The 1,005,704-nt window shown below is 41.4% G+C and overlaps 4 protein-coding genes, 1 long non-coding RNA gene and 1 pseudogene across 18 annotated transcripts; 4 read left to right on the top strand and 2 right to left on the bottom strand.

Annotated features, from left to right (window-relative positions):
- Positions 1-19,117: 19,117 nt before the first annotated feature.
- On the top strand, positions 19,118-20,497 carry LRRC30 (leucine rich repeat containing 30). Its single transcript, XM_024109954.3, has one exon. It carries the CDS (start codon positions 19,369-19,371, stop codon positions 20,263-20,265), a length of 897 nt encoding a protein of 298 aa, XP_023965722.2. The 5' UTR covers positions 19,118-19,368; the 3' UTR covers positions 20,266-20,497.
- Positions 20,498-113,689: 93,192 nt separating this feature from the next.
- LOC112060280 (uncharacterized) lies at positions 113,690-115,139 on the top strand (annotated as a pseudogene).
- A 39,666-nt stretch (positions 115,140-154,805) lies between these two features.
- Positions 154,806-866,971, top strand: PTPRM (protein tyrosine phosphatase receptor type M). Of its 14 annotated transcripts, XM_042843319.2 has the most exons (35): positions 154,806-155,157; positions 341,826-341,948; positions 415,667-415,938; positions 425,907-425,985; positions 431,313-431,428; positions 461,105-461,279; positions 473,064-473,357; positions 563,472-563,780; positions 568,287-568,396; positions 574,100-574,301; positions 581,002-581,104; positions 607,502-607,775; positions 608,896-608,932; positions 613,899-613,973; positions 638,676-638,808; positions 647,902-647,931; positions 727,252-727,403; positions 730,492-730,566; positions 730,813-730,839; positions 735,298-735,309; positions 736,115-736,302; positions 780,339-780,426; positions 790,426-790,502; positions 793,397-793,433; positions 821,779-821,876; positions 835,733-835,849; positions 840,279-840,433; positions 840,736-840,871; positions 841,628-841,777; positions 846,663-846,836; positions 849,662-849,793; positions 854,471-854,596; positions 856,897-857,060; positions 859,326-859,461; positions 866,081-866,971. In XM_042843319.2, exons 1-35 carry the CDS (start codon positions 155,010-155,012, stop codon positions 866,132-866,134), a joined length of 4,578 nt encoding a protein of 1,525 aa, XP_042699253.2. In that variant the 5' UTR covers positions 154,806-155,009; the 3' UTR covers positions 866,135-866,971. The 14 variants fall into 14 exon arrangements, with proteins under 14 accessions (XP_042699253.2, XP_042699272.2, XP_042699258.2 ...); XM_042843338.2 differs by lacking the exon at positions 613,899-613,973; XM_042843324.2 differs by lacking the exon at positions 647,902-647,931.
- On the bottom strand, positions 682,740-685,029 carry LOC135981685 (uncharacterized). The gene is made up of 2 exons (XM_065585260.1): positions 684,304-685,029; positions 682,740-683,309 (listed from the first exon to the last, which is right to left on the bottom strand). Exons 1-2 carry the CDS (start codon positions 684,878-684,880, stop codon positions 682,834-682,836), a joined length of 1,053 nt encoding a protein of 350 aa, XP_065441332.1. The 5' UTR covers positions 684,881-685,029; the 3' UTR covers positions 682,740-682,833.
- A 53,959-nt stretch (positions 866,972-920,930) lies between the features above and the next one.
- On the bottom strand, positions 920,931-925,320 carry LOC122172478 (uncharacterized). Its single transcript, XR_006172823.2, has 2 exons — positions 924,312-925,320; positions 920,931-921,345 (listed from the first exon to the last, which is right to left on the bottom strand). It is a non-coding gene; the product is annotated as an uncharacterized LOC122172478 (long non-coding RNA).
- On the top strand, positions 925,311-965,469 carry RAB12 (RAB12, member RAS oncogene family). Its single transcript, XM_005282644.4, has 6 exons — positions 925,311-925,639; positions 944,040-944,100; positions 958,252-958,390; positions 958,892-958,981; positions 961,740-961,844; positions 963,355-965,469. Exons 1-6 carry the CDS (start codon positions 925,411-925,413, stop codon positions 963,466-963,468), a joined length of 738 nt encoding a protein of 245 aa, XP_005282701.1. The 5' UTR covers positions 925,311-925,410; the 3' UTR covers positions 963,469-965,469.
- Positions 965,470-1,005,704: the final 40,235 nt, after the last annotated feature.

Here is a 1,005,704-nt window from a genome sequence, read left to right as displayed (position 1 = left end):
ATCCCAAATTATATAGATTCAGAACTGTTTATCAATTGAGTCAGAAACTATTATTAATTACAAAATTTTACTGGGGGGGGGGGGAATTGAGAAGTTGGAATTGCTTAGGTCCTAAATTGTCTCACAAGAAAGACAGCCCTGTCCTTACAATGTTGTCAAAGTAAATATTACACAACTGATGGATGGGTTGATAAGATGGATTTACTCATTCATGAAGATAGTGTTTCCATGTAAACCAGGTTGTTAATTAGAGGCTTGTTCTGCAGAGAAAGATACACAATGGAATCAGTTTGAGGGGATAACTCAAGAGGTGGGTTTTCTACTTGGGGATTTATCAGTGATTCCATCAGGAGATGTCTGCAGTTAGACAAGTGAAAACATTTTCAGGTGTTTGGGAATTATCTCTAAAGGCATGTCAGCTGTTTGTTTACCATGCAGAAATTCCTGTAACCTTAATCTTAGATAAAGTTCCTGAGTGTACACTTCTGATTTGCTCTGCTGCTTCTAGGTGTGGAGGAGCCATAGGTGTCATCCTCAAGGCAGCAATTAAAATTCTTCCCCCTCTAAAAACCACAGCGGTGCTTCCCTTGGGCACTTTTCCTTCCATTGCCATGCACCTGAAATGGTCTAAGCAGGAACATGGGAACTTCAGCTAAGGGCACCATCAACTTGAAAATCACACTTGTGCCTGAACAATTCTGTTCTGACTGTAGTTAAAAAAATATTTTCTCTATTTTTTTAGTTTATTTCCTTTGTGCATCTGAGAGCACTAAATACACAATTAGTTTCACTGTTTCTTCAGCATAGTTAATTAAGTAGTTTTTCTCTTACTTAAAAGACTCAGAAATATCAGTGAGGAGCAGGGAGAAAAGAACTATAAATATTGTTACAGGAACCTAAAAAAAGTAAGAACATACTAATTAAAAATGTCAAGTATCACGGGGTAGCCGTGTTAGTCTGTATCTACAAAAACAACAAGGAGTCTGGTGGCATCTTAAAGACTAACGGATTTATTTGGGCATAAGCTTTCGTGGGTAAAAACCTCACTTCTTCAGATGCATAGAGTGAAAGTTACAGATGCAGGCATTATATACAGATGCAGGTATATAATGCCTGCATCTGTAACTTTCACTCTATGCATCTGAAGAAGTGAGGTTTTTACCCACGAAAGCTTATGCCCAAATAAATCCGTTAGTCTTTAAGGTGCCACCAGACTCCTTGTTGTTTTAATTAAAGATGTTATGTCAGACACTGATTTTTTTTAAATTAGTCACTTCCAAAATGTTCAAGTTGTTGTAATGTCAAGTTTATACAATGGTGCCTAGTAAATACTAATTATATTGTATAGACTTTATAGTGCCTTTCATCCTGAAGAGTTGCAAAATACCATAATGCATATAGCTCAATTAGCTATCCAGAAATGCATCCGCCACTGGGATGAAGCACAGCTAGAAACACAGAAGAGAAAGTAAAGAATAATTATGCTGTAGAGATAGAAGCATACTGGTAGCATGTGACTTAAGAAATTTCCTCATTCTAATTTTTAGCCGCAGTTCAGTTTTCATTTTCTGATCATTGTAGTTAGAACAGCTGTGAAAAGTCTGTTATGGTGTATTATTCTTCTGCTAACATAAAATATTTTATTTAGTTTCACTTTCCAGGTCCTATGTTCTGTTTCTATCCACCCTGGAAATCTTATTAAGCATATAATTTCTGAAGATTTTGGAGTCTCACACTAACAAATTCAAAGAGTGAGTGCATTCTGGGAATTTAATTCTGCAGTTATTTTAAATGTCCACTAGATGGCGCTATTAAACCGTGGCCTTAAAAGAACTCTTCAAAATCTTTTTCAAAATAACACCTGTACCTGTTTTACTGAAATAATCATAACTAGATTATTAACACACAAATTTCAAAATCCACTTACACATAACTGTCTAATTTTGGTACTTTTTGCAGCCTGGGCAATGAAAATCAATGCAGTCAGCTTCATTTTTATTGACAGGACTTTAGAATGTGTCACATTGGCTCAGAACTATCTAGTCCAGTATTCTATACCTCATCTCTGACAGTGGCCAGTTCTAGATGCTTCAGAGGAAGATGAAATCATGTTAATGAAAAAAATTAGGAATTTGCTTGACTGAAGGGGAGTTTTCTCCCTACTGAACAAACATTGTTAGCTGATGTCCTAAGCATGAGGTCTATAACCTTTGTGCATTTTTTATCCAGTCTAATGTAGCTTATCTTCAACAAATGTTCTCAACATGCACATGAATGACTAAAGATTCAGAATTTGGAGCACTAGCTCCACACAGAGTGTCAGTCTTACTCTGAACACTGTTCAGTGGGATTGCATCTTTGTAAGAAACTGTCCCGTGAAGGTGGAAGTAATGCAGATGGGAGGGGAATGTGGATGGATGTTGTAATTAATGTTCAAAACTGACAATTACTATTTATAACATGGTTTCAAATAACATGCTAAAGCTTATGGAGATGCAGTATCTTTTGAAACCAGGTGCTTCCTACCTGCTGGGCTTCATTTCATTAAAAGAAAATAGTGACGGCCTTCTTTCATGTGCCACTTTACACATATCTTCCTGCATTGGTGCTGAAGCAAGAGGTTGGTTATAAAATAAGAATGATTTAAATATAACTATTGTTAAACTGAATACACTACTGTATTCAAAATATGTTTACTGAAAGCTTACTTTCCCAGGGAACTGAATATTTTGTGTCTCAATAAGTTTCCAAATGGAATCATCTTTTGTAAATAGCAAGCTCTCAGCCATAGGGCAGATGACACTGACAAAGTTCAGGCAACAGTTTTGGCCCCCAGTTTTAAGCATCTCTTAAAGAAACTGTAAAAGGGACAATGTAGGCACAGTTCAATTTCTTAGATTGATTCCTCCAGCCAAAATAACAATGAACAAAACAAAACTCAGTGGGGCTTAAGTCACTCAGATGATATTAAAAGCCCTCTCCTTAGTAACAGTCTGACTAAAGGAACTTTTAACTTTCAGATATTTGGGTAGTGTTCGAATTCTCTGAACTGCACGTTCCTAAATTATTTATTACCCGATCCAAACCTTATTTCTTCCCACCATGATAAACACTGAGCCATAGCTCTTCCTGAAAATGCAGATCGTTGACACATTTTTAACACGTAATAATTATTTTGGATACAACATTATTAGTATCATACTTACATCTTGTCATTAGATTATATGACTGCACATATATTTTAGCATATGAAAGTAATTGTTCTTAGACAATGTTTCACTCACTCCTTTATGCTCCTCTGGGGAACCAGTGCTGTAAAACAGAAAGCATTCTGAAAGAAATTGTCAGCTCCAGAATTTCACAAATGCTGATGCTTCTGCTCGGATGGTATCGTTTGCTTTTAAAAATCCTTGAATAAATGAGCATAACACTTTTATGTGATATTTACAATGTCATTTTATTTCCTAGATTTAGTCAAATAGTCAGAAATTTTCAATTAATAAATGAATAGCATAAGTGCATAGACAAAGTGGGTGAGGTAATACCTTTTATTGGTCTATGTAAGCTTCAAAGCTTGTCTCTTTCACCAGCAGAAGTTGGTCCAATAAAAGATATTACCTCACCCACCTTGCCTCTGGGACCAGCATGGCTAACATTGCAGGTGCATAAATGAAATAAGTTTAGCAGTGCATGGAAATCTTCATCCAACAAACACATGTGACTCATAAGCCCCTATCCTTGAGTCTTCCCTGCCACACCAATTCAACTCTAAACTACCAAAAATGTCATTATTGTGTTAAAATAAGAGGAAAGAAGCTACACAAATGTGATTTCTATGTTATCAACAAACATAGAGCAACATCCCCTTCTAGTGTCAGAAGTGTGGAAGTGAAAGCTTATTTTAACAGATACCAATCTGATGACTTAACTGTAAGAGCTTGTGATAAAGTGCTTAGGTTTTTAACTTTGAGATTGTGAATGGTTTTTTGAGATTCAGATCATTGGGCCAATTCAAACCTGGTGTAAACAGATGCAACTTGAAGCATCAAATGTGTGATACCTGTTTACATTGGTTCTGAATTTGTTTTTCAGACCATGAGCCAAGTGGCTGTTAACTCAGGAATCAGAACACAAAATACCTTAATCCAACCATGGAGTCCTCAGCCTACCTAACAGCCAGGGGTTGTATTTTAAAAAAAAAAAAAAAATCTCTGAATTGGTATTTGATACTGGAACAAAGTAGCATATTTTAACTTCAGGATCAAGGAGAAACTTGGCAGTGATTTGAGTTTGCACATTAGACTTTTTCTGCTGGAGATATGCGTTCCCATCCAGTCTCAGACAAACAGGTGAAAATGAATATAGTGGATCTCATCCTAAGGGCAGATTCATGCACTGGTTTAGGGAAAGACAGGCAACTTGAATGTTCCCCTTTCAGGGATTGGTGCAACCCCTTGCTTCATTGTCCCTACTCTACATTGATGCAGAATAGCCAGCATGCATATCTGCCTTGGCTATGCCTCATCTTCTTCCCTCCTGTGGCCCACCTCTGTTTCTGGTCAGCTTTGGAACATCTGAGGAGGTGGCACAGAGAGCTAGAGAGCTTTCCTGAGTCGTTTTATGTGTGCTATGCATTGTCAGCATTGTCTAGGTCAACAACGAAACAGGCCTCTAATCTTTATTTTCCACATCACAGCATTGTGAGTACCTGCTCAAGGTAGTTACATGATTAAAGTAATGGGAATATTGTAGGTTAGGATGAAGGTGATCTGGTTGTGTTGTCTTGTGAACATTGTGCAGTGCTCATCTATATTCATAAGCTAGAACTACAGTCTCTTGCTTTCATGTCGCACTAAGGGCTTGCTTCTGAGAGGCGCCGAGGGCCCCAGCTCCCAGTGAAATTACAGGAATCTAAAGTGCTCAGAACTTTACAAGAATACTTAGCATTGTGCAGAATCAAGCACCCACCAACTAAATAAAACACTTAAAATGTATGTTCAGTGACTGAAGATCTGGAGACATGGCCTCAAGCTAAAAAATGATGGAAAAAGTGAATGATTTTCAGCAATAATGGTAAAGTCACATTAAGTGAAAATCACCTGAATACAAGTGTTCACACCTTGCAAATTAGTTATAGCCAGCCAAATAAATGGTTAAACTTTCCATGCAGCACACATCTCATGTACCTGAAGCACTTCAGAAATATTGTTGTCCATATTCTTTTTCTGTCAAGCTCGCTTTTGGATTCTGGATGCCTTTCTGTGCGAAAGAAACATTGTCACACTAAAAAATGTCTTGTAAACAAGAAACAAATACCTTTCTTTAGTTGTGTTACTGAAAATCCGTAGATGATCACAACTGAAAAGTTTTAAATCCACTTAGGGTTTTTTATGCTTTGCTTATTCTTAAAATTTCTCTATACTTGGACAATGAAAATCAGTTAAATCAGTTTAGCTTTTTATCATTTTGGCCCTACTATACTTATCCTATGTGTCTATCTAGTCCTCCTTTCACCTCTTAAGGAGTTAACAATTTACTGCAGCTTTTTCAAAATACAAACGTTTCATCTTATTGAAATGTTGATTCCAAGCAGTTATTATTGCTCTTGAGTGAGTTTAATTTGCAAGATAGTTCAGGTTACTATAGTTCACATTCACCTTTTTCCCTCTCATTCAGCTATGCAATCTTGTTCAGCACAATCATTCTACCACTCATATAGGAATGGGCATATCCTTTGACTTATCATCATCTGTGATTTTTTCCCTTGACAGGTGGAAAAATGTGAAACCCTATTTTCTTTAATGGTTCCCTCACCATCTGAGGCTAAGGCTTTGTCTACACTGCCAATTGAAGGACAAAACTTTTGTTGTTCACAGGTGCTTAAAAAAGCGCCTCCCTCCCCCTGAAAGACAAAAGTTTTGCTGTGGCAACTGGAAGTATAAACAGCTTGTTGTCTGCAGGAGCAACAACCCGCTCGTAGGGGGTGGAAGCATTTTGTCCACAGAAGTGCCAACAAACAGCGTTTACACTGCCTGACTTTTAGCGACACAGCCATATCGCTAAAAGCTGTGTAGTGTAGACAAAGCCTAAGTCTACTCAACCATTCATTGATTCTGGAAGCAATGGTAAGGCCATTAGTTGTGTCCACTTAAGGATGTTCTTATAAAACCTGACATGCTTATTAATCACAAATTTGGTACACATTCTGCCTCAGTCTTCCTAGGGTCTGCTGTTGCTTCACTTATGTTGTGAAGTCAGATTTTTAATACTTTCAGATCAGTATTTATGTTGTATATTATCACAAACCATGTTTAGTATTTCCGTATTAAAATTTGTGCCCAGGGAAAAGTACTTGGTTCATTTCCATTCTCGGCTCTATGAGCTGTGGGCCTATATAGTTCACTCCAGAGTTAGGTAATGAAAAAATGAAGTTATGCAAGTTCAAGATGATGTGATGAACAGACAGGGTTCACTGTTCCTAACAGTGGCTTGAATATCCTATCTACAATTGTAGGAAGAAATATTACTCCAGCATCATCACACCATTATTTGATGGTTGGGGAAAACAAAATCCTCATAAATATTTTTCTCTTGCCAGTCCATACTGCCATTCTTTTAAAGTGATGCTGCTAAGATTTGTAGGCCTGAAATTAGACCTGACTTAACTCTTAGAATGCTGGTGTTTGCCGGGCTGCTACCTAATGAAATAGGGGCGTTCAGCATTGTGTCAAATTGGCCTGAATAAGGAGTATGTAATGACCCCAAAACTCAGCCCAGGTTCATAGACCAGTTCACCAGAGTTCATGAATGTTGAGCAAATCCAAATCCTGTTTGGAGTGAGACTTCTCCTTTCAGGATTTTGAGGGGGAAAATCAACATCATTCTGTTTATAACTTCTTTTTTTCCAGGGATGATCTGTATTTGTTCAAACCCAGAAACTAAAACTGAAACCCATGAAAGGGTTTCACACAAATCAGCAAAATGTGTACATAGTACACCTGTGAACAGAATCTGCGGTATTTTGCACAAGGAAGGGAGGGAGGAGTCGGCTTCTGTGTAGGGAGCAGGAGAGGTGGATCAGACTTTTGCCATGGCTGGTAAATCTTTCATGACAGATGCACAGGAGCTTCCTCTAACACACAGGCTGGCCCTATTTTATCATTTCTGCTGCAAGTACTTCATGAAGTCCTTCCGAGCCTAGAAAACAAATGGAAAAGAAATCCTCTTATTTTTGTATGAGTGATTCATCCTTGGTTTTCGTGAAGTGACATTCCTGTTCCTTTTAAGCTGCACATTCTTTTTTCTCTTTTGTGTAAAAAAACCAAACAAACCTTGCCTTGTTGTTGGTTGACCTGGTTACAAGTTATTGCTCTTGAGACACCTATTTATTTCCAAGGCTGTTGAATGTACTGTTCCACCTCCGCTAGAATCATTAACTATAACATATCTTCCAAGAGTCCAGTCACTCTAATGAAACTCCATTGACTTATGCCACAGTTAATTATTTGTGCTGTTTTGCTGCAGAACAATTTCATATTTTATTTCCTCTCTTAGGAAACTGCTCATTTAGATGTTCTTTAAAAGAGAGGACCGTTTTGTACAGGCCTTCCTTTTACTGTACTGGTTTAAGATGTGTTTGTTATTTTTCCGTTGATTTTTACTGTTCTTGCAAGTTATTTTTCACATTCTTAGGCCATAGTCTTTCTGCCTCTGTTAGATTCAGAGTGTCCTCACCTCCCCTAACATACATCAAGAGTTAAAAACACACCGCACCTTGCACGATCAGTCTCTGTATAATTTCATGTAAGACCCCAACTCACTTCATGAAATTTCAAATATCAGTGTCATACCACTGACACTTAGATGTATTGCTCTGCTGATTCCTTTAGAACTTCTATTTGCTCATTCAAACCTTTTGAAACCAAGTACTGTAGTCAATGTGTTTTTCTTAAGTTACAGCTCAATAATTTAAAAGTCAAGTTATTAACTGTCAGCATTCAGTCTTCAAAAAATGGCCTTTCATTTGACAGTGTCTCTGATAAACCAGAACTGAATTGGTGGTATGCATTTTAGGGGCTTTTAATTGGATTCTGTTTTGGCATTTATCAGGCATATCAAGGTAAATGCATTGAGTTCCTTTTTATATCTGTAAAATGTGTATAACATATGACTCATTAATCTGGGATTAATGTTCCACAGCAGCTTTGAGTGAATTAACTTCTTGATTCTTTTTGTAATCTTTGTTGTAATGTATTGGAATTGTAGTTGGAACTTCCTAAACCCCTTCACACTGGGTCCAATTGATTTACAGGGCTGACTTCCCAGTTTTGATCATGGCTACGAAAAAATTCTGGGGTTCTCAATTTGAAAAATATGCATTAGTTTTCAGTACAATAGCAGTCAGAGCCAGATGGCTCATTTGATATTTTATTTAATTTAATCAAATACATCACAGCTTCTTTTCAGTCCCTAGAGACATTATGGTGTATGGTAAAATTTTCAAAAGCACTTAAGCAATGTAGGAGCCTAAGCCCCATTTTCAAAAGTGATGTAGGCACTTAGCAGCTTAAGTCCCATTGACTTGCACTAAGGGTATGTCTACACTACGAAATTAGGTCGAATTTATAGAAGCTGATTTTTTAGGAAGCAATTTTATACAGTCGATTGTGTGTGTCACCACTAAGCGCATTAAGTCGGTGGAGTGCGTCCACAGTACCGTGGGTAGCATCGACTTCCGGAGCGTTGCACTGTGGGTAGCTATCCCACAGTTCCCGCAGTCTCCGCCGCCCTTTGGAATTCTGCGTTGAGCTCGCAATGCCTGATGGGGCAAAAACATTGTCGCGGGTGGTTTGAGGTACATGTCATCAGTCGCCCCTCCCTCCGTAAAAGCAACGGCAGACAATTGTTTCATGCCTTTTTTCCGTGCTGGCGCCATATTGCTTTCAGCAGATGGTGCAGTAGGACTGCTAACTGTCGTCATCAAACGACCGCTTCCGCTGCCGCTCTGGTCTCCTGCTCTGGCCACAAACAGAGCAATAAGTCGGAAAAACTGGCATTCCAACCACCGCTTCCACTGCCACTCTGCTCTCCTGCTCTGTTCGCAGACGGTGCAATAGGTCAGAAAAACTGGCATTCCAACCACTGCTTCTGCTGCCACTCTGCTCTCCTGTCTCGATCGATAGCAAATTTCTCCATGTTGGCTGTCATGGGCTCCCACTTCTGCTGCAACTCTGCTTTCCTGCTCTCATGAATCCACCTCACAGGTCCTCTCATCGTTCTCTATAAGTATCTATTCTCGTGGCATCTCTCTCTAAATATCTATTCCATCATCCACCGCTTTCGCTGCAACTCTGCTCTCCTGCAGACGCCATACCACGGCAAGCATGAAGCCCGCACAGATCACAGCGGCAGTTTTCACCATTGTGCGCATTATCCTGCAGTATATGCAGAACCAGAACCTGCAAAAGCAGGCGAGACGACGGTAACGCGGTGACAAGATGATGAGGACATGGACACAGACTTCTCTCAAAGCATGGGCCCTGGCAATGTGGACATCATGGTGGTAACGGGGCAGGTTCATGCCGTGGAACGCCGATTCTGGGCCCGAGAAACAAGCACACACTGATGGGACCTCATAGTGTTGCAGGTCTGGGATGAATCCCAGTGGCTGCAAAACTTTCGCATGCGTAAGGGCACTTTCATGGAACTTTGTGACTTGCTTTCCCCTGCCCTGAAGCACAAGAATACCAAGATGAGAGCAGCCCTCACAGTTCACAAGTGAGTGGCGATAGCCCTCTGGAAGCTTGCAATGCCAGACAGCTACCCATCAGTCAGGAATCAATTTGGAGTGGGTAAATCTACTGTGGGCGCTGCTGTGATGCAAATAGCCAACACAATCACTGAGCTGTTGCTATCAAGGGTAGTGACTCTGGTAAATGTGCAGGCCATAGTGAATGGCTTCGCTGCAATGGGATTCCCTAACTGTGGTGGGGCGATAGACCGAACGCATATCCCTATTTTGGGACTGGAGCACCAAGGCAGCCAGTACATAAACCGAAAGGGGTACTTTACAATGGTGCTGCGAGCACTGGTGGATCACAAGGGACGTTTCACCAACATCAACGAGGGATGGCCGGGAAAGGTACATGACACTCGCATCTTCAGGAACTCTGATCTGTCTGAATGGGTGCAGCAAGGGACTTACTTTCCAGACCAGAAAATAACCATTGGGGATGTTGAAATACCTATAGTTATCCTTGGGGACCCAGCCTACATCTTAATACCATGGCTCATGAAGCCATACACAGGCACCCTGGACAGTAGTCAGGAGCTCTTCAACTATAGGCTGAGCAAGTGCAGAATGGTGGTGGAATGTGCATTTGGATGTTTAAAAGTGTGCTGGCGCAGTTTACTGACTCGGTTTGACCTCAGCAAAACTAATATTCCCATAGTTATTACTGCTTGCTGTGTTCTCCACAATATCTGTGAGAGTAAGGGGGAGACGTTTATGGCGGGGTAGAAGGTTGAGGCAAATTGCCTGGCCGCTGATTACACGCAGCAGACACCAGGGTAGTTAGAAGAGCACAGCAGAGCGCGCTGCGCATCAGAGAAGCTTTGAAAACTAGTTTCATGACTGGCCAGGCTATGGTGTGAAAGTTCTGTTTGTTTCTCCTTGATGAAAACCCACCCCCTTGGTTCACTCTACTTCCCTGTAAAAAACCGCCATCCCCTCCCCCCTTCAATCACTGCTTGCAGAGGCAATAAAGTCATTGTTGTTTCAAATTCATGCATTCTTTATTAATTCATCACACAAATAGGGGGATAACTGCCAAGGTAGCCCGGGTGGGGTGGGGGAGGAGAGGAGGAGGGAAGGACAAGGCCACACTGCACTTCACAACTTATTGAATGCCAGCTTTCTGTTGCTTGGGCAGTCCTCTGGGGTGGAGTGGTTGGGTGCCTGGAGCCCCCTCCCTGCGTTCTTGGGCATCTGGGTGAGGAGGCTATGGAACTTGGGGAGGAGGGCGGTCGGTTACACAGGGGCTGAAGCGGCGGTCTCTGCTCCTGCTGCCTTCCTGCAGCTCAATCATATACCAGAGCATATCAGTTTGATCCTCCAGTAGCCTCAGCATTGCCTCCTCTCACCACGCTGCCACCACCTCTCCTCTTGCTCCAGCCATCTATCCTCTTGCGCGTCCCTCTGTCCTTTGCATTCATTTTGTGCTTTCCTGGACTCTGACATTGTCTGTCTCCATGCATTTTGCTGGGCTCTTTCAGTGCAGGAGGACTCATTGCAAGTGCATTTTTTCGCCTTCTTATCTGTACTAGCCTCTGGGATGGAGATGATGAGGGAGCACTGAAACATTTGCAGCTGCGGTAGGAAAAAAAAGGGAGAGTAGTATTTAAAAAGACACATTTTAGAGTACAAGGTTGCATTTTGCCTCTTATATTGAGGGCCTGCCGGTTTGGTATGAGAGATCACACACGCAGAGCCAGGCAACAGAATTCGGCTTGCAGGCAGCCGAAAGCCACAGTCTTTTGGATTCTTTAAGTCTTCAGGGCAAATTAATCATTAAATATTCTTGCTTTTAAACCATGTATTATATTTACAAAGGTACACTCACCAGAGGTCCCTTCTCCGCATTCAAGGTCCTGGAGCCCGCCTTGGGAAGTTTGGGAGGGTATTGGCTCCAGGGTGATAAACAGTTCCTGGCTGTTGGGGAGAACGGTTTCTCCACTTGCTTGCTGTGTGCTATCTTCAACCTCCTCCTCCTCGTCCCCAAAATCCTCATCCCTGTTGCGTGAGACTCCCCCATTACAGGAGTCCACGAACAGGGGTGGGGTAGTGGTTGTGGTACCCCCTAGAATTGCATGCAGCTCATCATAGAAGCGGCATGTCTGGGGGTCTGACCTGGAGCGGACGTTTGCCTCTTTGGTTTTTTGGTATGCTTTCCTCAGCTCCTTAAGTTTCACATGGCACTGCTGCGGGTCCCTGTTATAGCCTCTGTCCTTCATGCCCTTGGAGATTTTTTTCAAATATTTTGGCATTTCATCTTTTGGAACGGAGTTTGGATAGCATGGATTCGTCTCCCCATACAGCGATCAGATCCAATACCTCCCGTTTGGTCCATGCAGGACTTCTTTTGCGATTCTGGGACTCCATGGTCACCTCTGCTGATGAGATCTGCTTGGTCACCTGTGCTGATCAGCTTGCCACGCTGACCAAACAGGAAATGAATTTCAAAAGTTCCCGGGGCTTTTCTTGTGTACCTGGCCAGTGCATCTGAGTTGAAAGTGCTGTCCAGAGCGGTCACAATGGAGCATTCTGGGACAGCTCCCGGAGGCCAATACCGTCGAATTGTGTCCACACTACCCCAAATTCAACCCGATGATGTCTATTTCAGCGCTAATCCCCTCGTCAGAGAGGAGTACAGAAATCGATTTTAAGCACCCTTTAAGTCGACAAAAATGGCTTCGTCGTGTGAACGGGTGCAGGATTAAATCGATCTAAGGCTGCTAAATTCTACCTAAACTCGTAGTGTAGACCAGAGCTTAGACTACTAAGTGCCTAAGTCACATTAGAAAATGGAACATAGGCTCCTAAGTCATTTAGGCTCCCTTGAAAATGTTTACCCCCAGTCTAGTAAAATGAGCATGGTGCCAGGAGTGTGGCCTTGAGATAGTTTCTTAGCTTTTCCTTGACTTGATTTCCCCATCTAAGCTATGGGAATAATGCTACTTACCTTCCTCACAGCAATTTTGTAAGTTTACTAGTAAATGTTAGTATAACACATTACAATGTTAAGTATTGTTTTTGTGATGCCATGTACCTGTGTGTGAGGTCTATCTCAGAATATCAGCTCCAGCAATGCTATATGCCAAGGAGACCTATATCCCTCAACAGGAGCAGGACTGGCCACTGGTCAAACAGCGTCTAATGTGAGCCAGAATTCAGAGTGCACATAAAAGGCTCAAAATATTTATACTTTGTTCCTCTGAAAAACCTACTGAGTATTATGACAAGAGTTCACCTCCTCCATAATTTGGAGTGGAGACTACTAATGAAGGCAAAGATTTTCAAAAAGTAACTACCTGATCGTGAAGGCTTCAATTTTTGGATTTCCAACTTGAAACTCTTCGAAGGAGTCTAGTTTTCAGAGAGACGGGCTCAGCACTTTCTAAAAATCAGGACTCTTTAAGGTATCCTAAGTTGGGCACCAAAATATCAAGGCCTTTGATACCATTACTTACTTTTTACAATCTTGGTTGAAGATATTCTATGGAGCCTAGGGAGGGCCTCTGCTGGAATTTTTTTTAACCCTGTTATTTGGTGCAGCCTGAAATTCCTTTTCAAAAGTATTATAATAAACAGAGATAAAGCATCTATGGCAGGGATGATGTAGCAACATTCAGAGAATGAGTAACTATACCCACTGCAGGGAATTCACCTCAACATTACCTTCAACTTGGTGGCCGAATTTTAACAATTGTGTCCTGGAAGTTCCACACCTGTAAGTTCTTAAGTACTTTGGAGTAAGATCTTTTAGTCTGGTTTCCCTGTTCCTCTACTGCCTTCATGGTCAACTAAAATTCTATTAGTTCCCATATTTTAACAAGGAAATTGTTCCATCCCTATGGTATCTGTTACATTTTCAAAGCAGATGGGAAAACAAATAGTTCTAATGACATTTACTAATTTTATATATTTATTGATAACAGGCAGGTAATATAGTACTGTTTTTTCACAAATATGGGCATTCAGTAATTATAAATATTATTTCAGATTTCAATAGCTCTTCCACATGATGACCTCAAATCACTTTACTAACAATAATGAATGCATCTTCCCAGTGACCAAGGATGGGCTGTACTAATAGCCCCTCTTTACATGTGAGGAAACTGAGGCATAGACAGATTAAGTTGTTTATCTATGGTCATGCAGGATGGGAATTGAACTCAGATCTCCTGACCTACTGGCAATTTAATATTTTTTTTTTGTTTTACTTTTAAAATGCTATTTCAAATTTAAAAAAATAGAAACAAAACTAGCTGTTATTCCCTGGGATGGAAGAGGCATTGTTGGTACCTTGGTTACCTGGAAGAATAGTGCCTTTGGTGCTATACAGAAACTCATTTGGATTTATTCTGTAGTACATATGTCCTGGATAGTCTGAGCTTAACTTCTGTTATGGCAGTGAAAGACTTGGGTTGTCTACCAAAGCTCTTGTTAAATGAGCCCCTACAAGGGAACTCATTCACCTCCAGTTCCATTCTCCATGTGTCAGGGGAGCAGCCAACTTCCCATGGGATCTTAGTAAAACATTCCAGCAGAGATCCATAGATATACGGGTGATAAAGGATCTCAGCAGCACCACAATTAAAAACAAATTAACAGGAAATCTGAAATTGCCTTCAAAGTTGTTCCTTTTTTTGTGTCACCTCTCATAAATCGCAAATTGCCTTTGAAATGCGACTGGACATTCTGAATAGCTATAATATCGACAAACCACTGTAAAGAAGTCACAGAACTTGTAGGTGGCTGTAATTCCATATTAGGGATCTAAGACTTGAGGATAGCCTTGGCTGTAATAATTGTGTTGTGATTTAAAAAAAAATTATTTAGTGAAATGGAAAACAGGAGTACAGTGAGTCAGTGGTTGCTACTGTGTTTATTATGGACACTTTCCTATTAACAATCATTGCTAGCATAGGCATTCCCATGGTTCAGCATTCCTAGTGGACCTGTAATGAGCAGGCAATGTTTACCTGAAACATTCCATCTGGTAGAGAAAGCAGAACCTGTTTAATCCTGACTTATTGAGATAAGATAATGAAGGAAGGTGAGAGTGGATCTCTAGAAACAGAGGATCTAGAGCAGTGGTTCCCAAACTTGTACAGCCTGTGAACCCTTTTCACTAAAATGTCAAGTCTCGCGAACCCCCTCCTAAAAATGAATATTTCCAGGGATTTTCTCCTTTACCTGAGTATAAATTATAAAAGCAGTGATCTTGGAAATATAAAATGTGTTTTTATGACATGCTTATTACACACTATTTATTATTATTTATGATTACTGTATTTTTATTACATTATGAAAACGGCAACACTTTTCCAAGATCTCACTTTCGTAGCTTGTATCACTTTGAATAAGCCTGTTATAAGGCTCATATGTTTCATCAAGGAGTATCAGATGTGAAACAGCATGAAGATATTTAAGAAGCCAACTCAAAGAGTTCCTCCTACACAAGCATTCAGGTCTTGAGCAGTCCAGGCAAACAACACACGTTACAACAAAGCTTAAACTTGTTCTTCATAATAATTTTAAAAACAATATTAGCTGCCTATTTCATTTTAAAAAGCAAAAAATATCCACCTCCCTTTCCATTTCTTATAAGGAGTCTTGAAGTTTAAATCTCCTCAGTGTGATAGATATGCTTGCTTTGATCTGCTTAGCTCTTGGAAGTCCAGGGGCTCCGGGCTGCTGGCCCCGTGCCGGGGTCCCTAGGGACAGTTCTGTCCGCCATTAGGGAATTTTTTCCCGAGAACCCCCTGTAACATTTCGTGAACCCCCAGGGGTTCATGAACCCCAGTTTGGGAACCACTGATCTAGAGTGTTGGCTGAACACTCATGAGGTGGGAATCCTAGGAACAACTGAGCCTGTGGCAAAGGCTCAAGCGGAACTTCAGGTTATCTTATTAATGTATTTGTAAGGAACTGGGTGAATTTTTGGCTTCACACAGAATGTCGACTTTGCTTCAAAGTAGGCGAGAAAGGCATAAAAAATTTAATATGAAAATACTACAGGGGTGGAGTAGGGTTTTAGCACAAAATGGATAGTATTGAAATTTACTTTAGAACATTGGCCTTTACTCTGTGTTTCAAACTCTCATAGTTTTATCATGTGTCTTTATCATGCTATTTAATGGTTTACTTAAAGCCCTGGCTCCTGCAGACAAGTGATTATGTGAGAATCTAGCTTTCATTTGAAAACTAAGTACGTTTTTAGGTCTAATGATTCCAAGAAAAGCTTGAAAATGCGTCTCAAGTGCATGCTAACAGCTCTGAAACAGAAGGCAAATAAAAAGAACCCAGCATTTATTTTTATTTAAAAACAAGCCTATCCTGTAAGTCAGTCTCAGGATTTTTGGGGAACCTGTCTCACAATTTTTGAGTGTTCAGGGTTAACAATACTGCTTATTTTTATTGGATAAACAAGCATATCCTAGTTACGTACTATGTCACACATTCCCATGATCGGGGATTGTCTTGGTATGCTCTTATTTGCCCATCAGTTACTGAGATCTTTATCAACCTTTTTTTAGCATGTTCTTACATCATAAGGATTCTTAAACCCAGCAAGTTTTGGGACATTTCTTCTTCATGTGTTGATATTTTTGTTTAATCCATAACTCACTATGGGCTAATTCCTGCTACTTTATTTATACACAACTTTCATGGGTGACATTCATCCTTGTGCAGAGGGCTAGCATAAGGCCTGTAGGTCATTTCAAGTGTATTTTAAGAGGTGTAAATAGGTGATAAGTGATATAGACCTAGGGCTGGCCTTCTCAAGAGGGGAGAATTTCACCCCATACGAGTATCCTATGTAAGTAAAAGTATCCTTGCTGTTGATATGGAATAATGCATTAACCAGATAATGGGTGTTGAAGCAAAGAGGGGTTAAATTTGACCAGGTCTTTCTTCTATTAATCCCAGAAGGCAATATGAAATTCCTCAAAATCTTTTGACTAGGACATAATAGTTTCCCTCCAATAGGAGGCGTATACTTACTCCTTTCAAGCACTGACTTAACCATAATGCAGAAGAGGAGAACCAGGATCATGTTTGAACAAAAACATTAACAGGCAGGAGACAATTCTGACTAGAAATTCAGTTGTGGATAATACAGATGTGGCCAGTGTTTTCTTATCCTGATCTCAAGAAAAGAGCTTAATTCAGTTATCTATGAGTTCCCTGTGTCCCTGACAGTGAGAGTGCACTTAATTATCTATGGTTCTGTTGGCGAATACAAGAAAAAAGATCATTATCATTATTATTATTGTGTGCAGTGGTTATATGACATTCAGAAGCAGGAATAGTGCTGGACAATGGAATCTGCTGAGGTGGATTCTTTTTATCCCCGCTGCTGCTGACTGAATGGTAAATAAAGGTTCATCAACATCATGGCAGGAGTTACCGTGGGAATGAAGTAGAACAGGGATTATAATGGGATTGTAACAGGACGGTGAGGTTCTTCTGTTGACCCACTGTGTTAGGTGATGGTGGACCTGTGTGTGCAGCTGCTCACTGAGCCCTGAACGCTTCCTGGGCAGGTAGGTGCCACAGACTGGAGATAAAGGAGAAGGAGTTGGCTCTCTGATCAAAAGAATCTATGGGGTGGAGCAATCTTAGGCCTGTGAGGGATGCTTGGACAGTACTTGTGTTTGGTTTGTATTAGTTTTTTAATGAAGCTAAGCTCCAGGAAGGGATGCGTTTTGATCCCACACTGTCTCTTGATTATTTTGGAGCTGGGTGGAAATGCCACTTGCGTATGCAATTATGAGTTGCTGGTTCAAACTATTTGATTTGGGCCCAATTAGTAGTGAGGGAAAACTATTACTTACCAAATGGTTACCTGTGGATCATGTAGAATTATGGAGAAGTTTCGGTCTAGTGCCAAGTGTACAAGTTTCCATATTACAAAATCACTACCAGGGCACCACAATGTGCATCCTCGTTGGCAGTCTCAGTAGAAAGGAAAATGGCTGAGCAATGAAACTGAACCACTCACTCACCCCTTCTAGGGGGTCCATCCTGTTCAAACTTCAGCACGTTATTGCAACACTAAGGCCAGGTCTACACTAACCCCCTAATTCGAACTAAGGTACGGAACTTCAGCTACGTGAATAACGTAGCTGAAGTTCGAAGTACCTTAGTTTGAACTTACCTTGGTCCACACTCGGCAGGCAGGCTCCCCCGTCGACTCCACGGTACTCCTCTCGCCGAGCTGGAGTACCGCAGTAGACGGCGAGCACTTCCGGGTTCGACTTATCGCGTCCAGACTAGACGCGATAAGTCGAACCCAGAAGTTCGATTGCCAGCCGCCGAACTAGCAGGTAAGTGTAGCCAAGGCCTTAGAGTATGTCTTCACTCCAGGGTTAATCCGGGCTCTTACTTGGATGTTGTCCATAACCCCACTCCGGTCCACACACAGCACCTCTCGCCTGAGTTCAGGGGTGCTTTCAACCTGAGCTACCTGGCATGGCTGGATTAGAGACAGGTTTCACTTTCACTCAGGCTGGTAATCCATCCACACAGGCTAAATCACTCAAGTGTTGATGTCCTCCAATGCTTTCCCACAATGCCTCCTGTGTGCTCAGAAAGACAGACAAGTTCTCACATAATCTTCTGGGAAAGAATCAGAGCGACTCAGCTTACTCAAGCACAAAAGAACCATGGGATATGTCCCCAGAAGTCCTAGTGACACACATGGATGCGTGCAGCACCAGTGACTGCACAGTAACTTGGGTAGGAGTTTGACCCCAGATGTGAGTAGCTGTAATGCACCCAGGCTAACTGTAGTGAAGATATATCCTAAAGGGCAGTTCCACTTCTGTTATGCATTCTGTACCCTTTCTGTGGATAAAGAGAGGACTGTCATCACCATAGAGGGGAAATAGGCCAGTAACTTTCACAAGCACTAAATTCATTTTAGAAAAAAAATAGAAAGGAAAACAAGATGTGAAGATTCTTCACCAGCCCTTCTGTGGAATATAAAATTTGCTACAGGGTTCTAAGCTGTTTAATGAGGCCAGTAGGAGTTAAAATAACTGCTTCTCATCTGAATGAATTTGGTTGAGTTTTTCCCCCCCTTCCCTTCTATGTTTATTTTATTTGGTTGGTTTGTTTGTTTGTTTTTTAAAGTCACTCTTGTTAATTATCCTGCATGCACCAGATATCCAAGAAAGCTGACATAGTAAAGTTATATACAGCATCTCAGTGACCTCTTTGCAATGAAGATAATATCTGTCCAATAAAGCCTCGACAAAATGACAGTGACAGCTGCATTGTGGTATTCAATTTGAATTGAACAGGTCTGTTCAGCTGTGTTGGGAGCAAGTCTTTCATTACAATCTGCAGCACCAAGAAAAACAACTTAAACCCATCCTAAAAAAGTGAAAATTTCCTTCCGCAACTGCAGAAGCTGGTTTTGGTAACCAGAAGCAGGTGATCTTCATAGTCTTCTCCATATCTCTATGGTTTGAGGTTTTTTTTACTGTCTTCAAAAGGCTGCAATCCTCTCTTCACTACTGATTTCAGAAAGGGAGGAAACCTCACTTCTTTCAAAAGCAGCAGCAGTCTGGAGTGTTATGGGAGCTGAACACTCGAAGGACAAGCATCAGAGAAGAATGTTTTTGCTGAGGAAAGGTCAGAGACTTCCTGCATGGGAAGAAGCTCTTATCTCAGGGAAAGATCCAAAGTCACTGCTGAAGCGTGGATTGCGTTATGTCAGTGTGAGCCTCATCATGAAGGGGATGACAAATGTGCCTGATTTTTTGTGGGGCTTGTCAGAGGTGCAGAAATTGAACCTTTCACACAACCAGCTGGTGGTTCTTTCTCCGGCTTTGGGGAAACTAGACAGATTAGCAGTGCTGAACTTGTGTGGCAATCGCCTCAAGTGTCTGCCTAACGAGACCGGGCTACTCAGAAACCTGAAGGTTTTATTTGTCGATATGAATTGCCTGAGTGAAGTGCCAGCAGAGCTCAGTCTGTGCACAAAGCTGGAAGTTTTGAGCCTTTCGCACAATTGCATCTCACAACTCCCTTCAAGCTTCACTGATTTGACAAACCTAAGGAAGCTGAATCTGAGTAACAATCGTTTTGTTCACATCCCCTTATGTGTTTTTGCATTGAGGGGTTTAGATTTCTTGCACTTAGGCTCCAACAGACTTGAAAACATTGCAGAAAGTGTCCAGTACCTGGTAAATTTGCAGATCTTTATTGTAGAAGATAACAATATTCGCACCTTGCCACGGTCTCTCTGCTCCATCACTGCACTTGAGTTACTAAATGTAGCTTACAATTCTATTCAGACCCTTCCACATGATCTCTATCTGCTGCACAGATTGCCAAAAATTGCTTGGAATCCAATGGATAAAGGGCTCCATATTTCACATAACCCATTGTTCAGACCACTGCCAGAGATTGTAGAGGGAGGACTGGATGTGCTCTTCAACTACCTTAAAGAGAAAAAGCAACACAACTAAACTTGCACTGTGTTTGGGATTAATGCTGTCACCAAGACTCAGTCATGTCAGTGCACTTTCTTAATCAGTGGTTTCCATTTCATAACACAGGAGACGATAAAGACTAAAGATGGTTTCAGTAAAGTTTGCTGAAAGCATGTGAAATCTGACTATCTAGTTTAACTGTGCATAGAGTGTATTTTCTAAAACATCCCTCTCTGTAATTTTTTCAGTATTTGTTGTGTCTTTTAGGAAAAACTGGTCAAAATTTTGCTCTTTATTATAAATAAACAAATTAATGCAGGCCATTAGCATTGTAAAGGGTACATTTGTCATCTTTCAGACTGCAGTAATATTAATATAAATGGGATTTTCTGTATGTGGAGTGCATTGCACTTTAATTCGTGTTCATTTCTTCCTACACAGATAAACCACTCCACAAACGTGCACTGCAATCTAAGTGACTTTCAAGGAGGAACATTCAATTTATTCAAAAAAGAGATTTGCTAATATGTCCCAAACTCTATTAACGGTCAGGCATCACATTATTGGTGTGGTTCAACACCATATGGCTATTGGCCAGGATGGGCAGGGATGGTGTCCCTAGTCTCTGTTTGCCAGAAGCTGGGAATGGACGACAGGGGGTGGATCACTTGATTACCTGTTCTGTTCGTTCCCTCTGAAGCACCTGGTGTTGGCCACTGTCAGAAGACAGGATCCTGGGCTAGATGGACCTTTGGTCTGACCCATTATGGCTGTTCTTAAGTTCCACTTTACAGCTATGAGCTAATCACTATAAATTGCAGGTAAAGTTTGAAGGCAATTGGGGGATCTCCCAGTTGTTCAGATCAAATGTCCTCACAGGTAAACAAGTCTCCCACCCTCCCCACCTCCCAACATAAAAACTTTCCCACAAAGGCTCCCAGGGCCCCTACAACAGTATTATCACAGAAACCTGGACCATCAGAACTTCTAGGTGGAATTTCACACATGCTTTCATGAGATATCATCATTCTACCAAATGAAGATTGTTCGAATAAGATGTGACTAATATTACTAGATGAACAACTGCACTTTTCATACTTTCCTACAATTTGAGCCATGAAGTAACTTTATTCAGGAGACAGAATATATTTTAGGTGAACTGAAAGTATTTTTCTATCGGGGAAGCACTATCCATCCAATCATCAGCTTGTGAGAGCCTCAAAACCAACTACTTCTGTAATTTTCAGCATTAGCAGGGAGCATAAAAGTCATGTCTGATGTAGTTCTATATATTGATCTTTTGTAAATGACCTTCATTAAAATTTCATACTCAGTAAGAGCAGGTAATACACAAGAGCTGTTAAAAGTTGTTCAACCTAATTCTCCTCTCAAACCAGTATAAACAGGCTTGGCAGAATTCAATTTTTTTTTTTTATAATTTTGACAGAATATCACTTATTTTTAAGCATTTTTCAATTTTTATCTATTTAAATTTTCAGTTGCAGGAAGTTATGGGGGGCGTCAAACAATAACTTTTTGAATCTGTCATGAAATAATTAAAGCTTTATAACCATTGAAACACAAATTGTCAACATCAGGTTTCAAATCATACAAAGAAAATATCCTTAAACTCTAATACATTCACAATTCTCACTTAGCCTAGCTGTAAATATCTGTTATCAATGGAAATATTTTGTCATTGGTCTGTATGTGTACGGTGCATTGGACATTTACCGATAAAAATCTAATCCTTCCAAGCCTTAATATAAATCTGGAGTAACTCCACTGAGGTCAGTGGAGACACACGGGTAGAAAGCTGGTAAAAATGAGAGAAAAAGCAGGCCTACTGTTTTTTAAAAATTTAATTAAGCAAATACAGAAAAACTTTGAGAGTTTCACTTCTTATGTCAAATCTCACAAATCACTGGTTCTTAAATTTAATTTGTTCTCCATCTTTAGTTGTGGGGGGTAGATCCTGCCCCCCCCAGTGAAGTTAATGGAAAACAACTGACTGCTGTGAATAACCATTTGTTTCACTGGCAGCAGGAACGGCCTAATATCAACAAACAGTTAAATAATTTGTGGATACATGCAATGTACTTTGTAAGTTGTGAAGCCAACAGCTTCAGCTGTTACCCTAGTGCTGAGGTACAAATGCAGTATTGAACATAGATCTAAAGATTCTGCTAATTAAAGGGGTGAGAACTGGTTACCACAATTTTTGATGTTGGTATGGTTTGCATCTCACGTGGTTCTATTAACAGAGGAATTTCAGCGCTATGCTCAGCAATTGCAGTTTTCAAGTGTACAATTAAGGATTAAACCCTATGTTGCTAGAGAAGGGAGAAACCTTTCTAAAAGGCACTTTGGTTTGAGGGGTAATACAAGAAAACGAGCAAACCTGCTGTGTATCAGACAGCAAAATGTAGTCATTACTTGATTTGTTAATGTAAAATAGGGTTGATGAATACGTTTACTGCATACCCAGGCTTTACATTTATTTAGTTTTTTACTCAAGTATCAGAATATATAGTAAGTTCTGCTTTTTATGAACTTTTATTGAGCATAAATTTTTGTTTCACACAGTGATAAGTGAAGCAATACTGCAATTATTAGTAATGAGAGATAAATATAACCCCTGTTTTTATTTCAGGCATGGATTATTATACTTTTAAATGTCCATTTCACAAGCTCTAAATCTTCCACTGCATGTGAGTGTTGATAGCCTTGCATTAGAGGTCTACAGGAAGGTTAAATGCCTGTGACATTAACCACCAGGAAAGCCCCCTTTCCCCCCCACCCCCCTCCTGCCGTGTATCAGTAGGCAAGGATACTATGACACTAATTTATACATGAGATGAGTTGACTGGGATCGCTATTCACAGTAATTTATATGGAAGGTGGAGAGACTGGTCAAGCTGTTTTGTGCCTGAACTACAACTCCCATGAAGCATCACAGTGGCATTTCCAAATAGACATTTTTGGATTTCAACCAAAAGCTTTTAAATTTCAACTGAAAGGTTTTGGATTTGGGTTGAAAAATCTCAGCACTTTCTGTCAATTTTTTTTGTGTTCATCAAAATTTTTCTGAGCAATTCTAGTATATATATGCAAAATCACATGGCCTTATTCATTTTAAATTGTGCTAAGGTTTGAATAGATTGAGTTCAGTTCCAATTATTGTATTGTAAGTAATTTAATGAAAAAACAGTAAACAACAGGCTTTTAGACTTTAAGGCCAGAAGGAACATTGTGATCATCTAATCTGACCTCCTGTATAGCACAGCCCATAAAACCTCACCCACCCACTCACCTAATATGCCCATAACCTGAAGCTAAGTTACTGATGTCCTCAGATCTTGATGTAAAGAATTCACGTTACAGAGAATGCACTATTCACTGTAGTTCAAAGCAGCAAGTGACGTGTGCTCCAGGCTACAGAGAAAGTGAACTTCACTCTCCCTCCCATGATTTCTGCCAATCTGACCTTGGGAAAATTCCTTCCTGACCCCAAATATGGTGATCAGTTAGACCCTGGGCATTTCACGAGACCAGCTGGGAAAGAACTGTCTGTAGTAACTCAGAGCCTTCCCCCTCTGGTGTCCCATCTCCAGCTGTTGGCTAATTAGCTAATAGTTGCAGATGGGCCGTATGCCATGGTAGGCATTCTCATCTTATCATCCCCTCCATAAACTTATCAAGCTCAGTCTTGAAACAAGTTAGGTTCCCCCCCACCACCACTGCTCCCCTTGGAAAGCTGTTCCAAAACTTCGCTCCTCTGATGGTTAGAAACCTTCTTCTAATTTCACGCCTGAACTTATTGAAGGCCAATTTATATCCATTTGATCTTGTGCCAGCATTTCTTCTTAACTAAAATAACTCCTCTCTCTTTCTCTAGTGTTTATTACTCTGATGTATTTACAGAGAGCAATCATATCTCCCCTCAGCCTTAGTTATGTTAGACTAAACATTTCAAGCTCCTTAAGTCTCCCCGTCCTGTTGGTATCCAGGAAGCTCCATCCGCCCACTGCTAAAGGACCTCCCCACAGCCTAAGGGGAGGATCCACAGGTCCACGATACCAAATAATTGCGGGGGACAACCAATGAGATAACAGGAACAGGAGTGAGGTCACAGGGCTAAACGAAGGGAACCTCGTGTAAGGTAAGTTCTTCATTCATCTGATCATTCTAGTAGCCTGTCTCTGCACCTGTTCCAGTCTGAATTAATCTTTCTTAAACATGGGAGACCAGAATTGCACACACAGTATTCCAGATGAGGTCTCACCACTGCCTTATATAATGGTGATAACACTTCCTTGTCTCTACTGGCAATACCTCACCTGATGCATTGTAGGACTGCATTTGCCTTTTTCACAGACTCATCACATTGGCAGCTCATAGTCACCTTGTGTTGACCAATACACCCAGGTCTTTCTCTGACAATCACTTCCAACCGATACATTCTTCACGCAGCGCACAGTCAACTTGTGGAACTCCTTACCTGAGAAGGTTGTGAAGGCTAGGACTATAACAGAGTTTAAAAGAGAACTGGATAAATTCATGGTGGTTAAGTCCATTAATGGCTATTAGCCAGGACGGGTAAGGAATGGTGTCCCTAGCCTCTGTCTGTCAGAGGATGGAGATGGATAGCAGGAGAGAGATCACTTGATCATTGCCTGTTAGGTTCACTCCCTCTGGGGCACCTGGCATTGGCCACTGTCGGTAGACAGGATACTGGGCTAGATGGATCTTTGGTCTGACCCGGTACGGCCTTTCTTATGTTCTTATTCCCAGTTTAAAGAAAAAATTCTTTTGGTTAGTCCCTAAGTGCATGACTTGCACTCCTAAATTTCATCCCATTTCCTTTACTCCAGTTTTCAAATTGTTCAAATCTTCTATTCCTCCTTCCTGTTGGCAATACCTCCCAACTTTGTCATCTGCAAATTTTGTTAGCACACTCTGACATTTTTATTGCCATGCCCTCCCATTCCCACAGCTCAAAGGGGAGGAAGGGGAGGGTCAGGTGATATTGGTTCTGTGTTCCTGGGTTGCCCTGCTGGAGCCAGCTCTAGGGAAATTGCTCCCCCCACCCACCCAGGGGGGCAGGGGTAGAAGCTGGAGGTCACATGATGCCTCTACAGTGGCTGGGGGGGGCTGTGTCCCTATGGAGCCCTGTGCCGGGTCTTTTGCATTGGTCCCTCACCCTGCCTGTGGGAGGAGAGGCTACAGCTGTATTGCAGCTGCTGCAGGAGCACACTGCTTTTTGTGTCCGGCTGCACCCCCCTCCAATTCCAGCTTCTGGTGGGGGGACAGAAAAGGCTTGTGAGGCCTTAGCCAAGGTACAGCCAGCATGCTGGCAGGAGCCGCTCAGCGGGACCCAGGCAGAACACCCATTCCCTTCTGCCACATCCCTTCTCCCCCACCCCCCCGAGGCAAGGCAGCAAGAGTCGGGGCGTAGGTAGTAGGGTGCCTTCTTGCAGGCACAGGAGGGACCCAGCCCTGCCCTAATGGAGTCTGTGATGCTAGCAGACCAGGTGCCAGCTAATGTCCAGGACCCTGGGCCTCACTAAACACAGATAAAAGCATAGCTGCAAACCCATGTGTCACTATTGTTAACATAGATATTAGAGTTACAAGAATGTGGTTAGTGTTTTGAGTTTCAGAAGCTCCCCAGAGCATATGCAACATTTGGACTTGTGGGCACCCTATGGTGCACTGGGCCCACAAGAAGGTAACCAGGATGGCAGCCGGATCTCAGTTGGGCTTCAGGACCGAAGCTGTTCTCGTCCAGAAGAGGCATTCAGTGGGATCAACTCATTGCAATCGGCTAGAAGTTCTGAGGAATGATGGCATACACCTGTCGGATGGAGATGCTGACGTTCAACTGCAGCATGTGAGCAAGTGTTGTGATAACAGACAGTGCGGTTGGGTGAGAAGTGACCAAGCTAGTCACTGGCACCTCCTGTGGTCAGTTTCCAGTGCGGTTAACATGGAATATACATAGACTTTTGTATCTATAAATGCTACATTATATATAAAATCTTTTTGAGCGTGGGATTGTATTCTAGCTCCACGAGGAGGGTTACAGGGTTTCCTCCAAGATCTAAAATCAGTGCAAGGCTTTGGACAATTAAACAGCTCCAGAGAAGTACCACCTTTGGGTGGACAATTATTGGCGTTTGAGCAATCATCCACATTGCCTAGGTCCCTAGAATTTTGTGGACCCTCTACACCCCCTTGGTGTACGCTGGTATCACCTGGTGTTCCGGTAAAACAACAGATCTTAATGAACTAAAAGATGTCTACTAAGAGATGTCCTGCGTCACTGTGGAGATGCCTTGAGTGTTGGAGGTAGAGGTTTTATGAAAAGTTACCATGCTCATGCAGGATTATCTCCAGTGCAATACTTCAGGAATCACGAGCTAATCCTACTGTGAGGATTGAGGAACACCACAGTTAGGCCAAGGTGTTCCTAAATTCCCTAGTATCAGCATTGGCAAAATAACCCTAACTCATATAATAACCCTGGACCTTCGAGTGGGCCTGCCCCTCAACAGGGTTATGCATTTGAATCCGATGTAGGGGCCCGGGACCGTGTTCCTTTCTTTTCAGATACCGCACAGAACAATTCACGCCTGAGGAGACCCATGTCACCACTTCCCAAGTCAAAAATGAGGACTCAGTTGTAATGAGGTTTAAGCAGACACTTGAGGCTCAACGATGGGATATCTGGAAACTCCGAACCCATGTGAATGAGCTAATAATGGAAGGCCATGGCCCGGCACCCTCAAACCATCCAGTGGCCTCCATTAACTCGTTTCCTTCTCTCCGGTGGATAGCCTCCAGAGAGATAGAAGGAAAACCTGTAGATTATTTGTCAAATTACTCGGCATGACACCAATCGGCCCCGAGCGTAGTCATAGCCCCTTTAGGCAGGGATACAAGCGGGAGACCCACAGTATCTGCAGTGGTAGGGGGCTGCCACAGGAATTTTATTATAGATACTGGGGTAGCAATTAGCATTATCCATGTTAAGGCTCTTAGATCCTCTTCTCTGTCATTAGGGTGTACAAAAACACTTGCAACTTTTGCAAGTAATCAGGTTGTTACCACACTTTCTATACCCATTGAAGTACAGATAGGTCACCTAAAAAAGGTTCATACCTTTGCATCAATGAAATTAGCAGACCCAGGAAATTGCCTGTTGGGAACTGATTTCCTATATAAACAGGGATGTGTTCTTGATTTGGGTAACCAATTGTTGTGTCTTACTGTAGAACAGGCAAAGGATGACTCAACAGTAATCATACCTGAGTGTGACATGGTATCTCCAGTGGAGAACTCTAAACCTGAGGGGTATGATTTAAACAAAATAGTGGCTAATCATACAAACCAACCTGAGTTACAGGCATTACTTCACAAGCCTTTGCTAAACACAAACATAATTATGGATGTTTGGCAGTCACTATTGTTATAAAAGGAGATGTATCAGTCCAAAGACAATATCCTTACCCAGAACAGGCAAACCCATATATAGAAAAGACTATCAAGTCTTTACTGACACAGGGAGTATTACGTAGATGTATTTCCACTGCCAATTCCCTTATTTGCTTGTAAAGAAACCAGATGGTTCTTGGCGTCTCACAACTGATTACAGATGCCTGAATCAGGTCACACCCACTTGTGCCCCTACAGCCAAGATGCCAAATTTAATCAAGTCCTTTGATCCAAAGGCTGTGTGGTTTACTGTCCTTGACATCAGTAAAAGCTTTTGGACATTACCATGGGCACGCATTGCACAGTACTGTTTTGCATTTAGTTTCCAGGGAGTCCAATATTCCTGGACATGTTTACCCCAGGGGTATAAAATTCTCCAGCTTTATTCCATGCACAAGTGAGGCGGGTACTGTCGCAATTTTCCAAACCAACTGTTTTATTTCGATGTGTAGATAACCTGTGTTTAGCAACACAGACCAAAAAGGAGCATCTGGAAAAGCTTAACGAGCTCCTACAGATCCTAAAGGAAGCAGATCTAAAGTGCAATCCGGCCAAGGCACAGCTAACAGCCAACCGTATCTCTTTCTTGGGTCTCACACTGACAAAATGGGATAGGACCCAGGCGCAACAGAAAGTAGATGCAATCCAAACATTGCCTTTACCACAGGACCCTTTAAAATCCTTTTTTGGGTTTAACGGGGTACAACTAGGGTGACCAGATGTTCCGATTTTATAGGGACAGTCCCGATTTTGGGTCTTTTTCTTATATAGGCTCCTATTACCCCCCACCCCCATCCCGATTTTTCACATTTGCTGTCTGGTCACCCTAGGTACCACAGGGATTTCATTCTCAATTTTGCTTCCAGTGCAGGTCTCTTGTACCAGCTATTTAAAAAAAAAAAGGGTGTCTGTTGGAAATGGACTGAGAAACACATGGAAGCAGTATCCCAGCTGAAACCGGCCATTGTCAAGGCTCCGGTGTTGATCATTCCAAATCCTGAGATACTCTATAATCTGGAGGTAGTGGTGAGTGTTAATGCGTTAGTGGCTGTGGCATCACAAGAAAGGCAAGGGGAAATCAAACCTGTGGCCTATGCCTCACGTTTAATGTCATCAATTGAACTTAAGTATGACAATTGTGAAAAGTACCTATTGGCAACCAGTTGGGCCATACAACACTTTTCTTTTCTAATTGGCCTCAGCTCGATCATATTACACTCATCGCACACTCCCCTTCAGTTCTTACTGTCCAATAGGGTAAAAGATGGACAAGTCTCAAATGCTTGCCTAACCCACTGGACATTGCTGCTGCAAGAAAAAAATATTGCAGTAAAACCTATTAGGACACCACCTTTGCTACCAACTACCCTACTGTCTCAAGGGGAGCCACATGTGTGTCCCAATCTTGATCAATTGGATCTAAGAGGGGAGGAAAAACAAAAGCTTTTCCAACTGTTGATCCAGGAGACAGATTCTGTTAATTGGTATAGTTTCTTTGTTAACAGTTCTAGTTATTACCATCAAGGTAAACTTCATACCGGATTATAAAGAAATGCAGAAATTGGATAAAAACATAGTGAAAGTGATCCTGGAGCTTTCCAAAACAGAAAGAGAAGGGTCGCTAACAGTAGATCCTTTGTACAAAAGATATGCGCCATTAAAATCTCAGGTGTATGAAGGTCCTTGGATGGCTTTGCAGATTGACTTTGTAGGTCCTTTGCCAAGGACTCAAAGAGGTAACCAATACTTATTAGTGGTCGATCCTTTTTCAAAGTGGGTAGAAGCATTTCCTCTTAAAGCCAATAGCGGAAAAGCCACCGCCAAGGTCCTAGTAGAGCAAGTCTTCTCTTGATGGGGGATCCCTGCAAAGGTAAAATTAGACCAGGGATCACATTTCACTGGACAGTTCTTCAGGGACTATCTTAAATTAATGAAAGTCATGCAGCGACTACACATTCCATACAGACCATAATCATCTGGGATGGTGGAACGAACCAATCGGACTATAAAAGTGATGTTGAGGAAACTGGTTGATGCCAATGAATGTAACTGAACACTCTCATGCCTCTAATTTTAATGGCATTGAGAGCAACACTGGCTGCATCTACTGATAAAACACTCTTTGAAGTGATGACAGGCAATGCAATTACCAGAACATTTAATTTGGCACACCAGTGGCACTCAATTAGAGGAAATAAAAATGGGTACCTACTTGCAAAATCTGCAAAAACATTTACATCAAATCCACAGCCAAATTGGGAAATCCAAAAGAAAAAGGCAAAAGCTTACTTTGACAAAAGCAGAGAGAGAATACTTGGGAAGATAAAACCCAGTAATGTTGTTATTGTATAAATCACCAAAACATGGGCTGTGCACCCAATGGATCAGACTCTTCCGAGTCATCGATAAACTCAGTTCAGCAGTGTATAAGATTAGAATAACTGGAGGCAAGTGTAATAGAGACAAAATCTATCATATTAATCAATTAAAGCTGTATGGATCATCCAGGTCGCAGGAGCAACTTCCTTCTCAGGACTTAAGTGAACAGCATCCGACAAAATCATGACAACTGGAGCCCAGCAAATTGCAACCATGAAATGGGCATTGATATTTCTGATTTGCTACACCCTTATCGTTGCTCTAAGGGTAAGACTGAGCCAAACTCACAACTTTGGGACTGAACTATTACAACCCCATGAAACCAGATGACATGGTTGTGCTCAATTGCCTGAGCACGTGAAACAGGCCATACCAACACAAAAGGAACGGACTATTATACTCAACCCAGGACTTATCAACAGGAAGAGCAATTTACTTTTTATAATATGTATGACATAACCCAACTGTTTAATAAGACCCAAGGTAAAATTAATCAGCTGATCACTTTAACCAATGATCAGCACAGGGATCAACATTTAGGAAAGGAGATTATATGCTCTGTATATGGGGAATACGTCGTAAATGCAATCACTGATGCATTATGATCCTTAAGAATGGGAAAGGTTCCTGACTTAATTAAAAAAGAGCAACTGTTAAGTTGGTACTGTCCCAAGTGTTTTCAAAAGTTGGAAAAGGAATGAGCCACATGTTTGGATTCACGCCAGCATTTGTCAGTGGGTGCGATGAAAGAGATAGGATCTGTGACACCTCACCCCAACCAAGGCGGTTGTTTTTCTTTCTAAAGATTGTATGATGGCACAATCCTTGTATGTCTCATTCACAGTTTGTTACCAGTGTTTTACCCAGACAGGGATGTGTACAGACAATTGGTTGCTGTCCATTTTATAGGTCACCTCGAAGATGACATCTATTGGGAATGCATTAATGCACCTCCCCTGGTGGTCTATCACATTCCAACTCAGACTTGGAAAGTGCCCCAGATGTTGCTCTGAAAAAAGGGCCTCAGTACACCTGTAGGTGTAACGTGTTTGAAACAAACACTGTTCTGTGTGGACTGCAGGGAAAGAAAATACAGAATTCATCATCATCATGCCTGATGAGGCTGACCAAGTGGAAGACTCCAATAGAGAGAGTGACCTATGCTGGAAATAAGCAATTTTGCATGGTTACCAACCAAAAAAGGTACCAATATAGTCCCTTGGAGTGTCCTGTCACAGAACCAAATTTTTGTTTTACTCCAAAACAACCTACTTTGATAGGGAATTAAGCTATTTCCCCATTCCCACTTTTGAAGACATTACTATTATTCAGTCTGACCCAGCCTATCATCTTTATGAAAATGGCATTAAGACTGTCCCCATAAATACTTAACCATCCTATCTGTGTGATGGGGTTCATTGGTGCAAACCACCCCGTCAAAGGGGGATGTGTAGCCATTAGGACTAACCCGCTTGCTTGCATATATATATATATAATCTTTTCTTATAGTTTAAGTATTTGATATATTATAATAGGTTTATAGATTCATATAAAAATAAGTTTGGCTGCAATGCAAAGGGACCTACAGGTCATATCCTGTATGTTAAGCCAAGGCAAAGTTAGCACATCTATATTAAGACTTTTTACCCAGAAAGTAAAGTTGACCTATATTTTGTTACCTAAATAGATAAGTACCCACGCCTACGTCTAAGACCTTTTATCTAGACCAATAGACAATGGAGAATGGCATAGGGGGGTTTTCAATGTTGTATCCACAGACTTAAGAGGTACACCACAAGGAAACATATGTGCGTAGATACATGTCATCAATACGCACATACATACTAGCCTACGGAGTAAGCGTACCCTAACATTTTGTGGGTGAGGAATGAAATGTGGGCATAGGAGGAAGGATTTCCAGCACTTGTGCCCTATAAAAGAGGTGACTCACCTCGCTAGAGTATTCTCACTTACATTCTATTTCTACTCTATCTCTCTCTATCTATTCTATCTATCTACGATGACTACTATTATTAATAGGCTATACTTGTTCTTCTTAAACTTTAAGTTTCAAGGGAACTAGGCTAAGCTTGGCTTCCCTGAGTTTTTATTCTTAGTTTGTTTATTAGGTTTTGATTTTAAGTTTGTTAGTCAAGTAAACCCTAAGTAGCATTAGCTTTTTCTAAGCACTGCATCCCTCACTCAAGAATGGAGAAACCTGACCTGCAAGGCTGGTCCTGTGACTCTTACCGCCAGGTTATCAAGGAAGGGTGTGAGTATATTAACCAAAGCTTTGTAGCATATAATACTATATTATCATATGTATCTTTTGAATAGCAGTAATGCAATTGTAACTGATTATTTTACCATTTACTTACTATTTCATTGATTTTAATAAAAAGTCTTTAAGGCTATATCTGTCTCAGTGTGAGCTTCCTGTCATACCCCCGAGGGTCCTTTGTAAATTCTGTGGGGCCTGATTCAGGACAAGAACTTTTATCTTCTGATCAAACAGACTGGTGAGCCTAAGACCCATACTAATTAATATTAATGATTAATGATTAATTAACTAAATTAAATAAGAATTAAATTGATAAATTACATTGATATTATTAGTGCACCCTAAATCAGGCTACAGGCACATCTCCGTATAATAATCTATTGAATTTTCCATGATGCCAAGGTCTCACATCTGTCACAAGGCAGAAGCAATACGACAAAATGTTTTAGAAAAGACAAGGATCTACCTTTTCATCACTGGGAAGGAGCTAAGCAGGCCAGTTAGAGCCATGAGGCAACAGCATCCAAAAAAACCCCAACTGCTGGCCTGATCTATGTGCTGCACATAGTCTGGGACTTGATCCCACCACCATTAGACACAACTCTGCCTTTGGCTGACTTTCTGCTCTTCAAATAATGGCTCCTAGCCTGCTGGCTAGGCGACCTGTAAGTCTGAGCAGCTTTTCCATTCACACCTGTCACTCGCACATGCTGTACAAAGGCGGTTGCTGGGTATATGTCAGCTGGCTAGCAAGCAAAAAAGTGGTGCTAAAGTGCAGCAAACCAAAATGGGAACCTGATCCTGTAAGCCCCTCATCTGTTGAACTCCCATTGAAGTCCATGGGTATTTAATGCACATGGGGGGCATGGATCAGCGCTCATGTTGTGCTTCCCATCAGTACCCGGGCTGGGCCAGAGAAGCTAATGATCCAACCAGCATACCAAATTCAGTGATGAATCCTGGTCACATGCCACCTGAGGCACGTTGTGCATATGCTAAGAAGAAGAGTGCACCTAAAGGCTCCCAAGATTGGGCTCAAGGCATATACAGCATGTTGTCAGATGCTACCGGTGTGGTGCTCTGCTCTGTTCAATGTTGATATCAATCGGCTGCGTGCGTGTGTTCCCTCTGTGTGCTGCCCCAGCTCTGCGCAGATAGCTGGCACAGCAGATCCCAAGAGAACCCCCAATGACCACAGACTCTAGTAAGGTACAAAGGCACGTCGGCCAGGTTTATTGCCTTTAGAGATACACAGTCTCCAGCTCCCGGGCAAACGAAGTCCAAGGTGCTGCTAAGGTGTGGCTAGCCAGTACATATGTGCTCCCTTGACAATGGACTCAGCTCAGTCAGTGGCAGGACTTTCCACTGGCCCCTAGGCTGGACAAAGATATCCACTCAGGGATGCATTCTTATATACAGATACAAACAAGTTACACATCACTCCTGACGTATTGAGGTGCAACCCCTCTACGTAGCAAGGTACAACCCCATTACGTAATAAGGTGCCGCCTCTCATCTTGTACATGTTGGTTCGAACAAAACAACTCTATCCATCATATTCCCTTTTTGGCCCTGTCATTGGGATGGGTCAGCTTGTTCCTTGTTGTGTGTGGAATGTACAAGTATGCAAATGTTCTGATATCTAGTGTTCAGTACCTTTTAGGTATGTATCTTCTTGCCTCATCGGCCCTTTCCTTGCCAGCTTCTGTGGGCAGGGCCTGTCTCTGGCTCACAGCTTCACTTTGCTTTATGTTAGCAAAGTCTTGACCATTACTTTAGTTCAGGCCTTAGGCCTCATACTGGGCCTCTGATACCAAGGTTTATATCTCAAGGCCTCCTCTTACTACACAGCACATTAAGACATGTTAGGAATTTAATTTACTCTCTCTGGTTGCCTGTTCGTATCAGAATCAAATGGGGCTGGGGATAGTGCTCTCATTAACTATTGGTAGTCTAGTTGCAGTATGGATCTCACTGAGGTTGCATAAGCCTTTGCACTTTGGGGAAGAACAGAAAAGCTTCTATTCACACACCATGGTGAGACTCTGATTTCAGAACCCTTTCAAGACTCAGAAATAGACCTGAACTGGTTATTCACTGTCAGGCCCAAGAGAATAGAATATAAATTAAATCACTGTTTAATATAATAGAGGAAACTAAGGAAGCGCCCTGCTACAAACAGTCTAGCAAATAACATGACCAGAAGGGTAGTTTAATAAATTATAGCAGTAACTTGGTAATTTGCTGTCAAACATATGAAATATTAAACAAGATGTAACAATCCCTCCAGTCACGTAAAAATGATCACATTTGTTAAACTAAAGGTTTCACTGTTAACACAGTGCGATGGTTCAACATGCTGGAAGGCTGCTTCCTAAATCAGTGTCTCCCCTGGTAAAAGAAGGAGGGATCTCAGACATCATGGAAGGAGCTCTTTTGTGTTCTCCCTAGTGGCATTTACATTTTAGCCCTGCAGCAGATTGAGTCACTCTGCTGCCTCACCCATGATACTTCCTAAATTAACGAACACTACATTTAGGGATTCCTGGAAGTCTTATCTCTTGTCTAATATATCATTAGCTCAACATATAATTTCTGACATAGTGTGCACAGCCCTTCTCAGAGAGCAAGTCTCCCACAGGTTAAATATGGCCTCATAGTGTAATTTTGTATCTGCACAGGAATTACAGCTACATACAATAGAAACTATTTACCTCAGGCCCCATAGTTTCTGTGCTTTCATCACCACAGGCTCGTGGTGGAATTGCTGGTCCCTTTTGTCATCATTTCTATTTGATACTATCAAAGAAAACACCCCCACCTTCAGATAAGAAAGCTGTTATTTCAAAGTTAGGATACTTGTTTCTATATCCAAAGCTCTTCTGGCTGTTTCAAACACCTACCTTGTTATTACCTCCAGGCCAGTCGCGCATCTCCATGTCACCGCTCAGCATAGTGACAGGAAGCAAAGCAAAGAGAAGAGCTGCTGATAGAACAGTTCCCATTGGGAAGTAGCTGCTCGTTTATATGCTTTCAAACAGTCATATTTTGGTCAAAGGCATTTTCAACATTGAAAATCAACTACCTTTTCACCTCCTAAGCCTTTTCCACACTAGAAAATTTGACCCATCGCTGATGAAAGACGTGAGCAACTGGTGCAGCTGAACCAGTACTGATGATGGTTGAACCACCACCATAAGTAAGTTGTGCCCAGTTTTATAAATCTTCCTTGAAACTTGGCCTGAGTTCACCCATTGCTCTGCTTCTGAAATAAGAGATCCTGTTAGCAGCAGGATGTCAGGCTAGATTCAGGTAACACCAGCTTCTGATGACTTAATCCCAGGCACAAGGCCACAGCAGCAGAAAGCTGTGTTTAGAAAAAAGCATCCTTCCCTTTCAAGGGGGATTCATGGAGGCCAACACAGACCTTAAGGCGGCAATGCTGGCTGAGGAGGCATAGCCAGAAGATCACCGTAGGGGAAATTGAAATGCCCATTGTGATCCTGGGAGACCCCGCCTACTGTGGCTTATGAAATCATACGCGGGGCAACTTGACAGCAGCAAGGAGCGATTCAACAACAGGATGAGCAAGTGCAATGAGCAAGTGCTTTTGACCGTTTAAAGGCCTGCTGATGCTGCCTCTATGGGAAGCTGGACCTGGCCGATGACAATATTCCTAGGCTTATAGCCGCATGCTGTACCCGCCATAATATTTGTGGAGGGAAGGGTGAAAGCTTCACTCAGGGCTGGACTGCAGAGGCTCCGAGCCTGGAGTCTGAGTTTGAACAGCCAGAGACCAGGACTATTAGAGGGGCACAGCGCAGGGCCATAAGGATCAGGGATGCCTTGAGGCAGTAATTTGAAGTTGCAAGCCACTAATATTTGTTGCAGTGCTTGTAAGGCTAGGAGGTGATTGTGATTGGTGCAGACGATGCAATATGAAGGTTTAACATAATTGTCTGTTGTTTTACAGGGCTGTTTGCTTTCAATTAATAGAATAAATATTGTTTTCAAACCAACACAATTCTTTTATTAAAAAACAACAACTGGAGGAGAGAAACAAACAAACAAACAAACAAAACATCAGCAGTGAGGGGGATGGGGGAAGGGAAAGTCCCAGGAGGAGGTGGGGTCCTGGAATGGCTAAAGATTTGTGTATGTCCAGGAATCATATCCAACCTTCTTCTTTGGATTACAATGCAGCAGGTACTGTACTTCAGCAGAGCCAAACTGCAGAGGGACGGGTGTTGAGTGCAGTGGGTAGTGGGAGTCCACAGTGCTGGACTGTGAGGGGGAAGGAGTTGAATGCTGCAGGTATAGACTGGAGCCAGGAGGTTGATAAGATTGTGTTCATGGTGTCTGGGGGGAGCATGGGAAAGAGTTTTGAGACAGCGGCTGCAGGGGAGGGCGGGCACGGAGCTGCTCTGTTTGCAGAGCTAGTATCGCCTGGAGCGTGTCTGCTTGGTGCTCCATAACATTTAACAGCTGCTCCATTACTTCATTCTGGCGTGCCGTGTGCTCCTTGAGGTCCCTCTTCTCACTGTCCTGCCACTCCTTCAATTCCTGTTTCTCGGCGGTGGAGTGCATCACCATCACATACCATCCTTAGTTCTTCTTGGCCGCTTTCTAATTCTGTGCAGCCATTCAGCCGCTGATAACAAAGAGGGAGGCTGGGCTCCCAAGGTCATCTCTGTGAAGTTTAAATGCAACATTTTACAGAAACAGTATTGTTTGCAACACACACAACACTGATTCAGTGCTTTAAAACACAGCCAATACTCACACACCTGTCACTAACTGGCTGACCCCAGGCAAGCAGACATGAACCACAAGACCCCAAAATGGTGAGTAGCCACAGGGGCAGGGTAAATCACTCTTCCTGGACCCTGCTGTACACTGGGCATGTGGCTCTTGGAGAGAGCCAGCACTGTAGGGGGGCCTGATAATCATTCCTGTCCCCACATTTTCCACAGGAGGTGATCATTATGGAAGATATCTCGCTGCTGAGGGTGAGCAGGGAAGCAAGGGAGGGTCTTCTCCAAGACTGCGCCTTCCGCTCTGGCCCCTATGTAGCTTGCCTTTGTGTAGCAATGGTCCCGTCCCCTCCCCGTGATGGCACAGTGGCATGGGAAATTTACTGTTAATGGGGCAAGAAACAAAGCAGCTCTGCCAAAGAACCTGCAGCAGCAGATTGCCTACTACCTCCATGAGAGTTTCCTGGAGATCTGAGGCAGATTCCTGTGAAGTGAGGGAGTCAATCAACAGCCTGTTCCACCCCTCAGACTAGGCATGAAGTGGGAGACAAGCCTGCTTTCTGCAACCCTCCTGCCCCCAACAACTCGCTTCAGTGATTCCCAGAATCAAATCCACTTACCAGAGGCCTCCTCTCCTGTTTGTGCTTCGCCAGCATCCAACAGCTGAGACTGGGTAGCCTCTTCTGGGTTAGAAAAGAGCTCCTAGCTGCATGTATCTCTGACCTCCAAGTCATCTGCCTCTGGGTCCCCCTCCCATTCCACATCCTTGTCCAAGATTTCCTCCTCCTGGCTTGGTCCACTCTCGACTGGCATGCGAGCCAACGAAGTATCCACATTGGTCTTTGCAGTGGAGATGGGGTCACCACCAAGTATCGCATCCAGCTTTCCATAGAACTGCAGCTCATGGGTGCAGCATTGGAGCGTCAGTTTGCCTCCCACGCCTTGTGGTAGGCGTTGCGCAGCTCCTTCACTTTTACCCTACATGGCAATGTGTCCCGATCATGGCCCCTTTCTGTCATAGATCGTGAAATCTGTCTGTAGGTATCATAATTCCCATGGCTGGAGCACAGCAGGGACTGGACAGTCTCCTCTCCCCAAATGCTGATGAGGTCCAGCAGCTCGGCATTGCTCCAAGCGGGGGATCGCCTGGTGCGTGGAGCAGGCATGGCCACCTGGAAAGTTGTGCTGAGACCACTGCATGCATCACCAAGCAAACAGGAAGGGGACTTACAAAATTCCAGCAGAATTTACGGGGTGGGGATGATGGTTGGTCACCTAAGGGCAGGGCAGTAGAGTTCAAAATCTCAAAGCTCTGAAGATACCCATTACCAACAAAGCCTCCCATTGGAGACTTGTGGGGTTTGAAACATAACAGTCTGTCATCCAAGTAAATAATTGATGTGAAGCCTCAAGATTTGATAGTTACTTCAGTCTAAAGGAGTTAAAGAGACCGAGATATTGTCATATGAAAGACAGTCATTGGAGGTATTTTTGGTACTTCCTGTAAGGCAACATATGCTGAGTCTTCATGTCAGCCCTTGTTATCTAGTTGATATGCATAAAAATGGCTGTGATGCTTCCCGGGGGTACCCAGGGTAGTGAGGCACCTCACTACCATCTGCCCTTAGCATGAGGAAGCTTTCTCTGTGCCTACCGTGAGTCAGCTCCCTGACTCTCCAAGCCACAGGCAACACAAGCACTCCCCTCTCAGCCCATGCAGGCTTTGCTGTCCCTCTGCAAGTAAATAATAGGCACACACCAACCCTTGAGCACTCTGGGCGTTTTTATGCCCTCTGCCAGTTGGCACTGGGTCACAGTGACACCATGAGGTAATGCATTAGTTATTATCACCTGTAGTGACCTTGAGTCAAATCCATTTGGCACCCAGATTAAAAGTGAGTTTGATGGTCTTCTAGTTCCAGATGGCTATTTCTCTACATCACCTAAACTTCAGCAAAACAGACAGCTTCTCCTCCATATGAGGATTCCGGCTATTCAAAACCTCTACTAAAAGAGTCATATACAGAATGTGAGGCCTTTAAAGCAGTCATTGTTTTATCTCTGAGCAACTGGGGCATCATGCCACTGAGAAAATTAAATTAAAGTAAAATAAGTTTATCTTCATCCCAATCCTCTGTGTCATTCACAGCTGTTAATTTAATAGTGTAGCGCTTCTCCTATCTTCCCAATGATCCATCCTGGGGGGCATTGTTTCAGTGTCCCAGACTGTGGAGTTCAAAAACACTAACAGAAGCAATGCCATGGGGCATCCACACTTCACTAATGAGTCCAACAGCAAGAGCAAACAGAGAGGACACACCCAAATGACGGAGCAGACTGCAGATTAATAGAAAACTGAAGAGCTTAATACTCGTAGTGGAAATGTCTCGGGGCTCTTTCAAGTCTACATAATGAATTAGTGCATGTATAACTGTTCATGGCATCAAAAAGAGCAGGGATCGGAGGACATCTAGATAACATCTTCTGGTATCCCTTACAGTGATTTTTAAATAGGGCTGTCCAATTAGTGTGCATAGTTTATCAGGATCTATTGAGTTCAACACCCATTGTAGCCAAAGATGCAAGACTACGCCTACTGGAGGTGTCTTGCATTCTTGGTTACACTCATTGAACCCTGTCCATGCCAGTGGAACTACTTGGGAAGAGGCTCGGGAGCTTGTTTTGACATTATCAAAACCAGCTCATTTTCCTAAGATTCTGATCAAATTCCATTACTGTTTGAAAGTAGGGAGGTGGTTTAAAGTCCAAGGAAATGGGAATTGTTGTTGTTTTAAGCAGTAGGAAAAGACTGTTTGCAAACTTTTTTTTAGCAACAGCTAAATCAGCTGAGAGTCTACACAAAACTAGTGTATCTCATGAGTCTGGACAAGAGGAAAGAGCTCATCAGGGATAACAGGTCATCATACCAAAAGCAATAACATGCTGGAGAAAATTTGGGTATTTAAGCAAATCAAAGGGAGCAAGTCTAGTAGTATTTAGAGCCCATGACTGGGAATCAGGAAGCCTGTGTTCTATTTCTAGCTCTGTCACTGACTCCCTATATGATCTTGGGGAAATCCCTTAAATAGGCAGGGGCTTGAACTGAAACCCAGAATACTACTCCCCTAGAGTTCAAGTCCAAGCCCAAATCAAATGTTGTGGCTTGGGCCAATCTCTATGTCTAACCTCCCCATGCCTTAGTTTCCCATGTAAAGTGATAAAACAGACATTTGAGGAATGATGTGAGACTTAATTAATATTTACAGAGTTTTGAGGGCTGCAGATAAGTATCATATTCATTACTAGTTAGTTTATGTAGTTACAAGACAAAATAAGGTTTTCTATAATTGTTTCAGGACATGTGTGATGGGAATGGATGCCTTACAGGCCCTGAAGGGATTAATGTGGGCCTGAGAAGCCAATTATGTTACCTGGCTGCACCTGGAGAGAGAGCCAGGGTTAACTGAATATGAATAATAGATCATTTAGATCTGTGGTTCTCAACCTGTGGGCTGCTTGTGGCCCAATCAGCACACAGCTGTGGCCCATGTGACATCCTCAGGGCCATACAGATAGTATGTATAGTGTGTGGATGTGACCCACATAACAAATAGTGAGCTGCATATGTGGCCTACAATGGTAAAGAGGTTGAGAACCACTGATTTAGATAATACTTAGTCCTGACATGAGTGCAGGGGACTGGACTAGATGACCTCTTGAGGTCCCTTCGAGTTCTATGAAACCCAGCTGGGCAGGAACAGACTGGTTATTATAAAGAGAATAAGTCTGGTGTGGAAGTGGGCTGTAGAGAAAGGAGTCAGGAGTTGGACTCTGGGAGCAGGAGGTGGTGAGAAGGAAACCCAGGGGGAGAATAAGCCCTGGAATTCTAGCCCTGAAAGAAGGGTCAACTCAGAGAAGTTGTGGGGAAGAAAGTCTGAAACTGTGGGTAGGAAGAGGCAAGGGGAAACAAGAAGAAGAACTAGGACTGTGCGGACCTTGGTTGTTGGTTGTAGGCTCCCTGGGCAGGAACCCAGTATAGAGGAAGGGCCTGGGTTCCCCTACCAGGTGCTGGGAAAGTTGGCATAAAGCCCCATGATGTATGGGGATAAGGACATTCAAAGTCCTGAACCAAGAAGGTGCATAGACTATGGGATCCAGAGTTGAGTCTCAAGACCAGTTGTAATAACCTGGGACTGTTATTTGTGGAACTTTGTTAACCCTGGAAGGGGAAGACTATATAGCAACCTGCCTGGAGGGCTGAGTCCTCACAAGCAGTGGAGAGAGAGAGAGAGTAGCTGATGGAAGAGGTTGCCAGAGGAGGCACTCCTGTGGTAAGTGAACCCCTTTACAACGTGTAACATATATAAGTGCTCAGATACCATGGTGATATAAGCAGTTTTTATGCATTCAAGTAAAATACAGATATAAAATAGCCCCAGCTTTCCACTGTTTCTGAAAACAAAAGCTACCCCCTATTACAAAGTGACAGAGTTATGGAAGTGGAAAGTGGTTGGTCAGCAGTTGTTTGGTTATTTGTGCATTTGCTGGTATGTCTCTCTCTGAGGTGCTAATTTCTGGCTAAATTGTATTTTGTGAGGATTGTGTGTGTGTGTGTTTGTTTTTTTAATACACCTAGGGAAAGTAATTCACTTTCATTAATAGACTATTGTTATTAAAGACACTCTTTAAAAATGATTTCCATATAGATTCAGTGTCTTATAAAACCCCAAACGCCTACAGTAGGTGAGTCCAATATAAATTACCATGCAACTGCCAGTGGCTTGACCCTGCCCTGCAAAACTCAGTGTAATTTATTGCTATAGCATCATGTCAAATTAGCTACTGTAAATGCACCCAAACTGTTATAGCATAGCATTAAAATCTGCCTTGTTCATATAAGTTTGAGCTGCAGATGGTGCTCTTGCTTTAGGAGTCCTAGTTCATACTGTAACAGTCTTTTTTCCTTTGTGGGAAGTTTTTCCTTTTGGGGTTGTTGGTCTTTGTTTTTTCCCCCTTGCCAAGAGTCTACTCCATTTTCTTTAATCAGGTTCGTTTGCAATCCTACTGTGCTGCTTTACTCCTGGAATAGACAAGTCTTCTTTTTTGTGTGTGCATGTGCTTTTCTATGCACTAGGGTGGAGATTCACTAGAGTGTTTGGCTAGTACTACATTGATTCATAGCAGTTGCTTCATGTAGTGAAAACATATTTGCATAATTTATTCTCATTGGTTTCCTTGTATGCCCAATTTAATTAGTTTGTAACATTTCTGTGTTTTTCTTGGATGTTAATAAAATGCTGGGGAAGCTGGGCATGTTTCTCTCTCTCTCTTTTTTTTTTTTTTTTAACCCCACCCCCACTTACAATGCTACCAGACATTTATCTGCTTCCATAACTTTGTTTCAGCACATTTCTTCATTTGGATTTTTTATTTCAGAAGCTCCTGATGTTTATCTCCATTCACTTTACAATTCTTATGCACAATACATTGAAAAAAAGGGCTAAATTTTCTATTCTTTTGTTTCCTTTCTCATGAATCATTTAAAATGCTAAATCAGTTTAAACTTTCCTTGGTGTGTTTTTTAATTGGAGAGATTGGTTTTGTTTTATATTGATCACATGATCTGAGGTGGCTGTGGTGATCCAATACTCCATCCCAAAAGCTGTTGTGATTCCTATTCCCACTAATATCAATGAGTGTTAGGGCACCCAGCAACTGTCAAGATTGAACCCTTAATGAACTAATTGAATAATTGGGATTTTTTGTGTGGATTTTATAACTGAAGGGCCTAATCCAACAAACCCTTACCTGCACAGTCGTTACTCGCATGAGTGTACTTCTTTGCACCCCAACAATGTAATCAGGTCTGTCCCCACCTGGAGCCCCAATGATTTCAAGAAGTATACAGTGAATGAAGCTCTGGCCAAGACTTGTAAAATTAAGCCAGTGGGGTTCTTCATAATTGAAGGGGTTCACCTGTGTGGATCCAGTTGTGGGGACCAGAACCACTGACTGAAGTGGGAGTACTCAAATAATTAAGAGTTTTCAGGATCAGGCCTGAAATGGTAGAGATCTGTGGTGCTCTTTTGGCAAAACGATTCTGTCATTCTGTAAATTCTGTCCTTTTGTCTTTGAGTTAACTGAAATAGAATTTAGAGAGGGACTGGATGATCTAATTTCCCCATCTTCTTGTAAGTGCAGGGTTGTTATCCATAGCACACAAATTGGTACATCTGTTAGACTGAACTATTGTTCTTTTCATATGTTTCCAATTAGTTCAGTCAGCATAGGAATGGTCTCAAATGTGTGTGGTGGGGAAAAGATTACAAAAGACACATGAGGCCAAAAGGTTTATACTGAGTTGAACAAAATTAACACTGCAGGCCAGGTGCTGCAGTCCTGACTCTCTCAAGTAATACTATTGACTTCACTGGGACCTCTCAGATGAGTAAGGGATGGAGAATCAAGCCTGATACCTTTATAGACATGCTCCTTGATCAAAGAGGTGGAAAACAATGCAGTCTTTAATGACATTTGTATATTAATATAAAATGTGTAGTCTCTACTCCTCTAATATGCATGAAATGAGCACATCAATCATGGAAATTAACCAATAACATCTTACGTGAACAAATAATGCAATGAATATATTAAAAAATAGAGATCATGTCAGTTGGCTAGAACTCTACCATAGACATTGGCCTTTATTTGTGAAACAAAAAAACAATATAAATCAGTGCTGTAGCTGTGCTGGTCCCAGAATATTAGTGAGACAAGGTGGATGAGGCAATATTTTTTAGTGGACCAACTTCTGTTGGTCAGGACCTGAAGATGAGCTCTATGTAAGCTCCAAAGCTTGCCTCTTTCCACAGCTGAAGTTGGTCTAATAAAACATATTGCCTCACTCATCTTGTCTGTCTCATTGTTTGCTATAGCTCTTTTGAAAAGTTGGATTCTGATTAACTTCGAAGATAAACTCGTTCTCTGTTCTAGCCACTAAAACATCACTTGATAGGATTTGTATACCTTTCTGACTAAGGTGGCTATTTAAGAAGTTAGTCATGACAACATATGATCTGTCCACATCACCACTCACTTATTTCATCTATAATGCCTATACAAAGGGACTAAAATATTATTTTCAAGCCTCAAGAAGAGTTCTGTAATGTTTGGTTCCAAGAACAGGAAATAGTCTGGCTGGTTCTGATTTAATCTCAGGCAGTTTGCCCATCTCTTGTGGCAGGAAACATTAATATTTCTATACTTCTCAAGCATACTGGATTTTGCGGGATGTTCTGTATTTTTGCTGAATCAGGTTACCTCTTCTACTTAACTACAAAGTCAGACAATGTTCTGCAGAGAGAGACAGACGGAGGCCCACAAATTACCCTGTAGCAGAAGGAAAGGTACACTTGAGTTGAAAGCCAGGCGAGCAAGAGTCTTTAAACCTCCATTCTACAGACTGCTGTTTCTATTTGCTTGCCTTTTGTTGCAGACAAGAGCTTGTACCTGCAACCGAGAAGGCTGTCCAATATTGCTCTTGATTTTACAAATTGCACAAGATTACTTCTGGCAGAGCTGGAAACGGAAACTTAACTGTAAAATTTTTGAAAAGTCATGAAGTGACTTAGAAGTTTAAGTCCCATGGAAAGTCAATGAATCTTTGGGCTCCTAAGTCACTTTGACACTTTTTAAAAATACATTTTCTCCTGTGACTCTTACATTTGACACATTCAATCTGAAAGGCAGTATGGCTGACTGGATAAGATTTGGGTTTCCAATGTATGTGTTTTGGGTATCCTATCTCTAGCTAAAAGACCACCGTGTCCCTGCAGACCTAGGGATAGAACCCAGGTTTCTTGGTATCATGTACCTGTGCAACCTATTGGCAAGTATGTGTCACATCCATTTCAAAGGGTCTGGCTCACAGAGGATAGCAATTACTCCTATAACTGAAATGACTAAAAAAAATTGTGCTAGTGATCTGAAGAACTATGGTTCAAACTGTACTGATGACTTATCAGGGGCAGGGGTTTATGGTTGCATATGATAGAATTTTTGCTTTCTTTTTAAGAAAGTAGTTCAATTCATGCAGTGACAACATCCTTTAAAACAGGTTTTATAATTAAAATCCATTATATCATGTGGAACACCAGTATTTTGTTGCATTGTGCACCATAATTTACATCAGCCATTTGTCTCACATTTTGATTGCTGGTGCTACACATTGGGAGAGCTGTAGGTTGAGGTGTGTAGCTATTTCTATGTGGTAGGGACCTCTTTTTCTTCCATTTCTTAGTTTGAACTGTCACTGGCATATAAGGTGTTTGGAGGATACTCTTACATCATGGGATGCCTCCTAAAGAACAAAACAGTTTAGCAGTTATGATTTGTATACATGTGACTCACTTCAGGGATATGTATAGACTATATAGGATTAGATTCACAAGGGAGAATTAGGTTCCTAAAGCCAACATTTAGGCACAACAGGCATTCATAAACTACCACTCAGCAGCTGCCTAACCCTGTAGGCACCAAGGGACTTCAGACACTTTAGTTTTCACTGTTTGTCCCTGGAGTGGGGCACCTAAATAATAACAGCTGGGAATACACATAGCCAGCTAAGTTCTGACACTGCCCTGCAGTTTAGTGCCTAACTCACACCTAAACCCCAGTGGGATTTACAAATTGGGCATTTCCTCACTTATCTTGTCTACTGGGTCTGATCTGGTAGGTGTGCTGGGAGCATACCTAACTGTGCATAAAGGATCTCAGAGGAGGAGCAGCCTCTCTAGTTATCCAGCAATTAGAGTTCTCAGATGGGATGATGGAGACCCTGGTCACATCGCTGCTCCATATCAGGCAGAATGGTGGTGCTGTTTAAACTCAGGTTTCCCACATGCTACGTAAAAAGGCTAACAATTGGGTTATTTGGGAGGTACCATGTGAGTCCCCCAACCAGTGGGCTCTGGGTATTGTGGAGCAGATTTTTCTCATTTCTCCTATTGAAACTGTTCCATTGTATATAAAGAATTAATATTCGTTGGAACAGGACCTGGACCGGGGTCCCCCACCCAAGTGTCAAAACCACTTAGCTATAAAGTCATTCTCACTCGAAGAAAGAGGTTCAAGTTCCTATTCCACAAAAGGAGACTTTCCCACATCCCAGGCCAGTGCTTTAACCAGTGGATTATTGTGTATAACAGTGGGAAACTCCGCCTCGATATTTTTCCCACACACACAAAATCCCCCACATTTACTTGGTTGAAGGATCCAATTACAGAAGAAAGCTCACAGCTGTGAATTCTGAATGGAGTGCAGTGCCTTTCTCTAGGCCGGACTTAGGTGCCTAACCCCCTTTGAGGAAGGGTTTAGGCTAAATCCCTGTAGATGGCATTTCTGACTGGCTACTGGAGGTGGCTCCCTGTTCAGTGTACAGGTTCCTCTGAATGCCTTGTGTTTAGGCACCTAACTCCCACTATGCCTGGGCACTTAACTCAGGCAGTCTGTCTCCAAGTGGAACAACCCTAAGTCCCTCTTATGAATCTAGACCTATAGTCTTTCACATATAGTTAATTTTTTCATAACCTTCAAGATAGCTTTCCTAAGCAATTTCATGATCATGTTGTCCAGTTCCATCACCATCCTAGCGGATTCCCTGGCCTCCTATTTAATGTTTGTCAGTCTAAAGAGACTCTTTTAGGAACTGTTCCCTCATCATGCTTTTCCTGAGCTGATCCTTTAAATTTGGCAGAACCCAGCAATTGCAGCTCTAAAGTGGCCATTTTGCAATTAGGTGTTGCTTGCTGCCCCTCTCTCATTTCTTGTGTTTTTTCCTTTTATTGCTGAGGAGATGGAACACTCCCAGCACTTTATGGTTAACTCTCTCCCTCTGGGTTGTCCTCTTCTCTTGTTGCTCTTGGTTAAAACTTTCAAAAGCGCTTGAGTTGTTTAGTAGGCCGAGTATTATTGACTTTCTGACTCCTAAATGCCTACCTCACATTTGAAATGCAATTTAGACTTCTAAGTCACAGCTGCTTTTGAAAATTTACCCCTTGTTTTAACTGAGTACCTGCCCCAAGGGGATACAGTCTTAATTTTCCTTGTAAAACATCACACAGCTGTGGCATTGTGTAAGAAATAACTAGTAACCTTCTTAATGTCAGGTTTTGTTCCCTTCAACTCACTTTTACTTTATCTTTATACATGTTGGGTCTGACTTCATTTGTAGTCAGATTACAGTATTAACTGCAAAATGCAGCCTTGATTTGGTCCAAAGCCTAATATTATCTGAACAATTTTGACAGCGAATGGGCTAAACTCATCCCATTGATTTCCATTGTCCTTCTGACTTTGCTGAAACTTTTGCAGCAATATTAGTGGTGACATTCCATTAAGTCCTCTGCTTCTATGTATCTTCCTGCTGTGTATCAGTTTTTTCATTATCGTCTATAAAGGTCATAAATGAAGTTAATAATTATCCTAACAAAACTGGAATGTTTCTCATACACCATGATGTGTAATAGAGCTTGTTTTTCTTTCAGATCATATTTAGAGATGAGCCCACACCAGAATTTTGGTTCTGAACTTCCCCAAACGTTGGACTAGGCTCAAGATCAAAACTTTTCTTTTGGGATGCAATTTTCATGATGGACCAAAGCCATGAATCCTCCCACTCAACTTTGGGGAAGTGGAAGGAAAGTTCAGATTCGAACTTTAAGGCTCAGGCTGCTACCTGTTTATAGTACATGGAAGTAGAAGGCAATGTGCTGCTGGAGGAGCTGTATTTCTACAGGATATAAAACTTGCGCACCTGTGGTCATTAAAGATGCTGGCTCTGTTGGCCTTGTAAATTTCCAACTAGGTATTTACTAGTGCAAACACCATGTACAGGAGCTTGCCAGAATGAAGTTGTTTTATTTAACAACCAGAGTGAAACAAGCTTGCAAATCTGGGCTCGGGCATTCACACAGCATCTACTGGCAGCCCACTTCAGAGCCACATCTCTCCTGGCAAGGCCCCTTGGCCTCCTCATATTACCTTTTGATTTAGGGGCAGGAGTGATTGTGTTCCTACAGTAACAACTTAATACACTCATGTATGCTCCTAAATATTTGTTTGGTATTGATAGACTGTTGCCATGCACACTCCCCAGACATGGTTCAGCATTAGATTGTAATCTTCTATTTAGGCACTGAATAGGCCCACCACAGGCAGTGCCAGTGCAAGCTAGAAGGTACTTTGATTGAAAGGTCAAACACTTAACGAAAGAAGTCCCAGTTAACAAGCTGCAAATGTGTTTCTCAATCTTCACTACAATACATTCTGAGTCCATCTTTATCTACTAGGCAGCGTATTTACTTGCATAGTAAATTGAACTACTTTAACTCCCCAGGGTACACAAAAGTTTAAAGAAATATGGTCTGTGTCACCAAATGCTTGATCTACTAATGCCCTCTGGCTTTGACAATAAATTACCTTAAGTTTGGGCTGCCAAATGCATGCTTCTCTTAGCACAAATAATTGTGTTCAATCAATGTGCTAATTTGCCTGTTTGTATAAGGCGCATTGTTACAAAATATTCTATTAGCTTGTTAGAATTTTCAGAAATGTGCATTAAATCAGGCAATCTTGGGGTAAAAAGATGTGTTCCAAAGGGTTAATAGCTGATTGTACCTGCAATGGGTGTCTGCTCCAAGAGAAGACAGTTCTATATGAAACCTAAATGGCATCTCTGTAATTCACAAAATGTGACTTTTCATTTAAAGTATGTCCTTTCCTCTTATGTACTTCAAAAGATAATTTGACACATCTCTTCCTTAGCAGAGGTCTAAGCCTATCAAAAGAGGCTGAACCTGAATAGTGATAAATTGACTTGTTTTTTTAAATTGCTCCATCACTGGCCATCAGTGGAGTTCTACTTCATTCCTGTGTGAAAGTTTCAATCAATTCTGAAGGTTCATTAAGTCATCCTAACTCATTTTTTAATAATAAAACCAGTTGTACTAACATAATGTGCAAGATAATCCATGTGAGTTAAGATGAGTCCACTGAGTTCATTTTCGTTCTAATTAGAATCTGGAAATACATTTTCCACAATATATTAAATGGGTTAATCTTTCAAATTACCTACTCAGACCATATTAGTTCTATATTATAATTGTGCCTTTCATATAAATATCAATATAAAAAGGATTACTAACTTTAGTCGTTTATCACAAGCACTGATCTGGTACCTGTGGGAGCGATTATATTAAAGCTATTAAGCATATAGGGGGCATAAAGCTGCTTCTATTAAAATCCATGAGTTTTGCCACTAACTTAAATGGAAGCAAGATTGGACCTATGATCTAGGTAGGTAAGAGGCATCCTTATAACTCTAGTGAATATTGAAAGGACACTGTCAGTTGAGGGCCAATTCCTCCCGTCGTTTAACACAGATGCCACTCCCACTGAGGTTTTTTTAAAAATCTCTCACTAATAGAGCTAGGTGAAAATTTTACTTTTTTGTTTAATTCACTGGCAGGTCCAAAAGAATCAATTTGGGGGGGGGGGGGTGTCAAAACAAATCCACTGAATTTTTGGGGCAGTTTTTTGAATTGAGAAAAATCAGGGGTTGGATGAAATAAATCAACCTGAAACAAGTGATAGTGGCTTCCCATTTATGTTTTAGCTTAGTGATTAAGGCACTCACCTGAGATGCAGGAGACGTGGGTTCAATTCCCCCTTCTGCCTGATGTGGAGCGAGGATTTGAATGGGGGTCCCCCACATGGCAGGAGAGTGCCCCAACCATTGGCATAATCTGGTTTGGATCTTTCTCAATCTTTCCTGTTGAAGTTGTTCTGTCGTCTATAAATTACTAAATGGTCACTGGAGAAGGGACTTGAACATGTTTCCTATATTGTAGGTGAGTTATTCTAGTCCCCACTGACTATTAATGGTCACTGGGAATGATTATGTGGCAAGGGCACTCTCTTGTAGTCAGGTTGTTTTGTTATCTTTTGCATTTTCTCTATCTTGGACAATGAAACTTCATTCATATATTCAGTTGCCTTTCAATTTCCTGTTCTCATGCATTAGCATAATGATGCAGTGGTTGGATTTTTGAAGGGGATTTTTTTTTTTCTGAAGACAAACAAAAAAGAACTTTGCCTGTTACCTCTGGGATTAAAAAAGAAAATTAATGGAAGTGTTTATATTGGTTTTAGACTCCATAAAAAAACCTCAATTTGGGGAGTAGTCTGGTTTAAAAATATGCAATGACCAAATGAAGAACAACCCCATATTATAGTTACATTAAAAAAAAAGAAAAGTGCTTGTAGGATGCTTAAGAAAAATCAACATCTTGTACACAAATGCCAACATCTATCCAATGTATACTACATTTGTCATGTGTTTTCTGGTTCTATTCCCGCCCCCCCCTTTTTTTTTTATCCTGCAGGTGTCCCCATGTATGTTGCATTGTAAGCTGATTAATTTCATCCATTTTGGCACAAATCAATTTACAACTCCATTTGTTTTAGTATTGTATTACAAATCTGTTTTTCTGGGTAGGAAGGGATTTTAACTCGTTTTTCTCCTCTTCCCCTCCCCCCCCCCCCCCCCAAAAAGAGCTGCCTACAGCTTTTAAACATATAATCATGCATAGACATGGACTTGCTATTTTTTTTAATCAAATGCCTAAAGCTGTCTAATTTTGCACAAAAATCAATTATTTCCATCTCAACTTTTGTCTTCTCCCTCAAAGGAGTAGGATTTAAAAAGCAAAAAGTATCCTCAGCTGATGTTGTCTTTGTTTTCAGTTCCTTTCTTTCTTCAAAACCATTTACATCTGCAGCTTGTAGCATCTTTATCCCCACCTTTCAGAGACTCTTACTGCTATCTCTGGAGGTTATCCCTGGTTTCACTGTGGGAGAGTTAAAAGGTACAGGAAATCATGTATCATTAGGAACAATACAAACTTTTGTTTACTGAACACTTAAGAAAAGTAAGACTGAGGGGGAGGATGCTCTCAGCCACTCCTCCTGATATCCCAGAAGAACAATGGAACATTATTGAGCATAGACTGTACATGGTGCATTCTAATTACATTGAAAGTACTGCCGAGGCGCATAATTTTTTTGGCATTTTCAGGCCTAGGGTGTAAGTTGTCTATTGCTTTTAGGAACAGCGTTGAGATATTTGGCAAATTGATCAAACCAACAAGATCCAACAAGTTGTGACTGCTGCTTCGGAGAACTGAATATTATCACAAGAGCTGCCTGTTTTATACTGGTGATGTACAGTAGAAACTCAGTTACAAACACCTTGGGAATGGAGGTTGTCTGTAACTCTGAAAAAAGAGGTTTCAGAAAAAGAGGTTATGGACACAGCCACACGAGGAGTTGCAGCTGCAACCGCGGGGGAGGGGGGGTCAGGACTCCATGTGGGTGGGGGGAGTTGGGGCTTCTGACTCTCCAGGTCGGGGGCTCAGGACTTCTGCCCCAAGAGTGCACTGGGGCTCAGCGTGTTAGACCTGGGGGGGAGTTCTGGGGCTCGGGGCTTCAGTACCATGGCTCTGCTCCTAGCTTCTGCCCCATGGGCGGTGCTGGAGCTCAGGGATCCCCAGGTGTGGAGCCAGGGCCCCAGGGCTCAGGGCTTTAGTACTGGGGCTGAAACCAGCACTGCCCTCTTAACTAAAGCCCTGAGCCCCAGCACCTCCCGCAAGGCTGAAACTTGGAACAGAGCCACGGGGCTGAAGCCCTGAGCCCCTATGCTCCCCCCAATCTAAAGACCTGAGTCCTAGTGCTCCTGAGGGTGTCTCATCTCCCCTCGTTCCTCCCCCCCCCGCCCACATCCAGAGCCGTGATTCCTCCCCACCCACCCTAGGGCTGCAGCCCTGAGGCAGTACAGTATTTACTCTGGTGTTTGTATCTTTGAGGGTCTACTGTTTTTGGTTTTGTTTTTAAGAGTAGCAGCAAATCCTACAACCCAGCTGACTACTCTGTGGAATTGTAAAATGGCTATTGTCAGAGCCAGGAGCAGGCTTGCACAGAATTCTTCCCCTGTTCTCACCACAATTGAGTCCCATGGTCATGGCTTTCACAGGGGCAAAAAGGCCAGCCCCAGGGACTGTGAATAACCTGATTTTTTTGTTTTGTTTTAAGTGATGGTCTTCCCATTCTACTCAACACTTTGTCGGTTTTTTGTTTTCAAGGTTGCCTTTGCAATGGAAAGGGGTAGACACTCATTTAGATCGATAACATTCTCCTTTGTTTCTGCAAAATGGGGGAGAGGTACCTAGCCACAAGCTTTGAAGGCACCAAGAAGCCAGCTCTGGCTATTGTTGAGAGTTTTTTTACCCTTGGAAACCATAGCCTTGCTTTATTTAGTTTTACTCTTGAGTTACAAAGAACATTGCCAGTAAGTGCCTGATACCAGTGTGGATGTCGAAAAACTTAGCAAGACTGCTGTAAACATCCTTTTTAAACCATAAAAGGACTGTGCATCATCAGGACAAAGCAGATTCATTTAAAAAATAAAGAAAGGAATGTCACTTCCTTGAAGACCTAATAAAATTAGCCATGTGACACACAAGCAATGTCTAAACAAGAGTCTATTGTTGCAGCTGCTGGGGATACGTGTGTCACTGCTCTGTTTGACTTACATGTGGGACTACAGCAAATTGAAAGGAAAATTGGATCAGGTTATGCCAAGTCAACCAAAGAAATGTATTGTCTCCTTAAATGCACCTTTTCTCTGCCCCACTTTTTTCTGAATAGTATCCAGATCCTTTGTTACACTGTCAGCAATGTCTGTATTATGACTTTTGTAAGCGTCACGGTTCCATTGTGACATTTCATCCCCGTGAGGAACTCAGATGAGATTTAGCTTCATAAAGTTTCCTGCTTGTCTAGAAGGGGAGTTGAGTTGTGTATAACCTCCCCCGCCTGCATTGAAGGGAGCTTTGAAGGTGGACATTAACTTGTGCAGCTTATCATTTTGTTGACATTACCGATATCTTTACCAGTGATTATTTCTGTCCTTAACCTTCTATGGTTCTTCTGCTTAATGTGACTTCTTATACCATTTGTTGCATCATATAATCAATATTGTGCCTTTTTGTGTATTCCCATTATAAAAAATTGTTCAGCATTTATTTTCAGTCCCTTTCTCTAATTGTGTACAGGGAATTGGCAACAGGGGATGGATCATTTGATTGCCTGTTCTGTTCATTCCCTCTGAAGCACCTGGCATTGGCCACTGTTGGAAGACAGGATACTGGGCTAGATGGACCTTTGGTCTGGCCCAGTGTGGCCATTCTTATGTACAGGCTAGAGAATTTTAAACTATGTAATTTCATGAGATTAGTTTAAAAAATGCCATTGTGGTGCAAACCGGGAATTGAGGCTGTCCTATTTGGCTGAGGGAGGTGATGGTATGATGTAAAACAGAATCAGCTCAATAAGGAGGGGTAGAGATATGCAGAGGCTGGAGGGTTAGGATAAGAAGCTTTTGAATGCAATACAGAAAAGGAAACTGCAGACCATTCCTCCCCTGACAGTAAGAACCCAGCTCTTCAAGGTGAGCAGCTCCCAGGATCAAAGTGTGGGGAGAGGTGCAGTCTACATTTTTCAAAAATGACCTGCATGCTTTGACTTTTGGGTGCCCAAATTAGACACCAGAAAATGCTGATCATCCACCTTCTAAACATCAGGTCCCTCTAGGTTGCGCCTAGATGGGGACCCAAAACATGAAGAACCTAAAGCCACAGGATATTTTTGAAAATCTAGGGTGTGCATGCAGTGGCCACAATGAAAATATTTCCCCAGTTTGTACGTTTTAACCTGCTTGAAAGATATTTCCTATGTATATAAACAAGGAATATCAGTGGCAACAGTAAAAACTTTCAAATGATGTAATCTTTTGTCCACTGTGCAAGTGTATAATAGACAACACAGGTAGCAACATCTATAGTTATGGTTGCCCAATACTTTCTATTATGACACTGTTTTCAGTTACTATTAACTTAGCCAAACTTTAACCTTTCAGGCTGAAATTTTCCATGCCATCTACCTGCTTCAGTCTGAATCTTTTTGGAAAGCTTTAGCTAAAACAGTTCAGCTGATTCCAAGAATGAGATCAGAGGAAAATGGTCTTGTCCACTGTAAAACAATTCTTAATTGTGTTGTTTTGAAGCTCTAGCACCTCTTTGATTTGGAGCAAGGGCTTGAAACTTGCCAAGGGGCTCATTTGGTGTAAGGCATGTGCCCTTTACCATCCCTATGGAAATTTGGCCAAGTTATAAGCCTATGAAAAATAGCAATTTGTACATGCTCAGTTTAGCTGCGGAACTAATTGATTCTCTGCCATCTGAAAATGTTTCCAGTACTGAGCATGCTTCAGACAGACTTTCCCTGCAATTGCTGCACCCCATTGACAGAAATATCTGTGGCCCTGGGCACAGGAACTGAGAGCAAGGAGAGGGTCTCCTGTTTTCCTCAGTGTTCACCCTGCTGGCACCCAGGCAGCAGGCAGGAGGCAGAAGCAACCTTGAATGCAGATAGTGTGAGGAATGGAGTGGGGAGGAAAAGTGAGGATAGGAGCCATGTAGGGACAGGATTGGGGGATGAGGAATAGAGGAAAAGTGTTGAGAGGGGCAGGATCCAGGGAAGAGAGAGATGGGAACATGAGCAAATAGCTGTGAAATCCACTGGCAAAGTGTCTCCATCCCCCTTTAGTGTCTGAGTCACAAAAAGGATAACAACCTTCTACTGCTACCAGTTACTCGGTTTGCTGAAGCAGTAGAGAACTGTGCTTCGGAGCTAAAGATCCCAACCCTGCTAATGACACATTGGGGGGGATAGGGGATGGTGATCAGTATGGCTTCACATGGAGGCTGTTTTGTTTTTTGTTGTTTTCAATGTTTGAGGTTTTTAAAAAACTTTTAAAAACTGTTAAAAGAACACTAAGGCTGCAAAGTCAAGCACTCAAGTTAGGAAATGCCAGAATTAAGGTTGCCTGTGTAAACTTAATTTGCCCCCCTTGTGAATATGTATAATGATAGTATGTGATCATGGAATGAAAGATTATCTTTTCCACATGACCCCTGCCTTATTTAGTTTACAGGATGGAGAGTACTCATGGAAGGAATCAGGGTATGTGGTGAAGGAGACTGTTATCTGTGGGAGTCCTGGCTGGTTTGTTGCAGATGTTGAAAGATGTGGAATGAATGAAACAGGGGACTGCAGGAGGGGAGAGGATGGCAGCATGATTGCTGCCCTGACTAACTGGATTCATCGGTCTCATTCTGTCTCTGCCACAGAGTTCCTGTGTGATGCTGGGAAAGTACTTTTCACAGGTGGTCACTAATTGTGTCTTCCTCAATTTCTGGGTGCCCAATTTGAGACACCTGGGCCAGACTTGCAGATGCACCAAGCACTTAGAGGTGCTTTGAACATATACAGTGCTATAAAAATGCAAAGTACTCTGAAAAATTGGAACCTAGGCATCTGAATTTGGGCACCCAAAATTAATGGACACTTGACAGTTTTGTATCTCCATTCTCCAGCTGTAAAATGGGGAGGATAATACCATCTTATCTCACTATGTGTTGTGAATATAAACTCGTATTTGTAAAGAACTAAGATGATACAATGAGAGCAACTTAGAAAAGCCCATGAAGAAATTAATAATTCTGTATTCAATGCACAGTTTGGATGGTGTGTAGTAAATAATGCATGGGGCCACGCATTGAATGATGAGGATAAAAAGATTTGTGAATAGCTATCCATTCAATGAACACCAACAATCCTGTGCACTGAATGAGTCAAGGGTCCTGTGGAAAAAATAGTATATGATCAAGTAACTAAAGACAGTAGCATAATGCAGATGCACGAGGAGGGCTGAAGATTGCACGAACAACTGTAAAATTGGCAAATAACTTTGGAGTGCTTGATTTTTGCAACCTTTGTTTTTATGTAACTTTTTAAATATAACATGTATACAATCAATCCATATTATTACTTCCTTGGTAGATGGGTATGGGGGGTGTATATAATTTTTTTAACACAATGCAAGTATTCATCACATCCACTGAACAGCCATGACCTTTGACTTTCAATGTCAAAAATGTAATAGTCATTCAGTAAGTTTCCAAAACAGAATTTGGAAATTCTGTGCCTTCTCCTAAGTATGACATAATCTCATATTTGTTTCTCCTGCATTTGTCACTGTGCTTTGTCATGACAGTCCTTTTTATATCTGTTTACTTAATATAATTTCAGCCTTCAGAACTCAGTTGAAGTCTGACCACTTTAATTTCATTGTTTTCTCTCTCTAGTGACCTAAATGTCATTAGTTCTTTTGTTGTTTTCTGGATTACATTGCAAGAGGTTAACTTGTAGCCAGACGATTTTCTATCTTCATAGCATCTCCATTCTGTTTCTTTTGTTTCCTCTGAGCATGTCATGAGAATCTTTTATGAAAACTTTTCTTAGCTCCATTAACTTGTGAGTGACAAAGAGGTATGTTGTGAAATATCATTTGTTACTTTAGGAATAATAAGCTCTTCCAGAAACAAATGGAGGTTGATGCTGTGGAAGAAAAAACAATTTAATAATGGTTAGCACTCCAGTTCCTAGACTCTCCATGTCTAAAACCATTCAGAATGGTATATTTAGAAATGCCCAAATGATTGTACTTTGTGGTGTATTGAAAACTGTGTTAAAATTGCAAGCTCCTCAAGTTTCACCCTGATTTTGCAGGCTAGGGGGTTCCATAGGTAAGCAAGTGATCAATCAGTTCTGCAGACAGCCTAGAATAAAACAGCTCTCTGTTTTAGGGGTTCTTGAGCAGTTGTCTCTAGCAAAAACAGATTAGCATTTTCTGTCAAAGAGGAAGGATTATTTTAGTAAACTGGCTTGTTTCTCTTTTGGGTTTGTGTATTCTAAGAAATATAGTATTACATTGACATCTTGTGTTTTTAATGTCTGTGTGTGCACTGTGAACTTAACACAATTCTCCAGAGATGTTGTCTGTTTCTCACTGTCTGCTCCCTAAGTACACATAGCACGGAATCCTTGGCAAAATTTACTAAAATAATCCTTCCTCTTTGACAGAAAATGCTAATCTGTTTTTGATAGAGACAACTACTTTTAAATACCTTTCATTATCTATTGGAGAAAACATGGCCAATATCTTGTAACTCCTAGGGTGGTAGGATTTCATGGTTTATAGACGGCAATGTCCTAGGAGAGCCAAGGGTCAATCCCATCTTTAAAATGACAGTGTTGGAGCTGAGGTAGGAAAGATTTCTTAATAAAAATCAATCCTGTTGAGGAGTGGGAAAGATTGAGGGTGATTTTTCCCAAACTGGGTATCCATTAAGTGCTTTAATATGTTTGTTGTACATATTCTCCTCTCATTTACCCCCATATAATTCCAGAGTAATTCTGATTTCAGTAAAGTTGCATTAAATATACCCCAGTGCAACTGAGGCGGATGTCTCTCTCTCCAGAATAACAACAAGGATTACTCAAATGAAATGATAGACAGAGTGCAATGTTTCTGATTATGCTAATACAAAATTGAGCGAAATCCTTCAATATCACATGTACATGAGCAGCGGAACAAAATTTCTTACATGCATGTCAAACAGCAATTTCTTTCCTTTCTCTTACAGACAGGTTTAAAAGGAAAGATGATGAAACAAAATGACAGCTGAATCTGTAATGTCTGCATTACCCATCATTGCAGCAGTGCCTGTGTACTAGTGATAGGCATATTAGAAATGCCTCGATAGATGAGATGTATATTTGTTTTTATTTACCCAAAAACATGCTTGGTACCTTATAAAAGCAAGCTAAGGATGTAATTTCTGCCCCCAAAGATATCTAATTTATGTCTAGGTACTAGAGTTCTAGAACAGCCTTCTAAGGGGAGTAGTGAGGATGAAAATGGAGGGTGTGGTATGATGAGATTCCCTGCAATGGCATATGGCCTATCCATGACTGCTATTAGTAAATATTTCTAATGGCCCAAAATAGGACACTAGATGGGGATGACTCTGAATTTACTACAGAGAATTCTTTTCTACATGTCAGGCTAGGGGATCTTGCCCACATGCTTAGGGTCTAACTGATCACCATATTTGGAATTGGGAAGGAATTTCCCCCAGGTCAGATTGACAGAGACCCTGGAGTTGTTTTGCTCTTCCTCTGCAGCATGGGACATGGGCCACTTGCTGGTTTGAATTAGAGTAAACAATGGATTCTCTAACTTGAATTCTTTCAATCAAGATTTGAGGACTTCTGTAACTCAGCCTGAGGTTATGGGCCTGCTACTACAGGAGTGGGTGAGTCAGGCTCTGTGGCCTGCTGTGTGCATAGGCGTGCGCACACATTTCATTAAGGTGTGTATCCAGGGAGCCCTGCCCTAGTCCCACCCCCACACTGCCCCCATCCACTCCCTCCTACTTCCCACCCCCTGACTGCCCCCCTCAGAACCCCCAACCCTCCCTGCTCCTTGTCCCCTGACTACCCCGTCCAGAGACACCCCCCCCCCCCAACCCTCCCTGCTCCTTGCTCCCTGTCCCCTGACCCCTATCCACCCTCCGCCCCCCTGACAGACCCCGGGACTCCCATGCCCCATCCAACCCTCCCGCTTTCTGTCCCCTGACTGCCCCCCACCCCTTATCCAACCCCCCGACCCCAGACCCCTTACCATGGGGCTCCTAGCAGCATGTTTGGTTCTGCGCAGAGCCAGACATGCTGCCCCATGGGAGCGGGCAGCCCTGCCCCTCAGAATGCTACGCCTGCAGCAGCATGGCTCCGGATGAGCAGGGAGCGTGTCTGCCTCCCCACGGAGCCAAACACTGCCCCGCGGGAGCACGCAGCCCCAGCCCCCAGAGCGCTGCGCACATGGCGGCATGGCTCCAGGGGAGGGGAGAAGGTCGGGGAGGGGCCGGTGACTTGCTGTGCTTGGCCGGGCGCTCTGGCCCAGAAGCGCGGACCCCGCGGCTTGCCACACCGGGAGAGTGGGGTCATTTTCCCACCTCTGCATTAGGGTATGCCTGGGCACACCCGGCACACTGCGAGCGCACGCCTATGGCTGTGTGCAGGAGGTCAGACCAGGGGTTGGCAACCTATGGCACACGTGACGATTTTTTTTTCAATGGCACGCTGCTGCCTGCCAGGGTCCCGCTCAGCCTGCTGCTGAACCCTGGCAGCAGTCTGAGCCGGACCCCGGCAGGCAGCAGCGTGCCATTAAAAATCCTGCCCGACCCAGCCGCTCTGCTCCACCCCCCGCCTACCGCTCTCTGGCGGGGGAAGGGGCAGAAGCAAGCTTGGTCCTGCCTGCTGCTGCTGTAGGGCAGGCTCCGCCGGCAGCCAAGCTTCCTCCTCCCCCACCTCTTCCCCCAGTGTGCTGCGTCGATGGCCCTTGCGAGGGAGGGGAGAAGAGCAGCCTGAGCGCCCTCGCTGCTCAGACCAGTAAGGAGGCGAAGAAGAGGCAGGGGGAAGAGGGGGTAGGAGCAGGGCGTATCCTTCCAGCCCCCTGCCGTGAGCCACTCAGGGGGCTGGGAGCACCCCCCTGATCCCAGCCTTCTGCCCTGACTCTTGCACCCCCTTGCACCCCAGCCCCCTGTATGCCCCTCACACCCCATGCCCTGACTCCTGCACCCCCTCACATTCCCCCATCCGTCTGCCCTGACTCCTGCACTCCCCACACATACCCAGCCCCCCCAAAACCCCCTGCCCTGACTCTTGCATTCTCACCCCCCACCCTGAGCACCAGGTTGGCAGCGGGCTGAGCGGGGCCAGCGGCTGGGACCCCAGCTGGCAAGGAGCTGGCAGCCAGAACCCCAGACCAGCAGCGGGCTGAGCGGGGCTGGCAGCTCGGACCCTGGCTGGCAGGAGCCAGCGGACGGAACCCCAGACTGGCAGCGGGCTGAGCCGGTCGGCCCGCTGCTGGTCCCAGCCTCGCTCAGCCCACCACCAGTTTGGGGTCCTGGCCCCCAACCCCGCTCAGCCCGCTGCCAGCCTAGGTGAACGGAACCCCAGGCTGTGAGCAGGCTGGCGGCTTAAGATCAGCATTTTAATTTAATTTTTAAATGAAGCTTCTTAAACATTTTGAAAACCTTGTTTACTTTAAATACAACAGTAGTTTAGTTATATTATATATAGACTTAGAGAGAGAGAGCGAGAGACCTTCTAAAAAACATTAAAATGTATTACCGGCACACAAAACCTTAACTTAAAGTGAATAAATGAAGACTCGACACACCACTTCTGAAAGGTTGCCGACCCCTTGACTAGATGATCATGGTGGTCCTTTCTGACCTTAAAGTCTGAGAGGTGAGCAAAACATGTTGAGACCATTCACTCTGGCCTGGCACTTGCCCCTTTTTGTGTTCTCTTCCTACCGACCTTGCCTTGGAATGGTGGAGCCTTACTTGTACCACTTATAACGAATGTATTTTAAGCTTCATGCACAAATGTGTACTAGCAATGGTGTATTTTATATTGGATAGGAGATAGGAAACCCAAATCCACTCACTAGAGTCCTTGCACAGGCAATTAAATGAGCCAGACAAGGCTCTGATCATACCTCTTGCAGCCAGAACCAGGTATTCCTATGCACTTACTGTGTGCAAATATGATGAGACAAAACTAAATCCAGACTCAGCCAGTTAAATCTTAACACAGCCTAATTTTTCTAGGAATAGTGCCACAGGCAAGGCTCATGTGTAGGGCTCAGTGTCTTCCGCGACCTCCATTACAGTTACGGATTCTGTGACTTTCTGCGACCTCCGTGACTTCTGCAGTGGCCGGTGTTGCTGATCCCGGGGACAGCCACGCCAGCTGCTGCTGGAGCGGCTCTGCAGCCATCCGCCCGGGCAGCCCCGCAGCCAGCCGAGCAGCAGTCCCCGGGGCAGCTGGAGCAGCTATTGCTGCCCGATTGGGCCCCCCGGGTAGCCGGCCAGAGCAGCCCCTGGGCACCCTCGCCCCCAAGATTTAGTCACAGGCATTTTTAGAAAAAGTCATGGACAGGTCACAGGGATGTGATTTTGTTTGTTTTTGTTTATTGCCCATTACTATGACTTTTACTAAAAATACCTGTGACTAAATTGTAGACTGAGTCATGTGTTCCAGTAGGAAAAGGATTGACATCGTCTAAAATTCCTAGTGCTTTTTTTACTTGCTCTCTCTAAACTGGTAAGGCTCCTTTAGCTATTCAAAGCCACAGTGGCTTCTGTAAACCCTCCTTCTGATTAGATGAGTTATGCTAATCCAGTCGGGGAACAGAAAATAATACCATGTGACTCTTTTATGACCGATGACAGCTAACAGCTCAAACATGGAGTATCACTCACACCAAAGTGTTCATGATCAATCACATGGAAACATTTATTTTGAGTAATTTAAGGTAATACCTTAATTGGGGAAAACTGCAGATTTTCTGCAAATAGAAAAAGAAGTTAAGTTGATCCTGCAAAGATTTATGCAAGTGCTTAGCTTGATACATTTTGGGTAGTTCATTGGAGTTGGCAGGACTATTCAGGATCTGGGCGTTAATTTATAAATTATTAGCTCATGCTAAATCTTAACCTGTGTTGGTGAGAGAACAAAGACAATCTTCTTCCAAAGCCTGCAGGCTCTCCCCTTAGTAGTTAAACAATTCTCTCCTTTGATTCTCTTAATGGCAGCCCTTGCATTACATCCCAAAACAAATATTGTTTGCAGGCTAAGCAGATCATTTCTCCACCCTCCCCCTGACCCCGACTTTGTGTATGCATACACATAGCTGGCTAGTATGTATGCTACAATCAGTAACACGTGCTGACAGAGTACAGGATAGAAGATTTAGGTGGAAGTGAAGTGAACTCCACAATATGTTCCATTACCTTGGCTGGCTGAATTTCTTCACCAGAGGATGTACTGGCCAACATCTCTGTTCTCCTTCACTGCAGAATTTAGCTCATAATAATCAGTTTTTGTATGTTTTAATACAATATTGACAGTAACATTTCTATACAACCAATGCAAATTAACATACTACACCATTTCTCTGTTTCTCTTCATCAAATTTCTCTATTCTCTTCCTCTACTGTTCTCTTTCCTTCCACGTCTTCTTGCCTCAGTCATATTTTTGTCTCTTATCAGTAAACTTTTCTACAGTATATTAGTGTCTTTAACAATGTCAGGGACTTTTCCCTCTAAGATTCTTTTAATTTCTCCAGAACACATTTCTCTCTTCTTCTTCTTCTTCTCTCCATCTCCATTACACACACCCTCACCCACTTTCTCTTATTTTTCGGTCTGGTTTAGTTAAAACTCCTCTCCTAGGGTAAAGAAGCGGGGGAAAGTTTATCTGTTTCTGAATCTCACCTGTCTTCCATGCTCACTCTCAACCCCCTCACAATCTCACTTTTAATCCTCCTTTCCCACTCTGCCCTGCTGTTCTTCTAATAGGTCCCCATCTTCCTACTCCTTTTGTTCTCAGTTCCTCTTTCTCTCTGCAATCTTCTTCACATCTTTCTCTGACCCTTTCTCTCTCTGCTTCCAGTCCATGACCCGCCCTTTAGATGGGTGGCAAAATCTCCTTGACTAATGGGCTGTACAGTGAGTGCAGATTGAATTTCTGGACCATGACTTTCAAAGAAAGCTGCTCCCTTCTCTAGCGGATAAAGGTGTGCTGTTGCAGGTTTCTGCCATCTATTATACTTTTAATCACACAGCCCGATTTGGAGGTGAGACAGTATCACTTCTATTTCTTGAACTTGCTGTTTTTCATCCTCTCTCGTGGCTCGATCCTGCAGACACTCAAGCTTGTGACTAACTTTCCTCATGAGTAGTCCCACTGAACTTATGTTTGTACGTGTTTACAGGATTTGGTGCTTGGCTACTTCCTCATGAAGACAGAAGATGCTGTTGGTGACAATCAAAGCAAACAGAAGGTCTCTGCTTCATGCAAATGACATGGAAAAGATTACTTTTTAAAGGATAAACACAGACAAATGTAGAACTTACTCCCAGTACACCTCTTACATGGGCACAGTACATGTGTGGTGGTTTTTGTTGTTTTTTTGTTTTGAGAGGTGGGGGGTTGTAAAAAGGTAAAAAACCTGCAATCATTGACAGTGTCCTTTAACTTCTTTACCAAAACTAATAATAAAAAATAGATTAGCGGGGAGGCTCTCAAAGCTCTTGGACACTGAATAATAAATCGAGAACTGGACTGATGTATTCAATCAAATGTTCTCAAACTTTGGGATCTGGATTTGTTGCTTGGGCCCATCTCTATTAATAATAATTTGCACTTGCATTGCATTTTTCAGCCAAGGATCGCAATGTGCTTTACAAACGCAATTCCATTTTACAGGTGGAGAAACTGAGGCAGTTAGAAGCTTCTCTGCATATCAGGTTACATAGCATATCAGAGTCAGATTGGACCCAGGACTCTTTTAAAAAAGACACTTTCATATTATCTAGCAGCCACTCTCAAATCTGTGCTAGCCAGTTCTGGGGGAAAACCCTCGAGATTGAGAACTAAGAGTTTGGCTAGTAGTGTAAATATGCTATTTCTTAGATCAGTTAACATTATTGCTGATTACTTGTATCACAGGAGTCTTTGGCCGGCCCTCTGTATTAAGTGCTGTACAAACACCATGAGCATCTCTACCCTACGGGTTCTCAAACTTTTTTTTCCTGGGACCCTCTCTGAAAATATTTCAGTCAGTGATGACACCCTACCAATACCATGCCACCCTTACTTCGCTGCTGCTGGCAACAGCGCTGCCTTCGGAGCTGGGTGCCCAGCCAGCAGCTGCCACTCTCTAGCTGCCCAGCTCTGAAAGCAGTAACACTGCCAGGCCTGCCGACAGCAATTCCAGGCCCCATGGCACAATTGTCAATGCACCCCCACGCACACATAAGCTGCACCTGTGTAGACGTGGTCCGCCTGACTTTTGGGTGGTGCTGCACCCACACTGGCTGTTGCCAATGCTCTTCCAGCACTGCCAGGGCTTCCACATGCCCGCCTGGTAGGGTTGCCAATTGTCTAATCATGCAAACCCAAATACCTGTGCCCTGCCCCCTGCTCCGCCCCTTCCCTAAGACCACGCCCCTGTCCTGCCCCAACTCCAAGGCCCCGCCTCCTGCTCACTCCATTCCCCCTCCGTCTATCACTTGCTCTGCCACACCTACACTCACTTTCACCAGACTGGGGCAGGGGGTTGGGGTGCAGGAGGAGGTCAGGGGTTGGCACTTATCTCCAGTAGCTCCCGAAAGTGACCGGCACACCCTTCTGGCAGCAGTTCCTAGGCGGGGGGTCCAGGGGGTCTCCACGCACTGCTGTCCGCAGGCACCACTGCCCATAGGCACTGCCCTCACAGCTCCCATTGGCATTGGCGCTTGGGATGAGGGCAGTGTGCAGAGACCTCCCCCCCCCCCCCCCCAGGGGCCAGAGGAATATGCCGGCCACTTCCGGGAGCAGCACGGAGCAAGGGGAGGCAGGAAGCCTGCCTTAACCTTGCTGCACTGCCGGCAGTGGCCAGGGGCCCCCGGGCCCTTTTAAATCGCCCAGGCCCCATGGCAATTGCCCCCTTCTCCCTGCCCCCATCGGCAGGCCTGGCCGCTTTCAGCAGCAGAGAAGTAAGGGTGGCAATACCATACCATGCCACCATTACTTCTGCACTGCTGCCAACAGCAGCGCTGCCTTCAGAGCTGGACACCTGGCCAGCAGCTGCTGTTCTTGTGACACCCTCCCATACACACAATAGTCTTGTGACAACCCCCCCTTTTGGGGGGGTTTGGGGCCCCTGTTTGAGAAACACTATCCTACCCAGAAGTGCTTACAGTCTAAATAAAGGATAGTGGGAGGGGAAATAGGGGAAATAGGCACAGAGATGAACAGACTTGCCCAAGGTCATACATCAGGTCAGTGGCAGAGCTGGGAATAATACCCTAGTCTGCTGACTCCTAGCCCATTGTCCGGTCTAGTAGACCTTGCTGCTTCCTCTAGAAATGCTTTATTTCAAGCACTCGTTTGCTGGTCTCCATGCAACCGACAGGACATAAGTGATTGTTTTTCTTCTCAATGTTCTAGTCCAAAGAATCTCTCAAAATAAAAACAGCTTTCAGTCCTGCGGCTAAGGCTTCTTAAGTAATACACAGCCTTTATACAGAATGACAGCTTCCTGTACGTGCATGCTGCTAAAATGTATGAGTGAAAGATGACTTTGGAGATCCTCAGAAGGAGTAGCTCAAGCAGTTTGTGTCCTTCCACAGACAGAATGAGAAAATTACATAGTCAGGGACAAGGTGAAATCAAAACTGTTTTTTATTTGGCTCTCTCCTCTATTGTTAGGATTATTATCTCTACTGTCTTCAAACCGTAAATCTGGTTCTCCCCTTAGCCATGTCATTACAATGTTGGATTTTTTTGCAGGGGAGGGAGAATCTAATTTGGGCAGAACAAAATGACAGACCAATATAATTGGTTTAAAGGGGAAAGGTTCCTTCCTTTAAATAGTATATTTTTAGGAAAATAATGTATGGGGACAATCAAAAATTTGTGGTGGCTTTCTGGAATAAAAACAAGGGTTTAATTAAATATCTAACCCGGAACATATATTTGTTCCCTGCTTATAACAGTGTAGTTACAGGGTTTATAAAAATATCAAGATGCTGTAAAAAGTTTCAATTCAGGCTGCAATTTTTGTCCTCCCCATTCTGTGTAATTCCAGGAGCAGCAAAAACTGGTACTATGGTATTAAAGGATATTTATACTGAGTGACAAGTTTAAAAACTGTAATTAGAGACATTTGGGTGATAGTATACAGTGAGTCCTACCAGCAATGAAATGACATATGAGCTTATCTTTGCTATTGATGGCAAAACCATATAAAGAGAAAACTTGCAATGTAACTCATTAAGGGGAAGATTTCCAACTTTAGATGTGATACTGAGAGCCACAAACCAAGCTGGCACCTTCATGGTCTGCATTACAGATTTTCTATTTAGCTGGACAACGGGAATCTGCTGTTACAATTATGTCCACAATTACAACAGTCTTGAGTGTGCATTGCATTGTAATGTACTTGTTTACTTTATCCTGTGCCTCTTGCTTATGGCAATAGTATATCAGTATGGCCAGGAGCCCAAGTCTAAGTAAATCGTTGCACCTCATTATTTGGTAGAGCTGTCCTTAAGATAGATGCAGGTGAGAGTCACAGGAATTTAGTTTCCCTTCTGAGATCATTCCACTGTGACTCAGATATCTGTCTCCAAAGAAAATCCCCTTTCAGCAGAGCTCTATAATTCTATAGCAGATATGTCTGTACCTCAATCATTTAGTCTGTTGAGGATACTCAGTCACATTTAGTAGCACAGTCATAAGCTACACAATACAGCAGAACAGACTTTTTCCTCTCTTTGTAGAAGATGAGTTGAGAAAACTAACTGCACATTGCTTATTTTCCTATCCTCTTTCAAAAATATGTGAATCTCTAAACAAAACTGTCTAGTGTTCCTATGATAGGTGCAATCAGCTAGGACTTTGCATCTCTTAGTTCAGTCCAGCAGAAATGTGCCAGCCATGAAATGGCCAGACAATCCTGGAACTTTAAAGGGGAGCTCTTCAAAGGCACAAAAGGGAGTCAGATTCTCCACTCCTATGGAAAATCAATAGGAGCAAGACACCTAATTCCCCTTTATGCCTTTGAACATCTAACAGTTCACTTGTCCTGAAGGCTGAATACCAATAAATACATCACTTTGTGCAAGATACAGTCCTGAAAATTCCACCAGACGTACAGAAAAGGAATGTATGTGGAGGGGACTCTTTCCCTTTGAATAGTGGTCAGCATCTCAAAGCTGGAAAGCCATGAATGTGACTTGATCATTCTGCTGAATTATTTATAAAATAAATTGTGCAACCTTCACTTTGTCTAGTTCAGGTCAGAAAGTAGACCAGACAGGCCATGGGACAGTAGCAGGATGGCTACTGTTCAGACAGTGGAAGTCTACAATGTGGATAGTTGCTAGACACAACTCCAGGCAAAGCAGTGGTTAGCATACCAGTTCCCCGTTAGAAACACTTTGTGAATATAAGGTGGTAAGGGGACCACAAGGTGATTCGGATGCTCTGTTCCTCAGCTATAGATCAGATCACATTGTGAGGCATATACTGTGACTATCTGTCACTAAATGAAATTCCTATTAATATTTTGCTAAAATGTAATAGGAAAGTGCTGTTTTCACATAGCTGTATTCACTCTAAACTGTTACTTAATGTGTCATTAAGTCTGATCAAAAGCAAGTGTACATTAGTTTCCCTAACACAACTTATATTTGACTGAAAGCAACTGGAGTACACCTCCTCCCATCCAGCCATGCCTGTTATCACTACTTTAGGGTATTAATTCACTGCAGTATACTTTAATGTGCTATAACACTTAAATATGGCACTTGGATGTGCAGTAGTATTTTGCTCAATTAACTTATGGTCCCCATCAGTGTGAGCATTTTCAGAAGTAATATCAGGTATGCTATTTTCAAGTTCTTTTATTCTTGCTGATAGGATGCCCTTTTCTCAGATATTAGTAATACCCATTGAATTGTAATAACACCTTTGTAGTCCATACAACACAAACATTATAACTCTGAGATGAGCCCAAGCCCAACCTAGTTTCCTTAGACCTTAGCCCATCCCGTGCTTTGCTGCTCATTGGGCTACCCACATTTGCCGTCCTTGCCTGTCAACTGCCCTTCTCTCCAAATCTTCCCATTTCATACTGAGGTGCTTGATGTTGTTCAGAACTGTTTGTTTCCATGTAATTCGCGGTCTTCCTCTCTTCTTGCCTTTTCTGGTTTCCATTCAAGAGCGGTATTTGGTAAGCGTTCTTTTTCCATTCTTAACACGTGTCTCAGCCATTGATCTCGTCTTTTGTAGATTATTTGAGAGGGTGCCTTGTCCAATAATTTTTCTGACTTCATTCATCTTCCTATCTCTATATGTTGTTCCCAACGTTCTTTTCAGACATTTTGTGGTGAAATGCATCCAGCTTTTGTGTCTCTTTCTTGGTAAATTGCCATGTCTCACTGCTATATGTTGTGATGGCGATAACAATTGCTTTGTACATGTTCAGTTTTGTCTTGAGGGAGATGTTTTTGCATCTTCCAAATGCAGCGTTTGCCTTCCCATTTCTTATTATTATTTCCTCAGAACTGGTACCATCTTGGCTGATGGTACTTCCAAGATATGTAAAATTGTCCAGTTTCTCGTTTTCAATTTTGATTTCTGGCCCAATCCCAAACCCTTGATCAAACATCCTCAAACTCAAGTGTTTGAAATTCAAACCCAGATCCAGATGCCCATTTTGCAAATGACCCCTTTTTCTGTTTTTCATGAACAAAAAAGCCAAATATCCCCAAATTTGGATGTATCAAATCTCATTCAAGTTCAAGCTTTACAACTTGAGACCAGCCTAATATATAAATTATTAGATGAATTTGACTATTTGTGGAAATGAGAAACCAAAGGGACTTGTTTAAAGCCTAGTATGGAGAAAATTGTTCAAGATTACTCAGATAATGATGTCAGTCTTAGGCAGCAAACTCTTGCTATTCCAAACCAGGGCTTTCCTGAGCAGAGACTTAGGTTCCAAAGTATGTGGTGGTTTTGAAATCATCTTGACTTTTATTGGGAAGTATACAGATTCATTTCTAGGATACTGAATTCTTTTGGCATTCCTTTCAACAGCAGTTAGTTGACAATAGCCCCTCTGGTAGGAGCTTGAAATTTAAAGTGGGTTCTGTGTATTCAGAATATCCCAGACCAAATTCTGAACTCACTTACTCCTGATTTGAGTAACACCTCTGAAGTCAGTGGAGCTATGGACTTCACACAAGGGTAACTGACAGAATCTATCCCTCAGTAGATCTAATGAGCAAAATTTGACTCTTAGATCTACACACTGGATCTAAATTTTGATATTCTGCTCTCTCAACACTACTCTTGACACCAGAGCAGAATATCATTGTCAAGATCCACCATGCAGTCTGAAAGGAGATTTCATCTGCAGGGATTTGAAACACAGGGGGGTTCAACTCTGATCTCTCTTGCGTAGCTTTTTTTAATGCGTGTCACTCCATTTACTTCAGTGGAGTTCCTCCTAACTTCTGATCCTAAGAGCAGAATTAGACCCAATAAGTGAAAATATGCGCTCAGTTGTTCAAGCATAACTCTTATTGACACCTATGGGAATTGTACGTGCACATCTGATGGTAGAATTTGGCCCTGGGTTTTGAGATCTTAATATTTACAAAACAGATTAAGTGCATGTCACTGACACAAATATATAGTTTTAATACTGCAGGGTTTTAAAAATTTATGTTCATTCATATATCAATAAAAGTGATATATCAGTAAAAGTGATGGAAGATCTTCCTAGTTACTGTGCTTATTTTCAGAGAACAATGACGACATTCAGAAAACCACTCTCATCTGTGTACCACTTGTACTGACTTTCATCCAGCACCACAAAGGTTTTCAGGATAATATGTTCTTAATTTGCCCCCCTTTCTAGATTTTTCTGATCTGTGGCTGGTATGATCAATCAGTTGTGCACACACTTTTCTGTCACCTGCGCTGTAAAAAAATATTTTCTATGTATTTTTTTTTAAATAAGCTTTAATGTGTAACCAAGTTTGTGCTCTTCATTCTAGATTTCCAAGAAAAAAAGTACATGTAATGAAAGGCCAACACTAATATTAAAGAAAGAAAACAATATGAGAGACATTGTCAGCAAAGTCTTGCTCCCAAGTACGCATGTAGAACTCAGAGGAAACGCTGGGGTTGCATTTGTGTAACTGGGAGCAGAGTTTGGCTTAAGGAATTCATCCCATTACTAAAAAAACTATAGCAATGATCGTACATAGCACAAATGTGGAGTATTGCATGTAGATGTGGAGATGCAAGATAAAAAGTGATAAGCAGTGTGGGGAACATGGGAGAATACCACTGGATGGCTGCCAAGAAGCAGGAGTAAGGGCCAAAAGGGTTGTTGGTGATCCCTCAGCGTTCGAGAACGATTGTCTTCCATAAAATGATAGCCAGTGATAACTGGTGGCTCCTCAGGTGGCTAATGAGATTGATCTGGGATCCACATATCTTGTCCCAATTGGGGAAGACATTTCCCAATGGAAGGGGAAGATCTCAATTGTTGAGTTGGGTTGCGACACGTTCTTTCTTCCTTTCCCATTTACTCTGTTAGATCTTGAAATACTGAGATCCTTGCCACAAAGTCCTTTTTCCATTTTGGTGGGTCAAGGGCTAGGGTTTCCCATGAGTTTGTCAATATTGCACTTCTTCTTGTTGACTGTGAGGGTGTCTTTGAAGCACTTTTTTGGGGGGGGCGGGCGCTCCTCATCCGGTGGCCACGCCTTCGGGAGTCAATTCTCTGGATTTCAAAGAACATGACCAGCCCACCGGATTGGGTAGTGGATGATCATAGCTTCAGTCCTGGAGGTTTTGGCTTGGGACAAAACATTGATGATAGTGTGTCAGTCAATAGGGTAATACACAGCCAAATGCCTCATTAGCATACTGATGATAATACTTAAGCCAATATGTCCTCAGTCATGCCTGTTCTTTGGCCACTCTCCTGTTTTTAACCCTGAACACTTGTGAATAAAGGCATGGGTACACTGGGATCTGGAAATTTACTGCCACTCCTTGTGAAGGAATACGCTCAATATTTAACTTCACTTGTACTTATGTGCACTGAAAAACAACAGCTTTGTACACCATGTAAAGATCTGAGAGGAATCTCAGATTCCTGAGGTCAGATAGTCCTGAACTTATGGCATTAGATGGAAACTTGGGAAATTTGGGTTCTAATATATCCTGTGTCATAGATGTTCTGGGACAAGACACTAAGGGTACCGTTTTCTATTGCTCTGTGCCTTGTGTAGTCATTTACATTAGTGCAAACTGAGTAAGTTCAAGACAATAGTGAATGGGGCCCTAAATCTATCTCTGCTTCAATTCCCCATTCCTCACCTGGGGCTAATACGTCACTGTCTCTAACAGGGATTTAACATTTGTCGTTTAGATTATATAAGTGCCTTGGAAAACATTATATATAAATGAGTTCCAGGGTCAAGGTTCAGGATCTCATTTAACAGTGCCAGTCATAGATTTTTTTTTTAAATAGATCATGCATCTTCACATTTCTCATAACACACTTCATATGTTTTGTTTTGTTCCCCCCCCCCCCCAAGGTTCACTTGAGCTGCCACCGCTCTATTCTTCCCTCTTCTAATTTTGTTCTCTCATGTCAGTTCTTTTTTCCCCTCCTTCACCTCTCCTCCCTTTTATCACCCACTCTTGCCTATGTCACCTTTCACGTCTCTTTTCCATTTTCATGCTTCTCTTCTTCCCATCATGCCATCTATCACTTCTGAAAAGCCTGTCTCATGTCCCTTGGGCTGGCCAGTGAGTTCCACAGCTCCAGGAAGGTGACCTAGCAGCTGTTAAATCTGACCGAAAATCTCCAACCAATGTAAACATGATTGGATTTGTGATGTTTTCTTTTCTTAAGGATTTGGGACTCAAGCCCTTAGCTGTAATGCAGCATATATGTGTATGAAGAGTGCTGAATCTTCAGATAAAGTAATTCAGCAGTGTGCCCAAAAATAGTGTCTTAAACAGTGTAAAGTTATCTGTTTGCTAAAGTACCATAAAAGAGAATAATCCATGGATTCTGTAGCAAGTATAGATTTGAGCTCTCTTGCCTTATTGGAAAAAGGAGGCAGAATAATAGAATTTGTTCTGTCACAGAAGAGTCTCTTGTGCTGCTAATCAATTCTGTGGCCAAATTTGCCATTGTGATCTGAGGCTTTAGCTCTGCCAACTCTTCTAATTATCTCTTTCCTTTCTCCTTTAGTAGCTTTTTCAAAGGATATGAGTTTTCACATTGTCAGATTATGCAGTGCGGTGAATACCACACCACAAATGCTTTACAAACATAATACAGCATAAATGTGTTACAAGTGCAGTCTCTTGCAATGGTAAGTGAAAGGCAAAATATGGATGTTCTTAAGCTTCAGAGTTGTGGTTTCATGATGTAACCCTTTCCTCCCTTTTCCGCACAGGTTATGAGGTAGCAACAGTGCTTAATTTGTAATGAAAGAGATGCCAGGGCTCAAGTAATTAGGTCCCAGGGCTCAAGCAATTTTTTTACATTCATACAGCAAGCCCAGAGATGCTGGGGCTATGAAGTGCCAAGCCTAGAGGTGCCAGGGCTTAGCCCTGGCAAGCCCCAGAACAAATAAAACTCTGGGTAGCAGATTTTGTGCTCTATGATTAGGTTAAGAACAACTAGAACATATGACTGCCATCATCTCTCTTCATATCTTCCACTGACCGGTAGCATAATAATCCAAGACCAGTTAGAATACTCTTACCCATCATGCACTCTGTTATATTTCCCTGAAACAGCACTTTTCAGAGGCTGTACTGCAAACTACAGCCCATGGGCTGTTTTAAGCCAGCCAGCAAGCTCCTGCTGGGGAGTGGGTTCTGGGGCTTGCCCTGCTACGGTGCTCTGTCTGGGGGGCCAGGTTGGGGGCCACACCACACGGCTCCCAGAAGCAGCCTCTTGGCCCCGCTTTGGTGCAGGGTCGAGGCGCCGCTCCACGCGGCTCCTGGAATCCACAGCATAGCCCTGCTCCAGCTCCTATGCGCTCCAATAGCCCCCTCCAGCGTTCCAATGGGAGCTGCAGGGGCAATGCCTGTGGATGGGGGCAGTGTGCAGAGCCGCCTGGCAGCACCTCCATGTAGGAGCCAGAGAAGGGACATGCCACTGCTTCCGGGAGCCGCTTGAGATAAGCACCCCTGAGCCTCTCCCCACCCACCTGCCCTAGCTCTGAGCCCCCTTCTGCCCTCTGAACCCCTCAGTCCCAGCCCAGAGCACCCTCTTACACCCCCAACCTCTTCTCCCCAGCCCCATTCCAGAGCCCGCACCTCCAATCAGGGCCCTCACCCCCTCCCGCATCCCAACCCCAATTTTGTGAGCATTCATGGCCTGCCATACAATTTCTATTCCCCGATGTGGCCCTCAGGCCAAAAAGTTTGCCCAGCCTGCTCTACTAGATATAATGGCAAAGCATCAGCCAGCAAGCATATAACCAAACTCTTCAAAGTTCTGTCCACTGGGAGCAACACTTCCAGGATTAATCAAAATATAGCAGTACCTATGCACTGATGGCAGCTATCTAAGTACCTACTCTATCTGTGGGCCAGCATGTGGTGGTATGATTGACGGCACAATGTCTGCTTTGACTAAAGGGAGATATAATGTATGTCTAGAAACTAAAATATGCTTCAGAGTTCTGTTTTATACATCACTGCAGCACAGCACTTGGGAAACACAGAAGTAACACGCTACAAACCTAAAACAGCACTTTTATTGAGCAAAGAGATGATTCCCAAGAGAATCTGATGATTAGCTGGCTAAGTCAGGACATCTGCAGGATGTAAGAATAATAGAAGGAAGCTGGGGTTTTGGCTACCACGTTTATAATTAGCAATTGTAATGCTCTTAGTGGCATTCTCCTGAAAGAACTTGAATATTCATGTTGAGGCATAGCATTATGTTTCAGTGCTTTTTGTAACTATAGCCACTTGCATAGAGTCAAGCACACACTCATATTAGGAAGTCAAAATGAGTGTTCCAAATGCTTCCTGTTGAAAATTGTAAGGAAAGAGGTTGTTTGTAAGAGGGGGGAGAGAAGCATATCATCCAAGAGCTCACTTCGGCAGTTAGTTTCCTAAGTAATAGTGCTGTTTGTGTCCCATTTCTCACTGTCTATGAAAGGTCATGCATTCATCCATCTCTTGTTGATTGGAATTTCATATGTAGCTACTTTTCAGTCCCCAGTTGAGACTGTAGCTCATACAGGCTTGTATTGGTACCCCACTGAACTATGATCACTTTAAAAAAAATCTCAATGCCTTGTTTAGTTTGCAGGAGAGCAAAAGTGTACAAGATGCACCCCATGTCCCTAACAGCAGCAGAAGGTACATTAAATAGAAAGTACCAGTTGTGCCTCTGCAAAGCAGTGGAAAGGTTGCTTCCCTATCTGCAGCTTTATTGGGCATAAGCTTTTGTGGATAAAAAACCTCACTTCTTCAGATGCATGGAGTGAAAGTTACAGATGCAGGTATTATATAATGACACATGAAGAGAAGGGATTTACCTCACAAGTGGAGAACCAGTGTTGACAGGGCCAATTCGATCAGGGTGGATATAGTCCACTCCCAATAATAGATGAGGAAGTGTCAATTCCAGGAGAGGCAAAGCTGCTTTTGTAATGAGCCAGCCACTCCCAGTCCCTATTCAAGCCCAGATTAATGGTGTTAACTTTGCAAATGAATTTTAGTTCTGCTGTTTCTCTTTGAAGTCTGTTTCTAAAGTTTTTTTGTTCAAGAATAGTTACTTTTAAATCTGTTATAGAATGTCCAGGGAGATTGAAGTGTTCACCTACTGGCTTTGTATGTTACCATTCCTGATGTCCGATTTGTGCCCATTTATTCTTTTACATAGGGACTGTCCAGTTTGGCCAATGCACCTGGCAGAGGGGCATTGCTGGCACATGAAGGCATATATAACATTAGTAGACGTGCAGGTGAATGAGCCCTTGATGGTGTGGCTGATGTGGTTGGGTCCTCTAATGGTGTCGCTAGAGTAGATATGGAGCCAGAGTAGGCAACGAGGTTTGCTACAGGGATTGGTTCCTGGGTTGGTGTTTCTGTGTAGTTGCTGGTGAGTATTTGCTTCAGGTTGGGGGGTTGTCTGTAGGCGAGGACTGGCCTGACTCCCAAGGTGAGTGAGGGATTGTTTTCCAGGATAGGTTGTAGATCGTTGATGATGCACTGGAGAGGTTTTAGCTGGGAGCTGTACGTGATGGCCAGTGGTGTTCTGTTACTTTCCTTGTTGGGCCTGTCCTATAGTAGGTGATTTCTGGGTACCCGTCTCACTCTGTCAATCTGTTTCATTACTTCCCCAGGTGGGTATTATAGTTTTAAGAATGCTTGATAAAGATCTTGTAGGTGTTTGCCCCTGTCTGAGGGATCAGAGCAAATGGGGTTGTATCTTAGGGCTTGGCTGTAGACAATGGATCGTGTGATGTGTCCTGGATGGAAGCTGGAGGCATGTAGGTAAGTATAGTGGTCAGTAGGTTTCCAGTATAGGGTGGTGTTTATGTGACCATCACTTATTTGCACTGTAGTGTCCAGGAAGTGGATTTCTTGTGTGGACTGGTCCAGGCTGAGGTTGATGGTGGGGTGGAAATTGATGAAATCCAGATGGAATTCTTCAAGGTCCTCCTTTCTGTGGGTCCATATGATGAAGATGTCATCAATGTAGCACAAGTAGAGGAGGGGCGCTAGGGGACGAGAGCTGAGGAAGCATTGTTGGGCCCCAGGCAGAAGGTACCACAACATAGTTAACTGCTGCCATTGATGTATTCCTAACAGCTGCAGTTATGGTTGTCCATTGCTCTTATACTATTTATATATGAGAATTCAGGATATCGTGCACTCTACAAGAGGGATTCATTATCCGAGAATGGAAGGGTACCAGGAATCCATACATCAGATATAAGAACATGTGGCCTGACTGTGATGAAGAGGTATCTCATGCAGAACCAGCCCACTTGTTAGTGCCATCTTCAGTGAGTGTTACTGGCATCCATCTCACAGTGCAGCCAGGATGAGACCCATCTCACCAGTTGGCCATACTTCCTATGGCATTGTGAACCTACTGGTCCTGTCTCCTGCACTCAGTCAGCCAGTAGAGGGATCTCCATCTACAGCACTAGCCATATGCTGATACTATCTTTGGTCCTATATTGTCCAGGGAACTGACTATATCACTTGTGGAGACTCTCTTCTTTATCTTTATTTGACATGGAGCACTCTTGATAACCATGCTCATGGAAGTATCCATGCTTCCATTTAACTGCCAATCTGTATTTGTATGTCAGGTTCATCACCATGATGTGAGTGCCTATCATGCCCTGCAGAGCGTGTTTTGGGGAGACTCTAAGGATCAACTTCTTTAATATTGTGAGCATATTTTTGTGTGCATCTTTCTCTCCTGACTACGTGTTTGCTCAAGTCGATGAGAACCCAATATTTTGGTTTCACTTGTTTTTGTCACAGTGAGCATCACCTGCACAAACATCAATTGCAGACTCTCTTTTGGCTGGGCCCTAATGTGAAAGCTGCTCAAGATGGGATCATTAAGCTCACTCTTTTAGCCATATTGTTTCTTAATATGTGTCTATGGATACTTGGTGGCAAGAGAACAAAATACCAAACATATCCTCTGCCACCCTCTGCAAATGGTCTGACTCCTTCTGAAGCTACTGCCAATGATGCCTTGTAAACTAGACAGCCATTGCATTAGCTTTGCTGCTCCTCCCCAACTCACACTCCAGTCTTTGGTCTGGAGCTAATGGGCATCACCATTAGGATGCTCCTTAAGTCCCATCAGTTTGAGGACCAGAAATCTGAAGGTCCACCCTTCTGGGCTGGCCTCTAAGTCTACAGCACTGTGGTTCTTTTTTCATTAGCACACAACATGTCTATTCTAAATCCCTCTGTCTTGCTCCAGTGAGTGCTTTATCATCACACACAAATGTCACAGGGATGGCTTTTCCCCTTGCCATTTGTACAACAGTATATTCTCCAAGATTCAATTAAAATTGAACTTCAAACCATACTGATACAGACCGTCAAACCTACTTTAAGTGAGGCAAGATCTGCATATGCAGAAAGGTTAAGTAAAACCAAGACAACATAATGACAGTTGAGGATGTTCAGCAACTCTGAAAATCAGTCACTTATTTAAGGACCCAGTTCAGCATGTTCAGTTTTATGCATGTGAGTGTTCCCATTGGCTTCAAGGAGATTACTCGCAATTAATTTGCCACATGGGTAGATGCCTTGCTGAACTGAAGATCCTGGTGCCCAACTCTATTTAGTTGCCCAACTTTACGTACCAACATTTTACAAATTTTTGCTTCAATCTTTTGAATGTTGGCTTGAGTTGGGATTATTTTTTTAAAGCAGCAACTTGAAATCTGTAGCTTTACAAATCCACTTTCAAAAGTTTGGAAAGGAGACACGAGTGAAAGGAGGGGGAAAAGGTAATTTTTTTTTAGGAAAAGAAACTGTAGAAAAAGCATTTTCTCCCAGCATATAAAAATCAACAGCTCATACTTGTTCAAATTCTAAACATTTGCAGATAAACATCAGCTTGGTGTTTGTTCAAGATTTACCTTTAATTCTAAAGTAAAAAGGACTTAACATTAAACAATATTTAAATATTGGATTGTGTTCATATATGCAGATCTGCAACAAGTGAAACAGTTTCCATCCTAAATAATGGGATGACACTGGAAGAGAGAGAGAGAGAGAGAGTTCAGAAACAACATGGCCAGATTCTCTATTACATAGAATCTAACAATGTAAACAAATTAGGAAGTTAGATTTTTTTTCATTCAGATGAAATAACATTTGCACAGAAGAAGAAATAATCCAGAATTCTCATGGATGGCAAAAGGCATGTAAAAAATCATTCTTGCCAATAACCCTCGAAGGGGCTAAGCCAAGACTGTTGGGTGTAGCTGGAACAGCAATTACAACTGCTGGAGAGACTCTTCTTTCTCAGACAAATGCTGGCTTGGGGTTGGTGGAAGGAAAAGGAGTGGCATCCTGTCTGTGTGAATTTCCCCAAAAGTAAAGCAGTGATGGCAGAGCCAGGAAAGATGCTTTTCTATGATAGATCCAGTGTTTATTGTTTTGTACAATGTGGTTAGGATTCCTAAACACATCATTCATGCTGAAATGCATTGTCTTACAGAAAATGTTAATACATGGATTTGAGTTGATAAATGTGTTTGCTCATGTGTGGGGGAGATGAAATAATTCCCAGAAGATGCTGTTCCATGTGCAGGAACATAGTTCAGAACTAACTGTTTCTATGTCATTTGTCTCAAAAAGCTGCATAGTACTGTTGTGTGTACCTAAGACAACTTCACTTAAGGAATAAGGATGCATTTCCCAGTTCCAAATAACATAAAGACTACAGCAAATGTGGTGTTAGATTCCTTTCTATCAGTATGAAACAGACAATTGCCTCTTTAAAGTATACTATGCTTACAGGTTTGGTTGCTGCTTACACTCCACTATAGTTCAAGTTTGAGGAGAGAGGAAAAGCAAGGGGAAAAAGTGATGTCAGGACCAGTTTGTTACAAGTAACTCCCAAATATTTGGATACAACCAAACCCTGGTTTGGCAACCCATGGGTAGAGAAGTATCTTGTAAAAACACATACACACTACTTACATATACAGACAAAATCATACCCTCTCTTCACTGGAGCTAGCTAAAACAGGATTTTCAGTTTGCAGGGAAATTTGAAATTTAGGTAGAACTTGCAATTTTTCAACAATTTGTTCAACCAAACTATTTTCATGAAATATTTTCCCCCATATAGTAGCACTTTGACTAATGAGTGAAAGAGTGCATTGTGTAGGTAGGGACCAGGGAGCATAATGGTAGTAGTCTGTGTGGAGAAGCGGAAGATTGCGCTTTGACTCCTGGGTTGCCAGTTTCTTGCTCCTTGAACTTGCATGATCTAGGAGGAAGAGAATGCAAAGGGAAAGACCATTTCACCAGGGGCGGCTCTAGGCACCAGCAAAACAAGCACGTGCTTGGGGCAGCCCATTTGCAGGGGCGGCAGGGATCCAGCATGGCAATTGAGAACCAACAGGGGCCCCTGGGAGCTGTAGTTCCTTGGTTAGCCCCCTGCCTATAGAGCCAGCCCTGGAGCAGGGAAAGAACTACATTTCCCAGCATTCCCTTGGCCACTACCAACAGAAAAGAGGGGGAGGGAGTGAGGAAGCTGAGACCTCATGCTGCAGCCTGCTTTGAATGGAGATCTGCATTGTGAGTAGGGATTCCATGTTTTAACATTCAAAAAATAGGACACTCCATGGGGAGGGAGGGTAGCCCCACCCTGCCCCCGTCCACTCCCTCTGACTGCCCCCCACAGAAACCCCAACCCATCCAACCCCCCTGCTCCCTGTCCCCTGATCACCCCCTCCTGGGACCCCTGCCCCAACTGCCCCCCAGGACCCACCTCCTATCTAAGCCCCACTGGTCCTTGTCCCCTGATTGCCCCGTCCCGGGACCCCACCCCCTATCTAAGCCTCCCTTCTCCTTGTCCCCAACTGCCCCCTCCTGAGACCCCCCCCAACTTCCCCCCTAGGACCCCACCCCCTACCTGTCCCCTGACAAATCCCTGGGATTCCCATGCCTATCCAACTGCTTCCTGTCCCCTGACTGCCCCCCCCCGAACCCCTGACCCATCTTACCCCCCCTTCTCCCTGTCCCTTAACTGCTCCCCCGGAACCCCCTTTCCCTTCTCCAACCCCCCCAGCCCCCTTACCTAGGGTTACAATATTAAAACATTTAAAAAAGAGGACACTCCACGGGGCCCCGGTCCCGCCCCCGGCCCCAACTCCGCCCCTTCCCCGGCCCCGCCCCAACCCCACCCCTTCTCCGCCCCCATTCCAACCCCTTCCCCAAAGTCCCTGCCCCAACTCTGCCCCCTCCTCTGAGCACCCCGCATTCCCCCTCCTCCCTCCCTCTCTGATCTTGGTTGGGGGTTGCTAAGTGCTTCCCTGCTCCCCACTCGCCCTGCAGCCTCTATGCCCTTGCCTGCCCTGCTCCTCCTCACCCTGCAGCCTCTGCACCCCCCCGCCCCTGCAGCCTCTGTGCCCCCTGCTCCCCACTCACCCTGCAGCCTCTGCGCCCCCAGCCTGCCCTGCCCCTGCAGCCTCTGCGCCCCCTCCCGCCCCTGCAGCCTCTGTGCCCCCTGCTCCCCACTCACCCTGCAGCCTCTGCACCCCCTGCCTGCCCTGCTCCTCCTTGCCCTGCAGCCTCTGCACCCCCTGCCCCTGCAGCCTCTGCACCCCCCCACCCCTGCAGCCTCTGTGCCCCCTGCTCCCCACTCGCCCTGCAGCCTCTGCGCCCCCTGCCTGCCCTGCCCCTGCAGCCTCTACACCCCCCCCCCCCCGCCTGCCCTGCTCCCCCCGCTCACCCGGCAGAGGGAGAAATGCCGGCTCCACGTGGAATCAAACACTGCCGCTGCTCTGCGGGGGAGGGGGAGGGACTCTGGCTGCTAGAGGCCCTAGTGGCTGCGAGCGGCTTTCAATCAGGCCAGGCGTCCAATCAGCCGCGCCGCACTCCGCAGGAGGGGAAGGGGGAAATCTCGGACATTTCTACTTGATTAGAAATCTCCCCCCGGACGGCCATTTAACACTGAAAAAGCCGGACATGTCCGGGGAAACCCAGACGGATGGTAACCCTACCTTACCGTACCACTCAGACCAGCGTGTCTGGCTTCGCGCAGCACCAGACACGCTGCTGCATACATGATGCCATGCTCCCCTGCGGCGCAACAGCCCCTCCCCCACGCACCTGCCTTCCAGATTGAACACCTCAAAATTCAGGAGTGCTCAAGCTCAGTTTGGGCGGCTGTTATTTCATTCTCCCAAATCAAATATACTGATCCACTGTAACTTGCTGTAGAAAAAGTAGGATAAAATTGAGCAAGAAATGCTTCCCAGTGGTTATTAGGACTGGAATTGCTATTTTCAACAGCCATTGCCTTTTGTTTGTTTGTTTGTTTGTTTGTTTGTTTGTTTGTTTGTTTAAAAGGAAGACAGTGATATTGCATTGGCAAATTCCCCATAGAAAGAAAGAGTGGAACAAAAGAATAATAAAGGCACCTCAACTTTTCCTCATTTATGTAGGACAGTCTTATAACACTGCTCTACAGCCAAAATGCTTCTGAAATAAATGTAGTCAAACTTTACTAATTCTGGGTCACTGAGAACGAAAATGATGCTTAAAATTGTTGATTGGCTCTAGTTTTCAAGATATACTATTGGGTCAGCATATACGACCCTTGACTTGGGAATGGTGGAGGACAAGTGAGTTATAAAGGGAAGGGATCTCAATTTAAACCAGAAATGCCTAAAATACATCTTTGACTGGATCTATGAATAAATCTATGACTGGGTTTGGACAGTATTTGCTTTTTAGACAAAACAATGAATGATGCAATCTGAAGCTGGTATTGCGTCATACATGATATGAATTGCATCATGTTATTCCTAGAAGTCTTGGATGATGCAATCATAACGAAGCTTACATCACTTTGCTGAACAAATTGCCCTATATCAGCTCTAGAAATCATACAGTGTCGTGCTTTCTTATTTGTCAGTGTTTGATTTTGCAAAGGGACACATTTCTGTTTAGCCAAAGTGAGCAGAGATGCCTCGTACTTGTGTGAACAGTGCAGATAACTTCTGCTATGTTTGTGGTGAAGTGACTTTTGCATCACAAAAGCGCAGTATAACCACTATGGTTAAGAAAGCCTATCACCTTTATTTTGGCTGCAAAATTGGAGATCAAGACAAGAGGTGGGCCTCACACATATGCTGCAACACTTGTGCAACAAATTTTCTCCAGTGGTTGAACAGGAAAAGGAAATCTATGCCTTTTGCAGTGCCAATGATTTGGAGAGAACCAACAGATCATACCAGCAATTGTTACTTCTGCATGGTGCCTCCAGTTGGGAAAGGTGTGTCAAAGAAGAAAAAGTGGACTGTGCATTATCCAAACATTCCATCAGCTATACGCCCAGTACCCCACGAAGAAGGACTGCCGGTTCCTGATGCACCAGAATCATTCTCACTTGAGTCAGACAAGGAAGAGGATGAAACTTCTGGTCCTGAACCATCAATGTCACAGGACCCACATTTTCTCCCATCCTCCTCCTTTGAACCACACCTCATAACACAAGGTGAACTGAATGACCTTGTCAGGGATTTGGAACTACCCAAGAGTAAGGCAGAGCTGTTGGGCTCCAGACTACAGCAGTGGAATCTCCTGGCAGGTGATGTTAGGGTTTCCATGTTCCGTGACCGTCAAAAGGATCTTGTCCCATTCTTCTTCATGGAAGGTGATCTTGTAGCCTGCAACAACATCGATGGTGTGATGGCACCCTCAACATCGTTCACGATCCAGATGAGTGGAGACTGTTCATTGATTCATCGAAGACGAGTCTTAAAGCTGTTTTACTCTTTTACTCTGAAGCAGACAACTTCTCAAAAATTGTAGACCAGTGTAATATGCATCCAGATATCCTCCAATCACACAAGCTGAAAATTGTTCCACTTTACTGCAGTTCTGTAACCATATGGGAACCAATCCTGTCCGTGTTCTGTGCACACCCAAAATTCCTGCTGAATGACCCGCCCTGGGAGCGAGTTACCAGTGACCCAGGGCTGCGGCGGAAGGAGGGTGCAGGGTGGGGGGAGGAGAGCCCAGGGCTGGGGTGGCAGGAGGTGTGTGGGGGGGGCAATGGTGGGGGGGTAGGAGGAGCCCAGGGCTGGGGCGGCAGGAGGGTGTGGGTGGGGGCGTGAGAGCCCAGGGCTGGGGCGGCAGGGGGGTGCGGGTCGGGGGGGGAGAGCCCAGGGCAGGGGGTGCGGGTGGTGGGGGAGAGCCCAGGGTTGGGGCGGCAGGGGGGTGCGGCGAGGAGCCCAGGGCTGGGACGGGGGGCAGCCAAAATTTTTTTTGCTTGGGGCGGCAAAAAACCTAGAGCCGGCCCTGCATTTCACATTGCCCAACAGCAAATTGCCTCTGTTTATCTGGGAGACTATTTCATAGAAAATAATTTACTCAATACATTTACCTATTTTTCTATTTGAAAACTGTCCACAAAAAAATCCCAATTTTTCACTTCTCTTCAATTATTCAGTGAAGAACTTAGTGTGCAAATCATTCACAAGCAGATAATTGTTAATTTTCTATGCGTGGATTTTTAGCTGGTTTGATTGGGAACACCGATCATAGTACATTTCCTTTTCTTGATTGAGCTCAATCATTTGAATCAGGTTTCTGTTATGAATATTCACAATTATGCATCTGAAATTTTCTTTCCACTTAGGGTGACCAAGTAGCAAGTGTGAAAAATCAGGATGGGGGTGGGTGGTAATAGGCGCCTAGATAAGACAAAGCCCCGAATAGTGGGACTGTCCTATACAATCGGGACATCTGGTCACTCTATTTCCACTAATATTCTGCTATACTTGTGTAAAATATGCTGTTTTGACAAATGTTCCTGCCCAATCCTGTGAGACTCTTCATGGATGTGAAAACAAAAGAAATGCAAAGCAAATTTAATTTAAAATCTCAAATGTATATTTATGGAAAAATTTTGCCGTGTTTGCCTAGTTCTGGAGTCCAATACTGTTCCAGGGTTGGAAGAATATTAGCCATGATGTGGTACTTTCAGGGAGTGGTCAAACACAGAACATAGGGAGTGCTCAAGGCTATGTCAGGGCAAAAGCAACATGTATGTTCTGTTGGTCGTGTTACAAAAATAGCTTTCAAAAGTGATGGCATTTCATTTAATATGGATTTTTTTTATTCTAGCTGCTATTCCCTGCATATTTTTTTTACAGAAGTAATTGTGGATTTGTTTCTGCATTTGAATTCTTTTGTATTCATATTGTCTCTAATAGTACGTTTTCCAGAAGAAACATTTTAGAGAACTCTTCTGTTAAATAACTGACAGTGAAGTACACTGGGTAAATATCAAATTCAAACATGGGGGAATCAATACTTTTTCTCCTCTCTGCTCCATATGTGGCTCCATGCCTAACTTATTCCACACTCTTCAAACTTTGCTCTGAATACAGATTTCTTGATCTTCATGGGTTTTTCTATTATGCTTATCACTGTAGTATCTGAGTGCTTCACAAACATTAATAAATATATTCTCAAAAAGTCCGGTGAAGTTAGGGGGATGGAATTATCCCCATTTTACAGATAGGGAGCTGGGGCACAAAGATTAAGGTCAAAAATATTCCCCAATTTTGGATGCTCAATCTGAAATCTAGGACCTGATTTTTTTTCAGAGTACTTGGCTTTATACAGCATTTTGAGTTCAGAGCACAGCTCCCACTGACTTCAGTTGAGGCTGTGAGCGTTCAGCACTTCTGCAAATCAGACTCCACGGTTTCAAATTGGGCACCTGAAAAATGAGGAACACACAATTAGTGACCACATGTGAAAAGAGTTTGGTATACGCAACTCGCCTTGCATCACACAAGAACTCTGTGGCAGGGATAGAATCCAATTCTCCAGGGCAGTATCCAACTGCTTGATTGACTTACTTATTTACTTCCTAGCTCTCCTCATGAACCAGGACCCCCATTGTGCTAGGTGCTGTACAAATACAGAACAAAGAGACAATCTCTCCCCCAAGGAGCTTACAATCGAAGTATAAGACAAAAGATGGATATAGGCGTTTTGAGGAGGAATTTGAAGGAGGATAATGAGATTGCTTTCCACATATTTACAGGGAGAACTGCCCAAGCATGAGGGACAGCCTAGGGGAAAAGCATAAAGGTGCTTGTATGAAAATGTAACATGTCAGACTCTATTGCACATCATGTGCCAATTGGGGGTGCTTGATGGCGAGGTAGTGATAGGGTGGGGATTGACTGTGAAGGGCCTTGAAAGTAATGTAAACAGCTGCTGTCTGATGTGATAGACAGCAGGAGCCAGTAGGAGGCATGCAAAGAGGAGTGACCTAGTCAAAGTGATGGGCTAGGAAAACTCTTTTCAGTGGTTTGCTGAATGGATATTAGCTAGACAAGACTGCATTTGTTAAGGCCAGAGAGAAGAATGTTGAGTAACTGAGTGTAGCAGGGTGGTTCCCCCTCTCCTGCCTGAGGGGTTTAAAACAGCCCTGACAGAGGGCTGGGGCAAAGGGAAAAGCTACTGGGCTGATTGGGGAAGTAGCCACAGCTGGGCCACGTCCCAATCAGGCCCCAGCTGGCCTGTATAAGAAGGCTGGGAGCCAAGAGCTCAAGAGTCTCTCTTTGCACTCAGAGAGAGAGAAGGGCCTGGCTGCAGGGAATGAGAGACAGGGTACCTGAGTGGAGTAGGGCTGAGGAGCTCCAGCCTGTATAGCCCCAGGCTGTGACCTAATAGGAGGCCAAGGGGTATGGGGGGGTTGCAGAGGGCAGCCCATAAGTAGGCCAAGGCAGCAGGTCCAAACCCAACCTTACCTGTGATGAGTGGCCTATACTGCAGTCTGCCCCAGGGAATGGGGGCTAGATGATGACTGGTAGTGGCCTTATTCTGAGGTGAGGTAGGGATAGTAGGTTGGGCTTCCCTCGGGAGGGGAGACCCTAGAACTGAGGGGTGTACTTCCAGGGAGCAGCATCTCAGATAAAAGGGCACTGGGGTCTGGGAGGGATATGAGGGCCAGAGGCCAGGTGGATCACTGGCCTGCAGGGGGTGCTCCAGGACTCTGGAAGAGCTAATTCCCAAGATGACCAGCAGGAGGTGCCACACGGGTGAGTCTGCTCCTCTACACTGAGGCATAAGATAATGAGAGCTTTAGCTGTGTGGATGAGTGGGAGAGGCAGTATCTTGGAAAGGTGATGCAGAAAGAATCAGCAAGATTTAGACATAGCCTGTATGTGAGGACTAGGTCAAGAATGATGCCCAGAGTACAGGCCTGAGCAACAGCCACGATTGTGGTGTTGCCCCCAGGGATTGAAAGAAAAGGTAGTGGGAAGGGTTTTGGAGGGGCAGAAAGTTAGGTGACAACCCTGATTCATCCCAAGATCTGGTCTATCCCATGCACTGAGGGAGGCAGGGGTCCCGTGGGGGGGAAAATACTATGTAATCCTGTAACTAATTATGTATAAGGCTAAGATTTGTCATGGTTATCTTTAGTAAATTTTATGGACAGGTTATGGGCAATAAAGAAAAAGTCACAGAAGCTATGACCTGTCCCCGACTCTTACATAAAATATCCATGATAAAATGGGAAGGGGCTGGGAAGCTGCAGGGTGTCTGGGAGCTCCCAGGCCCCCATCACCCTGGGGACTCAGAGCTCCAGGGCCCCCTGCCCCCACGACTGCGGGCGGCCACGGAGGTCCCCTTGCTGTTGCTGCCATGACCCGGGGGGCCATCGGGGTCCCATGGCAGCTTGGAGCTTGGGGGCCTGCTGCCTCAGACGGCAGGGGTACCTCATAGCTTCCTGCTGCTCTGGGAGGCAGTGGGATCCTGCAACTCCTAGCTGCTGGGGATGAAGTCATGGAGGTCTTTAGAAGTTGTGGATTCCGTGACTTCCGCAACCTCTGTGACAAAATCATAGCCTTAATCATGTATGATGATGCATATGCAAAAGGGACCAACTTGGACACCCTCTGTGAGATGGCATATGCACAGTCTTCTCACACATAGGAGCTGAGGGGAAAAAGCTTCCTCCAAGCTCATTGCTAGAATCTCAATTCTTCAAGTCCTTAAAAAAAAAAAAAAAAAAAAAAAAAAAAAAAAGCTTCTTGTCTCACCTAAACTAATAGCAATCTGTTCTTGTTAGTCTGTCATTCTTCTGCGAGGAGCCTTGCAACCTCTTAATTTTATTCCCCTTTCTCTCACTCCTGAAGAAGTAGCACATCCTCACACCAGGGAATCTGCACAAATCAATTTGTAATGATCCTCTTGTGGGTCATTCTGGCTGCTTTCTTTTGCAGCCTTAAAATTAAGTAATAGCTTGCCTATTATAACTTTAAAGGGAACTGGACAAGGAACTGGATTGGAATGTGATCATCTGAATGGTGTGTGGGCATATTGTGCCTGATTCTGCTCTCACGTCAATGGAAGCAGGATCAGTAAAACCTTAAAATCAAATCCTAGCCCCATTGAAGTAAAAGGCAAAACTCCCATTGTTATCACATGGGATGAAATCCTTTGCCCCACTGAGGACCTTGTCCTGCATGGAAAGGGGGAGTCAATGTCTCTGCAAGCAAATTCCTGGTCCAGTGGAAGGCTTTTTGTGGGACTGAAGATCCATAGATGGGGGGCGGGGGGGGGGGGGGAAAGGGGTGTAAGGGGCAGTGGGAACAAGTGTTCCTGTGGTTAATACATTCATAATAATTCAGGGTTGAAGCCCCTCCCCCTTCACAGGTGGTTTTGGGGCCTGCTGACAGCTGGGGAAGATCTCTTCCCCATCCCCTTCAATAGAGGAGTTTGGAGGAATCTGTGAAATATTGCAAATGTGTCTCTCCTCTGCCTTCCCACCAGTTGATATTTCAGTGGGATGAAACACTGACATATTGAAAGACAAAGGTGCACATTTTGAAAGTCACTTTTCAAGGAGGGTAGAAATCTAAACCTTGCTCCCTTTCCTTGCCATCTTGATGCTTATTCAGAAAAAGTCTGCCTTTTTGGAAGTTTACCTTAATAAATAACTGGTTTCTAATAGACTGAATCATGCAATAGGTCTGTTCTCTAAGCCATGTAGATGGACACTGGCTTCCAAACTGCTGCACTAATATCCATCCAATAAAATGACTAAATTGCTGTAAATTTGGTGTTCTATAAATTGTTATAGAACACAAATGCCTTGACATCAGCTGTTTTAAATTGTCCCCACATGTTTTGTATCAGAAACTGTTATTTTGTGACAAGATTCTGTTCTGTCAATATCCTCTTTGTAAATACATCCTAAAGGTGTGAATAAGCGAGAATTGCCTGGTCCAGGCTTTTGATATCGGCCTGGGCCTGATTGGTCCTGAAGTTCTGGGGAGGAGAGGAAACCTCATAATGTTATCACACCATGATTAGGGGGATGGGAGGAGATTGGATGGATTTTTATCCCCAAAAGGTCAGTGTTAAAGTAACATCACTCATTGTTCTGTTGGACAAGCCCCTCTCTCAGCTCACCCGATCACTGGACAAACAGTAAGGAGGATTCTGAGAGAAGTAACTTAACTGGGTGCACACTAAGAGCAGAGGTTGGCACATGAACCTAAGAGTTCAGTAAGAATAAATGGCAGAAATGAACTAGTCAGGCCTTCCTTGTTCTTTTGCGTGGACTACACAGTGATGAATAGCAGGTAGACCCAACACTTCATTTTAATTTAAACCTTTCACGGGTGAGTTTTGCTTGATGTCAGAACATAACTCCCACTAACACTATTCAGAGTTATGCCTGGGCACCAAATATGCCCCTCACTGTCCACCAGATTGGTTTACTGTAAGAAAACAACATACGCAAGCAAATCTCTCAAATAGGACAGGCTCCTAACAGAGCTATGAATTCTCTTAACATTCAGAAAAACAGCATTAATAACCACCACCATAAACTAAACCTAAAAATTGCAGAAATAATAATAATAAAAAATATTTATAGAGGGAATGCATGAGCTGCACTAGTAAGACCCTTCCTTCAAATCATCAGGTCATGAGTTTTGTGAGCCTGAATAATGGGCACATATCCAAAATAATAAAAACAAAATCACATCACACCGTCACGACCACTGGTTTTCCCCTGGCATTCCTTAAAGGTGAATTGCAGCAAATATACCCATTTTAATATGTTGCAACTACTATGTCTTCTACTATGAAAGGGAGTGAATTTCATAATATTGACTGGAAATCATTCTTTATTTTAAATTAACTTTAAAAAATGGTCATAGCAAATGGACCTGCCACGGTATGTAGACAATAGCATGGTGCTTATTGACATGGCAGATTATTCTTCTGGTGGTGCTAACATTGGTGTCAGTAACATTAGCTGGCTAGCAGTGCCTCCATGGTCTTGACTGGGCAGCAATCATGACCAAGAAAATATAATAGCGTGCTTAGCAGTCAAATCTTTGCTTCCACAGAATCTCAATAATGCACAGTGGATGATTAAAGTCCCCACTTCACCCTTGCTGGTCAATTTGCTCTTTAAGTCTTGTGAATTAGATGCATTGAATACTATGCTTTCGGTTGGGACCTTAAAAGCAGACATAAGGAGCCTGATTCACCACTGATTGCTCCTTGCATAGTCATTTATACTTGTGCAAAGTCAGTGTAAAATATTACTAATCCACATTCTCCACTCCCACCACTGGTACCATCTTATCTCTGCTTTACACAGGTGTAGGACATTCAAGTGGCAAGTAGCTGAGAACCAGGGCCCTGTTCTCTTCTGGGTGGACATTGAAGAATCCATGTCACTTTCTAAAAGTGTAAAAGTTTTTTCACGGGTAGCCTTGGCCAACATTTTCCCTACTTCCCAAAATTGTAGTGAGGTTTACTGTTAATGTTTAAAACACACATTACTGTGATGCCTAGAGGGCCCAGTCAGGATCAAGGCTAGATGTTTTACAAGCATGTTCAGATCAGAGTCACAAAATTTACACTCTAAGGAGATGAAATCTGTGAAGAAGGGGAGAGGAAAGGGAGGGAATGCAGTTAAATCCATACTCCAAACAGTTTGTGTGCATTTATCATTAGTATAATAGACAACCATGTACCAGCTAGCTCAAACGGGACATCATTAACTGGATTCCCTATAGGTGTCATGGTAGAGGTGGCTCTTCAGCTCTCTCAAGGCAAAGAGGGTCTCCCTGATTGCCACCCTTCTGCCACAATGGTCGGAGAAGTTGTCCCTTAATATTTATTGAAGTAAAGGGAGTTTTGCCATGGATTTCATGAGCTTCAAGTCAGCCCCATAGTTTGTAATGTGTGTTGAGATGAAAAGAGCTATAGAAATGTCATTACCATCATTTGTTTTCTAGGATTCTGGAAATCACCCAGCACCATGGGGATCTGGCCCCGGAATAATTATCATTGAACAGGAGGATGCACTTTAGATTTTAAAATATAAATTGCGTTAATTGCCAATAATGTGAGATTTGCTTCCTTTGATAGTAAATTATTTAAAAAATAGTACAGTTTTATTAGCGAACCAGTCCTGAACTTTGGGGTCATTCAGACCAGGATCTGAACTTTGGGGTTTAGGCCTATCACTAAATAACACTAAACAGAAGGTAAAATAACACTATAAACATGAAAGAAATACAAAAACAGCAACATATGGTACATAATGCAATTACAAAGCAGACCCCCACAAATCCCTAGACTACCCCAACAAGAGAGCCCCAACTGACCTTTTAATAACGACACAGTGAAAAACAGGATATTTTGTCTGTGATCCACTTTGAGGACCTCAGGGTTTGTTAGTAAATCATCAAACAGAAAAACTATTACCAACACTTGTACATCTAAATGTAATAGTTTGTCTTGTTTAATGCTTTAAGTTACTATTTGTAACACCATATACAGTTCTAGCTTCATTCCCAAACTCAGACCAGGCAGTGTGGCCAAAAGCAGATGTCTGAAGAAGTTTCTGTTCCAGTGCATTCAAATCATAACCTACCCTCTGCTTTAAGAGTATATAAGAGGTGAATTAGAACAACAGGAATGCTGTCATTAAGGATTTAAGAAGGTAACCAAGAATTACATATTCATTTCCCTTTTTGGTTATTTATTTAGTATCAAGCTGTAAAAATGTCAGATGTAGACAATCCTACATTTGACATTTCTTCACTTTGTTCCCTTGCTGAGGAATCGATCCCAGCAGGGACTTAAACCTGAGCCCTAGATCCCCAAAGTAGTAGTTCTACCTGCTGCGTTAAAGGAGAATCTTGGTTAGCTAATAGCAATGGAAAGTGCTGTCATCTTCTTTCAAACATCAGGCCATAATAAAGAACAGACCATTACACCCCCTCCATTTTCCTCTGCTTCAACAGCAGAATGTTGCACTTTGCTGCAGCTCATGCACTTTATTTGTCCAGGGCTTCATTTGCTATTTTCTTTCTTTGGTTAACATCACAATTTACAAGCAAGTGCTCAGGTACGAAGTGAAAAGGTAAGGAGAGTCTCTGTTCTTTGACACTGGGAGCCATGATCAGCATCCGTATGAGTTGCAAACATAGGCAACGTGTCTCGTTATGAAGAGATACTAATTCTCCCTTAACTAAGGTTGAAGCTAGGATCCATTATGAGCCCAATTTTGAGCCATCTAATATTTTGGCTAAAAACTAAACCGAAGTGCCTGAAACTCCATTTGCAAGATCTCATGTCAAGATTTTTTTTTTTTCTGGAAAATCCAAGGTATTTTGGAGAGCAGGGCCGGCTCCAGGCACCCAAGCACATGCTTGGGGCGGCACCTGGTAAGGGGCGGCGGGGGGAGCGCGGCGCGGCATTCCGCGGGGGGGGGGGGCGCTCCAGCGGCGTGGCGCTGGGGGCGCGGCACTGGAAGGGGGTTCCGGCAGCGCTCGGCGGGGGGCGGGCTCCAGTGGCACGGCGCTCGGCAGGGGGGTTCTGGCACGCGGCGCTCGGTGGGGGTGCGGCACAGGCTCGGCGCTGGAGGGGGGTTCCGGCGGCGCTTGGCAGGGGGCGGGCTCCGGCAGCGCGGCGCTCGGCAGGGGGGACGTCGCGGGGCTCGGCGCGCGGGGGGTGGGCTCCGGCACGCGGTGCGCGGCGGGGGGGCAGCGCTCTGGGGGGGGTTCCGGTGGCGCTCAGCGGGGGGGGCGGCGTGGCGCTCAGCTGGGGGGGGCGGCGCGGCGCTCAGCGGGGAGGCAGTGCTTTTTTTTGCTGCTTGGGGCAGCAAAAAAGCTAGAGCCGGCCCTGTTGGAGAGGAATTAAAAAAGCAAAATCACCTTGCCACTTTGAACATTTACCTTTGTGTATTTGTCTTAACTGCAAATCAGCCTGACCAATTTGTTTCAAGCCTCTTGCCTTGGTAAGGACTGGTATTTCTTGGGATGGGGGGTGCTTCAAGGTAGAATTATTTAGTTCTTAGGTCATCTATGCCAAACTTAGGAGCTTTGCAGAGTTCTCAAAGCCACACATTAACTCTTGGAGCTTAGGCGGCCTAGAATAGCTGAATGCAGGTTTCCTAGTTTTCTGTGATGATGCATGCCTATCTTTGTCTAACCTTACAGTGATGAAATAGCATGTCCAAACAGATATGTACATAGACACATTGTTTTTCTTGCATAACAAGCAGGACACTGAAGGATTTTCAACAGGCAGAGCTGAGCAGAGGGTGGTGTTTCTACCCACCATCACAGACCACACAATTCCCTTGAAGTTTGGTACCCTAAGCTACCACATCTCAAGATCTCCATGGACATGAGCATGCCTTCGGAGGCCCACTGACTTCTAACAACCACCCTCCTGGCCTCTTTCCCCAGGCAGCATGATTTCTTCAGTAGCTAAGCTGCCAATAATTGCTTGCCCGTGCAGCTATGCTGTATCACTTGCAAAAGGCCATTGGATGGAATATCTGCAATATCTTTGTCAATATTACTGGGGCAATAGGAGTCCCAATCCTAAATATGTAAATCTCCAGTGGCCAGAAGGGGACGGGCACAGGCACAGAGATACATGCTGCAGAATGGCACTCATCCATTCCAGTCCCTCCAGCTGGATTCCAACTTCATCATCTCTCCTCTTTGCTCACAGAAGCAGAGAGGAGAATCTGTTCCACAGAGACCTGTGAGAAAGGAGGACAGAATACAGCATTACTTATGAGTGTACTTCTCCCTACCCCAGCACTGGAATTTATGGGTCACTGACCTTGAAATAAGGAATACAATATTTCCCGTATTGTGCCTCTGTTACTGACAGATGTCTCCACTTTTCTTTTCTGTGCTTCCATTAGTCCCATACCTGTGCCAATGGCCCCAGTGGTTTAGAAGCTCTCAGGTTCCCTGACTCTTGGGGGGCGGGTCCAAAAGAGAAAAGATCTGGGTAGCAGCAAAGATGGGTGCAAACTAATGGAGGAGGTGAAGTGGGAGTATGGCCCCTAGTCCTGCTCCTCTGGGTACAGCTGAGTGGTGGCACAGAGGAGTTTTTCCCCACTGCTCTCTACTGGTAGAATGGAGCAGGGGAAGTTTACCCATGTTTTTCTGCTCCTGACCATCACTGCTACCCAGCTATAGGTGATATTTGCCTGTGCTCTGCTCCAGTTGCCACTGCTGCTGTTGCCCAATGATGGAAACTTGAAAAAAAAATTCATGTAAATATCCACTGGTGGCATCTGGAACCAGCTATACAAATCAAGTTCTGCAAGGGGCCACCGTCAGACAGGCTAATGTTGACAGATAGTTGGATTCAATATAAACAACTTGGGCATAGGGTCCAGAAAGTAAACATGTGTGCTCTCCTGCTTCATGTGGGATAATGGGGAGTACTCTTAAAAACTTGAGTGGTTTTTTAACCTGGGAAAATAAGTAGTTAAGGGCTGTGTGAATGCCAGCAGTATTGCCTTCTGCTTCCTTTGACTCACTATAAGACACATCTTGAATAGCAAAATGAAGTTAGTGAGTGTTCTAAGACCATTGTATACTTTTATAAGGGTGATCACTGAAGTTGTGTCCACACTAAGGAGGAAGAATCCCTCATCACTTTGAGTTATGCTTATTTTAGGCCAGGAGGGAGGACTTGTTTTGGGCCTGGGAACTTATCATTGCTGTAGGAGAAACTCAGATCCCTGAATCTCCGCTTGGCAAGTAAATATGTGCAGTTGCTGTGTGTGTATGTGCCCCCCAGACTCATCAGGCTGAGAAGCAGCAGAAGAATGGGGCACAAGTTGTCCACTTATTATCTTGCTCCACCCCACAGTGCAGTGACCCCACTCCAAAAGTCCTCTGTAATGGGAGCCGTGGAGGGGCTTTTGGGGGGTTGGTTTTAGGGGCCACCAGGGCTGGTTATATGGTTATGCATGTACATTCTCATTTCAGTCACACTGGTGTCAATCCAGAGTAAATCCACTGAAGTTACCCTGCATTGTCACCAACGTGACTGAAATGAGAATCTGGCCCTCTGTTAGCTCCTCTTTTGAACCACTTTCTCCACAATTTCTGAGATCCAGCTCATTTTGTTTTAAGAGGTGATTTGTCATTTAAAATAAGCATATATAGTTACTGATTTGGGATCTTAAGCAGTTTTATAACATTTTTTTTAATAACTGTTCAGTTTATCTTTAAGCAAAATCTTAAATTCCTTTTTTGAAAGGATTAGTTTGTTTTATTTCTTTGGGCTGGCTGATTATTTCTGGTGACAGCTGGTTATTAGCATTAAAATAAACTTCAGATATAACATGTATTGTATTCTTTATCAAGCTGTTTAATCTGTACTTTAACAGCTATACACTGGCATCTCTTTAATAAAATTTTTAATGGAAAAAGTAGCATATTAGTCTATATTAACCCTATTAGAAGAAATATGATAAAACTGAAAAACATAGCAGTTGTGTACGTAAAAGCAATTTCATAGCTAAGTGAAGAATAATTACATTCAACTATATTAAAGTTGTGCTATGAGCTAGCTCTTCATATATTCAGTTCTAAATACACGAATACATTTTTGTGGAGTTAGCAGTCTGGATATCATTGGAAATCAAAGGTATTCTCATTTACTTTTCTGTATTTATATGTTTAACTCATCTGCAGACTTGTATCTAATTAAAGCAAAAGCAGTTATGCTGTAAATAAAATTGTCCCCCTACCCATTCCAGTAGTAAAGGCAGAACACGAAAAATATTACACAACAATTGTTTAGAAAATATCTTGCGTGCATTGCTATAAACCTGACTTATTTTCCTTGTATAAAATGAGGACTGATGTTACTTGTCCTTCAGAACACTGGATAAATGTATTAAACTGGACTTCAATGTTCCCCTTTAATAATATTCCTGTTGCTAGGTAACAGACCCCACAAGCCCTATCTTTGGGATTCTATTCATACTCTACCCAAAGCCCCTGCTCTGGCATTCGTGAAATTTTGCTTACATTTTTCATTGTCTTTGCTGCTATTTTCCCCCATTTGTTTTTGCTTACAGAATCCAATTTTGCAAATGAGGTGGTACATATCATGTAACTAACCAGCTGTATAAAATGGAGACTTCTTTTAAATGCACAGCCTTGGTGTATACCCAAAGGTATTGCTGGAATCGCTTTTTCTTTTTTAGTATATGTCTCAGAGTAAGTGTTACTATGCATGTGGTTGCATATGGTTGGTCACCATGTGTTAAGCATTTACATACATTGCTGTATTCCTATGTACAATTGAAGAGTTTTTGCCCCCTTCTCCCGCTTCATTTGACACATCAGGTATTCACTACATTCCATTTATTGCAAGGCTGTGCCTAGTTGACAACTTTTATTACTTTATCTGATGCTAATTTAGATGATTCAACTGTATGTGTGAGATTTATTAGGGAGGGGGAAAAAGGGAACTCTGTGCTCTTGTTTATTAGGATTGTAACTAGATTGCACAGTATCCTGGGGAAAAAAACTAGTAAAACCAAAATGATAATTATACTTTTATAATTATATAGCTATGTCCCTAGCTGAGCTTATCACCTCTCGAATATAGAAAAAGATACTTTAGACTTGAGTGGTTTTTGGTCTGTCTGGTTTTACAAAGCACAAGTAGGTTCCCGCTAAGTCATGAAAGGTGGTAGAAAAGGGTGGATTCAGCATTCTGCTAGAGGAGGTGTTCTTCAATATCCTCCAAGGAAGTTTCTAAGAAACAGGATTGAGATTTTAAAAAAAAAAAAACCTTCTATGCTTACCCTGTTTAACCTTTCACGTATCCCTGATTCATCACAATCTACAGAATGTTACTGGGATGCTTTTCCCTTACAGTATCAGACTTCTGACCTTGCAGTTGCTGTAAGTCAATCACCCTGACATATCCTGATGTACCATGTTATAAATAAAGGCGACTTGCTCATCCACTGTCAGAACTGCCAGTACCATTTGCCCTGATTGTGTAGTTCTTACCTGGGCAAGATTACCACTGCGTTGTGACTGTTTATCACTAATGGCCTGATTCTCTTCACACTGACGATGGTATAAATTGGGACTAATGCCAGTGAAGTCAATGAAGTCACACTAGTACAAAAACAAGTGTGAGTGAAGAACCAGGCCCCTAGCAACAAAAAAATTGTTTGTTTGTTTATTTTATTTATTTATTTTTAATCTGCTGGTGTAACCCTGTTGACCTCAGTGGTATTCTGTCAGCAGAGAATTTGGCCCCCAAGTGTCTGCAGACAGTGGGGAATTATGCCTGAGAGAGAACTACAATATTGGTTTAACTGGCAGAATTCCTGAAGAATTTTCAATCCTAACCTACCCACATTTTACATGATATTATTGGTTTGTTTTTCAGTTCTGCATGTTGGTTCCTTACAATTAAATGTAATATTACATAGTTTATCACAGAGAGGGCATTATTCAGGCCTGTAACAGCTCTTCTTCCCACAAAGAAAATTCCACTGAAAAGATATAGTTTTGAGTCAACATCCCTGATCGCTCTTGCTATGGGAATGTTCCTATTGTTTTGAAAGCAGGATCCTGATTTTTCTATTCCTGGTTACGGGCCTCAGATTAATCATTATTCAGGAGCTGAAAAGCTTGATTTATATCACTAATAAGTATGTACTTGTGTTGCTGCCAATGCGTGCTGTTCAGAATGTACAATGGAGAGGCTGTGAATTGATATACACAAACTGTAGATCATGCTGAGCTCAGAAAGGGGACAACATTGTAAAACAAATCTGTATCCCAGAGTGTGGTGCTGATATGCAAATCCAAGTGACAGTGATAACTGCCCTTTGCACAGTAGAAATTGCCCAGCAAGTTTCCTTCATCCAGTGTTTGATTGACTGGAAAACACAAGCATTTTGTCATAGATCTTGCAAACCAATCAAAGCACCACCTGAAAACCCTGGCTTCAGAAAAGACTAATTGCTCCATTGATATGGTTTGTGTTTGGGTGAGGTTGTTGAGGTAGCAACATATTTATAAGCCAAATTCAAATACAGATTTAGGCAAAGTTTTTGTTTCCCATGGAAGGGCTGATCACCACTTCATCATTGGAATTAGTGTGACTGTCATTCATTAAAATAGGAGTACCTGCTATTTCACTCTGGGCCCAGTGACAAGACTAAATAGCAGCACGGAAAAAAACTGAGATACGCTCCAGCTGTCCCTTGCAGCTCCTCCCGTACTAAATATAACTCTTCAGCAGTTTGTTTGAGTTTTCAGAAAGAATAGAAAATGCCCATAGGGTTAACAAATTTAAGTGGCAATTAAAGAAAAAAAGTGGTCTTGAAAGATGTTTGTTTTCACAACGCAGCACAAAGTACAACATTTGAGAAGATGCTTCTGTGCAGTGAGTTAGTAAAAAATTTTACAGACATAATTCAAGAATCTTTTTTGCTATCCTCTTTCAAACCCTCTGTGTGATGCCTACAAAAAAATTAACAGTTAGGATGCTGGTAAGCTGGGGCCGCTGCCTGCTATTTTGACCAATATAGTCTCATCGTGTCCTTGTACTCATCCCTCTGCCCATCCATCTGTTGTCTCTTGTCTTATAATTAGATAGTAACTGCCCCAAAGAGCTTACAATCTTTTTGTTCTGCATTTGTATAGCCTCTAGCACAATGAGTCTTTGATCCGGGGTAGGGCTCATAAGCACTACAAGAATACAAATAACTTTTATACCCCAAACTCCTGTTGACTTCAGTTGGAGCTTTGGATAAGCATGAAATGCAGGATTTGGCTGCTGGAAATTTAAAATTTCACCTGTTTGTGTTGAGGGTTTCCTAATTTGTAAGGTGAACTTCAAGAAATATAATTGCATTTACCAAAACAAAACTTTACTTTCTGCAGAGCTGACTAGTTTTAAGGTTCCAGGACTGTAAATGTGATTCAAGCGCATTGTGGGTGTGGTGGTGGTGACTCCTCCCAGACCTTACTGAATGAGCAGCTTGGGCCCACGGTGGAGCCACACCGATCACCAGTTCCATCTGCAGGGTGACCCTGTGCCTCCACAGCAGCTCCAACCCCAGGTGTTCCTCTGTTCATGCAAGCTCCACTGCGCAGTCCACCGAACGGACGCTCAGCCCACCGAACTGACGCTCTGTGAATCCATTGCTACCTAAAGGAAAGGTCCAGTATTCTTCATGGTCAAGTCCCCCTGATTACTAGGTTTCTCTACGGCAATTGGGATACATTGCTGAGAAGGAGACAGGCTGGGAGAGGGAGATGTATCCATTCTTTTGCAACGCCATGGGGAATTTTTAGGAAAGTTGATATGGATAGAGGTTGTATCAACTTCCCTGCAGAGTCCCCTGTATGTTACTGCTCCTCCCAGTATAAGGCCCCAGGGCTCTAGAACCAAGGCCTGCAAAGCTAGTAGGCAGCTAGCATCTCCATGCGCTCACCTAGTAGCAACTGTAACTGGCTTGTGCACCCCTGCCCATGACCTGCTGTGGATAGAGACCACGGGAAGTCCCACATCAGAGTCTGACAGACAGAAGCCCTATGGCTCGTGATTGGCACCCTGCTCTACATAAACCTATGGGGTGTTCTAGGAAGTTTCCAGGCAACGATGTGGATTCACTGTAGCTGTCATGACCATTCCTTGCTCCTAAACTCCTGACTTTGACTTTCCTCTTGATTTTGACTTTGCCTTCTGACTCAAACCCTGAATCCTGAGTCAGATGCTGATCCTTAGTATCAACCCTGGCCTGGAGCCTCACTATGCACATCTCCACTATTCCCTGTCTCAGGTTTGCCCCTGCTCTGACCGTTGATCCTGACTGCCTGTGTTGGGATCCTGACACCCAGGGCAGAGTCATCCCAAAAGTGTAGCTCTAATGAAGTCACATTGCATGGGAGTTGAAGGATGGTCAGGGAGTCGCAGACCCTGGGACCTATGTGCAGATGGCCCTGAAATCCCTGGAATTAGGGGGTAAATGCTCCTGATGGGAGAATGTGAAGGAAATTGCAAGAGGAACCATGCAGTCACCCTCCTCCGAAGCCTTTTTCATAGGGGCATGAACTAATGCTGGAATAGTTTGCAGGTGTCTGCACGGACACGCCACCTCTCTCATATTTACTGTAATAAAAGAAATGCCCATTCCCTGTGACTTTACACTTAATTCTGGTGAGACTAGTTTTCACTTTCCAAAATGATTATAACTGGGAGGTTTCTGGTCCTCAACTAAGCCAAAGTGTTTGTCACTGTAAAGGTATTAGGGTCAAATAAGTTCTGCCTTCAGATTTACATGTGCAGTGTCCATTTTTCTTTTCCACGCTGCTTTTCTGGTAGTACAGATTCTGGCAAGCACCCTGCAGCAAAATAAATACAGGTGGGAGCATCAATTAATTCAGCTTGCAGGAGTACTAATTTAGGCAGCATAATTGTTTGGGGGTCTGATGCACAGGAGGGTGGCTTTTCTGCTTTCCGTTCCTCACCTTGCCTCCAAAACTCTGGAAAATCCAAACTCCATTTTGTACCTCTATAGGATCTGTTGCCCTGTCAGGTGGGAGTGATTCAATTAAGCTAGAACTTCTCCTCCTCTGATCCCTCTGGGTTAGGATTCACCCTGTCAAGGAGAATCTTCTATAAACCCTGGACCCGACTCCTGAAAGTTTACTGGCTTGTTCAGTGGACTATTTTTCTTGTCCAGTTGAACACAATTTTGTAAAGCAGAATAATTTTGGTTCTACAATCCTAATTCTCATTTCTTTTGATCTTTACAGTTCCTTCCTATTGTGAGCCAAATAGTAAAGATATTAAAAGCTTTTCATCAGCATTCAGTCATTGGGACCTTTGAATCTTATAGTGATAAAAGAAATCAACACAATATAAAATAGCCTCTTGCTTTTGCCTCTTGGCTGTCTCAGTTGAATAACCTATTACTCAGCAGTAGAAAAGGAACCCCTGGCTTTCATCTTGGCATCGATACTTATGTAAACAGCCCTTAGGACAGATCATTAGTTGAGGGTTTTTTTTTTGTTTTTTTTTTACTATCTTGCTGTTTCACTATCAATTTGTCACTTCATCCAAATTCAAGGGAAGCTGACCAGTCCTGTTTTCACCATAAATTCAAAGCTGATTACCTATTCAGGGTCATCACAAGCTACAGCTCTGAACCTGATGTTTTCCTGGAAGATGGCCTTATTATTTTCTTGGAGGCTCTTTGTCTGTGGTTATTACTTTGGCTGACTTAATAAATAAGAGCCATCTGGAGGCATGGTTGACCGAGTTTGCACCTGCGTCTACATCTGCACTGTCTGGCCAAGTAAGGTGCCTGTTCACTTAAAAGATCCATCTCTGTTTTGAAAAAAGGAAAAGAACAGGAGAGGAAGAACATAAGACTATTATTACCACCTCATTGCAACAGCAGGTGCACCAGATGGTTCACAAAGTAATCAGGGTGAAGTGGGAAGGTCATCGGGTGGTGTGGTCTGTAAATTATCAAATCAAACTTCATCAAAGATGGAGTTCTCTCTCCATTGGCAAATCAATACACATTTAAACTGCACTTCTGATCCATTTCCTTACGTGTAGGAACCTTGCAGCCAGTGAAATCTGGTCAACAGACCACACTTACTAGGCAACCATCTGTCTTAACAGCCAGCCCCAAAGTACCTCCAGGCCTACTGAGTACAGTTATACTCCACATTTATGAGAAGATCATCTCTACTAAGTAACATTTTTTCAGTTCCTTATGTGGTCAGTCAGGACAAATTTCATTGTGGTAAACGGAACAGAGCTTTCTAGCAACCTAGTTATCGAACACCACAACATAAACCCCAGCCTAATTTCCTCCCCAAGCTTGATTCTTCCTACAGTTTCCCTTGGGGTCCTCCCCTGACTAAACTTTGTTAGGTTCGAAAGACACACAATGTCCTGCTGGGAGCCTGCTGGACCTACCTGCCAGCATGCCAATCTGAATGTAAGGTTACAGCATTTCAGCTTCGGATGACTCAACAGAAGAGCACTGAATTCTCACACAGAACACTTGTCTGCCACCCTGTTACAGGCTGACACTACCCAGCTATCATGTGTCCTTTCCCATATCCTGCCTTTTGGGGGGAACTCACCCAAATTAACCATTCTAAACCATTCGATCTTCCACTTACTTCTCCCAAATGCTCACATACCCAGCCCATGCTGACTTTGTCCCACATTTCAATTCCTCCATCACACAAAAGTCCCTGGGTGGCTCTGCATTACCTTAGAGCCTGATTCTTTCCCTTGTGGCAGTAGCAGCTCCAGCAAAGCCCCCTGGGCTCCTAGGTCCTCAAGCATTACTGGAGGGTTTGATAATAGATCCTAGACTCTTGAACACTTTCATCAAGGAGATCAGAAAGAGCCCAACCCTTACTGATTGCAGGTTATGTTCTGGAACATAACTCTTTGCTAGAGTGAATTACTCTGGTAGAGTAATATCACACTCAAAAGTAACAGCCACATGTATGCCTAGAATAGGAAGGAGCTCAATTTCTAACACTATACTCAGAATTATCTGCCCACAATTAGATACAGAGTAAGATGGAGCACCGTCTGCCAACCTGGGCAACTCTTATTTTGTTTTTTGTACAATGCTTAGGAACTACCATGATAGGTGCTTTAGAAAGACTTACTGATAAATGGAGAGAGAAAAGTTTTCATGATGGAAGTTTATGTCTAAGATGGATGAACTATTAGCCTGTTGATATTTAATACAAAACTTCATTATTGAAAATGGTTTCACTGTCAGCTTATCTGCCAAATGATCTCTTGCTACAGTACACACAGGAACACGGTACTTGTAAAAGAGCAGTTATATGGTCTTGAGATTTACCTTGCCAAGTTCATATGCTTTGCACAAGCAGAATGTAATAGCCAGCAAATGTAGCAGAACCCTGTCTGCTATGAGATCCTCTGACTGGTCCAAGCAGAGGTTAGACATCTAAAGGTTTCAGTAGGCTTACCCCTAACTCCATGCTAAAAGATACTTTAAGTGGATTGTAAATGCATTCCTATGCTGTTAGCTTAATTATGAGCCCTGTACATCTAAATAAGGGCTTAAGTCTCATTTCCAACTCCTTGCATCTATTCAAATAACGGCTGATTTTTGCGTAATTATCTAATGCCCTAATTAAAATTTTGAGTAGGCAGTCAGATAACTTATGCCTGCACATCTCCTATGTCCTGGTGGCTATCCACTGGGATGCTTTTCTGCTACACTCTAATTAAGTGGAGCCAATTTTCACCACAAGTACTTCTAAAATTCCCTTGGCAAACTCAACCTAAGCAAAGTCTCCCCCCCACCAAAAAAAGTGGGTAGGGATACAAGATGCTTTGTATCCCATAGTTACTCATTTTGGAGTCTGCACCAACCATCCAACACGAGTCATAAAATGTTAACTTGAGAAAACAATACGTCTTTGAAATGTCTTCATACTCATTTCCTTGTAAAATATGTCTGAGGCAATTCCTTCAGTCTCTGTGAACCAGTTTTTGAATTTTTTTTTTTTTAGCCTTTGTTTGTAGTATTTTCATAGGAACTTGAAAATACAAATTTTCCCTATTGCTTTTGACTAATACCTTTGTAAATACTGAAGTTTTATGGGTTTCTAATGTAGCAGAAGCCAAAATGATTTCCTGTCCACAAGCAGCATTAGTGATATCAGCAGGAGGGGGAGCATAAGCAGCACTGAGAACAGTGTTTTTAGTCATCTATGGCTATTGAGAAGAAAGGGGAATTCATACATTGCAGTTATTAGTCAGTGTAGATAAACCTGTAGTTAAAAGTAAGAAATGGGCCAAACCAATTCAAATTAAAATTGCTTAACTTTTGGCTTTGTTCCCTAAAGTTAACCAAGGCTGACTCTGCACTTCTTTAGTTCTTTTTTGTTTGTGTTTTAAAGATTTGGGGTTCTGCTTGTTCTCCTACCTTAGATATAACAGGAATATCTAATTTTAGCTTCCATGGGTTCCCCCAACAACAAAAAAAACATGGGAGTACTAGAAAACTGGGCTGGGAACTATTTCAGTCCTCCATGGAAGAGGCACGGAATTTGATTTGTAACAAAGAAAGCTTTGGAGGATAGTTCCATCAATGACTTTAGCCAGGATGGGCAGGGATGGTGTCCCTAACCTCTGTTTGCCAGAAGCTGGGAATAGGCGACAGGAGATGGATCACTTGATGATTACCTATTCAAACAATGAGAAGTCCTTGTGGCACTTTGTGGCACCTTGTGCCACAAGGACTCCTCGTTGTTTTTGCTGATATAGACTAACACGGCTACCATCCTGAAACCTGTTTTGTTCATTCCCTCTGGGGCACCTAGCATTGGCCACTGTCGGAAGACAGGATACTGGGCTAGATGGACCTTTGGTCTGACCCAATATGTCCGTTCTTATGATGTTTTCTCACAAATGCTTGTTAGAAGTTTGAGTTAAAAGGAGGCTAGATTCACCCTGGAATGCCTGGCTATAAAAACTGCAATCTGCAAACAAATGGAATGAATAAATTATTAATAATGAAATATATTTCACTTGGCTCTATTTGACAATGTCTCTTCAGAACACATGATTTGACTAATCTATTCAATATTGTTCCTACTTCATTAGGATCAAATCTTCCTACTGATGCTGGGATGGCCTCTATCACTATAGTATCTAAGCACTTTAAACACTCATGAGGTAATGAAGTATTATTTATCTCCATTTTACAGGTGAGGAACTAAGGCATAGCGAGAGTCAGATCCCTGACCTACAAATATTTATGTATTTGCTTAATGTCACTCATGTGAATAGTCTCACTGAATTCAATGAGATTTCTTATATGAATAATGTTAAGCATACAAATGAGCCTTTGAAAGATCAGAAGCAAAGAGACTTGCCTCAGGTCAAAGAGGGAGACTATGGAAGAACCCACTGTGGCCCAGTTTAGTACTTTAACCATAAAACTACCCTTCTTCTCTGACTTCAGTGGGAAGCTTTCCTGAGTATGGACTGCAAAATCAGGTCCTTATAATGTTATCAAGAAAATACACTCATTGAAAAATAAGTCCTTTACTAATAAGTGAAAAATGTAAAAATCATATTTCCTTTTTTCCTGCCCCAGGGCCCTGTTTGCTCTGCATACCTCACCTGAAGATTCTGTACCCTGTATATGTGTGGGACTGGACAAACTTAGCAGTGGGACAGAGCTAATGTCATTGCGAGGCCTGATTGGACCAACAACAGCTCTGCAGGCCAGTGTATGTAATAGAACTGAAACCCAGGTAGCTACTCATCAGCATGGGACCTGGTGAAGCAGTTCTCTCTGGGGTGAAGCAGACTAGTGGAGGATTGCCATCTCTTGACCACCACTGTGTTAATTAGACCTGGGAGTGGGGCTTGTGGTGTGACAAAGCGCTCTAGACCTCAATGAACCAGACAATGATTATTTCAACTGTGGGGCTCACCCAACTCCTGATGAACTGCTTGGGTTTTTTCCCAAATAAAATTATACTTGTGGTTCCATGTTCCCTGAGTGCTCATGAGTAGGGAAGAATCACTGAAAAGGTGACGAAGGAGGTTTTGTTTCAGTTTCCCATAATTTTGTTTTTAAGTACCTGTATTGGACCCTGTCCTTGTTGCTTCCATTGACACTAGTCAGGAGAGTTGTATAAAAATATTTTGAATTTTACCTCCATTTAGATCTTCCTAAATGTTGTTATACTATGTCCATTATTCTCTGTCTCAGTTATGCTGATCGGAACTGCCTAGGTGGGGGGAAAAAAAGTAATGTTAGTCAAAAAAAATATGGTTCTGGTTTATAGAGTAACTATTCATGAAGAAAAAAGCCTTGAAACATTTCCAGAACTGGAGGCACACAATTTATTTTTCCTGCTGGAACCCAGAATAACTACTGCTTTGTGTCATCGTTTTATAATCCTTATGTCAATAAACATAACTGTGGCTAGCAATAAAAATGATACAGGCTCAGTCAGGCAGTGCTACTCTGGTGAAACAAACTTTTAAGTTGGTTAATATTTTTAATCGTGTTACAGAGATGATCTCAAAACCCCAAAATTTATCTGACCCTCTCTTCTCGAACACCGTGTTCAGGCTGGTGGGATTCAGATAAATAGAACCTGGATCTGAACTGTGCCTGGTCTTGGTCTGGAACTTGGAAAACTAAAACTCAACCAATGTGACTTTGCAGAAACTGAGAAGCTGCACTTGTACAGAGATGGGCCAAATGATATTGCAAATTTCAGAGATCTGTTCACATGACAACATAAAACCCAGGAAGTATGTCAGATTTTTCCAGTCTGCACATTGATCACAAACCACTGATGGTCCAAATTGACTTCTAATATTGGGGACACAAGGAGGGTGAGGTAATATCTTTTATTGGACCAGCTTCTGTTGATGAGAGAGACAAGGTCCATTCCCTTTAAACTGCTTCACAAACTTCTGTAATGGTCTGGTCTACAGTATCTATTACACATACACGATACACTGAATTTTTACTTTTCACTAATTATTTTTATGGTTTACTTGTAAGATATGGCAATGGCACTGACTGCTGATTAGTTCCATATTAGTAGTTCACGTTTGGGTTATTAATTTTGGCAAATATCACTTTTTAGTACTGTGTGTGTATTGTTACTGTGGAATGCCAGATAGTGAACAGTTGTTTTGACTTTTGCCCCTACCAACACAAATTTGACTGTTAATAGCATGTGATGGGAATACCAGCTCTTGGGCAATTGACAGGGCACGTGCTTCTGCCTTGTTTTCAATGCTGTGACTAAACTGCCTTATATTTGTAAAAGGTGTTGCGATGTGTAAAGGCTACCAGCTGCTGCTTAAGAAGGGCAATTACTGCTCCTGGAGAATTAGGAAGATAAACATATATGAACCCTCACTGTTTTAAACCTCGGTCATATGGGTTCATGGGAGATGAAATCCAGTTGGAGTTCCTCCCTTTCCACATTGTCTGGATCTGGGAGGGCAGCTGAGGTTAGTCTGTAAGACAGCTCATCAAGACAGGTGGTCTCTACTACATTAACAAGCTCATTAAACCAGCTTCTAAAAATAAAGGGAGTGGGGGCACACGGACAACAAAGTGACCCAGATCCACAGAGGTATTTAGGCTCCTAACTGCTATTTATTTCAATAGAAATTAAGAGTCTAAATACCTTTGTACCTCTGGGCAGTCTCACTGGTCCAGTGGGTCTTCTTGTTTATGAAAATCGGATAAGCAAATCTTGTAATAGGTTCCACTGTTTGTTTTACCACTAATTCTAGTTTGGTGCATGAGACAGAACGATCCTCTGGACAATCATCCTTGGAGTCATAAAAGAAAATAATTTAAGTCCAAAGAAGAGAGTTTTTTTCATCTCAGCTATTTGTACAGTATATATGTTCTTGGACTCTGATGCAGACCCTATCCTTCCACATTATCTTGTATTTTTGATTAGACTAAGTATTACATCTAAAAATGCCTTATACAACACATGGATGTGTCTGGAGACTGTTGGACAGGCAAACTGAAATGGTGCTTTTTAGAGATGTCAGTTAATTGGTGAGGTTTGTGATGATTATTTAGGATCTGGGGTCTAATTAGCTAAAGTGGTGGATAATGGAAGATTACCGGATATGTGAAAGTATATTTAGGTACCTAGTCAGGTGGAAGAGATGGATTGAATATGAGCACTCTCAGGCCCAGATTTTTTTTTTTTTTAATTTAGGGATGTTAAGGACTTGCAGCCACCGATGAAGTGAGTCAGAGTTGTGTGTGTGCTCATCAGCTTTGAAAATCAGGACAAAAGATTCTTTTTTAGGCTGTTATGTTTTTAGCGTGTGTATTAAAATTAAATTAGGAACCAAGCATGTTGCTGTACATGAAATTAGATTTCTGTGACTTTTTGTAACACATGACTCTTTCTGCATTGCTTAAAAATGGATAGGGACTAGACGGCATTCACTAGAAAAATTAATGTGCCTGAAAAAGTTTTTAAAACCAAGTTTCCATTTAGAAAATTAACTTCAGGCAAATAAATGTTAGGTGTAATAATAGAACACCAACTATAGCAAGAATATATCATTAATTTTTAGTAATTATAATGTCTCTCTGGGTTTGATTTGAAAGAACCCTTACGAGACTTAGGAGGTAAGATCCCACGTTTTAGATGAGCATAGTGGAAAGGCACACTTAATTAGCAATGCTATAGTCTGAAGTCTAAGGATTGGTTATCCTTACATTTTGTTTTCTTACATTACTGCAAGAAGGAGGCCATGCATGATTTTAATCACTCATGATGCTATAGGCTAATACAGAGCAATAGAGAATCCCTGCACTTTTTACCCCATATAACATGCAGGTAGGCTAGCAAAGAGAACATAAGAATGGCCATACTGGGTTAGACCCATGGTGCATCTAGGCCAGTATCCTGTCTTCCAACAGTGGTCAGATTAAACTGATGAGTTCTGACTTCTTAGTCACTGTCTGAAATTAGAGACACTATCAATTTAAAATCACACTTCCATCTGAAAAGATTTGTTTTCTGAATCTGAAAGCACTTTGTGTATCAGTTTCACCATTTGCTCTGTATAATGAACCCGTGTCCCCTGTTGTTCGTGTGGATTTTTCACATAGCAACAGGAAGGGGGCGGAATTACAGAAATAGGAAAATTTGATTTCAGAAACACACAAATTTAGCCAGTGGGTTTGGTGATGTCTCTTTAAGAGATAAGGGCTCTTATCAATATCACTTTTTGCTCTGCTGGGCCCGCAGAGCTGACTGGGGGAGCAGCCAGTAAATCAGAAGAGGGGAAAAGGAGAGAACTGCTTAAAGACGTGCATGCATCATACATACAGCCTGGACAAAATGACTGATGCAGTTTTCTTCAAAATCTGTTCCTGAAAGAGCAAACGTTTTCCCAGTTTGATCAGATTCCCCATCTTCAGTTCAGGGTGAGTTTCAAGTTTTACCTGTGCACATTTCCCCCCCCCCCCCCCCCGCCATATGTGCTTTTCTGTTTTCTTTTTTCACTTGCTAGATCATTCTTTGTTTTCTCCTTTTGAACATAACAGTAGTGCATTCAAAGGAAAAAAAGGCAAAAAGAGTGAAGACGCCAATAAAATAAAGTATCAGAGGGGTAGCCGTGTTAGTCTGAATCTGTAAAAAGCAACAGAGGGTCCTGTGGCACCTTTGAGACTAACAGAAGTATTGGGAGCATAAGCTTTCGTGGGTAAGAACCTCACTTCTTCAGATGCAAGGTGCCACAGGACCCTCTGTTGCTTTCAATAAAATAAAGAATACCTCATTGAGATTTTGCTTTCTGTTCTGTAGAACAGTCCTTTTCCTTATGGTGAAAGCTTCAGAATTAAATTGAGGAGGAACACAATCAGTGTGTTACTGAGCAGGCATCCAGATGGAGACAAAACTTAACAACTTCATACATATAAGCTGATTTAGGCCCCTGGTACATGAGCTCTGTCCTTCCCTCTCCCGCACAGTGCATATAACCCTGGCTCTTGTCACACCGACTGTCCCAACAGACAGCTTGACATTCATTTCACAAAATGCCACCCCCAAAACACATTTTCAAAACTTTATTGAGGATTAGAGAGGAAAGCTGAAGACTTAACATTTGAATCAAACTAAATAGCTCTTTACTGGGTTCACCCTGAGCTGTCATTGTCGATGAATCTACTAGAAGAGTCACAATGGGTAATTTGAGGGAACCAGTATGCTGCAGGTTTTATGCTTCTGCAGTGTCTCGCACGCAGTTTAGAACTAATCTAGGGCATCTTTTTTTTTTTTTTTAAATAAATTAATGTTCTGTGGGATGTTCACTCCTTGATCAAGTTTAAGGATGGAGTGATAGTTATGGAGTCCCCGGGTCTACGCATTTAACAGAAACAGTGCCACAGATTTCATCATGTGGCTCTGTTCATGTGCCTTAGTCCTAATATGGAAGGACCTAGGCTAGATGTGTGGAAATAGCTCATCCTTCAGATCCATTTAGACTTTGACAGGAAGCTCTTGGTTGAAACTGTTCTTTGTGAACCGGACGCTTCCACTCAGTGCACATATTCAGTTGAATAATCCACCATTGATAACTTGTTCTCTACTGGTCTGTGCTGAATCTGAGCCACTGACTAAAAAGTGAAGGGTTACATAATCTACTACTAATCCCTATTCTTTTGCATGAATACCTTTGTTAGGAATTCTGTACAAAAGATTTTCAAAACTAGGAAACTGAAGCTTAATTTAGGCTCCTAAACCCATATTTTGGTACCTAAAAGAGTGGCCTGATTTTAAAAATTGCTTAGCACAGGGGAGCCAGTGTGGTCCAGTTGATTGGGCACTGCACTGGGAGTCAGAGGACCTCGATTCTATTTCTAACTTTGGCATGGCCTGATTCTGTGTCTGCCTTGATTTCCCTTTCCACCCTTTGTCTGTCTTGCCTATATTGTAAGTGCTGTGGGTCAGCATTTGTCTCTTACTATGCATTTGTATGGTGCCTAACACCTTGAGGCCTCTAGTTGTTACAGTATTACAAATAATAACTTAATTAGATGCCTAACTGTGGGTGTAAAAACTTAACTTCAGTTCATGATTCAAATTTGGCAGGGAGTGAAGGGTATTACACAAAGCTCTGCCCATCTGAGTTGACAAAATGAGATGCTTGCACTCACAGTAGATTATACAAAATATAATCATGCATGCTACTGTCTCACATGCTTTCATGAGAGTTGAAATAATTTACAATGTTGATATTTGAAAATACTATCTTTGACACCTAACTTCACACCTTTCAGAGCCATAGTTTCAGGCTTTCTGTGGACTCGGATAGATGTTACTGCATTTAGTTCACATTTTCAAGGTTTTCTTTGCAACAGTAACAACTAGAAGACTTTCTTGAAAGTGGAGATTCTGAAGCACAAGGTGGCAGAATGGAAAATGTGTCAGTATCCAATACCTCTGCATACCAGCCCAATTTAATCCCAGGTGGAGTTTCCTATTTTTTGTTAGATATTGGCCAATAGTTTTAAATATTGTTATTTATTAATTAATAAATTATTTGTTCATATTATAACTTATGGATGTAAATATTGCAACTGAGGTAAAATAATCCAAAACACAAACTGATGTGCAAAATCATAATCTACATTCTGGATACCTTTGAGCAATAGTGAGACACATCCTAATAAGAAAAGGGTATGCTCACGCATAGAATTCATGTCACTGGAAACAATATGAAGTTGTGTGTTTATACTCGCATTAACAATTTGTATACTGGATATGTTCAATGTGGAGAGATTAAAGAAGAAGGATGTATTACAGTTTAACAACCAGTGGTCATTAAAATATAGTATTCCTGCAAGGTTTTCCTCACAGAATTCTTGCAATTTGAGAATGAGGGAGAGAGGAAGGAACTTTTTGTATGGTTATAGGCATAAGTCAGTGTTCATAAACATACTGTAGCTATTAAAAGGAAGAAAAGATTAATAGTTCTAAAATGGCAAATTTTAAATGAACTATAATATTAAATATGAATTTATTTCTAAATACAAAAAGGAACCATAGCATTACAAACATTGAGATCTCTTACTACTACAGGTCATCTTGTACTAATAACATTGCTTAGCATTCAAATTCTAGTCAATATTTACTTTCTGTACTTCTAAAAGTACCAGCAAGTGACTGTTTTCTGTGTATATCTCTGGAGATTTATTTTTAACAGCAAACCACATTTCTACAAATAAAGATTACCTAGTTGCTCTTTACATAGACACTCCAAATATGAGCAGTCATGCAATAAGGTGCTATTTTCTTGGTGTAAGTACCATTTAAAAGTAAATTGCCTCTGACGAGACTTCAGTTATGTTTTTCTCCTTGTAAGGTAACCTTCTAATTAAGTGGATGTCCTTTAAAACATGATGGTAAGTGTTACCAGACTGCAAGGCACATCAATAACATGCATCTTAAATTGAAAACATCTGTTAGTCTTTAAACAAAAATAAAAAAAAGCACCCTTCATGGCCATCAGTGCTATCAGGTGCTTGTTTACAGCTAATATCCTTAAGGAAAACTAACTGAAACCTTGACACAATGATGGAAACTAAAATGAAAAACTGACTAGCTGCCTTACTTCATTTCCGTTCTAAGTGGCTGGAGTAGCAGCACTATTCAAAGCATCTTCCTGTGTGATACAGTCAAAATGTAACAATGGTGCATGTGGAAAACATTTAAACAATTTTTTTCTAGTTTAGATTATACATGCCATTCTAAAACAATGTTCAGCTATTTGTTGTTCTTGTTTGGCAGATCTTTTAAAGTAAAGTTCAATAACATGCCTGCATGATAATCAGTGTTTCAGTAGTTACAGAAGTTATATACATCAAAGATTATTTTGGGGGGGAGGGGAAGTTTATGCCCCTAGTTTCATTTTAAACCCAAAGTCATATGAAAGCAAATTCCTCCATTATATTTTTCCTCAGTGTTGAAGGGGAAGCCAGGAGGAGGAAGATTGTCAGTTTAAAACATTGGGAAAGTGTTAATGTCATTCCTTTACTTGTGTAGCAAACATCTGGAACATCAGGACTGTGAGTATTCATTGCAAGAAGATCTCAAACAATTCTGTGAAATGTCTATTATAGGATACTGTATTTGGAGTCTATACTGTAGCTGTTTGAATTCATGAGTGACTGACTCAATTATAGCAATCCTGGTATAGTTAATCATTGAGAGGAGCAAAGTAATTTTGATAATAAAATGGGCTGCGATATATTGCCATGCTAATGTGTAAGGCTATGTCTACACTACTCTTCACTTTCGGAGGTTTGTAGGGTAGGTGTAGCTACACGCTGCAGTGAAAAGCAGGCTGCATCCACAATGGGGATGTGTAGCTGCACATGTCAGTAAAAGGCTCTGGCAAGGGGGAGGCTGAGCCTTTCCTTGCTGCCTCCCTCCTGCCAGAGTCTTTCTCTGAAGCCAGAGTCTTTACGGGCAGCAGGGAAAGGCGCCAGCAGGAGGAAAGCAGTTGGGAAACGACACAGCTAAAAATAGCAGTGACTTGGGAAGGTGTGGCTTGGGCAAGTAGAGAGCTCGGTGGGCTGTGTATTCAGCTACTGTAACTCCCCACTTAACATCCTCTCGCTTAACGTTATTTCAATCTTACATCCCTGCTCAGTTACAAAACATGCTCCATTTAAAGTTGTGCAATGCTTCGCTATAACGTCCTTTCGCTGCCTGCTTTGTCCACAGCTCCCATACGCCCCCCCCCCACAGTGCCTCCCGCCCACAGGCAGACCCCGCAGATCAGCGCCTTCCCCCTCCTCCCCTGCCTCCTGCCCACGGCAATCAGCTGGCTTGCGGCATTCAGGAGGGAGGGAGGAGGAGCGAGGACTCAGCATGCAGGCTCCCCCTCCCTCCCCTGCCTCTCAAACGCCACAAACCAGCTGATTGCCGCGGGCAGGAGGCAGGGGAGGGAGGGGGGAGCCTGCGTGCCGAGTCCTCGTTCCTCCTTCAGGATCAGAGTGAAGTATGGATTTCTGTAGGAGGCTGAATTTTGTTGGTTGTCATGGGATTAGCCATTAATTAGTATCTTTTGTTGTTGTAATTTTATGATGAGGGGTCTAGTGTTTGAATAGGCAGCCCGGCTTTTTTTCTGTAAATCAAAATAAAAAAATAGAAGTAAACAGGAGATCTGTATATACATAGAATCACAAGGTTGGAAGGAACCTCAGGAGGTTATCTAGTCCAACCCTGTGCTCAAAGCAGGACCAATACCCCCTTTTTTATTTGTTTTCCTCCCAAATCCCTAAATGGCCCCCTCAAGGATTGAACTCACAACCCTGGATTTAGCAGGCCAATGCACAAACCGCTGAGCTATTCCTCCCCTCATGAGAGAATAGAATTTGGTTCATATTACACAGACAACAGTTTAAAATATCCATGGTGATTACTAGAATACCTTTGTGTGTCACACTGTAACCTTTCACTCAAAACTGGAAAATGGTATAGTGCTCAAACATAAGGGAGGAAAGAAATCTTCACTTAATGATATACATTGTAAAATATAATTCGATCTGACAAAGCAGCACTGACTTAAGACAGCAGTGTTAGTGAGGATTCTCTTGGGTAATGTCAGAAGATGGTGATTTTGTGGAGTATAAAATGTGATGGAGGTTAAATCCTTCTGGTCTTACTCGTGCAAAATGCCACTCATATCAAATAGGAGGGTTGTATGAGTCAAGGAAGCAGAATTTTGGCTGGAAAAAGTAAGGACTTCCTGCTTCCACTGAACATATATTGACTTCAGCAAGAACTGGATTCGGTTTAAAAAAAAAAGGCACAGCTGGTTAAAAAATAAAGATACAGCAGAAGCAATTTTTGCCTTAAAGATGACACTTCATCAACTCCAACCAAATACTTTATCCCTGTGCTAAGATAAAATGCCAGCTAATCTGTCTAAGCAGCTCTCCTTGGTTTAACCTAAGCCATCTTTGAATATGTAGCATGATTGTTCCAGTTTTGTAAACAATAACAAACCAATACAAAATGCTTCCCACCAGGATATATTTTTCACCTTAACATCACTAAGCAAAATGCTCAAAGCAGTTTTTCCTTTCAGTTTGAGAAATTAAAAAGCTGTTTGCTGTGTTCTTTGGTTCCACACACTCCTTTAGTGTTTTCCTCTGGTTATGCATGCAGCAAGTGCTTTCTGCATTGCCAGCTCTACTTTAGGATGTGTGCAATGAAGCTGCAAGTTCCCCTTGCAATTTGTGACCTTAATACCATTCCTGGCATTGAATACACAGTTCGTAATATAAAGAGAGGGAAGAGTCCTGGAGTGGACGATGTTTGGCCAGAATATCTCAAAGCAGGGGAAGATACTCTCTTCAGACCGTTGGTGCAGCGGTTCACGTCAATAAGATACTCTCTTCAGACCGTTGGGTCAACGGTTCACGTCAAGCGTGTTCCAGATGCATGGAAGAAATTAAAAACAATACTATTGATGAAGAAAGGCGATCCAAAAGAACTGAGCAACTACCATTTGATCACACTCCTCTCACAAGTGTATAAAGTCTTCACCCACATCATACTCAATTGGATTAAGAAGGATCTTGGAATGCAGGAAAGCAGAGAACAAGCTGGTTTCTGCTCAGGGTATTCGACAATTGATCACATCTACTCAGTTCAGCAGCTCATTGAAAAATGCTAGGAATACAAAGTACCATTGTGTATTGCATTTGTTGACTACCAAAAGGCATTCAACTTGGTAGAGATTAACGCTTTACTCAACATGCTCAATGAAATCAGAACTGACCGAGGTACATCAACCTACTGGAAGAAATTAACCACAATTGTTCGACAAAGATAACATTATTCAATGTCCTCTGCATTATTACTATATGCAGAGGAGTCAGACAAGGTGGCACAATCGCACCAAAGCTGTTTGCAGCAGTACTGGAGTCACTGTTCAAGAAATTGAACTGGGAAGAAGGAATCAGAATTGATGGAGAACAGTTAACTCATCTTCTCTTCACTGACAACTGTGTAATACTGGCAAAGGACACAGCAGAACTGGAGAACAAATTGCAGCAACTGCAAACACTTTTGCATGATATCGGGTTGGAATTGAACACGTTGAAGACTAAGTGGATGCAGAATGAGCATTGTGCAGAAGGAATCATCACTGTAAACAGGAAAGAAATTGAGGAGGTCGACAAATATATTAACCTGGGTCAGCAGCTGAGCAGAGACAACTCATTCGAAGGGGAATGCAGTAGGAGGCGAAAGGCGGGGTGAGCAAGTTTCAACCCAATAAAGAGTCTCTAACCAATGATGAGCTGCCCATGAAGAAAAGGAAAGAACTGTTTGACTCTACTGTTCTGCCAGCAATGATATATGGAGCAGAAAGCTGGTCAACGACGAAAGCAGAGGAAGAAAAATTCACTGTTACCCAGAAAGCAAGGGAAAGGCGAATGTGTAAGATATTGCTCCATGATCATATACCAAATGAGGAGCTCAGAAGGTGTATAGAAGTGACCAATGTAATGCAGGCAATGTACGATGCAAAGCAAAGATGGGCCGGTCATGTAGTCCACAGGCAAGACAATAGGTGGACAACCTGCATCCCCAGAGACCACATGCGACCACTGGGCAGACTGAAAATGTGCTGGCCGATCCCATGACAAAACTATTTGGCCAGAAATTGAAAGAATGTGCTCGTAACACGATAGAATGGTATGGCATCGACTTGCGTTCGTGGAGGGACGGACAAGGACAAGCCGGACAAAGGTGAATGCCTTTCCTAAGCACTGGCACTTCAGGCCTGGGAAACTGCAAAAATGGAATTGCTAGATGTTAACCCTCTCATTAGTCTTGACAAAAGCACTGACCTCCACTACTAGCTTCCTTAACATGGTTGTCATCAAACTAGACTCCCCTACCGACTGGCTGAGGTATCTCACCATGGTCACTCCCTTATCTTCCTGCCTGCTTGATTCTTTAACTACAATATACATACCAAATATATACTTCTGTCATAACTATAAAGGGAAGGGTAACAGCTGTCCTGTGTACAGTACTATAAAATCCCTCCTGGCCAGAGACTCCAAAATCCTTTTCCCTGTAAAGGGTTAAGAAGCTCAGGTAACCTGGCTGGCATCTGACCCAAAGGACCAATAAGGGGACAAGATACTTTCAAATCTTGGCGGGGGGAAGGCTTTTGTTTGTGCTCTTTGTTTGGGAGTTTGTTCGCTCTTGGGACTGAGAGGGACCAGACATCAATCCAGGTTCTCCCCATCTTTCTAAACAAGTCTCTCATATTTCAAACTTGTAAGTAAAAAGCCAGGCAAGGCGTCTTAGTTTTACTTTGTTTTCTCAACTTGTAAATGTACCTTTTACTAGAGTGTTTATCTTTGTTGCTATGCTTTGAACCTGAGGCTAGAGGGAGGTCCTCTGAACTCTTTAAGTTTGATTACCCTGTAAAGTTATTTTCCATACTGATTTTACAGAGATGATTTTTACCTTTTTTCTTTAATTAAAAGCCTTCTTTTTAAGAACCTGATTGATTTTTCCTTGTTTTAAGATCCAAGGGGTTTGGATCTTGATTCACCAGGAGTTGGTGGGAGGAAGGAGGGGAATGGTCAATTTCTCCTTGTTTTAGATCCAAGGGGTTTGGATCTGTATTCACCAGGGAATTGGTGAAGGTTTTTCAAGGCTTCCCAGGGAGGGAATGGTGGCAGCGAACCAGGGCTAAGCTGGTAGTTAAGCTTAGAAGTTTTCATGCAGGCCCCTACATTTGTACCCTAAAGTTCAAAGTGGGGATACAGCCTTGACAACTTCTAATCCCCCAGGTCCCGTTGCTGGTTCTGACACATTTCTCTTTACCTATCCTGCCTGCTGTACCTCTTGAGACTCTGTTCTCTATAAAGCATGGGGTTTAGCAGTGGTGGTTAGCATGAACATTCTAAAAAGTTTCTTGCCACCAAAGCTATGCGAAGCTCTTGAGGCATTTTTCTGTTATCACACTAGTCAAAATACTGAAACAGTAGCCTCAAGGAAGGCTTTCCTTATCCTTGCATCAGCCATTATTTCTGCTGATCACTGATATTCCTTCTGAGCCTGGCTTCAATATGCTGGACACTGTTCCTCCTGGCTCGAGCTTGTCCTTTGACTGCCATCTGACCATGGTCCCCCATAGCTTTCAGCTGTGTTCATCCAAATGCTTTTTCTAAAATGTAAAATGCTGGCCTCCAGCCAGCATGTCTCTTACTTGTGCCATGGCCCAGACCTGAACCATTAAAGCTTTAACAAAAGCAGAAGAGCTCTGTCTCAACTGGAATAAAGTGTCAAAGTTTTCCAGAATGGAATGCTGGACCTTTTGGGGGGCAAATCTTAACTTGTACTCTTCACCAGTTGAATATTAACCATTAACATTTAAAACCAGCTATGTTCATGGCAAGGAAGGAAATGGCTTTTGTGAGGAAAAATCTAAACAAACTCTAGGAATAGTGTGTAATTTTTTCTTGTACTTGATTTTATTTTATTAAAGCTACATATTTTTTGCTGAAAGACTAAAGCAAATTATATTGTGTATTTGATGGGGCGGCCTTTCTGCACTTTTTAGTGTTGTTCTGGGAACATGGCATAATGACAGCTGCTTGCACTTCAATGAAAAACACTCCACATGACTTTTAGTTGTAAACCTGTAATCAGCCCCCCCGGCTCCCCAGGGCAGAAGGGGTTGTTGTGAGTTCTTCCGCACGTTTGTAAGACTCCTCTCTATGCAAAGATCTACATGCCCAGTGGAATGTCTGGCTTTTGCAAATGGTGTATACACAGTGGCAAAGTGTTTGCTTTTGAACATCAAAAGCAGAGCCCCCATTTTAACAAACCACTCTGCGATAAAACTGTTATGCTCAGGGGAATCTGCTTCATAAAATCCCGTTGAGAGGGAAGGGGGGTTGAAAGCCAATTATCTACGTGCTTATTACACTGTGAGATTTTGCTTGATATTGCCATGAATTTACGAGTGGAGAAACTCAAATGAGATGGGGTGTGTGAGGTAAATTCTTGCCCTCCCCTTTCCAAATGACATCTTTACTGCAGTATTTTTATATACAGTATTCCTAGCAAGCTTTTACAAGTATAAAGTGCTGCTCAAACATAATGATGATGACTACAATTTCCTGTCTTTGGCTCACAGAAATTGGAGAGTTAAAGGATCTCTGATTGGGTCATTTGCATGCTGGGGATTGGACCAAGGTGGATCCCTACACTATATGGCATATTATTTTTTTTTCCTCCCTGTGCAGTAGTCATCATGAGTTCAGTGTGAATGCATGTACCCATGGGAGCAATAGGAGCGTGTGATGCATAGATTTTTTTTCCTATTGTGGGGGAAGGAAGTACTAGAGGTATCATTGAGAATTCGGGGGGATTCATGGAAGAAAAACTTTTCTGTATGAATATGACATGCATGTTTACAATGTGTGACATAGTAACATGGTCCGACTGGATGAATATGATTTAAGAGTAGGTAGTGAATTTCTCTCTTGACCACGTTGAGGGAGAGAGAGACTGTTTTTATGTTTTTTTTTCCTTTCCTTGCAACGTGCTAAGCTTTGCTACTTAGTTCTCGGAAATGTCTTGTTCAACATACAGTGAACCATAGTTTGTGAACCATTAGTACAGTAAGTTTAATTCATGAAATGTAATTAAATTGGTTAATAATTATTCTTTAAGCTTTAGTTTCATATAGTGTTTGTGTATAAAATTGGACCAGTTCTTTTCTCTTCCAGGTTCTTAGATATTGTCATATTTGATCAACCCTATATTTTATCTCTCTCTCTTGTATGGATTCTGGCACAAGCTTTGGAAGCTGCAGCTCTGTTGGTGGTGAAGTTGATCTGTTGACTCCTGCATAACCCTCAAGATGTTTCAGTGCATCTTAGTTAGCACCTTTGGGTCACAAATGTTGGCATTTCATATGATGTTCAAGGATGATCAACAACAAAATTGAGGAACCTATTCGTTGTGCCAGGTGTCTAACACTGTCAGTGGATGAGGAAGGGAATAAATGTGTGGATAGGTGAAAGAAGGCAGGTAGATGACGAAACAGTTGGTGAGTGGAAAGGAGTAAGTGCAGGAGAACATAAAGAGAAATACAATGGGCAGAGAGAGAGACGAGGCATAGAGCTCACACTGAATAGAAATAAAAAGAGGAAGGCAGAGGATGTGAGAGCAAATTAGGTAGGATACAGAACAGGAAATTGTGAAAATACACTAAATTAAATGTAAAGGTGTTGGGCCTGTAGGGACAGGGAATACATAAATATAGATAAAATGCATAATTGTGTTTGTATTAGGATATAGGTGACCTTCAGAGCTCACTCATGGCTTCTCAGAACCCCTGATGTCAGACCAGTTAACACTCATTTGGTATCTGGGATGTTGTCTCTTGAAAAAATTATTGACGTGGGGTAATTTCACCTGAGACATTTTCAGTGGGAACCAAAATGTTCTAAAGTATAATGTTTATAATATAGCATTCCTGCTCACTGAAATTCCTTAAGAATATTTCTTCCTATGATAACAAGGTAAGAATGCCCTGAGAATTGTTTTTAGCAGCATTTAATTCAGTTCCTGACTAATAAAGATGCAGATGAAATTCCTCACAGTACAATCTAGACTGTTGGACAGCTGTGTCCCCTTAACTCTCCAATTAGGGTGTCTTTAACACTGATTTGCTGTGAGAACAACCACTCCTGGTCTGTTTACACACAGCTTCTAGCATTCAAAATCACTCCCAGATGAATTATATGAGTGCTTCTAGCTAGCCACTCCCGAATTATATTGCAGAGTGACACCAGCAAATTCCCAGTTCCAGACTTGTCCCCAGAAATATGCATCTTGAACTGCCCAGCTCTTAACATTCGTGCAGTACAAGCTCATAAAAGGTCCATCATTCCATTAATAGAAAATGATATGCACAAATCCTGTTATCTCAAATGGAGGTTTCAAACACTTCAGTCCGAACACACACGGTTTAGATAAAACAATAAAACAAGTTTATTAACTATAAAAGATAGATTTAAAGCAATTACAAGTAATGAGGCATAATAGTCAGAATTGGTTACAACGAAATAAAAGGTAAAACACAAATTAATATCTAATTTAACAAACTAAGTGAATTCAAAGCGAAGATTTTTCTCACCATAGGCTTGGAGCAGTCTTACTGGCTGAAAGCGTTCTAGCCAGGACTCCTCCCCTAGTTTAGTGATGCTCATCTTGTATTTCAAATGTTGTTGATACTGTGAGTAGAGATGAGGGGACAGAGGTAATTTGTGTCCACTGTTCTTCCTTCTTATAGCATTTCTCTTCTTGGAGAATCATCTCCAGCTTGGGTAGAGGCAACAGCAAGTCTGTCTGCCAAGATGTAAATTTCTTGCTCACACCCTTCTTCCTGCCAAAGAATGGCCTCTCAACCCAAAAATAGTTCCATTGATTATGTTGATACGTGGCTGAGGTACTGGCTAACCTTTTATCTCTGAGGAACTCATTTGGTCTGCTTTTCTAAACTTGGAGTACGTCTCAGCAATGTTGTACTGTAAATCTTAAACACAGTGTTGCTACACACATTTTACCAGGACAATAATGTTCAGTAGATTGAGTTTTCAAATGATACCTCACAAGGCATACTTTGTACAAAATGTATTACAGTCTTGTAAAAGTGTACATAGGAGTACAATCTGTCACACCAGAAAATTTATATGGCGTGAATTTTGTTTTGAAAAGTGGGTCTTCAAGAGGATTTTGTACTATCTGCAAATTCACAATTAGAATGTGTGATTTGTCAGGGTCAAATAAAAATAATGGAAACAATTAAGATTTCAGTTGTATTGTGGTCACAATACTTCCTTCTGCCAATTTTTTGTTCTATTCACTAATACATCCTTCTGACACTAGTTCCTCTCCACTATAAAACTTTTCTTCTCATTTTCATATTCATACTGTTATACGCTGACTCATTATCTTCCATGACAATACCATGGTCCTAATCTGGTGTGCCTTACATAAAACCTGGCTGCACTAATAGGGATCCTTAACTAGATACTTTAATAACTACAATAGGAGAAGTGTCAAGTACAGTATAAACAGCACAAATTAATAACAGCATCCGTGGTGTTAAGTCTCTTAAGTCTATTTTCCAAGCATTTGATAATCTTTTCCTTACTTGGACAACATGACTCAGGAAAGTCACACCAAAATGCATGATAATGAGTTAGAGAAGGAGGAAGCTAAGGAAACAGCAGATTTAAAAAACAAGGCTGCTTATGAGTGTCATATGTTGAAATAAACAACATTAAAAAAAAAAAACAGAATGTTGTGCTAATCAAAGAAGATAGCAAAATAACTATCATTCAGGGTGTTTCAAACATCTTTTTATAGACACTCTTTTTCTGCAGTGATTCATTGTTTTTTTCCTTTGATTAATAGAAAAATATGTTCAGTGCCTCATGCTTGTGGATGAAGACTAATGCAATTAGATTTATTTAACCACTGAGCACTGAAGAAGCATGTGAACACAAATTTAATGCTCAATTGAAAAGTAAGAAAACATATAGTTAGACCAGAACTAGATCCTGTTCCAAAGAACTTATCACTAACTTTGTATTAAACATTAAGAATAATATCTTTGAGCTAGATTCTGCCATATTGACTCAAAATAAATAATAAATAAAACTGGTTTGTGAATTTTTTGACAACTTTTTTTTTTTTACAAAAAAAAGTGCCAATTCATTAAAACCAAAATTGTTCACAAAACGAGGTCAGTTTTGATTAATTATTCAACTAAAATAAATGTGGGGGGGAAATGTTGAAACATCCTGTTTTTCCATTTTTGAATTGGAAAGTTTCCGTTTTTCAAATCAAAATGACTTTTCATTTTGAGATTTTAGTAAATTTATACTAAAGAGGGTTAAAAACAGATCAGAATATTGTGTTTTCATTTTAAAGTAATCAAAATGATACATTTGGATTGACTGAAAGTGAAATTTTTGGATTTTCAGTTTGTGAAATTTTGAGATTTTTGACTTTTTCCATCCTGAATCAGGACAAAAATTTCGATATGTTGAAAGTCTTCCCAGCTCTAAAAATCTTACTCCAAAAGAAGTCCCACTAAATGCCTTGGAAAACTTGTGAAGTAAGGCACTACTCAGTCTGAATAACTGTGGCAGAATCTGACCAATATTAGCGAAGGTTTTGTAGATGCTATTTTTTGATAACTTAAAGATACGTGGTTTCTAAAAGAACAATTTGATAGGTGTGTCACTGTGAATTTGTGAAAGGTAAATCTTCCCAGACAAATCAGATTATTTTAATGAAATAACTGTAGGCCTAGGTAGAGAGGGAAAACCAATAGACTTAAAGTATCTGGATTTTCACAAAGCTTTAGGAAAATTTACATGTAATGTCTTGTATCATAATCCTTTCAAATAAGGGTCGGATAATAAAATAAAATTGATAAGGAATGTTGAAATCAAAAGCAGTTGAAATTAAAGGACCTTGACATTTTTGAGGAATGGAGTCCAAGAGAATCCTATTGTGCGACCAATAATTTTAATCATTTAGACAATGCTATATATATGATCTTTAAGGGTCTGATCCCATTGAAGATAATGGGACTGTTGCAACTAAATTTAGCTGGGGCCTGATTGTACGTCCAATTTTCAGATGATACTAAGAGAAGAGCAGTGGTGAACTCTGAGGATTGTAGTTGTTTTAGGATGATCTTGATAACATAGGCAAAGCAGAGATGGAATGTGAGATGAAATTTAGTATCTCTGAACACGTAAATGATTCACGTTCTAAATAATCTCAGAGTTAAGCATAATTAAAATGGCAGTTGATTAGCTAATACTGTGGAGGAAAAGGATCTCTGTGTGTTGATAGATCTAGCACTTAACATTATGGTCTGTTATGCAGAAAGAACCCCAAAGAAAGCTAAGAAGTTGGCTTTAGTAATTTATATATGTCCAGCAATCCTGTCTAAAGGCTGTATGAATATAGAGCCAGATCTTCAGCTGATTTATAGCAGTTGAGAAACTGAACCTTACTGTCCAATTCTGATTACCTGTTAGCAAAACTGAAATTATTTTTCTCTTGAGAGGAAGCTATTAAAGTAACATGAATTAAATATTTAAACTAGATATGAACTAAATAAAATTAAGCTTGATACTTGTAGAGGTTTTTGGACAGATCTTAAAAAATCTGAAAGGAATTTAGTTTAAACAAGTTGAGAGGGAACGTATGTAACAAGCTTAGAGTTATGTTGTTTTACAGGTGGTGTGGTAGAACAGACTTGCAGTTCAAGTGCAGGAATCAAGAACTTTTAATATTTTTAAACAAAAGACTCATAGACTTTAAAACCAGAAGGCACCATCGTGACCATCTAGTCTGACCACTTGCACATCACAGAATCTCACCCACCCACTCCTGTAGTAGGCTTATAATCTCAGGCTGAGTCACAGATGTCCTCTAATCTTGACTGAAAGACTTCGAGTTACAGCGAATCCATCATTTACTCTAGTTCAAATCAGCAGGTGACCGATGCCCCGCGCTGCAGAAGAAGACAGAAAACCCCTAGGGTCTCTGTCAATCTGACCTGGGGGGAAATTACTTCCTGACCCCAAATGTAGTGATCAGTCAGAACCTGAGTATGTTCCCACGGTCAGAGACTGGGAAAGAATTCTCTGTAGTAATTCAGAGCCCTCCTGCTCTAATGTTCGTCTTTGGTTATTGGAGATATTTGCTAACAGCAGTCGTGGATGGTGCACAGGTTATTGTAGGCAGCCTCATCATACCATTGTAGTCTCCTGAATCACTTTTTTCTTTCTTAATTATAGGTACTATATTTGTAATTCTCTAGTCATAGGGTATATTCTATACACTATATTCTGTAGTTTACAGATTCATTAAAAATCCTTGCTATTGGGCTTGTAATTTCACGTGCCAGTCCTTTTAATATTCATGGATGGAGATTATCTAGGCCCTCTAGTTTGGTCCCATTAACCTGTTTGAGTTTGGCTTCCACCTCAGATGTAGTAATTTCTATTTCCATATCCTTGCTCCCATTAGCCACCCCACCACTGCTCCCTAGCTCCTCATTGTCCCTATTTAAAATCTGAGGCAAAGTATTCATTTAGGTGTTGGGCTATACCAAGTCTATTTTTAATCTCTGCATTGGAGGACTATGAAATTTCATATATCAATTAGCCATTGAGATCCATCCTGTGAGATGAACATCCTCTGAAATGTTGAGTATCCTTAACTTCCATTAATTTGATTAGGAATTGATGGAGAGTACCAGCACTTGAGTGATCAGACACATATTCAGTTTTGTGCTTTGGACTTGTCAACCAACTACTCTTTCTTGAGGTGTAACGTCTCTGCTCTTTAGAGATTTAGCACCTCGTGAACTGCTTGAGGAAAATGCACTTATAACTTCTTTTCAGTTTTAAGTGATGAGAATTGTGTAGATATGGCATGTCCAGTTCAAATGTTGTGTAAGTTGTATACAAATTTCATTCCCTAGAATGTTAGTACAACAGCTGTTTGCTGGTGGAGCAAAAACTCGATTAAAAATCTACCAATTTTACAGCTTATTACTGGACACAATGAGAAAAAATTAGTTAGCACCCTCTATAGAGCAGCTTATAATGACAAAGTGGTCCTTGGCTGCACAGAAAGAAATAGAGGACAAAAATACTAAAGCAGTCACTTAAAAATATAATAATTTTGCTAAACTACTGATCTTCACACACACACACATATCTGGGGGTAAGCAGCCTTAGCCACCTCTATAAGTACTTCACTAAATTAAAACAAGAATCATGATGCCGAAAAAAAATTGCTAATGTTTATTTTAATTAAAATTAAAATCTTCAGTAGCAAAACAAAAATATAGAAGTACTGAAAATAAACATAGAATGTTTTCTTATATAATTCCAACACATTTTAAAGGTAACTTAAATAATGTTAGTATTACATGAAAAATGACAATACAGTTTAAAAATCTGATTGCATTACAGATTTTTTTAGGTTAATAGGCACACTTAAGGGAACAAGTTCTGTAAAACTCCATTGACTTTATTGGGACCAGGACTTGACCCAGTGGAAGTTTTTGTTGAATAATGAATGAGTAAAGAGCACAATATAAAGCTTTTGATTAACATACGTGGTGCTCATGTGGGAGAATGCTAGTTTGCATAACATAATTTTTAAAAACACTTCAAATATCTGTGCATATTTCATAGACCTGTCTTTGTGTTCATTGTATTTCTTTTATAACAAGCACCATATTGCATGGTGGGACGTTGCCTTATTTTCATTTATTTTGAGATCTCTAAATGTTTGCCTGTTAAATCGTGCATGTATAACATTTGCAGTTCAGTTGAACTCTCTCAAAACATTGCCTCAGTTTATCCCACAAGAATGCTTTGGCAAAAGTCTGAGTAAATGGGTAAGATCTATGCTGTTGCTGAGGTCAACAAACTCCAACTTTAGTCAGACAGCAGCAGGATTGAATTCTGGATATTAGAACTCTCCCCTATAAACTCCGGGTCTCCTGTCCCCCAGATTTTGAATACCGAGGTTATTAGTAGAAGCACCCAGAGGGTCTCTCTGAGAAAACTAGGACCCAAACCATGTTACAGACCAGAATCGATATCATGAATTTCACCTGGAAGTGAAATGGGAATCAGTGTAGTCTTTGGAGAACAGCTCCTCTTAGCTAAAACAGTTTCCCTTTCCTGGAACATGCTCCCTATCCCAGTGCAGCAAATGCTTGACATCTCCTCTTTTTCAAATCCACCCTCAAAACTCACTTATTCTACAAAGCCCATAAATGTAAATAACATGAGTAAAATTATGACCTATCCATTTGTGTATATAATTTAAAGATGACAACAAGAAAAAAGTACTCAAATATGGAAACATTCCCCTGTCCTTCTGTGATTTTTTTTCAGTGTTTTGATTTACCTATTTAGACTGTATGTTCACTGTATTGCTTTATCTGTTTAGGCTGTAAGTTCATTATGCCAAAGACCATGTCGTCTTCTCTGTCTTGAACAGTGTCTAACCTGAAGCCTATGTTAAATGGTGCTGGCTGGAATTTTCAAACAGGCCTAAGGGAATTAGGTTTCCCAACTCCCATTGACTTTCAATGGGAGTTGAGAACTAAATCCCTTAGACTTCCAACTGCTATCATTATTAGTTTGAGGGCTAGCCATGTTCTACAGTAGCTTAATCTGAATAACTTTTGAAGTTAGCCCTATGTAGTTCCCATTGCAGATAACCAAGATGGAGGTCCCAAAGCATGGTTCAATATGGGGTGGCCACATCTTACAAAACTTATCAGAGTAAAAGGAATGTGGGGCTAATAATGCTACCTGATTTTCCAGTGTAAATGGAAAATTTACACTGAAGTAACCTCTGTTTGCAGAGATTGTTACTAGTAAGGTAGATGCACTCCAATCACAGGGGCAAATACACTTGCTATGCTCTTTATGATCTCCCAACCAAATAGCATCACTTCTTATCTAGACAGAGTTTCAGCCAGCTCACTCTTGTCCGTGCTTTTATCTTGTTCAAGTACTGCAACAGCCAAGAAATCTCACCATCTGGTCTGATATGGGGGAGAAGGAGGTGGCGAAGTGGAGGTTATCAGTATACTGCTGGTACTGAAGCCCAAATTGTCTCTGTAGTCCTCTAGTGGCCTTCTCTGTGTTAGTAGACACCTGTAGGATTGCAGGAGAGGAAGGATGAACAATTGTCCAAAAAGGTCTTTGGGAATTTCTTTCAGAATGGAATGAATAGAACCACTGATGCACGACTAAGGAGGATGACTTAAGTCTATAAATGTTAGAAAGGTGTAAACATTACAGAGGAAGATGCCCTAACTATGACAATAGTAGGTGGGGGATAATTTATATTCATTTTCTACGGTATTAATTTTGTATTTAATTTGTATAAATTTTCTAACGTCAGAAAATAAGTCTTTCGGTTGGGACATTCCTAGAAGATTTGAAGGTGGCTTCCTATACCATAGCATTCCTTTAATCATTTTGCGTTTATTTTGTTTCTTAAGACTGGTGTTTGAAAAGAACTAATAATAATTTTCTGTTAGTATCATCTCTGTGGAAAGAATTCTCACAGTTTTTAGTGATCACTGCAATCCTCAGGAGAGACTTGTTGGTTCATTTCCTTTTCCCAATATAACCTCATACTGTCAATATTGCCATGTAGTTCTTTAGGAAAATGTATATACCTATTTATTTTTAATGGAGATCTGATTATCTTATAATTTCCTTACACAGCCCTCAATTGAAGATAAATCTAGTTTAAATTTTTTATTTCTTATAATTTTGTAAATAGTATCAGTACAATATAAGAAAATAGAAAAACATAATTGATATTTTTCTTGCAATTGTGTGAAAGATTTTAATTATTTTAATCAAATTTCTTATGTATTTTAATCTATTTTTCCCATAATTCCCTTATTTTTGTGAAATTAATATCTGATATGCTTTAAATGGTGATCAATTAAAGGGAGATACCTATTTCCTAGAATCTTTATGAGTGCAGCCAATAAACATATTTAATCACTGTTTGCGAAAACCTATATTATTACAAAAATGTGGTTGAGAATAAATTGAGATAAATGGAATAATTGCATTAACTGCAATTGAATTATTTGATGAAATGACAAGTGGGATAGATTTTTGTTAAAAAGCCATTGACCTCCCATAACCAATTACTTTCCTGCTTCAATGTGCTCCTTTATTTTGTATAACAAACAAACATTTTCTTTTATGCTTATATGAGAAAATGATTTGTATTATCACAAACTTTTTGGTAAGGAAACTTTTTTTTTATAACTAAAACATTGCTTTGTCTCTTAGAAAATCTACATTCTGAGAAATAATCCATTAACCTGGCTTTGACACTCATCCAAATATAAACCCAGTGAATGCTTTGAACATAAAGCCTAGCTTTATGTTCATTATGGCATAGTAAGTTTGCGATTGGCTTTCTTGTAAAGCCATAATATTCCATCCTGTTTCAGATGCATTTGACTGAAATATCCTATCCATGATTCATAAAAACGTTTCATTAACTGATTATAGATCTCATCTCTTCCACACGAAAAATGAGAAGTGCACCTCTTCTGACCTAAAACTCCCATTGCACAGATTGAGTGATACTCCAAGTGTTACTATTCCCTGTGCAATTGCTACTGAATCTTAGAGCTACACAACTGAGAAAGGAACATTCCTTTTTAACCAAGAGACAACCATACTTTAAACAGAGGCTTTTTCCTAGTCCTCTTGAAAAACAGAAATGTTGGGATGTTTTTAAATGTACAGATTGCTATAAATGGACTGATTTTCTAGGTAATCGCATTACGGAGCAAACAGATTCACATTAGCAGGGACGCCTGATTATGAACCTCCCATTGGTGAGCAGCTATTCATATGTGTATTCCCACTGAAGTCCTCAATGGGAGTAAAGGGTTCACAGTCTGACACACATTGGACATTATGGGTTAGGCTGGGAGTTGAGACAATCCTGAGCAAAAGGTGCTAGCAGCACCAATCCAGGAGTAGCCCCAGGAGGTATTGTGCTGTAGAGATACTCCTCTGAGTCATAACTCCTTCCATGCTTTCTCTTTCCTCCCTGGGGTAAAGGGTTAGTAATTTGCTGCTGGCCTATAGAAGAGGTAAATTACTAATTACCTAGCATTCAGTGCTGGCTCAGTTACATAGATCTAAGATCTTACTCACTGATGTAAGAGTATAAGCAGGGGGCAGGGGGAGAGGTTCTTACTCCATTGATTTATTTTGCAAAGGCTACTTATTATTTCCAAATTGTTTATGTATATAGATTATGTTTTATAAATTACTCTTATAATTATAATACATAATAAATTCATAATTGTTTTGTGTATTTATTTTGTATACAGTGGTTTCCCAGTTATGATTTAAATCAAATTCTGTTTGACTTCATATTACAAATTGTTATTGTATAAACAGTTGTTTAAATTTTTCAGTTATGAATAAAAATATCAGATGGATCATTTAGCTGTTCCTACTACCTGTAATTCAAATTTACCATACTTTGAAACTGAGTCAGCAATGATACATGAGACAGTCCATTTAAACTCCTGTCCAGTTGCCAGAATTGTCCATTTACTGAGCAGTTAGAAAGCATTCACAACTCACTAAGAGCATTTCTTTATCTTTATCTTGAGATGACATCCCATTAAATAAGACTATTAAGAGGTACTTTTTTCATTATATTGCAAATAAAGTTTGAGGTATACTGCATCTTTTCATTGCTATGACTAAATCCAGAGTAAAGGTAAACATACAAGCTAATATTTGCATCTGAGTTGACTACCTCCTGATTCTGTCTTTCAGCTAGGGAACAGGTACCTTCCCAGTAAGATCAATTTTAGGATACATTAACACTAATCATCTCAATAAAACCATACTCAAAGTCTATAGACAAAGCAATACTTACCAAAAAGGTATTGCATCTTATGAACTTCCAAATTGTGCATTTAAATACTTACAAAGCTATTTGCACACATGTTCCATTTGTAACATTCCTGTTCCATTATGGCTTCATGTTTTCTCCCCCACCCCACCTTACAATCATTTCTCATATGAGAGAAAGGCCAGTTTCTTAATGGGGGGTGGAGGTAATATCTTTGTTGTTTAATCTATAGAGGCCCCTGATTGACGTTCTCACTCTGCTTCCTGACTGCAGGTAGAAGCTCCACTCACACCCTTACATTATATAGCAGCACTCAAGGCCAGCTTGGCTAGGAGCAGCTGCTGGAAAAGGCTACAGTAACTCTAAGAAGACGCTGTGAGGATAGCAAAGATACATGCACCTGTATCTCCTTGACTCAAAGTGGCTTAGAAGAGAATTTTTTATCCATCTGTGCTGGATAAAAGAGGCAGTTTTGGAGTGCAGAGAGTAAAGCCCAGGCAGCACCAACCATAGCTTTCTCCCATTTCTGGAAGTGGGAGTCACAGCCTTAATTTTCTATTGAAATATAGTAGTTAGGGCAACTCTTCTGTCAACGTTCATTGCCTGTTTGTTCTTTCAACTTCTTCCTTTGTGTTGGCCCACTGCAGCCTGATGACCTCCTCGCTTGCTGGAAGCAGATACTTCTGTACTTGCCTCTTGATTGAGAGTGAGAGAATAATTTTCCCTATAGCACCTCTCGTCAGAGATTATAGGGCTTTTTTTCTCTCTGGGATGTCGGCATGAAATTACTCATTCATTTTTCGATTTCTTTCATCATAAAACATAATTTACAGACACACCCTAGATCCTCTGCCTCAACTAGTTCCATCGCTATTAAATTCTGTAATTTCATAATGGTTTATTCCCTACTTCTTACAAATAAAACTAAAGAGGAAAAGGTTTGATTTTTGAAATATTTGAATAATTTTAACATTTGGTTAATTAGAAAAGGGTTTTTTCACTTTAATATTATGCTTTTTAAAAGTGGGGAGGCAGAGATTAATGTGTGTTATGCTTTTAAAAATAACATGTAGAGCTGTGCCTAATTTTGTGTGGCTGGCACATTGGACCTCAATTCTTTTAATTTTCTCTTCTCTTTTCTCTTCTCCAGTACCACATTCTGCAGTAAAGAGAAATGTCTATATTAACATTTGTGAAAGGAAAGTTAGTCATAAAAGACCTAAGAGTTTAGGCACTCAGTTTCCCCTAGGATCAGGCCCCAAATTTACAAACACAGACCCTGATCATTCATTCTTACGAAGATGCTTAACTTTATGTATTGTGAGTAGTCTAATTCATGTGAATATGTATTTGCAGGATTGGGTCCCCATCCTGGCTCTTGAAACTTCCTCCACGCTGGGAAAAATTTGCAGTAATGTGGCCTGCAGAAAACCACCCAGGAAATCATTAAGAGAATAAACTATTTAAACTTCCTTAGGTTTTTCTTTAACATTCTTGAAAGAAACAACTCGGGAAGGGAGGCACTGTTACTTTTTCCTTGTTTGCCTTGTTACCTCTGGGGGGAAAAAAGCTATCAAAATGTTTAAAATTAATGCATAATCATACAAGATGGAAAACCTCTTTTAAAAACAAAGCTGTTAAGGAATCCAATGTAATTCACCCATGAGCAAAGTGAAAGGTATTGACCCCCCTTCCACATGATGTTAAACTGGGGTATATTCCCAGTTATGTTTTGTAATTCTGAGTAACCATTGTAAGCGTAAGTCTGACTGTTGACTAAACTTCATCTATGGATGTCTGGGTAAGACTCCCTTGGAAGTAGGGTGACCAGATAGCAAATGTGAAAAAGGAGGATGGGGTGTACTAGGAGCCTATATAAGAAAAAGACCCAAAAATCGGGACTGTCCCTATAAAATTGGGATATCTGGTCACTCTACTTGGAAGTCAATAGGGAGCTGTATTTATATCCAAAGGCCAAACTTTGTTCTAAGGACAGTTAGTTCTTCAGCATAAGGCACTCTGAGGTTTTAGTGGTTTTAATTTCAAAATGAAGGTGAAGAATATTTGGCCACTGTAGAGATTTGATTGGTGGCTTTAATAGATGCAGATGAGTAACCAGCATAGCATATACTACATAATCATCTATATGCTTTTTGTTTAACACAGGCAAATAAGATGATACAAATGTAGCTACTAATTATTTTTCCAATAACTGAAACAATTAAATTAGTCTGTCTCTTTGGTGGTTAAGATGGATTTTTTCCCCCCAAGGCTATATTAGTTTGCCAGGATGTACATCAAAAGAAGTTCATGAAGTCCAGATACTATATTTATAGACCTTATAAGTGAGGGGGACAGTCACAATACGCATGGCAAAATCTCAAGTAAGCTATGATACCCCTTCCCCTTTCGAAGGGGTAGTGAAGATAAATATACTATCTCAGATCTCACTATGTTGAAAGTGAGATGTAAGTGCCATCTTTTTGCTATTGTTGTCTCACAGTAGCAAACCAAGAATAGATCACTATGGAAAGACAAGGGCTCTGTCTGCAACAGGGAAATTTTAACATTTCTTATAACACCATTGAGAGTAGATGGGCTGATGATTTTTTTAACTGTGTATTATGAAACACTGTTCAGAGCAAATTTAGCTGAAACAATGGTAAAAATGGTAGCAGTGGCCTGCCTATGCTAGGGTTCTTAATGTTGCTAACATAGTTGAGTTGAACTGGTTTTAGCAATGGTGGGAAGTTTTTAAAAAAATTTCCTTAGCATATGCAGGATCACAGATAAGGAAAGTAAAGAGGACAAATAAAAGAAACTGTTTTTTGGGGGTGTTTAAGACCCTGAATTAGTGCCCTCCATAAAGGGGATGGAGATTAGTCTTTCTGAATAACTGTATGTTTATATTATAGGTTAGTGCTCAGAAGATGTGAATTTTAAATCCATGGATGGATAGAGCATGTACGTTGTTTATACAGTATCACTAATTACCTTACCCTAAGTCGACTTAAAGAAAATATCATAAAAATAATACAACAGTGATACAGATATCAAAACAAATAGATCCAAGAATTGTTGATGATGATTGGACTGGAAAACAGGCCTTGAAATTTGAAATCTTATTATCCCTATCACGAGGAGTTGTCCAATGCTGTGAGTCATCTAGAGCAGGGGTCAGCAACTTTTCAAAAGTGGTCACTCTAATTTAAGGTTTCGCGTGCCAGTAATACATTTTAACGTTTTTAGAAGGTCTCTTTCTATAAGTCTATAATATATAACTAAACTATTGCTGTATGTAAAATAAATAAGGTTTTTAAAATGTTTAAGAAGCTTCATTTAAAATCAAATTAAAATGCAAAGCCCCCTGGACCGGTGGCCAGGACCCAGGCAGTGTGAGTGCCACTGAAAATCAGCTTGCGTGCCATCGATTGCCTACCCCTGATCTAGAGCAATCTTTTTAATGTTTCGGACAGTGGTGTTTTTGTCTTTGATAGTGCAGATCTGAAGGAGATAAACTAGTTTGGTTTCAGGTTGGAAAATGTTCAGGATTAGTAAAAGACGCACATCATGGTGGATCCTTCAGAATTTGCTTCTTTCAGAGGCCTTGAATCAAGCAAATGACTCCTCATGAGCAATGCTTTTGGATCAACACAGCTTCTAAAAATAGATGGGGCATCCTCTTTCCAGGGTCTGAGCAGACTGCCTCCATAGCAAGCCAGCTCTTGTCAACTAGGGACTGAGTTAAGACCCAAACTTTGATCCTTTATGACCACCCACAATTGTAATTTAAAATTTTGTAATCCTGACTATTTATTTTAAAAACTTGCACCTAAAAAAATTAATAATAGTACTAACATACTAGGAATGAGATCCTTTACACCACGTAAAAGTGCAAGAGAAGCATAAAGGGGCCCTAAAAGAGCTGGTTGTGGGTTGGGAATGATTGCTTATATACAAGAACTGCGGTAGACAGCTGTAAGGCTGGCCTCCAAGGACCAGCCTGCAAGTCCTGGACGGTAGAGGGGTTGTGTCAGGGACAGGACTGGGGACAAGAAGAGTGGGTTGGGGCAGAGCCACAGCACACAATGCTGCTGAAATTCTGAGTGGTGCTATAGCCTATAGGGTAGCCCTGGGCAGATGCAGTAACACAGACCCCAGGACTTTAGTCAGGATTGGGATGGTTCAAAGTCATCTTAGCCCATGCTCCCACTCACATGCAAGTTCTGTGCTGCACCTCTTAAAGTCAAGCACAGTCTCTCACCCTTGGGCCCCAATCCAGCAAAGTACTTAAACGTGCATAATTTAACGCATGCATATAGTCCCATTGTCCTTTGGAAACTGTACAGAGGCCACCAATTTATTTCACACAGACCACTAAACAAAGAGCAGATGATAGTATCTAAAATTCAGCCTAGACAAAGAGATGAGTCTTACTGCCCTATTATCAGTTCCCTTAACTCTCCAGTCCCCCAGCATCCTGTATGTTTCTCTGGTCCCTTTTTGATTCTCACATACTTTTCAGTATACTACTGTTGTAATATGCTTTAGATCTGATACATAATTTTCATTCTACAAATCAAATTCAATAGGCTGTTTGGCCCACGCGGTTTCAGACTTGTTGGCTATTTACAAAAACTATGCATAATTAAATTGTCTCACTTTAAGCCCCATTTTACATATTCAGCTACTGTTGTCGGGTTCCTTTTCATCCACCACCTTCTTATCCTTTTTTCCTTCCTTCCCTTGTTTGTTTCTCTTTCATTTCCCCTTTTATTTTTTTCTGTTCCCTTTGATCCTGCTTGTCCCCCTTGATCTTCACCCATCTTCTGTTCACATTCTTTTCCATTTCACATCTTCAGGTACAAACAACATATGTTTTCACACACTCTCCTCCTTCAGCATGCTCCCACTTCTTCAGCTGAGTCAAACCTCATTCACATGGTGCCTGGTCCTGTTCTTCAGTACTATTAACACTGAACACTAAACACAGTATCTTAATGAGATAAATTCAAATAGAAACAAAGCATATGGTTGGAAGGAACAGTGTGAAAATGTGGTTATGAAATCATCAGTATGAAAATTAATTTAATTACATTATTCTTATCTTTCTATGATCAAAATGATCATTTGTCTTGAGAATAACTTCCCCTCTGCATATATGACATTCCTGACATATACTTAATACAGAGGTTTGTGTCTCACATATGGAAAATCTTTGATTTGTCATGCAAAACACAGAGAGATTAGCTAAATGAAGTCAGAACAGAACAGCAGAACAGTTACGTGAATAACGTAACTGAAGTCAACGTAGCCTACACTGTGCTGTGTTGACGGGAGATGCTCCCACGCTGACTTACCTTACTCTTCTCGGGGAGGTGGAGTACACAAAGTGACAGGAGAGCTCTTTCCCATCGATTTAGCATGCCTTCACCAGACCCTCTAAATCGATGCTGATTTAGCTCTGTAGTGAAGACGTGCCCTAACAGTGAATGATCCTGCCAGGACCTTGCAGGTCACATCTATATCCATCTGTTTTGCTTACTCTCATATAATATGTATTTGTGCCTGTGTATAATGTGAGTAATGCACACATGAATCTGTGTTTAGTGCTGTTCATAGGTGTTACACACAACTAGCCCTGTAACTCACTCTATGATCACCAGTCTGTTGCAAGTGGACCCAGTCGCTCAGTCCCATGTGCTTCCAAACCAATTGGGTAGAGTCTAGTCACTGTTTCTAGCTCTGGGACTCTAGGAAAAACTCCTGGGCTCCTTGTCTGATGCCCCTCCTCGGGGTACGGGAGGCTGGACAGCGGTGTCCCTAGGCCTCCAGCTCTGTACCATGTGCTCAAATGGGGAAAATACAGGTCCACTAGTCATGATTAACCCTCCCTCCCCTGTGTAGAAACATCATTGTTCCATAGGGGTGGGCCAGTAGGTCAGAATCAAAGTTTATAGGCTTGATGGTTCTTATGCCTCTAGGAAATTAGGTCGGTATAACTGATAAATCCACACCCTCTGAGCAATGCAGTTAAATCAACCTAATCCCTGGTGTAATCTCCTTTTACCTAGCTAACGCCTCTTGGGGAGGTGGATTACCTATGCCTAGGGCCCTACCAAATTCACAGCCATGAAAAATGTGTCATGGACCATGAAATTTGGTCTCCCCCATGAAGTCTGGCTATTATACGGTGTTGGAGTATAGCCACCCTTACTTCTGCACTGCCTTCAGAGTTGGACAGCCAGGGAGCACTGGCTGCTAGCCAGGCACCCAGCCCAGAAGGCAGCACCACCCTTACTTCTGTGCTACTGTTGGCCGCAGCAGCACTGCCTTCAGAGCTGGATGCCCACCCAGCAGCCACCACTCTCCAGCCACACAGCTTTAAAGGCAGTGCCACTGTTAGCAACAGCACAGAAGTAAGGGTGGCATGGTATGGTATTGCCAGCCTTACTTCTCCGCTGTCAGTGGTACTGCCTTCAGAGCTGGGTTCTTGGCCAGCAGTCATCACTCTCCAGCCACCCAGCTCTGAAGGCAGTGCAGAAGTAACGGTGGCAATACCGCAACATCCTATAATAGCCTTGTGCCACACACACACACACACACACCCTGTGACCCTCTTTTGGGTCAGGACTCCCATGGTTTTAAGATTTAACACCGTGGAATTTAAGATTTAAATATCTAAAACTGTGAAATTCAAGACTTTTAAAATGCGATGATTGTGAAATTTACCAAAATGGACCATGAATTTAGTAGGACCCCACCTATGCTGATGGGAGAAGCCCTCCCATCGGTGTGGCTAGTATCTTCACTGAAGTGCTACAGTGGCGCAGCTGCAGCATTTCAAGTGTAGACAAGACTTTCAACAAGATGTCAAACCCCTTTGTCTGGATGGCTGCATAATAGCCTTCCCTTGGGCAAGTCCAAACTAGTCCATTCCCTTCAACACACAGTATAAACAGACTCCATGATTTAATATAGTTATAGCCCCACCCTCTCATAATACTAAAAAAAAATGTTTTCCATGTGCTGTAGAGATCTTTTGTCCTGTCTATGCACTACTTACATCTCTTTCTTAATATTGAAAGTAATTTTCTGCAACCTATTTTATTGGTACATGAGGATGTCCATAAAATTTAATTAAGTATATAAAATAGTTTTATTTAACACAATTTAATACAGTAATCAATATAAAAATGAGTATTGTGCACCCATAACACATGATGGTTCATCTTTATTATGACCCTCACATTTACCTTTAATCCTGAGTGGAGCCAAGAGAATGCCACTGGGGTATTTGCCTATTTCTCTCACCTTATGAATTCCCTAAGTTCTTTATCATATAATATATATATATAATCAGGGTTTTCTGTCCATTATGTCTGTCAGGGTGTTCTCTAATAATTTTTTCAAATGGTCTGAGTTCAAAAGATCTATTAAATGTTAAGGGGGGGCAAGGGGAGGAATTATTTCAAAATTTTTTTAAATTACAGTAGTTTCTAAATTTGCGTTGTTCTGTGTCAGTCACATCTGTTTCATGTCCCCCCCTTCTTTATTCTAGACCTTTGTTTCATTTCCCCCTCTGTCATTCATCCCTCTTTGATTCTGTTTCTGTCCCAATTAGTTCCTGTGTCACACACTCTTGCCCTTGGTTTCTGTGATTCTCTTCCCCTGCTTTATTTCTTTCTCTTTGGTCCTTACTTTTCTCTAGTTTCTCCTTCTTTTCCCCACCCCCACACCAGCTTTGTCAAAAGAAATGAAATCACTGAAAAGAATTAAGAAAAATGAGACAAATTACTCTCAAGGGCATCAAGAGCTGCCCAGAAAAAGTTCTTTCTTTGTAAAAACTAAATTGTTCAATGAATGTGAGGGATGTATTCACTTACATTCATCTGAGATGGATATTACTAATATCGCTGGAGCTCTGCTGTAAGCTTAGAAGGTCTCATGGCGATGTGACCAGAAACGGAATAAAAAGGCACAAGAACATTTAGGTCAAAAAGGCATTTGTAAAGGTTAAAATACAACTTACGTAAGCTTTCAGAGACAAGTCTTGCATTTGGTTTGAAGAAAGTAATTTCTAGTGGGCAAAAATAATCTTATACTATGACATAAGGTACGGGTTCCTTTGGTGACTCTTTCAACCCGCAGAGCAATAGCTTTTTGTTACAAAGCTCAGTGGCAGCCATTATACTGACTATGACAAGTTTGTGACCTAAAATAATATCTGTTCACCGCCTATCTTATCAGTATTTTAAATAGTCACTGACATGGTGTCATATCATACACAAGTTGGGCTAATAAAAAACTATTAATCTATAAAATTTCAATCCTCTTCCCCAACTATTTCCAAATCCCATCTGATAAAAACATAAATAAAATCAAAAATATCCATATATACACCTCTACCTCGATATAACACTGTCCTCGGGAGCCAAAAAATCTTACCGCGTTGTAGGTGAAACCGCGTTATATTGAACTTGCTTTGATCCACCTGAGTGCGCAACCCCCTCCCCACCCCTGCTCCCCCGGAGCGCAGCTTTACTGCGTTATATCCAAATTTGTGTTATATCGGGTCGCGTTATATCGAGGTAGAGGTGTACAATATAGATAATTAACAGGTGTTTTTTGATAAGTTGCTAATAGGACCACACACAAGCAAAATCTGAACTCAGATCTGACCAGATTTAAACAAATCAGATGTTTCCTTTTCATACCCACATAGTATATGCTTAATCATGTTACTATAGCAAGCATTTTAAAACATTGGGCCCCTCACTTTGAAGGACATAACCTATTTGTAAATGCAGAGAGGCAGGAACCAAGATGAAAGGCTAATGCAGACAAGACTCAGATGGGCTCAGGCCTTCAGGGTTAGACAATACAGTGATAAAATGCCAGAGCCATGTCTACATTAGAGCTACAGCCAGCGAAGCTGCATTCTCTATGAATTATGAGTCTGAAAAATCCTAGTGTAGACAAGGGCTTATCCCACTGGGGAAAACTACACATGCAAGCATGAAAAAAGGAAAGTTGTCTGATTTCCCTTCTCAATTTCTTTATAGTTTCTTCACCTCACATATTGTGTCCATTTTTTAAAGCCTTTAAGGAAACTTATCTAAACAAGGAGAAAAGTAGAAGCAGCTAAGTTCTGGTCCAGATTTGACTTTTCTTGAGGTGTTCAGATCAGAGAACTTCTAGTTCAGATTTGCTTCTATTTTGAAATGAAGATTTTTAGTTTACATTATCTGGGATCTGATTATGACCCATGAACATAGGTTGCCTAACACTTGCAATTTTAAAAATCCTTCCAGCTATATTCTGAAGAGCTCTAGTATCTCCATGGCTTGCAGCAGAACCTTGAAATTTGTCAGGGGGATAGTTCTGGGGTCATGGAAGTGACTTTTAAACCGGCAACCTTAATTCAGATGTTTCTTGACTTCTTATAGGTAGCTTGATTTTGAAATTTGAGTAGCATTCTTTTAGTGTCTCTTTTTCTGTAATACAATATATAGTTTATAAATAGACTGGAGTTTATGGTGACAACATATTGCTTTTTGGGTATAGCACCTGCCACTCTCTGGAAATAACATACCCTTAGCTTATGGCTTCAGACAATAGCTGGTCAGTTTTGAACACGAGGCAATAATTTTCCACAGTAACCCTCAACTCTGCTGAACATACCATTAAGGAGAAAACAGAATTGTTTCAGTTGCCACTGAGGTTAATCTCTCTGAGACCTGTAAATGATGGCAGAATTTGGCCCTTTGATTCTAGTTTGCAAAGGCTGAATGTATCTTAATAGATTTTCTTTATGCTGGTTCTGACACATGTGTAACTCTCATTAATGCTGATGTGAGTTATACTTGCTTATCAAGAGGAAGTCAAAAGATCTACCACTCTGTAGCCTTCCTGTGCACAGAATTTCCATTGACTTCAATGGGAGTTCTGCCAATAAATGGCTGCGGGATTAGCCCCAAGTTTGAAAAGCAAAGTAATATTTAATGATTTGCACATCTGCAAAGCCTTCCTGGCTTTTATTTTGTATTTTATTGGTGTTTGGTATTTTATTTAGTAATCACTCTTGTTTCACTGGAGTCGTTATTTCAGACTGAGAGGAATCTATACTAGCATTATGAGTTTTAGGGCATACATTTGTATGTATCATAACTCTTAGTTTATACTTAATAAAATAATTGAACAGTTATTATAAAATCAATTATTAAATAATAGGGTTTTTTTAGTATTGTTAGTACCATAGTGAATGCAGCAGGAGAGTTAATAGCATTCATGACCACAACAAATTGCAAGTTATCGTTTCAAATGGCTTTGACAAATCAGTGAACAACTGAATTCCTACTAGTTTTGTTATTTATAACTGGTTAAAAATTTTCACTGCATGCAAATACTGAGCACATTTCGGTTGTTGTCTTCTCCTGTGTAACACCTCCTTGCTTACTCAGAGCCATACTATTTAAATAAGCTCCCATTGTTGTCAGTGGAATGACTTCCTATAGGGAAATATTTGTGTCCCTTCATTGGACATCTGCTGTTGGTACTAAAGCAATCAAGAGGAAAAAATGACTGCATGAAGCACATTTAACTTTCATGCCTCTTCATCCTCCCGCACAAGTGAACACCAGGCAGTGCTTCAATCAAAAGTATTATGGAAGGATTTTCCCTTCCTACCCTAAAAAAGCAATAATATAGAAAAGGAAGACAAAATGGCATATATGATGATGATTGATTTTACATTCAGACAATTCAGTTCCGAAGAGCTTTACCCATCCTTCACTATTACCATTTTGCTTCCAAAAAACGAAGTACTTCCAAATGCAATGATCTTTTCTTTTCGACAAAACCGCACCTGACACAAATGGCATAATTTGAGAAAACCACAGGGTTTACATCTTTAACCTCTAAATTTATCCCCTCTCAACTTCATAAACCTTTTAAAATAAAATATAAAGTCAGTGCAGGTGGTGGGATTAAGGGTTGTAGTGACACCTGTGCTTCCTGCATTGCCTCTTTCATGGGCTTTGCATCACTGATGTGTCTGCTTGCTCTGAGTTGTTTTAGATTAGATGGTGGCACAGTGCTTTGCAACGGTATGAATTGCTGTTAAAGTAGTACTCATGGAAAAATCAATGTTTTCATGAAAGATAGGAACAAGATATAAAGTGCACTTCCTTTACTGTTCAAATATAACAGCGAGAAACAAAACAAAAAAACCCACCTACTTCAAATTCCCATAGGACCCCATTTAATTACATGTCATACATCCTATGAAATGATTGCATCAAACCAGCTGTAGAAACAGGTCTAACGGTGGTGTTGACAACATGAATGTAACATCTCTGGAGAAGTGTTAATCATGAAAAAATTGAAGTAACTTTCATTCTATTTGCCACAGAGTCAACTTTTTTAAACAAAAGAGAGCGAGAGTTAGGAAGAGAAACAAAGTAGCTGCATATTTTACTTCTTGTGTTCCTTAGAATTCTAATTAACCTGCAAGCTGTACTTTTGGGGGAGGGGGGAGGTGGAGGGGAAACACCATCTTATGCCAGGGCACATAAGCTGATATACAATGCTAGTTTAAAGCCATAGAAAAAAATCTTTAGAAGTAGACAAACCCTAGACAAGTCCATTAGCTGAGTGCTAACTAATTAGACTAAATGTGGCTGCTTAGCTAGCTACTGCCGTTATACATCTTAAATAGAATGAACCTCAGACATAGACATTTTTTTCTCCTGTCTGTGAAAGGAAAGAGTCTGAAAGTGATGGAAACCACTGCAAAGGTAACATCACTGTGTAGCAGGAACACAAAGACATTTGGGAAGGCAGTTTTCTTGCTGCAACTCTGGGTGTTACCAATTAAGGGAAGTGTTCCAGCCATTAGAAAGCTGCAGAGAACTCACCCTTAGATATAGGGATTTTCTTCATGGAGATATAGACTACTGTAGCTATTGCAGAATAATTATGCTAATATAGCTATACCAGTACAACTCCCTGTGTGAGCACTCTGTTCTGGAATAAAAGTGACTCCGTTCCAAAATAATGATTCTGTGTTGGAATTTTGAGAAGTCTGTTTGTCTTGTAGAGCTAATTTCACAAAATTGTATTCTTTTCAGTCTTATTGGATGAGATAATTGGAAGTAGAAACATTGTTAAGCAGTGGCGGTGGCAAACCAAACCATTTGACGGTGGCAAACCAAAGCTCAACTAAGTAGAAACGGTCAGAACAACGTAGAGCTTTGAAGGTGGTGAAAAGAATTTACATTTGTTGTGGATGGAGACCTGAGGAGGAGATGGAAATAGGTGAGTGACATGATCTTATCAATAGGCAAGGTTATGACATTAGGGCCTCTATTTTGTATGGGCAGAAGATGGGCAATGCCTGTGCTTGGGAAGCCAGACAGAATATCAGACTATGGTTCTGTGATATTTTTGAGAATGTAAAGGACAATAGACCAAGATTGGACTCTCAGTCTGTGTCATGATAAAGTAGTTTTAAATAAAAAGTAAAAACCCACAAACCTGTTCAACTTTTGTAGACAGCTAAAGAGGCTAAAGGTCCTGCCTTAAATGTAGGACATCAGAATGAGAGAAAGGATTTGAGTTGGCAGTGGATGCAGCTTCCCTAAAACATATTCAAGCAGGATCTGGTGCAAGGTAAATTTCTTCCATCTTCATTCATGGGAATATATACAGGGGTTGATTGAGGCTACACTAGACCTGGATCAACCAAAAGTTTGCTCTCTAGCTGAGTTAGTCATGAAACTACCAACTGCTGTCTGGTCACACCTCACTCAACCTCACCCATGATCTCTCAAGTCACATCATGACAACCCCTGAGATGATGAGTTGTTCCATGGTGCATTTCCTCTCTGTCATAAGCCAGCAGCAAACAACAGTGCTCTGTACCACCTGCTGCTCACTGACCCACTCCTGTATCTGGGCCCTGTCTTAGGTCTCAGACTGTAAGATGTTGATCTCCTCTGAATATTTCAGCTCTTCTCTCAACTAATTTGTCTCCTCTCACCCAGAAAACTACATATTGGTAACAACCTTTACTCCTAGGTTCCCAATGAGTCAAAGTTAAAGGTTGTTTCTCCTTTTCCTTTTGGAGATTTTTCTTAAAGGGACCTCTATTTTTCACTTCAAGATCCAGACATAGTTTAAGAATAAGTAAAGAAATGACGAGTAGGATTTTTCTAAAACATTCTTAGGGGGTTGGTTTTTCATTAAAAACAAACAATTAAACCCCGATTTGTTCCTATCATCCCCACCCCTCACATACCATCAAGAGGGAGTGAATAGGAAAAGGACTCTTTGGTACAATTATGTCTTTCATTTTGCTTGCACAAATCATCATCGGTACCAAGAAGGCATCCAGTCATGTTGCACATGACAATATTTCAATAGATTTGGCAAAGCTTGCTGTGGTTTGAGCATTGCACAGCCAAGTGAGAGACTTTGGAACAATTCCAATGCCAGCAGGCCCTGGTAGCAATAAGCAGGAAATATGATCAGCCTTTGTGGGTGATGGAACATCTTGCATCACTCTGCAGTGATTCTTTTAGATGAGCGAGGAGGGACCTTGGACTCCAAAAAGTGTTCAGTCTAGCATTCCACATATAGGAAAAAAGACAGGGCCTGAGGATGAAGAAGATTTTTAAGAATCCTTCAAAAAAGAGAGACTTCACTATATTTGATACTACTACTAGTCGTAGGCTTATTCAAAATACTGAGCACTTATTTGAATCATCATCTTCATCATCAAAACACTTCACAAATATGAAGTCATATTCACTGCATCTCTGGATGTATGTAATTTGAGTACAATTCCTCTAGGATAACTGGGATTTTATTTTAAATGAGCTAGGCGAATAACAGATATTTCAGTTTATTGGCAATTCTGAAGAAAACAGCAAAAATGTTTGAACAAAATGTTTCTTTGTTTTTAAATGTTTTTGAATTTTCTTTTAATAAAATTAAAGAAATATTTAAACATCAAAACATTCCATTTAAAAAATGTCAAAACTATTTTTATTTTTTCAAAAAGAAGAACAGGAGGACTTGTGGCACCTTAGAGACTAACAAATTTATTAGAGCATAAGCTTTCGTGGACTACAGCCCACTTCTTCGGATGCATATGCATCCGAAGAAGTGGGCTGTAGTCCACGAAAGCTTATGCTCTAATAAATTTGTTAGTCTCTAAGGTGCCACAAGTCCTCCTGTTCTTCTTTTTGCGGATACAGACTAACACGGCTGCTACTCTGAAACTTTTTATTTTTTCAGTTTTTAAGGCCTTTTTCATAGACTAAAACAATTAAGCAAAACTGACATGAATTTGTGAAACATTATGATGTTGCTTAATCTACATTTTTCGATTAAAAAAGATTTGGCCAAAAATTTTGCCCAGCTCTAATCTTAATCTGGGGTTGGTTAGGATTTTTATCACTGCATCATGGTAACACATGGGATGAAAATCTGTACTATTTAGACCTTTTTTCCATCAAGGTATGTCCGTATATGCAGCTGCTACTAAACATCTAACCGCAAAAAATGAAGTGGGAATATTCTGTTTACCAGTGCTATTCTAGACCCCTGCCTTCCCATTCCTTCATATTTTGCACTGTAGTACCATCTTAAGAATCAACCAATTACTGCCCTTCCATAAAGCAATTGTCACACAAGGTGGGATATGATAGTGAAAAGAAGTCTCTCCTATTTGCCCCACAGTGTGCAGAATAATTTAGGGCTGTATATGTGATGCGATCTGCCATGGATCTAAAAGATCAGGAGACAGTCCTGTAGCTTGCTCTCCTGACCACTTGATCAACATTGTCATGGACCAAAAAAAGGCCGGGGGATGATCCAACATAATGTTTGGGCCTTCCTCCAATATTTGAATAAGAATCTCCAATTTTCTATTTGTGTTGTAACATGAGCAGCAAAGAGTTCCTGCTTCATATCTTTATAGGAAGGGTGACTTCACACTATGATCATGTGGGATGGCCTTGATGTCTTATGGGATTTGTGATATGTTTATTTATTCTTGTGCCAGTGGCACAGAAAGGATAGTTGTATGTGAGTATCCTTAGCACCTTAAAGGAAAACTGCAGTTATTGGGTATAGATAAATACATTCAAGATAAATATTTACAGTATAAGCATGTGTCCCAAACTGAAACCTGAGAATGTCCCCTTCCTGTTAGTATCAAGCACCTGTTTCTATTCCTGCACTGTTGTGAGAAATTGGACCGTAAGTAGTATATACCTCGATAGTATTCATCACCATATATTTTTGACAGGTTTCCATGCCCCGTTTTGGGCTTATGTCCCACTCTCCTTTCCCGTTTCCGTTGGTGTTGAGGTTTGGCACCATCGGCCATTTTTAATTTTATTTGTATTATTTCTGTGTTTGAATAGGGGGTATGTTGCATGCTTGTGCTTTGATACACTTGATTGTTTAGAGAAAAAGATTGAAAGAATAGAGTGAGAGAGCTTAAAGGAAAGGAGGGTTTTTTTAAAAAAAGAAAGCTTTGGTTAGGTTTAGTAAGGAGAGATGATTTTAAAGGCCTAGTTTGGCATGTTATTAAAGACTAGAAAGAGAGAACTTAAAGAAAAATAAAGATTTTTTTTAAAGGGTTAGTTTGAAAGAATAGAGGCAAGTTATTAAAGAAAAGAGAGATTTTTGCTTAGGTTTAGTAAGGAGAGGTGTTTTTAAAGGACTAGTTTGGCATGTTATTAAAGAATAAAAATGTTGAGAAATGTAAAAGGTGTATTAAATATAAGGGTAGGTTAGAAAAGAGCATTTCAAAATATTAAATAAAAGAGAAAAATATAAAGATAGGTAAAAAGAACACACATGGCTAAAAAGGAAATTTTATAAAGCAGAGACTGTTTAGTAAGCATATGGTAAAAATATAAAGGAAGGTAAATAGAAAAGCATTTAAAATATGAAATATAAGGGTAAATTAAGAAAAGAGCATTTAAAAAGAGTTAAATAAAAGGGAAACATATAACAATAAGTTAAAAGAGAGAACATGGCAGGAAAAGGGAAAAGAAAGCCCCTTTGCAGAGGGCAAAGATAGGCAGCACGTGATTGAATCAGAGAGAGAGAGAGAGAGATCTTACCTGTGTGACTGTTCCTGGGGAAAGAGGGAGCTCCCAAGGCTCACAACCCCTCTGCCTAGTTATCTCCGCTTTTGGATCAGACCAATCAGATGCTGTTCTACAACTGCGTCATAGAATACATTTTCCTGAACCAATCCTATAGTCCCAAGATTTGTAAACAAGAGCCATCCCCCTCCCCTCCTCTCACTCGCCCCGTCCCCTTTAACTGCCTTATTCTTATCTAAAAAAAAAAAAAAAAAAAAAAAAAAACAGACCCCAAGCATCTTTCCTGCCATGTAGCACTTTTACACAGGTGCTTTAAAAAGGTTAAAACCATAAACCCTTAGTAGCAAACAGTTTTAAAAAGTTTTTCCCTATGCTTTTGGTGAGGACAATTTGAAGCTGCAGCCAAAGCAGCGTTGTTAGCCCGTGAGTTAGAGATAAAGAAGGCTGTTAGATGTCCAGAATGTAGAGATAAGAAGTTTTTCTTTTTAAACTTTTGAACAAAAGCACGTAAAAGTTATATTAAGTTTTGTAAAGGAATAAAGCTCTATTTTTATAATCACTTGAAAAGACAAGCCTATTTGAAGAAACAGCCTTTTATTATAGTTGTTTTAATAAAAAATTAGCATGCAGAAACACCCCAGGGTTAAAACCACAGACAACCAGTTTATGAAAGTAATTTATAGTAATAAAATTTTTTCACCTATGCTTTTGCTAACATTGGTTATTTTTTAGTGAGGACAATTTGAAGCAGCCTTTTTAAGTTACTGGATTAGAAAAGAAGACCACTTTCAAAGACAAGCCTATCTGAAGAAACATCCCTCCATTCATAGGCGCCGACTACGTGGGTGTTCCGGGTCTGGAGCACCCACAGGGAAAAATTAGTGGGTGCTTTGCACCCAGTGGCAGCCAAGCTCCCCTCCCACCCCACCCCATCTCCTCCTCCACCTCCCCCACCCCCCGAGTGCACTGTGTCCCCACTTCTCCGCCTACCTCCCAGTGCTTCCTGCCTGGCCGCTGCCAAACAGCGTAGCAAGCTCCAGCAGGGAGAGGGAGGAGCAGGAACGTGGCACACTAAGGGGAGGAGGCGGGGAAGAGGCGAGGCCGGGGTGGGGATTTGGGGAAGGAGTCGGAATAGGCGCAAGGAGAGGGCGGAGTTGGGGCAGGGACTTTGGGGAAGGGATTGGAATGGGGGCGAGACAGGGTTGGGAGGTAAATGTTATCTCTGCCTCACAGATGCTGTTTTTGCTAACAGTGGCTTTGCTGCAAAAGAATGCTGCTTCAAATTGTCCTCATTAAAAAATGACCAATGTTAGTCTAAAACATAGGGGGGGAAACTTTTTTATCACTATAAATTACGTTTATAAAGAGTTTGTCCATGCTCTTAACCCTGGGATGGTTTCTGAGTGCTAATTTTTTATTGAAACGCATGTGTAAAAGTGCTAAATGAAGGGATATGTCTTCATACAGGCTTGTGTTTTAAAGTGTTTATTCCTTTACAAGATTTAATATAACTTTCATGTGTATTCGTTTTATCTTTTAAATTTATCTCAAAATTTTTATTCTTTAATAACATGCCAAACTAGACCTTTAAAAACACCTCTTGTTACTAAACTTAACCAAAAATCTTTCTTTTCTTTAATAACTTGCATCTATTCTTTCAAACTAACCCTTTAAAAAGAAAAATCTTTATTTTTCTTTAAGTTCTCTCTTACGAGGGCAGGGGACTGGACTCGATGACCTCTCAAGGTCCCTTCCAGTCCTAGAGTCTATGAATAAATATATTCCTACATTTAAAAATAAAACAAAAAACTTGCATTTAGGATTGCTCAGCTGCATTTCCTGTCAACATAATTAGAATCTAGGAAATCAACAGTTAAGTCAACATTCCCATTCTCCTTAATCTCATCTTGCATTCCTTACCATCCAAGCAACATATTACTGCTACCCCTTTTGAGTTGACTCAAGCAGTTAGCTAAAATTCAGGGTTTTGTGGGTTGTTTCTGTTAGGGGTAGCAACTGATGATGAAATCAGGTATTTCTTTGATGCAATCATGTTTATTTACAAAAAATGTACAAGTCCTGTTTCCCTGAACATATTAGGATTCAAAAAGCAGGAGACATTTTCTTTGCTGACTGTTCCAAGCCCCCTTTTAGCCAATAGCTTTCTCTATTAGCTTTTGCTCATGATCACACTACCAATGATTCTGTGGCCATATCTGGCATTTCCTTGCTGCCAGGGCCAGCTCTGGCTTTTTGGCCTCCCCAAGCAAAAAAAAAAACCAACCAAACAAAAAAAACGGGGCGGCCATCCTGCTTTGTGTGTGTGTGTGTGTTTTAGGTGCCTATGTGATATCATTCTGAATTGTAAGAAGTAAAGCCGTGTTACATTACAACCTTCCAGCAAGAGTATTTTATGTTTGTATCTAACTTTTCCTGTTTGTGGAACAGAAAACTGTTTCAAAAATCTATTCCATAAAAGAGCTTGTTTCTTACATTTATCCTGAAACAAGGGTGTCAGTTATTCTCACCATCTTCAAGGAGCTTTAACCCAACCCCAAGCATTACATTATCAAACACATTTCATAAGAACGGCCATACTGCATCAGACCAATGGTTCATCTAACCCAGTATTCTGTCTTCTGACAGTGGCCAACGCTAGGTGCTTCAGAGGGAATGAACAGAACAGGTAATCATCAAGCCCATTCCCAGCTTCAGGAAACAGAGGTTAGGGACACCATCCCTGCCCATTCTGGCTAATAGCCATTGATGGACCTATCCTCCATTAACTTATCTAGTTCTTTTTTTGAACTCTGTTATAGTCTTCACCTTCACATCCTCAGCCAAAGAGTTCCACAGGTTGACTCGGTATTGTGTGAAGAAATCCTTCCTTCTGTTAGTTTTTAAACCTGCTACTTATTAATTTCATTTGGTGACTCCAGTCCTTGTGTTATGAGAAGGAGTAAATAACACTTCCTTATAGGGTGACCAGATTTCCCAATTTTATAGGGACAGTCCTGATATTTGGGGCTTTTTCTTATATAGGCTCCTATTACCCCCCTACCCTCTGTCCCGATTTTTCATACTTGCTGTCTGGTCACCCTACTTCCTTATTTACTTTCTCCACACCAGTGATGATTTCATAGACCTCTATCATATCTCTCGTTAGTCATCTCTTTTCCAACCTGTAAAGTCCCAGTCTTATTAATCTTTCCTCATATGGAAGCTGTTCTATTCCGCTAATAATTTTTGTTGCCCTTGTCTGTACCTTTTCCAATTCCAATATATCTTTTTTGAGATCGGGTGACCACATCTGCATGCAGTATTCAATATGTGGGCATTCCATGGGTTTATATAGAGGCAATATGATATTTTCTGTCTTAACAACTACCCCTTTCCCAATATTGTTAGCTTTTTTGACTGCGGCTGCACATTGAGTGGATGTTTTCAGAGAACTGTCCACAATGGCTCCAGGATCTCTTTCTCGAGTGCTAACAGCTAATTTAGATCCCATCATTTTATATTTCGGATTATGTTTTACAATGTGCAATGCTTTGGATTTATCAACATTGAATTTCATCTGCCACTTTGTTGCCCTGTCACCCAGTTTTGTGAGATCCCTTTGTAACTCTTTGCAGTCTGCTTTCGACTTAACTATCTTGAGTAGTTTTGTATCATCTGCTAATTTTGCCACCTCACTGTTTACTCCTTTTTCCAGATAATTTATGAATATGTTGAACAGTACTGGTCCCAGCACTGAAGTCCATAACTATTTCAGACCTCAGCTAGACTGAGAGAAATTACCTATAGACATACAAGAAATGGTTTGAAATAAATTAGATGAAATTCAATAAGGACAAATATAAAGTACTTCACTTAGGAAGGAATAATCAATTGCACGAATACAAAATAGGAAATGACTGCATAGGAAGGAGTACGGCAGAAAAAAATCTGGGGGTTATAATGGATCACAAACTAAATGAGTCAACAATGTAATACTGTTGCCAAAAAAAGTGAACATCATTTTGAGATATATTAGCAGGGGTATTGCAAGCAAGATGTGACCTGGTATGCCTGGAGCAACCCTCACTGAAAATGCCAAGGTCAGGGCAGGCTGCAAAAAGGAGAGCAGATATTCCCAAAACTGGTGGCTAACACTGAAGTTAAACTCACCAACCAGTCACAAACTGTGCTTCAGATCCCTCACACTGGTTATCAAGAAGCTGAAAAAAGAAATCTCACAGCCCCCTTTATTGCATTCCAGTTCTCTGGCTCCAAATCAGCACACAGGTCCGGTACAGTGAGAAGTTATTTAAAAACTCTGCTCACATATACAAAATATTCTTCTGACCCCAAAGTGTCAGCCACGTTACCAGGTCAATATTAGTTTGGATGTTACCCAAAATACCGTGCTGCCAGCCAATCCTTTAATGTCTCAAACGAAAGGTTTATTATAAAGAAAGAACGAGAATTGTTAAATGGTAAAGCAGTCAGATACATACAGAGACTTCGAAGTCCATATATCAGGTTCTTAGCAGTATTGGTGAGTTCACAGGCTTGAAAGTCCCTCTGGAACAAATCCAAAGCTTGGATGGGTCATTCAGTCCTTTGTTCATTGCTTCATTTGAACAAAAGTTACTCCAGAAGCAGGAATGAAGACAAAATGGAGAAGATGCAGCTTCCTTTTTATATCCGTTGCCATGTGGCTTGTACTTCCTTTGTCCCAAACACAAGCTTCACAGCACAAGGCATGGAAAAGCCTTAGAGTTCTGTCCATAGGCATGTCCCTACATAACTTGCTGATTCATAAGGTGTATCCCCTGGCTCTTTTCAAGAGGTTCATTGTACAGCTGATGACCCTTCATAGGGCATCAAACAGGCTAGGCAGTGTTGATGCCAATCTGTGTGGGGGTGTCACCCAGCACAAGTTTTGAAATACAGATATATTATACATATCTATAACTCACAATACAAAAGCTAATACAAACATATAAACAAGATTATCATACTTGCAAATCATAACATTTCACTGACACCTTATATGGCATACCTAGCACGATTTACTGCAATTTTATCATACTGGTATTAATAATATAAATGGTCATCCATATTCCATATAGCATCACACAAGACATGAGGTGTAATTCTTCCACTCTACTCAGCACTGATAAGGCCTCAACTAGAGTATTGTGTCCAGTTCTGGGCACCACACTTCGGAAAAGATATGGACAAATTGGAGAAAGTCCAGAGGGGAGCAACAAAAATGATTTCAGGTCTAGAAAACATAATCTACAAGGAAAGATTGAAATAATGGATGTGTTTAGTCTGGAGAAGTGAAGACTGAGGGGAACATAACAATCTTCAAGTATGTAAAAAGCTGTTATAAAGAGGAGGGGGATAAATTGTTCTCCTTAACCACTGAGTTCAGGACAAGAAGTAACAGGCTTAAATTGCAACAAGGGAGATTTAGGTTAGATATTAGGATAAACTTCCTAAGTGTAAGGGTAGTTAAGCACTAGAGCAATCTATCTAGGGAGGTTGTGGAATCTCAGTCACTGGAAGTTTTTAAGAACAGGTTAAACAAACACCTGTCAGGTATGGTTTAGATAATACTTAGCCCTGACTTAGTGCTGGGAAGTGGATTAGATTACCTGTCAAGATCCGTTCCACTCTTACATCACTATGTTTTTATGTGCAGTTAGGTTAATTGTGTGTAATTTGCATATGACTAGGGTGAGGTCAGAGTTAAGATGGTGTATCTGAGTTTGATTTTGGTTGGTCATGTATTGGAACTGAAAGGGAGCAAGGTGGATTGATTTAAATAATTGATTTTAATCATGCAAGCAGGAAACCTTGATGTAAATAACTGATTTGAATCTTGTTTTGCATTTGTACTTTTAAGTTATTTTCCAAAAGACAATTTAGTCTTTTTGGTGGTATAACCATTAGAACATGCTGATTTGCAACCAAATATAGCATTTACACCAAATTTGATACTTCTTTTTGCAAACCAGGAGGATAGGCTGTATCTATACATATTTATTTAAGCAATTATATAGCTTAACATAAATTTATTCAGTTTTTTAGTTTTAACATTTTTATGTTAGAAAATGGTGAATGGTACATTTCTTATTTACTAGATGCTTTTTTAAAAAATCATGATTGGTATCAAGTTGCATTTGGATGAAAACTGGAATGAAAATTAAAAATGTACAAAATTTATTACCAATGGTTTTATTTAACCAATAAAATAATCTTAAATGTCCTGGATACATATTTTTTCTCTTATTAAAACCTATTTTTCATTTAAAATTAACTGATATATTAAACAAATGAAATATTAACTGCAGTTAGTGAAATAACACATTATTTCTGGTCAACATGGGCCAGATTTTCAAAGGTATTTTGGTGCCTAAAGATGAAGATTGGCAATTCTGAAAATATGACTAGGCCCTAACCTGCTTAACTATCTAACTCACATTGAAATCAATGGGAGTTATGTGCCTAGACTGTTACAGGGCTTTTGAAAATCCCACTGACCACCTATCTGCGTTTTTAGTTGCCTAAATACCTTTGAAAATCTGGCCCCATGTCCTTCAGAATTAGTAGATCTCATATTTTCCCACCTGGTTTTAATTTGGTGCTTGGAAGAGAAAAACAAACTTCCATGCTTGTTTCCTCATTGGTTTCTTGAGTTCGAACTAGTCTAAATGAGTGAGTAATTTGATCTTCACCTGTTAGCTAAACTCAACCCCAAAATAATTAAGACAAAATCTTTTCTGCACAACAGAAAATGAAAGTAACTACATTTGGAAAAAAATGTAAACACCAGCATTTGCTCCACTGTATAGAGTGAGAATAATATAATTAATGCAGTATATGACATTGTGACATTTATAAAGGTTGAGTAGACTTCAAAAGATAAGGTTTCTCTCTCGTTCTGTATGTAACTGTATGTAAAAACAGCACCCTTTAACTCATTACAATTTGAGGGGGACTCATTGATGCAGCATATTATTGTTTTTATTTATATAAATGATTTTTAATAAATGTTAGTAAGTTTTACCCTTAGCATAGGTTGTCACAGTTTCCAATTTAATTTAAAAAAACACAATGTACTTAAATGAAATTTTAAAAGTCCAGTTTAAATTTAAAAGATTTTTTATATATCAAAGTCAATTTTTATCCACCCAGACAGGGAGTTTGCTGTAGAAAGGAGGCATATAAGTGTGCTTGAGTATTATGAAATTAAAGTGGTGATGAATGCAAGTTTAGGTCAGTGTAGATGAGAGATTGGATTAACAGGGGATTTCCTGGATTTTAGTGATTTGGTTGATAGCAAATGCATCTTGAGTGAATTTAACTTTAACTTAAAGAACTTCTTTGCGTAGAAATGTCTTGTTGTTTTCAATAGCTACATACACAAATCAAAATACATATGGAAACAAGGCCAACATTTTCAAAAGAAGCCTTTCCTTTGGGGTTTATTATATTAGAGCTGTTTAGCTTTTGGAGCTCAGAACAGACAGGATCTTTTTTGCACAACTCCTAAACTAAGTAGGACAGGTGGGTGAGAAGAACAGTGGTGTCTAGACAAATAGTCCAAATGATAGAAGCTACATGTGCTATTGCCAATTTGCTCAGAACCAGCCAAACATCAAAGTTTTCAGGAATGAACTGTCTTATTTTTTAAAAGCTAGGAAATTCCATACAAATAAGTGAAGAAAACACTCAGAATTCAGTTAAATACTCACATGCCAGGAACTTGATACAATTAATGTTATTCTGCTGCCTTGTGACAGTTTTTCAGTTAACTGCCTCTTCTCCTAAAATCTTAAATGCTACCTAGGGAATGTATTGAACAAGGAATTTTTCAATAACGATATACTGAGCCATTAATTGTGACAATTAAATTAGTCTATGTATAAGAAAATGGGAAAAATGCAAGGTAGCACAACTACACAAACTTGTAGACAAAACTGTATAATATAGTCAATATTACATGAACATGTAACTAAAATATATTGTAACCTGCAATACACAAGGGGACAGAATTAAGGCTTCATCTGCAACCAGGGCCAACCCTGCTAATTTGCATGTAAGTGACAGTGAAATCAAGTCTAAGTGTGAGTAAAATTATACATATATGTTTGCTGGCTAAACCTTTGTGGCATTTTTTTACTTTTTAATGCTTAACCATGGAACCTTAAAGAATCTGTGTGAATTTAAATTTGGCACATTTAAATTTTGTATAAAAATAAAGCTTCTATAAAAACTAGGACCAATAAACATGTTTCCACAATAAAAAAAAAAATTAAAAACATTTGTATTTAATCAAACATCTCCTGTGCAATGTTTGAAACCTAAATAATACATCAGGGAAAGTGAAACTGACTATAAACAAAATAACCAGATTTTCATTGTCAAAGCTGAGAGATATGCAAGAAATAGAGAATGAATACTGACTGGTAAATTGAATTTTAAAAATTATTTCACTTTTAATAGTACCCAATCTTGCAAACACTTAAGCAAGCACATGCTTAATTTTACTCTCATCCGTAGTCACACTGAAGTTAATAGAAGAACAGGAGTACTTGTGGCACCTTAGAGACTAACAAATTTATTAGAGCATAAGCTTTCGTGGACTACAGCCCACTTCTATGAAACTTAGCTCCTAGGGGCAAGAAAGGTCTTTTTGTGCTGTGTTTTGTACAGCATTGCTCATGATGCTGGTCCATGACTAGGGTTCCTAGGTGCGATGGTCATTTAAATATTAATAATAATACCCACTAAAGTAAAGCAGCAGCAGAAATGGTTGTAGGATTAGAGTTTTAGCAGCAGCCTACATTTAAAAAAAATGTTTACAGCCTGGCATTTTAGTACATGAAAACATATTTAAGACGTTTTAATTTCTTTTTGAGAAGGACTCTTTGCTGGCATTCACACTTGCAGTTTTCCTGTTTTTACATAAAAATGAGTGGCCTGGAACCACTTTTTCCTGTGCCAGGATCTCCGTTTTAAAAAAAAACCACTAGTTGTGGTCGCTTTCCCTCCCCCCCCCGGCTTTTGGTGCCTCGGAATAACACCGGGCCAGTGCATGTGGGGAAGGTGGAGACTGGCTCAGCTGTCAAAGGGCCAGAGCTTCAAAGAAACTGCGCAGCACGGCAAGGGAGTGCGGATTAACTACTGTGTGGGATGTGTCCCCGGCTCGTGGTGTGTTACGCTGTATTAATCATTCGCATCTGTCTTCCGCTGGGGCGTTAAGAGGAACGAACCTCTCCGCACTTTTCCCTGGACGGGGCCGCGGCTGCCCTGGCGAGTGGCAGCCGAGGAGCGAGTTAACGAGGGTTTGGGGCCGTGCTGAACCGCGGGCTTCCCAATCCCCCAGCTGAGGAGAACTTTTCAAGCCTTCCTGCGGGCACCCAGGCGCACAGCACCCAACGCGGCTTTGGGGAAGGGGGAACCCCCCCCCCCCCGCGTTTTCCTCTCCCCCCTGCAGCCGCTCAGCTCGCCGCCCAGCCCCGGAGCTGCAGCCCGGGCGGCACTCGCCCTCTAGCGGGGGCCAGGCGGCGACGGCGGCGGTGCTGGCGGCTGGGCGTGACTTCGGCGCTGTCTTTAGCCCGCCTGCCGGGGGCACCGCGAGGCAGAGAGGGAGGCGAGCGAAGCGCTGGGCGCTGAGGCTGGGGCTGCGCAACAGGACGGAGAGCGGCGGGCTGGAGGAGGCGGGGACGGGACTCCTAGGCGAGGGCAGCGGCAGGACTGGGAGGCGGCTCTGCAACCCCCCCTTCCCCCGAAACAGGAAAACAGCGCCCCAGAGCCAGCCCCTCCCCGCCGCCGCACCCCGCCCGACTCCAGCCTGCCCCCGGGAGCCGGATGGGTGGGAGTGGGGCGCCTGCGAGCGCCCAGCGGCTTTGCACCTCGCGGAGCCGCGCGCGGAGCGGGGGAGACATGGGGAAAGTTGGAACTTGCCTGCTGACTTGGGCTGGACTTTTGCTGGCAGCTGGAGCGGAGCCCTTCACAGGTAAGAGGAGCCTCCCCTTGCGACCCCCTTCCCCTCAGCGTCCCGCTAGCTGGGAGGCTGCGGTGGGGAGCTGGTTTGCCCGCGGGGTGTGAGCCTAGGAGCGGTGGTGGACGCGAGCCCAGCCCCGGGAACCAAGAGAGGTGGAGGAGGGGAGCTCAGCGCCGACCGGTCCCGTTAGACCGGCCGCTTCGTGCCCCGGTGGAGAACAGAGAGGGGAAGGCGCTGAGTTGTTTGGAGTCAAGCGGGACGGAGCCCCCGCGGCGCACCGCACCTAGAGGCGGCAGGGGAGCAGAGTCGCGGGCACGCGGGGGGAGGGTTTACATTATTTTATTACTGGGGGATCTTCTTTTCCTTGGAGTCTCTCCAAGTTTCCTGCGGCCCGGACTTACTTGGAGGCGGAGAGGGGTGAGCAGAGTGCAAACGGGCTGTGTCTCTTCCTGGGCACATCCTGGCCGGGCACGAGTGCTACAAGGTGACAAGCAAGGGTGCAGCACGCTGCGCTTAGCGGAATGCTGGCAGCCGGCTGGGGCTGGGGCCGGGCCAGGAGGGAGGCGGGCAGGGCTTGCTTGTGGAGTCGGTTGGAGTTGGAATGGAGAGCCGAGCAGTCGCTGAAAATTTGGGAGAAAGAGAACTTTTGGTTTCCACCAGGCAGGTCTGAGAGCCGCCCCCTACCTCCAGAAAACAACGGATAGACTGGCAATAGCAGCTTCCCAGCCGCGCGGTCCCCCCGCCCTCTCCGATCGCTCTTCTTCCTTCTCTCCCATCAGTTTGTCCCGTCATCAAAGCTGAAGCTTCATTATTAACTCTAAAAATTAGCACTACGTTTAAGTGCGATTGTGCAGTGACAGCGGTTGATCAGTCTAAAAAGCAGGGGACGGCCCCTTTTAAAAACACAGAAGAGTCTTCAGCCTATATTGAAAACCCCAGGAAAGGGGGAAAACTGCGTGTCCTAGACATTCTAGGTTTTTACATACACGGTGCAGCTCCAGAAAATAACTCCTACTGATGCATGCTCTTTTTTTGTTTTTAATTGCAATTTTAGGTTTGCCCTTCAACATCATTGGTCTGTGTTTTTTTCCTCACCCATCCATAACAAAATCCATCATATATTTTAAAATGTGTATTAAAGAAACCTATAATTCTGGGCGGAAAGTTGGGTTGTGAAACAGTTTTGTACATTTATTTAGCACGAATGAGTAATATCAGTTTTCTTTTTTTTCTTTTTTTTTTTTAACTTGAAATTAGTGCAGCTAAGACATCTGGCCTTCACTTCATGCTAAATGTTCTTTCTGGTGGGGAGTAGTACTCTCTGCTTGACTTATTTCTGAGGTTGCTGGGTGGTTCGTATTTTGTATGTTACATGTTGCTTGCATGCAGCCCATAGTACAGCCAAGTTTTGTGCTTAAAGGATTTTTTAAAAATAAACTTATTCTGGTTCAGTGATACATTTCCAGGACACTATATATTCAGGCTGTTTTTTCTCAAATTTCTTTTGAACATTTGCAGATAAGCTGGAGGGTTCATTAGTGGGGGGGGGGAAATGTTCCTGAGGATTGCTTTAGGAGGATATCTCTTCCAGTAATCTTGTTAGGATGAGGCTATCCTCAGCAGTGAGTTATAGAACTGAACTCATGTATATTAGTGCTATAACTCCATTAATGATGGAAATCTAGTGTTCGGACTTCATAGAATCATAAAAGTGTAGGACTGGAAGGGACCTCAAGAGGTCAAGTCCAGCTCCCTGCACTGAGACAGGACCAAGTAAATGTTGACAACAAGTCTCTCTTTATTAAGATAACTCCATAATGTGCTCCATACCTGCATGGGCTTATTACAGTTTGTTTAAAGTTAAACTAGGGCAGCTATCCTTTTGTTGGATTTTTAATTTAGTTGAATGCAAGGATGTGTTAATACTTGCATTAGGGTCAAAATTTAAGTGCTGTTCATCTTGCTTCAGTACAGTCCTGCCTTAGTCTTATTATTGTTGCTCTTGGTTATAGTATTAGTTTACATTACCACATGCTAAGAAGAAGATTGTGATGTGGAACGCAAACTATTCAGAAATGTCTTTATGTTGCTTTAATGTCCTATGTATAGATGAACTGGCTGGGTTTTGGAGTGTTGCATGAAACTTTTTTTTTAAGCTTAATGGGCCAGTGGATATAACTGAACACAGAATTTGGCCTACTCTATATGATTATTTTTTGTGTCTATGTAAAGGTAATGCGTGAATTACCATACACTTACTTAGAACAAAACTGATGATTTTTTCCATTGTGATATACTGCACCATAAAAAGTGTCTGGGCGTTATTTTTGCTCTTTGTATGCCCTGGGAAAAAATGGTTGCTGTTATTTTTGTTAAAAGCTTGATGCATCAGTCCCATTGACGATACATAACAGTACAGTTTGTCTATGAGTTGTGTAGTTGCCTATCTCCTGGCACAAAAGTGAACTATGTGATCACGTTATTAAAAAACCAAAGCAACAATCTTTTAAGCAAAGAATAGCAATGGACTGGAAAAGTAATCTTTGTTAGTTATTCTTTCATCTTTATTTTTGCACTGACTTATTTGTACAGAAGTTTGTTCTTATGTCTTCTTCAGTGTTCATCTTCTTATCTGGGAACTAATCGCCAGGAAAAAGCAAATCTTTTTGTTATTTAAAGTCTTGAAGCTTTCAAGTAATCTTCTGAAATTAGCTTAACAGTTAATAAAAATGGGGTTTTCTGTGGCGGTCTTAATTGATGAATCTGAAATTCTAGGTTCATCAATTCAAGATGGAAATGATCGTAAGAACTAAAACTCAGGAAACAATAATGAAGATATCTGATTTAAAAAGAAAACATTGGTTATTTGGAGCAGTTAAAAACAAACAAACAAACCTAGGATTGTTATTCAAAAGCATGATGTAAATGGTGTATTAGTCCTTACAGTAGTCTTTTTTTTTTTTTTTTTTTTGAGAAGCACTTTAATTTTTAAAATAATTACTTCCCTAAATAATTTAACAGGGTTTTCTTCTTCATTTTAGTTTGACTGTGTATTTAATGGCCCTATAAGAAGATTGTTTTTTCTAGTCTGAGTAATCTACCAAAGAGACGAAAAAAGAAATACTATGAATTCAAATTAGGATTTCATATAAACCACAATAATCCTACCTCTCGGTGTTTACAAACTTTTGTAATTTTAGAAATCAAACTATTTCTGAAAATGATATAGGTCAAACAAAAATATGATGCAAGCTGTAGAGTTACAAAGGATGTTGTAAGCCTAAATGTCACCTTTTATATAAAATGAAAGGTCTAGACATGATGAGCTCTGTCAAATATAAAAATGCTTAACTGAAATTGAAGGTAGAGACATGTAATAGAATTCAAAATCTATGCATTTTTATAAAAGCATCACGTTTCTCATAAACTTAAATACACACATCCTTCTAAAATTGGTGCTTTTTGCTTATAACCCAAGCTTATCCTAGAGAGAGGCCTATTATTAGATTGTACAGGTTTTTTGTTATTGTTGTAGAAATTGACTGTAAAGTTGTATGTCAACTGATTTTTTTACCGATAATTGTTTTTTCACCTCTATCTGATGAGTCTAACTGCAATTTAAAACAACGACCACAAAAAGTCTGTCTGAAAGGTGCGTGTAAGTAGGTCAGGGGTAACTTATTTGGTGCCAGTACTAACACTGGTTATGAGGAAAATAACTTGAAATAAAGTGCCTTATAAAAATTGGAAATTATTGCCTTGCATATCACATTTTCATTTCTTTGGGCAGGGACTACGTAAATAGGAATCTCATTTTTTTTCACAATAAAATCTGCAACAACACACAGTAATCAGCACTTATAAGGCAACAGTTGACTCACTGGGCTTTAAACTTCATAGGGATAGTACTGATGTTTGGTCACTGAAAAGAAGGAAGTTATACTCAGATCCATAGGTGCTCTCTTAGCTGAAATGAAAATTCTGGTACAGTGAAATATGTAGATGTTGATAGAACATTAACCTGATTTAAGTTTGTTTTTTGCTTTCGTAAATCAGGCCAGGCCTACACTTGGAAGGCTTTACTAGTATGCTATACCTGTACAGCGCTTCTGCTTTGGATGCAGCTTACACTGGCAAAATTGCACTTCTGCCAGTATAACTTATTCTAGTCCAGTGCCCGCCTGCCCCTCTTCTCATTCCTTATAGGTGAAATAAGCTATACCAGCAAAAGTGTAGTTCTATCAGTATAACCGTGTCTACACTAGGGGTTTCTGCTAGTTCAGCTATGTCATTCAAAGATCACGTCTCACTACATACACCCTGGCCAACACAGCTATGCCTGCAAAGGTTTGTAGCGTAGACCAGGCCTCAGTTAAACCAAACCAAAGCCATTGCAATCTAAGGTCCTGCTGCTGTTATTTACACATGTGACTCCTGAGTTATCTCATTGATTTCAATGTGGCTACTCATGTGAGTAAAGTTGCAAATGTATGTAAAAATTTGATGGATCAGGCCTTAAGTGCATAATTATTTAAAAAAAAAAATTGAAATCATAAACAACTGATCTTGAGTGATATAAACACATCTTTTGCTTCCCTGTAAACTGAAACAATGCTTGTGATGTTTCATATTAAATAATTATTTAGGTATTAAGCTTTAATGTTTTATGTGAAAGAGGTATTTCTACAAAAATAGTGTTCATATTTTTCTAACCATTATTGCTATTCTGACCTTGTGCGCCTATCATAAGTTAATAATAAAACCATATCAGTCTAATTTTTTTGTGTTACTTATTAAAAATTAAAGCTTTTCTATTAAGTCATTGATTAAGATGGTGGTATTATTATGATAATAAATGGGAGAAAGTATACCTTACAGGATATTACAAGGAGGTTATGACACTGAAAAATTCCTACAATGTCTCTTTAGTCTCACAATTGAATCATCAGAATCCATGGGAAAAAAATTTACAGTTTCTTGAAACAATCTAGCAGGATATAATATTTTTGAAAATAGTATTTTTTTAATGCTCATGGAAGCTGCTGGATTGACAGCAGTAGGGACTGAATCCTCTGTCTACCCACAGAATATGTGCAGGGTGAATTGAGTAAACTTCTTCACACCTCTTCCAAGTCAGGGTCAAATTACATTACTGGGATGTATTGAAGGTAGTTCATTTTCCATGCGTATTCAGTCCTCATCGGGGATAATGGATAAGTGTGCCAACCAGTTGTGATGCGTGCACCTGCCTTGCTCACTAGAAATTGGACTGAGACAATCCGCTCACTTCACATAAACCACTGAGCACGCTTCTGAAGATAACTGGTATGGATTTGATTCCATGGACCTGATCTAAAGCCTATTGAAGTCAGTGGGATCCGGGCCCATAAACCAGTCCTCTAAATCACTTGTAATTTTATATTAATGAATCATTTGAGAGATTTTTTTTTTTTTAAATTTAGGGGCTATTTTCCAAAATACTCATTTGATGTTTTAATAATCTTACCTTGGGTAATGACAAACATCTAGAACTATGAGAGTTCCTAAATGTGACATTAGCACTAAACAGTTTAAAAGATACACCTCTACCCCTGTATAACGAGACCCGATATAACACGAATTCGGATAGAACGTGGTAAAGCAGTGCTCCGGGCGGGTGGGGCTGCGCACTCTGGTGGATCAAAGCAAGTTCGATATAACGCGGTTTCACCTATAACACGGTAAGATTTTTTTGGCTCCCGAGGACAGCGTTATATCGAGATAGAGGTGTGTATATAGCTTTGAAAATTCTATCCATGGTAAGCTATTTGTGTACTGTTATAATAAAATTAAACCTTGATTTTTTTTTTTTTTTCTTTTTGAGTTCACTGATAGTGTAACCTTACCAATGCATATGTTAAGGACAAAACCTTTCTGACAAGTTTGGATTCCTTTTTAAAAATAATTCATGTTAATAATAATAATAATTCAACTGTTTTACTTCTCCCACCCCATTATTTTCAGTTTCCCTCCTCCCTTTTCTGATTTCACCCATGCAAAATTACTGGTGGTTTTTAGTTGTAGTGTTTTGCCTGCTGTGATCTGTTGCTGATCACTAGGTGTAGCTGCATCTCTAAATCCACTTTCTCCAAGCAAAGAAAGATGAAGGATTGTAAACTGGGTTTTCTGAGCTAGCTCGAAGTGTAGAATACAGTGTCTTTGTAACCATATAAAACTCTGATTTGACAGAAATTTGCTAGCACAGGTTTGAGGTTATACAGGTTAGCTGTTGGTTAATTTTGCAAAAAGGCAGCTTTCTTGGAGTATGTTCTAGTGATATTCAGCATTTGTTTCAACAGAAAGCAGAGAATGGGAAATGAATATGCCTGTGTAGTAAATGCAGTGCCTATAATCAGATTACAAAAAAGTGCTAATATTTGCTAGTGGCTTAAATGTAGAAGTAGTAACTGACAAGAATGTCTTACATGTATGCCAGGGAAGTATTGTAAGGTTACATTTTATGCCTCTGGATAGATTCATAAATCCATCTTCAATAACAGTTTAAGTATTTGCTCAAAGTTACTTTTTTTTTTAAAAAGGTTGATGTCCTGACAATTTAATTCTAAATTGATTTTGGAATGGCTGTGGGGTGAATATTGAGTGTTGTATGGGGTTTTAGTCATGTGAGTTCCATTAAGTTTACTAAGCATCACATGGGTAAATCCCTGCCTGTACTGTGCTACAAAAAATGTAGAGAGAAATATCTATATTTTTTCTCCTGTCTATGTAAAGGATTATTTATTGACATTTCTAAGGCTAATAGTAGAGCAAATCCAAAAGAATATTTAAGAGCTTTAAGGAACTTGAGTATCTGTTAGCTGCAGGGAATCGGAAATAGTGTCTGTTACTCTGCAGTGACCCTTTGCAAATTAAGGAGTGATGTCCTGGTTTACGGAGACAAAATAATGGTCATGTTAAAGGGGAGTTCTACAGACAGTAGACTTAGAGTTATGAGGTTGGGGGGTGGAGGGGGGAAATGTGAGATTTCCAGAGCTTTGTTAAGGAATTGATGAGATCCACTGAGGGGGAGGGGAGGGAGTGTATAAAAGATCTCTTATATCAGGGGTAGGCAACCTATGGCATGTGTGCCGAAGGCGGCATGCGAACTGATTTTCAGTGGCACTCACACTGCCCACGTCCTGGACACCAGTCCAGGGGGCTCTGCATTTTAATTTTAAATGAAGCTTCTTAAACATTTTAAAAACCTTATTTACTTTACATAACAACAATAGTTTAGTTATATATTATAGATTTATAGAAAGAAACCTTCTAAAAACGTTAAAATGTATTACTGGCACGCGAAACCTTAAATTAGAGTGAATAAATGAAGACTCAGCACACCACTTCTGAAAGGTTGCCGAACCGTCTTTTATATAAAAGTATTAAATAACAGCTAGAAAACATGCCTTGAAGTGTTTTTATTATTATACTTTTTACATATTTTTATTTTCTTAATTTTGTACAGGCCTTGTCTTTTTCTTAGTATATAAAATAGTCTTGAGGATTAGTCAAAACTTTGTTTTGTAACAGCTTTACATAGTAGCAGTTGGTTGTTTTTTTTGCATGTGGCATTGTGTGATAATGTTAATGATTAATGTGTAGAAAGCCATGAAAACAATGTCCTCCTTAAGAGCCTTATTTTCTGCACACATTTGGACTCTGTTTCTGAACTTGGGTATCCTAATATGCAGCACCACAAGCTGTAGCTACCTGAGGGATTTTTTTCTGCAGTATGCAGCTATTCTTATTATAACTATCCTTTATGACATTCTTTTGTAAGGCAATAGCATGACATGTATTTTTGCTTTCAACTAAGTAATATCTAATTACTTGTTTCATCACCCTAGCCATCTATTTCGGTGTAATTTCTCCTACCAATTGCTTTATCTCTTAATGTACTCCTATATGAAATATAATACATATGGTTATTATTTATGAGCAATTTGTACCATATTTATTAAGAGGGAGACTTCCTACGGGACTTGTGCTTCTAAAGTCTTTAGATGCTTTGGAAAATGTCCCTAAATTACTAATTAATATAATTCTTTCCATTTATTAAAAAAAATGGAGAGAATGGATTTGACTTTAAAGACCTTTTGAAACTTTGTGCTGTAACTATACTTACATAGATTCCTTATTTATAATAACCATTTGCAGTCATGCTGATTTTAGGGTAAAATTCTACCCTTTAAATAAAAATAGGAAAAAGTCGGAGAGTTTCAGCATACTTATGCACCCCAAGAGAATAACGGAATTTATAAAGTATTCTGCCCTGTGATATTTATCATGGATCTGGTCTTGTGTATCAGCCTGTGGTAAATAATGAAGAGGCTAGGTCACTGACTCAGAGCGATCCAGATCGTTTGGTAAACTGAGCGCAAGCAAACAATACACGTTTTAATATGGCTAAATGTTAGGGACAAAGAATGTAGGCCATACTTGCAGGATGGGGGATTTTATCCTGGGAAGCAGTGACTCTGAAAAAGATTTGGGGGTTGTGCTGGATAATCATCTGACCATGAACTCCCAGTGTGATGCTGGGACCAAAAGATGTTATCTTGGGATGCATAAACAGGGGAATCTTGACTGGAGTAGAGAGGATATTTTATCCTATATTTGGCATTGGTGCGATCATTACTGGAATTATTGGTTCTGGTATCCACAATTCAAGAAGGGTATTTATAAATTGGAGAGGGTTCAGAGAAGAGCCACGAGAATGATTAACGGATTAGAAAACATGTCTCACAGTGAGAGACCCAAGGAGCTCAATCTAAATAGCTTAACAAAGAGAAAGTTAAGGGGTGACTTGATTACAGCAAGGATTTGGAGCAATCAAATTTTTGAATTGCTCTCTCTGGCTCCACTCCAGCTCCGGGGAAAAACCTACTGGTCCGTGCTCCAGCTCTGGGCTCTGCTCCAAAGCCCTGGATTACAGTCCATAAGTATCTACATGGGGAACAAATATTTAATAATGGGCACTTCAGTCTAGCAGAGAAAGGTAAAACATGATCCAGTGGATCTGGAAGTTGAAGCTAGACAAATTCAGACTGCACATAAGGTGTGAATTTTTAATGATGAGAGTAATTAACCTTTTACCAAGGATTGTGGTGGATTCTTCTTCACTGACCATTTTTTTTTTTAATCAAGATTGGATGGTTTTCTAAAAAGATGTTCTAGGAATTATTTTGGGGGAAGTTCTAAGGCCTGTGCTATACAGGAGGTCAGACTAGATCAGGGGTCGGCAACGTTCAGCACGCGGCTCGCCAGGGTAAGCACCCTAGCGGGCTGGGCCAGTTTATTTACCTGCTGACGCGGCAGGTTTGGCCGATCGTGGCCCCCACTCGCCGCGGTTCGCCGTCCCGGGCCAATGGGGGCGGTGGGAAGCGGCGCAGGCCGAGGGATGTGCTGGCCGCTGCTTCCCGCTGCCCCCATTGGCCTGGGACGGCGAACCGCAGCCAGTGGGGGCCGCGATCGGCCGAACCTGCCGTGTCAGCAGGTAAATAAACTGGCCCAGCCCGCTAGGGTGCTTACCCTGGCGAGCCGCGTGCCGAACGTTGCCGACCCCTGGACTAGATAATCACAATGGTTCCTTCTGGCCTTAGAATCTGATTGGCTTTGACTGAATAATTAATTTCAATTTCTAATATAATAATATTTCTATACTTTATAAATCATTGTAAGCCATACCCTGGTTTAGAGACCCAGGTCTTCTAGAAACAGTGCCTGGTTCATGTTTTCCCTTAAGTCAATATTTTGCATTTCCCTTGATATAGCTGAAAGCATTTTGGTTTTTTTGGAATTTTTTTGGTGGTGGTTTTACTTGTTTAAGTCATCCATCTGAACATCTAAGTGAGCTGATCCCTATAAATTATTCTACTGTGGTTGGTATTCGTTTGTTATCACAAAATAAACCCACAATCACTAATTTCAGACGATTGTATGAATACATCTTCAAGTTTTGGTGTAAACCATTGTCTTAAGATCAAACCGGCTGTTTTTCAGGATTTACCATATGGAAAAAAGATATTCAATACTGGAGAAAGGCAGAATGCTGGCTGATGATGATTTAAATGCAGAAGTTGATGCCATCTCGTCAAGATACATACTGTCCTCCATCTGCATTAGTACTCCCACTGATGTCAGTGGGAGTTCTTTAAGTGGGCTCAGGGCAGCATGCTACTCTCAGATGCGAGGCTGCTTCAAATTTTAATGAAGTGCAGTTCAGAGCTGATAGCACAATTTGGTGGCAAACTTAAAAAGTATGGAATATTATAAAGGTTGATAGGCCACTTTTTATATCTGGTTGCAATGTCTGTTCCATCCTCTTACCTGCAGTTTTGCTTCATTCCAAAATACAGATTTCAATATTACCCATTTCCTCCTCTCTCCTCTGACACATTAAAAATAAAATAAATTTAAAAAGGCCAGAAGCACAACACTCACCAGCAACTCTACAGTCTGTTTATAGAGTGCTTGCGAAATAGAGAGAAAATATTTGTGCAAGGTTATTTCTTTCACCTTGGACTTGCGGTGTGTGTGTACGTACGTATATGTATAATTTAAATTATGGTTACCTTGATGTTACCATCAAAATAAACACTAAAATGCAGTATCTAAAAGTTTTTTTACTAGAGGTGTGGATTTTTTTGGAAATTTGAAGTGCTGCATGATAAATTATATAATCCCTCTTGTTTTATAGTTTAAGATATAATGTGAAATCCTGGCTCCATAAAGACAATGGAGTTTGGCTATTGGCTTCAGTGGGTCCAGGATTTCTCAGAGTTCTTAAGCAATCCTAGAAATTTTGTACTTATGTATGGGGAAATAGGAAATAGAAGAAGGACAGACTGACTCAGACATATGTAGGAACTAAAATATTCAGTAGATACCCTCTAACATTTGAGAATTACTCTAGTTCTTTTTCCCCTTTGCCTATGTTAAGGCTGCTTCCCCACTCTGAACTTTAAGGTACAAATGTGGGGGCCTGCATGAAAACTTCTAAGCTTAACTACCAGCTTAGCTTTGGTCCGCTGCCACCATTCCCAAAAAGCTAATTCCCTTCTCAAGGCTACCCAGGGAAACTTTTTGCCAATTCCCTGGTGAATACAGATTCAAACCCCTTGGATCTTAAAGCAGGGAGAAATGAACCATTTTCCTTCCTTCTCCCACCAACTCCTGGTGAATACAGTTCCAACCCCCCTGGGATCTTAAAACAAGGAGAAATTAACCATCCCCCCTCCTTCCTTTCACCAACTCCTGGTGAATACAGATTCAACCCCCTTTGATTTAAAAACAAGGAAAAATCAATTAGGTTCTTAAAAAGAAGGCTTTTAATTAAAGAAAAGGGTAAAATTATTTCTGTAAAATCAGTATGGAAAATAACTTTACAGGGTAATTAAACTTAAAGAGCTTAGAGGACCTTCCTCTAGCCTTAGGTTTAAAGTACAGCAAACAGAGATAAACACTCTAGTAAAAGGTACATTTACAAGTTGAGAAAACAAAGGAAAACTAACACGCCTTGCCTGGCTATTTACTTACAAGTTTGAAATAGGAGAGACTTGTTTAGAAAGATGTGGAGAACCTGGATTGATGTCTAGTTCCTCTCAGTTCCAAGAGCAAATGACTCCCAAACAAAAGCCTTCACACCTCTCCCCCCCACAAAATTTGAAAGTATTTTGTCCCCTTATTGGTCCTTTGGCTCAGATGCCAGCCAGGTTACCTGAGCTTCTTAACCCTTTATAGGGAAAAGGATTTTGGAGTTTCTGGCCAGGAGGGATTTTATAGTACTGTACACAGGACAGCTGTTACACCCTTTTCTTTATAGTTATGACACGCCCCCCCAAATCACAGATAGTGTTGGACATCCGGTTCCACACTGGCTGTGATTTCTTCCTGGAGCTCTAGGAGAAAACAGAGTTAATAAGACACATGTACCTTTAGACATACTACTGATTATATAAAAACTAACAATATGTTTTACATTCCAAGAACAATTTTTAACCAGTTGATTTTGGGAAACTTTTCTGGGAGAGTGCATTAGCCACTTTGTTAGAAGCTCCTGAAATGTGTTGTATTTTAAAATCAAAATTTTGGAGAGCTAAACTCCACCAAAGAAGTTTTTTGTTATTTTCCTTGGCGGTATGAAGCCACTGTAGCGCAGCATGGTCTGTTTGTAGTTGGAAACGCCGTCCCCAAACATATGGGCGTAGCTTTTTCAGCGCGTACACAATGGCGAAGCATTCCTTTTCACTGATTGACCAGTGGCTTTTCCTTTTAGAGAGTTTTTTGCTAAAAAAACCTAGGCTTTTGTTTGTGCTCTTTGTTTGGGAGTTGTTCAGAGTGGGGCAGCAGCCTTGACATGGTGGCAGAGGTGGGATTCATTTTTCCCAAAAGCCAGTAAGATTTTTTTTTTCCTTCTAGCTGCTTGGAAAGCAGAGCTCTGAAGGTAGATGCATATCTTATCTCTCCTTGCCTGAAGGCAGAGGTGTTACGTTTTTTTTAACAAGGGCCTTTGTTAAAAGAAGTGTTCAATTTATGAGCAAACAGTTGGTAAAAGGAATTTACAAGCTAAATTGTTTGTTTTCTTTCTACCTCCTCGGGAGTAGCTAGTTAGAAAGTCTCTGTTAACTCAGCAGCAGCCAGAGTTGAGTACATCCCAGTTTCAGTCAACTGCAGAGGGGTGTGACCCAGCACACCCACAAAAAAGAAAACTAGCACGCCTTGCCTGGCTATTTACTTACAAGTTTGAAATAGAAAAGACTTGTTTAAAAAGATGTGGAAAACCTGGATTGATGTCTGGTTCCTCTCAGTTCCAAGAGCGAACGACTCCCAAACAAAGAGCACAAACAAAAGCCTTCCCCCCCCCCCCCCCCCCCCAAAATTTGAAAGTATCTTGTCCCCTTATTGGTCCTTTGGGTCAGATGCCAGCCAGGTTACCAGAGCTTCTTAACCCTTTACAGGGAAAAGGATTTTGGAGTTTCTGGCCAGGAGGGATTTTATAGTACTGTACACAGGACAGCTGTTACACCCTTCCCTTTATAGTTATGACAGCCTACTTACTCTGTTTTTTTTTTCCAGTAGATTTCAGAAAAAAAGGGGCTTTCAGCTGTCCCATTTGAACTGCATTTTCCCTTTGACTTCTCCTTCAGCAGTGGTTACTAAAACACAAGCCAGCCTTTCATTACAGAAGATGGATTTAATGGTATCTTCTAAGGATAACTGTAAGGCAGGAGTAGTCAAATTTTTTGTTGTCAAGGTTCAAATTTCTTCATCAAGGTCCAGACTCCAGAGGAAATAATAATAATTAATAGAAACAATAATGGTAACAATAAGTAAATAGAGTTCAGGGTCCATTCAACAGTAGTTGGTGGTCAGGATTTGGCCTGCAGTCCTCTTATTGACTAATCCTGCTGTAAGGAGTTCTGGTGTTGATGCCCCTTTTTATGTATCTCAAGAATATCCTCTCTGTGGCATGCATTCTTTTCAGCACTGTCCCAGAAGACAAAACACAAGGTTGCTTGCACTTTTAAAACTATTGGTTAGGGAGGTTCCTGCTAATGGTTAACAAGCAGGTCCGCCCCGATGTCTTTTTAAATTAACAAACAAAAAACCTCACAATGAATGAGCAAGTATTTATTTAAAAATGAAAAGTTGAAAACAAGAAGTTTAGTGCCATAAATTGTATGATATGACTACTCTGTTTATGGGGACAGTATAGGACATGGATTGAGGATGGCATACAAGGCCCCTGAGAGGTTTCATTTGTTTTTACTTTCAATACTGTCATTGAGAGTTGCATATGTATACCTAGGGCAATAAAGGCTTTATGTAGATTAGGCCGACGTTTTCAGTTTTGGATTTTGAAGACGTTAGTCCTTGCTTTGATTTACACTACGGTGTCTTTAAGAAAAGGTAAGTCCTTTAAAATAAATATACTGTACATTGAAACATCCTGAAGTCTAGAAGCAGTGGTGGATTAGCCAATTGGGGACCCCTGGAAAAATGGGTGCCTCTGTGCCCCGACCTACTCCACTTGCCTGCCTGGTGCTCCTGCCAGGGAGCGGGGCTGGGGCATGAGGGCTTCCCCTACTGTGCCCGCCCAGTGCTCCTGCCAGGGAACAGGGGAAGCCTCCGCATCCCGACTCCACTCCCCGGCAGGAGTGCCGGGCCGCAGAGGTGGGGCAAACCCTGCACCCTGACCCCATTTCCCTGGCAGGAGTGCTGGCGGAGTGCGGACTGTAGGCGGAAGGGGTGGGGTGGGGCTCCCACTTGGCCCGGACCAGGGCCCCAGAAACCCCTAATCTGCCTCTGTCTAGAAGCCCAGGACTAATAGAAGTGTGATCTGGGTGAGTAAGATATTGGCTTTCCTGCCTGCTAGACAAGGGCAATAGGGGAGACTAGGGCAGACTGTCTTGACATCAGGCACAGCAGTATTTAGTGGGCCAGTCAGAGAGAATAGTGGCTGTTGGGGCTGAGAAGGAGTGGAGCAGAGAATTGAGCTTTCAGGTGTAGGAGAATAAGGGGCTCAGCAGAGCAAGAGAAATCAGCTGCCAGTCAGAAGAGTGAACAGGAGGTGGAAGGGCTGGGCAGAGCAATAGAATTGAAATGCCAGTCAGAGGAGAGGGAGATGTCCTATGCACAAGTAAATGGGGACAGTAGGAGCAGGGACAAATGTGCTGCTGAGTATTCCAGAGGGAGCCTCAATTTCAGTGTGTTTTTCGTTAGTTTACCAATCAGAAGTCTGTGGTGACTGCGGGAGGGGAAAGATTGAGGTTGAGCTTTCAGCTAGTCAGGTAGCTATCCTTGCCAGAAAGTTAGGCAAAAGTTTAATTTGCTATCAAAGCCAAAGTAAGTAGTAAAATAAACTGTCTGATTTCCTGCTGGTGCAAAACAACCGGATTAATTTTTAGGAGGGAAGTGTCCTCTTTCTAATACTTTATTACAGCCTTTCCGTTGAAGACATAGCTACTCACGTTTGTGCAAAAAAAATTACTTTTAACATCAGTCGTCAGTTTGTCCACAAAGTATCATACATGTTGTTGTTACACACAGACTGTTTTAAATACATGTGTATAAAATGCACTGTTGGATGATTTTTAAAATGAAGCATTGAAAAATGTTTGGAACATATCAATTTACCTAAACAAATATGGACTTGAATCCAATGGAGGATATTACTGAAGTCCTGCAAAGGAAACATCAGGAGCATGACAAAGGAGAATATGTGGGTAACTTAAACATAAATGGATTTTCCACAATTACACAAAACATTTAATTTTTCATTAATTTGCAGTAATGTATAGGAAGTAGGAAAAGCTTTCTGGTGAGGGCTGGCCTTTTGTAAGTGGATAGTACAATACCTTTAGAATTGATCCTTTACATGTATGTGAACTCACTGCTGCTAGTGTGGCAGCAGAAAATGTCTTTGTCCACCAGAATCTCATATGACTAGATTGCTCTATGAAATGAAACATCTGGAGAACTTAGTGTCCCATCTTATTTTGTAACTGTGTAAACCAGGGATAGGCAACCTATGGCACGCATGCCAAAGGCGGCACACGAGCTGATTTTTCAGTGGCACTCACACTGCCTGGGTCGGGGAGCTCTGCATTTTAATTTAATTTTAAATGAAGTTTCTTAAACATTTTAAAAACCTTATTTACTTTACATACAACAATAGTTTAGTTATATATTATAGACTTATAGAAAGAGACCTTCTAAAAACAATAAAATGTATTCCTGGCACACGAAACCTTAAATTAGAGTGAATAAATGAAGACTTGGCACACCACTTCTGAAAGGTTGCTGACCCCTGGTGTAAACCGTTTTTAAACATGATTTCAGCTTGAGAGATTTTTTTTTTTTAAATACTCTCCAATTTACAGAACACAGTTTGCCTTAATGGAGTCTGATTTCAAGATTAACACCTATGGAGTGAAATACTCTACAGTTGCTTTCTATAGTATCTTAAGGCTTGTCTGTGCTTGGAAATGTACCAAAATAGTTATTCCATGATAAGTCCACATAGGAATTTATACTGAAATAATTATTCTGGAGTAACTATTTTGGTACATTTCCAAGTGTAGACATGCTCTTAGGAATGAATACAGAAAGTTAAATGTATGACTGTTGGCTGATGGATTCACTAACAGATCTGTGGCTGAACAATGATCCGTGTACATTAAATTTATTCAGGGACGGAAACAGTTACTTTCTTTGATGTAGAAGACTCGTAATCTGGGACAACTGATGGTAATACCTATGGGGTTGGAACAGCTTGAGGTGCTGTGAACTTCAGAGCAGCAGGGCTGGCTCTAGACCAAATGGCACCCCAGGCGATGAGCGCCTTTGACGCCCCCCCCATTTGTTAAACTTTTTAATACCTTATTTTTTAATTATATTTATAGCCCATTTCATGACTTTGATGCATGATTTGCATGCATGATTTATCCCTTTCATATAAGATAAATTTGCACACTAGGATCTGTAAATCTGTATTTATTCATACCATATATAAGCAACTAAAAAAATTGTTCCCTCTAAGCTTATAGAAACTTTTTAATTTCAGGAATAACTGAAATGTAGTAACATCAAGAATTTGAAATGAGCACCAACATTGGGTGGACCAGTATTAAATAGTGTTATAGTAGGTGACAGCCTCAGAATGTTAAGCCTAGTCCCTTAGTTCAAAATTTTGCTTTTCTCGTCTTTGCCCTTATGAACTGAAGCACTGCATCAGAGAGATTCAAAGCGACAAAATAACAAGCAATGTCAGTCTCTCATCGGCCATCATCGATCGAAGATGTTTTAATGAGCCTGAGCTTTGAAAAGCTGAGCTCACCACTCATGACTGTGACCAGCAGTGTGAGCAGAATTCTCAAAACTATCCACACATTAGGAAAAGTGTCCTTCAGCTCTGCATCATGAATGAATTGGAGAACTTGGAATGGAGAGTGTTTCCTGTGTGGCAAAATGTGATGGAGGTTGTCCAATTTGATAAAGAGGTCTTTAACATTGATGTCTGAATATTCCCCATGTGTCAGCCTCCGCTGAAAGTTTGTACAATTGTTCAAGAGTGTTTTCCTGTCTGCTGGCAGCTTTTGAAGGCCATACAATCCCCACCCCAGGTCTTTTTGTGGTGCTTCATTTGTCCAAACGTTTCTTCGGTGGACACTTGAACAGTGTCAATGAGCGTGCAAAAAACCTCCCCCTTGAATTTTTCTTCTGAGTTTCCCATCACCTCATCTCTGCCATTGTAACCAAACTGTCTCTTTTTCCGATGAATACACATTTCCTTGAAGACAGGCTCAACTCTTAAATATTCTGCCATTTCTTTGGCAGCAGTGATAGCATCTTCAACTTTATCCCTGTAGGCCACAATGAAATCAAGGCAGCTTCTCATCAAAATAGTAGCGGTTGTGATGTCCATCAACTGAGTTTGTAATGCCTTGCTTACAACATTTACTTTTAAAGGATATCATGCCAAGCCACAATTGAGACTAGAAATTTGAAGTCCGTGATCTGGTTTGTCAGGCTTTGTACCTCATGTTAGATTTTGGCCTTGGCTTTACTCGACTGCACCAGTTCCATCAGGGTGTTGTAAACCTCAATCACTTGATACCTCACTGCCCTCACACTGGCAATGCGGCTTTCCCAGTGAGTGTTACTTCGCGGCTTCATGGTCAGCTTTGTAACCTTGACCATGAGGTTCTTCCACCTCATAGTTGATGCTGAAAACAGGACATATATACTTTGTAGTACTCCGAAGAGAGATCCTGAATATAAAGAAGATGACGCTGCATCTGACACAACCAGGTTGAGGGAATGGCAGTCATAAGGCACAAAAAAAGCTCTTCAATTCAGCACAAGGATCCTTGCCTGGATGCTATTGTTCATGTTCTCATTGTTGTAGCTTTGGCCTCAGCAGTCCCGAAGCTTTATTTAATTCTTATTCAAAACATTCATAAACAATTCTGTTAGGACTTTTCCAGTAGAGTCATCTGCAGACTGGAAACAGAAAAGTGTTCCTTTACTTGGATACAGCCATCCAAGTCATCAACAAATCCTACTGTAAATGACGTCTTTTCACTATGACTGTCAGGAGTGCAGTCCATTATTACGGCATGGTACTTCATTTTGCCGAGTTGCATCAATATGTTATCAAGCACCTTCCTTGTCATAAGGTTAATCAATTAGTTTTGAATTGTTTTTGCTGCAGTTATGGTCCATAGCTTCTTTGCAAACTACTTGATGTAGGTGTTCCTGCATGACATCATTGTATTTCCCAGGGAGCTCTACCAAACTGAGGAAATTACCATTATGTTCAATGAGCAATTTATCCGAGTCCTGGAAAGCCAAATTATTTTTTGCAAGGAAGAAGTTAATTGAGATCAGATCCTTGAGCATGTTCCTCCAATGTTGGATTTCTACATTAATAATGCGCTGGTTTTCTGCGTTTATGCATTTATTCAGCTTGAACCTGGACTTGACCTCCATCCATTTGGCGGAGGCCATAAAATGGTCAGGTGACTTTTCATGTTGCTTCAGAGCATCAGCTAAATTATGCCAGTAACTGTACCCAGAAAGTGCAAGGAATAATTTGGCATTCTTGTCAAATATTGTGCAACAGTAACAGAATACTTTGAGTTGATTTTGAGTAAATTAGCTAACACCGATTTCAGTTTCTCACCATTCTTGAGCACTCTTTCGCCGTGGGACTTTGAGAAGTGTCACTTCCGCTCATTTACTGGAATTGTCATATTTTTGGTTTTATGGTGTGTTTCTCCCCCCCCCCCCCAGCCCATTCAAAATTGTGTGATCAATATCGGCAGAGTTTAGGATCGCCGGTCATAAAGCTGGATCTGATGTATCGATTTGTGGTGTGCAGTTTTTCTCAGTGCTGTTTCTGTTATCATGCAAGACTAATTCATCTTTTTCCTTTCTCCCCTTTTCATGTAAACCAGATTTTTCTTTGTCATTATTCTCCTTTTCATGTGAGCCATGTTCTTCATCATCACTCTCCTTTATGCCACCAGGAAAACTGGATGATTCTCCATCACTTTCTTCACATTGCCATTCCTTATCTTCAGGTAAATCTCTGCTAATTCCTTTGTAATAGGACTTCCATCATTTACACTTTGCGCCTCAATTTCTTCTGCACTGGGATGATCACTACTGTCTGAATTAACTTCCAGAATTGAACTAAACTGAATAAAGGCCACTTTAATTCTGATTTAAGTGTTCCTCACACCAGGGTTTAATGCAGTTTAACCAGTCCACTTCAAATTCACACCTTTTAATTCAGATTCATTTTCCTGGATGTCTCTGTATAGACAAGCACTGCGTTTTATTTTGAAAAACTTTTTCATTTGTTTCTAAGTCTGAAAAGATGAGGGCATCTACAAACTCCTTCTGGTGCTCACTGAGCTATTTTGGAGGTGTCCGCCATGTCTGCTGCATTACTTGTTAGGTCAGAACACTGAAGGCAATGGCCTAAAACTATTATTTGCTTGTCAATCATTGCCTGGAACACATTGCAGAAACTGAGTCAGTAGTGGATGGAGCCTGAGTTAGGGATGTTAAGGAGATTGACACAGGCATATTTGTTGATACATTGTGTGATGGGTTGGATCACAGAAACCCCTTGTGAACTGCTAGATGATGTGCTGAGACTACCTCTGAGCCCGTTTTCCTTGGCACCTTGAGACTTCAGTACCCTGCCTGGTTGGAGCCAGACATGCTAGCCTGCTACAAACACAGACCCAACTCTGAGGGGGGAGGGATAGCTCAGTGGTTTGGGCATTGGCCTGCTAAACCCAGGGTTGTGAGTTCAGTCCTCAAGGGGGCCACTTAGGGATTTGGGGCAAAATCAGTACTTGGTCCTGCTAGTGAAGGCAGGGGGCTGGACTCAATGACCTTTCAGGGTCCCTTCTAGTTCTATGAGATAGGTGTAGATAGGTACATCCCCCAAAAGCTGCAGGCTTAACTGAAAACAGCTTAAGAAGTGTTCCTGTCTCCAACGCTCAGATGCCAAGCTCCCAATGGGGCCCAAATCCCAAATAAATCCGTTCTACCCTGTATAAATTGTTTGCCCTTTGTAACACTGATAGAGAGAGATGTCCAGCTGTTTGCCCCCTCCCTCCCCCAGGTATTAATACATACTCTGGGTTAATTAATAAGTAAAAAGTGATTTTATTAAGTATAAAAGTAGGATTTAAGTGGTTTCAAGTGATAACAGACAGAACAGAGTGAATTACCAAGCAAAATAAAATAAAACATGCAAGTCTAAACCTAATACAGTAAGAAAATGATTACAGATGAAATCTCACCCTCAGAGATGTTCCAATACGTTTCTTTTACAGACTAGCCTCCTTCTAGTCTGGGTCCAGCAATCACTCAAACTCCTGTGGTTACTGTGCTTTGTTCTGGTTTCTTTCAGGTATCCTTTGGGGGTGGAGAGGTTACCTCTTGAGCCAGCTGAAGACAAAATGGAGGGGTCTCCCAGGGGCTTAAGTAGACTTTCTTTTGTGGGTGGAGACCCTCTCCTCTCTCTCTCTGCAAGCTGGAGTTTTGGAGTCACGTGGGCAAGTCATATGTCCATGCATGACTCAGAACTTTACAGGTGGCAGCCATTGTTCACATGCTTCCTTGAACGCCTCCAGGTAGACTTCTTATGTGGTCTTCCAAGGTTCCATTGTCCATTAAGTGTTTCTTGATTGGCCACTTAACTTGCAAATTCCTTTCTTAAGAAGCTGACCAAATGCCTTACTAAGGCTACTTAAAATCAAACAAGTACACAGCCAATATTCATAACTTCGAATATAAAAATGATACATGCATGCAGTATAATCAGTATATCATAACCTTTGCAGAGATATGTTGCATGGCATATGTAGGTTAAAACATATTCCAGTTATGTCATATATACATTCATAAGCATATTTCCATAAAGCATTATGGAGCTCAGTGTCACACATTATATTTTAAGACGGGTTTAAATTACCATTGTGACTGAAGACTCTTGATGTTTGAGGCTTTTTTAAAAACTAGGAAGTACTCTTCTGGAACTCACAGCAGTAAAATTTAATCCCGGCCCTTATGTCTCTGAATTTGAAGGAGTACAGATTTCTGGATCTTCAGTGGCAAAGCTACAGAAAAATCAGATCTATATACGTTAAGCTGTCATTAAACAAATGGATTCCAGATTCACCAGAAACCCCCATTCTCATGATTTCAATGCTTTGACTCGACATAGTGGTCTAGCAACAAAAGAAAGAATTGACCATTATAGCAATCTACTACAGCACTGTACAGTGGTTTTGTGGGGGGAGGAGCGAGGGTTGCTTCTAAAAGTGTGCTTTAATACTATCTAATCCCCAGCAAATAACATGTACATTTAACATAGCTGTTAGCCAGCAGGCCATCTTTTAAGAATATACTGTGTAAATGCCAAGTTGTGTGCAGCTCAGTGTGTTTCCTATCTCCCCTAGCTCCCATTCCCTCAGTCTGTTCCCTTCTGATCTTCGCCACTGTGCAGCAAGTCATTTGTGCTGCTTCCTCCTTCTCAAGCTTGTTTGAATGTGAGTCAAGGTAGCAATGAAAATAGAAGAGGCAACCCCCTATGCCTTCAGTGCTGGTGCTCTGAGCTACATTTAGCCCCTGGCAAATGGGAGGAACTGCAGGAAGGCTGTAAAGGTGTCACATCCTTCTGAGTGTGAGAGTCCAGTGACTGCAGGAACGCCTGACAGTACCGCCAAGTAAGTGATACTTGGTTACCCTAGTATCCCTAGTGAAAATAATGTTCTATCGAGTAATACCACAGTGATACAGCATGGTTTTTCTACTGTGAACTTAAATCAAAACAAAACAAGCACATGCAAGGATGCAGGTGCAAGACCGTATTCTTATTCTTTATTATTTGTATTCCCCTATAAACTAGGGGCTCTAGTCCTAGACCAGGATCCCGTTGTGCTAGTTTTTTTAATTGCTTGAAAGGAACACAGCCCAAGTGAACACTGAAACCCACCAGCAGGCAGCACTAGTGGAGCACTAGACTATTTACTGTAATGTATGACACAATCTATGGACATTATTGGTGGTGATGCATTTTATTATTATTTTCACTTGAACGTGAAATAAACTGACATACTGACAATTGACTGACGTGCAAACTCAAGATTGGTGGTAGTGGCATTTTTAATGGATACTAAAGCAAGCACAAAACTAAGCACATAAGACTCGAGTGAGAGTCGGACACACTATAAAGAGAATAAAAAAATGAGGAATGCTCACAATAATTCTAAACAAAGCACGTGTAATGCAGAAAATATCTCTGCAACAAAAATCACAGCAACAATACTATTTCATTCTAACAAACTTGTGAGGATGATAACACAGCCTGAAAATTGGGACAGCTACATTTTTTGGACATCCACATTTGGAGTCTTAGCTGCCTGGGAACCAAGTGATCAATATTTTCCACCCTTCTCAATCTGCATTGAAAATTCAGTCAGAATTGATTTCTGAGGACTAAAGTGGTGTTAAGTAATATCTGTCTTTGGTAGAGGTGGCCATTGTGGGCTCTATAAAATGGGATTTTTAATGTAACTTTATTTTTTCACAGAGAGGCTGGTGAAAAATCTAAGGTGGACATACCTACTACTTACTTTTGAAAATGTATAATACATTTTATATACAGACAATTAAAAAATTGTTACATTGTTACTTAGTTTTTATTTATGTATTTATTTTTGCAATATTACAATTGGATTTCTTTTAAGGCTAAAACCTCTTAGGTTACTTTGGTCTGTGTTAGTAGTATGCCTTTTTAAAACTGATTGTTACGTCCGTTAGTAATACATTCCATATTGCTGTTTAATTTGAAAGAGACCTTTTTACAATATGTATTTTGGCCAGTTCAAGCCGTTGCTTTGATAGATGGGCTTGGGAGTTTCCAGTTTCCATGCAGTATAATCCAAACTGTTAATGTTTCCCATCATTTAAATGGTAAGTAGAGTAACAGGAGGAAAATATTGCTTCACAATATTCTTTAATTGTAAAGATATTCATATCTGCTTGTGCAATAGAGGGAGCAATCTATTGCAGCGTTCAAGCTTACGCTCCTTTTTGAGAGCAGAAGATTTCCTCTTAATCCTCATATTGGCTGGTGTTTCTCTGGAATTGTCTTTGCTGGAGTGTTAATGGACTGGTTAATTTGTGAGCTATATTACTAATTGTATTAAGGGTCTAAACCTTATTAAGCCTTTGTGTAGAATTAGATCACAGAGCTTTGGGAAGTTGAATACTGATTGGTCGAAGAATGGTGGAAAAAATTAGCAAGCTTCTTTACTCTAATCAATGTAACAGCTAAGAAGGAACAACCACAACATAGAAACACTGTCTTATTTTCTTAATTGAGTAATTATAATGTAGATCTCGCTCAGTCTTTTTTTTGGGGAGTAGGAATGGGGTTTAAACTGTATGGAAAGGGGTGGGGAAATGAGACTACTATCCCTGAGGCGACACGATGTTAGTGTCAGTCTACACTGAAAAGATGCTATGTAAAAAGTGGCACCTTGTGTGTATTCAAGTTTCACTTTAATGATGAGGAAATTTTACTACCATATTTCCTGTAGAGGTGGCACAGCTCTGAGAGAGCTAACTGAATTCTTTTGTTGGCTCACACATTACTGACAGAATTGTAAATTCCAGTTGCAGGGAGACTTGGAATTATTTTCAAACTGAACCCTGTTACCTGTGCCACCCCACAGAAAGCAAAAGGCTTTTCTGCATTTAATTGAGGGCAAATTTTTGAATACAGAAGTGTTGCACAGATGTCACTTGGGCAGTATTTGACCTGCAGAAGCTTTGGGCTTGTCCACATACACATGCACACACTTTGTGCAACTTTATATATATGATTGTTCACTGCCCTACTGTGTATGCAGTTACATCAGTAGAAAGGTGCTTATACTGGTATCACTTGTACCTGGAAGGGAAATAATGTATATTGGTATATGGCACCTTTATACCAATACAGTAACTCCTCACTTCACGTCATCCTGGTTAACGTTGTTTCGTCGTTATGTCACTGATCTATTAGAGAACATACTAATTTAAAGTTCTGCAATGTTTGCTTATAATGTTGTTTGGCCGTGGGGGCTTGGAACCAGGTTGAACCGGCAGCTCCCCTCCACTCACTCCCGCAGCGCCTCCCGCCCACCGGTGGCCCCATGGGTCAGCATCCCCCAGCACTTTGGAAAGAACAGCAAGAGGAGCAGCTGGACTATCCACCCTCTGACTCTACTGCCTAACCAAGCTTCACAATCATCATTGCTCAGCACAGTATTAAATTGTTTAAAAATTATACTGTATATGTATATATAATGTCTTTTATCTGGCAAAAAAAAGTTCCCTGGAACCTAACCCCTCTCCCTCCCCCCTCCCCATTTACATTAATTCTTATGGGGAAATTGATTTACTTAACATCGTTTCACTTAGTTGCATTTTTCAATAATATAACTACAACGTTAAGCGAGGATTTACCAAATAATTGTGTCCAGTGTTGTACCGATATAACTGCTTTGGTAGATAATCATGCCCCTGTGTGTAGACCAGGCCTATATGAGTGGTGACAATGCATAAACCAGAAAGAACATAGTTTGATTCTCATGTCCCATGTGAGTTTAAAGACCTAGCCGCTAGAAAATACATTTGTACTTGATACGAAAATTATTGTGCAATATGTGGAACCTGAAAATGCAGAACCACATTTAAACCACTGAAGTTTTTCTGAATTACTTTAGTTTGCATGCTAGAGACTTGACTGTATTATATGGGGCGCCTTACCATATGCTGCTTTGAACCTGAAAACAAAATTTTAGAATATTTTTAAAAAGACTGGCCTGTACTTTCTGCATTTTTGAAATAGCATTAATGAAATCTCCATGTGAAAATTCCAAGATCAGGCAGGGCTACTGTGCCACTGATACACGGGTGTAACTTCCATTAACGGTGTGCATGCAGGCAGGGACGGCTCTAGGATTTTTGCCGCCCCAAACAGAAACAATTTTGGCCGCCCTCCCCCCCCCCCCCCCCCTGTTTTTTTCTTACCCCACCCCGGGCCCCGCCTCCCCAGGCTTGAGAGCCTGGGAGGGAGGGGGAGCAGCGGTGTACGAGCGGCAGCAGCGGAGGTGAGCTAGGGCGGCCGGGGCATATTTTTAGGGGCGGCATTCTGGCGCCGGCCATGCCGCCTCTAAAAATGTGCCGCCCCAAGCACCAGCTTGTTTTGCTGGTGCCTAGAGCCGGCCCTGCATGCAGGTTATGCAAGAGGGAGCAATCAGGACTCCTCCTTGCCCCTTTCTACAATGAAAAGGTAAGATGCAGCCTGAACAGTATCAGGCTTTACTAATGTTACAAAAAGATAGGAATAATCTGTAACCTGTTCTCATTTATCTAAAATTATCTCAGTCCCACAAGCATGTAATACTTTTACTGTTGCAAGTTACTGAAATTAATATGTGGTGACATTAAATGAAAATAATAAACAATGTAACTCATGTTAAATGAATTCAACGTCTTCTTAAAGCTTCCTATAGTTATTTTGTTCTCAGTTTAGGAGTGCCTATGGTGAGAAAGGGAAATGAGAAACTGCTTGCATGAAATCATTGGTTGGTTGGTTCACTTTGCCCTTGCATTGGTTCTGTGAACTACAGACAGTACATTTATACAACTGTGGGGATATCAGTGTGTTCTGGGAGCTCTGAACCAAGTATCTTATAGCATCTGGCATAGCCAACTTGAATGAAGACTTCTGAGGAACATCCAAAATGGGTGTCCTAGTGAAGTATTTTGGAAGATGAAGGACTTTGAAATATTGTAAAGTTGCCTAGACTTAGTCACTATTATTTCCTCTGCTCGCATGGACTGCTTGTTGGCCATGACTCTTACTTATGTGAAGTGCCAGTTTTGGATCTGATCATAGTGTGCTAGCTTGTGGGATGATGTAGACTTAGGATCCTGGGGTGTGTGTGAATGCTTGGAGAATATCTGAATGTTTAAGGTTGCCCTTTACTATGTCTGTGTGAGGTATGGCTAGACTGTATAGTGAGAGTCTACCTTAATCTGATCTGTGATCCTCCTGGACAGGTAAACAGAGTAGAGCACATACTTAGTATGAGGAAGTCTATTGCTTAGACCATAAACTAAGCCATTGTTCTAGAGGTGTATATAAAAATAAAACCCTGTGAAGGCATGTTACTGTTTTTAAAAATACCGCTGAGATAACTGAAGAGTTTGAGAATTAATATACCTTCCCCACGTATAGTGAAGCTTTTGTAAGAACATGTTTTTCTGTTTTCTGTCTACCATACAAAGCACCAGAGTATCTTACCCGGAGATCCTGATACCTCATTGTGAGGCAGCTCTGATGGATCACAGAGGCAAGTTCTTAGGCTGACCAGGCAACGCAGATGAAACACATTTTCAGTGACTCGGGGTTATATAAAAGCAGAAAGACTCTTTCCTACCACAAACCTTAAAAAATTACAAAGTCTCTCTTCCTACTAGGATTGTTAGAAATCTTGTTTATCCTTTATTCTTTTGGCTTATGATGTTAAATGTCATTGTTGAACAGTTAAATGTGCCTTTCGAGGCTGCAGATGAGGTACGTGCTTTATAAAGCATGATGATGATGATGTTCCTTGTGGTGTGTGTTTGTTTGTTTTATATATTTGTGAATCAAAGGGAGGAAGACTTTTTCAGGAAATGGGATGAGCAGGTAGAAAGGGGCTACTAAATTTCACCATAGAGAAGCACCAGGGATGAAGGAATCAATTGCTGCTGCTAGTCTCAGAAAAAGCAAATGTGATAGGGGATGCCGTATGCCCGTATTCTGAGGCTGTAGTGGAAGAGGAGGAGGGAAACTGTTCAGTGACATCCATTGTCAATAGTTGCTGCTCTGGGCAAACAATTAAGCAATTTGTTAATTGATTTTAGCTAGCTTTCTGATTTATGTATGCTTGATTATCACATCATTCTTGGATATTGAGAGTGGGGCATGAAACTGCCTGTGGAACAGTAACATTATAAGTTCTTTTGTATTACCTCTCTTCGACATTCGTTAAAGCATTTCAGCTATGATGCATTTTACTCTGTAAATGTGAGACAGATTTGATAATGACTAACCTTGTGCTGAAAATGGGTAACACTTTTCTAGCGCATTTGGATGAGGTTTCTTCGATTCAGAAGGAGAAATACTTTATAAGTTGGACCTATTGAGTTTTTGAAATATCTGATTCATATATGCCCTTTCAAAGGGTGTGGGAGACAGTTCAGGGGATAGTGGATAGGTTGAGGGAGACTAGAGGTTGTGAAGGGCTTAAATCAGTAACTAGAGTGGAAAGTACTTGACTGAGGCTGGCAGAAGGAAGTGTTAGGCTGCTGTTCCTGACTGTCCCTGCTCTATGCAGTGCTGTTATACCTATGTTGGTCACAGGATGTTGGAGTGAGGGTAAATATCTCTTATTGCAGTGGCTCTCAACCTTTCCAGACTACTGTACTCCTTTCAGGAGTCTGATTTGTCTTGCATACCCCAAAATTACCTCACTTAAAAACTACTTGCTTACAAAATCAGACCTAAAAATACAAAAGTGTCACAGCACACTGTTTCCGAAGAATTGCTCACTTTCTAATTTTTACCATATCATTATAAAATAAATCAATTGGAATATAAATATTGTACTTATACTGCTCTGTATACTGAAATGTAAACAAGTCATTGTTTGTAGGAAATTTTAGTTTGTACTGACTTCGCTAGTGCTTTTTGTGTAGCCTGTTGTAAAACTAGGCAAATATCTAGATGAGTTGATGTACCCCCTGGAAGACCTCTGCATACCCCCAGGGGTACGTGTATCCCTGGTTGAGAACCACTGTCTTATTGGACCAACTTCTGTTGGTGAGGAGAGAGAGACAAGCTTTTGAGCTTGTCCCTGTTGGTCTTTCTCATGGTGGCTTGGAATCTATAATGAGCTTGATAAATTGAGCCTGGAATTTCAGGGAAGAGAATGTATAAAACACAGGACTGGGAGCTGGAGATGGGTTCCATTCTCAGCTCTCCCACAGGCTTCCTTTGTGACTTTGGGCAAGCTACTCAAGGCCAGATTTCAAAAAGTGACAGTTTGGTCACCTCAGCTTTTGGCTGCCCCAAAATGGAGGTGCACAAAATTAATGTTTACACTGAAGAAATTGACTTTACCAGATGTATGCTTAAGGCTCCTCATCTGTAAAATAATACATTTTTTTCATAGGGATATTAAGGCATTAATGTTTGTAAAGTGCTTTGAGACCTTTGGTCTGAAGAATACAAAGTATTACTGTCACCATTCACCTCATACTATCTAGTGTTCCATATACTCATAGCTCCTTTTGTGTTTGTTCTCCAGCTACAGACTGCATTCTCTTTCTCCGTATTTACCTTCTACATTTATTCTCTCTGGGCATGTTAGTGCACATCAGCTGGGGTGTAAATTCTAGTGCGCATTAGTGTGTCATACATTAACTGTCCGTGTGAACCCTGCTGGTGTGCACTAAAGGAAAGTGCGCTAGGGAATTTTTAGTGTGTGCCAATAGAGTCCATATGGACAGTTAGTATGTGATACGCTATTGCCTGCTAGAATTTACACCCTAGCTGGTGTGTACTAATGCACTGTGTAGATAACTTCCTCCCCCCCGCCCCGCATCCTTCTCCAGAAGCTTTTGCAGTCCGTCTCCTCTCACCCTGAGTGAGCTGCAGCACTGACCTTTTTATCTCCTGAATATTTTGTCCCTTGATGACTTCTTCCTCAAAATTAAAATATGATGAGTTTCTCTTTTTGCTCCCTTAAAACAGCTCTAGTGGTATGGGAGGGGGTCATCAACAACCTTCTAATTTGGCACTCTGGTCTTCTGTGATGGCAGAAATTCAGAGAAAGGGCACACACAGTTTTATGATAGCTTTGAACTGCTTAAATGTTGCAAGTTTGGAATGCAGCTGTTTAATATAGAGATACGGCTTTACAGCGCTCTATTAAGTGCTAGGTTTGGAAAATCAATAGTAAAATGCTATGTACATATTCCTAAAGTACATCAAATGGCAGACTGTTTCATTCTTGCCTGTAGCAATTGAGAGGAAAGAAGAGGAAAACAAAAATGCAGGCCATTATGGTAATTAAACTCTCCCCGTGCCCCCTCCAAATTATTTTTTTTATTTTTGGAACTGTTTGAATTCAGTTTGGATGCTTGGCAACTATCTGTATTATAGGCTAATGGAAGAAGGCGAGAAGGTAATGGTGGGTCAGTGGTAGATGTTGCACTGTAGAATATCTTTCTATCACAGCCTTTAAATGGAAGTGTCTTTTTGGTATTGCTTGAGGATATCCTGGTAAATTGTTTTATAAAGATCACAACTGATACCCTGATTCATTGGAGGGGACATCCAATTACATAGGGACTCAGAAAAAAGGACATTTTGCCTGTGTAATCTGGTGAGGAAGGTGGAGGAGTAACTCAAGGGTGTACTGCATTCACAGCAGGAAATTTGAGAGACTGCATCCAAGGTAAATTTGTACCCTCATTGAATGTGTCCTGATCACACCTGTCAATTGTAATATTCTAATTACATTGATCAATATTTTTAACTGGATTATTGATGTAGCCTGTAGGGCATACTGGAATAAATAGTTTTGGTTTTCTGAGTAGGTTTTTTTAAAAAAAATCCTTGTTTTTAACTCCATAATCATTTTTGTGCCAACCACAGCTGTGGAACAGTTAATGCAAATATAGTAATCCATGGTTGCAGGAGGCAGTTTCTTCCTTGAGAATGATAGTAATGGTGACAATGGATCTGGGTTTATTGCATAGGGAGTGATCTGACTACAGAGATGGAGTGTCAAGATTTACTGTGTTAATGCAACTTCTGAGCTTGGTAAACGCAGCCCAAGAGAGATTCTATGCTTTGGTTGCCATTTTGCCTCCATCAGAAAACTAGAATTTTGTACCTCCCTGGTGAGAATTTCAATTCATAAAATAATGTGTGGCCACCCAGTAACTCAGTTTTCCATAGACTGAATAAATTGATCATCCCTTCAAACAAATACTATAAAAGTAATTGCCATTCAGTTCCTTATATGGAGGATCCCATGTCTCCAGCCTGATGGCAGTTATCTTGTTACAGTCTGCTGACTCCATGACTCTTCTTAATCCTGTCCCGCACCATTCTCTTCCTTTTCAGAATTGTAGCAGATGTTGATATCCTGGGTTGGCTTGCTGAAGGGCTTATTTGCCAATGTAGCCCAGCATCTCATGGAAAGGGCAGGTGATGTAGACAGCTCTGGAGTCTGGTTCTTCTCTTGGATTTGATCTTGTTCCAGTACTGCTTAGCACTATAGTTAGTGCTCAATTGTACAAACTTCTGTGACACCACATTTTAGGTCTGGTTGCAGACAAAAGTGAGTTCCACCTGTGTTGTTTGAGTTGCTTCAGATCCCAAGCTGAGCTGCCGGATTAGCCAAAGGTCAGTTTGAAGCTTGAGTCAGTTTTTTTTTCCCCCCTCCACTGGAGCAGGTGATGGAGAAAGCAAAGGCTGGGGATAACTGACATTTGAGTTAGGGTATCTCTCAGAAATGGTTGCTGACAACCAGGTGCATACTGTAGCTATAGGAAGCGCTGGATGTTCTATATTAGTAAGGCACTTCCTATTGTCACAGGCAGAATTATCCCATTGGAAGTCTGATGCAGAAGTACAGAGTGCTGAGAAGCCCTGGCCTATATTGCTCACTACAGAATGCAAGGCTCTGAATTATGAGATGAAGTTGGAAGGACTGGCTGAAGCAGAGCTGCTGTAAACCATGAAGCTTCACATCCTTGATAGGGGAAAAACCATTGCAGGCTGTATTGATACAGACAGAACTGAGCTAAAGAATTTTTGTTCCAGGAGTTTTCCCAGAAACCATTATAATTGACACTTGTGAAAGCTGGGGACAATTTGTATGTGGACACACCGCACCATAGAAGCATTGCAAACTAATCGCTTTTCAGATAACATTGTGTTGTAATGACTTTTTGCCTAATGTAGACATACTTAATCATAGAATCATAGAATCATAGGACTGGAAGGGACCTCGAGAGGTCATCGAGTCCAGTCCCCTGCCCGCATGGCAGGACCAAATACTGTCTAGACCATCCCTGATAGACATTTATCTAACCTACTCTTAAATATCTCCAGAGACGGAGATTCCACAACCTCCCTAGGCAATTTATTCCAGTGTTTAACCACCCTGACAGTTAGGAACTTTTTCCTAATGTCCAACCTAGACCTCCCTTGCTGCAGTTTAAACCCATTGTTTCTGGTTCTATCCTTAGAGGCTAAGGTGAACAAGTTCTCTCCCTCCTCCTCATGACACCCTTTTAGATACCTGTAAACTGCTATCATGTCCCCTCTCAGTCTTCTCTTCTCCAAACTAAACAAACCCAGTTCTTTCAGCCTTCCTTCATAGGTCATGTTCTCAAGACCTTTAATCATTCTTGTTGCTCTTCTTTGGACCCTTTCCAATTTCTCCACATCTTTTTTAAAATGCGGCGCCCAGAACTGGACACAATACTCCAGCTGAGGCCTAACCAGAGCAGAGTAGAGCGGAAGAATGACTTCTCGTGTCTTGCTCACAACACACCTGTTAATGCATCCCAGAATCATGTTTGCTTTTTTTGCAACAGCATCACACTGTTGACTCATATTTAGCTTGTGGTCCACTATAACCCCTAGATCCCTTTCTGCCGTACTCCTTCCTAGACAGTCTTTTCCCATTCTGTATGTGTGAAATTGATTTTTCCTTCCTAAGTGGAGCACTTTGCATTTGTCTTTGTTAAACTTCATCCTGTTTAACTCAGACCATTTCTCCAATTTGTCCAGATCATTTTGAATTATGACCCTGTCCTCCAAAGTAGTTGCAATCCCTCCCAGTTTGGTATCATCCGCAAACTTAATAAGCGTACTTTCTATGCCAATATCTAAGTCGTTGATGAAGATATTGAACAGAGCCGGTCCCAAAACAGACCCCTGCGGAACCCCACTCGTTACGCCTTTCCAGCAGGATTGGGAACCATTAACAACAACTCTCTGAGTACGGTTATCCAGCCAGTTATGCACCCACCTTATAGTAGCCCCATCTAATTTGTATTTGCCTAGTTTATCGATAAGAATATCATGCGAGACCGTATCAAATGCCTTACTAAAGTCTAGGTATACCACATCCACCGCTTCACCCTTATCCACAAGGCTCGTTATTCTATCAAAGAAAGCTATCAGATTGGTTTGACATGATTTGTTCTTCACAAATCCATGCTGGCTGTTCCCTATCACCTTACCACCTTCCAAGTGTTTGCAGATGATTTCCTTAATTACTTGCTCCATTATCTTCCCTGGCACAGAAGTTAAACTAACTGGTCTGTAGTTACCTGGGTTGTTTTTATTTCCCTTTTTATAGATGGGCACTATATTTGCCCTTTTCCAGTCTTCTGGAATCTCTCCCGTCTCCCATGACTTTCCAAAGATAATAGCTAGAGGCTCAGATACCTCCTCTATTAGCTCCTTGAGTATTCTAGGATGCATTTCATCAGGCCCGGGTGACTTGCAGGCATCTAACTTTTCTAAGTGATTTTTAACTTGTTCTTTTTTTATTTTATCCGCTAAACCTACCCCGTTCCCATTAGCATTCACTATGTTAGGCATTGCTTCAGACTTCTCGGTGAAGACCGAAACAAAGAAGTCATTAAGCATCTCTGCCATTTCCAAGTTTCCTGTTACTGTTTCTCCCTCTTCACTAAGCAGTGGGCCTACCCTGTCTTTGGTCTTCCTCTTGCTTCTAATGTATTGATAAAAAGTCTTCTTGTTTCCTTTTATTCCCGTAGCTAGTTTGAGCTCATTTTGGGCCTTTGCCTTTCTAATCTTGCCCCTGCATTCCTGTGTTGTTTGCCTATATTCCTCCTTTGTAATCTGTCCTAGTTTCCATTTTTTATATGACTCCTTTTTATTTTTTAGATCGTGCAAGATCTCATGGTTAAGCCAAGGTGGTCTTTTGCCACATTTTCTATCTTTCCTAACCAGCGGAATAGCTTGCTTTTGGGCCCTTAATAGTGTCCCTTTGAAAAACTGCCAACTCTCCTCAGTTGTTTTTCCCCTCAGTCTTGTTAGTCTTTATCCTACATTTAGACCTTGGGATGCTGTGAACTGTGGTCTTGGGAGGGAATAGTTGTAAAATTTAAAAATAAATGGCTGTTATGCTAAATGAATTTTCAAGTGGCATTCCGGAGACAGGCATTCAGAGACCGGAATGTTTGGGGATAGAAGTGATAGTGCAGCAGAGCTGCGCCCTCCACTTGAGGGCTTTGGGCAGGATGGAGAAGAAGCAATGCATCCTGAAGTCTTGTTTATGGTCTTTCACTTACTGTTAATAAAATGAGGATGTTTTAAAAGGTTTCCATAATTAAAATGCAATCCTTGAGTATGGCGTATGTTCAGAATAGTCTAAAAAGCAATTGCCTTTCAAGAAGCTTAAATCATTATTTATAAGCAAATGCTGCAGTGGACTTGGTATTTTGTCTCTCTGGTATTTTGAAGCTGTTTTTCATTCAGAAAGATGTTAAAAATGTTGGATAATGAATAAATGAAAGTAGAACTTGTGGTGAAGCTGATAAGTGTACAAATTGACTGTTTAGTGACTAATTACCAGTGCGGAGATTTTTGTTGCCCTCTTTTTTCTTAATTGGCTGAATATTTATAAATTCAGTTTATTTCTGAGGCAGCAAGCTTTAATGGATTTACAGAAATTTATCATAAAAAGCTTCAGAATTAACATAATAAATAATTATTGCTTCCAGGGTTTTTGTTGCTAAGATAATAAAATGTTAAAAAGCAAACCACTTGAGTAGAAAGTAATTGCACTGACAAGCACCACACAGCTAACATTCACAATAAAGTAAACCTTCCCTCAATGTCAACCTGATTTGCTACCCACATAAATGCTTCCTCACATTATGGAAATGTGCTTTTCCTATCAACAGAAAAGAATAAAACTCCGGGCATCTAATTAATCTTGGCTGACGTTTGATTTCATACCCAGGTTAAAGGCAAAAGGCAGGTGGGTCTGTGTGTCTCCTCCTGCCCTCTCCATGTGCATGACCACAGGCAAATCTCTCCATTAATGTCAAACTGCATCTGCGTGTGTCTCTGTGTTGCTGCCACATGTCAGTCATTAATGCATTAGTGTTACTTGTATTCAATTCATATGCATCAGGTTTTTTTTTTTTTTTGTCTGGCGGGCTTGGTAAATAGGGAACTACAAGCTGCAGTTATACATCACTAGCTTTTCACCTTGACTCTCCCTGTAAAAGAAGAGGGACTCTGCTCCTGAATAAGAGAAGGATTAGAAATTGTAATTTATGGCAAAGAAAACTAAGTTTGTGAGACTAAACAGAGAAGAGCAACAAAACCAATTTAAGTTTTGTCATTTTCATTGACTGTACATTCTTGTGCTGTATCTGCTTGAGAACATTTTAATATTAGGTAATTCTGTATTGCCCACAGTGTTTAACATGATGTTGTTGAAAGGAAGGATTTTATTTTGTGTATATTACAGCATTGGACAACTAGTCAGATATATTAAGGCTATTTTGTCTTATTCTGAAATATCAATTAATAGTCGTTGCCAGAGGAAGGATACCAGACTTTAAGGGCCAGTGGTCCTACCTGGTATGCTAAAATCTCTGCACCTCTGTTGTGAATTACTAGATATTTACTAGATATTTGTGTTATCTTAAAATGACATTCAGGTAGTTAAGTTCCAAATTATAGGCTTTGTTTAAAAAGAAATCCTAATATTAAATGTCATCTTGGTATTTAAAATAAAAAAGCTTCAGTGATGAAGATTTTTCGCATTAAAACATTCCCCTACAGCATTTGCAGCCCAAATGCTACAGTATTCTGCTATTGCTTAAGAAATCTGAAAGTGACCTAGCAACAACAAACAGCTTAGTTCCACTGACCCTTTTTGCATTTCATTCAGTAGAAGAAAGTGGCATCAGTTGTGAAAAGTAACTTAATTCTTTAACATACTTTTATTTGTAATAATCTAATATTACTCTAATATAGGTAAGAAAAGTGTGCGCGTGGGTATGTGTAATCTTCATTTTACTAGTCTGCATATAGACACAATCCTGTTTTGCAAGAGGTGTATAGTCCCCTAAATTTACCATAAAATCAGTGAGAACTGAGGATGTTCAGCATCACATATCGAGCCCTTACTCAATCTGAATACAAATAGTGGATGTATGGGGTTGTCTCTGACAGGATGTCGAGGTGTTGGAAAAGGTATCTGGAGCCAGGCTAGGAACTGGCTTGCCTCGGAGGGGTATAATGAGGAAACCAGGCAGTAGCTGGGAGTATGTGGAGGGAGGCGATGGATTATGACTATATTAGGGAAGATGTGTGTGGGAGAGGGCATCTGAGGAACTTAAAGTCAAGCAGAGGTAGCAGGGGAGAACCATTAAGTAGGAAAAGGAGTCCCTGAAGCTGAGGAGGCATGTTATGGTGGAACTGACCAGTGAGCTGAAGAAGATAGGTGAACTCAAAGGTTAGTTAGCTGAGAGATGGAGCAGTAGGCTTGGTTTGGAGCTGGCATGACAAGAGGGGTGAAGTTCCCTTAAAGAGACTTGAGAGTAAATGGCATAGCTGAAACAGCATAAGATTTTTAAAAAGATTTTTTCTATTTAAAAACAAAATATATGGGAATCACACTCTTCTGAGAGGTGCCAAACTGAATCAGATTCAGTGACTATTACATTCTTCACACATCTGCTGAGATGGCCAATAAGAATGCGAATTGTGGTGTAAATTTTTGTGGAGTAAACATCATTATCCCCTGAGAATTGAGACCACCAGCTCCTTTCAGTGAGGCTATATGCTAACCTTCAGAGGATAGTTTTAGATGTCTCTCGGTTCTTACGTGGTTACCTTCACCATAGTAACTGTTGACCTGAGCTGTGTTTGATCCTTGGATCTACCTAGAATTCAAAGATTCTGTATCTCATTACCAACCTCCAGAACCAACTAGTGCTCACCTGTTTAGTTTCTATTAAATATTTATTCTAGTGTGAACAATTTTTAGTGTTCAGTGTTAGGACAATAAATCCATATCTGGCTTATTGTTTTGATATAAAGTACTATTTTATTGAGAAAACAGATTCCAGCGTATATTAAAGCTAAAAGTAAAAACCTCAAGGATTTGTTTGGATTCTGAGCATCTGTTGTATTCAATATATATAGCAATGAGCTTGTTCTTAATAGCTTTTTCCAGTGCTCATAGAATTATATATAAAAGCCCTAAAGGGTGCCAAAAAGTTAACTTTGAAGTTTATTTTTTCAGTCTAGTTTTGTTTGGCATAAATATGTCTTTACTAAAACCACGTATTATTGTTTGAATAATGAATTGATGACGTGTCTTCTGTAAGAGAATATTCATTGCAGAAAGCAGATTTTAACTTCTACATTTAAAAAAAAAAAAAAAAAACCACTTTGAGCTAAGGCATATTTTTGCTTCTCAAGAGCAAGGATTCTCAGATGTTACTAATAGCAGAGTATGTGCAGAGGACCACTCCAGAAATAATAATTTTTTGGAATACAATCTTTATTGGAGAAAAATACATTTAGAAAGTAAACAAGGAACAAATTACAAAACCCTGAAAAAGAGAAATATGTGCGTGCTCCAGAGGAAAATTGGGGCATGGAGACCATGGACTTCTAATTTATTTTTGCCTCTATTACACAAAGGCAAGGAAAGAAGAGGTTTTTTTGGTCACTGTTTGCTTCTACTTCTACTCTGTGGGAGAGATTTTAAAAAAGAGCATTTATGGCTCTGGACAGGTTTTGTAAACAATGGTATAAATACATTTTCCCCTGTCACGGCTGTTCCAGTCAAACTAGATGTTGTTAAACCATTCCCAAACACTTTTTGTTAAACCATTCCCAAACACTTTTTTTTGTAATGCCATTAAATATTCTTGCTACAATTGGATTCTTCTCACTCCAAGAGCGAGAGAAGCCTAAACCTGCCTCTGTATGTCGAGACGAGATTATTAAAATCCCAGAGGGGCAGGCCTGACTAGACTTTGTTCAGATCCCCGGCACACTGGAGAATTCAGGGATATTAATTAATTTGGGGCTACTCCTTCTTTTGTAAAAGTCTCCTTTCTCATCCACTTCTTTTTGTTACTACTTTTCTTCAGTTCACCAATCTCCTGGCTCACCTTCTGTAGGACATTTGTTTCTCACCTAGAGTGCATCCAGTGATGGCACAGACTATGCACTTCTAGGGGATTAAAATTTACATTTTGAGAACTCTTACTTTTAGAATTACTGTAAAAACATTTTTCTGGTAATCACTGAACAGTGAAAAGGTTATGGGTTATCCCACATTTAACTTAATTACCATGACAGATTTCTAATTAGGAGTTGGCATAGTAGCTGAGATTTCAGGAATGAATACAATAAATTAATACAGCTTCCTTTCTAGAAGCTCAACAGGGTCTGCAAAACAGACATGAGTATCAAAATCTAAGATTGTCTGTCTGTTTTGCTTCTAAAATAATGAATATATTAAAGAAATGTAGTGAGGACACACCTCAAAACTGAGCAGTGCAGGCTAGTTTATTTTCAGAGCTCTTTGAAATATTTTAAATTGGCTCCTCTCCCACCCGCTATCTCATGCTGCATATTTTAAGTGTGTCCAACATTTTTATCTAATAACATATAAAATAGAGATGAAATTATTACATGGCTCTGCAATTTATTATGTGGCTAGAAGTGGCATTGGGGTGGATGGGTGCCTGGTGGCGTGGGTGGGTATGTGAGAAATTTTTATATTTGCTTGACACAGTTTTGTATACTGTCAGTGCAGTGCAAAAGTAGATTGGTTTTGAATATGAATTTTATACTCGGATAAAGACTGGATTTTAAATAATAAAACATAAATTAATTTTAAATACACATAGAACTTTGAAGCAGATAGGGTTGCTACACAAATAAGATAACGCACAATTTTTTATTTCCCTGCATATGTAGATTTAAGCCATCTTGCAGTACATCTTCTCTTCTCCACCCACCCACAGACACATACATTGCCATTACCAAAACTACAATACAACACTTACTGCAACTTTAACGCTGCTTCCTTCAAGATGCCTTTCTCCAAACACCCGGTTATCAAACTATTCTCTTCTAATAGGGTTACCATATTTAACAAATAAAAAAAGAGGACACTCCACGGGGCCCTGGCCCCGCCCATTTCCCACCCCCAGCCCTGCCCTAACTCTGCCCCCTCCTCCCTCCCACTCCCAGCCACGCGAAAAGGGCTGCCCGAGCGCTACCGGCTTCACGGTTTGCCGGGCCGCCCCCAGACCCTGCGCCCCCGGCCGGCGCTTCCCCAGCGCAGCTGGAGCCCGGGAGGGGAAGCGCCCAGCTGGGGGCGCAGGGTCTGGAGGCTGCCCGGCAAACCGTGAAGCTGGTAGCGCTTGGGCTTCGGGCAGCCCCTATGCCTCCAGACCCTGCGCCCCCAGCCGGGCACCTCCCCTCCCGGACTCCGGCGGCACAGGGTCCGGAGGCAGGGGGGTTGCCCAAAGCCCGTAGCGCTCGGCTCTTAAACAGAGCCGAAGAGTCAGGGGAGGAGCAGAGCAGCCGCGGGAGGGGAAGTGCCCGGCCGGCATTTTCCTGGACGTGTTCCACTTTATGGCCATTCCCCCCGGACGGGGGTTTGATTGCCGAAAAGCCGGACATGTCCAAACATCCGTTTTTTCCTGGTAACCCTACTTCTAATGCTATTCTGGTATGTCTCCACAGCAGCTGGGAGAGTGCTTCCAAGCATAGGTAGACAGACAGCCACGAGCTCTGCTCAAGCTAGTATGCTAAATATAGCAGTGTGGCTGCAGTGGTTTAACTGCATCATCCGCACCCCTGAATGACCCAGTTAAACGAACCTAACCCCTGATGTGGACATCTCCATGTCAATGGGAGAGTTCTCCCGTCGACCTTGCTATCACCTCTCGGGGAGATGGGTTACCTGCACTGACAGGAGAAGCCTTCAGTCGGTGTAGGTAGTGTCTTCACTGAAGTGCTACAGTGGCACAGCTGCAGTGTTTTAAGTGTAGACAAGCCCTTAGTGTGGGAAGGGGAATAAGCTAAGAAAATAGTCAACATAGATTGAACGTTCAAAGCAACTTAAGATGGAATTACAAAGTTGGAAACTATAAAGAAATCCTTCAAAAAGTTATACTTTCTTAAAACAAAGGCAAGAGTTAGCTTCTGTCTTCAGTGGACTCTCAGCCCATTTGCTAAGACAGCCTCTTTTTTTAATTTTAATTTTCATTAGAAGTACTGAAGTAATTTTTGTGTTTAAATTTATAAATTACTTTAACTCCCTTGTAGTAGAGAGCCAGATAAATTCTGAACCATTGATTTCTTGATTTGATCATTACATTGTAATATGATTAGTTTAGGGAAATTAGAAGTAAATTAGTGACATTTCTCAAATATATATTTGATATTTGTTTGTTCTTTTAATAAATCCATAAAAGCACACTGAACTGTTTCTTCTCTCAAAACTTCAGAATGGGGAAAAAACCTATTTAGAGATAAAGGTAAACACACTGAGTAGCTCCTGGCCCCGTATCTTAATTATTGGATTAAAATCCTATTACCACAGTGAGCAGTACTGTGAGGAAACAAACATATATTTTTCCCATATTGTCTTCAACGTCTATTATTTTGGGGGGGGGGGAGAAATTGAGTGAAGCAAGAAAGGAAAAGACCTAATCAAAGTCTTGATTAGGAATGAAGAGCAAGTAAAAAAACTTCCACTATACAGTCATCCACTATACAGTTCCCCCCCCCGCCGCCCCCCCCTCCCCCCCCCCCCCGGGAAGACATGGTGACACAGGTATTTTTCATTCTGGCTAGTAGGCTTGGTCCTGAGGCTAGTAAGTGTTAGGCCAATTTTTCAAGCACTGCTCTACACTTCATTTTTAAGAGGACATGTTCTGCTATTTGGTGACAGCTGTGAATATTTTTGTTTTTAATTTAGAATTAGGGAATACCTTACAGAAGTTGGAAAATGGTTTCGCTGCTTTTTAAAAAATCCTTTTAAATTGGGCAAACACTTTTTTTTTTTTTTGGTTTAATGGTTTATTCATGGTTTAATTGAGCATGAAATTAAAATGCATTTCTTTACTTACTTAGTTTGTGTCCTCCATGCTATCAATAAGTGTAACACAGCACTGGGAACAGATTGTTTGTTAGTTGACTCTGTGTGTATATGTATATGTATATGTATATATATATATGTATATATAATTATCTAGGCCCACCATAAACTAGACTGATTGTATCTTTTTTTTTTTTTTTTAAAGGTAAAAAGTTTTAAAGGGGGGGGGGGGGGAGCCTTCAATCCTGTGCTCAGTCAAGTTGATATACATTGTTTACAGGCCAAATAGCAGATTTTTTTTTTCAGGGTAATGTGTCATTTGTGTATTTACCACCTTTCTATTTGATTTCATAGAATCAAAATATATTCTTCACTATAGCTGGTGGGGAAAATGCCACTTCTTGTGGGCAAATGGAAAAAAAAAATCTCATTTTCATCAAAATTTCCTCTTAAAAATAATCTCTTTTTAAAAATGAAAACCTGAAACTAACCTTCCCCCCCCCCCTGAATTTTTAGTAACCTTTTTGGTTTTCAATTAAATCAATATCATCCCAATTTTTGAAAACCAAAATGTTTGCCAAAACTTTAGTGTTCGCCTTTCTTTTAATCAAAAAAGTTCCCAGTTGCCATTTTTAATCTTCATCAAAAGTACTTTACAACATATTTTCCACCAGCCACAATAGTCTATTGTAGTTAACCTGTGAGATCTGAGATGTTATTTAAATTAACTGGCACTTTAATGGCATCAATGAAAGAAAGATGTCAGACTTGTCTTTGAATTATCTGATTTAACTCTTTTTCATAGTTTAGTTATTTTCCTATGGTTTTCATTTCTGATTTAATTTTATTTTGGAATATATAAATAGGATGAAAAGTGGTTTGTATATGGACGGTTATAAAATGTGTACTACTTTCTGCCAAGATAAAAATACAAAATGGAGTAGTGAAATCACCTATTGATATACTTGCCAGTCACAGGTTGTTTCCAGCCTGAAACAAACTGTCAAACTTCAGTCCTGAGTTAAAATTTTAGCAGAATTACATCCCAGCCCCTCAAAAATGTAACATGTAGTAGAAATGTAAAACACCAAAGTGATTTCAGTTAGAATCATAAAAATGTAGGGCTAGAAGTGACCTTGAGGTCATAGTTAATCTCCACCTGATCTGAGGCAAGACCAACCATTGCTAGTCCATCCATGACAGGTGTTTGTCTAACCTGTTCTTAAAAACCTCCAAGGTAGTGATTCTGCAATCTCTGTAGATAACCTGTTCTAGTGCTTAACTGCCTTTACAGTAAGATTTCCTCCCCTCCCCCAATATCATGCCTATATCTCCTTTGCTGCAGTTTAAGCCGATTATTTCGTGTTCTACTCTTGGTGGGCATGGTGAAGAATTGATCATCTTTCTCTTTACGTATTTAAAGAATTACATCTCCCCTCAACCTTCTCTTCTGTGGACAAAAAATGCCCACTGCTTTCAACTTTTCTTCATAGGTCATGTTTTCTAAACCTTTTCTCATTTTTGTTGCTCTTTTTTACACTCTTTCAGTTTGTCCACATCTTTCTTTAAAGAAGGTGACCAAAACTGAACACTGTACTCCAGCTGAGGCTTCGCAAATACTGAGAACAGGTCAACTACCTCCCATGTCTTACGTATGACACTCCTGAATGACACTTGCCTTTCACACAGCTACATCACATGGTTGACTTGTATTCAGTCTGTGATCCACTATAATCTCAAGATCCTTTTTTGGAATACCACTGCCTACCTATTTATTCCCCATTTTGTAGTTGTGCATTTAATTTTTTCCTTCAGAAGTGTAGTACTTTGCACTTGTCTTTATAGAATTTCATTTTGTTGATTTCAGACCAGTTCTCTTAATTATCAGAATAATTTTGAATTCTAATCATGTCCTTTAAAGTGCTTGCAACTCCTCCTAGCTTGGTGTCATTTGCAGATGTTATAAGCATACTTTCCACTCTGTCACACGAGTCCTTAATGAAAATATTGAATAGTACCAGATAGATGCTTGCAGGATCCTACTTTATATGCCTTTCCATTTTGACAGGGAGCCATTGATAACTACTCCTTGAGAACTGCCTTTTAATCAGTTTTGCATAATCTTTATAGTAATTTAATTAATTTAATAGACCATATTTCCCTAGTTGTTTTATGAGAATGTCATGTGGGACTGTCAAAAGCCTTACTAAAGTCTAGATATAGCACATCTTCTCTTTCCTCCCTATCAACTAGGTCGATTACCCTGTTAAAGAAGGAAATTACATTAGTTTGACATGATTTTTTTCCTTGACAAATCCATTTTGGTGATTCCTTCTTATCTGCTAGATTTGAACAAATTGATTAATTGCCCTGTTGTAATTTAAGGAAGACCTATATTATTACTTTGCATATAGTTTGTACAAGGCAAACTCAAGGAAAACTGTTTCACTCTCATGTACAATTGTATAAATCAAAGAAAAAACAACTTTGTGTATATATAGTCAGACTATGGAGGCTGCCGGTAGCCCTTCTTGCATTATGTAGTTTGACATAACAATTAACTACTTTCTTAGGTGGAGTTCATATTTTCATTGTACTGTTAGCTGATAATATTGCTGACACTGAGTGAAACACATTTTTGGGTTTCACATGGATGACTGTATAGTGGAAGTTTTTTTACTTGCTCTTCATTCCTCTGCAACGGCACATTAATCTACAGAATTATAACTGGTGTGTTTGATGTGAGTGTGGTATTGTCCTTTAATGGGTACATTTAGATGAAGTCAATTATTTGCAGGCAGAATTCTGTGTTTTGCAGAGTATCCTCTGTATATTATGAATAAATTACCTTTTCATTTAAAATATTTATTAAATACATTGGTTCTGATGCAGATGCAATGGTACCAAGAGCAAGTAAGACTTATCTTAGAGAACTCCCCTGTGTGTATTTGTACATGTGTGCACATTCTGTCGTTTTCTCATACCTATCTTGGCCTCATTTCCAGCCTTAGAAGAATCTTCATCTGTACATAATTTTTGAGGTACAGATGTGAAATTGATGATGATGATGATGAGTGAGGCAAAAGCATTCATTCGCATGCCACTAACATGTCTGTTCTTTTCTGTTAGTGTGTTTCAACCTCTTATGAATGTGTCCAAAAGATTATTTCCCCTTAAAATTGTTTTAATCTGCTCAGCAAAGAGAACAGGTGAATTTGAATCTCCAGGTTTGCTGCGACTGTGGCTTTGTTATTCACCAGGATAAAGGTAATGCAGCAGTTTCTCCTGAAAACTTTCTCACCTTGTAGTTTGGCCAAAGTGGCCTTCCTTCCTTTGACTCCTGAAATGAGAGAGATGTCAGAAGGGCTTTGATCATGTATCAGAAAGTGATCTTTAAACTAGAAGAGAGACAAGGTGGGTGAGGTGGTATCCTTTTATTGGGCTAACTTCTGTTGGTCAGAGAGACAAGCTTTCGAACGACTCAGAGCTCTTCTTCAGGTCTGGGAAAGGTACTCCCAGCATCAGAGAATACTTTGAATGGTCCCTTACAATGACACTGGGAGTTCCTTTCCCAGACCTGAATAAGTGCTCTGTGTATCTCAAAAGCTCATCTCTCTCACCAACAGAAGTTGGTCCAGCAAATGATAATACCTCACCCACCTTGTCTCTCTAATATCCTGGAACCTACATAGCTACAGCTACAAACAAACTATAAGGTAGTTCATGGGTACCAAGAAGGTATTGAAGACTTCTAAGAGTCTCTGCCTAGTCATAAGGATGCTGTTGGCATACTGCTGACTGTGCGGTGACAACCTCGTGGGCTTAAAAAATGGGAAACCTCGCCCTAAGCCAGTTGTTTACGTGTCCCTGAATGCTTTTTTCCCCACCTGTTACTATGGATTTGATGTGGAGGAGCTATAGACCTCACAGACAGATAATGCATTCTGGGGTCCATCAGGATTTCAGTTTCATTTCATTCTGTCTTCTGGGGTTTGGTGCTTCTGGTGGGGTTAATGCTGTCTGAGATTGTCAAGGCTTCTTCCCCACTCTGAACTTTAGGGTACAGATGTGGGGGCCTGCATGAAAACTTCTAAGCTTAACTACCAGCTTAGATCTGGTCCGCTGCCACTACTCCCAATGTGCTAATTCCCTTCCCTGGGTAGCCTTGAGAGAGACTTCACCAATTCCCTGGTGAATACAGATCCAAACCCCTTGGATCTTAAAACAAGGGAAAATCAATCAGGTTCTTAAAAAGAAGGCTTTGAATTAAAGAAAAAGGTAAATATCATCTCTGTAAAATCAGGATGGAAAATAACTTTACAGGGTAATCAAACTTAAAGAGCCCAGAGGACCCCCCTCTAGCCTTAGGTTCAAAGTTACAGCAAACAGAGGTAAACACCTTAGCAAAAGGTACATTTACAAGTTGAGAAAACAAAGATAAAACTAACACGTCTTGCCTGGCTGTTTACTTACAAGTTTGAAATATGAGAGACTTGTTCAGAAAGATTTGGAGAGCGTGGATTGATGTCTGGTCCCTCTCAGTCCCCAGAGCGAACTCTCCCCAAAACAAAGAGCACAAACAAAAGCCTCCCCCCCCCCCCCAAGATTTTAAAGTATCTTGTCCCCTTATTGGTCCTTTGGGTCAGGTGTCAGCCAGGTTACCTGAGCTTCTTAACCCTTTACAGGTAAAAGGATTTTGGTATCTCTGGCCAGGAAGGATTATAGTGTGGTACACAGGAGGGCTGTTACCCTTCCCTTTATAGTTATGACACGCCCCCCAAATCATAGATAGTGTTGGACAGCTGGTTCCACATTGGCTGTGATTTCTTCCTGGAGCTCTAGGAGAAAACTGAGTTAATAAGACACATGCACCTTTAGACATACTACTGATTATATAAAAACTAACAATACGTCCCACATTCCAAGAACAATTGTTAACCAGTTAACTGTGGGAAACTTTCCCGGGAGAGTGCATCAGTCACTTTGTTAGAAGCTCCTGAAATGTGTTGTATTTCAAAATCAAAATCTTGGAGAGCTAAACTCCACCGAAGAAGTTTTTTGTTATTCCCCTTGGCGGTATGAAGCCACGTTAGTGCAGCATGGTCAGTTAGTGCAGCATGGCCCCATCATCTCGGGCATTGGCACTCTCACTGAAGGACTGTCTGGATATGTGGACTCCCTACTCAGACCCTACGCCACCAGCACTCCCAGCTATCTCCGTGACACCACAGATTTCCTGAGAAAACTACAATGCATTGGTGACCTCCCAGAAAACACCATCCTAGCCACCATGGATGTAGAGGCTCTCTAAACAAACATCCCACATACAGATGGAATTCAAGCTGTCAGGAACAGTATCCCTGATGATGACACAGCACAACTTATTGCTGAGCTCTGTGACTTTATCCTCACGCACAATTATTTCAAATTTGGTGACAATATATACCTCCAGACCAGTGGCACCGCTATGGGCACCCGCATGGCCCCACAATATGCCAACATTTTTATGGCTGACCTGGAACAACGCTTCCTCAGCTCTCGTCCACTCATGCCCCTTCTCTACCTACGCTATATTGATGACATCTTCATCATCTGGACCCATGGGAAGGAGGCCCTGGAAGAATTCCACCATGCTTTCAACAGCTTCCACCCCACCATCAACCTCAGCCTGGACCAATCTACACGGGAGGTCCACTTCCTGGACACCACCGTACAAATAAGCGATGGCCACATTAACACCACCCTATACCGAAAACCCACCGACCGCTACGCCTACCTTCATGCCTCCAGCTTCCACCCCGGTCACACCACACGATCCATCGTCTACAGCCAAGCACTGAGGTACAATCGCATCTGCTCCAACCCCTCAGACAGAGACCAACACCTACAAGATCTTCACCAAGCATTCTCAAAACTACGATACCCACACAAGGAAATAAAGAAACAAATCAACAGAGCCAGACGTGTACCCAGAAGCCTCCTGCTACAAGACAGGCCCAGAAGAGAAACCAACAGAACTCCACTGGCCATCACCTACAGTCCTCAGCTTAAACCTCTCCAACGCATCATCAGTGATCTACAACCCATCCTGGACAATGATCCCTCACTTTCACAGACCTTGGGAGGCAGGCCAGTCCTCGCCCACAGACAACCTGCCAACCTTAAGCATATTCTCACCAGCAACCACGCACTGCACCATAACAACTCTAACTCAGGAACCAACCCATGCAACAAACCTTGATGCCAACTCTGCCCACATATCTACACCAGCAACACCATCACTGGACCTAACCAGATCAGCTACAACATCACCGTCTCATTCACCTGCACGTCCACCAATGTTATATATGCCATCATATGCCAGCAATGCCCCTCTGCTATGTACATTGGCCAAACTGGACAGTCACTACGCAAGAGGATAAATGGACACAAGTCAGATATCAGGAATGGCAATATACAAAAACCTGTAGGAGAACACTTCAACCTCCCTGGCCACACAATAGCAGATGTAAAGGTAGCCATCTTACAGCAAAAAAACTTCAGGACCAGACTCCAAAGAGAAACTGCTGAGCTCCAGTTCATTTGCAAATTTGACACTGTTACCGAAATATCGGGTCCACCTAGCTGAGAGCCAATAACAGCCAGACAGGGATAAGGAAGAGTTGCTTTATTCTGCAGAAGAAAGGAGAGCTTTGCACCTTAGTACAAAAACTCTGTCTTACACACATTTTACAGATCCTTTATAGACATTCAGACAAAGGTTCTTGCAGTGTTAACACTTGATTGGTGGTTGTCAGACCCGTGCTTTTGCTATCTGGTCAGTGAAAACCGGCTTGGGACCAGCTCCAACTACCGTAAGGCCTTGAAGGGAAGACAGTTGAAAAGTTCAGGCTACTGTGTACTTGAAGTGTCTGCTTCCCCCTAATGGCCCTGGTTGACATAAAGGCTGCTCTGTTAAGGGGAGGGGGTCACTAGTAACTTGCACAACACCATCAGATCAGGATTAAACAAAGACTGTGAATGGCTATCCAACTACAGAAACAGTTTCTCCTCCCTTGGTGTTCACACCTCAACTGCTAGCTGAGCACCTCACCCTCCCTGATTGAACTAACCTCGTTATCTCCACACTGATATATACCTGCCTCTGGAGATTTCCATTACTTGCATCTGAAGAAGTGAGGTTCTTACCCACGAAAGCTTATGCTCCCAGTACTTCTGTTAGTCTCAAAGGTGCCACAGAACCCTCTGTTGCTTTTTACAGATTCAGACTAACACGGCTACCCCTCTGATAATGGTCAGTTTGTAGTTGGAAACGCCGTCCCCAAACGTATGGGCGTAGCTTTTCCAGCGCGTACACAATGGCGTAGTATTCCTTTTCACTGATTGACCAATGACTTTCCCTCTCAGACAGTTTCTTGCTGAGAAACACAACAGGATGGAATTCTTGATCCAGTCCTTCCTGCATTAAAACTGCTCCCACACCCCGCTCGGGCGCAACTGTGGTTACTAGGAACGGTTTGTCAAAGTCTGGGGCCCTTAGCACAGGGTCAGACATGAGTGTCGCCTTAAGCTGGTTAAAGGCCTTTTGACACTCATCAGTCCACTGAACTGCATTTGGCTGTTTCTTTCTGGTTAGGTCTGTCAGTGGGGTGGAGATTTGGCAGTAGTGTGGTACAAATCGCCTATAATATCCAGCCAAGCCTAAGAAGGATTGGACCTGTTTCTTTGACTTTGGAACCGGCCACTTTTCCCCTACAGGCCAAAGCATCTACTTAGGGCCTGTAGGGGATTTATAGTTCCTTGACCCACCTGGTGCCCCAGGTAAGTCACTCTGTTTTGGCCTATTTGACACTTTTTAGCCTTAACAGTTAGTCCTGCCTGCCTGATGCGCTCGAAGACTTTTCCCAGGTGCTCCAGGTGTTCTGCCCATGAATCAGAAAAAATGGCCACATCATTGAGGTAGGCAACTGCAGATTCTCCCAATCCTGCTAGGAGACCATCTACAAGTCTTTGGAAGGTGGCGGGTGCATTTCGCAGCCCGAAAGGGAGCACATTAAATGCATACACCCCTGCCTGGGTGATGAAGGCTGACCTTTCCTTGGCGGGTTCATCTAGTGGTACTTGCCAGTATCCCTTGGTTAAGTCTAAGGCAGAGATGAATTGGGCATGTCCCAATTTCTCCAATAGCTCATCTGTGGGTGGCATTGGATAGTTGTCAGGATGAGTTACAGCGTTTAGCTTACGGTAGTCCACGCAAAAGCGTATTTCCCCATCTGGTTTGGGAACTAGAACCACTGGAGATGCCCATGCACTCTTAGAGGGGCGGATTATACCCATCTGTAGCATGTCCTGGATCTCCCTTTTTATAGCAGTTTGGGCATGAGGTGACTCCCGGTAGGGTGGGGTTCTAATTGGGTGAGCATTACCTGTGTCAATGGAGTGGTATGCCCGTTTGGTCCATCCTGGGGTGGCTGAGAACATTGGTGCAAAGCTAGTGCACAGCTCCTTGATCTGCTGCCGCTGCAGACGTCCAAGGGTCGCGGAGAGGTTCACCTCTCCCACGCCACCATTACTTTTTCCTTTGTAGTCAATACCTTCAGGCCACTCCGCATCATCTGTTTCCTGAGCTGTAAACTGGGAAACCTTTAATTCTCTGGAATAAAAGGGCTTAAGAGAATTAACATGGTATACTTTAGGCTTTATGTTGGAGGTGGGGGATGCTATGAGATAGTTAACAGCTCCTACGTGCTCCTGGACCGTGAATGGTCCTTCCCACAACGCTTCCATTTTATGGGCCTGGAGCGCCTTTAAGACCATGACTTGGTTTCCTACTTTGAAGGACCGTTCTCTGTAATGTTTATCATACCAGGCCTTTTGCTCTTGCTGAGCATCCTTTAGGTTTTCTTTAGCAAGGGCTAAAGAGTGTCGGAGGGTGCTTTGTAGGTTGCTTACAAAGTCTAGAATGTTAGTTCCTGGAGAAGGCATAAACCCCTCCCATTGCTGCTTCACTAACTGTAATGGCCCCTTAACCTTGCGGCTATACACAAGTTCAAATGGTGAAAACCCTAAACTTTCCACCAGAAAGAGTCTCCTTGTATAAAAGTCCTTGTTCTACAACAAACTGGGATCGGTTAGAAGAGCTGATAAGCGGTGGGGTGCTCCGTGCCGCCGCCCAAGCTTTCTGAAGGCTGTCATCTGCTTCCTGCCCGGCCTGGAACTGTTCCCTTGATGCTGGAGACATCAGTTCCTCCTTGGACTGTGGACTTGGGCTTGGTCCCTCTGGAAGTGATGCAGGTGCTGGGGCTGTTTCCGTTAACTGTGAACCGCTGTCAGCTGGTGCACTATGTTGTATTTCAGGCTCTGGCTGAGCCTCTTGGGTAGGGTTATCTACTGTTTCTGCCAGTTCAGGCTCACTGGTGCCCTCTGGCGTTGGAGTTGTAGACAGGTTTGCAAATGCTGTACTCAGTGCTGGCAATGGTTCTGGTGCCAGTTGTGTTGCCAGTTCCGGTTCTGGGACTGGCTTTGGCTGGGTCTCTGGGATTGGATCCACTATGGCTGTTGCAGTCGTTGGCAGGGGATCCGGGTTCCACCACCTCTGTCTGGGTCTCTGGTAACACAGATGGGGACCTGGTGGACGGCTCAGGAACAGGGATGGGTGTGAAAGCTTGCTTAGCCTGGCTGCGGGTGACCATTCCCACCCTCTTGGCTAGCTTCACATGGTTGGCCAAGTGTTCCCCCAGCAACATGGGGATGGGATAATTGTCATAGACTGCAAAAGTCCACATTCCTGACCAGCCCTTGTACTGGACATGCAACTTGGCTGTAGGCAAGGTTACAGACTGACACGAAGGGTTGAATTGTCACTGGAACCTCCGGGTTGATGAGTCCACTAGGGATTGGTGGATAGTTGACACTTGTGCCCCAGTGTCCCTCCAAGCGATAACCTTCTTTCCGCCCACTCTCAAGGTTTCCCTTCGCTTCGAGGGTATGAGAGAGGCATCTGGGTCTGGGGATCTTTGGTGTGATTGTGGTGTAATGAACTGTAATCAGTTGGGGTTCTTGGGGCAGTAAGCCTTTATATGTCCCAGTTCATTACATTTAAAACATTGCTCTGCTAAGGTATCACTGGGGCGATGTTGGTTGGTGGAGACTGGTGTGGTGGGTTGAGAAGGCGTCTGGGGTTTCCCTTGGGATGTGGGTGGTGCCTTGGGTTGTCCCCGGTGGTAAGGTTTAGTTTCGGGTTGCCCCTTCTGATATTCGCTCCAACTGCTACTAGTTTTTTTCTTTTCTGCCACCTCAACCCATTTGGCTCCAATCTCCCCCCGCCTCGGTTACAGTTTTCGGCTTCCCATCTAGGATGTACCTTTCTATTTCCTCAGGAACACCCTCTAATAACTGCTCCATTTTTCACTAGGAAGAACAGATCTTCCAGAGATTTAACATTTGCTCCTGATACCCAGGCATCACAATTTTTGTCAATGTGGTAGGCATGTCGGGTAAATGACGACATGTCTGGTTTCCACCTTAGGGCTCTGAACCGCCAACGGGCATGCTTGGGTGTTAGCCCCATTCTGATTCTGGCCTTGTTTTTAAAAAGTTCATAACTGTTCATGTGTTCCTTAGGCATTTCAGCCGCCACCTCTGCTAAGGGTCCACTGAGCTGCGGCCTCAGCTCGACCATGTACTGGTCTGTAGTGATGCTGTACCCAAGGCAGGCACTTTCAAAATTTTCTAAGGCGGCCTCAGTATCATCGCCTGCCTTGTAGGTGGGGAATTTTCTGGGATGGGAAGCGGTACCTGGAGAGGGGTTGTTAGGGTTGGCTGCCTAGCCCTTACCAATTCCAGTTCATGCTTCCTCTCTTTTTCTTTCTGCTCCATCTCTTTTTGTTGTTCCTCCATAGCTCTTTTGTGGGCATCCTCTTTGGCTTTCTCTTCTCTTTCAGTAGCTGCTTTCTCGAATTCTTTTATTTCGAGCAGTCTCTTATGATTTTTTCACTTTCTTCTGCTGCCAGTCTGGCCAGCTCTAGTTTAGTAGCGGTGTCACTGATACTCATTTTCCTGCTTTGTTGGGCTGGGTCACACCCCCTCTGCAGTTCACTGAAACTAGGATGCACTCAGCTCAGTGCTGTTTAGGTAACAGACTTTCTAACTAGCTATCCCCAAGAGGTAAAAAGAAAAAAACAATTCACCTTGTAAATTCCTTTTGCTAGCTGTTTGCTCACTGCTTGAACCCCTCTCTTAACAAAGACCCTTGTTAAAAAAACTTAACACCTCTGCCTTCAGGCAAGGAGAGATCAGATATGCATCTAACTTCAGCTCTGCTTTCTAAGCAGCTAGAAAGGAGAAAAAAAATCTTACTGGCTTTTGGTTTAAAATGATCCCACCGCTCTGCCACCATGTCAAAGCTCCTTCCCTACTCTGAACTTTAGGGTACAGATGTGGGGGCCTGCATGAAAACTTCTAAGCTTAACTACCATCTTAGATCTGGTCTGCTGCCACCACTCCCAATGTGCTAATTCCCTTCCCTGGGTAGCCTTGAGAGACTCTTCACCAATTCCCTGGTGAATGCAGATCCAAACCCCTTGGATCTTAAAACAAGGAAAAATCAATCAGGTTCTTAAAAAGAAGGCTTTGAATTTAAAGAAAAAGGTAAAAATCATCTCTGTAAAATCAGGATGGAAAATAACTTTACAGGGTAATCAAACTTAAAGAACCCAGAGGACCCCCCTCTAGCCTTAGGTTCAAAGTTACAGCAAACAGAGGTAAACACCGTAGCAAAAGGTACATTTACAAGTTGAGAAAACAAAGATAAAACTAACACGTCTTGCCTGGCTGTTTACTTACAAGTTTGAAATATGAGAGACTTGTTCAGAAAGATTTGGAGAGCGTGAATTGATGTCTGGTCCCTCTCAGTCCCCAGAGCGAACTCTCCCCAAAACAAAGAGCAAAAACAAAAGCCTCCCCCCCCCCCAAGATTTTAAAGTATCTTGTCCCCTTATTGGTCCTTTGGGTCAGGTGTCAGCCAGGTTACCTGAGCTTCTTAACCCTTTACAGGTAAAAGGATTTTGGTGTCTCTGGCCAGCAGGGATTATAGGATGGTACACAGGAGGGCTGTTACCCTTCCCTTTATAGTTATGACAGTGATATTGGAGAAAAACTGTTTATTTTCTGTATCCTATAATATATCATCCTTAACATCTCGCTTCATTTGCTGTAGTGGTAGCAGAGCCAGGAACATCCTTAGTATTAGATTTTTGAAAAATATTTACTGTACTTCGTTTTCCTTATGCATTTGTGTGGGATTTGCTGATGCTTTACAGCGTATTTTAATAAGTGTTTCAAACAGATTCAAAGTGCTTATTTCATTTTATTGTGTATTAATTATCTTCCGCTTCACTTTTGCTGTCGTCATTTCCCATGAGGATTTGAATAGCAGTTGTTGAGCTGGTCAGGCCTGCTGGTTGTGGTTTGTCATGTCATAGGTTTCCCCCCACAACAATCTGCATTTGTTGGTTGGAGGATTGGCTGGAATTGGCATATTATGGGATTTGAAGAAATCAAGTTAGTAGAAAATAGTAGAAGTTAGTAGTGATTTATGTTGCCAAAACATCAGTCCTTTGGAGTAAAATGCATAAACATTACAAAGTACAATCATTCTGTATTTTTTCTGTATTAAATTAAACCTTCCAAGAATACCTTTTTCCTTCTTGATATTATGCAGTCCAATGCTGATATCTTAAATTCACGTGAAATTACCTGGAATTAGGTTGTTCACCTCTTAAAGTACCTATCTTTTATTGTACCCATTAATCTGATCTTCAGATGTGTATGGGTAGAAATAATATTTTTTCCCCTATTCAGTTCCTCTGAAGACCTCAGAGTGTTTTGTAAATATTTATTAAGCCATGGCATACACCTGTAAGGTACAATAATTGATCTATTACAGATTCAGAGATGGGGTAACTGAGGCACAGAGAGGCAGTGACTTGCACACTGTTACACAAGAAGTTGTGGCAGAGCCAAGAGCAGCATCCAGGCCTCTTGCCTTCAAATCTAGCACCAAGTCCATCTGGTTTTTGCCATATAAATTTTTTTATGAAGGCTTCCGTATAGTCACTTTTATCTGAGGATCTCCAGCACTTTGGCAAACATGAATTAGTTAAGCCTGTCATCATCCCCTAATATAAATGCATTGTTATATGGTCACAGGTAATTCCTGCTTTATTTCATTGAGTGTGAAGGAAGCACGCATCATAATTGAAATGACTCTGTGATCTGTTCCTTTATAAATGCATTACTGGATGCAAAGGAAAAACAAAACATTTTCTCAAGATGATGATGTGGGGCAAGTAGAATCTCCTTAGGGATCACTGCAAAGATCAGTTTCTAATATTGATAAAAACAGGTTTTAATTATCCTGGCTTTGCTGGTACATTATGTATAGTTTTAAATCTTCATACAAGTTGCTAAAAATAAGTGGCTTTTTTAGGAACAGTTCTTCTAGTAAACCGTGTCACAAGTAGCCACCACTGTGTTTCTTCTAGCAAATTCTAGGTGGTTCTTAATTCAAGTATATTAATAGGCTCTTAATGCTTAAGATAGGTCATTTTTAATTTAGTTAGGTTGTTTATTTCAATTTCTATCTCAAGCTTCAGGTACTTTTTTAACAATAACTGAAAATACACACTACGTAAAAATGCAAATCCAGGATCCAGTCCTCCTGCTTTAACAAAATTTAAACAGGCCAGAATTGTACACATTGAAAATAGTATATTCTCCTGGATAACCGCACCTAAACATTCTCTTTCCCTCTCCCCAAATCCTCACTTAAAACCCAGGGGAGACAGGTATGCAGAGATTTGGGTGCTCATCTGAAAACCCGTGAAACCACTCAAAGGATTCTTTTTTTTTTTTTTTTTAAATGGAGATCTTCTATCTCCTAGAACTGGAAGGGACCTTGAAAGGTCATCAAGTCCAGCCCCCTGCCTTCTCTAGCAGGACCAAGTACTGATTTTGCCCCAGATCCCTAAGTGGCCCCCCTCAAGAATCGAACTCAGAACCCTGGGTTTAGCAGGCCAATGCTCAAACCACTGAGCTATCCCTCCCCGGTGACTTGCATCCCCATTCTGTGAGTTCTCACATGGACATACTTGTTGGACATACGGGATGTATGATTCTTGATAGTTACTGCACTTGTACAGGTGAAGGGCGCCGGTAGCCAGCTGTATATCTCCAAATGGTTTCCTTAGAGGTGGGGAGCAGGGCCTATTTGTGCTTCTGGAATCTTTAGCAAGGATGCAGGACTATTCTCATTCTATCATCTTAAGGGGCCACCCATTCTTTTTCCCTTATGTCTTTCCTCTAGATGAGAGAGAGAGTTTGGGTATTCCACTAGCTCCATTTAGTTTATTCCTTGTCTTGTTTCAGTGCTTCCATTTCCCTTTTCTTCCCTCATCTTGTCTTTGTCCACCTATGCATTCCCTACTTTCCGTCATTCACTGCAGGAGAGGAGGCATGGGGTGGGTGTGTGTGTGTGTGTGTGTGTAGCTGTTTTTCCCGCTGCCACTCTTCCATCTCTGTGGTCCAGTCTTAGTCTCCAGCAGAGGACAATAAAGCTGAGGCAGGGAGAAGGGAATAATGATAATTAATAAATTAGGGCTATGATTTTTGTTATGGAAATTTTTAATACATTTCATGGCAGAGGTGTGGGGTGGAGGGGAAGATGAGTCACTGAAACAGGAGGAGCAGCGGGCCCGGGGGTGGTGGGAATTGGAGAACAAGCTTTCCCTGCAGTGGCAGCTCCTGTTCTGCAGGCCTGGTCCTGGCTTCCTGCTCCGGGTGTTACAATCTGGCAGGCATAGTTAGTCACAGTGCCACTCAGGTTTAGGATATCTGCCCCAACATAAATGAAGATGCAGGTGTGGAGGGTCAAATTTGATTGGCATTGCAATCTAGTTCACATGGTCGCAGTGCCACTCACATTTGGCCCTCTGTCTCCATCTATAGAGTGGTGGATGTGCCAAACCTGAGTGGCATTGTGACCATGTGGGCCAGGTCACAATGACTGGAGCTGGTCCCAGCTCCGCAGGTCAGGAGTCGCAGCTGCAGGGTCATGGACTTTATTTAAATGATTACTGTAAACCCAGTGAACTCCACACCAAAATAGGCAGTAGTGTTATTAAAGCTTGACCATCTTAAAGTTTGTTATATCTTTCATCTTGAAAGTTCAAAAACACTTAACAAACCGTACATTCAGGACTCATTTAGCACTCTACTGAGACACAGTTCCCACTCAGGTGAAATAGGGCAGCTCTTTCTGTATTGCAAAGAGCAATGTTCTGTTTATACTGGTAGCTGTCCAGGTTTGGAGGAATTACAGGTGGAATACTATTACCACGGTTATAAGATAGCCAGGGCACAGGGGCTAACACCTCAACTATAACAAGGAATGTGACTGTAATAACTATGACTATAGACACTCAGAGATCAAAACCACTTTCTGATTGGCTGGCTGGGGCTTTTTGATGATATTGAATTTATGCATAACCAGCAAAGGTGCACAGCTGGGACCTTATCAGTAAAACATATAAAAAAAATCTGTGCCAGTTGAGTTAAATGGGGTTGGGGAGGAACTGTGATAATGGAGTCTGGATCATAATGCAGGCTGTAGAGTTGGTGAGGAGGTACAGAGTAAGGGATTGAAGGAAAACGTGGAAATTTTAAACATTTAAACTCCTTCCCCACAGAGTTCCAGATCTCAGTTTCAGCAGCAGTTTGTAGTCTGCCAACCACTTTTAAGTCACTTTCTAGTGTAAGACCTAAATTGTAAGGTGTTCCAATACTCCAAATTTAGGAAATTTTTATAAAACAAAATGGTGCTGAATGGGTAGCTAGATTTCAGGTTTTGGGGGTATGTTGTGAAACCCTAATGACGAAGACCTATAGAATTCTGTAGCATGGTTAAACACTATAGGAAAACTGTTCATTGTTATTTTCTATAGATTTTTATGGATACTAGTGTACTAAATTTCTGTAGTATCCTATAGTCAATATTTCTATTATACTCTATTGGACTTTATTTTATTGAATAGGGAAACAGTCCAGTTAATCTAAGGTACCTTAATTTTTTTTAAAGTCTTACAAATATATTTGAAATAGCAGGAATTTATAACCATTTCCCTGTTACTTTCCCATTCTTTTTTACTAGAAGTTACTTTTATAGAGGAAGGTTATGTTGCATAAACCCTCTCAAAACATATTTTTATTTATATTTTAGTTGAAATCTGTAATGAATCTTTTAGAAGTATGTTTTTTAAAAAAATGTTCTAGGCAGGTGATCAGATTTTATGGACCTCTGTTGTGTTCTGACAACTTTTTTGTGTGTGCTGGATTAAACTAGAAATGGTATGGGAAGGACAGTGGAATTTTTCTTAGTTTTGTTTTAATTGGACAAGTTGTGTTAAGTTGGCTATAAGAGAGGGTTGTTTTTTTTTACGAGCCTAGTCCAAAGTATTTTCCTCAATATTTTTACTCTCCATGTAGCTAGTGTGAATTACTAATCCAATATAATAATCATTCCTTATTGGCAGAAAGTCCTGACAAAGAGATAACAAGGCTGACATAACTCAATAAGAGTGTTGGTTTTGTACATAGGAAGTGCTTATCCCATACTTACCTGGTGAAGTTCTGGTTTGCTTAAGAGGATTTTTCTATTTGCTGAAAATAGTATATGAAAGCAGATACTTCTTGGTGTTGAGCACATTCTAGAAGTTTAAGATTAAAGTATTTACAGTTGAACTTGATTAAATAATAATGTGTGCAAAAATACATTTTTTTCCTAATATAGCTAAAGAATATTTCTTCCTTCCTTGTTTTGTTCCTTGTCCCACAATATTAGTTAGAACAAACAAACAAAACAAAAAAAAGTTAAAGAATTGTTGGCTTCATGTTGGATTTATTTTCCTACTGAAAAGGCTTGTGAGCAGCTCCCTTTCTACCTTAATAGGGCTAGACTAGGAGATTGCTGAGGTACCCAAAGCTGGAGATGGCTGCTCTTTTATGTAGATAAATCTGATTAAAGTAATAAATATTTCAGGAATGGATTTTGAAGCCATACAACAGGGATTCCATCCCCCCCCTCCATGCATAGTTAGTGAGGTGACCATACAAATCCTGTAATTTGGGTGCAGTTGTATCAGAAGTAACTTCATGGAGTACATTCAGAAGATCACAATGTTTTCTCTATTGCGGGAGGGGGTGGGGGCTATATATTTTATAGTACTGTGGCAGGGAAATGCTCCAGCAGCTGGGAGGCAGAGGCTAACTACACTGCTAAAAATAGTAATATAGATGGGGAGGCGTGGCTTGAGCGACTAGAGATTTAGTAAATAGTGTGTGTTTACTTGTCTAAGTCATGCCTCACTGGCTACACCGCTATTTATATTCATATAAGGGAGCTTCACACATATGTACACGACATGCATATGCCGCTGAAAGAAGCATGCAGTGTAGATGTATCTTAAGTATTAACACCATAAAGTAATTTGTCTTTATTGGGCTTCTATATGAATGTAGATAGGATGATCTATTACTAATCTTATTTTACCTGCATGGAGAAGCACAGCTATTTTGTACACTTACTATCGTCAACCATCAAGTTGTAGGAATAAACCATGTTCTAGATGGAAAAAATGTCTTGAAGCAAGAAGGACAAGTTTGATTGTTTTATTTTTTGGGCAGGTTTTTTTCATTTCTTCTGGACATTTTAAACCTTTTCAATAAAGGAAACTAAATAAAAATTAAGGCTTAGACTGGAAAATGCCAGACATCTCAGAGTTAGTTTCCACTTCACCCCATCATATTTAATATGTGATGCATATGTATTGCAGCACTCACTATACAGTTTACTCTATCTTAAGACCGCTGCAGAAATTTAGCACAACAGCAGCAATATAAAACCTATATTTGGTCCACTACATGAAGTAACACAGAACAGAAAATGACTAATTATTTTTAAGTGTCTTGACTTGAATAAAAAGAATAGCAAGTTTTCAGCCCATGTCTGATCGCTTAAAATAGGAAGGAGAAAATGCAGACCAAATGAATACTGGAGAAACCCAAGGCTCTCAAAGTTGCTTTAAGGTCTGTTGTGTTTTATGCTCAAATTAACAGTAAAATTTCTATTTTAAATTCACTCTAAATAAAAGGCTACACCATGTTACCTATTATTTAAAAGAAATATAACTTGCTTCCCAATAACTATGGAAATGTCTTCAGTTCCCATGTTCATTTTCTTGGCCCTGTTTCGGATTATTAGCCACTTTCTTGTTGGGGAGCATTGTTAAAATGGCAGATTCCACTGAAACTATTCACAGCTATGAAGAATATGGAAGAGTGACAAAAGAATTTTTAAAAACTGTTTTGACAATTTGTGATCTGGGAGAATGAGCATAGGGCTGGAAGTCAGAAGGTCCTTTTAATCCTGGGCTTGCCACTGATTTGCTGTCCACTGTTGGACAATCCAGTACACTTTTCTTCCTCAGTTTCCTGAACTGTTAAATGTGAATAATTACCCAACAATCTCTCACAGAAGTGTTGAGCATGTTGTTAAATGCATGTACTGTGCTTTGAATATGTGCAGTTCTGTATAAATGTTAAATATTAACTGTAGGGTTACCATACGTCCGGATTTCCCCGGACATATCCGGCTTTTTGGTTGTTAAATGGCCGTCCGGGAGGAATTTTTAAATATCTAAATGTCCGGGTTTTTCGATATTTAAAAATCCCTCCCGTCTGGCATATGGACATATGGTAACCCTGCCGGAGCAAGCCTCTGAGCGCCCGTCCCAGGGACTGCAGGGCTTGGAGAGGTTCTTCGTCGAGGAGCCGCTAGGGGTTCTGTTGAGCTCGGCACCACGTTCACAGCTGGGCGCTCCTTGAGCCCGGACCCATCCAGGGCCCCCCAGCCCCAGCCCCGGGCACCCAAGTCCGTAACCTCCCTCCGTGTGGCGCCACTAGCATGGGCGCCCTCGGGCTCCTGGCTTTCTGTTGGCTGGAGCGGAGCCTGCAGGTAAACTTCTCTTGGGACAACTCCCTGCTCAGCCCGCTGGTGCGGGCCGGCTCCGACTCATCCTCCGGCAGCTCCAGCGCTGCCTGCAGCCCTCGGATGCTCTCCAGCGCGGCTGCAGCTCAGGCAGGGCAGCGCGTCAGGGCCAAGCCCTCACAAAGGAGGCTGCCCGGTGAGGGGAGGGGAGGAACAGGGGGTTTCCTCCCCTCTCCTCCCCTCCGGCGACTGCATCGCGCCCGCCAAGGGAGCCTCCCACAGCCACGGCAGGAGGGAGGGAGATTTTGGGAGTGGCGGACCCTGCAGCCCCTAGGGCCAAGTGCAGCTCTCCAGCTGGAGCGGGAGGGGTTGCACCAGTGACTTCAGGCAGGGTCAGGGCTTCCACTCCCTGGTACCCCACACAAGTCAAAAGCAACTCTCCCCTCCCCCCTTCAGTGAAGCAACGGCAGGGGCTAAATTTAAAACTGGATCCTGCCACATCTTGTGCGGTGTGGGACCAACCCTCTGCCACTCTGCTGTCTGGACAGAGAACATGGTGGGGGCAGTTAGGGTGGGGGAGGTTTCAGGAGGGGGCAGTCTGGGAACAAAGAGCAGGAAGGCTTAGATAGGGGGTGGGATCCTGGGGGGCAGTTAGGGGCAGGGGTCCCAGGAGGGGGCAGTCAGGGGACAAGGAGCGGCGGGGGGTTGGGAGTTTTGAGGGGGGCAGTCAGGGGGCGGGAAGTGGGAGGGAGTGGATGGGGGTGGGGTTAGGGCGGGGCTCCCCCCATCCTTTTTTTTGATTGTTGAAATATGGTAACCCTAATTAACTGTCCATTTCTTCGCTCTCCTACATTCCATCCAGCCTACCATTGAAGTTAATGAGGCTGTATGTGTTGCAAGAGAGAGAGGATTTAGCCCTAAGTCTCTAAGGTATCGCTAATCACTACAGTTTCTATTTAATGTGGATATTCTTTCTTTTGTCATCTCAAGTACGACCCTTAAGGTATCACCAGCAGTGTTTTGTCTTCGACACTGCATAAGATTATGGCAACATTTTAAAAGAATAGTTTTTGTAATTCTACCATGAGGCTTCTCTTGTCAATTAAGGTCTGTTGCAACAGAAAGTAATTATCCTTTTTCCCCCCCCAGTCATACTTGTTCTGAACTCTTTCTTCAACATTGCTGAACTTTTTGTTGACAGAAAATGTGGACTAGAAGATAAGTATTCTTACGACATATGCCATTCAGGGAGTGACAGAGTGACTGAATTCTTGAAAAAGCTTAATAATGTACATGTATATGAGTTAACGTGGCAGAAAAGATTTTCACTGATGCTTTCTAAAGCATGTCTAAAGATGCCATCTTCAATCTTCCAGTAGTTGATTTAACATATATATTAGTTGCATAAAAGAGAAGGTTGGAACAACTAGTATTTTTACAGCCATATATGCAGTTTTGTTAGACTTGTTCTTCAGTGATAAGTCAATTTTGTTTGATTTATAAAGTTACTTTTGACAGAAAGAAATGAGGAACGGCTACTTTGGCTCACCTTAATCACCCCCTAGGTCTCTCCCCAACATTACTAAACTTCACTTTTGTGAAATCTCTAATGTGTATTCTACAAAATATAGTTGTTCGCTAACCAGCTCCATAGACCTTATTAGGCTTTTCTATTCTGCAGAGGCAGTAGCTCTGAAATACAGAAACAATTGCATTAAATCCTTGCCTGGCAATTCTGTGTGGGATTGAGTATTGAAATGCAGCAAAGCAAATAATGAAGGCATATGTTTACCTATAATTCTTTTTACCTTGGGAGAAGGATTAAATAGGCACAGTTTGGTTGTTGTCAAATTCTTAACAGTTGCTTTCAAGCATGAAACAGTCCCCGGGCTCTCGGAGGATTTACTTAGCAGTTTGAATAGAGAGGTCTTTACTGCTAATGGAACTGAGATGGCAGGCTTAAGCAATGGGGTGCTTTATAGCCTCTTTAGCCACTTGAGAAGATGTAACATCAAATAGCTGAAATCATCCTGGTCTCCACTGGTGTTTGGGAAGTTGCACAAAGATTGTTGAATAAATAATTCAGAGTTGTAAGAATGTCTGGATGCCAGAGTGTTGCAAGTATCTAAAAGGTTGGCTCACAGAAGAGGTAGTACCAGGGGACATTCTGTAGTTTTTACTTGAGCTTTGCCCGAGGGAACATTTACTGATGATTTAAAAAAATGAAATAAAAAAAAACTCTGTTGGGATTGACTGAGGCTTGTACAGAAGTATTTTGCTGGGAACTTTCACTTTCAAAAATGTTCTTCATTAAAAAGAATATTTTATCTTTTGTGCAGATGGCTGACAATTACTGTATTTTTCAGTTTTTATGTAAAAAGGAAATACTGAATACATAGCATATAAAGTACGGTATATTAGCTATTAAATTCCTGTTCTATATAATGACAAAAGTAGTACGCAAATTGTAATGAGCTCTTTCATAAAACATCCAGTAATGTAGGTAGATAAACTGTGATCAGGTATTCATACCTGATACCATCTGTAAATCCGATTTCTACTTGTTTTAACCTTGCAGTTCCTTATAAATATTTTTGTGCATAGTTGGGGATCACAGTTCTGTAGAAGTTTTAATGCAGGAACTTGCTGGGCAATTAATTTGAGATTACCTTGGCCTCCTACTTTTGAAGATTTGAGAGAAGGTTATATAGTCTCAGATAACCTCATCTTTTTCTCCTGATAACTCCCGTGTTCATACTTTGATCTTATGCCAAGTGTATATTTTAGTTTCTCTGGTTCTACCCTAAAAGCCATCAGGTCTCTGCTACTCCCACAGTATTCTTGCCGCCAAGTTAAAGAAGTATGGACTGGATGAATGGACTGTAAGATGGATAGAAAGCTGGCTAGATTGTCGGGCTCAACAGGTAGTGATCAATGGCTCCATGTCTAGTTGGCAGCTGGTTTCAAGCGGAGTGCCCCAAGGGTCGGTCCTGGGGCCGGTTTTGTTTAATATCTTTATTAATGATCTGGAGGATGGTGTGGACTGCACTCTCAGCAAGTTTGCAGATGACACTAAACTAGGAGGCGTGGTAGATACACTAGAGGGTAGGGATCGGATACAGAGGGACCTAGACAAATTAGAGGATTGGGCCGAAAAAAACCTGATGAGGTTCAACAAGGACAAGTGCAGAGTCCTGCACTTAGGACGGAAGAATCCCATGCACTGCTACAGACTAGGGACCGAATGGCTAGGTAGCAGTTCTGCAGAAAAGGACCTAGGGGTCACAGTGGATGAGAAGCTGGATATGAGTCAACAGTGTGCTCTTGTTGCCAAGAAGGCTAACGGCATTTTGGGCTGTATAAGTAGGGGCATTGCCAGCAGATCGAGGAACGTGATCGTTCCCCTTTATTCGACATTGGTGAGGCCTCATCTGGAATACTGTGTCCAGTTTTGGGCCCCACACTACAAGAAGGATGTGGGAAAAATTGGAAAGAGTCCAGCGGAGGGCAACAAAAATGATTAGGGGTCTGGAGCACATGACTTATGAGGAGAGGCTGAGGGAACTGGGATTGTTTAGTCTCCAGAAGAGAAGAATGAGGGGGGATTTGATTTCAACTACCTGAAGGGGGGTTCCAAAGAGGATGGAGCTCGGCTGTTCTCAGTGGTGGCAGATGACAGAACAAGGAGCAATGGTCTCAAGTTGCAGTGGGGGAGGTCCAGGTTGGATATCAGGAAAAACTATTTCACTAGGAAGGTGGTGAAACACTGGAATGCGTTACCTAGGGAGGTGGTGGAGTCTCCTTCCTTGGAGGTTTTTAAGGCCCGGCTTGACAAAGCCCTGGCTGGGATGATTTAGCTGGGAATTGGTCCTGCTTTGAGCAGGGGGTTGGACTAGATGACCTCTTGAGGTCCCTTCCAACTCTGATATTCTATGATTCTACTGACTGGGGGTATTTCAGTGAGGCGAATGTTTCATAGGTTCACAGATTTTTTTTTTTTAAGGCCCAAAGGGACTGTTATGGTCATCTAGCCTGACCTTCTGCATATGCAAGCCATTGTATCTTGAGAGCTCAGTAGACTCTGCCTCAAGCTCATAACTTCTGTTTGAGCTGTAGCATATACTTAGAAAGGTATTCAATCTTGATTTAAAGACTCCAAGTTATAGAGAATCAATCACATCGTAGGTAAGTTGTTCCATTGGTTAATTATCCTCATTGTTAAAATGTATGCCTTATTTCTAATGTTAATTGGTCTAGATTCTGCTCCCAGTCACTGAAACTCATTATGACTTTTTGCGCTAGATCAAAGGCATCAAACTCACTTCATATGACGGACCTGATCCAATACCCTGCTGCTTGGCATAGGCCAGTGGTCACCAACTGGCCGATCGTGAACGACTGGTATCGATCCTAGAGGAACTCCCAGTCAATCGCGATCTCCAGTGGTGCAGCAGGGCTGCCGTTAAGGCAGGCTCCCTGCCTGTCCTGGGGCCCCACAGTGCTCCCGGAAGTGGCCAGCTGTCCGCACAGCTCCCATTGGCCAGGAGTGGGGAGCTGTGTCTAATGGGAGCTGTTGGGGTGGTGCTTGCAGAGAGGGGCAGTGCACGGAGCCATGTGCTCCCCAACTCCCTCCCCAGGGGCCGCAGGGGCGCACTGGTCCCGTCTGGGAGTGGGGTGGGGCTGGGGTAGGCAGGGAGCCTGTCTTAGCGGCAGCCACGCTACACTGTGGACCGGGAACCACCGTAGGTAAGTGCTGCCCGGCAGGAGGCCGCACCCCAACCCCCAGCCCTGAATCCCCTCCTGGAGCCAGTACTCCAAGCCCCTTCCTGCACCCCGAACCTCCTCCTGTACCCCAAGCCCCAGCCCTTGGTCCCTCTCCCAGAGCTCGCACCCCTCACCCCCTCCTGCACTCAAACCCTCTGCCCCAGGCTTAGCCCAGAGCCTTCTCCAACACTGCAAACCCCTTGGCCCCAGCCTGAACCCCTACCCCAGTCCAGTGAAAGTGAGTGAATGAGGGTGGGGGAGAGTGAGTGACGGAGAGAAGGGGGGATGGAGTGAGCGGGGTGGGGCTTTGGGGAAGGGTCAGGGTAGATCCCGGGTTGCCCTTAAATTCAAAAAGTGATCTTGAGCTGGATGAAACTGTTCTGTTGGCCGTATCTGGCCCACAAGCTGTACGTTTGACACTCCTGTGCCAGTTTAAAAAGCTGTCTATTGTCGGAAATCTCTTCCCCAGCTAGCTACTTGCGGACTGTGCTCAAATCATCTCTTAACCTTTTCTTGGGTAAACTAAATAGATTGAGCTTAGGTCTCTCACTACAAGAGATGTTTTCTAGACCTTGAATCATTCTTATAGCTCTTCTAAGGAAACCTCCCTCTCTTTCTGAAAATAGCAATCTTCAGTGCACAATCTACCTAGCCGAGGGGAGTGTGTGTGTGGGGGGAGGAAGGGATGGAATTTCATTTGAGAATTTGTCTGCCTCTGAACTTCAGGGATGCAGTGTTGACAATCCCAAGTGTTCAAAAATCACGAGTCAGAACCCCCCAAATAATGAGATTCTCTTGATTTATAAGCCATTTAAAATGTTTTTTTCTTTGCCTTCGGGTTTTTGAGCCTTTTGGTTATACTTGGGCTATGTTTTTTCCATTTTTGTTGTCCACAGCCACAAGGGCTAGAAACATAATTTAATTTTTAAGTGACAGTTAAGAGTCTGATTCCAGAAGCTGAGGCATTTAGGGACAACTCCAAATATTGAGCAGGTGAGTGATAAAATCATGAAAGTTGGGAACATTGTATCTGGTATAGGCACTACTCAGATGTCTAACAAAGGCTACATCCAGTGTTTTCTCAGCCCTGGCTTGTTTCACCTAATGTGGAACTTTTGCATGCTAACTTTGACAGAAATTGAAACCCAGTATCAAGTTCTGGCATCCTAGTCTCTCTGCCAGGATTTATCCAATTACTTTTTAGCAAAACTTACCTTCTTGGGAGCTGAAGCTGAGGTAGAATCTATAGTAATTGAAAAAAATTTCTTCCCTCTGAGAAAGGGCAATATTGCCTTAGGGGGGCACCCTGAAGAAAAGGTGAATGGCTGCCTTAAAAGTTGTTGAAATCATTCATTTCTCAAATGTCGAACACTGCATGCACTTTACGCTGCAAGGGCCCTGTCAGAATGGTAGGATAAATTAAAGGCCTCTGTGCGGGAGTGGAAAAATAAAGTCCTTCTTCCAGCGCCTGAGTCTCTAAGAAGTTTCTGCCTTTGTTAGCTTTTTAGTTGCATTCCTATATTTTTGTGCCTAAAACAACCTTCGATTAGCGATCCATTTAGTGGCCTTTCACTGTGGAAGGAATGGCATCTTTGTTCAGGTCAGCAGACCTACTCCTGATATGTTGTTCTATTTACTTGTCTTTTTAAAAATTAGTATCTCTTCAGGGGTATTCTTGACCAAACGTTGAAAGATTTTGCTGAACCTAAGGATTGCCTACTTTCTGTTATCCAAGAAACATTGTTCCATGCATGTGTTCCGGTCACAGGCAACTTTTACAGGCTTTTCTTCTCATTGTAAAGATACAAGGGCACAGTTTTCTAGGTCAACCATTCCTTTTTCTCATCCTTTAGATGAGGCAGAGTCTCTTAAAGCTCACCAAGTATAAAATGGGACAGACTACCTCTCTCTGAATCTTTTGGGAGCCATACAGTTACAGAAAGTCTTACTGCCTGCCAGTATTCCTGTAAAAGGAACAGGGTGAGCTGCTTGTAATGACAATCAGTTTGGAAGGGGACTGGTAAATTCTGGAAAAGAAATCTAGTGATAAAGTGCAGGTAAGTTCTTACGTGCCATACAGTGTTTTGGAATGGAATGCTGTGAGGCTGCCCAGGACCAGTTTGGCCTGAAGTAATTTAGAGCAGCCTCCCATCTTCCCTAAATTTGTCACTTTGTAATGGCCCTCTGGCTGAGGTTCAAGGTGCTGAAGTTCAAGACCACCTCTGCTGCAGAGCAAGGAGTGACACAGAACTACTCTGCTTCAGCCCAGAGTCGTGTACTTCACAAGACTCCTTAAATGGCCAATTGTTGCAGCTCTAAATCCCCCTTTTGCTGCTATAACATTACAAAGGGGCCTATGCATAGATTAGTATTTGGCCTAGTTTCTCGATATAAATGTTAAATCCCTAGTAGAATAGTAATAATTTAAATTGATTGTTACTTCAGTTTATTGCTTTTCCATAATATTATATGTACATTTACATTGAGATTTTCTTAATTATTATAAAAAGCCTGCTTCAGTAACTACCCTCTTTGCAGATTATTTTTTATATACTACAGGGTAATTTTTTTGTTACTTTCTCTGCATTTTTTAGCTGTGCAGTTTCCCAAGTTAATTGACTCACTCACACAAGGCTTGTTGTATTGTAGAGACTAGCAATGTTTCATTCCTAGCTTTACTTCCTTTATAATGTTTTGGATGCTGTGGTGTCTTTCTTCCAGTCTGGGATTGCCTCAAAAAGGAACTATTTGTTAGTAATATGATTATTAGCAGATATTAGGGAAGAGTGTGCATTGTTATTTCATAGTCCCATATCTATAAAACCTGTCATATTTCAGCTCCTCTTCAAGAATGCCTAGGATGCTCCCAAACCTGATTCTTGTGGGTGCCTTAAAGACTTCACAGGATTATCTGTGGAATACAGTTATTAATATAAATGGGGTTTTGTGTAGGCAGAAGTATAAGGCCTATGTAATTATTTTTGCCATATCTGGGCCTTAAAATTAAAGGGAGTGAGGTAGTCTCCTTGTTCTGATGTTGAGTAGCATTCTTTGGTAACATCTTTCATTGTTTGATCTGAAATTTCTACTTTGCTGAGGGTTTTTGAGGTATTTGTGAAGGTATTGGATTTTTTTTTTATAATGTCAGTTCAGTTGGTCACTTAATTGTTTAGAGAAGTATTCTTTGGAATCATCTCATTACAAGCTAAATGCTGAAATGTCACTTCTAAACCTGCGTGCAATATTATAGAGACAAGGTGGTTGAGGCAATAACATTTATTGGACCAACTTCAGATATTACTTCCAAACCTCTCATTCTCTCAAAACTATTGGCTACTGTATAAATGTGGTAGGTAGCTGCATTATGCTGAAGTAGAAATTGTATCTATTTTCACTTATGATAAACCATAGTATGTGTACGTGTTTGTTTGACTTTAATATGTCTTAGTGATGTATCTATTACCTGCCTCTCTAGTTAAATCTGACATAAATGTTTAATTCTGGATAAGTGAATACCAGTTGGATATATCTTGAACTTCCAAAGTTGCCAATTTAGGTCCATTTTTATTTATTTGTGTTGGTTTAACAGTAACCACTCTCTTTTAATTGTCTCTGTATCACTGCATGTTATGTCATGTGTGTTTTATAGCGCTACTATAGAAGTCATGTGTGGACCTTTTGTTTAGGAAAGACAAGGTCCGCTTTCAGATTGCTGCACTGGGCAGCACAGTATGTGGAGGAGGTGAGCAGCCCTGAATAGTGAAAGAATAGGTTAAGGACTATTTAGAAAAGTTGGACATGCACAGGTCCATGGGGCCAGATGCAATGCATCTGGGGATGCTGAGGGAGTTGGCTGATGGGAATGCAGAGCCATTGGCCATTATCTTTGAAAACTTGTGGTGATCGGGGAGAGGTCCCAGACAATTGGAAAAAGGCAAATATAGTGCCCATCTATTAAAAAGGGAAGGGGAATCCAAGGAACTACAGACCGGTCAGCCTCACCTCAGTCCTTGGAAAAATCATGGAGCAGGTCCTCAAGGAATCCATTTTGAAGCACTTGGAGGAGAGGAAGGTGATCAGGAACAGTCAACATGGATTCACCAAGGTCAAGTCATGCCTGACCAACCTGATTGCTTTCTATGATCAGATAACAGGCTCTGTGGATATGGGAAAAGTGGTGAACATTATATACCTTCCCTTTAGCAAGCTTTTGATACGGTCTCCCACAGTATTCTTGCCAGCAAGTTAAAGTATGGATTGGATGAATGGACTCTAAGGTGGATAGAAAGCTGGCTCAACAGGTAGTGATCAATGGCTTGATTTCTAGTTGGCAGCCAGTAAGATGCGGAGTGCCCCAGGGATCGGTCCTGGGGCCGGTTTTGTTCAACCTCTTCATTAATGATCTGGATGATGGGATGGATTGCACCCTCAGCAAGTTTGCGGATGACACTAAGCTAGGGGGAGAGGTAGATACGCTGGAGGGTAGGGATAGGGTCCAGAGTGACCTAGACAAATTGGAGGATTGGGCCAAAAGGAATCTGATGAGGTTCAACAAGAACAAGTGCAGAGTTCTGCACTTAGGATGGAAGAATCCCATGCACTGCTACAGGCTGGGGACCGACTGGCTAAGTGGCAGTTCTGCAGGAAAGGACCTACGGGTTACAGTGGAAGAGAAGCTGTATATGAGTCAGCAGTGTTCCCTTGCTGTCAAGAAGGCTAACAACATATTGGGCTGCATTAGTAGGAGCATTGCCGGCAGATCGAGAGAAGTGATTATTCCCTTCTATTTGGCACTGGTGAGGCCACATCTGGAGTATTGCAGCCAGTTTTGGGCTCCCCACTACATAAAGGATGTGGACAAATTGGGGAGAGTCCAGTGGAGGGCAATGAAAATGATTAGGGGGCTGGAGCATATGATTTATGAGGAGAGGCTGAGGGAACTGGGCTTATTTAGTCTGCAGAGGAGAAGAGTGAGGGAGGGATTTGATAGGGTGGTTCCAAAGAAGATGGAGCTAGGCTGTTCTCAGTGGTGGCGGATGACAGAACAAGGAGCAATGGTCTCAAGTTGCAGTGGGGGAGGTCTAGGTTGGCTATTAGGAAAAACTATTTCACTAGGAGGGTGGTGAAACACTGAAATGGGTTACCTAGGGAGGTGGTGGAATCTCCATCCTTAAAGATTTTTAAGGCCTGGCTTAACAAAGCCCTGGCAGGGATGACTTAGTTGGGGTTGGTCCTGCTTTGAGCAGGGGGTTGGACTAGATGACCTCCTGAGGTCTCTTCCAACCTTAATCTTCTTTGATTCTATCAAGACTGTAATCAGATATTATGAAAACTTGATTTACTGGTTAGTTTTCTGATGTAGCAACCCTCTTCACTCTATGCAGTTACCCTTTAATTATGACAGCAGATTGCTCAAAAAAACTTCTTGGCTTCAAAAAGAAATTGGACTAAGAGTCTAATTTATCCATTAAAGGCCAATTTCCTTCTTTTGTTCCTTTCTTCATTTTCAAGAGCACCTAGTCTGGATTTTAGGATATGGAAATTGTTACATAGATTCATACATTAGGAAATCAGAAGGGACCATTGTGATCATGTAGTCTGACATCCTGCATAACACAGGCCATAGGAGAGTCCACCTTGGTAAGTTTGTTCCAATGGTTAATTACCCTTGCGTTTGAAATTTGCCACTTACTTCTAGTCTGACTTTGTCTAGCTTCAGCTTTCAGTCATGGGATCTTGTTATACCATTTGCTAGATTGAAGAGCCCTCTGTTTGTGTTCACAGTGTAGGTACGTATAGACTATGATCAAGTCATCCCTAATGTTATCCTTTCTAATCTGAACAGATTGAGTTCCTTGAATCTGTCAGTCTAAAATGGGTCTTCCAATCCTTTATTTGTTCTTGTGTGTCTTCTCTGAACCCTCTTCAGCTTATCAATAACCTTCATGAATTTGTGGAGAACAGAACTGATGCTGTATTCTGGAGATGGTCACACTAGTGCCAAATACATAGGGAATAACCTCTCTGTTCTTACTCAAAATTCCCCTGTTTATACATCCAAGGGTTGCATTAGCCCTTTTGGCCAGAGGGTTGCACTGGGAGCTCAGATGATTATCCATCACGATGCCCAAGTCTTTTCAATCACCACTTCCCAGGATTGGTTAATCACCCTTTATGTAAGGCCTACATTCTTTGTTCCTAAGTGTATCACTTTACACTTTGGATGCATTAAAAATGCATATTGTTTGCTTGTGGCCAATTTACCAAGCGACCCAGATTGCTTTGCATTGGTGTCATGTCCTCTTTGATATTTACCACTGTAGTAGCATTGTTACCTTTATCAGCCAATCTTGTAATCTCATTTTTAAAAACCTTGTTAGTTTGACAGGATTTGTTTTCCATAAATCCATGCTGTTATATAAATAATATTCTTTCGTTCTTTATTAATCCAGTGCCATATCAGCCATTCCATTACTTTGCTTGGGATTGATTGTCAGGCTGACAGGCCTATAGTTACCCAGGTCATCCCATTTACCCATGTAAAACATTTGCACACTAGCTTTCTTCCTATCCTCTGGAACTTGTCCCAGTGTTCCAACGCTTATTGAAAATCAACACAGACACTCCATAGGGCGCCTCAGACTGTTCTTTTAAACCTCTTGGATGTATGTTCCAGACCTGCTGATTTAAAAATGTCTAGCTTTAGTAGCTCCTCTTTACCATCTTCTTAAGTTACTATTGGAATGAAAAGTGTATTATCTTCATAATATTAATACATCATCTGGTTTATGTAAGGTAGTTTCAATTTCCTATTAAGATTGAAAATCGAGAAAAAGATGGCAGAGCAGTTGCAGAAACTATAAGATCTGTAAAAACTAACTCGATCTACTTTTATAACTTGGCATAATGCTGTTACTGATGTTTTTGCTTTATTTGCTTCAATAAATTATTCTAATCTCTGGCGGTTAACAATTTTTTGGTCAAATTCATTGGTCAAATTCTGGCTTTATTTCCACCAATGTAAATCTGAAATAATTTCATTAACTTTAGCCAAATTCCTCTGGATCAATACTGCAGCAACGAAGATTAAATACATGGAGGTAAATGAAATTACTCTGGATTTATAGTGGTGTAACTGTATCAGAAATTGTAACTGGAATCTGCCTTAGTCTTATACCCTACTGCCACAAAACAAATTTACTTCTTTATTTGAACACACAGGTCAGGAAATATTACACATAATTAAGGATTATATTGGATGAAGTGTTTTAAAATAAATCTTGAGATGAGAGAGAATTTGAGAGTTAGAATAGGCATTCTATTTTTTCCTAAGTTATCTTTTCATATAAGGGAGATACTGAAGGTGAGATGCTTGCTTTTCAAAATCATGCAGTAGAGTTGTCTGGTCTTTGATATCAAAGCACTCCAGCACTTCATTGTTGTTTGTTTCTTTCACAATGTTTTTAAAATATATTTTTAATATTAAGAATTACATTAATCAATGATAGGGGACATTTTTTTTAAAGCTCTCTGATTTTAGTGGATTCCCATTATTGAGTTAATACCATTATTTAGTTTTAATGCAGATTATTTTTATGCCATGCTTTTTGTCCAAGATCACTTGCCCCAGGTAGTAACTTGAATATGGTCAGCTGGTTAGTTTGTCTTCTCCTATTTTTGTTTTTTGCTTTTGCTTTTAGTTCTAGCTTAAACCAAAAACAGGATTATTGAGTTGACAAAACCTGCTTTTTATGGTTATGGAGGTCCAAAAATCAATAGAGAAGAGAAGAAAACAAAATACACAGCAGCTTATTTGTGTTTCTGTTCAGTAACATTATTTCTTAAGACTTTCCTAAAATAAGACCCTAATTTGTGCATGTAAGGAAAATTTAGAAATGTTGATGGATGTGCATTTTTTAAAAATATGGACAAGAGTTCCGCTTTAGGCAGGAGAGGAAAAGGTCATGTAGCTTTGCTTCATAAATGAGTTATTTGGTGCCAGCAAGCTGGGCAGCAGCTATAATGAAACTCTCTCGGATTAGCCTGAATTGGTTCCCTCTGTTTCAGTACTTCAGGTAATGTTGAGTAAAAAAGAAAAATCGAGTAACTTAAAATGCTATTTAAAAGGTTAGCATTTGCAGACAGCTACTATGCAGAGATATCTGAGATGCCATAGCTTCCCACTTTACTTAGAATAGTAAATAAATGTGGTGGCTGTGTGGCATCAAATGGAAAATTTAGACTTTTTAATGGTGAGCATTGTAAAATGCAGAACTAAAACTCTGAAAGTTGCGAGTCAGACATGTTCCATACCCCAAAGAGATTACAAAGGCCTCTACTTTGCTTCCAGTCTGCCATCGGCATGTCCATTCCAGATCTTTACCTCAGAGAAAGGATGGGAGTAGCTGGAGTATGCAGTTTGAAGAGGCCCCTACTTAAGGGGAATTCTCCTGTTAATCTGGCCTTAACTCCTAAGAGGTGTGAGGACAGATTCTCCAGAATACTGGATTCATTTTGTGCTGTTTATGAAATGCAAAATCATCTTAAACTAGCTGGAGATCCCCACAGAAGAATTCTATCCAGGAGAGGGAATCTCTGCTGGTGTGAAGGTGGCCCAGGGGGTGGGCATGGGAACTGAGAGGGGCAGGATTTAATGCAGCTGAACTCCAGTACACCAAATCTTATGCAGGCATAAACTCCATTATGCCATTGCAGAAGGTAGAGTAAGCCTTCTCCTGCTCTAACTTCAACCAGGATTGGGAGGCTCGGTATCAAGGAGCTACAACTGCCTCTGTGTACAGGCTACTCTCTGCTACTTCTGAGCACAGTTCAGACATAATGGCCACTTTCTCACCTCATCTGTTCTTTCTGTAGGCATTATCTTCTCCACAGACACACAAATATAAACATTTTAAACTGGTTGCCAAATTTTTTAAACTGAAAATTTACTGATTTAATAGCAGGTTCTCTTAATTTTTTCAACCCCTTAGCAAAGTTCTATTTAATTGTATTCCAACCTTCATTCTATCCCTTCACTTTTCTAAGTATTATTATAGCCCAAAACCACCACAGATAATATGGGGCAAATCTTTCTCACTTGAAAGGCTGTGAACATAGTGGAGTGGCTGATGTTCTGCTGAGCAGAGGGTGAGGCAAGGTGTGGGGAGCTTGTGCAGGACTTTTGGTAGACAAGGCAATGCACACAGATGCATAAGAAGATTCCTCCATCTGACCCCTGTGAAACTGCAGTACATACAGCCCAGGGCTCACTCAGTGTTTAGGATCTGAACCGAAAAAAAGAAACCAATCTCTTGCCTCAATAGATGATTCTCAAAGGAGATACCAGTATGCAAAATTTAAAACAGCCAGGGATTGCATTCAATACAACATTTATTCGCCCCCCCCCCCCCCTGGTTACCACAGTCTTGGTTAGGAAATGGTTTAAAATAAAATTACAGTAACATTAGTAAATACTGTTACATCCCAATATTGTTAAAGATACAACTATTTGCAATATTAGTATACTGTGAAATATATACATTCTAGCAGTTTAATTTGTAAATTGTAATTTATAAAAAGGCCAATACGTCAGTGCAAAAATTTAACAAAAAATCCCTACTGAAATCCCTCCCTCCCCCCCAAAAAACAAAAAAACTGCAAACCCTGTCTATAGTTTAGTACTTTTGCCTTTTTATATAAAGACTGGAGATTTGAAATGAATTCATTAACAATTCATCTAAAACAAATTTTGAGCTTCTTCCAATAGCAACTTGGTTGATATCAAATTAGCTAAGATTGCATTTAATATAATTGCATATGATGTTTCTTGTTCATGTATGTAAAACTGTACAGAATATCATATAAAGGTCTGCAAAAAAAATTTATGATGACAGGCCTTATAAAAAATATTTAGCAGTTGCACTGTGGAGTTGATCTGTTTAGATTAGTAGCTGTATAGTGAAGTATGTACTGTATTTTCCCTGTATAATACACTCTCACGTAAACTACTAAAGCAGATTATGTATAATATAATAAAATAAAAATAGCTGTTCCCCAAATATATGTAAATTGCAAGATGTATATTTCCAGCTTTTAGATACTCTAGAATCAACAGCAAGTTCTCTATTTTGTATCACCAGTTTGCCATTTTTCTGCTTCAATATGCTGTTCTAATGCCATTTCTGTTAAGGACGTACTGTAGCATGATGCATCAGAGGCTAATCCCAAGGTTTAAACAAATGATTCTCCATTATCTCTTGCTCTTAGAATGTGCTGCATCAGAAATCTGTTGGATTAATGAAACACTGGTACTGCTAATTGCTGACATAGGAGTATTCGGGGCACTGAGGCAATCAGGAATGGGGAAAAAAAGTTTTCATAGCTGCCATGTGCAGTGTATTTAATCAGTCATGCTAATTTCTAGAGTAAATAGTGCATGTCTCTTGTGAAAGATCTCTTAAAATTGTTCGTTCTCACTTGGTCTCAAATATAATATGCTTGTTCCACATTAATGGTTGTTCAGGTTAACAGATGTACTAAGCAAAAAGATTGAAGCTTAAAGGGGAAAAAGGGCAAAATGTTCTTATGTCCATTTCCTGTTACAGTATATTTAACACAATAAGAGTAATGCCGTGTAACTGATGAGAAGAGTCCTCAGCTGTAAAAAGTAGGGGACCTGATCCTGAAAACTTTGGGAATATTTGCATGAGTAAATTTTCAGGATCTGGCCTTTGGTAACCATTTGTCCAGAGTAAACATCTAAAGTTTTCCTTTGAAATGAAACAGCATTTTTTTGTTTAACCTGCATACTTCTTGAAAGGCACTTGACCTTACCAAGGAGTGTAAATCCATATGAGCAATTTTGGTATTTTACAGGATCTTTTAGGAGAGTTTATATAGGGTTAAAGTGTGTGTGTGTGTGTGTGTACGCATGTACGTATTTATGCTTAATAATTATAGGCCAGGACTTTCAAAACAATGGGTGCTTCCGGAGCGCAGCGCAGTGCCCCAGGGCAGGTAGGGACTAGCCTGCCTTGGCTCCTCAGCACCGCCAACCAGACTTTTAACGGAGCTGCCAGAGTCCCTTTTTGACTGAGTGTTCCGGTCAAACCCAGACACCCGGTCACCCTATTTTCATTCCATACCTAGGACCTTAAGTGTCCTGATTATCAAAAATGTCTCAGAGGCTCTCATTGAATTTATCACGTATGTGCATTTTTTGGGTGTCTAAATATGGATTTAGAAACCTAACTTTAGACACCCATTTTTTTTAAAATCTCAGTCATGATGTGTGTCCACTGTATGCAAAATATATATTACACACCACATAGACGAAGATGAAATACATATGATGAATTGCAAAGCCATGTAATAAACACATTGATCATGTACCTCTCTGACTCTCACTTTACCTCTGCACACTAATTTATCTCATCCAAGACTGTCTTCTGATAATTTCAACTCTGGCCACTTGAAAACTTCTGCCATTTTAAAAAAACAAATTAACATAACCAGAAATATTTTCTCCCCGCCCTCTTTCCCCCCCCATTCCAAACGTGGGATTGTCCCCAAAATTATATTAGGATGGATGAAGTTCAGACCTCCACCAGTATAGTTTTTCTAGACAATAAAGATGCCATGATGTTTTTAACTAAGGATATGTATATGCCCTAAGTGGTCCTGGTATGGATTATGAAAAATCTATCATGATTCTATAGTGCTAGAAGTGGAACTGTAAAACAGATGTGGCATGAGTGCTAAGTGTGATTTTCTTGGGGGGGGGGGTGACGTACGACATGAAATCAGAGTTACAAAAGGGTATATTACTGTCACATAGCCTTGCACAGTTGGATTGATGGTAAATTAAGCATCTGAGTTTACAGGTAGAGGGATAGAAAAAAACAACAGTATCAATGAAGTGTTTAAAGCGCTCTAAAATGTTCCTACAATATTTTTCTGTTATATTACAGGGGAAGCTGGTGGCAACTCCTGTATTTAAGTTGCCGAATACTTTCCATTATAAAAGTTACTTGTAACCTTTTTATTTCTTAAGCTCTAACACCTTTATTGCTTCCCACAGACCTTTGAAATTCTGCCGCCAGAAAGCTCTTGAGGACGATAGGGGTCTTTTCTTTGTCCCATGAAATTTTGTCCAGCTTTTGCTGAGCTATAAACTGTTCTCTTGTGCTATTCAGGAACTTTAAGTACATGGTCACATACTACCTTTCCACGGGACTGTTGCCTCATTTTATACACAGGATAGATGAAAAAAGGTTGCACAGGTAACCTTAAATCTGGCCTTTTAGCTTTTGAATTGCAACCTGACTTTACATCTAAACGGTGTTCTTCTAACGTAGGTTCTTGTTATGTGATATAGAATATTGAATGACACTACAGTGATTTCATTGGCACACATTTTGGATGACTTGCATAACTCATTCTAGACTTCATCAGTTGTGAATAATTTTTGAATACTAAATTAATGATTATAATGGGGCGCCCACTCACTGCTAGTGTGCCTCCCCATGTTTAGGTCTGAGAAAGTAGCCCTCAGCATCAGGTGCTGCCTTCTGCTCTCTGGTAGCTCTTCAATAGTTTCTCTTCTGGTAACTTGGTAGTCTGGCCAGGTCACTGTTTAGTCCATCCCTTCTGGGGTTACCAAGTCCAACAAGACTACTGTCTCCACTCCAGACAGTGTTCAGCCCCAGCTCTGGACTCTGTGCCATTACACTAGTGCCCGTTGTACGAGGTTCTAGCCCAGGAACCCTATAACCAGTAATCCAGGTTTGTTCAGTCCCATCCCTGTTGCTGTTTCCCTGGGCTCTGTCCTACCCTACTTCTCTATCTTCTTGCCTGTTCCTGTACAGGCTTACTCTACTGCCCATGGCTACTTCACTCCCTTGCCAGACTCCTCACTCCAGGGTGGGATCGCTGGGCATACTCTCCCCCTGGACTTCTTCCTTGTCACTCTCTACCTCCCTCCTCTCAGGGAATGACTGAGGTTCCTTCTCTTGCAGCCCCCTTCTGCTTTCAGTGCCCTTCCCCAGCTGGGCTTCGCTCTTAATTTACCCCGACTCTCCCTCTCACAGATGATGCCAGGTGACCTAATTGGTCTCTCAGGCCTTCATTAACCCTATCTGGGCTGGCGTGGGGTGCATACCCCAACTTAATGATGATAAAATCTTTTTCACATTATGTATTCTCTTTGTATAGGATGTATCCACGCACACTATAATACTGTGTGTAGATAGGTAGCCTGTGTGATGGGTGTCTCTCCTCTGTCATTCAGGCAAGTTGCAGCTGAACTGGAGCCAGGACATGCTTAGTCCTTCCTCTCCATCAGGAAGACAGTTTTCTCCCACTTCCTCTCATGCCTCTTGCTTGAGAAGCTGCAGCTTGTGCCCTTTCTGTTGCGTTGTCCTCAGTATCCAGGGCCTTATGGAGCAGAAGACTCCTCTAATATGTTGGGTTTGAGGGGCAGAAATTGCACTACTGGTGTCTCATGCCTGTTGTCTATTGCAGGACTGCATTAGGCAGCATGCCCTGCTACTGCCAGGCCCAGTGGGAATATGAATGGGACCAGAAATGGTGAAATGCTTCAGCCACTTGTGAAGCAGCCGGCAGCACCAGGAATTGGAGTGGCACAGCCCAAGAGGAGAATATCAAGAAGACCCAGTGGATTTAGACTTTGAAGGAGAAATCCTCCTTATGGAGGAAAGAGACACCAAGTGTCTTGGTCCCTCTACCTTCTTGTGGAGAGAGGTCCTCCATCTGGTGCCATAGCATGGATCAGTTTTATGTTTGCTCATTTCCCCCCATCCCCCTCGTTAAGCAATCCCTTCATTTTCATTCCCTTAACACCCATCTTTGTTGACCTCTGCCTTCCCTCACTCATCTCCAGAACAAAAAAAAACTCTTCTCCATCTGCCCCTTGCCAGGGAATCTCCATAGGAGGAAGTATTATACCCAGATTCTGATTGCATTTCCTCTTGCATTTTGCCCTCTTTCTCAGTAGAGCAGATGTCACAAGAGGATAAAGCCAGTCTCTTCTAGCTTTTCTAAAGAGAGGTTCATCAAAGCCTCCAGTTCATTGATATATCTTCAAAATGGGCATGGTAATGGGCTTACCACTCCTGCCCTTCTTATAGAGTTCCTGCTCCCTCTTCTCACACCTCATCCCAGCCATATTCCTGTCGACCTGGGTCTTCAGAAGAAGGGTCATGTGCTGCATCACATTTTGAGATAGGAGCCATCTCTATCCTCCTCAAATCCTCTTCTCGGTGACCATAGTTAGTTTGGTTACCTCTGACGTGCTTTCTCTCAAGAGTTTAGATACCTTGTCTTTCTCTCTTGGGGGGGGGGGGGGTGGCCTGCAGGGGGAAAAGGCCACTGGATGTACCCTTACCCACTGGATTAGAGTATTTATGCAGCACTATTAGTCTTTAGTTGATTTCCCGGGCCCAGAAAACCTTATAGTGCACCAGGAAGGTGCCTTCCCCCCAGGAGGTAGTTTTTTGTGATTGAGCTTCGCTGTGTGATCTTACGGTGCTCAGTTTGCACCTTCTTTAGACGCTGCCAACTAGATAAATCCATGCTGAATTACACACTTTTTGGTTTCTATCACTTTTGTTTAATCTCTTAATATTCTCAGTTTTTTTAAATTTCCCACTCAGGTTATGGTCATTACTAGTCAAGCTCATTTTACATTCTGATGTCAGCATCGTCAAAAAAGAAAACATTTCTAACACATTCTGGATGTCTTTTGTATACCAGTATGTATACTCACCCAGGACATCCCAACTGATGAAACATGCTCAAGCAAAGTGGCTAGCTAGCTATGATTGTAGGGCAGTCTTACTAATTTTTTTTCCAGGTTTGGAAGTCGGATAAAGTGGTCTAGAGCAAAGAATTGGTTTCCTCCTTTCTTGGCTCCAGACAGGTTGCCACCTTTCTGCTAGATCAGAGAAGGGACACATCTTTGTAGATAGTAAGTGTTCCCACTTCATGAAAAATGAATTTATTTTTAGAAACTAACCTAGATACAATTTAAATGTAAAAATAATACTGTTAATGATTAAAACTTGGCACAAAATTTGAAAAAGCTGCAGCTCTTAACTATGGACTGACTATGGTTTAACAAAACCTTTAAAGGTTGACATCAAAACTTACCTGCTTTTAAAATTGTCTTTGGAGACTAGCAGTCTACAGCTAAAACAAATATGTTTATGGGCCAATTTTTTCTTCCTTGTACAATTATCTGAATATACACAAATCCAGATTCTTGAAATTTTAATCACTGGGATCCTGACATAATAATTTTTTTCCACTCCATGTAGAATTGACTAGTGTTATGTCTCTCAAAATCACTGATCAGCCAATCATGTATTTTAATTTAAGCAGTGATTTGAAATTTGGATCAGAATAGCAACAAGAAAATAAAGTAACAGAATAGTTGGGTTACATGGTAAGAGAATAATTTTTATTTCTAAGTTACACCCAGGACAACTTCCTTCTTGAGTTCAGACCTGAGCTGTACTGGCTTGCAATTGACAAATTTCTTTAACTCTTCCGCACAGAATGTTCCAGATGTTAAAGGTGGCACACTCATACAGTTGCCACAGTAATTTAAAGCTTAAATACCTCACAGCTAGTTCAGTTCCTCTATTATGGTTTGATATGGAAAATCTTCCTGAGGGTGATTTTTCATGACCAAAAATGGCTGAAATTCTGTGTCTTCATCAGTAGTAAATTATGTCCAATATTCATATAGTGGTACTGTAATACAAAAGTCTAATTTTGGCAATAAGCACATTTTTCTGAGGTTATATTTATGTTTTTATATCAGAAGAATGTTGCAAAGATGATATTAAAGGAATCTATTATCCACGTTCAGTATTCCACAATAGAAACTTCATGTTGCTTCTTGTGAGTGTTTTTGAAGAGTTCTTCAAAGTGAAACAGATGAAGTGAAAATATCTGCTAACTTAACTCGTCTACGGATGAAAAAGAATAAAGTAACTAATGCAGACACAGAAGCCCCATATGTTGTTTTTCTGATCTGTTGACTTCTTTGTTGTCTTTGCTCTTACAACAAACACCTATACTAAAATATTGCTAACATCTGTTTTTACATGTCTATTTTCCCTATATTTTGCATTGTTCCAATAATGCAATCCCATTTGCTTGTTTCAATATCAATGAGATTTCATTTTTAAATAATCGCTATTGCAGGATTAGAAGATATTGTCTATAGATTAAAAAGTGAATTGATAATTTGTTATGAAAAAAATGATAAAGTACAATTCCATCTTGTGTGACAGTTTTTTAAATGTGCACTCCTGTAGGTTAAAGAAGAACCTACAGGATTGTAACTTCATCAGGAATGTTCTCCATACTAAAACTGATCCTTACATTTTTGTGTAGTGAAATATTTTGTTTTTTAAATATGGAAATTTATGAAATCTCATAAATGTCTGAAAATTAAAATTTGGGAATTAATTGATGTTGTGGAAGCAATTTTCACGCAACTAGAATTCCAGAAGCCCTGCAGGTTGTAGTCCTATTCTGCCAGTGAATAGCAGGCCAAATAACTTCTGACGTTCATAACAAGAGATTTGCTCGAATGCCAAACCCAGTGAGAAATATTCCTGAGTTGGACACAACTCCGTTAGTACATTCTAATCCTATTCTCCCAACACTCCTAAATACCAGTCTTGAGCAGAGAATTCCAGTTGTATGGTGGACTGGTGAAATGCACAGTGGGTATAACAGGATGGTACTACTAGATCTGTATGTCTGAAAGCAGTTTTCTAAAGGTAAAAGGTGAACTGAATGCGCCACTCAAACCCTGATCTATTTTCTACAAAAACTACTATCCATGCAAGCTTGGTTTATGTGACATAACCTCCAAAAATGAGCATTTGCAATCGATTAATGGAGTAAGAAGAATACAGTGGCATAGCCCCAGAAAGTGAAATAACCCTACTTGTCTTTCATAGAAACGTCTACTGCGGGCCTTTTTATCACTTTTCTATCTAAAGTGTAAATCTCATGACTTCTAAAATATTGATGGTACAGTTTTGTTAGATTAAATTTTGGCAAACTAGACAGGAAATAAACACAGTAGTACTGTTAAAAATTGCTGTGTTCTCTTTGGTGCTGCAGCATTTTACAAAAAACTGGGGAGGCGGCAGGATTCAGTAGATCAGCTATTAGAGAGAATCAGTGTGTGCGGGGATGTTTCCTGTTTTAACATTGACTAGTGATTTTGATGTGTGACCTTAGGCAAGTCACTTTCCCTCACTATATGATAGGGGTGATAACTTTACAAATTGATTAATAAGTATTTTGAGACCTACAGGTGAAATGTACCATATATTGTTAAATATATTTTGTGCTGAATACATTATAAGGCTAACAGCAGAAGGAGAGAGAGCAATTTAATAATATAGGCCAGGAGGAAAATATCCCTTGATTAGGATTTAAACAGGGATGAATCGAGAAAGTAAGGTTCTTCCTTATGGCAGGAACCAGTGGAGAATAAAAACTCCTGCCAGCAATGTCAAAGTTGTGGAAAAGGATATTGAGGAGGCCTGTGCACAATGGGTGGTAGAGGAGAGATCAGATCTAAGGGGCAGGTTGAAGCACTACATGAAATATTTTATAGACTAGACCAACTTTGAACTGGATTGTGATGGTAATGGGGAGCCAGTGAAAGTATTTAAAGTTGGTATGAAAAGATCATATTTCCTGATATGAGAAGCAAAAAACCAGTAACCAGCATTCTCCACATGTTGAACTGTCTTGGGCAGGTAACCTAGGAACATAAAATTAGCCATACTGGCTCAGATCAGAAGTACATCTTTTCCAGCATCCTCTCTCTGACAGTAACTAGAAGTGGATGTTTCAGGGGCTAGCATGGGACTCTACAGTAGACAGATGTGGAATAATCTGTCCGCCCTCCCCCCTTCCCCACAGGTTTCATGCTGATCTCTGGTAGTTACTGATTGGCATAAGCCTTGAAGCACAAGGTTTATATCCATTCTAAAGAGTTGCCCTTTTGGTTTTTAAATATCGTTTGGCTACGGAGCAGGTGAATCACAGGCCATGGCTGAGCAAAGCTAGTTGCTCTTCATAGGGAATTTGCCTCAATTTCTGATTTCTGTAGTCCAGGTTCTGAGCCCATTCAGTTCATGAGCTCTTTACTAAATTTGCCAAAAAGGATGCCAGTTAATTTTTTGTGTATGATGTGGAACTGGGCAGAGAATACCAGCTCTCTTATCATAGGTCACCAAACAGCTCATTGGGTGTTAATGACTGTAGGTCATCATTGACCTCTGTCAGGCTAGGCTTCCGATGGCCATTGTGAATGGTAACACACTTCTCAGGCCGTACACCAGCTATAAACAGAATATACAGGCTGTCTCTTGCCACCAGTTGTTACACCTGTCTGCCTAGAAAATTATAACAGTTGTGATTGCTGTAGTCCAAGAAGTGGAGATGATTTGTTTCTGTTGTGTTGCCCTTTATTAGCAGATCCACCACTTGGATGGTTCTGAAAGGTATGTGTCATTCAGGACAATGCTTGTGAAGCAGTTTTGATGGCTGTTCAGTTTCCAAACTCTGAAGAATTGGGGAGAAAAATGGAATAAAGCATCTGATGATGTTTTAGATGTACTAAGTATTTATTTGAAAAAAAGAAACTGCTTATGAAGATAGTCTTTTGCACATCACCCATTTAAAAAAAAAATATTGGAAGCCAGACTCCAAGTGTTTTGGTCCATTTCTGAACATTGCTAATCACTTTAATAAATGCATACAATGTACTGGACTATTTGTCTCAGAATTAGTCTCATTCTGATTTTTAGTGTAATTATTTTATCAGAGAAGATTTATTGCAGTTACTTGCTCTGGGAATAATTAGTGGCACAAACAGAATTATAAGTTCAGTGCATGACTAAGCAGGCAGAGGTTCGTTAATGGAGACAAAATAATTAGAAATTCTCAGGAAAAAGAATTAGAAAATACCTGAAAGAGATGGCCTTATGTAAAGTGTCATTTAAATAAAAACTAGTTGACAGAGCAAAGGTATTGTAATTCAGACTACTTAATTAAAATGGGTGCTTTGCTGCTTTTAGAAACTTTTGTCTCCTTTTCTTTAGTTTATTTTTCTATTCAACAAATAAATTAGATTAACATTCACAAATCTACTTCTGCATTTCTGGTAAACTTTCCATCTAATGTAGTTCTTCTAGTAATTTCAGCTAGAATTAGTATCCAAGCATAGGAAATTGCTCTTTGCAAATAGAGCAGATTTTCAAGGTTCTTTATAATTTTATTAAAACTCCATTATTTACCATTATTCTCTTTTCAGGCTTTCTATCTTTTCAAACCATGCTCTAAGGGGGAAAAATACCTATTTCACTGGGAAACACTTTTATTAGCCTAAATCCCATTGTGAATACTGCCAAAAACATATAGTTTCTTCTTGTTTTTAGTCCTACTCCCAGATCATATCTCCTAGTAAGATTTAGAATAGCTATTGGTAGTGTAGTTTCTAGTTCCAGCTAGACTGGCTGCATCATGATTTGTAACAGCTTTTGCGTGGAACAGGGGCAACCCACTGTTGTTGTTCAGCTGTACTGAGCCACTAAATGTGCATGTGAGTCTTCAAATTTTTAGCTCACTAAAGCTTTTGAATTATTTAAAAATTCAATTGAATTGGTTGAAGACTTCTATGTAGTGTAAATCTTTGAATCTCCAGTCTTTGTTTAATTCTTTAAATTAGTATTGCAGTATTAATGCTTTCATTATTCGGACATTAATCTGCTGATTTCTTGTTGATTTAGTTTTATTAATGGATGCATTCAGTGCCCCCAATTAATGACTCTTACTATTGACTCATTTTTTTGGGAGATGGTAGACAAACCGCTCACTGCTTTTTTAGATTCCTGTGGAGCTTTTCTTTACACTCTCTTGCAAACCTATGCATTTGCTGGTGTTTTATGAAATACAAAAGTCTGCCCATTGCAGAAAAGAATATTATTCCTTTTCAACAGCAAATTAAACTGCACTTTTATTACTGGCACTCATAACCAGGTTGCTTGCGTTTAATGTTTTTTCAGTTTTTTGACCTCTCTGTTCTGCCATTTTGGTATTTATAACTTCATTTAAATGTTTCATTTTTATCTGCCCTTTCTCCTTGACATGCACATTATATGCTGCTCTTGTGAATGTTCTGTTGTTGTTACCACCCCAGTATAGTGATATACTAACGTACTTCTGTGCTTTGTGAGCTGCACTGTTTGGCATTTGATTTACAAGAGAAGTTTAAAATTTTGGGTCTCACCTATAAAGCGCAAAATATTTTTGCACTTGGTTACTTGATAACCACTCCTCTCTTCCTGTGTGTTACTGTAGCAGGGCTTTTCAGTGGAGAATTTCTGAGTCTGCAATGGGTTGGGTTTCCAGAGCCCCAGGTTTGGTGACTTTTATGAAAAGCTGCAAAACACTCTAGTCCTCCCAGGCTTTTCCTAGGGAATGACGGCTTATCTGGGAATAAGTAGATCAGTGGAAAGGGCTGTGCCTTTGGATTGGGAAAATTTTCTTTAGGAGGTCTGTGTTTATATGGTTTGAGGTCTCTTTAATTTTTTATTAAAAATTATATAAACCATATATTAAATGTTTGTAATGCACATAAAATACTGGATAGGCACAACCTGGAATAAAGACTCTAAACAAACAGTAGCACTTGCTTCAAATTCCAGTACAGGAAATATCCAGGTTTCCTAACCTATGGTTCCTGGAGGAACAGAGTTAGTCAATATAGTTCCCTTGCTTTCACTGCCTCCTCCCAAAATTCAGCATCTGATCAGAAGAGGGAGTCTACCTCCACAAAACGGGTAGAATTTAGGGATGCCTCTGTATATGTATCAGTGCATTTACTACTTATACTCTCTCTGGTTTTAATGGGACCAACAAAATCTGTTTAAATTAAATTGAGTGGAACCTCTCTTTTGCCTTTTGAATTCATTGACAGCCATATAATATGCTTCTGCCCCCTTTAAACCATTTGATTAGAAATAATGGAACCACTTCTACAAAGATGACTGATGGGAGGCATATATTATTATTTATTATTTTGTCTATTGTAGAGATACTCAAATTCTTGATCAGAAGTATTTATACAGCATCTGCCTCAATGTGATCCTGAAGATGCAATCCTTGTAATCTAGGAAACTGTGAGGTAAATTTGTGAAGGAAGTTTACAGTCTCCAACATAGGCCTCCTGGTGCACCATCCAATAGACAACTTGCGTATTCCCATTGAATAAACAGGAGCACCTGTCTTATTCCAAACACTGTACACCAACATCCATCACAATGATGGCATAGCTGCCTGCCTCAAATATTTACAAGAGAATAGATAACCCGGAGAGATTCACCCCAAACATATTGCCAAACTCATCCATTTCATCCTCACCATAACCATTTTATATTCGCTGGTCAGTATTGCCTGATATAATGTGTGGCAACGTTGTATGTGAAGTTATAAGATTCCCCTGTATGATGTTATTAACACATGTTCCAAACCCTACAACACTGCCCAAACAGAAGTGGGCAAACAAGTCTGTCCTAAATAAAGGAATGCATAATTGCCTTATTTGCATTTAAGCAATAAACCAAGTAATCAAGCAGGGATGGAAAACAATGAAACTTCAAACAGGTGGGGAAAAAACAGGGAGAATACCTTTCACATAGACTCTTTGTCTTCTGGGACTCAGCTGGAAATGTTTTTCAGGAGGGGGACTGAAACTATAAAAGGGAGGGACAAACCTCCCAAGACACCCTTTTCTCTCCTCCTGCCTATTGCATTCACAGCACCTGAAGAGAGACAGGAAGCAGCCATTGGACTTTGTGCTAGGGGTCCTGACGTAAAGAATTTTGTCAGTAAAACTGCTGAAAGCATATGGTGAGAGAACTTTTTGCTTTGAATCTAAGGTAATTTGTTAGGCACCTGTAAGCATTTTATCTTTTTTTTTTTTTGTAACCACTTCTGACTTTTATGTCTCATTACTTAGAATCTCTCTCTTTGTAGTTGTTAAACTTGTTTTATTATTTCATCTGATCCAGTTTTTTCATGTTGAAGCATTTGGGATCTTCACTTGGGGTAACATATTAATCCCTTAACAGACTCGGTATATTTGTACTGTGCAGGAGAGGGCTTGGCTGTACGGGACATACATTTCTGGGGAGAAAATCTGGGACTGTGAGTGTGTTAGGGTCATGCTGTGGTAATTTTTAAGATTGGTAAGAGCCAAGGTGTGGCTTGCTGGCTGCAGCGTGCACAGACATAGCTGGAAGTGATTTACATGCTGGAGGTGTTTGTGAGCAGTCCAGGTTGGAAACTACAGCAGCAACTCATTGTAAAGGGTGCCCCAAGTTACAGGACAGGGGTGACCCAGCTACTGATTGGTCTGGATTGTACCCTGCTATGTCACAGGGGTGAAAGCATTTCAGTGTGTTAAAATTAAATTGACAGGGTTAATATACCAATTTTATTTCAATATTAAACTTTAATGATTTCTTCTGTTGTATTAACCAGCTATAATTTTATTTATGAGGAGTTCCTGGCTGAGGCTCTCAGGGCTGTACCTAACTTTTAAGAAAGTACAGTAATAACATCATCATGGAATATACTTTAACAATCAGTGGGGTGCTTTCCTAAAATCAGGCTAAGCATTTTAGGCTCTTGCAACCTAATTCTGTGAACACTTACTGCTGGGCATAATGCTAATGCATTTGTGTTTTCAGGATGGAGCCTTTCTTTGTAGCACTCATACTGCTAGAGTCACCAGTTTAATTTATGCAGTTGCCATTTGGCATTTAAAAAGTGTGTGTGTGTGTGTGTTTGTATTTATATTTTCATCACTTATTCATGGTAAGAATGCTCCTTTGGGGCTTTCAGATTGCTGGGCTGAATAGAACACTGGCATTTCTCATTAAGATTTTTTAAAATATAATATCAGAATTAGTGAAACTTATTTGCTTTCAAACCATTGTTTGTTAGTTTAAAAAAAAACTTTTATATGAAAAGAATTTTGCTGCCTAGAGAAAAATGTGGGTATCCACCCTAATACTGCTGAATTTAGAAGGAACCACTGAGGAATTTGCCACTTAAGTCTTTTGTGGCTTTCATCTTCTTGTAAATTATTGTTGTCTTCTAAGATCATTGCAAGTTGACATTATTTTAAGCAGTTTGGATGTGGTCAGTCAAGCACGTGCTACTATGAGAGAGATACTGTTATGATTAGATAAGGCTGAAGCTCAATTACTTTTACATTTGGGATGCCATTTATGCGTGTAGTAATAATCCATTAAATGAAAAACAATTTTAAAATGTGCGTTGAAAGTAAAGCTCTCCGGCTAAGAAAATCGCTCCATCTCTTATGGATGGTGAATCAATAATTTCCTGCCATATAAAAAGTGTTCGACAAAGAAGTTTCCATTTTAGTAGAGTAAATTGAGAGAATCCCTTCTCTGATAGAAATTTTGTGTGATCAGTCTCCAAGCTGCTTTCCCCTTTCTCCCACATTTTTGTTTCATTTAAGGCATGGAGTCAAGAAAGAAAGAAAGAAACTCTGAGAATATCCCCAGTTTCAGATTTTTCACAAAGGAGTATTGAGAGACAATCAGGGAATCCTCTTAAGTCTCTTCATATCTATAGAGGTACTTTTTTCAGAAGGCTGTCCTCAGGTTTGTAATCACACAATTTGTACCCATCTTTTTCTATTCTGTTCTATTGTTTCAGTTTAAGATCTTATATGAGGTGCACTTTGTCTCTTCAGTCTGGAAGTACACACTTTTTTTTTGGTCAGAAGAAAACTTCTATGTTAACAGAGGACCTAATTTAATTGGGACTTCTCCAGGATTTAAGATACTCCATTTCATGAGTACAGGTGGCAGAATCCGGCTCAGAGAAAGGTCAGGTTTACATCCTGTATTAATCAACTCACTCATCTAATATCTCCCACTATACCCCAACTTGTTATTTCATAAAGGAACAGCAAATCAATACTAACATCTAGGAGTTGGGTGTAAAATGTGCATCATTGAGTGTTCAGGCCCAAACTTCCTTACAGGTAGGTGCCTGGGTCACACTTCAGGTCATCCAAGTTTGAGAACATGGTTCTCTGTATAATAAGGAGGTTTTTCAATTAAGTAAACCTCTCTTCCATCGAAGGTGATATGATTTTCAACAGAAGCTTTTTTCCATGCTGGTGAAATGTAGCTTTACTTATAATGAATTTATCTTAATCTGCAGAATCTTAAAATTAAATAAAATAAAATATGTAGAATGGGTAAGGAAACTGAACCTGAACTCCACTGCATGCAGTATCTTTAAGGGAGGCACCAGAAGAAGCAGCGTAGGTCTACCAGGCTTTCCAGGGCTTCCTCAGTAGATTATTTAAAATTCAGTAGCTGCCTCAGAACACTGTGTCTAGGTGTGAATGTAGATAGCACAAAATTCCTGCGTAGAGCTTTATTTTTCTGTGTGGTGACTGCGGAGGAGAAACGTTGGAATAGAAGATTTCATATACAGCATTTGCTGTGGACTTGGAGTAGGTGGGATTCCTCTGTGATATGAGAGAGTGAAATTGTGTGGTCAGTGCTTGTAGGAACCAATCCCTGCACAGCAAAGTAACCCAGCCAATCTCAAAATATGTGATGTAGTGTACAGTAAATGCAATGTAATGTGTAAATGTACATAAAGGGAGAGGTTTATTGTGTAACTTTAGATGTATGGTATGGCCTATACCTACCTGCTGTGCTCGAGTCTGATCAACTCAGCAATAGCCTTGCAGCATGCCAAGTAAAAATGCCTGAATGACTATTCAGTCAAACTGAATTATTGGGAAGCTGAGTGGAAAGAGCTCTTGGAGGGAATCCCAACACATAGCCTATGATTCTTTAGCTGCTTGACTGATATGATCAAATAATAGGGATAAAATTATTTGGGGGGGGGGGAGAGAATAATAAAATAAAATACATAATACATAATACCCCCCCCCCCCATTTTAGAATTTTGAAGCTCCTACACTTGAATATACGTCACAGATCCCTCCACTGATGTACCTGTTTATAGGTAAAACTCATTGACCTTGTCTGTGTATGCCTGGTATATAGGGTGACCAGATGTCCCGATTTTTATAGGGACAGTTCCAATATTTGGGGCTTTGTCTTATATAGGTGCCTACTACCTCCCCCACCCCCCGTCCTGATTTTTCATAGTTACTATCTGGTCACCCTACTGGTATACAAACAGTGCCTTTGGAATATTCCAGAAAGAGAGCCCAAAGAATAAGACAGTACTCCAATAACCATTTTATCTCCTGTGTATTCATTTGGGGGGAAGGAGGGTGGTGGTTCATCCTGCAGAAAAGCATGCAAAAACATGACCTGTCTTGCGAAGTGACCTTATAGGAAAAATTCAATAGACTCATTGGTGACAGTATCAGATTTAAAGTGACTGTCTTTGCCAGGTCACCTGTGCCAACAAACAATTAAGATTCTGGAGCCTATTCAAAAATCCTTTTTAGCTAACAGCCATAATTCTAATAACTGTATACTGGAGGCCTGTTGACTTTTGTTTGGCTGCCTGCTTAAAGCATCTGGTAATTGGATATGAATCCCCACAGCCAGAGCATTCATGTTTGTATTTTCAGCATCTATGTCACCTTCTTTGTTAAAGTGCCAGCATATGTTTGGGCTTCAGTGGGTTGATGCGAGATTGGAAGATCACAAATTTTGCACCCAACTAGCAACAAGCTTTATAGTGCCATCATCTCCAGTCATAAATAAATGAAATGTCAAATGCAACATGAACACAATGAATGATATGTGCATAGACAAATCTTAGGTTATTTTAAGTTAAGATTCCTGTAGCAGCCAGAATTCATCCCACTCATGCATGTGTAGGATAGGATTTTCCAAAGCTACCAGTGTTGGCCTAACTCTGCTTCCACTGAAGTCAATGGGAGTTTTAACATTGACTTCATTGACAGTGGAGTTAAACCAATATTGATTACTTATGAAAATCACAATCTATTTTGTGTTGTTGTATATAGTGGGGACTTCTACACTTTGTGCACGTGTGTGTGCACAGTAAGTGATATTGAGCATAACTTTTAAAAATTCTTGACTCTTCTGTGTTTAAATGAAACAAAGTTTGACATTTTAAAGTATTTCCCCCCTCGATATTTCCAGAATATATAAATTGATTGTACATTATGTGCATTATTTGCATGAGTTGAGTATGTATCCAGTTTTAATGAACTCATAATACAAACTTTAAATCCAGTTGGACCTGTTGAGTTTCACCTGGCTTCACCTCACGTTAAAACCATGAGAAACTGCACATCTACACAATTTCAGTGCAAGACCACATTATTATCCAGAATCCTTTAAAAAGTTAGTGTATGTATTTAGGCAACTCTTTGATAAATCTGGTTTGAGATTTCAGTTTGTAACTGAAGATGAAAGCAGGTTAATTTCTCTTGTGTTGGTTATTATTTCAAACAATTCACAATACTTTATATGCCTTCTCTGGTTTGCATTATATTCACATTATGGCATCTTTGTAGACTTGTACTTCTTGCACTTAAAAAAACAACAACCCAGCTATAAAAAAATGTTTAGAAGCAAACAAACAAAAACCAATAACACCCCATGCTCCAGCTTTAAATCTCTTGATCAAATAGGATGTTAATCCACATCTTAGGGTGTAGGTAGTGGGTTTTGTGTGTGTGCGTGTGCGCGTGCTCCTTTGCTGGGTATAAGATTTCTGAATTTAGAATTCTCTTCAGGGTGTCTTCTATTTGCCATGTGCTCAAACTTCCTCTTCTTCCCACCACCATTTTTTAAAAATAACTCTTCAGCATCACTAGATGTACCTAGCTGAGATAAGATGGTTGAGATACTGAACATGTCAGTGCTTACACGATTTTCAAATGCTAGTACACCACTGGCTTTTTAATTAGCTTTGTCTTGCTTCCCTGTGCTACAGTATCTCTTTGGACCATATAAAGCATACAATCCATTAGTTCTTCTCCAGCGTATAGTCTCTGTCTACAGCCAAGGAGACCTAAACTGACATGACAGCAACTTTACCTTGTTTCAATGTCACTTCTTTTTTTTATCATCTTTAACTATGTCACTGTAAGCTTCTTTTATTCCAGTGCTATGGCCATTTCCCAGGGTGACTGCGAGAATGGTGAAGGCACTCCTGTTTCCATATTCTTTATATTTACATTAGGACTTCCTTTCACTTTCCCAGCCCATATTTTTATTTCATGGGCAGATGGCCATTTGGGCCAACCACCTCTGGTTAGTCTTTCAGCCATCACGAGTAGTTTAAAAGAGAGAAATGGGGCAAACCATACTCAAATATGTACCCCCCTCCCATGCTTTTATCCCTCTAGAAAATGCCTGTTCCATTGTTTATCACTTATAAAAGTGTATAGCCTATATTCTGAAGGCTATAAGTCACATCAGATTTCAATATCTGAATTTCACATTGACAGGAGGCAGATTGCAGTGAAGACCATAAACTGACAGTTTAGGGCAAGCATGCTATTGCCTCAGGCAGTCAATGATGTAGCCCACTCCATCCTTCTGACTTAGGTCATTCATCCCTCCTGAGGTGCCTTGTCCTTTCTGATGATAGATTGAGAAAGACAAGCAGCACATGGGTAGACAAACACCTCACCCGGGCACTTGGTGCCATTTAACAGTTTCCTCCTGCTTTTGACATTTTCATTTCCCTTCTTCACCCCTCTCATCACTAGATGTTTGTATCTTATTTTCTATGCACAGCACTAATGTAAAATGACAGAATACATATACAAGCTCCATTACTCATGTGCTTTATATTCTAACTAAATTACATAGTGAGTCTTACACTAGCTGAGCCATGAAAGCAGCATTTTACAATTTTAATTGTACATTGGCTTCACGTAAGCATCATTCAAAATAAACTGAAATTTGTATAAAACATAGCTGGTCAAAATATATACAGGTGTTCCAATCATTGCTTCCATAGCTCTGTTCTGATCTTAATTACTATCACAATATGCTTTATTTGAACACATACTAATCTTACAAGTTCTCATTCCCTTGTTTATTACATGTAATTACTGTATTTGTATCCAGCTTCAGTGGTACAGTGGGATTTTAATGGAGAGATAAGAAATTGCAACGCAAAACAAATTCCTTGTACGACTTGAGACATGAGTTTCATGAATTTTCAAATGTAACATTCTGTTGTGGATCACACTTGCTTTCTCTGAGGTCTCAGATGTAAACTCATTTCAGTAGTTGCAGGTGTCTTGAAGAGCATATTTTTGCATGCTACTTTTTTTTTTTTTTTTTTTTTTTTTTTTTTTTTAAAGATATGCATCTGTTTACTAACTTTATTTCATTAAAGTGGAACATGCAAAGCAAGGCTCAGGGTTTTTTTTATCAGCCATCTACTATCCATAGACCATAAGAAAGGTGGTGGGCTGGGCCACCAACAAAGTCTAGGGACAGTGCTTTGGTGTGAAGCCGGTACTCATAGTTTTCTTAGGGAGTAGCTGCAGAGTGGGGAAAAAACTGATATAATTATGGTCAGTTTCACTGGTACCTACAGGGTTTGATAAGCAGCAGTAAAACTGGTTAGAGACTTCAGCTTCACTCTGCTGCCACTTGGGAAAGCCTTGAACATCAGCAGACAAACTGGAGGTATATGTTGATTTAAAATCAGAGTGCCTCCATTTATTATTTCACGTATGGAGATTTATCTTTTCATCTTATATATTTATTTTTAAAGGAAAGCTTAAATTCTGTGGAAACTGATGGTTTAGATCAGCACTCTCCAGAGAAGGTTTCCTACTTCACAGTATCAGGAGTTAGCCGTGTTGGTCTGTATCCACAAAAACAACAAGGAGTCTGGTGGCATCTTAAAGACTAACAGATTTATTTGGGCATAAGCTTTCGTGGGTAAAAAACCTTGTGAGGTAACTCCCTTCTCTTCATGTGTTGTCATATAATGCCTGCATCTGTAATTTTCACTCTATGCATCTGAAGAAGTGAGGTTTTTTTACCCACGAAAGCTTATGCCCAAATAAATCTACTTCACAGTGTTGAGGGTGAGTACCTTTTCCCCCGCCCCCTCCATCCCCCCAAGAACTGATCCAGAGACACACGGCTATTGTTGGGAAAGAAAATAATCCTGATCATGGCTCAGAGTATTTGAACCACACTTCACAAAAAATTTCAAATGTCATTAGTAGTTGACCGCTCAGTCTGAATTCTAAGAAAATGGAGGCTTTTGCTCCTGTTTTCTCTCTACCGCTCTTCTCTTCATTTGCTGAAATTCATATTGTGACAAAGTTTAGATTGCTTAATTATCTGCTCCATTATCTTGACTCACAGTAAACATCTGGCCCTCAGGCTGCATGTTAGGCACCCCAGGCTTTTTGGGGAAACTTAATTCAAGCTTCTTTAAAACACTTTAGGAATATGTATGATCACATTTTATAGCAATCAATTTGCAGACATCTAGAAGATAATAAGGTGGTAAGTAACAGTATGGATTTGTCAAGAACAAACCATGTCAAGCCAACCTAATATCTTTCTTTGACAGGCTAACAAGCCTTGTGGATGTGGGGGAAGCGGTAGATGTGGTATATCTTGACTTTATTAAGGCTTTTGTACTATTTTGCATGACCTTGTCCTAAACAAACTAGGGAAATACATCCTAGATGGAGCTCCTATAAGATGGATGCATAACTAGTTGGAAAACCATTCTCAGAAAGTAGTTATCAGTGGTTCACAGTCAAGCTGGAAGGGCATATCGAGTGGGGTCCCCCAGGAATCAGTTCAGGATCCGGTTCTGTTCAGTATCCTCACCAGTGATTTAGATGATGGCATAGAGAGTGCACTTACAAAATGTGTGGCCAATACCAGGCTGGGAGGGGTTTCAAGTGCTTTGGAGGATAGGATTAACATAACAATGGCCATACTGGGTCAGACCAAAGGTCCATCTAGCCCAGTATCCTGTTTTCTGACAGTGGCCAATGCCAGATGCTTCAGAGGGAATGAACAGAACAGGTAATCAAATTCAAAATGATCTGGACAAACTGGATAAATGATCTGAAGTAAATAGGATGAAATGCAATAACGACAAATACAAAGTACTCCATTTAGGAAGGAACAATCAGTTGCGCACACATAAAATGGGAAATGACTGCCAAGGAAGGAGTACTGTGGAAAGGGATTTGGGGGTCATAGTGGATCACAAGTTAAATATCACAAGCACAGATTAGGCCTCAACTGGATTATTGTGTCCAGTTTCTGGGCACCACATTTCAGGAAAGAAGTGGACAAATTGGAAACAGTCCAGAGAAGATCAACAAAAATGATGAAAGGTCTAGAAAACATGACAATGAAGACAGATTGAAAAAAATGTTGTTGTTTTTTAGTCTGGAGAGGAGAAGACTGAGAGGGGACATAAGTTTTCAAGTACATAAGAAGTTGTTATAAGGAAGAGGGAGAAAACCTCTGAAGATAGGACAAGAAGGAAAGGCTTAAATTGCAACAAGGACAGTTCAGGTTGGACATGAGGAAAAACCTCCTAACTATCAGGGTAGTTAAGCACTGGAGCAAACTATGTAGAGAGGTTGTGGAATCTCAGTCACTGGAGGTTTTTAAGAACAGGTTAGACAACCTAAACCAACTGTCAGGTATGGTTTAGATAATATTTAATCCTGCCATGAGTGCAGGGTACAGTACTAGAAGACCTCTGAATGTCCCTTCCAGTCCTAAGATTCTATGATAAAACCCTGATTGTCTTCTCCCTGTGAATGCAAGGTGAAGATGAAGCTGATCAGCTGCAGGTTTCAGTTGCTGGAGAACTCAAGCAGTTTCTGAACATCTTTTCAGGGATGATGTGAGAAAAAGAGAATTTTGTTAATTTATTTGTGTGTGTGTGTATACACATATATACATGTACATAATATAATATGCATGCAAACTATGTGCATCCACAGCCCTCCTGCCAAGTGGGCAGTGTAGCTTTAAGAACATGTATGGCCATTCAGGGTCAGACCAATAGTCAATCTAGCACATCCTGTCTTCTGATAATGGCCAGATGCCAGATGTTTCAGAGGGAATTAATGGAACAGGGCAAATATTGAGAGATCTATCTTGTCACCCGGTTGCAGCTTCTGGCAGTCAGAAGTTAGGGAAACTTGGAGCATGGGGTTGCACCCCTGACCATCTTGGCTAAAAGCCATGGATAGACCTATCTTCCATGAATTTCTTTCTTTTTTGAACCCAGTTATACTTTCGGCCTTCATAACATCCCTTGGCAATGAGTTCCACAGGTTGACTGGGAGTTATGTGATGAAGTACTGCCTTATGTTTGTTATAAACCTTTTGCCTACTAATTCCATTGGATGAACTCTGGTTCTTGTGTTACGCGAAGGGACAAGATGCATGTAGATACAGTCCTATAAATTAGCTCATTTTCAGTGATGCTAAATTAATCATTGAATTAAATAAGAATGTTTTATCAACTTGCAAAAAATGATCAATGAAGTCTTCTTCCTCCATATATACCCCAGGCAGGACCAGATTATGTCAAAGCCTTAAGGAGGTGCTTTGGGATGAGAGGTTAAGAAATATAATCGAGGTTAGTACATCCATTGGGTTGCCAGTCATCTCTTACATTGGTGTGGCTATGTAATCCCTCTGCATACTGACCTGCTTGTGAAAGAGATTGTGAAAGTTTGAGAAATGCTACAGTTAGGTCTGTATTGTATAGTGGTTTAGTGTGCCGGGAGGTTCAGCTGTTATACATGTGGATGATGTGTTCATTTATTTCTAATGCCAAACTCAAGAAATATTAGTTTCTCACTATGATGAAGCTGTTTTTGGTCAGTATGGTATCCATTTTATCTTTTTGTAGAAATGGCTTGTAAGATTAAAATTCAAACATATTCAGAAGATGCTGCTAATGTACTTTTAGTATTTATCTAGAAAAGCTGCTCGTTTAAAGTGTGCGAATGAATGACTTGAATATTTATAAGCATTTCCCTGTGTGTTTTAAAAAGGAGGGATACATAGCAGGATTGCTTCAAGGAAAAAAAAAACTATTTGAAAATTATTTTTTTATAAGAAAACATGTCACTTATACATTTTCCAATTTCTTTGCTATTTGGCTGTCCTACATTATTTAGAACATAAAAGGTATTAATTTTAAAAGACTGATCTCTAGAGAGAGCCAACTATCTTTTCTAATAAACCATTGGCAGTACAGTGTGCCTAGCAGGAGTGTTTGCAGATAATATTTCTGATTTCATTAAAATGATTGCTGAGTTCAGGTAGCATTCATACAGACACATGCACTATTATGTAGACATAAATATCTTGCTTCAAGTTGAAGGATTTAGACTTCATTAACAAGTCAACAGACATGGCTGTTTATACCATGTCTAATACCTTTACTCGTGTTGAATAGCGCCTTACTCTTTTTTAGCATTGTGTTTTATGGAGTAAGGTACTACACCTCTACCTCGATATAACGCTGTCCTTGGGAGCCAAAAAAATCTTACCGCGTTATAGGTGAAACCGTGTTATATTGAACTTGCTTTGATTCACCGGAGTGCGCAGCGCGCAGCCCCTCCCCCCCTTCCCCCCCCGGAGCACTGCTTTACCGTGTTATATCCGAATTCATGTTATATTGGGTTGTGTTTTCTCAAGGTAGAGGTGTACTTGGCGTGGGTAAAGAGATCAGAATCCGGTCCTTAAAGAGTTACAGTTAGCCTAAGAATATTTGTAAGACCTTTTCCTTTGCTTTGTTACTAATACCAGTTTAGAAAATGTTTCTCTTTCCCATCAGTGTTTGACTTTTTCCTGCCTTGAAATTTGTTTCTCTTCCCCACAAATATTTATGAAAATTGAGGCACCTTGTATATATGTCCTGATATTTGTCTACTCTTAGGTACTATAGTCATGCTCATGTGCTGCTCTACAATCCTAGAGCATATGTACACTTTTTTAAATCATTTTTTTCTTTTTAGATTGTGAATGGAAAAAATCCAATAGTTGCTCTGTTTGTTAGATTAATATTATATTTACTGTGTATGGGAAATATTAGCTCTCCTGTGGAAAATGTCTTCAGAAAAGATCCTTGAGGAAAACTCAGTTTTTCTTCCGTTGAGGAGTTCACCCACAATGCATTTGCTTAGTGGTGGGGAAATTTGATGCCATCCTCCACCCTAGAATAAGTAGCAGGTACTAACCCCAATCATCGTGGCTCCATCTAGATATCTGTGGATCTTGGACAATCCACTGGATGCTCTGTGCTGGCACACCAGTATTTCTTTGAAATTCCGTTGTCAGGGCCTCACCTGCATGCAGTTGCCCTGCGACTCTCTTTAAAGGAGGGTGTGGAGGAGGCACTTTCCAAATATTAATGCAGCTTTAGTCCTTCCTAAATGACTCTCTGCCTCAGTTTAGGACTAGTGGGCTCTGGGTTCCCTGTGCTCCTTGGGCTGATGGCAGGTGTCAGCCTTTAGCTTGCTGGCTGCTGGAGTTGTATTGGATTCTTAATGTACATTGTTGCCGCCTAGTGGCTATGTGAATAAATTAATCTACACAACCTATGATTTCTAGGACTTGTAGAATTAAAAGGAATCTGGAACCATTCTCTTTCAAAAAGAAACACACTGCATCAGGGAATAGTGTTGTGTTAAAAGTTGGGCTAGGAATTGGGTAAAAAGGAGAAGATGGGTGTCGAGGAATAGTTACTAAATAAACCCCACAACGGTCACCAGGCCTCCCCATTAAAAATGTACCTTCACGTTACTGAATATAAACAAGTTGGTGGGGCTTGGAAACACTTCTCTTCCTCTAGATATGGAGTCTGGGGGGTTCTCACTGTTGAGATGGGTTTGTGGCTGGTGATTGCTTGGCTTCTCTCTCCACCCAAAGTCTTCTGCAACCAAGCTGTTTCAGCAGTAGCTACCTGGTGCGGACACTCCCAGCTGGGAGATAGAGAAGAATGAGCTGCATGTTGCCTGGGAAGAAGCCCAGCTGGCTCTGTAGAAGACCAGAGTACTGCAGTATTTGTTTACACAATCAGTACAGGGATGGAATTTGCTAACCAGGCCATCTCTTAGATCTGCAGCTGATGAAGACTTTAAGGCAGTCTCCGATTTCAAGCTCTTGCCAGGTTATGAGAGGCATATGCTGTTACTCTCTGCTTCTTTTGCAACCAACACAAGACTAGGTTTTAAAATTATTTCATCTATGTGATGACAGATTGTTCAGGGGTGGTGGAAAATTGGTGTTCCAATGGCAGGCTTAGTACCATCTGTTTCTCTTGTCCAGCATAAGTTGGACTTCAGATGTTACATTTTTCCCTTGCAGTTTCAGATCAAAATTAGGGAAATGTATACATCTTTTCTTGGCTCAGATAATGCGGCTTCCTTCATGCAAAAATGAACCCAATGCATCTTGAAACATCCCTTGCAATGGATGGTGCTGTAACTTCTAAGTTAATACAGAGCCTAGTGTATTGTTGGTACTATGAAACAACAAATAATCATGTTTTGGAGGAGAATCAGGAATTTAGGTTTGATATCAGAATTTTTTGTTCTAGTCTGAGATAATTTACTATTGTAATTTATAAATATTATTTCTGGGTATATATGTTGTATCCAAATCATTCTAATCCTGTAGTGGCCTGCTGTGGGTTCTGCACACCTGGGGGTTGGGGTAGCTTTATGCTCTGTATCCATTGGCTACTCTGAGTTTTATTGGTTTGAGCCATTGTTGGCTGGGAGTTTTCTGGAACACAGTGTTCTCTGGTCTTGCCCCTTCTTGTCTTGACATGTGGCCTATGCTAGGAGGGGCTAATTACCAGCTGAGGATACCCCAGCATGGGGAAATCATCAGATGCCCATTTAGCTGGGAAAAACACAAAAGGAGGGGTCTAAACAAGGAGCAGGATTGATATCTAAATCTGTTATATAGTAGGTTACGGATTTGCACTGGAACACTCTTCCTCATAATGCTCTAGTTGCCAGACTTTTGGTACTAATCTTGATCAATATTTTTCTTGCCCTTCCTTGTCCTCCCCATTACCGTATACAACTTTGGTGTCTTATATCAGATTTGGGTGCATTCATGTTATTGTATGAGAATATACACTTTTTTTATTTAAGGAGAATTTTTATCCTCCTTCAGTTTTCAAGCTTAATCTGCATTGATTTTTTTCAGAATGTATGCTTCAGGATTGGAGGATGCATGCTTTGCCTTTTTTTCAAGAAATGTGGCTTTGAATTAACATGTTTTTCATGTAGTTCATTTGGCACACACAGGGCATAAGGGCCCTGATTCTGCAACTAGTTTGGCATGGGAGGGCCCCTAGAGTCATAATTTCTAACCAATTTAAGCAAATACCAAGGCATGAGGTCCAGCAGCTCCCATTGGCCTGGAGCAGCGAACCGCGGCCAGTGGGAGCAGCGATCGGCCGGACCTGTGGACGCAGCAGGTAAATAAACTGTCCCGGCCCTCCAGGGGCTTTCCCTAAACAAGCGGCATCCCAAGTTTGGGAAACACTGGTTTATAAGATCAGATGTTTATTTGTGCAATCCTTATCTTAGCAAACTGTGACTCTAGTCCATGTCACAATCAGTAGCGGCAAGAGGGAACTTTTAGAGGTAGTAGTCTTCCAAACTTGAAGATTTTTTGGAAAGGAGGATTAACATTCTAATATACCTGGAACTTTTATTTAGGATGAATACCACTCCACACTCTTTCCCAGCAGCAATAATGCTTCCTAACTTTTCAACTTGTTTGCTGTCTTGTTGTTTATAAAATCTGGCTTTTATTACATATTCAATAATTAAGAACAGCAGTACTGTGCTGCTCTGAACAAGACTGTTTTGTTTTCATCTGATTGGTTTGGAATGGTAGGCAGAACCAAGTCTACTTAATATTTAGCTTAGTCAGGGGGCTTCAAAGGTATAAAGTTTCCCTACGTGGAAGTCTATTTCACCGTGAGTGGCAGACGGAGGTTGGGCCTCAAAAGACAAGATGCTTGTCTCAATCAGCCAAAATCCCGGGTAATAACATGTTGAGGATGTTCTACTGGCAAATGGTATTACAGTGAGGGAAGAGATATTTGAGGGAAGAGAGATTTCCCCAGTTTGGACTGGCCTCATCTACTGCCTTCCTTTCTATATCCTGTGTTAGGGAATCAGGCAATGGGTTTCAGAGCCACTTCATCCTGCATGAAGGTGCCTGAATAGCATCTCTTTTAAACAGTGTCTCTAGCACATCCAGGCATGCAATGAACATAACCTTTACTCGTTGTGTTTTTGGATAGTTGCTACAACAATCAACAACTTCAGCCTGAATTTATTGACCTTCTGGGCATGTTGCCAGGCTCATCTGCTCAACTGGACATCTTTGGAGGGCAGAAACTGTTGGAGTGGGATTTTTTGCCTGTTGAGAAAATGAGGAGTGGATGGAGGAAGGAAAAGTGCTGCTGTTTTGATTGGGTTTTGTTTGTAATTTTTTGAGCAGTATTTTAATTTTTATCAAGGACACCTCAGGGCTTTGGATGGGCATTTTCGGCATATGTAGCTTAAATCAAATAATAAACAAACAAAAAAAAAACAAATTGCAGGTATACATTTGTTAATTTGACACAATTTAGAACCATAAATAGAGAATTTATACATGAAAACTTTAAATACAATGTTTCAGAGACACTTGTCCATGTTCTCTGTTTATACAGCAGTTCTCTTATGGTTAAGACTTGTTTACTTATGTTCTAATACTGAATATGGCCTGTTTATAAATATGTATGCTAGGCTTAAAGCAAAATAATGTTTTTATTCCTCTTGTATACATGCATAGTAGCTCTTTCGTTTTGGGTCAAAAGTAGAACTCAAACTGCACTGCAGAAAAAGAGAAAAAAGATGATTTTCTTTTTAGTAATTGCATACAGTAAAATTTTGTAGCAAATGGGGTTTTCAATAGACAAATGGTATTAAATGGTTCTAATGAGTGTGTGCATTCTGGCTGAAAATAGAATTTTGAAACGGATTCAAGTTTCTGTGCTTGAAATGATGCTGTACGTTATCTATGTAAACTAATGCAAAAATTCTCTGCAAAGCACATTTTTGTTTCAGCAGGATTGCTCAAAATAGTTTCAGATTTATGCTATATATCATATTAAATCCACTGTTGGAAAAAAAGATATTGCCTTTACCAGAATTCAGTTTTAATGTACAAAATTACAAAAATGTAATCACTGTAAAGATCAATACATACAGTAGTTAGCCAATAGCTCCCAAACTGTAAAGGAAGTTTGGAGTTTCAGTACTTTCATGAATTATTGAATGGTACCTGGGGAGGCAGACTTAAATAAATTAAAAATATTTGGCCTTTTTTCATAAGCTTTTGTTAACTGAGTGAGACACTCAGTAAACCATCCATAGGCTGGGAAGAAAAGACCGTTTGCATAGAAGTCACTTACCAGGCAAAATGTGCCCCAGAATAATTTGGAGCAATAGTATAATAAATGCATGGACTTTCAGAGCTACATACAAACTGCATGCAAAATGAATAATAAATGTATAATAAATTATTCATAACAGCCCAAAGGTATAATTATTCAGTGAAGTGAAAACTAAGAAAATTAGTTCCTTATTAATATTTGTTTATGGTGATGATTATTTTTATTTATTAATTTTTATGCGAGATTTTAATCCTGAAATCTTTGGGGCCAGTTTCTATAAAGCATATTCATAACTTACATGTATTTTTTCTCCATGTTATTGAATACAAAAACATGAAAGACGTATAAAATATATACTCAACATTTTTGAACAAATTACATATTTTATTTCACTAGCACCCTGTTTAATCTTACGTTTTCAAATAACCACCTCATTTATCTCAAGTGAGTGGAGAATAAAGACTTTCCACATTCTGTCACATGCTGTAATGCATAAGAGAACAGTAGAAAAGCCATAGGTGAAAAGGTTGGTGAAAGTGAGGAACTCCAAGCTGCAGCATATAAAATGTTAGCATAGTATATAGAAAATAAAAAATCCTTTGCATAAAAAGAATGACAAGTAGCACAATATGCCTTTAAGGTCTGAACCTGTAAATACATATGCAGGTGAATAACTGACATGAATAGTCCTATTGAATTACATTAATCACATGTCTAAGTGCTTGGAAGTTGAGCCCTATATCATCCACACACCAAAAATTACATAATTTACTATAGCGATTTCTCTACTGCATGTCAGGATCCAGGGTGAAGGTGGGCGGGACTAGTGGCAGGAGGTTGGTAGGCAGTTCAGAGTCAATATCAGGGTCAGTAGTCGGAGCAGGAGACAGGTTGGAGATCAGTACTGGGTATCAAGGTCTGTGTGGGTATTGTGGGGTTCAAGTCCAAGTCAGAGCTGAGGTCAATGCTGGGTGGTCAGGAACAGAGAATGCACAGTGGTTGTGGCAGCTAGCTAATGATCCGCCTTATTGCCTGGCTACTACTTGGAATACCCATTGGGGTTATATAGGGTGAGGAGCCAAGCAGGTGCCATGAGGCTGCTGCTTGTTGAACTCCTTGAGGTGGGACTTCCTGTAGTCTGTGTTCGCAGTGGGTTGTAGGTAGGGGAGCACAAGCTGGTTACTGCTGGGTGGCAGTAAGAAAGTGTTTGTTTGTTTGCCTGGCAACTCTGCAAGCCAGTGTTGTCACTGGGATGCCAACCTGAAAAGCAGAAATTAATGGTCAACATTCAAGGTTTTGTCTTAACTTTTTTTTAATGAATAAAATGTCAAACACCAGCAAGGCCATTAAACTCAGAGGACGCATTGAACAAGAAAACATTCGACAAATACATTAGAAGCAAGAGGAAGACCAAAAACAGAGTAGGCCTGTTACTCAATGAGGGGGGAAAGGCCATAACAGAAAATGTGGAAATGGCAGAGGTGCTTAATGACTTCTTTGTTTTGGTTTTCACCAAGAAGGTTGGTGTCGATTGGACATCTAACATAATAAATGTGAGTGAAAATGAGGTAGGATCAGAGTCTAAAATAGGGAAAGAACAAGTCAAAAATTACTTAGACAAGTTAGATGTCTTCAAATCACCAGGGCCTGATTAAATGCATCCTAGAATACTCAAGGAGCTGTCTGAGGAGATATCTGAGCCATTAGCAATTATATTTGAAAAGTCATGGAAGATGGGAGACGTTCCAGAAGACTGGAAAAGGGCAAATATAGTGCCAATCTATAAAAAGGGAAATAAGGACAACCTGGGGAATTACAGACCACTTAGCTTAACTTCTGTACCCGGAAAGATAATGGAACAAATAATTAAGAAATCAATTTGTAGAAGATAATGAGGTGATAAGTAACAGTAAGCATGGATTTGTCAAGAACAAACCATGTCAAGCCAACCTAATATCTTTCTTTGACAGGGTAACCAGCCTTGTGGATAGCGGGGAAGTGATAGATGTGGTATATCTTGACTTTAGTAAGGCTTTTGATACTGTTTCACATGACCTTGTCATAAACATACTAGGGAAATACATCCTAGATGGAGCTTCTATAAGATGGGTGCATAACTAGTTGGAAAACCATTCTCAGAAACAACAAGGAGTCTGGTGGCACCTTAAAGACTAACAGATTTATTTGGGCATAAGCTTTCGTGAGTAAAAACCTCACTTCTTCGGATGCATAGAGTGAAAGTTACAGATGCAGGCATTATATACTGACACATGGAGAGCAGGGAGTTACTTCACAAGTGGAGAACCAGTGTTGACAGGGCCAATTCAATCAGGGTGGATGTAGTCCACTCCCAATAATAGATGAGGAGGTGTCAATTCCAGGAATTGGGAGTGGACTACATCCACCCTGATTGAATTGGCCCTGTCAACACTGGTTCTCCACTTGTGAAGTAACTCCCTGCTCTCCATGTGTCAGTATATAATGCCTGCATCTGTAACTTTCACTCTATGCATCCGAAGAAGTGAGGTTTTTACTCACGAAAGCTTATGCCCAAATAAATCTGTTAGTCTTTAAGGTGCCACCAGACTCCTTGTTGTTTTTGTAGATACAGACTAACACGGCTACCCCCTGATACTTGACATTCTCAGAAAGTAGTTATCAGACTGAGAGACGACATAACAGTTTTCAAGTACGTAAAAGGCTCTTATAAGGAGGAGGGAGAAAAATTGTTGTTCTTAACCTCTGAAGATAGGACAAGAAGCAGTGGGCTTAAATTGCAACAAGGGCAGTTTAGGTTGGACATTAGGAAAAACTTCCTAACTGTCAGAGTGGTTAAGCACTGGAATAAATTGCCTTGGGAGGTTGTGAAATCTCCATCATTGGGGATTTTTAAGAGCTGGTTGTACAAACACCTGTCAGGGATGGTCTAGAATTAATACTTAGTCCTGTCTTGAGTGCAGAGGACTGGACTAGATGACCTCTCAAGTAAAATATATATGATTTTTATGAAGTCCTGGATAGGACTGAGTTCTGTTCCCAAGTTATGCTCGAGCAACCTAGCAGACTTCACTGGTTTGAGACTCGCTAAGCCTTACACTACCCAACAAATGGTATAAAGAAATATTTCATCGTCACTGTTCTTTTATTAAACATGACCAGAAAACAAGGCCACCATGTATTAGGAAATAATACTTAAAATTAATTTCAGACACTTGAATCTACAGTTTCCCAGCATGCTTTGTAGTTCTGGCAGTAAGCAGTAAGCATCTTTTGACATTTTCAAGTATGACAGAAAGCTAGAACTTTATTTTAAATAAGTGTCTCTACAAACCGGAGTTTTCCTTTCCTTTGTGTTGTTTTCTTCTATTTGGATATAGCATTCATCTGTATTTCACAAAAAATGTGCCGCATACTGTTCTAGCTGAGAGAAATCAAGTTACATTGATACACATGGTTATGATTTTATATATATAAATAAATAAATAAAATCTCATAACCAATTTTGATTATCCCACTCATTGGTCCTTTTGCAAATCAGGCAACTACTATATTGATTCTAAACAGGAAGGCAAAGTCTCCCTTATGTATGTATGTATGTATGTAATATAAAAATAATTTTCTTCCTTATGCCAATGACTCTACACAAGCCCTCTGAATCCATCCACGGATTGTGGACTAATGCCCATCACTGCACTATCTTTAATTCTGTAAAACCATAAATATACCAGTGCTCTTTGCCCTTTTCCTTTTCCTTCACCTCCGTTAGCTGCCTTCCTCCTCTGGTGGTTCTTCATTTTTTAGGGCACCAGAAAGCAGAAAGATTTAGAAGCTTAGCCTTTAATTATTATATAATGTGTAATAACACAGTTGTTGCTGCCACAGTTGTATGTTCATATTTGAGAATATTGAGTGATTATATATGTCGGGTGGTCAACCTGTGGCTCTGGAGCCACATGCAGCTCTTCAGAAGTTAATATGCGGCTCCTTGTATAGGCACCGACTCCGGGGCTAGAGCTACAGGCGCCAACTTTCCAATGTGCCAGGGGGTGCTCACTGCTCAACCTCTGGCTCTGCCACAGGCCCTGCCCCCACTCGACCCCTTCCCGCCCCTGAGCCTGAGCCTGCCATTCTCTCACTTCCTCCCTCCCCCCCGAGCTTCCTGCACGCCACAAAACAGCTGATCGGGAGGTGTGGGGAGGAAGGAGGAGGCACTGATCGCTGGGGCTGCTGGTGGTCAGGAGGCGCTGGGAGTGGGTGAGGGGTAGCTGATGGGGGGGGGGGGGGGGGGCTGCTGACATATTACTGCGGCTCTTTGGCAATGTACATTGGTAAATTCTGGCTCCTTCTCAGGCTCAGGTTGGCCACCCTGATGTATGTAATTACTCCAGATTGTCATTAACTAAAATATCTATTTAATAAAGATGAATAATTTGATCAGTATCACCCATAGGTATATGTCTGACTTGCCATAAGTCCCTTCTATAAATCAGTTGGATGAAGTTGCTATATCTGTTGGTCAATTATTATTTCAGATGCATTAAAAAAAAATTGTAAAGAATTTCCCTCCCACAAAAATGCTTATTTGAGATTTCAAAAATGTGTCTGAAACAAAGCAACTCATTGAAAAATCTAAATTTTTAATAACAAAAAAACAACGCACCTTACAACAACTTTGATTAACATTTTCAGATGGGATTTTTGATTGGTCGGTATTGGTTGTGTCAGCCAACCTGCAAATGAAAATCACGTAAGAGTGGCAGAGCCAATTTTGAGTCAGATCCTAGGGAAATGACCCTGTGCCCAGCTTTCTGCAGAAATAGCAGAAAGAGGGTAGAAAGATAACAGAGAAGGTTTTGAAATTTTCTGGTCCCTCTCTCAAATGCTGCCTCAGTGCCCAACCTGGAGGTCAGTGAAACTACTTGTTGGAACAGAAATCCCTCACCAAATGTATTAGATGGGGAAGAAGCCTCCTGGTATTTCCCTAACTGCAGAAAACATAAGTTAAGATTGAACAGGGATTGCATGGTGGTAGAAACCCATATGGCTTGGTGGGGGATTTTCTAGGTCACAAAAGCATCCAAGCTCTTTCCAATGTTCCACATAATTAGATTTACTTGTACTTTGTTTATGTTGAAGCTGACTTAGAGTTGGTCTGCTTCTCAATCAACAAGTAACAATAATGGCCATTATGGTCTTATCCTTGAATTTCCTTCCCTTCTGCTGTATAGCAAAAAAATCTGTTATGAAGTTGTATATCTCCCTGTGTGGTTAGTGTAGGATCTGATGTAGATCCCTGTGATGCTTCTGGAGTTGGAAGCAAAGCTTATGGAATTCTGGTCATTTTCATTCCCACACTAGCATTATCTCTCTCTTTGTTCATTTGTATTTGAGTCATAATTAAGAGATTATTAATATGTCAATATTAGAATTATATATATGATTTTCTCAGTGGTATTCTGTCCTTCCCTGTTTTCCCACCACAAACCAAATTGGCTTAGAGGACTCCTGTTGCACTTAAGAATTAAATTTTTAATGCAAAATAATTTCATGTTAGATGTGAAATTTGGGAGCTCATCTGTAGAAGTAGTATCAGAAACTTGGATCCATTAAATACTACTAAATCCTAAATTTTGGGGACTTAAATTATATGAAACTTGTTTGCACAAGTAAATTTGCCAAACTTCATGACAGAATTTTCAGCAACTTCAGCCAGCCCAAAATATCGCCTCTAAGTTGTATAAATACCCCCAAAGATTCACTGTGAGAAATTTGTCATTTATCTTAATATCATGACCTGAGTGCCACCAGCACTAAGAAAGTTGATGAGAGATTTAGATTCTGTGTCCGCAGCTATGGTGACATGGAATACTCCATTCTGAACTCCTTTACTTTTCAAGGAAAACTCCTTGCCTTTCAGAAACAGTACAATAGTACAAGACTCTTTTCTTATCGCTTGACCTTTAGTTGATGTGCTGTCCCCCCCCCCCCCACCGTTTCACCATTTTACAGAATTCTAATTTTTTTGGTGAAAGTTCAGTTTCAGCAGCCTTTTGTGGGCAATGCACACACGCGCGGTTGGATTGTATTTAGCTACATCTCTCCCACTTTCTGTAACTCTAACTTTTGTTTTTGCATTTAACTCTGCAGTGTAATGAAACTTGTTCCCTTGTATTTCTTATATCCGTGTAGATGGACGGCATCCTTGGGAGGTTATGGAGTCAATCTGGCATTTAAAATGACTCCTTAATGCTAGAGACCTATGTATTTTTATTACCAAGGCTGCTTTTTTTTTTTTATTTATTTTTTTGCCAAGAGCGTTGTTAGTCATGCTGACTATTTTGATAGATACACTTAAGAGTTCTATTGTATACCCAATATCAAACAGGCTCAGTGTGTTGAGGATAGTGTTGCATGAATTGTGCTTCTGTCAGTTTTTCTTTGTCTTTTGGCTAAGATCCAGCACCCAGCTCATGGTGGCTGACACCATCAGGTAGTCCAGAGACATCTACACGGAACACATCCTGGGACACTGCCAGTACCAGGTCGAGTAACCAAGACCACTGACCAGGGAAATAACTCACTTCCTTCCCTGACGAACCAAGGGATGCACCCCACCCACGTACTTATTCTCTACACCAATATCGACTTGGACTCTTAATACATTCCATGGGTGGCGTACCCGAGCCCACCTATCCACTGATGCTTTAAAAACTCCCACACCCCAATCTGGATCTATGCTGGTTATGTATGTACCTCGTGAACCTTGTAACCGATACTGGCAATCCCCCATAACCCAAGCCCGACCCCAGTTGTACAGTACCTTCCCTCTTAACTTGTGTAAATTTGATTTCAAACATTAACTTTAATAAATTTAAATCAGTTCAATATCAGATTTTTATTTATTTATTTACTTACTTACTTACTTACCAGGGAACTGTATCCTCTATATTGCAAGGAGGTGGACGCAATGATCTAATGGGTATTTTCCAATAAACTATATTCTGGTCTTCTCTGGCTCCCAAGAACAGTTTTTAAAATATGAAAACCCAAAAATTAGGAAGCCAGGGTATACTGTTCTATGTGGTATATAGCTTCAAGAAGAACTGTATTCTGAATTTCTGCCCTGTTCCAAAGTCCACTGAAACAAATGGGAGTTTTTCCATTGACTTCAGTGGTTTTGGATGAGACTTGCTTTATGATGAAAAAGGGAATCCTCTTACACTTTACATGGAAGTTACATGTGAAATTCAAATAATGTTACACATTTGAGTAGAGGTGAAATTTCTATCTGCATGAATTAGGAATGTTCATTTAAGATCTCTGAATGGAACAGACTCCAAGTTTATATATTTTTTTCATAAAACAGAGCCTTTTAGGAAGAAAACAGACATTACAAAAGTAAAAGGTAAACTAACTGACTGTTTCTGAAGTTTAACTAAATTTGAAAGCAAGTCTTAAATTCTTACTATGTTGCAGTCTGGTATCTTTCATTTGTTGACTTATTTTTCTTTCCCCTTCACTTTAACAAGTGATCACATGCGCACCAGCTAAATGTCTAATAAATCTCCAGGCAAAGCTGGGTTGTCTTGTGTGGGACTGACTTTAAAAATATTTGATGGAACATTGCTTCAGTCTCTGAATACTTGTCAGGTTGGATTTATTACAGCTGCTCCCATTACAAAGATGTGCACTTTGGTCCTAAGGGATCTTTCTCTTTTGGTATATAGTCCTAGCATTGTGGTGTCACAGTCAATCAATTATTCAGTTTGACACTCTCAATCTGGCAGAACATTGTTAAGAGTCACTTTTCACAGTAACTTTACTTTCTTATTTTTTCTTGTATATAGAAATGTTTCTCTCAGTGCAGAGCCCATTTACATTTCAAAGTGGGCGGGTGCCTATTACACTGTAATAATTGGAAATGAAATCTCAAAGGCTTTTTGAAGAATCAGACAGCGTATTTTGAAATAAACGAATAAATCAAATGGCAGGTACACTTTTTAATATGTGTAATATCTAGGTTATGTTTGTGGTATAGTAATACTATGAAAATATTTTAGTTCAACCAGCAGTTCAGTTTTATGTCAGAAATATGAAGTTGGCTTAGTAGAAGAAATAGAAAAATAGTGCCTTTGACCATATTGTCAGATCTTTAAAATGGAAATGGTTGGTAAGCAAAACTATGTTGGAGGTGAGATGAAACTCTCCCCATTAAACTTTTTCTCTGATTCACAGCCTAATTACATGTATACACAAATGGCTAAGTATATACAAAGTCATTGAGAGTTGGGTGAGGGGCGAGGTTGGAAGATCATCTAGAATAAGTTAAGAGTTAAGATCATAAAATAATTGAATTTAGCTTTTGCTTATGAAGATTTCAGCATAAAATTTAGGATGATTCTGTATAAAATTACCACTAGTATGCCATATTGTTTTAGTAATTATGATTGTAAAACTATTTTTTAAGTTTTGTTTTTCTTTCTGTAACCAGTTCCAAAATCTCAGCTCAGACTGATATCAGCAGGAAACAGCAGTTTTAGTCAAATGAGTGGAGTGGGCCCTCAGAGGGGATTTCTCAGTAGCAAGCAGAAGTGATTGTATTCATTGTGTGCAGTTACTTAAGTGACTAATATATACATTAAACATCTCTCTAAAATCTCCTTCCAAAGCACATGCATTCACACACAGTCAATGTAATTCTTTGTATGTAGAAACTATTTGCTCATTTCAGGGTGAAGGCAGTATATGCTGTTTAAATTTAAAGCAACATTATTAAATCAAAAGACGCATGGGAGCTTATTGGTCTTTCGGTTTTTCTACACTGCCTCACAGTTGCAATTACAGAGATCTATAGCATGCGTACCAAAATGCTGCACTGTAACTTCCTCATGTGGACACTGTGGGTTCAAACTAAAAGGTTCCTAGTTCTCATAAATGTAATCTTGTTTAAAGAGGATTGCATTAATGCAAACTAGGAAACATATAGTTTGCACCCGCAGCATTCATACAGGGGAGTTACAGCACAACACTTTGGTGTATGCTGCTATTCCCACCCCCGTAGTCCAAACTCTGTGGGGCTGTGTAGATATAGCCTCTGTCTTGGAAAAAAATAGAAGAGCTAATTTCTTTTCAGGGTATCTACTGCAACATTTCATATCTTAGGAAGTCTCAAAAACAAAACAGAGTCTCGGCATGATTCAGGGTCAAATATGAAGTAAGCACGTTTGTTACTATCAGTAATAAAAAGGATATGATATGAGACAAATGTTACATAAAATAGAGGTCTGTTTTACTTCCCCACCCCCACCACAAAAATTTTTTCTATGCTTTTAGGCTCCAGAGTAAGGTCAAAACAACAGAATCTTTTAGTGTTAGTGATCAGTGATGGTTTTTAAAGTTCTTAAAAGTGGAACCATGCAGGGCTGGTCATTTCCCATTATAGAGTGGACTGACTTAGCACCGTGAGGTCAGTCAAATGTTCTTTCACTAATTTTTTTCTGTTCTCTGCCTTGGGGTAAAAAAAACAAAAGTTGACTTCTTCCCAACCCTTGTCAGGCATATCAGTGCTGACAAGCTTGAAAGCAATTATGATCATGACACACAGCACTGAACCTCCTCTGCTTCATGATCAACTGCGATGCATATTGACCCACTTTCCCTTTGGATGGCAAATCCCTCATTTCTTGCTCGTAGTCAGATAAGTTAAAGGTTTGTTTCAATTAAACAAAAACCTCTCTGCTGAACTACTCGAGTCTCTTCTGGAACCAAGTGATTTTGATTACAAATGAATGAGTGTATTAGTATTTTTTTTTCCTTTAGCATTTATAAAAGCTTCTGTGGGTAACCATCCCAGAAATGAGGAAAACAAAATAAAAACAACAATACAATATCAATAATTATTCATCTCAGCTTTACTGAATATTCATCAGCAAATATAATGATAAACCTAAACCCCTCCAGCCCTCAATATACTTCATCCCAGAATTTCCGGGGAAAAAATGCTGATTTCTACATCATGTACCCTTGGCCAGAGCAACTATGAGGCTGTCAAGAAGCCGCACAGAACCTAGTGTACCTATGCTGCGCACCTGGGTTTCAATGGTGGTTGCACTCCGTCTGTAAGGGGCACTGGTGTATGAGCCACCAGGTCTTACAACTTCTTCCTACAACCTACCCACACTATCTCAGACTTGTATTGATTCAAAGTTAATGTTGTTCTAATACGTTTGCATTTCCTTTTAAATTTAAGGAAATGCATGGTTGAGGCATCTAAATAATCTTAACTGTTCTGTAGTGATGCCATTCAATAACCATATGATTATAATTCTGACATTTTAGTATTTGTAGTCTGAGATTAGGTTAAACTATTTGCTGCCTTAATTTTTTTTTTAATCCTTTTCCCCCTGATAAAGTCACATCAGGGCAGAGTTAGGGTGGTTCTTAGTGCCTTAACTGTGTATTTCCATACCTCAGCATGTTTGGATTTCTTCAAATGTAACAGGTTTCAGAGAGGTAGCCATGTTAGTCTATATCAGCAAAAACAATGAGGAGTTTTCGCCCACGAAAGCTTATGCCCAAATAAATTCGTTAGTCTCTAAAGTGCCACAAGGACTCCTCGTTGCTTTTAGATGTAACATTAGTTTGGATATCGCACACAACCCACTAAATTCCAAACACACCTTGCTGATAGACTTGTTTCTCACCAAGCATTTACCCTTTTTTATTTGCAATACCCAGTCTCTAAGCATCTGCGGACCAATGAAACCGTTGCAGTCAAGTTACATATACCATATATAGCTGCATAAAGCACATTGAACATGTTTTAAAACATCTCCACCTGCTGAACGGATGAGGTTTCTCATATCCTCTATCTGTGATATTTAATGTAGATAAAGTGCTTGGGATAGGAGGGCAAAATTAAGATTGTGTGGGCTATTAAATGCTTGGGTAGGGGAGGTTGTTGTTAGCTTGTTGGTTTGTTCTGTTTTAAAGTATAACCTTAACTTAAAAATTTCTGGTTTCCATATGTTGGTTTATTTTTAAAATAACATTCTATTAAGGTTACTTCTCTTAAAGGGATATTGTAAACTTAAGAATCACACCTCTGGCTGCAAGTATTTTACCTACTATTGTTTAAACATAATGCCTCATTAAAAATAATGCATTAAGACAAGTATAATGGAAAGAGATTAGAGAAAATTTTGTTCAGTTTATTTTGTGCATTTAACAGCACTTTATATGTAGCCAGTCCCACTATTTCCTGTGTATAGTGTTAGGTTTCCCTTTTGTTTGTGTGAGTGCTTGAACACCACATTAGGGCACAGATAAAATCTTTTTTAGAAAAATGATTGTAAAACCACAAAAGCAGGCATTGAAAGTCAGGGAGAAGTACTATTACCTAAACCTACTCTAAACTCATTTTTGTAATTTGCCAAATTTCAAGTTGACAGTGACCTTCTAAATTATTGAGAGATTTACAAGCTGAACTTCATGCAATGAAATTGGGAGCTAGGGGGCATTTTGCTTCAGAGAAACTTTATGATCCCCTACGATGCATAGATGCACTTTTTCAGGTAGAAAGCTCACTTTGCCTAGTTCTAGGACTGTCACCTTTTCTGATATGGTTACATTGTATACTTAGCGACAAGAGGGTCCTGTGGCACCTTTAAGACTAACAGAAGTATTGGGAGCATAAGCTTTCGTGAGTAAGAACCTCACTTCTTCAGATGCAAGAAGTGAGGTTCTTACCCACGAAAGTTTATGCTCCCAATACTTCTGTTAGTCTTAAAGGTGCCACAGGACCCTCTGTTGCTTTTTACAGATTCAGACTAACACGGCTACCCCTCTGATACATTGTATACTTAGTGCATCTCATGTGGTAACAGGAGGCAGTAAAAACAGAAGCTTTGCTGTGCAACTAATCAAGAACTATGTAGGCATATGGTTTTTTTCCTTGCAAAATAATTTTCAAGAATGTTGAAAGACTCCCATTTTTAGGCATGCCCTAATATTCTCAACATAAGTGCTCCACATGTGGCAAGCACACATCAGACATACTAATCAACAGCAGTGTCTGAGGTTTTTTTTACTACTATTAAATATATTCTGGACTGACTCTTTTTACTGCTTACCCTAATAATTAATCTGCGATTAGAATATTTAGAGCATGTTCTCTGCTGGAATGACTCATTAACTTCTTTGGAGTTACACCATCCGAGAATCTGGCCCTTCGTTTTTAACTTTAATAGAGCATGTCATATCAACTTGAAAATCACACAGCTGAACTATGGTATGATGTTGATATTTCTACCGCTGTTTAATTTTCCATTATGATTTTGAATAAAAAGTTACTTACTATGTTTTTGTAAGCTTTACTATTGGTCGTGGTAAAGCTATGCATTCAAGCTCATTCATCTTTCTTCTCAAGTGACCTTAGAGTTTCTGTACCATGTGATCAGGCAGTACAGTGATGAGTAAGGCTACGATTTTGTCAGATATTTTTAGTAAAAGTCAGGGATAGGTTATTGGCAATGACCAAAAATTCACAGAAGTTGTGACCTGTCCCTGACTTTTACTAAAAACATCCCTGACAAATGGGGAGGGAGCTGTAGAGGGTCTCCCACCACTGGTGGGGGGCTGTAAAACTCCAGGGGATCCCTCCCGCCCTGCAGAGCAAGGAGCTGGGTGGGGGCATCTCCCCCAGTGGCTGGGAGCTGCGGGACTGGGTTGCTGCGGGGCCACAACGTCACGGAGGTCGCAGAAAGTCACAGAATCCATGGCTTCCAGCCAGCCTGCAGTTTGCTTCTTTGAGGTTCAGTGTCTGTATTGTATATTCATTTGGATTGGAATGTTCATAACTGGGGCATCTAATTGTTTTCTTCCTCTGCTGCAACACAGTAGCAAGATTGATTTCATTCTGCCAAACCAGAATCCCTGATAGATAAATATCAGATCCGGCCTTGCATATGGCAACAGATGTAATTGTTAAAGGTTAGCCAGGAAGAGGAAATTAAAATTTTCTCAACCGGCCAGGTGACTCCCATGAAATGTGAAATACACAGCATAGATCTATTGGTGTACACAAATCTAAAGATAAAACTGTTCACAGTTAGATACTTCAAATTTAAAATGCCTAAAAATGCGTGCGTGTGTGTGTGTGTGTGTGTGTGTGTGTGTGTATATGTGTTTCTTTTGAGTCCTGGGACTATTGCATTATTTTTAAAATTACTATTTCAAATCATTGAGGGACATTTAGAAGTCCCTGGAGTATTGTTAGCTGTCCCTGCTGATTTCATTTTTTGCGAATGAAGTTAGTGATAAGCCAAGAGGGACAATCACAGAAATTATTTATACAACTTCAAGATTTAAAGTGGCATTTTTCACTAACCAGCAAATGTATTCTAGACAGGCGAAGTTCAGTATACTAGTCCAATTGCTTTCCTGTTTCTTTGTTGTGAAAAGCAGATCAGAAAGCTTGCTTTTTCAACTTGGCAGAATTTTATTTTTATGTTTTATGATTTTGACAGATAATGTCTGTCTAAGCATTTTTTCTGATTTTTATCAATGTATATGTTCAGTTATGCAAAATTATGGTATTTAAGCATTTTAATTTTTTTATCTAGTTAAATTTTCAAAGCTACAGGAAATTATGAACGGGGTCAGACAGTGGGGACATCATACAATAATTATTTAATGATAGTAGATGTTGAGATTCAAAAAGTTAGTTTTATAACAGTTAAAACACAAACTTTAACATAACATGTCAAAATATACAAAGTATCCATCCTTAAACTCCAATAAGTCCTCAAGCAGTATTCTTTCTTTGCCTATTTGTAAATTTGTATGATCATTGAGGGAAGTAATTTTTCATCAGTTTGTGTGTATGGTAAAATTGACATTTACCAGTAAAAATCTAATCCTTCCAAGCTTTTTACACATTTGTAGAAGCAAGCTGAAGTAGATAAGCATTCATACAATGTTCAGGGGTAGGCAACCTATGGCATGCGTGCCAAAGGCGGCACACGAGCTGATTTTCAGTGGCACTCACACTGCCCGGGTCCTGGCCACCGGTCTGGGGGGCTCTGCATTTTAATTTAATTTTAAATGAAGCTTCTTAAACATTTTAAAAACCTTATTTACTTTACAAAGAAGAATAGTTTAGTTATATATTATAGACCTAGAAAGAGACCTTCTAAAAACTTTAAAATGTATTACTGGCAGGTGAAACTTTAAATTAGAGTGAATAAATGAATACTCAGCACACCACTTCTGAAACATTGCTGACCCCTGCTCTAGTCTCTCGTGCTTATGCGTTGTGGGAAATGTTGACATTTTGCCATGTGATTTTACTTGAAAACCTGTACTATTAATTTCATAGATTTCATGGCTAGGCTGATTCAACATTCAAAAATAGCTTATAGTTTAAAGTGCAGATCAGTCCAATGCTTTTAAGAAGATGAGCACAGCAAATGACTAAGATTACCAACCACAGCATTTTGGGCTTGATTTTGATCTGAGAGATCACCTGTGTTGCCCCCAGTGTATGATTTGAGGATCGAGCTGAGCAACTTCTGCTTAAAGTAGCTGTGTCCTCCAAAACAGGTCTAATATACCTGGAAAATGGGAAGGTTCATCTTTGTGCATCAGTGGTGTATTCCTAGTAAAAACAAATGTAGCTGGTGGCACATCTTGTCTCCTCGATTAAATAAAACTAAGGATGTGATTAATTCATTATTTTGGTTTTTGCCATCAGACAGTTAATGACCCTGACATTCCCACACATTCTAAAATAGTAAGTTTTTCTTTGAGTGCTGCTTCGTACATGTGCTCCATGCACCTGAGATGAGAGAATTTACAGGTAGTGTCTGTTGGTAGATGGCTGTGCCTTGGCATTCCATGAGCTCAGCACCGAGAGTATAAGGGAGGTGTGGACCGACCTCCTCACCAGTTCCTTTTTACCATCGCATTGCCTCGGTCTGAATCCTCTGTGTCTAAAGTTGTTTTGCCATTTTATTATCTGTAAATATATAATAAGTAATTCTTAGTGCTTTACTGTTTTAGTGCTTTAATAGTCTTATAGTTTAGAGTCGCTTCCCCTCCACTTCCTGGGACCCTTCCTGGTTACTCTTTAGAAGAACTACTATGCCCAGCATTCCAGGGTTTAAGAACTGTATCTCCTGCCCACACACCACCTTGGTCAGCAATGCCTGAAAGCGCTTGCCTTTACTGCCTTGGCGAGGTTTGTATCTCTGCCAAGCACAGCGTCTGCTGCTCCTTACTCCAAACCCAAGTGGGATGAGAGCTTCACTGAGGAAGTACCTCATGGAGATACCCCAGTTGGATCCATGTCTGGAGGATCCCCCCCTTGTACATTGGCTTGAGTCAACAAGTTGCACCATGCTGAGCATGCACCCCAGAGCTGAGGCCAGAGTTGTTAAGCCCAAGGACCCATTATGCTGGGCCTCTCATAATGGTCACTCTCATAGGCACAAGACTAGGTCCCCTTTCATATTTGCTCCCAGAATAAAGGATCCCTCCCTGACTCCTTCCAAATTGGGTGAGTTCCCATGCACAGGTCCTAAGGACTTAGGCCCTCCCCCGCCTCCTGAATGTGAAGGTGGGGCCTATAGGAGAAAGGATCTGGCAATACTGGCCTTGGTATCAGCTCATAAGCCAAAAGATTGGCACCCACTGGCACTGATCAAGAGTTCCAGATAGGACGACTCTTCTCTGATGGTACTGACTTGGCAACTAGGTGGGGGGTCTGGGTCTGGGTCCCTTCCTTCCCTATCCCCAGCCCAGTTGGGACTAGCAGTTGAGCCTGGTGCAGGGTAGAACCCCAGCCATGGCATCCCCGTCCCTCCCCATGGTGATTTACCTCTCTACCCGCTGCTCTGGGCCCCCGAAATGATGTGCCCGTGCTGCTGGGGAGGGGCATGTAACCTCATTTTTCTGCAGGGAAGCAAAGAAATCTGCAGGGGTACATGAATTCTGCATGTATGGAATGGCACAGAATTCCCCCAGGAGTAATCCTATGAGAAATGCCTGGGCTTATTTCTCAGCTACAAGGAACTCTGTTTTAAGAAGTGTGTATTTCTTTTGTACTGTTAAGAGGGGGAATTGCAAAAATACTGGGGAGAAGAGTTTATGGGGAGCTTGTAGTTACCTTAGGAGGGTACTAGCGACATCGTAGACTATATTCTAATTAATGTTAGCCTTTTGAGAATAATTTAGTAAGTGATCAGCATAGAACTCTCTCTCAAACTGAACATATACTTGTGAGTTTGGGAGTGGGTGACTTCTAAAAATTTGAGTGGGTGGTATTTTCACACATGCTTGTGGGAAGGAGTTTTATAATTTAGTTCAGGATTTGGTTGTGTGCATACTTTGGGAAGGGGGAGTGAATTATTATTTTAAATCGGTGACTGCAAGACTAATGACTATTCCTGGTCTCTATCTCAAGTTCCTATCGAGCCCCCTTTGGTGTAGAATCTGAGCACCTTCCATTCTTAACGTATTTATCCTCACAACACCCTGTGAGGAAGAGAAGTACTGTTATCCCCATTTTACAGAGCCAAGGCAGAGAGAGACTAAGGCCAGGTCAACATTGAAACCTTTTTCCAGCATAGCAGGGTCAGGTAGGAGTATTTATTTATTTATGATGTTTCTATGTTTGCAAAAGCCCTGCTGTAGAAGCAGTTCTTCGAGTGCTTGCTCATGTCGATTCCAAGTAGGTGTGTGTGCGCACCGCGTGCTCAGTCACTGTAAGTTTTTTTGTTTGTTGTTTTGTTTTTGTTTTTTGTTTTCCCCTGGCTCAGGAGCCTTCTGGAGTCTTGCCTTCATGGTGCTGCATATAGGGCCCTGACGACCCACAACCTTTCCAGTTCCTTCTTACTGCCAGTGATGGTCGTTTGCAGCGTTCTTTTCTTTCGTTTCAAACAATCCCCTAGTGGACTTTTAGTTCCTACCTGTAAATAGTTTAAATAATTTAGTTAATAGTTTTTAGTATAGTGTAGTGTTTGAACCCCCCCCTTGTTAGCTGGGGTTCTCTTCCCCATTCCCTTCCCCTTGCTGGGGCATACCTCGATCCAAGGGGTTTAAGCCATATGGGGTTTGCCAAAAGCCAATGCCAAAGGGACTCCTGACTGAAACTGTTGCTGATGGGAGGCAGCCCTGTGGCCGTAGTTGGAGTCGAGCCCTGCGGACCTGGCATCGGGTACTTTGGCATCAGTGAGTAGCAATGGCTTTGATCAGGGAGGTTTCGGCATTGAGGAAGGTCTCTGGAGTCAGAGAACCTCAGCACCGGCACTCCCCAGCACCAAAGACTTGCTTGTGTGCGGAGGCCCAGCAACGCTTGCAGTTGCCAGTGCCTTGCAAAAAACACAGGAAGACAAACAGGGCGCTTGCCCACTTGAATGACTGAGCATGAGCCTGCTAGTGGAGTGCGACCTGTGCTGAGCCACTCCGCCCTATCCGTGCCTAAGGTGGTACCATTGACTCTAGGCCCACAGAGGGGTCTGTCGAGTCTGGTGCCAGTAGAGGAGGGTCAAGTGGAGGACTTAGATCTCCCTCCATGCCGGAGACCTTTGAGGCTGCCAGGGACCTCATAGCTCTAATGGGCCCACACTCTCCTGACCAACGCGAGAGGTCTTCAGTCCTGAAGCCTCCGGCACCACAAAGACCTCCAGTGCTGTTCAGGGGTGACGCAGCACTGCTTGCCCTCACCCCGGCACCAATCCCCAGCATTGTCCGGCAGAGCAACAGCATGGTCTCTGCACTTGGACTACTCAGAAGCGGAGTCCTATGTATCTAGGAGGAGCTGGCACCGAGAGGAACAGCATCCCCAGAGGTCAGAGATGGGATAGTCTTTCCCTCCTGTGCTGTGGCCAGCGCAATGTCAGATGCCAGCGCAGTGGCCATTTTGGATCCCGTGGATGTACCAGCAATCATAGGGATCCTTTTCACGGTGATCCCTCTCAGTTGTCTCAGATGGATGAGCCCCGTCCAGGGCTAGAGAGCTCTCTTGCTGCGCTGAGGCTGGCAATGCAGTCGACCCAAAGACTGGCATGGATACTGATGACTGGGAGCACATTGACCAGGCAGAGACAGTCTGGACAAGGTAATCACACTCTCACTGCGGGTGCTTGATGCTCTTCAATGGTGGCTCTATCTGTGAGTGGTTGTGCAGGGGTCCCCTTCTCCAAACCAAATCCGTCGCAGTGTCTGGTCACTGATGCGTCAGTGATGGGGTGGGAGGACTTGGCCTCTGGTCCCAAGCACAGCTATAGCTTCATATCAATGTCAGGGAACTGAGAGCAGTTCCAAGCTCATTTGGAAGGGAGATGTGTATCAATCCTGACAGACTTTATATAAACAGAGAGAGTGGAGCACACTTCTCTCCCCTATGTCAGGAAGCCCCCAATTTTGGGACTTCTGCATAGCCCAGTCAATACTCCTGGAGGCATCCTACCTGCCTGGATCTCAAAACTAGCTAGCGGATCATTTCAGCAGCTCCTTCCAGCATCAGGAGTGGCCTATTCTCCCGGATGTGGTGAACAACATTTTCCCACGGTGGGGAGTTCCTGTTGCTTTTTGTGATGAACAAGTTGATCTGAGGAAGTGCCTGAATCACAGTCTGGGCTCACTTGCAGACATGTTCCTCCTTCCCTGGAAGGACCACCTGTTCTACGCGTTCCCACCTATTCGGCCCATCCACAAGATTCTTCTCAAGATCCGGAGGGAAGGAGCCTCAGTGATACTGATAGTGCCCATCTGGCCCTGCCAGCACTGGTGCACCATGCTTCTGGAGCTGTTAGTAGACACCTCAATCACCCTACCTTCCATTCTGGACCTGATCACCCAGCACCATGGCCAACTCCAGCATCCCAACCTTGAGTCTCTCCACCTCACGGCTTGGAAGCTGCATGGTTAAACCTGGTAGAGTTGACATGCTCAGAACCTGTTAGGGAGTTCTCCTTGGCACCAGGGCGACCTACCTGGCCAAGTGTAAGAGATTCTCAATCTGGTATTTTCAGTCGTACCTCTCCAATGCAATCATCAGTACCCTTTGGCCTGGTCTACACTACGAGCTTAGGTCGAATTTAACAGCATTAAATCGAATTAACCCTGCACCTGTCCACACAACGAAGCCATTTTTGTCGACATAAAGAGCTCTTAAAATCGATTTCTGTACTCCTCCCTGACGAGGGGAGTAGCGCTGAAATCGACATTGCCAGTTCAAATTAGGGTTAGTGTGGATGCAATTCGACGGTATTGACCTCCGGGAGCTATCCCACAGTGCACCATTGTGACCGCTCTGGACAGCAATCTAAACTCAGATGCACAGGCCAGGTAGACAGGAAAAGCCCTGCAAACTTTTGAATTTCATTTCCTGTTTTCCCCAGTGTGGAGAGCTGATCAGCACAGGTGACCATGCAGTCCCAGAATTGAAAAAGAGCTCCAGCATGGACCGTACGGGAGGTACTGGATCTGATCGCTGTATGGGGAGACGAATCCGTGCTATCAGAACGCCGTTCCAAAAGACGGAATGCCAAAACATTAAAAAAAATCTCCAAGGCCATGATGGACAGACTATAGGCTGAGCAAGTGCAGAATGGTGGTTCACTCTACTTCCCTGTAAGCCAACTGCCCTCCCGTCCCGCCTTTGATCTCTGCTTGCAGAGGCAATAAAGTCAGTGTTTCAAATTCATGCATTCTTTATTACTTCATCACACAAATGGGGGGATAACTGCCAAGGTAGCCCGGGAGGAGGGAAGCAACGGGTGGGGTTGTTGTAGGGGCACCCCCTAGAATGGCATGCAGCTCATCATTTCTGCGGGATGTCTGGGGCTCTGACCCGGAGCGGCCGCTTGCATCTGTGGTTCTTCAGTAGGCTTGCCTGATATTCTAGGCAGCACTGGATCTCTATTAGACAAAACTTAGAGAATGACCTGGGGAGTCATTCCCATTTTTGTCTAGGCGCCCCCGACTGACCTCACGGAGGCCGGCCAGGAGCACCCATGACAGCAGCAGATGGTACAGTATGAGTGGTAACCATCTTTGCCAACTTGCAAAGCAGCAGATAGTATAGTATGACTGGTAACAGTCTTTGATCCTTCTTACACACTCTTTTACAAGGACAAGGTGCAGCTTCAGCCTCACCCAGCATTTATTCCTAAAGTTGTCCCTCAATTTCATGCCAATCAAGACATTTTTCTTCCAGTCTTTTCCCTAAGCCTCACGCTAACAGCTGGGAGCAGAGGCTCCACTCCTTGGATGTTCGGCGGGCATTGGCCTTTTATATCGATCGAATGAATCCATTTGGTAAATTGAACCAGCTGTTTGTCGTAGTAGCAGACAGGAAGAAGGGCCTCCCAGTGTCCTCCCAAAGGATCTCATCATGGATCACGACCTGTATCTGAGCGTGTTATGATTTGGCAAAGATACCTGCCCCATGCTGACGGCACATTCTATCAGAGCACAGGCCTCCTTGGCGGCATTCCTGGCCTGGGTCCCGAGCCAGGAGATCTGTAGGGCAGTGACGTGGTTCTTGATCCACATTTTTACTGCTCATTATGCCATTACCCAGCATGCCAGGGACGATGCAGCGTTTAGCAGAGCGGTGCTTCGATCAGCAAGTGTATGAACTCTGATCCCGCCTCCTAGGTAAGGCTGGGGAGTCACCTGCTTGGAGTTGATATGAGCAAACACTTGAAGAAAAAACGGTTACTTACCTCTCCAAATGCTGTTCTTTGAGATGTGTTTCCCATGTCCATTCCAAGACCTACCCGTCTTCCCCTCTGTCGGAGTATTCGTCAAGAAGGAACTGGAGAGGAGGAGGGTTGGCAGAGGCCTATATGTGGCGCCCTGAAGGCATGACTCCATGGGGCGCCTGAGCTGACCCGACGGGTAATGCTAGGGGGAAAACCTTCTGGTGACTGTGTACGCGGCGCACGCATACCTACTTGGAATGGACATGAGCAATACATTTCAAAGAACAACAGTTATGAGAAGTAGGTAACAGTTTTTTATATGGACGTAAAAGTGGTTTTGCCAATACAGCTTATTTCGTTTGCTGAAATGGTATAAGCCAGTGGTTCCCAAACTTGTTCCGCTGCTCGTGCAGAGAAAGCCCCTGGCGGGCCGGGCCGGTTTGTGTACCTGCCGTGGCCTATGTACTGGCTGCCACTTCCAGCAGCTCCCATTGGCCTGTAGCAGCGAACTGTGGCCACTGGGAGCCGCGATCGGCCGAACCTGCAGACGCAGCAGGTACACAAACCAGCCCGGCCCGCCAGGGGCTTTCCCTGCACAAGCGGCGGAACAAGTTTGGGAACCACTGGTATAAGCTATATCTGCAAAAGCACTTCTTTGCCAATATGAGCTGAGTATACTAGAGAGTTTTGCCTGTATAGCTATACCATCAAAACCTTTTAAGTACAGGCTAGGTCAAAGTGAGTTGCCCAGGATCATGTAGGAAGTCTGTTGTACAGCAGGGAATTGAGCCCTGGTCTCCCAAGTCCCCAGATAACACCCTAACTGCTGGACCATGCTTCCTCACCCTGGTTCTCTAAGTTGTTTGGCAGACCTTGAACCGCTGAGAAATGATGGTGTTTGTATATAAAACAAATATTTTGTTTTATCCCTAAAAACAACACACAGTCTTCCCTAGATTCATAGTCAAAAAGGAATTCTCTGCACACACATCTTTCACCAAACTGTGAGATCTAAATTTAAAATCCAGTACTCAGGGATATCATGTGGATTTGTACGCTCTCCAGAGGATTGTGTTCCATAAAACAATGAAGAGATTACGCTTATCCATGCTTATTCCATCTGTGACAGATGTAATAGTAATAATATTTTTATTAAAGTCACCCAAGTATAATCCAATGCAAATGACTAATACAGTAGAAATAGTCTTCAGTTTATTTTAATATTTCAGAATACCATGTGTGAGAGAACAGAGCTGAATGGAAGTCACTTATAAAAATTAGAGGTTTGTTGAGATAGCAGCACTCGTTTTGGCATGTAGCATGACTTTCACTGAAATAAGACATGTCACAGAGTGATTCATCCGTTGATCCACGTCACAGCCTTGGTGGCATGTCTGCCAAATAGTCAGCTTGCAATATGCCTTTTACTTCATACTACAAAACTTTGCAGTGTTAACTGCAAAAAACTGTACAGTGAAGAGGGAAAAGAAAGGCACAAGATTAATCTCAATTCCCACTGTGTGAGAAATCCTCAGTAGGTGTATTGTTAGCATAGCTGTCTCTACCACCACCTCACCCCCAGTACGCTTACCAGGATAGGAGTCATGTTGGGGTAGGGAGTGTGCCCTAGAGCACAATGTGCTCCAGCTGTCCTTAGTTGGCTGATGGCCCTTGGTATAGTTTAAACAGGTGTAATTTAAAGCTGGTGTAGAACACTTTTCTCCATATTTTGCCAGCTATGCATAACCGAGTGTCTGGCCCATGGTATTTCTTGCTCATACATGTGTTTGGTTAACAGGTTCAACCAAAGATTTTTTTTGTTGGTAATTCTAATGTCAGTCACTATTGGTTTATGCTTGTATATGTTTCAGTCAGTAAAGAACTAGTTTATAATCCCTATTTTGGATTGGAGCTGGTAGAATGAGATGCATGGTGAACAAATGCATGTAATACAAGAGTACTGTATTCTGTGTATTAGTTAAATATAGAGCATCTTAGACAGTAGTATAGGTATTGACATCCCATTATTGTTATGTAAATAATTTATTTAGTGTACCAAATTTCTTCATTGCTTTATAAACATAGTAAGGCACATTTCTTTATCCACAGCAATGTCCAGATAAAATGGCAAGATAAATTGTGTTTATTGTGCTACCTTTACGATTTTAAAGAATACATCTTTTTTTGCCTTATGATTTGCTTTTCTATTTGAGCCTTTTCCTAACAGAATTCAGATTTGAACCATTAATTATTATATTTTTTGTATGTTTTGTAAAATTAGCATGATTAATAAACAGTTTTTTTTCCACTTATGGCTAATATTCTGATCTGAGAATTTGGGTGTCCTATTGTAGGTCCCTTGTAACGAGATTATGAAAATGTATCGAGAATGCGTTAAAATAATCCTATTTCTGTCATTTTGCAACAAAATATTTCTTTTTAAATTAACATGTGTGTCTAACATACATTGAGTTGAGTTTTATGGGTAAGCTATCATCATGTAATAGCATTGTACCAAAAGCTGCTTTTCTTCATAAGCCCTTATATTTAATCCCTTGAACCAGCAAGCAACATGCTGCCCAGGGAATTAACTTCAGATTGAAGATAAAGAAGAGGCCAAAGTTAATGACATCTAGAGAAAGGAACTGAAAGATGTAATATAATTCCAGTAGGAGCATGACAGTTTTGTGAAGCAAATATTGTTTTGCAAAGAACAGCTAGTGTAGAATGAAATGTGGTGTTTACACTCATACAAAACCATATTTTTTTTGGTAAATATGACCTTAACTAATGCTACCATAAACATATTTTGAAATCAAGTTATAGTGGTCATGCTGAGAGTGATATTGGCCAAAATGTTGCTGTTTGCACAAAATTGTTTAAACCTGATGATGCAATCTAAGGCTAATACAAAATAATTACAGTGGAGGGACTTATATTTTCCACTTCATATTGTGAGGGTATTTTTAAAAAATAAACAAAACCAACCCTCCCCCAAACTATAGCCTTCTGCTTTACTAGAGAAGTACAAAATAAATCTAACTTAGGTTTGAAATTTATGGTGTCAGGTACCATATTATAAACACAAGAAAAATGTTAATATAATTGTCCCAAGAAAATATTCTAAATTTTAGTAAGTATTCTGTAAACTATGTGAACCAAAATTTAAAACTGTTGTTTCATTGCTTTTCAATAACATTTGATTAAATATTTTATTTACATACTAATCTCCTTTTGGTTCCTAATAATTGATTTGATGGCTGCAAACCTGCTAATAGATAATGATGATAAATTGTGGCAGAATCTCATATTGTTTTAATTGCTTTAGGAAACCTTTACAATGTTGAGTTTGTCTAGAATAATTTAATTTCAACCTGATTGTTGCTAACACATGTAGCCTTCAAAGATGTTGAAGGACTGGCTAGAATGGCTAGCTCTTACAAAATGGTTCATTTTAGGTTTGCTTTGTCATAATTACAGATTCTGCTCAGATATATTTTTTCCTAACTGTAAATAAAAGAGAACTTATTACATCTCTCTTTTTACATTTATCAAGTGTAGCGGGATGAAAAAAGGTATGTGATTCCACTGCTACCGCCTGAGGAATCCAGAGCTGCTGTATCCTACAACGTGTGCTAACAAAAACTGGATATCTGCCCAAAACAGAGCGTGCTATCTCAGCCTCTTCCTCTTCTTCTGCTCCCTCATCAGTCAGCATCACTTCTCTTATCCAGACTAATCTGTCAGTTTGGTCCCTTCCAAGTCTTCACTACTTTTAGATATTGGGATCCCAGCATCTGGATAAATGGGTATCTCCCATTTTTAATGCTAAAAACCTAAGTTCTTTGGACCAGGGTTGTGGTTTTTTGTTTTGTGTAGTCCTTAGCGTGCTGGGACGCAAACTGCTATTGGGATTCCTTGCTGCTGCTGCTAATACTATTAATCGTACTGTCTTCCCCAAGTGGACATGTATGCAGAATAATAGAATGAAGCCTTTCAGGCCCTCAGCTTTACTTTTACCTATGAGGCGGTCGTTTCAAGTCCAGGTCTTGTGGAAAACTTGTGCAGAGGTGATATGTAGATTGGCCTGCTGGGGGTGGGGAAGGAGAGGGGCTCAGTCATTCTTTCCCTGCGCCTCCCCACTGCATGTTCGGCCGCTCTCCCTGACAGCTGGGCGGGGAGCAGGACAGAGCTGCTTCTGCCTGAGAGAGCCGGGCTGGGAGACAGTTGCCAGGGAGAGCAGCCGAAGGTATGGGTGGGAGGTGCAGGGAGAGAAGATCAAAAAAGCCTCCCCCCCCCCCCTCAGGTAACATGGGGTGAGGAGAGTGCTGTGGTCCCGGGCTGGGCGCACGGTGGGGGGGGGTGTCACTGGGCAGGGGAGACACATGGGACAGTTACATGTCCTCCCCTTTAGCTTGTCCCTCCCGCCTCCCAGTATGGGGAGGCACCTGTCTATGAGCTTGTCTACACTTCCCCGCAGTTTGTACGGGAGGGTTGTGAACAGCAGTGCGCACCGAAGTGCTCCACCGTAACTCCCCCATGTGGATGCTGTAGGTACAAACTTAAAGTTTGGAAACGTGGGACCGTTTACGTTTGTGGCCAAAGCATCCACACGGGAGTTAGTGCAACACTTTGTGCCTGCTGTTCACACCCTTATAGTCTGAATTGTGGGACAGTGTAGATTTGCCCTAAGATTGCCTTTTCAATGCAGAGCTATTGAGGTCAGGAGTAAGACAGCTATTTCTCCACAGTTAGAAGTATTATTATTATTTTATTGTTGCTGAGATGATAGGCAGAAGAGACCTTGGTTCATCTCTTTGTTGTCAGGGTAGAAGTTAAGGATGTGACGGCACTTCTTGACAATAGTAGATGACGACCTTGGTATCCTGGAAACCTGCTTGACTACTCCAGTTCACATATACCAGACTATGTGTGAGCTAAAGCTTTGGTTGATGTGTATTAATTGTGTTTTGCTTGTATGGGTTTTGCATTACTGGTATATGCTGTAAAGCATTGACCAGTAAAGCATTAGGGGATACAGTGAGTTTAAAAAGCACTATGCAAAATCAAATTTTAATTCTAAAAGTGTGCACAAAATCCAGAAGTATAGTAAAACGATTATATAAATACTTAAAAATATTAAAGTAATGCAGCTGTCAAGATAATATTCTAGATAGCAAGGCAAGAAAAGACAGTAGGATCATCCCTAAAATAATTTTTTTGTCCATTCAGCTGTACCTTACAGTACGAGAACTTGACCCTTAAAATACATGTATACCATATTTAAACTAGTAATAAATCCTGCCTGTCTTCCCAATGAAACGAATAAATGAGTACTGTATTTTGGTGGGAACTGTCACTGTCAATGAATGCTGTATACTAAAGTGCCCACATTAGGAACATTGATTTTAATCTACAAAAATGTTTCATACTTTAATCAACACCACCTAAATCTCTTTTGATGATAGATCTGCTACAATATTGAGGATTAGGTAGGACAGTTTATTAAAACACCGAGTAAGTGATCCATTGCGAGCTTTTTCAATCTCAGCCAGTAGACTAGAGCTGGAATAAGTACTACACAAGGGAACAGTTTAATGACAGAATCCTCTTATCTGAGGAATGAGGCAATAAAAATAGTTATTGTCTGGATGCATCTAGTTTAGCCTTGCTGTTAAGTACCATGAATAAGAATCTGCCTTTTTAAAGAATAACTAACTTACTGTTTATTGTGATAGGGCTAAGAGAGTGGGAACTGCTGCTTTTGTTTCTTGTGGGGAAGGTAGCAGGGAATGCCTTTTTGGACATACCAGCAAATCGTTTATCAGACATTAGAGTGGAAAATGCTATGGTTTGTCTTAAAACAAAATTTTAAAAATTCTAAATATATTGGAGTAGACCCCATTGTGCTGAGTGTTGTACAAGCACATATGAAGATATAATTGCTGCCCCTACGAGTTATCCCACAAAAAGCCCACTTGTGAAGTGCTGTATTCCAATAGCACAGAAGTCCCCAAACTGTGGGGCGTGCCCTCCTAGGGTTGTGTGGAAGAACATTGGGAGGGAGGGTGCGGCAGGGCTGCTGCGCCACCTAGCTCTGCTCTGCCTCCAACCTTGGCCCCTGACTGCTGTCCAGCTGCAACTTCTGCTCCTGGCCCCGGCTCTGGCCCCAGCCTTGGCCCCTGCCTCGGCTCTATTCTGGCTCCCGACCCACTCCCAACCTCTGCCCTCTTGCCCCTGTCCACACCCGCCCCCCCGAGCCGTGGCCCTGCTCCCCGACAAGGTTCCGGGGGGGTGTGTGTGTGTCGCAGACAGCGGTAAGGAGGGGCATGACATGAGAAGTTTGGGGACCACTGTAGTAGCAGCATGTTGTTTATACCAGTGCTCCTGGGTCTGTAATAGCTGCCTATTTGTGGTAGAGCTGGGTGAAATTTTTCAGACAAATAGTTTATTCACTGAAAAATGCAGTTTCGGATCAACTGAAACTAAATGTGAATCTGACACAAATTTGCCAAAGAGCTTTGGCCAAAACATTTGGAGAGGGGGCTAGATTCACAAGGGAACTTAAGTGCCATTCATGGAGGAAGAGACGGAATTAAATATTCATTGGAGCAGTGACTTTAACCCAGATGTTCCCACTCCTAGGTATGTCCCCTAACCACCATACTATACAGTTATTCTCTCTCTGTCTTAGTCACTATTTAAGTATTTATACACAGTAGAACAGCTTCAGCTGGAGAGAATGAGAGAGACCCACTCCAGAATATCCTGTAAACCAGCCACTGACCTTTGGAGGTGGGTGACTCAAGTTCCAATTCCTGCTCTGTATTAGACAGACCGAGTGGGGCTTGAATTTGGCTTTCCCACATCATGGGTGAATCCTATCCTGGGTCTCTGTGCCTTAATCCTTTTCTTCTGTACCCATTCCTCACAACACAGAAAAACAGATTAGTAGAATATTCTGGGTTAAAAAAAATCATCTCTAAAACATTCTGCACTTGCATGCTACTAGTAATGACAGCAGTCATAGTACATTCTCTTCTTTCAGCTTTCTTTTAGGGACACAGTTCTTGCCAACACATTCCGTAAGATTAGTAAAATTTGAAGTTTGTGAAACTTCAGGCAATCACTCCATCCACGTCGTCCTGTTTTCATTCTACTGGGGTAGCCAGTTTTTAAGGCATATCTGTTTTACATACACTAGTTAATCTCATAACATTTCTGTTTGAGCCCGAAGACAGGAAGGCTCCCAGCATACAGAAGAGGAGCACGACTGGCACTAGGATCCAGGAGGTGGCGTTCAGCCACAGAGTTAGCGGAGCTGACATGCAGCCTCCTTCAGCTGGGCAGCTCTGTGCTTGCAGAAATGAGGGGGGCAGTTGCATGTACCCCTGTGTACCTCCATGCCCTTGCTTCTGGTGGGACAGTCTCCGTCTCCCCTCCTCCCCCCAAAAAACCCTGCACCTATGGTTGTTCCCCCATGGTTTCCCTTTGCTTCCCTGCCGTTTTCTGCGGAGGGCAGGGTGTTTTCTGCGGGCATGCAGTCCCGCAGAATTCCCACAGAAGTAATACGCGTGTAACCAAATTAACCTGTAGTTGCTAAATCCTTTTCATGTTTTGTAACTCTATATTACCTTTACATTAGGTATGCAATTATACTCAATTGACATTAGATCAAAAGGCAGGTATTTAGCATTTAGGTATGAATTTACTTATTGGAGAATTGTTTGGCTATCACATTGTGTTTACAAGACCTAAGCCTTAGGGCTGAAGCATTCGATCTTCAAAGCAAGTGCCATTGGGACTTTTCACAGACTCAAATATCTATTCTTTGTCAGAGGAAAGCACATGCTAGGATGGGGTTTCTGTGAAGATACCTGTCAGCTTGCTTTCTGTGTGAGAGAGCTATAAATATGGATTCATGAAACTGATCCAACATCTCTGATTTGCTGAATTCTAAATGGGCGGAGTTAGAGCCAATGGAGTAAGATCGACAAAAAAAAGTTTTTGGCGGGACTCTAAGAGACTTTTGGAGAATTTAGCAGACATATCTGTGCTGACAACTGGACTCATTCTGATTCCACAGTAATGTATTTTATCTGCTTTGACCTTTTAATAACTCATTTCTTTTCTTCGTTAATACGTGTATAGTTTAGTTATTAGAGAATTTGGCTACAGTGTTGTTTTTGGTGAGATCCTGAACATCCAGTGCCTGGGGTGAATGACTGGTCTTTTGGGACTGAAAGAACCTGATGTGTGGTGTTTTTGGTTTTAATGACCTGGCATCATAAAATCCAGTTTGCCTAAGTAATAAATAGGGGCTGGAATGCCAAGGGGATTGTCTGTATTCCATGGTAAAACTAGTGTAATGATTCAGGAATAAACTTTATTAATGGCTTGGTATATTCTACCATTAGATTCACCATCAGTTTGGGGGTATCTGCCCTATTTTCTGATAATCTGTCCTGAGTTTGGACATTTGTGGCTGTAAATCACTCCAAGCACCGCAACAGCGTATACTGTGTGCATGTAAAGAGTGCAAAATTGAAGAGGTCGTCGTTGTCATAGCTTATCACTTCCAAACTGCAGCCAAAATCTGGTGGTGGTATTTGAGATAAATAGGTCCTCAGGAGTACAGGATGTTGACAGAGGGCACTGCATCAGGCTATAGTCAAGTGTTTGACTAGGCTCTCCACATTCACAGTTGGCATCATTCCTCAGCTTCCACTCTCACTTGATTTAGAGTAGACCACTGTTTTTGTTTGAGGTCAGTGCATGGAGGGAGTTGTCCTTCAGGAACCAGATTCTCTAAGGGTATGTCTACACTACGAGAGTAGTTCCATTGTACTTAAATCGAATATGTGGAATCGATATTATAAAGTCGAACGTGTGTATCCACACTAAGGACAGTAATTCGACTTTGTGAGTCCACACTAACGGGGCAAGCGTCGACATTGGAAGTGGTGCACTGTGGGCAGCTATCCCACAGTTCCCGCAGTCCCAGCTGCCCATTGGAATTCTGGGTCGAGCCCCCAATGCCTGCTGGGGGAAAAAAATGTGTCGCGGGTGGTTTTGGGTAGCTGTTGTCATCCAACCGTCACTCCCGCTCTCCCTCCCTGAAAGCGCCGGCGGGCAATCAGTTCGCGCACTTTTCTGGTGAGTGACAGCGCAGACGCCACAGCACTGTGAGCATGGAGCCCGCTGCGACCATCGCTGCAGTTACAGCCGTTGTCAACACCTCGCACTTTATCATCCACCTTTTCCAGAGGCAGATGCTGAGAAATCGGGCGAGGAGGCTACGGCAGCGCGGTGAGGACATGAAGTCTGAGACTGGCACAGACCTCTCACAAAGCACGGGACCCCGTGCTGTGAACATCATGGTGGCAATGGGTCATGTTGATGCTGTGGAACGGCGATTCTGGGCCCGGGAAACAAGCACGGACTGGTGGGACCGCATAGTGCTGCAGGTCTGGGATGAATCTCAGTGGCTGTGAAACTTTTGTATGTGGAAGGGAACTTTTCTGGAACTTTGTGAGTTGCTGTCCCCTGCCCTGAAGCGCAAGGACACCCAGATGTGAGCAGCCCTGACTGTCCAGAAGCGAGTGGCCATAGCCCTCTGGAAGCTTGCAACGCCAGACAGCTACCGGTCAGTCGTGAATCACTTTGGCGTCGGCAAATCTACCGTGGGGGTTGCTGTGATGCAAGTAGCCAACGCAATTGTTGAGTGACCCTTGGAAACATCCAGGTCATCATAGATGGCTTCGCCGCGATGGGATTCCCAAACTGCGGTGGGGCTATAGATGGAACTCACATCCCTATCCTGGGACCGGACCACCAGGCCAGCCAGTACATTAACCGAAAGGGCTACTTTTCAATGGTGCTGCAAGCACTGGTGGACCATAGGGGACATTTTACCAACATCAACGTTGGATGGCCAGGCAAGGTTCATGTCGTTCGTGTTTTCAGGAACTCTGGTCTGTTTAGACGACTGCAGGAAGGTATTTACTTCCCGGACCAGAAAATAACTGTTGGGGATGTGGAGATGCCTATAGTGATCCTCGGGGACCCAGCCTACCCGTTAATGCCCTGGCTCATGAAGCCCTATACAGGCACCCTGGACAGTGAAAAAGAACTCTTCAACTGCCGTCTGAGCAAGTGCAGAATGGTGGTGGAGTGTGCTTTTGGACCTCTGAAGGGGAGATGGAGAAGCTTACTGACTCGCTCTGATCTCAGCGAAACCAATATCCCCATTGTTGTTGCAGCTTGCTATGTGCTCCACAATCTCTGTGAGAGCAAAGGGGAGACCTTTATGGCGGGGTGGGAGGTTGAGGCGAATAGCCTGGCTGCTGATTACACCCAGCCAGACAGCCGTGCGATTAGAAGAGCTCAGCGGGACGCGCTGTGCATCCGGGAGGCTTTGAAAGCTAGGTTCCTCAGTGAGCAGGGTAACCTGTGACTATTAGGTTTGTTTAAACAGAAGCTGAACCTGCCCCCGTTTCTTTACCCACTTACTGTTGACTATCCTCTCCAGCTACATACCCCGTTCACTCCGTCCCCCCCTTCCAACACAGGTTTAAAAATAAAATAAATGGAACTTTGTTCATTAACACCATTTTCTTTATTACGGATTTTGCGGTAAAGTGTTGAAACTGGGATGCAGACTGTGGTGGGGAGCGGGCGTAGTGATGGAAAGAACGCTTCTAAACTCGAGGAATGATAGGCTCCTGCTCCTAGAGCGGTCCGCAGTGGTGGACTGGTTGTTTCAATGGAGTCTGCCACCCCTCCTTTTCGGGACTTTGTGTGTGGGGGGCTATTTGACTTTGTGGCGGGGGGAGGACGGTTACAGATCCCCTGCTGCGTGGCTCTGTGATCCAGGATAAGGACCGCTGCATAAGATCTCTATCCGCCCTCCCCTGCCACAAAGTCACATTCCCCCCCCCCCAGAACATGAAAACCACCTCCCAGACTGACCAGGGTGCCTAGTGACTGCAATGTGTGTGTGTCCTTCTGCTGAACCTGCCCCCGTGTCTGTACCCTGGTAAAGGTGACTGTCCTCTCCAATTACCAACCCCCTCCCCCCTTCAAACACACTCTCCCCTAAAAGAACATGATGGAAACAGTAATTAACAGAAATGTATCTTTTATTAGCAACTACACAGTTGGGGGATGAAACTGGGACGGGGGCTTGGGTGAGGTGGGAAGGAAAGGACTTATCCTGCAGGGGTGGAGTGACAGTTTTCACGGCCCCTGCCGCCCCTCCTTCTTGGGACTTTGGGTGAGGGGGGTATGAGAGTTTGTGGCGGGGGAGGGCGGTTAGAGAGACACTGCAGCGGGGCTCTGTCCTCCTGCCTCCGGTCCTGCAGAACATCCACAAGGCGCCGGAGCGTGTCCGTTTGCTCCCTCATTAGTCCAAGCAGCATTTGAGTCGCCTGCTGGTCTTCCTGCCGCCACCTCTCCTCCCGTTCGCTGTGTGTTCGCTGGTATTGCGACATGTTCTCCCTCCACTGGGTCTGCTGGGCTGCATCGGTTCGGGAGCAGCCCATAAGTTCTGAGAACATGTCGTCCTGTATCCTTTACTTTCTCCACCTAATCTGCGCCAGCCTCTGTGCGGGGGATGCCAGGGTAGGTCGGGAGACATTCACAGCTGTGGGATGGGAAAAAGGGAGTGAATTCCTCAGAAAGAGAATTTTTTGTGAACAATGAACATAGTCTTTCTCTGTGAACAAGACCATGCACAGCACCTATCACATGCGCACTCAGGACAAGGTCGAATTTTCGGTCTTCGCATTCAGTGCCTGGGGTCTTGCAGTGGAGATCAGACAAGCGGGGCAGGACAGCGGAATTCGGGTAGCAGGCTGACATGGTGAGCCGTAGACTTTTGGCTGCTTAAAACTTAAATTATAGCAGTGCCCTCCTTTCACGTTCAAAGCAATGCTCCTATCGTTGGCCACTTCCTGCTGCCGGCAATCCGGCAAGCATGAACTCTGCCCCTGTCCCACCCCCTCGCGGCTGTCCCCGGGAAAGATCCCTGTATGCTGCCCCTCTCCCATCTCCACCGCGTGGCTGTAAACTGCCGGTGACAGTTCTGTAAAGGAACAGGCAAGCAGTCCCAATAGTAACATTCGCCTGATTCTAAGCAGGTCACCATGAGCGACATCACTCTGCTGAGAATTTCTGAGACCGAGAAAGAACGCATGCTGCGTGAAAGCCAGCAAAAACCAGGGCCGTATGCCATCATGCTCTGCAAGGCAGTGATCCCAGAGTACTTGATGATAGCCTGGCGAAGAAAAGTTTCCTACCACGGAGGACACAATAAGGCCGCTCTCCCCAGGAACCTCATGCAAAGGCTTTCCAATTAGCTCCAGGAGCGCTTCGTGGAGATGTCCCATGAGGATTTCAGCTCTATCCCCGGACATATAGACCTTCTTTTCCAGTAGCTGCACTGGCAAGGACTAAAAAGTAGAGCGCCTAGGGCAAACAAATCATGAAAAACCCATTGTTAATATTCCTGTTCTGTTTAAAATAAATGTTTATATGTTTAAAACACTTACCGACTGATCCTTCCCCTGATTCAGAGTCCGGGTTAACGCCTGGGGACGGTTGGTAGGGGATCTCTGTGAGGGTGATGAAGAGATCCTGGCTGTCTGGGAAATCAGCGTTGTAAGCGCTGTCGACTGCCTCGTCCTCCTCCTCACCTTCCTCATCTTCCCCAAGCTAACGTCTTCGAGGAAGCGGCCGTCGACAATATCCCATCCTCAGAGTCCACGGTCAGTGGTGGGGTAGTGGTGGCGGCCGCACCTAGAATGGAATGCAGTGCCTCGTAGAAACGGCATGTCTGGGGCTGGGATCCGGAGCATCCGTTTGACTCTTTGGTCTTCTGGTATGCTTGTCTCAGCTCCTTGATTTTCACGCGGCACTGCGTTGCATCCCGGCTGTACCCGCTCTCTGTCATGGCTTTTGAGATCTTCTCGTAGATCTTTGCATTCCGTCTTTTCGATCGCAGCTCCAAAAGCACGGACTCATCGCCCCACACAGCGATCAGATCCAAGACTTTCGGATCGGTCCATGCTTGGGGCCCTCTTTCTATTCTGAGATTGCATGGTCACCTCTGCTGGAGAACTCTGCATCGTTGCCAGTGCTGCTGAGCTCGCCATGATGTCCAAACAGGGAATGAGATTCAAATTGCCCAGACAGGAAAAGGAATTCAAATTTTCCCGGAGCTTTTCCTGTGTGGCTGGTCAGAGCATCCGAGCTCGGACTGCTGTCCAGAGCGTCAACAGAATGGTGCACTGTGGGATAGCTCCCGGAGCTATTAGCGTCGATTTCCATCCACACCTACCCTAATTCGACATGGCCATGTTGAATTTAGCGCTACTCCCCTCGTTGGGGAGGAGTACAGAAATCGAATTTAAGAGACCTCTATGTCGAACTAAATAGCTTCGTTGTGTGGATGGGTGCAGGGTTAATTCGATTTAACGCTGCTAAATTCGACATAACCTCCTAGTGTAGACCAGGCCAAAGATCATTGGCATTTAACTACCATTTTGTTACTCTGTAGACTTCCACAGTGATATTTTGGGCTAAAGGATTTTCAGAGGCAAAGTGGTTTCTGGACTTCAGCATCTGGATTGGTGGGATGTATCCAAGCAGTGGGTGTTGTGGATCACGTGCCTGTTTTTTCATCTCACCTTTTTACTAAAGCATCATGCCTCATTGGTGGTGGTGCAATCCCTGCAAGGCAGTATAGCAACAGTGTAGGAGTCAGTTTCAAAGACACTGTGTGATGATCTTACAAGATCAATTAAGTTCAGTATCAATTTTGTGTGCATGGCTCCAGTGTGACCACACTGGGACACAGTACTCTGCAGCTTAGGACTAGTCTTGTCCTGTGTTATTCTAGTGAGAAGTGTCCCAGTGTGGTCATGCTTCAGACAGTTAAAAAGGTAATAACAAGGCCTTTATGAATTGCAGCAATTTCTATGCCAAATTTTAATTGTTAACCCAACCTTTTTGGTGCCAAAATGTTTTTATTTTAAAAAAAGCTATTAATTTATTCCAGGTCTCTCAACTATCTGCCCTGTATACTGTCTATGGAGGCATGTTGTTAACTTTAATGCTTTTTTAGGAGACATTACACTAACTATTGATGGGGATGGGAGCAATACTGCCTTATAAGCAATGTACATATAGCTGTCATTTAGGTTCCTGGTGTTCTAAACCACTTGTTTCATCTTTGGCCTTGATTGTGCTCCTCCTGAAGTCAATGGCAGAAATGTTTGTTATGGCTGGACCCCTGGGATGTCACCTGGTGTGCTGGGATGACACTTGAGTCAGACTATTCTGCCAGCCTGGGCCCCCTTTTACCTGGCCTTGCTGGGCTAGGCTCCCCTGTCTATTCCAGCCAAGCACACAGGCAGGGCCACACCCGGATGCACAGAGAGACAGAGATCTGCTCTGGGGAAGGCTCAGCTTAAGGGACTTGCCACAGCACCCCTTGGAATGTAATTGAATGAAATTCATCTCTTCCCTTAATGTGGAGGATGGTATGCACAACTTCCCTCCCTTCCACCCCCTAGGTTAGAAATCACATAAACTGGGTTATATTGTAAACTAGAAATTAATTTATTAACTATAACAGGTGTATTTTAAGTAATTAAGGAGGTAGCAGACAGAGCAAGGCAGATTACTAAGAAAATAAAACAGAGCACGCAAACTAAGCTTAATACACTGGTTACATGTAAGTTCTCACCCTAAATGTGGTTCTAATAATCTTCACAGGCCAGATGCACTTCCAGTGTGGGTCCAGTTCTTTTCCCGCAGTTCAGTCTTAGTTGTTTCCAGCAGACACCTTGGGTGGGGTAGCAGTGGAGAACTGAGGACCTGGATTACCTCACTCCCCACCCTTAAATAGGATTTGCAGAAAACAGGGGTCCTTCGTTTCCCAGTTTGAAACACACACCCCCCTCCACCCCTCAAGCTTCTTGTGGAAAAATACAGAATTGAAGATGGGTTCCAGTATCAGGTGACATGGTCACATGCCTCTGTAGGGCCCCTGTAGCCATTCTTCCCAGCTGACCCACACGTTCACAGGAAGACTAAGCTCTTTTTTACAGTCGATTGTGTCTTGCTGATGGGCCATCAGCAATGTAGGGCTTTTTCATTGTTGTACCTGAAGTGTTAGCAGGGGGCGTCACCCAAAGTAACATAGTTGAAATATAGATACATAATCAGTATTCCTAATTTCAGATACAGATATGATACATGCATATAAATAGGATAATCATATTCAGTAAATTATAACCTTTCCAATGATATCTTACAAGTTATCTTGCATAAAGCATATCTTAGTTATGTCATATTCCTACCACAAGCATATTTTCATAAAGAATATGGAGTATAATGTCAAAGTGTTGTTTATTTTTAATGTTTTAAATGAAAAATGGCTTGTGCTGACTGGTAGATTTCTGAAAGTTACTGTTCAATGCTTCAGCTTTTATGTCACTGTTCATAATGAAATTTGATAGTCTAATTAGCATACTTGTGTAATTTATGGCAGAACTCACATAGCTAGGTAATCATCATCATTATTTGATATCTTCACTGAAACAAATTAGCGTTGACAGGAATATTGACACAGCTCCTATCAGTGTTTAAGACAAATATGAAATACTGATGATTTTTTTAATGTAAAATTAGTTCCTGTATACATTCTTTTCCATATCCTGCCATACAACATTATTGATGCATTTAAAATTCCAGTGTCGGCAATAGTCTTATACTGATTTAATCATTTTAATGGTTAACTTTGACATTTAACGTGATCATTTAAATATCCCAGGAGAGTGTTTGATCTTCTTGAACAGATTTATTTTTCAGTCTGGAAACTATGCACATCTTTTAAAATATACTCTTCTAGGTTTGGCTAGCCTAAAATCAAATCAGTGGAGCTCAAGCCTTTTTTAATGAGAACAATTGAACCATTTTTTTCATAAACATCTTTGAATATTTCGTTTAATTGGCTTATAAAATTACTGGTATGTTTATTTGCAAGCCTGATTTTTCCTAAAAGGAATGTTAATACACATCTTTGCTTGTCAAGACTTCTTGGTTTAAGACCAAAACTGCAAAATGACTAAACTTTGCAGTTTTGGTCTTAAACCAAGAAGTCTTTGATTTTTCAAAGCAAGAGATTTATGTTCATATACAATACCACATGAGATTGATAACATTGGTAATTATATGAATTGTTTGTGTTTTATGGTGTCATGATGATAATGTATAGAAATGTGTAGCTTCATCATCGAATGTAAGAATATAAATGCACTGTGTAGCTGTGATTTCTTTTTTCTCATAGAATACTGTATTTCCATATTTATCCTGTTTATGCTAATCATACTGTTGCCATATTTTCATTTTAGCATATTTCTATTCAATGCCTATACATGTGGCCGTTTTAACTCTGAAGTCTTTATGTTCGCAGGTGATCCATAGAATTACAAACAAGGCATTGTAGAGGCAGTATTTCATTACTAAAACTGAGAGGTGTCAGGCATAATTACTTAGACTAACATCTGGAATGATTTATTGTAGGGAAAAATGCCATGACGGTTAGCATATACAAAGCTGTATTATCCATATGTGTAAAGTTTTATAATTATTGCAAGTTAGGTTTGTATTGTAAGAAAAAGGCATAAAATCTAGCAAAGATAGTTTGAGTACACCTGCTGCAATGATCTTCTTTTTTTAGTTGAGCTCCATAGAGTAGTTTCAGAAACAAAGTAGTAAGCATCATCCATCTGTAAAAGTGCTTGTGAAAAAAGGTACAGGTGTACTTGCATTGGGAACTAATTTTCACAAGTTCTCCAAAGACCTACCCTCTACCCTGTTATAACGCGACCCGATATAACACGAATTCGGATATAACGTGGTAAAGCAGCGCTCCAGCGGGGGGGTGCCAGGCTGTGCGCTCCGGCAGATCAAAGCAAATTTGTTATAACGCAGTTTCACCTATAAAGTGGTAAGATTTTTTTTGGCTCCCGAGGACAGAGTTATATCCGGGTAGAGGTGTACCTCTTCCTTTGGCCTTCCTTTATCTACCGGAAAAAAAATAAGCTAGTTTTTACTTTCACAATTTTGGGTGCAATACAACTCAGGACTCTGTTCAGAAGAAAATAGATCTGCTGTCAGTGTGGGGATGGAGAACTTAGTGGTGAGCATTCCACTGAGAAACCACCTCCATTTGTGGAGCCATTTTTTCCCAGCTACATGATTGTTTACTGTACAGAACTGTTTGTAAGTAGTGAGGCCTGTTGCTAATGGGTTCTTTGCCACTAAGGATCTGTTGTCATGATCTAGAAAAATTAATTGACCTTTTTATAAATTCTGGCCTATTCAATGTCACAGTTGTATGTAGTTCCTCACTACCAGCATGTGGGGACAAGGAAATGCCTAGGGATTCAATGTTAGATTGCAACAGTGATCCATCTTTTCTGTTTAATTGACGCAGGGTATGTGAGTATTGTCGCAGAGAAAGAGTGGAATGGTAGCCCATAAACCGTGTTCTATGTGCCTAGAAAGGAAACCCTTTTTCTTTCCTGAATGAGATTTCCAGTCACTGTATCAAAGAATTCTGTGCAATCTGAGTTTCTATTGAGCAAAGGCCTTGCATAGAAGTGTACTTCTTTCCAAAATCTGTCCCCAACACAAAAAATATATATACTGCCCTGTGTTCTATATAAGCAGTCTCTTCTCCCTTTAATGGCAAGGGATTCACATTGGCAACTCCCATTAACAATAATGTGATTATCCTCGTAAATCCTCCACACCCCTAAATGTGTACTTAGCAGCATCTCTTTAAAGCAGTTGGATTAGGTTAATAGGTTATAAGTAAGAGCATTGGAGGGATAAATTGGATATTTTAAATAATGCTGCTGTTTTTCCTCAATATTAGTTAAAAGATTTTTATTTTATCCTGCTTTGTTATTTACATCAATATTGTCACAGGTATTCACTGCCTCTTGTGCTTTTTTAGTTTGGATTCTTGATCTGCAAGATGACAAACTGCCAGTTTTTTTCTTATTATTTAACCAGTATTTGACCTCAGTAAGTACTTGAGGTCATCCTGTCAATCTTCATTTTTTAAGTGTCCGCTCCATTCAGCTATTAATTAATTTATTCTCTTATTAAATTCTATGAGGTTTCTTTTCAAAATTTGCTAGTGACAGAGGACATGGAATGTTATGTCATTCCTTTGGACTCACTCCAGTATGCACAGGGTGATACTGGAATGTATAGAGAGATAAATTTCAGAGTAATATTTGGTCGCATGTGAATTTGCCAAATCAGCTTTCATAAAATTATAGAAAAATTATCTCCATTTTTTATTTGAAGTATCTGAAATATTCATATTGTAATTTAAAATGATGTAGGCTCACTGAGTATAAACGAAACATTTGTACTGAAACCCGTATGTTGTCTTTGAATGTTGCTGTGAGTTAGCAGTTAAATAGTTGTCCCAGCATCCTCCTGTTTTGATCTCTACTGTAAACGCATGTTTGCAGATCTTCCCTTAGCAGGGGTTTAATTATTAAACACAAATATGTCACTGGGATAACTTCATTTATTCCATTATATATGGACGGGCTAGAGCACCACACTGCATTTCACATGGATTCCTCACTTTCACCTATTTCGCTCCCTTAAAATACATAACACTGATCTACAATTTTTGAGAAGTCGTCTGCTTCAGAGATAAAATGTGCTATTTATTATGTATTTTGATGTGCTGAATTCAAATATGACAATTAAAGCAACTGATTGGCTACTGTTTCTAAGATATTGAAGTTTTTACATTTTATGTCTATGTATATTTTGTAGATAGTAGAGTTTTAATCATAAATTGTAAACCTAGGTCTTTTCATGTGCTTATGGTTGCTTTACATGATAATATTTCACCTGTCCTGTTTATGTAACACTTTAAAAATCAGCAAAAGGGTTATATAAATAAAATTGATTATGAAACAAAAGGCAAAAAACTATTATGTACATAGTTTAGTCCTCTTCAGTGTCTACTCGGCGCTTCTTTGCTTGTCTCTTGTATTCATTAAATGGAGCATCTCTTGTCACTGTCCAGCAATAGTCTGCAAGCATTGATGGGCTCCATTTGCCCTGATAGCGTTTCTCCACTGTTGCAATGTCCTGGTGAAATCGCTCTCCGTGCTCATCGCTCACTGCTCCGCAGTTAGGTGGAAAAAAATCTAGATGAGAATGCAAAAAAATGTATCTTTAGTGACATGTTGCAACCAAGGCTTTTGTATGCCTTGAGGAGGTTTTCCACCAACAACCTGTAGTTGTCTGCCTTGTTGTTTCTGAGAAAATTTATTGCTACTAACTGGAAGGCTTTCCATGCCGTCTTTTCCTTGCCACACAGTGCATGGTCAAATGCATCATCTCGAAGAAGTTCACGAATCTGAGGACCAACAAAGACACCTTCCTTTATCTTAGCTTCACTTAACCTTGGAAATTTTCCACGGAGGTACTTGAAAGCTGCTTGTGTTTTGTCAATGGCCTTGACAAAGTTCTTCATCAGACCCAGCTTGATGTGTAAGGGTGGTAACAAAATCTTCCTTGATTCAACAAATGGTGGATGCTGAACACTTTTCCTTCCAGGCTCCAATGACTGTCGGAGTGGCCAATCTTTCTTGATGTAGTGGGAATCTCTTGCACGACTATCCCATTCGCAGAGAAAACAGCAGTACTTTGTGTATCCAGTCCGCAGACCAAGCAAGAGAGCAACAACCTTCAAATTGCCACAAAGCTGCCACTGATGTTGGTCATAGTTTATGCACCTCAAAAGTTGTTTCACGTTGTCATAGGTTTCCTTCATATGGACTGCGTGACCAACTGGAATTGATGGCAAAACATTGCCATTATGCAGTAAAACAGCTTTAAGACTCATCTTCGATGAATCAATGAACAGTCTCCACTCATCTGGATCGTGAATGATGTTGAGGACTGCCATCACACCATCGATGTTGTTGCAGGCTACAAGATCACCTTCCATGAAGAAGAATGGGACAAGATCCTTTTGAGGGTCACGGAACATGGAAACCCTAACATTACCTGCCAGGAGATTCCACTGCTGTAGTCTGGAGCCCAACAGCTCTGCCTTACTCTTGGGTAGTTCCAAATCCCTGACAAGGTCATTCAGTTCACCTTGTGTTATGAGGTTTGGTTCAGAGGAGGAGGATGGGAGAAAATGTGGGTCCTGTGACATCGATGGTTCAGGACCAGAAGTTTCATCCTCTTCCTCTTCCTCGTCTGACTCAAGCGAGAATGATTCTGGTGCATCAGGAACCGGCAGTCCTTCTCCGTGGGGTACTGGGCGTCTAGCTGATGGAATGTTTGGATAATGCACAGTCCACTTTTTCTTCTTTGACATACCTTTCCCAACTGGAGGCACCATGCAGAAGTAACATTTGCTGGTATGATCTGTTGGCTCTCTCCATCATTGGCATTGCAAAAGGCAGAGATTTCCTTTTCCTGTTCAACCACTGGCGAAGATTTGTTGCACAAGTGTTGCAGCATATGTGTGGGGCCCACCTCTTGTCCTGATCTCCAATTTTGCAGCCAAAATAAAGGTGATAGGCTTTCTTAGCCATAGTGGTTATACTGCGTTTTTGTGATGCAAAAGTCACTTCACCACAAACGTAGCAGAAGTTATCTGCACTGTTCACACAAGTAGGAGGCATCTCTGCTCACTTTGGCTAAACAGAAATGTGTCCCTTTGCAAAATCAAACACTGACAAATAAGAGAGCAGGACACTGTATGATTTCTAGAGCTGATATAGGGCAATTTGTTCAGCAGAGTGATGTAAGCTTCGTTATGATTGCATCATCCATGACTTCTAGGAATAACATGATGCAATTCATATCCTGTATGATGCAATACCATCTTCAGATTGCATCATTCATTGTTTTGCCTAAAAAACAAGTACTGTCCAAACCCAGTCCTAGATTTATTCATCGATCCAGTCAAAGATATATTTTAGTCATTTCTGGTTTAAGTTGAGATCCCTTCCCTTTATAACTCACTTATCCCCTGCCATTCCCAAGTCAAGGGTCGTATATACTGACCCAATAGCATATCTTGAAAACTAGAGCCAATCAACAATTTTAAGCATTTTCATTCTCAGTGACCCAGAATTAGTAAAGTTGGGCTACATTTATTTCAGAAGCATTTTGGCTGTAGAGCAGTGTAATGGGACTTTCAGTGGTTTTCCTAAGAAAGCATTTGTATTCAGTAAAGAAACAGAAGAGCCTTGAAAAATCTGCAGTCTTTCCAGTCAAAAGACAAGAGTGCTTTCTAATATATTGAGAAATTCATGTCTATATTGTAATTCCCAAATACACAACTTCATTAAAATGGAATTAAGGTTGTTAATAGGCCATTAATTTAAGACATAGTAGAAAATTGTACTGTTTAAAAAAATTGAATTTCTTGATGTTAAATGACAAAGTCAAGCTTTAAAAAACAGTTTGAAACTGAAGTACTTAAAAATATTCTCCTCTCCTCCCTGCCCCCAACCAAAAAGCTAGAAACTCTGGACATAGACAGACATTAGCTCTGCCTTGTACTCTTGCCTTAGAAGTGGGTAACCCCCCCTACTTTTCACATGAAGTAAATTCTTCCTTGTTGCATGCATAGATCATAACTGTGGTCTGTTTGATGAAATAATCTGTGCTTTCCTGACCTATATGAGATGCAGCATTTCCAGGTTTCTCTTGCAGAGGCTTGTTAGGCATTTCAGGTCTTCATGTGTCTATATTCAGGAAAGTACTGGAAAATTCAGTCTGTGGCCCATATATTCAATGTGTTGTCTGAATAGTTTTGGGAATATGAAAGGGATAGTTATTTTTCCCTCAGTAGAATGGTGGAAAGGAGAAAGGCCTAGGATGGTTGTCATATTCTGGGTTGCATTCCAGACCTGTGAGGCACCCTGCAAGTGTGGTTGCCTCACTATGCTTTGCTGTTGTAGCTCCCAATCTGGGCTGTTCACAAACTTGTGGTGTGTGGCTGTGGCTGTGGCTGTAGCCCTGGTCCAACAGGTCTGAACCCAGGAGCCTGTCAGCAGCACATCAGCCACACTCTGGCTTCCACCTGCCTTGGTTACTACTTGCAAGGTGACCTCAACACACCCCTAGTCTCGAATTTTCCCAAACATAGTGTTCTGCACTGTCCAGCCCTCTTCTTGGCGGTTCATATATTAAAGTTCATTGCTCTTGTATGGAGTCGATATTCAACAGTTTGTTACTTAACTGGAGTTCTCAAACAGTTCAGTTTGAGCACAGCACTGGATTGGTTTAGATTAAAAAATAAAAAGTTCATTAACAAAAGAGGATAGGATTTTAAGTGAATACAGGTATAAGAGATTAAGTTAAAAATGGTTACAAGCAAATAAAAGTGAAAATTTACTAGATTAAGCTTTATTTATGATGGACTTTCTCTCCCATGGTCTTCAGATGGTGACTGACCCTTTCCTTGGTCAGGATCTCTCCCAGAGGCCCAAAGGTGCAGGTGCCTTTGTCTTTCTTAGGTCAAAGAGAGAGAATTTGGGGTTTTATGCCCCTTTCTTTTATAGGTTTTGAAGTGGATTTTTCTGAAGATTACTGCTCAAAGCAAACTTGATTTATACAGTGAGGCAGGTGACATGGAGTCTAGTGATGGAGTCTCCATTGTCTTTCTCCCCACCTGTTTGCTGAAATGCAAGTTTGCTCTGTCTCCTGCCATCTTTCCTCCCCTGCTGTCTTGTTGGCCCTGTTTGCTACTTATGTGTAAAATTCCTTTGTTTAGGTTAGACTTATTTAACAGGCTGTGCCTAGGCAGGGCTGTGGTTTTGAATAGTGCTAATATCATATAGGGTGATTTCATAACTTTACATATAATGTTGTTACATATATTTCACCATGATATTTTTGGCGAGTGAGTTATTAGTTTTCAAATGATACCTTTCAAGGCATATTTTATACAAAGACTATTACAATAGTGTGTAAGGTGTGAATACAGAGGTGCTTTCGGTCACAGTGGTTCATATAGGCAGGTAATATGTGTGTAGTACAACTGGTATGTAGTAAGAAGAGCAGTATACATGAAGGTATGTGGCATTTTCAGTTTGATAATGGTGATCTCTGGTGCAGAGCTGGAAGTAAGGAGTAGTTAAAGATACTGTTGAGATCTCCACAGAATATTTTCAGAAACTCTGATGTCAAGTTTTGTAAACTATTATCTGAATTCCTGCGAGTCCGAGAATTACAGTAGCTATGCAATGAATTCTTGGAAGATGTTTATCAATCACTGGCAGAAAAAATGGGGGTATGGAACTATGGCAGAATCAAAAGGAATTCAGTGAAGACTACAGTCTAATAATTTGACTGGAGCTTCCCCTCTTTCAATCCATGCAGTAGAAAAAGAATAAGAAGAATGAACCCTTGCTTTCAGAGCAGGTGAATCCCCTTTTGCTGAAAGGCTTTCAAGGATAAAAATGCTATTTCATTCCAGATGGGTGAATTCAAGGTAGAGACATAATTGATGGGTTAAAAAAATATTTTTCTAAAAGGAAAAAGTACTCTTACTATAGTGGAACATTCAAGTGGAGGAAAAACAATCTACATTACCAGCCAATCAGGACTGCAGTTGTTCTGAGAGCTGAACGAGCTAATATATTTAGCCAGACCAGAGTGCTTTAAAACTTTGGGAAATCCTCGATGGTAGTTGGGTGGGAAGGAGATAATCATTTATGAATACAATGTAACCTTGATTTTTACAAAGGTTTTGGAGATGAGGTGGAATGAAATATTTATAGTAATATGGGTTTGGATAATTGGAATTCAGTCCTGTAAAGCTCTGTAACTTAGTTTCAGAGTTCCATAAAACACAGGCTCCTGCAGGAGAGGAGTTTCAATCATTGCAATCACAAGGGAAATAACTGACCTTCAGTTAACTCAGGAGTGGAAAATTAGAGCTGAATTTTATGTCAAATAACATACACCATTTATAAATAATCACAGCAGCTGTAAATAATTGGAATGCTCTGTCCCTAAAGCTGTACCTTTGTGGTGGGCAGAAGCGGATTCCAAGCTTTGAAATTCTCCTCTTTTAGAGGTGCACCACAACCTGTTTCCTGGGAATTTTTTTTTATATGGTACAAGACAGATTTAAAAAAATTGGGACCTGTTGCTGGGGTGGTGATGTACTTTTTCCATCAAGAGGTAGAAGCGCAAGAGAATAGGGCAGACTTAATTTTGTCCCCTTGTAAATTTTGTAATCTGTTTTCATGTTTATAGTGTAGTCTCAGATATCACAACCACAGGCATATCTTTCTTAAAATGTAGTACTCAGACTCTGATATTTTTTTCCGAACATTTCATTTTTCTCTGTCTCTTTATTGTCATGGAAAAAAAGATGAGATTATTTCATCTCATTCATGGACAGTCTCCATGGACAAAAATGCAGTCCATAATGTGGCTGTTTAGACTTGAATCTGTATTTTGAAATGATCCAAATCCAACAAGTTTGTTGTCCACAAATTTTCCTAGACAATTAGAAGGCTCAGGTTAAGAAATTTTTATTTTTATTTTTATTATTATCAAAAGTAAAGAAGAATGAAAACAGCTCTCCCAAAAGCTTAAATAAGGCAGTCCAAATACAAATTTATCACTTAAACGTCCAAACAAAATTAAAAAAACAACAACCCTCTTTAATAACCTTCTTGTAATCCTTTAATCCTGTATCTTGGGCTTTGTGTATATTACCAGAGCAACTTTCTTTGATTACAGCTTCATCAAAGAATAGCATTCTGATGTTCTATAGTACATAAGGGACATCAAGGAAGTGGGGGGCTTATATTAATCTTTCTCTTGCTGTCTCTGCTTGGGCTCTTGTAAATGGTGGGGCCTTTTCAAATGTACTAGGAGGCAAGAGAAGGAGGGAGAAAGAACTAAGAATGGATTTTTAGGGGTTTAGTTATGAGAATTTTGGGACTCGCGTATCTTAGCACTTCACCAAAAAGTTCTTTAATGTGGAATAGGATTGAATTCTGGAAAAATGTCTTGTAAATCCAATCCGTTCAGCTGTAGTCTGAGAGAGCTTTTCTCTTGGGTGTGATGGGACATAGTACAGTAATGTTGTTCTCTACCAAGTTATTGGGAATGCAGATAGTTGGAGAAATGAGAACATTTTCAGTGAAATGAAAAAAATTAAGAAATGTTCAGATTTTTTTTTTAACGTGGAAACAGTGCGTTTATCATAGGTACTGGATTTTTGGTATTGAATGCTTGTTTTAAGCGTGATGGAAGCACTAGCTTTGTGACTATAGTAGATTGAGTTCCATTTTCCTCTTAAAGCAGGGATTCCCTCTTTTTGTTTTGTATTGAAAAATACAGCATGTCCTGCCTAAACTTCTAGCACTGACAGATTACAGAATGAATTTTCTAATGATTCACAAGTAGACAATAGAATGAGACCTGAAGGTGAAAGCTCTCTGGGAAGAAGAGTAACTGCCAATCATGATACTCTGGGACCTGTCCAAGAGGAAACACAAGCAGCACTTCATACATAAGTGTTAGTCACTAGTTGGTCTAACAGTGTTGGCATGTATGTCCTGGCAAGATCGTCCATCAGTGCAGCCAGTACAATCTCCATACCATTCTCAAGTCTGAAGCCTGGAAGGGGTCTAAAATGTTGGGTGAGGTGAGGTGTTACTGAAGTTAGTTCAATAGTCCCTTGTGTGGCACTTTCCTTCAAGGGGTTGTTGTCAAGTAATATTAATATCAAGTGGTGGTTTCTTGAGTGCTGCTTGGACTGTCGTGTTTAAAAATGGTCAGTAGTTTTCTCTCTTTGAGAACAACATGAACTATTTACTACAGTGAATGCATCACTGCTCCTGGAGTCCATACTGACTTGAGCTAACAAACAGCTCGAGGAAATGGCTTCATTTCTTTCAGAATCCTAATTTGCATTTCTGGGCTCAGCTCTTTCATATAGGGTGATGGGATTGTCCCCTTCCTCCTTGACTTTGTTTTATTGAAGCTAGAAAGACTCCCTTGAATTGGTTATTCTTTCTTGAGAAGAAGGTTGAAAGCTCCTCCTTATGGGATAGATCTTCTGAAAACAATCCAGGTTGATTAGGTCATTTGCTGACCCTAGCAGTTCTGCAGATAGGGAATTTTTAGAAGCCATAATGGAGGAGAATCCCTCCTTCACAGCTCTGACATACACTTACTCTTTCATAGTATACAATACTCGGAGAATGTCTCACGTTGTCTTCATTCTATTTTCTTTCCTTCTGATTCATCTGTCTTAGGTCACTGTAGGGAGACTGTATGTTTTACCCTTTTGTATTCTCTTCCTCTATCTATCAGTGGTTGTGAACAACAGATAGCTGTAATATTCTACCAACCTGTCAGTGAGGTACTGGTCTCGTGGTTGGACAGCTGTTTTCACCAAAGACTTCTGAAAATCAGCTGGACCCAGGAATTTCAGAGGCCAGACTAGTTTCACTGTGGTTTTACATTCCAAAAGTGAGGGTGTGAATGTCCTTACATCTGTTAAGAAAAAAGTGATAGTAAGACTAGCAGAGGGTATGATTGTGGTAACCCCAACATCTACATGTTGAAGATCTGTCCATTGTGTGTCCAGCTGTGTACACAGTCCATCTGAGACAATCCTATGGCTGCCATTAAGACCATGACACCCTCCATCTACTGGTCTGAGACCTCATCCAAATAGATATTAAATTCATCCAAAGCAATGAGGGGCAATATTCAAAGGCACATATGGTAATTAGGTGCCTGATGCTAGACACCTAGGTTACTGACTGCCATTTGTGCCTTTGGAAATCTTTGTCTCAGTGTTGGAGATTTCAGTATTAGGGCTTGTCTAAAGGTAGCATTAGTGCAGGGCAAGCTGGGGTTGTAAATCTACTGCACGCTCACCTGTCATGCACCGAGTGGCTGTGTGGATGCTGAACCACCTTCCCTGCTCTGTACAGATTTGTGCTGCGCTCCATCAGCTGGAGTGAACTGTGAGAATGAAGGCTTTTGCGAGATGACCAGCCGGGTGCTGGTGATACAAACACGTTGTTCAAGATTAGATAATAGATGGTGCTTGTTTTATTGATTAACCTTACAATAATCAATGGGAGCCTAACTGTTGTTCTTCTGTTGAAGTGTTATATGTGAAGTGGGAGGTTAATGCCAGTTTCTGCATCCTTGTCTGGGGGCTGCTCCCTTCTTGGAGTGTCTTCTCATGCAAATTGTGGTGAGGTCACTGAGGAGTGTCTTCTGTTCCCACTCCTAGAGTGTTGATCTCTTGGTCTGCCATAGCCCAAATACAGGAAAGAGATGTTTAAACTTTTTAATTTTATTTCTCAAGAATCTTTTCAGCAGTTGTACACTCTTAAATTTTATAAACATTTTATTTCCTTTCCTGATCCTTACAGTAACTGAAATGAAACAAAGTTTGGATTCCTAGGCTTTGTTTGATATACCTTTGTGGCCACAACTCATATACAGGATAACCGGCAGTAAGGAAAATGAATGTGCTTCCAACTTCTTCATAATAAATTACCCTATTTTAAAAGACTGAAAACTAATCAAGTTCTTTCTGTGTAATTTACTAGAGATTACAGTTTTAAGAGAATAACATCCTTTGCTAAAAGGCTTTTAACACATTGTTGACATAAAGTGCACTTTCCATCCTTTTGAATTAAAGTTTCAACCTAATGTTACCTTTTCTGGGCTTTTAACCTGTAAACTATTACAGAGACAGTGTAACGAGTATTGAAACTCATCCCGATTATTCAAAATGGGATTAAATTAACTGTGGCACCTCACTTGCCCTTAAGAGGCAGGGAAAAAGTCATGTATTAAATGTCTGTGTATAGCAGAAAGAATTTGTTTCAATTGTAATAAAGCCCACATTATATGGGTTGGTGCTGAGAGTACAGTATGATTAGTTTAGTTCAAGTTAGTTAAAATAACTGAGATATTAGTGCATTTCCATGATAGTCTTTCTAGCTGTAAAATGTTCACTGCTGCTTTTTATATTTTCTGTTCCTTCAAAACTTAATTTTTGAGCAATCTAAGCTTATATTCAGTTTTATTGTCTCTAGTCAGTTGACCTTCTCCGCTCTTAAGTTTCCGTCTCAGGAAGAAAGGATGTAAGGACTCTCTTTTTTAGCATCTTTTGACGCTCGAGTTCAGCCACAGCAGAAGTTAGGTTGCTTAGGTGAACTGATACAAGAAGGGTGAAACCTTGCCCTAAATAACAATTGAGATAAACTTGCTTTGCAAGACCTCAGACCCACGTTATTTCTAAGCTATCACTAAATTTAGCACACTGTTCCAGGGATTCATTTTAGTTGCTTCTTCACCATCTGATTAATTCATTGAGGATACTGGGCCTTCAGTATCAGTGAGTAGGCAGAGTTCAAGTCCACAGTTGGATTTGGGGTGGGAATTAACATAAATGTCACTCAAGAAGCGATGAGATATTCCAGCATTTTCTGAATTTTTTCAAATAGCTGTGAAAAGTAGGGATATGGCATATCCCTCTATCACCTACAATTTAAATACTGGTTCCGGTTACACAAGTGTGGTCAAAGATAGAAATGGTACTGTGGTAGCATGATACTTTAAATAGTTAACTAGATCTGTGGCTACAAAACTTCCACACGCATACATTGCATGAGAAAGTCAGGTGTCAACTGGATTAAATGGAAAGTCTAGAGAGGAGATAATGCCAGATGTTTATCATCAGTCCTCTATTCTTCAAGCAGTCTTGGCAAGTGAAAGAACAGCTTTGGCCAGTAAGCAGTTGCAGCATATAGTCTGGAAAGCATTGTATTACAGGCTTGAACAGCAGCCACTTTTGCTTGTTAGCAATTATTCTCAGTTATTACTGCCGGGAGGGGAAAAAAGTTGTGCTCAGTGTGCTCATTGGGTGGGTAAAGGTTCACAGTAGCAATTTAAGCCCCAGTTTGGTCCTCAAACTACTTTGGTCAGCGGCCCTCAGGATCCATCAATTAAATTAAATTGCATGTTCTTACTAACAAGCTGCTATATGTGCTGCCCCCTTTCCCCCTCAAGCTATTGTTCTTGTAAAGCAAGTGGTGAACTTGACCCTTTAAATCTCATTATAACATATGATGCTCACAAGAGTAGAAGTACCAAATAAGCTTTGTAAGTGTTTTGTGTCCCTTAACTGGATATATTTATCCCCTTTGATAGTGACCTGTAAACCCATTACAGGTGCCAAGGGAACTTTAAAGTCACTATGACCAACATCAGCCCCTCAAGTCTCTGATTCAATGCTGTGCCTAAGCTCCACACTCCAGTTATCAAGTAGCATATCTGTAGGCTGCTCTTTATTTCCTGGATAGCCAGGCTGTCAGTTTTCCCGGTCACTTGTGTCCCAGTTGACAGTTGCTGCCTCTGCAGTGAGATTCCAAAGTAAAACTTTGCTGCTAGCAAGTTTCACTTTGCCAGAGTCACTAGCTCTAAAGCAGCATGGAGGAGAGGAACAGAACCATGTGTTCTCCTGTGCTGTGAGGCAAATTGAGACTCACTAGTAAATTACTAAATTTTACTTTGCAATCCTACTCTGCAGAAAGGCTAGTAGGCTGTAAAGCACCTCCCAGCTGCCAATCAGTTGCCCACATTTCCCCTGGTCCATCTAATGGCTAAGCAGAAAATAGATTTGGGGGACGGGGACACATGCATTTTGGGCTTCTCTGGTTCCCTGCTGTCCAGTGATAGGTCCTTCCCTGCTAAAGTTGGTCAGAGGACAGTGGGAGGCTGAGGGAGTGATAGAAGGTAGCGGTTAGGTGTGGAAGAGGGATGGAAGAGAGAAGTGGGAGAAAAGGCTGCACAGTTTGGGGAAGCAAGAGGAAGAGAAACCAGAAAGCTTGACACTAGAACAGAGTGACTGGTCCAACAATATTTCCAGCTCCTACTGGTGGTGTGGTGCCAAAGTGAGAAGTCAAATGCTGCTCTAAGTAGTGCCCTCCTAACACATGTTTCTTTATTGACACCCCCCCCCCCCCACTCTGGCCATGTTGATCTGTTAAAAAGATTCATTATCAAATGCTATAGTGCAATAAAAACCTGTTACTCATATTTTTCTTCAGAGATTTTTTTTACATAGTTAGTATAGGCATGATTTTGAATGAATTTTAGCTAATCAGAAAAAATGCTGGGGTGTATCTTTTTTTTTTTTTTTTTACTTTAGTTTTTTTCCCCTCCCCCTAAATATCAAGGAAGTAACAATGATGAAATCGGAAACATTTATACCCAGTATAGGCTCAACTACTTAGGGTAAAGTAAAAAATACAGCAATTTTTTGAGATTGTTACACTACGTTCACATGTTGATTGTTCTATATATTGTTGAGGGACCTATTCTGTAACATTTTTGGCCTTCGCCGCCTTTATCATAATTGTGGGATGTCAGAATCCCACGTTTATTCTTTATCATAATTGTGGGATGTCACGTTGTTCTGATGGAGATTGTTTTAGAACAATTGTTGATTGGATGTTTTTCATGAAAACAGGGAGATGCAATGAAATACAGTAATGTACATAATTCATCTATCATAATTTAAGATGTGGAAAAGATGAAGACAAGCTGCCATCCATCGTATCTATTTAACTGCTCTGATGAGTGAATTAAATTGTATTTAACAACTTTTACCTTAACTGAGTTAGAGAATAATATAGAATAAATCACATTGCCTTCATGCACTTATTACTTTCTGTTTATTGATTTACAGTGGAGAAACTTGTTACAAAACATTTCATTTGTGGTAGAGGGGTTTTCAAAAAAAATTAAATTTGTAAGTGTGGAGATAGTTTTATATGTGTAACTTATGAATAACCGGAACAGAATATGGAAATCAGAAGCAGTAGTATTGTAAATGCAAATAAATAACTGAGGGCATCCTAGAAATTTACAAAAGTTACTGTACAAAGATGAGGCTTTTACAGCTGTAAAGACCAGGACAAATTTTACTAGGCATAAGATAGTGAGCTTTATATCACGTGAAGTTCTGCTGTTTTGAGAGTATGTAGGGACCTGAATTCAACTTTTATTTTAAATGAAAAACATTTTAATTAAGGTGTCATTCTCCCCTGAAAGGTGACAGTGTTTTTGTATCCAGCAGATCTGCTTCCATGTGATGCTGACAGAGAGATCTATTCATTTCTTATGGGCAAGAGGGGGGGATGTGGCCACCTGATTGGGTGCGGGGTGGTGCTCTACAGCTTATTTTCTGCAGAGTGGGACTGAAAAATAGAACTTAGTCTCAATTTGTCTTGCATCTTGCGGTTCTCACAGCACAGGAGTACACCTGGTTCTGTCCCTCTCCCCTGTGCTTCCAGTGTCATCAGCTCTAAAGCAATGTGAAACTTGCTAGCACCAAAATTTTGCTTTGGAATCCCACAGGGTAGGCAGCAACTGTAATCTGGGGAAGTAAGTGACAGGGAGAATTGACAGTCTGGCTATGCAGGATATAAAAAACAGTATGAAGGGAGAGACTCCAACTATGCTGCTTGATAACTGGAGTATGGAGCTCAGGCAGAGCACAGTATTCATCTGGGAACAAAGAGTATAGGCCATACTTACAGGATGGGGGACTATCCTCAGAAGCAGTGACGCTGAAAAATATTTTGGGAGTCAGGTGAATAACCAGCTGACTATGAGCTCCAAGTGTGATGCTGTGGCCAAAGAATGAATGTGATCATGAGATGCATAAACAGGGGAAACTCAAGTAGGAGTAGAAAGATTATTTTTAGGGCTGTCAATTAATCGCAGTTAACTCAAAAAAAGTAATTGCTATTTTAAAAATTAATCACGATTAATCACACTGTTAAACAATAGAATACCAATTGCAACGTATTAAATATTTTGGGTGTTTTTCTACATTTTCAAATGTATCAATTCAATTACAACACAGAATACAAGGTGTACAGTGCTCACTTTATATTATTTTTGATTAAAAATATTTGCACTGTAAAAATAAGCAAGAGTATTTTTCGATTCACCTTCTGCAAGTACTGTAGTGCAATCTCTTTATCATGAAAGTGCAACTTACAAATGTAGGTTTTTTTGTGACATAACTGCACTCAAAAACAAAACAATGTAAAACTTTAGAGCCTAAAAGTCCACTCAGTCCTACTTCTTCTTCAGCCAATTTCTAAGAGACAAAGTTTGTTTACCTTTACGGGAGATAATGCTGTCCACTTCTTAATTACAATGTCACCTGAAGGTGAGAATAGGCATTTGCATGGCACTGTTGTAGCTGCCAAGATATTTATGTGCCAGATGCACTGATGATTCATATGTCTATTCATGCTTTGGCCATCATTCTAGAGGACATGCTTCCATGCTGATGATGCTTGTTTAAATAAAAAAGTGTTAAATTTGTGACTGAATTCCTTGGGGAAGAATTGTCTCCTGCTCTGTTTTACCCGCATTCTGCCATATATTTCATGTTTTAGCAGTCTCGGATGATGACCCAGCACATGTTGTTTGTTTTAAGAACGCTTTCAATGCAAAATGCACAGAAGATACCAATGTGAAATTTCTAAAGATAGCTACAGCACTTGACCCAAGATTTAGGAATCCGAAGTGCCTTCCAAAATCCAAGAGGGATGAGGTGTGGCGCATACTTTCAGATGTCTTAAAAGAGCAATACTCTGATGCAGAAACTACAGAACCCAAACCACCAAAAAAGAAAATCAATCTTCTCCTGGTGGCATCTGACTCATGATGATGAAAATGAAAATGTCAGTCTGCTCTGATTTGGATAGTTATCGAGCAGAACCAGTCATCAGCATGGATGTATGTCCTCTGGAATGGTGGTTGAAGCCTGAGGGGACATATGAATCTTTAGGGCATCTGGCATGTAAATCTCTTGTGACACTGGCTACAACAGTGCCATGCAAATGCCTGTTCTCACTTTCAGGTGATGTAAACAAGAAGCTGGCAGCATTATCTTCTACATATATATAAACAAACTTTTTTGTCTGAGTGATTGGCTGAACTGATTGGACTTATAGGTGATAACGTTTTACATTGTTTTATTTTTGAATGCAGATTTTTTGTATATAATTCTATGTTTGTAAGTTCAACTTTCATGATAAAGACATTGCACTACTTTACCTGTATGAGGTGAATTGAAAAATACTATTTTTTGTTTATCATTTTTACAGTGCAAATGTTTTAAATAAAAAATAATATAAAGTGAGCACTGTACAGTTCGTATTCTGTGTTATAATTGAAATCAATATATTAGAAAATGTAGAAATAATATCTAAAATATTTAAAGGTATTCTATTATTGTTTAACAGTATGATTAATTGAGATTAATTTTTTTAATCGTATGATTAATTTTTTTAATCACTTGACAGCCTAGTTATTTTACCTCTTTTTGGCACTGGTGCAACCATTGCTAGAGTACTGTGTCCAATTCTGGTGTCCATAATTCGAGAAGGATGTCAGTAAATTAGAAAGGGTTCAGAGAAGAGCCACAAGAATAACCAAAGGGTTAGAAAACATACCTTCTAATGATAAATTCAAGGAGCTCAATCTATTTAGCTTAACAAAGAGACAATTAGGGGTGACTTGATTACAGTTTGTAAGTACCTACATGGGGAACAAATGTTTAATAACGGGCATGTCAATCTAGCAGAGAAAGCGCTAACATGATCCCGTGGCTAGAAGCTGAAGTTAGACAAATTCAGATGGGAAATAAAACGTAAATTTTTAACAGTGAGAGTAATTAACCATTGGAACACTTTACAAAGGGATTTGCTGTCACTGATGATTTTTAAATCAAGATTGGATGTTTTTCTAAAAGATATGCTCTGGGTATTATTTTGGGAAAGTTCTGTGGCTTCTGTTATATAGAAAATAAGTCTAGATGATCACAGTGGTCCCTTCTGTCCTTATCTGTGACTCTGTACATTGAGAGGATTTCTTATCTTTTCAGTATAGAGCAGTGGTCTCAAACACGTGGGCCACATATGGCCCGTGGAGTTAGTTTCTGTGGCCGCCAAGCTTCCCTCACCCGCTGTTCCCTTTCACCCACAGCATGCCGCGTCCCTGCTTCTCTGCCTACCTCCAGGTGCTTCCTGCCACCAAACAGCTGTTTGGCCCTTGGGCCAATGTACTAGTCCTCATGTGGCCCTAGTGGTGGTTTGAGTTTGAGATCGCTAAAATGGGGCTTAGCTGCTGCCTCCATTTCCCTTTTCTGTGCCTTGGTTTCTGTCTGCTCATACGGGAGTGTAGCTGTCTAGCCAAGCTAAAAATCCTTCCCCTTTCAGTGTAAATAGAGTCCATGAGAGAACAACCCAAGCTAAATAGAGGGACATATATGTCGGGTAGCTATTGACTATTTTTCTAGATTTGTAGAGATCGTCATTAGATCCACATGTCAACAGGCCTTAGATAAGTTAGGGCATCTTCCCTTGTTCAGGCACTGCAGAAGATAGTTGACACTGACAATATTTACTGCAGTTTGTCACCTCTGAATCCCAGGCCTTACCAATATATATTTATTCATGTATATAAATTGCAGACCTCATCATCCACAATGGGATACACTGACAAGGGAGAGTAATACATACTACTGAGAGGATACTACAAGAGAAACCACCCATATTAGCTCTGCTAGACTACAGAGGAAACCTCACATCAGTTACTGGAGTTAGCCCAGCTTGTGGGCTGACACACTGGAATAACATTGCCAACTACAGAGTTAAATCTTAATCCTGTGGCCATGTTAACAGGATGTGAAACACAACAAACATAAGAGCTCCCAGGCTTTCGTCTTTAATGATTGGAATGCAGCCCTATGCTTAGACTTGGAGACCCACCCGTAATGAAGAATTTGAAGGGTCACATATCTATTGGCATGAGTCTATACTTGGCATGTAGGTAAAGTCAGTCAACTGAACACATTGTCTTGAAGGCTAAAGTGTGATCAGACCAGGTTGTGTGGCGAAGCTGGTGACTCAGATGTATAATTTGTTCTTAAATATTAATTCTTGTTAAAAGTTGCTTATACAGAAGTGAAAAAAGAAGGGAAATATGAGAATTTTTGTACTGGATGTTTCAGTCTATCTCTGCAAACCAGTCAGGATGGGATTATGGAGGTCTTTAGGCAGAAGCTCTGCAGTGAAGCAAATGGAAACACAGACAGAATAGCTGTAGGGATAATCCTTTTTTCTGTATTCTGATAAAGTCCCTTGTTTGGTGTTGTAAGGAAGTGACTTTATGATACTTTATCATTGTCTTGGGATAGATCTGCACCTGAAGCCATATTTTAGCTTGTATAAATCGTATAGATCAGCATAATTTTATGGATTTCAGTGGAGCTGTGATGACTTGCACCAGCTGAGGATCTGGCCCTTGAAGTTCTAGGTGGAGCTACATGTTCACCAACCATAATGCGCACAGTTTTTTGTTTCTAAAATGCTGCAGTTGAATTGTGGAATGGATTCATAAGTTATGATACAGTGCTGCAGCGCCTCTTTTATATTTTGGTCACGATGCAGAGCAATCTCTACAAAACATACTAATTACAAGAGTAGAGAATTACAACTTGTGGGTATTTAAGTTCCAGTTTTTCTTGATCCTAACATTATCTCAATAAACTTGAATTAACATAATTTTGTTTCATCTTAACACAATAATACCATCCCCACAGACTTGCATTGACATCGACTTAGGGACTTTATGTTATTGCCCTGTGTCATTAAACTGAGTGCCGAACGAGCATTGCCATAACAACTATATCTGTATGTGAAAAGTGCTTGTGCATTTTCAGTAGATATTCGTGAAACCTTTTCTGGTGTTCTCAAAACATTTTTACAAAACTTCAGGCTCTTTGTATTAAGAACCTGATCCTTCAGTATCTTGAATGCGTTCATCTCTGCTAATGCAGTGGAAGTTGAGTGCTCAGCTCCTTGCAAGATCAAGCCTTGTGTACTTATTTTTTTCCTTTGATAATTTAAATGTGCATTTAGTTACCCTGAAAGGAACTGGATTAAGAACTCTAGAGTGCCATGCAAGCTTTTTGTTCCTCTACCAGCATTTCTCAGACCTAAACCAGAAGCTCCACCATTCCAGGTGAGAAGGTTGTTCAGTCTTCATGCTCATTAAATACTGTGCTTCTCTGCTGAGGCTGAAAATAGTGTGTCTATTTTGGTGGTAATTTTAAAATGTTAAGACTTGTAAAGGAAAATATTTGTAAAGGTCTGCAGGAAGTTTTTTGCCTCTAAAATTAATAATAAGCTTAATGGTCTTAATTTTTTTCAAAAACTGATTTTAACAGAATTTTTTGAAATAGGTTAACTATTACATCTTGAAAACGTATTCCCATTTTACTCTCCCCGGGCTATTGTGACTAACGCCTCTCTTGGTCATCTACCTCTGTCCTTTCACACTCTCTTTCAGTGAGTCATCTTATTCTCCTCTCCCTCTCTTCATAGGGATCCCATCTATACTTCCCTTCTCTTCTCCTTTTACATCCTTTTCCTGAATGATCTCCTCTGCTCCTCCTTCCACAACTTATCTTTATGATGGTGACTCACAAATCCATTTCTCCACTTCTGTCCTGTGTTCCTCAATCCAGTCCAATTTACTGTGGCCAAAATTGAACTCATTATCTTTCTTACCAAATCCTTCCCACTCCCCACCTTTCTTGGTTACTGTTGGATACCCCCATCCACCATGTCAGTAAGGCCTTGTACATAGGGGAAGGGTCAAAGAGTACCCCTATCTCGTTCCATATATCCAAGCTATCTTCAAATGTTGCCCCTTCCTCCTCTGTAACATTAAGATCTGATATTTTCTTTTTGTTCACAAAGCCACAACTCTCATGCAGCCCTTCATTATTTCCCATCGTAATTACTTCTCTGATACCCACTTCACTTCTCCCTAGTCCATTTAGAACTCTGCTGTTAAGGTCGTCTTCCTTGCCTATTGTCCAAACGATGTTACCCCTTCTCAATTTCAGATTCCTCCACTTGTTGCTCACTGCATCAAGTTCAGGCTTCTTCTCCTCTCCTTTTAAGTCCTGTCACAGATTTGTCCCTCCAACTTTGTCTCTTGCTGCATGTCTCTAACTGTCTTTCCCCGCTTCTTCTCGGCCAGTGACATTCGCTTTGTCTACCCACTCTTGGGCCACTTCTCCAAAATTGTCTTTGTGTCTCCTTCCATGCTGTATGGAACGTCCTCCCTCTGCTTATCCTGAAGGACATTCTTTCAAAAATGGAAAAACAAAAATAAAACAAAAATCCCTCCTCAAGACTGACTCATTTGTGATGTGTTGTATTTTATCCAACTGAGTAGGTTGAGGGACACTCCGACATAGTGTTATAACTAGAATTAACAGAGCCCTGGTCATGGTCCAAGACCCCATTGTGCTTGGTGTTGCATAAATAAAGAGCAAAAAGATGGTCCCTACCCCAAAGAACTTGCAATCCAACTGTAAGTCCAGAGACAACAGATGGGATAGTGGAAACAATGGGACAGTATTGGTCAGCACGATAGGCAATGGTCTCAGCACGTTTGCAGCCTGTTGTCAAGTTAATTGTACACATCATGGCAAGGGAGAATTTAAAGGAGAACAAGGAAGTGGGCTTTACACTTCACCCAAACATGAGGTTAGGAATGGCGGCATGAGGAGGTGGAAGTGGTGTTGGGGACAGGTGTGGGACATGGAGAGGTCAGGGATGGATGGAGGGAGGGCTGGGGCTTGGGCAAATGTTACCAGAGATATGAAGGAGGGAGTGAGATATCTGGATTTGTGCTGGTGGGAGATTGAGATGGAGAGGGGAAGAGGGGCAGGTAGAGCTATAAAGGGGTGAGGGTAACAAAGATGGGGGAGAAGGAGGATGGATGCCATGATGCAGATGAGTGTGGTGAGAGCTCATGGGTCAAGGACACACTCTCCCCCCCCCCCCCCCCCAGGTAGCTAGAATGCATTCTTACCCTGCTAGATATGGGCAGTGGTATAGCTGAATGGATTTATTTCTGTAGAAAACAAACCTATATATATATATAAAAACAACCCTTATATGAATTATATAAAATTTGCTTCCATTATATGCCTCCTTTCTACCCTCCATAAGTTTCTTGTTTCTTAAGGCATGTTTACACTAGAAATGTAAGTCAACCTATATTAGATCAATTTACAGCCACTGGAGTAATTACTGTGGTGTTGCACGGCCACACTACCCTCCTTGGGTTGTTAGTACACGTCCTCAGCAGGAGCCATTCCACTGATCTAAGAGGGTTAGTGTAGGGTTACCATACATTCGGTTTTCCCCAGACATGTCCAGCTTTTTGATGATCAAACGCCCGTCCGGGGGAAATTTCTAAAAAGCCGAACATGTCCGGGAAAAATACTCCCTGGCTTACCTTAGAGCGGTTGCCGGGGGCTGCTGTGCTCCCTGACTCCTGGGCTCTGTAAGCTCCGAGCTGCCCGAGCGCTACCGGCTTCGGGTGACCCCCATCGCAAGGGTCCGGGGGCGCAGGGTCCAGAGGCATGGGGGCTGCCCGAAGCCCGAGCGCTACCGGCTTCACGGTTTGCCAGGCAGCCTCCAGACCCTGCGCCCCCAACTGGGCGCTTCCCCTCCCGGGCTCCAGCTGTGCTGGGGAAGCGCCGGCCGGGGGCACAGGGTCTGGGGGCTGCCCGGCAAACCGTGAAGCCGGTAGCGCTCGGGCAGCCCTTTTCGCGTGGCTGGGAGGGAGGAGGGGGAATGCGGGGCGCTCAGGGGAGGGGGTGGAGTTAGGGCGGGGACTTCGGGGGAAGGGGTGGAGTTGGGGCGGGGAAGGGGCGGAGTTGGGGTGGGGCCGGGGGTGGGAAAGGGGCGGGACCAGGGCCCCGTGGAGTGTCCTCTTTTTTTTATTTTTTAAATATGGTAACCCTAGGTTAGTGTGAGGAGCGGAAAGCCTGGTTTCTCAGCTCTGCTGGCAGTTCCCTGCTGGGAGCCCAGCTGCCCCACACGCTCCCGGTGGGCTGTCTTCCACGCTTCCCATTCCCTGCCTTCAAATCAGGGCCTGATAGCTATTGTACATGACACAGAGTCCTGAAGATATCTTAACAAAGAGATTGGTTTGTCCCAGCTAAGATAATGCTGGTCAACTGAGAAAGCTTTTATGTATGCCATGACCAAATACAGCCATTGGGCTCTTCCGTGATGAATAGGGACATTCCTCAGGTCAGCAAGGAAGAGCTGTTTTTGCCATCTATTTGTCTTAATATGTTTATCTTTATATTGGTGATGTAAGATAGAGGATAGGGGATGGTATAAATATAGGTCTTCCTGGCCTCAGGAACAGATCTGTCATTTAAGAGCAGTGAAGGAGCCAGACATGGAATGGAATACTTTTTTTTCCCCAAAAAGTATTTAAATATAGTAAACTTTTTACTTTAAGAAACTAATAGGTATTGGTGCAGTAGCAAGAACCAACTGAAAATGGACCAAAACACACACTTAACAGATTGGAAGGATAAAGAATGTCATGTGCATAAGGAGAGGATAACCAACATTAGCACAAGAAAGTGATTGCTTCACCCTGTTGACACTGTTTTTTATTGCTGTTCGTTTACTTTAGTGCATGTACTAAGGTTAAATAAAAGTAGACCGGAGCAAGTGTTGTTAAACCTCAGGGAGCCCATGAAATATGGCTGTGTCTGTGTTTTTTAAAGGCTCCCATGGCAACCTTGAGCTTTCCTATGAATAGGGCAGCCTACCTTAGACAGGATCCATGATGATGCAGCACATTCACACCTGTGAAGGTCATAGATATGTTTTGCTAAATAGGACTTAAATGTATATAATATTCTGTTAAAGTTTAAAGTACCACTGAGGTAGCATTGGTGGGACTATCAGAACAAATAAAGTGGAAATTGGCAACGTTTCTGTAACTGCTTTTTTTCAGTTTTGTAGAACAGAAACTTAGTATAAATCTTTCCTGAGAAAGTTTGCATGCAGAGAAGTTCCTGTCTGCATAAATGTCTGCTTAGTCAGTTATTTATTTTTGTCAAGACCCATTGTAGTTCTGATGTGCATTGTTTGAAGCTCAGCACATTTATAAAGAAATGTTTCCCAGAATACTGTTAGTTAGTTCTTACCACAGATGAGTTGGTTGCGAATTTTTTTCCACAGAATTAAAAAAAATATATATGACGTGGGGTAGGATCAAGAGGTCACATAATTTTAAGTAACAACAATTGGCAATTGTTGAGATGAGTGGGGGCACTGAATAGGAGTCACCTAGATTGGCATGGAGGGCATTCTCTTCTATATGCCCTCTGCTTTGGAACTTACTCTCCCTGCCAAATCCCAAATGAGTTTCCTTTCCAGGCATTATGCGACACCCTCTTTTTCCTGAGGCATTTTGGGAGTGGGGGGGACTGACAGGTTGGGATGGAATGAATAGTTCTGCTCTGGTGTTCTGGCTGTTGTGTGGGTAGTTTCAGAACTGGTACAATTGCTAGTGAAATACTGTCCAGCTTTCATATGTTGAAAAATTGGAGAGGGTTCAGAAAAGAGCCACAGGAATGATTAAAGGATTGGAAAGCCTGCCTTATAATGATAGACTCCAGGAGCTCAACCTGTTTGGTTTATCAAAGAGAGGGATTAAGATTTTTATCACAGTCTATAAATACTATGTGCTAATTACTTATGCTAAACTATCTGTTTGATCTTATATTTAGCTGTGATACTGAGTGTCTTTCCCAGACCTGAGGAAGAGTTCTTTGTAGCTCAAAAGCTTGTCTCGCTCACCAACAGAAGTTGGTCCAATAAAAGATATTACCTCACTAACCTTGGGTGTCTACCTGGGGAATAGAAATTTGATAGAGGGCTCTGCAATAGACTAGATCTAAGGCACACCTTTAACAGTGAGGGTAATTAACCATGGAACAATTTACAAAGGTTGTGATGGATTCTCCTCTGATGAACATAGAACAGCTATGTAATAATCTAAGAATACTGAGATGTAGTAATTTTATCAACACTGTGTGACCTAGCTGGTGATTTTAAGGTTCTGACTTTCATGTCTGAATGTTTAATTTGATTTAGTAGGGGGTAATTTGAAAAACAAGCAGGAAATGCAATAGCTATCAATCAGTAACCTCCCATTGAACCGGGGGGAGGGGAAGTGGGGGGGCGCGGAAGGGGTGCAAGTACAGGACAATGACATACTCCCAGGCCAAACTGATACTGTTCTGCCAGTGCTGGGAACTGAGAGATCAAACGGTCATAAATAGTTGAAAAGCCCAACACAATAGAAATATGGGGGGAAGGGGCAGGGGATCAAGTGTCAGGAGCTATTTAGGGGGCAGGCTGACAGTGAGAGTTTAAAGAAGATGGGCCTCCTCCCAGAGCCAAGGAATGGTAAGCCTTAGGAAAAGTGAGGCCTGAGTATAGACTAATTTATTATTTCAAGAAGCTTTCTTTGAAATGCTTTTGTTCTAAATAAGTAATACTTTGCTTTAAGAAGGCTGTTTGGTTACCACTGCCATTGCTCCCAGAAGGAACAGAATTACAGGGTCTGAACATAAGTCAGACCTGCTGAGGTAATCACAGTTGATCACAGAGGATTACAGCCCAGGACCCAGGCTAAGAGTGGAAAACCACGTGATTCCACCTCAAGAGTGGTGATGGCTGAAGCCCGAGACCTGAGTAGAGTGCACTCAGAGATCAGGAGGGGTTAGATGTGCAGATAGCCTGTTAACTGTGACATCTCCATCACTTGGCAATTTTTAAATCAAGAGTGGATGTTTTTCTAAAAGAGATGCTCTAGTTCAAACAGCAATTAATTCAGGGAAGTCCTATGGCCTGTGTTATGCAGGAGATTAGACTAGATGACCACAATGGTCCCTTCTTGCCTTAGAATCTATGAATACCTCATAGTTTATTGCATATATATATCGGACTGAAACTTAGTGCACAAATTGTCAGCACAAATTCAGTTTTCTAACCCTCTCCATCTTTTTCCTCCTTCTCAAATAAAGATCAGACAAAACCAAATTGTCATTAAGCTTTTAAAAATTGTAATGGGGAAAAATGCATCTCACTAACTTTAGATACATTTTTTAAAAGAAAAGTTTAAAAAACAATAAACGAATGTTGCCTTTTCTTGTGTAAAGTTGTGGGACGGTTACAGTTAAGTGGGAAAAATCTGTGAGTTAGTATAAATCAGATGGTATAAAACAATGGAACTATGCTCATTTACATCAATTGGCAATATGACCCTAAGGTTTACCAAATAATCTTGTCTAGTGAGTGACATTTAGGAGCCCACATAGGGGGAAAGGTGATGGAGGACATGGCCTTCCAACCCCAATGATGTCATGGGGTCAGTGAGGTCATCCTGCACAACACCTGATTCTTTTTACAAAAGACCAGACCATTAGTGATATTATCCTTGTCACCCCCCGGGTCTTCCCAGTAGTGTGGTATAGTGGTTGCACTCTGTCCTGCCATGTGGGAGAGTCAGTATTTCATTCCTTGGGCTAGCAAAAGTGTCAGTGTTGCGGGGAGGGTGTATTCAGAGTCTCAGGTTCACATGCATCTCCTAGCTGTCCAGGCACTGTAGAAATATCAAGAGTTTCCTAAGTTAATTCTTACATATCTCTCCAGCAGATTAAAGATGAAGTAAAGTATAATTATTACCAGAGATAATGCATAAGAATGAAAAACCAGCAGCAAACTAAATTGAAAAATAGAATGTTATTTATACCTGTAGTGCTGGGGAAGCATGTTGTGCTGACTGATTTAACAAGCAGACTTGGAAATCTGCTTTGGAGCTGCAAGAGACCAGAGGTAGTATTGATGTAGTGAACTAATTACCAGTGTGCTGAAGTTGCCTAGTGGAGTTTTTTTGAGTGTTTCGTTGTTGTGGTATCTCCTGCTGGTTAATTCATTGAGTAGCAGAGGTTGTGGTGGGCGTTTGCTACAGACCACTGGACCAGGAGGATGAGGTAGATGAGGCTTTCTTCGGACAACTAACAGAAGTTTCCAGATCACAGGCCCTGGTTCTCATGGGGGACTTCAATCACCCAGACATCTGCTTGGAGAGCAATACAGCAGTGCACAGACAATCCAGGAAGTTTTTGGAGAGTGTTGGGGACAACTTCCTGGTGCAAATGCTGGAGGAACCAGTTAGAGGCCATGCTCCTCTTGACCTGCAGCTCACAAACAGGGAAGAATTGGTAGAGGAAGTAGAAGTGGGTGGCAACCTGGGCATCAGATGGTGGAGTTCAGGATCCTGACAAAAGGAAGAAAGGAGAGCAGCAGAATACGTACCCTAGAGTTGAGAAAAGCAGACTTTGACTCCCTCAGGGAACCGATGGGCAGGATCCCCTGGGAGGCAAATATGAGGAGGAAAGGAGTCCAGGAGAGCTGGCTGTATTTTAAAGAAGCCTTATTGAGGGTGCAGGAATAAACCATCCTGGTGTGCAGAAAGAATAGCAAATATGGCAGGCGACCAGCTTGGCTTAACAGAGAAATCTTCGGTGAGCTTAAACGCAAAAAGGAAGCTTACAAGAAGTGGAAACTTGGACAGATGACTAGGGAGGAGTATAAAAATATTGCTCAGTCATTCTGGGGTGTAATCAGGAAGGCCAAAGCACAATTGGAGTTGCAGCTAGCAAGGGATGTGAAGGGTAACAAGAAGGGTTTCTACAGGTATGCTAGCAAGAAGAAGGTGGTCAAGGAAAGTGAGGGACCCTTACTGAATAGGGGAGGCAACCTAGTGACAGATGATGTGGAAAAAGCCAAAGTACTCAATGCTTTTTTTGCCTTGGTGTTCACAGACAAGGTAAGCTCCCAGACAGCTGCATTGGGCAGCAAAGTATGGGGAGGAGGTGAGCAGCCCTCAGTAGTGAAAGAACAGGTTAAGGACTATTTTGAAAAGCTGGACATGCACAATTCCATGGGTCTGGATCTAATGCATCCAAGGCAGTGGTGAGCTGGAGCCAGTTTGCACCGGTTCGCAAAGGGGCGGGCGGGTGAGCAAACGCCAGTCCGCAGGCCACATCCGTCCCGCGGGACTGTCCTGCCCGGCCCGCCTGAGCTCCCAGCTGGGGAGGCTCCCCCGGCCCCTCTCCCACTTCCCCCCTTCTCCTCAGAGCCCCAGCATGCCATGCTGCCGGCGCCAGCGCTCTGGGCAGTTCTGCAGCTCCTGCCGCTTTGAGCGGCATGGTAAGGGGGTGGGGCTGCGAGCTCCAGCGGCCGCGTGGCATCCTTACACAGCAGCATGGTAAGGGGGCTGGGCCGGGCTGGGAGGAGGGGCTGGATAAGGGGCAGGGAGTGGTTGGAGGGGGCAGAGGCTCGAGGAGGGGGGGCGATCAGGGGACAGGGAATGGGGTGGGGGGGTTGGGTAGGCGTGGGAGTTCCGGGAGTCTGTCAGGGTGGTGGTGGATGGGGTCGGGGCAGTCAGGGGACAGGGAGCGGGGCTAGTTGGGTAGGGGGTGGGGTCCTGGGGGGCAGTTAGGGTGGGGGGTCTTGGGAGTGGGTGCTCACGGGACAATGAGCGGGGGGGGTTGATGGGTTGCGGGTTCTGTCGGGGGCAGGACGTAGGGCTTGTACTCACCGCGCAGTTCCCTACCGGGTCTTCGGCGGCACTTTGGCGACAGTCTTCAATTGCTCCGGGTGAAGTACCTGCCACCGAAATGCTGCCGAAAACCTGGAGCGAGTTAAGAGCTTCCCCCCCACCCCCTGCCGCCGAACTACCACCGAGGACCTGGAAGGGAACCGGTTCTTAGGATTTTGGGAGCTCATCACTGATCCAAGGGTGCTGAGGGAGTTGGCTGATGTGATTGCACAGCCATTGGCCATTATCTCTGAAAACTCATGGCGATCGGGGGAGGTGCTGGACAATTGGAAAAAGGCAAATATAGTGCCCATTTTTAAAAAAGGGAAGAAGGAGAATCCGGGGAACTACAGACTGATCAGCCTCACCTCACTCTGTGGAAAAATCATGGATTAGGTCCTCAAGGAATCCATTTTGAAGCACTTGGAGGAGAGGAAGGTGATTAGGAACAGTCAGCATGGATTCACCAAGCTGCAAGTCATGCCTGACCAACCTGATTGCCTTCTATGATGAGATAACTGGCTCTGTGGATATGGGAAAAGCGGTGGACATGATATAGCTTGAGTTTAGCAAACCTTTTGATACGGTCTCCCACAGTATTCTTTCCAGCAAGTTAAAAAAGTATGCATTGCATGAATGGACTATAAGGTGAATAGAAAGCTGGCTAGATCATCGGGCTCAATGGCTAGTGATCAATGTCTCGATGTCTAGTTGGCAGCCAGTATCAAGCAGAGTGTCCCAAGGATCGGTCCTGGGGACGGTTTTATTCAACATCTTCATTAATGATCTAGATGATGGGATGGATTGCACCCTCAGCAAGTTTGCAGATGACACTAAGCTGGGTGGAGAGGTAGATACGCTGGAGGATAGGGGTAGGCTCCAGAATGACCTAGACAAAGTGGAGGATTGGGCCAAAAGAAATCTGATGAGGTTCAACAAGGACAAGTGCAGAGTCCTGCACTTAAGACGGAATAATCCCATGCACTGCTACAGGCTGGGGACCGACTGGTTAAGTGGCAGTTCTGCAAAAAAGGACCTAGGGATTACAGTTGATGAGAAGCTGGATATGAGTCAACAGTGTGCCCTTGTTGCCAAGAAGGCTAATGGCATATTGGGCTGCATTAGTAGGAGCATTCCCAGCAGATCAAGGGAAGTGATTATTCCCCTGTATTCGGCACTGGTGAGGCCACATCTGGAGTATTGAGTCCAGGTTTGGGTGCCCCACTACAGAAAGGATGTGGACAAATTGGAGAGAGTCCAATGGAGGGCAATGAAAATGATTAGGGGGCTAGGGCACGTGACTTATGAGGCAAGGCTGAGGGAACTGGGCTTACTTAGTCTGCAGAAGAGAAGAGTGAGGGGGGATTTCATAGCTACCTGAAGGTGGGGTTCCAAAGAGGATGGAGCTACGCTGTTCTCAGTGATGGCAGATGACAGAACAAGGAGCAATGGTCTCAAGTTTCAGTAGGGAGGTCTAGGTTGGATATTAGGAAAAACTATTTCATTAGGAGGGTGGTGAAGCCCTGGAATGGGTTACCTAGGGAGGTGGTGGAATCTCCATCTTCGGAGGTTTTTAAGGTCCGACTTGACAAAACCCTGGCTGGGATGATTTAGTTGGAGTTGGTCCTGCTTTGAGCAGGGGGTTGGGCTAGATGACCTCCTGAGTTCTCTTCCAACCCTAATCTTCTTTTATTCTAAAGCCTCCAGATAGGAGATATTGTTCTCTTTTCAGCCAAGAGGTAAAATGCCGTACTGATAGCTGCTACTAAGGGAAGGTAACTTCATTCTTATAGGCAGTTTGGATACCTAGAGTTGAGGCATAGGGCTGAATAGATTTGGGATGTGTCTATGGGAGCCCTTTAGCATCATGGTCACAGAGTGGAAAGAAACATACTTTTCAATTTAAAAAGCAAAACTAAATATAAAATACCCCTTTCCCCTCCCACCCCCCAAACTAAATTAAGCCCTACAATTGGGTAAAAAAGTTAGAGAGGGAACCTGTAGATTAAAAATTATATCTGTATTATGCATAGTGTATTTCAGCAGGATTTTTGTTTTATTTTTTCGGTGTATAAAATTCTCAGATTGGCACCCGTTCTAATGGGAAAGGGGATGGAGGGCATTATTCAAAATAAAATTCGTAACATACATTGTCACCTGTTCAGATACAATGGGCTGCTTACCTCACTTCAAAAATAGATTAAAATACCCCCCACCTCCAGCAAAAACACTAGTAATAAAGTATAATAAAATAACAAACATAATGGATACCAGTATTTACTGTAAACTTTGTTGATTTAGAAAGTATATTTTATAATATATTCTGTTTAAATTTGGACATAAGAAATATAAAATACATAATGTTTATAATGTATTTTATATTATTTATAAAAGTATTTTAAAACTGTAGCACCCTTACCGTGGAAGGGTTTATTGTTTGTTTTTAATTGTAGGATAATTGAAAACCCTTATACTAACAAAATTAATATTGCTTCTTTACTTAAGACTTGAAATGCATTCTGAAATAGTCTGGATTTCTCATCCCAGATAATATGCTGTTATCTAGCAGGATGCACTGAGTGTTCTTTAACAACTGCAAAACTCATCAAGCAAATGGAAAAGATTACCCGTGAAATCAAGCTTCAAACTTTTATTTTCTCACAATCGATAGGAGAGTAATGCACTTGGATTTATTATGATATCGAGATTGACTATTTAAATCCTTTTTAAAGTTCAAAGCATGAAACAGACTGTGTGTACAAGTGAGCCGCTGTGGAGCTTCTAAGCAGGGGCTTAGAAATTGGGTTAGACTGAAATGCCCCTCCAGTCCCATATGGGTTTAACGGGAAGATTTCAGGCTCAAAAAGACAGGGTTTGGGGAAGCATAAGGCATTGGTTTCAAATTACCTGAGATTGCTTTGTGGATTTTGTCTTCTGGGAGACAAGAAAACAAGATACTCTTTAAAGATGAGCAGCACTATAGAAGGTGATTGAGCATCGAGTACACTTGTGGTTTTTAGCTTGAGGAGTTTAAAGATGAAGATATCTGTTTTAAAAACTGATCTAGCAGATGAAGAGGAATACTGCCAGGTTTCTCATTGAAATACCTTATATATGTATTGTGACAGGGTCAGGCCAGATGGTTACAGGAGAGTGATAGAAGGCAGATATATTAGCCTCAGATTAAGCAGGTTCCTTTCCCCTGGGTAAGGTAACAGGGGCGGTTCCAGAACAATCAGGAACTTGCTGGAACCAGTTAAGCCAGGCAGGCTAATTAGGACACTTGGAGCCAATTAAGAAGCTGCTAGAATCCATTAAGACAGGCAGACTAATCAGGACACCTGGTTTAAAAAGGACCTCACTGCAGTCAGTGAGGGGCGTGTGAGGAGCTGGGAGCAAGAGGTGCGCAAGAAGCTCAGAGTGAGTAGGCGTACTGCTGGAGGACCGAGAAGTACAAGCGTTAGCAGACATCAGGAGGAAGGTCCGGTGGTGAGGACAAAGAAGGTGTTGGGAGGAGGCCATGGGGAAGTAGCCCAGGGAGTTGTAGCTGTTACAGGAGACACTAAAGACAGCTGCAATCCACAGGGCCCTGGGCTGGAACCCAGAGTAGAGGGCGGACCCGAGTTTTCCCCCATCCCCCCAACTCCCTATTTGATATAAGAGGAGTTGATCTGGACTGTAGGTTCCCACCAGAGGGGAAGGTCTCTGGCCTATTCCCTGACCCATTAGGTGGGCCAGCAGAGACTGTGGGGGATTGTTCTCCTTTTCCCCATGCTGAGCTGTGATGAGGTTAGCCGAATGAACGGCAGGTTTGTGCCACTAACAAAAGGAGCCAAACTGAGGACTACCGAAAACCTCTGAGGCGAGTGTCTGAGCAAATCCGCCAGAAAGCGCAGAACCCACCAAGGCAGAGGAGGAACTGTGTCACAGAATATAAAAAGAAAATTCATACAGTGTTTTTGACAACAGCAAAAAAAAAAAAAAAAATGTATTCAGTTCAGAATGTCCTGTGTGCGAATGAAGTGGCTGAAACATCATCTTGGATTTGATAGCATTGCAAGCCCTTAGTTCTTCAGTCTAGTAAAATCAAAACCATAGCGAGAATGTGAGAGTATTCATGATGTAAATGAATACAGATGTTCAGTGGAAAGATGATGTATGTCGTCATAATTACTGAAGGACAAAGTGCCATTGATCTCCACTTGAATATCATGACTGACTACTATATCTGACCAGAGCCTAACATGAAAGTTACCTTTCCTCCTCACTTAGCTTGTAAACAGCACCAAAGAACAGTTGCACCCATATTGTACTTAGAGATGAACGCATTGGTGTGCTCTTCCTAAATAAGCAGGAGATGCAAATTCGACATGATTTTGCCGTTAAGCACAAAATACATACATACACACAGATAAACCCACATTTTGAAAAAAAAAATTCCCTTCACCTTCATTATTTGGTTTATCTTTTCTCATCATTTTGTTTGGACTGTCCTTGCTGTATTCTGATTGTTGGTGCAGCCACACTGTATTACGTAGGTTTCATTTTCTTTTCTTTCATTTGACTTTATACACCTCATTACATTTTGGACGCAGTTACATTCTATACTGTTGGATTTACTTACTTTGTTCTTTTTCAGCTCCTAAGTTTTTGTTTAACTTCGTAATCATCACATGACTGATGGATGGCTGGAGAGAGATCACTTGATCATTGCCTGTTAGGTTCACTCCCTCTGGGGCACCTGGTGTAGGCCACTGTCGGCAGACAGGATACTGGGCTGGATTGACCTTTGGTCTGATCCAGTATGACCATTCTTATGTTCACTTGTACATTGTAAGCCTCTTCTATACGGCTTTAATAGTGGGATTTAATAGTTCTTCTGATCCCAAAGGGCCAGCCACACACCCAGGTGAGTATATAACTCAGATCTTATCCAATAATCACTCTCTTGCCAATCCTTTAGTATCTAAAATCTAAAGGTTTATTTATAAAAGGAAAGAAAAGTGAGAGTTAAAATTGGTTAAAGGAATCAAATACGTACAACAATTGCAAAGTTCTTGGTTCAGGCTTGTAGCTGCTGGCTTAAGTCAAGTCTCTGATTACTTCCAAATCATTGGACGGTCCTCAGTCCCTTGGTTACAAGTCCATAGTCCAGAAGTTTGAGCAGGAAAGAGGCAAAATGGAGGTGTTTCCAGGGCCTTTTATATCTTCTGCCATGTGGAGGGAAATCGATTGTTTCAAACAAAGCCTTCAGCACAGCTAGTGGAAAATTACAGGTAAAAGATGGAGTTTGGAGTCACATGGAAAAGTCACATGTCCATGCATGATTTCACTTAGGACTTGTCTACACTTGCAATTAACAGCACTGCAACTTTCTTGCTCAGGGGTGTGAAAAAACATGCCCCTGAGTGCAGCAAGTTGCAGCACTGTAAAGCACCAGTGTAAACAGTGCCCCAGCACTGGGAGCTATGCCCCTTGTTGAGGTGGTTTTATTTACTCTCCCAGGGCTGCGCCGCAACCACACAAGGCACATTAAAGCGCTGCTGCGGAAGTGCTTTACGTTGCCAGTGTAAACTAGCCCTAAGTCACAGAAGAAGCCATTACCTATACCCCAGACAGAATGTTCATAGGACACTCCATTCAGTGTAGATGGGTGTTGTCCATTGTGAGTTAAGTGTCCTTTTGATGAGCCACTTACCTTGAATAGTTCCTTCACAATGTGATGGCTAAACTCTTTGTTGGTGTTTCCCAGAAGCAAACTCTTTAGAAATACAGGTACATAACTTTATATACAAAAGTGATGCATGCATGCAAATAGCATAATCACATTCACCGAATCATAACCTTTCCATAGACATCGTACATGCCACATTTTGTACAAGATTTGTTGCAATTATATACTGGTGGAATCCCCTTCCTTAGAGGTTTTTAAGGTCAGGCTTGACAAAGCCCTGGCTGGGATGATTTAGTTGGGAATTGGTCCTGCTTTGAGCAGGGAGGTGGACTAGATGACCTCCTGAGGTCCCTTCCAACCCTGATATTCTATGATTCTATAACAGTGGTAGCAACAATGATCTACATAGTCATAGTTTAATCAGATAATGTCACAAACTGCTAAAGTTAGACCTTTTTAAGTCAGCAGGTCCAGATAATTTGCATCCAAGAGGGTTTTTTTTTTGTTTGTTTTTTTTAGGATCTGGCTCAGGAGTTCACTGTACTGTTAATGTTTGTTTTTTCCTGTGTGTCTTGGAACACTAGGGAAGTTCCAGAAGACTGAAAGAAACTTTTGTTTTGCCAATATTTAAAAAGGGCAAATGGGATGACCTGGGTAATTATGAGCCTGTCAGTCTGATACTGATTCTTGATGAGATAGTGGAGTGGCTGATATGTTACTCAATTACTAATAAATTAAAGGAGGATAATAGTAATATCAATCAACGTGCGTTTATGGAAAATAGATCTTCTCAAACTAACTTGATTTTTTTTAATGAGATTACAAGTGTGGTTGATAAAGGTGATAGTGTTGATGTAATATACTTATACTTTGGTAAGGCATTTGATTTGGTAGCACATGACATTTTGTTTAAAAATTGGAAAGACGTTAAATGGATTAAAAGTTGGTTAACTGTTAGATCTTAAAATGTAGTTGTAAACAGGGAATCGTCAGAGCATGTGTGTTTTTATCATTGGGTTCCTGCGGGTATTGGTTCTTGGCCCTAGACTGTTTAACATTTTTATTAATGACCTGGAAGAAAACAAAATAATCACTGATAAAGTTTGAAGATTACACAAAAATTGGGGAAATTGGTAAATAAGGAAGAGGATAGGTTACTGACAGGGCTATCTGGATTACTTGATAAGCTGGACCAACTAAAAATGTGTTTTAATACGTCTAAATGTATACATTTAAGAACAAAGAACGTAGGCCATACATAAAGGAAGGAGTGGGAGGACTGTATCCTGGGAAGCAGTGACTCAAAAAGATTTTGGGGTCATGGTGGATAATGAGATGAGCTCCCAGTTTAATGTTTTGGCCAAAAGGGCTGATGGGATCCTGAGATGCATAAACAGGGGGATCGCAAGTAGGAGTATAGAGGATATTTTACCTGCAACACTGGTGTGACTGCTTCTGGAATACTGTGTCCAGTTCTGGTGTTAACAGTTCAAGAAGGATGTTGATAAATTGGAGAGGGTTCAGAGACGAACCACGAGAATGATTAAAGGCTTTGAAATCATGCCTCGTAGTGATGGACTCTGGAAGCACAATCTATTTATCTTAAAGAAGGTTAAAGGGTGACATGATTACAGTCCATGTGTATCTATGAATTATTTAATATTTTTAATAATGGGCTCTTCAAGCTAGCAGAGAAAGTTGTAACATGATCTAATGGCTAGAAGTTGAAGCTAGACAAATTCAGACTGGAAATAAGGTGTAAATTTTCAATGGTGAGAGCAATTACCCATTGGAGCAACTCACCAAGATCTTAGAGGATTCTCCATCATTTAAAAATTGTCAATCAAGGTTGGCTGTTTTTTTTAAAAAATATCTGCTATAGGAATTATTCTGGGGATGTTCTATGGTGTGTGCTATACACGAGGTTAGACTAGATCATCATCTCTGGCCTTGGAATCTATGAATCCATAAACAAGCAAAACCATGCATGTTTACATGCATGATTTACCAACTTAGCCTAACATTTCTCCAATTGTAATGAACGGGAGAAGAGATCAGCACTAACCGCATCATTTTCCTCACTTTTCCTGTTTGTTTGTTAAAGTGAGATAAGTCATACACAATTGACGGAGTTGGGGAATAGGAAGTAGCATTATCCAGTGGATAGATTTCCAGCTTGGAAATCAGGAAATATGGGTTCTATTCTTGGCACTGCCATTGACTCATTCTGTTATTTTTGTCAAGACACTTAATTTCCCTGCACCTCGACTTTGTACATTTGGGGTAATATTTACCCATCTTCATAAAGCACTTTCAGATCTATTGATGGAGAGCTGTATAAGTGCTAAATATTAGACAACTCAATGATAATTATTATATCAAGACTTCCCCTAAATGAGGGGGATGGATTATGTACTTCTGACAATAGCTTACATCTGCTTTTGTCATATATTACCTCCTGGTATTTGGTGGAGGAAGTTGGGTTTTCCAGGAAGGGAACGAAGGAGCAGGTTTATGGGATGGGATGGTCCCTGATTTAGTGAATGACTGCCTGCACATGGAGGGAATCCTGTTGTATTGAGAACTGCTAGCCTAGAACTACTATGCACATAGTCCCCTAGCAAAGAAAAATAAGTCTTTACATGGGGTTGAAGCTAAAGCATCACTGAAATGCATGTATGTATAAATACAAATAGCAGGTATGTATAGTTCTTGAATTCATGGAGTTATGGATCAAAAAGGTTTTATGTGGAGTTTCATTGTTCTTGGTCACCTTATTGAAACCAGATATTTAGGATCATCTTCTTGATAAAATCCTTTTAAAGGAATCGTATAAGATCAGAATCTTCTGTTGTATTTCTCAAATTGTATAAGGCTCCCCCCCACCCCCCAGTGGCAGAATATCTTTTAACTTGTGAGTTCTATTTTGAAGACATTGCATGATATTCCTCCTCCAGTTATTTGTAGCTTAGTGGTTTTGGTCTAAGCAATTGAAGCAATTTATGTGAAAGAGCTTTTGGTATCTGTGAAACATGGCATTGTCATTTATATGTAACAAACAAGATACAAAGTATAAGGAAGTTTCACTTTGATTTAATCATTTTGTAGAATTTATCAGAACTGAATATTTTTGTAGTTTGGGACAATTCAAAAACATATGTTGATCACTTGCCTCCAGTTTGACCCTCTTATGCATGATTGATTTTTTTTTTTAGTTGCCTATCTGTATGGAGGGGTTTTTGTATCTATTTATCAATTAATTATATTATTTATAAAATTTGAAAGCTCATCTGCACCACCCCTCCACCCCCACCCCAGCATTCTAATTGCATGACGTACCTGAGCATATTAATGTTTTACACAGCTTTCAGTCTTCGGCAATACAGAGGGGATTGGTTCCTGATGGGCTGCTTTGATAGTTATTTCCTTTGTAGTAAAGCATTTGCTAGTATATTTCTACTGTAGGTATCATTTCTGGCAGAAGGTGTGAGGCTTTGATCACCATTTCTTTTCCTTGTTGTTCATTTTGATTATTTCAGTTTGTATGTTCTTTGTTATGTATTTCAGTTTATGTATGTTCTTGCTGTGCTTTGTTTCTTTCCTTGTTTTTATTAGTCTCAATGAGTTTCTTATTTTACATTTGTTGTGTATATTTGATATTTATATTTAAGTTGTTTGGAGATCAATTTGTTTGACAGATTATAACTTACAACTTTTAAAGTAGTATTAGTTGCACTATATAAACAAGTAAAATAATTAAAATGATATAAAAAGGAATAAAGTCCTAAAAGGCTATGATGGCTTTTGTTTTGTACCAATAACTTATCTTTGTTAATATTAACTTGTAATTTTATTAAAAACCTACAAACTTATTTTAATAGCTAACATGATAGCCTTTCATACTATTAATCCATAAAACTCTGAATAGATTCTGCGAATATCTGTGTTTTAATAATTCTTTCAATACTAGGAAAAAACCCTATAAAGTTCTTTATGGATTTGAGGATCCGTCTGTTTACTTTGGTGCATGTTCTGAAAAACCCTTCATGGCTGACTACTTAATGGAGGATAGGTCTATCAATGGCTATTAGCCAAGATGGTCAGGGAACAACTCAGTGCTCTGCCAGAAGCTTGGACTGGATGTCAGATGATGGATCACTCAATAAATTGCCCAGTTCTGTTCATTCCCTCTGAAGCATCTGGCACCAGCCACTGTCAGAAGACCGGATACTGGGCTAGACAGATCATTGGTCTGACCCAGTATGGCCATTCTTGTGGCTGTAATATATAGCTATTACACACACACAAAATTGTCAAAACAACTTAATAATTAAGGCTGAAAAGTCAAGCACTCAAAGTTGGGAAATCCAGAATGAAGGTTGCCTGTATGCAACCTTAATTTGGCATTCTTGTGCATAGGCATTCTGATACATTCTTGAATTATATGATTGCATATTATTTTTCCCCACAATAATTCTGCCTCATTCAGTGCACAGAGCTCACTTGGTGATCAGCCATTCATCATTTCTTTTATCCTCATTGTTCAGTGTGTGGCCCCGTGCCTTATGTACAGCACAGTATTCAAACCATCTCTTGAGAGGGAGGCTATGTCTACATAGCCCTGTATTTCAGACAGCAGGGGTCTGAATTGCTCTAGTGTGCTGAACTGTAACTCCCCCATGTGGATGCTGTGAGCACCAACAAAAGGTAGCTAGTTTGCATTAACATAGTTCTCTTTTTAAACATGGGGTGGGGGAGGGTTACAGCGCAGCATGTAACCATGCACCGCAATTCAAACCCCTTTAGTCTGAACTGTGGGGCTGTGTAGACAAGCCCTAAGTTAATCATTTCATTATGGATTTTTCTGTGGCACTCATCACTACAATATCTGAGTACTTCACTTAATTTATCTTTGCAACACACTTGTGAGGTAAGGGGCGGTGGTATTATTTGACAGATAGCAAGCTGAGACACAAAGATTAAGGTCAAAAATTTCCACTAATTTTGAGTGCTCAATTTGAGACCTGGTTTTTCAGAGTACTTATTATATAGCACTGCATATGTCCAAGGCACAGCTCTCACTGACCTCAGCAGCAGCTGTGAGTGCTCAGCACTTCTGCAAATCGGACTCTAAGGTATCAAGGCACCCAGAAAGAGGAACACACAATTAGTGACCACCTCTGGAAAATTTGGTTTAAGTGACTTGCCTAGCATCCCACAGGAACTCTGTGGCAGAGGGATGAATAGAAACCAGTTTTCCTGAACAGCATACAACTGTCTTAATCATTAAACCATCCTTTTTTCTTCCTGCAATCCCTTACCTCATTCACTGCATGCCTTCCAACTTGTGCAACGAATGAGGAAGGGGGTCCTGCATAGAAATAGCCTCCTTTACGATCTGTTCCATCACCAGAGTAGATTCATCCTTTGATCTGGGTGAGGCAGGAGTCATGTGGAAAAAAATGCATGCACACAAGAGGGCCAAATTAAGAGGCAACCTGGCAGTTTCTAAAGTAAGAGTTCAATTTTTTGCAACCTTAATAACGTTCTTTTAACTAGTTCATGTATAATTCCCTGGTGTGTGTGTTTTTTAAGCAAACAAACTAATTTCATCATGGGGTATCATATTGACACCCACATGGTTCATAAGAGGGGACGGAAACATTCGATTCACCAGACCAACTTCTACCCCTTGAGATTATGGAATAACTGATAGCAGACATAGGTTGTTATCCTGTATGTAGACCAACGCTAGAGAGTGATGAAATACTTCACCAATGGGGTTTACAAATATTTGCTGATAGCAGGGGAATGGAGAAACTCAGGAATTTTAATTTCCTTTTCCAGACACTGGAAAAATATTTGTGCAGTGGGCATAGACTCTTCTGCCTGTTTGCACCAAATCTGACCCCTTCTGCCCTGCTCCAATTCGTTGTGTCACGTCTTGTCTCTTTTCCACTCCTGGTTCTTTGTCCCAATCCCATTCTCCTGGCCTCCCCTAATCCTTAGGTTTCTTGTCCCAGTCTCCTTGCCCAGCCAATCCTAGTCTCCCCCTCTAGATTTCCTCTCAGTCCCAATCTCTCTTCCCCCGTCCCCAATTCCCAGTCTCCATGCCCAGCTAGTTGCTGTTCCCCCTTCCTGGCTTGCCCGTCTCCCATTTCCCTCTCCTCACTGGCTCTCAGGCCTAGTCTCCCTGCCCAGGTTTCTCATCCAATCTTAGTCTTCCCCGAACCCCTTCTTTGGCTCTACCCAGTCTCCACCATTCCTGGCTCTTTGTCCCAGACTCACTAGATTCATTGTTCTAGTCAACTCCATGACCTCCTCCTGAATCTATTCTTTTGTACACTCTGCATTTGAATCAGACAGCTTCTTCTCCCATGCTGCCTGGATGCCAGCATGAGAGTTATTGAGAGCAAAGGCTCCCTATTCTCAGTTTTGGGGCCTAGCCCATCCTGCCCAAGACCGCCATTACAGGGAAAGGCCATTATAGGCAAAGGCCAGCTTCATCCCTGGGCTGGAGCATGGCAGATGCACTGTGGGGAAGGTGCATTCAATCTGGTCAGCACTAGGAGCTGAGAGAGCGTACTCGGTGGTTTGGTAGCATGGCACATGCAAATCCAGTCAGCAGATGTGAGGGGATGAAGTATGCTTAGTGAGGGTGCAGTCTTCACAGATCTTAGTTACTAAAACTCATGAAGTCTGAGCATGTGCAAACTGATTTTTTTTTTTGAAGTCTTATAGTAACTTGTGAAAATCTGCCCAAATTTGTCCAGGGGCTTTATAGTTGGTTGGAACATTGCTGAAATACACCGTTCCTCAGTTGAAATGTTTTGCAGAGACATATTGGTTTTGACAACATTTTGAAAGGGGCGGAGGGGTGGGAGAACAGACAGAAGGGCAACAAATGTTTGGTGAAAATTCTGGGTTGATTTTGAAGTGTCATCAAAACTTTTGACCCTCTTTAATGAAGCATCAAAAATTGGATTCTCCGCTCTACCAGCCACTATGTGAAGCTGCCAAAACCTTTCTACAGCCCCAGAACAAGTCCGTGCCCACACTCTCCCACCCACACACCCCAGTGCAACTCCCTAGCATCTCCCAGCTGTGAAAGTTCTCCTGCACCTCTGAGAACAAAGCTTTCCACATCAACAACTGCATCCCAGGCTGATAAAAACCCTTCCATGCTCCTAGGACAGCTTTTGTCCCCACCCCAGTCCCGCCTTTGTCAAAACCATTCCTGTACTCATGCAATCCTACACGTACACAATGCGAAGAAAGGTGTCCCAATTTTTCATTTGAAAAATCTCTCTGCCCCCATCACCCATATCCACATTATTCACTCACTATTAATCTAGAAGTAATCAGGCTTTTATTTTATGCAACAGATTTCTTTTCAGATTCTATAACCAGTAATTTATATTAGAGTATTGTTAACAACTCTGGACATTAGCCCAATATTGCAAATTGAAGTCTTTGCATATTTTGAAAACCCAAAATAGAAGTGGTTATTTAGTTTGAAAAAGGATTGCTGCACATGCTTGAGACTTCTCTTGCAAAATGTTTAAGGATTTTTTTATATGCGTACTTCATTGCAGACATGTTACAGTTGTATTGACACATTTGAGGCTGTTGCAGTTTGTAGTGACAATTATCTGTGAACTAAGACATCTGGAAAGTCCTTTTAACTTGATAGGCTATAATAGCACTGAAGGAATATATTGTTTTGTCAAAAATCTGCATTCCAAGTAGGTCAGTAAGCCTCATGCCTAAATACAAAAGTCTGTTGAAAATTGCCCATTCACCTAGCCTTAATTAGGACAATCTAAGGGCTATCATTGTCTTTGCAAATTTGACTAATATAAATAATTTTGAATCATGTGAATTTTGTCACCTCATCCCTTTCTCCATATCTTAAATAAATATATTAAACAACAGTCCTTGCACAGAACCTTGGGGCCCTGCACTACTGTTTTGCTATGTTGAAATTGGCCTTTGATTTCTGTCTCTTAGCCAGTTTGTAATCTGTGACAGTACTTTACTTTTCACCCCATTATTGCTTAGTTTCCTAGGGGCCTTAGTTAGTCTAAAATTCCACAATCACAGAATTTGCCACACAGAATCCACCATATGTTGCAGAATGTTCTGCAAAATCTAAGATTTATTTATATATTTAAATGAAAGTTTCTAGTCCATTATGTGTGCAAATAACCCTCTAATCTTAAAAATGTCAAACAAATGTAAAGCACTGAGTGTGGCGTTGTCTTGTCTCCCTAAGTGGGGAATCCTAAACAACAACTGTGAGGTATGATTTGCCCTATTCTCTTCAGTAGAGCTTAATGATGGCACTTTGTCAATATTGTTAGCGGTTTCCCTGCTGTTCAGTTTTAATACATTATTCAATTAATGTTTGGTCCTCTCTGTTGAATGTACTGGTGGATATTGGGACAGAGAGGAATGGGTTGCTGTCAGAAGTTCCTGGGATGGTGTAATGGGGGACACTCGCTTCTTGAGTGCCTCAAGCTGATGCAGGGCTTTTCCTGCTACTGGTGCCCTGGGTAGGTTATCAACCTCATTAGGTAGGTCTTCAGTGCTCATCCCTCCATCTGGGTCTCACAATCAAAAAGCTTCTTAGGTAGCAAAAGTCCAATAACAGTCTGTTTGCCCTTATGAGGGTTTTCAGCCTCAGTTCAGGACCCTTTAAATTCAGGCCTTCACTCAAGCTTCCAAACAAGCCTGGTCCCCTTCTCAGGCTTTACACCATTTAACCAGTGGTCAGTGAGGTACACAGGCCCACCCACTACTCCGGGTTCCAACCCAGGGGCCCTATAGACAGCAGCCACATACTGTTTAATTCAGTTCATTACTGCTACTTCCCTTAGCTTCTTCCCACCTGGCCCCTTTAATCCTGAGCTAAGGAGTAAAGATAAAGTTCTCAGATCCCCTCTCTCTCAGCTTAAGCAAATGCAGCCAAAACCAAACTTTGGTAGTCTCTTGAGCGTCTGTGGCCAGCAACGCACACCATGTTTTGCCCCAATGGCCCTAGGAACTGAACTGCTCAGCCCCTGCAGTGCTTTTTATCTGAGCCTGCTGAGCTCTGATTGGTTGCTTCCATGCAGCCTCTCTAGGCAGGCCTGGAGGACCCAACTTTGCTGCTCCTTTCCTGGTGTGGGGTGTAGTAGGACTGCGGGGACTCCAGCAGGGGCTGCAAAGGCAGTGGGTACCCCATCACAGATAGGATTCCCTTCCTCTCTGCCCCCCTCCCCCCAAAAAAGTCCACTGGCCCTGTGCACCTGTCACTGAGGAAAGAGGAATTGCTTCCCCTCCCCATTACCAAAAGCCACCAATACCTCATGGGTGCTAAAAGCTCAAATTGTTTCCCATGTCTTCTCTTCTGCCAAAAGCCCCAAATATCTTTGAACCAGCTGTTAAACCTTTATCCCCTCCCAACAACTTCTACAGTGTAGATATGTTTCGACAACACAACCATCTGTGCCACATTAAACATTGAAAATTTGAGGACAACAAAATGTAAATTAAAATTAATATCAACTAGGACATAAATAATGCTTTACTTGTATTATTCATGTACATGTTTAATTCAATAAACTCAAAAACTGAATTTACCTGTCTCTGCCACAGAATTTTCTGTGTGCTTTTCATAGAAATGCTGCAGAAACCCAGAGGGCCTTACAGTGAAAATTGGATTTAATTTGCCACAGAGTATTTGGGTTCTTGGTTATGGTGCATTGTGTTAGCCTGCATACGTTTCCCTGGCAAAGCAACTAACATTTAAGGCTGATACTCCTAGCCATAACATGTCCCGTTACCCTTACATTTTGTAGCATATATTTGGATCGAACACCACAAAGAGGTCTGATATCCCTGCGTTATGTAAACACAGCAGGAACAAGGCAAAGTGTCTGGCTCAACTTTGAAAATTTTTTTTTTTTTTTTTTGGGTTGTGTCATATTCCCAACCTGAATGCCTTTTTAACCTTCAGTATTATGTTGATTCCTGCTATACAATAAGCCTAATGTAAAATAAATACCTTGAAAAAGCTTAATTCTTGTTGGAAAAAATGAAGTCAGTAATAGCTTTCATTTTATCTTAACTTTCTGGCTGAATCCAACAATGTATTCAAGATCTGCAATAAATTAGCCATGTAAAAACAGAAACATTTTTCTCAAGAAATAAAGTTATACAGTGGCATAAAGTGAACTGGATGCAACACTACAATTACTGGGGACAATTTTATTCATTCTGAATGCCACAGCTTTTAATATCTACAAGAAACAATAAACCCTTTGTCCATTAAATTTTTCTCAAGAATCCACAAATGTGTATAAAAGCAGTACAAACCAGAGAACCTTAATGAAACAGACCCATCCTATTTTCTTTAAAATATTTCAGTAAGTCTAGAAATAGTACTTTTAAAATATATTTCAGCTTGTAGACTTTTTAATGCCAGGGTAACATGGGAAAAGTGCTTTGCTTGATTAAATTATATAACTTTTAAAATAATGTTTCTGCTGTGCTCAGTCACCAAATGTGATGTGATTAAAGTTAGGATGCATTTTATACACCTTTATCATTTTTGTCAAACTCAGTTAAATAGAACAACAATGATTTTAAGTAAAACATATCAAACATCCTCTAATTTGTTGGTTGCAAGTGTTTTTCTAGAACAGTGGAAGAAACATGAGGCACTAAGGTTGTTTGGGAATACTGATGCATATTTTTCCTTGTTGTCTTGTCTATATCATGTACAATTAATTGAACATCAGTGCAGAAGGAAAGCATTCAGTTTTCATTTTGTGCCGATAGAAACCAAGTATAGTAATAGCATTGTGCCAAAACAGGGAGTAGAAAGATGGAGAGCTTGACTAGTAATGAGTGTAAAGATACTGTTGTCAGCTGTTTTGGCCTATTTATGAACAGCTTCGCCACATTTCTAACTAAATTATATGTGAATATCAGAATTACCTGTGAACAAATAAAAGCCATTCCGACTGTCATGGTTCTTGATTGTCAATACTTTGTTCTCTCAGTCAGTTATGCTCTCCAGCTGTTTCCCAAATATGTTCAGTGTTTTTAGTTCAGCCTATGAAACTTCCCCTGCACCCAATATACATATCTGACACACAGTTTTTTAATCTACAAAACACTTCCTAATAAGTTAATTTTTGTCTAACTCAGTTTATTAATCTATGTCTTAGCCTCTGCATTGGTTTGCAGCTGGTAACATGGGTTAACATCTATGCTATGAGGGATCTTATGTACTTCAGTCAGTTGTCTACTTACCTGACTATTTAAGGCTAGACTGTCTTCCAGTGTGATAATTTGGTCACTATGGCAGGGTAGAATGTAAAAGTTCATATTAAGTCTTCCTCTTACATATAGTCCATGTGTGAAGATTAGATTAATTTAACTTTTAAAAGAGCTAAACATATATAAGGTGATGACTGTTAAGTGTTTGGGTATAAATGCCAAAAATTAAGAGCAGTTATTCGGGGGAACACCTACGGTCGGTAATGGGGGGGGGACGGGACAATAAAAATTCAGACTTCCTGATGTATGACTTTGCACTAATTTAACAAGAGAAATGAGAGAAAACAGTAGAAAATGTATGGTGAGGAATGCTCCTGCATTGGCAGAGAAAGATGGCCTGGATGGACTTGTAGGTCTTTCCCATCTTCTTCGGTTCTGTTTATTTATATTTATGTGAACTTCATAACTGGAGAGAAGGGGAGAAACATCTAATGGCAATATGAATTTCACTAAATCTTCACTTTCACAAGTATTGGACTTTGTAGGAGCTCTGTTTTTATCTTGGGTTTAGGATTTTTCTCTGGATCCCTTTCTGAGGGAGGGGGGGGAGGGATAGCTCAGTGGTTTGAGCATTGGCCTGCTAAACCCAGGGTTGTGAGTTCAATCCTTGAGGGGGCCACTTGGGGATCTGGGGCAAAATAAGTACTTGATCCTGCTAGTGAAGGCAGGGGGCTGGACTTGATGACCTTTCAAGGTCCCTTCCAGTTCTAGGAGATGGGATATCTCCATTAATTTACAATTTACAATTCCCTATAAAAATACATGCATATTTTTCTCTTCAAATAGTCAAGTTTGCTTTGCGCTGTGTCTGAAACTAGGCACCTAGACTAACTTTACTACATCAAGTAATATTTATGCAAACATTGGAGCATATGTCCTGCAAATGACTGCATAATAGTTTAAACCTTCCCACCAAAAATGTTAGATGTCGCTTAGTATGCTTTAAACAAATCTGTTTTACTTCTGAATTTGTTAAACTTGGTAAGAGTGACTTAAATCTGTTGTTGTCAAGGTGAATGATTGTGCTGTAAGTTCTTTAATGAGTTTTTTGGTCCTAGTGGAATATCTAATTGAGACTTGTACTCCTAAAAGTGATACAGAAAGATACAGTGTCCATTGGTGCTAATTTCCTTGGCATACCTAGAGCTAATGAATAAGACTCTTTTACATAGCATGGTTTAGAACAGCGTAGGTTGACCTATGTCTCTGAACTAGGGCATACACAATATGTTAAGTGAGATTCACAATAAAAGGAAAACAGATGGCAGTATTTAGGTGGGGGGAAAAAGAGATGCTTTATTGACTGTTCATTAATGAAAAATTAATTTTATGGTTATAATTCTCACAAAATGTGTCTCATTTCTCAGTTATGAACCAACAGTATGTAATAGGAAGCCAGTAGTGCACCTAGACTCTTCTTGCGGGTTGTGGGAAGACTGTTTTTGCTCATGTTTTGGTTATTTTTTCCATAACTCATTTATTTCCTTCTAAAGTATTTTGGAAACTCTTTAGTCATGGATTGAATTATATTGTAGGAGCAATTTAGGGACTTCTTTTTAAGGTTTTGTATCTATATTTTGTTTGAAGCTCCCTTTTCAGTGAAGCTTGGCAAATTTAGGTCTCTTATCTCTGTACAGGCTGGTCTCAAAATTGAGGGATAGCCCCAAAGTTTAGTTTCATATGAACAAGTGCATCACCTGTTTTAATGTGGACTGAAGTACGCATGACTCAGGCTGTATTTTTTTCCACAAAGTTTCATTTTCGTGGAGTAAAATGGCAGACGTCAGGGGGCAAGATAGCATTTTATAAACAGATTTTAGTGGCCTGAATGGACAGAATTATGTTAAGAATGCTTACACACCTGAGGAAAGAAACAAAGAATTTCCATTTCCTTTTGTGGTTGCTGGACCTTTACTGTGTTCATAATGATGTATTCTCTAGGAGGTTGGGAAGTGAAAGAGTACTATTAACAAAATAAAGCTCTAGCAACTATAAAAGCGATCAGACATTCTAGGTTTTCTCTTTTCTATATGCTTGATATTTTATTTTCCTCTGCTCTGCCTTTAAATGGTATAGTCCCCTGAAACAAGGATCCTGCTCTGATGACTGGACAATTGAGGAGGAAGGGAAGAAAAACACAGAAACAGTACTGTTTCTTTTTGGAGAATTTTCTCCAGAGCCACCAGTATTTTCTTCTCCCCTTGTCCCCTGCTTGCTCTCAAAAGATGTGATCTTCAGGTTCAGGTCTGTGGCTCCAGCCAGTGCTCAGTCCTGAAGGCATGTGCCCTCAGATAGTTTTTGATTTCCATACTTGGAGTTCTCTTCTACTTTTTTTTGTACTGGACAACCAAATAGTAAGTGAAACATTGACTGAAATTCTAAATTTCATGTTTGTCCCCTCTGAGATTAGTTTTCCACAGCAAAAAGTCAGTTTCCTATTTTCTGTGACTCTATCATGACCATGAAATAGTCGTATGATTATTTATTCTAAGAAAAACTCAAATTCAGCTTGGTATCCAAATGATTCGGAAAGGAAATAGAACTCATCTGATATTTGCTTGCTTGATTTAATTTGTACCTGTGCATTTATTTTACAGGAGGTTGTTCCTTTGATGAGCCATTTAGCTCCTGTGGATATAGTCAATCTGATGATGATGATCTTAACTGGGACCAGGTGAACACGCTGTTAAAGCCCTCATCTGATCCATGGATGCCATCAGGTTTGTTTGCAGTTGAAACTCCTTTTCTTTCATTTTAGCTTGTAGCACTGTGTGATAAAGCTAAAGCAAAGTTCTATCTAAATCTTATTGCAATTGTAGTACTTAGCTCTTCAAAATGATTTGGTTAATTGTGCAAAATGAAATTCTATTTTGTTATGTTTAAAACTGTAGGCAAAAAGTTTCAAACTTTGATACCTGTAATTAGGGAAGAGAGAAGGAAACTAGAATGAAGGAATAAAAAATTAATAAATAGTAGTGGAGAGAAATCTTTTAAAAAGGAATATTCAAAGGGGAAAAAATCTTGGAGGGAAAACAAAAATGGTTTTAAGTTTAAAAAAAAAAAGCAAACTGTTTTGAAGAGAAACTCTGGAAAAAAAAACCTAAATAAGGGGCCAGATGCAAAATACTGAACAAAGTTCTGCTTATTATATGTGCTGTATGCACACAATATTTAAAAAGCATTTTGATTTGTGGTATCTCATGAAGGCAATGTGCTGTGGCACAATGGGACCAAATTTCACAGCCACAATCCCTACATTCCAATGCAATATTTATTTTATTCTATTTCCATGAAATACTCTTTTCCTGTATCTCCTACCCCACATGTAAGCATTCAGACCTGTGCCTCAGGGTTGAAAATATTCATGGATATAAAATTCATCACTGATTATTTTCAAGGATGCCCTCCTCTGGGTCCCAACTGTACTCCCTGACTGCCAACTCCTGTGATGTTGGCTGGGTAGCTTGGCCCAGAATCTCCTTTTCCTTTTATATACTGAGACTTCATGTGGTGATTGCTATCCACCTACGAATGCCAAAAATAAAAACATCACGTCCTGAGTGCAGTGGTTTTAACAGTACAGCACTTCCTCTGCATTAATGAACAACACTAGCTATTATATATTACCCTCATAGTATATTAAGAAAATTATTTCTATTTTAAATATACCCAGATGGTTTGATAGCCTTTCAGACTGTTATTTCGTTAATGTCCAGATAATTTAGTGCCATAACGTCTCAGTACTATACCCTAGTGGTTGAAATCCCATTAATAGTCTTCTGTTTATAAGAATAAGAAAGTGCTGTTAAAGTGTTTTTTAAATACTATCAGCCGGTGAGCAGGGGGTTGTTGGATGGAGAGAAGAGAGTAGGAAGGGCTGGGGAAATTTGAGGGGTAGATGTAAGTGATAATGTTAGTTTACTCTGTGATAGAAACGCACGTGGCTGGTTGAGGGAAGGGGGTGAAGCATCCTTAGGAATCTTGCAAAAGCCTGGGATTTTGGATCTACAGCAGTTATATGGACCTTCTTCCTAGAAAACAGGAAGCAGGGAAAGCCAAGGTGCTCTCTGGATATATATCGGTCACTGCCAGTCATGTATTATTATGGACAGAATCAGATCTGGTGTTGACACTTGCACTGAAATGCCTTTCCGCTTTCCATTCAGTTTCCTATGTCTAAAGTAGAACTCTTTAAAACAAATGCTCCTGTTGACTGATTGACTACTGGGATTTGACCTTTGTGTTAGATAGAGTTCATCATACTTGTTTAAGGATATTTTAGAAGATTCCTTATAAAGTTGGTTCTTGTCCACTAGCACTGCCACTTGCTATATAAACTTTCTGGAGCGTTTCATTAATGCGTAGTACAATTTCTCAAACAGGTGCTAATGCAAAGAAATCAATATCTGAACACTTGAATTGCTTGCAGTACAAACCATATATTGTCCTCAGAGTGGTCATGTTGCTAACAGTTCAACGTCTATTTGAGGGTTTCTCCTCAACTCTCCCTTTTTTTCTGTTTGTGTAAGGGAAGAGATTTCAGGAAGTTTCCCCAATTTGGGGGTATTTGGAACACCTCAGACAGGTTTTTGCTCTTCTACAATTTGATGAATGTACTTTTCAAGGTGTTCAGTTTCCAAGGATAAGAATCTAGTTAATGTAGGTAATGTTATTGTTAGAGAAAGGAAAATGACTTGTAATATAATTTATCATATGTCACTTGACTTGATTCTTTGTCCTCCTGCCTTCCTGTCAGAGTGGGAGGTGAAAATCCTTGATGTTTTAACTTTCTGGTTATCTAGTTACATGGATATTTAATTTGGGAATAAATTATATTGAGAGATCAGGGAGCTCTTTTCTCTCCATTCAGAAAGGAAGTGAAATGTTCTTGGAGTTCTGGACAAGAACATGGACAATTGCTCTCTGGAAAGGACATACATACTGATGCTTCGAAAGGTCAAAAACCCCTTTGAGAGCGGAGGAATTCTCATTTGCCAAACAATAAAGGCAACAGATTCAAGGGCAGAGATCCAGTCAAGTAATATCAATTTTTTCTCGTCACTTGGTGTAGAATTTTTTTTCTTTTCTTCTTGTTCAAATCGTTTTCTTGACAATTTTAATTAGTTTTCAGTTAGCCTTGAACAATGAGTTATGCGAAACATTAAAAACAATGGATTTGAAGTAGTTTGTCAGCAGTTTCTGAGCTACATATTTTAGAAAAACTAATTTCTGATGGTAATGAATAGAACTTCTTAGATTAATGGTTTGTGGGGAATTCTTGGCTTTCACAGCAAAAAGCTTTATGCAACAGTATAAAAATACTAGACTAAAACAAGTATGCTCAGTTCAGTAGTCCCTTGGCAACAGCAGAATTAATGTATGTGACTTGGCTAATTTTAGGCAGTATGCTTCAGTGAGTGAGTTGATGTCAAAACATAACATTTCATATTAATTAGGTGGCAGTGGGGGGAAGCACACCATTTAGTTCTTGAATTGGGTATTTGATTTATTTTACTCCACAGAGACTATTAAAGGTTAAGATAGCTCTACTTCAAATAGATAGTTGTTAGCTTTAAGCAGTAAACTATTTAAATAGGACCAAAAATAAGAAGTGTTATATGGCAAAAAAAAAAAGAAAAAGAAAAAGGATTTTTAGAATTCCTAATATTTACCAAGATTCTTTTCAGATTTACAGTGTTTGTTGTAAGATCTTTCTGAACTGTATTAAAAATAAAAGCTGGAATAAAATGTGTTTTTACAACACCTAGCACAATGGGGTTCTAATCTTAATTGGGGCCTTGGCATGCTACTGCACTGCAAACATAAATAATGAATTAATTGTTACTAAAAGAAGTAGGAGCATTCAGTGCCCTGTTTTATTTGGAAACTATCATCAATTTAGTATAGGCCTTAATCTGAAAATGCATAGAACAGACCAAGAAAGGAATGAAATTTGTGCATTTATACACACAATTATATGGCCTGAATATTTATTAAGCCTCCACCATCTGTTTAAAGTGTTAAGAGTCAAGTGTACGAGGAGTCAGCTGGAATAAGCAGATACTTTAGTAACTTATTTCAGAAAAGATGTTATTGTTCACAGGATGAAGATAAATTAATTTAAACTGTAAATTTGACTCCACAATTACATCATCTTATTCCTGCATTTTAAAATGCTATACCAGTGGTGGCCATTCCTTCTCTCTAACCCTCCGTCTCTCTCCTCACCTTCTTACTTTATGAACTTTTATCTTCTATAAATGATATTAGAAAACCAGATTAGATTAATATTCAGTAGTTACGTCCGTGTTATACTAACTGCATAGCCCGACTGAATTCCTGCCCCTTGTTACTTTGACATAATGGCACACATACCTTACTGAAAATTCTACAAACTATTAAATCCTGTTATAACTGCAGGAAAACGTATGAAGATTATAAGAAATTATTTTGGACCAGTGATCAATATCTGACCTCTTACTAGCAGACTGGGTTAGGAGCAGAGTTTTCATTTTAGGTTAGTTGTCCCTTTGCTGGGATTCCTGCTAATATAGTCCCTAGAGATGCCACCTCCTCCCCCCAATGTGTTTGTACTATATAATGAAATAACATTCTTTCTTCTACAGCCTTTCTTCATCCAATTACAATCTGCTCTCTGCCTGATCTCAGGCTCCATTCCCCTTCCCACACCCGTTTACTCCTTTTCTCTCTCTCTCTCTTGCTTATGTTCTGTTTCTGTCTTTCACATTCTAGCAATCCCTTTGTGCTCTCTCCCTCTCCTCGCCACCATGCACACCTTTGCTGATGTCCTGCCAAATTCAACATGGAGCCTCAGTGTTCTGAAGACAGCTGCTTGCTCCAAGCTCATTATCTCTGGAGTTTCCTTGGAGGAGCCCCAGAGTGTATGGCATAATAATAGTTCTAATACTTGGCCACTTTACGGTGCTTTACATTATTGTCAAAGCAGAGTACAGAGATTCTTGAATTATCACATGCCCCTGACATGCATAGGAATGTACGTAATACGTGAGATTTGTAAAGAGCAGCTGGCCCTGCAATTATGAAACCTCACAATGACACTTACTGAGTGGCCAGAAAAGTAGGGAGGGAAGGCAGAACTTGGATCAGGAAGAGAGAAGAGAAGAAGAGGAGAGAGCAATGTAGGCATTAGCTGAATGGATAAAGAATGAGAGAAAGTTAGGATGTAGGCTGGAGTTGGGGGATCTATGTCAATGAGCTGACTGTACTCAGACGGAGGACGGGAAGCGGGATCAGATTCTAGATCAGAGGATTGAGAAGGAATTAGATAGGGATCTGGAGAAGTGGGATGAAAGAGAATATTCAGATGGCTCAGATAAGAATCCAAAGTTGTTCAGGCTCTTCTGAATCAAATAATGTTCCCCTGTTATCAGTTTGCATGCTGTAGATGTGACTCTTGTCACTAATTGTGTTGTAGTGATAAATATACGTATAATTGTAAGTGAGAAATAGAAATATTACCAGTAGTGTGCTTATGTGTTTGGCACTTCCTGCATATAATTTTCACTAATGTTTTGTAATAAAACACTTAATTCAGTTGTGTGTCCTCCTTTATGCTTCACAGTCCTTCCTCAGTTCATTTCCAAAGTGTAGTGGAATAATTTCTCTTGTCTGTGGCTGTGGTTTGATGTCCATAAAAGAATGTCATTGAATTCACAGAGTGACTGACCCCTCATTCTGTTGTGATTTTGGATTGTTCAAGATCAGTTGTAAATCATGCCTTCACAGGCTACCTTTTGGATACTCAAAAGGTGTTTTAAGCTTAACAACCCTCATGCTATTCATGAATGTGGTATTGGTCAAATATTGGGAGAGGAATTTTGTCTGTACCTTGTGAGATGAAAAATATGTGATTTACATAGTTATGTTTTTGGATGTGGTTATATGCTTATTGGCATCATGTGTACATACCACTGCTGAATGCATAACAATACACATACCATTAATTGGCAAATTCACAATGTTTGATGCAAATGATTATTTTAAGTAAGTGGCCTGTTGATATACAGCTAGCTGATATTACATACAATGAGATAATGATTACATTAAGTCTTTAATATTAAGGACCTTTAAGTGGTTGAAGTTACAATTACACAAAAATATTTATTTTTATGTGGGAATGTCATTATCCCTCTCTGGAAGGTGGATAAATGCAATAGAAATCAATTGATTAGTCTACTATTTTAAATCCAAATAGTGTCTAACCATAAAATGGTTATGGTACTTTGCTTTGATTACAAGAACAGTGTTTTAGCATTTAATATATTTTCTCAGTAGGTTTTGTTTTCCTATTTAGCAGCAATGTTCCTGCTTCATTTAAATTTTTGTAGCATAGGATTACATATCACCATATATCACTTATGGTGAGATGTTTCTCCTAAGTAACTTTAAATAGCTATATTTTGAGGTTTGTTTAAATGTTATCCACAGAAAATGTAAATTAACATCAAAAGGTGGGATTTGCATGTGCCACATTCTCTTTGTTAGTTATATTTTATTTTTCATGGAATTTAAGATTTTACAACATTGGAAAATGAAGCATGTTATTCTGCACATGAGTGATACCAATGCAAGCTTCCCTGTAAAGCCTAAAATGGAGTTCCTTTCTAACACCCAGAAAGTAGTTCACTTTATGTATCTAGTCAATCTTTGGAGCCTCTGTTGAGACTGCCAATAAGGGTGCCATTAACAGTGGCTGAATTTGTCATGCGATGACACACATGAGTCAGGAAGTATTGGTTTTTGTGACCCTGTCCAACACCTTCCCATTGTTTCCTCATTTACTTGAGGCTTGTCTACACTATAATTTGTAACCTGCTCCGGCCAGGGACGTTGTCTATCTGTTCTTGGAGGTTTCTAGCATACCTTTGGTCATTGTAGAAATCATTTAATATTAAAAGCAGTCATCCTTATTTTCATGGGGCAGGGGAGGAAACCATTGCAGAGATGACCAAATTTTTATTTTCTGAATAGTCCACTTCCCTTTGCAAGAAACTTTTTTTTTTTTCAAATTGCATGAATTCTGTTGAACTTGTATAATATACTGGTAACTCTAGCCCAGTTCACGGGAAATTGGTATCCTGAATTATTTTCTCTTTTGTAACATTTGCTAAAAATAGCTTCTGACCAGAGCACAGACGAGTTCGTGTTTCACTCTGAATCATAAGGTAATAGATTAGTTCCCTTCATCTTCTTCATCTTCAGGGCCTAGATGTGATGGTGATACGTAGGGCTGTCAAGCGATTAAAAAAATTAATTGTGATTAATCGCATGATTAATCCCACTACTAAACAATAATAAAATATCCAAAAATATTTAATAAAGATTTTATTTTTGGTGTTTTCAAATATTGATTTACATTACAACACAGAATACAAAGTGTAGAATGCTCACTTTATATTTTTGATTACAAGTATTTGCACTGTAAACAAACAAAAGAAAGTGTTTTTCAATTCACCTAATACAAATACTGTAGTGCCATCTCTTTATCATGAAAGTTGAACTTACGAATATAGAATTATGTACAAAAAAACTGCATTCAAAAATAAAACAATGTAAAATTTTAGCGCCTGCAGGTCCACTCAGTTCTACCTCTTGTTCAGCCAGTCGCTCAGACAAACACATTTGTTTACATTTGCAGGAGATAATGCTGCCCACTTCTTGTTTATAATGTCACCTGAAAGTGAGAACAGGTGTTCTCATGGCTGTTGTAGCTGGCGTCGCAAGATACTTGTTCCATATGTGGTAAAGATTCAAATGTCCCTTCATGCTTCAGCCACCATTCCAGGGCATGTGCGACCATGCTGATGATGGGTTCTGCTCGATAACAGTCCAAAGCCGTGTGGACTGACACATGTTCATTTTCATCATCTGAGTCAGATGCCACCAGCAGAAGGTTGATTTTCTTTTTTGGGTTCGGGTTCTGTAGTTTCTGCATTGTAGTGTTGCTCTTTTAAGACTTCTGAAAGCATGCTTCACACCTCGTCCCTCTGAGTTTTTTGGAAGGCACTTCAGATTCTTAAACCTTGGGTCGAGTGCTGTAGCTATCTTTAGAAATCTCACAAATAACTTCTTTGCATTTTGTCAAATCTGCTGGGTCATCATTCAAGACTGCTCTAACATGAAATATATGTCAGAATGCTGATAAAACAGAGCAGGAGACATACAATTCTCCTCTAAGGGGTTCAGTAACAAATTTAATTAACACATTATTTTTTTTAATGAGTGTCATCATCATAGAAGCATGACCTTTGGAATGGTGGCTGAAGCACGAAGGGGCATATGAATGTTTAGCATATCTGGTATGTAAATATCTTGCAATGCTGGCTACAAAAGTGCCATGAGAACACCTGTTCTCACTTTCTGGTGACATTGTAAATAAGAAGCGGGCAGCATTATCTCCCGTAAATGTAAACAAACTTGTCTTAGCGATTGGCTGAACAAGAAGTAGGACTGAGTGGGTTTATAGGCTCTAAAGTTTTACATTGTTTTGTTTTTGAGTGCAGTTATATAACAAAAATAATATATATTTGTAAGTTGCACTTTCACAACAAAGAGATTGCACTACAGTACTTGGATGAGGTGAAGTGAAATATATTATTTTGTTTATCATTTACAGTGGAAATATTTATAATAAAAATAATATATACTTTGATTTCTATTACAATGCAGAATACAATATATGTGAAAATGTCAAAAAACATTCAAAATATCTAATAAATTTCAATTGGTATTCTAGTTGTTTAAAAGTTCAATTAAAACTGCGATTTATTGCGATTAAGTTTTTTAATCGTGATTAATTTTTTTGAGTTAATTGTCGGAGTTAACTGTGATTAATCGACAGCTCTAGTGATAAATGTTACATAAATACATAAGCTAGAGATATTATCCAGCAGATTGAAGCAATGGCGCTGATTCTTCTCTCAATTTAATGAATATAATTTAGGAGTTGCCCCATTGAAATCAATGGAGTTATCCCAGCGTAAATGAGAGGAGCCTCTGGCCCAGTATGTAGTTCTTTTCTCTTTGTCATGTAAGCTAGTTCTCTTTCTGTTGCTCTACTACTAGAGGTTTGTTTCCTACCTAGCGATGAAATTCTCCTCCCCCCCCCAACCCACTTTGGTTATGATGGCTTCTGCAGATTTTCATTCACTTAATGTCCAACTTCCTTTTCCTCCTTGGCTAGGTCAGAGTCCTAACTATCTACTCACAACTCTCATCATAAGGCTTTTATATGTTGTAACCATTCCCAGCAGGTTGGCGCAATATTTTCCTTCTCTAATTCAGGGGATGGTTAGGCACAGAGCATAAGACTCTTTCCGGGATGTGGGAAGGACACTAAAATCTTATGCAGTTGATTCATGGGCAACGATCGCTGGTTTTTCTATAGGTTGCCTAAAAGGCTAGTCATCTTTCAGATCTGGACAGGATTCTGCCACAGATGGCAGTGGTTAGCAAGCAGTTTGTAATAACCTCCTGTCATTAAAGGACAAAGTAGAAACCTAAGAGGGATCCTCAGTGTGGTTCTGATAGGAAGAGTCCTTAATATTTTCAGCCTCTCTCTAAGGTCATGTCTGCACTAGAAGCACTATAATGGGATAGCTACAGCGCCATAGCTAAGCCTGTAGCGTAGATGCAAACTGCAGCTACAGAAGGGTTTTTTCCATTGCTGTAGGAACTGCACTTACCTGAGTTACAGTAGCTAGGCTGACGGAACCATTCGTTCATCAACCTAGCTGCATCTGCTCTAGGGGTTAGGTCAGCGTAGTTACAACCTTTGGGATATAGATTTTTCATAAGCTTGAGCACTGTAGCTATGTTCACATACATTTTAAGTATAGACCAGGCCTAAGATTTTCTTTGTTGCTTTCACCAGGCCCATTGTACGCTCAGCTCTCATTGAAAGGGAGAGGCTGAAAACAGGAAGAGCCTTTGTCATTTGAGGAGAAGAATGAATTCTTTCTTCAAACTCCTTGTTGTTCTCTGACATCTGTGGCAGAATTTTCCTGTTCTGTCCTAAGATGAAATTTGCTAATTTTTCCAGGTGAGGACTCCTCTCAGTTAAGCAGTTGGCAGAATAGCCTAGAGACTATTGCCTCTGAAGAGACTTTGTAGGATTTGTATCTTCTTCCCTATGCCCCAAAAGGACTCTTGTGCTCTGGAGTTCAGTCACAAATTTAATTAACACATTTTTTTTTAAACAAGCCTCATCAGCAGGGATGCATGTCCTCTAGACTGGTGGTTGAAGCATGAAGGGACATAAGAATCCTTAGCACATCTGGCACATAAATATCTTGCGACGCCGGCTACAAGAACGCCATACAAACACCTGTTCTCACTTTCAGGTGACATTGTAAACAAGAAGCGGGCAGCATTATCTCCTGCAAATGTTAAAAAAAACAAACTTTTGTCTGAGTGATTGGCTGAACAAGAAATAGGACTGAGTGGACTTGTACGCTCTAAAGTTTTACATTTTTATTTTTGAATATAGGTTTTTTTGTACATAATTCTACATTTGTAAGTTCAACTTTCATGATAGAGATTTCACTACAGTATTTGTATTAGGTGAATTGAAAAATACTGACCGGTTTCAGAGTAGCAGCCGTGTTAGTCTGTATCCGCAAAAAGAACAGGAGTACTTGTGGCACCTTAGAGACTAAACAAATTTATTAGAGCATAAGCTTCGGATGCATCCGAAGAAGTGGGCTGTAGTCCACGAAAGCTTATGCTCTAATAAATTTGTTTAGTCTCTAAGGTGCCACAAGTACTCCTGTTCTTCTTTTTGAAAAATACTATTTCCTTTGTGTTTTACAGTGCAAATATTTGTAATAAAAATAAATATAAAGTGAGCACTGTACACTTTGTGTTCTGTGTTGTAATTGAAATCAATTATATTTGAAAATGTAGAGAACATCCAAAAATATTTAAAGAAATGGTATTCTATTATAGTTTAACAGCGTGATTAATCGCACAATTAATTTTTTTAATTGCTTGACAGCCCTAGTTTTAATGAGTCTGACTCAAGCTGCGAAAAGCTGCGCTCACCACTCATGACTGACCAGTAGAGGGAAAAGAATCTTCAAAGCTGTCCACACATTAGGAAAAGTGTCCTTCGACTCTGTATCATGAATGAATTGGAGAACTTGGAGAGTGCTTCCTGTGTGACAAAATGTAATGGATGTTGTCCACTTCAACATAGATGTCTTAATAATTCATGTCTGAATGTTTCCCATGTGTCAGCATCTGGTGAAGGTCCATACAATTGTTAGTGTTTTCCTGTCCACCAACAGCTTACTAAGAAACCCCAGGTCTTTCCTTGGTGCTTCATTTGTCTGAATGTTTCTTCGATGGACATTCGAGCAGTGTCAATGAGCGAACAAAAAACTCCCTCTTGAATTTTTCTTCTGAGCTTCCCATCACCTCATCTCTGCCCTTGTAACCAAACTGTCTTTTCTTCCGATGAATACGAGTTTCCTTGAAGACAGGCTCAATTCCTAAGTTTTCTGACATTTCTTTGGCAGCAGTGATGTCATCTTCAAATTTGTCTCTGTAGGCCACTACAAACTCAAGGCAGCTTCTCATCAAAGTAGTGGAGATCGCGATGTCCATTGACTCAGTATGTAATGCCTTTCTTACAACAATTACTTGGAACAGGATAGTGTGCCAAACTACAGTTGAGACCAGAAATTTTAAGTCCGTGATTTGGTTTGCCAGGCTTTGCACATTGTGTCAGGTTCCAGCCTCAGCTTTACTCAACTCTGCCAGTTCCATCAGGGCATCGGAAACCTCAGTCACTTGGTACCTCCCTGGCCTTACACTGTCAATGTGGCTCTCCCAGCGAATGTCACTTAGTGGCTTTATGGACAGATTTATAACATTGTCTATGAGGATCTTCTATCTGATAGATGATGCTGAAAACCGGACGCACATCCTCTGCAGTACTCCGAAGAGAGATGCTGAATCTAAAGATGATGATGCTTCATCTGACATAACCAGGTTGAGGGAATGGCAGCCACAAGACTTGAAGAAAGCTCTTGGATTCAACGTAAGGATCCTTGTCTGGATGCCACTGTTTCTTCCCTTCCTGTTCATGCCATTGTCAAAGCTTTGGCTGCAGCAGTCCTGAAGCTTCATTTTTCTCTCATTCAAAACAACTCTGTTAGGCATTTTCCAGTACTGGAAACTGATAATGTTCCTTTACTTGGATAGAGCCATCCTTGTCAACAAATCTTACTGTAAATGACATATTTTCACTGTGACTAACGTCAGGAGTGCAGTATGTTATCAAGCACCTTTCTTGCCATAAGGTCAATCAATCAATTCGTTTTGAATTGTTTTGCTGCAGTAATGGTTCATCACTTCATGAACTACTCGACGTAGGTGCTCACGCATAACATCATCATATTTCCCAAGGAGCTCTACCAAGCCGAGGAAATTACCATTATGTTCAGTGAGTAATTTATCCGATGAGCCCTGGAAAGCCAAATTATTCTTTGCAAGGAAGAGGGTAATTGCGATCAGACACTCGAGCACGTTCCTCTAATGCTGGGTTTCTACCTTAATGATGCACTGGTTTTCTGCTTCTGAGTCTGGACTCGACTTCCATCCATTTTGGAGTAGGCCATAAATGGGCTGGGTGACTTTTCATGTTGCTTCAGAGTATCAGCTAAGTTATGTCAGTAATTGTACTTGGAAAGTGCAAGCAATGATTTGGCATTCTTGTCAAATATTTTGCAACAAAAACAGAACACTTTTAGTTGAAATAAACTGCCAACTAGTTAATACCGATTCAGTTTCTCACCATTCTCAAGTACTCTTTCGCAGTGTGACTTTGAGAAGTGTCACTTCTGTTCATTTACTGGAAACGTCATATCCTTGATTTTGCCCGGTCTGTTCAAAATTGTGCAATCAATATTGGCAGAGTTTAGGGTCACTAGTCCTAAAGCAGTATCTGATGTATCGATTTGTGGTGTGCAATTTTTCTCACTGCTGTTAGTGTCATCACGTGAGGCTGATGCTTTGTCATTTTTCTCCTTTTCACGTAAACCAGATTTTTCTTGGTCATTACTCTCTCTTTCATGTGAGCTACATTTTTATCATTCCTCTCCTTTATGCCACCAGGAAAACTGGACGATTCTCCATCACTTTCCTCACATTTTCATTCCTTATCTTCAGGTAAATCTCTAATTTCTTAGTAATAGGACTTCCATCATTTTTGCTTTGCACGTTAATTTCTTCTGCACTGGGACGATTGCTACTGCCTAAAGCCCAGTCTGTTATTCTGTTTCAGATATTTTCCCATCAAATTTGCCCCTTGCTGCAATCTAGATTGCAATTGAGCTTTTCGCTTCTAATACTGAGCTCCTGAAGGCTTCTTCAGGGGTGTAACAGGTCCTCTGCCCGCCCCTCTTCCTGGGGCCCACTGGCTGCCCCAATAAAGCACAGAGAGGCTTCTCCTTTTGCAGCACCCCTGGCTTTATTTACAGACTTCTCCCACCACCAGTGATATACTATATACAGTTTGCAGGCCTTACAATCTCCACTTCCACCGAGAGCCTGCCCTCAGCCCGGAGACTGACCTTCCCCTGGCCATCCCCTCTTCCTTCTGGCTGCCAGCCAGCCTTTATAGCCCTTGAACCCTCAGGCCCGCAGGTGCAGCCAGTTCTAAAGGCAAGACACCAGACTTCTCCCCAGTCCCAATCTATTTCCCCTGATTGGGGCTGGCTGAGCAGGGGCTAATTAGGTGCCTCTGCATCAGCACCCTGCTACAAGGGGCATTTTTTTTTCCTACTGGGGCAGACATACATTATTAGGAAGAGCAAAAGTCTGTTCCACGGTCTTAGAAAGTCATCAAACATTATGTGTTAAGCATGGCAAAAGAATATAAAAGAAATACTGTTACTTGTTGTGTAAAGATGAGAGAGATGTATTGAATCCCTATAATTAAATGTCCTTTATTAGTCAGTATTTAAACTCTTCAAGTTGTAAAACACAAGTACATTTTCACAATTGCACAATAAAACAAGGTTCACAGTATCACAGCTGAGCTCTCACTTCACTTCAGTTATTTCTTGTATCTCACTGACTGACTGGCGACGCCCCATCCTTTACATACCCATGAAAGCATGGCTGACAACCTTCTAGGAGGTTTGAGGAAAATGTAGTTCTCAAAGTTTGGAAGATTCCACGAGATTCTAAAAAGGTCGATAACATTCTAGGAGGTTAGTGAAAAATGAATCCACATACAGAATACCTGAAACATGTTATTTCAAACATTCTATTTTCCCTTTTGTCACTAACAACGAAAACAGCGCCCCGAGCCTGGTACCCCTGGTTGCCTGTGTCGTCTGTCCCTAAATTCGGCCCTGGAGCTCACTGAGCAGGAGTCACAGAACCTTGCAAGTTCAGGAGGGAGGAAAAATATCACTGTATTACCTATTTACTAATTATTCTAGTGGGGAAAAAAATCTTAATTAGTTGTAAGGCTTTTCTTTCTTTTTGCCACATTGGTTAGTCCCATTAGATTTTTTTCTCATGGATCCTTCCATTTAGAAATGAAGGAATGGGACAAAGCCCTTCCTAACTAAATCTGGCGGAAACTTGGGATTTTTGGTTTGCAGGAAATTGACATTTTGAAATTTCTCATGAACTGGAAATTCTATTAATTTTTCATTTTGTAGATACTGACACATTTTTTTCTAAAACTAAAATATGCTCCCAGCCACCTTGGCATTTGTTAACTGAAATTGACATGATCTTTGTTAAGAATCATGTCGATTTTAAACACGGGCTTCCAGAATCTGTGACTCTGAGGCAGCTGCACCATGCGGACTGTGCTGGGGTTCTCAGTGCTTCTGGGCTCCCAGGGCTTCCTAGCTGCCCACTCTGTGGCGTTAGAAAGCCTGGTATGGTGGGGCTGCCCCAGAGCCTGGGATCCCCAGTAGCCTACCATGATTCCATCAGAAACATACCTGGTTTCATATCTCTAAGGTGCCACAAGTACTCCTCGTTCTTTTGCTGATACAGACTAACACGGCTACCACTCTGAAACCTGAACCGGAGATGTTTCTGCAAAAATTCCTCACCAGCTCTGTTCCTAACATCTACAAGTTTACTAAAAGAAGTGTGTAACATGACCCCTTCCATTTCCACGGCTCAATCAGTTATTTCCCATTGATCTTTTAAGACAGTTGTTCTAGATAAAGGGCATATAGTCAGTCCTACTCATAGTCAAAATTCAGGTGAACAGAAGATGGCCTCAATCACTCCCCTTTACAAGCATTCAGTATAATTCTCCAGGGAGCCATTTCCTTAGCATATTATTTTAAGGCTTACTGCAGAAATTAAAGAGGGAATTCTTACCTTAGTCATATTTGTGGGAGATTAAAAAGATTTTGTACATCCCTCTTTATAGCATTTAATGTGTTGTTAAGTGTTGATGGTTGACAGTATTTTTGTTGGCATTTGGAGCTGTGGCTTTAGGAAAAGCAGCCAGAAAGTCACTGTCTGTGAGTTGGGGCAGAGGTCATTGGATGCCGCACCATAGATAGGCTTGGTAGAATTCAATTTTTATTTTTCTAGAATTTTGATGGATATCAATGGTTTTTATTTTTGAACTTTTTTTTTTCTATTTTCATCTATTTAAATTTTCACAGTTGCAGGAAATTATGGGTGGTGTCGTACAATGGGAGAGGGGCAAACAATTTTTTTAAGACAGATGTTGATATTCAATAACGTAAAGCTTTATAAATTTTAAAATGAATTTTCAACAGCGCATGTCAAAATATACAAAATATTCTTAAATCAAACTCTAATTTCACAAGCAACATTTTTCTTACTTTGCATATCTGTGAATTTCTATTATCATCATCAATGGAAATACTTTTTAGTGGCTTTGTGTGTGCGATGAAATTAACATTTATCAACACTTACTGATAATCTAATCCTTCCAAGTCTAGTCACAAAGCTATTTAATAAATCTGCCATTCACAGAGTGCTTATTATTTTGGTTGAATTTGATATCACTCTGAAGTACATACAGAAGATTTAAAAAAAAAAATCTCTACTTCCACATTGGCCTTACTCTGCCAAATAATTTATAACGCCTTTAGGAACAATTTCTCTTTTTTTAGTTTTTAACATGTTCTTCCTTTTCTTATCAGTAGGTTTCTCTGTTCCCATTATTTAATTAACATGATTCTTTTTATTTGGTGCACAGTACCCTATATGATACTTTATACTCCGTAAAAATGCACAAAAACCTGTCTGTACAAGGGAAAAATATTGAATTTAAAACTTTTTCTTCACTTACTATTTGTGCATACACAATATTTTTCAATTCAAAGTAATCGGCTCAGCCCAAATCACCACAGTTAAGCAACTATATATATTAACTTTATAATATAAATATCTCACAATATCATCTCTAAGCCTAGACTTCTAAACTTTCAGCTCAGCTCCCAAAGTCTTGATCATTAACGTGGAAGTGTATCACATTGAGTGTTTTCACTGATCTAGCTTAAAGTTCACACAGAAGGGACCTATTTTATCTTGTATTAAATTTAAGTTACCTTGCATCTGAAACCAAGACATTTTCCAAAGTGACAAACTCTGAATTCCACTCTACGTTTGCAGAACTTCTCCAGTCGTGGAATAAGCAATTAAAATGCTTTCATGAATTCCATATGCTGAATTAAAGAGCTTAATACTTTCGTGCTGTGTGTTAAATCAATGTAGTTATTTTCCCTACAAACTGAAATAATGCAGTCTTCATCTAAAAGTCACAACATTTCTAATCAGCTGCATTTCAGTAGCACAATGACAAGAAAATATCGTTTGGACCTCGTGGAAAATGTAATGATGTACACAATCATTTCATTACAGGAAAGCAGGTGCAGGTAATTATCCTAATCATAATGTTGCAATAGTTAATAACGTCAAATATCTAATAATTCCACACATGCAATTCATATCCGTAGTTCTGCTTCATGCATATTATGATACATGGCATGCATTTTTTAAAAACATGAGCAAATATGTATCTATATTAGAACATTGACATTGCAGATGCTCATTATAAGAATCAGGTCAATATACTATATATTTAATTGCTGTATATATGTTTGCATTTTTAACTATTAGAATTTTGAGCCTATTTCTAAATCTTTGTATTATTTTGGTTTTATTTCCCCCTCCTTGATTTTGAGGGAAGAGATCTTTATCTATCAGACTCCTCAGAGTCCTTTATTCTTCTTCGAGGGATAGCTCATGTGTATTCCACAATAGGTGTGTGTGCTCGCCACGTGCACCAGTGCTGGAAGTTTTTCCCCTAGCAGTATCCGTAGGAAAGTGCCCCTAGCAACCCCTGGAGTGGCGCCTCTATGGCGCAGTATAAGGGGCACTACGCACTCCCCCCACCCTCAGTTCCTTCTTGCTGCCAGTGAAGGTGCATTGTTCATTCATAGTTAGTAGTACCTATAGTTGAAGTAGCTTAGATTAGTGTTAGTTTAGTTTACTGCGCCCGGGTTGGGGTGCGCCCCAGGCTTTGTCGTGCGACACTTGCAGGTGGCCGAGGCCAGTGAGTGACCCGCACGCGGACTGTTTACGCTGTCTGGGGGAAACCCATCTCAGCAATCGCTGCAAGATTTGCAGGTCTTTCAAGCCTCGGACCAAGAAGGAAAGGGGACATTCGACTCCGAGCTATTCTGATGGAGTCGACGTTGACGCCCACTCCGGTGAGCCACTCCAAGTCGGCACCGGGTACTGCAGTGTTGGTGCATGGCAACCCTTCGGTGCCTTCCGCCAGTCAGCACCACTCCCCGTCCGCGGGTCACACCAAGAAGGCTAAGAGGAGGTCTTCTCCGCCGAGGCACCGGAGCAAGACCGGGGGAGAGACTAGACCCATGTTGGGTAGTTCTTGGTCCCAGTCTTTCTTCAGGCCTCTGACTCAGGTTGAGCGGAGTAGCCCAGACTATTCGGCGAAGGCTCCCCCGGGTGTCCTCCACGCCAGAGGCCCTGCAAGCGGTCTGGGACATTGCGTCTCTGCCAGTACCAGGGGCACTGCCACCGTTGGCTCCCCGATCCAGAGGCAAGCTACTGCTTGCATCTCTGCAGTTGCCACCTGGTCGGTACTGTTTGCGGTCAAGGGAATGTTCTTGATGCTGTTTGCCACTCAGCGACCGCTCCATGTGCAGTCTGCGCCGGTCCCCGTCTACCCCGACCAGGTTGTCCGGCTGGGTTCTGACTGCCCGAGGTTCCAGGCACCGCTCCGCCTCGAGGGACCGTAGACCTCGCGAGGGGAGCAGGCCCCATCGACACTGAGACAGACGGCACCAGAAGTTCTAGCCTCAGAGAGGCTACTGTGGTCCGACTCAGTATGGGCATTGACGCCGTTCCCGTTCTTCGTTTCGCTCCAGGACCCTGCTGCAGCACCACCATTGCAGATCTGCCCGCTGGAGCCGATCACGGAGCAGCTGCTACCGGTGTTACCACTCCTCCATGTCGGGATCACGGTCTCGTGGTCGGCACTGTTCCCAACGCCACCGCTCCTCCCAGTCCAGGGACAGTGGCAGGTCGTATGCCAGCCTGGCTTCCCTTCATAGTCGTCAGTCAATGGGACAGGCTAGTCAGGCTGAACAACCTGCTCCGCCGGTGCCACAGCAGGTGCAGTGGCACTGGGCTCCTTGGCCGGCACCGTGGTACCAATGGGCCTTGTGGCCCTCGACGCAGCCCCTCATGGGGGCTCGCTCGGTGGCCGGAGCCTCAGAGAGACCATTGGCCTCCCTTTCCCAGCCTCCCAGAAAGGAGTTGGTGGGACATGCATCTTGAGTTTCCCTGCCCAGAGGGCGACCAAGTGGTGGGACCTCCGGTACTGCTGGGTACACAGAGCACTGCACCCGCCTCCTCATCCTCACCGATGAGGCAATTACGGCCCTTCTTCCCTCTGTTCCGCCAGAGGACTCTAAGGCCCACCAGGAACTATTGAAAAGGGTGGCATCAAGCCTCAACCTTCAGGTTGAGGAGGTGGAGGAACCCTCGCACTCCCTCTTCAACATCCTCTCGGCCCCAGCACAGGGCAGGGTGGCCCTCCCACTCCACAAAGGGATGGCAAAAATTTCAAACGCCTTGTGGCAAACCCTGGCTTCCTTGTCCCCCCATCTGTAAGACGGCAGAACGGAAGTACTTTGTGCCCGCCAAGGGGCATGAATACCTGTATACCCACCCTGTCCCCAACGTGTTGGTGGTCGAGTCGGTCAACCACAGGGTCAACCAGCCCCTACTCCGAAAAATAAAGACTCAAGGAGGCTGGACTTATTTGGGGGAAAGGTTTATTTTGTCCTCAAGCTTCCAGTTAAAGGTGGCGAACCATCAGGGGCCAGTATGAGTTCAATCTATGGGGCTCATCGCCCAAGTTCGAGGACTCCCTCCAGAAATGTGTCAGGAAGGAGTTCAAAGCTCTGGTGGAGGAGGGTACAGCGGCTGCCAGGGCAACCTCGCAGGCAGCGTCGGATACCGCGTATGCAGCTGCAAGGTCTGTGGCCTCTGCGGTGTCCATAAGGAGGGCGCCGTGGCTCCTGCTGTCTGGGCTGTCCAGTGAGGTGCAGAACTGCTAGCAGGACCTCCTGTTTGATGGCAAGGCTCTGTTTGCGGAACAGACGGACGTGAAATTGCATGGCCTGAAAGATTCCCGCACAGCTCTTAAGACACCTGGCCTCTACGTCCCGGCTCTGGCCAGGACCAAGTTTAAGTCTCAACAGGCTCCCACTTTAAATATGAGCCCCCTTATAAAAAGACATGGGACTATAAGAAATGCCCGCAGAGGAAGTCCCAGTCTTCCCCCCCAGTCTGGGCCCTCCAAGGGGAAATGTCAGTTTTGACGGGACGCCCGGGGGTGACCTACCAGTTCATACCAGGGATCCACCCGCAATAAAGCTTCCCTTCTCCAACCGGTTGTGTGCTTTTTTTTTTTTTTCTCCCAGAGTGGTCACGGCTGACTTCGGACTGTTGGGTCCTCAACACCATCTCCTGGGGCTACACCCTCCAGCTTACCACTACCCCGCCCAACCACCCTCCGTCCCTCCTGGGGAACCCCTCTCATGAGGCCCCGCTTGAGCAGGAGGTGGGGTGGCTCGTTGGCTTTGGAGCGGTGGAAGTGGTGCAAGTAGAGTTCAAATGCAAGGGGTACTACTCCCGCTATTTCCTTATCCCGAAGGCCAAAGGGGGGCTCAGGCCCATCCTGGGCCTGCGAGGCCTGAACCAGTACATGGTAAAGCTCAAGTTTCGCCTGGTCTCTCTGGCCTCCATCATCCCCTCCCTGGATCCCAGGAACTGGTACTTCCACATTCATATGTTCGAGAGACTCAGGCGCTTCCTCAGTTTCGTGGTTGGGCAGGAGCACTACCAATTTACAGTCCTCCGGTTTGGCCTGTCCACTGCTCCCAGAGTATTCACAAAGTGCATGTCTGTGGTGACGGCCTACCTCAGACATCATGGAGTCCAGATTTTCCCCTATCTGGATGATTGGCTGGTCAAGGGCTGCTCCCGGTTGCAGGTGTGGGATCACGTGGTGTTCCTCCTGTCCACGTGTGCCATCCTGGGCCTGTTGGTGAATGACACCAAGTCCACGTTAGTCCCGGTGCAGTGCATAGAGTTTATCAGGGCAGTCCTGGATATGACTTCACCCAGGGCCTCCCTCCCACCGGACAGATTTGAGACCCTGAAAGGCCTCATCGACACAGTCACAAGGTTCCCCGTGACCATAGCCAGAGCGTGCCTCCAGCTCCTGGGTCACATGTCGGCATGCACATATGTGGTTCTCCACGCCAGACTCGGGATGAGGCCCCTCCAGCTCTGGTTGGCCTCGGTGTTCTCCCAGGCCAGAGACAGGATGGACAAAGTCATCACTGAGACCGAGCTGGTAATTGCCTCCCTACAATGGTGGTCCTTCCCGGGAAACATGCTCCACGGGGTCCCATTCAGGGGCAGGCCCCCATTGCTGGAGCTGGTGTCCGACACATCGGACCTGGGGTGGGGAGACCATGTGGGGTACATTCAGACCCAAGGTCTGTGGTCAGCACAGGATCTTGCTCTTCAGATAAATGTCAAGGAACTCAGGGCAGTCCAGCTGCTGTGCGTGGCCTTCCGCTCACACCTGGAGGGCAGCGTGGTCAGGCTTCTCACAGACAACACGGCCTCGATGTTTTACATCAACAGGCAAGGCGATGCCCGCTCCTCTGCCAGGAAGCCCTCAGGCTGTGGGACTTCTGTATAGCTCACGACATTTGCCTACAGGCCTACCACCTACCGGGCGCCTGGAACTCGCGGGTGGATCGCCTGAACCGAGAATTCTCCTCTCGGCACAAGTGGTCACTACACCCAGAGGTGGCGCACAGGATTTTCCAAGAGTGGGGAACTGTGGACCTGTTCGCGACTTGGCAGAACCGCCGGTAGCCCCGGTCCCACTCTGGGGGGGTTGGGAGTGGGCGCCATTTCCAATGCCTTCCTCCTGTCCTGGTCAGGCCAGCTTCTCTATGCCTTCCCCCCGATCCCGCTGATCAGCAAAGTCCTGGAAAAGATAGAAACGGACAGGGCCCAGGTCCTCCTGATTGCCCGGGGTTGGCCCAGGTAACGTTGGTATGGGACTTTTAAGAGCCTGGCAGTCACCTCGCCGTTGCCGTCCCGCCCGGACCTGCTCTCCCAGGACCAGGGCCCCCTACTCCACCTAGCAGCACTCCACCTCACGGCGTGGCTGCTCAATGGTTAGGAAAGGACGTGCTTGGAAGAGGTTCAGCGCGTCCTCTTGGAAAGCAGGCGACCCTCCACACGTCGAGCCTACTTGGCAAAGTGGTCTCAGTTTTCCCGGTGGGCAGCTGAGCGGGGTGTTTCACCCGTGGCTGCCCCAATTCAGCTCATTTTAGACTACCTCCTTCACCTTAGAGTCCAAGGCCTAGCGCCCTTGTCCGTCAAGGTGTACTTGGCGGCCGTATCGGCCTTCCACCCGCTGGTGCAGGGGCACACGGTATTCTTCCATGCTATGACTGGCCGATTCCTTAAGGGATTGGATCGTCTCTTCCCGTATGTTAGGCCCCCAGTCCCTCAGTGGGACCTGAACTTGGTGCTGGCCCAGTTGACGGGTCCCCCCTTTTGAGCTGCTAGCTATATGCTCCTGGTCGCACCTCTCGTGGAAGGTAGCCTTCCTGGTGGTGATAACGTCAGCTAGACAAGTCCCTGTACACGGTGTTCCATAAGGATAAGGTCCAGCTCCAACCACGTCCTTCGTTACTCCCTAAGGTGGTCTCTGCCTACCACATGGGTCAGGACATCTTCCTGCCGGTCCTCTGTCCCAAGCCCCATGAGTCCAGTGAGGAGCGCCGCCTCATGCTGGATGTGAGACGGGCTCTGGTCTTTTACCTGGAACGGACTAAGTCTTCGCTGCTGTTCATCGCTTGGCCGATCTCCACTCAGCGGCTCTCCAACTGGATCATCTCTTGTATCCGTACCTGTTATGACCTGCCGGGAATCCCTCGGCTGTCAGTTGTGAGGGCACACTCGACTAGGGCGCAAGATTCGTCGGCTGCCTTTTTAGCCCATGTCCCCATTCAGGACATTTGCAGGGTTGTCTGGCAGCTGCTTCCTGGGAGCTGCGGTAAGCACCACTGGGATCCTGCACCTCAAACTCCCTCCCGCACCCGAATCCCCTGCCCCAGCTTGGAGTCCTCTCCTGCACCCAAACTCCCTCCTGGAGCCTGCTCCCTGCATGCCCCCCAACACCCTGTCCCAGCCCTGAGCCCCTGGCCCCACCCCAGAGCCCATACCCCCAGCAAGAGCCCTCCCCCGCCCCCCCACATCTCTGTCCCATCCAGGAGCCCCCTCCTGCACCCCAGAGCCCTCATCCCCTGCCCCCAACCCCCTGATCCATCCCAGAGCCCGCTCCCGCACCCTGAACCCCTCATCTCCAGCCTGCACCCCCAGCCAGAGCCCTCACCTACCTCCCACACCCCAACCCCCGGCCCCATCTCAGTGGAAGTGAGCGAGGGTGGGGCAGGGTGAGTGACTGACTGAGGGAGTGGGGAATGGAGTGAGTGGGGGCAGGACCTTGGGGAAGGGGCGGGGCAGGGGTGTTCAGTTTTGTGCGATTAGAAAGTTGGCAACCATAGTATCAAGCAGACCATGAAAGATCTTTTCCAACATGGATTACTTTTTGAATTTTATTGCCATGAACAACACATTGAAAGCTTACTCAGTCATGTGAGTTTAAAGTTAGGCTCTATCTGCAGATGAAATACTTTGTAGTTAACCTTTTGGTTAATTTACCTTATAAGTTCCAAGAAGAAAGCGTCCAAGAGTTTGTCATCTTTGCTGAAATACAGATAGGCTTTCGGAAAGGTTTATTCTCCATCTGTTCTTTGTTGAAACTGCAGAGCCACTGCTGGCACTAGCGCACTGCCATTTATTTGGGTTTTAAAACTTATAAATGGGACCAACACTGTTTCTTAAGGGAGCACAATATCTCTGAGGCGAGTGCATGGAAAGTACTGTGGTATAATCTTGAGTCAGGCTGAGGCTCCAATTTTATTTTTCTTAAGAAGTCAAAGCGATTGAGATTATGTAACTAGAGGCTACTACTTTCTTTAGACCATTGTGTGTCCTCCCTAATGACTCCTTTAATCATGCAGGTACACATCATCATTATACCAATGTCTTTGAGAGCCAACTATTTTTGAGTGCTACAGTAAGGCTGATTATAATGAAATCTAACGTAGTTAAGAGGGCCAAACGTCATAGTCCTGTATTAGAGAGACGTTTTAGATGAGAGATCCTAAAAATGAGAGCAGAGTTTAATTTTAAAAGGATTATTCATTTTTATCATCTTCAGGCATTTGTCCTCTTCCCTGTTCGCAGTTTACATGCTTTAATGCTTCTTGAGAAGAGATATTATTTGGCAAATATTTCATGCTGTTCTCCATTGTCCACTTAAAAACCTGTGTGCGCTTGTGTGGTCAGGGCACCTTCGCAGTCCGGCTCTTGATTCTGCTGATTATGCTACCCCCAGACTTCAGTCTTTCCATAAACCATTATGTCTGTTATTAGATACCATTTTTCTCTGCCTAAGTGTTACTTCTTTGCAGATTACAGTTTCTTATCTAAAGCTTTGTGTTGATTTTCTGCATTTTAACATATCAATGAAATGGAGTCTAGGTAGTGTGGACTGTCAGATTCCCTGAAGCATTCTGGGAAATCTCTGTTGGCTTTCGATGGCTGCATAAGCTTTGCTCTTGCCATTAAAATTCATCCCTTTGTTTCCCATCATTTAAAGAAAATTTGATGGAACAGTCGATAAGACTAAAAAACTGCATACATTATTATTTATGACTGTATGAATTCCAGCTCTGGAAAACTCGACTAATAATTGGTTGTAACTACATTGATTATTTTGAATATATCTGGCCATAGGCTATTCTGAGCCAGATATTTTGGCCTTACCCTGAAATGAACATGTTCAGCCATTTAAAGAGCCCCTTCAGTTTCACTTTGCTTGCAAATGTATTATTTACATTAGAGATAAACAGTTATGGTTTGTTCTTCAGTACTCAGCACAAAGCTTCACAAGATGTGCTTGCTTCTGTGCCAAGGTCAAATATGTGAACAGTATGTTTTTTAGAAATGGATACACTCTTTGCAATTTGTATTTAATTAAGTGGAAATAACAGTGGATAAGACTGAATTTTGTCCCACGTCTGATATTGATTCTTTGTCTACAATGCTAAAGCTTATCTATAGCATTTTAATTATAGCATAATAATTAAAAGTATAATTACTGTTTTTCTTTGTTCAATGCATTCTTTGTGTGGTATCACAAAAGCATTTTGCTACAGTTAGATATTCTCAATCTTCTAAAAGAGCCAAATCTTGTTTTTGCAAGCAAAATTGCTAAATGAAAGTGAGTCTTAACATATTCTTTTTTCCCCCAGAGGTAGGTAAAGCAATGTGTTGGCGTGAAGTATTGTGGTATCACTTTTTTTTTTTTTTTTTCAAAAAAAGTTCTCTCTTCACAGGAACTAAAGAATAGCATAATATCCATGGAAATATGGAGACTTGTACTTGAACTCTGTCTACCAATATTTTACTGAATTTTTATTAGTACATTATAAAAAATTAGGGCCCAAACCTTAATTGAGCTTACCATCACCAACTGCTATTGACTTCACAGGTCTTGATTATTGCAGAATCAGGCCATTAATTAATAATGCTACAAACCTCAAGTACTATTAAATTTCCTTTTGAGTTTGTTGATGCTACTATGTAAGAATGAACTTTTTTTTAAATAGACCATGGCAAGGTGATACTTCTCTGGTAGACCCAAAAGGTAGAAAATAGATGGTTGTTCTGGGATCGTGCTGGTTGTATTTACAAATCTGAACTGGACTACAGACATGTAAATGTAACTTCGTGGTAGTAAATGAGTTTTATTAAGACTCTTGAAATGTTGCTTTTTTGGGTCTCTCACAGGAATATACTTCTGTTTTCATGTGAGTGACTTTGGGAAAAGGGAACTATTTTTGTTGTCAGTAGTTTTGAAAAGAACTACCCTATGTATGTCATTATTCAGCATGCACTTCTTGTAACTGTGTCTTCTCTCTACCTCTCTGGACAAGAGTATTGTTTGTTTTGTTTTGACACTCTGGCAGAAATCCACACACTAATGTTAGGACACAGGGCAGAAACCAGTCTCTCTTCCGTCCCTCTCTGTCGTTTGCTCTATAGAGTTCAGATTAACTATTCTGTCCTTCCTGCTAATGGTCCTTCCTAAGGTTTCTCTAGTGCACTAGTCCCCAAAATATGGGGTGCGCCCCCTTAAGAGGAAGAGGGGAACATTCAGGGGAGCACATGGCGGGCCTCTGGACCAGCCCCCCTGGAGCGGTGGAGAGGGAGCATCTCCCAGCCCCAGCTCCGCTCCGCCTCCCAGCCCCAACTCCGGCCCGCAGCTGCACTCTGCCCCCTGCTCTCTCCACTCTAGCACCAGGTTTTCCCCCATCCCCAATTCTGCCCCAGCTCTGCCTTCACCCCAAGCTCCTCTGCTCCTCTTTGGCTGTGCAGTAATGGAGGGGGGTGTGGACAGATTCCATCACTGGTAAGGGAGGCATGAAAGGTCAAGTTGGGGCATCACTGCTCTACTGTGTCCTCGTTTCTTAACAGTTGGTTTCCATTTGACAGCTTCATGTGGGAGTCTGCGTGTTGACATCCAGAGTTCTTGCCCCCGATATGTCCAGCACTGCCTTCTGATTCTGAGGGAAACACTCTGGTTGATGATTTCTTTGATCTCTTCTTTGGTAATGAAGTATTTCTAACCACTGCCCAGAATCATTCATAGGCACTCATTTTTGAAGGTGTCTAGTTTTCTGTCTAATGTTTTGGTAGATCTCTAGCTCTCACATCTCAGTTAACACTGAGATTACCTTTGAATTGAATATCTTTGGTTACCAAATGTTCTTGAGCTTAGTAAATGCTGTGGATGCCTTTCCTATCATTGGTGTCACTTCCTTCTTGAGGTCTCCGTTGGCTGCCCAGAGGGATGAACTGTTTTACTTTCTTGATATTTTTGCTGTCTAATGTGATTTTACTGTTTGTCTGGGTTTCAGGGATATTTGTTTTAGTATAACTAATTTTGAGCCCCACTTGGGCCAGCTATTTTTGCCCAGTTGTCAGTCTTTGTAGCTTTTCAGGGGTGTCGCTCACTAGCGCAATATCACCAACGTTTACTCTTGTATGTCTTGCCATCTGCCTATGCTATACCACTGTTTGTGTTTATAATACTTCATTATTCAGTCTATGGCAATGCCAAACAACACCGGAGATAAAATGTAGCCCTGTTTCACACCAAAGTCCATGCTGAACCACTCTGTTGTCTGGTTGTTCACCCTTACAGAGCACTTCAAATTCATGTACATGACCTTGATGATGACAATAACTTTAGCTGGGATTCCTTAGGACTGAAGAATATTCCACAATGTCTGTCTGTTCAGATTGTCAAATGCCTTTTGACAATCAATTAAATTGACGAAGAGGGGAGCTTGCCATTCTATACAGTCTTCTGTGGTAGTCCATAGTGTGAATATCTGATGTATACAGAATCTCTTGGTCCTGAATGCAGCCTGTTCTTCTCTAAACTTTGCATCCATTGCCTCTTTTATCCTGTATAGCGTCACACTGCAGAAGACTTTCCTACAACAGAAAATAATGTAACTCCTGTTCAGTTCTTACAGTTAGTAAGATCAGCCCTTTTGGATATTCTGACAGTGATTTCATGTTTCCACTGATCAGGTGGGATCTCCCAAATTTCATTGACCAGCTCTGTCAATTTCATTACAGTGGTGATATCAAGTACTTTTAGCATTTCTGCTTAATTTGATCATATGTCGCCGCTTCATTATTTTTCAGCTTTTCGACTGCAGCCTGTACTTCTGACATTTCTATTGGACCTATGTTAATGTCAAGTTGATCAGGGTCACGTGTTTAATCAAAAAACTGAAGTGGGGCTGGGTCTATTGAAGACTTTTGACATGCTCTGCCCATCTGTTTTTCTGTGGAACCTCAGTTGTAAGCATTTTTTCATCTTTACGTTTTATTGACCTATGTCCTGTTCTGGAATTTCCACACGGGTTTTAGTTGATAGGAAACCACAGAGCTATTTGCCAATCATAGCAGCAGCTTCAGCTGCTAGGTCTTCAACTTATCTCCATTTATCTTTCCTTGTTTTGCTTTTCACTGCTTTGTTTCTTTTTCTTATATTCCTCCTTTGTATCTTCTGGTAGCTCATTGGGCTTAGAATTCAGGAGTTTTCCTTTCAGTACTTTTCTTTTCCTCTGTGAGATGCCACATCTCGTGGCTTGTCCAATTCTTTCTCTGTGTCTGTTGATATCCAACTGTGACTGCTACACCTTGAATAATGCTTTGTCTTTGAGCACTGCCCATTATTCTTCAGGTGCAGTCTGTCTCACTTTCCTCCATATCTGGCAGTGGCTCAAATCTGTTTCATAGTTCAAGTTGGAATTTCTCACAGAACTCTTTTTTGTTTTCAGTTCTGTAGTGTTGGTTTTCTTTACTTCTTTTTGTTTAAAGTTCTTTCTCAATTTTCATTTCAGTTTAGCAATGCAAAGATTGTGGTCACTGCTACCCTCTGCTGCTAGATACACCTTACAATTTGAATAGATTATCTGAATCTCAGACTTGGGGTATGTCTATACTTATGCGCTGGTTCGGCGGCAGGCAATTGAACTTCTGGGTTCGATTTATCGCGTCTTGTCTGGACGCGATAAATCAAACCCGGAAGTGCTCGCTGTCGACTCCGGTAATCCTGCTCGGTGAGAGGAGTACGCGGAGTCGACGGGGGAGCCTGCCTGCCGCATCTGGACCGCGGTAAGTTCGAACTAAGGTACGTCGACTTCAGCTATGTTATTCATGTAGCTGAAGTTGCGTACCTTAGTTCGAATTGGGGGGTTAGTGTAGACCAAGCCTTGGTCTACACTGGGGGAGAGGGGATCGATCCCAGTTACGCAACTTCAGCTACGTGAATAATGTAGCTGAAGTCAACGTGCTTAAACCTACTCACCGCGGTGTCTTCACTGTGGTGAGTTGACTGCTGCCGCTCCCCCGTTGACTCTGCCTGCGCCTCTCGCAGCGGTGGAGTACAGGAGTCAACGGGAGAGGGCTCGGGGGTCGATTTATCGCATCTAGACTAGACACGATAATTCGACCCTTGCTGGATCGATCACTGCCTGCTGATCTGGTGGGTAGTGTAGACATGCCCTCAGGCTAATGCAGCTGTGGTCAGTTTGATTTTTCATTTTGCTGTTTGATGAATTCTGTGTGAAGGAACAAAAGTTACTTGCAAGAACTAGGTTGGACACCAAACAAAATTCAATGATGTCAATGATTTTGGTTGATGCTTCCCCTTTGCTTTTTTCATTCCTTGGTTAGTTTTTAATCAACGTGGCTTCACTTTCTGATGTGACTTTGTTGGTTTTTGAATTTCTTCATGATGCTCCTGCGCCTTTCCTTTGCTACAGGAATGGGGCTTGCTGCAAATGGCAGACTCGCTCAACAAGGAAACCAGGGGCACAAAAGGCCTGTGCACTGAGTGTAGCTTCTTGCCTTGTTTGCAGCCAGGGGAACTCTATCATGCAGGGTACAGGTTTGACTCCAAAAATCCCCATGTCTTGCTTCAGAGCTTAAGTCAGTCTATTAAATCATATCCTATGTGTGGGACAGATTGTCCCACATTTGCCTACTGCATGGTTCTCACACCTTCCTCTAAAGCGTCTGGTGCTGGATGCTATCAGAAACAGAGTATTAGATTAGGTTATGATCAGGCTCCCCAATCTGTAGCCGCTGTCAGTGGGAGAAAAGAGGCAAGTTGTTCTCAAACACTTCCCAGACTGTGTTCAAAACAGATCTTTTTTTCAGTGTGTAAGGCTTCTTAATTAATCACGTCATGTTGTAAAACACTTTATTGCTCAAGTGTGCAAGAATTATTGTAAATTACAAATCCAGCTTTTTTCCTTAAGTGATGGAAATATTAATGAGATTACAAATAAAACATTCTCGGCACAAATACACAGATGTGGCTTTACTAAATCAGTTCTCCTAACTAAACACAGGCATCAGAATGTCCATACTCGAGACCAAAGGTCCATCTAGCCTAGTATCCTGTCTTCTGATAGTGGCCAATACCAGGTAACCCAGAGGGAATGAACAGAACAGGTAATTATCAAGTGATCCATCCCTTGTCAACCCTAGGTAAGAAAGAGAACTTGAGAAGGAAAAAAGACAAAATAATAGGTTCTCTGATTTATAGTCCAGTGGTAGGTGGATGATGATTATTGTGAGCTTCCAGCCAGGATCTCTTCCTGCGGGTAAGTGGAATCCTTTCTCCATCAGAAGTCATGTTAGAAGTCTGGCTTGAGGATGCATATATTTAAGTTTTTCTACTCTCCTTGTATCAGGAACCAACAAATTTTGCCAGATGAGCAGACAAAGATCAAATTGTAGCCTGGTAAGGATATGTTGGTGAAACATCAGGGTCTGTGGTCAATAGACTTTGTTTACCTTTAGGTTGGAGTAGAAAACAAAGAAAAGGCAAAGGAGTAGAATATAAGGCAAAACATCTAACTAAAATGGTGTTGAGACCTTCAGAGTACTTGAGGTAGTATAATGCATATATTAGTTCCAAGGAAAACTACTAAGCTTTCTCGAACAGCTCTTTTCAGGGTTTTCCTGTTTTTGGTTTTTTTGTTATTTGTTTTTTTTTTATTTTACCCAGATGACAGTGAGCAGTGTCAAAATGTCTGTCTTACTGGTCCTGAAATATAATTTACAAACCGTCTGAAACCTATCAATGGAAGTTCAGTTTTCAGAACAAAGTTCCACAAGGTTCCAGCATGTATTGGATGGTTCTTTTGTAATTCTACAAAAAAATCACATACTAGATAGTAGAATATAGGCTTAAATCTATTTAAATCTCCTGGAGGTAGGCTATGGCAGTGATAATTGAGCTACAATTAATTTTTAACCTAGGGAAGTTAAGAAGAAGATTAAGGATGAGCAGTTGCAGACTTCCTTCTTCATAGTCTCAGCTTTTTTGTGAAACTCTAGCTGTTATGGTTGCTGTGGAGAAGAGACTAAATTAACTTGAAGTTATATGATATGACTTGTTTAAGGAGGAGTTATAGGATAAGTGTGGTTAAGTGCAATTGTGTAATAGGGTATGTTGTGGTATGAAGACCAAATGCACATATGTTTCTAGGTTACCAATGGCCTGTACTCCTGGATAGAAGCTCCACCCAGACTGCTTGTTGGAAAGTTTTGGGGGTATTTAATTTGAAAGTTGTCAGATGGCACCTGTGGAGAGAGTGAGCAGTCACAGGGATGGAGTTATCCTCTGATCAGGAAGGGGAAGCACTGCTGGGCTTTTATAAGATTAGGTTTTCCCTGTGGGGTATGTCTACATTGAAGCTGGGAGGTGTAATTCCAAACTCGCGTAGATGTATACGTGCTCTAGCTGGCACGCTAAAAATAACAATGTGCCTATGGAGGCATGGGTGGTTGTTTGGGCTAGCCACCAGAGTCCAAATCTGTTCAAGATCCTAGGTACATATGAAGGCAGCTAGCTTGAGCTGTGCCTGGGCAACTATGACCATGTTGCTATTTTAGCATGCTAACTTGAGCAGAGCTAGCGAGTAGCTGTCTGTCCAAGCTGGGAATTACACCTCCCAGCTGCATTGTAGACACACCTCAGAGGGAAAACCTAATCTTATAAAAGCCCAGCAGTGCTTCCCCTTCCTGATCACTTGTTCATTTCAGTGGATGTTATCTCTTATGGCAGTTATGATACTTTTAATATCAATATTGCTAACTATTTCACTGCTCATCAAGGCATGTAAAACAGGAGAGAAGGTATCATAATGAAGCTCTACAATAGCATTTCCCACAGGTGGGCTAAGGGGATGTATAAATTGAGATGTATAGGCCTTTAACGACACATGGTGGGTTGTGGTAAGGGGGCATAATTGATTTCATTTTCTTAAAAGGGGACTCAGTTTTCAAAAGTATGGGAAACACTAGGTTAAGGAGAATGTCCTTGGAATGATTCTTCGCGATAGTTTCCACACATTTTCCATCCAATGTATTATACATGTGGTATACAGTTCTACAGCCATTCCATACCGCATTTTGTCACTTCCAAACACATATCATTCTTGCCTTGAAGTACCATATTACATATTATTTCAATGGTAGTTCAAGAACTCCATTGTCTGTCTCTCTCAAAAAGAAGCCTTCTTCTCAAGAACACATTCTCAGGGTGCAACTAGATAAGTCCTAGGTTAGTGAAATTCATGTAATCCATTAGAAGCTACATGACCTTCATGCCATGTGCTCTCTGTCTTCCACAAGTTTGTTTTCTAAAGACAGAAAATAGCTTACCTCCATTTTTTATTTTCAAAGATTGGTTATTTTACTGACAAGAAGCTTCCTAGCAGTAGGCCAATAAAAGTATATCTTTACACCACACTTCCCTGTAGTTGACATCTGTTCGACAGCTAAGGTTGTGCATTTCTTCTTGCCATGTAGAAAACAGCCTCTCTACTTTTAGGGTCAGGCGAAAAAATACAGTCAACTTACTGTCAGTACATTTAACCCTCCACATTAATGGTAGAGTGCATATAAATATCTCCTCTGACATTTTGTAACATATCTGTCAAAGAAATAATAGCAAGCCCCAGTAAACTGTAGGCTGAGAGGATCTGGATTTGTGACTGTGCCATGTCTAAGCTCGCAAAGGGTGGCATAGAAGCTTTTCCTATTCTATATGAACTCTTTTTGACTCTTTTCTCTTTGGTTTTGTAGTGAGACCTGAGGGCCAACAGCACAAATCTCTGGCCACATGTGCCTGTCCATCACATAAGTTCCTTTTGGTTTCCACTTTTACCATCACTGCCATTATCAAATTATCCCCTCCTGACACACCAAACATACACAGTTAGTATTCGGAGGGGATAGTGCAAAATTGGGCTGTGCAGAAAGGAATGATAAGAGGGTTTCTGATGTGTTTGGAGAGAGAAGTTCGGTAAAGGATATCCAGGTAGTCTGGCATCCCAAGAGTAGCAGAATTAAAGTTTTGTGGTCTGGGATGCACAGTAATTATGAGTGGAGGAATAAAGTGTATGTACTATTAGGTGGCTTAACTTACCTTTTCCTTGCTTTTGTGGTTGTGTGTGAGAAATGTTGTGCAACTATTTCATAACTTTAGTATATTAGTAAATCTAGAGGGTCACACTTCATAGCTTCTGTAGGCCAAGCTCACTGCATATACCATGGGCTCCTTGCATCTTTCCATTTTCCCTGCCTCCAAGCTCCAATGTGTCACATTCCCATCCCCCTCTCTTTAGGGTGTCCCCGCAAGTCCCCCAAGCTTCCCCCCTGCCTGAGGTTCTGTCTGCCCCCATTCCCGTCTTTCCCCTAGAGTCTCTGTGTGCTGATCCTTTCAGGCTGTCAACATGTTAAAGTATTTAGAGGATAAGGGTGTTCTGCTGGAAGGTGTTAATGGGTGCCATAAACCAGTTGTGGCTGTGCTAAACAGATGATGGTCTCCATGTGTCCCCCATTTTCCCCACTCTTGGTTTTCTGATTCCCCCCCCCCCCAAAAAAATCTCTAGGGTTCTAGTCTTTGAGGCTTAGAAAATTCCCTGAAATTTTGGAATTTGTCAGACGTAGCATTCAAAAGTTGCAAAGTTGAGTATAAGGCCTTTGCCAGATCAGCCGGCCATTAATATGATTGGGATGGAATTTAAATGCACACAGAGTGGAAAACAGTTTTGAGAGGGAGAAGCTGGCCAGCTAATGTTCACAAAGCTGCTCTTGCTGCAGTCCTGCAAGTGGAATTACACTGGAGAATTGTAAGTTGTTCTGTTTCTGCTGTTCAATCCATCTTTGTTCAAGCTAATGTCCATAAATGAGTGGCATTTACCCTTCCCACATAAAAGTTAAAGTCTGCATAATTGACTTTTTGTAAGGAACTTCAGAAAGGCTGAGAGCAATGACATTCACCACCTACTACTACTAGTATAGCCCAGTTCGTTGGCTCAGAAGTGTCTGCTGTGGCTCTGCGTATCCTTTTAGGGTGCGTAGGGCACTCAATTCTGCATAAACACCGTCCCAGTGTCCCACTCTGGCTTTCCTCTAAGTGCCCCTTTCATGATTACTCCAGATAGGTCTCCCAGCATTGCTGCCCCACCCACTCATCCACCTTACTCTTCTGCACTTCGTTGTGGGGCTTAAATAGTGCCGAGGGCATTGTATGAGGCCAGTGAACCTAGATGAATTTTCATGGTATAAATAAAAATGGACTATGAAAGACTTGAGTCCTGTATCCACTCATTGCTCTTTTAATAAGGAAATAACCTACTCCAGGAGTTCAAATGATTCTTGGCACATCAGTCACAGAATGATCCATTTGGCACATCATTCACAGAATCCATTTAATATCCGCCAGGGAAACTTTTGTGTTAATACACTGGAATTTAATTTGAGACTTATTTTAATACGTTGTGAACATCTACCTGATGATTCATCAAATGCTATGCAAATTCCTCTTCATAAGATTATTTGATGTTGTGTGGCAGTTTTGATAGTCCTGCATAAGAGAACATGCAATTTTTTCCTCATTGGAATTGCATCCTGAAGTGAAAAAGAGTTGTAAGGTTGTATATCGATCTTGCTGTGTAAGGATTTATGCCTTAGCTTTAATGAAAGATATGTAGAGGATACGTTAACTTGAAAATAAAGTCCATTATTTATTTAGCTTTATCTTTAAAATAGCTTGTTCTCTTGCCCAATGCATGTGTATAGTAGAAACATAAACAAGTCACATAAAATAAGGCCATGAACCTTCAACACTTACATAAACAGTATTAATAACTTTACATATGTGAGAAGTCCTACTGAACTCATTAACGTGTGCAGTGTTTGAAGTAGTGGGCTTTTAATCATTTACAAAATACAAATTACTGCCATTCATTTCTTCCAATTAGGATTAATAAATACCTTTTCTCTCCCCACTTCCCTATAATATCCATGTTTTGAGGAAAGTCATGTAAACTCTGTCATCTTGCTTTAGTAAATACCTTTGTAAGCTTTAAAGCCATTAGTATTTTGGGTCTTAATTACTTTTGGACTGATATGATTCCTCTGCCAAATTTAAACATCAGTTTACTGTATTTTGAACAAATTCGACCCACACAGTTGAGACACTAATTCATTGTAGGCCTTGAGACTGATGGGATTTCTTGCATCCGCTTGTATTATTAACTATATCTAGTTTGTTCGTTTTTTTTTTTTTTTTTTTTTTTTTTTTTTTTTTTGAGACGAACAAACAGAAAATAACTAAAGCTGATGGTGACCATGATGATAACTTGGAATTAAACAGTATAAAATATTTGTAAACTTCTCTTTTACACTAGTATCTATAATATTTTGTTTCAATTTTAAATAGGGAATATATCCCTTTTTGCAAGAAACAGTAACTTTAGACTTGAATGTACCAGTATTGTTTTAAAATAAGAATATTATATTATTTTTATTGTTCTGGTTGTCCATCCATTTTTTTCCTACTGATGAACCAATTAGAATGGACACTAATTGAAAGTTCATGTTCCACAGATGCCAGTGTCATCATTTAATTTGTCATGTTGGTCAGCTGGTGTCTGACCTTTCAGTCACACACATCCTGTGGCTTTTTTTTTTTAAATCAGAGATGTAACTAGTTTACTTTGCAAGTTGCCTCAAGATGAGTTTCAGTGATTAAAGTCTGGTTGATGTGCTAGTGGCGTTTGGCAAGTGGGATTTTGAGTTGATTCTTGTTTTGTTTCCTTCTTTCATTTGAAACAGAATTGCATTTTCTCATAATTATAGCGAAGCAAGAATAACTCCTCTTAAACTGGTGCTGAGCAGGGCAGAAAGGCATAACAAAGACATAGAAACACTCTCTTAAAATCTGGATACTGAAATATGATTTCACATGCAAAATAACCATAACTGGCACAATGTGGCATATTGATTGCCCTGTCATATGGTAATGGCCCATCAGATAACAGTAATATACTTAACACTTGTATTGCTTTATTTGTCTGAGGATCTCTAAGGTGCTTTTCAAAAATTAATTATGCCTTACAACAAACAATGAGATTCAGGTGTACTATGCATGTGATGGGCTAACTGAAGTACACAGGTTAAGTGACTTGCTTGAGATCACACAGTGCATCAGTAGCAGAGCATGAAACAGAATGCCAGTTCATGGTTATAAACTCTATAACACTCTGCCTCCCACTCAGTAACAATGATGCTGTCATCCAGTGGCATACTGAGCGTGATTCAGCAGTCCGTACTTAGTGAAAACTCCCATGGACTTAAAAATTGGTCTCAGGGGAAGGATTGCCTGAGGATTAACTGCAGAATTGGGGTAATTATTTACTTGGTGTGAGAAGTATTTTAAAATAGATATTTTGCATTTATTGTTTAGTAATTACTCTCAAGAACTATAATAGAAATGTAACATTTAATCTCGGTGCACAAAAAGCTTAAAGATCATCGGTTTGATTGTAATCACCTATTTATTTCTCACTGGTTTGCCTGTACGGACTCAAGTTTACTCTTGATTTACACTTATGCGAGATCAGAATCAGGCCTGCCTTTCCTTTGAAGAGCTTCTTTAATTGCACTCATGTTGTGTGAAATGGGATTCCTTAAATTGACACTAGAATAGACTGAGCTTCAAGCGAAATCCAGCCTTTCTCTCTGGATATCATTTCCTTTGGGGGTCAGATATAAATCTTAATGTCCTGCTATCACTTGCCAACAACACTTTGCTCAATCAGGATGTATACGTTCTCTTTGAAACTTTAATGAAACAAACAAAACCAAAACCACACTACATATTATCAATACAATGTATTCATTATAAAAATAATCATCTTAAAACAAGTTATGTAAGTAAGGGTTATCTTGTGCCATTTAAAAACAACCCAAACTGAGGGGCAGTTTGGAGCCACACAATGCCAGGAGGAGTTGCTTGCTATCAGAGCCATTTTGTGGGGGTATCTTCATTCCCCCCCTTTGTGACCCACCATTATCATGGGGGAAAGAGGCAGTGCAATGGCTCTGTTGTTCTATGCTCCCCCGAGGGAGCAGGAAGAGAGAAGTCCTGGTACTTTGCAGAGTGCCTGGTCTTCAGTTCTGTTTGACCATAACCCTGGCCCACAAAATATGAGGGGAGGCTCCTTACTCTCATCCTGCACCATTATGGATCTGTGTAAAGCCAAGGCAGAATCTGGCTGTAAGATATGACAATAGAGGTTTTTGTGTGTGTAGTTCAGACAGTTTGCTATACTCCCAACCCCTTGCTTACACAAGGAGAACTTGTTAAAAGGCTAGAGAGTTGCCTCTACTGGAATCTTCTTTTTTTTTTTTTTAAACTCTCTCCTATCTGAATCCAATTGAAGGATTAGGAGCCCAGGAGTCCTAAAAGAACATAAGGGCGCATGGGAGAACAGGACATGACACGCCTTCTTCCCCAACATCTATCTCATCTCCTAACTGAGGTGTTGTGTGTTTGTTTCCCTGTGTCATTTGACTCTGACAAACCATCCTTCTCCTAGTTTTAATTTTTGGATTGTGTGTAAATACTAGAGCTGGGGTGGAGATTTTTCAACCAAATGTTTTTCTGAGGGGGAATGAATGCCATTTTGTCAAAACTGAAATGTTTTGTGGAAACATTTTGATGAAATTTCATTGGGAATGGCATTTCTGCTCAGACTGAGAGAGAGAAAAGGAGTGTGTCTTTCTAGCCTACTGGCTAGGGCACTGGTTTGGGATATGGGTTCTTCCACCCCCACCAATGTAGAATAAAACAAAATTTCAAAACTTCAACATGTTTTGTGAAATGGAATTGTTGTTTTCTAGCCAGCTCTGGTAAACTTAAAGGGTCATAATTTAAAGGATCAAATTTGTCCCCAAATTTAGGTATTGTAAAAATAACCCTTTATATAACCTAAATCCAGTAGAAATGTTTCTATTGTGCTTTTTAAACTCTCAACTAGCTTTTAAAATCTGTTTAAATATTTATATGACATCCCCCGCACCCACACACACACACTCTATGATCTTACTTGAGCTCTTCCATGGTATCCAACCTTAAAAAAAATGACATGCAATGTTTGCAACATCCAGGTCTGCTAGACTTCTACACTCCTTAGGAGGTTTTAAAAAAGAGAAGGTGGGGTCTGTAGGTTGCAAACACTTCAGATTGGTTAAGCTTGGGTTCTATCCAGGCACCAAGATATTACCTTGATGGGAGCCATATCAATATCAAGTGAAATTGACTAGGACGAAAGTGAAAATGACTAGCCTACATGTATCCTCCTAACTGAGATAAATGGAGTGTAATAAACAATCAGCACTAGTCGAGTAGCAAATAAAAAAAATTAGGTTTAGGTGTTGGGAAGGGAAGGTATAAGTGAGGGAATGTGTGGGTTTGCTTTTTCTAGATATGATTTCCAACCTAAATTTCCTTGTAACGGTGAATAGATATCTCAGAATATTAGTTACTTCTGGAGGTGCGTTCTTTTAAAATTGTTAACAAATTGATCATTACCTCTGGGGCACCTGGCATTGGCCACTGTCGGTAGACAGGATACTGGGCTAGATGGACCTTTGGTCTGACCCAGTACAGCCGTTCTTATGTTCTTAAATGTTGTTTGTGTTTCTGAATGAGTGTAACATGGTTGGAGAGAATAAATCCCTTCCCATTCTTTCATTTCCTAATTGTTAGTGATCTATTCATGCTCTTTTGAGAACTCTTAAGCAAGTGTTCTGCCATTTTCACCAAAATCTGACAATACACAGAGATTTGAGCTTTTTCTGATGGATTGAACTGGTGAATTTATCTTTAAAAAGAATTTGCTTTTATCTTCCATGAAATAAAATTGATGCTATAAAGACTGAGAACTGGTGATTTTGTGGATAAATCACTATATTTATATCTTTCAGAAAGTCATTTGAGATTCCAAAGATATGTAATTTGATGGTCATTTGCTAATCCCTAGTAGAAAACAGGTCATCTAAAGGTGTGTTTCATGGGTAGTTGATAGACTGTGTGACGGGATGATCCACTCAGCACTAGGATGGCACCTCCTTCTGGTCACTTGGGGGATTAGCTTGCAAGGTCGACACCCCTTCCCTTGTTTACAAACCATCCTCTGCCTCTGTGTCTGCGGCCCCTCTCTTGCGACATGAGCTGCTGCTGTCTGTTGTGACTCAAACTTGTGGCCAGGTCACTACACATGTTGTCCCCTTCTGGGGTATCAAAGACTTCCTTCAGCAGCCTTCCCGTTCACTGCCACATAGTGCCACTCCCTCAGTGGCTGGCAGGGGAACCCAGACCTGCCCTGTATTCCAGGTTCTGGCTCAGGGATGTTCTAGCCAGAAGTCAAGGTCTTTTTCCCTTCTAGATCTTACTGCCTTTCCCTGATCCTTTCTGGCCTCTCCCCACTCTGGGTTTGCCAGCCCAAACATACCTCCCGTCTCCCTGGAAGTGATTGTAGACTACCTCCCTGCACCCCTTTCCGCTGCCAATTTCCTGCCTTTATAGCCCCAGCCCAGATTGTTCCTCCTCAGTTGGGCTCCCTCACTCAGTCAGGGAATAACTTAGTTCACCTGATTCCTCTCAACTGCGGCCTGTTGGGTTAATTAGCCCCCTTCTTGGTCTTCATTTAACCCTTTCAGGACAAGTGTGGGGATGGACACCCTATCACAGACTGTGTGTAACCGGTTTGAATATTAAAGTAGTAAAAATCCTTTTCCCCTCAGGGGACCATCCCTCCATATTTGATTTCATTGGTGCTCTGCTATTCTATAAAACTGTACACTTGTGTCTTAATCACTTTCAATGGGAGTTTACAGTCTAAGTCCCTGATCCTGCAGTCAGATCTGCCCAGGTGTATGTTTCCATTTGTGCCGTTTCATTGATGTCGGTATGGCTCTCTGCAGTCTCGGGTTCAACCACATGGACCCAGTTCCAAGATTGTGGCCAAAAAGATGAACATTAAACAAAGACGCATACATAAGAGACAGATACAATATAATACAATATAATTTTTCCCAATAATTTTTATGGAAAGTGAGATGACAATGATAGACCTTGGCCAAAAAATTCTGATTTTCCCAAGTGGGTTTGATTTGAATAGTGAAGGGGACAGATAGTGGTGCACTGATATAGGCAATTAATGTCAGGGTTGGAAGAAGACATGAAGGTAGAAGTAGAGGGAAATGAAGGGGGAGTGGTTGAGTCTGGCATAAATGGTGGAGTTAAAGAAGTGAGGTGGAATAGAATATAAACTCCTCGGGACAAGGACCGTCTTTTTATTCTTTCTTTATATGGCACTTAGCACAGTGGGGTCCTGCTTCATGACAAGGGATCCTAGATGCTATGGTAACACAAATTCATAATAATAATAATGTGCTAAGATAAGAATGATGATATAATGGGGAAGATTTGGGAAAGCAAGGGCGAGAATCTTAAACTTCTTTTGGTAAATGTAAAATAAGTGGCAATCTCCATTAGAAATAAATACATTCAGATAATAAAATTGAGTGCGGAGAATGAAATACTTAGAGGTCTGATCCCACAAGCACTCTTTGTCAGGACTTGCAGAGTGTTTATAGGAACTTTCTTTTCCATTTCTGGCTTTGATTTTTGTTTTGAAGGATCTGAAAGTGGTAGTTATATACTGAGATGACACATTACCATAGGTGAAATGTTTACCCAGGACTGTAAAACAGCCAAGACAATGGCCAGCTTTAATCCGACAGCAGTTTTTCAAATCAAGTTTAAAGATTTTTACATCAGTGAAAACTGATCTTATAAATTGTAGTCAATGGTGAGTAAATTTTCATTCCAGACCTTCCTTTCTCTTTGAGATGTGTGACTGACAAGAAAGAGAATTACAGAGAAAATGAACCAGTAAGATTATTCTTCTAGATCTGCCATGCCAACACTGCAAAGGCATCTAGAGTTACTGCACTGACCATTGTTTAGAATGCATTTCAGTATTTTTCCCCTTGACAAAATATAAAGCGAATCCTAATACATTGCTCTCATTCACCAAAAGAGGCTGAAAGTTAAATTTCATATTAACAAAATAACCCCCACAGCTAAAGGAAGTGCAAGGTGTAATTTAAAAAATTGTAATGAGAACTTACCTCCCATTGACATTTTACAGTCATTGTCTTTTCCCTTTCCCAGTATGACCTCTGAATTTTATTACTAAAATACAAGAATAGGTGACTGAGCATTAGCAAAAGATGAGAGGAAGAGGTACATTTATAAGACCAGTCTGGTACTCATTCTCCCTGACCTCTATTACAATAATTGTATCAGCCAGTCCACCCACTGAAGTGATAATGAAGTAGCAGTAATGAGGATTTAATAAAAAGCTTACGTTTTTCTTTCAGCAAATTCGTGTAAAATATTTAAAGCTCAGTGAGTTTTACCTCCTGTATCATGACAAATCTTATCAAAGAAGATGAGCAGGGTGGGGGAAAAAAGACTAATTGCATTTAACTGTTAACTACTCTTTGTAGAGTGAAGGCTGTGTGACTGCTGACTAAATGAACAAACAAGTCTAGGAATACCAAGTTTGAGGTTACCTCCTTACTGGGGAGCATTCTATGAAATAAGCATATTTTCAACTGATTCTAAAATGAGCATCTGTATTTGTATTAAGACCTATCCTGGGAAGTGCAAAGGCAACATATTTATCAGGTGGTATTTGTTTGAGTATCCAGGGTCAATGCAAATTTTACTATCAGAAAAATAAGATTTCTACATGTTTGCTTTTGTAGAAGATCAAACATAAATGGGCATTCTTTACTGTGCTATTCAGAATGCTTAGCATGGCAACATCTATATCCCAGCAAACAGTTTCAGAACACTAGTTTCTGAATAAATATTAACTTATTTTGGTAGTTATATGTAACAGTGTATTTTAAAGCATTTTGCATTTATTCTTAAAAGCCTAGTCTCTGACTTGGGGAATTCCACAGTCAACCAACAGGTTGCAAAGATTGCTGACCTATAAAAGTGTGTATTGGGGGTGTCTCACCCATTGCACTCTCTGGCTTTTCCACTTGTGCTTGACAAGCATAAAGAAGGAATGTAGAATAGGAGGGCTTGGTAAGGATGACAAGAAATGGGGTGGTAGTAGGGAGAGAGGGGAGAGATGGACACACAAGCATCCAGAATTATTACAGGTCCTTGTTTGAGAGGATAGTTATTTTCTAGTACTAGGAAGTGTTTTTGGTTTTTCAAGCTACATTGTGGAATGAAGAAGGGACTGGGAGCCAGGAACTCTTAAAGGGACATAATCAAATGGAAAGCTAGTCAATTAAACAAAAAAAGAAACTGAGGGCTTGTGTTCATGGGAGGTTTAGTCTGCACTGACTTGAGTTAGACAGGTGTGAAAATGCCTGAGTACACATGACACAATTCCTTAGAGTGCACTAACTCTGCATTTATCATGAACTGTGGAGTCCTCTTTTAAAGTTGCATTTGAAGTGAGCTAGTGGAGTGAATGTGAATTGAGCTAGAATTGTTCATGTGCACGCAATGCCGCCATGCACTGTTTTGGCAGTACTCCAACTGCTGTCCCACACTGTTTTGTGAGTGTCCATTATTGACTTGTCCATTTGCCCTCTATCAAATGGCTCCTGTCCCATTTAAAAGCTGGAAAAATGCCAGAATTGGCCAGTTTACTCCTTGATTCCAGTACATCAGCATTACAGTGATATTACTCCAGCCGCCATTATAACATGCTTGGAGCCATGCTGAGACCCTAGCTCTATTTCAGCATCTTTGCAGCAAGCTCTTAGGGCCAGCCACTGCAATAAAGATGTGTTTTGTGGACGTTGCTAGTGATATGTTCTTGAGGGATCGCAACCAGGATGCTGACTAGCGCCAGATAAGGAGCAAACAGTTCAGAAGAACTGACACTGTAACCAGGGATACTAAGAAATAATCTGGCTGTGGAGACATAACCTGTCCATTTTTTGAGAAGCTGGACAGGATTTTATGCAATTACACCTTTACTGAACCTAAGGAGGTTGTGGACTCAGCCTCCCTAAGGACAAGCAGCAAGAGTCTTCACCATGAAGAGTTCCCCCCTGGAATGCTAGGATCTTTTCAGGACTCAGGACCTGGGATTGACTGGGTAGGAAGTGAGGCCAATTCCCAGCCAGAAACCAGAAACCTGCGACTGAGGAGGCAGATTCTATTCAGGAAAACCTTGGACTGCAAGTATCTGTCTTTACAATTTATTATACTATACCGCTGTGCTAGCTGCTGTTGCGGGTGCCTCACTTCTGCTGTCATGTTTGGCTAATGTGAGCTAGGAAACTTTCAATCTCCAGCCCCTGCTACCCACAGCCCACACTGCGCCCCCTTTGTTTACTTGCCCCCCATCCTTGTCCACATTTTCAAAATGGCAGCTAGACTGGCTGGGCAATCAGCTTTAGTCTTATGCCATAGCCCTGATCACTGACTGTTTACAAGCCCATGATATGGAGGGCACATACCCTTTTTCCTCCCCTCATCTGTCCTGCCCAACTTAATGCCCACTCGCAACACATTTGCCTGCTCAAAATAGTGGCTAGCAGAATGGTGCAGCCACACCCTCTAGCCCACCTCCTCTCCCCTTACATGGCATATTCAAATAACGAAAACGGTTGTGAAAATTCCACAGTTGATTGACACAGTGGATATAGGCAAAACATTGGTTAGTATTCTCAGTTTACGTGAAGCAGACATAGACATTGCATGCCCATACAGGCATTAATATTGCAGCTCCCTGCTGGGGTGTGTGTGTATGTGTGCGTATGTATGTATACGTATATGTGTGTGTAATTAATTTTATATATATATATATATATATATAAAATATGCTTTGTATCAGACATTCATAAAGGGAAACAAGTAGGGCTTCAAGAGATTAAAAAAATTAATCACAATTAATTGCACTGATAAACAATAATAGAATATAACTTATTTAAATTTTTTGGATGTTTTCTACATTTTCTTATATATTGATTTCAATTATAACACAGAATACAAAGTTTACAGTGCTCAATTTATATTTTGATTACAAATATTTGCACTATAAAAAACAAAAGAAATAGTATTTTTCAATTCACCTAATACAAGTACTGTAGTGCAGTTGCTTTATCATGAAAGTTGAAGTTACAAATGTAGAATTATGTACTAAAAAACTGCATTCAAAAATAAAACAACATAAGACTTTAAAGACTACAAGTCCACTCGGTCCTACTTCTTATGCAGCCAATTGCTCAGGCAAACAAGTTTCTGCACATTTCCAGGGGAGAATGCTGCCCACTTCTTGTTCAGTGTCACCTGAAAGTGAGAACAAGTGGTTGCATGGCACTGTTATGTAGCTGGCATTGCAAGATATTTACATGCCAGATGTGCTAAAGATTCATATGTGCCTTCATGCTTCAACCACCATTCCAGAGGACATGCGCCCATGCTGATGATGTGTTCTGCTCGATAACAGTCCAAAGCAGTGCGGACCGACGCATGTTCATTTTCATTATCGGAGTCAGATGCCACCAGCAGAAGGTTGATTTTCTTTTATTGGTGGTTCAGGTTCTGTAACTTCTGCATCAGAGTGTTGCTCTTTTAAGACTTCTGAAAGCATACTCCATACCTCATCCATCTCGGATTTTGGAAGGCACTTCAGACTCTTAAACTTTGGGTCGAGTGCTGAAGCTATCTTTAGAAATCCCACATTGGTATCTTCTTTGCGTTTTGTCAGCTCTTCAGTGAAAGTGTTCTTAAAATGAACAACATGTGCTGAGTCATCATCTGAGACCACTATAACATGAAATATATGGCAGAATGTGGGTAAAGTAGAGCCAGAGACATACAATTCTCCCCCAAGGAGTTCAGTCAGAAATTTAATTAATGTATTATTTTTTTTAACGAGCAGCATCAGCATGGAAGCACATCCTCTGGAATAGTGGCCTAAGCATGAAGGGGCATACCAATGTTTAGCATATCTGGCATGTAAATACCTTGCAATGCCAGCTACAAAAGTCCCATGCAAACTCCTGTTCTCACTTTCAGGTGACATTGTAAATAAGAAGTGGGCAGCATTATCTCCCGTAAATGTAAACAAACTTGTTTGTCTTAACGCCTATCCGAATGAGAAGTAGGACTAAGTGGACTTATAGGCTCTAAAGTTTTACACTGTTTTGGGTTTTTTTTTATTGCAGTTATGTAACAAAAAAAAAATCTAATTTGTAATTTGCACTTTCACAATAAAGAGATTGCACTACAGTACTTGTATGAAATGAATTGAAAAATTTTATTTTTACAGAGCAAATATTTGTAATAAAAATAATACAAAGTGAGCACTGTACACTTTGTATTCTGTGTTGTAATTGAAACCAATATATTTGAAAATCTAGAAAAACATCCAAAAATATTTAATATATTCCAACTGGTATTCTATTGATTAACAGTGCGATTAATCGAGATTAATTTTTTAACCACGATTAATTTTGTTTAGTTAATTGCATGAGTTAACTGTGATTAATCAACAGCCCTAAAAACAAGCTTACCTTTAGGGATACTATAGTTGTACAGCTGTTAATGGCTTTTCACAGATGGATATGGTGAGAGAGAGAGAGCAGTTTAAACAATCAGTGCAGGACCCTATATTTCTCTGCACTTTCAGCATGTCTGCAGAGAAGATAAAACCCAATGTAAGACTGAGAAAGTGCTCGATTATTGATCCAGACGTGGAATAGCTGCATGGTAATTGACCATAGCATAGCTCACAATTCCCTTCCATTCCTGCACCGCTTCTGGGGTCCATCTTGGCAAACAACTTCACAGCATCTCTCACTGGTCTGTCCTTAGCTCTATTCAAAAAGGCAATCTGCCTCCTAGTCACATCCTCAGTGTAAAGTCACAGTCAGGACAGCCTAATGGCGATTACTATCCTGCTCATGCCCAGGTGCCTTCTGCTAATCCCTCTTAGCCCCTGTATCTCCAAGGCACATCCAAATTGCAAAGCCAAACTGGGAATGTAATTCCCAAACCCCACTGCCTCCATGGCACAAAAGCAAATCCAAACTGCATACATTACACTTCCAAAACTCCTAATCTAGCCCTCCTCATGTACATACCACTTACCATCTTTGATGTGGTTTCCTCCCCCCTCCCCAAGACTGTGAAGAATGTCAGGGAGGAGAAATCAGAAATGCATGTTAAAAATGCCATCTTAGCCTCTCTGGAATGTGAACGATGAAATGTTAGCAGACTCCCCTCAAAAATTAAAAGCAGTGGAGTGATGGAGGTTGTTTTTAAGTTCAGAGAGGAGAAAAAAAGACAAAGCTAGTCAAAGAGAGCATTGCAGTAGCCAAAGAAGGTGTTGCAGTGGCCAAAGACAGGGACGTGCATAGGTAACAGAAGTAGAACGCTCTTCTGCAGAGCATGCTGCTAGCAGGCATACAGACAATCCAGTGCCCTCAGCCAGGACTCAGCCATCTCCTGCATCGCCTGGACAATATGGAGTACTGGGAACACCAGCGAATGTTCCCTGTTGCACCCCTGCTGCCACCCAAAACTCAGTGCACCGAGAACAGTCACACCTAGGAGCCCAGCATATTTGAGTCATCCCCCAATAACTTCAAGCCCCGATGCTCCACACCAGAAGGCCCAAGAAGAAGCAGAGGCAAGGTGTGCGTACCTGCTTGCAAATTGGAGCTCCCACTCGTTGCTGTTTTCTGCCTTCCACTGCACTGTGTCACTTTAAAGCTGTGTTTTATTGTTGTTTTAATTAAAGGTTTATTTCTGCTTGCTAGATAATAAATTGTTTAGTAATAAAACCCATTAAATTGATTCATAAAGAATTTGCAATGCATTGTATACAAAAAATCTGTGACTTTTGCATAAATCAGATTTTTTACAAAAGTATAAAGGCACAGACAAGATGAAATAAGAAGTTGCCACTTCTACCACCCTGTGAAGGAGCTGAATCAGTTCTGGAGCCTCCACGGAGCCAGGCATAGCTGCTGTCGCTTCATCAGGGTTCCTTCTGCTGACAGTTGCTGCAGTGGTCAGTCTCTTCCTGCAGCTTGGCCCTCCAGCTGGGTCACTTTAAAGTCTCTTTCCTTTGGAATTAGTCAATGAATGGAAAAAGGAGAATTAACACAAATGAATTGTCCCAAAATTGGGTCAAGGTTCTCTTCCGTCAGAGGGTGCTTGTCGGGCTGTGGCCTAAACTAACTTCACAAGTAATAGAGGGGAATGGTTCCCTCTCAAGGTGGCCTGAAAGGAAGGGGCCATGTGACAGCGTTCATCTGGGGGGCTCCTACTTTCATGAGCCCTCTCTCCAGGAGTGTAAGACTGCAGATCTCCATTCCTCCTAGGTCTGCCATTAACTGAGCTGAATTTCTCCCTCTTAAGCGCTTCCCTCCAATTCTCACATCTCTGAGGTGCGATGGGGTGGAGCCACCTGAGTCCATATTAGCTCATTAACCCTTCGTTGTCTGGTATGGGTTTGTATACCCCGTCACACACCCATAAAAGCAACTGCAATGTTCACAAACCATTTATCCACAATGGGATAACAGCTAGAGGTACAGCTGCACATTTTCAGTCCTGAGACTCAAAGTAAGAGCCACAGGCATCCCTGACAATACTGTCCTGGCTGTTCCCATTTTGTAGTGGACACCTCACTGACTGCTCAAACTACTAAGTAGGTCTCTGTAGCCTCCCACCCATTGATACAGCTTTCTTCTTTCTTCTTACAAACTGTGCAAAATACAACATGCAGCTATAATCTTAGGCAAGTTTTTTTTGCTGCAGCTTCTAACGTAGCCATTAATAATCTCCTGAGCATTAGCAAGTTTTATAACCCAGTGCAACATTATCTTTTGCATGGCATCACATGCCTGCATAACAATGGCTTGAACAGTTGATCTTTCTATGGTGAATTGGTTGGACTGATAACATTTGGGGGTGGTCAGTTCCTGATGACAGTAGCAACCCACTTCTCCATATGGATAGGTCAGTACAGGTTGGTAGGCTGTCACTGCAGCTCCAGGGCCGGTTCAGTGCAGAAGTCAAAGTTGCCTTCACCATCCTGAAATTCTCCCGCCACTGCTGATCACCCAGGTCTAGGATCCTCCTGGTTTTCTGAGCCCAGAAACAGCGCTGCACTGTGTGAAGCTGCACCAGGAAGAGCTTGTGTAGTAGCAGCTGCTCGGGGTTGTCCTTGTCCTCCTCCCTCTGCTGCTGCTGGAGGAGCTGCAGACACATTATCTGCTCGGCGGTGCAACAGGTGAAGTCCAAAACTGAAGCTGCTTAGTGCCGGGAGCTCAAATACAGCCCAAGCAGCCTCTGTGTATTTGTGATTATCAGCGTAGCAGCATGGAGTGTTGTTGGGTCTGTGGTGGCTGGCAGCAGTTCAGAAATGGTGCTCGCCTGTCCAGACGGAGAGGAAGCATGGGACAGAGATCTGAACCATGAGATTTTTAGAAATGGACTCCCAAGTCCCAGAATTCCACTGGCTTCTGTGCATCCCACTGTGCACTGTGGGGGGGGGGGAATCCCAGAATGCACACAGCATAAAAGCAAAGAGCATAAGGATACATTCCCAGAATGCCATACGCTTAGTACGCACCAAGCCCCTGCCATGCGTACACAATGAGGTGAATGGAAAGAGGGCACAGCAGTCCCGTGTGCACCCTATTAGTACAGCTTCCTATTGTGTACCAACTAGTGCGTGTCAGCTCGGTGTGAACTAAACCCCCCATGTAGATAAGCCCTGAATATATAGAGAAAACTGTGGATTTTACTGTACTGTCAAAACAAGGAAAACTGGGGAAAACATTTATTTTGTCCTCTGATCCTTACCAATTATAGCAATTTTACCAGTTTAAAAAATAATTTGGACATAAATGTGATCTTAAATTGATGGTGTCCCTTTTAAATTCTAATCCTGCCACTGATTTGATGGTCCTCCTTGTCACTTGTGGTAAAATTTTCAAGCTTGGGTTTCTAAAGTTAGGTTCCTATTTAGGTGGCCTGATTTGCCAAGGTACTAAGTCTTGACAGCTCTCATTAAAGTCAATGGATGCTCAGCAACTCTGATAATCAGCCGCTTAAATGGATATTTAAATGTGGCCTAACTTTAGACTCCCAAGTTTGAAAAGGACAGAGAATGGAAAAAGATAAATAGTGGTGTCTCCCAGGGGTCTGTACTGGGACCAGTCCTATTCAACATATTCACAAATTATCTTGAAAAAGGGGTAAACAGTGAGGTGGCAAAATTTGCAGATGATGCAAAACCACTCAAGATAGTTAAGTCCAAAACAGACTGCGAAGAGTTACAAAGGGACCTCACAAAACTGGGTGACTGAGCAACAAAATGGCAGATGAAATTCAATGTTGATAAATGCAAAGTAGTACACACTGGAAAAGGTAATCCCAGTTATACATATAAAATGATGAGGTCTAATTTAGCTGTTACCATTCAAAAAAGAGATCTTGGTGTCATTGTGGATAGTTCTCTGAAAACATCCACTCAGTGTGCAGCGGCAGTAAAAAAAGCTAACAATGTTGGGAATCGTTAGGAAAGGGATAGATAATAAGATAGAAAATATCATATTGACTCTATATAAATACATAGTATGACCACATCTTGAATGCTGCGTGCAGATCTGGTTGCCCATCTCAAAAAAGATATATTGGAATTGGAAAAGGTACAGAGAAGGACAACAAAAATGATTAGGCATGTGGAACAGCTTCCATATGAGGAGAGATTAATAAGGCTGGGACTTTTCAGCTTGGAAAAGCGATGACTAAGGGGGGATATGATAGGGGTCTATAAAATCATGACTGGTGTGGAGAAAGTAAGTAAGGAAGTGTTGTTTATTCCAAGAACTAGGAGTCACCAAAAGTTAATAGGCAGCAGGTTTGAAACAAACAAAAGGAAGTATTTCTTCACACAACGCACAGTCAATCTGTGGAACTCTTTGCCAGAGGATGTTGTGAAGGCCAAGATTATAACAGGGGTAAAAAAAGAACTGGATAAGTTCATGGAGGATAGATCTATCAATGGCAGTTAACCAGGGTGGGCAGGGATGCAAAACCATGCTCTGAAGTGTCCTTTGCCTATTCCCATAGCAAATAGGCTATGGGGGATGGGATGTATCACTTGATTACCTATTCTGTTCATTCCCTCTGAAGCATCTGGCATTGGCCATTGTAGGAAAACGGCATACTGGGCTAGATGACCATTGGTTTGACCCAGTATGGGTATTCTTATGTTCTTATCTGGTGCAGAAAGGAATTCCCACAGAGTAGGTCAGAAGTTGTGCTAAGTATGTTTTTGCAGCATTTGTTCCTTTTAAAAAGTTACTTTAAGAACTTTGATGCAAAAATTAAAGTTTCTCAGTACAGTAAGATAATAGAATCTTTAAAATTTGATATGTCTTTCCTCTGATTACATTCTCTAAACTATTAAAGCTGGGAAACAATGAATTTGCACATATTCTCAGTATTAAAGTAGCTGTGCCTCGCAGTAACAGAGTGAAAATTACAGGAGACAATTAGAAATTGTCGTGTCATCATATTTTCAATTAATCAAACCAAGCTGTGTATTAGATGCTGACAAAATAAGGAAGCGAGATGAGAGGAGCGATTAAAAACACGTAATGAAGTAGAGACTTTGTTAAAACTCAGTACTTACAGTTCTCGTTTGCCTTAAAAGGAATTTGTTTTCCAGTTTCAAGTTCCTGTTTCTAACACAAGCAGAATAGCAGTCTGTGTGAAACATACTGAGTATTTATTGAATTATGAAAAATAAGTGAGGCTGACCATTATTCACACAGGATTTTCATTTTCCTTTAATATTTGAATGTAGTCTGGTTTATTATGGCAGTATTTTTCAAGTGACAATGTAATATTTTTAAAAAATTTGTCTTGTTCTTCATCAGCATTTTTATACAGCTTATTTTAGATTAGATGAAAAAGGCTTTTAAAATAACAAGGAAAAAACCTACAGTATTTAGGAAGTTCCATTAACATGATTTATATTTACAGAAAATAAATGGAAGTATGATGGAATTATGCTTTAAATATCATAGTTCACTCAAACTTAATAGACTAAATTACAATCAGATGCAGTGAATATGAATCAGTTGGTAAACTACATTTTTAGTTGAATGTAAAAATACAAAACCATTATTTGATCAATCAGTGGTGCATAGAGTGCCTACTATTAAACTATCTTCTATTACTTATGTTTTTTATGGTTACCAGGATACAAGATTAAGTTTAACAGGTCTGCTTGTGCATAGCAATTTGTGTGTCATATTAAACGGATCTGAGATCCAAGTTATTGATTTGAAACAGCTGTTAATAATGAGTGACAAGCAGATGCTATTAAAGAAAATTTGTATTGAAAACTTGCTGCACATACCATTGTTGTGGTCAGCCTTGAACTCTCTGGTGAAATCCATTGCAAGGGGACAAATTACTTGGCCACAAAAAAGGTTTCACACTATTCATCAGCATTTCAACCGCCATTACTTAGAGAAATTGACAGTTTAAACTATAGCTTAAAATTCAAGCACAAGTTGTGGTTTATATTTAATGAAGTTTGGAATTGTCTATTGGTGTTGTCAGACAGCTGTTCAATGACAGGATACCAGTCCATCCATCTTTAAGACCACAGAAGCTACTAAGAAATAGGAAAAATGCAAAGCTGTTTGTTGTTGTTGTTGTCTGGATTTTCCTTGTCTATAGTTATCTGGTGCCCATTTTAGGAAAAAAACATTTAAAGTACATTATAGGCTAGGAAAAGCTATTTAAAACGCTCTTTTTTTCCAGATTTGCCCAAATCCCCAAATATTTCTTTTGAACCTAATACTTTATAACATGTGGGCTAATTAATTATAGAATGGGTGAAATTTTCAAATGTATCTAAGTACCATTTTCACCTACTCTACTTTGAAACAGATCTAGATCAAAGTGCATTGAGGAACTGCCAGTAGGGTGCACATGGGCAGTTAATGTGTAGCCAGTTGGGATGGGGTAGATTCACACCCCCGTTTTCCGTAAATAAATGTTTCTGTAGACAAGCCCTAAGTGTCATTGGAAGTCAATGTGACTTAGGTTCCCGTGTGCTTAAATTGCCTCTGAAAATGGGATTTAGGTTTCTAAGACACTTAAACGCTTTTGAAGATTTTTACCCTTGATCATGATAATATTTAGTTCTGGAAAGATTAAACTAGATGTGGAATTTAATGTTCCTACAACAGCTATGACTTAGGACCTGATTTCGGAAGCATCCCTGTTCAGGAAGGCCTCTTAGGCACATGCTTAATTTTAAGGCCCATTTGTGTTTAAGTCCCATATAAGTCAAATTAAGCATGTGTTTAAGTGCTTTCCTGAATAGCATGTTTCACATAATTAAATTCTTGCTTCAATTAGAGCCTTAGGTCTTGATTCATTTAAAAAAAAAAAGTGTCTTCCCTACTGCTTTGCTGAACAGACTTCTTCAAAAATGAATATACATCTTCAGGGCTCATGAAGTGTGGCAAATGAGTGGATTAATATCTTGCTGAATCATGTCCAGATTAATGTACTAAGTGTGTTTTTTCTCCAGTAAACTAGAACCATATAAATTGATATATTGAATAATATGGTTGAGGAGTTGCATAGAGAATAAACCAATATGTAATCCCATAAGGTAGATATGTCCATATCTTTGTGTAAATGGGTAAAATTATTTAGATTCCTTTAAAAAATATTTGTGTCATTAAGGATGAGTCCAAATGGATTCTCACTGAATTGGGGATTAAAACAAAAGCATAATATGATATGACTCTAAAGTACTTCTGCAGTGGCTGGGAAAAATCTCCCAGAAAGATTTTGGGATGAGAAAACTCATGGCTTATCGGTACTCAGATGGCTTGTGAAAGTCTGGGATGTTGCTACAATGCTGTAAAGTATTATGTGAATAAACATATAGATAAAGTGACAACCTGGACAGTGTATATCATGTATGGTTTAGGAAATGACATCATCTCTGCTAGATAAGAACTTGTAACGTTTCATTGTACTGTAATGATTAAGGTATCTGAAGAAAAAAAGAACAAATAGTTACAGGGGCTCTTTTTTCTGTTTACTTTTTATGGTGATGTTTTCTGTAAATAGATTTTTATAACGTTGAGGAGTGACTTTTCAGATTGCTGCAGAGTCTGGAATAGTTCACCTAACCTTATTTCATAACATAACATCCTCATCTATTAAATTAATTTTTTACTTAACCTTTTTCCATTGCATATTCTAGCCTACATGCTGAACAAACAACTAAATTTATATCTTTTTACTTGCTGTGTCGTCTGGAAGATAGTACAGGAAATTGGGAATCTGAACTCTTGGTGTGTCTCCCCTTCCCCTTGTTGTTTTTCCTCTGCCCCATGAGAATACACACATAGAAGGCACCTTGTGCATGTAGTTCTGCACTTTCTGTTCTATAGAAAGTGGAGCCAGCTGCTTTTGTGATAAAGGCGTCTGTGCATTGGGAAAGATATTTCAGAGTGGTGTGTGTGTGTGTGTGTGTGTGAGTTGTTAACCATGTATCCAGGGGCTACTTAGGCACCTTTTATATTAAAAAAAAAAAAAAAAAAAAAAAAAAAGGCTAGAGTTTTCAAGATGACTTGGAAATTAGCTGATAGAAGCACTGTATCTAATTCTTATGTATAAAAAAGAGAATTAAATAAATATTAGACACACTGAGCACTAATACTCACATCTTGTGTTCTCACATCTCAAATCCCTTAAAGGTTACTAGTTAGGTTTAAAATTTTAATATATATTCTTACTTTGTTACTAACTGTTGAATACAACAATTGAAACAATTATAGAAAAATCTAAATTACTCTCTCTCACTCTTTTGCCATTCACCAAGCTTGGATTAGAATAGATCATTTAACGTTGAAAACATCCTACTAGGCTAAGGCCCCATGAGTTTATACTCCAACTTCTTGGGGCTTCACCTCACAACAAATAATAGACTCGAAACTCACCTTAAACAGGAGTGAAACAGACACTTTTTCAAATCACTTTCTCAATATTGCCAATCCCAAATGTTCAAAAATCATGAATCAGGCTCACCAAAAATCATGAGATTGGCTTTAAACTAGGGGCTTCTGCAGGCACAGTTTGGATGACACCTCTTCACTCCAGTCTCTTTTGAAAATAGCATTTAGGACTATCTACCCAATCACAACGATTTCAGTTAGGGGTGTCAAGTATCAGAGGGGTAGCCGTGTTAGTCTGAATCTGTAAAAAGCAACAGAGGGTTTTGTGGCACCTTTGAGACTAACAGAAGTATTGGGAGCATAAGCTTTCGTGGGTAAGAACCTCACTTCTTCAGATGCAAGATACATCTGAAGAAGTGAGGTTCTTACCCACGAAAGCTTATGCTCCCAATACTTCTGCTAGTTAAGGGTGTGTTTTTTTTTTTTTAACTGAAATAGCTATACCAGTTTAATCGCTAGTGCTGACACAGTTGGTCTAGGTATAAAGGTGCCTTATATCAATACAGCTGACTCCCTTTCCTATACAGGAATAGCTATTCTGGTATAAATCATCTTTATATGGCTATAACTGTGTCCCCACTAGTGCAAAATCTGTTGTATCACTTACAAGGAATGGAGGGAATGGTTTAATGGGATAACATGATTTTAGTCAAACGAACAGTGTGCCATCGCTGGTAAATAGTATCAATGGCCTATGAGGGTCTGGCTGGAGAATCTTGCCTACATGCTCGGGGTTCTACTGATCGCCATATTTGGGGTCGGGAAGGAATTTTCCTCCAGGGAAGAGGCCCTGGAGGTTTTTCGCCTTCCTCTGCAGCATGGGGCAGGGGTCACTAGCTGGAGGATTCTCTGCTACTTGAAGTCTCTAAACCAGGATTTGGGGACTTCAACAGCAGAGTCAAGGGAAAGGGTTGGGACGGCTTTGTGGCCTGCATCATGCGGGAGGTCAGACTAGATGATCATAATGGTCCCTTCTGACCTTAAAGTCTATGAGTAAACTATCCCGCTATAACTGCAGTTGTATGCCTTTTGTGGTAAACAAACCTTAGTTCCTCTTTCCATTGGGGAATAAGATATACTGGTACAAGCACTTTTACACTGGTATAACTGCACCCACACATTAAAAGTCACATTATGTCACACTGAATGTCAGTGTGACATAAGCTCATAAGTCAATTACTTTGGAAAGTTTTATTCAATGAATCTTAATTAGTGTTTGTAAAGTGTTTTTGAATTTTTGGAATTAAAACGCCATAAATTCCAACTGAATATTGAGTTCTATTAAGTAGTATAAAAGTTAACTGGGAAAAATACTTTCACTCAGTACTCTAGAAGAGTAATGCCTTTTAAAAAAAAGACTTTACAGATGAATGTTACTAATTGTAGAACTATGTACATATCTAAACAATATATCTAACATAAACAACATATCTAAACTAAAATAGGGTTACCATACGTCCGTTTTTTCCCAGACATGTCCGGCTTTTCGGCAATCAAACCCCCGTCTGGGGGGAATTGCCAAAAAGCCGAACATGTCCGGGAAAAATACCGGCCGGGCACTTCCTCTCCCGCGGCTGCTCTGCTCCTCCCCTGACTCAGACTTCGGCTCTGTTTAAGAGCCAAGCTGCCCGAGCCAGCACTACCGGCTTCGGGCAGCCCCCGTGCCTCCGGACCCTGCGCCGCTGGAGCAGAGCAGCTGGAGCCGGGGAAGAGAAGTGCCCGGCCGGGGGCGCAGGGTTCGGAGGCATAGGGGCTGCCCGAAGCCCGAGTGCTACCGGCTTCATGGTTTGCCGGGCAGCCTCCAGACCCTGCACCCCCGGCTGGGCGCTTCCCCTCCTGGGCTCCAGCTGCGCTGGGGAAGCACCGGCCGGGGGCACAGGGTCTGGAGGCTGCCCGGCAAACCGTGAAGCCGGTAGCGCTCGGGCAGCCCTTTTCATGTGGCTGGGAGGGAGAAGGGGGAGTTAGGGCGGGGACTTTAGGGAAGGGGCGGGGAAAGGGTGGAGTTGGGCGGGGCCGGGGTGGGAAAGGGGCGGGGCCAGGGCCCGTGGAGTGTCCTTTTTTTTTATTTTTTAAATATGGTAACCCTAACTAAAACAATCTTGTTTGCAGTGGTGTTGTGGCCATGTTGGTCCCAGGATATGAGACACACAAGGTGGGTGAGGTAATAATTATTATTATTATTATTTTTTGGGGGGGCCAACTTCTGTTGATGAAAGAGACCAGATTTTGAGCTACACAAAGCTGCTCTTCAGGTCTGAGAGCTGAAGACCTTCTGGGTAATAAAACCGCCACAGCTGGTCATGTCAGCTGACTCAGGCTCGTGGGGCTTGGGCTGCAGGGCTATAAAATTGCACTGTAGTTGTTAGGGCTCAGGCTGGAGCCCAGGCTTTGGGAGTCTCCCCCTTTGCGGGGTCCAGAGCCTGGGCTCAGAAGGTCAACACTGCAATTATATAGCCCTGTGAGCCCCAGTCAGCTGACACTGGCTAGTGGGGGAAGGATAGCTCAGTGGTTTGAGCCTTGGTCTCCTAAACCCAAGGTTGTGAGTTCAATCCTTCAGGGGGCCACTTAGGGATCTGGGGCAAAATCAGTACTTGGTCCTGCTAATGAAGGCAGGGGGCTGGACTCGATGACCTTTCAAGGTCCCTTCCAGTTCTAGGAGGATAGGATATCCTATTTAGGAGATGGGATATGTCTATTTATAAATAAAAGTGTCAGGTGTTCTAGTACAGTGTAGACATACACTCTGAAACGCAAGAAGAATTCTGTAGCGCAAAACTTTCTCCTTCATCAACAGAACTTGGCCCGATAAAAAATATTACCTCACTTATCTTGTCTTTAAAATAATCTTGACTTTTACATGCTAGTTTGGGGGGCGGGAGGGGAGGCTTAAAAATGAGTATGCTCGATGTATCAGAAAAAAAGTAATTTTGGTTCAAAGAGAAGCGTTAAACATTATATTATAGTCAGAAAACGAACACTGATAAAACCTATTATAAATCTATGGAGCATGTTTTCATTCCACCTTATTTTTTGATAGATGGGGGAGATTTCTTGTGGGTTATCTTTGTTCAAACTCATAAAAAAGGGAGTAAATTACTCCTGTATCAGAATGGCCCCTGAGGCTAATATGATTATAAAGTTACTGATATATCAAACAAGATTTTCAGAAGGCTTTGTATAGTTGTAGGATTTAGTGCCATAGACAGTCATTGTGTTTTGTTCCTATATTACAAGCCAGTGACAAACTGTCAGCTATTGAGTGCTTGTGGAAGTGGAATTCGAAAAATGGATGTCATTTTAATGTGCTATGTGTTGCAAATACTAATCTGAACAATGCCTTATTAGTAGTTTATACACCTGACAGTATTATGATGGCAGTCTGCCATTATCAGTAGTTGGGAAATTGGTAATTAGCCAAGTGACAGTAATCCTTCCATGGATACTATCAGCAAAAAGCATAATGACAGCCTGCTCCTGAATGAATAGTAACTTACTGCTGGGGTAGTCTGAAAACTTGAACAGTATATATAGATAAAATCATTAGTCAAATATTAACCCAGGAACCCTAAGCTGAAACAAAATTGAATTTCTATAAAAGTTGTAAAGCTCACTGTCTTCCTGCCTCAAGAAGCTTTTTGTATTAACCTCTGTGTTTAACAAAGCTTTCAGCCTGTCATTGGGAAGGGAGGGAAATAACAATAGCACTTAACCCCGTTCTTGAAGATGTCCCCTTTTAATAAGGATAACATGCAGCTTCATTCAAGGTGCTTTTGTTATTTCCCCAAAGGTTGTACCATCTTCTGAGAAAGAGAGTTTGCCTTGGGAGCTCACCTGGTACATGTTAAAAGCATTCTGTTTGATTTTCCTCCTGGGTGTATTGTTTAGTAAGTTCCTTGCTTGGATAGGTTCGTTCTTTCTTTCTTTCTTTCTTTTTGTAAAGGCATTGTTATGATGGAACAATGTATATGTGCCGCCACTAGGAGAGAATGTGAGATGATGTAGCCTACGGTATTACCCTTATGCAGCTGGTAGTCAGCTCTACAGTATTTATCCCTGAAACAGGTACTGGAGAGAAAACTGGCTCATGCTATAAAAGCATAATATATGCTGATTAGTAAGGGAAAACCTTGGAAAAGATGGGCAGGAATTGTGCTTGCATTTCTTATTGTGTGCAGTGTATAACCCACACAGGCCCTGAAAGGCTAAATGTGGGCCTGAGATGCCAATCTTGCTACCTAGCTGCACTTGGAGAGTGGGCCAGGCTTAACTTAACTGATGATAAAGCCCAGCTGGGTGGTTAGTATAAAGAAAGGAAGTTGAAAGAAGAAGGGAGTTGTAGGGAGAGAGTCTGCAATCATTCCCTGAGATATAGTGATGAGAGGAGTGAGCCCAGGCAGGGAGAGTTAGCCCTGGGGACTTTGCTTGACTTGTGAAGGCAAGCGGACAAGAGAGATGAAGCAGCTGTTGGGAGTGGAGTGGGAGGGTGGGAGTGGGTGGGGAAGCCCTGATAAAAGGTCTGGATTTGGACATTGGATTGAGTTTGGGATTTTTGTTAGGATATTCCACAGGAGGGCCCTGGGAGTCCTGGCCCAGAAAGAAGAATGAGTTTAGAGAGGACCTGAGAGAGGCTGAGTAAGAGAGAAGCCCAGGGAGGCAGCAGCAAGGATTTGTGAGGAGTAGACTTTGGCTTTGCTGGCTGTAGGATCTCTGGGCTGGAAACTGATGTGTGGGAGGGCCTGAGTTCCCCTACTAGCCTTGGGGGGAAACAGTGTCATGAAGCCCCGCCCCCCATATAAGGGGAAAGGACAGTGGAAGCCCTGGGGCAAAGGGGCAAGGAGCATGGGGCCCAGACTTTTATAAAAGGACACTAGACTTTTATTTATGGGACTCTGTTACCCTGGAAATGGTGCACTAAAATTATGACCTGGCTGAGTCATAGGAAGAGGCGGTCCACCAGAGGACCAGAGAGGCCATTGTTGGGTTGTAAGATGGGGAGAGATCTGCTATGCTACATCTGACCATGAGGAGGCACTCCAGTTGTGAGTTCAGCCCTTCACACTAGTCTTTGCCAAAAAGATTTGCAATTTCCGGATCATGCTGCAGCTGCCCTTCTCCTTGGATTAGGGTTGCCAGGTGTCCCGTTTTTGACCAGAACACCCAATTGAAAAGAGACCCTGGCGAGTCCGGTCAGCAGTGCTGACCGGGCGGTTAAAAGTCCAGTTGGTGCAGGACTGGCAGGCTCCCTACCCGGCTCTGCACGGCTCACAGAAGTGGCCGGCATCTCCCTCTGACTCAGAGGCACAGGAGTGGCCACGGGGCTACTGCAGGCTGCCCCCACCCTGAGGGCCAGCTCTGCAGCTCCCATTGGCCGGGAACAGCGGCCAGTGGGAGCTGTGATAGTGGTGCTTGCGAGCTGGGGCAACACGCAGTCTTGCCTGGCCAGGCCTCCACCTAGGAGCTGGAAGGACATGTCGCCACTTCCGAGGAGCTGCCTGAGGTAAGCACCGCCCAGAGCCCGCACCCTGAAACCCCTCCCATACCCCAGTCTCCTGCCCCAGCCCTGAGCCCCCTCTGGATCTTCAGGTGGCAACTGTAGTTTGAAGGTTTTTAAATCTAACATGGAGCTGGAAGTTGAAGCTTTCAGCTTCTGTGGACCTCACCACAGCAATCCGTGTCTGTGACCGTCCACCCAGATTTCTGTGTGTTCTTCCTGGGACCATCCTTGAAAAGCATTTGGAAGCTTCAGCTTTTCATGGTCTACTCTTGAGCAAATGACAGCAGTGGTTCATAATAGGCGCTTACTTCCAGGTGTAGATCTTGGTGTGGTTATTGTCATAGTTTCAGGGTAACTGCACCTGTATTTCCCCACTGTGAGGGCACCCATTTAAAGTTTCTGGCTCCCTGCTGTCTCCTCTCTTGGGCAGAGACCCATGTGTCTCTCCCTCCTGAACAGGGGTTTTAAGGCTGCACATCTCCCTGCCTACACGGTGATATCTACAGCAAGCCAGTCTGCCTAAAGGCCAGGGCTTGTGCTTTGCTTTCTCTCTCAGGTCCATGGACAGTGTATTACCAGCAGTTACAAGTTACCACACAGCTCTTTCTAAAGAAGCCCATTTATTCTTAAGGTAAAAGCATTACAGAGAAAACATATAACATCAAAACAATAAATGTGCTTATATACATGCTAAAAGTTCACCAGAGATTACCCATCAATCTTATGGTGCCCTATTAGACCAAAGTCTTTCCAATCTTTTTGCAAAGGTTGGGGAGACCCTCCTTTGGACAAAAGATTCTGCCTTTTTTGCTGGATGAGAAAGAAGGACCCATATCAGGTTAAGCTCATCTTTTTATACCCAAAGCCCTTTATTTGTCTTCTAGTCTCTGAGAAACACAGGTTGAACTGGTATATGCAGACAACTTTGGGGGTACTACTCTAGGGTTTTGTAATCTCAATGATTCACTTTAATAACCTCCCACTTTTTAAAGTTTCTGTTGGAGCTGTGGTAACCCTCCCCCGTGGAACAGAACACGATAATTTTAACTATTCATAAATGTAATACTATATGGTCTGCGAAGACTTACCATGTGATTTCAATATCTGTCACAGTATACATCAAGCCCTAAATGGTGTCAAAGCCAGCTATCTTTGAGAAACTGCTTCTCCAATCATATTGGCTGAGGTCTCTTGGATTCTTACTACTGTCTGTTCCTGGAATTGTGCTGTTTAGGACTGTTGGCTAAACAGTATTGACAGGGCTGATATGTCAGGTTCTCGAGGGGTAGTGGGAGGAGGTAGACCAAGTATCTAGAGTACTATGTCCTGTTTTGAATAGGTGGTAACTTTCTTGACCTTTGTGAAATCTCTAATGACATCATCACGTGAACTGCTTGCTATGTGACACTCTTCTGAAGCGGCCTGATATCTGAAGAACAGCGTTGCTGCAGGGGGAAGTTGAAGTCTTTTAGCCAAATGAGAGACCTGCAACCTGCTCTGCAATCTCTCCATTGGTATTTTTAGAATTAAGATTTTTTGATATCTATCTTTCTGCTCCTGTCTCCCTGTGCTAATACTCTGCATTTCCTGCGTCCTGGGTTTCTCCCCTGCCAAGGAGCCTAGAGTGCTGTGCTTCTCTTCCTCTATCGTGACTACACTGAGAAATGTTCAGAATTCTTCTGCCAAAGATGTTAGAGTGCTGTGCACAACCACAGGTAGCAAAATGTACAGTGAGGAAATTTTCATTCTTCTTCCTGTAGGAGAGGTGAATGCACTATAGGCCAGGCTCTGTAATTACTGAGTTGGCTGGATTGGAATGATGTTTTGCAGAGCAGTCTTTTGTGCCCTGTGAGAATCTCTGTATAGATACAGTAATTCCACATAATGCAGCTCTCAAAGGTGCTAGTGTACTGACTAATTTCCTTGTATCCTTAGGAAATGCATATAGGTGTGTTGACTAGATCTTGCATGGCACGTTTATAGATTGCAAAATGCTATATTTTTTCCACTAAGTGTTTCCCTCTCTTCCCCATTGGGAGTGCTGTCTTCAGTTCTAGGAGAGAGAGATTACAGTTAAACTGGAGAAATTGGTACCCTTTGTTATTTGTATAAAATCACTGTGCTGAATTTTGATCATATGCTACATATTTTGGAGGTTCATGCTATATATTTTGGATACCATTTACAAAGAATCAGTTGAGAGTGCTTGCAGCATCACTTGTCGGCGCTTTCTATGCCCCCCAGAATATCTGTTGTCAAAAACCCTGCAGGAAGTGAGAAAATTACCTCTGGGGAAAAAAAGCATATCCATTTAATGAGAAAAATGATCTTACTTGAAAATTTTAAAGTTCATTTAAATGTAGAAATGTTACCGAGTGTATATATTGTTATGCTGGCAGTGTTGTTAGTTGCCAGCAACTGTGCTTTGATGTATTTGCAATTGCAGACCTCTTGAAGCTGATGGGCATGCTAGCCACTTTTCATTAAATGAGGGAGCATTAGATGCTGCTTTTTTTAATGCTGCTTTTTTTTTTTTTTTTTTTTTGCCACCTGAAACAATAGAAGCCTCTGCCCAAAGCACTGGATCATTTGGGAAGGCCTGTGCAAGAACTAACGCAGGTAGATTAAGAGGAGTTCTATATATTCATAGAGTTTCAGGCCAGATGATATCAAGTAGTTTGAACTGTTTTATATTACAGGCCATTAAATTTCACAGTTACCAAAGTATTGAGCCCAATAACTTGCATTTTGGCTAAAGCATATTGTTCAAAAATGCATCCAGTCTTGATCTGAAGACATCGAGATGGAGAAACTATCACGTCCCTGGGTTGGTGGTTCCAATGGTTAACCACCCTCACTGGTAAGAGCGTGCCTTATTTTTAATTTGTCTGGCTTCAACTTCCATCATTTGGTTCTTGTTATGCCTTTCTCTGCTAGTTAAGAGCCCTTTAATTCCCTGCATTTTCTCCCCAGGAAGGTACTTATACAGTGTAATAAAATCACGTCTCCGTGTTCTTTGTGATAAACTAAACAGATTGAACTCTTTAAGTCTCTCACTTTAAGGCATTTTCTCCAGTCCTCAAGTCTTTTCTGCACCCTCTCCCATTATTCAACATCCTTCTTAAAATGTGCAGACCAGAACTGTACAAGGTATTCATCTCACTAATGCTAAGGTAAAATCATCTCCCAACTCCTCTTTGCTACTCACCTGTTTATATTAAAGATCACAGTGTCCTTTTTGGCACATCATTACAGTAGGAGCTCATATTAAATTGCTAAAATTAAAGGCACTATGCTCCTTTTCAGAGCCACTGCTTTCCCCATCCCCCATTCTGTAGGTATGGTCTGCATTCCTTGTTCCTAGATGTATAACTTTGCATTTGGCTGTATGAGAATATATTTTGTTTCAGTGAGTACAGATTACCAAGTGATCCAGTGCTCCATGTGACTGCCATGTCCTCCTCGTTATTTACCATTCTGCCAATCCTTGTGTCATCTGCAAATTTTATCAGCAGTGATTTTATATTCACTTTCCAATCATTGATAAAAATGATGAACAGCTTGGGGACGAGTACCAATCCTTTGCTTAGCCACTGGAAACATCCCTATTTGATAATGATTCCTATTGACGGTTACTTTTTAAGGTCAGTCAGTTAACCAGTTCTTTATCCATGTAGCCTGTGCTTTGCTGATATTATATAGTGCTAATTTTAATCAGAATGGTGTATAGTACCAAGTATGTGACATCTACACATGTAACCTGTATCAATCAAACTTGCAATCTCAAAGAATGAAATCAGGTTTGTTTGTCAAGTCCTATTTTCCATATATAATACTATAATAATAATTAATACTATAATCCATGTATTCATACTAATGCTAAATATTTTCTTAGGGCATCAATCTTTTTGCAATCCTTCAAGATCATAAAAATAAAGCATGATCATGGAATCTCATTCTGCTCCTCAATACTACCCAGATTGAACTCTTGTAGAGAATAAGCCTTCTGATGGCTATTATTGCCAACTCCAAATTAAAAATTCATCTTTCTTTAACGAAACCCAGTAGTGTACTTTGAATTCAGAGTGGCAGTCCTCACAGTTTTCCTGGAATTCATTCCCTAGGTAAATTAGGAAATATTCCTCCTTTTGGTTAAGCATCATAATCCAGACCTCAGGCGCACGGAGAGTCTCCGGGCAGAATAGTCATGCCTCCTGTACTGAGATCTGCTGGATGGCCACGTACCCTCAATACATAAGTTCACCAAGTTCTGCAGTCTTAGTATTACATCTTTTCTTTTGGCAGAAGTCTTCTCCCGCCTTACTGCCCAGAGGAGGATAGAGGTAATGTTTCTATATAATCCACCTTATTTTTGGATGTCTACATTTAAAGGATGATCCTCCTTCTCACCCTGTAGGCACACAGCTGTGAAAATCACATTGTAATGGATCTGTGGCCCTTAACATGAAGAAGAATAGGAAGATATAGACTCATAGAAGGTTAGGGTTGGAAGAGACCTTAGGAGGTCATCTAGTCCAGGACCAACACCAACTAAATCATCCCAGCCAGGGCTTTGTCAAGCCGGGCCTTAAAAACCTCTAAAGATGGAGATTCCACCACCTCCCTAGGTAACCCATTCCAGTGCTTCACCACCCTCCTAGTGAAGTAGTTTTTCCTACTATCCAACCTAGACCTCCCCCACTGTAACTTGAGACCATTGCTCCTTGTTCTGTCATCTGCCACCACTGACAACAGCCTAGCTCCATCCTCTTTGGAACCCCCCTTCACATAGTTCTCCCCCCTCCTCCCCCAACCGCCCCCCACTCTTCTTTTTTGAGGACTAAACAAGCCCAGTTCCCTCAGCCTCTCCTCATAAGTCATGTGTCCCAGCCCCCTGATCATTTTCGTTGCCCTCCGCTGGACTCTCTCCAATTTGTCCACATCCTTTCTGTAGTGGGGGACCCAAAACTGGACACAGTACTCCAGATGTGTCCTCACCAGTGCCGAATAGAGGGGAATAATCCCCTTGCCTCCACCTGTTGGCAATGCTCCTGCTAATGCAGTCTAATATGCCGTTAACCTTCTTGGCAACAAGGGCACACTTCTGACTCATATCCAGCTTTTCATCAACTGTAATCCCCAGGTCCTTTTCTGCAGAACTGCCGCTTAGCCAGTTGGTCCCCAGCCTGTAGCAGTGCATGGGATTCTTCCATCCTAAGTGCAGGACTCTGCACTTGTCCTTGTTGAACCTCATCAGATTTCTTTTGGCCCAATCCTCCAATTTGTCTAGGTCACTTTGGACCCTATTCCCACCCTCCAGCGTATCTCCCTCTCCCCCCAGCTTCATGTCATCTGCGAACTTGCTGAGGGTGCAATCCAGCCCATCATCCAGATCATTAACAAAGATGTTGAACAAAACTGGCCCCAGGACTGACCCCTGCGGTACTCTGCCAACTAGACATTGAGCCGTTGATCCTACCCATTGAGCTTGACAATCTAGCCAGCTTTCTATCCACCTTGTAGTCCATTTATCCAATCCAAACTTTTTTAAGTTGCTGGCAAGAATACCGTGGGAGACTGTATCAAAAGTTTTGCTGAAATCAAAATATATCGTGTCCACTGCTTTCCCCATATCCACAGCGATAGTTCTCATCATAGAAGGCAATCAGGTTGGCCAGGCATGACTTGCCCTTGGTGAATCCATGTTGAAGTTATCTCAATTGGGAGGGAACTTTAGGACAGGGCCATGCTAGCCGTGACTCATAGTTTGTTTCTGCTTCCAAGCTGTAACAGGTTGAAGTACCCATTGTGATGGATCTGTGGACCTTTTTACTTGGAAAAAAGGAAATTTTCAGGTGAACATGAATAAATTTTCCTAGTCCCATTTCAGAAATATAATTCAAGAGCTGGTAGGTAGACAGTCACACTTTACTGTTGGATTTTAACAGTTGCTAGAGGCTATTTACTAGTCAACTTCTCTTTATTCAGGGAAAGTGGAATGAAGAACTTGTAATCTCTCTCAGGCTAGGTCTACACTGGGGGTGGGGGTCGACCTAAGATACGCAACTTCAGCTACATGAATAGCGTAGCCGAAGTCAGCGTATCTTAAGTCAATTTACCTGGCCGTGAGGTCGGTGGCGAGTTAACCGCTGCCGCTCCCCCATCGACTCCGCTTCCGCCTCTCGCCGCGGTGGAGTTCCAGAGTTGACAGCAGAGCGAACGGGGATCGATTTTATCGCATCTATACTAGATGAAATTTGGGAACAAATCAGTTGCTTTGTAAAATGCACTTCTACACAAGTCTAACCCCAAAGCAAAATGTTGAACATATTCTACAGGACACCAGACAGATTATAAAACATCAACCTCCCCAGAACTGCTGAAAACACAACTGCTTAAGTGCCTCACTAAACACATCCTTTGGGACTGCCGTGACAGTCCCATGAGGGCAACCCTCTCCACCTATATATTAAAAGCACTCAATTACTCATTCTGTTTAAAATCTGTCTTCAGTCTGGGTGTGGGGATGATCTGTATTCCATCTCATCTTGCCTTATATGAAACAGTGTTACTGAGACAATGGAAAGAACTGCATCCTCCCCCAGTTTCAAAGAGTGGAGGTTGGATTTCTCATCTCTTGTTAAAATGAAAAAATAAGTCACCTACTCTAGAAGAGCCAACCTGAACTTGTCCTCATGGTCCTGGGAGATGGTGCAAGACATCTTCACATTACAAAAGCCCTACCAGGATCAGACTACATTTTAGGTTTGCATCTCCAGACTTGTGGGTCTCTTCACTTGCTACCATTTTTCCCCATCTCTTTCTTCACTCTAACTTCTTTTCATTTCTCTTCCACTATGATCTTCATATTCTTTTTTCAATTTTTAATTCACACAGAAAGCTACATTTTCTTAATTGCAGATCATTAACCTTAGATTGTGAGCTCTTTGGGGGAGGGACTGTCTCTTTGTTTATACAGTGTCTAGCGTAGTAGGGTCCTGGTGCGTGAGTAAGTCTCATAGGCATTATGATAATAAAAATAACAATACAATACAATGATACTCTAATGTGGTGATACTCTTACTTTTTTGGGGAGGACGGAGAGGCACTACTAGAATTCTGGATCAGTTTGAAACTGTAAATGCTTCCCTCTAAGTTTATCCAGACGCTGTTATTTTCTTTCATAATCAGTCTTTGCACAGACTTTGTCCAAACTGCTTTTTCTATAAATGCTTACAGTGTTTGATTCAGAAGAATTTAAAAAAACCATGGAGGATAAAAGTAATATTACTGTCATAAGACGCACTGAGAATGTAAACAGTCTTCGAAGAGTAAGAAAACCAAACAAAGGCTATTAAGATAAACAGTGAAATTCTTTAAATATGTTGGAGGATTGAAGAAAAGACAGAAACATTGGATTTATTAAGATGGCAGTAAAGTAAGGAATTATTTGTACTTAAATGACTAAAGACACAAATGGTGGTTTCTCATTTGTATTTGATCAACATGTTAATAGTGCATTCATGAGGATAAAATGGAGGAGATTGAGATTACTGAAAGTGGTAAACAGTTACTTGGCTTAAAATCAAGATAAAACAATAGGTAATGATGGATTGCTTCTGTGTGTAGTAGAAGTGTTTCAAGATAAAATAGTTGAACTTTTAATTGTTTACAAAAAGATTTAGTATTTGAAAAACTGAAGGATAGTAGCTTTGGAAGCTGGTGAGAAGATGAGTCTCAGCTTGGTAATTGTTGTTTTAAATAATGTATTATACAAGGTTATAAACTGTAAATTTATTAAATAGAAAAATGGTAACAAAATAGAGGTAGTGGTTAAGAATCAGATGGTGTATAAGTGTTTTACAGTATAACTATGATAGAATAGGTGTATATGATGAATTGTACTAGGACAGATCTTTAGTGGCGATATACCAATTTATACTAATTGAGGATCTGCTGCACGGTATTTCAGTGGAAAATGATGCTCCTGAGTAGAAATAATGTCCAAGCGAAATGTGATTTAAATAACACTGAATTAGTTAATACTTGTATTTCTTGATGTGGAAAGGAGAGGGAGTTTAAACATTGAATAATCGTTTTGATTACACACTGCAAATTTTCTTTTAGATTGATGTTAACTTATGTTGTGTCTTTTGTGTGTGGAAAAACTGACTATTTAAATGGCAGCTAAAACTTCTTTGCTTACTACTACTCTACATTTTTTACCTCTGTTGTGCTGCTGCCAGCACCACATTTATTTAAAAAAGCTCTGTTCTGTTGTAACAAAGATCGTGACTTGAAATGCAGCAGTGAAGAAAGTTGTGATTTAGAACAGTGTTTGTTTTTCCGGAACGCTGTACATTGCACAGAACTGAAAGCCAAACAAAATCTAACCTACCAGCTTCTTGAATCTAACCTTTTCTAAATCCACGTCTCTGACTTTACTTCTCTGCAATGCCACCAGGATGCCAGACATTTTTATTAAAGATAATAATGAATAATTATTATAAGTAAAGCTATGTATTTAATCAAATGAAACCATTTTATTTATGTAATAAGGTAGCTCAGCATGCTTGATTTAATAACATCCTACTCACCAGCCTGATCTAGACACTTCATAACAAAATATTTCTCAGTTGAAGTTCATATATGAAAAAGTGTCTGAAGACCAGATCTGTTTCACTGTTGTGTTTAACACTCTTCTTTTAAATATTGAGAGCCAAAACCATCATTCAATCATGCATGAACAAATGATACCCCAATATTTCACCTACTGCATTACCATTTCAGTAAAATTACTTTTCAAGGGTAGATTTCATGTATTGTCATGTTCCAGAGGGAAAACTGATCACTGTACAGGAGTCATGAAAAACCAACAAAGCAGATTTCTCCATTCTATAGGCATTTTTTTCTTGCATGAAAAATGATGCTGCATTCAGTTTTATTGGATTTGACATTCCAGATATAAAAACTGTCTTTCAACAAGTTGATGCGACACTGTGAGAACTTGCAGAAGTGACTGCAAAATATCTCTTGTGCCATTTCCATCATTTTTGTAGGAGAGTATATTGCTATTCCAGTTGTCAGATTATTTAGTACAAACTAGACCCATTCCCTGTTCTTGGGCCACTCCATCTTTTGGTCATACCTTTTTATGTAAGAAACTCAAGCAGAGCTTCTGTAAATATAATTTATTATTTATTACTTGGAATAGCTGGTGAAATAAAGATTACAGACAGGGTCTTTGCTTCCTTTGGTACTTCTCTCACCTAAAACTTCCATTGATGATGATGAAAGTTACAGGGATGTTTTGTGTCTAGAATAGATGCTTTTGTTTGCTCTTTCTTTAGTTTTTGTTCTCTTTCTTATCTTTCACCTTTTTGGAGGTAATATTTTGATGGTTTTCATATGAAACACTAAACTTTTCAGTGCTGAATGAAGTACCAAGTACTTGCTGAATTACTGCTGAAGCATATGCATGTTTTGAAAACAATTGTTGAACCACTGATTTTATGTTTTGGGTTTTTTTTTAATTCATCCATTATTTAATTTATTTAGACTCTATAGTCAAAATGTTGACGATAGATGAACAAAATACATGGGTGACTCTATGTACACCTAAATAAAAGCAGTCTGATTTTTCACAGATGCTGAGTGCTCCTGCTTTGGCTTCAGTGAGAGTTGTTGGTGTTCAGTTCCTCTGAAAAGCAGGCCACTTTCATTTACATATAGATGTCTAAATATGTATTTAGGTGTCTTGTACTAGAAACACACATTTAAACTTTTTGACTTAATTACCATAATAAACCTCATATTTAAACGTGAGTATTACATCTAAGTAAAAAATTTATTGTAAACCAAGAACTTCTGTAGTTGTTGGCACATTTGCAATGTTTTTCTACTAAAAATGCACATTGAGTATTATATTTTTCCTTTGGGTAACCCAATAAATTTCATATTTTCTTACAGGTGATCTTTTCTTAATAATGCATGTTTCTGTCTGGATGATACTGATGAGCAGTCAAGTTAATTTAATGCAGTGCCGTTCTCATATTGCATCTTCTGTATACTGTACAATATGTGATAAACCTTTCTGTAGAGCTGAAATGCCATCTCTCTTGCAAAGTATGCCATAATTTTTCATTCTTTGTAGCTGAGAAAGTCAAAACTGGTTTGCTTTTGCAGTCAAAACAGTGTGTTTATCCACTAATTTATCTAATTTATCCACATACACAATATTTATATAACCATCTGGCAGAGCAATATTTTAGCAATCAGTGTAACAGATGAGAATAGTAAAAGTTGAGAGAGAGAGAGAGAGAATTTCTACATGACTTACCTTTGAAGATAAGTTGATTAGGTTTTCAAAAGCTTCATAGAAAATATTTTAATGGGTTCAATTTGCATTTGTCTTTCCTGTATATACTTCATCTATGTTTTAAGAAAAATGTATTTAATGCTTTCTGTCCAAACCTTGCCAGTTTAATAGTATGAGATTATTCTCACAGGAGATGCAAGATTTAACTAGATATACTTATTAAGGACCAAACTCGGATGCGTTGTCCATGGTTGTTGTTGCACTGATTTCAATGGAGTTGCTTCTATTTACCCCTGATTTTGAACTTGTCCTATGTCATTTTGCAGCCATCAACGGTGATCTTTTTCATATCAGAGAAGGTGCTGATGAAAAATTAGCACTGTACAATAATGCACATCTTAATAAAGATAAAGACCGGCTAACTGACAGATCTCAAAAAGTAGTTGGCAATTGGGAATCATCAAATAGAGATGTTTCAGGGAGCGGGGTAAGGGGTTGCACCGGGATTGGTACTAGGCCCAGTGTTGTTCAACATTTTCATCAGTGATCTGGAAGCAAATATAAAATCTTTGCTGATAACATTGGTGGATGACGCATAGATCGGCAGAATAGTAAATAATAAGTGATCTGGATTGCTTGGTAAGCTGGGCCCATGCAAATAAAATGCATTTTAATACTGCCAAATGCAAAGTCACATATCTAAGAACAAGGTCGTACCTACAGAATGGGGGATGTTTTCCTGGCTCTGAAAGAAATTTACAGTAATAGTTGACAAGCAACTCGACATACAATCCTATTGTGATGCTGTGGCAAAAAGGGCGAATGTGATTGTTGGATAAATGGGGGAGTGGTGATTAGGAGTAGGGAGATGATTTTACTGCTGTATATAGTATTGGCAAGACAAACGGGAATATTGTGTACGGTTGTGGTCTGCACATTTTATAAAGGATGTTGAAAAATTGGAAAGGGTGAAAAAGACCGAGATGACAATGATTTGAGGTCTGGAGAAAATGCCCTACAGTGTGAGAGCTAGAGTTCAATCTGTTTAGGTTATCAAAAACAACACTGAGAGGTGACTTGATTAGTGTACTTTCCTGGGGAGAAAATATTAAGTACTAAAGGTCTCTTTTATCTAGCAGAGATGTCTCCAGATCAAGACTGGGTGCCTTTCTGGAAGATATGTTTTAGTCAAAAACAAGATATGCTTTAGTGAAACACAAGGTGTTTGGCTCAATACAGGGGGTAACTGAATGAAATGTAATGGCCTGTGTTGTACAGGAGGTCAAACTAGACAATCCTCATGTCCCTAAACTCTTTGAATCTATATAAAAAGTTTGCACTGTGAGTGTATATACTGGTCCTTGAACAGAAAGATGGCTTCACCTTCAAAGTTGTTGGTCATTAATACCTTCAGAGGTGGGAAATCAAATAGTCCCATAAGACCCTTCTGAAGCAGGCTACCTGTCATGGCTCTATTACACCACTTGTATCTCATTTCCTGAAACCATTAGTTTAATCAAAATATTAAAAGGCTGAATTTACTTTACTCTCAGCTACTTCTTGCCTCATGAGTTAAAAAATAATAATTGCCAAATATTTTCTAGATAAGCAGCTAAAACAGCTCATCTAAATGTCATACTATAACTTAATTTAGTTTTCATTGAAGATTCACTTTTCTTATAAAGGGAATCACATCCCTTTTCTAAATGGAACCAATAAGATTTCTTCTGTTTATTGGGAAGTTCCTTATTGCTTGCTTGTTTCCTTTTAACAAGTTGGGTCTCAAAAGTCATTTTCACTATGGGTTGACAGTGTCTCTTTTTTCTTAGTCCACTAATGATTGTCCATGTGTTTCAAGTAATATATAACATCCATTCAAGCTTTGGAAAACTAAGTGATTCTAATGTAGTCATATAAGAGTTTTATGATTCGTAATACTTGAATGTAGAAAACTGTGCCATGTTGTCACAGAAATGCTTGGATGAGCTTTTTAAATGATTTAAGAAAATAAGGATTATTTTTCTGAAACTGCAAATGGTAGAATAATGTGCAGATCCTCCTCAGTTCTTTGTTAACGCACCCCATAAACACTTTAAACATTTGTTTTGCTGGTTAAAAGAAATTATATCCAGATTTTTTTTTATTTAAAAGTCTAATACTTGGAATATACACAAGTATAAATTGAGCTGCATACTGTGTGTCCTGGATTCTGACAGAATGAAAATTAATCACTAGATACTAAGAAAACTCTCTATTTTTAAGCAACAATCTAGCACACAGTTTTCAAATGTAGCCGTTTTGTTTTCGTAATTGACCATTTGTGGGGGAGAGGCGTACTTTTTATTGTAACCCTTCCCTTCAATGTTATCAACATGGAGAAAATGTGTTATCAAAAATTAATAGAGCCTGCCTCTGTAGATGCTTGCCTACTCATAATTCTTTACACATCAGCACTTCAGCCAGTCAGCAAAGAACAGGAGCTGAAATCAAGATACTTGTGCATATTATGTTGTGTTATGCATAAAAAAGCAAAGAAACAAATAAAAAACCCATAATACTAAACAAATCTTGGTACATAAATATAAAAATGGTTGAGTGCTAAACAGTGTCTGGTCACCTGCCTTTGCGCTCAGATGAGGGCAGGAGCCTTCTCCCTTCTGCTCCTTTGTGCAGAAGACAACTGTGTTCCCAGGTATTGTGCTTCCTGAACCGAGGCACTGAAGAAATTTGTATTCCTATAGATAGGGTGTGTGTATGCTACAAGCGCTACAGCAGCACAGTTGCTGCTACATCCGTGAGCGACGTAGCTTGGTTGACCTAAGTTTTTTTCATTACAGACCAGGTCTGACATAGTCAAGGATTGGAACGTTGGTACTGTTCCATTGCACACCAGCTGACGGAAGGAACACATGTTATTAGTCCAGAAGCTAAAATAATCACTGCCCCTCAGTGTACTCCCACAGTGAGTCCAGAGGCATTCTACCTGTGTCCAGAGCAGGCAGATTTCTTCCTGTTACTGTGTCTGACGCAGGGTTCCTCTCCTTCCTTAGCCATTGGCATGCACCCACCCGCCTGCAGCATTGATTATTAAGGCCAGAGGATAGCCTAAAAATACTTCAGATGCCTGGATGTGTACATGAAAGGAATTAAATATAATGAAATCTGTGAGTCACAAAAAACAGATTTTTGATGGAAAAGCATTAGGATTTTTTTCCCTCTGCTGAAACAGAAACAAATAAACAAGCTTCTCCATGAATATTATGGACAGTCAATATTCAGAGTCCTGGGAAATTTAAATTTAAATTAAATTAGAAATGATGGTATGGACCAAATTTTTGCTCACTTTAATCAGGCAAGAAATCCCAATGACTTCCATTCATGTTAATAAAGCAAACAGGCCTTGGCCCAATGTGTAAAAGTATTTACTATTACATGATCATATTATGCAATAATAGTTTACAAGGAATCCATAATACATGATCAGTTCAGATCCTTCATTATCACAGCTTATTATAGTTTTTATCAACTTTGGAGACTGGATTATTTTTGTCTAGGATGAAAATGATTTCAGGATTTTTGCTTCTTTAATAGTTTAACGCAGCTAGAAAACCAGGTTCTTTAATCTTCATATCTATGTAAGATACATGAAAGATCTAGGGTAAAGTTTCCAAGTGTGCTAAGTCCCATTTTCAAAAGATTACTTAAGGAGTCTGTCTCATTGAAATAAATGGAAATTAGGCTCCTAAATTCCTAAAATTGTTTCTAAAGATGTGATTTAGGCTCCTGATTTGCTTAGGCAAAATGAATCCTAGTTTATTTTTGTGAAATTACTCGATCATCCATTTACACCTCATAGTTTCAATGACATTCGTTTTCATGTTTGTGGGGAACATAATGGAACTTAAATTATCTTAAATGGTCTTCTGTCAGAGTGTCCTCTACTCAGATTATTCATTCAATCATATTTGAAGTCCATCCTTGGAACAATAACATAAGTATTGGTAGACAAGCCTCCATGTAGGGTTTAAGTTTTAGTTGTATACAAAAATACGAATTTCTGGAAAATCGTTTTTATCATTCTAATCAAAGAGCTCTACAGCGGTTATAGCTTTTTTTTTATCTATTCATCAGTAAACCGATCCCTTTCTTCCAATTTTTGCTTCAGTGGAATGAGTTTATTACTGATGAAACGAAGAATCTTTCTGCAGGGTGATTAAGATCATGTGAATGCTGTTTAAATCACTTTAGGAGTGCAACCTATATACTTTACTGATCTGTTATTTACTTGTTTGTTTTTTACTTAGAAATTCAAACACAAACCACTTTTTTAAAGCTTAATTAGCATGTCTGATATTTTCCGTTCTACAGTCTTGATAGGCCAGAAGTGTCACCTCGATGAAGGTGAAATTTCATCAGTCACAAAAGTGTGGTGGTTCGAATAGGGGCCTGGGGTTCAGGAGATCTTTGGGCCTGATCATCCCGTCATTTGTGCATGCATAATTCATCTTGACTTCAATGGGAGTCATGTACCCACAAATGATGCAGTGACTGGGACACTGGATTCTATTCCTAACTTCCGTTGACTCATCATGTGGCCTTGGGCAAGTCCTGTAGCCTTTCTGTGCCACTACTTGTCAAATTAGGAAGATAATACTTACCATACTTCTACAATACATACTACACTTGGAAAAGGTTCTTCAGATCCTTGAATGAAAGGCCTTGTATAAATGCTCAGTGCTATTATTAGACATAGAGGAGAATTGTTATTTTCCATATTTAAATAGGGGATGATGGTGGCAGTAAACAGACAAAAACTGTTTCTGAGATTCTGGCTGTTTATTTTGCAGGATCTTTCATGTTGGTGAACACCTCTGGGAGGTTTGCTGAACAAAGAGCTCACCTCCTGCTACCCCACCTAAAAGAAAATGACACGCATTGTATCGATTTCCATTACTATGTTTCAAGCAAGAGTGGGTCCAATCCTGGTTCTCTGAATGTTTATGTGAAGGTCAATAATGGTCCGCTTGGTAACCCCATCTGGAACATGTCTGGAGCAGCTACTGGCACTTGGAACAGAGCAGAACTGGCAATTAGCACCTTTTGGCCTAATTTCTATCAGGTACACTTTATTTGTTGTTAAACATTGTTGTTAAATGTTTCTCATATTGAACGAATTTGTAGCCTAAATTTACAACTTGCTTTCTGTCATCAGCATGACTGAATACAGGCTAAGATGGCCTAATTAGTGAGTAAAATCTAATGTATGTTATGTTGGTCAGTTTGTTTTAATTGATGTTTTCTGCAGTTGATGCTAAATATATATTTGCTTATTTTAATATTTAAGAATGGATGATTTGTCATGGATTTCAATGGCCCAGGATTTTACCCATTACCTGTACATCAGGAATATTAGAATTTAGTAACAGAAGATTTTACAGTGTTAGGCTTGTTTGTTTTGCTTTATATTGATAACACTCAATTGTGGCTCTAGAACCAGATGTGTCCGAGTCCACTGGCCTGAATTGCAATTTCAGTTTGTAATTTCAGTTTTTGAGAGAACTCGATTACAGCAGCATTCTTCTGATTAGAGCCTAAAGATGAAGTAGTAGGAGCTTAATGTGGCCATTTCTTAAGATGCTACCCCTCTGTAGGAAAGTTTACCATGATTCCACAAAAGCACACATGTACTCCCTATACCCTACACGCCAAAAGGATGTGGGGGGGGGGAAGGGGATTTTTGACAAACTTCTAATAAAATATTTCTGTACCATTAGGATGATGCTAAAATGCCATGTTGATAGAGATACAGGCAATCTCAAAAGACATTCATGTGCTCTCCCTATCTATACAATCTGCATCAAATTTCAACTAATATATTTTAGCTAATTAAAGTCCGAGGAATCAAGATACTTCCAAATAGCTTTTTTCACTCCACTGGGACCAGTTGAACAGAAGCCTGTAGCTCAGGCTACCTAGATAACTGCAATCTGGCTTTTCAGGCTTAGTCACAGCCTCAGGGGAAGATCCTCAGCTTTTGCAAATTGATGTAGCTCCAGTGACTTGAACAGTTACTCTGATTTACACCAGCTAAGGATCTATCTCTCTGTTCCCAATTGCTGCACCATCTCCTGTCTCTTTGGTGCATCCTCTCTGTCATAGTCTCCTCGGCTTCTCCATCACAATTACAATCTCCACAGCTGTTTCTGTACTCTTTGGTGTCACGCCTACCTTGGTTCCACTGCTTTTAAAGCTTCCCCTCTAATGAACTCCTTAACCATTCATCTTTTGTCACAAAATCCCTGGGAGTGGGTTTTCACATCCTATCCAGGACTTGGGTGTCTTTTCCAGTGACCCACCAGATGCTGCAGCATTTATTACTCCTCACAAGGCATCAGCCATCTTGTCTCTGCTCCATTTCCTAGAAAGAACAGGGACAAGAAAAACCCATAGCAGAATGTGCAGTGGTCTTGCAACAATAGTGATGGAAGCCCATTACTTGGCATGTATAAAAGATGATGGGACAATGTACAAATAAATAAGTACTGCAGGAAAACATCCTGCATTGGTATAGGGATGGACTAGGTAATGTAACAATAGTTTTGGTTTTTTTGCTTTTATAATCGAAGTGATACCTGCCTACGTGACAGTGCTATACAATTCCAATCCATTAATAGGATACCCACGGCGTATCTACCAACAAATAAATCAAAATTAAGCCATAAATATTAACACAGGCTACATGATAGTGTTTTAAAGGAATAGTATTTGTACAATGCAGATCTCTTAAAAACATTTTTGAGTCTATTTTCCTGATGATTCATGAAAAATGTAGGCAAGTAACTCTCACTAATGTTAACTGAATAAAAGCAAGACTGATTATTGTGGAGTAAATCCAATTCTAGGCAAACACCTTAGTATTTATATGGTATTTAAAGTGGTTTTATCCTGCATATTATTAACATAAACACAGGCAAAGCATTTAAAAGTGTTCCTATAGTTATTCATGTTATTGGCACCTTTTATGTCAGGTTTCCATTTAGAAATGACTCTTTAAAAGTACAGGCTCTGAGCATAGTAATCATTTTCATCCAATATACATTTTCTTTGTACCAGCTAATTACTTGTATAGGTTTTACCCTACATGGCAAACTACTGTACTAGATATATAAATCACTTTGATAACCTGCATCTAACAAAGCTAATTATAGGTTAATTACTTGTCATTTAAACTTAAATTGTTAAATATTCTGATTAAGATATATTTAATTCCTCAATTAATTCTTGTTCAAATTGCTGCTACTTGAAGCCTGCCCCTCACTTAGAGCTGCACCAGTCAGGAAGTATTGGCTGTGTGTTTTCATCAGAGGGCAACAGAATAAAATATCTGGTTTCTTTAAGTATATATGACCTGCTTGCTACCTCTTTAATAGGAGAAAAATCTGTTATTTCATAATTATTTTATGTTGTCAGACCAGTGTGCAGTATTAAAATGTGCTTTAATTTTTTAAGCATAAGTAATTGTACAACTCCATAGATTGTGAGATACAATATCCCCCAGCTGAGTTCAGGTTGGTGAGTTTCTCAGCTAATGTTGCAAATCGTCAGTTAGGCATACTGTTAAGGCTTTGTCTATGCTACAGAGTTTCGTTGACACAAGTTACCTCTACAATCAAAAACGTATACAATTACATTGTTTGTGCATGTTCACAGAACGTTCCTTCTATTGATGGTGTGGCTGATCTGGTTAGGTCCTATGATGGTGTCGCTGGTGTAGATAGCCAGATCAGCCACGCCATCACCGGTTCATTCACTTGCACATCCACCAATGTAATATACGCCATCATATGCCAGCAATGCCCCTCTGCTATGTACATCGGCCAAACTGGACAGTCCCTATGTAAAAGGATAAATAGACACAAATCAGATATTAGGAATGGCAATATACAAAAACCTGTAGGAGAACACTTCAATTTCCCTGGACACACAATAGCAGATTTAAAAGTAGCCATCCCACAGCAAAAAAACTTCAGGACCAGACTTCAAAGAGAAACTGCTGAGCTTCAGTTCATCTGCAAATTTGACACCATCAGCTCAGGATTAAACAAAGACTGTGAATGGCTAGCCAACTACAAAAGCAGTTTCTCCTCCCTTGGTGATCACACCTCAACTGCTAGAAGAGGGCCTCATCTTCCCTGATTGAACTAACCTTGTTATCTCTAGCCTGACTCACTCTTGCTTGCATATTTATACCTGCCTCTGGAAATTTCCACTACATGCATCTGACGAAGTGGGTATTCACCCACGAAAGCTCATGCTCCAATACGTCTGTTAGTCTATAAGGTGCCACAGGACTCTTTGCTGCTAGATCCATCCTATCTCTTCAAAACTGCCTGAAATTGTCATTCACATCATTACCTGAATGTACTGTACTTGGTGCTTGGGAATTTGGGTTAGACCCTGTAAGTTATAGTTTATCAGGAAAGACAAAGAGTGAAGTTTCTTGTACAGTAAATGTCACACTCACGTTCACATGTGGCTTATATGTGGCATCAGTTGGGCTTAATACATTTAAAACTAGAAAGAAATGTTATAACTGACAAAAATTTTAAGCATTGCCCTAAGTTCCAAGGGCTTAAAAAAACAAAAATACACTTGTTAAATTGTGTCGTTTATTACTAGAAATTTTGAAAAAGATGCACCTCTGGCTGGGTCATCCAAGTTTTAAAAATTGCTTTGTTTTAAACTTAGTTACGTGTCCAACAGTAAGCAGACATTTGACCCAAGTCCTATCAGTAAGAGTCTGCCATCAGTTCTGACCTACCCTTAAAATCAGAGTTGCTGGGCAGTTGTCAGAGAAATAGGACAAAATAACCTGCATAAATACAATTCATTTCACTAGCTTTAAATATTATAAGCCCCATTTTCAATGTTTGGCCTGGAAAGACATCCTCCTTTGGATTGCTCAGGTTGGCTGTAGGCACTTAAATGCTACTTTATGTTCAGATTTGGAAGTAGGGTGATATTAGATGGGGAGAGTGATAGTGTAAAATACAGCCAAAGAAGAGAGCTATGGGGAGAGGAGTATAGTATATACATAGGGGAGGGGTGTGGATGTGCTGTAAACAAAGAAACCAATACCTGCCCTGGGATGTAAAGCTAACAGGAATCCTGCAGGATTATTGATTTTTTTTTTCTACTTCTTCTGTAGCCTTACATTAAGTAGACTTCTGAATATACTTTATTTCCTTCTCTTTTTCAAATAGATATTTTTAAATTCTGTGAATTACGAAGTGTTTATAATGAGGTACAGTCCACCTGTCGACTAAAAGTTTTGTAATTTTTTGCAACAACAAAGGCAAGAATTTACTAAGTGAGGTCATGCATTAGAGGTAAAAATTACTTATTCCTTTTGTTCTTTGGAACTGGCAAGTTATCTCCAACAACACATTTTCACTAGTAAGCATTATGATAAGCAAACTCCCTTTCTTTGTTCACATATAGAAGGGGAAGTGGCAGAAATGAAAAGTTAATTTTGCTCTTCACTGAAGCAGGCAGGATCAGGGACGGTGTGATGTTAAACCGCTTCACTATTTCCTGTTTGGCAGGCATCTGAGGAATAGCCTGATGTAAAACATCTCTCAGCCAGACATTCAGCATAGTGTTTCATGAGCAAATGAAATCAGTGTTTTAACCAGTTGTTTCCGAACTGATAAGGCAGCAAAATAATTTCCAAAGAAACAAAGGACTATCCTGTTTAGTGCAGATTGCTGTGCTAGAATGTTGTTTTATTTTGACTAATGTGCCTCATGTATTGTCTTCAGATGTTGTGTCAGCTGTGATGAAATGCAAAGTGGAGAGTCTAGAGTGAAAATGTTTACATTCTTCAGACCAGGCAACTCATCAAGTGGAAAATGATGAAAAAAACTGTACATGGGTTTCACAAGAAATACAGGATGAAGGAGTTATAGTCTTTCATGTTTTTTTTTTAATGAGGGTGATAAAAATTCAGAAATAATTAATAATGGTGTAAAAATACAGCCAAAGAAGGGAGCTAGTAGGGGAGGACAAGTGTAGTAGAAAGCATAGGGGAGGGGTGAGGATGTGCTGCATACAAAGGAAGCAGTTACCTGTCCTGGGATGTAAAATTAAAATTCCCCTACAATTACCATCCTGTTTCCATTCTGCATTCAGATTTTCACTTAAGCATATAAAGCAGCATTTAAGTGTCAGCTGCCAGTAACTGCAAACTTCTTAGATACACAATTTGAATACTGGGCCAAATTCTAATCTCAGTTACACTATTGTAAATATGAAATAACTCCCCAGAAGTCACTGTAAATTTCCACCAGTGTAACTGAGATCAGAATCTGACCTATTGTGTTTAAACCTTGTCATCTAATGAAGGCATTCACCATCAAATGCACATGCATAACTCTGTGGAGTAAGCTATGGCCTTTCAGTAGCTCCTTCACAAAATGACCCCCCAGAACACTTATGTACTTTGATTGGCATAACCCTCGGCACGTGAAACTGGAAACCTCTAAAGGGCTGCTGTTTGACTCCAAGTTACATTATGGTTTGATCATATAACTGTCTTTACACTCTGCTACCTGAAGTGAATAGTTCCTCAGCTCATATGATGGGTATTCTATAGGGAGGCAAATGTTTATACATCTGTTAGCTAACTCACCTATTTACATTTAGAGTCCTGTTTTCATGACAAGAGACATTTAGGACAAACCTGCAAGCATACATGTACTTTTGTTCATGCAGCTACTGTGATTGTCTGCACAAAGAGGGTGTTTTCACACACCGACAGCTACTTATATCCCTTACCAGTTCTTTGATCTACAATAATCTATTTGCAAGTGCGATCACGCTGAGCCTGTGCTTGTAATGTTTTTAAAAATCTGGTCTTTAACTCAAGTATACATGGACAACCAGCATGTTTACTTGTGGAAGTGGAGTATTTATTGTTTAAAACTCAGTGTGACTTGGGATTTATAAACTCAATAATGAGTTTTATACTCTTGTGTACTAGTAGATGTGTATTAGTAATTTTAAAAATGTGTGATCTACGTAGGGTCAAATATCCTGCTGGTGTAAATGGGCAAAAATGGAGCCGTCCTCATTTACACCAGAGAATTTTGGCCCATAATCTTCAACCCTTAATCAGCGTATAAGGGAATACTAGTTACTGATGCACATGCTAATATTATTTTAGAACACTGTGAACAGATGAAAATTATACTGTGAGAGGGATTTGCAGCTTTTTGTAGCACGTGTCATGTCTTTGAATAAAGTGAAAGGCATGTCAGTGATGCCTTTTCGGCTGAGGTATGTCACTGCTGGTTGTGGTATCTCTTTCACTTCACTGACATGCGTATTATGTGTCAAAAAGGACTCAGTCCTGTTTCTATTTAAGATGGCAGCAGTCTGGCCATTGACTTCAATGGGAGCGTGATCTGGTCCAATGTATTTCAACTAGTACTACTATTGATTGAAATCGAACGCCTGTGTGACAATAACTGTAGTTCAACAGAGAGTCCAACACTGCTTTTTTCATTATATACAATGGGACCTTTATGGTATGTTATCTGGGAGTATGGTAGAATATTTTAGATCACTCAGTGCGTCTCTGGTCTGTTATAAATGTCTTGTTTAAACTATCCTAATCTTGCAATTTCTATCTATGAAATTGCTAGAGAGCTTATTTTGTATTTAGAAGCTCACAGCTTTGTTTGTTTATATGCATATTGGAGCAATCAAGAACTTTGCTCCAGCCTTTCATATAGGTTCTGGACTGAAGATTACTGACCATTGTAGTGTTTGGAAAATGTGCCCCTCTTCTTCTTCCCCTCCCCGGAAATGTCAGTGCAAATGAAAACAATTTCAGGTTCAGTGGAAAAAAAAAAACGATTCAGCAATGCCGCTGTGGTGCCTCAGTAGGAGTTGTATTTTGGGTGCCTCTTGCTCCCATTCTGCATTGGCCGCGCTACCTTGTCATACTGTATTTCCCATGATGCATCATAGTCTCTCTGATCACTGAGATACCTCATAGGAGTCCATGGCCAGGATACCTCCTGGGAGATGTAATCTTTCTAGGGAACCCAGCCCATAGTGGAGTACTTGGGGCATGAGACTTACAAACTATGACTCTCATGACGTAGCACAGCAGCTTTTCCAATTACAGATATTTGGGGTTTGGGTTGGTTAGTTTTTCTATGAACAAATTTACTTTTTAATGAAAATCAGACACTTTTAAAAATATATATTTGGTTGAAAAACCAGCTTTGAATGAATAGTCTTGTTGGAATATTTTCCAACAAAAGCCCTATTGATCATTTATTTAAGATGTGTGTATCTGCAGTCTCCTCCAATACTTTCCCAGAGCTCACCTAGAAATCTGCGTATGTTAAAGGGCAAGATTTGGAGTAAGTTCCTCTGCTCTGTTGAAACACAGATACATCATGTCCCCCGCCCCCACCCCAGGCAGTTGGACCAGAGCATAAAGCTCTGAGTTCTGTGCCCGGCTCTGCTGCTGGATGACCTTGGGGAAGTCAGTTCCCCTCTCTATGCCTTCATTGCCCCATCTGTAAAATGAGGATGATAATTACCTCCTTTGCTAAAGCACTTTGAGATCTTTGTATGCAAAGTGAACATAAGAACATAAGGATGGCCATACTGGCTCAGACCAAAGGTCCATCCAGCCCAGTATCCCGTCTATCAACAGGGGCCAATGTCAGGTGTCCCAGAGGGAGTGAACCTAACAGGTAATGACCAAGTGATCTCTCTCCTGCCATCCATCTCCACCCTCTGACAAACAGAGGCTAGGACACCATTCCTTCACCATCCTGGCTAATAGCCATTAATGGACTTAACCTCCATGAATTTATCTAGTTCTCTTTTAAACACTGTTATAGTCCTCCTCAGGCAAGGAGTTCCACAGGTTGACTGTGCGCTGTGTGAAAAAGAACTTCCTTTTCTTTGTTTTAAACCTGCTACCCATTAATTTCATTTGCTGGCCCCTAGTTCTTATATTATGGGAACGAGTAAATAGGTTTTCCTTATTCACTTTCTCCACACCACTCATGATTTTATAGACCTCTATCATATCCCCCCTTAGTCTCCTCTTTTCCATGTGCTATAAAAGAGTTGGATACTACTACTCTTTTGCATTGTTTTCTTCAAAAGATTTCTCAAAGGATAGTTTTGGTGGTGGTGGAACCAATTTTGTGTTTGTAGGACACTGTTTCCTTGAAACTTTAAATGGGCTTGCACTGGATACTGTAGGAAACAGTAGGAGCCTATAGCAACCTGTACAACTCACTTTATCAAATGGAATTGTGTGAGGTATAAGTGAGGGCAGAATTTGGCCTTAGTTTAGAATTGGATATTAAGGGTCACTAGCTGTAACTGAAGAATATTCTTACATATATTTTTTTTTTTAGCAAAAATTGTTTTATGGAGTTTTAAACTGTCAGTCTTTCTCTTTTGGCCATGGTAAGTTTTTGTTGTTGTTTGGACCCACAAGGAGAATTCAGAAAAACATGCTGAGATTTTAGTTTGGACAGAAGGAGACTGGTTCAGTGTCCAGAGGTAGATTTGTTATAAAGATGATGGACCTCTGCCCAATGAGACCCCCATCAAAAAGGGGGAGAAGTAGCAGGAGCACCAAGTGAACAAGACACCAAAGGAGCAGTTACAGAGGTAGGAGAGGGCAGAGCCAAGAAAGCCCAGAGTTGACAGGATTTCAAGAAGAGGAGTATGGTCAACAGTGTCAAAGGAAGCTAGCGGGTCACAAAGGAAGAGGATGGAATAAAAGTCCTTATATTTGTCCAGGAAGAGTTCATTAGGGACCTTGGTGAGAGTTGTTTAGTGGAGTGTAGGGAAAAGAAGCCACATTTGTGGACTGGGGGTCCCAAATGGAATTATATGAGAGGAGTTTAAGGCTGCTATTCATTCAGTTAGTATAGAGATGAAGGGCAGAAAGAAGATGGAGTGAAACTTTTACTGGGAGTTGCGACTAAAGCCGGGTTTTTTAAGATGGGACAAACCAATTCATGTATCTATTGTGAGGACAAAGAATGATGAAGAATACTGTCACCTCAAGATTTTATTTTAAATTCATGATCCTTGATTTTATAGTGTTTAGTCAACAGCAGAAAACCCATTATCTTGTTTTAATATTATACTAGCTCCATATTGTCATTGTGACATATTGCATTCTGTATTGGACTCTTGTCATTTAAACCATTGCAGCAAAGGAACATGGTACACTTGTGTCTTTATGCAACTTCTCCAAGGTCAAATATAGAGTGTACCTGTGAAATGTCTTCCAAACTTTTTTTTGTATGTTTCTTGAGCTCAGTAGAGAAAAACAATTGGGGATAAATTTCCAAAGAAAAGCAGGATTAAAAAATAGCAGGATTTGAGCATGCATCTCCTGTGTTTTACTTTGAAAAAGTACCCATTAATGCCATTGGCATATTTTTTTCCTGTTCCGCATAAACAGACTTGGGTTGTTCAAAGCAAGGGCTGCCAAAGTTTGGAGACGTTTACTTTTGAATGCTCTTAATTCAGCTGACAAGAGCAGTCCATTTATCTTGTGACCTATTTATAGCCATCAAACAAACTGTAGCCAATAGATCTGCTTTACTTAAAGTAGTACAGTAGGTGGAAGATTAAGAGCATGTCTAATGCACTCATGAAAATAGCCATGCATATGTCTGATACAGTTCACTACAGAAATGTGGCTATACCGTGTAATTGTCATGTATTAAATATAAACAGGTTTGCAATATAAAAGGCAGAAAATGAAAAGTTAATCTGACTGCCTTGTAGATCCAATAGCTTTTGGAGTCTCCTTAGTGTGTTGTTTAACCCAGTGGGGAGTAACATTGTGAAAATGCGGTTTATTTTCTAGTCCTAAATTATTTGAAAGATGCATTCTTGGCTTTTTGTTATGAGGTCTCAACATACTATTTAAATACATACTTAGTTGTCTTATTTTACCATAGTAATTTAATGGATGTAAGAGACTTTATTTCCACTGTGTAATTACAGAGTTCTCTCTTCACTTCTCAGGTTATTTTTGAAGTGGTCACTTCAGGTCATCAAGGATACCTGGCTATTGATGAGGTGAAGGTTTTAGGACATCCGTGCAGTAAGTGCATATGTGTAATTTTGTAACCGTCTTTCTAAAATGTATTTGAGACATTATTTCAATATATGTCTAAAGCAAAGGAAACAGGAAATGTCAATAACAATTCCAGTGTTACAAAAATTTGTTGACTATCGAGCAACCATTGTAAGCATTAAGGTGCTGCACATTATAGCTGTAGAGATGATTGCTTAGTCAAGTTTTGTACAGTGCCTAACATGATGGGACTCTTAATCCCTGATTGGGGCCTCTATCTGCTACTCCAGTACAAATAATAATAACGCTGACCCATGCCAACCCCACTCATCAAAGATCACAGATTGAGGCTGCAGGTAAAGTAGCAAAGAACTAAACACGTGTGATTTCCTTTAGACCTTTTCAACCAGAACATTTAACTGGCTATGTGTCTGTTGCTATGTTATGCAACACTACATAATATACTTTCCACAGCACTGTTATTTGGGTCCATAGCTTAAAGTTCTGCGCATTTTTATTTGTTTAAAATGCGTTTCCTATAATATTTTCCACCAGCTTACAGGTTTATAGTCCATACTTTTATGTAAGTGTTTAAAGAAAAGTGGCACTGTAAGAGAAATAAAATGCTTTATATGTAGCAATTTGTCATGGCTTTCAACAAACTGCCCAAGTAAAATAAAATTATTTAGAATTGTTAAAGCTTATTAAATTCAACTAATAAAGATGTATTAATATTTAATCTTCTGAACTGAAGATTGTAACCTATTATTGTGCATAAGGTTGATAGGGTGGGGGACTGCATGTAATTGGCAAATACTATCCCTGCAAGTATTCCTAATGGTTTGTAAACAGGCATTGTGTCATTTAAAATAAACTGTAGTTTATTGTTGAATATTGGAGTGCCTCATAAAAATGGTTTTAGTGTTTAGTGGCAGGAAGACCTAGAAACATCTTGAAATGTGGAGATGGCTATGCAGAATCAGCAGCTCTCTTATTTCTGATTCACTTAGTTGTAATAAACGTAGAAGGTTCTCAAGCCTCTTGTACAGTATTTGTGCTTAAACTGCATTTTGAATTTGTATCTGTAATTCAAATAGGCTAAGTAATATTTTGTCATGTTAATAATTTTGCCTGCAAAATATTTGAGTTTTGATCTGTGCGTTTATAGTGATCAATCCTCAAAGCATGCATGTACTTCTTATTAAAGCAGAGAGCAGAATACATCCCCCCAGTGCCCAATGTACTAGCATAACCAATGAAACTCGTGTTGAAACTTAATTACTTTCATGAAACAATTCTTTAGTAAAGTAATTAATTTAGGCTATGAAGAATTCATTATAAACATCGAAACCATTATGGTGTATACTAGAAAGTTAAAAATACTGTGTTAGAATTGTTAGTGTGTAAATTTTTTGCAAAACAGATAATGCTATTCATACACTATACCAAGTTTTACAATGTTGCTGCCAAAATAAATAAACTCAGAGTAATTATCTTCAAATTTTTAAACAAAAGAAAGGAGAATGATAGAAGTTAGAGGTGGAAATGTAGTTAATAGGTAGTCATGTAGATCATGACCTGATTGCATTTTATGTGGGCAAACAGAGGACAGTCCCAATCAGTAAATATGTATATATTTGATGCTTCAAAGGGAGTAATTTCCCAAAGCTGAGGAAAATTGAGTGAAATGGATTGAGTGGAAAAATGTGCGCAGAAAAATATGAATGAAAATTGGAGTTTTTTAAGGATTTGTATTAGATAGCCAAAAAGCTGTGATTCTCCAATCAATAAGAGGACAGCTTTAGCAAAAAACCCATCCTGGTTCAATGATGAAAGGAAGGCAGCAATTAGAAATTCAAGCAATATATCACAAACCAGAAAAAAGAGGAAATTAAATAGCAATCAATATAAATATAAAGTTATGGTGGGTAGAAAGTTGAGAAGGAAGGCTAAAGACAACAGAGGAAAAAATCCATTTTCTAACAGGGCTATGGAGAAAAAGGAGGAGGTTTTTAAGTACACCTCTACCCTGATATAACGTTACCCGATATAACACGAATTTGGAGATAACGTGGTAAAGCAGTGCTCCGGGGGGGCGGGGCTGCGCACTCCGGCAGATCAAAGCAACTTCGATATAACACGGTTTCACCTATAATGCGGTAAGATTTTTTGGCTCCCGAGGACAGCCTTATATCTGGGTAGAGGTATATATTAGGAATAAATGAAGTCCTAGTAATGGGATAAGCCCATTACTATTTGAGATGATAAAATTGTTAATGGGGCAGAAAAAGGCAGAAGTGTTCAAAAATAGATCTGTTCTGTATTTGGAAAGAAGCAGGATGATGTACTGGTATCACATGAGGACAATAAAATACTTTCCAGTCAATTAGTAACCAAGAAGAATGTTAAACAACAGCTATTAGGGATAAATATTTTAAATCAGCAGGTCCCAGTAACTAGCACCCAAGACTCCTAAACGAGCTGGCTAAGATAATCTCTGGCGACAGCCCTCTGCCCAAAAGAAGCTCTCTCTCTCTCTCCGCTTCTTCCCAGAACCACACTGATCAGTGCTTTTCTGGTCCTGGTTGCCTCTGACACACATGACTCCACCTATCAATCTCCCTATACTTGCAGTCAGTCACAGAGAAACTACCGGCCACTTAGCCTGACATCAATCCTGGTCAAAATAATGGAAAAGCTGGTATAAAATTCCAATAATAAAGAATTAAATGACAGGATAATAATTTCATGCCAGTCAATGTTGTTTTATGGAAAATAACTCTTGTCAAACAAAACTGATTTCATTCTTTGAGGAGATCACAAGTTTGGTTAGAAAAGGTAACTTTGTAGACTTAATACACAGCAAATTCTGCTTATTAGCAATCCTGATACTAGCAACTTCTGGTTAGTGGCAACATTTTGCTGGGAATATTTGCCCAGTGTTAATGGGATTCAGATATTGGCAATGGTAGGCCGCTTACTAACAACTTTTTATGAGACAGGCCCCAGCTGCATGCAGATTTACAAGGCTGCAGGTGGGGAAGGAAGTATTGAGATTTCCCTGGCTGCAACCTCACAAACCTGCCTGTGGTTAAGTATCAGAGGGGTAGCCGTGTTAGTCTGAATCTGTAAAAAGCAACAGAGGGTCCTGTGGCACCTTTGAGACTAACAGAAGTACTGGGAGCATAAGCTTTCGTGGGTATCTGAAGAAGTGAGGTTCTTCAGAAGTACTGGGAGCATAAGCTTTCGTGTCTTGCATCTGAAGAAGTGAGGTTCTTACCCACAAAAGTTTATGCTCCCAGTACTTCTGTTAGTCTCAAAGGTGCCACGGGACCCTCTGTTGCTTTCTGCCTGTGGTTGGTGCTCAGCCTATCCCAGCACTTCTTTCTGAGGCTGCCACCCAGCAGGCCTGCCTGCACACAGGAGATAAGAGGCTGTGGGCAAGGAAGTAGAGAGGAGGAGGGTTGCAGCCTGGATGTCAGAGCTGCACAGTGCCTCTCCCTGCACTCTCCAGCTTGCACCCTGCCATGGAACGGCAATCAGTGAAGGAAGGGCTGGGATGTGTTGAGCCCCAGTTCCCAGAGAGCATGGGGAGAGGTACAGCCCCAAGAGGCCCCCAGGACTCTGCTCCCTGTAGAAAGCCCTGGTTGCAGCCTAGCCTCCCCACTGCTTCTCTGCCTTCAGGCAGGTTTGCTGGGCTGCAGCAGCCAAGAAAGGCATGTCCCAGCGCTTCCTTTCCTGACTGCTTCCTCGTAAACCTGCCTTCTGCTTATTAGCAGTAGCAGAGGCAGTAGCTAGGCTGACAAAAGAATTCTTCGGTCAAACTAGCGCTGTCTACACTGGGGGTAGGTTGGGATAGCTATGTCTCTCGGGCATGGATTTTTCTCACCTCTGAGCAATGCGTAATTACTGTACACCAATGTGAAAATCCTAGTGTAGACTAGGCCTACGTCTTTTCCTTTGAACTCCCTTCTCCACGCCTGACGTTGGCTGCAAGGTAATTGCCCCGTTAGTCCCCTCATTGCTAGTGTGGTGCCTATCTGGTTCTTTATTGAGTCTGGTTTTAAAGGGATGAGGTTCCACCACTTGCTTGTGAGACAAGTACTTGAATCCCGCACCACTGAAGTCAATGGGAATTTTCCCATTGACTAGAATGGGAGCAGGATCAAATCCCTATTATGAAGTCTAATAGCTTTTTCCACAGACCTTTTTCATAGTATTCATCCAAAATTTCTCCCCGTTATTGTATAATCCCTTGTGCTGACATCTAAACAATTGTTCCTCTTGAATTAATATAGATCTTTCTTATATCCCCTGTTATGCTTATGATTACCCAAGTTATGCCTACAAAGTTCTTTTAAAGTTTTTTTTTTTTTTTTTTAAGTCGTCACCTTAATGTTGTTCATCTGGTAGGCCTCTTCAGTTTGTTGAACTATTTCTAGTACTGAGGTGGCTATAACTGAAAGCAGTATTCTAGGCCTAGTTCAGCTACCACAGTAGTCAATGGAAAGATTCCTCTTGATTTCTTTGGGAGCTGGATTGTTTGGAACTATTGTCTTTCTCAGAGAGAATACTATCTCTAATTTCTGATATTTTTTTTCTTCAGTGCAATTGACTTTTTCTAGTAAAAACAAAAAAACAATATACTACGTGTACCAAGTTAGGTGAAATTGAGATAATTCTTCTTTGTATAGATGTCTTACTTACAGACACATTGCTTTTCTGTTATTGGGGGTGTTCTCCCAGCCTAAACTGGAAATAAGTATCAGCATGCAGCAGCTATTGTGTTTTGTTTTCCTCCGATATTCTTCAGAAGAGCTGTCTTTAAAGAATATAGCTCTTCTTGGTGGAAATGTTATGCTAGAACTGTAGCATACCAAACAATCATGCTAAAATGCATTATCTACACACATTGTATCTAGTTAAAAGGAAAAAGTAGTTTCCTTGACAACATAATTTAACTTTTTACTGTTCTTGTCTAGTTGTTAGTAGAAATAGCGAATATGTTTCTGTTCAAAACATCAATTAGATTTCAGTATAATCTTTATTAATATAGAAGTGTTAATACAAGAGGGCCGCTGAGCTAAGATAATTTGCACAGCAGGAACAATAAGATAGCACCCTTCTTTTTTGTTGTATCCCAGATACATGCAAAATGGAACGAAGCTCACTTAACAGTCTATAGTATCTTCTACAATTAGAATCAGATAAAACACTGGCTAGCACTTTTTTTTTTCTCCAATGTAAATTTATTACTGCAACACTTTAAAACTGTATATATTTAATAAACTAGTATGAATCCATCCCAGTCACACTGTGTGTTAATAACTCTATCCTTTTTTCTCGTCCATCAGCCAAAACCCCCCATTTCCTGCGTCTTCAGAGTGTGGAAGTCAATGCTGGACAGTTTGCCACTTTTCAGTGCACTGCCAATGGTAAAACGAATTCAGGTGACCGGCTGTGGTTACAGGTAACTTATTTATTTTCTTTCACAGTACAATGAGATTTTTTTTGAAAGTATGATTGTCATCCCAAGGAGTGGCACAAGAGGAGAAATAATAGCTTAATCTCCTATCTCATCAAGACTAGCCTAATGGATTTGAACCTTTCCATGGTATTTGTTCTTTTGCAGTATCTGATATTTCCTCATACGTCAATTATGAGTGGTGAACATAGCATGAGAAAAACAATGGTAGCTCTGTTACCACTGTGTGGTAATTAAGGGTAAATGCTCACTTTTTCCATAGTGACAGCTGTGCTTTTTGTCAGCAGCTGCTGTGACTGACCTAGCTGTAAGTGGTGGTGATGGTGTGCATCTATTAATCAGAATGCTCTATAGCGCTGCCTATATCCAATAGAGGATGCCCTATGTTAAAACAGAATTGCTTTGCATAGATTCATATATTTTAAGGCCTGAAAGTACCATTATGGTTATTTAGTCTGACCGTCTGCATATCATGGGCCATAGAACCTCATCTCAGTAAACTCCGCATCAGGACCATAACTTCTGTTTGATTTATAGTGTATCTTTTAGAAAGATATCCAATCTTGATTTAAATTGTGGACTTTTTCCTAACTTTGTTTTCAATCCAACCAGCCTTCTCTATTTGTATGTATAAACCTACATCAAACAAAAGTGTTCTACGCTTGATCCCTTTCTCTCCCACTGGGTATTCTGAAGCTAGCTGTCCGCATGATGCCATACCTCCAGAATTTTCCCTTTTCTGCTTCACACATCAGTCTGGATTTGAACCTTCAAGTGGGGAAACACCAAAAATCTAAGTTACCTGAAGTCATAATGGCAACAGTGACACTCTGAGAACTTGAGTGCTAGAGGGAAAAGACTGTGTCTGAGATAATCAGATAAAATTGCAAGATGGGGTAGGGAAAATTAAAGTTATAATCGATGGAGGGGAGAGAGATAAACTTTGTTTTTTTGGGGGGGTTGTCACCAAACAATTTCAGGCCCTTTATGTTGTGTATCTTTAATTTATGAACTGCACCAAGTGTGTAGGGATTTCAGAAACATTTAAAATGTGTGGGATGTGGTAAAAAAGGTAAAACAATCTCCTTGGAAGAGGTTTTACTTGTGAGTAAATAGCTAATCATTCACTATACCCACAAAAAGCCTGATCTGATACCCAGAGAAACCAGTGGAGGGGGCAGCCTTTTCATTGACTTGAGTGGGTGTTGACTCAAGCCCAAAAAGGAGCAAAATCCAAACTAGAGGCAGGGTCCCTTGACACTAATTCTGTGGCAGAAACCCTTTTAATTCTGTGGGAATATGTATCAAGTTAATTGGTTTTGTATTTCTGTCGGAGTGGATCAGAGATTCTGCCTTCTGAACAATACTCATGCTTCTAGGGCTTGAACCCCAGCCCCAAGAGCTATGTGATTACTTCAGAATCTCAGCTTGCATTACACACAAAAAAATAAATCTAACCCTTCTTGTTGTGGTGAGAAGTTTGAAAGGGTTACCCGACTATAACTGATGCAATAATGTCGACCTCCGTCTGCAGACAGGTTTCAGAGTGGTAGCCGTGTTAGTCTGTATCAGCAGAAACAACGAGGCGTCCTTATGGCACCATAGAGACTAACAAATTTATTTGGGCATAAGCTTTCGTGGGCTAGAGAGACTGCAGCAATATCCCTGAGAGCTGTGAACTTCCCCATTGAACAGTACGGAGGTTTAAGTCCAAAATTCCACTGCTCTGGGGGGGACGTCTAGCACGCCTGCACACACACACACATTAGCGTGGCCACCTGGTGACTACATTTTACCATTTAAATGTACAGGCTTCATTAGTTCTTGCCATTGGAGGGAGGTTTCTGCATACTATACTCACCCAACTAGTACGCAGAACCCTCGCTCCAATGGCATGGACTATTGAAGCCTGCACATTTAAATTATAAAATGTAATGAAGGTGTGAAAATATTAGCAGGTGGTCACCTTAATGCATATCCAAACAGAGGACTGTATGTGTAGCAGGAGGAAAGTGTAGCAGGTCCAGCTCCCACAAACAAGCAGATAAACCCCAGCCATTGGGGTGAGTACACAGGGCCTTCCTCCCCAGCCATCCTGCCGAGGACTATGGGGCACTTTTGGGCTTGAAGAAGGGGCCTAATGCTACTACACCTGTCTTCTTGGGGCTACGGTGGGTACAGGGCCATGTAGTGAAGCCACTAGGACATTGTACTTCGGTGTGCTTAGGCCCCAGTTTGCCTCAATCCAGCTCTGTGTACTTTGCAATCTGTACCGGACAGAGCACTGACTGGTACCCACGACTCATTGGCTTGGCCCCTGACTGCCATGTTCTCCCTCTAAGACACATATGTTGTATGAGCTGGGATGGTCCTGATGAACTAGGAGACCTGTTGTTCATGGCTTCGCCTCAGTGAAAGCAGCACAGGAAGAGGAAGCAATAGCCAGGTCTGGCAGGGCAGAAAAAACAAAATATTGGGCACCTGGCTGCAGCAAAATGGCAGATTCTAAGGCCAAAAATGGAATTCTGTGACAGTTGGGCAAAACAGACAAAAACATTCTAACTCTTGTTAGCGAGAATATAGTTTGACAAAAACATTCCCATAGAGCTCTACAATGGGTTGCTATTATCATAGTTGATGCTGATTGTACATTATCTGACAGAACAATTAATTTAATTTAGCTATCTGACTGTAAAATATCCTTCATTGCAACAGTATACTTTTGTTGTAATGCTTATCAGTCCTTAGGTTTGTCCCATGTTCTACGGCTCACACTTTCATATTTTCCTTTAAATACAGTAGAGAGACTTTTTTTTTTTTTTTACCAACATTCAGACTTCAATGGTGAATTAATTACTGCCATTTTCTTTAAGGCCCTGACCTTGTAGAAATGTGTGCACATGCTCAACTTTATGCTGTGAATTTCCTAATTGAGTCAGTGAAACCAGTCAATGGGTGGAATTTTGCCATTGACTTCAGATGGGCTGGGATTTCACCCCATACCTCTGCATAAAGTTGGGCATGTGCAGTCTTTGCAAGATTGGAGCTCAGTTCTTTATTATTTTACTTTGTCATAATCATAATTTCCATTCAGTAAAATAGCATGGACTATTAATTGCACTGTGGTAAATCTAGAGTAACTTTACTGAGTTCAGTAAAGACACTCCTGATTTAAATCAGGTAACAGAGATAAGAATTTGTCTCCATATCCAGGATAAGAAAACATAGTTCTTCTGCCTCTTATTTTTGAATGTCCACTTTTCATTCAAAGTGATGCATGTCATTTAGCCTCAGCGTAATGAAAACTGCAGTTCCTTGCTGTTGACAGATCAGGAATTGTGTAAATTCCAAATGCATTTTTGTATCTGAACTTTACAAAGTTGACAGGAATTTCTGGAACGTTTGGATTAAATTTTTGTGCTTACCTGCGAGCTTCCACCATTGCAGACCTATCTGCTGCTACATATAATAACCATGAGCCAAATGCAGTTCCAGTTCTGGGAGGCTGCTATGTCATCGGATTTTTCAGGTTCCAAATTCTTAAATAGTTAAGTATATTTATCATAGTTCTGTTTTTCTACCACCACAAGGTAGAAGGTCCCAAGTCTGTTACTCAACTGCCACTATTTAACTCATTATTGTGACAAACATTTTTAGATATTTTGAGTTTGAAAGCCAGTATATGAAAGCTGATTCCACTTTTGCCTTGTGGTATAGGAATGCACAAGGTGATTTGCTTAAGTAAGAAGCAGTCCACACCTTTATCCCAAATGTTTTGTATGAGATTTAAATGTAATTTTAATTTAATTAAAGATTATTCTTTTTTCCGACTTAGTTCTGGCCAGAACTGAAAGTACTGCAGTACCACAAGAAAAGCCATAAATTCTGCAAGAGCAGCCTGACTTGACTTGGGCAGTACCAAACATGTAATGAAATAACTTGCTTTCCAGCACTGTGATTTCCCTCCCGTCCCCGAATCAGTAGGCTAGGGTAAGATTCAGACAAACATCTACAGTGAAATCTTGGTCCCATTGAAGTTGATAGGAGTATTGTCATTGACTTCAATAGGGCTGAGATTTCACCCCTATACTTTTCCCTACTTATCCAAAATGTCTTAATGGGGGTCAACATGCATGTGGACACAGGAGATCCAGTGGATATAGTGTATTTAGATTTTCAGAAAGCCTTTGACAAGGTCCCTCACCAAAGGCTCTTAAGCAAAATAAGCAGTCATGGGATAAGAGGGAAGTTTCTCTCGTGGATTGGTAACTGGTTAAAAGATAGGAAACAAAGGATAGGAATAAAAGGTCAGTTTTCAGAATGGAGAGAGGTAAATAGTGATGTCACCCAGGGATCTGTACTGGGCCCAGTCCTATTTAACATATTCATAAGCAATTGGAAAAAGGGGTAAACAGTGAGGTGGCAAAATTTGCAGATGATACAAAACTACTCAAGATAGTTAAGTCCCAGGCAGACTGCGAAGAGCTACAAAAGGATCTCTCAAAACTAGGTGACTGGGCAACAAAATGGCAGATGAAATTTAATGTTGTTAAATGCAAAGTAATGCACATTGGAAAACATAATCTTAACAATACATATACAATGATGGGGTCTAAGTTAGCTGTTACCAGTTAAGAAAGAGATCTTGGAATCGTGGATTGTTCTCTGCTGCTGCACATTGAGAGGATGATTTTAATCAAAAAAGCGAACAGAATGTTGGGAATCATCAAGAAAGGGATAGATAAGACAGAAAATATAATATTGCCTCTATATAAATCCATGGTACGCCCACACCTTGAATACTGTGTGCAGTCGCCCCATCTCAAAAAAGATATATTGGAATTGGAAAAGGTTCAGAAAAGGACAACAAAAATGATTAGGGGTATAGAACGGCTTCCGTATGAGGAGAGATTAATAAGACTGGGACTTTTCAGCTTGGAAAAGAGGTGGCTAAGGGGGGGGGGGAGATGATAGAGGTCTATAAAATCATGAGTGGTATAGAGAAAGTAAATAAGGAAGTGTTATTTACTCCTTCTCATAATACAGGAACAAGGGGCCACCAAATGAAATTAATAGGTAGCAGGTTTAAAACAAACACAAGATAGTATTTTTTCATGCAACGCACTGTCAACCTCTGGAACTCCTTTCTAGAGGGTGTTGTGAAGGCCAATACTATAATGGGGTTCAAAAGGGAGCTAGATAGATTCATGGAAGATAGGTCCATCAATGACTATTAGCCTCTGTTTGCCAGAAGCTGGGATTGGATGCCAGGGCATGGATCACTTTATGATAACCTGTCTGTTCATTCCCTTTGGGGCACCTGCCATTGGCCACTGTCAGAAGACCGGATACTGGGCTTGCTGGACCTTTGGTCTGACCCAATATGGCCGTTCTTAATAATGTTCACTCATTGCTAGGATTCAGAGGTAGGATTCACGAGGGGAAATGATGAGTTGCAATACTCAGCACCTGACTGAGGAATTCCTAACTCTGAATTAGGTGCCCATGCTCCCCATACAATATATGGAGAGAGTTAGGCCCGAAAAATGGGATTTACAAAAGCCAGCGTGCTAGGCAGGGAGATGCTGAAGTTACCCAATAGGAAATGCCAAGGAGAGCCCTAAGCCCTGCCCCTAAAAAGGAGTCCGGTGCCTAAATCTGGACTGGAAGGAGATGCCTATCCGCACTTGGATTCACACCCACGAACCCTCTCCTGGAGTTGGGCACCTAAGCCAGGTCAGTTGTTTTCAAGAAAAATGGAGGAGGAGGGGGTGCTTACTTATAACCTTTAACCCAGTGGTCAGGGCACTCGCACGGGTTGTGTGAGACCTGTCTTCAATTCTTTCTTCTGTCCGTTGTGGAGGGGGGATTTGAACTTGTCTCCTAACTGGTGGGCGATAGGGTGTTCTGGGGTGGGTCTTGCACAGTCTAGTCTATTGAAGCTGTTCCAGTGTGTGTAAATAATTAAATATCCATTGGAGCAGGGTCCAGAACCAGTCTCTCCCATAACTCATTGGAGTGCCCCAACCACAGGGCTGTAGAGTCATTCTAATTCTCTTTTTGGCCCAGTAGCTGTGGATCAGTTCCAACAAAAGAGTTTGAGAGAGAATATCCAGAATATTCCACAGTTCAGTGGTTAAGGGAATTCCCCAGGGTTGGGATAAGACCCAATTCTCTACATCTGGCAGAGGGGAGAATTGAACCCATGGCAGAGCCCTACCCTCTGGGATAAAACAGAGGCAGCACCTCTGAGCATGCCTACCATATCTGGCCAAACAGGAGAGAGAGATTGGGGAAATGTCTTATTTGTGAATCCAGCTGAGGCTTAGATATAAGTTAAGTGTGAACCTGCCGGGTGGTGTCAAGACTGAGGTGGCTGTTTGAACTCTTGGCTGCCAAAGTGTAGACCCCTTGGGGAATTCAGTGGCAGAAACTTAGACTCTAAAGACGTTCAGCACCTACAGGGTTAGGCAGCAGCCAAGCAGGGGTTTTGGCACTTTAGGGTATGTCTACACTGCAATGTAAGCCCAGTGTTAATGGAACATGAGTTAACATGCCCTGGCTTAACCTAGGGATTGCATGTCTACAGTCGTTTGCAGGTTATGAAGTGTTGAACCCTGAGTCCTAACCTGAGGCTTCAGAGTCTGCACTGTATAGTGTGGGCCAAGTCCAGCCACCCATATCCCAGGCTTCCTAAAAGGTGGCCACTCTAGACCTTTGTTCATGGTACAGTGTAGGAAAACTTGACTGTCTAGAGGACAAAGAAAGTTGGCCTGTAGAATTGGGGAATACTTTTGGCGCACTCCCAGAGTATAAGTCCAATGGAGCTGTGTCTACAGTGCAAAGTAATAAGGCTTGAACCCTGGGTCCTCGCTTGACTCAGGCTTGGACTCTCCACTCCTGTAGGATCCTGGGTACGAGCCCTGGGCTAGCAAAATTTGTCTGTAGACAGAAGGGAGGTTAGGCTTGAGCCTGAGTTTGTACCCTGGGTGTATATTACTGTGTAGATGTACCCTATGCCCCCCTTGTGACTTGCTCTGAGTTGTATTTTCCACTGCTCCTGTTCCGGATTAGTATAATTTTGCCCGTCTTAATTGTCTTGGATTCTTTCTTTTTTGGGGGGGTAGAAAGGAGGGCTGAGGGGGTGCAGTGATCTTCTTTCAAAATAGGGATTATATGTATCTTGTTCTCCATGTATTATTTTTGTTTGTTTTCTGAGTCAGTTTGTTCTCCTTGGCTTTGCTCAGTAGTTGCTATCCACTACACTGATTGTCTCCATTTAAAGGTCAGCAAGGCTTTAAAGTACAGTACTCCAGTAAAATTCCTGGGGAACACCAGTTCCCTTTAAAGTACACCTTGTTGATATGGGGTTTTATATTTTAGATGTGAAGGTTAGGAGAAACCTGGTGGTCTAGATGGTGCCAACATTTTTCATTCCATATTAATTACATTGTCTGAAAGATAGGCTGTGGCCATCAGGTGACAAATACCCAATTCACAGATAAGAAATTACTGGTTTTGGCATTATGACTATGTACTGAAAACAGAAAAACAACTAACCAAAACATTTGAAATTGAGAGCCATATCCTCAGCAGGCGTAAGGTGTAGAGAGCTTTGCTGAAGTCCATTGTAAATTGATAACTGAAGTAGTTACTATTCATGCTCTTAATTTTTTATGGGTTATTTGAAAACATTCATAATACGAACATTATAAGAATTGTACAAGTCTTATATCAACTGTTCTGGAGAACTGTCTTGAGATATTTTAAAGCACTTACTTCCACCCACAGTAGAAAAAATGTTTTCTTTAAAATTTCCATTAGGATGTCTCATATGGAGATAGAAATTCACATCACATAATGCCATTCAACCCCACATAAAACCATGCGTGCCTATTATAGCAGTGTGTGGGAAAATGCATATAGAACTCTCGTTAGCTGATATGTGGGTTGCACACCCAATTGTCCCTGCACCATGCTATAAGTTTCCTTGATACAACTCTCACATCACGGATAGTAAATTATCTCCACAGCTTGTGAATTCATATCTATCTCTGTTCGCTGACTATTCAGCGGCTTTCCATAAGACTTTATGGTAATAGGCTGCCACTTGTGTAACAGCATTGATTGTGAAACAGAATAACATACATTGCCTTTTTTTTGTGAAAATGTAGGGCATTGTCGGAAAGCAAATGATGCCCATTTCGTTTTTAAATATTGATGCACCTGCAATTGTAGGGTTAAGTTGAGGCACCATTTACATGTTTTGGGGTTAGCCATTGTTGAATAACATTGGATTTGCTTTCAAAACACTTGTTTCAAAACACTTGCAGTGACCATCACCCGATGTTTCAAAGAAAGGGGGACAAAAAGCAATTCATGTAATCAATTGTGCAATGATTTACATGAAGGAAAAAATACTCATCCTGACCCCTTTAGAAAATCATCATGTAGCCTGAAGCACAAGACTTTACCTGCTGTGAATGCAATTGTGAAGATAAATTATGAGTAACGGAGCCAATATAACCTCAGGTTAAAGTCAAATGAAGGAAATTGTGAATATAATATATTCATGAATATATGGAACCATATCCAAGTTCTAATTGTTTTTCTTCTGTTGTCACCAGCATTTAGTTAAAAAAGTCATTGGCTAGATCATATGCACTATGAATTAAATATCCTCATTAGCTGATGCATTGAACGTAAACACACCACAAAAGTAAATCTGATGACACTAATGAAGGAATGTTTATGATTAGCAGATGTGTCCCATCTGCTTACATTTTCTTTGTCACATCTGTGGCAAACACAGGTTATTGCTAGTATGTGACTAGTTTTTCTTTTGTACTGAAATAATAAACAAAAATGTGATTCTTATGCATTCAATATGAGATTTTTTGTTTTAAACCATTCTTTTTCAAAAGTGCAAACTTCAAGAATTAGCACCAATATTGAGTTAGATATATGTGTGTAAAGCAGTAGGAAAGTCAAAAGAAAGGAGATAGGGTGTTGAAAGGAAGACAACATAAATTTTTTTCTTTTTCCTCTGCTAAGGTATATTTCTAGACTGAGGCAACATTTCACAATGGGGAAGAAATGAAAATGCAAATAGATGACAGTGAATCAAAAAACAAAGTACAAGTAGCCTCGGCAACATCTTTTGAAAAGTCCATATTATTATTATTATTATTTAGTAAATTGCCAGAAGAAATACCAGTCCTTATTGAGGGTGACGGTTGGGAGTGATGGGGGTTGGGGGGAATTTTAGAAAATAGCTAACATTTGATGCAATCTAGCCCTTTCTAAAGGCATCCTTCTGCTTTCCAGAGCTACTTTTGAGATAGAAATGTAAATTTTAACTTGCAAGAATGAATTAGCAGCAAGCACAAAAGGGGCTGGACTTAATCAGAGCCAAATAAATCACTACCCTCTAATCCCACCTTGTAGTCAAACAGTGATAACTCATAGAAATTTAGTGCTGGAAGTGATCTTGAGAGTTCATCTAGTCCAGTGGTTCTCAAACTTTTCCAGTCATGTCCCCCTTACCAGTAACAGAATCTGCCTGTGCCCTGTCCCCGTTACTGCATAGCCAAGGCTCCGTCAACAGTGGGCTGGAGGTGGAGCTGGGGGTAGAACTGGGGATTAGGGGAGGAGCTGGTCTGGGGGCAGAGAGGGAATGAGGGCAGCGCCGAGCAGGGGGCGGAGTGGAGCGGCATCTGGGGGCAGAGCTGGTCTTGGGGGTGGAGAGGGAGTGAGGCGGAGCTTGTCAGGGGACTGAATGGGGTTGGAGGTGGAGCTTGTCTGGGGGCGGAGCGGGGCTGGAAGTGTGGCACTCCCTCCCTGCTCCCCCCCCCCCGTGGGTGTGCCCTCCTGAACATGCATCTGCAGACATGCCAAACCCGCGAAAAAAACATGGAAATTGGACTTGTTTTTGGCTTAATTGGCTTGTGAGTTGCTTGTTGGCTACTTTTTTGCTTGTAGGTTGTTGCTTGTTGGTTTCTGCTCCAAAGAATGGGGGTGCTAGAGCTCTTCAAAGAAAAAGTCACTAGAATGTTTTATCGTGGACATAACTATGTATTTTCCCATCACCTCGTTCTTGGAAATGGCTGAAATCCCACACCCCTCAAAAATAAAATTAAATAAAATCAGTATGAGGCAGACACCTGGCATGGAAAATTCTTATCCTCCTGGCAAATTACTAAATGGTGTGTGTGGGGGGGAATATATATGAATATATCCCGGTGCAGTACACCAGTAGAAGAAGCAGCCACTAGTTAAATTTTCACAAGCATTATGTACCATTCAAGTTCTGTATTTTCAGTCCTACTCAGAACTTTTTGAAACTTTCATCCATATAGTTGAAATTTTCCTGGATCAGTCTGGAGACATCTAAGCAAAACTGGTTCAACCATTTTATGAGTACTAGGTGAGTGGAACAACACCATTTCCCCTATTTATAAATAAATACTTGTGCAACCTCTTTTTGAACAGTTTCGTATTCCAAATGGTTGGCGACTTTGCATAGGAGGTAGTCATAAGTGAGAAGTTCTTTTGAAAATTTAAAAAAAAAATTGTTTTGATCAAATTTGATTTGTGTGCTGCACAGTTCTTTCTTTTCTGCTCATAAAGGGCTTAATCTTACAACGTGCTGAGGACTCTTGCCTTGATCTAGCAAACTTTTCTGGATTGGGATCAGATTGCTTTCAGGATCCAAGCCCAAAATGTGCAGCTAAGGAAGGATATGCAGTGCATTGGGTGTCAGCTAACTTTGCTGCGTCCCTGAAAACATAGTGAATTTGTGTGTGTGGCCAGAGTTTTTGTGTGTGGTCATTGCCTTTGTCGGTGTGCATGGTAAATTTTCATAGGTTCCGTTGACTTCAGTGGAGCCAAGGCGATGCGTGTCCGTTGAGGATTTTGCCCAGAGTATATCCATTGCATGATTTCTGATTTCTTTCTCTTGTCTGTTGTTCAAAAGACATGCAGTGGTTCCACTGTTTTAGGAACCTCTGGAGCCATGTAGAAGTGGGGAAAGCTTGGGCCTAAGTGAATAAAAAAAAAAGAGTGGAAATCTTCAAATTTTCTCTCTTTAAGCCTGATACTTAATGTTATTTCAATTCAATTTTTGTAGTTTATTCCCTCTCTTGTTTTCAACGGGTTATTCTATAAGGTCTGTGTTTCTTGCATCCCATATGTTTTTCTATTGGCATCGTTAATTGCATAGTATTCTTATTGTATAATGAAAAAAATAGCTTGTTTACATTTGGATAATAGAATAACTTGCATGTAAATTAACACAATGCTACTGTGTAGTGATTATCTTTTAAAATGCAGTGGTATTTAAAATCAGTATTCAGGTGCTGTTACATTTTCTAGCATAGCTGATAGGAAATAAGTATTTCATAGGGTTTTTTGTGTTTATGTGGGGGGGGGGGGGGAATTTAAGTGGATGGTTTGTTGCCTTTTCTCTCCCAATTTTAACCTGACTGTCCTGCTGTTAATTCCTATTTGTGCCACTGCTGAGTGCTTTTACACCCTCTATTTCTTATTTAGTTTCTGTGTCAGACACAGAGGGGGAGAAAAGGAAATGCTTAGCAATCAGAGCAAAAGGGAAAGATCAGCAAAGCAGAGGGGATAGGCTTGGCTATCAATGAAGACTGACCTATTAAACCTTCGATCATGTTCGAGTTTCAGCAATTTATGTGGGAGAATAGAAAATAGCTAGGAAAGTGTCAGAAATAGAAAGGCCTTTGTTAGTGCGGAGGCTACAGAGCTCTACTGAAACTGAAGTGACAATGTAAAAAGGAAAAGTCACTTTCCTCATGATTGGTGAAAGTGAACCAAATAAGAAGGTATTTATAAAGTATTTATAGTGCAATGTATTTTATTACCTGTATATTCTTATTCCTCACTCAATTTTATTTTATATTTCAAATAATATCAGCAGTCACATGTAATATTCTCATATTAGTTTTTTGGTTTATATTAATGCAAACTATGCTTGAGATTTTAAATGCACAAATTAAATGTGGTCAGATTACTTTCTCTGTTGAAAGTAATGCATTTTCCAGTTCTCTGTCCCCTCCAAGCCAAAGAGAGGTATAAAATAGAGCAATGTAGCGGATCAAACACTTATATTAACATTATTCAAACTTTGTGTGCTTTTTTAATATATTCATATGTATACTCAGTCACAAATTGAAATTGCATGTCTGTTTTCAGAATTTGTGCAATTGTTGAAACATTGGTAGTTTTATTTTTTCACTATGTTGAGCTCTGAATGCAAGCATCTGTATATATTTGCTGAAACGCTGCACCTCAATAGAGTATATTTAAAAATAAATGAAAAGTCACATGCACTTGGCATAACTTTCAAATACTTATAAAGTTACTTTTAAACATAATTGTTAAAGTCAGAAACTTATCCTTTGTTGAAGACTAGTGGGTGCTGTCCTTGTCTGATGGAAGTCCTGTAATTATTCACAAAAGCTAATGCATGGACAGCAGCAATGCAGGTTTCAATATGATGCCTTACCAATGTACCCAAACTTTTACCTGATTCTTACCAAGAGGAGAATCCAGTCTGTGTTTCATTTAATGTCTGTCTTCTCTACCAAGACCCTTGGCAATAGAATCATTTTTTTTTCAGTTTTGAATGAGAGATTTATGAGATACTTGTGCATTAGGTATGCGATTCAGTATAGCTCATTTCATAGAAGCTACTAAATAATTCTCAGTAACAAATTTTAGTCACTAACAGTTTGAGCTCTGGAGTCAGGGCCTAATCCAGTGCCCAATGAGCCAAATTTTGAGTCATTGATTCTCAACAATCTGAGTCTGAAACAGTAAAAATAAGCCATTTTGAATAATCCACAAACAGTTTTGAAAATTTTCTTTATATATTTATCCTTCATCCACGGTAGATGTTGACGCTAATAACATTGGGGCAGTTATAATACAGTAAATTCACCCTCTGTGGTCTTTCAGCCAAGTTCTAAACTACAAAAGGATAACCCAGACTCCCATATTGTCGCTTGATACCAAGTAGGATGTTTGGGATAATTTTTAACCCCATGTAGGTCCTCTGCTGGGCTCTGATTCTGGATGAACTTCTCTCTGTAATGAAACGCAGGACTCTCTTTGGCTCTGTGTCCCTAATATGTCTGTCCTCAGGGTAGTTGGAACCTTCTGGCTACTCTCCTAGATAAGAGAAAAGATTTTCACCAAGTTCACATTTTCAGTGCACCACAACTAATCTTTATATAATAACATTTCAGGAATGTCACTCATATCACTCTGAAGCCTAAAATGTCTGAGCGTATGTAGAGTAATGGAAACAGCTACAAGCACGTTTGAGGGCTCTTTTTGTTTAAAATATCACCAGGTTGAATCATCATGGCGCTGCATGGTCTTTTAGTGTACAAATTTTTAAATTCTCAGCCATTTTCAGCATTTTTACACATGACTTACAAATTACACCTGTGTGATAGCACAGGCTTTCAGTTGCTAGTTAGATTTGTATGTTCTTTGGGGCAGAGACCTGGGGGCTTGTTCTGATCTCACTACCGTCAAAAATATGGAGTTACACTGGAGTATAGCTAGTGTAAAAGACATCAGAATCCGGCCCCTTGTTGTTTTACACATTTTGGCTTTTTATAAACATTTATTGTGCTTTTGGATACTGTAAAACAGACAATAGTTTCTGCCTATAGTACTCAAGGTCTTTCTACTCTTTTCAGAGCCCATGTATCAAAAATATTAGACAAATCTCTTTCTGTTTCCTCTCCTTTTGCAGGGAATCAGTCCCCATGAGTTAGCCAGGGGAAATTATTCAGATGTATTTCTTATAATTCCACCTTTATATGGATTTGGTGAATCTTTCATTGATGCTTAAGACTTCTGCAACATGGTTTCTAAAAGTAGAAAAGCTAGTGATACTGGAGACAAAGGAAATGTATAGACTTCTGTGACACTTCCCGGGGTACCCAGGGCTGTGAGGCACCTTGCTACCATCTGCCCTTAGTTTGAGGAAGTGGATTCTGTGCCTGCCAGCAGTCAGCTCCCCAACTCAACGGGCGACCCAAGCAGTCTCCTCTAGGCCTACACAGGCCCTGCTCTCTCTACAGATTATCAGTTAGGAACACTCTAACACCCTGAGTCCTCTGAGCGTTTTCCTGGCGTGCCCAGTCCCTGTTCCACTCAATCTCACAGATTCACAGATTTGGTGCTCCTAAGTGAACACTAGACCCCCAGTTTATCACTTACACCTCAGATCACTGTTCTGCTTAATGCAAAGTGGTTACATAAGTTTATAGTAAAAACAAATCAAGTGTATTTAACAAAGTAGAACGATTTGAGTGATAGCAAGAAGAATTGCAAACAAAGGGTTACATGTGAAATTAATCATAACATACATTCTGGAACCTAGACTTATTTAACTAGATTCTTTTCTGTCTTACAGAGCAATGCTTGTCCAAAGTCCTTCCTGCATCTTACAGACAGGTTTGGCTGTGATTTTCTGTTCATGAGACAAACACGCCTCCTAGGTAAAAGATGCAGGGTGTCTCTTGGTACCCTTAGATACATCAGGACAGTCCTTTGTTATTTTTCATAAACAGCACACCCCTTGCTGATTGTATTTTTCCTGTGACTTTCCTTTTGTCAATTTTCAGTCAGCATCTGGCTCCATATGCAATTAGAGACATATTGCACATACGCTACACCAGGGGTCGGCAACCTACGGCACGCGTGCCAAAGGTGGCACGCGAGCCAATTTTTGATGGCACACGGCGCGGGCTGAGCCACTCAGCTCACTGCCACTCTGGGGTTCCCACTGCTGGCCCCTTGCCAGACGGGGTCCCGCCGCCGGTCCCACTCAGCGCCCGCTGCTGGCCTGGGTGAAGGAACCCCAGGCTGGCAGCGGGCTGAGACCCAGGCTGGCAGGAGCCAGTGGCTGAAACCCCTGAGCGGCAGAGGGCTGAGCTGCTCAGTTGCTGCTCTGGGGTTCCAGCTGCTAGCCCTTGCCAGCTGGGGTCCCCCCGGCTGCAGCCTCACTCTCCTTGCTTCTGGTTGGAGTTCCAGTGCAGGCCCCCTGCCAGACAGGGTCCAGGCCTCCGACCCTGCTCAGTCCTACCAGCCGCCAGCTCCACTCACTTCAGCTGCCAATCTGGGGTTCCAGCCTGTTAACAACTGATCACTCAGAAGCCGGTGTGCAGCTTAAATTATCCAAATAGGTGCCAGACATTGGAAAACTCAGCAAGGAAAAGCAAGGGCAAGGATCACACTAAACTGATAAGATCTGCATTTTAATTTAATTTTAAATAAAGCTTCTGAAACATTTTGAAAACCTTGTTTACTTTACATATATCAGTAGTTTGGTTATATATTATAGACTTATAGAGAGACCTTCTAAAAAACGTTAAAATGTATCACTGGCACGTGAAGCCTTAAATTAGAATGAATAAATGAAGACTCGGCACACCACTGCTGAAAGGTTGCCGACCCCTGCACTACACAGTGACCAAACAAGGAGATGAATGTCTGCTATCTCCTGCTTGAAAGGAACCTGTTTAAGACATGTCACCTCTTTGTTACTTGCCTTAACGTCAAGGCTTTGAGAACATAATTTCCAGTATAGATACATAACTTCTTAAATATTATCTGTATATACACATCAAAATGATTATGACGACCATTGGGCTACTGGCTGTTGGTAGAGAACTTACATGCCACCCTTTGGTGAACTAAGTAACAAACTAAGACCTAGGGGATCCCTGTAAAACTCTGTGCAGCCTCTGTGCCTTCAGCCAGTTGCCACTTGAGAGATTCCTGAGTTACAACTTCATCCTTCACTATTGTTAAAAATACAGGTTATATGAGAAATAGAAAGTCATCCAGGTTGCTACAGGAAAAATCTGTACCAGAGCGTCTCCTGCCTTCACTGTCTTATTCACAGCACAGACAGGTTGCCCAAGGATACCACCTTGCTTTCTCTTCAGAGAGGTAACAGGTGTAATCGCTAGTTATAAGGTACCACACAATATTTCCTAGGCAAGCCAACTTTATTCTTAAGGTCAAAAGCATTACGGAGAATACTTATTAAAAACAATAAAAACCTGCACACATGCTAGTTAGCTTACCAGACCTCACCCCAACTCTCACATGGGCTCAGGTAGGAGCATTCCTTCAACACCCTAGCCTGGGGGTTTCCTCTGTGGTCACAGATTCATCACAGCCTCTGCTCAGAAGTAGCACAGTCTTATGGGGCCTCAGTAGGCCCAGTCCTTCCAACCCTTCCCAAAGGACTGGGGCCCAGGGGACTGCAGGGGTCCTGTCCGTTGCTGGATCAGGAAGAAGGCCCTGAGCCAGTTTAAAACCAGGGTGTGTGTGTGTGTCCCTGGAGAAACCAATTTGAACTAGTATATTCCGGGGCTGGCTTCAAAGGTCTGTTAATGGAGAGAGTACACTAGCATCCCCTCCCCCCACTGGAAAGGGTACATACAATGCCACAATAATACATACACAATTGAATCATTAATACAATGTACCCCAAAGGCATTAACCCTAATTCAGTTAAGTTTATCTTAATTCTATAAGGGTTGTTCGGGCTATTACTTGATATTGTCAGTCTGTCATATGGGGTGGTGTGAAATTTAGCTTAAAGATCACTTTCCTCCTGATGCATCATCTTGTCCCTGCTAAACTGGCAGCAGAGAGGGTGAATGGCATATCAGAGCCAGTCCAGAATCTCACTGTCATTGGGGTGATTAAGATTCTCCTGACAGTGTACTGAGGTACATCCCATTGCTCAGGTGTGAACAAGGGCCTCGAACCTGAAATATCATCAACATACCATTCTCCTGCTCTGCTCTGACCACCAGCTCATTCTGGTAAAAAGGAACCTGCTCTTCTTCCTGCTGCGGTAGTGAACAATCAAAGCTGGTTCACCCCCCCAAAGACTCCTGAACTCTCTAGGTCAGGGGTGGGCAAACTTTTTGGTCTGAGGGCCACATCTGGGTGGGGAAATTGTATGCAGGGCCATGAATGTAGGGCTGGGGCAGGGGGTTGGAGTGCAGGGTGTGGGAGTGGGTCTGGTGTGCAGGAATGGGCTCAGGGCAAGGGGTTGGGGTGCAGAGTGCGGGAGTGGGTCAAAGCAGGGGGTTGGGGTGCGGGCTCTGGCCCAGCACTGCTTACCTTGAGCAGCTCCAGGGTGGTAGCAGCGCACAGTGGGGCTAAGGCAGGCTCCCTGCCTGCCCTGCGCCACTCCCGGAAGTGGCCAGCATATTCAGCAGTGGCTCCTGGGGGTATGGTGGGGTGGGGCAGGCAGCTCTGCTGCGTGCTGCCCTCACCTGCGGGTACCACCCCAGAAGCTCCCATTGGCTGCAGTTCCCCGTTCCCGGCCAATGGGAGCTGCAAGGGGAGATGCCTGCAGGCGAGGGTAGCACACAGAACCTTCTGCCCCTCCTTCCCCCAGGGGACGCAGGGACGTGGTGCTGGCCGCTTCCAGAAGTGACGCGGGGCCAGGGCAGACAGGGCGTCTGCCTTAGCCCTGCTGTGCAATCGGGCTGACAATCCCGCGGGCCAGATTGAAAGCCCTGATGGGCCAGATCCGGCCTGTGGGCCGTAGTTTGCCCTCCCCTGCTCTAGATTTTCAGCTTGCCCTAGAAGGTGCAAGGCACCAGTAAGTTAGTTCAACACTGCAATCATCTGGTGGCCACTTCAATTGATACCTCTTGGTCCCAACCCACCCACCTGCCACTCCTCAGTGTGGTTATCAAATGAGCTACAACTTGTGAAGTGGACAGACAGAAAGGTAGAAAGCCAGTGGCACAAAATCCGTTTTGAATCCATCTTCCAGCAGTACAAACAACTCCTGCAGGACTGCACCACTTCAATAAAGGAGGGAAAGAAGCCTCCTACTCCTCCACAATGGCAGAATTGCAGCCAGCAGAGCTGTTTCGCATAGTGAACTGGTAAATCAACCAAGACTGCGTAGTCCAGATGCCAGACCTGAGCATCAACAACTGTGAAGTGTCAACATATTTTCCGTTGTAAGAACGATACTCCCAACACTGTTACAGTCTCTGTCCGATAAACCCCTACCAACATTAAAAAAGTATGAATTAAATTGAGTCCAAAGGGAAGACTATAGGAAGGAGATACGAGTAAAATTTCTTGTTACTATGTCTGGTTCCATAATTCAATTTGAAACACCTTTGTCAAAAATGTCAGCCTCCCGCTTACTTCTTACGATTTATTGTTATGATTATTATTTTTACAGTGCCAGTATTGTCCTAGGTACTTTTGTCCATCTCCGGACCTCTCTTGCTGTGGATAAGTCAGACATCCAACTTCCCACGCCCATAGGGATGGAGTGACCTGTAGCTTGCTCCTTCCGCTCCAATAAGTCTTTTTCAGGAGGCAACTAGGTGGCTCACTGTCTCCCAGAATGTGTGGCTGAACAGCATGCTCCACATTTCTGATTTATCTTATTGTTCCTTGTACCACTCCCCCTTGCTCCCACTTTGTTATATCAGAACCCAGTAGGGTTTTGTTGGGTCTGCTACTCTGATGAGAACTTGCATATCCGAATATATTAAAAGGTTGGAATGTTCTCAATCCATCCCTCCTTCTCTTCCCAGGAAGTTAATACTTATTAGTGAAGAGCCTTGGGATGTCAGGTGTACCACATTTTCGCTACCCTGTGATGCACTTAGATGGAAGAAGCAGGAAAACATCTGCAATATTCTATTTAGCACTATTCTAATGAATGAAATCTTTAGCAGGAAACCCTTCTCCTCACTCCCCCCAGCCTTTCATGAAGTCGATATCTATAGAGCGCCAAAGAGGACAATTATAAATATTTTTATTTTATTTTATGCTCGCTTCCTAGACAGGTGCTGTTCCCAGTTCTCAACATTTTTAATAAGCAGGTGAAATATAATGTATTTTATATTTCAGAGAACCAGCCACGACTTGAGGTGTTGACTACTTATTAATGGCATTTTATTAGCTAAACAGATTTAGAAGTGGACAGATTTATTAAACATCAGAAATGTTTAACAAAATTATATTCTGTTTCTGCTCCAAAGGTACAGGACTGCTGCAACAATTTTCCTTACAAAGAAGCACAAAGCTCATCTTTTTGGGGAGTGGGGGGTTGGTACATTTTCTAATTGTATAGTCTTTCTGGATAAGCTAGTTATCGACATGTGGGTTTGCTTCTATTCTCTTATGTTCTATTTAAAAGTGATGGAAAGAGTTTCTTTATAATTCTAATAAGCATTAAACATTTAAGAAGTTGTAACACTTTTCGGTTATACTGACTTTTTAAAGACCAAAAATATAAATTGTTCAGTGAGCACTTTCTTTTAAAAACACATGGTAGTAATAAAAAAACTGGCTCTTGTCAGCATGATACCAAGGAACTTTAGTGCATAAACTCAGAGCAGCTATTTTGGGGAAATTACACTTAGCTTAACAACTCCAGAAAATGCAAGAAAGCCCTTGATACTTTCCTTTTGTCTATTTAATTTCATCTTCAGATAGGATGATTGGGATCACAGTGTCATCAATAAATATTTGTTAATCAGACTGCTATATCTGTAACTTGTATAGTATTATCTGATTTGTTTTATTGAGCATTCATTTGCAGATGAAAAACACAGACTTAGAGATAGCATTGTAATTTGGGGAGAAAGCTCAGTGACCAAACATTAAAATGTTGGATTTTGAAATCTTCGCTGTATAGTCCCCCAAATAATCTTTTGTCTGAATATCTGATAATTTACACTTGCAGAATGCAGTTCCAGCTGGCATCTGAAATAGACTTATCCCAAACAGGACAGTAATATTTAGAATTTCCATCTTTCAAGGTTGGCCTCATTAGTTGATTGAAATGTACTTGTTAATATATGCATGTGGAATAAGCATTGGATAATCAATCACAGGATCTGGATTTTCTATCTAGATCGACAAACATTTGTCTTGGTTATGAAAGCAATTTTAGACATTCAGAGGTCCAACTACCTTAATTATTAGAATGAAAACAACTCTAGAAAACAATTTTGCTGAGGAATTAAATGACTGCTTGATTTATATTATATGCATGGTTTAAACAAAATTATTTCCGGCACTACTGCTGTTAGTAGTGACCCCAGTGGTATGAATTTAATAGTCATTTTACAAATGTGCATATTTGAAAGTAGGATAATGCAAACTCTTTCTTTTATTAAATAAAGGAAAAGCTGCTTACTCCACCTGTATGAATATAAAGGATGATTGACCTAGCTTTCCTTTTAAGCCTGAACTGGCAGAAGAGTTTAAAAAACAAAAACAACAACAACAACAACAAAAGCCTTGAGATTGATTAATTTACTTAAACTGCTGGAGTTAACATCCTAAAATGTCAATGTCTTTACATTTATTGCTCTGATTTTTGTTAAAACTTTTAGACGGGTTTAATGTATATCTTGTTGCTGGTAAAATGCTGTTCATTTCCGTTAATTCATTGCATAAAGGATACTGTAAGTCTAATTTAACCATCAGCCTATTTCGTCTCACTCTAGCTTGGCCAAATTGAAAATTGTGTGCGTTTTAAGATGCTTCCAATTTTTTTTGTGTGACTTTAATATGTTGCCACCATTACATTTGGGGTTTCAGCCTGTGTATGTCCTCAAGTTAAATATGATGTTTTTCCACAACCATAAATACTAAATAATGAATGCTGGAGTATTTGGTTTAACAGAAATCTTTGTTCTAGTAAGTGACTCATCAGTTAAAACTTAGTCATCCAGGGTATGCTACACTGCATTGTAAACCTGGGTTTGCAGGACTCAGGCTCCTGGGCTTGGAGTTTCTAAGCCCATCTTTGAGCATCCAGACTGTATTGTAAACCTGGATTTACAATTGCTGGACTTGGATCTCCTGGCATACTGCACTATGCAGACCTTCTGACTCAGGTCTGCAGCTTGAGCTGTGTCCACACTGCAAAATGACAAGGCTTGTACCCAAGTCTCAGTGGGACTCTGGCTCTGATCCACCCCTCCTCCCCCATTAGGGTCCTAAAATCTTGGTTCTGCGTAGGGCCCTACCAAATTCACGGCCATGAAAATTCTGGACTGTGAAATCTGGTCTTTTGTGTACTTTTACCCTATACCAGAGGTTCTCAAACTGTGGTCCGCGAGCTCCATTCAGGTGGTCCATGGATAGTTCCATCTAAGGTGCACGCCTGGGTGGTCGCACACGAGAGAATGAAGGGCCACCCACCTAATTAGTGAACCCATGCAAGCGTGGCTCCACTAATTAGGTGCCTGGACCCTGGAGAAGACGCACATGTAAAGTGAGGTGGTGGCCTTGGGAGAAATATAGGGTCAGTAGGAGGGGGCAGGGGAGACCCCCCTCCTTCCCAGTCCCAGCTCAGGGGCTGACGGGTTGGGGGAGAGAGGGCACATTCATTACATTATCCATTGCACATCCACTGATATTAAAATATGAGTTGTGTGCTTCTATTTGTAGAACAAAAAAATGTTAATTATTAAAGTTTTTTTTATATAGCATTTTTTATCCTGGAGTGCCCTTTACAATGCTTTCCTGTTGTAGCTTCCAGCCTGGACTGCTCACAAACAGCCTTCAGCATGCCAGCTGTGTCTCTGTATGTGCAGCAACCAGCCAGCCACACCTTGGCTCTTACTAGGCTTGGTTATGCTGCAGGGTGACCCCAAAACACTCCCAATCTTAGATTTTCCCTCAAATGTATGTCATGTATTGCCCAGCCCTCTCCTGAACAATAAAAGTTTATAGAAATGTAATATGCACACAACTTGCTGTCACAAACGGAGTTTCCCAAACTGCAATTTAAACACACTCTAGGGTGGGGTTGGGGATGATGGGGTTTGGGGTGCAGGAGGGGGCTGCAGGCTGGGGGGTGGGGCCGAGGGATTCGGAGTGCGGGAGGGGGCTGTGGGTTGAGGCAGGGGGTTGGGGTGCAGGAGGGGATGAGGACGTTGGGCTGGTGGGTGCTGGTTCTGGATTGGGGATGGGGATATGGGTGTGGGAGGGGACTCTGGGCTCGGGCAGGGTTTTGGGGTGCAGGATGATGCTTTGGGTTTGGGGGGCTCTGGGCTCGGGGCGTGAGCTTACCTCAGGAGGCTCCCAATAAGTGGCACAGTGGGGGCGGCTCCCAGTCAGCCATGCAGCGGGGGAGCTAAGGCAGGCTAGTCCCTGCCTGCCCTGGCACCGCACTGTACGTGCCCCAGAAGCAGCCAGTAGGTCCGGGTCCGGGGGGGGGGGAGGGCGGAGGGCAGGAGACTCCATGCACTGCTCTTGCCCACAGGCACTGCCCCTCCCAGCTCCCAGTGGCCGGGGCAGGGGCAGGGGAAGTGCGTGGAGCCCCTTGCCCCCCCCCCCCGCTTAGTACCTGGACCTCCTGGCTGCTTCTGGGGCGCAGCACGGTGCCAGCCAGCATAGGTAGGGACTAGTCTGCCTTAGCGCCGCAGCACGGCCGACCGGAATCGCCAGAGTCCCTTTTCGACTGGGTGTTCCGGTCTAAAACCGGACACCTGGTTACCCTAGCAGTTTGCCAACCTCAGTTTGGAACATGTTAATAACACCATACAGTGGAATCCTATAACTTCAGCGTTGCCACACACATTTTGAGGACAATATTGACCAGCAAATTATGAGTTTTCAAATGATATCTTATAAAACCTACTTTGTACAAAGATTATTACAATAGTGTGTATGGCGTGGGCTCAGGTACATTCTGTCATTGGTTTAAAAAAGTAACATTTGGGGACCTCAAGAACCCCTCCAGACAGGAGCGCCGCCAGCTTTTCTGCTGCCCTATGCGGCGGAAGGTCCCGCCCTGAAATGCCACCCCCACAGAGGCAGCGGAAGGTCCCGCAGCCAAAATACTGCTGCGGTCACCCCCCCCCAAATTGTAGTGTCCTAGGCGACCGCCTAGGTCGCCTAATAGATTGCACTGGCCTGGCCTCCAGAGCATTTAGTTTGTTTGCTTTTTTTCTGACGTGTGCTGAATGGAATATTTAGTAAATAACAAAAAAGAAGTCTGCAGTGTTTTCAGTAGGGAAATATATTGTATACTTCATTTGTTAATTGTACCTAGAGTATTTCAAATAGTCTTGGGATCCCACTGTATCATCTTACAATGAAATAGATTTTGACTGTTAAAACTGAAATAATGTAATATGCAGTGTGCCATACTGGGCCTGTGTTTAGCGTTATATCTGAAAAAAAGAAACCCTGATTCCTGTGCCTTTTCTTCAGATTTCAAAATTAGGGTTAAATTTCCCTACATGAGTGACCACTGTGTTACCTGTACTGTTTGGTGATTTTGTGCAATGGCTCAGAGTGTGGCTCACATTTAAACAAAAAGAAAAAGAAACGAAATAAGGGCCCTTGGCCATGGACGGTACTGTAAACAAGGAGCCTCTTGCGTTCATGCACCTCTGTTTCAAAATTAATGTAAATCTTGAATGAAGCAATGCAAAGCAAAATGCACATGAAGATATTGAAAATGTCAATAGAGTAAAATGCATTTTGATTTTTAGCTCCTTTGAGAAATAAACTACTCTATAAAAAGAACAGGAGTACTTGTGGCACCTTAGAAACTAACAAATTTATTAGAGCATAAGCTTTCGTGGACTACATGCATATGCATCCGAAGAAGTGGGCTGTAGTCCAGGAAAGCTTATGCTCTAATAAATTTGTTAGTCTCTAAGGTGCCACAAGTACTCCTGTTCTTTTTGCGGATACAGACTAACACGGCTGCTACTCTGAAACCTACTCTATAAAATTATCCACTGTTAGATAAAACTCCTTTTCTCCCCTGCCCCTCAAAGTAAATTCTGCAAATAAAAACAAGAAACTATATAAAAAAATGTATTTCATCATTGCAACTTGAATTTTTAACCCAAATTTTTAATGTTAATAAAACCTGGAAAACAGTCCACATATAAACTAAGAAAATTGTATGGAGAAACAGAATCATTAGTGTGCTGAGAAACTTTCAGTTCTGCTGTAGTAAAACCTTTAAATAAAATGTGTTTAAGCCATATAAAGAAACTCTGATCATACATTTGGATCTTTTCCTCCATTTTTGGTTGTTACAGTGACTGCTTGTTGGCTAAAGAAGAACGTATTATGCTATGTTCATTTACCAATGTGCTAAAAGAGAATGTTAGCTCTAGCTATATGGTTAGCACTGTCCATTGTTAATCTAACTCTTCTTTATACAGGGTACAGAAATACTGAACTGTGCCTATCCATTTAGCAGTTGCTGAAGGAGGGCTTTTATTTTTTTATTATTTTTATTTATTTTTTTTACTGTAGTCTGGTAGGTATTTAATTCATTACCAATCCTCTCTGTTCATGCTGCAGTACACTGAATAACCCTCTTTTCCATTGGCTGTCACCCCTCTAGGCCAAGGGTTGGGAGGCATAGGGGAGATTACTATCTCTGTACTGTACTTTTTCTTTGGATAACAGGAATGATGTTCCCTGGGACATCAATCTAACACTGTTCACGGACACTAAATTTCCTTTGAAAAATGATTTTTTGAAAAGGCTGAAAATGAAAAATTGCGGGTTTTTTTCCCTGAGATCTACTATGGAGTCTCATGTTAATGATTTATTTCATCACTGTTTGAGTTCTACCAGTCTCACTAAACTGGCAACTTAGAACTAGAGCTCTTTAAATAGGAAAAAAAAGGGTTTTTTTTAAACATTCAGTTAAGGTTAATGTTTACTAATATCCTTTTAACAATATTCAATAACTGTCTTAATGTTCTTCAGTAAAGTTAGCAATACATATGTCTTGTTCTGGACGGTGCCAGCTCCAGCATTTCTGCTGCCCCAAGCAAAAAAAAAAAAAAAAAGCCGCAATCGGCGGCGGCAGTTCAGCGGCAGGTCCTTTACTCCTAGAGGGAGTGAGGGACCTGCCACCCCTGAATTGCCGCAGGTGCCGCCCCTCTCCCTTGGCCGCCTCAAACACCTGCTTGTTAAGCTGGTGCCTGGAGCCGGCCCTCGTTCTGGAAGTCATTTGTGATTTTTAGAGCAACCAGTAACAACCTATTTGCTGAACTCTGTATTCCTGAGGGAACTGAAAATGTGCAAAATCATCTCTAGCCAAACTCTGCTCCATTTGATGAGTTTCGTGTATAGTGTTTATTTGAGCAAGAGAATGGAATAGATTGCACTCATGAAATGTGCTCCATGCTCGTCTAGTTTCAGTCAAGGTTATTGATCTAAGAATAGCTGATGTGTACCTTAGGGCTAAAACTTCCCACACTTGATCAAACCGTTTCCCCTTTTTTGGGGCAGGAAGTGGGATATTAGAAGTCAGGCAAATTAGCTTGTGTATGAGAACCCATCAGAGGCTTAAAGGATGGCAGGATCCCAGTGGAACAATGGGTTATAAGTTATAATAAACTCTGCAGTTAGTCTCTCAAATGCATAAATCATTCTAGTTTCTCATTTTACATATCCACAGAAAAAGATATGAAATGTGCCCTTTAGAACTAGTAGTAAGACAATTTTCTTCTTGGACTTCCCATATTTTACTTTGGGTATGTCTGAACCACAAAACAAACATACAAAAGGTATGTGTTGTTAACTCGGGTTAGCTAACCTGTGTTAGCTAAATTGGATTAAAATAACAGTGAAGACACAGCAATTCGACTTAGAGCTCGGGTGAGCACCTTGAGTTAAAGCCTCTATGGGTATGTCTGCACTGCAGCTGAGCAATGTGATTCCTAGTTCAGATAGACAGACTTGTGCTAGCCCCACTTGACTTAAGATATGTCTGCACTACCCACCGGATCAGCAGGCAGCAGTCGATCCAGCGGGGGTCAATTTATTGAGTCTAGTCTAGATGCGATAAATCGACCCCCGAGCGCTCTCCAGTCGACTCCTGTACTCCACCGCCGCGAGAGGTGCAGGTGGAGTCGATGGGGGAGCAGCAGCAGTCGACTAACCGCAGTGAAGACACCGTGGTGAGTAGGTCTAAGTACGTTGACTTCAGCTACGTTATTCACGTAGCTGAAGTTGCGTAACTTAGATCGATCCCCCCTAGTGTAGACCAGGTCTTAGTATGCTAAAAATAGCAGCGTGGACAGTGTGGTATGGACAGCAGCTCGGGCTAACGCCCCCCTACCCCAGGGTTGGGTGGGCTTGGAGTCAAGACGCTAGCCTGAGCCACTGCCAATACTGCAACATCCACGGTGCTATTTGTAGTTGCTAACCCAAGCTCAAGCTGCTAACCAAATTAAAAGATGAGTTGCCATGTTTTCACTGCTATTTTAACCTGCATTAACAACACACCTTTTTGTGCAGTATAGACATGCCCTTTGTGTATATTACAATCTGGTCTGTATTGGAGGAGGAATGGAGTGGCACAACCCCAGGAAGACCTCCAAGGGGACCAGTCCTGGGGGAAAGGGGGAGAGTATGCAGTAAACCACCCTTTTGCCTGGTCTAGCCTTCTCTCCTCTCTGTTTGCTAGCTGTGCAAATGGATGTGAAGGTTATGTAAAGTCGTAATCCCATCTCTCCTGACCTCCCTTTGGAGTCCGTAGGAGGGATAAGGACCTGAGCTCTACCAAGTGCAGGGAATATGAATCTGACTTGATCCTCCATGAGTGCAGGGAATATGAATCTGACTTGATCCTCCATGAGTTTCTTATGGACCTCCCCCTTCAGTGTTGCAAGGACAGGATAATCTAGCCATCTGTTTCTTCTCTACTCCTGGCATCTAAAGTCAGTGAGTAAGTAAAATGTATTTTCTCTTCCCAGAGGCTAAAATTACCATCCTTTTGCTGTTTCTCCTGCAAAACAAACTGTTCACCTCATTATGCCATGAAGAATCATCATGTTAGCTAGAAATAATTTTCAATACACTTCTGTAGTTCTGCAGTTCTGTTGTAATTGAGACAATCCTGTAAATTTCAGGCTGGTCAGGACCGTGAGTCTAAGCCTGTTATCTGCTTTACCCACAATGCTAGCCTACTTTTAAAGCGTCCCAAAGCAGTCCACAAGATGAGTCTTACAGTCTTGTGTCTAAATTATATTTTTCACATTTGTGAGTAGGTTAGAAAGGAAGAAGATGTAGGTGCTGGGTACACAGAACTCTACTTGAAATCAGTGGCAACTGTGATTGCTCAGCAACTCTGATAATTAGGCCTAAATGAGTGTTGCGTTAAAAATGAAATTAGTACTGCACTTAACATTATTAATTCCTTAAATTCCTAATTAATCTTATCTGCTAACTTCCTAATCTTTCTGCCAGAATGACATCACAACTACCGTAAGCAAAGGGAATGAAAATAGTGGTTTAGCTTGAAATGGTTCTTTCTGAGCTTTGCTTACAGTAATTGTGATGTCACTCTGGCAGGGAAAAAGATTTCTAGGAATTTTAAGGAGCTGGTCTCAAGTCGTGCTCAGGTATGGGGCTAAATAATTTTTAAACAATGGCACTCTCACAGTTTTCCACTTCGGGAATCTTACATAGTTTTAAAATTTTAAATTACAATGCCATCACCACAAATTTACATTTAAAAGAGAAATGACATTATATTACTGTACTCATTAAAATAATGCAAATCGTTATTTACTGTGTAATATCCTGCTACGTTGGCAATAATACTGTGATTAACATTGACTCTGGCTTCATGAATTATGTAAAATAGCCAATTTAATGTGACCATTATTTGCAGCTTTCAATGGCTATTAACAGTATTTTAAGGTTACTTTCAATATGTTGACAACTAAACACAATAACTAACAAACTGAGTTCAGCATTTCCTTAATGGGTCTTAAATTTTGCAACACAAACTACAACTTCCTAGGATAGAAAACAGAAAGGGCTAGCTGTCTTAGTTCATAGGGCAGGCCTCATACAGTTTTGTAGCCTGCTCTTTGTTCTTAAATAAAGTCACAGGAACATAACAAAAACAACAAATACAGTTAAATGGTATAGGCCGCTGCATTCCCCTCTGCAGAAAAAATGGCACCCAGGGCCTAAACGCTACAAGATTCTGTGACGGGTTGGGTCACAGAAATCCACTTAAAAAGAACAGGAGTACTTGTGGCACCTTAGAGACTAACAAATTTATTAGAGCATAAGCTTTCGTGGACTACAGCCCACTTCTTCATATGCATATGCATCCGAAGAAGTGGGCTGTAGTCCAGGAAAGCTTATGCTCTAATAAATTTGTTAGTCTCTAAGGTGCCACAAGTACTCCTGTTCTTCTTTTTGCGGATACAGACTAACACGGCTGCTACTCTGAAAGAAATCCACTTGGGACTGCCACCTGATGTGCTGAGACTGCCTCTAAGGCCGTTCTCCCTGGCAGCTTGGGACTTCAGTACCTTGCCTGGTTGGAGCCAGACACGCTAGCCTGCTAAAAACACAGACCCAGGTCTGAACCACGTCCCCCAAAAGCTGCAGGCTTAACTGAAAACCGCTTAAGAAGTGCTCCGGTCTCCAACACCCAGGTATCCAGTTCCCAATGGGATCCTAACCCTAGAGAAAGTATAAAGCTTAAACAGGGTAAACTCATAAATTGTTCACCCTCTATAATACTGATAGAGAGAGATGCACAGCTATTTGTTTTCCCGGGTATTAATACTTGCTCTGGGTTAATTAATAAATAAAAAAGTGATTTTATTAAATATAAAAAGTAGAATTTAAGTGGTTCCAAGTAATAGACAGAAAAAAGTAAATTACCAAACAAAATAAAATAAAACACGCAAGTGTAAGCCTAATACAGTAGGAAACTAAATGCAGGTAAATCTCATCTTCAGAGATGTTTCAATAAGCTTCTTTGACAGACTAGACTCCTTCCTACTCTGGGTCCAGCAATCACTCAGATCCCGGTAGTTACTGTCCTTTGTTCCAGTTTATTTCAGGCATCTCTTTCGGGTGGAGAGGCTATCTCTTGAGCCAGCTGAAGACAATATGGAGGGGTTTCCAGGGGTTTATATAGTCTTTTTCTTCTCCCACCTCACAGCCACAAGATGGGGTCCCTAGCCACCTGGGCAAGTCATATGTCTCTGAATGATTCAGCTTTTTGCAGGCCAATGCCATTGTTTACATGTTAGTTTGAATGTTCCCAGGAAAGCTCAGATGTGGATTGGCGTCTCCAAAGTCCATTGCTAGTTAAGTACTCCCAATTACTTGAATAACCCAACTCCTTCACACTGTGTTGACCAAATCTGTCTTATGTGCTTCCTATAGCAAACACTTTAAATACAAGCATAGAGCCAATGCTTATAACTTCAGATATAAAAATGATACATGCATACAAATAAGATGAATATATTCAGTAGATCATAATCTTTGCAAATAAGTTACATGGCATATGTAGCATAAAACATATTCCAGTTATGTCATATTTACACTCATAAGCATCTTTCTATAAACCATTATGGGGTGCAACATCACAGATTCCTCTCAGGGTTTTCTGTGAATTCTCCCACTAGGGGAATGATGTTTCCTTTCAATCCTATGGAAATGCAGAATAAGAAAGGGTTCAGCTCTCAGAAACTCCAGGTCCCCCTCTTTTGAGAGGGGTTGGAGAAATAAAGTTGTTTTTCAATAAATGTTTTTATTTTAAAACAACATTTTTACTTTTGTTTCTTACTCTAGGGCATTTATGTAAGGGATGCACCTTTGAAGGACATAAAGGTGTCTAATGATCGTCGATTCATAGCTCTTTTTAATGTGGTGAACGCTACAAAGCGAGATGCTGGCAATTACCGCTGCATGATCCGCACAGAAGGAGGTGCTGGTGTATCAAGCTATGCAGAACTGATAGTCAAAGGTATTTCAGAATATAATATGTATTTATTTCTAATATGTACTTATTTGGTGTATGAAATAAGAGCATGCAATTGTTAAGTATGTCACCCATAGCCTATTAAAGCCAAGGAGAGACTCAGTAAAAAAAGACTTGTGACTCAGACCGTTTTTATGTAAATCTCAAGATTCTGTCCTGCTCTTAAAGACTGGTGGGAGATGCCACACTGGAGGGTTATTTATTAAATTCTACTACTGCTTGTGTACTAAAAGCATTATTTTAAAATATATGTATTTTTAAATGTACATTTAGATGATTCTTCTGAAATGGAATAAATGTTCCTTGCAATCTATCTCCTATGTGGAGGCTGCATCCTAAAAATGTATTTAGTGTGAGGTATGAGAAAATAAAGGAAAACTCTTAAAATATAAATATTCAGCATATGGGAGGTTTTAAAACAGCAGGAAAAGTTCAAAATGTGAAATGAATGTCTATGAAGATGACCAATTGCATCATAGAAAACAGTGCTAATACAACTATATTGCGTTCTATTTAAATTACACTTTGCTTATTTCTTTTTATATCAGGTTTTTGAGAGCATATATTTGGGATCTTTTCAGAGAAATATAGATTCTATAGCAGCTGGCTCTTGGAAGCTCTGCAGGGTACTCTAACATGGAGGTTGATCCTGAGTCTGAAGAGTACTTACCCATAACAATGGTCACCTAATCTGTTCATGACTCCCACTTTCTAAAGGGAGTAGTCACAGATAAGGCCAAATGCTATAGATAGTGAACAGGAACCCAACAGCTAAAATGGGGTGGGGTCAGTTCTTGTCTGACTGATATGCCATTAACTGATATGTTTTAGAAAGCTCCACACCACCTAAATGTGTTACATCTCTCTGACTGACAACTCCATACCTATCAGACAAGAAGAGGGCCTGGGGCTGAAGACTGACTTATTGTCTTTCTTTCCTTTCACCTCCAAAGAAACTAAAATTTTATTTGGTGGGTGAATGGGAACATAGAGAGTGGAAAGCTCATTGTATCTATACCCTAAACTTGTGTATCTGAGCAGGGATGGGTGTAACATAGCCTTTAGTACAAGAGTCGGCAACCTCTTGCACGCAGCTCACCATGGTAAGCACCTTGGTGGGCTGGGCCAGTTTGTTTACCTGCCGTGTCGGCAGGTTCGGCCGATCGCGGCTCGCACTGGCCGCGGTTCGCCGTCCCAGGCCAATGGGAGCTGCGGCCAGCACATCCCACAGCCCCCATTGACCTGGGACGGCAAACCGCGGCCAGTGGGAGCCGCGATCAGCCGAACCTGCCGACGTGGCAGGTGCCCGAGGTTGACGACCCCTGCTTTAGTATATGGGGGGGGAAAAGCCATTAAAGAGCTATCAATTAACCCCCAATGGTATGTTATTGTTGTACATTATTATTATTATTATTATTATGGTAAATATGAATATTGCCTGGTTAGTGAACAAAAAGATTGCCGTTAAATAATGTATCAGGTCTCCACACATCAAGAAGAAAAGACAGACTGTTGTTCGTACATCTTCTGTCTTTTATATGAAAGTGAATAAAAGTATCGACTGCTTCATTTAAGTGAATCCTAAAAGGAAACTTTTCAATTTACCTAACTGTTTATTCTGATGGAAAAGACTGAACAGAGTCAGTGACTTGTCATTCTGTGTGTTCAGACTACACAATATCCTCATCTGTTTGTCAGGGAATTGGATTGAAATGTCACTTTATCTCTGTCTAATGTGAGCCATGAAATTGGTCTTGTCAGATCACCTGCTTATTGTAAAAAACAGCAGCTCTTTTCTAATAGGTGACATAAAAGTAATCAAACACTGAACAAAAAGGAAAAGAGTGGGGTGGAATTGATTAAATGTATTTGGTAAAGTAAATTAGTCTTCTATATATGGTCCATGGGTTGAACTTTTCTAATAGTAGTCAGATCCAATATAGATTAAATTTAGGAGAACAGAATGAACCTTTCTGAGAAGGGCATCAGATTATTAGAATACGAACTGGTTATTGAGTTCAAACAAGGTAAATGTAGGTGTCAGACTGGTTAGAAGGAGGTTTGTTAGGTTTTTAAGTAAGGGCAGCCATCTGTACCGTCAGTGGCTCTTATTTCTGCATCTTGTCAAATGGAAGATTTAGCACCTTGAATAGAATTGAATGTGTTTTGGCCCTTTAGAAGAAAAAGTGTGTTCCAAAATTGAGAGCAAGATCATTTTGAGACCAGGGCAAGATTTAAGAAATTATTAAAAACTTGTCATCAAGGGTGTCAACAGTTGTGAAATAGAGAATGCTTAAGTATATCTAACTGTTTATATTCTCTTTATTTGCTTGCCTGCCTGTGCCTGTTTTTCTCTCTACCTGACTCCCATATAAGGAGAGCTGGTAGCACTGCCTGACACTTTCCAACATAAGACCCTGTCTTCAGTTGCTTATAACTTTGCCAAATGTTAAAATTTTGAGCTAAAAATTTCCATACCAGTTTAACAACTACAAAGAGGGATGTCAGCCTCTGCCTCTGTGTTATCTGATTTAGGCTCAGAAATCAGCAATCCAGAACCATTACCTGCTACTCTTGATTCCAGAGTTGTTGGGCCGTGTGGGGGCTGCTCACATATTCACAAAACTGGATCTCTGGGGAGCTTAGAATTACTTCTGTGTCTGAAAGGGACAACCTCTTGGAGCCTTATGGCCATGTTGAATATTTAGTGATGCCATTTGGACTGACTAATGCCTTAGAGTGGATCCAAGACTTAATGAACCATGTGCTATGAGACCTACTGGACCAGTTCATGGTGGTATACTTAGTCTCAGAAGATCAATATATTATCTATCTGAACCAAAATGCCACTCAGGTCCACACAGTTCTGGAGAGACTATAACAACATGGTCTCTATACTAAATTTGAGAAGTACGCATTTGATCAGACCTCAACTGAGTTCCTGGGTTTCATCCTGTCCCCAGAAAGAATCAAGATAGATCCATGCAAAGTTCAGCCTGTCTGCAAGAGGGCATGCCCCCACAATATGTGTGACCTACCACAGTTTTTAGGCTTTGCAAACTTCTACCGGAGGCTCCTATTCTGGAAAAACACCAAGTTCCATTGGGTGCCTAAGGCCTAGGATGCATTTCAGGAGTTGAAGCTTGCTTTCTCCACTACAGTATTGGCTCACCCAGACATAACACAAGCTTTTGTTGTAGAAGCTGATGCCTCTAGTATGGCAAATGGGATAGTCCTCTTCCAAAGGCATGGACGCAAGCTAATGCTGCACCTTATTCACAAGGATGCTTACCCCCTGCTGATCAAAACTATGAGATCTTGGACAAGAAGCTCCTGGCCATTAAGACCCCTTCCAAAAGTGGTGACACTAGTTGGAAAGGGCCCTCAATTCAGTCCAAGTGTTTACCAATCACAAGAACTTGGAGTACCTGTGCAGGACCAAGACCCTAAATCAATAACAGCTTTGAACATAAGAGTGACCATACTGGGTCAGATCAAAGGTCCATCTAGCCCAGTATCCTGTCTTCCGACAGTGGCCAAGGCCAGGTGCTTCAGAGGGAATGAACAGAACAGATAATCATACAACATAATCTGTCTTCATGGGCTCCTGGATCACATCACCTATGACTGGGGGCCACAATTTACTGCCTGCTTCTGGCATGAGGCCCTGCATTTATTTGTGCGCACCTGTCCTCTGCCTACCATCCTCAATTGACCAGCTAAATGGAAAGAATTAGCGAGATCCTTGAATACTTACGATGCTACATCAGTCATTACCAGGATGACTGGTCTTCACCATTATTCTGTGCAGAGTTCTTGTACAGTAATGTGGACTATGTATCTGCAGGCCACAGCCCCTTCTTTATCAACTACGGGTACCACCCCCAATTCCACCCACGACTACCCTCATCCTCCCCCAATGCATCTACCTAGTACAACACATCCATTACATCCAAGAGAACGTGAAGGGACAACTTGACAAGGTCAAGGGGGAATACAAAAAGTGCATGGACAACAGGTCTCCATCTCCTACTTCATAGGGCAAAAAGTATGGCTTCCAACAGAACTCCTCTGTAGTCAAACAGTCTCGGAAATTAGACTGCCAGTTCCTTGGCCTGTACCGGATTTGGCTACAAAACAACATGGTCACTTTAGAGCTCCTCTTGAGCCCACAGAGTCCACCCCATATTCTATGTCTCACTTCTAAACCATACACTAAGAATACATTTCCCCACAGAGCCCAACCACCACCCCCATTGTTACAAGTACAGGTCAAGAGGAATACATTGTTCACAAAGTCCTTGACTGTAAGATCAAGCAAGGAGAATTATGGTACCTGATTGATTAGGAAGATTATGGCCCAGAGAAATGCTTGGGAGCCAGGTGAGAACTTTCACGTTCATGCTTCTGCCCTGGTTTGGGCCTTCCACGAGAGCTACCCTGAGAAACCTGGATCCATGTCCTAGAGGAGAGGGTGATGTAATGACCCCTGGGTCTCGAACCTGGACCTATGCTCCAGTCCTCCAACTGGCAGCCTATAGCTTGATGATAACTCTGCCCCAAGGTCCTATTGGTGGAGTCCCAGAGCAGCTGACTGGCCACTGGCCCTATTTAAACCATTGACAGGAACAGGAAGCTGATCGAACAACTGGGCTGCACTCTGCTCTGGACTGTGTGCCTTTTGCTTCCTGCTCCTGCTACCCATTCCTGCGACACTCTAGCCATTCCTGCTTCCCTGGCTTGATTTCCTGGTATCCCAACATAGCTTCACTCCTGGCATCCCAATCTCCAGTTTGTCTCCTGTCTCTCACCACTTGGTAGACCAGGGACACCGGAACAATTTGTATAATGGAGGTGCTGAGAGCCATTGAACCAAACCACTTCAATGGAATCCACTTCAAGCCAGGGGTGCTGCAGCATCCCCAGCACCTTTCGTAGATCTGACCTGGCCTCATTCTCGCCTCATGGCTCTGATCTCCAGTTTGTCATCTGCTTCTGACCTCCCGGTATTCTGACACAGCCAGCTCTTGACTCCTGTCTTGTGACTGCGCATTCTGGCTATAACTATTGGGTCTGGCTGCCCACGAACCAGCCATGACACTTTGAGCTGTATTTTTCTGGAAAATTTAAAATACCACAGTTGAATAATTTTTGAGAATGAGGCCAGGGAAAAATACATTGTTTTGCCCATGTTAAAAAAATTCTGGTGACCTTTTTCTTCGAAAAGCTGTAGCACCTCCATGCTTCAGAGAGGGACTTGACATTTGGTGAGACCTCAGCTGAAGTATTGTGTCTAGTTATGGGCCACACACTTTAAGAAAGATGTGGAGAAATTGGAGAGAGTCCAGAGGAGAGCAATAAAAATAAGAGGTTTGGAAAACATGACCTGTGAGAAAAGGTTGAAAGAACTGGGAATGTTTCGTCTCAAGAAGAGAAGGCTGAGGGGGACATAACAGTCTACAAATATGTAAAAGATTGCTATAACAAGGATGGTGACCAATTGTTATCCATTTCTTCTGAGGGTAGGACAAGAAGTAATCAGCTTAGTTTGCAGCAAGGGAGATTTAGGTTAGGAATTAGGAAGCTTTTCCTTAACTATAAGAATAGTTAGGCACTGGAACAGGATACCCAGGGAGGTTGTAGAATTCCCATCATTGGAGGCTTTTAAACCAGATTAGACAAACATCTCTCAGGGATGGTCTAGGTATACTTAATCCTGCCTTAGTGCTTAGGACTAGAATGCCTCTTGTGGTCTCTTCCAGCCTATGTTTCTACGATCCTGTGATGAAGGTGAAAAATTGCAGGGCTCAGTGGGAATATATCTGTCATGTAGCTTTGACCACCTCACCTGCTCTCTACCTGCTGAATCACCTTGATGGAACTAACTCTGAAATTCCAAATCTTTGAGTATCTTCAACTAGTTGCTATTTAATTTTTTTTTTTTAAACCCTGCTTAAGCTCCAGAATGTGCAAGATTCCATACTGGGTAGTAACAGCGTCTCTTAACACAAAAGCGTGACTGCTATGAAGTCAGATATCTTGCAATCCTGGAACAAGCTCTACTAAATAATCAACAGACAGGACATGTCTGGTTTTGACAGTGTGTAACTTATTTAAATCTGAACAAATTTTCATGAGGACAGAAAAGGCAACTCTGATTCCAAGGCTATTCTCCCTGCCAAATTTCAAGTCCTTATGGAAAACCAGGGAGGTGCTAGAGCTCTTCCAAAAATGTTCAGGAGAATTTTATAATTAAAGTGTAAGGCAGCCTAAATACACTGGTCTACAATTTTTGAGAAGTCGTCTGCTTCAGAGATAAAATGTGCTATTTATTTTGATGTGCTGAATTCAAATATGACAATTAAAACAACTGATTGGCTACTGTTTCTAAGATATTTAAGTTTTTACATTTTATGTCTATGTATATTGTGTAGATAGTAGAGTTTTAATCACAAATTGTAAACCTAGGTCTTTTCATGTGTTTATGGTTGCTTTACATGATAATATTTCACCTGTCCTGTTTATGTAACACTTTAAAAATCAGCAAAAGGGTTATATAAATAAAATTTATTATGAAACAAATGCAAAAAATATTATGTACATAGTTTAGTCCTATTCACAGTCCACTTTTTCTTCTTTGACACACCTTTCCCAACTGGAGGCACCATGCAGAAGTAACAATTGCTGGTATGATCTGTTGGCTCTCTCCAAATCATTGGCACTGCAAAAGGCATAGATTTCCTTTTCCTGTTCAACCACTGGTGAAGATTTGTTGCACAAGTGTTGCAGCTCTCTTCATCCCATCCCTTCCCACCTTAGCTGGGGCAGGCCGGGTGAGGATGTCTATGGCCTGGCCAGAGCTGCTCCGGCAGGCTGGGCGGCACGGCCACTGCCTGCCAGCCCCGGAGCTGCAGCTGCTTCGGAGGCTGGGGGGAGAGCAGTGTGGCCAGAAGAGGAGAGACTCTGGCCCCGCCTCTTCCCTTCTGGCTGTGCTGCCTCTTCTTGCTCCATCTGTTGTGGGGAGGGACTGTGTCCCACCTCTCCCTCTCTATACCCATTCATAAGCCGACCCCCTTCTCTGATGCTTCCCTTTTTTACTAAAAAAAATTCAGCTTATGAACAAGTATATACGGTAACTGCTATAATTTCTGGCTGCCATCTCTCCTATGAAAGGTAAATAATGATGCAATCATTTTTTTCCTACACAAAACACAATCAGTCTGAGTCCCCACTAAGTTACTCCACTGATTTCAACTGGGCTACCAGGGTAAAACTGTTGTAACACAGTGGCTAATTGGGTTCACTGGAATGGAATCATGCCAGTGTAACAGAGGAGAATTTGGCCCAGCATACTTAAGCCATGAAGAGCAAGCAGGTTTTTGTTTTTTCTTATTCTGTGTACAGTACCCTAAACAAAGAAGAGTAAAGGCTTGTTCTCCCACAACAGTTTCAGTTCTATATGATGTTGTGATGAACATTTGCTAATATGTTAATGTATCACTTAAAATAAAGAGGCTGTGTGCGAGTCCCTCTCAAGGACTTCTGATTGGCCTCAAAGTGGAAGCTTAAGTGAGGGAGGGAAAGGGATAAACAGTGGGTGAGGATGAGGTTGTAAGGAATGCAGTGAAACATTAATGATTTCCTGACTATTTAAGCTGGTCAAGATCCTGTTTTAACTCTGGGCTTGTCTATACTACAAAATTAGGTCGACTTAAGCTAGATTGACCCATAGCCACCGCAGTAATTAAATTGGCTTTTGGTGTCCACACTACCCTCCTTCCGCTGGTGATGCACCTCACTGGGAGCGCTTGCACCGACTGAAGTGGGGTATTCTGGAGCACTGACAGCTGGAGTGTGGGGCACTGACAGCTGCACAGGGCTTACAGCTGGAGACCCTCTCCACCAGGGCTGACAGCCTGAGCTGGTGCAGGGTTCAATTGCAGAGCAGGGGAGCTTACCAGCAGTGAAACTGACATTCTTTTCAGTTTCATGGCTGCTGCTATTTCACATTTTGTGTCCAGCTGACACCAGGCTCACAGCTGGAGCACCCTCACCCCAGGTCTGACAGCCTGAGCCAGAGACAAAACGTCAAGAATGTCAGTTTCTCTGCTGAAAAGCTCCCTGTTGTGAAATTGAGGCCCATGCAGGGCTCACAGCTTGGGCTGTTAGCGTTGGTAGAGAGGGGCTCCAGCTGTCAGCCCCATATGCGGCTCACAGCCAACAAGTGATGTAAGTAGTGCAGTGTCTACACAGACACTGCATCACCTTAACTACATTGACCTAAGCACTACGCTGCCCATGGAGGTGGAGTTATTAAGTCAATGTAGTGGGTGACTTATATCGGCGGGATCACCATTGTAGTGTAGACACTGACAGAGTTAGCTTGATGTAAGCTGTCTTATGTCAACCTAACTCTGTAAGGTAGATGAGACCTCGATAACAAACACGGACTTCTCTTACAAAAAGTAGGATAAGTATACTTAATTTATTACTGAAGAACACGTGATGTACACTAAGTATAAGTAAAGTCTATTTTCTCCTATGGACAGAGAAGCAATAGATCTATATTATACCTTTATTGGAAAATAGACCCAATAAATTTTAACCCCTATTTTACATGCTACTGCCAGGCCTAGATCTGTGCAAAAACAATGACAGCACTTGGATAGTAAATGCCATGCTGAAGTATGACATTACATAATGGGCAGATAAAAGATACATTACCTATTTTCACCTTAATGAGATATTCCCACTGATTCCCAAAGGAAAAACATGGTAAAACTAGACAACAGTCCAAAAGGTCTCCAAAGATGCTTACAAATTATTACTACTTAGTACAGACACACAAATCCAGTTTAAAATATAGTGGTAACCTACTACATGTAGAGTACAGCAACATCCTATAAACTTTTAATTTTTAACAAGAAAAACTATATTATATGTCAGCATCAATATAGGACAAAATCTAGCTTCAGCTTCTGAGGATTAGAAATTTAGTGTAGTTTTATTGACATTATTATTTCTGAAATATATAACTATGGCTTCCTGCAGAAACTGTATATCTTTAAATAGTTTTGACTTAATTCAAAATGATTAAGCATCAATTTAAATCATTAGGCTCCTTCTTGAACCAGGACGTGAAATGGAACTTTTTATGGAGCATTCTAAGCCATTTATGTAGCCATGCTGAAAGAACAGTTAATTACTTTCGAGTTTCAAATGCTAGTAATGGCTGTTCAACTGCCATCAAAATGCAAACTCAGGAGTAAGGTCATAAAGGTCAGTAGTTACACCAATTCATTTAAAGTCTTACAAGTATTTGAAATAGACATTATTTTATTGCTTTTTCATCCCCTGGAGTATTTTTTCATTCCCCTATGACCAAAGTACAAAATAGGTTAAATTCAGTTGTGTGGTTCCAGCAAAAGCTTGCACGTATCACGATTTTACTCTGAAGGTAATCTTCCAGCTAAAGGTTGAACACGTATAAAACGAACCTATCATCATACATATTGCACTTATATTTAACTGACAATTGGCTAAAAAAATAAGGGTCCTGAAGTTAAGTATATACTGTAATAGAAAAAAAATGAAGTTTTAGAGGATACTGTAATGAAAGATAAATGGCTATATTATTTCTGCATATGTTAAAATGTTAAACATTATATAATAAACTGATAAGGACCATCGTTTTACCCAAGTTATTCCTTCATATAGTTTAGCTTTTCCTCCTTTTCACTAGACAGGGTGTTTCTATGTATGACAATGAAGAGTTTGGATCAATTGTTCAATTAAGTACCAGACTCTGCATATGTTATAGTTGGCAGCAGCATGCTTTTTTCCCTTGGAGGCAATTTTAGTGGTGGCCATCAAATAGGGTCTCACTAAATATCCTAATTATTTTCTCATCTATATTACCCCAGCCCTCTAGATACAGGTGCACTATATCTTAATTTGAAAATAGTTGGCTTAACCAAAATGATACAATTTTAAATTTTAAATGGCTGTAGTAATTATGTATATTTAAGCTACACTTTAATTTATTTTGTGGGGTGTGGGGAGTTTGCAGGTAGCAATACCAGGTCAATAAAACTGTTTAAGTTAGAAAAAGTTATTTCTCACTCAACTCTTATGGATGTAAAGTAAACCAAGCTATTCGATACTGCAACACCCTTTTCAGTTTGGCTTTTAAAATTACAGTAAATATCAATACAGCCCGATAAAGAAAGTTTGAGCTGATTTAGTGCTTTAACAACTCCAGACATGAGAACAGTTGGGGAATTCCAAGCCAGTGGTGTGAGGGTGATGGGGCATGTCCATATAAGAAGAGGAAATACCAAACACTCTCCTGTTACAGCACCGGAAGTTAATGTCCATTGATGGCAGATCAAATGGAAAGCTTTAGATAGATGCTATAATGGTGGCCAACACCAATGGACCAATTAATGTAAAAATGGGAACAAAAATAGTACACCCAAAATGAAAAGTGAGTGTGGGGGCCCCAGGCTAGGGGTGGGGTCATGTGGGGGTGGTTACAGAGGTTACTCCCCTGAACCCCAGCTTCTGCCCCCCTCCCCCAAATTTCCCCACCCATTTCTGTCCCGGCCCATTAGGGCAAGCCGCTGGCAGGCTGGGACACTTTATTTACTAGGTTTACCTCCGTGCCTGCAGACACTTGAGGTAAACAAACCGTCTCGGCCCGCCAGCAGCTTATCCTGATGGCCCGGGAGCCAAAGTTTGCCAAATGACCCCTGAATTATAGGGTCGGCTTATGAATGGGTCATAAAAAAAATTCCATCTTTACTTATCCGTCTTGGGGGGGTCGGCTTATAAATGAAGTGGCTTATGATCAAGTATACACGGCACTTAGTTTGAAAATGGAAAGTGCTATATATCTGCTTAGTACTAGTACACAGTAACAAACTTTTTTTAAAGTATTTTGAAAACAAACTGTTCCCCACCTCACACACATTTGGTATATGAGGTGGTATTATCTCCCTTTTGCAGTTAGGGAAACTAGGATAAAATGATTTGCCCAAGGTCATTATGCAAGGTAGAGTCAAAATAAGAACAAGAACTCAGGAATTCCTAGTTCCCAGCTCTGGGCTTGCTCAGGTTGACAACACTGCCTCGTATTAGATAGAAAAGTGCAGGATACTGAACCCGAATGAACAATTCATCCATTCCGCTCAGCTCAGAAGTCTGAAAGTTTACATGGGGAGAAGCACAAACTAAATTGTTTTGAAAATAAATATTCTCATTTCCTTTTCATCACAAATGATATCACAATTCCGCAAGATGGCTGCCATCAGAAATGGACTCAAATATACATTTTAATTAAAAATATTACTTTTGAATACAAGTCACAGGTTACACATAGAGAGAGATGTCTTAACATGTGAACTTGGGTTCATCTCCCTTTTAAATTGCAAGTGAAAAGATGCAGGAAATGCATACAGTTAACATTTGGTGTATAGGTAAAATAATTTCAAGCTGTTTGGGATGTTTATATAAATGGAGTCTATATGTTAAAACCTTTCAATAACATAACATGAAAAAGTACATTTACCAGGTCTTTATGAGTAACAGAGTTTATATGTAGTGATTTATCCTTACACAATAAATAGGTAACTCTGACATTGTTGATCATCTCTTATATTTATGTTTCTTTGGTATTTTTAAGGTAGACTTTCAAATATGGTTTAGTGAAGATTGTTGTTTGAATGTTTTGGAAGTAGAAATAACTTTTTACAATTTTTTTTATTATAGAGCCACCTGTTCCCATTGCGCCACCTCAGTTGTCTTCAGTTGGTGCAACCTACTTATGGATACAGTTGAATGCTAATTCCATCAATGGGGATGGGCCGATCATTGAGAGGGAGGTAGAGTATCGCACTTCAAGTGGAAGCTGGTATGACAGACAGCCAGTAGACTCCACAAGCTACAAAATCGGGCACCTGGATCCTGATACAGAATATGAAATCAGTGTGCTGCTTACAAGACCGGGTGAAGGAGGTACCGGATCCCCAGGCCCAGCTCTCAAAACAAGGACAAAATGTGCTGGTGAGTACCAGAAGGAAGCCAGAAAATTTTAAACAGTTTGCTTGGGTTGAAACCAGCAGGCTACTTTACTAACAATTGTCAATGTATAGCTTGAACTTGCATGACGCAGAAACTAAGTCCAGAATACTTATAAGTATAAACCATTTAGCTTTTTGCGAATGGTGACCTTGAAGCCAACCTACGGAGTCATGGTACATTAAATCATACCTGTTCGTGACTGGCAATAATTAATGCAGAATACAGTGCAGTTTCAAAGCAGCAGACTTTCCTGATGTACAGCACACTGTTGGGCTTCCTTCATTTCATGATATCCTACCTGCATCAATGCTAGCTTTTATCCGTTATTTTCTGAGCTCACATTACAAGCTATTTTTTGGCGTCAGTAGCAGATTCATAAGTCTGTAGATGATGTGGAAAAATAGACTTCATAATAGCAAATGCATTTATTGTTGTGTCTCCATTAATATATGGGATTTAACTAAGGGCTGCTTTCTTAGATGGCTGTCAGTGGGTCCTTTTGTTAAATGAGATACAGTGATTTATGTTGTTGTATAGAGAGTTTGGCTCTTATATTGTTAAGTGGTAATCAGTGGTGCTGATGTGCTTGTAAATGGATACAAAGCAGGGCTATAGTAGAAATACAATTGTATAATAATCCTGTAGAAAAGTAGCAGTGATATTAGCATTGTTATTTATTTGCTATTCAGCTGTAGGAAGAATAAATGAAGGATAGTGAGATACAAAACATTTTTGATGCCAGCATTTTCATTGTCATTTTTTATGAGACTTAAACATTTGTTTTAAAAATTGAGGCGTTTTCTAGGGTGAAGTTAAGACTATGGGGACAGATTTTGAGAATCAAATTTCCCTTTCAGAACATGAATTATAGTAAACAAATTTGATTTGCGCACACGTTTGTTTCATGTGAACTGGGGTACAGATTTGCATATAAAAGTATAGTGGCCCATTTGAGTTTGGCCTAGACATAGATCATTCTGAGTCTCTACTAACACTGGAGATGAAGGAGGAGAGAAGGACATACAATGCGATGGGCTTTAAAATTTTTAATGTGAATTTCTCCCCCAAAATGTTGAATCCCCCTCACTACAGTAAAGCTGGCAGGAGGAGACGGAAAGAAAAACTACTGAAGAAAAGGAAATGAAACCACTTGTATGAATTAATTTATACTAGTCTTCAAAGAGTTGATGTATATCTTGGTCTTTTTTTAAAGATACAGAAAATAACTAGGCAAATCTCTATTGGACCTCGGTGATAGGTACTTCTCACATAACTGTCCAGGCACCAGCAAGTGATTAAACAATGTATTACAAATAGAGACAGTATCCAACAATGTGCAGATTATTCTGTATGTGATGTCAAATGTAGACATAGTGACTTTTTCAACTTCCTAGTAATATGCTATTGTCTCCAAATTATATTCTAAATAGTGGCTGATTTGTTGTTTTTTGTGTGTGTATTTGTTGGTTTGTATGTTTTTTTGCTTAGAATGTTTAGGGTGTTTTTTGTTTTTTTTTTACAATCCCACTCCCTCCTTCCCCCCCCCCCCCAAAAAAAAAGGACTAAAAAGGCAACGCAAAGTATTTCTGTATTTCTGATCTCCAAGATTTTCCTCATTAGAATATAATAATTTTAGGACAATAAATATTTTGGCATAAAATCCATTATAGAGTTCCTTTAACAAGGGCCTCTAGTTTAAGATGTCTTTCCTAAGTGAATAAAACATAATTATCTTTCCAAGTTATATATATTCTTTTCAGGCTCACTCTAAGTACTTTAAAACTAATCTATTTTTCTTTATATTTTGATTTCCTGCTTCTATGAGTAGACACCATAGTGTCAGATGAGTTAGTGAGAATTATTACCCAGAGAGTTACATGGAGAATACAGAACTTTAATTACATGTAAATTCATCATGTGTTTTCTGCTGTCATTTCAGTGGTAGGTATTATGGAGCATTAAGACAAACACCCATTCACATAAAATATTCACTGAAAGAGTTTCTATCAGGTAAACTATTGTAATATATCCCTATTATTTGTGATTTCATTAAGCTAACCATTAACCTGCTGCATTCCTTTCTCAAATGAAATGCATAAAGTGGAAGCTGAGTGAAAAATTAAAATTATGAATGACAGTATTAAATCTAGCTCCACAAATTGGCTTTTTTATGTCTGGAGATACTGCTTTGAAGGTGTAGTAGTTGTTGGTTAACTACTAGTGAGCGACATGCTAATAACTGTCTCAAGGGGTTAAAAAAGAGATGCTGATAAACTAATAACAAAGTAATTAAACTGGGTAGGAGTGAAATTATGCCAGTCTCAAATGTGGACCATAAAATGAATAATACAGGAGGCTTTTAAGAGAAGAATCATTGTATCTTTGTAATTGCTTTAATAATTGTATGCTGCTTGCCTGTTCCCTTTGGGTCCAGAGTACTACTTTGAGACTTGAAGCAGCATGTTAGACATTCAATAATCATAATAGTTCTCCAAAGTGCTTGAACTATGTTTTTATTTTGGCAGAATGAGATTTCGGGGACTTATAATAGACAAGTGCTGTCTCTAGCTCTAGTAAATAAAAGAATCTATAAATAGAATGGAAAGAAAATAAAGAAAAGAAATCTCTCCAAAGTTGGCAGTATCATCCACAGTGGAGCAGTATTGGTATGCTTTGAAAAGTGCTTTGTTTCCTTGTGATGAAACATAATATAAATGCAGATGATTTTTCTGTCAAGTGGGTTGAAGAGATGATGTTTGGACTTGGATCAGGGTTAGGCGGTGCCTTGGAGTTCAGATTGAAGAAGAGCAATGGCTAGGGTGCAGGGTGGTGGCACTGAAATCTCTTTAATTTCTTGCTCAAGCTTTCTACATTTGAATCAGATCCAGAAAAAAAGGCCCTTGTTAGTTTTGGGTCTGACCTGGCACCAAAACCTGCAGGGGTCAGTTTGGAGTTTAAAACTTTAAATCATAAGCCACCACACTCCAAAAATTTGACATGGGTGAAATGGTGGCTGCTGCTAAGAAAGCACCAACTATATTATTTATGAGAACACTTCTGCTATACTGTACATCACTGATTATTCTCGTGCTTTCTCTCTCTATACACACACACACACACACACACACCCACACCCACACACACACACCCTATACATATATGGAATGTGGGCCAATTATTATTGCCATGAGAATTAACATTAGTTTTGTGCCCATATCACAGTGTTGAGGAAATTTAAATAAGGCAAAGTATAGTGAATTTCCTCAAAATACCAGTACATAATAAAGCAAAATATATGGCCACTAACATTGCCCCCCTATTGTACAGTAACTCCTCACTTAAAGTTGGCCCGGCTTGTTTAAAGTTGTACAATGCTTCCTTCTAATGTCATTTGGCAGCCGCCTGCTTTGTCCACTGCTTGCAGGAAGAGCAGCCCGTTGGAGCTAGCTGGTAGGTGGTTGGAACCAGGGTGGACCGACAGCCTTCCTATCAGCTCTACTTATCAGCTCCTCGCTTCCCTAAGTTCCCTGTGCAGCAGTTGCCCAACAGGCTAGCAATTGCAGCTGTCCCTCCCACCACTGCCATGTGCTGCTCCTGTCCTCTGCCTTGGAGCTGCTCCCGGAGACTCCTGCTTGCTGTGTGGGGGGGGGGGAGGAAGAGAGGGGGAAATGTCAGGGTGTCCCCCTCCCCCCTGCTCCTGCACCTCGCTTACCACATCTTCCATAGAGCAGGGGGGACAAACGACAGAGGGAGCTTCCAGGCAGCAGCAGCTGCAGTCTGATCCAGTCTCAGCTTGCTGATCTGATTAACAAGGCAATGTACTTCTGACCCCACTCTTCATACTTAAAGGGGAAATGCACATCTCTCTCTCTCTCTCACACACACCCAGACACACGTTGTGTGTCTGTCTGTCAGGAGCGGCACCAGGGTTTTTGCCGCCCTAGGTGACAGTGCTCCTCCTCTGAGCATTCGTTGGCGGGGGGGGTCCTTCCGCTCCGCGTCTTCAGGGCACTTCGGCGGCAGGTCCCGGAGTGAGTGAAAGACCCGCCGCCGAATTTCTGCCAAAGACCCAGAGCGGAAGGACCCCTGCCGCCGAATTTCCGCCGAGGGTGGCAAAATGCAGCCCCCCAAATCCTGCCACCCTAGGCGACCACCTAGGGTCGCCTAGTGGAAGCGCCGGCCCTGCTGTCTGCCCTCCCTCCTTTTTTGTTGCCTTGTACAGTAGAGTGTGAGAGTTAACCCTTGAGGGCTCAGCCAATTGCTAATTCATCATTTAGCAGTAAGGCATTCCTTGGAAATATCCCACTCTCTGACTCCTCCACCTCAACCAAGCTTCACAATCATCATCACTGTGTACCAGTATTAAATTTTTTGTTTAAAACTTTGTGTGTGTGTGTCTATATAGTCTTTTGTCTGGTGAAAAAAATTTCCCTGGAACGTAACCCCCTCATTTACATTAATTCTTATGGGGAAATTGGATTTGCTTAACATCGTTTCGCTTAAAGTCGCATTTTTCAGGTACATAACTACAGTGTGAAGTGAGGAGTTACTGTACTTGGGTATTAAAATGCATGCTATCTGTTATCCCTTCCTTGATTACATGCTTTTTTGGGGTCCACGGCTATAATATTATTTATACATAATTTGTTTTAATTTACTTTTTTACATGTTTGTTTTAAAAAGTGTTATTAACATACAGTATCTCCCATAAAACAGCAAAGAAATTCTAATTACCATCAAATACTTAAATAAACAAGGCACATAATCATTACATAGCAACTTGAGCATATATTAGATCTTGTTTCTTTAGCATTCTGCCATATAGATTCTGTGTATTGACTACATTTGAAACAACAAAAAGGAACAACCCTAAAGAACGATTTAAGGTTTTCGGTCATCTGTTTGAAATGAATCCCATAAAGTTGATGTCCCAGAAGGTCAGCAACATATGAAAGTTCCATGCTGATAAGCCAGATAGTTTAAAAGAGGGTAAATTTGCTCTGGTTCAGAAACGGGAAATGAGAGTAAGCATTCCACCAGTTAGCAGGCTATGGGGTTTCTAGGCAGCATTTTCTCTCCCTTTTTGGAGGATAAGGGCTTGGGGCTTCTTTTACAAATGAATAGTGAATGCAAGAAGAATTCATTCTGATTTACACAAAAAATTCTCATTTAAAAAAAATGCTAAATTATCCACTTTGTATTTTCTGTTGCTGTTCTGTGCTTTAAGGTAAAAATCCACACTTCCTTACCAGTGTGGGGAAAATTATTTGGGTGCTGGGAAGATGCTGTTGGAAAGCGCGAAGGTGAGGAGGAAAAAAATCTTCCTCCCTCCTGTCTGTGATCATGGAGCAGCAGTACTGCCCCCCCCCCCAATATCTAATGCAGTAGGTGCTTTTAAGAGGTTGCTCCCTCCCCAATATCTAATGACCCCAACTCTACTGGTCAGACTCTGGGTGTTAGAGCCATTTTCTGCCCATTTCCATCCCCCAAGGGATTAGAGAGGAACCAGTGTCTGCCCTGTGGGGCTGAAATTCTGCCTGCCCCTCATGTAGGCCACATAAGTGGGTGGGGAAAGATTCCATGTGCTCTCTCACACCATTGCACATCTGCATGAAGTCCAGGTGGAAGCTGACCCATAATTATATTAAGCTGATTACAGACAAATGAAAAACTTGAATATTAAGAATGTAAGTATGCAAATGTCAGTATATAAAAGGCAATAGAATATGAAAACAAGAAACTGTAGTACAGAATGAAAATATGGAATACTGTGTTAAGAGAAAAATGTGATCCACCAATAGAAATAGGGCTGTCAATAAGGTTATGATTTAGGACTGGTAGATTCCAGAGCCAATGTAATCTCGTTCCTGAGATGATCCTTTTAGAATGAGTAACATGCCATTCATCTAAAATATTCTTAACACCTAGATTTTCAAATTTATAGTACTAGCTACTGGTATCCGAGTTAAGGCACATTTTCATATCTAACATCAAAGTGTCTTTGTAGCATCCTTTTTATTGTTCTAAGAACAACAGATGTTTTAAAAAAAAATCTGAGTGTCTGCCCATAGTTATCACTGGGTCTCCTTAGCTGGATTAGATTTCTTGGAAGGAACAAAGAATATTTTTCAGTTTTAGCCATTAATATATACACTGTTAAGTACACTTTAGTTTGTAAACTAATATAGTCAGGAAGGATTTTGGGTTTGTGTATTTTTGTTTGAGTTTTTTGGTCCAGAAAGGATGTTCTGGAAAATAATGTTTATATTGGACTTTGTTGGCTGCTAGCCCTACTGTATACTGAGAAAATACATTTAAAGCAAATGAGTGTAGTAACTATTTAATCAGTCTTGATTGACATTTTAGATATTAAAATTAATGCATTTTGAAAATAAAAATCAAACTATCTGTCAGCTGCTGTTTGTTTTGACAATTTCTAGAGCCATTTTATTTGCAATCCCCTTTTAAAAAAAGTCTATTCAGTAATTCACTTCATTACTGTTGTACAGTGTTCAATTTTAAGAAGATGACCTGATGTATAACTGGCATATTTGGCCAAGTAAATGACAAAATATAACTTTTTATGACCTGTGCATAATTATGGATTGGTTTGAAATGACAACTGGCTAAACTTGTACTATAATTACATTTCCATTATAAAAGTTTCATCTTTTTATCTGACATGTAAGGCTAGATTGTGAAGAGCATTCATTTTTATAAAAGGGAGAATTAGAGAGCTATAATTTATAATTCAAGATTATCAATATAAGCATTTATTCTTTCAGAAGAAATTTTCACTGCCAAATACCACTCTGCATCGTTAGTTACTTAAAAAGGAAACTGTCAATTCCTTGGGTATTTATTTAATTGATTATAAACGCAGATGAAAAGTATTGGTTGTTTAATCATGGCATGCAATAACTCAGAGTGACACTTTGCAGATAGATTTCATTTTTTTACATGAGCCTGGTCTCTGTCCCTCTATCCACAATTAATGCTCTTCAGCCAGAAGTAAAATCTCTGTGACGGTCCTCTATGGAGGCTCAGGAGACCTGTGTTTCTATTCAAATTAGAGAATCAAAAATGTCTCCTTAGTCCAGACAGAGAGTAACCTTAGGAAAAAAAGTCTGATTCCAAAGATTGCATTCTACATTCTTGTCTTTTCTCCAGTATTGCAATCTCATGACATTCTTCCTTTGGAAGTTGCATGCAAGTGATGTCTTTGGATAGACATCAAGTGAATATGGTCAGGAAATACAGGCTTTCTCAGGATACCAGTAAGCAAGGTGCTCTAGGACCAGGGATTCTTAAAAAGTTAAGAAGAAGTTTAAAATTGAAAAAAGGGGTAAAAAATAATGACTACAGCGTATGGTGTCTTTGTCTGATTATCGTAGGATTTTTTTACTAGAGTTTTTATAGGGATTAGAGAGAGAGAGAGAGAGAGAGAGAGAGAGGACACTGTACAACAGTTGGCATCACAGAGACCTGATGGGATAATATGCATGACTGGAATATTGGTATAGAAGGGTACAGCTTGCTCAGGAAGGACAGGCAAGGAAAAAAGGGAGGAGGTGTTGCCTTGTATATTAAAAATGTATACACTTGGAATGAGGTTGAGATAGAAATAGGAGACAGACTTGTTGAAAATCTCTGGGTAAGGATAAAAGGTAGGGGTCTACTCCAGACCACGTAACCAGGAAGAAGAGGTGGATGAGGCTTTTTTTAAACAGCTAACAAAGTTATCCAGATCACAGGACTTGGTGGTAATGTGGGACTTCAACTAACCAGACATCTGTTGGGAAAATAACAAAGCAGGGCACAGATTATCCAATAAATTCTTGGAATGTATTGCAAACAATTTTTTATTTCAGAAGGTGGAGACAGTTTCTAGAGGAGAGGCTGTTCTAGATTTGATTTTGACAAATAGAGAGGAACTGGTTGAGAATTTGAAAGTGGAAGGCAGCTTGGGTGAAAGTGATCATGAAATGGTAGAGTTCATGATTCTAAGGAATGATAGGAGGGAGAACAGCAAAATAAAGACCATGGATTTCAAGAAGGCAGACTTTAGCAAACTCAGGCAGTCGGTAGGTAAGATCCTGTGGGAAGCAAGTCTAAGGGGAAAAATAATAGAAGACAGTTGGCAGTTTTTCAAAGAGACATTATTAAGGGCACAAGAGCAAACTATCCCTCTGCATAGGAAAGATAGGAAGTATGGCAAGAGACCACCCTAGCTTAACCAGATCTTCAGTGATCTAAAAATCAAAAAAGAGTCCTACAAAAAGTGGATACTAGGTCAAATTAAAAAGGATGAATATAAACAAATAACACAAGTATGTAGGGACAAAATTAGAAATGCCAAGGCACAAAATGAGATCAAACTAGCTAGAGACATAAAGGGTAATAAGAAAACATTCTACAAATACATTAGAAGCAAGAGGAACACCAAGGACAGGGTAGGCTCGTTACTGAGGAGGTGGGCGGGGGGAGATAACAAAAAATGTGGAAATGGCAGAGGTGCTTAATCACTTTTTTGTTTCGGTTTTCACCAAGAAGGTTGGTGGTGATTGGATGTCTAACGTAATGAATGCCAGTGAAAATGAGGTAGGATCAGAAGAGGATAAAGTAGGGAAAGAACAAGTTAAAAATTACTTGGACAAATTCGATGTTTTCAAGTCACCAGGGCCTGATGAAATGCATCCTAGAATACTCAAGGAGCTGACTGAGGAGATATCTGAGCTGTTAGCAATTATCTTTGAAAAGTCATGGAAGACAGGAGATATTCCAGAAGAGTGGAAAAGGGAAAATATAGTGCCCATCTATGTAAAGGGAAATAAGGACAACTCGGGGAATTACAAACCCATCAGCAGGACAAAAAGCAATAGGCTTAAATTGCAGCAAGGGAGGTTTAGGTTGGACATTAGGAAAAACTTCCTAACTGTCAGGGTGGTAAGGCACTGGAATAAATTGCCTAGGGAGGTTGTGGAGTCTCCATCATTGGAGATTTTTAAGAGCAGGTTAGACAAACACCTGTCAGGATGGTCTAGATAATACTTAGTCCTGCCACAAGTGCAGGGGACTGGACTAGATCTCTCGAGGTCCTTTCCAGTCCTATGATTCTGTGATTCTATATCCTGATGGGGTTTCTAGGCATTATTAGAATACAAGAAATGCCTCAGTAAAGTTTAAATTCCACAATGGGATTTTGGGGATTGGGTAGTCTTCCAGACTGCTAGGTCCTACAATAGGGCTATTAAGATTGTAACATAGAATCATAGAAGTGTAAGACTGGAAGGGACCTCAGTAGGGCATCTAGTCCAGTCCCCTGAATTCAAGGCCATGACCATGTATTATCTAGACCATTCCTGAGAGGTATTTGTCTAACCCAGGGGTCTAGGGTGACCAGATCACCCAAGTCAAATATCGGGACGCGGGGGGGGGCAAAAAAAAAAAAACAACCCTTCCTCCGCAAGCGCTGGAGGGAGGCCCGGGAGACTCAGGGGAAGCGCGGGGCCGGGGTGAGTAAGAGTCCGGCCTGGTCCCGAGCAGGCAGGACTCAGTTGGGTGGTAGGGAGAGGAGGGGGGCGGCCCGCGGTGCCAGGCGGCGGCTGTTCTCCCCCCCGGGCAGCGGGACTCGGGAGCAGCCGCTGCTGCAGCTCCCACTGCCGCGGGGGAGGAAGCGGCCATGGCGCTTGGCGGCTGTGCCGCCCCCGAACCCCCCGAGCCTGAGCCTGCTGCGGGGACCCGCTCAGCCCAGCCCCTGGCCAGTCGTGTCTGGGCTGCTGCCCAGCTGGTGCTATCCCGCGGCGGCCCCGGAGCGGGGGCAGCAGGCCCCAGCCCCACCGTCCCGCTCGGGTCCCGCAGGGGAATGAACGGGGCTGGGCTGCCGATGCCTCCGCCCCGGGGCCGCCGCGGGATAGCACCAGCTGGGCAGCAGCCCAGACGCGACTGGCCAGGGGCTGAGCCCAGCGTGCGCGCTGCTGGGACCCTGCAGCAGGCCCCAGCTCGGGGGGTTCGGGGGCGCCAGAGCCGCAGCTGCCGAGCGCCATGGCCGCTTCCTCCCCCCGCGGCAGTGGGAGCTGCAGCAGCGGCTGCTCCCGGGTCCCGCTGCCTGGGGGTGAGAACAGCCGCCGCCTGGCCCCGCGGGCAGCCCCCCTTCTCTCCCTACCACCCAACTGAGTCCTGCCTGCTCGGGACCAGGCCGGACTCTTACTCACCCCGGCCCCGCGCTTCCCCTGAGTCTCCCGGGCCTCCCTCCAGCGCTTGCGGAGGGAGGAGGAATGGTGAGCCTGGGGAAGAGGCGGGGATTCGGGGAGGGAGCCAATCGGGGCAGGAGGCGGCGGAGTCGGGGCGGGGGGGGGGGGGCGAGCACTTCCGGGCTCTGGCGCATTTCCTTGTTTGTCCAGTGTCCCGACCGCACGTCGGTCGGGACGCGGGACAAACAAGGAAATATCGGGACAGTCCCTACAGGGGTCGGCAACCTATGGCACGCATGCCAAACACGGCACGTGAGCCGATTCTGAGTGGCACGCTGCTGCCCACTGAGAGGAGGAGGAGGAGGAGGAGGGGCCGGAATTCACCACGTTGTGTGAAGAAGCGGGGAAGAAGGGGGGGAGCTTGGCTGCCGCAGGACCAAGCTTCTGCCTCCTGCCCCCGCAGGGGAGAGCGGTGGGGAGAGGGTCCCGGCCCCCTGCCCCACTCGGCCCCCCTGCCCATCACTCTACCCTGCGGGGGCAGGAGGCAGAAGCTTGGTCCTGCAGCAGCCAAGCCCCCCCACTCCTTCTCCGCTTCTTCGCACAACGTGGTGCCTTCCGGCCCCTCCTCCTCCTCCCAGAGGAGCAGAGCCGAGCGCAGCGTGCTGGCTTCTCCTTAGAGCAGGCAGAGAGAGGTAGGGACGGGCCTGGGGGAAGGGGGTGGAACAGGTCATATCTCTCCCAGCCCCCTGCCATGAACCGCTCAGGGCAGGGGGCTGGGAGCACACCCACGAGCCGAGCACCTCACCCCTCTGCCCTGCACCCCCCCAGCCCTCTGCCCTGACCTCGAGTTGCCCCCAACACCCAGCCTTCTGCCCTGCATCTCCACACACACCCCAGCCTTCTGCCCTGAACCCCTCCCACACCCAGTCTTGTGCCCTGCACGTCCACACACCCCAGCCCTCTGCCCTGACCTCGAGTCCCCCCCAACACCCAGCTCTCTGCCCTGAACCCCCCCACACACCCCAGCCCTCTGCCCTGACCTCGAGTCCCCCCCCAACACCCAGCCCTCTGTCCTGAATCCCCCACCCAGCGGGCTGAGCAGGCTGGCGGCGTAAGATCAGCATTTTAATTTAATTTTAAATGAAGCTTCTTAAACATTTTGAAAACCTTGTTTACTTTACATACAACAATAGTTTAGTTATATAATATACTCTTAGAGAGAGACCCCTTCTAAAAAAACGTTAAAATGTATTACCGGCACGCGAAACCTTAAATTAAAGTGAATAAATGAAGACTCGGCACACCACTTCTGAAAGGTTGCCTACCCCTGGTCTAACCTGTTCTGTGGAATCTCCATCATTGTCGATTTTTAAATCTCCCTAGGCAATTTGCTTTAGTGCTTAACTTCAGAGACTGTTAGGAAGTTTTTCCTAATGTCAACCTAAACCACCCTTGCTGCAATTTATGCCTATTGCTTCTTGTCCTATCTTTAGAGGTTAACAAGAACAAATTTTCACTGTCCTCCTTGTATCAGTCTTTTATGTACTTGAAAACTGTTATCGTGTCCCCACTCAGTCTTCTCTTCTCCAGATGAAACAAATCCATTTTTTTCAGTCTTTTCTCATTGGTCACGTTTTCTAAATCTTTAATCATTTTTGTTTCTCTCATCAAGACTTTCTACAATTTGTACACATCTTTCCTGAAATGTGGAGCCCATAACTGGACACAATACTCCAGTTGAGACCTTATCAGCGTGGAGTAGAGTGGAAGAATTACTTCTCATGTCTTGCTTACAACACTCCTGCTAAAACATACCAGAATGCTGTTCACCTTTTTTGCAACAGTGTTACATATTTAGCTTGTGATCTCCCATAACCCCCAGATCCCTTTCCGCAGTACTCCTTCCTGGGCAGTCATTTCCCATTTTGTATGTGTGCAATTTAGTGTTCCTTTCATTTTGAATTTTACCTGGAGGTGAATTGCTATCCAATTCAAGGCACGCAGTATCATTATATATGCTAATATTGACTCCCCTAGAGCATGATATAAGAAGATGCATTTTGCTCTAGGTGACGCTTCCAAATTCCTTCAAAGGTCATCCTATGTAGAGCACATTGTAGTAATCCAACCTGAAGGTGATTTAATTATGATACGGTCTTTATCGATAAGGAAAGGCCTCCTGTCTAACCTTAGATGAGGGGAGGGGGAACTTAAGAGTCACAGGCACAGATGCTACTTGAGAATCCAAGAGCAATATTTGTCCTAGCAACACCACAAGATGAAAAAAACTTATTGTTAAAAGGTCCAACATCTTCAGTAGAAGGCACCAACACAGCCCATGACCATTCTTCCATGTTTTGCTGTACCAGCTACCAGTGCTTCTATCTTATCTGGAATGACCTTCATATAGCTTGTTCTCATAGAAATTTTGATCTTGGAAGCAGCTCACAACCTTATAGTCCTTCCTGGAGAGATTGTATACAGATTGTATATATCGTCTGGATGACCAGGGTAGAACCCTGTACCGCAGACCCCTTGGAGAGGGAGAGTGATAATCAGTACTGCTGTCAGGGATCTCAGAGAAGAAGGAGTGAAGCCATTGTAAGGCCACCCCAGGCATTCCTATAAGGTTTTTCAAGTGTGGGTGTGTGAAAAACATCTCAGATACTTTGAGAATGTGACATTACCGTAAACTGAGAGGTCAAAATCACATATTTTTTTACATAAGTATATTTAAAAGATTGTCATAACCAAAGATCATTCATATACATTTATGCATATGTATATATGTGTGTATATATATAATATGTATAATATGTATAAAATGCATAAATGTATATGAATGATCTTTGGTTATGACAATCTTTTAATACTCTCTCTCTCTCTCTCTCTCTTTCTCTCTCTCTCTCTTTACAATTTAAAGGAAAAACTCTATGCCAATAAAGCATTGTTGTCAAAAGAAGATTCTTGCAAATGTAGAACATTTGTTGTTTGATTCAATATTTTCCTGGTTTTGTGTGTGTATATGTGTATGCAGATTAATTGCTTTAACAGACATATGTATATCTATCTATTTCTGTGCTATTAGTAGCAGAAAATAGTTGAGTGTGAATTTTCCAGAGTTAATTTATTTTGTCCTGTATTACAGTGTTAGTCTGTGCTAAACTGCTAATGTGCAATGTACTGCTCAGTACATTGAACAACCGATTTGAAAAAAGGTTATTAACAGAGTGATAATTTTCAAATACTGTCTAGTACATTTTTCATGATAAATTACTTCTGCCTCTACTACCATTCTACTGTTAATCTTTTAACTAACAAATCACTGCTTATTAAGCTGTACAGTGCATGTTTTCTTTCCTCTGTTGTGCCTTGATGATGGATTTTAAGATATTACATGACCTTAAGGCCTTGCAGATTGCTATTCCCTTTACCTTAATGACAAAATTTGAAGGCCAGATTTTATTAATTAAATTTTTACTTTTTTAGCTGAGATCCTGGGCTCCAATCTCTGCAAGTTTATTTACTACAGGAAATACCTTCAATACTGCAAGTTCAGATATTGCCTAATTGCAAATACTTAAATCCCAGTTCTTCAGTTGGGACCAGAGTCCACCACCTGGATCTGATTGCAGGCCTCAGTTATAGCGATAGGGCCTGAGGTACCAAAGGCAACCGGGAAGTTTTAAGGGCCACTACTGTAGTTAATTTTCTCTTATCTTCTGTAACAATGCTAGTCCTTTGCACAGCGAAGGGAGAGGCCAAATGCCAGGTTGCAGTGCTCCTGTTTGATTTTAGTGTGTGTTGGATCAAACCCTTACAGACCCTACCACAGCATATGCCTCCCCAATTACATATGGGGCCATAAAGGAGTAAGATCATCCACCCAAGGGAATTTACCCTGTGCTGGGGCAGGATAGGCCAGTGGCAATAGCCCTACACTGTTCCCCTCACACTTGTGGCTTAGGGTTGGGCCATGGGCGGGAAGGGACATGTCTGCTACAAGAGAGGAAGGGCTGAACTGAAGAATATCTTCCAAGAAGCTCTCCTGAGCATATGCAAATAGTGATTTTTCAGAGTCTTACAGCTGTTACATCTGGGCTGATTCTTATGGGGACAGCAGAAGGGTCCTTTCTCATCAAGCACCATTTCTGTGACAAATCTAAAGTCCCTGATCCAAACCCTGGAGAATGCTATAGCTCTTAAAAGAAATGATTGGAGGGGAATGCTTAACATTGACACAATGTCCCCTAATCTCATTTCTTAGAAACCCCTGAACTCTTTGCTCAGTGTTTCAAAAAATAGCCAGCCTGAGGCAAAGATCAAGCAGCCCAAATGTTAGTGTCTGGCAAAGTATATAAGTGACTAAAAACAAGTAATAGGCAAACTTAACTATAGGCACTGCTACCATCTCTCTCTCTCTCATAAATATGTATCTAATGAGCTAAGATGGTAAACTTAATAGTGATTTTTGTATAATATATATGTAATATTACTGTATTATGTAAACATCAGTTTCAGGCTTAGCAACTTAACTCAGCAGGTATTTGACAAAATAAATGTAGCTGCTATGTTTTCCAGGAAATTGTGTGATGCTAAAGTAAAGTAAAACAATAAGATAAATGAAACAATAAAAGTTATCAATGAAAATCTATGCTTCTATTCAATATAGTGTTACGAGAACGTGAGATGTTGAGAGATTCTTATGTGAAATTAAAATGAAACCACCCAAGTTGGTAGACACCAAATGTAATTTGATTTTAAAATCCGTATGTTTGGACAATCTAATTTTTCCCCAAATCAACTCTTAATTGCTCATCTATTGGTTAAAACACAACAATACCAGTGCAGTCCTACAATAATAAACCAGCATGCACATGACATAGAGGAAAACTAGTTTTGCTAAGGTGTGATAGGTTTCAGTTCTAGGCTTCCATGAACAACAGTGCTAAAATCTTTTTTTTAAATGATTTTGAAAAAAAAAATCTTGACAGTGTTGCAAGGCTGTCATATTATATGGGAGACTCTGGCTACAGACTCATCTTCTCCCATGAAGACAGTAGTAGCAATGTTGTGTTGTAACACAATGTTGAGGCATTGCCCTGAAGCACCACAATGGGATGATATTGCATGGGTTCAAAGGAGGATGTGGGAGCAACCATGGGCAAATAAGTTTTGGGTGTCACCCATTCAGAGCAGAAGGACTGATGTTTTTTTAAACATTTTTCCTAAAACTTGATTAAGAGCAACAGAGTAGAAAACTCTCAACAACTGAATAGCTTTAATAAAATTAAAGATTGAGATGGTCTAGAGTGTGGGGCGGGGGGGGGGGGAGAAGGAAGAGAATGAAGGCTTGTACTAGTTTTATATCAGAGATGGTCATTCTCAGTGGGAAATCAGAGGACTGAGACAAAATGATCCAGATAAGCTTCTCGCTTTCCAGGAGCTTACTAACCCAATATAATTAATGTAATTTAGTGGAATCTCCAAGTCATATTCTTTAAATTTGTAGCAAGATGTCTGTGGAAATAGGAGACATTCTGTAGTTAACTAGCACTGTAGTGGTTTCTTTTTCATTTGTGGCCTGGGCTACAAAAATCATGTGCCTTCTTCTCTCTCCTCCCCACCCTCCCACAAAAGTCTTTTGATCTCTTCACATTCCCCTTTGTATCCACAAGTTTGGACAGAACTCTGTGTACAAGCAATAGTGCACAATAAGATGTGTAGTTATATTCTAGAGCAGCATCATGCTGATAACTACCTGAGGTATATGGTTACATGTGCAGTATTTTTAATGAGATTATATTTTGTGACTGGATAATGGTGTGTCACAGTAAAATAACTGCTGAGGCAAATTGAAAGCATTCATCAAAGATGAACGTGAAAAGGAAGCAGAATTTTTTGTTTTCAAGGAAGCAGAAAGTAATCTGATTATAGTAGATAATTCTATTAACTCCACTGCTATTATTCCAAGTAATTTTGTTTTAAAAAATTAAAACAAGCCAATGAGACCTGGGTAATTTTGGTTTATACTGGTAACCCAAACTGGCAACTTTCCTTGGATGCTTTATAAGAAACTTTGGGCTAAATTATGTCCTGAAACCCTTTGTGGTCCCAATGACTTCAATGAGGCTGTGAGTGATGTGAGAGCAGAATTTTGCTCCTTCTCAAGTCATGTCAAGAGCTCCTTGACCATAGTATGTAAACCATTATCTGTGAAATTCTTCACTACACCATATGAAAGTTTTCTTGTCTTTTTAAGAGAGCGAATCTCTTACCGTAAATTTTCAAATTGAAATTTTCTTTTGATTAACTCCCATCTCAACCTTCCTAGGGTTTCCATATATATATTTTAGACAGATATGTGCTAATGTTATAGTAGAGACTAAACCTTTTGTATGTACCACTTTGACACTATTTTTGAAGATTTTTTTAAAAGGATGGTCAAGGCTTGTCCACGTTTGATTTGACCTTTTTTCCTTTCTTTTTCTTTATTTAGAATCTGATATAAGATAAGATTATATTTGATGGCCCAAATGGAAATAGGATTTGTTATATCTTGTCAGATTCAACTCTGTTCTTCTTTTGTCTTACGCAGTGTCTCCTTTACTGGAAAGTTTGTAACCTTGATAGCCCATTCTCTGTGATCCTGTACTGATCTCTCTGTGGTTGAATAGTCCTCTTGATCCATCCAAAGTCTTTTCTTTCCTTGTGTTCTTTGGCCATCAGCTTTTCTTTCTGATGCCTGAAAATATGCATAGCTCACTGAACCTCTCAAAACGCACCTCACAAATCAAATATTTCATTTCGTGGCATGTCTGACTAGGATTTGCTGACTTCCAATAATGACCAATTTTTTTTTTACTGGTTATGTGGTCCCTTCTGATCAGATGTTTATTCTTCCAGAATGTCGTTTCTGATCTTGCTATTCTGGTGCTAACTTCAATATCTGATCTTCCATCTTCTGTAAGATTCTTCTTAGGTAGAAGTAATTTCTCACGATGTACTAGTTTGCAGTTCACAGGAATCTTGTATGTTTTCCCAGAATCCTTACATACCTTCATTGTTCTTCTCTTGCCCATGTTCAACTCTAGACCATATTCTTTGTCATATTCATATATAATCTCCACCAACTTCATCAGACCTTCTTCTGAATCAGTCAACAGCATTGTCTTCTGCATAGCAAAGGTTATTAATCCATTCTCCATTCATTTTGATATCTTCTGTTTCTTCATTAATTTCATCAAACGCTCATTATAAATGTTGAATAAAGTTGGTGACACTATACAACCTTTTCTCACTGCTCTTGATCTCTATTAGATTTTCATTTTCATCTACCATTACAATTACCTTCTGATTCCAGTATAATTGTTTTATTACTTGGAGTTTGTAGCCATCAATTCCTACAGATCTTAATTTGTTCAACAATTTCCAGTTGCAGATTCTGTAAATGCTTTTTTGTAAGTCATTGAAACACAAATATACCATTTTTCTCATTTCAGCTGATTTTTGTAATATGAACTTAAAATCCATAATGGTATTTTTCGTGCCCTTGCCACATTTAAATCCGTATTGTTGTTTGTTTATTTCCTTATCAGTCTTTCTTGTATTCAATCTGAACCACTTACAAAAATGTCTTAGAGGCAAGCTTATACTAGGCTGATTGTATTAGGAAAGTGTGATGGCTTAAAAAGAAATAAGATTTATTATATCTTGTGGGTCAGATTCAGTTCTCAGTTACATTAGTGTAAACCAGTAGAATTGTTCATGGAAGTTAATGGATTTATCCGAGAAACCTGTCTATTTTAGGACACTGGGTACAGATGTTTATAAATTATTTTTTCTTGAAGCGGAAGCTTTCACTCTTGGAAAAACATGCTTTCTTACTATTCATATAATAAAGGTTTAGTCTGCTGTAATTTAAAAGTATGACTCTGGTGCAGCGAACATTTTATTTGTTTTTAATTGGGCAGTAATGTGGAAAGTTCAAAGGCACTGTTCCCATGTGTAAAGTTACTGACATGCAGGATCTGAGCCCATATTTTTTAAATTTTATAGTAGATTAAACTTGTTATTTTAAGAAATCAGTAGCACAGGTGGCATTTCTAAATTCTGTGGGGGAAAAAAAGTCATCCAAATTTAGAACCTACTGATGGCATTTCATCCCAGTTTTAGCTGCAAACATCTAATACATGCGAAGAAGACTGACAAGAAAGGAAAATCTCAACACTGGAAAATAGAATTATGAGCAGTAAATTGCTATGGATTTCATGCAATTAAAGTGAAACACTGGGAAAGAAATCAGTGAGCCTCATTGCTAAAGCGTAAATTAGCAACAGTGACATAACAGTAGAATTACATCTTCTAGAACAGAGGTTCTCAACCTTTTTCTTTCTGAGCCCCCCCCTCCCCTCTCCAAACTTGCTATAAAAACTCCCCAGCCTACCTGTACCACAACAATTTGTTTTTCTGCATATAAAAGCCAGGGCCAGCGTTAGGGGTTAGCAAGCAGGGCAGTTGCCTGGGGCCCATGCCACAGAGGCTCCCACAAAGTTACATTGTTCAGGTTTGGCTTCAGCCCCGTACAGTGGGGCTTTGGGTTTCTGCCCTGGGCCCCAGCGAGTCTAATGCTGGCCCTGCTTGGCAGACCCCTGGAAACCTGCTTGCAGCCCCCAAGGGGGTCCTGGACCCCTGGTTGAGAACCACTGTTCTAGAAAACTGGGGTCTTAATCAGGCAAACATAGTTTTATTACTTCGTGGGTTATTTTTGCTGTAGCTGTTCTTACTAGAGAAGGGTCTTAATTTTTTTTTTAATGAAAAACACTAAAAGATGCCCAAAAATTATGACTGAATTGCATGTGGTAAATATATATTATATGATTTTACAGAGTTCAGCTACTCAATTGAAAACTGCATTTCCTCTTACTGTACCAATAGTTGTATATATCTTAGGGTTACCATACATCCGGTTTTTCCCGGACATGTCGGGGAAAAATACCAACGACCGGGCACTTCCCCTCCCGCGGCTGCTGTGCTCCTTACCTTGACTCTTCTGCTCTGTTTAAAGCCGAGCTGCCCGAGCGCTACCAGCTTCGGGCAACCCCGATGCTTCCGGACCCTGAGCCACCGGCCGGGCACTTCCCCTCCCGGGCTCTGGCTGCTCTGCTCCTCCCCTGACTCTTCGGCTCTGCTTAAGAGCCGAGCTGCCCGAGCGCTACCGGCTTCGGCAGCCCCCATGCCTCCGGACCCTGAGCCGCTGGCCAGGCACTTCCCCTCGCAGGCTCCAGATGTGCAGGGTCCAGAGGCATGGGGGCTGCCCGAAGCTGGTAGCGCTCGGGCAGCTCGGCGCTTACAGAGCCCAGGAGTTTAGGGAGCACAGCAGCCGCCGGAGCCTGGGAGGGGGAGTGCCCGGCCGGGGACACAGGGTCCGGAGGCATGGGGGCTGCCCGAAGCCCGAGCGCTACCGGCTTCACGGTTTGCCAGGCAGCCTCCAGACCCTGCGCCCTGTCTGGGCGCTTCCCCTCCCAGGCTCTAGCTGCGCTGGGGAAGCGCAGGGTCTAGGGGCTGCCCGGCAAACCATGAAGCCGGTAGCGCTTGGGCAGCCCTTTTCGCGTGGCTGGGAGAGAGGAGGGGGAATGCGGGGTGCTCAGGGGAGGGGGCGGAGTTAGGGCGGGGACTTGGGGAAGGGGAGGAGTTGGGGCGGGGAAGGGGTGGAGTTGGGGCGGGGCCGGGAGTGGGGCAGGGGCAGGGCCCCGTGGAGTGTCCCCTTTTTTAATTTTTTAAATATGGTAACCCTAATATATCTACACATCTTTTTAAACATGTGTTCAGTCATACATTGTTATGCACTCAAATAGCTATGAAAATATATTTATTGTAGGCATATATTGCTGCTTGCCAAATTAGACTGGAAGTTACAGTGACTATGCTAAGGTGATTGACCTGTTTTTTATCTTCTTGAAATACAGTCAGTTCAGCTCAAATGCAGTGATTTTCACTTTACATATAGCTGACACTGAGAAGAACAAAGCTGTAATTTCAGTCAGTTTTCCTCTAATAAAACTGGGAGGGAGGAAAGCCTGCAAGGGCTAAAGAAATAAGTACCAGGAGAGGGGGAGAGAAGAGCCAAGGGAAGGGGAAAAGGCCAAGTATACTAGAATCAAGGGAAATGCAAGATTGAAAAGAGATACAGGAAGTTCTCTGATAAGTGCTTCACCAGCCATCCTTATGGTCAGGTAATCCATGCATCTATCAGAGTTCAGCAGTATTCTGCAAGCTGAAAGCTGGATAAAGTCTAAATAGTTTTCCCTAGCCACTTGTTTGCCTCCATTCTGAGCAAGAATTTAGTCTTTTGTCCCTACTTTTCAAGTTTTAGGCTTACTTTTCAGCTTACAGTGGTGGTGAACAGTGCAGAATATCTTCTCTGCCACACTGTAGTCTAATTGCCATTCCTTTATTTTTAGCCTCAATTATTATGTGCTGGCTAGAGGCAGAAGTAGTAAGTATGGGTTCAAGTCACAAAGTTGGAATTCAGTACTGGTCAGATAAATTAAAAAACCCTGTTGTATTCCTCCCTTCCCCTTCTTTTCTGTAAATTTTGTTCCTATATGATACACCTCTACCCTGATATAACGCTGTCCTCGGGAGCCAAAAAATCTTACTGCATTATAGGTGAAACCGCGTTATATCGAACTTGCTTTGATCTGCCGGAGCACACAGCCTGCCCTCCCCTGGAGTGCTGCTTTACCGCGTTATATCGGGTCGTGTTATATTGGGGTAGAGGTGTATATAACTTGTACTAGTCAATATAAACTTCTCCGGGCAAAGCTTGTGTGTTTTTCTGGTTGTAGAGCGCCTGGCATATTTTATATTTGTTAATATAAATAATAATAAGGTCTATCATTTTGTGGGCTTCTTGGCATAGTGTGAATTTGTGAGGAAAAACTATGGATAAGCCACTGAAGGCCAAGATCAGATGCCCTGGTGCCAAAGTAGGCTGAAAGACACTGTGACCTCCTATTTAAAGTATTCTGCCAATGAATAGCACTGCTAAATCACTGGAAAAACAAAACTGGAACACATCCAGTTAGCAGCACAGGACAAAAAGGGCACTTGATCACTCCCAGTGTGTTGTATTGGCTCATACAGAGCATGAACTCAGCTTGCAGAACATGAACTCAGTGCTGCAGTTCCCCGTCTCCCTTCATCAGCAGGTGACCCATCCCCAGGAAACGTATATAACCTGGAGAAGTCATCACCTGCCAAAGTTTAAGCCTCACTGACAGTATCTTTGTGAGTTGCAGGCACTTCTGCTGCCACAGAGTGGCTGGCCCTTTAAGGGGATTTGGGACCAGCCCCACATGTGACTAATCAGTTGTCTCCCAGCTGATGCTCTGAGGCTAGGGATCAGGTGACAGCTTGATGATTGCCTGGTCCTCAGAACTGATCAACTTACTGGCTTTTAAGCTGAAGAGCTGCAGAAAGTAGGAAGGCTTCAGCAGTAGAAGTCGTTCAGTATGGACAAATCTTTCCCACAAAGACTGAATATATGGGCCGTAGAAGTAGCCCCACTGTAGCACTACTTCTTGAGTTGTAATTTTAAAAAAATTGAAGTCCTGAGGGCAATACTGGATTCAAAGTCCTTTGTCGGATACTGGATTCCATCCCCTCCACCAGGATGGAAACTTCAGGGTATGTCTATGCTTACCCGCTGGTTCGGCGGCAAGCAATCGATCTTCTGGGATCGATTTATCACGTCTTGTCTAGACGTGATAAATCGATCCCGGAAGTGCTCACCGTCAACGCCGGTAATCCTGCTCCGTGAGAGGAGTAGGCGGAGTCAACGGGGGAGCCTGCCTGCCATGTGTGGACCCGCGGTAAGTACCTTTAAGTTCGAACTAAGATACTTCGACTTCAGCTACGTTATTCACGTAGCTGAAGTTGCGTATCTTAGTTCGAACTGGGGGCTTAGTGTGGACCAGCCCTTAGTCTTCAACTTAGGCTTCAGGAGATTTCCTGACCTGAACTGGTATGTCAGAGGCACATGTTTCCACACTGAAAGTTCCTCAGGACATGTATTAGACTCTGCCCAAGGGTTTGCAGGACGATTTGGTACTTGTCGTTGTGGACTTAAGGGAAAAAGGAATTCACTTTGTTCCATTACTTGGATGACACTTTCATCAAGGTATCATCCAAGGAAGACGTAATTCAGAGTGCACGCAGCGTGATTTATGAGCTCTATGCATTGATCTGCCATAAATCTAGACAAAAGCAATCTCATCCTCAGCAGGGCACTGACTTATCTAGGGGTTCAGATAAATGCCAAAATAGACAGAACTATTCTTTCAGAAGCCAGGTTCAGAAAATTGAAAGGTACTACAGCATAGACTGCCGAGATACATTGTATTCTAAGGTTTTTGGGAATGATGATTTCAAGCATAAATATTATACAATGGACTATATGACACACGCAACTATTTGAACATTGTTTTTTTCAATGAGATCACGCCGAGAAGTCCGTGAGTAGATGAGATTCAATGCATAACATTCCACCCCATCAAAGCCCCGTCTGTCACGTGCACAGAGATTTTCTGTTGGCAGACTCCAGCATCCTGGGATTGGGAGCATAGGTGGAAAAGTGGTAGTACGGTAAAAGCTGTGCTATCCGGCACTTTACCAACTGGAAAGCTCTAGAAACCGACATTTTAGGGTGCTGAATCCAGGTGGCGCTCACCTCGGATGGCTCCCTGCAAGCAGCAACATATCCCTGATGCTCCCAGGAGGAGGAATGGCCACCGGGGCTCTGTGCACTGGCCCCACTTCGCCCCAAGTGCTGCTCTGCAGTTCCTATTGGCTGGGGACCATGGCCAATGGGGGTGGCGCCTGCGGGTGGAGGCAGAGCCGCCTGGCTGCGCCTCTGCCTAGGAGCAGCAGAGACATGTTGCCGCTTGCAGGGAGCCGTCCAAGGTGAGCGCCGCCCGGATCTGGCACCCCAAAACCCCTCCCACATCCCAGCCCCTCCTGCACACACACTCCCTTCCTCCACTGGTAAGTGTAACTCTTAGTTAACTGGAATTTTTGACTAACCAGCACCCCATATTCCCTCAATATGCCGGATAACAAAGCTTTTACTGTAGTAGGAATTTGGACAACACTAAAAGAAGGCTTCAAGATCTGGTAGCTTAAAAAAACCCATTAAATCTCTGAGAAAACTCCCTAATGAGGGGTCTTTCAGACGATAGTTTCTTGGTTTGAACTTCAGCTAGTAAATTTCTGCAGAAAGGGACCAGATCCAGGAATACAAGCAGTGAATAATACCCTTTCTTAATCTTGGAAAAAACATTTGCTATACCCCTCACCTCCATTTCCCCTTCTGATGAGACTTCTATAGAAAAACAGAGTTGAAAATAGCATATAACTGATCAGAAGACCAAGGTAGCTATTAGATAGTTGTCCATTTGGGAATTAGACAAGATTTTGTCCCAGGGCTTTTCTCCTTGATCACTGCTCAGCTTCTTTTCAGTCTAACTGCCTTGCTTTTGAAAGGGAAGTTTGGATGTTCAGAAAAAGTTGTTTTTGCTATCCAGTCTTCTTGGACACCTCCACACCCCCTTTATTCTTTGGTAAGGGGGGAATGCTGAAGGACATTTTCACTCTTTGTAAATCCTGTGACCATATGGATAAGAAACCAAGGTTCCTCTGGGTTGTGATTTGAGGGCTTTTTGATATAACTTGTCAGAAAATACAAAAGTGATTTCTAAATATTGTAATAATGGTAGTAAATTCATTCTGCTGCTTCATAGAATCAAATTATTCACTGTCTTAGTATTTGCATGTACACCAATTTATAAGTGTTTTCAAATCTCAAATGTGTCATGAATTTTAGCATAAATAAATGTATCCAGTATATAGTGTCTCAGGATACAATTATAGATAATTTGAGGATCACTTCCAATGGAAGGCCAGAGGAAAGGGTTAATATAGTCCCATTGTTACTGTAAGCTGCCAGCCATAGTATTTTCATATCACAAAATCAACATTCTGATGTACTCAGATAGCAAATAAGCCCTTTGTGTGTGATTGTGTGTATATTGTATTTTCCTGTTTGGAACACACACCAAGTTTAGAGTAGTTAAATGTTTCATGGAAATCAGAGAGTATCTATTGCCATCTCCTTCGCACCAAAATTGACCTATGAGTTCAAAGTTTGTATTTCAGTTAGATGCTCTTTCTGAGAGAGATTGTAATGACCCTCAAACCACTGAAATATTTAACTAATCCTCAGTCACTCCGCTATCTGCAGCAAGTAATTCAAAGTAAAAGCACCATAGCTTGCATTAACCTATACTGTAGTTCTTCAAAATTTCCTAAAGTTCATTCATTAAGACTGTTATTGGAAAAACAGATAATCAAATTCAGGCCCTTCGTATGTTTCCCTGATGGCTAGTCTGTGGTTGGTAGACCTGCAAATGCTTCTACCATCATAAAAGAAACAATTCCTTAACTTTAACGATGCCTGTAGTTAAATGTGGTTCCAAAACACATAGCACTAATGATGTAGAAACTACTTACAGTATATGACTTTCCTTTATAACTTTATATCTTGTATAATAGGACCAATATATGTTTTAATTCTGGATCTCATTCTCATGTGTTTTTATCATACCTTGCATTGTCATCAGCTCATCATTTTCTTTTTAATCAGTAGGTCTCTGATGTTTTCATGTTGTGTTGCCTTTTTCCTCGCCCTCTAATGAAAGAGGTGGTTAGTGCTCCTGACAGGATGCATCAGCACATTGCAAAATATCTAGAGCCCGGTTCTGCTCTCGCTCTAGGATACCTTCACTGACTTTAGTGAAGTTACTTCTGTTGGTGTTGTGAGGAGAATCGGGTCCTAATCTCCAATGGCCACTAGTGCAATACAGCTATTTTGCCTCAAGTCCAGATTTTGGTAATGAGCATCTCGTGTAACGTGAACATTCTAGCAAGCAGAAAAATAATTTTTAGTACCACTTTATTTTTAATTGGTATTCCTAAAACAATGACCGACAACTTTGTGTATTGCTTGTATAGTTTATTTCATTTTATAGTTTTTTCTTAATTTCCTGTTTATGCTCCATATTAAGGAGGAGGCTAGAGTTTTTTTATTTTTTAGTTTTATTATATAATGAGCCATATGTTAAACATGAGAAAAATGAAAGGGATGAAAAGAGTGAACATTTTTCTGATTCTCTCATATATTTGGTTAAAGGATTTAGTGATTTTTGTGGAAAGGTATATGCCAAAATGTTGTTAGCTGCATGAAATCAAACTTTAAAGAACTTGGAAGATTCTTGTAATATCTAATGAAATTATATGTGTGTCTGTTTGTTATTGTATTGTTTGCTGTGATTTGACTTCAGGCATGAATTGACTTTCAAATAGACAGGAAAATAGAAAAACCTCTGATAGCCCCCCCCTTTATCAAGAGACAAGGCAGAGAACAACTGCTTTGAGGTCTGTCCCTGCCCTGCCCCCATCTGCACTCCCCAGTGAGGCATATAAACTGGTTTGACCAGTTTAAGGGACCAAGGGTATACACAAAAGACTTTGGGGTTGAAGAAAGGGACACATTCCCTACAGGGAGGAGTCAGAGAGATGCGTGCGCGCTCTCTGTCTCTCTCTGTGCTAGAAAATTGTCTGAACCCTATTCCCAGATCAGGGTGCATAAACTAGGCCTACCTAAGCTTTAGGTAAGACAGTAGGGTTGCCAATTTTGGTTGGATGTATTCCTGAAGATTTCATCACATGACATCTTTAATTAAAGATTAATCTTTAATTCCTGGAGACTCCAGGGCAATCCCAGAGGACTGGCAACCGTATAAGACAGCTATGCATGTATAAACATGACTGTTGTATAAAAAACCTTTTGGCTCTTGTTATGCTTTCTTCTTACTGCTGATATTATACAATCCTTTGTTTGTGAAAAGGCGGTATTCACACATTGTTCATGGCTACTGAAGTGAAGATGGCAGGCTTGAACCCCAGGGAACCTGCTGAGGAATCACAGTTGGTACACACAGTACAGCACCGCAGGGTCCAGCGTGAGAGAGGGAGAATCACAAGATTCCACCCTGGGAGAGGTTGAGATAAAAGGGCCTGTCACCTTAGGGGGGGTGCCCTCAGAGACCGTAGAATAGGGTCAAAGGTACAGATAGCCCTGAACCTTGACACAGACCAAATTGCTATATTTACTGTAAAATATTTGGAACAATAACGGATTATTATATAGTAAGGTTCTCAGGTTAAAAAGTTTTCTCGTGAATGCAGGCCTTTTCTAAATTTAAGATAAAAAGTACATGCAGCAACTACTGGGCATAATTTCTGTTCATTGTTTGACAGACAAAATATATGTTCTGTATTGGTAATGGTTGGTTAGCAGGAAGCATTTAGATATTTGTATTGTGAAGTTTCCTGGCTAGCCTTCCTGCAATTTGGTCTATTCAAAATAGAGGTTACGTTATGTACAGAACAAAGCAGTGATTAAAAGGAAATACCACCATTGTTAGAGTGTTTTATATGTCCAATGTTAAACTAATTTTATTTTAGAGACAATGAGACTAAATATTTTCAAAGATGAAGTATAATAAATCCTTTCTGAGTGGCATCTGGTTCAGGGAGTATTCAGTAATTTGTTCTGAGTGGTTTTAAGAATGGGGCAATTGAGCTGTAAATCATTTGAGCATCATATCTGCTTGGTGAGGAGGGAAAAAAGTGTAGTTGCTTCTAAAAAATAGATGAAAATTTGGAGAGTGCAAATCTGCTGTGTTTGTATTTTATAAAGTTTATAAACTAGCAGTCTATCAGTAAAGTTAGATCCAGATCCTGCAAACACTTAAGCAGTTCCATTGAAACAAATGGGATCTAAATTCAGCTGAATAAAGTTATAGACCTGTATAATAATTGCAGATTCAGGTCCTCACAGTGCAGTTATGCCCTCTTCTGCATTTCTAGTTTGCCATAAATATGTGTTTACAAACAGGATTTCTAAAGTAAATAAAACATATCCTCGATCTTTATTCATGAACATATAGCACTGTTTATACACATGAGTTTCATATTCAGAATTGTGTGGCTGTATTGGGAGAAAAAATCATCGAAACTTTAACACAAGGTTTCTAAGTAATCTCAGACTGAATATGCAGCGTGTTTCATAAAACATCTAGACTGGTTTAAAAGGATCTGTGCTGCAGCTAATAAGCATGGACGGATCCCCACTAAATTCAGTGGGTCTCTACATAGTCATAGGGCTCCATCTCCACAGTCAGATTGTAGGGCTAAGAGAAGCTGCATAACAGAAGAAAAGATTAAATTAGGAAGGAGAGAGCAAGGATGACATAAAATAGAATTGTTAGGTTCTCAGTTCTTAGATGTTACAGGTTGTGTTAGTGACAGTCTTTTTTAAAAAACAAACAGTAATTTGGATTTAATTAGGTTGTCATGGAAGTGTGCATCATTGGAATGGCTGTAGAAAGAAGCAAGTTTTGATGTGGGAATTTGAAGGAAGAGTGGGATGTTGCATGGCATATAGGATCTGAGAGGAATTCTAGGTGGGCAGCATATAATTATTCATTGAATATATTATACTCCTCTGGGTTTCTTGCTTCTGAAGTAATATTTCCATGCGATATTAATGTAGATAATGTGCATTTTACAGTGTAAGTCATGAGAAGAATATAAGGTATTTTAATATGTGCTCTCAAAAGAAGGCTGGCCGGCAGGGTAAACTAGGGCCTGCTTACACACAGGTTTCAAAGGTTTAACTAAAGATCTGCTTTTAAACTGATTTAGTTTAGCTATTTGCACAATTAGCTCTTATTTAAGTTTAAATCAGGTTTATAGTGCTTGGGGTGTGCTATAGACCACCAGGATCTGATTTGGATATGGATAGAGACCTCTTTCATGTTACTAATTAAATAAATACTTCTGGGAATTGTGAGATTATGGGAGATTTTTAACTTCTCAGATACAGATTGGAGGGCAAGTGCTACTAATAATAGTAGAACCCAGATTTTCCTGGATGTGATAATAGTTGTTGAGCCAACAAGAGGTGATGCCATTGTTGATTTGATATTGATGAGTAGTGAGGACCACATAGAAGAACTGGTTTAGAGGACAACCTTGGTTTAAGTGATTATGAGGTAATTCAGTTTAAACTAAATGGAAGGATGAACAAAAATAGATTTGCAATGAGGAACCTTGATTTCAAAAGAGCTAACTTTAAAAAACTAAGGAAATTAGTTAGGGAAGTGGACTGGACTGCAAAACTCAAGGATCTGAATGTGGAGGAGGCTTAGAATTAGCTTCTGCAAGTTTGACTTAAAGTATCTGAATCCTGCATCCCAGGCAAGACAAAAAAAATCCAGACCAAACTGGAAGAGCATCTCAAACAGGTGATTAAGAGAAAGCAGAAAGCCTATAAGGAATGGAAGATGGGAGGGATCAGCAAGGAAAGCTGCTACTTGGAGGTCAGAAAGTGTAGGGCTCAAGTGAGAACTGCCAAAAGCCAAGCAAAGTTGGACCTTGCAAAGGGAATGAAAACCAAAAGTAAAAGGTTCTGTAGCCATACAAATAAGAAAACAAAGAATAAGTGGGACTGCTAAGCATTGAAGATTATCTAGGCATGGCCCAACAGCTAAACAAATGCTTTGCCTCCGTTTTTAATAAGGTTGTTGAAGAGCTTAGGGGTAGTTGCAGGGAAGCTAATGGCAATGAGGATATGAAAGTAGAAATTACCACATCTGAGGTGGAAGTCAAACTCAAAAAGTATAATGGGACTAAATCGGAGACCCCAGATAATATCCATCCAAGAATATTAAAGGAACTGGCACATGAAATTTCAAGTCCAATAGCAAGGATTTTTAATGAATCTGTAAACTAGGGGGTCATATCCTATCACTGGAGAATTGCTAATATAGTTCCTCTTTTTAAGAAAGGAAAAAGATCCAGGAAGCTACAGGCCTGTTAGTTTGTCCTCAAATGTATGCGAGGTCTTGGAACAAATTTTGAAAGAGAAAATAGTTAAGGACATACAGATGAATGAGAAATGGGATAAAATACAACATGAGTTTGCAAAAGGTAGATTGTGACAGACGAACCCAATCTCCTTCTTTGAGAAGATAACTGATTTTTTTAGACAGCGGAAATGCAGTAGATCCAATTTACCTGGATTGCAGTAAGGCATTTGATTCAGTTCCACCTGGGAAATATTTTGTTAAATTGGAGAAAATGGGAATTAATATGAGAATTGAAAGATGGATAAGGAACTTGTTAAAAGGGAGACTACCGGTGGTCATGCTGAAAGGTGAACTGTCAGGCTGGAGGGAGATTAATTCCTGAGGAACTCCACAAGTAGTCTTGGGACCAGTCTTATTTAACAGTTTTATTACTGTGTACGGGGAGATTTTGGCAAACCAGTACAGAGCCTGAAACCACTATGGCTTATTGCTAAAAGCAGCCTAGTCAGCAGTCTCAACTTAACCAAGGCAGCAGGGGAGGGGGATTTTGGGTGCCACAAAAAGGGCAGCTTGACCCCGCATCCTTCCTGATAAGAATTGTGTTGAAGTTGCTGATACATGCATTTTAGAAGAGCAGGATGTGCCCCAGGAATGTCTATTGGGGCCTCAAAGCTGCAAATTCTGGAAAAACTCTGGTCAAGCAAGAGGTTCCTTCTGATGGTTAATCAATCAGAAGAAACCTCTTGCTTGACCATTGAAACTGCTTACTTAACAAGTTTTCTTTAAGGAACATGTCATTCTATTACTAATGTATAAATAAGGGGGGGAAGTTTGAGGTAATTGGACTTTTGGGACTTGTTTGAACTCTCCCTCTGGATACATCTTGCGTTCCCCACCAGCAGACAGAAGATTTGGCCACCGGAAGCCTGCTGCTGTGTCACTTGAGAGACACACTCAGCTTTGGTAATTATCAAGGGTTGGGGGTGTTTTACTAACCTGTTGTGGACGTGTGTAAGTGCTTGAGACTAAGTAAAGTTTAGCTTTAAGTGAAAGCACTCTTGTGTTGTCCTGTTTGTGCCAGCCATCTATCTATCGGTCGGACGGCCGTGTCTCCCCTGATTTATTTCCTAACACCACCTCGAGTAAAAGTTACCGAGAGCTTTGGGTTGAAAGAACCCCAGGTAACAACTGATCTTAGCCCAAAAAATTGAGTGTGCTAATAAAATGTGTGGATTACATAAAGTTGGAAGGTATAACCAATATGGAGGAGCTCTGGATGACCTTGTAAACTGAAGTAATAGAAATTGGATGAAATTTAATAGTGCAAGATCATGCATTTAGGGACTAACAAGATGATTTTTTGCTATAAGCTGGAGAGTTATCAGTTGGAAGTGACAGAGGAGGAGAAAGACCTGAGTGTATTGGCTGATCACAGGATGACTATGAGCCATCAATGTCAATGTGATGCATCAATAGTCATAGTCATGACTATGAGCCATCTCATGACTTGAGTCAGTTACAGTTACTAGATGTCCAAGCTCTTGTGTAACACGCTCTATAGTTTAACTTAGAATAGGACAAACAAGGTTTTATTTAACTGTCTTAGGTTATGTCTCCACAGCAGCTGGGACCATGCTTTCCAGCATGGGTAGACAGATACGCACAATCTCTTTTTGAGCTAGTAAACTAGAAATAGCAGTGTACCCAAAGGTAGCACAAGACAGTAGCTCGAGCTAGCCACCTGAGTACAAATTCGCCCAGACCCAGGCCACTGTTTGTGCTACCCCAAATACACTGCTATTTTTAGCATGCTAACTAGAGCAGAGCTAGTGCCTGTCCGTGAACCGGGAATGGGAAGCATGCTCCCAGTTGCAGCATAGACACACCCTTCGATTCTTTTACACCCTTTTCTAGCACAGAGAGAGAGATGGAAAAGTACCAGAAACTGTTTCAGTTCACAGTGCTTCATGGAAAAGAACAGAATGCAAGTCTTCAAGATTTGTTTTTGTTTTTCCAGAAAAGCAATACTAAGTTTTGGAATTACTACAAGGATATTAATACATTTCTTCTGTTTGAAGTTTCTTAACAAATATAATCAAGATCTTAGAATGAGATTTTCGGCTCCTTTTTCTTTAACTATCTGTTCCAAAAACAATATCTAAAATTTATTTTAAGCTTAACAATCCAACATTTCACCACCTTTCTCTGTCACCCTTTAATTTTCCTATAGTGTGTCAGCAGCTGTTTATTGATTTCTTAGACATCTATTTTGTATTGTACAGGACTGAACTGTCGACCTCCTACTGTACACATCTGATACTCTGCAATTTCCATGATATGTAGGAGGATGATCTGATATTGGCTGTTAACAGGGCAGCAATATTAGCATCTCATTATGCAGGCACAAACTTCTTACACAATGTCACTCTGCTGGTTTACCAGATACCCAAATTATAGCAGACTAGAAACAATTAATCTGTATTTTATGGATCACTTTCACAAAAAAAATTTGCTAATTCTCTGAGGGGCCCTGCAGGGCATTTTCCATCTAAAAACCTTGCAATCCATATAAATCAGGTTGAAGACTAGGCAACAGTGCAAAAATTTTCCAGAATGGTACCAAAATAATACGTCTTTCATGCAGGTTATAAAGATATTTCTAGACAGCATTAAAAATTAGAATGCTTTACCTTCTTAGACTATTTGTATCATATGTGCATTAGTATTTTAGAGCCCCTTCCAAGTAACGTTTTATGGTTGGCTCATATGCCCCAAGAGTTTTAGGATGGTACTATCAGTTCAGAGGCTCTAAAAGTTAAAAGACTTCTGAGGAACATATGACTGTGCCCTTCAAGTAGACTACTGTAGTTCGTGTATGCAGGGTAGAATGATTAAGGTAATACAGTTTTATTTTGATGTTGTACTTTTTCATTTCTTAATTAAAACACATGGGGAATTGAATCTGCTTATATTCTGTGATTATGGAACAGACACAAAAGAGGTACACTGACACAGTATGCATGGCTCTATTCTGGGCCATCAGGTTTGGCAAACAAAAAGCTCCTATATACACCTGCAGAGCAGGAGCTGTGTAATCCTGATACTCCCTCCCCTCCTCAGCTGCCATTTTGAGTTTGCTGCTTAAAAGGAGAGAGATTCCCCAGGGCTTTTTTTTTAAACTGCAGAAGCATATTTGAGCAAAGGCAGTGCTTGAATATAGCTCATTTTAAAAAAGGAAAGCAAGCCTTTAAAAGCTTTAAAACAGCCCCCATGTACTTGGTCCTTCCTCTGGCAACAGGATGAGACCAAAGTGGTTCTATTTGTGATTCATCAGGAAAAAAAGTTAAGCAAGGGTTTATCAACACTAAAATTTGCAACACCTCAGTAAAACCAGAGCAGGTCCCAGGGTGGATTCTCCTATTTCAGCTTAAGCATGGCTTACTTCGGTTTAGCTCAAACCTATTCCTAGTTGACTTAAGCTAAACTGAAAGGGACTCACTCATAGATTTAAGGTCAGAAGAGACCATGGTAATCATCTAGTTTGACCTCCTGCATACTGCAGGCCAGAGAACCTTACCCACCCACGCCTAACCTCTAGCTGAGTTACTGAAGTCTTCAAATCATGGTTTAAAGACTTCAGGTTACAGAGAATTCACCATTTACACTAGTTTAAACCGGCAAGTGGCCCATGTCCCAGGCTGCAAAGGAAAATGATAATCCCCCAGGGTCCCTGCCAATCTGACCTGGGGAGGGAATTCTTTCGCAACACCAAATATGGCAATCAGTTAGACACTGAGCACATGGGCAAGACCCACCAGGCACACACCTGGGAAAGAATTCTCTGTAATAACTCAGAGCCTTCCCCATCTAGTGTCCCATCTCCAGCTGTTGGGGATTTTTGTTACTGGCCATTGCCATAGGCAGTCCTAGCACACCATCCCCTCCATAAACTTATCAAGCTCAGTCTTGAAACCAGTTAGGATTTTTGCCCCCACTACATCCCTTGGAAGGCTGTTCCAGAACTTCACTCCTCTGATGGTTAGAAACTTTCATCTAATTTCAAGCCTAAACTTGTTGATGGACAGTTTATAGCCATTTGTTCTTGTGTCCACATAGGTGCTTAACTTAAATAACTCTTCTCCCTCCCTAGTATTTGGGACCACCAGGCGTAGCTGCTGTATCACCCACAGCCCCGTCCTCTGGCGGGGCTGGCTGCTGTACAGACAGAGGACACCCTGCGTGGAAGGGCTTGGGTGGTACAGCAGCTGTGCTGGGAGGAGGACAGACAGAGCTCCCCCTCCCCAGGTAAGGGGGGGGAGAGCATGGGGAGGGGATGGGGAGAACGTGGGGGTCCTGGGCTGGGGACGGGGTGGGGAGGAGTCACATGGAGGGTCACTTGCCCCCTTGAGGGGGGATGCACTGGTAAGAAATGGATTCCACTTGCACCACTGCCTTCTCTGTATCTGTTCCAGTTTGAATTCATCTTTCTTAAACATGAACTGCACACAGTATTCCACATGAAGTCTCACCAGTGTTTTGCATAATGGTGCTAACACTTCCCTGTCTCTGTTGGAAATACCTTTCCTGTTGCATCCTAGGACTTTTTCGTGGATGCATCACATTGATATTGATGGCTCATAGTCATGATATTGATAGTCATAGTCAATCACACATCACATCACGGACGCATCGCATTCTCATCTGTGCAAAAACATGTGACTGGGGGAAAGTCTAGTGGCAAAATTTTGCGCTCAGATCTGTACTCCTAAGATGTGTGGATCTCCCACTGGGACATCAATTAAAGTTCTGCAAAATGAAGGAAAGCAGCATTTCAGAATAAAGCTCCACTAATTGATTCATATGCCCCTGCTGGGCAGCGGTCTTGAGCAGGTGTGTCTGGTCTGGGCTTCAGAAACCGCCATGGGGAGCTGTAAATCATTGCCTCAGGGAGCAGGGCTGCGTGTGCATGCAAGACTCTGTCCCTCTTGTCCACTATCATGGTATGCCTTGGGATGGACAGGGCTGGTGGCTCCTACCATGCCAGGCTCCAGCTGCTAGTCTGAGGGGGTGGGGAGAGATGGGACTTCCTCTTTCCCAGCACTGGCTGCTCACGGAGACTGGTCAAATCCACCCTGGGGAACCTCCCCCAGCTGCAGGAAGGCTCTACACCCTACCCAACACTGCTCCCTGTCCCCATCGCTCCCCAGCGATACAGGGAGGGGTCACTGTACATGGAGCTTTCCCCCGCCACCCAGCATCTGCCCAACCTTTGTGCATCCAGATCCTCCCACTGAGCCTCACCCCTGCATCTGGGCCCCCTGCTGAGCCCCACACACCTGGATCCCCACCCTGCTGAGCCCCGCACACCTGCATCCCCACTCCACTGAGCCCCAATCAGCTGCACCCAGACCCCCACACCCAGACTTCCCCATTGAGCCCCATCCCCCTGCATCTGGACCTGCACCCAGACCACCCTCTGCTGAGCCGTGACCACTTTCACCTGGACTCCCCACAGAGGCCCATTTGCCCTGTACCCAGAACCCCCAATGAGCCCCTGTGCATCCAAATCCCCCCTGAACTTGGACCCCCCACTAAGTCACCCAAATCCAGATTGCCTCACACAGAACCCTCTCACCCCACACCTGGATCCCCTCCCCACTAAGCCCCTCCACACTTGGATCCTACTGGGCTGAGCCTGCCTGCCCACTTACACCTGGATTTGGAGGAAGACCTGGGCATCAGGGCCGGCGCTTCCACTAGGCGACCCTATGTGGTTGCCTAATATGGCAGGATTTGGGGGGCGGCATTTTGCCATCCTCAGCGGAAATTCGGCGGCGGGGGGTCCTTCCGCTGCGGGTCCTTCACTTGCTCCGGGACCCACCGCCGAAGTGCCCCGAAGACGCGGAGCGGAAGGACCCCCACCGCCAAATGCTCAGAGGAGGAGTGCTGCTGCCTAGGGTGGCAAAAACCCTAGCACCGCTCCTGCTGGGTATGCAAGCAAGACTCCTGGAGGGGCAGGGCCCTGGGGTGTTCCTGGGGCTGACCCGATCCTTGCGCTGTGCCTTACTGCTGAGTCTCTGTCCTGAGAGGGTAGGGGAGAGGGGGACTGCAGGGTGACCTGCACTCCCCATTGCTGTGCTAGAGTCTCCACTCCATTGCCTTTCTAATCTATTGTCTGTAACAATTTCAGTTCTAGTCCAGTGACTGTACAGTGACATGCTAAGTACTACTTAAGTCATGCTATTCACTAAGGCCCCAATCTGACAAAGTACTAGTTTCAATGTGGATACTCAGGTGCTGAACTTTATGCACATATTTAAGTGCTGTGCCAGAACATGGCCTAACTTCACTCCTAAGGATGTGCTTCCCTTCAGGTTAGGTGACCATATTTTGAAAACCAAATCTGGGGAGAGACCAGGTAAGAGCACAGCAAAGTTGCTAATACTGAACATGTAAGTTGTGGAGCATAGTGAGGAAAAATTTTTTAGCAGCTACTATTTTAACAGTTGCACATATACACAATAAATACAAAACAAATATGCATATAATCACCCACGGATGTGACGTCACACTAAAGATATGCTTTCAGACACTGATTACAAATAATACACACTGTTCAGGAAAAAGAATACTTCATCCCATCTGCCACATACTGTGATCATTGTATTTGTGTCATTGCATTCATGTGGTTTCCCTGTCACAAACTCATTTAACAGAGTTTCTTCATCAAACAGTGCATCCTTATTAATTGTCACATTGGGGCATTTCTTCTGCAGTAACTCGACTACTGTTTCAATCTCGGATCTTAAAGGACATTTCTTTAAAAGCAGACGCTTCAAATCGTCAGTATGCTTTCCCCATGCACATATGTATTCTATGGAAGTATCGAAGAAAGATTTTGATACATTAAGATAGCACTGATGTGTCACGACCCCCACTCCTTCTAGGTCTCTAAGTAGTTTTCTCACTAAAACAGGCACAAAGTATTCATACCTTGCAACCAACCCCTTTTTGAGATTAAGATATCAGCTAACCCTACAGCATAGCAATCATCTCCCTCAATCGATTTGATTGTGTCATGAAAAAGTGTCTTGTTTGCATGGATAAAAAGCAAGCCAGAGTTTGGTATATGGTTCTTCAGATATTTTGTGAAGAACTACTGGGCACTTTTGCTCTGACAAGAAAAATGACTCCAATTATTCAAAGTCGAAGGATCGTCTCTAAAGCAGATAAGATTATCAGCAATTTGGCATTATGGTATCCCAGTATATTCCAGTATTCTTGTCCCATGTACTCTCAAAAATTTTTCTGTCTTTCCACACAAACAGTGAAATATGAAAATATCCAAAAATCTTAATTAGGATCCTCTCAATGTCTACCAGGATTGCATCCTTTGCAGTTCGGGCATAGTTGTGCACGATGTGAGCAGGGAATCCAAGGCCAATCACTTCCCTTTTTAAACTTGTCTTTATTTGCTGTGCAAATTTTCTCTTCCATGTCTGCATAGGCTGCCAAAGTTTGTGTTTGTATTATCTGCTGAGAATGCCGCAACCTTATTTTCAATTCCTTCTTGATAACATAGAATTTATCATTCTGATGTCTCTCCTTCAAGTTTGGTAAAATCCACAGTTTAATTTGCACACATACACTGCCGTCATAAGCCTTGAAATAGCGACGCAAGACAGGAAGCAACTTTACATGTCCATGATTCGATGCATCAGCAGTATCTTTCCAGTCGTCAATTTGTTCATCATTTGCCCATGGAACAAAAACATTTACAACAGTTGCTTCGCACTTTGTCCACATACTTGAGAATTTTGGGTTACTGAATGTTGTTTAAATTGGAAGTAAAGTCCATTGACCTGTGAACTGTGATTTTTGTCTAACAGTATGATATGTATATATTTCTTCTTGCAAAGCAAGGTCATACTCTGTTGGCTCAACCTTGCAAAAAAAATCAGTAACAGAACTTGAACTGTTTCAGAGTAGCAGCCGTGTTAGTCTGTATCCGCAAAAAGAAGAACAGGAGTACTTGTGGCACCTTAGAGACTAACACATTTATTAGAGCATAAGCTTTCGTGGACTACAGCCCACTTCTTCGGATGCATATCATCCGAAGAAGTGGGCTGTAGTCCACGAAAGCTTATGCTCTAATAAATTTGTTAGTCTCTAAGGTGCCACAAGTACTCCTGTTCTTCTTTTTGCAGAACTTGAACTGTATGTATTCGTGTTCTTTTGTAGATGTCCTCCCACCACTCAAAATGGAATATACTAACTGGCATATTGAACATAATACAGATGTTTCTTTTCTGGTTGGTTGAAAATATGGAAAATCTTTTTGAAGCTGGTTATTAAAGCAGCATTTACGCTTTTGACAATGCCATATTCACTTTGCACTCAAAGACCAGTACCTCTGGTGCAGCCTGTAACTCTGTCAAGCAGCAGTATTATAAAACTTCGCTGCAGTGAAACACCACTACCTAGAACCAGGTGGGTGGTAGTGGAACTGACAGCCATCCAGCACAAAAACAAAAAGTGGAACCAACTACAACTACTCCAGAACCCACAGAGCACCACATCCGGGAGAAACCATGACCCACCACATGGATGACAGCCCAACATCATCACTTTATCAAGACTACCCCTAACTAGAGGTGAATTATCTGTACTCCCCAGGGGACTGAATTTCTGCCCCACCACAAAACCTGATACCATACGAACGTTTGGAGAACTAAAAGAATTTTCGCCAACTCTGCCTCAAAGAATTCTTTCACAGCAATGAGGACATCACCTACAATTACCACGTCCCTAGCGACAGTCATTATTCACACTTGGAGTTGCAGCTAGCAAGAGATGTTAAGAGTAATAAGAAGGGTTTCTTCAGGTATGTTAGCAACAAGAAGAAAGTCAAGGAAAGGGTGGGCCCCTTACTGAATGAGGGAGGCAACCTAGTGACAGAGGATGTGGAAAAAACTAATGTACTCAATGCTTTTTTTGCCCTTGTCTTCACAAACAAGGTCAGCTCCCAGACTACTGCACTGGGCAGCACAGTATGAGGAGAAGGTGACCAGCCCTCTGTGGAGAAAGAAGTGGTTCGGGACTATTTAGAAAAGCTGGATGAGCACAAATCCATGCGGCCGGATGCGCTGCATCCGAGGGTGCTAAAGGAGTTGGCGGATGTGATTGCAGAGCCATTGGCCATTATCTTTGAAAACTCCTGGCCATCGGGGGAGGTCCCGGCTGACTGGAAAAAGGCTAATGTAGTGCCCATCTTTTAAAAAGGGAAGAAGGAGTATCCAGGGAACTACAGGCCAGTCAGCCTCACCTCAGTCCCTGGAAAAATCATGGAGCAGGTCCTCAAGGCATCAATTCTGAAGCACTTAGAGGAGAGGAAAGTGATCAAGAATAATCAGCATGGATTCACCAAGGGCAAGTCATGTCTGACTAACCTAATTGCCTTCTATGATGAGATAACTGGGTCTGTGAATGAGGGGAAAACAGTGGATGTGTGATATTCCTTGACTTTAGCAAAGCTTTTGATATGGTCTCCCACAGTATTCTTGCCGGCAAGTTAAAGAAGTATGGGCTGGATGAATGGACTGTAAGGTGGATAGAAAGCTGGCTAAATCGTCGGGCTCAACGGATTGTGATCAATGACTCCATGTCTAGTTGGCAGCCGGTATCAAGCGGAGTGCCCCAAGGGTCAGTCCTGGGGCCAGTTTTGTTCAATATCTTCATTAATGATCTGGAGGATAGCGTGGACTGCACCCTCAGCAAGTTTGCAGATGACACGAAACTGGGAGGAGTGGTAGATACGCTGGAGGGTAGGGATAGGATACAGAGGAACCTAGACAAATTAGAGGATTGGGCCAAAAGAGATCTGATGAGGTTCAACAAGGACAAGTGCTGAGTCCTGCACTTAGGACAGAAGAATCCCATGCACTGCTGGCTAACGGCATTTGGGGCTGTATAAGTAGGGGCATTGCCAGCAGATCAAGGAACGTGATCATTCCCCTCTATTTGGCATTGGTGAGGCCTCATCTGGAGTACTGCATCCAGTTTTGGGCCCCACACTACAAGAAAGATGTGGAAAAATTGGAGAGAGTCCAGCGGAGTGCAACAAAAATGATTAGGCGGCTGGAGCACATGACTTATGAGAAGAGGCTAAGGGAACTGGGATTGTTTAGTCTGCAGAAGAGAAGAATGAGTGGGGATTTGATAGCTGCTTTCAACTACCTGAAAGGGGGTTCCAAAGAGGATGGATCTAGACTGTTCTCAGTGGTACCAGATGACAGAACAAGGAGTAATGGTCTCAAGTTGAAGTGGGGGAGGTTTAGGTTGGATATTAGGAAAAACTTTTTCACTAGGAGGGTGGTGAAGCACTGGAATGGGTTACCTAGGGAGGTGGTGGAATCTCCTTCCTTAGAGGTTTTTAAGGTCAGGCTTGACGAAATCCTGGCTGGGATGATTGAGTTGGGGATTGGTCCTGCTTTGAGCAGGGGGTTGGACTTGATGACCTCCTGAGCTCCGTTCCAACCCTGATATTCTATGATTCTAAGAGCAGAATTTTTTTTTATGGCATCATAATACCATATCTGGATCAGGATCCCAAAAGCTAAGATTAGAAGCAATTGGTTCTTTTTGAAGCATGTTTGGAGATGCCTAAAGCAACGAGGGTGAGGGGAAAATACAGCAATATCAGAGCATCTAGATATGTTTTGATAGTTAGTTTTATTGCTGCTTTCCAAACAGGCAAATCAAAAACCTGCAGAGAGCAATTTGCATGCTCCCCAGTGCATTTTCTTCAAGGGATGTAGGATTGCTGTACAGTGTTTGGAATCAAAGTTCTTCTTTGTAAGCAAAGTTTAATACCAATGAGATGAGTGTGAAATACAATAGTTTTTAATTGCTCAAAAGACCAAGAAAAAAGTGTGGAATTCATATTCACTTCTTATCAAATTGAGAGAGATGAAAGAGTGCTACATTTGAAATATAAAAGTAACTGCTCTGTCACTTTGTCATTATGTTAGCATGTGTGTCCGTGTGCACACAATCATTTCTCATTCGCACCTATCATTTATATTTTTAATAACATACAGTCGGAACTTTGTTTTGCAAAGGTAAAGCGAGTACTTAAAAGATAAATGATAATTTTTCTGTTTAGTGTGGAGGCCATTCTTTCATTTGCCTTAATGTTTTGGGGTGAGTGGAGAGGGAGTGGAGACAGAGTGGAGAATAGAACTAAAGGAAAACTAGATAAAGAAGAGAAACCACAGGCTAAGGCATGTGAAGAGAGAAGTTTGGAGGCTGGTGATCCTCTTGGTGGTCACTCTCCCTTCCAGTCACTTTCCTGATACTTACACTACTCTGTTCCTCCTGGGCATGTCCACCTATCACTTAAATGATAATAGACCAGGAACGGGTTTGTGTCAGTACGATGTAGGTCACTCAAATGAGAATGCATTATTAAAGGGTTAAAGTAAGTAAAACATCCCTGGCATAATTGTTCATATACTTTGGGTTTTCAGAAGTCTGGGTTTTCAGAAGAGTTAGTGTGCTAAGGTAGTCAGCAGCTATATAATTAATTTGCATTATTTTTCCTCTTGCCGCTAACTTTGCAGTTACCGGTTATGTACATTAAATGTTTTTCCTGCATAACTCTGACAGTCTGAATGCTGTGTGAGCTGTAACTTTAGGAATCCTTTAAAAATAGTTGTTGTTTTTAAAGGCACTGGTCATGTTGGCATTTGGCTCTATTAACTCATAAGATCATCATATAAGAACTGTCATTCTGGGCCAGACCAATGATCCTGTCTCTGACAGTGGCCAGTACCAGATCTTCAGGGAAAGTGTACAGAACAGGGCACTTGGAGAGAGCCACCCCGTCTTCCCCTCTCGGCTTTTGGCAGTTAGAGGTTTAGGGTTGCCCCGAAGATGGGGTTGCATCCCTGATCTTTGTGACTAATAACCATTGATGGACCTATCCTCCATGAACTTATCTAGTTCTTTTTTTTAACCCAATTACACTTTTGGCCATCACAATGTCCCACGGCCATGATTTCCACAGTTTTATTGTCTTGTGTGAAAAGTATTTCTTCTTGTTTGTATTAAACTTGCTGCCCATTAACTTCATTGGGTGACACCCCCCCCCCCCCCCGCCCCCAGCTTTTGTGTTGTGGGAAAGAGTAAATAACACTTCTCTATTCATTTTTTCCACACCAGTCATGATTTTATAGATTTCTATCATATCCCTGCTTAGCAGTCTCTTGTCTGAGCTGAACAAACCTAATCTTTTTAGTCTCTCCTTGTGTAGAAACTGTTCCAGACCCTGGATCATCTTTGTTGCCCTTCTCTGAACCTTTTCCAGTTCCACTATATCCTTTTTGAGATAGACCGACCAGAACTGGATACAATATTCAAGGTGTGGGCACAGCTGGGATTTATATAGTGGCATTATGATATTTTCTATCCCTTTCATATTAGTTCCTAACATGCTGTTTGCTTTTTTGGCAGCTGCTGCACATTGAGCTGAAGTTTTCAGAGAACTATCCATGGTGACCCAAGATCTTTCTTGAGTAGTAACAGCTATTTTAAAACCTATTGTTATAGATATGTATCTGGGATTATTTTTCCAATGTGCATTACTTTGCATTTATCAACATAGAATTTCGTCTGCCATTTTGTTGCCCAGTCACCCAGTTTTGTGGGATCCCTTTGTAACTCTTTGCAGTCAGCTTTGGACTTAACTTGAATACTTTTGTATCTGCAAACTTTGCCAGTTCACTGGTCACTCTCTTTTCCAGATCATTAATGAATATGTTGAACGTCATTGGTCCCAGTACAGATCCTAGGAGGGACCCTGCTGTTTTCTTCTATCAGTCGTGAAAACTGACCATTTATTCCTACCCTTTGGTTCTTATCTTTTATCCAGTTACTGATCTATGGAATGACCTTCCCTTTTATCCCATTACTGCTTAATTTCCTTAAGATCCTTTGGTGAGGGACCCTGTCAAAAGCTTTCTGAAAATCCAAGTACACTATATCAACTGGATCACCCTTATCCTCATGCTGGTTGACCCCCTGTGAGGGGTTCAGTCACAGAGACTCCTTTGGGACTGTCACCTGATGTTCTTAGACTACCTCTGAGCTCATTTTCTCTGCCAGTTTGGGCCTCCAGAACCCTGCCTTGCTGAGCCAGACATGCAAGCCTGCTGCAACACAGACCCAGGGTCTGAACCATGCCCCCAAAGCTGCAGACTTAACTGAAAACAGCTTAAGAAGTGCTCCTGTCTCCAGCATCCAGACACCCAGCTCCCAATGGTATCCAAACCCCAAATAAATCCGTTTTACTCTGTACAAAGCTTATACAGGGTAAACTCATTAATTGTCTGCCCTCTATAACACTGATAGAAAGATATGCACAGCTGTTTGCTCCCCCAGGTATTAATCACTTACTCTGGGTTAATTAATAAACAAAAGTGATTTTATTAAGTATAAAAAGTAGGATTTAAGTGGTTCCAAGTAATAACAGACAGAACAAGATAAGTTACTAAGTAAAATAAATCAAAATATGCAAGGCTAACTTAATACACTAAGGATCTAGTTACAAATACTAACTTCTCACCCTAGATGTTATCTCAGGTACAATCCTTTCAGACCAACATTGTAGTTTATGGCCTGGGTCTAGCAATCACTCTCACCCCTGTAGTTACAGTCCTTTGTTTCAGTTTCTTTCAGGCATCTCTTTGGGGTGGAGAGGCCATCTCTTGAGCCAGCTGAAGACAAAATGGAGAGGCTTCCAGGATCTTTTATATTTTCCCTTTTGTGGATGGAAACCCCTTTGTTCTTCTGTGCAAAATCACAGCAACAAGATGGAGTTTGTAGCCACCTGGGCAAGTCACATGTCCATGAATGATTCAGCTTTTTGCAGGCTGATGCCATTGTTTGCATGTTAGTTTGAACATTCCCAGGAAAGCCAACATGTGGATTGGCGTCTCCCAAAGTCCATTGTTGGTTAACTACTCCCAATTACTTGAACAGACCCTTCACAATATGTTGGCCAAACCGCCCTTATGTGTTTCCTACAGCAAACACTTCAAATACAAGCATAGCGCCAACGCTCATAACTTCAGATATAAAAATGTTACATGCATACAAATAGGAGGAATATATTCAGTAGATCATAACCTTTGCAAAGGTATGTCACATGGCGTATCTAGCATAACGCATGTTTCAGTTATATTATATTTACACTTATAAGCATATTTCCATAAATATATAGAGTGCAACGTCACATACCCCTCAAAGAATTCTAATAGGTTAGTGATGCACGACTTTCCTTTACAAAAGTCATGTTGACGCAGATCACGTTTATTTATGTGTCTGATAATTCTGTTCTTTACAGTAGTTTATACCAGTGTGCCTGGTAATAAAGTTAGGCTCACTGGCTTGTAATTGTCAGGATTGTCTCTTAAGCCCTTTTTAAAAATCGGCATTACATTAGCTCCCTTCCAGTAATCTGGTACAGAGGCTTGTTTTACTGAGAAGTTACATACTACCATTGGTAGTTCTGCAATTTCATGTTTAGTTCCATCAGAACTCTTGGGTGAATACCATCCGGACCTGGTGCCTTATTACAGTTTAATTTATCCGTTTGTTCTAAAACCTCTTCTGTTGACAATACTTCAGATTTGTCCTCCAAAAAGGATAGCTCTGATGTGGTATTTTCTCCACATCCTCTGCAGTGAAGACTTATGCAAAGAATTCATTTAGCTTCTCTGCAATGGCCTTGTCTTTTTTGAGTGCTCTTTGGTCATGAAGCAGCCCAACTGCCTGTTTGGTAGGCTTCCTGCTTCTCGTGTACTTAAAAAAATTCTTACTGTTATTTCGTGCATCTTTAGTAAGCCGCTTCTCAAATTCCTTCTTGGCCTGTTTTATTATACTTTCACACTTAACCTGCCAGAGTTTGTACACCACCTTATGATCCTCACAAGGATTTGAATTCCAAATTTTAAAGGATGCCTTTTTGCCTCTAACGGCCTCCAGTACTCTGGTGTTTAGACATGTTGGCATATTTTTTATCCTCTTATTGTCTTTTCTGATTTGGGGTATACATTTATCTTGAGCTTCTATTGTGGTGTTTTTAAATAGTCTTACTGCTGCTTGGAGGCATTTAGCCCTTGTGATAGCTCCTTTTAATTTCTGTCTAACAAGCGTCCATGTTCTTGTGTAGTTCCCCTTTTGATAGTTAAATGTACACATGGGGGAGGGGGGTATTATCCCCCCTACAAGCATGTTACTTACCAGCTGGTTCAGCTATAGTTACCTTGTGGATCAGCTCCTGTCTTCCACTTAGGACTAAATTAAGAATTGTCTGTCCCCTTCTGGGTTCCAGGACTAGCTGCTCCAAGAAGCAGTCACTTATGGTGTCTAGAAATGTTATCTTTGCATCATGCCCTAAGGTAACATTTACCTAGTGAATACGAGAATAGTTGAAATCACCCATTATTATTGCACTTTCATCTTTTGTAGTCTCTCTAACATCCCTTAGCATTTTTTAGTCCCTGTCACCATCCTAGTCGGGTGATCAGCAGTACATTCCTATTGCTGTACTCTTTATTCAAGCATGGAATTTCTATCTATAGAGATTCTATGGTACAGTTCGTTTGATGTAAGATTTTTACCTTATTTGACTCTATGCTTTCTTTAACATAATGCTACTTCCCCACCAGCACTAACTACTCTGTCATTCCTAAATATTCTAAACCCTAGTATTAGTGTCCCATTGATTATCCTTATTCCATCAAATTTCTCCATTGCCTATTATATCAATATCCTCATTTAAAGCCACACACTCTAGTTCACCCATCTTAGTATTTAGACTTCTAGCACTTATATAGAAGCACTTCATGCATTATATCTAAATGAGACTCTATTTTGTTCCTAAACTACTGCTTTGAAGGATGTGATTGAGGGTATGTCTACACTGCAGTTAAAAACCTGCAGCTAACCTGTACCAGCTGACTTGGGCTTGTGGGGCTTGGGGTAAGGGACTGCTTAACTGCAGTGTAGACGTTCCGTCCCAAGCTCTTGGACCTCTCACCTGGCAGAGCCTAGAGCCCAGGCTCCAGCCGAAGCCTGAATGTCTACACCAGGGGTCGGCAACCTCTGGCACGTGGCTCGCCAGGCAGGCTGGGCCAGTTTGTTTACCTCCTGTGTCCGCAGGTTCAGCCGATCGCGGCTCCAAGTGGCCGCAGTTCGCTGCTCCAGGCCAATGGGGTGGCAGGAAGTGGCGGCCAGCATGTCGCTCGGCCCACGCCACTTCCTGCCGTCCCCATTGGCCAGTGGGAGCCGCGATCGGCCAAACCTGTGGATGCGGCAGGTAAACAAACTGGTCCGGCCCGCCGAGGTGCTTACCTTGGCTAGCAGCGTGCCAAAGGTTGCCAATCCCTGGTCTACACCACAGTCAAACAGCCCCTTAGCCCAAGCTCTGCAAGCCTGAATCAGCTGGTACGGGCCAGCAGTGGGTTTTAAATTGCAATGTAGACAACACCCTGAGTTATTTGTGTTACTAACTGGAATTGTATTGTCTGAATATGTTTATTTTTTTATTTGAAATTTTGCTGTTTATTTGTAGGGGTGACATTTTGATTAGTGGAGTGTCTTAGAATAGCATTATCTTTTTCTTAGCTTTTTTCAGGAAAAAATACAAACATTTGCATGCTGTCACTCTTAATGAAGAAAGTTGCACGTTTATTACAATCAGAACTGTTAAGATAAGTGTTTTTTATGGGTATGTTATGCCTCAGTTGTTTACTGCTAAATTAAATGTAAAAAGTTTATATCAAAGTGGGCAATAATGTAAGAGGGCAAAATATAAGAGATTCAGGGTTTTTTTTTAACTTGCAGAACTGGAGTAAATTAAGACGTCTGTCTGTTTATCTATCTACCTGAAATGGAATATGTGAACACACTGATGCAGATCTATACATACTGTCAAAAAATCTTCTGTGGCAAATATATGCCATTCTCTGTGACTGCTCACCCTTTACATTGCATCCCAGTGATGTATTTCTGTGAATCCAGAGAACATTCGTCAATTACAAATATTCACTTCACATGCTCTGGTTGCCAACCAGTGCCTTATAGAAAAGGGCTTTACTCATCTCTGTCCTTCACATTTCATTTCTAAGAGTGTCGTGTGGTTTCATCTGCAGAACTCATTCTGATAAGCTCACTGAACTGAAGAAATTGTCTCCTTTCAGTAAATCCACACTTGCACATGTTGTTTAGAGCACTCGCCACTGACTAAATCACAGTATGAAAAGGCATAAAATTTGTACATGACAACAAATACAGTGTATACACTTCCTTCTACACTGACCCCAATCACTGCCTTAACAGAATGGCCTACCCCATAGAGATAGCACATTCTAGACAAAATGAAAAATCGTTGTTCCCAAGCTCTCTAGTTACTTTTTTCCCATTTCATTTCATTCCCAGGAGGGAAAAAAAAGATTAAACGCGTCTCAAACCTTTGGCTGGTATATGTTAAATAAAGTTATTCCCTTGTCCAAGTTACTCTCATAATGTGGCTCAGTTAAAGTATGTGTGTCAGTGTCTTATAAAAGCAAACCAAAATCTGACCAATAGAAACTGGAAGAGAGGCATATATCATCATATTTTGGAGCTGAATTGATGCCAATTTAACCTAATTTGATAGTGGAATTAACTGAAGGTCAGATTCTGCAAATATCAATCTGACCCTAAGTTAATCAATCGAACTATTTGCAGGGTGAGGTGCTGCTCAACTTATGTAAGGACTACAGAATTTGGCCATATATGGTGTAAGTCAGTAAATGACTTTTGTAGAGTTTGTCCTGTTTTCTTGCAGAAGATCCATTGCATCAAAGAACAGAAGACCTTGATTTCCTGTTCAAAACATTTCTTCTCTGGATGCTTACTTGCTCCAAAATAGAAACAGTTCTGATTACACACCACAGCTGCATCAGGCATTTCTGAGATGGAGAATGTACTTTGACCCAAAGGGGCTTTTTATCAGACTCACAATATATACCGTCTCTGAGGGAAAATGATTGATTTGCATCAGTTATCATGGAGGCAGAAACCCTGTGAGGATATATGTACAACTTTGTTCATAAAGTCATACTCAAATCTGGCCACAAAGCAAACATTAAAATCTAGGATATCAAGTAGACATTTCCTGGAGGATCGTTTTTGGGTGGGCAACTTGTGACAAGTAAAATCTGGTTTCTGTGATAGGCTTGTCAAGCAAAAACTACAGTAAATGTATTGTATCTATGTTCATCACATCATTATAGTAAAATGACTAAATATTCAACACACCACATGAGGGCACTCAGTGGAAAAGTACCATCTCTTTAAAACGAAGCACTGTTTTTTCACTTACCCGGTGAGGCGGGGGGGCGAGCCCCGAGGGGCTCTCACTTCTGGCTCCAAGCGCCCGGCGCGTGCCGGGTGCGACCCGCTCCGGGGACAGTGTCAGGTGGGGAGTTTGACTGGGGCGGTACACCTGTCAAACCGTAACGCAGGTGTCCTAAGGCGAGCTCAGGGAGGACAGAAACCTCCCGTGGAGCAGAAGGGCAAAAGCTCGCTTGATCTTGATTGTCAGTATGAATACAGACCGTGAAAGCGGGGCCTCACGATCCTTCTGACTTTTTGGGTTTTAAGCAGGAGGTGTCAGAAAAGTTACCAATGAATGCATGGGAGTTAACCACTGTTGAACATCTTCTGTTACTTCTCCATCCCTTCCATATTCTAGCTTGTGTCTGCATAGCTAAAATCTGTGACAGTCAGAATTGCAGCAGTAGTCTGCACTCTAGTGCTATAGCTGCTATGTTATAGTACAGAGGGAGCGATAGCTCAGTAGTTTGAGCCTGCTAAACCCAGGGTTGTGAGCTCAATCCTTGAGGGGGGCCACTTAGGAATCTGGCACAAAATCAGTACTTGGTCCTGCTAGGGAAGGCAGGGGGCCGGCCTCAATGACCTTTCAGGATCCCTTCCAGTTCTATTAAATAGGTATATTTCCATATATTAAAGAGTTAGGATTCTATACCTTGTCAACCCATTGAATGCAGGGAATCTTAAGCCTACGTGAAGATGAAACAACACTTTTTGGGCTGCAGACTGACTTATCTTGGTTCATATTTTACATGTTGTGCTATAAGAATTATGTCATTGCTTCTTGTCTTGGACGACGACGATGGGTTTCGTTACATGTCTCCTTTTTTGTATACAGTATCAATGTGATCTTTAAGGTGATAATGGGAGGGTGCTGTTTGTGGTTTTCTATCATCTATGAAACGTGTACCTTTTCGTGATAATATAGTTTTGGTCGACAGTATTTGGTGATAAAGAGCATGAATTGATGAAAAATAGAGTCCAGTTGGTATTCAATTGGTCATCTGAGGATATGTACTGTTTGGGCAAATGTTCCATAAACCAGATATCCATCAGTACCCGATATTTTGGCCAGTCTTATCAGTATCAAGGCCAGTTTGTGTTTCTGTGTTTTACTACATGGGTGGAAGAATGGGAGAAATGCATTTGGCTTTGTTACACTGGTCAGTATACCAGGTGAAGGAAAGAGTTGTTTCATTGCATGGTTCTGTGGCCACAGAGCAAAAGTCTCTCCACAGGTAGATCCATAATATCCACATTCACTAAGTGGAAAGGAAAGAGATCCAAGTGAGATCTACTCTTATGTAGAGAATTGCAGGAGATAAGGGGATCTGTGCATGGATCTCCTTGGTGGGAAGATTTTTCCTTATAAAATAATTTTGCTAAGTATTTCACTACATATAGAATGTTGTTAATTAGAAAAATCCCTAATGGCTATATTTTAAAACTTCTATCTCAGCCTGGACAATTTGTGTATATATAACCTGTTTAAATCCTTAAGGCATCAATGGGAGAATACCACCCATTCTCTTGAACATTTAATGACAAAACATATCTATCATTTTATTTAAATAGTGTCATATATTGAGGGCAGGCTGCTGTTGAAAGCCATGTTACATATATATATGTGACTGGTTCTTTTTAAAAGCTTTTTTTGAGGAATGTTTTCTCTGAATGATTTCAGTCATTTTGGGTGGGTTTGTTGCTTTTTATTTCTGCTTATACACTAGTCCATTATCCTCTCTGGGAAACCAGTGTTGCATTTTAAACCAGTCAAGTGAGTCGACTAGATTTGGCCGTGTACGTGTGTGGAGGGCTTGAAGAGAATGACACAATTGATTCCTTGTATTTATCTCCATTATCCCCCTTTGCTTTTGATAGATGGCCATTCAGAAGTTGACTAGTGGGTGAAGACTTCAGTGAAATAAGATGCTAATTGTTACAAATATTAAAGGTCTCTGTAATTGTTTTTACTATCCAGTCTCGAATGAGAAATTGTTGTCATTCTAATTGGGTATAACTAGGGGTGTACAATTTACATAATACAGCAAAGTATCAGAAATTTTTAGCAGGTAGCAATGAGGAAATGTTTTTGTTGTTTTTTCCCCCCTCTTCTTTGTCACAGAACATTAAACCTCCTTTCCTCCAGGCAAAATCAGCCATCTGCTACTTTGGCCTACTTATGAAGAAATGAAACTTTTAGTGACATGACATTTTTTTAAAGCTTCATCAGAATACAGGGAAAATATTAAATAGATGGTTTTCAGGATTTCACTAACTTTCTAGTTTCTTCTTAGTAGAGGGCAGTGTTGAGCTGAAATTGGGCACTGGAAGCCCATTCTCCTCTCCTTACTCTGTCCTTTGGGGGGAATGGGAAAGAAGACTGCATTTTTGCTTTGGGGTTGAAGGGAACCAGAGTGTCCCCTTCTACCCTTGCCAAAGGAGAATGCCCTTGGCACCAGTTAGGAGGACCATGAAGCATTGGCATTAACCAGGTTTCAGAGTTAACAATTTATTGACCTGAATGATGCATAATGCCCCTCTGAGACATTGTGTTAGGCAGTTGGCAGACTCAGAAAGACAACACTTCATCTGATTACAAGTTGTTCACAGGTTAATGGTAGTTTTCACAATCGTAAGGTCTAGAAGCTCTGAGCTCAGATCTGGAGCTCAGTTCTGGCTAGGATTGATTCTGTGAGTACAGTATACCCAAGACCTTCCATACACTCTTCTTATTAGATTGGAGTTCTTCATTCACCCAGTGTACCACAATCTTCAAGGAATTCATAACATTTACATATAAAACACTGCTTTCAAGTATTTTCAAGAGGAAAATACTTTTTACCTTGTTTGGATTGTACAGATTATGGGTAGAGTCCATATTTAATATCTTATTTCAATACTTACAAGAACAGAACAAACAAGTACAGTGAGGGGACAGTTTTAGTCAAACATATATGTACTCAGTTTCTCATTCTTTTACTAAAATTCTTTGCGAGCAAATAGGATCTTATTTTTAGGGGCTAATCCTCTCCAGTGCCTCAATCTGAAGTTGTAATCTTAAATCTGTGGCATAATGATCATCTGCACAGCAAATAACTTTTGACACGAACAGAAGGGATAAGGCCTTATAAAAAAAAATTCAAAAGAGGTAACAATGCGTGACTGACTCTTTGAGGAAATTTACATATGACATGATCCTTTTACTCATTGACTGAAATTTGACCCTCCCTTTTATAACTTGAACATGACCCAGTAACACAGTATTCTTAGACAGAATATAATTTTCAAATGCTGTAAGCAACAGAGCAATATCACATCAAAGGCAGCCATATACATGTCAATTATTTGAGAACACCAGCCCTCAATTACTATGCTGTACTGGTATATGAGCAGTTACTTAGTAAAAGCCATAAAACTTTTTAACATCAATGGCTTGTTTAAAAAAAAATGTATTCGTTCTACTCAGTTTTAGGGTAGCATATTTTGTTTATCTGGAAAGTGAGAATAGTTTTTCTGTCAAGATATGATTGACATTTTCAAATGAACAGCATTAAGATTCCAACAACAACCCAGATTCCTTACCCAACTCCTTAACTGTCATAAGCGCTTAGTAAGCTGGAAACTCTTTTACAAGTTTTATAAACCCATGAGAATTTCTTAGAAAATTATTTTTAAAAATGGAATGCCCTCTATGGATATAAAAGTACACCAGGTTTGGACATTTTGAATTAGCTAATTGAATTACTCCATAGATTCATGGGACCTACTTAATATACACAGTCTAATTACATTTTCTGTTGTTTTTGTTTTCTCCCCAACTTGAGTTGGGATATTGATTCTATGCATTATTCACAAGAAAATTTTCAGTTTTATCCAAACATAAAAGACTATAGCAGCTTAGAAGAATAAAGCAGAGCATAGGATAGATACAGGCTGCAATATACAATGCAATACATACCATACACTGTAGGAATGGTAACTTACCTCCTTATCTTTTGTTTTCAGTATGAGTGACAGAGCTATAAATACTTTACTTGCACTAAAACCCTTGTCAAAGTTAGCAATGCAAATAACACTCTCATATCTCTTATTTGTGTGTGTGTGTATGTGTGTGTGTGTACACACACACACACACCATAAAATATAATTCAATTTGTTTCTTCAGCATTGCAGTAACCTGTGCACTGGCCACTTTCCATTTTATACTTTTCACTCATGCAATGCAACCACATTCCACCTTATGTGTCTGACCCAAGGCCCATTGACCTCAATGAGTTTTAGATCCAGTTATATATGAGAGTTTGATAACATTGACTAGAGTCAGGCAAAACTGAGTAGGCACTATGCAAATATTCTCACAGTATTTCAGTACACCTCATTTGTTAGTCATAATACTCTTGTCAATGATTTTTTAAGTCTCATGACTACAGATGGAGACAACCAGGTTGAATTATATGGTCCTTGTATAGTACTACTTTTAAAGTCGTATTATGTACTGTAAGAAATAAATAGATTACAAAAATGTATAAGTGAGAAAAATGCAGAAAAGGTCTTTACTGTGTAAAATGTCTGATTGGGGTGGTTTAGTTATAGCTATATCAGTCACTAATTGAAAACAGTGCACACTGGTTGCACTAAAATATTTCTCAAAATTAGTTACATATGGGTAAATTTATTTTACAAATTGACGGTTTGAACATGAGTGGTAATTGTATTTTTTTCTTATCCTAATCAGAACAGGTTAGCTATAATACAAAATCTAATCTTATCTATCTATCTAGTGTGATTTATGTGTGATTTTTTTTCAAGAATCGGGGTGCGTGTCAACTGAAGCATAAACTCTGGCAAGTCAAGTGGAAAAGTATAAGGCAGGCAGGTCAAGGAAGAATTTGAAGATCAACTAGTCAAGGACACAAATAGCCATTTTTTAAAAGTACATCAGAAGCAGGAAGCCTGCTCTACAGTCAATGAGGCCGCTGGATGATCGAGGTGCTAAAGGAGCACTCAAGGAAGAAAAGGCTGTTGTGAAGAAGTTAAATTAATTCTTTGCATCAGTCTTCACTGTAAAGAATGGAGAGGAGATCCCCACACCCAGGCCATTCTTTTTAGTTGAGAAATCTAAGGAACTGTCCCAGATTGAGGTGTTTTAAAGAGGAGGTTTTGGAACAAATTGGTAACTTAAACAGCAATAAGTACCAGGACCAGATGGTATTCACTAGAGTTCTGAAGGAACTCAGATGTGAAATTTCATAATTTAAATCAGCTTCTGTACTAGCTGACTGGAGGGTAGCTAATGTAACACCTATTTTTTAAAAAAAGAATCCAGTGGTGAGCCTGACAATTACAAGCCAGTGAGCCTAACTTTAGTACCAGGCAAATTGGTTGAAACTATAGTAAAGGACAGAATTATCAGAAACACAGACAAACACAATATGTTGGTGAAGAGTCAACCTGAAAATGATTAGGGTATGGAACAGCTTCCATATGAGGAGAAATTTAAAAGACTGGGACTGTTCAGCTCAGAAAAGAGATGGCTAAGGAGGGGTAGGATATTAAATCATGAATGGTGTGGAGAAAGTGAATAGGGAAGTGTTATTTACCCCTTCACATAACAAAAGAACTAGGAGTCGCCTGATGAAATTAATTAAAACAAACAGAAGTACTTCTTCACACAACGCACAATTAACCTGTGGAACTCATTGCCTGAGGATGCTGTGAAGACCAAAAGTGTAACTGGGTTCAAAAAAGAATTAGAAAAGTTCGTGGAGGATAGGTCCATCAATGGCCAATAGCTAAGATGGTCAAGGACACAGCCCCATGCTCCAGGATTCTCTAAACCTCTAGCTGCCTGAAGCTTGGACTGGACAACAGGGGATGGATCACTCAGTAAATTGTCCTATTCTGTTCACACACTCTGAAGCATCTGGCAACTGTCGGCAAACAGGATACTGGGCTTGATGGACCATTGGTGTGACCTGGCATGGCCATTCGTACGTTAAGTAGAAGTAGCCTCTGTTCAGCGTTCCTGGATTACTTGGTAACACTGGAAGGATTCCACTCCCTGCCTGTTTTCTGTCCTGGCTATTAGAACTGGGTGTTAATGTTATGCGTATTTGGTATTTTGAGCTTGTCCTTTTGGGGGGGGGTCCCCTATGGGGCAGACACTCCTGTGTCCCCCAAAAGGGAAAGAGACCCTGATCCAGCTGTAGGCTCATAGCTACCAGCTATGAGGGACCTTTCGCTGGCCAGCAAAATCCTCCCCCCCTTTCACTCAGGTTGGGTTTGCTTCCAGCTAGAGTCCTTGGGGTTTGTTCCCACCGCAGCATCACCAGGACCCCAACTTCCAGCTCCAGGATACATGTCTCTGTGCACCTCTTCCACTCCATTACAGCCAGGTCATGCTTCTGGGTCTTACTTGCTTTGTTTCTTAAGTCCAGGCTGGTGGGCAGCCTTTTCTTTTTCCAGGTCAGCCTTTTCCCAGGCAAATTGTACATCAATTTCCATTTGTCTTCCCTTGAGACCATCACTCGATGAGCTGGGATACCACAGAGAACACCCTCCTGCCAGAACAGGCACCCCCCACCCACCCCCCATCTTGCTAGGTTAGACACTCCAGTCATCTTCAGCACAGACAGAGGTTGGGCCACACCCATCTGCAGTTCACTGAAACTGAGATGCATTCAGCTCAGGGGCTTCTTAGTTAACAGAGACATTCTCAGCACCCATTGTTCAGTCTTTCTGGGCAATTTGAAACTTGTGTAGTTTTAGCTTCTTTTCATCTTCATTCTTACTTATTTTGCTTCCTTTTCTGTCCCTACTTCCCTTTCCCGAAATAAGCAAACAGAAAATAATAAACCAATAATTACTTTGTCTGTTCTCCAGCCACCACACTTAAAACTCACTTAAAATCACTACCAGTATCTCAAAGCAAACAGCTGTGCACAGACCCTGCTCGACTACACCACTGTGACGGGTTGGATCACAGAAACCCGCTTGGGAGCTGCCACCCGATGTGCAAAGACTACCCCTGCTTCTGTTTTCCCTGCCAGCTCAGGACTCCAGCACCCTGTCTTGCTGAGCCAGACACTCCCGTCTGGCTCCAGACACAGACCCAGGGTCTGAATCACTTATCCCAAAGCTGCAAGTTTACCTGAAAACAGCTCACAGTAGTGTGCTTGTCTTTAGGACTCAGATGCCCAACTCCCAATGGGGTCTAAACCCAGATAAATCTGTTTTACTCTGCATAAAGCTTATGCAGGAAAAACTCATAAATTGTTCGCCCTCTATAACACTGATAGAGAGATATGCACAGTTGTTTGCTCCCCCAGGTATTAATACATACTCTGAGTAAATTACTAAATAAAAAGTGATTTTATTAAATACAGACAGTAGGATTTAAGTGGTTCCAAGTAGTAACAGACAGAACAAAGTAAGTCACCAAGCAAAATAAAATAAAATGCGCAAATCTATGCCTAATCACAGTAAATACAGATAATCTTACCCTCAGAGATGCTTCAGTAAGCTTTTTCTCAGACTGGATACCTTCCAGGCCTGGGCACAATTCTTTCCCCTGGTACAGCTCTTGTTCCAGCTCAGGTGATAGCTAGGGGATTCTTCATGATGGCTCCTCTCCCCCTTTGTTCTGTTCCACCCCTTTATATATATCTTTTGCATAAGGCGGGAACCCTTTGTCCCTCTGGGTTTCCACCTCCCCCTCACTGGAAAAGCACCAGGTTAAAGATGGATTCCAGTTCAGGTGACATGATCACATGTCACTGCAAGACTTCATTGCCCACTTGCCAGCACACACATATACAGGAAGACTAACAGGTAAACACAACCATCTGCAGACAATGGTCCTGGTTAATAGGAGTCATCAAGATTCCAAACCATCATTAATGGCCCACACTTTACATAATTACAATAGGCCCTCAGAGTTACATTTTATATTTCTAGTTTTAGATACAAGAGTGGTACATTTATACAAATCAGATGATCACACTCAGTAGATTATAAGCTTTGTAATGATACCTTACCAGAGACCTTTTGCATGAAGCATATCCCAGTTACGTTATATTCACTTATTACCATATTTTCTCTAAAACTATCCCAGTTACATTATATTCACTTATTATCAAGTTTGTATAAAACCATATAGACTGCACAACGTCACAGTCTTATGCACCATCAATAAATACTGGTTCATTTCAATTGCTCTCTAAAATTTTGTTCAGGTAGTTACTATGCTTTATTTTTCTTTGAACTTAAATGCATACATGAGAAGCTGGAAGTTAGTGCTTATTTTACTCAACAGATGTTAATGACTTCCTTACATCTTCATCTTCTTGAAGATCGTGTAATGTAACCAATTGGAAATGAACGCTGTAAATTTACAGGAAGGGATTTCAGTGTTGCTGTAATCAATATTTTGCTGATAGTGCTAACAGTTTATTCCTATGAAATATGTTGGCTGTATGGTGGAAAATCAATGTCTGGAAATGAAAAACCAGTGTCAAGTTCAACAGGGACATCATATGTCTGATGTTTGGAGGCCAGAGGGTTCTGTCAGCAAACACAGCAGTAATTCTGCCAAATACAGTATGCGAAGAATTAATGAAAAAATCAGGAACAATGTATCCTCTGAGCCTGAGTTCTTAAGTAATGTATTGATCTATTCTTGTTATTATCCCACATCCCCCATTTACTTTTAAGCTGCAATTCATAACACAAAACATATAGCCTCTCCCTTCTCCTCTATAACATGTTCTGAGAGCTGATTTTGTTTAATCATGGAGTGAGGCAAGCAAATGTAGTCTACTCGATGTTTTTAACAAAAGTTCTTAGTCAAAAGAGAGCTAGAATGTAATATCATGCAAACTGTGAGTAGGCACCATAGAAGAAACTTTAAAAATAGCTGAAGCAGGCTTTTCTTTGCATGCATAAAATGGAATAACGCCAAACAAAATATGGAAAATGTAGCCGACTTTTTGTAAAACCTCTGATCTGAGACAAATAGGCAGCATCTCCGGGATAAATGTATACACACTTCTTCTGAGCCATAGGAGCTAAGTGAGAAGTTAAATCCGATCTAAAAATGTGATTAAAAGCTGAAGAAAAAAACAAAGACAGGTTGACTTAAGAAAGATTGAAATTAATATTTAGTGGATCAAAGTGATCCAATTTTGCCTTATTCAGCTTCTACATCTAAAATGAATGGCATTTAAAAAAAAAAGGCAACTGTACCATAAGGCACCATTCATCTTTACTGTGGTATTACCTGTATTCCTATTTTCAAAATATTATAGTAAATGTGCCAGCTGCTGGCAACAAATATCCAGTTTATAATGCAGTATAATGTATGTGTAACTATTTCATTACGGGGAAAAAGTACGCCCTTAAAGTAAGGTCTGCCAGGCTCCACTGCTGCTGTAGGAAATGGAGTGGATAGAGTTCTAACAATCACAGAACAAATGCTCAGGCTTTACTTTGTGCAGTCACTCACTGGGAGCTCAGCCTCCATCACCTGCCACAGTGGTGGAGTCTAGCGTGTAAAGGGAGAAGGGAATGCAGCCATTCCTTCACTGCCAACTGCTGGGAGCCCTCAGACCTCTGCCTCCACTAGCTGTGGCAGCTGAGGAGGCTGTTATCCTCAGTTCTGCAGTGGGATAAGTATCCAAACCAAGGGAAAAATTCCCTACCAGCTGAGGAGCACAGGTAGAAGACCTGTAAATTATCCTGCCCTAACTAAAATCAGAAGTTCACATTCATGTGCACCCACTAGGAAATGCAAACACACTCCTCCATGCCACACATACTTTGATCTGTTACTCCAGTTTCACCTTTACAAGAACTACTGTGCAAACTTTTGACAAAATTTTAGCACAGTGTGGCCAGGCACTCGAAATCTGTAGGTATGGAATGCCTGCTCCTTCCATGGATCTGGGTCACAAATATACTCCCAGCTGTTACTAAGATGGGGAGCTGAGACCTGAGAATGCTATGCCTGTGGGATAGCCCTCCAAACAGACACATGAGGCTACTTCTCCTAATATCCTTACCCAAAATACCAGTAATTATGGCAGCAAAAGCATCAAGCTTCTGCTGATGAAGCCAGAGCTGGCCACCAACAAAATCCGTATCCTTTGTAAACAAATTCTGGATCTTTCCTGCCCTCTCCAACCCTGTTCTAGTTGATCTAGTCCCCAAAGGAAATTCAGGAGAATACAAAGCAAGAAAAATTCCATAATGAGCCAAAAAGAAGACAATTAAAGGTGGAGAATGATTCTATGCATATTCTTATTTATTATTTGTACTACCATAGCATCCAGGAGTCCTACTCATTGATCAGGACCCATCTGTGCTAGGTAGTGTACAAACACAAAACAAGAAGACAGTCCCTTCCTCAGAGAGCTTACAAGAGATGTTACAGATGGATATGGATTGGCCAACAGGTGAATTCAAGGAAACAGTGAGACAGTATTTGGTTAGCATGATAGGCAGTGGTCTTAGCACACCACTGGCCTAACTGTTGTCATGTTTTTTGTAGGGATCCTGGCAAAGGCCTGGTCCACACTAACCCCCCACTTCGGAGTAAGGTACGCAAATTCAGCTACATTAATAACGTAGCTGAATTCTAAGTACCTTAGTCCGAACTTACCGCGGGTCTAGACGCGGCAGGGAGGCTCCCCCGTTGATGCCGCGTACTCCTCTCGCCGAGCTGGAGTACCGGTGTCGACGGCGAGCACTTCCGGGATCGATTAATCGCTTCTAGACCAGACGCGATAAATCGATCCCAGAACATCGATTGCCTGCCGCCAGACCCGGAGGTAAGTGTAGACGTACCCAAAAGAAAAGTTGTAAGGAAAGTTCTGAAGAAGGATAATGAGCTTCCAGATGAAATGAATCCCAAACATTATTTCTTAAATCCAGGGAAGGGAAGAGATCAGAAGACTCATGAAATCTACTGGGGATCTTACTATAGAGACCTCATTTATCTCAGAAGCATACATTTACATTTTACACTATATAGAATACACTAGTATTATATTAGTCTATTCTGTAGTAGAGAGAGAACGTAACATTTTTGTTAGTAAAGGAATCCAAGTGTTCCACAATAATTTGGAAAATCTATATTCCTGCAGAAGAAATTCAGATGAACAGGTTGCTTTGAAAAGCCACACACAATTGTTTGGGTATGACATGTTAGATGCACACACATTATTTTGAATTATGCTTTTCTTGAAGATAATGCCAGCATAATTTTTGTTCCATTCCATAAAGAGTACCTAGCTTAGTTTTAAAGGCATAAAGCCTTCCTGATGTATGTACAGCCCTTAATGGAATATCCTAAACCTGCAAATCCTTGGAATTTTCTCTGCAAGAGCTAAGTAATCACCACATATTTAAATAGAGTAGATGCTGACAATATTTTATCACACTAGGAATCATCAATATGAAAAATTAAATAAGTTTAATGTACAGTAACTGGAAGCCATCAAGTGAAAATACATGTAAAACAGTTAAATGAACAGGAAAATATTCTGAAAACACTGCTATACTGTAGATCTAAGGACCTCCAGTCCTTTGTCTTTCTGTATTAGCACCAGTAGATGAACAGTTTGCAAGCCGTTCAAAATCCCCTATTGGTGTTGCTTTGTCATTTGTCTTCTGTTGAAAGGATAAATTCATTTCTTTTTGCATTCATACGTCCAAATTGTGCCCTTGGATATGTGCATATGGCAACAGTTTGCCTGAAATACAAGATGCAAGGATGTGGTTTAATTAGGTCACAACTTTATTCACTTAACTCATCTGGGAACTATCTGGTAATAACTCGTACAGTGCAGGCCATTATTCCTTCCCTAATTGTTTCTAACTGGTGGAGGGCAGCTCCCAACCTTCCACAGCTGGGTCCCAATCCACTGCTGGGACCTCACTACCTTTCCTTCATATGATGGTTAAGCGGCTGGTGAAAAGGTATTGTCTTCTCGCTGTACAAGACATTAAAACCCCCAACTCCATTCCTCGGTTTCTTTAGGAAATGCCTTCACCACTTTTAATTCCAGTTTATGAAGGAATAGGGTTGCCAGGCATCTGGTTTTTACTGGAATGCCCGGTTAATAGGAACCCTGGCGGCTCTGGTCTGTACCACTGACCAGGCCATTAAAAGTCCTATCAGTGGTGCAGTGGGGCTAAGGCGGGCTCCGCGTGGCTCCCAGAAGCGACCGGCATGTCTGGCTCCTAGTCTCAGGGCCAGGGAGGCGCCGTGTTCTGCCTCCGCCCCGAGTGCCGGCTCCGCAGCTCTCATTGTCCGGGAACCAATGGGCCAATGGGAGCTGTGGGGGCGGCACCTGGGGGTGCGGGCAGGGTGCAGAGATCCCTGACCCCAGCACCTAGGAGTTGGACATGCCTGTCACTTCCGGGAGCTGCGTGGAGCCAGGGCAGGCAGGGAGTCTGCCTTAGCCCTACTGCGCCGCCGACCAGGAGCCACCTGAGGTAAGCAACCCCCAGCCCTGAGCCCCCTCCTACACCCAACCTGAACCCACACCACAACCCCCCTTCCCCCCTTCCTGCATCCCAAACCCCTCATCCCCGGCGCCACCCCCGAGTCCACACTCCCTGCCCCAACCTGGAGCCCCTTCCTGCAGCCCAAACCCCTCATCCCCAGCCCCACCCCAGAGCCCACACCCCCAACTGGAGACCTCATCCACTCCTGCACCCCAACCCCCTGCCCTAGCTTGTGAAAGTGAGTGAGGGTGGGGGAGAGCGAGTGACTGAGGGAGGGAGAGATGGAGTGAGTGGGGAGTGGGTGGGGCTGCGGGGCAGGGGACAGGGAAGGGTGTTGGGTTTTATGCAATTAGAAAGTTGGCAACCCTATCCAGGAACCAGACCCATTGTGGAATGAATACCAGCACCAGATATCAGCCACCTGCTAAATTGTGACAACTTGTACCTTGTCTCCTGGCCTACCCTGCCAGGTCCCTGAACTGCTATGTGGGGAAGGTGAAAAATCCCACCCCAACCAATTGGATGGCAAGGGAAAAATTTCTTCCCAGTCTATAAAAGTACTAGTACAATGCCACCAGCAGACCAAAAAAACTAGTCCTACTCTGATTCCAGGGATGGGAGGGTGGGAGCTTTTCATGCATCGTGTGTGAGAAGGGACTCAAGGAGAAGAGACAGGATTTATATATTCTCCCCTAGGTTCTTAGGGACCGTTGGCTTAACTGAGCCCCACCACTCTGCCCCCGAGCTCAGGTGATGCCTTCCTCCAACTCCTATGGTGGAGGGGAGGAAATGAGACCTTTAAAGGAGCCACTACCCTTTTTTCCTGCCAGTTCAGACAACATTCCCCTGCTTTTGAGGTTGTGGGTGTTCCATTAGGCAAGTCATTTGCCATTTGATGGAATTATTTGCATTTTTGCTGCAACTAAAATAATTTCAGTTAAAAAAACAGTTATTAGTAAAATCTTTCTAAACAATTGTCTGTATTTTATCAGATGTTGATAAGACATAAAGACAACAGAGAGCAGTTTGTTTTATCCAAAGGATTTCTCTGCTCTTTACTTCACACATACTCCATTAAAAAAGCTCTTTACCTCAGTAACAGCCTTTGAAAATTGATTTTATTTACAGCAGCAAAGCAAAAACCTCTTTGCTAATCTCTGTTTGCATTTGAAGTGGGTGAGTGAGATCATCCATTCGCTCTTCAGATTAGGGCGATTACAAAAAAAAAAAAAAGCTATTGTTTTCTCCCCAGAAAATAGTCACCAGGTATCTCTTACAAACCTTTCTATGAGGAAAGAGGATTTTCTGTCCTTTCTGGAATCTGAGCCCATTGGCCTTATCTAAACTCCACCCTACTACCTTTTGATATTTTTAAATCACATTCTTTGTAGCAAAAACAGTCCCTTTTAAAATGCTGATTGTGACATGAGCTAACTAGAGATTGGGAGCATTACTTCCAGCCATTACAGCAAGCCCGAACTACTGCTGCCAGACCATCGGGATGACTTTAATATTCAGTGTATAATGTCTTAGGAGCCAGATCCTGCTGAGTGCTTTTTCACACGTATAGTCCCATTTACTTCAGTGGGGTTACTTGTCAATAAGGAAACTCCTGTGAGAAAGAATCAAATAAATCAAGCCCATTCATTTGGTTTGGAGCAAGGAGGTCACGTTTCCAATATATTTTGTGGAAATTTAGTTTTCAATAAAAACAAAACTGCTTTAATCTTGAGGTTAGTAAATCCCCTATTCCCTGTTCAGTGACTTTTTTCATTTCTTCTTGGCCCTTTCTTTACCACTTCAAGCAATGACGCTTAAAATCATCCATTCTTTTAATAAACTAAGAAACTACTTGTGAAGCTCATGCTGCTCTCAGTAGCATTTTATATAATGGCTATGGTATTTTCAAATAACGTAATTTTATTTTATATACACCTAATTTTGGAGACAAAATTAGTGTATCAGCATATTCTAATCTTAAATTTTGTACAACAGCATAGAACATGCCTTTTATATTAATACAGCATCTGTTAGTGTTGTACAAAGCATCACACTTAATGAACAAATATACTGCTAGCGTAACCCTACTTTTGCAACCAATGTTCTATACATGACTTTTCAGTTTCTCTACCTGGAAAATATACAACTATACTGATTTCTACATTTAATATTAAAAAGCATTTAATAGATAACACAAGAGTGTTAGGTGGAGGTCAGAATTGTTTCTTTTGATTAATTTGGTTTTTAATGGACCGGATCCTCGACTGGTATAAATCAGCGTAGTTCTATTGACTTAAATAGAGCTACAGCAATTTGTGCGAGCTGAGGATCTGGCCCATTGTTTTTTAGTGATGTATGTGATCACATGTTTTGAATTACGATTAGCAAACTTAACTTTGAGTTAATAATTGTGTGTGTGTGTGTGTGTGTGTGTGTAATAAATTGTTTTTAAACTGAGTATTAAATTGAGTACACTGAGCTCTGTGTATGCCACTGTTGTAGGTAGATAGCCTCCAGAGTATTTCAGATGCTCTTCCTTGATTCTTCCTCAGCTGGTTGAATAGAGAAAGCTCAAACAAGCTGATTTTCTGGGACATTTCAAACAGTGCCTTAGGCAAGAGTAAAATATTTGCATATATATTTAGTACATCCTTTATATATGCATATATGTGTGTGTGTGTGTGTGTGTGTGTGTGCATGCATATTTTGTGTGTATCTATACACTCTCTATTAAAGTCCACTAAATTCATTTTTCTGTCTTCTCCTTTTCTGTTTTTAGAAATACCCTTACATTAAGAGAAGAAGAACTACTTGCCATTTTTAAATTTGAAATCAAGTGCAAACTATGTCAAAGTAAATAGGGACTTCTACTGGTATCTTTGAAGAGATTTTGTTTGTTTGCACTGACAGGAAAAATATGTCATCGTGACGTTGTGCAGTCAATATGGTTTTATAAAAACTTGATAATAAGTGAATATAATGTAACTGGGATAGTTTTAGAGAAAATATGGTAATAAGTGAATATAACGTAACTGGGATATGCTTCATGCAAAAGGTCTCTTGTAAGATATCATTACAAAGCTCACAATCTACTGACTATGATCATCCGATTTGTATAAATGTACCACTCTTGTATCTAAAACTAGAAATATAAAATGTAACTCTGAGGGCCTATTGTAATTATGTAAAGTGTGGGCCATTAATGATTTGGAATCTTGATGACTCCCATTAACAAGGACCATTATCCGCAGATGGCTGTGTTTACCTGTGAGTTTTCCTGTATATGTGTGTGCTGGCAAGTGGGCAATGAAGTCTTGCAGTGACATGTGATCATGTCACCTGAACTGGAATCCATCTTTAACCTGGTGCTTTTCCAGTGAGGGGGGTGGAAACCCAGAGGAACAAAGGGTTCCCGCCTTATGCAAAAAATATTTAAAGGGGTGGAACAGAACAAAGGGGGAGAGGAGCCATCATGAAGAATCCCCTAGCTATCACCTGAGCTGGAACAAGAGCTGTACCAGGGGAAAGAATTGTGCCCAGGCCTGGAAGGTGTCCAGTCTGAGAAAAAACTTACTGAAGCATCTCTGAGGGTGAGATTATCTGTATTCACTTTGATTAGGCATAGATTTGCGCATTTTATTTTATTTTGCTTGGTGACTTACTTTGTTCTGTCTGTTACTACATGGAACCACTTAAATCCTACTGTCTGTGTTTAATAAAATCACTTTTTATTTTGTAATTTACTCAGAGTATGTATTAATACCTGGGGGAGCAAACAACTGTGCATATCTCTCTATCCGTGTTATAGAGGGTGAACAATTTATGAGTTTACCCTGTATAAGCTTTATGCAGAGTAAAACGGATTTATCTGGGTTTAGACCCCACTGGGAGTTGGGCATCTGAGTGCTAAAGACAAGCACACTTCTGTGAGCTGTTTTCAGATAAACTTGCAGCTTTGGTGCAAGTGATTCACACCTGGGTCTTTGTTGGAGCAGACGGGAGTGTCTGGCTCAGCAAGACAGGGTGCTGGAGTCCTGAGCTGGAAGGGAAAACAGGAGCAGAGATAGTCTTTGCACATCAGGTGGCAGCTCCCAAGGGGGTTTCTGTGATCCAACCTGTCACAATCATCTCACAGCCACACCGCTAATAATATAGCCTGCTCTACGTACTGTAGGACTAATGTATTCATAGCTGTAAATAATACGGTTTTAATTCCATCAAGAGGTTCTAGCAACATCATAAACAACAAGAATGAGACTTGGGTCATTTGTTCATGTCATCAGGTGCCATGGATGGAATTACAGCCTTATTTTATGTTGATTCTGGGGAGACCCTTTTCTGTATGGATAGTGATAAATGCTATGAAGCTGCCATATACCTCCTAGCTGCCATTTGTAATTAATTTGTGTATGTGTTTTTAAACTTGCTATTGCAAATATATCTAGAGATTTATGCTGAGTGAATAGTATAAACTGAAAAATAAATATTGTGGACCCCATTTTGGATTTCCCCCATCTGAAGATGGAATCTTCAAGGTCACATTTGCAGCCTTTTTTAAAAAAAAAAAAAGGGGGGGGGGGCAAGCAAACAAAAAACTTGCCTATTATGGAAGCTTTTCCTTTCTGAATCAAAGTGTGAGATAGGGATGTGCAAAATCTGTAACACGTAATGTTATGATACTTCTCGCTGAGGATTTGTTATGTGATGGGAAATTGTGAGCATTACGTGTCTTTCTTACCTATTTGACCTGTAGTAGTAGTAGTACATCCAAACTATAGGTCTACTGAGGGCAAACCCTGTTCTCCTCCACTTCCCCATCACTGATAGGTTTGGATTCAGGTTGAACTGGTGAGGTTCTTGTGCATGGGGGCAGAGGGCTGGTGCAGGGAGCATATACAACACAGAGCCCTGCGTGAACTCACTGTGCATCATCATATTGGGGAGGAGCAATTGATTTATAACTTCATGGATCCGCTGGCTATTCCCCGTGTGTATTGGGCCACTATGCAGGAGTAGCCACAGTAACTCTTCTACTACCCCATGGCCTCTGGAAAGGATTTCTTTCCCTCATAGAATCATAGATATGTAGGGCTGGAAGGGACCTTGAGAATTCGTCAAGTCCAGCTACTTGCACAGAGGCAGGACCAAGTTAAACCTAGACCATCCCCAACACGTGTTTGTCCAACTGTTTTTAAAAACCTTGAAGGATGGGGATTCCATAACCTCCCTTGGAAGCCTATAATTATAGTTAGAACATTTTTCCTTATATCTAACCTAAATCGCTCTTGCTGCAAATTAAAATCATTTCTACTTGGCCTACCTTCAGTGGACATGGAGAACATCTTAACCCAGAAACCCATGTGTCAAGCCTGAGTGCACACTTATCTCAGGCAAACTGATCTGGGGCTTTCTAGATGGCCTTTTGCATCTCTTATTTTCCCCAGTTCTGTAATATTCTTTGTCGGTGACTCAAACTTGTGTTAGGGAAAAGCTTGTGCAGGGAACTGCACTGCCTCAGAATCCTGGCCCCTTGTCTTCAGTGCCAAAAGAGGTGTGTGTGTTTTATATTCACATAACTATCTCAGTGTAAAATCCTAGTGAAAACAAGCACACAGGTAGTTTTTACTTCAGTTTAGCTAGGCAAGGTATAGGGTTGACCTTGACACTCCCTTGTCTACACAAGAACATCCCCTTCCAGTCCTACATTTCTATGATTCTGTAGTTAGCTAGCTAGATTTAAAAACACACTTTTTTGCTGTTAGACATAGCCTTACACTTCACTCCCAACAGGCAAACATTTTTAATAATTCTTTAAAGATGCCCCAAATCCATTCAAATGCAGAAATAATCAAACTCTTTCATAGTTCAGATCACGTACAGAATCAGTTACTGTGAATGGGATGACATCTGACTCCCAAATATTCTGATACCCACAGTAGCTCTAGCAATTGATGTGTTCCTGCCAGATGGACGTTTCTGAGGGTACGTCTTCACTTGCCGGTAGATCAGCACTGCCGCAATCAAAGTGTCGATTTAGTGGGTCTGGTGAAGACACGCTAAATCGATGGGAGAACACTCTCCCATCGATTTGAGTACTCCACCTCTCCGAGAAGCGTAAGGGAAGTTGACGGGAGACGCTCTCCCATTGACACAGCACAGTGAACCCACTAACAACGTCGACTTCGGTTATGTTATTCACGTAACTGAAGTTGCTCAACTTAGATTGATTTACCATGATAGTATAGACCATCTCTGAGAGTCCTCATTTCTATCAGAAATAACTTATCTGGCTTGATTTCACAAAGGAACAGATAATCGGGTGTCCCCTTTAAGTCAGTGGCTCTCAACCTTTCCAGGCTACTGTACCCCTTTCAGGAGTCTGATTTCTCTTGTGTACCCTCAAGTTTCATCTCACTTAAGAACTACTTGCTTACAAAATCAGACATAAAAATACAAAAGTGTCACAGCACAGTATTTCTGAAAAATTGCTTATTTTCTCATGTTACCATAAACTAAATCCATTGGAATATAAATATTGTACTTGCATTTCATTGTATAGCATACAGAGCAGAATAAACAAGTCATTGTCTGTACAAAATTTTAATTTGTACTGACTTTGCTAGTGCTTTTTATGTAGCCTGTTGTAAAACTAGGCAAATATCTAGATGAGTTGATGTACCCCTGGCCTAGGAGACCTCTGCATACCCCCCAGGTGTACACATACCCCTGGTTGAGAACCATTGCTTTAAATTAGTCAACTAGCAATTTCACTTTGTGTGATTCCATTCAGGCCAGGGATACATTTGGTCCAGGCTAAACAATGTTAGCACTTTACATAATGAGCTGTTGTTTGGATTTCCATAGAATGAGCTCTCAACCCTGGATACTCTCAAAAAAACAACCTTCCACACAAACTTCCTCATGGATAGACTTTACAAAAACTAGACAAGCCATTTACAACACAAACTTTGCCTCTCTACAAAGGAAAAAGGACACTAAACTATCTAAACTGCTACATGCCACAAGGAGCCACAACAGTAGTTCCCTTAACCCACCCAACAATATTGTTAATTTTTCCAGCTATACTCTTAGCCCAGTAGAAGAGTCTGTCCTATCTCGGGGCCTCTCCTTTTGTCCCTCCAGACCCACAAACACGATATGGTTCTGTGGTGACCTAGAATCCTACTTTCGACGTCTCCGACTCAAAGAATATTTCCAACATACCTCTGAACAGCATACTAACCCACAGAATCCCCCCTACCAGCACTACAAAAAAAAAAGGATTCTGCGTGGACTCCGGACGGTCGAAACAACAGATCGGACTTCTACATAGATTGCTTCCGTCAACATGCAAAGGCTGAAATTGCGGAAAACCAACATCACTTGCCCCATAACCTCAGCCATGCTGAACACAACGCCATCTACAGCCTCAGAAACAACTCTGACATCATAATCAAAAAGGCTGACAAAGGAGGTGCTGTCGTCATCATGAATAAATTGGAATATGACCAAGAGGCTGCTAGACAGCTCTCTAACACCACATTCTACAGGCCATTATCCTCTGATCCCTCTGAGGATTACCTAAAGAAACTACACCATCTGCTAAAAAAACTCCCTGACAAAGCACAGGAACAAATCTATACAGACATATGCCTAGAACCCTGACCAGGGGTATTCTATTTGCTACCCAAGATCCATAAACCTGGAAATCCTGGACGCCCCATCATCTCAGGCATTGGCACCCTAACATCAGGCTTGTCTGGTTATGTGGACTTTCTCCTCAGGCCCTACGCTACCAGCACTCCCAGCTATCTTCGAGACACCACTGACTTCCTGAGGAAACTACAATCCATCGGTGATCTTCCAGAAAACACCATCCTGGCCACTATGGACGTAGAAGCCCTCTACACCAATATTCCACACAAAGATGGACTACAAGCTATCAGGAACAGTATCCCCGATAATGTTACAGCTAACCTGGTGGCTGAACTTTGTGACTTTGTCCTCACCCACAACTATTTCACATTTGGGGACAATATATACCTTCAAGCGGCACTGCTATGGGTACCTGCATGGCCCCACAGTATGCCAACATTTTTATGGCTGACTTAGAACAACGCTTCTTTAGCTCTCATCCCCGAACGCCCCTACTCTACTTGCGCTACATTGATGACATCTTCATCATCTGGACCCATGGAAAAGAAGCCCTTGAGGAATTCCACCATGTTTTCAATAATTTCCATCCCACCTCAGCCTAGCTCAATCCACACAAGCGGTCCATTTCCTGGACACTACTGTGCTAATAAGCGATGGTCACATAAATACCACCCTATACCGGAAACCTACTGACGGTACACTTACCTACATGCCTCCAGCTTCCATCCAGGGCACACCACACGATCCATTGTCTACAGCCAAGCTCTAAGATTTAACCGCATTTGCTCCAATCCCTCAGACAGAGACAAGCACCTACAAGATCTCTATCAAGCATTCTTAAAACTACAATACCCACCTGCTGAAGTGAAAAAACAGATTGACAGAGCCAGACGAGTACCCAGAAGTCACCTCCTACAAGACAGGCCCAACAAAGAAAATAACAGAACACCACTAGCTGTCACCTTCAGCCCCCAACTAAAACCTCTCCAGTGCATCATCAAAGATCTGCAACCGATCCTGAAAGATGATCCCTCACTCTCACAGATCTTGGGAGACAGACCAGTCCTCGCTTACAGACAACCCCCCCAACCTAAAGCAAATACTCACCAGCAACCACACATCACTGAACAAAAACACTGACCCAGTAACCTATCCTTGCAACAAAGCCCGATGCCAACTCTGTCCACATATCTATTCAAGTGACATCATCATAGGACCTAATCACATCAGCCATACCATCAGGGGCTCGTTCACCTGCACATCTACCATGATATATGCCATCATGTGCCAGCAATGCCCCTCTGCCATGTACATTGGCCAAACAGGACAGTCTCTACACAAAAGAATTAATGGACACAAATTTGACATCAGGAATCATAATACTCAAAAACCAGTGGGAGAACACTTTAACCTGTCTGGTCATTCAATGACAGACCTGCGGGTGGCTATTTTCCAACAGAAAAACTTCAAAAACAGACTCCAACGAGAGACTGCTGAGCTGGAATTGATATGCAAACTAGATACAATCAACTTAGAATTGAATAAGGACTGGGAATGGCTGAGCCATTACAAACATTGAATCTATCTCCCCTTGTAAGTATTCTCACACTTCTTATCAAACTGTCTGTACTGGGCTATCTTGATTATCACTTGTAAAGTTTTATTTCTCTTACTTAATTGGCCTCTCAGAGTTGGTAAGACAACTCCCACCTGTTCATGCTCTCTGTATGTGTGTATATATATCTCCTCAATATATGTTCGATTCTATATGCATCCGAAGAAGTAGGCTGTAGCCCACGAAAGTTTATGCTCCAATAAATTTGTTAGTCTCTAAGATGCCACAAGTACTCCTGTTCTTTTTGCACATACCTCATCTGTGTGTTATAACTTTTTCCTGCTAAGCAAAATAAATTCTTTCTATTTATTGTTAGACTCAGGAGGAGGGATAGCTCAGTGGTTTGAGCATTGGCCTGCTAAACCCAGGGATGTGAGTTCAATCCTTGAGGGGGCCACTTAGGGATCTGGGGCAAAAATCAGTACTTGGTCCTGCTAGTGAAGGCAGGGGGCTGGACTAGATGACATTTCAAGGTCCCTTCCAGTTCTAGGAGATAGGATATCTCCATTTATTTATTTTATATTTATAACGCTTGATTGCAGGTGCGTGCATAGCAAATAGGTTGAAAATGGAGTTGTATGCTACGCTGTGATGAGAGCATCTTGTGCCTGAACTCGCAGAAGGCCTGATTTTTGCAACCATTTCTCACTTGGGACTAACTGTTTCTGGAGTAAGGTACTGGTCAGTGTGAGTAAAGATAGTAAAACCACGCCGCACTCTTAAGAGTTTGTTGGTGTTAATATGCATTAGGACTTTGAGGCTTCTTGGAAGTCTTACTCACTTTCCGTCACTCACTTAATTTATTTTTTTATTAAAATAATTATTCTGTACCATCTGTACCAATTTAGTTAACAGAAATAGAATTTTTCTGCATCACTACTAATTTTGCAGACTCTCAGAAATGTTATCAGAAGTATTTTCTTTCTCAGATACTGGTTTCTTAGATGTCTGAATTGTCTTTTCTAATTTTTTAGAGACTATTGCTCTATTTAATTATCATGGGAACATGCTACCACTTTGTTATTGCTGAAGCAGCTTTTTAAGTTGACTGGCTTATACTACAATACTTACTAAACTGTGCATTTTGTCAAAATTTTCAAAAAAACTGTTTACCTTTTAAATGCAGATCTCTGCTGGTTTGTAGTCCTGATCCTGCAGTCCTCATGCAGTCAAAACCCCCACTGCAAGCTGGATCAGACACTAAATACCGTATGTACTCATTCATAAGCCGAATTTTTTTAGTAAAAAAGGGAAGTATCAGAGAAGGGGGTCGGCTTATGAATGGGTATAGAGAGAGGGAGAGGTGGGACACAGCCCCTCCCCCCAACAGAGGGAGCAAGGAGAGGCAGCACAGCCAGAAGGGAAGAGGCGGGGCCAGAGTCTCTCTGCTTCTGGCCACGCTGCTCTCCCCCCAGCTTCCGAAGCAGCTGCAGCTCCGGGGTTTTCAGGCTGCAGCCGTGCCGCTCGGCCCCGCCCCCCAGAGCAGGCTGTGGCCACGCCGCTGGAGCATGCTGCGGCCGTGCCACCCGGCCCAGCCCACTGGAACATGCTGCAGCTGCGCTGCCCGGTCTGGCTCGCCGGAGCAGGCTGCAGCCGCGCTGCCCAGCCTGACGGAGCAGCTCCAGCCAGGTCAGAGACATCCTCCCCCTGGCCCTCCCCAGATAAGGTAGGAAGGGATGGGATGGGGAGAGTGGGGGGGTCCCAGGCTAAGAATGGGGTCATGTGGGGGGTGGTCATGGGTTACTTCCCTGTCTCCCATCTTCTCTCCTCTCCCCCCCCAAAAAATTTCCCCACAAGTTGCTGGCCTGGCCTGTCAGAGTAAGCAGCTGGCGCGCCGGGACACTTTGTTTGTGCCTGCGGACGCTCGAGGCTTATCCTGATGGCCCGGGAGCCAAAGTTTCCTGAACCCTGAATTATAGGGTCGGCTTATGAACGGGTTATAAAAATTTTCCATTTTTACTTATCCGTCTTGGGGGGGGTCGGCTTATAAACGAACCGGTTATGATCGAGTATATATGGTACTTAAATGACGCAAAGCAATCTTAATTCATCTGCTCCCCTAAATTAAGGCTCTTGTCTTCTGTGACATCAGATGTTGCAGCCTCCTCATTCATTCCTTGGCAGCTGAGTTGCTTAAATTTATAGCTCCTGTATGTATCAGGTTGGCATGTTCTTGGTGAAAAGTATTCATCACTGGAATGTATTTCTGTTTTTCCCCATCTGAGAGACCCTGGCTTTTTGGTTTTTAATATTTATCTTTTATATAAGGCTTTTCATTAGTTGATCTTAAAGCACATTGCAAAAGGAGGTCAATACCATTATCCGCATTTTACAGATGGGGAAATTGAGGCATGGAGGGGTGAAGTTACTTGTCCAAGGTCATCCAGCAGGCCAGTGGCAGAGTCGGGAATAAAATCATGACAGTCCAGTGCTCAGTCCACGAGGCCGCACTGCCTCCAGAAAGAGTGTCCGTTTACCCAGCTATTTTCTGAAGAGTTGGTTGAGATTGTTGAGGAGAAAGAGGTTTTAGTGAGTTGGGAGTCTTTTTTATGTTGACAGTGTGTCAATTTAAATATTTATCTATGTGTTTATATGCACCTAGGAGTTGCTCTTGTGTAGAGGCTCCTCACAAGGCCCTATGCACCACTTAAGTGATGCTCAGGGTCTCATATGGGCACTCTTCGGTGGTGTGAATTTTACCTCCAGAGTTTAGGACTGGGTTCATTTTAGAAATGTAAGTAAATAAAATAGCCTAAGTTCTTCAGTTACAAACCAATGTTTCTTTGTATCCATAACACGGAAAGAAAAATATAAATTCTAGTCCGTTGAATTTTTATAGCCTTTGAAGGCCACTATGTAAATGGTCTTACTTAAACAATACCAGCAAACAAAAATATATGTTTAGGGACAGTTGGATCAGGATATACCCCATCCACCCAAAAACTTAACAATATGGAAATAAGTTAAGAGGAAAGGCTTGTGCATTCCTTTCCTCCTTCATCTTACCTACAGTGCTATCAGTAACACACTCGAGCACGCCACAAGATTTTCACTTCCATCTCCAACAGATACTAAAAGGCAATACCTATCCCAACTTCATCAGGCTTGTACTCTAAAATAAAACTTTAACAGTGACATTGTATGCTTTTATATCAGTATCAACAGATTAGCACCATCTAACTATCCCACCTTCCATGTATTTGGGATATTTCTGAAGTCAGTGTTAAGATATTTGATAAGTGATTTCCCCCCTGGAAGTGAGTGCTGGCATTTGTACCACAGCAGAATTGTTGTCAGACTCAGCAGGTACAGCTTGTTGCACAGACTTTCAGTTATGGCTAAAAAGTTATAAAATGCTTTATAGGCAAACATTACTGAGGTATGACTGATGTTCAAACAATCGGAACATGAGAAGTAGCAGTGTGGATGGACTAAGTGCAGATGCCAAAGTGTTTTAGTTTTTTTGAAAAAGGGTTACAAAGAAAAGAGAGACGCCCTTTTGGCACATTTTCATGGGAGCGATTTTTGAACTCTTATTATTCTCTCTCTGTACCAATTCATTTTTCATCAAACCACAATGAAAAATTAAAATAGTGCCCAAAGTTTATAATCTGTTTTTTACTGCCATTTCAATGATTTTTTTTACAAATAAAGGTTTAAAGCCCCTATTAAACTGAACACTTCTGATCCTACCTTAAATATGGAGTTATGACCAAGACTCTGTAATTAATTCTTCACCTTATGTGGCTAAATGCTTGGAATATATCCCACCCACATCCCCCATTCTCTATCCATAAATCCCATTGATCTTAGTGGAAGTTATGCACCAGCATAGACAGAAGACTGGACCTTAGAGCAAAGCTGATAAATATAATACAAAAGAATATTCTTCTTTGAGTAGTGTCCCTCAGGGCGCTCCACTATAGGTGTGCTTGCTTCCCTGCGCTGCTGATTGGAGAACTTTGGTAGCAGTGTCTGTTCAGCCCGCACATGCATGATTCCCTGCCTTGTGCCCTGCTACCAGGGTAGTCAGCAGACCCGGGTGAACCACCCACAGTTCCTTCTCCACTGCCCCTGGCTAGGGACGGAGCGATTAGCAGTCCGTTTGTGATCATTCTCTTTACTCTCTTCATTAACATTTTTAGTAGCTGGTTAATCTCCTTCCTTCTTAGTTGTAGATTTTCTTTATTTTCTCTTTTAAAAAAACTTAATTTTTCCACTTTGTTAGGGACCCCTACCCCCATCGGGGTATGCCTGGCTCACTGGGCTTCAAGAAGTGCCTCTCATGTGAGAAGGCCATTCCTGTGGTGGATAAGCATGGGCATTGTATACGCTGCCTCAGAGAAGGCCACATTCCTCAGAACTGTGGTCTCTGTCAACAACATAAACCTAGGTTAGGGAACTGAGACAGAAAATTATGCTGATGGAGGCAGCCCTTCTGCCTTCCCCAGATCCGTGCCAGGAATCACTCAGAAGGTGCGAATCTTCCCCACGGCCCTTGATATCCAGGGACTATGGGTCAAAGAAATCAGTCACAGACCCCTCATGTAAAGGCTTCTAAAAAAAGAGCTGTGAGCCCCCAAGCTAGCCAAAAAATATCGCTGGCATGTTCAGTACCGTCAGAACCGAGACTGTCCAAGCATGGTACTCAGCTCACGACGGTCTGGAGCGGCAGGTACTATTGATGCACCTAAAGACCTGATGGGGTGCCTGTGGATAAGGACAGGAGCAGGGAGCACATTAGAAGCTGCTGTAGGTTTGAAGGATACCTTCGGCATGATCAATAGTGAGCCACTCAGCACTGGAGTGCTCAGAATGGGCAAGATCCCTGACTCCCTCCATACCAGTATCAGCACCGGGTCGGTTGGCACCACAAGAGTTCTGACACTCGAGAACTTTCAAATCAGCGCTCCAGTCAGCCCTGAATGCAACTGACACAGCAGGCCACTCCATCTCCACTGTGGTGGTTATGCGGCGAGCGTCTTGGTTGCACTATCTGGCTTCCCTAAGGAAGTGCAGACTGTTATAGAAAACCTTCTCTTCAAAGGCATCAAACTGTTCGCCATAAAGCCTGATGCGTCTCTCAATATCCTTAAGATTCCAGGGCCACTCTCCACTCATTAGGGATTTGTACTCTTGAATGAAAGAGAAAGTTTAGTCCACAACCTCAACATAAATCCTGCACTTAGCAATTACCAACCCAGCATTTCTATGACTAGACTATAACAGGGTTCAAAAAAGAACTAAATAAGTTCATGGAGGATAGGTCCATCAATGGCTATTAGCCAGGATGGGCAGGGATGGTGTCCCTAGCCTCTGTTTGCCAGAATCTGGGAATGGGTGACAGGGGATGGATCATTTGATGGTTACCTGTTCTGTTCATTCCCTCTGAAGCACCTGGCATCGGCCACTCTTGGAAGATAGGATACTGGTCTAGATGGACCTTTGGTCTGACCCAGTATGGCCATTCTTATGTTCTTATGAGTCTCAGGCCAGGTCTACACTAACCCCCTAATTCGAACTAAGGTACGCAACTTCAGCTACGTGAATAACGTAGCTGAAGTTCGAAGTACCTTAGTTCGAACTTACCTTGGTCCACACGCGGCAGGCAGGCTCCCCCGTCAACTCCGCGGTACTCCTCTCGCCGAGCTGGAGTACCGCAGTCGACGGCAAGCACTTCCGGGTTCGACTTATCGTGTCCAGACAAGACGCGATAAGTCGAACCCGGAAGTTCGATCGCTCGCCGCCGAACTACCGGGTAAGTGTAGCCCAGACCTAAGAGAAAGAAATCCAGAGACTCATCAGGTTACATCGCAACCATCTACCTCAAAACATCAGTTTGATGTTGATTGAGGTGTCAACAGACTACTCCTCTCAATCGCTGCAGCTGACCAATACATTGCATCAATTTCGTTACTGACTTGCCCCATTCAGCAGCAACTGGGAATGTATAACATTAGACCCGTGTTGTGATAGGGCACGAGTGGGGAACAGCGCATATGTGGGTGAATGGACATTGCTACCAAAGTTCTCCTATCAGCAGCATAGGGATGCAAGAGCACCTACAGTGGAGCACCCATAGGGACACACATCTCGAAGAACCATCATTACTGCATAAGGTGAGTCATTGCCTCTTCATCCAAATAATGATGGTTGCACATATTTATATAGCATTACATATCTTGAAACCAACTATGGTGTTGAGACAGTAGTCAAAATTGTAGTTATCATTTTGTTCACCATTGTCAATCTTAGATGTGTAAATACTTTCTATACTTGAAGCAATCAGATTTGTAATGGTTTCAAATGATCTATTCTGCTACACAGACTGAACAGAGTTAATATAGTTCAGAATTCATATAACAAAGTAGATGTCGGAATGAGTAACTTTAGAGAGTAAGACGAGCAATTAATGTTTATAAAATCCCAATAAATATATAGGGTAAGGTTTTCTCCATTGATTATTAGCAAAATGATATTATAAATATCATAGTCAAATTTATGGTGAAATGTAGCTCTATGAAATTATTTATTCCTGCAAATGTAATTTTTTTAAAGATGTATTTTTCCTAATAGCAGATTTTTAAAGCTTCTTTTTTTCATAAAGCAGTTGATTGGTTGTCCAAAAACATCAAGTTCATGTTGGCTGTATATTATACTAATAACTAGACTTTGTGTGCATGTGTGTACTAAATCCAGTTACAGCATTCTTACATGCACATAAATTGCTGAGAAGAAAAACAAGCATCATCATCATGATGCAAGACCATAATAGGGTATTCTGAAACCATTTTACAAATGTAAAAGCTAAAACTTTTCTAGTCACCTCCCCCCCCCCCCCCATCTTTGAAGCTATGACTAAATTTTGCCTTACAAATAAGAGCTTAAGTACAATATTGCACAAGCAGGAATTTCAGTACATACTGTGTGCAGTTTCACATGAAATACTTACTCACAAATTACACTTTTCCCCCCTTTGCTTTATATTGGATATCTTTAATTTAATTCTTAAAAATCATAGGCCAAATCCTTGGCCACTCTGTGGCACAAAGCTGTCTGATCCAGCCACTTCGGAATTTCCCGCTGTAGAGAGGAATCCCCAGATGATATAGAGCAGGGGTTGGCAACCTCTGGCATGTGGCTCACCAGGGTAAGCACCCTGGCGGGCCGAGCCGGTTTGTTTACCTGCTGTGTCAGCAGGTTCGGCCAATCGTAGCTCCCACTGGCCGCGGTTCGCCGTTCCAGGTCAATGGGGGTGGCGGGAAGCGGCGCAGGCTGAGGGATGTGCTGGCCTTGGCTTCGCGCTGCCCCCATTGGCCTGGGATGGCGAACCACAACCAGTGGGAGCCGCGATCGGCTGAACCTGCGGACGCGGCAGGTAAACAAACCGGCTCGGCCCGCCAGGGGGCTTACCCTGGCTAGCCGGGTGCCAGAGGTTGCTGACCCCTGATATAGAGTCTCCTTAGTGGTTCCTACACCTGCAGAGCTGTGGTTATTGCTGGATAAAAAGGGCACATAGCCAGGATACCCCTCACAATGACCTGAAGCAGCCAGAAAGGCCTCTTGGGATTGCTGGCAACCAGCAAAGTTTAGAGCAGCCTTCAGATTGCTTTGATCTTCACTGGATGCCACCCTATGCCCACCTCCCTCCTGGTCTGCACTAGGTACTACTCAGTTGCAGCTCATGATCTGACAGGTTTGTATTTCAGACAAATGTGTGTTATTTATAGAGTATGTATAAATAATATTTATTAAATATTAAAGTGTTATATTTTGCACATCTATATTGTCTTATATCTAAAGATTTCAGTGCTTTTTACAAACATGTTAACTTACCCTCTCAGTTCCGCTATAGCGTAGGTAGATTTTATCCCCTTTCTACAGATAAGGAAACTGAGGCACTGACTGATTAAGTGATTTCCCAAATATGGCAGGGCTGTTGCATAGCTTGGGGGGAAAGAATCAGGCCTTGTGCTTCCCAGTCCTGTATCTTAATTTACAAAATTGTCCTTCCAGGTTTATGAGAGGAATGCTAGGCCTTAATGAATAAATGCTGTAAAATTTCAACAATGGTTGGATTTACTCCAAAACTACGCCTGACAGATTTGTAGCAGTTATCTTGAAGTTCTTGCCTGGATGATTTTTGCATACATATCCTACGCAGGCAGGCCAGAAACCTCTTCTAGCAGAAGAAAAAAAATTCATTTGCAACAGATGTCAGCAATGTATAAGTTGAAAATAGAGCAATATAAAAATAGCCCCTTATGTGAAGTGTTTGTTTTTGTATTACTTCATAAGTGGCCTTTTCCTGAGTAGCAATTACTTTCCATTAGTTTAGTTCAACTGAGAAAAACAGAGTTTAATGGACTTTGGATCATGGGTCACTGATGATACAAGCAGACAGTTGCCAGCATTATGTAACCGCTTTCATATACAGTCCAGTAGCTCCACTCCACCAGTCAAACCTTGGTGGCTGTGCACTAGTCTCCCCTTCCACCCTTTCGTCAAACTATGCAGGGCTTGTGGTCAACCCGGAGCTGCTTTTATCATGATGGTCAAGCATGTGTCAGTCTTCAAGCTATTAAAGTTCCTGCTAACTGTAACCCAGACCTGGCTTCTTTCCTCTTTTGAGGCTTCCAGGTACATTTTTTCTTTCACCAACTGAGTGTATCCCCATTCACCCCCGCTTTTCTGAATCTTCTATTGCTGCTTCATGTCTTTCTCTGTCAGGTGTGGTTCTAGAATAAATCCAACCATTGTTCAATTTATTTGACAACACTAAATTTGGAAGGGTAGAAAACATAGCCAACTGCAGTGTGACCTGTAGAGATTTGAGCAGGGGAGGTTTCAGGCAACAAGGGAATAATTGGTCTAAATAAATATTAATCTTACACCAATAGAGAGGCAATAACACAGGTTCAAGACAAGAAGGGCATTACCTAACTAGTGACACACATCACATGAAAGCAAGCATATTTTCATCTGTCCTCACGTTCTTTTGTGAACACTATTTTAATATTACCAACTCTCACCATTTTACCATGAGTCTTAGTATTTTGGTGTTTTTCTTCAAGTCCTAACTCCTAGGGTACGTCAACACTCCAATAAAAATCCCATGGCACTGAGTCTCAGAGCCTGGTCAATTGACTCCAGCTCACAGGGATCAGGCAGCAGGGCTAAAAATAGCAGTGTAGACGGTTGGGGTCAGACTGGAGCCCAGGCTCTGAGACCCACCCCACTCGCTGGGAGTCCGAGCCTGGATTGCTGTCCATGCCCAAATGTCTACACTTGTAATTTTTAGTCCTGAGGCCCGCAAGTGTGAATTGGTTGACCCAGGCCAGCTTTGGCAGTGACGCGGGTTTCTTATTGCAATGTAGAAATACCCCTAGAGTGATGTGATTATATGGGAATCTCAACTTCCATTATTTTAAAGAAGAAAGTTTCTAGCCACCAGGGTTGTGGAGAAAATCTTGAAAACGTGACCCCTTAAAGGCTCAATCACCAGAAGGCAAAAAAAAATCCCCAAACCCAAAATGTAATTATTTTTAAAAGTTCATTATTTTTAAGCTAGTATGATTTTTCAAGGCCCGATGCATGATTTTTGACTCCTTAGAGTCAGCAATGCTGCGCTAGTACTGGGTTGGGGAAAATGATCTACAAGGGCTCTCTTTCATAAGAAGTGGTCTAATACACAGAAGAGAAGGGAAGAAAATTAAAAAATAGTTTTAAAAGGAATTAATGTTCATGTTAATTTTATTTAAAATTTAAGTTAATTGAAGCCGTCTAAGCATTGTAAATATTCTGGCTAAAATAGCAAAAATACATGTTAAAAATGCAAAAAAAATACTCTTATCAAATGAGCTGGCCTGAGTGAGGAGTCAGAGTTCAACAGTTCAGATCATAGTCTTACTCCCAGTTTTGTTAGGGGCTCAGCATACTCCAAAGACAATGTCCTCCTAGTGGTAGTCTTGGGATGAGGGGTGGGATACCACCTTTCATTATTCGATAGCTAGTAACCCCCTGGCAAATGTATGGTCCTTGTTGATAGGCTCCAGAAGAAAAGTCCAGCCCTCCCAGAGGATGAGATGTGGGGGAGGCAAAAGGTGTAAAGTGTAAGGGAACCTTAAGGCTCTGAGTCTCAGAAGCTCTTAATCCCCAATCAATAAATAAATGTAAAATGTAAGTAGTTGTGGGGAAAGAGCCTTTGCTGTGTAGTGAATGGAAAAGTTATTTTTAATCTTGCATTTTCTGAATCCTACAGTAATTCTCTCTCATTTTATCTTGTATCTAGATGCTTAAAACAGTTCATATGTAATTACATAGTAGGGAAAGAAAGAATGTTCTGTTCACTTGCGACATATGTATTTTAAAGCCAAAAGTTTCTTTTATCGGTTGAGCCAGAGAATCCTATTCATTTATCAGTTTTATCCATTTGAGAGTTATTTGTCAAGGCTGATTTCATGCTATATCTCTTGGTTAAGGTTGATTGCACATATTAGATTAGAAAAAATTTAAATATTCTTCCTATATGAGTAGCATTAATTGATGGCATTTTCTCTTTTACATGGATTTATATGACCATGCAGTCCTGTCACTTAGGTTCAATGAAGTCCTGTCTTAAATCCCCAATTTAAGTAACATTGCTGTGGATAACAGCTCTGAATTAATTTAGTTTGTCAGTAGCAACAGACTGCAGTGATAGCTAGAACACCCTGCTACATCATCTTCTGACTGATCTATGAAAGAAGCCTCTCCCATTTATTTTTGCACAACATAATAAACAACCTCTGTGCCTCTGCACAGCCAAAAGCCAAAGTCATTTACACCAGTGTTTATAATTTGTTCCAGGTGATTTTCATAGTAATCTGAAATGTTGTACCTTAAAGTTTAACCCCTCCCTCCCCCCACCAAACAATCACCGCTGTAATAATTTATTGAAATCAAGTTTTTCTGTTGTTTAATTGGAAGTGCAATATTGCATGTTGATTTTTATACTGTTAGTGTCCATATCATCCAATAGGATAAGTATGTATGAGCCATTTCCATCTTACTGTGCACTGTGGATGGTGAAATATGAGCTTTATAAAACAGTGTATGCTGGCCCATGAGTGTTCTCAGTATTCCTTAACATGTGGTGAGTTTAAAGATGTGTGCCTAATGAGTGCACAATGGCAGGGCCTGAATGGCTTTCATAATTATGGACTCAGGGCCCGCATTATCTCTAGTATAATTTGAATGGTTGTTTCTTTATTTCTAGCTGCTTACACATTTTGCCAAATGCCTTAACCCAGAGTGTCAGCATCAGTATTTGTCAGTCAACAGAGTTTGACCCAAAGGGCCAGATCCTCAGCTAGTGTAACTCAACATAGCTCCATTGATTTCAATGAGTCTATGGCAGTTTACCTGAGCCAAATCTCTACTGAAGACTTCACAGTCATACTATGTCAGTATGTTCTTGAGCAGTGGAGTCGCCTTTGTGCCGTATTAGTTCTTCCTAATTTGAGCTGAGAGAGAATTATCAGAGCCTTTTTATTTCTTGTCGATTTGCATATTCACCATGACACCAGGGGTGCGTTTGGGGTAAATTGTCACTGACATACGTGTGAAGTGAAAAGTATATGTCTGCACTCCTTTATTTTTCATTTATCAGTTAGACGCCTGTTTCCTTCAAGCAAAAGAAAAAAAACCATAAGAGCACATGCTTGTCTGTCATTCGAACTCTCTAGAATTAGCTTGTCATGAAATGTAAAACTAATGTGTACTTGTAAAAACCACTGCAGCATTCTCCTCACTACTGGCTGATGTCTAAGTAGATTTGGAAATGAAAGGGGTTATTATAAAGTGATTACTGAATAGCTAGGTATGTCATTTTAAACAAGCAGCTAAATTCTCTGTTACAGATTCAAAATGTAATCTTGTTTGTATCAGGCATAGTTAAAACCTGATTTTGATTGTAGAGGAGCAATCAAGCAATGGAGGTAATTTAAGAAAAATATATTGAATGATGTTTTTCTTTCATTCTTTATTAAAATACATTAGAATTTAAATGAGTCACTCTAAAATATCACTATACAATGGCAATAACAAAATAAATATTAGAGTCACTTGGCTTTGGTTCATATTTAAATTCTACTATAGACTAAAAAGTCCTCAAGAACTCAGTAGATGTCTGATGGAAGAACATACTGAAAAGAAATGACATATATGAAAATACTGCTGACTTAAAAAGGGAATTATTGATGATTACACCAATATTTTACGACTGCAAATTTCAGCCTGGAGGACACATGCCTCAGGGGTATGTGCAGCCATGAATTGGAGGATGTGAGATGAAAAAGGTTAGAAAAGCTGTTTCTTGCTGGGATTTTTTCACACTTTCATGTTTCTCTGTATTGAGCAATTTTGGTGGTATATTATTAGATAGCTCCATTCAGATATAACATCTGTTTTTTGTCAGTAAAGGGCAATCTCAAAAGCTTGCATGCTTATTATGTATCTCTAATGGGCCTTCTATACCTGGCTAGACATCTTGGGGAGACCAGGATTCTGTCATCAGATTTCCTGGACTTCCAGCTTCTGGCCAAGCTAAACATACTTCAAGAAGAGTCCTCCTTGTGGTATGTCTACATTAATGCTTCTGGTTTAGGATGGAGAAAAGAGTTGCAGAACCATGTGATAATAAAAGTTTTTAAAACTTTTTTGTTCAAACTCTTTCAAATCTCAAAGGTCAGTTCTCAGGCATAATGAGTGAAGATTCCAGTTGGCTCTTATTTTATGAATTTTATTTATTTTTTCAGTTGGTTTGGCTGAGCCACAAGTTTGTATTTTGCCACACTTTCTATCCCCAGATTTTGGGACTGGCCAGTCCTGGGTATGTACTGAAAGAAGCCTACATGGGGTGCTCAATTCTGGTGGGGAGAGGTTTCTAATCCTTGTTCTGAAACTGTGATGCTTTGTGACCTTGAGCAAATCATTTAGTATCTCTGAGCCCCTGATTCGTTATATATAAACTAGGAGTAATCATATTTAGTTACATCATACAGTGTAGTAGGGGTATAACTAAGTGAAGTTTGTAGATCATTTCGGTGGCAGATGTAAGAATATATTGCAGGGATCTCTGGCTCCCCAGCATAGAGTCCCCACATCAGCAGCAGTGTTGCGAAGGCTGCCCTCGTTAGCTATGGGATGGGCAGACAAGAGGAGCTGGCCTCTGCTCCTACAGAGCCCTGGTCAGCTAGAGATTTGGCAGGAAATCCCACCCCAGCTTCCAGCTGCCAACTCTATTCCAACTGGAGGATGGGATTGCCGTTTTGAGAAGGGATTGTGTGGGTTGCAGGAAGAGTGAGAGCAGTGCTGCTGCTACAAGGACAAAGCAGGACAAGAGTCTGAGCTTGGAGATGGGACAGTGGCCCAGGGAGAAGCCTGAGCATGTAGTCCTTATGAGGCTGCCCTGCACGTTAGCATCAGCCACTGCTCTAAAGGAAGGAGGTGCCCTAATCGAGGGCTGAGGAGCCAAGGCTGGAGGAACTGTCAAGACTGTTTATGACTGATGAAGGGAGAGTTCCTTTGCAGCATTTTTGATTTACGCCATACTCCCATTAACTAGTTTGTTCATTTGTTTTCCCAATGACCACGGGGCTTCTGTCCATGCTAATAAAGGTGTTGGTATAGCTCTGTGTATGGGAATGATTCCTTAGTGAGTCCCTACCTCCCCAAATGTGGTAAGAATCCCTAGCAGAAAGGGATGCTCCCATAACACAGGCCTCCTCTCAGTAGGGTGACCACCCATCCTGAATTGGGCAGGACAGTCCCAAAATGCAGAGTTCAAGTCCCGGTCTGAATGACTCTGGAACAGTGTTTGTCCCAGATTCCGTGTGGCGACGCTCCACAACTGCACGAGGCTCAGGGGTAGGGTTACCATATTTTAGTTTTAAAAAAGGAGGACACTCCATGGGGCCCCAGTCCTGCCCCAACTCCGCCCCTGCCCCAAAGTCCCTGCCCCAACTCTGCCCCCTCCCCTGAACGCTCCGCCTCCTGCTCCTCCCCCTCCCCTGCTTCCCACGAATCAAATGTTCGTGGGAAGCCTGAAACAGGGAGGCAACAGGTCAGGTAAGCTGGGGCGGGGTGGGGCGCCGCCCAGTCCAGCCCCCCTGGCCGAGCGGCTTCCTCTGGCAGCCGGCTGGCCTAGACCAAGAGGCTCTGGCCCCGGCGTCTCCCGCCCGGCTCAGCTCGGGCCCTGGGGTGCCGGGCCCTGGGGTGCTGGCCCCCGGCCGAGCACCCCCGGCGCCGCACCGCTGGCCCCTGGCCGAGCACCCCCAGGCTCTCCCTCCCTATTTTCCCGGACATGTCCGGCTTTTTGGGGTTTCCTCCCGGACGGGGATTTGAGGCCCGAAAAGCCGGACATGTCCGGGAAAATCCGGACGTATGGTAACCCTACTCAGGGGTGGTGCCCACATCTTCTTTAGCCCCCTCATCACCACAAGGCCTCGCCTCCTGCTCCTCCTCTCCCCCCTGAGGTGCTGGCCAGGCCAGAAGCTGGAGCCTGGCAGTAGTAAGAGCTGCCCAGGGAACCCAGGCTGTTTTGGGGAGCATTCAAGAGCATTGTGAAAGTGAGGCACCTGGCATTAAAGTAGCAGGAAAGAATGATGACTGCATTTCTTCTAGACCTCTGCAGCGAGAATGTTTGAAGCAGTACTTTTTATAGGCATGTGTAAGAAGTAAAATGAGGATCTTGCGTCTGTGTTATGGATTGAGTCCCAGTGATTTTTGTGTGTTCTAGTGGGGAAATGTTGACATAACCATGGTATGTAGCAGCCCCCAATAATGGGATTGGTAAAAATCATAGAATATGTTCACTAATACAGAACGATTTGCTGGGTCAGGGAGGTGTGTTCTGTTGACACACAACTTTATCTGGAATGGTGAATTTGGGAACAGTTGTTACTATACTGTGGAATAACAAAAAGAAACAAGTAACTGCTGCTATTTGTTTTGCTAAATCAATCCATCTTTTTTGCACCATATGAGATTCAGCATTGTTAGCAGACTTTAAAAGTCACGTCAGGGAACACTGAAGAATGGTCATGTCATAGAGATAAAGGACAGTGTAATATCCCTTGCCCACACTTTCCAGAGAAGCAGTGATTGAGGATGGAATAACAGAAATCCTTGTAACTGGAGAAACCATGCTGAAGGTTAAGTGGTGAAGACAGAGAGGGGATAAAATAGGTTTGAAAGAGGAATTGTCAGATTTTGTTCTTTACATTTTGGCAAAATAATCCTAGGTAAAAGAAAGGGAAAATGTGATTTGCAAAGAAGACTGAAACTGCATTTCATGTTCCTGATCTCTTAAAATAAAAGACACTAATTAACCTCTTTAAGGTAGCACTCATCCTATCCATACTATTAAAATCCTCTTATAGGATGTCTGTGATTAAATAACAGTAATTCTTCCAAATTAATGACCAGATCCTGCAAATCCTTAACTGCCTTCTTTTGTAAGTACTAATCACATGAGTTTGCAGAATTGAACCCCATGGCCAGATATTCAGCTCATGTAATAGTGGTGTGTTTCTATTGAACTAAATAAAGTGATGCCAGTTTACACCAGCTAAAGATATGGTACATTATTTCATTTCCCATCCTGCATTCTCTGAGCTTCCTTGGCAGATTAAAAGGGTGGGAAAACTCAGGTTTCATCGTAAGAGCTGTTAAATCATGTACTATTTTAAACAAAGGAAAGCTCTTTTTAAAATGTCTTGTTGATGAACACACACAAGAATAATTACAGTATAACAATCAGTCCATCACAGTTGAATGTGGTCTTTCATGAAACCATTTTCCCAGGTTTGTAAACAGCTTCAAACAGCATCCTTTTCAAGCACATACAAATTAGAAAAAGTCAGATTACAGGAACTGAAGGATAAAATATTGTACATAGTAATTCAATCCTTGCTGTTGACCAGAGTTTGAGACTCCTCATAAAAATTGAGACTGTAAGAAAGAAAGAGAGAGCGAAAGAAGTTGCAACATTTTAGCAATTGTTTCAGGAGATACACCATATTCCCCTGCCTATTGTATCCCTGTATGCAAGGTAAAGAGTATGAGTTTTTTATTATTAGAAAATGTTTATTTTAATTTTTTTATTTAACTTGTTGAGTTTATCTGAAGAGAATTCCGAAATCTCCATCTCTACTTAGCAACCATCTTCACAGCTACAATGTGGCCCTGATCCAACAAAGGACTAAAGAGCCTGATCTCACTGAAATCAGTGGCAAAATCCCATTGGCTTCAGTGCTGCAGAGCAAGCCCTTAGAACATATGCTTCAAGTTAAACATGTGAGTTGTCCCATGTTTAAAGTTAAGCACCTGCTTAAGGGTGTTCCTAGATCAGGGCCACAGTGAGCAGGAGCTTGCAGGATCAATTCAAGACCAAGGTGTCTCTCTGCTTATCTCTTCTCCCTCACCCCCAGAATTCTAGTATCTGAGTGCCATACTAAGATTCATAAAATTATGCTCAGCACCCTGACACCCAGGGAAGCTTCATTTTCCCCCCATATTACAGGTAGGGAACTGAGGCACAGAGACATTAAGGGTATGTCTACACTGCAATAAAAACCCCACCGCTGGCCAGTGCCAACTGAGTCAGGCTTGCGGTGCTCGGGCGAAGGGGCCGCTTATGTTCATGGTAGACGTTCGGGCTTGGGTTGCAGCCCAAGCTCTTGGGGACACTCACCTTGTAAGTGTGGGGCAGACGTCCCGTGCAGGTACTCCATAGGGGAGGCATCCAGTGACCATATAAATGGCCTGGGAAAGAACTTTAAAAGGAGGTGCTGGTTAAAGGAACAGAACAGGAGGGAGGGGGTTGAGGCGTCTATGAATGGTATGGCAGGGAGCCAACCACCCCTTTCTTATAGCCCACCTTAAACCTTCTACAAGGGTGGGGGGTCGATGGTAAGGTCCCAGCCATGAATGGCTGGGGTACCTGGATGAAAAATGAAGAGGGGGCTGGTGGAAGCCCCTGGACAGCTATTGAATGAACGTGGAGTTGGCTGCAATGTACACTTTTAACTGCCGGTAGTCCCAGACATCTAATAATAAAGTTACGTCCTGATTAAATCCATATCAGGAGTCTCCTGTCCTTCTTTTCGTAGAGCCAGACAAAGTGCTGTTGGTGTAATAGGAGGTAACGTTTGGAGTTCCAGAGAAATGAGCAGTGAATTGAACCTGCAATGGAAATTGCTACTATCAGTCAGTTTCTGCTCCATATTCTCAGGAAAACACTGCTGAATGTAGAAGATGCTAGGATCACTGATTAAATGGGATGCTAAAGTGCCAGGGGCTAGAACTGGGCTTGCTGGTCCCTCAGGTCAGAGCTGCAACTGTCAGACTTCACTGCTTGATACCCAGCTGAAACTGGCAGAAAGAGAGCAGTATGAAAAATGCTGCAGGCACCATCAGGGGAATTGGTAAGAACTACCTGACTAAACTTCAGGCATGACAGACAGTGCACTCCTTAGGGAAGCAATCCTACTCTCTTATCATGAGTCAGTAGACCCAGATTGTCCCAGCTTGCCTCATGATTCATGCCAATGGGGCCTATCATAATAGCCAGAATACTGAGGAACAACATAATGTCAGTTTATCCAGGGAGCTGCAGTGTGAGTAGAAGGGTCTAGCATTGTAATCGCCACAAGAAGAGTTTTACCAAGTGCAAAGAAAACAAATGTTTAGCCATTAGTTGTAGTCTTCCATTTGTGACAATATAATTAATTACCCTATTACCTAACCCTATGAGATTTGTATGTTGCATATAAAATTATGGTAATGGCATGTAAACCTTATGTTGGAAATACTGTATTTGTCTTCTAGTCTAAGAAATGTGGTTTGAATTCTGATTAGCACTGTGAATTATGACGTTGCCAATTTATGCAATACAGTGTAGTTCTAGGACAATGGCCTTCATGAGCTGCAGGGATCATCAGTGCAGCTCTCAAGAGCACAAAAGCAAATGTCACTACTGAATTTCTAATTTGTGCTTTTTCACTTCATTTAAAGTTGGGAATTGACCCATCAGAAAGAGTGAATGTAAAAATCCCACTGAAAACTAAAACAAGGTATGATTATCATAAAATCTTAGTTAAGTTGAATCTCAGTTTTACAAAATAGCAGCAAAATTCATACCCTGATTCCTCTTGCGTTACTGCACCAGGGTGCATCAGTCATTCTCCTAGTACCCTGAATATATTTCACTTCAGATATCCAAAGGATCAAGTGAACACACTTCCACATTATTAGAAGCCATGTGCTGTGCTTTAGGTGTTAGTACCATATAAATGAAAATGTTACTTTAGGTATATACAAGGTAGGGCACTTCCAGATTAGCTTCGCACCTACCTGTTGGTGCTAAGCTATTTTGGATCTTGATAGAGTAGCTGTTTCCTTTGACCACTGTATACAGGTCCATATTTTAGTTAACAGTGAAAAAATTGACCTGACTTTTGGGTTTAAAACACAAAGTGAAATCAAACCCTAGTTTCCTTTGGAGTTCAAAAAGTTCTAATCAGCGTTTTCTTCTAGTTTTTCATACGTATTGTGTACACTTAGTTGGTTCCAACCACAAATGGCAGTGGAAGTTCCAAAATGTCAGAAGAAATGCTGTTCTTTCAGTATTCCCAGCTCAATCTGAATCAAAATGCTGCAAATTGAGATAGGAATTAAGAGAAGAGCACCTTTTCTCAGGAGATTTCTGGCTAAATTGTGTAGACATAAAAGTTCAGCAAAATGTTGGGCCCTTATCCACACTGATTTTTGGGGGGGTGAGGGAGGGTTATTTCTCACTAGTCTTAATGTGGTAGCATACAAAACTTAAACCCAATGGTCCAAATTCACAGCTGGAGTAAATGACCTTAGTCACTGAGTGAAGTGAATGGAGTCATACCAGGTTACACCAACTGAGGATTTGGCCCAAAGAGTCTAGTCACTGGATGTGGGGTAATGTATTATTTAGTTACAATCATTCTGGTGTCTGGTTGCCAGATAACAAATGCAATGTGAAACTTATTGGCTACATTAAAAAATATTCTGCAAAGCTAGTCAAAACTATGTAGTTCATCAACAATTAATAAATGAATATCTGAAAGATTTAAAGGAAGCAGGGGTTATCTATTTTTTCACAGCAATAAAAAGCACGAAGGAAAAAACATTAAGATCTTTGTAGGTTATACAGAGAGCATGCAATATCTTAACACCTTTTCTTGAAGGAGTTAAGGTAGAGATGAATAATATCTTTAAAGAAATATATTTAGAATGCAGGGATCTTATTAACAGGTAAAAGTGATGAAATTTTGAGGAAAGTGTTTAGAACATTCTTGGTGAAGACATGTTGATTAATAAACATAAGAGAGGGAAGATGCATATTAATTTGTTTATGTATGAGAGGTTTCTAGCTCATTAAAACTCTTCTGAGCATTTAACTAGTGAAGCAATAGATAAAGCTAGACATTGGCTTTAATCTTGTTGAGGGCTCCAATATGAAAAGAAAGATTATTGCTAAATATGTGTAATAGCTCCACTAATGACGTGTTTTGCATACATAGTTAATTCACTAAAAATGCAGGGCAAATGGAGGCCAACATAGTGCTGTTCTGTGATGGAAATTTGGGTTCATTTCCCATCCCAGTCTCTCATTGCTTGTGCCAGTGTGAGTGGAGAGAGTGTTGATTCTCTAAGCAGCATCCTTTGATCAAGTAGCAGCTAGTCTTCCTTTGCTTTGCATGCAGCCATATATCCCTGGGCTATGATCTTATCAGATCAGAAGGTTATCGGATCAGAGGGTTGCTCTTGTCCAGACGTTGGTTTGGAGATCCAAGGGAAAACCCAGGTGTGTGACTCAGGTTTCATGTTTTCCCTCTGAATCTTTACTGAACAAATGTCCTAAAATGGTATCTTGTGCTGCTTAATTTACCATCTTTTGGATGAGATATAAAACCAAAGCCTTGACTCCTTGTGATCATTAAAGAAACTATGGCATATTTGCAAGAACTAGGAGTATTTGCTTCGGGTCCTAACTGGATTGCTTGTTGATTAATTGCATTCTGTCTAACTGATTGAAAAAAAAAAAGAGATGAATAAAGAAATTACTTTTAAAAATCAATGTTTTTCTGTATTAAAAACTCTCCTTGGGGAGAAGTTTGTCATTTACTGGAAAGTTTCCCTTTAAAATTACCTTCTGCTTTATATATTTGCTTTACTTTTCAATGTCTTTCTTACTTTAAAAGTGCTAGCACAAATATAAGAAAGTGAATGTATTAACTAACATACTTCTAAATTCTGTAAAGGCAATTTGACATCATAGAGGTTCTTTATTAACATTTGTTTCTCAATTTTCATCTTTTCATTTAAACATATATTTAAAGGTTTTCGTTATACTCTCTTTTTATCTGTCTTGTATTGTATCTTCTCTTGTTTTCTTTATCAAAGATACTTCTCCCTTCTGTGATCAATGATTGCTCTGATTTAAAAAAATCAAAATATAATAATCAAATCTGTTTTTATTTTCCTTTCACACTGTCCTAGCGTTGTGTGTATATTCACAAGGATATAATACAGAACTGTGTAACAGTTTCTTCTCTTAGACAGTAATATGCACAAATAGTACATCACAATCATATGGATATTTTTACAGATCCCATGCGTGGGCCACGAAAACTAGAGGTTGTGGAGATCAAATCCCGGCAAATCATTATTCGTTGGGAGCCATTTGGATATAATGTAACACGTTGCCATCGGTATAACCTCACAGTCCATTACCGCTACCAAGCTGGAGGACAAGAGCAAGTCAGAGAGGAAGTAAGCTGGGATACGGAAAGTTCACACCCGCAGCACACGATTACCAATCTGTCACCCTACACAAACGTCAGTGTAAAACTGGTTCTCATGAATCCAGAAGGACGAAAAGAAAGCCAAGAACTTGTAGTACAAACTGATGAAGATGGTGAGTTTTTACATTTACTACTTTGAACAAATATATTAAAAAATATATTCAGCTTCCAACCATTAGATCTCATTATGCCCTTTTTTGCTAGATTACTATCAGAAATCTCTTCCATGTGGGCATTTATATACCATGGTCAAGTCAATTCTCTACCTTCTATTTGATAAACTAAAGAGATTTTCTTGTCTCATTATAAGGAATGTTCTCCAGATCTCAAAATAATTTTTGAAACTCTTTTCTGAACACTTTCCAATTTTTCAACATCCTCTTTGAAATGTAGACGCCAGAATTGGACATAACAGTCTTGATAATGCTCTGAGCAGAGGTAATAGCATCTTCTTAATCCTACTTGATATTACCCTGCTTGCATCCAGGGATTGCATTAATTCTCTTTGCTCCAGCATGCTACTGGCAGCTCATGTTCAGCTGTTATCCACCATAACTCCTACATTCTTTTCAGTGTCACCGTACTCCAGGATACAGTTTTGCACCCTGTAAGTGTGACCTGCATTGTTTGTTCCTAGATGTATAACCTTGGTTTTGGCTCTATTAAAATGCGATTTGGAAAGTGACCCAGAAAGCTTTGTATAACTGATCTGTCCTTTCATTATTTACCACACAATTAATTTGTGTGCCATCTGCAAATTTTTAATGCAATGATTTTTAATTTTTTTGAGATTATAAATATTACAAACAGTTATTGCATTGGGTCAGAAACAGATACCTATAAGACTCCACTGGAAGCACCCTTATTTAACAATCATTTCCCATTTACAATTAATTTTTGAGATCTACCAATTAACCAGTTTTTAGCTATTCAATGTATGCTACACTGATTTTGTATAGTGCTATTTTTTAAATCAGACTTATGAAAGGCACATGACATTCTACGTATATTCTGTCAACAGTTATCTCTATCAACCAAACTACTTATCTCATCAAAACTTGTATCAAGTTTGTTTGACAAGCCCTATTTCCCATTAAACTGTGTTGATTGGCATTAATTATGTAACATTCTTTACTGATTGTGTCCCATATCAGCCATTCTGTGATTTGCCCAGGATTACCAGCCTATAGTTATCCAGATCATTCAGTTTACCTTTTTTAGGTATTGATATAACATTTACTGATTTCCAGTTCTCTAGAACTTACCCAGCGTTCCAAGGCTTGTTAAAAATCAACACCGAAGGTTGAGAGAGCTTTTCGGCCAGTTCTTTTAATCATTGGTGTCATATGAGGACTGCAATTATCATGACTATATTTGTTGTTATAGTATTTGTGCATGCATTTTTGCAAATACAGTTCTAAAAACATGGCCCTAAAATGCATAGAGAGAGAGATCAATAGACATTTGCAGTAAGCTCCAGTAGCTACTCTGTATAAATCCATCCGTAATGCAACAAGGAATATCATTAGCCCAAATCATTATCATTGTACTGCTCTGTGGTGCATTTTTAAAAGAGACACATGATTGTTTCCCGTATTTCCATTTACATGAATAGCTTGCCTTTTAACAGAGGAACACTAAAACATTTTTTCTGGCCAATCAGTTGTTCACTGCAGAATTGCAAAAGTCCTCTTATTTCTCAAGAGAACGTGGCTGTTCAGGGATGAATTACTCTGTTGTCTTGAAGTAAAGCCCCTTTTTTTCTTGCAGTCAGGATACTTTACATATTATGAAGACCAAAAAATAACATATATTTGCTATTTCCAAATATTCTTAGTTAGAAACAACAATAGCAGAAGACTGAAAGGTTCAGATCCTACAAAACCAAATCAAAAACATATATATCGGTAATTATGTCAGGAAAGTTTTAGTGTCTGTGTAGATCAAGGTAATTCCTTAAACCTAAAAACCAAGACCCCATCCCTACTAATTACTCCAAACCTCTTCTGCCCCCTCCTCAAAAAGCCAAAACACCATGCTGTCTTTTTATTGACTGCTGCATGTCTCAGCAAAGACAGGAACTGGAGGAAACAGAATTTAAACCGTTTCAAAATGTACAATTACCATGATATAGAATAGCCCATAAAAGCCCAGATCCTAGAAATTGTTCTGGAAAAACTTGGAGATTGGATCTACCGTAATTGCAAAGAACACACTCCTTTTTCTTTTAGGTACATTTACCCGTGCTCCAAAAAGAGACTAGAAAGAGAGACTCCTTTAATTTAAGGATGAAATGGCCCTTTTTCTTAGGCAGCCATTTTTACATCATGTTATTTAACGTGTTATTTGACAAGATTCAGCACTCTTTGATTTTCTATTACAAATAACTTATTGAAAAGAAGGCGTAGAAGAAAGGTTTGTATCTACACTGAATTACACTGTGCCATGCATGTTGATTTTGCAAGATATTTTGACATGCACCCGCAGATTGAAGTAAAGGAGCAAGTTTTTACCTTGCAAAAGTAGTCATGTTCCAATACCTAATAATTTTCAATTTACAAAGAGTCATGCACGTCATAGAAATTGGAGTTAGGGCTTGTCCACGGAGACTGTGTGGCAAGCCACTGTAGCCTGCTGTGCATTAAGGTGCCGGGTGGACCCTGTTACTGCACACTAAAAGTTCCATAGTGCCCTCTGCAACAACACTATGTCAGAGTGCACTATGAAACTTTTATTATGTGGCACCAGGGTTCACTCCTCGACTTAGTGCATTGTAAACTAGTGCTCTATACGTTCACACTGTGGCTTGCCATGCACTAACTCACCATATGGACAAGCTCTTAGAAAAGACATACTCCTCTAGTCCATCTTTCTGACAATACGGGACCATTCCTTAACAGTGTATTTTTTAGTCAGATTCAGTTTTAAATGACCCAATGGAAATGGCTTCTGCCATCTAATATAATTAATTATGAAATAGGGTCATCTCAAATTTTCCTTTTCTTCCTTTAATCCCATTACTCTTAATTAACCCCCCAAAACATAATTTATCCCTCTCCTTAGGGTTTACATCCTTCAGACATTTGTAGATGGTGGTCATACTGATTTTTCTTACTCATAATTTAGCCAACCTATGGTTAGTTCTCATCTCTTTCCCCAATCACTTTGACTCCAGATCTTAATCAGTGTTGGTGCTGTTCTCCAAATTGCCTCCACTTTGTGAGCAGGCTTCAGATAGTGAGCTGCCTATACTGAAGTCAGCATTATATAGATGTAGTCTTGCCAGTTCATATCATATAGGGGCAAGCAAATTGAGAAACCTTCTTCTGTGGCCTCAGAGTCCATCTTGGCAGCAGAACCTGAACAGTTCTTCTGTGTAAGGGATGGATTTGAGGAAGCATGGGGTAGCCTGCACGGAGTGGAGTCCTGTTCCACACAAGCTTCCAGTCTGGCAGTGTGCAGGGATGGGAGGGGTTAGTGAATAGCTAGACCATGCGTGGGGAGGAGTTAAAGGATTCATTGCTAAACAAATTATCCCATTATTTCCCCGTTAGGGAAGACTGAGAAAAAAATTTCAATCATTGGGTCCATAGCCTCCACCTTCTATCCTCATGTATCTGGTCAGTGCCTGGCACAGCTACTTAGGTTGGACTCTGGATCCTTGTGCTACATAGAGGAGTGTGTATACTCCGTGTGCATTTTCCTGCTCGGAATACTGTGTTCTGGGGGTTCTACTAAGGTGAGTGTGGGAAAGCAAACTGCTGCAGAGGTAGGAGGAGGCAATATTAGATACCTGACACTTCTGATAATGCTGATTCTTCAGTCTTGGGTGTCTCATGCAATAAGAGGCCTTAAGAAAGGTGCCCGGTCTTCAGATTGTCGTCATCACTGTTTCCTACCGCCCACTCTATTGTAAGGCTTCAGTCCTAATGACAGCCAGCATCGTTGTCCAAATACCATGTGTGACACTGTAGCCCTTATACAGGCTAATTACAGTACCTTAATCTACTACAACAGTGCCTTATACCTCAGTATATTTATATATGTTATAGGTGAGTGTTTCATATATTTCTAGTTTAGGAAATTTGTAGGATAGTGGCTAAGGAAAAGGTACTGAATATTGACTTGTAAACAAGACACTTCACTTAAGTCCTAGCAAAAAAGCCAAATTCCCCACCTTTTTCATCAATGATATTTTACTGGAAAAGCGTTATGTTCCCTGCTGTTTCTCTGTTTTAGACTGTAGTGTTCTGCAAGTGGCACATACGTTTGTACTTCTTCCTTAACAGCTGTATCCATTAACAGTTGAAAACCTCATTGATAATGTTAGCTTCATTCTATGGGGAAGAGATAGTGACTGTTATTTCCTAACAGGCACGTAATCTGTTATACCCCTGTTATAGCCAGGGAGAAAGAGAGAAGAGAGAAGGGTTGCACAGGATCTGTTTAACAATTTGCCAAAGAGTATTTATACCTGCAGCATGTAAACTGTTATACTCAACAGGGGATTGAAACCTGATGAACTGGTATCATGCCTAGAGAATGTAAATGTTAGTTTGAGCATCTCTATATGCTACTTTCCAAAATAGTACTTTTTTCTTTTCTTTCCTTTTCATTAGTCCCAAGTGCTGTACCACTTGAATCAATCCAAGGAAGTACTTTTGAGGAGAAGATTTTTCTTCAGTGGAGAGAGCCAGTGCAAACATATGGTGTGATCACTTTGTATGAGGTAGATATTTTTTATCATGGTTTCTCACACACACATTTTTTATCATGGTTTCATTTTTACCTACAATTTTAATGTATTGGCATCCTGTTGATAAAAGTATTTTCTTGAAAATGTGTGTAGATTTCAGAGCCCAAACTCCCATAAAAAAGTTGTGTAGAATGTATCCAACAAATTGTGCTGTGCTTGGTTGATTGTCCATACTGCATGTCGGACTGAGGCACGTAAAGAGGCAATGTGGTCTAGTGAACTGGGCATTGGACTAGGAATCAAAAGACCTGGATTCTGTCCTTGGCTGCCACCAACTTGCTGTGTGCCTTTATGCACCTCACCTGTCTATGGCTCTGATCCCACTCTCCGATTCCACCGTTATCGGTCTTGCCTATTTCGATTGTAAGCTCTAGGGGCTGAATATTAGTTATATCATGTACTTATTTATTTAGTCCCTGATACAGTAAAGCAATTAAACATGTGCTTAAGTCCCATTGACTTCAGTCGAACTTAAGCATCCTCAAGTCCTTTGGGGGTGACAGTTGATAAGAGATTTAGAAATGGGAGGAAAGGCACTAAATAAGTTTAAAATACACCTCTACCCCAATATAACGTGACCCGATATAAACATGAATTCGGATACAATGCGATAAAGCAGTGCTCGGTGGGGGGGGGGGGCTGCGCACTCCGGCGGATCAAAGCAAGTTCGATATAACACGGTTTCACCTATAACACGGCAAGATTTTTTTGGCTCCGGAGGAGGTAGAGGTGTATTACCTAGGCTGAAACGAAACACACTTTAAAATACTGTATTTCTTTGAGAAATTTGGCCATGTCTTGTACATTTACAGGAAACAATTCAAACATTAAAAGAAGAGCGTAATTGGTATAAGATAATTAAAAATGAAAATGATGATTGAATTTATTAAAAATGCAGATATTTCTTTGAAAATGGTCCCAGTTAGAACACAAGCTGACAACACAAATAAAATCTAATGCAGGAGAAAATTACTGGAACCGAGGATGGCACTGGGTTACTATACCTGAGGATGCCACTTGCTAACCCTGTGAGATATATTGTTCTATTTAGTAATATAGATCAAATATTTGAATGATAGAAGGGTAGATCTTAGAGTGAATTGTTAAAAAGAAAAAAATGGAAGAGATAATAGTAGTGACAGTCATCATCACATTTATGTGGGACTCATTTCAGGAAGCCTATTGTAATAGAAACAAGCAGGTGCAATTTAAAAAAAAATAAGCTAGCATTTTTTAATGCAAATTCAACAAAATTACATGTTGTTAGGTTTCTAAAAATTGCTGTTCTTCCTCATATGGAACCTTTGCCTGAATACCTTTCAGAAAAACTGACAAAGGACTGTACAGATTAAGCTGTCAGACAGTAATCATTGTTAAACCTCTTACCTGACCTTACTACTAAATTGGTATTGAAATGCTTAAGAGAGAGAGAGGAAGCGAAAGATACAGTAAAAGAAAAGAGTTAATTTGAATGCTAAACTATTGATGCTGTTTTGCAGGCTGTTTTATTATGAAAGGTTATGATAATGTATGGCTTGGTTTTGGTAGAGCTAACTTTCATAATGTCGCAAACTAAACAATTGCACATCTTCCTCAATGATCAGAATATTTTAATTGATACATATTTTAGAATCTTTGCTGATTTTACACCTGACTGGTACAGAAATATGTACAATATTGTCAAACTTTCTGCCTAAAAACACACAGGCATAACCTTATTGCTGAGTAATTTGTGCCCCGTGGCGTAGCTCTCTCCTTAATACATGCCTGTAACTTACATCAACTGTAGTAGGTGTTGCATAGGTGCGTTCATTGAAAGGAGAATAATAGACCAACTTGTAATGTTCATGGGAAATTTCAAGCTTCTGCATTTCTCAGAACAAACAAGCTTCTGTACTTCTCAAACAACTCAGAATTCTAACAATGAAAAAAAGAAATAGATCAAATAAAATATTAATACCTTTCCGTGCTTGGTGTTAATCAAAAGTGCAGTTACAGTGGGAATAGGATAAGCAACATAAATCAGATTAAATTAAGAAAAAGTAACTAAGTATAAATACTGATATCAGCAGTTTGATTCAGTGACACCAGGTCTTGCTCTTTCTGCAAATCCCGGTTAAGGTGGTGGACCTGATCAGGTGGCTGAATACAAACTACAATTCACCAGACACAATTGAAGACTCTTATTTGCTTGCCTGGGTCTAGTTCAGTGGCTCTCCAGCCTGTTGCTTATGAGTCTGAGATGTGACACAAAGTGTTCTGTTCCTTAGAGGCACTCTGGATAACAGGGGAGCCTGATGTGGTGGTGAAGAAAGTTTTCTTAACCCACTTCTAGGGCAAAGGGAAAAACCACACAAAGTTATCTTCTTCTTAAATGCCAATGAGAGGGGAAGAGAGGAATTCCCACTATAAACAGCAGGACAGAGAGAAAATATAGCGTAGAGATGAATAAGATCTTCATGATTCATCAGGCTTTTATGCAGTTGTCTTCAAAAATACCGTAGAACCTCAGTTACGAACACCTCGGAAACTGAGGTTGTTCGTAACTCTGAACAAAACATTGTGGGTTATTTTTTCAGAAGTTTACAGCTGAACATTGACTTAATACACCTTTGAAACTTTATTATGCAGAAGAAAAATGCTGCTTTCCCTTTATTATTTTAGTAGTTTGTTTGACACAGAACTGTACTATATTTGCTTCTTTTATTTATTTATTTTTGGTCTCTGCTGCTGCCTGATCAGGTACTTCCGGTTCCAAACGAGGTGTGGGGTTAACTGGTCAGTTCGTAACTCTGGTGTTTGTAACTCTAAGGTTCTACTGTAAAACAAACCTGAATCTGCCTTTAAACTAGGTGAAACAATCTGCAACTTCCAGGTAGCCACTTATGTTTCTGGTGGAGAAAACTGTGGAATGAAAATATCAAGGGTCCAGTTCACCACTAGTGTAATTAGGTGCAAATCCACTGATTTCAACACTGTTTGAAACTCAGAACCTCAGTGAGTAAGAGACAGAATTTGGAAGACAAAATGGTTCTAACATGTTATGAGGGTTTATGCCCCTCGTTACAGGGCAGCACGGCCTAGTGGCCAGAATCCACAGAATTGCCCTTGGTCACAGGACAGCACAGCCTAATGGCCAGAGTCCATAGAAGTAGCCCTCATTGCAGGGCAGCACAGCCTAGTGGCCAGAATCCATAGAATAAGCCCTTGTTGCAGGGCGGCACGGCCTAGTGGCCAGAGTCCATAGACTTGCCCCTGGTTACAGGGCAGTAGGACCTTACTACTGGCTCCGCGGGGGGGTCCTACCGAAACACGCTGAGGCTCACCGGGGGCAAGGCACCAGTCCGTTACACACACACACACCCCCGGCTCGCTTCCTACTGGCTTGGGAGTTGGGGTCTCCCACGAATCCCAAGGTTCTCTGGGGGTCTCCGGGTCCATTGCCTCCCCTGGTTTCTCCTGCAATAGGAGTTCATGCCGGCTTGTAGAAGCCTCCATTCCCAGCAACTTCAAGAGTGTTGACTGGTCTTCCCCAGGAGCTTCCCAGTCAGGTCCTTCCCCAGCAGCCGCCAGCCCGGACTTAGCTGAATTCCCTCCTTTTATACTCCCAGAGCACTTGGAACATGCCCAGTACGAACGGGGCGGGACTTCCTCCATCAGAGCTACTGGTCTGACACCGCTGGGGCTAGTGTGGGGTGGGGCTGCCTTGTCACACATGTGTAGACATGTCTACATAAAGCTCTTTTTATTTCCGCCCCATTTCCCACCATTGCCAACGTCATTGCAGCAGTCCAGTTGGTGGCAATGAAAGGAGTGCTACCTGTATGCAGGATTCTAGCCAGCCCACCAACATTTTAAGCAAGGTTACCTAAACCTGGTAAGAGTGAAAAATTGCTGTCACTCCTTTTTCCATGTTAACCTTCCCACTGCTGCTGCCATCTGTAAAGGTGCCCTGGTCTCAGCACTGTTGGGAGAATTTTCAGAAAAAAAAAATCTTGAGTAGGTAAAGCTTTACTGAATGATAGCAGGAGTGTAATGTAAATACTGCGAGAACAAATGTATGCTTAGTTTCCTCAAGCAAATCACTTTTTGTTAAATGAACAAGTTGCTTATGAGCTGTGAAAGAGCTTGTGTTTTTGTAGTGCATTCTCCTGATAGCTAATCTAGTACAATAAACATAATTAATAGCTATAGCTCTACCACAGGGGTCACAGAATCTGTGACCTCCTGTGTATTTTAAATAAAACTGGGCTGAGTCATTGGGAAATCCAGCTAAAACCCACCATATCTGGTGGCTCTACCACTCTCTCTGCCTCCCCACAGACTCCATGGGAGGAGGGTTTTTTTAGATCAGTCCTTGCTCAGGGAATTTCAGGAGACTAGATTAGTCCTAACGAAAGTGTAGCCAAGTTTTTTGGGGGGCACTAATACCTGTCCTCAGCATTTTATTGACACTAGACTAGATGTATTATGTAAAATTACATTTTTCACTGATTCAGAGATTTTAGGAAATTATAGATATTTAACTGCAGTAGGAAGGATTAGTATTGTACCTGAGTGAGTGCCAGTTCCCCATCTATAAAAATTTACATAATACCTCACAGAGATATTGTGAGCATAAATAAATTAAACATTGTGAAGTGATTTGTGAGCTACTGATGAAAAGAACTATATAAGGAATAATAATAATATTATTATGTACTGTATCTGTCATTCAGACCCTTGATTAATATACACAGCATACACTTTTTCTTCATGTTTCTAGCTAAATATTCCTTCAGATAAGTTCTATAAATATAACAATGTCAATTTTCATTGTATATAATAGCAACGCTGGAGTTATGTATAAATCTACTTATTTAAAAGCAAAAAAGGGGGGAATCAATTTTACATTTTTTTTAATGAGTTCCTTGTTTTTAAATTATCCTGTTGTTGTAGCTCATAGATGTTAAGTTGCCAGTAGAAACACTGCACACTACATTACTATGAACTTGTATTGCTATTTTAATGAAAACAAGTAACAGTATTTGAAAGGAAGGAACGAAAAATGAGGGATATATTTTGCTGATATTTAACATTTTTTTCCCAAAATGGGAATCTGAGTTTCATGCAATGCAATCACAACCTGAAGAATTACAATGCAGCAATTATAAGACATGAGCTTCAGACTGAAGCATAAGTGTCACCCACTTTGTGAGGCATTCACTTAAAACTGCCCTTGTCATCTTGTGAGGCTAATCTTATTCAGTGCAAAGTGTAATTATATTCAGACAGCTTAGAAATGAGGCTACACCTTTGTCACTTGCGTATCTGTTTTTGCTTGTTGTGTGTTTTTTTGTTGTTTTTTGTTGTTGAAAACCAACAGTAATATGGTTTCAGAAAAATGACATTGTGAAAGCCAGCAACTTAAAGGTATTAACTTAAGCCTGAACCCATCCTTTACAGTTGTAATCTAGCTGCCTTTAAATCCCTGTATCTATAAAAGTAATAACTCATAACAGTTTTGGCTGAGTTCCTGTGTCCCTTCATTGGATTCAGGATTTGAGGAGTATAAGGGAGGAAGATTGCTTATCATAAAATGTCTGACAGTGCATACATCAGAAGGGTTTATGGGATAAAGATACAATCTTTGTCCATCTGCTCAAGATATTTTATAACTTTCTTATTCTTTTGCAGATCACCTACAAGGCTGTCAGTTCCTTTGACCCAGAAATAGATTTATCGAATCAAAGTGGGCGAGTTTTGAAGCTAGGAAACGAAACTCATTACCTTTTTTTTGGACTGTATCCTGGGACCACCTATTCTTTTACCATTAGAGCCAGCACAGCCAAAGGATTTGGACCTCCAATCACGAACCAATTCACAACTAAAATATCAGGTATTATATTAAAGTAATGACTATTTCTGTTTTCTTACTATGATAACCATTATTTTCTTTGTTATTCACCTCTCTTTTAATGCTTTACAGGCAATTTGTCAGAAAGATAAAATCAGTTTTCTTCCTTGAAAGCACCAGACAAACTGATATATATTTATGTATTTGAATAATTTTCAGGTGCTTGAAGATCAGTTAGAACATACACAGTTTTTGAAGTACTGATTCAGAATCATGCAACTTATCACCCAAGAAAACATGTGATTTATATGCCTTTGGAGTCAGTCCCAGCTGCTGCTGCTTGCAAAATTTTGCATAGGGTTTTTTGGACATGAATCTGAGACAGTTTCATTCAGAGCTCATTCAGCCTCAACGTGATTCTAAATTATTACAGTAACAGTGCTGGAAAATCTCTTTAATGTGGCATGAACAATTGAGAGTACAGCAGAAATGCTCCATGTCTAGCACTCGCTTAGGAAGTGTAGTGAATTGCCACGCTGCACACATTCCTAACAGGCAGGTTGACTGAGGCAGATTTGAAACTGCATTAGACAAGAACATCAGGACCTGTGGTTTTCAGAGAGCAGGAAGACACAACTTCTCTAAAAGCCCATGCACAATCTCTTAAAGCCCCCAAAGACTCAGGAACATTTTATTCCCTTCGTTGATGGAATGCGATGTTACTGCATGCTCTAAAACACCTATATAATTGATGACAAAATGTGTTCCAAATCTGTAGTGGAGGTGTCCTTATACTCAGCTTCTCTACCATGTTTCTGGGAATTAAACTGACAGTCAGTAATGAACTTGAAGCATGGTCTCAGACCAATATTCACTCCTCAAAAATGCATTAGCTATCTTTCCCCCCAACTTTCCTTTTTGGAAAATATAAAGCAAGCTAATATGTGTACAGTATGTTTCATCTTATGTCCCTGTTACTCCTATTCTCCCCGCATCTCATTGTAACTTTTCATCTTTGTGGTAGAATGAACAGGGAGCAATGCAAAAGCATTAATCAGAAGTACAGTAAGGAATTTATATTTGGGGAAGGGCAATAAATGCAAGTTGGGAATTTTTGTTATTACTGTACCTCGTAATTGTAGGGATAAATTCATTGGATGATTATCAGCTAAAAAGCCTTGAACATAATAAGCACTGGAATGTAAAGATTAGGGATCCAGTTCCCCCACACCACCTCCCATTGTCTGCAAGAAACCAATAGCACTGCTTGCATTGTAAGATGTTACTCAATGTGAATGAGGATGGCAGAATCAGGCCCTATGAGAATAGAGAGAAAGAACAGAGTATTGGAAGAGGAGGAAAATCTAGAGAGTTAGGAACAGTACTGAAAGGTTAGGATAGTTATTCTTTTTTAAATGGTGGTGAATCACCATGTAACTCCCATTAACATGAATGGGAATTACACATATGCATTGGGGGTAAGATATGCCCCCATGAAGCTGCACCAGCTGGTTCCATGAGCACATCAGATTTCCCCACACCACCAGCAATCGGCAGGATTATCCTCCCCCACCCCATCTAGGTAGGGTTAGGACTACCCCTGTTTTTTGGTGGGACACCAACAGAGAATGCCTATTCCTGGGATTTTCACAGGAACCCAAGGGACTTAGACACCCAGTCCCCGCTGAATTTTAAATAGGAGTTAAGCATCTATTTTCTTTAGGCTTCTTTAAAAATTCCAGCATAAAGTAGTGTGGGAAGTGGGGATGATTCAGTAGGTGACACTCTTTCCTCTGAGTCAGTCCTACACCAGTGTTCCAGTGTGAGGTTAGAGGACGCTTTGTGCTGTCAGTACCCTTCACTAGTGAGATGTAAAACCAAAGTGCTAAGATCTCCTAGGACTTTTTAAAATTGTCCTGGCCAATTTCCAATGTGTGTAATTACATGTTAATCTCTTAAATCTATACTGCATTTTCAGTAGAATAAGATATACTTAACTTCCTATCCTAATAGTGGTGTTATGCACTGTTAAACAGTTGCCATGTTTCATCACAGAATTGGCTGTTTGCCAATGATGGAAAAAGTGATTCCTGTGTAAATTTGTGGTGTTTTAGGCAGGGCTGGTAGCACCACCTACTAAAGTTGCCTGACACTTCCCATTATAAGACCCTGTTTTCAATTGCTTATAAATTTGCCGAACTTCAACTGAGCAGGCTAAAATGTTCCATGCTGTCTGACTCAGGCTGGTTTTTTTAATGATTTTTTATTTCAGCAAACATGGTTCAGCCATTTCCAGGAATAAAATTAGGAAATAATGCATTGTTTTGCTCAAGTTAAAGTTAAAAAATTCTGGCAACCACTGTGCTTAGTAAATTGAAATTTGGCAGGACGGGTGGACTTTGTGTCAAAGATGTGCCTTTTACTGTGAAAATCCCTCCACATTTGGCCCAAGCCTTTGAAAAATCACAGTTCATACATGCGCCATAGAGACTTGCTAAATTTAGCAATTAAAGTCTCTGAAGATTCTGTCCTCCATTGAGCATACTTGAGTCTGTCATAGTTCCTTGTGTTAACCAGACTGTGCGTTCCCAAGGAGTAGCTGAGCATGCTCCAGCCCAGGCTGTGCGGGTCTCAGAAAGACTTTCTGTGTAATGTCTGCACCCAGCTGCTCCAGGTTAGGGTGGAGCCAAGCACCAGAACTGAGAACAGGAAGCCTGTCTCCCCTGTGCTCTCAGTGACCACCCTGCTGACATCCAGACAGCATGGAAGAGGAAACCATCTAATTTGAATGCAGAGGGGACAAAGCTGGAAGGGGGGGAGGGAAAGGAGTAGATTGGGATTAGGAGTCTGCTGAGACTGGGGTTGGGGGTGGGGGAAGAGAAACTAGGACTGGGAGTTGGGGAGATTGAGAGGCAGGGACTGGGACCAATGAGAGAACTGGTGGTAGGGGACCAAGAGAGGATCAATGAAATTAGACAAGGAGCTGGAGGGAGGAGAGAGTTTGGGACTGGTTGAGCAAGGAGACTGGTACTAGGACCAGTGTGTGTGTGGGGAGTGGTGGGGGATATTGGTGGTGAGGGGAAGACAGACACAAGGAACTGGGATGTGGCAGGAGAACTGGGACAAGAAGCCCCGAGGAGCAGAGGGGAAGGGAAAGACTGGATGAGAGAGAAGCCCAGGGAAGGAGTTTGGGAGCCTTTGAGTAGGGAGGGAGAAACAGATCTGACAAAGAGCCAAGAAGGGGAAACTGGGACTGACTGGGAACAAGGAGTTAGGGCGGGTGGGGTGGAGGACTGGCCCTGGCTGTGCAAAGAGACAGACACTGGGTGTGGAGAAGAAAACAAACTGGAACTCGGGGAAATCGGAACGCAGATGACGAGCTGGGAGGGGGAGTCTAGGACTGACTGGGCAAGGAGACGGGATGAGAAGCCTGAGGTGTGGCGGCTGGGTCTGGGGGGCAAAGCGAATGGGACTGGGATACAGAGCTAGGAGTGTGGAAGTGATAAGACTTGGACACAGATAGGTTGGAGGGGAAGGGGAAGAAGGAGTGAAGCTTAGGGGAAATGAGCTGAAGAGTCTATGTGCACTCCCTTCCAGAGCCTGGAATGGAGTTGATGGTTCCTGAGTCTTCCCATTTCTCTGCTGTCAGCAACTATCTGTGAAAACCACTGGGAAAGTGTCCCATCCCCCTCTAGTGCTAGTCCACATAGAGGATGGCAACCTCCTACTGCTGTCAATTACTTCATTAGGTCAAGTAGCAGAGATCTGTGTGGACATCTGAGGGTTCCAACTCCGCTGAGAGGCCACATGGGAGTCAGTATGATGCCACATGACGGAACTTCTATTTTTTTTTTCAGTTTGCTTTTTTAAAACATGGTAAATTACATGCATGACAAAACTATGCTAAAAGAACATTAGTCAGGTTGCAAAGTCAAGCATTCAAAAGTTAGTAAATGCCAGAATTAATGGTGCCTTTGCATCCTTAATCAGCCCCCTTGTGTATATGCATTATGATATAGTCTATTTTTTGCACAAGACTCCTGTCTCATTCAGTGCACAGTTGGACCTGTTCTAGAGACGAATCAGATGGTGTAGTAATGGAGACTGTTACCTGTAAGACTCCTTATTTTTTGCAGAAGTTGGAAGGAGTGTAGTGAATGAGGTAAGGGATTGCAGGAAGAGAATGGCTGATCTCATGGTTAAGGCAGTTAAAGGTTGCCCTGGAGAACTCAATTCTATGTCTGCCTCTGCCACAGAGTTCCTGCGTGAAGCTAGGCAAGTCACTTAGACCAAACTTTTCAGAAATGGTCACTAACTGTATGTTCCTCATTTTCTGGGTTCCTGACTTGAGACCTCGGGACATTATTTGTGGAAGTGCTGAGCACTCATAACTGCAACTGAAATCAGTGGGAACTCTGCTTGAATATATAAAGTGCTATATAATACTAGGTACTCTGAAAATCTGGTCCTAGGTGTCTTCAACTGGGCACTCCAATTTAGTGGATACTTTTGTCCTTAATCTTCCTGGTCTCAGTGCTCCATCTGTAAAATGGAGATAATACCATCCTCTCACCTCACAGGCAGTAGCGTAGCTAGGGGGGAGCGGGGCAGCAGCCGCTCTCCCACTGAGCAGAAGTGGCGCCTTTTCAATTTCTTGGCGCCTTTTAATTTTTACTCACCCGGCAGCGCTCGGGGTCTTTGGCAGCACTTCGGTGGCGGGTCCTTCACTCACTCCAGGTGTGTTCGGCAGCACTGAAGGACCCGCTGCCGAAATGCCACTGAAGACCCAGGAACGAGTGAAGGACCCACCGCCAAAGTGCCGCTGAAGACCCGGAGCACCGCCCCTTCAGTAAAAGGGCTGCTGGGTGAGTAAAAGCGCCGCAGCGGGTTGCGCCTTTTTTCATGATCGCTCCCCCTGTTCATTCCACCTGGCTACGCCACTGCTCACAGGACAGTTGTGAAGATAAATTGATTAATGTTTGTGAAACACTCGGATAGTATGGTGATGAACACCATGAAAAACCCATGGGGAAATTAATAAATTTGTCTTTGTGATGGTTTTGTTATGCTGTGGCCAAAAGAGCAAATGTGATCCTTCGATATATAAACGGGAATCTTGAGTTGCAGAAGAGAGATTATATTACCTCTGTATTTGGCAATGGTGCAACCACTACTGGAATGCTGTGTCCACAATTAAAGAAGGATATTGACAAATGGAAGAGAGTTCAGAGAAGAGCCATGAGAATGATTAAAGGATTGGAAAATGTCTTAAGTCTGGTCTACACTTGGGGGAGCGGGGGGGAGCGATCTAAGTTACACAACTTCAGCTCTGTGAATAACGTAACTGAAGTTGACGAACTTAGAGCTACTTATCGCGGTAAGTCGATGGCTGACGCTCCCCCGTCAACTCCGCCTGTGCCTCTCGCACAGGAGTACCAGAGTCAACGGGAGAGCGCTTGATTTATCGCATCTAGACTAAACTAGACAAGATAAATCGACCCCCGCTGGATCGATCACTGCCCGTCGATCCACCTGGTAATATAGACAAGCCCTTAAAGTGATAGACTAAAGGAGCTCATTATGTTTAGTTTAGTAAAGAGGCAGTTAAGGGGTGACTTGATCACAGTCTGTAACTACCTACATGGGGAACAGAAATTTGATAATAGAAGGTTCTTCAATCTAGCACACAAAGTTATAACAAGATCCCAATGGCTAGAAGCTGGAGCAAGACAAATTCATACCTGAAACAAGGTACAATTTTTAATTGGGTAATTAGCCAGTGGAACAATTTACCAATGGTTATGGTGGATTCTCCATCACCGGAAACATTTACATTAAGATCAGAATTTTTTTTTAAGATATGCAGTAGTTCACTCAAGAATTAATTCAGAGAAGTCCTGTGTTATGGAGAAAGTCAGACTAGAAATCACAATGGCCCCTTCTGGCCTTTTAACCTACGAATCAGTGAATAGTGTGCAGTAAATAAGGCCTAGGACCAAACGTTGAACAGTGAGGATAAAAGAAAATATTAAATAGCAATTGAACACTGTCCAACCTGTGCACAGAATGATGCGAAGTCCTTAATGACAATTTAAAAAGTAACAACCACCACCTAACTAAGGGATTTTAGGCACCAGTGTAGACAGTTTGCACCAGCACAGCTTACTCTGGTTTTAAACTGGGATAAATTGCACTAATGCTAATCCTGTTGCACTGTTGTAAATGGTGTCTACGCTAAGGGATGGCCTCACTAGCTACACGAATAGCTGAAACATCCATGGTGACAAGATCTGAGGGTATCTCTGATGTCCATCCACCATACTTGTAGCAAGAAAGTTGGGCCTACATTTTCAAAAGTAATTGGTGATTTTTGCATGCTTCAATTTTTGGGTGTTCAAATTGCCAACTAAAAAAAAGTTTTGACCTATAAAGACTGGGGTTCTCAGCACTCTCTGAGTGTCAGGCCCTTTGAAGGTATATCAAGTTGGGTATCCAAACTGACTAGTTGCTTTTTGAAAATGGACATGAAGTGTGTTTTTTGTTTAGTTTTTATTGTAGTTCTGTGTTTTGTTTTTGTTTTTTCTGAAGTCATTTACTTAATTATCTATTATTTAACTTGTGATGTTGTGCTAGCTCTGTATTTTAAAGAGATCTTTATATGTGTCAAATCGATTTTTAAAATAAACTGTTAAAACAAACCTAGAAATAATTAGTCTATTTTGCCTCTTGTTTTTTCCCCCAGCACCATCTATGCCACCATATGAACAGGAAACACCTTTGAATCAAACTGACAGTACTGTGACAATCCTGCTGAAACCTGCACAGAGCAGAGGAGCTCCTGTCAGGTATAAGGGGGAAAAATCTTTACAAAATTAAAATTAAATCGATTAATTTCTTGAATGTATTTTCTGGGGATTTTCTACACAGAAATCAGAGTCTAAATCCATGTCTGTATTAGTGTTAATTAAATTAAATAACTGAAGAAAATGAATGTGCTTTGATGTTGAGTGTTCGGGTATTGTTTAAAGGATTTGATCCAGATGCAAGTGGCTTGTTCTTTGAAGATAAGGAACAAAGCCACAGTGCTGTTATGTGGGTGGCTTCTCTACTTCTTTAAGGTAATTGCTTATTACAATGTTATGAGTTCAAGGACATAGCGTGCTTTTTATCCTGACTTGCTATGTTTTTATATCTGCTCTTTCTGTTTACCTCAGGATTTACTTACCACTATTTAAGACTTTTACTAAGTTAACTAAATACAAAAAATGGATTATAAAATTAATAACATTTAACAGTTAGACCAGTTTGGCAGGAAGAGGAAAGAACACAGAAAAATCAATAGCTCAACCTTTTTTTATTTTCTCCAAGATTAGGCTCTTTACTTCTGAATTATCAGATAGATTCTAAAACAGTAAATCCTATTGTTACTGAAAGAAAGCATTTACATCCATAATTAAGAACTGTCAAGGCACTTTGATGATGTAGTTTTTGATAATTTTTGTCAGTTTCAGAAGTATATGAGTAAGGTTCTGATATATCCAGACATGAGTAAACTGAACTATTCCACTTCACATTATTATTTAATGTAGTATACAGCATGGTATCCTACCTTTAATTAGATTATTTTCTGTTTTCTGTAATATAACATTTATTTTTGAATGGTTGAATCCAAAAGAAGGAAGGTGCAACCTTATTTACTGTTTAGATCTTTTTTGAATGAGACGTTTTCTACTGGGAACTGTGGCAGGGCGCTGCAGGGGAAGCCCTGATCAGCTCCTGCCACTCCAGCCCCAATCAGGGGAAATGGGTTGGGGGTGGGCCACTGGCTAAGAGTGGCCTGGAAACTGGCCACACCTGCTAGCCTCGTTAACAGGGGCAAAAAGCTTGGGAGGAAGTGAGTCCAAGAAGGGGGGTGGAGACCAGGAGGGGGAGAGTAGGCTCCGAAGGCGCCAGGAGCCAGCTACCCTGTTGCCACTGAGGCCAGTGCTAGGAAAAATCTATAAATAATTTGTAAATAGTTGGAGTCTGGTGGTGGGGACCAGACACAGGAATAAAGAGCACGGGTGTTGCACCAGCTTGAAGTGGTCCTGACTCATTGGGGAGCAGGGCCAGGAGGCTGAACCCAGCAGGGCACAGTGAGCAGCCCCATTACAGGAACATGCAAAACAGTTGAGAAAAAATGGAAAGCAATAAAATCAGATCTTATCTGAACTGGCCTGTTTTGCAGATTATACTAGAACTGGAATCACATAAATTTTCCCTCTTTCTAGCTTTCCTGTTTCAAACCATTTTATTAAATAACTTTGGTTCATCTCATCTTATTTCTCAGTGCTGTAGTACAGTCCTGAATATAAACATCGGGATTAAAATGGCACAAAGTAGTTATGTTACTACATAAACACAAGCTTGTTAGACCGTAACTAAAGAACGGTTAAATTGCTTTTATCTAGCCTACTGAATTAAATACAGTTGACTCCTGGAAGTATCGATAAGTTGAAAATCTCACCCATAATACAAAGGCACTAGTTGGGAGATTTTAAAATGCCAGGTAAGGGGATAAGTGGTTAGGGAAATAGAAAGAGGGATTTAGAATAACATCAAACTACAGAGCCGCAGAATCAGATGAACACATGACAGCAAGTTTACAAAGCTCTTTTGCAACAGCACCTAAAATAAAATAGGTGCATATGCCAAACCAGTAGTGTAAATAATGAGTGAAAGAGGGAATAAAAATTAAAGTGGGAATTTCTTTAATATTATTTAAAGTTTTATTGTGCGTTACACACTCAGATATATTGTCATTGCATTGTTTACAGAACATGTTCTGGGAATGGATTTTATTTTTTTAATCTGTATTAATCGGGTGTTGAAAATTCAGCTATACTTCATGTATGCACTTCACTAAGTAAGATGGTTGTCTATTGATTCTGTTATAACCACCCTGCTTCATTAATGCAGATTCTTGGAATTGCACTAAACTTTTTAGTGTAAATTGTTGTTGTCATTTTATTGATCAACACATCAGCTGCGTCATATACAATTATTTAATTCCTGCAGTGAGTAGGGAAAGTACAGAATCTAGTATTCAAGTCACTGATGTTAATACTTGAGGTAACTAAGAGCTTTGGTTTCTTTTCCATGATTAAATATTTTTCTTTAGTGAAATATAAAAAGCTTATTTTTTTACCTTGTTTAGAATCCCCTCACCCATGTTCACAATATACAAAAGAAATGCTTATTGTTTAGCAGTTAAAGGACATTTCAAAAAGTAGACTTTGTAGACATGTTAAAGAGCCTCTATTTGCCACTGTAAAGTTCATGTTAATCAAGGAAACCGAGCTGTACATCAGTTTTTAAAAAATCACACAATTTAACATTGTTAAAATATATTTTAACAGTTATAATACAGTAAATTATTATACAGGTTGGTTGTTTTGTCTTCTGTTTTGCATTTCTGTGTTTTATGGCTGTTACTTTGTTTATTTCCAGCTAATTATTTTTTAGTTATACACCTCTAGCCCGATATAACGCGACCCGATATAACACAAATTCGGATATAACGCGGTAAAGCAGTGCTCCGGGGGGGCGGGGCTGTGCACTCCGGCAGATCAAAGCAAGTTCGATGTAACGCGGTTTCACCTATAATGCGGTAAGATTTTTTGGCTCCCGAGGACAGCGTTATATCGGGGTAGAGATGTATTTCTGTAAAGAAATAATACATTCAATAATAATTAATATATTCACTTATTTATCTGTTGATTTAGCTATAATGGTGTTTAGAATATTTGTGATTTACAAGACTTTTTGTCCTTTGAGTTTCTAAAGGCTTCTGGTTGAGTGGAATTTGTCTGAAAATGTTTATTATATATAGGTCTCATTTTGCGTGTGTGTGTGTGTGTGTGTGTGTGTTGTATTGTGTTATGTAATGTGAAAGTAAGTACATTATAAAAAGATATATAATATTTTAAAACCATACCCACAAGTGTGTATGTTCTCTAACTATATGCTATTAAGTATACACTAATTTAGTTGGGGATTGGTCCTGCTTTGAGCAGGGGGTTGGACTAGATGTCCTCCTGAGGTCACTTCCAACCCTGATATTCTATGATTCTATGATACATTCAAACTCTCTTCTACACAACAGTTTTGCTTTCATCTTAGTATGTCCCAAACTGAGCTTGCTAAATGTATCAGGAATCCCAAAGACACTGAAATGCAGGATCAGCAAGTGTTCATTTGTGTAGTTCCATTAACTTGGATGGAGCAACACCACATGGTAAGGACCTGGCTCATAGTGAGAGGGAGAAAGTAATCCTCAATGATCATATTTATGTATTTATTAACTATAGGAGGAGCTGGTAAAGACTCTTTTATATTCAGGTTACCCTACACTTTCTGTTATAAACCATTCTTGTGACCTTTTTTGGAGACGTCTAATACCTCCATCATTTGCAAAAGGCCTTTGAAATTTGGCAAGGAGAAATACCCCAGGCTAAAGATGTGCCTTTTGTTTGTCCTATAAAATTCCATTCAGGTTAGCTGAGTTATAAACTGTTAAATATCACCATTTACCTTCTCTCACTTGTGTCATCAGCAAAATATTGTCAGCATGCAAAAAATAAACATAAACAAAACCCACTAACCTGAACATGAACATTGTAAAGATTTGGGACCATGCCACCACCAAAGCATCAGCACAAACTGCACTGGGAATACCTGGCAGCTGCCAGAGCAGCTATAGTGGCAGACTTTGGAAAAGAAAAGACTAAGGGGAGGAGAAAGCCAGGACAGACTGAGCTCCTCCCCACCATCTGACCACACTTTCTGGAGCCAGTATATGGCCCTAGCAAGTCATCATCCTTCTGGGACATTACATGGGACATGAGCTTTCTCAACTCAAAAGCGGGGGGAGGGAAACAAGGAGTGATATACAAAAAAGCCATGTTAAAATAAAGTTATTTCAGTTGCAAAGTCAAGCATTTGCAAGTTAGAAAATGGCAGAATTAAGGTTACTGGTACAACCTTTGGCACGAGCATTATGATACAGTCTTCAGTTTTACGATCGCATACCATTTTTTCCAAAGGGACCCTGCATTATTCACAGTACACAGGATGGACACACAAGGGAGCAGAGTGAGGTTTATGGGGAAGTGTAAAACTGTCGTTTCCTGCCTTTGCAGCACTTGTCTTTGCAGCCTTCCTAACGTTCTTTTAATGTAGCTTTTTTGTGTGTAATTTACATTATATTTCAGTCTAAACAAAAGTTCACAGCAAAGGCTTTCCATTCAGAACTTTAGTTGCCATTGAAAAATCCCAAAGATGTGCCAAAACATAAATTGTCCAAATCAGCAGCATAATTCTCCCCATATAAATTGTCCGCCACCCTACTACAAGTCTTCTAATATAGGACCATTGTAGCACCTGTTAATGAGGGGAAAGTGACATAAAATCTTAGGGTCAGATTCTGCCTGGCTCTTATGAGAGGTTTACTGTCTGGGGGAACCCCTTTTTGCACCCCCTGCCAGTCCACTCAGAATTACAGCTTGTTCAGAGCACAGTGGCTGCTCTATATTTACTACCGGGAAATACAACGTTCCTTGGAGGTGATAAAAAGGAGAATCCCCTACATACACACTGGCAAGCACAATAGGCTGGCCAAATGTATAGAAGTAAATAGCAACACACACAGCAGTTGGGCCGCAGCCACTCTGTACCCAGAAGGTATTCTGGCTCCTCATGGCAGAGAGCATCTGAGTTCTCCCTTTGGAGTGATGGAGCTCCGCCCTAGCCCTTGTGTATGGCTGTGCCTAAAGGGCACTGTGGACCCCCGAAAGAAGGGGAGAGAGCGATACCTAGGTCCAGCTTTACATGAAGTGAGGTCAGAGAGCAGGATGCAGTTTCATGCATGATTTGTGTATGCAGATACCACAAATGTGAGCACAAACTCAGGGTCCAAGCGCATAAGCATTTAGACATTTGAATACCGAAGCACATAGTCAGAGGCCATGTTTCCACATACAGTTGCCCAGTTTATATGCAAAAGTGTGGTAATAGCACATGCATAAGAAGGCATCCAAATGAATGCAGATTTAACTCTGACCTTTGGCCCTTTACAAGCTTATCTTTGCTACCTTTACTGATTTATTTATTTGTAATGTCCCACCATTCTCACAGCTGGCAGTGTATGAGTGTTAGTGCAATGGTGATAGATCTCTTAAAAATGCTATTATAGACATAGATGAAGAGGGAAAGACATAGACCCAGGGAGGGAGAGATATAGACACCTAAGGAAAAGAACTGGTAGTCTCTATAAGGTCTTCCTATTAATATGAAAAGCACATTTCTGCCTTTTACAAAGCACATTGAAAAACATTTTAGATATCAATTGACAGATAATAGTTATGATTATGTTAAAATACTACTACTAAATTACTAAAATTCTGAAATACAGTATTTTAAAAATGCTATATGCTGAACATACAGTAAGACTCTGCAGTCTAACTGGCATCAAGTGAGTTTGATTTTCTTGTAGAAATGTCTGTTCTCTATTTGCCTATCACAACCTTCCCTGCTGTTTGTATTTTATTTAGAATGCATAATTTAAGAGTTTGTAAAGGTGTGTAATTGAATGCTGGTCTGTGGGCTCAGCTCCTGCTACCTGCCATTGTCTGCAAACTGTATTTCCAAATAATAGTTTTACAACCTGTAAGTCAGCCAACAAGCTTGCTTGAGCAAGTTTGAGATAGAGAAATGATGGAGCTTTATTGATGCTCATCATTGGCACTTCTTTCTGGCAAACAAGTATTCTTATTTACAGCTGAAAGGTCAATCTCAGTTTAATTGAGGGAGCAGTGCAATAATTGCTTATGCTGTAAAAATGTTGTAATCCTTTTTTGTTATACTCTAGAACTTGCTTTGAATTTTTACTGTGACTGGAATTAGAATTTTTGGTCCAAGTTGCTTAGATGCTTTTACAGAAGTTCATGTGTTACGCTGGCTTGTTTTGAAATTTGCATGATCTTTTTACTGCAGCTAGTCCCAGGATCCCTTGACAAATGAGACTTTGATTCCTTAACTCCTACAGGCAGGGCCAAGTGTCACTAACAACTCTACAGATAATGGTACCTGTCATATATTAACATGATTATTAAAACTTAATCTATAACAATTAAAATCAGATAGATCTTAAGCAACTCCAGTGTTAGAACAGGATGGGTAAAGTACATCTTAAATCTAATCAGATAACTTTTCTGTTTCATATAGACCTATGAAAAGTCAGAGGGGAGGGCAAACCCAGGGTTGGGGCATGGGGACAGCTCCCCTTCCCCGGTAGTAAATGATGCTCCTTTGGTTTGTTGTCTCTTGAGTGTTAAAGGGAGTAAAAAGTGATAAAAACATGCTTTGTCCATTATAGTGAGCAGATCAGTCTCTGAATATATACACACAGCAGTGCCAGCTTTACAGTTGCTCTTCAGAATAGGACCACGCTTTAAGCACTGAGTCATTACAGCCCACATTTTTAAAAGTGCACACTCACTTCTGTGCCTGCCTGACTTCCATGCACGTAATAGTCAGTGCATGCACACAAGTCCACTGTTCAAAAAACATAGTAGAAAGATGCTGTTGCGCTGTGTTCCTGCATTTGTCGAAGTAAAGCAGGGCTTTGTTTTGTTTTTTACTATATTATCTGTAAGGATAAGGCTGTATATTTCAGGTATTCCTAAGTAGCTGGTGAACAGGATTGCATGGGAATGTATCTTTCAACACTGTTTCTTATTTGTTAGTTTTTTCCCCTTTTTGAAGAGATTTATCACACTGTTTGTAACATCAAACTTGTTGTTCTTGTTTTGTTTATTAATGTTACCATGGCCCCATTCAGAATTAATGCCACGTTGAGCTTAGAACTGTCAGACATATAGAGTGATATGATCCTTATCTTGAGCAGCTTTCAGTCTGTTAGTGTTACTATATAATATACATGCGCCCTTTTCCCAGTTGAGCAGTGGGATTTTGCACAGTGTGGTTTATGTCCCACGGAAGCCATCTTTTCCATAAAAACAATGGTAGCCAAGAAAATTAACTTACTCTTTACCATGCAATTATTGTTACCCAATGATAGGAAGAAATAACCTGGGTCACTATTTAATTTTGTTACCCACAACTATTTTTCTTTGTTTCAACAAATTTTCCTCGAGAGGTTAACTTCACCACGGTTTGAATCTCATTAGTTTTTCTCCTCTCAAGGGTCACATTCCAAAGTGAGGTGAGGTCCCAAGTGAAAGGAATAGAATAGTTTCTAGTGAGCATTCATCTACTTCACAGAATCATTAGTTGGATCAACCTAGTCAGTTATATTTGGAAGTCATAGCAGGCTAGGCACTGAGAAGCTAGCGGTGTTGCCCATCAAGTGCAATATGCATTGACAGTATTGTGTAGAGATGTTCTTTCATCTTGTTTGGCTCTTGCAGACTCACATAGTTAGTTTTCATGAACATTAACATTCACTGACCATTTTAAAATGAAGAAAGAGAAAAGTTTTATTGCAGTGATTGTGACTTAAAGCAAATGCATTCTACTGCATTGTGTACTCTGAGATTATCTGACAAAATGTCTACGTACATTCCAAATGTTAAGATAATTTTAAAATACATTTCATAGTAAAAGTAGATCAAGTGACTGAGAAAAACCTTGGCAACAGATTCACATGGCCCATGGCCATTTTCACCATCAGGCCCAAAATCTTGTGTGATTTTCTTAGTTTCAGGTTCTATTACAAAAGCCCAGTGCTAATAATTACTGAGTATTAAGCTGAATTTCCTATAGGTATTTGTCCTTCTACAATGGCACATTTTTATACTGCAGTAGACTCTGGACTTTGTCTTCTACAAATAATTGTTAAGTGTTTATTTTGTTTTTCATTAGTGATAGAGTGCTGTGTTTGTGAGTAGAGTGCTCACAGAGTTTGCTGGACTTATAACCTTGGCATCAGCCAGGCACAGAACAAGTCTTCCCTGATCATGGGCTGAGCTCAGATTGTCAGTTCCAGGCCTGAATCTCTTGACTAGAAAATATCACCCATGCGTAACTGTGCGAGTTTCTGTGATATGTTCAAAAGGATATTAAAATATGGCCACCAAACACCTATTTGCTTATGAATCTGACAGGTTCTTTCCCTCAGGAGAGCCCCATTTCTAAATGAGAATAAGGTTGACGGGCAGTGCCCAGCATCAGTATGTAAAGCTTGGTTCAGGCTTTTTGGTGTGCATATAGATCTAGATGATGGCAGTTAGCCGTGGACCCGCACTGAGGGCAATGCAGATTCACATCACTACATCGCTCCAGGGAAGTTACAAAGGGATTGTGCCTCCTGTGTTTAGGGGGAGGGTGCACACTTCTTCATCTCTTTGGAGGCTGGTATGAATAAACCAAGCACACCGCCTTTTATTCAACTGCTAGGAGCTGTCTCCATAGATCCATACGTTCCCAGGCCAGAAGAGGCCATTGTGATCAACTAGTCTGATCTTCGGTATAACACAGGCCATTGAACTTCCCCAAAATAATTTCTTGAACATACATTTTAAAAAAATTATTTAATCTTAATTTAAAATTTGTCAGTGATGGAGAATTCACTACGACTCTTGGTAAATTGTTCCAATGGTTAATTACTCTCACTGTCTTGCAGAGAATTTGTGGAAAGAATATGGCATCATGTAATTAAAATTAAAGACTGAATCATAACACAAACATGTAAGGAGGCAGAATTAAGGTTGCAGGAGCAAATTAAATTCTGGCATTTCATCACTTTTAACCTAAATAACATTATTTCATATAATTGTTTTGTATTAAAGTAGCATCTTGAGCAGACATTCCAAGCAAACAAGTCAGTGTCCTCATTTGATCACAAGTAAAATTAGGAAGAAGAGGAGAAACTCTATGTGGAGGGAGAAAAAATTAGCGATTTAATGTGCTCCCAATGAAACATTACCATTGTATGTTGAATAATGTTTCATTTTGCTGAACATTAATATGAAAAACTTTCTTTTCACAGTACTGTTCATTTAAGCAGGTGGAGAAATCAATGGCATTTCCAAGTGTCCTGACAGTAAAACATTGCTAAGTAAGAGCTAATCTGCAAAACCGGCTTACATTAAATGACATAAAGAAACATTACAGCCACTTACTGAGCTGTACGACTGACAGCATGTACTATTTAGAAAGCAGCAATAGAAATGCTTCATCTTAACATAGATGCTGAGAATGGTAAGATAGATGTCTAAGGCACTATAGAAGTGTTGAATTTGGGAAGAGATTACTGTGGAGATATATGATGGGGGTAAAGGGATTAACTACATTCTAACCTTTAGAGTAGAAACTGTTTTCAGGATTAGCATTACAGGGCAGTAGCAGCACAAGGCTACAACCTCATCTGTATTTAACAGCTGTTTTGATCCTAAATTATGCACAAGCTCACATCTAGCTGGGAAGAGCTGTAAGGGGTCATGCTGGCAGAAACACCTCTGCTCCTCCTGTGTTCCTGCCTGCAGAGAAGGAATACAAAGTCAGCAATAACTTACCACAGCAGACATGCGAGTCTGAGGAAGGAGACAATGCCTCAAAGATCAGCTGTTCTCCTGGACCTGCTTATCTCATTCCATGCTGCTGGACAGTGCCCTGCAGAATCTCCACAGAGGAGCATTGTTAGACTCAAACGAAAGGGGAATGATGCCACAGAGATGCCCCAATCTCCTATTCCGGTTTCCTGAGCTGGGATCCACTGGCTCCCCATACTCTCCACTTGTGGAAACAGAGACTATGATATGGCCCTAAGTTGAATAGAGGGGAAGCTGTGGATATGTGTACACTGCAGTTAAACACAGGTGGGCTGGCCCATGTCATCTGACTTGGACTTGTGGGGCTATAAAACTGTAGTGTAGACATCTGGGATTGGGCTGGAGCAAGCAAGTCCCTTTTTCTATGCTACAGCACAGCATAGCAAATTAGAGAACAGCCTTGAAGGGGGGTGGGAGGTTTGTGAGAAGTGTTCCTTCTCTACTCATGGCCTGCTAATTCTGATGCATCTGGTTATTTAATTCTTCTGCCTAATTTGAGAAGAACTCTCCAGCATAAATGTGGAATGGCAAATAGGCTCAGTGCTCCAGTGTTAACATTACATTTGAAAATCTATTAGCGAGGCTCCTGCTTTTGAAATTATTTCTCCATTTCTTTATGGTACGCAAGGAGTTTGGTCCATCTGCATGTGCATTATTTTGCATTTACATGTATGTCTTAATAACTGCCTTCTGCTTAAACATGATGTGTCCAATTTCCTATAGCTATAGGTTTGGGTGTTGTAGCATTTGCAAAGCTTCCGTATCTCATGTGCCTTTCCCAAAACACAGTTGCATCACTGTAATAGTTTTAGTTGTTGAAAAGCACAGGAGTAAAGCAGCAGTTACTAAAGTCTGTTTCTTATAGGTTGCACATTCTGAGTATAATGGAGATACATCAGATATTAATACTTGTTCTTCGTGGCATTCACCCACGAAAGCTTATGCTCCAATACTTCTGTTAGTCTTAAAGGTGCCTCAGGACCCTCTGTTGCTTTTTACAGATTCAGACTAACACAGCTACCCCTCTGATACTTGTTCTTCTATAGTAACTTTCATCAAAAGGTCTAAAAAACATGTTTGAGAAACAGTACCATCAGTTCATCTTGATGGGTGGTATCCCATCTCTTACTGTGTCTACTACCAGAAAGGTGGGGAAACAAAAAAAAATACCTATAATGCAACCGGTCACTTATGCATGATCTGGGACTGAAGATACTTCCTGTTTCCCTAAGACCATCACTTTATTTCTTAAACCACAATTTGCACTGCCACAGATTTTGTTTGCAGTCTTCAAATGATCCAACCCCTTCCCAAATCCAGCCATAATATGTAATTATTTGACCTCGAGATTTCAGGGTGAATTCCTTAAACTGATTACAGCGTAAAGTGGTATTTCCTAGAGATGTGTATAGATCTCAAAATTAATTATTCTGGAGGTTTGGATTTGTGACCAGGCACATTCATCCTATTTAGATTAATGTAAAAAGAGAGCTTCCCAGTTGATTGCTGGAACTTATCCTCTGTTCTCTTAGTAGACCCTGAATGCTTTTTCTCTTCGTACAGTTGGAGGGGAGGAAAAGTGAGTCCTTGTCTAGTCCCTTCTATCCCCCACATTGTGGAGGTAGGGGGACAGCATTGAAGAAAGAAGACCTGATGGGGTCCTTCTCCCTCTTCTCTAGCTTCTGTAGTTGGAAGGAGGTGGGAAGAGGCTGATCACCTGAATGACACTGACTCTTTTTTGTTAGGAAATGCACTGGCTGCACTATTCAGGCTGAGCTAATGGAATTCCATCTAGTCTATTCAGCAATGGATCTCATGGTCTGAAGTTGTCCCTGGGCCTCCTTGGGCATGAAAAGTAGTCAAACTGACTACCCCATCTTGTGAATGTTGGCAAACATTTGAGAGTTCAGAACAGCACCACTGTGTCATAAATTTGTGTGACCGTTTGTTTTGTTTTTCCTTTTGCGTCTTCTGAATGATCTGCACTTTAATATAACTGAGCATTCATGGTCTCCTTTTGTGAGACAGAATAAAAAGAAAGAACCGATCAGTTTCCACCAGGCTTTCAGTGATTTGAATACTTCATCCAAGTCCTCTACCTCAGTTCCTTTCCAGGCTAATAATCCTAGCTGTTGCTTTTTTGTTTCTTTTGGTTAACCAGTTTTTAATTTACAACAAGACTTTGCCCCTTACTCCATAGTTGTTGGTTGTTTTGTAAATTGGTCTTGGCAACCTGAAAACTTGTGAGTTAAACAGTGTCATGTTGGCTGATAAAGCACTTTGCTTGCCGTAACCATGGTGCATTTTTCTACTTGTATTTATCCACTTGCCTTTTTTCTTCTCCTTTAAAAGGGAAGTTAAGCAAAGAGCATAAAGCTGATTAGAAAGCTTTGGATTGCTTTTTGGATTGTTGTAAGTGTCACAAATGTAAATTCATGACAAACATATTTTTTGGCTTGGTTCCTATAATTACTGCCACAGTTTCAGCAAATCTCATTGAAATTGAAAGCATTGTTAAAGCCCTGAAGTGTCAAGTATTCATTTTTCTGAAAAGAAAAATCTTACTTTATCACATAATGACACATTTCAGCTTGCAATAGTAGGTAAGATCACATGGCTCTCATGATTAGGACCCTACCAAATTCACGGCCATGAAAAACACACCACGGACTGTGAAATCTGGTCTCTTGCGTGCTTTTACCCTATACTATACAGATTTCACAGGGGAGACCAACGTTTCTCAAATTGGGGGTCCTGACCCAAAAGGGAGTTGCAGAGCCTTGGCAAGATTATTTTAGGGGGGTCATGGTATTGCCACCCTTAGTTCTTCACTGCCTTCAGAGCTGGGAGGCCAGAAAGTGGCGGCTGTTGGCCAGTTCTGAAGGCAGCGCCCCACCAGCAGCAATGCCGAAGTAAGGATAGCAATGCTATATCATGCCACCCTTAATTCTGTGCTGCTGCCTTCAGAGCTGGGAGGCCAGAGAGTGGCGGCTGATGGCTGAGGGCCCCTTTCTGCAGGCAGCTGTGCAGAAGTAAGGGTGGCAATACCATACCATGCCATCCTTGCTTCTGTGCTGCTGCTGGCGGCGGCTCTGCCTTCAAAGCTGAGCTCGCAACCAGAAGCTGATGCTCTCCAGCTGCCCAGCTCTGAAGGCAATGCCGCCGCCTGCAACAGCACAGAAGTACGGGTCGCAGTACCACAAACCCATCCCCCCAATAACCTTGCAATTCCCCCCCCCCACACTCCTTTCTGGATCAGGGCCCATACAATTACAACACGGTGAAATTTAAAATTTAAATATCTAAAATCATGAAATTGCTATTTTAAAAATCCTATGACCGTGAAGTGAACAAAATGGACCGTGAATTTGGTAAGGCCCTACTCATGGTTCACTTATGTGCATAGGATTTAGATGTTATATTGTTTGAACTGATTTGGGTAACTTCTGCCCATAGTTACGCCATATAATCTAGCCATATTCTATTAAGGCCTCATAATGCCAGTGGACTCTGCACCCAGGCATAAATCTCACTGACATCAATGATTCTCTCTACAGAACTGAGAGTCCTTCTGCATAGATCAGATTGCATCATAGGGTCCCAAGTTAGAGGGTATATTAACATATATTGTATTTTTTTATTGGAAAATTAGAGACATTCATTTTCCATTGTGGACTGTGGGGGAGGTGGGCCATTAGTATACGGTCACATCTGTTTGAAAACCCACTTTGAAGGTCCAAATCTTTAATTGGGCCACCATTTCTGCAGGCTCAGAATTGGCAGTGCAATTTTGTTCAAGCTAGTGTTGGAATTGCCTGGAATAGCAGGGGACTGGACTTGATCACTCAGGAGGTCTCTTCCGGTCCTATGTCCTTATAAGTCCATGATTTAGATTTAAGTGGCCTAAACTGAATCTGTAATGTTCTACTATTGATATTTTGCAAAGTAATCAGGCTTTTTAAGAAGGCAAAACCACATTTGCTTCAGTTCTGCAATGAGCATCAGCCTGAGCTGACAGGATTAAAGAAGTTTAGAATCAACCGCTCGTTTTATATCATTTACTGTGACCCTTTTGGATAGCATGTACAATATTTGGTGTTTAATTATAATTGGTTTGTCCTTGTATTTGTTACATAATTTAAATTATTGAAATATGATGACTTGAAGGAAAAAAATTAAATGCACAGATAAAGAAATCTTTAAATTAGTTAGGAAAATATCAGCAGATAAGATCTTTCGTCCAGGGATAATTTACTTGAAATTCTCTGTCTGATGTGAAGATTAATAGCAGATTGCCTTTTAGGGAGCTCTCAGCCTGATTCTAATGTCCAAGTTGTTCTTTAATTATCTAAAACCTCTATAACTAAAGGATTTTTTCACCCTGTCCTTTGTTCACAATATGGGACTGTAATTGAGTTCATATTTCTCACCCAACCTTTCAACTGTAATTAATATTTTATTATATCAGATTTTATCACTAAATAGCCTAGCAGCAGAGTATTGAGTCACACATGCTCACAAAAAAGGCAGGAGTGACTTATTGATGCCAAGCAAGTTCCTTATAATGAGTTATGGTTGAGAGAATACAAAATACATTCACAGTACCCAGCTAATATTCCCAAGCAATGTATGACTTGACTTATCTTGATCAAACCAGGACAAAGAGAAATTAAATTTAGGAAAATTGAATATTCAGCCTGGTGGATCTATTTAGGATATCAGATATGTGGAGCACCTAACAAAATTGTCTGTGCAAGACCAGGTATCTGTTTTCATTATTACATTTTATGAACAAGACTAGTTTGTCAGATGTTTTTTGTATGCAAGTTATTTGAGGTTTCCTAAGCTGTGTTAACTACCTCCACAGTGTGAGAAATGTAAAAATCTGAACATTGAGTGCTGTGCCCGTTGTTCATCTTTAAGTTGGTGTAAACCAGAATGAAGGGGAAGGGTTTTTTTTTAATAAGGATTTGAAAATGTAAACAGTTTTTTATTTATGAATAGTAGTAAACAGGACTGGGGAAAATGAGTCATTTTTGTTGCCTGAAATTTAACAACTTTGGTGATCAATGGTTTTCATCATAAAACCATCCACATAGTTTGGGCATAATTGACATTCCAGCTCAGGGGAGAGTCTGCTCAGGCACTATCATCTGTATCTCTGCTATGAATAGGTGATTGCTGAAAAAAATCAAATTAAAGATAGCGGTCACTGGCAGAACAGATCAGAAGAAGCTCTGTGCTTGAGAATAGTCTATTAATTCTTTGATACCAGCACAAGTACCCACTCCAAAATCTGTATAACCGCAATAAAACTTTCTTCTCTTTTTATGTTTGTATACCCACTGGCTAGCCCATAGGATAATGGTGTAGGGCCTAGACTTTCCTTTACGCAGAGCTGTGTAAGGGCAGTTTGTAACTGTGCCTCCAGAGCAATTCCTTCCATGCTTCTGCCTTGTTTCCAGGAAAAGTAATCTTCTATAGCCCCTGAATGTTGAATGGATGGTCTAGTGGATAGGGAACTAGATGGGATGCAGGGACCTGGGTTTTATTTCTGGCTCAGCTACAGACTTCCTTTGTACTCTTGGGCAACTCATTTAATCTACCTGGTGTCTCAGTTCCCATCCACAAAATGGGGATAATATTTCACTGTCTCACAGGGATTTGTCGGGATAAAAATAATGATCAAGAGGAACTCAGATATAGGGATGAGTGCCATATCATTTAGCTTCATAGATAGATTACCAGGTGCAGATTACTTCCACTTCTTCCTCATTCCCCAACATGCCAGCCGACAAAGCTCTGCTTTGGAGAATAGTGGCTCCATGAGCATTCTTTTCCACCTGAAGCTGTGATAGGGGTAGGGTGCACAGGGGAGTGGGAGCAATCTTACATCCTCACAACCATGTACATTTCAGAAGGCCCTGAATAGCTAAAGCCCACTCTGTTTTACTTAGGGTTCAATCCTGGACTCATTCAAATTAGTGGGACCGCACATGTGCTTAAAATTAACTGCTTAAGTGCTTTGCTGGACCGAGGGTAAAGCGCTCATCACATTGTGGGATTGAGTTCTTAGCTAGTATGTAGTTTGAGTAAAGACTTTAGAGAGGTAAAACTAAACAAACAACCCGCACTGACTTGCCTACTTAACCTGTGTGCAATTGCATACGAAAGATCATAGTACATAAACTTGCATCGTTGCCTTGAAATAGACAATTATCTTTGATTTTTAGAACAAGTAATTCTATTGGAAGGTAGTAATGCCACATTATGTTTCACTTTGTGAGTAATCACCTGTCTCTTTAGATCAGCATCAGGTAAGAGTTCTAATGTTCTCATACCAAAAATTCCATTCTGCCCTTGTCTATGCGTAGGGATTACAATACCTTCTGCGCCAAACCATATTTGAAAGACTAAGATGCCTGATAAACACAAACAGAACTTTGTCTCCCTTAAGGGGAAAAAGAGTGGGGTTTTTATTTATTTATTTATTTTTAGACACACAGTACAAATCCAAAAATAGACTGGTGTTGTGTGTTAAAAGGGAGCTAGACCTCAGGGAAGTATTTGTGGACAGGTGGACTAGCAGGTGTGAGGAGCCCTGTGAATCTATATATTTAGCAGCCCAGAAAGTATTAAATAAGTCATCCTGGATACTATTGTGGGGGTAATTCTTGGATAAACTTCCCAAGAAAATCTTTTGAAAAATATATGCCATGGTGCAGTTGTAACCCACACACCTCCTGGGTGTGGAGTTCTATCCCATCTAGTGGCACCGAGACCACTTAGAGAGAGAGATTAATGAGTCTGCTCTACAGCCTTAGCTAAGGGCCATTATATGGCTTTTAGCTCATGCAGTAGAAGCTCATGCATTTAGCTCCAGAGGTCCCATGCTTGATCCTGCCCGCCGACGACAGGGGTCTGTTGGCGTTACACAGTCTGATACATTCTGAAGGTAAATATGATTGAACGTTCTATATGTGTATTGTATTATATTGTCACTTATTGGCAGTCAACTATCTGTAGGGTATATTGTTTAAAATATAACTTTACTATGTCTCCCTTGCTTTTGTTTTAACTTTATTTCCTTCCTTTACTCCATTTTTTCTTTCTTTCCTTTTCTATCATATATCATGGGTTATTCCTTTCATAATTTCAGTGTCCTGTTCTCTTTTCTTCTCTCTCCTTTATGCCTTTTCCTCTTTCTTTTGATATATTCTGGTTTCTCCTTCCTTCCTTCTATATTCTGTTTCTCCATCTTCATCACTCCTATTTCTTACTCCTTTCCTACCCATTTTTCTTTTATCATATCCCTTCAATCTCGCTTGGGTCTCTTTCTCTCCTCTATGACTATGGTCACTCACTGCAAACCCATAGCCACTTAGCCATACACCCACCACCTCCTCACTCGGTACTTTTCCTCTGGTAAAAAATACACTAGCAGATCTCTGGTGCCCTCACTCCCCACCTCATCACTTACTGCCGTGAGCTTCACAGGTAACAACTTGCTAAATTTCATTGATTCAACATAGATGATGGTGAGCTAGCTCTACAGTCTAGGAAAATCGCTGACTCACCAGGCAAATGTTCAGTTGCCCCATGAGCAAGTCTAAGGCAGCTTATACATATAGGCTTGAGGATACTCTGTGGCCACGTGTAGTTATTTGTATCAATACAATGTTAGTGTATAATGCTGCCATCCACTGCCATTATCATTTTAAGTCTGCTGGTCACATACTTTACACTGGTTTAAAAGACTACACAAAGCACAGGGCAACAGAAAATCTATCCCAAAAAATACACATTTCCCTGATACTTGGGATATTGAGGTACAAGGAACAAAAGCTGTAGGATTCATTAGAAAGTATGAAAAGTACAAGTCATGTCGAGGACATCTGAGTGGCTCAAAAGTGATTAAGGGGACATGATTAAGGGGACTTTAATCCTTGTGACCTGAGTTCTTTGACACCATCTTCTTCCTTCAGGTGAAGAAAGAATGAATGAATAAGAGAGCTTACCTTTACCATAACAAAGCAAGAGGTTTGAGTATGTGTGCTCAGAAGGTGGAAAACGGTATATAATGAAGATATACTATTTGTATGTCCTTCTTATGAATATATAATTGTGGAGAGAAAATGAGTGGTTCCCTTCAAGTATACAAAATTACCACTACAATCTCCTCCCTCAAATCTCCCCCCTTTGTCTCAATATGCATTCAAAATAATCCAGTTATTAATGGCTCGAGAGGCAGATGAGGTTAGCTTGCACTTACTTTATATTTTTATAACTAAAAGAAAACAATTCCAAGTGTGTAAATGTGTGTAGTAATTGCAGAGATTCATGTGCATCCCTCTCACCCTATCCTCCATTACTCATTTCACTTCTTAGAGTGTAAGTTGTCTTCTGTTGTGTTTGTAACAAAAGGGTCCCCTATTCTGACTGGGCACTACTATAATATTACATCTTTGAAACTAATTAGTATTTGAGGTTGTTTTCTCAGATAGAAAAATTGTGTGCGCCCATCAAGATTTTTCTTCATCAGGGGTCAATGTTTTTTAAGATGACCAGTTCTGAGACCCTGGCAGACCAGTGAGGGATTGGGTATCAATTTTAGAATCTGGGGCTGGTCTACACTAGACAATTAGATCAACCCACATAGTTAAGCCAACCTAATGCCCTGGGTAGACAGCACTAGGTTGACAGAAGAATTCTTCTGTCGACCTCGCTGCCGCCTGTCAGGGAGGTGGATTTACTACAGTAGTGGGAGAACCCCTCCGATCGCTGTACTAAGTATCTCCCCTGCATTGTGCTGCAGTGCCATTTTAAGTGTAGACATAGCTTAAGTCTCTGATGCTGCAAGTGTAGTTGACAAGACATACAGCCACATTCTGAAACTTTTACTCATGCTCTCATTCAGCAAGTAGTCCTGCTGATTTCAGGAGCATGGTTCAAGCAGTCAGATACTACTCAGTGTGAATAAGGATAGCAAAATCTGGCCCTAAGACTAGGTCTTCACTGCACAGTTAACCCAATGATTGGCATCCCCACAGCAAAGCTCTACACATTAATGTGTCCTCACTGTTTATGCCAGGGATCAGCAACCTATGGCACACGTGCTGATTTACAGTGGCACACTGCTGCTGGCCTGGGGTCCCCGGCCCCGCTCAGCCCGCTGCCGGCCTGGATGGATGGAAACCTGGGCCGGTGGCCAGGACCCCGGCTGGGAGGGGCCGGCGGATGGAACCCCAGACTGGCAGTGGGCTGAGCGGCTCAGCCCACTGCTGGCCTGGGGCTCCGGCCGCCAGCCCCACTCAGCCTGCTGCCAGGCTGGGGTTCCATGCGCCGGACCCTGTAAATGTAAAATGTATTACTGGCACGTGAAACCTTAAATTACAGTGAATAAATGAAGACTTGGCACACCACTTCTGAAAGGTTGCCGACCCCTGGTTTATGCACTTGTCCATGTGTGTCTGGGAGCACATCTCGTGGTTCTTTGTGCTGAGATGCTCTAGGTCTCTTTCCCAGTCTCTTTTGTCAAATGCAGAAGACCTTGTCTGTGCTTCGGGAGAAATTGTGGGAAGGGAGGGCCATCAGCATGTGAGTGAGTTAGCTTGCACTGCAAAGTGGGTAGGTTCCAGCCTGAGTTAAACTGGAGCCTAGATTCTAACCCCCCAAACTGACACCCAGTTCAGCTAGCCCAGGCTTAGCACTTCCAATCCCAGGTCAGTATTTTTTTATGGATGGTAGGGGAGGTTGGGCTAAAACCCAAGTAACAGCCTGTGTTAACTGTTCAGTGAAGACCTACTCTGATCGTCTTCAATCGTGGGGAGTGATGCCCATTGTTCAGGGTCTTAGGCCCTTTGACATGGAGAGGGGTATGGTATGGGACCCCAGGCCCTCCCACTCCACTGGGCTCTGGCCCAAAGCTGCCCTGTGAGAGTGATAAAAGGGCCTGACACCCAGCAGCACCTTAAGGCTGCCCCGCCTGGGCCACTTCCTACCACCTGACTGTTGTCCAAAGTTTGCAGTATGTAACAGGAAAGTGTGAAGGGGATCAGCTTACCACATGGCACCTCTTCGCAGTCGGGCATGGCATGATAACTCTCTCCCTCTTGGGGTGGCAGCTGCTTCCTCTTGTGCCTTGGCCCTCTGGCCAGGTCATTTCCAAGTCTCTCCTTTTCAGGGATAGTCCTTAAAGAAAACATGGGGAATCCACGCAAATAAACTGGGTTAGTATGTGAGAGGACATAGCCTAAGTCTGTGCCTCCCTCTCAAGGTCTATCAGGAGCAGCTCCTCCCTTCCCTCAGAGAGGGACTTTCAGGCAGTTGGTAATGAGAGATCCTGCCTTTCCTCAGGCGCTGCAAAGTAAAGATCCTTTCTCTTCCCTGGCCTGCTCACAAGTGAGCTGTTCTGCTCCCTTTTAACTCCTCCTTCCCAGTCTGTGCATCTTTTGCAAGCGGGGCGGGGCGGGGCTGGCTGAGCCCAGAGCAGCTCCTCAACCCCTTGTTAGCCCAGTGTGGGCTTTGTACACCCAATCATTCATACCCTAAGTGATTTAGCAACATATTACTAAAGAATTCTCATATTTGTGCTTCATTGGGTTGGCAAGCGAGGCAACTGTGGTTCAAAGGACCTCAGGAAAAATGAGTCCAGTGCAGTGGCATACTGTATGTTTTGAGAATGCTTGTAAACTGCCCTCTGCCACTTACCTGTTAAACAGGTTCCACTCTACTTTCCAAATAATCAGTGATTAGTAGCCTAATTCATGAAAAGGATTATTTTTCCTCCTAGGTTTGATTTGCCCACAAACAAATTCACGTTTTGGGAGCTACAGCAACCTGAGTGATAATGTAGCCTAAAAGCAGGCGTTTGATAGCCTGCATTTTGCAAAGGTTCTATTATAATTAGGTATGTTATTGTTAGAGTTCTAGACTAAGGAGTCCCTGATCTCTGTCAGTGGATCAGTGTGCTTAGTTCCCCAGAACTATGGATACATCTGTCAGGAATTATAGGAAAGAATTAAACTATAGTATGGACAATGTGTCATTAGGATCAAGAGATATTAGTCAAGCCTGTCTTACGTTAGTTCTTCTTTGAGTACACTTATAGAAGAAAGAAAGTAGAAAAACTGTGGGTCTGTCCAAGGAAAAGTGAGAATGAATCTTTGCCTATGTTAGCTGTAAATGGGAATCTTGGGGGAAAAATTCAGAGTTCGGGGTTTGTAAGGCCTGGTAAAGACATTCAACTACAATCTGGCATAATTGGCTCTATGTGAAGAATATCTGTAGATTCAGAAATCCTTTATCCAATTGACTTTTGACCACAGGGAATTCGTTAGTGACCATATTCTCTGTCCCTGTCTTTGTAATATTTTGAATTATTAGTTTCCTGGTTAAGCAAAGCATCCAAATTTATCTGACTACGTGCTTTGGTCTGAGATCTGGCATGTGGCTGTCCTGAGATCTCTGTAATCTGTCTAGGTTTTTCCAAGTAGAATTTCACTTAGCATTGTTAGTTTGTTCTCAGAGAAACTTCTGGCAGGTGTCATAGCCAGTTTACCTTCTATAAACAGATTAACTATCCAAACATGACTTTGTAACCAAGCAGCCTTTAAGAGGCAATGGCTTGCTTCCCATTTCCTTTCATCAAGATGTTTCTGTAATAGAGTCATAAAGAAGAGGGTGAGCTAAACTACCAGAGACCTCAGTAGCTGTGCTAATTCTGGAGACAGAAGGAGCAGACATAATTTCTTTGATGTTAATTTGTTACAAATTTCTTTTTGGATTCTTAGGGATTGCTCAGGGCCAAGATCCTGGCATCAACTTTGAATCCTAGAAAGTCTAAACTTGGAAAAGGGGCTAATATAAATATTTCTGTATTTAATGAAAACCTTAAAATTCATGGCAGATGAACTGTGGCCAGAATATGCAGTCTTCAGAGCTCCTCTGACTCTTCTGCAACTAAGATATCATCTAAATAAATAAGCATTTTATTATTAAGATATCATCTAAATAAATAAGCATCTCAGGGTCCTTGGGAGACGAATAATTGGTCGCACTCTTGTAATGAATGCCCTTGTAGCAATACACAGGCAAAATAACTTTACTTTCCACTGATATAGTACTCCTCTATAGGCGAACCTTAGGGATTTCCTGTTTGTATGCATAGGAAGGCTTTGTTTGGATCTATTTTTGCCAGAAAATCCCCTTTGTAAACCGTGACTTTTAAGTCTTTGAGACTATCCATGCGAAACAGTTTGGCAGTCATAAAAAGGCTTAAGGGTTTTGTATTAAAAACTAGATGCCATCCCCAATGGACTTGGGCCTCTGAAGATGTAGCTTATTTAGGCCATCTGAGAATTAACTTTTGGCAGTATCTCTAGGGTCTCAAACTGAGCTTTCTTTTATCTCCTCAATTACAGCTATTGAGGTATTTCTGCCTATGACTCCTCGCACTAGAATGTAGGTGAAATATACCATTAGCCCTCTGACACTCACTATAAGATACAGGGAGATTTAGTCTTTCCCAGATTTGAATAAAACACTTCAGTTTTCCTGCTGTTGCCTGTAACTGTGCTGGCCCAAGATGAGGAAAGACTTGCTGCAAGTGACTGCAGAGAGGCTGCCTAGAAGGGGCTAAGAAGGTTTGAGTTGCTTACATTACAAGTCAATAAAAAACACTATTTTCCTGTACCATCATTTTGTTGTAGTGGGATCATTCTGTTCAAGACTCAACAGGTGATTAGCACTAAATACTATATTTTTTTAGTCCCTTTCCTGCTTGTCATGGGGCACCGACCATCCTACGAACATAGAGATATGACAAAGCCTATGGAACTTGTAACTTTTGTAAATCATCTTATTCCTCTTTTTACTTCAGACATACGGACAAAAGTGACAGGAATTTAAATATGCACATCTTTAATTACAGGAACATCTTTCTTCTAAACAGACAAAAATCTGATGGATTCAACCAGTTAAAAACATTGAGGCAGGTTAAGAAATTGGAAAATGACATTCAGTAATATTATTTGCATAAGTTTTTTAATTTGGAATTACTTTTGACTGAACTCTAGAACTGGTAGTTCCATAGTTTTCAGGTGACATAAAGCTAGACTGGTAAATTGTAAAGACTTGTTAAGGATCCGTAGTTTCATACTGGTATCAAAACTGCTTTCTTGAGTGGAATAAGTACCGAATAAGTTTGCTGCTTTGTAATATTATTTTATAATTACAATTTGATTTTTTACACCTAAGCTTTAAGGCATCAGTTCGACAAGGTACTTGAGTACATGCCTAACTTTAAGCACATGAACTCACACGCTTAAAATTAAGCGTGTGCTTAATTACCTTAATGAATTACCCTACTTCTTTAATTCATTCTTCTGAATATTGTCAATAATATAAGTTGCTGTGTTTAACCTCTTTCTCTTCTTCTTATACTTGATATTTGGTTTTCATTGGTAACATTTAGAAATTTAGGAGAAGTTTTGAGTGTCTACTTTAGTTTAAGCAACCCATAATTCAATAAATTTGTGAGAAGCCAAATACATTAAAATTACCAAACCAATAAGTATTTTATACAATACCCAAAAGTCCACACAAGACCATAATGTATATAATTTAATTTTTTAAGTTTGGAACCTTTTGGGGGTATTAAAAAAAATCAAAATTGCAAGAATTGTTTTCCCCACATTTTTCAAAATTGTACATAACATTTGAATCCTCTAATTAAAGAAAAATCTCAGATGCTCTTCTCTAGATTAAATATTGTGTCTTTTTGATTAAAATGAGATTTGAATTCTACTTACAGAGGCTTTAGAGTCTGGTAGTAGAAAAGCATAGCACAAACTAAACTTAAAATTAAATTTCATTCCTCAAGAAAGTTCAGTTTTAGTTATACCAATATCTAGTATATTTTTTGCACTGTCTACTTCAGTGTAGGTTTTATTTTCCTATCATAGGTAGGTAGATTTTATTCTAGTTAAAATGTAGATGTATGAATGGAAAAGGAATAATGGAACATTAATATATTAGTCATATTTTCCATTTGTTTAGAGGAAAAATAGAGTTCTGATTCAGTGCTTGCTCAGTTCACTAAGCTTGAACCTTAAGATCCCTTTTCAGCATTAGCAATTCAGTTGTTACATATTAAAAGAAAGGGGTTTTAACAGTAAGATTTTGAGCAAGGTTTTGGATTGTAATTGTAATTGGTGAATTTAAAAATTCATTAGCAAGATGATCTCATTTATACAAATATAAAACATTACTCATAAAGTTCTGTCAGGTTGCCATTGACTCAGGTGCTTATAATGTGTTAATTTACAACAGAGAGACAGCAATGTGTGGAAATTGGGCAGCAGATAGGATTTAGATATTTTTCATTAGCACTTGGACTTTGATAAAGGGGAGCAGAAAAGAGCTGCTTGACCTTTCAGTTCTTAAATTATTAAAGAGCAAATAGATTTGAGGTCTGGATGCTTGCAAATCTAATTTGTCTTGTGGAGTAAGGCTGAAATGACATTTTGGGTTGGAAATTGCTCCAGTCAACTTAGTTCTTTCTTTAATGTATCTGAAGATGAATAGACGAAAAGCACTGACAATGTAATATTCGTGGAGTAGTGCATGTAGTATGACTGGTACAAACTTGCCAGAGTAAAGACACATGTGAATGACAATTTTGTTTCTAAAAACATTTACAATTTCCAGTTATAATTGCTGTGTGGAAAATGAAAAGAATATTTATTTTAAACAAAACTCAAGCAGGCATTTAAAATTAGCCTGGCCCAAGGTCCTGGATTTTTTGGTCCTGGACTGGTGCAGAAATAGCACTGTTAGACTGAAGGGCCAGAACAAGTGTAAGGTCGAAAGCTTTACAGTCCATCAGTAACAGCATGTCAGACATCATTGAGAACCATGGATACTTACCTTTTGAAATGGTATAAGGCATGAATTTCTAACTTCCAAGTAGCATAAAGCAATGATCTCTAACTATAGAAACTCATATCAGTTGCTAAATCATGTCAGAAATTAAGTTGAGGGAAAAGCAAGATTGTAATCAGAGTCATGTGATTTTAAAATGTGACCAACTAGAAGTAGAAATCCTTTGGTGGTCCAATACAAATGTTTGCTGGACCATTTAAAAAAAAAGGGGGGGGCTGGTAATCAGCTGTTTGGGGCAGGGACAGCACCTAACACAATGGGGTCCATTACGAGGACTCCTCGATGCTATAGCAGTACAAATAATAATAATAATCAGAACAAAATATGGTATCTTAATTTATCAGGGAGACTGTATCCTCCAAAACCATATGTAATGTTGTGGCTTTGTAGCAGTTACATACTTAAAATGTAATTCATGTATTAATACATACAAACTACACAAGAATATGCAGTCAATTATTACATTTTAGCTACTCTAAAAATACTCTAGCTAGCCTTACCAACTCCCTTCCTGCAATCTATGATCACCGTCCTCCTCATGGAGATGAATAATGATCAAGAGTCATTAGCCCTCAGGGAACCAATAAAGTTACCACCAAATCCTCTTTAGAGAGATGGGTTTCCCATTCGAGAAATTTGGAAGCACTGTCTCACTGTTTTGAACAATTATAAGAATGTTATGATTTCACTCTTTTCATGTATATTCAGAAATAATGTTTCCTCAGTTCCTGTTTGAATGTCCATGAGCTTTTACATTTGAGGAAGATGGGCAGTTTCTTCTAGGCCCTGATTCATCAAAGCACTTTAGTACATGTTTAACTGCTTTGCAGAATACAGATGGACTTAAACACATGCTTAGCTTTAAACATGTGTTTAAGGGCTTTGATGAATCAAAATTATGACAACTATACAATTATGGGAATTTATGCACTCACTATTAACAGAAAGTTTATGCAGGATTAGGCAATTAGACTATTTAGTATTTTGTTTCTGTTTTGTATTAGTGAATGGGATTTCTGTTTCCCCACTGCTATCAGAGTTACCCAACTTCAAATATCACTAACAAAATAAATGTAAAACAAATTTTGTAGTTTAGCCATTAAAAAGTATATTCTTTTTGCTCAATAAAAATCTACTACCAAAATTTTAAACAGATTTTCACTTTATTATATATTTCATAAGCAATTGTAATGCCAACAGTTAAGCAACTATGATTCCCTGGCTGATTTTTTTTCTATTTATCTCGCCTTTCTTCATCTGTATTGATAGTTGTGCTTTTTTTTACGCAAGTTAATAAGTTAAAGGATTGAATCCACAACCTCTTATCTACTTTTTGTAAACAAAATACTTGTTCACCATTTTAATACTGATCAAATATGTTTCTATGTATGTTCCAACTAGGAAGTATTCTGCATTATTTTTCATATAAAAAGTCTTAGATATTCACAGCCAATTTTATTTTCCAAAGAGAAATGAGGTTATTTGGGAGGAGAAGGGGATGTGTACTATAAATTTCTAGACCGGAGTATTGACGGTGTGTTTTTATACTATGTCCTTTGCCTTCAGCTGTCATCACCTTTTCCATAAATATTTGTTGGTGTGATGATGTGTTTTGATAATGAATTGGCTGATCCAGATGTCTTTAAATAACCCATATTTTCTCTCATTCTTTCTTTTCGGATTTCTTAGTGTCTATCAAATAGTTGTTGAGGAAGAGCGCCCTCGCAGGACTAAAAAGACAACTGAAATCCTGAAATGCTACCCAGTGCCCATTCACTTCCAGAATGCTTCGCTTTTGAACTCTCAGTACTATTTTGCTGCAGAGTTTCCAGCCAACAGTCTTCAAGCTGCTCAGCCTTTTACAATTGGTGATAACAGAACCTACAGTGGTTTCTGGAACACTCCTCTTCTACCTCATAAAAGCTACAGCATTTATTTCCAAGCTGCTAGCAGAGCCAATGGGGTAAGTCTTATGACAGGTGTTGTCTTATGCAATATTGGAGTGTAAACAGATGGTTGGTTCTGGACTTTGTATTGTTCAATGTAGTTGCTAATGAGAGAATGAAGAAACAATGAAATTTAACAAATTGAGTTTAAAAAATAGCAGTTTCATAACCAGTGTTGCATAATTATTAAGGACGACAGAAAAGGGAAAGGAGGAAACCACATACTTTTGTCAATGGAGAGTGGGTCATTGCCACTAATACCACCGTTCTGCTTTATTTTCATTTCTTACTAATGCTTACTAATACTAAGGCCAGTGTTTCTGTCTAGCTGCCTTTTTTTAAAGAGGAAAATGCTGTGGCTACTTTGGTTAAGATCAAGCCAAACTTGATTTTTGTTTTAATAGCACATGTATTCTTGGCCTGTCCAATCACATTACCTTGGTTTATAATAGTTTGAACTTCCATTTTCACTTTTGCTTGTCTTGACTAAATTAGAAACAGACTCTTCCCCCCCGCCCCCCGCAACAGTAAAAGAAAATAAGTAGATGGAACTGAAATGAGAAGTATGTACAAAGGCCCTTGCAGATCATGTTTCATCTGGCTGATTCTTCCTGGAATTGTTTTCCATTTCCTGGGCAGACATACCCTTCAATTCCTGATAAGCTTTGGCTATCTCCGTTGACAGCCTAGAAATGTTTTCTGACAGATACCATAATGGCCACTTTTTCACAGTACACTGGCAGTACAGAAATGTGAACACCATTGATTATTTTCTTTCTTAAATTGTCTAGTGTGATGCTTAGTACTGTATTTGTAAGAAGAAGAAAAAATCTCCTAAGGTCAATGAATCACCAAAGATAAATTGTTGCATACATCATGTCCTATACATTTATTTAATCTTCTGGTGAATGTTAAGTGAAGTATTGATGGCACACGGCCAAGTGTATTGTGTTTTAGTTGTCCATAGCATGAAAAGTGCATTGGAGTCATTTTGGAGACTGTTAACTGTGTGATCAAACACAAAGAATGGACAGTTTCCTTAGATCTTATCAACAGTTTAAAAATAGAACAATAGATGGTTTTCTTTGTTTTGGATACAGCACAAGAAATGACCTTTTTCCTCTTTATTTGACACAGGAAACCAAAATTGACTGCGTCAGGGTGGCCACAAAAGGTATGATTAAATTGTGTCAAATTTTCTGGATGTAAATCTGTTGACCTCTCTTTCATACATTTATGCAAACCTCCAGAAATGTTTACTTGGCTAAAAGGACATCTCTGAACTTGACACTGTACTTTAAAGTAATCACTCACATGTCTAGCTGAGACTTAGGAAGTTTTCTACAAAAGCAAAAATTTATTATACATTTTTAGTTGCCTACATGAACAAGTTTTCTTTTTAAACATACTCTGTGGTTTTTATATGATCTCAAAATAAGTATTTTTGACATTTGTATATATAATAGGACTGTTAAAGTGCTGATAGCAGAGTACTGACAAGCTGCTTGCACACGTGAATAGTGAAAAGTTACTCTTACCTTATAAGCAATTCTGTTGCTTGAATTGCTATATAAAAGAAAAGTGGAGGCTCTTCACAGACCAGCTCTTTATACTGCAGTGCCAGTACATTATACTGCCCAGTAGGAGATACAAGTTCAGACAGCAATAGCTATAATCCTGGTCCCCAAGTAGAAAAGATTAGTCATATTGCTCAGGTGATATGCTTTAGCTTTGGAGACTGGGGGTGGTTTGTGTGTATCTGAGTGTAGCCACACTTCTTTAGTACCTCTACTGAATGACAAGACAGAGGTCTGAAAGAAAATTTGGGGATGGCAGTTTAGAGGTGGAAGGGTAGAAAAAGGAAGGGTTTGGGTGCCTGGACAGCCTGCAATAAAAATATTTCATAAGCTATCAGTCATAATCCATTCTTGGAGGATCACACATCTCAGGTTAAGTGACTTGACGTAACTTCATGTAGCTTAGCACAATGGAATGTCCTGGTTGTAATGCAGAATCAACATGTGGAGATTTTACAATTCGGCAACCACAGGTGTCCTTTTTTCGCCATACCTAGATAAGGTAGATGAGACCCTTATTATTTTGAAGTAACAGAAATATCAGCATGTAGCCCCTCACATCTGTGCCTCAAAACTTAAACTGAGGGTGGACTGCCACCCTCCGTAATCCAATAAATGGAATTTTGGTCACTCTTCTCATCTAGTTCCCAAATATCTGGAAATGAAAAAAAATCCCTAGTTTTCAAGTTATTGAGCCCATTGCTTAGTAAATAATTACTAACTTTCAAATATCTTCATTCTAATCAGATGAAACGTAGAACAACAGATGAATTTCAGTGGAAAGTAAAACACTACACTGTTCTCCAGTAGCATAAATGAATCCAGCAATTGATTAATTTACACCACAAATCATGATAAATGATTAGATGCATTTTTTATTACAAAACACGTTTTTTAAAACATTTGGAGATTTTTATTTGTAATTGCTAATGAATGTTCAATCATTTGGACCACTTGATGGAATATTTGTAACGCTCATTTTGAGAGGAGAATTGCTTTGTGCAATGAAATTGCTTTCATAGCAACAGACCATTTCAAAGTAACCTATTTGTTGAAAGGGAAGTGAGAAAATGGAGCTCTTATTTTAAACACATGTCAATTTGTTTTATGTTTTGAAAGCATATTTCTGAGTACTTTGTAATATCTTTGTCAAGCCTATAAGATTGTTAGAGAGATAAGAGGTGAGGACTTTGAAACAAGAATTTCCCAAGTTGGGCTTTGCAATCCTAAATGTTCCAAATTTTAATGAGGTGCTGCTGTAAAGCATTGTTTCCTGGGCCACTAAACTTATAATGACATAATCAGAGCAATTTCACTGGTTGCTCATAATGACATGCAGAGTCTGTTTATATTTTAACATGTAATATATAATTGTTTTATCTATAGTTTAAAGGTCACATTATGCCTGAATCTGGCAAGGTTGCTTAAGGAGCAGTGAGCCTTTCACCCCTTGGGTTTCCCACAAGTGCGAAGTAGAATAGCAGGACCTCTTATCCTTGAGGTGCAAATCACCTCATCTGCCATGGGGAAGAAGGGGGGCCATGACCCCACACCCTTGTCTACACTTGTGTGCTGAATTGGTCTACCATACACTGGGGTGCTGTGTGACCCATCCAAAGGGCTGGTGCAACATGCACACTTCCCCTACTCTGAGGAACTGAGAGGCCTGTCTAACAACAGGCTCGATCTCTGACCGTGATTTCCCTGGGTCAGTAAAGCTTTACACTGCTTGTAACTATACAACCTGGTATGGCTATTTTAATACATATAAAGTGCTGTTCTTAGACATCTATAGCTGTGTTGTGTGGTGGTGTTGATATACGTATTACAGCGGGCACTTGTGCTTCCCATAGAAAAGGTTGCAAAACAGTCTCCATTATCACATTTGTTTTAACATATTCCAGTCTTTCCAAAGCATTTGTATTTTGCGTTGAAATCATCCTTGTGGACTGAAATTTGAAGATTTTTAAAGATAGAGCAAAATCTCTTCAGCCATTAATCATGAATATAGGTGGCAGAATCTGATTCACAATTGAGACCTAATGTTGCAGCCATTTACAGTTCTTACTACCCTGCAAGATGTCATATGCTTTAAGGCCCTGATCCCAAAAACACTTGCATATGCACTTAACTTGAAGCACATTAATAAGCCCATTGACTAAACTCCAACTGCTCATGTGCTTAAAGTTAAGCACATACTTAAATGTTTTCCTGGATCAGAGCCTGGATCATAAAATGTATCCTGTAAAACACACTAATCTATATGTACAGCTGTGCAGTACAGCCAGGTTGCTGTTTTTCTCCTAAATTCCACCAGGACTTGACTAGATCATGGACTTTAAAGCCTTTTCGTTATTTCCCACCCTCCCTCCAGGTGTCTCAATTTAAGATTATTCAAAAGTTTTGTGTGTCCCTCAAGACATTCCTCTAGTTGAAATTGTGGTAGAACATGGATTGAGTTTTGCAATAGTTAATCCATGGTATGTTGGATGCTTTTCTCATTTTTGTATACTTTGTGGGAAAGGTGCAGAGCATTCTTGCTCTGATCCAGCAAAGCACTTAACCCTATATACCCATACCCATGTGTATTCCGATGCAGGTTCTATGTCTTTATCTGGCTAATACTTTGTAATTCTATTATTTTAAATCCTCAATGCATAACAGTTGAAACAAACCTCTTGTAAGCATCAGCTCTTTACAAATGAAACCTATTTTAAATATGACTTTCAGAGATCATATAAAAATCCTGATTGCAATGATTATAATGTTATTTTAAGATCAGCATACCGGGTTTTGTATAACTGAAGAGCCCAGTCCTGCTCCTTTAGAAATCAAATGGAGTCTTGCCACTGACTGCACTTGGAGATGGATTGGCTCCATGTTTCTTTTTATCTGAGTATGGTGAAGAGTTTTCTGGTGCTGCAAAATAAGGCTCCTGTTATTTTTATGAATATTCAATCTACATACAAATGTGAGGACTGAAGGGTGCCTCCTATGTGAGATAAGATAATTAAAATAAAAACAGGATAGATTTTCATGCAGGTAACAAAAATGGCTGTCATATGTCTGCTCTTTCTTTAAACTAAATGATGATTAAAATCTGTGAAGAGAAGGTTGAAAAACACCAAAACATGCTAACTATACAATTATCAACATTGTGGTGATTCTTGATTATATTAAGAATGTATTTCCTGATATGACTTGTTACAATGTCTGAATAGTGACCATTTTGGCATCTCCTAGGATTCCGATTCTCAGACCAAATAGAAAGAGAGGTTATTATTCTGCTCTTGCAACATTGGGAGGCTTTCATTAATTATGAGAGAGAAAAGGCTATTATAATATTTTAAATCCAATAGCAACAATACTCTAGCAGCTACTAACAGCACTGTGTTTCAGTGTTGCAGAGGGGTATTTCAAAATATTATGCAGCAGCAGTTTTGAGTTTAATTGTCTGCAGATGGTAGATGATCTATTTTCCTCACTCGTTGCCACATTTCTAATAGCACCCAGGCTGTTCTATGTAAATTAGTGATCTTTCATATAATCTTGTCTTTAATTTTCCAATATTTTTCTTTGTATCATTTTCCAGCTGCATCATGTTGGATCTGACCTTTTAATTTTGTTAAGTATTTCTTAATCTATATGTACCATACTGTGTTTAACCATTTAATGACAACTCTAGCGCTTCTGGCAAACAAAGAATCAGAAGATTTCATTGTGAACCACAATAATACTTATCTGTTGGTACAGCCCTACAAAAACAAACACCTGCCAGGATTAGTTTAGATATACTCGGTCCTGCCTCCATGCAGGGGCCTTAACTAGATAGCCTCTTGAGGTCCCTTCCAGCTGTACATTTCTATGATTATATGAAGGAGTCAAGATATTTTAGGTGTGTAGGGAATTCTACTTTCGCCTTTCATTGTTTTACTGGGAGAATAGAAACTTGTTTAGGCCCAATCTAGCAAACAATTACACATGTGTTTAATTTAAAGCACGTGAAAAGTCAGTAGTACTGCTCGCATGTGTAAGTGTTTATGTTTGCAAAATCTTCTGTAAGGAAGATTCAGGAAAAAATGTGTATTAACTTTGAAGAATATTGTACTGGAAAATGATATTTTAAATAAACATAGGAAAAATGTACTGTGAAAGTTTAAAAAGCAAAAAAGAAATTGGGGCGATTTACCTTGACAAATTAAGGTTGGAGTCCTCTGAATAAGCACTGAATTTTTGCAGCTTAAATCCAATGATGTGGCCAATGGAGCCAAACCTCAGTCTTTAGTTAATCAGATTTGTAATTTCTAAATAATACACTTTGATTCCTTTTTCTAGATGAAGGTTACATAAAAAAGCTTATTAATATCACAGAATAACCAAACTAACAAATTAAGAAGATGAAGAGGAGCTTTTGTGGTTTTTTGTTTCCTTGGTTTTGGTTTTGGGGTTTTCGGGTAAAACTTTGAGACAATAATATTGACCAAGATTCTTCTTGCTAGCATAGCTTCAGTCTGGCTTTTTTTTCCTCATGCATGCTGACCTGGAAATCTTCCTTTGCCTTAGCTGCGATAATCGTGACTCAGCTTACAACACCATACATTCGCATCGCCCCTGCTGCAGGCGACGACCAGCTAACAGGTCAGACATTCAAGTATAGACAAATCATCTTGCACATTTCAGAGTCATTTTCTTTGTTTCATTTTCCCTCCATGTGGTGGTCATTTTCTGCTCATAGATTGTTTACCACTATGTAGGGTTTTGTGGGTTTTTTTTTTCAGCTACTACATCCATTAAATTAAGATATATGCTTTGCATCAAAGACTTACACACTTATATCCATGTATGTAAAACAACTCCACTGCATGTTTCCATTGTGTGTTTGATCTTTGGGATGCTCCCTCAAGCCTAATGTTGTAAAGAAATATAGCTGTCCTAGCTTTCCTGCAGCTATAATATTAGGGTTTTTATATAAGTATATGTGTGTGTGTGTGTGTGTGTGTGTCTATTTTTTCCTGCATTATTAGATCAAGGCATTGTGGTTATCATCTTGTCGATTTATTTGGGGTCAGAGAGGGACGCTTTCATAAATCAGAAAATATTGTGGTTGTTTTGGTTTTTTCAACTGCAGAGTGGTTTGAAGATAGTTGCATCTAACAGTATTTCAATATATATAAAATTAAAGATAAAGAAATAAAATTGAAACAGTGGTAACTGCATCACTGATGGGACTTAGATTTAAAAGAAAATGGCCTACAAAGTGACATACAGAAATGCACAAAGCTATAAGGGTTTTAAATCTAATTTACAAAATAACTATCTCACATGTGTACTGAATTCATTAGGCTATGGTTTGCCCAAAGGCCAGTTCAGAATGTAGCAAAAAATCCGCATATGGGGAAATGATTCATTTTCTCATAAAATAAACACACTCATAAAGCTTTTGAGGAATTTGGAAACCAGTGTATTCTGAAACAGAAGAAAAGTGCATTAAAGTATTTTAAGGTGAGTTTGATGGAATATGTAATCTAGGAAGTTAGATCTACTCCATCAACGTGTAGAGTTGTGATAAACCCATAGGCATTTCCAAAATTACTAGCATAATTACTTGGGAAGGATCCAGATGTTGCTGTTGGAAGGGAAGAAAACAGTTCAAATGCTTTGGCATCTGGATACTGTTACAGCCAACCAGAGAGAGAATTAAATGATACCAACATAACATAGAAGGGCAGATGATCTACCATAGTTGTGCATATAGATTTATATATTATTTATGATTATATAAAACTCAAGCCTTCACTTAAATTAGGAGAAAATTATGAAAATGCGTGTTTGTAGTAGTTGATAAAATGTTAACTGTTATATACAATGTTATATACAATGTTATATACAATTATTTCTATTGAAAATAAGGAGAAAAATGTGGTAAGATGATGCAGGGGGTAAGGAAATACAAGCTAAATTCCTTACCTTTTTAAAGCACGTCCACATGCATTTTCAAAACTCAATTCTTGGTTCTTTTCTAGAGAATAAAAGTAAAGCTTTGAAGAGACAAGGAATGTCTCTTCCACTTATTTGAGCTTCAACAAGTTCTGACGACTTTGGCAAAAGAATGAAATGTGCTTATGTAGACGTTCTCTATTTTGAGGATTAAAGCTTTTTATTGATGCAAAACTTAGTAGTTACAGAAACTCAGTGAAAGATGTCCGCTCTGCAAGAGAGAAATGTTTACAAAGTTAACACAGAGAACCCGAGATACCATAGTTGTAAATACCAAAGTACTTAATTTGCTGCTTTCTCACTGGATACTTCGTAACAAAACAAAACAAAAGTAGCTAAGGCCACTCCTAGTAACCCTCATGCTTCAACTGTCTTTCAGATCTGCTGCTGTTACAGTTTTTCACATTTTCATTTACTGCACAATAATAATTTGTACAGTAGAAGAAAAGATATCAAATAATGAGTGGGCGGCTAAAAGGGAAGAAGTGTCTGCTTGTTTTCCCTGAATAGATGCCTCCCTAATAGTTCTGCTGCGAAGGAGAGTGAAGGGCAAACAAGCAATCGACCCTGTCCACAAACCCTGTGAATCCCAAGAGAACAGCAGGAGGCCAGGCTCATCCACACAGAAATGTGTGCCTCCATGCCTTCTCTGGGTCTCCAGCAAATTCCTCTCTCGATGGCAGTGGTCTGACTCTAATAGAACCAAACTATAAAGACTTATGCTCCCAGTTTTCCCTTTAAGGGGGATTCCCACTTTTGAGGGGGGTGAGTCCATATTTAATTGCCTCCCTCAGCAATGCTGGGCATGGGGAAACAGGGAACAATGTGAATACTCCTTTGGGATATCCACTGCCCTTGTACCGACTTCTGGGTTGTGAAGGTCCCTCTTTGGAGAGAGAGGAAACATTGTCAGAGGTGCTTGAGCACCCTTTCTGCATGGAAGAATCTGCCTGTGGAGAGTCTTCTCCATGTGGGGATCTAAGTGATATGATTGGATGATTGATTACTGTGAGGCTTGTATTGTAAGTTAGGTTGCATAGCATTTTCTGTTCCAACACCCTGTTTCCCCTACTTGTCTATTTCAACATATAACTTTTGAGATTGAAAATAGCCATGCTTGTTTCCACCCAAAAGTGATTTCTGTTTTTTAATGGGATTTCCATTTGTTTTTGAATTGGGGAAATGTAAGGAAAATGCCTCTCCCATAGTTTAAATTAAAAATCCTGACCACCTTCCTAAACACGGGTAAAGCCAGCTTCTCTTCCTGCTCAATCCCGGTTCAACTCAGCTCTCAGTACAAACCTTCCCCCCCCTCCCCCCCGCTCTTTCCCTCCTCTATCAGCAACCTGTCCTGACCCTCCCTGATACAGTGTGTCTCTCATCATTAGTCTTTTACGTTGTCCTTCTCCCTTCCCACCCCCCTTTCCTATATATAAAAGAAGAGGGCTGCCAGGTGCAGGAACAGCCCCCATTCACCTTACATGTCTTGTCAGCCTCTGCATGGCCTGGATCCTACCACTGGAGGCAGCAGCAAGTGGCGGTTCTCCTTTAGCTGCTGCTAAATGCCTTGGATGAAACTGGGGCTACATTAGTACCACATAGTGTGTTGCCGAGGCAACTGTTCAGTTTTGTCAGCAACTCGGGAAAATAGGCAAATAAAGCTGACAGAAATGATCAGTGAATACATTATCATCAGTAGCTGGATGATGCAGGAACTTTTTTGTTTGTTTTTTTATTTTAACATTACAAAAATAATTAACTTAGTTCACCCATATGGTGAGAAGCATAGGGAGATATTGCAATATATTGTATCTGTTCATCTTATGCCAGTGGAACGGAGTTCATATACGTGGAACAGAAAGTGTTTCTTACAGACCAATTATTATATTGTCTGGCCCTGATTTTTAGACTGGCCATAACATGGGCTCCATGTTTGCACCTACAATAGTTTGCAGATGTGATTGGTGTCATTTACAGGTTTAACTACCTGATTGTACCTGCATATTATGCAGCTAAGCATCTAAATGGCATCAGTTTTACTTGCAGTTATTTGCAAATTGGGGGCACGAAAAGGGAGGGCACGTTTTAAAATCCAGCAAAACAAATATAATATTGTTGAGTTAAAACCTCATTATGTGTGAACACGCACTTCATTTGAGTTAGTTGTCAGAAGCCATTAAGGGGCCATACCTAAAACAAGACATAATGGAGTCTGCCCAGAAACTAGCACCATGTGGGCAGAGGGTTCCACTGGCAGCTGTTCTAACCAGGTGCATGTGTGTGTCTGTGGATGTGCAAAAAGTCTAGTGAAGTTGTTGGGGATGGGAGGAGAGAGGAAGAGCAGACAACAAACAGAGAGGCTCGGAAGCAGGAATTAAGCCAAGAAGCAGTCTGTAAGCACAGTGTGACCGTGGAGAAGCTTGCAGTAAGGTTCCAAGTCTGGTGCTAGTTAAAGAGGCTTGGGGCTATGAAGAAGCTATCCCCTGTGTTTTGGTTCCTCCTGCATTTGGAGAAGAAGGACTTTGTACATTCTTTGTAAATAAACATGGTTGCATCAAAGAAAATACCAGAATTCATTGTCCATTTCTGCTCCAAGCTGGAACATCCCCAGGGCCCCAAACTTTGACTAGCTGCTCAGGTTAAAAAGGGGCAATACTATGAACATAATAAAACCCCGTTTTCCAACCACCTTTAACCAAAACTCACTCATGCGTGAATCTAGGGTAAGCTCCCTCATTGTAAATCACTTACCTAGTAACTCCCTTACTTATCTGAGCCACTCTGTAAGTTTTGATGTTTTGAAGGTCTCAAAATATTTGTAATAGACAGGTTTGTATTTATATATATTTTTCATTTTCTATTGAAAGCTGAAGATGAAATTCATATCTTCTCATACTTAGGGGGAAAAATCAAGGACAACATGAAAAATGTCATCTGAAAATAAACACAAGAAATTAGTGCATAAATTATGTATTAGAATAAAATGAGAATTATTTGGGGATTAAAGCATAGTGACACATAAGAGAAGACTGTAAGCTACTGTCCCTTGCTTCACCATTTTGTAAGTCACTTCATTCAATAGCTTCAGAATGGCCATATTTGGTTTTCAGTGGGTCCTCATCTCTTTTCCTCCTGCTTCCGTTTTAGTGAGATAACATGCTTGGAATTATGATTAAAATGTTCCATTTTTGAATGCTTGTTCCTTAATTGTTGAAAAGTGTCTGGGCAACTTACTTCTAAATTAAAAAAATTTCATTTATGATTTAGTAGCACAGACACCTACTGTACCAGATGCTATTCAGATTGATTTCCATCAACACACTGTTTTTATCATTCACTGTTTGTTACACATGCGGCTGGAAGGCTAAACTTTGTGTTGCACAGTCTTTGTAAATGAAGTACCTATGATGATTCACATTCAAAAAAGATACATCAGAGGCTTTTTGTAATTTCTTGCTAGAATAAAAATACTTTTAAAAATTAGAAAAACTAAAAGATAGTGAAGCTTAAATTAATTACACCATAGATAACTGAAGGTCTAGATGAACAGTGTAGTTTAGAACCATGTTAAAAACTGATACAAAGCTAATCCCAATTGTGTTTTTTTTTCTGCCTTATGGAATTATTGGCCTAATAACATTTAGAGATTTATCAAAATGTGAAATTCACTACATGAGAATTATTGGAATACACTGGGCCAAATTCTGCTCTCAGTCATTACAATGTAAACCTGGAGTAATTCCATGGAAAGTCATTGAATGACTGAATTGAGATCTAGATTGTTTTTGTGTGTGTGTGTGTGTGTGTGTGTGTGTGTGTGTGTGTCAGTGGATTTACTCTGGATTTACACTAGTATTACTGACAGCACAATTTGGCATTAAATGTTTGTTAAAACAAACTATAGCACTGTGAATTTGGGAAGGATTATTTTCCCATTTATCTGTGTCATTAGACAGGACCTCCTAGGAGGAGGAGTGACATTTCTCCAATAATTGTGATAACAATAATAAAAAGAAGTTAATTTGTCATTCTGTTTAAAATGTTGATCCTCTACTGGAGCATTAAGCAAGCAGGTCAGGGGATCTACACAATCACCAAATGTATGTTCCCTTTTCTCTGCAATCCCTCCAGCAGAGTACTGCCCTAGCAGCAAAAATATGATGGATCTTAACTGAAGTCACATGTCATCTATCTAGTGATTCATAAAAAAATGTCCTTATGAGTTACTCAAATTGAAGCTGTATATCCCCTTTCTCATATAGAGACCCACTCATCCAGATTAGTTTCTTTGTCCGAGTCCCCCTCCCATCTTTTCATCTGGGTTGTTTTCTTATCAACATCTTTTTTCAGTCAAAAAGGTATGTAGGTCAGACGGAAAACTTTTTGTTCCAGCTTGCGTCTGGGTCAACTCCTCAAATGTGGTTAAAGGTCTAGATAGAGCTGCCTTGTATCCCGATTTCACAATAAAATATTTGACTTGTAAATTAAAATACAGGATCTTTATATTGTTTACATTATTATATATCTCTTGGTGTGATTTCAAATCAAGACCAAGGAACAGCTGTCCAAATTGAGTAATCTCAGCTCTTACCCACAGTGAATAGTCACTTTGCTGTTTCCTTGAGATAAACTCCGAATTATTAATTAAAAGGAAGAGGGCCTCGGCGATAGGAATTTAAAAAAATTATCCAAAGCTGCTAAGGTGGTCTAGATGAATTGAATGATTCTTTTATTTTTGGAGCCCTAGATATCTTTTTAATCAAACAATTACTATGAATAGCTACATTTGAGTTCCAGTATTTGAGTTTTACCCAGTATTTGGATGGTTTATTTTAACCCAATTGATCGCATATTTTAATTGAGATGTATAACAATAATAAGCCAAATTAGGGAAAGCTAGTCCACCCCAGTTTGTAGACTTATACAGATCTATAGAATACACCCATTGTCTTTTGTGTTTCCATCTGAATTTTAATATTGCAGCCCGCCATGTTTTTAATATCATGTCAGGGATACCAACAGGGATGCACTGAAACAAAAATAATAACTTTGGAAGGACATTCCTGTTTACTGAGGCTACCCTACCTAGCCTAGAAATTTCATATTTATTCCATTCTTCCAAGTCTTTTATTACTGTGTTCCACAGTGGAGGTTAATTGCCTTAAAAAAAATTAAGTTTCTACACCATATTTATTCCTAAATATTTTAAAGATCCCTTTACCCATTTAAATGTATGTATCTGACAACAGTTAGATGTGACTCTTTTGGGAAAATTTAATTCCTAAAGTTTCAGATTTATCATAGTTTATTTTGAAGCCTGAAACCTGCCCAAATTCAGTTGTCCTATAACTTTTAATGAGGCTTCTGGATCCTGCAAATAAATAAGGCATTGTCAGATACAAAGCTATTTTGCGTTTGGATGCACCTTACCAAGGTGCTATTTCTCATCTTTTTTGCAAAAGACTCCATTGCCAGAGCAAACAGGGGGGATAACAAGAAACCCTGTCCTGTATCCTAGACCAGTGGTCCTGTATCCTAGACCTGGGGACCTATTTGAAGAAAATTGTTGATGCCCGCGACCCAACAGAGCTGGGGATGAGGGGTTTGGGGTGTGAGAGGGGCTCAGGGCTGCGGGGTAGGGCTGAGAATGAGGGGTTCAGGGTGTGGGAGGGTACTCTGGGCTGGGACAGGGGGTTGGAGTGCAGGAGGGGGTCAGGGCTCTGGGCTGGGGGTGCAGGCTCTGGGATGGGGCTGGAGATGAGGGGTTTGGGTGCAGGAAGAGGTTTTAGGTTTGGGGGGGGCTCAGGGCTGGGGCGCAGGGTTTGGGCATGGACTTACCTCCTAGGCGGGGGGGCATGGGGCTCCGCGCGCTTCCCACCTGTCCTGGCACCGCAGACCGCGCTGCGCCCCGGAAGCGGCCAGCAGCAGGTCCAGCTCCTAGGCACGGGCTCTGTGCAACTCTCGCCTGCAGACACCGCCCTCCTCCCCACCCCTGTTCCCGGCCAATGGGAGTGTGGAGCTCGTGTTCAGGGCGCAGGCAGTGCATGGAGCCCCATGGCCCCCCTGCCAAGGAGCCGGACCTGCTGCTGGCTGCTTCCAAGGCACAGTGTCGGAAAAGGTAGGCACTAGCCTGCCTTAGCTGGGCAGCACCGTTAACAGGACTTTTAACGCCCCAGTCGGCGGTGCTGAGCAGAGCAAGGTGACCCAGTAGTGGGTCGCGACCCACGGTTTGAAAAACACTGCCCTAGACATATTAAAAGGAGGAGATTGATGATCATTAACCAATGCAGAGGCTCAAGAATAAGGAGATAAGGATGAACTGCCAATATAAAACTGATTTCCATAACCAAACCTTATCCAAATCTGTCTGTTACTCCCACTGCAACTGGTCGAGGGTTTTTTCAGTGTCCAAAGAAAGCAGGAAAAATAGCTAGAATTAACGTTATAGATCAAATTCAGAGTTCTTTTGATATTATCAGATAGACGACTACCAACAACAAACCCAAATTGGTCAGGGTGAACATATACGGGCAAGATGACAATTTGTTTGCTAGTATTTTAGCATCACATTAATTAAAGAAAGAGGTCTGTATGATACATATCAGGCATGATGAGATTGTTATGTTATCTTTGAGTTCACTTATTCTGAAAATTTTCCACCATCGATGACCTTTCTCCAAATTCGGAATGGTTATGATAATTCTAAAGTCAAACTTACTTCAGGAGGGGAGATCTGAGTCTCCTGCTATTTTGTTATTAACTTTACCTGTAATATAAATCGCAGCATTAAATTAACTGTAATGTTATATCCATTAAGTATACTTTATCCACATAGAGTAAAATATCCTGGGGGCTATACAGCCCAGCTTCCATTTAACTATATTCCTTTATCATTGTAACCACATGAATATAATATGCATTATTTATTTAAATGTCTTAGCAAATTATTTTCTTTGGGATCTGGACTGCTTCTTCTGCTCTCGTTTCTGTCATGGTGTATTCCTGCTTCATCTGTTTTGAGCAATTCCAGCTCTCTTCGCTCTCATCAATTCCCAGTGATTTGTTGGTGACCTGTGGGACCGATGCCTTTGATCCCATTCAGATTGTTCGTGAGCTGATTTGTCTATTCCAGTGTCCATAAGTATCTGTTCCCCCTTCTTTTGGATCTGAGCTGGACATATTTGTCTTTCCATGTAATGGATAGTCTAGATGGGAACGCCCATTTGTATCTTCTGTTGTTCTTTCTAAGAATTGTGGTAATCTGGCAGAGTTCTCTTCACTTCTAAGGCCTTGGCTACACTTGCAAGTTACAGCGCTGTAACTCACTCCCCGTCCACACTGGCAGGGCACTTGCAGCACTGTATCTCCCTGGGTACACCGCTGCAGGTACTCCATATCTCCGAGAGGAATAACAGCTGCAGCGGAGTGGCTATGACTCACAGGTGTGAGTGTAAGCACTTGCAGCGCTGTACTAATCACCTTGTCAAGTGGCCAATTCTCTCCATTGTTGTGACCGGCTTCAGGAATGCGGAAATGCCGGTTTCAAAGCTCGTACCGCAGAGAAAAGCAAACAATTTGCAGCTTGCTTTGAGTGAGTAAACGAATGAGCAGGGGGCCGGGAGTTCGGAACTTGCAAAATAGAGAGCTGACGTGGTCCAAAAAGCACTCTCTCTCCCCCCACACTCCCTGTCACAATCCACCCCACTCCCTCATTTTGAAAAGCACGTTCCAGCCACATGAATGCTGGGATAGCTGCCCATAATGCACCGCTCCCAACACAGCTGCAAATGTTACAAGTGTGGCCACACCACTGCGCTGGCAGCTGTCAGTGTGGACAGACTGCAGCGCTTTTCCCTACTCAGCTGTATGAAGACAGGTTTACCTCACAGCGCTGTACAGCTGCAAGTGTAGCCAAGGCCCAAGGGTTGAGGTTGCAAGATCAGGGAAAATTTGTATTGGCTGGTTAAGACTCATCTGTGGTTCAGTTCTCTCCCTCATTGCCCTCAGTATTTTATCCTTGTCTTCATAGTAGTGTAGATCGACAATCACATCTCTAGGTCTGGAGCCTGCTGGGGGCTTGGGGAAAAGGGATCTGGAAGCCCTTTCAATATGAATGTAATCCTTATAGTCGAATTTTAATATGTCATGGAAAATATTGTTCAATGTGTCCAGCAATTTCTCCCTTCCGTCTCCTCTGGAATACTTTTAATCCTTGTGATGTTCTTGTATTCTCTATTTTCCATGTCCTCCAGTTTTAATTCTGTTCCTTTTTATCTTTTTTAATTATTTGGATTCTTTCATCTAGATTAATAATGCTGTCCCATTGCTCATTGAATTCTGCTTCCACTTCTGATATTTTCCAATTAATCTCATTAATTTAATTTTTTACATCTTTAATGTAAGCCTGGAACTCTTCCCTCATCTCCTTATTCATCTTTCTGATTTGTAACAGCAGGTCTTCAGGTCAAACTTAGTGACAGATGCTTCTCCACTCATCTCCATAGTTTGTTTGCTGGAGGGGGAGTTACTCTCTTTCATGGTCTTGTCTTTGTTTTGTTTATTTGGAGGAAGAAGGGTGGGTGGGGGGGGTCTTTATATTGGAGGATTTCTGTCCTTTCACACACACATTTAGGTCTACTTATCTTTCCTCAGTGCTTGTTGCACCTTTCTGAAGATGGCTGCTCCCACCCCGCCCCGATTCACATGCACTGTGACATGATGAAACCTGAAGCACAGCTTTGGGTAACTAAGAATCCATGCTTTGTTGACAATACAACACCACTATTTACAGATGTTACTGAACATAGCCAGGAGCTTATTCTTGCCTTGATACTTCTACATAGCTCCCATTTGCATCTATGGGAGTTATGCAGAGTTATCAAGAGGAGAATGGATACCTTCTATTGTGAAATGTTAAAGCAATGTACAGGGTCACTTCCTTCCATGACAAGGAAGCAGTGTGAGTGAAGATCTCCATACTGAAATTCTTATCCCGTCTTTCCTTTAGAGCTCCAACATTTGCTATGCTGGTAGTAGTTTAAGGATTCTGATTGTCCCTGTTCAGCTGGGCAGAATGTAAAGCGAGAAGAACATTTTCTACTTTCTGCAACACCAGCTGAGTGCATTTTAATGGGCTGGAGTGTCGCTTGTGATTTATTGCCCTTTTTGTTCTTTTATATGTTATATTTGTCATTTTTGCTATGGCAGTTTCATTTATAAAACAATATAGTTACAAGAAAATGTTAAGGCGTGCCATGGGAGCCACTTTTTTTTTTGCAATGTACTACTGAGTCAAGTGTCAGGTATTCTCCTTCAGAAACAGTGCCGCAAAAGCAAGTAGTATTTTAAACATAGGCAAGTTTTCCACGTGTAGCACAAGCAAAGCAGCTAAAATTAAACAATTATACTGAGGGAGTATAATGATAACACTGATGGCTATTGTCATCAGAAATGCTGAAGTACAGCATCCAAGTGTAAACCTGCTCCATTTGTATAAAAATAGGAATCTGAATTGGTTAGAAGTCAATTGATAGTGTGGTAATGTCCACAATATTATGAATTTTGTTTCATTATTTTTATTGTAATAAGGATTTACTACAAGGTTTGGTGAGAATAAAATAGTAGCCTTAAATATGAATGTGGTATTATAATTACAGAACAACTAGAGGCATCAGTCAGGGATACAGGGCCATATTGTAATGAGTTACTATTATTTGAACAATGACTGTGTGGAAGGTTCTGTCATCAGTAGAATCAATACAGTGCTGCATGGTTAGGAGAATAGGGAACAAGATTTGGAGAACCCACGCAAGGAATCCTCCTTAGGTACTGCATGCATATAGTCACCAAAGGGACAGATTGACAGCAAGGGTAAAGAAGAATCACAAATCTACCAGCCATTTCCTACATGAGGATGTGGTGGATGCAACCAGAAACAAGCCTACTACTGCAGGCCATAGAATGTATCACCAGGAGCAGATCTATTGCTGCTTTGTGGCCTGGAAGAAGATGGTCATCCTTTCCCAGCCCCCAGAAAGGACTTTAGTCCACAACCCAGTTATTTAGGCTTTGCGCTGGAAAGTGAGCATTAGTGCATTTGCTCAGGAGAGCTGAAGATTGATGGATCATATAATCAGTATGGAGGCTGTTTTCAATCCCTTAAAGACACAGCTAACTGATTTGGAATTTTGTGGATTTCAGACCAGGTCTCAGAGAAGAATTTGGCCTTATGTACTTGTAAAATGTATGTTTTTGGCACAAAGGTAATTGAAGCCACCAAAACTTGCCCATTTTGTCCATTCTAATTTGAAAAAAATTCAATTCAGTCAGTAATTTGCAATCCACTGTGAAAAAGGTTGTTATTTTTTTCCTTTCTCATCATTGTGAAAAATGCAAAGGTAAAAAACTTGAAGTAAAAGCAAAAAATATGAATGAGCTGAGCACAACAGTATAAACTATAACAAATTAGAGACATCTCTACCATTTGTATGGTACAGATTGACATTGTGTCTCATCCAAAATGTGTGAGCTTCAACAACAGACTGGAGTAGCAGCTAGTACAAATACAAGAGAATAAAATCATGAATTAATTTTAGAGAATGTTTATGTATCATGTAATCTGCAATTTCACTCTTTATATGAAAAATTATGCCTCTGATTATTGCTTTCCAAAATTGAACATGTTCTGCATTACCCCACAGTAGAAAATTAAGGCGAGACAAGGAAAGAGTGAGAAATTCTGAAATGTAATCAGGATATAAAGAAAAGCGTGTGAATTCAATTTTTTCCATCTGTAGTTTTTGACTATATTCATAAATTGTAAACAATAAGAAAGGCAATTTAAAGAGAACTTTGGACCCATTTGGGTAAGATAATATGTAGTTCTGAGGTTATCAGTACAAAGCATTAAGAGTGTATTACAATAAATAGAGGCTATAGTGGATAGAAAGGGACAGCAAGCAGGAGGGCATTACTCTTTTGCTGTAACCAAGAGGACCAAAGGGCATGCCACTTTGGGCAAAATAATGTTATGATAGTGTTATCATATGACTCACATGGCTTCTGGATTCCATGACAAGAATTAAAATTTTAATACATAATATCTATGGCAACATTAACTCTTTGGAATAATTTTTCAACACTATGCAAGCAGGGCCGTCTCCTGGCACCAGCTGAGCAAGCTGGTGCTTGGGGCGGCAGACTGTTCGAGGCGGCATTCTGCCCAATCCTAGGGCGGCACGGCTGCTTTTTTTGTTTGTTTGTTTGTTCTTGTTCCGCTCCGGCCGCCCTGTAGGGGGTGGTGGCGCGGAGAACCAGAGCCCCCTGCAGGGCAGTCCTCTTCCTTCCCTCCCCGCTGACCGGAGCGGAGCCCTCGCAGCAGGCGGCAGGAGGCGGCGCAGCGGGAGGGGCCACGTGGCAGCACCCCTGCTGTAGCCCTGGCCGCCCCCTTCTCTCCCGCCTGCTCTCTCCCTCTCCCCCCCCCCCCCCCCTTTCCCCCAGCCTGGTCCCCCTGCATCCGCACTCCGGCCGCGCCGCAGGTTTTTTTTTTTTTTTTCCGCTTTGCCATTCTGGCCGCCTGTTTTTTTTTTTTTTTGCTTGGGGCGGCCAAAAAGCCAGAGCCGGCCCTGTATGCAAGACACCACAATTGTTGTTAAGGGGAGTTGCACACCTAATTCCCCATGCATTATACTGAAAATGTGCGTCTTTAATAATGGGAGTTAGACTGTGATAATAGATGACTTTAGAACACTGTAATTGTTAGGGTGGCCATTAAGAGTGTGTGTGTGTGTGTGTGTGTGTGTATTTTCAAACATATTTCTCCTAAACTTTAAACCTTCATGTACTTTTTCCTCATTTCACTTCCCATTATTGCTGATAACTAAGAAGTTTGTATGTAAATAGAAACATCTCAAGTGAGCCAGGGCTGATTTACAGTTTTGCATCAAAACCATATGGATTTTGCAGTCTCATGGTTCTGAAGACATACCGGGCAAAATGCAGCAATTTTGACTAAGTTCTGCTTTCATCTTTTCTATTAGTTCAGACTTGAAACTCAAAGTGAAGCACAGGAGGAGATGCAAACTTGTGTAAGTCAGAACCAAAGAAATTATACATGAAAACCCTGTGAAGCAAAGTACCCATATTTCATACAAGCCTAGTTTTGGTATCATCGAATAAGACAGCTTCTGTTTATGACTAATTATTGTGATAATTAGCAGTGAAGGGAAAGGAGCTATAGGAAAAAAGTACTATTTAAAGTATTCTTGCTAAAATGTGATAGCTTAGAAAGTTTCCCCTGGTCCCTAAAAGACTGCAACCAATTTATGAGAAATGAAGCGTAAATCAGTAATAAGCAATTATGCATTCAGAGGGGTCTATTCTTGTTGATACATTTAACATTGCTTCAATTTGGACAGCTCTTTTATTGCCAAAACTGCAAATGTTTCTGAGATTTGCACAAATATAGCATTAGTACTGTAATCTAGCTACAGAGGCAGATTTCTGTGGGATTATTTTTCTCCCTCCCTTATACTTTTTAACTCCAGTTTCTGTTCCCAATCTTCTCTTTTTCTCATCCAAAAATTGGATGAAACCTTCTACAGCAATGTATTTGAAACTTGAAATTGAATGGGAACAAAAAGAATAATGAAAAGATATTTTGTCTTTTTGTCCAAAATTTTAAAAAGGAAGTCTCTTGCATATTTTTATTCTATCACAGATAATACTTCCTTGCTCTTGTAATGCTGTGGCCTCCATTATGCCCTCTTCCAAGGAAACCCACAAGTTGGGAATGGAGGAGTCAGGGAATTATGAGAGACTGACTTTGCAATATTACTAGTGAAGCCTCTTAATAGATGGCAAGTAGGCTGGGGGTGGTGATTGTGGAGTAGACAGAGTGCAGACTTTCAATCTATACATGGGGAAATGACAACTTAGATTGGAGATGAAAAGCTGTCCAGTTTTAGAGCTGGGGGACTCAGCACTGCCGTGCCCTGCTGCTTCCTGCTCCCCCCCCCTGGCCGCACAAAAATAGAGCTTGCTGCCATTGACAGTGGGATTGAATGCCCTTTGGATTTAACTCTCATTTGGCAATCTGCAGGGGTATCCGAAGACAATTCTCCTTTAGATGAAAACCCCAACTTCCTAGCCACAAAATCCCAAAGAACTCCAGTTAATCAGCTTCCATTGGATACCAGGTTCTTTGCCTGCACTCCTGTGGCAGATCTGCTGGACGCGGCCTCTTCTGTTCATGGAAGCATTGGGAACAATCTAGCTACCTGTGTCCATGCTAGCAAAGCAAAGTGTCTTGACTGGTTAAGTTTCAGCCTGTGCAGCTCGCTGAGATCCCAGAGATGTGGGAGAACTGTATTCCACAGCCTGTGATCTGATCTCATGTGTTTCCCTCCTGGTGATGGCAAACTGAGATAGGAGAGGGTGAGCTCCTATTGGGCATTGCCATTATCTCTCCTAAAGAGAGCAGAGTGCCAGTTATCCTTGAGGAAGCTGTCACGTACCCGAGGCTCAAGACACATGCTCTTGACACTGACAATCTGGCTAGCTGTAAACCCATTTTCAATCTTTTTCTGTGTAAGATAGTGGAGAGGTGGAAGCAAGACAAACTCATAGGATGTCTGATTTTCTTGACCTTTCTTATTCTAGTTTCAGGCCTAGGTTTGGCACAAAAACTTTATTTGTGTGTTGGTCAGTGATCTCCCCCAGGCAATGGGTGAAGATCAGATGTCCAACCATGATGATGATCATTCTAACTACTGCCTTCGTACCACTGACCATAAGGCAGTGATGACTTGCCCGTGGACCATAGAAGGAATGGGTGGGGTTACTCTGGACTAAAGTCGATTCCTTTCTTTCACAAGTGAATTTGGGATGATACATTTCTGCCCCAAGAGGTCATCTAGGCAAGTGCCCCAAGTTGAGGGAGGATTAAATATACCTAGACTCCCTGAGAAGTGTTTGTCTAACCTATTTTTAAAAACCTCCAGTGATGGGATTCCATACCTTCCCTGGGCAACCTATTCCAGCACTTAACTATCCTTATAGTTAGAAAGTTTTTCCTACCTAAATCTCTCTAGCTGCAGATTAAGCCCATTACTTCTTGTCCTACCCTCTGTGAACATGGAGAATAATTGATCACTGTCCTCTTTATAACAACCTTTTACATATTTGAAAATTGTTAACAAGTTCCCCCTCAGCTTTCTCTACACTATACATGTTCAGTTCTTTCAACCTTTCCTCATTTTGTTTTATAAATCTCTTACAATTTTTTGGTGTTCTTCTCTGGACTGTCTCCCATTTGTTCATATCTTTCTTAACGTGATGTAGTTGAACACTTTACTGTGCCTTGGATCAGGGCCTCTTGTAGACAGAATAGGGCCAGATTCCACAGCAACAACCACTATGTTTCTCAACAACATTAACTTATTTTATTATCATGAAATATCCTCCCCTCTAGTCCCCCTTGTCTTTGCTCTCTCACTAACACACACAACTATGGCACACAGATGAAAATGCTAATTGATGTACAATTTGTCTTTTCTTCTTGAGGATTGAATGTTTTCCCAGAGGCAACTCAGCTACCGGGGTCTTGGTTCCTGTGATGTTGCCCAGTTAGTTTAGTCTAGATTAATCTCCCCATATGTGCCAGGGAAATGGGGAGCTTGTAGCTGGCTGCAATGACACATCTCCCTTCTCCGGGTCCCAAGTGATATGCTGTTTTCAAGCCAGCTTTCCTCACCAGTCTGCACTTCTGGTTTCCCCATTCCATGGGTGCATGTTGGACTCCAGTTCTGGTGGAAGCCTGCAGTGTGATAAAATTAACTTTTCCTCTGGAGAAAGCTGGACAGCAAGAGGCAGGCAGGGTGACAAGAAACAAAATGGCTAGCTACAACAAACTGGCAAAGTTTATGGGAAAATTGCAGAATTCCATAGTATCTTGATAAAATGCCAAATTCCATTGCTTACAGAATCTAAGTCCATAGGGCAAGACCCTGATTGAAATGAATAGGGCAGTTTACACCTCTTAGAGTTATTGTTTCAAGCTCCCGGCAGACTCACTTGGACATCACGGCGACAGTTTGCAGGGTGTTGGTGTTTGAGTGGTGATCTTCACAATCAAAAGAAATATTTATTTCTAATGAAAGCTCAGATTCTAGATTACCCTTCTATGGAAGGAGGTGAAATCCATGGCAAATAATGTGGAAGTGGAATCATGGAATGCAAGTGACCTGGCATTTGGAGCATGAATGAGAGCTAGCTACCTAAGTCTAAAGTGATGGAAGTGGATTGTCATAGCCTCCTATTGCCGTTCCATGAGTCCCCTTGATTGGAGGCATGATCTCACCATACAACTCGTGTGATTGCAATTCATGGGGTCTTGTTAGACTTCTGCTGCACTTAGATGACCAGATAGCAACTGTAAACCCAACTGCTTCTTTGCATATGCAGTTGGCCAAGAGGCTTTTACCTTTTATTTCTGATATAGACTTTGCTACTATAACCCATGTTTTTGTCACTTTAGGATTAAAGTCCTGTAGTGTGCTCTTCAATGGCTGACACTTTTTGGCCATGTCCACCCAAGAAAAAAGATATGTTTTATCACATGATAAAATGTACTTTTTTCCTTGGCCCTTAAGGCATGTAAATTATTTGAAAATTTAAGCTTGTGGAGAATGGGGCTTCCTGCTTTTCAGCAAGTTATCTGTACAAGAGCACAGCATCACAGCTCTATGCTCTGCACTGGCTGCTTATTAGTTTACTGATATAGTGTAGGGTGTTGATTATGACCCACCAATCCCTAGTGGTCTGAGGTCTGGCTACATGAGAGACAAGATCTCCCTCCTATTACCCCCTTATTTCCAGCACAGGGGAGTGTTTGGGACTATTTTATCACCTTGTGAAGAAGGGAATCTTTAATTTTTGTTAGACTTTCTTGTTGATAAAAGGAGCTATTGGAAAGTAATTTCTTTCCACGAGGAAAGGGGCATTATTGTGGGGCATTTTGTGTTCACTTACTTTTCCACCCTGTCCTAAGATTTGGCAATTGTAAACCAAGAAGTGGGTCAGAGATTCTAGTACAAGGGGGAGGAGGGGTTGTTAGTAAGAGTGGAATACGTTTTTTTGTTTTGGTTTTGGTTTTTTTGGTGCTTTGTTGTGTGGCTGGTTGTTTGGGGAATAGTCGGGGTTGATTTAGTTTGAGGGGCTGTTTTAATTTTCTTCCTTTTCTTTTTTTGGTTTTAATGGATTGGCTTTTTAAAAGTATGTGTAGGCCCCTGAAGTTTTAAGGAGAGGTGTTTAAATAAATAGCCTCGTGACAGGCGCTAAAGCTAATCACAGGAGTGTAGATCAGGTGAGGCCAAGGGATGTACATCACGTTGGCAGTTGGGTTTGGTTATGGCAATTATGAATGTTATTTCTTATGTTTACCTAAAGTATAAATGTTTAAAAAACAAACAAACCCTACTTTGTGTTCACATGCCCCCAAAAGTGAGTTTACAATTACAACCAAATTGAAAATCAAACAGATTACGCATATCCATCAGTGACACTTTTGCATTTCTTTTCGTGCTGTTCTCCGTTCTTTTTTTTTACGTCTTTGCACCAGTGAGGAATGTCATAAACAAAGTTAATAATTCATAATTAGTGTTAGGAAGCTGCTGTTATTTTGATAGGCCTTTTCTGATAGACTCCTTCTGCTTAGGGACTCTGAATTTAATTGTATCACATGACTCGACACCTTTATTCAGGGTCTGTTCATAAGACCTATTTTCATGAGCGTATGCGCATGCACACATGCCCCAGCATGACTTTTACTAAAGTACAAATCTCTGTTAATGAAGGAAAGACAACTGAGCATCAGTATATAGTGTAAAATAATCACAAATAAAAAAGCAAATACTCTGCCATGAAAATTAGGGCTCTGTTCTCCCTACACAGTATGTGAGTAACTCACCAAAACAGAAAAGATCGAATGGGAGTTATCATGTTATAGGGAGGGAGAATCAGGATACAGAGATTTCAGCACTGACAGTTGGCTCGGTACTAAACAAAACACAGAGAAAGACACATTTCCTGCCAAGCAGAGAATACCATCTACAACTGAGCATTTGGCAAGGGAACAACAATGCAGAAAGGGGAAAAACTGTAAAAAGAAAATAGACCTTAAGCCAGTGAGTTTGCAAAACTAATATATTCAAGACATGGGCTAGAAAAGGGGGGGGAAATCGATCAAAACCACCTTCTGTCACAAATTATACCCTGTCCAGGGTCTATCAACACCTCATAACTTCAACCATAGGGACAAAAAAGCAGTACATTTTTCAAAGAAGAAATAAGGATGTTGATATGAAAGCAACCAATGAAGTGTGTTGGGGTGGGAGGCTTTCTACCGTTGCTGGAATTCTGCCGGGAGTAATGAAACAAAGACTTTTGTGAGCAGAATACATGCTGGTTAGCAGATGAGGACTGAATGTCAGTTGTTTACAGTACAAACAGACTAGCTGGGGTGATAATTCATTTAATCTACACATTTGTATGTCTTTTGGATCTTCTCCAGTATAGTCTAAAATCCTGGCGTCTGGACCAAAATTTAAACTCAAATAGCAAGTGCTTTGGACTTGCTTGTTGTATCCTTGTAGCAGTGCCTCTTCTGCCACCGACTTAGAAATTAGAGTTCAATCATTCACTTTCATGAAAAAAACCATATGAGGGGGAAATTGGCATGGAGTTTTCTAGCCAATATCCTCTCAAGGAGGGAGTTAGTTTTTTATCAGCCCATGGAAAAGAGTTGGCCTCCTAAGAATGTGGATTCCAAGGTTCAACAGGGATCACTACTCTGTGGATCTCTTTGCATTCACAAGGAGGACCTACCTCTCTACAATGCTCTTTTCCCTTTCAGCAGCATAACTCAGTCAGGAGAAAGCTATTGATATGCTTGTATATTTTATCACGGCCTAACTCTCTACCACCAACAGCAAAGTTACCTGGTTGTCTGGTTTTCCCACAAGTATCTTCACTTTCCTGCCCTCCAGCATGAAGCGTCCTACCCAAACTCTTCCATAAAGACACTGCCTTGCACTCCTTCAGGACCCTCCTCAAGACCTACGGTGATGCTTACAGAAGTGCCAAGTCATAACAGCTAGCTGGATAGGCAGAAGGAATTATTTATACCCATTGTGCCCTGTGTAAATATATTTTCTTATAATTGTTTCCCTCGCTCTCCCATTTCTTCTGATAGTTTGTGACATTCACTTGTTACAGCTTGTCTTAATCAGACTGAACCTCTTTGGGGCAAAAGCTTGTTTTGCTCTGTGTTTGAATTGTTCCTAGCACAATGGGGTTCCCAATCTGATTTGGAGTTTCTAGGTGCTACTAAAATATCAGTTGTAATAATAATAATACCTTCCCTACCTACTCTTGTGCTTTGCTGTGTCCTTGGAAGCTTTGGGGGTCTTTAAAGCCAAATTTTCTGATCTTTTCAATCTTGTTGCTATGTGGCAGTGACAGTAGAGCCCTTGGAATGGATAATCAAAGGCAGCACCACATGTCTGTGCCTCCCATTTTGCATGATTCCAACTGCCTAATCACAATGCAGCTGTCACACAGGGGTATAACATTTCATTTCCCTGACCTGCTCTGTGAAATGAGTTAAAGGTAGGTGCTGAAAAGCGATAATACTTGGATCATGCTGCCTGCATAATAATTTGATTGCATGCCTCAAAAGAGTATGAAATCTTGTAGGTGTGATTATTAATTTTTCCCCAGGGAGAAGCAGATGGACATTTACCAGTTTCTGTGTAACACAGGTCACTAGTTAAAGAAAAAAAAATCATGGGCTGGTTAATAACAGGAAAAGTAAGTTTCATTGGAGATTGAGATGGTCTAGACTACCTGTGTTATTATCTAGGAGGCGTTTAAACTTATCCATTACATCAGTCAAGGTAACACCTGTAAATGAAATTTATCTGGAAAAAATTTTGGAAATGACTTACTGAGCAAGTACGGTTAGAGAGCATAAAGCTGCAGAGTGGAAGTAAAGAGACACCCAATTGGTCAGCCTTGAGTGGGAAATAAAGTGGAGATCAATCTGCTTTAGTTAAAGGAAGGGATTATTTGTTGGTGTAAATAAACAGCAGAAAAATCTTAGAGGTTTTGAATGAATTGCTTTAGTCAGAATAACTGAAGTTGTTTTGGGCAGTTGTTGTTTTTATCCCATTCCTTTGTTGTGCTTGTTTGTAAGTATGACTGGTAGGCCATTGGGATAGGATTATTTTAATTATTGCTTCTTCATATACAGTGACCCAGTTATCTCTCTTAGTAGACATTTCATAAAAATCCCCAAACAAGCAAGTTCAAGCTTTATTAATTTAAAACAAACATAAGGTGTTTGTTCTCTCTCTCTCTCTCTAATATTATTTTGATTTTATCTGGTGGAGGGCTCTTTTATTATTCAAGAAAATTATCAAATTTGACAAGCAAATTCAAACAAGTTTACATTCTATTTAAAAGAATTAGATTATATTTTCAAGTTAATTCAAACAATTTTCTTAACTCCAATTTTAATAAGGCATGAGTAATACGCTACTTATTTACCCTTACTTTACAAGCAAGAGGCTATTATTGTTTATCATTATTTATTAACCACCAGCATTGTGCTTGTCTCTTTACAGACCACAGGGAATGAGGCAGCTCCTGCCTAAATAGATAAACAAAATTATTCAGACACAAAGGGGCAAATCCTTCCCACAGTACCTAGACAGAGTAACTTGGCTGGGCCCTGGGAACTCTGTTGGGGGAAAGAGAGGAATTTTCCACCAACTTCTTCCGGCCATGGAACAGTCACAGGATTGTTTTGCAGGAGTTAATTCAAGAATTAAAAGTAGCTGAGCCACTAAGTAATAGTGACCATAATATTATTAGGTTCAACATCCTAATGGGAAATAAGATACCAAAAAGTGACATTACACTTGATAAAGGGAGACTTTAATAAAATGAAGAGGCTAGTCAAAAAGGCCCTAGAGTCAAAAGTAAATGAAGTAAAATCCTTACAGGTGGCATAGTTAAGAAGACATTAACTGATTCCTACAAGACGTGTACCACTGAACAAAAACAAAATCAGGAAGCATGATGTAAGCCCGTCTGCCTAGATGGCAAATTTTGAGAGGTTATTTGAGCCAAGTAGAGATCTTTCAAAATCTGGAAATCTAACCCCAGTGAAACCAGTAAACAGCAGGCAATATGTAACAGGGAAATTAAGAGGGATAAGATGGATTTTGAACAACAAATGGGTATAAAACAAACATGAAATTCTTTTAATAGATCAGAACCAGGAAGCCTGGGAAAGAAACTCACTGGGTTCACTGGATCACCAAGGGAGAAATTAAGGAATAAAAGAACATTGCTCACAAGCTAAATGATTTATTTGCATCAGTCTCCACCACAAAGGATGTTAGGGGTTATACCTATAACACACTTTTCTGGTAATAAAAAATGAGGTACTATCACAGATTGAGATGTCAGAAGAAATTGATGGAGCTAATTGATAATTTAAAAAGTAATAAGTCACCAGACCTAGATGCTATAAATCTAAGAGTTCTGAAGGAGATTAATATGAAGTGGCTGAGCAGCTAACAAAAATATGCCATCTCTCATTAAAAACAGCTATGATATTGGAGGATTTGAAGGTAGCAGATCTTGTAACTATATTTTTAAAAGGCTCCATGGGTGATCTGGGCAATTACAAACTAGTAAACCTTATATCTGTACCTGCCAAATTGGTTAAAACTGTAATAAAAATAGTGTAATAAAATGCCAGGACTGTTAGATCATGATATAACAGAGTATAACCAGCCCAGGTTCTGTAAAAGAAAATTATGTCTCACGAATTTCTTAGGATTTGTTGTACTTGATGAAATAAAGGATATAAGAGAACCAGCTGACGTAATTTATTTAGATTTTAAATAGGCCATTGGCAAAGTCTCTCACAAGAGGCTACTAACGAAACTAACAGTCATGGGGTGAGAAACAAAGTATTGTCATGAATCATAAATTGATTAAGAGACAGGAAAAACGTTTATACTGTATTTTTTATTTCGAATTTCTTAGAAATAATAAAACTGTCATACAACTTTATACAATTCTCTGCCAGAGAGTTTTTAGTGTTTGCCAGCCACTGGCAACGCTTCAGTTCTGTCAGTTTGTTGATGTTTGGCCTCCGTGACCGAGCAGTTGAAACCTTCAGGATTGCAGCAAGGTGTGCATCAGATAGTTGTGTTTGGTATTTTGACGTGGAAAAAAGTGACGCTGCTTCCATGGCTGACTCTGCCTGGCGACTAGTGATGGTATCTCTGTTCCTCTCCCTCAGCCAGTGGGAGCTGCAGGGGGCGGCGCCTGCAGCAGACATTGCCAGTATCGTGTCTGCATGCGTCTCTCCTCTGCGGGCCGCAGTGGGGAGGTTCTCAGGCTGGGACTTTGAGACCCCTGGCTTAGATCTTGCTATTGTTTCAATTCTCATTTCCACTTGCTATAAACTCCATATCTTCCCTTGTCATTTATATCATCCTTGATTCAGTGTTTCCCACCTGCCATTTTCAGCTCAACAGCTGTTTTCTGCATTAAGAAGGTACAGTAGGTATCTTCTAAGTACGTAGCACACTTTGAGTACTGTATAAATTATAATATTAGGAAGCTTTTTTTAAAGAAATCCCTCATATGATACCGGGGAATTAAAAACAGGATTGTTTAGAACAAAATGTTATGCATATCTGTTACAGAAAATATAGAGCCTGATTCCGCTATCCTTACACATACTGAGTTTTACTAGTTCAGAATTCCCATTTATTTCAGTGGGACTATTTCATAGTAAGATATTAGCCGTAGTAAACATGGTGGAATTGGGCCCATAGATAGTAAATATCTCTAGCCCATTATGTTTACAATACACCCTGGCAAGAATTTTCAAACAAACTTAGCACCCACAGTTGGTTCCAAATATTCAGAAGGGCTCAGCTCACATTTAGGCACCAGTAAAAGTGGCCAGATTGTCTCATCTGATGCACTAAGCTCTTTCCAAAATCTGGTCCATAAGTGTCTCAATGGGAACTGCTGGATGCTGACCACCTTTGAAAACCTGGCCCTGATTGTGGGAGAGGAGCAGAGGAAAATTTGGCCCCGGGTAAAATCCTCACCTTAGCCATTTTTCATAAAAAGGCAAATAAAAGGACAAGTAGACAACAACTGTGCCTTTCAGTGCCCCTAATGAAACCAGGAGACTGTGATGGGAATGCTAGTTCTATAATATTATAGTTTAATTGCATTTTACCTCCCCTGCTTTCCCCATCCAAAAAAAAAGCTGTAATAAGAAAACTGATAAATAAATTCCTATTTCTAGGACTATCTGTCCACTTTGTAGAGGTGACGTAGTGCCTCAAACGATAAATATGTGACATTTTGATTTTAAAAAGTGTAAGTTCTCAAAAAATATATATTCAGTTTAGTGAATTGAACATTATGTCCTTAACATTTTTCATCCTGAACTCATTTAGTGGAGGAAATGGATATTTCATCAGACATGGATTTGACGTTCCATCACATTATACAGTAAACAATACAAATGGTGGGTTTTTTTAAATGGGGAAGCTGGAAAAGCTAAGACAGTAGCTGCTGCAAGGCACTGGTTATCTCATTTAAACAGATATTAAATGTGGGTGCCAGTGGTGTGATCATCAGCTGCTTCCCACTTTGTGAATAAATTGCTTAGAAGGAGTCTTTTGCTTACCAGATGTGACCTAGATTTAGATTTCCAAAGGCAAAAAAAAAAAGGTCTATTGTACAAAAAAACAATTGCTGGTAAAACGCGTGGTAAATGAGCTTATCTCACTTTTCCAGGTGTTTAAGCTAATATGTTATGGAATTACTGCTTCATTTATGAAAAATAATTAAGGAAGATGTTCCAGCAAATCAAATTAGGATAAAGGCTTAGGATAGTTATTGTGGTGTTAGCAAGTTTTTAAATGGCTGAAAGAACAGGGAGCCAACACAGATAATAAAAATATAGAAAATTGTATGTGTGAAGAGGGTCTTATAAAAGGGTCAGGCGTGGGTGTAGTATCCATCTTGTGCTGTGGTTTAGCAAAATATTGTAGAACAATATGAACAATTACATTCCTTCCAGTGCATATGAGACCAGTTTTTTAAAAAAAAATCAAAGCATTGCTGTCTGTCGGCTCTGATAAGGCGTATTACTATGTATGTTAAATGTAACAGGAGAAGAAAGTGTAATGTGTTTATTCTTTTTCCCCCCCTTTTCTTTTAAATCCGCTACCTTCATAGGAGCTGCTACTCGAAAACCAGACCCAGAGCCAGAGAAGGAGACAGACCATACTGTTAAAATCGCTGGAGTCATTGCAGGCATCTTGCTGTTCGTTATTATATTTCTGGGGGTTGTGTTGGTAATGAAGAAAAGGTGAGCAGTTAATATATGTTTTCTATGTGCATATTTGTGTCAGAGCATCTCCTACAGCAGTTTTCCATGTAATTCAGGTAAATGTATCCAGCCACCTTGCTGCCCTTTACCACAGAGTTAAGGAAATGCTGCTTATTTTCCCTGAAGCCTTGTGGCATTTTGTAAAACTGTGCTATATGAATTTTTCATCTTGCAGCACATTTTTATGAATTAAGGTTTGTGGCTTTGTTATAAAAGAAAAACAACCGAAGGTTAATGATTCTAGCATTGTACGTATTACTACTGCATGATGGGCCCAAATAATGTAAGAACAGTATCTCTGTCCCAGAAGGGCAAGCCTCGTCTCTATGCAGCAGCTCAGCTGAAAGTTAGATATTAGATGATTCCCCACAGAAATCTGAGGACGTTGCCCATCTTGAATATGAAAGAAATGCTCCGTCTAAATAGAAAGGGAATGGGGGAGCTGAGATGAATTGTGGTATGGATTAAGTCTATATTGTTCTGTGCAGATTTCATTCCATGAAAACAAATGAAAATGGTTCTCTTGGAAAGATGCTGGATGTTTCCAAAAGTAGGTTTAGCACACATGCGTTCGGGTTTTGTGCTTTGTACATCATTAGAAAACTGCTATAGCAATAGAGGTAGCTGCCTCTGTTTTAAATGGAGAAACCTACTTCCTTTCTGAATACCATCACAGCGTAAAGGGGTGAGGAAGGGAGAAAACTGCAAGTTTCTAGCAGCTAGGACATTGAAAGTTTTGTTGCCTATGTTGGGAGAATTTCAGTAAGTTGAATCAAGGTTTGGCCATCTACTCTGAGGTATGAAAGAGTTTGCAGCTATGGTGTTCGGGTTGGGGGTAGTTGAAGGAGTGGGTGAGTAGGGTTTGGCAGCTTGAAGAGGGGTTGGACTATGAATGTTTGTCCTTTGAGTGCTCATCTCTTACCCTTTTCTTCCAATCTACCTCCACTTAAGTTCCCTGGAACTCCCCTCTGGCCTCCCAATCACAGTCCAGTGTTCCCTTCCTTAAAGGAAATTCAGGCCCACTTGTGCTGGCCCTAGTCTACTGCTTGCAGGCTGGTGATTGAACTGTGTGCGTACCAGTAGTGTGTAATAGGTCTGGGTTTTTTCCAGACCTGGAGCACATTGAGCAATTGGTGATAGTGCCAGGCTTGGAGCACCTCAGATGCACATTTAAATAGCTGGCAGGCAGGTCGTGCACTGGGACACAACACAGAGCCAGCTGGGCCCCAGTTTTCTTTAAGATAGAGGGGGGGCAGTGGAGGGAAGAAGAGAGTCCTGGAAAGGGAACTGTGAGCTCCCCCAGTGGAGGGGGAGTGACCACTACAGGAACTAGACGAGGCAATGAGGGACCATCACAGAGAAGAGAGGAAATTTGAGTCCAATCTAAATAGTATCTGGGACACTGGAGCAGTCCTGCAAAACCCAGACATTCCCAGTAAACTCCTGGGTTTATAATCCTGTGTAGCAAGAGTAAAATCTTTTCTGAAATGCAGTACCTTCTCCTTCCATACATTTGCTTTTAATTCTTTGCTGCAATCATACTTTCCATTTTAACTATAAAAAATGAGGCCCAAAAGCCCCTCCCTGGAGCCAGACATAATGCTGGCATGCAGTGATTAAGGCTCTCCACATTGCTTTGCTCTCCTGCATCACTTAATCCTGACCTACATGCGACACCCTTCTTAGTCCAGTTCTGAGCCTCTCCTGAGCCCAGATTGCCATTTTTTAACAAATTGTGCCAAAGTGTAGAGTAATTCTAGTTAAGAGAGAGACTCCTGCAAAGGCTCTTCTTGCCTCCCAGGGAGAGCTGGCCAGGCGCAAAGGAAGGGTTGCTTGGGTCCTGCTCTCTCCACAGTCTTTCTGTTGGCAAATGTTGGCCCCTCAGCTGCTCCAGTGGTTGTTGCTTTGCTGAGGCCTTTTATAAGCCAGTCCCTGGGCAATGGGGAGGCTCCAGTCCCATGTAGTTGGTGGCAGGTGTGGGTAGGGCACTTGGTTCTCTTCCCCCTCTCCCCATTGACATCATTTGGGACAAATGTTCTTAGTGATTGAGACAAGTCTGCTAGTGATTAAACGGAAACGACTAAGGCCTATTTACAGTAACCATGTCCGGGAACTCTGTTACAAAATGTTGTCCCTTGACATTGTTAGAACGCCATTCTATCTTGTAGTGTAGATGGGACTTATGGATAACTAATGTTTAACCATGTCCCTGAACCACACTGCAGGCTTGAACAGAGACTGTAGAGTACAGTTAGGACTCATCTACATTACAAGATGTAGCCAGCTTTTAACCAGATATAGGGATGATTGTGTTTTGTCCAGGTCACCTAACATATAGTTGTAGCATAGACAGACCCTGAAATGATTGCACTTATGACCCAAGTAAAACTTGAACCAGTTATTCAGTAGAGTATCAATTGGCTAAGCGACCTAGGGTCCCTATAGTTCACCTAGGTTCAGTTACTGTGTATATATTATGCATTCAAAGAGAATTTATAATTGTTTTGCAAGCTAAGTACAATTGTAATGTAAGGGCAATATCAGTATGTCATAAGTTTTATGGTACTTTAACTACTTCTGAGTGAAACAAATTTATCAATATTGTACCATGTGATGATTATACTTCTTGATAATTGGGCATCAGTTACTTCAACGGGAGTTTTAACTGAGTAAGGAATTCAGGACTGGGTCCAAAAATATTACCTTGCATTTCTGTGGAACTTTGCATCCGAGAACCCCAAAAGCACTTCATAACCCTATATTAATTAAATCTCCCAATGCTCTTCTAAAGTGGTTCTTAAATATTATTCTCATTTTACAAACTGAGGCACAGAGAAATTAAGTGACCTACCTAAGAGCATATAAGGAATCTGCGGCAAAGCTAGGAATAGTGCCTAGACTTTTGTCTACTAGTTTGATGCACCAACCACTAAACCCTTCTTCCAGCATAAAGATGCTGGTTGCTCTAATGGCTACTACAATGGGTAGAGGGAGCTGGGTCGTGATTGCGATATCAATTTACAGTGAGGTCCACGAAATCAGAATCAGGCCTGTGGAGTGTCCTGCTCTCAAATATGATCAGTCTGTCTCACTTAAGACTTGGTCCAAAGCCCATTGAAGTCCGTAGGAGTCTTTCCATTGACTTGAATGGAATTTGAATCTAGCCCTCATTGCACAGTTTCAAGCAACTTACCCAATCTCCTCCTGCCTCCAACATTCCTGCATTGAAAATTGCAGGACCTCATTGACAACTACATGCATAAAGGAAGTTTTGCTTTCACTGGCAAATTATAAAAAAAAAAACAGTGGAATGAAAGTGATTGCAATATTCCTGTAATGTTTGGTAAACAATAATAATAAATAGGAGTGCTTTCCAAAATTGTATTAAGGCTGTTGGATAATAGCAGGGAGGGAGGGATGGATAGATAAAAGGCATAATTCAATCTACTGTATTGTCTATCTATTCTTTTCTTTTTTTAATTATTGTTATTTCAATTAAGTTTCCAAAAAGTATTGAGGTTGAAAATTTAGATTTAATGGGAGTGGTTTGCTCGAGGGTGTGTTTATTTGGGATGCAGCAGTTCCAGTTTGTGCTACCATCTTGTTGCTGCTATGGGAGTGTAGTAAACCAGTGGCTATTAATATTTGATTGTGTCAGAAACTGCCTCCGTTCTCCACAACAAAAAAGGGTTGTTTTCTTGTGTGCTTCTTTTGTTTCCACTCTGAGATGCACATACGCCTGAGCCTTCTAATAGTTTCTAATGTATGTATCTGTTTAAATGGGTAAGGAATACTTAGTGCAGGGGTAGGCAACCTTTCAGAAGTGGTGTGCCGAGTCTTCATTTATTCACTTTAATTAAAGGTTTCGCGTGCTGGTAATACATTTTAACATTTTTTTAGAAGGTGTCATTCTCTAAGTCTATATTATATAACTAAACTATTGTTGTATGTAAAAATGTTTAAGAAGCTTCATTTAAAATTAAATTAAAATGCTGATCTTACGCCGCCAGCCTGCTCAGCCCGCTGGGTGTGGTGGGGGTTCAGGGCAGAGGGCTGGGTGTTGGGAGGAGGGAAGGGGACTCAAGGTCAGGGCAGAGGGCTAGGGTGTGTGGGGGTGCACGGCAGAAAGCTGGGTGTGAAGGGGGGGGTTCAGGGCAGAGGGCTGGGTGTTGGGGGGGGACTCGAGCTCAGGGCAGAGGGTTGGGGTGTGTGGAGGTGCAGGGCACAAGGCTGGGTGGGGCGGGGTGCAGGGCACAAGGCTGGGTGTTCGGGGGGGAACTCGAGGTCAGGGCAGAGGGCTGGGGTGTGTGGAGGTGCAGAGCACAAGGCTGGGTGTGGGGGGGTTCAGGACAGAAGGCTGGGTGTTGGGGGGGACTCAAGGTCAGGGCAGAAGGCTGGGTGTGTGTGGGGGGGTTCAGGGCAGAGGGCTGGGTGTTGGGGGGGGACTCGAGGTCAGGGCAGAAGGCTGGGTGTGTGGGGGGGGTTCAGGGCAGAGGGCTGGGGTGTGTGGAGGTGCAGGGCACAAGGCTGGGTGTGGGGGGGTTCAGGACAGAAGGCTGGGTGTTGGGGGGGGACTCAAGGTCAGGGCAGAAGGCTGGGTGTGTGTGGGGGGGTTCAGGGCAGAGGGCTGGGGTGTGTGTGGAGGTGCAGGGCACAAGGCTGGCTGTGGGGGAGGGTTCAGGGCAGAAGGCTGGGTGTTGGGAGGGGACTCGAGGTCAGGGCAGAGGGCTGGGCTGTGTGGAGGTGCAGGGCACAAGGTTGGGTGTGAGGGGGGTTCAGGGCAGAGGGCTGGGTGTTGGGAGGGGACTCGAGGTCAGGGCAGAGGGCTGGGCTGTGTGGAGGTGCAGGGCACAAGGCTGGGTGTGAGGGGGGTTCAGGGCAGAGGGCTGGGTGTTGGGAGGGGACTCGAGGTCAGGACAGAGGGTTGGGCTCTGTGGAGGTACAGGGCACAAGGGTGGGTGGGGGGGTTCAGGGCAGAGGGCTGGGTGTTGGGGGGACTCGAGGTCAGGGCAGAGGGCTGGGGTGTGTGGAGGTTCAGGGCAGAAGGCTGGGTGTTGGTGGGGGGGACTCGAGGTCAGGGCAGAAGGCTGGGTGTGTGGGGGGGTTCAGGGCAGAGGGCTGGGTGTTGGGGGGACTCGAGGTCAGGACAGAGGGTTGGGGTGTGTGGAGGTACAGGGCACAAGGCTGGGTGGGGGGGGTGCAGGGCACAAGGCTGGGTGTTGAGGGGGGACTTGAGGTCAGGGCAGAGGGCTGGGGTGTGTGGAGGTTCAGGGCAGAAGGCTGGGTGTTGGTGAGGGGGACTCGAGGTCAGGGCAGAAGGCTGGGGAGGGCGGTGGAGGTGCAGGGCACAAGGCTGGGTGTGGTTTGGGGTGGGGGAGTTCAGGACAGAGGAGTGGGGGGGTGCAGAGCAGAAGGCTGGGGTTCCTCTCAGCCCCCTGCCCTGAGCGGCTCAAGGCAGGGGGCTGGGAGGGATATGCCCTGTTCCACTCCCTTCCCCCAGGCTCTGTCCTTACCTCTCTCTGCCTCCTCTACGGAGCAGCGAGCACGCTGCCACTCGGCTCTGCTCCTCTGGGAGGAGGAGGGGCTGGAACGCCGCAGGACCAAGCTTTGCCTCCTGCCCCCGCAGGGGAGAATGGTGGGCGGGGGGGCTGAGTGGGGCGGGGGGCCGGGAGCTCCCCCCCACCCACCGCTCTCCCCTGCGGGGGCAGGAGGCAGAAGTTTGGTCCTGCGGCAGCCAAGCTTCCCTCCTCCCCCGCTTCTTCTCCCATCGTGGTGCTTTCCGGCCCCTCCTCCTCCTCCTCCTCCTCCTCTCACCGGCCAGGCAGCGTGCCACTCAAAATCGGCTCGCGTGCCGTAGGTTGCCGACCCCTGGCTTAGTGCTACTCAAGAATACCCTTTCTACTCTCTGGTGCTGAGCTTGCAGTGCACTAGTCCAGGGGTTCTCAACCTTTTTTTCTTTCTGAGCCCTCCCCCTCCCACCCCCAATATGCTATAAAAACTCCATGGCCCAGCTGTGCCACAACAACTGTTTTTCTGCATATAAAAGCCAGGGCTGGTGTTAGGGGTTGGCAAGCAGGGCAATTACCCAGAGCCCCATACCATATGGGGCAACACAAAGCTCAGTTGCTCAGGCTTCAGCTTCAGCCCCAGGTGGTGGGGCTTGGGGCCCCGGGTTGCAGTCCCACATGGCAGGGATTTGGCTTTCTGTCTTGGCCCTAGCGAGTCTAATACCAGCCATGCTTGGTGGACCCACTGAAACCTGTTCATGGTCCCCCGGGGGCTCTGGACCCCTGGTTGAGACTAACTGCACTAGTCCACTCTCTTGATGTAGCTCAGATTGTTCTAATTTCCACCAGCTGCCAACATTTCCCAGCAGTCAGTATGGAAACAAGGGATAACTCAGGTCAAGGGGAAGACCCAACGAGGACCTCCTTTCCCTTTGCCATGCCTTCTATGCCAGCTGCAGAAGAGGGGTGGCGCAGAAGCCACTATACTAACTATGTCACCTGGGTTAACCTCCACTTATAAAACATGCCAAAGGACCTATCCACATATATCAAAAGTAAAATGGAACTCAGTTTTTAAGGTTGCTTTTCTAAAACTGAGATTTTTCCAAAGCATGGACAGTGTCTTTGCTAAATGATCTAATGTTTTTGTAAGTCTTAGTTTTCTATTTCTTAAATTACCCAGGTTTAGAACATTATATTTTTATAACAAATTTTCTCTTTGCGGCACCTCAGAATTGTTGGGGATTTAAAACTTCAGAATCTAATTTTCAAGGAGTATCATCTTCTAAAACCTCTTGCTCACATTATAAGAACTCCATATAAAAATAACTTGAACATGAGACATTTAATTTTTCTCCTATTATATCAAATTGTAATTTGATGTAGTCACACAAATTAAAGCACCTGAGTTTTCAACATTTTTTAAACAGAATAATTTATCTCAATAACATGTTTGGCAGAATTATGCGTACAAGCACCAGCCGTGCTGCACTGATTAATTATATTTATTGTTGTTTCTAAAATTGCTATATATCTTTTAGATGAATGAGAACATTTGTACTAATTACATTAAATCTCTGTCACGGCAACATATGGCAAGGAATAGGGTTTGCGGTGTCATGAGATTCTAAATGGGAGCTAGAGAATGAATAATTTGTGAAAAGAGAAGGGAAAAAAAAGATAATTATGATTACGCCACATACCAAAACAACCTCCTCCCAACACAATATAAGTAACCAGAACCGTTTTCATACAGCCCAATCCTGCACCCTTCCTGCAGGCACTGAATTTAGTAGCAGATATACCTGAGTAAGAAGTGCAGAATTTTATCCATAGCCTTCCTGTTACCATATTTTTGGTTCTCTTTTTAAATCCAGTTTTAACAGGTGTGCATTTTGCAAATGTGCTACATATGATTAAATATTCAGTACCAGCCTTTTGTGTTTAAACAATACTGTTAAGTATCAGAAAAATGGGAATAAAAACTGGAAAATATTTCTGAAGGCATCCTCAAACAAAGAAGATGAGAGAGAAAATGTGATGAAAGCCTAGTTTTCAAAGGGATGCCTGCAGCATGTAGCCTAAGGCAAGTTAGCATTTGTGGTAGTCCTTTGCTAGGCCTGTTTACAAGTTTTTGCCATAGTCAAAGCACTGTATCTGTGTGCTATGAGAATTACAGATGCCTACCCAGTTTATTTCAGTCTTTTATCTTACCAGTACATTAACATTATTTGTAGCTATGGCAAGGCGATGGTTTTTGGAGAATAAGCTTCTTTTTAATTAGAATCAATATTTTGAATCTGAGCAGGGTGAAATTCATCCCTTTGTGGAGGGCTTTGCCCCTCCCTGCTTTCAGGAGCCTTGATCAGGGAGGGAGAGAGGTGCAGCAGCAGGCGGCGCAGCTGGGCAGGAGGCCCTGTGCACTCTGCCCACTGCAGCAGCGGGTTCCTCACTGGCTCTGAATGTGGAGTGGAGGGAATCATTGTGAGGGAGCTCAGGTGGGAAAGAGCACTGGATCCATGCTTACATGGATGAATTTTTTTCAGAGTAGCAGCCGTGTTAGTCTGTATCCGCAAAAAGAAGAACAGGAGTACTTGTGGCACCTTAGAGACTAACAAATTTATTAGAGCATAAGCTTTCGTGGACCACAGCCCACTTCTTCGGAAGAGGCTTGGGATCCAAGTGGCCTTTTGTAGTATTCCCAGAGCCAGAAATAGTAGAGGTGCAGGATTCTGCCCACAGACTGGGGATGGATTCTGTCTTCACACCACCAGTAAACCTCCACTGTGATCCCTGAATATAGTCCTTTTACTTGGGGAAGGAGTGAATTTCACTCTTTGTGAAGTAATATAGCCACGGTTATAAAAGTAATTCTGACACAAAGGGACAAGGAAGTTATTTCATTTTTCTTCTGCAATGAAATGCCTAATGAAAAGTGGAAACATACTTTGACAGTTTATTTGGCTTTCTGGAAACAAGCTTTGGGTGACAAGTCAGGCTAATCATATCCATGGTAGGCTAAGTTTTAATGTCTCTAAGGAACGAGAACAACTAGAAAGAGCCTCCAAAAAAAACTCCACAGTACTCTGCCAGGAAGAGAAGCTACTTTGTAAGGATTCTAAGACTTTTCATTCCTAAACTTCTAACTAATGCAGTAGAGATGCCATGTCCTTCCTAAACCAATTAATACAATGTGAAATAAAAGCATGTTTAGCACCTTACGTGTGTGTGTGTGTCTGTGTATGTATTATATGGACGTATATAATACATAACTATTATGTATCTAATATGTTACTTAGCTGTTATACTTGTTTTAAACTGTCTAATTTAACATTTTGGTGAGGTATTATGTATTTTACTGCTTAAAATTTTATGTAGATTTATGTCATATCTGGAATGGACAGATATTGCATGATATGCCTGAGATGCATTTGTACTACCTTTCATTTGTGTCACCACTTCTGGTCTCAGTTCATCTTGATTTTTCATACATTAATATTTGGCTTTTCTTTCCTTCCATTTCATCTTTTCCACCACTGCCTAAATCCTTCCACCATCATGGCAGAAGAAGCTATCACTCCTACACTTATTACCTGTAAGTAACTTCTTTGTGCATCATCAGAGACATGCTTTCTGCCATGTTGTTCCATGCGTGAATAGTGAATCCTAATGATGGAACTTCAAAGTGTTTGAGTTTCACAAAGGAAGTTTTACAGTGCTAAAAACAACATGGTTAATAATTTCATGTCATTTTAACCAATTTGACATTTTCTTATGGTTTCCTTTGCCTCATACTGTGTGTTTCAGTATTTTTGAATACAGTAATACGATTAATTTTTTAAATTGAAAAATAGTGGCAGGCATCATAAATCTCACTGGCATTTTACAAATATTTTTGGAAGACAAATTCTTTTTAGAACTGATTTAGGGTTTTCCTTCTCATTTGTCCTGCTCAAAATATTGTGATGTGTGGACATGTGTACAAGGATTTGCATCCATTTGCTCTGCAGATTTTCCTTTTATTTCATAAATAAAGATGGTGCATAAATGTCATGAGTTGCCATTCTTTGAGTGGATCTAAAAGGCACAACACCGATTTAACAGGAAGTGTGTGAGCTTCAGGAAGTATATGGGCCTGAAGAAAGATAGTTTTCTATATATAAAGAAATCAAGTGTTTTGATGCAGTCTTTAATAGTGTAATCACATAATACTTTTTTTCACAGGACCCGTTTCATTCATTGCACCCAATGAATGGTGAATGAGATAAGGTTGTGCAGTGGATGAGGCTATGGCCTGTAGGAATCTTACCTCATTCTCAGCAGAGGTTGGAAGGTGTGTGTATTGATTGAATCAGAGGGCAGTTGGATGGTCTGGTTTTTAAGGCATAGGTTAAGACTCAAGAGACTGGATTCTATCCATATATCTGTCACAGACTTCCTATGTGATGCTGGTCAAGTTGCTTAAACCATCATTTTTGGAGACTGTCAATAAATCTGTGTTTTTCAGGGATCCAATTTGAGACACATGGGGCCTGATTTTCAAAAGTGCTCAACACTCAGCACTCAAATTGAAATGAAGTACCCAACTCGGCACCTTTGAAAAAAGCCTTAAGTGTCTGAAGCTGGGCACTCACTGAGGCACCCAAAATTAGTGGACTCCTTAGCAAATTTTGGCCTAAATCTCTCTCTGCCTCAGCTCTCGATCTGTAAAATGGGAATAAAAATACTTTCTATCTTACAGGAGAGTTTTGAAAATAAATGTATAAGTATTTGTAAGATATTCAGATATTACAGAGATGAGCACAATAAAAGTTCATGGGGAAATTTAAAAAAATCTGTATTCGATGCATGGTGGGGGATTATGCAGCGAATTTAGAGGACAGAGAAAAATGCTGAACCGCTGCTTCATTCACTGAGCATCCTGTATATTAATGGATGAAGGGGACCTGTGCTTAAAAAACTATGTAACTAAAGATTGTATCATAATACACACAAATTGCATAGGTAACCTTAATTCTGTCATTTCCTAACTTCCAAATGCTTTACTTTGCAATCCTAATTACAATTTTTCAACAGTTTTTGGTATGAAAATAAGCACACTCGTGATGTATAGTGTGTATAATATAGATTTAGTATACACATATGTATGCTTGGGTTTACAAGTATATATGAATTACTTAAAACAGGGATTAAAGATGGGACAGACCACTCTCAAAGTTTGTAAGCCAAAATTATTACTTATTATTTTACCTCCAAGTGTGCTAGGCCCTTCACAAAAGGCACACAAGAGATACATTGCTATCCCAAAGATTTTACAAGCCCTGATCCTGTAACTGGACCCACACAGGCAGACCCTTGTGCCCACATAGCTCCAATTACAGGATAAGGACAAGTCAGGATGTAATATCACACAAAGGGACAATATGGATATATGATTTGGTGATTACTCAGCTTAGCCATATGTATGTCATGATTGTTCATATATTTGCTTGTAACCCACAAATGTGTGTAGGCTCCGCTGCTGAAGTTGGTTTTTAGACTTTAGAAAATGTTGACCTTGAAATTGTCCATGTAAGACCTAGTTTCCTGCCATGTTATTTTCTTTTATGTTCATATGCAGTACAGAAAAGTAAGTAGAGAAAAGTGGGCACTGGGAAAGGACCAAATTCTACACTGCTATACAGCATATGTAACTCCCACTGAAATCAGTGGGTTGCAAGTCAATACAGAATTTATGCCATTTTTCTTAACTGATCTAGGAAAGTGGAAGTAGATATGGATTTTAGCACATGGTTTATTTTTAAAAGAGTCCCCTAAGAATCTGGGTTGAAGTATGGTGCCATCCTTAATTTATCATCAGTATTCTGGGTATCATATTAAAGTTTACTGATCAGACATTGCAAGCATAGGATGTGACATCCATCCAGTCACATCATCCAGGAACCTATGTACTAAAATATATATCATTGTCTTGCATGCAGCAAAGTTTCCTAATGTGCTCTCTCTTCCTAATGACCTGCCACCTCTAAAACCATTCTAATATTTTTAAAAAATTGGCAGATAGCTTGCACTGCAGCTGGATCATCAGAGGTGTTAGCTACAGCTGTGCATATTTGACACACAACATATCATTTTATCTTGTATTTACTAGGTAGCCAGTCAAGAGATGTCACACAGGAAGGAGTTGAGCGCTGCCATTAATCATAATCTTTCTCCATAATAGGCTTTGGTGCTTATGCCAGAAACATTCCTCCCATTATTCCCTTGGCCGAGTCACTATTGTATTCTATACCATTCACCACAATCAGGGAGCAAATTGTTTGGGCTGGAAGTGAGTAGTTAAGTCTGTGTGAGTTCTTTTGTTCATAAGATTATAGAACATTCTGTAGTAGTTAACTTTGCAGTAGTTCCCTGGACTTAACTGTTTATTCCATGTGGGAGAAGTAAGAATAGATAAGCTGCCGTTCGTGATGTTCATGTATAATGACTAGTTTCCTCAAGATGACAACCAGCACAGACATAATTCTGTTTTCTCCTGACATGTTTTGATGGACAGAACCCCAATGACATTAGTGAGAGCAGTAAAATTACATTAGTAGCTTATTATGTAACTCCAGTTTAGCTGATGAACTAGAAAAGCCTGTAGATCACGTAAGAACAAGTCCCATTGTTCTGGCCATAACCATTTTTTTAAGTCTTTTATTTTGTTTGAGATTAGACCAAGGCCATATCTATCCTTTGAGTTTAGCAATAGTGCCTAGAAGCCGGGATGCACTGGTGCAAACCCCAGCAGTAGATAAGGAAAACTGTTGAGTTTACCCCAGTTTCTGGCTACTGGCTGATTAACTGGGCATATTCTCAAGTATAGATGAGGCCTGAGCTTGGGAACAGACTAGTAACTGATTGCACTAACCAACTGCAATGAGTTAGGAAGATATTACATCACCAGGTAGCCACACATAAAATGTGTTCAAAATTCAAATGACATGGTTGCAAAGGTAACGTTTCTTGTTGCTGTTGGCCGCTAGGTTGAGATTAATATCTGAGATGGGTTGTTGTGAAGGTGATTTAAAATTTAAATATTTACTCAACATAATTGCATAGAACTGGATGGTTGGGTTTTTTTGGTTTCCTGCTAAGAACTGTGCCTTATCACAAGTCCTTTGTGATATTGTAGGTAAATGGAAATAAAATCTTTTCCCAATTTGTCTAAAAATGCAAATCATTCCAGGCTTTAGATATTAGGCCAGTGATTTTCAGCTGATGGGACATGACCTAAAAATGAATTGCAAGGGTTGAAAACAAAATATAAAACAAACAAAAAAGAAGCAGTATTAACACCTCCGGGAATTAAAAAATAATAAGTCAAACCTTCCCCCAAATAATGAGATTTAAAAAACAATAAATGTTTGGTTCTTTATTTGCCTTTTTGTTGTTGTTGTTGTTGTTCAGCCTTTACAGTTCACATTATCAAGGGTTTTTTTCTGCAACCCATCAGGGCTAGAAACTTACTTAAAAATGAAAGCTAATATTCTCATGTAATCCCATAAATGCAGGAGTTGGGACTTTAGGAAAAACCCCAACTATTTTGAGTCTCAAATAAAATCATGGGAGGAGTGGGCATCACTGGCTGCATCTAAATCCCAGGGGCAGTAGGTCCCATCAGGGATAAGTAAAGGAGAGAGAAAGAGAAGTTCTCTTCCCTTCTCCTGCAGCCCAGCATTGCTACATCTCTTCCCCCTCCCATCTGCATACATGGTGCTCAGCCCTAGGGGAAGAGGCACTTTCCCCATAGCTAAACATTGTGTGAGAAAGGGGGACAAGAGGCAAGAGAACCCAATTTCCCCACCTTGTGCTGGCCAACTCCTATTAAGAGCAGTACAACTCTCACCAGCCCAGTACCTAGCAATGTTCTGCACCATGCATACACCCAGTGCACACCTTACAGATCCTCAGTCCCCAGAAACTCTCCACCTAGAACCCAAAACCAATCACTGTGTGTTTTAATTATTTTAATCACAAAATTCTTTACCTTTGGCACTGGCCACTGTGGTGACATGATATTGCACTAGATGGACCACAAGTCTGGTCCAACATGAAAATTCCTATGTTCCAAAAATAGTTCTGGTTCTTTGCCCTGATAGTCTTGTTTGGCTCAGAGATGGTCAAACCTACTCACCTGTAAAAATTCAACTTCTTCACTCACTCTCAAAAGCATTAGTAATAGTTAATAAAAACATATGAAAATCACACCTTCCCACTCATAAAAATAAAGGGCCCCACTAAGACACAATTGTCCTCTGTTGCCTATTTGAGCTCCATCGCCTGTTCCTTATTGAGCAGGCTCAAAATATCCCCTCTCTGCCATATTTAAATGCTGGATTTAGGCCTTCTGCATAAGACCTCTATACAGAAGCCAAATCTGTGACTCTTCCTAAACCTATCATGACTTTCACAGTATCTGATGGCACAAAAGACAAAAATAGTTGACAGAAGACCTTATAATCTGCAATATGAAAATATCCAAAATGTGGCATTTAAGATCTTGGGAATGACATGAGGCAATTTACTGAGCATTTTAGGAATTGTACAGTGGTCACACTTAAAACCTTCCATTTATGTAGAAAATTTCTACTGGTACTGGAGTCAGTTCTGTATTCCCATCCTCAGTCACACATTGGAGTTGCTCCTAGAACTCCAGCTGGCTGCAAATTCCCAGGTGAAGGAGAGAATTAGAAACAAAAATACTGGAGTGTGGGAGGAAGTTACATGAGCTAGCATCCCTCTAACTAGCTATAAAACTTGTTCCAGAGAAGAGAGCTTTTGGAAGAAATTATCTCCTGAGGTTAGAAGAACATGAATATGTTGAGCTGACCATTAGATCTGTTACACCAGTTGTATATTTACAATGTCCACTTAGAACCCCTGTAAGATACCATACAAAGTTTATAGATATTGAAGTTTGGTTCTTTAATAACATCTCTGTAACCACAAAAAATGTGATGGTGGTGGTCTGTGAAATCATCAGAATCCTGTCTTGCAAGCTAGTCTTCCAGGATTTGGGGATGTTGTCCCATAAATTTTGGTGCAGACGGTCGCAGATGTCTATAATGACATAAATTGAAGTGTTTGCTGAATCAACAGTGTCTACAATAACAAATGAACATGTTTCAGAAAATCCTTATGCCTACTACACAGAAAAAATACATACTGCTGGGCTATTTGCTGTGTGTTTCTATAAAGAGGCACAATATCTACTTCTTAAATGCAGATAATAAGAAATCTCAAAACTAATATGTTTTTGTCAATTAAAAAATCACACGAGTCTTCCTTCCTCTTTTTATATATATAATATATATATATATTTTTATTTTCCTTCTGCTAATTCCCAGCTTCTTCACCATTCCCCTAATCAAATAACTGGATTGTTTTACAGCCACATATTACATACATGTTCCCACACAGAAAATATACACAAAAGAACCAACCAAATGCCATTTAAATTTCAGAATAATATTATATAAAAGTTTGTTTTCTTTAAGATCTTTCTGAATTTTTTAGCAAGTTTTCTCACCCAGAGCCACGGTTAGACAAATTGAAATAATTTTTATGAAGTGATACAGAGCTCATATCATAAAATGAGTTGACTTGGAGGAATAACTTTGCCTTAGGTCATCTTTTCCAGGGAACCTTTAGATTCATACTCTAAACTTACCCCTTTTACATCAACAGGTAGGTGGGCACTGCCATTTTCTGGAGGTACTCCTCCAGACTACCAAAGTATTTTAGCCTAGTTCTCTTGAATGAGAAACCTTAATCTGCAGTGTGGTAGATTTTTGTTGTACTACAGAGAGAGTGAGGATTGATATCAGAGTTGATTGATTGCTATGCTGGTCATACAATTACATTTAGTTACAATCCGTGCTCCCTCAGTGTCAAGCAGTAAATTTTCAGATGAGCTGAAGGTGGGTTTTTTTCCTCTTCTTAAAGAGCCAGTCTCAGTTTACATGTATTATTTTTGTATGTACCACAGCTTTAGAAGCTAAACTACAGTAGTATGTTGATAGAAAAGGGACTTTGCCATCTATATCATTTGTTCTCTCCTCATTAGTGAAAATTTAGTCATGTCTTTCAATCCAGACTAATATACAGATTTGAGTTGGGTGGGTGTAGGGGGAGAGCGGATTTTCCCTCTATGTGGTGGACAACTCATCTCTGTTTCAGTGCCTGGGTTTCCTTCTTATAATTGAACTTGGCTCAATCAGTGTCACCACTTCATCAGTGTGGGCCATGTTCACTGTAAAGGTGTGGAAGAAAGGACTAAATACATACTTCACTGTTCTTGCTGGTGTTCAGAGTTTGCTAAGACTTTTGGTTCCCAAATCAATCACACTTGGATACAACAGCAGTCAGTCTGGGCAGACTATTTTGTTGAATGGAGCCTTAAAAGAGGACATTATACGCTGAATAATATTTATTCACTTTCCTCAAGGCTAAAATAGAAACACCCGTAAGGTAAAAAGGACAATTGACTATTTCATGCCTTTCTGTCTCTGACATCTCATTCTGGATTCACAGATAACTAAAGCACAACTTTAAAATCTTTCACTGCAAATCTCAACAGTGCTTGGGTTTGTTTTTTTCCTGTTAAGTATTGGTATTTGCTGTCTAAGAAGGGTAATGTCCTTGAAAACAGGTGCTCCTTAATCCCATAATATGCTACAACACTGGTGCTATAAATGTCTTAACACCAAATAGGCTATACTGCATGGTGAAACCACAATTTGCTAAGTAATTTTTGTTGCTTAAGGACTGTAGTTTTCTAATAGATTGAGTTGTTAGTTTGCAGGGTGATTTAATGAAATATCGAACCAAGTGCCATCAGGTGTCTGCTGAGTAGGACAGTGAGGTAAATGTTGCTGTGTGTGCAACTGAGACTTCTGTTTTTAAAAAAAATAAATAAAAATAAAAAGGTGGGGGGAAGTAATATTGTGAAACCAACCTAAAACTTTTTTTCATTAATATACCATAGATTTAGTCTCTTGTATTATACAGCAAAGAGCAGCTATAACATGACGTTGCTGTCTCTTGAACGATGTCAGAATAGGGCACTGAGTTTCTTTAGTCATTAGTATTGTATTAGCTTTCCGGAGTAATTATATTTTTGTTTGAACTTTTTAGTCTTTAATCCGTTGAATACCCCTTGAATCCTATAAATGATGCTTTGTCTGAAATACTTTTATTTGACCGTATCAGCAGGGGTTATAACTAGATTAATGATAATCTGTCTCAAGGTAGCATCTGTCAGTATTCTCTCATTTCCTCAAGGAAAATCTTCTCAGTATAAAGAGTTTGCACATACTTCCCCCCCCCCCCCTTTTCTCTTCTTTTCCACTTTTCTTCCTCGAGCTTCTTCTCTACCATAATGCAACTGAAAAGGATACAGTGCTACTGCAAGATCCTCAGTGAAGGACAAGGGCCATTTGCTTTGAATGGCATGCACTTCCTGTTTTTATCTCTTTCATTTTTCTTTGCTATTGTTCTCCTGCGATGAAATGTCTTATTGGGACATTGGAGAATTTAAAAAATGCTTCAGTCACCCTCATCTGCTTCTTTCACAACAGTTGGGCTAATTTGTCATGCTGACCCTCTGATTCCATTGTGAGCAGATACTTCAAGATTTTGCCATTAGTGAACAATTTTCTTGCACATTTCAAGAAAATGGCCCAAACTCATCCGAAGCAGGACTTCAGTGAAGTCAGTGGAGGTACTTCATAGATCGAACTGGCCAAATTGCCGTTCGCAAGAACTAAGCAGGCAGGCAGAGTGGAAGGATAGTATGAGGTGGTCACAAATCAAAACACAACTTTGTAAGTCTTATCAGCCTTGACAAAGTGCCCCAATAAAAAAAGAAATAATTTTGCAAGAATTATCATGGTTGTTGGAAGCAAGCTTATTTTTCAGTTATGAAATACGAGGAGAGTGAAATTATCAAATACTTTATTTTACTGCTGATTTCAAATAAGCTACAGAAAGAAATTCATATTACTGTCAGAAGAATCTTGCATAGTTCTGGTTAGTTCTTGTGCCAACCCAACAGCAGCAATGATCCAAATAAGAGGAACCAGCATCTGGAGTAGAGGAGAATTTTATAGAGCTTATGCCAGATAAAACCTACTACTACCTGTGCTGAGCTGCAAAGCATATACAGAAGCCAATTTATTTTTCTTTTTAGTGACTGAAACTCAGGATGGCTTCTGCTGAGATTTCTCACATTAATTCTAAAATCTGAGATACAACAAAGTCAGATGTTGGGCCACATGCTTAGGTGTTCCTAAGCTACACTCAGCGCCCCTGTGGGAGGGGATAATTTTTCTCCCTCTTTCTGGTCCTCTAATCTTAGGGGCACAAGTTAGAACAGCCTTGGGGTTACTCTAACTTGTCTGAAAGAGACTCAGTACACCCGAAGAAATCATTCTCTAGTCATGCTCTTTACACAGGTTGGGGGATGGGAGGAGCATGTGGTTAGTGCCATTTGAGCTTGTTTAAGGCCATTCAGAGATTAACCTTGCAAAGTGTTGCCAGGCAGTACAAACAGCCAGAATAGGGGCAATGAATCTAGCCCACAGTGTTATTGCTTATAAGAATATGCCTATCAGTTACAGTAAGTAGCAGATTAGGATAGACTTGCATTTAAAGTCTTCGTTCACCTACTACAAACATTTCCTAGATTATTCAATATGCACACAGCAATAAGATTATCATCATTTTCAGGCCCAATTTTGCCTCAGTGTCAGTGGGAGTTTGGCCTTCAAAAGGACTGCAGGATGATGGACTGTAATATTCTAAAAGGATCAAATGAAATAATGAAGTGGTTGACATTTATTTAGATTGTAAAATGTTGGAGGCAGGGACTGTTACGTGTACACAATGGGGCCCTGATCCTTAACAGGGACACCTAGTTGTTATCACAATACCAGTACTACTGTTACAACTAACAATGAGACATCATGGACAGTATTTTAATATTCTATAGTCTACAAATTGTACACCAATTTTTTTTAAAAAAAAGGTAAAATGAAAGTCCAGCGAGGGAAACCAGCTCTTGTTGCCTATAGAGACTGAACATATGCTCTCAGCAGGAATATACTTAGATGTACGTTGAATAAAGTACTGCAACTCTGCCTCCCTTTTGTTGGATTTAGAACAGTAAGACTGGAGTACTGTACATTGGTTAAATGTTCTTTGCAAGTATCACTCTCCAAACGAAATTACTTTGTGTTCTAATTTACCTTTAAACCCTACCTTTTTCTCCCTTTTTTCTCCAGCTTTTTTTCTCTTTCACCACAAGTTCCACCCTCCTAGTCTGCAATATTCAAGTTTTCCTGCATCCTATTTTGTTGACTTTGTACCTTTTCATCTTCTCTCCTCGCGGTCTCCTTCCTCCCTCCTCCTTCTCTTTAGCTGCTCTCTTTCCTTGGGCTCCTTTCCCTCTTCCTGCAATCACTGTCATGTTTATTCTGATTGGAAAATATTATCTTCAAATCCACCTCCTTCTCTTACTTCCATCCTTTCCCCTGCTGCCCTTTGTCTCCAGAGTCTTAGAACATGCAGTCTGCTAGTGCATCCTCCACTTCCTTCCCTCCAAATCTTTCCTTGAGCCCTTCCACATTGACTTGTGTCTAAACATGACATCCAGAAAAAAATGACTAATTACTTCTTCCCAGGTTGGGACCGCATTGCGCTAGGCACTGTACACACACATAGAGTGTGTGTGCCCCAAAGATCTTTCAGTCTAAAAACAGGCAGGTAAATAGCTGGAATAAGGAATTATTAATATTCCAGTTTTGCAGGTGGCTACTGAGGCACAAAGAAATTAAATTACTTGTCCCAGGTCACATAAGGAGCCTGGGGCAGAACTGGGAATTGAAACCAAGTCGTCCAAATTCAAAAACCTCATCCCTTTAGCCACAAGATCACCTTTCCTCTCCCCTTATTCTTTCTGATCTCGCTCTATTGTAGTTTTTTGTAACAAAAGAGGCTATTTAAAAGAGCATTTAAGTGGAAGGAAAATATTTTACTTCAAATTATTATTGATTTTTGAAAAAAATTTGAAAAATTTTTGAAAAAATTATAATTATTTTTACTATATACTGTTGAATGTCATATACTTATTTTTAATAAAGTAGAATATTGGGTAAGTACTGCTAAGAATATATCCAAAACCTAGAAAAGCAAGATGATATTCAATTAATGCCACATCCATGTACATTCTGTTTACTCCTAACATGTATGAGATTAGGGTGTAATATATGTACTGTGGACCAAATTTCCACTTGCAGGCATGGAGCACTTCTCTTTGCACTCTATATATACATGTAGAGAAAACTGCCTGGGGAAGGGGGAAGGGAATTCACCCTGAAAAATGCCAGGTGCTAGTGCTGCTACCATTCTCCCACAGATTTTATTATGGGAGGTACAACTTTTAATTCTGACTGAGGATTTTAGAGCCCACCAATGTATCTTCCAGTCAGCCTAGACTACTTCTCTATGGTGAAATCATCTCCCTTTGACCTCCTATTTACTTCAATGGGAGCCTTGCTCAGATAGGGAGACTTAGTTATTGTCAAATGCTGCTTACAGGAGGTATAATGTTTGCTGATTATATTATATGAACCATTATAATATTGCACCTGCCTTCTCCAGAGTAATAACAAGGACTTGTCTCCAATGCATTGAGTCCATCAATTTTCATTATCTATGTAAAAGAAACCTGTAAGATGTCTACAGATAAAAATATTTATTGCCTCACATTTTTTGTATCATGTTGTCATCCATTGGCTTGTATTGATACAAAAGTTATGTGACAAGCAACAACACTACATGATTTTAAGCATTTAAAAGGAAAAAGAAAAAAATATAAGAAATATTTTAATAAATGATTTCTACTTACTTTGATTCCACCCCCCTTCAAATTGGTAGAAGGAATAGTCCTCAGAGAATAATACTTTATAGGAACATTTCATATGTTAAAGTTAAGGGAAGCCATGGTATTTATGAGTTAAAACCATAACATCTATAAATCTGTAGATATCTATAAATATTTTAACATGCATTATCGTCAGTTTAGACAATACAACAATTCAAATGTTTGTGGCAAAAAGCAGCAACATAAATGCAGTGTATTCACCTATTCATGAAGAAAACTTACGAATTCAAAGTATACTCCAGCTGCTTCTGTAGGAATCAAACATTTGGGGTATTATTTGGGGACACTAACATGGTGATAATTAACATAGAATTTTACAAATGTAGCAAAGTAAGCAGTGCATGATCAGTAAGGATCTTTTAGAGAGGGCATTTGCAAATAATTTCGCAACATTATTTACTAATGTAAGCACGTCAGGCTACATCTTGAGTCTGGCTAATATCCACTCAGCAAAGGACCCATCCACTCAGCAAAGGACTGGTTTGTTTGTTTCTCAGTTAGAGTACTGTCAGCGCTGCTCTAAATTGGGCCCCGCTGCAATAACTGTATGAGGGCAAGTCAGCCGCAGAGAAACCCCATGATTCTCCCCTTCCCCCAAAGCCTTGCTTCCTTTTTGGGATATGGAAAGCAAGCAAGTGTGGCACAGGAGCAGCATCGGGGAATCCTTACGTAACAAGCTTTTGCCCCACAACCTCTCTGGCTAATGTCATTCCCAAACTCCTCCTAGGATCTGGCCCTCAACGGTTAGGAGTTGAAAAAGTTCAATATTCTCACAGGGAAGTTAACTTAGCCACGTTGCCCATTCTGTACATTTTTAGGTACATATGTAACAGCATAATATTTATTGTAAATGTATGTCGCCCAGTCACACCAGCACTGAAACACACAAGTAACTTTTACATACAGGAAAAATTCTGTTGAACTTAATAGGTCTGTTCACATGCATAAGTATTAGCAGCTCAGAGTCTTATTAAAAGGAATGTTCAGAATTCAATATTGCCGTCAATATTACTGTGGGAACCTTAGCTCATAGATGGCCTGAAATTTGAACAGTAAATTTGTACGGTGAACATTCCTGTAATGTGACATTAACATATGTTTTTGTGTTTTAATTTCTCTGTTGATTTTTAGAGGAGAAAAGTGTCCTGGGTTAACAGGTCTAAGAAACTTACAGGTGCTTAGAGAACTGATATGCTTTGCAGGAGAGAGGTTCCCTCATGTACAACTTATGAGCTTTTTAAGGAAATAAATATTTTAGTACAGAATCTATATGTATTTTGAAATCCACCTGGGGGAAAGTTTTCTACAATGAACACTTTCTACAGTTATATTAGTTATCCATTCAGCAGAGTGACCCCTGTGTCGTGTCCCTTAGCTGCATTTGGATTCTGCATGGATTAATAGGGGCTGTTAGTGGAGATCAGATTGCATAAATCTGTCCCAGTCCTGGAAGGTGCTTGCAGTTAGTCCTGTAACTGTGCTGTTAGAAAAAGGATAACTGCTCATGTGGAGAACTTGAGTTCTCAAACTCTTACGGTGGGATTATCAAAAAGCATTCACATTGCCCTAACTCTGCTCTCATTGAAGTAAATTGTAAAACTCCCATTGACTTCAGTCAGAGAAGGGCAGCACCGAGCAGTTTTGAAAATCCCTCCCTTATTCTGTGACTTACTTTAATTTTTCCCCCCTTCAAATTGGTCGAAGGAATAGTCCTCAGAGAGTATTACCTTATCGGAACATTTCATATGTTAAAGTTAAGGGAATTTTGAGCTATGGTATTTATGAGCTAAAACCATAAAATTTTCTTAGTGGGAAAAGGTGGGTTTATATTTTTTCCATCTTTGCCCACTGAAAGCAGTTAAAGGAACTTTGCTCATATTTTCAAAGATGTTCACCTCTAAGTTGAAACCAATCATGGACAATTTTGGCTCCAAAAAGGAGAGTTTTTCAGTTTAAGCCACTGAAATACAGGTTATAATGAAAGCTCTGATGAAACATTAACTATAACAAGTACAATCAAGAGTCCTGTAATATGTTTACTTCTGTTAGAGGAAAACAATGCCCACCTATTAAGAATAACTTTGCATATTATGATTGCCTGTTATTATTTGAATCATAACCTTTGTTATTTTCTTTTATTCAAGAGAAAGGCATTAAACCCAAATACTTCCTGAATGTGCCTGTTGTGTGAAAGCTTTAATTAAATCTACAAGTAAAGCTTTAAAAGAACAAGAATCAAATTAATTGCAACAAGGGCCATGCATTTGTTTCAGTGACAGTCCTTTGCGCTTCGGAGAAAAGGCAATCTGTGTACCCTTATCTGAATTAGTAAACTCAATATCACTTTTCATTAGGATGGTAGGTCATTGTCATGTGTTTTCCATCTGACACTGTTTACATGTTAATGGCCTCACAAATAGTCGGTTCCAACTACTTTTTGGTAAGATTCCAAAGCTGTAAATCCATGAAGTGGAATAACTGTCTTCTGCTTTCTGCACCATTGGGTTTTGTGAGTTCTTCTCTAGATTGAGCTTCATAATTAGGCAGCAGCATAATTAAGGCAAATTCAATAAATGCAAATAGGGCAAAAGGATTTATAGCTGATTATAGTTGTTATGCCATACTTGAGATTAATTAATTTATAAGCATCATTATTATTTGACTTTTCAATGATGCACAGTCTAAAAGTAGAAAATAATATTTGTTCTTAAGAAAAATTTCATAGCTAAAGTTGATGAGTGCTGGCTCATTTAGAAAATAATGGAGAACCCATATACATTTCTAGACAAAGGTTCAACAGAACATGCTGCTTCAGTTGTTTAGTGTAGGATGGCTTTGAATCACAGGCTGATGATGATGAGATTGAGTGTGTGTGCGTATTTCCCCCCCCAGTAAGGTCAGCATGCTGCCTAAAATCGTATCCTTAAAAGGAAATGTCATATTTACATCCAATAATTTGACTAGACAAAGGAAAGCTTTACTGCCTTAAAATCTTGGAGTATTAAAACCTAGCTCAAATGAGTAAAACAAATTGAGCAGGAGAGCTTAGATGTGATTACCTAAAAATATCCAAAACAAGGGCACATTCCTGCACCATGCTAAAGTATTTCCAGAAAGGTGCTAAGTGCTTTGAATGCCCATTAACTTTAGTTGGGGATCAAGGCTACTCAGCACCTTACAGTATCTGGGCCCAAGTTAGTGTGGCTCAGCCATACTGAAACAAGAAGTATTTGGAAGCCTAATTTACACTGGTTTCTAACAGGATATAATTAGTATTGCAAGACTTACATTTTATGGCTGTCCCTGTAGAAGCCTTGGGAGTTGCTTCACAGGCAGAGAGTAATGGTTTCTACTTTTCTTATTCACCTAATATGCAAAACAAGTTTAACTATGTACTGTCCCGTCCAGTCTGCTGCGTATTCTTGTACTTGCTTTTCCCTTGCTAGTTACTGAAGGTTAAAATACAGGAATCAATCCGTTCCGTGCTAATTTAGCAGCAGACATATAGTGTGTATAGTCCACTGTAAAATGGAGTCAGATATTAATGATACTGTCAATTGGATAGAATTGCTGGGGCTCTCCAAAAAGCAAATGATGTAAGATTAAGGTCTGGGGGACTCTGAATTTCCTTTCAGCACAGCAGAGCATTAATAAATCACCGTTTTGGGGTATGCAATGAATTTCCTGATATACTGCATTTTATACAAACAAATATGGTTGCAGATTGTGTATGAGCAGGATGTACATTTGATTTTATTGTGTAAGTTAACATTGCTTTTATTCCCTATATTTAAACATTAAAAATCATCCACAGCTAGATTGTACCCTTTCCTTCTGCAGGCAGAGAGTATGCTGATCTGACAGAAAGGGTTGGGCAGAAACTCACTTCCACAGCATTGTTCCCCCTCCTTGGGACCCCAGGATACCTGACTGGGAGTTAACGTTGCTTGAAGCAGCTTTTAATTCCCTTTGGATCTCTCCATGACTACTACTATGCAGCCACAGGAGAAATTAGCCAGTAGCTGAAAGAGAGAAAGCCAGACCTTTCTCTGGACACCCCTGCTTCTGTGGGACTACAGCTGTCCCATAGGATCCCTGCTTTCTAGAGGGTTCAGATTTTCTGCAGTCTCCACACTCCCCCAAGACCCCTTGCACCTGAGTGGATGATCACTTAATAATCCTCCAGGGTTGTCCTTTTGGAGTTTACTGGTCTCTCTGATCCTCTTCCCTGGGTTTCTTCATGGTATAGGAGATCTATCTCATAATATCCATTGCTTTTCAAGCGAGCTTACAGAAAAGCATGAGAGGAAGAAGCAGCACTTCTAGGTTCATTTCTGGTTCTGCCACTTGCTCCCTGACAAGATCACTTACCCACTTAGTGTCTGTTTCCTCATCCGTACAATGTTGATAATACCCCACCATAAAGGAGTCTTGTGAGGATTAATTAGAGCCTGATTTTCTGAAGTGCTGAGCGTCCGTAAGTTCCCATTGACTTTCGCTGGGGTTGAGGGTGCTCAGTACTTCTGAAAAGTAGGCCCTTATGACTCGGTTTAGATTCCTAGTTCCAGTCGTGTTGGGAGGCAAGAAAAGATGAACACCGCCTGAACAATAGCACATGGAGACATTATACATACTTAGGGCAGAAATAGTTAGAAGTGCTTCCAGGGACACTATGCACTTGCTAGTAGCCCTTGCTAAACCTTTAGGAGAGATACAGCTTGTGTTCCATCCAGCACTGGCTACTTTGCCACCTCTTTATAGGAGGTTTTCAATACAGTACTTCTAGCTGGTACACCCCCTTTGCACTAAAGCGCACTGACTGCATTATTATAGCTGCATCCTTCATGAGAGCATTAGAGGAGAGAGGTTCTATATATATTTTCCCCCCACCAGGAGCAGTTATAATGTGACCCTTTATGTTTGTACACTTTGAACATATAAAGTGCTATATAAGTGCTAGATGGATTATTGAAACCCAAATCAGTGGTGGGCACCTTAGATATAAGTATAATAATGAATACCATAATAATTTAACCTACTGTCTTGTTCACATGTGCATAAATAAAGACATTAAATGTAGTATACCATTTACAGGCTGTTAATTTGCTATCAGATTTGAATAAATCAAATAGCCATGAGATGAAATTAAGATGGAAAAAGTCGTATGAAATTAGCTACATTCACATAGGCATTACTTATAAAAGATTTTGCTATGATTAGAGAAAGACCTGCGGCAAGTCAAGCAAATGAGATCAAATGACCCACAGAAAGAGAAATTAACCTCAACAGTAAATAAAAGGTTATTATCCACTACAAGCACTCCAAGACAAGCTGCTCTTGATTAGTCATATCTTTCACTTCCGGCTATAGGCCATGATTATAGCTGCCATTCAGATTATGGATGAAGGCATCTTAATGTAGAATAAAATACTGCTGCATATTTACCCCGTTCTTTTAATGTATTTTCTAGTATCTAATCCAGTCCCATTGCTTTTGTCACCATTATCCTACCAAATTCAGCACCATTTCTATATTTTTTGACAAACAGATTTGTCTGATGCTATTTTCTATCACATTTAATCTGTGGTAGCTGTTTTTAATCTCTATGCCATTCCAGCGGGTTAAAAAAATTGTTTAGTACACTTTAATTTGTTGATTTTTCCTCTTGGGGGGTTCCTGGGACCTGAATATTGTTCAGTTTTCCCCTGTTTCTCCCCTCTGTGGTATCACAATAGAGCTCCCAGAAAATGTCTGAATGAGATGTTTCCTGAAGCCCAGTGAAGTCACTCCTGGTATCATCCAGAGCAGGTTGCTAGAAATTATTCTGCCCTTCCTTGTGTCAAGAGTTGATCACACTAATCATATTGCTCCCATCCCCCTACATAACGCATCAAAAGAAAAGAACTCATTTTTTACATTAGCTCCACATGTGGTACTGCTAAAACACCAAGCAAACCCATAGAATGCTTTAGAATACTGCACAATTTGCAATACTCTGTCTCACTTATAAACAAATTGACTATTCCAGCAAAATTGTTCTCAGAAGATCAGCAAAACTCTTACTGTGAAGAACAGAAAAGCATACAGTAAAAAGTCTGGCTTAGACAATGGAAATAAAGTGTATGTGTAGCAGTACTGTGAAGTACTGTTCCATAAGGAATAAATGTAGGAAAAGTTTAACCTGTTTGGTTTGGCCTGCAGAAACTCTTGAGAGAGACTTTTCAGTATAAGGAAATGCTGTAAACATACAACTCCTCTTGCCAAGTGTTAGAGATCTGCTTGTATTTGAAGATGGGTGCATATTTCCTGCAGTCTTGCAACAACCCTTACAATGGACAGAGCTAAGAAGCAGGAGGTTTTTATTAGGCTCACCTACCCTTCATTTTAGAATGACTTTTCGGCCTTGGCTACACTGACGCTGTACAGCGCTGCAACTTGCTGCGCTCAGGGGTGTGAAAACGCTCCCCCCGAGTGCAGCACTGTAAAGCGCCAGTGTAATCAGCGCTGCACGCTCACTCGCAGCGCTGTAAGCTATTCCCCTCGGAGAGGTGGAGTACTTGCAGCGCTGCGAGAGAGCTCTCGCAGCGCTGGCTGCGCAACTACACTTGCGCTTCACAGCGCTGCCACGGCAGCGCTGTTAATCCCCAAGTGTAGCCAAGGCCTTCATCACATTTTCCCATCCCTTCCTTTCAGCCATAATGATTTCTACACTCATTTAGCATCTTGAAAAGGCGATTACTGAGCCTTTGTGCACTTAGTAATATGGAAGTGATGAATCCAGTTTTGGTGGAATTGTCTGATATGAATGTGAATTTGCTTAGTAAAACAATAATTTTACTAATCTAAAAATTATATTTTAAAAAAGTAATAGCCTCTGTGTTCATTTTGTTTCTATGTTTAATGTCTGTGAACTATATCACTTTTCAGATTTCAGTAGGAAATCTGCTTAATTTTCATAGTGTCAACAGATAATTTTAAATTAAATTAAAGCAAATATTCTGAGGCACTCTGCCTTGTCACGCATACTTTAACAAACCAGTTCTTAGAGAGCCCTATTTCTCTGTGTAGGTGGCTTGAGTTTAGAAACAACAACAAAACATTACTTTACATGGCCAATCTATTCTCAATCAACCAGGAGCTTCTCTCTCTCTCTCTCAAGGTACCTCTCCACTGCAATAGGACACTTGCAGCTGTCCTGTGCCAGCTGACTCACTGGCGGGGGGAGGGCGGAGGGGACTCAGGCTGCGGGGCTGTTTAATTGCGATGTAGACTTCCGGGCTTGGGCTGCAGCCCAAACTCTGGCACCCTTCCACCTCAGAGGCTTGTTTTAACCTTGGCAAAGAACTCCAAATTATATTATTTATAGTCAACAAAAACTTTCACTGTGTTTGAGGCATTAGCTCAGGGAATCATGTGGACTCTGTCTCTGGCAATCTGCCACCAGCATAGTTGGATTTGGTCGGTTCATTGTATTTCCCGTAGAAATGTATTATTATTTTTTTAAAATTGCTGCCCTAAATGTTTTAGACAATGCAAGGTACTATCCTTGCCCAGTAGAGCTTACAATGCCTCCCCCCCCCTTTTTTTAATCTTTAGTGGTCCAAGAAAAGGTTGTGTCATCTTGTTCTGTATTTCTGCTATCTTTCATCACCTATTATTTGTGGGCCAGAATATTCATATATGTTGGTGTAGCTAGGGCAAAAAATTGCAGAAGAAATAGTCCTTTTGTGTTTCAAGCCTTCGGATTAGTTGTCAAAAGCTCCCAATCAAAATTAACTAATTATCATCTACCATCATTTCTTTTTAGTCATACTGGCCTCCAAAGTATTCATGCTACAGGACCTCTGGACTGTATACTCCTCCATAAGTACTTATACAGCCCTGCCTGTTTGTGAAAAGAGCAAAATTCTGTGTACACTGTACTCTTTGGTTAACCCTTTCACCAATTCTTTTATAAGCTCCCAGACGCTTGGTTTCAATACAGTTTTCAATAACTGGTGGTCTATTTCTTTGAGAAATTTCCACTTTACAGATATTACAGTCATCTTTAGCAGCATTACTTTGCCTCATTGAGGGAAATTACCATACAGTGCTTCTCTTTATTGCTTATTCTGGCCTTAGAGCTTCAAAATAGAGGTCTTGCACCAAATAGGCCAAAATAGCTGTTTTTAAACATTGAATGACCAAGCAAGAGCCGTGCAGGACACACACACAGGACGAAAGATAGATTTACACAGCAACAAGAAACAGTCCAGTGATTATCCAGGATTTGTACATTTTTAAGAGTCATCATTCACCTAACTCTGAATAATCCCCAAGGAGCTGGATTCATGTACCACTTTTAGGTACTGCTGGCCCTTTACTTACCAATAAAATGTTCACAGAATCTTGGCCACACTCACTTCTCCAAAAGCACCTGTTTTGTCACTCTGTGTCCTAGAATGCTGGTTATCCCCGTTATAAAATAACTTTTTGTTCTGTCCGTGGCTGTGAGGGGGACAAAGTTACACATGTGCCAGTTTTGTGTCATGTGTACACAGACCATCCCCAGGCAGTCAGATGTCAAGGCCAGGTTAAATAGAAAGGCCAAAGCTCTAGAAGTTCAGATATGTAACTTTGCTCCATCTAGCAAAAGTGACTTGGCAGCTGCACTTTGTAGTTTCTTTCTTTTGGAATGTGTGATTTTGCTTTGATACCAGCCCTTAATCTATTATTAATGCAGTTGTATGTAGATCAAAACTGAGATCCTTAGTCACATCAGAAAAGAATTCTAGTCTATTTTTACATAATTTGATGTTCAATCCAGAAGGAAATGAAGTGCAAGGACACTAATGTGGGGTATTGTACATCCCTATTCCTCTTTTACAAACTGTACTCTGTGACTCTGAAGATGAGTGTTTGTGTATGCTGTCCATATGGTACAATAACCCTCCTTAGATTTTTATCTGAAGAACTTGTAGGTGATAAGTATCTCCTTTTTTCCCCCCCTATGGTGAGTTGCATCTTTTTATCAAGCTTAAGCATTAGAATCTGAAACTTTCTTGAATGACATCTAAATAAACTTTTGTTATGTTAAAAAGTTCATCATTAGCCTGTATTCACCAGCTTTTCAACATTAACAGGGTTGATTCAGTCCCTCAAATAACATCATTATCATATGTAATTATAGCAAGGCTGTTCATGCCATTGTAGTTAACATTATGTCAGCACTTCCATTCTAAATCCTGTTTTTTCAAGGGTTTATGACTGAGCCATAAAATTTTGCTCTAGGAAGAAGTTTGACCTACTACAGCTTCACCTTTGAACAATCATTCTGTTCTTTCTTTGTTGTTGTTGTGGCTGTTTTTAGTTTAGGCATTTTGCTTATTTGTAATTCTGGAAAACAAGCCGCTCATTCCTTTAAACTGCACTTTTTAAACTCAACACTTACAACTGTAAGATGAAACTTTGGAATTCCCTCATGGATTGGATTGTAATTGGATTTTAATTCTGCTTTTTAATAATTATATATTAAGGCATATGGCATATGCAATAAATTTTGCCAGCTTCCCTGTAAGAAGCCTTTGTAACAACATATACACATGAGAAATTAAAGATGGCAAGCTATTAATGTCTGAAAGTTGGCAATAGCACCGGCCTAAATATCCTTGTGGCGTGGCGACGACTCACCGGCGTGGCACCTCCTGCTGGTCGTCCTGGGAATTAGCTCTTCCAGCCCAGAGCGCCCTCTGCAGGCCGCTGTCTCGCCTGCCGCTGGCCCCCATGTCCCTACCAGACCCTGCTGCCCCTCTACATCAGGGTTCTGCCCCCAGCAGCAACCCACAATCTGGGTCTCCCCAGTCAGGGGAACCACCTACCCCCACCTTGCCTCAGTGGCTACTGCCAGTCACCATCTAGCCCCCACTCATTGGGGCAGACAGCAGTCTGTCAACCACTCATCATCGGCAAGGGGGGTTGGACCAGCTGCCTCTACCTATTCCAGGGCTGCCCCTCTGCAGCCCTAGTACCCTTGTGGGCCCTTAACTCGGCCTGCAGCCTGGGGCTTAGCTAGGCTGGAGCTCCCCAGCTCCCTCTGCCCTTTCCCAGGACTGTTCCACCCTAGGTATCCTCCTCAGCTTCCCAGGCAGCCAAGTCCTTCTCTCTCTCTCTCTCTCTAAGAGGCAAGAGAGAGTCTCTCAGTCTCTGGCCCTCAGTCGTCTTATAGGACCAGCTGTGGCCTGATTGGGGCGTCGACCCACTTGTGGCTGCTTCCCCCGATCAGCCTCACATTTCTCCGCCACAGCCCTCTCCAGGGCTGCTTTAACCCCCTCAGGGCAGGAGCAGGGTGACCACTCCGCTACAATCCTGTTCATTATGGACCATACCATTATTTGGAGGTGTGAGCCCTTCCTGCAGTGCCCTCTCACTGTCTCCTATATGCTGACTCCACTTTCCTGCACAGACCCACTCGGGAGCCCAGGCCTTTCCTTTCAGCCTCTAATCTGCCTTCCTGCTCTCTTCTCCTGCTGATTCCCAGTCTAACAAACATGTTGGTATCTTGAAGTCCTGGGAATCAGAGCACAGTAAGAGGAAATATCAGGGACATGGAGGAGATGCCTACTAAGGGAAGGCAGATCCAGTTGAAACTTACTGAAAGTAAAAGTTTCCATCTGACCCTGTTCCCGGGCCAGAAAACTTCTCTCCCAGAACTGGACTCTTAAACCCAGGAAATAATTAGCCAATATCCTATGTGTAAGCAGGGGAATGGTCTTGCTATTGTGGGGAACTTTCCTGGCTTATACACTGCCCTGGTGAAGTGGGCTAGTGAAAGGATCTGAGTCCTCGCTCCTACTTCCTTTACCCCAGTGGGTCTCAAACTTTTTTTTACTGGTGACCCCTTTCACGTCGCAAGCCTCTGGGTGCAACCCCCCTCCCAATAAGTTAAACATATTGTTTTAATATATTTAACACCATTATAAAAGCTGGAGGCAAGAGGGGTTTGGGATGGAAGTTGACAGCTCGCAACCCTCCATGTAATGACCTTGCGACCACTGAGGGGTCCCGATCCCCAGTTTGAGAACCCCTGCTTTACCCGGAGGCCTGCCTGACCTCAAGGGCTCCCCTTCCACTCTCCCATGTGGCAGAGTCCTCGGAACCCCAACAAGCCTGGGCCCAGGATTCCTGGGGGGCTCGACCCCCAACTGTCTAGTGGTCACTTAGGACAGGGGCTAGGGTGTCCCCACTCCAGGGTGCTCTCTCTGCACTGGACACTTCCCTGACCCACTGATCACTACATACAGTTCAAAGCAAATACAATTTATTAAACAGCAACCAATTAAAAAAAATAAGAAAAAAAGTCTCTTTATTGCTCTGTGGCACGGAGACATCACAACCAGCCATCTCTGGAATGCGAGGGAAGTTCAGTCTGTTCCTCACATGTCCCAGGCCTCCTTCTCAGGCCCTGGCTGTGCTGCAGGGATGCTGCAGGTCGGACACTTGCTCTGGCGGTGGCCACACGCCCATAGGCTTCTTCCCAGCGTCACCTTCACCCTGTCGGGGTTACGATCTCCCTCCAAGTCTGGCCTGCAAGGCGTCTTGGCTGGGGGCATTTCCCTGCACTGGGTCAGCTGCTCAGAGTCCACCTCGCTTTCCCAGCTGCTCACCACACCTGGCTCCAGACTGCTCCAGCTCCACTCTGTCTCAGCACTGCTGCTCTGCCTCCAGCTCCCTGGGCTGCTTCTCTAGCTCTGGTTGCTACAGCTCTCCTCCCAGCACCGGTCTGCTCTCCAGGCTGCTTCTGTGACTCTGCTCCCAGCTCTGACCTGCTTTTCTGACCCCTTTGGCTGGCATGGTTCTGCTTCCCAGCTCAGCTTGGGCCCCTGCTCTCTCCCTAGCTCGGCCCCACTTGATCCCAGGCAATTCCAGCTCACCCAGAGTATGGGACCCACCCTGGCCTCCTGACTCCCTGATTAGCCTGTCCACCCTTGTCAATGAGACTGACCTGGAGCATTGGCCTCTCCCCATTGTTCCTGGGGACTGTCAGTCTCAGAGTCCTGATTTCCCATCGACCCTTCCCCTTCCTTTTGGTACTGGGAGAAAGCCAACCAAACTCCCCCCTCTCCCTCCACCCGTTGAATTTTAGGAAGGGGCCAACAGTCCTCTTATATATGGTTTAAAATTCCTGGTGATTCAGGAGTACAGATATGCTGTGGGAGGAGAGAGAGCTTAAACCTTTCTTCCTCTTCTTCAGATCACTGTGGCCTGGCTCAACCCATGCACATCCACACTGCAGGTCAACTGACTGACATTGTTGCTGTGAATAGGTTGGCGTGGTGTGAAACTAGGACCTGTAGCCCAAAGGTCATGATTATTTTATGTAACATAGACCAGTGCAAGGCAATGAGGTGTTGCAAGGTGGAGTGCCAACTCAGTTATAATATTATGGATGTCTGAGAATTTCGTACAGTAGCTAATTTACCAGTGAAATACATAAATTTAGCAACATTTTTTTTTCTATTTGCATTTGGGAGCTTGTATGCAGATGGCAATTTTATGCTTATATCTAATATCTATAAGAATTTTCCTCTGCCTGATTTCTTTTCAATGTCTCTTTGCAAAGCATGTCAGCTTTTCATCTTGGAAGCTAAAAATAAATGTTATACCAGAATCAGAGGAGATTGAAATTAGGGGTTGATTCATAAATAGAAAAAAGAAATTACACAAGCTTTTATTAATTATTCTATGGATATTTTTTTGTTGGTGGGAATGAGTATGTTGAGCATCTAGTATTTTTTCTAAAGAAAGTAAAATATCTAAATCTATGTGATTTTGCACATTGCATCTGTATACTCCACAGCCATGTGGAATCTCTCTTTTGGTGTTATAATTGTAAGAGAAGACAACATATCCACAGCTGGAATTTTTGCTCCCCTTCATTGTGGCAGCAGCAGCTGTTGTCTTCCTTTATAGCATTAAACCAACCCATAATTTCGAAGTAAACTCTGCCAGAAATGTGAATGTGAATACCGATATTTTATACTGAACAGGGTCTCTAAGGCTTTCTGAACATCAGGGCAGTGTGTTAGAATGCAAAACCAAATGGTATTCTCACATCGCTGTGGTTTCTATGAATTGTTTATACTTTACCTCTAGAATAATAGGACAGCCTCCTGTGAAACTTACAGGTGGTAAATGAGTTAACAATGAAGACATAATAAAGTGGGCATTACCCTGTGCTGGGAAAAGTAAAGCGGACTAATCTGTAATCCCTTCAGTTATCCTGAAGTTAGTGGTGATGTTGCTATATGTAGTTGTATTCAGGAAATGCAATGTTCACTTCATTGTTGAGTATCCTATTAGTGAGGTTAAAAGCAGAGGTGCACTGACCAATGGTTTCATTTCCACAAATAATATGATGTGGCGTCATAAAAGATTGCATTTCTATAGCACAGCGGTTCTCAAACTGTGAGTTGGGACCCCAAAATGGGTTGCCACCCCAGTTGCCAGGGCTGGTGTTAGACTTGCCAGGGCCAAAGACCGAGCCCCACTGCCTGGGGTCCAAGCCCCACCATGCAGGGCCAAAGCCAAAGCCCAAGCCCCACCTCCTGAGGCTGAAGTTGAACCACGAGAGCTTTAGCCCTGGGGGGCGGGGCTCAGGTTACAGGCCCCTTGCCCGGGGCTGAAGCCCTTGGGATGGCAGGGCTCAGGATTCAGTCCCCCACTTCTGGGGTTGTGTAGTAAATTTTTATTGTCAGAAGGGGGTCGGGGTGCAGTGAAGTTTGAGAACTGCTGCTTATAGCAAATTTCATTAAGGATTTCAAAATGAATTAAGCTTCACAAAGCCCATGTGAGTTACTGTAGATAAGTAGTAATGTACATATTTATGTACATCAGTGGCACATCCAAAAACAGAACTCAAGAATCTCGATTCTCCTGCTCAGAAGTGCAACCTTTTAGCCAAGTGTGACTCACAAACTTCTACAGAGAAGCACTTTGCTCCCCACTCAACTTTTTGTATATGGAGATGTGGCCTGCAGATGCTATTAGTCCTGACATGTAATGCTCCACTTTGATCCAATAAAAGATCATTTGAGTCATGATAAAGCATTGTGTGCTGAGACCCATAGTATCTGACCTTCGCACCTAGGGTGACCAGACAGCAAGTGTGAAAAATCGGGACAGTGGGTGTGTGTGTGTGTGGGGGTAATAGGAGCCTATGTAAGAAAAAGACCCCAAAACCAGGACTGTCCCTATAAAATCGGGACATCTGGTCACCCTATTCGCACCTAACTATTAAATATGAAGGCAGCTGCAATCTGCTTCATTTTATTCAGCCTAAGTGCAGCCATTATTTGTTAAAAAATCGTTGTTTAAAATCAGATATGTTATTCTCACATTTAAGATTATGTCAGATCTAAGAGTAAGGTAAATAAAACAGAACTGCATAAGAAGCTAGCATTCAGCTAGTTCTCCGATAGTTTACTTTTAGCAAACTGGCTTTCTTTCTGAAAAGACCAATTAAATTGGAGAAAAGCTGACTCCAGCTAAAACAGCTTCTTATTAAGAAAAGCAACCTACCATGGCAATTTTGTAGTACTGGTTTGTTTTGACGTCAACTATTTTTCTCTTGACAGCTGTCAGTGAATTCATGTTCACGTGATATTTACACTCATTATTCAGCTGGCAATTAAAAGGCTATTTCTGATATCAAGCAGCTATATCTCAGCTTCCAACTCAACTGAACCCCATTCCTTATGCCTTTTGTTTGCGAAACACCTTGCTTCACTTTGCAGACATTCCGAACATTTGGTGATACAGTGAGACTGCAGTGTGGTTTCAAAGAGAGTTTTTTTTCATTGCCTGCAAAACTGTTAATCGCTTGAAGACCAGTTGCATAAATGGGATTTTTGCAGCAAGTGTGTCCGTATACTCATGCCAGCCAAGTGGAAAGTGAATTTTTAATACTTTTTGTTGTTGTGGAGATAGATGTCAGCAGATGAGTAACAAAAAGCAAACAAAACAAAATAAATCAGATGGAGGATGTTGCAGACACCAATGTAGCACCACAATCAACACCCTGTACTGAAAACAAGTAACACAGTAAGGAACAGGATGCATTCAATCTGTTGCATAATAACGTACCGGGGCAGAGTGTGCTGGAGAAAAGCCTAGAAATAAACATACTTTATGAATAGGAACTTCTTGGCTCGTGGTAGCTATGGGTATTTATTAGGCCTTATTTATTTGTTGTGACTATAGCACAGGAGTGATTTTTGCCTACTCCGTCTGGATATACCACAGACAGGAAGTAGCATGACCAGAGCCAATACATCCAAATTATTCCATCTGTTGAGACTAAATGTAGAACTCTACTCCATGAATAACATCTTTATGATGCTTTTCTTTTAATTTCATTCTGTTGAAATAGTGCTTTTCTTATGCTAGTATGTGCTAATAGCATGTGCTTAAAGTGATGCAGTGTTTAAATGTGGCTATACTCAAGTTGTTTTCTCTCATTTATGATATTCGAGCAGCAAGAGCTTCCTATCCAGTTAGAATATAGTTTCCTCTCAAATGCATGTTTCATTCTGACATAAGTGTTGAAAGGAAGAGTCAATTTATTTCTTATTTATCTGTCTAATCTGTCTCTTTATATTGTATGTATCTGAGTGCCTCTCCATTCCTGATAGAGATAATGCCCTTGTTTTTGAAGGAAAACAAATTTTCAATCTAAGTGTATCTGTACTTCTTTTCTGGTCACATAAAAACCTTTGGTGTGAAGTCAGTCAGAACAAAATAATACTCATTATCGGGATATTTGAGGAGAGCAGGAATGGAAGTGGCCTCTCTCTGAGTCTCTGGCTCCAGAGGGGGGTGATATACCACCTGCAGCAGGTTCCCGCTGAATATCCAGATCCAGGGAAGAGCATAGCCATCAGGGGACTCCTTCTGAATATCCTTTTTCAGAGCACAATCCTCCTTTAGTCACATGTGGCCTATAGAAAGACTGTTTCTCTATTGGATGTAGCCCGCTTTCTCCATTCAGATCATATAAATTCTGGGCCAGCGCGTCAGCGTGTGTAAACAGATGTAATTCCATTGATGTATTTTCTGTCAGAGCTGTGTAAGACATTTGGAGGTGCCTTTGAGAAGGAAGCCACAGTGCTCAGAGTCTGGCATTGGACCCAGTAGAGAAAGAGAGGCTAGAGCAGTGGTCTCCAAACTTTTTTAATCACGCACCCCTATCGGTAAAAAAATTTTGAGCACGCACCCCCTGCCTCACCGAAGCACTCAGCCTCCCACCCAAACTGCCGAAGCGCAAAAAAAAAAAAAAAAAAAAAAGTTGCGTACTGAGTCAGTTCCCTCTCCTGGCTTAAGTCAGAGCACCCTGAAGTCTACTCTAAGTTGTATTTTAGCAGACCCAAGTGGATGAGGTAGAGGGATGCCCTGGCCATGTCCACTTTGCTCCAACCACACCCCATACACCAGCACTAGGATTGGGGATAGCATCTCATCTGGCTCTGTATTGGCAGAAATTTCCTCCCCCCCCCCCCCCCCCATTCTACACTGGGGCAATTGTCTTATGGCTAATTATGCTAACCTTAAAGATAGATCCCCTCAGCAGCATGGCACAGAGTGGTCAAAGCAGGGGCGGCTCCAGGCACCAGTGCACCAAGCGCGTGCCTGAGGCGGTAACTGCCGGTCGCTGTGAGGGCGGCAGTTAGGCTGCCTTCGGTGGCATGCCTGTGGGAGGTCCGTCGGTCCCGCGGCTTCGGCGACAATTCGGCGGCAGGTACACCGAAGGCGCGGGACCGGCGGACCTCCCGCAGGCATGCCGCTGAAGGCTGCCTGACTGCCGCGCTTGGGGCGGCAAAGAACATAGAGCCGCCCCTGGGTCAAAGAGTGGTCACTAGCTATCTGGCCTGCTGAGTCAGAAAATCATGAAAGCCATCTTACCAGAATAAACAGAGAAAGCTTACAAGGAAATCCTGTATCAATTCTGTTAAATATATTCAGCAGAGAGTCCTGGACCTGTTACAATACAGCGAGGAGCTGGCATAGTCTAAGAGCCCAAACTCATTCCTAAGTTCTCCTGCTGGGTCTGTTTTTGACACGTAACCTCTCAATATCTCAGTTACCCTCTCTCTGAAATGAAAATAATAATATTACCTAATAATGATATCTGGGGCTCCATGAGAAATCAGACATGTATCACCTACAGTGGTGGTTAATTTACCGCAGCAGTTAATGTACTTCCCATTCTAATTATATGGAATATCACAAACACTGAAGTAAGCATCAGTTTTTAAAGGTGTTCACTGTATATCCCCCACAGATATGTTGTGAGGAATCATCCATTAATCTTTGTCCTGAACTCTGAAGATAGTTAGCACTCATATAATATTTTGTATTTTTTTTATTTGTTACTGGGCATGGCTATCAGTTGTAAGTGAGAGCCAATTGTATACAAGGTTAGATAAAAGAAATAATTTTATTTCAATTATATTAGAGCCTTCAATGATTCAAAGAAGGTTCGTTACTAACAAAGGCTATTAGTTTTCACTATAAATTACCAGAGTTTCATGCGCCAACCCTGCCCTCAGTGTTCAGCTAAACACCCATTCTTCATCATCACCAAAAATGCCGTAAAGCTCTTTAGTTTAATTGATTGCGTAGTCATGTGTAGCTGGCACAATAGCATGAGACACCATATTGGTACATGAGGATATTGGCACATTATCTATTAATGTGTGTGCTGAAGGGTGTTTAAGTATGTACCACAAAGTGCAATACAACAAGCCCAGTGGGATAAATTAAAGAAGTTGCCAGTCTTCACTTTGACTCTTTGACTTCACGTTACAGCTTGAACATTTGTTAAACAATTGTGGTGCCTGGGAAGTGCAAGTAAATGAAAGGTGGCCACTGGAATGGATTTGAAGTGACATGTCACAACTTTATTAACTTCGCCCTGGGTAGGGGCACTATATACTCACCCATTTCACATACCAGGCATTTCACAGGGTAAAGTACATGCTTATAGGGCATACATATTATCAATAATGTGGGGTGAATCCCTCAGCCTAGTCCTCAGCTCACTTCTGAATCCTCTAGCCCTCCCCTTTGTGAGTGGGGTACAGGACCTCAGTCTCTGAAGACTTCAGGCCTCCCCTTCTCCTTATAGGCACAGGGTCCACCAGCAAAATCCCAGGTCTCGTTTATCTCTTTATTCTTTATGGTTCACCGCTCAGGCCAATGGGGGCTGCGGGAAGCGATGCGGGCCGAGGAATGAGCTGGCCGCCACTTCCCGCCGCCCCCCATTGGCCTGGAGCAGCGAACCGCGGCCAGCGGGCGCCGCGACCAGTCAAACCTGCGGACGTGGCAGGTAAACAAACCAACTCAGCCCACCAGAGTGCTTACCCTGACGGGCTGCGTGCCAAAGGTTGCCGATCCTTGGTCTAATGGATGGGGGGAACCAGTAGATCTGATGTATCTTGATTTTTAGTAAGGCTTTTGACACAGTCCCTTGTTACATTCCCATAAGCAATCTAGGGAAATATGGTGTACATTAAATTACTATAAGGTGAATTGAATAATGAAGCGAAGAGTATGCTTATAAAATTTTCAGATGACACCAAGTTGGGAAGGATTGCAAGCACTTTCCAGGATAGGATTAGAATTCAGAATTACCTTGGGAGAAATGGAAGAATTGGACTGAATTCAACAAAATGAAATTCAATAAAGGTAAGTGCAAAGTACTTCACTTTGGAAGGAAAAATGCACAACTACAAAATGGGAATAACTGGATGGGTGGTAGTACCGCTGAAAAGAATCAGGGGGTTATAGTGGATTACAAATTGAATATGAGCCAATAACGTGATGCAGTTGCAAAAAAGGCTAATATTGTTGTATTATTGGGTCATATCAACCAAGTGTTATATGTAAGAAACGAGAGGTAATTGTCCTGCTCTACTCAGCACAGATATACTCAGCTGTAGTCCTGTGCCCAATTCTAGGCCCCACATTTTAGGAAAGATATGGACAAATTGAAGGGAATTCAGAGGAGAGCAACTAAAGTTGATGATAAAAGGTTTAGAAAACCAGACCTGTGAGGAATGGTTGAAAGAACTGGGCATGTTTAATCTTGAGAAAAGAACACTGAGGAGGGACCTGATAACAGTTTTCATATATTGAAGAGGACTGTGATCTATGCTTCTCCATGCCCACTGAAGGTAGGCCAAGAAGTAATCGGCTAAATCTGCAGCAAGGAAGATTTGAGTTAAATATTAGGGAAAACTGTCTAACTATAGTTAAGCTCTGGAATAGGTTTCCAAGGGGATGTCATATTTGGAGGTTTTTAAGAACAGGTTGGAAAAACACCTGTCAGGGATAGTCTAGGTTTACTTGGTTCTTCTTCAGCTTAGGGGGCTGGACTTGATGACTTCTTCCAGCCCTACATTTCTGTAATTATTTTACACCTTGTTATGATCATAGAATCATAGAATTGTAGAACTGGAAGAGACCCCTGTAAGTCATCTAGTCCAGTCCCCTGCACTCAAGGCAGGACTAAGTACAGTAACTTCTCACGTAACCTTGTAGTTTGTTCCTGAAAAATGCAACTTTAAGTGAAATGATGTTAAGCGAATCCAATTTCCCCATAAGAATTAATGTAAATAGGGGGGGTTAGGTTCCAGGGACATTTTTTTTTGCCAGACAAAAGGCATTATATACATTTTAAACAAGCAATTTAATACTACATTGGGGGGGAGTAGTGTGCACGTGCTGTGTGTTTACCAACATACTGTACATACAGTACAGTACTATAGTTGGGAGGTGCCCCCGCCTTACCCTACACAGGCACAGACCACTGGCACTGGAGATGAGGCAGGCAAGGAGGCTGAAGGTGCTGTAGGCTAGGAGAAGCACCTTGCACAGCAGCGGCAGCTTCCCCTACTCTGCAAGCACCAGGGGCGGAGGGCTCAACCCTCGGCCCGCCTACTCTCCCCCCTTCCCCCAAGCCCCCATTCTTGATCTGCCTCTTTTCCCCTCCGCACCTCCTTCCCCTTTACTTCCCACGCTGAATCCTCGCTCCTCCCCCTCCCTCCCCTCCCTTCTAAATGCCGCAAGCCAGCTGATTGCTTCCAGCAGGAGGCAGGGGAGGGAGAGCCTGCACGCAGAGTCCTCGCTCCTCCCTCCTGCCCCTGAAACACCGCAAGCCAGCTGATTGCCGTGGGCAGGGTGGGGAGGAGGAGGGAAGGCGCTGATCTGCGGGGTCTGCCGGCAGGCGGGAGGCGCTGTGGGGAGGGGGAGGGGCATAGGGAGGCTGCCAGCTGTGGAGAAAGCAGGCAGCCAAACAACGTAAGAGTGGAGCATTGCACAACTTTAAATGAACATGTTCCCTAATTGATCAGCAACATAACAACGAAACAACGTTAACCGGGATGACTTAAAGTGAGGAGTTACTGTAATATGTACACCATCCCTGAGAGGTGTTTGTCTAACCTGTTCTTAAAAACCTCCAATGATGGAGATTCCACGATCTCCCTAGGTAATTTGTTCCAGTGCTTAACTACCCTTACAATTAGGATGTTTTCCCTAATGTCTTGCCAAAATCTCCCTTGCTGCAGTTTAAGCCCATTACTTCTTGTCCTGTCCTCAGTGGTCAAGGAGAACAATTTATCACCGTCTTCTTTAATAACAACCCTTTACATACTTGAAGACTGTTATCATGTCCCCTCTCAGTCTTCTCTTTTCCAAAATAAACAAACCCAATTTTTTAAATCTTGTTTTCTATACCTTTAATCACTTCTGTTGCTCTCCTCTGGACTTTCTCCAATTTATTCACATCTTTCCCAAAGTGTGGTGCCCATAACTGGACAAAATACTCCAGTTGAGGCCTTATCAGTACAGAGATGAGTGGAAGAATTACTTCTTGTGTCTAGTTTACAACACTCATGTTAATACATCCCAGAATGATGTTTGCTTTTTTGCAACACTATTACATTTTGACTCGTATTTAGTTTATGATACACTATAACCCCCAGATCCCTTTCTGAAGTACTCCTTTTTAGTCAGTCATTTCCTATTTTATATTTGTGTAATTGATTATACCTTCCTAAGGCCTTGTCTACACTACGAGAGTAGTTCGATTTTACTTGCATCGAATTTTTGTAATCGATATTGCAAATTCGAACGTGTGTGTCCACACTAAGGACAGTAATTCGACTTTGTGCGTCCACACTAATGGTGAAAGCGTCGACATTCGAAGCGGTGCACTGTGGTCAGCTATCCCACAGTTCCCGCAGTCCCCTCTGCCCATTGGAATTCTGGGTGTAGCCGGCAATGCCTTCTGGGTAACAAAATGTGTCGAGGGTGCTTTTGGGTAACTGTCGTCATCCGTCCATCACTCCTGCCCTCCCTCCCTGAAAGCGCCGGCGGGAAATCATTTCGCGCACTTTTCCAGTCATTGACAGCGCGGACGCCACAGCACTGCGAGCATGGAGCACGCTGCGACCATCGCTGCAGTTGTGGCCGCTCTCAACGCCTCGCAGCTTATCATACAGGTTTCCCTGAGGCAGATGCAGAAAAGTCAGGCAAGGAGGCTACGGCACCGCGGTGATGTCCTGAAGTCTGAGAGTAGCACGGACCTGTCAGAAAGCAGGGGACCCAGCGCCGAGGACATCGCGGTGGCAATGGGTCATGTTGATGCCGTGGAACGGCGATTCTGGGCACGGGAAACAAGCACTGAGTGGTGGGACCGCATAGTGCTGCAGGTCTGGGATGAATCCCAGTGGCTGCGAAACTTTCGCATGCGGAAGGGAACTTTCCTTGAACTTTGTGAGTTGCTGTCCCCTGCCCTGAAGCGCAGTGACACCCGGTTGCGAGCTGCACTGAGTGTACAGAAGCGAGTGGCCATAGCCCTCTGGAAGCTTGCAACGCCAGACAGCTACCGGTCAGTCGCGAACCAGTTTGGGGTGGGCAAATCTACCGTGGGGGTTGTTGTGATGCAAGTAGCCAAGGCAATCGTTGATGTACTGCTGCCAAAGGTAGTGACCCTGGGAAACGTGGAGGCGATCATAGATGGCTTCGCAGCGATGGGATTCCCAAACTGCGGTGGGGCCATAGATGGAACTCACATCCCTATCCTGGCACCGGACCACCAGGCCACCCAGTACATTAACCGAAAGGGCTACTTTTCCATGGTGCTGCAAGCACTGGTGGACCACAGGGGACGTTTTACCAACATCTACGTGGGATGGCCGGGCAAGGTTCATGACGCTCGTGTTTTCAGGAACTCTGGTCTGTTTAGACGGCTGCAACAAGGTATTTACTTCCCGGACCACAAAATAACTGTTGGGGATGTGGAGATGCCTATAGTCATCCTCGGGGACCCAGCCTACCCGCTAATGCCCTGGCTCATGAAGCCCTATACTGGCACCCTGGACACTGAAAAAGAACTCTTCAACTACCGGCTGAGCAAGTGCAGAATGGTGGTGGAGTGTGCTTTTGGCCGTCTCAAGGGGAGATGGAGAAGCTTACTGACTCGCTGTGATCTCAGCGAAACCAATATCCCCATTGTTATAACAGCTTGCTGTGTGCTCCACAATCTCTGTGAGAGCAAGGGGGAGACCTTTATGGCGGGGTGGGAGGTTGAGGAAAATAGCCTGGCTGCTGATTACTCACAGCCAGACAGCCGGGCGATTAGAAGAGACCAGCGGGACGCGCTGTGCATCCGGGAGGCTTTGAAAGCAAAGTTCCTCAGTGAGCAGGGTAACCTGTGACTTTAAAGTTTGTGTACTGAGAAGCTAAACCTGCCCCCGTTTCTTTACCCAGGTAATGTTGACTATCTTATCCAGTTACATACCCCCTTCACCCCCCTTCCAACACACGTTGCGAAATAAAAATAGTTCAACTTTGTTAAAGCACACCGTTTTCTTTAATACTGTTTTCGCGGGAATTTTTTAAAACTGGGACGCAGACTGTGGTGCGGAGCGGGTGTAGTGTAGTGACGCGAATGCAGCTTCTAAACTCAAGGATTGACAGGCTCCGCTGCAGTGGGATGGTTGTTTCAACGGAGCCTGTCACCCCTCCTGATCGGGACTGTGTGTATGGGGGGGGTCTATGTGACTTTGTGGCAGGGGGAGGACGGTTACAGATCCCCTGCTGTGTGGCTCTGTGATCCTGCCTAAGGACCGCCGCTTAAGATCTGTAACTGCCCTCCCCTGCCACAAAGTCACAGAGCAACCCACCCCCCACCACATAACATGAAAACAACCTCCCAGACTAACCAGGGTAACTAGTCACTGCATCACTGCACTGTGTATGTGCCCTGCTGCTGTGCCTGCCCCCGACTATGTACCCTGCCAAAGGTGACTGTCCTGTCCAATTACCAACCCCCTTTCCCATCCTCCTCCAAAAGAACATGATTGAAACAGTAGTTTACAGAAACATATTTTTTATTATCAACTACACATGGCATTGGGAGGTGAAACTTGGACGGGGGCTTGTGTCAGGCGGGAAGGAAAGAACTGTTCAAATTTTGGGAAATGAGAGCCTTCTGCTACTAGAGCTCTCTGCAGGGGTGGAGTGAGAGTTAGCAGGGACTCTGCCGCCTCTCCTTCTTTGCACTTTGGGTGAGGTGGGTATGGGACTTGGTGGCAGGGGAGGGCGGTTATAGATGGACTGCAGCGGGGCTCTGTCCTCCTGCCTCCGTTCCTGCAGAACATCCACAAGGCGCCGGAGCGTGTCCGTTTGCTCCCTCAGTAGTCCAAGCAGCATTTGAGTCGCCTGCTGGTCTTCCTGCCGCCACCTCTCCTCCCGATCCATGTTGGCTTGGTGCATTCGGGTCAAGTTCTCCCGCCACTGGGTCTGCTGTGCTGCCTGGGCTTGGGAACAGGCCATAAGCTCAGAGAACATGTCCTCCCGTGTCCTCCTCTTCCTACGCCTAATCCGCGCTAGCCTCTGGGAGTGTGATTCCAGGCTAGGTTGTGAGACAGTCACAGATGGGGCTGTGGAAATGGGAAAAAGGGAGTGAATTCCTCAGAAAGAAAAATGTAGTTGTGAACAAAGAACATAGTCTTTCTCTGTGAACAAGACCATGCACAGCACCTATCACATGCGCACTCAGCACAAGGTCGAATTTTCGGCCTTCGCATTCAGTGCCTGGGGTCTTGCACAGCACATTTGAGAAGCGGGGCAGCACAACGGAATTTCTGTTGCAGGCAGACATGGTAAGCCGTACACTTGTGGCAGTTTAAAACTTTTAGATTACCACTGGCCTCATTTCACATTTAAAGCTATGTCAGTTCCTGCAGCCAGCAATCCGGCAAGCGGGAACTCTGCCCCTGTCCCACCCCCTCGCGGCTGTCCCCGGGAACGATCCCTTTCGGCTGCCCCTCTCCCGCCTCCACCGCGTGGCTAAAAACCAGCGGTTACAGTTCTGTCAAGGAGCGGGAAAGCAGTCCCAACACTAACATTCCCCTACCTAATTAAAAGCAGGTCACCATGGGCGACATCACCCTGATGAGGATCTCTGAGAGCGACAGACAGAGAATGCTCCGGGAAAGCCTCCAAAGACCAGGGCCGTATGCCGCCCTGCTATGCAGAGCAATGATTCCCGAGTACGTGATAGTCTCGTGGCGCGGCAACGTATCGTACTTCGGAGGACCCAATAAGGCCGCTCTCCCCAGGAACCTCATGGAACGGCTTTCAAGTTACCTCCAGGAGAGCTTCGTGGAGATATCCCAGGAGGACTACTGCTCTATCCCCGGACATATAGACCGCATTTTACTGTAGCTGCAGTAGCAGGGAATAAACAGTAGAGCGGCTTGTGCAGGACAATCACTGAAAACCGGACATTGCTAGATTTTTTTTCAAAACTTGCACTGCCCATGACTAAACCGTTAAGCGCATAGGGCACACTAATCATGAACAACCCATTCTTTAAATTGTTAATATTCCTGTTTTGTTAAAAATAAATGTTTAGATGTTTACAACACTTACTGGCTGATCCTTCACCAGATTCTGTGTCCGGGGTAACGGCTGGGGACGCTTCGTAGGGGATCTCTGTAAGGGTGATGAAGAGATCCTGGCTGTCGGGGAAATCAGCGTTGTGAGCGCTGCCGACTGCCTCGCCCTCCTCATCTCCTTCCTCATCTTCCACGTCCCCTAACATGTCCGAGGAACCGGCCGTGGACACTACCCCATCCTCAGAGTCCACGGTCACTGGTGGGGTAGTGGTGGCGGCCGCACCGAGGATGGAATGCAGTGCCTCATAGAAACGGGATGTCTGGGGATGGGATCCGGAGCGTCCGTTTGCCTCTTTGGTCTTCTGGTAGCCTTGTCTCAGCTCCTTGATTTTCACGCGGCACTGCGTTGCATCCCGGCTGTATCCTCTCTCTGCCATGTCTTTAGAGATCTTCTCGTAGATCTTTGCATTCCGTCTTTTGGATTGCAGCTCGGAAAGCACGGACTCATCGCCCCACACAGCGATGAGATCCAAGACTTCCCGATCAGTCCATGCTGGGGCCCTCTTTCTATTCACAGACTGCACGGCCATCACTGCTGGAGAGCTCTGCATCGTTGCCAGTGCTGCTGTGCTCGCCACGATGTCCAGACAGGAAATGAGATTCAAACTGGCCAGACAGGAAAAGGAATTCCAATTCAAATTTTCCCGGGGCTTTTCCTGTGTGGCTGGTCAGAGCATACGAGCTCGCACTGCTGTCCAGAGCGTCAACAGAGTGGTGCACTGTGGGATAGCTCCCGGAGCTATTAGCGTCGATTTCCATCCACACCTAGCCTAATTCGACATGGCCATGTCGAATTTAGTGCTACTCCCCTCGTCGGGGAGGAGTACAGAAGTCGAATTAAAGAGACCTCTATGTCGAACTAAATAGCATCGCAGTGTGGACGGGTGCAGGGTTAATTCGATGTAACGGCGCTAACTTCGACATAAACGCCTAGTGTAGACCAGGCCTAAGTGTAGTACTTTGCATTTGTTCTTATTGAATTTCATCCTGTTTATTTCAGACCATTTCTCCAGTTTGTCAAGATCATTTTGAATTCTAATCCTGTCCTCCAAAGTGCTTGCAACCCAGTCCGGCTTGATATCATCTGCAAACTTTAAACGTGTATTCTATACGTCTTGATCCAAATAATTTATGAGGATATTGAATAGAACTGGACCCAGGACAGATCCCTGAGGGACCCTATTCAATATACCCTTCCAGCTCGATTGTGAATCATTGATGATTATTCTCTGAGTATGGTTTTCCAACCAATTGTGCACCCACTTTTAAAGTAGGTTCATCTAGGCTGTATTTCTCTGGTTTGTTTGTGTGACATATCTCAACTTTAGTAAGGCTTTTGATACTATCACATCTACTGCTTCTCCCCATCCACAAGGCTTGCTGCCCTGTCAAAGTAGGATATTAGGCTATTTTGACATGCTTTGTTCTTGACAAATCCATGTTGACTCTTACTTATTTTATTTTTTTCTGTGTGCTTACAAATTAATTATTTACTCCATTATCTTAAGCTGACTGGTCTATAGTTCCCTGGGTTGTCCCTGTTCCCCTTTTTATAGATAGGTACGATATTTGCCGTTTTACAGATCTCAGTTACATCTCCTGTCCTCCACAAGTTCTCAAAGATAATTGCTAATGGCTCAGAGATCTCTTCAGCCAGTTCCTTAAGTATTCTAGTATGTATTTAATCAGGCCCTACCAACTTGAAGACATCTAACTTGTCTAAATAATACTTAACTTGTTCTTTTCCTATTTTAGCATCAGATTCTACCCCATTTCACTGATGTTCATTGGGTTAATTGTCCAATCACTGCTTACTTTTTTTTGGTAAGAACTGAAACAAAAAAGGCATTTAACATTTGGGCCATTGCTTCATTTTTTTGTTATTGTCTTTCCCCCCTCATTGAGTAATGGGCCTACCCTGTCCTTGGCCTAAGTTTTGTTTCTTATGTATTTGTAAAATGTTTTCTTTTTAACCTTTATGCCCCTAGATAGTTTAATCTCATTTTTTGCCTTGGCCTTTCTAATTTTGTCCCTATGTGCTTGTGTTGTATTTTTTATATTCACCCTTTGAAATTTGTCCTAGTTTCCACTTTTTGTATAACTCTTTTTTTTTGAGTTTGTAATTGAAGATCTCCTGGATAAGCCAGGGTGGTCTCCTACCATAATCTCTATTTTTCCTACACATTCAGATAGTTTGCTTTTGGTCACTTAATAATGTTTCTTTGAAAAACTGCCAACTCTCCTGAACTCTTTTTTCCCTTTGACTTGCTTCCCATAGGATCTTACCTACCAATTTTCTGAGTTTGCTATAATCTGGCTTCTTGAAGTCCATTGTCTTTATTCTACTGTTTTCCCCCATCACTTAGAATCATGAACTCTATCAAATCATAATCACTTTTACCCAAGCTGTCTTCCACCTTCAAATTCTCAACTAGTTCCTCCCTGTTTGATGGAATCAACTCCAGAACAGCCTCTCCCCAAGTCACTTTCTCCACCTTCTGTAATAAAAAGTTGTCTCCAGTGCATTCCAAGAACTTGTTTTATAATCTGTGCCCTGCTGTATTATTTTCCGAACAGATATCTGGGTCCCCAATCACTACCAAGTCCTATGTTTTGGATGATGATATTTGTTTTTTTAAAATCTCAGCCACCTTTTCTTTCTGGTTAAGTGGTCTGTAGTAGACACCTTCCATGACATCACCTTGTTTTTTTATGCTTTTTAATCTTACCCAGAGACTTTCAACAGTTCTGCCTCCCACTTCTATCTCAACCTCAGTGCAAGTGTGTACATATTTGATATACAAGGCAACACCATCTCCCTTTTTCCCTGCTTGTCCTTTATGATCAATCTGTACCCTTCTATCCAATATTCCAGTCGTGTGAATTATCTCATTGTCATAATTGTGATTATTCACTAGTATTTCTAGTCCTTCCTGTTTATTCCCCACACTTCTTGCATGAGTATACGGACATTTAAGATGTTTGTTAGATTTCCCCTCTATATTTCCTCTTATCTCTCCTTTTTCCCTGCTGTGATTATCCACGTTCCCCCCAGATTCTGACCCTTCATACAGTTTTCCATGTTATCTGTGGGCTTTTGTCTCCTGCCCCCCTCAAACCTAGCCCACCTCACTAGGTTAGTCAGTCCGTATCCAAAGATACTCTTTCCCTTCCTTGATAGGTGGACTCCATCTCTGCTCAATAGTACTTTTTCTCGGAACAGCATCCCATGCTCGAGGAAGCCAAAGCCCTCCTGGAGACACCATCCGCACAGCCATGTAATACTGTGATTGCACTATTTTCTTGATGAATCTGTAGGTACTACTGGTCACTGCTCTGAAGCTTTGTTTTTATTTGTAGAAGAGAATTAGTTCTCATAAGGCATTCAGGGTCATGTTTTGCTTTATTGGAAGTTGATACACTCATAAATTTATAATCCACATGGTGTTCCAGCAATATGTTAATGCTGAGTTCATAAGATTAATCGGGCCACATGCTGTCTTGTGGTTCCACTAATACAGTTTTGAGTAACATCAGCATTTTCACTCATTTCATTTGCAAACAAGAAACAGCCCTTGCATGACACTACATTATGTAAGCAGACATAACACAGCAGATATTTTGATCATTGTTAAATTGCAGAAGCCTGAAGAAATAATGGCCTGCAACTGCAGTTGGTGAATGGGGTAATATCCTTACCAGGGCCGACTCCAGCATTTCTGCCGCCCCAAGCAAAAAAAAAAAAGCCGCGATCGTGACCGGTGGCGGCAATTGGGGGGGGGGGGGGGGAGGGGAAGCCGCTATTGGCGGCGGCAGGTCCTTCGCTCCTAGAGGGAGTGAGGGACCTGCCACCCCCGAATTGCTGCAGGTGCCGCCCGAGTACCTGCTTGTTAAGCTGGTGCCTGGAGCTGGCCCTGATCCTTACATGGTGAAACACTGCACTATCTCATATATACACTAATTTTATAAGTATGGGATTTGTCATCTAGCCGAAAAAGATTTCTTTGGGGAGACCTTTTTTTTTTTAAGATCTAAAAGTCCACTATATCACAATTAAAAGTAACCAAAAAAAAAAAAGTTTAAGAGAGCACTGAGTTTGGAAATGTCTGTACCTTTAACAGAAAGAACCTCATTACAATGTTGCAATTAAGGACACAACAAAATCCTAAGGAACAGATTGGCCGGTATGCTACAATTGCTTTTGGGACACTCTGGTGATACAAATCAACCATTAACTCGATATAACATCCCAGTTAAGCCAAGTTTATGTCTGCTTTGCCTTGCCACAGTAACATACAGCAGCTGGTGCATAACAGTGGACTGGTCCTAAATGTGCGAAGAAAATGAAATTTAGGGTTAAGAGTTAACTATGACTTTTGTCTGCTATAAGGCCATGGGGGATAGAGGGGTATTATCCTGGGTACCAGGAAGAACTTAAGAAGGTAAGTTATGCAACGTCTGTATGCTCAGCTTTGTAAATTTCTTGAGTACTCTGTAGTGGTCAGCAGGTCTCTTGCAGCCTGGTGTAAAACTGAGAGGATAATCAGGCTCCAAAGGTCCAGCTACAGGGAATGCAGTTCTGTTTTATGCTTTGTTTCAGGACTGGTGGACACTATTTTTTTATTTTACAATGACTAAATCAAATTCATCAAATTTAGGGCCTCATCCTGAGAGATATCGAGCACCCAGAACTTCCATTAAATTCAGCTGAGGTCAGCAGGGAGGGCAGATAGTCAGCATCTCTCAGGTGTAGGTCCTGAATGAGGAAAAATATTATTCATACTAAAGATAATTAAGACCCAGGCAGACTGCGAAGAGCTACAAAAGGAGCTCTCAAAACTAGGTTACTGGCAACAAAATGGCAGATGAAATTTAATTTAAGGGGGGAGGGATAGCTCAGTGGTTTAAGCATTGGCTTGCTAAACACAGGGTTGTGAGTTCAATCCTTGAGGGGGCCACTTAAGGATCTGGGGCAAAAAAATCAGTACTTGGTCCAGCTAGTGAAGGCAGGGGGCTGGACTCGATGACCTTTCGGGGTCCCTTCCAGTTCTATGAGATAGGTATAGGTATAATGATGATAAATGCAAAGTAATGCACATTGGAAAGCATAATCCCAACTATACATATAAAATGATGGTGTCTAAATTAGCTGTTACCACTCAAGAAAGAGATCTTGGAGTCATTGTGGATAGTTCTCTGAAAACATCCACTCAATGTGCAGCAGCAGCAGTCAAAAAAGCAAACAGAATGCTGGGAATAATTAAGAAAGGGATAGATAATAGGACAGAAAATATCATGTTGCCTCTGTATAAATCCACATCTTTAATACTGTGTGCAGATGTGGTCACCCCATCTCAAAAAAGGTATATTGGAATTGGAAAAGGTTCAGAAAAGGGCAACAAAAATGATTAGGGGTATGGAACGGCCTCCGTATGAGGAGAGATTAATAAGACCGGGACTTTTCAGCTTGGAAAAGAGACGGCTAAGGGGAGATATGATTGAGGTCTATAAAATCATGACTGGTTTAGAGAAAGTAGATAAGGAAGTGTTGTTTACTACTACTCATAACACAAGAAGTAGGGGTCACCAAATGAAATTATTAGGCAGCCGGTTTAAAACAAATAATAGGAAGTATTTCTTCACACAATGCACAGTCAACCTGTGGAACTCCTTGCCAGAGGATGTTGTGAAGGCCAAGATCATAACAGGGTTCAAAAAAGAACTAGATAAATTCATGGAGGGATAGGTCCATCAATGGCTATTAGCCAGCATGTGCAGGAATGGTGTCCCTAGCCTCTGTTTGCCAGAAGCTGGGAATGAGTGACAGTGGATGGATCACTTGATGATTACCTGTTCTGTTCATTCCCTCTGGGGCCCCTAGCACTGTCCACTGGAGGAAGACAGGATAAAGGGCTAGATTGACCTTTGATCTGACCCAGTAGGGCCATTCTTATGTTCTTTAAAAGAATGCTAATGATATACCATTCGCTGGTGAAAAGATAAACCATGTTCACCATTTAAAGGTCCTATTCTGATCTTTCAGACAATGCACACAGACATGTTGCTTAGCTTCAGGGAGTGTATAATAATATGCCTGATATTTTGTGCTTTAGGATATGTCTATACGGAAACTAACTCCCACAGCTGGCCTATGTCAGCTGACTCAGGCTTATGGGGCTCGGAGAGGGGATCCCATGAGGGGAGAGAGTCCCAGAGCCCAGGCTCCAGCATAAGCCCAAATCTCTACACCTTAATTAAAAGCCCCATAGCCCAAGCCCTGCAAGCCTGAGTCAGCTGACACAGGCCAGCCGTGGGTGTTTAATTGCAAAGTAGACATACCCTTAGAAAGCATGAACTGAGTTCAAATGTTGTCAATGAGCCAGCTTGATTTTTGGTTTTGTTTCCTACTGACCAGAAAATTATGATCTATCTGGAATTCTATGCTGTTTATCACATAGTGCTATATACATTACATTTGAGTGTAAGTCTTTTTGGTTGGAATAGGTGACAGGAGAGAAGTCACATGATGGAATTGGTAGTTTGCTTCTGTCCTTGACCGGTTGAGATGTCTCATGTGATCAAGATGATTAGTCTGCATTACAGGGTTTACTCGCTCCTGGAGCACCCCTTTATGGCTGTATCTGGGATTAGCTCTGCCCGGTCTGACCAGACCTGGCTCCAGCTTTTTTGCCTTCCCAAGCGGCGAAACAAAAAGAAAAACAAAGATAAAGTCGCGATCAGCAGCACTTCGGCAGCAGCTCAACCACGCTGCTTCATTCTTCGGAGGCAGGTCCTTCACTCCGAGAGGGACCCGCCGCCGAATTGCCACCAAAGACCTGAACGTGCCGCCCCTTTCCATTGGCCGCCCTCAAGCACCTGCTTCCTTTGCTGGTGCCTGGAGCCGGCCCTGAGTCCACCACCTTTCGCTTGCTCATGCTATGGCCCCTCTTGATCTATAGGAGTCGCAGTGATTCCTCTGCATGCAGAGCAACTTAGCACCTGGGACAAGTAAGCATATTTGTGCCTCCTACCTTTTTTTGTCATTTGTCCAGACACTCCCCAGCTTTGATCCCTGAGGAGCTGCCCCGCTCACTGCATCCGGGCTATGGCCCTGTTTTCATGGCTTATCCCTCTAGCCAGGTCACTCTACAGTTTTCCCCTTCCAGGGTAACAAAGTGTCACCAGACTAGCTGTCTAGGTGCCATGCCAGGCATTCTTACCAATCAGGACTATCCTGCTTTCCCAGTAGCTAGCAGGGGAACCCAGGTCTGCCTTCTGCTCCAGGTTTCAACCCAGAGACCCTACAGTCAGCAGCCAAGGTCTGCACCATCTCACCCCTTGCTGCTGTTTCCCCGGGCTTTTTCCTACACTGCTGGCTTTCTTCTCCCACCACCCCAGTGGGTAAACCCCTTCCTTGGGGTCAGGATCCCAGGGTATCTGCTCCACCCCCCACCCCACCCCACCCCCGGGGTTCTTCCTTCTCTCCTCACTAGCGCAGAGAGTGACTACAGACTTCCACACTGCAGCCCCCTTCTGCCTCCCTTCTTGGCTTTATACAAGCCCTGCCTACTCCTCCCCAGAAGAGCTCCATCTTCAATTAGGGCTTGTTAGTCAAATCTCCCCCCAGGTTCAGTCTGCAGGGTTTATTAGCCCCTTCTGAGCCACCTTAACCCCTTTGGGGTGGGTTTGGAGTGAACATCCCATCACATTCCACTTTGACATAAATCATATTCGGTTTTTCCTTTTAGGTGAACACTCCGATCCTCCTGTAAATGTTTATGGGCATGGGTGGAAATCTGACTGGCAAACCAGAGACGTAGTACGTTATATATACTGTCTCTAAACCTCCTCCTTTTATTGGATACTTTCATTATTATTGATATGTGGCCCAGTTCTGGAGTCCTTATCCAGACAAAACTTCTAAATAAACACTGTAAGACTGACGTATAGTAATAGATAAAATATATCAGATGTAATTATTTTGTTGCATAATTGCAACCTTAATAGGGCTTTTTCTGTGAGGAATAATAATTATCTTGACTGTAGGGCTCCCATCACCCCAGTGTCTGCGCATCTCACAGCCATAAATGAATGTATCCTCACAGTCCACACCTGTGAGGTAGGGGTTATTATCATACCATGTCATTTTACTCATGGTGAACGGAGGCAAAGAGAGACTGACTTGCCTCGGAACATACAGGGAGTCTGTGGCACAGCCAGGAATTGAACTTAGATTGTGCAAGTCCAGCGCCTTAACCACACGTCCTTTCTTTCTCCCTCCTAGGATATTGCACATATTATCAATGCTTTTTCAAAATACATAGTCATTCTATTAATGGTTGACTGGAGGTGAAGAAGCAGCACAATATGCTAGTTGAGAGTGTGGTCCTTAGATCTCTGGAGGGTGAGGGTGTGGGACCACGGTTAGTGCAGCTCTTTGCATTATCTTGGACAAACAGTTTTCACCATGAAGAGGAGAATAAAGTGTAACTTCTACATTGAGACAGATCAGGTCGATTTCATCTCAGTCCCTGCTAATTTAGCTAATGTGCACCCTTCCTTGTAAATAGCCATTTCCCCAGCTCCTCTCTGGGCACGCACACAGTGTGGTACTAATCTAAAGCAACCCAAAAGCTAAATCTTCTGACAGGAGAACAATAACCATGAATATCTATCTTAAATGGTTTACAGTATGTGGCTTATTCATTTGAACTGCATGAAAATCATGATTACACAATGCAAATCATAGAATATTTTCTTAAATGGTATAGTACCTGTACTGTAAACATGTTGTGTAAACTAAACTCCACGGTGTTGAAACCACAGTTTCCAGCTAGAAGTGTTGATGTAATAAATAAGCAACTAATTACATACTCTAAATAACACAGAGGATATTTCTAGCTGCTAACGTGCAGTCTTTTCAGATTCCTCTCCCCCATAACCCCATCTTGCAGATTGTTAAAAATTGTGCTTTCAGAACTAACCTTCATTATGTATCTAGGAGTGGTTTATTCTTTTTTTCCCTCTTAACTGTCTATGAATTTTATTCGCAGTAAACATGCTGTCATGAAAATGAGAGGAAAAGACACACAGGAATTTCACTGAAGTTGAAAGTGTCCTCTTCAGATTATTTTACAATCATTCTCTCCAGAATAAAGAGACCCTTTTTCACAAATAAGAAGGGCGGGGTTGTGGGGGCTTAAAACTTCAGACAGTCTCTGATCCTTTAAACTGCCTTGCTACTTTTTCTGAAGCACCAAAACACAAGACAAATGCAATTAATCTGTGTTCAGTGCCTAAAAAAGATGATAGTGAATTTGTGGGTTTTTTTGTTGTTTTTGTTGTTGGCTAATATTTATCCTAGATTTTCTGCTTGGTTGTTTACATTCTTTATTCTCAGAGTTTTCCGTGTGTGCACGCGTGTGTGTAATTACTATAATTAGTGCCTACCTCTTACTGCTCTTCCCAGAGTTTCATAAATAGCCATCTCCCTAAATGTGACATTTTTGATTGATAGTCACTCACAACACTCCTGGATGTATTTTATCCTCTCCTTTGTGTGCACTGAATAGCATGGAGGGGTGAATTGAGTCCTGACATTTTGCAGTGAAATAGGCTTGTTTTCTTTTTTGAATCCCTGTAGTTGTTTAGTGAAATGCTGCAGCTGAGTTTTGTATTATTATTATTGATATATAAATAGAAGGAAGATTAGTTTTAAAAGCACAATCGCCTCCTAGAGAATACAAAAACTGGGAAAAAACAGGAAAACCTGCACCTTGATGTCAGTAACAGCTTTGAGGAGGGAAAAAAGATTCAGAAATGAAAGGAAATGGCCCGCAGCCTAATAGCTGCAACAGTGAAGTGCACCATTAATGGTATGAGAATGGATAGCATTGTGATAAGGAAGGTCATTTTTCTGTAGTTCACTTCACTTAAAACTTGTCTAAAACTCAATTTGAACTCGATTCAGAGCAGCGATTGGATTGAGAGCTTCACATCCATAAGACGTACTTGACCCACGTATGCTGATTATTCCAACTTTGCTGATTTATTCTTTTTAGCATTATTTCATCTTTCATCCTCCGTTACTTTTACTCCTTTGTATTTCCTCAAAGACTTCCTTGTGCTCTGTAATGCTCAATGCTAGTAATAGTAACAGCCACTGTACCTGAAGCATTTTCTCAATGTTTTATTCTAGTTTTCTTCAGTATTTGACAACAAACAATGAAAACTCTTAAAATTCTATCTAACTGCTGAAGTTGCTATGAAGTATACTGCATTTTTTATGGAATAGTGTTGATGCTATAATTGACCAAAACATTGTGTGGTTAAATGGTTCCAGTTTATTTAATTTGCTTGTCAGTTAGATAATCATTAAAGCCAGAGGGACAAAATTTATTCAGTGTAGAGAAATTTTAAGACTGTGCAGTAGTATTCAAAGAACTGAGATATAAAGACATTTAAAAAATGAAAATGTGGCAGGAACCCCTTCCATATCGCAATCTCGGGAGTAGTCATTTGTCATTGAAATAAATTCTGCTACTGTCTGAAACAGGCAAAATGAAATTTATCAAATGTGACAATTTTGTACTATTAAATCAGCATTATCTGCCTAATGATTCATCCATCACAAACATTCACGTAACATATATACAGCGTACATTATTGACAACTGTTTTGCAAAATTCTGGCTCTTTTTAACTGATTAAGTGCCATATGCCAAAGAAAAGTGCAAAAGAACAGACACTTTAGAAATATCTTCATCCTTTGGGACTGGAGGAGACTTCTCCTAAATAATTTAGTCAATCCCTCTGCCCATAGCAATGCAGAGTGCAAGGTCTGTTTCCATTATCACTTTATTTTTTTAAGCACAATAATATTTTAGAATTATATAGCATCATTCATCCCAAAGGCTCCCCAAACTCACTAGAGCTGCAGTACAGCCACTTCTTGGATGGGACACAGCAGCTAATTGAAGCACAGCAGAGTGTATAACTTGGGATGAAACAAGGGGAAATTTTGGCTTAAGATACTAGGGCAAACATCTATACTTTATGTAAAGTGCCATGTGAGCTTGCTGACAGGGTGTCAGCTATTAAACCCACACATAATTGTTTGCTACTTAATTTATCTACTTCAAGGATGATGGTGTGAGGAGTCTACCAAGGTGGAATTTGAACCAGCTGTTCTAGGGACGCCTGGGTATTCCGTTCCCAACACTTACATTAGTAAATCATCCTTAAGAAAACACATCAGTACTTTTTCCCATTACAAACCAACCTAATTGGATTTGCAAATAGATTCCAATGAATAATGCTGCATAGGAGCGATAGTTCAATAATACTTGTTAATATACAGCTACTACAAAAGCAAATTCCATCTTAAAAAATTTGGAGACCATACAGTATTCCTGCAGAGTTTACATGCAGAGATCCTACTCATGTTATTGAAATCACTGGTGTAAATTTTCCACTCCCCCTAAATGTCAATGGCAGAATAGATTCTCAAGTCTACTTTTAGTAGCTTTAAGGAAAAAAGCAATTTACAATACAGTAAGGTGCTAGAGCACACCTGAGTTTGTGAAATGAAATCTTTAAAATGAAGAAATTTTAAAATGAGGCCCTGAGCAACCCCACGTTGAATGTGAAGTAGTAAAGTCAGTAAACTATGGCATCTACAGTTTGCATATAGTGTGGGCTTTCAATCAGAAAAGGTTGATTTTAAGGTTCAATATTAGGCATACAGAATGTCACATCACGGCATATCATATTATATTGCACTGTACCATTAGTCTGTGGGATGCAACATGATGTACATGCATTGTCAATTGTTATACATGCATTCCAAAATAATTTGACCTATCCAAAACAAATACTGTATTTTTAGTTTATAGCTAGACTACCAAAAATGAATTCTTCTGTTTATCCACAGTTAGCTTTCATATACAATTGCCTTCCTGTTCATGTCTGGACATAATGTTGACATGTATAATATGATGTAATCTCATTTTAGGTATATACTGAATTTCCGTTTCCTAAGTGGAGTTCATATTTGGTGACGTATTCCTTCTTCAGAAAATTACATTTCTGAGAGAAGCTTTCTGGCAAAAGCTTAGAAATCAAGGTTAGATTTGTCAGCTCTAACAAAATATTTGCAGTGGCTCACAGTTAAGAAGTATACTAGATGTTTTGATGGCAGAGTCAAACAGACTAGATTAATAAGGTTCTATCAGTAAGACTTTCATAAGTCCTTGAATGCCCATGACTTCTGTTGGCTAGACTAGACCTCAAGACAGTGATACACATAGAGAAATGAACCTATAGGACTGCCAAGAAAATGTTGCATTCTTCTTAGTAAAATACAAGATAGGCAAACCAAGAACTTTGTCTTAAAACAAAATCCAGCACACACTTTGTTCACTATGAAATTAGGCTTAGTGTTAAAGCTTAAATGCTGGAAAAACCTTTAACACCATTCAGAGGAGTGAGCATTTCTGGCAAACCCTTCACATGAGAGATTTAAGTCAATGTCTGTTCTGTGTCTGATGTCTGTCCAGATGGATGTTAAACTCTCATGTCATTTCTTGATAAGAGTATGATATAATACCGCATCACTATTGCTGTGCAGGGACTGCTGCTCTCTTGCCTACAACAGTTTTCATAAACCCAGTTCCTCTCTTAACAGGCCTAGGAAGATGGGAAAGTAAAGAGTAGTTAATAAATGTAGCCCAGCTACCAGAATGTATTACTTTCTTTCCTGTTTATTCATGGAGACACATATCACAGAATCCTGGCTGGGTGAAACATCTGTCCCAGTGGTGGTAGAGCTCTCTTCAGATGGCAAACAGAAAACAACAGCTCTGACCAGTTTCAGTAAAACCATGTCAACCAAAAGCTTACAACAGATATCCTTGAGCCCCTAACACTCAGAGAAGGCAAACTCTACCTAATTTTCGATCTGGGGGAAAACTGAGGGGAACAGTGAATGCTCATGATCTATTTACCACCTCTTCCAAATGGAGGCCACGACTCCATTTTCTGATTAGAATATCAGACTTTTCCCATTTGGTCTCCATAGGAGATTAATTGATCCTATGGCATTCCAGAGCTCACTGAGGAATAAGTCCTCCCTTTTCCTGATCCATAGTGAAGTTGGTCTGGTGAGGCACTGTCACTAATGTGATGGTTTCATAGAATCATAGAATATTAGGGTTGGAAGGGACCTCAGGAGGTCATCTAGTCCAACCTGCTGCTCAAAGCAGGACCAATCCCCAAACAGATTTTTACCCCAGTTCCCTAAATTGCCCCCTCAAGGATTGAACTCACAACCCTGGATTTAGCAGGCCAATGCTCAAACCACTGAGCTATGCCTCCCCCCAAATACTCCCTCCACCCTAACAGCCCAGGTAAGACACTTTGGTTTACCAGTGACTTTAGGCAGATGAGAGAGGGAAGAAGACTAGACCCTTACTGGTTGAGTTTCAGAGGGTGTTTGTTCCCCTGCAACTTAAGTTTTCTATTGCTGTTGTGCCATGGTGGATGCTCTCCTCTTCTGCCATTCCAAATCCCATTTCAGTCGTTAAGTCATTTTATGGAAGGAGCTGTTATCAGGTGTGGTCAACCTCATAAGGCATCCGGGTGATGAGATCCAAGCAAGAGGGAGCAAGTGCACTATATCATGCTTTCCTGAACTACAACTAGTATCACAATCAGAGATTGTGCCACTGCATGTAGCCCAGCCAGCCTCATGCAAGCTTGATGCAAACACGACCTGGCTGTTTAGTTCCTGTAAGGAATTCCTAGGCCATCTACTAGGCAGGATTGTCAGTACCTCCCACAGAGAAACCAAACTGTTGTCAACCCTCATGCAAGATATAGTTAGAATTTTGCCAAAGAAACTACATCTGGGAACTAGTGGAATAGCCAACTGCTTCTTGGTCTCTAACTTCCCATTTCTGGGAAAGATAACTCATAATGAAAAGATTTAATTATTTCTTTACTTTCTGGAAAGGAGTGATCACATTCCAGTAAAGTAATCAAATGAAAAATTGGTTCAGAAATTAAGTGTAAAAGTACTATTTTTAGTATTATTCAACAGTTTTATATAGTACAGTATAACAGTAAAAAAAAAAAAAAACCTTCCATGGTTTTTGTCAAACATCTACATAAGAATGAAAAATAAAAGTTAGAGATGTTTTAGATCACAACGGATTATGGCTATTTGGTGCCAAAGAAATACTATACTTGTGCAGTTGACATATGGATCTTTTCATTATGGCAAAAGGCTAACAATGAAGTGCCACAAAGTTCCATACTAGGACCAATTTTGTTCTGTATATCTATTAATGATCTGGAAAAGATATATACAAATTAAGTGCCAAAATTTGCAGATGACACAAAATTACTATGTAAGTGAAGTCCAGGGAACACTGTGAAAGAACTTCCATGGGACATAACCAAATAAAGTGAATGGACAACATGGTGGCAAATGGATTTCAGTGTTGATAAATGAAAAGTAGTGCACATTGGATGAAACATTGGAAGTACTCATATACTCATTATATACAGCTGTTCAGTGACAACCTTAACTCAGTGTGCAGCTGCTGTCAAAATGCAACAAAATGTTAGGATATATAAAGAATGGAGAATTATATGGAAAATATTAGGAGAATTATATGGAAAATAGGCCAATTCTAAAAATCACTGGCTTCTCTTCATCTGGAATACTGTGTTCAGTAATGGGCACCGCTTCCAAAAATGGATACTGCAGCATTAGAGAGGGTTCAGAGACGGGCAACAGTAATGATTTAGGAGTATGGAAAAATGCTTATATGAAGTGAGATTGAAGTGCAGATTAGAGAGGAGACAAATAAGGCAACATGATAGAAGTGCAAAAAATAATGAATGGTACAAGAAGGTAGATCAGAAGCTTTTATTCTACATGATTCATAGAACAAGAATCAAGTAGACAATCAATGAAATTAAAATGAAGCAGACTTTCCTGGAGGGGGGCAGACTATCCCACATCTGCATTCTATGGAGTTTGTTGCATTTTCCTCCAAAGAATCTAGTTAGCACTGGCCGCTGTCAGAAAAGAGATATAGGACTAGATGGGCCACCGGTCTGATTCCGTATGGCAAGTCTTAGGTTTTTATGAAAAATGAGGTTGGCTTATCAAAAATTGTGATTCTGAATTGTGAGACTGTAGTGATTATCTCCATAACTTATCAATGTTCATAAACCACTTTCATAACTTTGTATAAATAAAATGTAAAATCTTGTAATTTTCCATTTTGAATGCTACTTACCTTTTCAAATATTTGCTGTCAACAAGGACATTCAAATAATTTCTTTACAGAATCAGATTACGCATCAATAGAACAGCACTCTTTTGAAGTGCTATACTGCTATTAAGAGAGTTTTTATATGCAAACATATCTTATGAAAGGGGAAAAAAAAACCTTTGAAATTTTGGACTGAAATTTTATGGCTTATACAGACATCCTTCCATCTAGAGTTTGAATCCCTGCCCTTTCTGGAGACCCTGCCTTACAAATGTATTTATCTTTCATTTAATACCTTGGCAAGGTCAATAATATGTATAGATTTTTTTTGTCCTGTTTTGAGATGCTAGCATGAGTCAGGGACATGCTAGCTTGGTGTGTTATAAAATGTTCCAGTTTATCTTTAGTTTAGCCTGCGATCACTGGAGACTCTACTTTTCCTTTGGGAACTGAATGTAAAATAACTGAACCAGATTGAAGTTGGCAGTGACTAATGAAGTCTTGTTAAAGAGTCAGGCAAGTCGGTGGGTTACCACATAGCATGGATTGAGATGAGAGTAATAGAAGCCTTTCTATTAAGTTTGTGTTCTTTTTTGGCATTTTAAGTGTTTTTGCAGAAAAGTTTAAGAAAATATTTCCAGATACATATGTCTAACCCTTCCCCCTCCCTCCCACACGCAAATTTGTTACAGTGGAGATAATTCCAAGCTTCCGTGTTTAATGAGCCAGTCTGGTTGCCTAAAGGTGTTCAACATAATAATAATGTTAATCAGTCACACAAAATTTATGAAGCTGGAACACCAGTTGAAATTAGCATGAGTTATAACGGCAGTCATTTATTTCTCTGAGAGCTCCCCCTACTTCAGCAATTTGACTCTATGGCTCCATTGTCATATGCTCTGACACAGGAAGTCATCAGTACTATAAATACTTAGGCTATGAGGAAAAAATTATATACAGCACAAATACTGTGGTTAGAAAAAGTTTTTGGTATATCATTTATTTATTTATTTTTATATATAGTGTGTGTGTGTGTCGTCTTTGTGTGTACATATAGGGCTAGAGCAGTGTTTCTCAACGACTGGTTCATGGATCGGCGCTGGTCCCTGAGATCTCCCTGACACACTTTAGGAAGGCAGCAAACCGGTCCCTAGTATCAAAAAGGTTGAGAAGTACTGTGCTAAAGTGGTGTACGGAGGAATACAAACACTTCCACCTAGTCTAACGACTTCGAGTTCAGGCATGCAGGAAAAAGGAAGTGGTAGAGCCAAGGCTCAGTCCTTCCAAGCCTCACATCCCCCAATGGGACAGCTGAGCCAATGCAGGAATTGTCATAATTCCTGCTGTAGGCCACCAACAAATGACTGCCTCACCTCACCCCACCTTGGAGCAAGGAGACAGCAAGGAACGAATTGGCAAAGCTACAGTGTAGATCATAGTCTGTTTTTTCAGCAGTGCCGTAGCAGTTCAGTAAACCACAGCCATGGTGCATTACGTTTAGTCTGAAATGTCTGTTTAATGAAGTCTTTATTAAAAAAAACCTTTTAAAATATTTGTAGATGACAGCATCTAATGGTAATATAGAGACTTTAGTTGGAACATTTTATGAGTGAAAGAAACTGACTCAAGTTCTCCTTCCAGTTTAACTCTCCTAGCCTGTGTGCACAGAGAGCAGCAAGATTTGTGTTTTCCAGCTCATTAAACTGACAGCAGAAATTAGCTTGTGGTATTAAAAACTAAAAAGTTAAATCACATCTACACGTGTCCTTTATGCGGTGGGGCATGTGGAAATGTTTGATTTTAATGTTTGCTATAATGGAGAATTTAAATTACAATGTTTGTCAAATCTCTAATCTTTGTTGCAGAGTGGAATATTAATTATGCTTTTAACTATGAGAGGTAAATAAAATGAGCATCCACTGCCTGCCTAGGGGTAAATTGCAGATTACTGACAACGTGACATGGCGTACTAAATGTCAGTTTTGTCAAACAAATTTAGAGGAACAGTTAAACTATTAGCTTCCTGTTGTTAGAGGGTTTTTTTGCCGTGAATGACTGTTTCAAGCAGCAGGGGCATTGTACCATATGGAACGCTAACGGAGTTAAATTGAATAAGCAAGATGAATGAGAAGATACCACTCAGACACACTCAATTAGTTTATAACTGTCTATTAACTTCTGTTGGGGGGTTTTGAATAAACAATAGATTAACTACTGCACACCTTTCCACCCCCCACCCCGATTTCTAAAACCATCAGACAGACAATGTGATGATGGCATATAATGTAAAGAAAACAAAACACAGCTTCTTTCTCTTATTTTTACTCACTTTTGCATAGTATTTCATGACTCAGCCTGTGTGGTGTTGGCAGTAGGTGTGAAAAATAAAATGGTTCATCTTCAAGAAGCAGATCAAAATAGTGTGTGTGTGTGTGTGTGTGTGTGTGTAAACTCGCTTTGCAGAATCACATTGTGTGTCTTGGGCCCTCATTTAATTTCACCCAGGACACATAGGGTAGCACCAGCACATAGGTGCTGCAGGAAGTGGGGATGGTGAATCATCTGGTACTCAGGGGGAAGCGTTAGGGTTCTAAACACTGCTCAAGAAAGAATTTAAATATTTAACTACTTTGTCTATTCCATACCCATCACTACTTTAAACAATTCAGGGGCCTCATCCAGCAGTCCGACCCTATCCAGCCAAGCACTTCGCTTATGTTTAATTTTAGGTATGGGCTTAAGTGCAGTGGAAGTCAATGGAACTTAAGGCCATTATCGTTATATAATTTAATATTCATACTGCAGTAGTGCCTAAAGACCTCAGCCAAGCTGGGCCACATTGACACACTGAACAAACATCATAAATGAGAATCACTCTCCCAGAGAATTTACAGTCCAAAAAGACAAGACCTAACAGGTGGAGGAAACAAACGGGTGTGTTGGAGTGAGGTTGGGAAGATGGGGTAAAAAATATAATAGGATGTGCTCATTTCTTAGCCAGTCAGTAATAGTGATCACACCTGCCTCCTGGCTGTCCAGGTTGCTTAAATTTCAGCATGAATACTGAATAGGCTTGGACTTAAGTCTTTCCTTAAATGCTGTGCTTCATTGGGACCAAAAAGTCTGTTCTGAATCAATGCCCTGGTAAGGTAATGGAGGCAATCTGCTGCTTGAAGTGCCATCTTTTGGATGAGTTGAAAAAAAGTGAAGTAACTGCCACTTGTTGTCATTCAAAATTTCATGGCACTTTTTGAAAGTGTAAAAAGTTCGATTGTCCTGACCAAATTTCCATCTAGGTAATTAGACTCTTCTTGACTGAAACACTCCCTGCACTTGAATATGATATTCTTCTTCATCTGCCTGTCCTTAACTGGCTCTGCGCTGTTAAACAACTGCAGCATTCCACCCCAGATGTAGCTACATTGTAAGGTGGGTGAAGAATCTTCTATGTATCCCTGTACCTCACAGGGTTTGACATGAGGCTTATGTTGGAGAATAACAGAGTTCTCACTTTTTGTTTGGGTACAGGAAATCAGATACTTTATTTTCTCTCTATCAATTGCATAGAGGGAGAGAGCTAAACAGGTCTCTCAACAGGTAAACAATTACAGCAAGCATTTATACCTTTTGTTACAGACAATAATGAGCAACAGCTGCATTTGGTTTATACATAGGTCATTCTGATATCTTGTTTTGCTCACTAATGTAGACTCTTAGTCTACGTTCCATATTATCTACACATTATCTACACAAGGTCACAACAACTTCTCACACAGTTCTTTCCCACTCGCCTCACACATTCCTCGCTTCTACAAATCTCGCGTTATTAGGGTTACAGTTAGCCTAACTCTTGCTAACGAACTGTCATGCATTGCATCCCCTTCCTGTCAGTTCTTTCTCTGCTTCCACACTTAATTAGAAAATATCTATAAACCATTTAAAATTTCCCCAATTAAAGAAGCAGTGGGAGTGCATAGTCTTAACATCATTACTGTCTTAAATTGCATAGAAACATATACTTCATCTATCACTGTCTAAATCATTTAAAAGTATGGGGAAATGTTTAATTCTTCAGCATGCTTATGGCTTACTGTGATGAAGCATAGAAACTGTCTGCCAGCATGGCATGGGTTAAGAAGAGCCTTTGGGACCAGCTAGTCCTGCCCAGTTATATCTGCAGTCAATGCCAGGCCTGGGGGGGAGGGAGGATGGGAAAGAGAGCCAGGCCCACTTCAGGACTGACTGGTGAAGAGGCAGAAACTAGCCACTCCCCTGCCTGAAGGGAAGGATCGCAAGCCTGCTAGCCAATGCAGCCACCAGGGAGTACGTTCTGTTTCCCAGCCAAGGGAGACTGTGGAGCCTCCAGCAATTGAGGTTACTGACTGACCGGAGCCCAGAGACATTCTGGGGTTTAGCATCACCAAACTTATGGCTGCCCTGCCCAAAGGAGCCCCAGATCCATGAGAGGGAACTACGAGTGGGAGGCAAGCCACCCCAACAATTTGGATGATGGGGCCACGCCCCAAACTGAAGGTACACTGGTACGAAGTAGTCCAGGGCAGTGGGTTTAGACTCCCTGCTCGGAATGCCCCCTGTTCAGGGGTCAACTCACACTGGGACCCAGTGGAATGGGAGGGCCTGGTTCTCCCTACCCCCATTGCCTGAAAGACTGAGGAACCTTGACCAGGGAAACAAGGGGCTGGTAATCAGGCATGCCAACCACTAGGTCTCCAAGCACCCTGTTACATTTACTAAACTAAATTGTGCAGTCTTAACACTATTTTACTGTAATATGCAATATGTGCACACTTCCCTACCTTTCAAAAGCAGGTATTCTTCTGGTGAGGAAGTATCATTCTTTTGCTGGTTGGTTGGTTCGTTTGCTGAAACTGTATCTCAACAGACAAAACAGGTGTCCATACAACTTCTTCAACTTGCATTTCACTGAGCATTCTGATATTCCAAAATTGTCGTTTATCCGGCCCTTTTTGTAATCGGGGGTTTGCATAGGCACCTGTCATTTTGTGTATCTTGGAAACCAAAGGGTCACACAGCACCAATTACCATTACTAGGGAGTCACCCACATAAGCTACTCTAGTAGAAAATGTTTTTAAAGAAAGCCACCATGTAAAAAGGCTACATATGTCTTTAATTAATTAATTAATTGCACAGATGTCTACTCATGCTTAAATGAATAATTTATTTTCTGGTTATTAAAGAAACCAGCATAATACTCATCCAGTGTTTATCACTCTAAATGTCACCAGTAAATGTACACAGTAATTTCTGTATATGGTTTAATATAACTCTTGTAATTACCTACAGTGCAGCACTTACATCATCTTTTCAATAGGAGCAAAATATTAGCTAATATATTAAAATAGGTATGGTGAAAACTTGTTTTCCATGCCATGTTTGCGAATAAACGTTAACCAAGAGTTGTCCATTTAATACTTAAAAGAACGCTGCACTCGTTCTGCTCAGCATGGCATTGAAATTTCACAGTCCTGAAGTCCTCATTCAGGTAAATCTGCCATTGAAGTTAATAGAGAGAAGTAGTTCTCTTACTGTGTAAAGAAAGAATTGTATTTGAAGATGTCACTTTTCAGCGAGATGGCTAGACAAAATAGGAAATGTCAATTTGAATTAAAACAGAAATTGAATAAAAAATACAGTGCTCAATTTCTATCTGCCTGGAAAGGTGTTTTGACACACGACCTTTCAAAATTCTATCCTTTGAACCAAATGGGAAATTAAAGGGACACTGTCTAGCCTTTTTGTTAGGATTGTGACATGTTTGAAGTTATGCATTCTTATTTATTTAGGTTTAGAAAGCAAACAAGCTTCCCCTCCCCCCGCCATCTCATCCCCTTGGTGCTTTCACATCATTTAATTTTCCAAATGAATATCTTACTAGATTGCACATCTCATGCCAACAATAAATATACAAATATTCCCCCAGAATGCATGAAAATGACATAAAACCTCTTCCATAGCAAGCAGGACGGTATTTTTAAAATTCCTCCAATCCTTATCCACTCCCTCTTCAAAAGCCATGGAAAAGCTGGCTTTTCTAGTCTGTGACAGAGCTGGCCGAAGAACTGATTTTTTAATTGGCTGACAGTTCTGAAAAAATAAAATAAATAAATAAATCGGTTATTGATATATACTGAACCAAATCCAAAAATGGCCAAAAAAAATTATTTGGTGAAGCTCAAAAAGCAATTTTGGGTTATATTATCAGTCACTTGCCTTCTATAAATAAGATTCAGCATCTCTTCCATCTTCCTCTCCCAACACGTCAACATTATCACATTGCTGTTGTCCTGAGGAACTACTCTTTGTTGCACTTGCACCCCATTTTTTAACCTGACAGCTTGAAAAAGAGTAAGTGTATTTGGGAAGAAGGGGGGAGATAAAGAAACGAACATGTTTTCATTGTGTTTCCTGGCCACAGGTCTGGGGGCCTCTGCATTTTAATTTAATTTTAAATGAAGCTTCTTAAACATTTTAAAAACCTTATTTACTTCACATACAACAATAGTTTAATTATATATTATAGACTTGTAGAAAGAGACTTTCTAAAAACATTAAAATGTATTACTGGCACGCGAAACCTTAAATTAGAGTGAATAAATGAAGACTCGGCACACCACTTCTGAAAGGTTGCCGATCCCTGGTGTAAGGTCTTCCCAAACCACCAGTTCCCTGGCCACCACCTTCTCAATGAGTTGGCCTCTCAAAAAGGAAATGACATACCTTCCTTGTAAGGAATAGTGTTACAGGTCTGCATGTAGATGGGAGGGAGGAGTTATCACTATTCAATAAGAAAAGCTATGTAGGTTAATTATTTTCAACAGGAGGGATCAATTGAAAACACTAAATTGCTACAGGGATCTTGTTCCTTATTTGAATATACAAATTTAGGAGGCAGATTATGCAAAGTAACCTATATTCCAATGGCAGCCATACTCGCGCACTAAGGGGTGACTAAACAATCTTGCTAGATTGAGCAAATCCTTAGGGTTACTCTCATAACATGATACTCAACATGAGTAGTGATTATGTAACCTGTCCTAAATAATCTGTTGAACGTTTTACATTTTAAAAAATAACTTTTTAATTAGATCTGCGTATGGATCTGCATTTCTGTCCAAGCTGTTTCTGAGGTGCCTATCGCCAAGTTATCTAAACATTTGTGAGTTCAATCCTTGAGGGGGCCACTTGGGGATTTGGGGCAAAATCAGTACTTGGGCCTGCTAGTGAAGGCAGGGGGCTGGACTCGATGACCTTTCAAGGTCCCTTCCAGTTCCAGGAGATGGGATATCAAATGGAAAAGTCCTATAGTTTTTAATAGAAAATTTAAACTTTTCTACGTGTATCTGGCACCATTTTATGGAATTTAATAGAGCCTTGCAAATCCACGGATCTTTATATCTGCAGGTGGGGATATCCGCAGACCATTTTTGCGGATCGCAGCTTGGATGTGGAAACAAATTTTATATCCCTGGAGAGCTCTGCAGCACGTGCTCACCAGAATGGAGCGTCTGTCACCCATCCCTGAGACTGCAACTCTGCTCTCTGAATCATGCAGCAGTGGCAATGGCCCACTGGGCATTCTGGGAGTTGTAGTCCCCAGTTTGCTCAGATGGAGGGGGGGTAAAATACAACTCCCAGAAAGGAGCTTGACCATGTCCTCCTGCACAGTGAGCCAAGCACAGCATGTGTTAGAGCTGCTACAGATGTGTGGAGGTATCCAAGCCCCACACACAGGGCTCTATTAAGAGAGAATTATATGCCTCGTATTATTCTCTATTAAATTCTGTAGGATTTACATCCTTGTTAAATTGTTAGATTTTTCAATAAAGGAAGTGTAATTTTTTTCTTGTAACTGTCAGATTTTGCATCCTTATTCTATAAATATTTAGAGCGCTATTTTTAGCACCAACACAATCTCTTTTTAATACATGAGTGGAAAAGGAGTAGTTTGTAATGGTCACAGCAGGCAACATTGGCTTCTGTTCTTGGCTGTGCTGCTATCTCCATACAAGAGTTTGGGCAGGTCACATTAACTCTCTGAGCCTCAGTTTACTCATCTACGTTACATAGGTGTTGTGAGCTTTAATATTTTAACATGTCTAAAGAGCATTATGAAAATGCCAATTATTATTGGTACAGTAGAACTTCAGAGTTATGAACACTTTGGAAATGGAGATTGTAACTCCGAAATGTTCATAACTCTGAACAAAACATTATGGTTGTTCTTTCATAAGTTTACAACTGAACATTAACTGAACACAGCTTTGAAACTTTACTATGCAGAAAAAAAAATGCTGCATTCCCTTCATTTTTTTAGTAGTTTATGTTTAACACAGTACTGTACTGGGTGAGCTTTTTGTTTGTTTAGGGTTACCATATTTCAGCGAGCAAAAAAGAGGACGGGAGGAGCCCCGCCCTAGCCCCGCCCCTGCCCCTCCCACTTCCCACCCCCCCTGACCTCCCAACCCTCCCCCCGTTCCTTGTCCCCTGACTACCCCCTCCTGGGACCCCTGCCCCTAACTGCCCCCCAGGACTATCTAAGCCTCCCTGCCTCTTGTCCCCTGACTGCCCCAACCTTTATCCACACCCCCACCCCCAGACAGACCCCTGGGACTCCCACGCCCCATCCAACCACTCCCCACCCCCTGACAGCCCCCCCCCAGAACTCCCAACCCATCTAAACCCCTCTGCTCCCTGTCCCCTGACTGCTCCGATCCCTCTCCGCACTCCTGCCCCCTGACAGCCCCCCCAGAACTCCCAACCCATCTAAACCCCTCTGCTCCCTGTCCCCTGACTGCTCCGATCCCTCTCCCCACTCCTGCCCCCTGACAGCTCCCCCCCAGAACTCCCAGCCCCCTACCCCCCCCCGCTCCTTGTCCCCTGACTGCCCCCTCCTGGGACCCCTGCTCCTAACTGCCCTCCAGAACCCCACCCCCTACCTAAGACTCCCTGTTCCTTGTCCCCTAACTGCCCTCTCCTAAGACCCCCCCACAACTGCCCACCAGGACCCTACCCCCTACCTGTACCCTGACTGCCCAAAACTTTCTCCACTCCCCCCAAAAAGCCCCCCCCCCCGTTTCTTGACTGCCCCCTCCAGAACCTCCCTGCCCCTTCTCCTGACCCCTTACCCTGCTGCTCAGAACAGGGTGTTGGGCTCTGTGCGAGCCGGACACGTGGCTGCGCTCCCCAGCACAACAAAACCCGGTCCCTGGCCCTGCACAACAAAACCCGGTCCCTGGTCCGGACCGGGTTGCAGGGGAGAGCTGCCCTTGTATCAGCACAAAGTGCTCTCGCTCCCGTTTTGCTACGCTGCATGGCAGAAACCGCTCCCAGTTGCAAAAGGGGAGGGCTGCACTTTGTGCTGAGACACTTGCTCAGAATGCAGGGCGGATCCGGCTCCTCTCCAGCTGCTCCGGAGTCCAGCCCGGGACTTTCCTGCAGCCCTCCCAGCCGCTCGCTCTGCTGTGCCGGGGGAGGGGGAAATCCCGGACATTGTGAGTGCTTTACAAATTCCCCCCGGACGCTATTTTTAGCACAAAAAGGAGGACATGTCTGGGTAAATCCGGACGAATGGTAACCCTAGTTTGTTTGTTTGTTTGTTTTTGTGGTTTTTGTTCTTTTGTGTCGCTGTTGCCAGATCAGGGGCGGCTCTAGGCACCAGCAAAGCAAGCACGTGCTTGGGGCAGCCCATTTGCTGGGGTGGCAAGGATCCAGCATGGAAGCTGAGAACCAACAGGGGGCCCTGGGAGCTGTAGTTCCTTGGTTAGCTCCCTGCCTATAGAGCCAGCCCTGGAGCAGGGAAAGAACTACATTTCCCAGCATTCCCTTGGCCACTACCAACAGGAAAGAGGGGGAGGGAGTGAGGAAGCTGAGACCTCATGTTACAGCTTGCTATGAATGGAGAGCTGCACTGGGAAGGGCAGGGATACCATATTTTAACATTCAAAAAATAGGACACTCCACGGGGAGGGAGGGTAGCCCCACCCTGCCACCATCCACTCCCTCCGACTGCCCCCCACAGAAACCCCAACCCATCCAACCCCCCCTGCTCCCTGTCCCCTGATCACCCCCTCCCGGGACCCCTGCCCCAACTGCCCCCCAAGACCCACCCCCTATCTAAGCCCCACTGGTCCTTGTCCCCTTATTGCCCCCTTCCAGGACCCCACCCCCTATCTAAGCCTCCCCTCTCCTTGTCCCCAACTGCCCCCTCCTGAGACCCTCCCCCAAGTTCCCCGCTAGGACCCCAGCCCCAGGACAAACCCCTGGGACTCCCATGCCTATCCAACTGCTGCCTGTCCCCTGAGTGCCCCCCCAAACCCCTGACCCATCTACCCCCCCTTCTCCCTGCCCCTGACTGCCCCCCCCTCGAACCTCCGCCCCATCCAACCCCCCCTGCTCCCTGTCTCTTGACTGCCCCCCCGGAACCCCCTACCCCTTCTCCAACCTCCCAGCCCCCTTACCGTGCCACTCAGACCAGCGTGTCTGGCTTCGCGCAGTGCCAGACACGCTGCTGCATACATGCTGCCGTGCTCCCCTGCGGAGCCACAGCCCTCCCCCTCCCCCGCCCCCCAGCACCTGCCTTCCAGATTCGAACACCTCAAAATTCAGGAGTGCTCAAGCTCAGTTTGGGCGGCTGTTACTTCATTTCTCCCAAATCAAATATACTGATCCACTGTAACTTGCTGTAGAAAAAGTAGGATAAAATTGAGCAAGAAATGCTTCCCAGTGGTTATTAGGACTGGAATTGCTATTTTCAACAGCCATTGCCTTTTTGTTTGTTTGTTTGTTTGTTTAAAAGGAAGACAGTGATATTGCACTGGCAAATTCCCCATAGAAAGGAAGAGTGGAACAAAAGAATAATAAAGGCACCTCAACTTTTCCTCATTTATGGAGGATAGTCTTATAACATGCATCCAGATATTCTCCAATCACACAAGCTGAAAATTGTTCCACTTTACTGCAGTTCTGTAACCATATGGGAACCAATCCTGTCTGTGTTCTGTGCACACCCAAAATTCCTGCTGAATGACCTGCCTGGGAGTGAGTTACCAGTGACCCAGGGCTGCGGCGGAAGGAGGGTGCAGGTGTCGAGGGGGGGGGGGGAGAGCCCAGGGCTGGAGATGTGTGGGGGGGGATAATGGGGGGGGGGTAGGGGGAGCCTAGGGCTGGGACGGCAGGGGGGTGCGGGTGGGGGGGTGAGAACCCAGGGCTGGGGCGGCAGGGGGGTGCGGGTCGGGGTGGGAGAGCCCAAGGCAGGGGGTGCGGGTGGTGGGGGAGAGCCCAGGGTTTGGACGGCATGGGGGTGCGGCGAGGAGCCCAGGGCTGAGACGGGGGGGCAGCCAAAATTTTTTTTGTTTGGGGCGGCAAAGAACCTAGAGCCGGCCCTGTGCCTGATTGTGTACTTCCAGTTCCAAATGAGGTGTATTGTTGACTGGTTTGGCGTTCGTAACTCTTAGGTTCTACTGTATTATAACAGCAAAACCTTATTTGCTAACATTCTTGAATGATGCTCAAGTATTTCAGTGGCTTGCAGGTGCCATTATCTGAAAAATGTCACATTGTATTGCAACCAGTGATAAAATAGGTACAATTGCTGTGAAAGCTACAGTTAGCAAAAGAAAGGGCTATGGCATTATTTACAGCTTTCTCCCTGTCTCCTTAAAAGGATTTAACAGTTCAAGATCTGTTCATAAGCTTCAGAGTTTTTCCCAAGAAGATAATTACTGGTGTTTGTATAAAATGTCCACTTGCCCGCAAAAAGCCATTTTTAATATAAGACAAAGTTGGTGTTCGGGTTGTTTTTTCCTTTTTTTAAAAGAAGAGAAAGTGTGTGTGTGTGTGAGAGAGAGAGAGAGAGAGAGAGAGAGAGAGAGATCAGTAGACCAGCATGATACTGTATAAAGATTTTCTTGCCATGAGTTTGGGTTATCCACATTACTTATGAATGGCAAAACCTGAGTATCTCACTCATGTCTTATCATAAACAAGTGAACATTTTTGTACCACATCACCATGTGTTCTGTATACACCACTGACTTTAAAGAAAATCTATTTTAGAAAAGTTTTAGGAAGTTTTCTTGGTACTATTCCTTGCTTTCTTCTGCCTGGAAAGCCAATGATCTTAGTATTTGCCCACAATCGGAGAGGTAGAAAGATTATAATCAATACATCTTGACATCTTGACATAAAGCTGCTGCAGCCAGCTTCTACACTACATATGGCATAGTGTGCTTCGAGGGGTGGTAGCTTGCGAGCTGATCTCTGCAATACTAATTCTCTGTTACGCACCCCAAGCCAGTGATGTATTTTAGAGCAGCCCAACAGTTACTGTAAACATCCTCAAGGCCAAGCCCAGTGCAGACCTGCCCTCTGGATCAGGGAATCATAACTATCACTCCATCCCACCTCCCTTTTCCTGCACAAGTGAAACTTGGGCATAAGAGGGAATCTAGCCCACCATTTCTGACGCTGATTGGTCACAAGATATCAGATCTTTAACCTATCACTAATACATGCCTGAATATTGTCCATTCTGGGCTTTGGGTCAGTATGAATTTGGGGGAAAAGTGGAGAGGGGAGTGGATATCCTCTTTTTATGGAGGAGGAGGAGGATGCAATTCGGTGGCAGGTTGATTTTGAAAAGAAAAACTCTGAGTGGCTTGAAGCTGCTTGAGGGGCTTGGAATGTTAGAAAATGGCCTGGGGAGGGTAGGGGATGGATTAAGGAGGACAGGCAGTGAAAGGTGCATGATAGAGATGGAGTGACATTATATAAAGTATTATGAGTGTAAGATTATTCATCATGAGTGACAAAGCCACAAGTAAGTCATGCAGGTTATCACATCAACACATATTTTGTAAGTGACACAGGAAATCTTTTAGAAATATTTTAGAGCACTTTAAAACATTTTATTTTGACTATATTTTATATCCCTGCACCTGTAAAACCAGATGCCATCGTTATTATCAGTACCACAGCATAGGGTTTGGGGGAATGCCAGAAATCTCTAAAAAGAAATGAAAATAGCTTTTTGCATTTAAAAATGTCAGTGTTAAACTCTAATAATTTGTACCCCTTCAAGGCTTAGAAGCAAGTATTGAGGCTCATTGGGAAGCTGGGAATCTTCCTCTCCAATGGTATAAAGATCCCATTTCGAGCCCTGCAATATATTTGACTTATAGGGCTTGTCTACGTTAGTTCGCTGCAAGCTGGATGAATATAGCCTACACTAGCTTGCTGTGGTCTGTTTGCGTGCACCTTCCTGGTGTGCATTAACAGTCCACTAATGTGCTTTCATCGAGTCCCGTTTCAAAGAGCTCTAGATCAGAGTGCTCTAATGAACTGTTAATGCACATCACTGGAGTGCACACACACAGATCAGGCCAGTGTGGGGTAGATTCACACCTCATTTTGCCTCAGTTTAATTGTTCATGTAGACAAGTCCTAAACCTATGAGATTTTAATGTGGAGAAAACCTGTCACTACAGTAGGATTGAATCTTGCCCAACCTAGGCATCAGGCAGCAATAAATCGTGGGATTAGGGATTTCACATTTATGGGACGGGGAAGGAAACATTTCTGTGATAAACTGATTTATTTTAAAAAGGCAACTTTTTGATGCTCAGGAGTTTGGACTGTTAGAGTGAATCCCAAAGAGATGGGCTAATGGGCAGAATGCAATGAAGTAGCCAAGGTGCATGATAAATGAATTTATCACATGAGCTCTCCAGTTCGTTACAAAGATATCACCTCCACAAATGTGGTGTAATGGAGGGCAGAACATTATCGCAGAACATATTTGCATTGGTTTAAAATGCCTTCTATCTAGCTTTGCAAAAGGAACGGAAAGCTGGGCACCTACAGTGTACACCACCCCTAGGAGTTTGAGGCTATGCTCACAGTTGGCAGCTACAGAATAAGAAGGTAGCTTCTTTCATCATTAATCAGTTTTTTTTTCTCAAATGATAATTAGTTTCAGGAAGAGAATTTCAAAACCTGTCATAAATGTATTTGTGTGAAAAACTTTCATGTTTTGTTGTCTGGCAATATATATCACACCACTACCCCCTGTGTAGGACTAGATGTTTTCTGTTTATTCACCCTTTATTGAGGTCAAATGATAGTACCAAAAGAGAGAGAGAGAGGGAAAACTCTTGCAATGTCAAATGTGAATTTAAAAAAAAAGTTTAAAAATGGTTTTCTAAGAATTTTTTAAAAAGTCATGCACACAGTCTCTAAAAATCACCCTGCACTTCACATAGTATGTGGAATAAATCTTTTGCTATCTTGGTATGATATGTACAACTCATTTCCCTATGAATTTTCTTTTACTGTGTATCTTTTAAACCAATATTGTGTACGTGTGTGTGCATACAAATAGAAATAAAGCATGCTCATTGACTATATATAAATAGAATGGCATGCTTGTTAACAAAAGGGAGACCCAGGTTTAAATGCAATATTTGTTTTATTGCTCTTTCATAGAGTTGGTCTATATATTTTCCTTCCTGGGGGAAAGTCCAACATTTCGGAAAAGAAATAGTCCCAAATTGGAACAAATAGTAAACATTTTCCACACAACAGAAATTCTGAAAAAAAAATTCAGAAACATAAAAAATATTTCATATTGATAATGTCCAATTTTTGTTTTGAAAATGTTAAAACATATAAAATATTAAATATAATATTAAAACTTAACAGATAATGTAATATAAAGGTCAGAACTAAATTATATTAAACTATAAAGGCAAACCAACACATTTTGATGTTATCAGAATGAAATGTTCCAACAGTATTGAAACAAAATGAGAAATTATTTTTAAATATTCTCATTGGAAATTACATCAAAATTGACATGTTCAAGCAAAACATTTTGGTTTCAATGAAACTGTATTTTCCCACACAAAACTGTGAATTCAGAATATTTCAACCAACTCTACTCTTTAAGCTCATAGGGTGGTTGTAATAGGTGGGATATAGATGGCAATAAAATAAATAACTAAACAAGGCATGTTTCTAACATTATCTCTAAAATTTCATTTGTATGTGTTTCCCTAGTGTTCGTTCGTTCTCTCTCTCACTCTTTCTCCTGTTTACATTGTATACCTGCCAAAGTAAGGGCTGCGTCTTTTGTGATTGGAAAATGCTTAGCAAACTTTGGTCTCTGCCATGGTCTAAATGATAACTATGGCCCCAATTCTGCACAGAATTCTGCATGTGCGTAAGTCTTTGCAGTATCATGACCTATATGTAATGCATTTGTGTTTGCATTCCTTTCTAAAATAAAGTATTGAAATGCATTCTAGCTATGGATTTTCACTGCACTCTTTTGAAGTTTAATGAGGCCTAAGTTAAATATTTTACTTATTAGGTTCTTGGTTAGTCTTGGAATAATGACCTCACTGCACTTTCAGTGGTGGGGCTGTTATGTGGCTGATCAGAAAAGGTGTGCTTCCCTTTAAGGACTAGAGAGCCAGAGAGTGATTTGGTGCAGCAGCTTCATACTGGGAACCCCAAATGACCAGAAGTGAGAGGGGGCTATGAATGTCCACACAGGTACAGCAAAAGCCTTCTTTTACTTGGACCAGGTGGAGCAGCACCCAACCTCCCTCCCAAGGAAGTAGTTTAAATACCAGGTTTTGTCATGATGCGCTGTGGGCATTACACTAGCTGCTCCTTTCTTGGGGGCTGGGAATGACTGCACCACAACTAAGGTGGTGCGGAGTTTGTCTGGGCTTACCCAGGAAGGGCAGCTCTGCTTTGAGGGGGGGGGGGGGAGGAAGGAGGTCAGAAACTGCTGTAAAAAAAAGGTGCTCAGTGGTCAGCTTTGCAGCAATGACTCACCTCCCCACACATCCCAGGAATGTGCATAAAGGTACAAAACCTGGGTGGGGCAAGTCTCTGTTCCACGCAGCAAGGAAACCAGCACCCACCTTCCCTCCCCTAGTGGAGGCGAATGGCAGGCTGGGTTAGGACATGCTGTGCACATTACACTAGTCACTCCTTTTAAAGGGGGGCTGGGAAGGAATTTTTCCCGCACCACCAGAATTGGCTTTGGTGGAGTGTGGGTTTTTCGTCTTCCCCACAGCGGGTGTGAGGGAGAACCTTTTCTGGTGAGAAGAAAATGTGGTAGGCCATATGTCGCAACTTATTTTGTAAGGTTGGGCGGATGTTCAGTGCAGGTACTCCACAGGGAGGGCAGCCCATGACCAGATAAATAGCCTGGTACTGGATAAAGGAACAGAATGGGGAAGGGGGTTGGGGACTCCTCTGATTGGTACGGCAGGGAGCCAACTCCACCCACCCCACCCCACCCCCTGTTCTCATAGCCCTCCTTAACCCCCTTACGAGGGTGGTGGATGGTAATGTCCAAGCCATGGGTTGGCTGGGGGACCTAGATGGAAACAAAGGGGGCTGGTGGAAGCCCCGGAAAATTGATTTGAATAAGCATGGATTTGCCTGCACTGTACACTTTATCTGCCGGGTAGTCCTAGATATTTATATAATAAAGTTTCAGCCTGATTAAAACCCATAACACGTCTCCTGTCCTTCTTGCAGTGTACCCACACCCAAGGAATTTTTTCTCTCCCCACCAAATTGGCCAAGGTGGGGGCGGGGGTTGCTTTCTCCACAGTAGTTTAGTTGAGGCAAAAATGAGACAGGGGTTATACTATGATGTCACAACTCATTATGCAAGCTTGGGGCAGATGTCCAGTGCAGACATTCTGTAGGGAAGGGATATGGTGATTTAAAAAAAATGGATTGGTAAAAGATTTAAACAAAGTATGATTTAAAGGAGTGGAAGTGGGGGAGGTTTGGGGCTCCTATGACTGGTACGTCAGGAAGTCAACTCTCCCCCTCCCTAGAGTGCCTCCCACCCCCACCCAAAGCATTCAAGGGTGGGGTGGCAAGGTTTGCTGGGAACTAGGATGGGTAAAGGCGGAGGGCTGACAGCAGTCCCCGCCCCGCGCCCTCCAGGTTTATGTGAATAATTATGGAATTACCTGCACTGTACAGTTTTATCTGCCAGTTACTCACATACATTTAGGAATAAAGTTGCAGCCTAATTAAACCACATCCAGTGTCTCCTGTCCTCCTTCAGGTGTAGCTGCCAATAAGATGAGTGGCAGTAAAATAACTAGTGCTCTAGCTTTTAACTTAACTTTAAACGTTTCCATTAATTTTTTTGTATTCCATTCAAACAGCTCCTACCTGATCATATTTTTTTGTTTTTTCCAACTGGTTCATTTCAATAAAAAAGTAAATATTGCAGCTTGAATTGTTTTTCATTGTGACCAAAATCTAAACTAAAATTTGTCACTTGTCATTATGTACTTTGTGCAGTTTTCCCATTTCTGAGTTTATGGGTGAATTTCACTAAGGGCTACGAGCAGTGTCTCGAACCAGAAACAGTACAGGCAGGATCTGTTCAGTTGCGGGGAGGGATAGCTTAGTGGTTCGAGCATTGGCCTGCTAAACCCAGGGTTGTGAGTTCAATCCTTGAGGGGGCCATTTGGGGATTAAGTTGGGGATTGGTCCTGCTTTGAGCAGGGGGTTGAACTAGATGACCTCCTGAGGTCCCTTCCAACCCTAATAATCTATGATTCACATGTGGCTTTTCAAATGTTTCACAAGCCTTTTCTTCAAAATCCCTGCCCTTTTAACCCAGGATCTTTCATGAGTAGCCTGTCAATCAAGCTAAAATGTATAGTGGTCTTTGTATGTGGACAAAGACTAAGATGTGACCACAACATTCATTTTCACGGTTACCTAAGTTAGCAGTTGAACTCATTTCAAGTAAAGGCTGATGTGCCACTCCAGTGTACCACTATCACCAGTTTGCCCACTCTCTTTGAGACAGTCCACCAGTGTTCGCACTCGGACAGACACTGCATTAGTAATGAAAGAAGAGCTGTCAAAGCAGTAAGGTCAGTGTGGGCCTAATCCTATAACTTCTTTAGGCAAATTCAGATGAGATCAGATGCCATGGGTGTTTGTGCAAGGCAGAGATCTGTTCCAACATCTTGGAAGAAAACAGCCTAATTTTTAATGATGTCATTATAAATCAATCTCAAGATTGTTGTGAGTACAAGGATCTCAGAATTTAGTGGGACCAGGACAAGAAATAGAAGCAAGGCCCATCTGTGGGTTGTTTACTGTTGCAGTTATGCCACTTCCTTTCTTTTTTCCCATGGTTGTCTTCCCCCCGTGATGTTGGAACAATTTTTATAGTGGGGGTGCTGAAGATGGAAACCATGTATTTGGGTGGTTATTACTACTTGAAGCCAGGGGATGGGGCAGCATGCTTAGTTCCAGCACCTGTGTCTTCCCTTCCTGTGTTTCCACCTGCCACCCCCCTTATTTTCTTTCTCTTCTTCCTGTCCCCATTGTTCTCTCGTTACATTTTCTTAAGTCATATATTATTTTGTACATGCGTGCCAAATAAAATTACAATTTTATTTATTTATTACAACACTTTATTCCTTTTTCTTACTAAGTTTCTGAGACCTTATCTAGCATTAACATAGCCTGTTCACTCAATACAGGCAAAGTGTAGAAAAGATAGCTAAAACTCTGATAGGTGATGTGTAAAAAGGCATGAAGTGGTCAAAATAGAGGGCCAAATTCTGTCCTCGGTTATGGTGGTGTAAATCCAGGGTAAGTCCATTGACTCAAGAACTTTAAACAAGTCAGTACTCTTTTTGCACATTGGAAATTAACATATTCTTGCTGCTTCATAATTTAAGTATAATCCTCATGCACACACTCTTTCTTTTGGCCTGTCAGTTCTTGTTCTGATGTGAATGAATATATTTCTTTGTCAGCGTGGCATAGGGGAACAAAAAATGAAGGTGGTAGTATTCTTGAAACACTACGGCTGCAGAAATACTGTATTTCAAAATTATAGCAGTGGCATGGCAATTTTTATCAGAGAGATAGCATGGCAGAAATGAAATGAGCAATGTTAGCACTTGCTGTGAAGCAGGAAATTGATAATGAAAGAGGGGACAAGGCATCAAAAATATATAATAATCTACCACATCTCTGATGTCAGGCAAAGACCTGGTCACTGTCAATCTCTTATGATCCGTACTACTGTACACCATGCTGTTGCAACTTTGCTTTGTTATAATGTGTATATATTATGTGTGCTGGACTTCATAGGAGCAAGGTTGCTTAAATGATCTAGTACAAGATTACAAAGGAGATCCTAAGTCAGGGACAATTCTAAGACAGGCTTCTGCTTATCTTTGTTTAATTTTTCTTTACTACCCCTCTCCCTGTGGCTGTTCTGTAGAAACATTGTTCCCTTGAGGGTGGGAGAACTAGTACAGCACTTTGCAAACCTAATCACCAGGTCTTGCTGCAAAATATTGTGCCTTTAAAAAAATGTTTCTCCTAACTCTCTTTATTTGCTGTCTGATAGAGTGTTGACAGTACACAGTTTAATGTCAGTGTGAAATGACATTTCTGAGCATATTCCATTTCAATATATAGCATATAAATGTGGAATTGAACAACATAAGTTTGTTATGAGCAGAGCTTCACTATCATTAATGTCAAATTATTCCAATTTTTCCACCTCACCTGATTTCACCTGCTTCATATTTCTGTCTCTGTCTATAAAAGAGTCTATCTGGAATTTTATTGTTTCGCTGAGAAATATAAAGCTGAACAAAAATATTTATTACTTATGATGGGAGATATTGTTTCTATTGTGTAATGCTTAAAAACCTTCACCATTTGGGGGTAAATTAAGTTAGGTGCCCAGGTTCCAAAGTTTTGCTTTCTGGAAGGAGCCTCTTAAAATAAGCAGCAATCTAATAAATGTAGATTGGGAAACTGTTTGCAGCTGTTCATACATTCAGGGTGTGCCCCATTTAAATAACAATAGGATGATAAGGAATTCTTCAGATGGAATTATTATCCCATATGTAGTTGTTTTAAAACAGTGGGTCTCAAACTTTTTTACTGGTGACCCCTTTCACAGCAAGTCTCTGAGTGCAACCCCCCTAATAAATTAAACACACTTTTTTATATATTTAACACCATTATAAATGCTGGAGATAAGCAGGGTTTGGGGTGAAGGTTGACCGCTCATGACACCCCGTGAAATAACTTCGTGACCCCTTGAGGGGGCGACCCCCAGTTTGAGAACCCCTGTTTTAAAACATTTGAGCAGGTTGCTTTTAAAATTGCATTTATAAATGGAGTCTGAAAAATGTTTTTAAAAAACCATTCTTTGGAATAATGTATAAAATAATATTTTTGTAGTGACACACAGGATTCTAAAATAGTAAGCCAAGATCAGTGCTGGTGCAACGAAATGCAATTCCAATGGCTTCTATGTAGTTGCACATATTTAAGCTCCCATTGAAGTGAATAGGAATCTGTCCATTTAACTTAGAGGCTTGTATCAAGCTCCAGGAATTAATTTGGTCCAATGTCCTTTGCACAAGTCTTGCACTGGCCCAGATCTCTGGAATTTTTTGTATAACATAAAATAATCAAATATCTCATTTAATTCAATTTATCCACATGTGTATGTACTTTGCTGCATCAGAGCTAGCGTATTCAACACCTGGCTGGATTGAGTCCTGTTAGAAAACTTTCTCCAGAGATGATGTGTCTTTAAATCATGAAAGAGGAAATTTCCATATAGTATGCAAGATTAGTGTGGCAGAGAAGTGTTTGAAATTTTTGGGTTTTGCTTTGTGGAATTTTTTTGTTTGCAGAGGTTTGCTTTTATTTGTGCTCTAAAGATACAGATTTTGGTGTGAAATTTTGTATTTGTGACTTCTTTTCACCTCGTATAAAAACAAGGTGAGCCCTAAAACATAAATATGAGTGTGAAGAAATATTTGTCTTGACAAACCACCTATTTTCAGAGGATTTCATGGCACTCCTTCTCTACATTCTTGTCTTATTACTCCTCAACTCATTACAAAGACTAGTTGCGTATCTTACAGAATCCTGCCGGGTGGGGTCCACCTAAATGTCCTTACCAGCTGTCATCATCTCCTTCTTAGAAATAAACCTCTCTTGACATCAGTAGGAGCTACATATGTCCAGGAATTGTAGGATCACGTAGTAAAAAAAAAAACAGAAAAAGAAACTTAGTCCTTTCATGTACCATTCCCCACATATCATCTCTCTATTGGCATTTATACTATGGTACGTGACCGCTTCTCACTTTGATTTAAAAATCATATTTTTGTGAAGTATTGACATCAAAGACTCTTGACTTTGCAATAGTTTCTGACTTTTGAGGCTATGTGCTGAAGAGAAGGCCCCTCTCCTGTAAAAATTGTGACTCAGAGGTGACACATGGGGGGGGAGGTTTCCACGCAGGGTGATGTCCCCCTTCCCCCCTGCCCAATTTATGCCAGGGTTTATATTCTTATTTCTTTTGTTGCAGGGAGTGGGTTCAAAATACCTGCTTCCCCACTATCAACACTAACACATTGCCTCTGCCTTGTGTAATGTTTGTCATTTCCTCTTGTATTGATAGTGACACTGCTTGTGGGGTCTGTTTGTAATTTTTGCTTTCCTTGTGTAATGTTGCAGAATTTGCTTCCTGGATAATTAGAGTGGAAATTTGCTTCTGTGTTGCTTGTCTCCCTTGTTTATTGCATTCTCTGCTCTTCTCTGAAGAAAGAGGGGAATCTTTAGAGACTAGGCATGAGGTTACTTTGCTGTAGAGGAGTTCGTCAAACATTCTATCTCCTTTGTCTCCACATTTACTCTAGATCTAAGAGAGTGAGGGGTGAATGGTTATATGAACCATCAGGGGTTTGTGTCTTTCTTACATCTTGTGTAGTTAAAGGCTCCTGAGATTCATTTGGCTCCATGCAAATATGGGATCTGCAGAGATTAAAGCATTAGGCAATATCCAGAGTACCTGAGTGTAAAAATTTTATGTTCAGCTTAAGTTTATTTGCTTGAGTCCAGGGGATTTTTTTTGCTCACACTACAAAAGTCTAACTGTTATATATCAAATTTTTGAAATAGTTGTTTCAGCTTTGACGTTTTCCCACAAGACCTGTATTCCAGCATTAGATTCAGAATGTTTTTATGATAGTAACAACTGTACAGTACCTCTCAATCTGTCATAGCCTAAATGTGGAACAAAAACTTAAAATGAAGGACTGAAAAAATATTAGTGCAAGAAGATAATAATGTCTTGGATTCATTCTCAAGGAAAATTCTGTGTTGTAGGATGTCAAGTTGTACTGTTAAAACAATAATACAAGTGAGAACTTTAGCTTTCTTGGGGAAGGATGCAAATTTCAGTCTAAAATAAAGGACTTTCTTATAATGGCAGATGATTGTGATATACACTATCAATCAGGTCTCTTTTTATAATGCTGTTGAGTAACCAGAGTCAATGCTGTGACTGTCAGTTCGCAGATATCGATCCATATCCCTGGAATGCAGTCTAGGACAGTCATATTGCATGACTTCTCTGGGAAACTTTTTTAAAAGCTGAGAAAGTCTTGTGGCCCAGCAGTTACTCACCACCATACAAGAAATCTAGATATAAGTGCTTAGCTTGGGAGCAGTTAAGGGCTTTGTGGAGATGGATAATGCTCATTACTCTGGTTATGGGAAAAGGAAGATGACTGAGATTATCTAAAAAGGTCTAATTGGTAGACTAGTACTGGAGTTCCCTCACTCTATCTTCTAGACCAAAATCATGTGCATATTTCAGGGCCTGTGTAGAAGTAGAGAGACAGGGAACTCTCTCACTGGAGACCTGGTGTGGTGTGTTCTTGGACAGGAGTATTTCCCAGTGGTCTGAGTGACACAGAAATAAAGAGAAATATGGCTCATTAATGAAACTGCAGAGGTCAAATTTAGAAATCCTCATTCTTACCATCTAGGTTGTGGATTCAGGTCGTAGCCTGGATACTTGGAGAGTGCACTGTGGCCAGGAAGAAGGTCTATGCACTAGTAGTTTGGGGCTAGAGAGGACATGCAGAAGGAGAAACAACCACTGCCCTGCCTACCCTGCTGCATCCTTGAAAAAAATTTGAAACCTTTTCAGTAGTAGTCCATTTATTATGGTGGAGAAGTCACCAGACCATAGTTAGGGTTAATCAGGATTTTCAGTTTCTCAGGGTAATGATTTCTTAATATTTTCTAAATCTTTAGGGAATAAATAAAACTTGAAAAAATAGAGATTATAGTTTTGAAGTAGGTCTACTTTTCTATGTATCTGTTATATATGTGACTCTTCCTGTGAAATAGTGTTTAAAAACAGGTCAGAAAATAGATTTGGGATCAAAGTGATTCACCATCATCTCCAGTGTGTATTATTTTGAAATGTGGGTACTTTTATAAACTGCAAGGAGATTCAGTTTCATACCATTGTGTTTATAAGTCAACATTCTTTATAAGGAAGAAATTGGTAAAGGAGAAAATAGATGCCATTTTCATGGGTGATCTAAGGACTTCTATTCAGTTATTAATGTATTAGGAAATAAATATCCCAAAATAAATAGATTATAGTTTGTAAGGAAAATATTGTTCTTTTCTTATGAAACGGGGAGTGAGGTAGGAAATGCAGGGATATTCGTCAGTTTCCTGCTGTTGAGTTTACAAGATACTCCAATGTTATTCATAAAGGAATTTCTAGATAAGCCAACATTAAATTAAAATTCAGAAATGAAAACTTCATTTTAACATGAGTTATGGTTGCTCTTTATCAACCCATAAAATAATTAGGAAATAGAACGTAAAGGAGTAAATTTCAACTACAAGTTTAGAATAGGGTATGACAACTCATATGGAAAATTTGGAAAGAGTCCAGCAGAGGGCAACAAAAATGATTAGGGGTCTGGAGCACATGACTTATGAGGAGAGGCTGAGGGAACTGGGATTGTTTAGTCTCCAGAAGAGAAGAATGAGGGGGGGATTTGATAGCTGCTTTCAACTACCTGAAGGGGGGTTCCAAAGAGGATGGAGCTCGGCTGTTCTCAGTGGTGGCAGATGACAGAACAAGGAGCAATGGTCTCAAGTTGCAGTGTGGGAGGTCTAGGTTGGATATTAGGAAACACTATTTCACTAGGAGGGTGGTGAAGCACTGGAATGGGTTACCTACGGAGGTGGTGGAATCTCCTTCCTTGGAGGTTTTTAAGGCCCGGCATGACAAAGCCCTGGCTGGGATGATTTAGTTGGGAATTGGTCCTGCTTTGAGCAGGGGGTTGGACTAGATGACCTCCTGAGGTCCCTTCCCACCCTGATATTCTATGATTCTATGATTATTATCTTTGCAAATCACACTCCCATGTAAATTCCAACCAAAAAATGTACTACATTTTAGGGGGGATATATAATAATAAGCATGCTTGGAACAATTATGGTTAGTGATTAACATATTGTTAACATGGTTGTTTTTACACTTAGAACTGTTTTAACTTATAAATGGGATTGCAGTCCGCTTTCTAAACCATATAAAAAAGGGCACTGGCAAGAACCACCCTAAACATGAGGAGGTGTGAACAACCCAAAGGGAACTAGGTTTGGTTATAGAAAGTTAAAATATAACGATATTTCTTCATACCTGGAATGCTTGGCAGAGCTTATAGAAAGCTTTTGTTGGGAAGGATAGATACAAAGATAATTTTTATGCAAAATCTTAATTTAAATCTTATAATTTTAATAAGTACCTTCAGTTATTTCAATTTGTATTTTGGTAGAGATAAGGATGGGTGTGTAGCAAGGTCTCAGTTGGTCCGCAGAGCCGCTGGGGGCGGTGGGGAGCTACTGCCTCGCCGAAAGGCCTTGGTCACACCTCTCCATCAATGAGGAATTAGCGGAGGGAGGTGTGCTGTCGCAGTTGGTGTGACACAGGAGTATCAGCCAGAATCCGTGGCATGCCCCTCAGGCAGGGGAGCGTCGGCAGGAATTCGTGACGTGCCCCTCAGGCAGGGGAGTGTCGGCAAGAGTCTGTGACGTGCCCCTCAGGCAGGGGAGCGCCAGCAAGAGTCAGGGACGCGCCCCGAGGTGGGGTGGCAGGGATAGTGGAATGCAGGCCCACCCAACTCCAGTGCGTTCCAGCCCAGGGCCCTGACAGTGGTGGGGGAAGAGGGTCCCGCCACTGGGTCAGCGGGGATCCGTCCACAACACACTGATCAAAAACTAACTCAACCCACTGTCCAGTTTCGCCCCTGGGCTACCTCCTACCTAGTCTCTCGAGTGGGTCTCTCTGGTTCCTCCAACTCATTGGGGTGTTCAGCCACCAGTAGCTCCAGCTCACCATCAGCATTGGGCTCACTCGGGCTCGGGTCACTGCTCGGCTCTTCCAGTTCCTCGGGGTACTCTGCTGCCGGCAGTCCTGGTAGCCCAAGTCCTTCTTCTGGGTCAGGTTTCCCCTGGTCCAGGGCATCCCCTGGTTGGGCAGCAGGGTTCACAGGGAACAGCAAACAGCCTTGTCTGTCTCCCTCCCTGGTGCTCCCCTGACTGGGCTAAGGGCCCTGCCTTTTGTACTTCCAATTTCACCCCTCCCCTCCCAGGGGCTGAAGTAAGTTTGGCCTGGCTCCACCCACTCAGACTGAGAGAGTGGCTCTTTACCCTCTGGTTCAGAGGGAGGCCAACCCGGCTCCCTACAGGGGTATGGTTTTATAAAGACAATAACAAATATGAGTTGTCATATCCTATTCCAAACTTAAAGTTTAATCCTTAACTTTGTATTTCCTAATTTGTTATGGTTTGATGGAGAGCAGCTGGGATCTATAACTCATGTTTAATCAGTGTTTTGTTACTGAATTTTAATGCAAACACATATTTGTGTGGAGTATATATTCTGTGACATTTGATTAATTATTTAGTACCAGATTCTTATTCCTTTACTAAGACTGAGTAGTACCTTACTCGGTGATTAACTCTACTGATTTGAAAAGGACTGTTTGAGGTACTTCCTAGAGTAAGGGTGGCAAACCAGGCCCTTAATTTGCCAATTTATTTTATAACTTTAAAGCAATTAAAATTGTTTAACTAACAAATAACATAAACCACATAAATAAGATCTGCCATTTATTCTTCCAAATAACCCACACATTTTAGTATGATATATTATTAAGGGCCAATTTCAGACACTTTCTCATGCTGAATAGCATCTTACTCCACAAACAGTTCCACTGGCTTTCAGGGAACCACTCATGGAGTAAGGGTATTAGAATCTATGTCAAGATTCCGCTGCCCTTACTCACGTTGAATAGCACCTTACACCAGGAGTAGTGCCATTGTAATCAATGTGACTAACAGTGGCAGAATTGGGTCCTTATAGCCTGCGTCACTTTGAAATATCACTCAGTTGTGAAAACCAGCATATGTGAGAGTAGACTCAGGCCCAAGGTATATGATCTAAATCAATAGTATATATTCATCACTTATATAAAAATATATACTGTACACTGGTGATAATACAGACTGAGGCTCGGGAGCCGCAAGTGGCTCTGTAATGTGTCTCCTGCGATGCTTTGCAGCACATGATATTAAAACACCGTGTGCTTTAATTATTAACCAATCAGGATGCTTTTTCTTGTATTATTAACCAATTGTAGTTGATAAAATAGTAATACTCAGTCATTTTGCTGTGAGAATTTATAAATATATATATATTTATAAATATTTAGGGTTTTTTTAATATTATATAATATAATATATAATATAATATAATATAAAGTAAATATTTCCCCTGTCATACAGTTTAAATATGAATATATAGTACTACAGTAAATGAAACAATGAATTCACACGACTGTGGCTTTGAAGTAATGTTGATCACTAATTTGGCTCCTGAACCATTGACTGCCCCAAGCAAAAAAAAAAAAAAAAAAAAACCTGCGGCGCGGCCGGAGCCAGGGTGCAGGGGGATTCCCTGCGCTGCAGATGTGCCCCGGCTAGCAGGTGGGGGGGGGGGAGAGTAGGGGGGCGGCCAGGGCTTCAGCGGGGCGCTGCCGGGGCCACCTTCCGCCTGCCGGGAGGGCTCCGCGCTGCTCTGTTAGGCTGGGAAGGAAGGACGCAGACTTCCGCCTGCACGGGCTTGCTGTCCTCCGTGCCTTCGCCCCCTACAGGGCGGCCAGAGCGGAACAAAAACAAAACAAAAAAAGAAAAGAAAAAGTGGCCGTGCCGCCCTAGGATTGGGCGGAATGCCGCCTCCTACAAGCTGCCGCCCCAAGCACCAGCTTGCTCAGCTGGTGCCTGGAGCCGGCCCTGGCTATACACAGTCCAATTATAAAAGTACCCCACCAGTTGTATCAATCTGAGATCAAGACTATCTTTTGCCCCCAGATCCAGTTGCTTTCGAGATCTTGGTCACTAAGCAGTTTTCTGCAAAGAAAGGAAAAAAAAAAAAAAAGACCTGCAGCATTTCCCTGGATCCAGGTGCTCTTCTACACATGTAAGAGTATCAGAAGCTGGCCCTTGATTAACAGATGATATTTAATAAGTGTTAAGTTGATTACAATTGTCTGAAGTAACGCTAATGATTGTAAAAAGTTATTCCATAAAATAGTTACAAACTATTAAAAAAACAGCTATTCTATGTGTGTTTACCAAGTTTTATTTTTCCCTCCCAATGTTCATTTCTTAAGAAAATTGGCTAAGAAGCGGAAAGAGACATTGAGTAGTACCCGGCAGGAAATGACAGTGATGGTGAATTCAATGGATAAAAGCTACACTGAGCAAGGCACCAACTGTGACGAAGCTTTCTCTTTCATGGACACGCACAATCTAAATGGAAGATGTAAGTTCAAAATGCTTGGGGATGCAGCAGTCTCTTTTATTTCTGAAGGGGGAAGGAGGGTGGAAATGGCTCTTAAAATACTTCTCATTACCCAATCAATTCAGCGGACAGGTTATTCATTTGTGGAAAATCCATGGGATCCAGTATCTCCCACTGTGCAACACATCACAGCATGTATTCTAATGAGCAGGACTGTCAGACATCAAGAATAGGCTTCTTTAAAAATAATAAGGATAATTGAGCTTTTCTGTCTTTCCTTTTCTTCCACATGAACAGCAGAGACATTCTGCAGCAGGTGTGGATTTGCATTTCCCCATCTGTTTATTGTGCTGAAAGTTTTATATCCTTTATGCTGCCCCCACATCCTTCACCACCACCACCCCGTTTTAGGCAAAATTTATTTTTTTAAATGTTATCACTTATTATCTTTGGTTGTCCCAAAGCTCAGTTTATCAGCGTTATAGCTGTCTCATTATATCAGGTGCCAGATGATGCTTTCTCACTTGCTAGTGCAGAGAAAGAGCTAACTGAAATTAATCAGTGTGGAGTTTGATAGGCAATTCTCCAAATGTCTCGTGTTTGTGATATATCCTGAAAATGAAATTTTGGGGAGTGAAATTTCACACATTAAATTTTTTACTCACCTGCAGACTTTTGTTTTGGGATAAGAACTGTGCCAGGATCATACTACAAATAGAACAGTCATTTTCACAACTGCTGAACAGGAAAAAAAAAAAAAAAAAAAAAGAGAGAACCAAAAATGTTTACATAAAGTAACACAGATCCTACCTTGTTCAATGTTTAGGTCTCTGAATTTCTTCGAGTGATTGCTCATGTGTATTCCACAATAGGTTGTGCTGCACGGGGCACCGATGTCAAAAGTTTTCCCCCTAGCAATACCTGTAGGGGAGCGCCCCTAGCAACCCCTGGAGTGGCGCCTCCATGGTTCAGTATTAGGGTTTTCCCCCCACCCTCAGTTCCTTCTTGCCTGCCAGTGAAGGTGCTTCGGAACTGCTCTGCTCCAGCTTTGCTGTAGCTCGTCCCCAGAACTGCTTGTTCGTTCAGTGTACGGTATTATCCCATGCTATGACTGGCCGATTCCTTAAGGGATTGGATCGTCTCTTCCTGTATGTTAAGCCCCCAGTCGCACAGTGGGACCTAAACCTGGTGTTGGCCCATGTCACGGGCCCCCCATTTGAGCCGCTAGCTATGTGCTCCTGGTTGCACCTTTTGTGGAAGGTGGCCTTCCTGGTAGTGATCATGTCGGCTAGGCGGGGCTTGGAACTCAGGGCCCTGACCTCCAAGCCCCCGTACACGGTGTTTCATAAAGATGAGGTCTGGCTCCGCCCACACCCTTCATTCCTCCTGAAGGTAGTCTCCGCCTACCACGTGGGTCAGGACATTTTTCTGCCCCAAACCCCGTGCGTCCAGTGAGGAGCGCTGCCTCCACACATTGGATGTGATACTGGTTCTGGCTTTTTACCTGGAGCAGACTAAACTGTTCAGGAAGTCCTCTCAGCTGTTCATCGCCTTGGCCAAACACGTGAGGGATCGGCCAATCTCCACTCAGTGGCTCTCCAACTGGATCGCCTCGTGCATCCGTACCTGTTATGACTTGGCGGGAATCCCTCCGCCACCAATTGTGAGGGCACACTCGACTAGAGCGCAGGTCTCATCAGCTGCCTTTTTGGCCCATGTCCCCATTCAGGACATTTATGGGGCTGCCATATGGTCTTCAGTTCACACGTTCACCTCTCATTATGCGATCGTCTCCCAGACCAGGGAGGACACCAGGTTCGGCAGGGCCATACTCCATCCCGAGAGTTTGTGAACTCCTATCCACCTCCAACAGGTATAGTTTGGAATCACCTCTTGTGAAATACATGTGAACAATCACTCGAAGAAGAAAAGACAGTTACCTTTTCCGTAACTGTTGTTTTTCGAGATGTGTTGCTCATATCTATTCCACATCCCGCCCTCCTTCCCCTCTGTCGGAGTTGTCTGGCAAGAAGGAACTGAGGGTGGGGGGAGCACGCGGCGCCCCTTATACCGCGTCATGGAAGCACCACTCCAGGGGTTCCTAGGGGTGCTCCCCTATGGGTACTGCTAGGGGCAAAACTTCCAGCACCAATGCTCATGGCAAGCATGCACACCTATTGTAGAATAGACACGAGCAACACATCTCGAACAACCAGTTACGGAAAAGGTAACTGTCTTTTCTTGAGAATTTACTAGGATGTCCAGAATATCCTTACATCTAGTGGAATAACTGAGATGGAGCTCTAGTGTAATGCACCACAACTTGTATCAGCCACGAGGGTTGCATGTGCAATAACCTTTGCTTAAAAGTCTTTGACGATTCTTTGGCTGGACATCCCTTGATGTTTTATAATTAACAGCCTGTTACCCACTGATTATTTCTGTCCCTTTAATGGTAATGCATGTGTTGTATGTCATGCTATGGAATTAAGTCAGCTTAGATTGTTTCATTTAACACCCTTATAAAATTACCAGTATTTACATCTTTAAATACTAATACCAATACTGAAATGTGAATCACTGGTTGAAAAACACTATCAGAGAAAAGAAATAACATTCAGGAAACAATACTGTATTCATATATGTTACCCACCTATCTGAACTATTAGTAGCACAGCAGAGTAAAAAATGAGTTGTAGAAGAATAGTTGGCTATCCTATTTGTGGTATTGTTAGGTAACCCTTTTAATTCTCAGAGCTACTGTAAAAAAGCAAATGCTGTCATTGTTACTTGCTTATTTGAATATCTGCATTCAGTCTTACATTTGAAACATAAAAATATGCTAGCCATCAATGGAAAACTTCACAATGATCAAATTGCTTTATCTGATAAAATTATTTTCAGAAAATTGGTCCATATTAGCTAAACCAGTCTAGTAATTACACAACATACTTTCTGCTCCCATTGAAATCATTGGGAGTTTTGCCATTGCCTTCAAAGGGAGCAGGATCAGGCCCTAAATTAAATCAATTGCATATGCTTATATTTCCAATCTGAAACAGCCAAATTTCTCTTTGCTGCCACTGACTAGATTTTCTTCTCTTTACAGCTGTATCCTCCCCCTCTTCATTTACAATGAAAACTAACACATTGAGCACAACAGTGCCTAATTCTTATTACCCAGGTAACCAGTTTTTTATCTTTGTTTCATCCCTTCATAATGCAATGCACCAGTTTCCCGCCTTAGAAATCAAAATGTATATTGTTATTATTTTATTATATATTGCCATAGGAGCATTATGCATTGTAACATATTATAACTAGTTGCTTACTGTGGCTTTCTGCAGGAAAATTGGGGATCATTGATCAATCATTTACTGTTCTCTCTCTTTTTACCTTTCTGCATTGACCTGCTTATGATGTATGACAGATCCATTTGTGCCAACTGCAATTTTAGGTGAGAACATTTCCCTTTATCAAAGTTTATTGCAGAAATAATTTAGAAAGGTGCAGCTCTGGGTTACAGAACATAGTATCTAAGAGACTAAAGCATTAGGTTTTCAGGAGGGGGAGCAAGCTTTTCTGCAATGAGAATGCTCAGGACAGTGATCGGACTGGATTCCTACCGTCACGGTGCAAAATTAGGGAGGAAAAGGAGAAAAATTGCTTTCATATGTGGTTTTATGAAGAAATGTTTATGCACGTATTTGGAATGACACACAAGAATTTGATTATCACGGCAATTAAAATAGTTTCTCATTGTTTTCAGTTTTATCTGTGAACTGAAGATGTCACTTTTGTAAAAATAATGTTTTCCTAATTAAGGATGATATAGAAAATCAGTCAAAATAAAGGTCTGGCCATCTACCAGCTATCATTTCTTCTTACAATACCACACGGTTTTCTGACATGCCTGTCACAGTGAAGTTTCAGAGAAGATGGTGTTTTGAACAGCAAAATGACAATATGGCACTTCATAAAAATATCGTTTATTATGTGTCAGGTGTCACAAAAATGAATAAAATGGTAGCACTATAGGACTAAATGCATTTGAAGTATGAAATATTTCCACTAGGAATTTAGAAAAAAACAACCCTCTTATTTGTGCAATATAAAAAGAATGAAGGAAAATGGCATTTTCAAGCTGTTATAATAAAAGTAGCATGAGATGCTATTGCATTTGCAATGAATAGTAACAAACGTGTGTTATGGCTTGTCCTTTGTTACTTCCACAGTACTAACCTTCACCTAAACAGAGATTTTAAAAAATTCAATAAAGGTATAACAATGCACTGTAGCAAGAATTCCAACCCAAGTGTTAAGCTGCTTCTTTAGCACTGTCTTTACAATGGTTTATCTTTACAATACATATTTTTCTTCCTCTTCCCTTTTCTCCAAATCACTAGGAATTTGTATATGAAGTATAATGCTTACATGTCATTTTCTGGCTTTAAGCAGTTGCATTGAGGTAAAAGAAATTAAATATAGTTAAGTGACAGTTACAGAGAGCTGCAGTTTAGGAATGTGATTTCTGAAAAACTAATGTAGCAAAGTTATTGTGCTGGAGGGATAATTAGGAAAGCTTATTTAACTATGAAATCCAAAGGAAAAAAAGTGTGCATTTTTATACTTTGTGTACATCAGGGAGAATGTAACGGTAGTCACTGTAACAACGTAGTAATCTGCATGCAAATGAAATTTGCAGAGCCTTTTAACTGCCTGAGATTTTAGATTCCTTTGTGCTTTCAATTCATTCAGCAACTCATCCAGTAGATGTTCTGACCTTGTGGGTGGTCAGAAAGAAAAGCATTGTTGCCAGGAGAAAATTTTAGATATTTCTATCAGGATTATGATAAGCTTTGAAAATGGATTCTCAGAAACTTTTCCAGGGATTTGTTGGACCGTAATGACAATAAGAAATCTTTGGTAGGTTTCTCTAAGGAGAAATAATATTTAAACAAACATTTCTGATGCATTTGGGGGGACAAAATCTCCTTCTCTGAAGCTGTAAGAGAGAAGTTCTTGAGTTAGCTAGCTAATGTATACAATCTGTATTTACTCTCCTCAGAAGTCCTCCCATTATTTTGTTGTAGAAAATAAATACTTTTGTTGCCTTCCATGTTAAAGGTTAAGTATCCCTTTATGGTTGGTGTTCCGTTCAAACAGAAGTAATCACCAGAAAGCTGCATACATACATGTATTGGGCTAGAGCTTTACTGGTCTAAATTAGAGCAGCTCTACTTCAATCAGTGGAGCAACACAGATGCGGATCTGTCCTGTGACATTTTAAAACAACAATTAATTTTCAAGTCCATGTATTTTAATACATGAATGGCTGGCTTCTTACTGCATGTAATGCCCAATCCTGCAGTCCTTCCTTATCCATTGGGAGTTTTCAGGACATAAGGGACTGCAGGGTCAAACTTCTAGTTGGAACCAATTGAGCTGGTCTACATGACCTACTGGGAAGTAGTATGACTGTGATTATTGTTTAGTTTTGTTACTAAAGGGATCGCAATACACTTACATTTTCCAAAATGTTTTGAGAGGAAACTTAGGGCTTGTCTTCGCTACTGCACTAAATCAGTAGCTCTGCCATCAATGCATCAGCGTCGATTTAGCAGGTCCGGTGAAGACAAGCTAACTCGATGGGAGAGCGTTCTCCTGTTGACTTCAATATTCCATCTCAATGAGAGGCGGAAGCTATGTTGACAGGAGAATGTTTCCCGTCAACATAGCATGGTGTAGACACCACTTTAAGTCCATTTATGTAACGTAACGAGCATAACTTAGATCAGCTTACAGCATTATTGTAGACAAGGCCGTAGACTCAACATGCAAATTAGCATCTTCTCAACCTATTGAAACAATTGACTGAATTAATAGGAAACTTTTTAAATGAAACAAATGGCAACAATCTGACTTCTTCTCAATGATTCAGTATTTCAATAATTACTAATTTTCAGACAACTGAGAGAAGCTTCATGTTTAGCCTAACCACTTAAGTGAAATCTTTACAAACAATCCCTTAATATTCCTGGGTTGTGTATGGCTAAATTAATGTTCAAAGAGAGGCAACTGGTCTGGAAAAGGCAGGGTAGATAATGCCTGCCTGTCCTCCTATGTTCTGAACAAAATTCAAAACTCAAAAAAAAAAAAAGAAAAAAAAAGTGTAAAGTAACAGAAGAAATGAAAAGGAACTTAACCCAGATACTCCATTGGTCTTGCAGTTGTCTGCAGCACCCATGGTTCTGATAAATGCTGGCTAAATATGCATTTTAATAGTTCTCAGACAGTACTGGACAAATATATTGGAATCAATAACTGGATAATATAATGGGGATCAATAACTATATTAACCAGCTAAACTAAATAAGCTATATGGTGTGGTATGACCACCATGTCAGTTGGCAAAAGCAATTGACTCTTACATCTGAGATTCTCTGTCTTGCTATCACTTTCAAAGTCAAAGCAAGAAGATAGCAAATATTGTATTTCTGGTGGATTTATATTGTACCATCAAAGGCAGGGAGCATAACCTTTTCATTTAAAGTAACTTTAAAAGATCAGTCCCAAACATGGCATAATAGTTTTAGTCTTGAAAGGGTGGGAGCTAGATGAGGCAGAGAGGCAGTGGGAGGGAGGCAGGAATGAATGTTCCATTTAGTCCACAACACAGAGAAGTCCCCTGGAGTGAGAGGCTTATGGGCTGAACTGTCTCACTTTCACAGCCCAGAGATCCTGACATTTGATAAGATTTGCCATCTGAATGTTTAATACGAGTTTCAGAGTTACGGTGATACCTTAGTTTGAACAAAAATAAAACCTATAATCTAACTCTACATAAATTTTAAAAAACCATACAATCAACTTCTACACTTTTTTTTGTCTTTTGTGTCTTAGCCGCCTTGTAGTATTCAGGTGCCATTTCAACAACAACATGCTGTAACTACACATGTATATCGCCTTTCATGCCATGCATCCCAAGGTGCTTTGCAATACAGTTTTACTGCATGTTAGGCAAAAGTAGCCAAATTTAATTATTAAAAATGTAAAATAATTTTCCGCTATATTGGATGAGGTTAGTAAAGTGGCAGGAGACATAGTGAAATATCCATATTCATATCCATATTGCTACATATTATTTTAAGTTTAGGTGCATTGTTCACATTTTAAACTATTCACTGAGGACCAGATTTAATCTCAGTTTCATCAGTGTAAGCTCACTGTAACTTCATTGACCTCAATGAGTAACTCCCTTGACTTTAGTGGAGTAACTTTTAATTTACACCGAGATCAAAAACTGGCCCTTGATGAGCAGATGTAGCAATTTGGGTGTTTGTGTGAGATCTTGGGGCCTTTTCTTAAAGAAAATGTTGGGAGCTCTATACTATAATAAATTTAACTAAAGAATATGGAAACCATATTATTTTAGCAGTCCCCCTTTATATAACACATTTTACACAGCAGTCATTTTTACAGTATATTAATTTCATTAACCATTTCCCATAGTTAGTGTGCAGGCATTGCAGAGTATTTTGACCAAATTAAAACACTATTTTTGTTATTTCAGTTAACTAAAACAAAATACTCTTTGAGAAATATAAAATTTTGATCTTTCTTTTTTTTCAGCAAAGAAAATATTTATGATGATACTTACTCCTCAGACTTTTGGGGTTTTTTTCTTGTCAAGTATTAAACACATTTAAAAATTCCATGAAAACAAGGGAAAAGTGATATTGCTTCTTGAATCGTGCCCTCTTTCACATAATCAGTGACTCAGCTAGGATACCAAGCTGTAAAAGTTAAATTACAAACATAAAATTACCTGTAATTATTAATGTAGTACTGTTGCTTATGCCCTGTTTCCTTTTTCTCCTCCTCTTTTTTCTCCTGATATGGTTCTTCTTAAAAGTGCCAATAAATGGTAAGTTGCCCATTTGCCCCGTCAAAGAGGTGTGGAGGGGGCGGGAGAGTGTGTGTTTCATACAAATTTTGAGCAACCCAGTGGGTTCTGTTGCGTGTTGGCTTGCATGTCAGTTGACATATAACATTTTATGCCTAATGTGATGGCCCATGATATATTGTGAAATTGTTGGTTCTGCAGCATGCTAAACAGCCAATCAAAACATTTACCCTAAGCAGATGATCTCTTGCATTTGTCCTCTTGTATTTTGTTTCCAAGTGTTGTATCAGATCTACATTTTCATTGCAGTCCTAGCTTAATGAACCATAATCCATTTTGTGCATTTTTTTATTTTGCTCACACAAAACATTTGTTCTGAGTTCACAGTGTAAAATCTAATAGTTCACTAATCTAAGAACAATACAAGTCCTATTTTATTCCAGTGGGACTTGATGAAGTTTCAAGATGAAACTTCTCTACAGCTTATAACTGAATGCCTAAAGAATTTAAATATTGTTTATAATCAGTTAGTGTTTAAAACAATATTTATTTATCTATCTATCTATATATATTTAAAACAATATATAGTTTGGACTGTTCTGCAATGCTTACATTGTAGAAACATGGACATTGCCTCATTCCAATCAGTCTTGAAATCTCCCTGGATAATTTACTAAATGGATTTATCTTTTTTCTGGCACAGCCCTCATAAATAGTGGTTATATTAAAGTTGGTGATATCAAAATCATCCTTGAAGAAATCAATGTATTTTGTACTTTTAATAAGTGGAAACAACCTGGTATATTGTTCAGTTTTCTTTTCATAGATGAAACCCACACGATGGCCAGTGACACAAGCAGCTTGGTCCAGTCACACACCTACAAGAAGCGAGACCCAGTAGATGTGCCATACCAGACCGGACAGCTTCATCCAGCCATCCGTGTGGCTGACTTGCTGCAGCATATCACGCAGATGAAATGTGCAGAGGGCTACGGATTCAAAGAGGAATACGAGGTAAGTGCCAGATCTATTGGCCAGATTGTTGTGCCTTCTGTGGTGCCAGCTCTCACCTTTCTGCAATCTGCACCACAGAACAGGAAAAATAACCACCACACACAGAAGGCCTCCTGTAGTGTGGACAAAGGATGTTTAGAGAGAGGCACCTTCTCTACTGTGCTAAAAAGGCACTGACAGTATTTTATGTGTAACAAGTCAGAATGAACAGTGAGATGTAAAAATAGAGCTTTACATTCTGTATCTAATTCCAGTTATCCATTAATATATTTTGAAAAGCCCAGGCCACTGTGGGATCAAAGAGCCCTCTGTTATGAGTTTTTATTTTCTCCTGAATAAAAGTAGCATTTCAAAGTGTGACATCATAGCACTGGCCAATCAGAGTTGTCCTGTAATGTGACACTGTGCTTTGAAATACAGGTTCCACAGGTGGTCATGACTAGTGCATGCCAGCAAAGACTGTAGGAATATAGCACATCATCAAGGCTATGGGAGTGCCTGCAATGCCAGCTCTATGTTCTTTGTGAGATCAATGAAAAAGGCAAAAAAAAAAATCTTTCCTGTCTAAAACAAAGCATTATAAATGACTGCCTTAAGCTTAGCTATGCTCTAAAATCACAGGAATGGTACTCTCACATTCCAAGTCATGTGGAATTGAATGATCAGAGATTATCCCCTAGTAAATGCAAACCTCATTGGGTTCCTTTATATTCTACTTTGTTCCATAATTTAGTGTCTAGGTCACCGAAATGAATTTCCTTTACACATTTCCTTCTGCCTTTTCAGGACAGAGTTTAAGGGGCTGATCCTGAAAACACTTATTCATGTGAGTAGTTTTTACTTATAGTGGATGGGATAACTAAGAAAACTAGAATTATTCACATGTTTAAGAGTTTATGGGATTGAGCCCTAAGAGCTAGCAGAATTAAAAACATAAATTCAGGGGGAACAATTACATATAGGTTGGACAATAAATTGGTATCAATAAAGTTCTGAAAGAATAGCTAGAATACACAATGAATCTGTCAGTGAAGTGTATGAGAATTCATGTCATAATTTGCATTGAGTGCTTAAGTTGTACGGTGATGGGCACAAAATGCAAACTTGGACAGATGTAGATACTGGTAGGCAGGTGAGTTTTGAAGCTGTTATGGTCTATTTCAAAATACTCTGTGATCTTCTAAATACACGAACGATGGCCTATTCTGTGACCCAGCCTAATATGGCCCATAGTGGCTGTACAAGAGAGTAAGACCCCACCAAGCCCTCCCGTATTCCTCTCCACATCGTGGCTCAGCAGAAGGAAGGAGAACAGAGGCTGCATGCCCAATACCCCTCCCTTCACCGCTACAAGTTGGCAGAAAGGAGCAGAATGATATAGGTGCGGCTTTGGCTTCTCAGCACCCCAGCCAGCAGAGCTGAGGTGTTTTGAAGGAAGGAAGCTGCAATTCGTAAAGGTCTGCAGCAAATTACTTTTCACCTCCCATGCATGCACAGCTCCTTCTCACAGCTCTTCTTGGGGTGTACACAGCTATGCACTGCCCTTAGAGGTTCACTCTAGCCCTGCGTGAAATATAGTACACGATGTACCATATTTAGGCACTTTGAAACTATAGGTTAATGTCTTTACCTAATAGACTAATACAGACCCTTTGAGTAAAGACCCATCTACTGATGTAGAGTACGCTTTTTACAAATGAGCAATGGTCATGTTTTTCAAGTTTGTTGTGCCCTGCCATGCTAAATGTACGTTATGACAGTTGTTTAAATAAAAGATGTTTCTGATAACTGCTGTTTAAAAATGACAATTGAAAATCTTTGTCTTTGGAAAAAACTTTGTTCCTCAGCCTAGACCTTGTATACCAATTTTAAGTGCCGAGGAAACCTACAACTAATTTATAAAAAGTACTGTGAAATGGAATCTATAATGGAACCACTGACGTAGCTTTAACTACAATGGATCAAATGATGCTGCTGAAAAATGGTTTCCAGGAAAATCACTTAATTCTAAACTTTCCAACCTGATGGATGACACCCAATTACAGGCAGGAGGTGTAGTCATGACTAATGTCTGTAGATAAAATACATCCGTGTAGTCTACTGGAGATGGTGGAAGAGTGGGACTTGAAATATTGCAGCACTAGTTGCAACATTTCTGTTTCCATGTGGAAATTGTTTATGATCAGAATAGACCATAACAAGCCATGGAACAGTCCTTCTGTTACTGAATTTCTTAGGATCATTGACGCATAATTGAAGTCTCAGGCTGCCAAACCTATTAAAATATTTACCTTTGTCTTGAAATTATCTGCAGAGATAAATGCACACTGTGCACATAGTTCTTGCTACCACCTAAGCAATAGAACTGACTTTCTGGAATCTCTCTTCCATGTGCCATAAAAAAACTATCCAGAACTTCCAGTCCTGCTGAGACTGAGGGGCTCCCTGTTTAATCTGATTTTCAGACTGAGACCTCTTCTCTTTGCCAAGGCTGGTCCAGGCATATGGAGGGATTTATTACCATTAAATTATCAGAAAGAAAACTGTCCAAATGAAAAGAGAGAAATATTTTGGCAGGGGATTTGTTTTGAATGGACTTTCATAGATGATTTTCCATCTAACAAGATAGCAGGATTACATTCTCTCACCAGGGAAACAACTTGATTCCAAAGACATTCAATCAGGATTCACAATGAAAATAAATACGCTGAACTGAGCAGAAAGTAATGTAGCACATTACCAGCTAGTAGCTGTTTAAGGTAATAAAAGGGACCAAAGTATTAACTAGTATGCTTAGTTATAAGTGCTTTAAAATAAAATTTAACAATTAAGGCTATGATTCAGCAATGTGCTTAAGCACATGTGTAATTTTAAGTCCTATCAATTTCATCCAGAAGTTTTTGCAGTGACATAATTGATGCAAGGGAAAGAGTTGATAGGTCACCTCTAACCAAGAGCAGCCTGGTGCAAGCAGTGCCTGTGCATTGTTGATAAATCAGTCGATTGCTTGACCACACTTTGGTTCATTATTTCGTTATGAAATATACTCAAGAGACCAAATTACCAATGCCAGTCAGGTTTATTAATATGGTACATGAAAAAGATTCTGTATGATACCAGTCTCCCAACAGCAGTCTAGTGCAGCAGTGTTACATTCACCTTATGCAGAAGGTGTGCTCCCTTACATTACTAAAATCATCTTTTTGTACCCTACTTGTTTACCAGTAAATGGTACTATATATGTCACCTGAAACTGGATTCGGTTTTCAGCTTTTGACCTTGTTTATTTCTGGTACAGTGGTGTACCCCTTCATCTTTCTTCTCAACACATGCATTCCAGGTACTAAGGGGCATGGAGACACTCCCCTTGGTTTGTGAGGGTAACTCCCTTTCTGATGCTATGAGGAAACAATTGTATGTCCTGACACTGCAAGTTTTCCTATCTACTTAAGCCAAAGCTTACTTCAGCTAATGCAAGGTGTTATGAGATATTTAGCATAAGTGAGCAGGATTATGGTACAGGCCAGTTTAGGCTATATAACTGTACAATATTTATGCTTAATATTGTCGGTACTTAATGCACGCTGTTATACGATATTTATTTATATGTTAATCAACCGCATTTTGGGCATGATCTTGCAAGATGCTGAGCAATCATGTGAGATCCTGAGCATCCTCAAATCCCAAAAAACACACTGGGTGTTTGAGGGTGTCGAGCACCCTTTTGCCCCAATCCTGTGAGGTGCTCAGACTCCTCAACTCCCATAGACTGTAGGCTTTCAGCAGCTTGCAGGAATGGGCCTTTCATGATTATTAATGAACAGAAGTACGCTATAAGGACCCAATCCTACTTCTGCTCTTGCCAGGGGCAAAACTGCCAATGACTTGACTGGTGCAGGATCCGGCCCTTAATCCCCTAGTGATTCATTATGACTATGTAAGGGTGAGAGCCAGTACAGACATGTCTTTAACAGTACATCTATAACAACTTCACTGTCCAATTTCCCTTGTGTTTCTCAAGTTTCAAACCTTTATCATCTAGTGGAGCGTAGATGATTGTAAAGAATTGTGCAGAAATCTCTAAACTCAGAAGCAATGGATACATATTTCCAAACAGCTTAGTACACAGTAGATCTTTAAAATCCTTTCAGTCTCCCTGCTGGACTTTAAAAAACAGAAAGTTGAGATTTTGGTTTGGTCTGGCAGTGTCAGATAGTGGTATGGTTTCCCATACCCAACCTACTCCAGCACAGCTTTATTAGAGCTCACCAGTTCTAGAGTAAGAGGGATATTATTTACCCTTGAAAAGTCTCTGTTTCCTATCCCAGTATTCACTCTGTCATCTTTTTCACTAATTATCTCCTCTCCACATTGCAATAACAAAAGATAAGAAGAGTGAAAATGATCCCTGTATTTTTTTCACTGTGCCTTTGTCCTCCTCTTCTACTTTGACTTCATAGTTCAATAATACTTTTCACTTGCATGGTGCCTTTCATCTGAGACTGTCAAAGTGCTTTAACACATTAAGCCTCACAGCGCCACTGCAAACTATTGTATTGATCTGCTCACTCCCTCCTGAGAAAGTAAACTTGTATCCATTTCAGGAGCCCAACAGAGCCTAGTAGTATTGGTAGGAACTTAAAACTACTCTAAACACAAAGTTTAGTATGATTTTAACTTAAATTGTTTTAAACCCCTTTTGTGGATGCTCTTATATCGATTTAAACTTGGCTTATATCTTCTCAATGTAAGTTGATTCCTTACCAAATTAAGCTAAATTGACATAAGCCAGGTTTAAATCAGTTTCAGAACGTCCACGCAGGAGTCCACACTGGTTTAACTACATTGATTTTAAAACAGCTTTAACATAAAGTGCAGCTTTGTGTGTAAACAAAACCTTAGAAAATCAGTACCACATTATACTCAAATAAGGGAAGTTTTGAGCTCCCATTGTCTGAATGGCAGAGGTTCCTTTAAAATGCTAGGACTTGTAAATGGGACCCTTTTCAAGCTCCCCTCTGTTGCTAATCCTGATGGAATTGCATTAGGGTTGCCAGGCATCTGATTTTCAATCGGAACGCCCAGTCGAAAAAGGACCCTGGCATCTCTGGTGAAAAGTCTGGTTGGGGGTGCAAGGCTAAGGCAGGGTCCCTGCCTACCCTAGCTCCATGAGGCTCCTGGAAACAGCCGCCAGGTCCTTGTGGCCTCTAGGTTCATGGGCAGCCAGGTAGGCTCCGCACGCTGTCCCCATCCCTAGTGCCGGATCCACAGCTCCCATTGGTGGGGGCAGCACGGGGGCAATGCGTGGAGCCTCCTTGGCCACCATACACCTAGGGGCTCCAGGGACCTGGCGGATGAATCCTGGGAGCCCCGGTAAGGACCGCTGGGACTCCGCACCCCAACCTCCTGCCCCAGCCAGGAGTCCGCTCCCACACCCTAACTCCCTCCTGGAGCCCAACACCCCATCCCCAGAGCCCATACCCTGAGTCCTCACCCCCACCACACACACCAACGACCTGCCTGTGACTGGGATCCCAGTGGAGCCAGCTGAGGTCACTCAATTAGGGTGAACTGCAAAGAATGGGGCAGACAATCCCCAAAGCTGGTGGATATTCCAATACTTAGATTTACTAAACCAGCAGAAAACAGCTTCCATAATACCTTACTGGTCACCCAGAAGCCAACAACACCGTTTCCTTAAAGCAACCCAACCTTAGGCCTCCACCCAAACACCCAAGTCAAATATGATGAGGATTACTGAAAACTTTTTTCATCATATAAGAAAGTTCAGCCAATCCCAAAGCATCGGACACATTACCTCCCAGGCTAATGAATTCCAAATACATGCTTACAGTGAATTCTTAACTAAACTAACATTTATTAAAAAAGAAAAGAGAGTGAGTATTGGTTAAAAGATCAGTATACATACAGATATGAGTACAGTTTTCAGATCAGATTCATAGTAGAGATGGTGAAAGAGTTCTTTCAGAATTAGTCCATAGGTTATAGTCCAATGTCCATATTCAGGGTGATCCAGTTAGAACTGGAGATCTCAGCCTTTTGACTTAAGCTTTCCCTGCATGAAGCATCAAGCAGATCTGAGATAAAAAGGATCAGGGCTCAAGGAGTTTTTATAGAGTTCCGGGCCTTTTCTTGGTCAGAGTCTGTAGGCGAACAATAGGCAATCACGGAGACTTTGAAGTAGACCTATTTCCTAAGCATCACCGGTAATTAGCTACATGGATTAACATAAGGCAATTGCTTGTTTTCCAGCATTCACAGGTGATTTGCCGTTCATTTCAAAGAGAGAGGAATACAGTTCATTTAAATGTTAAGACTCCTTTGGATCTGTGAATTAACAGAATACAGCATAGACCGGGACTGTTTGATTACATTGTTAACCTCTACCAACATACAAAAACATAAAGATATTTTGGTAGATAATGTTTAAGGGTTCAGTTTGGGTCAATTAGCCTGCAAGCTGCTTAACCCTTTCTGGCCATGTGTCACAATTTGTGTAAGGTTCATTGAAATTATATAACAGTGGTAGCAACAATGATATTTTAATCAGATAATGCCATAGTGATATTTTAATTAGATAATACCACACTGCCCCAGCCCTGAACCCCTCATCCCTGGTCCCGCCCCCAGCCAGAGCCTGAACCCTCTACCACACTCCAAACCCCTCGGCCCCACCCCAGAACCTGCACCCCCAGCAACCATCCTCATTCCCCCTCACCGCAGCACAACCCCCTGCCCCAGCCTGGAGCCCTCTCCCATACCCTGAACCCCTCATTTCTGGCCCCACCTGGAGCCCGCACCTAGAGCCCATCCCCCCCCCCCCCATGCTGCAATCCCCTGCCCTAGACCGCAGCCCTCTCCTGCACCCTGAATCCCTCATTTCTGGCCCCATCCAGAGCGCACACACCCAGCCCAGAGCCCATACCCCCTGCACCCCAACCCCCACCCCAGCTCGCAGCCCTCTCCCACACCCCGCAGCCCTCATCCCCAGCCCCACCCCAGAGCCCTCACCCCCTCCCACACCCCAACCCCCTGCCCCAGCCTGGTGAAAGTGAGAGAGTGTGAGGGAGAGAGGGTGGGATAATGGAGCAACCGGGGGCTGGGGCCTCAGAGAAGGGGTGGGGCATGATCTGGCCTTGGGGCAGGGGCAGGACACGGGTGTTTGTTTTTGTGCAGTTAGAAAGTTGGCAACCCTAAATTGCATCAATGGGAGAATTTAAGGAAAAAAACTTGGTATAGCTTCAACTCTCTTGGTCCACACATAATTTTTATACTAATTTAGCTATTTCAGTTAGGGAGTTATTTTATACTAATATAGTTAAATCAATACAACACCTAGTGTTAAATCAATACAACCTAATAGTGGTATAATAGTAAATTATACCAAATTTAATCCCCTTTATACCAATAGAACTGCATCCAAACTAGGGATTGCACCAGTTGAACTATATCAATTTCTAAACCAACATATTTAAAGCAGTACCAAAATTATGTCTATACAAGGCCAAAGGGATAATTGAGGCCAGGAAAATGAGGTGTCGTTAACAAACTTGTCAGTTAACACATGTTAATGAACAAATTTTTTAGCACCAGTTAGCACCTATTGTAGACAAAGACAGAAGTGTTTTAAAATTGTTAGCTGGTCCTGGTCAATCCTTAAAATTCTGTGTTGCAATCTGATCACCTCATCACAAAGAGGAGATAGCAGATTTGGTGAGAGTGCAGAAATGGGCAGTAAAAATGACTGAGGCATAGAAAAATTCTCATATAAAGAGAGATTTAAAAGTTTGAGATTGTTTATCTTAGCAAGAAAACAAATAGAAGGAGATGTGATCAAAGGAAATAAAATTATGAATGGCACAGAGACGGTAGATTGGGAATTTCTGTTCACCTTCTTTCTTGTTACGGAAACATTCAATGAAATTGAAAGGTGGCAAATGCAAAGGAAATTCAGATGAAAAATGCGAACAGGTCATATGAAGAAATAGTTTTTCACAAAGTGTACAATTTGCCTGTGGAACTCATTGCCGCAAGATATCATTGAGGCCAAGAGTTTAGCAGGATTCAAAATAGGATTTGACATTCATGTGGATAACAAAAATAGCCAGAGCTATGGCAGAATGTGGGAGGGAGAGTTCAGTGGTTCGAGCATTGGCCTGCTAAACCCAGTTCAATCCTTGAGGGGGTCACTTAGGGATCTGGGGCAAAATCAGTACTTGGTCCTGCTAGTGAAGGCAGGGGGCTGGACTTGATGACCTTTCAGGGTCCCTTCCAGTTCTATGAGATAGTTTTATATATGGAGATATACCTAAGACCTTTGGAAGGGCTATAAATCCTCAAGCTTCAGGGCATAAGCTAACCTCTAAATATTGGAGGTTAGGAGGAAGCTTTCTCTGGGTGGCAGGCTATCCCATAACTGCCCACTGCAGGCTCTCTCCCCTGAAGCATCAGGTATGGGCTACTGTTGAAGAAAGGATACTGCACTAGAAGGCCAATAGTCTGATTCATCATTCACATTAGTGCTTAAAGCAGAATATAACCTCTTTCCTATTGTCTTTGTCACTCTACTCCATTCATAACTCTTCTTCCTTTTTGTCTGATCAAAGGACACACATGCTGCCAAAGAACATTTTTAAGTGTTGTGCAGCTGGGACCCTTTTCTGAAATCCTGGAGATAGCAGGAAAAAGTAGTATTTTTTGTTATTGTTAAGCTGAAATAGCAATTGACAGGACCCAGCTGGTGCTTCAACTCTACATGCATTCACTGTGACAGAGACAGCCCTTGTCTCACCTCCAACCTGCACACATTTCACATGCTCTTTTCAATTCTGATTTTATATTCTGCAGCACCAGCTGAGTCAATCAATTGCCACAATCAGCGAAGGTTATTCTCTATCCCACAGGATACAAATAACAAAACAAAAAAACATGGGAACATAGAATAGGAATGGAGATATTGGCAAGCACTTTAAATACATTAAGGACAACAGCAGCAGCTGCATCTTGCAGTGTCTGGAGAAACCAACTGCTTTTTTTGCTTGATTTCTCCCCCTTTGATGATGATGATAAAATCCATCAGCAAAGTATGGAGACTTGTCTAAAATAGTGAGAATTTGCCCTATTATTATAAAAATTATTCTGAAAATTGTCAGCAACACTTCTCCTTAAAGATCATACTTTGGTTGCTCTTTGTTTTTAGTTTCCAATATATTTTTATTACTTTTTTTTCTGTAAATAAAACATATTATGCACCCTGCTTATTTAAATCACAAAAGAAAAGTACATCTTTCCAGCTCTGTATTTGTATTTATCATATTAATAATCTTTGTGTAATCTCGCATCTCTGAGAGTGAATGGTTTCCAGCTCTTGTTGAACTTGTTCATTTTTTTTTCATAAATCCAAACATTAGACCTATCAGCCTGTTTTGTAACTGAATCTCTGAGGCCTGGTCTCCAACTGAAAGTTATAATGGTATAACTATGTCAGCTAGGGGTGAGATTTTTATTTTTTTACTGATACAATTATCCCAGTAGAAGCCCCTGTGTGAACACAGATATACTGGTGTAAAGGTGCCTTATATGAGTATAGTTATTCCCCTTCCCATTTGGGAATAGCTGTACTGTTTGGAGCTGGTCGGGAATTCTCCGATGAAGCAGAGTTTCATTGGAAAATATCAATTTGTCAGACTGAAAACTTTTCATGAAAACATCCTAGGCACAGCAAACTTTCATTGAACCACAGGCATCTGAACCCTACCTGGTTTCCTGGTGGGCTGCTTGGGACTCTGGGCTCCTTGCTCCATAGAAGCCCCACCAAGCAAACTGCTCTAAGGCTGGAGATCTGGGACTTCCAGGGTTTGCAGCAGGTCCACCACGCCAGAGCTTCCAGGCTCCCCATTGTGGAGCCAGGAGCCTGAAACTCCTGGGAGCCCCAGCTGTAATTGAGTCTCAGCTCTCAACTTCACAGCAGGGAATCTAAAAGCCCTAAGAACCTCATCTTGAGCTGAGGCTATCAGGGTTTCCAGTATCCCTGCCACAGAGCCAGGAGCTTAGAAGCCCTGGGACAGGCTTCCCCACCATGTAGACTGTGTCCAGGGTCAGCGGCTATGGAGCAGCCTTGCCATGCAGACTGCCTTGGGGCCAGGGATCAAGAGCTTCTAGGGTCAATAGCTCCAGGACAGTACTGCCATGAAGACTACAGTGGATTAGGGACCCCCAAGGACTTCCATACTCCTGAGCTAGTTGGTGCCCCAGGATACCTGACTCACTGAATAGCTGTGGTGAAACTGTAAAGAATGTAGTTTCTGTCAACAGCTGATACAGTCCTGGGTAGCATATTTCATCTCAGAAGCACCTCAGAAAATCTTGAGTTTCAGCCAGCACTAATTTTGATGTAAAGTTATATCAATCTAACTGCATCCCCACTAGGGGAGTTGTACTGTTTCATTGTAGACAATGCCTAATTCTCTTGGTCTTTTAATTGTTTGTTTTTTAATAACTGTTCACAACATAGTGGATAGTTTCTAACTCTTGCAGGGCAATAAACATTCATTGCCATCAAGGTTTCATTTTGAAAGCAATTGATAAATGTCTAGTTGGTCTTCAGTTTAGAAGATAAAAAGTCCTTCAACTTGCTGAATTTCCATTAGCTTCTCAGCCAGTTTGTGTGGTCATTTTGCACATGCAAATACAGATCTTTGCTTGCTAGATACGTATCTTCCTTTATAGTCAGTGTGTGTGTATCTTTACATCATTCATAACACATTGCCTTCCTGCACCATGGCTGCTGTAGAAAACTGTCCAGTGATCTTCTCTAATACTGACAAAGTAATTTATTTGAATAAGGAAAATAGTATTTTCCCTAAAACTTCTCTCTCTCTCTCCCCCTCTCTCCCCTGTTTAGCTTCTACCCACACTCTTCTGGGGTTCCCTGTTCCACTCTCTCCCACCTGCCTTCCTGCTGCAATGTCAAATAAAGTGTGTATATATATCCCCACAGTTTTCTCCCTTTGTTTTTTGTATAAGCAGTTTTAACAAGAATTAATTTTTTAGCAAGAAACTATAGATGTACACAAGTCACTGGCTTCACTGCTTGTCACTACAGCAGGGGAAGAGACTGTTTGCATTGAAATCCCATTCAAATCCTTGTCAGGCCTTGCTCTGCTTCCACACTACTGGTCATCTTGTAGGCTTGAGAAAGGTTTTGTCCACTTGAGTCATTTGGATTATATAGTTGCAGAGGTGTATATTCCCATACCTTAACTCTAGGACTCGTCTCAACAGAGCTGTCTCCCCAGTGCTGTGCCATTGCTACTAGTTTGGGTTTGGAACCATTAGAAAATGCCTCGATTCTTCTATAATCAGTAGCTGGAACAGTCTCAACCGTATAGGATCATGAGCAGCAAGCAAGCCCGGGGATGATAACAGCTAGTTTTGGCCAATATTTTCTTCACACAGTTTTATCAGGTTTATGCTGAGGTAAGCTTTGGGCTGCATTCTGAGGTTAAAGAGGAAAGCCTGGGATCTGTTGACTTTAGCACCTGTCATCCTTATATCCTTTAAGCAGAGACATTTACAATGAAAATTTACCTGTAAGGTTGGCAGTGTTGATCTGTTCCCTCCTTGATGCGTAAGAGTTATGGTATGCTAATAAGTAAATGGGCCGATTTTGTCTGATACCCAACTGCAAACTGTATCCAGATTTATCAGCACTAGAGGCTATTTAATTAGCTCTCATTAGTGTTGTGAGGCTGGTAGCCAACCCAAAATGGCACTCTTAAGTACTTCCATGTTATGCTAAATTATCAATAGGGCTCCTTAGCTAAGCACCAGCCACAACTAAGGACATTGCTGGTGCATATTCTGCATTAGACTGTCACTTACCTCACCTACCTTGTCTCTAAGCAATCTCTAGAATTTGAGGGATATCTTGTCAAAGTCTTTACTAAGTATTAACAATACGAGTGGCTTGTGGGCTGTCAATGACCTTGAAATTATCTAGGCCCTGCAAATATCTTGGGAGCCTCTCGTATGCCTCTACACCCACTAGAGATTCCTTCTTTGGGCATATCAGGTGTCAGTGTCTGAAAGCCATGTGGAGCAACATGCTACAAGCTCCTCAGCTTTTTTCCCTGTTCCATAATGAGTCAATTTTAAGCAATTAGGTAGTGGTATTTCAACTGTAGCATTGTCTTTTTATGGATATACCATCGCCCCCTCATTACCTTATGTCCCAAGAACTACAGTTGGGTTTCTTTTCACATACACTTTTCTTTCCTATTAGTCTTGCAGCCTTAAAACTTGTTTTAATTTTGCTGTTTTCTTACTCAGATGTCTCCTAATCTAAAATGCCATCCATAGAAACTTTTAGTCCCTTCAGGCCATGTAGAATCTTGCTCAATTTCCTCTGGATGCCAAAGGGGATGCAACAAATATCTTCCAAACCGCATAATGAAAATCGTCAACTTGGCACTGAGAAGAATTTGTCAGAATCCAGTATCTGCAAGAAGTAATTCCAGTTATCTTGGAGATTATTCTCTCACTACAGAAGATATAAACCTTTTCCTTCTTCCTGTTTCTCCAAGCTCTTTAGGTCTACACACATACAAATGCTAACCCTCCAAACCCCAATCCCCCCCGCTTTTTTTTTTTTTTTTGTAACAAACACCAAAGAGAGACACCACTCATTTGGTTCAGTAATCTATTACACACATTTACTTCTCCATCCTGTTTTTCCTTCACTTTGAGAAGCAGTAGGTTTAACAGTCTCCAAACTATCCAAGCACATGGAGTACCCCCCACCATTTTATAGATCTAATACTGGTCCTTCTTTAAGCAGGTCCCTTTTGCTGAACCAGCACTCCCTGGGTTTTATTCATTAGTGTTAAATTCATATTCGTTGTCTTTTAGAATAAGGTGGGTTTCAGATTTACCCAGGCAACCTCTGTGTCCTCTCAGGCTGTTGAGCACTACTTTAAGGACTAGGGTTGGGATTCACAAGGACTTACATAAGGCAATGCTGAGCTTTTAGGCACCCTGCCACCAAGTGGAATTCATGATCCCAAGTTAGACACCTAGGCTCCCTGAACAATGCCTGAGAAGGGGATGCACAAAAAAAGGTAAGTATGTACCTAAGTCCGAATGAAGTCAGTCGGACCTAAAGGATGTATTTAATCATAAGCATGTGCTCATACTTTCCTGAATCAAGGACTAAGTTAGTGTTTAGATTTGGGAGTTAAGTTTGGACTCATCTTTACTGCTTAAGTAATCATCTAACTAGAACTGGCTGGAAGATAACAAAGTCCCACAAAATATTTGGAAATTTCAGTTTTTTCTCTGTGTCAAATCAGGATACAGAATCATAGAAGGTAGGGTTGGAAGAGACCTCAGGAGGTCATCTAGTCCAACCCCCTGCTTAAACCAGGACCAACCATTAAATCATCCCAGCCAGGGCTTTGTCAAGCCGGACCTTAAAAACCTCTAAGGATGGAGATTCCACCACTTCCCTAGGTAACCCATTCCAGTGCTTCACCACACTCCTAGTGAAATAGTTTTTCCTAATATCCAACCTAAACCTCCCCCGCTGCAACTTGAGACCATTGCTCCTTGTTCTCTCATCTGCTAACACTGAGAACAGCCTAGCTCCATCCTCTTTGGAACCCCTCCTTCAAGTAGTTGAAGGCTGCTATCAAATCCCCCCTCACTCTTCTCTTCTGCAGACTAAATAAGGCCAGTTCCCTCAGCATCTCCTCGTAAGTCATGTGCCCCAGCTCCCTAATAATTTTTGTTGCCCTCCGCTGGACAATATCCATTTTGTCCACATCCTTTCTGTAATGGGGGGCCCAAAACTGGACACAATACTCCATATGTGGCCTCACCAGTGCCGAATAGAGGGGAATAATCACTTCCCTCCATCTGCTGGCAATGCTTCTACTAATGCAGCCCAATATGCTGTTAGTCTTCTTGGCTACAAGGGCACAATATTGATTCTCATCCAGCTTCTCGTCCACTGTAATCCCCAGGTCCTTTTCTGCAGAACTGCCGCTTAGCCAGTTGGTCCCCAGCCTGTAGCAGTGCATGGGATTCTTCCATCCTAAGTGCAGGACTCTGCACTTGTCCTTGTTAAACCTCATCAGATTTCTTTTGGCCCAGTCCTCCAATTTGTCTAGGTCACTCTGGACTGTATCGCTACCTTCCAGCGTATCTACCTTTCCCCCCAACTTAGTGTCATCCGCAAACTTGCTGAGGGTGCAATCCATCCCATCATCCAGATCATTAATGAAAATGTTGAACAAAACAGGCCCCAGGAAAGACCCCTGGGGCACTCCGCTTCATACCAGCTGCCAACTAGACATTGAGCTATTGATCACTACCCGTTGAGCCCGATGATCTAGCCAGCTTTCTATCCACCTTATAGTCCATTCATCCAATCCATACTTTTTTAACTTGCTGACAAGAATACTGTGGGAGACTGTACCAAAAGCTTTTCTAAAGTCAAGATGTATCACGTCCACTGCTTTCTCCATATCTACAGAGCCAGTTATCTCATCATAGAAGGCAATTAGGTTTGTCAGGCATGACTTGCCCTTGGTGAATCCATGTTGACTGTTCCTGATCACCTTCCTCTCCTCCAAGTGCTTCAAAATGGATTCCTTGAGGACCTGCTCCATGATTTTTCCAGGGACTGAGGTGAGGCTGACCGGTCTGTAGTTCCCTGGATTCTCCTTCTTCCCTTTTTTAAAGATGGGCACTATATTTGCCTTTTTCCAATAATCCGGGACCTCCCTCAATCTCCATGAGTTTTCAAAGATAATGGCCAATGGCTCTGCAATCACATCAACCAACTCCCTCAGCACCCTCGGACGCACTAGATCTGGACCCATGGACTTGTGCTTGTCCAGGACCTGTTCTTTCACCACTGAGGGCTGCTCACCTCCTCCCTCCACCTGCAGCAGTCAGGTAGCTAATCTTGTCTGTGAAGACCGAGGCAAAAAAAGCATTGAGTACTTCAGCTTTTTCCACATCCTCTGTCACTAGGTTGCCTCCCCTATTCAGTAAGGGGCCCACACTTTCCCTGACCATCTTCTTGTTGCTAACATACCTGTAGAAACTCTTCTTGTTACCCTTCACATCCCTTGCTAGCTGCAACTCCAGTTGTGCCTTGGCCTTCCTGATTACACCCCTGCATGCTCGAGCAATATTTTAAATATTTTAAATATTCCAAAGCAGAAATGTTCCAGAGCTTCTGAAACAAAATATGCTCCCCAGAATCCCATGCTCCTTGAGCTGGCTGACTCTTCCTCTGCCTTCCTGGCAGGCTGTCCTGAGTTTCAGGTTGCTCATCTACCCGCTTACTGCTGAGTGAGCTGTCGGGCTGCCCCACTCCCTATGCTCCATGGGCTGCTCGCCTCCCCCTCTGCTGAGCTTCCCATCTGCCTGCCTGGCAGGCCCCACTTCCCAAGCTGGTCAGCTTCCCATTTGCCTGTGTGGTGGGCAGCCAAGCTGCTCCAACTCCCCTGCCTCCCCATCTGCCCATCAGGCTGGGAGACCAGGTAGCGGGGCAGCTCACCAGGCAGGCAAATGGGAGCTGGGAAGCCCACAGCCCACTGGGCTGGCAAATTGGGAAGACAGGCTGTCAGGAAACCCGGCACTGTTTTCAAGTGAAAATTCCCACAGAATCGACATTTCCCACGGAACGTTTCATTTCTGTCAAATAAGAAAGTCTGATGAAAAAGTGTTCCATTGGAAAACTTTCAACCAGCTCTTCAGCTAACAAACTGATTACACAAGCATGGGAGGAAATAGAAATAATAGGTAGAGGGTGCCAATTACAAAAGCGCTTTACAGGGAACACAAGGCAGCAGGCTGTGTAAGGGAACACATTTTCAAACCCTGTGTAGACTTACCAAGATTACTTTAGCTCATTTAAAACAAATGCATTATACAGAAATATATGCATAGTTTAGGAATATAGTAGATGAACTATTGCTAAATTAGAACTCTTTTAGCAGCTAAATTATGTTAATTTGATTTAAAATGTGTTTCTCTAGCTTTTAAACAGCCAAGAATAATGTTCTGGTTGTGAAATTGGCAATGGATTAAAATGCCTAATTATATATAGTGAATAAATACAATCCATATAAAATATGCAGGGTGTATTTATAATAAATAATGAATATGTTATAATTACATTTAACATTATTTGCATAATTTAAAATGGAATAAATACATGAATGATTTTTATGTCCTTTTAAAGGGCAATAATAAAATATAAAGGAAATTCTACACTTATATGGAGTAAGAAGTAATGAATAATAACTTGAACATTAAAGTACAATGTTTTAATCTTTGTGCTTAAATTGGACCAACCCATTTTCACAGGTGCAGAAGGAAAAACATGTCAGCAGTTTTAAAATAGTAAATAATTACTGAAGAAAGGATTATGGATTCTGATCAAATATTAAGTGTTTTATTTGAATAATTAATACATCAGTCTGGGGGCACATATAAAGTAGTTATTCAGCAATTTTCATAAAACAAACATTTTCCCCCCATGTCATTAGCATTTCGAGTTTTACCTAAAATTGGGAGTATTGAGCAGTAAGGTGGTTCGGTGGATTTTCCATCTGGAGACCTAGGTCGGGGTGGAAAATAAGTTTGATGAGCTCATCCTACAGTGTTATTCACAAGGGAGACTTATGCGCCTGTCACCATAGGTGCCTACGTCCAACATTTAGATGCCACTGGCATTCAAAAAATCATCATTCACCTGCCGCCTAACCCTGTAAGTGCCTAGCGCCCCAAAGCCCCCACGTTTCCACCATTAAAATCCCCAAGGTGCCTAAATTTCAGCTGCGGGGCACATGCACAGCCACCTCAGTCCTGATGGCACCAAGCTGCTGGGCACCTAAAATGATGCCTAAGCCTCAGTGGGATTCACAAATGAGGCTATCCCCCACACCTATCACACTCTCTCTGTCTGATCTGGGTAGGGTGACCAGATGTCCCGATTTTATAGGGACAGTCCCGATTTTTGGGACTTTTTCTTATATAGGCTCCTATTACCCCCCCATCCCCGTCCTGATTTTTCACATTTGCTGTCTGGTCACCCTAGATCTGGGAGGTGTGCTCTGCTTTTAGCCCAGCCCAGGACTCAATTCCCCCCTCTGCCTCATTTGGAGAAGGGATCTGAACTTGAGTCTCCCCCTTCCTAGAAGCGGCCTGACGACTGGGCTATACTCCCCCTGGCACAGCTTCAGAGCTCCAAGAAGTAGTCTCCTTTCAGAATGTCACCTGTTGCTCACCTTGGAGTGGTGCAGGTCCTACAGGGCACAGTACAGTCTCCTTACACCTCAGTTCAGCAAGGTACTTAAGCATATGCCTCACTTTAAGCTCATGAATAGTTGCTTTGAAGTCAATGGGAATATTTATGTGCTTAAATACCTTGTTGAATCAGGCACTTAGAGTTTGGCATGAGAGAACATCAGGTTTTGTATTTGGCTTTACCTATGGTGGTTTATAGGTTGTTTTACATAGCAGAAATGGTGATGTGTCAACAAAGTTTGAATTTTAAATAAGACAGGCTGAAAATCAGGGACCCAGTTGTGCAATTCTTAGTCTGTTTTTATGCAAAACTCCCATTGATTTTAATTAGCTCATGCAGAGCTGCAGGATCCAGCCCTGAATTAACAGGCAGGAAGGACAGTAGGTGACTCAGAACTGATGGGAAAATTTTACAGTGCAAAGCTCTTTAAGGTTTTTATGTCCTTTCAGGATGCCTCTGAATCCGCGTATAACTGTCAAGTTGAGACATTTCCTTTTAATCTTGAGAAGGAGTGGATACAACTGTTATGCTGTCTAATGTGATATTGGTATTGCCCTTCAAAGAGCTGTCCGCCATTATTTATTGCCAGGATGTATTGTGTGCATTAGACGTCTTTCAGAAAGTACCTGGTTGATTTAGATTTTTATGTCAATTCAGCTGTGGTTCACTTACCTTTGCTTTTTGCTTGTGACTGTTACAAAGTTTTTTGGCTGCGTATTTGGTGGGAATGGACAAAATACTACATGTAAACCCCCAGGGTGTTCCTTTGCTGTGGCAGCCTCCCTGATGCTCCCTACTTGGAGAGGCTTCTTCCATTTCCTTGCTTGAGTTGGGTCCTGAATTCTTTTTTGGGGCCTGGTGACTCCACCCAAGGTAATTCCCTTGTACCTTGGGAATAATGAATACTGCTACCACTGCTGGCAAGGAGTATAAAACCCAGTACACATGAAACAATAAAGTACATCAACACAAACTCTAGCAAAAGAATGACACGCCCCAAAATAACTGCCCAACAAAGGGGGACTTTATTGAGAGCAGGAAATATAGGATCTGGGGGGAGGAAAGCATTAGAGTTAACTAAGAAGTACTAAATATCAGCAAATCAACCAGTTCACCTCACAACCCTTCCCAACCCAAGCTCCCTCCCTGGCACCTTCCCAGGCAGATGGTATGCTGGGGTGGAGGCCTGCAGCACTGTGAATGTTGGCCATCTTAAACAAACAAACACAAAAAAGGGGGCTCTTACAGTGTCTTCGTCCTTCGGGTAGGGCAGGGTCCTCTCCTGGCTCCCCGGTCTCAGCTGGCTCTCGGTAGCCAGCGCCATGTTGGACCTCTGCAGGGGTGCTGGAACAATGTGTATAGTGGGGGTGCTGAGAGCCATTGAAGCAAACTGTAAACTCTGCATATGATGGAAACCACTTCAAGCCAGGGGTTGCAGCCTCAACAGTCCCACCACCCCTAGTTCCAGCACGTATGGATCTCTGCCACTCTGGGCACTGGTCTCTGTAGGGCTAGATCTCCCTGACCCAGGCACTAGATCTCACAGCAGTTCAAAGACTCTCTTTGGAGGAGGAGTTAATCAGAGACTCCCTGAGCTTTTTGCTCCTCTCCACACTCCTAAGTTCACAGCTCAAAACTGAAACTAAAGGCTAGTCTCTTTGTCTCTGAATCAGGCTGTCTCCTTCCATGCAGAAGCCTCCCTATTAGCCTCAGCAGGAGTTTCTAGTCCAGTCTGTGTCCGCCCCTGACTCCAAGCATGCTGGGAAATAAAGCAGGCTCTGCTAGTCATTACTGTTGTAGTCCTTAGGGTAGGGGCACAATCCAGAATTCCAGGAGCTGGCAAAGTCCAAGTGGGGGTTACATACAATATTTAGTTTTATTGAAATTGTTTGTTTTTTCACTCATTGTCAGGTTCTCCAATAAGTTGTGCTGTTCTGCATTGCTCCTACAGCACACGTCAGCAATAAATAAACCTAGCTTAACACAGCACGCGAAGATCCCCCTGGGTAAGAAAATCCTTGGATAGCAGCATGCCATATCCTGTGCCGCCACCCTCCAGTGCAGAGGGCATTGCTGGGGGCTGGAGGTGTGACTAAGTTGTAAATTTGTTGTTGATCCCAGCTGTCGCAAAATGGCCCCTTAAGGCTGTATTTGTGCCAGGGATCAGTGTAGACTCTGCATTGTTAACAGGAGTAAAATATAAAACGCACAAATGGTTCTATATACACACAGCAAGCAGACATGTGATGTAAAAAGATGCTGTTTACACGAACCCTGGTGGAATGTTGTGTAGCCCTAACATCGCTTTAATATATAAAGAACTTGAATAGTTCTTTAACCTTAGTTAGGGGATTCTCCTATTTTTTCACTTTCTTCTGTTAAACTAATGCACTTTTGAGTCACAATGTTGCCATGAAATCTAGGATGGTGATTTGCTAAAGGAAAAGATGCAAGACAAATTCAGCAGTAAACTAACTTATATATAAAATGCATATGGCTGCCTAACAGCCTGATCCTGCCACTTTTGTGTTGAGGTAATTTCATTTACATGAATGGGGAAGTTTAAGAAGGATAGTACTACTTAAAGTAAGTAAAGCTGGCAGAATCCAGCCCTGATGTAGCCCAATGAACCTTTTCCTACCTTTTGGAGAGGAAGAAGGGGCAGTCATATCACTTTGGAGATGAGACATAAGTCAAGATTAGGCTCCAAATAACAGGAAAGAGTACACTTGATATTTGGGCAAGGGCAGGCATTTCAAATCTAAGCAAGTTTGATATCTTACTGTTTTGCTAGTCACTGTATACACATTTCAGAGGGCACAAAGCTAAATTGCTAACCCTAACCTTGACCTAAAAGGGAGTTGCAGGAGGGTTGCAGTATTGCCACCCTTTACTTCTGCACTGCCTTCAGAGCTGGGTGGCTGGAGAGCTGCGGCTGTTGGCTGGGCACCCAGCTCTGCAGGCAGCAGTGCAGAAGTAAGGGAGGCAATACCATAACATGCCATCCTTATTTCTGCGCTGCTGCTGGCAGTGGCGCTGCTTTCAGAGCTGGGCTCCCAGCCAGCAGCCACTGCTCTCCAGCTGCCCAGCTCTAAAGGCAGCGCTGCTCCCAGCAGCAGCACAAAAGTAAGGGTACCACAACCCCCACTACAATAACCTTGCAAACCCTCTCCCCTCCCCTCCACACACAATTTCTTTTTGGGTCAGGACCCCATCAATTATAACACTGTGACATTTCAGATTTAAATAGCTGAAATCATGAATGTTACTATTTAAAAATCCTATGACTGTGAAATTGACCAAAATGGACCATGAATTTGGTAGGGCCCTGCCTATGTGCTGACTTTGCTGATGTTTAGTATTTACATATAGCTCTGTCATATAAAGCCTGGCTCTAAGAAAATGTTAAGCTATCTCAGAATTTAAATTTTTCTGTAAGGTTTTATTGTTTTGGGGGAATGTATTTTTTGGCTTACTTTTGATTGAGCCTATGTATTTGTTGGCTTTTTTGTGCCATACTTTCAATACTAGTTCATTCTTGTTGTAAGTTGATTGATTGACTGGCATTATTGAGGTACAGGGCGAGCACAGCTGGGAAGAAAACTGCTGTCCTGTTGATATAAATAACAGCATGTTATCTTTTAGTTCAGGTGTGCTACAATACAGATCACAGAATTGGCATACATATTTTACAAGAGAATGAGTGGCTGGATCTTATCAGACAATAGTTCTGCATTGTGTATTAACCCTTCATACACTGCAGATAATCATACTTGTCTGAAGCTTCTGATTCTTTTAGCAGCACCCCAACCCAACCTTCTCTCCGGGCTACAGAACTCAACCACTGCCTACTGGATATTTGCACCCACCCAACTCACTTCCCAGATGCAGAAATACTCCCACCATTACTGCTTCCTACAAGATATGAACCCAGAACCCTCCAAGCTGTTAAAGCTTCCCTTCCTCTGCATTCTGTCCTGGATGTGGGCGTGGGATCTCACTCACCCATTAGCTGATCGATCTTCGAACCCAGAAGTAGCACCATAGACTCTAAAACTGAGGGATTATGAGGGAAACATTGGTAGATAAAAACCAAAACCAAAACTACCATAGTTGTTATTATTTCTGATCTGATGCTTCGCTGTGTAATAATCAGCTTACACATATCACAAAGCTCTTTTGGAGTGGCTGAATGGACTGTACAAGGGAGAGGGATAGCTCAGTGGTTTGAGCATTGGCCTGCTAAAGCCAGGGTTGTGAGTTCAGTCTTTGAGGGGGCCATTTAGGGATTTGGGGCAAAAATCTGTCTGGGGATTCATCCTGCTTTGAGCAGCGGGTTGGACTAGACCCTTCCAACCCTGATATTCTATGATTCTAGCCAATATATTGGTGTGCTTGAAAAGGTTAGCAATGCAATGTAAAATGCATTAGGTTAGCAATACAATGTAAAATGAGATGACAGGGTAGTTCTCCTCCACATTTCTAGGCAAAAAAATACTAAAAATATTCTAGCTAATATAGCAAAAAAGCTACCACTAAAGAGGTCCCAAGTTACAGGGGACTTCCCTAAACTGTATAGTAAATTGTTCCACATAGAGTTCTGGCTACCCTTTGCAAATAGGTATATACCTTCTAACAGGTGATGGTAGTAAACACACAAAAAGCCGCATCAATTTATGCCAAAACTCTGGCTAGCATAAGTCCAAATATTTGCTCATGTATAAATCAGTAAAAGTAGGAAGTCTAGATACCAACAGTGATGAGTACAATATAACTACCTAGAAGGAAAGCTCAAAATTCCACTTAACAGCCACCCAGTACCAAAAAAGCATATCAATGCTAACTTTGTTCTTCTGTTTCAGATATAGCTTTAATTAAGTGCCATGCACAGAGCAATCCAAAAGTTGTTTCTCTATATTCTATTACATAGATTTGCAAGTCTCCAACAGAAACTACTTCTCCTTTTCTATGCTGAACTTTCACTCCTACATCACCTGTGGATGTATATTTCAGCCTGTGTTTTTACAGTCAGAATTGTGGTGTAATGATTAGTTTGTGCATAGCAGAATTAGCCACTGTGTGCGCACAGGTTTCAGAGTAGCAGTCGTGTTAGTCTATATCCGCAAAAAGAACAGGAGTACTTGTGGCACCTTAGAGACTAACAAATTTATTAGAGCATAAGCTTTCGTGGACTACATATATATGCATCCGAAGAAGTGGGCTGTAGTCCACGAAAGCTTATGCTCTAATAAATTTGTTAGTCTCTAAGGTGCCACAAGTACTCCTGTTCTTTCTGTGTGCACAATTATTTTCTTTTTGGTCCATAATCCTGTTTATTTCTCCTGCCAGAATTTGGCCTGTAATGTTTAGGTTTCTTAATATACTAATATCTGTGCAATTTTGGTAATGGAAATTTCATAAATATGCACTTTATTAGATTATTTTAAACAATGTGTAATTGGTTTAATGAGAAACAGATGCCTGGAATCTTTTATTGCCTTAAAAAAGAAATATTTATACAGATTCATTTTTTTTTTTTAAGTTTTTATGGAGGGATGAAGAGAATAAAGGCATCTGGTGTTGTACAGCTGAGCTTTTATAATGTTGGTTCCCATCATTAATCTAACTTGAGTGCACGATCCTAATGAAAGGAAATGCAGAATACAAATGTAGAGTAGCAATGTATATAAATCTTGAAATGTCCATGGATCGCTGATAAATTGCTATATTTTGCTAAGATTATGCAAATAGAAACTGAAGAGGCAGTTTGCACATAACGAAAGGTGTTAAGCCTCAATCTTTATTTCTGAAAGATTGTTTAGATATTCAACAAGAGTAGAGTCCGAACAAAAAGTCTAACAAGGTGACATGTTTGCAGAGCTTTCTGAGATCAAAAAAGATCCTCATCATAATGTCATGGGTGTGATATACCCGCAGAACCTTTATTATTCCCTTTTTTGTTCTTGAAGCCATGCATAATTCACGTAAGATTTTTCACAACTGCTCTTTACTTTTACAACTAGTTCTTACACACTTGTGGAGGAAAATTCATTTTAAAAAAACAAATCTGGCTATATTAACTGATGTGGATCTTTCTATTGTAAGCCATTTAGCTTTGTCCCTCTGTTAGCAAAACTTGCTCTCATGTGTAGTGTGCTTAGTATTTGTCCTGACAAGCCGAACACTTTTCTTTAGGCCTAAGGGGACATTCCATTCCATTCCATTAGCCATCCTTCCTTTTATGTTTTCTATGAACCTCAGGTCTGATTCACCACTTTCTTACACCCTTGGGCAGTCGTTGATACCAACGCAAAGTAGATGTAAAATGCTACCAAACCAGAAAGCAACAGGAAATTTGTGCCTTTGTGTTTTGAGGCACTTGAATTGCCACACCACAGCTGGTGGATGTTGGCTTTGCTATCAGTCAACCATACACCTATTCCATTGTATTCCTAGCAGGAGAACAACCTGAATATTCTCTGATATGAGAATTGCCCATGATCTTCCATATCTAGCCATCAAAGGAGCCATGGCTTTGAACTTCTGCATGAACAGTGCAAAAAAGGGACAAAGAATAGGAACTCAAACTGTAATGATTAGAGCCCTTTGTTATGTTTGATAGTAAACATATGTTTATAAGACCTCTAGAGTTCCTTTATCAGACTGTAGAGAAATTCCAGCTGCATAGAGTGGTGTGGAATTGGACATGTAAAATGTCCAGTATAATAGCATTGCTAGTACTTTCTGTTGCAAACTCTCACTCATGCAATTTGTTCTGCTATTGATCTGACGACAAGGTAGTAATACCAAAAATCTGATGTCAGAATAGTGATGTAAAATGTTTTTGAGTAAGTGACAGCTTGTGTAGATGGAGTATTAAACCAAAATGTTTTTCTCCTTCACTGTTAAAACAACACAATCTACTTCTGACTCTCTAGAGAAGGGGGATGGAACCTTTTTTCTATCAGGGGCCATTGACCACCGAAAAAATCAGTCGTGGGCCACACACAGCCCCGGGGGTGGGGGGGTGCACGGCGGATCGGGGCTTCCCCCCGCAGTGGGAAAAGCTAGCACTTGTGGCTCCAGCCCTGTTGGCGGGGGCACGGAGGCTCGGGGCATCCCCTAGGCTCCAGGGTGAGGTCAGAAATTAGGGTGTTCGGAGGCGGTGAAGGCTCTGGCTGGGGGTGCAGGCTCTGGGGTGGGGCTGGGGCAGGGGATTGGGGTGTGGGCTCTGGGAGGGAGTTTGGGTACAGGAGGGGGTTCCAACTTAGGGCAGCGGTTGGGGTGCAGAGTCTGGGAGGGAGTTAGGGTGCAGGAGGGGGTTCTGACCTGGGGCAGAGGGTTTGGATTGCGGGCTCTGGCCGGATGGCGCTTACTTCACATGGCTCCCAGTCGGCAGCACAGCGAAGCTAAGGCAGGCTCCCTACCTGCCCTGATTCGACGCTGCTCCCGGAAGCGGCCGCCATGTCCGGCCCCTAAGCAGAGATGCAGCCAAGTGTCTGTGCGGTGCACGTTGCCCGTGCCCGCAGGCACCGCCCCCGCAGCTCCCATTGGCCGTGGTTCCTACTCAATGGGATCTGCAGAGGCGGCGCTCGGGGCAGGAGCAGTGCGCAGAGCTTCCCTGATCGTATCTGTGCCTAGGGGCTGCAGGGACATGCCAGCTGCTTCTGGGAGCTGTGCGGAGCCAACCGGACTTTTAACAGCCTGGCAACTCTAGCTTTCCCTTGCAGCGGGGCGAGCTGGCGTCAAGGCTCGGGGCTTCCAGCCTGCAGTGCAGAGACTTGGCGTGGGCTGGATGAAATTAGGCAGGGCTGTAGGTTCCCCACCCCTGCTCTAGAGCCACCAGCTGAGTCTGAGTCAATGTCAACTGCCTGTGATTTCCCTCCCTCTCCCCCATTCTATATCTGAATATTTTGTGCATGAGGGATAAGAACAGGGATATATCTTTTTCTTAATCTTTATATTATATTAAAATATATATCCTACTAAGACATTTGAAAGTTCACAACCCACATAGTGTTAGTTTCAACCAATGGAATAATAGTACAGCATGTAAAATACAAGATCACTAGAGCCCTGGGCGGATACAAAATTTGTATCCGCAACCGATCTGCAAAAATGGATGTGGATATCTGTGGTTATAAAGCAGATATCTGCAGATTTGCAGGGCTCTAAAGATTACCACTATTTTGAAATCCCTTTTTTGCTTTTTCTCAACCACCTGAAAGAAAGTAAGAAATGTAATAAAGACAATCCAGAATTATAATTAGCTTAATAAAGTATCCTTTGACTATATGGGAAACAGTAGCAGAAGTTCAGAGCTCCAGAGGTCCCATACAAAAGGTTACAAAGCCTCATTAACTAGTTTATCCCACCATTTCTTTTAATTGCAGAGGACATGGTGTTTAAAATCATCCAGTTTGGATATTCACCTGCATAAATGAGCTTCTGCTTACTACGGAATTTATCTAAAAGAGTATCTTTAAAATTAAAGTACTCACAGCAGAATTCTAGAAAAATATGTCCGCTTGCCACAAACGTCTGATATATGGAGATTTCAGTGACATCATGCAGACTTCTGTGGAAGTTGATACTGTGCATGTGCATGTATGTGTAGGGGACATCTCCCAACATCCTACTGCTTTTCTCCATGGATTTTCTCCCTTCAAAGGCCCAGTAGCAGGCCAGCCTTTCTTAGTGGCCTATATGGACTGGATACTACATCTTCCAGAGTGTATTAATACTGCTCCTGGGTCACTCGCATGGGCGGTGGGTATCAAAAGCAGGGGAAGGCTGAGCCTACCCAAACTGCCTGCATGGCCCTGCCCACACTCCACCCCCAGGGCCCTCCTGCTTCCCTCCCTGAGACAGGAGTTCCAAAAGCAGGACTGGCTGGAGCACTCCTCTCACTGTTGAGGCAATCATGGACTTCATTTTTCTTCTCCGACCAGAAGAACAGGGCAGGCTGAAAATTATAGTCACTAAGGCAGATAGAATGGTAACCCAGATGTTGGCAAGGCCTGTTGGGAAGGAGGCTGGTGTATAAGGATCTCATTTCCCTTAGAACAAGGAGAAGCTCAGAAGGTGCTGGAGAGGGTGAGAGGTCTCTCTGAAAGGAAGAGGCAAGTATCTCCGCATACTCACACCAACAAAAAAGTGTGATTACAAACACTGGTGACTTTGAGGCAGACCCCTCTGGAGATGGCAATGTGGAGAGTAAAACACACTAGCAGCGAAGTGATTTCATTTGTTTCTTTGAAAGGACACTGCAAGTGTGGCCCTTGTGTGTCTCAGCCTGTCACATTGTTCTTACTTTCCTTATAATATGCAACATTATCTATTGGAGAAAACAACAGAATGTGCATAAAACTCCATATGTGAGTTCCAGGGAACCCAAACTTTGCTCTTGTGGTTTATTAGATGTCATGTCTCCCCTTAGCAGAATTAAAAACATATTATGCAAGCTTGTTTTTTCCTTCTCGTTTATCCTTTCTGTATTACCTGGAGGGGGCCATGTACGGGAGCCCTTGTGGTTCATTGAACTAGCAATCTCTGGATAGTGCTTTATTGGTTCCGAAAGTTCAGATCAGTTGAAGGTATGTTACAATTTAGCTGAAGGTAGGAGTCTTTAATATTTGCTTTCCAAAACTTGCCATTTATGTTTGCTTTTGTCTCCTACTGCTTTTGGCTTTCTAATCTCCATAAATGTTTTCTGAGCAGTAGACCCCATCTTCCAGGGAGTTTTATTACTTTCAAGATGTTTCTAAACTTTATGGTTCTAAATCAGGAACTGCATGTCTGCCCAGAGGATTTTAGGACGTTATCAAGTTTCTTCTGCTAGGGTCAGCTATTAATTTGAAAAAGTCAGCAAGTTCCAATTTTAGTCACTTTCCTTTTAAATTCTGAGCTCGGTGTATTTAGGCTGTTTTCGTTTTGTTGATCAAATAAAAATAAACAATATTAGGACTTTCCTTTGGTTTATCTAGAAGTGTGTCAGAATGCCGTTCTCTCACAAATGTATAATGTAGGCCACAGCACTGAGAAAGTATTACTCACTCAACTAGAATTGTTTTCCCTCACATGGGGAGGCTCTCCAAGAAGCAGATAGATAGCGCAGCTATTATAAAAAAGGGAAGGATCCATTCAAGTAAACCTAGTCACACAAATTACAATATGGTGCAAAGGTTGCGTCTATTACCCAACATCTATGACCCAATTGCAACTGCCTTTGAAGTGAATGTGAGTCTCCAACTAATTTCAACGGGAGATGCATTGAGCCTATTCAATACATAAATAAGGGAATATTGTACTTTATTGGTTATATCACAAACATTAGCAGCCCCAAAAGTAATAATTATAACAAAAAATATTATTCAGATCTCACAATTTGAATTAAATAAATACACACTTTTGTAATGTTTCTTTTCTTGCTAGTTAAAAAAAAACTTTATTCTAATTTTCAAAATTGTGGTTATATTTTAAACCAGTTGCCAGCTCTTCCCTTTTATTGTATAGAGGGGAAAAATTAGTAACTCCTTGTATACTTTTTCACAGCACATTGTAGCTTCATGTTCGGCTTTAATGACATTTCATTAGCTCTTTGAAACTGTTCCCTCAGGCAAGCTTTTATTATTTGTAAAGTAATTCAAACATCACAGTGCAACTCTTCGGGGATGGGGGGGACAGGCGAGAGTCAAAAAAGTATTCAAAATCTTCTGTCAGAATTTATCCTGGAGTTGAAGCTAAAATGCCTATTAATATCCAAATTAGTCATACCAAAGAGGAATTCTAAGATTTTTAAACATGTTTTCTGAACCCACTTATCAGTTAAGATTCCTGGATTTAATATAGAAATCTGAGAACTGACAGATGTCTGATTTCCAAGAACTGCTCTGGAAGGAGTGCTTTGCTTGTCACAAAGGCAATTTGAAGAGCATTTCTGGTGGAAAGTATAGAAATGTAACAGCCACAAAAGGTTTTCAGACTCTCACAGAACATGTATGCATATGTACAAACACACACTCCGACCAACTAAGCATAAATGGTGACGGGACCCATAAGGAAGAGGGGTGCAGGCAGGGAGGGGAAAGAGGATGAACAAAACACTGCTGACTCACACAGGGCCCTCTAAGGAGGAAGGTAAAGATCCACAGGATGGCTGGGTCAACTAACTTTCCTGTTGAACTCCCTTTAAGGCAGTGGAGGTAATTCAGGGGAAGCCATGGTCAAGAAGCTAGACTGGGCAGTGACTCCAAAGTTGAGCGTGGGTGGGCCTGGCCTCTAATAGATAGTTAATATTTGTTCTGTGCTTTGAAGATGTAACATGCCAAAGATTATTCATGAAACTCTGAAGGCCAAAAGAGAGGCAGACAATAGTTCAAACAACCCCATCTGCAGTAGTGACTGCTTGGTGTGGACCTGGAAACAATGAGATACAGACTCCATAATAGGATTCAATACAGAGGCTTTTATTTAAAATTGTTACCTAACTGAGGTAATCACCCAAAGCTACCCAGAAGGATTATTCCAGTTTGGTTCTCAATGATCTCCAGTGGCCAGGTGACCCATAGAGCTGATGGCAAACATGAAGGCCATGCCCACCACCACTACACCCTCAAATCTGTCAGGGGAACTTGAGTGGAAGACAGAGTCCCACTCTGCTCCACTCTTCCATGCCAGAGGTCAGAGACATAGAGGCAAATCCCACCACCATGCATCACTGTGCCCAGCAGGAATATCCTAGCACCCCACTAGGTTACAGGGACCTTAAATAGACCCTTTCAAACTCAACGACAACACTGGAACCTTCTAAAGTTGAGACAGTTGTAACCTAAATCCCAAAACCAGACGACCTGGATGCCAGGAGGAAGGTGAAACAATCCACATGCCCATTTTGCCATATAGGAAAAATCTCTTCCAGATCCATGGAGCATACTTCATCATGCTCCGCCACTAGATAGGAGAAAATTACCCAGCCCCACCCCTACCACCGCATGACAGCGGCAGTGGGTGGGCAGAACCCAGGCACAGCATGTGACACTCCACCATGTGCCCTTCAACACAAGGAAGGGTTGGGGAAGAGAGAAAAAGCAGCCTACATACAGACGGAAGACAAGGTGAGGGGTCATGTGGAACACTGCCTCAGCTTCTCCCTGATGAGATCTCTTCTCCCAACTCTCCAAGCCGTGAAGGGTCGTGCCACAGTCCCCGGTCCATCAAAGCTGCAGCCTGGGTAGCAGGGTGAGCATTTCTCTTTCGTGCCCAGTGTCATTCTTTTAGTCAATTTATATGTTATTCATTTGAAAGAGGTAGAAAAATTTAGATTGAAAGTGCCCCTAAAACCTTTACCCATATAGCTTGAGGTACATATTGTGCATTATATGTCGTCTTGACTCCTGCACCTCTCATTTTTTTAAAAAAAATATCTCTGCACCATTTTGTAGTCACATACTCTTGAGTTATGCAATTGGAAAATGATATGGGGAGGGGAAAGAGGTTATAGAATTGCAGACCAGGTTTCTTATTCAGGAAAAAAACTGATAGCATATATGTGAAGTTCAATTTCTTTCTGCATTGCACCCATAGAGGATGTTTCTGCAGAAGTAGTTGGTATTCACTGGAGCCTATGCAGTTTCATTTGTATTGTTTTATAGATATTTTACTGCTATGAGTGGTGTCTAGGTTCACTGCCTTTCTCCAGAATGTATTAGACAGGATAGTCAGAGACAACACTTTTAATTACATATTAAGCTGAATAAAACCAGGAGTTATTTATGAAAATCCCAAATACAGTACAGAAAAAACATCCACTCAAATCCCCTAAAAGCATGAATCTAATTCCATCAGCGGAAATAAGTACTGTTTGAGACTAACTAAATTTTATGTACACAAATTGAAAATATATCCTGTACATTAGTTACAGTATAAATGTGCATATGGTGCCCAGAGGGTTCTTCCTATAAAAGAAAGATCATAAAATCCCTTCAACATACTATATTCATTGCATTAGCAATAAATCTGGAAGATGAATTATGTTAAGTTACTGCTAACTAGTGTGCCAGGGAGTAAGTTGCTAAATTAGAATTTTAATTGTGCTTCCTATTGCAGTCTTCATATTAATTCACATTGAACCTCATTTCAAAAACATCCTAAAGAATTTAAAACGGTATGAAGCTAATAGGGTCCTATAAACCTTAAATAGGATTTTATGGAAATTACTCCAAAAATCTACAGAATTGAATAGAGAATGCTTTCCTTATCTACAGAAGTTTTAAACCAAACAATAAAATTTAATGAAAATTATATTGCTGCTCTTGAATCCTGTAAGAAGTGTCAGATACTAAAGCAATAGCACCAGCATAAGAAACTAGATGCATACATAAGTTAGTTTAAAAATTATGTAGAAAGTGTATCATTCTCTATTCTTTTCTATAGGATTATGATTGGCTGCCTGGGATGGAACACACTGAGAATGCCACACGCAGGGCAGACTGCAAGAATCAGGGCAGACGATCCCCCAAAACTGGTGGTTTCGTCTATAATTAGATTCTGCAAGCCAGTAACAGAAGAGCTTCTGCAGTACCACACTGGTTAACCAGAAGCCAAACACAGTCGCCCTTAGCCTTTCCAACTCTTGGCACCCATCCAGACAAACAGGTCTAATATGTGAAAGGTTACTGAGAACCCAGTTCACCATATGTGAAGTTCTGCTAATCAAAAGGATCAGACACTTACCTCCAGGTCAATATGTATCTCAGATCTTACCCAAATAGCAGCTGTCAGCCAATCCTTAGTAAACAAACTAAAGATTTATTAACAAAAGAAAAGAAGAGAGTTATAAATGGCTAATATGTTATATACAGACAAATGATTGCCAGGTCCTTATATCAGGTTTGTAGCAGTGATGAAATAGACTGCTGGCTTGCAACAGTCTCTCTAGTAACTTCCAAAAGATTGGATGGTGCTTAGTCCATAGTTTAAGATACTCCTTTTAGTTGTAAATCCATAGTCCAGAGAATTGGAACAGGGAAGAGGCAAAATGGAGATGTCTCGGGTGTCTTTTATATCCTCTCCCATGTGCATGGAAATTTACTGTCACAAACAAAGCCCACAGCCCGTGTGTATGGAAAGTTACTGGCCCAACATGGAGTCCAGGGTCACATGAGCATATCACATGCCTCTACATGTTTTGCTGAATCACAGGGGGTGGCCACTGGCTCCTGGCTGTCTGAGGCATCCACAGGAAAAACCACTGGGAAAGATGAGTTTCTTCAATGGCCCATTGTGAGAGCTGAGTGTCCTTAATGGGCCATCAACACATAGCTGTCTAGCCCTGATATAAATCTATCTTGTGGGTGTCACCCAAGAACAAAACACATATATGAAATACAAATACATAGCAAATATTCATAACTTCAGATACAAAGATGATACCTGCATATAAACAAGATGGTCATACTTAGCGATTTATAACTTTTCTATTGATACCTTATGTAACATACTCTCTATAAGACTGATTGCAACTTTGTGCTCATGGTGACTGTCTTAGTGTAACTAGTTATTTTTATACAGCATCACAGGGACTATATCATGAGACTTGCCCCTACTGTCATTAAGTGAAAGCATATAATCACTCAGAAAAACTTGTTTTGTGCAGTAATGTGAGAATTACAGAAGTCAAGCATGGGTGTAGACAGACCCAACATGGCCACCTATTTGAGACTCGCACTCACCTCCATTGGGCACTGATGATGAAACCGCTGAGCATGTTCAGAATCTCTTGACTCCATTTTGCAGGGATGCCTTAAGCAGGCTGATTAGCAGTCCAGGGAGCTCCAAAATTTATGGCTTTAAAAATATAAAAATAAAAAGATGAATTGAAGGCATTTTCCCCTTGAAGAAAGACCACCTTGATGTAAACTTATGGGAAGTACCATATTTTGTTCTTATTGTGTGTTTAAACAAAAAAAAAGTGACTGAGTTGATAGTTAATCTGCAGTAAGTCAAAGGAGCGAATGTAGTTCAGCTCTCAGGCCATGGCTACACTCGAAACTTCAAAGCGCTGCCGCAGCAGCACTTTGAAGTGCGAGTGTGGTCGCGCATCAGCGCTGGGAGAGTGCTCTCCCAGCGCTGCAGGTACTCCACCTCCACGAGGGGATTAGCTTACAGTGCTGGGAGTGCGGCTGAGCGAGAAAGTTAAAGCGGTGTAGAGCGCCAGTGTAGCCATAGCCTCATTCTTCTTCAAGTGGTGTCCCTGTGGGTGCTCCGATTAGGTGTCGATGCGACACCTAAAGCGGAGCACCCACAGAGAGAGACATCTCGAAATACTTCCGTTACTGCACAAGGTGAGTAACTTTCTCTTTTTAAAAAGAGTTGAGATTTTTGCTGTCTTCCTCATTAAAGTGTTTGTAGACTAATTGAAATATGTCTGGCCTCGACAAGTTTTTTTCGTAGCTCAGGTGAGTCTACGTCTAAAATGTGTGCAGTGCACACCATTTCTTTTGAATCAGGCCACATAGGAACAACCAAGCAGTGTCTCTCTCTGTAATTAAGGTTATAACTGGAGGTCTGTTTTAAGACAGATTTTCTGCTCCCCTCATACTCCAAAAATAAAATACTAACATTTTCAAAATTGTATTAGAAAGTCTCAGCAGGTAGAAGAATTTTCCCAGAAAATGTCAAAGATGCTGAGGATGATTTGGAAAAGGTTTCAGTATATTTCATTTGCTATCCTCAGTCAGACATTATTGTTTTTTAATCCATGTACACACTTCAGTTACAATAACATGGTGATAAGTGCTTTATAAATGATGATAGGTCGATTACATTGATTACAGAGATTTTTACATTGGCTTGTGCAACAGAAAGTTTAAGGACAGTCATAGTAAAATGTTTAAAAGATTCTCAGTGCTTGAAAACTAGACATGGATTCTCAGTTATTGGAGCTGAATGAGAAGAAAAGGCTGACAGTAAATATATTCTCCTCTGGCCCTATCACTATCAAATTCTCTTTCAAAGACCAAAGCAGTGATAGTGGAATGAAGTATTGCTTGTGCACAGTGGGGCTGCCAACATTGAGTGTGTGTGACATTCCTCACAAACATTTGGGGTGATGTACAGCTTGTAGACCGTCTGTTTCAATAAACTCGTTCGTCAAAGCTACTTAAGAAGTATGCATGTTGGTTTTAATAAAACCAACAAACCAACCTGGGAAATTCCAAACATTTTCTTTCAAAATCTAGTTGAGGTTTTCAGGTGACAAGCATACTTATCTATCGCACCATTTGCAAACCTCTGAAAAACAAAGAAATGAAAGGCCAAGAACATCATGAAATCTATGTTTGCCACATAATTACATAAATACCCTGATCCTGCAAACACTCATACACCTGCTTAAAATAAACCACATGTATAAGTTTTGCAGGATCTGGGCCAAGAAACATTCTTTGTATAAAGAATATTCTACCATGAGATCATAACCTTAACTCTGACTCAAAATAAATGCAGTTCTGTCATCTGTGATCTCAAAATATAAGCTCAACAGCTGTCCAGTTAGGATAATAAACTGCTGCATACTATCACTTTCAGGAAGCAGCAAACTTAATAGCCTCTGAGTGTTCATTGAGAGGGCAGAAGACTGCAAGATATATCTCTTAGGAACTCAGCAGTTGGGTTTCTCTGATAGTTATCCGCTAGGCCAGTGGTATTCAATCTTATTAAATTTGTGGACCCTTAAAAATTTCTAATTGAGGTGCAGACCCCTTTGGAAATCTTAGACATAGTCTGCAGACCTCCACAGAACACAGGTTGAAAACCCACTATGCTAGGCAAAGTTTAGAATGGCAGGTTTCAGAGTAGCAGCCGTGTTAGTCTGTATCCGCAAAAAGAAGAACAGGAGTACTTGTGGCACCTTAGAGACTAACAAATTTATTAGAGCATAAGCTTTCGTGGACTACAGCCCACTTCTTCGGATGCATATAGAATGGAACATATATTGAGGAGATATATATACACACATACAGAGAGCATAAACAGGTGGGAGTTGTCTTACCAACTCTGAGAGGCCAATTAATTAAGAGAAAAAAAAAAACTTTTGAAGTGATAATCAAGCTAGCCCAGTACAGACAGTTAAGAAGTGTGAGAATACTTACAAGGGGAGATAGATTCAATGTTTGTAATGGCTCAGCCATTCCCAGTCCTTATTCAAACCGGAGTTGATTGTGTCTAGTTTGCATATCAATTCTAGCTCAGCAGTCTCTCGTTGGAGTCTGTTTTTGAAGTTTTTCTGTTGTAATATAGCCACCCGCAGGTCTGTCACTGAATGACCAGACAGGTTAAAGTGTTCTCCCACTGGTTTTTGAGTATTTTGATTCCTGATGTCAGATTTGTGTCCATTAATTCTTTTGCGTAGAGACTGTCCGGTTTGGCCAATGTACATGGCAGAGGGGCATTGCTGGCACATGATGGCATATATCACATTGGTAGATGTGCAGGTGAACGAGCCCCTGATGGTATGGCTGATGTGATTAGGTCCTATGATGATGTCACTTGAATAGATATGTGGACAGAGTTGGCATCGGGGTTTGTTACAAGGATAGGTTCCTGGGTTAGTGGTTTTGTTCAGTGATGTGTGGTTGCTGGTGAGTATTTGCTTTAGGTTGGGGGGTTGTCTGTAAGCGAGGACAGGTCTGTCTCCCAAGATCTGTGAGAGTAAAGGATCATCTTTCAGGATAGGTTGTAGATCTCTGATGATGCGCTGGAGAGGTTTTAGTTGGGGGCTGAAGGTGACAGCTAGTGGTGTTCTGTTATTTTCTTTGTTGGGCCTGTCTTGTAGGAGGTGACTTCTGGGTACTCGTCTGGCTCTGTCAATCTGTTTTTTCACTTCAGCAGGTGGGTATTGTAGTTTTAAGAATGCTTGATAGAGATCTTGTAGGTGCTTGTCTCTATCCGAGGGATTGGAGCAAATGCGGTTATATCTTAGAGCTTGGCTGTAGACAACGGATCGTGTGGTGTGTCCTGGATGGAAGCTGGAGGCATGTAGGTAAGTGTAGCGGTCAGTAGGTTTCCGGTATAGGGTGGTATTTATGTGACCATCGCTTATTAACACAGTAGTGTCCAGGAAATGGACCGCTTGTGTGGATTGAGCTAGGCTGAGGTTGATGGTGGGATGGAAATTATTGAAATCATGGTGAAATTCCTCAAGGGCTTCTTTTCCATGGGTCCAGATGATGAAGATGTCATCAATGTAGCGCAACTCTGATGCCAACTCTGTCCACATATCTATTCAAGTGACATCATCATAGGACCTAATCACATCAGCCATACCATCAGGGGCTCGTTCACCTGCACATCTACCAATGTGATATATGCCATCATGTGCCAGCAATGCCCCTCTGCCATGTACATTGGCCAAACCGGACAGTCTCTACGCAAAAGAATTAATGGACACAAATCTGACATCAGGAATCAAAATACTCAAAAACCAGTGGGAGAACACTTTAACCTGTCTGGTCATTCAGTGACAGACCTGCGGGTGGCTATATTACAACAGAAAATCTTCAAAAACAGACTCCAACGAGAGACTGCTGAGCTAGAATTAATATGCAAACTAGACACAATCAACTCCGGTTTGAATAAGGACTGGGAATGGCTGAGCCATTACAAACATTGAATCTATCTCCCCTTGTAAGTATTCTCACACTTCTTAACTGTCTGTACTGGGCTAGCTTGATTATCACTTCAAAAGTTTTTTTTTTTTCTCTTAATTAATTGGCCTCTCAGAGTTGGTAAGACAACTCCCACCTGTTCATGCTCTCTGTATGTGTGTATATATATCTCCTCAATATATGTTCCATTCTATATGCATCCGAAGAAGTGGGCTGTAGTCCACGAAAGCTTATGCTCTAATAAATTTGTTAGTCTCTAAGGTGCCACAAGTACTCCTGTTCTTCTTTTTTTAGAATGGCAGAGTCTGAAGAGTTTGCTGGCTGGGCAGACAAGCTGGTGTGTCAGGGAGTTGATACATACTTTAGCAGCAGCAAAACTCTCAACTGCTGAGTCTGAGAGGTAGCACAGTAACTCACAATTCCGGGAACCGCACCCGGTTTTCATAGTATACATTGTGAGTGGCATAATGATCAGCATCAATGCAAGTCCATATATATACATGATTGTATCATATATAATAACATTGTGTAGTTTTTTATTAAACTACATACAAACCTTATCAAGAAACAGCTGTGTGAAGTACTTAACCAAAAATTTGTTCTGTCAGTTGATAAAAAAAAATGTACTGATATTTTCCACTTAACAATATCACTTTTAAAAAATCAGATACAAAAAATCTTACATTTAAAAGCAAATCGGTGGATCGGAGTTAAAGTTGTGCTGTAATGAAAAATGCATGTCTTTGTACTTGTTGTGAATAATGTGTTTATTATTCAGGTAGCATAAGATTTATGATGGCCTTAACTTTTCATTTCCTTGCTTTTCAGTACTTTCATTTTGTAAATGATGTGGTAGGTACTTACATTGTTGTCACCTAGTAACCCTAGCTATTTTTTTTAAAGTCTTTTGGCTTTGTAGTAATAGTAGTAATAATAATAGTCATGTAACATTCTTCATTGGAAGATCTCAAAGCACTTACACGGTAGATTCATTTTACTACCCTTATTTTACAGATAGAAAAACTGAGATAGAGAGCAAGCGAGCTGCCCAAGGTGACAAAGTCAATGACTGAGCTGTGAATAGTACCCAGATCTCTAGACCCTCAATCTGCCCATAAGACCACGCACCCACATCTCTATCTTCCAACCCCCACCCCCTCCAACCATATTTTTAGAGAGGTTCCAACATTTCTACCCTAGGACGTTCTAATGACATAGTTAAAAAGTCATCAATAAAAGTCAAAATTTACAAGTTATCTCAGTCTTGTCTGAGATATTGCAATTGTTTCCGAGTGTGAGCAGCACAGTGCATTAACTCTCAAATGTTTAATTTTTAATGTTGACTATTGCAGCATTGATTTAAAGCAAGCAGAGCCATCCTAGATGGTTGCTGCTTTATTGATCACTCCGTATCCATGTTACATACCACCATATAGCTGTTACATTTTCAATTTTTTTTTTTTTTAATCATGGTTTTTCTTGTGAGTGAAAAGTTACAAATTTGACATTTTCATACTGAAATTTTCACTCTAAGAAAAGGTAGTTTTTTGCATAGGAAATGCGTAAGGGGGGCATTCTGGGTCAAGTGCCCCCACAGATTTCTGCTTAGCCTGTTGGGCGGCGCAGAGGGGGCGGGGCAAAGAGAGGTTTTATCCTTCTTCTGCTGCGCCTGCCCCCTGGCACCCTCAGCACCTGGCCCTGGCAGCTGGGCCAGGCGGGGAGTTGAAGGAGTGGGACCAGCCACTTCTAACGCAGACCACTCAGGGTCACTGCTCTGTGCAGCATCATGGCTACCTGTGAGAGATCCTGGCTGGGGAGGTGGCAGCAGTGGTGGGGTGTCCCCACCCGAGGCCCGCTCGAGTCCCCCCTTCCTCCTGGCATATTTCCAGCTCATTTGGCCCCTACCCCAGCATCCAGGCCTAGGCTCTTTGCAATCATTGGTGAACTGAAGGATGGCTTGGGGCATTTTTCTGGCTAAGGAAAAATTAAGAAAATTAAAGAAAAATTTAATTAAAGAAAATTATTAATACTGATGACTTAATATGGACAGCTGCCATGATACCCTGTGCAGTTCAGTGAACTTCTGTACAACTCTACCCCAGGAGGGCAACGTGCTTAAAAGACACTAGAAAAAAAAAAGACACTGGAATGAAACTTGTATTTCTCACAAGTAATTAAAGATCTGGATAGAACACTTGTGAGTGATTTGCTCTTTCGTTTACCTATGGGACAAATATGATCTCTTCTAATCCAGTATGGATTATTGCTTTGTGTCTGGGTTTGTCTACAGGGTAGGATAAAGCTTTGTAGGTTATACATTAATTGGTCTGTATAATCCCTGCTGGTGCGCACTAACAGTTGCATAGTGCATTTTAATGTACTGTTTCAAACACACTATGTTAAAGCGCACCAGCAGGATCAACGTGGACTAATTAATGCACAACATGTTAGTGCGCATTAGAAATCACAATCCTCATACAGCACATTTTCCCCCCTTGTAGACAAGCCCTCTGCTTATATATAGTAACATATTGGGAATCTAAGAAATTGTACAACAGCTGTCTTTTGCAATAACTGTTTATTTTTTCTGGTCAAGCAGTGCAATAGTTACCTCTTTCTTCCATTTATCTCACCTCTCCAGTCATCACCATAGGACTAGAGCAACTCCCAAGAGAAAACTTAACAGGACAGGGTCAGCATAAGTGGACATTGTTCTTCCAGTCTCCTTAGAAGTTGCTTGATTTTTATTTTATTTATTTATTTATTTTAAAGTAACATTTATGGAAGAGAAAAACAAAACCCCAAACAAAACATTTTGGTTTATTTGTAGATCTTTTTTAAAAAAAATTAATCAAAACAATCTAAAGCAAATTGAAAAATGTAGATATTTAACATAAACATGTATTACCCACAATGGGAATAGACAACGAAAGCTCATGGTGGGAATCAGGATTTCTCAGTGTGATGCAAAAAAACCTCTGTTTGTTGGTGTCACAGGGCTAAGGAGACAGCCCTTTGTATTTCCTCGGCAACTGTCTAAATTCAGCCCTTGTGCAAGAGGATAGAACTCCACTAAAGCCACTGGAATTGTGCTTGTTTACATGAGGCATGAATTTGGCCTATTGTGTATCTATCATATAACTTAATAGCTCTCTAGGTTATTTATTCAAAGTGCTCATTTGGGAGCTGAAAGTTCTTGTCTCCCATTGACTCCAGCAAGAAATTAAGAGCTTCTTTGGACTCTTCCTCCTTTTACTAGTGTAATTCATGAAGGATTTCATGGATTACATATTTGAAGTATGAAGGAAAAGGAGACAAATGGTAGTCCATTTTATATGCACTTTCTAGCTGTTTAAGTGACTAATAACTCGCTGTGTCTTGGCAGGATAGAAATTTCACTTGTTTCCCCCTGTCTGACATGGGAACTTTACTACACCCGAGGTCAGTGAAGCACTTAAATACATGCCCTGGTGCTGTACTCAATCTGGATTTAGTGAACATTCCGATAACAAGATTAAAACATGGGTTGTCACCATCCATTCTGACAATAGGATTCCACATTAATCCTATTAACGTGGCCACTAAAAACCTTAAACTCAAAGCAAATATTTCAATATACGATGATATAATCCATTTGTGTTACATTACATTACTTTTATCAGGGCCGTCCTTAGGATTTATGGGGCCCTATGCAGTATTATTAAACTGGTGTCTCTATGCCCAACAGCAGCCCATTTAAGGCTAAAGATGAATACTCAGATTGTGCATCTAAAAATCTATGCAAGGATTTTTTAGAGATGTAATTTTATAATCTTCAGCAACACACTAATGAAATACTTTTAGAGCAAATTTTAAACTAAGGTCCTGTAGACTAACATGTTCTGAGTAAATATTACAGTAATGCACAACTGTTTTTGGATATGTCCAGTCTGGCAGAGTTACAGCACTGGCAGTTACAGCGCTGCTCGGAAAGCCCTGAAGGGAAACCACTGTTGTGTGTTCACACTGTCAGCTGCCTGCGCAATAACATGTTCACACTTGCAGTGGTATTCAGAGTGGTGCACTCTGGACAGCTATCCCACAGAGCTTAACCCACCCCTTAATGTCGTGGCTTATGAAGCCATACACGGGGCAACTTGACAGCAGCAAGGAGCAGTTCAACAACAGGCTGAGCAAGTGCAGAATGACTATTGAGTGTGCTTTTGGTCATTTAAAGGCCCGCTGGCGCTGCCTCTGTGGGAAGCTGGACCTGGCTGATGACAGTATTCCTATGCTTATAGCCATGTGCTGTATACTCCATAACATTTGTGAAGGGAAGGGTGAAAGCTTCACTCAGGGCTGAACCGCTGAGGCTCAGTGCCTGGAGGCTGAATTTGAACAGCCAGAGACCAGGGCTATTAGAGGGGCACAGCACGGGGCCATAAGGATCAGGGATGCCTTGAGGCAGCAATTTGAAGCTGAAAGCCACTAATATTCGTTGCTATGCTTGGGATTGCAGTGCTTGTAATGCTAGGAGGTGATTGTGATTGGTGCAGACGATGCAATATGAAGGTTTAAGATAATTGTCTGCTGCTTTGTAGGGCTCTGTTTGCTTTCATACCAACACAATTCTTTTATTAAAAACAACAACCGGAAGACAGAGTAAAAAAAAAAAACCACATCAGCACTGAGGGGAATGGGGGAAGGGAAGGTCCCAGGAGGAGGTGGGGTGCCGGGACGGTTAAAGATTTGTGTATGTCCAGGGATCATATCCAAACTTCTCCTTTGGAGTACAGTGCAATGGGTACTGTACTTCAGCAGGGCCAAACTGCAGAGGGATGGGTGTTGAGTTGAGTGGGTAGTGGGAGTCCGCAGTGTTGGACTGTGACGGGGGAGGAGTTGAATGCCATGGGTACAGACTAGAGCCAGGAGGTTGATAAGAGTGTGTTGGTGGTGTCTGGGGGGTTCATGGGAAAGTGTTTTGCGACAGCAGCTGCAAAGGAGGGCGGTCACAGAGCTGCTCGGTTTGCAGTGTTGGAATTGCCTGGAGTGTGTCCAGTTGGTGCTCCATAACGTTTAAGAGCTGCTCCATAGCTTCATTCTGGCGCGCCGCATTCTTCTTTTGGTCCCTCTTCTCGCTGTCCTGCTACTCGTTTTTCAGCCGTGAAGTGTATCATAACATCACTTAGAAAATCTTTCTTAGTTCTTCGTGGCCGCTTTCTAATTCTGCACAGCCATTTAGCCGGCAGTAACAAAGTGTCATCTCTGTGAAGCCAAAACACAACATTTTACAGAAGAAGTATTGTTTGCAACACACACAACACTGATTCAGTGATTTAAAACTCAGCCAGTATTCATATACCTGTCACTAATTGGTTGACCCCAGGCAAGCACACATGAGCCACAAGACCCCCAAAATGATGAGTAGCCGCAGGGGCAGGGTAAATCACTGTTCCCGGATCCTACTGTACACTGGGCACATGGCTCTTGGGGAGAGCCAGCACTGTAGGGGGGGCCTGATAATCATTCCTGTCCCCACATTTTCCACAGGCTGTGATCATTATGGAAGATATCTCGTTGCTGAGGGTGAGCAGGGAATCAATGGAGGGTCGTCTCCAAGACTGCGGCTTCCGCCCTGTCCCTAATGCGGCTTGTCTATGTGCAGCAATGGTCCCTCCCCCTCCCGCCCTGTGACAGCATGGTGGTGCGGGAAAGTTACCATTAATGGGGCAAGAAACAAAGCAGCTCTGCCAAAGAACCTGTGGCAGCAGATTGCCTACTATCTCCATGAGAGTTTCCTGGAGATCTCTGAGGCAGATTCCTGTGAAGTGAGGAAGTCAATCAACAGCTTATTCTGCCGCTCAGACTAGGCACGTGGTGGTACATGCATCATGCAGACACAAGCCTGCTTTCTGCAACCCTCCTGCACGCAACAACTTGCTTCAGTGATTCCCAAAATCAAATCCACTTACCAGGGGCCTCCTCTCCTGTTTGCACTTTGCCAAGATCCAACAACTGTAACTGGCTAGTCGCCTCCGGGTAGAAAAGAGCTCCTGGCTACATGCATCTCTGACCTCCAAGTCATCCTCTGCCTCTGGGTCCCCCTCCCCCTCTACATCCTCGTCCAAGATTTCCTCCTTCTGGCTCGGTCTGCTCTCGACCGGCACGCGAGCCATCAAAGTATCACAGTGGCCTTCTCAGTGGAGGTGGGGTCGCCACTGAGTATCATGTCCAGCTCTTTGTAGAACCAGCAGCTCGTGGGCACAGCACCGGAGCGGAGGTTTGCCTCCCGCGCCTTGTGGTAGGCGTTCCGCAGCTCCTTCACTTTTACCCTACACTGCAATATGTCCCGGTCATGGCCTCTTTCTGTCATGCATCGTGATATCTGTCCCTAGGTATCATAATTCCTACAGCTGGAGCGCAGCAGGGACTGGACAGCCTCCTCTCCCCAAATGCTGGTGAGGTCCAGCAGCTTGGTATTGCTCCAAGCAGGGGGTCGCCTGGTGCGTGGAGCAGGCATGGCCACCTAGAAAGATGCGCTTAGACCACTGCACACATCACCGAGCAAACAGGAAAGGGACTTTCAAAATTCCCAAGGAATTTATGGGGTGGGGCTCACAGTTGGTCACCTGAGGGCAGGGCAGTAGAATTCAAACCAATGGCCAGAGAGGCAAGAACAGTCATTGTGGGACACCTCCCGGAGGCCAATCACAGCGCTGTAATCGACCAGGGTCTCTACACTGGCACTGCGGTGCTGTATCCACGGTGCAGAAAGCTCTACACCTCTCATCGGGGTGGTATTTTTACAGCACTGCAGCTGCGCAGTTTCTGTGCACTAAGTGGCTTGGCAGTGTGTACACCTCAGGAGTTACAGCGCAGAAAGCTGCTTGACTGCACAGAAACTTGCCAGTGTAGGCAGGGGCAGTAAATTCAGAAACTGACCATGTATACCTGAGGGTTGGCAAATGCCTGTTAAATGGCTTCATTACCACTTGAATGGCTCGTTAACAGTTTCAGTGTTGTGCTAATAGGTCTGGCAGGCTGGAGGCTTTTTCACTTTTAAGTACTAGATCCCAGACTCAGGAGGCTGCAGCAGTCAGCTGTGGTGGGAGCCTTCAGGAAGGGTCAGAACAGAGATAGGAAGAGGCGGGAGGATGGACACTAAGACCCAGGGGTGCCCCAAATTTTTGGGTGCCCTATGCAGCCGCATATGCCTAAGGACGGCCCTGACTTTTATGGACACAGTGCACACAAAGACACTGTGTGAAAGTCATTATTTTAGAATCCGAACTGCACATGAAAAGTGGGTAAGAGAGGATTGTTTTTCTTATGCCAAGTGGTATATTTTATTAATATAAAGAGATATTGTTAGCATCTTTACTTTTATCTAATATTCAGCCAGCCTCTATACTGTATTTAATAAAACTAATACAAATAATAAGATTGTATTTTTCATAAAATTACATCATTTTTCTTTTCTGACAATCTAATAATCTTGGAGGTGTTGTAAATAATGTTTTTAATAAAAGGCCAATTGAATGCAAATTAAGAAAAATGCCAGTTGTGTTAAGAGACTGAATAGCCACCTATCACCAGGTAAATGTGAAACTGTTGGTAATATATTATTAACACAGGGTCAAATTCTGCTATCAGTAATATCACTGGGTTTATTCCAGTTTTACTCTGGTGTAACTAAGAGCAGAATTTGGACAATGCACATTAATTAGTCAATTATGCTTAGCATTACAAACACGGAACTTTTGCAAGGTTAGCTAACTCTCCTCGCACAAAAATCATTCTTGCTGATACACACTTTATTCTTGTGTCAAACTCTCCATGTAAAAGAATGGGCTGAAAAAAAGTGCTGTTCAAAGAAGAGCCTGGTATCATTATCAGATAAGCAAATTAGTTAAATGTCGTTTTAACAACTGTAATTTTGGCTGTTGTAGTATTTCTTCCCTGCTCCATTGCTTTATCCTTTACTCTTAAGGTTCCTATTGCTACATACTGAATTTCTTAATGTCACTTTCTATCTTTTTTTTAAATAGAGTTTCTTTGAAGGACAGTCTGCACCCTGGGACTCAGCTAAGAAAGATGAGAACAGAATGAAGAATAGATATGGGAATATCATTGCATGTAAGTGTTGGCAGCATAATTGTGCTACTGTGTTAACTTCCTTTTAGCTTCTGGGAGACAAGGTGGGTGAGGTAAAATCTTTTATTGGACCAACTTCTGTTGGTGAGAGAGCCAAGCTTTCCAGCTACACAGAGCTCTTCCTCAGGTCTGGTAAAGGTACTTAGAGTGCCACAGCTAAATACAAGATCAAACGGATAGTTTAGCATAAGTAGTTAGCACGTATTCTGAGGGACCATTCAAGGTGAAGTAGTTACTGGCTTGAGTGACAGGGAAGATAATAGTGTTGTCCAGAGTGATCGGAAAGATCAAAAGCTCAACTTTTGACCATGTTGAGCTTGAGTTGACAGCTGGACATCCATGAGGATATGTCAGAAACACAAGCCACGATTTTGGTGTAGATGACAGGCGAAGGATAGATCTCTGGGTCATCATTATGTAACCCTTCTGCCCATCTAAGTTGGCAGCAACAAGGGCCGGGTTCTGTATCTAGGGGTTCCGTTTCAATAACTCAATGCAAAACGGGCTCGAGCCCCCACCCAGTGACCTGGGACAATTACATACCACCCCCTGGGTGCCTCGAAGAGGCAATACTTCCCCTCTCGCAAGCACGGAGTTTGAGTGTAGCGGAAAATGTTTAATAACATGAGGTAAACGACATCAGCATTAAATTGGAAAAACACCACAAACAGGATTCATAACACAAACCATGAGCAAAAAACCCACCCCAGCAAATTGGGCTGTGTCCTTTCCCTTTCCCTTGAATCCAGCAACCCCAAAATCACCCAGACTCCCCAAAGTCCAACACCCCCAAAGTCTCTTGGGTCCAGCAACCACCCAAAGTCCCAAAAGTCCAACAACCCCCGAAGTCTCTGTCCCCGGTCAGTGCAGCCCCAGAGTAAAAGGGGGGCACGCAGGGTGTTAAAGGGCACCTTACGTGATCCGAGGCCAGCCGGCCGTCTCTCCGTGGGGTTCCGCCACAGCCTTCACCATGAGCCAGTCCACTTCCTGCCGTCCCACGAACTGCTCCACTCTACAAGCTGTGCCGCTCCGCTCACTGACCTGTGAGCCGCTCCATCCGTCCCCGCAAACAGCTCCGCTCGCCGTTCCTTGGGCCGCTCCAACTGGCCCCGCAAGGCTCCGCACTGCTCACTGCTCTTCCAGTTCCTTGGGCCGCTCCAACCGGCCCCGCAAAGCTCCGCACCGCTCACTGCTCCTCCAGTTGTCCCCACAAATTGCTCCGCCAGCTGCTTAGCAATATAGCTTCAGGCTCCCCCACTAGTTAACACAGCACTCAGTAATCTCAGCTCTTAATAACTTTAGCTCTTAATAACCAACAGAACTCCACTGGCCATCACCTACAGTCCTCAGCTTAAACCTCTCCAACGCATCATCAGTGATCTACAACCCATCCTGGACAATGATCCCTCACTTTCACAGACCTTGGGAGGCAGGCCAGTCCTCGCCCACAGACAACCTGCCAACCTTAAGCATATTCTCACCAGCAACCACGCACCGCACCATAACAACTCTAACTCAGGAACCAACCCATGCAACAAACCTCGATGCCAACTCTGCCCACATATCTACACCAGCAACACCATCACTGGACCTAACCAGATCAGCTACAACATCACCGGCTCATTCACCTGCACGTCCACTAATGTTATATATGCCATCATATGCCAGCAATGCCCCTCTGCTATGTACATTGGCCAAACTGGACAGTCATTACGCAAGAGGATAAATGGACACAAGTCAGATATCAGGAATGGCAATATACAAAAACCTGTAGGAGAACACTTCAACCTCCCTGGCCACACAATAGCAGATGTAAAGGTTGCCATCTTACAGCAAAAAAACTTCAGGACCAGACTCCAAAGAGAAACTGCTGAGCTCCAGTTCATTTGCAAATTTGACACCATCAGATCAGGATTAAACAAAGACTGTGAATGGCTATCCAACTACAGAAACAGTTTCTCCTCCCTTGGTGTTCACACCTCAACTGCTAGCAGAGCACCTCACCCTCCCTGATTGAACTAACCTCGTTATCTCCACACTGATATATACCTGCCTCTAGAGATTTCCATTACTTGCATCTGAAGAAGTGAGGTTCTTACCCACGAAAGCTTATGCTCCCAATACTTCTGTTAGTCTCAAAGGTGCCACAGGACCCTCTGTTGCTTTTTAGCTCTTTTGTGATTTCAGCTCTTAGTGATTTCAGCTCATAGTAGGGGAGCCCCAGTGCTGGTGCACCATTGGCCCAAAGTGAATTCAGCTCAGCAGCCTGTAACTAGACTCCTACTAGAATCAAAGTTAGCTCTGACATTCAACAGTGGAGAGAGGAGATGGTGCAATTGGTGTGTCAAGCCCTCAGAGGGGGCCCATACCATCAGGTACAAATACCTGTCCCCATCCTCTCTCAATTCACTGGGTTTTGTAACCCATGCCCCTTGTCAAGCAAGTGCTACTTAGGTAATGGTGAAGGACTCACTCAGTCCTTCTGTCATACAACAGTTCCACTGGCCTTGATTCACAGAATCAGGGTAACAAAACTTTATTCTTCCTGCCCCAATAACAGAGAAACTGGGGATCCCACAACTGCCAAAGTAACCACTTTCAGTTGCTGTTGTTTCATGCCAGGCGAGTGGGTGTGCCTATGCAAACAAGATCAGCCCCTGGAGTTCTTTTCCACACTCGCCATAATTCACCACCAGATGTCAGGGTAGAGCTCATCCTGACTCTGCTTACAATTACAGAGATGTTAATTAAAGCCTCATTTGTGAATGAGATTACCAGTGAGGAGGAAGAAGAGGAGGGGCCAAGTACAGAAGCCTGTGGGAGCTGAGTGAAAGTTGGGAAGAGGAGGATCCTCCTAGTGAAACAATGAAAGAATGATTAGAAATGTAGGAGGAGAACCCGCAGAGGGTGGAGTTTTAAAAGCTTAGGGAGCTCAAGATATCGAGAAGAGGACCATGGTGGACTACAATAAAACACATCAGAGTTACGAATGCTTGAGGAATGGAGGTTGTTCGTAACTCTGAAATGTTTGTAACTCTGAACAAAATGCTATGGTTCTTTCAAAAGTTTACATTGACTTATCACAGCATTGAAACTTTACTTTGCAGAAGAAAAATGCTGCTTTTAACCATCTTAATTTAAAAAGAAACAAGCACAGAAACAGTTCCTTACCTTGTCAAATCTTTTTTTTACCTTTCCCTTTATATTTTAGTAGTTTACAATTAACATAGTACTGTGCTGTATTTGCTTCTTTTTTTGTCTCTGCTGCTGCCTGATTGCCTACTTCAAGTTCTAAATGAGGTTTGCGGTTGATTGGTCAGTTCATAACTCTGGTGTTCGTAACTCTTGAGGTTCTACTGTATGTCAGTGATAACCACAATTCAAGGAGGATGGAGTACTTGTTCTGAGTTGTGGTCAAGAAAAAGTCATTATAGACGTTGGTGAGAGCAGTTTCAGTGAAATGGGGTAGGCAGAAGTTGGACTGAAGAGAGTCCAGTGGTGTAATCTGAGGAGAAGAACTCTAAGCTGTGCTTGTAGTCAAGGAGTTCTATGAGCTTTAGAGATGGAGAGACGGGATGGTAGCTGGAGAGATCAATAGGGTCAAGGGGAAGGGGTTAAGATGAGTGAAACTAAAGCATTGTTTGTATTGCTAGGGGGAATGAACCAGATGAGAAGGAGAGATGAAGCAGAGGAGGGGTGAGAATGGGGGAATTATGAGATGGGGAAGATGGAAGGGGGGATACAGGAAGAAGGAAGACACAATATCTCAGCTTCAGTAACAAGGAAAATGGGGAGAATATGTTGGCATAAGGAAAGAGGGGGAGGATGTCCTGTCAGAGCTTGTGAATTTTCTCTTTGAAGAAGTTAGCAACATTCTTAGCAGACATGATGGGAGGCCTTAAATAGGGAATTGAAGGTAAGGAGAGAGTGAATCTGTAGTAGAGGAAATCAGCATGGTCATGGGTATTTCACCAGAAACACTCAGCAGCAGGCGTGGAAGAAGCAAGTAGAGGAGGGGAACCATGGCTGGGATTAGAGAGATGGGCCCTTTTAATGTGTGAGAAGTGCCAAGTAATCCGAGTTGTTGGAGAAAGTCAATTACTAAATCGGTGGGAGAGGGGGATGAGAGCACAGGAAGGAGGAGGCTGATAGCAGAGGAAAAGTCCTTGACATTAATGGACTGGAAGTCATGGAATGGTTGGTTGGCAGGTCAAAGGACATGATGCTCAATGAGATGAGGAGATACAGAAAGAGTTCAGTGATGGAGACATCAGAGGCAGAGAGCCTGGGCAGTCTGGAGAAAACTAGATCAAGCAAATGGCTTTTTTGATGAGTGGGAGAATTGATCTAAGGCTATCTGTCAGATGAAGAGGTGAGGGAGAAAAGGGATCAGATAGGTCGGCATCGTGGAAATTGAAGTCTCCGAGAATGAGTATGGATGCAAGGAAGAAGTAAGGCAGGAACAGAAGTGAGAAAAGTGGTAGTTGGGAAAAATTCAGGTTCCCAGTGTTTGCTCTTTTGTACAAAATATATAGTTCCCATCAACCTCAACATTCACACAGATGTCAATTTATTTCCTTTTTAACTATAACTCCCTTTTTTTCTAAATCTTGTAATCTTTCTCCTAGAAAATTGGCAATCTCTACGTAGCTGAAAATAAAAGAGCAAAGCTGCTGAATTTCATGTACTTTACAATAACACTAAAATACACTTACTTAAATTACACTAGTATGCAGAATCTTAATACTGACCTGATACTTCTCCATGGAAAAATAACACACATAGGTCACTGGTGTATGATGACTGACAGACATGACTGTTGATGTTGCTAAAGACAGAGTTTTATGTTACAGGGCGTAAAAGGATATTCACTTCTTGAGCCCCTCCAAGAGGCAGGGTGCAGTACCACAGTCCTTTTTCACCCCTGGCACTTCCTGCAGGCTGACCTCGGTGGGTCTTCAGTGGCTTGGCCCATTGGCCAAGTCACAAGTCCAAATGAACCTCTTCTGGGATATTAAAGAGGCTAATAACTAAATAGTCTTTTTTCCCTCAGGTCTTCAGCTCTGGCTTTGGAACCTTTAAATTCATCCCTTTGTTCGGGATCCCCAACAAGATCTGTAACCTTCTTGGGGTTTATGCCACTTTGTCTGTGGCTGGTTGGGAACCCGGGCCTACAAACTATTCTGGGTTCCAACCCAAGGACCCTGTACACAGCAGCCATGCACTGCTCACTCCAATCCATCACTGCTGTTTCTCTGGGCCTCTTCCTACCAGGCCATTCTGTCTATAGTCCTATCTCAGAGCCAGTTTCCTCAGGTTCTTCTCTATCTCCATGCCAGAGAGGAGCACTCCTCTTCTCTCCTCTGGTCCCAGCCAGGAACTGACCTGCTAATGCCCTGCAGCCTCTTTTATCTGAGCCTGCTGAGCTCTGACTGGCTCTCGCTAGCCCTTGGAGGACCAGGTCTTTCTAGCTTCCCAGATGGCTGCGTCCGTGAAGCCACTCTAGGCAGGCCTTGAGGAACCACCTTTGCTGCTCTTTTCTTCCCACTTCGCTCTTCCTAGGGCAGAGTTTAGTAGGCCTGTCATAGGGAGTGACAAAAGCCAGCTACATCCCATCACACAGGGTAATTGAGACAATGGTGGTGTGGGTATTGTTCTATTGGACATGTTGGAGATCTATGGTACTTCTTTATAGATGGGTGGAGCCTGTTAATGAAAATAATGAATGTGATGTTTAGATGTTAGAGAAAGATACGTTAGTTGGATATTTGTGTATGTGGATACCCTTAAAGAATCCTAAATGTTTTTTAAAAAGGTTTTCTTTGTGGGAGTATATTGCATAGAAATATCTGCAATTGATATAATTATTATTTAGGTATAAAACTGCCCATAGTGCAAATAAGAACAGGTTCTTAATAACAGAGAGATGGAGATCCGTATGCCTCCTGTTCCTTTACAAAATTTTATCTCCTGACGTGACAATAGATCCACATTTTTAGTCAGAATTTTGCTGCATCAGGCACCTCTTTTAATGTGTTCTAAACAGCCTGTCATTTTGGGTCCCCAGTTGAAGTAAGTAGAAGACTAGTAGCACTACAGATCCGGGGTAAAGAAGTGATGACTAGCAGAGGGAAAACAAGTAAAAGATACTAGATGTACGAAACAATTGTAATTACAAGTAATAATGAAGACTCTCTAAGAGGGCAAATGTTACTTTAGATTGTATCTCAACTTACTTTAATATGTAAATCGATATTTAAGAAACAGATAGTTGGATGGAGATGAGTTGTCAATAAAATATACTATTTATGTGGTAGTAAGAATTTAGAATAATACAAATTAAAATTACAACACATTATTTATGTTGAGGGGCAACCTTTTTAAAAGAGCCTCTAAAATTGTGCCCACAAATGTGCTTTATGTTAATTAGTTTTATGCAAATTGTGTAGTTAGTTGTCGGAATTGTATGTGGGCATTATGTAAACAAATGTGTGCATGGGCAAAATTGGGGAGAATAATTTTAGAGGTCTGCTTTTAAAATTGTGTACCTAGGTTATTATCAAAATATTGGCTTCTGCTTTTAAGGCATTTTAAAAAAAACTCTTGCTACACTGTATTTAAGAAGTTAAAAGTACTGTAGATGGCTTAGAAGCCATATATTCTAGGTATATTTTTTGCAGTGAAACATATGTTGTTTTAGAATGTGAGTTTAATGTAGGTTTTTCAGCGCTTTTATCCTCTCTGTTTAAATCCTCCCAAGATGCCATCATTATGCTATTGTTTGTAGTCAGTATTGCTTTGTAAGGAAATTAAAGCAATAGCATCAAGCTGCCAACACAGAGGGAGCTTGTCAAAGTAGCAGTGTACATTACATTACCCAGGTGATGTACATTTAATTAGATACAAGCCTGCCCTATTTACAATGAGAAGGTGGCTACAGCAACTTGTGAGCTGCTTCATCATTATGCTAAATGCTGACCACAATCTAATCACCTATACAAAATGTGTTTCTTCTTTATTAAATATAAATGTCTTTTTTATGTTGTTTCCACGTTAAGAACCAAAAAATGGCTTTGAAACTGTTAAATGAATCTTGTGCTTGAGAACAGTGTTGTGTCTGTATTTACTGTACAGTGGTTACTTACGGGCGTAGGTAATATTCATTTGTCCCTTAAGAAAGTTTTCTATTATCTATAAGAATTTATTTTTAGCCTACTGCAGCCCTGATCAAATGAGAAAAGAATATTGACCAGGATTTTCAAAAGTGACATGATTTTGGGTGCCCAACTTGAGATGTCTTTGTTAGGGGCCTGATTTTCAGACACTCGGCACTTTCTGAAAGTCAGGTGTCCATTCATGTGTTGTAGGGGGAAAACAGGGCACACAGAATCACTTTTGAAAATATTGGCCACAGGCTGGTGTGTATGTGCATGTGCACATGCATAAGGAAGGGGCAGGATGAAATGCTCGTGTTTACACTTAGAAAGGAAAATGTATTTCAGCATAAGGAATTTTGAAGATTGAAGTGGTTGGTGGTGTGATCAGTGCAAAATTAGGTTTGATATCATAATAGAGGGTGACCCCTACCCCCCACCAGGGGTAACACTCTGACAATGAACTTGACATGAGACTGTTTAAAAGCTTTGAAGAAAGTAGTTAACATCAGACTGAAGGGTAAAGGAAAAACGTAAAAACCCAGGTAATCAGCCTGAAGGCTATTTAAGAACAATGTGTTAGAAGCACATATAGCTTGTGTATCTCTGAGTCAAAAAGTTATGTGATTAAGCACACACATAAAAAAGTGCCTGTTTTATATTTGTTAAAAAATCCTTTAAAAATCAGAAAACGGGCCCAAACCACACAAATACTGCCTGGGATTTTCAAAGAGATCAAGGAAGTTAGCCACCCAAATCCCCCCAAAAAGTGAATAGAAATTGTGTAATCGTCTTTCTTCAGCCCCTGTAGTATTCCTAGCCACTGTCTATGAAACACAGGTTCTCCTAAGTAAGATGCACATGTGAAGTAACAAGGGGAAAGAGATTATATGAAGATAACTAAAGATATGAAGCTAAATAATTTTTAAAAGACTTCAAATCTGAAGTAATAAAAGCTGCATCTGTGACTGAAAGCTGGCCACATGGAGAGAGTGGAGGAAAAGAAAGTAATGAAATAGTGGAGAAGTTGATGGACATTTAGCATTGGACTTTAACAGGCTTTATTAGTTGGCCTGTAGGGAAAAACAAGGACATTTATATTCTTAAAATATGTATTTATGAGAAATCTAAGTGTGGCCTTCGCAGAGATTGAAATCGTAGAGGAAAAGTCAGCAGGTAACTTGAGAAGCTCGAGTGAAAGAGGTCAGTAGAATGGCAGGTTCTCTTGAGGGTGTTTTAAAGGAAATAAACATGAAATCATGGAGATACGGAGGAGGATATTCAATTCTAGTCCAATCCAGCTTCCATTGAAGTCAATGGGAGTCTCTCATTGATCAGGCCCAAAATCTATAAGCCAGCAAACATGCCTGAAGAATGGAAAGTTGTTAATGTGGTATCTTTTTAAAGTAGGATCCTGGGCATTAAAGGCCTATGAACCTCACCTCAGTTCTGCAGAAACCAATTAATAACTTAATTAAGTATACAATAGTACAGCACTTGGATAAGTGTAACTTGATAGGTCAAACAAACATGGTTTCTGAAAGAGAAAATCAAGCCTCTTCAAATTATTAGATTCCTTTGAAAAAGGTAATAAATACGCACATAAGGATGACCTGATGAACATAATTGACCTGGATATTCCAAGATTTTTTTCATAAGCCCCCACTTAGAAACTATTAATTAGAAGAACAACATAAAAGGGACAAATGTGTAAAAACTAGCTAAGTAATAATCAATTGTAGGGAACTCGGGTTGGAATTTGGTTCAGATTTATTTAATATATTAGGACTAGAAAGTCTCTAGGGACAACACAGAGCTGCAACACCCTAGGCAAAGCGCTGGGAAGGAACTGTGACTGTGAGAGTCACAGACCCTCTTCACTCCAGGGGCACAAGATGGGAAGGAGCCAAGGGACTGCCTACTCCCTGACATTCCCTGCCATTCTCCTACCTTAGCCATCCCTTTCCCATCCACTTGCCCTGGCAGGAGGAGGGACTATGGGACATGAATCTCTGCTCTCCCCGATACTTGGAGCCATAACCCCAGTGAGTCTTCCATTGTCCTGCAGGGTGGTGAGCTTGGGTCCTTCTCCTTTCAGTAGCCACATATTATTTCATTATTTATTTCTTTAGTGCTTAACTACAATAGAGATTCCCCATACAGAAAGCATTAGGTGCCCTAACAACTACTTACACTTACAACAACATCATGATGACCACCTAATAGCACTACGTACTCAGATACAGGTAACCTCAGTTCTAAAGAAATCACTGAAACAACATATAGAGGGAGTGAAACTGATTTTTATTAACAAATATATATATGATATACCAAGTTATTTTTTCGTCTTGGTTGTTTTGTCTCTTCAAATAATGATCTCCCACAAGACCTTGTTATATGCCTTACATAATCACTATGCACTGATAGCGGGAGAACTTTGCAAATGACTGAGCTTTTGGCAATTGAGTGCTGTTAAATGTATTAATGAAAGGCAATTTGACTGTTGCAAAAACTGTTTCACATTCTCCAGGAGGAAAGAGCAGTGGTAGCAGTGGTTTGAATATCAGATGTATTCAGCTCCAAAATCATTGGGAATTTTGGGGTTCATAAATGATTGAAGTGCAAAGTGGAAAGGTTTTACTGTATAATATCTAATAGCTTATTTTGAGCCAAAACCAAAAGACAGGAAACTTGAAAAGTGCAGACTTTGTAATTCGACTTTAACGTAATATGTGTTTTAAGGGTTTCTTTTGGAATGTGACCTTATATTTTGTGACTATTAAAAGCACACCAAACTACTTTGTTTTATCTGTTGTTCCCATTTCAGATGATCATTCTCGAGTGAGACTGCAGCCTATTGAAGAAGAAACAAACTCAGATTACATCAATGGAAATTATATTGACGTACGTATACTGATGTAGTAAACAAAGTTAACATCGCTGTTCAGCCAAACATGTGGTCCATATTATTTTTACACTTTATTGACCATTTCTTACAACTAGCATAGCTGATCACAGTTTTGGCTGCCAAACATTGTAGGAAACCACAATCATGGGAATCCACATATACAATAAAGAAAAAATAAAACACCAAATATTTGCCAATAAAAAAATGAGCTCAGTCATTTCTTGAAACTTCCACACTCTGGAGTGAAATTTTGCCACCAACATTACATGGCTATTTTGCCTCCTGATGCTTATGTGGACCAAGGAAATGTTATTTATATTGTCTGTCAACATCTTGGCATAATTCCACATTTAAAAGAAAGCTGTTTGCATATTAATGTGACAAAACTCTGTAATTCCTAATGCAGTGATTTGCAATCTCTTGTCATCGCTACACTTTTAAGTCGCCTTCAAAGTATAGTCTGCAGCTGTTAACCAGTACTTCTAATGCAAGCAAGACATTTCATTAAATATGTAGGGTGTTTAATTATTGAAGACTGCTTCTTTGTTCATTCTGCATCATGTTAGCTTAATGTTTTACATTAGAATAAATTCTTTAAGAGACAGCATGTTTTTTGGTTGAAAAGATAAAATCAAAAGTAGAATTGAAAATCAAGAAAAAGTCAACACTGTGTAAAGCCTGAAATCTAGAAATGAAAACTTCAATAATTTTAATGTGCATGAGGAACACTAGACATGAGAGTACAGAAGAACTTCTGATTCTTAAGCAGCAGCCTACATTCCGTGATTTCTTCTTCCCCAGTGACACCTTTTAATGAAGGTGTCACAGTCTCTGGTTCACACATGTCCACCAGGTATGACAAGAGAATTTAGTAAAAAAAATTTCTCATACAGTATAGAACAACCAAATTAATCCTTATTCTTATATAACAATCTTTGGGTTATCTCCTTCTAATGATATTTAGGAGTATGTTTCAAAGGCAGTCAAATTAGCATTATATTTCTACCCTATTCTTTACAGTTTCAGAAACTAACACATTAACCATGAGGTAAAGATAAAAACAGAAACATTTCCATTTAAAAGAGTAATAAAAGTGTAGACAGAAATTTGTGTAATAAAAAGTAGAGATGGACCCAAATTGGGGGGTTGGATTGCGATTTCAATTCAAACTTTCCCAAGGTTCAGGGGTGTTCAGACTTCAGGTTCGGGGTTTAGTTGCTTATGTATAATTCAGATTATGCTTTGGATCCAGATCTGAACATCCACAAAATGTGGGGGGGGGGGCGGGGGAGGGTTTGGATCCCATGCTCTTGTTCAAGACCCTGATATAATGGCTTCATATCATGTCTTCCTGCTCGTGGGGGAAAAAAAAGCAGAATGGATTTAGTGGAACAACTGTGTGGGCATAGAAGACACTACCGGTGAGGGTTGTAAGGACATAAAGCATCCCATTCCTTGGAATACAAAGCATCCAAGTTTCTTTGGATCATCAGAAATCAGTAGGCAAAGTGGTCATAAACAGGGAGACACCGTGGTTGTTTGTTAGCAAGAAAGTATTCAAGATTCGATTGTAAATGGCAATTTGTCTGTCCTTAGTTTCACAGATGCAGATGTGCAGCCTGTCTCATGCAGGCAGATTGTAACAGATGTCATATCAAAACAATGGAGTTACAATGGGAATGGCAGCTTCATAGGCATTTGCATAGAAAAAGCTTTGTTTGTATAGTGAGACATTCCCTTGAACTAAATCTCCCAGTGCCTGTTTGGTTGGTAGTCTGAATGAATCCAACCCCGCAGCTAGTAGATGACGAGAGAAATGCCAACTCTATCCACGGTCGTACAAATAAGTCTCAATCCTTAGGCACTCAATGTTTGCCTCAGAATGGCATATAAAGGAACCACTTCAGTAGTTCTTGTAACATTTTCTGTTCTCCAGGGTTCTTCAGATTACTTCAGTCTTTGTGTCTCACTTCACTCCTTACCCCTAACATACTCTACACTGGCAAGCGGATATGGAGTATGAGCTATAACTTTACATTTCTTCCTTTTGTTACTTGGTGTCATAACCTAACCATTATTTAAAGCTTTTGGTATTAATATTGATATAACTGTCTAAAATGATGTACTGTTACACGAGTTAAATCCTTGGCAATATTACTGTAGCATCAGAAACAAAAATACTATACAAATTCTGTTGTTTCTAGTTTGCATCCTATCAAGAGCCAATATTCTTTGTTATAAAGAATGCCTAAGTTGTTAGTGTTGATTCTCAGTCAGCATATGATTAAGTTTCTCTTGCCTTCACAGAAAGAAACCGAGAATTCCTTTTCAGTGTAATTCCTATTTAAAGCTGGACAAACTATTTACACCAAGACATTTCTTCATAGATTTTTACCCTTTTTCTGTTCAAAAATCATTTGTGAACAGATCACAGGGCACAGAGAACCTCTTCCCTCCCTAGCATGCACACGCAGCATCCATGCTGACTATAAATCTAGCGCTCTTAGCTGCTAAGCAGGGGACTAGCATTGCACTCAGCAGCACTTCACAACTTGAGGACTTGGGGATGTGTCCAGGCTACCAAGTGTGCCTAAGTTTATGTTGCTCCTTTTCAGAGAAGCCAGTAAGGAACTTCCAGAACATACTAAGTCTGTCCCCTGCCCAGGCACTGCGCAAGCCAATATCTCAGGGACCCTCCAGTCCAGACAACATAGTTGCTTTCTTGTGCCCCTCATTGGAAAGGCCACAATTTGCCCCTAATATGTAACTTGTATTGTTGTGATATTCAGTAGGGTTATGAACACTAGTCTCTATGACATGATAATCATACTAGCACACGATGGTGCATTGCACTGCAAATTGACTCAAAACTTTTTTTCCATTTTTTTAGGGCTATCACAGGCCAAATCACTACATTGCTACCCAAGGTAAGCTAATCTCACTTTATGTATTTCTTGCTGCTTGTGTGAACAAAAAACTACAAACATTCTTGAATTATGGTTTATACTCGTAATACATATTTTTGCCACAATAAATAATAAATACAAAATTACTCTATGAACCCAGATATGGCAAGCTGCTTTAATTCAAACTCTTCAACTTCAAGAGCTTAGTGTCGAGTTGTCTTTACATTTGTGTAGAAAAACAAACAATATCTACCCTTACTTTTGGCTTATGTTACTCAGTAGGACTTGCTAAAGGACAAATAAGTAGTGAAAAAGCTGACAGGCAAAATTTTCAAAAGTGCCTAAATGACATAGGAACCTCCTATCGGAGTTAGGTGCCTAAATATCTTTTAGTATCTGGCCCCTATGTCCTATTGAAAGTCAATGGAACTTAGGCTTCTAAATCAATTAGGTGCTTTGGAAAATTTTACCCAGCAAGTTTTAACACAGGACCTAAAGACACACTAGACTTGCAATACTTTGAAAAGAAAATAGGATTTCTGAAAGTCAGATGGCTTTTTAGACTGTCCTTTAAATGTTTGCTTGTTAAAATCTGCCCATTCCTTTTGTTAATGTACAAAAAGATTGTCAACTGTTAACTTTATTCATAGACATGACTTGCCCATTTTGACACAGTTCTTATTTCACTTTTGGCCAAGATCAAACCTGGAAAGTTAAATAAGAAAGTTAAGTCTGCAATGGTTGATTAATTGTCATGGTTTGACAGTTTCTGCTGCCATGCTCAGGAAAGAGCATTGGATAGAATACATATGAAAACTTAATTACCCTTCCACAGCTGAAAGGAATGTCTGTCCATGCTAAATCTTCTACAGCAGAGGTTCTCAACCTTTTTCTTTCTGAGCCCCCACTCCCCAACATGCTATAAAAACTCCACGGCCCACCTGTGCCATAACAACTCTTTTTCTGCATATCCAGTAAATTAAAAGCTAGGGCTGGCATTAGGGCGTAGCAAGCAGGGCAATTGCCTGGCCGCAAAGCTAAGTTGCTTGGGCTTCGGTTTCAGTCCAGGACGATGGGGCTCGGGCTTTGGCTTCAGCCCTGGGCCCCAGTGAGGCTAACGCTGGTCCTGCTCTCTAGCTTATTTTGGCGGAGCCCCTGAACCCTTCTCCCAGTCTTTATTCAGGCCTAATCTTGGGTCATTACAAAACCTAAACTTAATTTCCGCAATACTAATTTCTCCCTACTGTTACTCACACCTTTTTGTCAACTGTCTAATGGACCACTCTCTTACCACTTCAAAAGTTATTTTTCCTCCCTTGGTATCCTGCAGTTAATTGATTTATCTCATTAGACTGACCTCACACTTGGTAAAGCAACTCCCATCCTTTCATGTATTTATACCTGCTCCTGTATTTTTCACTCCATGCATCTGATGAAGTGGGTTCTAGCCCACAAAAGCTTATGCCCGAATAAATTTGTTAGTCTCTAAGGTGCCACAAGGACTCCTCGTTGTTTATGCTCTTTTCAGAGCACCACCTAGGACAAAAAGGTTTCATTTCCCATGTATTGGATTTAGAAAGAAATGTGTATCTTTTTAATGACATACTGTTGAGACATGAAAATCATAGTCAGCCACCTCAAATAAGAGCACTTCCTTTGACTGCTACTGCCACTTGAGCAGCCCAATCTCTGCGGCCTCCAGCCCCTCGCCCTTGGTCTTACCAAAGGGAGGCTATTTCAACTCTTCCCCACCATCTCCCCAAACCCGCTATCGCTAGTTCCAAATGTTCTGCTCCTTCACTGCAGCCTCCAGGGTGTGAAATCATTGGGACAGGGTACATCAACTTTACTGCACCCAGAACAGTATGATTGCCACGGGCCTTAGCATCTTAGGCAGTGTTTCTCAAACTGGGGCCGCCGCTTGTGTAGGGAAAGCCCCTGGCGGGCCGGGCCGGTTTGTTTACCTGCCTTGTCCGCAGGTCCGGCCGATCGCGGCTCCCACTGGCCACGGTTTGCTGCTCCAGGCCAATGGGAGCTGCTGGAAGCGGCGGCCAGTATGTCCCTCGGCCCGCACCGCTTCCAGCAGCTCCCATTGGCCTGGAGCAGCAAACTGGGGCCAGTGGGAGCTGCGATTGGACGGACCTGCGGACGGGGCAGGTAAACAAACCGGCCTGGCCCGCCAGGGGCTTTCCCTACACAAGCGGCGGCCCCAGTTTGAGAGACACTGATCTTAGGGAACCAAGGGAAGTTATTTAAACTTGCCACTGTAGCCACCCAACCACAGTGACCCATAGCCCCTAACCTCCCTACTGGTGCGCTGGGGAAGGGAAACAAGGATATTTTCTGGTGTTGGTTGCTATGGCTAGTTTTTTATACCGCTCTGCAGGAGAGTATAATTGTTCTGTTTGTCCTTTAATTTATGCTACTGTTAGTTATTGTCTCCTAAAACTAAAAACAGTAGCAACTATGGTTGGCATTTTATTTGCAGTCCAGAGTATAGTTGCTTTCGGCAAGGGAGCAACTGGAGGGCCTTCCTGGGAGTTCAAACCATTCTGATACTGAGTCATTCTCTGAAGCAATTTTAAATGCTATTTTACCAGCCATTGCAGTACTTGAATAACAGATACTAAACTTGAGACCTTTACTCAATGGGCTTTCAAAGCAGAGAATCAGACACAAGAATGTAGGGAAAAAAACTATACAATTTATTAAAGAAAATTGTGGTAACTTGAATATGGACTAGCTATAAGTGCTCTTCCACCCCCAAATCCCACCCAATATAGTGGTAAAGAGAAATAGAGAGTGAGAAGAAAGAACAAAGACAGGGAAAACAAGTCTTTCAAAATTTAAAGAAGAAATTACTATTTAGGTTGCAATCTCTTTGGGGCAGGGACTGTCTTTTTGCTTTTTGTGAATGTGCAATGCCTAGCACACTGGGGACCTGGTCTGTAATTGGGGCTCGTAGGCACTGCTGCAATACAAATAAATAAAATTAATGTAAAAAAAATCTTACCAAGGGAAAAAAGAGAATAGAGACCAACCTTGATACAAGTTCAAATTGGTTTTGCATTTGGATCTGATTGGTTTTTTTTTTTTTTTTTTTTTTTTTTTATGGACGAAAGCCTCTAAAATCTGTTTCTCGCATGAATTTGGACCAGTTCTCCAGTATCCTAACTTCAAGCCAAAACCTCAAATCCCTAGTGTGATATTTTCCCCTCTTAAAATAATTCAACGGAAGGTGTGGTCTTGATTTTTAACAGTGTTGGCAAACATGCTGAAACCCAGCTTTTACACTGGATTAATTATAATCCTTAAAAGAAATCATATAGAGGGGAAAAGGCATTTACCCCATACGTTAAATTTTCTGTTTCTCTTTGTCAGTTTCAGTTGTAATCCTGTCACTGAGCATAGTTTTCAGACATAGTCAGAGGTGTTTATATGCTGTCTTGGAACAGTTTTTCTTATGGAAAAGTACAAACACGTGGATGTGATAAAACATTTTGAACTGCATGTTTAATTCTGCGAAGATACTTTACAGCAATCTTAGGAATCCAACCTCCCTCTACACTACATTATCTTTTACAGGAAGATATCATTAAAAAAAGTCAGTTCCATGTCTCTGTGGAGTTAGTATGATTGATACTTAATTGTCCTAGTATTTTTCTTCAGCTGCATTAAACATACCAAGTGTTAATGAGCAAATATAATTGTATGCAGCTAAAAAGTGGAAAATTTAATCAGTTCATAATAGGCTACCAATCTGGTTTTAACAGAGCTGGGAGTTCCATAATCACCTGTTTATTAGAGTGTTCCCATCTTCCAAGAGACAATGTGGGTGGGGTAATATCTTTTATTGGGCCAACTTCTGTTGGTGAGAGGGACAAGCTTTCAAGCTACACAGAGCTGCTCTTCGGGTATGAGAAAGGTACTTAGTGTCACAGCTAAATACAAGGTTGAACAGATAGTTTAGCATAAGTAGTTAGCACATATTCCAAGGGACCATTCAAGGTGAAGTGGCCTGTTAACACCCCTGTAGACCAGGGGTCCGCAACCTTTCAGAAGTGGTGTGCCGAGTCTTCATTTATTCACTCTAATTTAAGGTTTCGCGTGCCAGTAATATATTTTAACTTTTTTAGAAGGTCTCTTTCTATCAGTCTATAATATATAACTAAACTATTGTTGTATGTAAAGTAAATAAGGTTTTAAAAATGTATAAGAAGCTTCATTTAAAATTTAAATTAAAAAGCAGAGTCCCCCGGACCGGTGGCCAGGACCTGGGCAGTGTGAGTGCCACTGAAAATCAGCTCGCGTGCTGCCTTCGGCAGGCGTGCCATAGGTTGCCTACCCCTGCTGTAGACCATCTTCCATGTTAACCAGAGTTTGGTTTATAGACCCTTATCTTCCATCCTGGAAATGCATACATCAATGCTGCTATTCAGTTGATTAGGAGGCAGATGCATTTTTATAAGAGCTAGCAAATGAAGTGTGTTTTCGTTAATATCCAATCAAGGGAACTTCTTACTGCACTTCAAGTGTAATAAATTCAAAACCTGCAATTTGGATTAGAAAATCAGCATCTCTCTCTCTCTTTTTTTTTTTTTCTCTTAATGCCATAACCATAATGGGACTGATGGGCTGAACTTGCCATTAATGAAGACATTTTGTGGTCTGCGTAGTTGGCGCCAACAGATAAATAATGCACTTGGGTCACCTTGATAATAAAGAATCCTTTGTCACAACTCAACACAGTGGGTCATGTAGGGCTAATAAGCAGGTGCAACTTAAAAATCACTGCTTGCTTTTTTCCTCCCTTTTTTTTAATATGGATTTAATTCTTTAAAGTTCATTCACAGCAGGATGTCTGAATTGTACAATTTACTAGAATCTAGCTCTGTTTCTAGGAGATAGATATTCAATGAATTTTCACTAAATTCTTTTAATATGAGCATAAGGCATACATTTTTATACAGTATTTGGTCACTCCCATACTACTCTGTTTTCATATTGCCAATGGACCATATCTGACCCTGATATGCAGGGAAAAAATTACTATTGATTCCTTCTATTTTGTATTTAATTATTTTCTGTCCTGTGAAGTTCATATAATAAACTTAGTATTAACACAGCTGTTTCTAACAAGTCTCTAGCAAAGGTTTTATAATGTTTCTTCAGCTAAAGCACTAGTATTACATTCTGAATGCCAAATTCATGTTAGTATAGTTCTTCTTCGAGTGCTTATTCATGTCAATTCCAATCAGGTGCGTGCGTGCCTCATGCACGACAGCCGGAAGACTTTCCCCCTAGCAGAATCTGTAGGGTCGGCCTCGGCGCCTCCTGGAGTCACGCCTTCATGGAGCCCAGTATAGGGCCCAGCTGATTCAACCCCCTCTCAGTTTCTTCTTACCGCTGGTGATGGCCAGCTGGAACTTCTCTTGCTCTTGCTTCTGCAAGCGCCTTTAGCAGTGTCCCACTGTGATTTGTATATAGTTAGTTTTCTTTGTTTCTTAGTTAGTAGTAGTAGTACTGTTAGAAGTCGTTTCTCTAAGTTTCCATTATGGGGGTGCCCCCCACATTTCGTTCCCCAACACCGGGGCATGCCTCAGTCGCCAGGGTTCAAAGCTTGTGAAGTCTGCGGTAAATTGATGCCAAAAAGTGACCCGCACGCTTCTTGTTTCAAGTGCCTTGGCAAGAGTCACCAAAAGGACAAGTGCCGCATTTGTAAGGGGTTTTGTCCGAGGACTCTTAAGGATCGCGAGCAGAGACTCAGAATTATCCTCATGGAGGCAGCCCTCCGCCCGCAGTCTGACCCTCCGATCACTGCGCACTCCACCACTGTATAGCTCTTCCAGGGCCGCCCGGGGCGGGGGGAGGGGCGACGGGGAAGTGGGGCAATTTGCCCCAGGCCCTGGGTCCTGCAGGGGCCCCCACGAGAATATAGTATTCTGTAGTATTGCAACTTTTTTTTATGGAAGGGGTCCCTGAAATTGCCTTGCCCCAGAATCCTCTGGGCAGCCCTGATCTCTTCCTCTTAGGTGTTGTGGCTTTGAGCCTCCCAGCACTGGTGGCAGGTGGCTTTTCACTCCTGAGCATTCGGTTCTGTTGCTCTCTACTGTTGCCAGTACAGTATACTAGTTTTTGACCTCTATAAACTAGGTCCTGGATGTGGGGTGGAACACTGTCTACTGCTGAGGTGGACTTTTAGTTTGTGAGTTATGATGGGAGCTTTTATCACTGAAAAGGGGAAATTCCTACTGTGTATTGTAAACAGTGGCAGCCATTAACAAGTCAGCATTTATCAACAGTTACCACACGGTGGTATCTGAGAGTAGCAGAATTTTTCCCATTCTATACTTTAAAATCAGAGATAACAGTAATAACTGTGTGAGAGCTGTTGGTATTTTAATGGTTTCCTGATTAGTCTAGTCCTTGTGCTAATAATCTAGTGTGGTGGCTTTGTACACATGCTAGAGGATCAAATGTTTCCCCCCTTCTCCCTCTTAGTTGCAGAAAGCCCTAAATCTAAAACCTCTGACAAACCATGAGGAGACTGTGACAGGGTGATCTGCCCCTTTAAGAGTCAGGGAGCAGCCAGCCCTGTTCTGGAGAGAAGACCAGCAGGCAGGTTCTGTGAACCAGCTGACCCTGCTGAACAGCATAGTGATTGATTGAGTCTGATGATTCCCAGCTGAGAGATCTAAATGACGGCCCCAGCTCCACAAGGGAGCCTCGTAGGAGAGTACGGGAAGTGCACCTTCCTGTGGCTGCAACAGAAGGCTATAAGAGGAAAGCCAGGCCCTGTGGACCCTCCTTGGCTGGGAATAGGGTTGCCAACCCTCCAGGATTGGCCTAGAGTCTCCCGGAATTGGCATTGATCTCCCGGTGGTCACTGAAAGCAATCCGGGAAATTTTAATAGGTTATTTTAAGAAAATGACATTATGTCGTGTTGGGGAGAAAATCCCAGAATAGCTTCAGTCAGAGTTGGCAACCCTAGCTGGGAAAAGTCCAAGGTCATTCAGCTACTGGAGGCCAAAGGGCCCCTCAAACTCAGTTGAGAACAGGACTGTTGCTTTTTATTATTGTTCTACATTTCTTTTTGTTTATGTGTTGAAAAATAAACAGAGCCCTGAGATAAAGGCTACAAACAGAACGGGGCATGGTCGATTGTTTGCACCAGGCTGACGGTTAGACTGACCACCCTATAGAAACCAGCAGTGCCTTTCTTCAGCTCAGTATGTGTGGTCAGGATGGATTATTAGCATGGGAGGAAAGTAGCCAAGGAATCCATCCCTAGGTAGTTGCACAAACTTCAGCGCCCCCGAGCATATGGGCCCAAAAGGCTTCAAGAACCCATGTAAAATGTGGATACTAATACTTCTATGATCACCTTTTAGAGATATTGTGAAAACTTAAAAAGCTTTTTAAAGATGTGAACAGGCTACAAAAGTGCTAAATATTAATAATTAATTATATATTTGTGAGGAATGAGTTTCCTGGTCTCAGACATGCTGTTTCTTTTATTTGATTGCTGGTGTTTGGCTCATGTGATATTGATGCAGTACAGTTAGTGAAAACAAAAGCAGACCCTCCTGTGAAGAACAATCAGAAATTGGAGGAGTGCATATATCCTGGCAATATTTATAGATCCCTGATTCAACATCATGTTGGCTTTATTTCTCTGTTGTGAAGCCAACCTAGAATATTGAAGAAAGATTCTTACATATGAACTTACTCCATGCCAGAATTGTGTAGAGAAATATACAAGATCTAACTCTGTTGACTTGGAGGAACAGCTTTTCAGCTGAAAGCAACGAGATTGTTTTGTCATATCATTTACACAAAGGGAGATGATTCTAGGCTCTGGAAAAAAATTCACTCTTAGAAACTAGAAAAATATTTTTGTGAGAAGTAAAATATTTTAAAATGAGACTATAAGCCAGTTTTTGCAGGCAGATAATTTACTTTTATGACTTCCTGAAAATCTAGATAGTGAGCATGTTGGTCTTATGAGCCAAGGTCCAAATAAACTTTAAAAAACAAAATCCTTGGTAGACTGTGCTTCTTGGTTCAGAAGCCTCTCAAATCCCTAGTGGACTAGCGCATGTCCTGAAGTATCTCTTTTTGGCTGAAAGTTTTGTCCAGGAAAGAACTGTACAGCGTGGATTTTAGGAATTTGTACTACTCTAGATGTGTCCATCTGAGTGTGTTTCTTGAAAAACAGTTGTCTGATTATTTGGTTCCCCTCCTGGCTGAAGAATGCTGCCCTATTTTGGGATTGATGAAGGAAGGGATGGAAAACTCTTGGTGCAGTACTACTAATGTCCCTGTCAGTCATTATGTGTTAGGGCATAGAAAGGAGTAGAGAAAGACAGCTTGTGCAGAAATCATAAACTCAAAACTTCTGCTTCCCCACTGTGTTCTCTAGGACCTCTCTGAATCCTAGTTTCCAGCCAGGCTTCAGCAGTCTAGAGGAAGCCTGGCACTTGATGTGAGGAGGCCTTTGGTCACCTCATTTCCTGAAAAACAACAGTTCATTGAGTTCAAAAACAAAATGTATTTCCTTTTCCAACAACAAATACAACAATTTTTCTGAACCTGCATCCAAGTCTTTGAAACCTGTCATCTTTTTATTTTTTTTTTTAATTCTGCAACTTTCCATGGCAATTACGTTCTTCCCAAGTTGTGATAACCACCGACAGATATAGTACTTTGGGTGACATCAAAACACTGCTTTTGTATAGGCTGATTGGATTAACGTTGTATTTCTTGATGCATCTGCATTATGTCTTCTGTGCAGTTGCATGTTGAGATGAAGGCTTTGTAGAGCTTCCCTCTGCAGCTACTAAGTCTCATTCCTGGGCAGGTATGCTCATTTAGTATTTTCTGTATAAGATAATACTATCCAGGCAGGGCTGGCTCTGGCTTTTTTGCCGCCCCAGGCAAAAAAGCCTCCCGCCGCACCCCCTCCCGGGAGCACGGCAGGGGAGGGTGCCGAGCCGGGCCTGGGCCCCGCTCTCCCCGACCGGCCGGAGCGCCGGGAGGAGAGCGGAGAGCCCGGCCGGGGCTCCGCTCTCCCCAGCGGCCGGAGCGCCGGGAGGAGGGCGGAGAACCCGGCCGGGGCTCCGCTCTCCTCAGCGGCCCGAGCGCCGGGAGGAGGGCGGAGAGCCCGGCCAGGGCTCCGCTCTCCCCGGCGGCCGGAGCACCGGGGGAGGGCGGCGAGCCCAGTCGCGGCCCCGCTCTCGGGCCGGAGCGCCGCGCCGCCCCTCTCCAGGTGCCGCCCCAAGCACATGGTTGGTGGGCTGGTGCCTGGAGCTGGCCCTGTATCCAGGCTACACAATTAGAATGGTTCCCCTTATTTAAACTCCCAGCACAAGTTTAAGAAACATGCCACCTGAACACATAACACACAGAATTTGACTACATTCATTCACAGTGTGTTCTTTTGGAAAAAATATAAGAAACAAATAGCCAGAATGAAATCATATTGTGAGTTAAAGAAAAGTAATTATATAATTATCCCCTAATGCTTATGCTTGATTCGACCAGCTGAATAAGTTAAAACAAAAAAGAACAAAAGAAAAGAAAACTCTTAGAACAAATTGTATTGTCCATTCCCCAACGAACCCCTCACTGTCGGGGGGACAAAATGACCTTAAAGCTAATTGTTAATTGTTAATATCGATGAGTCTCCATTACATGATGGTACTAATTCTCCAATCCAACAAATCATTTACTTCATACTCTCAAGCTAGATACTTGTTGTGTGCCACATCTTCTTTTCAAAATAAATTCCTTGTCTTTCAGACTCTTCTAGTTGAGACTTGACCATTTGGAATATGTGGATGATCAGTAATTACGCAGAAGACAATACTTTTTCTTCTGTGAATTATTATAATTGAGACAAATAGATTAGCAAGAGTCCAAAAAGGACTGAACATTTATTATATGAATAAGTAAAGATTCTGCAGTTATACTAGCCAGGATAAATTTGCAAAGGCTTAAATCAATCGCCAGCTAAGGTCAGAAGCCGGAAACTTCCTTTCGTGGTCTAATTCAGCACAACTGGCCAGTGTATTATGTACAAAGATTTTATACCTTCACCTGCATCCAGCATTGCCCACTGTCAGAATAGCATCTCTGGATTAGCTAGACCACTGATATTGTTGGCTTTTGCTATGTTCCCACAGTATAATGTTTCTGAGTAGTCAAAAGATATTACAGAGAACAGCAGTTTGTTCTTTGGAAAATCATATGACATTTCCATTTTATTTTGATATTGCCATAAATGGCTAGGGAGTTGGCATGTTGTGACTGCTGCATATTATACCAAACCTAGTTTGTTCACTCCAACCCTGTCCTCCATTCTGTTGCCTCTTATCATGTGCTTAGATTGTAAACTCTGGGGGACAGGAACACTCTTTTTATTTTAATGTGTATACAGTTCCTAGCACAACGGAGTCCCAATCTCTAACTGGAGCTTCTAGACACTACTGCAATACAAACACACACAAATAATTAGTGAAGAGAAATTTGTGATATTCCTGCATCTGTTTGTAAACTAGAGGTAGGCAAAATATAGGGAAAAATTAATCTATGCTTTATTAATATATATATATACACCCAGTTTTGTGAATTGGGTAAATATTTTTGTTTAAGGATTGTGAAATTTGTTGTTTTCAGGAGATGTTATTCAGTCATTTCTATTCTAAACTGCCAGGGAATTCAGAGTAGCTATTTAGTTAAGCTAAAGACCCATTCCAGGGTGAAGTGAAGACAGATGCACACATTCCGTGAACCACTGGTGCCACAGCTCATAGCTTCAGTACATTGTAGAAGGCACATTATGGGCTAAGTCCTTCCATGTTCCCATGGAGTTGGAGGAGAGGCAGAGGATTTAGATTCTGCGTAAGCTCTAGTACAGAATCCCTGTATAGCCACAGAAGGAGCTAGTGCACTGGCCCGGGCTATGCCCCTTGTCCATATGAATTGCAGTTGGGGATCCTTAGTCTCATTGAAAGTCAATGGGCCTTAGGCTCCTAGATTACTTAGGCACTTTTGGAAATTTAACCCTGTGTCTAGTTACCAAAGTCAATTAGACAACAAAGGGTTCTGGCTAGCTGGGTAGTAGTATGTAGGGCTTGGCTCCTGCTTGATAATCAGCAAAGTACTCTCCACGGTGCTTGGCTGGTGTGTAATCTTGGGCTGGTCAGAAGCAGGGGCGGCTCCAGGCACCAGCGCAAAAAGCGCATGCCTGGGGCGGCAAGCCACGTGGGGCGGCCTGCCAGTCGCTGTGAGGGCGGCAGTCAGGCAGCCTTCGGCAGCATGCCTGTGGGAGGTCCGCCAGTCCCGTGGCTTCGGCAGCAATTCGGCGGTGGGTACGCCAAAGCCGTGGGACTGGCAGATCACCCGCAGAAATGCTGCCGAATCCGTGTGACCGCGGACCGCCCGCAGACATGCCGCTGAAGGCCACCTGACTGCCGTGCGTGGGGCAGCAAAAAACCTAAGAGCCGCCCCTGGTCAGAAGGAGTTTTTTTCGAAGAGGGTACACTAGAGAATATCTTGCTGCACAATTCAGGGCATTTATGTTAGATACTAAAATTGCATTCAGAGTTTTCTTGAAACGCCATGTTAAGAAGATTTAGTAAAATCTGTTTCTTTTTAACAGTCTATATAGGGTGTGCAAATCATGAAAAATTCAGCTTAAAATTAATAGTTAAAGTATAAATCCTAGTTAACTCATCTGAATCAGATCAACTGCTGTGGAATTATGATATTACTTTTTTTTAACATTATAAAATAGGAGCAGCATATCATTTTTAAATGTCAAAAAAGAAACTGGGGACTAAATACAGTTATAGTCATGAGAGAGTTTGATCTGTGATAGAACATATTTTAATGCCTAGTGTGACAGACCCAGACCAGTGGGGTACAGGAGTCTGGTAGAGGGCAAATATACTGGTCACTGGATGAGTAGTTTTCTGTTCCTTGAGTGACCAGAGCAGGGGCTGCACTAGAGCAATCAGGAACCTGCTAGAACCAGTTAAGACAGGCAGGCTAATTAGGACACCTGGAGCCAATTAAGAAGAAGCTGCTAGAATCAATTAAGGCAGGCTAATCAGGGCACCTGGGTTTTAAAAGGAGCTCACTTCAGTTTGTGGGGTGAGTGTAAGGAGCTGGGAGCAAGAGGCACAAGGAGCTGAGAGTGAGAGGGTGTGCTGCTGGAGGACTGAGGAGCACAAGCGTTATCAGACACCAGGAGGAAGGTCCTGTGGTGAGAATAAGGAAGGTGTTTGGAGGAGGCCATGGGGAAGTAGCCCAGGGAGTTGTAGCTGTCATGCAGCTGTTACAGGAGGCACTATAGACATCTGCAGTCCACAGGGCCCTGGGCTGGAACCCAAAGTAGAGGGTGGGCCCGGGTTCCCCCCACACCTCCCAATTGACCTGGACTGTGGGTTCTTCCAGAGGGGAATGTCTCTGGGCTGTTCCCCAACCCACATGGTGAATCTCTGAGGCAAAAAAAATCCGCCAATAAGCGCAGGACCCACCATGATAGAGGAGGAACTTTGTCACACTAGTTTCAAACTAGTAGTAAATGAATCTGGAGAAAATCTGTTTGGTTATGGTTTATGTCTTGATGTTCTGGTAAAATAGGGTTACCATTCGTCCGGATTCCCCCGGACATGTCCGGCTTTTTTCTGTTAAAAATAGCGTCCGGGGGGAATTTGTCAATGTCCGGACTTCCCTCCCCCCCCCCCCATGCAGAGCGTGCGGGGCTTGCAGGGAAGCCGGCCGGATGGTGCCACTCGCATGGGGCTCCGGCAGCCAAACCCCTCCTCCACTTCCCCCCTCCTCTCCCCTGCAACTTGAGACCACTCCCCTCCTCTCCCTCCCTCCCCCCGCCCTGCATTCACAGATCGCCGGCCGTCGCCTCGGCCTCCGGCAGTCTGGAGCTCCGACCCTGCTCCCCTCCCCCTGCTGCCGAGCGCGCTGCTCGGCAGCACAGTAAGGGGGCCGGGGGGTCAGAGAAGCGGCAGGGAGGTTCTGGGGGGGGGGTAGTCAAGAGACAGGGAGCAGAGGGAGGGTTGGATGGGTCAGGAGTTCGGGGGGGGCTGTCTGGGGGTTGGGGGTGTAAGGTTTTGGGCAGAGTACAGGTGTGGGGGGGTGAGTACAGGTGGGGGGGGTCCCAGGAGGGGGCAGTCAGGGAACAAGGAGCGGGGGGGGTGTTTGGGAGTTCTGGGGGGGGCTGTCAGGGGGCAGGAGTGGGGAGAGGGATCGGAGCAGTCAGGGGACAGGGAGCAGAGGGGTTTAGATGGGTCGGGAGTTTTGGGGGGGGGCTGTCAGGGGGTGTGGAGTGGTTGGATGGGGCGTGGGAGTCCCAGGGGTCTGTCTGAGGGTGGGGGTGTGGATAAGGGTTGGGGCAGTCAGGGGACAGGTAGGGGGTAGAGTCCTAGGGGGCCAGTTAGGATGTGGGGAAGGTCTCAGGAGGGGGCAGTCAGGGGACAAGGAGCAGGGAGGCTTAGGTAGGGGGTGGAGTCCTGGGGGGCAGTTAGGGGCAGGGGTCCCAGGAGGGGGCAGTCAGGGGACAAGGCGTGGGGGGGGAGGGTTGGCGGTTCTGAGGGGGCAGGAAGTGGGAGGGAGTGGAAGGGGCAGGGGCGGGGCTAGGGCAGGACAGGGGCGGGGCTAGGGTGGGGCTCCTCCCGTCCTCTTTTTTGATTGTTGAAATATGGTAACCCTAGGTAAAATCCTAACTCACAAAGCACAAACTAGTACCTATTAGAAAAGAAATAGAATCCATGAAGAAGGGAATATGTTTTCTAAGCATTTTTTTTTTTTGCAGGGGAAGGGAGGTCTGAAGAGATATTTCTCTAGTGTAAAGCTCTCTGAGGCAGAGACTGTGTCTTTTTTCCTGTTTATTCAGCACAGTCACACTGTGGATGGTATTGGAAACAAAAAATAATTAATAGCCAAGTGTGCCTTCCACAAATTCAGCAATTAATAGGTAGCACTTAGCTCTTAGTCATTACTTAAGGCCAAATTCTGCCACATCCTGTGTAAGTACAGTTGGACAAGACCATATGAATTACTATACCAGATGGTGTCAGCCCTATTTGAGGACTTATGTGGGACTTAAGAGGTGCAGAGGCCTTATGCTGGGCCTTCTTAGTTTCCTTAGTAAATTCTTGTGAGATCTTTGAAAGTCCTAGCCCAACTCCAGTGGTGCCACCTCACACAGGTGACGCTAACAACCTCACCACTTGAGTGAGAACACTTCCTGGAGGAGAATCAAGAGATGGACCTGTTCCAACAAGGGCCTCACCACAACAACCTAGCCCTGACAGGACTTCCATGGCTTCATGGAGACCCTCGCATACACAGGACCTATATTCTTCACTGAGGGAGCACTGTTACCCATCATATGGTCCACCTACCTATGCTTACAGCCCTGCATGATCACACTGGGGCACATTGGACACTTACCACTGGGTCTCAGATTCTGACCTCAATCTCCAATATTTAGAAAGGAAGCTCCTGGTTACAGACATCTGGGGTCCCTAAAGAGATACCAGCAACAGTGCAAAGCCTTCCTTCGAAGGGAATACCCTCTTCAGTGAGAAGACAGATGAGGCACTCTACTCACTGAAAGATTCTTGCACCGGCCTCTGCTCATTGGGTGTGTATATGTACCCCATCTTCATGGACAGAACACTCGAGACTACAATAACAGAGATACTTGTTGTGAGAGGCTACCGGTGTGGTGCTTTTGCTTCCTCCTGTTGATATTACTCGGCTGCGTGCGTGTGTTCCCTCTTTGTGCTGCCCCAGCTCTGCGCAGATAGCTGATACAGCAGACCCGACGAGAACCCCCAATAACCACAGAGTCTACTAAGATACAAAGGCACCTCGGCCAGGTTTATTGCGACCCTGACACAATTTCAGTTCCCCGTAGATTACTTAGTCTACCGGGCATACTGCTAGAAAGTGCCGCTCTGCAATGGACTCAGCTCAGTGGCGGGACTTTCCACTGCCCCCTCAGCCGGACAAAGACACCACCCCAGGGACACATTCTTATACACAGGTACAAACAAGTTACACATCACTCCTGACGTATTGAGGTGCAACCCCTCTACGTAGCAAGGTACAACCCCTCTATGCAGTAAGGTGCAACCCCTCTACGTAATAAGGTGCCGCCTCACACCTTGTACCTGTTGGTTCGATCAAAACAACTCTATCCATCATTTTACCCTTTTGCCCCTGTCATTGGGATGGGTCGGCCTGTTCCATGTTATCTGTGGAATGTTCCGGTATAGTGTGTCTTGGTACCATGTTTATACTGTAACTATGCAACATCAGCCCTTTCCTTGCCAGCTTCTGTGAGCAGGGCCTGCCTCTTGCTCACAGCTTAACTTTGCTTCATATTAGCAAAGTCTTGACCATTACTTTAGTTTGGTTCAGGCCTCATACTGGGCCTTCATTAAGCCTTTACTTACTACATTGCCTTCACTTACTACAATACTAACTACCACCACAGCCATTGTTCCACTAATGATCCTCCGAGCCACCAAGAAAGCACCGAAGACTGCAACAAGGCAAGCTCTCTGCTCCATCACCATCTTCCCTTCAGACTCATCAGCCCTTTAGAAAGGCATTTTGTCAGATGGCCCACGAGCATTCAACCAGTTCTTTTGGTAGCAACTTGCCCATCGTTCAGCCATCACATAACCCATTTCCTTTCATGACAGATCTTAACTTCAGACAGATGGGTTTAAACGTTATTTCCACTGGCTATGCCATCTAGTTCCAGTCTATCCCACCTCCCACCCCTCTTTCCCTCTTCTGGGACTCCTCTTATTATTTTAAATCACAGCTTTTGACATATTTTCTGAAAAGGTGTTTTACTATGATCCCAGTTGCTATATAAAATTGCACCATGGTTCAGAGAAAATGTAGAAAGTACTTATGGGATAATTATCCGATCAGATCATGGATTGGCAGAACATTAGTAATTCTGTAGTTTTGCATACAAATGGAGCCTCATGCTGTGGAACTATCCTTACATTATTCTATTAGCAGTTGGAATGTTCCATTTTAAGATTGCATCAGGGAAAGACACTTTCCTGAATTTTTAATTATACAACTTTGAATCTGGTATTTTGTTGCTCCACTAATTATTTTTGTTGGTTTCATACTAAATTGTCAAGACACCTTGGATTGTACTTTTTCTATTTCTGATAGGCACTGTTTCCTTGTCAGTGCATTTGCAAAAGGAACTATTCATCTTTGCTATGGAGTCTTGAAATCAGAACTGTTCATTAGAAACACTATAGAGTACATTGAATTTACCAGCGGGGATCATATACCTTTAAAGACAGAGGGCCAAAGTGTGAGTCCCCGAATGCATATGTGCTAGACACTAGTAATAGTGCAAGGGACTGTTACTCTCTAGTGCAGTGGTTCTCAAAGCCAGTCCGCTGCTTGTTCAGGGAAAGTCCCTGGCAGGCCGGGCCGGCTTGTTTACCTGCCGTGTCTGCAAGTTCTGCCAATCACGGCTCCCACTGGCCGCAGTTCGCCGCTCCAGGCCAATGGGGGCTGCGGGAAGCAGCGCTAGCCGAGGGATGTGCTGGCCGCTGCTTCCCACAACCCCCATTGGCCAGTGGGAGCCGCGATCGGCCAAACCTGTGGATGCGGTAGGTAAATAAACCGGCCCGGCCCGCCAGGGGCTTTCCCTACACAAGCAGCAGACTGGCTTTGAGAACCACTGCTCTAGTGTGTCCATGCAGTAGGCAACCAAAGTACTGCAGCCAGTTTTCCTTAAGTGAAAGAGGGAATGCAGCTATTGCTGCACACCCAAAGCAGAAGGGCCAAGGATACGTTCTGAGTCATCTCATGCCCCATGTACCTGATATCGCATGGAGGCCAGCACTGGGTGTGAGTAGGTTCATTGAATTTCTTTTAAAGGTTTAGTTTGTGCTGCTGCTGAGCTGTGAGTCTCCCTTCTGGCTTCTGTCCAATCAGGCCCAATGCCTCTGGCAACATGTGATAATAGCAACTATGTCCCATGTTCTGCCCCTGGGGAGCCGTCAGAGCTAAATGATATTTTCTTAATCTCAGCACACTTCCAGCACTAATATCCATAATTAAATTCTGTTAACATGGGCACCAAATGTTATGAACCTGCTGTTGTGTTAGAGGCAAATGTTATAGAAGTTAACATTTTTTTAAGTACATCAGAAGCAGGAAGACTGCCAAACAATCAGCAGGGCCACTGGATGATTGAGATGCTAAAGGAGCACTCAAGGAAGACAAGGTCATTGCGAAGAAGCTAAATGAATTCTTTGCATTGGTCTTCACTGCAGAGGCTGTGAGGGAGATTCCCACACCCAAGCCATTCTTCTCGGTGACAAATCTTAGGAACTGTGCCAGATTGGGGTGTGTCAGTAGAGGAAGGATTGGAGCAAATTGATAAATAAACAGTAGTAAGTCACCAGGATCAGATGGTATTCACCCAAGAGTTCTGAAGGAGCTCAAATAAGAAATTGCAGAACTGTGGTGTGTAACCTATCACTTAAATCAACATCTGTACCAGATGATTGGTGGATAGTTAATCTGATGCCGATTTTTAAAAGGCTATCCTGGCAATTACAGGCTGGGAAGCCTAACTTCAGTACAAGGCAAATTGGTTGAAACTATAGCAAAGAACAGAATTGTCAGACACATAGATGAACATGATATGTTGGAGAAAAGTCAACACAGCTTTTATAAAGAGAAATTATGCCTCCTCAATCTATTAGAATTCCTTGAGGGTATCAACAAATGTAACATATGGACAAGGGTGATCCAGTGACTGTAGTGTAACTTGGACTTTCAGAAAGGTTTTGACAAGGTCCTTCCTCAAAGTCTCTTAAACAGAGTAAGGAAGCATGGGATAAGACGAAAGGTCTTAGATCAAAGCTGATTAGAAGATAGGAAACAAAGCGTAGGAATAAACATTCAGTTTTCACAATAGAGAGAGAGAAATAGAATGGTGCCCCAAGGATCTGTAGTGGGACCAGTACTATTTAGCAAATTAATAAATAATCTGGAAAAAGAAGATAACAGTGAAGTGGCAAAGTTTGCAGATGATAAAAAATTGCTCAAAATAGTTAAGTCCAAAGCTGAGTGTGAAGAGTCACAAACCTGGGTGACTGGGCAACAAAGTGGCAGATGAAATTCAATGTTGATAAATGCAAAGTAGTGCACATTGGAAAACATACTCCCAGCTATACATACAAAATGATGGGGTCTAAATTAACTTTTACCACTCAAAAAAGAGATCTTGGAGTCCTCATGGAGAGTTCTCTGAAAACATCTGCTCAGTGTGCAGCAACAGTCAAAAAAGCTAACAATGTTAGGAATCATTAGGAAAGGGATAGATAGTAAGACAGAAAATATCCTAATGCCACTATATAAATCTATGGTATGTCCACAGCTTGAATACTGTGTGCAGTTCTTGTCATCCCATTTAAAAAAAAAAGAAGATATATTTGAATTGGGAAAAGTACAGAGAAAGGCAACAAAAATGATTGGGGTATGGAACAGCTTCCAGAAAGGAGAGATTAAAAAGACTGGAACTGTTCAGCTTGGAAAAGAGATGACTGCAGTGGGATATAATAGAGTGTATAAAATCATAAATAGTGTGGAGCAAGTGAATAAGGAAATGTTATTTACTCCTTCAGATAACATACGAACCAGGGATCACCCAATGAAATTAGTAGGCAGCAGGTTTAAAACAAAGATAAGGAAGTACTTCTCCACACGCTGCAAGTCAACCTGTGGAACTCATTGCCAGAGGATGTTTTGAAGGCCAAAAGTATAACTGGGTTAAAAAAAAAAGAATTAGATAAGTTCATGGAGGATAGGTCGATCGGTGGCTATTAGCCAAGATGTCTAGTGACACAATCCATGCTCTGGGTGTCCTTAAACATCTGACTGCTAGGAGTGGCTGGAGCCCTGGGCCCTTTAAATTGCTGCGAGAGTCCTGCTGCCGAAGCCCTGGGGAAGCGGCGGCGGGGCTTGGGCGGCGATTTAAAGGGCCCAGGGCGATTGCTGCAGCTACCTCCCCGGGCCCTTTAAATTGTCCCCGGAGCCCTGGGGTAGCGGCGGCAGGGCTCAGGCGACTATTTAAAGGGTGCGGGGCTCTGGCAGCAGCTATCACCCCGGCTCTTAAAATAGCCGCCACCACCTCCCCAGGGCTCCGGGGACGATTTAAAGGGCCCTGGGGGGTAGCGGCTACCAGAGCCCGGGACCCTTTAAATTGTCCCCAGGGCTCCCACTGCCACTACCCTCTGGGGCCCTTTAAATCCCACCCAAGCCCCGCTGCTGGAGCCCTGGGGTATTGGTGGTGGGGCTCTGGCAGTGATTTAAAGGACCAGGGGCTCCCAGCTGCCACTACTGCAGTGGAGTTCCGGTCCGCAAGAGGCCGGGGCCCCAGGGTAGCGGTGGCAGCCAGGAGCCCCCTCCTATGGTGATTTAAAGTGCCCGGGGATTTAAAGGCCCCACCTCTTCTGGTAGAGGCCATGCCTCTTACAGTTGAAGCCCCACCCCCTCCTAAGGACTCCGGAGTACCGGTAAGTCCTTTAAGTTACTTTCACCCCTGCTTCTGATACCCACTGGCTCCATTTGCTTTTTATATCCATACAGTTTGATACCAGTTTACTTTTTGCTTCTCATTTCTTTCTGAACTTCAATATTTCACATTCCAGGTAAGTTTATCTCTTAAACTGTTCACCTGACTCAGTGAAAAATATCAGGTGTTGGAATTGGATCATATAATACCAAGCATAACAGAAGAAAGATGTAGAAAGTCTCTGTGTACAGTATATCAGTTGTTAGTGTTTAAACTTTTTTTTTAAAGCTCCATGATTGTTCACCTCGTACTATGTATTTATCCTTTGGGGCAACTACTGGTAAACAGTGAATGGTAATTTTTCATGAAATGGCTTATATCTTTCAGTTTTCTTCACTACTTCATTTAAATGTTTATTTATATTTTTACTTTCCTTTGCTTTGCACCTTCTGGTAGCATCAAACAAGAGCTCACTTGCTGATTTTCTTTACATTAGAGATCTTTGATACCAGCTCCAATATTATGTAGCTAATGTAATGTGCCCAAAGCTTAATGTTTTAGAAATACAGTACCTTCCCTTCAGACCTTTTACGACCACAAGGGGGCAACTGCTGCCAAATAACCTTATTGTCTATTGTGCAAACATCTAAACTTGATGCTGATAACAATTATAGTCTCTCTTTCTCTTTCTCTTTCTCTCTCTCTCTCTCTCTCTCTCTCTCTCTCTCTCTCTCTCTCTTCCTCCTCCCCCCTCCTCCACCCCCATCATGAGTCTCTGGAATCAAATTGTGCAGCTCTTGATGACAATAAATTCTACACCCCTACCTGGCCACTAATGCTTTTCAGTTCTGTCTGGCGACAGATGACAGAGTAATAATTTATTCAGGTGTCAGAAAATAATTTTAAAAATGTCAAGAAGAAAAGAAAAATAGGGTAGGAAAGAATTACTTTCAAAGACTTTTAACTAGGTATTCTGTCCCTCCTCCTCCCCGCTCCCCAGCAATGTCCTGAATCTGAAAGAAGTTTGGAGGCTGGGTGGGTGGGTGGATGTAACAGGAAAACACTTATAAGAATAAGCTGACTCCACTCCCCCACCTCTTACTATGGCAGACAAGATGGAGAAGATCACACCTGACATTGCAGAAGACGACATTTCTTGCATCACTCATTCCAAGAAGAATGTGAAGCAAAACTAAGCTCAGTGCAGCTGAAGAAGAGTGAATGAGGAAAACAAAGACAATGAATTATGTTTGGAGGAAAGATTGACCCTGTTCAGTTCCTTCTGTAGCCATAGTAGTTGTAATTAGGTTTCTTGTTCTCACGAAAACTTTTTTCAGACTCATTTATTTATTTCCCGCCTTCTTCAAAACAGAAAATGAAAAAATTTCAAGATATAACTGATGCTTAGGATCTGTTTCTTGGCTTGATTTGTGAGTTCAGTACCTGAAATACAGAAGTCTTGAAACCCACAAGGAAAACTCTGGTTACTGAGAAAAAGATTCAAGTCGAGTACAAATAGTTGCAAAATATCCCAGAACTGTCAATGAGCCACTCTTCTAGACTATAGCCCAACTGCCCACTGCCACAGATGGTCCTGTAGAAGGGGAAAAATTATTCTAAGAATACTCTCTCTCTTCCTGGGTCACCACTTCAGTTACTCAGGGATGGTGGCTTCACAGAAGGGGAAGAAAACAGGTTGCTTAGACAGAGGATCTGTAACCCCAAACCTCACAGGTGCAGTGAGAAGGTAAACCACTGCATGATCCTGAGGCATCCCATTCTCTTACAACAACAGCGTGGACAGCTGCTTTGCTGTGCTTCCATTTACTCCCCCACTGCTAGAGCTGGTTGAAAATTGGGAATTTCTGTCCCATAGGAAATTTGGATATCCTGACATTTGTTTTTTTGCCCTGACTTGGGACCAAAAAAAAAATGAAATATCAAAAATATGAGATGCACTGTCCTAGGGCAGAAAAGGTGGGGGAGTTGCATTGTATGTAAGAGAGCAGTATGACTGCTCAGAATTCCGGTATGAATCTGCAGAAAAACCTGAGTCTCTGGATTAAGTTTAGAAGTGTGAGCAACAAGGGTGATGTCGTGATGAGAGTCAGCTATAGACCACCAGACCAGGGGATGAGGTGGATGAGGCTTTCTTCCGGCAACTAACAGAAGTTACTAGATCGCAGGCCCGGTTCTCATGGGAGACTTTAATCACCCTGATATCTGCTGGGAGAGCAATACAGCGGTGCACAGACAATCCAGGAAGTTTTTGGAAAGTGTAGGGGACAATTTCCTGGTGCAAGTGCTGGAGGAACCAACTAGGGGCAGAGCTCTTCTTGACCTGCTGCTCACAAACTAGGAAGAATTAGTAGGGGAAGCAAAAGTGGATGGGAACCTGGGAGGCAGTGACCATGAGATGGTCGAGTTCAGGATCCTGACACAAGGAAGAAAGGAGAGCAGCAGAATACGGACCCTGGACTTCAGAAAAGCAGACTTTGACTCCCTCAGGGAACTGATGGGCAGGATCCCCTGGGAGAATAAGATGTGGGGGAAAGGAATCCAGGAGAGCTGGCTGTATTTTAAAGAATCCTTATTGAGATTGCAGGAACAAACCATCCCGATGTGTAGAAAGAATAGTAAATATGGCAGGCGACCAGCTTGGCTTAATAGTGAAATCCTTGCTGATCTTAAACACAAAAAAGAAGCTTACAAGAAGTGGAAGATTGGACAAATGACCAGGGAGGAGTGTAAAAATATTGCTCAGGCATGCAGGAGTGAAATCAGGAAGGCCAAATCACACTTGGAGTTGCAGCTAGCAAGAGATGTTAAGAGTAACAAGAAGGGTTTCTTCAGGTATGTTAGCAACAAGAAGAAAGTCAAGGAAAGGGTGGGCCCCTTACTGAATGAGGGAGGCAACCTAGTGACAGAGGATGTGGAAAAAGCTAATGTACTCAATGCTTTTTTTGCCTCTGTCTTCACGAACAAGGTCAGCTCCCAGACTGCTGCACTGGTCAGCACAGCATGGGGAGGAGGTGACCAGCCCTCTGTGGAGAAAGAAGTGGTTCGGGACAATTTAGAAAAGCTGGATGAGCACAAATCCATGGGGCCGGATGCGCTGCATCCGACGGTGCTAAAGGAGTTGGCGGATGTGATTGCAGAGCCATTGGCCATTATCTTTGAAAACTCATGGTGATCGGGGGAGGGCCCGGATGACTGGGAAAAGGCTAATGTAGTGCCCATCTTTAAAAAAGGGAAGAAGGAGGATCCGGGGAACTACAGGCCAGTTAGCCTCACCTCAGTCCCTGGAAAAATCATGGAGAAGGTCCTCAAGGAATCAATTCTGAAGCACTTAGAGGAGAGGAAAGTGATCAGGAACAGTCAGCATGGATTCGCCAAGTATGGGTTGGATGAATGGACTATAAGGTGGATAGAAAGCTGGCTAGATCGTCGGGCTCAACGTGTAGTGATCAATGGCTCCATTTCTAGTTGGCAGCCGGTATCAAGCGGAGTGCCCCAAGGGTCGGTCCTGGGGCCGGTTTTGTTCAATATCTTCATTAATGATCTGGAGGATGGCGTGGACTGCACTCTCAGCAAGTTTGCAGATGACAATAAACTGGGAGGAGTGGTAGATATGCTGGAGGGTAGGGATAGGATACAGAGGGACCTAGACAAATTAGAGGGTTGGGCCAAAAGAAACCTGATGAGGTTCAACAAGGACAAGTGCAGAGTCCTGCACTTAGGACGGAAGAATCCCATTCACTGTTACAGACTAGGGACTGAATGGCTAGGAAGCAGTTCTGCAGAAAAGGACCTAGGGATTACAGTGGACGAGAAGCTGGATATGAGTCGACAGTGTGCCCTTGTTGCCAAGAAGGCTAACGGCATTTTGGGCTGTATAAGTAGGGGCATTGCCAGCAGATCGAGGGACGTGATCATTCCCCTCTATTCGATATTAGTGAGGCCTCATCTGGAGTACTGTGTCCAGTTTTGGGCCCCACACTACAAGAAGGATGTGGAAAAATTGGAAAGAGTCCAGCGGAGGGCAACAAAAATGATTAGGGGGCTGGAGCACATGACTTACAAGGAGAGGCTGAAGGAACTGGGATTGTTTAGTCTGCAGAAGAGAAGAATGGGGGGTGTTTTGATAGCTGCTTTCAACAACCTGAAAGGGGGTTCCAAAGAGGATGGATCTAGACTGTTCTTAGTGGTACCAGATGACAGAACAAAGAGTAATGGTCTCAAATTGCAGTGGGGAGGTTTAGGTTGGATATTAGGAAAAACTTTTTTACTAGGAGGGTGGTGAAGCACTGGAATGGGTTACCTAAGGAGGTGGTGGAATCTCCTTCCTTAGAAGTTTTTTAAGATCAGGCTTGACAAAGCCCTGGCTGGTCCTTTAGTTGGGAATTGGTCCTGCTTTGAGCAGGGGGTTGGACTAGATGACCTCCTGAGTTCCCTTCCAATCCTGATATTCTATGATTTTCATAGAATGGAAATTAAAAAAAAAATTATTTTGGAAATGTTGAAACATTTCTTTTTGACATTGGCACTTAAAACAAAAGGTTTCAGCATTCCTGAATTGAAATGTTTCATGTTGGCTCGATTCCACATTGAGCTGCTGTGGAGTTTCATGGAATTCGTAGGTCAGGGACCTTACGTAGCATTCTCTTCTGTAGGCCAGCCAAAGTGTCCCAGGATGCACCAGGGTCACATAATTCATGGTTCAACGCAGTGGTTTGTCCCAAGGTTCAACAAACTGACCCAGAACACAAGCTGTTTTGATCCCATTTTCCAACAAAAAATTGAAAAATTTCAACAAAATCAAAATTTTCCTTTGAAAATTTTTGATTTTCCAGGAACTATATTTTCCCACAGATAAAACATTTTGATGGAAAATTCCCAACTAGCTCTACCGATTACAGCTTCCCATTGCTACCCCTTCTTGGGGAGCCAAGGCCGGGAGAGGGGGTCAGATGAGATCAGTACTAACTAATATCTGATATAATATGCCCAATACTCCCTACTCACCTTCTCCCAGCTAGTCCCCATTGTTATTGTGTCTTAGGGCATGTCTACGCTGCAATGTAATCCCAGGCCTAGTAGAACTTGAGTTAGCAGGTCCTGGGTTTATTAACCTAGGGCTTGAGCATCTACCCTCATTTGTAATCCCAGGTTAGGAACTGGTGAAGTGGGGGTCCCAACCCTGGGGTTCCTGCACCTATAGTGCATTACGCAGGCCTAGTTCCAACCCCCATATCCCAGGCTTCCTAGGATCCTCCCAAAATGTGGCCGTTCTAGTCCTTTGTTCATGGTGCAGTGTGGGAAAACGTAACTGTCCACCAAACTTAACTGTTCACAGAGCAAAGAAAATCAGCCCATGGAATTGTGGAATACTTTTGGTAGACTCCCAGACCACAAGTCTAGAGAGGTTATGTGTACACTGCAAAGCAGTTCTTTTGAACTCTGGGTCTTAGCTTGGCTCAGGCTCGGACCCTCCGCTGACGTGGGGTCATGGAACCCTGGGTCAGCACAATTTGTGTGTAGATAGAAGTGTGGGTTAGGCTTGAGCCTGAGTTTGAATCCTGGATTTACATAGCAGCCTAGACGTACCCTGCAATGTATATATCCTTTTTAAAAAATTAGGAGCAGAAAGATGGAAAGGTTAAGTGACACACTGAAGGCACAGAGACCGCTGCTGTTAGGGGGCATGGGAGTGTAAGGACAGAGGGACAGAAAGAGGAGTGGGGGGAGGTAACTCTGAGTTACCTTTATGCCTCCTCCGATCCTGAGCTTGGGGTGGAGAGACTGAATTGGTCCATGACATATATTACAGCAACCACAGGGATGCTCTAATTTACACTCATTGAAACAATTGTAGAGCACATCACTCTCCAGTCCAACCCCCACCCTGGTCCCTTGGATATTCTTAGTTGCCCCATTAGGGAAGCTGCAAGGTCACTTTCCACCTCCCCAGCAATACAAAGCAACTTAATGGAGCCTGGGATCGGTCCCATTATGTTCTGACTTTTTTTGTCTAAAAAGCTATATTGAATCTTACATTACATAAAAATACAAAAATAAAACAAATCACAAATTCACCCATAATGTACACGATCAATGGAACATAAGAAAATGGAGCACAGATCAATCTTGAATAATATATACAGGATACTTATGAGGTGAGATATTCAGCTTCAGGATTCCAAATGCTGAGGAATAATTTCAACTTGTCATGTTTGAGAACACAGTATTTCTCAAAAGTATCAGATGTTCTGCATTTTAAATTAAAAAATGGACTTGAGTTTTTAAGTCACACCATCAGCTTGGAATCTAGCACAGTTCAAAAACTGAAGTAGAAGTAAATAGATTCAGGTGCTACACCTGCCTCAAGACTTTTGTGCTCTTACAATCACATTTTCCGATTATTTTAAATGCCTTTTTCTCCTGTAATGTTATGTGAAACACCTACACAAGTAAAGGGAAAACTGACTGCCCCTAGGGAAAACAGTGAAACTGACTATACACAAAGTGCTGTCAAATGCACAAAGCAGACAAGGTGCAGAGAAGTAGGAAACATTTTTTTTAAATAATCTCTGTGTATTAAAGAAAATAATTATAGTGCTTTTAAATGTCACATGTAAAATTAAATTTTAAAAACATTATACAGAGAAGTGTGGTTTTTAAGTTGACATTGTCTTTGTAAAATATTGCACTCTAGCTCAGGGGTAGGCAAACTTTTTGGCCCAAGGGCCACATCTTGGTATGAAAATTGTATGGTGGGCCATGAATGCTCACGAAATTGGGGTTGGGGTGCAGGAGATGGTGCAGGCTCTGGGGTGGGGGTGCGGGCGTTGGGGTGGGGCCAGAAATGAGGAGTTCAGGGTGTGGGAGAGGGCTCCGGGCTGGGACGGGGGGTTGGGTGCGTGGGGGGGAGGGGAAAGGCTCCAGCTGGAGGTGCAGGCTCTGGGGTGAGACTGGGGATGAGGGATTTGGGGTGTAGGAGGGTGCTCCAGGCTGGAACCAAGGGTTTCAGAGAGCGGGAGGGGGATCAGGGCTGGGGCAGGGGCACAGAGGAGTGAGGGCTCTGGCTGGGGCTGCGGGCTCTGGAGTGGGGCCAAAAATGAGGAGTTCAGGGTGCTGGAGGGGGCTCTAGGCTGGGGCAGGGGGTTGGGGTTCGGGAGAGGGTCAGGGATGCAGACTCCAGGTGGCGCTTACCTGAAGCAGCTCCTGGAACCAGCAGCATGTCCCCCCTCCGGCTCCTATGCAGAAGTGTGACTAGGTGGTTCTGTTAGCTGCCCAGTCCACAGGCACCGCCCCTGCAGCTCCCATTAGCCGCAGTTCCCAGCCAATGGGAGCTGCAGGGTTGGCGCTTGGGGCGGGGGCAGTGTGCGCAGCCCCCTGGCTGCCCCTAAGCGTAGGAGTCAGAGGGGAGACATGCGGCTGCTTCCAGGAACCTTGGCACGCACACGTGGAGTGGCCTTGGATCCCGTTCCCCAGCTGGAGCGCAGGAGCAGAGCAAACCCCAGACCCCGCTCCCTAACAGGAGTTCGAGGGCCAGTTTAAACCAGCTGGAGGGCTGGATGTGGCCCCCAGGCCGTAGTTTGCCCACCCCAGTCCATTGAGGTGTGATTAAGTGGTATTTCAATTGCTGTAAAATTATTATTATTTTATAAATATCATGTTCCAATTCTGAGAGTAGGAATGACAACACTTTCCAAAGAAGCTTCACACTGTCAAAACTTATCACCTGGACACAACCCTTTAATTTAATTGAAAATTAAATAAATAAATCAAGGGCTTTATTAATGCTTCAAGCATGTAGATCTCTCTTTTTTTGGAGAGGTAAGGTGGATAAATTTGTCTCTTAATGAATAGACTAATGGCACTCTCCTGAATAAGCAACTAATTGCTTACTGCAGTATAGAGGTTCAGTAGATGATTCACTGTGGATGCTAGGTTTTTAGTAATTGGCAGTATTTTATTCTCTTTGCCTTGAACTTGTTTGAGATCCAAAAGTTGGGATGAATACCATGTGTAACAGAAAAGATGTAGAAGTAAATGAAATTAGTGACGTGGGTGTTCTGGTAATTTTACATTTCTGTCATTACTATTTACAATACTGTACTACAATGGATTGACTCTCCACTTTTAGCACAATGCTCCAAGACCTGAGTGTACAGGGTTTTGAATTTTAAAGCACACTGATTTTTCAAGGTCATTCCTCAGAATAAATGCGGCAGAATAGACTGTTGTCATGTCATGCCAGGGATCTTTACCATTTCCCCCACTATTTTAAAAATGATATACTGCAACTCAAAAAAACTATAACCTCTGCTTCACTTCAGAAAGTACAATTTAGGTGTTGGACTAATTTGATAGTGAACACTAAGAAAAATATTTGAAACCAGAAAAGGCCATATAGTCCATTGAGGCTCATTTTATTCCATATATACTTTCCCCAGAATATCATCAAATTGTTACCAGAAAGAGTAATGTTATCCATTTGTCTAATGCCACTTCTGGGTATTACGGTGATAAATATCTAAATGTTGGAGAACTAACTTTCTTTCACAGCACTATTTCGGGGAGGGGGGGGAGAAATAACTTAAATGCTGGTGGGCTGGATAGTGAGAGAAATTCAACCCTAAATGAAAAATATGACAATACTGATATGTACAGATAAAAACAGTCACTCAAAATTCCCTGGAGATAAGCTTCCAATCCCAAGACTTTCAGAAAATAACCTTTCCTTTGATATATTATTTCAGGACCAATGCAGGAGACGATATATGACTTCTGGAGAATGGTGTGGCATGAGAACACAGCCAGCATAGTCGTGGTAACAAATCTAGTGGAAGTAGGAAGGGTAAGTCATTTTTGTACTTAAAATGATGAAAGACTTTTGAGATGTTTACTTTTGGATATTAAATAACAGACCCACAAGATGCTTGTACACAGACTATAGCACATAAAATATTTACCGCTTCTTCTACTAAAAGGTGTATCGTTAATTATTTTTAAAATGGCTTGAAGGCTTGGCTTTGATAATATTTGATAACATTTGGCCAACAGAGGCAAAGTATTATAACTTAATGTGCATCTAATTATTAATAATTACAATAAGCATCAAGGAAACCCTTCTGAGGCAACTTACATAGTCTTCTTTCAGATTAATTCTGGAACTGATTGTTCAGACAAGAGATTAAATTTTGAGACTGCACATGTTGCACAGAACTATGCGGCAATACATTAGATAAAATCCATCATGTTTTTATTCCCCTGTCCCCTCCCCACCCCCCCCGTAAAAAATGACTCACCTTCTTAACCAGGAACTTAATCAAATTGCATGTCCAGGTCATAATCCTGTGCTTACTTGAGTTTCTAGGAGTGGCTCAGCACAGATAGGATTTAAATTTGCTTGGATGTGGGAATAATAAGATGATGCTGTTTTACCCTGTGCGCTGTAAATGGAACAATTAGCCTAACTCACAAGTGCACTGAAATCAGAAAATAGAATCAATGTGCTGACCAGGAGGGGGTCTAGGGGGAAAAGGAGGAGCCTCAGGGGAAGAGGTGGGATGGGGGAGGAACCTATACTCCTGCTGGAGTATCCAATTTTTAAATATTTATTACAATGTTGGCAACCCTATCTCCTGGTCATGTCTTTGCTGCTAATATGATTTTCAGCAGGTATTCAAAAGAGGCACTCTCTTTTTAAAACACACCAATAATGGACCATTTTATTTTACTACTGGGTCTCTGCGCTAGCATCAAATCTTAGCTAGGATTTTCTAAGGGAAATTCAATAAAAGTAGGGCACCTAACTCCCCTATGTCTCATGGAAAATCCTAGCTGAAATCAGCAGAAACATTGGCTACTCTAAGTCCAGCCTTTTCATTAACTGCTGAAGTATGCGGAAACAGTACATATATTCTGGTGTGAGCCAAAATGGTTTTGATGCATGTTTTTAATTTCTTGGTAATGGGGTGGGGTTGACATTTTCTGCTGAAAAATGTTTGTATTATAGGGAGATCAATTTTTAGGTATTATGCATCAGATTGTCAGATCTAGCCTCTTGTTTGCAAGTTCAGTTTTACATTCTCAGTTTATTGTACCTGTATTTTGAGTCTATGGTTAATTGTTAGTTTAAATCCTACCGTTTAGACATCTTGGTGCCTCAGACTGCCCACAAATCAAGTACCAGTACTGTACTTAGAGATCAAAATGATAGGATTTGTGACTGCAATTAACACCAGCTACAAAAACACAGGTACCATTAATTGCAGAGGCAAAAAGAAAGACCAGGCTGACGCCACTTTAAAAATCCAGTCCCGTGAATCAAATATAGGCTTAAACAATGTGACAGCTACACTTACATTCAAACCAAAATGAAAGAAATATATTTGTAATAATAGTACACGCTTAAGTATACTTAATTTGTTGGAGCTTTATACCTCAAGAAGGGATATTTTAAGGAGATAATCCTTCCCCCCACCTTAGGGCTTGTAAAGACACCCAGAAAATTAATACGAATTAACTAAAGCTGTGAATTTGAAGTAGATTAAACTGCATTAAACCCTGTATGTACACTGTTAATTCAGAAGTTAGATCACCTTAACTTGGTTTAGTTTAATTCACTTTGGAAGTCAATTAAACTAAACTGAATTAAGGCCCCTTAATTTCTGAACAAGGGCGTTCACAGAGGGGATTAATGCAGTTTAACTAACCCACTTCAAATTAACACCTTTAGTTAATTTGTATTAACTTTCCTGGATGACACCATGTAGACAAGCCGTTAGACGCAAAAACAGCTTATCAGATGAAACAGTATATTGTTATCTTAGAATCAACTTTCTGAAGCATAAACTCAAGTGGACTATCAGGTTTCACCCAGAGGAGAGAGTGAAGATGTTGGTCATAATCCTTCAGCCCTCAACAACGGTCCTTGCTAACTCAACACATCTCCTCAGCAACTTCTACTGTCAGGGGCCCCATTGTGTTTCTGCACAGGTAAAAGCAGAAATCCCAAAGGCAGGCAGGCAGGCTGCAGTGCCACCATGCATCCTACATCATGTGAATCCCACAGGGCCCACGGTACAACAGGCTAGCTGGGACACAAAGTTGCAGCTTGCCGAGATGTATATCCACTCGATAAGGGAGCAGTAGTTAATCACCCCTGGGCTTTGCCCTATAAGTGAGCACATGTCCCATTCCAAAAATGGGGCTGTCATCACCAAGGAGATAAATTACAAACATGCCATCTGTCTTTCAACACCTAGCACAAAGGGCTGTGCTACCTTGATTACTAATGATTTTAATGGGGCTCTGTCCTTGAATTGTTGTCATCATTTTCTGTTTTGACAATAGGTCAGATTCCTGGAGGGCAAACCCAGTAACCTTTCCTGACTTTGAAGTTTTACTTTTTTTGTTGTGGTTGGTAGTATTAGATTTACAGATTTGTTTACAGACCACTTGTCCTATTTAAGTTGAAAAGCAAGGGAAAAGTACCTTATTTTTAAGGAAAGAAGAACACCTATTTAACATGTTCCTCACATAATGTGCGTCCTTCATGAATTAATCACTAAGAGGGTGTATGTGTATTTGTTTACCAAGACTGGCTGGATAGTCATTAAATCAGTACTAGGCACTTGCTTTTTGCCCTGGAGCATTATGCATCAGGGCTGTTTTAATTGCTGGTGGAGGAGCCACCATGAGGCTTTCTTTAATGCAAGCACCTGCTGCAGATGACTCATTCCCTGCATTCCCCTCCACCAGGGTCTGGGTACATCTGCCAATACCTGTCATTATCTGAGACACACTTGTCAGAACCGTGCATCCCTTTAAGCTCTTGTGTGTTCCAGCAAGGGACCCTTGTCAGTTTTTCTGGCACCTGCAGACTGCTGTGCACCTGGTATTTAAATGGCACAGAAATGTGTTTTGATTGTTTTCCCTCTTTAATGAACCTACTTGAGGGACATTTAGCTCTTTATCTAGTAGCCTGTTACCCAGTCACTCACATTTGCATTGTTTGTGTGGAGACTCAAAACTCACTTGTGTTGTTATATCAATCCATCTGCCAGAAGTCTTATCACAAAATCTGCAGGGCTCCCAAAGGAGACTTTTGCACTGGTAATTTAAGCTAATGATTTCTAAACATATTTAGTCAGTTTTATGAAGACCTCATTAGAATGTGACTGTTTATTAAAAATCTAAATGAGGTCTCACAATCATTTAGGAAAATCATTGTTGAGTTGCCATGAACAGTTCTCTGATAACAGGTGATGAAGTGCTTTGAGGCAAAGAGAGGTTGAAGCAGATGTGAGAGCCTCGACCAAAAAAACTACAGGTTCTTTAATAGCATGTATAAAAAGTCTGTTTCCTCATTAGGTTGGTATTGGCCAGATTTTCCATTTAAAATGAAGTTTTGAATAAAAGAAATGACACTCCGCTTAAGGAATAAGATGCAGACAGTTTTAGGGCCAGAATCAAAATTTTACAAGCCACCAACTAGAGGGTAAAAAATAAAGCCAAGACCTCATAAAAATGCTCCAGTGAGACAAAGCTATTCCAAAATAGTAGGCTAATCTGAGAGACCTCTAATTTTCTGTGTTTAAACTGTGTAACTACTAAATTGTTTAAGTTATTTTACTGAGTTGGAGTTAACTTAACATGGGGATTTTTCTTCTAGAAACTGGTATGTTTATCCAACAAAAAATGTGATGATTGGCAAACATAGACAACAAATCATCATTGTCAGTTCTCAGAGACTGCATGTAACGCTTGATCCTCCCATTGAAGTCAATGGGAGCCTTTTCACTAACTTCAGTGGGAGTTGGATTAGGTCCTTACGTGAGAATCATATTGGCCAAAGTCCCCTTCTGATTCTTGTTGGAGACCTGTATAGAATCTCACACCTTGAAACATCACTTCCTTCCCAAAAGCTTTATGGTGAAGGTTTGGAAAGCTGGTGAGTTCTGCTCATGTATCTGTATCAGTTTCTTGTAATATCCTCCTTTTCACTCATTGAACTGTTACTGATTTTTTTGGTGGGCATCCAATTTGGCTTGTCACATCAATTTACATTAGATTCTTTCAGGAGTCACTTTCCACACCCTTTTGCTTGATGGAGGAGTTTGGAAATAAATAAATGATGAAAGCAATGATGAAACCCAACAAAAGCAGCTGATATATAAATTCACTGCTAGACCTCATGTTTTTCTATCATTATTTTAGTATAAAATATTTACCAACAGGTGGCAGCAGAAATAATTATGCAAAATAAAACCAAAGCAGAAGCATCATATTAGAAGCATAATAGTTAATTATAGTGTCACAGTTATTATCAAGAACTAAAAACAGCAAGTTCTGACAATATTAATATACAGTACACAAAAATTAGTTTGGAAGCAGGCAGGGTTACAATAATGTAACATACCGAGACAAACACACAGAGCAAGGAAATGAATAGTTAAGCCAGTAACCCTCTACTCCTTACCCTCTACTCCTTCATGCACACCTTATCTTTACCACAGCTACTGTATACAACAGACTATGCATTGCAACTTTAATTCTGCCCCTCTTCCACACATATGCACACACTCCTTTATTGGATTATTTTCCCCCAACAATAGTAGCCATGGTTGTTTGGTGTAGTAGTTGGTTGTACTGGGACACAGCAGTTTAGTGTTTGCAGAATGGCAATTAAAAGTGATGATGAAAGGCTGGCATCCTTGTGAGCACAGAGTTAAGGTTGCACTACATGGTCTGTGTTGTGTGGTAGTTGTGGTAATAGTAGGGTATGGAGGGAGGAGTAGGGAGTATGTGCAGTTAGGTGTTTTAACTTTTCATTTCCTTGCTGTTATGGATTTGTCTTGGGTATGTTATGTGTGTACCAATCTTAACTATTTCACAGAAATGTGTTTGGGGTATTAATATCCTAGGGTGTTTCAAAGTGTAAGTAAGAGTGGGTACATGGGTGAGGCTAGGCAGACCTGTATGAAGGTAGAAGATTTTACATGCTAGCAGCTGCACGTGAGCCCTTCTTAACCAGTGGCTGCCCAAGAAACTATTGTAGGGTAAAATCTGACAGGAAAGGGTGGTTCCTATTAGAGAAGATTTTATGTATACCCAGCCCCCATCAATCAAGTATCCATGCACTTGGCACTCATCAATCAAGCTTGGGTGCACAGCAAAAACATTTTTAATTATAATGTGAATAATGGTTAAAAATGATCCCAAGTCCATAATCTGTTGGGTTTTTTTAATTCATTACACCAGATCTACTCAGGATCCACATATTTACCATTTTTTGTTTAGACAGACATTGGTTCATAAAAGATATCAATCAACAGTGAAAAGTAGGACTGGCAAGGACAAATATTAGCCAGATCCTAATTCCAAAGACATTGTATTATAAATGTATAATGAGAAACCAGACACAAACTACATGTAAGATTCAATGGGCATAAAACTAACCATGTGTGAAATTTCACAGCAATTAGCCACCCACTTTTAGAGTAAAACAGGAATTTATAGTCCACATTTGAATAGAACTCTAACCATAAAGCCTCCATAATATTGCATTAATATTGCATTTCACATGCAAAAGGTTCCCAAAGCACTTTTAATACTTACCACGTAGTATATGCAAACTATATGTGGGATTCATTTAACCCACTACTGAAATGCAGCCACTGCTGGGGTGAAACACAGTAACTGTTTAACAGCACACAAAATTCTACATTAATATTTAGGTTAAAGTGTAGAATATTTTATCTAATTGAAACTGCAGGGAAATTTAATAAGACTTATAATTACACAGGTTGGAATTAGTTCTGGACATTGGGGTTAATACACTTGTTCTTATGAGAAGTGTCATGGATTTTTTAATGACCATCAGTGACTAAGGCTAGGTCTACACTACCCGCCTGAATCGGCGGGTAGAAATCGATCTCTCGGGGATCGAATTATCGCGTCTCGTCGGGACGCGACAATCGATCCCCGAATCGATGCGCTTACTCCACCAGCAGAGGTAGGAGTAAGCACCGTCGACGGGGAGCCACGGAGGTCGATTTTGCCGCCGTCCTCACAGCGGGGTAAGTCGGCTCCGATACGTCGAATTCAGCTACGCTATTCGCGTAGCTGAATTTGCGTATCTTAAATCGACCCCCCCCCCCACCCCCGTAGTGAAGACCTGCCCTAAGATTTCTTTTATCTCTGAAGATGGAAACCAAAATATAAAGATGGGGGAAAAACAACAAATGGATTAAATCCAGTCCCTGTCTCCAGGCCCTCTCTAATCTGTGTTCTAAGACTCAAAATATTGTAATTCCCTATTTAGTGTTTATTTTATTCATAAATATATTTTTTCCTGGTAACTTCTATACATACTCAGTGGTGGTGGTAGTTGTTTTTAACAGAACATAATGGCAGATATGTTTTTTAACAGAATGCCAAACAAAAAAATTATAAAATCTCGTAGTTTAAAACCATTGTTAATCTGGCAAATCAGGGAATAACATCATATGTCTAGCAGGCTAAACACATTTCTGCTTTCTAAACTTATAGCCTGAAATAACAAGTTGGCCTTATTCCATCATGCTTAGCAGGGGAGGAGTCCTCAGGGGAAAGAATTGGCTGTTACTCTCCAGGAAACTAGAAGGACTCTTTTGTAATCCTTTAATAAAGATGTCCACAAATCAACAACATTGAACAGAGCAGCAGCATACATGTGCACAACATTGCCCGGTGTAACTTCAAGCAAAGATGAATTCAGTTTTCAGTGTTTTGTTGCATTCCCTTGTTTGCAGAACGGATGCTGTAGAAAATATTCCTCAATTGAGATTAATATCTTAATTCTCACTAATCCAATTTAGACAGATCAATTTGAGAAGTAAACACAAGTGGTTTAAGGAAACACAAATATATGAATAAATGTGTTGGGGCAGATGTTTGGATACAGCCTACTGCACAGAGCAAAAGTTAAAGGATGTAAAGATGGCTTGAAAGCTCATCTTTTCACTGCCTTGAGCATCTGTTTGGCTTAGGTACACCTCTACCTCGATATAACGTGACCCAATATAACACGAATTCAGATATAACGCGGTAAAGCAGTGCTTCGGGGGGGCGGGGCTGCGCACTCCAGTGGATCAAAGCAAGTTCGATATAATGCAGTTTCACCTATAACGCGGTAAGATTTTTTGGCTCCCGAGGACACCGTTATATCGAGGTAGAGGTGTACTTATACGACCCTCATCACCGTAAAATATCTGCATGTGTTACAAGCTTTAATGTATTTAGCTTTATAACACCCTTGTGAGATAGGGAAGTACTATTGTCCCCATTTTTCAGATGGAAAACTGAGGCCCAGATCCTCAAAGGTATTTAGGTATGTAATTCCTGTTGATTTCAGTGGGAGTTAATTGCCTAAATACCTTTGAGTATTTGGGCCAGAGAGACTAAGTGACTCACCCCAGGTCACACAGGATACACCACACAGTCTGTGGTGGAGCAGGGAATTGAAGTCCCAGGCTAATGGTCTAACCCAGGGGTCGGCAACCGTTCAGAAGTGCTGTGCCGAGTCTTCATTTATTCACTCTGATTTAAGGTTTCGCGTGCCAGTAATACATTTTAACAGTTTTAGAAGGTCTCTTTCTATAAGTCTATAATATATAACTAAACTGTTGTTGTATGTAAAGTAAATAAGGTTTTTAAAATGTTTAAGAAGCTTCATTTAAAATTAAATTAAAATTCAGAGCCCCCTGGACCGGTGGCCAGGACCTGGGCAGTGTGAGTGCCACTGAAAATCAGCTTGCGTGCCACCCTTTGCCACACATGTCATAGGTTGCCTACCCCTGGTCTAACCTCTAGACCCTCCTTCCTCTTTCCAATGGACCACAATCCATAAATGTAATGGTCCATTGGACCATCCTTCCTTATGATGCTGCTTTGTGCTCGACCAGTTTCTCTAGGACCAATCTTATTTGCATAAACCTTTTATGGCCACAAGGGTCAAAATCACCCCAAGATAAGCAATGACATAGAGGTATCCAGCCACACCAATTTCTTCATGCTGTACCAGCAAAGGGGGGAGAAGGTGTGGCATATGAACCCTTTTGTCAGCTCTAAATTGGATTAAAAATAGAATGATCTTCCCTGGGCCTGCTCACCCTGTTTTATGGCTAGATTATGCCAGCAGTGCAGCACAAAGCAGCCACACCACACCAGAGCCCTAGGCCATCATATAGATTTTAGTTAACTAGATAACATTCTGTTTTTATTTTTTAATAAATCATTTTGGATCCAATCCTGCAACCATTTAAGCACGTGCTAAACTTTATGTATGTTTACTCAATGTGCCGAATGTTAAGCAAGCACAGAAGGACCCGATTCTGATCTACACTAAGGCCCTTCACATTAATGTAAAGTGCATTCAAGAAGATAGTGTAAATGGGAATCAGGTCCATAAATGTTTGCTGCATCAAGACCTTTATTTGTTTGAAGTCAAGACCTTTACAATGAGGATAGAAAAGATTTTACATAACTATAAAAATACTGCTAGTAAAAATACCAAAATGTGTAGGTCAAAAATTTTAACAGAGCCTGCTTAGTTACTGCATCTGAATACATTTCTTTGGTTTTTGTATAAATATTTGGAACATATTTTAAAGCACAAGTTGAACAGAAGGTTTGGGTATATGATACAGATCTATCTATCTATCATATACCAAAACCTTCTCTATATATGTATATATAGTTAAAATAAATACTAAATGTATTATAATTGGTTTTCTCACAGCAAAATAAAAACACCAATTACAATAGGTTTTCGCACCAGTAAAATATTGATAAATGTCAGCCACGGGATAGAGAATACAATTTTCAGTGCTCATATAAATAGAACAAAGATTGAGAGAGAGCTTTGAGATTATCCCACATTTGTTTCTAATCACATTGCCAAAAAATACAGGTGTACTCCCCTTAGAAGGTAAAAGTGTGATTGGAGGGAGGTCATGACAGTTCTATGGGCATAAAACCCCAGGTGCACTTGTCCATCTGTTACATATGTATTTATTTTACTAATAGCTTTCGGGATCTGTAAGCAGATCATCATCTACTTACATCTCAAAGACAGCAAAATGGGGTAAAGTTAGAGCCTAAATGATAAAGATAAGGGTGGCAAGTTGTGCTCACTAGTAAATATGGCAAACAATATGGGAAGCTTATAAACAGTGAAATGGAATAGTGATTCAGCTTGATTGCTTTGAAACACTGTATATGGCCTTAGGCAAGTAAAATGCTCTAAAACTATGGCCATGAAAAGCAAGAACCAGAATTCGCTCATCTTTGGAATAGGAACATTACAGAACTGATATGTGAACTGGCAGGGAAATAAACCTTATAGTTAGTATTCAGCAGTTTAAATAACACTGATCATTCAGAGTAACAGCCGTGTTAGTCTGTATCCGCAAAAAGAAGAACAGGAGTTCTTGTTCTTCTTTTTACTGATCATTCAGATTTCCTAATTTGCTTTGATTCTAAAATATCCTTAACAAGATGTCATATAGCTAGCTATTGCCCATGCACTGCATGGCTTATTGTTAATGTGGAACAGGTTTATACATTCTAATTTAAAATTAATCCTGAACTAAGTAAAGATAATAAAATAGACATAAAATTTTAAATGGAATCTCATGGATGTAAAATGAAATAGCCATCTAAAGTCATCTGTGAAAACTTTTTATACTTTTTACTGCTGTAAATCAAGATAACTAATCTTATTCTCTGTGGCAGAGCTGCATGGGGCACTGAAGTTCATAACCTCTGTGCAGGATCCCCCAACCCTACCACAACTGTTCCATTGGGTCATCTTAAATGAGAATTCAAAAGAAAACAAAATCCAGCCATTAAGACAAAAGAAAGGGGAAGTGTGCATCACAGAAGTGGTCCTTTTAAATGTCCCTGTTCCTTAATCATAATCCGGGCTGTCGAGACTGCACCTGTGACCTGAAGAAGAGCTCTGTGTAGCTTAAAAGCTTGTCTATATTCACCAACAGAAGCTGGTCCAATAACTTTGTCTCTCTAGACTTCACCAAGTTAGAAACATGCGTGTTTTCCTTCAGACCCAAGTAGTTTAGGTGAATCTATGTTTTAAATAGTTTATCTTACTAACCTTAGCTGTTTTGAGATGGCAGGGACCCATCTGAAAGGAGCTGAGCTAAAGTTAGAAACATGATGCTCAGTAGTTGTGTTGGGACTAGGACCACTGCTGCAGCTGCTTCCTCTTTCATACGTGCCTTGGACATGTGTCTGTGTATCATATTTCACCCATGAAAAAGCTCCAGGCAGGAAGAGGAAATTAAGGTCAGAAACAGGGCTGTCAGTAGGCTATACCAGTCTGGTGACAATGTGAAGAGGTGCTTACTCTTCACAGGACACAGGAGAACATCTTCACCATGTGGGGAAAAATGCTATTTCAAATAGTTCCCTAACAACAAATGTAAAGGTTCACTCAGCTTGAGTCAGGGATTTGAACAAAACCAGTGGCCTGGATTATCAAATAGAACAGACAGGTAGATAAACAATGAACCCCCAATATGTTTCTGATGGCTTCCCTTTTCCTAACTTCAGGGCTTTTGGAAAATCTTCTAAAAAAGCATTATAGACAGTAGAATAGAAGTACCAGCACTATGAACTGCATGCAGCTATTTTTAATGTTTTAAATGGTGTGTGTTCATCGCTGGCAACAGATATTTAGATACATTTCTCCAATGAAGAATGAGACTAAATATAGTGCCTATTTTTATTACTGTTCTATTCATTTCCAGTGTAAAATTTGCAGTAACTTTTGTATGCAGCCAATCAAGAATTGTATATTTATGCAAAACTATGTACTTGCATATATTAGAAGATTAACATTTAATTTCCCCTTGGTGAAAGGAAGGGAGAAACATCATATGTAACAGATACATAATAGATGCTGGTCCTATCATTTAATACACTACTGGAACATGTCCATATACAAAAGTGATGGTTGTGATATAAGAACCCGAATAGAGAAGAATAGAATTTAAATATTTAACTAATTAATGTGTAATGTTCCTCACCAACCATCTCATTGAAAAAAAATTGGAGAAAGGGGACAATTTTTCAGTGCAGTAACTCCTCACTTAACGTTGTAGTTATGTTCCTGAAAAATGCAACTTTAAGTGAAACTATGTTAAACAAATCCAATTTTCCTATAAGATTTAATGTAAATGCGGGGGTTAGGTTCCAAGGAAATTTTGGGGGGGCAGACAAAAGGCATTATATACTGTACAATACTGTACTGTGGTGGGGTGGTGCCCCTGGCTTACCCCTGTGGCTCAGTATGGGGGTGCAGGGTCTGGGAGGGAGTTAGGGTGTGGGAGGGGACTCAGGGTGGGGGTGCCGGAGGAGGCTCAGGGCTGGGACAGGCAGGAGGTGCAGAGCACTTACCTGGGGCAGCTCCTGTTTGGTGCAGTTTACTTATTTACTTTATATTTGATAGTGTTAGTTAATAATTGTTCTGATGCTCTGCAAATTCCTCTAGAAGAGGTGAAAGACTCTAACCATAAATTGCTGGACATACTACACACATCTTCCTCTTTGAGAATTGCCCTCCCAAACATTGAGGCGCTTTTAGACCCTGCCAAGGTCATCAGCCAGACACCAGCCTCTATTCCACCAATATATAAAAGGGCTGGCAAAAAGTTTTACATGCTCGCCAAGCAGGCAGACTTTCTTTTCATGCACCCTCAGCCCAACTCTATGGTAGTGGATACTGTTAACACACAAGGAAAGCAACATCACACCAAATCAACCCCCTATGATAGAGACTGTAAGAGGCTCGACCTGTTTGGGTGAAACGCATACTTCTCTGTGACTTTACAATTCAGAGTGTCAAACTACCAAGCCCGAATGGCTAAATATGACTATATGAACTACGGCAAACTCAGTGCCTTTATTGACCACTTGCCAGATACGCAAAAAGAGCAATTGCAAACCATTATCCAAGAGGGTCAGTTGGTAGCAAGAACAGCACTACAAACTACGGATAGTTGAAAAGGGTCTGCAACTTCTAATCAAAGACTTTCCACGTTGGTATCCGACTGCATTAATTCTTGCTACGAATCTCATAATATGCAAACATTTTGAGACATACGAACTCACTATACAAGGTCCATTTCCACCTCTATGGCATTTCTTGAAAACGTGCCCATTATTGAAAAATGTAAAGCTGCTAATTGAGCTTCTATACATACGTAAGCTGAACATTACGCAGTAACTCGTGATACTGCTTTCGATGCTGTGTTTGGCCCAGCTCTACTGTTTTCCATATTGGACTTGACTCCAAAGCTCCCTCCTCCTTAAAGGGGAACTGCTCTGTAATCACCTACAGTGGAGCACCTGTAGGGACACTACTCGAAGAAGAAACAATGGTTGCTCACCCTGTGCGGTAACTGTAGTTCTTCGAGATGCGTGCCGTATGGGTGCTCCACTACCCACCCTCCTTCTCCTCTGCTTCGGAGTTCTCTGCTATAGGGCTTTGCGGTAGAGAAGGAACTGAGGGCAGTTTGCCCGCACACTGCTATATAACAATGGCATGAGGCATGAAGCTGACTAGCACGCATGCGCGGGCTGAGCACACACTGCTGTGAGAAACCTCTGATCAAAGGCACTGGAGGCACAAACGCACCTAGAGCAGAGCACATAACTCGAAGAACTACAGGGTTGAGTAAGGGTGAGTAACCATTTCATCACAATACACAACTCTCCTCACCCCATCCACCCTCAGAAAGGCGAGTAGCACAAAAATGCTTCACATTTTAATTTTACATACTTTGTGCAGATTGTGCTAGGCTGAACTGGGGTGCACCAAACCCCAGAAACCCTTGAATAGAGTTCATGCAAGCCGTCTTCTCCTCTTTCCTTTCACTGGGATGAATTCCCCAAAGCCCACTGAAGTCGATGATTGTTCGGAGTCATACAGAGAGGCAGTGTTAAAGCCAGGAATAGAATCTCTTGACTCCCAGTCCTGTGCATTAGCTATATGACCACCTCTGACCAGTTCTTTTGAGAAGTTAATTCTAAGTTGGGAAAATAGATGCTTTTTCTTTCCAACATTAGACAAACCCTTATGTCTGCAGCATGCATTGTCATTTTAAAAGGATGCAAGATATTTTTGAAACAAGTAACAACTGCAGGTGGAAGAAAAAATCCAGAGGAGCTTGAGTTTATTCAAGCTTCTATTTGTAGCTTTTCCCTCTGGATACTCGCTGACTTGGAAAGAACAAGAAATGAATGGTTATTGTAACTGAGCTATGCACAGTGAAAACATCCTTCATGCTACATAGAAATTTGCCTTATTTTACTGAATATTATTATTCCCACCTAGAACCCCAAAACTGTCTTTTAAAAAAAGTATGTCCTTTAAATCAGTGGTGAAGTGGTTAAAAAAAAAGAAGTAGGAGGATAGTTAACCAAGCTAAACTATATTCCCCAAATGAGAAGTTGGCAAACCCCATTTACCCACATTTACCCTCAGCTACACTACTGCTTTAAATACACAGACCATTTCCTTGTGTAAGGAGCCTCACTGTTTTATGTGTGGTTGAATTTGATATCGTAAATCACGGCAAAAGGTACAGAACAGATTCAGATGCTGAAAAATATGAACCTTAAATTCTTTTGTATTTTTAAAAGGTCAAATGCTGCAAATACTGGCCAGATGACACAGAGATATATAAAGACATTAAAGTTACCCTAATAGAAACAGAACTCCTGGCTGAATATGTGATTCGAACATTTGCAGTAGAAAAGGTAAGTTTGGAAAACTGTATTTTCTAAATATGATGTTGTTTTCCCATACAAGTTAAATACATGTAATTTTGTCACTTTGGAAAGATCCTAGATTTCACTGGCTAACAGGCAGCCCATTTTTCATAGCAAATTACTTTTGGGTAGTCTTCCAGTGCTCCCTTATGGAAGATTAGATTTTCCCCTTTCTTTAAATGCAGATCCTTTTTGCCTTGCCCTGGCCCAGACTTGAAATGGAAACAGAAATTCCATTCCCTTGGGGCACTAAAGGAGGAGAGGGCTCTGACCCACCCATCAATTAAACAGGACATTGATGTTGTTTTCCTGTCTTCTGTTCACCATAATCAAGCAGTCTGTGTCAAAAATAAGTCTTTTCATATACTACTATTATTCAGATGTCTAGCATGATTATAACCACTGTAGTCCACTGGTCCAATATATTTCCTGGTCTTCAGAAGAATTATTTTAGAATGAAGTCATTTTTTTAACAAGACTTTATGTGCGGGAGGTCCTTTACAAGCACAGTTACAAATGGCATACTGTATTGTCATTTAGTTGATTTGAATAATACTATTCATTTGGTTGTCACTTAATTAACAGGTACTGTATTAAAATCAGGCTGTTGTTTCAGACGGTTTACAGCCTAGAGAGACAACGTATAAAACTACCACCGGGTGTGCCGGAAGCAGTGACAAAAGCAGCATGGTTCAATGCTGAGATTTAGCACGCATTCTGAATGTTCCATGTTTTTTGTTCACTCACTAGTGGGTCTTGAATATCAAATATGTCATTTTCAGTTACGTATTCCTATTTGCCGTGGCATCAATTTTCTTTAAACCAAGGTTTTAAAGGTGTTCCCATCAAGTTACTGAATCATCTAATCTCAGTTTGTGTTAGCGCATCTTGTCCATGATCTCACAATGCATGACAAAGGCAGATTCAGGAAGATGAGCAATGAATTTTTCCTATTACATTCTTCAGCCTAATCGTTAAATATACAACAGTCCAGCAAACAGAATCTAATATTAGTAATACTTTTTCCTCGGCTCATTCAAACTTGATGTCTCCTACTATTTAGATATTTTTTAATAAACAGATGAGAAGCGGGTGGTTAGACTTTGAAGAAGATGTGGTTTGGATGATTTCTATTCATCAAGTTCTAAGCTCATGCTTTGAAGTTAGCTTTTTGCTTCTTAGTCAGGACTGTGGAAAAAAAGACATGGAGGATTTTACAGTTACTCATGACCAAAAGCTCATGAATAAGTGAATTGAAACAGATAGAGATAAACAATCCTATTTTATTTCAAAAAAATTTCTCCATTTGAAAATACCTCATTTAGACATTAGTTTTTTAACAATAGGCAGCTTTTCAATAAGCTGATAATGCGGCTTCTGTGTGGTTCAGAAAGGAATATGTTTGTTTTCCCCCCCTCTATTATTTATTTTTTTAGTTTTCCTTATTGTGCTGAACAGTCAGAGCTACCCATATCCTCCACCATATCCTCTTTCCTGAACTTAGATTGTATAAAATGTTTCTGACCCACTTAGTTATTTTTAGGTCAGTTATTTATTTATTTATTTATTTGTGTATTTATTTATTTATTTATTTATTTATTTATGGTTGGGTCATTTTTTCTGTATGGTCCTAAAAGAAAACTAAGGAGTTTATTTGTTGGGGAGGGAGTTGATTGTTGCATTTTTAAAAAAGAAATCACAGTTCAATTAATTTCAGGGTGTAGTGGTTGTAATCCTGCTCCTGTGTAATTTAGAACTTAAAGAAACTTAGGCCCTGATCCTGCAAACACTTTCATATGTGCTTAACTTTGTGCACATGAGTAATTTTTCAGGAACTGCTAGTCAGTGGGACTACTCGTGTGTAACAGTAAGCAGCTGAGTAAAGTGTTTCAGGAGCAAAGCCTAAATTATTAACAGTCTAGGGATAGTTTATAATGTGACAGACTTTTCATCCCTTTGATTTCAAAGAAAAGGTGAAAAATATTGTCTTTCCAAGCTGAGCATACGCTTTCATGATTCACAAAGTTGTGATTCTGTTTTGGGTATAAAACCCAGTAGGGAGGTTACAGAGAGATGAGAATGGGTCTTTGTAGATACAATAAAAATAACTCATTATAGCAATATGCTATATGCAAAATCCTTTCTAAAATAGTGGAGCACTAGCACAAATGGTAGACAAAAATTACACTTGAAATATTTAAGTGTGAATCCATTGGGTGTATACAGCTCATGTTTTGAAGGTACATTGTCATTTGCACTTGCCAGACAAGTAAGTGTGCTATTCTGCATGTGCAAATGGAGGTTTTGCATGTGTAATGGATGTACACTTAAATTTTGGTGGTGCAATTTAGGTGGTATGTTGACTATAAATGTTAAAATCCTTGCGTAGACAGGGCAATTTGTATTTTAACATATTAGATGGTAGGGCATCAGCCTCCCTGTTAATGTGTGTGAAAGTATAAATTGCCTTGTCTACATTAGGGTTTAAAAACACATCTTTTTCCCAGTGAAGACATAGCCTAAAACAGAACACATTCAAATTTGGATATATTTTCCTAACCATTGCTTGTTCCTGTTGCAAACATACATGAACATTAGGTAATCTCTCAAAATGATCCATTTTCCTTAATTTCCAAGTCTCTGTCTCCCTGATCTTGATCCTGCTCCCACTCCCATTGAAGACAATTGAGGTTTTGCTATTAGCATAAGTGGAAATAGGAATGGGCCTTCTGACATATTGCTTGTTTTCAACAGCCCCTTTGAGATACAGATTTCCTAAGTGTTGAAAATCCCTGCCCTGGTTCTTGCATACTATTAATAAAGCTAAACAACTTTATACTACTTCATTACCATGCAAATAGAGTTAGGCCTTTTATATGCAAAGTAGTTCAAGACAGAGAAATATAGCCTTAAGAAGAAGAAACACAGAATACCAGATATTAAAATCATCAATATTTATTCCACAGCTAACCTTTATATCTGTCCTAGCTGGACACCGCCTGTCATAATATTGTTTGCTTTTTAATTGTATATGGTGGCCTCTGGTGTATAGGTTCGTAAAAGACTACATTATACTGGCAAATACACAGGGCTGCAATTATACAGAGGAAAAAGTAGATTTAATAAAATCCATCTACTTAACTAGATGCCCTACAGGTTGATATTGCAAATGACAGTAGCATTTGGTTTCTCTGCAAATACAATTCCAATAGGCCCTCTGTAGGTATGTCACTATATCCATGTACTATGGGGCTATGTCTTCACTACCCCCCTGAATCGGCGGGTAGAAATCGATCTCTCGGGGATTGAATTATCGCATCTCGTCGGGATGCGACAATCGATCTCCGAATCGATGCTTGTACTCCACCAGCGCAGGTAGGAGTAAGTGCCATCAACGAGGGAGCCGCGGAGGTCAATTTGCCGCCGTCCTCACAGCGGGGTAAGTCGGCTCGGATATGTCGAATTCAGCTATGCTATTCGTGTAGCTGAATTTGCGTATCTTAAATCGACCCCCCCCCCAGTGAAGACGTAGCCTAGGTGTTAAATTACTAAGGCCTAAGTGGTGGTTAGCCCTTAAGTGGCTGAGCAGTGGAGGGGAAGTAAAGAGCCTTCTCCCCATCTCCAGTGCTGCGCACATAAGGGCCACCCAAACTGCAACCTTTGTGGTTGGAGGAGCACACACAGGTGCTGCTACTACTGGGTTGCTTCCCTGGGAACAAGGAATGAGAGAAATGAACATCAGAAATTCTAGGGTGAAATCCTGACGTCACTGAAGTCAATGAGAGTTTGACACATGATTGCTGTTCCTGGCTTTGTTGTTGATTTACTCCCTTAGGACTAAATTGTTAAAACTGTTTAGGTGCCTAAAGATGCACAGGGCCGGCGCTTCCACTAGGCAACCCTAGGCAGTAGTCTAGGGCTGCAGGATTTGGGGGGCGGCATTTTGCCGTCCTCGGCGGCAATTCGGCGGCGGGGGTCCTTCCGCTCCGCGTCTTCGGGGCGCTTCGGCAGCGGGTCTTCACTCGCTCCGGGACCCGCCGCCGAAGCACCCCGAAGACGCAGAGTGGAAGGACCCCCGCCGCCAAATGCTCTGAGGAGGAGTGCTGCCGCCTAGGGCGGCAAAAACCCTGGCTCCGCTCCTGAAGATGCAGGTGGGCATTTAGTGGAATTTTCAAAAGCACCTGAGCAGGTTAGTATTAAACCGACCTATTTGATGCTAAGGTTTTGAATCCAGTTGAAAATCCACACCTCATCTTGTCTTTTAAAGAACTCCAGTAGTTTTTTTTAAGCAAGGCCCAAGTTGTTAAACTCATGTTCAAACAAAGTCTCTCTCCTAATTTCTTCCCCATTTTCATTTCTACATTTTTTTTCTTCTTCTTCTTCTTCTTCTTCTTCTTCTTTATTTGATTCTGGACAGAGAGGTGCTCATGAAATCCGAGAAATCAGGCAGTTTCACTTCACAGGCTGGCCAGACCATGGCGTACCATACCATGCAACAGGACTGCTGGGATTTGTACGGCAGGTGAAGTCCAAGAGCCCACCTAATGCCGGCCCACTGGTTGTACACTGCAGGTAAGCAGAATGAAAATGTCTGCTTTCCGTTTTCCCACTAAGACTCTGGGCCTCATTCCTCCCCCGCTACGTTGTGTAATCACTCCATAAGTAATTGAAGCCATAGGAGCTACTCATAATAAAGTACTAAGTAAAAACATAAGAAAAAATGGCAAAATCAAGCCGGAGTCTTGCAAACCCCCATACACAGAACTCTTGTTGACGTCAGTAGGTATCCACACCTGAAGCACTTGCAGAATCAGACTCAAAACCTTATATTTTCTAAGAATTCATACAGAATGGACTGTGCTCTTCTATTTTAGCGCTGGTGCTGGTAGAACCGGATGCTTCATTGTCATTGACATCATGCTAGATATGGCAGAAAGAGAAGGTGTCGTAGATATATACAACTGTGTCAGGGAACTTCGATCTCGAAGAGTTAACATGGTGCAAACTGAGGTATTGGCATCTTTCTTTGACTGTTATTGTATCATTTTCAGTGAAAGTACTGCTCTTTATAACATACGCTACCTGCCACAACACATGGAAAATACCTCATATGGTGCAGTGAGGAACAACAAAGCCATTCAGTATTTAAACAAACAAACATATGGGTGGTACCTTATTGGATTCTGATTTTTGGGGTGATAAATGCTTTTAAAAAATAGTTTGGGGGATATTGTTTAGTCAGAGCTAAGATCCGCCACTTTGGGTCCCATTTATGTGCAGAAATGCCTGTGGAGCTGTGCAAAAAGAAAAATGCAAGATGAGGCCACTATAAAAAACGTTTTTTTGTGTGTGTACAGGTTGGCTGGCTTATTTATCATAACTGATTGGGCCCAACTCTTACATAGCTTTTTATGTATATAATAGTATATGTCGTGAACTACTTTTGCTCCCTACGGACTCTACTCAGTGTACATTGATGTTAATGGGAGCTTTATAGATTATTTACTAAAAAAAGAACAGGAGTACTTGTGGCACCTTAGAGACTAACAAATTTATGCATCCGAAGAAGTGGGCTGTAGTCCACGAAAGCTTATGCTCTAATAAATTTGTTAGTCTCTAAGGTGCCACAAGTACTCCTGTTCTTTTTGCGGATACAGACTAACACGGCTGCTACTCTGAAACCTAAGATTATTTACTGTTTACTTGAGCACTAATACTTGAGGTGTGCTCCCTCTAAGTCAGTAATTGTGTTGATTGCTTTACCAGGAGCAGTATGTATTTATCCACGATGCAATACTGGAAGCCTGTCTTTGTGGAGATACTTCTATTCCAGCTTCTCAAGTTAGGTCTGTGTACTATGAAATGAATAAACTGGATCCTCAGACTAACTCAAGTCAGATCAAAGAAGAATTTAGGGTAAGTCATGGACAGCACAACGTGGATACATACAATATGGCTCCTTGTCCCATGCCTGTTGAAGTCCTCCTTTGATTTCAGTGGGGTTCGGATCAGGCCTATGAGGGAAGAACTACAAAACAGTGCTATAATATGTCTCAAATTTCTGTTGAAATATGTAAAATAATAAAGATATCCAATAAGGCAGTTGTAAAGCTCTCTCTTTCCTCATAAATAAAGGTTGGAATCTTATGTGGTTTCCCTCCATGATCCTTTCTCCAGAATACAGGTAACCCTACAACCATCTTTCAGGTTCTTCCTTCATATGTGCTCATGTTCAGCAATCAAAGGTTTTTGCTTCTGAACCCAGCTGTTCATAGAATCATAGAATCATAGAATATCAGTTGGAAGGGACCTCAAGAGGTCATCTAGTCCAACCCCCTGCTCAAAGCAGGACCAATTCCCAGCTAAATCATCCCAGCCAGGGCTTTGTCAAGCCGGGCCTTAAAAACCTCCAAGGAAGGAGACTCCACCACCTCCCTAGGTAACGCATTCCAGTGTTTCACCACCCTCCTAGTGAAGTAGTTTTTCCTGATATCCAACCTGGACTTCCCCCACCGCAACTTGAGACCATTGCTCCTTGTTCTGTCATCTGCCACCACTGAGAACAGCCGAGCTCCATCCTCTTTGGAACCCCCCTTCAGGTAGTTGAAGGCTGCTATCAAATCCCCCCTCATTCTTCTCTTCTGGAGACTAAACAATCCCAGTTCTCTCAGCCTCTCCTCATAAGTCATATGCTCCAGACCCCTAATCATTTTTGTTGCCCTCCGCTGGACTCTTTCCAATTTTTCCACATCCTTCTTGTAGTGTGGGGCCCAAAACTGGACACAGTATTCCAGATGAGGCCTCACCAATGTCGAATAAAGGGGAACGATCACGTCCCTCGATCTGCTGGCAATGCCCCTACTTATACAGCCCAAAATGCCGTTAGCCTTCTTGGCAACAAGAGCACATTGTTGACTCATATCCAGCTTCTCGTCCACTGTGACCCCTAGGTCCTTTTCAGCAGAACTGCTACCTAGCCATTCGGTCCCTAGTCTGTAGCAGTGCATGGGATTCTTCCGTCCTAAGTGCAGGACTCTGCACTTGTCCTTGTTGAACCTCATCAGGTTTTTTTCTGCCCAATCCTCTAATTTGTCTAGGTCCCTCTGTATCTGATCCCTACCCTCTAGTGTATCTACCACGCCTCCTAGTTTAGTGTCATCTGCAAACTTGCTGAGAGTGCAGTCCACACCATCCTCCAGATCATTAATAAAGATATTAAACAAAACCGGCCCCAGGACCGACCCTTGGGGCACTCCACTTGAAACCGGCTGCCAACTAGACATGGAGCCATTGATCACTACCCGTTGAGCCCGACGATCTAGCCAGCTTTCTATCCACCTTACAGTCCATTCATCCAGCCCATACTTCTTTAACTTGGTGGCAAGAATACTGTGGGAGACAGTATCAAAAGCTTTGCTAAAGTCAAGAAATAACACATCCACTGCTTTCCCCTCATCCACAGAGCCAGTTATCTCATCATAGAAGGCAATTAGGTTAGTCAGGCACGACTTCCCCTTCGTGAATCCATGCTGACTGTTCCTGATCACTTTCCTTTCCTCTAAATGTTTCATAATTGATTCCTTGAGGACCTGCTCCATAATTTTTCCAGGGACTGAGGTGAGGCTGACTGGCCTGTAGTTCCCCGGATCCTCCTTCTTCCCTTTTTTAAAGATGGGCACTACATTAGCCTTTTTCCAGTCATCTGGGACCTCCCCCGATCGCCATGAGTTTTCAAAAATAATGGCTAATGGCTCTGCAATCTCACCCGCCAACTCCTTAAGCACCCTCGGATGCAGCGCATCCGGCCCCATGGACTTGTGCACGTCCAGTTTTTCTAAATAGTCCCGAACCACTTCTTTCTCCACAGAGGGCTGGTCACCTTCTCCCCATGCTGTACTGCCCAGTGCAGCAATCTGGGAGCTGACCTTGTGCGTGAAGACAGAGGCAAAAAAATCATTGAGTACATTAGCTTTTTCCACATCCTCGGTCACTAGGTTGCCTCCCTCATTCAGTAAGGGGCCCACACTGTCCTTGATTTTCTTCTTGTTGCTAACATACCTGAAGAAACCCTTCTTGTTACTCTTAACATCTCTTGCTAACTGCAACTCCAAGTGTGATTTGGCCTTCCTGATTTCACTCCTGCACGCCTGAGCAATATTTTTATACTCCTCCCTGGTCATTTGTCCAATCTTCCACTTCTTATAAGCCTCTTTTTTGCGTTTAAGATCAGCAAGGATTTCACTGTTTAGCCAAGCTGGTCGCCTGCCATATTTACTATTCTTTCTACACATCGGGATGGTTTGTTCCTGCAACCTCAATAAGGATTCTTTAAAATACAGCCAGCTCTCCTGGACCCCTTTGCCCTTCATGTTATTCTCCCAGGGGATCCTGCCCATCTGTTCCCTGAGGGAGTCAAAGTCTGCTTTTCTGAAGTCCAGGGTCCATATTCTGCTGCTCTCCTTTCTTCCTTGTGTCAGGATCCTGAACTCGACCATCTCATGGTCACTGCCTCCCAGGTTCCCATCCACTTTTGCTTCCCCTACTAGTTCTTCCCTGTTTGTGAGCAGCAGGTCAAGAAAAGCTTTGCCCCTAGTTGGTTCCTCCAGCACTTGCACCAGGAAATTGTCCCCTACGCTTTCCAAAAATTTCCTGGATTGCCTGTGCACCGCTGTATTGCTCTCCCAGCAGATATCAGGGTGATTAAAGTCTCCCATGAGAACCAGGGCCTGCGATCTAGCAACTTCTGCTAGTTGCCAGAAGAAAGCCTCGTCCACCTCATCCCCCTGGTCTGGTGGTCTATAGCAGACTCCAACCACGACATCACCCTTGTTGCTCCCACTTCTCAACTTTATCCAGAGACTCTCAGGTTTTTCTGCAGTATCATACCGGAGCTCTGAGCAGTCATACTCCTCTCTTACATACAATGCAACTCCCCCACCTTTTCTGCCCTGCCTGTCCTTCCTGAACAGTTTATATCCATCCATGACAGTACTCCAGTCATGTGAGTTATCCCACCAAGTCTCTGTTATTCCAATCACATCATAGTTCCCTGACTGTGCCAGGACTTCCAGTTCTCCCTGCTTGTTTCCCAGGCTTCTTGCATTTGTGTATAGGCACTTAAGATAACTCAATGATCGTCCCTCTTTCTCAGCATGAGACAGGAGTCCTCCCCTCTTGCGCTCTCCTGCTTCTGCTTCCTCCCAGGATCCCATTTCCCCACTTACCTCAGGGCTTTGGTCTCCTTCCCCCGGTGAACCTAGTTTAAAGCCCTCCTCACTAGGTTAGCCAGCCTGCTGGCGAAGATGCTCTTCCCTCTCTTCGTTAGGTGGAGCCCGTCTCTGCCTAGCACTCCTTCTTCTTGGAACACCATCCCATGGTCGAAGAATCCAAAGCCTTCTCTCCGACACCACCTGCGTAGCCATTCGTTGACTTCCACGATTCGACGGTCTCTACCCCGGCCTTTTCCTTGCACAGGGAGGATGGACGAGAACACCACTTGCGCCTCAAACTCCTTTATCCTTCTTCCCAGAGCCACGTAGTCTGCAGTGATCCGCTCAAGGTCATTCTTGGCAGTATCATTGGTGCCCACGTGGAGAAGCAGGAAGGGGTAGTGATCCGAGGGCTTGATGAGTCTCGGCAGTCTCTCCGTCACATCGTGTATCCTAGCTCCTGGCAAGCAGCAGACCTCTCGGTTTTCCCGGTCAGGGCGGCAGATAGATGACTCAGTCCCCCTGAGGAGGGAGTCCCCGACCACCACCACCCTCCTCCTCCTCTTGGGAGTGGTGGTCGTGGAACCCCCATCCCTAGGACAGTGCATCTTTTGCCTTCCAATCGGTGGAGTCTCCTTCTGCTCCCTTCCCTCAGATGGGCCATCTAGTCCACTCTCCGCATTAGCACCTGTAGAGAGAACATGGAAACGATTGCTCACCTGTATCTCCATTGCTGGTGCATGGACGCTCCTCTTTCTTCTTCTGGAGGTCACATGCTGCCAAACCTCCTCACAATCCTTCTGTCCCTGCTGCGCCTGCTCTGAATCTTCAGAACATTGTGGCCGTAGAAGCATCTCCTGACGTCTGTCCAGGAAATCTTCGTTTTCCCTTATGCAACGCAGAGTCGATACTTGTTTCTCCAGCCCTCGAACCTTCTCCTCCAATATGGAGACCAGCTTGCACTTTGTACAGACAAAGTCACTTCTGTCCTGCGGAAGAAAGACAAACATGGCACAACCTGTGCAGGTTACAACAGCTGATCGCTCACCTTCCATATCACCGTCCTCTTAGGAGCTTCCTCAACTCTTGCAGGAACTACTCAGAGAAACCTGCAGATGAAAGCCTCAGTGCGCTCTCCCTACGCGAACTCCCAGGCAAACTCCTGCTGTTAGCCTCTGCTGTTCGCCGCTCAGCTGGTTCGCTGCTGACTGCCCTTATATACCAGTCAGGCCCACTCAAGGCCCACCTGGAACAAAGCACTCCCAATTCACACTTTTCAAACAAACAAGCAAGCAATCAAGCACACGGTCAAACTGACCAACTGTCCCAGCAGCAGGCACTCAGATACTCACCTACACAGCCCCCCTAATGCAGCACTTAGCGTACCTCCTCTTGGACAGCTCCCAGGCAAACTCCTGCTGTTAGCCTCTGCTGTTCATTTGTTCGTTTGTTTTTCTTATGTTTTTTTCACATTTGTAAATTCCCTTTGAAACTGTATCCCAAGTTGATTTGAAATTCTATTATTTAAGTATTTTAGGATGAGTTCATTGATGAGCTAACCTTGCTCTTGTATTGTTTATTCTTTTTCATAGACTCTAAACATGGTGACTCCAACACTGCGTGTAGAAGATTGCAGTATAGCACTTTTGCCCCGTAATCATGAAAAGAATCGCTGTATGGATGTTCTGCCTCCAGATAGATGCCTGCCTTTCCTCATAACAATAGATGGGGAGAGCAGTAACTACATTAACGCCGCACTGATGGATGTAAGTCCCATTATATCATTAATAATAAAGCAGGAATAAACTCCAAACTGGAAAATCCTGGGAAGCGCAGTCAGCACCAGAGCACTCAAATCCTTCCACTTCCCTTTCAAAAAATGACACAAAATCTTTAAACCTCTGAGTACATTTAGGATCCCTCATATGTTATGTCACAGCCAAGGTTCCAAAACCACACAGAGAAAACCAGCCAGGGAGTACTGACAAATTAAAAATGTCTGCATTTCTCGCTAGCTCTTGAATTTTTAACCATCTGGCCTAAGAGAAAAAGAGTTACCTATTAAGTCACCAAGGCAGCTAAATGGGATAATAGGGTTTGCAGCAGTATTTTAGTTCCCTTTCCTTCTAATTTACGCAGTAATTAACAGAAAAAATAATTGCCTGTCAGCACAGATAGCACACAAGACATTACTCCAGTCGTTCTATTTATATCTGAATGAACATTTCCTGTTCAGATGATGAAAAAATGAATATTTTTAAATGCAGTTATGGTAATTTTAATAGTGCTAATGGGATATCAGTAAAAAGACACTTAAATGTGTTTTACACTCTCTAGAGATTTATAGTATATCTCTGACATTTTAGAACTAGCGTAATTAAAATTGTGACACACACACATACAACAAGAAAATAGTGTTTAGGAAAGAATGAACACATTTGAAATATTCTTTCTGAAAAGTAAAGCTTCAGTAATAATAATAGTTTGCACTCATATAGGAATTTCCATCCAAGATCTCAAAGTATTTTACTAACGTTAGATAAGGCTCAAAACTAGGTGTTGTTATCTTTGTTTATATGAATAGGGAAACATGCAACAAAAGCTTAAATGGCCTGTCTAGGTTCACACGATGTCCTGGGTCACACAGGAAGCCAGTGGCAAATCTCAGATTATAATATCTCCTGGCTTGCCATTATACCATGTCCCATCATAGAGAGGTCAATATTATTTTGTTTTGTAAATAAGTACTGATCAAAAAAGAGGATTCCTTAGTATTAGCTTTTGCAGCTACTTAACTTATTATGAGCTGTTTACTTTTGATATCAAATTGTTGGGCTGGATCCTCAGATGTACCTGAGCCATGCTTGGTGCTCCAGGGCAGGGCAGTTAAGTGGCTTTCTGCCACTTTTCCATCCTCCTAATCTTGGAGACAGCCGATGCTTGGTTCAGCAACTCCCCCTCCCTGCAAACATCTTAGAGAAGCCTTGGGACTCTTATAAATTGTGCTGACTGATCTGGCCACCTCGGGGCTGATCCATTTCCCCAGAATCGTTGGTGCACTGTGTGCTCCCCAGAATAATCCCTACATTAGAGGCCAGAAGCAGGTGGTTTGCTCTTTCTCATACCCCAGTCTCTACCAGCCAGTGGGCCAGGTGCTCAGTTGCTGTCTCCTCCCGTTGTATCAGTTGAGATGGAAATGCAAAACTGGGTGTCATCAATGCACTTAAAGGACCATAACCCATGGCTCCTCATTAAATGGCACCGTATATGCTTTGAATAAGAGGGGTGAAATTTTGAATCCTGCATCACACTACACAAGGGTGAGTTTTTGGTGAGCAGTTGCTCAATACAGCCCTCTGGGACCTTTCAGCCAGGAAATGGAGCCATTCAAGAGCAGCCCCCTGCAGTTCAGCACATGACTTCAGGCAAGTCAGCATCCTCTCATGATCATTGAAGGCAGCTGATTGATCTAATAGTTACAGCATGGGTATCTAGTGATTATCGATTGCTAAGAAGAGATTACTGACCAAAGGAAAGAAGGAGGGCACATCTGGCACCATATCCAAGTCTGTAACCAGAATGAAAAGCTAGATTCTGTGAGAGTCCTCTTGCCCCATTAACCTTCTCAGTTACCCTACCAAAAAGGGAAGATTCAAACAGCTAGCCAGATTGCCAGTGTTGAGCCATAGTTTCTTGAGCACTGGATGAATACAAGCTTCCTTCAAAGCAGATAACACCATGCCCTTCTTAATGGAGACATTGACAAGCCTCGACCAATAACAGACTAAGTACTTCCATTATGGCCTTCAGCAGCAAAGAAGGGTCTGGTTCTAAATCATAGGTTGTGGATGAAAGGGGGGAGAAATAGTTCAGTTGTTTGAGCATTGGACTGTTAAACCCAGGGTTGAGAGTTCAGTCCTTGAGGGGGGCCACTTGGGGATCTGGGGCAAAATCAGTACTTGGTCCTTCTAGTGAAGGCAGGGGGCTGGACTCGATGACCTTTCAAGGTCCCTTCCAGTTCTAGGAGATGGGATATCTCCATTAATTTCTATTTCTAAAGTTCACCCAGTGCCTCCAGTCAGTGACATGGGCCAGTGTTTAAAGAGAGAATGAACTGTGCATTTGTCCCTTAAAGATATTGCTTTGCTGCCAGTTAGACTAGAATTTGAGCAATATTTATTGAAACAATAACTAGGTATCACCTTACACAGGAATCACTCACATTAACAATCAAGTACAGTCAATGTAGATTAATCTGTCTGTCAACAACTCAAAACAAATCTACTGCTTCAGATTTTATGGGTGCTACATTGGAAGCAAGAATCTCTTTTTTTTTTCCCTTCTGTATGCCCATGGCATAAAATTTAAAAAAATATGATCTGATAAAGCCATTTTGTCTCCACATGTAAAATTTCAGTTTATTAGATTGCAAGCAAACATCTCAGGGAAGATCTGAAAACACTGTGTGAGTAATCTTCAAAATAACAATAATACTTATTTTCCTAGGGTTTGGGGCCATTACTGACATTTTGCTGGATGGATTTCTTCTCTTATCACTTTCATTTTATCATCTGTTGCTATTGTTTTGCAGAGCTATAAGCAACCCTCAGCTTTTATAGTTACCCAGCATCCTTTACCAAATACTGTCAAAGATTTCTGGAGGCTGGTCCTAGACTACCATTGCACATCAATCGTTATGCTGAATGATGTGGATCCAGCACAAGTAAGTCCTAGAAACAGCTCCAATTACTTTACAGAGTAATGCTTGTGTTTAGGTAATACATGTGTGATTCAAAACATCATTAGGACATAATTAGGTCTATAAAACATCATTCACAAACACTAGAAAATTGATTCATAGCTCGGGGATAAGCAAAGGGGCAGGAGGGAGGAATGAATGAGGCCACCATAAGTTGGTCCACCATAATGTAAACACAAACACACACACCCCTAACTCCTTGGGAATTGGTAATAGGATGTGGTACCTCTCAGTTCTAGGACTTGGTTCAAAATTTAAAACAAGTTCATAGTGGCCAAAAGTGAACAGAAATTCACAGCTTTCCCATGTTGCTTGCCTGAAATGAGTCTGTGGTCAGTCATTCCCATCACAAAAATCAGCATCACATTTGGCACAAATTGGATCTGTAAGTGGCAGCCTCAGTGGAGAGGACAAGAACTAAACAGGAATGGAGACTGGACTATCTTCTCTCCGTAGAGGGGCTCTCTCCAGAACAGGGATGAGGCAAATGTATGGGGCATTTTTAGTTAACTTACAATATAGTTGCTCATTGTTTGTTAGAAAGATATATCTGTTCTTTTAAAAAGTGGAGAACTTGAGCTTTTCTGGGCTTCTGATATTGCAACTTTCTTAAGCATTGACTTTACTTTTTAACACCAGCATTAAATGGGAGCAATGCAGTGAACAAGACCCTACTATATAAATGTTCTAAAATGCTTTTGATATTTGGTTAAAGTAAGGCCAACATTAATACGTTGTAATATGCTGCATGTGATGATTATTCCTGATGTGTTCAAGAATCTTTTTTTTAATAAGTTTAAGTCATACACAGAAAAATGCTCACTTTTATTTCATGTTTAACATGAAGTTTAGTTTTAAAAAACAAAAAAGTTTTCAACCTGGGCTTTCAAAAAAGTGCCTATAAATTCCAAACACTGTCTTAAATACTAGACTTCTGAATCCCTAACCACTCTTACCTGTCTAGAAATTAAAGACAAAACTTTTATTCATGAGTCTGAGGTTATTTTCAGCGTGAATGAGGAAACACTCTGAGGAGTCAGACTTTTAGTAACTGCTACACCAAGTTTTTGAATTTGTAGGCTGTGTTTTGAATGTATAATAGTGTTTGGCTATTTTAGGCATTTATTGGCCTTACTCACTATTAAAAGCTATTGGGATATATAATGTGTCAGGTAATACACCTGTCTTTGCAATTCATTAAACTTTTTTCTCCAATGTAAGTGACAAGCTTTTCATTAGGAATAAATCTCAAAACTCAAAAAGCAAAAAGAAGGGAAAAGAGGGCCCAGTTTATTGAAAACCACGCGTTATCATTCAGCTTTATTACTAATTATTATCATAATAATTATTTATATATTTATTTCTATATAATGTATTTGCATATTACCGTAATACACTACATCAGATACTCTGTTAGAACATTAAATGACATAGGTAAGAGGAATCAATCCTGGTGCACTCCTGATTCTGCTGGAAACTAGTCTGTAGTACAGCCATTGACCCTCACATAGCTAAATGTACCATGGTAGTTTGTCCACTAGGAACATTAAGTCCTCAGGCACCCCATACTGGTGTATCATTATTCACAGGGGTGATTGGTGCACTGAGTCAAAACCAGCTACAAGGTCTACAAACATGATGCCCTAGTCGTTTTTTGCCCTAGTCGTTTTTCAGTAACATTTCACAGAGCATATATAGCAGAGATTGTAAATTGATCAGTACGGAAACCACACTAGTTATCTGTCTTTTTTGGTTTAAGGCACTATTTCAGTCTGTTCAGTAGTGTGGTCATAAACACCTTCCCTGACACTGACAGGAGCATTATTCCCCTATAATCTGAGCAAACTAATCACTCTCTGTTTTGGAAAAAAGGGATGCTACAGCCCCTCTTCCAATCCAAAACTGATTGAGGTCCAAGTAGGAGTTGCAAAATTTAGGCTCTTGAGTATGCAGATGATATTTCCTTACTTGAAATGACTACTGACCAACTATAGCTAATGCTGGAAGAGCTACAAAAAATTGCAAAATCTATGGGACTTAAGATCAATGGTGATAAAACCAAAGCTATGCATGCTTCGTGTAAAATGGAAGTGAATGGCCTGCTGATGCTGCATGTAGACGGCAGTGACATTGAATGGGTGAATAGTTTGATCTATCTGGGTAGTTGGTTGACAGCAGGAGGTTCTATAACCAAAGAATTCACATGTCAAATTGATCTTGCATCAGTGGCATTTCAGAATCTTCACAGGCCTCTGTGTGGCAGGATGTCTCTGTGACATCTAAGACACGAGTGTTCAACACGATAGTGACGACAACCCTGCTATGTGGAGCAGAATCATGGCCATTAAAAATAAATCATAGGAGAGGAAAATAAATAGTTTTTAATGGCAAAAGTTATGGCACATTCTTAATATATGTTGAGATGGTTTTGTCACAAATGAAGAGATATTTAGACAATCCCAGGAAGTTGCAGTCTTGCCCCAGTGGAGAACAAGACGATTGCAGTGGTGGGGGGTTCATGTCCAGCATGCAGAAGAAGGTATGCTTTTATAGAAGGTTTGTAGAGCTGAAGTCGAAGCTAGTAGACATGAGGCCGATCACAAATGAAGTTGGAAGATGAAATTTAGACAGATTTAAGAAGCCTCAATCTTCCCGTACTGATTCTTGTCAAAGGAAGATTTGCAAGGAACCATTCAAGATAGTCCATTTTATGAATGGCCATGGCTGCTACATCGTAGCCATGTGGATCTGCTGCAGCTGCTGTATATATACTACAGTTTAGGGGGAATTCCTTGCCTTCCTAAGAAATCAAACCTTAAGCATCTACCCTAAAAAAGTTGATACCATCACATACATCCAACCACTCACATTCACAAAAAAAACCTCAACCCAAATGTCCTACATACTTGAAAATCATGGATTCCTACAACTGCTGTGCCAAACATCTTAGCCTTTATATGATTTTTAAGTATTTTTCAAAAACCCATTGGAATGGTATTACTACATAATGGAAGGACCTACAGTGAGTTGTACAGCATATTGGAAATCTACATTAGCTATCTGTATTCATTGTAGTTTGTTACTCAATACAAATAAGTGTATTTCATAATGAAAACATGATTAAGATTCAGAGCAGAGTCTAAAAGTAATTTGCTCATCAGTGTGAGCTGTGAATGTAGAGTGTTTTAAAAAAGAAAATACATTTTCCTAATTGGATTTTTTTTGTTTTTAATTTGTTAAATTGAACTGATATGCAAATCAGACTTTGTCCTATTTTTACTCTGTTTTAAATGGCCACATTTTCCTAAAATGCAGTAATTTGTGAGTGGCTCTGTTGAGGGATGAGTGTTACAAGAAGTGCAAAACAACAGCTGTAGCATGTCTGATTTGTCAGCTCAGCTGCGGATCACCAGCAACATTACAGCAGAATGAAGACCACTGATACTTTTTTGAATAAAATTAAGTTTTAAAATATGAGATCAATGCTCCTGCAAGCAAGCATAAGTTTGCTCAGTCACATACTTAATTTTGCTGCATGCCTGGCCAAGAACTTCTATAGATATCCCTGGTAGGTGAGGTAATATCTTTTATTCGACCAATTTCTGTTGGTGAAAGAAAATCTTTTGAGCTTATACAGAGCTCTTCTTCGGTAAGCTTGAAAACTTGTCTCTTTCCCCAACAGAAGTTGGTCCAATAAAAGATATCACCTCATCCACCTTGTCTCTCTAATGTCCTGGGACCAACACAGCCACAACGACACTGCAAATCTAAATATCCCAGAAAGTGAACACAGTATATAGAGGGCAATTCTGAGAATCCCCATCAAAGTGTTGAATTAATCTTTAAAGTATTAGGGGTAGAAGACCAAGTGTCAGGTGATTCATTTCAGGATTAAGCCATACATTTTTTATTGGACACTTAAATTGTTCAAGATACATATTAATATTCTTCCGTGATCTCTAGGTATCCACCACTAACGTATTTCTGGACATAAGTGAGTTCACATTTTCTACTGCAAAGTGACATTCACAAATGTAAGACTGACTGGTCACTGAAAATTTCAAGCAATGCTGATTTTAGCCAGTTCACTGGTCTGGAGCTAAACTGAGAACAGAATTTAGGCTCTGGAGTTTTGAGAATAGCTATACCTTTATAACAGCAATAACACATTCCGCTGTGGTTATGAACTGATATCAACACACTTAGAACACTTTAAGATATCAGACCTTTGGTCCTGTACTTGCAGCACACCCTAAATGTGATGTCGTTCAACAGCATCCCCACATCCCATCATATCTGAATGTTGAATTGATGTTGAGTGTCAAAAATGTGCAACTCCAAACACCAAAGAGTTAAGAATACAGCAATGAGCCAATATGAGGTTCAGTTACTTAAGAATTTATTTGGTTAAATTTGTTCTGCAAAAGTAAAGTTGGAATACTGAAAAAACTGGCTCAGAGAGTGGGAAACTACAATTTTATAATAATGTGTTTGAGAATTTTTGTAACACTTTAAAAAGACAAAAATATAAATGAAACAATCCATAGTCAAAGACAAGAAAAATGCATTCTCCAGGGATGTTACAAGATATCAGTGTTCTTATAAATAACTGTGCTTGTCTGTGATTTTGATCTCCTGTAGTTGTGTCCCCAGTACTGGCCAGAAAATGGGGTGCATCGACATGGTCCCATTCAGGTGGAATTTGTATCAGCTGATTTAGAAGAAGACATAATCAGCCGGATATTCCGAATTTATAATGCAGCAAGAGTAAGAACCTTATTCAGTTTCTCTCTTTTTTTAAAACTTAATAATTTGGATTGATGGGGGGAAATGTTAACTAAGAAATCTTTCCTTCAAATATCCAGTTAGTTTTAATCAGGACTATATATTAATAAAATAGAATGTGTATAACTCAGTAAAATTGAAGGTAATGAGCAAACCTTACTGAGGTTATAAAAGTAAAGGTTAAACATGCAAAAGCACCTCACACTCCAAAGTCTGTTTGAGAACAAGCTTTTATATATATGGTTCATACATAGAATCAGAATAAGGCCATGTACATGTAATCAGAATAGACATTTTTCTACCATATGCCTTTTTTTATGTCTATTACATTCACATGAGAAGAATACAGCATTAAGATTGTACTGTTAAGCAGGATTTGCAGAAATTAATATTGTTACAGCAGTTAGCCCACATTGCATATTTTGTTGTGCATATAATTCTGTTTGTTTTAAAATACATTGTGTTAATGTATTGAATAAATGTAACAAAAAATAAAAACCAAGGGCTTTAAGAGCAACTTTACTTTGATGCAAGAATCATGACCTCAAAATAAGCTGTGATTTGGGGTCCCTTAACTTTGAAGTTCCCAACTTGAAACATCTTAAAGGGATGTAATTGCCAGAAAGCACTGAGCACCTAACCCTGAAAAACAGGTTCTTTTAACATGTCTCAAGTTGGGCCTCCAAAACTCACCAGGTCATTTTTGAAAATGGAGGCCTTTAACGTCTGCATTTTTTTACATTTGTACTTGAAGAGTGCAGCCTTATCATAGTCTGCACCGAATGTCCTGGCGCTTTAAATAAAGAAAAAAACTAAATGCACCAATACCCTCTTCTTTGAGAGATAGGCTTGTTTCTTGTAAATACTGTACCAAGATCTCTATGAAGTGCACACTCCTTTAAGTGCACCTTTTAATATATGTGCATTTCAAAGAAGTGAGCACTTTATAAAGATACCAATGTGGTGTGATTATGTATTGCAACCATACCTCCTGAAGACAGCAGACATCCACTTAAGCCAGGTTGAGAGAGACCATGAAGCAGATCAGGCATTCCATCCCATCCAGGCAGAGAGGGCCCAGTGAAATGGACTGGCCCCTCCTCCCAAAACTGAGGAGACATTGGAAAGAATGGGCAGCACTCCCTAGTCAGTCTGTGAGGTCATGGATTGCACTGAGCACCAGTCTTCCCCAGAACAAGCAAAGACAAGTCCTGTGACCTGCTCCCCCAACAAGAGAGGAAAGAGCCAAAGAGGTACCTGGAGCCCTACTTCCCAGTCCAAGGAGCCAGTGAATAAGCCTGCACTCCCCGGTCTTTCAGATTTCTAGGGCCTTGAACTCCCCAGTGATTTTTGATGAGTAAAATCCAAGAACCCATGAAATGTTAATAGGATGTTTGATTTTAATAGTCACTGATCAATATTAATCCTATTTTTAGGGGAGGGGCAGTCAGAGGGAAGGGACCGGCCAGGGGTGCAATAGGTTCCAAATTTTGACAGAAAGCAGGCACATCCCATATAAGCCTTGAGTACAGGGGACTGGACTTGATGACCTATTGATGTCCCTTCCAGTACTACACTTCTATGATTCTATGACAATCAAAATTTACTCTGCCTCAGCTCTGCTGTAGTCCCTTCTCTTGTTAATCTGACACCCTCTCTATTACTACTGTGTAACAGCAATAACAACAACATCGTCATGTAAACACTTCTGGGTTTTTATTCCATGCAGTAATTGATATAGCAAAGCCACTCTTCAGAACTATTTATCTCGGGAGTTTATGCATAGCCCAGGATAAAGTGCACTTTGATTTTTTTTAAACAGAAGTTTATTTTTTTCACTCCTGCTTTCCTCAAAATGGCTTAAAAGATTTTGCTCAAACTTTCTTTTTAAAATGAGAGAAACATGGAAAGTTTCTTCCAAAAAGCTGAAAGTTATGAGCATGTGAAAAACCAGAGGTTATAATTGAAATTGTATTGTGACTCTCACTTTGCTATCGAGTGACTACTATAATATTAAATCATCATTTACTTGACTCTTGCAGCTGTACCATTGTTCTGCTCTAGTCTCTTTGTATATCCTGCTATTTAAAACATCTTATGCTTAATAACTCTGTTGGAGATTAAAAGCCATAACTCTCAAGGGCAGTTGAAATTACTTTAGTAATTTGTAAGCAATTATGTCCTTTAGTAACTTTGATGAGAATGTTTAAATTGTATGCCATTTGAATATAATGTAAATAATGCCTTCGCTTTTTTCTTGCTTGTTGTTCGGATCTTTGCAGCCCCAAGATGGGTATCGAATGGTGCAACAGTTTCAGTTCCTGGGATGGCCCATGTACAGAGATACTCCAGTGTCCAAACGTTCTTTCTTGAAACAAATACGTCAGGTGGAGAAATGGCAGGAAGAATACAATGGAGGAGAAGGACGTACAGTCGTACATTGTTTGTAAGTATTTGAAGGTAGGAAAGCAAGGGGGTAGTATGAATATTTATTGTACTTCAAGTTTTAAAGGATTTGCATGAAGATAAGAGGCATCCTTGTAATTTATCCTATAACCTGGAACTGAATTACACCAGCACCTCATTGAAAAACAGTGGAAGCTCATGAAGGTTTATCATTTGTGGGAAAGTGGGGTTTCCATTCATGTTCTTTGGGAGAAATCTGAAAGCCTCTTGCCTGAGGGCCTTGTATACATGCACGAGGGCCTCAAGTTTACACTGCTCCATGTGGAGGTACAAGTTCTTAATCTGCCCACTATTCATCTCTTAGGACTTAAAACCTGCCATGTGCTGTTTTCCCTCAGCTCCCACAGAGGATTGAGTTCTCATTAATTGAGGCTGCAATTCAGGAAAGCATTCCTGTTCAATTAAGCATTGGTTTAAGTGCTGCCCTGATTAGTGATGGAATTACACACACTCTTAAGTGCTTTCATGAATTGGGACCTAAATTAGAAAATAACTTTCTGACCGTTCTGTTTATATGTAATACAAATTAGTAACTACAGATGAAAACTGCAAGTTTACTACTATTGCCCACTTAAACACTGACCTGCACAAGTCATTCAATCTTTTTGTGCTTTAGTTTCCCCATCTGTAGAATGGGGATAATGATACTGACATCAAAGGAGTATTGTGTGGTTTAACTAATTAATGTTTTGAGATCCTCAGCTGAAAGGCCCTTTTGAAGTGCAAATTACTGTTATCGCTATAGTTGCTGATGATATTAAATAGTCGTACCACATCACGCACGCGTCATTTCCAGGCAGCAGAGAAAAGAAAAAAGCTCTGACATAATCCTTTTAAATGACTTTAGTTTAATGAAAATTCTCTGAGTCCCACAATATCAGCCAATGTTTTGGCAGCAGAGAGCATTCTTTTCATACTGCCTGGATGTGACAGATGTGCGATTTCGTAGCTTCCTTTGAAAATCAACCATTTGTGAATGCTAGTTTGAAAGACCCGCTAGCTAACTAGTCTGCACTCTGGTAATTATTAAGGTTTATTATTTCCAGGGAAGTACTCTGATTAGAATAGTGTAGAAATAATAGGGTTTCCAGAAAGAGATTCTCTTGAAGATTAAAAATAGTTGAAGATAAAACACTATTAAATACTATATTTGATCATGCCTATGAACATTTATGCCTGGCTTCTAGTTAGCAAGTCAGTGTGAGTTCTCATCTTCTGAAACTATGGATGATGGGGGGAACATACAGTTGTAAAAGCACTCATTTCCATGCAGTGAATGTAATACCTGTACCTAATGCCACAAGGTACAGGTAAAATGTAGTGGGATATTGCAGCACCACCTAATGGCTATGTTAAGAGTACAGCTATCAATACAAATTATAAGACAACTTGGGCAGGGCTTTTACTGTTACCTGGGAACCTTTGAGTCCAGAAATAAGACACCATAACCTAGAATAGAAAAACTTGTAACCAGCTCAAAACCAGACTCCAAAATCTGTTTAATGTTTTAGCATTTCTGAGTCTGACTCTCATTACACTAAGGTTGCTGTGTAAATGTAAAGGGGCTCAAATTGAACAGAAATATAATTTACTGCACTTTGCACGGCCAGAGCAAGGGAATGGAGCCTTAGGCCTGGTCTACACTAACCCCCCAATTCGAACTAAAGTACGCAACTTCAGCTACGTGAATAACGTAGCTGAAGTTCGAAGTACCTTAGTTCGAACTTACCTCGGTCCAGACGCGGCAGGCAGGCTCCCCTGTCGACTTCGCGGTACTCCTCTCGCCGAGCTGGAGTACCGCAGTCGACGGCGAGCACTTCCGGGTTCGACTTATCTCGTCCAGACAAGACGCGATAAGTCGAACCCAGAAGTTCGATTTGCTTGCCGCCAAACTACCGGGTAGTGTAGACCTACCCTTAGTGTGAATGAGAATCAGGCCCCTCTGTCTCTATTCTATTTTCCAAATAGTTACTTTGTTCTTCAGATTTATGAATTAATAGAAAAGACTTTGAAACCCTCTGTTACCCTCAGGCTTCCAAGCTGATGGATTCTGTAGCATACGTGTTGGATAATTCAGCCTATTTGCTTTAATTAGAAATTGCATCCTTCTTAGAGTTCAGAGGCATTAATAGCCATTGGTTCACCAGTATTTGCATTGCACGTCTTGTAGAACATTTAGACACAGTATGAGAACTAGTAACATACAGTCATGAGTAATGGAGCCATTTTATCACTTTTATTGTAGAAACGGAGGTGGCCGCAGTGGGACATTTTGTGCAATCAGCATTGTTTGCGAAATGCTTCGGCACCAGAGGGCAGTTGATGTATTCCATGCTGTGAAGACACTGAGAAATAATAAGCCTAACATGGTGGACCTTCTGGTATGAGCTTTTTTAACTGCACCACTAAATAGAAAATGTTTCCTTTTATCATAAAACTTGGGGAGATTTCCAAGATTTTCAGTGGGAGTTGTTGAGAAAGCATGCAAGTTGTTTTCAAAGGAAATAATGAAATCATTTCACTTGTAAGAGTATTTTTACACTGCTTTCTTCCCTAGGAGACTTTGTCTCTGTACATGTGAATTTTTGAAATAGTTTAAAATTTTCAACAGAACATCTTTATTAATTTGCCTTTCTGGCAATGTGATCCATGTGGAGAGCAGTCATCGCACAGCAGAAATAATAATAATGTAAAATGAAATGCCAGATTTTCAAATTATATATTTTATAAATAGCTTAATCGCCTAATATTTATCAAAGCCATGAATTTCAGTTTGACATCCAGAATATTGCATTTAATTATGGTTGCTCTACCTCATAGAGAGATTAAAGGAGTTCAGAAACAAGGGGCCATATGCAATTATTTTCTTATAGAGCGTTTTATTGAATCTTTTAGATGGAGAATTGCAGAAACACTAGCGGCTATGACACAAGTGCTGTAGGACAGCTTAAATCAGCAGGCTGTTATGTTCTGCTTTGTAGTTCTGTACTGGGAGAAGGATGTACAGTTCCCCCCAATTCAATGTGACAGTCTCAGGACCTTCAAAACCTATGTAGAAACAGGATATTGAATTAAGGGGGACAGTGCCACTGTACTTTATGGCGGGATACCTTAAAAGCACTGCTTTTAGAGTCTGGCTTTTTAAAAGCAGATTGGCTTTGATGACAGATGTAGTATTTGTGTAACTTCAGGAATCATAACCCAGTATGAGTTAACTGTGTAAACTCTGGACAGTAGGGGATTGGTTAATTGGGACTGAACTGTGTTTGGGCATCTTTTCTAAAATCCCAAGGAGGAGGCAGGGAGATCCCACAAAACTGAGACACCCTCACCCTTGTACTCTTAGGAGAGATCTCCACTCCCAGTCTGGCTTCAGGTTTGAACACCTTGAGGAATAGTGAATGCTAGTAGGTTCGCCAAGCTACTTAGGAGTGATGTGCTAGGAAGAGGGAGGGTTTCTGCCTTCTGTGCGCTAGGACCAGGTCCGTATTTTTGGCTGCAGCAAGTCCCAGTATGCCCCACCTCTCTTTTGAAGAAACCCCTTCTCCTCAGACCTACCAAGGTGCCCCACCTCCACTGCTGTGAATTCCTATCCCTCCCTCAGGCCAGGCACCAGTAAGAGAGAGACATCTAGCTGGGTCCTGAGGTGAACCAGCACTTTGCCAGCAGCATGAGATGAGCAGGGAGTTTGAGGCTGCCACTATGAGGAAGCAAGCTAGCAATATGGAGATATACCTATCTCATAGAACTGGAAGGGACCCCGAAAGGTCATCGAGTCCAGTCCCCTGCCTTCACTAGCAGGACCAAGTACTGATTTTGCCCCAGATCCCTAAGTGGTTCCCTCAAGGATTGAAGTCACAACCCTGGGTTTAGCAGGCCAATGCTCAAACCACTGAGCTAACCCTCCCCCCGTAACAATGTAAGACTGTCAGTCATCTGGAGGTGAGGGACCTTCCAGCTTTCGTGATGTTGGGAGCGGGCCATTCATTTGGCGCCTGTCCCTCAGTTTAGAACTCTCAGGACACTCCTAATTTTTTATTTGCTGGATTTAAAGAGAAATGTCCTACTTTTCCACACAGTCCGTGTAGATGTGGATTTGTGCCTGGCATGACTGCTGTTCTCAGGTCTCTGTGAGTTTAAGTCAGGGGTGACTGGTAACTGCTGATCATGGGGGGGAAGGGGCAAAATTTCAAGGTTCTGATGGTATGCAGCAGGGTTCAGGGCAGGTACTCAAGAGACAAAAGAGTTTTGATTTCTAGAGCTACTTTTGATGTTCATATTTTATGATACTATGTAATAGCCAATGGAGATTGTGCTAAAAGAGAGCTTCACATGAAGAAGCTCTGGATTGCACTGGTGTGTTATATCAGTTTGAAGAACAGAGATATTTGCAAACTAATCAGCACCCAATAATTATGTCAGGAATCAGTTCTATTTTAACCTTATAGAATTATTTTCCCTCTCCATTTGAATCTGCTCTTTCTTCTGGGTTTACAAGGAGACATTGGCTCTCTTGGGCATCACACGTATCAGAAATCTCATGCTAACCCTCCTAGTGGCTATGATGTCTCTTCTGGCATCTGACTCTTCTGGTATCTATAGTACCATAGAATGGTGAATATGGGGCATCATTAGCAAACCTGGAAAAACAGATTTCATGGCAGGCAGACAGTGGTTTGAAAGAATTTTTGGAAAGTAAATTAAAACAGATTTCTGTGATCAATCTCCTATGCGCAGCCCAGTTAGCAGGGACGTTCAAGTCATGTTTCTGAGCTTGCCTGCAATTCCATTTTCTCTTTACAGTTCACTTTTAACTAGAGATGGACCCAAAACTAGGACACAAAATCCAAACCACTCAGAAACACGAGGAAGATCAGATCTAGGTCCAGATTTCAACTTCACAGCTCAGGTTTATTTTTATAATTGGGCCAGTTCAGAGCTCCAAATCCCAACACTCTTGTGAAGTGGCTTTGGTTTGGACCATTACTGAGCTCCCACCCACCTCCCCATTTCCCTTGCCCCGCTGCCTCTTCCCCAGTCCCCCACCAATCCCCCCTCCCCCTGCTGCTTCTCCGAGCCCCTCACCCATCCCCCATCACTCCTGGCCCCCACTGCCTGCCATGGGCTCCCCAAGCACCCATCCCCTCACTGCCCCTGCTGCCTCCCCCCTCATTGCCCCAAGCTCCCTTCTGTAGCCTTGCACACACCCCAGGCAGGCTCCACTGTTGAGCCTACTGCCAGTCTAATGTCACTTCCCTGCTCTAGGTGCCACCTAGCGGAGCTCAGTGGGAGCACATGGTGTCGGTGCCTTTCCCCAGCACGTCCCCACAGCTGTGCTCAGCCCAACTCCCACCCTGGCAGAACTCTGTGGGGGCATGTGACCCCACGTGTCTCCCCCCCCCTCAATGCATCACCTACAGATAAATTCATAGATCTCAGTGATTTCTGATTCATTTATTTCACAGGAATAAAAATAAAATGGGGTAGAAATATACAGTTGTAGAAAATGCTAGCTATAAATCGCAGTTTGAGATGGGCCTTCAGGAGCAGATTTCTCAGCCAGAGAATGTACCCCCACATTGGTCTCCACACTTTTTTTATTTTATTTTTACCGAATAGCAAATATTTTTTATCAAATACCAACTTTTTTAAAACAAATATGTATAACAACAATAATGCCTACCTCTTCTACAGTGCTTTTCATCAGTCCATCTCAGAGCTCTTTAGAAAGGTCAGCTTCATTATCTCCATTTTACATATGAGGAAACTGAGACACAGAATGGTGAAGTGCCTTGCTCAAGGTGACCCAGAAGGCCGTGGAATAGATCCCCAGTCTCCTGAATCCCAGTCCAATGCTCTACAGGAGGATATAGTTTAATAAATGGCAACAATTCAAATGAGTTGGTTTGAAAATGGGCGTGAGGACCAGCATTGTGTAGTGGTGGAAGGCAGTGACTTAGTGTCAGGAGATCCGGGTTTTCTTCCTGATGTGGCCACTGACCATTTGCTTTGTGACCTTTAAGGAGTGAAAAAGTTTTTTCTCAGTTTCCCCATCTGTAAAATAAGGATATTAAGGCTTACCCACCTTTGTAAAGTGCTTGCCATTCTTCACAGGATATCAAATCTATAAACGCACAGGATTGTTAGTGCTACAGTGTTTCATGAGAGGAGTTCCAGGATTGCTGTGTAAATATTGTTATACATTTTCTCACTGGATTAAGGATACTCTTTGTGGTGCGTATTTATAGATTCATCTCCTAATTTCATTGAACCTTTCCAATTTCCTGGGAGCACAAAAATCTGAGTGACACATTCATCTAACAAACAGAAAATTCATGAAATTCTATAGTTATAATATACATGTAACATTTAGCTCTAGGGTATTTTTACTGAAGCATGTCAAAGAGTTTCATAATAAGCATTACTGGGTCTACCAATATGTGCTCCATATAAATATGCCTTTCTGAAGCGAGGTAACATAAAAAGGTTTTTAATATTTATCATCAAACAAATAGTAAAATGTGCAAAGGACACAGCAGTGGGCATGGGGGAATAATAGTGTCTATTCTATAAGGCAGTTATCTAGGGCTTGCATTTACTGGAAATGCCAGTTATTCTGCTGAATCAGTAAATCACTATAAAATGAGCTTGGAAAAAATGAGAGCGGTTGGCTGGTTGATCATCGTCCCAGTGTGTGTTCCATAATGATAACATGACTGCGTCACCTACACATATGCAGTAAAATAGTAAAGATATAATTTACCCCATATTTCTGTTTTTTTTTTTCCTTGTTCAAAAGAGATCCAAATACACCACAGTTTATGTGACCCTGCAGGATCTTAAAACCTTCAGTACACTCACTCACAACCGTGGTGTTTTAAGTCCAAACAACTTTGTTCCTTAACTTTTAAAGTGGCAGCTGCAAAATGAAGGCACCAGGAAAATACATCTCTTTGTTTTAAACAATTGCTGTTGGCTTTTTTTCTTCTTCTGTTCTGATGCAAAGGTAGCTATTGAAATCATTCAGGTTCATGCTTTTCTCAATAAACATGTGACTCAGAGTTGCATGTGTGACTTCAGTGGACAATAGACAGAATCCCCTCAAATGTTTGCTTCAGGCAAAAGAAGACGATTGCTGAAGTATAATGATATCCTACCTACCTATGGTGTTCAGCATAAAGGTAAAGGCTGAGTGCTGTCAACCAGCTAGCTATGTCATTATTACTACGCAACAGCACATGAGCTATCATGTTTTATTACTTAATGAAAGTGCATATGATAGAGGCAGTGCTTACTCCATTGACAGAAAATGATATCTAGTTGGTGGTACATTGAAACTTAATTTTTGGAAATCAGAACAGCTCACACTTAGATTTAGTGGAATAACAGCCATGTTCTCATCAGCTTTTTGTTACATTTAAATGTTTATAATTTTACAAAATAAAGTTAGTAGAAACATAAAAAGAAATGGACACAAAACACAGAACCCTCAGAGTTACCTACCACGCCTGGTACAACAGCTCAGAAGACTAGAATGTGCCTCGCCCATATGTGGATGAGTGGCCAGCAGGGAAGTATAAGAGCCAGACCCTTGCAGTCCCTCTGTGTCCCTGGAGGTGAAAAGGGGAAGTGCAAAGTAGTCCTGTCTCTTCCTCCACCTCTGTGACATGCACACACCATTTGCTCACCAGGGCAGGGGTGGCAGGTTTGTATAATTTTTGGTGGTGCCCAGAACGGGTCCAAGTCCCCCCCCACACACACACACACCTGCCTAAGGCTCTGGGAGGGAGTTTGGGTGCACGGTGCAGGCTCTGGGCTGGGGCAGGGGGTTGGGGTGTGGGAGAGGGTGAGGGGTGCAGCCCTTACCTCGAGCGGCTCCAGAAAACGACCCGCACACCCCTCTGGCAGCAGCTCCTGGTGGGGCGGCGGGGGGGGGGGGCGCAGAGGGTCTCTATGTGCCACTGCCCCCAGACACCACCCATGCAGCTATTGGCCACAGTTCCCAGCCAATGGGACCTGCGGAGCTTGGAACGGACACACTCCCCCCTTCCCGGGGCCATAGGGCCATTCCAGTCACTTCCAGGAGCGGCGCGGAGTGAGGCCAGGCAGGAAGCCACCTTAACCCTGCTGCACTGCTGGTGGTGGCGGCAGCAGCCGGGGGCCCCTGGCCCTTTTAAATTGCCTGGGGGCGGCAGGCAAGGCCAGGAGATGCTCCAGGCAAGCCATGCGGGGGCAGCAGGCGGGGCTGGGGCAGACACTCGACCCCGAACATTGGTGGAGCTGGGCCCCCAGGCCCTGAATATTCCTGGAGCATGGGCACCACAGGCCCATATAACTCTCCACTCCTGCACCAGGGTGCTTCTTCAGGGATTGTGCTGGGTTGCTCCCCTAGTTCCAGATGGCCCCACTTCACTATAAGCACAGGCCTATGTGCAAAGACAGTTTGGTAGCTGAAAATACCCCTTATGTGGCAGTAAAACTCAATACCTCAGGTATGTGCTTCAGTGTGAGAGGAAAAATAACTGGAGTGTGGGTTTGTGGGGATTCTGAATTAGGTGTAGAGGAGGAGTAATAAAAAAAACTGAGTGAGTTCATAGACAAAAATAAAATAAAACTTATGAACTGGAAAACAGTAGAAACCAGGCCTATTTTAACATAAATTTTACCACAAAGGAATTCCAATATCTATTGCGTATGAGTTTTTGGACAGGTTACTAAAGGTTTACAAGTCAGTTTGTTTACTGGTTTCCAAAGTTCCCATTGTAGGCACGTTTGTGTAACTAAATTGTTATAGTATGATCAGCAATGTCAGTTACTGTATGTACTATTGATTTAATAGTGTGAAGCTTTTCTTATCTAAATATAAATTGCTTTTGCAAACTCATTCACGCTGACCATGTCTGATAGTAAATAATTTTAATAGAACAGAAATACTGAAGCCCTTAATTAAATTTCTTCTGTGAATGACTTTGTGGGGGGTTGTTTCTGTTGATTTTTCAGGATCAATACAAATTCTGCTATGAAGTGGCTTTGGAATACTTGAATTCTGGCTGATCGCACAAACAACAGTGATAAAGCTCCTCTCACCACCACAAACAAAGCAAGTTGTTTCATGATATTTATGTATATGAGATGAAGACTTCTCAGTGTTATGCTTCTATTGCTTTGTATAATTGGCTCTTTTTAAGAGCTGGAGAAAGTGTTTATAAAAACTGCTTGCACTGCCCAATTTCCACTGTAATGCCGCTGCTTGATACACATACAAACACATACACAAACACATGGTTGTTGGATGCTGCATTTATGCAAAACCCTCAACTTGGTAGAGCAGCATAGTCATCTGGTAAATTAAAGAGCACAATTATATTCTTATGAAGGAATTTGTATTTTTCTGTTATATTTTGTTGCCTGTGATCCTCTGTTATTGTCACAGCCTAGTGTACATTTCTGTTTTGTGGAGAATGCTGTCTAACATTCTGATAATATATGATTTTAGTTATATTTGTATTCTAACACATGCATATTAAATGAAGCATATGTAGCTTATTTGAACTAATGGATACACATGTAACAAACCCCATTAACTTTGTTGAGTTGCAGTTTCTGTCCAGTTTGTATCATTTCAGAGGCAGTCTTGATAGAAATACAGTTAGAACATGCAAAATACAGGATGCTCAGATTAATATATCCAAAGCTTTTTTCATTTGTCTATATTGTAAATATTTTTTGATTTCATCAAATTATTTATTCATTAAAAGAAATTTTTTGTGAAGCACAGTGAGTGACAATCATTTTTATTAATCCCTGGAAATGCTTACTGTATGATATTATAAACATTTGTTTACCTTCTATGGATTCTCAGCTCAATAAATAATTACTTACATGATAAAATCTCGTTTAATTTATAGTATTTCATGGCATGTAATTGCCTTCAGTTGAACCCCATAAAAGGCTCTGTTCTCAAAAGTGCTGAGCCATCTCTAAAGGTAATTTGGCACATCAAGAAGCAGCAACAGCAGTCAAGCCAGTGACTGTAATGCCCCATACAAAATAAATTAAAATAAAAATATTTTTACAAGGCAAGTACACACATTAGAGATCTGGAAACTGGCTTACTTTATAAGAGGAAGGAGAGTCTTGTGGTTCAGTTCCGAGGCCTGCCACAAGCTTCTTATGTGTCCCTGAGTTGCTCTGTACCTCAGTTTCCCCATCTGTAAAATGGAGGTGATAATACATCCCTACCTGGCAACAATGAGTGTTGTGAGAATAAATTAATTCATGTTGGTGAAGTGCTCCCATATTATGATTATGGTTAAATAAGTAAATAGAGCTTTCCTGTCAATTGGGTCACTGCCTGATCTGCCCCCTGATAGCTTTTTGTAATTAAAAGTCATTACTTTCATGGGGGGTGGGGGCTATGGCTGGTTCCTCTTTGTCCCAGCTACTCACCAGTGTTTTTGGAGGGATGGGCTGAAGGGAGCTGCTGTGCATACATGGATGACAACCACACATTAAATGCAGCAGAGAGCCAGCAAGAGGGCTAATTCAAGATGGAAAAGGTTCCACAGTTTACTGCGCCACAGGTGAATCGTGAGTCTTTCCCTTCCTCATCAGGATAAATCAGACATTCCAGGGTAATTTACTGATTTATACTGAAGTCTTCCAAAAACCTAGGCTAAGCAACAACTATGTAGGAATCATGATAGAAACTGGCTGGCTGCCTTCAAGGTGTAACATTTTAGTCCTTAGGATAGTGGTCACTGCTAATGAGCTAGCCATCCTCAGGGCCCCTGTGTCTGTGAAACAAAATTTATTGGATGGCCCTTCTCCCCAGCTGAAAATCATAAAATCTAAAATGAAATCTCTCCTAAAAATCCGATAGCAGCCAACACAACCTCCCTAAAGAAAATTTTGACAAAATATATGGCGGTACCAGAGAAACAGTGTTAGAAAAACACACTAGCATCATGAAGGATGATACCCAGGGCCTTACCAGGGAGATATCTCTACTCTGATAGCTCTGAGGCTATTGAAGAGCTGTATGACAAAATGGAGCACCCGCTATACTATATTTTAAGCTACATACTATAGCTTGTGTATATTTGGAAGTTCATGAGAAATGTAAGTAAGAAAATTCTAACTCCAATACAATTACAGGATTTGTGTACATATTAGTGCTAGTTTAGAGCTGATTTCTCCAACTCCTAGGATGTAAAAGAGATATAAACGGGTGGAGAGGTTTAGTAATTTTTTTTATCCATATTGTCAGATTTATGGGCTTCCTGTGATGTGAGAGGTGGATGATTTTGCTAAGCTTTCTGAAACTGGTGATGGTGAGGTGTGGAGATGGGGATATCAGATGCAGGTAGCTATTTCTGGCCACTTTTACAGCTACCTGGGCTCCTTTTCAGCAAAAATGGGCAAATCCATAGCATTTTTGTTTGATGTAGCACCTTATCCAAAATGTAGGAACTGCACAAAATTAAAGAACATAAGGTAAATATCCCTAATAGAATTTAAATTCAAATATAAGGACACCCATAATATAGCTCACAAAAACATATACCACAATAATCAGGACATCACAGTTCATACATAATGTGCCCATGAAGCTGGCCAAATCCCCCATTTTTGTTTTGAATTTCTGCCTCCGTTGGGTGTGTTTCAATCAGTATATTTAACAACACTGCTTTTTATTTCATTGTGATGTGTGGTTATTTCTCTCTAAAATACACATATTACTGTATATGCCCATTTTATTTTCAGTTAAGTGCTTTAGTAAAGTGAAATAAGAATTAAATCCATTTTATTCTTTTAATTGTGACAAGTTTAATAAGGAAAAGTAGAATCTGGTACCCATTCAGCTTCAAACTCAAAAGCTTAGTTTTGGAATTATGTAACATTAAATATCAAACCAAAACCCTAACACTGAGACTTATTCATCCCAAAATATTCATACTAACAGGAATCATTGAAATTTAAGTACAAGGTTCAATTGAGTCTGGGTTGGTTATTGTTCTCCTCTGAGGATGACTAAATAATAGAGAGAGATATTTCAGCTCTTATTTGTAAGTTTACTTGTGGTTTAACAGCTATATTAGTTCGGTGAGTCAAATGTGATTTAGCTACTTTGACTCTCATGAGTAACATCTCCAAGTGGTAGCATTTTTTGGCTGTAGAAAATAGAAAGCTATCTAGGTAGATCACTGGGAGAGGATGGCCATGTCACTGGATTTTCTTCTGCCTTAAACACAGTTTTACTTTTATAGCTGTTTTTAAGACTATTATATCAGACAGGAGCCTTGTTGAACTTAAAAACACTTTACACATTTTTTTAAAAGCTTGCAGTACTCTAATAGAAAGGAATCTGATTGGAGCTTTTGAGGAGTAAATTCCCCAGGTGGGATTTCTGAGAACTACTTAAACGATTAAGCTATCAACAAACCTGTTTTTAAGTAAATAAAACATATTGGGCCTGATTCTACTCCCATTTACTCTAGTTTTACACTTGTGGAACTCTACTGAATGGAGCTTACTCCTGATTCTCACTAATTTGAGAGCAGCATCAGGCCCATTTACTGTAGGTCTGACTTTCACTGACAGACTAGATCAGACTTTCTAAAGAAGAGTAAAGTCTAGGGTTGCATGTGCACTGACTAGTATTGTTGATCTGATACTAGTCAAGGATTTGTCAACCATGTAACTTTTGTACAAAGTAGCAGTGAAGAGACTATAAAAGCCAGCAGAGCAAATGGACAGCACCTGAAAAAGAATGCACAGTTCATTTGCATTTGTTGATCATTAGTTCTTCAAGACTTGCACTGAGGCCTAGTATTCACACCTCCAACCCCAGCCCTCTTCTGCAGCATCTTGATATCTGACTTGTCATAAATAGTTATTAGAGTCATAAACCACAAAAAAAAACATCATACTCAGCCCTGCTGTTTCAGAACCTGACAATTGCAAGCAGACTTTTATGTGGGGGGGAAAATGTCTCCAGTTTGGTCATTTGTTTATGAGAAGTCAGTGGATCAGCTTTGTGGTAGTGGGAAGAGTGGGGGTTAAGCACAGAAGCATGATTTTTAGCTGTCTGTGACTTGTTAAAGCATTTAAAAGGTTGGATGTCAGTCACTAACAGAGACCCCTGTTCTCTGTCCTGTCTATGCAGACTGTAAGTGGAAATTAATATTTCAGGGTTACCCACAGCCTTTTAAAGCAATAGCATTTTGACTACTGAAATTGTTACTGTCTGTTTAACAGCAGACTGATGACTTCCAATTGTATCTATAAAATCATACTAGTTCTGCTAATTATTATTTATTATGCATGTTAAATAGTGCAGAGAGGACACAGCTGAGATCAAAGCCCTGTTGTGCTGGGCACTGTACAGGCACATAGTAACAGCCATTTCCGGGCCAAAAGAGCTTACAATCAAAGCCTCCAATCCTGCAACTTATTATGCATATATTCAATTTTACACATGTGAGTAGTCCCATTGAGGTCAGTTTTACTGCTCACATACATAAAGCTAAGCACATGTATAACTGATGGGGACCTGGGGCTGAGACACTTTGGCCCCAAGTCAACAAGAATCAGAAGAGTCTGGAACTGAATTCAGCACTGTCGTCGTATTATACTCCTCATTACAAGCCCTTTGTTACTTTTAATCACACAACTGAAAATATAATGAAAGGGAACTTGAGATTCAGCTAGCAGAAAGCATTTGAGGCAGGAATCTGTCATATAAAGTATCCAGAACATTTTAGGTGTTATATAAAAATAAAAATTACTACAATTTAAAATTGTTTGCTATGTTGGTCCCAGGATATTAGAGATACAAGACGGGTGAGATGATATATTTTATTGAACCAACTTCCGCTGGGGAAAGAGAGGGTTTTTTGGTTATTTTTAGTGTCTAGCAAAGTTGTGAATTTAAGATCCCAGGCTCATTTTTTGAAGGTGTTGTTCAGGTTTCCTGTGAGGATGAGGACTGAGACATCAGAGTTGGAGTGATCATTCTGTGAAACGCATTCATCCACAGGTGATAAGGTATTTTGTCATGTATCATGTCTCTGGGTGAATTCATTCAAGGTCATAGTGATTGTCTGATTTCACCCACATAGTTGTTACTGGGGCAGTTAGTGCACTGGATGAGGTACACCACATGTTGTGATAGGCATGTGTAGGACCCATGGATCTTGAAAGGTGTGTTCTGAGGAGTATTAATCACGGCAGCAGAGGAGATGTGTCTGCAGGTTTTACATCTGTTGTTGTTCTGTTTTGAATTGGTAGGTCTGTGGGGATCTTTTTTCTGATGACGAGCTTGGAAAGGCTGTAGGGGGATACTTGAAGGCCAGAAGGGGTTCGGGAAAGATTTCTTTCAGGATGGGATCCACATTGAGTATGGGTTGTAGTTCTTTGATGATACCCCATTTGGGTTCCAGTGTGGCGTGGTAGGTGACACCTAAGGGTGTGTTCAGAGGGGAGTATTTTCCGTATTGAAGCAAGTTCTCTCTGGGTATTTAGATGGCCCACTCCATGATGCGAGCTACTTCCCAGGTGGAGCGTCCTTGTTTGGTGAAGCCAGTTTTAAATGTGTTAAGGTGTATATCCTGGACTTTCTCCTAGGAGCACATTCTGTGGTATCTGAGTGCCTGACTGTAGACAATAGATTTATTGGTGTGTTTGGACTGGTTACTGGATCTGTGAAGGTAAGTGTGGTGATCCCTGGATAACAATTTTACATTAAAAAATAAACACTCTGTCCGAACCATGGGAACAGCCATGAATACTAGGATGGTTCCCCAATATGCCAACCTCTTCATGGTCCAAGCTGAGGAATAATTTCTGGATAAATGAAACCAATGATATACATAAATACATGATTGTCATAAATATAAGGGGAAGGATAGCAAACTTTATGTATGCAGTAGCATAAAGTCCATCCTTGGCAGCTGTACTGGACTGCTTTACCTGTAAGGGGTTGGACCTGACCAGAAGGACCAATGAGGAAAGAAGATACATTCAAATCTGGGGGGGGGAAGGATTTGTTGTTGTTCCCTCTCCAGACAGAGGGAGAAGCCAAGCAGATACAACACCTCCTGAAAATATACCTGGTATAATCCCTATAAAACCACCGAAATTGTAAGTAGGGCAAGGAAATGCGTTAGGTTATCTTTTGTTTTGGCTTGTGAATTTCTCTATGCTACGGAGGTAGTTTCATTCCTGTTTTTGTAACTGTGAAGCTGAGTCCAGAGGGAAATCCTGCTGTGTTTTAAATCTTTTTAATACCCTGTAAAGTTACCTTCCATCCTGATTTTGCAGGTGTGATTCTTTTATTTTTTTCTTTTAAATAAAGTTCTTTTAAGAACCTGATTGATTTCAGTGGCCTGAAGACAAAGTGCTCACATTGCTAAGGCAATTGGCTGGTATATTATTCTCAAGCCTCCCCAGGAAAGGGGGTGAAGAAGCTTGGGGGGGATAGGGATTCCAAGTGACCCTTCCCTGAATTTTTGTGTAAATCACTTGTGGTGGCAGCAATACCATCCAAGGACAAGGAAAGGAATTTGTGCCTTGGGGAAGTCTTAACCTAAGTTGGTAGAATATAAGCTTAGGGGGGTTTTCATGCGGGTTCCCACATCAGCGTTCAGAGTGGGGCAGGGGGGACCCTGACAATGATATTTTCATCCTCTGGACAGATAACCTAAACTCCCTCATAGATTTCCACCACAAAGTCAACAACCACCATCCTTCCATCACACTCTCTCTAGAACACTCCCGCACCAGCATCAGCTTCAACAAGGGAACCCTACAAACAATTATTTACCAGAAACCCACAGATCCCCACACCTACCTTCACAGATCAAGGAACCAGCCCAAACACACCAAGACAACTGTAATCTACTGCAAGGCACTCATATACCACAGAATATGCTCCAAGGAGACCATTAACAACAGTGAGAGTTTGCACACCATGCAGGACTGGGGACTCAGTGCTCGTTTGTTCCATTTGGTGTAAGAAATCGTAGTCTCAAAATATATCTGTTCCCAAGTTGCTGTGTTTGTAACTTTTTCGAGGCTCTGCAGTGTCTGTGGTCAAATTTTATGGTAGGCTCTACTCAGATTGGACTAGTCCTTTGTGTTGTCCCTGAGCAATCCTGATTTATAGTGTGTGGCAATCAATATAAAATATACAGCCCACTGGGGCTGAGAAGTTTTGGGAGTGAATTATAGATACTGCCTTGCCTTGCCACATGAGAATGGAAATGAAATTTGATGTAGGTCCTTGAAGGCTTCATTATCTGCTACTCTTCCTTAGTGTTCTTTATACTTTGCAATTCTGTGTGGACTCCTGTGAAACTCCTGCAAGCAAGACTTTAGGAGAATGACCTTTGCTGGTTTTATACAGTAACTTTCTTAGTAGCACAAACAACATAAGACTAAATTTATCCCTGTTGTATCTTTGTTAACTTCAGTGGAGTTACAAGAGGGATAGATTTGAATGCAGCCACTTCCATAGATGTTTTGGGTTTTATTAGATTAAGTAAAACCATTAGAACTAAGAATATATAAAATAAATGGACAATTGCAACTCTTCCACAGATAATTACAAAGATCATTAACCATCATGTATTCTTCTTATAAACTACTGAGTTAAAATGACTCATTCGCCCTGTGTTAATAGTGACATGTTAGCCTTAATGTCTGATGAGACCCAGGTCTTCAATCCTGTTCTAATCAATAATTGGTATCATAGTTATAAGACATTAAATAATTTAATCACAGGAATTCTGAGGCTGATGTCTTTATTTCGCAAGTTCAAAGTAATCACATAACAGTAAACAGTTCTATCTTACTTTACACAGTCTGTTACCTATGAGCTTCAGGGCTGAATTTTCTTTTCTTTCCACTAAAATGGAATTTCCATCTTTTTGGATTCAAACTTGTCAGTAAATTTAAAGCCCTTCTCTGTTTCCCTATAAAATGCAAAAGAACAACCTTCATTTTCTTTTCCAAGTCAGTGATACTCCTGTGCTGAAAACAATTAGCTCCCTAAATAACATCAAATGTTAGCATTGCTAAAAACATCTGCTCTTTGCTAGTATCTCTTTTTACACATTATGTTATATTTTTCCATACAGTCTTGTTTCCACTGAATGGGAACTAACAAAAGCTATTCCATTCCACAAAATTGGAGATTCTTCAGACCCCAGCAATTATCGTCCCCAGCTCTATCCCTCCAGCTGTGTTTGAAATCACTGAGATGATAGTACCTGGACAAATCTGTAATCCTTTCAATAAAAATAAACAAATGAATCCATAAAAATCTGGTTTCTGACACCTTTATGCAACCAGTGTTGATCTCTGCTTTATTTCTACAGATAATACCCACTCAATTCTTGAAAAAGGTCACTATGTAGAAGCAATCTTTATTGATTTGAAAAACAAAATTTTGATACACTAAACAGTACAGTCTTACTGTCAGTACTCAAAGCCTACTGTCCAGCTCATATTTCACTTTCATTTGTACCTTTCCTTCCTTACCATTACCAAGATGAGTTTTTGCAAAGTTGTTACTCTGAGTCTCTTTCTATATCACAACGATCACTTCTTGGCCATCTTTTGTTTGTTCTTTAATAACAGTCTTGCCGAATGTTTGCATTCAGGCTAAGATTTTAGTTTATAATGATGGCTTTGTTCTTATTCCTAAACTTCTTTCCTTTTGTCAGCAATATCCTGGGCCAGATCGTCATCTGGGATAAGTGAGCATGGCATCAAAGGCATTCATCCTCTGCATTGTTATATCTAGCATACACCTTGAAATCTTTCTTGCCAATGCTATCTTTCAACATTCATATTGATTACATGGGATTTCTGCGTAACTGAATTGCTTGCGAAGAATTACACACTGGCTCATAACTGGTACTGCTAGTAGAATTGTAAATTAATTTGTTACACTTCATCTGGACTAGTAGGATATAATTTGGTCAAACCTTTCACATAAAACCATTAAGTGCTTTTTATAACCAAGCAGCCAGAACAATAGCACAATGCAATTTTCATGCTCAGCATTGTAAAATGTATTAAGACGATGCTGGTTACTGCTGAGAGGCAGACAGGCAAGAGCAGCATCTTCCCATTACAATTTATAAATGTTGACACAATGTGGCACCAAATTATTCAACAGACAAATTAACTTAAAATATTCATACATGCAACAGTAGGCCAGATAAACGGCATATTCTAATGCTCCCGGGTAAACACTGAAGGTTTGCTTTTGCTTTTAGGATACCCAGTCTTTAGACAACTTTCAGTACTTCCAACAATCTAATAAACAAGGTGCTGGCAGCATTTAAACAGGATCTTCATTCTTTGCACAAACAAGAAGGCACTGCCCCACCTCCAACATGGACCAGTGCCTACCAAGCACAATTGAGAGTTTATTTTGAAATGAAACACACAGACTTAGCGATGAGTAAATTTAAAGTATTTTCGTCATGATAAGGATAACTTTAACAATTAGGGACATTGATTTTTTTAAAATATTAAATTAAAAGTGCTCTTATCGATTAATGGGAATTAATTGATAATAGTTCTGCCTGGATAACTTTAACTTTTACCAGGTTTCCTAACCTTTGTCCAGTAAGTTTTTGAACAGGAATGATCTTTGAGAGATGTTTTTTAAAGGGTATTAGTAACTTAGCAAGTTTCATTCATCACAAATCACACCATACTATTCGATATGTTACCATATGTTTAATTCACAGGTGTGGGCATGTGAACAGATTTTTCTTGATAATGGTGTATGTCTATTAAAATTCTTTTCTGTTTGATTCAACTGCCAGAAAACAAGTTAAGCCTTTCTCCACTTACATGCATTCCCAGTGATTTCTGGGTTTTGGATTTCCTTGGACTGCAGTGACCTGATGCAGTGACCCGGATATGACTTTCTGCACGGAGGTTACAAGGAAGCCATGGCCTTGATTAGGAGAAGTGAAATATCCTTCTATCCCCGACTCTTTACTTACGCATAACTTTTTGTAACTTACAGTACAAGAAAGAACCCCAGGTAATCTGGCATAGTTGTTGCATGTGACCTCAGCTGCTCTGTATGCGCAATCTTTTAAGTGTGTTTACCAAATGCTGGCCTTGGGAGAAAGAGATACAGACAGGCTTGTAGGGGGTAAGTGACACTGATGGAATTTCAAGGAGCAGCCAGTGCAGCATTTGGCCCCAGGACACAGAGTGAATTTCCAAGCAATGAGGACACTTGTAAATCCTGATTTGCCTTTTGCCATCCAGTTTTGTGTCATATAAATACAGTATGTAAAGGATGAAAATAAGTTTGTGGTGCAGACAACTTTGTAACTGTTATGATTTTGATTTCTATACTGCATCTTTTCATTTCTGTCTGCAAAGACAGATGTCCGCTGTCTGCAAAGGCAGCTGCCATTTTGTTGGACAGAACTGATTCAGCATGGTCCAGAGGAGACACTCTTTGTCTTCTCTCATTGACATTTCAGATTCTAGCTGAACCACGGACCCCTTCAGTGGTCTTCATCTGAATGAACCCCCCAGGTCTTAGGCCTCGAGCCCTTGGGATGGAGTTCTCCTTGGGATGGAGACTAGTTCCACAATTCTTCTGCTCTATGCCCAGCTGCTGGGCTACTGTACCCGAGGTATCAACTGTGACTACTCAGCAGGTCTGACTGATTTTGGCTACCTGCAGTTCTTTCCTTCAGGAGCAGTGACCAGTGGTGAATACAGTGACCCTTCTTAAAACAAAGCATTGTTTAATCCCAACAGTAGAACAAAGCATAACAAGAGAGAAGGTTTTTTAAAAAACAACAAAAGGCCTACAGGAAGGTTTATCTTACCTAAAGCCTTATCTTCTCTTAGCGGAGACCCTAGACAGGCTAAGCTTCCTTGACACCCACCAAACTTTTGAGGTCTGGGGGACAGTTTCTCCCTCCATAGCCCTCTGAGTTCTTGAGAGAATGTGTCTGTGTCTTTAAACCCAAGTGAGTCCTTTAATCTCCCTCTCCTTCATGGCTCTTGGACATTCCAGGAGAAATGTGTTTAGCAAGCCCAGAGTGGGCCGAGCTAGCATATCACAGCAAGTGACTCCAGCATTGTTCTGGTGTTTTCCTGCATATCAGAAACCAAACCCTTTCCTGAGTACATTTCCTGACAAACCTGATAGCAAATTAACCAATATACACATACAGTAACCAACACAAAAACCCAATCAAGACACCACATTCATAAATTATTACAGGCAACTCCAAATCCATCACACCCAAACTCTGCAGCTTCGGTGGAGCCATGGAGTTCAATGTGCTCTCCTCTTAGGCTGTATGAGGTGGTGTTGGTGTGTGAAGTGGGCAGGCGCTGGCACCAATACAAAATATAAACAGCAGCTGCAGGTAACCTTACCAGCCTTTGGTAGCTTTATGGCAGGACTGTAGCAGCCCCCTGCAGCCAAGGAAGCACATCAGAACCAGTAGCTTTGCCATTGTCTCACTGCCCCCACTGTGTTCTGTGACTCTTCACAAAGCATGGACTGGAGAGAGAATGCTGCCTTAGGCAGCACTAACTCTCAGCAAATTTTCTTTCACTTTGTGTGGGTTCTCCCAATTAATGCAGCTCTTCCTGGTTCCTCCTCACCTTTGGTCTCACCTGCTTCTCTCACGCAGCCCAGGAGCCGTGCAAATATTGTGTGGAGAGCCAGGACACATCCCACTTAACCATTGCAAGGGACATATCATTTCCTTCTAAAATTCTGCATAGCCGCACCATGCAGCATTATTCCTTTGGGCTAAATTCCTTATCTGCAGCTTCCATATAAGTGTACAAAGTCTATGCTGGCAATGTGAAGTATGAATAGCTTAATTCTCTTCCATTATTTGCTGTCAATAAAGGTACTGATAGACCTGCTCAAAAACATTCCCTCAAAATGTTTTTTTTTTTTCAAGAAAAAATTGATTTTCAACAAAGGTGGACATTTTTGCCAAAAAGGTCAATTTTTGTTGTAATATTTTTATTTTTCATTGAAAAATCAAAATCTTGAAAACTACAAAATGTTCAGCTTGCAATTTTTCAATGAAAACTTGAAAAGTTTGAAAGAACATTTTAATTTTCACTGAAATTTTGCACAGGAAAAAAATTTTTTGTGACCAGCTCTAGTGACTGGGCCCCAGTACCAGGACTGAGAATCACGCTTAGGTTTCTGATCTAGTTTCCTATGAGCTGATGCAGAATGCCTTGATACTGAAACAGAACCAGCAGTATCAGTCCCGAACATGTTTACTGTATTAAAGAGACTTAGAGATCTGTCAAGCTTAAAAGTTCAGTCTTTGTAGCTGAAAAGCATTTAAAGTGGTATCCTCATCTCAAGCATTCCTGTTTGTGCAACTTAAGAAGTTCCAGGTGCCCAGGGATGAGAGAGAGGCCAAACCGCTTCAGCCTTTTTCATAACATGACTTCTCCTCCCAGGTATTTGTAAATGAAGCCCACTCCTCCGCTGGAACAGTGAATGTTATTAACTGGATGTCGTCTCTCATTTGTAAGAACTCTTCAGTCTTCCAACAAAGCATCCCTGTCCACTGCCCCTGCAGAGTGCTCCAGGGCTTCAATAAAATGCTTTCACTTTTTGTGGCATGAATGCAAGCTGAGGAGCTCGTTTTGTGTTATGACACTCCAAAGAGTAGGACTCACTCTTCCAAACTAAATCTATTGCAGCAGTTTTGTGACTCTAAAAAAAAAAAAAGTCACCAAAAAAGTGTCCTGGATTTTGATTTTGCTCACCTTAATAATAACTTCATTCAACAGCTATTTCAAATTGCCTAAGGTCCATTCTTGTACTGTATCTTCTGTGGCACCTGTGCTGATGATCTGCATGCATCACCTTTGCACTGTATCCATCCTGTATTGGAGAGCAAGAGGCAGGGACTAGAAATTGAACCCACGTCTCTCACACATCAGTGTAGTAGGGTACAAACACTGTGTCGCGGGATGGTAGCACCAAATGCTGAACCCTTCTGAGCCAGAAAACTGTTGAGTTTAAAAGTTTAATATATGCTGCTGCATAATTCTAGCATCTCTACTATGCAGGTGTGACATTACTTATTTATTTGAAAACCAAAGTGGTAAATTGGAGGAAGTAGATTTTAATCAGAGAGGAGCCACTGGAATCTTAAGAGAGCTCGAGTTAGCATCATATTGACTATGCAATTGACACACAGAACCCTCAGTGCCCTGAGCAAGATGGCTGCCCACAAAAAGCTGCATGTCTTCTTGACTTTGACACTAGCTCACAAGTTTTTAACAGCCCAACTTTCCCTTGGAGGGTCTTAAATCACACCCAGCCATCATCCCCTCCCAATGTAAGAGCTGATCACTGATTCTCATCAGACACCGGCACAGCCTTGGTTTATTCAGCACCCTACAAATAGCTGCTGAGTAAAGCACTTCTAGAGAGAGAAAGTGAACAACAGTCTGGAGCATTTTCCTCCCAGTGTCGTAGTAAATTCATCAGCCAAGAGAGTTCTTTTGTAACCAAAACGGAATCCCATTAATCTCTGTAACAGAAGAAAATTAGTCCCTTTGTATGGCAAGGTTTTACTTATCACTCATAGTTTGCTGCTGTACTTGCACAGAGATCGGTAAACATCTGAAAAATGAGTAGCAAAAGGTCCAAGGTCCGTAGAACACAAATTGCTATGACAGTTACACAAGAATAAAAGGCACTCTCCACATCTGCAAATGGCTGTAATCCATAAAATTGCAGGTTAAATGCTAACAAAAATCAGATTCTGTGTGAGAAAACTGTGATATAAAATAGACATGAAAAAGCTTGGGTAGCTTCATAGTTCAGTGGCTAGAGGCCAACAGGAGGAATCAGAAGACCTACCTCTTGTCCCTAGCTCTGCAACTGGCTTACTGTGTGGCCTTGGGCAAATTGCCTAACCTCTCTGCATTCTTCGACTTCCAAATTGGGGATAACAACACTTCCTCAGTTTGGTAAAGCACTTTCAGATCTCCTGATGAAAAAGCACTATATATGCTAGGAAGCATTATTTATTATTGAAACCAAAGGGAGAACGTCAGAAGCTGTATTTGGAGTGAAGTCTCATCAGAACTCAGCAGAGAGAAGTTCTTACCCCTTCCTGTTCTATAATGTGGATCCTCTGTATGTGCAACCTAAAGTCACATTTTTTTGTACCATATGCATTGCATATTTAATTTACTATCCATAATTCCCACCTCTTCAAGTCTCTTTTGGCATCACAGCTTTCAAGTTATTATTAGTGACTACCTCCCATTAAATGCTGTAGACTTATTTCGAATTTTCTTTTCAACTGTATTCACTTGCATTTGTTCAGGTTGATTTTACTGATAACTCCTGCACATATTTCTAACCCTGATAAGTCCCTTTCTAGTATTTCTTTATTCCTACAAATGCTTATACTACCTCCTAATTTAATATTACCTTCACATTTCATTAACAGATCATTGAGATGTTAAATAAGACCAAAACAAACACCAATCTTTGCAGAACCCCACACTAATGTATTGTCAATTATCATTAGTCCTTGTTTATTGTCCTTTGTCCTGTCTTCAGTCAACATGGCAGTTATCTCCAAGCTAAACTGGTATTAATTTTTCAAATAAGACTTTGTGACTCATCATGTCAAATGTTTTGCTGAAAGCAAGATCTATTTAATCAACTAAGTTCCTTTCATCCACTAATTTAATAATTATATAAAAACAACCAATTTAGTGTGTGTCACATAATCTGTTCTTTATAACTCTGTGCTTTTTTCTCATAGTTCTATTATCTTCCAGACATTTATAGATGCTTTTGCCCCTGTTAGTATTCCATTATTTAACTAGGAAATGAGTCTTACCAGAGGGTATAGTCCTACAGCCTCAAAATTCCACTGGTCCAGCCGGAAGATAGTGTCTTTTTTACTGGAATATAATGTTATTCAATGGAATTCAATCTTCAAGGCAGGCAATGTCCTGTGGGATTAGGATTGTAACTACCAGGATCATTCTTCCTACTTTTTTTTAAAATACTGGTATCACATATACTTTTCTCCAATCTTCTTGTACTTCCCTAGTTCTTCCTAACTTTGCTAGTGCCTTCAAGAATCCCAGAGTGCAGTCCACTGTGCCCCACTGGGCCTTTTTTTTTTTTTTTTAATTCTGAGGGTTAATATGTAATATTTCCAGAATGGTGATGTCTTTCAATAACATATTGTAAATGGACACTCATTGCAGAGCGGATGTATTTCCAGTGAGATCCTAAGTTATTTAACATTTTTATCAATGACCTGGAAGAAAACATAAAATTATCACTGATAAAGTTTGTATATACGAGAAAAATTGGGTGAGTGATAAATACTGAAGAGGACGGGTCACTGATATAGAACGATCTAGATTGCACGGTCAACTGGGCGCGAGCAAACAATATGTTTTAATATGGCTAAATGTACATGTATACATCTAGAAACAAAGAATGTAGGTCATACTTACAGGGTCCTGGGCAACACTGACTCTGAAAAAGATTTGGAGATTCAGTTGAACATAAGCTCCCAGTGCGAGGCTGTGGCCAAAAGAGCTCATGTGATCCTGGGATACGTAAACAGGTGAATCTCCAGAAAGAGTAGAGAGGTTATTTTATCTCTATATTTGGCACAGGTGTGACCACTGCTGGAATACTGTGTCCAGTTCTGTTGCCCACAATTCAAGAAGGATGTTGATAAATTGGAGAGGATTCAGAGAAGAGCCACAAGAATGATTAAAGGATTAGAAAACCTGCCTTATAGTGATAGACTCAAGGAGTTCAATCTATTTAGCTTAACACAGAGAAGGCTAAGTGGTGACTTGATTACAGTATGTAGGTATTGTAGTAAGAGGAGGACCTGAGATATAAACTTTGGTATCAGAGGCCTGGTATGAGGCCTAAGGCCTGAACTAAAGTAATGGTCAAGACTTTGCAAACATAAAGCAAAGTTAAGCTGTGAGCCAGAGGCAGGCCCTGCTCACAGAAGCTGGCAGGAAAAGGGCTGATGTTGCATAAATATATATTCACCTCGCAAAGTTAAAGTACAGAACACACTATACTGGAACATTCCACAGATAACATGGAACAGGCCGACCCATCCCAATGACAGGGGCAAAAGGGTAAAATGATGGATAGAGTTGTTTTGATCGAACCAACATGTACAAGGTGAGAGGCGGCACCTTATTACGTAGAGGGGTTGTACCTTGATGCGTAGAGGGGTTGCACCTCAATATGTCAGGAGTGATGTGTAACTGGTATGTACCTGTGTATAAGAATGTATCCCTGAGGTGGTGTCTTTGTCCGGCCAAGGGGGCAGTGGAAAGTCCCGCCACTGACTGAGCCGGGTCCATTGCCAAGAGGCATCTCTTAGTAGTATGCCCGGTAGACTAAGTAATCTACGGGGAACTGCAATTGTGTCCGAGGTCGCAATAAACCTAGACGTGACTTTGCATCTTACTAGACTCTGTGGTTATTGGGGGTTCTCGTCGGGTTTGCTGTGTCAGCTATCTGCAGAGCTGGGACAGCACACAGAGGGAGCACACGCACGCAGCCGAGTGATATCAACATAGGAGAAAGCAGAGCACCACACCGGTAGCATCTGACAACAGGTATCATCATGGGGAACAAATATTTAATAATGGGATCTTCAGTCTGGCAGGTATAATACAATCCACTGGCTGGAAGCTGAATCTAGACAAATTTAGACTGGACATAAGGTATACATTTTTAACAGTAAGAGTAATTAAGCATTGGAACAAAGTACCAAAGGTTGTCATGGATTCTCCATCACTGGCAATTTTAAAATCAAGATTGGGTGTTTTTCTAAAAGATCTGCTCTAGGAAATATTTTGGGGAAGTTCTATGACCTGTGCTATACAGGAGGTCAGACTAGATGACCACAATGGGCCCTTCTGGCATTGGAATCTATGAATTGATTAACTTGATCAAACTTCAGTCTGGACTGGAATTCCAGCAGACAGCAATTTTTAATACAAATATTTTTTGAAAAAAAAAAAGATTTCTTGTTTCTTTCCACTGACAGCTGTTATGTATTAGAACAGTCTAAATATGCAGAACGTGCAGAGATGTTTGGTTTTGTAACTGGGAGGAGTGAAGTTCAATCTTAATCAAGCTGTTTCCTCAATTTTTGCATTTTGTATAAATGAAGCAACCATTAAAAAATAATTGTATGGTGGCTGAAATCATCAATGAATTCCAAATATGCCATGCTTTTCAGTTCATATGACTGTAGCTTTTGCAATCTTATGTGATCCTTAGTCTTTTATTTCTTAGGGCATTAAGCAGCTGAGTTGTTTTGCACACAGGGTTTAAGACTGTATTCACAAGTTTGTAATTTTATCTATTGTAGTTCAGTTTGATTTCACCTGTGCTGATCATTGGGGCAACCTTAACCTGCTGAGGATGATCATTGAGCATGGTTAAGGGGATATTTCCTTTGGAAGCCCATAGAGAACACAAAATGTGATTAACAATTTTCAAACCTAGTTACTCAAGTGGCAGGTCTGAAATCGAGCTTTTTACATCTCCAGTTAGGAGCACTAGCTGATCCCAGCTTTGCAGATGGACAAACTCAAGGCTGGGTTGTTATCTTTAGCATCTTGCCAAAGGGTTGAAGGGAGCAAGGAACTTTATAGCAGGGGCAACGACCTCTTGAGTCAAAGGTCACCTGCATCATCCTGCCTCCATCCTCCCTCTTTAGGGCCATTTAAGAACTCACCCAGCTCAAAAAGAGGTTCAAACAAGTCCCAGATGGAATCCTTTAGTCTTCTGGGTCTGCACAGACCCAGCTCCCAACCCCACTTCAGTCTCTCACCCACTAGTCCAAAATAACACAAAGTCTTTGAAAAAAACAAAACACAAACTCATATACAGTCTTTATCCCAATTTCAGCTAGGCACAGCCCCCTCCTCTCTCAGGGTCTGTCTGTCAGATTCTCCCCAACTTCTTGGGCAGGGTCCCTCCCTACCTGGAGAGCTTTCTCCTGCTTGTTGTCTGGCTCAGCTAGTCTCTCAATCAGCTACCTCCAGCAGCTTTCTGCTGCCTTTTGTATTATACCAGATGATTCAACCCTGGTTCTCCAGCCCTTGGGACAAGCCACCCTGTTACAAACTTTATTTGTGATATCACCTATAATTTTCCCCATATGGCGACTTGGTTGCTTTAATGCATGGGAAGAGCTTACCCAATGACTGGGGAAGTCTTGGTGGAGGAAAGATACAGGATTTAGCTCTTTAATGAGTGTTCTTAACCTGGAGATTGAGGCAGATTTCAGGGTTTTGTGATGACCCTCTCTTTCTATATGACTAGCGGGGAGGGGGACAAAAATTTTATATGTTGTTACATGGGGTCACAATGTGGAAAAGGGAGAGAAAACCACTGCTCTGTAACACTCTTTGCCCCTTTTACTTCTTTGCCTCTCTTCCTACATGAGCTTGCTCACCATTCTCATTTAATCTCCTCAAATAGGTGACAGGCCCCTGACCTGAATACTTGTACCCCAGAGAGCTGATTCCCTGAAATCTAGTCAGATCTAAGAGGTAGTCATGGATACTGACTAGAGACTGATGCAGTTGGAGGAACAAATGTAATAGCAGGAGGAAAGAGAAAGGACTTGGAATACGGAGATTTTTGTAGTCTTGTTGCTATAATAATTGGAATAAGATGAAAAGGGGATAGAAAGTTCCCTTGAAAAGATCTGTCAAACAATTTTTTCCAGGTTAATTTTTCTCTAATTTTATTGTGACAAGACCTGGGATATTTCATGTGAACTGTAGGGTCTGCAATTACAGATTAGGATAATGTTCATGTCCAACACTGTGTTTTATTTCTACATATTTCTTCTTTGCTTCACACCCGTGTACAGACCATAGGCTGCAGCACAGCTGGAATTCCAGAGATGTTAACAAATTTTTAACCTTCAATGTCTTTGCCAGGAAATTGTGAGATTCAATGTAAATACCATAATGGTTTATGTACATTAACTCTGATGACAGTGATGCCATGTACCTCGCTGATGACTGGATGTAATGTTCCCTGTCAGCTTCTGTAAAAGTTCCCTGTTGGGCAAGACACAGAGAGCCTCTTCCCCGATCTCTTTGTCCTGTTAACCAGGCTCTGTCGTTTGCTTTGCAAAGTTCTTGAATGGTATAAATATGTTTCTGCATACTTATGTAGCATCACTGCACTTTTCTTTCTCCACTGCTTGAACTCTGTTTCACCTGAAGGCCCTGTTCCTCAATACATGGCTTTCATTAGTGCTGCCCACTGTGCTAAGAATTTTGCCCAGAATGTACAAAAAGATGGAAGGTGCTCGTTGCTCGTAGAGATAAAGGCAACAAACTATCAATGTGTAGATTTTCCTTTCTTGTGCTGGAATGGCTAGACTTGATACTTGAAATGATTAAAGATGATTAGTGTGTCCACTAAAGCATTTACTACAGGTTTTCCAACTGGATCCCATCTGATTTTTATTTAAGAAAAAATAAAATAAAATAAAAAATCCATAATTTGGATGGCTTAGAATGAGGTGCTGATTTATATTTATTTTAGTAGCAAAATCCAAGCCTTTATGAAGGGGATAAAATCCCACTGAGAATGAGTGACAGAGCCTCCCATAAGAGGCTTTAACATTTTATTCATTTATAAGTATGTATTTGTATTCACTGTAATGCCAAACAATTCCAAATAACCATTGTGATTTAAAATATGCCATTAGTAAAATAGAGGGAATATGTTAATAGAAGTCTGTGTAGAAATACAGTATTTGGAACATTATTTATGCAAATAACTGTCTTCCAGGGTTATTGTATGACTTGTCATTCTCCCAAAGGGCATGTTATAATGGTTGTTGACTGTCTACCCACAGATAAAACACCTAATCTGAACCAAACTGGAAAGTTGAGGATATTTGGGTACAATTCAGATATGAAAGCCAAGTGCAGATATAGCCTGGGTGTAACTGGGTGCAACTCCATTGACCTCAGTGGAGGTGCAACCAGTTACATTTTATTAGGTTCGAATTTGGCTCATAGTGCCATGAAAGTTTCCCCATGGAGTTCTACCAATGTATCTGTATCCCAGCTTTCAATAGCTCTGCTATTACAATCCTGGGCTGCTTTTGTTCAGCAATTGCCATTTGTGCAGTTTGTTTTGTGATTAAATAAATATTAAGGACTAGGATAAGAGATCATAATCCTAGTAGGGTTACCAGATCAGAGGATGAAAATATCGGGACACATGGGGGGGGGGTCCGCCAGCAGAGCAAAAGAAAAAAAAAAAAAAGCCGAGTGCTGCCGGCAGAGTGAAATATCGGGACAAATTGCGTCCCGACCAAAGATCGGTCAGGACACGGGACAAACACCTAAATATCGGGACGGTCACCCTACCTCCTAGTGTGTTGAGTAGGGTAAATTTGAAAAAATGAATGGGGTAAAAGAGGATCAAACCAGCATTTTGACAAATCAGCCATATCTTCAAAAGTTCATGCACCGAACTTCTACATGCACAGCTGATGTGTGCTTGCCAGTCAATTGTCTATGCATATCCACATGCGTGCATAGACGCTGCGTTGTGTACATGCATTGCCTGACCCAATTCCTGGTGGACAAAGGATGAGGCTTCAACCAATTCTAATGCTGCAGGGCATGGGTAGATGGCAGGAGATTGGTCTATGGGTCTGTGGCAGGGCAGGGGTAAAACCCCCCTTTAAAGCCCTGCCAAAATGCTGGCTACAGCCTGCTCTCTGGCCAGTAGGCCAGGTGTAGAGATGCAGGTACTCAGCAGGGAGCCCAGCTGCAAGCCCTAACGAGGGCTGGCTCAGACGAACATGCTGGGCCTAAGTAGTGACAGCTGGGCTGGGGCAGGAGAGGGCTATAAAAGCCCTGGGCAAACCTCAGTAGGGAAGCTAGCCTAGGGTTACCATACGTCCTCTTTTTCCCGGACATGTCCGGCTTTTTGGCAGTCAAACCTCCGTCCGGGGGGAATTGCCAAAAAGCCAAACATGTCCGGGAAAATGGCGGCTCTGCTCCTCCCCGACTCTTCGGCTCTGTTTAAGAACCGGGCTGCCCGAGCGCTACTGGCCTCGGGCAGCCCCAGTGCCTCCAGACCCTGCGCCCCCAGCCGGGCACTTCCCCTCCCGGGCTCCGGCGGCGCAGGGTCCACCCTTTCCCCCTGGCTGGGAGTGGGAGGGAGGAGGGGCGGAGTTAGGGTGGGGAGGGGGCGGAGTTGGGGCGGGGCTAGGGGTGGGGAAATGGGCGGGGCCAGGGCCTGTGGAGGGTCCTCTTTTTTTATTTATGAGATATGGTAACCCTAAGCTAGCCTGGGAGGAGACAGGCGGGCAGTATCGCTGTCTCCTGGCCAATAAGGAAGCCTCAAGGGCCAGGAGACACTGGGGAGGGTCTGTGGGCCACTAACTGTTGGGGCATCTGGGAACTGCACAAGCACTGTAAATAAAGACACTGGGGTGATTCAACAAAAGAGGGAGTGAACACTCTTTATTAAACCAGCCTAAACACAGGGTGCAGGCACAAAAGTGGGAGAGCCTGCGCCAACCCTGTGACAGGGTCCAACAAAAAGAAGAGACTGTGGAGCCAGGAAAGCTAGCTATTCACGGTGAATTGCTTGTGACAAGAAGAGAGAGGATGTGGATACTTAATAGCACCTTCTTTCCCAATGACAGGATTTAAAAAAAGTGATCAGCACTGCCCTAACTCTGCTCACATTGAAAACCCCACCCCAAATTTATTTTTCTTCCTATTTACATTCTTAACTATAATTTACATGTGTCTCTGGCACCTGATGACAACATGAGCTGGATACATCAAAGATAACAAGTAATTTTAAATAGTGAGTAAATGGAATTCTTATATTCCTATTTTTCAAAATGCAATCAGTAGTTAGAGTGGCAATTTGCTACTATTTTTTTATTTAGAAAACTAGCTCTTGTGACCACTGAATTGTGGACTCATTAGCCACTGTACATATGTGTGTTTTTATAAATGTGAAAAATTTAGTAATTATCACTAAAACTGTTTGTTAAAGTTTGAAAGGAGATAAATGATTAATAGGAATGTCATTTATTCATTACACTTAAAATATATATATATCTGCTTGTCACCTTGATGAATTCAGTTCCTTGTCTCATCTCAGCTTATTGACATCACAGATGAAAAGAGCTTGCTCACTACATTCCTATTTGAGTTTTAAAACCTTTACAATGGTTTATTGATGAACTAAATATTTAAAAAATCTAGCGTTTTGATGCTTAATACCATAGTGACAATAGCATTTTGTTTTGTTGTTAAGCTAACAATTTGTATGGCATTGTTGATATCTCAACATTAAGCAAATCAAATACATTTTTACTATTATAATTCTACCGTTCAGTGGGCTCAGTGCACAGCATTCCATGAATGTACTAGCAGTGCTGTAGACTCCATTGTGTTCAAGGCAAAAATTTTCCACTGAGGTCTTAGAAACCTGGCCTTTGCTGCTGTATGGTACAAATATAGGCCCCCCAAGGCTGAAAACACTAAGGCATGTGAGTAAATTAAGCTATGTGAGTAATCCCATTGAGGACTGCTTACCTGTCTGAAGTTATTCATGTGCCTAAATGTCTGGGGGACTGGCATTGTTGGACATGCTATGCCTATATTTGGTAACATACAATATAGAATACTACTACAGTTGCTTGAAGAGATTTTTTTCAGGTGTTAAGACTGCTGCCTAAAATGCATCTTCACTGGAAAACAAATGCAAAGCTGATGAATATACTATATATATTGTGGTATTCCATTGATTTCAGTAGAACATCTGAAAAATGTAGCAGAACAGCAGTGACCTAGCTAAACCATTCCTCCTGGAACACCAATATCAGTAGTTTAATAACATTGCATTGAAGGTAGGTCTAAAAAATATGTAAACATGAAAGTCAGTCTATGGATATGAAACAAGAGGAGCAATTCTATTTGATGCACAAAAACTACTGTGTGTCAATGAGGTGTAAAGGCTGAGAATTTTGAACACCCCCCCCAAAAGTCAGTGAATTCAAAATTATAATGCCCCCAGCAAATATTACTTCGGGCTGCTGTAAAAATGTCAATGCTACTAAATGTATGTTGTATGTGCATTTGGCAGGATGCACTAATGTAGCTTTTGCCCTGCATTTCCTTGGTTTTTAACAATACATATATATATGTATATATATATATAATCATTCCTGAAGTGCCTCGTACATATTCCGAGCTAATTTCAGCCTTTTCCTATGTGGGTATATTAGGGAGAAAGATGGTGCAGGGAGCCTTTCCACAGCCCATCCCAGTGCACTCGGTCAGGACCATTATTTCCTGAGCACTCAGGCAAGAGGGGCAGTTGAGGACATCTGATGATGAATCAAAATGGCATTTTGACCTTGGTATTTTACACCTTGATCTGAACACCATCAAGATGGAGCTTGCCAAATCTCTTCTGGAAAGGGATTACCGCAGTCCCAACGTCCAGTATGATTGGTTCCCTGTGCCTGATAGTCAGAACCTGGACCTGTCCAGCTGCATTGTCTCTGTGAAGCTGAATTGTCCCTGTGGACTATCCCTGTGCCACTGAAATCATCACCAAGATTAACTGTGTGTTACATTCTTCCGTTACAATTTGACATGTCTTGGTGAAACTTCTTAGCTGTAAAAATATAAACCCTCATGGATAAAGCTGGGTCTTCAGTGCTACATCAGCTGCCTAGAAACATAACCTCTACCACGAGGAAAAAAATGCCACCTCTCCTAGCATTGATCAGTGTGCAACATCATGCTAGAAACAGCTAGAAATATTTGCTTTGACAATCCATGCATAGATACATAACCAAGTATGCAGCCTTTTGGTGAGGTGTATGTGGATTAATAACATTGCTCCACCAACATGAAGTACATTGGCTGTTGCTTTGATGCCTTGAGAACATTATTCACTACTCGTATACTGAATAGGGGCTTGACTATATGGGGACATTTAGGAAAATTAATCTGAATTAACTAAAGCTGTAAATTTGAAGTGGATTTTTCAAACCACATTAAATCTCGGTGGGAGTGCTGTTATTCAGAATTAAAGTGGCCTTAATTTGGTTTAGCTTAATTTAAAGTGAATTGAGCTAAACCAAATTAAGGCCACTTTACTTCTGAATGAGGATATTCATGCAGGGTTTTAATGCAGTTTTACTAATCCCCTTCAAATTCACATCTTTAGCTATTTAGGATTAAATTTCCTGGATGCCACCATGAAGACAAGCCCTCAGTCAATAGAAAAGACCAAAAAAGTACATTTTTTTTAAATCAAACATATCATCTCTGTAAGCAATGGAATGCATATAGGGTGACCAGACAGCAAGTGTGAAAAACTGGGACAGGGGCTGGGGGGATTTTGGCACCTATGTAAGACAAATCCCCAAATATCAGGACTGTCCCTATAAAATCAGGACATCTGGTCACCCTAAATGCATATATTGTTTTATTTCCTGCGCTCTCATCTTGTGATATTAAATGTTGCATCTTTTTTGTGTCATTTCCATATAGGATAATGGCCAATCATTAGTGCTTTATAATCAAATGAAGTTAAGAATATCAATGATGAATCCATGCAAATTACAAATCTCATGATATGTTGATATGTCTGGATCCCTAGAAAGGCACTCCTATTGGTTTATTTTAATTCATGTGATATTATTATTTATTATTTTAATTCACTAAAATTACTAATTTTTGAGCACCTCCAATTTGTATTGTAATATTGCTGTTCACTTTGTATTATTATTTATTATTATTTTGTGATTCATTCAATCACAAATCAATCTATAAAAGATACCGGTCCTCTAATTTGACCTGCAAAGATTTGGGCAGCATAACCTAGCATGCGATCATTACACCTGTACTATGCCCTAACCTCTTCCAACAGCCTCATTGACATACCAGATATAATGAAAACTTGGCAGTCCAGAAACATCTCTCCCTTAAGAGGAAATTAGTGGATTAATATGCTGACTGGACAATTCAGGCTATACGGATTTAAGTGTAAATATATGTTGTCCAATATTGTAGCAAATATTATTTTATTTACATAATGGAAACCTTTGTTATTCTCCTTGAAAATTAAATGCGGTATTTACAGTCCAGTAGCAAGAACTTGTGCACCCTGAGATGCACAGTTTGTAGTTTGCTGTGCAGGGAGATGGGGTGGTATTTCTATAGAAATGTGTGTCTATTAGCTTTTGCCCTAGGGAAATTTTTCAACAACCTCCCACTCTTACCAACACACTGGTTCAGCTCCATTGGCAGTTGCATTGTTGAGAGCTTTAGTGTTGACAGGCCACCAGTGTTTAAGCACTATGTCAATCAGACCTGCTCTGAGCAGAGTTCAGTGACACACTAGCAGCAGTCCTTATACACTAGAGCTCCCCATTGGAGCTGACCAAGTATTAGCAGTAAAATTTTTGTAAAATTAGACAAAGCTTTTGCACATATTGCTACTTAGGTTAGGAAGGAGCACTGTATTGAGCCCAAAACCTTCTAGCATGCAGGTATTGTTGTGTCCTCTGCTGAGATTGCTGCTGCCAAGGAATGACCATAAGGAGGAGCTGGTGCCAGCAACAACAGTGCTTATCATGGGGTGTGGGTGAAAAGAGAAACAGTCCCATCTCCTTATCTTCACACTCAAAATGGGGGTCTAATGGAAAGGAACTTGCACAGGCTAAAGAATCCCACTCATCTTCTGAATGTGTGGTGAAACTATTTCAGCAGGCACAAGGTTCTAGGTGCAGGGGTCACCCCAGTATGAGGTTGCACTGACAGCCATGGGATCTGTTGAGAAGGAAGTAGACAGAACCTATCACCTGATTTCTTACAGGCTACCAAACAGCCAACAGGTAGTTACAAATATCAGGCATTACCTACCTGATGGCAAATGTCTGTAACCTCAGTTTCATGATTCTATATCTTTAACATAAATAGTTTACAGTAATCAGAGATACGCCCAAACCAAAACACCTGATCCAAACACCCTAAATTTTGGAGAAATCCAAATCCAAACGTTTTGCAGCTGGGATCCATCACTAACTAGAAGTGAGAAGACCAGTTATAAATCTGAGTCTAAGGGTATGTCTACACTACGGGATTAATCCGAATTTAGATAATTCGGATTTGAAAAACAGGTTGTATAAAGTCGAAATGAATGCGTCCACACTAAGCACATTACTTCGGTGGTGTGCGTCCAAGTACCGGGGCTAGCATCGATTTCTGCACCGTTGCACTGTGGGTAGCAATTCCACAGCTATCCCATAGTTCCCGCAGTCTCCCGCGCCCATTGGGATTGTGGGTTAAGATCCCAGTGCCTGATGGGACAAAAAACATCGTCGCAGGTGGTTCTGGGTACAGCCTCACCTCCTCCCTCCCTCCCTGCATGAAAGCAACGGACGGCAGACAACCATTTTCGCGCCTTTTTTCCTGGGTGGGTGAACACTGCAGACTCCATACCACGGCAAGCATGGAGCCCGCTGAGCTCAAGACAGCAGTCATGAATATTGTAAACACCTCGCGCGTTCTCGTGGAGTTTATGCTCAGCCAGGACCAGAAAAACGAGGCGAGGAGGCAGCGGCGGCGGCAGCGCAGCGACAAGCATGATGAGGACATGGACACGGACACGGATACAGAATTCAGTGAAACCACAGGCCCCGGTGCTTTGGAGATCATGTTGTTAATGGGGCAGATTCTATCCATGGAACGCCGATTCTGGGCAAGGGAAACAAGCACAGACTGGTGGGACCGCATAGTGTTGCAGGTCTGGGACGATTCCCAGTGGCTGCGGAACTTTCGCATGCATAAGGGCACTTTCATGGAACTTTGTGACTTGCTGTCCCCTGCCCTGAAACGCCAGAATACCAAGATGAGAGCAGCCCTCACAGTTGAGAAGCGCGTGGCGATAGCCCTGTGGAAGCTTGCAACGCCAGACAGCTACCGGTCAGTCGGGAATCAATTTGGAGTGGGCAAATCTACTGTGGGGGCTGCTGTGATGCAAGTAGCCAAAGCAATCACTCAGGTGCTGCTACGAAAGTTTGTGACTCTGGGAAATGTGCAGGCTATAGTGGATGGTTTTGCTGCAATGGGATTCCCTAACTGTGGTGGGGCGATAGACGGAACCCACATCCCTATCTTGGCACCGGAGCACCAAGCCACCGAGTACATAAACCGCAAGGGGTACTTTTCAATGTTGCTGCAAGCACTTGTGGATCACAAGGGACGTTTCACCAACATCAACGCGGGCTGGGCGGAAAGGGTTCATGACGCTCGCGTCTTCAGGAACACTACTCTGTTTAAAGGGCTGCAGCAAGGGACTTACTTTCCGGACCAGAAAATAACCGTTGGGGATGTTGAAATGCCCATAGTTATTCTTGGGGACCCAGCCTACCCCTTAATGCCATGGCTTATGAAGCCATACACAGGCAGCCTGGACAGGAGTCAGGAGCTGTTTAACTACAGGCTAAGCAAGTGCAGAATGGTGGTAGAATGTGCATTTGGCCGTTTAAAAGGTCGCTGGAGATCATTATTGACTCGCTCTGACCTCAGCCAAAGAAATCTCCCCATTGTTATTTCTGCTTGCTGTGTGCTCCACAATCTCTGTGAAAGTAAGGGGGAGACCTTTATGGCGGGGTGGGAGGCTGAGGCAAATCGCCTGGCTGCTGATTACGCGCAGCCAGACACCAGGGCGATTAGAAGAGCACACCAGGAAGCGCTGTGCATCAGAGAAGCTTTAAAAACCAGTTTCATGGCTGGCCAGGCTACAGTGTGAAATATTTGTTTGTTTCTCCTTCATGAAAACCCGCCCCCTTTATTGACTGATTTTCTGTAAGGAACCCACCCTGCCCCTTCCCCCAGCTTTCTTTCAAACCAAATAAAGTCACTATCATTTAAAAATCATTTATTCTTTATTAATAGATTAGAAAAAGAGGGAGGGAACCCGGGTGGTATTTGGGAGGAGGATTGCTGGGAAGGAAAAAGCCACAAAGAAAAGGTTAAAAAAATGACAGCCTTTTGCTTGGGCTGTCTACTGGGGTGGAATGGGAAGGTGTACGGAGCCTCCCCCCCCGCGTTCTTACACGTCTGGGTGAGGAGGATACGGAACATGGGGAGGGGGGAGGGTGGAACAGGGGCTGAAGCGGCAGTCTGTTTTCCAGCAGCCGTTCCTGAACCTCCACCAGACGCCGGAGCAGCCCCAGCGTTGCATCCTTCATCCTCTGGTCTTCCTGCCACCACCTCTCATCTCGAGCGTCTCTCCTCTCCTCACGTTGGTCCCTCCTCTCCTCACGTTGGTCCCTCCTGTCCTCACGTTCACTGACTTCTTTCCTATACTTTGAAACTGTTTCCTTCCACTCATTCACATGAGCTCTGTCACTGCGGCTGGATTCCATAATTTCCGAAAACATCTCGTCTCGCGTTCTCTTCTTACGACGCCTTATCTGTGATAACCTTCGGGATGGAGGAGGGAGGCTTGAGGAATTTGCAGCTGCTGTAGGGAGGGGAAAAAAGAGAGAATTGTTTTAAAAGCTACATTTTGCAGAACAATGCTTATACTCTTTCACGGTGACCAACACTGTTCACATTACATAGCACATGTGATTTCTGTGCAAGGTCGCATTTTGCCTCTTAATGCTGAGTTCCTGTGGCTTTGCTGCTAGAGATCACAGGTCTGGGCAACAGAATTCGGCTTGCATGCGGCCATGGTAAGCTTCTGCGCCCTCCTTTCCCACATACCAAGCATAGCTTGTAGAGTGCTGCAGAAGCCTGGCCAATCTCAGCCAGTTGGGGGGGGGCAGTGTGGGGGGGCTTGTCTGGGCCCCTTCAGGCAAGTAGAGTGCTGCGGTTTTTCTGTTAACATTCAGCAGCACCAGAAAACAAACTAACCACCCCCCCCCTCTCGCCATGAATTCTCTGGGATGATTGCTGTACCCCTCCCCCCCACCGCGTGGCTGGTATCAGGGAAGATCCCTGCAGGCACCAAACTAGCCCCCCCCCCCGCCGCCGCCCCCCTCCCGCCATGAATTCTCTGGGATGATCACGGTACCCCTCCCCGCACCGCGTGGCTGGTAACAGGGAAGATCCCTGCTAGCCAAACGCGAAAAACTCAGGGCCAATTTCCCACTGCGCTTGGCTAACTGCAGGGAAGGATTTATTTTCCACCACAGGCAAACAGCCCAGTAGGAACGGCCACCTCTGTCCCCTTAATTAAGTTCCCGTATTTCAACCAGGTTACCAGGAGTGATATCACTCTCCTGAGGATTACCCAACAAGATAAAGAACGGATGTTGCTTGAATGCCAGCAAACACCGGGACCATACGCTGCCAGGCTTTGTCAGGCAATGATACCAGATTACTTGCTGCAAGCATGGCGTGGTCAAGTGTCCTACCATGGAGGAGGGAATAAGGATGCACTGCCCAGAAACCTTCTGGCAAGGCTTTCGGAGTACCTCCAGGAGAGCTTCATGGAGATGTCCCTGGAGGATTTCCGCTCCATCCCCATACATGTTAACAGACTTTTCCAGTAGCTACAGACTTTTCCAGTAGCTGAACTGACCGCGAATGCAAAGTCAGGCAAAGTAATCATTAAAAACCATTTGCTTTTAAAACAAGTTTTATATTTTAAAAGGTAAACTCACCTGAGGTCCCTTCCATGGGGTCAGAGTCTTGGGTACTGGCTTGGGAGGGTACTTCAGTCAGGGTGATAAAAAGATCCTGGCTGTTGGGGAGAATGGAGTGCTGTGTGCTCTCTGCAAGCTCCTCCTCCTCCTCTACCCCATCGGCAGAATCCTCAGGCGTCGCTGATGAGACTATCCCCGACCCAGAATCCACGAACACAGGTGGGGTAGTGATGGCAGCCCCCCCTAGAATTGCATGCAGCTCGGCGTAGAAGCGGCATGTCCGCGGCTCTGACCCGGAGCGACCGTTTGCCTCCTTTGTTTTTTGATAGGCTTGTCTGAGCTCCTTGACTTTCACGCGGCACTGATCTGAGTCCCTATTGTGGCCTCTCTCCATCATGCCCTTGGAGATTTTTTCAAAAGTTTTTGCATTTCGTCTTTTAGAACAAAGTTCTGCAAGCACTGAATCCTCTCCCCATACAGTGATCAGATCCAGTACCTCCCTCACGGTCCATGCTGGTGCTCTTTTTCGATTATCAGCCTGCATGGTTACCTGTGCTGATGAGCTATCTGTGGTCACCTGTGCTCTCCACACTGGGCAAACAGGAAATGGAATTCAAATGTTCGCGGGGCTTTTCCTGTCTACCTGGCCAGTGCATCCGAGTTTAGATTGCTGTCCAGAGCGGTCACAATGATGCACTGTGGGATAGCTCCCGGAGGCCAATACCATCGAATTGCGGCCACACTAACCCTAATTCGAATTGCTAAAATCGATTTTGGCACTACTCCGCTCGTCGGGGTGGAGTACAGAAATCGATTTAAAGGGCCCTTTACATCGAAATAAATAGCGTCGTTGTGTGGACGGTTGCAGGGTTAATTCGAATTAAAGCTGATAAATTCGAATTAAAGTCGTAGTGTAGACCAGGCCTAAGGCAATGATCCTCTTGTGTAGTCCATTACCAGTAATATGAGCCATTAAGAGTGGTGTACATTAGATCAATGGCTCCCAAGAAATGACTGCACAGTTCTAATGATGAGGAACTAAAATCTGAAAACTGAAGTATGCTTTTAAACTTTGATACAGGTATTTCCACGGAAATGCTGAGCCCTGTTGTCATGCTACTTGCTAATAATCTGTTAGGTGAAGGACTAAAGATGTTTTGGAAAGTTAAAAAGTTTGTGATTAATCCCCAGAATGTCTAATGCATGCCTCTTGAGAGACCACCTTTATTTAATTGGGAAAGCAGAAGCAGGGCCTATTGAACATACACTGTGGACCACATTTTTATTGGGCTTATTTTGTGCATATGCAAATTCTATCCCCACACTTATGCATGCATGCGAAACCTGCATTTGTGCATGTAAATCTGGACGTTAAGCACAAATTAATAGATTTCCATGCATGAGTGTGGGTTTGGAACGTGCTTATAGTTCTTCCAATCTGAAAGTATAGAACAAGAAATATATAAACAAAATCTGGAAGTTAAGGACATAATTAACAGATTTCTGTGCACAAATGTGGGTTTGGAACATGCCAAAGTTCCTTTCAAACTTGTAGTAGATAGCAAGAAATGTATAAACAAGGAGCAATTACTCAATAGCTTCTTGACATTTACTGGATACAGATTACTCCAGAACGCTGGTTTGGCTATAAATTTCAGAAAGAGTCACTTATAGTATCACTCTGCAATTTAAACAAAATTCATATAACATGTCCTGTAAAGTATAGGTAGCTGTGACTAGTTAATGTTGCACCTTTATAAGGAACTGTTTTACATGCTAGTTTCTCCCTTAACTAGGGTGACCAGACAGCAAGTGTAAAAAATCGGGATGGGGATGGGGAAGGTAATAGGTGCCTATATAAGAAAAAGCCCCCAAAATCATGACTGTCCCTCTAAAATCGGGACATCTGGTCACCCTACTTTTAATGTAGTAGCATTATCCAGTGATATACCTGGTACTATGAAGATATCTGAGATGAGTCAAATTCTCTTCAGTTCCAACAGCACCACGTGCTGGTCTCTGTGTGAACTATTTCCAACTACATTTTTCAGTGACTTATTTTATCAGCTATAGAACTAACTGCACCAGTATATTTGTTGTTAGAGAGCCATCTTGTGGTACAATATGTTCATACACATCATTAAAGTACAAAGCTGCTGCTCAATAATTGCAGGTTTATCAATGGGGCTCTGGTCTCTATATCCTATATATAGGTGTTCTTCACAAAGCCCCTTGAAAAATTGAGTTTTAAACAGAACACCAAGACACATCTCAGAATTCCAGCTGATTATGGAGGTCACTGGAGCTTTATGATAGCTGGAATTTTTAAAATGTGTTTAAAATAAGTCCATGAGTAACATGAGTTTTTGTCAGCAGAACAATTCAGGCAGTAGTATTATTTATCTGGGACAGATTTCCCTTCCCAAGAAGCATGAATCCATATTGCAGTAAAAATACATAAATAACACACAGTGTAAAATCTTCACAGCCTTTGGAGGTCTGGTTTCTAGAGGAAAAACCAATCTTTTTCATAAACCAAGATTAATCTTCATCTTTAAATAATTTTTTCCCTAAAGGTTAAAATAATCCCCTAATATTTTTTTCTTCAACATGCATATTACCATTCTCCTGTCCTTTTCTAAGCTATAATTATCTATTGTCCTTTTATTGAAAAGAAAAAGAACAGCATGTAGCCAAAGGATCATAATTGATCCATCCTCTGCCATCAGTTGAGTCAGAGAATATGAAAATGTAATTATAGGGGGTCCTTAGAGAAGCATATAATAATTAACATCTTTTCTTAAAAGTTCAGTTTTATATTTAAAATCATTTTATTTTTCAGCACAGTGTTATTCAAGTGAGTTCTGCTGGACTCGCGAGGTAAATTGTAGCTTGTCTTTCTTACCTGAGGTTTGCTCTATAGAATCATAGAATATCAGGGTTGGAAGGGACCTCAGGAGGTCATCTAGTCCAACCCCCTGCTCAAAGCAGGACCAATCCCCAACTAAATTATCCCAGCCAGGGCTTTGTCAAGCCTGACCTTAAAAACCTCTAAGGAAAGAGATTCCACCACCTCCCTAGGTAACCCATTCCAGTGCTTCACCACCCTTCTAGTGAAATAGTGTTTCCTAATATCCAACCTAAACCTCCCCCACTGCAACTTGAGACCATTACTCCTTGTTCTGTCATCTGCTACCACTGAGAACAGTCTAGATCCATCATCTTTAGAACCCCCTTTCAGGTAGTTGAAAGCAGCTATCAAATCCCCCCTCATTCTTCTCTTCTGCAGACTAAACAATCCCAGTTCCCTCAGCCTCTCCTCATAAGTCATGTGTTCCAGCCCCCTAATCATTTTTGTTGCCCTCTGCTGGACTCTTTCCAATTTTTCCACATCCTTCTTGTAGTGTGGGGCTCAAAACTGAACACAGTACTCCAGATGAGGCCTCACCAATGTTGAATAGAGGGGCATGATCATGTCCCTCGATCTGCTGGCAATGCCCCCTACTTATACAGCCCAAAATGCCATTAGCCTTCTTGGCAACAAGGGCACACTGTCGACTCATATCCAGCTTCCCGTCCACTGTAACCCTAGGTCCTTTTCTGCAGAACTGCTGCCTAGCCATTCAGTCCCTAGTCTGTAGCAGTGCATGGGATTCTTCTGTTCTAAATGCAGGACTCTGCACTTGTCCTGGTTGAACCTCATCAGATTTCTTTTGGCCCAATCCTCTAATTTGTCTAGGTCCCTCTGTATCCTATTTCTACTCTCCAGCGTATCTACCACTCCTCCCAGTTTAGTGTCATCTGCAAACTTGCTGAGGGTACAGTCCACGCCATCCTAGATGGACAATAGGTTTTCATAACAAGAAAAGGGAGAGGATGCAGAGTTGCATATTGGGACCAGGTTTAAACCAGCTGGGCAATGATTAAGATGGAAAAAGATGAAGGAGGGGAAAGGGGAACTGTAGGAAGAGGAGAAAAACTGTAGCGGAAGTAGAAAAACACTAGGACACAATGTGGGAGAATCAAATGATTTGCCAAAAATCATATACACTGGACAGAATTGGCTAATAAACTACTGCTGAATATTTTTAGCATAGATTTGTCCTAACCAGGTAATAAATTGTCCATCCTGAGGGGAGCCAGGATCACTAGTCAGTGCTCCTATTTTTATGCTGCCTGGCTTGAGCCACAACTAGTCAGGCATTATTCTCCTTTCCTCCATCCTCTGGGGAAGACAATAACCCAGGCATACATCTTGTGGCCCTCCTCACCACCAGGGCCGGCTCTAACTTTTTTGCTGCCCCAAGCAGCAAAAAAAAGTGCCGCCCCGCCGAGCCCCCCTCTACCCCCCCCGCCGAGTGCTGCGCCACCGGAACCCCCCCAGGAGAGCTGCGCCCCGCACCGCCCCCCCGCCGAGCGCTGCACTGCCGGAGCCCGCCCCCCCTGCCAAGCGCCGCGCCGCCGGAGCGCCCCCCATGGAATGCCGCGCCGTGCCGCGCTGCCCCCCGCCACCCCAAGATTGGCTGCCCCTTACCAGGTGCCGCCCCAAGCATGTGCTTGGTTGCCTGGTGCCTGGAGCCGGCCCTGCTCATCACCAGGGTTTTAGGTGGTAATAGCACCCAAAACCCACATAAGAGCTGGGGGAAGAAGCAGCTGGCTTGGCTGGGAAGGCCTCTGAGCCTCTAAATGGGAGACCCTGGAGGAATAAGGGAGCTGGCTAGCTGCTGACAGTATCAAACACTAGAGGATTTATCATCCTCCTCAAGGAGACAACTAAAAAGAAGGAGGAAAATCAAGGAACTGCTGAGGGAAGAGAGGTCTTGTGGAGAGGGAGTAGTCTTTCAGGATGGATGATATTTGTATTTGTGGTTTTGAATAACCAAATACAGTGATCCCCAAATACAGACATTACCGCAATCTGAATGCTGAGATATTTGTCCAGCATTACAAAGGGACTATTTGGGCCAAGAAAGAAGCTGTGAGGAAGTGGGGGATGTATGAAAAAATCTATGTATGAGCTACCTTTCTGGACAGCTTAGCAATGGCACAGGGCTAAGACCCTTCAGTAAGGAGCCTTTCTCCAGAAACAGAAATGGTGAGATTCCTGAGACAACTACCTTTCATTTGAGCTCAGGCACCACCCAGGACCTGCCATCAGCACAAGGAATATCAGAGTAAACCAAATTCAAGCAGTTCCCTGCCTCAGACTTCTACCATTCATACATGATCAGCTTAATGGTCAGAGGGTGGGGGTCTACTACATGAGCCATAAACAGGCACTTTGGTTTGGAAAAAATTTCTATTTCTTTGATTTGTTCAACTGTTCACACAGCTCATTTTTTTTGTCTTAAGTGAAGCTCGGTGTATTAAAAACACCTTCACATGAAGGTACTCATAAACTCATAACCACAGATGGTACTTTGATGGGGTAATATAATAGCGCATATAGATTTTTCGCCACAGGGTGATAGAAAAGAGCTTAACTCTTTCCTTCTGGCTAAGGGAACCATTACAGTTGCCTGCCCTCAGGGCAGGGATTAGCAGATTGCATAGCTGGACAAAAGGAATAAATTCATTTTCAATAGCAAAGGAATAGTGTTGGAGGGATTTGGGGATTGACCCTGGCAGACTGGAACCAGGGAAGAAGTCTGGAGTTGAGAGATGAACCAGGATGTTTTCCTCTTCCTCTGGAAATAGATTGAGTGAGTTTCAATTTAGAACACTGCTTTGTACTTGGCGGGAGCATGCCACCTTTTAAGAGCGTGAGCTCTTCGCTAGCTTCCATAGAGTGGCAGGGAAGCTGGTCAGATGTGGAATTAGAGCACATAGTACTGATCCTCAGCCAGTGGAATGACCCCTCTGGGGCTGCTGCAACTGGCATAATTTAGAGCAGAAGTTACACTGGCAGTCATTTTGGTCCCTGACAGCCCAAGCATCAGGACGTAGAATTCCTTCCTTCATCCTCATTCAGCTGTCCCAGCTATATGAAGTGTGACCAGCTAAGTTCTATGAGCCTGCCAAGTGTGGCTATCTGCTGCCCTGATTTTTATATCAAGGCAAAGTACTTGAAGACTACAGCCCCACATACAATGTTCTATCATCACTTCAATAAAAGCGAGTCAGCTCAAGACGGAGCATTGCACATTAACATTTTGTCATCTCCTCAAATTGTACCTTCAGTAAGAGGTGGGTGCCTGCATTTTGCTCCATTTTAATGCAAACTAAATGTAGCCCGGAGATTCCTGGGATGTTGTCAGTACAGTCCTCAGTTAGACAAAGTCTGGGCACCTTTGACATTGTGAAGCCTGTGTCTGAGGTTTAAGAAAAGAATGAATCAATCATGGTATGAGTGATTATGTGCTCTGTGTGTGTGTGTGTGTGTGTGTGTGTGTGTGTGTGTGTGTGTGTGTGAGACACATGGCTAGAAAGGGTTAAACATCCTGCAAAATAAATAACCCTCATAAGACATGTGGGGAGATAATGTTTGTGTATTTTGTGTATGAATAGGGTGGACAATGTAATCAACAGTCCCTGTCTGTGCTGTATTCTGATAATTCAGATGTCAAAAGAACATCCTAGCATTTAAATGAATTGTAAACACGGGATATCCTTCGGGATTGGTAGAACCTTTTTTTTTAATCTGTTGAAATAAGATTTACAGAAATTTTCATCATATTTGACATGGGTACCTGGATGGAGGCCTGAGGCTGGATCACTTTAAGGGAACTGTGTTGTTTGGACTTCTGAGTAACCAGTAAGGTAATAAAGAAGCTGTTTTATGCTGACTTGGTGAATCAAAGTATTGGAATATCCACCAGCTTTATGGGGATTGTCTGACCCGTTCTTTGCAGTTCACCCTAATTGACTGACCATAGTTGGCTCCCCACTGGGACCCCAGTCACAGTGGCGTAGTCGTGCTTGGATACACATTACCACAGGTTAATTGGGGTTTTGGATCAGAACCACATGCTTGTCAAAAAATTAATTTTGATATTGGAGCGTTTAAGGGTTAAAAATCAGTTACAGTGAGTGACCCATAATCAAGATCCTGACAGAAAAAGTCTGGAAGAATTGTGTTCACAGAAGAGGTTGTCTTTTAAGAAAAAGGCCCCAGAGCAGGAACTGAAAAATCTGTTAATTGCCAGTGATAAGGAAGCAAAATGCTTGCAGTAAGAAACTTGCAGAAGTCTGAACATGAACAAAAAAATAGCTGATATGGAAAGAAAAGCCACTGAAAGAGAATGCCTGTGTTTTGAACATGAACAAAGAATGGCATATATTTGATTGCAGGAACTAGAAGCTAAGGCAAAAGTGGATAGACTTAAGCTCCAACTCAAAAGAATAAAGGAACAACAGGAACTGTATCATCCTGAAAAGCCAGCTTCACTGAACAGCAAGGATGGGGATAAAATCTATTCAGTTTGTAACAATGTTGGTATGTTGTTTGACTCTAAGCAGTTGTCTGTGTGTAACCAAATTTACCCCAACACTGCCACCTTTTATGTAAATGCCTTTACTGTAAGCTCGGGTGAAGGTAACCCCATAACTTGTGCAGAGAATGAAAAAGTCAATGGTAAAAGCTGTTTAGGGCAAATTACAGCTTCTAACATCACTCTTGTTAAAGCAGATCTTGTCAAAGAGGAAGATTATTTACCAGATAAGAGTGTGAATATTGTAATCCTCTATGAGTTTACTGTAAGTGTGCCTTTAGCCAGAATCAATCTTGAATGGAACGGTGTTAAACATGAAGTTATAGCTGGTGTAAGGAAACTATTGCCTAAGGATCTTTTGATTCGGGATGATATTAAAGCTTTGTTCAGTCAGGTTGACATAAATCAGTCACAGGAAAGAAATAATCCTGAACCTGTGTCTACTAGGGGCAAGGATTTGCCTGTGGAGGGTCTCTCCAAATATTTGTCTGAGGAAGATAGCTGTTTATCTGTGCAAAGAAGCAGTGAATATGTGTAAGAAATTTCTGAGTGTCTGTCTGGTATCTCAGAAGTGAATCTGGTATTAGATAGGGCTCAGGGAAATGTTTCTCTAGAGCAAATTAAAGTTGGTGATCAGGTTGAAGCCCTAATTGAGGAAGAAAAGGGTAGATTTTTTATGGGTGATTAATTGTTGGCAAGTAAAGTTTGTGAACGTAAGCCTGAAAAAAGTAGAAATGATTTGTTTAAAGCAGCTCAGTATAGTGAGGCACTATTTGTGGAAAGCAACAGTTTATCTGTTGAAGGAAAAACTGTTTCCAATTGTTTGCTGCAAATAGCAGTGTGCCTAATGAAGGAGAAGGTACTTCCAGTCTTTTGTCTGCGGAGCAGACAGAAAGTGCTTCTCAGTTTATGCTACTTAAGAATTTGTAGCAGAGTTGGTTCTGGATAAACTAAGGCCCAGGAAAGGAATGTTCCTAATTTTGCGTCTGCTAGGAATGATGACATTGCAACTAGGTTGCGTCCAGTTGATGTCATAAATAGCTCCCAGAGACCCAGCAATTCTGGTGCTTCTATTTTGCCTGTTGCTAGTGTGTTGCTGGGTAAAGATATGACAACCTTGTCTGATCAGGTTGACGTAGCCAAGGCACAAGGAAAGCATGAAGGTGATTTGACTATGTTACCTGCTGACAGTGAGGGAACCAGAAACATTTTCTTCCTTGTTACAAATCTTCTGATTATGAAGTCTAGCAATATACCTGAAAGGCGGTTGTGTAAAAATTCTCTTGTTGGGCCAGGGGTGATTCTGGATGTAACTGTAAGTGAAACTCAGAAGAAGTTTGGTGATTTGTCTGTTGTGCCAAAGTCTGTTCTGGACATAAATAAAGCTCAGAAAGAATCTGTTGCAGTGCAGGATATTGCAAAGGAAAGGAATTTCTTGGTGAAGTCTTGAAAGTCTGTGAGAAGGAATTGTTTCCATTGACTCTTCCATTGTTGATAGTAAACTGTCTCTCTTCTGAGGAAAGTGTGTTGGTGCCTAGTGGCCAAAGTCTTTCAAATGTGTATGAATCCACTGGCCTTGGTTTAGAAAGACCCAGTGTGGATAGCTTTGAAAAGATTTCAGATGAAAAAAAATTGTTAGCGAGTTTAAACAGACCTATAAGCTTAACCAGCTTGTTGGGGAGACAACGTTGTTGGAACATTAATGTCTCCATGTTGATTCTTTAAGTAAGCAGTCTGTGACTCAGGTACTGTGGAAAGATCAGGTTACTGGTTTTTCAGAACAGAACAACCTTATAACTCAACCCACAAGAATACAGGGGAGAGCAGGCAAACTCTCATCTCTAGATATTTTGGATATAACTTGTAGTCTCTTAGTGGACTTGACATCTGATTCCATGTGGAAGCAGAGGTTGGTAGAAGGACAAAAGAACCTTGAGTCTAACATGCTAGTGAAAATGGATGGTATCTCTTTAAGACAGAGTCCAGCCTTGGAATTGGTAAAGCTTGAGGATCTGAAAACTAGTAAACAAGCTAGTGTCTGTGTTGATGCAAATTACCTGACTGGGGGGAAACAGACTTGCCTGTAGCTGTTAGCAGAAAGGCCACACCCAGCCAGTCAATGGATTCTGTTAAGCAAAAGAGCTCGGATTTTGACTGTCCAGAACAGGAAGGAAGGGAATAAGTTTATTATGCTAATAGAAGCTACAGGTTAACCCTAAAATACAAAAATACCAAGGAAGTGGTTAAACTAAAATCCTATGTTAAGGAAGACCCTAAGGTCAAGAAAAAGCTATAAAGGTTCAAAAGGGGCATTGAACAAGCTGATCTGAAGAATGTTTTATCTCAGGGGTCGGCAACCTTTCAGAAGTTGTGTGCCGAGTCTTCATTTATTCACTCTAATTTAAGGTTTTGCGTGCCAGTCATACATTTTAACGTTTTTAGACGGTCTCTTTCTATAAGTCTATAATATATAACTAAACTATTGTATGTAAAGTAAATAAGGTTTTTAAAATGTTTAAGAAGCTTCATTTAAAATTAAATTAAAATGCAAAGCTCCCCAGACCAGTGGCCAGGACCCAGGCAGTGTGAGTGCCACTGAAAATCAGCTCGGGTGCTACCTTTGGCATGCGTACCATAGGTTGCCTACCCGTTTTATCTAAACCAAACACTTGGCATGACAAAAATGATTGTAAGTGTACACTTGTGATAAAACTGATGCTATTGCTAATGATTGTAACTAACGTTGCTGATACCAAAAACTGTAAAAATGTACAATATGCATGGTCTTTTGGAAAAGCCCTTGAACATGTTAAAAGTGGTACATAATAGAAACCCTTCTGATTATTCAACAAGAACACACTTTGTGTTAAAAAGCCTAATAATGTTAACGTTTCATAGCTAATGCATAGACACATTTCTAAAACTTTCCATAGCAGAAAAACCACTACAAGCTTTAACTGCTGTGCAAAAGGGGAAACTGAGGTACAACACCTCACAGCTTTCATGGCTGAACGCCAGAATAAGTGCTCTTTGAAGAACGTTAATGGCTATGTTAAGTCAACACATAGACCAAACCCTGGAATCACTAAAGTGTTTCACAAAGTATGAACTAAATTTCTGGCTGGGACCAAAGCCTGCATCAATAATTTGGCCTTACAAAGAATTCCACATAAACAGAGCTCATATCAATGTTGGAAGGTCCTAAAGGTGTATCCAGGAGCTCTAATTTTGCCCTTCGACGCCAGTTTCACGTTGAGGGTGGGACGCATGGCTAGAAAGGGTTAAATATCCTGCAAAATAAATAACCCTCATAAGACATGTGGGGAGATAATGTTTGTGTTGTTGTTTATTTACATATGTATGAGTAGAGTGGACAATGTAATCAACAGTCCCTGTCTATGCTGTATTCTGATAATTCAGAGGTCAAAAGAACATCCTAGCATTTAAATGAATTGTAAACACGGGATATCTTGGTATTCATCTCTCTTTGAAATGTACTGTGAATGGTGGAGGAACAAGCAAATTGCCTTATGTTAATTCTGTAGCTAAAGTACCGGTGATGGACCTCCTTCAAAGTCATGCTAATTACCTTTTGAACTCCCAACTTGTCAAAAGACATGAAATTGTATAAAAGATCCTTGGGTCCTGATTCTGTCATCTCAGATCTGCTTAGGCTTCATCAGGGGAAGTTTGAGTCACAAGACTGAGGTCCCAGTTATGCTGGTACGCCCTGAATAGGATATCTGGACATTGAACTATAACCTATGAACTATTTCTGAAAGAACTCTTTGCAACTGCCAAGCTCACCATCTCTGCTATGAATCTGAACCTCAATGAATTGAACTCTATGTCTGTCTGTATGTATATTGATCTTTTAACCATACTCTCTCTCTTTTGTTTTTTAATAAATTTTAGTTTAGTTAATAAGAATTGACTGTAGCATGTATTTGGGCGAGATCTGAAATATGCATTAACCTGGGAGGTAATGTGTCCGATACTTTGGGATTGGTAGAACCTTTTCTTTTCTTTTACAGAAATTTTCATCATATTTGATCTGGGTACCTGGATGGAGGCCTGAGACTGGATCACTTTAAGGGAACTGGACTTTTGAGTGACCAGTAAGTTAATAAAGAAGCTGTTTTATGCTGGCTTGGTAAATCTAAGTATTGGAATATCCACCAGCTTTATGGGCATTGTCTGCCCCACTCTTTGCAGTTCACCCTAATTGAGTGACTATAACTGGCTCCCCATTAGGACTTGGTCACGGTGTGAAATAAGGAATTGTAGAACTTCTGTTTTGCTTCAGTGACCTATTAGAGGCACAGATCGTAAGCCATAATTCAATGAAAAACTGAAAACGTGAAAGCAAGTAGAAAGGATAAACAATGTTTTTCAGCAAAAGCAAATTAAATAATTCACAGAGTTATCTAAATTATTAGATGGGTTGCTTGTCCTTTTGCATGCTAAATTGGACCTTTTCTCCAGATCTGTAACCATTCTAGCTTTCCTTCATCATGATAAGTAGGTTTCATGCACCATTAGTTATCAGGCTTATTTCTCAGAGAATGAATATAGAATTAATATGGGTACAGTGATTCCACACTGATATTTTAAATAATTAATTTTCTAAAATGCAACCAAAATGGAGAAGAAAATTTCATTTACAAATGGGATAGTTTAAAAAAACTGTAAGCATTTTCCTCAGCATACTAATCTCATGTGTGAGCTAACTGCACTGGAACAGGGCCCAACCCTTCTCCACTGAAAAGAATGGGCGCAGATCCAAGCACAACATTTGAAATTAAAGTGGTCATTTCTAAGCCTGCTGCCAATGCAGGCCACCTGGCACTTGGACACGCCCACCAAGCAGGTCCCGCTGTTGAACAAACTCCAATGAGTAATTGAAAAAAAATCATTCTACAGGTATAACCAAGATGCTTTCAAGCATTTGGAATTCTAGGTTTCCCGTCTGGCAGAAAATTTTCACTGCTAGCCACAACCAGATAATATCATTATTCAATGCATCCTCTGGGCAGCCTCTGTCACCAGGGCTCCTAGGTATGGTTTAAAGTTGTCTTTCCTGGTGTAAAAGCTGGAGAGGGCGGTGGTGCAGATAATTCTTGCCCTCCCCAAAGCATGAATTCCTTTTAATAATAAGCTGCCCCCACTGGTGATAGAAGTGGCTATTTGCACATCTCTGTGTATTTGGGGCAGGGGTGAACAGACCATTGTGTTAACTTGCCACCTTGGTTACTACACATCCAACATATGCCATTATCTGTTAGTCCACGTTTGTATAAATGTTGGAGGATCCAGTAGACCTGAGTGTTGGGATCTACTGCTCAAGCCCTGCACAGGGTGGGTACATCTGCAATGAGACCATGATAGGTGTGTGGTCCCTAGCCTGCCCCTAATTGTAGATAACAAATCTAAGAAACCAAAAGTTTCAGAAACACTAATATGAATGCTATGCTTGTTCCACATAACAGATACTTGCCATTGTTAACCACACAGCAATGAAACTGAAGGGACTGCTCACAGAGGCTGTGGTTAAATCCTGGACCCATGGAAATCAATGTCAAAGCTCTCAACAGCTTTAATGGAGTCAAGATTTCACACTGTAAGTGCCAACATGGCATGCTTTATTTTGAGTCAAGTGTCTTTCTCAGTTTGGATCATAGCCTCTTTTTTGGTATGTGTAAACTCCATGGCTTCCATCTTCTTGCTAAAGATGAGGGAGGCTGAAAGCTATATTGAATGATTCAGTAGGCTGCATATAGACTCTGGTAACCATTGCTTTAGGGTTATACAAGGGCAGTTACTTACAACCAATTTGTGTCTTGAGAATATATCTCTTAAAAAGTTCCACCTTCCATACAGCCTTACTAGACTGATTTTTCCATGTTTGATTATCTCTACATGAAGACTACTAACCAACGTATTTTATCATTTGCTTCAATAGTTTTTAACACTTTAAGACAATATAGGGCCAGATTCTCCCCTTATGTAACTCCCTGACATGGAATTACCCTGCGGATGAATTTGGTCCATTTGTTTTATAAAGATGTTTGACTGTGGATCCAGTGGGCTTAATTCTTAGTCAAAGTAAATGGGCTAAATTCTATTGAAGGCAATGGAGTTGTGCCCATTTACACTAGTAGATAGTTTGATCCAGAATCCAGGGAGAGAGATCGGAATTATAAATGTCTAAACTTTACTGTACAACCTCTCCTTCTGCATTGCAGTTTAATTTCTGTTTTTCCTGCAAATAGAAGCAAAGCATTGTTTCAATGCCTCCTTTAGCCAAACATTCTGTTGGTATAATCATGGGCTATACCATTAAAACCAGATTTACAAATGTATTTAGGTGCCTAAAGATTCAAATAGGTGACTATTGGGATTTACAAAAGCTCCCAAGCAAGTTAGGCCACCAACTCCCATTGATTTTCGATGGAAGATAGATGCCTAAATCTGAAGGGCCTAGTAGGATTTTAACAAGTGCCTAGCTGTATCTTCAGGTGTCTAAATATATTTGTAAATGTGGCCATTTGGTTCTCCATGTATAGAAGAGAGAGCTCAACTGTTTATGTCTAGATAATACACACCACATTGGGAATTTAATTAACTTGCAGATGGTTTTCAGACAACGTTTTTGTCAGAATAACAAGTCAGTTCTTCCTTACAAATAGGGCAAAAAAGTGACATCTTCAAATGCACCTAACAGTGGGAATGTTCCTCTGCTCATGCCACATTTTATTTTAATAACAGTTTTATTTATATCATACTACTACTACCACATTAGCTATATTCTGTGCTTCTAATATTGCCTGCCTGATTTCCATGCTTATCCTGCTCCATCTTTGAGGAAACAATAATACTGATTTGTCAATGGCATCACAACATCACAATTACCAAACATGTCAACCCATTAAGAATAAGTTCTGCATTTCTGATGGTCTGTGGCTAGCTTATTTGCATGCAACATTTACTATTGGCATCTCTCTGCTGGGCACAGCTTACAACCGCTAAAGACAGACTTGTTTAAATCCGCATTTTTAATTGCTTCTTTCTATTGTAATCGTGCAGAAGAATTTCTTCTTCCATTCCTGCTAGTCTTAATCTTTAGCTGCATGCACAGAATTAGCAGGTAATGAAATGTATTAAGAAGGGCTGAGTATTTAAGGTTCCAATTTCACTTGTTATTTAAAAAGCAATGAATGGCACATTTAAGATAATGATGAATGGGAAAGCTAAAGCTAGATTAAAAACTATCTTTTAAGTGACCCTTAATTTGATTTTTCAATTTTTGGTAATCACACAACAGTAAATCCCTTATATGACACTCAGACCAGGATATTATAAATTATTTCTGTTTTCCTCTCTTTAAAATTGGAAGGGCTATTTGCAGAAGTTTGACTGATACCCTTTTTATTCTTTGTGTGAGTTGTTAAGGCCAAGCTGATAGGGTGACCAGATAGCAAGTGTGAAAAATCGGGACGGGGGTGGGGGGTAATAGGAGCCTTTGTAAGAAAAAGCCCCAAATATTGGGACTGTCCCTATAAAATCAGGCCATCTGGTCACCCTACAAGCTGATGTAGGAAACATTTCACCCAGTCACACAACTAAGTCCTCTATAATACTTTTAATTTTACTCCAAGTTCCTAACAAGTTGCATAAGGAGGCAAAGACTCCAAAAGTTAGCTTAGGAGCTCTGAATATTTTCAGTCAATCTACTGCACAAATTCTACATGAGGCAGCACCTATGTTTCCCCTAGTGGCCATCCATTACCATTGTTTGGATCCTCACATAAAACAAAAAACTAAAAACACATACCAGATTGCATACCGCAAAAGATATTTTTAAGTTCTTCATTTCTTGTTTTCTTCATCTCTACATATTAATGGGGCATTTAGAGAATGTGTCATTTAATATTTCTCAGTTATCTGTACAAAGTGCGGGAAAAAACCTTATGTTTTAAAGGCGGTTGATTACAATTGAGCAGAAAAATATAGCCATTCCAGATTTTATAAAAGCTCCATCACTTTTTGTTGGGGGAAAATAGTATGAATGCCAGCATCTAATTATGGTCCTAGATTTTTAAAATCGATAATAGTTGGTAATATTGCTTGTCAAAGCTTAGACCAGCTCTGGATATATTTGTTGAAATAGACTGCTCGGTCTAGCCACCCATGACCCAACCATGACAATGCATCTAGGAACAAGGAATGTAGGCCATACTTACAGGATGAGGAAACTCTTCCCTGGGAAGTAGTGGTTCTGAAAAAGATTTGGGGGTTGTCATGGATAATCAGCTGAACATGAACTCCCAGTGCTATGCTGTAGCCAAAATGTCTAATGCAGTGGTTCTCAAACTTTTTATCGGTGACCCCTTTCACAGCAAGCCTCTGAGTACAACACCCCCTTATAAATTAAAACCACATTTTTTATATTAAATACTATTATAAATGCTGGAGGTAAAGCAGGGTTTGGGGGTGGAGGCTGACAGCTCGCAACCCCCACATAATAACCTCATGACCCCCTAAGGGGTCACGACCCCCAGTTTGAGAACCCCTGGTCTAATGCGATCCTTGGATGCATACACAAGGGAATCTCGAATAGGAGTTGAGAAGTTATTTTACCTCTGTATATGGCACTGGCACAACTGCTGCTGGAATACATTGTACAGTTCTGGTGTCAACAATTAAAGAAAGATGTTGTTAAATTGGAGAGAGTTCAGAGAAGAACCACAAGACCAATTAAAAGATTAGAAAACATACCTGAAAGTGATAGACTCAAGGAGCTCAATCTATTTAGCTTAACAAAGAGAAGGCGAAGGGGTGACTTGATTACAGTGTATAAATACTTACATGGGGAACTTATATTTGACAATGGGCTCTTTAGTCTAGAAGGGAAAGATATAACAGGACCCAATAGCTGGAAAATGAGTCTAGACAAACTGAGACTGGAAATAAGGCATACATTTTTAACACTGAGGGTAATTAAACTTTCGAACAATTTTCCAAGGGTTGTGGTGGATTCTCCATCACTGACAATTTCAAAATGAAGATTGGATGTTTTTCTAAAAGGTAAACTCTAGGAATTATTTTGGGGAAGTTCTATGGCCTTTGCTGTACAGGAAGTCAGACTAGATGATCACAATGGTCCCTCCTGTTCTTGAAATCTATGAATCTATAAATCGATAAATAAACCTAACTGTTGTATACCTTTAAGATACTGCTACCCCTTTTTGACCAGAGAGGCTAGTCAAAATAATTTGGGGCCCCTAAGGTGTTCCAGTTGGGAGTAGAAATTGATGATGGAGTCTGCTATTTTTGTTGACGCAGTTCAATTATTTACAAGGAATGTACAAAGTCCTCCTCCAAATGCAGGAGGAATCAAAACCAGGGAATAACGTCTTTGCTTATAGCCCCAAATCTCTTTTGACAGCACCTGACCCAGAAGCTTTATCTCCAGCTTCTTCCAGAGTCACACACTGTGCTTGAGATGTACGTCTGTCTCTCCCAGTCTGCTTTCCTCCAGCTTGTCTTCTCTCTCTCTCTCTCTCTCTCTCTCTCTCTCCAGTTCCACCAATCAAAGACCCAGCCCCTGTATTTTAGAACCCTTGATTTAGCTTCCACTCTGTGATTTAGCTTCCACTCTGTGTTTCCAAGTGATTTAGCTTCCACTCTGTGTTTCCAAGTGTCTGTGTCTTTGGGTGCTACTGCCATTGTTTCAGACACCTAAGTATAATGGCTTATTTACATTTATTCTGAATGAAGGGTGACAGCCACACCTGATCCATAAGAACATTTAGCCCAACCCATAACAACATGAATGATGTTTCATCAAATAAATGTAGTCAAAGATTGTATGATAATTAGTTTTAATATTCTTTCAAGAATTTGCTTGCAGATCCATGTGTTTTGGGGATGTTTTCCCCCTCTGATCCCAATAGGAAAGAGGTTATTTCTGAGTCTATTTGAAACTCTGCTAGAAATAGGATTGAGGCAAATATGGTTACATCAACAAAATCGCTCTTTAGAGTATTCAGTGCTTTTCTATCTGTTATAGGGCTCAGATCCAGACTCAACAATAGCTTGGGCCAGATTCTGATCTCAGTTACACCAGTATAAATCCAGGCTGACTCCACTGATGCCATTGGCAAGTGTTTCTATGCTATCCCACATAGGCTAGCATGAAAGGCCATGATATGGATGGCCCAGGAAAGGGCCATGAGATCCACATTTAAAGCTGGTACATACAAAATTGGAAAGTTCAATTTAAAGCATGACTACAGAGTTAAGGCACCAGATCTGGCCCAATTCTGATCTCATTTATACCAGTGTAAATGTGAAACAATTCCCTTACATTAATGGAAGGGTAAAGTGTGCTCCTACATGCTAACATCTGCACAGAGGATTCAGCAAAATCCCCTTCACAGAGTTCCCTCTTGGTCCATTCATTAAGAGGCACAGTTAGTGCCCCCACCAAAGCAAGTAGAGCTCCAGCACACAGTTCCTTTAAGCTCCAGGGATCTTTTGTGCATATGGAGTTATCTGCATCTCTAGACCTCCTGCAGCTCTTCCCAACCTCCCTGGAAGAGTATCTCCAATGGAGGCGGCCTGCCAGGGCTTGCTTGTAGGAAGGAAGATAAGGCGTTCCCCAGCATGCAGGCAGCTATTGTGTTTGTGCTTGAATTGGCGGGGGAAGGAGGGAGACACACAATATGCAGGGCTGGCTCTAGGTTTTTTGCAGCCCCAAGCAAAACAAAAAACAAAAAACTCAGAGAGCGCAACCGCCGAAGCAAAAAAATAAAACCTCCCGGAATGCCGCTCCTGGAATTGTGCCGCCCCAAGCATGTACTTGGTTTGCTGGTGCCTAGAGCTGATCCTGACAATATGTATGTCCGTTTCCCCTCTTGCTGTAGCTTGGCCTACTCAATCCCCTTCCCCAGCCCACCTGCTCTTTACTCATGGATCCCTGAATACATGGAAATCCCTCCATGGTCACAGGGAAGGTGTGGAATGCTGCCATGTTGGCTGCTGATCTCCCCCCACCTTCTGCATAATGAAAGTGTTTTATACACAAGGTCTGTTTTGCATACGGATCTGCAAGACGTGATGTGGCCAAAGGTACAGGTGTGACTGAGATCAGAATATGGCGCACTCCCTCACACACCAACAGCATTGATAAAGGGCCCCTACTCATTTCATTGTATTTGCACACTTTTTTAAAAAGTGCAGTGAAGGAGCCACCTCTTGGCATCAATTTTTTAAGCAGAACTCCCCACTGAAATCAATGAGGAATTGTGCTTAAAAATCAATAGCCTATTTTAAAAAGTCTGTTTTCTAATTTTTTGTTTTTTTATTTAATCCTACTTGATCTGACATGTTACAATTGGATGATGAATGTTCCATATGTGTACAGAAATGTGAACATAATGTTAGTATTGGATTTGAAAAAGAAAAAAGATATTAAAAACAAATATGATGGCTTGATATAATCCAAGATTATTATCCCTTCAGGTCTGGATATGGGAGCTGCTGATGCTACTGGCTCAGGAAACTAGTTCTTTCTGATACAATAAGCAAAATATTCATGTCTGGAAACAAACCAATTAAAGTTGTGGTTTTATTGCTCAGAATAAACACCAGTCAGAAAAAAACAGTCTCAAATTTACAAGGAAACAGTATTTAATAACTGCAAAAGAAGAAAAAATATAGTATTAATGGCATTTCTCAGCAGATGAAACAGATATTTGTTTGTCCAGTGTATCCACCCAAGTACAATTGTGAAGGCATCTAGTATTTCATAAAAAAAACGAGGAGTACTTGTGGCACATTAGAGACTAACAAATTTATTTGGGCATAAGCTTTCATGGGCTAAAGCCCACTTCATCAGATGCATGCTACAATACAATACAGTATTTCATATTTTCTGGTATAATACATAGCATAGAAATGGGAGAAATCCAGTAAATGATACCCAAAGACTATATTGCAGAAAATAAACAGTGAACTTCATTTACTTTTGGGGAGCAATTTTCGGCTATTCAGAATGTAGAGGTTTCAGCTCATGCTGGAAATGTGTTACATAGTAGTCATGGCCGTCCTCCAGTGTGAAAATATCTTAATCAAATCCAAAATCAAACTGACACATTAGGATGAAGTATATTTGAAAAATCTTATCAGTAAAACTGGACAATATACACTAAGCCAGCTCTGTAAGAAAGCACTATTTGCCATATAAAAATAGTCTGCAAGGAAGATCTTTCTGCAGCTAGAGATTACCTGTGCAGCATGTAGAAATGGGGAATTGACAATATCATAACTGAAGAATATTGGCTTCAGAAGACATATTTGAAATACCATTTAAGTGAGGAAATATGTATCTAGTGGAAGAGAAACCAAAAAGAAGGAAATATCTATTAAAGATCATTTCCAATCCATTTACACAGTAACTATACTGATTTTAGACTTCAATGGCTAAATATTAATATTCTTAAAAGGATTTTTCCATGATGCACAGTATTTATAATACCAACCCTCTGATGAAAGAAACCTCCATCATCTCACACAGAAAATGTAGAAATGATAATCTGAAACTTTTAAAATCAGTGTAACATTATGCATGATCAAATATTTCTGGGCCAGCTCCTCTCATATGTAAAGCACTCATTGTGAAAGGTTAAACATGGCATGCAAGTGCTATATGCCAAACTGAGGGGAAATGTGTGAGTAATTTCCCTTCCCACTAAAGCTCATAACAGCCCCATTTGTGGTTTTACAATTCTGGGGAGGCATAATGGAGGCTGAAACCAAAGGCTTGCCACTCTCCACAAAATCATCTCTCTCTGATAGTGTGGCATACATCATAGAATGTCCTATGAGGCCAACTTTTTGCTTAGTGGAGATCTAGAAAGGGGGAAAAGGGGTTCATTTAAGCAATAATGAGCAATCTACCCAACTGGTATTTAACTAGCGAGCAATGTATGGGCATGTAGTAAACTCTGGATGCATACTACTTTAGCTGTTCTACATCTTATTTTTCTGTTGTTATAGGTCTCAAACTGCAGGAATTGGTATCATTGCAGTTAAAGCACTAAACTTGAGCTCAAGAGATCTATGTTCCATTCTCAGTTCCACCACTGACTTCCTGCATGACCTTGGGCAAGTTACTGTGTTGGAGTTTCCCATCTGTAAAATGGGGCTGATAATACCACTTTACTGTTTCAGAGGGGTGTTGAAAGAGAAATCCATTAATGTTTGTGAGGAGCTCAAATACAAGGGTGAGGAGAGTCACAGAAAAGTCTTAGCATATAAACCAAGTGCTATAATTGCCCTGGGAAAGTCTGTGACTGAAAGGATGGTTGGGGAATTGAACCCTGACAGGATTTCTGCCTTAAGGAATGGTCTATAATAGGAGAACGTAGGAAAGCTGTCATATGTCTGTTCCTTTTCAAAAATTCTGTTGGCATTTTAAAAGTTCAATAGTCCTTGTTCTGCTCTTCCAAGCTGCTGTGCAAATGTTGTCAACTCTGCCCCCAAGCTCTTATCTGCTGTCCAGTACTGATTTGATTTGTAATGACAATAGTGCTACTCGCAGTGTAAGACCCACTAATTTATTGATTTCCTCCCCCCAGCAAATAATTACAAAGAAATCAAAATGCCATCCCTTCCTCTGCATTTATTTAGTTTTGGTCTCATAGTTTTTTCAGGGCCTGGTATTTTGGTTATTGTATATATGAAATGTTTTAGGATTTTAAAGTGTAAATTATTGTCCTTGTCTACACAAAAGTTCAACCACATTACCTAAATTAGTATACTTAAAGTGGTACAACTACCCTAGTATGGCTGCAGTTCTACCAGTATAAAAGTGCTTATACTGGTTGCAGTTTGTTCCTATATGGAAAGGGGGGAAAGCTATACTGGTGTAAGGCTCCTTTATACCAATGTAGCTATGTACACACTAGGGGTTGAACTGGTATAACTATTTTGATTAAACAAATTACACCCTTAACTGAAATAGTTACAATGCGTGCAGATCAGACCTTAGTCCTTCATTCCTCCCATCAAGACAAATTTTAAAATTCTTAAAAGTCAGAGAAACTTGCCTGAGCTAACATGAACCGATTTAAACTCTAACCAGAAATGAGTTCTAATCCAGATTAATCTATCTTCTGGAGACTAGCTTTATAGTTCCTTAGCTCCATCTAAATTTGGCTCGGACAACCTTTCCATATCTTTTTGTAATCATTGTAACTTCCCTGCTACATTCCTGGTGACAGATGGTGCACTGTGAGGATAAAAAGGCAGTAGCATGCAAAGTCCCCTGCTTCTCCTGATCCAAAACGGTTTCCACAGCAAGTACTGACAGCTTCTTCTAGTTTCAAAAAAACCCAAACAAAAAAAAAAACAACCTCACAACAGGGACATAAAGACAATTCCACTTCTGAGGTAAGAGTGCGTGTTCTGTTTTGTAGTATAAGGAAGGATGAAGCCACATCTGCAGTGTACCTTCTCCAGATGCTTTCTCCTTCTGGCTTTAGCTGGGGGTTTGAGGCTACTGATTTTAACATGAGTGGGATACCTTACTATGTTACTCTTTTAACAGCTTTCCCTATGGGGCTCACTCACCTGCAGTGTTGGATTGTTCCATCACATATTAAACCACACATGTGGTCTTGACAGCTGTTTGCTGTTATCTTGCCATTGGGCAGCTCCATCCCTGACAATATTCAGCACTGGAGATAATCAAAAATTCAGAAAATTTTCATAATTATTTGTTAAACACTTCCATTAAAATATCATATGTTTGAAAGATTTCATCCACTGTATAACCTGGATGCAAAACAGCAATATTTTTTTTCTTTTTCGAGTTCCATTAACTTCCTTTGTTCACCTCAGCCTAGCCCATCTACCAGGACTATCACCATACTTTCCAAGAATGCTGGCTCTCGACTGGCATGTTTCCTTCTCTGTCAGCTATCTCATTATTGTATTCAGTGTTGTTGTAGCTGTGTCGGGCACAGGATTTTAGAGAGATAAGGCGGGTGAGGTCATATATTTTATTGGACCAACTTCTGTTGGTGAGAGAGACAAGCTTTCGAGCTACACAGAGCTCTTCCTCATGTTTTGGAAGTTCTTGGAGCATCACAGTTAAATACAAGGTTGAACAGATAGTTTAGCATGTGTGCTAACTTCTTATGCTAAACTATCTGTTCGGCCTTGTATTTAGCTGTGACACACTGAGTACATTTCCCAGACATGAAGAAGAGCTCTGTGTATCTCGAAAGCTTGTCTCTCTTGTGATGTTGTGCAGTCTATATGGTTTTATAAAAACATGATAATAAGTGAATATAATGTAACTGGGATAGTTTTAAAAAATTTGGTAATAAATAAATAAATATAACATAACTGGGATATGCTTCATGCAAAAGGTCTCTTGTAAGGTATCATTACAAAGCTTATAATCTACTGAGTGTGATCATCCGATTTGTATAAATGTACCACTCTTGTATCTAAAACTAGAAATATAAAATATAACTCTGAGGGCCTATTGTAATTATGTAAAGTGTGGGCCATTAATGATGGTTTGGAATCTTGATGACTCCCATTGTCTGCAGATTGCTGTGTTTACCTGTGAGTCTTCCTGTATATGTGTGTGCTGGCAAGTGGGTAATGAAGTCTTGCAGTGACATGTGATCATGTCACCTGAACTGGAATCCATCTTTAACTGGTTCTTTTTGAGTGAGGGGGGGTGGAAACCCAGAGGGACAAAGGGTTCCCGCCTTATGCAAAAGATATATAAAGGGGTGGAACAGAACAAAGGAGGGAGAGGAGCCATCAAGAAGAATCCCCTAGCTATCACCTGAGCTGGAACAAGAGCTGTACCAGGGGAAAGAATTGTGTCCAGGCCTGGAAGGTGTCCAGCCTGAGAAAAAAAACTTACTGAAGCATCTCTGAGGGTGAGATTATCTGTATTCAGTTTGATTAGACATAGATTTGCACATTTTATTTTATTTTGCTTGGTGACTTACTTTGTTCTGTCTGTTACTACTTGGAACCACTTAAATCCTACTTTCTGTATTTAATAAAATCACTTTTTATTTAAAGCAACAGAGGGTCCTGTGGCACCTTTAAGACTAACAGAAGTATTGGGAGCATAAGCTTTCGTGGGTAAGAACCTCACTTCTTCAGATGCAAGTAATGGAAATCTCCAGAGGCAGGTATAAATCAGTATGGAGATAACGAGGTTAGTTCAATCAGGGAGGGTGAGGTGCTCTGCTAGCAGTTGAGGTGTGAACACCAAGGGAGGAGAAACTGCTTCTGTAGTTGGATAGCAGATTCACAGTCTTTGTTTAATCCTGATCTGATGGTGTCAAATTTGCAAATGAACTGGAGCTCAGCAGTTTCTCTTTGGAGTCTGGTCCTGAAGTTTTTTTGCTGTAAGATGGCTACCTTTACATCTGCTATTGTGTGGCTAGGGAGGTTGAAGTGTTCTCCTACAGGTTTTTGTATATTGCCATTCCTGATATCTGACTTGTGCCCATTTATCCTCTTGCGTAGTGACTGTCCAGTTTGGCCAATGTACATAGCAGAGGGGCATTGCTGGCATATGATAGCATATATAACATTGGTGGACGTGCAGGTGAATGAGCCGGTGATGTTGTAGCTGATCTGGTTAGGTCCTGTGATGGTGTTGCTGGTGTAGATATGTGGGCAGAGTTGGCATCAAGGTTTGTTGTATGGGTTGGTTCCTGAGTTAGAGTTGTTATGGTGCGGTGCGTGGTTGCTGGTGAGGATATGCTTAAGGTTGGCAGGTTGTCTGTGGGCGAGGACTGGCCTGCCTCCCAAGGTCTGTGAAAGTGAGGGATCATTGTCCAGAATGGGTTGTAGATCACTGATGATGCGTTGGAGAGGTTTAAGCTGAGGACTGTAGGTGATGGCCAGTGGAGTTCTGTTGGTTTCTCTTTTGGGCCTGTCTTGTGGCAGGAGGCTTCTGGGTACACGTCTGGCTCTGTTGATTTGTTTCTTTATTTCCTTGTGTGGGTATCGTAGTTTTGAGAATGCTTGGTGAAGATCTTGTAGGTGTTGGCCAGCTTCATTTACATGAACTATAATATTGCTTACTCATCTACTCAGTTCTGTTGCTTTAGCTGGAATTTTTTTATGTTTTGATTGTATAAATAATAGATTCCTGTTACTGATCCCATGGAAGGGCATAGCAATTGTGTAGGATATGTCCTAGTGCGAGAGGGTCACCCTAATGTATGGGTAGACTTTGATTTGGTAACAAAATCCAAATTCAACAGAGAAGGCTGTGTGTGATGGATTCTTGGGGTACCCAGGACTATGAATCACCTAATTACCCCTCCCCCTGTCCCCTCGCTTGTCTTAGCAAGACAGACACTTGCCTGAGCTTAACTGGGTGTCATCTCCCTGATACCACTAGTGTGTTAGCTACCCAATCTTCTCAGGGCTTTGACAGCCCTCAGTTTGCTTTGCAGGTTAACAATAGGTGCCCAGCCCCTTGAGCCCCTCTAAAAATGTCCCCCTGTAGTATCAAGCCCAGGTAAGCTGTCCTCATAGGAACAGTGTACACACAGCTTGACTGGTACAACTCAGGATCAGATCCTTTATAACATCACACCATGGATCTATAGTGAAGCAATCATATGTTTATTATCAAATATTAAGATTTAAGAGATAGTGAGTAAGAATAATAGGAACGATAGGTTACATACAAAACAAAAACATAAGATGCAAAAAACTTATCGATAGCGACCTTTCCTTTAAATAAAGTACTACAAAAGATCCAATCTCTTGCAAAGCTGGTTGGTTTTCTGTCAACTAGGATCCAAATATTCATGAACAACACCGCTCTTCAAGGGCTTCCCTCGATGAATGGATCACGAAAATGTCTTTCTACTTATATTTCCCAAAATTCATTGTTTTTGTCCCCGGAGTGAGGATGAACCCTTCCTGGTGCCCAGGCTCCAAGTTATCTTCACATCCTCATGTTGACTCCATATGAAAAACGGGACTTCCCTTGTGCTGGCTTCCAGTGCTTAGTCTACATATAAATCAAAGCAGACAAGTGAATCTACATCCCTTTGTCTGGCAAAACTTGTTTGTCCACTCTGCCTGGGACACAGATTTTAACACATCTTTTCAGTACATCTACACAACTCCTTAAATATCATCCATACACACATCTCACAAGGATTATAAGGATCAGGGTGACATAAGTTCTTATTAGATACATCTCACTTGCCTCTCGCTGGATAAATACTATGAAAGCAATATTTTGGCTGTAGTGAGTTTGTCAGGCCTGTCAGAGAACAGTGAACACTTTATCAGTTGGCATTGAGGGTTTCTTAGGGTCACAGAGGTGCAGGGGGCAAAGGATGTAATCTAGAGACTAGGAGTGCTTTCTAAGGAGCAGAGACTTTCTCCAAAGGTCCTATTTTGTTCCGGTTCCACACCTAAAGTTTCTGCACCTTGTATTGCATCAACTGGTGGGATGATGCCAGAATGGACCAATGGTGGTGGCAGTGCAGAGACGGACTTTGCAGTGAGACCTGACCTGACCCAACTAGCAGCAATTCATAGCTAAATTGTGCACTGCCCTAAAAGAGAGCAGCAGCACTGAGCTAATTTTGCAGCACCAGACCAGTGTAAGCTGAGTTTGTATCACAGCACTGAACCATGTAGCCCGCACATCAGCCTGGCACCTGGCACAGCGGTTCTCTCTGTACTGGGGTAGGCCAGTGGAGCAGAGCCAACCTTGATGCTTCTCTACCACTGAGTTTAATAGGACTTATAAGTTGGGTTTTAGGTGGGTGGCATTTGTGGTGAACTAAGAGTCTGGATGTTATTAAGCCAGACAATTTGGAACCATGTGTTGACCAAACTCCCGATGCATTGCTTTGGGTTGCTCATTTTCTTGTATGTAACTATATAGAGAAATTTCTCATGTTTCTCTTGATTGTCTTTTCCTTTCCCCTAAATACTTGCAGTTCCATGTTCCCAAAGTATTGAGTGCTTGTGAGTGGGGAAGAACCATCTAAAAACATGACTGGGGAGGTTCATTTTAATTTCCCAGAGCATGACATAGAAGTGTGGCACTGGGTGGGGGTGTGAGTGGTTGTTTTATTGATTTTTAGAAAAGAACCACTAGACAGATTGAACCCAACCCTTGCTGTTGCCATTGGTACCTGGCAGAGGGGTTATACTTCTATTCCTGATTAGATCACAGGCAGATAGAATGAAGGAAAGCTATGGAAGCTGCATTAGAGCTAGTTGACTGTGCTCTGATATCTTCAGGTGGTGGAACACCTTTTAAGTCCTAATAATTGTATATACATACTCTGTCCATTTGGCAAGCCTTTGAGCTGGAACAGACTGACCCCTAGTTTTGCCCCCATTCCCACAGACTTTTTGTGGTGAATATACAAATTATGTGATGAATCAGCTGAGCTGCAATGGGTTCTCAGAGGGCAGCAGGAGGAAATAGGCTAAGGATGAATCTACTGTTGCTCTTGTCCTGCTCAGGAAGGATGCAGGTTACCATGAGAAGAGAGGGTCCATTGCACTTGGCTAGAATTTGTCAAGGACTGGATCACAGAGGCAGAACATCGGGGGGGGGGTCAGGGGGCCCTGGGAAGAGTGGGGTGGTTGCAGACTACTGGCAAAGTGCTCTTTGGGACCTATCAGCTGCTAGAAGAGGAAGTGAATGCAATACAGATGAGACATCTGGCAAGCAACTAGGGACTGTTTCAAGACAAAGTTTGGCAATCACAACACTACAGAGACCCCATAAAGGGACTACAATTATCATGGCTTAAAACTGCAGACTGACATCTCTGGATGTGAATGAGGCTTGGGGACAGAAGAATTGCCTGATCAAGTTGGAACGAGGAATTTGGAATGAGGCTACAGGACCATCTTATCTTTATAAAACAGAATGTAGGGAGGACTGGCCACCAGGAATGCTGTCTTCACAAGGATTGGTATGAAGATCAATATGACAGAAACCCCCAGTAGCTTTGGGAAAACAAGTTTAAAATGGTGGAGATGCTTCATGCACCAGAGACAATACATAAACAAACTCTTTCATAAACTTGATCGCAGTGGGGTAAGTTCCAACTGCATCAGCCTGACAGAACTTTGAAACAGTTTTGAGTGCTCCAAGATAAAAGTGATGGAGGATCAACTCAGGTCTGTTTTCTTTCCAATTGCCTAGTTGGAGAATTTCTACCACTTTGCTGAGTAGGTTTTAGTGTTCAATGGCTGTGCACTGCAATCTTAATACCATCCCACTAGGAATAACATCCTGCCATCATCACCTTTAAAAAACTACATTCTCCACCACAATAATATTCTGCAGCAAATAGCCACAACTGCTAGTATTGGAAGGAGGGAGCTTGGTAAGTGTGGATAGACTGGACCAGAGTTAAGGTTACAGTGTGCATGGTAAGTGGTGTACAATAGTCGTGAGAAGATTAAGTAAAGAGTAGGTACTTTAAAGTGGCTTTTCACTTGGTTGTTTTTGTGGGTTTGTGCCACATATGTTGTGTGTAGCAATCCTAACTGATTCACAACCATAGTTTTAGTGAATTAATTAAGTTAAGAACTATGAAGGCACAATTAAGGATTCTTCAGGGGGCTGGGAACACTGATCGGAGAAGATGAAGACAGGAATTGAGAGCTCAGAAGCCACACTGAGCACTCTGGTTCAAAAAAAGCATCTTTACCAAGAAAAAAAAAATCCCCAACTCACCCTGGCCCTTTTGAAATACAATTCTCCTGCTAGAAGAGAGTGTGCGAGATGTGGGAGGGGCAGATCCCAGGTGCTGTATGCTGCAGCCTGTTTTATGTAGCAGGTCACACCAAATAATCCTCGTGGCCCCCTGTGCCCTTAAAATCTGTGAATCAGCCAGGGACTCAGTGATGTGATTTCCAAAGTTAGTCATGTGCAAAGAGTTGTGTGCACTTAAAGAGACAAGGTGGGTGAGGTAATATCTTTTACTGGATCACCTTCTGTTGGTGAAAGAGGCAAGCTGTCCAGCTACACTTAGCTCTTCTTCAGGTCTGAGGAAGGTGGAACAGATTGTTTACCATAAGTAAGGGCCCATTCATGGTAGGCTGACACTGCAGTACTGCTGCAGTTATAGGACAAAAAGGGGGTTAGTGGGTTATAGGCTGTTGTAATAAGCCATAAATCCAAGGTGTGGATTTAAGAGCTGGTGCCTCCAAAGTTTGTCTCTCCCCAAAAGAAGTCGTTCCTATAAAACTTCACCTACCTCCTTTCTCTAATATCCTGGGAGCCACATGGCTAAAACTACACTGCAGGTGCACTTAGACTACATGGGACATGCTGATCCCCATCTCTGGCTGCTGCACTTCCAGCCAGGGGCAGGAGGAGGACCCCTGGGGCTAGCTGAGCTGAGCACAGGCAGCACCAGAGGTTAAGTGCAGGCCTGGTCTAGGGTGACCAGATGTCCCAATTGTATAGGGATAGTCCCGCTATTTGGGGCTTTTTCTTATATAGCCTCCTATTACCCTGTCCTGATTTTTTACACTTGCTGTCTGGTCACCCTAGCGTGTCCCCAGACGTGCCCCACGCTCCTAGCTACACACAGGCCTTGGCTACACTCATGGATTCACAGCGCTGCTGTGAAGTGCGAGTGTAGTCGCCCCGCCAGTGCTGCGAGAGCTCTCTCGCAGCGCTGCAAGTACTCCACCTCTCCGAGGGGAATAGCTTGCAGCGCTGCAGGCGCTGATTACACTGGCGCTTTACAGCACTGCACTCGCTGCGCTCGGGGGGTGTTTTTTCACACCCCTGAGCGCAGCAAGTGCAGCGCTGTGAATTGCCAGTGTAGCCAAGGCCCCATAGAGCGGCGTGTTTATTTCTTTCAGCCCCCGCGGGCACTCAGTGTCTGTGTGTGGGGACAGGTGCGGTTTCCCAGCTCGGCCCTCCCACGCTCTAGGGGGCGCTGCTCCCCCGGCGGCGGGCCCCGCTCGCTGCGGCGCGGGCCGCTCGTTGTCCGGGCGGCCGCGGAGTTCCCGTTCCCCTCAGGCCCGGGGCAGCGGCGCGCGCGCGGGGAGCCGGGTCGCGCAGGAGCCGCCTGCGGTCATGGAGCCGGGCTCCGGGCTGCAGCGCAGGGGCGGCGCGGGGCGGGAGTTCGCGGCGGGGGGCTCCCCGGCGCTCTCGGGGCCGCAGTCCCGCCGCAGGAAGCAGCCGCCGCGCCCGGCCGACTTCAAGCTGCAGGTCATCATCATCGGCTCGCGGGGCGTGGGCAAGACCAGCCTGATGGAGCGCTTCACCGACGACACCTTCTGCGAGGCCTGCAAGTCCACCGTGGGTAAGAGCCCCGGGCGGGCGGGCGCCGGGCTCCCCCTCAGGCCCGCCCCCGCTTCCCGGGAGAGCGGCCTGGCCGGGCCGGAGCTAGCGCCGCGCCTCGCCTCCTGCGTTGCCCCCGTGCCAGCTGGGGCCGGGCTCTGGCAGTGCTCCGCCCCTCGGCCCGGTGCCCTGGCGCTAAACACCCTCCACCAGCCACCTGTCGGGCCCCCTCGCTGCTCCCCTCGGGCCCTCTCCGCACCCCTGCAGCAGCCGCCGCCCTCCTCAGCCACACGCACGTACAGGCCTCTGCCGACCTTCACATCGCGGGGGGATAGACACTAGTTCCCTCCTCCTGCTCCCAGCCTCACTCCTGTAACTCAGGCGCGTCACCTTCGGCCCCAACAGCCCCTGGAAACGTAACGTGAGCCCCGAACAGAGGAGAGAGGCGAGTAACACGTTAGAAAACGCCCAGAGAGCCTCTTCCCGGGGAGTGGGGTGGGCGGGGGTCAGTGGTGTTGAGAGAAGCTTAGAGCCCTTGCTCCTCAGGATAAGTCTGGCATATGTTGCGATCCATTCCAGACCCTTCAACTGTACTCTTAAAAGAGACGCTCAACCCCTTAATGATGCTCTTATAATAGGAGATGGATGTCAGGGTCTTCCATGTGTCATGTTAAAAACGCAAGTATTTTAAATGTCAAAAATAAAAGGGTGCCTGAGTACCTAGGAAATTGAATGTGGATTCAAATATTGGTTCAAGGTTTTACAGCATTTCCCGAGGAAAATGTAATGGGCGCTCGGCATATGGTTCTAGATCTGTGGAAAGCTTTAGTTTGAGATTGACAGTTAGTAACATGTCTTATGTTGTGTATGTAGTTCACTGTCTTGGACAGCAAATAGAGCAAACAATGTGTTTTATAGCAAATCTTTCTATAAAGTTTAGTCATCAGTAGGCACCCCCTTCAGGTGGATTATTTTTTGGTACAGGAGGGTGAAGGATTATGGGAAGGAAGGAAGAATCAATCCTAGAGCAACCTGAAAACAAATTTTAGTCTGCCTTGTTATTACAGGCCTATTTTTGGAACTGAACTTTCAGTGTTGTGACAAGGTGGTTGTTAGGCGAAGGCTATCTTTCTGTAAAATGTGTGCTTAATTGCAGCTTGGAGCCTGAAGAGTTCTAAACATCTGATGGAAAGTAATAGTGCTGCTTTTTAGAAATAGAGAGGTATCTTCCTCTGACAAATTAATTCTAAAATGGTTGCTGTTACAGTTTTAGTGTTTATTTTGACAGTTTTAATGTTTATTTTGACAGCTCTTTTATTCCTTCCTGGTTTCTTTGAAAAGCTGAACTTGGTAGTGCATATGGTTTTCTGTTAACAACTGTTAATATATATGTATAAAATACATTGTTCTGAAGTTAGGAGCACAGGTTCTGCTTTTTGTTACAAAACCTTAAATGTGCAATATAAAAGTGCCAGAGAGGTATCATAATCTAAAGAGATGTTAATATAGATTTGATTTTGGTGGTGTTATGAAGAAACACTGATAGCTTCCATAACCCATGACAAGTTTATTTAAGGTTAAGGAAATGGGACTAGGATTAGAATTTATCCTCTGTAAGGCGGTGCCTGCACTGCCACTTTCAGTGCTAAAACTTTAGTTGTTCAGGGGAGTGAAAAAACACCCCCCTGAGCGATAAACGTTTTAGAACTGAAAAGCGCCAGTGTAGATAGTGCTTTATAAAGCTACCACTGCTCGTTCAGGGTGGGGTTTTTTTATTGCCGGGAGAGCTCTCCCCGGCGATAAAGCATGTCTACACTGCTCACGTCACAGCGCTGCAACGTGGGCAGTGTAGACATACCCTTAATCTCCTCCAGTGATGAACAAGGTGTATGCAAGAAAACTTGTTGACCTGTGTTAAGCACTCTTTCTGGATGGGATTAACAATAAAACCCTGTTGATCTTCCATGATGAGTAAGGGCGGGCAAAAAGTACTGGAGGGAAGTGTGCTTTGGAAACTGGTCAGTTTTTATCTGAGTAGTGAGCAAATCTGATTTGCTAGATAAACCAGTGATTCAAGCACAAAAGCTTCCTAATTTTAGCAAAACAGGAAATAAATAATGCTGTGGTTACAAAATATTTGATCTAAAAAGTATAGCAACATCTAAGGAGCATAGGAAATCTACTTGCACCAAACTACATGTAGAAATACTTGAAAATAAAAGCATTATTTTGAGCCTTCATGACTAAAGTTTTAAAGTTGAGAGCTGTTGAGAACTCTAAAGTTAGTAGAACACAAAGAGCTTTTCATAGCCCCAAATTAACATACTAAAGTTGCCCCTTAATTCTTCGTATCATATAGCATTGAGTCTTCAAGTTGGGAAGAAAATACAGGATAGAATAAACTCTACTTTTACACTGATGTTGTAAATCCAAAGTAACCCCATACTGAAGTTAAACTGAGATCAGAATATGGTCTTCAATTGTAATCATCAAGCACCTCCCTATTTTTTCCTGTTATCACCTCTTCAGGGAGAATGATTTTCTAAAAAACTTGTGACTGATCCAGCAGGACGCGCTTCCCTGTTTTTGGGGGGGTTGGGGGAGAAGTTCTGTAAATTGAATGTGCTTTGAGCTCAAATTTGGGAGGAGAAAGCTAGATGTAACTGAAGGAACAGATACGCATGGGGGAAGGAGTTTAGTGATGATATTGTAAATCTGTATTTAAAATAGTTTGAACTCTAGAATAAAAATTCCCTCCTTTTTTACTTGATATTGACTGTCTCAGCTCAGCTATACACTAATGTTTATATTTAGCTGTACCAGTGTAAGCCAAACAGACCAAAGTTCAAAATGTTTGCTTTAGCTGCTTAATAATTTCTTAAGTGAAACTTGTAGGCTGTTCAGGGCACCAGGCTGACACAAAGGATTTCAAATGTGATTGATAAAATGGTTGGGTGTCTCAGGTCTGTAGGAGCCAATGGCTGCTCTCTGCCCCTACTGAGTGATGTTATGGGCACACTGGGCTGGTGCATTTGGAGGGGAGGAAGTGATTCATTTGAAAAGATAAGGCATTTTAATACTTGTTTACATATTTCACAATGCAGAATTAGTTAACTAAATTATGAATTTCTGTTGTATAAATTATACAACAAATCTCACCTCAAAAGCACACTACTTCTGTGAAGACTTTCAAAAATGACCTGTCAGATTTCAACAGCACATCCTTATAGCAGCACATACATGGTGTAATATATATTTATAGTGCTTCGCTGTTTTGAATACACCTCTACCCTGATATAACGCGACCCGATATAACACGGTAAAGCAGCGCTCCAGAGGGGGCGGGGCTGCATGGACAGCATTATATCAGGGTAGAGGTATAATAAACTCCTTGGATAGAGCATTGTTTCCTTAATTTTATATTTACATAGCAGGAGCGTACTGGATCTAAAATATTTACTAATTTTGGATACTGTTGCCAAATGAGTAACAAAACGTTGCTATGTAGAGTTTTGTATGCCAGACTTGAAGATAGTGACTCTTAGTTGGTCTGTAGTCTTATTATTAGTACTTGTATTTGTACTTTTAGGTATTTTGACAAAGATACTATTTTGTTTAGAAAAGTCCATTCTCTTTATATATGCACAAACTGATAGTATAGTTCTTGTTATCCTTTTAGGGATAGCATTACCACTTTCCACTGACACCAGAGATTACTATAACTGAAAGAAAATAGAGAGTAAAAGTATTCATCTTTCATAATATTAGCACATTTGACAGCATTGTGTAATTCAGTTTTCATTGTTTCCCTGCATAGTCAGTGACTTCTTTAGGAGTTCCTCACACAGCAACAAGAGAGTTTGTGGGATTTTTTTAATAGGAAAATGTGATTGGAAAACAACAAATTGTCAGGATTCAGGGGTCTTTTAGGTCTTCTATGTGAAACTACATTTAAGTTCTGTGTAGGTGGTTTTTAACTTAAAATCTAGTCCATTTTTTTTTAAAACATTTGTTCATTTTACTTATTAGTAATACTTGGTATTATCCTGAGCTGAAATCTTCAGACACTGGATAATTATGATAAAATATATTGATACCAAAAATGTTTTAAATATTAGCACATACAAGATTTATTCCCCCACCCCACCCCCAGCAATTTGAGGCAGCAGATGATGAAAGATTTGTACTTAAATCTCACTCCTGCCATTTGAGACTTCTATAAAACTCCATGCTTTCAGAGGCCTTCTGTCTGTGTAGCTTATGGGTTGGGGTTTTTTGTGTGTGTCTTGGGGTGGATGCAGAGGTCTAGAACACTTGCTCTCAAATGGAAATTGGTGAGTGGATTGAGTACAGTCTTGTGTGACTTGTTGCCATCTGACAGGCAGAAGTGCAAAGGGCTCTCCAATAACCGATGTGATTGTAGCTGTGAGCTAAGAAAGAAGACAGTAATTCTGTGAGTTCAGAGAAGACTTGCTGTAGATGGGGAGTCCCTTTTTAATGAAAAATCAGCTCAGTTTGCATATTAATACATTTATTCAGTTAAGCTTGATTCTAGAAATGCTTTATATTACTATAATGTGTTTAATATTTAAGTAGTAAAATCAATCTGGGTGTGTAATAAACAAGTGGTGCACCTGGTAGTATTTTCAGGTAATGGTTAAAGAAGCCACTTGTATTTGCATGTTTAATGCCAGAAGAAACAGTGTTCTCAACTTTTCTTCTGGTAAAATCCAAAAATCCAACAGGACAATTGTTCACAAACAGAGCTGGTGGCATGCTTACTGCAGAAAGTTTAATCAATACTACCTGTTGTAACACTTTGTGATGTAAGTAATCTACAGACAGATGTTGTCATGGTATTTAGGAATATATAATGCAAGGGTTAAGTGTGGGTCCCCCCCCCCCCAAGTAAATACACAAAATAATTTGTTCTCTTTAAAAACCTTTCTTGTGTTGATTATATTGGCACCATGGGACAGTCTAAACAACTAGTAGCCCATGATTGTTACATAAATGAGAGCATGTAAGTAAACCAGCAAAGCAAGTTTAGTGCTCATTTTAATGACCATAAATACAGGGGGCTCTAAGTTAGCAAGGAGTGTGGAATGCAGCTGTCAAACTCAGTCCAGGCTGTGAACAGCTGAGATAGTGTCAGAAGCAACAAAACATGCAGATGATACTCCATTATGGGTTTGTATTTTTATCTCTGGAAGCTGAGAATTATATATAGTGAAATTTTTTTACCCGTGACTGAAGTATAATAATCTCTGAGGTGAAACCTGGCTGCTGCTTAACATGGCAGCAATTCACAATTTAGGACAAGAAGTGAATAAGTATAACCAGTTGAAAGGAAAAATATAGGTACCCCCCCCCATCTGAATTTGGCCAGTGTTGGGGCAAGTCCCCTCCCCCATATTCTTGCGCAAAGTACCTTGAGATCATTTGTGACAAGTATTACCCAGTTAAAAAAAAGTGTATTTTAAATGTTAGATTTCAGATTCAAAGTATTGAGTTCATGGCATGAATAGTTTCCACTTTTTTAAAAGCTGGGCAATGCAGTTGGCTTAAAAGTGTCTTAACAAGTTTTCTGTTTGGTCTATGTATTGGGAACCCAGTAATTTATCACAGATGCAACTTCTTCCATCACAAGTCTTGGAAATACAAATATTCATTCAAGTTAACCCATAAATCTAAGTTAATACAGGAAATCTGCAACTCATCTTTTCCTATTCCCATTGCCAAAATGTTGGTACACTTCTTAGTCTAAAGTACTGTAAATCTACTTCTGCCCACTGTTCTGCCATTGCAAGTTAAAAATGTATTTGAAGATTTGCTTTATAAAAAGCTGTTTAATGGTTAAAACATTTTGGAAATCAATTACAACTTTCTGTTTAGTGTGAAATGTCATAGTGGATATATTTACAAGGATGTTGGCCTAAATTTTCAAAAGTGACTAATGACTTTGGGCATCTCAATTTTTGGGTGCTGTATTTGACACCTTCTATTACTGTAGAGCATAAAGGCCCTGACCAAGATTGAATCCTCATTGTGCTAGGCGCTGCACAAACTTTTAAGGGCAGTTCATAATACCTGCCTCTAAACTGGTGCCAAAACTGGTGCAGATATAGTTAATACATTAGTTTTCATCCATGAATCATTCTTGATCTTTAACCTGTTTTGTGCTCTTTTAAATGGGCGGTTTCACTTTAATTTATTTTAAAAATAACTAATTAAAAGAACTTTGATAAAGCAAATTAAAAAAAAATGGGCATACCATTTTAAATTTTTTTAAAAGGTTTCCATATAAGTTTTCTTCTCCTTTGATGATTACATGAGTCATTTCAGTAAGGAAAAAAGTAAGGGCCTGATTCAATGCTCATTTAAGTCAATGGTAGTCTTTCTATTGACCTCACTGCACATTGGATCAAAGCTTTAGTATGGTTAGTTTATAGGCTTTAAATTTAATCTGTTCAAATAATTTTGAATTCGCCTACTCTGTTTGTCTGTATTTGTTGCTGCCTTACTCTCCTCCTCAAAGTCACTTGTGTGCTGAAATGACTCCGACTGCCTTTTTCCTTCACTACACTTGTTACCTGCCCTTTTTTAAATTGTTTTCAGTAAATCTTAAATAGTAAACGTTTAACGAGAGGAGCTTCCCTTAGTCCTTTTAAAAAACTAAACAAATTGTTGTATGTTAACTAGGGGAACTATCCCAACTATATTTTTTCAACTGTATTTTTCAGTTTGTGCCTTGCTTGAGAATCCTCTTGTCCCAAAGCCAGAATAACACATTTTAATCTGCCCCGGGCCAGGCTTTGGCTCTAATCAATCTGTGTCATACGCAACAGTATCAAATGATTTTTCAATAACAAGATGTATCATACTAACCATACTCACTGATTTCCCTCATTTTGACTGTCACTAATGCACACAATATTTTTCAGCAAATTTCACACGCATGCTGTTACTTTTCTTGATCTATTCAGTCACTTTTTAAAAGGATACTGTCAGTTTTAGTTCCACACATAACATGCCCATTAGAAGTTGTATATTGAGGTATCCTAAAACCTGATTAGTAGTAGTTAGAAATGTGATCATTGTGAAAGGTTGTATGGACTCTTGTAACGAAAGTGTGGTTTTTAAAAATGCACATGTTGATCATTTATAGGAATCACTTTAATACAGAGTTCACATGTTTATTCTATCAATAATAACCACTATATTCTCTGTTAGGTTTTGAAGGTTTTAAAGCATGGCTTAATGCATAATCTTGTTATTTTAATAAGGGATTGCTCAAGCTTTTAATCATATTTTGACAAACACATTCAATTTGCAGGAAAAATCACTTGATTAATAGAATTATCCAGGACAGCACGTTAGGCAAGTTTCCAGAAAGAAATACATTGAATCAATACAATGTGAGAACACTTAATAATTAATAAATATAAATCAGAGGTTCAAATCTGCACTTCTTACTCATGCAAATCTCCCTTTTGAAGCTCCTGGGAGTCTTGAATGTATAGGCAATACAGATTTGGACCCCAATGGGAGGCTTTAAGATGGCAAACGTGGTGTTGGTGTTTGTAAAATAAGGGCATCCAAAACACACAGCCCTCAATTCCAATATGCACACAAGGAAAAGACATTTCGGGATTCTTCATTTCAATTTTCACAGTGAGTAGCATGATTTTATATTAAACATATTTATTGCTTGTGGTACACTGAAGACTTGGTGAGGGAGGAGGGATTTTTTTTAAAAAAGGGAGGGGAATTATAAAAGCCTGTTGGCTCTTCCCAAAACATCACAACCTTGCACAAAGTTCATGCCTCATTTCAAAGTCAGCGTAAGCAATAGCTTGCGTACATTTGACCACTGGTTTATGATGACTAGCATGTTAGGCTTTTAAAATATAGATTGGGTAGAGTAAGGATCCTGACTCCATATCTGGGCACCTTCTTAGCATATGCACAACATGCCTCAGGTGTCATGTGACCAGGATTCATCCCTGAATTTGGTCTGCTGGTTGGCTCATTAGCTTTGCTGGGCCAGGTACTGACGGGGAGTGCAACGTGAACACTGATCCGTGCTCCTCTTTGGGCACCTAAATAAGTATAAGTGGCCTCATTTTCCATAGTGCTGACATGTGCCAAACAGCTCCCTCAGTGACATTTAGATGAGTATAGTTAGTAGCATAGAGAGCTTACATGAACTTTTTTTTTTAAAGGATCTTGTTCAGATTTAATATGCTTTTTAATACAAACAGTTATCAAGTGTTCTGTTTTATTAGATTATATCCTGTGCAGTTCAGTTTTTGCAGTGTGTTTGCCTAATTAAGCACCCAGATGCCAAGGTGGCAGACTAAATTGAAGTTTTTGTTGATGTCTTTTGACGCAGGTCATGTTCTGATCTGTTGCTGCTATTTCCTCAGGTTTGGCTGCATTTGTCTCCTGTCTCTACTCCTCCTTCTTCTTCAGTAATATTTTGATACTTAGGCTATCATTTAAAAAAAAAATTGGGTATAGCAGGGGTCGGCAACATTCGGCACACGGCTTGCCAGGGTAACCACCCCACATCGCTCGCCTGCGCCACTTCTAGCTGCCCCCATTGGCCCGGGACGGCAAACCGCGGCCAGTGGGGGCCGCGATCAGCCGAACCTGCCGCGTCAGCAGGTAAATAAAACTGGCCTGGCCTGCCAGGGTGCTTACCCTGGCGAGCTGCGGGCCGAATGTTGCCGACCCCTGGGGTATATATAGCATGCACCTTTTCATGTGTCAGTTATTTTATTTTATTTAAGGTTTGAAGAATTTTCTACCAAACTCAAAATCTGTGGTTAATTCTGCTCTCCTGAAAGTGTGTGGTGGGGACATTAGAAGGAGCCTGTAGAAATCAGAAGTTTATGTTTAACTTTTAATCACTGAAATATGGAATCAATTAGCAGAGATGTTTTGACTGATCTTTGAGGAGACTAGGAATGGTTTATGTTGTATGCTATCCTTGTTCCCTTACCGTCAAAATGAGGTACACATACACTGACAAAAGATATTTTTGAACAACATTCTTGTAATAGTACTATTAATGTGGAAAGCAACCAAGAAATCAGAGATCTGAATAGTCTTTCCCCTTTTTTAAGTTTGCTCATTCAGAAATTTTGTCTTTGTTAATTAAATTAAAACTTGCTGTAGTCAGTGATTTAAGTCATGCAAAATTTGGTCAACATAAATGATTCCTGAGGTTTTAATACAATTAAATGTAGTTTTAAGATAGTGTTCAAATTAAGTGGCGAGCACTGGAGTTGGTTAGAAATGCCAAAAGTTCTGTGGGGGACAGCTAGATGTACTATTAGTAATACTGATGTTACATTTCTGTGCTGTATAAAAACAAAAAATCAAGCAGACCAAAACAAGATGATTCACTGCACATGCTTCTCCCTCTAGGGAAAGAGAATGAGACAATAGACACATGATAGATATGTAGTCACTTTGCTTAATGCACTGCAGGATTGTGCTCATATACAACAGTAATGAGCGCGATATAAAAATCTATTTAGAATAGAGCAGAAATTGTGAATTAAGCTGATTCCAAATAGTTATCTAAGGCCAAAATTATCTCGCCCTAATTTACATTGGCATACAGCCACCACAGTTATTAAAACGTGTGTGTGTGTGGGCACATACTTGACTCGTGTTGGAGGTGTACATCCTCACCAAAAGGGCTTGTATCAATTGTATTGTCAGTGTGGGGCATTGTGGGATGGCTTCTGAAAGCCGGTAACAGTTGCCATAAGCAATGCAGTGTCTGCTCTGACACTCTGTCAGCCTAATTACATCGACCTTGAATCCATTCTGCCTGGGCAGGTGGTGTTACTTAATCGGCATAGAGAGGGACTTATGTCAGTGGGAGCCAAATTTAAGTGAAGAAACTTCTACAGCTAGGTTGACGCAAGGCAGTTTACGTCGACCTAACCCTGTAGTGAAGACCAGGCTTAAAGATAACCACGCAGGCTAAAATAAATGGCACATTTCAAGGGCCAAAATATTATGTATAGAAGGGATAATAAAATTATGGAAGGTTTATTGTTGTCCAGCAGTTTTGATTGACTTCTTTAAAAATTAAACTTTGTCATGAAACCAAGCAGCGAAATAAATTTGATACTGAAATTAGTGTTTTAGTCTTCTTTAGAATGTTTATAAACAGTTTTAAACTTAAGTATTTAATATATGATCTTAAGGTTTTTAAGACCCATTGGTATGTTTGAATATACTTCACATTATAAAGTTCTCTTATACCAAACTCTTTTGATCTTTAAGTTACCGTCATTATAATGATCACTTCTAAAATATTCAATATTTGGCTCCCTGGATTGATGAACTAGCTAAAACAATGTTCTCTGATTTAAGGTAACCTTCACAGGAAAAGAAAATTGTGCCCTCCCTTTGCAGTGTTGTTATAAATGGATGGGGGGAGTAGAGGGGGGGAGTTTTACCTCAAAAATACCAGAACTATCAAGTCTTTTCTTTCCATATTTGCTGGAGCATGCCTTGGAGGATTAGAGAAATGTTGGGAGCTTTCTCAGCATTCAGTTAAAAGGGTGAGGATTGTTTGTTTGAACTGAATAGAGAGTTAACTTAAAATTTCTTTCCCTTTCAGTTGGTTTTCACTGGGGATCTCATCTTACTAAATTTTCCAATTTGAAGAGCCTTCGAGCAAAAACTGCTAGGCAGTGTCTAATATTTCTAATGTAAAAAACAATTCTTGCGTGGGGAGGGGGGGAAGACAGCTTAGGTTGTCTTTATACATCATGAAGAATCAGAGCACTTTCTCTTTTGCAAGGCACCTTTTAAATTAATATTAAGAGAAGTATTTTGAATAGTTCACGTTCCATGTGAGAGGAGTTATTTTACTCCTGCTTCAGTCAAATTTTTACCATTAAGGAATTTTAATTAAACATTCCTTGCTCTTTTTGATTTAAAAAAAGTTAACCATATTTATAATGAACTCAGTCGACTTATCAACTTCATTTTTCACAAACCGTATTTTCTTAATTTATCAATGGCAAAACATTAAGGGTATAGAACCCTGCCAATAGTTAGGATATGTTTACACAGCAAATGAAGGTGGCGTAGTGTGGGTAGGCATAGCTGCGCTAGCATTAATTTAGCTTGCATAGGTAATAGTAGTAGTGAAGATGTGATGGCATAGACTAGGGTTACCATACGTCCGTTTTTTCCCGGACATGTCTGGCTTTTTGGCAATCAAACCCCTGTCCGGGCGGAATTGCCAAAAAGCCGAACATGTCCGGGAAAATGCTGACCGGGCACTTCCCCTCCCGCGGCGGCTCTACTCCTCCCCTGACTCTTCGGCTCTGTTTAAGAGCCGAGCTGCCCCAGCGCTATGGGCTTCAGGCAGCCCCCTTGCCTCCGGACCCCAGCCGCCGGCCAGGCACTTCCCCTCCCAGGCTCCGGTGGCACAGGGTCCGGAGGCATGGGGGCTGCCCGAAGCCGGTAGCGCTCAGGCAGCTCGGCTCTTAAACAGAGCCGAAGAGTCAGGGGAGGAGCAGAGCCTCCGGCCGCGGCGGCTCTGCTCCTCCCCTGACTCTTCAGCTCTGTTTAAGAGCCGAGCGCTACGGGCTTCGGGCAGCCCCCATACCTCCGGACCCTGCTCCGCCGGAGCCCAGGAGGGGAAGTGCCCGGCCAGGGGCGCAGGGTCCGGAGGCATAGGGGCTGCCCGAAGCCCAAGCGCTCCCGGCTTCACGGTTTGCCGGGCAGCCTCCAGACCCTGCACCCGCGGCTGGGCGCTTCCCCTCCCAGGCTCCAGCTGCGCTGGGGAAGCGCCGGCCGGGGGCGCAGGGTCTGGGGGCTGCCCGGCAAACCGTGAAGCCGGTAGCGCTCGGGCAGCCCTTTTCGCGTGGCTGGGAGTGGGAGGGAGGAGGGGGAGGGGTTAGGGCGGGGTTGGGGCAGGGAAGGGGCGGAGTTGGGGGGGGCTGGAGGTGGGAAATGGGCGGGGCCAGGGCCCCGTGGAGGGTCCTCTTTTTTTTATTTGTTAAATATGGTAACCCTAGCATAGACTTCAGTGCACGTTAGCAACCCAAGTACTTAAAGTGAGTCCCTGGGGGACTTAGTATTCAGATGGCTTCAATGACACCTTCATTTGCTGTGTAGCTTTACCCTTCGACAGATAAACTGAGCAAGCATTGAGTGTCAGAGTCCAAACTCAGGCTTTGTCTACACTGGAACTTCGTTGGCAAAACTTTTGTCATATTGGGATGTTAAACACACACACACCCAGAACGACAAAAGTTTTACCAACGAAAAGCCCCGGTGTGAACAGCGCTTTTCCGGCAGGAGCGCTCTTCTGCCGACAAAGCCATGGTTGCTCATTGGGAGTGGAAGATTTTTGTTGGCAGGAGAGCTCACTTCTGCTGACAAATGGCAGCTACACTGCATGCCTTTTAGCGGCACAGCTGTAGTGGCACAGCCATGTCGCTAAAAGCTGCGCAATGTAGACAAAGCCTCAGGATTAAAAGGCAGAGGAGATGCCTATTCCTACTCCGCAGAAAAGCTAATTTTAAATCCTCACCAATGACTTTAGGAAGGTACACAATTTTGGAGCAAAGCTCTGTTAGGTTTATTGCATTTTTCTCATGAGAAATATCCATAGAGGGACACTTTTCTTTTCTTTTTTTTTTTTTTTTTTTAATTTTGAGTAAAATGCATTTCTTAAACTCTGCCTAAAATTGGTAGTCATGTTTTTATAGCACTGATCCATTTTAGGACCAACCACTGCATGAATGACTAAGAATAGTCTAACTATACCATCAGCCAGTGTTCAAATAGCCTAATCTAGTTTGTTTTGTAATGACCAGAGGCAAACTGACAATTTGTAAATTGGCACAATGTCAAGAATACTGTACCAATTGACACTTGGAAGTTTCGATTGCTGCTTTTTAGATTTCAGAAGTGTAATGTGTTTTGCAAGTCATATTTTCCAGAGCTGATTACGCGAAGTAAATATTATTTGTATATGGCTTAATTAGTACTTGAAACAGATGGTTAGATTTTTTTTCTTTTACTCTGAAGGTGCTGTGTTTGATAGAAAATCATTTCTAGTGTGTGGCTTAAACATGCTGTACAGTTGGTTCAGATTTTTTGGTACCATATTTTCAGCAAATTTTCTATAAATAACTAGGCTGTCAATAAATCGCAGTTAACTCACGATTAACTAAAAACAAATTAATTGCAATTAATTGCAGTTTTAGTTGCACTGTTAAACAATAGAATACCAATTGAAATTTATTAAATGTTTTGGATGTCTTTCTACATTTTCATATATCTAGTATTCTGTGTTGTAATTTAAATCTAAGTGTGTAATATTTTTTATTACAAATATTTGCACTGTAAAAATGATAGAAGAAATGGTATTTTTCTGTTCACCTCATACAAGTACTGTAGTGCAATCTCTTGGTCTTGAAAGTGCAACTTACAAATGTAGAATTTAGAGGGGGGGGTTACATAACTGCACTCAAAAACAAAACAATGTAAAACTTCAGAGCCTACAAGTCCACTCAGTCCTACTTCATGTTCAGCCAATTGCTAAGACAAACAAGTTTGTTTACATTTATGGGAGATAATGCTGCTGGCTTCTTATTTACAATGTCACCAGAAAGTGGAAAAAGGCATTTGCATTGCACTTTTGTAGCTGGATTGCAAGATATTTACGTGCCAGATATACTAAACATTCGTATGCCCCTTCATACTTCGGCCGCCATTCCATAGGACATGCTTCCATGCTGATGATGCTTGTTAAAAAAATAATGTGTTAATTAAATTTGTGACTGAACTCCTTGGGGGAGAATTGTATGTCCCCTGCTCTGTTTTACCCACATCCTGCCATATATTTCATGTTCTAGCAATCTCGGATGATGACCCAGCACATGTTCATTTTAAGAACCCTTTCACTGCAGATTTCACAAAACACAAAGAAGGTACCAATGTGAGGTTTCTAAAGATAGCTACAGCACTTGACCCAAGGTTTAAGAATCTGAAGTACTTTCCAAAATCTGAGAGGGACGAGGTGTGGAGCATACTTTCAGAAGTCTTAAAAGAGCAACTGTCAGATACGGAAACTACAGAATCTGAACCACCAAAAAAGAAAATCAACCTTTTGCTGGTGGCATCTGACTCAGATAATGAAAATGAACATGCATTGGTCTGCACTGCTTTGGATTGTTATCAAGCAGAGCCTGTCATCGGCATGGATGCATGTCTCCTGGAATGGTGGTTGAAGCATGAAGAGACGTATGAATCTTTAGCGCATCTGGCACGTAAATATCTTGTGACGCCGGCTACAACAGTGCCATGAGAATGCCTGTTCTCACTTTCAGATGACATTGTAAACAAGAAGCGGGCAGCATTATCTCCTGCAAATGTAAACAAACTTGTTTGTCTGAGCTATTGGCTGAACAAGAAGTAGGACTGAGTGGACTTGCAGGCTCTAAAATTTTTTACATGGTTTTATTTTTGAATGCAGTTTTTTTATATAATTCTACATTTGTAAGTTCAACATTCATGATAGAGAGATTGCACTACAGTACTTGTGTTAGGTGTTTTGAAAAAAACTTTCTTTTGTTTTTTACAGTGCAAATACTTGTAATAAAAAATAAAGTGAGCATTGTACACTTTGTATTCTGTGTTGTAATTGAAATCAGTATATTTGAAAGTGTGGAAAATATCCATAAAATATTTAAATGATATTCTATTATTGTTTAACAGTGCAATTAATCGTGATTAATTTTTAATCACTTGACAGCCCTATAAATAACACTTTCTTATTGTAAAAACACTTGTAATAAGTATCAAATTAACTTTTGAATTTGAGAAACAGATGAGGTTGCAAAAATTAAAACTGGAATCAAATGACTCAGAAACTTCCATTGGCTTTCAGAATGTTCATTTTTATGTAGAAGTAGATTCCACATTGTACAGAAGCAGCAGCATAATCTGGTGGTGATAGTTTTGCATGTTTGTGGCCTTGCATATACCTTTAGAGTTTGTCTACACATCATTTTGTAGCCTGCAGGAGTGAGTTTGCTAGCCCAAGTTGGGTGAACAAACTTGGGGGCTAGCAGGGCTCCCATTGGCTCTCTAAAAACAGCTGCAGAGATAATGCTTGGAAGTTGCAGCTCAGGCTGGAGCTTTAGCTTTGAAGCCTATTGAGGGGGCCCAACTAACTTTTAAATGTTAAATCACTGGAATAATTCTGTAGAAGAATTCACTCCTCCACTGTGCACTTCTGCATCCTGTCACTTGTTTCCTTCAAGACATCAACTTACAAAGCTCCTATTTGGAAAATATGATGCACTTCAGGAAACCAGCAGCACTGTGTTCTTTCTGCTGCCTTTGTGATTTAGAATGTTAAATGCTAATCTAGCATTTGGCCCCCCACTCTGAGCTCTCTGCTCTCCTTTTCTACTCAAGCAAATGGGTAGATTCTTGTAGTATTAGGCAAAAATGTTGACATACTGTTACATTTCTCAGGATTGGAAAACACTGTTGAAATTAAGAACTCAATTTAAAGAAAATTCACTAAATAGTAAGTCGTGAATAGAATGTTACATATTAGACATCATGGTTAGATTGGGAGTTGTGTTCTAGATAAATTTAAGCCAAATTTTCTTGTTTCTTGAGTTAGAGTTTTGTTTGTTGGTGTAATATTTTAAAATTATTATTTCTGTAGCACCTTAATTATCCTCTACAGACAAAATAATGATACTTTGGAAGCTTACATTTTGCAAATTAAAGAGGACTGTCAAGAAATTATATTTTAAAAAACAACTTCTAGCTGTGTTACTAACACTATTTAAAAAAAAATGTTATCCTTTTGTACTTCACATACTTTGGACAGCATGTTCAGACTGATCAGTTTCATTTTCTTTTACTTAACTCTAGCATAATGTTATAATTAGGCTTCCAAGAATGCAGAAAAAAAATAATTAGTTTTTAATCATGTTTCATTAAAATATTCTGAATTTTATAGAATCCTTCATAACCCCCTTACTTTAGGGTTTTTTTTTTTTAAAGGATTTGACAATGTCTGCTGAAATTTCAGGTTGCATATTATAATTCATCTTATTCCTTACTGCTTGTATTGCAGTAGCATCCTGAACCCACAAAGAAGATTTGGGGTCCATTTTGTTAGATGTAAACATGAGAAGTCACATTCTTTGCTTTGAAGAACTTTACAGTATACCTTTTAAGATGCAGTGAGTGTGCTAAATATTTGGCAGGAGGTGGGAGGAAGTATAAGGGTAAAAGTAAAAGGTTCTTGGTTCTGTAGTCTAGCTGTGTGTACAGTTTGATATGAATTCTTTTTTAAATATACATGTTCTTTATTTAAGCAAATAGATATCGTCTATCCCCCTGGTTCTCAGCCTAGCCAGACTAAAGTAGGGTAGACTAAAATAGAGTTGAGGGGATCCTTCTTGTTTCTTAAAATTTAACCTTGTATATTAAAATTTGGTCAAATAATTATATTTGGCCTCCCTGTTCTGCAGCAATATAGCTAAATCAGCTAAGGTAAACTGCTGTGTTGAAGGAATAGCCTTTAAGCAAAGCTCTTAACTTTAGAATATATTCCAAATTTGCCATGTAACAGGTTTTAGACCATTAGTCATGAAAACCAATGTTAAAATATTTTGGTGTATATCAAAGTCAAGTGTTATAAAACTGGCCAAATTCAGCTTTTTTTTTTTTTTTTTTTTTAAATAAAAGTTTTATAGTCCACTCCTCTTCCAAGCACTATTAGCTGGACACTTGGCAATTGGCCAACGCAGTCTTTAGAAAAACTGCTTACCAAAATATTTTATCTCCTCTATTTCTGTTGTTTTACCCTACTGGTTTACACTGTTATGTGAAATAATTGGGGTTGGGGGGGAAAGTTTCTGACACTGTATACGTCTTCATTTCTGTGTAAGTTTAATTGTATTAGTCTGAATCATCCCCTCCTATCTTTTCTTTCTCTTAAATGTAGTAGTATTTTGTGGGGGGTTTCAAGAATAAGATTTAAAGGAAAATATCTTCATACAAAATGACATTAAGAGAATGGGACTGAAACTGACAAATAAGAAAATGTATGTAAAATATCCTGGAACACTAAGCATATTGGCACTTCACGTAGTTGAGGAGGTATCCTTGTGTGCTTGGGTTTTATGGATTTATGGGGCATTTTTATTTTGTCAATTGACTGTTATTTTTCTATCAACTTAAATTTTATTTTGAAATATTACTTTGCATATGAATGTCTTGCATGGATTTATTGTTAAGTAATATTTAGTATGCACTCTGTAACTTGGCAAATGTTTTGGATAATACTGGACCACAAGGTCATATAACAGGGTTTCTCAAGCTGGGGGTCAGGACCCCTCATGGGGTCGTGAGGTTATTACATGGGGGGTCGCAAGCTGTCAGCCCCCACCCCAGACCCTGCTTTGCAATCACCATTTATAATGGTGTTGAATATATTTAAAAGTGTTTTTAATTTATAAGGGGGGGGGGTCGCACTAAGAGGCTTGCTATGTGAAAGGGGTCACCAGTACAAAAGTTTGAGATTCACTGCCATATAACCACGACAATATCAAAGTACTGTTCTTTCTAGTTGATTTGTGAGAGATCACCCATAGAAACTGCTAATTAACCCTTCACAATATAACAACAAAAAAATTGAAACTGGAGTATTTTCACTCATAAGAAACAATATTTTTTATATTTCACCCCCAGATATGTTCTTGCACAAAGAAAGTATGGGAAGCCATATTTCCGAGTTTAGCAACATCTACAGAATAGACAGCTGTCAAATTTATAACAGAAACACTGATGTAAAAGTCAATGATAATATTTTAAACCAGGTACAACTCCAGGATAAAAACATAGAGCACTTTCATCTTCAGAGTGCTTTACAAATACTAACCATCAACACCTAGAAATAGCTATATATTATTCCCATTTTACAGATAGCAAAATTGAGGCGCAGAGGTTGACTCTGTTCATGACATGGCAGGAGTCTGTGACAGAATCATAATTAGAGCTTGGTTGTTCCTGGCAATCACTATAAAACATCAATAGAGGGGAAGGAAGTGATCATACCCTATTTTTTTCCTATTCTGTCATTAAAGCTGCTAGTGACAATATTGCATAGCTTGAAAAACATTTTCAACAGTGGTTGGGCTGAATAGCTCAGATTATATGAAATAACTCTATTCCCTCCCCCTGCTGACCCATAGTGGTGTAAATCCCTGTTTGTTCAAAGTGTTGTGAGTGTATTAGTATAACACATGCACAGGTACAAAAAAATTCATTTTAAATTACACCCTCATTGCTTTTGCTTCTTATTCCTCCTTTTCTTTTTGTTTACTGTATTTTATTTATAGGTGTTGATTTTAAAATCAAAACAGTAGAGCTAAGAGGAAAGAAAATTAGATTACAAATCTGGTAAGTAAAACAAAAATGTAACCAGCAGTATGTTTTAATTTTTGTGTTTCTAGCATGGATCAATATGCTTGTTTAATATGATTAATTGTTATAAGCTGGTTTAGCTCTTATCCTTCTGCTCCTTCCCTTACAAATCTGTTAGCCATTTATTTTTTTTCAAGAGCAAGAGGGGGGATGATGGATGATGTAATAAATGTAATATTACTGTGCTGACACAAATATGCTTGTGTTACAGAGGTGTCAAAGCCTTTCTTTAGACAAACAAAATAGCATAGGAGTAAACAAACCAACCAACCCCCAAATCCAAAAGTTATAAAGATGATCACACACTTTTTTCATAGTAAACATGAGGAAGCTACTAGAAGGGAAGGAGGGGAAAAATATCTCTAGTTTCAATTTCATTCACTCGTATGGAAATCACCTCAGTTATAACTGCCGTCCTAGAGTAAATGAATCTATTTAGCCTTTTCTGAATTCTTTTCAGAAATTTCATATAGTTGGTGCTCTTTCTGTGACATTACATGTAACAATGTAATTACAAGTAAAATACTAATTTACAAACAAAAAAAGTATGTGTTAACAGTTATGGTATTAATGTCCTCCTGTGAAAATTCAGTTTGGACTGCACATTTTTTCTGTTCAGGGCAAGGTTACATACATCTTGGTAAGAATTGCTCAAGTGACTTTATTTATCAATAATGATAATACAGTGCATTCAGTTAGAAATTGTTAGTCCTGAGAGATCCCTTATGATGCACAATAGCATGATACAAATCACAGTTAGGAGAGAGTAAACCAGCTATGTTAATGTAGATTCTAATCCTATAAATTATCTAATAGCTTTGGTGTATTAACAGTGCTTGATGCATAATTGGCATTAGAGATCAATTGTTATAGATGCTAACAACCCATAGAAAAAGCAAATCAAAGCACATAGGTTGTCGAAATGACACCAGTGGGATTTTCTGGTAGTATTTCATTTTTAATTACATAGATGAAGTGAGTTTAGCTTACTAACGCCTCTTGGCAGGTCACCATCAACTCTGTTTGTTGCACCATGTGTTTGTCTTGCTTCCCTCTGAGTTAACTGCTGCTGCATCTTTGGTATCATCAGTCATCTAACACTTGAATATTACTGGCATGTCTTCATCCCTCATCTGCGTCCCTGTTTGGAAACCTATGACTACAGAGCTGGTGGTTGAGCCACCACTGTTAGCCAGGGCCTACTGAAGCTGACAGAGGTAATGCAAATTTTTTATGTCAAGATGTTATTGTAGCACTGAATGTGAAATGTATATAGCTTGTCAGACATGCTCTTAATGTCGAATAAATGTTTTATAGCAACAGTTTTTTGTCAGAAAAGAGATCCTTAAACTCCTTATCATTCACACTTATTAAGAATATCTTTGTAGACTTTTGTTTGAAAATATAATTAAAAAACAAAGATAGAGGGATATTAAAGTGTGGCTCTTACTCAGTTGCTGAGGCATGCCTAAAATGGTCATGTAGCATGTAATTTAATGTAGAAATGAAATACGTAAGAATTGGCTAAGTATCTGAATTTATACCAATATACGTCAGTTATTACAAGGAAGCATCAATACACATAGTCCCAAAGTGTCTTTCTCCTTGATTCTCACTATTAAAATGTCTTTGCTGTAATTAACCCTTACTTAAAAAAATAAAGCAATCTCTGGACATACATATAAAATCATGTTGAAAACACTTGTTATATTAGCAAAGAGAAAAGATAAATTGACAGTTGTTTCCTACAACACATTCTCGAGTGCTTTGCCTGCCTGTTTATAAATTGCATTTAAAAAAAAAGTACATTGCAAGAACATTAAGGTTGCAAAATCAAGCCCCCTTGTGTGTATGCATTATGATACAGTCTCTTACTATGTGATCACATACTATTTTTTTTCCTACAGGACCCCAGCCTTATTCAGTGAATTAGTAGCAGAGGCAACACATAACTATTGATTGGAGGGGTGGCACAATTTAAAGGGTTGGGAGGGGCACTGGATCTAGAACACCTTGTCTTTTGGTGTAGAACAGAGGTTTTCAAACTGGGGGTGTGCTCCCCTAGGGGGGCGTGGAGGAATATTCGAGGGAGCGAGCAATAAGTCCAGGTGGCTCAGGCCAGCCCCATGTGGTGGGGCTTAGGGAGGGATCGCTACCCGCCACCTCCGCCCCCTCACTCATCTTAGAAGCTGTAGCTAAATGGAAGACACGGCAACTCCCACTGCAGTGTGAGGGGGGCAGTTTTCCCTGTGTAGAGCCCCTGCACTGCTATATGAGTGGGAGAGCGGCTCCTGCCCTGGAAACAGCCATGGGGAGTTCACCCCAGGGTGGTCTGCAAAGTAGGTAGTGGGAGGCACTGGGACTCCAGCAGCAGGGAAGGAGAAGCAGTCCCATGTAGCAGGGGGTGGGAAAGGTCAGCCCCTAGTCAGCTGTATGGATACATGGTGAGGGGGAGCTGCTGCTTCCTCACTGCTGGGCCTCCTGGCAAGAGGCAGCCCAAGGCCTTGCCCATTTCCCCCCCACCCTGTGGGGCAGAGTATGCAGCGGCCTCTCTGGATGGGTCCCCCTTGTAACATTTAGCTGTTGCTAAATGGAAGGCAGAATTCTGGGGGAGGGCATGGGACCTTGCGTGCCCCCACATGTGTTGTCTCTGGTAGTTGGTTGTGGTTTTTTTTTTTTATCCTCCTTATATTGTGTGTGTGGCCACTATCCTTGTTAATGCAGTTTCCAAACCCTGCACTGACTAAAGAATTATTAATTTCATCCTGGGTGTTTCTATGGTACTCTAAGTGTCTTAAATGCTTCACAAATATTAAAGAATTTTTCTTCACAATACCAGCAACCTAATTCTGCCAATTCCTAGCTTTTAAATGTTTGACTTTGTAACCTTAATGTTCTTTTAGCATAGGATTTTTTAATACCATTTCCTACATTTTAAAAAAACTGAAAAAACAAAAGTTTTATCATGTGGAATCATATTGATCTCCAACTTGGGTTATCAGTAGGTTCAGACCTTCAGATCTACAGCCATAGACCTCTGCCACTTGGCCTTATGGAGTAACTGGTAGCAGTAGTACATTGAGTATGTGGATCAGGCATTAGAGGCAGATGACATACACCCTTTGCTAGTGGGTTTCACAGTTATTTGCTGACAGCAGAGGAATGTGGAGACTGAGAACTTCTTTACTTCTCCCTTCCTCTCATTTCTCACCCCCTGCATCCCACTCTGACTGCATCCTCCTTCTCTTCCTTCCTGCCTGGGCATGAGCAGAATGCAGGAGAGAGTGTCTCCCTGGTCTCAATTCTGGTGCCTGAAACTATAGTGGCCCCCTCAGCTGCAGAGAGGAGCAGTTGCAGGGAAAATACTGCTCTGTCCATACAATCTGAACTGGGACATGCTCAGTCTATGGAAATGGTGTTATATGTAGTCCAGTCAGTGCACAGATGCTGTGAGAAGATGGAGTGTGCCCACTGCAAATGGAATCTTCTGGGAATTTAGCTGTCAAATGCTATGACTATCTACTGAGCCATGTGCAAACCGTGATTTTTCAGATTTGGGCAGATTTTCATCCAGTCAGCAAAAGGCACATCCCTGACATCAGTGCGACCCCCTCTGCCAAATTTCAAGTTTCTGCTCCAGTGGATTCTAGACCTGCTCAGTAAAATAGCTGTATGATTTTTTTTTTAACATGGGCAAACATTTTCCCTTAACCTTTTTTTTTCTAGATGGCTGAACCATATTAGCTGAAATGTCCCCCAAAAAAGTTCAGCCTGGGCAGACACCGAGCCTGGGAAATGTTAGCCCAGATGGTTGCTTTGGCAAAGTTATAAGCAACTGAAAATGGGGTCTTACTATGGGAAGGATCAGGCTACCAGCTCCACCTATAATGATCATAGGCTTTCATCACTTCCCTTGGAAGGCAAATCCAGAGGCTAAGATGTTGGGGACTGGAGGGGATTATGGTAGTCATGAAACCTTCAGAATCAGGGTCTCATGTACAAACATAAGTTCCCCACCTTGAAGAGCTCATAATCTAAATTACTCTTAAGAAACTTTTCTTGATATATATAGTCTAAATTTTTATTTGCAGTTTCACCCATTACACCTATCTGTACATCTGCATGTGCCACACTGTACAGTTCCTTTTCATCCTAGGTGTAAATTTAAATAATTATCCTGTCTTTTCACACAGCCCCGGTATATGTATTTAGTGAAAATGAATCATTATTACACACTTGGTAACTAGCCATTTCATATTCCTTATCCTGTCCGCAAGTGTTGGGTTCAGCAGGTGAATGTGTGAAATAGACAGTAAGAGAAGTAGAGCTGGCTGAAAGGTGAAAATTAGAAACTCCTTCCCATGGAAAAAAAATGTTCATTCTAAATCAGAAAAATAAACCTCAAATGTGTTGGGGTTTTGTTTGGGGGGGGGGGGGGGGAATTTCAGAAAAACTCCTTTTGGGAGAACTGAAATGTAATTTTTCAGCTTTCTGGCTGCACACATGGAGGGTGAGTTGCGGGCTTCCTGGGAACCAGCCAAGCAGGTTGCCAGGCAGCCCAAGAAGCAGGAAAGCCTGAGAGCTGGCCAGGGGTGGGTCAGGGTACTTAGGCAGCTGACAAGCCAGGTAGGTGGGCGAGCAAGCTGGCAGGAAACCAAGCAGTTTTCTAACAGGTCAGATTCCATAAGTTTTTGATTGAATTGACATGGTCAGTGTTGCTTCTATTGAATCATCCTTTTTTGATTAGAAAACTGTTCCATCAGAAAACATGGCCAGCCCTAAAGAGAAATCATGTGCTGAAAATACTTCAAGATGCTCATAGAGTTATGTAGGTATGAAAATAAACAAGTTATGTAACATAATTAAAGCTTTTCAGCCTATTCTGGGTTTTGAGGGGGAGGAGATGCTCATTGAAAAAAAAATGTTTTTCTTTGTTTTCATATGAACCCAATACACCACTTCAAAAATCTTCTCTAGCTAAAGATTTTTATTTTATTTTATTTTTCACTATCAGAAAAGCATGATGAAACCCATTTTTACTTTGGTTTAAATTACTTCCTCCTTCCACTGCCATCCCGTGCCACCCTCCAAAAAAATTTAGTTGGCTTCTGTGTGTGTGCGCGCGCGCGTATGTACACATGGAGTGCATTTGTATTAAAACAAAAATAGTTGTCTGACCTAAGCCATTAAATCCAAATTAAGACTTTCAGGGGTTTTCTGACAATATCTGATTTACACTTCTAAATCACTGTGTATGTTAGAGTAATGAATATAGAGGGAAAGAAATCAGACTCTTAACAGCATTTGTACATTGCTTTTATGTTTTAAATTTTCCCTTGTATGACATCTCTTTTGCATGATGTCTCTCATTTTTTTGTCATTAAGCAGAAAGACAATGATGGGTGGATTCTTTATTTGCAAAATCATAAATAGTTAAGGAATAATATTACAATACATGTTTGTGGTTGCACATTGGAAAAGAAATAAAAACATTTTTCCCATTCTCACAACTTCTTAGTTTGGGATGAGGAGTTGGAAGTGGAGAAATAGCATTATATAGACAAAACACAACATTTTAAAGTATAACTGAATTCCTTAAAAAAAAAAAAAAAATAGGGACGTGCTAGGTATAAAAGTACCATAGATGTAAAAGCAATATTTGACATCCAGAATGTCTCAGCATGTTCAACATATTAGACTTAATTCAAGACTCTACCCCGATATAACGTGGTCCTCGGGAGACAAAAAATCTCACTGTGTTATAGGTGAGACTGTATTATATCAAGCTTGCTTTGGCCCCCCCGTTCCTTGTTCCCTGACTGCCCCTCCAGAGACCCCCATCCCTAATCACCCCCAGGACACCACCTCCTATCCAACCCCCCTGCTCCCTGTCCCCTGACTGCTCCGACCCCTATCCACACACCCCGTCCCCTGACAGGCACTCACCGCAGTGGTGGGAAGCGGAGCAATGTGGCCCCAGCCCGCTCCACTCCGCCATCTCCCAGCCGCGGCGCTCCGCTTCCTGCTGCCAGTGAGTGCGGGGAGGTTGTGGAAAGGACGCCCCCGGCACTCACCGGCGGCGGGAAGCGGAGCGCCGCGGCTGGGAGGTGGCGGAGTGGAGCGGGCTGGGGCCGGGCTGCTCCGCTTCCGCCGCTGCCCGGCTTCCGCCGCTGCCGGAGTGCGGGGGAAATCCCTTCTCCCAAGCCCCTTCCCCCGAGCGACACGGCTGGGGCTGGGGCGAGGGAAGCGAAGCGGGCTGCTCCCGGCCCCCGCTAAACCCCCAGGCCACTCTGGGACTGCGGGGCCCCCCAAAGTGTCCCCCCACAGCCCCTGCCTCCCAGACCCTGGGTGGGGGAAGCCCCTGACCACCCCTGAGACCCTCTGCCCCTTATCCAACCCCTCGGCCCGGCCCAGCCCGGCACCCTTAACATGCTGCTCAGAGCAGCATGTCAGAACTTTACCGCGTTGTATGCGAACCCGCGTTATATGGGGTAGAGGTGTTCTTTGTAGTGTAAAAACTTTTGATTCCTGCCTCCATCACTCAAACTTACTACATTAGACTATACATATGTGGCTGTTTGGACTTTTGTTTAACTTTAATGCCTGAACCCTAGACTTACTCTGTTCGGAATTTTAAGAGGATACTGTAATTGAGGACTGGCAGTTCTTATTGTTTATTACATTGCATAATATTACTAGATCAGCAATCTCATGAATTGGGGATTGATCATGCTAATGCTTATTGCCACTGCCCATGGATGGTTTGATGAGTCTTCAGACTAAAATAATAAATATCTTACTAATTATACCATGTGTTAATACTTCTTATGATTGGAGTATAATATGGATGAGAGCAGCAAAACAAAACTGAATTGCTCCAAAACAACATAACTGACTCATCATAAAAGGTATCTCGATGGTAGACACACTATTCGTTATAAAGCAAGCACAGTGGGTTTTTTAATCACGCTTGCAGAATTTGTACACCCCGAACTTTTGGGTATATAGCGTATCCCTGATAGCTAGGGCCCTACCAAATTCATGGTCAGTTTTGGTCAATCTCACGGTCATATGATTTTAAAAATAGCTGAAATCATGACATTTACTATTGAAATCTGAAATTTCATGGTGTTGTAATTGTAGGGATCTGACCCAAAAAGGAGTTGGGGGGGGGTGTGTCGCAGTACTTCTGCCCTTACTTCTGCGCCGCTAATGGCGGTGGCGCTGCCTTCAAAGCTGGGCAGTTGGAGAGTGGTGGCTGCTGGGCAGGAGCCCATCTCTGGAGGCAGAGCAGCAGCAGCACAGAAGTAAGGGTGGCATATATGGTATTGCCACCCTTACTTCTTCACTGCTGCTATCAGGGCGCTGCCTTCAGAGTTGGATACCTGGCCAGCTACCCAGCTCTGAAGGTAGTGCAAAAGTAAGGGTGGCAATACTGCAGCCCCCGTAAAATAACCTTGCAACTCTCCTGCAGCTCCTGTTTGGATCAGGACCCCTAACTTGAGAAATGCTGGTCTCTTCTGTGAAGTCCTGTATAGTTGTAGGACGGCAGTTACTCACCACCGCAGTGCCTCCTGCTGGTTGTCCGGGAATTAGTTTTTTCCAGCCTTGGAGTGCCTCCTGCTGGCCAGTTTCTCCCTACTAATACCTGCTTCCTCGTCTCCACCACCTCTGGCCCTGTGTCCCTCCCAGACCCCGGTGCCCCTTACCTTGGATTGCTGCCCCACAGCAGTGCTCCCACACTCTGGGTCTCCTCTCCCAGGGAAACCCCCTTCCCCTATGCCCACCTTGCCTCAGTGTCTACTGCCAGTCGTCATCTAGCCCCCTTTCTCTGGGGCAAACTGCAGTCTGTAATGGCCACTTATCATTGGCAAGGGGGTTGGACTTGCTGCCTTTCTAGCCCAGCTGTCTCCCTGCTGCCCCAGTACCTCCTTAGGCCTTCCTGCCAGGCCTCAGCATGGGAGGTAGTCAGGCCTGAGCTCCCCAGCTCAGCCTGCCCCTTCCCCAGCACTGCCGAAGGTACCCTGTCTCTCCCAGGCAGCTGGGTCCTTCTCACTCGGCTCCTTGCTCACAGCCCTCTTATCAGGGCCAGCCAGCCTCCCTCAGCTGCTCTCACTCCTTTTATCCCAAGAGCGGGGTAACCGCCCTGCTACAAAAGTATAGGATAAAAGCACAGAAAAGACCAGATTTCACAGTCCGTGATGCGTTTTTCATGGCCATGAATTTGGTAGGGCCTTACTGATAGAACATTACAACATACAGAAAATAATCTCTCCACCTGGCATTTGGGATCCCTCAGCATTTTGAAATAAGTTCTTTTGATCTTGAGATGCAGGGGACAATATTCTAAATTTATTGCTTCTTCAGGCTACATGAATTCTATTTTTATACAGTCTCACTTGTAGTAAGGGGGGAGAGCCCTGTTAATAGAAAACTTAGTAGATTTTTTTTCATTAAGGGAACTGCAGAAATCCAGCACACTTTTGAAATCTGAATATCACTGAGCTCCATCATTTGAATGTAAACTTATTCAAAGTGCTATTACAGAGTAATTGTGTAACTGTGTTTCTCTTCCACTATACATGTTTTTCCTGCATGTGAATGGGTTCCCACCAATACTTCAGAAGCACCCCTGGTGAAACTTCTCTTTCTTTGTGCTCAAATTATTAAACCTCTTTAGTGCTGTACATTATTAGACAGTCAAGTGAGTACATTAGTTCACTTCTTTCTGTGCAGGGATGAGGGACACTAAAGGAAAAGGAGGAACGAATTATTTTGCAGCATGCTTTAGAGACAGTACCTATGGATATGTTACGAATGAACGTTCCATTTAGGCATAGTTTTGCTATACAGAGAAATAATGCTAGTTTCGAGTATAATTCCCTGCAAAATTAATAGATGTAGACATCGTTAGTTTCCTTCTCCTTTGTTGATATTTTAATATTGGCATCAAATTTTGGCACTTGCATTCTTGCTAATTCATGGTACAATAACTGAAAATAGGACCAAAATTCAACAAATAATTAAATCACACAGTTTTTGAGTTTTATTTTTTTAAGCCTGATTCAGCAAGGGACTTACTTACATGGCTAACTTTAAACGTATGGAACTATTTATGTGCTTAAAGTTAGATGTGTGTAAATACCTTGTTGATTCTGGGCCTTGGCACAGAATTGTGTTTGTGTTCCATCAGAGTGCTAATTTTTAGAATAACTGTTTCTCAGGGCTTTAGGGTTTTAATATTTCCACACTATATAACCTCCTTCCTTCCTCTTCCCATCATTTTAGCTCTTTGGAGCTTGGATTTTTCTTTTAGGAGGAGGGGCTTATATTTATACAGTTGTTCTGGATCACCTTTCATTTAAGAGTTAAATTTATAGAATTGAAGGATTGATAGAGCAGGAACTCAGTGTTTAATTAAGTGCCTTTTGAGATAGCTAGAAGAGAACATGCAACTACTTGGGTTAAGCAATTCAGAGTAGTTGTTCTACAGGCTATGATTTAAAGAAACCCAGAATATGTATTTTTAAAACCACTCAAGTCTAGCAGGACCGTGTTCTGCCACAAATACCATATCTTAACTGAGCAGAAAATCTTATCTTTTGACAGTTACTATCAGCCACCAGCTCTAACCATATAGTAACAATAATATTTCTCTATAGCATTCCTGCCTTCCCACCTCTATCATGTCTGGCATTCAATGTGATGGAACTAAAGGGATTCCTGTGATGGGTTGGATCACAGAAACCCCCTTGGGGCTGCCAACTGATGTGCCAAGACAACTTCTGCCCCTGCTTTCCCTGCCAGCTTGGGAATCCAGCACCCTGACTTGTTGAATCAGACACGCCAGTCTGCTCCAACACAGATCCAGGGTCTGAACCATGTGCCCCAAAGCTGCAGACTTAACTGAAAGCAACTTAAGAAGTGTTCCTGTCTTTAATACTCAGATGCCCAACTCCCAATGGAGTCCAAACCCCAAATAAATCCGTTTTACCTTGTATAAAGCTTATACAGGGTAAACTAATAAATTGCTCGCCCTCTATAACACTGATAGAGAGATATGCACAGCTGTTTGCTCCCTCCCCCTCCCCCCAGGTATTAATACATACTCTGGGTCAATTAATAAGTAAAAAGTGATTTTATTAAATACAGAAAGTAGGATTTAAGTGGTTCCAAATAGTAACAGAGAGAACAAAGTGAATTACCAAGCAAAATGAAATAAAACATGCAAGTCTATGTCTAATACAGTAATAAAACTGAATACAGTTTTAAAATACAGATAAAAATCTCACCCTCAGAGATGTTTCAATAAGTTTCTTTCACAGACTGGATGCCTTCCTAGTCTGGGCATAATCCTTTCCTCTGGTACAGCCCTTGTTCCAGCTCAGGTGGTAGCTAGGGGATTTCTCATGACTGCAGCCCCCTTTGTTCTGTTCCACCCACTTATATAGCTTTGGCACAAGGCGGGAATCGTTTGTCTCCCTGGGTCTCCCACCCCCCTTCTAAATGTAAAAGCACCAGGTTAAAGATGGATTCCAGTTCAGGTGACATGATCACATGTCACTGTAAGACTTCATTATCCCCTTGCCAGCACACATCTATACAGGAAGACTTACAAGTAAAACAGAGCCATCTACAGACAATTGTCCTGGTTAATGGGAGCCATCAAGATTCCAAATCACCATTAATGGCCCACACTTTGCATAATTACAATAGGCCCTCAGAGTTATATTTCATATTTCTAGTTTCAGATACAAGAGTGATACATTTATACCAGGGGTAGGCAACCTATGGCATGCATGCCGAAGGCGGCATGTGGGCATGTGAGCTGATTTTCAGTGGCACTCACACTGCTGGGGTCCTGGCCACCGGTCCGGGAGGGGGCTCTGCATTTTAATTTAATTTTAAATTAAGTTTCTTAAACATTTTAAAAACCTTATTTACTTTACAAACAACAATAGTTCAGTTATATATTATAGACTTATAGAAAGAGATCTTCTAAAAATGTTTAAATGTATTACTGGCACACGAAACCTTAAATTAAAGTGAATAAATGAAGACTTGGCGCACCACTTCTGAAAGGTTGCTGACCCCTGATTTATACAAATAGGATGACCACACTCAGTAGATTATAAGCTTTGTAATGATACCTTACAAGAGACCTTTTGCATGAAGCATATTTTAGTTACATTATATTCACACTCATCAGCATACTTTCATAAAATCATATAGAGTGCAATGTCACAATTCCCTTGTTTATTGACATGAAATGACAGGTGCAATTCTACAAGAGAGTCATTTGGAGAAGTCTCTTCATAAGCATTGAGACGATGTTTTCCATATGTGGAGATTCAACAATCTTGACTGGTATTTTAAAGTGTTTCCCATATTGAAATGTCACAGGGACTTTGCGAAAAATAAATTTGACCCTGGTATAAAGATAGGTGAACTTAACATAGGAGAAAATAAACTGTTGTAATGGTGAGTAATAGCTGTATGTAATTTCAGCTGTAGAATATACAGCACTTGCATTGCTTTAATTAAAATTAGTGTCATTAGTGAAAAGAAAGCAACCAATTAAATATATAGAGGTAGTCTCATGTATCATTGGAACCAAACAGGTGATATGTTTTTGCTTCTTGCGAGGTATCAAAGTTTAGTGTGGGTAAATTTAGGTGTGGATTTTTTTAAAAAAATCAGAAGATAGAAATAGTAGAAGACAGAACAGATTTTTCCCCCCTCACCATTGTATGATCTTGCCATCCTCCAGCTGCAAAATACTGGTCATGATGATCTAGCAGTTTTATTTTTTCACAATTCTTGGTATAGCCTATCTGAAGCTGAGGCTTTAGTGGACAATCATCTGCATCATGAAACTATCTGTACAGAGTTGATGCTAACTGGTATTGTGGCAGTTAGAAAAGAAAGGCCAAGGATTGACTTGACTGAGCATTAATGCTGAATTACCTGTCAGCCATAGGTGTGATCTATGGAGGTTTTGGTTGAGACTGGGCAGGGGAAAGGCAGTTTTCTCTACAAATGTATGTCCTGTGAATATGCTGTGGATAAAACTTTCTCCGAGACAGTCAATTTGATCTTGTGAACCTGACACTTTTTGAAATACTCCAAAAAAAAATCCATCCATGTTATTAAAAATGTTTTGCTCTCTAAGGCTTCTCATAATGAAGTCATACAATGCCTAAGTACTAAATAGAGCTGGTCAAAGATTTTCATGCTGGAAGTTGCCCTCTCCCTCCTTGGAAAATACAATTTCATCAAAATTTAAATTTTTCACAGGGGAAAATGTACATTGTTTTCCCATGGGAAATTTCTAAATGAAGTGACATTTTATAAATTAATTTTTGTATTTCAAATTTTTTCAAAACTTCTCATGGGAAAACTAAAATCTTGCTACAAAATTAATTCAAATAAATGTTTTTAATTAAGAAACTTCTCACAAGAAGAGTTTTCTGTTTTTGACCAGCTCTCATACTAAACTTTAAAAAACATCCACTAATTTTGGAGGCCCCTGTTGAAACCCCTAAACCTTGAATCCATTAGAGCATTTTGTAACCTACTTTCTAGCAACAGCACTAACAACAGTGAAAGTTCTGGGGTAAACAAGCTTCAGGCATTTTTATTAACTTGTCATGAAAAATCTGCTCTAAGCAGGCTTTTTGGTGATGTGGTTGAAAATGGCTCAGAGCAGGTTTTCATGATACGGTGAAAACACCTTGGGTCTTGACTACACAAGGACATAAACTTGCTAGAAGAAGTACAGCTGCTGGTAAATGCACCCTAATTGAAGCCCCCATCACTTTTGAGAGCCAGGCCATAGGTGTGTCCAGTTGGGCATCCTGTGGTGGGGTATTTAAACGCCACACTGGAGAGCAGGGGTTTAAGGACCAGCTTTGAGCCCAGGCAGTCCCGCCCAGACACGCCTGTGCAAGCTGGAGGCAGGGCTTTAAAAAGAGGTGTGGAGCAGCTCAGAAGCAGGCAGTGGAAGGGAGCAGGCAGCTGCTCTGAAGGGAAAGTACTGCCCAGGAGCCCAGTGCCCAGACCTGACAACACAGACCTGTGCAAAGCTACAAAGAAGAGTCAGGTGACTGAGTGTGCAGGTCAGAGACTAGATTGAAGTGATTTATTCTGTGAAGCTAAAGATGACTGGGGTAGGAAGTGGTCCCAAAGGGGTGGGGCGGGGCTGTGTAGTACCAAGTGGTGCTGCCCACCATTGGGCCCTGGACTGAAGCCTAATGAAAAGGGTGGACCCAAGAGGACATTACAACAAGAGCCTTCATGTACAGTGAGAGGCCAGCTGGAAAAGATGTTGCCTGTTCAAGAGCCCAGTCCCCAAGATCCCCGTGCTAAAGGGGAGGACTGGAAACCCTTGGGGTGGAAGGGCTGAAGGACGTGACTGTGTTTCAATGGGGAGACGACCTGCCAACCTCGTCCTGACCACTAGGCAGCACTGTCGGTGAATGTGCACCGTCTCTACACTCAAAATAAGTGGACACTTCAGAATTTAGAACTTGATCTTCAAGCTCACACTGTACTCAGTCATATCTGTGCCTCAGAAAGTACTACCATACATCCTCATGTTATTGGCTTACTTTTATCAATAATTTCTGCAGTTATTTTCTGCACTGGTTTTAAAAACATGGCTTAATTTTTGTGGTTGATATGAAAGCTCTTAAATCTTGTTAATCTGTGAATTGCTGCTTTTATAGTACAAAGTCCAACTGTGTTAGCTGCTTGAGCATGCATCCTTTTATTTTTTCACTCTTCCAGGAAATATTGTTTGTAACTTTTTTTTTCATCTGTTGATCTGTTTTCATTGGACAACTCCATTCTCAAGGACATGTAAAACTGATTCATGGGCTTGCTTTTCTCAGTGAAGTTAGTGTGGGACAAATAGGACTGATATAGAATTGCTTACTTCTTCTGATCCAGTTGTTGTTAACCCGGCTTACCTGGTGATGTCTGAAATTAGTATTATAGAAGGAAATGAAAAATATGGAATATGCCTGTAGAATGCATGATGTGTTTTTTATGAAAATCCAGGTTAGCCTAGTCTATGCTTTGTGAACTGGTAAAATACTTCCACCAATGTTTGCTGCTACTCTTTAGGGACACAGCAGGTCAGGAGAGATTCAACAGCATTACCTCAGCTTATTACAGAAGTGCCAAGGGAATCATATTGGTGTATGATATCACCAAGAAGGAGACATTTGAGGATTTACCAAAATGGATGAAAATGATTGATAAGGTAGGCTTCAATTTCTCTAAAAATAGAAAATACAATATATGTAATGCTTTATGAAAGGGACACTATTAAATTACATTTTTACAGTGCGGTTTTGTAATAAAACCTTAGAAGATTAAAAACTTAAATTCTTTTGCTATGGATTTCCACTTCGTTCTTTTAGCAAGCATTTATTTTGTGTGCTTATTCTTATTCTTCTGCTGACTTCTGTGAACTGTAAAATTGCTGTCATCAGTGTTGTCAGAAATGTGCATAGATTTGGGCATCCATCTGTGCACTGGAAAATCATGCATTCTGTTTACCTTCTTAAGGCCACAATAGTCCCTCTATGGGAAACTCAGGTATATTTCTCATGCGGTATTATGGAATGCGTTTAGAAGCAGAACAGAGCTTTGATGATACAGAACTCATGCAGGTAGATAAGTATTAGTTTTTACTAACAGTGTAAAAATCTTACGTTTGTGGATGTAGTTAACTAGAAATACCGTATTTTTCTGTATTCAGTATGCCTCAGAAGATGCAGAGCTTCTACTGGTTGGAAATAAGTTGGACTGTGAAGTTGACAGAGAGATTACTCGACAACAGGGAGAAAAGGTAAGAGCAGGTGGAATCCAATCATTAACATTCTTTAGTGATGGTGAAAGAAGGTGGTTGTGGGCTCATATTGGAATTGTGAAGAATGTACAGCTGTAAGTTTGGGCTGTGCTGAATCTTTTGCAAGTTTGAGATAAATCTAATGATGGTTGAAATTCCAGGCCAGGCAAGCATTGAGTGGAATCACGTTGCCCCTTGAAAGATACGTGACTCTTTGAGGGGAGAGAGGGAGAAGTTAATTAGGTAAAAAGGAGAAACCTTTTTTTCTAACCTAGTGTTTGATTAAAAACAACAGTTGTACTACCTTTGCTATAAACAAGTACCTACAGCAGGGACGCTGCTTTGATGTTGCATCTATGATACTACTCTCCTTCATACCCTTAGAGTTATAGAAGACATACAGTGTTTTAAGCATACATTATTTTACCAAAATCTGTTTTTAAGCTTATACCAGGTATTACAGAACATACCCAGGTATGTTTCTTTAATGTAAGGAATGTCATCTTGTCCTAAAGAAACAGAGGAAATTAGAAGGTACTAAGTTGGGCTGGATCCTCAGAACCCCAAAGTAGCATGAAGTGTTGGAGAAATCAGCTGAAGATTCCCCTCACATCCTCAGCTGGTGTAGAACTGACTATAGGCTGCCCTTTCCATTCCCTCGCAGAAGGGGAGGGAGGGAGGTTATGGCACCTTGTGCTCAGGGCCAGCAAATGACCTCTGGGGGCTTGTTACAGCTAGTGTAGGTTAAAGCATCCATTAAACTGCTCTAACTTATATGAGGGACCAGAGTAGCTCCTGACTGTCCCGAGATTAGTGAAGCACAAAATTGGCTTTAAGCGACTTCTGTACTGAGCACAGCTTGGGCTAGACTCGAGAATTGGCTCCTTGTCTGGATCATGACATACCTATGATTGAGTCAAAGTAATCATGATCCATTTCTTCGTCACTGGCATGACGTCTCCAGGAATCTTAAACTCCAAAAAGGAAGAGCATTTTCTTCTGTAAAAAGAAGTATAGGTGAATGCACCTAGTTTCCACTGTAATAATTTTCCAAGGGGGACTTATCCATTGCTGGACTTCTGTTTAGGTTCAATCTGCTATTTCATCCTCTTCCAAATTGTTCCTGATCACTTCAAGCTGTGAGAAAACCAGACCATGAAATCAACCCCTGGCATCTCTTCCAGTAGGTTACTATCCAGGAGACTAACCATATGTACCCACAATGCTCAGGGTGTGTAAGGTTGGTTTTCTATGGAAGAGAATCGTTTGAATGTCTCCTGCAATTCTAGAGACCTCAGACCAACCTGGGAAGATTTTGGAATGTAAAGACAGCTTTTCAAAATCCAGGCTTTGACAATGCACAAAATAAAGATTATGTGTCCTGTCATGCTATCCGTGTGTTGGAAATGAGCACAGAGGTGCTGCTGAAAGCTAATGCACTGTTGACATTGGCTCTCCGTATTTGTTAATGAGGGGGAGGGAAGAGTTCTTGTTATAAGATGTAAAGTATTGTCATGGCATGACTTCTGGAGGATACTGTGGACAGAGCACTGGAGGGGGAGAGATTTCTAAAACAGACTGCAGTAATCTTAGGGGAAATCCAAATAAATACTAGCTGATAGCTGTTTGATTTAAAAAAACAAAAAACCAGTTTTGTCTTGTGTTTTTACTTGATAAACTCCTCTTCTGATATTCTGGAATTATTTAGGGGCTAAGTATGTAAGTGCATGATGTGAAGACATAAAGGGACATGTGAATAATTTATCCTTTGGAAGAAGTTAAATATGTACCCAAATATTGTCTGAAAATTTGGTGTATTAATGCAGCAGACCATAAGTGCTGCTTAGTTCAAGGCACTAAGATTGAAAACCTCTTTGTAGTTCATTACCAACTTATATAAAAACAAAGTAAAAAGGGTACTCTTAACTGAGCATCTTCTAACTGCAATTTTGAAAATGCCTTTTCTTGTGTTTGAACCTAAGTGTGTGTGTGTGTTTTCTACCTGGATGTGTCATAGAATAAAAATTGATAGGCATGGTGTTCAGGTGAGATGATATTAAAGTTCTGGTGCATGGAGTCCCTGAGAGCTTTGCATTTTTCCTTTTGAATTTCTTAGAGCTGAGTGGAGGTATTCCACTTCCAAGAGGATTTTGCTATTTCCAAATCTGATTTCATTCCAATTCAGAACAAATTCCCACAATTTTGAAATCCTCCATGGAATGAGATGGTACCATAGCCCAGGGTTAAGTCTGCCTGGCAAGCTGTTGCAAAGCCATGGAGCATATATGCTTGCATTAATCCTGGCATTTTCTAGTGCTGCTAGTTACTCATTTTCAAGAGCATCAACTTCATCTAAAAGCAAATGAAAAGAAATAAAACAAAACAAACATAAATATATGAACTGAAATGTTCTCTGTATGAGCTGTGTATTCAGCACACTAAGTGTCTGTATGTCTGGTTTCATGGTTGAGCTAACATTTATCATTTCATTATTTGGTTTTCAGTTATTTCTTGATTTCGTTTTGACATGGTAAACTAACGGAATGTATTAAAGACAGCTTAAATTTTTACACACTGATTACACTCTTCAAAACAGAATGGGAAGAGAAAAAATATCTTGCAGAACTGAAGTTGACTCAAATGGATCTAATGTGACACTAGATTCAGTTTTGCTCATATTTTGTCAAGTACAGTTTTTCTTTTAATCTCTTAAAGTAACTACATGAAGCTAGATTTTTTTTTTATTTATTTCCATCAGTTTGCACAGCAAATAACTGGGATGCGGTTCTGTGAAGCAAGTGCCAAGGATAATTTTAATGTGGATGAAATATTTCTGAAACTTGTAGATGACATCCTGAAAAAGGTAATATGTATGTACTGTGGAGATGGGGACTATATTTAACTACTGCTGGTACCAGTATTTGTTCAGAGCACATAAATACTGTATGTAAAATTTACAGTAAAAAAAGTAAAATTTTGACTTAGTTTGGAGGTGCCAGTATGCAGCTTGAGAACCATCTGCTATCCTTCAGCTCTTCAGTAGCAGCTAAACACTGCACGGTGGTTGAAATTTTTGTGTGCTTCTCTGCACGGTAACTTCATTTTAGACCATAGTTCAGTAGCTGACTGCATTTGCCTGCTTCCATTTGTTGCCATACGTTAATTGAGACTGATTTGGGGAATTGACTTAGGACAAAGCAGAAATAAATGTTCATCCTTAAATTGAAATGAGAGATAAGAATTACAAAGGGCTGGAAAAACAAGTAGTCAGCAACTTATATGTCAACTAGCGAAAGAGAATCATCCCTGGTATGTTTGCAGACCAGAGCTTCTGTCTACAGCATAGTCCAGAGGCTAGAGCATCAGAGCAGAGAATAGAGACCCTGTCTTCTGTTTACTGCTGGCTTCAATATAGGATAGTCTTTCCCTATTTATATAATGGCTATAACTGTTATCCACCTTCGGAAAGGGCTGTACAATCCTGGCTGAGTTGTGTTATGTAAGTGAGTATTATTAGTATCAGTGTAAATCATGGTGAGCTATATTTCAAAAAATTATGGTCACCTGATAGAAATGTTGCATTGTTTTAGGGTGTCTGAAAATACAAAAAGTAAGTGTTTAGTCTTTCTCTATGGAGAGAGCCTCATTTGTGTTAAACTATTCTTAAAGTCTGAACCACTACGTTAACACTAGAAGGCAACAACTTCATTTTATGTATATTACTTATTAGTGTACCTCTTTAAACTACAGGATTATTTGTGATCTTGAATCTTATCCATGCAATCTGCCATACACAGATCCTTATAGGTGGTCTACAATACTACTTAGCACTTCTGAAAGAGCTATAGAAAAATTAATCCATACCCCAAGAGGTAGGCAAGTATTATCCCCATTTTACAGATATGGAAGCCAGGACACAGAGAAGACTGAATGATTTGTCCAAGGCCACCTAAATTTGAGGCAAAATTAGGAATTTCGCAGATTTAATTTGATCTCCCAGCATTATGTTTAATTCAATAAATTGCACATACTTCACATAGATAACGCTTCTGGAATATTAAAAACTTTAAAATACATTCTCTATAATTGACAAACTGGCTACATGAAAACTTCTCCCCAAATTAAGTATATTTCCTTCATAACATATGAATTGTTCCATGCTTCTATTTGTCAACATAGCAATACTGTATTTTTAACACTGATTTGTAACTTTTTTTTTCTCTTTGAAAGTGGTAATTGAAATATTTTGATGTTGGGGTCCTTATGTTAATATTTTAGCTGAGCATTAGTTCTGCAGCTTTTCTTTTCAATTGAAATAAACTAAAAAGTTCAGTGCAGGTAATCATTTATAGACTTTTTTTTTTTTTTTAAAGATGCCTCTGGATATTATGAGGAATGAGTTGTCCAACAGTATATTGTCCCTGCAACCAGAGCCAGAAATCCCACCTGAACTGCCTCCGCCAAGACCACATGTCCGTTGCTGTTGACTTGTTGCTTCATACAGAGTGGGAGAGAGAAGACAGTGTCTGCACTACAATCATTTGGCAGTTTCATGTTGCACTTTGTTTTTCAAGTCAGAACTACACACTTATTTGTAAATATGCAAATATGCAATCCTGTGTAAGATTCAGTTGCAACAGTTAAATATTGCCCCTCTTCCCCAAAACAGTATATTTCATTCATCACTGTAGTGTTATAAATATTGTACAGTATATGGGAAACTGCCACACTCCAAGTCTAGGAGGAGGAGAAATTAAATCTATACTTATTCTTGACATAAATATTGTAATAGTCCTTGTTATTATAAACAGGCAAGCAGAAGCTCTTCTTGTATGAAGATAAGTATATGGTGCTTTGCTAACTATTTTAAAGATGAATTTTTTTAAAACTGAAAACTTTATGTACAAAGCTTCCATAACTGTCATTGTTTCCTTTAATATATTCAGATGATTTTTTTTTTTTTTTTTAGGGAGTGGGGTGGAGCTGTAGCATCTTCAGCTGACTAGATCTACAGCAAAGCTACTTGTAATTTCCAGCAATCTGTCTTATTATTTATTATGTTTAATAGTAGACCATTGCTTTGTGTATTAAGACATCACATTTGGTGCAATTCTAAGGGTGCAGTGTCAACTCACACATTTAATTTTCTGCTTAAACATAAGCTAGGTTGCAAGAAAAGTGGAGATGTATTTTGAATTCTAAAAGATGGTATGAAAAGCAATGCTGCTGTCCTAGACAAATTCTTTTTAAAAGGAATTTAATACATTTTCCTGTGTTGAGGGAATATATATGTGTATTTGTCTGAACATCTAGGTGGGTGGGAGGGGTTTATGGAAAACCATTTTTTTCCCCTAATGGTGGAAATTATTTCCATCAAGCATATACTGTGTTAGGTTTTTGTCTGATAATGACTTTGTGAACTATATCTTTGGTATATCTTTTATTACAATGCACTGTTTAGTTTAGTCGTGGTAAATCAGTAGTTACATATTCGAATAACTTGGTGTGTCCTGAATGTTGTGGTATTGAAAAGCATTGTGGTCTTTCTAAACTAATGAAATGCAAATAAAATTTTGTATTTATGAATGACAGCGGCGCTGCACCTGTTATTAGAATGGCAAATATACCTGATGGTGGACAAAAGGTAAAATCAGTGTTATAGAACAGTTTTTAAAAAAAAATTCCTTATAAAGATCTGATTCTCAGCCTTTACATTTATTTTTCAAGATAGGAAAAACAAGGCACATTAATAGCTTGCCTTGAATACTGCACTATTGGGATGATCTATTCAAATTGGTATTCTGTCATGGCATGTGACTGCTTTTCGTGACATCTTGGGAGGCAGTAGCAAAACTATTTATGACCCATGGGGACACAAATGTAAACCAGTCTTTTGCAAAATATAGCTTATCACTACTTTTTTTTATTCTCTGGCGTCTGAAATATCTTACCAATTTTGCCATTGTTCCACCCTAAACATTCACACAGACATAATAATGTATACCCCGGACTTCTCTGGTTTCTCGTGAGTTTTCCGGAAGGAACAAAGCATTCAAAATAATTGGTGGTAATTTATACTTTGCCCAAAGGATCTTAGAGCTGTAGGGCTGCTGAATAAGTTATTACATTCTGCACACAATACTGTGCAGAGAACACATCTTTGGCACATACCGTTTCAACTAACAAACTAAGGAAGCCTGGTTGAAAATTGTACTTATGTCTTCTGCCACCTTGTGCCTAAATGGTTAGCTGTTTTTACATAGTGAACTCGTGGTTTACTCTAATACTAACAGATGAAATCCACCATTTTCTAGCATTTGTAGGATTTCTGAAAGTACTGTGGGCAATAGCAAGGAAGGGAAAGTTATGGAAAAATAAGTTTTAACTTGACAACAATTATTTCAGCTGACTTGTTTTTACCTGTATTTAGAAATTTGTTGTGAATTTTTTCTGCAATTTTTGAATTTAATAAAAATTAAGAAAACTGACTTAGATACATTTTTTTATCGTGTAATTATGTACTATTGTTTCTTTATGTAATGGAGGCATTTGAATACAGGGCTGTCCCAGTTGTGACCTTTGAGGGTAACTGTAATAACTTTCATTTATTAATTGAAAATGTTTCCTGAGCCTTTGACTGTGATTTTTAAATAGTCTGCATTAACCTGATGGTTACAGGGAGGACAGAAAGGACACTGCCTCCTACCACTTCCTTTGTAGCTTTAGGAACACCTCTGTGAGTCAGGAGCCCTCTAAGCCAGCGTTTTTCAAAGTTCGGGTTGCGACCCAGTACGGGGTCTCAGCATGTCAGGCACTGGGTCGCTCTGGTCAGCACCGCCAACTGGGACATTAAAAGTCCCATTGGCGGTGCTGCCCAGCTAAGGCAGGCTAGTGCCTACCTGTTCTGACACTGCGCTGCGCCCTGGAAGCAGCCAGCAGCGGATCCAGCTTCTAGGCAGGGGGGCCACGGGGCTCCATGCGCTGCCCCTGCTCTCAGCACCGGCAGGAACGTAGTGCCTACAGGCGAGAGTCGCGCGAAGCTGCTTGTGCGCCTCCGCCTAGGAGCCAGACCTGCTGCTGGCCGCTTCCGGGGCACAGCGCTATCCTTGGCACCAAGACAGGCGGGAAGCCTGCCGCTGACCGGGCGCTGCTGGAGGTAAGTCCGTACCCTAACCCCACGCCCCTGCCCTGAACCCCTCCCCTGAAACCTGGAGCCCTTCCCACTCCCCAAACCCCTCATCCCCAGCTCCGTTGGGTTGTGGGCATCAACAATTTTCTTCAACTAGGTCCCCAGAAAAAAAGTTTGAAAACCACTGCTCTAAGCAGCTGCTGTCCCTTCCCTGCTCTAGCTTCTCAGTAGATCCTCTGCTGGCTGGCTGTTGCACTGGACAGGAGGGAGAACAGAATTGATGGGAGCGTAAGTGGTTCTGTCTAAGCCTAGCTGAGCACCTAAGAAAGGACTGCTCCCCTCCACTACACAACTACCTGGGTATCCTGAGTGGCGGGGAAGAGAAGCTGGGAACCAGCTACATGTCCCTGATTCTCTCCTTCAGATCACCCACTGGTTAGAGCAGCTGTCATTTGCATCAGCTGATTCATTTCTCTAGGAACCATGCACCAGCCTTGACTAATTGGGGTCATAGTACACATTGCCATTTCTGCTCCCCTCAGACACCTCTCCACCCCAATATCTTCTCTGCACTAGGTGCTGCAGGGAGGGGAGGCAAGGCAGCCAGTTATGCTATCTCCTTTAGCCACTGGGGATTCCTCCATGTTGGAGGAATCAACTAATGCAAAGGCAGCAGAACCCCACCCAGGAGTGCCACAAAAGAGTGGAACAGGGCAGAGAATCTGCCCCAAAGTAATTATGGCCCCTTGACCTCTTTGCAATAATGGGTTAAATCTTGGGTCCATTGAAATAAATGGGTTATTTTGCTACCAACTTCAGTGGAGCTAGGATTTTGTCTAACATGTTCTACCTTCAGATTGAATCGAATGCTACTATTCTAATAGCATTGCAAATCTCACATCTGTGATAACTGAAAAGCATGTTCTGAGATAGATGCAACATTTCATTGCATTTACTATAATGGACTTAGAAATTAGTTGCCTAGTAGGTGGTACTCAGCCTCTGGCTTATGAATACATAATTTCTTTATATCTAGATGGGAGGAGAGTCCTGAATCTGGAAAGGCGGTCCTGAAATTTCTTTGTTGACACAAGGGTTATGTTTTGGAAAAGGTTCACAGGCCTATCAGATCTCTAGTGACAATCACAGCTATGCTGTCTAGACACAGACTCTGTTCTATTAAGAACATAAGAACCGCCATACTGAGTCAGACCAAAGCCACTTGCAGCTCATGAGCCTCAGTCTGAGTATCACTGCCTTAAGCCATGCCCTCACTACCACTTATGTCGCTCAAGGGCGTGAAGTAAACACCACCCTGAGTGACAAGTTTTGCTGGCATAACTGGTAGTGTGCTCAGTGCTATATCGGTGGGAGAGTTTCTCCCGCCAACATAGTTACTGCCGCTCATTGGGGGTGGTTTAATTGTCGATGGAAGAGCTCTCTTCTGTCAGACTAGAGCAGCTATGTAGGAGATCTTGCAGCGGCATATCTGCATCAGTACAGCTGTGCCACTGTAAGCTCTCTAATGTAGATATAGCCTTCGAGTCTGCGGACTACAGGGTGAAAACCACCAGGTTTAGTGCAAGTAGTTTAGTACGTATTGTAAGGGATCAGTCCAGATAGACCCGTTAACACCTCTGTAGTACATAGGACAAAAAGAAAGGGTTGTTAGTGGGGTACAAATTGTTGTAATCCAGTGTCTCTGTTCAGTCCATGGATTTTTGGTGTATAGCAGAGTAATGAATTTAAGCTCCTCTCAAGTCACAGGGCAAAAAGAGGTAACAAGCTACTGTACTTTGAATGGTCCCTTACAATGTGTGCTAACTACTTATGCTGTTCCACCTTGCATTTTACTGTGACACTGGGAATTCCTTTCCCAGACCTGAAGAAGAGCTGTGTGTGGCTGGAAAGCTTCTCTGTCACCAACAGACGTTGGTCCAGTAAAAGATATATTGTGTCACCCACCTTGTCTCCCTAACATGGCAATAAGCAGTTTGCAGTGGTAGGCAAAGAGTTTGATCTTTATCTTCAGTAAATCAATTCCCAGGCTCACCAAATCAAACACGAAAGGAGGATGTTATCTTAACGGATGGTATTTCCTCCCTCAAATACACAGATGTGGGGGTGGGGAAGTGGAAAGCTAATGTGGTACATATCTGCACCTCCTCTCTCTTTCCCCGACCTGCTGCCCTCCTTCTCAACCCCAAATGCATCAAGCAGAGTTCAGGAAGGAAATCAACTCATTTGGAGGAGTGCAGAGAATACTGAGGGCAAGTCTACACTACAAAATTAAAGCAACCTAAGTTACATGACATACCGCCACTGCAGTAATTTAATCGGTTTTACACGTACACACTACGTTCCTTGTGTCGGCAGTCTATGTCCTCACCAGGAGCGCTTGCACCGATTTAACTGCCAGCGTGGGACATTGTGGGACTGTTTCTGAAAAGCAGCAACAGTCAATGTAAGCAACTGAGTGTCTACCCTGACACTACATCAACCTAACTACTTGTGGAGGTGGCATTATTAAGTCAGTGTAGTGGGCAAGTTGCATCGGTGGGAGCTACATTTTAGTGTAGACGCTTAGGTTGACATACAGCAGTTTATGTTGACCTAACTCTAATGTAGATCAGGCCTGAGTTTAGACTAGGAACAGGAATCTGTTCAGATGTTCCTTGCTCTCCAGCCTCCTCCCCCTGGAAAAAGTGGGGCCATTGCAGATCCTCCTGCTCTAGCAGATCTGATGGTATATGGAAAGGCAGAGAGACTAGCTGAAAGGTCCGTGATTCTGGCATCAAGAGCTAGCAGTACTGTCCCACCAGACAACAGATACAGATTTTGTTAGCTGGGTTAATCCCTGGATTCCAGGACACTTGGTCTGACTAATTAAAACTCCTTGCCCAAATCAGGGTTGCAAATGGAGGATGGGCCTAAGTATGGGAATCATTCAAAAAGGAATAAAGAATAAGACAGAATATCTTATTGCCCTTATATAAATCCATGGTACACCCACATCTTGAATACTGTGTACAGATGTGGTCTCATCTCAAAAAAGATATACTGGCATTAGAAAAGGTTCAGAGAAGGGCAACTAAAATGATTAGGGGTTTGGAATGGGTCCCATATGAGGAGAGATTAAAGAGGCTAGGACTTTTCAGCTTGGAAAAGAGGAGACTAAGGGGGGATATGATAGAACTAGGGGCCACCACATGAAACTAGTGGGCATCAGGTTTAAAACAAATAAAAGGAAGTTCAAGTGATTGTTCATGTCCATTCCAAGCAGGTGTGTGCGCGCCGCCGGAAGATTTTCCCTTAGCAGCATCTGTAAGGTCGGCCTGGGTGCCTCCTGGAGTGGCGCCTCCATGGCACCCAATATAGGGGCCAGCCGACCCTCCACCCCGTCAGTTCCTTCTTACTTCCAGTGACGGCTGGCTGGAACTTTGCTGCGCTCTTGCAGCAAGCCTAGCTGTCTCAGTTCGTGTATATAATTCTGATTCTCATAGTTTTATAGTTAGTGTTAGTTGTAAGTTAGCTAGCTGTTGGGGGGTTCCCCCTCCCCAAATCAAACCCTGTCCCCTCCTGGGGCATGCCCAGGTCCCCCAGGGTTTAAACTCTGTTTGGTCTGCGGGAAGTTTATGCCAAAGAGTGACCCGCACTCTTCCTGCTTGAGGTGCCTCGGAGAGGGCCACCAGAGAGATTGGTGCCGTATCTGCAAGGGGTTCCGTCCCAGGACTCTCAAAGATAGAGAGCAGAGACTTAGAGTTCTTCTGATGGAGGCGGCCCTACGGCCACACGCGGACCCCGAACCCGCCGACCCACCGCCTAGCACCTCGTCCTCAGTGCTCAGCGCTCCGGCACCCCTAGTAAGAGAAGAGGCCCAGTCTAAGGACGCCAGGCCCCGGCACTGGAGAGACTCGGGACATAGGAGGTCGGCCTCCATGCAGCACCGCTCACCATCCCCAGTGCCCATGAAAAAGATGCCAGTGAGGGGTCGGTCACCCCACCAGGACCTTAAAAGGCTGGTGGTGTCCACAAGTGTGGTGGGACAAGCTGCGCAACTGGAGCCTCTTCCCAAGGTTGGGGCCGACTCCTGCCCCTGTTGGGGTCAAGTCGAGTCTGGACCGGTCCAGGTCCCTGGACCATTGCGAGGACGTGCACCTCCCATCGACACCGGAGGCGTTCGAGGCAGCTTCGGACCTGATAAGTCTGCCGGTGCTGGCCTACCCGCGCTGGAGGGAAGAGCCACCAGTAACTACCCAGCCCCTGATCCAATCAAGGGGCAAACCGACCATGATGGCGCCACAGTCCCTGCCTCGCACTGTTCCGGCACTGCCGGCGCAGCGGGAAGTGCCTCCTCATTCCCTGGCCTCGCAGCACCACTCGCTGGCGACCGTGGGTACTGCCCCCTTTTGGTCTTCATACTCCGAGACCTTGGAGTCGGAGGGGGAATCCTATCACTCCAGCAGATCAAGGAGCCGGAGGTCAGCTTCACAGAGAAGTCAGCAACTTTACCCGGCGCCGTGGCAGCAGCATTGGCAGTGGCCTTTCTGAACTTCCTGGGCAGGTGCATGGTCCACGCTTCAGGTCTGCATCGGTCTCCGTAACATCGGTAGCTCCAGCGCAATTGCCTCTACCAGTGGCACCGCCGTTCGAGAGGGGTGTGCCACCTATTCAACAGGATCCGGCACCGCCTCGTCAGACACCAGCACCGATGGGGGCCATGTCTTCGACGCCGCAGGCACCGCCCAGCACGCCTCATCATTCGGCGTCGACCCCAGTACCGGTCACGGTCCCGCCCCCCCCATCTGCACTGGCCACACAACCCGAGTACCGTGTGCTGCGGGACCCTGCAGAAGCTGAGGGTAGCGACGAAGGTCGTCTGCTGGTGACTTCCTCCTCTTCCTCGCCGGACGAAGCCATTGCGGGACTTCGACGGCACTGGCTCTGGAGGACAACCGGGTGCTTCAGCAACTGCTCAGACGAGCTGCCCAGAGCCTGGCTATTCAGGCTGAGGAGGTCGAGGTGGGTGTGGACCCGGTAGTTAACATCTTAGCTCCCTCGAGCCCATCTAGGGTCGCTTTACCGTTAATCAAGCATGTGTTGTTCTCCTTCAAGTGATTGTTCATGTCCATTCCAAGCAGGTGTGTGTGCGCCACGTGCACGCCAGCCAGAAGATTTTACTATAGCATCATCCGTAGGGTCGGCTTCGGCGCCCCCTAGAGTGGCGCCTTCATGGCGCTGTATATAGGGGCCAGCCAACCCTCCTCCCCCTCAGTTCCTTCTTACCGCCAGTGACGGCTAGCTGGAACTTCGCTTGCTCTTCAGCAATCATGGCAGTGTTCCATCTTAGTTGTAAATAGTTAGTCAGTTTGTTAGTTTAGTGTTAGTTTAGATAGATAGATGTTGGGAGTTTTTTTCCCAACGTTTTCGTCGCCCCATTGGGGCATACCCGGGTCCCCGGGGTTCAAACTCTGCAGGGACTGTGGGAAATTTATGCTGAAGAGTGACCCACACTCTTCGTACTTAAGGTGCCTCAGGGAGAGGCGCCAAAGAGACAGGTGCAGTATCTGCAGGGCATTTCGCCCCAGGACTCTCAAAGATAGAGAGCAGAGACTTAAAGTCCTCCTAATGGAAGCGGCCCTGAAGCCACAATCGGACCCTGGGCCTGCCGATCCGACACCCAGCACTTCATCCTCGGTGCGCAGTGCCCCGGCACCGGTGATAAGTCGTGAGGCCAAAGCCTCCAAACCCGGCACTGGAGAGAGTCAGCACACAAGAAATTGGCCTCGGTGAGATATCGTCAGTGCCGGTTAAAAAGAACAGGTTTCAGAGTAGCAGCCGTGTTAGTCTGTATCCGCAAAAAGAACAGGAGTACTTGTGGCACCTTAGAGACTAACAAATGTATTAGAGCATAAGCTTTCGTGGACTACAGCCCACTTCTTCGGATGCATATAGAATGGAACATATATTGAGGAGATATATATATACACACACATACAGAGAGCATAAACAGGTGGGAGTTGTCTTACCAACTCTGAGAGGCCAATTAATTAAGAGAAAAAAAAAACTTTTGAAGTGATAATCAAGATAGCCCAGTACAGACAGTTTGATAAGAAGTGTGAGCATACTTACAAGGGGAGATAGATTCAATGTTTGTAATGGCTCAGCCATTCCCAGTCCTTATTCAAACCGGAGTTGATTGTGTCTAGTTTGCATCTAGCTGAGAGAGAGAGACTGCTGAGCTAGAATTGATATGCAAACTAGACACAATCAACTCCGGTTTGAATAAGGACTGGGAATGGCTGAGCCATTACAAACATTGAATCTATCTCCCCTTGTAAGTATGCTCACACTTCTTATCAAACTGTCTGTACTGGGCTATCTTGATTATCACTTCAAAAGTTTTTTTTTTCTCTTAATTAATTGGCCTCTCAGAGTTGGTAAGACAACTCCCACCTGTTTATGCTCTCTGTATGTGTGTGTATATATATATCTCCTCAATATATGTTCCATTCTATATGCATCCGAAGAAGTGGGCTGTAGTCCACGAAAGCTTATGCTCTAATACATTTGTTAGTCTCTAAGGTGCCACAAGTACTCCTGTTCTTCTTTTTGCGGTTAAAAAGAAGAGGCCGGTGAGGGAACATTCCCCCCACCAGGACCCTAAGGACCCGGCACCGTCCACGAGTGCTGCGGGACAGGCCGCGCCGCAGACCCATTCTGCTATGCCGTTGACTCCCGCCCCAGAGAGGGTACGGTTGAGTCCGGACAGGCCTAGATCCCCAGACATCATAGAAGAAATGCGCCTCCCATTGACACCGGAGGCGTTCGAGGCTGCCTCAGACCTCTTGAGCCTGCCGGTGTCGCTGCACTGGTGGAGAGAACCTCTGGATTCCGCTCGACCCCAGTTACAATCTCGGGGCAAACCAGCAATGCTATTGCCACGCTCCCCACACCGTGCCACCCCAGTGGCACCGGCGCAGAGGGAACTTTCCCCGGTCCAGCAGCACTGGTCCCCGGCGACAGTGGGTATCGCCCCTCCTATGTCCTCGTACTTGGAGACTTCTGACTCGGAGGCGGACTCATACCACTCCAATAGATCGAGGAGCAGACGATCATCCTCACGTGCAAGTGCCCAGCCTTACCCGCCACAGTGGCAGCAACAGTGGCCACCCCCCTCCCCCAGTGGCCGTTCTGGATGCCATGGGCCTACCACCAGTCTGGGGGTCAGGCGTATGGACCCCGCTCATGGGCTGCATCGGTCTCCTCGACGTCGGTGGCCCCGCCGCTAATGCCCCCACACCGGCACCGCCCTCTGACAGGAGTGTGCCACAACGGGACACGGCACCGCCTAGTCAGGCACCGGCACCGATGGGGACCATGCTCCCAACGCCTCAAGCACCGCCCAGCATGCCTCGTCACTCGGTGTTGACCCCGGTACCGGCCGCGGTGCCACATCCTGAACCCGCACCGGCTGCATAGCCTGAGTACCGTGTGCTGCAGGCCCTGGTAGAGGTAGAGGGTATAGAAGAAGGCCCTCTTCAAGGGATCTCCTCCTCGTCCTCGCCGGATGAGGCAATAGCGGGAACGTCAGCGGCACCGGCTCTAGAGGACAATAGGGTCCTCCAACAGCTGCTTACGTGAGCAGTCCAGAGCCTCTCGATCCAAACGGAGGAGATCGAGGCGGATACTGATCTGGTGGTGGACCTCCTGACCCCGTCGGGCCCATCCAGGGTAGCCCTGCCTCTCATAAAGACCATTGCGGACACAACCCGCACCTTGTGGCAGACGCCAGCCTCATTGGCCCTCATCGGCTAAAAGGACTGAGAGGCGATATTTTGTTCCATCCAAGGGCTATGAACATCTTTATACACACCCTCCCTAGTAGTAGATGCGGCCAACCAGAGGGAACGCCAAGGGTTCCAGGGAGCTATGCCAAAAAATAGAGAGGCCAAGAAGTTGGACCTGTTTGGGTGAAAGGTGTATTTGACAGGGGGTCTGCAGTTGCGCATAGCCAATCAGAAGGCCATAGTGAGCCGGTATGGACACAAGCGTTCAGCTTTGTCTAGGTTCGCGGAACTCCTTCCCCAGAAATCGCGAATCGAGTTTTCAGCCCTGGTCGAGGAGGGAAAATTGATTACTCGAGCTTCCCTCCAGGCAACCTTGGACGCGGCTGATTCAGCCTCGCGCACGCTGGCGACTGGTCTGGTCATGAGGTGGGGAGCCTGGCTTCAAGTTTCAGCCCTCTCACATGAGGTCCAACAGACAATCCAAGACCTCTCCTTCGAAGGGCCCATGCTCTTCTCGGAGAAGACGGATAAGAGGCTACATAGCCTAAAGGATTCACGGGCTACCCTTCGCTCACTAGGCCTACACACCCCAGTCACTCAGCGTAGGCAGTTCAGGCCGCCACAGGCCCCACGGCCGTACCAGCCTCAAAATCGCATGGATGCATTGCGCAGAAGGGCAAGGACAGGCAGAAGGAGGCAACAACAGCAGCCCACCAGCCAGTCATCTGCCCCACCAAGGCCTCCACAGGGGCCTAGACCACCATTTTGATGGCCCGGTTGAGGATGACCTACCAGTCAGAACTCTGGATCCTACCAACCTTACCTTTTCGTCATGTCTGTCCCCCTTCTATCGTGTGTGGGCCCAGATCACGTCGGACAGTTGGGTGCTTCGCACGGTAGAGAGGGGATATTCTATCCCGTTCTCCTCCCTCCCGCCCCACCAGCCCTTCTCCCCATCCCTCTTCAGGGACCCCTCTCATGAGCAACTTCTAATTCAGGAAGTGCAGTCCCTCCTCGCAGCAGGGGCAGTAGAGGAGGTTCTTCAGGAGCAGGGGCTTCTATTCCCGCTATTTCCTAATACCGAAAGTGAAAGGGGGCCTCAGACCTATTTTGGACTTGCGGCGTCTCAACAAGTTTGTAAAGAAGCTCAAGTTCTGCATGGTCATCTTGTCCTCCATCATACCTTCCATGGATCCAGGAGACTGGTATGCCGCCCTCGACTTAAAGGACGCATACTTTCACATTGCAATAATCCCTCAGCACAGGCGTTACCTCAGATTTGTTGTGGGCAACGCCCATCTACAGTTTACGGTTCTTCCCTTTGGACTGTCAGCAGCCCCAAGGGTCTTCACAAAGTGCATGGCAGTCATGGCAGCCTTCCTGCGCAAGCACGGTATTCAGGTGTTTCCCTACCTGGGCAATTGGCTCATCAAGGGCCGTGCCAAGGCATAGGTGGTCTTCATCAGGCAGACCTTCCTCGAGCTCGACCTCTTACTGAACGAGGCCAAGTCCACACTTTCTGCAACCCAAAGAATCGAATTTATAGGGGCGGTTCTGGACTCGACACATGCCAGAGCATACCTCCCAGAAGCCAGGTTCCAGACTATATCCAACATTATTCGCGGCCTCCAACGTTACCCGACCACCACAGCAAGAAATTGCCTCAAGTTGCTAGGGCACATGGGGGCATGTACCTATGTGGTGAGCCACGCCAGACTCAGACTGCGTCCACTCCAGTCTTGGTTGGCAGGGGTGTATCGGCCGGTCAGGGACTCCCTAGAATCAGTGGTGACGCTACCTCGGCCAGTGTTGGACTCCCTCCAATGGTGGCTCGACCCACAGGAGTGCCTTTCCTCGGCCCCGAGCCCTCCCTATCCCTGGTAACAGACACATCAGATGTGGGATGGGGTGCACATCTGAGCGACCTCAGGACCCAAGGCGTTTGGTCACGGGAAGACCTTTCGTTACACATCAGTGTCAGGGAATTACTAGCGGTGCGCCTCGCATGCATAGCCTTCAAATCCCAGCTGGCGGGCAGGTGCGTTTCTGTCCTCACGGACAACACTCCAACGATGTTACAGTCGGGCTAACATTCCAGCCCCGCTAATCACGGCCCACTCCATAAGACCACAGGCCTCTTCCACTGCGTTCCTGGCCCAGGTCCCGACACAGGAAATTTGTAGAGCGGCCACGTGGTCCTCAATCCACACTTTTATGGCACACTATGCCATCACGCACCAGGCCAGAGACGATGCAGCCTTTGGCCGCTGCGCAGTACTCCAGTCTGCTGTGACATCCGACCCCACCGCCTAGGTTCAGGCTTGTGAGTCATCTGCTTGGAATGGACATGAACAATCACTCGAAGAAGAAAAAACTGTTACTCACCTTTTTGTAACTGTTGTTCTTCGAGATGTGTTGTTCATGTCCATTCCAATACCCACCCTCCTGTCCCTCTGTCGGAGTGTTGGCAAGAAGGAAGTGAGGGGCTGGAGGGTTGGCAGGCCCCTATATTGGGTGTCATGGAGGCGCCACTCCAGGGGGCGCCCAGGCCGACCCTACGGATGCTGCTAAGGGAAAATCTTCCAGCTGGTGTGCACGCGGTGTGCACACACCTGCTTGGAATGGACATGAACAACACATCTCGAAGAACAACAGTTACGAGAAGGTGAGTAACCATTTTTTCTTTTTCACACAGTGCACAGTCAACCTGTGGAACTCCTTGCCTGAGGAGGTTGTGAAGGCTAGGACTATAACAGGGTTTAAAAGAGAACCAGATAAATTCATGGAGGTTAAGTCCATTACTGGCTATTAGCCAGGATGGGTAAGGAATGGTGTCCCTAGCCTCTGCTTGTCAGAGGGTGGAGATGGATGGCAGGAGAAAGATCACTTGATCATTATCTGTTAGGTTCACTCCCTCTGGGACACCTGACATTGGTCACTGTCAGTAAACAGGATACTGGGATGGATGGCCCTTTGGTCTGACCCAGTATGACCATTTTTATGTTCTTATGGGCTTCACTGTCTCTTTCAAACTAATATTTTCCATTTAGTAGTACAAGTATGTCTAAAATCAAAATATTGCATATACAGCATGGACCCTAACACATCAAGTTTCTCATTGTTACCATGGCTAGTTGTCAATATACTATTGCATAAACCTGGGCCTTGTTCAAGAACACATTTATTCTTTCCTTGTGTCTGTAATTTCCTAAAATATATATGTAAGTTCCAATGACAAGTGTGTCTTCGATCTTTGGAAGGTTGGTATCTTTAATCAATTGTACTTATGTCTTGAATGTGAACTGTAAAAATAAAGTTTACAGCTTTAAGGAAATTTAATAGGATCATGCAACATAATAGGGTAAAACATAAAGCTTTTAACCGTACCCAGATAACAAATTAACATTTTGATTCCAGAAGGGAAATAAGCTTTGAATGGCATGTGCACTAATGCAGAATGCCCATTAGGGGTCACTGGAGTGCTACATGTAAAAGAAGCATGTACAATGCACCCTGTTAAACCAGGAGCTGGTTTGTACTTTAAAGCAGAAGTTCAGATGCTTTGAAAGAAGAAGAATATTTCAGTGTTTTTTTTAAATGTCAAAGTAGTGAACATTTGTAAACTCTGAAGATACTATGGCGAAAACAATGCAAGTATTGTAGTGATACAAGGAAACTTTTTTGAGGAACTGAACGTGAAAAGATCCTTTCTATAAACAAAGAATTGTGTATGTCCCTTAATATATCTCCTCCTGCTGAATAGATGTTTTAGCTAGTTTCCAGTGAGCTGTTTCCTATTATTTAATACTAAATTCATGAATATACTTGCTAAAGAGTAACTTTTGAACTTTTCTAAAATCTAAATTCATTGGTCCTTCTGTGCCTCTTGCGTTTCCTAGTGCATGAATCTACCAAAAGTGAACAATCCTGCAAGTGACTTAAGTCTTGTGATTACAGAGTAATAGGGTACAACTTGTAATTGTAAAGTCTCATCATTACATTTTTAGGATTGCTACTCAATGTGAGTTAGTAGTTATTGGTGGCTTTTTGAAACAATGTTTTTTCTTTTGGCTATCAACAAAACATGAATAATGTACTGAGGGTGAAGGATGCCATTCCATAGGAACACAAAATTTAAATTTGTGCATTGCATTAATTATAGGTACAGTAAAACCCTGCTTATCGGATCTAATTGGGACTAGGGCCGGATCAGATGATCTAAAATTTGGATAATCGTGAGAATGGGCAGAGTTTTCTATCCATTATTTTAAGATGTGGAGTTGTTTTTAAACCAGCTGACCCCTCCCGGAAAAGCATTAAAACATACCCCCCATCTCCCTTCTTATCTACTTAACACAATATACAAACAATTAGTTGTTGTAAACAATGTTTTGGTCACTTATTACCAGGAAAACTGATCTGAGTTTTTAACAAGTTGTATTTGATCAATTTTACACTCTCTAACCCTGAATGTTATAGGGACCATCTACAAAGTCTGTTTAATGTTGAACAAGTCACCATCTCTTTTTTGCTTGTTTACACATAACATCAAACAGTTCAATTTTTTAAAAATGCAAACATGATCATTCTTACAAAGCATTAAAACATAGCTCCCTATATTTACAGTGTATATGAACCATCACTTCCAGTAAAGTTTTTAAAAATGCACTAATGATCTTTTTAAATTGTAACAACAGCAATACTAATGGTAGCAACTACCTACAATAACACTATGTAATCTGCATAAAGTATCCAATTAAAACACAGTACCGTGTACAGAACAGTGGTAGGTACATCAGCACTCATCTTTATAATGGCTGGAAAAAATCAGACAGTTTGTGTTGTTTTAGTTGAGAGCTTCTCTTCTTCATTGCACGATCATGGAGTATAGGTATCAAGCTGTTGTTCCAAGTACTGAAGGAAGAGGTTTCCTGCCATTGCAGCATCACAGTGAGAAATTTTTTCCGTCAATTCTTCCTCTGCAGAATCTTCAGCTTCAGCATCACTGTCAGCATGTAGTACAGTCTGCATGATTTAAACACCATCCAGTAACTGATGGCCAGGGTCATTAGCATCATTTTCAAGCCAATCTGCAACATCATCTTCATCAACTTCTGTGCAGCCAGTAGTCTGTGGAAGAGGTCAACAAATGCACTGGTCTCTTTAGCTGCCAATGCTGCTGTTGCAACTGCAAGTTAACTGTCCTGAGCATCAGCAATAACTTCAGGCCACAGATTTTTCCAAGATTGACCTGGGGATGTCTTCCCATCCTACTGCAACCCTGTATATAGCATCCTTTGATACTGATATTTTTCCAGTGCTGCAACATGTTGCCTTCATTCTCAGATGCTTCATCAGACATCAATAGTCAAGTAAGGAGATGCTGTTTATAGCACCGTTTTAGACTCTCCAGCACGCCTTGGTCCATAGGCTGTGCAAGAAATGTTATGTTTGGAGGGAGAAAAAACCCCAGAAGATCAGGTCATCTTGGGAGGTTAGCCCTCTGTCATTAAGGTGAGCGGGTGTGTAGTTCAGTAGTAAAAGAGTTTTTGGTGGGATGTCGTTCAGATGAGCCCATACATTTGGTACAAAATTTTTAAATACCAATCACAAAAAAAAGCACTGTCCATCCATGCTTTTCCCTGTGATTGGTAGATGATGGGCAAAGCATTCGTGTTTGCATTTTTAAGTGCATGCGGATTCATTGCTTTACCAATGACAGTTAACAGGAGCTTGTGTGTACCACTGGCATTAGCACAGGCCAGGATTGTTAAACTTTCTTGGCTCAGTTTTAGCCAGGTGCAGATCTTTCCGTTCTGGCAGCAAGTGTGTTTGATGGCAACATCTTCCAATACAAACCAGTCTCATCGTCATCTCAGTTGTAAACTTGTTTTGGTGACAAGTTGTGCTCGACTAAGATATCTTGCAACTCTTTTTTTTTTTTTTTTTTTTATAAATAACTCCCGAATTGGCAGACAGCTTTTCCTCGGTGACTGTTAGTTGTCAGATGTTGTAACACTTTTTAAACCAACTGAGCCATCCCTGACTAGCAGAGAAACATCCGTCCCCTCCTAAAGTTTGATTAAAGCTCTTAGCCTTCTTGCATAGTAAAGGACCATAAATAGGAATGCCTTCCTCTCTCGCCTGTATAACCACCAGTAAAGGGCTTCACCTAGACCAGTGTCCTTTGGTTGCTTTGTGGTATTACGGGATGCAGAGTTATTCATGCTGTGTTTAAGAATTTGCTTGACATTGTGTTTGATGTCCGATACTGTGCTTTCTCCAATGTTATAATCTAGGGCTATTTTTGCCAGTGACTCTCCTTTTTTTATTTTATTAATCATTTCTATTTTAGCATCCAATGACAGTACTACACGTTTTCACGTAGTAGTCGTCATTTTACAAGGTTGAAAAGGCACAACTCTTAGAGTAGCGTTGCCATACAGGTGATGTCAATTTCCCATAGTCCTGTGTGCATGCTGGTTGTTCAGTTAATATGGAGAGCTGGATAATGGAGGCTCGGCTAAACAGGGTTCTGCTGTATTTGAAGATGTCCCTTTCTGTACCTTCTTTTGTTGTTCAGCATTGTACTAAGAGACAGAGTATTATATTATCATAGAAGTTAGAAATGAATATTTTGTCACCAGGGCTGGTTTGGATAGAAAAATATAAATATGTTATGCCAACCCCTTTTAAGATGATCAGTTCCAGCTGAGGGAATCCAGTGCACTCTAGTCCCCATCAGGTAAAATAGCTATGAAATATTTAACTAATTTTTTCTGAATGCTAATTTTATATTTTCTCATTTAAGATTTTAGTTTCTTTCAGAGGAGTTGGCTTGTTCACTGTATCTCCATTGTCGGTGTCACTAGGGAGAGGCGAATCTATTTCTTTCTGGCATGAAAGTTGCTATCTCTTCTGCTCATGAGGGGTTTCTCCTGCCAACACGGAAAGCAGTATTTAATCAAGACATTGGCTCTCACTCTAAAACGCTGTCTCCTGGTTCCTACAGTAAGGGTAACATCAGCCATGGGTCCCTCTTGACATGTCACTATGGACAATACTTACTACACGTCACAGCCCTAGTCAAGCTCCTCATCTGGATATTCACCAGGCTGGTGTGTTTAGGTCTCCCTACACTGGAGCCATGTGCTCTTAAGATCTGTGCTTAAGCTTAGTGCCTCAGTACTGTTTCGTTCTTTGTTGTCTCTGGCACACAATTACCCATCCACAGAAGTGGGAACTTGGAATCCAACTACGTTAGGCCCCCAGGACCAGTGTAGTCCCATCACCAAAGAACACCCTTGTTGCTTCTGAACAGCCTTTCCCAAAGCTACAACCTTGTGGGCACTCTGATCTACAAGGATAGGGGATAGTTAAAACACCTAAATAACACACAGATGTTGCAAGAGGTTCCAAAAACAATCACACTTTACTTTAGACAGCATAAGAAATACATGGACCTAGACAAGACAATAAAACCCCTATATGCCATTTCTTCACCACTCTTCAGCATTTGGGACAGTGTCCTTTTAGTATTCCAGGTCCCCGCTCTTGGACCTCTCTCCTCATGTCTTCTCAACTGGAATATGGACTTTTGCCTCTCAGTCTTCAGCCAGCTTCATCTGACCTTGACTGGTCCCACAATAAAAGTCCTCTGCCACCAAAAGTCTGTGCCTTTGTCTTTTTAAACCTGTGCTCTGACCTCTGTCCCTTTCTTCTCTTCCTTTGGGGATTTTCCACATTCCACTCCCTGAAGATAAACATGGACAAACTGGGTTTTTTTCCAGCTCAGGCAGCCTCCTTAGTGTTAATCCCAGAGCCCTGGCAGGGCTATTGGTACAACTTATTTTTTTGGTTTCGTGGCTTCTTTGAGAGAGGATGTGTGATATGTGTCAGGGACCTTTTCAGCCCATGGATGACTCAATACACATTGGACATTCAATTATGAAGTAATTTCATAAAATTAATCAGAATTCATAAATTATGCATAGGTTCCTCAAATTGTCACACTTCACATGCCATTGTCCGTTGGTAGGAAGTCCCAAAGGTGGCATAGGATCATGGATCCTAATAAACTGCCTGGAACCCAAAATCTGTCAGGTTCTACTGTATTGAGTCCCTGCTCAGAGAAAGTGGTATGCAATATTGCAAATACAAGGAAATAAGTAATTCAGCAAGACAATCATAGTGCTGGGGTCTGCCAGGGTAGAAAGAAACCTGGTCTTTGACAACATTGAAATAGCCAGGAATCTAAAATGCAAAACAGACATCTTCTCCAGGAGGCCTGGGAACTGCTCCCAAAGGTGTTTCTACTTATACACCAGAAGCAGGACATATTCCAAGTGGAACTGTTAGCCTTCTAGGGAAACTAAAACGTCTAAAGCTGCATCTGCAGATCCATAGGCTTGCCGGCCCTCAGAGAACAGTGGCTTTGTTGCTTCTATAACATTTTGGTTAATTTCCTTCTAGTCCTACAGAAGATGACGTCCTGGCCTTAGTTAACCTGTGGTCTCAAACTGATCAGGAGACCCTGCTTTCCAGAACTGCTAGACTTCTATAATTCAGGTGCTTTTAAAATTCTAGCTGTCCTGCAGAAAGCGGTTTTCTCTTGCCTCCAGGAGTTCTGTGTTCAGTGCAATTTATGCTAGAGGACAGGAAATCTTTAGTGGCAGGTAGAACTTTATGGCTCCTGGACTGTCCATAGTCCAGGCTTATAGGAAAACACAGAACTGGCTTAACTTAAATCAAGTTAAAAACAGCATTAGTTTAGTTACACTGGTGCAAATCTCTGTATGGCCATGCTTATTGGTTTGAAACTGGTTATATCTGTTTAGCTTGTACCAGTAAGCTTAGGTCTCGTCTACGCACAAATGTGCACCAAAATAACTACATTGGTTGTAATTCATGCTTTCTGCAAGTCTGTGTGTGGACACTTATTTTGGTTTGAGTGTCTTATTGATTTTATCCTGTCCATTTTACTGACTTAAGCTAAATCAACATAGTACACTTTTACTCTGAAATAAGTGTCCGCATACAGAAGTGCACTGAAATAACAAATGGTGAGAATTACTACCAATTTAGTTATTTCTCTGCAAGTTTATGTGCAGACCAGGAAGCTAAACAAGATTAAAATGGCCAAAAATGGGGGAAGAGGGACTTGCACCACTTTAACAGAATTGCTTTGTAATCAAACCTTTATTTAAATTAGTGCAACTTTGTGTAGACCAGGTCTAAGGGTGGGGAAAAAGCAATGTGAGTTAATGCTAACCAAACACTATACGCTAAAGAGAAAATTAGTTCATTAATAAATGAGAAAATTAATCAAAAAGGGCTGTGATGGTTTTTCTTTTCTCTCTTTTTTTTAAGATGTCTTCACCTAGGAAAAATGAACCATGGAAGTGAGATGGATATAAATTTTTATTTATAAGAGATACTTGGAAAAATGGAACATACATGAATTGCCCCATGTGGATGGTAGCAGTAAGGAAGTTAGCAAACAAACTTACTCTAGCTCTGAAAAATATTTTTGAAAAGTCATAAAGAATGGTAAGGGTCAAAAAGAGAAGAGAAGTGCACAATTACCCTCTAGTAAGTCAAGCTTCAAACAAATAATTATCTGAGAAAACAAAACACTAACAAAAGCAACATTGTTTTATAAAGAATAATACTTTTTATAATTACAAAATGCACAGTAGACACACCTGGATTTTAAAGGATAGAAAGATCTTGTCAAAATTGGCATGGATACAAAGATGGTTTAATGGAATGAAATACTCTATAAAGGACAATAAACAAAAGGTTCCCAAGTATTTACCCATGTAGAGCCCATGTCTGTTGTGCAGGCATATGCGGTGGGATCCAAGGTAAGTAACTATGCTTTATCATAAATGATGATGTATCAAGGAGGGAGATGATTCTGGGAATGCCGTAGGCCCTTACCCTGCAAAGACTTAAGTGCGTGTCTAACTTCATTGAAATCAGTGGAACTACTCACAGAGCGTAGAATTACGTACATGCTTTAAGTCTTTGCAGCATCTGGATCATTTTGATCAGCTGTAAGCTCAGTCTAATTGCATATGAGAGTAAAAAGCACACCAATAAACTGGTAGGTATTACTGTGAGGACTGATGAGATGCGACAGCAATACCTGGAAAGGTGAGAAAGCCAGGCAGTCCACAACAAACTGAGATACAAACTTGAGCAAATGCAAATAAACTTTGCCAAATAAGATTTTTCAAAACACTCTAAAAAAACATGCCATTGATTCAGTGGGAGGGAGAAACTTGGAAAGCCGCAATGCTGAGAGAGACCCTGGGATGAATTTCAAATTGAATCTTATTTTGTTAGTTCTGGTCCTTATTTGTAACCTCCCTTGATCCCTTCCTAACATTTCTATCGTCACATCTCCCAAGTTGGAATGATGTGCTAATATGCATAAAATTAACATCTTCATTGATGATCCGAAAATCAGGGGAAAAGAAAATGACCTAAGTCTGTGGCACCCTGCTCAAAACATCCTATCCACACAATGTATTTTAATGCAACGATAATAATAATTCACAATTAACTACAATTGTGGACTTTAATTTCTAAATTATAAAATATTGTGCTCATATTCTATGAGCTACTCTATGTAACTTCTTGTTCCTACCACTCTGATCTTGTCCTCCCTTCCCTCTACCTCTTATACATACACCCTTTCTCTACTGGTTTGGTCAACCAACTTTTTGCATCTTGTCTCCATTCCGGTTGTAAGCTTTGGGGGAATGGACTGTCTCTTGTGTTTTCATAGTGTCTAGCACAATGGGGCTCTTCTCCTCCTGACTGGGGCTGCTGAGTGCTACTCTGATACAAATAATTTTATCCAGGTGATTGCCAACATGGCAGTAATTGCCATTTAAGAGGCTGAGGTTAAGGAGTGAACTTAGCTGTATGCTCTTTTTAGCCAGGGGAGGCTGAAGGGCAGCACATGCTTGGAAAGGGAAGAATTCAGTTTCCCCACAGTTGTGCTAGTCCCTGTTGATGCATAACATAGCTGCCAGCTAACGTTCATGCTGGTACAGGTAATAAAAACCCCAAAGTGGGAAAGAGGTAGGAGAGCTTCTGTGACCAATTACATTTCCCACTCCCTGGGAAGTGGGAACCCCACAATGCGAGGCTAATAAACCAAAGAAAAGACCCACACTTCTTTGCAAAAACTTTCAATGTCTAAAACTAATTTTGAGACTTATAATTTCTTCTTTACCACTATTCAGGAAAGAAAGGTCTGATCAAGCATCTCCTTGAGTTGTCCAATCATTTGGAAGGGGTAAACTAATTTTTTTTTAACTCTTGTACTGTATTTAATTTTGACCATAAGCCTTGCAGAAATGGGAGTATGCATAAGTTACTGAGGTCTCTTGATGGAAACATTTTTCTCCTAGGAGGGGTGTAGGAACTTCTTGTGAATCCCAGTAATGATTAGTGGGACGATGACGACAATCCCCTGTACTAGCTGCCAGTGCTGCCAGTCCTGGTGCGGATGACACAAAGTTGGGCAGTATTGCCAATACGGAGAAGGACTGAATATCATAAAAGAAGATCTGGATGATCATGAAAACTGGAGAAATAGAAATGGGATTAAATTTAATAGTGGAAAGTGCAAGGTCATGCATTTAAGGACTAACAACAAGAATTTTTGCTATAAACTGAGGAGTTATCAGTTGGAAGTTACAGAGGAGGAGAAAAACCTGGGTGTATTGGTTGATCATAGGATGACCAGGAGCCACCAATTTGATGTGGCCGTGAAAAAGACTAATTTGGTTTAGTCTTGAAATCAGATGAAGGTTTCTAACCATCAGAGGAGTGCCTTCCAAGGGGAGTAGTGGGAGGAAAAAAATCTAACTGGCTTCAAGACTGAGCTTGATAAATCTATGGAGGGGATAGTATGAGGTGACTGTCTACAATGTCATGTAGCCAGTCTGTGACTGCTATCAGCAAATACCTGATGGGACACTAGATGGGGAGGGCTCCAAATTATTACAGAGAGTTCTTTCCAAGGTGTCTGGCTGGTGGGTCTTGCCCACATGCTCAATGTCTAACTGATCACCATATTTGGGGTTGGGAAGGAATTTTTCCCTGGTCAGATTGGCTGTGGGGTTTTTTTTTGCCTTCCTCTGCAGCATGGTGCAGGGTCACTTGCTGGCTTAAACTAATGTAAATGGTGGATTCTTCTAACTTGAAGTCTTTAAATCACGATTTGAGGACTTTGGTAACTCAGACAGAGGTCCTGAGTCTATTACAGGAGTGTGTGGGTGAGGTTCCGTGGCCTGTAATGTGCAGGAGGTCAGATTAGATTATGATGATGGTCCCTTCTGACCTTAATGCCTGTGAGTAAGATTTTGGACACCCCCGTGAAAATCAAAATGCCCATTTTTTACTGTTGGTGAAACTAGTTGATGCCAAAACTTAGCTAGAGGATCAAAACCTTGGATCTGGGTTCATATCCAAGTTCACACTTTGAACCTCTCTGTAACTGACTAATTTTGAACAATGAATCTGAACCCTCCTCCAAACCCTAAGCAGAGTTTCAAAGTGGGATTTTGAGCTTGAGTCCATTCAGATATATGCAGTTGGACTTTCCCAATTATAAAGGTATGAAGTTCATATCCTGGTGTGTGCCCATCTCTTCTCCAGACTATTTGAACATACCAGCTTTTTGTGCTAATCCTGTAAAGAAGCTAATTTAACGCCCTTCTGCTCAGAAGGTTAATACACTCATAAAAATTGAGGGGGTCACATGGTCTGGCTGATAGAACAGCAATGTGCATCTCAAGCTCCCGCTGACCTGGGTTTAGGAAACTATAGTTAAGGATAATTTAGCCTGCTGAATTTTTCAAAAGGGCACCATAATGTCTCAGCCTGATCTGTGGCACACTGCTGAAGAACAAAGAAACCTAAAGAAAGTAGAAAAGAAAACGTCTCAGGAAACATCAGATACCAAAAGGGAGGAACTGCAGATGAAACCAACAACCAAGACAGTAATTGCTGAAATCACAATCAACATGTCACTGTGGCAGGATGCACACATTGAAGAACTAGAAAGCAAAACTCAGAACATAGGTTACAGAGTAAATAAAATAGACAAAGCAGTTAAAGAGAAGGACCTACCAATTTCAAATCTGAAAGACCTACCAGCAGACAACGGGATGCAGAAGGCTAACCTAGAGGATCCTGAGAACCAAGGTCAATATGAGATTATAAGAATTATAGACCTTCCTGTTGGAACAGAGGAGAAAAACCCCATTGTTGTATTTTTTTTCAACATGGTGAGCAGCTATATTGGAAATGAAAACTAAAAATGGTTCTGTTAGAAATGAATGGACCCTACCACCACAGGCAAACAGCAGCAGGTCAAGGACTACCATGATCCATTTTCATAATGGATTGGTCAGTAATGGATACGAGTATCTTTAAGGATGAGGAAATATGTTAGGAATGCAGGATTTGGCCACCACTTCTTTGTCTTGCATGTTGGTATCTCCAAAACACAAAATTAAGTTTCCAGCTACAAAATGTGATTCCAGTTTGGTCCTGGAGATCTAAAATTAGCAAAACAAAAATTTTAATTTATTACAGTCTCTCTCAGCTGCACTCATGCACAAATATGGCATTACAAAGTCTTGGTTTCTTTTTTAAGGGATTGCCTCCTGCTTCTTCCCCAGGCACCCAGGAGACACTGCTTCCCTATGTTCCCCTCCCAGGCATCGGCATGCTGCCCCTCTGTGACAATGCGGTTCTGGCGGAACCCAACTGAGAGTGCCAACTCAGGACAAATTGCTCAAATAGGGCAGTTACAGCCCAAGGCTGGGGTTTTTTCCACCTCTAAGGCAAACCAAACCAGCCAGACTACGAGGACTTCAGTCTCACCCCACTGGCTAACTGCAAGTCTCACAAGCAATCTCCTTAGATACTCCAGTTTCCCAGTATTACCACCAGTACCACTCGTTATGGGGACAAATGGTTATGAAAACCAATACCCCAGTAAAAGAAAAAGGTTCTCCTGATCCCAAAGGACCAAGCCCCAGACCCAGGTCAATATACAAATCAGATCTTACCCACAAATCACGCTGTTGCCAATCCTTTAGAATCTAAAATCTAAAGGTTTATTCATAAAAGGAAAAAGATAGAGATGAGAGTTAGAATTGGTTAAATGGAATCAATTACATACAGTAATGGCAAAGTTCTTGGTTCAGGCTTGCAGCAGCGATGGAATAAACTGCAGGTTCAAATCAAGTCTCTGGAATACATCCCCCGCTGGGATGGGTCCTCAGTCCTTTGTTCAAAGCTTCAGCTTGTAGCAAAGTTCCTCCAGAGGTAAGAAGCAGGATTGAAGACAAGATGGAGATCAGGCATCAGCCTTATATAGTCTTTTCCAGGTGTAAGATCACCTCTTTGTTCTTACTGTGGAAAATTACAGCAACATGGAGTCTGGAGTCACATGGGCCAGTCCCTGCATACTTTGCTGAGGTACAAGGCGTATCTGCCTTCTCTCAATGGGTCCATTGTATAGCTGATGGTCCTTAATGGGCCATCAAGCAGGCTAGGCAGAGCTAATCTCAGCTTGTCTGGGATGTCACCCAGAAGCATAGCATAAGTTTGCCATACAGACAGTATAGAGCCAATATTCATAACTTCAACTACAAAACTGATACACACATATAGACAGCATAATCATAACCAGTAAACCATAACCTTGTCCTAGACACCCCATTTGACCCCCTTTATACAAGATTTGGGTGCCACTACAGGACCTTGGTTGCAACAATGATCTGTATGGTCCCAGTTTATGTCAATAACGTCACACCCCCAACGCAAAATTGATGCAGGAAGGGATGACACAAACATCACTGACTGCATCCCAAGAGCTCCCCATCCTGGGTTCTGTCTCACTACAGCTAGTATTGGGTTAGAAGCCATACCAGTGTATAACAGAAATGGTTCATCAAAGTCATGTTCAATAACATGATTGAACCTCTTTACAAACTCAAGGTAACACTTAGTTAGAACAATAGTGGATTGGATCTGCTCTGGCAGCATGGTTCCTGTATGTGCCATGTGATCTTGCCAAGAGCTAAAGAAAACTGCTACTTTATCCATACAAGCTCGGGCCAATGTTTGGAACCCAATTAACATCGCATAAATGCAGATATTAATGTTCTTCATAGTCCAGGAATCTTGGCATTTAGCCATGAAAGCAATATGGTAGTGTGCCTCAGTCTTCCTTTTCATACAGCACATTAGGTCTGGAATGTCCTTTCCCCTGTGAAAAGTTCCCATATTGTTTATATGCATTGCCTGTGAAACCCCAGTGTAACAAGGCCTTTTAACATAACGTGTGTTTTCATGTATTCCTTTTAACATGTTCAATGAATTCTCCAAAAGATTAGGCACATTGTATATTTTTACCGTTTGTGGCAATAGCAACACATTAATTACAAAATTTAGCAATAACAACAAGTTCATTGCAAGTGTCCATCTACAGTCATGTTTGTCATGCCACCCCTTTGGCTCAATACCATTGGAGTTTGGGCATTTTAGGGTCAACCTGTGGCTTCCCTTTGCAAAATTCAGTTTTCTCTTTCCTCCTTGCCCTGCAGGATCAAACCCTGATTTCTCTTGCTTAACAGAATTCACTGGCTGATGGGGTGGGCCCTCTTTGCTAACAGCTATTAGCAAGTCCTTCCTTTCCCAGCCAGGCAAGTAATTTGCACTACCCCAGACCAGAGCCAGTCCACCAGTTTTCATATTCGTAACTGCTATCATCTCCAAGGCTGGACTCTGTCTTAAAGAGATACCACACAAATCCAAAGAGTCTGCGGGTGAGAGTTTGCTTCCTCTCCCCCGCATCCTCAAGCATTTAGCCATAAAACTGCTCTGCTCTGACACATCAGTAACCAAATCTGTCCTCAAACCCTGAAGCACAAACTGCTCATTTAAAGAATCAGAAAGGAGACATTCCTGTTCCAACACCATTGTCTCCCCAACAAGTTGGCCCCACACAGCCACTTGGTTATAGGGATGCCTCAATCCCTTAACAACTTTTACTTCCTCTGAGACCTTCTCAAAGCTACCCACACTGGATCTTTTACAAGGAAAGTTAGTGGATCCCTTCACAACAGACAATTTTTGGCTGCTAGGAACTGAAACTTCCTTGATTAAATCACTCTCACACCCTTCAATTGCAGGGAACTGCTTGCACCGAGTACCATGAGGATTCCTTTCTCCAGGAGCTTTTCTAAGCAGCAATTCACCCCTCACAGAAATTCTGCCCTTACCCTCTTCACCTAGGGCTTGCTCTAAAGGCACACTTTCCTGAGCAACAACAGACTCTGTCTGGATCTTACTTATATTCAGGATCACCTTTGGCCCATCAGGCAGATCTCTACACAATCCCCTTTCAGGCGAACCCATAGACTTCCTAGATAAAAGGTTAGAAATACTTCCCTTCTCTTTGCCACACACAAGCTTAGGAATTTTTTCCTTTTTGCTACAAGTTGTTAAACTGTCCGTAGGTAACACAACCAAATTACCTTTCTGCTCTCCTTGTGCCCTGGTTAGGGTATCACCCTGATCAGACAGAGTTGTTACACCCTTCTCCAACCACACATGAGCAACAGGCAAAATACAAGCACCAGAACTGTTTGGTCTCTGGGATTTTGCTAAGCCACTAACTGGATGCAACCTAGTTACGGGGCCATTCTCCCCAGCAGATGCAAACTTAGGACCATTCCCTTCCTGGGCTTTGGTTGAATCCAGAACCAACTCTGAGACAACTAAATTACTCTCAACCATCACAGGCCGAAAGGCACCTTCTGTCTGCTCCACAGACAAAAAAGAGTTGGAGACGCATTTTCCTTTACTAGACATACTGTTTGGGACTGGGGTAGCTTCCTCCATAGGCAAGTCAACACCCCTGACAGACACAGGCACATTTCCTTCACTGTCACTATTCTTCGCACAGGAAACAGATAAGGTATAGGGGCACCCATCTTCCACTCTCCTTGCCTTCCCAAACTGCTGACTAGATAAAGCCATCAGCTCACCAGACTGCCTAGGCTCATCCAAAATCTCCTTGTTCTCCTCTCCCTTCGCTTGATCTAATTCCAGATTTACTTCTGAGACATTAGATAGACATTCAGAAACTTCATTCACAGCCAAACAGCTACTTTCCAAAGACAAACTTTTGGAGAAACCCTCCATAGGCACAACCTTAGGATCAATCCTCTCTTGTGCCTGGTTTGTATTAACTTGACTGACCATAGCTTTAATATCATTTCCAATCATAATATCCTTAGGGATTATGTCTTTTACTCCCACAACCATGGTGCCCTCCAATCCCTTCCATTTCAGGTGGATTTTAGCCAAAGGCACCCTGACAAAATACTTAGATAAGGCTACAACAGTTACATCTTCACCTGGCAAATAATCTTCCTTCCTGACCAGACTTGCTTTAACCAGAGTAATATCTGCTGCGGTGTCCCTCCATGCCATACACCTCACTCCATTCACTTCTGCACTGCTAATGAACTCTGCATTATTTCCCCCATATTTAGCTTTAATGTGAGTTTTAAGGTCAAATCCTTCAGAGACAACAGAAACAGCATTTGCACACAGGGCACCAATGCTGGGCTCTGTGTGGCTTGCCTGTGAGTTTACAACAACAGGGTTAGCATTGGCCGAGGCATTTGGGGTTGCTGGTTTTGGGCTGCCCTTCAGTGTCGGGCAGTCTGGTCTCATGTGGCCCAGCATACCACAGCGATAGCATGTAACCTGCTGGGGATGTGAGTTCCTACCCTCCGGGCCCCCTTGAACTCCTTTAGAAGAGTCAGGTTTATTTTTAAATCCTTCCCTCCTCTTGAACTGGGGAGAATGGTGATCAGTTTTCCCCGGGGTTTTACACCCTTCTCGAGCCCTGTTTTGGGTATGGGCATCAGCAATCTCTGCTGCCCGTAGGACTGACTCAGGGTCCCTGTCACACACAGCTGCTCTCACATTGTCAGGCACAATGTCTAAGAACTGTTCCAAAGTTATTAAATCCAGCAGTTTTTCAAAACTCCCATGAACCTTGGCTCCCATAACCCACTTTTTAACAAAACCCATCAGCTTATGAGCACATTCTACAAAAGTACAATCCTTAGGCATTTTAAACTCTCTAAACTTAACTCTGTAAGATTCAGGAGTAACCTTGAATCGCCTTAACACAGAATCCTTAAACCGCTCATAATTTAATGCTTCTTGTTCCCCCAAGTCATTAAACACCTCCCTGGCTTTTCCAGTCAGTCTGGTTAGCAGGACAGGCATTCGCTGACCCTCAGGGATCTGGTACAGATTGCAGAGGCGTTCAAAGGTAGACAAAAACTCCTCTATATCCTCAGTATCATTGTAAATGGGACACATCCTTTCCCAGTTTTTCTCATGGCGGGGGGGAAGTGGAGTACCAGGTGGGGATGACTTTCTCCGCTCTTCCATTACTTGGAGCTGAAGTCTGGCCGTCTCCTGTTCCATCCTGTGAGTCTCCTGCTCAGCAGCGAGCAGCTCTAGACGCCCCTTACGGGCTCTCTCTTCTCTCTCATCAGCCTCCTTCTTTCTTTGATCAGCTTCTTTCTCTCTCTCAGCAGCCTCTTTCTCTCTCTCAGCAGCCTCTTTCTCTCTCTGAGCAGCCTCTTTCTCTCTCTCTCTTTCTAACTCTGCTATTTTGTGCTTCTCCAGCAATCGAAGATCTGCTAGCTTCTGTTCATGCTCAAATTGCAGTTTACTTGTCACCCTTTGCATCCTAATTTTTTCTGCCTCTTCTGCAGCCTCAGGTAAGGGCTGTGCTCTTGCCCCCTGATCACTGGCTATTAGCAGATTTCTCAATTCTTCCTTTGTAGCTTTCTTTCTAAAGCTTATCCTCTTTTCTGAACACAAATTTTCCAGGGCTTTTTTCCCAAGTCCCTCATATGCTCTTTGCTCAGCCATTGCAGCAGCTCTTTAACCAACAAAACTCTCAATCCCAAAATTCAAATTTGGATAGCGTGGGGTTCTGACCCAAAGCTTAATTGACCTGGTTCTGTGGATCCAAGCACGACTACGCCACTGTGACAATGCGGTTCTGGCGGAACCCAACTGAGAGTGCCAACTCAGGACAAATTGCTCAAATAGGGCAGTTACAGCCCAAGGCTGGGGTTTTTTCCACCTCTAAGGCAAACCAAACCAGCCAGACTACGAGGACTTCAGTCTCACCCCACTGGCTAACTGCAAGTCTCACAAGCAATCTCCTTAGATACTCCAGTTTCCCAGTATTACCACCAGTACCACTCGTTATGGGGACAAATGGTTATGAAAACCAATACCCCAGTAAAAGAAAAAGGTTCTCCTGATCCCAAAGGACCAAGCCCCAGACCCAGGTCAATATACAAATCAGATCTTACCCACAAATCACGCTGTTGCCAATCCTTTAGAATCTAAAATCTAAAGGTTTATTCATAAAAGGAAAAAGATAGAGATGAGAGTTAGAATTGGTTAAATGGAATCAATTACATACAGTAATGGCAAAGTTCTTGGTTCAGGCTTGCAGCAGCGATGGAATAAACTGCAGGTTCAAATCAAGTCTCTGGAATACATCCCCCGCTGGGATGGGTCCTCAGTCCTTTGTTCAAAGCTTCAGCTTGTAGCAAAGTTCCTCCAGAGGTAAGAAGCAGGATTGAAGACAAGATGGAGATCAGGCATCAGCCTTATATAGTCTTTTCCAGGTGTAAGATCACCTCTTTGTTCTTACTGTGGAAAATTACAGCAACATGGAGTCTGGAGTCACATGGGCCAGTCCCTGCATACTTTGCTGAGGTACAAGGCGTATCTGCCTTCTCTCAATGGGTCCATTGTATAGCTGATGGTCCTTAATGGGCCATCAAGCAGGCTAGGCAGAGCTAATCTCAGCTTGTCTGGGATGTCACCCAGAAGCATAGCATAAATTTGCCATATAGACAGTATAGAGCCAATATTCATAACTTCAACTACAAAACTGATACACACATATAGACAGCATAATCATAACCAGTAAACCATAACCTTGTCCTAGACACCCCATTTGACCCCCTTTATACAAGATTTGGGTGCCACTACAGGACCTTGGTTGCAACAATGATCTGTATGGTCCCAGTTTATGTCAATAACGTCACACCCTCACAAACACAAAGGGGGCTAGGGATGAGGGGATAGTCTCTAATAAAAATACAGGGTGATCAATGCAATCTATCACTTTTCAGTCAATATTGGGAGCCCTGGTTCAATTCCAGCCATGTGCCTGATCCTTTGACCCTCTCTCAGTGGGCCTGATTTTGATTTTACATACACCTGTTTTTTAAACCAGTACAAAATTCTTGACATCAGTGGAGTTATTCCTGATTTATCCCAGTATAAGTGAAATCAAAATCAGGCCTAGTGGGACTACTCACAGCAGTATTGACTATCTACATACATAAGAGTTGTTGTCTTGGGTCCTGCAGCTCACCCGTAAGAGTTCATACTTGCTTTATAGAAAGGAAATATATAAACAGAACCCATCTCTCTCCTTCTATAGACAGCTTCTCTTTAGTAACAGTGCCACACATCTCCTATGTCATAGTACAAATTATTGGTAAAACAGCAAGAAATGTTATCAACTGTTTTATCCATGAACTCTTTTATATGCACACTTTAATTCTAGTACAATTTCAATGCATACACAGGACTGAGAAGTGGCTCAGTCAACAGTTATATGAAAGCATAAATTCCAGTCAACCTCTTTCAACTCCAACACCAGTGTGAATAACAAATGGAGGGCAATTTGCTTATCTGGTGGAGTGGATTACAAGAGACACCCCTCCCTCCCCATTATACAGGGAAGTAAAAAAAAGATTAAAATTATAGAAGAAAAATTAGAGATTGAGGAAAATACTGCATGAAGAAGGGGGAAAACATTTCCCCTTTCACCTGAAAGTAATGCATAGTAGATGGTGTAGAAGTATAGCTTTGTGTTTATCTAGCAGTTACAATTTAATATTCTTTATCACAGCCTGTCTCTTTGCCCCCATCACCCTTCCACTGGCATCAACTAGAAGAGACAAGGATTCAAACAAGGGTAATTTCCCCATGGTCTTTGCTTGGCAGTGTTTTTGCCTTAATCAACAGCAAGTTGAAGTTTAAAGGATGCACTGTCACTCCAACTAATTTCCCCCATACACCTTTTCTTACCAGGGTTAACCACTCAGTCAGTCAGCTAAGAAACTAGCATCCCCCTCTCCTTTGCTTGTGCCACCATGCAGGCTCAGACTGAGAACATCACCAAAATCTCATTAGGACTTTGAATTTGCAGCTGGGGCTTGAATTCCCATCACAGAAGGGCGGTGGGCTAATGCAATCAAACAGAAATTAGCATTATAAGCCATTGCATGCTGTCCACCTAATGCTCTGAAAACAGACTAGACAGCTTCCCTTCCTCCTGACCTTCATTATTTAAAGAACACTTACAGAATATGCACAAATGGGGAAGCGATTCAGAGAGAACAATACTATAGTTCTTCCTCAACTATGAAAAAAAAAATCAAATAGGGAAATAATTGTTTATCTGGCTGAAACTATATTTCAGGAGTTTTCTGTCAGTTTGCTGACCTTGCCCATTTTTTTTCAATATTCCCATCACAGATTGTTTTTGATATATGATTATTTTATTTGTATAGCAGCAACAGTGTTCTAAGGATTGACAGACAAGTGTGAAGCAAAGAGCCTCAAAGAGTTTATAATCTATAAACTCTACAAATTAAATAGATCTGCTATTTTTCATTCGCTCTGTTGTACACTTGCAGATCTTACCTATGCCATATGTTATCATGTATTTGCGATTAGAAGAAGGCACACAGAAGGACTCAGAATGTGTCCTCTGTTTTAAGCAACTGTGTGACTAACTGTGTCACACCAGGCAAGCAAGTTCAAAGATGCAGCTGTGTAGAATTTTCTGAGTAGTATACTGAATATTCACTCTACTATCAGTGCTTGTGTCTGTTCAGTAACTGTGGTGATGGCCTTCCACGTCTGGCTTACAGGTTGTGTTGCAGAGTCTCTCTGGAAGCTGGAAGCCTCGAGAGGATCAAAGGGGAGTGTGCTTGAATAAAACCAGACTAAAATACTAACTGTAAGTAAAAGATAAATAGTAGGTGTATCAGATGAGGGTGAGCTATTGCTACAATCAGAAGCTGTATTGAAATGGAATAATTTACAGAGAAGGGGACAAAACCCGTCTCTCACTATAAAACCTAGGGAATTAGGAATAACCTCCTGCAAGATTTGTTGCAGTTACAAGCTATTTAAAACAAAATGCTGCATTTTGGAGACAAAAAAAATTGCCTTCCGTTGTCTTTAGGGTCCAGGGATGAAAGTCAGCTTTGGAAAGGATGGTTTATCAATATTATTATTACAGTATTGACAATCCATTCAAAAATCATGAGTTTAAAAAAAATGCTGAACTGGGAGTTCTATTTATTAGCCTTCTGGTTTTTTAGCCTTTGGGATACACTTGGATCTTGTTTTCAAGTGTCTTTCAGCAGCCGCAAAGGCTGGAAATGTTGTTGTTTAAAATTAAGGCCAAGATATTCACCTACTAACAGACCTCCAGGAAGTAGAGCTGCAAAAGAAAGACCAAATGTCATGAAACTTGCAATAAAATCAGAGGAGTTGGCAACAGTACACTAGGATGCCAGTAGCTTACCACATTTACTGCAACTTGGAGGCAAGCACTGTAGGTGCTTCAGCTGCTAGGCCTTGTAGATGTTAGCCCTAGTGGGACCCAATAACCACTCAGGCACATGGCTACGCGAAAGGGTATTTTACTAGGGCTGGCAGAAAAGGGAAAGTTTAGATACCCAAGATACAGAGGCTTAAACAGTGACAGTTCAAAGTGAGCAATAGCAGTTCCTGTTTGGGTCTCTGGGGAAGACCAGTTGAGAGTCAGGGATCTTCATGTCTAGTGCCTGGGGCTCCATCTCCTGTCTTGTCTCTAGTCCAGCAAATAGGCATTTGCAGGTTTCCAGGGCTAATGTCTCTCATTGGGGTCCCTCTGCACTGCTCCCTGCCCAGCTGCTGCTGCTCCCCCATAAGTCCCACAGAGACCTGCACGTAGCTGTAACATCCAGCAGTCACTGCCTGTTCCACAGGTGGCTCTGTCCACAATTCATGGGGCTTCGCTCCAGCTTCCTGATGCCATGTGGCATCTGTTGCTAAACAGAGCCTGTACACTTCCTGGTTCAGGACCTTTCCCCTTACCTGGCCAGGGGAAAGTGAAGTGCAGTAGGGAGGGAGCTGAAGGGAGTTGTAGTTCCCTCCTTTGCAGATGCATCACATGAGGTAACTTCACTTTCTGAAGAGCTGTTTTTATGGTGGTTTACTTCTACAAGAAGAGACAAATATGGTTACTAAGTCTAACCCCTTTGGTCACATTGGAGGCTTGCACAGTTTGGAACCCCTGTTAGCCAGATTCTCTTATTTTTGTAGTAAATAAGTGCCATGATTTAAAAATGTTCCAAACTTTCTGAAAATAATTCAGGCCTATTCAGTGATTCCATGCCAATGTAAGTCAATGGTAATACTTCGGTTGACTTAAATGGGGCAGGATTTCACCCCTTGACTCTGTCCTCTGGTGATGCCATAAGGGGAAAACTATGTAAAATATCTAACTTGTTTTTAAAAAATCAGTTTAACCTAGACCACAGATACTAAAATGTCTATAATCATACAGTTCATTTATGACATTACTACAGAGCAGAGTTAAGGTTGTTTGGGTACCTTAACTATGCATGTTTCACTTTAACATGTTTGGATTTTTTTAAGTGTAACCTAAATCCTGAATATCCTGGTTTCTAATACTTGGGTTTCGAATCATTATAATATCTCTAATATATTTTACCCTTAAGTCACAGATATACAACTCCATTTTAATGCAGTTTTATCTGAGAATGTCCTTAGTTTTTAAAAATGGTTTAGAAGTTCATGTATGAACACTAAACAAGAAGCCCAAAGACAATATGACCATTTGGTATTTCTAATTATATGAAGATATATAATATCAACCCTCAATCATTTTTTGTTAACTTTTAAGGGCAAATTCTCCAGTATACCAGAGCAGCATAAAGCAGCCAGAGGAAGACAATATGAGGCTGAGAGGTGAGAAGAAATTCATTGCTGATTGAAGGAAGTAGTAAGAAATGAGAGCAGGTATGGGGAGAGAAAGTTGATCTGCTCCCTCTTTTCAGTGCTTAGAGTCCGTGGCAGCACCAAGCCTCATCATGCAGCTGCTGCCAACCACCTGAGGGCAGGTGGGGTTAGAGTCAGCTGAGGGAAGAAGCTATAATGCAGGGATTGAGAGCAAAATTAGAAAGCAGTGCTGCAGGAGTTTCCCTAGCTCCCTGTCTTTCCACTTTCCCAGTCTCCAGGGCAGAGCCAGTCCTTCTGGATTCAAATTGTATTGGTTGATGGGCACTTTCCCAGCCCAGGACCCAGATCTAGGAAACCTGCTTAATTCACCTTTGGTGAGTATAGAAGTAGGAAGGGCAAAATTATGCAGAACCTTGAAGGTGAGGAGAATGTGAAGCTTCAATTTCATAGAGGAAGGATGGGGAGAGCTAGTGTAAGGATTCTGAAGATGGTAGTAACATGGTCCAAGTGGTGCATGGTGAAGATGTTTTTTTTTTTTTTGGATGCAATGTTCTGAATGGACTGGAGTTGAACAAGATGGAGATCAGGGATGCAAGGGAGGAGCAGGAAGAGGAAGAGATTGCAGTAGTAGCAATGGAAGGGATAACCAAGGAGTTGACCAATGTTTGAGCTATAGAGACAGAGTACCAGAGTAACACAGACCTTGCACCAGAATAGCTGCCAGTGATGCTTTTGTTTCTTTTTGTAGTTCTGAATGTTGAGAAGAGAATTTAATTTCCCTGATGTAATCACACACGAAAGAAGGATATTAGGCTAGAATGCAGGATACATTTCATATCTTTTTAATACGTGTCTGTTTCTTGAAATTAAAAGCTCTATCTTTGTTGTTAAAAAGGTCTGACATACAGAATCTACAATAAAGGGGTTTTAAGTTACAAATGATAGGCTTAGAACACTACTAACAAGCTGCAATTTTAATACACGCTAAAGATTTTTCTTGCCCTTCAAAGACAAGAAGAAGCAGTTACAAAAATGGATGCACTTCTCTGGAGTGTGGGGATATGGAAGTTTGCTGCTTATCATGATTGCCATTCTTGGCCAGAAGAAAGGAGAATTCACCTCTCCCATGGTATCCAGGAGCAGTACAAGACCATTGACAATATACAGTTGACCGATAGTAATAACAGCTCTGGTATGTACTGTTCTTTGTTCCTACAATTGTTGTCATAAGAAATTATTCATATTGTTGCATTTTCAATTGTACAGAGTTTGTCACTACAAGGAAGCATCTGAATTTTAATATCAGCGCTTTGGATGGTCTCATTCTCTGTTGACAGCACCAGTAGTAATTCATGTGAAAGCAGAAATGACTAGTACTCAAAATAGAAAATATAAAAGGTCAGTGTTGGACCACTACTATTTCATGTGAAGAAAAATATTGTGCATCATCATTAACATGAAGATGGTAACAAAACCAGAATCGGTACAAAATCAATTCATTTGCAATAGTGAATTAAAAATGAGAAACAGTACAAACTTAATTTGTTCTTGGAATCAGACTGTAATACTATGGTCCTCCTCGTATACCACATTATGCTTCTATACTCAGGAACAGTGCTACTCACCATATAAGAGCTGAAGAGCCACTTTTTCAACTAATGGGAAACAGAGGCACAAAATAATAGTGCCACAAAGGCCTGTATTGTGATGTGTGCATCTGTATATTTTGAGGATGTGTTGTTCCAACAAATTACAACGGGTATTGATGCAGTGTCACAACATAACATTCTCATACTTTCTTGCTCTCTTCACCCCTTCTCCCTCCCCAGTGCTTAATTTCTAGCCCTGGCACCTCTAGGCTTGGCAATTTATAGCCCAACACCTCTGGGCTTGGCTGCATCAGTTCTGAATGTAAAAAAATTCCTTGAGCCCTGGCCACTCTTTCATTACAAATTAAGCACTGCCCCTCTCCTATTTAAAAGGGGCATGTATGGGGAGCAGGGGCAGAGAAAGAGGTTGAAGTGTTTCTGGTTACTAAGGCTGCAAAGCAAGAACTTCCCAGCCATGCTATAATGCAAGGGGCATCGTGGTCATGAAGGGCTTACAACTGTTAGAGGTGTTTGTTTTAGAGACATGCATAACCCAAATAGGCTTTGCTTCACTTTGTCTCCAGCCAGCTACTCTTTGTGTCTCACCCGCCAGAATGTCAGATGTTACTTGATTTTACTTATACTGTTCTGTGAATTTTGTCTAATTTCACCGTGACAAAATTGTATCCATATGTATTATACAAGACCAGTTGGTCGCCATGGCTCCCAAAACTGTCATTTCCCATCCAGACCTTTGTAAAAAGACAGAACCTGAGCCTAGGTCTTCACTACCAGCATGTGTCTGGAAGCAGTGCCTTTGGGATAGGGTGACCAGATAGGATGTGAAAAATCAGGATGGAGGGGGAAGGATAATAGGTTGCCTATGTAAGACAAAGCCCCTACTATCAGGATGGTCCCGATAATATCAGGACATCTGGTCACCCTACTTTGGGATGACTAGAATGCCAAATGTTAGTTTTCCACACTTTGTTGTGCAAAGTGTTCTTGGCTTCTAACCCACAGGATGCTTTCTTTTTAAATGAGGCCAAAAGTTGTGTCCATAACCAATGATAACTTCCAGCCAAAACTGCTGAAAGATTACTGCAAGAAGTTACTGCTGTATTCCCACGTTTCATTTTGGACCTTACAAACCATTCAACTTTCTTTCTTTGAATGTCCCTATGTTTTCTGTTTCATTTTTTTCCGAGAATTTTATTTCTACTATGAACCACATTTTTTTTTACTTTTCCTGTATGCTATTCTTATTCACATCATTTTTAATGATTTTTACATCTTAATTAAGTATTTGTCTCAATCACCAGTTTAATGATATGATGGATAATAAGTATTTCTTTTTTATATTTGTAACATATTTTTGTTGCCTTTTGTAAAATACTTTGTTTCCTCTTGCATAATAGGGGAAGGGAACAGAAAGGCTCATTAATATTCTGTTATCTTTTATTGTTCCTGATACTTCTATCATATCTCCTCTTACACATTCCCAAACATGACTAGACCTAATCTTTTACAATTTCTCTGAGTATGCAACTCTGTGATTGGAAAGGAAGTGTGGTTTTGTGGTTGGAGCCTGGAAATCAGTCCTTATTTCTATTCTCTTGCTTGCAACTTTACCAATTTGGGATTAGAAGCAATGCCATGTGATTTGTGTGTCTCTCAAAACCAAGCACAGCTTGAATTTCAGATATGGGATGTTTGCCACAAACAATCTCTAAAACAAGAATGGGTTGGATAAATTATTTGGTGAAAAGGTTAAAGATGGATTCCAGTTCAGGTGACATGATCACATGTCACTGCAAGACTTAATTGCCCACTTGCCAGCACACAGATATACAGGAAGACTTACAGGTAAAAAACAGCCATCTGCAGACAATTATCCTGGTTAATGGGAGTCATCAAGATTCCAAACCACCATTAATGGCCCACACTTTGCATAATTACAATAGGCACTCAGAGTTATATTTCATATTTCTAGTATCAAATACAAGAGTAGTACATTTATACAAATAGGATGATCACACCCAGTAGATTATAAGCTTTGTAATGATACCTTACAAGAGACCTTTTGCATGAAGAATATTCCAGTTGCATTATATTCACTCATTAGCATATTTTTATAAAACCATATAGACTGCAGCGTCACAACAGGATCACAGTCCTGATCTATTTTTTCTTTGGAGATGAGATAGCATCATGTCCTTATTAGTTCTAAAAGCCTTACAGACAAAGCTAAAATCCACCTATCACTTACGCTTTTGTAACTTCATTGACTCCACCTGTGTTACTGAGAGATGCTTTTGACCTAAGAAACACAGCCAGGGATAAGTGTCTGATGATAACACTTCTAGTATCTCATGTGAGTAACTTGCTGCTAGTAACTAGCCTAAGGGTACGTCTACACTACCCGCCGGATCGGCAGGTAGCTATCGATCTATCGGGGGATCGATTTATTGCATGTAGTGTAGATGCGATAAATGGATCCCTGATCGCTCTCCTGTCGACTGCTGAACTCCAGCTTGGCGAGAGGCAGAAGCAAAGTCGATGGGGGAGCCGCGGCCATCAATCCCGCGCAGCGAGGACGCGAAGTAAGTAATTTTAATTCGATCTAAGATATGCAACTTCAGCTACGAGAATAGCATAGCTGAAGTCAATGTATCTTAGATCAATCCCCCCCCCGCCAGTGTAGACCAGGCCTAAGAGGCTAGAATTGCTGCAGATGTAAGCAGAGTTAGGATGAGCTCTACCCTGACATCTGGTGGTGAATTGTGGTGAGCTGTGAAAAAGAACTTCAGAGTCTGATCTTATTTGCATAGGCACACCCACCCTGCCTAGCATGAGCCCAAATGGTCACTTTGGCTGCTGTGGTATCCCCAGTTTCTCTGTTATTGGGGCAGGAAGAATAAAGTGTTGTTACCCTGATTAGGTACCCTGAATCAAGGACAATGAAACTGTTTTATGACAGCGGGACTCGCCATCAACTAAGTAGCACTCGCTAGACAAGGGACATAGGTTCCAAAACCCAGTGAATTGAGAGAGGCTGGGGACAGGTATTTGTATCTGATGGTATGGGCCCCTTTTGAGACCCTGAAATACCAATTGCACTGCCTCCTCTCTACTGTGGAATATCAGAGCTAATTTTATATTCCATTAGTAGTCTAGTTACAGGCTGCTGAGCTGAATTCACTTTGGGCCAATGGTGCACCAGCACTGGGGTTCCCCTACTACAAGCTGAAATCACTAGAGAGCTAAAATTACTAAGAGCTGAAATCACTGAGTGCTGTGGGGGGGCCTAAAGATATGTTGCTGAGCGGCTGGCAGAGCCATTTGCGGGACAACTGGAGCAGCTCGTGGGACAGCTGGTGGAGCGGAGCAGTTCACAGAACGGCTGGAGCAGCTCACGGGACAGCTGGTGGAGCAGCTGGCGGAGTAGCTCGCGGTGAAGGCTGCAGCAGAACCCCATGGAGAGACGGAGCAGTTGGCCTTGGACCACGTAAGGTGCCCCTTAACACCGCTGTGCCCCCCCCCCAAGGCTGGGAGGTAAAACTCTGCAGATAAACTTCTGAACTCTGGGGCTGCACTGACCAGGGACAGAGACTTTTGGGTTATTGGAGTTTTGGGACTTTGGGTGATTTTTGGGTTGCTGGACATAAGACCTTGAGGGGAAAAGGATACTGCCAAACTTACTGGGGGGGGGGGTTGGAGTGGGTCTTTTGCTCATGGTTTGTGTTATTTATGCTCATAACACCCAATTTTACAGAGGCAGAAACTGAGGCACAGATTTATGTGTATTTCCCAAGCTCACACAAAGTCTGTTGCAGAGCTGGAAACTAAACCCAGATCATTTCAGTCCCAGTGCAGAGCTTTAACCAAAAGATCATCCTTCCTCCCTCAAGAAGTGGCAGGAGCAAGAGTGTAGGGTCAAAATAGTTGATATAAAGTTAAAAAACAACCTGGGATATATGCCCCTCTAAATATATTGCTCCTCTTACTCCCCTCCGCCCCTTTGTTGTCAGTGGGGGACACTATCCCACTTCAACAAATATCTTAAATAAACCCTAACAGCTGAAATATGGAGCTCTGATTAGTTGTCTGATGTTGTATCCTATTCCTTTTAAAAATATATTCATTTTGAGTACTGAATGATGCAAATGGTTGGTTCAAACTAACCTCAGATCTGAATAGCTACAAACTTTGGAGAAGTCTAGTTTAGAGTCCAAAATGTACATCTTGGACTAGTCTCCAGTTCTTGTTACAGAACTGTAACCATTTGGTGCTAAGCCTGACATTTTTTCAGTGTATCCTACTCCTGATATGGTACTATACAGAACGTTTTGTTGCTTTTTCAAAATATTTCTGTGTTGAACTTTTACTGTCTTTTTATGAATGACTCCATTGTTGGGCCACTCATTACAGATGCAGGAAAGACTGCATATAATGTTTGGGCCATTCGTATTTCTGCAGAACACAAACTGCTGTCTAATAAAAACTGCATAAAAAGCTAATAAAGCCAAGCAAAACTTGTGCCCTTACCTCATGGAGACATAGGGCCGGCGCAACCCATTAGGCGACCTAGCCAGTTGCCTAGGATGCTAACATTTGGGGGGTGGTGACTGTGGCGGACGGATCTTCGGCTGCCCTGGTCGTCGTCGTCATTTCAGGGGTGGGACCGTCCTCCGCCTCTGTCGGGGGTGGCATTTTGGGGGCGGGACCGTCCGCCGCCTAGGGCGGCAAAAAAGCTGGCGGCACTCCTGGTACCATGTTTGAATTCACAAATAGGTGCAAGGGGCTTAAATTCCTTGCTGGAATAGGGTGGACCACTGTCCATCTATATCTGATGCTAACTTCCTGTGAATTAGATGTGTCTGTACTCAGATGGCCCCTATCACCTTAGTACTTGAACACCTCATAAACAATGAATTTGTCCTCCTCGCAGCATATGGAAGGCAAAGTTACTTAACTATAATGCTGCTTCTTTGAAGATGATGTCGTACAGGATTCCCACTGTTGGGTCTCCACTTCCTAGTGTAAAACAGATTGGAACTACCCAAGGTTTTAGATTTCTGGTACTGAGAGGCACTTACAACTTGGCACGAGCTCCCATGTTCCAGTCTAACCACCTCAGCTCCTTCTAGAACCGTCCCAGTCAGTTTTAGAATGACCAAGAACAGGGGTCGGCAACCTTTCAGAAGTGGTGTGCCAAGTCTTCATTTATTCACCCTAATTTAAGGTTTCGCATGCTAATAATACATTTTAATGTTTTTAGAAGGTCTCTTTCTAAAAGTCTATACTATATAACTAAACTATTGTTGTATGTAAAGTAAATAAGATTTTTAAAATGTTTTAAAAGCTTCATTTAAAATTAAATTAAAATGCAGAGCCCCCCAGACCGGTGGCAGGACGTGGGCAGTGTGAGTGCCACTGAAAATCAGCTCACGTGCCGCCTTTGGCACGTGTGCCATAGGTTGCCCACCACTGACCAAGAAGCAAGAGCTCCCCTGAAAATGCCAATTGCATAAATCACAAGTGTGAAATCTCCAGAAGTCACTCTGTGAGAATCATCTCAAGGATGGGAATAATCCAGGCCTTGGCAGTAACACACTATTGTAGTACAGAACCCTAAACTCTGAGGGGAGGTGTGGGAGTGGGAACTGCATGTGAGGATACCATCAAAGAAGAAGAATTACATAAGCAACTTTCCTCAGCCCTGACAGGACAACAGATGCATTGAGGACTAAGCCACTTTCCTAAGCTGTCACAGTCAGAATACTTGGAAGAAGCAATTGTTCTGGACTTTCCCAGACAAACTAGGGATCAGCTGCCTCTAAACCCAGACTTAACTCAGCAGGAGGAAAAATCCCGCCCCCCACCCCTACACAAACTAGGAAGCAGCCACTAAAGCTTGAGACCAAAGGCTTAGCAGCAACTGCAAATGGATTAATTGGAACTACTGAAGAGGGGAAAGACCAAAGCTTCCTGAAGTGCAACTGCAT

Source organism: Chrysemys picta, chromosome 2 (assembly GCF_011386835.1).
Source record: "Chrysemys picta bellii isolate R12L10 chromosome 2, ASM1138683v2, whole genome shotgun sequence".
In the NCBI taxonomy this organism is placed as follows: Eukaryota; Metazoa; Chordata; order Testudines; family Emydidae; genus Chrysemys; species Chrysemys picta.
Note: the sequence above shows the minus strand (reverse complement) of the source record. Positions and strands in the feature narration are given on the sequence as shown.

Coding starts and splice junctions, on each gene's coding strand:
- LRRC30 (XM_024109954.3), top strand. CDS start 19,369: ATGGGAGCTGAACACTCGAAGGACAAGCATCAGAGAAGAATGTTTTTG.
- PTPRM (XM_042843319.2), top strand. CDS start 155,010: ATGGGTGGGAGTGGGGCGCCTGCGAGCGCCCAGCGGCTTTGCACCTCG. Junction 425,986..431,312: donor GGTTTTAGGACATCCGTGCA/GTAAGTGCATAT, acceptor CTCGTCCATCAG/CCAAAACCCCCCATTTCCTG. Junction 835,850..840,278: donor GAACATTTGCAGTAGAAAAG/GTAAGTTTGGAA, acceptor GATTCTGGACAG/AGAGGTGCTCATGAAATCCG.
- LOC135981685 (XM_065585260.1), bottom strand. CDS start 684,880: ATGCAGAGCTCTCCAGCAGTGATGGCCGTGCAGTCTGTGAATAGAAAG. Junction 683,310..684,303: donor ATCTGGTGAAGGATCAGCCA/GTAAGTGTTGTA, acceptor CCATTTCCACAG/CCCCATCTGTGACTGTCTCA.
- RAB12 (XM_005282644.4), top strand. CDS start 925,411: ATGGAGCCGGGCTCCGGGCTGCAGCGCAGGGGCGGCGCGGGGCGGGAG. Junction 958,391..958,891: donor GGATGAAAATGATTGATAAG/GTAGGCTTCAAT, acceptor TTCTGTATTCAG/TATGCCTCAGAAGATGCAGA. Junction 958,982..961,739: donor CTCGACAACAGGGAGAAAAG/GTAAGAGCAGGT, acceptor TATTTCCATCAG/TTTGCACAGCAAATAACTGG.